The sequence below is a fragment of the Mus caroli genome, unplaced genomic scaffold, assembly GCF_978045245.1.
Source record: "Mus caroli unplaced genomic scaffold, Mus_caroli_1 scaffold_3, whole genome shotgun sequence".
Lineage (NCBI taxonomy): Eukaryota > Metazoa > Chordata > Mammalia > Rodentia > Muridae > Mus > Mus caroli.
Window position 1 is genome coordinate 93,607,817 of NW_028227258.1, and position 1,139,684 is coordinate 94,747,500.

At 42.0% G+C, this 1,139,684-nt stretch overlaps 3 protein-coding genes, 1 non-coding gene and 2 pseudogenes across 10 annotated transcripts; 3 read left to right on the forward strand and 3 right to left on the reverse strand.

The window, feature by feature from the left end:
• Positions 1 to 27,409: 27,409 nt before the first annotated feature.
• Positions 27,410 to 29,380, reverse strand: CUNH3orf80 (chromosome unknown C3orf80 homolog). Its single transcript, XM_029474907.2, has one exon. It carries the CDS (start codon positions 29,246 to 29,248, stop codon positions 28,505 to 28,507), a length of 744 nt encoding a protein of 247 aa, XP_029330767.1. The 5' UTR covers positions 29,249 to 29,380; the 3' UTR covers positions 27,410 to 28,504.
• Positions 29,381 to 180,456: 151,076 nt separating this feature from the next.
• Il12a (interleukin 12A) lies at positions 180,457 to 187,262 on the reverse strand. Of its 2 annotated transcripts, XM_021158960.2 has the most exons (7): positions 187,232 to 187,262; positions 186,638 to 186,771; positions 184,509 to 184,622; positions 183,564 to 183,605; positions 183,449 to 183,490; positions 183,215 to 183,358; positions 180,457 to 180,860 (listed from the first exon to the last, which is right to left on the reverse strand). In XM_021158960.2, exons 1-7 carry the CDS (start codon positions 187,245 to 187,247, stop codon positions 180,705 to 180,707), a joined length of 648 nt encoding a protein of 215 aa, XP_021014619.2. In that variant the 5' UTR covers positions 187,248 to 187,262; the 3' UTR covers positions 180,457 to 180,704. The 2 variants fall into 2 exon arrangements, with proteins under 2 accessions (XP_021014619.2, XP_085691465.1); XM_085835339.1 differs by lacking the exon at positions 183,449 to 183,490 and having other exon boundaries at positions 187,232 to 187,247.
• Positions 187,263 to 261,416: 74,154 nt separating this feature from the next.
• Positions 261,417 to 870,989, reverse strand: Schip1 (schwannomin interacting protein 1). 6 transcript variants are annotated; one of them, XM_085835838.1, is made up of 11 exons: positions 870,917 to 870,989; positions 862,860 to 862,924; positions 856,326 to 856,406; positions 847,308 to 847,443; positions 386,400 to 387,083; positions 292,395 to 292,513; positions 271,396 to 271,513; positions 270,144 to 270,341; positions 269,233 to 269,356; positions 266,845 to 266,938; positions 261,417 to 262,072 (listed from the first exon to the last, which is right to left on the reverse strand). In XM_085835838.1, the coding sequence occupies exons 1-11, from the start codon at positions 870,941 to 870,943 to the stop codon at positions 262,021 to 262,023; spliced, it is 1,698 nt and encodes a 565-aa protein (XP_085691964.1). In that variant the 5' UTR covers positions 870,944 to 870,989; the 3' UTR covers positions 261,417 to 262,020. The 6 variants fall into 6 exon arrangements, with proteins under 6 accessions (XP_085691964.1, XP_021012932.1, XP_085691965.1 ...); XM_021157273.3 differs by lacking the exons at positions 847,308 to 847,443; positions 856,326 to 856,406; positions 862,860 to 862,924; positions 870,917 to 870,989 and adding an exon at positions 415,470 to 415,497; XM_085835839.1 differs by lacking the exons at positions 847,308 to 847,443; positions 856,326 to 856,406; positions 862,860 to 862,924; positions 870,917 to 870,989 and adding an exon at positions 388,038 to 388,272.
• Positions 340,769 to 340,956, forward strand: LOC115030817 (U2 spliceosomal RNA). Its single transcript, XR_003836382.1, has one exon. It is a non-coding gene; the product is annotated as a U2 spliceosomal RNA (small nuclear RNA).
• LOC110290667 (thioredoxin-like protein 4A pseudogene) lies at positions 470,200 to 470,392 on the forward strand (annotated as a pseudogene).
• On the forward strand, positions 597,687 to 598,147 carry LOC110290668 (small nuclear ribonucleoprotein Sm D2 pseudogene; annotated as a pseudogene).
• Positions 870,990 to 1,139,684: the final 268,695 nt, after the last annotated feature.

The window sequence follows — 1,139,684 nt, forward strand, 5'->3', positions numbered from 1 at the left end:
CTTCATCTCCAGCCCCAAACTTCTGCCCTGCGATCTTTTTCTGCCAATCACATCCCATCTAGATTTCATTCCCCAACCACCCCATTTATGATAACAGATACCCTAGCATTCAGGGCAATTCTGAGACTTTGGGAGTTCTGTGCCAGTTACCTTCCTTCTCCCAAAGATCAGGTAGAGTCTTTATTATAGCCTACTCCCTGGTTTTTGACACTGTATTTTTGATAGTTAAAAAAAAATCCATACCTTGCTGAGCATAGCAAAAGCAACATTTGTAATTTCCCAGTGCAGTTGACAGCACTGACACTGGACTCTTGACCAAACAGGCCAGTGTGAGTCACAATTGTGATATAAATGTAACTAGAGATACTGGTGCATTTCCTGAGCCCTATCTAACTTTTATATTGTGAAGGTATAGACCTTCAGAATTTAGAATGACCTCTAGACCTCTGATGAAAATATGGCATCACCCTTTCAGTCATCAGGCATGATTGAAATAAGACACTGTCTGGTCCTCCTTTAAGCCTCTGTTGAGGCGTTAATGTAATCTTGGCATTCTGTTTCATCCACCGGCTCATTCCTGTATCCTTAGGTACCAGCTACATCATCCATTTCCCCCTTTGAAAGGGCATTGGCATTGTGATGACCTAGTTGTAAGCAACAGTACTAGTTAGCAAGTACTTTTCCCTCAGTCCACTTCACATAGTGTAAGCTTCCACTGAGTACAGAACCAGCAAGCTTTGTCTATCCATAACACAGTAGTAGCTAATAATCCATAGACTGCCATGGACTGAATATCCTCTCCAAATCTCATGGTGAAATTTAACTGCCATTGTGAAGGTCTTGGGAAGTAGGACCTTTAAGAAGTGTTTAGGTCATGGGGACCCCACCCTCACAAATGGATTGACGTCTTAACAAGAAAGTGTTGTTAGAAAAATTTTCTCTTATAACAGAGGCATGTGTTCCCTCCCTCCCAACCTCTGCTTGTTTTTTTACTGTGTCTTGCTCTCCACCCCAGTTGGGATGCAAAGAGATGGACCTCACCAGATCTCAGCAACTCAACCTCAAAGCCATGAGAAAGCAATGTCTTTATAATTCATGCATTTTCAATACTTTATTATAGCAACGAAGACGCCCACCTCCATCAGCTGTTTAGGGGTTTAGATGCAAAGGTTTAAAGTCTTGATTTCTTACTCAGGAAGCAATTCTGTTTCCCATACCTGCCGTCGCAGCCCTGGTCTTGAGCGTTGCATCTGGTGCTCCACTTTCATTTCTGTTGCTGTGATCATAAAAGAAGTTTTGTAGAATAAAGAGTTTTTTTCCCCTTACCATCCCAGGTAATAGTCCATCACTGAGGGACTATAAGGCAGGAACTCAAAACAGACCTGATTGCTAGTCTACTGCTCTACCAAGAAACTCCCTTCACAACCAATGAAGTAATCAGGAACTGTATAGGATATGACTACTAGTTGGCTTATACAATTCAGGGAATGGTATCATCCATAGTAGGTTGGACTCTCCAACATCAATTATCTATTAAGAAAACCTCTGCCGGGCGTGGTGGCGCACGCCTTTAATCCCAGCACTCGGGAGGCAGAGGCAGGCGGATTTCTGAGTTCCAGGCCAGCCTGGTCTACAGAGTGAGTTCCAGGACAGCCAAGGCTACACAGAGAAACCCTGTCTCGAAAAACCAAAAAAAAAAAAAAAAGAAAACCTCTTACAGAGATAACTACAGACCAATCTGATCAAAGCAATTTCTCTCTTAAAGATCTCTGCTCAGGTGACCGTAGGTTATGTCAAGTTGACAAAGCTATCCAGGACAGATAGGACGAAGAAATTTAAAGATGGGAAAGAGTGTAGTCACAGGAGCATTCTTCCTGCTGTGAGAATTGTGTAGTCATTCTGCTCCATCCCCTTCCCCTGACACCCCACCCCAAGCCAGCAAGAAAACAGGGGTCTGTCTAATGCAGATCCTCCATCTTCTTGCTGACAACCATGAAGAAGGCTAGCCCTTCGTGCAGTATGTTCCTTGACTTTCTACAATCAATGATTGTTTCCATTGCACGCTACATTCTCAGAATAAAGCCTGACTGTAAGTATCCTTTGGCATAAGAAGGTGGCTGGTGGTTGAATCAGTCTAGTGTCTATGTGTATATATAATATTCCTAGATAAATTAAGCTGATCCAGAGCGTCAGCCTTGTCAGGACCCATTTGAAGCCCTCCCCCATCCTCCATCTCCCAGATCTGCCAGCATCAGTCAGCTCCTCAGCAGTTTGTAAGGCCTTCTTCTGCTTGGAGACTGTGACCTAGACTTCTGTGGGAGAAGTTCCTTGATTCTATCTCTCCCCATTCTTGTTAATTACCATCATGTTCTCAGGCTTTACAGGGGCCACTACAAGAAAGCCATGACAGACCTGATGAGGTTTCTCAGACTGTTGGTGGGCTCTGTAGCAGTAAGGTTTGGTGGGATGCCATGCAGGTGAGGCCCCTTAATAGCAACATTTCCCACGCCCTGTGTGACAGACCTAGTCAGTGGATATGATCAGCATAAAACTGAGTCCTGCTAACAGCACACACCAACTGTTTCATCAGGGCTTCTGTTGAGCATTTACATGGAGACCTGGAGAGCACCTTCAGCAAGGGCACTTTACACTTTTCCCCACAGCTTGTATTCAGTCCTCCAGGATGGCCATTCCCTCTGGAATAGTCACTTGCCGTGTAACTGGATCATGTGTGACTGTCTATGATTGTGCCATGGTGAGCTCTGTAGAGATGAATAGCCTTAAAAAGACTATTATTATAACTGATTTTGAAACCAAGGGCCCAGAGAAACCTTCACAGACTATTTAAGATAAAGATTCTTAGCTGGGCCCACAGAAGCAGAAAGTTATCAAGGCTAGAGTAGGCTACATAGCAAATTCCAGACCAACCTCAGCAAAGTGGTGAGAGAGTTTGTCGTGAAAAACTAAAAGCCAAAACAAAATAGAGATTTCCAAAAAACCTAATCTAATACCAGGTACCCACAAAATGAGACAGCACTTTCATTTAATAGCTATGGGTCTCCTGGTTTCTTGGTTTCACCCTGTCTCTGTGTGGAGTGTCTTCTTGATGGAGAGGCCTTAGCAGTCCCTTTTGCTGTGCCAGGACAACTTCTCTTGAGGTAAGTGACTATGTCTCAGACTTATCAAAATTTGAGCTTAGTTCAGGGTCAAGGTTTTGTACCTCCTTACATATCCAAACCAACTTCCTGTTCTAACACTGAGGCTGCCACCAATTCTCAATTCCATTGATAAAATTACATTTTACCTTTATCAGCTGTAGTGCAGTTACAGTTTCATATCATGAATGACTTGTTTCCATCTATGGTTTTATATGTACGAATTTAACCCCTACTGTCTGATACAGACAGTGACATGTGCTATGGTTTGAAGGTCCCTGGAGGCTTCATGCATTGAAAATTAACCTCCATTGCTAGGTATTTAGAGAATGAAAACAATCTAGCTGACATTTACAAATGAGGGCTGGGAGGTAAACTTGGATAAAATCATTATCATGGCATCTCCATTATAGGGATTCCTTCTCCGAAGAGGGGCAAAGATGGGAAAACAAAACATGTACATGCACCCTCCCCTCCCAGCCTCCACCCCCCACCCCCAGTCTGATGCTGTGTGATGGCCTATTAGGGGCAGTTTTTGATGCTAAGGTCCTGTTCCCCTATTGGTTCTTGAACTGTCAGTAAAGAAAGCTGGGTGGGCAGCGAGAATTGCTGGGCTGGAAGGTATAGGCAGGACTTCCGGGTCCCAGGAGGAAAAGGCAGTAGCAAGGAAGGAGAGGGAGTTTTTGCCATGCTTTGAAGGAAGAAGAAACCAGCAACCATATAAGGTCTCAGGAGGAGCTGGGGCCTGTGGCCACTACTATAGGCTAGTGGCCAGGGATGTTTGGCATGGGCTAGGTGGGACCAGTCACTGAAGTTCAGGGCAGGTGGGAGGAGCAGAAATAAAAATATTATTAAGGGCACACTTTTCCAGGCAGGAGATGTCAGCTCCCAGCAATTGTGTCTTAAGGCAAGTTGAAAAGGAACAAACTGTGTGTGTGTGTGTGTGTTTTGCCCAAAGATTCAAGGGAAGTTGGGTGGGGGTTGTTAGCACAACCCACTTCCCAGAACGAAGGCAAGAGCATAAAACAACAGGCTACATCATATATGCCTTGAGGTTCACCCAGCAGGAGACCATTGCCAGCCTTGTATCCTGGAGTCTCAAAGACTGGGAGCCAAGTACCAGGCTGGACTGATGATTAGCAACAGAGAGTGGACTAACATGGTAACCACTCAGAAAGGAAGGCTCTTCTTGCTGTCTGCACTTAGCCTTTCTCTTTGTGATTGGCATTGCTATGAATCAGAGCCACTCAAGCAAGTCTTGTCATGGCACAAATGTGACCAAACCACAATTTTCTGGCACCAGCTGCTGTCCTAGTATTCAATTTTGAGATAAACTATCAGTGAATTAGCATCAGATCACACTAGAGTGATTTCATGGAACCCACCAAGACACTACTTAAAATTTGAGTTTTAGCATACAAGATGCAATTTAACAATAATCAAATGAGAGACATGCACCTGCCAAGTTCAGGGTGGTAGTAGGGTGGGATGTAGATGGGACGTGATCTGTGTCTCCTTGTGGGATCTGCTTGTCATCTGTGCAGCACATCAGTGTATTAGCCAACCAGCCTCAGTGTCCTCAGGTCTTTCCTGATTATTTAATCCGGCATTCATTACATAGGCATGACATAGAATTTATTGACCGAATAAATGGACTCAATCTCCAAACCCATTTTGCCCCCTGGAGTCCAGCTGACCGACAGCTCTAACCCACTAAACACGTGGGTGGTACTGCAGGTGGTCAGCTCCATCCTGAGTCTCATTAGTGTACTGAGGTTATGTCAGTCACTCAGGACATTCAGAAGGATCAGATATATTCTGTGTAGTATCAGAAAGTCATGTGCCCAGTCATTTGAATATTATATTTACAGGTGATCATGTGTATGTAAGTGTGTGTATGTGTTGGCACATACCTATATATACCTATATATACAGACCTATGTGTGTGTATATAATGTATATAGTTAAGTGTATACATATATGCATATGTATATGCATATATATGTATATGTATGTGTATATATGCCAGGTGTGGTGGCATATACCCATAACCTTAGCATTTGAAAGATGGAGGCAGTAGGCTTGCCAGAGGTCTAAGAAGAGGAGCTTGGTCTACATAGAGAATTTTAGGTCGGTAAGGGTCAAATAATGAGACTCTGTCTCAAAATATTCAATAAAAGTAAAAAAAAAAAAAACCCCAAAAATAACAAAAACCAAAACCCACATTTATCATAGTAGTGCCTCAGCTGCTTTAGCACTATAACTCTTATAATTTTGGTAAAATTTTTCACATGTATGTCAACATTCTGTGTATTTTATAAACATATCAAGTGAAGAACAACTCCTGCCACTGGTCCCTGCTACAGATTGATATTTCCAAAGTTATGTTTTGGACAGAGAATGGTGTACAGAATAGAACATACATTATGGTAAGTATGATTCATGTTCATGGGTCTGTATGTGTGTGAGTTGTGTGTGTGTGTGTGTGTGTGTATGTGTGGTATGTGCACACATGTGCATCTCTGTGTGCACGTAATGGAGGTCTAAGGTTGGCACTGCATCTTTCCCTGATCACTCTTGACCTTGATCATTTCAGTCAGGGTCTCTCACTGAGCCTGAAGCTCATCAATTCAAATAGGTTGGGTGGCCAGAGCTGCAGGGATTCATCTCTCTGTCAACCTCTGATCCCAGGCTGAGGTTAAAGCACAGGCCCCCATGCCTGGCTTTTTACATAAGTTCTGAAGATCAGAACTCAGGTCCCTTGGCTTGCCTGGAAGACACACTATGAGTGAGGTATCTCTCCAGCTCAAGTTATGATAAGTTTTAAAGCACATATATGTAGCTGGACTTAGCTACTTTGTGGGTTCTTCTGTTTCCCACCTTCCCTCCACCCCCATTTTCAGCCCCTATCACAAGATAGGAGAGAGAGAAGGTTAGAGGGGGAGAGAGATATTTCTGAATCTAATTTATTTCTTCTTGTTTCTTCTCTGAGCATGACTACTAACAAGCCACAACTGACCTGAATGACCAACCACCACCCACCTCTTCTAGCAGGACTCTAGCATTTATGTACCCTCTGAAAAATTCCCAGAATTCCAAACATCATACAATTCAGAAACTATCTGCAGCTGGCAAAAGCACGCCTCTGGTAGAGCACCGGGCAAATCATTGTCGGCTGCTGCAAAGCAGCCCCGAATCTCCACACCTGGGATTGCAACAAAACTATTCTGATATTATTTCTATGATTTAAAAAAAAACAAACAAACTTCCAGAATTCTCACTACATATATATTTTAGGATATGATTTACTATAGTAAAAAATTAGTGTGTCTATTGAAGAACATCTCCAAATTTCTCTTTGTAAATACAGACCATATATGCCTTTTAGACAGTGGCTATTGCTCAGTGGTAGGCACGTCTGGAGTGTGTAAGTCCACAAGTGAGATCCTCACTGTGGCAAAAAATAAAAAGATACATTATTCTTTTCTGAAAACAAAGTAAGCATGCTATATAAATCCTCTCCAGGACCATACAGTATCTTAAGTCCATTTCCCTTAAAGTCCTCATTAATAATGAAACAAAATAGAAGTATTGTGTACACCCCACAAAATGTTATGCAATAATAAAATATTTGTTGCTAAAAATTCTTGTTGTTCTGCAGATAAGATTGTGGGGAAAAATTATTGGTCAGGGCTTCACACCATGCATACAATACCAAAGAGAAGGGGGCGTCTCTGCACATTTGAAGAGTCTTTTATCTTCTACTCTCGCCTGAGTTTCCCCAGTGGCTTCTGTATACTGGCAAGTGACTTTGGACTAGAAAAGTTACACAATTCTCCAGACCTTTGACAGCCTCTAACAACACCATTTTTCTTCTGCCTGCTTCTCTGCTCTGTCCCTCTACTTGGCTTGAGCTGCTGTAATATTGTCACCTAATGATGGCAGCCCCGTGTGACACAGATTCACCACACCCTTCTTGTACCATTTTAGATCAAGGGACTTTTAAGAGACTTTTTCACAAACACCCATTTCAGTACAATTTGGGGACGTTCAAAGCTTCAGGTATTCTCAATGATTATCTGAAACTTACTTGTAATAATCTAGAGCAAAACAACCTTTATACTATTTTAATGGATAAACACTATAATTTGATGCAAATGGTTGTAACACATTTCTTTTCTTGTGAGTATAAAAGGTCTCTAAGCTTATCTTCACTTTGAGAGTAGTATCACCAGGAGAGACTATTTAAATGTATTACCTCAAAAGCAAAGAAAACATTTACCTAGAGTGTATTTTTCTCTCAAGTTGACTGGAGCTGTATCAGAATTATTTGTAGTGTGCAGATGAGTAAACAAATAGATTTCCTTCTACAAGAAATCAATAATCCAGAGTTCATAAGACAAGAGCCTCTGTAGTTCTAGCATTAACTCAGGCTGTACCTTAGGTTTGGTTGCCCATGCCTGACCTGGCAAAGGGGCAGCTGGAGCATTATAAGTTTGCCTAATCTATACAGTGAGACCCATTATAAAATAAAAAGGGGAACAAAAGTTTAGTGGGACAAATAATGAATTTTCAAAAATGCATTTCCTCTGGTAAGTATTAAAAAAGCAACAAAATATGACTTCTTGCAAAGGTTAAGAGAAATAGATTTGAAAGTTAGTGTCAGCTACATCATTTTATAGATGACAATAGAATTTGTTTGTTGACTGGGCCAAACCATCCAGAATTAGAACTTTTGTATTGTGTTATTTGGGTCTCCTGAGAGATGAACTCCTGGGCTCGGCGTCCATGGTTTGCCGTTGGCCCACAGTGAGGGTTTAGTTTTGAGAAGCCATGTGGATGTGCTTAGTGTAGAGACGGCTGCACACTTCACACCTAACCTTCCTCAGAGCTTGTCTAGCAGGGAAGCCTCAAAAATCCATTTCTTCTGTTTTCAGGGTATCTTATTTAGAAAGTTTTTTTAAACACCCCAAAATCTATTCCTCTGTAAGTTGTAGAATGTGTGGGTGAGTCAATAGGAATGGATAAGGAGTCCTATCTTCTAAATCTCTATAAAAGAATACTACTCCCACAGGCTTGTCTTATAGATGTTAAAACAGTTATTTTCCCTGGGGTTAGGGTTAAGGTTATGGTCCCTTCTCCAGATTAAAAATCACAAGTGTTTATGAAAGATCCTTTATTTATGACTCGGTTGTAGCATTTCTGAGTGAGTTTTCATGCCCATTGGCCCAGTTTGTTTGCCCTCAATACTGAACGTGTTCTTCAGTGTCTTTAACTTACGTCTGTCCCTGGCCACCTGTCTCCCACTCCATTCCTCCAGCCTCAGGTCCATTTTCCCAGGCCTCACTTCCAAGGCCACTGCTTCAACCCTCTCCTTCCTCAGAGCTTGTCTAGCAGGGAAGCCTCAAAAATCCATTTCTGATCCCTGATGCTAATGACCAATCCCTCAGACCAATCACAGCTCTCCCACCATATTTGTATCTCATGTTAAAAGACATCCCCCCCATCCACCCTCCCAGATCTATCATTCTGTAACTCCAAGTCCTTCCTTGCCTCTCCCAACTGCCCATCTTACACCACAGAGGATCATAATCCAACTCACATGAGCCATGTCTTGTTGGGTTTATTAAAAGCATTTGTTCATTTCACAAATTCTTTTTCATCAAAAAATGCCAAAGAATATTGTAAAAGCTTTAGAATGGCCATGTAAGTATGGGATTTCACAATGGAAGAGACCAGTGTCAATTTTCAAAACATTTTAATTTTCATTATTGTCATACATGTGTGCACGTGTGTGGAGGTCGGGGCACACATGTTATCTATGATGCATGTGGAATCACAGACAACTGAGAATGTTTTGGCACAATCCCCAAATAGATTTTCACCTAGATTTATCTGGATATAGATACCGATGTAGATGACTCTGTACCTTTTAAATTAGTCCCATAAGCATCTTTCTTGACACTTGGAAAAAATAATGTTGTTGCCTTTTCAATACTTGCTAGAGAAAAGTGCAGTTCTAAAATCTGCTATTTATCTTGCTGCTCTGTTGTTTTCTATTCTTCTCCTTTAATCAAACTAGAATCACTATCGCTTTCTCTTTCTACATTTCACTTGAGCTGCTGGATTTGAACTCAGGTTTCCGGGCTTGTGCGGCAAGCACCTTTACCCACTGAGTCATCTCACAGCTCCCATGTCAATCTGATTCATTAGTACTGGAAATCCAGTTTTAAACTCCACAGACTATGTTAAGTACTCTACACATTTCCTATCCTCATAATAGCTTCTATGGTAGGTATTTTACTGGTAAAGAAAATAGGTTTAGACACAGTACTTTACAGCCAGATTTATCAAGCTGGACTAGACAGCCTAATTCTAAACTGCTACCATCCTATATGAAATCTTAGCAATAACATTCTCGCCAAAATAGATAGAGAGCCTATCACAGGGATGCTCTATGTGTGTCCTTCCCACAGTAACTCCCTTTATACTGGACATTCAGTTTCGTTAAACTCTGTGCTTCTCATTTGCATGCTGAGCATGGAAACCATTGTTCCCCCTTTAAAATGCTAACAGGGCTTTTCAGATCTTTTAAAGAAATTCTTTTAAATCCTAAAAATGAGCCAAGTCAGATTTAAAAAGTGAAATAGACAGAAACAACGTGAGTCACTTTTTCAAACATCTTTTATCATTAAACATGTCTCCATCCTACACACAATCTGAAGTCATTGTAGGTACCCACACAAGTTCTATAACTTTTTCTTTTCTTTTTTTTAAATTAGATATTTTCTTTTTTTTTGATTTTTAATATTTTTATTACATATTTTCCTCAATTACATTTCCAATGCTATCCCAAAAGTCCCCCATAGCGCCCCCCACTTCCCTACCCACCCATTCCCATTCTTTTGGCCCTGGCATTCCCCTATATTGGGGCATATAAAGTTTGCAAGTCCAATGGGCCTCTCTTTCCATTGATGGCCGACTAGGCCATCTTTCGATACATATGCAGCTAGAGTCAAGAGCTCTGGGGTACTGGTTAGTTCATCATGTTGTTCCAACAATAGGGTTGCAGATCCCTTTAGCTCCTTGGGTACTTTCTCTAGCTTCTCCATTGGGAGCCCTGTGATACATCCAATAGCTGACTGTGAACATCCACTCCTGTGTTTGCTAGGCCCCGGCATAGTCTCACAAGAGATAGCTATATTTGGGTCCTTTCAGCAAAATCTTGCTAGTGTATGCAATGGTGTCAGCGTTTAGAAGCTGATTATGGGATGGATCCCTGGATACGGCAGTCTCTAAATGGTCCATCCTTTCATCACAGCTACGAACTTTGTCTCTGTAACTCCTTCCCTGGGTGTTTTGTTCCCAATTCTAAGAAGGTGCACAGTGTCCACACTTTGGTCTTCATTCTTCTTGAGTTTCATGCGTTTAGCAAATTGTATCTTATATCTTGGGTATCCTAAGTTTTGGGCTAATATCCACTTATCAGTGAATACATATTGTGTGAGTTCTTTTGTGATTGTGTTATTTCACTCAAGATGATGCCCTCCAGGTCCATCCATTTGGCTAGGAATTTCATAAATTCATTCTTTTTAATAGCTGAGTAGTACTCCATTGTGTAAATGTACCATAATTTCTGTATCCATTCCTCTGTTGAGGGACATCTGGGTTCTTTCCAGCTTCTGGCTATTATAAATAGGGCTGCTATGAACATAGTGGAGCATGTGTTCTTTTTACCGGTTGGGACATCTTCTGGATATATGCCCAGGAGAGGTATTGCTGGATCCTCCGGTAGTACTATGTCCAATTTTCTGAGGAACCGCCAGACTGATTTCCAGAGTGGTTGTACAAGCTTGCAATCCCACCAACAATGGAGGAGTGTTCCTCTTTCTCCACATCCTCGCCAGCATCTGCTGTCACCTGAATTTTTGATCTTAGTCATTCTGACTGGTGTGAGGTGGAATCTCAGGGTTGTTTTGATTTGCATTTCCCTGATGATTAAGGATGTTGAACATTTTTTCAGGTGTTTCTCTGCCATTCGGTATTCCTCAGGTGAGAATTCTTTGTTCAGTTCTGAGCCCCATTTTTTAATGGGGTTATTTGACTTTCTGGAGTCCACCTTCTTGAGTTCTTTATATATATTGGATATTAGTCCCTTATCTGATTTAGGATAGGTGAAGATCCTTTCCCAATCTGTTGGTGGTTTTTTTGTCTTATTGATGGTGTCTTTAGCCTTGCAGAAGCTTTGTAGTTTCATGAGGTCCCACTTGTCAATTCTCGATCTTACAGCACAAGCCATTACTGTTCTATTCAGGAATTTTTCCCCTGTGCCCATATCTTCAAGGCTTTTCCCCACTTTCTCCTCTATAAGTTTCAGTGTCTCTGGTTTTATGTGAAGTTCCTTGATCCACTTAGACTTGACCTTAGTACAAGGAGATAGGAATGGATCGATTCGCATTCTTCTACATGTTAACAACCAGTTGTGCCAGCACCATTTGTTGAAAATGCTGTCTTTCTTCCACTGGATGTTTTTAGCTCCCTTGTCGAAGATCAAGTGACCGTAGGTGTGTGGGTTCATTTCTGGGTCTTCAATTCTATTCCATTGGTCTATTTGTCTGTCACTATACCAGTACCATGCAGTTTTTATCACAATTGCTCTGTAGTAGAGCTTTAGGTCCGGCATGGTGATTCCACCAGAGGTTCTTTTATCCTTGAGAAGAGTTTTTGCTATCCTAGGTTTTTTGTTATTCCAGATGAATTTGCAGATTGCATTTTCTAGTTCGTTGAAGAATTGATTTGGAATTTTGATGGGGATTGCATTGAATCTGTAGATTGCTTTTGGCAAGATAGCCATTTTTACAATGTTGATCCTGCCAATCCATGAGCATGGGAGATCTTTCCATCTTCTGAGATCTTCTATAATTTCTTTCTTCAGAGACTTGAAGTTTTTATTATACAGATCTTTCACTTCCTTAGTTAGAGTCACGCCAAGATATTTTATATTATTTGTGACTATTGAGAAGGGTGTTGTTTCCCTAATTTCTTTCTCAGCCTGTTTATTCTTTGTGTAGAGAAAGGCCATTGATTTGTTTGAGTTAATTTTATATCCAGCTACTTCACCGAAGCTGTTTATCAGGCTTAGGAGTTCTCTGGTGGAATTTTTAGGGTCACTTATATATACTATCATATCATATGCAAAAAGTGATATTTTGACTTCATCTTTTCCAATTTGTATCCCTTTGATCTCCTTTTGTTGTCGAATTGCTCTGGCTAGGACTTCAAGTACAATGTTGAGTAGGTATGGAGAAAGTGGACAGCCTTGTCTAGTCCCTGATTTTAGAGGGATTGCTTCAAGCTTCTGACCATTTACTTTGATGTTGGCTACTGGTTTGCTGTAGATTGCTTTTATCATGTTTAGGTATGGGCCTTGAATTCCTGATCTTTCCAAGACTTTTATCATGAATGGGTGTTGGATCTTGTCAAATGCTTTTTCCGCATCTAACGAGATGACCATGTGGTTTTTGTCTTTGAGTTTGTTTATACACTGGATTACGTTGATGGATTTCCGTATATTGAACCATCCCTGCATCCCTGGGATGAAACCTACTTGGTCAGGATGGATGATTGTTTTGATGTGTTCTTGGATTCGGTTAGCAAGAACTTTATTGAGGATTTTTGCATCAATATTCATAAGGGATATTGGTCTGAAGTTTTCTATCTTTGTTGGGTCTTTTTGTGGTTTAGGTATCAGAGTAATTGTGGCTTCATAGAATGAGTTGGGTAGAGTACCTTCTGTTTCTATTTTGTGGAATAGTTTGTGAAGAACTGGGATTAGATCTTCTTTGAAGGTCTGATAGAACTCTGCACTAAACCCATCTGGTCCTGGGCTTTTTTTAGTTGGGAGACTATTAATGACTGCTTCTATTTCTTTGGGGGATATAGGGCTGTTTAGATCATTAACCTGATCTTGATTCAACTTTGGTACCTGGTATCTGTCTAGGAACTTCTCCATTTCATCCAGGTTCTCCAGTTTTGTTGAGTATAGCCTTTGGTAGAAGGATCTGATAGTGTTTTGGATGTCTTCAGGATCTGTTGTTATGTCTCCTTTTTCATTTCTGATTTTGTTAATTAGGATGCTTTCCCTGTGCCCTCTAGTGAGTCTGGCTAAGGGTTTATCTATCTTGTTGATTTTCTCAAAGAACCAGCTCCTTGATTGGTTGATTCTTTGAATAGTTTTTCTTGTTTCCACTTGGTTGATTTCACCCCTGAGTTTGATTATTTCCTGCCGTCTACTCCTCTTGGGTGAATTTGCTTCCTTTTGTTCTAGTGCTTTTAGGTGTGTTGTCAAGCTGCTAATGTGTGCTCTCTCTAGTTTCCTTTTGGAGGCACTCAGAGCTATGAGTTTTCCTCTTAGAAATGCCTTCATTGCGTCCCATAAGTTTGGGTATGTTGTGGCTTCATTTTCATTGAACTCTAAAAAGTCCTTAATTTCTTTCTTTATTCCTTCCTTGACCAAGGTATCATTGAGAAGAGTGTTGTTCAGCTTCCACGTGAAGGTTGGCTTTCTATTATTTATTTTGTTATTGAAGATCAGCCTTAGTCCATGGTGATCTGATAGGATGCATGGGACAATTTCAATATTTTTGTATCTGTTGAGGCCTGTTTTGTGACCAATTATGTGGTCAGTTTTGGAGAAGGTACCATGAGGTGCTGAGAAGAAGGTATATCCTTTTGTTTTAGGATAGAATGTTCTGTAGATATCTGCCAGATCCATTTGATTCATAATTTCTCTTAGTTTCTCTGTGTCCCTGTTTAGTTTCTGTTTCCATGATCTGTCCATTGGTGAAAGTGGTGTGTTGAAGTCTCCCACTATTATTGTATGAGGTGCAATGTGTGCTTTGAGATTTACTAAAGTTTCTTTAATGAATGTGGCTGCCTTTGTATTTGGAGCATAGATATTCAGGATTGATAGTTCCTCTTGGAGGATTTTACCTTTGATGAGTATGAAGTGTCCCTCCCTGTCTTTTTTAATGACTTTGGGTTGGAAGTCAATCTTATCAGATATTAGAATGGCTACTCCAGCTTGTTTCTTCATACCATTTGCTTGGAAAATTGTTTTCCAGCCTTTCATTCTGAGGTAGTGTCTATCCTTTTCTCTGAGATGAGTTTCCTGTAAGCAGCAAAATGTTGGGTCTTGTTTGTGTAGCCAGTTTGTTAGTCTATGTCTTTTTATCGGGGAGTTGAGTCCATTGATATTAAGAGATATTAAGGAAAAGTAATTGTTGTTTCCTGTTATTTTTGTTGTTAAAGTTGGCATTTTGTTCTTGTGGCTGTCTTCTTTTAGGTTTGTTGAGGGATTACCTTCTTGTTGTTTCTAGGGCGTGGTTCCTGTCCTTGTATTGGTTTTTTTCTGTTATTATCCTTTGAAGGGCTGGATTCGTGGAGAGATAATGTGTGAATTTGGTTTTGTCGTGGAATACTTTGGTTTCTCCATCTATGTTAATTGAGAGTTTGGCTGGGTATAGTAGCCTGGGCTGGAATTTGTGTTCTTTTAGTGTCTGTATAACATCCGTCCAGGATCTTCTGGCTTTCATAGTCTCTGGTGAAAAATCTGGTGTAATTCTGATAGGCTTGCCTTTATATGTTACTTGGCCTTTTTCTCTTACTGCTTTTAGTATTCTATCTTTATTTAGAGCATTTGTTGTTCTGATTATTATGTGTCGGGAGGTATTTCTTTTCTGGTCCAGTCTATTTGGAGTTCTGTAGGCTTCTTGTATGTTCATGGGCATCTCTTTCTTTAGATTTGGGAAGTTTTCTTCTATAATTTTGTTGAAGATGTTTGCTGGTCCTTTGAGTTGAAAATCTTCATTCTCATCCACTCCTATTATCCGTAGGTTTGGTCTTCTCATTGTGTCCTGTATTTCTTGGATGTTTTGAGTTAGGATCTTTTTGCATTTTACATTTTCCTTGATTGTTGTGCCGATGTTCTCTATGGAATCTTCTGCACCTGAGATTCTCTCTTCCATCTCTTGTATTCTGTTGCTGATGCTCGTATCTATGGTTCCAGATTTCTTTCCTAGGGTTTCTATCTCCAGTGTTGCCTCATTTTGGGTTTTCTTTATTGTGTCTACTTCCCTTTTTAGGTCTAGTATGGTTTTGTTCATTTCCATCATCTGTTTGGATGTGTTTTCCTGTTTTTCTGTAAGGACTTCTACCTTATGGATTGTGTTATCCTGTTTTTCTTTAAGGATTTGTAACTCTTTAGCAGTGTTCTCCTGCAATTCTTTAAGGGATTTTTGTGCTTCCTCTTTACTGTCTTCTACCTGTTTACAGTGTTCTCCTGTATTTCTTTAAGTGTGTTATTAAAGTCCTTCTTGAAGTCCTCTACCATCATCAGGAGATATGCTTTTAGATCCGTGTCTAGCTTTTCCGGTGTGTTGGGGTGCCCTGGACTGGGCGAAGTGGGGGTGCTGGGTTCTGATGATGGTGAGTGGTCTTGGTTTCTGTTAGTAAGATTATTACGTTTACCTTTCGCCATCTGGTAATCTCTGGGGTTAGTTGTTGTCGTTGTCACTGTTTAAAGATTGGAGCAGAAGTTGTGTTCCACTCTCCAGAAGTCTTAAGATCCTGTGGCGGGTGTTGTGGGTAGCTGGCGAGTGTCAGCCGACCCTGCGCCCCAGCTGCCCCGGTGCTTTTCTGACCGGAAGAGGCTTGTGGCCCTATGTAGGCTGGATTTCTCTCTCCCCAACCAGAGCAGTCTCAGGTCCCGCGTGATTGGACTGGAGCAGAAGCTGTGTTCCACTCACCAGCAGTCCCAAAATCCTGCGGCGGGGGTCGTGGGTAGCTGGCGGGTGTCAGGCGACCCTGCGCCCCAGCTACCCCGGCGCTCATCTGGCCGGATGAGGCCTGTGGCCCTACTCAGGCCGGTTTCTGCTTCCCTAACTAATGCAGTCTCAGGTCCCGCGAGCAATTGGATTGGAGCAGAAGCTGTGCTCCACTCACCAGAAGTCTTAAGATCCTGTGGTGGGTGTTGTGGGTAGCTGGCGAGTGTCAGCCGACCCTGCGCCCCAGCTGCCCCGGTGCTTTTCTCCAGTTACTATTCTTAAGGGAAAATATTAATCAACTTTTTCTTTTTTGACACAGGGTTTCTCTGTGTAGCTGTGGCTGTCCTGGAACTCACTCTGTAGACAAGAAGGCTAGCCTCGAACTCACAGAGATCTGCCTGCCTCTGCCTTCCAAGCTTGCACCACCATGCCCTTAGTCATTTTATGATATTTTAAATAATGGTTCCTTTACATAACAAATTTAAATTATTTTGCTTGTGGAAAAAAATGAGGCTAATGTGCACTAAATGCACCTCCTTGATTCAGAAGTACAAAATAGGGTTGGTGTTGTTCTGTGTCCATCAGAGTGCACAGCCTGCCCCCCCACAGCTGTTCTGTACCTGTGTCTGTCTGTCCTTCACTCATTTCCTCATCTCCCTGGTCAGGTTTCCAGGACCAAGCTATGCAGGATGAGGCATACAGCTAGTACTATTAACGTTATTACTGCGTTTTCATGATTAAAAAATGAAAAGTCACCTCCACAACATGTGACATTATATCCAAAGACATATTCATGCCCATATTTTATTTTGATCAGTTTTATCCATTAATCATGTCTATATCACACAAATAGTTGGGAGTTGATATAGATATTACCCAATAAGAATAGCTGAAAAAAAATTGGTACCAAATGTTATAGTATAGAAAGCTAGAAGCGATGCACTTCAGTGTATTATGGTGAATTGTGTGGTATACACTTGCAACATTGGCGCTTGGGAGGTGTAGACAAGAGGATCAGAGGTTTAGGTCATCTTTAGATACATATGGAACTTAAGACCAGCAGCCTGGGATACATGAAACCCCGTTTCAAAACTCCAGAGAGGATAAAATAGGAATACAGAAGCTCTGAAAGAAAGAAAATGATTATCTTAGAAAGAGATACATTGACAAATCTTTGTAAGACACTGTTTCTGGGGAGACATGATCAAGCATTTACTTGTTCAAGATCTGAATCCACATCAGAACAAAGTAAGTCTACTCTCTGAGTTAGGGTTTTATTGCTATGAAAAGATACCATGACCACAACAACTCTAATGAGGGACATTTAATTGGGGGCAGCTTATACTTTCAGAGGTTTAGTCCATTACCATCATGGCAGGGAGCATGGCAGCATGCAAGCAAATATGATGATGGAGATGGAGCCAAGAGTTTTACCTCTTCATCTGTAGGCAGCAAGGAGAAGACTGTCTACCACACTGAGCATAGCTTGAGCATATATGAGACCTCAAAGTCTTCCTACACAATGATGCATTTTCTCCAATAAGGCCATACCTCCTAATAATGCCAAGCATTCAAACAAATACATGTGTCTATGGGGGCCATGCCTACTCAAACCACCACATTCTATTCCCTGGCTCTCATAGGCTTGTAGCCATAATACAATACAAATGCATTTAGTGCAACTTCAAAAGTCCCCATAGTCTATCATGGTCTCATGAATGTTTAAAAGTCCAAAGTTCAAAGTCCAATCTCTTAACTGTAATCACCTATAATATCAAAATCAAAAACAGATCACATACTTCCAACATCTAATGGCAAATGATATACATTACCATTCCAAAACATAGGTAAAGGAGCACAGTGAGAAAATACTGGACCAAAGCAAGACCAACAACCAGCAGGGGAAACTCCACATTCTGCATGCACACCACAAATCGCTCTTCAGATCCCCAACTCCTTTCATCTTTGTTGACAGCAACACATGTCTTTTTCTTGGTCTGGTTCCACTTCCAGTTTGTAGCTTTCCTTGACAGGTATCCCATGGTTCTGGCATCTCTAATATCTCTGGGGTTCTAAGGCAATACAGGCTTTACCTTCAACAGCTTTCCTTACTTGCAAAGTAAAGATTCCTTAACCCCTTTCTTCTATTCTTGGTTTTAAAGCCAGAACCACATAGCCAAAGCTGCCAAGTTTAACAGCTTGATGGGGCTGGAACATGACCCCCTTGTTTATTACATTTTCATCAGCTTTCTGTTTTCTATAATTTCCTTTACTGCTTAAGCTTGGCTGTCCTGGAACTTGCTCTGTAGACTGAACTTGAACTCAGAGATCTGCATGCCTCTGTCTCCAAGTGAGGTAACCCAATCACAAAAGAACACATATGATATGCACTCACTGATAAGTGGGTATTAGCAACTTAGAATACCCAAGATACAATTTGCCAAACACATGAAACTCAAGAAGAAGGAAGACCAAAGTGTGGATACTTCGTTCCTTCTTAGAATGGGGAACAAAATACCCATGGAAGGAGTTACAGAGTCAAAGTGTGGAGCAGAGACAGAAGGAAGAACCATGCAGAGACTTCCCCATCCCATAAACAACCACCAAACCCAGACACTATTGCATATGCCAGTAAGATTTTGCTGACAGGACCCCGATATAGCTGTCTCTGGTGAGGCTATGCCAGTGCCTGGCAAATACAGAGGTGGATGCTCGCAGTCATCTATTGTATGGAACACAGGGCTCACAATGAAGGAGCTAGAGAAAGTACCCAAGGAGCTAAAGGGGTCTGCAACACTATAGGAGGAACAACAATATGAACTAACCAGTACCCCACAGAACTTGTGTCTCTAGTTGCATATGTAGCAGAAGATGGCCTAGTCGGTCATCAATGGGATGAGAGGCCCATTGGTCTTGCAAAGATTATATGCCCCAGTACAGGGGAACGCCAGGGTCAGGAAGCGGGAGTGGGTGGGTTGGGGAGCAGGGAGGGGGAGGGTATAGGGGACTTTCGCATTTGAAATGTAAATGAAGACAATACCTAATAAAACAATTGTTTTTGAAAAAATAAAATAAAATAAAGGTGTCTATTACCGTGGCTGGACCTAAGCTTTTCTTTAATTTCTTTTCACAAAATGGAAGCTTAGCTGGGTGGGATCTTGCCCTGAGGTCACCACTCCCTTAATTCCATTTAGTATCTTTAATCTGTATATCTCCTTGACCACAGGATTTAGCTCCATACCACTTCCTGGTGCCTCTTTAATCCTTGAACCATACATTTTGCATTTTTTTCTTGCACAGCTTGCTCTGTCTTATCAAAAATGGTCTTCCTCAGAGTGAACTACAGGACAGAGTCTATACTTGGCTGTTTTGAGATTTCCCTTGCCAATGCAACTAACCTCAATCTCTTCACCGTAGCCTCAGGCAGACTGTTTGGACAAGGTCAAAAAGTACCCACATCCTTTGCCAAAATACCGCAAGAATGACCTCTAGGCAACTTACTAAAATTCTTTTCCTCTGAAACCTCTTGAGCGAGGCCCCCATAGTTCAAATCACGTCCAGCACCACTGTCTTCCATGTTCCCACTAGAATTTCCCCACTAAGCTCCACTCAAAGCTTTCAGGTGCTTTTCTAATTCACAGTCCTAAAGTTCATATTCCTCCAAACAAAAACACGGTTAGGCCTGTCACAGCAATACCCTAGTCCCTGGCACCAGTTTCTGTCTTAGCTAGGGTTGTATTGCTGTGACTTTTAGAAAGAATTATTTTTCTGTTCATTAGTGCTTTGCCTGCATGGTATATCTGTGTGAGGTTTCAAAAACCCTGAAACTGGAGTTATAGACAATTGTGAGCTTACATGTGGGTGTTGGGAATTGATCCCATATCCTGTAGAAGAGCAGCCAGTGCTCTTAACCACTGAGCCATCTCCCCATGCCCCACAGCAGCTCTTATAAAGGACAACATTTAATTGGAGATGGCTTATATTTTCAGAGGTTTAATCCATTATCATCATGGTAGGAAGCATAGCATACTGGCAGACATGCTGGAGATGGAGCCAAGCATTCTACATCTTCATCTGCAAGCAGCAAGAAGACTACCATACTGAGCATTTCTTGAGCATATGACCTCAAAGGCTGCCTACACAGTGATGCATTTCCTCCTACAAGGCCATGCCTACTACACTAAGGCCACACCTCCTAATAATGCCACACCCTATGGGCCAACCATTCAAATACACGAGTCTATGAGGACTATATCTATTCAAACCACCATAACTACCAAAGTCTGACTTGGTGAACAGATTAGTTTATTGGGATTACTTATGGGAGCTCAGATGACTCAATGGCCATCAAGAGCCCACTTCAGTATGGGTGATGACCAATGAAAGCTGGACCCTGATGTACCATTTAAAGGCAGCTTGACAGCTCTGAGAATCTCCTCTCCTCAGCGGTCTTCACAACCTCTGTAATGTTGGGGAAGCCTGTCCTTTTGGTTAACACAGTAAATCTATTCCACTGTAAGCTGCAAAATGTGTGGATGAACCAACAAGGTATATATGAGTTTTATTTTCTATAAAAGGATACTAGTTCTATTTCTGCTAGTTTGTCTGGTGAATCTGGTAAGTTACAGAGACTTCCTGAGACTTGGCAGCTATTTGCTTCCAGAGTATTAAAGGAAGGAACTTCCAGGAATTGACTGTTTTAATTCAAAGACAATTGTTACATCAATTTTCTAAAGCATAGACAGAAGCAGCAAGAACTCTGAGAACCCTCATGAAGTAGCTGAGGACACTTAAGATGAAACCAGGACCCATGAAGAGCCAGAAGCTTTCAGAGTGCTCCCATAAACACAGGAAGAGACCAGTGAACAAACCGATAGCAAGCAGACATAATGCCCACGGAACACCTGGAACCATTTCAGAGAAGAATCTAGAACCAGCAAATTGTCTAACAGACACAAGGAAGCTGTTGCTTTCCTAAAACAAAATCAGAATTCATGAAAGGCCCAGTTCTCAGAGCTCCCACAACACTTAAAAAGAGATCGAGTGGTGATAATGTCTATAGAAAAGTAAAGAATTTTGTGCTCCGTGTTTTCCAGACCTCCAAATCAGAACTACAAGGCTTCTAGGGACAACTGGAAAAATGCAGTAAAAAAAGATCAAAAAAGGTACTAAACAACTTATTAAAGTCCCAAAGCAAGCTGAAGCACTAAGGGCTTCCTATCTCCCAAATGGAGATGTGTGAAAAGCCAATCCTCACCCAGGAGTTTGTTTAGGCTGCTCAAAAAGAAGGCAGAACCTAGGAAGACAGCAGAAACCAGATTCTAAAACAAAAGTGTCCTCCATTTGAAAACAACCCCATCTCAAGCTAACCAGTGCTTCCGACTTCCTGTAACCAATACTTTGAACTTCCCAAAGTCAATACCACAAAAAGCCTTCCTTACCTCTGCCCTCTTGGCTCTCCCTGCTCCCCAGCCCTTATCTGTGAGGGAAGTTGGCTCTTCAGCTGTCTGTCTCCTGAAGAGGCTTCTGAAGGGTCGCATGAACCCTTCGCAGGTCCATGCAGCTGGTGAGCTAGCCCATCTATCTTCTCTTCTTACAAAGGGACCTAGAAAACCCTACGGCAAATTGTGGAGCCAACAAAGACAAACAAACCCAGGAGAGCTCCTGGAAAGAAATGTCAGTCAGTTGAATCTTTGACAACAGTCAAGAAGCTTCCGAGATGTCTTTGGATAAGACTGAATCCAGGGGAGACCAGAGAAGAGCCAACAGAGAGAACTAGAGAAAAGAACAACTCGGGAGACGCTTCGATCAGTGTCAAGAACCTCCCGACAATCCCTAAGTGGAACCACGAATCACTAGAGAACAAGAGACCGTTGAAACCTCCCACCGTAACAGCAAAAGCTCCCGGAAACATTCTGAAGCTTATAATGAGGTTTAGAGAACTTGCTTATAGCAGGAAGCTCTTATCACGGATTCAGATATAACGGAAAACCACCAGCAGAACTGTTGCCTAGAATACCTGTCATACAGAATTTCTGTAGTTCTTTCAGTTCAAGTTGCTTACACATATTTTCAGTCAAAAGCACACTGATGACCATCTAAAACACCGACCATGTAAAACACTGACTGTCTTAGTTAGGGTTTTATTGCCTTGAAGAGACAACCAGACCATGACAACACCTATGAAGGACAACATTTAATCGGGACTGGTTTACAGTTCAGAGGTTTAGTCCATTATCACCATGCCAGGAAGCATGGCGGCACACAGGCAGACATGGTGCTGGAGAGGTAGCCGACAGTCCTACATCTGGATCCACAAGTGGCAGGAAGTGACCTCATGGCCTAGCCTCTGGTGATACTCTTCCTCCAACCAAGTCGCACCTACTACTCTAGCAAGGCCACACCTCCGAATCGTGCCACTCCCTGTGGACCTATGCGGCCATTTTTATTCAAACCATCACATTGACCATCTCTATTAGTGATTATTTAATACACTGACCACCTACAACACTGATCACTTATAACATTGACCATAAAAATACTAACCATCTACATTAGCCATCTAAAACATTGGTCATCTACAACATTTTAAAATAAAGGAAACCTTTGAGCCAAGTAAGAGCTTTTTTTGTTTGTTTCTTTCTTTGTTTGTTTTTCGAGACAGGGTTTCTCTGTATAGGCCTGGCTGTCCTGGAACTCACTCTGTAGACCAGGCTGGCCTCGAACTCAGAAATCCGCCAGCCTCTGTCTCCCGAGTGCTGGGATTAAAGGTGTGTGCCACCATGCCCGGCATAAGAGTTATTTTATTGAAACAGTCAAGCACTAAAGAAAAGTTCAGTTGAAGACTTTTTGGAACGGGGGCATCATGTATGATAGAATGCAAGAGAAAAAATGGTGTTTGCAAGTCAAACGGTGTTTGACAGTAGATGTGGTGGCACGCTCTGTACAGCAGACACAGAGAGGGATGAACTAGGCTCCCAGTCAAGAAGACTCTTGTGATCTTTGTGAATATAAATCCAAAATTAATGTCTTCGAAGCTGGAAGCAAATGGTAAAGGATCTGCAAGACAGAGTTAGTCATTAAACAAGATCACCTCCTCCGACCCAGAGATGATTTCAGAGATGTAAACATCTGTCCTTTCAAACAGTGGGCAGAGTAAAGAATTAGGAGATTTCATTTTCAAAAGGCAAATAGGAGAATGTCCCTTTGTTCCAGTCACAGATATGGGACTGGTAGATGATAGCAAAGGTCTTACGGTTGCCTCCGTGAAAAGAAAAGTCAAGTAAAGATAAGGATGTTGTGAGGAGCTTCCAAGAACAAGGCCTGGAAGAGTGACCTACGAAGCAAGACACTGAGTGGAACACAAAGGGAGAGGCAAACTTGTCATGAGGCTGCAGAAAGCTGGCAGCTGGCTAGTCCAAAGACCGTGAGCATCAGGCAGGGAATATGACACCCTGATGAAGTGTCCTGACTTTTGCTTTTTTATCAGCCTGATACACACTAGAGTCACCTGGGAAGAAGAAGCCTCAGTTGAGAAAATCCTTTTTATCAGATTACCTGTAGGTAAGTCAGTGGGGAACTTTCTTGATTAATGATTACTGTGGGAGGAGCCAGCCCACTGTGGGTGGTACTACTCCTGGGCAGGTGGTCCTGGGTTATACATAAGAGCTGGGAGAGCCAGGAGGAGGAAGCCAGTAAGCAGCCTTCCTCCATGGTTCCTGCTCCTCTCCTCCTGAACCCCTGGTCCCAATTATCTCAGTGATTGACTATGACCTGGACAGGACTAGGGTCAGATAAACCCTTTTCTCTTCCAGCTGCTTTTGCTTATGCTGTTTCTCACAGCAGCAGAAGCAAACCAACACAAAGAGTTTGCATCAAGAAAAAGAATCAAAGTTTGTTTTAATCTGGTAAACACCTTGGGCTGATAATAAAAATAAAACTCATACAAACTGAAGAACAAATGAATGAATCTGGAAGGGTCAATTCTTGATCTAATGAGGCAAATGTGACCAATGAGGAGGCTAAAGATAAAATAGTTCTTTAGACAAAAATCTTAATGAAGCTATGAAAATTAGAAGATCATGTGGAGGCATTAAAAAACAGTCAGGGGTTCCTTCTGGTCTAGCCAATTAAACAGAGTCACTGCAAATACCTTATGGAGAACATGATGAAGCATGCAAGACCCAGCAATCATCCTAAATCGAGTTGCATATAGACTATGCGTCACCAGGCTCAGTCCCCCATTCTAGTTGTTCAGGACCCACATGAAGACCAAACTGCACATCTGCTACATATGAGCAGGAGGCCTAGGTCCAGCCCACATATGCTTTTTGGTTAGTGGTTCAGTCTCTGAGAGCCCAAAGACTCCAGGTTAGCTGACTCTGTTGGCCTTACTGTGGAGTTCCAATTCCCTTAGGGGCCACAAACTTTCCTCCTATTCTTCCATAAGAGTCTGCAAGTGCCATCCACGGTTTGGCTGTGGGTGTCTGTATCTGTCTGAGTCAGTACTGGGTGGAGCCGTTCAGAGGACAACATGCTAGACTCCTGTCTACAAGCATAAAAGACTATCATTAATAGTGTCAGGGACTGGTGCTTGCCCATGAGATGGGTCTCAAGTTGAGCCAATGATTGGCTGGCCATTCCTTCAGTCTATGCTCCACCCCCCCCCACCCCCCCCCGTCACAGGATGGGATCTTTTATCCAGGACAACAGATTGTTGGCAAGCCAACATGAGTTTAACCAATACTTAGATAAAGCAATATGCACCAAGGAAACCACAAAGCAAACTGAGAAAAACTGAGCAGAAAAATATAGCAGTCTATGAAGAGGTAATACATACATAAGGACTGGAAGCAAAATAAGGTCCCTGTTATGAAGAAAATGCAAAGGTTAAATTATTTTCCTTAATATAGTAGAGAACACATTTTTGGAGCAAGATAGAAGTATTGGCCATCTTTTCCAGGATATCTAGATGAGGAGCAATAAAATGATAGCAACAAGTCAGAGAGAGAGAGAGAGAGAGAGACAGACAGACAGACAGAGTGAGTTCTACATATTAAAATTAGAGGGGCTACTGAATGAGTTCCAGGACAGCCAGGGCTATACAGAGAAACCCTGTCTTGAAAACCAAAACCAAAAAGTTCAATGAATAAAGAGGAAACACTTAACTTGGCTCAAAATATAAGCCTACAAAAGTCCGATGGGACGAGTAAACAAAGAAAATGCTAGAAAATTACTCGTTTGTAAGAGTTCTGTGCAAAGGGTGAAGCTGTAAGTCTAGTCTCGTTGAATTACTGCAGTGAGAACCAATCGGAAGTGCTTCTGAGGAAAACCTAGAGAGAATGCAGAGCAAGAACACAGGAGAGGAGGGAGAAGTAAGAAACACAGGAGAGAAGAGAGAGTAAGATATCAAAATCACGGGGATATTTAACTAAGAAGCTCAGCTGATACTATTCGGGTTATGGACAAGCATTAAGTGTCGTCCCCCTACCCTCGTGATGTAATTCTTGTGATAAAATTAAAAGTGAATGTCATAAGTAATGTCAGTAAAATCAGGCTCTATACAATTTATTTAAGTACTGGTTTATTTAACACTTGATGATATTTACAGCGTTTTAAAGGGAGCTCTACATCCTCACTTCTGTGATTGGCCACATGAAAGGAAGGAGGGTTTGTTCTACTGCCAATGAGTCACGTTGGAGAGACGGCTCAGGCTTGTTACTCAAAATTCAACACACACACTCTTTCTCTCAACCAGGAAATCCAGGTTATTTACAATCTATGAAAAGCCATTATAGGATACTGTATAAATCTGAACATCACATTCATGCTGATAACATATCCGTTTCAGCTCTGAATTGTTTGATCAATTCCACTTGAGAGAAACTATGTACAAAAATGGATATGGGTGTACTTATCATATTGCCTTTTAAACTGTTAAGAGAGGCCATTTCCTTTATATTGCCTTTGGCCTTTCCAATTGCATCTCCTTTTCCTTATATAGTACCTTCATGCTCTTTGGCATAATTGCAAATGTCATTTGCATGGTTGGAGCACCTGTGCATTTGCAGAATGTGGCAATTAATGGGCTTTTAAAACTCATTCTTTCTCGAGAGGACCTTTCCCCTTTGGTTATGATAGTGAACTCTCATAACAAATTGCATCTCACACAGCCTGTGATTACACATATGCACATTATTTGCATGCATATGTTCATCTAGCTTGTAAACTTCTGCATTCTAGATGAGTTACCATATTTGGAATTTTTATTATCTTTTGTCGGGGTGGGGTGGGGATGGTGAGAAGGCCTGGGCTTTTCTGGAAAACACGGTACTCTTGAATTCATTTGCCTAAGATATATATGCCCTAAAAATAAACTCATTTTATGATTACTGATAGCCACGTACAACACAATGTGCGATATCTGAGTAACATAAATATATAATTCAATATAATTATGTTTGGTTTAATCTTGTGTCCCTTTCAGTTAATAGAGTCTCAACTACTAATGCTTTTCTCCTCTCAGTTCACAGTTTAAAATTGCTTTTCAACGAGAGATACATACTTCACATTTTAATATGAGTAAATCTGATAAATTGTACAGAGCCTGGTATGGTGGCTCACACGTGCAATCTCAGGACTTGGGAGATGGGGCTGAAAAGACAGGGCTAAGTTTGAGGCCTGCCTGGGTTACAGAGAGAGTCCCAGGCCAACCTGGTTTACAAACTGAGATCCTGTCTTTTAAAAAGAAATAAAAATGCACAGAGAAATAGTTCACTGTTTTTCTGCTTTAATGCACTTCAGATGATTTCCTTTAATGACAGGGTCATTAGCTTTGAGAAGTTTAAAGCAAACCGTTCTTTTATTATAATCCATACATCAAAAAAGCCCCCAGGACATCAGACTTTTTCAATCACCCTTTAAAAGTTAAAAGTAATCAAATCATTTTTAAAAATACAAACCAGCTAATTGGAGATTTCTTAGGCCCACCCAGCTTCTTCAATCACAGACCGTGTGGGTAATCTTTCTTGACAACTGGTATTCTTCACACTTCTCCAGAGGAAGCTGGACTTCTTGCCACCCTTTCCTCCCATGCTAACAGTAAGCCACCACAGCTATATGGCATACAATGTATATAGTGTACACAGACATTACCATATGTACATTATACATGATGCATTAAAATGTGTCTTATTACCCTTTGCTTAAAGGGAATGTCCCAGAATGGTAAATCTAGTAAAATGATACCGCTTAATTTTAATAAACATAGGTTGGGTGAATCCATCTTTGGACATTACTGAAAATTTTCAGATTTAAACGAAAGTTACTAGTCCATCTTTATGTTTAGAATCACATTGCAGAATGTACCTCAGATGAAAAATAGAGAAGGAAATCCAGGCAAGCCATCTTGCTACATGGTGTGGCATATATATATATATATATATATATATATATATATATATATATATGTATATTCCTTTTACATGATTCCATGATGAATGATACAGTTCAGAGACAGGCTACATAATGTACACAGTTATTATAAAAAGTTATGTATTATGCTTCAGTACTAAAAATAAAATATATTCTCAAATAGTGAAAATAAGATATCCTTCATGTTTTTATGTCACATTTCCTGCTTGACCCTGACCTCCCTTAATGAAATGATGTCCAACACTGTATTAAACAGTGACAACACGTGGGCGATTTCTTGACGGTAACTGGCCTAAAACAAAACTGATTATCTTGTCAACTTGTTGAACTGTCTAATGCATGATAAAATATAAAAATAAAGGACAAAATAAACAGTCTACATACTGAAAAAATCAAAGTCCGCTGGTACCACATTACAAATACGGTCTGGATTAATTAGTTGCTACATCTTGAACAGCTGCAGCCACTAAGCCATCCATCATGGTACCCCTTCCCCAACAAAACTGTGAGCCAGGAAGACACCAAAGGGTTTTCTGGGTCCTTCACAGGGATCGCATCACAGTCAAGCGCTGCTTCCACAGACTGCATGCAGCAGTCACTGGTCCTGGTCCAGAGCCAAAGGCTCCTCACCATTATGTCCTGGGAGACTGTGACCCGTTCAAGCAGGAGAGCAAGGAATGGACCTACGCTCCTTCCCTTTTAACAACAGTAAAGCAAGCCGCTGGTCTCTAAACACACCAAACGGTTTACCTGTTCTTTTGGATTGGAGAAGCAGGCACTTACAGTGAACACAAGGGGAGGCATGGCAGAGGGCGGGGATGGCCGTCCAAGAAGAGCTGGGGGCTAGTCCTAAGCCATTGCCCCGCCGAGCTGCCCAGCCTTGAGCCCAAAGAAACATAGAAAAACACAGATTCCCCGGGAAACGAGAGGGAGGGGACTGACCCCAACCCAGGCGCGGGGCTACAGGTTGTGCAGGGATGCTAGGTGTGGTCAGAGGCAGTCAGTGGCGGTCGCCAACACACCAGCTGTTGCGTGCCACCCGCAGCCCCCAACCTTGTAGGATCCGGGCGATCCCCATGAGGATCCCTGAACTCAGATGAGCGGGAAACGGCCCTGGCCGCCGTCGGAGTCCCCGGCACTGCCGCCTCGCGGGCGGCCGAGCACCGACACGGGCAGCACGACCTCCGCCGGGCTGAGCTGCTGCAGCCGCATGGACTCCTCATAGGTGGGCAGGTACTTGACCTCCTCGTAGCTGGGCAGCTGGAGGAACACCGGTGACACCACGTGCAGCTCGTGCTCCGAAACGCAGGAGGGAGGGAGGCGTCCGCCACTTCCTCGGCCCCGACCACCACCACTATCCAACAGTGAGTCCTGCGAGCCCGCGGCCACCTCGTCGCGCAGCAGAGCGGGCGAGTCGTCGTCGTCGTCGGGTGGCCCCGCGGTCCCGGGCGGTCCCGCACTCCCGGGAGGCCCGGGTCGTGCCTGGCCAGGTCGCGCCTGGCCACGCGGGTACCTGCGTGGGCTGGGGCAGATGATGCGCTGCAGGAAGTAGCCGATGGCGAAGAGCACCAGCAGGATGAGAAGCCCAGAGAGCTTGCGGACGAACCAGCCCACGTTGTCCAGGAAGGCGTGGAGCGGCAGCTTGCAGCAGCGCACGGCCGTGGCGTTGGCCGAGTCGCAGCAGCGCTCCCGCTCACCGCACGCCAGCTCCGCGCAGCCCCCGCCGCCCCGCGAGGGCGCCACCAACGCCAGCGCCAGCAGCAGCAGCAGCGGCAGCAGCGGCGGTGGCGCTGGAGCCACCGAAAGGCCCTCGGCGGTGACCCCAGGACCCCACATGGCCGGCGCAGATCTCCGCTGGCGTCCGGGACCGCGAGGCTCGGAGCTCCGTCTGGCCCCGGCGCTGCGATGGGTCCCGCGCGCGCCGCCTCCCGCGCCCCGGCTACCTGCGGCCCGAGCGGTGCTCACTTGGCCACGCTGGGGCGGGAGGAGGAGCCCGGGGCGCGCCCAGGCTGCGGGAAGCGGCTGCTGCTCACCGCTGTCGCCGCCTCGGGAGCCTGTGGCCTCGCGCCGGAGCGCCTGAGCGCCAGGGTCCCGGGCGAAGCGTGCGGGGCCGGGGAGATGAACAGAGCCGGCCTGCGCTGGGTCTCTCTGGGCATCTCGGCCGTTGCCCGCCGCGCTCTTCTTCCGGCACCTGGGTACCCCGCGGCGCTGGAAGGGTTAAGGCTGAGCTCTCAGCCCCGGAGCCCCTTGATCTTGATTAATTCAGCCGGCGCGCTCTTCCCCGCCAGACGGGCGGGGCGCGCTCTCTCCCTAGCGTAGGTGTCTCAGTTTTAAGTGATTGGATTTCCCCGGGAATATTATTTAAATTGACTCGGACCGGGTTCCGCTTACCATCTTTCTTGTGATCTTTCTGATTAAAAATGAATGATGGCCATTAATGGCCAGTGCAGCCCCATTGCTGCCCTAAGGTTCTAGGGTGGGAACTGCTGGATAGTTCTGCTGACAGGTAGGTCCAGGTTGTTGGGGAGCCCGGACCCTAAGAAACTCCAGAACAGGTAAGAATTCTTTGGAGAGGCTCAAGTTACAGCCACAGAGGTAGCCCCATAGGGACAGAGAAGCACTCTGTTGAGGTGACCCTGCTCACCAAGGAGAAGAGAGAAGACCTTTAGCTCTCAGAGGCTCACCTGACCCAGCCCTCCGCTTTCTTGTGCTCAAAGAGGACAGCAGAATTGTGGGGTGCAGGGGCTCCCTCCTGCAGCATAAATAGCCTATGTACGATGGCGGAGGGGAGCAGTAAGTGGTTGGCCAAGTTCCTGAGCGTGATCTGAAGGTCTTTTTCAAGGTTATTCTTGTTTGCAAAATCTGACTTTAAAGGAAACAAGTACTGTGTTTCCAAATAGTACTTGGGTCAGTTTACCTTTATGTCACCAACCCCTGGAGGAAGGCTCAGCACATCCAGACCCTTTGGGCATATATCTGTTGGGTGGTGGAGCCCCTGAGAAAGCTGCTTTGGTTGAGGCAGTATAAAACAGACACACTTACACAGAAGGACTCACTGACGAGGAAAACTAATAGGGAATTTTCAAGGTTGGTGTGAGAAAATAAGTAAAAGGACATACAGTGCCGGAACAGACTCAGCTCTGACCCAAGCTTTCTCTCCTGAATAGAGAAGGAGACCAAGCAGAATGGGGTGGGGTTAATGGAGATCGACCATGGACCAGCCTAAATGCAAAGTCTTCTAATACTTCTTTTGGTGGGAACACCTTGCTTTGCTTGAACTTCAAAACGATGATGCTTTCTCTTCTAGAAGTGTCTGTGAAACTTCCCTAAGCCCAGGCGTTTACTAAGTTCTTGTGAAGCCAAAGCATTCTCTGGCTGTGATCTACGGGAAGGACTGAGGCCTAGTCCATAAAGCTTAAATCGACAATGCTTTCAAGCTATAGCCAGATAGGGGAATGGAAGAGATTGACTCTGATAAAGTGCGTCTTGTATTATTTTCAGTTTCCCCCATTCCTTTCCTGAATTTACATTGAGAATGTATACTGAGTATGTTCTGTATTGGGGGAATCCTGCTAATTGATGAGTAAATAATAGCCTCCCAAGAGTGGGGTGACCCCAGTTCTGCATACCAGTTTCAACTGATCAGAGAGAACAAATGCCAAATGTCTTCCTTCTTCATAACTTGCCCTAAGCTAAGATAAAATTGATGTGTTTAATAGTCTCAGGCTAAGGGAAGCTCATGGCTTGATATGCCATGAGAGAAGTGCAAGGGTCTCCTTGGGTTTTTAGAATTAGGGGTCCTAGGGTTTCTGCCAGTCCTAGCAGAAGCAATGGCAGAAGGAAAGGGAGGGGGGACTCTGTGATTGATGAAAAGAGGAGGGTGGCCTGCTGGGTGGTGTCTTGAAATTTGAAACAAAGGCACTAAAATTTTAAATTACACTTCATGTATTTATTGGGGGGGGAATTATCTTCTTCCCCCATGGAAGTCCCAGGAATCAAACTCATGGCTCTGGCCTTGGCAGTGGTCACTTTTACAGTTCCAGGCATCTCACTGGACCCTAAACAACGACGTTTAACCTGTTCCGTTTCTGTCTTCTTTTAGTGAGTTAGAATCTGTTGGCAGATCTTTAGGACACAGTTAAAGAACACAGGCCTTGTATAAAATGAAACACCGAGAAGCCTTGCTTCCGTGAAAGCAAAGCAAAGTGAGTATAGAACGGAGTTTTTATTTTTGCTTTCCAAACTGATAGTCCCAAAGTGCCATCTCTTAGACCCCCCTGCAGACACTCTTGAGTCTCGGGGCCCTTGGTTTCACCTAATCCATCTTTATTTGCAGACTAATGTATTGTGTGCAGCTTTCCGAAGGGAAGACGAGCAATCCGAGTGCTCCCCAAGAGCTGTGTTCACTCCTCAGATGCCTTTGCTTATATCTAACTTACAAATGAACAGGGCAGGAAGATAGAAGTTAATCACACGTTTCATGGGAGTTTCATAGGAAAAAGAGTGCGTTTTGTTAAAATTTGCACTAGATTGTGCTAATAAGTACACGTGGGATGGGGGAAGATAGTGAAAGGTGACTGACTTTGATCTAAAATGCATGCTTTGTTGGAATACAGTTTGGTAAAAATAAAGAACATTACAAGCTGGGGAAGGAACTGGGTTTGGATCCCTGTCAGCCATATAAAAAGCTGGGTGGGTCAGCACAGATCTGAGGAGGTGAAGAAAGCCAGGTCCTGCAAGCTTGCTAGGATCAGTGAGCTCTAAGTTTTGAAAGAGACTCTCAAAAAATAAGGCAGCTGTCAACTAAGAAAGACACCTAATATCAACCTCTGGTTTATACGCGCGCGCGCGTGCACACACACACACACACACACACACACACACACACACACACACTTAAATAAAGAACATGAGCTGAGCTGCTCATAGTGACAGATGTGTTCCTGACAGCTTGAGATAAACCAAGTGGATCCATCACGAATCCATCATGCATAGCGCATCACACGAGAACGGAAGGTCATTTCCTCTCTCATGTGTGCTGCCCAGGGGTTCTTGCCTTCAGGCCTGAGACACAACAATCCTAACCTTTTCACATTCCTTCTTCAAAAGGTCTAGGCATGGGCAGTTTGGAACATGTAAATAATCCGGACTGTAAGAAGCTCTTAGGGTGTGCAGCATGGTCCTTCCTATTGACATCTCATTACTATAATTGATTTATTAAATACCCTCCTTTTGTGGCTTTCCTTCACTTGTAATAAGTCTTCCCTGAATAACAGTTAAGGGTTTCGTAAATATTTGCATGAATGTGCCTTCCTAGAAATGACTTGTGACCCGAGATAATCTGCTTTGGGTTTGTTTGGGGTTTTAATATCATATTTCTCCCCTTCCTCCTTCAGTAAATATTTAATGTGGGCCCTTATCTGAGTTAAGTACTCGGTCCCACTCTGGGGATGTTATGAAATCAAGCCTTTCTCTGTCCTCTGGGAGTTTATTAAGAGGGTTTAGGATGCAACAGAAAAACAGTCAAAATAATGAAACGATTTGCCATCGATGAATGCTTATGGAAAAGTTCACTATGCAAAGCTTTCACCTTGGCCTGCCATGGGGATGATACTGGCTTAGAAGATCTTTCTAGAAAAATATCTCTGTAAAACAGAACAAAAAATAGGAGGCAGAAATCTTTTGGGCAAAGGAAACTTTATAACGATAAGTCTCCAGAGTGGCATGATCCTTCATCTAACATCTCTAGTGTTTGGAAAAAGCAGTGTCACTTCTACTGCAAGATATGCTGCTATAGACAGGCTTTCAGTAACTAAACCACCCCTAGAGTTAGACAGTCTCAAAGCCAACCTTCTTCCACCCAGTGGTCTAGGTGGTGATGGTTATCTTTAGTTCTCTTAGAGACCAGGAAAGAGATTGCAGGGTTTCTTGTTCTTCTAGTCTTCCTGTCTTGACTGGAGCATTATTCAGAATTCCTCTTTCAACATTGTGAACTCTCGACTAGTCAACAAAAGGCTTCTTCAAAGTACATGCTAGGAGAAAGATCGAAGTAAGATGTCCTCACTTCTTTGTTTAAACTATGTGCAAAAGGAAATAGAGAGCTTGCCCCAGGATGGAGGTTGAAAATTTCAGGCCCTTATGAACATAAGGGCCTCACTCTGTAGCCATAGGCGGGCCTTGAATTCACATTTGTATTGCTTTTATAATTTCTCAAAGAGTTTTCATGAACACTATTTCTTTTCTCCTTATCTGATGTCTATAAGATAGGTAGGTTACTATTATCCTTTTACAAGCCAGCCTATGTTAAAACACCTGAGTTGGGCTGGGAATATAGCTCATTGGAAGAGTACTTGTTTAGCATGTGCAAGGCCCAGGATTCAGTCCCTAGCACCAGAGACAGAGATGGACAGACCTGCACCTGAATCACAAAATAAGCTAGAGACAGCACTGAAAGCAGACCCAAGGTCTATCGATCAAAGTCTAACTTGAAAGGCTAAGTGGGCAGCTCACTTTCTATTGTATTGGACTAGTGCAGGGAGGGACATTATTCTTCATTTTGACAGCCCTTGGAGCATGGAAGAGGTAAATAATAAGACTAATGAGGAAGGTGGGCATGGTGTCGTTTAATCCCAGCACTTGGGAGGCAGAGGCAGGTGGATCTCTTGAATTCAAGCCAGCCTGATCTACAGAGCAAGTTGTATGATAACCAGAGCTACACAGAGAAACCCCTTCTCAAAAAAAAAAAAAAAAGAAGGAAAGAAAAGAAAAGAAAGAGAAAAAAGAATTGTGAGGGTGAGGCTGGAATAAAATATAAAACTCTTTGAAGAAATAAAAATTTTTCAATAATTTGTTTTATGTGTTTTTATTTTACGGGTTTTGCCTGCATGTATGTCTGTGAGGATATCAGATCTTAGGGTTACAGACAGTCGTGAGCTGCCGTGTGGATGCTGGGAATCAAACCCAGGTCATCTAGAAGAGCAGTCAGAACTCTTAACTCTTGAGCCATTTCTCCAGCCCTGAAACAGAACTTTTATGTCTGTCTGTCTGTCATTTGTGGCCACTTTTAGTAAGTAACCATTGTTAATGCTTTAGGTAATAATATGACATAACAGCTGCTTTGGTTTGTATTTCTGCAAACAAGTTCTCTCCTCCATTACAATTAATTCTTACCAATGAATCAAATCACCTAATGCTGACAAACAAGAAATTCTATATACTTTTGATAAGGACAGATTGGGTTGTAAAGCAGATGAACATACAATGTTATTTACCAATGACTTACAGTTCTATAGATGTTATTTATTTTTGTTGCAGGGATTGAACCTAGGACTTTGCACAAGTTAGGCGAGCACTCCACTGAGGTAAACCACCAGCCCTGAATTTTTTAGAAAAAGATTTATTTATTTATTTATTTGTGTGTGTGTGTGCCTTAGCGTATGCATATGCAACGTGAGGATGCAGGTGAGTTGAGAGTCCAGGAAAAGGCACCCAGATTTCCTGGAACTGGAGTTCCAGGCAGTTGTGAGCCACCTGATGTGGGTGCTAGGAACTGAGCCTGGTTTCTGCGCAGACCAGTCCGCGCTTTGAACTGCTGAACCATCTCTCCATCCCGAGCTTTTGCTCCATCATAATTTACTATGGCAACCTTGTAGGTGAGGCTGGTAGCATTCACTTTATTGCTGACAATATGAAAACTAAACCATAAACATTATGAGAAGTACTTATCGAGGCCCTGGCTGTCTGAAATTAGAATTCCAGTTATGTTAACCGAAAGAGTTTTCTCTCTCGTGCTCATTTGAAATTGTTAGAATGTTCAAGTCAGAATATATTCTTCAGAGGCTGATGGAGTAGCCAAATGCTCACGTTGGCAGAAAAATCATACAGCATGAAATTATTTCATAAGAAGAAATAACTTCATGAGGTGAAACATTTTTATGGCCCATTATTTTCGCTTGAAGCTAGTAATATACCTTTTGCACCCTCCTCATAACAAGGGGAAATTGCTAATTACACCCCAGCCTGCTCATTCTCAGTAAACCCGGGTGCTCCTTGCAGTGACTGTTCATGCTCTGCCCCATCCCACCCCCAGCCCAGAATCTGCAGTTACACCAGCTCTGGTGGCACGGCTCTGTCCTCATTGCTGGGACAAAACCCCTGTCACTTAGGAGTGAGAGGATTTAGTATCCCATGGACCAAAGGTTTCAGTACACAGTTCTTGGTTTCACTGATTCAGATGAAGCAGAACATGATGGGGTGGGACCACATGGCAGAGAGTACTTAAGTCATGGTGGACGAGAAGCAGAGAGAGGAACTCAGAACAAGACACAGCCATCATGATCTTGCCACTTCCCCCGTGACCTCCCAAAGCTTCTGCCATCTTCCAAGATTGCACCACAGGCTGGAGACCAAGCCTTCAAGAGAAGATCTTTTTGTAGGGAAGATTTCATATGTACGCTATATGGAGGTCTATGGTCCCTCTAACCAGCTGAATGTAATAAACGAATCACCCCCTCCAAGACATCTGTCTTCAAAGATTTTGAAGCTACCCCATATATTTGAAATTTCTCCCAGAAATTCTCATTGAAGACTTATCCAATCACGGATTTGAAAAGGCACCTCAAATATAATCTTAACCTTCTTCCCTGTTTTCTACCTCTTTCCTTCCTGCTCCTTTGCTTCAGTGAGTGGCTACCTGATCCAGCTGCTTAACACATGGTTTTGAGACATCACATAGCTTTCTCTGTGAGTGCCTGTGGGAATTCGTTCTTTCTTCTAGCCATTCAAAACCATACAAGACATACAAGGTCTGATGACATCTCTTCAAAGCCTTATGTGTCTCCAGCTTCACCTTCCCCAGCTGGAAGCTATGCATCTCTCTTTGTAGGATCCTTTAGCACCTTCTCATATGTGAGGTGATTCTCATCTTCTCCCTCATATTTGTGGCGTCTATGTACACATTGTAACTGTGATGGTTTGTATGTGCTCAGCCCAGGGAGTGGCACTATTAGAAGGTGTGGCCCTGTTGGAGTAGGTGTGGCCTTGTTGGAGTAGGTATGTTACTGTGGGCATGGGCTTTAAGACCCTCATCCTAGCTGCCAGAAATGAGTATTCTACTAGCAGCCTTCAGATGAAGATGTAGAACTCTCAGCTCCTCCTGCGCCATGCCTGCCTGGATGCTGCCATGCTCCTGCCTTGATGATAATGGACTGAACCTCTGAACCTATAAGGCAGCCCCAATTAAATGTTGTCCTTCTAAGAGTTGCCTTGGTCATGGTGTCTGTTTACAGCAGTAAAACCCTAACTCAAACAGTAACCTTAGAAGTTTTAGAAATAAGCTTCTATTAGTGAGAGGACTGAGTTAGCTAGAGTCAGGCTGACTCCATGACAGGCTGCAAACTGGCAGTTTGGGAGACTAGGCCTAAGTTTCTGTTTTCCAGAAAAGAGAACCCAGATCCAAGAACGTGGTCAACCAACCACAGATGCAGGCAGCCAATCAGAGGACACTTTGTCATATGGTCTGAAATACGAATAGGTAGCTAGAATGAGTAAGCAACCCCCCCTGGGAGGTCGCCAGAGTCAAACTAACTGTAGCATCAGCCAGACAACTAGAGATAGATCTAACCAACCAAGGCTAAAGGGCACATATCCCTCCCTGGAATTCCCCTAACTGACAATAAAGCTGGACCTGCAAGTCAATCACAGTTTTCCATCCTCTGCCTGCAGGAAATTCAGCTAAATAAACACTCTTTACTTTTACATGCTATTTGAGTCTGGGGTATCAATCTTCAGAAATTCTTGGAGTTAGAAATGAGTGCTATTAGGAATTCATGGGGCAAAGTTCTCAGATGATGGCTTTTAGGCACCACCTTAGACCTTATTGTTAGAACAGTCTTCCTGGATACAGGTCATCGACATTACTCATGCACAGATAGGCTCGCCTGGGCCGGAACGAAGGCCACACATCATCCTAGGACCTCTATGGAGTTGTTCATTGTGCCACAGAAAATGTTTTTTCGCAGATTTTGCCTATACTTACAAAATAGCATTGTTAGTATGTATTTCCTCCTGTGTTCCAACAATTCTATGGTTCTAATATCTGTAAAATGCAGTGTTTTGCTGTGGTTTCTTCTTTCAAGCCCAAAGTGAATTTCTGCCTTGCTATGGGGACTTGGGGTTTGGAGGGCAAGCATTGCATTAGCCTGTGATTTGCTTCCTGAAGTACAGATGCCCCAGCTACAAGAAGAAGGAGATTTTACATTTATGCTATCAGCACCTGAGCCAGTCTTGAAGGTTTTGTTTTTTCATTTCTTTCTTAACGTTTTGAAGCTCAGCCCAGATCAGAGGTGGCTCAGCCTTGGAGGGTGTGCTTCCCTGTGGGTAGAATTTGGCTGCATTCTGCCAGTGAGATAGTGGACAAGTCGGGCAGACAAAGTGGGTTTTAACAGCTCCCTGGACTAGCTGATGTTCGTGATTCTGCAGGGGACCCTACCCCAAGATTTCCTTCCACCAGTGGCAGTCTCAAGGCTGCCTACTCTTTCTCTGACAGATTTTTTTTTTCTTTCTCGAGACAGGGTTTCTCTGTGTAGCCCTGGCTGTCCTGGAACTCACTTTGTAGACCAGGCTGGCCTCGAACTCAGAAATCCTCCTGCCTCTGCCTCCCGAGTGCTGGGATTAAAGGCGTGTGCCACCATGCCTGGCTTCCCTGACAGATTCTTAGCTCTTCTTGTAAGTAATTTCTTGTTTTAAATTCTGTTTTAAAAATTCAGAGGTGTGCTTCTTGTTTGAACCCAATATTAATTACTCGTCTTGTCACTGTGATAAATTAACTGACAAAGGCAATTTAAGGGAGAAGGGTCTATGTCAGATCACCATTGGAGGGGGCAGTCTATCACCATGGGAAGCCATGGCAACAGGAACTTGAGGTTGCTGGCCATATCACATCAGGGAGCCTGGAATAATAACTGTTCAGTTCACTTTTCCTATTTTATTCAGTCCAGGACCCCAGCTCAGGGAATGGTGCCTCCCAGAGATAAGGTGTATTTTCTCACTTCAACAAACCTAATCTAGACAATCCCTCAAAGACGTGCCCAGAGGCTTGTCTCCTAGGTGATTTTAGATGCTGTACTGCTGACTGTCAACACTACTCATCACAGATTCTGATTGCTGCTGTGACTTTGAACCATGCTCTCCAAGTCTAGAAAGCAAAGACTGAATTATCCTCTGATACTGCCACATGACCAGAACAATATTTCCCTTCCCCCTGTCAACAAAGCAGAAGAAAGTTGGCTGCAAAATACTAGCTACAATAAACGGTGTACCAGCTATGGGACCTTGGACATTTTATCTCTGGGTTTGTGCTTCTTAATCTGTGTTACAAAGAGCACAGCACTGGGTAACTCATGGAGATTTGGGGATTAAGTAGACGGATAGTTACTAATTGCTCAGAGCACTCCTGGGCACAGTGAGCAGTTTGTGAGTGTTAGCCATAATTATCATTTAACCACAAAGAGTACATACCCTTTCCTTACTTGGCTGTTAGTTTGAGTCTTAAAATGGTGAGCTACAGCGCTAATTTTTTGAGGGTACTCATTAACTAGACTTGCAACTTGTCTTCCTGAATCATCTACAGACAAATGGAACCCATTAACTGTGTAAAATCTAATATCTGGCTCTCAGGCCTATTATCAGCAATACTCTAAGGATTAGCAACATGTCTTTCTTGCAGTGCTTGAGAAACGGTTGGAGGTAGTGGGTCTCCCATGGAATTCTCCTTTTAGATGATTGATTTTAGAATCCCAATAAAGCTATGTTCCATACCTTCCTGTAAACACTTGAAACATTCTGTATCATCATGGTAATTGTGTAAACGGTTGTGCATCCCTTTCTGTTTCTGCCACTAGAAAACGTGGAGCTAAATTTAAAGTTGAAATATTAATGTTGGCCATTCTTTTTATATTTATTCTTCTACTTTAATAGAACTTTATTTTTCTTACTGTGTTGATGATTGATTGATTGATTGATTAATTGATTGAAACAGGGACTCACATAGTACAGGCTGGTCTCAAACTTGCTCTGTAACTGAAGATGACCTTGAACTTCTGATCTTCTTGCTTCCACCTCCCAAGTACCAGTGTGCTGGGACTGTAGTCATGTACCATTGTGTTGGGACTGTAGTCATGTATCACCATGCTGGGACTGTAGTCATGTACCATTCTGTTGGGACTGTAGTCATGTACTACCATGCTGGAACTGTGGTCATGTATCACCATGCTGGGACTGTAGTCATGTATCACCATGCTGGGACTGTAGTCATGTACCATTGTGTTGGGACTGTAGTCATGTACCATTGTGTTGGGACTGTAGTCATGTATCACCATGCTGGGACTGTAGTCATGTACCATTCTGTTGGGACTGTAGTCATGTACTACCATGCTGGAACTGTGGTCATGTATCACCATGCTGGGACTGTAGTCATGTATCACCATGCTGGGACTGTAGTCATGTACCATTGTGTTGGGACTGTAGTCATGTACTACCATGCTGGGACTGTGGTCATGTATCACCATGCTGGGACTGTAGTCATTTATCACCATGCTGGGACTGTAGTCATTTATCACCATACTGGGACTGTAGTCATGTACCATTGTGTTGGGACTGTAGTCATGTACTACCATGCTGGGACTGTGGTCATTTATCACCATGCTGGGACTGTAGTCATTTATCACCATGCTGGGACTGTAGTCATGTACCATTGTGTTGGGACTGTAGTCATGTACTACCATGCTGGGACTGTGGTCATTTATCACCATGCTGGGACTGTGGTCATTTATCACCATGCTGGGACTGTAGTCATGTACCACTGTGCCTGAATCATACTGGTAATGGGACCCGGGGCTTTAAGTGTATTTTGCAAACACTATACTAACTAAGCTATACACCTAGTTACTTAGTTCATTCTTTATTCATATCTTGCCATTTATATTCATGTTACAAGTGATGATATAATTCTTTGTGATAAGATAGAATATAAATAACACTAAATTTGTAGGCTTTTCAGAATACATTATGAATTTTTTTTAGCACCAAAGTGCTTTTAAAATATAATCTCAATGCAAAAAAATAATCATGTTCTTTATTTTTTTCTCAGCTGTGCGTGTTCTGGCATGCTCAAGGGTTTTGGTCACATGTTGGTCATTTTATTTTAGAGTCAATTCTATTAACCTTTACCAAACTTTTATGGGGCATGAATCCGTGGTACGCTTTTTTTTTTTTTTTTCCTGAGACAGGGTTTCTCTGTGCAGCCCTGGCTGACCTGGAACTCACTTTGTAGACCAGGCTGGCCTCGAACTCAGAAATCTGCCTGCCTCTGCCTCCCAAGTGCTGAGATTAAAGGCATGTGCCACCACTGCCTGTCTGGTACGCTATTTTTGTTTCAGAAAAAAAAATGGTTTGTGGTCAAGTCAGGTTGGGAAATGTCCAGTGAGCTTAATTACCTCATCATTTCCTAAAACCTTTGCTTTGTTAAGGAATATTGTGATTCTCTATAAAGAAACAATGCAGGGAAGAACTGCCCCAAGGGCCAACACTCCCCAACTTCCTCCTCTGTCATTTTTTTCTTACCTGAAATTCCAGTTATGGGGGAGTGTATGGGGCTTTCACTCATAGGGTAATATTGTCGCAGTTTTGCTTCTGTGGGCTGGTGCTTTTCCATAAGCATGAAATGTTGTGAGGGTTTGCACAGAGAACATCTCCCCTAGTGTCATCATGGTTTTGAGCATGTGGTCCCCAGTAAATAGGACTATTCTGGAAGGTTGTGAGACCCTTTAGGGGTTGGAGTCTCACTGAAGGAAGTGAGATTCTTTCAACAGGCTTTGAGCTTTAACTCTGGCCCTGTTTCCTGCCAGGTCTCAATTTCCTGGTCCAGGAACTTCTGAACATACAGTGTCATACACTGGTGCCACAGCTGCGAGCCACTCTACCACCACGCTCTCCCCACTGTAATGGGCCCTCTTCCTTGTAAGTTGCTTATTGTTGGGGAATGGTGTTCAGTATGGAGAAAAGAAATGCAAGCAATAGCTCACCATCAGTTAGGAGTGTTCCCGTGATGAGCAATCCTGAGCACAAAAGGACCCCACCCGGGGATCCAGCCCATAATCAGCCACCAAACCCAGACACTATTGCATATGCCAGCAAGATTTTGATGAAGGGACCTGATATAGCTGTCTCTTGTGAGGCTATGCCAGTGCCTGGCAAATACAGGAGTGGATGCTCACAGTCATCTATAGGATGGAACACAGGGCCCCCAATGGAGGAGCTAAAGAAAGCTAAAGAAAGTACCCAAGGAGCTGAAGGGGTCACCAACCCTATAGGTGGAACAACAATATGAACTAACCAGTACCCCCAGAACTCATGTCTCTAGCTGCATATGTAGCAGAAGATGGCCTAGTTGATCATCATTGGGAAGAGAAGCCCCTTGGTCTTGCTAACTTTATATGCCTCAGTACAGGGGAATGCCAGGGCCAAGAAGTGGGAGTGGGTGGGTAGGGGAGTCTGGCGGGGGGGGGGGGTATAAGGAACTTTCGGGATAGCATTTGAAATGTAAATAAAGAAAATATCTAATAAAAAAGAAAAAAAGGATTATAATAATAAAAGTCAATTATTTAAAGGTAAATTCACACTTTAAATGAGGTATTTTCGCTATTTTTGCCTAAAATCTACTAGTCTATGCAGAAATTCGAAGGTCTCATCATTTATTTGGGACTACAGCTGATGATATTAGGTAGGTACAGTTTAGCATTAGACAGAGCTAACAGATATGAGGCTAAGGATGGAGTTAGAGAGATGAACTGAGAATTTTTTGACTGATGTGGTAGGAAATAAAGGGAATTACTTTCCAGCGATTTCTGTATATGTAATTCTCAAACACCAGACACAATTTTATTAAGATTGTCAAGTCTAATCTGTAATCAAGTGGTTCAGAAAGATATTTCTCCTTGATTTCCTGTTTATGAATGCAGAACAAGAGATACCATGAAGCGAACGCTGAAGGATGAGCATCATAGTGTCTGGCTGTGATCCCACAGTGCAGCAGCACAGCACCGGAATTCTGGGTTCCTGGTTAGATGGTGTATATTCTCTCAGATTTGACAAAAGCATACACTCAGACAGACCTGATTTTAAATTCAGTTCTGACACTAGCTCTGAAATCTTGGGTAGGTCACCTAGTTGCTGCAAGTCTCACTTCTGCCCTCTATAAAATGAGAGTAATAATAAAATCTAATTTATAAGGGGTTTATAAGGATTAAATCATAATCCGAAGAGCTTGGTGCATAGTAAGTGCTCAGTAAATACATTATTATAGAGACTTTAGAGGAAAATGACATTCGGGAAGAGCCATGGAAGGTTACAGAATCAGGGAGAGCTAGGATTCCAGCTCTGGTGTTCTCAGTTACGGTAGGAAAGTCACAGGGGCCCAGGGCTGGGTCAGCAGCCTGTCTGGGGTGTCACTGCGGACCCTGCCCAACAATACTCTACACCAGTTCTACCATGGTACCAGGAGAGAACGGTGTGTGTTTTAGGGGTGAGGGTGTCAGAGTGGTAGTTACAAGTTCAAGCCCAAGTGTTGGATGCACCCATGTCAGAGGTTCCCAATCACCCTGAGAACCGTGCTCCCTGAGATGGTGCTCCCTAAGTGAGCAAGTGGATGTTAGCTCTTGCTGAGAGAGCATCCTGGGTTAAGCCTCTGCCCAGCCCAGCCCCAGCAGGGTGGAGACTTAGACAAGCTGTGCTTTAGGGCCCCATCCCCAGTATTGTTTTAACAACCGTGTTTATAAACTTTATCTACATAACCCAAAATAAAATATTTAAGCTGCTTAATAGGCTCTTAAAAGCAAAGATTTTTGGCAAGCTCTTCAGAGTATGTTTACTGCATCTTAGGTTTGTAGTTACAGTAAGCCAATATGTATTTTTAGACGGAATTTGAAGTTTACACTTACATATTATAGGCATAAAAGAACACCGGAGAATAGGATAGCCCCATGATGCCTCCAACAACATTTGCTATTCACTACTATTAACTGGGAATAACAAAAGCATCAGATATTGTAAAAGTGATATCTTGGACTCTGTGAGTCTGGGGAAGGGAGGGACCCTGGGGAGAAGGCTGCTCCCACACTGGAATGAAAGCACATTGTAACTGAAGGTGGTGCAAGACTCAGGAAAAGGACAGAGCTGCGCACAGTTATAAAGTACAACAGGTCTTATGACCCATCCAGTGCAGTAGCTGGGCTTGAAGGGACACATGTAATTCCAACATTTTGGGAAACCAAGCAGGAAGATAGCAGTGGGTTCCAGGCCGGTCTGGGCTAGACAGTAAGCTGAGCTGCAGGTTATCCTGGGCTACGGAGTAAGATCCTGAAATTTAAGAAATTAAGAAATAAGGGAAATAGAATAGACAAATAGATATCAGATGTTAGTGTTCACAGGCCATAACATTGAGTAGGTAATTCTCCTTTTCCCAGAACTATGGCAATATAAATATCTCTTTGTCTCTTGACTCTGCTATGGCCTTCTCCTATGATAAGAATTATGGCTATCTTTGATATGTCCCATTTTCCATGGTTGTTGTTTCATTTTGAGGCAGGTTCTTACTTGGTAACTTAGGCTGGCCTTGAACTTACAATATTCCGGCCCAGCCTCCCAATGCTGGGATCATGGGTGAGTGCCACAAGATTCTATGTATCCTCTTACAATATCCTCTTACAACCTCATCTCATCTGGAATTCATGTTTTTTCCCTTTGAACAACAACAGAAAACAAAACAAAACAAGAAAGCCAGTAGAAGTGATTCAGGATGACTTTTAAGACTAGGTTATAAAATATGATATGGCTTTCTTTCCTTTCCCCTTCTTTTCCCTCCCTCTCCCTTTCTCCCATTCCCTTATTCTCTCTTTCCTCTCCTCCCCCTTCCTCTCCCCCTTCTTCTTCCCTCTCTCTCTAGACTGGACATAGTGAGAGCCCCATGTGAGTAGTAGTTGACACCCCTGCTCAGTTAGGTCTTAAGTCAATATCTGGGATCATGTGCGTGAACTAGCCTGATAAGAAACCTGCCCTCACATCCCCTGAGGTCACTGGGGAACAGCCATACTGCACCAATGTCACAAGGCTGCATTCTAGTTCCTGGCCCAGGGAACCAAGGGACAGAATACATAGCTATTATTATTTTAAGGTGATTTACCAGGAAACTGCAGGAATCAGAGTGAGTTCTCTCACCTCAGCTAAGTCTGAGAACACCTGAGGCCATGGAGTGTGCCTTGTGGCCATCTGTCTAGGTCACTCAGCTTGTCTTCTATCCAGCGATCACTGCTCTAGAAGCTGTCCCCTGGCACAGCACCTCCAAATGTTACGATTGCAGTGGGCATAATTAGAGCCAGTTTAGGCTGGCTTGGGAACCTTCACATGTAGCAGAACTTTGATTCTGCTACTCAGCTCTGTAGTCAGCTGGAGTGAATCTGAAGGAGGAATGTTGCAGACAGTAAGCTCATGTCCTGTAAGCATATTTGCCTTCTGGGCCTTCTGTGTGTATCTATCCGAATATCTGGACGCATGTTGCTTCTACCCATCACACAACTTCTAAACATGAAGAAGAAAAACAAATCTTAAAAAGTATATTAAACACTGTGTCTGCCACTGCCTTAAGAAAACCACACCCAAGTAAGGCTATAGACCACACTAAGGAGGTAAGGATGTTCCCCCCACTGCCAGTTTGTAAGGGACCTGGAATATGTAGGTTAGTAGGTGAATGCATTCTCCCAAAGTAAATGGAGGATCTGTTGGCTTAAAAAACAAAAAGGTGCTGGGTGTGGTGGCGCAAGCCTTTAATCCCAGCACTCGGGAGGCAGAAGCAGGTGGACTTCTGAGTTCGAGGCCAGCCTGGTCAACAAAGTGAGTTCCAGGACAGCCAGGGCTATACAGAGAAACCCTGTCTCGAAAAACCAAAAAACAACAACAAACAAACAAACAAACAAACATTCCCAAAAAGGTTGAGCATCACACAGCTTGTGAAATTTCCTGTGTGTTCTTCCTGGGACCAATTTTAGAAAGGCTGCAGAGAAAACCGTGGGTGACCATGTGACTATGCTTGACCTCAGCCAGAATATCTCCAGGAGATATGGATGCTATAATGGTCAGGAGACAAATGGAATTAATGGAATCTTTGTGGAGTACAAGAGGCATTGTTCATAGGCTTTTATGAGTTACTTAATATGACCATGGAAGAAGCCAACATGACACTTTTATTGGATGGGCACTTCCCACTGAGGAGAGGAGGAAGTTGATGAGAGGCCATTATAGATGCCATCCCAGAGTCTGGGCACAGGTGACAAAGCTCCGGGCTGTGACAAGGTCATTAGTAGAGTGCATATAAGCCTTGAGAGCAAACAACTTCATAATCTCAGTGGATTTGCTCAACAGTGTTGTTCTTCATTTCAAGAAGTTCAAAGCAGGTCCAGTCTCCACTAAGCAGTGATTTGGAGACCCAGGTTCCTTTCGTGTCTCAGATCCTTCTTCTTCAGTCTTTCTATCAATTTGCTAAAAGCCTGTGGAGACTGAATGAGCATGCAAGAAGGCTGGTTGTATGTTGAGCCAGGTGTGTGTGTGTTGCATTGACTTGAAATTGTGGGACTATATCTAATTGCAAAAGATGCCGGGAAGCAGATTGCTACCATGTACTTGGGAAGCAGGGGCACAAGGGCTAGAGGACTGCTAGCCAGTGTCTTCCATGGAGAAGACAGTAAAGGCCAGGTCAAAGATGTAGCCTTGATTAATAAAATCATAAGGGGCTGTGGCTCCCTTTAGAGTGGTTTCTGAGTATCCATGAAATTCTGGATTCAATCTCCAGCATTATTATAAACTAGGCATGGTAGCCTGCAATCCCAGCACTCAGGAGCCAGGAGGATAGCAAGTTTGAGATTTTTCTAGACTACATAATATATTTGAATTCAGCCTTATGCTGGCTAGATTTATGTCAACTTGACACAAACTATCATCACCTGAAGACGAAGGAAGCTCAACTGAGAAAATGCCTCTATGAAATCATAAGAAAGCCCGTGGAACATTTTTCCAATTAGTAATTGATGAGGAAGGGCCCAGCCACACCTGAGCTTGCATTCTTGGGTTCTATAAGAAATCAGACTGAGCAAGCCGTGTGGAGCAAAACAGTAAGCAGGATTCCTCCATGGCCTCTGTATCAACTCCTGCCTCCAGGATCCTGCCCTACTTGAGTCCTTGTCCTGCCTTCCTTGGATGATGAACAGCATTGTGGAAGTACAAGCTGAATGAACCTTTTCCTCCCCAACTTGCTTTTGTTGGGCCATGGTGTTTCATCATAGAAATAGAGACCTTAAGACAAGTCTGAACTATAAGAGACTCTGTCTCAAGTCAAGTTAATTAGAAATGAATAAAACTTTAGGGCCAGAACAAGGTTTTAAAGTTATTTAATTCATCCCATTTAGTTCCATTCAAGTCAAGCCAATGAACTTTGCAGACGCTATGCTAGGCTCTGTGAGGGCACTTAAGGAGAAACTGGGTCCAGCATTACCCTTGCCTTGCTTTGCCTTGAGGAATGGCATGTATGTGAAAAAGTGTGACGCAGGATGGGTGGTGGCTAGGCAAGAGAGGAAGCTTCAGGGGTGCTCAGTTTAGGTGTCAGAAGTGAGAAGATTGTGCTTCAAAGCTAGTAGCAACAATCAACATTGGTTTCCAAGAAGCCAGTTTCAAAGTTTGACCCCTGGATCTAGAAGCTCCTGGTAAGAAACCCCAGGGCAGAATCTAGTAGTGTCTTTAGCAAGTCTGTCGAACAATTATTCTAATATGTACAGTTGGAGAGTGTGGGCATCATAGTTCATTTTGTTGTTGTTGCTGTAATAAGGTACACTGACAAAAGCAACTGAAGAGAAAGGATTTGTTTTAGCTCACAGTCAAGGTATCATGGAAGGGGAACCCAGGACCCTCTTCCCAGGGAGTTCTTCCTACAGCTGAAGACGGGCCAATTGATTTAACCCAAGTAAACCCACACATGTCCATCTCCAGATGGCTCTAGAGTCACTCAACTTGACAATGGGGACTAAGCATCAGAGGGAACTTTATCATCAGCTTAGCAGTCATCCCTTTGCTTTGCTTCTGTGTTTAGATGTTCTGCCCTTTCAGTAGTGTAAGGTTTTCTTCATCATCAAATATCAACATAGACTAAATTCTGCTATCAATCAGGATCACTTAATGGGATAGATTTGATTGAAGATGATCTCTAAAGTATGCGGCTTGTGCACTCACAGGGCCATGAAGGGTCCAATATTTCTAATTCTTTCTCTAGAATCTAAATCATGGACCTTACCTTTCCATGATATTTCACAGAAGGCAAGGAACTAGAATGGTTTATAGGGATAATTTCATCAGGACTGTGGACTGGAGGTTCTATAGAAAAAGAACAAAGGGGAGACAATAGATTGGCCTACTGATATGGGCTTGGTACTTCACTGCCACGGACCGGGTCCAGTGGGCCCTCCTCAATCCGAGGGAATCAGGGGTTCTGGCAGATGGGCATAGAGTCAGCAGGAATTGGGGTGACAAACAGACTCAACACAAGGGAGTGTGGATCTGAATGTAATTTGTTAAATCGAGCATTAAACTTTTTAAACAGAAGAAAATAGGGAAGTTGGGTGACACACCAGCAAGGTACAAAAAGGTTACTGGATTCTTACACAAAACAGAGGAATGCAAACATGGAAGGACTGGCAGGAACCAACTGGGATAAAATTCAATGTTAACAACTGGGATCAAAAACAGCTCCACCTAAGGTTCACTTAATCTTAGAAGCTGGGGGCAAGGGCTTCATGCCCTTGCCATAGTTCCTACTCTAGTCTATTGTATAATCCACCTCCCCCCTTGTACTGGCTAGTTTTGTGTCAACTTGACACAGCTGGAGTTATCACAGAGAAAGGAGCTTTAGTTGAGGAAATGCCTCCATGAGATCCAACTGTAAGGCATTTTCTCAATTAGTGATCAAGGGAGAAAGGCCCCTTGTGGGTGAGACCATCTCTGGTAGTCTTGGTTCTATAACAGAGCAGGATAAGCAAGCCAGGGGAAGCCAGCCAGTAAAGAACATCCCTCCATGGCTTCTGCATCAGCTCCTGCTTTCTGACCTGCTTGGGTTTCAGTCCCAACTTCCTTTAGTGATGAACAACAGTATGGAAGTGTAAGCCGAATAAACCCTTTCCTCCCCAACTTGCTTCTTGGTCATGATGTTTTGTCCAGGAATAGAAACCCTGACTAAGACACCCCTAGACCATTGTAAGTACTTGTGTATGGGTGTAACTCAGCTATCTATAGTTCCAAGTATCTACTCTGGTTCCTCCTTAGGTCACAAACTTCCTTTTTCCTAGATAATGGTAAATTTCTGTGTAAGGCAGTGACTTAGCTACCCATGCCCAGGGTCGGATCAAGGACTGCCTAAAATCTAACTTAGCTATATGTCAAAATATCAATCCTTAGAAGCACTTGTAATAAAGCAATATTAATACATTATATATAATATATAATTAATTATATAATATATAATTATAATGTATAATTATATAATATTAATATATAACTAATATAATATATTAATATAATATTAAGGGAAAGTACACAGATCCATTTACCAACTAATGCATGGACATTGGAGCATACTTTATACAGGATGCCACGATTCCAGGAGACTAAGTTTCCGTGAACTTTTCTCCTCGGGACAGCGCCCAGGTTTTCGGAGCCTGTCGCACTTGTCACTACTGGAGTGGATGTAGCACTTCACCAATGGCTTTCTGTATGTTGGGAAGGCTGAGAACTCAGTGCATTAAAATGGATGCTTTAGCAGGCCCAATCTGATGCTGAAGTCTTGGGTGATTCCTGGAGATCTGCCAGTCTTTATTTTACAATGTAAGACAGGAGAAGATAAATTCTGCTGTTAGCAAAGAATAGCAACAGCAGTAGCAGCGACAAGGTAGACAGACTCACCAGCAAGGAGGAAAGCAGGCAGGCAAAAACAGCACCTCTCTTCTCAGATATCTTTCTATCAACACAGGAAGGTGGTGCCTGCTCTAAGAGAGGGTTTTTCTCTCTTGGTTAATCCTTCCAGAACACCCTCACAGACGCACTCAAAGGTCTGTTTCTTAGTTGACTTCACATCCAATCAAGTTGATAACAGATTAACCATCACTGGATAGCAATTCATACATACATATTTTAAGGAGAAGGAGCCCTAGTTTTCATAAAATCCAAGAAGACTATAACTCAAAAACATTAGAACAAAGTCCAGTCGAACCCACATCTCTCAACATTATAAATTCTGGAAGCATCAGGGTCTCACAGATGACAAGGCGTGTTTTAGAGTGTTTAGCTGAAGTGGTGGCAGAGCTGAGACGTAGAAGCAAAGCTGTCAGACTCCCAAGTACCTTCTGATCTCTAAGGAAAGCTGCCATTTATGGACATCCCCTGTTACCCCATGGCACTGGCCTCTGACACTTGCTACAACCATAAATTTGAGTGAGGTTATAATATGCAGTGTACTTTAGTGAGAGGGGCTTTTGGGATGAAGAAGTGGCTCAGCAGTTAAGAGCATTGGCTTCTCTTTCAGAGGACCCAGGTTTGCTTCTCAGTACCCACATAGTGGCTAACGACCATCTGCAGCTCCAGTTCCAGGAACCCAGTGCTCCTTTGGCCTTTGCAGGCAATGTATGCCCATAGCACATAGACATATGTGAAGGCAGGACACCCGTCCACATTAGATGAAAATAAACACTTTAAAAACATTTTAAAGAGAGGGCCTTGCCTTTCTGATATCATATTGGTCTAACTTGTCAATTGTTTACCTTGTATCACTGATATGTAGTACAGTGAGCATCACATGTATAAACTCCAGTTTTCATAGGAAACCACAAGGGTATAACATGGTTATGGAGCACTTGCGAGATTATTACCAGTTGTTAGAACTCAGTGTTTTATGATCTCCAGCTATGGTGACAATTTAAAACAAAAATAATTTGAATAGCTGTTGGGAATATAACCCCCATAAGTTCATGCAATTTCTTTTAAAAGGTATCTATCTGACTGTTTGTCTGTCTTTTTGTTTGTCTGTCCATCTGTCTGTCATTCTGTTCCCCCTTCATACCAACTGTGCAACAGTATTTGTAGGTAGAGGTCAGAGGACAGCTTGTGGGGGATCAGTTGTCTTCTGCCATCATGTGGGTCCCAGAGATCAAACTCAGGTAATCAGGGTTGGTGGCAAGTGCTTTATCTGCTAAGCCTACTCACCAGCCAAAGTAAACGCAATTGCTTTAGGTTTTGGATATAGTTGGGTAGGTAAATGAGCAACTTATTCTCAGCTTTCAGCTAGGAAGAAAAAGCCTTAAGTTCATACTTTACAGACACATAAAAGAGAGAGAAGTAAAAGTCTTATGTTTTAGGTTTTCACTTATGCCAGTGTAAGGCAGGAAGCAGTCTATCACAACTCAAGCTTTTGGTAGTAATTATCCTTCATCTGCTAATTTCTAGGAAGGAAAAAAAATATGATTTAGATGTGTTTCCGCACAGCTGTTGATTAGGCATAATGGCAGAGTAATCATGGGCGAGCTAATAGAGTGAAGCTAACATCAGAACATCATTGTCTGAGGGACCAAGGGCTCCAAAGCCAGAAACAACGTCCAGCGAATCAACAGTTCCTCCCACACAATTTCACTTTGTCTGCACTTCAACATCAATTAAACAGAGCACACCAGAGCCAGTTAATGACATCAATTTCGAGGTCACCTCCAACAACTCAAATCTCTATGACAAATAAACCACAGTATTGAAAGCTGTTGTTTTAAAATCAATATATAGACAGCAATCATACTAAAAGAAGCTGCAGGGCATTTATCAACCTATCAATAAATTCTAAACCAGTCTTGAGCTTTGATGGCCCTTTGTACCCTGTTTCCAAACGACAGCCTCCTCATTCTTTGCAGGCTCAGTGACTGCAGCTCAGTGAGGCTGCAGCTTTGCAGCCATGAGAGTCCTCCAAGGAGCAGCACTCTGCAAATGGCTGGGAGGCAGACGGATGAGCTCACAAACGGGACACAAGGTGCTCTTCGGAACGCTTGATAGCACAATCGTGACCAGCCCTACATTTGTTATCCAGAAGTCCAAAGTTCGCAGAGTTGATAGAAAAGTAGGGGTGTTCAAGCAGAGGAAGAACAAGGGGACCAGGACTTGTCTTTCATTGTTTCTTTGATTGAAGGCCACTAAACAAAGTGTATGAGGACTCCAGCCACAACCGAATGGAAATCACTGTAGAGACAGAGTGACTAACAGTGACAGTCAACAGGGGAGGAATGGCTAGATGCCCAGTTGTAGAGAGAACTGTAACCCAAAGGTACATTCAGATGGGGTCAGTATCCGTTGCTGTCTTCTACTTTTGCCCCCTTTTATTATTTTTTCTTTTCCTACATTTAAATGTCTCATATTCAATTCATCTTAAAAGGGCCTAATGATTGAGAAATGGATCACCTATGAAGAGTGCTTGTTCTTCTTGTAGAGGACCTCTGTTGGGGGTTCCCAGTACCCACCCAGTGATTCACAACCTTATATTACTCCAGTTTCAGGAGATCCAATGTCTTCTTCTGGTCTCCCCAGGCATGCATGTGGTACACATATATACATCCAGGTGAACAATCATATACATACAATAAAAATAAACAACTTCTTAAATTCCTCCTTCTTTCCACAGTCCTGCATGAAAGCACCAGGTTCCCTCCACCAAACGAACTTGAGTATTTTAATGGTGTCAGGTCAAGCCAGGCATGGCTGGTATCTTTTATTCACCAGTTGTAATTGTTGTCTGGAAAGCTTAATGCTTAATAAGGTCACTCCTTCTAGTTCTTTCTGAACTCTCGGTGGGTGGTTCAATTCAGCTGTTCTGGCTTAAACTCCTCTCCAAGCTGACTGAGTCAATCTGGCTTCTCTCAGCTCTTCACTGAATTGCTCTGCTTGGGCTTAAACTAACTCTGGAAATTTGTTTTAATCTTCTGGCTCCTTCTTATTCTCTGGCTTCATCTGCCTCTGCTGACCTGCAGTGAAACTTCATGAAGTCATGAACAAACTCAACTCTACTGCACTGCACTCACTGACGAGAAACTGACTGCATAGAACTAAACACCATTCAAATGTATGGACGGAACTGACTCCCCCTGCCCCCCACAATGCTGCTCTTAAATAGCTTTTCTCTGAGAGATGGGCGTACCCTGTCTCTGACTCATTCTGTCAAATCTTTCTCTGATTCATCACTTTGTCTGCCCTCAATTATACCCCATTATTTGTGATTAAAAGAGTGTACTAAAGGATTCCAGCCAGAGGGATTAAAGGTGTGTACTAAGAGTGTATCTGCTTTCTGGATGGATTGTACAGACTTAGAAGGTATTTAGATGTGATCAGAGCAGCCATTTTTCTGGATTAGATTCCTCTACACAGGCAATATGTCTCGAAATAACCATCTCCATACTCCAGTATCTCTCTTTTCACTCACTTGGGGAGCTGATCCAGGAAGGGCAATGAGTCCAAAGCCTGCCTGAGTTACATAATAAGATCCTGTATAAAAACAAAAGAAACAAAATTAAACTATCACCAGCAAAAACAAATGTACTTTTTTTCTCAAGAGCCACAGCGTCCCACCTTCTAACTAACCACTGCTTTGACATTTTTTAAATCTATTTATATGTGTAATTATGCATAAGTATGTGCATCTGTGTGTGGGTGGCTACACATGAATACTCCAGGAGTACGCATGGAGGTCAGAAGAGGACATCGGATCCCTACAAGTAGTTATAAACTGCCTGACTTGAGTGCTTGGAATTGAATTCAGGTCCTCTGTAAGAGCAGCAAGGGGTTTAAACCACTAAGCCATCTTTCCAACCTCTGCTCTTACATTTTAATAGAAGAAAATTGACTATGAATTGCAAAGTCATCTATCCACTTCCTCATTATGAGAATGTGGTAATTCATTAATCTCCATTCATGAAGAAATAAGCTTCCATAATGTTAAAACCATTGCTTTGTGAAGATACCCCCCTAAGATTACCTCTTGGAAAACCCCAAACTTCTAATTCTGGTCACTTTGACAGGAGAAGAAGAATGGCCTAATATTTCCAACTTGCATTTAAAATGAAGGAGTTCGTTAGATATCTTCTTATGGGGATCACCCTAGGAGAAGGGAAAAGATGGATAAAGGCTCTAACTATGGCCAGTGAGGTGGCTCAGCAGTTAAAGGTGCCTGCTGCCAAGTCTGATGGCCTGAGTTCAACCCCTGGAATTCATACCATACGTAGAGTGGAACCAACTCCCAAAAGTGTCCTCTGACCTCTGCATGTCATGTTAGTGTGTGGGTAAAGCAGGAGCCACAGATGGGAACCATGGCAGACCCTGACTGAGAAGGATATAGTGAAGGGATCATCTTGAACCATGTTGGCCGGCATTTCCCCAGCTCTGTTCCTAAGGTTGTGGGCCTTATTGCCCACTCTCTTAGCTACAGCTGGAGCCCTGAATTGTGGTCTTCCAGGAACAGGAGGATGTTCAGGCCCTTGCAAGGAAGCTCATAGATGTTCCTCCCAGGTTTCGGCACCAGATGAGTGAAAATGAGAACATGACCACCCCCAGGTATGGTTGAGGGGAAGGTTTTTACTGTAGATGTGAAGGAGAGTACAGCCAGGAACATCTGGAAGAGTCTAGAGCGGGGATGGAAATTAGACTAGACATGACCAATGGACTGAACCAGTCAATGGCAAGGTTGCTGTAAGGAGCAAAAGGAGAGGAGAGAGGGCCAAGAGGAGGAGGGGGGTGCAGGGGAGGGGGAAGGAGAAAGAGACACACAGAGAGAAACAGAGACAGACAGACAGACAGTGAAGAATGGAAGAGAGCATGTGGCCGAAATGGCAGGTTTTTATGGGAATCAGCAGCTTGGGGAAGGGAAGGGAAGGGAAGGGAAGGGAAGGGAAGGGAAGGGAAGGGAAGGGAAGGGAAGGGAAGGGAAGGGAAGGGAAGGGAAGGGAAGGGAAGGGAAGGGAAGGGAAGGGAAGGGAAGGGAAGGGAAGGGAAGGGAAGGGAAGGGAAGGGAAGGGAAGGGAAGGGAAGGAAAGGCAAGGCCCTGGACAGGAGAGGTTGAGGGAAGAAGGCAGGATGTGTTGAGAGAAGCCACAGGCACTGAGGGAGCCAAGGCCCAGCATGCACTTTTGGTATGCTAATAGACACCTGGGAAGACCATTTGTTCTGGGTTTCTTTGGGACCTGACAGTCCTCAATCTTGGTTCCAGGAAAAGGGACCCACATCTTTGTGTCTCTTTTTGCCCACACTCTGCTTCTTAGTCTGGTATGGGGTTCCTGGCAGTTGCAGGAAGCATTCATTGCTGGAGAGTTTGAGCCCATCCTTCCCGTAGCTTCTTCGCAGTCTCCCATATTTCCATACCCACGTTTTAGGTCATTTCAATGCCATTTTGTAGAACTGGTTCAGGTTAATAAGGTAAAGCTCTAGTAAAGTTGAGATATAATGTTAAGATTCATTTTGAGAGTGATATTGAAATCATTGTTTCTTCTGCGAGCCTTGAAGGTTCACAGGGAGCTTTGAAGGGCCACTGTACGCAGAACTCCTTATGCAGCCTTTGCTTCTCTTCAGTGCCACGTCTCATTTTCATTTCACTGGATTCTCCATATTTGCTCCATTCTCCATTTGTCCAGTTTTGATGTTCTGCCAAAGGCTTCTCTTGCCCTCACCAAACAGAGATGCACAGGGCTACGGACAAACTGTATGAAGGGACTTGGATCTGGTGTGAGAACAGGATCTCATGCAATTGTCTGCACGAGCTGAAAGCCTACAATGAAAACATTTCAATACATTGATTCGATCTCATAACCTAGGGCAAGCAGGGAGAGGGGTGGGGGTGGTAGGTGGGTGGGGTGGAGAGGTGGTGCTAAACCTAACCATTATACAAGCTCTCTTTGGCCTGCTACAGCCCATGGTCAAGGCTGATGGGGGAAAAAAGGGAAAGAGGAAGATACAATTGAAGAGTACATGGCGACTGTGTGTTTGTGTGTGTGTGTGTGCTCGAGAGAGTAACTCTACCTGCTTCTCCCCCCTGACTTTCAATACCTACATCTCTACTGTCACTCTTGCCTGGCCGAGGAGGGCCCCTTCTGCATTATTAGGCAAATAAGCTAAACTCACCCATCTAGACCTTGGGCTGAGTAGAGAAACTGGTCTTCCTTCTCCCAAAGGCCAGTTTCTGCGTGTGCCCTCGATCCAGGATCTGGTTGCCTTTCTGAGGATGTTGTCCTTTTGTCTTTCCTTTCTCTTCTCAATGCTCAGCCTCTCCGTCTGTAGCACATTGTTGCCGTCAGTAGACAGAAAAGAAATCACCCCTTTAAATCTTCAGCTCTCTGGCTGCTCTCCTGTTTCTCTGACTAGCATTATATGGACAGCGAGGACTCAGGGACAGAGAGCTCCTGAAGGGACTGAACAGGCCCTCTTGGTTTAAATACAAATGAGTTTTAAGTGTAATGACCATTTTCAGACAAAGAAGATTGTCTCCAAGTCTCCACGCTCTGAGGCTGAGGTGGTCTCGAGAAGGTGGTACATTTATTGTTAACATCTTTTGTGTATCATTTAAGGATGATGTTTGGCACTGTGTAAGACGGATGTAACCCAGGGGATGAAATAAATAAGAGGATTACTTACTTCCTGGCTCCAGGTGGAGTAGGGTGAATGTTATTGGCCACAATGCTCCCAAAAGTTCAGGCCTTTCTCCCTCTTTCTGTTCTATGATCGCCATTCATCCTTCTTACTGAAACATGGCTCTGGAGTCCAACTCAGAACTCAGAAAAAGCAATTCGTAAGATAGAATGCGGAATGCCAGCCACGCCAGGCTCCTTCAAAAAGCTTCCTCATATCATTAACTAATGAATTCCACTTACATTTCACTGATAGTGTGGGCTTCTTAGCTATAAGGGAGTACAGAGAAGTAAGTATTTTAGTTTTCTGACTTTTCATGAGAAAAAGAAAGGGAAACGAGCTGTGAGCGACATTTTGGTAGCTGGGTGTGTGTCAAACATGCCATGTAGCTATCTCTCTGAAGTAGCCTTGCTGTCCATTATAGTACCCCCCGGGGAGCATATGATATGGATGGCCAGGCGACCCTTGGGCCAGTTAAATTAGATCAGTGAGTAGGACACCACACTGGTAATTTAAAAAAGAACTAGAGTTTCTTCTCTAAATGCTGCCTTAGATGTGTTAACTCTGACCCAGTTCCCATTGGAAACTACTGAGGAAGTAAAATGTGCTAGCAATGGAGGGGCCTTACTGATTAGAGAAGAAATGCTTAAGGGGAGTGAGGAGTTGGGATTGGAGCGCTGCATCCTCCCTACCTCCCACAAGTACCTTAGACCCAGGCAAAGGCAAGGAGAAACCTGTGGGCTTCGGGCATCATTTCCCCTTGATCCAATCTGCACACAAAGGTTGAACAGAGCAGGTAGCCTGGGACTGCAGCTGTGTCTTCTCCACCACAGTGATGATGCTCAGCTGAAGTCCAATTTGGGACAAGTGTGTAATTTGGACGTCTGTTTAATCCCCAACTACTTCTGGCTGAATAGGATGCTTAGGGTTTGAATGCTAGGACTCTCTCTACCCATTTCCTCCTGACTAAACTGCAGATATTATGCACTGGGTGTGCAGCTGCCAAAAGAGCCCAGTGCTAAAACGCCCCAATTCTTCTGGGAGCTTTGTTGGTTTTGAAGCCAAACAGGTGGTTCGTCTGAGTCCCTGGTGATGTCAATTAGCATGGGATTTTCCAGACACTTAGCACTGATCGTTCAGCCAAATTAAAGCTTTGGAGAAGTGGAAGGACTCGTCCAAGGTCATCCAGGCTCTTAGCTTCAGCACTGGGATACCAGCAAGGACCTTTATATTAAATGGAATGGATGTTTTATACAGGGCAGAAACTAAACACATATATCCAATGACTCCTAAAGACTCATCGGTGTCTAATTATTGTTCTCCAACATTTCAGAGCCCCAGACCCTGTAAGTTACATCTCACAGCTGTAACTCAGGTAGCGAAGGGAAAGACAAGTAAGTATTACTTTGCATTGCTGCTAGGTCCATGTGCCACACCCAATCCAAGCTCCAGCGGCACCTCCCACGCCAGGGTTCTCCCCAGAGGGTTGATGGGCTGAACCAATGCCTGCACGCCTCTCCTTTGCCACCCATATTGAGAATGCCTCCACAGGGTTGCGTACATTCCAAGTAAGGCAAGAAGAAATCACCTATCTTAGGGATTTATGCGGAAAAGGCTGGCAGTAGCTGGAAGCCGTGCCCAGGCTGATGTGAGTTTACGGTAATGTGTTCTCAAAGCTCAGTGTCTTAAGTCCTCTAGGTGACGCAAAATGATTGATTCTGAAAATGAACACTGAAGAAATAAATTGATTCCTTTGAAGTAAGCGGACCATTAATTCTTGACCTTAGAATCTCTAAAATGTTTTAAAAGAGGTTGACTTAGCAGTTGCTTCATTTTATGGAATTAACTCTTTTTTCCCCCCTCTTCTTTGGTAAAATTATCTTTTCTGGAGGCTTAGGCAACAGTTCCCAGGAAAAACAAGTGATTCATCGTGATGTCCCTTGAATGCCTTATATGCATTTGCAACATGCGCAATTGGAGTTGAAATCCTAGCAGGGGTCAGGTGTGGTGGATTGAATCTATGGAAAGCTTAGAATATCCTTCTCAGCCTCCCTGGAAATTGGCAGCTGTTTGAGCCATTGGACCAATGAGATCTCATTGCTGGGGCTGGCTGTCCAAAACTCTCAGGGGCAGCCTGGTGGATCTCACTGTGAGACACACAGTGAACCACAGGAATGCTTTGTTGCTTCTCAAGTAAAGTATCATTTTTTTTTTTTTTTTTTTTTAGAAAAGACTCAAATCACCTCCCTTATACCACCTCCTAGGTTGACTCTTGATGGCCTTGTCATGTCCCGTCTACCCTGGGAGAATACTCTGTTAACAGGGCAGAGGATGTGGCAGGATGTAGAGCTGACTGAGTCTGGACAGATTGTCTTTTCTCTAGCCTCTTCCTTCTGCCCATAAGTGAAGGGCAGTCTCCTTAGACTGTTTCCTGTCCAAGGCTTTGAATGACATCCAAGATAGCATGCCAGACATTCAAACCAAGATGGCGATACCCTGCTTGGTACCACAGTAGTGTGATTCCACCAAACACAAACTTGCCAAACTGGGTCAGATCTCCTAGAACTGCAAATCTCATTACAAAAAACAAGCTTTCAGGGAATTTTATAACAGTAGTGATGTCATCAATAGCTGTAATTTCCCCATGTTGGATATTTACCATAATTCAGAACACACATGGCATACTTTAATCTTATAGCCACCCTACAAGGGGATTTTATTACACCCCATTTCAAGGAGACCTTTTTGTTTTCCATCAATGTTTGTGTTCAAACTTGGGGCCTCATGGTGTGAGACTAGGCATGACACAGCCCAGCAGGGCAAGGCCTCAGCCCCTGATCTACAAGCTAGCCCAGGAAAAGAAATATGTTATCTAATGTGTTTTTTAATCACATTTATTTACTAGGTAGGCCCACACATGGCAGGCATGCCTGTGGAGGTCAGAGGACAACTTAGAGGAGCTGCTTCTCTACTTCTACTCTGTGAGTCCTGGGGATCAAACTCAGGTCATCAGGCTTGGGGACAAGAATTTTCATGTGCTGCGCTATCTCTCCAGTGTCGGGAAAATAAATATTAAGATGATTCAATATTTAAGAGATTAAAATAGTTCCCCCAAGGCCCACCGTTTAAGACTTGAGCCAGTATTTATGTGACTCCAACGTGAGTTTCCTAGTCCAAGACATTCTCCTAACAGCTTTAAATAGCTCACTGCAGGATAAGACACCATCCTTGGACAGAAAGAAGCAGAACGTGTTTTCAGTCCAGAGCATCTACTTTTCCTATCTCTGACGCCATGGGTTCAAAGGCAAGCTGCAGCTCAGGCCCCTGGCAAAGGTGATGTTACAGGGTAGAGGATGCTGGTACTTACTTTCATTGGACACAGGTGCTTTTCAGTCTGAGCTCTTCTTTTCCTGCCTATTTTCCTTAGAGTGTCTTAAGAGCCAGTCTTGGCTGTAAGAATAATTTAATATGCAGGATACACACATCTGGACGCTTCCAGTTTTGCTGTGGTGACATCTGCAAGGCATTTTCTTTTGAATAGCATTATCTCTGATGATATCCTCAGACTCAGCATTCTGTATGCGGTGAATGGGAGATGAGTTTCCCGGGGGCTATGGAGATGGAGGAATCCAAAGAACTAGCTGCAGAAGGGAGCTCGTGAAGGCACACACAGACTGTGGCCTTACTTTTTGACGCCTTAAGACAAGAGGCTTTGCAGGAAGGGCTGAGAAAGAGGGGTATAGCCAGACTGAGGTAAGAAAAGATATTAGACAAGGGCTTTGAATTGGAGCCTCCTGGCAAATTCTTAAACGAAAGGTGTCGTTGTTAGCAGTACCAGTGACACGTGAAGACAAAGTAGGCAAGAGTTTGGATCACTGGGAGTCGCCATGACTCTGCCCCCTATTGATGAAATTCTATGGTCAATGCTAATTCCTTACTTCTTCCCAGGATCCTACATTGCTATGCTGAAATTATCCCAGAACTCCTGGGGATGGCTGTCAATCCTGAAGCACAGTAGCTCTGAGTGAAGCATTTAAGCGTATACTCCACCAGCCTAGAGGAAGCAGGATGGTGGTGCGTCCTCAGTTCAGGCCTGGAAAGGAAGCTGGGACAGTCAGGGAGGGGGTAGTGCTCTGGGTCTATTGTATTCCCCAGGCTAGCTCTTGACTGACAGCTGCACTAATTGCAGATTATGTTGCTGATACATTACCCATATGGCTCAATTGATAATGGTTTGGCAGCTAAATGCTTTATGACTAAAGACTCCCAAGGTGAAGGTAACCAATTAGGAAGCAGGAGACAGCATCCATGAAAGCACACACCCTGCTTTCTGTGGGCATGGATACGTGTAGGGGTCAATGTCGGGGTCTGGTCCCCACTCTGCACTGTTTAAAGCCTATTCACATCTCATTCTAGTCCTGATCTGCCTCTCCCCAGGGCTCTGTTGGATGGACTTCTCTTCCTTCTGCCTCCCAAGACCATACGCTCAGCATTAAACTTTGTCAATGTAGTTGAAAGGGTTTATTTTCGGTATTTAAGAGATTTCTTATTTTAGGTCCAGATTCATAGTTATGTGTTAGTGTTTACAAGTTAACTGTGATTATGTGTTATTTATTTATTCATTCACTCATTTATTCTACCACGTGGTACTGATCAAACGTGACTTTTTCCACTCAAGCTAAAGATTGGCTAGTTCACTTCTCATCAGCTTGACACAACTCACTCAAGATAACTAAGTATATATGTTAACAAAAACCACGTGTATGGGAGTGTTTTTTAAACTATTTTATTTTAAATTATGTGTATATATTTGTGTCACAGTGGTAATATGCAAATGGGTGAATGCAGGTGTCTACAGAGGTCGGAGAGGGCAATGGATCCCCTAGAACCAGAGGGTTGTGAAGTGTCTGATGTAGGTGCTGGGAACAGAACCCTGGGATCTGGCAACCATACAGACATACACGCAGGCAAAACACAATGCACATGAAATAAAAATAAGTCTTAAGAAAGAATAGGAAGAGGAAGAAGGAGAGGAAGAAGGAGGAGGAGGAAGAGAAGAAAAAGGAGGAGGAGGAGGAAGAGGAGGAAGGAAGGAAAGAAGGAAGGAAGGAAGGAAGGAAGGAAGGAAGGAAGGAAGGAAGGAAGGAAGGAAGAAAGATGCTGCCAATACATGCCAGTAGCATAGGCCAATCTCTGCCTCTGTGTTGAGCCAGATACTGATGACTGCATAGACATGACTGTACCAAGGCAAAGCACACTGAACTAAGTTGGAACGTTGGTCACCTCCAAGGTAGTTGGTTATTGGTTGAACAAGAAAAGAGTAACAGAAGTAGTGTTGCCCAAGCTGGCTCTGCTCTGTCACATCTCCTGCTTTGATACAGGCCTTCTTTGAACTAGGTTCTGGAAAATTTCATAAGCTTGTTTTCAACAATGCCTTACCTGAAGGCTCTGGTTACCTCTGAACCACTAGGAAGTCTTCAGGGCAAAAACCATTTCAGTCCAAACACTCACAGAGCCACAGCTGTAGTTTGTCACCATTGGGCTGAGAAAGATCTCCGTCTCTCCTCGTGTATCTGATGCCTGAGCTGAAAGGACTTGAACACATAGCAGTAGCCGGAGCACTTGCATGACTCTTCATTCACATGGATATTCTCCATGTGTGGCAGATTCAGAGAAGCCAATCATCTCTGCGTGGAGGTGGGAGCCAAAGACATATCACAGGCCCCCAAATCAACCAGGAAGGGAAGCTGAGCCAGCAAAGAGGTTCTGTTCTAGTAAATACACAAGTGACCCTGAGAAGAGAGCAGAACTATGACTGAGCCAGGTAGTTTGGGAAAAGGGGAGAGAAGGGTCTAGAACCGAACACTCAGTATAGGAGCCAGGATCTGTATGTGGTTATTTAAATTTAAATAATTAAAATGAGGTAAAATTAAAACTTAGTTACACTGGTCCCATGTGGCTAATTGGCTATTGCAGAACATTCACAGCATTGTAACTGGTCTACAGAGCTGCATTAGTTGATGATCAATTTCAACAGCATATGTGTTTTTCATGAATTAGCTCAGCGTGGAAGAAAGGTGGTCCATGGAAAGGGGGTTAGCTTTCCCAAGACTTAAACAAATGTGTTTGTGAATGAGCTGTGTTGGGGGGCGGGTGTGGAAAGGCCTGAGAAATCTACAAATAGAGGGGCCAAGTTTTCATGAGTAGCTACTTGCTGACTAAATGAAAGATGTCCCAGGAGGCACTTCAGGATGTTTGAAATGGTATTAGCAAATTGGTCTCTCAAGGTAAAGTTTCTCATTTATTTATTGCCATTGTGTGTGTGTGTGTCTGCATGTATCTGTGTGTGTAGGAGTATGCATGTGAAAGTCAGAGGACAATTTCATGAATGAGGTTCTCTCTCCAGGGACGGAACTCTGATCAGCAGACTTGTGAGACAAATACTTTTACCCTCTGTGCCTCCTCACTGGTTTCAAGGTTAACTGTTTGCAAAAGGGCCACATTTAACTGGCTGATGGAGTCCACAGTTAAGATCCCTAACCACTCCAGTTTCAGAATCCTTGGCTGCAAATTGAGGAACTAAGAACAAATGCTATCAGTACTTTCTGCTGATCTGTGACTCGGATGCTTAAACTCTATGGTTATGATCCCTCTCCCAACCCCCATAGAGTAGCCCTGGCTGTCCTGGAACTTGCTCTGCTGACCAGGTTGGCCTCAAATAGAGATCCGTCTGCCTCTGCCTCCCCAGTGCTGGGATTAAAGGCACAGTCTGTGTCGCCACCACCTTCCAGCAGTAGTGCTGTTTTCTTAAAAGAGCTTTGTTGTCCCCTCAAGGCTCAGAGATCTGTGCTGAAGAGGGGACAAAACAACGCTAGAGGTGATAGACACCAAGGAAAAGAATGTGTTCCAGATACAACAGGGCAGACACATGTATGAGCTCACAGCAGCTGTGACAGCAGGCACAAGGCCTGCACAAGCCTGAGCCAGACCAAATCCCAGCATGGAGGATGGGAGCTGGGCTTGAAGCTCCACCCCTAGCAAAGGAGCTGTTGGTTTTTGATTGCTGCTGGTGGGGCAAAGTCAGTTTTCTTCAGAGTGATAATTGGTATATGAACCACATTCTAGGATAAGTCCCATGCTCAGAAGCTGTTGACCAACACCAATTTCTCTCTCTCTCTCTCTCTGAAAGGAGGGGACCTAAATTGAGAACATGCCTCCATAAGATCCCTCTGTAGGGCGTTTTCTTAATTATCAACTGCTGGGGCAGGGGAAGCCATTGTGGAGGTGACATCCCTGGGCTGGTGATCCTCAGATTCGATAAGAAAGCTGAGCAAACCATGAGGAGCAAGCCAGTCAGTAGCACTCCTCTTCTGCGTTATCTCCCATCTCCAGCATCCCACCTCCAGGATCCTGTCCTGTTGGGGTTTCTTCAATGATGAACAACTCTGTGGAAGTGTAAGCCAAATGAACCCTTACTCCCTAACTTGATATTTGGGTCATGGCAATTAAAACCCTAAGACAGTTGTAGCTTTTTAAAGATTTATTTATTTATTTATTTTATGTAATGTATGTGAGTACACTGTAGCTGTTCTTCAGACACGCATCCGATCCCATTACAGATGGTTGTGAACCACCGTGTGATTGCTGGAAATTGAACTCAGGACCTAAGAGAGGTTTATCATGGCATCTTAAAGCCTCGCTGAAAGCCAAAAGTAACAATGGCAGCCTTTGGGTTTTATCTCATAAGCCAGCTTTTCTTATTTAGTAGAACTTGCTTGGATAACTGTGTGGAAGAGTTTTAAGATCATATTCAAGCTGAGTGATTGAATGGATTAGTGGGTTAGTAATGTCTCCCTCGGGGATGGGACAGCAGGATGTGTGATACCTGTCTCCCCAGGTTTAGATATTACCTAACCCAACACCTGTTCTAAATGCTTTCTCCCTTTACATAGATCTATTGGGCATCGTGGAAAGCCTAAATACTTGCTTGCCTGGCTTGCTTTGTAGCTAAGGGTGATCATGTCACACGATTCCTGTTTGGATGTGAGTTTGCAGGTAGGCAGCCTTCTTGTGACCAGGAGGATAATTTGAGGAATCAGAAAGGCACAACCTATAAATCCCACAAAGCATAAGGCACTGCCAACAGTTGGCCAACTTCAGACGCACAGTCAGGTGAGCTCTGCCAGCTCCTATTCATTTCAGACAGCTATAACTTTTGTGGAACATTTTCCCTAACACATTCTAGATCATACACCTAACTTTCCAGGGCCTAATATAAGTTATCGTTAGTAGATAATCTAATATCTCTTCTGCCAATCTCTTGCTGTTTACGTGTGGAATTATGAATTCCTGCTACTCTGCTAGCTGACACTCCAGAGACACAGTCCTTTAAAATATTCTGTGGCTATGAGAAGCCCATGAAATGGCTGTCTTGGAACTAGCTCTGTAGACCAGGCTTGCCTCAAACCCAGAGATTTGCCTGCCTCTGCCTCTGCCTCTGCCTCTGCCTCTGCCTCTGCCTCTGCCTCTGCCTCTGCCTCTGCCTCTGCCTCTGCCTCTGCCTCTGCCTCTGCCTCTGCCTCTGCCTCTGCCTCTGCCTCTGCCTCTGCCTCTGCCTCTGCCTCTGCCTCTGCCTCTGCCTCTGCCTCTGCCTCTGCCTCTGCCTCTGCCTCTCGAGTGCTGGGATTAAAGGTCTGTTCCACTTCCACCCCGTGTCTGTGGAATGGACAGAACACTGACCAAGGACACCAGGAAGGGTGAGGTACCAGTCCCAGGTCTGTCCTCACTATTTGTGCCCTAAGTCTTTCAGGATTTCAACTGCATTGCATACAACGAAGGGCTGGCCCAGAAAATGCTCAAGGTGTCTAGCTCTAATAGAAATGGGTGGAAATGGCTCTGAAGAGTAACGTTCTCTCCATGCCGAGGCAGTAGTCTTTAGCAAGAGATGAGCTTGCTGTGGTGACACGATCCTTGGATCAGACATAGGATCTTTCTCAGAAATGCTGTCTTGGTCCATCTGCTTGCTTCTGTCTGCCCTTTGCCCACCTGACATTTGATTCTTGAGCTATCCTGTAGCTTTGGTTTAGAAGCCTCCTCAGCAGTTTGGATTTCTGCATAATGGATTTGTTCCACCTCCCTGGAACTCTAACACCCATCTCATTTGTCTTTATGTTTGATCTCAGCTCCTGCCCTCCCCTCAGATCAGCAGTGAGCCCTGCTCTAACTCCAGTTACAGTGGAAAGAATGGAGTGTCCATAGAGACTAAGGTTTGTCCGTGGGCAATCCCCAACACCCCTGGTATCCAGTGTCCTGACACTCTATCATACTGAGCATGTCCAGGCCTTCAGCAGCAGCAGCAGCAGCAGCAGCAGCAGCAGCAGCAGCAGCAGCAGCAGCAGCAGCAGCAGCAGCAGCGTCTTCCTCCCACCCAGGCTGCCAGAGGTAGCTAGCCACATCAATCACACAGGTTAAGTAGCTGCCTTATAAACACCACGCACCAAGGAAAGTCCTCTCTGTTTGTATGGACTTTGAAACCCAGGTTCTAGGAAGAACTCAACTGTCCCAGCTATATGACCACATTTCTATAGCAACCACTTCAGGCTCCTACAAGCGGAACTATGAGGCACCATGGCTCCACCACACATGTGGGTGGACTGCTTATCTCCTGACCTTTAAGCATCATCACCTGTGCCCATGAATGTTTAAATTCGCCCATTTGTAACCAGCCAAGAGGAGGAACTGAGCTTAGAAGAATGTGGGGGGACAGCTGTAATTCCTAACTCCGTTTTTCCTGGTAACAAGTTGATTTGGGTGTCATAAACCAACGTGGCAGCAAAAGGAGCGTGGACTTGAGATTTCCCATCTTAGCGGGAACGATATATGAAAGTTTACCCTGGAATCTGATTTGTGGTTCCTGCTCTGTTCACGAAGTGACCTGCAGTCTGAACTTCAGACCTGGTGTGTCTGACTTCTGGAATCTGCCTTCCCTTGAATCTCTGGAGCAGCTGAGCTCCCTGTTCCCCAGCTGTCAACAACAGAGTGCTGATATGCATATGCTTGAAGCTGTTTTATATTTTACTTATATAAATAATGCATATGATCAGTAACAGACTGGCTAGTGTGTTAGTGTTAATCTTCAAGGTGATCGAATGTTTCCTAACACAGGTGATTAGCTTTTGTTTGGCTTAAATTTGATAAATCAGTCTTGAAACACAGATAACAAAGCTAGATGTCCATTGGCAAATGAGCTTTCTCTTTATTCTCTAACTTGATACCAACTGCCTCTCTCATGCACGCAGGGCCCAAACACAGCCTTCTGAGAGCATCTTTATGAAGAGAGGGCACTTCTGTTTTATCACTGTATATGGCAGTATGACTAATAGAGTCACTCCTTATGCAGTCTACAAATGAGTGTTTGTCACCTACTCATATCCTATGAAAACCTAAAAGCACTGAAGACACAGCTGAGCACTAAGCATCACGTTCCGAAAAGGCTCAAACTCAAGAATGAAGGGGGTTTCTCTCTGTCAAAAGCCCCCCTATTCCATTTTAGAAGCAAGATGACTCTGCACGTTGGAACCAAACAAGAGGTGATGAGAAGTGTTTTGCTGTAAGCAAGTATTTTCTTTCAAGTTTTGAAGAAAGCCGATTTCAGCATTTGTATATGATTGTGGTGTTTTCTCTCTCAGATTACGCCATTTCTCCCCCTCCTAACAAGTTAGACAGTGTCTAAAAGCAAATTTAATGACTTAACTTCATTAAAATTTGAAAATACTGCAATGGAATTACATCAACACGGTGGATGTTGTCAAATTTCCCAGATTCTCGTCTCAGATCTGCCATTTAATGTTTTTATCAATGTGTGTGTGGGGGGCTAATCAGGAAGATAACTTAAACCTTGAATATTTTTCCTCTCATTGTAAGAACTGTTCAGTGTAAATCATCAGTATGTGTGCACATTTGCTGTGAAAGTGAACCCCGCGATAGATACACTCTCCCTAAAACATGATAAACATACAACAACAACACATATGGAATTCCTGAGGTTTATAAAACCAGCTGTAACATTTGTGAGCCTGGGAAACTTCAGGAAAATGATTTGGTGTGATAACAATGATCAAAAGGCATTCATTTTTACAATGATCAGGGTTTCCAAAGCAGAGCTTAAGTAGTGACATTTCTTAGGCTGCGGTGATGCTAGCGCCATGGATCTTACAGAGAACATTTTGCTTCTGATATTTATAACTTAGCTCAGCCTCTTTCTATTATTTATATTTAAATATAGAAAGAAATCTTTTCCTGTTCCTCTTTCTTTGGATTTTGCTTTTCAAACCCACGCAAACCCATGAGTCATAAATGAGACTATGGAAATGAATGGTCCGCATCACACGAGAGCACACAGTGGCTACCCACATGAACCCAGACATTCCAACTGTCAAGGTAGGTTAAACCTGCAAAAGTCTCAATATCTCTGTTAATACCATTCAGAAAATCCAGAAGTTACAGAGGTAACACATTACTCTCATTCAACAAAATACACTTACATACAAACACACCTTTGAACTTTCACATACATACTGTAGAACATATGTAGCTAATGGAATGGAATAATTGGGACTCAGCTTCTAATCTTGGCTCTCTAAATCCTGGTTAGCTGGCATAAGTACAGCCATCTATAAGACAGACATTAGTGGCTGTTTGCTTCCCCAACATGGCTGCAAGCATGGGAACTGTATTGTGTCATTTTGAGATGCATATTACTGTTTCTTGAGTGACTGTAGAGGTGGAAGAATGACCACACAGTGGACTGAACTGCTAAGCAGATTATAAATTTGACTACTGTTATAAACATATGTAATGCTAAACTTTGTCCCTAGGGACCTGGTAATGAATTAAGCCTGGTAATACCAAAAGACATAATTGATCACTGTAAGTCAAGTTCAATTCAACCTGAATGACCCAACGATGAAAAAGTATGCAGTGGCCAGGACAGAGAGATCCATTGCCTTCTGCAGCTGAAACCCAGGAGGGAGCTGCCCTGCCAAGCCCCAGTCCATCACCGTGCGTGATTTATGAACAAGCTGCACAAATGTTATGTTCTAGTCTTCACGGTGCTGTCTCTGCTTTGGGGATGTGTAAATCAAAGTCTTGAAAGTATATTGAAATGTGATCAGAGGTGATTACATGCTACGATTATTGCACTGGGACAGATGGGTTTTGGCTTTCGACTTTTGGTTGTTTTTTGAGACAGGTTTTCTCTATGTGCTTCTGGTTATCCTGTAGCTCACTCTGCAGACCCTCCTGCCTCCTGCCTGCTGAGGGCTTGGACCGAAGGTGTCCAACTTTTTTGGACAAAAGTTGTTAGAGTATTTGAATTGCTTCTGTAGGTGACTTTTAGTATGAACTCAGCTGGGTTGGCCTCATGTTTGGCTGGAGTTGTAAAACATTAAAAAAAAATCAAGGGAAGGGATGATAATATAAATGGTGAAAATTCCAACAGTCCTAAAGAACACACATGGAAGAATTCATCTCACTGCCAGGGCAACCCCAAAGGACCTAATTCTCTTCCTTCGAAGAGCATATTCTTATCAGTCTGGTATGTCTGTGTCTACATCCTTAAACATTTGCAAATGTATGCATTTATATGTTATATAGAGTATTGTGCAACTCTCTCTCTCCCTCCCTCTTCCCGCTCCCTCCCTCCTTCCCCATTTGCTTTTTTACACACCTTCTTATTCTACAGCAAAGACTGACCTGGGCCTCACTCTGTAGCTCATGTATGGCTGTAAATTGAGGTCATCCTCCTGTGTCAGCCTCCCCAGTGCTGGGATCACAGGATGAGCAACCTTGCCCTGCTCTACACACAGTTATTTCCTTCTTAAATATGCTTAGCAATGTATCTTGGAGATTGTTCTACAATAATTTCCATAGATTTGGGCCAACATTTTTAGTATATTCATGATACTTTATTCCATATTTGAAGATATTATAATTTATTTAACTAGTGTCTTATTTTTTGGATAATATTTTGCTACTTCTAACAAGGCTAAAACCTTTGTATATATCTACATAGGCTTTAAAGGAAAGAAGTGAATTTGTATTCTCTGATTTTGTAAATACGAATACAGGCATAATAAAATAAAGGGATTATTCATCTTTTTTTTTTTTTTTTTTTTTTTTGGTTTTTCAAGACAGGGTTTCTCTGTATAGCCCTGGCTGTCCTGGAACTCACTCTGTAGACCAGGCTGGCCTCGAACTCAGAAATCCACTTGCCTCTGCCTCCCGAGTGCTGGGATTAAAGGCGTGCGCCACCACACCCGGCTTATTCATCATTTTTAAAGTCTAAAAATCTCTCTCAATAACTTCTTAACCAAATAAGAAAGCAGGGTTGAATGCCATAATTTCAGCAAATTTGACCTTACACTGATTAGCATTTGGATATTGTTTGGCTATTCAAAGATTATTCATTTTTTAGTCAACATCATAGAAAACTCCAGGATTTAGACAGAAGTGTATGTCTCATAAAAAAAAAATTTCAACAAACCAAAGTTACCTTTTCGTGAGTAGAAGGGAAATATGGAGAAGGGCTTTGTTAACTAAAATGTCCTGGGATTTTTTTTTTTCTGCTTGGACTTGCTGTTGGGAACTGTGTGCAGCGAACCCCAGGAGATAATTTCATAAAAATGGCACTCCATGGAGGCCTACTTGTTGGCTTTAGTTCCGTTTGGTTGTTTTTGTTTTCTGTCTTTCAGGGAGGAACTGTAGCTTTCTTAAAAGAGACTGGGATAGAAGCATTTTTTTCCACAGGCCCTCCTAGACAGACAGGGCATGTCTGGCTGGACACAGGGTAGAGGGGCGGGGCCAGGAACCACAGCTACTGGAGCTGGTCTGACCACAGGAAATAAAGGGGACATTATCATGTGTCCATGGGATCATGCTCTCCTGGAACGCCGTCACTGATCTCAGATCTCATCTGAACTGGTCCCTGGCATCTGGAGGAAAGCCAACTGTGGAGTCTTTCTCTGTGGTCCTCGGCACCCTCAGGTTCCCCCATCCGTTTCTGCACCAGTCTTCTGGCCCTTTAGTGCAGATGTTGTTTATCCACCTTTCAGCAAGAGAACTATACTGTCACAACTGGGTATAATTCCAGGGAGATAGCAAAGAGGACTTTCTGTGCTCGTGGGTGTGTCAAAGCCTGCCTCAGATCCTGCTGTGTCACTCGACAATGTCCTCATCTGAAAATCCTGTGTCCCCAAGTTTCTGGAAGAATCAGACAAATGCAGCGGGGCATAAAATTGATGTGAATTAGTCTGACATTTGTGGATCACTATAAAGATATCAGCTTCCCCAGCGATTATTTATCTTATCTCTGCTGCTTTTATGGCCCAGCAGGTCCCAAGGCCTGATGGGAAGGGAGTTCTCTGAAGATGGATTGCACTTACTGTGTTCTTGTCTTCTCTGCAGCCAAGCCAGTTTGATTTCCTAATGACCCTACTTCTTTTCACTGCCTTAATGGCTGCATTTTTTTCCCCTACCATGTATAGAGACTTGGGGGATGGGGATTTTTATGGATTTTCCCCTTTGGCCATCGTTCCAAGTGGTAATGCCTATTAGGCTTTTGTTAAAACTCTCTCAAGGAAGATTTCTAATGTCCCTGCTTGCCAATGTCCTGTTGGCAGGAGGCTGCATCGTTGAGCCTGCCAGCCATAAAATTCTGCTGCCAGGAACCCGGGCAGCAGTTGACAGACTTGGGGATCAGAGCCACACTTCAGGCAGTTTTCTCTGTTCTGTCTCTGACAGACCCTGCCTCTCCTGCTTACCGAAACAATATATGGATTTTGTATGATATCAAAAGCAAACTAGTGCTTATAGATAATTCAAACAACCTACTATAATTTAGGGAGCCAAAAAAAAAAGTAACCTAGTGATTTCTTTTACACAGTTCAGAGATTATTAGCTGTTCCTCTAGCTTCCTCTCTGTGCTTCTTCAAGCCCAGTCAGTCATCCTCAAAAGTAGAATCAACTCAGGCTTAGTTCTGCACACTGCGTTTTTACTTACGATTGCACGTGGGACTTCTTTCTCCCCTCCATAAATTCTACACAGAGACAGTGTTGGAAAAGTGTGTTATACTTCGGATAGAATCCTACGAGGATATCCACATTCCTTCCAATATTTTTTTAAATGGTTACCACTAAGATTTAGTTCGTGTTTCTTTAAAGGCCTGCCATAATGTTTTGGTTGGGTAGTTCTGGGCATTTCAGCCTGCTGCTTTTGAATAATCTTTAATCCTGAGCAGTGAAATACAAGAGTGGGTTATAGTCTCTTCTTATTAGAGCAACTTGCCGTTAGTCAGGGGCGTTTTGTCATACCAAAGCATGTCACAGAGGTGTGGACTGTCTTTTTTATACTTCCTGGAGGCTCCTAAGATGTGGAGAGATCATTTTTTGAATCTACAAACTTACTTCCTTGGGTTTTTTGATAATAAAGGAAGTGGATCTGAGATGACAGATTACTGCTGTCCCTCACATGGTGTGAGTCCATTCATACTTGGAGTCAGTGCCACCCAGCAAAGTGGGTGCCTGGTCTCTGCGGCCAGAAGGCCTCATTCTACACACTTGCTCAACTGCTTGCTTAGCTTAGCTCTCAATGCATGTACTGGAAATTCCTAGTTGGCTGCAGTCAGGAGTCAGCGAACTCCCATGAACAAGGCACCTGGAGCTGCCTGGGCCATTGAGACACAGTGACTAGCAATGAGATCAGCACCGTTTCTGGCACAGGCATGGCAAAGTCACTTCTCACATATCTATTCTCAATAAGCAAGGCATTGCCATGCCTTGCTGCAGGTGAGACTGAACCTGCAGAGCTCACGGATGAGTGGCAGATGAGTGTCTCTCTGCCAGCTAATAGAGGAGATGCCCTCATGGATATGCCTTGTGGGGAAGGGTCTGGGGCTTGTCCAGGAGTGGTATAACAAGATATCTTGATTAAACATGGGTGGATCATCTAAAAACTATTAAAAATCATTCCATTGAGATGGCTCAGTCAGTAAAGTGACTGTCACACAAGGACCTAAGTTTGGATTCTTGGAAGCCATGTTAAAAAGCCAGGTGTATTGGCCCAGGGCTATAACCCCAGTCCAATGGGCCAGAGACAGGGGTATCTCAGGACCTCAGAGGACAGGTAGCCTAACCTAATGATGAACTTGGGGTTCAGTGGGATATCTTGTCTCAAAGATAAGGTACAGAGGGATAGCAGGAGACACCCACATGCACGCACACGCACCACACACACCATTGACAGTACAGGAGCAAAAAGGGTAAAAGGAAAAAAGAATGGGATTAAGTTTTCTCTAAGCTATAAATAAATAAATAAATAAATAAATAAATAAATAAATAAATAAATAAATATTTCTCTAAGCATGCTTTTTTCTGTTGTTTTGACTTTTGCATTTCCTGTTTAACAAACTGAAGTATCAAACTAAATAAAACAAGAATAAAAATACATATATCGATGTAAGTTATCACTGCATATTAATATTTTCGAGCCAGGCATAGTGACACATGTTTGTAATCCTGGTACCTGAAAGGCAGATACAGGGAGATCACTCAGACTGAATGGCATAGAATGATTTTGTTTTTCTTGAGAATCCAAGGGGAAGACACCAGGAAAAGAAGAAATAAATGTATAACATGAGAAAAAAAGGTGCAGATAATTTTTTAGCACAAAGTTTCCAGTTTATATTCTCAGTGGAGTATATCCTACGGTGACAAAAAGTTCCGGGCTTAGTGGTAAGGTTAAGCTCCACAAGCTTAACGGTGGAGCCGATAATGCAATTCTACACATTTGTGTGTGTGTTATCAGATAGATGGAATTAATAAACACGTTAATATTTTTTGTGTGTGAGTCATGGCTTTCAAAGTGAATGAAGAGAGAGAGAGAACAGAGTATGAGGAAAGGCTAAAAGAACCCCGTGCTGTGGGATGTGAATTGCAGGGAGCAGCATAAATGCCCATGTTTGGGATAGAGGGTGTGGCTGAGGGCATGTTTCCTGGCTGCACACTGACAGTGACTAGTAACAAGGATGCCCTTGCCTAGAAATGAGCACATCTATACGGGGTGGGTCTGGTACTGCTACGTATTCAACATCAAAGCCCCTAGACTGCTTTCTACATTCCATTCTCCATTAAAGAAACTGTATTCTCAGAAACGGCAGAGTCCATGTCATGGGTCCAGCCTGGGAAATTCTGTTGAGTTCAAAAGTAATGAAATGCTGAAAGATTAATGGGGCCATTCAGAAAAGCAAGCTTGAACCTGCTTCCGCAGGCCGACTGTGACAGGACATTGGACAGGACAACGACAGCCCCAGTAAGAGCCCAGTGAGTGCAGAACTTGGTGGCAGAGGGAGAACAAGAAACAGAGGGTGGGGCCGTAGCCCACTGAGTGTGTGTGTGCCATGCTTGATGCCCTTGGTTAAAGGGGAAGGACAATTTGGAAAGTGGGAATATGGCCTTCACATTATATAATAGTATTGAATGAAAATTGACTGGTGGGAATGGAAAACTGTTGCGTTGGTTTTACCTGGTGAGAAAGTTCTAGAAATTTGTTACATGGCAATATGACTATGTTTAACATCACTGAATTTTATTTGTTTACTTATTTACTTACTTGTTAATTGAGGGTTTGAGATTGAACTCTGGACTGTGAGCATGTTCTGCAGGCACCTTAAACTACCGAGTTAGTTATAACATCAGACCTTACAGTCTGAAGCGTGTTTTCTGATTTTATAGGAGCCCAGGGTCATCTTGAGAGGAAAGACTAGAAACAGACTAGATCAGAACGGCCTGTGGGACTTGTCTGGATTGTTAATTGATGTAGGAGACTCTGGCTCACGGGGGATAGCACTATTCTCTGGACTGTGTAAGAAAGCTAACTGAGGATGGGCCAGTGAGCAAGCCACCAGGCAGCACACCTCCATGGCTCCTACTTCGAGCTCCTGCCTGAGTTTTTGCCTTGACTTCCCTTAATGATGGAATGTAAACCCTTTCTCCCCTAAGTAGCGTTTGGTTAATGTTTTATTCCAGCAACAGAAAGGAAACTAGAACACCGTATATTTTATATTGCTGACTATTTTAGAACAATTAAAACACTTTAAAAATAAATGATTAATATTCTGAGTTATGATGATGGTATTTTTGCCTATAGAAGATACAGAGGTGGAGCAGGGATAAGTGCTGTGCTAACCACAGCTTACTGTCAAATGATTTATCGGAAAACAAACCGAGAGCCTGTAAACTTACTTTCCAATCTTTGCAAGTTTTGAATCTATTTATGGGTATAGCAGCAGTTTGACTATTTATCATCCTCTTTCAAACTCATTTTGAAATTTAATTTTCATTGTTGCAATATTAAAAGGTGGGATTTTTAAAAAAACATAAATTGGTGTGGTGCATATCTTTAATCCTAGCACTAAGAAGGCTGAGCAGATGGGATCTCTGTGAGTTCAAGGCCAGCCTGATCTACATAGTGAATTCCAAGCCAGCCAGGGCAAGGAGACCCTGTCTAAAAAACAAAACAACAAAAAAAAGAAGTGAGACCTTCAGTTTGGCTGTGGGTTGGTGGCCTTTCCCTTCTTGTTTTCAGGGTTGCTGACTTTTGCTGGGGAAAGAGAAATCTCAGTGTCACATGAAGGAACAAATTAATTCAGCAAGGTGATTTCTTTTCACCAAAAGGGTGTGCCTGAACCCAAACAAGGCTAGTGAGCACACCTGGACAAAATGACTTCTGTCCTTTACATCTAGGAGCAAATACAGATAACCGTCTCACACCATTAGTGAGAGCTTAATTTCAGTCTAACCTGATTGGCTACTGTGTGCAAAGATGAAGGCAGAGATGGAGGAAGTATGGGTCCTCATCAAACTGACTATCTTTGATTTAAAAAAAAAAAAAAAACAAAAACAAAAAAAACGTTTCTTCTATATAGAGTTACCATTCCTTTCACAGCCACTTCTTAAAGCAACAAGATCCAGGCTTACGGCCTGAATGTGTGTGACCTTGGGAAGGGCATTATTCCTTTCCACAGAGGTTACCAGGGAATCACAAACAAGGCTGTTAACAACTGTAAAGACATCCTACCTTCCAGCATCATCATCAACTGCAATCCTGCCAGGGACCACCCAGGGATCATCTATAGGTTTCTTAGCAACTCTGTAAAGATAGTAACTTCAAACTCCACCCAAGCTCATATACAACGTTTATGAGAAACGATGGGGGCTTCCATAGAAGCCCACACCCACACCTGGTGTGTCTTGTTTTTCTTTCTATGTGTTTCTCCTTCTCTTAACCTTAAAACTTAAATCATCTTTAAAAAAAAAAACTCTATTAAATCTCTACTCTGCTTCAAAAACTGTCTTGTCCTGAAATTCCTTTTAGTGCCAATCCCATGAATCCTGGTTTGGCCTGAGTCGAGGTCCTTGATGTCTAGGGGAGCCTTCTAAGACTGATGAGGGTGACACTGGGAGCTATAGCTCCTGCCTCTGTCCTCACTGGAAGCTGAAAGGAATGTCCCTAGGTAACGGGAATGAATACTCCTTGGAGATCTGTACCTGCGAGTAAGGGAGGGCTTACAGAGTACCGGAAACTTGCCAAAAGGTACAGAAGCCAGATGCGGAGGGCCCTACTCACCAAATCTAGGGCAACTCGGGAATCAAAATAAATGACTGGTGGGAAAAAATAATAACGCATCTTCAAGATATAAATCAGGGGCTGTTGTTTCCCATAAAGGACTAGATGATAAATATTTTAGTTTTTAAAAGCTGTGTAGTCTCAGTCACAGCAATTCCTTTCTACCATTGTGGCACAAAAGTAGCCCTAGACGGTATGAAAATTAATGATTGGCTGTGTTCTAATAAAACTTTATTTGCAAAACAGGTGAGAAAGCAGATTTGGCCCAGGGATGAGAATTTGCCTACTTTTGTGCAACTAGAGAAACTGAGGGATGAATAAATAAATAGGTAAAATAGAAAACTTGCTGTCATGATATGATAGGACATAATAAACACAGATGGATGTAGAAGTTGAAAAAACAACAATTGGGCGCCCATTATAGTAACTCCTCAGGTGGGAAACATCAGTGATACTACACATAATGGGTAAAAGAAGAATAAAGAGTTATTTATATAGTTTCTAGGTATCTGAATATCAAGTACTCACTAATTACTGATGGGTAAAGTATCTTTCCAGTGGGCAGCATTGCAATCAAATGATGGATGCTATTACCACCAGCAAAGGGACAGATGGACATCATTTTCTCCCAACTGTCCACTCCTGTGACCACCAGACAAGCTAACACCCAGTGAGAGGTGTGTATGGTGCATTTGAGGGTGTGGGGTTCAGCTAAGGGCTTCCCAGAATGAGACCCTTCAGAGGACACAGTATGGGACCCACAGAAGTGAAGTGATGCCCAAGGGAGTGGAGATGTTAGAGGAGGCTGAGTGTCCAGGAGACATGATTCAGCTTGTGACTAGGAGTCTCTGGACTAGAGACTGAGGGCAACAGTGACTTAGGGTCTTCCAGATGCACAAGGTTCATCTTAGCTGTGGTTAGCAGACATTGGGTGTGATTTCTCAGGCTTACAAAGAAGATGGAGTCAAATGGCCAAGACCCTCTTTATCTGGGAAATGCTGAAAACCGTGAGTGTATGGATTTGGGTTTGGGCCCAACAGTCTTTTTGACCAATGGGTCTCAAGTTGCAGTGAAGAAAGAGACAGAAGCTACCATTTGTTCCTTATGAAATAGACATTTACTAAATGGCACCTGTGACCTTCAAAACTGGCAGAGGTGTAAAATTCAAAGAGGGACTGAAGCATGCTTCCACCCTGAGGAGAGTCGGGTAAGGTGAGTGGAGAGGCACAGTGGCTGCAGCCCTGGGTTGAACCCTCATTTCAAAGAATCTCTCTGGCACAGTTAGTTAACTTTATAGGGGCAGCGGTTCTCAATCTTCCTAATGCTGTGGCCCTTTAATACAGCTTCTCATGTGGTGGTGACCCCCAACCATACAATTGTTTTAGTTGCTACTTCCTAACTATAATTTTGCTACTGTATGAATTATAATGTAAATATCTGATATACAGGATATCTAATATGCAACCTCTGTGAAAGGGTCATTCCACTCTCAAAGGAGTCGCAGTGCACAGGTTGAGAACTGCTGGTCTAGGAGAATAAATATTATAAAATTAATTATTATACATATTGTCTTGTATTATATTACATATTGTATTATATTACATTACTAGATCCTGAGCTATTTTGCTATGAGCATCTTGTTCCTAGACTGCTCTGCTGTGTTGTGGAGAGCCTGGCCCAGGTCCGTTTGCTCTGTTCTCTTTCCTGAGCCATCTTTCCCAACCGCACAATTTTATGGATCATTTCAAGGCTAATAATTTCCAACTTCAGGTTAACCATATCCTGGTGTTTTCTAGAAGTCATCAGTGCCAACGACAATGGAGCTAGCCTGAGCTAGGGAGTACCTACCTCTGAGAAGTATCAGACAGAAAGTATGAAAATCAAGAAGAAGGACACTTGAAAGCCCAAAGAGCTGGGGTGAGGACGGCCAAGGGTTATTCATTTGTCAGAGGAACAGGAAATGACTTTTTTTTAGGGACGAGAAGAAGCAGAGACGAAGACTGGAAGTATATTTGGGGACCCAGAGAATGCAGGCAGTTTACCCTGGGACAGTGTCGAATAGAAGCCGAATGTGTGAAACACTTCCCAGCCTCCTCTGCAGTCAACTTAGCTCAACCTGTCCTGTGCTCAGCCCACCTGACCTGTGTATAGAGTCTCTTTGTAGGCTGGGGCCTCGAGTCACATGGGCACCATGTTTGCAGATGCCTTCCTTGATGTTTTCCAGGTCTCTTGTTGCCTTGGGCTTGACAATGTTGCTCAGAGTGGCCCCATGTTTGTGGGTGATACGGCTCTGTAGGAGTTCTAAGTATATCCTGGGTCCTTAGAGGAGGCAGAGAGTGTAAGTTGTTTCCAGTGAACTATGTCCATAGAATGTCAGAGGATACTGTAGGAGTGTGTGGGTATATGTGTGTGTGTGTGTGTGTGTGTGTGTGTGTGTGTGTGTGTGAAAGAAAGAGAGAGCAAGAGTGAGAGAGAGAGAGACAGAGAGCGCACATGTATTTGAGTATGTATATGTGAGTGTGTATGAGAGCATGTGAGTGTGTGTGTGTATGAGTGTATATGTAAAAGTGCATGTGAGTGTGACTGTGCATGTCTGTGTTTGTGTGTGGGTGTGTCTGTGTATGTGAGTATGTGTGTTTGAATGTAAGTATGTATATGTGTGTGAGTATATGTGAATGTGTGTTTGTGTATATGTTTGGTATATGTTTGTGTGCATGTGTATCTGTGCATGTATGTCTGTGTGTATGAGTATGTGTGTGTGAGAGCATTGTGCAAGTGTGTGAGTATATGTGAGTGTGTATCTATGTCTGTGTATGTGTGTATGAGTGTATCTGTGTATGTGTGTATATATGTGTGTACCTGTATGAATGTGTCTGTATGTGTGTTTGTGTGTATGTATATGTTTGTGAGTGTGTGTGTATATGAGTGTGAGTGTGTTTGTGTGTGTTTTACTGAGGGGTGAATCCAATGCCTCACTTGTATTTGCAAACTTTCGTAAAGATACAGCAAGATTGACCTCGGCAGAGGAGGCAGAGAGGGCCTTGCATCTGCAGTATGGCTACTTCAGGGCTGGCCTCACAGGCCTGTAGTCTATACAGCCCAAGTCCCTGCCCTTGAAGGATTCCAAATACGCTTCAGTGCTCTGCTATGACTTAATATTCTTTTTTCTTTAATTTTAGACAGAATTATTTATTTGTATTATGTATGTGTGTTCTGTCTGTCTGTCTATCTGTCTGTGTGTTTGTCATGTGCATACCTGATGCCTCTAGAGGTCAGAAGAGAGAATTGGATCCCCCTGGCCCTGGCGTTACAGATGGTTGTGAGCTACTTTGTGGGTGTTGAAAACTGAACTCAAGTTCTCTGCAAGAACAATAAGTAATCTTATCTGCCAGCCCATCTCTCCAGCTCCCGCTGACTGCTCTTAATAATTTTGAACAAGGAACCTGCAGATTTTGTTTTCTGGTCTAGAGATACTGCAGTATCTGGGAAATGTCCATCAAAAGTCTACCATGAATAAATATAAATATATATAAATATAAATAAATATAAAATACTTTATACCATTTTTTGCTGGGCCTTTTCTATGTTCACATATACTTTGATATACAAATGCTTATTGTTGTGCTCAACTGCCTGCAGTTTTCACAGGCAACTGCAGTGTTGGCTGCTTGTCTTGGCTAAGGATTCATACATGCCTTTTATCTAGAGATTTCTTGGGTTATTTGATGCCAGTGGTGTGCTGGTCAATAGCTCACAACCAGCTTTGTGGAAAAACAGCACACACCATTGCAATGCTTGCCAACTCTCATGATGTGAAAATGCTCACCAGGAATGGGTGTAGCTCAGCGGTAGACTGCATGCTTAGCAAAAGTGGTGTCCTAGGTTTGACAAAACTTACTATTCACCAGCTGCCCATATGGTGCCATTTAAGGAGCTGGGAGAGATGTATAATAGCATATTGCTACTGGAACTCCCACCACACACACGCAACTGGAAGTGTACTAACTCCTAGTACCGGTAATAATACAAGGTCATAAGATAATTACGAAATGGTGGCTTTTACATGTCTGACGTATTATTGTTCTGTATTATAGTCATATTTTGAGTCAGTTTGTGGAAGCTTAAGTGACATACAGTCAGATGTCACTTAATGAAGGGGATATATATTTGAGAAATGCATCATTGGATTATTTCATCACTGGGCTAACATTGTAAAAAGCACAAACATGCTGGGCAGTGGTGGTGCACACATCCAATCCCAGCACTTGGGAGGCAGAGTCAGGCAGATTTCTGAGTTTGAGGCCAGCCTGGTCTACAGAGTGAGTTCCAGGACAGCCAGGGCTACACAGAGAAACCCTGTCTCGAAAAACCAACAACAACAAAAGTTCAAGCACGCACAGACAGTGGAGCACAACACACCTTGCTCACACGGCTTAACTAATTTCTCTTTGAAGCAGGCAGTTGTACTGAAAACTGCAGGCAGTTGAGCACAACAAGAAGTATTTGTATATCAAAGTATATGTGAACATAGAAACGGCTAAGCAAAAACATGGTATAAAATATTTGTCATGGTAGACTTTTGATGGACATTTCCCAGGTATGTAGCAAGTAGAACTCAGAGAACCAAGTGATGAGTGAGGACAAGATCCCTGGGGACTGCCACAGCTTCATCAACACGCACACGCAGGCCACACTACAGTTATCATTGTTGGTATCGCTGACATAGGGTTTTATGTAGCTCAGGATGGCCTTGTACTCAGCATATAACCAAGGATGAATCCCAATTTATGATCCTCCTGCCTCTACTTCCTGAGTGCTGACATTTTAGGTGTATGTCACCTGCCTGACTTTTCTTTGCTAAATTTATTTTTAAAAGGTTTTCTTTAATGATAAGTTTATCTTAGTTTTAAAAACTTCTTGACATTTCTAACAGTACTTAATTCAGCTGTGTAAAAATGGACACCTTTATGCCCTCATTTTGTAAGCTTTTCTTGTTTTCTTTTTCATTTTTCAAGTATTTTGGTAATTAGAATACTTAGAATACTTAGTTTTATAAGACATCAACATACACATGAGGCTAGGTGTATGCCTACTGGAGTCACGGCATCACTCTCTTCCTTTGTGTCCTTCTGGAAGGCTTCAGGCCCAGAATGCATGGAGTTGTCATCCTCTATTTCCAGTGCCTTCCGGAGTCCCCGAGGGCGTGCCTGAAGCTCTTCATGAGGGTCTGTCACTCATTGCAGAAACCCTTCCACTCCAGTTTTCACTGTAGATGTGTCTGTAAGCCGAGAGCACACCACAAACCTTTTTCATTTTATTAAATCTTAGTTAATCTTGCTTTGCAAGGGGGAAGCAGGAGAGTGCGTACAGGCAAGCATGCAGTGCACATGTGGAGATACAAGGAAAATTCACAGGGGTTGGTTCTCTCCTCCTGCCATGTGGGTCCTGGGAATCAGACTCAGGGTCTTATGCTTGGTAGCAGATGCACTTGGCTTTGTACTGAGACTGCAGAAGTTTCTTCTGAACCCTAAACTGTGAGTTTTCAGGGTGGGTTGTTTCTTCTCCTTGAGCTTGCTTTGTTTTGCTTCTTCTTGAGTCGTGTATCCCTGCTCAGTTCAGAGCAGTCAATAGGCAATTCCTTAGGCTTTATCTCTAAGACTTTCTAGCACCATCCTCAACCACACCCAGGTAAAATCTCTCTCTGCACCAAGCATCACCTGCTGATTTACAGAGTCTCTCATCCTTGACAGACCCTTTAGGGTCACATCCAAACATTTTCAATGTCTTCCAAGGGCCTTTCATAATTTACTTAATGATAGCACTAAACCCAAGCACATTTTTAATTTTTTTTCATCTTGAGACAAGGTCTTGCTGTGTGGTCCTGGTTCGCCCAGAACCCGTGTAGACTGGTTGGCCTAAACTTGTGGCGATTTTCCTGCCTTTGCACTCCCGAGTGCTGACAGTACAGTCATGTGCCACCATACTGAGCCCAAATAGAGCTCTTGATGAAGCTATAGATGTTACCATCCATCCAGAATTGCATCCTGTGGCCTCCCTTCCCCCAGCCTGGAACCTGCTTGCTCAAGGGTGGAGCTACCTGCTCATTCGTCCTGCCACGCCTACTGCTGAACCCTGCCTTTGCTGCCTGGAGGCACACACGTGTTCGTCCTGCTACTGGACCCTGAGTTACTTGGCAGGATATTGGGTTCCCTCCCCCTTCCTTTATAACTGAGTGTCTGGAAATAGTAAAATTGAGCTTTGATCAGAATGTTGTCTTAGCTCCATTCATTCTTCCGCCCCGTCTAGATTCCTCTCTTTTCAGCGAACTGCCATTCTCAGTTGAACCGTTCGTGTTGTGGACTGCGGGCAGGCCGCAACAGTTGGCGCCAGAACTGGGACCTGAAGAATGGCAGAGGGATGCTAAGAGAAACGACTGCTGTGTGGAGCTCCACAAGAAAGGAAAGGATCTTCTTATCGGAGCATCGGAGCAACGGACAGGTACACATGCTAGCGCTAGCCTAAAATTTCAGTTTTGTAAAGTGTTGCTGAGGATGCGGTAGGATACGAATCAAGTTTGAATCAGTGCTGACCCAACACTGTTTCTGCTTGGGGTCAGCAGCTCGTTAATCGGAACTAGATACGGAGACAGGCGGTGTGCCGCAGCTTTTTAGAAAGCTGCTTAGGTGGAAGAAGGAAGGGTTTAAAGTCATGGATCAGGCGGTTGTTTTTAGTTTTCAGGAGTTGTTTCAGGCCAGAGGAGTAAGGCTTGAAGTACAATTAGTAAGAAATTTTTTAGATAAGATAGATAGCTGTTGTCCATGGTTCAAGGAAGAAGAAACGATAGATTGTGGAACCTGGGAGAAAGTTGGTGAGGCCTTGAATATCGCTCAGACAGATAATTTTACCCTAGGTCTCTGGGCGCTTGTAAATGATGCTATAAAACATGCAACTTCTCCAGGGCTAAATCGCCCTCAGGCGGAGCTTGCGATATCTCAGGAGGAGTGCCTATCAGAGAAGGCCTCCTCAGAAAAAGATCTTCTTAACTCAAAAATTGATAAATGTGGAAACTCTGATGATGGACTGAATTTTAACAAAAATCACTCAGATAGAGGAATTGCCCATTACCTTAAGATATCTTATTAATGATCAACAGGTTATCGTAGAGACTCCTGGTCTCTCGGCTCAGCTAGCCGAATTAACAGCAGTGCTGAAGGTCTTTCAGTCTGTACATGAGGCTTTTAATATCTTTACTGACAGTTTATATGTTGCTCAGTCGGTACCCTTATTAGAAACCTGTGGTACGTTTAACTTCAATACGCCATAAAGATCCTTATTTTCAGAATTGCAAAACATCATTCTTGCCCGGAAAAATCCGTTTTATATTGGCCATATACGGTCTCACTCTGGTCTTCCTGGGCCTGTGGCCGAGGGTAATGATCGCATTGACAGAGCTCTAATAGGAGAAGCTTTAGTTTCGAATCCTGTTGCTCTGGCCCAACGTGATCATGAAAGGTTTCACCTCTCTAGCCAAATCCCCTACAGGAGGCCAAAAATTAGCTTTAGTTTTACAATTTGCATCTAAATAAAGTACCTTGACTTCTCCAAACAGAAAATTTACAGTGCTACTCTCTCATTGTTTAGATTTCTTTCTTTTCTCAAGCAGGTCAATCTACATTCTCCGGTTCTCTGCCCCTAAGAGCAAACAGGTGGTACTGCTAATCTCCCTTCCAAGGACATCCCAGCACATGGCTTTCAGTCTGAGATAGGATTTAGATTTACCAGGAGAGCTAGGAAAGTAGAAATTTCATATATTTACAGAGATTAGTTCTTATTTTGATAGAGATGGGCTTAGTCCCTTAGCTGGCCTCTGGCTTTTCACCCTTGCTGTTACTGCAAGGTGTCCTTAGTTCCTCAGGCTATTGGGAATAACAGGGATGAGGAGGAAAGACCTCCAGCTCCTATTTTAACCACAATCCATGGTGTTAATACTGACATAATTCTTGTCTAGGCCTTGCTAAATCTGAGGTTGACAAGTCTCATATAGAGACCGCGCATAGCTCAGAATTGAGATACTGATTCATAATCATATGAATACAGTATGGGTACCGCTTGACGCAGGAGATTACTGCGGGGGATGGTCCAGCTTTACCGTTTCTGAGTTCCCTGTGCGACACACCTGATTTGAAAGAGGTTGGTATCTGACTCCAGCTAAAAACCAAAAATACCTAAGGCTCTGCCTCCCCTCCCCAAAAGATACCAAGAACCACAGATGTGAGTTGTTATAAAGCTCACGGGAGGAATCAGGTCAATGTCCACCCAAGTCAAGGTTAAAGGCCCACTCATCTATGGATGAAAAAAAATCATTTGATCACCTCTGTTAAGCATTGCCTATTTAAACTTAATTAATAGGGGGGAGAGAAGTTGGAGACCTTACTGTCGAAAGGGCAAGCCCTTCACTGCCTCCCACCCCCCCCAAAAAAAAAAAGCCAACTGGCCTTGTACTAGGAGCCAGCCAGTCTTACCCCTTCTCCCTGTTTCCCCCGCCTGCCATCCAAAATTGCGGAGGAATATTAGCTCAGTGTTATTCTAAATTTGTTTAGTTAAACTCAGCCAGGGTTCCAACGCCCTACTTAAAATGCAAACAGGTAGTTACCTATTCAGCACTAATTAGCATTATAAAGTCAGAGCCTATTCTGTTAGTGGTTTACTAGGATATTAAAGACAGTCTTAGCCAAATACAGTTTACCATTAGAAAAGTTAGGGAATCCCACGGAAACAGGTTTTTTCTTTAGCCCTAAGAACTCAGGCAGAACTATTGAACATAAATAATTTTTCTGCCTCAGGCCAGCCCCCCCTTTTTTTTTTGTTTGTTTGTTTTGTTAACTAATGAGAGGAGATGTGGCCTCCCTTCCCCCAGCCTGGAACCTGCTTGCTCAAGGGTGGAGCTACCTACTCATTCGTCCTGCCACGCCTACTGCTGGACCCTGCCTTTGCTGCCTGGAGGCACACACGTGTTGGTCCTGCTACTGGACCCTGAGTTACTTGGCGGGATATTGGGTTCCTTCCCCCTTCCTTTATAACTGAGTGTCTGGAAATAGTAAAATTGAGCTTTGATCAGAATGTTGTCTTAGCTCCATTCATTCTTCCGCCCCGTCTAGATTCCTCTCTTTTCAGCTCGAACTGCCATTCTCAGTTGAACCGTTCGTGTTGTGGACTGCGGGCAGGCCGCAACAGCATCCTTAGGGACAGCCTGGACAGTGGGGTTCAGGGAACAGACCTTCATCAATGAATTGGACCAGAGATCTGATGTAGAGAGAAATGGCACTTGTGTACATATATGTGTTTCATGTGTTCACAGGGATGCATAGGTGTGTGTGTGTGTGTGTGTGTGTGTGTGTGTGTGTAGGCCAGAGGCTGAGGTACTGTCTTCCTTGATCACTCTCTTCCTTACTTTGTTAGGCACAGCCTCTCATTCACAGAAGTTGCTTATTTGCCCCATCTAGTTAACCAGCTTGCTCTGGGGATCTCACCTTCACCTGCCTTTGCCTCTTGCTTACTTGGATTCTAGATGGCTTCCATGCCTACATTTACGTTGATGTTGGGGATCCCTGCACACGGGAAACACTTTCCCTGTAACTACATCAATCCAGGCCCTGAGACACAGGCTTTGACACAAATACACATCACCAACAGGACCGTGCATGGGAATGCTGTTAACAAGAGATACTTGAAACATATTTTCTCTAAACAGCACTTGTCCATTTTGCTGGCAGAGCAATTGGGGAGGGAATGTTGGTAGAGGTCCTGAGTTGTACCCAGCTTTTGACTGTTCCTGTGGCACACTGGCAGCACGTGCAATGGTTGCTCGCTGTGCCAGCTACCAAAGGGTTTGTATTTGTGCCTGCAGCAACATGTCTAGGCAGCTCTGTGTCTTGTCCTTCAAGAGCTTGAAGCTTCGCAGTGATTTTGTTCCCTGGGGGGGGGGGGGGCAACAGTCCTCATAGGCATCATTTTCAGAATATGGAGATTCTGCCTAGGTTAAAGACTTGCTCCAGTGAGTTTTCCTCTAGGACCAACTTATCTATAGGTTTCAAATATTCTTTATCTGGCTTCATACCAGCGCTGGCAGATTCCACACTGACTTTCACATCAGGTAATGAATGCATAATGATCCCTGAGTAGTTTCAACCAGCCATGGCGAGCTGTAAATTCAATATAGTGACTGGGTCAGCCTCTTCCTTTAACATCATAGACAACTTTCCCTCTTGCTTTATTCACGGTGCATGGGGGGACGTGCTCTTGTGTTTTGGTATTAGTTCTCACAATAAGAGTTTCTCCAAACACATTCTAGGTCCTTCTCAAATCTGGATTAGTTTTGTTGTCTTTAATGAAGTAAATGAAGCTTCAGTGGTATCTGTATCTATGCTGAGATGGGACAGGCCTGGCCAGTGAGCAGTAGCCAGCATGGATTTTTCACTCTGTAGTTATTAATTATCTTGTTTTCAGGTCCATCACTCAATGTGGCGTCTCACCAGTAAGAGTAGTAGTGGTTAAGGGCCACAGTGAATAAAGCAACACAAAATTAAGTACAGTAGACAATGATTTTTAAAGGACCAGCAAACCCAATATGTATGAGGCTGCCAAGGAAATTATATAGCCTAACTGGAACATTTTCTCAAAACATTTTAAATTTATTCATTGAGGCTATCATACACAGGTACAATCCTATGATCATATCTCTACCTTACTTCCCATTTCAACTCCTTCTAGACCTCCACCATGCTCCATACTCCTCTCCCCCATATATTTTTCCCCCGTGGGTGTCATTCATTGAGGCATGGTTGACATGCCAGGACACATTCTCCAAAAAACTGACTTTCTCTTTTGCAATCTTCAACTAACAATACCTTCACAGATAAGGGTGGAGCTTCGTGAGCCCCTCCCCCTGCCCAGGCTGCCATGTTGGCTGGCTTGATCTTGTGTAGGTCTTATTCCAGCAGCTATAGCTGTTGTGTGTTCATGAGCTGAGCATCCTGTCGGGTCCCCACAGTGCTATTTCATAGCATTCCTCCTCGACCTTTGGCTCTAACAGTCCTTCTGTTTCTTCTTTCTGTTTCTTGTTCCCTGAGATTTGAGGGACAGGAAGACACACAGATGACTCATCTGTGACTGAGCCTTCCACAGTCACTTGTTATGTGCACTTTGACCATATGTGAGTCTCTGTATTAGCTGCTGTCTACTGCTGCACTAACTAACTTATGGGGATAAAAATATGTATTTAGAAAGTAGATTGATATTATGTCCATTCAAAATAATAGTATGTTCTTCTTTAGGGTCTATGAACTCTCCAGCCTTGGGTTCTTGGCCAGGATACAGTACCAGAAAGATTACACTCTAAATAACAATAAAACTAGTAACTTAGTCATAGTTATTATGAAAAGTAATTGGTGTTGCTCATAAATACATGTGCTATGCTATACAAATCCCGTGGCATCATAGTTTCATTCACATCAGCATTGCTATGACTATGTGAGACACACATTTCACTGAACGGCTCTGACATTACTGGCGATAGACATTTTTCTTCTTCATTATAATCTTATGGGACCACTTCTGTGTATGTGAACTAATCAGAACGTCACTTTCAATTAATCACTATAGCTTTTAAAATAATAGGTTGCTTAATGGTTGGCTTATAAGGGTTAGCAAGATGGCTCAGCAGGTAAACATTGTTCTTCACCTTCTTTCAGACAGGGTCTCGGACTGAATTGGGAGTTCATCAATTTAGCTAGGCTGGCTGGCCAACATGAGCCAGGGATCCTTCTGTTTCTTCCTCTTCAGCACTGGGACTACAAATGTGCGCTGCCACATGCAGCTGTCTAATGGGTGCTGAGGTTCTGAACTCCATGTAAGGCAAACCCTTGACCAACTGAGCCACCCAGCCCTGACTTTCTAATACCTTAGGATACATTTTCCCTGAGAAGCGGTCTCCTGATGTTATTTCTACTTACAGATAAGGAATCCGAACCACAGAGGGGCTCCTAACATGTCCAGGGTCACATAGCTTGAGAGTATGGAAATGTATTTGACAGTGAATTCTCATCTGTAAAGCAGGTACTGCCTGCTCTGCTTAAAAATTAGCAAGGTGGGCTAGGGATACAAAGCACTTCAAAAGGTCACAGGTGGGCTGAAGACAAAGGCCACGCCACTTGTGGGCCACCTGTGGGCTACCAGTGTGTACAAAGTGGCAGCTGTCAGTTTATTCTTCATCGCTTTCATTTGCTTCCTGGCACCTGAGTGATGGGGTTACTGAAAGCCTTTCTTACCTGAGGAAAGTCTTTGTTTCCACATGCCATAAACCAAGGTAAATTACAACTTGAAGTTTAAGAGTATCATGTAGCTAGAGAAAGTACCCAAGAGCTGAAGGGTTCTGCAACCCTATAGGTGGAAGAACATTATGAACTAACCAGTACCCCGGAGCTCTTGACTCTAGCTGCATATGTATCAAAAGATGGCCTAGTCGGCCATCACTGGAAAGAGAGGCCCATTGGACTTGCAAACTTTATATGCCCCAGTACAGGGGAACGCCAGGGCCAAAAAGTGGGAGTGGGTGGGTGGGAGGGTATGGAGGACTTTTGGGATAGCATTGGAAATGTAGATGAGGAAAATACCTAATAATAATAAAAAAAGAGTATCATGTATTGTGAATTTGGTCCAACGCTTGTGTTATGTTAACTGGGTTCCCAAAATTGCACGAGAATACACACATAAGATGCTGAGGGTCCCTGCCCCAGTTGCTTTTGATTGGTAAATGAAGTTGCTGGCATTCAATGGCTCGCCAGGGAGACAGTGGCTGGACTTTAGTCTACTAGGGCAAGGAAGAAGGAGATATAGCTGCCATGCTGGGAACAGAGCAGTGGTCAAGCCTGAGATCTGCAGGAGAGAGCATAGCAATCATGTAAGACCTAGGGAAGAGTGGTCCCAGTCCTCCCCCCCCGCCCGGTACCCCACTGGAGCTAGGGTAACAACAATGGAATATAGATTTTAGTAAGTAATATCAGGAATATCAGAGGGGAGGTGTTAGGGGGGCCAAGGCATACTAAAATATAGGGCTATGTGTGTGTCTTACATTTGGTAACCCAGAACATGGAGGTGGGTAGGGAGGAGGAGTGCTTTGTGTAGTATTAATTGGAAACTGTAACAGAGACAGAGGCAGGACTTTAGGATTCCCGAGAAGGGACTAAGGAAGAGAGAAAGGAGATAGCCACCATGCTGGGGAGGAAGAAGTGGATGCCACGCCTGAGAGATGCTGGACAGAGAACATAGCCATGATATAGGCGCTGGGGAACTCAGTCCTAGAGAACTGCTGGTCTAGGTCAGGGCAGCCAAGATGGAATATAGGACTTAATAAGTAATAACTCAGGAACATTGGAGGGGAAAGTGTGTTAGCTGTGTGGAGGTTTGGAAGTGTCCCAGCCACTGAGCTGCTTAAGGCATATTAAAATATAAGGCTGTGTGTGTGTGTGTGTGTGTGTGTGTGTGTGTGTGTCTTTTTGGGAGCCCAGAACATTGGGGCAGGCGTCTAGAAACACACTGCCCCTTTGAGTAGGATTAATTAATTACTGCAACAATCATGGTGTCTCCTATTTAAAGCACTTTCCCTTGGTGACTCGGGGTGCAGATCGGTAGCATCTGTAAAGTATTTGTCTAGCATGTACAAAGCCTCCAGTCCTCAGCACCTCATCAAAGAGACATGGTGGCTCATGGCTGTAATCCAGGAAGTAGAGGCATGAGGAACGAAGTGTCCATGGTCATTCTCAGGTATGTAGGGAATTTGAGGCCCCTTGTGACCTTGTCTCATTAAAAAAAAAAAGTAACCTTTGAAAAATGCTTACTATCTCTTGTTTTTAACCCCCTGGCTTTTGTTTAATGAAGTACAGATAGATGATGGGTGGAAACAATGGCATTGAAGAGGAACTCATTACTTACATGTTCCAAGGGCAGAAGGCAAGTTATCCCTTGCAGGGCCACATGGGGAAACGCAAGGGTTGGTAACAGGAACAGATAGGGGAATGCCTGGGCCACAGTTATTACTGTGGTTTTTGAGGGATGGATGGGCAAAACCAAGTAGATGTGTTGAGTTAGTGCTAGAGGTCTTAACAACATCAGAGACTCAGGGCTACAGAAATAATCCAAGTCTGGGACTTGGACTTGGGTGATTTTAGTAAAAGAGCCATATGGGCTTGGTATGAGACAGCTAAATCAAGAAGGCGGAGGTGTGTTGGTCAGTTGTGTGAGAGGTTTGGTACAGGCAGGGGGATTACTCTCTTTATAAGAATTAGCTCATTCTATGAGAGACAGTCTTTCCAAGATGAGCAAGGCCCAAAAGCATCATAACTAAAAACAAAAAACAAACAAAACAAAACAACAACAACAACAAAACCCCTCTTAACTAATATACCTTTCTTCTTTCTCTTTACTCCTTCCCAAGACGGAATCTTGGAGAAGAGTTTTTGGATCAAACAGAAGGAGGATAGGGTGATAAATTCACACGTGTCTGCTGCACCCTCCCAGGTTAGCCTCCTGGGTTGTGTCTGTTTAGGGCCAGTTCCCGAGAAGACACTGTATGGGCTGAAGCTGACAAATTCAGAGGACAGCTGACTTCGCTGGGTCTCTGGGGCCAGGGTGTTGGCACAGGTTGAAGTACCCAACTCAGCTTTTGCCTCTGGACGGAAAGCCTAACTACTGTGCCCTCTATCTCAATCCTAGCCTACCAGGGTCATGAAACTGGTATAAGCTGAGTCTATTAGTGAGCCATTAAGCAATGACAAAAATCTGTGGCTGTATCATCCCAGAATATTGTTGGTGTCTAAGTTCTTGCCCTACTTTGCTGGGTTTGTTGAATGGCTGTCATGAACATCTCCACTTGGGTACAACCTCATGCAGATCAAATGACTTGTCTTAGTTTGCAAAAGGCAGGTACTCACATGGATATTAATTGCAAAAAGGCATTATCTGAAGTCTTTAAAGAGATGAATGTCGAAAGCAATGAGCAGATCCATTACCTAAGCTCATTCTTAATGGAGCAAGGTATTCATTTGGCCCAACTGAAATTCTTAAAATCAAAATGAAATTATGGCGAGACCACATTGCTCGGTCTCTTGCCAAGTCACACCTCCAGAAGGGATTCTGCTGACCTGCAAGATAGCATTTTGCTAAGGTCATCTGCCTCAGGAGACAGCAGAGTGAGCCTGTGACAGCAGCACACAAGCATCAGGGGCTTGGGGTTTGCATCCCTGATATCGAAGAAAATATCTTTATTGTTTCTGCAATTGCAACTGGTTTAGACAGAACTGAAGGGCTGGGAAGATGGCTTAACAGCTAAGAGTGCCCACTGCTCCCCCAAAGGACCCAGGTTCAATTCCCAACATCTACATCAGGCAATGCTAATATATTTCATTTCCCCACAAAGGTTTTTATTCCAGAGGGGTCCTGCCCCATACCTAGAAGGGATGCAGTGCGAAGATGTTTATTTCATCAGAATAAACTACTTCATTTAGTTACACATTTACAAGGTTGTCCATTTGCTATAGAATCTAAGCTTAAAAGTAGATCATTTCCCCTGGATCTTTCGGTCTTTATTTCTGGAGTCTTCCGTGCCATAACACCTTTGGCACAATTTTATCCTTCTTTCCTCTTATTAACCTTGGCTATGGGAATGTTGATTGTGACCCTTGATTGGGTGAGAACAGGAATTGTCCCTTCTGCCCCACAGAGGCAAAGTTGGGAGGGACTGGCAGAGGGATTAAGATTGCAGAGTGGCTGTCAGTGTTGATGAGCTGAGCCATGACTTCTTCAGTGAGTAGCTAGAATGGGGTATGGACAGGGTCCTAGAGTGAGAGACAGCAACTGAGAGGACAGAGCTTCCTAAGAGTCAGCCCTTCCTCCAATAAGGCTACATGGACTCCAAACAGGCCACACCTCCTATTAGTGCCACTCCCTGGGCCAAACTGACACAGTGGGAGAAGGATAGCAAAGTTCAGCTTCTGGAGAGCTTTAAAGTAGAGCCTGGGGTGAGAAGCACTGAGGATGCTGCGAGAGCTTGGCGGCCAACCTTAGCCAGCTTTGATATGTTAATAGGCACCTTAGTTAGCTCTTTATCCCAGGTTTCTTTGGGATCTAACAGCTTGAATTGAACCCAGGACACTTGGAAGAGAAACTAGCTATCACTGGTTGATATTTAAGAGCATGCTTTCTCCAGATACATCCATTTGCCCAAGAATTTCATAAATTCATTATTTTTAATAGCTGAGTAGTACTCCATTGTGTAAATGAACCACATTTTCTGTATCCATTCCTCTGTTGAGGGACATCTGGGTTCTTTCCAGCTTCTGGCTATTATGAATAGGGCTGCTATGAACATAGTGGAGCATGTGTCCTTATTACCAGTTGGAACATCTTCTGGATATATGCCCAGGAGAGGTATTACTGGATCTAGTAGTAGTACAAATGCAGACACTATTGCATACGCCAGCAAGATTTTGCTGAAGTGACCCTGATATGGATGTCTCCTGTGAGGCTTTGCCAGTGCCTGGCAAATACAGAAGTGGATGCTCACAATCATCTATAGGATGGAACACAGGGCCCCCATATAGGAGCTAGAGAAAGTACCCAAGAGCTGAAGGGGTTTGCAACCCTATAGGAGGAACAACAATATGAACTAACCAGTACCCCCAGAGCTCGTGTCTCTAGCTGCATATGTATCAGAAGATGGCCTAGTTGGCCATCATTGGGAAGAGAGGCCCCTTGGTCTAGCAAACTTTATATGACTTAGTACAGAGGAATGCCAGGGCCAAGAAGTGGGAGTGAGTGGGTAGGGGAGCAGGGGGTTGGGGGAAGGTATAAGGGACTTTTGGGATAGCATTTGAAATGTAAATGAAGAAAATATCTAATAAAAACGTAAGGAAAAAAAAGAAAATGTTTTCTGTTTTTGTTTTTAAATCATACAGCTGGCCAACTCAGCAAGTTAAATTAGTCTACTTATTAGGATTTTTGTGGCAGAACCAATTTTAGGATGTAAGCAGAGGAGTACTTCGGCCGCTTGTGGTATGCTACAAAGGTCACACCACAGAGCTCATGCAAGAGATTTATGGGGAGGGGAGAGACCAAAAAATGGCTGTCTCTGAGCAGGGATGTGAGAGAGAGATAGAGACAGAGGCAGATCAGGTAGAGGGAGAGAGACAGACAAGTAAGAGAGTAAGGGAGAGAGCAAGGGAGCAGGCTGTGATGGTGGGACCTGCTAAAGGGCACACTAATCACATTTGGCGACTGGTGCTGATGTAGCTTCTGGTGCTGAGCTGCAGAAGGCAGGCTGGGGCTGACACTACTATTATGAGCAAAACTAACAGTTTTGAAAGTTATGTAAATATTAAATAATAATGCTTATGACTAAGAAAATAACGAGTAATTTCAAAGAGTATAAATTAGAAAACAAAGGTCATCACCCCCATTCTTACTTCCAAGAGGTAACTACTAGAGACAAGTCTTAAACATACTTGCAGCAATTTTTTATGCATTCAAGATGGATGGGAGAGTTTCTTTTTCTGGGTTGTTAAAGCGCTATTAAAGACTGTCCAATCAGCTGAGTATGGTAGCTCATGCCTTTAATCCCAGCACTTGGGAGGCAGAGATCTTTGTGAATTCGAGGCCATCCCTGTCTATAATCTACAAAATGAGTTCCAGAACAACCAGGGATACACACAGAAAAACCCTGCCTTGAAAAAACAAAAAACAAAAAATTAGTTATTTAATGAATATTGATATTGATAATGAGTCTTATAAACATGACTTCTGATGTTTATTTAGAAAAAAAGATTTGGAGGATGGGGCATTTTGATGCTCTAGTTGATAGCTGCTAGATCCCCTCCCAACCATCCCCATCCCTTACCTCCATTCCCCACCCCCTACTCCCCACCCCTACCTAATGCTCTGTTGCCTTGAGCAAAGAACTGTCAGACAAATAGCCAACGAAACCATCCTTAAGTCAGCATTGACTGTTTGGAACACCCCTTGAGGGCTGCTCTGAGAAAGTCCCATGACAATCTCAGCTGCTGTCTAGCATCTGAAGCTGCAGCCCCAGCTACGACTGCTTCAAACAGTTGGCACCAGACTTTGCCATCACAGGACTCAGTGCACCAACCCTATGTGACCTTGTGACCACTTCTATTCAGGCAGAAGGGGAGGACACAGAGATGTGGCTTGACTGGTGCAGAGGCAATGATACTGAGACCGGTGCAAATAGAAACCTCCATTCTCACAGAGAGTTGGCTGTGATTGGTACAAACACCTCCTCTCTGGCTACATAAGCAGGCCATTCATCTCACCTGGTGAGTCTGTTGGGAGACACGGTCCTGTGCTGCTTCCTGCTTTGCTCTAATATTAGACTCAATAAAAGACTTTTCTGGAATGGCTTTTTCTTGCCAGCAATCAAAGCAGGAAACCAAAGCAGCAGAGACAGTTAAGAGGTGGTGAAGTGACGGACCTGTGGGAGCCCAGTGACCCAGAGGAGTGACAGAGATGGAGCTGGCCAGTCAGCAGGTGGAGCAGAAAGCAGCAGAGAGGAACAACTACAGTTGAGACGTGCAAAAGAGGTGGAGCCACTGGAGCAGCAGCCACCAACCACAGAAGCATCAGCAGCACAGAAGGGGAAGGAGACCATTACAGTTGGTACCTGAGCCATGAGGCTGGTACAGCAGCTCCAGGGTAGTATAGGACAGTGGTCAGGGCCACAGGAACACTGGGAGCAGAGAGGGTAAGGAAGGGCAGAGAACTGAGATGCAATTCCAGAAAGCTGTAGTCAGAAGAGAAACTGCCCTGGTCAGTGGGAGAGTTCAGAGAGCAGCAACGCTGTCTCAGACTCTGCAGACCCTGGAGCTGTAACGCTGGCCACTGTCATGGGCTTGCAGCTATAGACAGGAGCATGGAAAGATGGTCTGTGCCTACCCATGATTTCTGTCTGGGTAGAGACAAAGGACCTCAGCATATGTAACTCCTTCACAGCTTGGTTTTATCCATTAACAACAAATTTACTATATATCTCATGCATATATAAACCATCTCACTCTTGTGCACGCTTTTAGTGTACACAGCCCATTAATCCCCTGTTTTTTACCTCATAAGCAATGCTTCAGTGAACATCCTTAAGTGTAAGCTTGGGTTTGTCTCCTTTTTATTCAGCAGTGCTCACTAGCTGTATTTGTAGTGTTAAAATAGACTTTATTATTAAATAGACTTTATTATTACAGAGCAGATGTACAATTATGTACAGAGCAGATGCGTAATTATGCAGAAGTTTCTGGAACAGAATTATGTTGTTTAACCTAAGCGTTTTAAATTCTTGGCTTTACAAAATATCGTCTTATTCTTCAAAGTACATGTCTAGCTTGTGTCCTGCCTGACAGCTGGATCCAACATTGCACTGCCCTGCCTTATTATCACTTGGGAAATTTTCCTCTACTATATCTTTAAGGATTATTTTCTGCTTAATTCTTCTAGGTCTTCATTCTAGGACCCCTGAAGTATTTTCCTAGACCTTTTGATATTATCCCATAGAGTTGACTAAGGTTTATATTTTTCCTCTGCTCTTTGGATTGCGTGATCTCTAGTGATAGTCAAGTTCATCAATGTTTCCATTATCATTGCCATTCTTCTATGAAATTTAATTAATGTTGTGTTTCTGAGACAGGATGTTGTCAGTAAATCAAGATGGCCTTGAGCTCTAAAATCTCCTGCCTCAGCCTCCCAAGCACGGGGACCATCAAGTTCAGCTTAAAATTCTAATTTTAATGTAAACTTGATTCTCCGAGTTATTTTACATTACATATTGTTGTCGTTGAACTTCTGTTGATATTTTTATTAGTCTGTTGAGATTCCTCAGTTTTGGGTTTACTGGGAAGACAAACGTCTCTATTTTGATGAGCAGAACATATGGTTTAAAATTCTTGACTGCTCAGTCTATCTTCGGGTGATGCTGGGGCTGATATCTCCTGATTGCCTTTTCTCTAGAGACTGGACCACAGTTTTCTTACTTTTTAAATGTCAAGTAATCTCCATGTTGAAGTTGTAGTATGTATTTTATGTGGCTTAGACTTTGGAATTTGTTATATCTTAGTGTCCCGGTCTCCGGTCTCCGGTCTCCACGGTCTCCACAGTCTCCGGTCCGCGGCAACGAGAACGACTCAGACACCAAGTCGAGTTCACGCGGCAACTTTACTTCAGGCTTTTTCTTTTACAGCTCTCTTCCCCAGTAGCTTCTTAGGGCAAGGGCTAAACTATTCATATTACAACAGCTTCTCTTACTCTACTTCTACTCACGGCAAGGGCTAAAACTACTCTCTTCACTACTCCTGCTGACTCACCTCCTTCTAGCTCCACCCCACCTCATCCAATCAGAATTCACACACGCTCCAGGCATGAGCTCAGATCGTTCACAGATAGGCTGACACAGATAGGTCCTGATCACGAGGAACTGTCCAGCCTGGCAAGTAGCCTCACTTCGCATGCTCGGGCAAGGCAGTAAACAATTGGGTTTCACGGGGCCTGCGGCCCCACCCGCTTCCCACATCTTAGAGTTTTCGTAAGCTTGTGGTTGAAGGCAATTAACTTAGTTGGATTGAAGTTGAAACCTGCCTTTTTATTCAGTTCTGTGCCTTCAAGTGGGTGTGATATACAACTTGAGTTCTCTTAGTGAAAAATGGGAAGAGGAAGAAAAAAGAGAAGAGGGGTACAAGCTAGGGAGGTGGGGATGAAAATGATCAAAATATATTACATGCATGTGTGGAAATGTCAGCAGGAAACTCATTATTATCATAATTAATGTGTTATAAAAACTTGACAGTTTCTGCTGGCTGGTTCACCAATGTCTAATTTACTTTTTGTTCCCTCTAGCGTGGCTTGCTTCCTGTATGAGTTTAAACTCTGATATCATTGTTTCCAAGTAACTGCTATCTTTGCAGATTTTAGTCCACCTCTTGGATTTCTTTGAGTCTTGTTTTTTCATATCGAGTCTTGGGGGTGGGGGGGGGCACGGAGAGGTATTTAGCTGAGTTTCTTCAGTTTCTGAAGTGGTCCATCTGCTGTGAACCTTTAATCTCTCTTTTGCTTATTGCTTGTCTTCCTCCAGCCTTATGTGCTTAAAGCAAATCTACTTATCCAGCAGCAAGTCTCAAGTTACACCAAAGGATGGATGGGTCTAATGGGTGAGCTACACACCCTGAAGCACATGGCTTGAGAGGAAATCTCCACTCTAGCACGTCCCACAGACTCTCCCACTGAGACCCTGGACAAGTAGATTTCTATCTCGTTAATTGTCTTGTAGGCTTTAATTATGTAGTATAGTACCTCAGGCACAGTACTCAGTGTATATGGAAGAAAGATACTTCTGCGTATTACTTGTGTAAGGGAGCAATAATACTTTTGCTACTGCTCGACACACAGGCACAAAGATGATAATTTAATTCCCTTTCAGTTAGCTCCCCCAGAGTTACAATTAGATAATTTGTGATAGCTGTTATCTAACAATATAGACCTATCTCCATCTGGTGGCCACACTTAAGAATTAAGATTAGTCTCAAGTTTTTGATCACCCAAGCAGTACTGGGTATGGGCTCCATCTCTTGGAGTAGGCCTTAAGTAAATCAGACATTGGTTGGTTACTCCCACAAGCCTTGTGCAACCATTGCCCTAGCACATCCTGGTGATGGGACATCATAGTAGATCAAAGGTTATAAGTCTGAGTTGGTGTCTATGTTTCTCCTTTAGTACCCTGAAGAGGGCCTTCTGGCATCAAAGATGATAGAATATGGGAGTGAAGGCTCTATGTAGGCACCAGCTTGACTTCTTCACTGCAAAGAGCTAGGTAGCGTTGTCTTCTGCAATGGGACTTGTCACCTGTTAGTGGAGAGCAACCTGTAGTTTTGACAACAGCCTGTGTTGTTTGGGGGATTCCAACAGGACCCCTTTGGGCAGCAACTTAATTAGATGTAACCCAATCCCAGTACCAGAAACTTCATTTGGTGACAAGAAGTATTGAGTTGGGGATCTGCCTACTCCATTATTTGGTGGTTTCATTTAGATTATTTTCATAATGCACACAAAGCTTCTACTATATTAAGTTTCCATACTATCCCTCAAGTGGCCCTTTAATTGTAGCTGCTCCCACTCCCCACGTGGTCCTCCCACTCCAGGCTCCCACCATCTACTCATGCGTTCCCAGCCCCTTACTCTGTACCTAATCTCTGTGGTTCTATGGGTTGTTGCTTGCTTACTGTTGACTTTATAGCTAACATCCACATATAAGTGAATAATACCATATTTACCTTGGGTCTCAGCTATTTCCTCAGGATGACTTTTTCTAGCCCAATTTTTTTTTAACCTGCAAATTTAATGACTTCCTTCTTTTAAACGACTGAGTAATATACTCCATTGCCTAAACACACCACATTTTCTTTATTTATTCTTTGGTTGAGACACATCTAGATTGTTTTCCAGTTTCTGGCTATTATGAATATAATAACAATGAACATGGTTGAGCAACCATCTCTGTGGTAGGATGAAGGGTCCTTGGGAATATGCTAGAGTAAAATAGCTGGATCTTTAGGTAGATTGATTCCCATCTTCCTGAGGAAATACCACGGTGATTTCCACAGTGCCTATATGAGTTTACACCCCCACCAGCGATGTATGCGTGTTTCCCTTACTCCATAGGGACCTATGAAATGAAATGCTACTGTTCTAAACAACAGCAAAAATGTAGCAATAAAATATCTCCCAGTGTCATTCTGCTATACTCATAGATCAGTGCCTTGCTCAGTCATCATCAGAGAAGCTTCCTCCTGCAGCAGATGGGAACAAATACAGAGAGCCACAACCAGACAGTGTGCAGAGAGTGAAGAGCTCAGAATTCCCACCCCTAAGTGAGATGTCTCTGTTAGATCCCTTCCCTCAGGGATCAGAGATATCCGAGGAACAGGAGGTGGAAAGAGTCTAGCAGCCCATGGGAATGAAGGACACCAAGAGAACAAGGTCCTCTACATCAAAAGATTCATGTATCTATGAACTCACAGAGATCGGGCAGCATGCAGAGGGCCTGCACAAGTGTGCACTGGATGGGGGCCTAGAGCTGAAAGGAGAAGTGGACACATGCCTGCATCCCTAGCCCAGAAGCAGTGTCCTGTTGATAACCACTGGCGAATGAAAATTGAATTTAGGCCAAGGGCGTTTCACTGGGTAAACAAACTACTCTTAAGGCAGCATACCCAGTGGGAGATGCCAACAAAAATAAACTCGGTGGCAGCTTTGGGGGTTCCTTGTCTAATTATGTGTGTCAGGGCTTTACATTGTTTCTAAATTTACGAGTGAGTGTGTGTGTGTGTATGTGTGTATGTGACCCATACACACACACATATATATATACATATATATGCTGTCTTAGGGTTTTATTGCTGTGAACAGACATCATGACCAAAGCAACTCTTATAATAAGAACAACATTTAATTGGGACTGGCTTACAGATTCAGAGGTTCAGTCCATTATCATCAAAGTGGGAACATGGCAGCATTCAGGCATGGTACAGGCAGAGCAGAGAGTTCTACATCTTCATCAGAAGGCTGCTAGTGGAAGACTGACTTCCAGGCAGCTAGGACTAGGGTCTTAAAGCCCACACCCACAGTGTCACACCTACTCCAACAAGGCCACACTTCCAAATAGTGCTACACCCTGGGCCAAGCATATACAAATCATCATATATACCATACAGGTCCTTTCCACATATATTATGACTTCTAGTTTAGTGTTTTTATGGGATTCCTGAGTGTGCAAGCAAGTGGTTATCTATGTCTGCATCTGCTTTTAGCACTTTTTCTTGAGCTCTTTTTCTTCTCTTTGTTCTGCTCTATTCTGATGTGTTAGTTTTTGCTTTCTCTTGTTTTATTGTAATCCCTTAGCAGCCTATTTATTTTCTAATAAGAGACAGAAGGGGGGATCTAGATGGGAGGGGAAGTAAAGAGATGTTGATGGAGGGAAAACCATAATAAGAATATATATTAGGTAAGAAAAAAAAACCTGTTTCAATAAAAGGAAAGACAATAATTAAAATTATCAATAATTTATTATTATTAAAATAATTAAAATTCTACTCATCCACAGATGCTTCATGTTGTAGCATCTGCCCCTCCCCTCACACATTGCACACTCATAGACTCTCTCTGCATGCTGACATACTCTGCATGCTGACACTCTCTTTGCATACTGACACATTCTGCATGCTGACACTCTCTCTCTGCATATTGACACACTCTCTCTGCATGCTGACACTCTCTGCATGCTGACACACTCTCTTTGCATACTGACACACTCTCTGCACACACACTCCCTCAGATAGGTCAGCATCTTGACTTAGTGATGGCTAATTATCCGAGCACCACTTAATTGGTAAAAGTTTGTCTCTAGCGTGGAATTATTTGTCTTGGGTTCAGGCCACTTGTCTTCCCCCTTTTGCTGGGCTTGGTTGCTTCCTTGAATCAGCTCTCCAAGTCTGAAGCACTGTCCCAGGAAAGAGACTGTTAGTTCCACTTCCTGGTTTCTCTCCATGTCCTCACAGCTGCCACTCCCAGGAAGTGTTACTCTGTAGCCAATGCACACAGCTTTTCCATCAGCATTTCGAGGGAGAGAAAAGCTCTCTGAGTTAATCTGTTTAGGAAAGATGCTATAGAGTGTAACAGTTAATATTGCTTGTAACCAAATCACTTCAGACTGGATAATAGAGACCAAAATAGGCCTTGGCTCTGGGCTTGGGCTTTCTGAGATCCAGGCCTTTTATTAGAGCTTTCCTTGGGTAAAGCAAAGTGAAAATCCATCCCGAGGTCCTGAGGATTCTCCCATTGCTGTGGCTGCACACTGTGGCTCAGCCATGACCTGGGAGGGAGAAAGAGAAAAGAACACCAGTCCAGCATGTGTGCTTAGCTCCCAGACCCTGCTTTGTGTAGTTCCTACATCATTGGTTACAGCCTTTCTGCTCTGCTTGCTACCTCCTTGTTGCCAAGGTAACACTGGCTGACAAGTCAATACCCTCTCCTGCCTTCCAAGAAACTATCATTTTCCTTCTTTACATTCAGTGTGATCTCAGTGTTGCGTCTGCCCCCAGTGTTCTCCAGCTCTGTCTGTCTCATTCTCAGAGAGACTCAGACCCTCAGCTTAGGCATCCACAAAGAAACTCACTTCCTCCTTCCCAGGGATGAAGCTCCTGCCATACACACACACTCTCTCTCTCTGTATTCCTAACCTTAGCTACTTAAACATCTTTAACCATATTCTCTCAGATGCTCTAAAGCCTCACACTATCCCTTGGCTAACTTCTAGCTTCCTGCTTCCCTCTCTGCCCTACCTACCACACTTTCCTGACTGTTCTCTGTCACTGGTTCATTCTTTCCACAGGACCCTTTTTCCTCAAGCTTTGTAAGGCCTCCATCTGTTGGGTGCCATCTTTAACACATTATGGTGTTTTGTTTTGTTTTGCTTTTTTGTTTTTTGTTTGTTTGAGACAGGGTATCTCTGTGTAGTCCTGGCTGTCCTGGGATTCACTTTGTAGACCAGGTTAGCCTTGAGTTCAGAGATCCACTTGACTCTGCCTCCTGAGTGCTGGGATTAAAGGCGTGTGCTACCTCCACCTGACTTACATACTGGTTTTTACTGTTCATTTCTTTCTATGGTCCAGTTTCTCATGACCCCCAACACAGCATTCTACAGTGTAACTGCACACTGCTAAATTATCCTAAGACTCCTATCTCATAATAGCATCCGTACTTCCATGACAGCCACTGGCCTGCAGAAAGCCTGTTCGTTGACAGAATAAATATTTCCTGCCATTCTAAATCACGATTTGTTGATTCAGTTTGCGCTGATGTCTCTTTTCTCCTGATTTTATCAGGGTCTGAAGATATTTCTTTTTTAATTTTTAGTTTTGAAGCACTTTCAGATTTTAAAATAGATGGCAAAACTCCCACATACTTCTCAATCTTTTAAATGTCAACACCTTGTAACCACAGTACAAGAATCGAAACCAGACATCCACAGTGATGATGTCTTCAGATTTTGTAAAGTCTACTTTTCTAAACCAGGATGAAGATCTAGGCCCTCATGTTCTATCAAGGGCCGCCTGTGTCTGCTTCTTAGGCTCTCTAATCAAGGCAGCTCCTTCTAGCCTTGCCTTTTAAGACACTGAACCTTTTGAAGGACTTTGCTTTTCAGCTAACATTTGGTTTGTGTAACATTCCCTTATGGTCACACATAGCTTTACACATATTTGCCAAGAAAATCCTTTACAGGTATCATGCATGACAGCATACGCTTATAATCTCAGCAACTGGGGTGAGAAAACTATAAGATCAGAGTTCAAGGTCAAGTCTGAGCCATCTATGAAGAACCAATGTCCAAAACCAAATCAACCAACCAAACAAGCAATAAACCCAAATACTGAAGATGTAGCTTGGTGGGAGAGTACTCGCCTCATAACACAAGGCCTCAGGCTCTATTCTTGGTACCACAGAACAAACAAGTCTCAGCAATAGAAGCAGCTCCCACCACACTGTGTCAGGGGGCTTGGGATGCCTGTTTGTGCATCACTGATAATGTGGATGTGGACCATCTGACCAAGGTGGTTCCAACAGCATTTGCCACTCTCGAGCTGTTCTTCTCTCTGTGTAATTGATGGGACCCTTGTAGGACCTAATCTCTGTCCCTCTGCTCATTCTCATCGCACTCCTGTGCACTCGTTTTTAGTATCTTTTGTCATTCTGGACTTCAATAATTATCGTTCTAGTGGCTTTCTGATTCACAGATTTTAAATGGGGCTGGAGAAGTAATTTATCCATGGTGTGTTGTGCAGTACCCAGCTCCAGGACGACCACAGTGCTTTCTGCAAATGAATCTTAGGCATTTCAGGTAGACTCTGCATCACAGGGCACTTTAGTACAAATTTCTCCCTTTCCCTTTTCTCCCCTGCCCACCCCCAGCCCCCATCTCCTATTTGTGGAGACAAAGAGGCTCTCCTGATGGGATGGTGGTGTTCCTGATGAGACACCAAGAAGGGCTATCGCAAGTAAATTGATCATGACTTAATTATTAATTCATGCTCCTAAAGTACATACTGTGGAGATTAGTGCTCTAAGCCAAAAGATCCTTGGCTCACATTTTTAGAACTACTGTCTTAAAGGACATTTGCCTAGGCTAAGATCATCAAGGTAGAATATAATAAATCAAGACCTAATGTCTTTAGGGAAAACACTTCTGAATCCATTTGGAACTATGTCATGGAACCGGTGACCTTGGGATCTTTTCTAAAACACTCAGGCAGAGTGTTGTTGAATCTGAGGGGAGGGTAGGAGGAAGGATAACATGTTTAAGGTGCTCTAGCTCTGGGTACTTGCAGAAGGCCTGCTAGATTCTGTTAATCCCTGAGGTATGGATGTTTATTGTTCAAGTTTAAGTCCATAGAGTTAAAATAATCTTTCCTGTGCAACATATGCCATAGCTAGCCTCATGGCAGTACAGCTGGAGTGAGCACTCTGGCTAGGGAGGCCGACACGATCCAGATCCAATACACTTTTAAGTGACTGCAGAGCAGACACATGGTCAGGACTCCTGTTCCTGCGAAAATTCCCTGGGAGGGTGGACCCTGGGCTTTACAGTCGGGACTAAGTTGAAGAAGGAAGAAATGGACCGCCTCTGTTCTTGAGCAGGGGTCAGCAGGCTTCTCAGAGAGCAGAGGGCCTCGGTGAAGCCAGAGAGGACACTGGACTGGCTATCACGGATTTCTTTGGACCTGTATACTATAGTTCTATACAGCGAGTGTGACCTAGAACATACACAAACTAGGGTTTCCCTTGTGATTTAGGAATACTCCCCCTGCCCCCGCCCCAGGAACTGATAAATTCTATCAGACTGACCTGTCTACAGAGCTGGAATCGTTGCAACAGAACGATTCAGAATGACACTGAGAGCCAGGTGTAGTGTCGCAGACTTATCTCAGCACTTGGGAGGCTGAGAAGATAGAAGGATTGAGGGTTCAAGTCTAGCTGACTACACAGTGAGTTTCAGGTTGCCTGACTTAAATAATGAGACATTGTCTTTCTATTTCCTCCACCCCCATTCATATGTAACAGGCCTGGAAACCCAGGCGAGAAGGGTGTAGCATGACCAAGCCCCTGTCAGGATAAGGGATATTAATTTGCCTTCTTGTGTAGAGACCATGTCTTAGTCAGAGTTTCCATTGGTGTGAAGAGACACCATGGCCAAGGCAACTCTTATAAAGGACAGCAGTTAATTATGGCTGGCTTACAGGTTCTGAGGTTCAGTCCATTCATGGTGGGAAGCATGGCAGCATCCAGGCAGGCCTGGCACTGGAGGAGCTGAGAGTTCTACACCTTGTTCTGAAGGTAAGCAGGTAAAGACTGCCTCCCACGTGGCTAGGAGGAGGGTCTCAAAGCCCAACCCCCACAGTGACACACTTCCTCCAACAAGGTCACACCTCCTAAGAGTGCCACTCCCTGGGCCAAACATATTCAAACCACCGCAGACCATCATCACACAATCCTTCCTCTTCTGGTATACACTTATGTCACATTAGAAGAGAAGACAGGGCAAACTGACCTTACAACAAAATAGCATTCCTTTATTAAAGGAGTCATGCTGTTGTTCAACAAACACCAGTGTCTGTCTAGTCAGCATCAGACACCATGCCAGGACCAAGAATGAGGGCAAGAAATTGGGCAGATGAGGTACCACAATAAGGGAATCTGATCGCTAGTGAGGGAGAAATAAGAGAAGAAATAAATGAGCTAGTATATTATAGATAATATGTATAATAAAGGTAAGGAGATAGAGAACGGCGATAGGATTTGTTTCGAGTTTAGGGATGGCTATTTGGCTAGGTACAGTCTCCATTAATCTCAATGCCTAGATAAGTCTGGTGATGTGAAGGTCCCGAGAATGGGAGTCCCAGGCAGTTGGGCACTCTCATGCACAGGCCTTGTGATAAGACTGTGATTCGAAGAACAGAGGACAGGTCAGTGGGAGAGAAAGAGGCTGGAATGTGAAGGCAGGACAAGGAATCTCGACAAGATGAAACCAATGGGCAGAGGTTGTCTTGTGGAGTCTCTTGGGTCTAGCAAAGAGTTATATTCTTCTCACAGAGAGCTTGGAGGTCATCTTGTACAGGCTTTACTGTTTTTCTTCCTTAGAGACCCTGGTTTTATGCAAAACCCAAGGAAACCACAGAGAGGAATGCTCTACACCCCACTCTGGATCCCCACTCCTACCCAGTTCGCCTCTCCTTATCCATTTAGCGCTTCCTAGTTCAGTGTAAGCATTAGCCTCTCTGTGGTTTCACAGCTGTGTCCTGTTAAAGACAGCTAGAAAGTCTATCACCCCACCATCAGAAGGCGGGACTTACTCCCTCGCCTTGCTTCTGGGTTGATCCTATGACTGCGTTAACCAAAGGATGTAACAGAATCAAGATAGACAGCTTCCACTTCCTCCTCAACAGATGGGCTCTTGCAGCCTCAGCTGCTATCTAAGACGTACTCTTGCCCTGTTGGAAACAGGAAAAAGGAAAAACCCAGGAAGAAACAGACAAGAATCCCCGAGAGACTGACTGTCCAAAGCCAAGCTGTACCAACGACTCTAGCTACCACCGTAGCCATCCTGGTGGTGGTGAAAGGTGCTGGCATTCTATCTCCAGCCCACACCTCACTGAGCAGAAACACACCAATCCTGGACACCTTGTTGTGAACCTTCACGTGGTATCCACAGGAAATGGTGGCTGTTTTCATTCCCTTTGTATTGGGTGGGTTGTCAGACTGCTATATAGATCACTGGAGAAAAACTTTGAACAGAGAATTGGAAAAAATAACTTCTCTGAGCAAGATCAGTGAGTGGCTTTCCAAGGAAATCAGATAGCTCAGCTCGGGCAGCCGAGAGGTAGTGGGGAAGGGCAGGTTACCAGACTTCAGAGAAGGGCTGGCCTGAGCTGGAGTCACAGTTTTACCTACATTCTGAGCTTTTTTGGTTCATTCCTTAGAGGCTTCATGTCAAATGCTAAAGTGCAAGGGGCTTGGTTAGGAGTCCACTTGGAGAGGCAATATCCTGCCACTGCTGGGGTCCTTGGCAAACAGGTAGGTGTAGAGGTAGAGATATGGCTCAGGGCTTAAGTGAGCCTTCCAGAGGACTCAAGTTGGGTCCCCAGCACCCACATCAGGTGACTCACAACCACCTGTGACTCCAGCTCAAAGGGATCTGATCCTTTCTTCAGACTTCCATGGGCAGGTACACGTATGTCATATAATCACACAGACAGGCACATATACACAAAAATAAAAGTAATGAGTGAATGAATGGATGAATGAATGAATGAATGAATGAATGAATGACTGTTTTGGTGGTGTAGGGAGTGGACCTGCTATACAAATGCACTGACTGATGAGCTTCCATGAGCTAGGTTCACACAGTCCTTCACACAACTGCATTTGTATGGAGGGCCCTTTCCCCATTAATTCTCAGCTGCTGATCAGAGCGAAAGCAAGTACTCCCCTAGCCGAGCCCTTCCTACCTTAGCTCAGGCACCCTCTTCGTCTTGCATGTGTGCTTGTCTTTGATTTCTGTTTCTCCTCCTAGCAGACAGAAGAGTACTCAGCGAGCATCAGGAGACTTGAGAGACTCTCGGATCCCTTCACATCTGTTAGTTTTTCTTGTATTTTTTTTAAGGGCCTATTGCTTGCTTCTTTTTGAGTTTGATATAAAGATTTTCCAGAAAAGATAGGAAATGAGCAAGTTTTTAAAATTATATTGGGTACGAGAAATGGTACAAGTGGTACAATTTGACAAGACTAGGATGAGGTCCCAGGTGACTGGCACAAAATGCTGCCCCATTGACCAATGTCATCCAAGCTTTGTCTATGGGCCTCACTTTGAGCTGTCAGAATCAGGAAGAGCTGACAGAGGCCCTGAGTGCGTGTACTCTCCTCCTGTGTACACTACAGTAGCCTTGAACTCAGCAGAGAGAGGATGGGGAACCCGGAGGGGTTAACAGGGTCAACCCTAAGCCCGTAATGTGCAGTTAGTTGGTAGATCCCTCAACGGTGGCCCTGGAGCCTCCACACCTGCCCTGGGACTCTTGCCCAGGCCTTGTGTCGGCTCAGCTCTCTCTGACCTTCCCCCTGTCTGCAGCTCCTGCCTCCCTAATGCGCTCAGCACTTTTAGCTGTTCTGTGATAGTCTCTGAGGGCGCAGGGATGAGAGCCTTGCCGAAAATGTGCATCTTCTGCAGAAAAGGGCCACAGAACACTTAGAGAGGAAAAAAGGGCAAAAGATCAAAGCGGTCTGGAACAGAAAGGGGAAGAAGGGGCTATAAAATTTGAATGAAGAGCCTGGAAAAAGCAGGGATAAGGTAGAAAAAGCTTTGTTTGTAGTCAGAGCAAAGAGGAGACAGGGGAGGAGGAGGAGGGGAGCCCTTCCAAGGAAGAGGCTTCTTAAAAGCTTAGGATGTTGATGTCCTCTGATCAAAGCATCCCAGCCTACCCACACTGTTGATCTCCGGTGCTGAATGAAACTGACATTTTCTTCTGGCACACAGTGTTTCTGTGGCCCCTTCATCTTCCTGGGTGTCACCTCCTCTGGGAAGTCTCCATTAACAGAACTCTTCCTTGTTCTCTAGTTCTGATCTCTCCCTGGGTTTCTTTATTATTTGTCAAGGGTTGATTTCATTTAGTCATTGCTAAATGACATTAGATAGTAACCCCACAAAGGCAGGCACTTCTCCTGTCAGCTTTGTTTCCGCATCCAGACAGACTTCAGGAAACAAATGTCTGGAGAACTAATCCCACCAGTTAATGTGTCAAAGCTCCCTACATGTCTAGGACAATAATACTGGGAATGAATGATGGATCAGACAGCAAATGCCCCTAATATTTCATATAACATGACTTGTTTCAGAGGGCTCGCAGTGTGCTAGACACTATATATGTTGTGCTTTATTTAATAACCAGAGGCAATGTGTAGGTATAACATACTAAGCAGCAGGTGCTACGCACACTGACTAACCTAAGCAGCACAGAGATATTAAAGGCTGTGAAGAGCTGAGAGCCAGGAAGCTACAGAGGCCCGAATCATACAAAGGTGGGTGTGGCTTACTCCATAGCCCAATCCTGGAGCAGTGCTGTCTTAGCATCCTACTGTGAGCACAGCAGTGTAGTAATGATCATTGTTGTCCAAACATCCTTTAGTGGGACTGAGGACCTGGGTCCAGGTAGGGCCCCTGGGAGAATCTAGTTTTCTTTTAGGTTGCCATCTGACGGATATCTGGTCCAATGTTCATCTATCTAGGGCTTGAGAGAAGGGCAGGGCAAAGGAGAGCTTCCCTGAGAGGAATCCATGGGGAAGTTTACAGAATCCAGGAAGCAGGTGGAGAGTTTCATGGAGCCATGTTCCCTCTTGTGTTCATGGGTGTATTCATGTCCTACGAGCATCGGCCCTATGTGGTGGCCGCAGGCTGGGACTTCTTGCAAGGCTCTCCTGGGCCGAATAGTTCTCGGTGAACTTTCCTCTTAGGTGAGAGCTTATGGCGTTAACAGAGCAATCTAGTGTCTGTGCTCCTGTTTGTCGGCCCTCAGGGCTGTCAGTTGTCAGAGTCACATTTTCCAAGTTCACAGTTACAAGACAGAGGCTGGTCTCTTGACTGAGCCCAACTACTGCAGCAGACTTTCATGGGGCTCACCACTGAGAGGGAGTTCAAGTTTACCTGTGACAGACAGCAGCTTGAGAACCATCTCAGAGGGTGTGTCTTCCTAACACTTGCTCCTCTGCTTGCTAAATCCGTTCTGACTCCTCCAAGTGCCAACATCGATCCATCACTCCCTTCCAGTATTTACCATGTCTACCTTAATGTGCACGGGCAAGGCTTTGTCCTAGAACTACTTTTGAAACAGTTAGTGATGATGGAATTAAATCTGTGCTCATGTTTGCATACTCTCCAGTGGCTTTTTGAAACATACCTAATGTTGGTATTCTGTCTAAACTCTACTCCCACAATTACCTGGCAACATTCAGATAGTCCTCACCCACTATAGAAGGGGCTGCCTGCCTCCTCCCCTCTCTCTCTTTTTTTTTTTTTTTCTGATCAAAGCTCAATTTTACTATTTCCAGACACTCAGTTATAAAGGAAGGGGGAGGGAACCTGATTTCCCCGCCAAGTAACTCGGGGTCAAGTAGCAGGACGAACACGTGTGTGCCTCCAAGCAACAAAGCGACAGGGTCCAGCAGTGGGCGTGGCAGGACAAATGAGCAGGAAGCTCCACCCTTGAGCAAGCAGGTTCAAGCAGGTGGGGGAAGGGAGACCACATCTCCTCCCATTAGTTAACAAAAAAATAAAAAAAAAAAAGAAAAGGCTGGCCTGAGGCAGAAAAATTACCTCCTATGTTCAATAGTTCTGCCTGAGTTCTTAGGGCTAAAGAAAAAAAACCTGTTTCCGTGGGATTCCCTAACTTTTCTAATGGTAAACTGTATCTGGCTAAGACTGTCCTTATTATCTTAGTAAACCACTAACAGAATAGGCTCTGACTTTATAATGCTAATTAGTGCTGAATAGGTAACTTCCTGGTTGCATTTTAAGTAGGGCGTTGGAACCCTGGCTAAAGAATAACACTGAGTTGATATTCCTCCGCAATTTTGGATGACAGGTGGGGAAACAGGGAGAAGGGGCAAGACCGGCTGGCTCCTTAGTACAAGGCCAATTGGCTTTATTATTTGGGTGCCTCCCCTCTCTCTTACTCTCTTGCCTTTCTCTATTGTCTCTTGCCCTCTTGCTCTCCCTCTCTCCCCATTCCCCTTCCCTCTCTCTCCACGTGGTCATGGCCGGCCTCTACCTCTCTACTCTCTTCTTCTCTCTGCCTTTCTCTCTGCCTCTTTTACCCTCTTAACTCCCCTCTCCATGCCCTGAATAAACCCTATTCTATACTATACCTTCCCCATGAGGGACCGTGGACGGTCCCTCATGGGGAAGGGATGCCTTGGCATGGGCCCGCTGAGGCACCTCCTTCCCTCACACCTCACCACACCCCAACAGAACATATCTTAATATTCCTTTATCTTTTTATAATCACAACACCTATGAACTATAAATATGCAGGAAAGCAGGTATTTTTATATTTATCCTGCTGGGCAGGTCTTATTCTCCTGTGTTATGCTAGGAGACTTGAGGCTTAGGATAGCCAAGGAACATGTCACAGTCTTGTGGGTACCCAGCAGTGGCAATCTGAACCTAGGGGACCTCTGACCCTGGAGCTCAGTGAGCCAGGTCCTGCTGCTTGACTCTCAGGCTGCCTCCGTTTAGTTCTGTTTGGGAGCTACTTAGCAAAGAAAGCCCTGAGTACTTCAAGAAGAGCAGAGACCAGATAAATGACGAAGGTTAATCAGGGTAAGACAGTTCAAAGGCAATGCTTTCCAGTGTGAAGAAAGCAGACTGGAACTGTCACAGGCATCGGACTTTTGGGAGGAAGTTATTGGATGCAAGGCTTTCAAAACATAGTTGAGGGAGGCCAAGAAGCACAGAGAAAGCATGGATCCCGAGGAGGAAAGTATCCTATACAAGGCATGCGCGAACCAGCCTGAGACACCAGGAAACAAGAAAACAAAGACAGAGCCACCACCACCAAAACCAACCAGACAACATGAAGGCTTTGCAGGGAGATGAGCAGTATGGAGCTGTAGGGCAGGAGTCCATGGAAGAGCATGCTGGGAGTCTGGGCTCATCTCAAGGGAGGCCAGAGCCATGGAAGTAGGAAGCATGAGCCTCTTGTTTATGGGGAGAGAAAGATCGAAGAGTTGGGGTGTGTTGTTTTGTTTAAAAGAAGGCTCTATCTTCAGTGAGAATCACAAGAACACGACTCAGGAAACACACCGTGATGGTGGCTGACTGACACCATGATGAACTGGTCCTTCCTAAGCTAGCCTCCCTTGCCTCTCTGCTTCTCCTAAGCCTGAGTTGGGAGTGTATTCATGTACTGCGTAAATCTTGTGGACTGGGGACAAACAGTGATGTCACCCAGCTTTACCTCAAGTCATCTTCCAAGCTCCACTTACCTCATCTGTGTAAGAACCGTCCTGGGCCAGACATGCTCTAATGGTCACATTGGTGGGCCAAGGCCATGGAGAACTCCTAATTTATATGCCAGCCACGTTCTATCTCTCTTTAAAACTCCAATCTGTCCCCCTTCCCCTCCATCTTGAAAGGTATTCCGGGCTTGGTGATTCGTTTCTGTTTTGAGGTCTTGGTTAATGAAGAGAACATAAAGCATCTATCTGCCTGGTTTTTATGAGGCCTGATACATTCTTGAGGCTTCAAGTCTCCCTGCAGTTCTCTGCAGAGCAGAGCGAGTCACAGACTTAAAGGCTACTGGCATAGGTGGATGTTCACACACACACACGCACACGCACACGCACACGCACACGCACACGCACTGAAATGTCTGTGGTCAGATGAGACGCTGTCTGGGGAGGAGGAAAGACGTCATGGATAACCAGCCCAGACCCAGTCATTCATTGTTGCAGGTGGAGGATAGAACATGGAGTATCATTAAACTATCTTGACTACTTTGACGTATGTTTAACTTGTCCATAATAAAAACTAAAAACCAACACACACCACACTCACTCAGAAAGCCAGGATGTAGAGGATCCTGGGTGATCCAGGGTGCTTGCTGAGGAGTCACCATACAGCATCTACAAGACAGCCTGACAATGTGGGCAAAGAGTAAACCTGATATGCTAGAGCAATTGACTGGACGCGGTGAGGCTTCTCTAAGGACCCTGGCCTTCGATCACTTGCTGACAGGACTATTTCCTGAGACTGTGTCTGACCTTTTGACATTGTGGCTCAGCATTGTAATCTACAAAAAATATACTTAAGAATCATTCACTCATGGAAAGGAAGATTTTTCCATTGTGAGAGCACAAATGAATTCTGGCTGTCTGGGGCTTCAGCCCCAACATCAGTTGTATTACAGGGTTTGCCTTTTAAAAAAGAAATTTCACAATGTTTATGGTCTGTACTGGACAATTTTTGTAGCTGTCTTCAGCCATATTCAGCCTGGGTGGATATGTCTGCCAGTGAGAGTTGTTATTTTCCTCTTCATTCCTTAGGGCTTTCGGGGTTAGGTTTCAAGTTCACTTTTTCCCCATGGGCCAATGTAGCTACTCCACACAGGAGCGATAGGAGAGCTTTCTAACTTTTTGGCACAAAATCCAAATATGAGGTTTGTGTGTATGTGAATATCTCTGTGTGTGGGTTTGTGTATGCATGCTTTCGTCATTTATAATTGTGGGATCGGGGAGCCAGCTGCGAAGCTGTAGGGAACAGGCTTGGAGCAAGAGTGGGGTCGAGGTCTGTCCAAACCCTGGAAATCTCATCCTGAGATTGGCAGGAGTAGGCTCTTTCCCCTCTCCACCCAGGGCCTGCATGTTCTGGCACATGTAGCCCTGTGTTCCCCATCTCTGCCCACCAGAGGAAGTCACTTAGCCGGTAGACCCCTTATAAGGTCATGTCCAGCAGCACCCGGAACTTCTCCTCATGCAAATGAGGCATCCCCAGCACCCTGGCCCTGGCCAATGATGTACAGCCTCTACTCACCCCCAAAGGTTTAAATAGCCTTTTGTCCCTCCACCCCCAATAAAGGGAACTAGTTCTTCGAAGCTCCTCCCAGGTGTGTGTGGTCTTTATCCACACGTTCACTGCTGCCCAAGATCCTGCCTGTACTGCCTGTTCCGACAAAAGGGCCTGGCTACACCAAGGGAGAAACAGACAGCATACACAGGACAGCATACAATCACACTGAGATTCATGGTTTTCAAATAACTCTCCTTGTTGCATAGAAACATTCTGGCATTTCCAGTTGTGTTTAAGACTGCCCATTTTAGTCCAATATTATAAAAGGCTGTTTTGCTCTACTAATAGGATTTCAAGATCACTAGAGGATTGCAGCCTACTGTTTAAAAACCAAACTGGTTAGGGGGGAAATACACTGCACAGGAAACCTCTGGTGTTCAAAACATCTGATGTGGGGGCTGAAGCCCCAGACAGCTGGAATTCATTTGTCTCTGACAGTGGAAAAATCTTCCTTTAAGTGAGGGAAAGGTCAGATCTGCAGCCCCAGCCAAGGTCAGACTGAAATACTGCATTTTCACAGCTGTGCTAATGGATGATCAATAGGGAGAGATCACAAGCTCAAACAAGGTGAGGAGTCAGTTGAATCCGGCTGTTGTATGTGAGCTTTGAGTTTCAGGACAGGAAAACAAAGAGAGGGCAACTGTTAGGGGCACCTGTGGCGATATGGTAAGGCAATGTGTATCCTTCAGGACTGGACAGATCTGATAGGGATCCCATGGGTGACTGACCATCGTGCGACTCCTCTGAATTTTGTCTTTTCTCATTAAAATATAAAAATAGGATTTCTGTGATAATGAGATAATGCCTGTTTTTTTTATTTTCTTATGACATTTATTTATGTATATCTTGGTGGGGGAGCAGGGTGTTGTGCCGTGGACTGCATGTGGAGGTCACAGGACAGTTTGAGGGGATCAGTCCTCTTCCTGTGGAATTCAAGTCACCAGGCTCAGCTACAACACCCTTTTCAAAAAATTTATTTATTTTTATTTCATATGTGTTTTATTTCACGTTTTTTCCTGCTCATATGTCTGTATGAGGGTGTCGGGGCCCCTGGAACTGGAGTTTTATTCAGTTGTGAACTGCCAATGGGTGCTGGAGATTTGAACCCAGGGCCTCTGGAAGAGCAGTCAGTGCTCTTAACCACTGAGCCATCCCTCCAGCCCCTGAAGTTACCTTTTACCTGTTGAGCCATCTTGCTGGCTCAAAGGAGAAAATCTAATATTTGATTCCGAAACTCAACACAAAGGCAGACCTATTGCGATCACTTTCCTCTCCTAACCCAGAGGTGCTGTAAGGCCATTTCTTCAGTGCCTGCTGAACCTAGTGGTAAATTATCTGCAGGGTAAACCTGTCACCTCTACTTTGCCCAGGGCCTTACTGGAAGAGAAACAACCAGGACAAAATCCAATAGAGACGAGAAAAGAGATGCCAACAGACTTTCAGACTAAGTGACCTGGGGCCATCACTTGCCAGACTGAGTTTCTAGCTTCTCTATCATCACCCAGTGAAAAGGGAAAATACTCCCATCTCCAAAAAATACTTTGGTGGCTGGTACTTCTTTAGACTTTTAGTCTCCTGGGCACAAACTCAGACTCAGTAGCTCACAGACATTCTAACAGTGTCCTTTCTAGTCTGACCACTGTCTTTCCAGACACTTAATTCTCCACAAACACTCATCCCTTACTCCTTATCTCTCCTGTGTATCCTTCTCATTTGCCAAAGGGGCTCCTGGGGTAACTGCTTCTTCCCCATCCAGTCTCCACTTTGCAGCCACAGAGGCCTGCAGAGAGATGACGGTTTCACAGGGCAAACCGATGCAGATACCACTGTGTAAAGACCCCAGTGACCTCTCCGTGACCTTCTGTATCCCCTCAAAGAGTCCAGATTCCTGTCTTGTCTTTCTCCCAAGCTCATCTCCACCTCCCCAGGACCCTGTACCTTCTGCTTTGTTCATCTGTCCCACTGCACTGCCAATGTGGGACCGCAGGAACAGTGTCTCATGCTACTGCAGTAGGCTCAGTCAGTGCCTGGCACATGGCCGGACCTAAGTGAAGGAGCAGAGATCCTGTGCTGCCGCTGAACAATTCCTTGCTATTTTTCTCTTGGTTCTATATTGATAAAACCAAGTAACTACAGTACCATCACTTAGGTCTCAGGATGGCTCCAAGGTTTTCAGTGGGGTTTGAAGGGCAAAGATAATCCAGGCATCTTTCCCATACCCTCTGTCACCATGACAGACTACGTAATGAAGAGGTCAGCTCAGGAACTTTGGAAAATTCCACCAGACCCTCCCCCAAGAGAAAGGTCATAGAGCGAATAGGCACCCCTCCCCTCCAGAAGGCAGAGGCTAATTACATTCCTCAGTCCACGGGATGGGGATGGGGATGGGGTTAGGGGTGGGAGACCAACCATTGGCCACCTGTGGGTGGGGGACGCCCAGAGCACTTAGACACATTCTGACACCTACAGACAAGGGAAGTCCTTGCCACCTCATTCCCTAAAGACCAATCCATTTAAAAGTCACACTGTTCTGCCAATCACATTGTGCCTAATGGCTGCTGCTCTGAAAACTGTATAAAAACTCACCTAATGGGCTTCCCGTGGCATTCTCTCTCCTTTGTGTACAGGGCGACCCCAGCATGCTGGAACAATAAAATTTCTCTTGCTTTTGTATTAATCCCCGGCTCCTGCGTTGTTCACTCGGGGGTCTCCGGTAAGCTTAGGCTCTTCAGAATCTTACAATAGTATTGGTAGCTGTTCGTCATTTCTAGGTCAAGATCAATTGCTTTGACTAATTTTTCCCCCACTTACCACGGAGATTATTGCCCATTACAGTTTTCCTCCATTTATTGGGTTAAATATGCATTTTAAAGCGCTCTGTGCTTGATTTGGGGTGTGTATGGATGGAGTGCTTCTTGAATGAAAGTTATGGGTAGTCAAAAGGAATAGAGTTGAATAATGGCCCATAATGAAGGCAAAACCACTTCAGTTAAATAATTTGCTTGGTAACAGAAGATTGGTAACAAATTCAACAGGTTTACTTTTATTTCCTGTCACTGGTGTTACTTAACAACAAAACCCCTGTGACACAATGACAACGCAAACTCTAGGCTTGGGGTTCCACACCATACGAGCCCTACCAAGCAGTACTGGAGACGGCTTCAGAGAGCAAGAGGCACAGAGAGCAAGATTCATAGGACCGAATAAACTTTCACGATGGAGTGACAGGACAGTGTGGGCAGCTTCCCCAAGCACAGGAGGGGACACAAACCTCTTGCTCAGTGTTTCCTAAAGTGATGGTTTCCACATTATAACTGGTTTGAGGGTGCTCCTGAGTCACTTGGGGTATCAGATGAGATTGACCAGCCCAAGATTTAGGGTGGAGAGAGGAGCAATAGGTTATCAGTTAGACACGTGTTGGGAAATTCTCTTGTCTTAGTCAAGACTTCTCTCACATATCTGGTATTGGGATTTTCTTACTTTTCCTTTTCACCCCATTGGTTCAGTACACTCAAGACATCACCTGAACCTGTAGATGGCTCTCCTCCAACTCTCTGTCCTTATTAAATTGCTTCATCTTTTGGTTCTTTGCCCTATCAGTGGTGTGTCAGCATGTCAGCTGGCACAAAGAGAGGAGGAAGCAGGTAAGCCATACAGGTCCGGGACAGGAGGGACAGGAACAATAGGAAGCAGAATTATCATGTTTTGCTGAGATCTAGTTCTATCAAAACAAGCCCCCCCTTTACTCTTTAAAACAAACAAAACAAAAACGAAAAAGATCCCCCCAATAACAAAAAAACCAAACATTTTTGGGGGTATGGTGGCTCACAACTGTAATTCCAGCCCTTGGATGGTTGAGGAAGAGCGATGATGAATTACTCACAGCTTGAGTTATATAGTGAGAGCCCAACTCTAACAACTGAAGGAATAAAACTACTTATAATGCTGTTACATTGTGGAAGGCAACAAGTAGATCATATAACCCATTTTTATCTATAATTTCAAAGAACTGTAACATGGAAATCATCAAAGAAGTGGTCCAAGCCCATGTTGGTGGAGAACTGACTGCTGTGGGGGATATTAAGAGATGACAGGGGCACCTGAGGCTTGGAGTTAAATCTGAGGGCACCATGAGGGCTCCCAGTGAGAGGTTGGCCCTGTGACTCTTGGGTTGAACAGCATGCTCAAGAAACACTGCCGCGAGTCGGGCTGAGGCAAAGCTGCCTCCTTGCCAGGTTCCACTTCCTCCCACTGGAATGGGGAAGAGTTGACACATAGAAAAACTAACATCGTTCTCCTGACTAGGCCCGTGGGATTTGACCAGTGAGCCACGTGGCACTGCGTGGTTACAGGATGGATACACGGAGCAGCCTGAGACCTACACTCAGGTAAAGTATGATCCTTGACTCTGCCCGAATAAATGCATAGCAGAACCCTTATTGCACAGAAGTGGTCGTGGCCTAACCACAGTTTTTGCTGAGGTACAGTTAGCGAGACAGTTACATTTGTCAGGGCTGTCCCGAGAAGACCTGGGCTGTGAGAGGTCAGCTGACGCTCTCCAAGGCACACACGGGATCACAGAGGTCACATCCTTTGATTCTAGCATGACGTTTTCTCCAATGGTTCAGGACTTCCCAGAATGAGATTCCTCCTCACGATGAATCCTAAACTCTGGTTTCTTTGATCTCTGATCTTCAACCATATTAAATTTACAAGGTATGCACTGACAGGTGTTAGACACATCTGAGAACAAAGACACGGTCCTCACCCTACAAATGAGCAGAGACAAGTAGACACATCTATGTCCTCATCTCCACACAGATAGCATCTTTCCTGCCACCCAGGCACATGCCCATGGTCACATATTGATGCCAGTGCCATCTGGAGTACCCCCTGCCTCTTCTCCATCAGTTCAATGTTTGTCTAACTCTGAAAGGTACCTCCCTAGAGTACCTCAACTTCCTGATAATGCAGAGTCATTGGGAATCCTTTGCTGTTTTTCATTTTGTGTTACAAGGAGGACACCAGGAACTGGGTGCCACTCCCCTGACACACTCAGATAAAGTGAACAAAAAAATCCTTTGAACTAAATGGACTGAAAGTAGAAATCTGTAAAGTCACCTTGTACTGGCTGGTTTGTGTGCCAACTTGACACAGCTGGAGTTATCACAGAGAAAGGAGCTTCAGTTGAGGAAATGCCTCCATGAGATAGATCCAGCTGTGGGGCATTTTCTTCTTTGGTGATAAAGAGGGAGAACCCATTGTGGGTGGTGCCATCCCTGGGCTGGTAGTCTTGGGTTCTATAAGAGAGCAAGCTGAGCAAGCCAGGGGAAGCAAGCCTGCCACGGACCACCCCAGTAAGGTCTGGGGTGGGGGATCCCTGGAATGAGGGTTCTTGAAGCTAGGTGGATAAGGACTCAGTGGTGACAAACAGAAGCAAACACAGAGGCAGTTAGAATCTGAGTGTATTTTGCAGCTCTCAAGCAGGGGATTTTATACATTAAAAAAAAACAAACATTACATCTCTTAGAAACTGTATCTGGTGAAATAGTCACAAATACCAACAAAAATCATTTGGCACAGTAAAGCTCAAAAATCACCCAAGCATTACAACTCTGAAACTATGTATTCAGTGAATCACAAACAGAACAGGTAACATCATTGTAAATCATCAAAATGTAACAATTCTAAAAGGATGTATTCAGTGGGGGCTGTCATCCAAGGCTAGTGGCATATTTCCAGGTGCAGGTTAATAAATCTTTAACGGTCAGTGCTCTTAACTGCTGAACTAACTCTCCAGCCCCATGGTGAATTACTATTTAACATCTAAGTGCCTGATTTTTTTTTTTTTTTTACAAATCGTCAATGTATAAATTTAAACTACTTTAATTAATTTAATTATTCTAATTAAGGCTTTCTTTACCATATATCCACCTCTGCTGACACTCATGTAGCCATATGAAATTTTATTACTAGGAAAGTTTTTATCATAATAGTTTTATAAATGATTTAGAAAGTAAAGCATTGGTTTCCCTGGGGATAAAGTCATGCTAGTGGCCCCATCTCTACGGATGGTTTCTTACCCATTATTCTCACTTAAGATCTTGGCCTAGGCTACCAAGGAACATATAAATAAGAAAAGGAATAAGAGAAAACAAAACAGATAGATTGCCATGAGAACTACGGCTCAATATTTTTTCTCCTGCGAAGAGTTCCACAACCGGTTACAGTAGGGCTCCCCCTTTTGAGGTTGATTGCCTCAGTCTGTAGAACTTGTCACACAGATCCTACTGGAGGTGGTGCAGCACAAGCCAGTAAGTGTTATCCCTCCATGGCCTCCGCATCAGCTCCTGCTTCCTGACCTGCTAGAGTTCCAGTCCTGACTTCCTTTGGTGATGAATAGTAGTGTGGAAGTGTAAGCTGAATAAACCCTTTCCTCCCCAACTTGCTTCTTGGGTCATGATGTTTGTGCAGGAATAGAAACCCTGACTAAGACAAATCTTGAGTTACATATGTTTCTTTACTCTCACAAAAATGCTCGAAGTAATTAAGTATAAAGAGGAAAGGTTATTTTGGCCTACATGTTTCACACCATGGTGGGAATGTATGATAGAGCAACACAGGCTCACACCACGAACCATATAGCAGACAGAATGAAAGGGATTTAGGATCCCACAATCCCCTTTAAGGATATGCCCCAGTGACCTAAAAACCTATTTAAGTTCCACCAGTAATATCATCCTGGGAAGGACTGTTTAAGAGAATGGCCTTTCAAGAACATCCAAGCTTCATATTTGGGCATTGTGGTGCTTGCTTGTGGTACCAACCAGTTTCTCAGGGCACTGAGGTAAGAAGGCCACTCCCAACTGGAGATTTCTGAGTAGCCTGGACAACACAGTGAGATTCAGGCTCCTAAAAATAAACAATAAGCTCCAAGCTGTAGCACACCTAAAAGAGAAATGGCATTTTCCAGGTGGCTCAACTGCTGAGAGGGGCAGGGGTGCATAACCATGTGAATTAGCAAAGGATGGTCCTTGAAGTGACTGTTGCTGGTGTCATTCAAATGTATGGACCAAGGATGACCATCACTGCATGGGTGGGCCAGTGGATCACTGGCATCTGGTAGGACCAAACTTTGGTGACCATGGCCACCACCCTGTGGCTTTGCCTTGCAGCTTCTTATGGCTGTGAATGTTACAGACTAAATGTTTGTGCTTCCTTTCCCATAGATCATGAAACTGAATCCTCATTGTGATGGCTTTGGCTGTGGATGGCCCCTTGGGAGGGGATTAGATCATGGATCAATGGAATTAGTGTCCTTAGAGAAGGCACCCCAGAGAGTTCTCTTGTGGCTCCTCTCATGGGAGGATGTGATCTATGATTCAAGAAACATGGCCCCATCAGACACTGAATCTGCAGGAGGCTTAATTTTATACTTCCCAGCCTTCAGATTTGTGAGAAATAGTTTATAAATCGCTAAGTCTTCAACACTCTGTTACGGCGGCCAAGACACTAAGCAGTCAAATCTAGGGCTCTCACAAGATTGACCATCTGGCCCCACTAAAGCAATCAGCCAGATGTGGGTCCCTTGGCTACCATTAATCACTGAGGAAAATGATGTTTCAGGAAAAAACCTAACAGCAAGTTCTAGTTGGTGATACATAATCTTAGGACCAAAAATAAAGATCCAGGGAAAATCAGGCATGATTACTGCTTGCTGGAGCTCTGTCATTTAGTTACTGGTGATGTTCAGTAAACCAAGTTGTCAAGGCTAGGGGGTATCTCAAGGGAAAACCTAGGTAATGATCTTTGAGCAACCATACATTTTAAGTATATTTATTACAAGTGTGTTTGATGGACAGTTTTTATTCAGTTGTATTTCAAAAGCTAGCCCCCCCCCCATAACCCATGTTAAAGCTGTGTGTTTTGAAACTCCAACAAGAGGCCATCTGAATAGTGAATACTAATGTAGTTGCCACTTTGCTGGTAGGTGGCTTGTTGATTTAAAGTGTGTGTGTGTGTGTGTGTGTGTGTGTGTGTGTGTGTACATTTTCATGGCTTTTGTCACCTCCCACTTTTGTGGTGACGCATGAAAATTTTATTACTTATTTGGCCTTACTTGTTTTTGTTTTTTTGTTTGTTTGGGTTTTTTTTTTTTTTTGGCCTTACATATTTTATAGAGGTTCCTTTATACCATGCAGCCTCATTTGTTGGGTGTTTGCTTGGGTCACCTTGACCAATAATCTAGCCTTTGATGTCAGAGCTCTGAGAAGATTAAAAAATGTGTTCTCTAGTGCACAGGGGAGGAGACCAACACTGAGCTGCTGTGTGAGGTATAGTAGGCTCTGGTTTAAGAAAGGAAAGTCACATTTGGTCACCTGATAATTCCAAAATATCTGTGTTTTCAGGTGCAGACAGAATTAGAAAGGATTGTTGAGAGTAAAAGAAACTAGAGTTTTCTACAATATCTACAATGTTCTAGATGGAAAGAAAATAGTATCAGGCTGAAGAAAATTGCTTTATCCTGTTATCTTGAGTATGTTCACTGGTACACTCTTTCATTATCGACTAATTGAATATAAATATCATTAAAGGGTACAGGATTCATTTTTTATTTGAAAAAAAGGAGCTCAACTGGTATAGGAATCAGTCTGTGGAGAATTCCTAACACAAGGATCAACATGCTCAAAATTTGCAATGCAAATCATAAAAGCCAAGTCTCATGTGACAAGCACCTACATGCCATGAGCTAAATGTAAGATTGCTTGCTTTACACAATATATTAGTTGCTATGTCCTTGCGATTAGTTCATTGCCAGTTCCAGAGCCCACGCAGGATACCTTGACAGAAGATCTTCCTTTTCCTAGCAAGTAGGCTTATGAAAGACATGCCAGTGATAACACACACACACACACACACACACACACACACACACACACACAGTAAAAGGATAATTCTTAGGTCTCAAACAGATAGAGAGATTTGACAGTAGTTGGGGGATGAATTCAAAAGCATGCCACAATGCAGTAAGAAAGGCTAGGGTTTAACTGAGAATGTATTTGAGCAGGAAGACTTTTAATACAAACTTCACTAAACTTGAATGTGTATTTGAGAATAAACACTTATGAAGCGATGCTGTTACCAGCCATTTCTTTTATCTTCTATTGTTATGATAAAAGAAACAGAAAAAGAAAACTGTCCCCAAAATGTTACAATTAAACTGTCCAGCTAGGGATATATTTTAGTTAGACTGCAGTTATCCAGGGCCTTGAGAGACAACACAGGAGGTAAAGCATGAGGTCCTGGGCTTGGCTCTCCAGCACTCAGGTGAAAGAGAGGAGCCACTGTGACATGGGTCTGTACCTCAGTCCTTTAAAAAGCGGGGGACAGAGACAGTAGTGTCACCAGAGCTCACTGGCTAGCCAACCTAGCTGAAGCGATGAGCTCCAGGTTCGGTGAGAGACCATGCCTCAAAAATGGGGTGGAATATGATTGACTGGCTTTTGATGTGTGTATGCTTACACTCACACAGTTATATGAAGACACAGATGCAACAGGCACTGTAGACAGTAAAAATAATTTTAAAAAATAATGCAGCTGTCCGAGGCTTTCTCTCATGGAAGTCATTCCAGTTTCCCTCCACTCAGACTAAGAACTTGTACCCTGAACAGCTTGCCAGAACCTCATGTGTTCCCAGTTTCCCAGTTTCTGGGAGGGTCAGATAAGCTGGACTCTTCTAGGGGAAGATGGTCTGCTTATGAGATGCAGCACCTTGGCAGGGTTGTGGTTGCTCTGGGTGGAAGAATGAGCACCAACGTCTAGACTGCTTTACACACATTGTCCTCAACCTGTTCTGTGAGGAAGCTGGGTCTCTGGCTTGAACTGGGGATGAAGGCAAAGTGTACCTCCGCAGATGATAATACCCCTGCCATGTCTGCACCTTGGTGCTTTGAACCCCTGCATTTTCAGGTCCCCCAGCCCCTGCCTCTACCTGAACCATCAACTCCATCAGCTCTAGGCCTTCGATTTCCATCTTGAAGACTTTGCTCTGGTTGGCCCCTGGGTCCCCAGTGGAGCCATATTATTTTCTAGGATAGGAACAGAGATATATTCCCTCTAGACTCAGAGGTTCTAGAGGCTGGATTCTTGTTCTTCTCTCTAGAACAAGAGGAAAGGGTGAATGATAGGTGGGCATGAGTTTTACCTGGAAAAGTGAAGGTAAGGTAAAAGCTGGCATTTGAAGTGAATTCTTTGAAGTTAAGAGTTTGTCAAACAGTCACCAGAAATCATTAGATTAGGAGTTTTGTGGGGTCTGAAAGGTGATATCAAGACAGTCAGGTCAAGAGCAGTCTTAGGCTCAAGACTCCAGAAATGAAGAGAGCTGTGGGAAGCCACATGTGCCGTTGCAAAGTGGCACAGGCTTCTGCTGGCCACCATACATAGGCAGGAAAGTTTTTTGCCAAGATGAGGTTTTGAGAATTGACCAAAATTGACCAATCAGAAGAGAGAGAAAGTAACCAATCAGATAAGAGAGAAAGTAACCAATCAGAAGAGAGAGAAAGTAACCAATCAGAAGAGAGAGAAAGTAACCAATCAGAAGAGAGAGAAAGTAACCAATCAGATAAGAGAGAAAGTAACCAATCAGATGTAAGAATGCAAATGAGGTTGTAAGTATCAACCAAACACAACACAATCCGGGTGTGAGACACGCCTCTCCTAGGCCTATATAAAGCAGCACCAGGGCTGGGCAAAAGGTCTTTCGCCTCTGCAATCAAGCTCTCCCAATAAACGCGTGTAGAAGGATCCTGTTGCAGTGTCGTTCTTGCTGGTCGAGTCGGACGCGCGCAAGAAGTGGTGCCGAAACCCGGGACGAAACATCTTCAGGCACGAGCGAAGACCCCCTGCTACAGGGAGGATCCAGAACTGCATCGCGGGGAAGGAGCGGTTAATAAAGGTTCCCGTAAAACAGGCTGCTGAGAAGGATCCGGCGTGGGTTCAGAACTCTTCAGCTGGGGAGCGGTGTTAATAAAGTGTTCCTGCAAAACAGGCTGCTGAGAAGGATTCGACTGCACGGGTTCAGAACTCTTCAGCTGAGGAACGGTGGTACCGGTAAGTATAAAGAAATTGATATGAGTCTCTGAGAGGTATGCTTTCCTATGGAATAGATCCGATAATTGTAGCTGGGGTTGTGCTGCTCGCTTTTTTTCTTGCCTTGATAGTTTGCTTTTGCCTTAACTGTCACCGCCCAGGGCACGAGTGTATCTGCTGGGAATAATTTCATGCAGATAACGCTTAGTCCAGGACGATCATGGGTACTGGCCAGTCTATTCCTTTAGTGGGGCCGGTGCAAGCCTTGCTTAAAGAGAGAGGTTTAAAGATTTCAGAAAGTACAGTGAGCGGGTTTTTAAAAGAGATAGACAGACTCGCTCCTTGGTTTGCCCCCACTGGGTCGCTGACGCTACCTAGTTGGGAAAAGTTAGGGAGAGATATAGCAAGAGAGGAAGCAGAAGGGAAAGTGAAGGCAGGAACAAGGCCGTTATGGAAATTAATTAAGGCTTGTATTCAGGATAAGAAATGTGAGCTAGCTGTTAAGGAAGGGCAGCGACTTTTACAGGAGCAACAGGAAAGTATGTCAGAGACAGAGAGGTATGAAAAAGAAAGCGCGCGCAGAAAGATAAGTAAAGGGAAAGAAAGAAAAGGAGAAAAGGAAAAGAAACCAAAAAGCAAAGATATAAAAGATAGTATAAAAAATAAAGAACAGAAAATTAAGTCAATTTATCCTCCTCTTGAGGACTTTGAGTCATTAGAATTATCTTGCTCAGAGGACTCGGAATTATCAGCAGGGGAGGAGGAAGATTTGGAGGAGGCTGCTGCAGAGTGTGAAGTAGAAAGATATGGTACAATAGGGAGGAGTTTTGGTGCTCCCCCACCACCTCCACCTTATACAGATAAGAAAGCAACTGGCAATGGGCACTCTTTTTGCACTCCTAGAGGGTTGCGAAAAATATGTCAGGCTTTTCCTGTTTTTCAGGATCAAGCTCAACAGCGGTATTATGAGCCAATATCGCATAAACAATTGAAAGAGTTAGTAGAGTCAGTAAGGACCTATGGAGTTAATGCCTCATTTACTCAGTCCCAGATCGAAAGACTGGCTCACAATGCCATGACTCCCTCGGATTGGATGAGTGTGGTAAAGGCATGTCTTACGATGGGACAGTATCTAGATTGGAAGTCTATATGGCATGATCTGTGTTTGAGTCAGGCCCGTGCTAATGCTACTGCAGGGCAACCAGCATGGAGCTTTGAAATGCTTACAGGTCAGGGTATGTGGACAAACAATCAATTAGGATACCCAGTGCAGGTCTATGATCAAATTAATCAGGCAGCAGTGAAAGCTTGGAAAGCATTGCCTAATCGAGGAGAGGTATCTGGTAATTTGACAAAAATTATTCAGGGAATTAATGAGCCATTCTCTGAATTTGTGGCTCGCATGATGGAAGCAGCAGGGCGCATATTTGGTGATTCTGAGACCGCATTGCCGCTTATTGAACAATTAGTTTATGAGCAATGTACCAAAGAATGCAGAAATGCTATCACGCCTTGGAAAGGGAAAGGACTACAGGCGTGGATGAAAGCATGTAGAGAAATAGGAGGTCCACTTTCAAATGCAGGGCTGGCTGCCGCAGTTTTAATGGCAAAAACAAAAGAAATAACCTGCTATAATTGTGGACAAACAGGTCATATGCAAAAGCAGTGTACAAAGGGTAGGAAGAGTAAGTTTGAAAAGACAGGACCAGGTATTTGTCCAAAATGTGGGAAAGGAAAACATTGGGCAAATGAATGTAGATCAGTCAGAGATATAAAAGGAAGGCCAATACCTCAGTTTAAAGTACAACAGCCAAAAAACGGAGTAAGGGGCCCCCGTCCCCAGGGCCCCCAAATGTATGGGGCACTCCAGACCACGGTGTCTATGAGACCACCCAGAGACCGAGGAGAGCCACTCCGGGTTCAGCAGGATTGGACATCTGTGCCACCTCCAGAGTAATTCTTACACCTCAAATGGGATGCCAACCTATTTCATCAGATTTTAGAGGTCCCTTACCAAAGGATACAGTGGGCCTACTGTTGGGTAGGTCCTCTTCTGCTTTGAAAGGATTAATGATACACCCTGGAGTTATAGATTCAGATTATGAGGGACAAGTCAAGATTATGTGTTCTGCACCCCGAGGTATCGTAGCCATTTCTCCTGGAGATCGCATTGCTCAACTGCTGATTCTTCCTAGCTTGCATAACATGTTCCCTAGTAGCCAGGATTCCCGAGGAGATAAGGGACTTGGTTCTACAGGAACTAATGTGGCATACATATCTTTAGATTTGGATAATCGTCCCACTTTACCATTACAAATAGAAGGAAAAACCTTTCAAGGTATAATGGATACAGGAGCAGATAAAAGCATTATATCTAGTAATTGGTGGCCTGCTTCTTGGCCTGTTAATCAATCATCACATAGCTTACAAGGATTAGGATATGAGGCTACCCCAACTATAAGTGCAAAATCCTTACAATGGAAAGATAAAGAAGGAAGGACAGGGCTTTTTCAACCTTATGTACTCCCTTTACCTGTAAACTTATGGGGAAGAGATGTGATGTCAGCCATGAACTTTATACTGACTAATGATTATTCTCAGAAAAGCAAGGAAATGATGAAAGGAATGGGATATATACCTGGACTAGGTCTAGGAAAAGGTTTACAAGGTAGAATTTCACCAGTTAAAGCCACAGTAAAAGCAGATAAGAAAGGGCTGGGTTTTTTCTAGGGGCCGCTGAGGAGCCTTTGCCCATTCCGTGGTGTACAGAGGACACGGTGTGGGTGCCTCAGTGGTCTTTATCCTCTGAGAAATTAAAAGCAGCTAAAGAATTAGTACAAGAACAATTAGACTTGGGACATGTAGAACCCACACAATCACCCTGGAACACCCCTATTTTTGTTGTAAAGAAAAAGTCAGGCAAATGGAGATTGTTACATGACCTCAGAGCCATTAATGCACAAATGCAAGTTATGGGTCCCGTACAAAGAGGACTCCCCCTACTTTCAGCTCTACCTAAAGATTGGAAAATTATAGTAGTAGATATTAAGGATTGTTTCTTTTCCATTCCGTTAAACGAGAAAGATAAACCTAGATTTGCATTTACCCTACCTTCTGTTAATCATATGGAGCCTGATAAAAGGTATCAATGGCGAGTGTTACCCCAAGGAATGGCAAATAGCCCTACCATATGTCAAATATATGTAGGAAAAGCTTTACAACCAGTTAGAGATGGTTTCCCCTCCTTAAAAATTTGTCATTATATGGACGACATTGTGATTTGTGGACCTGAAGAAGAAAGTATACAGCGAGCTTATGGCTTTCTTAATGAAACTTTAAAAAATAATGGCTTGATTATTGCACCAGAAAAGGTACAGCAGTCTAATGTTAGTCAATTTTTAGGAACCACTATTACTTTACAGTGTGTTACCCCACAAAAGATTAGTATAAGAAAAGATCATCTAAAGACATTAAATGATTTTCAAAAATTATTAGGAGATATAAATTGGATTCGACCTTATTTAAGGATCCCTACTTCGGAATTAAAACCTCTATTTCAAATTTTAGAAGGTGAATCACATATTACCTCATTGAGACAATTAACACCTGAGGCTTCTGATGTTCTTAGGAAGGTAGAAGAAGCAATCCAAACAGCACAGCTAAATCGTATAAATGAGCAAAAACCTTTTTGCCTATGCATATTACGAACCATAAATTTGCCAACTGCTGTATTATGGCAAGATGGTCCTCTGGTATGGATACATCCACATATATCCCCTAATAAGACTATAGAACATTATCCCACCATGGTGGCAAATATGGCCCATAAAGGCATAAAAAGTTCAATTACTCACTTTGGAAAAATGCCAGATAGCATAATTGTCCCCTATACTGCTGCACAAATGCAAACATTGTGTGCGACTATAGATGAATGGGCTATTCTTAGATGCAGTTATTCTGGTTTAATTGATAATCATTATCCTAAACATCCTTTATTACATTTTCTGTTATTACATCCAGTGATATTTCCAAAGGTAACAGCTAACACTCCTATAAAGGGAGCCATTGATATTTATACAGATGGATCCAAAACAGGGATTGGAAGTTATGTGATTAATGAAAAGGCTGTAAGGTTGCAATTTACACCAGGAGCCCCTCAATTGGTAGAATGTTTGGTGGTTTTAGAAGTCTTTAAAAGATTTCTTATGCCCATAAATATTATCTCTGATTCTGTTTATGTGGTTAATGCTGTACTAATGTTAGAGACTGTTGGAAATTTTAAGCAGTCTAGTCCGGTAACTGAAACTTTGATGAAAATACAAAATTGTATTTTGATGCGTGAGCATCCCTTTTATATTCAACATATTAGAGCACATACATCATTACCTGGACCTATGGTTAAGGGTAATGCAATTGCTGATTCAGCCACCAGAGATACGGTTTTCCTATCACAAAATTCTATAGAAAGTGCAAAAAATTTTCATCAACTTTATCATGTCCCTGCTTCTACATTACGACAAAAGTTTAAACTCACACGAACAGAAGCTCGAGATATTGTCCTACAGTGTGGTAGGTGTGTAGAATTCATTAATGCACCTTCCGTGGGCGTTAATCCTCGCGGATTGCGACCCCTAGATGTTTGGCAAATGGACGTCACGCATATCCCAGCTTTTGGGAAATTACAATATGTACATGTGTCCATCGATACCAGTTCTGGTGTCCTACATGCCTCTCCCTTGTCAGGGGAAAAAGCAGTTCATGTCATAACTCACTGCTTAGAGGCTTGGGCTGCATGGGGTAAGCCCCTAGTGCTAAAGACAGATAATGGTCCTGCATATACTTCTTCTAAATTTAGCCAATTTTGCAAACAAATGCAAGTGAAACATATTACTGGACTGCCCTATAATCCACAGGGCCAAGGCATCATTGAGAGAGCTCATCGTACTTTAAAACAATATTTGCAAAAACAGAAAGGGGGAATAGAGGCTATGACGCCAAAGATGGCTCTATCCCTTACAATATTTACTCTTAATTTTTTAAAATTGGATGATGCTGGAAGATCACCAGCCGAAAGGCACAGACAATGGCCTCAATCGCCCAATGAAATGGTCAAATGGAAAAATGTCCTTGATAATAAATGGTATGGCCCGGATCCTATCTTAATCAGATCCCGGGGAGCTATTTGTGTTTTTCCACAGGGTGAAGAAAATCCACTTTGGGTCCCAACGCGACTGACAAGGACCGTGAAAGAGCAAGATGAATCCCAAGATGATCCTGCTATTCCTGCTCCTGATGATTGAGACCGGGATAAGTATACCTTTGTGGGCCATAGTAAGATCATGGCCAGTACCTTTACCGGTACATTCCAATTCTTCCACCTTGCCTTTGTTTTATGCAACAGAATGTTTTCTGGATGCGCCTTGTGCACGACAAACTCCTCAAGAGCCACGGGTGTATAATAGTACGAGTTTTCATTTAAATTATACACTATGCTTTGTGCATGATGTGGATAGACCTTTTACACCCTGTATATTTTTAAAGAAAAAGGTTATCTCTAATTGGGCAGACCCCATTATCCAAAATAAAGTGAGCTCTGAAGTGTTACTTAATGCTTTAACGCAAGTCGTCCAAGGAGAGCAATTAGGCTCAGGTGATGTTGGAAATAATATAACTTCACCTATAAACATCACCACTATTATGATAAAGGGAAAGGTGACTATTCCCAAAAGATCACGATGGCCTGTTGGCAATGCTACTGCTAAACGCAGCGTGCCCTGGTGTCATCCGGACCTCACATTTCCTATAGTTTTTTCACCTTGTCAATCAAAAATTTTTCCTCGAAAAGAAATAGCAAAGGGTTTTGCTTTGTCACCTCCTTTAGATTTTTCTGTAATGAATGATAAGGAAGATGCTACAGGAAAAGAAAATATTTGGCCATATTACCAATGGATTTTAAGTAATGAGGCAGGTGCTAGTACCAGTCTGTCAGCCTTTGCACTGCTGACTGGCACCTTTCATGAGATACTGAATGTTTCTGCCACACTTTCCAATACCTCTGCTCATTTAGATAATGTGACAACTAATAGAGTTATCAGAAATATGACTACCTCTCCAGTAGAAGTTTGTGTTAGTCCTCCATTTTTCTTTATATTGGCTGAATTTCAAAATGATACAGAATGGTTAGATTGTACAAATATCACTTGTTTTTTGACGCAATGCTGGAATGGAACCAAATCCTTAGCCTTAGTGGTACAGCTACCAATCTTGGTCCCTGTACCTGTTGAGGCAGATCCAGAGAAGTTCCCAATAATGAGTCTAATTAGACAGAAGAGAGATTTTGGAATCACAGCTGCCATTGTCACTGCCATTGTAGTGTCTGCAGCATCAGCGGTTACCGCAGGAATTGCTATGGCCAATCAAGTTAATAGTGCAGATACCATAAGTCAGATAGCAGAAAAAACGTCTGAGGCATTGCTCACTCTGCAAAGGGTGGATTCTCATCTCGCCTCAGGATTAATGTTAGTGAATCAGAGAGTGGATATTTTACAGCATAACATGGAACAGATGATGGATGTCATTCAAATGAGTTGTGTGGCATCCACTCCGCATGTATGCATTACTCCCAATAGGTATATTAATAATTCTTTTATTAAAAGTACAGACCTATCGAATTATCTGAAGGGAAACTGGTCGCAGGAGCTGGACAGGCTGCAGAAGAGGCTGCAGATACAGATCCTGAACCTTAATGGAACCAGAGTGGAACCTGTGACCTTTGGAGACTTTACCTCTTGGCTTTCCTCTGCTTTCTCTTACTTTAAGGAATGGGTGGGAGTGATTTTGTTTGGTGCTGCCATATGCTGTGGACTGGCGCTCATGCTCTGGTTGGTATGCAAATTTAGAACACAACAAAAACGTGACAAGGTGATTATATCTCAGGCACTATTGGCTATTGAAAACGGCGCCTCCCCCAAAGTTTGGTTATCTATGCTCAAGAATTAGTCGGCATCTGAGTTCTCTGCCCTTGCGCATGAGAGAGACTCAACAATCATTGATCAGCCCTTGCACATTGATGCATACGACAGGGTGATAATGATTTCCCCACTAATTCATTTTTTGGCTGGCCTCTTTTGCAGAGTTCGCCCTAGGTCACTTAGCAGTTACTGTCACACAGCACTGGGGTATCCAGAGACGGGCAACTTTCCTCATGCACAGACCAACCTAAGGCACGGGGCCCGGTGGCGATAGGGTTACCCTACGACGGGAAAAGACTGTGACATTGGAGGAACGACCTAAAACAGGAGCCACAGCAGATGGACATAATTGCACAGGCCTAGTCCAGTCTCATTTTATTAAAACAGAAAGGGGGAGATGTGGGAAGCCACATGTGCCGTTGCAAAGTGGCACAGGCTTCTGCTGGCCACCATACATAGGCAGGAAAGTTTTTTGCCAAGATGAGGTTTTGAGAATTGACCAAAATTGACCAATCAGAAGAGAGAGAAAGTAACCAATCAGATAAGAGAGAAAGTAACCAATCAGAAGAGAGAGAAAGTAACCAATCAGAAGAGAGAGAAAGTAACCAATCAGAAGAGAGAGAAAGTAACCAATCAGATAAGAGAGAAAGTAACCAATCAGATGTAAGAATGCAAATGAGGTTGTAAGTATCAACCAAACACAACACAATCCGGGTGTGAGACACGCCTCTCCTAGGCCTATATAAAGCAGCACCAGGGCTGGGCAAAAGGTCTTTCGCCTCTGCAATCAAGCTCTCCCAATAAACGCGTGTAGAAGGATCCTGTTGCAGCGTCGTTCTTGCTGGTCGAGTCGGACGCGCGCAAGAGAGAGCCTCTAAGTGTCCATCTTAGATGTCCCAGTCACATTTCAAGCCAAGAAAAAAGGCCATACTGAGGGCATTCCAGCCCTGGATGGTCATGTGGATTTTATCTTGAAGCATCTTCACCCATAAAATACAGTATGGGAGAGTAAGAAATCCCTAGTTCAGGGGCCTGGGTACCAATTCTGGCCTCAAATCTTCTTGTCTGTTTCCAACACTTAAAAGAGGGCTCTTCTGATGGAAGGTCCACCAAGGCTTTCTTACCTAGTCAGGATGCTGACAGTAGCCTTGCCTATGAGTGTCAACCAAGTCTGATGGCCACAGTTCCAGCATTTCACCCATACTGTGAGTCCAGGAGGATTCCTGAGGGTATTGCTGTCTCTTTTGTGTCCTGATGTCATATTCCTAAACTGTCCCCAGCTTTCTGCACACTCTCTCAACCTCCTGACCTCCTCAAGAGGGCCTTTTCACTTCTGCTAACTATGGGTGATAGGCAACCTAGGGGCTAATGGGAAAGCTATCCCAACAAACCCAAGTTCTCCGTGACCATGGCCAATGGCTACCTGTGGGGTATAGCCTATTATTTCAGTTTAGCTTTTTTTTTTCTTTTAGTGAAACTCTCATAGGAGAAAAGTCTTCAGACCTCCCATCTACAAAAAGCTTGGCCTCGTGTTTGTGGGGTCACTTCTGCCCCTTCTAAGGAACACTGGTGAGTCATTGGTCTTTTAGTCATGAGAACTCCTCAGTCAGATATTACCTCCCTAAGCAGGATTACTCATTTTATGTTAAAGTTGATAGCATTTATGTTTCAGTTCCTTTGGTTAATAGCAGAGCTCCTGAGATGCCAGCCATCCAGGCAATAGATACCTCAGTCTAATAACACTAACTGGTAAGTAGGAACGTGCCTACAGACTCCTGAACAAGGGCTAAGCTACCCCTGCTGCAAGAGTGCAAAAAAACATGGAAAAGAGTGCAGACAGGGAAAGCATCGTGATGTAGAGTTTTCAAAGTGATCTGGTGATCTCAGTGAAAGAACAAGGAATCTTCCCACACCAACCCAGTGGCAGGGGCTTTAAGAAAGCCAGGGAGGTCTGGGGAAGAGCATGACTTCTGGAGATAGTGCTGTGGTCATGGGTTTGAGAAGTGAAACTAAGGGTTGAACAGTGGTGGGTTACCAGCTTTGCTTATGAGCAAAGGATATGGGACCAAATGGCATTAAGAGACTCCACCACATTAAGAATGTGGATTGCCTATGCACTGATTTTAGGTCATAGCATGAGAACTGGTGTGAGGTCATCTAGGTCTTACCCTCCGTTTACCCTGGATGGGTATCTATCATGTTAATTTTCTTACAGAACCAACTCTTTGATTCATTGATTCTTTGTATTATGTGTTGAGTGAACAGGAAACCGCTGGCAGGGGGGGGGAGGGGGGTCCTAGAAGCAGGTGTTTCACAGCAGGTGAAGTAGAGATGCATCTACTACAGCATAACTGAATGATCTGGGCTCTGAAGTGGAGGTAAGGAAGATTTCTAAAGAACTGTTTCTATTTTGTGGAATAGTTTGAAGAATATTTGTATTAGCTCTCCTAGCTCTTGAAGGTCTGGTAAAATTTTGCACAAAAGCCATCTGGCTTTGTTTATTTGTTTGTTTGTTTGTTTTTGAGTGGGAGACTTTTAATGACTGCTTCTATTCCCTAAGTAGTTCTAGGTCATTTAGATTGTTTGCCTGATCTTGATTTAGCTTTGGTAAGTGGTATCTATCAAGGAAATTGTCTATTTTTGTTTAGGTTTTACAATTTTGTGGAAGTCATTTCTGATTTTTAATTTGGATACTTTCTCTCTGCTTTTTAGTTAGTTTGGCTAAGGTTTTATCTATCATGTTAATTTTCTTACAGAACCAACTCTTTGATTCATTGATTCTTTGTATTATTCTCTTCGTTTTTATTTTATTGATTTCATTCCTGAGTTTGATTGGGTGTGCCCGCTCACCTTTTTGTTCTATAGCTTTCATGTGTGCTGTTAAGTCACTAGTATGAACTCTCACTTATTTCTTTATGAAGACACTTAGCACTGCTTTCATTGTGTCCCATAAGTTTGGGTATGCTGTACATTCATATTCATTGAATTCTAAGACGTCTCCAGTTTCTTTCTTTTTTTCTTCCTTGACCCAGTTTTCATTGAGCAGAAAGTTGTTCAGTTTCCAGGAGTTTGTAAGTGTTCTGTTGTTTCTGTTGTTGTTAAAATCCAGCTTTAATCCATGGTGTTCTAATAAGATATGCTTCCAACAAAAATTAATTGAAAGAAATGTAGAAGGACACTTTACACTCTTTAAAGAAAAGAGTCCATCAAGATGATGTCTCAATTCTGAATATCTAGTCTCCAAATGCAAGGGCACGCACATTTGCAAAAGAAACATTACTAAAGCTTAAATCACACACAGAAACCTACACATTAATAGTGGGAGACTTTAACACCCTCACCAATGGACAGATCATCCAAATATAAACTAAACTGAGAAATAATGGAACTAACAAAAAATATGATTCAAATGGACCTAACAGATATCTACCGAACACTTCACTCAAGCACAAAAGAATATACCTTCTTCTCAGCACTTAATGGAATCTTCTCCAAAATTGACCATATGCTTACTCAAAAAGCAAGTCTCAACAGATACAAGAAAATTGAAATAACCCACTGTATTTTATCAAACCACCATGGAGTAAAGCTGGATTCTTCATAGAATTCAATGAAATGAATGTACAACATACCCAAACTTAAGGGACACAATGAAAGCAGTGCTAAGAGGAAAGTTGATAACTCTAAGTGCCTTCCCAAAGAAATTAGTGAGAGTTCATACTTGGCAACGTAACAGCACATGTGAACGCTATAGAACAAAAAGAAGCAAGCGTTCCCAAGAGTAGATGTCAAGAAAGAATCAAACTCCAGGCTGAAATCAATAAAATAAAAACAAAGAATCAATGAAACAAAGAGTTGGATCTTTAAGAAATCAACATGATAGATAAAACCTTAGCCAAACTAACTAAAAGGCAGAGAGATAATATCCAAGTTTATAAAAAAAAAATCAAAAATGAAAAGGGGGACGTAAGAACAGAAACAAAGGAAATACAATGAATCATTAGGTCTTATTGCAAAAACTTCTGCCACTCAAACTATTCCAGAAAATAGAAACAGAACAAACACTACCAATTTCATTTTACGAGGCCACAGTCACCCTGATACCTAACACACACAAAGACCCAACAAAAAAAGAGAATTTCAGACAAATATCTCCCTTATAAACATTGGTGCAAAAATATTCAAAAAAAATCTTTGCAAGAACACATCAAAACGATCATCTTTCATGATCGAGTAAGCTTCATCCCAGACATGCAGGTATCATATGAAAATCCTTCAATGTGATTCCCCATATAAACAAACTGAAAGAACAAAATCCCCACATGATCAGCTTGTTAGGTGCTGAAGAAGCCTTTGTCAAAATCCAACATTCCTTCATGATAAGTCTTGGAGACATCAGGGATGCAAGGCATCCCTTAATCACAATAAATGCAATATGCAGCAAGTCAATAGCCAATGTCAAAGTAAATGGTGGTTTCTCAGAAAATTGGGGATATTTCTACCTTAAAACCTAGCTATACCACTTCTTGGCTATACTCAAAAGAAGATCCACCATACCTCAAGGCACTTGGTCAACTATGTTCATAGCAGCTTTATTTGTAATAGCCAGAAACTGGAAACAACCCAGATGCCCCCCAACTGAAGAATAGATACAGAAAGTGCGGTGCATTTAAACAATGGAGTATTACTCTGCCATTAAAAACAATGACACCATGCAATTTGCAGGCAAATAGAACTAAAAAAAAATACCATCCTAAATTAAGTAACCCAAACCCAAAAGGACATACATGGTATGTACTCACTGATGCACTCACTGGATATTAGCCATGAAGTACAGGATAGCCATGCTATAAACTACAGAACCAAAGAAGATAAGTAATGAGGAAGGCCCAAGGCGGGGGTTGGGGGGGGGAGGGTGGGGGTGATCTTGACACTCACTGAGAAGGGGAAATAGATTAGACAATCTGGGAGGATGGAGGAAGGGAACTGTGTTGGGGAGGGTTGGGATGGGAACAGGAGGGATGAGGTTTGAAGAGACTGGAGGAGATACAACTGGATTAAGGGGTAGGCATCTCTGGAGTGAACTAGAAGTTGAGGACAATGAAAACTCCCAGGAATCTACAAAGGTGACCCTAGCTAAGACTCCTAGCAATGGGAGATATGGAGCCTGAGTTGGCCATCTCCTATAACCAAGCAAGACGTTGGGACACAAATCCAGTCACAAAACCTTAGACCCACAATTTGACCTGTCTACAAGATGTGCAGGGATAAAAGATGAAGCAGAATTTGAGGAAAGGGCCAACCAATGACTGGCCCAGGTTGAGACCCATTCCACCAAAGGGAGCCCACCCCTGAATCTCTTAATGAGGTCTGCTTTACTTGCAGACAGAAACCTAGCATAAATGTCATCAGAGAGACTTCATCAAGTAACGGATGGAAACAGATGCAGACACCCACAGCCAGACATTAAATGGAGCTTGGGGAATTCTGTGGAATAGGGGGAGGAAGGATTGAAGGAGGCAGAGGGGTCAAGGATACCACAAGAAAACCTACAGCATCAACTAACATGGGCCCATATGGGCTCATAGAGACTGATTTGTCAACCAGAGAGCATGCGTGGGATATACCTAGGCCCTCTGCACATATGTAACAGTTGTGCAGCTTGGTCTTCATGTGGGATTCCTAAAGCAGGAGCAGGGGCTATCTCTGACTATACAGCCTGCCTTTGGATTCCTTTCTCCTATCTAGGATGTCATGTTTAGCCTCAATAACAGAACATGTGCCTAGTCTTATGCAACTTGGTATGCCAAGGCTGGTTGATACTCATGAAAGGCCTTCCCTTGTCTTTGGAGAAGGGGAGGTGGGGTGGATGGGGAGGAAGTGAGGTGAGAGGGAGGGAATGGGAGGAGAGGATGGGGCAGCATAGATTGGGATATAAAGTAAATTAATATCATCACCACCACCACCACCACCATCCTCATTGAGAAAATTAAAAACAAACAAACAACTCAGGTCAGAATCCTGAAGTTTGAACCAACACCAGCTACTGAGTCATGTGGAACCAAACTGTCTTCTTGTCTCCCATGGGATCATCACTGCTCATTGACAAGGTCAAAGAGATGTCCCTGCTCCACCCTCCTGAGCCCCCTAAGACAGGAGGCTCTTGGGCTGGATAAGCATGACTGAAGCCGACCAGGGCAACTTCTTCCATGAGGCCCATAGTCAGGACTGACAAATATCCCACATACGGTTCCTGCGCAGAGCCAGACCTTACACAGCATCTAGGCTCTGCAGGCCTTGGTGGAACATGCTCTTTCCTTCCCTTGCTAGCTCCCTTCCCTCACTAGTACAAAGAACAAGTGATGCTCACAGATGTTCAGAGATCAGAATTTATGTCTCCTCATCAGGGTTACCATAGCAATGCTGAGGCCAACATACATAATTCTGCATCATATTAGAAAAAAAAAATCCAAAAAAAACCCAAAAAACAACAACAAAGAGAGTGGCATTTTAACTGAGCAACTGTCAACTCCAGAGGATCAACGTAAAGAAGTGAGCTAGTTAACAACATCTGCCTGCCGTCAGGATGCCAGGCCTAGACTCCTAGTTCCTTTATTCAATGGCCATGATTCGGTTTCAATCCATGAGATGAAACCTTCAGTAGACAAGGCATCTCGGCATCTCCAAATACGGCTGCTATAGAGGATTAAGTGAGATAATTCATGTGAAGCGGGAGACGTGATGTGTCGGAGGACAACTTTGATGTCTCTTACTGTTTAACTTAAATTTTATGAATGCTTCACTTATGACATATGCCATGAGTACCTGTGCCAGGTGTCGGGTAATTAGGCTGCCCGGGGGAACGAGGTGTGGCTCGTGGGCACCCTTGGCTCCTTGGCAGCCTCACAGACAACTCCCAGATCTATAAGGGTATTAGAGCCACTTCAGTTCCCTGGTTCAGTCTCTTTCAAAGTAAACTGTTGTGCTCTAGGGCTTGGGTTGGGAGCACTAGTTCAAATCAGAGAGGGATGGTCTGTTTGCCTGTGTAGGAAGCGAGGTCTGATAGTGGCTTATCACAAGAATGCCAACTCTTGGTGTTCCCATTCCTATTTGGAGTAGAAAAAGCCTGGGTGACTCAGAGCTGCTTTAGAACTCCTCCTCCTGTCAGACTCACGTTACAGCCCAAGTTGGCCTCAAAGTTGTGATCGTCGTGCCTCTGCATTCCTGTGTGGGGATTAGAAGCATGGACCACCTCACTCAGCTTGATGAATCATCTTCTAAGAAGAAAAATATTTCCTGCCTTTTAAAGTAGCAACTGCCATTTTTAATCATAATATTTTTACTGATTTACTCTTATTTATAATTTAATTATAATATATTTACAATGAACTCTTATGTATAAATAAACTTATTTACTCCTCTGTGTGTGTTTGTGTGCATGTGCACGTGTGATTGTCATGGTGTGCTTGTGGTGTGCAGATGACAACTTTTATATGTCTTATTCTTTAAATTGTATGCGTAAGGATGTTTTGTCTGCATGTATGTTTGTGTACTACATATGTGGTGCCTTCAGTGTCCAGAAGAAGGCGTTGGACTCCCTGAGACTAGAATTACAGATAGTTGTGAGCAGTCAGATAGGTGCTCCTTCCAATCATTTATATCCTTCTATTCTCTTCTAACATGGGAGTTGATTTTCCCCTTCTCTTATGTGGGTCTCAGGGATCAAAATCAGGTGGTCAGAGTTAATGGCAAGAACCTGCCTTGGTCTGCTCAGTATTTTTAAATTACGCAACGGCACACATAGAGATATCATTGCTGTGATAACATGGCCTTCTTCTGGAAAATCCACTGGAAGGAACAGCTCAAGGCATCTACAATGAACTCTTCGAATGAACAGGAGTATACTCTAAAATAATGATGTACGTCCAATACTGTCAACTTGGTCGTTTGTCATCATTGGTATGTGCCAGACTTATCTGTAGGAAATACAAACACTACAATGTTCTGACAGGTGTTACCAGGTGTGAATATTCAGCTCTGTCATAACTACACGAGATCACAGTGGCATATTCTATCCACAATTGACCTCAATGCTATTATGAGATGTACAACTTTATCTTTTATAGAAATACACCCCCACGCTGTCCATTTGTTTAAATCATTACATGCCTCCCAGGCACGCTAGAATCAATACCAACCATCAATCACATACTTGGGCCGTCTTTCATCATCTGTCACTTTCTGTAACAGCATCTGCCATTCTCAAGTGATATGCAGGATTGTGAAGACTTCAATGAAATGCAAAGCAAAGTGCAACCATGGGTTTGGTGTGTGATATAGCGCACACAAATCAGCGCGTGTGACACAGGAGACTTGTAGGACTTACACATAAGCCTGGGAGGCAGAGGAGAACAGTTGCCAGCAGAGGAAACTGGCCAGTGAGATTTGGCAGGCATGTAGGTGACTCAGTCAACAGCTCCCACTTTTCCTTACTTGCCTCTAAACTCAAGCTGGGAAGACTGAAACCTCTTTTCCTGGTTTCCCTGCAGCTGGCTGAAACCAGAATGCCAGCGTTCAAGTCCAGTGTTGCCTCCTACTAGCTATGTGACCCTGAGACATTCACATCACCTCAGTTTGCAGATCTTCGAAGTAACTGCTTAGCATGTCCTGAGGATTAAGTGACTTAACTGTTTTTCCTGTTCTCATACTAGTTCTGTTATGTAGTAAGTGCACAGTCATCATAAACAGGAGCCAAGGACTCATGACTGGCAGCTATGGACTGTTTATTTGGAATAAGATATTATTCCTGAAGTTTACTCTGGAAGCCAGCCAGGCAGGCCAAAGCCTAGAAGTCCACAAGCTCTATGTCACCCAGCCATCCTTGGCCGGGGAGAAAGATATCAACACCCAGATTGGTGAATTCCAAGGTTATCAGCACTGCCACTCATACAAGGCTAGTCCGGGGCCAAGGATAGTTTAGACATTCTTTCCTTCCTTTTCTGATACCCTTCTATTTTCTTACGCTTGGTTTTCTCAGCTCTGGATCTGCTCATACAGGGTTGTGGTTCATGCTCCATTCCCCTCTGTAATGTTGATCCACAACTGGAGCATGTAATCTTAGTCAGTTAAGTCCTGCCGTTATCAGAAAGTCTTAGCACTGGTCCAGCCATGCCTGTATGTTTCTACTGAAAATGTTCATATTTGGGGTGCAGGGGGGCTCTGAGTCAGATGATTCTTTTGGGCAAGAAGTTTATTAGGAGAGTTATTTACATCACAGACAGACAGACAGACTGCAGGAAGGCTGGGCTTCTGAGAGAGTTCAGGGCTATGTGGCAGAATGGCGGTTCCTTCTTACAGATTTCAGGGTAAGCAGGGAGATTTGCTGCTACTTGGTTGACGAGTTGCCTGTAGTATGTGCCTGCGGCCAGGCTGTTGCTGAATCAACCGTTGAGGGTGGGAGGGCCAGATTCCAGAAAAATAAGTTACTTTGGAACTTATTAATCAAATTACTGTACGTTGAAGAATTGTCACAACCCAATCAAAATGGAAGAGCTTTACAAAATGGCGTGGCCGTGGCTAACACCTACTGTTAGGTTTAGTGTTCAATACTTGCTCTCCCTTAGTTAGTCTGGGGTGGTAGGAGCTAGAGCAATGGCTCAGCAGGCGAGGACCAGTACTGCTCTTGCAGAGGACCTAGGTTTGGGGCCCAGCATTCACAGCCACTTGGAGCTCCAGCTTCAGGGTATCATCAGACACCCCCTGCTGGCCTCAGTGGCACAGAAGTCAGGTCCACACACAGTCACACATCCATACACATAATTGAAAAGGGAAAATCTTGTTTTAAAGCCCAGTCTTCCCAGTCTTCTTGAGAGGTACCCAAGTGTCTTCCAGTCTGTGTTCTCCTAACTGTGTGTCAGTTTTTCCACTCCCTGACCACAGACTCCTTAGAGATCCACCAGGCTTTTGTTCTATGAAAGACAGCCTGGATGAAAACCAGGGTGCTCTTTTGAAGTTACTTTTGGTCTCATGAGCATGGCGGGACTATTACTGCACTGGCTAGCAAAAGCACAACATGTTCATGTCAAATGCAGAAAATGTTTCTGTAATCATAATAATTTCCTGTCCTCCTCAACTTGGTTCATCTAATCTACAATCATCTTTCAAATCATTTTCAAACGATGATGATGACAACGACAACGGGGATGACGACAAACAACTCAGTCACAGCCAGGTTTTCAGAGATTTTATTTTACGGACTCCCCTCTTGGAGAGTAACAGATACCCACCATGTGAAACTTATAAAATAGAGTGTCCTCACTCTCAGCAAGCTGACTCAGTCAGTCACGTGGAACGTCTGACTTTAGTAGAAAATGCATTTTTCTAAGGCTGCATGGATAGAAAGGGCATGACGTTGCCTTGGTGCCTTGGTAACATGACTCCGTGCCACTCCCTGCAGTGGTTTTGTCTGTTCTGTGATAGTTTGACAAGATTGTTCACTTGCACTGTTTAACTGAACAGTTAATCAAAATGTGATCTTAATCTAGAATATTTTAAGCAGGTCAGGGCTGTGTTTTCTATAGGTAAGAGGTGTGGAGGACACAGCCCATGTGAAGAAACTGAGGCTGTATCAGACAGCCCTGGTTGGGGCCAAAAAATGTAGAGATGCTGCCTTGAGGCAAATTTTTAAGCAAGGGCAAAGGACATTTAGAAGACTGTTGTCCATTGTAACAACTGTCTTTCGAATATCTCCAAATTTGCTTCCAGTTTTCTGTCCCTGACTCCTTGGGACTTCTCTCTCACACTATCCTAAAGAGAATTTGTCAATCAACTTAAACACTGAGTCAGTAAAAAACAAAGAACTTTATTGGAGTCTTAGGACTGAAGGGCTGTAAGACAGATTGGGGACTTATGCGGGGTGTTGGGGAGGAGAACTTAATCAGACAAGGTTATTTAAGGAGAAACTTTTATTGAAGTTGGAAAAGAATGGAAGTCTACAAGGGCTACAAGATTGGTGAGAGATAACAATAAGTGCTTCTGTGCTCAGCAGAGCACCGGGAAGGCCAGTCTGATAGAGAGCTGATGTGTCTCTTAACAGAACGAACACAACCTCATTATCTGGATGCCTGTAGGCAAAGTGGGAAAAGCTCCCAGGCCAAGCAGAGCAGGAGATGTGCATAAATCCTGCTTCTTAGGGGAGCCTCCTGCCTCCACATGGCTTTCTTTTGTTTGCGTGGTCTTGTTTATGAGCTAAATTATCTCAGGTAGTCCAAGCTGACCTTGAATGTCACATCTGCTTGTCTCCCCAGCTCCCCGAGGGCTGGGATCACAGGTGTGCAGCTGGTGCCGGCCTCCTGTTTCTCTTCAGACAGAGCTTCCTTCCACTTTCTTGTTAACATTCAACCCCATTCTCTTCCCAGTGCTGTGGCACATGGCATCTGAGATGCTTACTGACAGGGTCACACTCTGGGCAAAGACCTATACAAATTTCAGAACAGAGTTGAAGAGGGGGTGAGGGTAGGGGTGGGTGAAATGGAGGGAGGGCAAGTGAGTGAAGGAAACAGGTTGTGTTCAGACTATTGTGGGAGGGGAAGTTTGCCTGGCATGAAGGTCAAAGTCTCTCATCAGGGGCCTCACTTTAAACCTTTTGGGTGAGGAGTCAGCAAAGTGACCCGACCGCTGGTATTGAGTTGTCCCTGGGAAGTCTATGTCAGTCAGTTCAGGGGAAGTCTGTGTTGGTCAGCTCAACTAGATTCTTGTTTGGGAGAGAAAGCAGGAAACAGCTGAACTAACAATTCACCAGAGAGAGAACTGGAAGGGCGGGTCTGTGCCTGGTGTTTCCACAGATAAACAAGGGATCGCTTTGAATCTTGTGAAATCATATTGGGAAGGCTGGTCCTTTATCGAAGTCCTGCTAGCACCAAAGGCTGCAGAATTTCAGGAAACAAGGAAGTCCAATATTATCAGAGAGTCTAATTTATAGGACCCAACTCGAGTATGAAGGAAGGATGTCGCAGATCCTGGGAGATGCTGCCCTTCGTGCCTTCGTGGCAGTTAGGGCTCTATTTGCTGCACTGGGCAAGCTCTGTTACCGCATGGGAACAGTGGGTGCCGGAGTAGTCAGGAAAGCAGGAGCTCACCCAAGGCAAGAGTTGCCCCTTAGTTTCACATGTGGGGGTGTGGGCCTGTGGTAGAGGGAGCCGAGAAAGTGGAAAAGTAGACTTCTAAGTGAAATCTAAAGTCTTATTTTTTTTTTTTAACTAAAAAAATGACCGGACTAAGTAGTGATTTCATTATGACAAGTAAAATCCACTCTAAAAGTAGAAGCTGGGGCTGGGGCTGGGGCTGGGGCTGGGGCTGGGGCTGGGGCAAAGCTCTTGCCTAGCAAGAGTGAAGGCTCTGGGATTCAGGTTCCCAAGACCCACATAGAAAGCTGGGCGAATGTGACAGCCTGCTTGTGAATCCTGGCTTCTAGAGGTGGAGACAGTATCCCAGAGCCAGCTGGTGCAGTGAGAAACCCTTCAGTAGATGATGATGGAGAGAGGTCTAGGAAGCCACTCAACATCAGCTTCTGGCCTCTACACGCATGGGCATGTAGGTCCACCTATACACACATACAAATGAGTATACTTACACACACACACATACACACACACACAGATTTTCAAAACAAAACAAAAACACAAATAAACAAAAACAAGAACAAACATTGCTTGATGTTTAAGTGAGTTTTAGAAAAACATTTGCTGAAAAAGATTTGTGAACGTGGCTACTGGTTTAGACCAAGCCCCTGTTCTAGATCTGACAGCCTAATGCAGTTGTTTATCCAACCTTCTATGAAACCAGGCACAAGAGTGAAAGGAAGCAAATTTTCAAAGAGGACGTAAGGAATATGAGTCTGAAACAACCAATCTACTTTTTGGTTTTTTTTTTTGTTTCTGTTTTCTTCAGCCCTTCCCTGTCTGCAAAGCCAACCTCCTCCAATCATCAAAACACCTAACCCATTGTATAAAAAGTATTGCCTGATGCTACTTTGCAATTAGAAATGGATGTAAATGAAAGGAAATGCAATGTGATTTCGTCATTAGACGCTGTCTTAGTTACTATTCCTGGCTGTGAAGAGACACCATGACCAAGGCAACGTATAAAGGAAAGCATCCAGTCGGTAGCACTGGAGGAGTGGCTTAGATCTCATAGCCTCATCCACAAGCAGGAGGCGGACGGAGAGAGCAAGACTGGACCTAGCATGGGCTTTTGAAACCCCAAAGCCCACTCTCAGTGACATACCTCCCCCTAGACGCCCACACCTCCTAATCCTTCCTAACAGCCCATCAACTGGGAACCAGTTGCTGAAGAGGCTTTGTAGAAATTAACGTTCATCCTATCTCTGGGCATCCACCATTTGACTTTTATTTTTCTTATAAATGAGAGGAGAGGTAGCTCAGTGAGTTAAAAGCAGTTGTTGTTTACAATTGTAAATACATGAGCATAACCTTGTCGCTGAAAAACAAAACAAATTAAAAGCTCTTCAAATATACCAGCCTATGGGGGCCATTCTTATTCAAAACGCCACAGACAGCCATCAAGAAAACAGGAGACCACCAACTTGCAAACTGCAATGTAGCTATGTTTTCTAGTTATAGCCTACAGATATAACTTCATTCCTTCCACGTGAGGAAGGCCCTGCAGCAGATATTCCATGTCACAAGAGGAGATCGATGACAGAGGGGCGAAGCATATCATGAGGGTCACCCAGCTGGTAAGTTTCATAGCCCAAGTTGGAAGGCAGCAATCTGTGAATACAGCTGCTCCTGTGGCTTCCGGCACAGCCCAGGCCAGATCTTCTCTTCTATGAATAGGGAAATGGGATCGCCTGCCTTTCCTTCTGCAGCTCCAGCATTCTGGGCAGCTTCTCTAATGCAATTTGCAATTCCAAGGAAGACTCAAGCAAGCTTGGGAGCTCTCCCCCAGCTCAGTTTAGAAAGCAAGCTCGCACTCACTCCCAAGACAGTTGGCTGACTTTTTTTTTAAGCTTCTATCTCCTTCTGGTGCAGAATCTAAAATGACAATTGAGACCTTAAGAGTGAAAAGATGGCAAAAAGACCAAAAGAAGGAAAAAGATTATTTTTATTGAGTTGATGGCCAAGGAACAAGACAAAGCAATTGTAAACAACAACTGCTTCTACCTCTCCTCTCATTTATAAGAAAGATGAAAGTCAAATTGTGAATGACCAGGGATAGGATAAATTCTAATTTCTACAAAAGTCTCTTCAGCCATCACAGGTGACAGATTCTGTCAGGGCTCAGGTCCTGACAGAACCCTACACAAAGGAGCCATGGCACACTGAGAACTTTGGGCAGACAACATTGAAAGGCCTTAGAGAAAAGGTCTTTCTGACACCCCTTGTCCTGACACCCTTATCCTGTTTCCTGTCTCCTTCTCCCAAAATGGATCACAGAGAAAACACACACACACACACACACACACACACACATGCACGCTGCCTCAAACAGGCATAGACACTAGAAAATCACCCCCCCTCCCTCCTTCAGAAGACTCACTCTAGTGATCTCTGCTCCATGCAGCACATGTGCCAAGGAGACTCTGAAGCCCTGAGCCTTGCAGGCCACACCTTTCACCCAGTGTCATTTCCACTTATAATCTGTTTTTCATTGACTTCAGACATAAACATAAACTTCTTCTGAGTCCAGAGGTCATCTCTCTGAGGGTGTGATCAAATACATTTGTTTTGTTTTTGTCTTGCTAACTTGTATTTTGCTGTAGAAGTATTGACCTCATATGACCCCTTTAAGGGGTAGAAGGGTAGAGATAGATACCACATCTACTTCAACTCTAAGCTAGTTATTTAATTTATTCCTGGATTCTCAAAAAAAAAAAAAAATCAACTGTAAAACCAAACTGTTAACTTACAAACTTTTAACTTCTATCCAACCATTTACCATGAGACACAGGTGGTTGATTTCTGGGAGTAGTCTTTGTAAAAACAAGTTCTTCTAAATAAAGGAATAAAATTTAAAAGTTAAAAAAAAAAACCCAAACTGTTTTTGTGGTTGTTGTTGTTTTGTCTTTGATTTTTTTTTTCTACACGGGTGTTTGTTTTGTAGCCCAGGCCAGCTTTGAACTCATAACCCTGCTGCCTCTGTTTTTGAGGGTTGAAAACCCAACTTGTTATACTTTATGATGTTTGAATAAAAGAGTTAATTAAGCCATTGCTGATATCAGCCAGAAAGAAAGGACTAGGCTCTGGGATAAATTCCCACAAGTGCTGGCTGCAGGCTAGGTGGCAGTTGGAAAATATTCATCAGGCCAGAGATATGAATGTAGTATCTGTATGGGTATGTCTACGGGCAGCAGGGTAGGAGGAAGAGGTTGGAATATGCTGCCTCCCTCCATTGCTATTCAGATTACTTTTTGAGATAGGATCTCTCACTGACCCTGGAGCTCATGGATTTGGTCAGATAAAGCCAGTGATGGGGGCGGGAGTTGGATAGGGGTGTGGGGGTGGGGGTTGGGCCATTCAAGTAGATCAGTCTTCTTTTCTTTTTCTTTTTAAATGAGAAATATGGATGTAGGTGTCAATTCCCTCTAATTTGGCAACACAAGACTTAACAGGAAGTACCTGGAAAAGACCTTTCCAACGGGGCCATAAAGTATTTTTATGGAGATACCTTTTTCATCAAACCACAGACTTGCTTGAGCTGGGGAGGATATTATCCTTGCCACTGTAAAGAAGTTATTTTTACCACAGAGTATATTTCCCTAGCATCTTTAGTAAGTTCTTGACATACATAAGAATCCTCTTTGGTTGCTAAACTGTCTACAGCTACAGGGACATATACCTCGGTCTTCCTATTACAACGTCAAAGAGTGAAAAACCTACATTCTCAAAGAGGTGTTCCATCATCGGTGTTGAAGGTGTCCACAAGGTTTGGGAAGGTCTTTAATGTCGCAGAGATATAGTGCTGACGATGTCTGCAAAGCTTGGGAGGCACTGGTCCTGAAGACGTCTATAAAGCTTTGGAAGTTCTTAATGTCTCAACACCATGGTTTCTCTGTTAGTTACTTTGGTTTAGTTTTGAGAGGATGAATAAGTGCACTATTGGCCTCATCATCAGGGACCAAAGAGACAGCTTAACTTGCAAAGCACTTGCTCACAACATGAGTTCAATTTCTGGGTATCCTGTCAAAGGCAGAAGTAGAGAACCAACTCTACAAAGTGTCCTCTGATTTGCATGGATGTACTTGACACACATGGCACTCCTTCTACACCATATCACATACTCAGTAAGAAAAACAATAAAAACTTAGCTGGGCATGGTGACACATGGCTTTAATCCCAGCATTCAGAAGGCAGAGGCAGGCAGATATCTGTGAGTTCAAGACCAGCCTGGTCTACCTAGAGAGTTACAGGTCAATGCCAGGACTACAGCTCCAGGGAAAAGTTGTCTGTCATCTGAAGCAAGGGGAATGAACCCGATGTCCACAGCAGCATGGTCTCAGTATCAGTGTTCAATGTCTAAGAAAACCTAGAAATAGTTTTACCAGCCTATCACACCAAATTTCCCCTAAGAGCTTCTACTTCCTCCAATGTTTTCATGGCTGTGTCTTAGCTATTGTTCTATTCCTGTGAAGGGACACTATAACCAAGGCAACTTACAAGAGAGAGGGGATTCCCTTATAGTTTCAGAGGATGAGTCTATATCATCATGGTGGGGAGCATGGCGATAGACAGGCATGATGCTGGAACAGTAGTTGAGAGCTTACATGTTATCTGCAAGTTGGAAAAAGAGAGGAGGTGGCGTAGGAAAAAGGAGAGAAGAAAGAGCCTGGGTCTTGCATGGGTTTTTGGGACCTGGAAGTGCACCACCAGTGAAACACCTCCTCCAACAAGGCCACACATCCTAATCCTTCTCAAACAGTTCCACCAACTAAGGACCAAGCATTCAAATGTATGAGCCTATGGGGGCCAATCTCAAAGTACCACACTGTCCAACCCTGAGCTTTTTGTCCTGTGTCTCTTTTGGAACATCCAGTCATTTCATTTTATTTGGAATAACGTTTCCTTCCTTCCCTCTGCAGATCTTTATCTTCCATAGCTTCCTTGATGAAGTGCAGTTCTCTGCACCAGATTACTCACTTTTGATTTTAGTTCCTGCACAGTAACTTCTGGTATTGTTGGCCAGTGTTCTACTGACACCATTTAATAAAGTTTAAACATGTGTTCTTTATTTTTTGAAATACTTTTTCTTTTCTATAAACTTGGTCATTAAAAAGGCTTATAAATAAAAAAATCACAGTCTGAAACGAACAAGACCCACAGTCAACCCAGCTCATGAACTATACAGTTACAATCGCCATTCTGAGGCACTGAAGACTCACATTGGATTTTACATTTTCTATTTTAATGTCATTCCTAGGTCACTTCATGCATTTTATGCCCCTTCTTATACCAAAATTTTTGGCTGGCAAAAGGGAATTATTATTACTATCGGAACAAAATATATTTAGATTTAAAAAAAATATATACAAGCAACATGTCAAAGTATATAATTTTTTTTTGGCTTGGTATGTGGAAAGGTGGCTCAGTATAAGTAGAACTTATATAAATATGAGAAGCTGAATTTGAGTCTCAAGAACTCATATAGAGCCAAATACAATCTCACTCACCTGTAATGTCAGTGCTCCTAAGGTGAGATGAGAGCCAAAATAGGAGAAATCCCAGAACTCACAACCTACTTAGTATACACACTGACAAATGACACAGAAACTGTCTTAAACAAAGAAACTGTCTTAAACAAAGTAGAAAGCAAGAGCCAAAACTGAAGGCTGTCCTCTAACTCCAATAAGCCATGGTGTGTGCATTGGCCTACATTTATACACATGAACACACAGACACTATACACACACACCCTTCAAACACACATCATATACATACTAATAAACAAGTAAACTTTTGCTAAATCACTTACATTTTAGTATGTTAGCTGTTTAAAAATTATTCCTATCATATACATACAAGCATCATTAAATGGAGTCAGAAAATTGTATCATTATATTTATATGCATATATGTGCATACATGCATACACACATATATGTATAATTAAAGAGAAATGAGCACAACTTTGAGAGGGAATGAGGGTGGGTATGAGAGGGCTTGGACGGAGAAAGGGGGAGAGGGAGGAAGTTAGGTAATTATACTTCATTAAAACTTATTCACAAGTAATTAGTATCTATTGTTTAATTTAATATATACCATGCTAATATTTCAAGTTATTCAGACAAGTGTCTGCATGCGTATACATATATACTTGTGTCGTTGTGTGTGTCAGGGTATATGTGTGTGTGCAGGGTCCAGAGAAGCTTAAGGCTCTGTTCCTCTGGTGATATCCACCTGAGTGTCTGAGACAGGGTCAGTCACTGGAAAATAAGCTGTACGTATTAGATGAGGCTGCCATGCTGGGACCCTCCCATAGACACTCATAATCCTGAACGCTTAGCCTTAGTATTATGTCTCACTATCCATAACAAGAACCATGTGACTGTTGTCATGGCACAAAGGCACATTAACACACACTATACAGGAAAGGACAACTCCACTGGAAATTCCTCGGTGGCTGCGTCCCCCATGGGCTTCTCAGCCCAGCTGTGTGCCTTGTTACTCATAGCTAGGACCATGTGCTCACTCCTCCAGAACTTCCTGTCGCGTCCCTGCTCTGGTGTTAGTTATATTGTAGTAAAACTTTTCCTAGGGAAGGAGCCACCACACGTTTACTCGTGCTAGATAGGGAGCCCATGACACACCACATACGGATACCACAAAAGTCCAACTTAGTGAGCCAGGAGTTTAACTGGGATTACTTGTCAGGGTCCAGTCTCAACACAGGATCAGAGTTCTCAACTCGAAGCAGGGATATCTGGAAGGTGCATAATAAATACAGAGCCAACTTTTTGGGTACAAGCTGACAGGCAAATGTTCAAGGCTCAAACTTTCTCTCTCTTCTCTCTCATTCTCCGCTTTCTCTCTTGCTCATTCGCTCGCAGCTTGAGGCTGCACACACTCTGCATTCTCTTGTGCTCCCTGCTTTCCCCTGTGCCCTTTTCTTTTCGTGAACTCTCACGCTCATACACACCTCTGTGCGTTCCCTTTTCACTCCCTCACACTCTCTCCATAGATATCTCACATACAAACCACATTCACTCTTCTTCCACTCACACACACACACTTCACACACATCTCTCTCACACATACACCACATGCATTCTTCTTTCACACACACACACACACACACACACACACACACACACACACACACACACACACACTGTCCATACACACCTCACCTTCTCTCTCCACTCACTCTTCACATGCTCTTCTCATGCTCTCTCTCTCTTTCTCTCTCTCTTTCATTCACTCTCCACTTTCACCTCACATACTCCTCACTCACTCTCTACTCGCTCTCTTGACTTTCTCTTGCCCCAGTCTTTTATTGATACTCCAAAAGCAAGTAGAAAAAAGACATTGTACAGTCACTGCCAAATCAAATTCAAATGAATAACCACGTCCTACAAAGAATCAAGAATTACAATTGTTCCCCAAAGATTTAAGCTTCCCTTATTCCCAGGCCTGTGGCCAAAGTAATAATAATTGCAAACTTATCATTATTTAAACTTTAACTTTGACTTATTATACTGCAGAGCTCAGAGCTCCGAGGTCAGCTACTTGCATTTCCTTGTGAAGCTCTAATGATAAAGGACATGGGCAAAGCTGCTAGGCAGTAGCCAGAAAGAATCAAGCTAACCCTTAACTCAGTAGTTCTGCTAGCTTTCTGCTTCTGCCCATTGCACCCTATGACTCTCCTAAGAGTCCCAGTGTTTTGACTTAGCTTTACTAATATATAATTTTATGTATTCTATACTTTCTTATCCAGGAACCACTCTCAAATGTTGTGCAAAACTTATTTCATAACTTCAATAGTTATTTTCTTTCTTGGGATTCCAATATTGGCTCTATTTCATTTTCTAATAATTTCTTCAAACTTTCTTTGCAAGTCAAGCATTATTCTGGAACTACCATTGTGAAGTTATTACATTGTTTCCAAGATGAGAAGACACAGCATACACCTGGGCCATTAGGACTGTGCTGTGCAATGCCCCATGCCTCAATTTTTAATTGTTTAAGAATCATTACATTAAGGAACATCTAGTTTCACAAAATTCACCAGAGCAGAAGGAGAAAGAAGTAAGAAAGTCAGATATAATAGAATAATTATGCACACCAAGGCCAACTGAAAAGCAGTCACCCACGAGTGAAATCTCTACAGCCATTGTCCAGGGCTAAGGTTAGGAGAAATGGGAACAACTGTTTGTTTGTTTGTTTGTTTTGTTGTTGTTGTTGTTTTTACAAAGAGCTACCGTGGGCTTCTGAGATGTCTCCATTCCAGCCTGCTGCAGGCAGTCCCTAATTTCAGATGGTGGTTCCCCTGGAGGGATGTGTCTCCTACTTCTCAGATGCCATCCTTTTCTACAAGGAGCTGCCGAATGCTTCTGAGATGTCTCCCTCCTAGCCTACTGCAGGCAATACCTGTCATTGTATGCTGTCCCCAACAATTACTTACTGGAATATGGGTGAGAGTTTATTTACAGCAGAAGAAATGACTCAAAGACAGCTGCATCACTAAAGCCCTCCCCAGCATGAGTGACAGCTCACAAAGTTGGAAACCTGGAGCATACTGCACAGCTTGCAGGCAGCTCCTGTACGAGAGTGTCCTTTCCAGGTGCCTTGGTTGGTCTAACCTTCTTCCAGGTAGCTTGGCTGGTTTCTGCATTTTCCAGTCAGCTGGTCTGCTCCAGGGTCTTTTTTTTGTAGCTGACTTGTTGAGAAGGACTCTCAACTTTTATTACTTACAATGGCAGGGAGGGGCTTAGTGAATCTAGTCAGTTTCAGGGACTTCCAGAAGCTGTTTTGAGTTGTTTACCTTCCTGCTCAAAGAGCTTCCCTAGAGGATAGAATGTTTCAATCTTGGAGGAAACTGTTATTTAACAGGACACAGGTCCGCATGCCCACCTCTCAAAAGCCCCTCTCAGTCTATTTCAAGGATTCCACCCTGGAAGATGAAGCATAATATTGTTCTCAAGTGCTCTGTCTCAGGAAACTCAAAGCTGCCAAGAGTCGATAGATGAAGGGCAGGGGCAAAGTCGAAGGCTACATGCTAGGCGTGGTACCAGTCAGAACTGACTGTCCTGTTCTTCTCAACTTTGTAGCTAACCTTGACCTCCTGGGGCTAGTAATAAGAATACTAGTCACATAAGATTTTGTGCTTTGTGTCAGTCAATATGCAGAATTAACGGATATGGATGGGCATTCAAAATTGGGCTGTTATCGGAAGGTGACTCGTAGTTCTGCATTCAGTAAATCTATAGAATGTTTGTAACCTTTTCCCTAAAAATGTTGATTGACTTTTTAAATTTTAAACTTAATTTTTTATATGTACAGATGTTCTATCTGCATGTATATCTATGCACTACCTGCATTTAGTTTGTGCAGAGGCCAGAAGAGGGTGTTGGACCCTTGGAACTGGAGTTACCGATGGTTGTAAGCTGCCCTGTGGGTGTTGGGACTCTAACCTGGATCCTCTGGAAAAGCAGTCAGTACTAACTGTTGAGCCATCTTTCCAGACCCAGGAGAAGTTATGTAGCGGTTAATATCTTAGTCATTTAGGTGCAGTTTCTCTTTAGGGGGTAGTAGTCTAACAAAGGGGAACTTGAAAATTAGTGCCCACTACAGACTTTAGAAAGGTTATCCCATTTTGATTTTTAAAAATGTGCACAAGTCAGCCCAATAATGGTCACATACGGCACCAGCTGGTATTCCAGAAAGGGGGAATTGAGAAAGTTTTCTTTTTAAACTCACCACAAGTTAGAAGAGCTACTTTCAGTCAAGCAAGCCCAGGAACCACCAGTGCTAAATTTTAGTTAAATCCAAATTGTGATTGCACCAAAGTGCCACTAGATGTCACTGTGAATCAAAATTATTTTAGACAAAAATATCCCAAACCAACTAAAAGGGTTGATTCACTACATGTGATTCTCTCACAAATACATCCGTTTAGAGGATTCTCTTTACCCTACTTGAAGGCATCACTCCCATAGCTCACTGGTTTTTCCAGGTTGGTATTTATGCCACAGAAGTCAAGGCACCCATGTACCAGGTGACTAAAAACAGAAGGCCCAACAGTCCAGCCTGAGATGCTGGTGAGCTGCAGATCAGAGAGGAGGTTGCTTGGCCAGGCCTGATGAATCCTAAATGATACATTGCTCTACTCAGCCCTGAGAGCATCATGCCCAGATCTGCTTCTTGGACAACTAGATCCTAGATTCTACTGCTGACACCATAGACCCTGAAGACTGAGGGAGCCCAGAGGCAGAACACAAACGGTACAGAGATCTGGGGAATGGAGTAATTGGTTACAGCGATCCTACGTTCTCTGTTGAGAAGGGAAGATTGCCGGTGACGGGAGTGGAGCTTCGGGAAGAGATAGGGTGTAAGGACATTTTTGATCCAGGGTGGATTGGGGATATGGACTTGGAGATAAGGTTTTTTACGTAGACTGAAAAGCATGACATGACCTGCAGTGTTAACTGTTTAATCTCCTGAACTTTCTTTCCTCCATCTTAGACCTTTCTAATTAAATTTAGGACATCTCAGAAATTTCTTTTATCACACTAGTAATTAGATATAACGATGATAAAGAAAAATGGCTTTTTAAAATGAGCAGTTCTTAAAATGGAGGTGTCTTATTCTCCCTTGGTTCCCAGTGAGGCTTTGACAGCTCGCTGCTGTGACTCTCCCGAGTCACTCCACCCACGGATTCCATTTTTCTTTTTTCCTTTTTACTACAGAAATTTCATTTTTTTTCCCCCTATAGTTTGTGATTAAAAGCTCAGAAGGTTGCACATCTGGGAAGACAGCCAAAAAAATGTCAACTTCTGAAAAAAAAAACAAAAGCCATCAGGATAAAAAGCATGACAGGAACTGATTTCTGAGGAAATAACACTGAAATGATAATTGGTAAGTGGGAAGTGAGTTTAAACCAAAGCAGCACCTCTCAAAATGAGTGGGAATAGGAACCCTCTAGAAAGAAAGAGAGTTGTGTGGGGAAAATAGCGTCTCCAAATAGTGGGTGAAAAAATGTCAGGTCGTGTCTGCTTATTGCAGGTCCTCGTGTGTGTGTGTGTGTGTGTGTGTGTGTGTGTGTGTGTGTGTGTGCATGCGTGTGTGTATGTGTGCATGTGTGTGCATGTGCATGTGCATGTGTAGGTGCATGTGTGAATGCATGGGCCAGAAGTTGATATCGGCTGTCTTTCATACATTCTGTGGAGAGCTATTTGTTTATTTTTTGGTTTGTTTGAGACAGGGTCTGTCACTTAATCTGAAGCTCTCGAGTTAGGCAAGACTAGCTGCGCCCTGAGCTCCAGAGATCCTTCTGCCCCTCTGGTTGCCAGTGTGCACTACCACACCGGCTTTTAAAACTGGGATTCTGTAGATCTGTGCTGAGATGCTCATTCTTTCCCAGCATGCACCTTACCAGCTGAGCCATCTCCTAGCCCCTCGGAATTTTTGGAGTGTGAGTGTTCATTACCTCTCTGACAGGAGCACCTAGCTCTCCGGTGTTTGCAGCAGCAGAGGCTGCTGAGAATTTCCACTGGAAAGACTGAGACAGTAAGGGTTCTAACTAAAACCTCTGGCTAAATCAACCTGAGCCTCCTCCTGGTGTGCTGGGGTGAAAGTGTCTTAATTTCTTTTCTATTGCTATGATAAAGTACCTTGAGAAAAATCAACTTACGGGAGAAAGTTTGACTCATAGATTAGGTTATAGTCTGTTATAGGTTAAGTGACAGAGGCAAGAGTTTGGGGGAACTGGCCACATCTCATCCACAGCCATGGCCAGAGCCCAGCGAGGTGATGCACGCATGCTGGCGTGCAGGTCACCTCTCACGTTTACTTGGTCAAGAACCCACATTTGGGTTCCTCAAACCACAGTGGTCATCTTGGTTTTGGGAAGGCTTGCAATAAACAGTTGCTACCTGTTGTGAGTGTTTGCTAGTCTCCAGCAAAGTTATGATTCCAGGGCCATGTCTGGGAAGTGGATTTGTGTCGGTTAGCGGTTACATTTCTTTCTAAACAGAGGCCTGGACATGACCCACACAGGAGGCATAGACTACACTGTAGATGATCAAGTCTCACATTTGACCCTAGCAGAAAGGCACGAGCAAGGAAGATTAACTCCAGCTTCCTGTGCTGATGTGGCGGTGTTGCCTGCCAGGAGGCCAGATCTGGTAGCCTCCATACGGCTGACAACTGCAGAGATAGCCAGTCCTCATTCATGATATATTTTCTGCCGTCAGTGAACTAAGTAACCTCAGGACCAGGGAGATGAATGTCACAAAGATCTTGTCTGATAGTTCACGATGAGTTTTAGGCAGGATTGTTGGAGACAGAGGAATTGGTCTGGCAGCAAGGCAGCAAGATTTAGGATTTAATAAAGCCAGAAGCTGAGTTAGGGCTTCTATGAGGAGGATCTGTTATTTGTGAATTCAGATGTCAGAAAAGAAGCAAGGTTAAAGGTATCTAGCACCCAGTGTTGTAAACATAGTGATTCTTTCTCCCAATGTTAGCTTGGAGGCTTCTTTGATTGAGTGGATGACTGAAGTCAAAGCTTAGGGTCACAGGAGCCATCCCTGAGCAATGCAATGCTCTTTCTTCCTCCTCTTCCTCCTCTTCTCCTCCTCTTCTCCTCCTCTTCTCCTTCTCCTCCTCCCCCTCTCCTTCTCCTCTTCCTCCTAGATTTATTTATTTATTGTATATACAGCATTCTGACTGCAGGTCAGAAGAGGGCACCAGATTCCATTATAGATGGTTGTGAGCCACCATGTAGGTGTTGGGAATTGAACGCAGAACCTCTGGAAGAGCAGCTCTTAACCTCTGAGCTATCTCTTCAGTCCCATCTTTCTTTTTTTCTGAGCATGCAAATGGAAGGGTTTCCTTAAGTCTGATAAAGTCAAGGTAGGGTTGGTGGTTAGGGCATGTCTGAGGGTTGTAGGGCCTTTTCTACAAGAGAGTCAGCTTAGAGGTTTATCTTCAGGGTCAAATGAGAACCTTATATGACGTGTCATCTGAGTCCTGGCTAGGGGGTGCAGATGCAAATAGCACCCTGTCACTTCCAGAATGGCATGCTTACTGGCAGAGGTGCCGATGACTATCTAAGAGCTTTTTTGTGTTTAGGTGTTTGTCTCTGGAATCAATATCTGCCCAAGAATTTTGCCTCATGGGAAGATATTTAACCTTGTTTCCTTATCTGGGCTACAGATGAGAGGATCATTTACCCATTGAAGGAAGATACTACTGATAACAGGCTATAAAGGGGAAGGACCCTTTGCCCAGGCCAAATAGATGGTGGTTGTCTCAGAAACCTTGGGGCAGGATAGTCAGCTATGAGTAACTTGAGAATTTGGGTTGTGTTACTCAAAAGCAAGCTGGAGACAGGAAGTACTGAGATACAGAAAGAAACATCATTTGGGTCCAGGACTGTAACCAGGAATCCCTGTGGGCATCTCTCAAGGGGGTCCAGGGGTTTGGTGTTTGCTACAACAGGGTATGCAGGGACCACAGTCTGATGGATGAACCTAAGCTCTTATACCAATTGGTACATACCAGTAGGCTTTTCACACTAGAGTTTGAGCATGTTGGAAGGGGAATTATAGAGGCTGAGTGGGCTGATGGCCAAAGACTTAAAAATAAGAGGCCGTGGTCCTCTGGACACGAGGGAGTGCTTCAATCACTAAGGAAAGGAGTTAAAGCTTTTGAAAAAAAATTCTGAGTTGCAAGCAGTGGAGAGAAAGAACATTTTGGGAAACAGAAGGTTGAAGGTTCAAGGACTGACTTCCACCTTGTTATTTGAGGCAGTGTCTTTGACTAAGCCTGGAGCTCAGCAGTTTGCCCAGTGCTTATGTGGGTACTGAGAATCTGAAGTCAAGTCTTCATGTTTTCATGGCAAACGTTTTACCTACGGAGTCTTCTCCCTGGCCAGAGCCTGTGGTTTTGACAGCAATGGTAGAGCAGAGGGTGGGTAAGATATCTTTCCCTAGAGTGGGATGGGGCAGATGGCTAACTCTAAGGGCTAACATGTAACGTGTGCTTTTCTAAGAAGCATGCCAGAAATGTGACGTGTTGCTACTGCAGTTTCCTATTGATTACAGGGAGGAGGACTCCAGAAACATGAACCCAGTGGGGAGGACTCCTTAAACATGAACCCAGGGAGGAGGACTCCAGAAACATGAACCCAATGGGGAGGACTCCTGAAATATGAACTCAGGGAGAAGGACTCCTGAAACAGGAATCCTGGAAAGCTACTGACAGCAGAAGACATGGCCCCTCTCTGACTAAAACTCAGTTCTACACCTCGAATCACCCAAGGCCTTTCCATAGAGATGGAACGAAGGGGGCCTAGCTGCCTTCAGTTCCCTTCATTTGAGCTGGGGAAGACCCCCTCCCCAACAGGCTCCTTAAAATCAAAGAGCAGAGTTAGAGGGAACTATTGAGAAATGGAGCATGGAGCTGACTGGAAAACCTTTAGCTTCACTTAAGAATTCCGCTGACCCAATCACTGCATGAGGCTCCAGCGTGTGTTCCGACAGAGAGAGGCACTCAGAGTGACTGTGAGGAGTCTGTGAGTGAGAACTTACAGTGAGAAGAGGAAATAAAACAGAAGCCTTCCTGGGCCTTAGTTCCCCAACTGTGAAACAGAGCAGAGGGATTTAGATCCTGGCCGCGTGTCACTCTGGAACAGAGAGTCATACATAGGTGGGGAAACAAGATCAGTTCTCATGACGGGCCAGCACCGTCAGTGGCCTGTTACCAGAGAAAGCATCACAAAGGGTCCTCCTGTTTGGTCTCTGGTATTTAACAGTGAAATAAACATTCCTTGCAGGGAGAGCCCAGCTTCCTTCTCTGAAGACTTGTGTCTGTGACATTCTGCTGTCTACCCAGTTTCTGCCGTTTTCCTGCTTGCTTGCTTGCTTGCTTGCTTGCTTGCTTGCTTGCTTGCTTGCTTGCTTGCTTGCTTGCTTGCTTGCTTGCTTCTGGCGAGACTGGTAAGGTCTACCCTTTAACAGAGTTTCTATATATCCAGCTGAACTCTCTCCCACATTCCTACTCACCCCCCTTGTTAAAGATGTCTCCCTCTCCGGAACAAAAGATACAAAGTTTCCCATTCTTATTTCACTAGCTTGAAAAGTTCCAGCTAGTTTTTTTTCTGTCTGTCATTGGCCATAAAAATAAAATGTCATTGTGTAGTGACAGATGTAACTGAGTGGAATAGGGCTTATCTCACCTGTGCAAGACCGTAGTTTAATACCTAGCCCTGCAACAAACTTAAAACTGAAAAGGAATGTGTGTGAGAGAGTGTGCATGTGTGTGAGAGGGCATGTATGAATATATATGACTGTGTGTGAGAGTTGTGTATATATGTATGTGTGTATGTGAAAGTGTGTGTGTATAAGAGTGACCTGCGTGAGTGTGTGTGTGTGTTGAGAGTATGTGTGACAGAGTTGTGTGAGGGAGTGTATATATAGGTGTTTATGAGTGTATGGAGGTGTGTATATGGATGAGTGTGAGAGTGTGTGTATGTGTGGTGTGTGAGTGTGTAGGTGATCTATGCTTGCTGATACATTGTGATGGTTTGTATATGCTTGGTTCAAGGTATGGCCCTGTTGGAGTAGGTGTGGCCTTGTTGGAGTAGGTGTGTCACTGTGGGTGTGAGCTTTAAGACCCTAGTCCTAGCTGCCTGGAAGTCAGTATTCTACTAATAATCTTCAGATGAAGATGTAGAACTCTCAACTCCTCCTGCACCATGCCTGCCTGGATCCTGCCATGTTCCTGCCTTGATGATAATGGACTGAACTTCCGAACCTGTAAGCCAGCCCCAGTTAAATGTTGTCCTTATAAGAGTTGCCTTGGTCATGGTGTCTGGTCACAGCAGTAAAACCCTAACTAAGACATACATCTTGCTTTCTAAAGTACCTCAGCTAGATCCTTCATGTCAGCACAGTCACTTAACACTCTATGTAGCATGTTGTTTTAAGTACTTTTCTGACCCAGCATGCCTTAGGTTCTTCTATATAACAGTGCTCAGGAGTTAGTAAACCCCCGTATAGGCACACACCGGTGATTGAACTGCTGCCTGAAGAAGGTTCTGTCTATCTATCTATCTATCTATCTATCTATCTATCTATCTATCTATCTATGGTGGATTGTCTTGTACTTATTTCTTCTCCTTGGAAACTGAAATTTGAATTTTTTCTCCATTATTCCTTAAATGTCTGTAGTCTTGTTTAAAAAGGTGGGGAAAGGTTTTTATTTTGTGCTGTAAATTCCTCGGGGTTTCCTTACATTAGCTTTGGCTGGATCCTTGTTTGAAACATCTTCAGGGGGTAAATAATTTATTCGAAAGCTATTCGAGAAAAGCACTTTAAAAAATTAAACCAAGTTGGTAGATTTGAAAAGGGAACATAGAGGAAGAAGAGGGAGAGTCCCATTTAGGAAATGTAAATTCCGTTTATTTTCCAATCTAAACAGCTGGCCGATTTATTTGCTTCCTGGTTCTCACAGATGAAAATAACAATAATTTGAAACCAAGTATGCATTTTTATTTTAATTTTGCAAGCATTTATTTCTAAGGAAGACCATAAGGTGTTTGTATAATGGTGTGTACCAGGAGGCTGAACATGAAAACTTGGTGGTTCACACTTCCACAATAGGTCCCTGAGCACAGAGATATTCTGATACTCCGAATCTAAGGCTCCTGAGTCTGCTGGGCTGATGTTCCTCACAGAACAGAGGATTCTGGGGGCTCTGAGGTGGCCTTGCCCTGATCTCCACAACATCATATAGGAATGTTTGTTAAGGCAGGTCAGACTTTGTTTCTATTGACTTGATTTGTAACTTTTAAATACAGATAGTTATCAGCTTGGAAAGGTTCAAAGAACCACTTTTTAAAACTTCTCAGTGGTAGAAAATATAAACTGGACTTAACATTTTGGATTTTGCCAGTTTAGGTTTATAGATTTTAGGACCTCTCTGAGTGGTTAGATTTGCTGTCAGTTTTGGGAACCAATGGTTTATCTGTTTTGTTTTGTTTTGTTTCATATGGTAGTAAGGATCAAGGCTAGGACCTTACTGATATTAGGGAAAATGCTCTACTCCTCACCCAATGCCTAGCTTAAGGTGTAAATGTGGGGGAAAGTGATTTTATAGCTCCGTTGAACTGGTTGAAACCCTGCACTCAGGCATTTGTGCTTAGACGGAACAGCTGCTTACAGAACTCCAGGAAGTTTATAAATCTCAAGAAGCAAATGAGGGAGCTCCTGGGGCAGGGCATGTCTCAGGGACTCCAGGTGAAATATCCCCAGATGTGGAAGAAGGCAATTGTAGTTGGGGTAATAGGTGCTCGCTGTTCCTTCCAGAATAGCACCAATACATTGTTCAGTCCATTTGGCATTTAATAAGAAAATAACTTAGCCTGATGGATCAAGTGTGCCAGCATGCGCGTGTGTATATCCGTGTGTGTGCGTGTGTGTGTGTGTGTCCATCACAAAAGCGTCTTAAGGAAGGGTTTAATTTTGGCTCATGGTTCCTGGCTACAGTTGGCCCATCGTGGTCAGAAGCCACGGCAGCAGGAGTGACAGGCAGCTGGCCACACTGCTTTGGAACTCAGCAAGTAAGGGGTGCACTCAGCTCACACTCTCTGACTTAATCTGTGTGGGGACCCAGCCTATGGAGCGGGGCTTACATTCAGGGTGCTTCCTCAGTCAAACCTTTCTCGGTTAAAGTCCTCACAGACATGCAGAAGGGTGAGCTTCCTTGCTGACTCCGAATCTTCTAGAGCAGTGGTTCCCCACCTGAATGACTTGGGCCCCCTATAAACAGGAAGCTTAAAATGAACCCTCTTCATTGAAGTTACTTCTTGCCAGGTCTTTTCTCATAGCACAGGGACAAAAGCACTAGTATCCAGCACAGGGTATGCAGTGCGGGCTGAGGGAAAAGTATGCTTTCGCCATGGATGCAGATCTGGCTTTTAAGAGGACCTGTTTTGTGTAAGATTGGCTCACTCTGTATGCTCCTATAATTGGTTTAATAAAATGAACCTGTGTAGAGACTGTATTACAAGATGCAAAGGTTGCAGCTGCTGAATCGGTTTTTTTCAGGACTATCACTGAAACCATATCTCCCAGTTTCAAGTTCGTGTTTCCCCGAGCTCTTTAGAACAGGAACTTAAACAGCAAGAGGACCTAGGGGTGAAATGAGAGAGCTCGTATATTTTCTAGAACCACAAAGCTTGGGAAATAATAAATGCATGGAGGATTCAGTGTGTGACAATTCCTGTAGGGAAGGCAACTGTACCATGCTATGGCAGTTGACACTACAGGGTACAGCAGAGGGGAGAAGGGAAGACAAGGCACGAACTGTTAGTGGCCAGCAGCGAAAACATCATTTTCTATTTTCAAGCTATGTGATCCTGAGGTAGTTAATTAACATTTCTGAGCTTGGATCTCTGCCTTGGTAAAATGGTTCTCAAAGACGTCTTAAAACTATTAAGTGAGGACTGGAGAGATGGTTCAGTGGTTAAAAACACTGACTACTCTTCCAGAGGTCCTAAGTTCAATTCCCAGCAACTACATGGTGGCTCACAACCATCTGTAATGGAATTTGCTGCCCTCTTCTGGTATGTCTGAAGATAGCTACAGTATACTCATAGACATTAAAAAACCAAAACTAAAACAAAACAAAACAAAAAACCCCATAAAACAAACCCCGATTACATGAGAACAAGAGCTTATGAGTACACATATGTTTAAACACTGTGTTCTTCCTGTCTGTTCTTCCACTCCTAGGAGATTCTGACTCAGAGGCCCAGGAACAGTCTTCCCGAGACACGAGATGCATGTATTTATCACGCTGGTCCTTAGAGCCTGTCTTAAGAAATGCTATTCTGCGACAGTGGGGGATGCTTGGCCAGTTTTTATGTCTTGAACTAGCTGGATATTAAAGTAGTCCTGAGCCTAGCCAGCTCTGAGCTTAGGTTCCTTAATATCATTTTTAAAAGTTAATTTTAAGTCAGCATGCAAAATGTTTCTGTTACATCCTCTCTCCACTCCAACGGCTCCTTGTATCACTATCCCGGCTCTGCACCCTGGTTTCGGCAAGGTTTTCTAACCCTGCTGTCACCAGCCACTGTAACCTTCCTATATGTCACTGTGTGTAATTGATGCATGATCTGAGAGTTAATATTGGTCATTAATACTAGGAGGAGAGCAGAAGCCATGTTTTTAATGGCCACGAGTACCACGTCAAAGCATCTCTCATAAAGCTTGGGCATAGATTTAAGTCTGCTGCTTTTAAATAACCTGACATTGTAGGAAGGTGTGAAATTCATCTATGTCACTTGCATAGCTTGCTCACAATATACCTCACAGATATGCACAATTGTTATGTTAATCAAAATTTTGAAAAAAATTAACAAGATAGAAACATTAATTCTCCTTTTATGAACAATATACATTGTATACACATTTCAATGGGCCCCATAATTCTGTACAATTAAAGAAACCTTTTTTTTTTTTTTTTTTGAGACAGGGTTTCGCTGTGTAGCCCTGGCTGTCCTGGAACTCACTCTGTATACCAGGCTGGCCTCGAACTCGGAAATTCGCCTGCCTCTGCCTCCCAAGTGCTGGGATTAAAGGCGTGCGCCACCATGCCCGGTTTAAGGTAACTTTTTAAAGGCTCTTTTAAATTGTGAGCACGGAGTGACTGGCGCCATCTAGTGGGCTTTCAGATACATGTCTGACTGCTCTGACTGCTCTTAGCTCTCAAAACCTCTGCATCAAAATGCCCCTCCCTTGCTTGTGAGTGGCACTTACTTCTAATGATGCTTTTCAGAATGGTCCCATTCTGTTAACCCTGAACCCAGTCTCCTGACAGAATACAAATAAGCATCAATCAGCAAAGCAGTAACATATTTCTATTAAAGAAATCAGTCTGGGGGTGGGGTGGGGTGGGGAGCTGGTGTTGCGGACGAGAGAGCTACTCAAACTTGGGGACCCGAGTAGGAACCCCCTGAACTTACAGAAAAAGCTGGATGTGGTCACCAGCACTTGTAACTTCAGCGCTGTGATGGGCGGAGACAGGAGGATTGCTGGGGCTGCCTGGGTGGCAGCCAAGCTTCAGGACCTGTCCATATCGACTCCACAATGCAGGAGTTACAGGCACGTGTAACTGTGCCTGTAAAATCATGCCTGCCTCTTACATGGATGCTGGGGATTCAAACTTGGGTTCTCATGCTTGCAAAGTGAGTGTTATGTTCCACTGGCTATCCTCCAGCCTGATTTAATCGTTTTTAAGACAGGATGTTACTACATAGCCCTAGGTGGCCTTGAACTTGTGATCACAGGATACACCTGTCTCAGTAGCCCAGATAGTTTAACTTTTTAGAAACATTAAGTGAGTCTGTGCCTTATGAGATATGTGCGACATCTGCCCTTTTCTGGGCTAAGACAACAGTCAATTGATATTATTCATTTATGGTTTTGGACTCTCCCTTCAAGGATGTGTAAGGCTATCGGAGGTCATCTTGTAGAAGGGAAGCTGAATCCAAGCGTAGTAAGTACATGGAGGTATCCAAAAGGAGCTTTTCGAGCACGGTGTTTGCCAGTGTGCAGGACGATACTGCACAGGCAGATGCAGAGCTTCTAGGACTCTTCTGTCCTCATTTGTGCAGGTCGAAGCTTCATAAACACACCGAGAATGAGATGTTTATTTTGTTTTAGTAACCTCTGTCTCATCTGGCAAGTGATAGCAGCCATCCTCCTGCCTCTGAGCTACATCTCCTGTAGACTTTTGTCGACCTGTGCAGATGTTGTCTGCTGGACTGAGACCTGAGGACCTGAAGGAATGTGGTGAATTACCATCTGATGTATAACAGCAGTTTTCCTGTTTCACTGTACTTTCATACGCAACGAAGAAAGCAATGGAGATTGTTTGAGTTCAGAAAAACATGTCAATAAACACCGGTAAGCAATACTGAATACTGACAGAGCAGCCTTTCCCAGAACTTTCTCCGCACAGAGCAATTCAAACACAGTTGTCTGGCATGCGCTACAGATTATATCTGGGAAAGGTCGAAAGCAAGGCAGGAGACCATGTCAGAGTCAGATCGGGTCCTGTAGCTGTGGTCTGGCATCCAACAAGAATAAACATGTCTTATAAATGGAATGTAAATGTTTCACACAGAAGGCATGGACTCGTGTCCAAGAACCATCCAGGGAACAAAATGCCCTGACGTAAAGGCCCTCTGCCTTATTTCCTGTTGCTTCTCTCACAGATCTCCAAGGCATTGTTTACTATGCACCATTCTTTTTACCATATTCTAACGCCCCCAACCTCACTTTTTCATATTTGGGCCTTTGAACTCTTTCCGTGCAGGTCCTCAGCAGACCTGTGATCATTTCCTGCAAACTTGTCAGTCATACTGCTTTGCTATAGAACACTCGAAATTATTCCCACTGTGTTACTTATTTCAGGACAGGTGCTGAGACATGTCCCTCCCCCACACTCTCTGTCTTTCTAAACTCTAGTGGTCACCGTTTATATTATTTGTTTGTAAGGACGACTTTGAGCTATCCAGTCACTCCTCTAGTAGTTTCAGACACAGTATATCACCGTAGAGATTTAAAAGGCACGGGCAGCTTCAATATTAACAGGATCACATTGAGATCTTGTTAATTGTTTAGGTTCATGGTCTGACTTAAATGGCTCTGGGTACTTGTGTTTATGATAGACGCTGGGAAAAGTTGAATTTATTAAAAATTAAAAAGTGGAAATTTCAAGTTTAGGAGTACTCAGCCATACACCAGGCAGCCACTAGGTGGCATGAGTGAGTCCTTAGCGTTGCTCTTCAGTCTAGGCTCCAGATCCCAGAATAGTTTAAAAGAGAAACCTGTGGGGCATAGAAGACGGCAGTCCAAATGTTGGATGTTTATTATTGGTTGAGCATGGGATGAGGCAATGGGATCCTGCAGAAGGGCAGGATCTTCTTAAGTCACCAGCGAAGTTTGCAAAGGTCTGGGACTCTTTTTTTTTCTTTTCTTTTTTCTTTTTCTTTCTTTTTTTTTTTTTTTGTTTTTTCTAGACAGGGTTTCTCTGTATAGCCCTGGCTGTCCTGGAACTCACTTTGTAGACCAGGCTGGTCTCGAACTCAGAAATCTGCCTGCCTCTGCCTCCCGAGTGCTGGGATTAAAGGCGTGCGCCACCACTCCTGGTTCAGGACCTTAACCTTCACAGCAAGGGGCTTTTCTGCACCCCCCCCCCCCCCCCGCACCGCAAGATTACAAAGGTGAAGGTGGAAAATGCAGTAAGTGGGTAATGTTTTCTGTGGACCAGTGCGATTGCGCCGGCAAGCACAGGTTCTTCCAAGAACATGTTTCTGTTTCTGAGAGGTCAGTGCGAGCTGCAGATGAGATAAAACACCTCTTCCATTTCCAGGTCTCTGATAAATGCTTCCTTCATCAGCACTGGGGAAGAGCACAGAAGAGACTGGACTTCTGTCCTCGTTGTCAGCCACCGCTGTGACAGATGCCTTATGTTGGAGCTTGCTTAAGCTCTTGGAGCTGAACGAGGGCAAAGATGAATTGTCTGCCGTGTGCCGAATACTTTTCCTTTTGGGCCACATAAATTACTTTTGCTATCTACACTTTTTAATTTCAATTTAATTTGACTTGCAAACAGTTCTAATTTGACGTACAAACAAATGAAAACCCGACTTTCCATTGTGCACATTATACCTGTCTTAGGGTTCCTACAGATGTGATGAAATACCATGGCCACAAGCAACTTGTCGAGGAAAAGGTTTATGTGATCCACATATCCTGAATTATATAGCCCGCTGGAGGAGGCTAAGGAAGGAACTCAAACTAGGCAGGAGCCATGGAGGGGTGTTTCCTACTGGCTTGCTCCTTATTACTTGTCAGCCTGCTTTCTTATACAACCCCAGACTGCTAGTCCAGGGATGTTGCCACCCACCATGGGCGGGGCCCTCCTACTTCAATCACTAATTTAAAAAATACCCTACAGTCCTTTTGGACAGGGATAGTATGAGGACAAGATGTAGCTACTAGTGCCTCCGGGTTCCAAGGGTGGATCCATCAGGATTCGCCACCGTTGGATTTAGATTTAATAAGGCTTACAAGATTAGGATTTTAGTTGTACCTAGAGATTGAGTTACCATTATTTCTGAAAAAACAAAACAAAACAAACCCAAAAAACCTTACAGGCCGATTTTATGTAGGCATTTTCTCAGTTGAGGCTCCTTCTTCTCTGATGTGTCTCTAGCTTGTGTCAAGTCAACATAAAACTAGCCAGCACACTTCCCTAACAATTATGTCATATAGAAGAATACATTGCTCAGTCTTTAAAAGCTGTTAAGAAGCAATGGACTGTGGGGAGCCGGAAGAGAGAGACATCCAAATACCCACTCTGGGCTCTGCAATGGGTACCACTACAATGAGAGAATGGAGATGATGGAGAGAAAGCAGAGGCAAAGCTGAGTGGTCCCTGCACTGTAGAGAGAGGGAACTGGAGATGAGATGATGGTGTGGCACAGGAGGATATGAGGTGTCTGAGCAACCACCGGGGTCATGGCGATATCTGGGCCCTGGCTGCCTCCAAGGTCTGTGGCCCTACTACATCAGGGGTCTATGCTGCTATCTGAAGGGAGGGCATCCCTATATCAGAGGTCTTGGCTGCCACCTGAAGCCATAATGACTTCCTGGCTCATGCTGCTGCTGGGAGCATGTCTAGACCCAGGGTCCTGTCATAGCCAGGGTCTGTGTTGATGTTGGAGGCATGAGTTGCCATCAAAGGCTGTGCAGATGTGCCCGGTCTGGGTTACTGTCTGAAGCCATGTTGATGTCCAAGCACTGTGTTGAGTTGGCCTTGCCCCTTGCCTCTGGCAGGAGAGCTGTCTCTACCCCTCACCTGGACAGCATGGGAGAGCTGACTCTGGTAGCTCTGGGGTGGGAGATCTGGTCCCAATGGAGTGAGTTAGGGAGAGCTGAGCCTGTTCTGTACTGGGTGCAGTACTAGGAAGAGCGGGCAGCACCTTCCCTGGGGAGCACAGTAGAGCTGGCCCTGCCCCTCACCTGTGAGGTGGTGTGGGGGAGGGGGAGATGCACCTCACCTGTTGTTGAAAGTTTTAATCCCTATCCAGGGTTTCTACTCTGCCTTTGATCAATCAGTTCCCAAATAAAAGCACACACAGCCTCTCTATTTACAATAAAGCCTAAACAGCACAAGAGTTGGGCAGATATCTACCCTCTATGCTATAGAATATACTTCCGTATTGATAACAGAGATATTACTAACTATGTTTCATCTGGGCTGCTCTGAGCTTCCATGGGCTGAGTTTTCATGACTTCTAACCCTTGGCGTCTTCCTCCTCCTCCTTCACCTTCTTTTTCCCTTGGGTGGTTCTCCCAAGCCCAGAAATCCTAAATCCCTCCTATGTCTTTTCTGCCCAGCTATTGGCTGTCAGCACTTTTATGTTGGAGATTGGTTCTAATGCTTTAATTCAATCAGGAATCTGCATGTCCCAACACTAAAGGTCCTTTTCCCCAGGTGGTTTTTGATCGGTCAATAAAGATACCAACGGTCAGCAGCTGGGCATGGGGCAGGACCCTTAGAGTTGGGAGGGCAAGGACATAGAGAGGAACTGGACAGAATCTCCATAACTCGAGGTAGAAGAATGGGATGCAGGCGCAGCAGGAAATAAAGCCAACCAGCCATGTGAGATTGGAGTAGCAGAGGAAGATTTAAGAGTGCGTAGCCTTTGAGGTAGCCAATGCATTAAAAAAAAAAAAAAAAAGCTAATGTGTTTTTGTCTTTCATTCGAGGATCCAAAGATAGTTCCTTGGTGGTTGTGTTCGTGTGATCCGCTGGGAGCCAAAGCTGTGTAGCCAAAACTCACCACAACATCTTTATTTACCCATCAGGAATAACTTGGGATCAAGGTCACGTAGTATCAGGTGGGTCTACATGCAGATTCCCTCTAGGACAACCAGGTCTTGGGGCTCAATATTAGCATTAGAATACAAGCAGCATCAGGCCAACCCACTATACCCACTCACTTCCTGCAGGCAGATGAGCTTTCCCCCCAGGTTGTAAGAACAAGGAAAGCTGGCCCCACCACTCATTGGCTACAGTACTCAGAAGAGTGGGCCCTGCAGTAGAGTAGAGCACTTAGGCACTAGAGTAGAGCAGCTCCTGGTTTCTTAGGTACTGGGAGAGCTGGTAGCTGTCCAACTCAGCTCCCACCCAGGCCCAGATCCAGGGCTTTGAGTTAGATCATTCCAACATTCACCCCATCTACAAAATACTAGAATACTTGAAGGGGCCAGTCCTGCAGATCCAAAGCTGCAGGCTCTCCGTGACACAGGGTAACAGCAGGATATCCTAGAGGAGTCTCAGTGAGGATCCATTATTGATAGTGTAGCAGAAGCCAGAGGCCTCAAACCAGGCCAGTGACTCATGGCAATGAACATTTGCAAGGAAAGCTGTTTGGGCAGAAGGGTCTACTGTGGGACACACCACAGCTTCCACAGTGAGAGTTATTTATTTATATTCTTTGTTTTATTTTAGGAGGGAGATTGCAAGGCAGATATGAAGGAATGGGGAGATGAGTGGGATTGGGGCCCAAGATATGAAATTCACAGGGAATCAATAAAAACTTTTAAAAAAGGAAGCAATGAGCGTTTGGCTGTGTAGGTATGTCTTAAAGGTGGTTAACATGCACTTCTTAAATAAGGAGTTTGTTTTGTTATAAGTGAGTATAAGACTGTGAGGAAATAGTAAATGCGTCATCTATTCTTATGCAGAACGAAGGCTGAAATGCCCTGAGCAGATATGTAGTTAGTTATCCTGCCTAGGAAGCTGGGGAGAGTGGATCAAGATGGCTTTCGCCCAGCTGGAGCAGGAAGATAGCAATACTGATGACATTAGACAGAAGCCACAATATGCACACTGAGATCACTGAATTTGAAGCAAGATGAGGACAGAGTGCTGCTCTTGCCCAGTATTTTGATAACTGCTTGGAAGATACCGTCTCTGCCCTGGAAGGTAAGCAGGAAATTATCTGAATCAATAGCTTACATGAAATCAACGTGAGTGTCGGGGAGCAATTTCTAATATGGAAAGTATTGGCTGTTTGCTTACAAACTTCAGTTCAGAGGATTATGCAAATTCAGTGGTAAGTACAGGGTTACCACCGTTTGATAACGATGACTCATGCCGCAGTTAGAGGAAGGGCTGAAATTCCAGTTCAGGTGACCTAAGCAAGCGCTTACTTGTCTTCAAAGCCTCTGTCCCCATCTGCTCCAGGAGTGCAACATCCACTCAGACACAGGTGCTTGTCAAATTCTAGGCAGGCGACAAGTCTCAGTAAAAGGAAGATGAAGGCTGTCTTCAACTAGAGACCCAGCCAGTATAGACTGAGCCTTCCCATCTCCAGGCACTGAAGCAATGCTCAGGGAGGCCACTGGGTGGCACCAGTGAGGCTTGCCCACACTGTAACAGAACACGGAAAACCAGTAAGGACTACAATTGTCTGCACTCAAGCCAGACCACAGGGTTCATGCCTCTGTTTTTAAGATCCTTTCTGTCTCTCTGTGAGTCTCTGCCTCTGTTCCTTTTTCTCTCACTCTTTCTCTTGGTCACACTTGAGCTCAAAACGATTCAAACCTTTGATTACTTCTAGTTTATATGATCAGAACACCGAGTTGCTTCTCAGGGAACTCTACTTACACATTTTCTACTCTAAAAATGCAGGCGTGTATAATTGTGCCGTTAGGGTACATTAGAAGTCCAAGCAGGTTTCAGGCCGGCGAGGTTAATCTGGAGTTTTTGAGGTGACAGAGTTTAGAGTCACCTAGGAGACACACTTTGGCTGTGTCTGTGAAGGTGCTTCCACAGGGATTTAAGATGTGCTCAGCATCACCTTGTTGGCTTTATTCAGTTGGGAAAGGAGAGATCTGAGCCCCAGGCTCCATCTCTCTCAGGTCCCTTACTGCCAACTATGCAGTACATAGAACGGCTCACACAGAACTTCTTACACGGCTGTGTCATGCCCACCATGACAGACTGTTCCCCTGTATTCTGAAACTGTGATCCCCCCCTCCAATAATCCCTCCTCTCCTTAAGTTGCATCTTGTCGGATATTTTGTCATAAGAAGAAAAGTAACAAAATCAGAGCAATTGCCCAGCATGTTGGAAGTCTTCAAGCAATTCCCAGAAACGGGGGGGGGGGGGGGGGGGCCGGGACACGGCACGAGGGGGGGACGGAACGGGACAAGCAAGCAAGTAACCAACCACCCAACAAACCTACCAAGCAACCAAACATCAAATGACTTCATTTCAGTGCCATTCCAGGCCGGGTCTACTTCCTGAAAAGCCAAGCTCTTTTCCAGGACATCTCCTGAGGTCTGCTGCCCTCTGGTGTTTTCTCTGGAGAAATTCAAGCATCTTCTCAGAGGACCTTCGAGTTTCATTCCCCCTGCTCTGGTAAAAGTGCAAGGTCTGATTCTCAATTCAGGGTCATTTACTTTGGGAAGCAGGGTGAATGTATACAGAGATACGTTTAGTTGAGGCACAACCAAGAGGAAAGTATCTGATCTTTGTCTCTGTCTCTGGTCTGCCTCTGCCTCCCAGGGATGGAGCAAGTGTCTTATTATTCAAGGATTCTCTCAGGAGAACAATGGATCCCACGAGGAGTTGGGAAGATGTGTGGGGAGGAGAGTGGTGGCTGTGCCCCCCTTCAGGGATTTTGTTGGTGGAAATTAACATGATAGATATGTTTATTCAACTGTTTTAAAAAGAATCCACAAATTGTAGGAGAGAAATCACCCTTTAACCACGGTTACTGTTTTCTTTGCGCTGTTATTTACTTACAAGTTATTGGGGGCGGGGGGGGGGGAGTCAAACTCAGGGTCGTGTGTTTGCTACCTAAGTGATGTACTTTTACGTTTCACTCCCAATTCTGAGTCACTTTTTAACTGTTTTATTTTGAAATTGTGTGTGTGTGTGTGTGTGTGTGTGTGTGTGTGTGTGTGTGTGTGTGTGTGTGCAGGTGAATGTATGGCCAATGGAGTTCAGAAGAGGGCATCTCCTAGAGTTACAGGTGACTGTGAGCCACCTGATGTGGGTACTGGGAACCCAATGTGTGTCCTCTGAGAGAGTAGTATAACTTTTTCACTTTTTAAAGCATCCTATTCTGGACTTGCTGTCATCTTGGTTCTGTGGGCAGCAGGTGGTTTTGAACCCAGCTCTCTGGTGCCTGAACTGAGGCTCGGTGGATGTTGTCCAGGTAGAGAGGCTCACACAGATATTGTCACTGGTTTGGGACAACTGTATGTTCCCCCTTGTTCTTTTATTAGAAGAGTGAGCAGAGCCTCTCAGTTTCCAAGATGCTTTTATTTTTATTTTATTTTATTTTATTTTTTGTTTGTTTGTCTTTTGAGACAGGGTTTCTCTGTAGCCTTGTAGCCTTGGCTGCCCTGGAACTCACTTTGTAGACCAGGCTGGCCTCAAACTCAGAAATCCACCTGCCTCTGCCTCCCGAGTGCTGGGATTAAAGGTGTGCGCCACCACGCCCAGCCCAAGATGTTTTTATTTAAACCAAATATTTTACTATTAATTCCTGATCAGATGAGGAAGCAGGAGGAGGACGGGGACTCTTCTGCATCCTGAGCTTGCTGGGTTATATTGGTGCTTGGGTTTACAGGAAGCTTCCTCTTCACATCTTCATGTAGAAGCATATTTCATGACACTCTCTATGGACCCCTGTTTGATGATTGTGTCCCTGTGAGAATGGTGGGGCTGGACATTTGCCCATGGTCTGGAGTTCCTGGGGTAGAGCAGTTAGTATCTGCTGAAAGGCTTAACCTCAGGTTACAGGACCTGAGATGCAGTGCTGGGATGGAGATTTCAGACAACATTTTCAGGCCTCCCTGATACATGGCCTGGTCTGAGGAGTTCTGACGATGGCTTTCCAGCTACTGATGCTGTTGGGAGGCCCTGGGTGAATTCTGGCTGCTGGCCAGACTTGCAGTTGTGCCCTGGAGTCCATAGATGGAGTTCAGTCCATTTTTGCCCCGTGTTGATGGACATTCCTTGGTTAGAGTCCCTTGAGCCAGTCACCCACCTTAATCCTGCATTAGCCCATTCACAGCCGGCTCCTGTCTCAGAAGGGCTGAACCCATTTGCTACAAGTTTGATTTTCAGCTGAGAAGACGCTCCTTGCATTTATAGCAACATTTGTCTTCTCAGGCAAGCTTGGAAAGTTAAAAAAGTAAAAGGTAAAAAGCCAAAAGGTTCTGTTACAGAAATAAGGACACGAGTGACTTGAATCAATTCTGTTTTTTTTTTTTTTTTTTTTTTTTTTTTTTTTTTTTTTTTGCCTTAGTTTCAAAACCTGTTTGAGTAAGAGTATTACTTCCGTTTCCGGTCTCTGTGGGAGACTACCTGACAGTAAGGACTTGAGAAAGGAGGGATTTGTTTGGCTCCTAGTTGGAGGGGATACAGTCCACAGGGCTGGGACAGGTTGGAATAGCAGTGGCTGCGGCAGGGTTGGCAGTGTCACACCACGGCTGCTGTAGAGGGCTCTAGCTGGTAGCTGGCTGAGCTGATGCCCTAAAAGCCTGAACCCCATGACCTATTTCTACCATCCAGTCCTCATCTCTGAAAATTTCACAACCTTTCCAAATCTTGTCAGTAGTTGGCGAACCAAGTGTTGGAACACCTGAGCTTTTGTGGGCGCATTTTTTATATAAACCATGACAGAAAAGGAAACTTACCTGGAGCATGCACTGAAAAAGCTCTCAAAAGTGGAGTCGCTGCGTAGGCAGTCACTGAGGAGAGAGGGTTTGGGGAGGTGCTGTTACCAGGACTCCATTGGGACCCCTGAGCTGCCTCTCTTGGGAGCAGTGTGGAACAGAACATGCGATGTTTGCTTGGTGCTACGGTTTGGATCTGAAATGTCGTCTGAAGGCTCAGTCTTGGTTGCCTGCTGATGGTATTGGGGAGTGGTGGAAACGCTAGAAGGTGGGGCACAGTTGGAGGACCGAGGTCACAGACACTTGGCCATCAGGATTATTTAGGAACCCTAAACCACACCCCCTTGCTCTTCTCTTCTCCTCCTCTGTGAGGAAACCCACTTTGCTGCAGCTCTGCTCTCAGCCCTGGTCCGCCTCTCTATAAAGGGGTGCAGAAGCAATGGAGCCATCCCCCCCCAACCCCCAAGATGCTGGGGAGTAACGCAGCCTCGTGAATGCTAGAAAAGTTTACAAACTGAGCTATCCATCCAACCCAGGATGTGTTTCTGACTAATACATCTGAACAGGAAGGAAGTCACATTTACCACTGTGGTATACGCTCTGCCAGCAGGGAATTATTTTTAAAGTATGGTAACCAATTAACCACCCAACCAGATATTTAAATTATTAAAAGTCGTACTTATACACATTGTATGTTATAACATGTATAGCTATTTCGAAGGGAGCAAGCATATATTTTTTAATGTTTTATCTTTGCTTTAGTAATTGGAAATAATTTATGAAAAATACTTTATTGAACTATTCTTTGTTTAGAAAAGGAAATAAGAAACCTGGGGAAGCCCGTGGCACTTTCTTTCTTTCTTTTTAAATTTAAATTATTTTATTTATTCGCATTCCAGTTGTTGCCTCCCCCAGTCCCCACTCCCACAGTTCCTCATTGCATTCCTCCTTCCTCTTGCCTCCGAGAGAGTGCTCCACCCAATCCTCCCCCTTTCCTGGGGCCTCTCTAAGATTAAACACATCTTCTCCCACTGAGCCCAGGCAGTCTTCTGCTACATATGTGCCAGGGGTCTTGGACCAGCCCGTGTATTCTCTTGGCTGGTGGATCAGTTTCTGAATGTTCCCTGGGGTCTGGGTTAGGTGACATTGCTGGTCTTCCTATGGGGTTGCCCTCCTTTTCAGATTCTTTAACCCTTCCCCTAATTCAACCATAGGGGTCTCCAACTTCAGTCCAATGGTTGGGTGTAAGTATCTGTGTCTGTCTCAGCGGCTGGTAGGGCCTCTCAGAGGACAGCCATTCAGGCTCCTGTCTGTAAGCACATCATAGCATCAGGAATAGTGTCCAGCCTTGGTGACCCACCAGGAGATGGATCCCAAGTTGGGCCGGTCATTGGACCTCCTTTCCTTCAGTCTCTTCTCCCGTGGCACTTTCTTTTCACTCCTGTTGTTGAGTGCCAGGAGCTAGAGGCATGCACATTCATAAGTAATGTGACGTTTTCTGTACTGGAAGTTCTCTGGGGAAGTGAAGCAGCCCAGAAGCCTCGGTCACTGTGAGGACTGGGGAGGAAATGCTCTTTTGATTTACTGTGACTTTGATATGGGCAGAGAAAGGTACTTTTCGGGTTTACTGGTACAAATAAGCATGTGCCACCGACCCACCAGGAGAATCAGCATGCTTCTAGCCTCAGGCTCCTCTATAGAGTAATGTGAGCAAGCACACACAGCACTCAAAGCCTTAGCTGCTGGTGCACACACGCACACACACATACACACATACACAACCCTCTCTCTCACACACATGTATGCACAGACTCACACACATACACACATACTCTCACTCACACACACACAAATAAACACACGTACACACACCCTCTCATACACACACAGCTATGCACACACAGACACAAGACACACATACAAACACACATGTACACACACCCACACGCACACAGACACACACACTCACCTCTAAGGGCTGGTGCTGTCATGCTTCATGAGTAGGACATGCCTTAGCTTCATTTCTGGTTTCTGCTGCCACGTCAGCACTCCTCTGACTTCCCTGACCCTCTCTGTGGACTGACTATGCTTATTTCTTTCAGATAGAGACTATTTTACTTTCATAGTAGCCAAAAGCTGGAAAGAACCCAGATGTCCTTTAACAGAGGAATGGATACAGAAAATGTGGTGCATTTACATAATGGAGTACTACTCAGCTATTAAAAACAATGAATTCATGAAGTTCTTAGGCAAATGGATAGAACTAGAAAATATCATCCCGAGTGAGGTGACCCAGTCGCAAAAGAACACACATGGTATGCACTCACTGATAAGTGGATATTAGCCCCAAAGCTCCAAATATCCAAGATACAATTCACAGACCACATGAAGCTCAAGAAGAAGGAGAACAAAATACTCACAGGAGCAAATATGGAGATAAGGTGTATATATTGGATATTAGCCCTCTATCAGATGTAGGTTTGGTAAAGATCTTTCCCCAATCTGTTGGTTGCCTTTTTGTCTTATTGACAGTGCCCTTTGCCTTACAGAAGCTTTGCTATTTTATGAGGTCCCATTTGTCAATTCTTGATCTTAGATTATAAGCCACTGGTGTTCTGTTCAGGAAATTTTCTCCTGTGCCCATGTGTTTGAGGCTCTTCCCCACTTTCTCCTCTATAAGTTTCAGCGTATCTGGTTCTATGTGGAGTTCCTTGATCCACATGGACTTGAGCTTTGTACAAGGAGATAAGATTGGGTCGATTTGCATTTTTCTACTTGCTGACTGCCAGTTGAACCAGCATCATTTGTTAAAAATGCTGTCTTTTAGCCGGGCGTGGTGGCGCACGCCTTTAATCCCAGCACTCGGGAGGCAGAGGCAGGCGGATTTCTGAGTTCGAGGCCAGCCTGGTCTACAAAGTGAGTGCCAGGACAGCCAGGGCTACACAGAGAAACCCTGTCTCGAAAAACCAAAAAAAAAAAAAAAAAAAAAATGCTGTCTTTTATTCCCACTGGATGGCTTTAGCTCCTTTGTCAAATATCAAGTGACCATAGGTGTGTGGGTTCATTTCTGGGTCTTCAATTCTATTCCTTTGATCTTCCTGCCTATTTCTGTACCAACACCATACAGTTTATATCACTATTGCTCTGTAGTACAGCTTGAGGTCAGGGATGGTGGTTCCCCAGAAGTTCTTTTATTGTTGAGAATAGTTTTTGCTATCCTGGGTTTTTTTGTTTTCCCAAATGAATTTGCTAATTGCTCTTTCTAACTATGTGAAGAATTGATTTGGAATTTTGATGGGGATTGCATTGAATCTGTAGATTGCTTTCAGCAGGATGGCCATTTTTACTATATTAATTCATCCAATCCATGAGCATGAGAGATCTTTCCATCTTCTGAGATCTTCTTCGATTTCTTTCTTCAGAGACTTGAAGTTCTTGTCATATAGATCTTTCATTTGCTTGGTTACAGTCACACCAAGGTACCTAATGAAACCTGATTTTTTAAAAGATTATTTCATTATCTGTTTGTTTTATTTTATTTTGAGGTAGAGTCTTACTAAATACCCCGTTCTGGGTCCTCAAACTTTCAATCCTCCTGCCTCAATAGCCTAATGCTCTGATTATATGCATGTACCATATACTTGGCCCTTATGTCGATATTTTAGTGTCAAATGTAAGGATACATAGATACCACTGAAGATTTTTTTTTCACCAAATACATTTAAATGAATTTCTTGGTAAACCTTTAATTACAAAACCTTTTGAGGGCCAGAAAGATGGCTCAGCAGGTAAGGAAGGATGCTCTGCTGACAGCCTGAGGTGGACCACCAGAACCGATGTGGTGGAAGGAGAGAACCAACTCTTAAAAGTTGTCCTCTGACTGTCACCAGTGTCCTCTGGCACGCTTACATGCATGTGTGCAACACAATAAACAATGTAATAACAATTATTAATGAAAAAAATGGAGACAAATTCTGTGTTGCTAAGGCTAGGCTTCCCTCCACTTCTCTGCAGGGTCAAGTCCACCTTTGTCAGCCTCCTTAGTAACTGTGATTACACACAGTGTGTGTGCGTGTGTGTGTGTGTGTGTGTGTGTGTGTGTGTGTGTGTGTGTGTGCGCACGCGCGCGCGTGTATGCACGCTCGCGTTTCAAGTATAGACAATTAAAATCTTCAGAAGATGTAGTAGGAATTGTTGATTTTAAATTTTATATGTACTTTAGGTTAAATTATGAAGTCACAATGGTGCTAGCTGGAAAGAAATGTTGACAGTAAAGGGACAATAGAAATGCCCGTTGACACAGCCAAAAGTGTCTGCAGTGGACATGGGGCTGGTCTCACATTAAACCTATTTCCCCATTTGCTTCTGCGATTTCCCTTTCCCTTGGGAGGCAGAGGACCCTTTGGCATGTCTTGAGTTTTCCATATCTGCTTTTGTACATGTGACCGGGCCTCTTTCCCCAGTTCTGAGGACCCTCAGTAGGCGGATTCCATGCCAATCCATGGGTGGATCCTTCTCTGTGTCAGAGGCACGTTCAAGCTTGTTTCCTTTTTAGCGGAGCATTTAGGTCAAGGGGACTCCATGGGCTGTGCCTGGGCATGGTTTAAACTGAGGGATTTGGTCTGAAAAGTTCAGGCTCTCAGCCTTTGTTCTTGGAGGGAGGGGCCTTGCCTTTTGCCTGAATTTTTCCCAGGCAACCTTTTTGGCTGAGCACACTCTAGCTGAGTGCCCTGGAGGGTCCAGTGCCTTTGTCTGCTAAGCCATCTTATTGTCTGGTAGGACCAGTGATGGGTATCAAAGGCACTAACCCCAGAGCTTTAACAGTTTGATTTGGAGTGCCCATTAGGCACCTGCAGTGTCTTATTTCTTTACTGTATGTGTGCTTTTGAGACAGGTCTCCTTTGGCCCAGGCTGGTGTCAAATTGTCGTGTAGTAGAGCCTAGCCTTGAACTTGTGATGCTTCTGCATCTAATCCCCAAGTGCTGGGATTCCAGGCATGTGCCCCACACCTGGCTCCATCCATGTCTCATTTAATCCTTACAGTAACTCTGTGAATTTGGTTTTACTCTGTTAAATTTCACCAATGAAGAAATCGCAGAGGCTTTAATTACTCTGAGTTGCCATCCCCAAAGATGAAATAACCCTTTTAAAATTTACTAAGATGTGCTGTGTACTGAGGGTCAGGCAAATCATTTTATTTAACCATCACTCTGATCCTTGGAGGCAAGTTTGCGTATTATCTTCATTTCTTGGAAGAGGGCATGGAGGGGTGGGGGAGCCATTAAAACACTTGGCCAGAGTACATAACACTACTGCATATATCTAGCAAGATGTGAGAACTAACTATGGATTGAGGAATGGAATCTGTCCTGAAGACCTCACTTGGGCCAGTTGGGTTTGCTTTTGTTTTGTCTGAGATATGATCTTGGTCTAAAGCTTAGGCTGACTTTGAACTCATAGCCTTCCTGTTGTAGCCTCTCAAGGGTTGGTATTGCAGGCATGTACTACCAGGTCCACCTCCAGCCATTATTTAAAGCACATCTCGTATTGGTGCCTAGGACAAATATACCGAGTATGTTCCTTTACACGGACACAAGTCTGTGGAGGAGACCTTCTCTTTCTGGGCTTGACTCAAAATGAAATAGACAGTGAGTGTCATTCTCTAGAAGGAGTAGCCAGCAACTCCACAGCCTGAGAGTCACTGTGATCTGAGCTGCTCAAAGGAAAAAATAACTCTTCCTGAGACGGGCCCTGGCCCGAGGAGAGCCCCTAGCTGGGGGGAGCCCCTGACTGGGAGGAGTCCCTACCTGAGGGGAGCCCCTGACTGGGAAGAGTCCCTACCTGAGGGGAGCCCCTGACTGGGTAGAGTCCCTACCTGAGGGGAGCCCCTGACTGGGAAGAGCCTACAGTTACCCAGTTCTTTAGTGAATCTGGTCTCCAGCCACTTGTCTGATGATGGGTAGAGAGTGAGAATTGGACAGTGAGTTTGTCACAGAGGAGAGGCCACAATTATTTTCCTCTGGCCCCCTGGAGGTGAATGGGGGACCTGGTGGGAAGAAACAGCTTAGAAAAGGTGCTTCTCTAAATAAATGCCCGAGAGCCCTATTTTATTAGGAAGGAACATGGTTATCCCAGAACCAAATGATGTGGTATTCTGTTGTGGGACTCTTTAGATTCACATGGTTTAAAGAACTAGGAAGACAGAATTAATACTAAGACCAGAAGAAAGACACTTCTTAAACCAAAGGAAGGCAATTATACATGGGGTTTGGGAAAACGTTCTATATAATTTAGGCAAGTAGAGAGTTTTTCTGTTTGTAATTTAAAAAGGGCTTCCCTCTGAGAGCCCAAAGGGTCCCACGAATTGGAATAATTTAGAGAGCCTGGTAGGACACTTTTTCCAATGAAGAGTGTGATAATGTATTTGTTTAATGCACAGCAGGTCATGGCCCGAGGTTGTCAGGGAGAAAGATTTCAGTTATGTTTTATTTGAGATTCAAATGTTGAACAGAAATAGTCAAGTAATCCTTAAAAACTGTAATTCACACAGCCACTTGAGTATTGAGGCCAGCCTGGTCTCCCAGCAAAAACAAGATTAAGGGGATTGGGAAATGAGTCACAACACTTTGGCCATTTTTTTTCATGTATCTATCTGTGGTATATGTTTGTGTAATGTGTTCAAATGGGTGGATGCATAGGTGTGTGCATGAGCGTGCACATGGGCCGGGAGGCCCAGTCTCTCTCAGACCTAGAGGTCATCAGTCTGACCTCTCAACTCAGCCAGTTTGCTCCAGTCGTCCCCAGTCTGCCTGATGAACACGGGTTACAGGTTGAGTTCTAGGTACCTGAACTCTGCTTGTCACACTTGTAAGATGAACACTTTGCCCACTGAGCCATCCCCCAAGCCCCATTGTGGCCGTCTTTGCAAGATTATTTTGTTCAAATGTCATCAGAATTTTTTGTGCTGTTTTTAAGTTTGTGGTGTCAAATTGACACAAACTAGGGGTACCTAGGAAGGCAGAAGCTCAACTGAAAAAAAAATGTCTTCATCAGATTTACCTGCAGGCAAGGTAAATGCCCTGAGGGGGCAGGAGGGCCCAGCACACTGTGGACAGTGCCAATCCTAGTCTGGTGGTCCTGGGTTGTATAAGAAAGCCAGCCAAGCAAACCATGGAGAGCAAGCCAGTAAGCAGCACTCCTCCATGCTCTCTGGATGAGGCCCTGCCTCCAGGATTCTGCCCGATGTCCCTCAGTGATAGACTCTAAGCTGTAATATGGCATATGCCACTACCCCCCCAACCTCCCCCCCCAGTTTCATGGTGTTTGTTTATCAGAGCAATAGAGTGCAAACTAAGACAGTTTTCTTGCAGTGTGTCTCAGAGCATTTATACACTCTAGTTAGCTGGGCAAAGTGAGAAATAGGTTTGGCTCCAGCATTCAGGAGGCAGAGGTCATCTGATCTCTGTTAGTCAGAAGCCAGCCTGGTCTCCACAGCGAGGCCCTGTTTAAGTAATTAAATAAATAATCTATAGATAGATAGATACTCCAAGAACATCTGTGAAGTGATAACATTATTTTATTAGAACCACAAAATAAGGTATGTTTCAAATTCATCTGATAAGAAATATTATAATAAATAGAAAATAAATAAATATAAATAGGCTCATGTACTTTCATGAGTATAAAATATAGCAATAAATACTTTTAAATAAGGGGTGACTGAGTGTTTTTGTAAACACTTTGGCACAAAAACAATAGCTTATCAGTTCTTGCTCTTCTGCTAACACATTGAGGGAGGACGTCTTTGCCCCTTAACAATATTTTGATGAAAACTTACAAACAACTTGTATAGTGAATATGAGAGAAGCGATGGAGGGGACCATGCTGAGGTAGCTGCGCCACCTGTGGGGATACGAGAATGTGATGGGAGAACAGATTCCTGAAGGAGCTTAAGGCCCACCAGGCCAAGGCCACCTGACTCTTATGAATCTTTCTTTGTTTCCTATCTGTGTGAGGAGGGCGCTGTGGCAGAGGGCCTTGAGCCTTTCAGGCAGAGCTCAGGTAGTTCATCACCCTGCTGATGGTCACGACGCGGGTGCTGAAGGCATGAAGCAGGATGCAGAGCTTCATCTTCACTCTGTAAGGATCTGCTTCTCCCACCGGAGGTTTCTGGCGCAGAGCCTCGCCGTTATGATTCAGAGACTAGAAAGAAACAACAAGCATAGCATATACACAATTTAAAAATTAGAATGTTTGTCTACAAAATGGGAGACAGTCAATGCAAAGTCCAGTGCCTGCAACCTAACCCCTCATCACACTCCTAGACCCATTTCACATCTACTCCTGCTGTGTTCCTGCAGGAAAAGAGGGAAGAAATACTCTTTTGTGAGCATATACTTATGTTTTTAATGATCTCTGACGAGACTCCTAAATTTCCCAGAAAAAAAAATTGTCATTAGGGCTGATCTCTCAACAGGTGTGAGTCTGTGAGGTAGCACCTGCAACAATAGCTAATTAATTTTTATAAATTATGTAAGAAGTCCTGTCCTTTTAGAGGAGGGAGTTGGAGGGTAGGTAGGATCTATGGATTAGAGCTTATTATCAACAACAGACCTATCCCTGATAGATACGCTATTTGTGTTAGATAAACAAGCCAGTACCGTGTTTCCCCACTCGATCCTTTGATTTCATAACATAAAATAAGAACTTAGGTTTCTGCGATGTTTAAGATTTTTGCTTGCTCCTCACAAAAATCTCAAGAGAGACATAGGGTATTTAAAGTCTTATTTTAAATATTTACATAGGGTATTTATCTTATTTTACAAACAGGCTGACAGGAGTTAACCCTGTCAGCATAGCTGGCTGGTCCCTGGTAGACCTCTTCCTGCTATCCGAATCACCTGACTTCTGGCCTTGTTCATGCAGTATCCATTACAAATCTCTGCATGGTAGGTTGTTTGACCTGCATAAAGTTCACTGTCTTTCAAAGGAGTCATCTGGCAATATGTAATATCCTGGGTGGTTTTATGTTAACTCTACACAAGCCTGTGGTCATTGAGAAAAACACCTCCAGCCAGATTGGCCAGTGGGCAAGCCCGTGGTGATTTTCTTGATTGACAGTTGATGTGGGAGGCACCAGCTCACCCTAGCCTGGTAGTCCTGGGTGCTATACAAAGCACGCTGAGCAAGTCATGTGGAACACTCCAGTCACCGGGAGTCCTCTCCAGCATCAGCTTCTGACTCCGTTTCCTTGGATAATAGACTCACTACACTCTATAAGATGAAATAAACCCTTTCCTCCCCAACTTGCTTTCGGTCATGATATTTTATCTAAGAAATAGAAATCCTGTGCAAGACAGTATGTATGAAATGAAAAACAATTGCTTTCCAGGCAGTGACTTCTGAACATACGTTCATCCCACGTCTTGGTTGCCAAGGTGCTCGTCTCTGGTGTGCACACTCCTGTGTTTGTGTTACTGGTGGTACAGCAAAGTTCCCACAGATACCTAACACTGTAATTACCTAGATGTAAGACCACTTTTCATTTTGGTCACATTTTGGTTCAAAATAGATTATAATTGGACACCAGCCCCAAGTGTTTCCCCTAGTAATATTTGAATATGTGTGCAGCCCCCTAGAGTGTCCATCCTATATATTTAAAAAAGGACACATGTATGTTTGCCTGTATTATATGCACTCACACATGTGCATATCTGTGCCTACACCTTGCAGAAGCCAGAGAAGAGATCATGTGACTCTCCATCTTATTCCTTTGAGGTACGCTCTCTCCCTGAACCTGGAGATTTCATGGCTAAACTTGCAGCAAGAAAGCCTCCGTAGTCCTCCTGTCTCCACTCTCTGCAGTTAGAGAGCAGTTCAAGACCACACCCTGTTTGTTACATAGGAGCCCCAGGCCAAACTCAAGTATCTTAATCATCGGACTGTCTCTCCAGTCCTAATCTTGAACCTTTAAGAAAAGAATGTATTTAAAACAACAACAAGACAGACAGTGGTGGCACACACCTTTAATCCCAGCACTTGAGAGGCAGAGGCAGGTGGATCTCTGAGTTCAAGGCCAGCCTGGTCTACAGAGTGAGTTCCAGGATAGCCAGAGCTACACAGAGAAACTCTGTCTCGGAAAACAAAACAAAACAAAACAAAACAAAACAAAACAAAACAAAACAAAACAAAACAAAACAAAACAACAAAAAAACCCTTTTGTAGGGGACCCTAGTTCATCCTCTTAAGCTTCAGTTTCCTCCTCTGTAGAGACCTTATTTGCTTGTTGTGGGATGGTACGAGAAGACGCATTTGAGAAGTGTCTGATTTGTATCACGAGTCAACAAATAGAAGGCTGCTTGCATTTGCCCTTACTGTAGAGGCCTTCTCAAGGCTGTCTAAGCAAATGTAACCTCGCAAGGCCTTTCACGGGGGATGCGTGTGGGAGGGGGTGTTCAGGTCTCTCCCAGCCCAAGCTGTGCTGATTTTATCATATCTAATAAAGGACCTCTCTTCACCATGGAAAAGGAGCCCTGGCTGATAGGAGGAAGCCTTACCTGCATCAGCTCATCGATGGCCACCAGCATGCTCTTGTCCAGAATGATCTGCTGATGGTTGTGATTCTGAAGTGCTGCGCTGATGGCCTGGAACTCCGTCTGGTACATCTTCAAGTCCTCATAGATGCTACCAAGGCACAGGGTCTAGAGGGCAGGGCAAAATGGGCAAGGAACCATTGAGATGGGCTGGAACTACAGGACCCTGCTGCATTTCAGAAAAGTGATGTGGCTTACCATCATCAAAGACGTCTTCTGTGGGGGCAGGCAGCTCCCTCTCTAGAGAAAGAATGACCAGGCATCAGTGTTATGAATCCGTCATGGGGAAGGAACCTTTAGAGTGCTTACTTACTGTTGTGGAAGAAGTCTCTCTAGTAGCCAGGCAACTCTCGTTCTAGAAGAAAATCATAAACCGCGGAGTTCGTCGTTGTCATCAATCATCACCATCATCATCATCATCATCATCTGTTTCTATTGTAGCCCTGGCTGTCCTGGAACTTACTCTGTAGATCAGGCCGACCTCAAACTCACAGAGATCCATCTGCCTCTGCCTTTCAAGTGCTGAGATTAAAGGCATGCATACCCCTCCTCCCCATTCACTCTTAATATAAATCTCTCTGATTTTTTTTTCTCAAACTAGCTTTTCATTCCAGTAAAAAGCATAAGAAACTTCACCATCATAACTACTTTTGGGTGGTATGTATAGGATTCCTGTGTGCACGTGTGTGCAGGTGCATGTACGCGTGCAAATCGGAGGATGATCTTTGGGGGCTTTCTCAGTCGCTTCTCCTGACTTTCGTGTTTTCTGATACAGGTTCTCTCACCGGGCCTGCAGCTCATGGATTCAGCTAGACTAGCTGGCCCAGGTATCCTCCTGTCTCTGCATGTGAAACCATCACACCCAGCTCTTACATGGGTGCTGGGGATGGGAACTTAGGTCGCCAGGCTTGTGACATAAGCACTTCAATAAGTGAGCTTCACCCGCCACACCACCCCCTTTCTTTTTAAAGATGAAATCTTGTTGTGCATCCCTGGCTGGCCTCTAACTTAACAGGAGCCGGCCTTCCTCTATCCATCAAGTGCTGGAACTAAAGGTCTATACCACCATACCCAGCTCCTAGTTACTGAGTATATCCCTCAGCTTGTAGAACTATTTGTATGGTTGTTCACTTTTTTTTTTCTTCAAAACTCTCACGTTTGATAGCTACAAGTAAATGTCTGGAGACAGCTGAGGTTGGCTGCACGGCTCTTAATTGTGGTTTTTTTTGTTTGTTTTTTGGGTGGGGGTCCTCCATACCTTGTGTAGTTCCAGTGGTAAACAGGTCTCCAGTGTGCTGGTTTGGTCCCGTGTGATGTCTTCATGATCAATGTCTTCAGCAGTGCAGGAATAATGTTTCAGTTTTTCTCTGGCCTGGGAAAAACATAAGGAGAAGCTGAGGTGAATCTCTCAGCAAGACAGCTGGTTCCCTCTGAGACCTGCATCGCAGTGGAGCAGCAGAGCCTAGGCTGGCCGCTCTGAACCGTCATCTCTTTGGCCTGTAGGAAACTCAGGCTCTTCATAAGCTGAGAAGAAACCCGACTTCCCGCATGCTCTCCCTACCCTCCTCCCCCTTTGCCTAGGCTGTCTTCCAGCAGGGTATTTTTTTTTTTTTTTTTTTTGAACACTGGGGTGGTTGCAGCAGACTGCACTCATCAGCATCAGTGCCACACTGTGCTGCTTGCTTCTGGTGAGTCCTGTGGCTTTTCCTTTTGCCAAGCAGCTGTGCCCTATGAATCTCTCTCTCCCTCTATTTTTTTTTCAAGTTTAACTTCTAAAGAGGAAACTGTTAAAGTCACAGCTTGATGGCTGTAACAAACTTGCAAGCCCTAAATACTAGTTGAGCTTTAATTTACATACGCGGGGACTGTCTCTTATTCCCTGGTGTGCTGGAAAGCACCACTGAACAGAATTACACAACGTATTAAGAAGTCAACAGCTCTCTGACTGAAGGCTGGGATGACTTTTCCATGCAGCTCTGGTACTGGCGTGTGACAAAGAACAGACAGCAATGTGCCCCCATGGATTCCGTGTTCAACTAGAGAGCAATAGTGACCCAAACTAAAACAAGGTTGAATTCTATTGTGTCTCGAAGCCCAGCACTGGTATTTGGCAGCAGAGGAGTGAGGAGCTGCTATTTAACTTTGAACGCCTCATCCCCTCCACACCAAACCTCATCTTAGGAAAACAGTCTCTCCCCTCTGCAGGGATTCCTTTGGGAACCTCTCGTAAGGTTTCTCCTTCATTTTAAGATTTCATGACTACGAGTGTTCTGCCTGCATGTATGTCTGTGTAGCATGTGCTCAGTGCCCACAGAGGCACAGAGAAAACGACAGGTTCCCTATGATCAGAGTTACCATGATTGTGAGCCACCAGGAGGGTGTGGGAAACTCCAGACCTCTGGAAGAGCAGCCAGCTCTCTTAACCACAGAGCCATCTCTCCCTCCTGGGAACCCCACTCAATTAAGATTGAGCTTGGAGGAACAGCCAGCAGCACATTATGCAAGATGGGAGGTAAAGAAAGAAAATTCACCAAGAAGGGCTTGTGGAGCAGAGCTTATCTTGGGATAGCCTTAAGACAACAAGCTAGAAGATCCTCAAGAAAGATTTAAAAACACAACAGGAAGACAGTTTCCCTCCTTTCCTCCTCTGTTCCCAGGTGCTTATGAATGCAAGCTCTGTTGGGGGATAGAACCCGGAGACCCATTCATAATTAAGCCAGAATTCTACTGGATCTCCAGCCCTAGCAGCTGCAGGATATCTCCAACACATTAGCATTTTGCTGTAGCTTTGTCCCCAAAGCGAGAGGAAACCGTGGCAATTTTACAACAGAAAAGGCTATTTTGCATTCAAACATGAAACCTGAGAAAAATGAGTGGAGCCGTGAATAAAACTGGATCACACTCGCCCCAGAAAAATGGAGGCTGGACCTGCTTGCTATCTGATGTCTGAGTCCTCCCTGACATGTGTCCATCCGACCAGGGACTGCATCACTATGCTGGACACTGGTGAGCAGGGGGAGAAACAATCTAATTCATCTCTATGGCTTGTGAAGCACAGAGAGTGTACCTAGAGACTGTCTCCCTGTTCCACCTGCCCTGAAGCAGAAACAGGGAGCACCTGACACAGTGCCACACAGGCAGGCAGTCTGGGAGGGACATTGCAAGTCCCCACTTTCCTCTGTGTAGACACAGCCTAAACCAATGCCGTTACAATTTATTACCATTCTTCCTTTCTCTAGAGACACAGTTTCCTTTAGATTATATTTAGAAGTCTTGAAACCCTCTAAGGTTCCTGCCAGCTACCATAAACTTCCCAGCAGATACCAGATAGGTTAGAAGTCATTTCAACAGCAGAACTTTGAAGCCAGAAGGACAGGAGAAACTCACCGTCTTCACCATGTCATCTGTGGTCTTCAGCAGGTTTCGGGACTGGCTAAGACACCTGGCAGGTCCAGAGCCTGGAATGACCCTGGCCAAACTGAGGTGGTTTAGGAGGGCAAGGGTGGCCAAAAAGAGGAGGTCTGGAAGGGAAACAAAGGGCAGGTGGAGCTTGTCAACTTGGTTTTGACCTGCCTCTTTCTTCAGCCATTCTGGCAATTTTTTCCATCCATTCCTTCTGGGTACTGACCTCCCTCCACGCATAATTTAAGCCCTTCCCCGGGGCTGACAGATGAAGCAAGACCTCCCAGATCTTGTTTGGGGGCTGCCTGAGACCTGCGTTTTCCTTACTTTGGTTTCAAGGCTGGGCTTTAGTTCTCTTCTGTGAAACGGGCATAGCCGTAGCCCCCAGGGTTGTTCTATAATGAGACCATGCTCGGTGCAGCGCAATCTAGCACGACCATCTTTCCCCTCTTCCTTCCCTTGGCCTGCAATTGCTGGCAGCCCTTTAGTCTCCCTTAATGGGTCCAGGGCTTCTGTCTGTTCTTTCTCAAGCCTTCTCCCCTGATCAAGTCACCCTGGTCCCAGCCCTCAGGTACTTACAGCGTGATTGACACATGCTGGACCGGCACTGAGAGGAGCTGCTGGATGCCGAGGGTGAGGCTGTTGGAACGCTGACCTTGGGAGACACATTTTTATAATTGTCTGGATAGCCGGCAGGACTTTCCCAGGACTGTGTCTCTTGCTTTCTCTCTCTGTCTCTACATCTCAAGGACAAGTGCGTCGATCGCCCCCAAGGCTGGTGGCGCTTTCGAATTAACTCTCGGAGTGCCCGTTTGAGGAGATTCGGGACCGTCCCACCGCCCACCACACTCAGAGCGAAAGCAAAACCGGCCTGCGAGTAGCCACTCTTGTCCCGGGACAGGTCTGTCCTGCTCCACTAGCCCCTAGCCCTAACACGCTGCCCAGTGCCCCTTCCAAAGAAGCACAAGCTACCCACTCGTCTCTCCATCGTGGACACTGGAGTCTGACTCAATGTGTTTTGCGAATCTGTCCTACCTTGAAAGTATAAAGGAACAAAATAGATGTGGTGGCTATATATCGCTTAAAACTCAGTTCTGGCAGTTTTGATTTAGTGCGACGACTGCACAGCATCTTGGGAGAAAAGGGCCCAGAGAGAGTAAGGCCATCGCTCTGCAGGAGCCTAAGAGGCAGCAAAGGCTCCTGCAAGCCTCCAGATCTGCAAGAAGGCATTACTTGGCTGCCAGTGGGATGCATTCTGAGCTAGTTTTGGAAATGGGAATCAACACAGTAGGAGGCAGAGGGCAGATGGGAACGGAGTTGCAAGTTGTGATACTGGTGGGGATATATCTGGTCATTGCTGAGAGATTTTGAACAACATCTTTAGCCTTTCTGGAATTTTACCATAGAGATATCCTTGAATGTGCACGGTGAGAAGATCTCTTCAGCAGCAGTGTAGACGCCGGATGCAAGGGTCCAGCTCAGATCCAAGGGAGTAGATGGCGGGATATGGCCAACCCATGGCTCCATTCAAGATGGAGAACAAAGGTGGCTGAAGGGATTCCCAGTGGGGTAACAGGCTAACACTTGATAATTCCCCAGGCGGATTGAGCGTTGTCCCAGCTCCTGCAAAGAAAGTGTGAGAGTTGGAAGCTTGCAATGACAAGCTGTGTTTTGGAGGTTTGGGGTAGGAGGTTCCTTGGAACTAAACTCCTTTCTACCCCAAGACAGCCTCACTGGGTGTGCAGAGAGAGGAGGCCCTGCTTGGTCATTGACTTGGAGCCGGCCATGTGTCTGGCTTCCCCCAGACCCATCCAGCTGTCAGAGCCCACCTCCTATTGAGGCAACCATCTCCATAACCACAAGCCTTTGGGAGCATAGGAGAGAAGGGCCGGTGCTTCTTCCTTCTGAAGTCCACTAAAGCCTGGACAGAGGAGACCAGTGAGCACTTACTCAGCAGGGTGGACCTCTGTTGAAAAGGGCAAGCCAAGCCAATAAGAAGGACACCATAGCAGCTCTGATCAGTGAGGTCCCTGTGGCTGTGAACTGGGGACAAGGGACAATCGATGATTAGAATCACTGATGTCGTAATAGTTTATGTAGAGCTGTGCTTGCCCAGGAGGTTACGATGAAGCTCATTTAAGAGAGCTGTTCCTTTCCTAGAGGGCAAACTCTTATTTTAAAAAAGGTAGTTCCTGCCATCCAGGTGAGCCCAGAGCCTCTGTTCAGTGTACATTCTTGGCCACCAGACACAGTTCCTAACCCATGCTTTTAAAATACAACTTTAAAAAAAAATTCTTGTAGAATTCACACATGATACAATGTATTTTGATCATATTTGTCCCTCAGGCCTTCTCCAACGATCCTTCACTCACTTCTATCACGAGTTTAATTTGTCCTGTTTAAACACTCATAAATCAAGAGCAGAGTCAACTAACCAGGGGCCACAACTCCCCCCCCCCAAAAAAAAAGCCTGAATGTCCCTCCTGAAGAAGTCCTGAAATGTCATGGTCCCTCAGCTAAGGGTGGGGGCTCATGGAGTCCTTCATGCTCCATGTTGGAATCTTGCCTGGGTGAACCTGAAAACCTGTTGTGCAGTGCCAACTACTAGGACAGCTGCCTTAGGTTGGCAAGTGCACTGTTGCTGTATTCCAGAGAAACAGTGTTTCTCCTCAGTCTTCCCTGACCTCTGCCCTTTACACCGTTTCCATGCCCTCTTCCTCATGGTGGATAAACCTTGCAGTGAAGGCTGGGATACAGATGTTTCATTCCTGGGTAAGCACTCCACGGGTGAGCCGGAGCACTCAACGCGTACTTACTTTCTGTATATGTTTGTCAAACATTTTCTGATGGTTTTACTTTCCTCTGTAATGTTACTTTTCTTTAAGTTTGTTTGGTTATTTCTGGTTTTTTGTTTTGTTTTGTACTTTGTTTGTTTGTTTGACTATTAGCCCTAACAGTATTTAGTACTGTATTAGAGATAGAGGTCAATGCTATAGGAAAGAAAAACAAATGAGAGATTTTAATGCTGGAAACGAAAAGACAAGACCATCATTTTAACATAGTTCGGTAGACGCTGAGGCACAAGTTCAAGGCCTGCCTGGCTGCAGGGTGGCAGGCCATCCTGAGCACTGACATGAGAGCTTGTCTTAAAACATTTTTTTTTTAAAGAGAGATCTGGTGATATAGCCCGTTGGCAGAGCATTGGCTTAGTACAGGCAGTCTCGTGTGTGATGCTGAGGGCCGATTTCAGCTGTTGAGAGGATTATTGATGACAACCATAGTTTCAGTTTTGAGTGGGTGAATTTATTAAGTTTAAGGCAAGTGAAAGTACAATAAATAAATAAATAAACAAATAAATAAATATCAAATGGCAGTAGAAACAGGAAGAAGATAGGAATACATCATCAACTCAGGAACTCCTAATGTCCAGCAGAGTCGACTGCAGTAGCCTGACCGAGAGAGCAGGGCCTTACAAAGCATCCAGGAGAAACTGACTGGGGAAGTTGAGGTGGTCACCTGGAGTTCCAGGTTGAGCTTTCTCTCCAGGAATGCATAGCCTGATTAAATCAGCTTTGGAAAGTTCTTAGCTATGAATTAGCTCTCCATATAATGCCTATAGTTTCCAACCTGAGCTCATCTCAGGTTTCCATCGACAGCCTCCTCAGATTCCAATCAGACACACAGACAGCCTCTTGAAACCATCTACATGATTGGTGATGCTCTTTCGGAATTTCCTCCTTTCTAAGAACTGGGGTCAGGTGATTCCACCTGCCTGTTTTCTACCAGTTCACTGTTCTAGGTCACTCTGACTTTCTTCACTTATGTCTCAACAACTGCTAGGTTCTGTTACTGAAGGTTGACTTTTTAGTTACTGTCTGCTTGTGGTTTTATTTTTTCTACTTAGATTTTAAAACTATATAGACTTTAGGTCCTTGAGGCAGTCCCCCATCTTGTATCCATTCTCCTTACCATGTTGACAGTCATTATGTTCTGAGTCTGATTATTCCAGTGTCTAGATTACTTGTGTATGATCGGAATGTACATTTTGCTCTTGAACCTGTCTCTCTCTAGCTGGTCATTTTCTATTGACTCGTAGACATCTCTCTGTGTCTGTCTGTCTGTGTCTGTGTCTGTGTCTGTGTCTGTGTCTGTGTCTGTGTCTGTGTCTGTGTCTGTGTCTGTGTCTGTCTCTCTCTCTCTCTCTCTCTCTCTCTCTCTCTCACACACACACACACACACACACACACACACTCTCTCTCTCGGTTTGTGTTCAGGGGTGTCAGCAGTCAGACCAAAACCAGAAACCCCCAGAATCCATGAGGGATCAAGCTGGCTTGAGGTTCCATTTCTAAAAGCTAGTTTTTATGTCTTTGTACTCATTTCTAGAATGAGTTTCTACTGAAAGTACAAAGAGCTTCCCAAGGCTTCCCTGCTCTGGTGGGCTCTGAACCCCAGCGTTTATTTGTTCATCTCCACAGGACCATGATCACCTCTGCATAATTCCTCAACTCCTTTTTATTCTGTCTGTTTCACACCTGCCCTGCTCTGCTTATGAATGAGGAAGGACACAGGAGCCAAGAGCATCTCTGTCCATACAAGAATCTCTGTTTTACACTCTCCCTTCAGGATTTTGTCTGAAGCCCTGGTTAACTTGGTGTATCTGAGTTTCAGCCTTTTTTTTTTTTTTTTTTTTAGAGCCTCCTCAAGCCGGAGTCTCTTTCCTGCTAACAGCCATTTTCTGCCCAGCGTCTCAGTTTTCAATCCATACCCACTGTGCTTATGAACTGGCAAGTGCCTGAGCGGAGAGTGCCAGCAGTAGGGGCGTTTCCTGGGAGTTCTCCAGCTTTCAAAGATCTTGGCTTCTCAAGGCCCTGGCTGCACAGACAGCTTATTAATGCATTTGGAATAGAAGAAATGTTAAAAAAAAAAGATAAAGAAGAGGAGAAAGAAAGGAAGACAGAAAGAGAGGAAAAAGATTCTTCTAGCTGTTTTTATGGAATAGTCGCCATACAATCTGAAACCGGAAATGTCTGGGGAGATGTGGGGGATGGGCCCCAGGGCTTTGCAAGCCTACGCCCACTGAGACACTCTCCCAACCCAGGCAAATAGAAACAAGCTTGAATGTGCAATGTGATCAAAGTTCCAAAACTAAAGCTTTGCCTATGTTCTTTTTAAAAAATAGTATAGCATTCCCAATACTCTTGGTACTAGACAGCTCTGATGGATGGAGATAATAATGATGTAAGCCAATACTGTTATTATTATCCCTGAGACGACGAGTTTTAATTGTCTGCCTGATTGGATTAAGAAATGGCTAGGGGGTTAGTGCAACCCATCTTTGAATATGTCTGTAATGATGTTTCAGAGACAACTGGGTCATGGACTGATCAATGCACGGATGATGCCTTGTTGAATACATAATATGATAGCATTATTGGGAGGTAGCAAAGGGGAGAAGACACATAATCAGAGGAAGTATGTCATTTGCAGTGGGGGTTTGGATGGTGTGGAGTATGTTATATGTCATCTGGCTTTTTTTTTTTAATTTCTGTTTTTTGTTGTTGTTGTTTTTTTGTTTTTCGAGACAGGGTTTCTCTGTGTAGCCCTGGCTGTCCTGGAACTCACTTTGTAGACCAGGCTGGCCTCGAACTCAGAAATCTGCCTGCCTCTGCTTCCCTGGGATTAAAGGAGTGCACCACCATGCCTGGCATTTCTGTCCTTTTTTAAACTTCCTGTCTGTGAACAAATTAAGATGCTCCTGAGTCAACTAATCCTGTCACCATGGTAACCTGCCTTCCAGTGGGCCCAGAAACAGAGCCACTGACCAAGGGCTGAATACTCCACAGCCATTGGCCAAAGTAAAATCTTCCTCCCTTAATCCCTTCTGTCAGATATTTTGGTCACTGTTTTACAAAAGTAACTGATACAATTCTCATTTTTACAAACAAGGAAACCGAGGCACGGGGTGTCGTCTTAGCTAGTGTGAGCAGCGGTCGCTGAGGGTTGAATCTATGTGGTGAAATCTTCCTTTTCACACCTTCAAGTTCTGTAAGTAACTAGGTCCGTGGATGTTTACTGTAAACCATTTGGATTTGCAAGTGAATGGAAGTCTAAAGTTGTGTTTTATCATTTGTCTCTGTGGCTTTTCTTGTGTTACTGCAGAAAATATTTGTGAAAATGAGACATAATGGAACCAGAGAGATGGCTCAGTGGGTAAGAGCTGGTGCTGCCCTCTAGAATTGAGTACTGGTCCCAACGGGTTCCCTGGACTGGGAAGGGACAACTCCATCCTCAGGGGATCGAGACTGTCTTCTGGACTCTGAGGGCACCTGCATCCCTGTGCACATATCCTCACACCGACATGCATATATAAACACATAATTAAAAAAAATAGTGGAGGGGAAAAATCTTATAGAACCCTACCCCTAAAGTAAGAACTGCAGGTTGCAAGGAGAAATAATCCTGTCCAGGGATGAGCCTTTACATCAGTTATCCAATAGGAACCCGCCATCCCTGAACGTATACACGTATAAGCAATAGAAAATGGACTCAGCAGGCTGAGTTCATGTTTATGCATATAGATGTACTAGTACCACTTAAAGAAAAAATGACCATGAGTCTGAGAGTGAGGGCAGGGTGAGACATAGGGAAGTTTGGAGGGAGGAAGGGAAGTGTGTGTGTGTGTGTGGGGGGGGGGACAGTGTAATTATATTTTAATTACAAAATAAAAAAAATCTTTTAAAGAAAATGAGTGTTGTGGTTGCGTAGTGCAGGGTGAGGAGGTAGTTGAGGGCAAAGTCTCTCTGGTGTTTTCTGGGCTGAGCTGGGTTCTTACATGCACTGTGGAAGAAGCTGTAGCTCTCTCTAGGCAGTTCTAGATGGTAGTGACTCCATCTTTTCCAGGAAGCGGGTCTGAACCTGCACTTTGTAGTTACACACCTCTGTTTACTACATGACCCACTGCTTGGGAAATTTACAGGGACTGAGCCCATTGGTTTCAAAGAAAGGAGAAGGAAAATAGACCAGGAAAACACAGGGCCAATTGGTGTTTCAGAAGGAAGAGTGGGACTAGCTTTCTGTTCTAAATGTTTCCTTTAGTGTCAGAGCAAAGCTTTGTATCTAGTTGGTTTCCAGAGAAGCAGCTGCAGGAGGGAGACCTTTCTGACATCCCACAATCTCATTTCCTCTGGTGTTTTCACAGCTTGAGAGATGCCCTAGTAAGGACAGGAACTTAACTCATGTCAAAGAACTCCAAGGGTCTGAGACCACATTCTGCGTATTACCCCTGCTAACAGCATCCTTTATGTAACAGGTAGGAACAGCTTTGAGTGGTTTTCCTCTAGAAACTAGATAGTAATATTCCCACATCCAAAAAAATATATAGCTCTATAAAGAGTTTAAGCAATGCATTCTTGTAATGCAATAGAAAATGATCTATCTTGTATTTAAATAGGGCTAAACTAATTTGCTGCAATGGTTTCAGGGCAGCCATCTGACAAATAGCTTCTACAAATCTACAAAAATGGATTCTACAAATTCTACCAAAAGCCATTATCATCTGAACCAAGATCTGGGGATATGGCAAACAAAAAGTCACTGAGTTGTATACAAAGTTCCATGAAGATTTCCAAATTAATGCTCTTTTTCTTGAGCAAACTGATTAGGAACTTTTTAAATAAAAGCCTCATAACTCAGATCTCTTTGCTGAGCTAAGGACAGGTGGACGCCTCCAGCGCTGAGCTGAGGGGGTGAACTGTGAGACCCTTCACACTGAGCCCGTGACTTTCTGAAAAAGCATGCCTTCTAAATTGGCGCTACTTCCCCTTAAAACCAAACCAAACCAAACCAAACCAAACCAAACCAAACCAAACCAAACCAAACAAAAAACAATAACTGTTACTTTTTGAATAATAAAGAAAATATATCACTGTTAGTATATAGAATGCAGAAAATGCCTTCCAGAGGACAGTTTACTCCAGGAGAAACCAATAGTCTGTTATTTTGTTTGTATGATTGGTTTGGCTTCTCAAAATAGGCTTTCTCTGTGTATCCCTGACTGTCCTGGAACTCTCTCTGTAGATCAGGCTGGCCTTGAACACAGACATTCTCTAGCCTCTGCCTCCTGAGTGCTGGGATTAAAAGTGTGAGCCTCCACTGCCCAGTTAGGTTATTGTATTTTAATGCTAGGGTCTTCTATGTCAATAGGATAGTTGAGTGTCTTCAGTCCTTAAGTGGTGTTGTCCTCCAGGGAATCTTGGTACTTTTTCCACTTGTGTTTAGGGGATTTTTTCACCCCAAATATTCTAGCTAGGGTGACTCAGGGAGGAGTGGCATTGCTGCTTGCTGGTGACAGCTGCTAATGTTTATTGTGTTCGTGTTGTTGCCAGGGACTGTTACAGACAGTTGTCCATTATCATTTTGTCCAGTCCTCATAAACCCTATATGCCAGACGTCATTGCTGTCACTGTTTTACAGACCAGGAAACGGCTTTAGAGAGCTAAGCTTAACCTCGTGAGGCAGTGTAAGAGTGGGGTTTGAACCCAGCATAGTGTTGCTGCTCTCTTAAAATACAAGTGTGATGAGAGGGATGCTTGAACATGGGAGAATATTATGCAAATACAGGCTTTTGGGGAAAATGCTTTTAGGATACCTATTAAAAGCCTTTTAAAACAACTTAAAAAAATAAATCAAAGTAACCAAGTTTTGAGGCCCAGGTTAACGGTGTTAGTTAACATTTTGGTCAGCGATGATCTGCAGAGACACAAAGGAGGGAGATGGAGTGTCTGCTTTTCCTCTGCTCTAATACTCAGTGTGAAACACTGATGCATCCAGATGGAAGTAAGATTTTTGGCCACTTCTGTCCTTGATTTAGCTAATAATATCTGTTATGTCTCCTCGTTGGTGTGTAGCTGGTGCAGTTCATGTGCTGCTGTACCACAGCATACACTGCAGGTCCCAAGAACTCAGCTCCCCTTATTTTCCTTTCTATTTCCAACAGATGTGATAGTATCTGGACAAAAGACAAAACCGCAACAGTTTAGCTTGTGAGTCTTGCCTTTGTTTTTTATTCCGGAGTTGGGAAGTATTTCATTCATGGAATAGAAGAGTTCTGCTGAACAGAGCAGGGGGAGCTCAGGCACAGAAAGGAGCTGAAGAGCCTGATGTGGTGGCCCAACCTTGGGAAGGCTGAGGCAGGAGGATCTCAAGTTCAGCCAACCTGGGCTACATCATGACACTTGCCTCAAACAAAACAACACAGAGCAAAACAAGGCAGAGCTGATGAAAGTGGAAGCATTCCTGTCCAGAAAAAGAAAAGAAAAACCAGAGTGATTAATCCCTGTGAAGAGTCAGAGGAACAAAGCAATAGAAAACCTCGCTGACTGGTTCGTAGGAACTAAGACACACAGAAGGGAAGTTCATTTCTGAGCCAGTCAAGACTGATAGTGGCTCTGTGTGTAGCTTAGCAATTCCTCATGTAGAGGTGGCTGGAAGAGCAGTTGTGCACACCAGAGGTGGTGGAGGGCTTTCCCTTCTCAAATCAGGTCCTCTGAGCACATGGTTGGAGTTACTATCACTAAGAAGCATTTAAACCAACAGTATTGGCGTGCACTGGGTTCTGAAATGTCATGCTCAATTTGATGCTAAAGATGAGGCAGTGTGCCTCCTGGTTGCATCCTGGTTCAACTATCTAAAGCTGGATAGAGACCTCCAGAAGTTGCAGGGATAGCACAGAGGATTCTGTGATTCACTTATAACATTGCCGAGGCAGCCACTGGGACCATATCATAGACCAACAGCAAGAGGATAGGGCTACCATGGAGCTAGGTGGAGGTGGTCTGTGCTCCAGATCTATGGAGGTTATGATGCTATAGTGGCTATATATGGGAAGGATAACTTTGATGATGGAGTGAGGAGTGAGCTGTATGATCTGTCAAGATACAGTGCTGTTGCTGGTGATGCAAGCTTGGGTTTCTGTGGTGGTTACTTTGTTCCTATGAGAGGCATGTCTCTTTTGTGCAACTGAAAATAGCCATTGCTGATTCTCAGCACTGAATCCCACTGAACTCATGCAGGTTTTGGAGCTGACGACAGAGTATCAGGAGAAGCAGATGTAGACCCTATAGCCCACTCGGATGCTGCCTGCCATGTGCAAAGATGCTGCATCCACGAGTCATCTTGGTTTGGATCTTGGAGGTGTCTCTGTAAGTTCTTTAATGAAAATGGAGAAGGAATAGGTCATAGGGAAGGATATGTGTGTTTAAGAGGGGGAGTGGACGTGATCTGAGAATCTCAGTGAGAGCTGCCTGTGGTCATTGTTGGAAGTCAACATAACCACCCCCCAACCTAGCCCCCCCAGGCACCCCACCCTCCCTGCATGCAGCTGTCCTTGCTAACCGCCAATGTTATTTTACACTGTGAATTCTCCCTGCTCTGTTGTGTGTAGATTGTGTACGTCATTATGTCCCTGGTTTTTATAACTATGGTGTGATCAGTAAGGATTCCTGTAATGCTGCTTTTAAAAATGCTGCTCAGAGGGTGGCCTCTATGATAGGACACCAGTACACTCTGATGCACTAAGTCAATAAAGGCACAACTGAAAAAAAAAGGTGGGGAGTAGAGAGCCATTAGGGTAGTGGCTACATTACTCCTGATAGCTTGGGTGGCTACGGCAATGGCAATGGTTGGTAGAGGTGGGGTGGGGGTGGGGGAGGAAGAGTCAGTGGGGTAGGTGGGGGTGGCAGTTACTGTGGGCGAGGTAGCACGGGTAAAGGTGGAGTGCTATGGATGTACTAAAAGCCAAGTCACCAACATGCCATCCCCTCGACTGCCTTTGTACTCTTTGACTTTCTGCATATTTCATTTTGCATTTTAAGAATTTTATCATGATCGAAGGGATATGCTTTCAAAGTATTATTTAGGTAGGTCAGGCAAGTCCAGGGGTGCAGGCCTGTAATCGCAACTGCTCAGGGACAAAATCCCTGGCATGGAGTTGGGGGAGGGGAGAGGGGCACAGAGTCTCAGCACTAGGTCAAGAGGTGTTGACCTCTGACAGTTGCAGGGAGAGAAAGACTCTGTTGATTTTTAAGGCTGTGGCCCCCCCATAGGTCAACCCCACTCCAGGCAGGCCACACCCAAGGGTACTTGGACTACACAAACTAGACTCAACAGTTAAAAAGTAGAGGAGGGGAGGGTGCATCTAGGAGGAGGGGGTGAATATGACCAAAATATATTGTACAAAATTCTCAAAGAATTAATAAAAATATTTTAAAACTCCAAAAATAAGTAATTCCCAGGATGGATGGGGTAAATTTTATATCACAGCAGAACATATGCTAATATCTTACAAACTAACTTTCATGAGAGATGATACAAGATTTCCAGACCTTGGCATGGATCTGAGATTAAAGACAGAGGCAGATTGGAGCCCCTATGCGCAAGCCCAGTGGAGGGAGGCAGAGACAGGAGAATCCTGGAACCACAACAACCAACCTGGAGAGTTTGTCACACAAATTACTCAGTGAAATTTATCAATAACACAGACAAAGTAATTAAGAACATGAGGACCCCAGTAGGCCAATGAGAAAAATCATTAAAAGACAACTCACTGAAGAAAGCTATAGTTAATAACTATGTTAAAAAGATATGAGACGGCTCAACCAAATACAGGTACATGAAATAAATCCTTTTAGGTTGACAAAGGTATGAAAGGGAATTCATAATGAAACTGTTTCTGAAATGAAATTTGACAAAGTTTATCAAGAATCTGAACTTTCCTTAAAGAATTTCAGAAATGCAAAAGACAAAAATTGTAATAATGAAATAAATGCCAAAATATGGGCAGGTTTCTCATTAGAGAAGCTTAAATGTGATTAGCATATTACAGAATATAATACAGCCTCATGATTAAGTTTACAAAGAGCTTTGTCAAAATAACCTATGAACATTAAAAATAAAATAAAAGCAAGTGACTTAAAGCTATTTTGGGAGGAGGCTTAAGGTGCTGCAAGCTCGCTTAGACCTGAAACAGCTTAGGAACAGGGAAGTTGGAGAGGACAGCATAGGAAGTGGAGAGAATCAGCCAAAAAGTTGCCGGTAACTGTCACAGAGTCACAGAGTCACTGCTGTGGCCACAGCTGAGTTTGAAGATCACTGTGTTCAACTTCCTGTCGAGGCACCAGGAGATAAAGGCGGGGCCTGTGTGAGGGTTGGCGGTCTGCTTCCGTGGAGACCCACTTGACAGAAGTCTGAGTTTCCCCCTCAGCATCTCTCCACAGCCTAAGAATAGCAGAAGCCGAGAAAAATGAGTGTTGGATAAACTCAAGTTTGGAACTGGGCAGAAGGAGGTGGGAGGGAGTCAGGGTAAGGAAGGCAGCTGGAGTGCCTGCTTGAGCAATGAGTCACTCAACGGAAAGCCACCAAACATGTGTACTGGGTGCCAGGCACTGGCTCTTCTGCACCTGGGGCGGGGTGGGGGGAGGCGGTATCAGGGACTCAAAAACATTTGGGGAAAGGACAGGGTGGGGGTGGGGGGAAGGCTGGGAACAAGACATGAACTACACAATATGCTGAATATGATTGTGTGATTGGAAACGAAGGAAATGGCAGAGCTTGGAAACCCCAAACTGCACATATTTATTTTAAATTTGCTCCCCTTTCTTCCTTAACTATTTTTGCATTATTTGAATTATATCTGATCACATGCATACAGAGGCACAGACAGCTCTTTCCCTGCTTTGAGTTCTGAACAAGCTCTGGGTGGGCATAGCAAAAAAAAGTCAGATTTTATAAGGGGGAATTACTTGATGAACTATTTTTAAAGATAACTGGCACGTGTGCACAAGGCTGCCTTCTTTAGAGGGTTAAGGGCGTATCTGAGAGATCGGGCACTAATTTAGCACACATTAAAAACCTTGGATTTGCTCACTGTAACTGGCACCCCTCAGATTAACAACGTAAGTCAGCGTAGACTTGTGCAAATATGGCGATTGCATCTTAATCGGAGAATATCAGCCAACCAAAATGAAATGCACTGGGGTGGGGGGAGGGGAGCAGGGCGGTGGGGAGACAGAGGGTGAGCATCAGGTCACTCAGGACTGACGACTAAGTCTTTTCTGTATTTGTGTTTACCCTGTTTACTTTTGAAATGGCCAAGGACAGCTGGACACCCTAGCGCATGCCAGGAGTCCCAGTGTGAAGGCTGAGACAGGAGGATTTTGAGTTCAAGGATAGCTGGCCTAAGGAAACAACAAAATTTAAAAAGCAAACAAAAGGCCAAAGAGTTTGTGACTTGATTCATTCACCAAAGTTGACCTAAGTATAGTCCGGGTAGAAAGGGAGGCACTACAGGGGGCAAAGGTACCTAAAGGTTACTTACTACCCCCAGGATACAATAAGAAGGCATGAAGTTACACCCTACATAGTTCATACCAAAGAAATAAAAGAAAGCTTAAGAAATCTAGGACAGAAAAACCCTGTCTTGAAAAGCCAAAAACCAAACCAAACCAAACCAAAACAACAACAAAAACAACAAAAAACCATCAACAACTAAAAAGCAAAACAGCAACACCGAGGTAAGAGGCTGGCGAGATGGTGCAGCAGTTAAGAGCACTGGCTGCTCTTATAGAGAAGCTGGCTTATTTCCCAGCATCCACTGCGGCTCCTACATCAGGCACAGAGCCCCAGAGTCTGAATTTTACCGATATGGATGTGCGACTGCCACCTTTCAAGGATATTTCATTTGCTTGCCAAGGAGTCGGTACAAACAACTTGTGAACAGTGTCCCAGCATGTCTCTGTGAACCCCAAAATGGGTCAGGAAGGCATTAAACAGAAGTGGGTTGTCCCTAGATGATATGTAAGAACACTAGCATAAAAAGCTTTTATGGACTGTCTCAATTATTTAATCTCTGCCAGTTCAGATGAGCATCCCCTGCCTCTGTGCTAATCCACACCGACATGTGAAGTGAGGCAAGCTATTCCCGGAGCATTTGGGAACGGAAATAGAGGTGTCAGAGGAACTTGGGAAGCAGAAATGAAGAAATGACGTCCATATAATAGCTGCTGTTTAAAAATGTACTGTGAAAACTGCCAACAGGGCTGTGCATAGATGCAGCAGGTCTGGAGAAGTGCTGGCCATTTTGAGCCATTTGCTCTGATGGTACAAACAGCTTCAACCACAGAGGCTGTGTCTATAGATATTTTCTGTGACTGATTCTCTAAATTGCACTCTAAAAGTAATCACAAAGGTATGTGTTTTCCTTATTGGAAGGAACCTTAAAGGGCTTCATTTCCAAACCCTTTGTTCAATGGAGGTAGTAACGTAATATGACCCAGAGTGGAGAGGTGACCTGCTAAAGTCAAGTTAATGATTTATGTCAAGAGCCAGAAGAGATCTGGGGCCCTCAACTCCCACTAGAGTCCTTTCTCCTGCTCTGCAAGGCCTCAATTAATAAACTACCTGCTTCCTGAAAACTAACCTGCAGGGATCATTCTTATACGGTGCTGGGGACATGTCCATCCTCAGAAGTATAGCTTGTCTTTCTTGGGGAAACCCAGACTTTTGGGGGTCATACACACATAGCCATGTTCTGTGTTTTTGAGGAAGGGATGAGGGTGATTTTGAGTTTCATGTGTGCAAGTGTGTGTGTGTGTGCAGTGTGTTCCTTTCTTTAAAAAAAATCATTTGTTCTTCCTATAATGAGCCTGTTATTGCTTGTGTCTTCAAAAAAACTAAACAATTTTAAGAAATATTTCAGGGTCCAGGTTATAAACAGGTGTCATTCTCATACGGGCAAGGCAAACACTCTACCAAGTATGTGTGTGTGTGTGTGTATATATATATATATATATATATATATATATATATGCACCAAGACAGATATTTTTCTTTTAAACAAAGTTGTACTATGTAATTCTGGTTGGCTCAGAACTTGCTATGTAAATCAGACTGACTTCAGACTCTTATGATGGCACACTTGTCTCTTCTTCATGTGCTGGAATTAAAGGTAACTCACAGTGTTGATTTAACTTTAAACATGTGCTGCTTTCTTTGTTCTTATCTCTTCCCACAGCTCAGCTCTCTCCTTGGAAATGACTCTACTGTGAAAAGTATAGTCTTCTGAATTCATTTTCACACAGATGTTATGATGGGAACATTTTTCAGGTTTTTTAAAAAACGGATTACTTTATCTTCTTTCTTAAAGGATATGTTTGTTGGGTATAAAATTTGAGGTGGCTCTAATCTTCTTTCAGTCTACTGATGGCATCCTCATCCGTAGACTGAAATCCTTTTTCATGATTTCTGTTGTGCTTGTTAAGAGGTTAACAGGTACTAGATAACAGGGAGCTAGTTTGGGTTTTTGAATCATGGATTAGTATCATTGGCCAGTTTTGAAACCCTCTCAGCCATTATCTCTTCAGATAGTGTCTTAGTCAGGGTTTCTATTCCTGGACAAAACATCATGACCAAGAAGCAAGTTGGAGAGGAAAGGATTTATTCAGCTTATACTTCCATACTGCTGTTGATCACCAAAGGATGTCAGGACTGGAACTCAAGCAGGTCAGGAAGCAGAAGCTGATGCAGAGGGCCTGGAGGGATGTTCTTTACTGGCTTGCTTTCCCTGGCTTGCTCAGCCTGCTGTCTTATAGAACCAAGTCTACCAGCCCAGAGATGGCACCATCCACAAGGGGCCCTCTGCCCTTGATCACTAATTGAGAAAATGCCTTACAGCTGGATCTCGTGGAGGCATTTCCCCAAATGAAGCTCCTTTCTCTGTGATAACTCCAGCCTGTGTCAAGTTGACACAAAACTAGCCAGTATAGATAGTGTTCCATTATATGTGGTTCTTTTGTCACAGATTAAATGTGTGGTAGACCTTCAAATATATCTTCTATATTTTTTATCCTTTTCTCTTGATTTCAATTTTTTTTGTGTTTCTGTGCTGCACTGTGGATGTGTGTGTGTGTGTATATATCCATATTCTAGTTCATTAGTTTTTTTCATCAGCTATGCCTGGGAAGGTTCAATTTTCAGCACCCACATGGCAGCTCACAACTGTCTGCAACTCCATTTCCAGTGGAGCCAATACCCTCTTCTGACCTCCACAAGTACCAGACAAGCATGTGATGCACATACATACATGCAGATGAAAAACATCCGTACACATAAAAAAATAAAAAGAAAATAAATAAAGAATATAAAGGATTAGAAGATTAAATGATCTCTGACTTCCAGAGAGCAAAAATGAAACGTCCAGAGATGTAAATTTAGTCAGACTTGGAGGCTGGGTCCATGGGCACTGGCATTCCTGGGACTCCAGTAAAACAGCGAGGAAACTTTGCCCTCGTGATCCTGGAGCTCCCTGCCAAGAGGCCTGGGAAGCAGCTCTAGTTCTACAGTGATCATTGCTGGAAATATTTGCTGGGCACTGAGGCTTGGGATCTTGATTGTCTTCTTTATCACTCTGGATACAGTTGGCTGAAGCAATTGGTTACAGAGTGGCCATTTTCTACTTTAAATGGCTGTAGAAGTTTGTAGTTGTAGAAGAGTTTTATGACACATCATTTGTGGCCATGACACCGAAAAGAGAGTTGAGAGTTCCTTTGGTCCTGTGGCAGAGAGTGGCAGGAGAGGAAAAAACGGTCATCCAGTGGCCTAACAATGAAGATGAGGGAGACTCTGCTTACAAACCAGTGTCTTCACTCCAGGGAGCTGAGGTAGGAAGAATGAGGGAGCGGAGGAGGCTAATTAAAATGGAGAACTATTTATGTCTTTTCTGGGAAGGAGGGAAGATCTTTCAGGAACTAAGGTGTTCCTTTAGGACATTGTATTTCTGATTATGGTGGCTGGTAGCTATCTTTAGCCCATAGGTTAAGGCCACAAAAGAGACAGGCATGGTTTGAAGACAGAGATGTTTCAGCCACCATATCAGACATTTGCAGGTCTAAGCTAAGAATCAGTATTTTCAACTATAGTGGCTCTCAAGTCCTGGAAAAATAACCTGGGCCAGAGTTACCATCATAATCCATGTATCTGAGTGCCATCCACAGCAAAGCTAGTGGGAGTCTAGTAATAAGTCGCTCAGTTATATGATCTCCAGAATTAGTGATTTTTAGGCCAACAAGACAAATGAAGACAGAATGTTTGTTTCAGATTTTTCTTATACAGTTTTATATATATATATATATATATATATATATATATATATATATATACAATATAATATAAGTTTTTCTTATATAGTCTCATATATATATCATATGACTATTACCAATATTACCAATATTACTCCTGGGAGATTATATATAATATATTTAATAAATATATTATATAATATATATAAATAAATATATATATTTAATAAATATTATATATATATATAAAATCTCCCAGGAGTGACTGAGATCTGCCTATCTTGCCTGTCTTCACTCCACTACAGTTACTAGTATACATAGCCATGCTTGGTAGTTTACATGAATATATATATCTTGAAATCTAAACCAGATGGCAGCTCCAATTATAACATTGTTCCCATGAGACAAAAGGCAATATTTAATGTTATAATTACAGATGTATCCAAAGATATATATTAAAAAAATCTCTAAGAAAACACATCAAATTCTGAAGAAGAGTTTGTATTTTGGATGGAAAAGTCTGAAGTGGGGACAAGAAGGTAAGAAAAGGATGGCTCAGGAGGGAGGGCCAACTAAAATTAATGATGTAAGAAAAAGCTGTAAGGAAGTCTAAGCCTCAGCAAGCTAATTTTTAAAATAGTTTTAAAAAATAATTAATAAAAATATTTTGTAAAAAGAAGTGGGTCAGGCCCAGTGGTGTCTTTAACCCTAGCACTTGGGAGACAGAGGTGGACTCATCTGTATGTGTTCAAAGGCAGTCTGGTCGAGATAGTGAGTTCCAGGCCAACCAGAACTATATACTGAGTATCTCAATAAACAAACACAAAACAAGCAAACCACAACCACCAATAACAAAAGAATTGGAACGGTGTTACCCTGTGTGGGTTGATAATTGTGCTTCCAGAACCTATAAATTATCCAATGAAAATCTCAGTGCTCAGGGTAGTGCATCCAATGAGTTGTTGGTCAGGGGGCCCACTGAGCCCCTCAAAAGTATAAGCAATTGCCACTATTGGTGAGTGTTTGCTAGAGCTAGATATTAAGACCTTACTGCTGAGACATGGTGTTCTGGCCTCAAGGCATAGAGAAATAAAGCTGGAACTAGTCTGGAAGTGTCCTCCCTGCTGATTAGACCCTAGATTACTAGAAGATGCTGTCAACACACGCTTTCTCAGCCGTGGACCCTACAAGCAACATTCCTGACCACCCAGGTAAGATGTGTCTATCATAGAGTTCATGGCCAGAGACCATGAGCCTAACTGGGGAAGCTATTCTGGTTTTGCTAAATGGCCCTGATGTTTTTGTCAAGTTGTCTAAATAACAATGCCTATGCCAATAGATTGGTGCTGGTGACAGGGGATTCCCCCCTCCCCCCAGTGGCAGAAATAGCTGCAGAAACTAAGTGGTAACAGTGACTGTTAAGTGACTACTGCATGGGGTAGCTACATGACTCCTACAAAAGCTTAGGGTAAGAAACAGTGTAGGAGTCAGGAGAAGAGGAAGACCTTCCTTCCTCCATAAAGTTAGTGGTTGATATTGGGAAGGAGAGACATTTTCTTCACTGTGAGGTGCCCATGCTCCTGTAAACAACATCTATGTTCCTTGTTCCTATGGCAACCCTAACAACTCTCATTGGGGTCTTTTTTTTTTAATGACATGAAAGAGGAGGATTGGTTGAGAAGTGTAAGGGATCAGTGGGAATGGGTGGAACACAAGAAAGGAGAATGGGGTGAAGATGCTCAAAAACATTATATACATGTAAAGTGCTAGTGGATACCTACTATTATATACAATTAACATGTGCTAACGATAAAACAAAAAACAGACATATAATCATGTGTATTTATATAATAATTATATATTTATTTATATAATAAGAAATAGTGGAGGTTATTTGGGACCAGAAACAAGGAGCTTTGCACCCCACATTTAAATTAGAACAATGAGCAAATCATCTGAATATGTAGAGTGTGATTCACCCTCATCTCAGAATGGCACATATTAAACACTAAGTGTCACAAATCAGAAGGAGGTAACTTATGTCTCAGCCCACGATGGGTGGTGCCATCCCTGGGCTGGTAGTCCTGGCTTGTGTAAGAAAGCAGGTTGAGCAAGCCATGGAAAGGAAGCCAGTTAACAGTACTCCTCCATGGCCTCTGCATCAGCTCCTGTCTCCAGGTTCCTGCCCTGCTTGAGTTCCTGTCCTGACTTCCTTCAATGATGAACTGTGATGTGGAAGGATAAGCCAAATAAACCCTTTCCACTACAAATTGCTTTTGTTCATGGTGTTTCATCACAGCAATGTAACCCTAATGTGGTGGTTTGAATAGCTGCTCCCACAGGCTGATATATTTGAATCTTTAGTCACCAGGAAGTGGAATTCTTTGCTGAGCATAGGGGATTAGCAGGTCCGACCTTGTGGGGAAGAGCTTTGAGGATTCCAAGTCTCATGCTTGGCTCAGGTTTGCACTCTGCCCATGGATCAGGATGTAGCTCTGACCTACTCCTAGCACCGTGCCTGCCACACCTCCCCATCATGTTAATACTGGACTAAGCCTCTGAAACTGTAAGCAAGCATCTAATCAAACGGTTCCTTTTATAAGAGTTTCTTTGGTAATGGTGACTCTTTATACCAATAGAACAGTGATTCAGACACCTAACCAGGACAGAAATTGGTACCAGGATAGTGGGTTATTGCTGTAGCAGACCTGACCATGTAGGTTTGGGGAGGATTAGGGAAGGCCTTTGGAGCTTTGTTTGAGAACAGCCATTAAGTGTCCAAAGCTTGGTATGTTGTTCTGAAGGAGCTTGTTAAGAATGTTGAGAGCTTTGCATATCTGCACTGTAAAGTTTCAGAGGAAAACAAAGACCCTAATGTACCTTTTGTGTGAATAATGCTGAAGAATACAGTGTGTTTGGTCAGCTGGAGCCAAATAATCAGCTGTGACTTATAGGAGTCCAGAACCACTAAAGTGGAACCCTTGCTTTGTTGGGATAATCGATGCTGCTCAGCCGGGGCTGAGGCCGGAGTGGGGATTAAGAGACCAGATCATAGATTCATTGATGTGAAGTGTTCTGGGAGGTGTTTCCACAGTGTCAGCACACACACACACACACACACACACACACACACACACACACACACACACACTGTGTGTTCTAGAAGCTGTATGCTGGCAGCCAAACTTAGTAGTGTAAGAGTTATCCAGGTCGTTCTGGGTTAGAAGGCATGAAGGGGTCATTGAGAGCAGTTGAGGCAATGTGTAGCAAGGTGGACATCTCTGAAGAGAGCCAAGGAGAGGCTATCAGTGACCGTGTCACACAGTTGCAGTAGAAACACCACATTTTGGGGATGTCAGTACCATAAATGATCACCAAGAACAGTATCAGCAGTGGAGTGGAGCCAACTGGAGCCTAGAAGTCAGGTTGTATGTGCTGCAGAGGCAAGGGCTGGAGAAATGCTCAAGCCCTTTGGAGAAGCCCAGAGGATAGTAAGCAGATGCCAGACATTGGATATTGCATTATTTACACTGTTGGAGTTTGGTTTTGCTTTCATAGATTGTGACTGTGGCCTCATTCTTCCCTCTTAAAGAAAGTATTTCACATAATTTTGACTTTTATAGGAGTTAACAGTTAAAAGACTTTGAACTTTTAGAAGAAATTTGGATTTTTAAAGAGACTGGATATTTTAAAGAGACTAAACTTTTATTGTTTGGATTTATAAAGCCTATGGGGCTTTTAAAGTTTTAACTAGGACAATTCCCAGCATAAAGGAATAACAGATTGATGTAATAAACATGACCATTATTCTGATCTGGTTGCTTTATATTATATATGTCACATCTCACATCAAACACACAATTAGGTGTTAATTTTTAAACAATGGTGCACACTAGTATGGGGATGCAACATTTTGAAAATATCTCTTAGATATTTTCTCTAAGAGTCTGGAGCTTTTGCTGGCCCTCCCAGCCAGAGTTAACAATACATTTCAGATCGATATATACTTACTCAGTTTGCTTGTTGAGCTTGCCTTCAGGACACCAATGTCATAACCAATCCTAGTTGCCCATCTGGTTAACTTTTACAACCTAAGCTAATGTGTAGCTATAATCTTAAATTATGTACTTATCCATGCCCCTGACCTAAGGGTAATACATAGATGTTTGCAGTTGTGTTATAATTATTTGCTGAAGACAGCAAAAAATAGATATTGAAAGCAATCTTATATAATGAGTATCCACCATAGATGATGAACACAATATATGGATATTGCTTGGCCAACAGTGATGTTTGTAGTACTGTTCATTATCTGGGTCAGTGGCTTCATCCCTTGTAAAACTCTGTTAAATATTTCTGTAAAGTATTCTACACTTCTTCCCCCATGTTAGGGGGCAGACATGGACAGACATACACACTCTCAGATACGGGAACAGATTCTTAAGACAGCCTTCAGGAAGGCGCACACTAGCTATGTACAACAGACAGACAGACAGGACAGAGGAGGGAAGTAGAGAATTCAGATCTGGGTTTGATCCTGATTAAATGGCACAAATGAGGAGGAGGTTGCTTCGGTTTCTTTCTTTAATGTGAGAACAATGCACTACTGGTGGTTTTGAGTTAGATTTTCGTGCCCTGTATGTGGAACCTTTAATGTGTTTAATGGGCCAGTACCCACATGTACACACACAGACACGCTTTCCCTTCGTGCATCTTATCATTTTGTGCCCTGGCTCATCTGCCCACAGCAACTCCTCAGTTTCTTGGCTTGCCAGCCTTCAGAGTTTGGGTCTAATGTCATTCGCTCCAGTTTCCACCTTCTTTAAGTTCTCCCATCCCTCTGAATGCAGTTTTGCATTAGAGGTAATTTTCTTTTCAGCCACTCTGGCTTCTGCAATCCTTGGAGACAGGCTCCCGGGTGGTCTTGGTACCTTCAGTGCGCAACACTGATCTGGCACATGGGCGGGTAGAAGGATCACCTTCAGCAGCATCTGCACCGACTGCACCATCCGGAGGCCAGAGTGTTTGTCAGATAAACGTCCTATCCCAGGTGCTGGGCTTTCTTGTGGAGGGTGGTGCCTCGTTCTTACTCTCAGAGAAGTACAGAGTGATGAAAGAAACAAAGGGAAAGCTGGCTCAGAAGCGAGTTGGCAGTGAGTATGACAGAGAAGAGCTGAGGAGGAAGGGTCAGTGTAACCGGGACATCTTTGACTTGATTGAGGAATGTTTACCCTGCTTTCAAAACAGCTAGTATATGAGGATGACGTGATGGAGTCATCTGGGCTTACCGAGGCCTCAGACAGAGTTCCTTCCACTGCCTGTCCCTCATCACCTGCAATTTCTATTAGAAAACAACATTATTTACCCCCAGATAGTTAGGATAGGCCTGTGTGTTACCGAAATGATCTCATTGGACCTCAGATTGCCCAGACAGCTAACCCCAGGTCATGTCTCTGCCACTTCCCTTACTCTACAACCCTAACCACTGAGGGCCTTGAGTTCTTCTTCCTCAAAGTCTCTTGCATCTGCTCTTTCTCCCAACTCCCACATCGCTCTTTCAGTTCAAGCAGTGCGGTCCCCAGCGCTGTTTTCTTCCACTCCAGTCTCTCTCCACTGTCATCTCCACCAGCTGCTTTATCTGCCGGGAATAGCTACTTTCCTACCCAAAAATCGTTAGTGGTTTGTTCTTTTTAAATCTTGTCTTGGGGCTCTTTGTGAGCTGATTCCAGCTGTCCTTTTAAGTTCTGTGTGGTGGGAATTTAGTTGAGATGTAGACTAAACATCTGTAAGAAAATGACCTCAAGTCCGGTACCATAGAGTAGATGGAGGCTCAATATTCTCTCTTGGCAAAAGAGATTATAGAGGGCATCGTCACACTTGGATTCGTTCTCACTTCTTGAACTTAGGTCCCCACTGTTTCCTACCCTTAGATATCAGAGAAGCTCTTTTGTGGAATGTTCAGACCTGGAGGAATTAGCCTTCTGTTAATCCCATGTCTTCTTCTACCAGTCCTTGGGCCTCTGGGTTTAGATTGAATGGTATGGTCAGCTTTCATGGGTCCCAAAGGAGCACATAGAAGATTGTGGGATTTCTTGGCATCCACAGTCACATGAGCCAATTCCAATAAAAATATCATGTTGTTGTACTGGCCATGGTGGCGCATGCCTTTAATCCCAGCACTCAGGAAGCAGAGGCAGTCGGATTTCTGAGTTCGAGGCTAGCGTGGTCTACAAAGAGAGTTCTAGGACAGCCAGAGCTATACAGAGAAATTCTGTCTTGAAAAACAAAATAAAACAAAACAAAACACAGAAAAACAAAAAAATCATGTTGTGTATGTGTGTGGTAATATGTGTGTGTGTGTGCATACATGAGAGTACAATTTGCCATATTTCTCCCAGATCCTTGACCATTATCTATCTTATTTGTATAAGCTGATATTGTGAGAAGTTAAATGATTGTTAGTTAACTGGGCTAAAGGTAGCTAGGTATGGCTGTTCCCTTGAGAGGCCAAGGCATGAGCATTACTAGATCTGCAAGGTCATCCATAGAACTACATAGAAAGTACCAGGGAAGCCAGGGCTACATAGCAAGACCCAGGCCAGAGAGAGAAAGGGGAGGGGGAGGTCTTCTCATGTTATCTGACACTATAGTCACCATTTATTTACCTTTTTTTTGGAAGGAGAGAAACTGAAATGAATGAAATCAGAGATTTTTCATTTATTCATGGGATTGTTCACAGAATGAAATGGTATTTTCATACCCGAAGGTAATGTGCAAACACATTTACCCTTCAAAATTTATTTTCAGTTAGCCACATTAATTAATGACACGTAACATCAAGAGAGATGTGACAGCCCCTATCTCTTAAATTAATCAACACAAACTCCTTTCTGTTGGCTTAGAGATAGAAAGATTTGCATAATATCCTGGTTTTCATGGCTGATAAACATCCTCTTCTTTAGTTAACTCTTAATGGAGAAGTCATGTAAAAACCTGTAAATGACCATATGAATTATGTATAAAGGACTCGACTCAAGCCATGCATATAAAATGGACATTAAGATCCAAGCCTGACTTTATTATTCTTTTATAAACAGTCCCACACAGGGCTTACTAGCACAGCCATAGCTATTTTCTGGCACCAAAATGCAGTTTGAACGACTGGTTCGAACCAATTTACAAAATGGAAACAAACGAAGAAAATACAGTTTATACACGCAGTTGGCATCTGGCTAATAATTCTACTAATGCCCCTTAAAATTCTGTATATCTCACATAATGCTCTGTACATTCAGTGACTTGTGAAACAGGATCCCTTCTATGCTCATTTAGCCAAGGAAAACCAATTTTAGATTGGCGAGTAATTTGTTGAGGCACTCAGAGGGACCCAGGGGGATCCATAGCCACATTAGTTAAGGAGTCCGGAGAAACGGCACCAGCAGGAGGTAGTTGGGAGTGTGATGAACATCACATCTGAGACCCAGTGATGCTGATAAAGCTCAGCACTGAGCGGATGGCGGAAGATAGATGTCCCAGGCCAGACAGAGGAAAGTCATCCTTTGTTCAGGTGCTCAAAGAATTGGATGATGTCAACCTACAATGTCGAGAGTGGACATCTTTTTACACAATCGTCTGATGCAAATACTAACCTCTTTCAGAAACAGTCTCAGACACACACTCATAAACAATATTTCACCAAGTGGCTGTGCAGCAGTGCTGTTAACCTTTTATTATATGTCAGTGATTCTGCATGTGTGCATGCATATGTGTGTGCATACAAGCACAAGCATGCCTGTGCATGTGTCACAGCACCCACGTGGAGGTCAAGGGACAACTTGTGTGAATCAGTCTCCTTCCATCATTTAAGTACCTGGTGTAGGACTCAGATAATCAGGGTGCGTAGTCTTGCTGGCCCTGTGATATTAATCTTGATTGCTAAGCTGACGGGTATCAGTTTAAAATCACCAAGGAGACACACTCTATGTATGTCTTCAAGGTCAATAAAGATTTAACGGAAGGGAGAAAAACCCACCGTAAAGGAGGGTATCTCATTCCCTGGGGAAGCTGGCAGAGTATCAGGGTTCATCATGCTCCACAGCCTCACTGTAGGCACACCATGTCCAGCCTTTTAAAACCTCCTGCTGCTGAGACCTTTCCACCATGATTCACCTCAGACTATGAGGCAAAATCACTCTTCTCTCCCCTAACTGGCTTTTCTCAGGGTATTTTGTTGTGGTGGTGGTGGTTTTTGGTTTTGTTTTGTTTTTCAATCACAGCAACAGAGTTAGATGTAGCACTTGGTTAGTCCCTATTTATACTCATGTCTACTTAGGGTCCTGAGTGACCCTATCACCCCAACTTGGCTCTGTATGCCTCTTGTCTTGTCACTTTTTAATCTGATTCATTTGTTTTGTTTGTTTGTTTGTTTGTTTGTTTGTTTGGATTTTATAGTTCTGGCTGGCCTGGTACACATAGAAACCTGCCTTCCTCTGCTCCGAGATGCTGGGATTAAAGGCAGATGTCACCACAGCCAACCCTCACTTTTATTAAAGGTCGCTTGCCCCAGAGACCCTTCCTTTAACAGCTCAGTGTGAGTTAGGAGTTCCAGTGAATAACTTAGTTTTATTTTCATCTTCTTTCTGCCCACGCTCCCTCATTCCTTCCTTCTTTCCTTTCTTTCTTCTCTGTTTCATCTAGCACAATGTTTGCCACACAGGCTGGAACCTTATATACCCTCTTTCCTACCGTGTCTCAGTCCCGCGGCACTGCCTGGCACCAGTGGACACAGTGAATAAGTGCCATTGTTTTCATTTGGCTAAGTCATCTTAGAAAAAAAAGTATACTGGCATATTTCCACTCAAATTGCTTTGTTCACTTTATAAAAACAAATATTTCTTAGTTAACGTCTACTTATAATTTAATAATAGTTGGTAGGTGAGCTGTCTCTGACTTCATTAAATTAATATGCTGTATTCCTTAGATGTTCACTTCAAATCCCTGACTCAGGTCCCTGAAGACCTCATCTGAGTTACAACCATTCATCCTGGAGCCTACTCCTTTCTGGGCCTCTAAACTCATCCCTGGTCTCGTGTCTTCTGTGACCCTTCAGCCCACAGGACTGTCCTCCTCGCTTCTCCCCCTTGTCCTGTTGGTTGAAATTAATGTGTTCGTCACTCCCAAGGACTGGGAGAGGTGACTGTAAGATAGGTTGTGGCTGGAATGAAGTTACTAATACTTTGAGGACATGGCAAAGATATGTCTTATTTCTTCCAGGCTTATGGCTTGAGCTCCTTCACACAGTGTTTGTGATTTGAATGTACTGTTGACCTCTGTGACTAATGCCATTTTGTTGTTGCTTCTAGTTTGGTTTATTGGGGAAAAAAATGAGTGTCTGCTCTTGGCAGGAGTTGGGCCACAGCAAGACCTGAACCAGTTTTGGCAATGACCAGTGGCAGGGGTAGAGTTCAAGTCTCTTTCCAGGACGCCCGGGACAGGAAGAGTGTTTCCTCTTTTCTTTGCGGTTCGCGATTGTCCAGTGAAGTCACTCTTAGCCAGAAATGGGGTGTAAAAATGGAAGAATCAGAACCTTTTGCCTCTCACAAAAGATCTCCTCCTGCCACAAAAGTGGGAGGTCCTGACACCTGAGATGATGCCTAATTTTAGCAGATACTACGGAATCAACCGAGACCACCTTCCTTCAAATCCAGGAAACCCACTTAAAACCCCTTACCAGATAAAGGATGAGATGCTAAGAACTGTCAAGACACTTCTGACAGCGTCTTCCCATGAAAAGTAGTTTGAATTTTGGACCAAATTTGCCCTTAGTGTAGAGACATGGTTAAAAAAAAAAAAGAAAGAAAGAAAGAAAGAAAGAAAGAAAGAAAGAAAGAAAGAAAGAAAGAAAAGAAAAAAACCCTCACTTTTCTGAATTCCCCAGCCTAAAGAGAAAGTTGTTACTTTGGGTGACTTTGGCTAGGACACTTGTCCTAGATATGGTGACATTTGAGGGACAAACATGGGTCCTGGTACTGCTTTCTTAAGAAGAGTGCATAAAAAGTACAAAGAAAATTTCTGCCTCTGAATCTCTCTCTCACTGGTGAGAGTTTTGACCACAGAGACAAATTCTATTTCATTTCGAAAGTTTTCCTACCTTTTACTACTTCTCCGTGACACGACTTTCCCGGGGAGAGGAAAACTTTGACAGGTGTGCTCAATCTTTAGATCCTGTGACACAATGTTGTCATCAGCAAAGTTCATGATCTAAAATCCTGTTTCAAAAAAAAAAAATCACAAAGTTCCCAGAATTCAAAACATGAATGAGCACATGAGCACATGTATGAGTTTGTGTGGGGCTGCATTCATGGCTGTTCTGAGGAGCAGGCATCCTGTAGACCACAGGTGGACATGCTGGGGAAACGTGCATCAGGTGGCGAGGTCTGGGTTATAGATCCTCATGTCTATCCTCATGGAGCCCGGTAGCTCTGACAAAGCAGAATGTATACTATGTTTTCATTTTATTTTTCTATGTCTGTGCCCCCATCTGGTGTCGGGCACCCCAGAGAACAGTCAACTTATCCAGTTGAGCGCAGCATCCAGCATACAAGTCCTTAATGTTTCTGAGCAAATGAACAATGTTCCTGGGTGCTTTCAAGTCCAGATGTGATCCTGGCTGAGGAAGAGCATCTGGATTCTGGCAGACAAATAATTGGAGAGAGGCAAGCTCTTTACTGAAACAGAAAAGGGACCCCGAACTTCCAACCCTTTCAACCCCCCCAAATCCCACAAAACAGGACTGGTAGCAGAAGAGCTTCTTCCGTATGACAATGTGGGTGTTTCTAGGCTCTCAGACCTGTCTGCATTTATAAACACTCATTTCCTTGCAGTATTGACAGACTGGGGCTCTTCCGTTTGTGACCATAGTGAATTGGGCGCAGCAGTTCCATCCCACAACCAATCAGTACAATCCTGTCCTTGCTTAGGCATTTGGGCTGTGAATTCCAAAGATAAGTCTGGAAGCTGCTTCCTTATTAAACCAAGGGGATTGAGGTGAGCTCTCTGTTTGCCTGTGCCGAGATAACAGCAACTTGATTTTCTCAGGCCAGCTCTCCCTTTGTAAGAAGAAAGCAGCTTTTGATTGAAGGTCACCTGCTGAGGGAAAGGACCCTGGCCAGACTGTGCAACTGAGCAATGGTTTTCAGGTCCAAACAGTGACAGAACAGGCGGAGGACTAGTCCTGGGCAGCCTTCTGTGGCTTTCTAAACATCAGTCGGGTGGGTGAGACTTGGCTGTCAGGGTTTTCTGGCCAGCCTGGCATGTAAACTGAAAGCACTGAGCTCCTCAACGTGCTTGCTGAGAATTGTAATCACACTGCCAAAGCTGCACATTTGTCCCCAGTGCTCGTGTGTGCTCATGGCTACCTCCCTTTCAGGAGTGACAGTGCTTCTCAAAAAGTCTAGAAACAAGCGCAACAATAGCTAGTCTTTTTGAACAGTCATTGTGAGCCAAGCTGCTTTGTAAGTGCTCACACACGAATCAATTGACCCAATCCTCACAGCATCCCTACAGCATACATACAACCATCGTTACCCCGAGTTAACACTTTTGAGAACTGTATGAATTGAGGCACGGTTGAAGACCTGCACCTGAACAACCTGCAACACATTGAAGAATGGTGCTAGATAGTTCTTGGGTAGCTCATCTTAGAGTCTCAGCTCCATCAGTTCCTGTCTCTTCGTTACCATTGTAGGGTCTGACTATTAATCTGACCCTTGTCTGAGTGGCCAGCACTCTGAACTTGTGGCCTTACCATCCTCCCCTCTGTCTTCTCTGTCCTCTCAATCCTCTACCTGGGGTCAGTCAACTGAGTCGAAAGGGACTGGAAATAGAGTATGGTTGGGTGGAAACATCACATTACTACAGTAGGCACTTAGCGCAGGTGTGTGGCCATTTAGGGGCATAAGAAGCCCAGTAACATTGCATTTTCATCACTTGCAAGTTTCTTCCCATTTCCCGAGTCTCTAGAAAGTCCAACGCAGTCCACATACAGTAAATGACTTCTCTGAAAATCTGCGATTAGAGCATCACTGGGAATGCAGTTTCTCAGGGTTCTCTTGAATCTCCATCAAGGGAGCCACCCTTATACCAGTTTTTACATCCTTCCTGTATGCTGTTGTCTTAGTTAGGGTTTTACTGCTGTGAGCAGACACCATGACCAAGGCAACTCTTATAAGGACAACATTTAATTGGGGCTGGCTTACAGCTTCAGAGGGTGAGTCCATTATCATCATCAAGGTGGGAGTATAGCAGCATCCATGCAGGCATGGTACAGGAGGAGTTGAGTTCTACATTTTCATCTGAAGGCCACCAGGAGAAGACTGGCTTCCAGGGAACTAGGACAAGGGTCTTAAAGCCCATGCGTCAGTAACACACCTACTCCAACAAGGCCACACCCACTCCAACAAGACCACACCTACTCCAACAAGGCCACACCTACTCCAACAGGATCACATCTTCTAATAGTGCTGCTCCCTGGGCCGAGCACATACAAACCATCACAGTAGTCCTCTCTAGGGTGCATCATTTCTCCACTGTCAGCCACTCACCTTCTCATTTCTCTGTGGACTGGCCAACATGCCCGCCAGCACCCTCCTCACATTCTGGCACTTCCTTCCTGAGTGGCACTGGTTGTTCTTGCTTCTATTCCTTTTGTACGCATTATTGTTCATGGAAGTCCCAGAAGATGTCTACAGTGGCTGTGCTCCCAGTGTCTGCAATGTCCAGCTCACAGCTGAGAGGCAAGTACTCAAGAAGCAGACAGTGCTGTAAAATGTCCATCTATATATCACACAATCCAAGTGCAGACTTAACACTACTCTATTTTCCTTATGTGTGGGCCATGTGTGTTGATCAAGAAAATGGCCACAGCAAAATTTCTCCATTGGTGTTCTCTCTCCTCCTGGGGACAGAAGCTAAGACTCATCCCTTTTTTTTAAAGCCATGGGCAGGTTGGAACTCCTGCCCAGATCTATTACATGGTCAGGATCCAGGGAGGAACTCATATGGTTAGGCCTTAACTGTGTACCCTTCCCTTCCTCTGGAAGCCATGGCAGGATGTCCCATGTGACCTTTGCTCCCAGAATCATTTGCATATAAAGTTCTGAGTAAATACAAAATAAACAGCAGCTAGCCTTGTTGTAGCTCTTCTAGGTAGTTTTCCATTCTGACGTGAAACCTAAAATCAAAAATCTTGAACACAGGAGACCTTAGTGTTTAGCAAAAGGGTAGATATTATGAAGCATCATGAACCTTTAGCCTAAGAAATAGATGATATTTCAGTGATTCCTGATTTTCCTTTGTTCTTTTACCATAAAAATGTCATGACTCTTCTACATTAGAACATGGAATTTGGGATATCCTAAACCTGTGTTTCCAGGCCACAGTCCCTCAGATTTGGCTCTAGTATAAACTCTCTCTTAGTCCTTTCGAAGTGAGAACTGTATTTTTGTGTCAACTCCTAGGAACCCGAGTTTGACCCCAGAATCCACACGTGTGGAGTCACCACAACTCTCCACCCCATTCGTTCACAATGCATAGTAATATATTTTTTAAAAAAACTTCAAAAGTAGAAAAGAGAGATAAAGACGACGAGAAGCACAAAGTTTTCACTAGAAGCCCCAAGAAAGTAGCAGCTTTGCCCCTGTGAGTTGCTCCAACAGTTACACAAAGTGTAAAAATTCCTGAATATTTTCATTCCAACTGTTACCAAATTAATATGCTAACAGGATGAAACAAAAGAGTGCTCACACGTGATTTCAGAAGGAATTCCTGTGGCTTCGTTAAAAAAAAAAGTGCTTTGCACCTCTGAGTCTCATATTCTAAAATTAGAAGAGGCAAAAAGGGACATTGTCCAGGTCTCTAGTTCCTCCTCAGATAGAAACAGTCTTTAAAAATGAGATTAGGCTCACAGGCTCTGACTCATGAACACATTTCCTGAACATGAATGAACTCCCCAGGTCAGGCAGACAGAGAGATACCTTACTTCTCTGGAAGTAGGCTGATTTACGCAGCAGGGTTTTCCAAGGAGCCCTATCAGCAGTGAAAGGTTAAACAACCCAAACAAAACAAGGTATCAAGTTTGCTTGACACCTGCTGTGGGAATGGGAGTCCTTGCTAACTTTAGTTTTGAGTGGCTTCCCCATAATCAGGACGGAGTCCCTCTCAGGATTCTCCTCTCCTCAGTTTGTAGGAGTCAACACTCCCTGGTGCCTTTTAGGGTATTTCTCAGGCTGATGGTATCTTCATCCTTTTGTCTCCTGCTGGAAGATCTGAGCCATAGCTGCTTCTGCTAGTATCCCCTTCCCCTAAGGCTGCCTTTGGAGCATTGTGTGTGTGAGAAGCTCCTAATGTATGGCCTGGAGGGAGATGTCCCTTCCCGCTAGTGTTACAAATCCCAAATTGGCCCAGGGAGGTCAATCTTGAGAGATAGCACAGTGGATAAAGCACTCAGTGCACAGGTATGAAGACCTGAATTCAGAGCCTTGGCTCACATGTCTAAATGCCAGGCAAGCATGGATGCCTGTCTGTAATCCAAGAGCTTTGGGGATAATCGACACAGGGGGTCCCCAGAACAAAGTACAGGCATTTGACTATTAAGAGATGGAAAATTAGTCTTACCTAGGGATGACAGCCCCAATGGGACACCCATTATCAAGTAGTCATCCCTAAAAAATATATATATATATATATCCAGGCAACACTAAATGGATTCATCAGGGTATAGACACACACACACACACACACACACACACACACACACACACACTCATACTCACGTATGTAATAATTACAAAGAGTCCATGAAAGTAAAAGGGGTAATGGACACAACAGGAGACATGGGGGGGGGGAGATATAATTGTATTTAAGTGAAAATAAATACTTAAAGTCTAGATTTGTGACTTTCTTTGTTCTGTTACTATGAAAACCATATGAAACCACTACACATTTTTATATCCCTCTCCAGCAAACATTTACATTTAAAAATACTTCAATGGCAAACTCGTTTGCAAAAATACTTCTTTGTTAAAAGTGGATGGAGTGTAACTGTTTTCTCTCCCCTTTTTTTCTTCCTCTTTTCCTTCTTTCCTTCCTTGTGTTACAATGACCAATAATCTTGATCTAGCACCAAGGATCATATGAACGAATGTCACCGCAGAAATCAGTTAGTATACCCCCAGTCCAGAAGGCCTCTTGGTTTTGTTGTAATGTGGGTAGTGACTGTCTCAGCTCCATTGGTTCTTCAAGATTGGCTGGTTTCAAAATGATCTGTGCAAAAGAATGAAGGAATGGGGGAAGAAGTGGGCTGCAGGGTGTTGACTTCCAGAAACACAGGGAAGCTCTTTATAAATGACACTTTTATGAGATGGGAGAGGTAGACAGATGCTTGGCCAGCTAGATCCCTCTGACACACACAATAGTGTATCTCATATTTTGCTATTTTTTTCTTCCTTCCATTTTCCCTTTTCCTTTTTGTTCTCTCCCCTTTTCTCTCTTGTTATGTTGGGACTGATCTAACAAATGAGTTTGATTTTTAAAAACAGGGCTCTAAAACATTGAGCCTAAAATCTTCCTGACGTGGACTACCATTCATCACTAGAGTCCTGCCAATCTGGTCACATCCGTAGATGAGGCGAGATGAGCCTGGAAGTCAAGGTCTGGCCATAGCTGGGTCAGTTCAGTTTTTCTATAGTGTAAGTTTGTTCAATAGAATAAATTAAAATGTCTACCTATGGTTGATGAAGCTGTTGACCAAAGCAAGCAGTAGATTTTACTAACCATATAACAATTTTATTGTATAATTTTCAAAGCTTTCTAGAACATACTGAACTCTAATTCTTGGTATCACTTTGACAAGTATTTGGAGCCCTTTCTTCCTTCCTTCCTTCCTTCCTTCCTTCCTTCCTTCCTTCCTTCCTTCCTTCTTTCCTCCCCCTCCCCTCCCCCTTCTTAAATTCAGATGTTCTTCACAGAGCCCTTCATCACAGAGAAAGAGGACTGGGCTTAAGAACAGCTAGTCTCTAATGACAGCTTTAATATGGTATCATGGACCCTTCTTCTGTGTCATTCAACCCAGCTGATGACTTCAATGGCAGTCAGGTCTAGCTGTTGCATTGTTACTGGATGGAACTGGCACACCACTAAAGGCAAATGAATGAAAAAAAATATGATGATGTCTTTTATAGCTACAAAATTTGGTTCCTCCTAATACTTAAGAAAATGCTTTTTAAAATGTAAAATAAAAATCTAATAGTACAAACAAAGACAAGAGGAACAAACACCTTAACTAAAGCCAATAGCAGAAATGAAAGAGTTAGAGGGGGAGGTTCAGAGAGAAGATATGCTCCCCATTCCATCCCCTTGATGCCTACACAAGGGTTCTAAGGAAGAGGGAGGTCTTTTTCCAGGCATGGTACCTCTGGCTGACTGGCAGCAGCCGTGAGTTCCTTGAAGGTAAGGGCATTGACTCACGCCTCTTTCAGTCCTCAGCATCTGATCCAGGTTGCCTGGTAAAATCCAAGTTACCAGTCTGAGTGCAGATTCCATGACTGTAGTCATGGCTAGAACTCAAAGTAAGAGTGAGACCTGGTTCCTGCCTTTAACACACTCCCTTGGCTAGAGAAAAAGGACTTTGGGTAGGTGACCTTCTGTGTGAGGGACACAACAGGCCTGGTCACAGAGAGCACTGTCCTGAGGAGCTCATGCTCAGATTGGGTCTAGGTGACAGGAGGCTATAGGGTTTTCTTTATCATAAAAAAAAAATAGACAATTAAAAGCTCTTCATGATAGTACATGTCTGTGATGCCAGCACTTGGATGATAAGGGCAGGAGGAACAGAGGTTCAAGGACATCCTTCACTACATAGGAAATTCAAGGCCAGGCTGGACTACATGAGACCTCTGTTTAAAAATACAGACTATCTTCCGGTCAGAAAAGCACCGGGGTAGCTAGGGAACAGGGTCGGCTGACACTCGCCAGCTACCCACAACACCCGCCACAGGATCTTAAGACTTCTGGTGAGTGGAACACAGCTTCTGCTCCAATCCAATTGCGCGCGGGACCTGAGACTGCATTAGTTAGGGAAGCAGAAACCGGCCTGAGTAGGGCCACAGGCCTCATCCGGCCGGAACAGCACCAGGATAGCTAGAGCGCAGGGTTGGCTGACACCCACCAGCTACCCACGACCCCCGCCACAGGATTTTGAGACTGCTGGTGAGTGGAACACAGCTTCTGCTCCAATCTTTAAACAGTGACAATGACAACAACTAACCCCAGAGATTACCAGATGGCGAAAGGTAAACGTAATAATCTTACTAACAGAAACCAAGACCACTCACCATCATCAGAACCCAGCACTCCCACTTTGCCCAGTCCAGGGCACCCCAACACACCGGAAAAGCTAGACACGGATCTAAAAGCATATCTCCTGATGATGGTAGAGGACTTCAAGAAGGACTTTAATAACACACTTAAAGAAATACAGGAGAACACTGCTAAACAGGTAGAAGACATTAAAGAGGAAGCACAAAAATCCCTTAAAGAATTACAGGAGAACACTGCTAAAGAGTTACAAATCCTTAAAGAAAAACAGGATAACCTAATCAAACAGGTAGAAGTCCTTAATGAAAAACAGGAAAACACATCCAAACAGATGATGGAAATGAACAAAACCATACTAGACCTAAAAAGGGAAGTAGACACAATAAAGAAAACCCAAAATGAGGCAACACTGGAGATAGAAACCCTAGGAAAGAAATCTGGAACCATAGATACCAGCATCAGCAACAGAATACAAGAGATGGAAGAGAGAATCTCAGGTGCAGAAGATTCCATAGAGAACATCAGCACAACAATCAAGGAAAATGTAAAATGCAAAAAGATCCTAACTCAAAACATCCAAGAAATACAGGACACAATGAGAAGACCAAACCTACGGATAATAGGAGTGGATGAGAATGAAGATTTTCAACTCAAAGGACCAGCAAACATCTTCAACAAAATTATAGAAGAAAACTTCCCAAATCTAAAGAAAGAGATGCCCATGAACATACAAGAAGCCTACAGAACCCCAAATAGACTGGACCAGAAAAGAAATACCTCCCGACACATAATAATCAGAACAACAAATGCTCTAAATAAAGATAGAATACTAAAAGCAGTAAGAGAAAAAGGCCAAGTAACATATAAAGGCAAGCCTATCAGAATTACACCAGATTTTTCACCAGAGACTATGAAAGCCAGAAGATCCTGGACGGATGTTATACAGACACTAAAAGAACACAAATTCCAGCCCAGGCTACTATACCCAGCCAAACTCTCAATTAACATAGATGGAGAAACCAAAGTATTCCACGACAAAACCAAATTCACACATTATCTCTCCACGAATCCAGCCCTTCAAAGGATAATAACAGAAAAAAACCAATACAAGGACAGGAACCACACCCTAGAAACAACAAGAAGGTAATCCCTCAACAAACCTAAAATAAGACAGCCACAAGAACAGAATGCCAACTTTAACAACAAAAATAACAGGAAACAACAATTACTTTTCCTTAATATCTCTTAATATCAATGGACTCAACTCCCCGATAAAAAGACATAGACTAACAAACTGGCTACACAAACAAGACCCAACATTTTGCTGCTTACAGGAAACTCATCTCAGAGAAAAAGATAGACACTACCTCAGAATGAAAGGCTGGAAAACAATTTTCCAAGCAAATGGTATGAAGAAACAAGCTGGAGTAGCCATTCTAATATCTGATAAGATTGACTTCCAACCCAAAGTCATTAAAAAAGACAGGGAGGGACACTTCATACTCATCAAAGGTAAAATCCTCCAAGAGGAACTATCAATCCTGAATATCTATGCTCCAAATACAAAGGCAGCCACATTCATTAAAGAAACTTTAGTTAATCTCAAAGCACACATTGCACCTCATACAATAATAGTGGGAGACTTCAACACACCACTTTCACCAAGGGACAGATCGTGGAAACAGAAACTAAACAGGGACACAGTGAAACTAACAGAAGTTATGAATCAAATGGATCTGGCAGATATCTACAGAACATTCTATCCTAAAACAAAAGGATATATCTTCTTCTCAGCACCTCATGGTACTTTCTCCAAAATTGACCACATAATTGGTCACAAAACAGGCCTCAACAGATACAAAAATATTGAAATTGTCCCATGCATCCTATCAGATCACCATCGACTAAGGCTGATCTTCAATAACAAAATAAATAATAGAAAGCCAACCTTCACGTGGAAACTGAACAACACCCTTCTCAATGATACCTTGGTCAAGGAAGGAATAAAGAAAGAAATTAAGGACTTTTTAGAGTTCAATGAAAATGAAGCCACAACATACCCAAACTTATGGGACGCAATGAAAGCATTTCTAAGAGGAAAACTCATAGCTCTGAGTGCCTCCAAAAGGAAACTAGAGAGAGCACACATTAGCAGCTTGACAACATACCTAAAAGCACTAAAACAAAAGGAAGCAAATTCACCCAAGAGGAGTAGACGGCAGGAAATAATCAAACTCAGGGGCGAAATCAAACAAGTGGAAACAAGAAGAACTATTCAAAGAATCAACCAATCAAGGAGCTGGTTCTTTGAGAAAGTCAACAAGATAGATAAACCCTTAGCCAGACTCACTAGAGGGCACAGGGAAAGCATCCTAATTAACAAAATCAGAAATGAAAAAGGAGACATAACAACAGATCCTGAGGACATCCAAAACACCATCAGATCCTTCTACCAAAGGCTATACTCAACAAAACTGGAGAACCTGGATGAAATGGAGAAGTTCCTAGACAGATACCAGGTACCAAAGTTGAATCAAGATCAGGTTAATGATCTAAACAGCCCTATATCCCCCAAAGAAATAGAAGCAGTCATTAATAGTCTCCCAACTAAAAAAAGCCCGGGACCAGATGGGTTTAGTGCAGAGTTCTATCAGACCTTCAAAGAAGATCTAATCCCAGTTCTTCACAAACTATTCCACAAAATAGAAACAGAAGGTACTCTACCCAACTCATTCTAGGAAGCCACAATTACTCTGATACCTAAACCACAAAAAGACCCAACAAAGATAGAAAACTTCAGACCAATATCCCTTATGAATATTGATGCAAAAATCCTCAATAAAGTTCTTGCTAACCGAATCCAAGAACACATCAAAACAATCATCCATCCTGACCAAGTAGGTTTCATCCCAGGGATGCAGGGATGGTTCAATATACGGAAATCCATCAACGTAATCCAGTATATAAACAAACTCAAAGACAAAAACCACATGGTCATCTCGTTAGATGCGGAAAAAGCATTTGACAAGATCCAACACCCATTCATGATAAAAGTCTTGGAAAGATCAGGAATTCAAGGCCCATACCTAAACGTGATAAAAGCAATCTACAGCAAACCAGTAGCCAACATCAAAGTAAATGGTGAGAAGCTTGAAGCAATCCCTCTAAAATCAGGGACTAGACAAGGCTGTCCACTTTCTCCATACCTATTCAACATTGTACTTGAAGTCCTAGCCAGAGCAATTCGACAACAAAAGGAGATCAAAGGGATACAAATTGGAAAAGATGAAGTCAAAATATCACTTTTTGCAGATGATATGATAGTATATATAAGTGACCCTAAAAATTCCACCAGAGAACTCCTAAGCCTGATAAACAGCTTCGGTGAAGTAGCTGGATATAAAATTAACTCAAACAAATCAATGGTCTTTCTCTACACAAAGAATAAACAGGCTGAGAAAGAAATTAGGGAAACAACACCCTTCTCAATAGTCACAAATAATATAAAATATCTTGGCGTGACTCTAACTAAGGAAGTGAAAGATCTGTATAATAAAAACTTCAAGTCTCTGAAGAAAGAAATTATAGAAGATCTCAGAAGATGGAAAGATCTCCCATGCTCATGGATTGGCAGGATCAACATTGTAAAAATGGCTATCTTGCCAAAAGCAATCTACAGATTCAATGCAATCCCCATCAAAATTCCAAATCAATTCTTCAACGAATTAGAAAGTGCAATCTGCAAATTCATCTGGAATAACAAAAAACCTAGGATAGCAAAAACTCTTCTCAAGGATAAAAGAACCTCTGGTGGAATCACCAAGCCGGACCTAAAGCTTTACTACAGAGCAATTGTGATAAAAACTGCATGGTACTGGTATAGTGACAGACAAATAGACCAATGGAATAGAATTGAAGACCCAGAAATGAACCCACACACCTACGGTCACTTGATCTTCGACAAGGGAGCTAAAAGCATCCAGTGGAAGAAAGACAGCATTTTCAACAAATGGTGCTGGCACAACTGGTTGTTAACATGTAGAAGAATGTGAATCGATCCATTCCTATCTCCTTGTACTAAGGTCAAGTCTAAGTGGATCAAGGAACTACACATAAAACCAGAGACACTGAAACTTATAGAGGAGAAAGTGGGGAAAAGCCTTGAAGATGTGGGCACAGGGGAAAAATTCCTGAATAGAACAGTAATGGCTTGTGCTGTAAGATCGAGAATTGACAAGTGGGACCTCATGAAACTGCAAAGCTTCTGCAAGGCTAAAGACACCATCAATAAGACAAAAAAACCACCAACAGATTGGGAAAGGATCTTCACCTATCCTAAATCAGATAAGGGACTAATATCCAATATATATAAAGAACTCAAGAAGGTGGACTCCAGAAAGTCAAATAACCCCATTAAAAAATGGGGCTCAGAACTGAACAAAGAATTCTCACCTGAGGAATACCGAATGGCAGAGAAGCACCTGAAAAAATGTTCAACATCCTCAATCATCAGGGAAATGCAAATCAAAACAACCCTGAGATTCCACCTCACACCAGTCAGAATGGCTAAGATCAAAAATTCAGGTGACAGCAGATGCTGGCGAGGATGTGGAGAAAGAGGAACACTCCTCCATTGTTGGTGGGATTGCAAGCTTGTACAACCACTCTGGAAATCAGTCTGGCGGTTCCTCAGGAAATTGGACATAGTACTACCGGAGAATCCAGCAATACCTCTCCTGGGCATATATCCAGAAGATGTCCCAACCGGTAAAAAGGACACATGCTCCACTATGTTCATAGCAGCCCTATTTATAATAGCCAGAAGCTGGAAAGAACCCAGATGTCCCTCAACAGAGGAATGGATACAGAAATTATGGTACATTTACACAATGGAGTACTACTCAGCTATTAAAAAGAATGAATTTATGAAATTCCTAGCCAAATGGATGGACCTGGAGGGCATCATCCTGAGTGAAGTAACACAATCACAAAAGAACTCACACAATATGTATTCACTAATAAGTGGATATTAACCCAAAACTTAGGATACCCAAGATATAAGATACAATTTGCTAAACGCATGAAACTCAAGAAGAATGAAGACCAAAGTGTGGACACTGTGCCCCTTCTTAGAATTGGGAACAAAACACCCATGGAAGGAGTTACAGAGACAAAGTTCGTAGCTGTGATGAAAGGATGTTCCATTTAGAGACTGCCGTGTCCAGGGATCCATCCCATAAGCAGCTTCTAAACGCTGACACCATTGCATACATTAGCAAGATTTTGCTGAAAGGACCCAAATATAGCTGTCTCTTGTGAGACTATGCAGGGGCCTAGCAAACACAGGAGTGGATGTTCACAGTCAGCTATTGGATGGATCACCGGGCCCCCAATGGAGAAGCTAGAGAAAGTACCCAAGGAGCTAAAGGGATCTGCAACCCTATTGTTGGAACAACATGATGTACTAACCAGAACCCCGGAGCTCTTGTCTCTAGCTGCATATGTATCGAAAGATGGCCTAGTCGGCCATCAATGGAAAGAGAGGCCCATTGGACTTGCAAACTTTATATGCCCCAATATAGGGGAACGCCAGGGCCAAAAGAATGGGAATGGGTGGGTAGGGAAGTGGGGGGTGCTATGGGGGACTTTTGGGATAGCATTGGAAATGTAATTGAGGAAAATATGTAATAAAAATATTAAAAATTAAAAAAAAAAGTTCTAGGTCAAGTGAGCAGCATGGACTCAAATCATAAAGTGCAATAGTATATATTCCTTACTGAATTATGGGAGCATTATGTATGCCTAAGGCTCATACACACTGTCAATTTATTTTATAAACCATATTCCTAGAACTCTTGCAAATTTTTATGATATTTGTGAAATAAATAAAAGAGATAACAAGAATTTGGGGAAATTACTGGTCATTTCTCTCAATTGAGACTAACTTAGAATAAAATTTTCATTATGCTTCACCAGTTAAGTGTAACTATTATAGAGGTCAGGCAATAATGGTAAAATTGTCCTAGGTTTTCCTGCTGATGAACACAAACTGTCTCCAACTGATCCTATGGTAATTTTGTAAGTTCCAGAGTACATATTTGGAAAGGTAACATGTATCAGATGGCATAATTAACTTGTACAAATGAACTTTCAAGAGCTATTAGAAAATTGTAATAAATGCCTAGAAGTCACTAGAACTACCTTTACCTAGTAACTAATAAGACAAAATCAATTTATTAGCAATAGAAGTTTGCAGAAGTTAGGCGCAATTGTGATATTAAAAGATGAATGGATATGTAATCTTGCTGTGTATTATTTATATCATATTCTAAGTCTCTGAATAAAAGGAATCACTCTTGGAATTTAACAAATAAAAAAAAAATAAAAATAAAAATACAGACTAGGCAAATCAGGCCATTGAAGATCATTATACATTTGTTGACCCAAAGGACGATTAGCCATGAGCTTGGGGAGAGAAGTCCAGAGCTGAGGATTAACGGGGTGTGTTGGGGTGTGGGGAGTTGTGACAGTGGGCGTGTCTGGATGTGTGGCCTCACTCACAAGTACAGTTTGCTGAGGGGCAGTTTGTCACTTGCTGTATGGTTTAACTTAGGAAGTACTATTGAAGCTACACTTGGCTTAATCTGTTTTAAGAGTTGTTCCTGGTACTATTCCCCCTCCCCCTGACATTGTCCTGATAGGAAAGGAGCTAGATTCTTTGATTAGTCCATTGGTGGAAAGACATCAAAGGAACCACAGAAGCAGAAGAAAAATGGAAAATTAAAGACTAGCTTTATAACTATGCGAAAATACGACGGCATCTCTGAAATAACATGTGTCTTATATATATAACTCTATGTATTTATCTGTAGGAGCTCCTCATGCCACAGCACTCATTAAGGCAGTAGAATGTCCCCAGACCTGCGGGATCAGCCGGACTCACCAAATGTTTGTGTTAAGGTAGCCAACCTCAGACACGATTATTCTCTGCTGACATGTTTTACTCTACCATTGCCTCTCAAGCGGTCAGGTGGGCAGAGTTCTTGGACCAGAAGCAGAATAGGACAGGTGGAGTCCCTTTCTATCCTGTTGGCACTGCCTGTCACTTGGAGGTCTAGGCAGGACTGGGATTCAGGGGATTCTGTGGAGTCTCACACTCATCCTCACCACAGTGTGCCCCACTGCTCATAAGTCCATCTCAAATCACTGTCTGGGCTGCTTAACCCTCCAAGATGGGTGCCAGTCCTTGTTCTTTATTTTTATAAATGAGCCGAGTGCTGTCCAGAGCTCCAGGCTATAAAAACCTGTTGAACTTGGCCAGGAGAGAGAAACGTACATTCTTATAGGCAGAGGAGTGGGCCAGGCTTGCTTTTTTCATAGAGAAAACAGGTTTCCTTTTCCCCCTACTGCCATAGAAACCAAACAGCTTGAACAAAATTTTATATGCAAAAGAAAAATTCCAAGTAGCACAGAGAAATAAAGCCAATTCAACAAGCAGGCCTGTCTACTGATAAATACGTGGGCTGTAACGTAAATGTAGGTTGTCACAGAACACATTTTTAAGGAAAATTTCAATCTATAATATTTACAAATCACATAGCTAATTATATATAAACTTAAACACAGCTAAATCTTTTTTCACATGGATTTTACTTCAATCAAATAGTTTAAGTACACCACTAAATGATCTGCATTTAGACTTTAGTGTCCCAAATTTTAGTTTTGACAGGTATAGTCAATACACAAAAAAGGGTTAGGGTCATACGTATTAGCTTTCAACTCTCCTAAGGGAAAGCTGGTCCCAAACTTACTACATAAGGGATGAGGTTGGTACAAGACTGGGCTGTGCTGGCAAAGATGATCTGAAGTTGGGGTTCATCTGTCAGATTTGGAGCCAGAGAAATATCCCTGTGGGAAACCCAAGGGCCCTGGGCAGATCACCTCTCTACCTGTTCTTCCCAAGCCAGACCATAAAGGCCCCAGGACAAGCAGGCTAGCGAGCCATCACAATGGTGCTTGTTCAACAGGATGAAGAGTCCCAGGCTGTTGGATTTTGTTAATAATTAGATTTTAAGTTCTTAAGCCTTCAAACAAGTGCTTAAATTTACTAGGATTATGTGTGGTGTAAGAATAAAATTGACTCTACTTGTGGGTAAGAGAGAAGGACATAGCAATGAACACGGCTTATCTATTTCAGAACAAACAAGTGTCTCATTTGGGCATTTGGACACCATTTTAATTCAACTTAATTATTTTCTTTTAATTACTTTCTTGCTGAGACAGTATCATATGTAGCCTAGGCTGGCCTTAAACTCAATAGATACACAAGGGTGACCTTGAACTTCTGGCAGTCCCATCTCTGCCTCCCAAGAGCCAGATTACAGGTATGTGCTACCATATCTAGGCTTTACCTTAATTATTCTTTTGTCTTTCTGATAAGGGATTTCTGGTTAGATGTGGCATCATTATAAATGGCACACAGGGACAGTAAGAAGGCTTAGCAGTAAGGTGCTTGCCGCCAGGCCTAATGACTTGGGCTTGGTCCTGGACTCACATGGTGGAAGGAAAGAGCTGGGTCCTGTAGATTGCTCATACACTGTAGCACAGTCTCTGCCCATGCCCCTCCTACACACAAGAAAATATGTAAATGTAAAATTATTTTGAATGAGTATGCGTACAGTACATATGGGACAAAGGATTCACCACAACCAGTTTTAGGTCCTTCTGCATCTATCATATATTCTTGGCAGCTAGAGTTGGCAAGTATCTCAAGGGATGCATTGGAAACCAAGGAGCAGGCATGGTAAATGTCCTCTCTCTCTCTCCACCTTCTGAGATAGCTATCCCTCACAGCAATGCGGCTACATAAAACATCATATATTAAAATTTTGGTGTATCTACTTTAATTTGAATCAGGTACTTGGGGCAGAAAGGGCACAACAAATTGTCCCAAATTTATATTATTTGGAATCTGCCAATCAGTCAGTGTCTCCTGTGAGTGCCCATCCAAGGCCAGCATACTCCCCAGGCCAGCATACTCCCCAGGCCAGCATACTCCCTGCTTGTGTTTTTTTGGGAACTCTATGAAATGCTAAGTGAATAGTTAAGGATCCTTTCATAAGTTACACAAAATAATGTCTTTACAAAAATCATTTCAATTAGCTTTGGTCAAAAGACAACTAGCTAAGTCATTAGTGGATAAATGGCACTGGTAGAGAAAACAGAAGCAGGCTGTCAGGTCTCAGAACTAGTTCTAGATGATCACGTTTTCTACGATGTTAATTGGTATCCAGTGAGGAATGAGAGGGATCCTTTGGGTATGCATCGAGCAAACCATTATTCTTTAGAAATGCGTAGCGCATACAGCCACTAAAGGTCCTGAGAAGGTCCGCAGGTTTGTGCTTAAGTCATGTGTCCAGTTGCAGTGCCTGCATGGACAAAACAAACAATCCATGCACTCAACATTACTTCCTGTGTATTTATTTTGCATCGAACTGTTCTAGGCCCTGGGATAGGACCATATTCTTTGTTCCTGGGTTTCCTCTACTCAGGCGAGTCTATGCTTGTTATGAGATATAGTTTTACCCTCTTTGGACAGAAGCAACTTCTGGGAGGAACAATGTGTGTGTGCAGTTTCTGAGGGTCTGTGTCAGTGTGTTGTGTCAAGGAAGACATGACGGAGCAGCTTTGTCATGGCTGTAGGGGCGTGTGGCAGACTAAGAAGCAGGGAGTGTGGCAGAAACCAGGGTATGGGCATAGTCTTCATGGACTGTTGCTAGGGAGCTGATTCTTCTGGTGAGACCACAACTCCCAAAGGTATCACAGCCTCCCTAAGTCACACCAAAAGCTGAGAGAAAGGTCCAAAATCTGTGCCCATGAAACTTCAAGCCTTAGTACCTAGACTGGTCTGAAACTCATGGGCTCTGGTGGTTCTCCTTCCATGACCCAAGTCGCTAAAACTATGGGCATACATTACCATGCTGAACTAGGATTGTTTTGTTTTGTTTTGTTTTTTCTTTTCTTTTTTTAAATACTCTCTGAGTTTTAGGAGATGGTTAGGTCCTGCTAATCCTAGTTAGTATTCCGGCTGGTGGGTATCTTCCAGAGAGAAGGCGTCTTCTTCCTGGAGCTGAGCTGGTGCTGGGGAGGATCTGGGGTGTGGTCTGGGATTTGCTAACAGGGTGTAAAATATGAAACCTGGTGGATGTGTGGCAGCAACTCATCCAAGGCAGAACAAAACCAGTATCTCAGGCCAGCAGTCATCCTGCAGAGTCTGAGCCTGGGAACAGAATGGGATCTTAGGAAATGGAACTAGGGAGAGGAGGTTCGTTATCCAAATATAATCTATGAAAAGCCGCGGGGCAGGGTGCAGCTTCTCAGGAAGGGAGGTCTCCCCGACCCCAACAGGTACACGACACACTCAGACACCAAAAGAGATGTATTATCCCAGAAGGATAAGCGATGGGGGTGGTGGCTTCAAAAGTAGACAGCAAGCAGCAGTAACAGCAGCGGCAGCCATAGCAACAGGAACAAGCACACCAGCAGGCAGGCAAGTTAGTGATGAACGAACAAGTGCTTACTTTCAGCAGGAGTGGATGTTTAAGGAGAGAAGGGAATCTGTGCTACAGTGAGTTTGTATGTCCTAATTGAACATATTAACTAAATAATGAATTTCGATTGTTGGACCTTGCTGTCTCAGGAATGAGCTAGTGATCAAATCAGGGAATGGATCTCGGGTGCTAGCATTAGGAATGTTATCTGGTTTTGGTCAAGGGAAGAAGGAGGGTAAAAGGCAAAACATGGCACCACGTTTGTCATGCTTGGGCCTGCTAGCAGCGATCTGCATTCTCTTTTCAGGGCACTGGTGATTTTGGCCATGATGGTGAAGGAACTTTTAAGGATGCGGGTGAGAACTAATACGCTGTACCTGTTCATACATGTTCAGCAGCCATGTTGAAAACTGACAGTTGCAGAGAATGGTTCCACAAAGTCACACACTTCCACACTCCCTACTGGTACTTGGAGCAAAGGACTGTAGTTGAGGGAAGGGAGGCTTTTAAATGGATTTTAAGTGATCTTGCTACATTTTTCTTTTAACACACCATTTTCTATACTTGGATGGTGAGTCTCTGCTCTTAACTTCCTTGGTACTGACAACTTCCATGGGCTTTTCCTCATTAACTGACTTCTTCAGACTGAAAGATGGATTCAGTTGCTACATTCTTCCTGAACAGAGGTCAGTTTCCCAGTTCATTCATTATTTTCATGGATCACCAAGGATCCCGGGGCTTAAGAACAGAAGTGGATGCTCACGGTCATCTATTGGATGGAACACAGGGCCCCCCAATGAAGGAGCTAGAGAAAGTACCCAAAGAGCTGAAGGGGTTTTCAACCCTATAGGAGGAACAACAATATGAACTAACCAGTACCCCCAGAGCTCATGTCTCTAGTTGCATATGTAGCAGAGGATGGCCTAGTCGGCCATCAATGGGAAGAGAGGCCCTTGGTCTTGTGAAGATTATATACCCCAGTATAGAGGAACGCCAGGGCTAGGAAGCAGGAGTGGGTGGGTTGGGGAGCAGGGGGAGGGGAAAAGGTATAGGGGACTTTTGGAGAGGAAACTAGGAAAGGGGATAGCATTTGAAATGTAAATGAAGAAAATATCTAATAAAAATATTTAAAAAAAAAAAGAACTTGTTTTCAGAAGCCACACTTACACACTGCTGTCCTGCTTCTGCCCCTGCATCCACGCATGCTATCTATCACAGCCTGATAGCAGGTGAGCTGCACATTTGTGCACTTTAGTTTTGACACTCAGGAATAAGAAGACATGCGTCGGTGGGATAATGTCATTTTATTATTATGTTAAGAGAGGAGGAAAGGCTTTAATTATAAGACCACCTCAACCTCAAGTTCTTTTTTTAAATTTTTTTTATTTTGTATGATAGGGTCTTAGATCATCCAAGCTAACTGGCAAGCAGCTAAGGGTGTCCTTGAATCCCTGGTCCTCCTGCCTCCACCTTCCCAGTGCTGAAATGATAGTCATGCCCGTTACAGTATTTGATCTTATATGTTCCTGGGATTCAAACCCATGGCTTTGAGCTGCTGAGCAAGCACTGTACACGTTTCCAGCTGTTACCTAGCTCTGCTAGTGGTGGCTGTGGGAATCTCTCTCAGGGCTGGGCATTTCTTTCTGGTCCCCATCTGTAATGGTTCAATAAAGACGTTGGGGATTTTAGTTTAACACACATCTGCAGAACAACTGCTTGTTCCTTTTCTTCATTTTCTTTTTTTATTGGTTATTTTATTTATTTACATTTCAAATGATATCCCTCTTCCCAGTTTCCCCTCTACAAGCCCCCTCCCTACCTTCCCCTTGCCCCTATGAGGGTGCTTCCCCACCCACTCCTGCCTCAACTGCCTAGCGTTCTCCTATTCTGGGCCATCAAGCCTCCACAAACCAAGGGGCTCCCCTCGCGCTGATGCCAGATAAGGCCATCCTCTGCTACCTATCCAGCTGGAGCCATGGGTACCCCCATGTGAACTCTTTGGCTGGCGGTTTATTCTCTGGGAGCTTTGGGGGGGGGTCTGGTTGGTTGATAGTGTTGTTCTTCCTCTGGGGTTGCAAACTACTTCAGTTCCTACAGTGTTTGCCCTAACTTCCCCATTGGGGTCCCTGTACTCAGTCCAATGTTTGGCTGTGTACATCCATATTGGTCAGGATGTGGCAGAGTCTCTCAGGAGACATCTGTATCAGGCTCCTGTCAGCAAGCTCTTCTTGCCATCCACAATAGTGTCTGGGTTTGGTGTCTGCTTGTGGGATGGATCCCTAGGTGGGGCTGTCTCTGGATGGCCTTTCCTTCAATCTCTGCTCCACTCTTTGTCTTTGTCTTTCCTCTAGACGAGCAACTGCTTGTTTCTTGCTTGAGAATCATTCCATTCTCCCGTTGTGAGGCCAAAGTTATGTTTTAAGTCTAAATTCCCATGCTTAACAGACAAAAGACAAAAATCAACCAAACAAGAACGGATAACTTTCTGGAATGCTGGGGGCTGCTGTTTATGTTGAAGGAAGGTAAAATATTGTAACTTGTGAGTTGTTTAAGAGCCCACTGCCCAGGCCTGGGACTGAGAACAAAGCGAACAGCCTCCAGGCCTGCCAGGGCAGGGCTGTTGTTAAGGCATTCCTAAGAACATCTTAACTGTGAAGATGAAAAGAATTCAAGGACGCAGGCAAGGCTATCTTGTCTGAGTCCCCACCATTTGGCCGGAACCTCCCCCTCTGTCTATTGCCCCTTGGCGCCAGGTAAAAGTCATACATCAACTGGTTGCTATGTGAACAAAGATAAGCCCCCAGCCCACAGGAACAAAGTCCTGTTGCTCTGTAATCCTTCTGTTAATGTTTGAATAAGCCAATAGTGTGTCGCTATGCTGAATTCCACACCCCTAAGCCCCTTACCCCATAAAAACTCCTAGCTTTCGAGCCTCGTGGCCGGCATCCGTTATCTCCTGTGTGAGATGCATGTCGGACCGGAGCTCCGTAATTAAACGTCCTCATGTAATTACAGCAAGAGATGGTCCTTCGTGATTTTTTGGGTGCACGCCGAATCGGGAATGGGGTGGGGGTTTCCCCACTAGGTCTAACAATGTCAGATAGCAAGCCACACGTTGTTGCTTTTGTAAGCAAGCTTGACTGCCCAACCGAACAGGACATACTCAATCACAAATGGGTGGAGAGAAGTATGTCATGATGTATGCTTGCCCCCAGTTGGGTGAAGGCTAGAAGTAGTACATAGCCTTGTGGGGCTTTGCTTTTTAAGTCTCTGACTATTGCAATCATGACCATACTCTGAGAACCCCAGATCGTGTCCTGGCCAGTGTCCATCATCCTGGCCAGTGTCCATCATCCTGGCCAGTGTCCATCATCCTGGCCAAGCAGTTAATAAAGCTTGCTTCAAATTTGGCTTAAAATGTGGGGTAATGATCTTATCCTCACCAAGTGGGATAAGACTCCCCATGTGGTCCTATCTGTCAAGAAGAGGTCTCTGAAGGACTAGTGTGAGCTTCCAGACATCAACTCCTCTTTTCTCTCTGAAGCCCCATGTGAAGAGGGAACACAGTCTAGAGCCTGTTGTGGCCAGGAACCACTGCTGTGGTTCTGTTCATCTAGAGACCTGCCTCATGAAGCCCCAGTTCCCGAGCAACAAGAGGAAATTCTCTCACCCGACTCCACTCACAGACCCTTAGCTCACGTTTGTGGGATCTTTAGTTTTTCTCTTTGGGAAGTAACCAGTTTTCTCCCACCTGACCTGAGCTGTCACTTCTTCCTCATTTTGACTTTCACAATCTGTGCAGAGCCTGGACTTCAGGAACAGTGAGCCCTCAGGTGCCTGCTCACAGGACTGCCTTCTGATGTCTCACCATTCCACCGAGCCTTCTGGGGTTTCTAAACCACTGGCTTTGAAGAACGAGACTTAGCAGGGTGGTTTGTGAAAGTAATGATGTAACATTTTTCTCTGGTGGAATAGCCCAGGCTTAGGAGTTGCTCTTCAAACCTGCTCAGGCACCGCAAGAAAGTGGGGGCCCGTGTTTACTCTCATCTGTGAAGCACACATGTTCTCAGACTTCTTCCTTAAGGCCTGCCTTTGGTTCCCTCTGGTGTCTGATACAGGAAGTGAGCCAGAGGCACCTGTCCTCTTGGGCCAGCATAAGTGAGGAGCCGGTCTTCCTTTTCCTACAACAGCACATCAGTGAGCCCTGTTGAGTTTCCTTAGACACATCCCAGTCAGATGCATAACTTACCAATCACAGTTTAGGCTAATCAATACTTACCAACTTCCATTCACTTCAGAGTTTATCCTTCCTATCTGTACTTCTCTCTGAATGATGCTATTGCTGATGTGCCCTGCACTTTAGGTGTGGCATGAATTCTTTAGAAGTTGAGATTCTCTGTCTACTACTGTAGAAACTTCTTAAAATGTCTACATATGTAAAGGGGTGGGGTAAATGGAATGACTCCATAATGGAGTGTGTCAGCCATCATTGGCCATCAAAGAAAAAGTCCAGGAACAGATAGATATGGACTACCTCTTTTTGGGTTGTTGGGGCATGGGGTTCCACAGATCTTCCTCAACTGTCACATGCTATTGCCACTGCTCTTTGTCACCCTCCAGAACTTGCTGGGAATGCTGTATCGATGAAGACACCATGAACCTGAATCATATGACACAGGGATTGAGGAATAGTCTTGACCTTGAAAACCTCCCAGCTCCTCACTGATGGGTAAGACTCTGAGCCTAGGCATCGCACTCTATTCCAAATTAATAGTCTCCTGCCTCAATTGGAAAGCACATCCCACTGCCTGGAGTGAGGGAGGGAAGTAGGGATGAGGAAAGAAAGAAGAAATGCAGGTAGACAGGCTTCCAAAAGGAGGTATTATCCTTCCCACTGAGTTGAGCCAAGTTCAGTGGGTAGATGGGGAAGGAAAGACATCGAAGAGGAAGAAATGTATTAAAAACCTAATCCATGGAATAAAAAAGCTGACAAATTCTGATTATGGAAGGAGGGTTGAGTTCGTGTAGGAAGCAGAATGGGCTGGGGCAGGTGTCAAAGAGCACTTTGACTTCCACACCAAGTTATTTGTGCTTTATCTCAGCAGCACTGAGAAGTGATTGATGTGTTTCAGGCATAGCAAGGGTTGACACTGACACGAGCACTGTGTTCAGGGAGTCCCCAGGACAGCATTCCCTAGGTATCCTCATGGCTAACTGCCATAACTATTTCTTTCCATCTTTAGCCTTTCTCATGGAAGCAAATGATACAAATACCAGTGTCTCAGGTCAGATGTGTGTGTATGTTGTCACCATCAGGTATCAATAGACAGTGCCAATCCAGTTGCTACACAGCTGGACCTAGTTAAAGTAAATTAATTAAAAGCTCCAAGATTGGGAAGCTGGGCAAGAAATTGAGACATCTGAAGTGTTGACAGGGATGGGAAGGAGATAAGAGAGGGTTTGGAGGAAATATGTTACATACATGTAAGTTTTCTTTGTTGTTGTTGTTTATTTGTTTCTCTGTGTAACAGATCCATGACTGTATTGGAACTTGCACTGTGGACCTGGCTAGCCTGGAGCTCACAAAGATCTGCCTGCCTCTGCCTCCCAAGTGCTAGGATTAAAGGTGTGCATCACCACACCTGGATCTTTGAAGAAATGTTAATAAAAGTTAAACAATAAGAAGGTGAGCGTCATTCTCCATTTTTTTGCTTTCATGAATAACCTCCATCTAATCTGTCAGGGTGTTCTCTGACAGATCTCCTGAGCCTGTTCACTTCTCTCATATCTGTCCTGTCTGGCCTGGATAACTGTGAGTGCCTCCTGCTTAGCTTTCTCCTGCCCCTAAATGTCTACTAGAAATTGAAGGGATCTTTGAAATAAACAGATTATGCCAGACTTCAACCGAAACTCTCTGGCTTACTCTGAGAGCTCTCTGCTGAACTTGAAATAGACTCTCAACTCCTTAGGGTAGAACCACTGGTCTACAGTGTGCTTTGTCTCCACTTTCCAATGGTAAGGGTGTTATCCTTGTGTAATCCAACACAATGACAACGTGTGTTGGGCGTGTATGTCTGTGTGTGCATGTGTGTATGTGTGGTATATGTGTGTGTTGTATGTGCATGTTGTGGTGTGTGTGTGCTGTGTATGTATGCATATGTGTGTTTTGTGTGTGATATGTATGTGTTGTGTGCATGTGTTATGTGTGTGCTATGTGTATATGTATGCATGTGCATGTTGTATGTGTATATTGTGTATATATATATATATATATATATATATATATATATATAGTGTGTGTGTGTGTGTGTTGCTAGGGAATAAACCCACAAGCCAGACAACACTTTCCCACTAAGCTCTGTCACCCAGCCTTCAATTAATGAATTTTTTTTCTTACAGTGTCATGCATTTTTTTTACCACTTACTAAAAAATACTTTCAAATGTAGTTTATTTTTTTGCCCCCCCCCCCCCCCGCCTTCCCTTTTCCCTCTTGCTCTGGCCCTGCTCCCTTCAGCCCATAGGGTTTTGTTTGTTTGTTTCTCATTACGGATGGTTGTGAGCTACCATGTGGATACTGGGATTTGAACTCATGGCCTCCAGAAAAGCAGTTAGTGCTCTTAACTGCTGAGCCATCTCTCTAGCCCTGTTTATTTTTCTTAATAAAATGTCTGTCCCGGGAGAAAACGGACATGTCTGCTCTTCTTCACAGTACCTCAGCCTTGCACAGCGAAGCAGATGCGGTGCCTGCACCAGGGAATGCTTGTTGACTGAATTATTGACGAGGTGGTTGCAATTTAATGCTCAAGGGCAAGGCTGTTTGTTTTCTCTCTGGATTTTTAAAGGGAGGAGGAGAAGGGGAAATACCAGTTTATTCCTTTAGCCTTATCTTTCTCCTTTGTCAAAATGCACTTACCGATTGTCCTGGCTACTTAATGCAAGTTAGAGTCATCTGAAAGGAAGGAACCTTAATGGAGAAAATTCCTCCATAAGACCCAACGTAGGACATTTTCTTAATTAATGACTAATGGGGGAGGGTCTAGCCCATTGTGGGTGGTGTCATCTCTGAGATGGTGGTCCTGGGTTCTATAAGAAAGCAGGCTGAGCAAGCCATGGAGAGCAAGCCAGTGAGCAGCATGTTAGTCGCCTCCATGGCCTCTGATTAGCTCCTCCCTCCAGGTTCCTGCCCTGCTTGAGTTCCTGTCCTCCCTGTGTTTGATGGTGAACTGTTCTGTGGAACTGTGAGTGAAGTCAACCATTTCCTCCCCAAGTTGCTTCTGGTCCTGGTGTTGGATCACAGTTGTAACCCCAGTTAAGACACTGATCATAGCGATCAATTGCTCGCCCTGGTTTTCCACTGAGATGCTTTTTCAGAGTGCTGCCTGGCTGAGGCTGCAGCACAACCACGTTTCATCACATCCAAGAGGTGCTACTTGTCCCCACGGATCAAGACAAAATGAAACGAAACACAAAACAAAACAAAACAAAACAAAACAAGCTGTCTCATCAAGGGAGCAGAAATGAGTTCAGCTGAGACCACCAGTAAGTACACACTGCAGAATCCAAGGACGAGGAAGCATCTCAGGCCAACCCCCTTTGGTGGACACGAGAGGAGATAGGAAGTGTAAGCGGTCGAATAAACAGCATCTGTCCTGAGTCCCCTGCCACCCACTTGCATCCACAGCCTTTGGCTTCTAGCACCACCCTGAATTAGAGTGGTCCCATGCTCAGTGGATTAACTTATTTTCCACTGCTGTGACAACAACACCATAAAGTGAACATCTTATAAAGAAAGCAAGTTTACTTAGCTCACAGGTTTGGAGCCTCCAAGATTTGGTAATCCCACTGGTCAAGCATTTGGTGGAAACCTCATGACGGATGATGTCACAGTAGAGTGCTGTAAGCAGGGAGGAAGAGACCCAAGAGCCATTATTTTACAACAACATCCTCTCAAGAGGAAGCTCACTCTATGGAACTCCTTTGACGTTGATGGCCTTGCCGCCTTCAGTAGGCAGCACCTCTTCCTGGTTTTCAGTGTAACAACTGAACACAGGGCCCTACTCTCGTAAGCGAGCACTCTGCCACTGAGCTACATGCCAACCATAGGTTCTATCTCTTAAAGGATCACAGCACCAACTGGTTGCAACACCTGTTTCAGGGATACACTCAGGCGACAGACAACCCGAGGTAGTCTCATGAAGGAAGAACTGTGTTGTGTAGGCAAAGCAGTCAGAGCCGTTCTAGACATCCAGAATGCCCCCTGCACCTTAAATCTTACTAGTTTTCAATGCATTCTGTAAGAATTTTTTTTAGGGGAAGCTTATTTTTATTTGTACTTTCATGGTGCCTACATTTTGATAACATTTCTAAGTTTACTATCTATTACATAGTTGTGGAATATTTCTTCATCTTTCCCGGACTCTTGCAATATCCAAGGCAGGAACCACCACAGGCAACCTCCAATTCTCATGTAGTCCACAGGTCTCACAGGCAGTAAGTGTGTCCTCTTGACCCCTGCACTTAATTCAAATTAGTTGCTAACATCAAAAATTAATCAATTTTATATAGTGATAAGAAGTTATGGCTTCTCTTGGGACACAGCAAGAACTTGCAATTCTTGTCTGTAATCTTCCATGGCAACAGTTGGCTAGAACAGACTAGAGGCCATCCTATTTAGAGACCTGGGGATACTCCCCAGTTTAATGCCATCACCACCACCACCACCACCACCACCACCACCACCACTCTCTATAGCCCATGTGCAGCCAGCTTGCTCGCTTACTTTGCCTGCTCAGCTCCAGAAAGTTTTTGCAGGAGTAACTCCCATTCCACCCCTCCTGAAGCATTCTGAGACTTCGGATCCATGACCCTCTTTTATGGTCTTGTGGGCTTTTGGGGCAATGCTTCTCAGTTTGGGCCTCTCCGGTTTCAAAGGTCAGGATTAGCTGTTCTCTCCTGAGGGTGTGGTCCACAGGGACTTTGTCTTCAACAGTGGTGAAGTTTAGAGGAAAGCTGTTCTGAAGGATTTGAAAGCAGAATGCGGAGGGATTCGAGGTATACTGTGACAGTTAGGTTGGTAAGGGGCCAGGGAAAGTTCAGAGGTGTCTCCCAAACAGTCATGTAGCAAGATCAGCTAAGTTTGTACTTTAGTTCAGGAAAAAGAGCTCTTGATAGAAAAAGATGTTCCCACTCACTCTCTACCCTATGTACTGCTCTGTCTCCCCAACTCTCCCACAGCTGCTACCTCCAAAGTCACCACTAGCCCCTTCCCTGAAACACCCCCCCTCCAAACCTTTAAAGCTCAAGGTTCCAGAAAGAAAGGGTGATATTTGAAGATAAAGGCTTGGAGATAAGGAAATTTAGATGATATCCTGAGGGTGGTCTTGGTGATAGACAGGGCTCTGGTAAGAGGGAACACGGGGAAGCTTGCTCTCTCTCATGTGAGTAGACAGTAAAATGCACACTGAAAAGCCACAGTGTGGGTTCAGGTAGAACTTGGACATGCTAGAACCCTGATTTTGGCCCTCCAGTTTCTGCAGACAAAAAAACAAACAAACAAACAAAAATCAGCTGATTGAGGCGTCCTGTCTGGGTTGGTTTATGGTAGCCCCGTAAAGTAACACAATCTCTCATTTGTCAAATCCCATGGTTCTAATCTTGCTTCATGGGCTCTGTGCAGTGTGGGAACACCACCACGTGCCCCTCTCAGGGCTCTACCTCTGTGTTTTAAGTGCAATTGCCCAGCACCCAACAGCTGTCAGAGCATCTGCGCCTCAGAGCTGAGTGTTACAGGTCCTTGGAAAGCAGAGCCAACAACTGTTAGAGGCTTTCTGGAACTTTTTTTTGGTCAGTATGAAGCTATTCTGCAGTCAGGCCTCCTCAGAGCCTTTCATCTTCATGGCCCTTCCCAGTCTCTGCAGTCTGGAGTCCCTGCTGTTCCCTGGAGCTGCCTGCTAGCTGCCTGTGAGCTGCCTGCTAACTGCTATTGTTGATGAATATGCTTGAGGTTGGCAGTCCAAGGAATTGTCTGTTCTTTGTGTTACAGCTTAGTCCGGGCTTCACAACACAAGACTGCAGAGAGGCAATGACATCCTCGGGTAATGCTTTCCTGGGACTTGGTCTATAGCAGCAAGGAAGGAGTGGACAGATGGGTGGTCCACTGCTCCAAGGTTAGAGAGAGGCATATTCCACTTATCTAGCCAGTGGGATCCACGAGCCAGTATTGCTTTCTGAACAGACGAGGAAAGCTGTGTGTGTTTGGGGGTGGGGGACTGAAGCAGTTGTAGGCAGCTATGATCGTGTCAGCTGCTCTGGGACTGTAGTTCATATGTCTTTAGGCTACACAGAACAACTCTGAAGTCTTCAGACCTCTGTAGCTGGATCAGTTCCCCTGACCAACCAAGAGATTTACCAATAGTTTAAAAAACAGGAGGGAAGCAGTTGCTTGATTGACAACTCTCACAGTTCCCGCAAACACTGGGGCTGAGTGAGGTTCTGGTTACCCCTGCATGGCCAAGCTTCAGAAGCAGTAGTAGTAGCCTGAAGATACTTCCATCCTCAGAACCCCGGAGATAGAGGATGAGCTCTTATCTGGTTTTCGATTCTGCTGGGCCTCAGGACAGTCAGATTTTCTGTCAGTACAGGTTGGGATGTGAGGAAAGTCTAGCATTTGTCAGTCAAACAGTCCTAACTGCTTGGGGGCAGTCAGTTTGAGTCATGTAAAGGAAAAGGTATTAGGGAGTGCTTGCTTCAAGGTTCTGACATGAGTCAACGATTTGTGTTCAGGGAAGTTTATCTAGCAATGGATAAACCTAATTTTTGCTGGGTCTGGTATGACCTTGGCTGGGACAGTATGGCATAGTTCCTGTCCCTGGGACAGGGCCAGCGGATGTGGGCTTCTGCCAACATGGATGACTTCTGTGGTCATAGGGCTTGTTGTTATAATAATGTATGTATTTTCATGTTACTCCTTCAAGGAATGTCCTCCCTGTTAACATTAATGATTCCATGATAATCAGAGAGTATGAGTCCAGTAGGCGAAGGCATGGCTAATGCCGCAGCAAAATGATAAATGCTGGGCCCCTCAAGACAGCCCTTAAGGCTGTGGAAATGAACTCTAAAAACATGAGTTCAAACATTTATAATTTCTCAATCATGCAAAAATATAGATGCAATATGACTTTATATAATAGATGAGTTATATAAAGGGCTTCATGAATCTAAAGGAAGAGAAGCAGCCACATTATGAACCAGATTGTCAGAAAGGTTAAAAAAACAAACAAACAAAAAAAAACAGGCAGATAGAAATGCAGGCAGAGTCCCAAGTTCCAGGTCAGCTTGGGACACAGCTAATTTAGGTCCAGATGTGGTAGAAACAGTAATTTCAGGGTGGGGTCCCACCCTCCTAGCTTATTGTCTGTGCTTAACAGAGCCAGGCAGATCTCTGAATTCTTTTGCAACGCTAAAAGAAAATGTGTACTTGCCGTTTCCTAAGAGTTAAGGGGTTGGGGTCACAGGATGCTGATTCCTAAGATAATCAGAAGAAAACATGGAGTAAATGACTGGACTAATATATAAAATAAAAGACTGGGCTTAGGATCTGCAGAAGATGAAATATCCAAAGAATTTTTTAGAGTAGCAAGACAGAACTGCTTAGAGAATATTGAGAGAGAGAGAGAGAGAGAAGGAGAGAGAGAGAGAGACAGAGAGACAGAGAGACAGAGAGACAGAGAGACAGAGAGACAGAGAGACAGAGACAGAGAGACAGAGAGAGATTGAGACAGAGAGAGAGACAGAGAGATGGCAGAGAGAGAGACAGAGGGAGAGACAAGGGAGGGAGGCAGGGAGGGATGGAGGGAGGGAGGGAGGGAAGGAGGGAGAGAGCTACCTAGCTGTCTGGAGATCTCCAGAGGAAGTAGGTCTGAAAGAGAGAAAGCAGATCAGAGAGAAAGAAAGCAGAAGAGAGAAAGCCGGCTGGAAAGCTGTCTCCAGCAGAGCACAGGCCTCCAGGTTGGACCCACGATTTGACTGTGAGTCGTTTGTTTTGCAGCTCGCAGACACCCCTTCCTCAGAACTCCTCCTCAAGCCAAGAATGGTCTTTGGCAATGTTTAACCTCCAGTCTGGTAGCCTTGGGGGACGGTTGGATTCATCTGATGTCTCAAGCTCTCTGCTGTTTCCTAGGGGCGTGTAGAACACATATCCTGCCTACAGCGTCAGCAAACTTCTACCAATCCCCAACATGTCTGGCTGGGGCCTGACACCCTCTGAGCTCCATGCTCTTCTTGCTCCTGCGTTATTCCTCTACCTTTTTTTTTTTGGACTAGAACTTTGCAGAGTTAGTTCAGCCACTCTTGTGAAGTCTTGGTTTCCAAGGTGGCCTAGCAGCTCCTAAGCCTGGCCATTTCCCATCGAACTCTGTCATGGGAAGTGCTACTCTTGGAAATGCCAGAGGTGGAAATTTCTCCCTCTCCTACTGGCAAGAAGAACAAACAAACCCATGGACTAATACAAATCAACCAATCCTCTATGTATAAACAAAACAAAACCAGAAATAAGGATAATACACACACACACACACATTATATATTTTTTTCTTTTGTGGTTGGTATGTTCGATAGTGGTCACAGAGTCAGCAGAAGTCCTTCTCTCATTGGCTCTTGAGGGCTCCCACTTGGGGATGGGCATGGAGCATGGACGTTTGAAGTGAGATCATGCTCACAGGCACACTGCTCATAGGTACCTGGCTTTTGGTTTTCAGTCTCAGAATGCACAGTAGAACCTGGAGCCTACTTTTTCAGAACAGACACCTACAACAGACAAAAGACAGAAAAACAGCCAAGAACTGGGAAAGAGGAAGGAAAGTGTGACAGAGAGAGTTAGTTATACAGCAACGCAGAATTGGACATTCCCATCCGGGCAGTAAAGCAAAGACCAGTTGTGTGGGTTTCATTCGCACACCCAAAGTTCTCTCCTGGTACCCTTCTCTTTCTCTTCTTGTCTGTTTTCTTTTGTGATGGATGCATGTGGGCATTGATATTGATATTCTGTGCCTTTCTCAATCGCCCTGGACTTTATTTACTAGGCAAGGTAACTCTGCCAACCTAGAGCTTGATAGTCAGCTACTCAGCTGGCCTCTGACCTGCTGGGATTACAGTTGCCACGCCTCAACAGCTTTCACACTGGTGTGAGAATTTAAACGCCAGTCCTCACATTTGAATGGCAACCACTTTATCTATCCTCTGAGCTGCCTTCCAAATCTGGGAACACAGCAACATATCAGAAAATCTTTCCTTTTCGTCTTTTATTGAAAGAACAAATTATATTGAAAGCACTGACTACCTGTAATTTACTTTCTTTATTTAAAGTGATGTAGATTTGTATCTTAAAGATTAAAGCCATTTAGTGTTTTAAGCTTTTGTGACCACTTTGAGTTCTCAGACTATGGTAAGATATGGTGGACCTAGCTACTACTACTACTACTGCTACTACTACTACCTAACAGCTAATGACTATAATAATCAATAATTAATATATGGAACAATGTTCTAAATATGTCATACACAAGTCTTTCATTTCTTAAAATAACTCCAGGGGATAGATATTATTATTAACACTATTTTCCAGAGGAAAGAGTAGGCTTGGTGGTTTAATTAGCTTCCTGAAGCTCGCGAGTTGCCTGTTAGATGAGTATGTTTCAGTTCAGGTGATCTGTACTCTCTGGCACTGTAGACCACCTCACACACTGCCCTTGCACACTGCCTCCATTGTTCTGCTTTGCTTCTTTCTGATTGATGTGTGTGCGTGTATGTGTGTGTGTGTGTGTGTGTGTGTGTGTGTGTGTGTGTGTGATCTGCACATGAGAGTATGCTGGTGAGTGAACTCACCTTTTGCATCTATGCAGAGGCCAGGGACGTACTTCCAGGGCCTTTCTCTATTACTCTCCACCTCATTGCCTTGAAACAGAGTCTGTCATGAAAGCAGAAGTTCTCCATCGTTGGCTAGGCTGGCTGGCAAAAAGCTCTCCTCTCCACCTCTTAATGCTCAGGTTACAGGGATGAATGTACAACCATGCTTGGCTTGTTACATGGGCTTATGGATTAGAACCCAGGTCCACATGCTTGCAGAGAAAGAAATATCTTCCCACTGAGCCATTGTCCTAGTTCTAAATCTTGATCTTAGCGATTAAATATATCGTGTGTTGACCTAAGTTTATGTCATATGAACATGAGATCCAAGGTGATAAGAGCTGTTAGTATGTTTCAGTCTCTCAAATGGGATTAACATGTATTTCTAAATGATCAAGCTATTCAAAATATTCTATAATATCTAATGCCTATATCCCTAAGCAAGAACTATAGCCAAATACTGAGTAATCATAATCTCTGTGCATACAGTATGGGGATATATGGGCTTTTTGGTTTTAGCTGAGTGTTGGCTGTTTAGTTCAGCCTGTCTGTGTGATCTCGGGAGGATTATGGGGCTTCCAAGAGTTCTCTTAGAGAGCACTGGCCATTCTCAAGCTTCGAAAATTCAAATGTGTGCTCATCTACCAGAGAGTCATATGAGCTTGGCAAACTAATTAATCCATGGAGCTGACCTGGACAGGGGCCTGGCTTTAGACCTAAGGGGGGTCGGGGGGGCTGAACACACCTAAGCCAAGATGCTCAGCTGGAGGAGGAGAGGGGATGCTCAGCTGGAGGAGAGTGGCATCTGGTGAGGAAGCTGAGGCCCAGGAACAAAAAAACCAGATGGCCAGGGAGAGGGATAGTGGAGGAGGTGAGATGGCTCTGATGTCCTTTCAAACATGAATCTGAGCACTACAATGGGAAGGACCATTAGAAGACATTCATTCTAATTTTGTGGTTACCAGTTTATGTTTCAAAGATGAAGGCCAAAAGATGGCCTAGTCAGCCATCACTGGAAAGAGAGGCCCATTGGATGTGCAAACTTTATATGCCCCAGTACAGGGGAACGCCAGGGCCAAAAAGTGGGAGTGGGTGGGTAGGGGAGTGAGGGGGAGGGTATGGGGGACTTTTGGGATAGCACTGGAAATGTAAATGAGGAAAATACCTAATAAAAATATTAAAAAAAAAAAGAAAGATGAAGGCCAATTTTCAGTCTGCTGCTTCTGTTTTCTTACTGTATTTCAGGGCTGAGCAGACGATTCTTTTGGCAATGGTGTCTTACCAGGGATATTCTGAAGAATCCTAAAACAGTGATGTTTATATTAATAAGAAGTAACATTCATTAAATTATTTAACATTAACTAAATTCACATTTATTAATTTACATTAGTTATGATACAGTTATATAACATAATATATAAAATATATAATTATATGTATAATATAAAATATCTTATCTAATTATCTAATATATAATTACATAAATACATCAATAAAATGTAACATTAAATTCAATAACATTCATTATGGGTCAGGTGTGATTCTAAGATCTTCCACATGAACCAACCCTCTAAGGCAAGCTTCTATTAACCATACCCCAATCCTCATTGTACAACTGTGGCAGGAAGGCAACAGAAGCTTAGGAAAGTTGCCTAAGCACAGAGAAAGGGTGAGCTTGGAGGCAGGGATTCAATCTGAAGGAGTTTGGCTCCCAATCCAGGGTCCCAAGATAATACATTCTTATTCTTATGTGCTGTCATTTTGGCAGATTTATAAAAAATATCCTTCTCTCCAGGTATAAGGAAGACATTGAAATTTGCTACATTGCTTCACGTATATTATACCAGTATCCAACAACAAAGTCCTTTGGCCTTCAGCTCTGTCTCAGGATTCTAATTGTATAGAATTGCATATGCAGTGGGCCTTTGTGAAGGACTTCATGTCAAGATTCTTTTGGGATGGATCAGGGTTTAAGTTTTTATCTTTTAATCTACTAGAAGAGGCTATTATCTACCATGTAAACAAACCATGCACATTATACAAAATGTATTTGTTTTTTATTATTTTAAAGTTATGCTTATGTTTGTGGGTATGCACATGGGAATGAAGTGTCTCAAAGACCAGAAGCAATGGAATCCCCCTGAAGTAGAAGTTACATGGTTTGGGGGTTGCCAGTGTGGGAACTGTCTAGGGTCCTTGGCAACAGCAATTTACTCTTATCAGACAAGCTGTCTCTCCAGGCTCACATCACACATATTTTTCACTTCTGTTTCTTTTGTCCCATGGAGCTCATCTGGCCAATCATCAAATTGCTGAGTGATGTCCAGCCATCTGATTCACAGGTCTGGCATAGTGGCACTGAGCCCTGGCTCTCCCTGCTAAGGCGTCTTAGGTGAATGTTCTGAGACTCAAGGGGCAACACCGATGGGACACCAAGAAGCTGAACAAGGAAGAGTTGCTTAGCATGAAAGCTAGACTGCAGACATGCAATGGGCTGGACTGCAGACATGCAATGGGCTGGACTGCAGACATGCAATGGGCTGGACTGCAGACATGCAATGGGCTGGAGTGCAGGCATGCAATGGGCTGGAGTGCAGGCATGCAATGGGCTGGACTGCAGACATGCAATGGGCTGGAGCCCAGCAACATCTCTCTAGGGCTGGGCTCTGGAAGTTGACCAAGAGCAGACTAGAAATTGAAAAGCAGCTCCTTCCCTGAGAGGGAGTGCTGTAGTTGGTCAGAGTTTAAATTATTTGAGTTGTCTTCAAGGTGAACCCACTTCCTGCCAGATTGCCGAGAAAGACCGCCATGGCAGGTATAAAGAGAAGTCCAAAGCCTCAGTGACTTAAGGAATCTTTGTTGGGGAAAGTTACAGAGGGTGACAACTAGGGAATTGGGCTTGCAAAGCTCTCCACGTATGCAGCCATCTGAGCATATATAGAGGGAGATCAGGGAAGATCCCAGGGGTCCATGCCTCCCTGACCCACAGAGGCCAGAGCCTTGGAAGTAAGATTCAGGGGGTTAGATGGAGCACCCATGGGCATGTGAGGGCTTCCTAAAGCAGATAAGAATGCTGTCCAGGGTAAGGTCGCTCTGGGCCAAGCTCAGGTTGACTCTGATTCTCACAATTGTTGGTTAGTACGGTTGTATTTTATAAAGTTCCCTTAGAACAAAATTCAGCAATACCATCAAATGACTGATGTGTATTCTCTGTTCTGGATTTTTTTTTTTTTGCCTCTGGGACATTTGCAGAAATGGACATTAACAAGAAATGAATTAAATAAACCACTGTCTCTAAATGGAATACAATATAGGTATGAAGAGGTGGCCTGTCTGAGTGGGCTGATGGAGAATTATGTTTGAGAATTATGCCCACACTTTTTGGTGTTCTTTGAAAAGAAATGAAGGATTATGTTGGTTTTTATCCAACCTTCCAAAAACTGCACCAGGCTGTAAAGCAAAGTTAGGTGTGGAGATTTAACCAGTGTCTGGTGATTCATCCTTTTCTGTAGCTGCCTTAGTTGCCAGAGCCACTACAGGAGTGAAAATATAAGTATTTGTGGGTTTTCTGTTTGTGTGTGTGCTTTTTTTTTTTAATGGATACAGGATTTCTCTGTGTATCCCTGGCTGCCTGGAGATCACTCTGTAGACCAGGCTGTCCATGATCTCAGAGATCTGCCTGCCTCTGCCTCCTAAGTGCTGGGATGAAAGGTGTGCCCCACCACCACCCATGTTTTCATTTTTGAAAGGCCATAAAGGACAGTGTCAAGGATGGGCAAGAGGTGACTAACATAGAGGGTAGCACTTTGGGAAGGTTTTATAGCAGTCCTGGTGAGAAAGGACAATGTCCAGACGGCACTGGTCCTTGGCCTGCCTAGGTGAAGTGTATGGGATTCATTTTGAAGAAGCAACAGCAGGGGCTGGTGGCCACTGCATTTGAACTGGTAAAAGACAATAAGGTGTCAAATGTAAGTCCCAATGTTTCAGGCTTGAAACATCGCTGGACCTTTTAAGCAAAAGCCTCTACAAGCCAGTGGGGATCCTAGGCTTAGAGTGGAAGGAAGTTTAGCCAGCCATAGGGGAGGGAGCAGGGAGACCTCACTACAGCTGGACGTGCAGCTAGGAGCTGGCCTCTTCCTTTGGGCTCATTTAGCCTCGAGTCCTCAGTGGTTTCCAGGGTTTCTTGTTAGAAGGCCGTGAGCAGGAACTATTCAGGCACAATCACCTCAACCAAATGCCACAGAAATGGAAAGCGAAACCACAGGGGCAGACGTAAAAACCAAAGCAAATGCCCTTCTTAGAAACACTTTGTTCGTTTGATTCTTCAGTTTCCATTTGTGCCAATGTAATTAAAGAGCGTTCTTTCTTTTCTGAGGAACCTCTTTATCTGACCACAGGGATTTCCCTCTAGAGGAGCAGTAAGACCCTAAGACCTCAGAGCACCTAAGGAACCTTCCTGACAATCATCGTGCCAACCCACAATGGGAAATTTGACCTCTGGTCCAGACTACAGGTGTCAAATTCACTCTGAAACTGTGGAGGTCTCACATTCATGAAACATCCCATTCATGACTATTCAGACTGAAAACAAGAAACCACATGCTGTGTATGGATGTAGTCATTATTAATGGCCCAGTTATTTTCTTCTGATTCCAAGGAATTTAAAAAGACAGTCATTTTATTTGGCCAGACTTCCTTTTTTTTTCTCTTCAAGAATGAAGAAATGGGGGCCAGTGAGATGGTTTACTTAGCAATAGCAGTTTTACCAGTGTGTTTATTTATATAAAACACTTTCACAGAGAAATAAACCATTTCTAAACATGAAATACAATGATTTTAAGACTGAAATATGAGGAGAAAGAATGGGAACTAAAAATTTCTGTATCTTAACAAATAAGAGTATTTTTCTCTAGTTAAATAAGAATTCACATATATGTATATTTACATGTATGTATGTATATGCACATACACATACATACCCAAACACATTTTTTAAAAGTTTGCAGGAGGCAAAATCCAGAGCTTCATTCATGTTCTTCTGCCAAATTACACACTCAATCTATATTTCAAAGTGGATATTATGGTCAAATTACTTTAGCATTCATATCCCACTCATACATTTAGAAAAAATATACCATTGGCTACATTTAGAAAATTTTGGAAATCATATTATTTGTAATTCTTTAAGCATAGAGTAGAAAGCCTGAGGCCATCTTAACCCTGAAGGAGTATTGTTTAACTTTGGGGGAGGGAGGCTTTTCAAAGAGCCTAAGAAGTGGTCCAGTGGTACAAGTGTACACATGTGCCCATCTAATTCATATGGCTGCTGCAGAGTTTTGGGAAATGCCCTTCTTACCCCCTATATATATTTCCCTTTCTGAAAAATAAGAAACACACGAGCCTGTCTTTCCTTGTTAGGAAAGTTCTGTGATCATATGTGGTAATAAAGCCACGTGAAAAGTCCTAAATTGTTTCCTAGGGCTGAGTTGACCATCTCTGGGAAGTTTCAATGACTTTTTCAGGCCATAAGACTACTGGTTAGTTCCCCCTAAAAGGTAAATGAAAGATCACCTTATTGTTGCCTCTGCTTTGACCTGACTTCCCATATATTCCAGGAGTGATTCAGCCATCCAAACACCAAGAAGCAATCCAACACCATAGGATTAGAATTGTCTCTGCAGAAGGAATCACCTGTCTAGCAAGGCTAACTCCAAAGTTCTACCCTGATGATCAGTCGGAACAACCAAAATGTATATGTCAAGAAGCTGAAACTCCTCTCAGCAGGCTGTGGGAACTCAGCTACTCTATACTCAGAACACTGATGAAGTTCTCAGCATGGCCACTCACGCATATTTGGTTACCTGTGGATGGTTGGTTCATAATACATGTTGCCCTCTTAGCTTGAAAACTGCCTGCTGTTCTATAAGTAACTCATTCCCTTAAACAAATGCTTAACGTTTTGTGATCCATTGCTGAAGCACATTAAACTCTGATATCCAGTGTTTCTAATGTACTTCAGAACTAAGTTTGGCTCAAGATTTCATGGAAGATTAAATGCCTTATTAAGGCTCAGGAATGCCTTTGCCTTGAGAAAGATATGGAGTTTGGGGCCAGTGAGATGGTTCAGTGAGTGAAGGTACTCACTGTTAAACCTGGTGACCTGAGTTCAGTCCCCATCATCCACACGGTGGAAGGAAAGAACTGAAAATTTGTCCCATGATCTTCCCATCAGTACATTGGCAGTCCTGGGTAAAGGACTGCCCCATCCCCACTAAATAATTTTTAAAAGTACATATGTAATTTGAAGCAGACATATATGCCTCAGAACTTACAAAACTTCTATGATAAGGCAGCTGAGTAGGGAGAAGTAGAACTTCTCTGTGGGATAATTCATTGGAACATTCATTTATTCACTCAGTCCTTCAAATAGCATTTATTTAGCTACTATTAAGTGTCATTTGCTGGAATAGAAACCCAGAAACAAAAATAAATGACCTTTCCTGTGCTCAGGGATCAGGAAAGGCTAAACAATGAATGGACAATTACTGAAATGGGAAGATGGTGTAAGCAAAGGAGACTAAACAACAGATGGAGGGAAAAAGGAAGGATGGAAGGGAGGATGGAAGGAAGGAAGGAAGGAAGGAAGGAAGGAAGGATGGAAGGGAGGATGGAAGGAAGACAGAAAGGCAGCCAGCCAGCCATGAAGTTCGGAGGGTGGTATATTGGGGGATACTGAAAGAGATGTAGGGTAGTGATGGGGCTATATAAGATCAGATTTCATTGTATATAAGCAGACACATAAAAGATGTTTTCAGAGATGTAATTGATAGCAGGACTTGAGTTTTGTTCACACAGTCTTGAGAAAAATCTTTTGCCTTTGACATCTCCCTCCTTGATGTCGCCCTGGGAGTTGATTCCAAATGGGAGTAGTCTGTCGGGCCTCAGTTAGCACATCAATGCATGAGTGAAAACAGAGAAGTAAAAGGCAGATTGATTTACTTACTATAACTCTTTCTTCCCTAAAAGGCAACTTAGAGGAGTAATGCAATGAAGTAAAGGCCCTTACCTGGAGCCTTGACTCGATTTGAGAGAGACAGACTACAGCCTCATTCATTGCTTCCTGGAAGCCAATGCAAAGAGGGCAGCTTTATTAAAGAATTTACAGTGAACTTCGGGGAGACTTGAGTACTACTGGTACCGACATCTCAAAGAAGTATCTATCACTCATAAAGTTGTCACTGGATAACACAACAAATGCAACAGGTAAATGTGAGGATTGTAGAGTATTGTGATTTCCAGTAACTAATCTGGTCCAGCCAAGAGCTGATTGGTAAGAGAAATGTACTTTTCTCAGAATCTAGATTTATTTACATATCATTAATCAAATACATCTTTTCTGAGACAGGCTCTCCTGCTTCCAAGGGTGGCTCCAAACTCCCTATACACTTTAACATGACCTGGAACCTCTGATCACACTTCCTCTACCACTAAAGTGCTTGCTACCAGTTAGTGCAAGCTAATTTTGTGTGGTACTAGGGACTGAGGTGAGGCCCTTATGAATGCTAGGCAAGTACTTTCCCAGAATTCCCTAGAACCATTGCTGTTTTCTCAAGACAGGCTCCCACTATGACTTGCTGGCTGGCCTGGAGCTCTCTCTATTGCCCAGGATGCCTTCAGACTCATACCAGTTCCCTGCCTCCCAGGTTGTGGGATTATAGGTGTGTACCACCATACATGGATATATCAAGACTGTTTTTGAAGTCTTAGAGGAGTATGGTAGAAATCAGGTCAGCTCAGCACATCATTTTGTGACTACCAATCCCCTTAGTCTGTGTAAGGACTCCATATCACCCCCATTGTCTTGTTCTCAACTTGCTTCAGCCAAGTTGATTGTTTATCAGTCTCCTTCCTACATGCTTTTGTGACCTCTGGCATGGCACTAGCTCAAGCTTTCCTTCTGTTCACTAGGACACGTGGCATCTCTTTCCCTCTTTGCGGATGCCTCTCACACTAGCTCCATCAAACACATCTTGTGTTCTCTTCCAGAATTTTGGAGGATGAAGTCCTCACAGTGCTCACCCTTTTCCTGCTTCTGGCATCAAGCTCTGGGGGTAAAGCCACTCTCTTCCTAAAGACTGCATCCTCCATCTCTTATCTGCAGTAGGCTGAGAATTGTCTGCGTTTGTGATGGTGGCCTGGAAACTGAAGCCCAAGGGATTCCCTGTGAAAACTGGTTCAGTCTTAAGCATGGGGCAAACTTCAGTTGGGAATGACAGTGAGTACTTGTCTTAGAGATATGAAGAAGTTCTGATGCCTGTCTTTCATTTTCTGGTGCAATGAGAAAGCAGTGCTGCTTGTCCCCTTAGTTGGGATGCAGGCAATCCCATGCATTTGAACATGAACACCATCCCTTGAGTTTCACAATTCTGAGAAGGGTGTTCTCTTAGACCCAGATCATAAGTCCAAGAGGGTTCTGAGATGTGAAGTCAAGGTACTGGTGATGCTTGACAGAAGTAGTTAACAGCGTTAGACACCAACCAAGACATCCATGAGTCTATAGCCCTGAGTTCTTTACAAAAAGCATTATTGAGGAAATGATACATATATGCATACTAAAAAAAGGAAGTGGGCATTTTGATTTTTTTTCTTAGTGGCTTAGCAAAAGCCTTCTTAGTACATTATTGGCACATCATCTATGCAAATCAGGGGACTGAGCTGATTATAAAAGAAACAAGAAAGGCACAAAAACAAGGCAAGGGATTTAGATTCAAAAGATGGTTGACGTAGAGCAAATAAACACTACTCTTGAAGTGTGGCCCCCAAAGGCTTTGATCAGTCCCTTGTTGCTTTATTTTTAATTACTGGTTTTGTCTCTTCCTTCCAAATCACACCAATTTCTATCCCTCAAATGATGGTTGCCTCAGTGTTTGGGAGGAGACCACGCCCCAAGATCAGCTTGGGAAGTAGAGAGTCCTCAGGACTCTTCACTCTGTAGTACAGGAGATTGGACACCTCGAATGTTAGGCAAATTCTCTACTACCGAGCTACAGGCAAGCCACAGCAGAAAGCAGCTTTTGATATGTATGAAATGTATAACCATTCAGCTACTTTTGACAAGTGCCTTCTGGAACTTGGCACTCGTGGAACTTGGTAGGCTCTATGTAGTGAGTACCACTTTGGTGACTGAAGATAGTTTCCTTGGGAACTGCAGAGTGACTAAGGTAGGCTTTGCTTCTCTGGTTCCCTCACCAGCAGGTTACATCAAGCAGGGAGTTGCTTGACCTGAGGGTTCAATGTCTTAAGGTATGTTGAAAGGAAACTCCTAACCAAGGCCTCAGATGAAACTGCCAAGGTCTGATGGTAACACTGGGTCCCCAGGCTTTGCACTGAGCCATACTCCTGTTCTTTAAAGTCCTCAGGTGTGGCTAGGTTTGCTCTACTGCTCTTGGGAGAAACCTGGCAGCTGAAGCTGATGTCTCTATACAAACCCCAGAGTCTACCCTGTACTGTGTAACACTGGCTGGGAACCCCACAACTTCCCATGTGATATTTCACTCCCACTCCTGGTTTAGCCAGAACTGCTCGAAATGGGTTTATGACTCCTTTACAAACATCCCCATTTCTAGTTATTTTTCTGAGGCATTCATTACTTCCCTTTAGAAGTTGCTCAGTAGGGACTCATGCTGAGAGTGGAGAAATGGTCTTTCTCAGGGAATAATCCCCTCCTCCCATTGGTTAGCTAATACCATGTCGTCATCCCGAGATCATATACATACAGATGATGTTAGAGAGACTGTATTTGTGTATCTAGGAATATATACATATGTACATGTGTGAAATACATATTTAGATACATAATCTATATAGGCATATTTCACATACACATATAGTGAAAAAGAGGCCAAGAATTTCAGAAAGAACAGAGAGGGATAAATGGGAGGGCTTGGAGGGAAGAGAGGGAATGGGAGAAATGATGTAATTATAATTTCAAAAGATGAAAAATTTTAATAAAATGTTGCTTAGCCTGACAGAGCTGCCTGATGTTCTGTTCTCAGCCTGACCCATATCTGAGATAGTGACATGCTTCAAAATAAGCAGTCTTATCAATGAGTACAAGAGTCTGTTAGTCCCTGGAAAAAGGAAATGGATGCTTTGTGATATGCAGGGAAGCCCTTCCTCCTGATAACATCCATACTGTCTTCTCTGTGAGCATCTAAGCTCTCTGAGAGGTGAAGGATGGGCAGAGGCTCACTAAAATGTCATGTCCAATACACAGGGAAGCTCAAAGACCAAAAGAGCCCACACATTAAGGTGTGTCAGAGTGTCACTACAGGCTGTGATTTCTTCGGAGGATAGACATTGAGAAGGAAGTAACTTTATGAAGCAGAAAATTAAAGAACGCATGTCAACCCTTACAGTGCCTTACCTGAGTTAGAACACATATGTCTATTTTCTGAAAAGCCAGAAAACAAAGTATTGATTGAATATAAAGAACCAAGGAATTTTGTAGTAAATAATCAAAGCAAAAGCTAGAGTCTGGACTGTAAAACAGACTCATTTCCCCACAGCCTTCCCTACTTTGTACACTTATATCTGGTTCAGGGTAATGAATTCAGTAACTTTTAAAGCCAGGGCTGTGTCAGAAGTGTAGCCCAACATTAATCCAGAAAAACAATATGCAAAGAGAAGTGTGCTCTGCAAAAGAACTTACTGCACCCAACTCTTCTTGTCAATTCTTTGCAAGCCAAAGCTCCAGACCAGGAAGTCCTGTGGCTTATTTTCAGATTGTACAGACAGGTGATTAATTCATAAATTACTTACATTACTTCACACTGACATCTGACCATTGCTTCTACTAAAATATCCTGAAAATCTCATCACCCATCAACCCATATCAGAATGAACACATGCAATCCTTGCATCTTAGACAAAATGAAGTGAGCATCAGTGCCAACAGTATTTTGTACTTCCCAGAATTCAGCTAGGGTTGAACTACCCAGTGTGGTCATGAGGACTGGTGGGTCACAAGGCTTTCCCAGATAGGTAGCAAAGAGACCTCCTATGCTCACTTGACATCATTATAAAAATCCATATTTATTTTTAGAAAGGATTGTTGATTCACAAATCTTATCTTGATCTTCTTTTGATTTCTGCCCCAGGGACAGAAGATTGACTGGGAAATGGGATTTAAGCTAAGCTGCAGAGGTCAGTGGCCAGAAATAGAGTGAGTCACTTCTTTTCCAGAGAAATAAAATAGCGTGGTGTATTGGTTAACAGTTTGTTCTCAGAGACCAGAACTGGTTTTCTAGCTCTTTCTTAAATGCGAATGCCCTTACTGAGGGCCTGACTTTGCTAGTCCAGTGGCAGATTCAACTAAGTATAAAGGTTCAAATGCCCTTGTTTCTCACTCCTGTAACACTGGAATCCTACTAGAACAGCAGGCAGCTGCCCATCTCCACCTCTATGCAGTGACTCGAGGACCCAATCTCCTTCCTTTTGTGGCTCTGACATTTCCTAGGCCTTGAGATGGCAGCTGGTGTGAGGAGAGAGATGTTGGGTAGATCCTCTTCAAAGCCTACGCTGGAGCTAAGACATCACAGCCATTAACATTTTATTGGAAAAAAATCAATTAGTCAAGGAGTCACCTTAGACACCGGGACCTGGGCATGCCTCTGCCTGATGAGCCATGTCCTAGGGACAAGTCTGCAACTATAGACATAGAGAGGCATGGGTTTAAGTAGATGGATAGCTATGTCTGTGATAGGGATATTTATTAGAGATGACAGATTCAGTAGAAGAATGCAACGGATATCTGGGCTAAGGCCAAGTACTTAAGGAATAGAAATGAGCCAATCATGGGGATTAAACCTGACAACAGTGAGAGTTGACCATGTGAAAGTCTACAGGGCCCACCCCTCAGCCAAGAAGAGAGGCACTGCCCGTTAAGAAGACAGGGGTGCCGTCAGTCAATCCAAGTGTCTTCGAGTACGGATTCTTCGCTGAAGGCTGTCCATACCCACATGGTAGAGGCTTGTGTCTGCTCTTTGAACAAGAAACAGAAAATCTGACAGGGACTTCTTTTAGGCTACATGTGCTTGTGTGGGAAAGAGGTTCATTAATAAAGTGCCATGCAAGCTCAATGTTTAATGATAAAAATGAGTTGAATATTTGCCAGAAATAGGTCTAATTTTGTCACAAAGAATCAAACTTCTCTGCAATGGCTTTGCCCGGCCTTCTCTGTGATAGCTCCCTGTACTGTGAGACACAACGCAGCACCAGGTGACAGTTAAGGCAGACCAATGGGGTGAACACATTGGGAGGAGCTAAGCCCAAGCTAGAATGTGACCTAAGGGCAAAGTGGAGAGCCTTGGAAAGGATCTTCAAAGGAAAGAGAGTGGCTGAATAAAGCCTGTGCCAGCACTGCAGGGGTTTGTACAGTTTGAAAACCATGGTGTGGGTATATAGGTAAAACAAGTGGCTGGAACATTTGCAGAAATAGATGGGAATGGAAATTACCATATTGAGCAAAATAATGCAGACTCGGACACGTGTATTTAACGTGTGTGTGTGTGTGTGGGTATGCATGTGTACTTTCAGAGACAAAGCAAGTTGCAAAGTGTTGTTTTATGTGATTCCACTTTGTATGAACAAATTGGAACACAAACCCTACCCATGTACATCTGTTTATGCAGGCACAGAGAAAGGGGTATAAAAATGTACCCACAGGCCGACCACTAATATTTAGAAGGTGGAAGAGCACTTGAAATGGGAATGACTGGATTAACGCTTCCCTTAAGCATCTTCACTTTGTGAACTAATATTTGAGAAACAAACTCACAAGGCGACGTCAAATCTAGAAAAGGAAGACAACATCCCCACCCCCAACGTTCTCACCGTTACCTTTTTCCTTCAATGGCGCTCACTGCTGACAGTGGTTTCCTGAACACGATGCATCGTCTCTGCAGCCATTCCAGATATGGTACTAACAAGTGACAAGTCACAGCCTCAGTGGCTCTCTTGAGATCCCAGCCCTAAGAACCTGGTGGAGCATTTCTTGCTCCTGGTCCTAGGGCCTGGAAGGTCGGGAGTACACCCCAGTACTGAGATGGTGTCCTATCCGTGGGTCCCTTCATCTAGCTTACTTAGAGCAGGTGAGGATGCTGCTGAGATTAACCCAGTGTACTGGCTAGTTTTGTTTCAACTTGACACAGGCTGGGGTTATCACAGAGAAAGGAGCTTCAGTTGAGGAAATGCCTCCATGAGATCCAACTGTAAGGCATTTTCTCAATTAGTGATCAAGGGGGAAAGACCCTTTGTGGGTGGGACCATCTCTGGGCTGGTAGTCTTGGTTCTTTAAGAGAGCAGGCTGAGCAAGCCAGGGGAAGCAAGCCAGTAAAGAACATCCCTCCATGGCCTCTACATCAGCTCCTGCTTCCTGACCTGCCTGAGTTCCAGTCCTGACATCCTTTGGTGAAGAACAGCAATGTGGAAAGTGTAAGCTGAATAAACCCTTTCCTCCCCAACTTGCTTCTTCGTCATGATGTTTGGGCAGGAATAGAAACCCTGACTAAGACACCCAGTCTTTGTTGGCAAACCTCAGCAGAAGGACAGAGAAGGTCTTAAAAGAACAGGCTTGGAGGTGAGCCTTCCACAGGAAAGGAGGTTTGAACTGGCTTCTTGCTAACTTAGAGTACTCTCCTTTGAGACTCTCAGTCGATAGGGGATGGGGGGGGGCACTCTCCTCCTAGCAAGACTGACACTGGAAAGATCTTGAATGGTCCTTTGGGTGTGTCCTCATGCCTTGTTCCCTTCCTGAGTTGGGGTTCTTTATTGATAGTTATGGGCTGGGCGGATGGGTGGAGAGACTGGAGCAAGAGGCCATGGGTTTCTTCAGAATGTATTTTTGTAGCTATGGAGAGTACACTGCTTAAGACCGAAGACTTTTTCTAAAGTTTATTGGTGTTGATTAAGTCTGGCAAGGGTTTTAAAAATTAAAACTGTCTTTCCTGGCAAATGAGTGTCTGTGTCAGCTCCGGAGAAGCAGGAGGCTTAGATGACCAGATTGCTCTCTCTTCCTTGAGCAGAGGCATTGTCCACCCTTTCTGTAACACTGTGCTCCCCCAAAGGCTAAAATTAATAAGAATATAACAAACTAAAACAAACAAACAAACAAAAAACCCAAACCACTTGACACTGAAAAACATGTTTTAACAAAAAGCCGACAAAGAAATTCCATGAGAGTGGTTTTCAATATGAGCACTTGGGGACCTTCTGCAGGTACCAAGGAGGTAAGGAGATGGATAAGTGGGCAAAGGCACTTTCTGCCAAGCCTGATGACCTAAGTTCAATCCTTGGAACCTACAAGGTGGAAAGGAGAGGACAAACACCTGAGAGTCATCCCTACTTCCATACACCACTGTGGAGCATTCACACCCATCCCAATCAATGCTCTAATAGTAAACATGCCAAGGCCTCAAGACGACCCTGGAACCAGTGTGTTCTGAAGCTTCCACATGATTCCACTGCATGGCTGCACATGAGAACAGCAGGCCTGCCCAAGGGGAGCAGCAACGGTCCAGCGGATGGCCGACAGATGCAGTGGGACTTACTCAGGCATTGAAAAGTTGGTGGACTTCAACAGTCGGCAGCAATCAGGGCTGGCCCACGGACAGCTCACAAAACTGAACCACACTCAGGGTTATGATTTTTTCTATACTGAATGCAAATGCTGACAGGTGTTACAACTTAAGATGACCTATTTTGCCAAACATGAACTGTGGCAACTCCTTCAGTGACTTACAATGGTCAAGTACTTCTGAGAAAGGGGGATGGGATACTGGTTTCTAAAGTCTTGCCTGTACCGTGGACTACACAGAGAAGCCAAGTGAGCTAGGGGCGGAGCTGGGCTGTTGAACTGCTCATCTCTTATAGTTGGTGGGTTTCTAATTGTCTGTGCACACCAGCTAACTGAGTGTGTCTCTCTACCTATTGGTCTGTGCACACCAGCTAACTGAGTGAGTCTCTAATCATCTGCACACCAGCTGAGTGAATCTCTCTACCTACTGGAGAACAGTTTACAATCTTCTTTAGAGCTGTGTACATTTTTGATACCAGTAAAAGTGCTTCAAAAATTACAAATGGCAAAAAATAGCTTTAGAAACACAGTAAAAATATGTTGTGTTAGTTTTCCTGTGGAGCCTGAATGAATGGCTAACTCTACTTCAGATGGGGCACCAATGTCAGACCAACCAAAATGATTCCACACACATCTAACTTGATGTGAGCTGAATTAGTCACACTAAGGAGCATGGGTGGTTTGCCGATGCTACACACCCAAGGAGAGTCCTTCTGACCCTCAGCCATTGTTAACTGTTCACGTATCCCAGGAAGAGAACCTCGTGGGCTCTGTGAGCCCTCCCATCTTTGAGGAGAGGATGCCAGTGGGCCCAGTCATGTGAGGGTCTCGTGTAGGAAATCACAGCTACTCTGCCACGTCAGGCTCTGGGGTCCACAAGAAAAGTGCAAGCACCATTTGTTCATGGAGTAAATTTGTTAAATGGAACATTGACACCATCTGAGGGCCTACCAAGAGGAATAGGTATTAAAGAGAGGCACCGCTCCAGATGGGTTGCGTTAGTCCATCCCAGAAACGCTGGCCCTGATGTAACCGATGTCTTATTCTTTCTTACCTTGGAGCTTTCTTTGGAGCAACTGGCAGTTCTCACTGTCTGCTGGGGATTCCCCCAAGGGACAAGGGCAAAGGAGACACAGCCAGTGCTTGTTAGTGAGCAAAAGGACGTATCATATGAAACAAAGTTTTAATTTTTATTTTACATATTTATACATAAAACTCCCAAGGAACCATGTGGATCCGACAGAATGTTAATAGCACATCTAAGAATAAACCTCAGGTAGTCAACATTCACAAAATGTTGAAAACTGATTAAAATATACGTAGTATGGAGAGCTACGACTTCACTACGAGGCAGGCATGTATTTTGACTTGTATAGCACCGTCATTTACAGTTCCTCTTCAAAGCTACAGTGAAGAATGAAACAGTCAATGGTAAAATACTGCTCCAACTTAAAGTCTCTAAACAAAAACAAAGTCAAAACTACCCTCTGCTTATCCACGGTTGTTGGTGGTTTAAGTACTGTACAGTTCTTGTAACAATATTTTATTAAAAGGCCTGATAGTAAGTGGCGAGAGTTAAAAAAAAAAAAGAAAAAGAAAGGAGAGAAAGAAATTAAAATAAATTAAGAAGCGAAGGCCAGTCACGGGACAGTAAGCTCGGACGTTACCAATGACTAACACTGATGTCTGTTTCGGAGCCACCTTTAGCAACAGCAATTTTTACGACCACAGAAGCAAAATAAATTCTAGCTTGTCCTCTGGTGGATGGCTCTCTTTCACTTCGCCGGCATTTTCTCAGCCATGTGCTTCTGCTGACTCTCAGCGTGTCTGCAAAATCAAAGATACAAATCACTCAGCACTGAGGAGAAAGACCCAGCCAGACTGCCTTCCAACCAACACCCTCCAAACCAAAGACAGCTACAGCAGCCTGCACACCAAGAGTCGGGATGAGACATACGCGAGTCGGGGAAGAGTGCTTCCTTTAAGCTCAATGCGCTATTCAAGCTTTAGGTGATCATGAGTCCTTGATTTTGTCAATCGCAGGATTAATCTGAGGCTGACAGATATTACTACTGTGAAGAAGCAAAGTATTGTGTTTAAAAGGTGCTAAGAGGTGAGAGGCTGGAATGTCTGCATCAGTGAAGAGTTAAAATGTGGTTTCTACATGCTGTGCACGGCACCCAGGGCTCAAAAAGGCTGGGGTCTTTCTAGGGAGTATTCCAGTGAATGTGGCCAGGAAGGGCGCAAACTGGCAAATGAGGAAGACACAGACGGGAAACAAACATTAAAGGTGCGGCTGCTCAATGTAGTGCACTCGCCCAACATGTAGGATGCCCCAGCTCTGCAGGAACCAAAGGGGTAAAACAAACAAGTCAAGATCAGGTTTCGAGAATGAGTGGCTGAGGGTGGACTGAGCGACTGTTTTAACACACGTAGATTGGGGCATTAACTAAGGCTGATGGAAACCCGCAGCTGTCCATCTAATTTGCTCTTACGAAAGCTTACGTCAAACACATGATGCAAAGCTCTCTGTGGACATGAAGTTTTCCTGTCCAGCATAAGTCCCCCACCCCCAGATAATCCTAAGGTGTCAACACAACAGTGAAAGGGCCAAGCAGGGTATGATGCAAAACTTGGACAATCCAGAAGCTAGGTGGAGGGGACAGGAGGGGAGAATGGCCAAGTTCTTGGCATGACCCCCTCCCTTCCCTCCTCCCAACCCTGCAAACAGACACAACCCAAAAGCCTGTAAGATCTGTGGGCTGCAAAAGCTAACGGTTTGGAAGGATGATTTTAGGAAATGACAAATCTTGTGAGAGGCTAAGGCTGTGGTTTCTGGCTGTCATCGAGGGTTGGGGACAAGATGTGTACTGTCTGGATGTGGGGAGCGAGCTGGTGACGCCAAGCTTAAGGCCCGGTTTCATGTAGAAAGTCTCCTAGCCATGGTGCAGAGAAGACTAACCACGAGCAGTTTCAAAAATCGGGCACGTGACCGCAGCATCCTTGCCACATGCAGAAACTCTGGAACAAATGGCAATGTCTATTTGGCAATCAAGGAGCCCAGAGAAATGCTGTTATTGGCCCCTCCTCCAACACACCAGACCATGGCCCCGTTGATGGGTCTAAAGAGCTATGGACCATTTTCATAGAGCAATCTGCGAGCATCTCAAGCAAATTCAATTCAAGAAATGTTCTGATGCCCTGTAATGGGAGGTTCACTGTAGCTAACTGAATTATAGCTCTTACAGTGTTTTCTTTAATGTAGCTCTACACAATTGTACACACCAGTACATGCATCAAGAGACTTCCTGCAAAGGCAAGAAAAAGTGGCAATAAACAGCTTTGGAAAATATTAAAATCAATGTTTTCTTTTGAGACACACATAAGAGGGATTTCATTAAAATCTTAAGAGGGAAAGGATTTCCATAAAACTTCCCATTAATCATCTTTACATTAAAGTCCTTTGTAAGATGTAAGATGTATATCATTCAAGCCCTGCAAAATGACCCTCTCTCTCTCTCTCTCTCTCTCTCTCTATATATATATATATATATATATATATATATATATATATAATCATTGCTGACGACCTATTGTGTACCTGGAAGGCTTAGTGCTAGAATCTAAAACATAAGGGAGGATTCAAGTGGTGTGATCTCTGCTCTCAGGATAGGGGGTCCATCACCACCGGGGAGAAACAGCAGACCTATACGACTGTGATAAAGCTCTTCAGAGGCCAGGCTGTGGCCAGGACTCAGAGGAGGGAGATAAGCTGGAATTGTCACCTTCACAGCTGGTAGCACCCTGGCACCCAGCACGTGGCTGGCCATGGGTGGGAAACAGTAGCATGGAATGTGTTGGGGCAACTCCCCAGGGATGGTCTTTTAGAATAAAGCCTTCCAAAGTCATAACTGTTGATCAGAGTTAGCTAGTAGTTGGTCCGTTCTGGCAATCCCACACAAAAGGGGAGAATAATGACCAAAAAGTAAGCTCCAGGGGACGGGCAGAGAGAATGTCTCTTAAGAGACGTACAAGTGATTTTCAAATCACCTGGAAACTTTAAAAAAGCCTGATTCCTAGTCTAGTCCAAGAACAATTAAATCAGAATCTCTCCAGGTGGGACCCAGGCATCTGTGGTTTATAAACATCCGTAGGTACTTTCAGTGAGGAGTCAAACTCGAACTGAGTGGATTGTAAACTGACATCTATAACGGTGAGGGTAGAACAGGTAGAGGAAACTGTAGACCCAAACTTCCCAGGAGTCTCTGTGGTGACACCACTGGGAATGGCTGGGCACCTTCTGGCTCTCCTCTGTCCCCATGCACAGTCCCCCACCCCCAGCATGAACAGAAGGATGGGTCGCTCCCTCCATCTGAAAAAGGGTTTCAAGGGAGCACCATGCCTCTGCCTATTCTAGGACTGCTCCAATTGAAAAGCTTCCTCTACTGTCTCCAAGCTTCTGACCTTATGGTCCTGCTTGCCCTGTCTCCCAAACCACCCCTCTATATCAGCAGGCCCACAGAGAAACTAATATGCAGCCTATCACCTTGAGACATGGGTAGGAGTCCCTCAGTGTCCCTCTCAGCAAGGAATGCCAGCACCAGCCAGGGGTGGGGGAAGGTTTCTGCTACCATAGGCAGACGGGAGCCATGGAAGACTGCAGACTTCTTCTGTGAACTATGGGGCCTGGCTGTCTGCTTCCCTGCTGATTTTATCCTTTTGATTTGGAGACTCTTGGATTCTGGGGTAACAAAATGGGGTGCTTTACAGCTGCTGATGGGGCAATGCCCCAACTTGTCTCCAGGTGACAATGGTATTATTTGAGTGTTACTGTAATAATTCTGCTGCTGGCAAATATCCTCAGCTTATGGGGCATCCTTCTCTCCTTTCTCAGATGAGGGATAAGATAAGATAATTCAATGCATACAAAACAAGGACCCAGGGAGAAAGCTCAGTGGTTAAAGCACTTGCCATACAAGTGTGAGGACTGGAGTGTGGATCCCAGAATCCATGTGTATGACAAGTAGGTACGGAGACCTGCCTATAGTTACAGCCTCAGAAGGCAAGAGAAGAGGGTCCTCAGAGCAAACTGGTTAGCTAGATGAGCCATAGAGGTAGGACAGAGAACAAGCATGACACTTATCATCAATTTGGGACTTTCACATGCAAGTGCTGACACACACACACACACACACACCCTACCCATACATACCCCATATCTATCTATCTATCTATCTATCTATCTATCTATCTATCTATCTATCTATTCATATATATATCCTCTATACATACATACATACGATGGGCTTTACTATGATAGAAGCTACTAAGAAGTGGGATACCCTGACCAGCACGAGCCTGATTCATTACTCTAGCCTGCAAGGCATCTGGATCCACATCCAGCTTGACACTAAGATCTCAGTGTGGGAGATGATAAGAACAATTGGGTGCCACTGGGGCTGTGGAAAGATGCCAGCATCCCTCCCTTCCAAGCATGGCAGTAATGATCAAGAGATGGCCCACTTAACAGCTGGTGTCTCTTTGTGGTACCAACCACATGGCTATTCCTGCACTGGAGACAACAGAATGGAATGAATGAGGGCCAGCCATTTTGGGGGTAACAGTTTTGCTGGATGAAGTCCTTCTGGGCTGGAAATGTTGCCCTGATTTAGAGGAAAGCGTAAGAAGTCCTCATAGACTGACAGTTATCACCCTTTCTGGGCTGGAAGATAGCTTAGTGAGGAAAGAGCTTGTTTTGAAAGTGGGAATACGAGAGTCTTCCTTGCTACTTTTAATTGTCAACATAATACATATTGGAGTTAACAGAGAAGAAAGCTTTGAAAGAGAAATTGCCATGATCAGACTGTCAAGGAACCTGTCAGTTGGGAGATTGTCTTCATTTTAATCGATTCAGGAGGGCCCGGCTCACCATGGGCGATACCATTCCCTGGGCAAGTGGTCCTGCATTGTAAGGAGAAGCTAGCTGAGCATGATCTTTAGTGAACTGGACAGTGAATGAGGCAGCAAACAGCACTCCTCCATGATTTCTTCCTTAGAGTTCCTACCCTGACTTCCTTCAATGATGCAGTATAACCTGTAGGATGAAATAAACCCTTTCTTCCCCTAAGTTACTTCTTCCATCATACTAATTATTGCAGCAACAGAAATGCAACGAGAACATCACAGAAAGCTGAATACTGTGGCATGCTCTACAGCCCCAGGACTGTACTGTGTACAGCTACTGTGTGGTGGAGCTGGAGATAGGAGACTCCCTGGAAGCCTGATAGAAAACAAGCGATCCTATCTCAAACAAAGAGGAAGACCGGGCAGACACTCAAGGTTGTCCTCTGACCTCCGCGTGCATGCCAGAGCACAAGCATACCCTCCCCCTTGCCCCCCCCAGACTAAAAATAATGCATTTTCTAGAGAGGATTTTGGGCCTTTTTCCTCTCTTCTAAATAGCAAATATCAATAGCTGTTTGGTGAGTTAGGTACAAACGTAAAGGATGGAGTCTCAAGAGCTCATTCTTGCCCTTGTCTCCCAAGTTCAGACTACCCAAGGCTTCTTTTCTCCTTTGGAAAAGGGAAGGCAGACTGACCTAGTCAAGTCTTCAATGTCCACCAGCATGGCATCTTGTTCTGTGTGCAGCTCATCTCGAATGAGGAGCAGCTGGACCAACTCTTCATTCAAACCTGGGGCGAAAAAGGGAAGGTTAAAAATCCGATCATGCCACACTCAAATCAGAACATAATGCATGTTCACAGACACTAAAGTATACATATAAGCAGTTAAAGATCATAGGAAAGAATCTTTTCTTTCTCAATGTTTCGCACATGCGTGTGATTTACATGCATGAATATGTATGATTTTTATATGTATGGGTGGGCAATTATACACGCAGATGCCCTTGTTGGGAATAATCTTCAATTGCTCTTCCACACTGAAATTAAACCCACCTTGTAATCAAACCCGCTCACCTCACTTCACTCTAGGGACCTGCTGTTTGGACCTTCGGAGGGAGGATTACAGGTGAGCCACCACACCCACCCAGAATTTACATGGGTTTCTGGGGATCCTAATTCTATCGGACTCTTATATCAGCTTCTTATATGTGCAGGTGAAACACCCATTGGAGCAACATAGCCTGTTTGTTAAATTAAGAAGATTCTGACAAAAAGAAATATTTAGCTTTGTCGTGTGGGAAGATGTGTAAGATGAAGAAAGACAGCTGGAAAGCGGTGCAAGGAGAATACTCCCCCTTGCCCTTACAGCCGAAAACTATGCGAATGAAGACAGAAGTCTTTCTAGCTCTCCTGATACTAGTGGGCTGGGTCAGCGTGGCTCAGGCACAGGCAAGGAGCCGGCTCTTAGGTTTCCCTTCCGAGAAGCTAAGAGCTATCGCAGTTATATGTGCACACACAGGGGGCGAACAGCTGAAAAGATCTGAAAAGAGCTAAAAGACAAGAGACAGAAGTGGGCCCCTTGGACATGTATTCAGAGATTCTGACTTCAAACGAGACCTCCATGCCTTCAGTTCAGAAGAGTTTGCAACTCAAATGGGGACAAAAATCACACACAGAGCTCTAAAACTCTACATGCCCCTAAAAAGCACGAGAAAGTAATGGTATTCCTTAACAGTCTAGGAGAAGCTGTCGCGGAGGTAAGATACGTCATGCTTCTCAGCCCTTGCATGACTATCAAGCCTAGTGATTAAAACAGAATTCAAGTCATTTTATGTCCCGTGAGTCTAAGGTTTAAAAACAAAACCCTCAAGCCAGGCGGGGGTGCAATGCACCTTTCATCCCAGGACTTGGGAGGGCAGGGGCGAGGGGGGAGGGGGGAGGAGGGAGGGGGAGGGGAGGAGGGAGGGGGCAGGGGGAGGGGCGAGCAGATCTCTGAGTTCTCCGCCTTGTTTACAGAGTGAGTTCCAAGACAGCCAGGGCTACACAGAGAAAGCATGTTTCGAAAAACAAAACAAATAAAACAAAATTTAAAATTCCAAAATGCTTGATTGTAAAGCATTGATACCTAAGCAGCCCAGTTTTTATTTAGATCTAGTGGGGAAAAAATGATCTTTTTCCCTCGCTCCTGGGTGGCCTTCTCCACGCTGCTCAACAGTGTCTGCCCGCGCATTACTCTCAGTGCTCAGGAGGTTTGTATTTGTGTCTTCCCCAGATCCAGAGTAAGCTTTAAACTTTCTATGAAGGAAAACGTGGAACTCACATAACAACAGCGACATCTTAGTGACTCCTCACAGACCCTCTTGGCCTCAACAATGACCAGCTGGAATCATCTTCTTCGAGTCTACAGGACCATTTTACAGGCATCACACACACCCACACACCATCTCATCTGGGGGCTGATGACATCACCTGGCTGACCACGATGCCCCACAGGGACACCATCTTTCACTGGGCCAATCACTGCCTGCTCTCTTTGTGACAAATGACTTCCAGTGAGCACCATCCCCACCAGCTCCCTACCCTCTCTGGATGCATCTGTTGAATCCCTTTATACCGAGAGAGGAGAGCTTTGTAATTTTTCCATATTTGTAAACAGACATTTATCAGCTTAAAAAAAAAAGTCTCATTTGATGTATGATGATGACGGCAGCTAAAACAAATGTGTACCTACGTGAGGTGGGAAGGATGGTTGGGCAAAGCTTGCAGCTATGGAAGTTTGTTCTAGAAACAGATGCAAGTTAAATACATGGCCTGTGCTAGGAGCCAGCAAATTTAAAAGGACTGGTAACCATGGTGAACCTTGAACAGTCCTGAAAGCTTCTGACATTTTATAGTTTAAAGAAGAAAAGAAAAAGAAAAAAGAAAGAAAAAAAAACCAATAAAAGGGTTCTGTGATTGTCTTGATCTTGAAAACACACAGACAGTCCAGTGAAAACACAGAACAGAAGCAATGAACACCCAGGCAGCCTCGCCGCTCACCACTGTCCACCTCGCGCCTACTTCCAAGCAGATCCCCCACTTACTTTCAATCTGGGAGTGGAGGTCATTGACGATCACTTGTAGCTGCCCGATAGTCATGTCTCTCAGGTCGGTGGGCTTTAAGCTTCTTTTCATCAAACATTCGCTTATGTGAGGCATGTGTGGGAGCTGGAGACACAAGGGGCAGCGGAGGGGTGAGCCGAGTGTCAAAGACCCAGGGAAGAGCCAGTCTGCTCTTACAGACCCTGTCTCACCCACCCACTTCCACCCAGGTTTGAGCCTAAAAGCTTTCCCAGCCCCCCGAGTGTCCCAAGGGTGGCCTCATATCTAACACCCATTTCCTACGATGCCCTCCATATACCAGATGATATGCTGTCCGAGTGCCAGGCTTTCGGTTGGTCTCTGACACTAGTTGTGGGAAACGTAATAGGAATAACAGGGAAAAAATTAACAGTATCAGCTACTGCTTACTACTCTATACCATGACACCAGTGCCAGGTAAGGTGCCCTGGATGCCTTCCTCACTGTGTCTTCGACAATCATACTCCCACCCAGGTGCTGTTATCCACAGCGCACACGTGAAAACTGGCATGCGAACCTCTTGTCGGATCCCTGCAGCAGGCCAGTGGCAGAGCTAACCGTGACTGCTAAGTCCAGGGCACTAATTCATTACATTCCACCATCTCCTTAAAGAGGTGGGAGAGAACTATAGCAACCTTTACTTGTGCTAGAGCAGGAACACAGATCTGAATCACTGGCCCTCGAGCATTTAATTCTATGAAATGCTGCCCCTGTGTTTCTCAGTGTAACAGGGAGACGGAAACGGACTTTGTTCTTTCTCAATTGCCGGTGCTTCTGACAAACTGCCTCAGAGAAACCCAAGTTTGCATAACTCTGGGAAAGAACCCATCTTCAGCCCCAAACGCCCGCTTGCATGCCAGCCTCTGCTGCTTACAAGATCAGCGACGGGAGACTTTTTCCTGTTCTGTTTTTCCACTTCTACTTGCATTTTGGCCATTGGTTTGGCCATGGCCAGGGCCATTTTGGCTTCAGCTTGTAGCTTCTTTTGCCTTGTGAGGAAGTCCATGTCATCCAGGGATTCAGACTCCTCCTCAGTAGTGTCTCTATCCGAATAGGAAGAACTCTGCTTGCTCTGTGAAGGAAGGAAGAGCAGCTTCAAGCTTCACTCTAGTTGCCATGCAACTGGGGAGGGGCACTAGCAACAGAGTCCTCTCTCCGCATAGGTGGGGGCCTGGTGGCAATACCTTGATCTCAATGAGCCCATCGGTCACAAGAAACCTCAAAAAGAGCCTACTTAGAACGACTCTGTTCTGAGCATGGATAGAAGAGCGGTAAAAGGCATAACAGGACCATGTTTAATTATGGAACCCAGAGCCACGGTCTGAGATAGTCCTCTGAGGTCAGGCATCAAATAACATTTGCCCGATCAACACACACCTCTTGGTCATTAGAACAAAGGTGAAAAGACACCACAGAGGGAAAAACATCCCAATAGCCAGCAGTCATGATTATTTTTGACTTCTGGAACATGTGAGAACAGGCTGAGCCTGTAGTTCGAAGCCCAATGAGAAAGGATTCCTTCTTCCACACATAGCTCCATTCTATGTAAGGAATAGATAAGGTAGCTATTCCTTATCTATCTCTAGTCAGCTTTGAACTCACTACGTATCCTAGGCTGACCTCAAACTTGTGATCCTCCTGCCACCGACCCCCAAGTGCTGGGATTATAAGCACACACCACCATGCCCAGCTACATTTTATAATCTCTAGAATAGTAAGTGATTTCTCTCATAGTCAACAACTTTAATAAGCCGTATTTACTGTATCCTGATTTTGATTTTGTGGTCATTGTCAAATTCTTTTTTCTTTTTTTAAAGATTTATTTATTTTATGTACATGAGTACACTGTCGCTCTCTTCAGACATACCAGAAGAAAGCATCAATCCCATTACAGATGGTTGTGAGCTACCATGTGGTTGCTGGGAATTGAACTCAGGACCTCTAGAAGAGCAGTCAGTGCTCTTGACCACCGAGCCATCTCTGCAGCTCCACTGTCAAATTCCTGAAGCACATAACCCCAGCCCCTCCCAGAACGGCTGCCGCAGATTCACAACAGAATAAACACTGAACAGCCAGGAAAGAAGACAAGGCAATGAACGGTTCAGCTGGTGGCCACGTGGACTTACCATGGGGGACAAGGGCGTATCCAAGCTGGTTTCGGTCTTACTGTCATCTGCATCGCTGTCCTTGTCACTGCCGCTGTCATTGACAAAGCATATCTGGAGGTTCATCCCGCTCTGTAGTCTGGGTGGAAACAAGCGCGACAGTCATTCTACTTAGCTATTTGTTACCTGACTGTAGCTGATTAAACGGAGTTACTAATGAAACAGTTCTATGTGCTCTTCATGTGGAGAACTTAGTGACCCAAATCATTCTACATTTCCTTCTGTTGTTGTTGGGACAGGATTTTGCTACGTAGCCTGGGATGGCAATCCTTCTGCCTCAGCCAATTCTTTCCTGCAATTAAAAAGTTTATCAGAGGGCCTCCCAGAATTCCGGTCTTTTTCCCACATCAGTTTGTTGCTTAACATTCTATGTTATAGCACCCGGTGGATAACAAACACAGAGCTAGCCCATACAGAACGATGCTTTGTGTTTGCAGTCCTGCCACTCAAGATGAACAGACTTTAGCCAATAACGTGGTGGGATGCTATTTCGAATTCTGCTTTAGAAGGACAACCCAAACAAATTCACAAGAACCAGTGTCGCAAGACTATGGCTCCATGAAGAAAGTCTCCTTCCCCTCCAGGAAGACAGGGACACTCAAAGGGAACCTCTATTTAAAGCGGTTGCCAAAAGCCAACGGAGGAAGCGCAACTTCTGTCACTCAAAGACACCACAGGTCTGTTTACCCCAAGAGGCAGAAGGAATCCCAGGGTGTTGGAAGTCGCAGCACGCATGCGCTTCTGCAGACTGACCCCCACACCCAGCACCATGAGAACAGACTCCTCTCAGGAGCTCAGGATTCAGGAGTCTGAAGCTCCACAGAAAGGATGCTCTGGGGTCAGACAGGACAAGCACTGGCGATGACCGTGGCCAGACGGTGGGCTCCACTCTTGGTCTTAACTAGCTTTTAAAGGTGAACCATATCTTCTCAGTACTATTTGGTCATTCTCAGTGTCTCCAGTATCCCAGTTCTGTGGGAAAGTAAGTCTTGTGTGTGTATAGGTATGTATGGGGGTGGGGTGCCAGAAGGGACCATAGGGAGCATTTCTAAGCCCGCTTTGGAGCAAAGGACACCGAATTTGCTCTGAGGTTATTCCTGCTGCAAGGATCTAATCTAATACTTGACATTGTTTGGTTGTCTTTATCCTAACGATGGAGAAGCTTTGCATGCCTTGCTCATGACTGATACACTTGCTCCCGCTAACCCCATTTAGCCTCAGCACTGCGATTAAGATGGGTTTGTACTGCCACCTATTGCTAGACTTTATAATTGTACAAGCTCCGGCTTAGTTTTCCCTTAAAAAAAAAGGAAGTAAGTCTATCCAGCCTTCCCTACACAGGCCAGGCCCAGAGCTGCAAGGAAGCAGGCCACAGGTTCCGAGATGACTGGTTTACAGCGGGTTCCAAACCCTGAGTTTGTTTGGAGCTTGGCATGGGGGTGGGTGCTCTGTACATGTGACCTACCTTCCTTTCTGCACTTTTTGGAAGCTGGGCAAAGACACAGAGACTCCTAGAGCTGATGTGACTTTCTAAAGGGACCATACCCTAACACTGCTCCCACACTGAAAGCCACCCCATGATAGTCTGCTGTCTGAAGGACAACTCACTCACGCCATCTGTAACTAGTAAGCAGCTGGCCCTACAGTTGTGCCGGGACCTGCCTCCCTTAAATTTTCTTCACGTATCTTGTGGTATCTAGTATGTTCAGATTTCCCTTTGATCTAGACACGTCGAGTTTAGCAGATTTTTGATATCTGCAGTTCGTCTAAAAAGTAGAATCAAGCAATTTTAACAATAAAATCAAGATCTATGGTTCGGAAGGTGATAGCAAGGACAGTCTGGGGACACATTTGAATCTCACTCGAGTCGAGGATTATATAGCATTTCCTAGATATGAATAAAGTCTCACAAAGAAGTATCTGGCTGCTGGAGATAAAAACATAAACAACCAGCAAGGAAGAATATCCCAAACTCGAGTTAAAGATGCCCACGGACAAATATCATCATTCTGAGCAAAAAATGATTATAAATTCTACAGCTCTGCCCCCAACTGGCCAACCACCCACAAGGAACTTCTAACAGCTGGGGGACTTCAAGAATGCTTCCAGTACAGATTCAGAGCCCCCACCCCACCTTAGTAGCATAGTAGCCCGGTGGGAAACTGAATGAAGCTTGGGTGGGTGGGGTGGGGGGAGGGCTTGTAATTCCTTTACAGCAGTAAGAAAGCTGCTCATAGGGACAATGGGACATCATAGCTGATTAAGAAAGGGTTTTAGTAAAGACACCTTCAATGGGCTCCCATTTCGAGAGGGATTTCTTTGCCTTTAGCCTTTAATCACATTTTAGGAGGAAGACAGCTCTGGGTGAAACTCAACCACTTTCCCCAAGCAGAGGCCTGGCTGAAGGGTGATGGGGCCACCAGGTCTTCTGAAGGCCTCTGTGCCATGGAGTCAAAGAACAGATAATCCCACGCTCGCCTTCCTGCCTGGCAGTGAGATTCACAGCTGTCTGCACAGTTTATTTCTGAAAAGTGCACTTCCCTGGGTCTCTGACCTTTTGCTACCTCACTTAAATCCTGCTTAGTTCAGTCTTCCTTGGTCTCTTGAGCCCAACACCAGGTGAAATAAAAGATTTTGCTTATGGAAGCTATCATTTCAAAGCATCTCATTCGGGGTCATTTGATGGTTTAAAAGAAATTTATTTTGTTTATGTGTGTTTGTGACTATGTGAGTGTACACACACAGACATACAGACACACACACACACACACACACACACACACACACAAGTATGAGTGCTTGTGGAAGCCAGAAGAGGGTGTCAGACCCCTTTGGAGATAATGAATTCCAGTGGCTACTGGAATCAGGCGCTGGAGTGTGAACTCTGGTCTGAGACATCTCTCTAAGTATTTAGCAGAACTTTGCATTAAAATAAAATGGCACGGGTAGTCTGTCTTGCTGGTTGATTTGACTTCTGGAAGGTCTAGGTGGTGATTAGCCCTGGAATCTCTTTTTTATGGACCACACAGATGTCACACAGCAGAGCTACACAGAAGCATCCCCTCTGGGTCTGGATAGAGGGTGGTTGCTGAAGGAGGCTCAGAACTTGTTGAAGACATAAGTTTTCAGCATTTCAGCATGAGCAGAAGTGGCTCCTGTGGGATGGTGTGGATTGCTTAAGTGGTAGGGTATGAATGGGGAGATTCAAGAGGTGTGTTTTACAGTGAGTGAGAAGAGCATCGTCTCTAGTTGGGCTTGGAGGATGGCAGACACAGGATGTTCATTGCTGCCAAAGGAGATCTCAAAGCATAGCCAATGGTATACAACTCAGTAAGCCAACAAAACCAAAACCCCAAAATAGCTCTTCTTCAGGCAATGACACCCGTAATCCCACACACAGGAAACAGAGGCAGGAAGGTTGAGAGTTGAGGCCATCCTGGGCTGCATAAGGAGTTGTTGTCTCTAAAGGCTGAAGAATTGGCATAGAGCTCAGGGGTAGAACACTGGCCTATGACAAGCAAGGTCCTGGATCTGACTGCTAGTGCTGAAGGGGTAAAAAGTCAATTTCTTTTAAAAAATGTAGAGACAAGACTTGTGTTCGCCAGACATAAGCAACGTCATGGTTTCAAGTTTGCTGGTAACTTCCAGGAAGGTGGAAAAGATCATGTCAGGCTTGTGGGGCCTGGAGAGATGGCTCAGCGGTTAAGAGCACTGACTGCACTTCTGAAGGTCCTGAGTTCAAACCCCAGCAACCACATGGTGGCTCACAACCATCTGTAATGAGATCTGATGCCCTCTTCTGGAGAGTCTTAAGACAGCTACAGTGTACTTACATATAATAAATAAATGAATCTTAAAAAAAAAAATCAGGCTTGTGTCCTTGGTCTTAGGTTGGGCTGATTAAAATCTGGTCTGAGGGCAGCTCTGAAAGTTCCTTCTTGTTTTCTAGTTCTAGAAATGAGAATGTGGCTTAGGCAATGTATGAATATTTAACGTGTGTGTGTGCGCGCGCGCACATACTATATGAGTCTACACTTGTAGGTCAGAGGAGATTTTTCCTTATCTCTATCCATTTTATTCTTTCAAGACAGGGTCTTTCACTGAACCTGAAGTTTTGGCTAGGCTGTCTGACCAGTGAACTTCAGGATCTACCTGTCTTCATGCCTCCAATCCTGAGGTTAGAGACATTGTTGACATGCCCAACTTTTGTGTGGAGCCTAGGGACTTGAACTCGACTCGGGTTCTCACGCTTGCACAGCAAGCATCCTAACTCACTGACCTATCTCTCTGACCCATTTCTAAGATTCTTTTAAGATTCCACAATCTTTCGAGCCTTGACTCTGCCATCACTCTCTGATGGCTCTCCATGTCAGTTCATCTCAGAGCTCAGAACCAAAGCCCAGGAACACATGAGAGCTCTGTTTTAATTTACCAGATCCTACCTGTGTTTGGCAGCATAATTTTACAGGGCTCATGCCTCCTATCATTGTTCATAATTTCAAGGCAACTGTAGGGCCAGGAAACAGAGCAAGAGGGACCTTCCGGATGCCTATGGGTTTCCAGCTTATATTGCTCATTAACTGTCTACAGCCATTGTGGCTGGTGTGCCACAGTCCCGCAGTGCCATTCATAACTCAACATCCCCAACAGTTTGTGGCCAAGCTGTTAGAATACATTATTTCCATTTATCTGAATGGATCTTTGATGCATTATTCAAAGGCTTTATACATAATGAATAATCACTCATATTTTTCATGCCATTTTTTCTGTTTCATATTGATTTCAAAGGGGATAGAGCATCAACTATGGATTATAACGACCCAAGGGTATGGATAAGTGCTCTTCATTTTTCTGGGACTATGTCGTGATGGCTGTGAGGACAACTGAAATTGGGTGAGCTTGAGCTACACATCATGTGGGATGGTGGTAGGTTACTATTGCTTTGTAGAGAATTATAAAATACTCCTGCAGCCCACAAACTCTGCCTCTTTCTCTTCCCCATTTACTATGCCTTGAAGATCATTTACCTCAAGAACTACACAAATGCCTACTGCTCTTTTAAAAAATGAGAGAGGAACATGGTTTCTACTTCTCCACATTGGTTATGGATGGAAACACAATGCTACAGCTTCTTTTATTCTCACAAGAGCGTGTAACCTTCCTCTTGCTTCGAGGTCTAGTTAAGAACAGGAAATCAGGCTGGTGAGATGGCTCAGTGGTTAAGAGCACCGACTGCTCTTCCAAAGGTCCTGAGTTCAAATCCCACCAACCACATGGTGGCTCACAACCATCCGTTACAAAAATCTGATGCCCTCTTCTGGAGTGTCTGAAGACAGCTACAGTGTACACACATATAATAAATAAATAAATTAATTAAAAAAAAAAGAAACAGGAAATCACTCTATTAGACTTAAAAAAAAATCATCCTGTCTACGCACCAGCTGCAAATGTTGCTGGTTCAACACATGGCTTCATCACACAAAAGCACCATAAAGGATTTTCCTAAGTATGTATGCAAAATAAGAATTGCTTGATTCCTTCCTTCCTTCCTTCCTTCCTTCCTTCCTTCCTGGAGCAGGCAACACACTTTCTAATTTGCTACAGTCTGACTACGGTCTACTGGTTTTTATTTGGATGCGTTCACTCATTGCAGTTCTTTGTTGGACCATGCAGGCATTTTATGGAGCTTGACCGTTGTTAGTGGAGGCACAGCAGTTGATTGAGGAATAAAACTGAGGTCTTCCGGCAGGTCACAAGTTCTGAGTCATCAGACACTGTGTGCAATTACACACATTGGAAGGGAGCTCAAAAACACTTGGTGGACGCTCCCTATTCTATCAAACACCTTTGCTACCTGGACATTACTAAAGTAAGGTGCCAACCAGAAATGTTAAAGCAGAGAGCTTCAGATGAAAGGAAGTGGGGTGGGCAGATGGGTGAATCCAGAAGAGAGCCCAGAGGTCCATCCTCCTTCGGAAGTCATGTAGCCAGAAAAGCTAACTGGTATTTCTAACTACGTGCCAAAAAGTGAGTAGTTGGATGGGGCAACATGTCACTTTGTGTCTTGTCCTGCCCTGGCATTCTTTCTTCATTATTTATTTATTTATACATTTCTGACCTGGCATCTTAAGAGAAGAGGAAATAGCACTACAGGCAGTGGGCCTGTGAACTGCTGTGCCTCCATTTTCTTCTCTATAACACAGTCTCCATTTCTGCTCCCACCTCTAAGGCTAGTTCTCAATTCTTCTTTCTGTATGTGTTCAAAGCTCAGCTGACAGGCTTCCAAGACCTCATGGCCATAGAGTCTCTGTGGCTAAGCAGCCAGTAGATAGGTCGGCCACCCACGAGCTTTCCTCTGGAGAAGCGTCAGCCCGTTTCCTAACCTGGGCTCCAGAGAGCTATAAATACTTGCATTCCTCAGACAGCTGTTGGTTCTCATTCCACATCAGTGCCAATTTCTTTCACTGATGACCACTTCCCTGTAATTGAATTTGGAATTACAGGATTTTAATGTCTGCAAAATGTATTTTCAAGAGGAATATTCTCCAGTATGAATGGAAGGCAAGAACAAGCCCTTTTAGGATAGCAGGCATAAGATAGCTAGAGGTCAAATGTGGTCTATTTTCATCTTAATTGAGTTTTGACGATTTCCAAGCAACCTACTTATGAAATAAAAAGTTGCTGTCTGCAAGCATCTGTTGTGTGCCAGGCACTTTGCCCTCCTTACTTATGAGTGGGGACCTTGCTTTATGTAGGAAAAACAAAGTCCCAGACAGGTACAACTGCACAAAGTCACAGTGGTATGTGTCTTCCCTCCTGGGGGGCTAGGACACTTTCAGAAGGGTAAAATGAATTCATAAATGAGAATAAAGGAGAAGATGAAAACACAAGCAAAATAAAACCAAAACGAAACAAAAATCTGGAAACTAAAATGCTTAAGAATAAAAGATGAAATATGATGAGTTACTCAGCTAGCAAATGCACAGGTATGTGCACACACACACACACACACACACACACACACACATTGGAATAGTGGAATAGTTGAGAAAATGGCTGAAATGGCCTGATACAGTCTCTCTCCCTCTTTTTTTTTAGGTATTTTCCTCAATTACATTTCCAATGCTATCCAAAAAGTCCCCAATACACTTCCCCCCCCAGTCCCCCACCCTCCCACCCCCACCCCTTGGCCCTGGCATTCCCCTGTACTGGGGCATATAAAGTTGGCAAGTCCAATGGGCCTCTCTTTCCAGTGATGGCCAACTAGTACACAAAGGATAAACAGGCAGAGAAGGAAATTAGGGAAACAACACCCTTCTCAATAGTCACAAACAATATAAAATACCTTGGCGTGACTCTAACTAAGGAAGTGAAAGATCTCTATGACAAGAACTTCAAGTCCCTGAAGAAAGAAATTAAAGAAGATCTCAGAAGATGGAAAGACCTCCCATGCTCATGGATTGGCAGGATCAACACTGTAAAAATGGCTATCTTACCAAAAGCTATCTACAGATTCAATGCAATCCCCATCAAAATTCCAACTCAATTCTTCAACGAATTAGAAAGGGCAATCTGCAAATTCATCTGGAACAACAAAAAACCTAGGATAGCAAAAACTCTTCTCAAGGATAAAAGAACCTCTGGTGGAATCACCATGCCTGACCTAAAGCTGTACTACAGAGCAATTGTGATAAAAACTGCATGGTACTGGTATAATGACAGACAAGTAGACCAATGGAACAGAATTGAAGACCCTGAGATCAACCCACATACCTATGGTCACTTGATCTTTGACAAGGGAGCAAAAACCATCCAGTGGAAAAAAGACAGCATTTTCAACAAATGGTGCTGGCACAACTGGCCTGATACAGTCTTAAGTGAAAAAAGGGTCAACAAAGAGTAGCTGCAGTGTGATTCCAATTTTACACATAAAAATGCACACGTACGGGCCAGCGCAATAGCTCGGCAGGAAAGGTCCCCTTCTGCTGCGCCTGATGAGCTAATTTCAATCCCAGAGCTCACCATAATGGAAAGAGCCGACTCAAGTTGTCTTCTGACCTTTGCGCATGTGCCGTGGCACACATGTGCTCCTCACCCCACAAAAATAGAAAAAATGAGTAATCTCAAATGTTTAGGTAAGATGGGAAGAAACAGACTTAAATACTTCTTGGTGGAAGGCATCAAGTTGACTTTAGACTCGTCTCCCTCGAATGCCTCTGAGTTGTCATGTGTGGGTACTTGGTAAGAACTAGACAAGGCAAAGGAGAGAGGAGGGGAGTTGGCGGTAGAGCCTAGGCATTGGAGGGAAGGTGAGTGGGGCTCAGTGTTTGACAGCTGCCATCTGACTCAGACCTCACCGAAGTGGGAGTGTGACTCACACCCGAATCAGCCTGAGCTCTGCCTTTGGCACGATGCTGTGGACAGTGGGAGATGATCCGTAGGCAGCTGGGAACCCGCCTCCCTGTGGGTGAACAGTTCCGTGGACAAGCTCTCCCACTCACCCACAGACATCCCTCCTGATCTCAAGCCTACACTTCTCCATGTGCCTGCGGTAAATCAGAGCCCCTAGGCAACTGGCAAAAACTTAACTATTTTTCAAAGCCAGCCATCCTAATTTCTCTGCTCAGTCCCTGACCCGACTGAAACTTTTTTCTCTTGCTAACAGCTACCAGAGCGGCTCATGGTAAAGGAGGAAGCATTCTTTTGTTAGGTGCCTAAGAGGCTCCTGTGAAAATATGGCCGTGAATGTCAGTACTGTGTGTGTGTGTGTGTTTAGAATAACTAGGTTAGTAGGATTTGTTTGTCTGTGTTTTCTTTTTGGTGATTGGACAGAACCCAGAACCTCACACATACCAAGTTTGAGCTCCACTCTAACTCCAAGGTGAATATTTTAATTCATGTTGTTTTATACTTTTCAAAATAAAAAAAACCATAGCATTCACTTCTCTTGTGGTCATACTGAGAAACATTTAGAGGTTGCTACTTAGGTTTGGTTCCATAGTAAGATTGCCTTAAAAGCAGCCCTTTTGAGATTAATTTCTGGCGGCTGAGGAGATGGCTCAGTGGTTAGGAGCACTGGTTACTCTTCCAGCACCCACCCAGTGAGGTTGTCTCTACTGGCTGGTTTTGTGTGTTAACTTGACACAGGCTGGAGTCATCATACAGAAAGGAGCCTCCCTTGAGGAAATGTCTCCATGAGATCCGGCTGTAAGGCATTTTCTCAATTAGCGATCAAGGGTTGGAGAGCCCCTTGTGGGTGGGACCATCTCTAGGCTGGTAGTCTTGGGTTCTATAAGAAAGCAAGCTGAGCAAGTCAGGGGAAGCAAGCCAGTAGGAAACATCCCTCCATGGCCTCTGCATGAGCTCCTGCTTTCTGACTTGCTTGAGTTCCAGTCCTGACTTCCTTTGGTGATGAACAGCAGTGTGGAAGTGTAAGCTGAATTAACCCTTTCCTCCCCAACTTGCTTCTTGGTCCTGATGTTTATGCAGGAATAGAAACCCTCACTAAGACATTATTACTATGGGGACAAGCAAAGCACTGGTGTTATAGACAGGGTAGGAGATTTCAACTCTGATGTGACAAGTTCCAGGAGAGACTTTCACCAAAGCATGTCTTGTTTCTGTTTGTTTTGCTAGTGCTAGACACACATATGACAGGTCTGTGACAGGACGGTCGGATTCATGGACACACAGCAATGCTGTTGCTTTTACACATGCCCTGCATATGATCAAGCCAGTCAACATTGTAGCGTGGATTGAGACAGGTGCGTGAGTGAGAAAGACAGTCAAGTTTTGTTACGGATGCGGCCTAGGTAGGTTAAGCACACTCCACTGGATGCCCCTCCCACCATGAGCACATGGGCAGCACACACTGAACTCTGGATTATTAAAGAACAGTGGCAAAACAGGAAGTTGGGAGAGGGTGAGAGGTGGGAGGCAGCCCTGAAAGGAGCTACGGAGAGAAGGAGGGGGTGGATACGATCCAAATAATTTGTGTGACATTCTCCAAGAAAGGATAAAACAGCATATAAAAAGAACACGTCCAAACAACTCTAAAATGAGTCTCTCCACAACGAAAATCAAAAGTCTCAGTGCCCAGGAGACATTTAATCGGCAGTGTTTTGTTGTGTTTTAATCTTACATGTGCTATAATCAGCACTATATGGAAGCAAATAAAAGCCGTAACAGAAATGAGGACATCAAACACCGAGGCAGTACAGACAAGGCACGCTTCTGAGTACATTCCCTGCCATCTTCACAGGGACCTTATGAAGAAGGCACAGTTATCATCCCATTTTACAGACCAGGAGGCTGAGGCACAGTGATGTCATTAGCAAGTGCTACTAAGTGGCAGTCAGGCCCTGGGCTCCTCAGAGCCTGCTGGGACTTGCCACACCCGACCTCCTTCCAAATGACTGATCCAGGCAGGGCTCTGGACCGCTTGATGGTGAAGAGGCACTGCTGTGAACTGAGTGTGTAGATGCGTTATTTCTTTGTTCTGTGGGATGTTTGAGTGGGGTGTGGGAGGATGAATCTGGGAACAGTTGATGAGAGACACCAAAGCCTGGAAGAACGGGGGACTAGGATGGAAAATGTCTTTTCTTTTAAAGACATTTTTTACTGCTACTATTTACTTATCTACTTAATTACAAATCTATTATACATCTGAAAAGACACAACAAATTATGGCCACCAACCATCCCCATGTAAACAACGACATGGAAGGGCTTGTGTTCTCAGTAAGAGCATCTTTCATGGGTTTCATGCATATGAGAATCTGCAAAAGATCAAGCTGAAGGACATAAGATTGAATTAAAAAATGATCCTGGGTGGGGATGAGGCTCAGCTGAGCTGCTTGGTTGAGGAGGAGCATGAAATTCTGAGCTCAGTGAGCAACTCTGAGGGAGAGGGAACGGTGCTGGGAGAGCTCCAGTCAGCTCCAGTCAGCTGACTGCGGTCGGTGGGTGAAGCTTCCGGGAGTGGGGTTTCACAACCAACGCCCAATGCATGTTCGTGACCACTGTCTAAGGGAGGGGTGTTAACTGCACTGATGGTACCTCGAGAACCTGTTAAAGATGATGCAGGATGAAAGCCAAATCCTAGAAGCTCTTGTAATTAACATTCTGCTGTCCACCGAGGCCATTTTAAAAAAATATATAACATGAAGCCCTGTGCCTACCCCCACCTTTTTGTGCAATAGCGCAGGCAATTGAATTCTCATTGTTGATGAAGAAAAATTCATAAGACAGGGTACAGCTGGTTATGCCTTTAGCAAGATGTCAAATTCAGCCTGCACAAAATTAATTGCACCTAATTAAACTGGGGTCATTGGCATTATTATAAAGCAAGGCTATTTATTAGACAAAGAAAATTTCACAAACACCAATTTACTTTTCTTTCGGATTTGTGAAAGAGAAGAATTGCTTACTTAATTAAATTTGTTTTGCTATTTTAATCTTATTACTTCTCAAAAGATCCACTTTAAATCCTGTCTCACTTTGGAAATTGTGTAATATTTTAGAATAAGTTCTCCTTGAAACAAGGCATTCAAAACAGAAAGGCATTCTGTAGAGTACGAGACGACAATTCACAAAGAATTAGAAGTGGATGCATAGCCAGCCTCAGTTTGCTGTGATGCTGGTGCTACCAACGTGACGAGGTATTTTTGCTTGTTTTTGTTTTTAAACAAATTAGTAGCAAGTGTATGAGATCAATGTGAAGTTTTAAAGATATACCGTGCATTATAAATAAGGCACTTTGGTATGCACTTCTCATCTCAAGGAAGATGCTGTAGAGGGAGTCTCACTGCACTGAGACAGGTCAGCTTCTTTCTTCTCCCATGCCGGGCTAAAACAGCCACTCCACTTACTTCCAGGAAATTATGCAAAAATTATTACTGTTAGAGATAAGACAGTGATTCACTTTCCTGGCAAATGATGCTGGCTCATTTCACACACACACACACACACACACGGGGGGGGGGGGAGGGAGGGAGAGAGACAGAGACAGAGAGAGAGAGAGAGAGAGAGAGAGAGAGAGAGAGAGAGAGAGAGAGAGAGAGAGAGAGAGAGAGAGATCCCATATTCAAAGTCCCATGCATCTCGGTTCTTTAAAGCTTCCTAGACCCACTGTTTTGGGTCTAGCTAAGCTGGCCCTGCTTCTCCCTCTCCCACACAGACACAGAGGAGGTAGCAGGTGTTTGTAATTGGCCTTGCTTCAGTCATTCACCAATAAACATGGAAGGCCAAGAAAGAAATGAATTTTGATTTGGGGATAGTTGAGATAAGTAAACAGTAATCATTATTCAAACCAGCTGCTCAAAAACACTCTGGGGAGCTTGTTTTTTATCACACAGCATGGAGGGAAGGATATAGCTCATCCCCGCTACTCGATCGCTCTGCGAGCTTGATCAAGAAGACAGTTATCTAGGATGCCTTTATACCTGCGTATGCCGAAGAAAATCCATCTCGAGTTAAGGTAGAAAGAGAGTGAAAATCAGACTGATCTGGGGCTACTGCGAAGAGAGGAGAGGAAGGGAAGTTTTCTTCTTGATGTCGGGTTGGTTTGTAAATAAATAAATAAATAAAAGATTTCCTAGATGCCTATCGGTAATGGCTGTTCACTAATGGCTGTTCATCTTGTGTCCCCACAGTGGCTCGGCCTCCTCCTATCTCCTCAACACTCAGCTTTGTAAGCTCAAGATGTGGGAGCAGAGCAAGAGCTGATCCTGACTGTGGCCACTGACAACTGTGCAGGGAAGCATTATACCAGAAGCAAACAGAAAGCTGCGAGTGAGGGCAAGGCCGTGCGATCAGCACGAGGAGACTGCAGCAGGAGGGCTGGGAGGTGAAGGCCAGCCTTCGCCAGGCAGCACGACCTACCCCACACCCCGAATATTACTGAACCTAGGGTATTTCTTGGAAATCTCATTTCAAAAAAAAGAGCAGGTAATCCATTTTTCTTATTTCCTATTAAGCAGTTAAGAGCTTTTCCAAAACGATAGAAGAATGACAAAGATCACACAGTCTCAGTTTTAAGAAGGTGATTATGTCTGGATTAGCAAATTTTGCAGGAAAATGTGACACGCCATGTAGGCCACACTCCAGCATGTGTCAGGTCTAATGAGCTGTGTTAGGCAGCAATACCCAACGTTCTTTGGCTATGGTATTAAGCATAAAATGTCTTTATGGGATTATTGTAAGCCTAGCTTACATTTAACACTTACCACTTTAAAAAAAAAAAAAACTGCTTTAAGAGAGATAACACCATCCAGACAAATGCAGCAGGGCTGAAACCTGGTGCACCATACCAACCTTGACCTTGAAGGCACGACTGACACTCTCGGACTCTCACACACCTTCACATCTCTTACATACGAATGTGACTAATTTTTTTTTTTTTGCAGGTAAGTTCACATCCTTTAATGAGCACGAACAGGAGGTAGATTAGGTCTCCAAAGATCCCATTTACTTCAGTAGGCCCTGCCTGAGAAAACAAGCTTCCAATTTCAGAATCCAATACTTGGCGGGGGTGCTTTTGGATAGGGTCTCACTTGGCCACCCCAGCTTGCCTGGTGCTTCGTATATCAACCTCAAACTTACTCTTCTTCTGCCTCAGTCTTCTCTGTGCTGGGCCTGTGTTACCAGGCCTGGCTCTGTCAATTAGTCTTAAAGGCTGCACTCCATTTCATACTGAGAACTGAACTCTTCAGGGTAGTGCATTCACAACAGGTCTATCTGGTTCTGGATGTTTAGCTAACGCAACACACCTGCTCTTGTACATTCTGGAGTGCTGTACTGCTGAGCTGACATCCTCAAATACTTCTGTAAGAGACAAGGTAGTTCCCACCCCGTGAAATGCTTTTGGAATGACTGGTAGTGATTGGGGCGGGTTTGTTAGGAGTGGGAGGAAGATACAGAAGGTGACAAGAGAGAGGAACCAGCATGCCTTCTAAACACATATGAAATTAACAAGGAACAAAATGAAATCAATAAAAACACTTACAAAGAAAATTTACATCCTTAAAAGCCTCTATGACTACAGGTTATATAATAGGGATATCTAACAGCAATTTAGCTTTCCCGGAGATTCCTCCACCCCCTGACACTACATTATGGCTAATGAGGATGACGGTCGTCAATCATAACAGATTTTCTATTTACAAGATAAAGCGATGTTTCTTAGAAACATTTAGGATCCTTCTTAAATATCACCTTAAGAGAAATTAGAAAAGTCATGGTGTTCTCACAGATGATGTGCTCATCCTAGAACAGAGATGAGCCCCTCTGAGAGAACACTCTATAAATAATCTCTGCAAGGCGAGCCAACAAGTGCAGCTTGTTATATGCTACTGCGAAGTACATTCGTGTTTGCATAGCTGTCTCCAGGGGAAGAGGACTCGGTGCTTTTCCAATTTGGCTCTGCTCTAAGTCTCAAGTGGCTCTGGGAAATGGAGATAGGAACCAAAGGGTAGAAGGGCAGAAAAGAGGACGGGGGAAGCAATTTTTGGGAACCCCAATTCCTGATCCTCAGTACTCTTCAATTGGAGAAGGACTATTTGGTTTTACATATAGGGGTTCTTTGTAGAATTTTACTTGGGAAGGTATTTCTGCTGAGGTTAGGTGTGGTGGTGTACTGCTTTAATCCCAACACTTAAGAGGCAGAAGCAGGCTAGCCTTTGTGAGTTTGAGGCCAGCCTGGTCTACATATTGAGTTCCAGGCCAGCCAGAGCTACATAGTGAGGCCCTGTCTCAAAAACAAAAACAGAAAAAGTGAACTCAAACCAGATAAATATTGAAAACCTCCATGAGACTTAAGCATAACGTGGTGGATACTACTATCTACCTATTCTTCTGAAATCCTCCTAACATATGTGACAGGAAGACAGATACCCAGGAAAGAGAAACACCAGCACAAGAGTATGAAAATCTTAGGAAGATAAAATAAAATGTACAGAGATATTCAAGTGTTTCAGCGGCATGTGAGAGGGGCTGCTACTGGAGGAGCAGAAATTGATACTGAAGAATCCTGGGAATACTCAGGGGAGCAGAGACTCAGAGCAACGCACAGACTCTGTACTTGAAAGGACTATCTAGACCAGCTCTCTGCCTGGCTAATCTCTGGCCTCGAAGAATCAGGAAGTTTATTCTCACATCAGAAGTGCTCTAGACTGGAGTACCCTAAACACACACTAAACTTCCAAGCCTTCCCTTCCTAGGGTCATCAGACAGTACCAGACATGCATACAACCCCTCACAGTGACTTTCAGTGGTTCTTTTCTACTGTAAGTCACAGACTAAGAGGAAAGACTAGATACGTTCAGTTGACTGAATTCCAGTGAAGGACTGCCCCAGTTTGGTTAGTTCCATCGTGGAGATCCCGACTCATTTGTTCAACCATACTTAGAGAGTTGACCTCACGTCATGTGGTTGCCTTGGTAACAAACACACCAAAGACTTGCTTCCCAATAACTTACATTTGGGTGCTGGCTAAAGACAAAGAACAGATTTATAGACATTCTGTAAATGTCTTAATAAGGGTAATGGGTCTAAAGAGAGAATCATGTCGAGGTAAGTGGATAAACAGGATAAAAGAGAAAGTGACGGAGTGTGCGTGTTTATCTATAATAAAGCAGCCTGGGAAGGTCTCTCTGAGGAGATGATATATGTCAAAACAACCTAGCCCACAACAGAAGACAACAAAATAGCCTTTATTATCCAGTACTTAATTATTATCAGATGGAAAGCAAAAGGAAAAACAAAAGAAAAAAATCATGGGAAATATGAAGCTCAGTAAAAACTATCTGAAACAATCAAACTAAAATGTATATACTAACAATTCTGAAGGTGTAAAGAAAATGGAGAAATACCTTGAAAAATACATCTCATTAGAATTGACTCAAGAAAGATCCAAAGAGTAGGTACGATCAGATAGCTCTTAAGGAATGGAAGCAGCTTGGAAACAGATGCATAAATACCAGACCATTATTGTATTCACAGAAGCGGATCATTACAATATTATATAGACATTTGGGGGATAATATGAAATATAAGTCCTTGCCCATTTTTAAGTCACCATCATTCTAAAAGTAGACAAAATATTCTAAGGCTATGAAAGACCCATGTCAATTATGAAAATACACATGTAACAATCTTAAGCAAGATATTAAAAATAAAGGATATAAAAAAGATAATTTACCTCAACCTGCTTAGCTTATAGGCTATGCAAGGATGATTCAACTTTTTGAAAATCTCTAATGTACTGCACTGATTCATTAACGGAACAAGATAACGTGACAAAGTTATTTCAGCAATGAAGAAAAATCATGTGATGGAATTAAAGGTCCACTTAAGATCAAAGTTCTTTGTAAATTATTAATAGAAGGGAACACTACTAATTCTATAAATGATTAGATAAGACATATAATTAACACCACTCCGAGCAGGGAAATTGTTGAAATAGTCTACTCAATCTGAGAAATGAGCTAGGGGTTCTAACCACTGTGGTTTCTAATCCTCTCTGTATTCAAACACCGATCAGGTACAAAGGAAACAGAGACAGAAACCAGAAGCATGGGACTGGAAAGAAGTAAATCAAGTCACTGCACTTAGCAGAACATATTATTGTTTAAAAGTCTCTAAAGAGCCAGGCGTGGTGGTGCCTGCCTTTAATCCTAGCCTCTGGGAGGCAGGGGCAGGAGAAAACTGTGAGTTCCAAGATAGCCAGCGCTACATAGAAAAACCTCGTCCAAAAAAAGGAAAAAAAAATCCCTAATGAATCTTTGGTACTCTGCAGACAATTATAAGAAATTACAGAGGTAATATCAGCAATGGAAGGGGGGCGTAAGAGCCTCTGGTCATGAAACAGGGCAGTAGAGCACTGTCTAGCATGCATAAACTCTGGGTTGGAGCCCCATACAGGAAGAGGTTACAAGGGCTTAGGTAGGTAGGTAGTTGCATTTTTCTTCAACAACTAACTAACAAAGAAGCTTTATTAAAGAGAATTTAAGGTGTCAGAACAGAAAGTATCTATTTCTTTAGTTTCAAAAAGGCTTAATAATTGGAAAGACAAACCATATTCATAGGTGAGAATATTTCATATTATAAAAATGTAATTCTTCCTGAACTGACTTATACATAAATTCAATGAAAATCCTATAAATTATGAAAATATTTGTGCTGAACTTGATTAGATGATCTAAATTTATATGGAGGAATAAAAACCCAAGAAGTATTCTCTCGTTTTGAAAAGTGTTAACTTTCTTTTTTTGTCTGATTGAAAATGATTAAAGAGAGTTGACTATCCAAACATTGTGATGTATTTTCAATCTATAATAATAAAAATTATACTTTTGGAGCAAGAGTAGAAGCAATGAAATAAACAAATGAATGAAATATTCCCATGCATGTAGAGCAGGAGACAGCAGGATCTGCGGGAACAGCGAGTGAAGGGTGGGCCAGTCATCAAGCATAATAAAGTCGTTCGTATACAGTGAAGAAGAAAACAGTCTTCTCTCCGTACCTCATAAAGAAATCAATTGAGTAGACTTCCAAAAATCCTACACCTTCAATTCTTGGTAAGACTAGCAAATATCTATTGGACCATGAGACAGAGAAAGTTTTTGTTTGGTTTCTGAGAACTTGATATAGCACAGGCTGGCCTTAGACTTGCTATCTAATTAAGGTAGGCCTCCAGCTCTTGATCGTTCTGTCTACACCTCCTCTGGGCTGGGATTACAGGCAAGTGCCACTAGTCCCAGTTAGGAAAGATTTCGTACACAGAATTACATACAACACTGACCAGGAAAAAAAAAGGCATTATCTGTATTAAAATGAAGACGTATGGTTACAAAACACATAAGAAAGTGAGAAACAAGTTACAAGCTGGGAAAAGATATTTGCAATGTGTATTTAGGATTCCTAGCATGAACTATTATTATGACTAAATAACCTTGATATGGAAAAGCACACACAGAAGAAGAAGGAGGGAGAGGAAGAAGGAGGGAAATTAGAAACTTGAAATAAGAAACAGACATTTCGCATAAGAAATGCAACTAGTTAATAAGCAACAATATGCTACCATGTTCCTTCTCAACTAACAAGTAGTTTTAAAAGGCTGTACTGAGTGCTGACAGGTTTCAGAGCCACAGGATCTCTGAGACAGTGCTGGAAGGACATTATCCTGTGGCAATCATACTGGCCATGATTGGCATTGTCTTGTCAGTGTAAACACTCATGTATTTTTCTCCTAAGTCCACCCTCATGCACACACCAAAAATAAACCCTATGCAGAAGACATGGTCAAGAGGGTTACGAGCAGCGGTGTGACCTCAGCTAAATATTCCAAAACATCCCGATGCCCATCACTACAAAAGTGGAAGTCATTCACGCATGCACAGAGAATACAGAGTCAGTTCTTATTTATGTTAAGCAGTACTATGTCTCATGTAACTGAAACATGTTACATGGGTATACTGGCTTGTTTTGGGTCAACTTGACACAAGCTATAGTCACCAGAGAGGAAGGAGCCCCAGTTGAGAAAATGCCTCCATGAGATCCAGCTGTAAGACATTTTCTCAATTAGTGATCAGTCAAGGAGGGCCCAGCCCATTGTGGGTGGTACCAACCCTGGGCTGATGGTCCTGGGTTCTATAAGAAATCAGTCTGAGCAAGCGATGAGGAACAAGCCAGTAGGTAACAGTGCCCCCATGGCCTCTGCATCGGCTCCTTCCTCCAGGTCCTTGCCCTGTTCCAGTTCGTGTCTTGATTTCCTTTGGTGATGAAGAGCAATTTGGAAGTGTAAGCTGAATAAACCCTTTCCTCCCCAACTTGCTTTTTGGTAATGGTGTGGTTTTTTGTTTGTTTGTTTGTTTGTTTTGTTTTGTTTTGTTTTTCAGCAATAGAAATCCTAAGACAATAGGTCAGGTGGAAAAACAGGTCAGGTGGACTTGTGTCTGATCTTAAGAACACACACATTAGATTGTTAACTGATCCTAAACTGTGCTATAACTAAAAGGGAGAAATGACAGGAAGGATAGGTAGGCATGTTTGTGGGCAGAATGTGATAAAAATAAATCCTAGTTTTTAGAGTTGAAGCAATAGGTTTTTTTTTTGAAATAAAACCTAAGAACATAAGCATTTAATTTAGAGATATATAGGTAAATACCTGAGGTAGCAGCCAAGGAGCCAAAATTTCCTGTTTCTAGAAAGGAGAGCAGTATGTGGGAGCTTGCATGCATAGCCTTTCCCACAGACACACACTGAAACTAACACACACACTATAACTAAAACTAACACACACACACATAGTTTTGTACACTGTAAGAGAGGAGGGTAGGGGTTCAAGGAATGAAAAATATGGTTTCTGCTACCTTCATGGATATATGTAAACACCCATTTGATTAATATGTAAACACATCATATCAAATATATGACGTAACACAAATATATTGAATACACTGAGAAGCACACATAAGTATGAGCTTACAAACAAGGTCTAACCCTTTGTACCAGATGTGAGTGACATGGCTGAACAGATACCTGGAGCTCCTAGCTAAGACATTCTGGCCCCTTGCGGCCATAGCAGAGAGCAGTAGCCAAATCTGTAAGGCCATACATACGCAGTGGTCCAATCTCTGTATTTCACATTCAGAAAACCGAGGATGAGCAAAACTAAACAGTTATTCATGCAGACGGGGCAGGATCATGTGGGTAATGAGCATCAGGTTGCTCCTTCTGGGCCTCACTTAAAGCCGAGATACGGTAGTAATCTGACTGACTGGATGCATGGACATTATCATTTGTTGCTAGCCCTGAGCTTAGTGTTGAAAATATATTTGGTATGGACAAAGAGTATGTTTGCTTTAGGCCCAAAAGATAAGGAAATAGGCATCGTGGGGGATGGAGCAGAGGATATTAAGGAGTGCTGATGGGTATTCATTACTTCTTCATGAAAACAATGTTCTACACGCTTCCATTAGTCACTAGGAATGGGATAATTCTGAAAATTATCTATGCTTCCACTAAGCACAGTAGACCACTGAATGGTGGTATGGTCATTGGGTAGCAGTGGCATAGAAATGTGGGATTTCACGCTCAGCTGAGACACACTGAATCAGGATCACAGGGTGACACATAAGCAAGTTTCTGTTCTCCTGGAAAAATCGGAAACTTCACATATTTTATTAGGAATAGAAAGCTATGCAAATTACCAATAATATCTTGAAATAAACAATGATATCCTATAACAGTGGTTCTCAACTTTCCTACTGTTGCAACTCTTTGATACAGTTCCTCATGATGTGGTGACCCCCCCCAACCATAAAATTATTCTTGTTGCTGCTTCATAAAATGTAATGTATTTAAATATATGATATGCAGGATATCTGATATGTGATCTCTGTGAAAGGGTCATTTGATCACTAATGGGGTCTCAACCCATGGGTTGAGAGCCGCTATCCTAAAATAAAGACCAAGAGAAACGACCTGGCAGACGATCTTAAGACAGTAATAAACATCAAACGGTCAAAGTGAGAATTACAGTTCTCATGTTTTGGTATTCATCGCAATTAAACATTTTAAGGGCTGCTTCTGAGTGCTTTAGGGTTGCTTAATGGGAAATCTGATGGTCTACCACATGCATACAGCGTGCGTTGCTTAGGCCTGTGGCCTGGTCAGCCCATGAAATTAGCGTTCTGTCCAAAGATAAATGAAATATAAAAATGTGACCTCAGGTAGCTGGGCATTGGGCCATAACAGCGATCACCAGTGAAAATAACACAACACACAAGTGGGGAAGGCTCTGAGTGAAAGCCAGAGCTAAGCATACGAGGACACATGGCTGTCTTTCGTTAGACAGACAGGCACCACCTGGTATATACCAGATAGACAGGCACCGCACGGTACACACCAGATAGACAGGCACCGCATGGTACACACCAGGAAATGAACTCAAAAGCTCACCTTGCGGATAGGCTTGGCTTCCCACTTTTGCTGCAGCTGGTATAGATTCCTGGGCCATCGTCAAAGAAGCTTCCGAGTGCCAACTTCTGTCTGATAGACTCTCTCTCATTCTTCTGTGCCTAAAATTTAAAGGGGGAAATAAAGGTGCAAATCAGTGGGCAGATATAAGGCAAGCATAGGCAGTCCACCTTGCTAAGTAAGTTTCTTGGAACGTAACATTGGACAAAAAAAAAAAAAGCAGGCTGAAGTCCAGAGAAGCTTCAACTATTAAAAGCTGAAATGAAATCCAGTCTCTTATGGCTCTAATTCCAGTTCTTTGGTGCCTTTTTTTTTTTTTTTTGATCTCCAGTTTGGGCATCGACTGCGATGCCTATTCATCTTCATTGGGCTGGACGGAGCTGCTACTCATGGCTGGCTAACAATTTCTCCTGAATTTAATCACTCTGATCCCAAATAAGGCTTTCTCCCAGATCTTTGGCCCACACCCTCGGTACCAAGAACAATAACGCACTCAGCTGTGCACACTGGATTCTGGGAGCTGGCTGATGCCATAGCTTGGTCTGGCACAGAGCCAACCAGACCGATGTCACAGGCTGCCTGCACTGGGCCTCCAGTCTGGCTGGGTATGACTGCTTCTGAGTGCCTCCTATTTCCAGGGTATGTATGAGCATGACTATAATTCCTGGGATGTTTGGAGAGTTGTAATTGGCCTCGTCGGTCTCATATTTTGATTCGAAGCATGCATGGTAAAAAGACCTGAGCTCTGCTACTCTGATCATTTGGGTATGTTTACAATACTCAGCTTCCTATTAAAAGCCCCATAAAAATCCACCAGGCTGAACTTTTCAGCCCTTTAAACAACGGGGTAGAAGATTGGATATGGTTTCCTTAGTTAAAAATAAAACCACTACAAAACCATCCAGAACGCCTGGTCTGAGAAGATTTGGGGGGTTCATGAGTGGGGCTATTTTGTGTACTGAGCAGGTTCTTCAGGGCTGCTGAGACCTCTGTCTGCTCATGGGACCTAGTGGGGCTAGAGTACTCCCTACAGAAGATTCTAGAGTCACACCGGTGCTCTCCTGGGTCAAAAAGATCCAAAAAGGATGGGCTGACAAACTACTTCCTTCATTCCCACATGAAAGCCAGGACAAGGACTCCTTGGGCTCCCAGCACACTCGGATCACATGTGGCTGTCTGCTTTTCAATCTAACAATTGGTTAATTAAAATTTAAATTCAGTTCCTCAGTCAACCTGGCCTCGTTTCAGGAGCTCCAAAGCCATCGGGGATGTGTGTGGATTTCATATTTGACAGCACAGTAAAATATGACAGCGTAGTATTTTACAGTGCTTCATCAAGCTATGTTAGAACAAATTAGGGTTTTTAAAAGTACACACCTTGGGGTGCTAGATCCAGACACTCAATTTCAGAAGGTTTGAAAACTTGTTATTCAAAGAAATCTCACCTCACCTCTCCTCTCCTTTAACAGTTTCAAATTCTTGAATACCATAAGCATTCTAATTTACACTTAGCAATGATATCTATCTATCTATACAGCCAGTCATTGCTCCCTCCACCACATCTTGGCACATACCAAGGAGAGAATGCGTGTGTGCACATGCATACGATACAGCCACAAAGTGAAATACTGTTTTTTTTTATACAGATATTTTTACAGGAAAGAGGCTGACTTCGTTCTGTGTGTTGTCCTGCTCCAATACTGAGCACTACGAAAGTCACTATGAGATGGCCAAGGAAAGCAGCCATGCCTTTCGTTTGGCCAACCACTCGGAAATGTGGTGCTAGCCCCTCCATCATGACCTACCACACTGTCACACACAGGCCAGCCTTGTGAAACACACTCCATACCCATCCATACTTAGCACAAATGTAGCCTAAGTTAGTGAGCCTATGTCTCAACCACAGGTCTTCAACAGTCCCAAAACTGCTAAGTAGAACTGAGTATTTAAATAAGAACCAGGAGATAGTCCAACACTGGCCCTGGTCTAGAACAGGCTTTGGTGACGGGCATGGCCATACCCGCTGGGCTGTGTGAACACCCCCTTGGTTTCTTGACAGTTCTTTTTGGAATGCAGAATGCTACCAATATTGGTGTTGGGAGAACACTAACAAGTCACCTTTCCCCTCTGTTTCCCTTTAAAAGATTTCATTGAACAGAATAAGGAAAAATAAAGAGAATATAAATGTTAATGATAATCCTGCTACTTACATCATTGCTAACAGTTGGTATATTTCCTCCTAGATTTTCTTTCTTTCTTTCTTTCTTTCTTTCTTTCTTTCTTTCTTTCTTTCTTTCTTTCTTTCTTTCTTTCTTTCTTCCTTCCTTCCTTCCTTCCTTCCTTCCTTCCTTCCTTCCTTTCTTTTTTTTTTTTTTTTTTATTGTGCGTATACTGAAAATTGCCCACAGAAGCACTTCATACTCTTTAAAAACACACTTTCAATGATAGCTTCTCGTCCCACCCTATGGAGTTTCCCTCCAGTTAGCCATTTGGGGTTGTGTCAAATTAAAAATACCATCTTTACATAAATCCCCGCCCACATGTCTGCTGATCTCCTAGGAATCAGTTCCTGGAAGTGGGGTTGCCAGATCCGCCGCTTGTGAACATTTGCTGCAGCTCTTGACACATCTTGTCACAGTGCTCCAAAGAAAAGCTGCTCCTGTTCATTTGCCCACCAGCGAGGCAAAGCCGGCTTCTGCCGGCTCCAGCTAACCAGGAGTTAGGCTTCTGCAGGCTTCCAGCTAACCGGGAGTGCTTGCTGGTGTTTTGAGTTTGCTAGGCAGGCATATTCTCTTAGTTCAGTTCCTTCCATTTATCAGAAAGGATAACTGTTTAAGTGTTTCTGCTCCTGGGTTTTCTTTCCCCCGAATGACCTGTATCTTAAGTTTGTTTCTTTCTTTTTTTTCTATAGAGATCTGACAGTTTACAATTTGCTATATTAAGGGAATTTGACCTTTTGACTTTTAGCTGTGTTTGGTTGGTTAAGTCAATAGCTTGCCTCCTCTGTCACATTGCTGGTGGCTTTTGTGCATGGAAGCCTCTCTTCAGATCAGAATGGAGAAGAATCTCTCTTTACTGAAGAGTTAGCAGAGAGAGTTCAGAGCTTCTGGCTGATGGTAGTGTAGCCAGCAATAATAGCCACATCATGGTTAATCCTCCAATAACTTCTGTTTTGAAGATGAGGAATGGAGTGTAACAACAGGCTACCCTATCGGTATGAGAAGAATAGGGTTTGAACATATGCTTTCTGGTCCTATATCTTTCTTCTCTTCTACACCGAGGGGAAAATGTGTGCAGACTAACACTGACAGTGGGCACTATGGCGAAGACAGTGTGAGATGAGACCTATGTATCAATTTCTTCTCTGACGTGGGCATGACACTTTCCCAGAAAAGCACAGAACACCAGCAAACCAAAAAGCAGATCACATATGACCACAGGCCAACTGTAGACAGAGATCTCTGCAAACACTGCGGCGCAGAGCATAGATGACCACAGAGCAACCATAAGCAGAGATGTTTACAAACATCTTCGAGGCCACGGCTATTACCCCTACAGCTCAGCCCTCCTTTTAGAACGTCTGATTCCAAGGGTTTCAAGTACTATAGTTCCCCTTACTGGCAAGGCAGGGATCTTTCGCTTTCTGAGGAATTCTATCCATAGGCCAATTGGATCTCACAACTCCCAGAGCCGGAGATGAAGCCTTTGGAGAAAGGCTAATGCAATATGACACCATCTGGATGCGCGGTAGCCTGCAGAGCCATGTCCACTACTAAAAAGCCTTGGGAAACACTCTCATAAAACAAAATGTCTAAAATTGATATTGATAGTAAAAAGTCAAAGAGCAACTAAAGAATAGGGGCTCGCGGCCAGAAGATAGAAAAGCTGTCCAAAACCAAGGTGGAGATGAAACTGTGCTTAGATAACCAGCTTTGGGCAGTTTGTCCTAGGCTATGACTGCATTCCTTACCACCACACACTATGTCTGGGCAGATATCACTTCCAGTGGCCATTAAGGGTGTTGTGAAAGCTACAGACATCTCACAGGACTCTTAGACTACACACACACACACACACACACACACACACACTCACACACTCCTTTCCTAGGGTGAAACTGATCAACACAAATGTGGTAAAAGGAAATGAGCAGGATGTTTTGCACGGGGAGACATCGTCTACTTGAAATCCGCCTGTCTCCGGGTCCTTTCTACACTGTTTCCAGGACACAGAACAAACCCACCCCTTATATTAATACAACCGTATCATTCCTGCATCTTCTGCTAGCTTCTTCCTGCTTACTTCTGGGCCCGGTTACTTTGCAGCACCATGGTGTCTCTAAAGCAGGGCTACTTGCTATTTAACATGGTAACCTGCCCAGAAATTTATAAAGGAAGGATTGGGTAGTTCTTACATTTCTAAAGTACATTTAACCGGCACACAGTATTTGTGTGGAGACACATCTGTAAGGCATAAGGAACACTGTCTGGGGAAACAACACCCTAGCCCTAATTATAAAGTCACTGGTGTTCAGGACAATACCAGGGGCTTCCTCCTCCTAACTCATGCACATGATACAACCATAGCCAGCCAGAAAGGCTTGTCAGAACAAGAGGAACTTAATCTCCCCCATGATTACATATATTTAAAGAATCTCTGCCTAAAAAAAAAAATCTCAGGACCTAGCTGATGAGAATTGTACAGAAGTGCCATGGAATGAAGTTGCTGATGCTAGAGAGATGACTCTGTGGTTCAGAGTACTGACTGCCCACAAGCCTTGACTGCCCTTTCTCCATCTTCTATGCTACTGCAAACAGAAGGACACGCTTGCAAAAGCAATGAAGTAAATGCAGTGGTCTCCTTATCAAGAGGTTTCAGATCAGAGACTCAACAGGAAGGGCTTGGAGGGAATCTGTCTGGACTAAGCATGTACATACTTCATTCTTGTTGTTCCCTAAGCAACACAATGACAAGGTCTCTATACTGTACCAAATATGGCAAAGAAAGTATATGAGAGTCTACACAAACTCTGCACTACTTTATGTTGGAGACTTGAACATTTATAGGTTTTGCTATCTCTATCTGACTCCATCTCTGTCTATCTTTGTCTCTCAGTCTCTGTCTCTCAGTCTGTCTGTCTGTCTGTCTGTCTTGGAAGTAATGTCCCATAGATACTAAGAGATGACTACACTTTCTACAAGGCTAACAAGGAAAATGGCGTTCACAGAGAAAGAACTTCCTAAGTCCTCTCGGTTATATTGTCTTGGGAGCTATTGGTCTTCAGGTGGAAGTCAGGGTTCCAGGAGCTGCTGAGACATGAGTTTGTCAAGTGGAGACTAAGCATGACTACAGGCACACACACATGCTCTCTAGGTGGCACATTTCTTTGAGTCAGTAATTCCCTTACTTGGATGTGCATGGGCATCACCCGGAGGGCCTGTGAAAGCACGGGCTGTGCTTCTGTGTGTGAGGGCTGGGCTGCGGCTGAGGGTGTGCATGCCAAACAAGCTTCCAGATGCTGCTGTTCTAAGCAGAGTTAATCCCCCTCCCCCCATGCCCACATCTGTTCCATGTAGCCTGTCTGGCCTCTGCAGCCAGGGCCATGCGATTCTCTGGCCCTGTGCGGATGCCTGCTTTGCAGCAATTAATGATCTTCTTGACTCAGTGCAATCTATCACCTAGCGATACCTGGCTCATCACCGTTAGCATCCACCAGGGAGCCCAGCTGGGATTCTGAAGCTCCCTGTGGAAATGTGCGCTTCCTTCAGGAAATGGTGGCCACTTGTTTCTCTCCTCTGCTTGGAGGATGGCTGGACTCTAATAACTGCCGGCAACTCTCCAGTGTGGGCGAGGCTGAGACTTTTAAACATCAGGAAGCAGATATACAAAATGGATTTGTTCAGTGGCAAATTTCACTGACTTTTTTGAAAAAAAATGAAATGGTAGAAAGAAAACTCGGGTATATTGATAATATTCCTTACTTATTTCCTTGCTGTGATAAAGCATGGATTTGTAACAAGATCAAACTAGGAAAACAGTATTCTGTGAGAGAAGAAATGGAATACTTTTTAATGTCAGGTGCATAAATACTTATATAGTGCAGGTTATTTCAAATCCTTGCATTCATTTTATTCCATTGGAAGTGCTTCTAAATGATAGATATGGAAGTTTGATGGCATTGGGTTTTTCCACTGTATGGCTAAATGGATACTAAACCTAGACACCTTCTTCCTCACTTAGTATCTCTGACATTTTCCATCTTAGACACTTACACTAACATTCTAACAAAAAGGTTATAATGAGATATCAGACACAAGTTTCCTGAACTGCCTTTGAAATGTCAGGACCACTACTTGGGAAAGCTGGCCTTGAATACACATTATCCAGGAGGGGATTCGTGGGGGAAGGTCCATCTGTTTTATACCTGAGAATGGCTGACATCAAAAGCTCTGGGCTGCTAGTACATAGGATGAGATGTTTATAGTAGTGCAATCATGAAGGTGGTTTTGAGCAGTGTTGTTGACTGCCTGCCTTCTCATGAGGCAAACAGCTGCTGCTGTAAAGGGCTCTGTTACCAGACAGCTGAGAACTAAGGTGTTTAGCAAAGACCTAGCCTTAGCTCAGTCGTCACTGAGAACAGGAAATTTGGCGATGGGAGAAAACTCTCATGCTGCCTGACTGCTAGAAGCCTGTAAGTGAAACCCTAACAGGATGCAGTCGGCTTTCCACCCTCTGATCAGCATGTTCCCAAAGAGAAGCTGTTGAGAGCAGCCTGTGCTCACTGCTAGTTCTCAAAGGACTGCACACACCAACGCCTTCTGTGCACTGGACAGAGTCATCTGGCAACTCTATTTTTAACAAGTATGGGCATAGACGCCTGTAAGCCCATCATGGTCATCTGGTATCACCGTCAGGAACACAACAGTCCAAAACACTGCCTAGGTATGAAATGGCCCTGGTCAACTGCCAGGAAAATGGTGTCTTCAACCCACTAGCCAGATGTATTAGGATCTGGGAGAGTGGGAGACAGACAGACAATCTGACAAGAGGGCAGGGCAGGAGCTGGGCCTGAGGATACAGGTGGGGACTGACACTACTTCAGGTTACAGAAACTCTTTGAGCCTTGGGGTGTTTTGTATTTTAAGAAGAGATAATATCTATTTTTCATGTTTAAACAAAGTAAATGTAGAAAGTGCTCGCCATGTGGTCTGACAGGGAGAACATGAGAGCTGATAGTTTATTAATAGAAGCTGATGTTGATATCAAAAGGAAGAGTGGGCAAGATGGGGACTGCAGAAAAGGAAAAAAAATGAAAATGCTAATAACATCTGGAACAGGTAAGTCCATAAAGACAGAAAGTGGCTGCCAAAGGCTGACTGGACAGGGGATTCAGAATGATTCCTAATGGTCCCGGGTTCGTGTGGGGGTAAATAAAATGTTCTCAAACTAGACAGTAGGTTGCACCAGCTTGTGAATATACTAAAAGCCATTTTAAAAAGTGATTGTTGTTGTTGTTGTTTTGACAATGTCTCACTATGTAGCCTTGGCTGACCTGAAACTTGCTATATAGACCAGGCTGGATTTGAACTGGAACTCACAGAGATCCACCTGCCTCTGCCTCCCAAGTGCTGGTATTAAAGGGATGTGCTACCACTCCTGGCACCAAAGCAATTCGATGTGTGAGAATTATATTTCAGCTTTCATAAGATACTATGCTGATCCCCAAAAGAAAGAACTAGAGCCCTAAGAAGAGAAAGTAGAGGAGAAAGGAGGAGGCCAGGCCAAGAAAGGGAGGTGACTACGGTTTGCTGAGTAAGAAGAAACCTAACGTGCGCAGTGTTTCACTATACACTCTAGAAACAGCCTATTCCCTGGCCATCATGGCTGACTGAGGTGTGGTCATTGGGTGACAGAATGCAAAGGACCCAGAACCATAAGCCAAAAGCATCACACTGAGAACCTCTGATTCCTCACTCTGAAGAAAAGGAGACCCCAGGCTCAAAACTGGCGAGGATTTCCCTTAGGTGGCAGGGGGGAGCTGAAAACACATGGGACACAGGGCCCAGGCTTGGGTGACTAACTTGGTTCTTCAGGCATATTCACGCCTCTGAGACAGGGAGCCGAGCAGGGAGGGTTAATGGAGGTCGGGGCGGCTTTGCCTTGGTAATTGTGTGGGGAGGGCAGAGCCTGTCAGGAATGGCAGCTGGCATTCCATGCTCCTGTTTATTGCAGTTTATCTCAGGCAGTCATTTCCATTCACCTTTTAAAAAAAACATGAGGCGCAGCTGTGGCTTCACTTTAAATATTTCTCCTTCCAGCCTTTTATGTTTTTTTCCCTCCATGGGGTCCTCCCTAATCTTTCTCTGTAATTAGATGGAAGACACTTGGGACAACACCTCTGTGGGACAAAGCTGAGCAGGCCAGGTCCTGGGGCTGCACTGCTTCCCTTATTCTGTGCACAGTGGCCTGGGAACAGAAGGCTTCGTGGACAGAGCTGGAGCCCGTCTAAGGCTGTGTGCTAAACCAAATACTCACGAATTCCTTTCTCCCGGCTGCTAGTGTTCATTTGGTATCCTCTACCCTGGCATAGCCTTGGCTAAAGAATATGGAGGTCCATACTGTATGTGGGCATTTTTCCAGGGCAGCACCTCTTCGTGGAGCATGTTTTTCTGTTTCTAAGCTCCTAGAGGAAAGATTCAGCCTCCCTTCCATGACCTTGCTGCAGTGTGTGTGTGTGTGTGATCAAGAAGGCTGCTGGGAACGATGGAGGAGGTGGGTAGTGGACATATGCCAAGGGCCTCCTTGTTCTCACACCTGCTTGGTGGTGGCGGTGGTTCTTCTTCTTCTTCCTCTGCCTCCTCCTCCTCTCCTTCTCCTCATCTTCCTCCTCCCCCTCCTCCTCCTCCCCTTCCTTCTTCCTCTGCCTTCTTCTTCCTTCTCTTCCTCCTTCCCCCTTGACTCCTCCCTCCTTCCCCTCCTTCTTCTAAAGACCTACTTTCCTGTGTTTGCCTGTACAGATGTGTGTGTGTGTGTGTGTGTGTGTGTGTGCGCGCGCGCCACATGTGGGCCTGGGGTCCTAGAAGACCAGAAGAGAGACTGTCAGATCCCCTAGAATGGGATTTACAGGAAGTCGTGAACTGCCATGTGGGTGCCAGAAGCCAAACCTGAGTCACGTGCCAGAGCAGAGTGTGCTGTCGTCTCTCAGGTCTCTGTGGTTCCTCAGCAGAGACTCAGCAGTGACCACAGCGGAACAGGGGAGTGGTGGGCTAAGCACATATCCCTCATTCACGGCCGAGACCTCCACTTTTCCTCCTAAGTACTGTGATCTGTTCTCTATTTAGTTTGGTTTTACTGTGGTTATTGAATAAGCCGGGTTCTTAATGAAACATCTTTCCTACAGGCAGGCCTTCCCCAAGGAAAAGGGACAGCTGCATAATCTTTTCCTTCCTCTGCCTTGGTGAATCTAATTTTAGCCATCGGAAAGTGACCTTTCCCCCTGAAGGCTGTTTGTCTGACTTTAAAACAGCCCTGTAAAACAATCCCTATACGCATGTGGTATTTATTAATGTGACCCGTTCAGGAAACTGTGTGGCACCTGAGCAGCAAACACTGTTTTTAATGCTGGACCTTAATGAGGGGAGAGTTCACAGAAAAGGAAAGGAGATTTCATTTGGGGTTTTATTTTTATTTATAAGCATTTTATTATCTCAACTAGCAATTTGTGCAAATGTTTTAGACATTTATACTTATAACGGTGAGTCCATGTAATTGTGGAATAAAATAAATGTATACTTGAGGCATAGGCCCCATTACATTTAACTGATGGATACAAGATCAAAATGACTGTAGGGTACTTCCTATGGTATCTAATTTATTTTTTTCCTTAGTTAACCAAAGACTAAAACATTAAGGGGAAAAGAAAACCAAACTTTTGAAAAGGAAGATTCAGATTAGGGAAAGTGATTTTTACAGTGAAGGGTGTTTTTCTCATCTTTGTACTCTGAAAAAAGTACAAATGTTGATCGATTTCACTAGGAGCTCATAATAAAATTACAATTTTCTTCCCTCTGAGCATAATGAAGCCTTCACAGTGAGTGTGAGTATAAACAGCTCTCTGCATAGACATCAAGGCACTTGCCCAGGGAAGGTAAGTAAGAAGCCGGTGTGACCAGGAGCCAATGCACATGCTCCGGGTTCCACATACTGTGTACCTGTAGCACTCCGTATGTTCTGGGTCCCGCACACGCTATACCTGCAGCTCCCCACATGCCTGGAAGCTTCACCTAACAGGTCGTTCATTTGTTCTGTTAGTACCATTTCTCCTGAAATGGAGCCTGGCCTTCAACTGCCTGTGCTTCGTGGTGGTCTAGACTATGGCTTGTTGAAGGTGGGGACCTAAGCTCTTGGAGCCCTACTCAGGTTGCCAGTGTAGCTCAGCTCACTTACTCCGGGCATCTGGTTCCCTCTGTGTTTCAAGGTAGGATACAAGCACAGTGGTCATAATCTTATTGTTAGCGAATTAGTAACGGTATGCCTTTCATTTTTTCCTTAGTGTGAACTGATCTGGACTCTTTGTTGTTGTTGTTTATTTTAATCTGAAAGAAATAAAATGAGTTGAAAAAGAAAACTGTGACCAGTTCTCTGGCACTGAAGACCACAGGACACTAGAGAAGGACACCCTTGCTCTGCAGGGTTGGATGAGTAATCTGACTGATGGCAGAGTGTCCCAAGGGTCTTTTGTGTACCAGCTTCCGCCCAGGTGGGGGAAGGGCAGACAGCTGGGGTTTCAGGATACAAAGTCACCACCCTGAGCTCTTAGTCCCTGGTTGGAGAACACTGGGGATGAAAAATACACAGGGCAACACGGCCCAGCACATTTAAGTTTTACCCCCCTGGAGGAATACAAATCATGAGATAAGATATACTGTAAGCACCTTAAGGAGCTCCGCATTCCCGTGCAGAGTTTAAGATGCAGACGTCACCGCTGACCAAATCTGAGGAATGAACATGCTAGAAATGTCTTCCTCTGTCTCACTCTGGTCAAAGGCACTAATGGCACCTTTGACTGAATGGAGGGCCCTACTCTTCATGTTCTCCAGCTGAGAACTACAGTTGACTTTTGTCACATCATAAAGGACGGAGGGCTGTGTGTGTTTAGGCCTCTGTGGGCAGGCAAGCGTATACTTGTAGCTTGATTTCAGGACCTCACCCATATAACTAAAGCTATTTTTACTTGGGCCTGTTATTACCAGACAATTACCACATAAAACATTCCCAAAATATATTTACTGATGTTCAAAAGAAAAGGCCAGCAGCATACTAACAGATACCGTATCAAGTTTTTAAGACCCCCAAACTTCTCTGTAAAACTTTTTCTTATTTGTTTTCACTGTTAAAAACAAACTTAGATCTGTTAGCTCTTTCCAGTAATTGTTTCTACTGAACAGCTAAAATATGTCAATAATTTAAAAAAATCCCTTTGCATAAAATGCTGCTTTGCAATGAAGTACATAGTAGGAATTGTCTCAACTTTAGAACACTAACATGGATGGTTTTGTTGTTCTAGTATCAATGAGTGTAAGCTGGGAAGAACTGGGGTCTCCTGAACTGGGGTCTCCAAGCTTACTGTGGTAAATTCTGTGCATTTAGTTTCTCTTCAGTGTATAACGGCAATGACCACTGTGTGTGGAATTTGGCATCCTTCCTCAAGGGCAACCTTCCTCCCTCTTAGAAAAATGGTCCAATTGTTTATAAACAAAAGCGCCCCCCCTTACCTTTTTATAATTCCCCTCCAAATCCAATGGGGATTCTCGACTGATGATGTCATGGTCCATTCCATCACGGTCCAAATTCATCCTTTAACTCTTTAGAATTTCACTTAAGAAATAATCTCCCATGAATCCTGACAGGCTGAAGTGCCAACTGCCCAGTCCCTTGGTTACCACTCATGCTGGCATGGAGAGCCTGTGCCTGGCTGCAGTGTCCTTGCCCCCTTCTGCCTCAGACACTGCCCCGCCCGGACTGCCTGGCTTCTTTCTCCTCTCCCGGGCACTGGGCAGCTGCCTGCTGTAAGGAGCACTCCGTTCCTGACAATCGGCTTGTTGAGAGAGTCCAGCCTGCCTACCATCTGCTATCACCTTCCCTAAATGATCTGGCCCAGATTCTTGTCCACAGCACCTTTCCTGCTCCCAAAAAGGGAAAGGGGGGGGGACAGTAAGCTTCAGCCAGCTGACCCGACCCCAGTTCAGGGCCCAGTGTGAACTGGAGTTTGGTGAGGCACTCTGAAGCCAGTAGACTTGGGGATAAAAATAGACACAAAAACTTGCAGCCCGAGAGATCTCACTGTGAGCTGAGTCGGGTGCCCCGAATGAAAACTATCATTTAAGGTGACCCGTAAGACACATGTTTGCCATTTTTCTCCCCCCCCCCCTCCGTGACCAACGGGAAGCACTTCATTTCTTTTTTCCAAATTGTTTCTTGAGATGTAAAAGTTTCATAGTCTGAAAGGGGCACTAAGCCCAAGACTAAGGCTGCTTCCAACCCAGAGAAAGCCTTCCCTGCCCCGGGAGCATGGCTTTGTCCTGTAATGTCGGCAAGAGAAAGGGATCCATCAAGTTTCCTTTTAGGATTCAGCCAGTGGCGGGCTTTTCCACAGAAGCACGCTTTCTTTCCTACTGCTCTTTTTACTCCTTTCCCATGGCTTCTGGGTTTGTTTATGGGGTTTGCATGCAGCCAGGGGGAGGGCCACAGCTGGAGGATGTTTGGCTCAAAGAAGCAGACAAACAAACAGAAGTTCACAGGCACACGCTCGGGCATACTCATACACATCACATTAATACTCCCATAAACAACTAAAAAAAAAAAAAAAAAGCGATTGCTTCAAAACAACAGCGTGCAGGGACAACCAGCCACAGAAGAACTCAAAGGCCACGCTTCCACTTAGCAACGGGCCTTACCTTCTGAAATGTTCACACGGAAAATTGCAAATGCACTCGTCAATCAATCCTCCGTACACATTGCTGAGCAACAGTGGCATGGCTGAGAACAGGTCTGAAGGAAATGCCGTTCAATAGAGCCTTGTTCCAGCATCTCAGCCTCTGCTCACAGGCTCACCTTTAGCTGTTTACCTCCGTAAATGTTTTTTAAATTCAATTTGTGTTGCACTTGTGATATAAACACGGCTCAGTGGGCTTTATGGTAGCCCTCTTTCTATCAGGCAAATATTTTCTTCTCAGAGCCCAGATCTAAATCTAAATCCTTTTATTCCACCCCTTCCCGCTCCCCCCACCCCCCAACCAGTCCTCTCCACTCCCAAGGGGATGAATAGCCCTTTTGTGAGGTACCACACTGACAAGTTTCATCTTGTGGGATACATTTGCAAGGCCCTGCCTTACTCTGGTCCAGACCCCTGGACTCTCATTCCAGATGGCAGTGTCCTGGAGCGTTTGTGTGGATTTGTGTGGCAATGGTGGCCACTGAGTGCTGGCTAGGGCTGTGACCACAATGCAAAGCAGTCACAAAGGTCAAGAGGCTATGGGGTTGAAACGATGTTCCTACCTTGAAGGGTCCTGTGTATCCTAACGGATCTTACACAATGTGCAACCAAGTAACAACAGGTGTGCTTTACTGAGGCTAGGCACCTTACACGTGTTTCCTCTATCTTTCACTAACCCTATGGAGTACTTATGTATTATTGCCAGCTGCATTTTATAGCCGAGGGCGGAGGAGGGCACCTAGGGATGTTAAATAAGTGCCTAGCTACCTAAATTGCCATAGTCAGGCAGGAATTTGAATCTAGCTCCTCTGCCTTGGTGGCCTACAATGTAAATGGGTGTGCTAGAGCCCCCTACTGGCTGACCCCAAAAGCAATAAACAGTCAGGATAAAGGGATAAACGTGGATTTTTTTTTTTTTTTTAATTAGGATGTGTTGAAGAGAAACTCAGCCACACTCCCAGTCATATGCTGAGTTGTTTTCTAAATCATACATCTGGAACATCCAGCATGCACTGCGGCAACCCTCCGGCTGTGGGTGCCTTAGGAAAATGGAAAGGAATTAGCTACCCTCACGACCTGGCATGCAGTCTGGTGAATTTTCTCCTCTGTTTGACCATGGCACTCTCAGGAGTCTCAGTAGCTTCTGACAGCTATTACTGTTTTAGGCTTTTTTTTTTTTTTTTTTTGGCTAGGGGAACAGGGATTTGTGCTTAATTACTTTATTTGCCCCACTGCGCCTGCCACGTTGTTGCTTTGCCTATGGTGAGCGAGCGGTCACTGAGGAACTGCTGCAGTGAACAGCGAGGAGTAGAACCGCTTCCTTCAAATGCTCTGTCTACCTGTCTACCGTGAGAAGCAGCAAGAGCTAACATTACTGTTTTTCAACCCACACTGTTTGGGGGCTCCGGTGAGGCTGACTGGCTGCAGTCACCTTTCAGTAGGAAGGCTACCTCTCTGTAGGACAGTTCCACTGAGATGTTAGGATAGCGCCTTCAGAAGAATTATACACAGCCTACAGGGTGGAGCCTAGAGAACTGGCTTCCCCAGAGGAGAGGCAAAGTTACTGCATCTGGGCTCACTTCTCCCTCCTTGTCTGTTCTGCATCACGGACAATTTTTGTCACTCATTGGAGTCCCTATTGTAAGTCACTGAGCAATTTACAACTGATAACGAGCAGGACCAAAGCTATAAAAATTTAGAAATTAGAAGACACCAAGACACATAAAATTCTGTTAATACATCTTTAACCTTCCTTATATCAGTACAGAATTGAAACTAGAAAAATTATACTTTTATCATTAATTACACACACAAATTACACAAACAATAGTATACTTGCATTATAGTATATGTCCATTTATATAATATATACAATAAATATTGTGTACATAACACAAATGTGTTATTAATAATGCATTAACTATATATGTTTATACATACAACTGTATAAATACATGCAGCAATAATGTCATCTTTTAGAAATAGAACACTGAGCCAGGCAGTGGTGGCCCACACCTTTGATCCCAGCACTTGGGAGGCAGAGGCAGGTGGATTTCTGAGTTCAAGGCCAGCCTGGTCTACAGAGTGAGTTCTAGGACAGCCAGGGCTACACAGAGAAACCCTGTCTCGAAAAACAAAAACCAAACCAAACCAAACAAAACAAAACACCCCCACTGAATCCAACATGGGTATTTCACTACTGTTCAAAAATGATGAGGATTGGCAGTAAGGAAACTCAGAAGGAACTTCCTTCCTTTTCATCCTAAGTAAGTACTGTGTTCCCACAGGCAACTCAGAGCCTCCTACAGCAGGGCCATGAGAGCCTGCGGGTGTCTGCCGAGGCAGAGCAGTAGAGACTCCCACACGGCTCTCAGCACACAGGCTCACTGCTCAAACCCTCTCCAGGTGATCTGATAGCTGGGGTCCTATCATGCGTGACAAAGTGATCTTTTACGCTCTCTAGAGTTTCGCTACTCTTGGAGCAGAACATCAATAAAGTCTAGGGGCCTGTAGAAACCGTCTCAGGACCAAGTGCAGGCCTCCCAAGTCAGAAGCTGTGCTTCTGAAGATCCCTGCAACCTCGAGTTGTACCTGACGTTTCTGAAGCACTTCTGGGAGAGCTTAGGGAGACAGATCATTATCAGCCATCTTTTTTATGTTTCAGACGGCATTTCTGGACAGGGTGGCAAGACCCTGATTTTTGTTGCTTGAGAACAACAGTGTAGTAAATTTCACTTCCAAGAGGTCCTAATGAACACAAGACTGGATAAAACAAATCTAGCCACTGCCCTGGCAGATAAGAGCTGAATATACGGTGGGAGGCTTTGTAGTAGCTCCATAAGCTAAGACCACACCATTATGTCTGTCCTTCCTGAAGAGAATGGCCTAAAAGGAGCTAAGCAGGAAGAAGTCAGGCCTAGATACTAATGCTCGCTCTCAGAAATGTGCTTATAGCCTCTCAGGATCTGAGGTTGAAAGCACCACTCTCTACCCTGAGATCCAAGGACGCCGAGCTATGAACTGAATGGCAAGGCATACTTCTCCTGTGATCTAATGCTTTTAAATGATCATTATCAGCCATCGGTGGAAATTATTGACTCTGAGGACCCTGAGCGCATTACTGGAAAATCACTTATGGATTGTCAAAAAGCTCCTCTTATTCACAGGTGGAAACTCTACTTAATCTTCATTAACCCTTCAGCCTTCTGATCCGTTCCTGTAGCACCCTATCCCTCCTTCAACGTTACATCATCTCTTTCAAACAATCTTTTCTTCTATGTTAAGCTCATCTGAATTTGGTTTGCTTTTCAATTAAGACATTCGCATGGCTGGAAAAAAAATCCATGGAAACTTGCAGCACTTTAAGAATGTAGGTTAAAAACATTAAAATACTGACACTGATTGGGGGTGGGGGTGGGGAGTCAGGACTGGAAGCCGCCCATGTCAAATGCTTTTCCATACCCAAGGATTGAGGACCACACTTGTAAATCTTCCTGCCAGGCTAACATCCCGGGTCCCCGAAACTCCTCTGCATTCATTCTGACAGGCCCTGGCCCAGCTTCCAGGTACATCACTAATGCTCTCATTACCTTTCTCTCTGTGTCCCACTCCATAATGGCTCTCTGATTGCCACTAGGCTTCCCTGATGGCTGCTTTCTTTTGAACTCAAGCAATTTTGTCAAATTACTTTCTATTTCAGGAGGCTGAGTAGTTTCTGATGCTTCAATACAGTGTAGATCAAAGTTTGAAATTCTCCCCTGGTATAGAGAATATAAATATATAATGAAAATTGTCTCGGTTGGTATACAGCCCTATTAATGTTTCTTGTGTTTGTGAAACTGTGATTGGTCACCCAAGAGTCTATATTTATATGTACATACATATACATGTGTATAAGTGAATGTGGGGTTTCTAATCTCCAGAGGGTTCAGTGCAGTGATAGGTACCACAAAGGTGTCCCATTTCTTTCCTTCCCATCTGCTATCACCACTATCCATTCCATTTAACATCCATGAGTTAAAATGGGCTTTCAATATTTACTTCTTTAAATCACCAGGTCCGGCTCATGAAGACTGAGCCCCTACAGGAGTGGCCTTCGCTACAGTCTATGTCAGATGACCTTCACACTGAGCCCAGGATCATCTTTCACCTACTCAGCCCCTGTCACTTGCACTTCTTTTTGTGAGAAAGCACAGAATTAGATTTTCAGACATCTTGGCTAAAGACAAAAATACAGACATTTATTCCTAGAATTACTTTCTTAGCTGTTACTGTTAGAGGCAGAATACAGCTATTCTCTCTAACCAGGCAAAAGTACTAAGCTAGAACACCCTCAGGACTATCTACTGTGAAATCAAAACTTTCCAGCAAAAGCAAAATCTTTAGACCGATAGAGACAATTGAACTTATATTTAAAAGCTTGTATCAAAACAGTGCATTAAGATGCCTTGAGGCTCCCTTTCCTCCTGAAGTGGTGTGGTTTTTTCCCCCCTGTGCAGATGAACCCAGGCTTATCCCGGAACTCTCGGGTAAACTCCAGTTTGATACCTTGTCCTCTCGTTCTCAGGAAGGGAGAAGGAAAGGAGCTGCTGTCAACAGAGACAGATGGGTTTCTTTGCTTCTGCCCACCGCTCCACGATCCACCTGAATCTTGGCTTGCGAGGCTGTTTACTGCTTTTCCTACTGAGAATTGGAGGGTATCTTGATGAACTACTTAAACTGATACACTCCCTAGTTTGAGTGTTCAAGACCAAGATAAGGTATCTTTTGTTTTGGGAGCTGGGCATGACAGTTCCACAGCATTTGCTCCAGGAAACTTAGTGTTCTGTGAAGCAGTGAAATTTGCTGCCAAGCTTGAGTTTGGTACCCAGAGCCCATAAGGTGCTGGAGAGAACTAGCTCCCACAAATTGTACACCATGTCCCCCATCTATCTTGCAAAATATACATACAAACAAACAAATCCGAAGTTTCAGAAGATGTAATGGTTATTAACAAAAGCATCAGGTGAAGTTGGTAGTGCAAACCTGTAAATCTCAGCTACTTAGGAGGTTAAGTCACCAGGATCATTGGACTGTTGTGTTCCAAAGTCAAAACTGGAAAAGACGGGGGGAGGGGGGGGTTTCGGTCCTAAGAAGAGGTTCAGGGAGGAAAGGGACTGAGAAAAAAGAAGGGGAGGTGGGAAGAGGAGAAGAGAGAGAGAGAGAGAGAGGGAGGAAGGAAGGAAGGAAGGAAGGAAGGAAGGAAGGAAGGAAGGAAGGAAGGAAGGAAGGAAGGGAGAAAAGAGTGGGTTGGAAAGGCAGGTTGTCGGTGAATACTTGTCTCAAGTAAGTATGGAAGAACCCGGAGAGAGACAATGATGGACAGCTTAAAGGATCTCTGAGGTAAGCTGAGGGAGCTAAGGATAAGGAGGGATGAAGGACGGCATGCTGGTAAGAGGCATGAGTTATGAAGGAGAGCATAAAGCTAATTGTTTTTCTAGTTGTCACAGTCTTGCTTGTTTGGATGGGTGCATAAAGTATATTTAGCATTAAGTGAGTGTGACGTAGTGTGAAGCTTCAGAGGTCCTGTTTCGAATGCCAAGTCTAGCTGTATAGAAAGAAGTTCAACTAGTGCCAGCCTTGGGTTTGCTTAATTTTGGTGTGTGATATTTTCATTTATTGCATACATTTTTAAATAACAAAGCTTACAAAAAAGAAAGAAAGTAAAAGTGCAAACCTGCCTGATGATATATCATGAGCGTCAGGATGGCAAAATCTTGGGGTGAAACCAGCAGGCATGGAGGGATTGCCCAGACTGGACTGGGCTGGGTGTGCGTCTCCTTCATTTCAGCAACTGCGCATTGCCCTGTGTCTCTGTTCTGGCATACAGGATGTTTAAAAGCATTGGCAATGGAAGTGCAGAAGCCTAGTAGCTGGTCCCTGTAGTGCTGGGTTCAGCTTTGCTGAATCCCTGCTGCAAGGCAGAGATCTGGGTTGCTCTCTGATTCTCAGGTCTCAAAGCATACCAACTGCCGGAAATGGAGTTCGGTCCAGCAAACATTTAATAAACATATAATCTATGTGTAAGGCAGAGCCCTCTAAAAATTGACACAAGGATCTTGTCTTCAGGGGTTCTTTCTCTAATGGGTGAAGCAGACGCAGGTTACAGCCTTGTGAAGAGGCGCTCACGGAGTGAGAAGAGTGCAGGGGAGACATTTGATGGGGAGGAAGTTTTCTGCAGGAGGTGTTGGCATTTGCGCCTTGAATGTAGCTGGCAAAAGGTGTGGGCAGGTGGTGTGTGGGCGGAAGGCAGCCCAGCTGGAGGCTGCACAGCAGGGACAAAGAGTGTGGGGGCAGCGAGCAATCCGGAGAGGAGAGGGAGGGGGAGGGAGGGAGAAGTGCTTCTTCCAGGGTTTGGATCCCTGCCAGGCCTTGAATCCATGCAAAAGGGTCTGGACTCCATCCGAAGGGACTGGAGGAACATTTAAGATTCCTGATTGGGCTTGAAGAAGGGACTCTGTGCTGGGGAGGGAGGTGGATAGGAGCTAGTCACATGCCCTTTTATCTCTTCTGTGTCTCCATTCCCACAGTGGCTACAGTAGCTAGGAATTCAAGGGTGTGATCTAGATCAGAGCTGGTCATTTAAGCGACAGCAAGGGGGGGTGGGGGGGATGAAAGCCTGTCATTGTTTCCCATTCTGTACTTACCCCCAAACAACACTGCAGGAGAAGAGAAAAAAAATAGTTGGGAGTTTTTAAGCTCAATGGACCCCCTTGACCTAAACTTGTGCTTACAAGTTAACAATATTTCTAAGCCGTCCATCAGAATCAATTTAGAAGAATTTGGCCTTTTGAAGGCTGCCAGGCCTGAAGCAGTGGGCAAGATTCTCTGCTTGAAGAAGAGATTGGCTTCCTCCCAAGACTGGAAAATGGAGGTCGACAGCAGACAGCTCTGGTTTTTAACAGGGTGAAGACCCGAAAGTGACAACGCATGACTTAGTGAGCTGGAGGTTCATGTGAACCCCTAGGAAGGGAGATCAGAAAAGCAGGGTGACTTGAAACTACCATGGAAAATTCCCCAGCAGAATTCCTCTGCCCACTCTCCCTTGGCTCAGGTAGCTTGGGGCACAGGATATCTACCCAGACACTGGCTTCAGCGGAGACACATAAGTTCTTGGCCAGCATAATCACCAACAGGGCAGGATCGATTGAGCCTCTATCAGCCCGGAACAGTGGAGACGGAAGTGACATGTGGCTTGATGAGGTTCCAAAAACACAGAAGAAACAGTCGCAGGAGCAAGGTGGCTCTAAATTAGCGATGGCTGACTTGCTTGTGCAGAGGCGTGGCCTCTGGCAGAGGACCAGACAATGGCCATGCTGTGTCAACAGGCAAAACCCCATTTCAGAGATGAGAAAATGGACGTAAGGGGAAAGAGGGCAGCCCGCATCCCTCACAGAAAGGCAAGTCCGAAGAGGGAAGGAGGAGAGTATTCACAATGCCTTTTCACTTGGTCAGACATGTCTGCCCATGCACAGTACTGGAGACCTTAGAAAAGAAGCCATTCTCATACAGCAATGGAAACCCAACACAGACAGTGAAGTAAAATTGGTACTCATTGGTGGTGGTAAATGCTTACTATAAAGACAAATTTGGGAACTATAATGAAAAGTAGGAAAACTTGAGGCTTGTCTAAAGAGGTGGCACCCCAGAAAAGGCCTGAAGAAAGAACAAGGTGTAGGGTAGGGTTGCTCAGTGCAATGTGAATTCCAGATGAAGGGCTAACAATGTTTTAGCACAAGTATGCACCCAATGGTAAATGTGACAAGCCTCTGGGGGTGGGGTTGGGGAGGGATGTGTACCAGGTGGACCAGAGGGACTGAACGGACGGACGAGTAAAGGCAAGCAGAGCTGGACCCCAGGAGGAAATGGAGGTGGGGGGATGGAGGGGTGGGAGACACTGGTATAAAGCCCAGGTCCTGTGAATAACAAGGTTCCTCTTCTAAGTGAGATGATAAACTTTCAAGATATTTGGGGCTGTGGCGCATAATAAGACTTTGATTTTAACAGCTTATTCTGGATACCATGTTAGAAACAAACTGAGTGATGAGAGACAAGGACAGAGACCAGTAAGTCGTTTCGAAGGACCCTGTTGCCATCTGATGATATAGCAATGGCAGCATCTATCTGTGTGCACCAAGATAGGCACACAGCATTCAGGAGATTGGAGTCTGAGCCCCCACTCATAGCTGCTCCATTAGAAGGTCCTCCAGAAATCCCACTAGACATCACCGATGGGAGAAAATAAGCAACCTGCCAACGAACCTCTGTTAACCCATTAGGAGCGCTCACCTGCTGGGATTGGCGACATGGGCATCCAGCACTGGGGAGGCAGAGGCAGGATGACATCTGTGAGTTCCAAGCCTGTCTTGTATATAGAGTGAAATTCTGGTTTAAAAAAAATAAAACAAAACAAAAAGCCCTACTAGCCTAAGCAATATGCCACAACTGCTCTACACTGCCATTTTAACATACAAATAGGTCCCAGGCCAAAAAAAAAGGGGGGGGGGGCAAGTTTCTGAGGAAAAAAAAGTGTTGATAATACCAGTGACTTGGGACTGCATCAAGCTAAGGATTTAGAGAAATCATTTTTTTCTAAACCCAATCGTATGTGACGCCAGATGGGTTCTAAAACTAAGGTTTCTAAGCAGGATTAAGACTTGGCATGAGGGCTACCATTTCTGTTTTTGTTAGCTAGCCCTGAAGGGAAGCATTTCAGAAGAGTCCACACACGTGCCCCCATTGGTGATACACCATCTATTAACTATCATCACAGCCCCAGCACGCATGATTTTACTGCAGAAAGAAGCAAGAAAGACTTCAAAAGTATTAAACACACAGTGCCACTGTTAAATACCCAGTTCCTGTCGAGTCTCATCTGTCTTCCTTTGGAAGAAACATTTGGCTAACGTGGCCCCTCCCTCTCCAGATGAAACTGCTGATAATGACCAATTTTTCACCTTCCAAAAACAATGACTTTGTGCTTGGCCTAGTGAAGAAAAAAAAAAAAAAAAACAAACCACACAGGGAGTGTACCTCTCTCTAGTAACCTCCCCTTCGACATAAATTACAAAGCTTCTCTGAAAAGAATGACGGAAGACTGTTTTAATTATGACACTAATTTAATCTCCTACAGCCCTATTGAGCCATCTACACATGAGGCTGTCCATGGATGCCTGATGTACCCCACCCTACACGCGTGCCTCTTCTCAGTTCTCCCACGTTCTCATGGGAAGAACGCCCGTGAAACACAAATCCTGATACCTAAGGATCTATATGTGGAGCCAAATGTCTCGTCAAATGAAAATGCCACAAAGCAGGCCTATGATTATAAAATTCTGCTTATTAAGCACAAAAATAGTACACAGACGTATTTCATAGGCACGCTTCACTTAGCTAGCTAGCAACAGCTGCCTTCCTGGAGTCTTGTGAAATGCACCGCTTTCCTGCCTGCAGACATTCACACTGAAATGTGACCCTTAGAGAAACACCTGCTTGTCTCAGGTAACCTACCTCTCACCAGGAAGAGGCTTTGTTAGGTTAGAGAGCTGGTCTCTGAGAAACTCCATCAGGTGAGTAATATCTCCATGCCAGTCACCCAGGATGTCCACCAGCCAGGCCAGTCACTGCTTAGAGCAGTTTCTCTGAGAACATTCTTGCTGTTTACAGTGTTGCCTCTACAGCCCAAGTGGTAGGAAAGAGTTACGAAACACTCACTCAGGAAAGGAGCTTTGGAAATTGTCTGAAGTGGTGAATTCCTAACCCCAGATAGCAAATTAGCACATTAAAAGATGAACATGTGTTACTGAATATTTTTTTCTATGTGAAGTTTTTAATCCACACCGGTACTATCATTTTTACCTGCTAACCATTTAAAAGAGCATACTGGCAAAAACAGCTTCATAAAGATATCAGTGCAACTTGAAATGCCAAATGCCTGCTGACTGATTTATGAAAAATTCTAAGATCATCAATCAGGACTTTTAAATGTAAATAATTTTCTCATAGACAGTCTTAAAAACTGGACTCTAATTAACTGACCTCTTATGCAATGAACAATAATCACATTTTTTTTCAGTTGTGAGCACGCATCACCACCATGTATTCCACAAACGCTTTTAAAGGCCAAAGAAGCGGCGTTTCTGCCCCATTACTCCTCAGAAAGCCTCATTAGAATTCAGATACTGTATGCAATGAAGGCCGGGAGTGGAGCCCAGGATGGCAAAAATCCCCTGAAAATCCAGTAAGAGGCAACCTGCTGCCCTAGAAGAGGAAGGCCTCTCCCATAGGGTAAGGGCCTCAGAATCAAGCTTCCAACCTTACCTGGTACGAGCAGTTCTCCTGATGTACCATCTCAGAACATCCTAGGACGCAGACCCCAAAGCTGGACTGCTGGGCGAGGCTGCGCAGGGAAAGCGCTGAGCATCCACAGGCGCGGGAGAACGCCCTGGTTAGGCAGGGACTCCCCGCAGATTAAAATGGATGCTGTTCCGCTGAGCAACCTGCGCAGTGGCACTGCCTGTGCTGGGAAGCGCGCAGCCACCGAGCTCGCTCTGAAGCCTCCAAGCTGCTCTGCTCCTCCGGAACCGGGAGGCAGGCTGCTGAGCCGAGCTGGGACCGGCCTGGGGGAGGGGGCGGGCGCATCACCCGCACAATCAGCCAATTATATTATAGGCACAAAGAAAAGGATCTGTCTGGGGCTGGTGTGACCTTCTGGTGCTTTATGAAGGCAGTTAACTGATGTGGAAACATTCTAGTACTCATTATAGAGAAAAAGGCCAGCGAGGGAGAGAGAGAGAGTGACAGACACAAATCAATATTGCAGTTGGACATTCCTAATCTGCAGCAGCATCCTTCCTGCCCGCTAATGTTGCTTGGTTGGTGCTTACGAAAGCCAGGCCTTAAAGATCTTTTCGGAACTTTTAACGTGCTGAAGGGAACATTCTGAATCCATACATGCGAGGTTTGTATTCATGCTTCATTTTTAAAGTATCTCGTCAACTTTCTGACTAAAGGAAGGACTTTCATTAAAATATGTATTATTTTGTAATTTTAAAAAAAGATACCTCATTTACCTTTTCTTAAGTGTTTTTAGTAAAAAAAATGATGGAATCATGTTTCTATAATTTTTGGAGAAACTTATTAAAATGTTAAGGTTGGTATTACTTATGTATTACATGAAAACTAAACTTCTTTTTGTAAAGGTAGGGCCTTGCATATGTAAATTACCCAATCCATATCTTGAATATTATACAGACACCCCAACATAACACAGGTAATCTCTGGGACAGACTATCTTCAGAGTCTGCATGGGAAGAACTTGGGACCTGTAGGTCATAATCAAATAAAATACAGGTTGGATCATGTATGTTTCTGTGAGAAAATGGGGGCCGATCTCTGAATAATTTCAAGGGCCACTCTAGGACACTAGGGTATGTAGGAGGGAGCAAGGAATTCTTCAACACAATGACACAAAGTTAAGGGGAAAAACAATAGAAATTCCTTGTTTATATTCCTCAGTTGTCCAAAACAATGGACACTGTCGTTCCTTTTGTGTCTCTATGTACTGTGTACATAGTGTATATGTGTATACGTGTCCTGGCAAGTGAGTGGTGGTCAGGTTGGTTCTTTTCCTCCACCATGTTGGTCCCAAGGCTCAAACGGAGGTCATCAGCCGTGGTGACAAGCACTTTGACTCACTGAACTAGCTATGTCTCTGGCTCTTCTTGACATAAATGGTCCTCAGAGAAACCTTGACTGGCTTCCAACTGTCATACTTTAAAGAAAGAGTCCCCAAGGCTGATGTTTTACGCTACATCTCATTTTAGTTTTATGGTTTGCCCATATGCACACCCATTTCAGACCTTATAATAGGAGGATAAAAAGTAGTAAGAGAGGTCCAACTCTGCATTCTCTAAACTTGAGCAGTGGGTTCTAGGAAAAGGTACTATGGACATGTGTCCTGCAGAACCTCCAGTATAGAGGGAGTTGGCCATGCTGGACAAGGAACATTTGATAATAAGGCAGGAGTGTGTGTGTGTGTGTGGGGGGGGGACAAGTTTACTTAACCTTAAGATGGAAGGAAGACCAAAATGCTATTGTAAAGCAAAATGGTAAAAACTCAGCCCACCCAAACTCCAGCCTTCCCTGCTGTGCACACAGAGCAGAGATCTGTACGGAATGCAAGGGAGCAGGTGTCCTGAGCAGCATCCCACACTCCCCAAGACAGACCATCTTATTTCAAAGGCTGTTGGAACTTCACTTGGGCAATGGGCTTGATCTCATGGATCTGGGTCCTGAATCTACAAGTCTGAGACGTGGAAAGGAGTCTAAGACACACACACACACACACACACACCCAGAGCTTTCTGTTCTGGCATATATTACATAAGCTCCTAAAGACATTTATCAAGTGCTGTTTTTTTTTTTTTTTTTGGTCTAAACACGATCCCACTCTTCACAGTTGCTGTTCCAGAGACAGTGCGAGTGACTCAGAAGTGGTATTTGGACAGAACAGATTTCTGACACTTGCATCCCAAATGCTGTCAAAACACTCGCCTCCCAAAAGGTATAAACAAGACGAAAAGGGACAGATGAAGCAGGCTGGTCTGAATAACTGTCCACTGGAAAGGACTTCATGTTATGATTTGCCAGTACAGGAAAAAGAGAGAAAAAAAAGCTTTAAACAAAAACCAGATGCCCCAAGAACATTTAAGCTAAAACAGTTCAGCAAGGGACATTAATATTTGTTATTTTTGTTTAAAAATAATGACGTATTTGTTTTAAGTTCAGTCTATTGAGCACTGATCCTTCTTTTTAAAAAATTTTTACTTTTTAATCTTTTAGTTTCCCATTGACTTGAAGGACAAATGGGATGTCTCAGTGGGTGGACGCTCTCAAGCCTGACCTCAATTTGATTCCTGGAACCCACATAAAAGTAGGAGAGAGCAGCCCACACAAAGTCATCCACTGAGCTACACACACACACACACACACACACACATACACACACATGCATACACACGCACACACACTTTTAAAAATTAAGTCTTCAATTGAGTACCAGATACTGTGCTGTGTAGCCATAATTCTAGTGCTGAAGAAGGTGAAGTGGGAGGACGATGTTTGAGGTCAGCCTGGGCTACACAATGGAATCTAAAAACAAAGAGAGCCAAACACTTGAAGCTTTCCATATTTCATAATTAGATGGGACTTCCAGAAACTATTTAATCCAAAATTGTTGCTTGGCAGTTAGATAAATTTAGGCCTAAGGATGCTGTAACACACCCACTAACAACAATAAACAAACAAATAAATAAACAAGAGTATCCAAATAAAGAAAACCAAGAGAGGAACACTGTTTTCCAGTTCCTGTCAGCCGAGGAGTCTCTAGGTACAACAAGGCGGCTTTTGCCTGATGGAGAGACAGTGTATCCACAATGTGAAGCTATGAGGGGGTGGCGCTGCTGAGAGGTCATGAAGAGGAGCCCTCATGGAAGGGGTTCATGCTTTTTAAAAAGAGACTCCAGGCAGTCGCCTTCCAAAGGGCACAGTGAGAACTGAGCTGTCTCAATCAGGAAGCAGGCCCTCACCAGACACCCAACTTGCAGTGGCTTGAATGGCTTCTAGAATGACAGAAATAAAGTCCTACTGTTCAGAAGGCACTGAGCTTGTAGTTTGCTGAAGCTGGCTAGACTAAGACAAAGGTGCAGTAGGACTCAGCGGCAACCAACTCACCCGCACTGGGCCAAAACAGGCCCAAACCGAAATCAGTGTGGCTTCACTCAAACCTCATCCAAGGTGTGTGTGTAAGGGAGAAAAGTTAGAGCATGTCTCACTTAACATCCATGCTTATGCCACTACAAAAGAGTTGTGTTTTTAAAGCTCAGAAACAGCTGTTCTTTTCCCATTGTGGCAAATAGGAGAAACACAATACAGAGCTGGTTTTAAATTTGTTCTTAGATTTATTTTTTTTATTTCATGTGTCTAGGTGTTTACTCACACGCACATCTGTGTACCACATGCATGTAGGGCCCATGCAGGTCTGAAGAGGATTAAATACCCTGGGGCTGGAGCTACAGATGGTTGTGTACTGCCTGTGAGTGCTGAACCCCAGGTCCTCTGAAAGAGCAGCACATGCTTGTCCCTTCTGAGCCCTCTCTCCAGCCCCAGAGAACTGCTCGGAACCGTAGCAACCAGTCACATTCACAGGTCATCAGAAGTAAACCTGGGTCAGGGACTGATGTGCAGAGAGCACAGGAGACTTGCTGGCATATGCTACAAGAGCAGATTGTTTGGTTTATATGGGTATATGCATATCTTAGCCTTCACTGAGTAAATATTAAGATTTGTGCATTTTATTAAATATAGTATTTACCTCAAAGAGGTAGAAAAAAAGAGCTAGTTGCACACACACACATATATATGTTAATATATAATATATATGTGTATATATATATGTGTGTGTGTGTGTGTATGTGTGTATATATATATATATATATGCAACTAGCCCATATATATGTGTGTGCTAATATATATGTATATATATATGTGCAACTAGCTCATATATATATACATATATATGTGTGTGTGTATGTATATGTATAAGTATATTAAGCTCCAGTTAAGTATATGCAGGCTAACGTATTTACAGGGACACTTGCTGATATATGAACCGTACGCTGAGATGAGTCAAACAAATGGAACGAATTGATGGATGAGCAGAGGGCAAGGCCACTGCAAAGCTCTGACAAAGCATGTTTCGTAAGACATCAATTGCAGACTCTTAAAGTCGTAAATAAGCCATCGTTTGTAAAAGGCTGGAGACTTATGGGCTCTGAGAAGAAACTAATATACGAATTAGGATTTGTGAAACAAACTTCCACTTTAAAATGTTCACAATGAAATGTTAGGGGTCAGGGAGGAAGGAATGGGGAGCAAGGCATCTGAGTGTCCCTCACAACAATGGAAAGCAGCCAGGTGCTTTGTAGACTTGAGGGATGTGACCTCTTAGGATGATAAAAGAAAAGAAGTCAGGAGGAAGTTTAATCCTATGAACCTCAGAATTTGTTGGTGCCCAGTGTCGGGGGGCCAGCTCTCTGTCGTCACTGGTGTCCAGCCTAGTGACAAACCTTTGAAGATGCTTCACAATGTAGTACTCCTTTCCCAACATCTTCCTTGATTCCTACAACCTTGTAACTAAAACAAAGTCCTACTGGGTACAATTCAAAGCAGGGTTTCTACCCTTAGGGTTTGGTAAGATTACACCACACAGATAACTGTATACCATATGGAGTGAGCCAAATGCCTCCAAAGAGATTTTGTATGTATGTTCACTAGGAATTGAGAAGAGGACGAGAACTCTCAATGAAGGTGAACATTTCCTTAGAGCCTGTTCCTATCTCAACAGGCTCAATGGGACATGACTAGTCCTGACACTGAAGAGACTGGGGGCAGCCTGGAATATCCAGCAAGTCTTTATCTTAGAAACTAGCAAGAATAAACACACACACACACACACACACACACACATACACACACACACACCACACCACACACCACACTCACCACACACACCACACACAAAATACGAAATAAAAACCCAAACTCTTTCTCTTTCTATATGAAAAAGGGTTGCCTGGTGGTCTGGTGGTTGTGTTGGCTTTGAAATACCACCAGAGAAATGATGGTTAGCTGCATCTTGAATTTTCTCCAGAGCCCCCCAAAGGAACACAGCTCAGTTAGCATCCTGACTTTTGTCAAGTGAGACTCCATTCAAAGTTTTTAAGTCCCTAACTGCGATACAATAAACTCATGGATCTGTGCTGACTTAAGCTGACTTGTGATGATTTATAATTGCACACATTCAAAACTAATCTTTGGGTAAAAGCCCACAGTTTTAGGGCAAGAAGCCATAGGGATATGGTTAGCAAGGTGAGAGAAAGGTGAGCTACCATAGAAGGGTACAGGAGAGAGAGGAGAGCTGTCAGACATTTATCTGCTTCAAATGCTTCAGAAGTAGAGAAGAAACGCAGCCAGGGCCACATGTTCTGAAAAGGAGGAAGGTATCAGCTATTCTCATGAAACTGTGAGCAGTCTAATGCTCAGGCTGGAGAGCCCTGGCACTGTGGGTAAGAAGTTGAGAGAAAAGAGCAGTTTGCAAACACTCTTCTCGTCCATTCAGAGTAGCTGAGTGGTTCCGTGAACATATTACAGAACTTTGTTGGTGCTTCTTAGTGGAAGACCAGGGGCTGGAGAGGCGGCTCTGGGGTTAAGAGCACTGGTTGCTCTTCTAGAGGACTTGGGTTTAACTCCCAGTACTCATGGTGTTGATAATAACTGTCGGGGCTGGTGAGATGGCTCAGTGGGTAAGAGCACCGGACTGCTCTTCCGAAGGTCCAGAGTTCAAATCCCAGCAACCACATGGTGGCTCACAACCATCCGTAACAAGATCTGGCGCCCTCTTCTGGAGTGTCTGAAGACAGCTACAGTGTACTTACATATAATAGATAATAACTGTCTATAACCCCAGTGCCAGGCACACTCAGACATGTAGGCAAAACACCCTTACAAACCTAAAAGAGACATACATACAGATAGACAGACAGACAGAGAAACAGAGAGAGACACACAAAAAGACACACACAGAGAGAGAGAAAGAGAGAGAGAGAGAGAGAGAGAGAGAGAGAGAGAGAGAGAGAGAGAGAGAGAGAGAGAGAGAGAGAGAGAGAGAGATTGGCATTAGGGATGGAAACAGCCAGAAGGGAGGGTATGATGGGAAATAACAGAAAAATCCAGGTACTAGAAGAGTTGATAAGGCACACCTGGAATGTGTTCATTCCATTTTGGAAATGAAGACATGAATATCAGGTTACACAGAAATGCTAACTTAGGAGGATCCTTTGGTGGGTATGGATACAGACAGTAGAGTGGCCCCGATGGCAGCTGGCGGCTAAGGCCTGAGGGCTAGAGGGAGAGCTGAGACGCTGGGCAATTGTGGGAGAACCTTGTCCAAAAGATTTCCTAGGGGGTTGCTGGGCTCCCTGAGAACTCTGGTACAAAAAGGGTAGCTGAAACTCCTAGGGTGTGTTAAGTGTAGGTGATGGACAGGCAGCAGCTAACAGAAGAAAAGTGTTCGAGTTAGACAATGAGTAAGCATATAGATGCAGATTTCATGAAATATATTCAGGACTGTGTTAAACCTAAACGCAGTGGGCATGCTAAACGTAGGAAGGGAAGGCTAAAGAGCTGCTTGCTACCCACCCCTAATCCTTATACACACTGTATACACTGTATAGCATGTGCATCGGGGCACTCAGTGCTCATTACATTCAAGGATGGCCCACTGGTCACTCCTACTCTGCCCAGTTTGTACTCTGGATGAGAGGTGAATAAACGCAAGAAGTCAGAGGAAATCGCCTGTGTCTCTCTGATAAAGCAAGTGCCACTCACTGGCAGATGCTGTCTGTCTAATTGTGAATCATTTTCAAAACCTCTGCTCCTGGTGCACAGCCTGATTGTCTCCCAGGTGGTCTGCGGGGGAGAGGCTGGGCCTATGAAGACTGCATAATCCCAGACATAGGCAGCCTGACCCTGCCACGGCCCTGTACCATCTCCGATGTCACCACACCCCACACCTCTTTGCTGTCTTTGCTTTGTGATGTAACTAGATTGCTACAGGAGCATCTTAACTGGGGCTGTGACTTCTGGGATGAAGACCTTTGTCGAGCACTTGCACACTATGACTCTGTCAAAGTCGCTCTCCCTGTTTCAGAGGAGGGCAGGGGACCCAGAAGACACTGGCAGTGTGATAATTCTACACCTTTTTCTCCAGCAATGTTTAGAAGACCAGAAACTGGAAGTTGGAGAAAAATAAATATAAGATGCATTCTATTTCTTAAAAACAAGATGCTTATAAATAATGCAAAATAACTTGCTCCAAAGTTTGACTATTCTGTCTCTGGCTTAATGCTTACTATTTTAGGCTACACTGAAAATACCTGCCTCCGAAAATTAGTGGTGTGAATCAGTGGGACTGATTTTTATTTTGTACAGTAGTAGAATCTCCTTTTAAAACTAAAGCCTAAATGCAAAATGATTAAAAAATAATAAAGAAGTTTTTATGAGGAGAAAATTAACTTGAGCCCAGGCTGTACTTCGATGAAAACATGCAATTCTTCCGTTACACACAAATATTTGAAGGCATACTATTAAAGATGTCTGTTATAGTCTTATTCCAATTAGAGCCGACATTTCTTTTTGTATTTTGCTCTGTTGTGTCTTATCAAAAGAACACCATTGCAGGGAGGTAAGCAGTGGTAAGTGGGACCAGTTCTCGGTCATGGTGCATGCTGCAGTCTCCGGAGGATTATTCGCTGAGTGTATCCAGAAGCTCAGTGGCAGGGGACAGAATCTTACTCATGGGTGACTTACTGACAATTTACAGTGATTGCTTACACTTCTTATAAACAAGGTAATAAAAGATAGAACACGGATATTTGCAACAGGGCATCAGCCTGTAACAACACTTCCTCGTTTGATGGGCTGGGCATTCTCTTGTCATTGTGCAAGCTGTGCCAAGCACAAGCGCCTGGCTTAGCCTGGCAGTGAACCAAGCCTGGCTTCTTGGGCAACTCAGACCATTCTTCCTGCCTAGAAACTCACAGGCATGAAGTTTTCAGCAAGGCTGGCACAGAGCAACCGTGTTCACAGTCAAAGGCATATTGACTAGTTCAACTACCCGAGAGCCCAGCAGGGCTAACTCAATCTGCTGATGTCAAAGGAGGAGTGGAAATACTTTACATAAATAAGAAGGGCATAGACTCACCATGATACAGGCTGAAATGCTATATTCTTCTTACCATTTCTTCATAGGCAACTCTTCTATCAAGTCCTACAGGTTCTATATGTATTCAGGATTATTTTTACATTTTCATATTTTAATTTCCAGTTTTATGTTTTGGGGACTCGAGGATGAGGTGTTTAGCACATCATTATAATAGGTGCAAATTAGTCTCTAAAAATACCTGCTGCTGCCCTGGGTTTCTATAGACACAGTTTGAAACTAGGTAGTGTTATAGCAGCACTCTCCCTGCAGAATAATGAGACAGTTATATTTCCACAGGAACTGCCAAGGCACCTGTTTACGGCATAGTCTTATGGTTCTCCCCAGTGTGCTTTCTGCCTAAGGCAAGATGAAATTTGCATGTTGTAGAAAATTAGCAGCTGATGCATAGGTTCATGATGCGATGTCTACATGGTTTCTCCTCGAGTTGTTTATATCTTTAATGATGGTTTTACCTTCATTTGAGAGAGAGAGAGAGAAAGAGAGAGAGAGAGAGAGAGAGAGAGAGAGAGAGCAGGGACGGGGGAAGAACTAATGAGGCTTTCCAAATTTCTAAATAAAATCAAACAGGTTTTCCAAGAGAAGCCTGGGGTAGCACCAAGTATGTTTGTGAATGCATGTGCATACAAGGGGTGTGTGGAAGAAGGGACACACTTCCCCTTTGCCCTCTAGGTCTTTGAGTAGCCCCGATAATCTTATCTATCAATATAGGTACATTTACATAAAGCACTACAGGGAATCTCTGATGATGATGGTGGTGGTGGTGGTGATGGTGATGATGGTGGTGCTGGTGGTGATGAAGGCTATTATTTACTCCTCTATACTGGGGTGGGGGTGGGGTGGGTGTTTGCCTAAAACCAGTTGGAAAAGTGACCTCTAGTGGACAATTGTGTTTATTCAATTAGTTTCAATTAGTGACAGGATAACAAAAAATGATCCTCAAAGGTAAGCTATCAATCTAAGTGCTGTTTTAATGATATCTAAAAGAAACAATAATAACACAAGCATGCACATTTGCAGTAATGTCAGTTAAGAATATATAGGTTACAGCAATGTTAATATGTCCAAAGCTACTACTCAGACCATTCTTCCATGGTTCTACAGTTGATACAACCTCGGACCTGGATTCAAAGAACTATTTGATGTTCATGGTCATTCTTACCTACATAGTACAAAGGCAGCCTGGGTTACATGAGACCCTGCCTCAAACCCAAACAAGATCTATCTCTAGGCATGACAATATATATTTCCTTGGTCAATTGCTTCATATCGAAGGCCCTCTATTTCTTAATGTGCAGAACAGGTTGATTTAGACACTCTCCCCTGTCTTCGGAGGGCTGAGGGATGACTTTCAAGTCAAGTTGAGTTTTATAACCCGAGTTTTCCAAATTAGCAATATAAAATTCATATCACTGTCTATGCTTTATGCAGAGCATGGGGTGAGTCAGAAAATCACAAGACTTCAAGCGAAGGTAAATTTCATTAAGGTAAAATTGGTTACTGTTTTGTGTGTCTGTCTGTGAATGCTGTGTGAGCATACATTCCTGGATGTTAGTAGAGGCACATGTGTCACGGCACTGTGGAGGTCAGGGGACAACCTTAGGTCTTGGTCCTGGCCTTTCACCTTGTTTGAAGCAGCGTCTCTCCTTTCTTGCTCTCTGTGATGTACACAGAATTTCTGGCCCATGAGCTTCTGAGGTGCTTCAGTGAGCACCTCTTGTCATGTTGTAGGAGCACGAAGATTACAGCTATGAGTTCCCAAGCCAGCTTTTACATGGGTTCTGGGAATCTGAACATGTATCCTTACATTTCCAATGCTTTAACCCACTGAGCCATCCCAGCCCCCAGTTACTATTTTATCGTCATGGTGGAACATAATAATATATAATTAAACTATTAATATAATCTCTAATAAACTATTATAACTCAACAATGATCCTTAAATATACTTTTTTTTTAATGCAGGAGTACTCTTGAAACACTATTATTTACCATGGATGGTGCCCAAGAGTTTCCTCAGGGACATTCTGTCAGCTTTTGTAGGACCAGTTAAGCAGCGACATGGACTGGGTTTGCAATCCTTTGCAGGCTCCTGGCCTCACTGTGAGACACTGCACTTACGTTTTAGCTTAGAACAAGCACTGGTCTGGAAAGTTCCCTGGTGTGTAAGGAAGTGGCCAGAAACCCATTGAATGATCTAATTAGCTTGCTTAACGTAAAGCGACTGAACAAAAGTTCTCTCCTGTTTTAGAGGCAAGTCTTCCCAGGGTGTTAAAGTGCTGGGGAGGAAAGGATGCTGTTAGGAACTGAGCTGAAGGGTGAACACAGAGGAGGGCTGATGTCAGCCCGGACTGTTCTGAAGCATCCAAGAGAATCAGGACATCAATCCCAACTCCTCCAAAATCCAAATTTAAATCAGTTCTCCATTGAGAATGGCAAGACAGGCTCTTTCAGATACACAACCTGGGCCCCCAAGATGCTCACGTGTAGAAATTGTCGAGGCTTCTTCATTATTTACTAACTATGCTAAGACAGAATGTAACATCCCAGAACAGAGCAGCCTCAGTTTTGTGTAGATAGGCCTGTCGCCTTTCACCTTATGAGATGACACTCAGGGAAGAGGCTGGATTGGTTTTGTTCCCTGTTCCCATCTGTGCGGTGCATCTGATGTGCAGGACAGAAGCTGACTTCCGCTAGCTTCCTCGTGTGTGTCTCACCTGACTGTGTTCAGTCAGGGTTTCTCATAGACTCTGTTGTTCACCAAAAAGACTGGCCAGGAAGTAAACCTGGGGTCTGTCTTGTCTTCTGCAACATTGGGTCTGCCTCACCCTGATCCCCTCTGCAGGTGGGGGCTGTGCTGGGCTTGATCTCAGGCCCTCGTGATGGTATAGCACACACTTAGCCCACAGGGTCATCTCTCCAGGCCCCATTTTAGAAGGTGACATCAACCTACAGGAGGAGACACTAGGAAACGCAGCACGATCCACTGGGCAGCCCCTCCATCTGTCTGCTCCCTCTTGCTGTCCCTGTGAGACCATGCACAGCCAGCAGCTGAAGGCGTTTGCTCTACAGTCATGGGTGGAAATGTGCTGATGAGAACGTACTGCTACTGAAGATTCTCACAATCAAACGCCTTTTGCAGAGCACAGGAGAGATTTCTCCCAGACAGCTGTCACTACAAGAACAGCAATCAGACCTTTGGCCTGACTTTTTGATGGCATAAATTTATAAAATACAATTTAGGAAGAAATTTAAGCCGGTGAATCGCCTTATTCTCCTGACTTGATAACGTTTTACTTCTTGATTTAGTTCCCCGGCTTATAAAACATTAAGGGCTGGCAGCCTTACCCTTTCCAATTAAATACACTTCCCAACCTATAACAGATGATGTCACAACGCGACTTAGTTTGAACTCTCATTTCCTGCACCTATTAAGATCTTAAAACTTGTCACTCTCACCGACTTCACCTCCAGACTTCCTTTTGCCATCTCAAAATCTCGCTCACTCCTGCAACTTAGATCTCAAACCTCTCCCACTGCACTAAAGGCTTGGTTACCAGCTTCTTGGAACTGATAGATCCTTTAGCGAGTAATGGAAGGAAATTAGGTCCTTGGGAGAGAGCCCTCGAAAGGGATATTGGGATCCTGGTCCCTTCCTGTCTCTTTCCTTCTTGCATCCTGAGCACCACGAGGTGAGTGGGTCTCCTTTGCCTTGGGTTCTTATCCTAATGTGCTTTGCTGCCACAGGGCCGAGTAACCATACTCAGAGAACTTTGAAAATGTAAGCAAAAGCAAAGCTTTCCCCTTTGTAAATTCACTCCCTCAGGCACTGTATCAGAGCAATGACAAGTGAAGTTATTGAGCTGTAGGCTACTAAGTGGTCCAGGAAAAGCCATTCTTGCTTCTGCTCAGGGTCTTCACACAAGCTGCTGCTTACCCTGGACTCTACGCCCCTACCACACAAGCTGACTTTTGTACTTAAAGTGGGAAGACCTTTCCCTAGCTCCTATTTTAAATCAGGTTCTATTAGGTTTCTTCCCCATATCTCAGGACAACATTTAACTATGCTAATGAACACAAATCCCAGGAAGTCTCTTACTTAAGGGAAGGGAAGTGCCCATAGCAGTGCCATAGCTATTATTACTGCAGTATGGCCAAGCTGTCCACGTGGCTACTTGTTTGTCTGAAGTCAGCTGAAGCTCACCTGGGAGCCAAGAGGCTGACTGCCAGCTTGGAACTAAGCCTGGGAGGTATTTTGGCCACAATTCCCTCTTCACTTTGAGCTGTGGTGATGGCAGGCTCTAGGGCCCCCCTAACTTTGCAGATCTACCTACTACAGGGCCAAGACTGAGTGTACCGGCTGGACCGAAGGGCAGATGATTGCTTGCAGGAGCTCAAGTGAGTTTAACAATTACTAATCTGCAGTAGTCGACTGCTCCTGATTCAATATCTAATTAATAAGTGGAAAGAGATGAGCTAAGGGGTCCTCCTCCTCTCCTCCCTGGTTTGCCACCCTATGGGATATATTTTTGGTTTGAAGGGGTAGTCTGGTAAAATAAGCAACTGACTTACTGTTGCAAACTTGCACAGCCTCCAAAATCATACTGATAAATAAAGAACGTCAACTCTCATCTTAGAAGAATAATAAAGTACCCTAAGTGACTTTCTAATCAACACAAAGAGGCCAGTCTGAAGACAACCTGGGCTTATGAAAGACGGATACTTTTATATTTGCCTGCTGACCTTGGAAATTTAGGGCATGTTTTAAAGGGATATAAAAATAATAAAGAAAGAGAACAGACTAAGTGTTGAAACCAAGGTAAAACCTACAGTTTAAACTGTGGCTTTCCCTAAAACTTTCTAATGTGTTATAGAGATAGTGAGCATAGCTCATGTCTCTCTGATCTGTATTCTCTTTCTTTTCATGGTGTGCATGCATGTGTGTGCATGTGTGCATGTGTGCGTGTGTGTGTGTGTGTGTACACTAATATGATAGACAGGAATTTATATCAAGTACCTTCCTTAATCACTCTCCACCGTAGTTTTGGGGACAGTGGCTGTCACTGAACTTGGAGCTTGCTTATTAAGCTACACTGGCTGGCCAGCAAGCCCAAGGATCAAGCATCTTTATCTCTGTGGCATGGATTATAAGAGAATCTGGCATGCATGGTTTTAAACCTGAGTTTTAGGGGGCCAGGTTCAGGTCCTCAAGCACTTGGCTTTCCGAGTCATCTCCCCGGACCCCTCCTCCACATTATCTCTGTAGAAAATGGTTCTTATCCTCACCACAGTCCTAACAGAAAGGGATCACACAGAACTATTGAGGGTGTCGTCCTCATCGTCCAGGTGGTATGACAGATTAGTCATGGATCTGTGTTTGGTTCAGAGAACGCAGACCTGGCCGGGGCTAACTAAAAGCTCTGTAGACTCTTTGTTAACATCTGTCCACAGAATCTCAGCTCGATGGCTACACCTGGGGAGGGACTCGGGCTTTTCCCAGGTAGTGAGTAGGTTAGAATTCCATCTGACTGTATACACGAGGTCAGTCTGGTATGTGCTCCTGCACAGCTCAGCTCCTGTTATCTTCTTGAGATAACACACTACAGGAAATCGATGTTTCTTGTGCAAACAAGAGAGCTCCCAAATCCAGGCAAGAAATGCTCTGCAGAAGGGATTTAATGCTCTGCTGTGACTGGCAGCTCACTCAGGCTTTGCTTTTAGTTCAGAATAACTTAAAGATTTTTCAACTTACTGTTACATGCGAGGAATGATATCAAATCTTTCGGAAGGAGACTCGAGTTCTTCATTTTGAAAAAAAAAAAGTGTGATTAAATATTGGAGTCCATCATAAGATTTAGTATCCACTCAGTTATTTTCTCATTTACAAAATGATGTGGCAACGGTGCTTTTCATTGTTTTTTAAAACACCCTTTGTCTTTGTTATTTTCCTGTTGCTGTGGAGAGACACCACGACCAAGGCAACTAATAAAAGAAAGCATTTAGTTAGTGGGCTCATAGTCCCAGAGAGTTAGTCTACGATCTCCATGGACGGAAGCATGGCAGCAGGCATGGGACCTAAGATGTAAGCAGTACCTAAGTACTTACATCTGAACCACAAGCACAAGGCAGTGAGAGAGAGCTAGCTGAGAAAGGCCACCCACAGTAACACACCTCCATCAAGGCCACACCTCCCAATCCTTCCTAAACAGCTCTACCAACTGGGGACCAAGTATGCAAATACAGGAGCCTGTGGGGCCATTCTCAATCAAGCCGTCCTACCTTTCACCACTAAACACATGAATAAAATGATAAACTGAATTATCTAGCTGCTCCCACGGTCGTGTCTTAGCATAGGTGTGCTTTTAAATTTTATTCATTCATTCTTTCATGTGTGTGTGTGTGTGTGTCCATCTGCTTGTCTGTATAGGCATGCTTGTGTATAGGTACCCTCAGAGGCCGGAAGAAGATGTTGGATCCCCTGGAACTGGTGTTACAGGTGGTTGTGAACTGGCTTATTATGTGGGCTGTGGGTGCTGGGAACCGAACCCAGGTCTTCTGGAAGAGCAGCAAGTGCTCTGAACTGCTGAGCCTAGCCCCAGTTTTGTCTCTTAGGGCCCCAAGAAAAATGCAACTGTGGACCTATAACTAAAAGCTCAGTATGAACTTTCAGAATGAGGTCGCTGTGTAGCTCAGTAGTAAAACATTAGCCAAGAATGTGCAAGGCCCTGGGTTTGCAACCCATGGGTGAGGGGAGGAGGTGATTTTAGGATGACCACAATTATTCAGCAAAGGACAGGGCTCCTGGAAGCCAGCAGAGGTCACCTACCCACCATAGGCAAAGAGAAGGGAACCCAATCCAGTCATTTAGAGTGAGTGATGGTGTGATTTCCTCATTGGTGTGATCAAATATCCAACAACAGCAACTTAAGGAAGAAAGAAAGAGTTTATTTTGTCTCATGGTCGGAGGGCACATCATGGTGGGAGGGTCTGGTGGCAGGAACAGGAGCTGGCTGGTCTGATTGGGTGTCTGAAGTCAGAAAACAGAATGATGAATGGTGGCTCAGCTCCATTTCCTCGTTTGATTCAGTGTGGAGTCCTAGCCCACGGAATGGTACTCCCTACATTTGGGATGGGTCTTCCTGATTCCATCAACCTAGTCTAGAAACTGCCTCACTGATATGCCCAGAGATCTCACATCACTTCCACATGACTCTAGACCCTGGCGAATGAGTAATAATTTGATTAACCACCACAGTTGCTCAGTCTTGAAAAGAAAACGAATCTTGAGTTTGGGCATGCAAAGAAAGAACTGCCCTCAGAGGAAACGAAACTGGAGAGAAAGCTGAGCGAGAGCACCGAGCTAGCCTCCACCAAAAGCTGGCCTTGCGTCACCACCGCTTTTTCTTGCTCAAGATTGGCACATCTCCCCACTCTAGATTCTACGACGCATTACAGAAACCCCTCACTTCAGCTTGCCTGCCCCTCTCACTCCATACTTAGCAGGCTCAATCCCACCAGGTACTTTGTGTCAGCTCTCAGGCTGACATAGACGGCTAGAGAAAAGTATACAGTCAGGTCCACTACTCTTTCTTTAAATTCATAGCCGCTACCTTCAAATTGGCCCTTGGGTATATTCCTCTTGTCCACTCACATGCTCCCCTAGACAACCACAAAATTCTGACAGAGCCGTTCAGACTTGCTGTCTGCAGACTCTCCCTTTGAACACTTTCCAGTCAAGCTTTTTTTTTTCCACAAGCAACTGCCATTTACTCTCCTAAACCCCACCTCACCATGCAGGGCTCCCTCCCTCATGCAGTGCTCCCTCAATCAGTGCTCCCTGATGTAGTGCTCCCTGTGTTGGATCCTCCAGTAGGACTCATCCCAGTCAGCTGCCTCTGGTCCTTTCCTAAGGTAAAGGTTTTGTCTCTCTTGGATCCTCCTCATTTTTCTCACTCTTAACGCACAAGAGCTTTCTGTCCAATATGGCAGCATGTGTGTTACGTGTGCCTCTTCAAGTTAAATCAAATCAAACATGTGTTCTTCAGTTACACACATCATGTCTTAAGGGTTCCAGACCTGCATGATTCTAGTGGCTGGACACTTGGACGGTGCAAAGACTATTTCTGTTGCCACTAAATGCTTTACAGGACATAGCTACACTAGACTATCTGAGACTTACTCACAGGAGTAGCTAGCTCTCTCTTTGTGTCTCTGTCCCTCCCCCTTCCCTCTCTCCCTATCCTTCCTCCCCTCTGGGACTCCTTTCATCTCTTCCCCAGTGACTTCTATACTCTCCTGTCTCCTGGACATTCCCTGAACTCCAGACTCCTTTATCGGTCTGGTCTGCCCACACCACTCCAATTGCAGATCTCATGGCTACCTTAAGTTTATGAAGCCTAAACCCAGCTCTGGGCCTCTCCTAACCTCGGACACCCTCAGACTCCTGTTTCACAGCCTTTCCCATTTGATGGTAAGTTTTGTGCTCTGGCCTGATCTGAGAGTCATACCAGACTCTTCTCTATCCCTCTTCCCACAGTCTAGGAGCAAAACTTCTTTGACTGACCCTTCAGAAACCTTTGGAATTATCTAATTCTATCATCTCTCCCTGGATTATTACACATGTCTTCTTCTCTGATTGCCTGATTCTGCCCTTTCAGCCTCCCCCACCTTGGCCTAGTCTCAGCAAAATAGCCTGTGTGTGTGTGTGTATACGTGTATATATATATGCATACACACACACACACATACACACACACACACACACACACACACACATATATATATATATATATATCTGATTCTGACAATTGATCCTATCTCTTCTTGTCAAAGTGTTCTAACAGTGTTCACCTCTCTCAGAGCAGACACCAAGCCTCAGCTAGGAACCAGTGTCACCTTCCTCCCAGCACCAAGGAGACCTGCTCTCCCTTCTACTACGTCTCTACTCCAAAGCCTTCTGCAGCTGAGCACTCTGACTCCACTGAGTCTGCCGGAGAATCTCAAAGGGTTGCTTCTGTACTCCACAACAAATGTCGCCTTAGGAGAGAGGTCTCCCGTGACAACACTGCACACAGTAGCGACCTCTCCTGGATATCCCTTCCTATACAGTAGCGGTCTCTCCGGGACACCCCTTCCTATCCCATGCTCCCAGTTCTTATCTTGGCATTTACTTCATGTCAAGTGTGACATTGATGCTTGGCTGTGTCTGGCTCATCTCCCAGTGTACACAGTCCTCAAGATGTCAGGAGACAATCTTGTCCTCCATTGTTCCAAGCTTTAGACATTGCACAACACCAGGAAGTCACTTCCATGCATGGTCTCTGACTGAGCGCGTCAGGCAGGGAGGTGCACACATGCCTTGTCTATTCTTGCTCCAGTTCAGCTCCTTCGTTTCTCCAGCCCCCTCTCCTTGTGTTGTGTTCATTTAATTTCAGACTGAATTGAAGTTACAGGTTTGAAGTTTTTTCTATAATCTGCCGACCTGACTATGTATATAATTTCCCCTGAAGACTGACTTGTCTATAATTATTATTTTTAGATGTTTTAGTCATTTCTTCTCTTAGGAAGCTATAATTCCAAGTGCTGGGTGCTGGTCTGAATCCTCATCAGTGGGAAGTTCCTAGTAGGTATTTTGATTAAGGTGGGTTTGGTGGGTGGGAAAAACACTTAGACTCTCTAGCTGGTTCTGTAACTTTACAGTTAACTTTTGGGGTGTCCTCCGGGGCCACAGAAGTCTTTTACACAATGTCCTTCTGGAGTCTGGTGGCAGAGCTGGGAAAGGCCAACAGCAGACTGTCCAGGCTGTCATGTGTGTGACGAGTGCTTCACTCAAACCTCTCTGGTGGCCTCCTGGAAGACCTGACCGAGCCTGACCAAGATGTCAGGGAGGGATGACTGATTGCTGGAGCAAGACAGGCACTTTCATCTAAGACTGGTACCAATTAAAGGAGCAGGAGGAAAACCTCACATGGTCAGATCTGAGGAAGTCCCACAGGCACTGGTTCTGCCACTTGCTGCCTCCCTTAGACCACCGGCAAGCAGGAGAATGGAAATAAGGTACAAGAGGTACTAGTGGACCTTTTGCGGCTTCAAGATGAGCCATAATTATCTACGTTATTCTAGTACTTCTAAGTTCCTTTGAAGAATGAGGTACTTTCAAAATGCACCCATAAACTCCTTTATACTTTTCCTTGAAGAAGTAGGATCTTGACTTAAAGATTGCGTGTTCTATAGGCTGATGACTGGTACAGAGCAAACTTGCACCATGACTTAGGAACAGCCTATGGAGGCCATTCTTAAGGAACTGAGGCTTCAGGCCATCAGCCTCCAGCAATGTGTCCTTCCTTTCCTGAGCAAAGCCTTCTGGTGACTGCAGCCTCATTTTGTCACCCTGAACTAGATAGAACCAGAGCTCCAGAGAGCTCTAGGTGAGATTCCTGCCTGTCAGAACCTGTGAGATAAAGTTTGTTAGGTTAAGATGAAGTAAATGACTTTAAAGCAACAGGTAACTAGGTCATAGGATAAGGACCACACAGTTATCCTTTTCATTTCAGATAACCTCATATGTGTGTGTGTATATATGTGTGTGTGTGTGTATACATATATATATATACACACGTGTGTGTATATATACATATATATATATATATATATATATATATATATATATGACTTTGCTAATGTAAAGAACAAAATCATCAGCTGTCTGAAAGGAAGAGGAAGCAATTCGGTTGTGCCTTCATGTGGGTCACAGCAGCCTTGGGCACAACCTGCTCAGAGTGAGGCCCAAAAGGTTCACAAGACCAGGAACACCAAGGCATTGCCACAGTTCTGACACTGTATCAGCCACACTCTGCTCCAGGCTGCCCATGGTCCTATAAAGACTCTGCTGCTGCCTGGTGGCCTACCAGTCCTGTGGAATCCCTGGGTGCTCAGCCAGCCCTTCCTGGTGAAGATATGAACCCAGGGGTATTGGATCTTCAGCCCCGGTCCCATGAATCCATGACACCAGTTTCTGGTTAGGACATCTGATCAAGACCCAAGTGGTGGGGTCAGAAGGTGTTCTGGAGGAGGAGTAGTCCACAGAGGTGCACTTCAGGGATGGGTGGGGCTAACTGAGCAGGAAAGAGACAGGATGGAGGGGGGAAAATCAGGCAGAGGATGCCACAAAAGCACCAAAACCTCGAGTAGTGTAAGTTACCAGGTTCAGGGGAATGGTTACGTTAAAGCAGAAGGAAATGGTGGAAAATTAGATCACAGGTAAGTTGGGCCCAAAATATGGGGCATCTCTGGTATCCATTTAAGAATTTGGGAGCCGGGTGTGGTGGCGCACGCCTTTAATTCCAGCACTTGGGAGGCAGAGGCAGGCGGATTTCTGAGTTCGAGGCCAGCCTGGTCTACAAAGTAAGTTCCAGGACAGCCAAGACTATACAGAGAAACCCTGTCTTGAAAAAACAAAAAACAAAAAAACAAAAATCCAAAAGAATTTGGGCTTGATTAATGGGGTTAGGGATGGGGTGGACAGGTGGGTAGATTAAAGGGTGAAGAACCAAAGAGATAGGCAGGAGTTGTGGTGGGAATGAGAAATTTGTAGATGACGGTGGTACCTGTAATGGGGAAGGGGGTGATTTAAGATCATTTATAAGGTGACTTGTTCATGAGAAATAACGACCATAGGGGCATGGTGAGGAAGTCATCCCCAATGCTGGAAGATGAAAGAAACTTCCTTCTGCAATGGCTGCCTGAGGCCACTGCTACTGTCACAGCCGGAGAGCGCTGCCATAGAGAGTTCTGAGCACAGGCAGGGTACCGACAGTTTGCATAAGTGTTCATTCTCTAGATGTCTCCAGAGGCTAAAAGTGCGTAGCTGTCGACCTAGCTACAGTCTGAAATAAGGGTGGCACATCCTGTTAGTAGGCAGCCCCGCTATATCTTTATAAGCGGAAGTCAAAGCTGGGTGTGGCAGAGCACATCTGCAGTTCTAGCTCTCCGTGGACAGGAGGAATATTATGAATTAGAGACAGTCTATATAGTTAGACTCAGGCTGAAAAATTTTTAAATCAATTATAAAATAATAAACCTGACTGATTTACCAACATGATATGACTTGAATTAAAGTAAAAATATCTATTAGGCTCTGATGTCCCCCAGAGTCATTTGTCCAAGGAAGCCTCCTGTCCGTTTACACCAATGTAGACCCGAAATAAAGATCAGTACAGACTAAAAACAAACAAAAACAGTCAATTTTTCCTTATTTATTCTTTTTAAGGGGAAATAAAAGCTCTAAGACGTTGTAGCCAGGAAAATTGTCAAGAGAGACCTAAAATCAACTCTTCCCTTTCCAGATTCAGGGCCTTTCCTTGGAATCACAGGTGGGGGTGGGCAGAAAGAATATTAAAGGTGGAGCACCACAGCCCCTTTACAGGAGTGATGTCAGGGTCTGTGTTAGCTACTTTTCATAACACGGTGACCAAATACTTAAGAAGAAACATCTTACGAAAGATAGGGCTCGTTCTGGCTTACGATTTGGATTTAAACATTTTATTTCATTATGGGATGGGGAATGAGGGTTGGGGATGTAAAAGCAGAGACCTCAAAGCCAGTGGGAGAGAGTATGAAGTGATTTGCTAATATCAGAAGACAACTCAGGCAGAACCAGGGTGGGATATGGCCCATGAGGCCACCTCCACCTCCCATCAATCCCTTCTTCCAGCCAGGCTCCCCTTCTAGACGATTCCACAACTGTATTGGTTAGTTGATACTGTCACCTTGACACAGCGGCAATTCTCAACCTTGTGCATGCTATGGGCCTTCAATGCAGTTCCTCATGTTGTGGTGACCCCCGCCCCCATCCAAAAAATTATTTTCATTGCTACTTCATAACTGTGATTTTGCTACTGTTATGAATCCTAATGTAAATAGTTTTGGAGAGAGAGGTTTGCCAAAGGGGTCGTGACCCACAGGCTGAGAGCTGCTGACCTAGAGTCCCTTGGGAAAAGGGAAGGTCCACTGAAGATCTACCCAGATCAGACTAGACTGTGGTCGTGTCTGTGACTGTTGACATAGGAAGGGCCAGACCATTACTTGCATCGCCATCTCCTGGATCTGGATTGTATAAAATAGGTGGCGGAGCCTGACCCAGAAGACCAGCAGTGATTAGAACTCTGGTTCTGCTTCAGTTCCTGTCCCTTTTGCCCTCAATGATGGACTTGTAACCCACCTGGAGGCAGAAAATGAAATAAACCCTTTCTCCCCGGAGTTGGTTTTGGTCAGACTGTCTTATTCACAGCAACAGAGAAGCAAAGCAGGATTCCACCTTCCAAAACAACACCAGCAACTGAGAAGTCTTAAAACCCAAGAGCTGTGAGGAACATCTACATTCAAGCCATAACAGGCTTATCTCCAGTGTTTTCACCTGGCCTTATATACTCTATGTAGGCCAGCTAAGGCTTTCGGAGGTGCTCTCCGCTGAGGCTGACAGCTTACTCTGTCCTTCAAAGCCCCCCACTCTTGGTCCCTTATTCTCTGGCCTCTATAAAACATTAATCCCCATATCTGTGAAAGGAATTCTGGAATCTAGCCCTTTGTACTTAAAGATCTTCAGGTGTGGGAAGCAGAACCTTCAGGCAGAACTCTGCTCAAGAGCGAGCTCCAGGTCAACAGCCGAGAAGAATGAAGCAGTAAGCCAAGGTAGACCCTGCCTCCAGTGCACCTGTAAACAAGGATCTCACTGAAGCAGTTGGGGGCCTGGAGGTGGGCTGGCCCTTCTAAGGTGTTCCAACCCTGGGGAAAGGCAGGGCCTTTGTTTCCCAGCATTAATCAATCACTAGATAGGGCCTTATCTGGAGAAAGAGGCATTATTTAAGACAAAACAGCTCTGTTTAACCCCAAAGGGTCTCAGCTGAGAACTGTCCGCTACCAACATTCCTGGCAGCTGACAGACAACACTTGTAAAAGGGGTGAGCAGAGAATCATGGCTTCATTACTCAGTCCATAGAACTTAGGGGCTGGGTTTGGGGGCTCTCTTATACTGGCCCTAGCTTCTGTGTACACTATGGGACTTAGATTTATCTCTCTATTGAGACATCAACACTTCCAGAGGTTTTACCCTCACATCCCAGCAGCATTTATGGAAATGATTTATAATCAGCATGTGTGCTGGGCAGTTTAACATCAACACGACACAAGCTATAATGATTAGGGATGACGCACCCTCACCTGAGAAGATCCCTCCATAAGATCAGGCTGAACTCAGGTCTACAGGGCATGTTCTTTATCAGTGACTGAGAGGGGAGGGACCAGCCCATTCCTGGTGGCGCCACCCCTGAGAAGAGTAAACCAGTAAGAACCCCTCCATGGTCTCTGCATGAGCTCCTGCCTCTAGGCTCCTGTTTGGTTTAAGTTTCAGCCTTGGTTTCCCTCAGAGATTGCATACCTCCCCCACCTTGAATTCTTCTTGGTCCTGGGGTTTCATCAAAGCAATAGTAACCCCAACGAAGATAACACATATCCAGAGGCAAGAGCAAGGGGTTTGGAAACTAAACTGCCATTTATGGATATTGCATATGTCACACTTAGTTTCATGAATCTCCTTTCACCATTTATGGCAGGGAATAATTAAAACACATGTTATTTTATTTAAGCTCCAAGCTTGCTATGAGAACCTGGAGATGTTTTGTTTTGTTTTGCTTTTTTTTTTTTTTTTTTTTTTTTTTTTTTTTTTTTTTGGTCAACTCAACACACACTAGCTAGGGTCATCTGGGAAGAGGGAATTTCAACTGAGAAAATGCCTTCATCAGACAGGTCTGTGGGGCAGTTTCTTCTTTTCTTGATTAATGAATGATTGATGTGGGAGGTCCTGTCCCACTGTGGTGCTACTCCTGGGCAAGCTAAGGAAGCCTTGGAGAGAGAGCAAGCCACTCTGCAGTGGTTCTCCACGGCCTCTGCTCTGTTCCTGCCTCCAGGTCCCTTGTCCTGACTTCCCTTCATAACAAACCGACTGCTCACTGCAGGATGACGGAAATGCTTTCCTCCTAGGTTGCTTTTGCTGTGGTGTTTATCACAGCAACGAAACTCAAAACGCTGTTGAAAAGGAAAAAGCTAAAACTAGCGTTTCACAATGTTAGATAATAAATGCATACCCATTCAAGCGGGGAAATACTGGGCTGATATGCGACAAACAGATATTTCTAAATACTTACAGATATTTATATTATTAGTGTATATTATACGATTTATTATTTTATTAGCAGTATATATTATATACTATTATTTTATTAGTATATATTGTATAACTTATATAAATATATAAAATATTATATAGAGAGGATATATATTATACTAGAATATGTTGTACTGTATAATATAGTTATAGAAATTGGTAACTATTTATGAAGAAGTAAGGTAGAAAATTCAATATTACTAAGAGATAAATTCTTATCAAATAGATCTGTGAACCCAACAAAGGTCTTAAAAATTCCAAGTGTTTTGGGCAGAAATTGATGAACTGATTCTAAAATACAAATGAAAGCATGAAAGATCAAAAAAAAAAAAAAACCTGAAAGGCAGAGAGAAAGAAACCTACACTTCTCATTTTAAAATTTAGCATTAGGCCGCCTTACTTAAGATAGCGTGGTTCAGCATGGGGAAGGCATATAAATCAATGCAGTAGAACTGAGAGTCCGCAAGCAAAGCTTTGCAATCAGAGTGCACTGGTTTTCGGCAAATGTACCAAGATAATAGGACAGAACTGACAGTTGTTCTGACAGAGTTGTGGGCCAACTGGATAGCTGAAGGCAAGAACCAAACCAAACCAAACCAAGAAAAACGGGACTTAAAGGATAAACTTTCAGGAGAGGAACTGGAGACCATGTGACAAATTTGTTAAATTTACTTTAAGAAATTGCCAAAGTATTCTAAAATGAACTAAAAATGAATCAGAACATAAGGTGGGCTTTTAAAAATGAAGAAGAAAACACACACAGGAGATTTACAAGCTTGGGTTAGACAAAGAATTGTTAACCAACATCAAAAAGCATGATCGACTCGAGAGAATTTTGAGGCGGAAATAAGATTTCAGCAAAATTAAAAATAGGCTTCAAATATATCAGTAGGAAATTGACAGGACAGTGACACTCTGGGAGGACATGCACACAGAAGTATTCCCTAAGGGTGAAAGAAATGTCTTAAGTTTGGGTTCTAGGGTATCTGGGTAGCCCTATACATTTACTGAAATCACTGACTTGTGCCCCTAAAGCAGGCCAGTGGTGTGGCATGTAATTAGATCTCAGAAAACTGTTAAAAATTAGAGAGCTTATTTTGCTCACATAGTGAGGGCCGGCATCCAAGGTGATAGGATGAGTCTCGCAAGGGACAGGTTCTCTATCTGAGCCTCGGCTACCTTTTGTCTGTGCTCCCACCTTCACACCGACTCCTTTCCTAGCTACAAAAGAGAAGAAACTAGACATGAAGAAGACATCGGCCACTGCTTCTTGGACTTCTGAATGAGATCAGCTAAAGTATCTGTTTTACCAGATACCTGAGGCATTCTCTATCTGAGGACAATCGTTTAAGAGGATTTTTGGAGCAGGAAGGGAGAACAGGAGCTTGCTTGACCCACACGCCACACATAATTCTGGAATTATAGTACCTTGAAAAATATTATACCCCCTTAGTAGAATTAAAACAAACAAACAAACAAAGATACTGGCCAGCTAAGCCAGCCATGTCAATAGGTATCTATCTCAGAGAAACAACAACCACTGGCCAAATTATGTCACATGACCATAAAGGATTTTATTTGTTTATTTGAGACAGGATCTCACTATGTAGCCTGAGCTGGCCTGGAACACACTATGTAGACCAAGCTGGCCTCAAACTCAGATGTGCCTGTCTCTGTCTCCTAAGTCCTGGAATTTTATTTAAGGTGTATGCCATCACACCTTGTGATTTTACTCTGTGTGTGTGTGTGTGTGTGTGTGTGTGTGTGTACTCAAAGAAGCCAGAAGAGGGCATCAGACCCCCTGAACCTGGAGTTAGATTCAGTTGTGAGTCACCCAATGTGGGTGCTATAAATCAAACTTGAGTCCTCTGCAAAAGCAGGGTTCTGCCCAGAGATAATCAACCCTTGGATCTTGATCTCTTTGGGGGTAATAATCAGATATCCTGCATATCAGATATTTATATTACAGTTCATTACAGTAGCAGAATTACAGTTATGAAGGAACTATATTAAAGGGTCACAGCACTGGGAAGGTAGAGAACCACTGCTCTAGCCCCAGAATGACTGTAGGAAATACAGGCTATATTGTTGCTCCCAGTCACCTAAGGTTCCATTAGCAAGAAAGAATGGATGAGCAGCTCACAGTCTCAGGGTAGAAAAACAATTCTTTTTTTTTTCATATATATTTTTTATTAGTTATTTTCTTCATTTACGTTTCAAATGCTGTCCCAAAAGTTCCCCATACCTTCCCCACCCCCCCCCCCCCAACTCCCCTACCCACCCACTCCCACTTCATGGCCCTGGTGTTCCCCTGTACTGAGGCATATAAAGTTTGCAAGTCCAAGGGGCCTCTCTTCCCAGTGATGGCTGACTAGGCCATCGTCTGCTACATATGCAGCTAGAGACACGAGCTCTGGGGGTACTTGATGTCAGTCTAAACACAAACCCAGCCAGCACTGTTCACACTGGATAGTGGTGTCTGGTCATGAAGTGACGACCCAGGGCATGCTTATTGTTCACGGCTGCTAATTAAAACGAAAACTAAACAAATCCTCTGCGGAAACAGAAGGGTTCTAAAGAAGCTGTCTGTTCATTGAACAAATGTTCACTGTTCTTCATATTTTTAGCTCCAAGACAAAAAACCTGAAGGCTGGGACAGTTGGTACAGTGGAAAAACAGGATGCTCAAGTTAGAAATGGCTGCGTTTTGAAACTTGGTAGAATCCTGAAGTAGCTATGCCTTGGGCAAAGGTCAGTGTAGCTTGGCCTCAGTTTCTTCATCTTTACAAAGGGAGGCTGACAGTTGCCTCCTGGGTGAGGGGAGGCCTTCACAGACACCGTGTCAAGCCTGGCCCTGGGGCTTGGCCCGCATTCCTTGGGACCCCCACACAGAGAGGCACAGCTGCCACGCACAGCCAGGAAGGGTGAGGACTCGCTGCTTTTCTTGCCAAAATCAAACAGCTTTCCTGCCACTGTTCCCCACATTTCCCAGGCTGATTACGCTTCTCCAGGGAACTCCTAATTAGAGATCATCCACTCAACACAGATACAAACACACACTAATTTGGAGGAGGGGGAGGAAAAAAAAAAACCCAATCTACAAAAAACAAAACAAAACAAAACAAAACAAAAAGCCTCCCCCCCAGGCAAACAAGCAAACAAATAAAACCCCAAAAAACCGACAGCAACAAACCAGGAAAACAACAATAAAGACAGAAGCATACAAAGAACAATATTCTAAAAATCCTTTTTAAAAAACCCCTCACATTGTTGTAATCTTCCTGGTGATTGGTTCTTCCACAGAACCATAGACAACACTTAGAAAAGCATGCTGACCTCTCCACGTACTGGGGCAGAGAACAAATGCAGATCGTCAGACGAAAACTCAGATCATCCATAAAAGGCAGACGGAGGGGACAGGGAGAAATGGCATCGGGGCAGGGGGAGGTGAATACAAATATGAGCCTATAATGAGATATAGTCAGGGCTGGTAAGACAGCTCAGCAGGTAAAGGGGCTTGCTGCCAAGAGTGGCGACCTGAGTTCGATCCCCAAGATACACTAGTAGAAAGCTGAACGCCAAAGCCTGACCCTCTACCTGTGCAGTGTGCTCTCTCTCTCTCTCTTCCCCCTCTCTCCCTCTCTCCCTCTCTCCCTCCCTCCCTCCCTCCCTACACACACACACACACACACACACACACGCGCGCGCGCGCGCGCGCACACACACACACAGTCCACAACTTTTAAATGCTCTGCAAGTGTCTTGGCTTTTTACAGCTCCCACTTAGCATTGACTGAATACAGTCCCAGCCCCCATGTCTGCAAGAAATCTATGTGTCACAGAGGTGAACTCCAAGGTTGTCCATGGAAAGACAGAACAAATACCTAATGTCTACCATCTACATCAAAGGCTTCATAGTGGCAAACTCATTTGGTGTGTCTAATCTAGTGACGGGCACAAGCTATGCTGATGTCTGCTCGGCTGTTCCAGTCACTGCACACAGCCATGGCTTAGCTTCCTCCCAGGGCCTCACTTAGCCACTGAGGCTGCAGCTCATCTGTGGGCGCTCTCCTCCACTGTGGGAAGAGGCAGCAAGGGCTGGATGAGGTTATCCCAGCAGTGGTTGCATGGGCCGCTGGGCAGTGAGCAGTGTGACACTTGGTTAGCAGCAACAGCGGCTCTGCTTGCTAAAAACAACCAGCTGGCAAACACCTGCCTGTTTTCCAGAACATTCCTCAGTTCCCAGATTGAGAGATTCTATCTGTCCTTCAGTGCCCTCCAAAGATCATAGCTGTTCATTTCTAACCCTTGCTTTGTGCAGAATTCCTCCTAGCTGGAGAGCTGCCTCATTTCACACATGCCTTAGAAATTGGCTACAAGCAAAACAAATCAAAGACAGATTCTCTATTTTTTTTTACTTGGGTGTCATCTTCTTGTCTCTGTCTTCCCCCTGCCCCCTAAAACCCAAATCCAGGAAAGCAGGGGAAGTCTTGTGTCTCTAAGCACACAGGCCAGAGGAAGGCTGGGGGTAACACATCTTCACCAGTGGCTCAGGTCTGGCTCCCAATGGCAGTGCAAGCTGATACAGTGTAATAAAAACCCAGCACAGTGAGCACTGTTTGCCACACTGTAGCCAGCCCACAGCATGAAATAGAACTCAGGTGTATCTTCTGGGATACTGGAATACTTTGTATACCATACAGTTTACAAACACAATTGACTGCTCACTTTATCACAGTGACTTTTTTATGTGTCTGCCTGCCTATCTATCAATCTACCTTTATTTATTTAGTTACTTATTTTATTTTATTTTAAACTGTTTCCCCACAGTCAGGCTGGTGGGGAACTTGCTAATGCAGCCCAGCCAGGCTTCCTACTTGAGCTCCTCCTGCATCTGCCTCTTCAATGCTGGAATAATAGTGGTGGTCTTCATCTACCCAGGCACTATTCACTAAGAGTGTAGGTCTTCATCACATACCTACGCTCTACCTCCAAAAAGATATCCTGCATCCTGGGAAGAGACCCACTTGGACATGATTAACAGAGATGACCAGATTTGGACCAGGTTTGCATAAAGTTATTAGAATAATGGTCAGGAAAGCCCCAGCATGTTTGCTTAGCCTTTTGTTTTTGAGATGGGGAAATCTCACTTTATACCCAAGGCTGGCCCTAAAACTCACCAGTAGTTCAGGCTGGCCTCAAACTCACAGAAACCCTGCCTTAACCTGTTATGTGTTAGATTCACAGGTAGGAAGCCACTACATGGGAGTCTGTGTGCTGTGTTATTTTTTTTAATTAATTCATTTATTATATGTAAGTACGTTGTAGCTGTATTCAGACACTCAAGAAGAGGGCGTCAGATCTCCTTACGGATGGTTGTGAGCCACCACGTGGTTGCTGGGATTTGAACTCAGGACCTTTGGAAGAGCAGTCGGTGGTTTTACGTCCTGAACCATCTCATCATCCCCCGGGTGCTGTGTCTTAAAGGGGCTCAGAAGGCTTCTCATTAAACTCATGGTTTATTTGGCTCACAACCACCCTCTTCCGTGAATAGCATAGCTCTGGGGCTGCTTCTGTGAGGGAGGAGGTGGGAAGTGAGTCTTTAGATTTTACAGCCAATGCTTTATTGAAGACACTAGGGGTCAGCAGATTCCCAAAAGTTGTGAGTGAAACCAGGAGCCCTGGCACCTAGGGCGGGGCCCGGTGCTCAGGGCGTTGCTGGAGTGATGCCCACAGCAGCCCGAGTCTAATCACCATTGTAGCCCCTTCCATATACAGGCTCTCCTCTTAGCAGTAACTTTAACTTTCATTTGGGTGCCTGACGTCCTCCTGCAAAGCTTGGGTGCTCTGAGACGATGATCTGGTGCTGGAGTTTGTGCCGCAGCCCAAGCTAATTTACATAATACCTCCCACAGCATAGCCCAGGCTGCCAGTTCAAAGAAATATGACCTTATTTGGGCAGTGAGAGCCAAGCGGTAAAATGGGATGGAGGTGGGAATGAGGGTAAGGTGGGGACTGAAGAGGTGGCTCAGCAGGCGACTAAAGACCAGCACTGGTCTTGTAAGGGGGAGTATTCAGTTCTCAGTACTCACAAGCACCCATAAAGATTGGGGGAGGGGATCTAACAGCTTCTGGACCCCACAGGCCAGGCACCTGCATTCACACATTTGTATACACACATACAAACTTAAATAATTGAAATTAACTAGAAGATTGATTGGGGAGGGGCAAAGAAATTTGCTAAGGATAACTGATTCTTCTGACAGAGTTCCTGGAAGCCCCCTACCCGTCCTTTCTTCCAATTGAGATAAGAAACTTACTACTCTGGAGTCATATGGTCCATACTCTAGCAACAACCAGGTGTAGCGATGTGGGATAGCTATAAAATGAAGCTGACTGCAAGAAACACAGCAGGGGCTTTAATAAAAATGATCAAGTTCCAAGAAAAATTCTATTAAGTAAAAGAAGAAAACAGATTCCAAATCGTGTGTGTGTGTGTGTGTGTGTGCGTGTGTGTGTGTGTGTGTGTGTGTGTTCATCCCATGCTGGAAATAGAACCCAGAGCTTTGTAGAACGGCATTCTTCCCTTGAGCTTCAGCCATATTCACAGAAGCCTTTTCTAAAGAACGTTCTAGCTGTTTAAAAGCCAAATCTCTTCTCTGTGAAGCCAGGTTGAATATGGATTTTTTTTTTATATTTGCATTTAGTGGCATCTTACATAACACACGGAGGGGACAAAGCGTTTCAAGTGGGAAAGCAACTGAGTTGTATGTTCAAAAGTCTTAAGTTTCATGCCAGACCAACCTGTACTGGGAGGACACCAAAACTCTGCAGGATGACTTAAAGGCCATGGACCCAGAGCTCATGACTGGGGAGGAGGGCGTTATATACTCACGGCTTCCCTCCTTCCCAGTTGCTGTGCAGAACATATCATTGCTGGTTCTTCTTCCTTCCCATGTGCTCATCAGTAGACTTGTTTTGTTTTGTTTTTTAATGTGTTGATCAAAACTATATCCTCTTGTTTTACAAGAACAGGGAGCTCCTGCCACTGCACCTGGAAAGCCTCGTGGGTGGAGGACAGGCCTGCACTCCAGTTGTCTTCTGATGCCCATTGCTTATCAGCCCGAAGCAGTGTCAGGCCCTCAGAGCTCAAAGGCCTGGGCATTTCCTTCATGTGCAAAGACGGTTTGCTTTGGAACTCAGCAGAGAATCAGTAAGGGACCGAAGGGATCGATCACTAACACAACCAGCTCTCCACAGCACTGAAGATGGCATCTGTGGATCAACTGCAGATAAAAAACCATTTCTAAGAAGGATCGAGGGTAGGTTTGGTGGCCAAGAGCATTGGCTGCTATTCCAGAGGACAGGGTACGGCTCTCAGTGCCCATGCGTGAACATGGTGCACAAATACAATGAAAGCAAAGCACTCACACATTAAATACATCTTTTTTAAAACAACAACAACAATGACGACGACGACATTTAGGGCTTCTAAGAAGGTTCCTGGGGACTCAAGGTGCTTACTGCCAATCCTGATGACCTAAAACCTAAAAATCCCCAGGATCACCTTCATTCCTGCAAACTGTCCTCTGACCTCCACTCACGTGCTATATAGCACATACATGTCTGTAGTAAACATGTACAGATCTTATCCTTGTGATTATTCTCTAAAGAGCTCAGTGTAAAAACTTGCATCATGTTTGTTCCGTATTTGTTATTCTATGCAATCGACCAAGGGCTCATCATTTGGGGAGCTGTAGGTAATGGGGCTGCACATGTACACTACTTGGGAAATGAGCACCTGTGCATCTTGGTAACCATGGGGAGTCTTGGGATAGTTCCCAGAGGATACCAAAGGATGACATATGACTCCAGGGAACAGGCAAAACTGACTCCACCTCTCAACTTTCCTTAGTTTATTCCATTCTAAAGACCAGCAAATGTCGTGTGATGTCCTATTCTCTTGAAGAGGTAGAGTTCCATCTATAAAGGGGTATGGATGCCAGAGAGCCCATCACCTCTGTTCAAATTGTGGCAATGCTCTTGGAATTGGGTGACTTTATCTCCATCTGTAAACAGTGATGGATGAAACCTGTCCTTCAGGTGACTCTCAGGTGTATGTGTAACACAGGTAGTGATCTTAGCATTCAAATAGTTGCCAGGACCCTAATCTCAATATTCCTTAGGAGAAAAGCATGCTGTGACCTACAAAACCAGAGAAGCAGCCAGATCTCCATGCATTCTCACTGTCTGTATTTATTCCCACCTGTGACAAGATTCCCCAGGTATACCCTGATGAAAGCAGGTTGCAAGACCTTGCAAACACATTAGCCTCACACAGGGTCTGTTATCTCTGATTGGGAATCTTAGATAAGCCCGAAGATTCTGAGAGTAATTACAGGGTTAATGCATGTGATTCAGGGATGATCCACTCCCTAGGGGAGACTTTAGGCACTCTCAAAGGAGCTACTAAACACTTAAAGTCATGGCCCCTCTTTGCTTTTCCTTTGCTGCAGCTTACATCTGTGTGTGATGATGCAGGTGTGGAGGCTGAAAGACAACCCCAGGTACCATCCTCAAGAGCGCAATCCACTTCCTTTGAGGCAAGTTCTCTTGTTGGCCTTCAACTCAACAATCAGGTTAGACTGGCTGACCAGTAAGTCCAGGATTTTTCTGCCTGTCTCCCCAGAGCTGGGATGGTAAGACCAGTGCTCCCTGGCCTGGCACGTTCACATGGGTTCTGGGGATAAACTTCAAGTGTGTGCCAAGCAAGGAATTTATCACCACTCCCTGCTTTCCTTTTTATAAAAATACAGGTTTCTAAGGACTTCAATCATTCACTCAAAATCAGGTGGCCAGAGGAGAAGTTTGGGTCCGAAAAAAGTTTCAGGATTCCTGTTCAAGGTAGCAGAAAACAGGGTATCCTGGAACAAGTGCAGTAATGGAAGTAATCTCTCCATGCTATCCGGCTAACCCTTTCCTCTCTCTAGCAAAATTATCAGTTTTCCACGTTTGTAAAGTGCCCCCTTTTCATTGTATTACATGATGACAGGTGCTTAAGCAGCCATCTTGGAGCATAAGCAGAAACCAGGAAATTGAGGATGGGCGGGAAGACATCTTGAAATCCACAGCTAATACTAAGGCAGAGAGACTTCAGCCCTCTTGAAGCTGTCTTAGGTAGCAGACCTCATACTTTTTCCATGTTCCTTGTGTAATAATAAAATCCTACCCCTGTGAAGCTTTGTCATTTGGAATATCAGTCTCTCGCAGTAACAATCTGAGACTGCCAAGCCTACTGTTTGTCCACTGTTTCTGTTTCCACACTCATCTGAGGCATCAGGGACACATCAGCTGCTTTTAAGATGTTGAGTCACTTATAAATGGGGATCGAGGACGTCAGTCATCAAACCGCTAAAATCCCACTCATAGCTTACAGAGTGAATTCCACCTACATACATTATATTAGAAAGGTTGCCTCTTGGATGTGGAGAGGAATTGGGACTTAAAAAAGAAAAAAGCTGGGCATGAAACCTCCTTTTTAAAGTGAAAACTCATCGATTCAAGACCACTGCTTTTGCCTCCTGTACCTGGCAGTTTTCCTGGAACTAAGAAAATGTTCTCCAGCTGTAACAGGGCTACTTTCTTAAGTTTCTATTACAGTTAAGTGATTTAGACTCTTTATTTCCAGCCTCTTCAACTATAAAATAAAAGCTCACATTATATTTGCAAAAGAATATTAATTGATTAAATGAGCTAATATATGCAGCTCTCACGGTCCTTAAAGGGTGTTTTAGTAATGCACTGGTAAGTTTTATGTCAATCTGATACAAGGTAGAGTCCTTTAAGGAAACTGCAACTGAGAAAATGCTCCTTCCAGACTGACCTGTGGGCAAATCGGTGATACACATTCATAACTAATAACTGGTGTGGGGTGGGAGGAGTCCCAGCTCACGTGGGTGTTGCCACCCCTGGGCTGGTGGTCCTGACTCAAGTAAGAAAGCAGGCTGAGCAAGCCATGAGGAGCAAGCATTAGTAAGCTGCACTTCCATGATCTCTGCATCACCTCCTGCCTCCAGGTTCCTGCCCCGCCTTCCCTTCATGGAATTCTGTGATCAGCACATGTCATTTGAAATAAATCCTTTCTCCCCCAAGTTCCTTTTGGTCCTGGTGTTACATGACAGCAATAGAAACACTAAGCCGAGAAACAATATTTATTTGTTTGTTCTTTTGGGTTTTAATTGGTACAAGTGAGAGACTACTTGTAAATTTGTAGCACTGCATTTTTATGCATGAGTTTTATAATCATAGTATCCCTAATTACTGAAGATTGGGTTTCTTCAATCAGAATTGTGACAACAGCAATAAAATGATTAATTGTAGCCATAAAATTTGTTAACATGTTGTGTGATTATCTGATATTAGGCACAGTGCCAAGTCCTTTATTTTCATTGTTAAATTAAAATCTTGGGTTTGTTTTTTTGTTGTTATTTTTTTCTGTCCTCTAGAGATGTTTGGGGGGGGGTGGGAATAAAAATGAGGAAATGCATAGACACTGTTTATAAAAGAAAATTTCAAGTGAGACATGGAAGGTGGTGGTGCTTGCCTTTAATCCCAGCACTCAGGAGGCAGAAGCTGGTGGATATCTGTGAGTTTGAGGCAAGCCTGGTCTACATAGTGAGTTCCAAGCCAGCCAGGACTACATAGTGATGATGAGATATACATAAATATGGAATCAATACTGATTGGATAGCTAGCTTCTTTTAGGAGAAAAGACCCCCCCAACCCTCACCCAAGAGATTTAAACTATAGTGGATGGATCTGTTTTCTTTAAAGACTTAAGGCAATATGTTGATAAGGTCTTTATGAAGTTGCTTACTATAGAAAAGATGACAAAATGTATATGGAGAACATACTGGACTCCATTCCTTCTTGCTTTGAATATCTCTCCTTTGATCCTCAGTTGATTCTTAAGAAAACTGTGGTTCTGGAGTGATGGTTCCATGGACGAGAGCACTTCTCGCTCTTCCCAGAGCCAGAGCTCAGCATCCATCTCAGGTAGCTCACAGCCACCTGAATCAGCAGCTCCAGGGTATCCAGGACCCTCTCCTGACCCCCACAGGCAGCTGGTGTCACATACACATCCATATACAGACAGAAATACATACACATAATTTAGATAATAAAAATACAACTGATATGCTGTGTGTATATATACATATACAGATACACACATATGTATGCTTTTGCTCTCTTACTTATAAATAATTGTTTATGTTCTAGAAATGTGTGCAAGTTGCTGAAACTCTGAACTTTTGCCCCTTAGAGAAACATTTATAATATCTTACTTAGAGTAACTGCTATCATCCCCAGCTGAAAATTCTTGTGTGTGTATATACATACTCACTTTTATACATAATTCTCCTATAAAAAAGAACAATTAGGAGAACCTTCGTTCATTTTTCTTACATACAAATGGAGGCTATAAGCTCTAGGATTTGGAAATGGAAAGGAAAAAAACCTAACCACCTGGATTCTAAAATGGGAATTTATTTTTCAGGTAAAAAAATCACTCACTTTGCATTTTCAGCACAGCAGAGCACTGGGTGTGAACAGTGCCCTTACCCTCCATTGTAAAAGTAACTTTTATTTGCCTGCTGTACTTGCCATCTCAGAGGCTTCCTTCTGAACTCTGACTAGCTGGTTCAACTCAGCTGTTCTGGCTCAACCCCCCCCCCCCACACACACACACAGAACTGACTGATTCAATATGGCTTCTCTCAGCTTCTCACTGAATTGCTCTGCTTGTTCTCAAACTAATTCTGGCAATTTGTTCTAATCTCCTGGCTCCTTCTTATTCTCTGGCTTCAACTGCCTCTGCTGACCGAATAAACTAAATGGAACTCACAAAGGAACTCAACTGTATTCAACTGAACTACACTGAACTCAACTGAATTGCACTTCTAACTCTCCCCATGCGGTGGTTAAATAACTTCTCTTTCCTGTGCTGTTCTCATGGGAGTTGGGCATATCTTCTCTCTGACTCATTCTGCCAAATCTTTCTCTGATTCATCACTTTGTCTGCCCCTCAATTTGATGTCACTTTCAAACATGGCTGCTTCCGTTTACAAACTAATTTTACCTTCATTGTTTGGGAATAAAGGTGTGCACTAAGGGTGTGTCTGTATTCCAGCCAGAGGGGTTGAAAGTCAGTCATTTCTGCCAGATTACACAGACCTAAAAGGTCTTTGAATGTGGTCCCTTGTCATAGTAGCCATGTTGCTGGATTAAAATTCCCCTATACTCCACGTACAGGGATTCACTTTTCAAAAATCTGCTTGCTCTGTATTGAAGGGGTGTGAATCTGTGCTGAAGAGATGGGAGCAGAACGATCACAGAGAGGCTACAAGTGCAAGTCAAGGGCTCACAGAAACAGAAGAAGGATCATGGCCTGCCCGGTTCCTCCTCTGTCACCTGGACCCTCATAGCCCAGCACTCAACAGAGATCACATGTAGAAACTCCCTGATAGATAGCTGCAGATCAGCAACTGCTACTGAAGTCTGTGCTCCTTAGACCCACTGTGATCTGCTATCAGATGCCACCTGTGTGGCAGGAACTGATTATGGCATTCTGTTCTCACAGGCCACTGGCAGCTGTGACCTTTGTGGGGAGCAGAGGAAGCTCCGACTGAAGTTTGAGTAAATGTGTATTGTTTCCATGAGCATGGCCTCTTGGGCCACTTCAAGGACTAATGCCTCAGCCCTATGGGTGGTAAAGCCTTCCTTGGGAGAGGCTCAGAGGGAAGGCCAAGTCTTCCTCTGAGCAGAGTGTGAATGTTAACAGAATGTGCAAAAAAAAAAAAAAAATGTCCACCATAGCTTTCTTCCTGAGTTTTTTTTTTATATCTGCTCAGATTGTTCGAAGACTGCTTCCCTACAGAGACCCCTCCTACTGAGATTAGCTAAACCTGCCTCCTTGTCCAGCTGTACATAATTAATCTAATTCCTTGTTTATCTGTATGTAACAACCCCACCTCCGTATCTCGCTGTATATAATAAACAAACTGAGCTTTCTGGGATGTTGCTTCTCCATCCGAGAGCTCAGTCCATCCAATCCCAGCTTCTCTGTGTATCCCTTGCAGCCCCAGTAGGTCAATCCTTGAAGCTGTGCAGGACACAGCATATCCTGCTTCGAGCAGCTTTGAATCGGTCCCTTTCTTGGATCTGTTGGTGGGAAAAAGAGGACCCATGAGGGGTTCAGAACAGATCAAAGACATCCTGGGACTCAGGATGACTTTATCAAATAGGCACATAACCACTGGGGCTGAACCTGAGGCACACTGGCTTGCCTACACTAGACTTCTTATTTAAGGGTGAGATTGTGGGAGGTGGGTATCAGCATGGTCACAGCAGTATAGTGTGTGTTCATTTATTTTCCATCATGTAGTCACCTTATATGGTGACTGCAGGAGGGGACAATGCTTTGTACATGGGAGCACTGACACATGACTAATGTTTCATTCACATGGGGGTGGGGGTATAACGTGAGCAAAGGAAAGCAGCCCCCGCCTTCCTGGAAACCTTCCAGGGCCCTCGCCCCTTCCAGCTCACTTGCAGGGCTTCAGCTCAGACATTCTAGACCCAGGCTTTGCTTTACAGCAGCTTCCCCATCCAAACACCTCTGCCCTGAGTTATTGCTCTAGATTCCAAATCTACTGTTTTACTTCACTGAAGATGCCTCAGCAAGACTTCACTTTTCTTAGGATAAAGTCCAAAATTCCCAACAAGGTTGAGAGGAACCTGGCCCCAATCAGCCCCTCCCACCCAAGCCAGAATTACAGATCACTGTCTCTGTGACTCGCTCTCCTTCCCATCTTCCAGCCAGCTGTGTGGCAAACTCCTAATTCAGCCACTGGGTTTCAGTGATGTCCTCCACAGTTGTTGCCTCTTAATCCCTCCCATTACCCTTGCAAAGTTCTTTCCAACCCCTGCTGGGCTGTCTGTCCGGCGCCCTGTTAACTCTGTCCTGCTGTTCCTCTGACCTTGGTCATCCCTGCCAGGCTTTTGCCTCCAGGAAGCAGCTTGGCAACTCTTACTAGATAAACATATTTGATTTTGTGCCAATTTCAATCCCATGAATGTGCAATGCTCCACTCTGTGACTTCACGGATGAGAGTAAGCTTTGAAAGGCTAAGCCATTTGTGAAGGGCTAAGAATTTGACTTTCACTTAGCAGTGCTTCAGGTCTCTTTACCCTAGGTAACTAGGCCACATACCTGAGCAAGACTGCCCTCCACAGTGCAGGGCCCCTTTACCTCAGGAGGAAGGAATGCCTGAGGAGAAAGAATTGCAGGGGGGGGCGGGGGATGGGGGAGGGAGAGGGCTCAATGTGAACAAAGCAAGAGAAGGAATGTAGGTCAAATTATTGCCCTGCCCAGTCTCTCTAGAGGTTGCTTAACGGTGGTCATTTGCAGGTAAACATGAGGCCACAATCTCAAATCATCAGATGGAAAATTCCAGCTTAACAACTATCATTAAAACCAAGGGTTTAAATCCTCTGTTTTAGTACATGCTCTGTTCTAATTAAGAAAAAAAAATCACACATTCAACTTGTGAACAGCCAAGTAGGTACAGAAACGATGGTGAGGGTCTGCAAGCATCATCCATGTTTGTCAATTGTAAATGGAAACTAGGGCTAAGGTACAGCTCAGCAGTAATACTTGATTGGCATGCAAGGATCCCCAGCATGGGAGATAAGGAATAGGTGACAATAATTACAAAGATAAACCAGCTAATGTTACTTATGGCCCAGGTACAAAGGCAGATCAAGCCTGCTATTGATATCCACACTCCACAGATGTAGGAATCAGAGCAAAGAGAGTTAATTTTTATTTCAAGGTGGAACAGCTAAAAGGATTAGAGGGGACTGGGGAAATCTGAGAGAGCTTGTCAGTAGAGGGCGTGTCTTGAAAACATAAGAACCTGAGTTTGGGTCTCCAGTACCCACATGAAAAGGTAAGCACGGAGTGTACATCTGTAATCCCAGCACTGGAGAGACAGGCAAGAGTTTTCTGGGATTTTCTGGCCAGGAAGTGAACTTCCACATTGAGCAAGAGATCTTTTCTCAAAAAATAACATGGAAGGCAACTGAAGAACTTGCCATTAGTCTTGGGCTCCACATGTACCCCATACAAACACTTACACACACACACACACACACAGTTTGTCTGGTTCCTAGCCTATTTTTCCCCAACTTTCTAGTTTGTATAACACAAATGAATAGTAATCCAAACAAATCATTAGATTGTATTTTCCCAAAAGAATCAATTTAAAATTTAGCAAAGTCTGACAACATTTCAATAAAAATCTGCATCTTATCAACATGCTGTTTTCAGTAAGAAACGCTACAGCGTTGACATTCTACTTGATCCTTTCAAAGTAAAACTGGAAAGGAAGAAAAAAAATGCCTTGTTAGAAGGACCTAAGGACAAGATTTAGGGAAATATAAACGACTGTAGAAATCCCACATCTAACTGAGTGTGCTGGCGCGTGTCTTTAATGCTAGCACTCAGGAGGGAGAGGGAGAGGGAGAGGCAGACGTAGATCTCTGTGATTTCAAGGCCAGCCTGGTCTATAGAGAGAGTATCAGGATAGACAAAGCTATTACACAGAGAAACTTTCTCTTGAAAAAAAAAAAGTCCCACATTTGAAACCCAGACTTCTAATAAAATCACGTTTTACAGTGTCTTGTGGAATACTCTTATTAACATACAAAAAAAGGGGACATGTTCATGTAATGAATCACCTAACTGTCAATATGAGGCTACAGCAGTGAGTGGTGCCAGAGCCTTGCACCAGCTGAAAGGAGGTTGTGTATCAGTTTAAACCTTGCATCTTGGAAGGGGGCTTGTAAAGGCACTTGATATTAAAGAGTACTTGAAACAACAGGATATTCTAAAGTGTGTTAAGACCCAGAGTGTTCTGAGGGAGTAGTGATCAATCTGTAGGCAGCGACACCTTATCAGATATCATAAATATCAGATATTTACATTATGATTCACAACAGTAGCAACATTCCAATTATGAAGTAGCAATGAAGTAATTTTATGATTGGGGATCATCATCACAACACACAGCACTATGTTGAAGGGTCAGAGCATTAGGAAGGTTGAGAGCCATTGTTCAAGGAGAGGTGAAATATTCCATCCTGCAGGGAAGCTTAAGTCTAGGAAGTAAGCAGTTCATCAGAAAGGCTGCTGAGAGACTTCTACCACACCACGCTGAGCTGCTTGGAAGAGGCTCAGACCAACTCATGTATCTGGAACGGATGGACACTCTCCAGTCTGTTGAGCTGCCTGCAGGCTGCAGTATGCTCCGGGTTCCTAGCTTTGTGAGCTGTCACTCATGCTGGGGTGGGCTTTGGTGATGCAGCCATCTCCATGTCATTTCTACTTCTGGTAAATAACCCTTAATCATATTCCTGCAAGTAACCCCAATAAAACCCACTGGTTCATCAAGTTGGACTTTGGCCTATCATCTGTCCCCTAACTGGGAGTAGACAGTAGTGGACAACTTCCCAGGACTAGAGTCATACAACAGAAGAATTGTTTGGAACAATTCTGAAGGGCTTGAGGTTGAAGCAGTAGACATGAATCTCTTTGGCAACAAGGGTCCAAAGACAATAGTCAAAGTCCGTTAGTCATGGAAACACAGACCAATTCAGTAGCTAAGCCCTTCGAGCCCTTGTTCTAGTGCCATGATGTCATCTGGAGAAAGACACAGCGTGGTTTGTCCAGAAACTTCTAGTCATTCCCCTCACTGGCATTCAGAATGCAGGGCTTTAATTTTAATCTCCCATCCATGATTGTCCGCCCTGGTGCTCTCTTAAGAGTACTTAACTATTTTGATTCTCCTCAGAAAATGCAGAACTTGTCACCAAAGAATTGGGAACATTGAACTCTGCTTTAGCACGAGGCTTCTCTACTGCGACCTGAGCCCCAAATCAAAACTGTGCACCCCATTTTCTCTATCATCTCTATTATCACCTAACAAATGTAGCATAGGGAGAGCCTTGCTTGCTCCCTTTATCTGCAGGTGTCCTTGCCCACTTGCGTTGTGTCTACATCATGCTCTCCTGCGGGATCTGGGAAGCGTGGTTTCTAAGCACGCATCCCCAGTAGGTCTCCCCTAGAAGGAATTAGAGTACAAATTCCAACTTCTGTGTTCATTACTCCCCCAAACCCAGACTTCTGTCTGGCTCCTCAGTGTTCCTCAAGGTAACTTTCATACACAGACCACCTGTTTTATGTGGATTTTGTTTCTGCCTTCCTGTCTTCTACTGCTCCTGCCACTCCGGGCTGAGGAGTCTGCACTGAGGCTTGTGGTCTCCTCTGTTGGAATAGACTCACTCCTCTACAAGTCCCTTTCACCCAACCCCCACACTTGTTGGGTGATATTTCTGAAAACTCTAATCTGACACGCACGGAGTCTGCCCAATCCAATCGCCTTAGAAGGACAAGATTCTAGATGATCTAGATTTTGCCTGAATCCTTGTTGGAGTTATATTACAGTTCATCCTTCCTACATTCAAGTTTGCTTCTTTTAAAAATGCAGATCTCAGGGCTGAAGAGATGGCTCAGGGGTAGAACAGTTGCTGGTCTTCCAGAGAAACAGAGGTCAGTTCCCAACACTTAAGCCAGGAGGCTTACAACATCCCATAACTTCCGCTCCAGGTGGTCCAAATGCCCTCTTCTGCCTCTTCTAGCCTCTGTGGGTACGGCCCATGACAGCCACTTGTTCTCTCTCTCTCTCTCTCTCTCTCTCTCTCTCTCTCTCACACACACACACACACACACACACACATAATTTTAGAATATTTTTCTTTTTTTAAAGTTTCTTGTTTGGTTGGGGTTTTTTTGTCCTTTTTATTTTTTTTAATAATTTTTATTGGGTTTTATTTTATTTACACTTCAAATGTTATCCCATTTCCCAGTTCCCCTCCCTGGAAACCCCCTATCCCATACCCTCTCCCCCTGCTTCTTCTATAAGGGTGTTCCTCCACCCACCCATCCACTCCCGCCTCCTCACCCTCAATTCCCCTACACTGGGGGCATGTACCTTTTTCTTAATTAAAAAAAATAAAGTTCAGATTTCCAGATCTCAGATCCATTATGCCTAAGAAAAGGCTCAGAATCTACATACCAAACACAGCAAACCCTTGCCAAGACAGACTCTCCTCCCCTTACCATGGGCATCCTCAGTACATCCTTCTCCACGGCTACTGGGCTCCTAATATAACTTGCACATCCTCACTCATAATTTAACAGATGCTACTCCCTCTGCCTGGTACTCCTTCTTCCCCATACCCCTGTCACTAGTGAGGAGACCAAGGCAGAGATTAAGTAACTTTCCAAAGACCACATGCTTAAGAAGTAGAGAAGATAGGATTAGAAGCCCAGCTTATGCCCACATGAGCCACAACTCCTGAAGAATTATCTCCTCAGTTAGGAGCAGCAGCTAGCGGAATTGTAGGATCTGAGCTTGGTCCCGTCCTCCTCAAAGGTCAGAGAGAGTGTTCAGCATATAGACTGGAAGAAGAACTGAGGCAGGACCAGGGTGGGCAGAAGGATTCCAGGACCCGTGTAAGCAGAGAGAAAGCTCTCAGCTCTTTACTGAGTTCCCTTAGGTCTTGTCATAGTCTCTCTCCTATAAAACCAAACTCAACATCATTTCTTTTGTGACAGAGCCCTCTTTTAATTAGATTATATTTAATTGCTAAGGGTGGGCCCCCAGGAACTAGGATTTTTAAAAGGGTAATACGTCCTTCTTCCCACAATTCCTATAAGTAGCTGGAGTTGGAAGCTGCTGTTGAGGCCTCTCCCCTCCTGGACAGCTTCCTGGATCTCCAGGTCACTCTTTTGCTGTATACTACCATTTTATTGAAATCCTCTCTGTTGGCCTCTCATAGAAGCTTTTAATCATTTTTGTGCCACAAAGGTCCTCTTTTGGGGTTTTCATATGCAAATATGAAAAACAAGGGATAATAACAACAAAAACAAATCCTAAGGAAGCAAAAACAGGCTTACAAAGAAAGTCAGCTCCAATGAACTACAGATAGGCTGACCGACAGCAGCCACTCCTCCACCCCTGCTCTTGGAAGCTTTCGTTATTTTTATGTCTAGGAGGCTACCGTACAGTCAGTGCCTGGTGGATGACTGTGGCAAAAGTAAGTTCAATAATAAGCCACACCCACTTCTTGTTGAGAACCATTGGTTTGGTAATGGCAAAGCAACCCCATCCGAGAGGAACCAGAAATGCACCAGAGCTCATGAAGATTCATTCTGGTGTTACATCATCTATTTCTAGAACAAATTCCTAAGGCTTCTGAAGATGTAAAAACTGCTAGCATTTAAAAAAAAAATCAATGGAATTAAAATTCTGAACATGGTGTCATCTCTTCCAGTGTTTACAGAATGTTCCTCTTTTAGAGCCTTCCGATGCTATCGGGATAGGAAGCAAGGACGTAAGCCTGACTCAGAGGATGCGCTCCTCAGATGGGTAGGGGGATGTTTTCCTGCAGAGTTCTGCCCTCCCCACATGTCTAAGCCTAAATCCCCAGACCCCATGATTAGGTCTTTATGATTTCTTGCACAGTGAAGGAGACTTCATAAGTATGGGTAAATTAAATCTAGAGCTAAGATTATCTAGGATAAGCTGGATGGTCCTAACACAATCACAAGTGTCTCTGTAAGACACTGCTGGCTGTAGGAGTGTTAAAGAGGAATGTTGTAGCTGAAGCTGATGTAAGAACAAGGCAGGGCGATGCTCCAAGGTATGTAGACACCTTCTAAAAGCCAGGAAAGGCCAGAGAACCTCTAGATCTTGCAGAAGGATTGCCTTTCACCCCGGAAGACCATTTCAGACTTCTGACTTCAGAACGGTGAGATGATAAATATGCGCAGAAAGAATTGTTTGTGGCAATTTGTTGCAGCAGTGATTAAGAGAAGAACTCATCTGACATTCTGCAATAAACAACCAAACGGCCAACACACACAAACTATGGGCAAAAAGCCAAGCACACGGCTTCATTCTTTGTTTATATGTTATGCCAGCATTTTTGACCCTGAGTGCTTGTTAGAACCATCTGAGAAGCATCAATGGACAGATACAGGCATAGAGATAAGCAGGTTCTGACAGATAGTTCATACCACATACATACATACAAATACTGGGGCCCAAATGAATCTGAACCTATGGTGGGGTGCATTACACTTTGGGCCGGAACATGGTAAAGCCACTCCAGTGCCATGATACATAGGAATGGCTGATGAACCCCGCTCCATACTGACAGAGCTAAGATAGGTTGTAGCCCTTTATAGCAAAGGTAAATTTATGTAGTATTCATTTTTGTAAAGTTGCATGTATGTGTGCACTAGCCAAAGGAGGACATGCCTTTCTCTATTGCTCTTAGCCTTATGAGGTAGGTCTCTCACAGAACCAAAAGCTCACTGTTTCAGCTAGGCTGGCGAGCTGGCTGGTGAGCTTCTGGGATCTGCCTGTCTCTGACCACCACCACCCCCACCCGACAGGCTGGGGTTACAGAAACACATACCCGTCTTTCTAAATAAGCGCTGGGAATTTGAGCTCAAGTCCTCATGCCTGCACAGCGCTTACCTACGAAACCATCTTGCCAGCCCCTTGTATTCTCTTTGTAAATAGCTAAACTAATTAGTGCACCAAGAAGGTAGCTGAGAGATACATTGAAACGGAGTAACTAGTTTACCTATGGCTATAAAAAGTTTCTGTGTGATTATAACCAGAATCTACATTCTTACTTAAATTTCAAATCAGTGCTGCAGTCATGATAGACCATGTCCATCCAACCACACACTACATCTTTATTCTGATGAACAAACCAACATGTAAGCCAATACAAAGTCCCAGGCCCTGAGACTTGGTTAATTCCAGTCACCTCGGCTCCTTTCTAAAGATAAGCAACAGAATGGAACAAATCCTAAGCTACCAATTTAAAACATACATTTCCTTCCATGGAAATGATAAGAACCAATAAACAACTAAAATCTCAGCTGAGTGACTGAAAGGCAAAAATCCTAGCAAATGAAATTTCTACTAGGTTGAATAGTGAGTAAAATATCTGGACCAAAACTGTGAATGGTTATCAAAATGAGAACATATTACTTCTGATGGAGCAGAGACTGTGGTCCACACTGATGTCAGCTCTACCACACTCTTTAGCAACCTGCATATGCCAGTGTTTGTCCTTACAGCATCCAGGGCACTAAGGGATAAGGAGCAGAGGATAAGGAGCATTGCTGAAACTCAAGGTCAAAGACTGTAACATGGTCAAAGCCATGCTCCGTGGGGTCTCTTTGCCTCCTCTCTGAGGTACAGCCTGGCATCTGACAGCGCCACAATAAAGGCTGATTGAGTGGAGTTGGATTCAGTACAGGGAAAGCCCCATCAATACCAACCCCATCATCTCTAGAAATGAACAAAGGAACTGTAGCAAAAGGAGATGCCCATGGAATTCTCATCTGTCGAGGGAAAATCAGTCACACACACACACACACACACACACACACACACACACACGGCAAAGGAAGGATGCACAGAGACAGAAGCAGTTATTTTAAGGACATGGGTTTACACCACGAAAGAGTAATCAAAATATTACAGGCATCCCGTTGTCTGAGAAACTCACAATTACACAGCACTCTAGTCTCTGGCATTTAATTTTTTGTTTCCGTCATCATCACTATTATTAGCAAGTAGAAAACAATCAATACGATCAACTGAGGCAGACTAACAGTTCGCTCCTTCTCTGACCCTCCGCTCACGAGTACCAACTGTACGAGAGACAAAACTTGTAGGCAGATGAGTGAACACCGTTCATGATAAGGCCTGGCACAGGAAGAAATGAACCAAAGCCCGGAGCTTCTGCTCTCAGATGCTGACACTGTCAGCAGGATGTTCCCTAGGCTCTGCTGTCACCAGGTTCCCTGCAGAGCCCTTCAATCTGAGACACAGAGACAGGCTGAGCCTCCTGAGAGGACAGACAAGGAGAGATTTGGCTCTGGGAGGCTAGGGGACATCTCTCTAGACACCTCAGGAGTGCCAGACTAGGAGAATGATTGTGGCTCTGCCCGTCCCTCCTGCAGGAGACCCTGACTCAAAACCTGAGGAGACTGACTAAGAAAGACAGTTAACGTTGACCTCTGACCTCAGCATGCACATGCCCACATGTACACACGCATGCACACGAACATGCACATACACACATTTTTGTAAAACAAGAACTAATATTTTAAGGATTCACTGAAGCATTTCTCATCTCTGCACTTTGAGCTCCACTGCGCAGTGGAGTTTGCAGAGTGGACCATCATTTTACAACGGTAAGGCCGGAAGTGTGTGCTCTCCAGGCATGGAGAGTGGAGTCCTCCCTCCCAGCGCTGGGCATGTGTGGGGCCCATCTGTGAGAAAGAAACTTCCCACTGATCACAAAACCAGCTTCGGAGCCAGGAGGCTAAAGTGCAGATTCTGGATCACAGAGACCCAGCAGTTCCCAGACTGGTCCTGGAGCATCAGCATCAGAAGCACCTGGGGCTCCTTAGAAACTCGAGTTCCCGGACCCAGTCTTCCGCAGGGTATCAGTGTTTTAACAAGTGTTCCAGGGGTTTCTTAACGTCTCCTCTAGCTCCAGAGGTATTAAATGAAATGGCATCATTATTTGGATGCAGGTGCAGTATCAGAGGGGCAGGAAGGAGGGAGGAAGCAATGAGTAATCAGGGGCCAAATTTTACTAGGCCAAAGGGCCCCACTGGTCGGTCAAATGCTAGGCAAGATATCCCTGTGAAGGTATCTTTTAGATGTGGTTGACATTTAGCCAGTTGACTTGCAATACAGAGAACATCCTTTTCCATATGGTAGGCCAGTCTCACCCATTCAACTGAAAAGGAGACAACACAGGTCCCAGAAAAAAAGACTGCCTTTCAGCTTTGGACTCCAAGATACAACATCACCTCTTGTTGCTGGCCTGGACTTAAACCAAGGCCTTAAAATCTCTCTCTCTCCCTCTCTCTCTCTCTCCCTCTCCCTCTCTCTCTACACACTCACACACACACACACACACACACACACACAACACACATACACACAGACAGACAGACATAGCTGTTTCTATTTCTTTGGAGACATGATTAATATGGGGTTGGGAGGAAGCAGCACAGATTTAAAGTAACCAGTGTTAAAAGTAGGAATTTATCCTCTTCTTTTCGTTTTCCCCCCAGTAGCATATGTTCAGCAATTAGTAAACTCCCATATATTTTTAGTAAACTCTCTAAGAAAGTGCAGTGGATAATTTGGCTCTAAGAGGAGCCTCTTGGAAAAGAGCCAACCCTGAAGACACCTCCACTCAATTTCTGTGGACAATAAACCTCTCCTCAGGAGTCGTTCGGATTGTATACATAAGCCACCGGAAGTCGCATCCAGAGATGTGTTGAGTGTGCCTGTGCTTAATTTCTTACAAGTGCGAGAACACTCAGCATTCAGCGGGCCCCTCTTAAGCTTTGTGCCCAGCCGCGGCCCTGCTGTTTCAAGTGTGTGGATGTGGTGGCTGCATCTTGTAGTTTCTGCCAGGCTTTATATCCAGAAGTAGCTTTCAGGGTAGATTCTTATCAGTGTATTGCTCTTCTGGAAGAGTGAAATAAAAAATTTAGCCTTAAAATGTTGTATAGTTTAGTACCTTCCACAATACATAATGTGATGAATGGGGTTTCCTAACGAGAGAATCGAATTTATGACTTCTACATTGCAAGTTTCCAGGGTGCGGGAGCTATAAAAACAAAAAGCAAGGTTGTCTCCCTGCTTTGAAGATTGTTTTCAACACACTGAAAGTGATCTTGATGGGGTTATTATGTATCCTCCAGGATGGTAATTTTATCTATAATATACTATTAAAACGGAATAAAAGCATACCTCGGTTAATTTTCTTCATTCCTCCTACTTAAGCCTAAATCGAGTTTCTCTGAAGCCATGCCAGGTTCTCAGGGCTAGCTGTCCATATTCAGGCTCAAAGGAGGAAGACAGAGGCAGCTGGTGTGAGGGAGGGCTGGAGGCAGCACATACGCCACCAAGACACTAGCAGTCCTTAGGCTCAGTCTCTGAGAATCTTGTTCAAGTTCAAATATGTTCTATTATTTTGTTGAACCTGTTTTTCACACACACACACTGAATATGAGAAAGGGATTCCTTATTACACTACACATCCACTCGGTTATCTTGCATTTCACAGTTGGCACAAGACCCTTGAGCAGCCCAGACACAGGGAAGGGTCACCCAGTGTTCAAAAAAACACAAAGGCCTGTGCCAACTGGGAATGTCTGGGACAAATAGCGACTAACTGGAAATGTAGAGCCGGCACCTCAGCAGCGTCGAGCCTTTACAGACTAAATGCACAGCCATCCAGTCTGGGTACCAGGCAGAGACAAACATCTTCCAGTCAACTCATGAGGGAACGTCTTTGAAATAAATTCTAAGGCGAGTCTCTTCAGCTTTGGAGCTCTAACATAATTATCTGCTGTCTAAGTGGAAGCTACTGTGTCTTTACAGGTCTTTTCTCTTCATCCTTTTACTGAAAATGCACACACTCAGATCCAAAGTCAGGCCTTCTCTTGCCCTTCAGCACCAAGGCTGACCAACCAAGCTCCTGTGCTCGCTCCCTGGCCCACACGCTGTCTCTCTGTGAGTCCTCTGTTGTTTTTAATACTGTCCTCATGAGCTTCCTCCCACCTCAGCATGTCTATCACCGTCTTCCTTGTTGGGATCAAGAACTACAAGTAACTAAGAAATGCCAAGAGTGGGAGAAAGAAAGAGTCTTGCTAGGGAAGACTACTCCAACTTCTTTTCCAGTACCAAATGGTTGGCCCCGAAAGCATGCATACTAGTAACATTATGCACACCGAGCAGGTTGTAGTTATTATTTTGGAGTACACACACACATCAATGCCCATATCAATCTATTTTTCATTAATGACACTTCTGGTATTCTGAAGGACGACGAGAACATTCCAAAGAGTGGGTGGCACATGTGACTGGCCTCGCCATGGGGCCTCATGTCTGTTAGCTGCTCAGCCCAAGAGTACACAGGCTGCCTTGCCTGGTTTCTCTGGGACTCACTTCTGTGCTTGTGGGGAGCGGGTGTGGCGGCAGTCCCAAAGGCGCCAGGGACTGCAGCTAAGTCTTATGACTTGCACCTGACTTCCTCATACATCTGAATATAAGCCACAAACATCGTGAGAGCTGCGCAGGTGTACCAGGTTACTGGCGAAGCCATTTTGGTGGAGATATGCCCCTGCTGCCCTGATTAGCTGAAGCTGCATACCTGGTGAGGTGATGTGGCCTGCTGTGAGTGGATGGGAACTGATAGTATATAAGAGTGAGAGGCCCAGGGCTCGGGGTCTTCCGCCTATACAGTCAATGTGCAGCCCAATAAACGTGTGCAGAAGGATCCTATTGTGGTGTCTTTCTTGCTGGCAAGTCAGGCGTCTCACATGTGCTACTGACTGAGGGTGAGCCTGACCACACTCATGGATGCTCTGCTGCCTCTCCTGTGACTTCCATTCTCACTAAGGACAGGCCTCACTATGCTTCAAAGGAGTATGGAATCATCGATATTTAAGAAAAATAAATTTTTGAAGAGGCTAATAATAATAATAATGTTAATGATAATAATGATAATAACACCAATACTACTAATAATGCTAATAATGATGCTAATAACAACAATAATGCTAACAATAATAATACTGCTACTACTAATAATAATGCTAATAATACTGCTAATACACATTATTTTTAAACCCCTGAAATATATACCAGTCCATCCTGGCTAAATTGAATCATTTGAGAAACACAATTAAAAAAAAATGTGATGCTAAGAATGAAACCCAAGACCTGGTATATACTAAGCAACGCTCTACCACATCCTCAGACACTGGGCTTTGGAGACTGTGCAGCTTAGGATGGCTTCATGCTGTCGATCCTCCTGCCTCTACCTCCCAAGTGCTGATTTTACAGCTGTGGGCACCACACCTAGCTAAGAAGTACAACGCTCTCATGAAGCATCGGTTAAATTCGGGAGACCTTGAAGGTGGTGACGATAATGCTCAGACACCGGTCCCCACACAGGTGGCCAAGGCAGCTCAGAGGAGGAAATGCCTAGAAAGTTTGCTGGAATAAGATGCCGACGTTCTAGATGACTATATTTGCTGAGAAGGAGACCTGTATTTAAATCATTCTAAGGAATAAACAGTTTCACAACATGTAGGGACAACTGGTGAGTTAGTCTTCGAAGGGTTTATTACAGGGTCTAAGGAAGAGCCCTGTAACAGAGCTGGGGAGAGTGCTGTGTCTGTAAACTGCCTGGTGTGCAGGCATGAGGAGTGGATTTTGAACTCTAGCACCCACGGGAAAAGGATCTTGGAGCCTGCTGACCTGGCAGTTTAACAGAATTGAAGGCCAGCATTATCTCAAAAAAGTACTCTACAAGTTGAACCTTGGTCTTCACATTCTCTCTCTCTCTCTCTCTCTCTCTCTCTCTCTCTCTCTCTCTCCCTTCCTCCCTCTCTCCCTTTCCTTCTCCCTCTCCCTTTCTCTCTTTCTCTCTCTCTCATACACCCAAACATGCATGTACACATATATTCACCCAAATATATGTACACAGTTAATTTTTAAAAAGCATTGCAATAAAAAATGATCAGACCTTATAATAAACCCTATTTATTACCAGGGAAAATTATCGAAGAAAAACTTATTTTCTGTAATTATATTATAATCTCAAAAAAGAAAGAAATTTAAAAAATTAATTTCCTCTAGAAAACCAAGCTAAACCTGCCATTTTCCCGCAGAAAGGGGGAGGGGGAGATGTGAACCTACTTACAACAGTGGCAAGAAAGAATGCAGGCAGTGACCAGGGCATAGAAAGATGTATTGAAACTTCCCCGTCAGACATCCACAGCCCAGAAGTAAATCTGATGATTTCAGTCAGTTTGTTTCACACAAACCAAACAACCAGAGTCTTTGAAAGGAAGAGCTGTCCCAGTGTTGGGAGAGCTCCTTTGTTCACTGCGCACCCTGGATGTTTTGTGAAAACTCACAAACAGCCTCTTTATTATTCAAATTGATTAGGAAAATATATTTTCTTTTGACAGAATTGGGTTGCTTTTTAAGGAATTACTTGTTTCAAATGACACCCTTCTATTGGAGCAGTTGGGTTTGACACCTCATGCATAACTCAGGCCTTGCCCACTTCCCAAGGAAAAAGGCTGGCCCTGCGGGGATGCTTCTGTATTTACATTCAGTCTCACACATCAGCATTTACCAGGGTGAGGCTGCTGGCTGTCAAATGCTGGCTCTTAGTCAATATTTAATCACTGTGCAGTTATGCAGGGAGAGGGAAGCGTACTGTGGGCCCCAATAACATGGCTTTAATATGGAAAAACACTCATTTGTCTATGGGAGCATGGCTAGGCCTCTCAGAGAGAGGTCACCAAGGGTCTGGACAGTGCTGCCCTGCAGACAATGGCCCACCCTAGCATTTTAAGTGATAACTGGTAGGTGTGCAAGATGAGTCATACTTAATATGACTTCTTAGACAATATTACAGAACGTTGTGGGGTTCGCTCGAAAGCATTTCACTTTTTAAAATGGATGGATGGGGAGAGACGTTTGTAGACTCCCCCACAATCCTTACCTGGCTTGTAGCTCTCAGCCTGGCTGGCTTAGTCACTATGTTACACAGCAGGCAGCCATATGAAGGCCAAAGGTGAGATTGCATCTCACCTTTACTTGAGGTCAAAGTTCACTGTTCTTTCTCTCCCCTTTCTGAATGTGTGTGTGTGTGTGTGTGTGTGTGTGTGTGTGTGGTGTGTGTGTGTGTGTGTGTAGTGTGTGCGGCCTTGTGTCAATTGTCTTCTTACATATGTTACAGACTGAGGCAGGGTCTCTTACTGAGCTCACTCCTGAGGTACCCCAGGAATGCCCCTTTCTACTTCCCAGCACAGCAGGCTGTAGACAGGCGGCCACACCCTCCCAACTTTCCACTTGGATTTAAGGAACCTAAACCTGGGTCTTCATGCATGCATGGTAAACACTTTAACACCAGAGCCATCTTCTCAGCCTGAAGTTTTGCCCTTGACTGATTTGTAAACCATTTTCTCCAGCCAAGCACCACACTAGGACAAACACAAGCCACCAAGGAAGGAAATAATTGGGAGATGCCCACCATCCGGGGAGTCCTTAGCAAACCGGTCCTGTCTCCTGTGTTATCAAGCAATTCCTCTATCAAGATGTCATCTGAGCAGGGGAGGCTTTTACCGAGTCAGGGAAATCTCACAGGCTCTGTGTGAAGTCTGTGTGAAGGGCGGCTGCAGATGAAAGGGGCACTGCAGGGAAGGTGAAAGGCAGAAGGGGCATCGGGATGATAATCCTGAAAATGCCTTGACCCCAAGGTGCGGCTGCTCTCTCTCCCTCACTGCTTCCAGTAACCAATGCCCGAATGAACAGGTGTGAACTTGCTCAAGTAGATGACACGTGGAAGGAAACACATTCACTTCAAACTCGCAAACCAGATTTGACATTCAACAGCTTTCCGCTGCAGGTGGAGAGACGGAGTCGTCTTCTCCTCTACCTCCGCTCGCTATGATTCACTGCTCACGCTCTGACAGAGTAATTACCCTTCACTCCAAACCCAAACTCCAGAATCCAATCATTGTGAATCCGATGGCTGGGCTGGGGAAGGGAGGGCCTGGCTTGCTTCTCCAACAACACACTGCGTGTTCTAGAAGGGATCTGTGGGAAGGGCTCGCACAGTGAGTGTCATAACCTAGGACACCTGGAAACTTCTCTACCCCACATCTTACAGGGGTAACTGACATGATGGGTAAATCTGCATTAATACACAAGGGAAACTGCCAAGTTCTCTGTGTTAACGTGGTCCCATCTCACAGTATCCAGACCTGCAGAAACCCCCACAAATATGCCCACTCCCTTTAACCAAAATACTCAGGAAGTTCCCAAGACCTAAGAATTAAACATGAAGTCACTACTAAATTCAAGCAATCACTTTCCACTCCCTAAGACTCTAGTGTACAATACACCTATCTAAGCACAAAGAAACGGCACTTCAAGATCTATGGTTATTAAAAAGGAGAAAGGAGTTTTTGTTTTGTGGGGAGACAGCCTCTCACGTAGCCTCTGACTTGCTGTGTAACCAAGGATGAGCTTAGACTCCTGCTCTTCCTGCCTCTGCCTTTCCAGTGCTGGAATTACAGGAATGTGCCATTGTGCTCAGGCTGGGTGGTGCTGTTGCCCGCTTCCTGTGTGCACGGAAGCATCCCACCACCTCTGTAAGGCATACTGCTCCAGATTAAGCAACTGCTGAACGTAGTTTCATGATTCCTGGGAGGAGGAGACTAAGCTCAACAGATGTCACCTACTTGACAAGCAGCAAGGGTTCCCAGACAGGCCCCACAATCTCCAGACTGCCCACAGCATCTAGCACATTCTGTATACAAAAGGGGTTTCTGGGAACAGCTTCCTCAGGACCAGGTCACAGGAGTGCTGGGCTTCAGCCACGTAGACTCATCTAAGTATTCATTTCATTTTCTTCAAGCCAACACATGGCGTGAGTTTTTGACCCCCAAGGACTAATGGTTTAGTAGAAATAAGCACAGAGGTAGCGATTAGGAGACTTTAAAGAAAAGCATGACATAAATACACTTTCATTTAAATAAAATTTTAGCTGATTAGGTTTCCATTAATGAAAAATGCCTAATAGAAGAAAAACAGGCCTAAGAAAGTGTCAAGAGATTGCAGAATATCAGATGTAGCCATGCTGCGGGTAAAGAAAAACAAGCTACATAAGAGGCACGCGCCTGTTTTCTCAGCATCTAGAAGGCTGAAGCAGGAGGATCTTGGAATCCAGACTATCTAGAGCAACAGTGTGAGACCCTGTCTGGAAAACAAAACAAGAAGCCGGGTGCAGGCAGTCAGGCAGTGTCTGATGTGGGTCTAAGTGGCTCACTTCATTTGCTGTATCTGAAAGTGTACGTGGCCTTTGCAGACAAAGGAGCTGGTCCCATCTCTGTGGGTCCAGGGCTGCTTGGCTGGGAACAGACAGTAGCAGTCTCCACCCACCCCAGTGCAAGCCTTAGCCACAAGAAATGAAAAGTTTTGAGTGGAGTCGCTGGCCATAAAAGGAACTCACTATGCCCTGCTACTGTTCTACTCTGCTTTCTGTTGCTGTGATAAACACTAGGACCAAAAGCAACTTGGGAAGGAAGGGTTTATTTCACCTCAAAGGTTGCAATCCACCATGATAAGAAGCCAAACCAGAAGCTAACAGAAGTACACTGCTTGGGCCTGCTCCCAGGCTCAAGTTCCCCAACCTTTCTTTTTGTTTGCTTGTTTGTTTCTTTTTCTCCATAGCATATCTCTATGCAGCCCTGGCTGTCCTGGAATTTTCTCTGTAAGCCCGGCTGACCTCAAACTCTAGGAGATCCAACTGCTTCTGCCTCCTTACCTCCTAAGTGCTAGGATTAAAGATGTGTACCACCACCAACACCTGCTCTGCTACATTTTTTTATATAGCCCACCTAACTGGGGATGGTGCTGCCCACAGTGGGCTAGATCCACTTATATCAATTAGTAAACAAGAGAATGTCCCACCAGCCAATCTGATTGAAGCAATTCTTCAGTTTAGGATCACTCTTTCAAAGGTTTTAGCTTGGCAATCCAGATTAGCTATCACAGCTACTGTTCTTACAATTAAACACCATACAGTGGGGATGTGGTTGCTCTTTCATAGTTTTTGCTAGTGTTTTACATTTTTAGAAGGGAGGGTATCAAAGGATAGACAGGCCTCTCTCTCTCTCTCTCCTTCTCTCTCTCTCTCTCTCTCTGTCTCTGTCTCTCTCTGTCTCTGTCTCTCTCTGTCTCTCTTTCTCTCTCTCTCTCACACACACACACACAGACACACACACTCACACACTCACATAGTCTGTCCTTGGAAAGGATGACAAATGACTCCTTAGTGAGCCTTAGTAACCGTCTCCCCACAGCATCAGTCACCACACTGTCTGGCCATCTGTGCTATGGACTGGAAGCTCCACGAGGCTAGGAAAGTCCAGAATGGGTCAGTTCCAAGTCAGCTTCTGCTCCTCTCTGTCCCCTACATCTAACACAGCACCCGCATTCCACATGTCTTCACAGAGTGGACACAGCTAGATAACAGCATCTATTAAGGATATGCATGGCAAACACCACTTGGTGAACTACCTGCCTGCTTTTCTGAAAAGTGTCACAGAAACAACTTTAAAACGCAACTCTTTTTTATATATGAATGCTCTTTTTTTAAAAATTAGGAATTTTCTTCATTTACATTTCAAATGCTATCCCAAAAGTCCCCCATACCCTCCCCCCACAGCTCCCCTACCCACCCACTCCCACTTCTTGGCCCTGGTGTTCTCCTGTACTGAGGCATATAAAGTTTGCAAGACTAAGGGGCCTCTCTTTCCAGTGATGGCCGACTAGGCCATGTTCTGATACATATGCAGCTAGAGTCAAGAGCTCCGGGGTACTGGTTAGTTCATAATGTTGTTCCACCCATAGGGTTGTAGACCCCTTTAGCTCCTTGGGTACTTTCTCTAGCTCCTCCATTGAGGGCCCTGTGATCCATCCAATAGCTGACTGTGAGCATCAACTTCTCTTAATTCAAAGCAGAGTGAGCAGATTTATCCCTTTAGAACTTAAAGGCTTGCATCTTAGAACATGCAAAAACAAAAAACAAACAAACAAACAAAAACACACAGTCCACAAAGTAAGGAATGGTTGCAGAGCAGTTTTTAATTGAAAATGAGATCTATAGCATAGTATTTACTATAGGTTGTTACTCCTGATAAGCATGAGGCTGCTGTTTGGCTCCAGGGCAGGCTAATAACCCTTCCTTATGGTAAGTTTCATCTGCATCAAGGTCTGAGATCACAGAGGACAAAATTGCCTACAACGTAGCAAACTCTGCTGCCATGTCTGAACAATGCTACTTACACCATGAACACAGCAGGCTGAGTCCCCATGTGCCTGTCATGCTTACCCTCTCCAAGTCACAGATGCTCCCTCACTCCCATCCAGTCACCCCATAAATGGTATGATGGGACACAGAGCAGGGCATGCGGGTAAGGGTGTATGCACCAGATGCCCCTGGGCAGATGAGTCCTGTGGTCTGTGTAGGTATTCATAGATCATGTCCAGTTTATGATTGCTAGCATATTTCTGTCACTTTGTGTGATTCTTTCCCTGCCTGCAGCCTAAAGGACACTGGGCCATGGGCTTGAAGGCCGATCAAAGCTTCAAGATTCCATGATTTGGTTAACGATGTCTATTTAAGTGATAACAGACCTACAACTGGCACAATCTGAGTTTGAGTTTTATGCCATAAGATTGTCTGCTGTTACCAGTTAGGATTCCTGTTCGTAAACAATGAAGCCAGCAGCTCTGATGTTAAGACACAGAATGAACAGGAGCAGTAGCTGAGGGAGGGGAAGAAGCCACAGCCACATTTCCTACAGGACAAGGCTCGACAGCAGTTACCTCTAACAACAGCTCAGAGGACCTCACAGCCAGCACACGGAACCTCTAGTCCAAGGCAGGCTGCCCTTCCACCCACGCAGAGCTGGCAGAGGAACAGCTGAGATGGAAGCTCTCAGAGCATGAGTCAGCCACTTGTAATCACTCACTAACCAAAAGCACACAGCACACAAAGGAAAGAGGTCAATTCCCTAACGGAAACTGCAGAGCTTTAGGAAGGTAACTCATGTCAGCCTTCACACCCACAAGCATCCTCTGCAGGAGGGTACGCTGACGATTACAGCCTGGGACAGGGCACCAGGGTTCCTTCTGCCCAGAGGAGGGCGTCTAATGAATTGGGAGGAACGCATGAATTGAAGCAGTCATTCAAAACATTTTGGTTTGGGAAACGGTTTTGCTGAAAGAAATGTTGGGTTAGTGCTATCATAATCTACACTACATCAAACATGTAATTAGGAAAAGAATTTTAACAACCCTCAGGGAAGAATTCACCATCCTGTCAGCCAAAGACAAAAAAAAAAAAAAAGAATAAACAGGAAAATTTTTATGAGACTACACTGAGTCACTTCAACAAGCCTCTACTAGTGACACACTATGCCCAGAACCCATTCAGGTTTCAATTTTTAAAACTCTAATCATCTGGTCAGCCAATAAATGTTGAACATCCCAATTTCCTGATTTCTCTTCCTTTTTGCATGTATGCAGGAGTCTCAACACTCTTTTTATGCCATTTCCAATCTCCTGGGCATGTTCCTTATAACTAATCCAGTCCTCTAAACCAGAGGCCACGTCTACCTGTCTGTTTAAACTGTCGATCCCCTCCTCTGCCAGGCTTTACCCAGCACAGTCACAAAAGCCCAACGGACTTGCTTTGAAGCCTACACTCCCACATGGTTCCTTGGTGAACACAGAATTAGAGCCAAAGAGCAGTGACGGCTTGTGGTTGTCCACAACCCATTGAGAGGGATAAGGACACCAACCCACCCACAAAACTTTCCACCCCAAATTTGTCCTGTCTAAAAGAAATGCAGGGACAAAGATGGAGCAGACTAGAAGGGATGGCCAACCAATAACCAGCCTAAGTTGAAACCCATCCCATGGGCAAGCACCAATCCCTGACATTATCATACTCTGTTATGCTTGCAGACAGGAGCCTAAGATAACTGCCCTCTGGGAGGTTCTACCCATCAGCTGACTGAAACAGATGCAGAAACCCATAGTCAAATTATTGGACAGAGGTTGGGGGAAGAATTGAAGGCCCTAAAAGAGATAGGAACCCCATAGAAGGACCAACATAGTCAACTAACCTGGACCTCTGGGAACTCTCAGAGACCGAGGCACCAACCAAAGAACAGGTATGAACGTGTATGTAGCATATATGCACATATGTAGCAGATGTGTAGCTCAGTCTCCATGTGCATCCCCCAACAACTAGAACAGAGGCTCTCCCTATAGCTATAGCCTGACTGTGGTATCTGTTCCCAACAGAGCTGCCCTGTCTGCCTCAGTGAGAGACGCTCCTCACTGATGCCTAGCCTACCCTGACAGAAAATTGATGTGCTAGGGTGGGAGGGTACCCACGGTGCCCCACCCTCTCAGAGGAGAAGGGGAGGGGAGTTCAGGAGAGGGTCTCAGTGAAGAGTGGACCAGGAAGGGGGGCAGCATTTGATGTAACTAAATAGATTAATTTTTAAAAGAAAAGAAAAACAGAAAAGTCTGTGGGTAAGCATGCAGATGGCCTCTGCTTAGGAACTCTGACACCCTTCACTCCGGGCAAGGCTTTTACAGGGTTCACCAAGTGTTCTGCTCATGTTTCTCTGGCTGTCTTTCTTCCTTATCGTTCTTATCCACTTTGTTTGGACAAGTCCTTCAGAGGTGCTCTGGTTTTTCTTGATGCTCTGGGATCAGGATATCCTTCCACCTCAGCCTCCAAGCTTCCATCTGACCCTTGACTTTGCCTTCCTTCCTGCCCCTTTCTTCTCCACTGAAGCAGCTGCAGGGCTTCTTGCCAGAAGAGCTTAGGCAAAACAACTGGCTGGAAGGAGGGCCAGGAGTCCCGTCTTTTAAATGCATTGACAAAGCAAACTCCAATGGCCTAACTTTTACTTACATAAAGTCTTTGTGGGCAATGTAGGTCATGTTATTTATTAATTTTGTCTTACAGTTTTAGTGTAACTTTAATTTTTTAAAAAGTCACTACAGGTCCAAATAAAATCTATAATTTAGGTACCATTGCTCATTTCTTGGTTTTGACAGATGCTCAATAGTTACTTAAGAGCAGCAGCTGAGGAATACTCAGAACTTTCCGTACAATCTTTGCAACTTTTCTATAAACTCCAAATTATTCCAAAGTGAGTTTTGAGAGAAAGCTGACATTAATGATTCCTATTTTCTTTGAAAGAAAGTAAACAAATAACTCAAACTAGTTTGCTGTCTGTGTTGACTCTGTACTTAAAGCCAGAAGTTCTAATAAGGAAAAGGATTCAAATGGTTATCTTTTCAACAACTTCTTCTCCATATTATGAAGAAAAACAGCATGAAATAAAATCTCAATACCATTCAATGTTGCTGTTTCACTAGAGTCTGAGTATCATGAAAGTTTAGTTAAGTTTGGAGGTTAAAGACCGTAATTTTGTCAAAATTAATAAACAGTAGAAGGTTGGGGACATGGGCTCCATTTGTTGGGTACTTGTCCTCTGCATATAAAGTAGGCATGGAGGCACATTTTTGTAATGAGCACTCTGGAAGTTGAGGCAGGAGGATCAGAAATTTAAGGTCATCCTTGGCTGCGTAGCAAGATCAAGGCAGAAAGAAAGGATGGAGGAAGGAGGAAAGATGGGGTACCAGTGGTACAAACTTTGACCTAAATATTAGACCTCATTAAGAGGATGAAGTAGCAGAGTCCCAAGCTGTTGAAGGCCTTCCTGTGCAACTGAGCTCAAGGCCAGTCTGGACAACTCTCTGAGACTCTGTGTCAAAATAAATAGTGAGGGCTAGGGACAGAACTGGGTGGCAAAGAAATAGGGTTCAGTAGCTCCCTCCGAAATCAGTCCTCATCACCCCTTGGGATTAAGGGGAGTCAGATGACTTTTCAACAGATCCAAGAACCTGAGACTACAACTGTTCATTCCACAATGTGTGTTTACATTTAAGATAATCTGTTCTGAAAGCACTCTTATCTTTTTCACTGACCATAACAATGAAAATTGAACCCGGACACATCTCCCTGAATCTAACAGCAAATCACTTTTGGAACAGTTCTAAAGAGGAAAAGGAAACTAAATGCTAACAAATGGGGTGACCCTGAAAATGAAATGAAAACAGTGAGATGTGTCATATTTCCTATTGTTTTCCCTCTTGCTCTTATCACTTCTAATCACTGTGGCCACAGACAAGAGAGAGGAAAACAAAACAGTCCTTCACTAGATCAGAACAGCTTCTCACATGGGTTCTCTTTGCAATCCCCATTTCTACAAGTGCAGTATACCTCTCTGTAAACTACCCCCTTACCCCAAATGACCCCACTTCAGGTAAGGCATGTCACTTGCTTGGGCCCAGTTTTCTCATCCGGAGCCTTGGGAAGTTGAGGTGTGGGAGGAGAAACGGGCAGGCTGAAGTCATATTGTGACCTGCAGAATAGAGATGTGTACTTATGGCTCCTTGATAGCATTTGATAGTCAAGGCATTTATTTTATAAATTACATGGAGGGTCACATGTGTGACAGTGCATGTGTGGAAGTTAAGGGACAACTTATAAGAATCACTTGTTCCCTTTTTGCCACATGGGTTCTGTACATCGAAGCAGGTGGTCAGACTTGGCCATAGGCACTCTTATCTCTGGAGTCTGTTCACTGGCCCTGATAAGATATTGCTTACACAAATCTGGGTTTGGCTTCTCCTGATGTTTCAGAATCCTGAGACGACATTGAGATGTGTCATCACGTAGCTAGCCAGGATGTGCAGTTTCCCTGGTAACTCTGGGATACGCCCTGAAGCTTACGATGGCTCTGCTCACCTGAGGGTGGCTTCTAAGGGTTACTTGTCTGGAAGCATTAGAGGGAATGACTCACTCTTGCTCTGGAGTGTGAGTATTTCCAGAAGACACACGAATCAATGCAGCTTAAAGCACAGTGGAGCGTGTGTGTGTGTGTGTGTGTGTGTGTGTGTGTGTGTGTGTGTAGGGTACCCATGTCCCAGCACAGATGGCAGAATTGCACACCTATTCTCTTAAGGGTTTCTATATGCCACACCAGAAAAGTTAATCTAAGAATTAAGTCATTATATTCCATAGTAAATCAGGGATTTTTTTTTTCCTTCCTGGGTTTTCTTTACTCATTCCTTCCAGAATCAGATCTTATTTTAAGGACTATTTGGGTCAGAATACGGGGCCTCTGCAGGCTTGATAAAAACACTAACGGATCACTGGTTACATAATTTAAGTGTTCAAAAATAAAATCCCAGCCGTCTGCTCTTTTGGTCCTTATCGAACCAATTTTCAGGTAGACACAGTGGGCATGAGCACTTAATATGAAGCTGCCCAGAATAAATGGGCAGACCAGGTCAAAATGGGTCAAAAATGTATAAGATTGCACAAGAACAAAAATCTGCAATTTTCATAAGTAGGATAATATTTAGCTACTGGGGTCATGGAAAGAAACACAGAGAACTAAATTGATCTTGAAACTATTTATAAACGTGTTATTTTTAGCAGGAGGAAGATTAGCCTGAAGGTTCTAAGACACTGTACCAGTCTCCCAAAAGCTCAGACCCTGACTATAATTGAAGGCTACACATTCTTTGGGTAGGAAAGAGAAGTGAGAGCTATTATACTGTTGGCTTGATATTAAAAATGCCAATGTTTTACACACAGCACCATTCCTGGTATTATTATTTGTTTAGTAGATACTAAACTTCAGATATAAGTTTATACCACTGCCAGGGGGTTTAGGAATTGTCAAGAAATTACGTCATTGCCTTTCAGTGTTTTTAGACAACCAAGCTCTTTCCATTTGTGGCAAAAGAAGAAGGAAACAGAATCAAGTGACTAGCTTAGGAACTACAACTTACCTTTCGCTGTTGTTCCCTGAATGCCTGTTACTGGCTTCAAAGTTGCTACAGACAAACCTTTCAGGAGGCAGAGATCTCTTTTAATTCAGTTACTATAGTTCAAAGGGCCCTTCTGCAATGCAACACACACAGATAGATAGATGATAGATAGATAGATAGATATCCTGAGTTAAGGATATATTCTCAGATTTTTAATAATTGTTCACTTATTTTTTAATACTTTGGTTAATATAGAAACTCACAACTGGTCAAAGGACATAGTAAGTGTCAGTTGAGTGCTCAGTCACAATTGGGACATCTGTATCACATCCCCTCCCAAGGCTCAGGGACAACAAAGAAAGAGAAGCCAGAAAGATTTTAAGAGCCAGAGGCTGGGAAGGACCAGAGCTAAATGGTGTCTTCTGGACATGAGAGGTGTGCCACACTCATGAACTCACAGCCCCTGTACTTGCCTCCTCCACAGGACCACCACAGTACACGTGATGAAGCCAGCCAATGTTCTAGCATCAGCCCCATCCCTAACTGAGGACTCGGGCAGCTAAGGACTTCTGAGGGAGGGAGGGCCAGTTTTCTTTAAGAGTGAGGCCCTGGCAAGTCGACCCTACACTCAGGAGGATATGGGCAGCCCAAATTACACTCAATAGAGTGAGCACAAAATTGGGGTGTTTGTGAATATGATCAAAACACTCTATGAAATTTTCAAAGAATAAAAATATTATATTTACAAAAGTTTCTCACATTGGGTATTCCTTAAATCTATTTAATTTCTTCATTGTTAGGTATCCAGTGCCTTGAACACAACTGAATCCAGGGCCTCGAACACGATTAGACAAGGAACCTACAACTAATGGGAGGTATTGAACTCAGGACCTTGAGCAGAACCCCATGACTAAGCCAAGGCTTCAATTCTGGCAAGCTGGTGTGTTTACAACCTGAACATTTTCCTTCTACATCTTAAAACAAAGACCTCTTTTTCTAGCTGGGTATGTCTCTACACACCTTTGATGCCAACACTCTGGAGGCAGAGGCAGGAGGATCGTCAAGTTTGAGGTCAGCTTGGTCCATATAGTGAGTTCTAGGACAACCAAGGCTATATAACAGAATATGTATATATGTATGTATGTATGTATATTCTCCGTTCATCACTATTATTATGTGTGGGTACATGTGTGTATGATGTGTATGTTGTATGTATTGTGCGGGTCCATATCTTCTCTCCTTCCAGGAGATCAAATTCAGGTCATCAAGCTTGATGGCAAACAGCCTTTCCACTGAACCACCTGTCTCCTTGAAGTCCTAGTTCTTCCTGGAAGAGACCTGCATCTGCACTCATAAGAGTAAGATTAGCATTAGCATAGAAGGACAAAAAAGACTGACTACCGTATGAGATATTGCAGGATAAACTGTTGAACCATAGAATAAATACATTTAGTCCTCATAATTTCTAATCACAGAAAGAAAAAACTTTATCATTGTCCCATAGTGTGTTCGCTGATAGAAATGATACTTGTATCCCACACTGTAGGTTTCCAGCATTAGGTTCCTGACTGTGTAATCAGCTAACTTTACATCTAAACCTCTGTATTTTGTAGGATTAGTAAGGGGTTTTATTTTAGTCTTTAAAACAGGAATTTGTGTTACTTTAACCATAGCCCCCAAGTAACTAAGGGAAAAACCACTCAGCCATTTAGTTACTGTGCTGGCTAGTTTTGTGTCAACTTGACACAGCTGGAGTTATCACAAAGAAAGGAGCTTCATTTGAGGAAATGCCTCCATGAGATCCAGCTGTAAGGCATTTTCTCAATTAGTGATCAAGGGGGAAAGGCCCCTTGTGGGTGGGACCATTTCTGGGATGGTAGTCTTGGGTTCTATAAGAGAGCAAGCCAGGAGAAGTAAGCCAGTAAAGAACATCCCTCCATGGCCTCTGCATCAGCTCCTGCTCCCTGACCTGCTTGAGTTCCAGTCCTGACTTCCTTTGGTGATGAACAGCAGTATGGAAGTGTAAGCCGAATAAACCCTTTCCTCCCCAACTTGCTTCTTGGTCATGATGTTTGTGCAGGAATAGAAACCCTGACTAAGACAGTTACCTCTGTAGTATTGTGCAGAATAACTGGGTTGTAATTCTTACAGAACAATACATTGACTATTACTGGTAATTAGCACTTTTTAGGGAGAAATGTAGGTAATTTAAAGTTTGTTACTAGCTAACAGTATAAACAAATAAAAAGACAAATTATAGCCGGGTGTGGTGGCGCACGCCTTTAATCCCAGCACTCGGGAGGCAGAGGCAGGCGGATTTCTGAGTTCGAGGCCAGCCTGGTCTACAAAGGGAGTTCCAGGACAGCCAGAGCTACACAGAGAAACCCTGTCTCGAAAAACTTAAAAAAAAAAAAAAAAAAAGACAAATTATTTTTAAGTGCTTTAGAAATAACCTTATTAGAGAGTTTATTTTCAATATATATATCAATTAAAATAATTCTTAACTTCTCATTAAATGAGGAAAATATACCTGTCAAGGGCATGATAGTATAATAAAACTGTATCTAATTAAAAAAAAAAAAAAAAACAAAACACCTCTCTTCTTTAGAGAACAATGGCGGAATGAATTTGGTTAGATGTTACAGCTTTCCCGGTATCCTGAATAGAAATATCCTGGAAAACCCAAAAGTTTAAATGATATAGACTAGCTGCAAGGAGGGGGAGCCAACGTTCTAGTCAGCGGTGTAAGAGCCATGACTATGACCACAGTGCCCAGGAGATGGCTCTGCAGGTAAGGACACTTGTCAGCAAGCCTGATGGCCTGAGTTTGACCTCTGGAACCCATATAATATACACAACAAGATATGTGTATGTGTACACAGTCATTGACACACACGCACGCGCGCGCACACACACACACACACCACAGAATAAATAAACAAATAAATAAAGTGTAAAAAAAAAATAAAGTCTCAAGGCAGTGGCCACCTAAAAGGGTGCTTCTTGGAAGGGGAAGAAAAGCATCGTCTCAGGAAGTTGAACATCTGCCAACTACATGATCCAGTCCCACTTTCCTATATGGATCTAAAGGAACTGGATGGAGGTTCACATAAAGAGTTATGTATAACTGACCATAGCAGTTTTACTTATAATAGCAAAAAACTAGAATTAATCCAAGTGCCTATCACCAGATGACTAAGGAATACACATATCTGAACATGTAAGTCGATGCATAGTACAGGAATCAGGTCAGGGATTACCTGGGAAGAAGACAAGGGCATTGTGAAGGGACACAGAGATGCTGTGGGGTGATGGGTCTAATGCCTTGATTTCACAGTTTTACAGCTGTGTCAAAAGTCACAAGAGTATTATAGAAAACATGAAATTTACATCATCATTTATGCAATCAATCTTCTACATCAGCTCGACTGCTTTAAATATGGTGTGTGTGTGTGTGTGTGTGTGTGTGTGTGTGTGTGTGTGTATGAATTTGGGCATGTGTGCTGGTGAGGACCACCTCAGGACTACCTTGTGTGAGGCAGGCTTTCCCTTGTTCACTACTATGTATTCCATGCTAGTCAGCCCAGTTGCTTCTAGCAATTCTGTCTCCACCTCCGATCTCACTGTGGGAGGCTGAGATTACATGCATGGACTACCTTACATATCTGGCTTTACCCAGGGAGCCAAATCCCCAGCCTAACAAGTCTGCTTTTAGAGAATATACAAGACAGGGGTGGGGAACGGGAGGCAGGGGGAACAGAGTTTGAAACAGGTTAAGCATGAATAATTACACACACTGAAGGAGAGAAGCCCTCATAACAAAACCACGGAGGACAGGAAAAGACACACTGGGGCTCTGAGCCATTCCATACCCCACCTGCGTGAAGGGTATGTAAGTAAGCAAATGAGTGGTACCCTGCAGTTGTGGCACAAGCCTTGCATCCCGGCACTTGGGAGGCAGAGGGAGGTGGTGGATCTCTGAGCTTGGCCAGCACGGACATCAAGGATTATACAGAGAAACCCTGTTTCCAAAACAAAGTATATATACACACACACACGAAGGAAAAAAGAAAAAAAATAAATGTCACTGCACTAAACTAAAATCTAGAGATAGATGCAGGAAGTGGCTGTCAAGAGAGAGAAGGGAGACATTTCTGTTTCCCTAAGGACTATCTGCACCAGTTCTTCAGAGTAAAAACAGGCAGGGAGATAAGAATTTAAGATGAACATGAACTTCCGGCATAAAGGCTGTCATCTAGCATCAAAACCATCAATGTCCAGAATTATCTTTAGTCTGTGTCTGGCCCTAGCATGCATCAAAAACTAGCCCACCTAAAAGAGAAGACAAGCCCTGGCAAGGTGACACTTGGGCGGGCCCAATCCTGCTAGGGACAGCCCTCCCAGGGTTCTTGTGGTCATGAGATAGCCCTACTGAGCTTCCTCACATGGGATAAGCCCAAGGTGAGTCACCAGAGATAAAGATACAGAATAGTTTAAACTTGCTGTTGGCATTGGACCACCTGATGTAGTAGAGGTTTGTGAAGGAATCTCCATCTCCGAGAAGTCAATAAGGAGTCGGCCACCAGCATGCCTCCATCCAGGTGACTCAGGGGACTTCCCAGTTATGGCCCAGAATCTCTCTAGCAGCCTAGCTCACATCCCTCCGTCAGCACCAAGGGAAGGGTAAATTCCCTGGACTCCACACACAAAGGGTCAGCTTGGGCTTTTAAGCTCTACATGAACATGGTATGCTTTAAACTTGGCAATAACTCTTCCCAGGAACAGAGGAGCGTAAAAGTCAAGCCACTTCTGAGACCTCAGTCTTTCTTTGCTGTTGCAGCTGAGAAGCAGGGCAATCCCAGGACTGGGAGAGAGGAACCCTGGATCCCTTTACTACGTAGCTCTGCAGAAGCCAAACAGCGTCAGCAAACGTAACCAACCCTGCCTGTGAGGAGAGGCTCTGAAGCGATGGGATTGATGGCTTCTTAGGTTACTTCAGACCGAGATACTGAGGAAGTACAAGAGAGGTCTTGTCATTAAGAAGTCACATTAAGATGACACATTCCTTTAATCCCAGCCTTCAGGGTGAGAACTAGGAGGCAGAGGCAGGCTACACAGAGAAAGCTTGTCTCGAAAAACAGAACAAAGCCCGGCGTGGTGGCGCACGCCTTTAATCCCAGCACTCGGGAGGCAGAGGCAGGCGGATTTCTGAGTTCGAGGCCAGCCTGGTCTACAGAGTGAGTTCCAGGACAGCCAAGGCTACACAGAGAAACCCTGTCTCAAAAAAAAAAAAAACAAAAAAAAAAAAAAAGAAAAAAGAAAAACAGAACAAAACAAAACAAAAAAATCTTTTAACTTATTTCAGGGAGGGAAATACTCCATCCTTCCTATCTCAAAGTAATTTTAAGTATCAAACGAGAGAGGGAAGTTGCTCCTATGTGGTAAGGAAAAATCAAAAATTACCCTTTCACACAAAATCAAAAAGATACCCCTTCACAAGGCTTCTCATCGGTACCTCAGACAAGTCACACAGCATCTCAGCCCCTCTGTTCTCAGTTGTGAGGTGAGGTGAGGACTTTGGATAAAGTCTGGGATACGTGGATGCTATAAATGCTTCTTCCCTCACTGGACAGATGAGACCCTCAACCATCTCAGGGACTGTCCCAGGCACCGTGGCACAGCAGGTGCACACCTGTAATCACAGCACTTGGGAAGCAGATGAAGGAGGGACATGAATTCTAGGCCAGCTTCTGCTATGTAGAGAACCTCATGGAGCCAGCCTGGGCTACAGAACAGCCGATCTCAAACTCCAGAGGACCCAGGATCAGTTCCCAGCACCCACATAATGGTCATTTGAATGAGATGCCCCCCAATAAGTCTTGGACATTTACATAGCTGGACCCCATTTGCTGGCATTTGGAGAGATCAGGAACTATGGTCTTGGTGGGAGTATACCTGTCACTGGGGTAAGGCTCTAAGATTTCAAAAGACTTGCTATTTCAATTTAGTTCTCTCTGCCTCAGGAGGAGCTAGAGATCTGCCATGATGGACTAGAACCATAAGCTCAAAATAAACTCTTCTACAAGTTGCCTTAGTCATGGTGTTTTATCACACCATTCAGAAAAGTAACTAATGCAGTAGCTTACAACCATCCATAATTCTTGTTCGAGGGGATCCCACATCCTCTTCTAACCTCTGCAGGCACCAGGCATTCTTGTGGTACAGATAGATACATCACAGCCAAAACAGTAATACACATACAATACAGTAAGTAAACCTAAAAGGATTATTTTAAACAATTCCCAAGTCCAAACCAAAACAGAGGTAAGATCCCGGAACTTTCAGCTAGATGTCCCGTCTCTGGTTTTCCAAACAGAATCTCTCTGTGTAGCTCTGGCTGTTCTGGAACTCACTCTACTATCAGGCTGGCCTCGAACTCACAGAGATCTACCTGCCTCTGCCTCCTGAGTGTTGGGATTAAAGGCTTGCACCAGCTCACCTAGATTTCTAAGACACCCAAAATAGTGGGGACTCATAAACAAAACTATGCTATCTCGCTAAGAAAACCAAGCAAAAGTGGGGGCAGGATGAAGGGTGCTCTCACTCCTCTTTAAGAAGGGGGGCCAGGAATCACCTCTCAGAGCTGGTGAGAGCTGAACAGTCTGGAAGAATCAGGGAGATAAACCAATAGAGCAACTGAAGAAAGATGTAACAGCAAGGACAAATCCCTGAAGTGTTTCTTGGATTATACAGTAAAGAGAACCTAGCCCCTTTTTTTGCATTTTACAGCCTCCTGCTGCTGATGCACCCAGCCCTGTTCATGTGTTGACATACATCGTTCTAAAGAGTAGCACAACGCCAGTGGACTAGACTGCCTCCTTCAAAGGTAGGCCTTCTACGCCAAGCCAATTATTTGCTATTCTCCAGTTCCTGCCCAGATGGTTGCTTACTCCAGGCAACGATAAACAGAATTTAAATGCTGTTTTCAAAACTTCTATAACAGAAATCCAGAGTAACAAACTTTAGATGACCATACAGTGCATACACAAAACCGAAAGTCATAGAAATCACCAGGCTTTCTGTGACTGTGTATGTATGTACTACAAGGTTTTTAAGCATTAAGGTAATTTCATGGATATCTTAGTTTGAAAACACCATCCTAAGCAAACATGTAGTAATAACTTTATTCAAACACAAACCAAAGCGGCCTCCTGTGAGATAGCTCAGCACGTTAAAGCACCACCAAACCTCATGACCAGTGCTTAATTCTCAGGGCCCACAAGAAGAGACTCCCAAAGGTTTTTCTCTGACCTCCGCATGTAAATCATGCTACATACATGTGCCTTACCACAACATGTGTGTGTATGTGTGTGTGTTCTTAAAACTTCTTTAAAATTAAAAAAAAAAGTGCAATGACGTCTAAAAACATCAAGAGCACACATCTTTAGAAGAGCAGGGAGCCTGAGAATCTGGGAACAAGGAGGAAGAAACTCCAAATTGTTGTGGAAGGAAGGAAGCAAGGAAGGATGGAAGGAAGCAAGGAAGGACAGAAGGAAGGAAGGAAGGAAGGAAGGAAGGAAGGAAGGAAGGAAGGAAGGAAGGAAGGAAGGAAGGAGTACCTTAGGTTTTAACAACTGCCCACCATATCAAAAGGATGTGTGAGCACTGGGTTGAGAAGGGTTCTGTCCCGGCAAGCCTTTAAATGTCAAGTTCCCAGAGGGCAGACCGTCTACCCTATCTCACTTTACCAGACTCTTAGCCCAGTTACAGCTATGTAACTGCTTATCTTCAATCATTGCTCAAATCCTGGGAGTTTAACTGGGAGAGGATGTTTCCTATTGCAAGGGACAAGAAATAACATTGGCTGTAATGGAAAGATTCCACGTCTGTTGGTGGCATGGTAAACTTATAAACAGCTGGGATTAAAACGAGTGTGTTAATTTAATAGGTCATCTCTCAAGGGACACTAACCAATGGGCTCTGTCAACCAAGGGCACTGACAGACACTGTGCCAATTTCTCTGTGAAACTCTGTTACCACCCCCCCACCCCACCCCCGCCCCTTGAAGTCAGAAGTGCATGCACCCAATTTCCAGGAGCCTGCGAGACTCAGAGTAGCCAAATTACACCTGCGAGGCAAGCATTTTCCTACACTGCCACACAGCTGTCACACACAGAAAGCAGCTCATTTAAACTGTGCCCTTCAGCCCTATTTAGGGATATCACTAATGATTTCAAATTACAACTGTTGCTTTATCTCAAACAGTGATAAAAGGGAGAGCTACGTTCATGGTGCTTTTCTTTTAAAGTCATTTATCTGCTCTCCTCTCTGGGGCAAAAAAAAAAAAAAAAAATGTTGAGACAAGTACAAACCTGCCTGAGCTTATTATAGATGCAGCCCTCCTTTTCTCCCTCCTTCCGCTCCACCGCTCCACGCCAGCACCCCTCCCTGTCTGGCTTTTCCAGAACTGAGGCAGTAGCCTCCGGTAAGGAACTATAAGTGGTTCTTTTATCAAAACAAGAAGGGATTCGCCGACAGGGAGTGAGTCAGGCAGAGGCAGCAACCCCCTCCCTCATCCTGGCATTTCAATTCACCCAGTTCCTCCAGGTCAGCAATCGCTCAGGTTTCATGGAAGAAAAGTCAGAGGAGGGCCTTTAATCCATCCAAATCCAGGAGCCGGGATGGAACACACCCGCTTGTCAGATCTGAGGTGTGGGCAGACGACTGAGTTCATGTGCACAGGCACTGCCTGGCTCAGGGAGAGATGTGAGGGGCGATGCTGGAAGACCCAGGAGGATGGACAAAGCCACAACTATTATAGTGTGAAAAAGCCCCGCAGGCACTGACTTCGGTCAGGAAATCTCCCTAGATTTATTTTCAGGCAAGTGACTCACAACCTAGTCTCCATAAGTAATTCCATCAAAATGAGTCGCGGGTTCCTCTAGCCCGACTTTCTGCTGCCCTCTGGCTGCCCCTCCCTTCTCTCCGCCCATCCTGTAAACCCAGACAGCTCCCAGACAGAGCAAGCGTACCCTAGGGGAACAGGAGGCAGGCTCTCCGGCCCAGCCCCCACCCTCGGGAAAGGATGAATGGGGCCACCCCCGGCGAGAGCGCGGAGAAGGGGCGTGTGGGCTGCGCGCGAGGTGTGTACGCGGGTGTGCGCGCGTGGGCACGCACCCGGGCCAACTTACAGAGGTGGAGTTGGTCCTCGCCTGACCCTGGTTTCGCACCTCCTGCTCCCGGAACTGCAGCCCGGCCAGATGCTTTTCCAATGCCTCCCAGTCCATTGGGGGCGCAGGGGGTTCTTCCGGGACCCGCGTCCCACCGTCCGGTGGCTGAAGGCAGAGGCCCCCAGATGCCCGGTTCCGGCCTCCGCGCCGGCTCCCTGGAGGCTGGGTCTTCTGGATGGGTCGCCGGGGAACCCGGGAGGCGTTCGGCCGGCCAGCTACCACCACGTTGCCATTGTGCCTGAGGTCTTGAGGGTCGTGAGGATGGAGGTTGCCGTTAGGCATCGGGGACGGCATGGTGGTGGCGGCGCTCCTGCTCCCGCTGCCGCTGCTGCCGATCCTGGCGCTCACGTCTCCCGGCTCCGGGGCCGGACAGCGGTCATCCCGATACCCTCGATCGTCCTCCTCTTCCTCCTCCTCCCCGTCCTCCTCCGGAGCCCACTCATCAATCACCTTCTTCTGGTAGACCGGGAAGGGCTCTTCATAGTCTTCCAGAGCAGACACCAAGTCCAAGCTACCCCCCGGCGACGATGAGGATTTGCACTCGGAGCAAGGGGTCACTTTGGTGGAGTTGGATTGTGAGCTGGCGCGGCTGCTGCTGCTGCTGCCGGCGTCACTGCCTAGATCCATCCCATCCTCTCGGTAATCCTGGGGAGGGAGGAGGCAGAAAGAGTGAGTGGCCGGGTTGAGCCCACTGTTCCGGCCGCCCGCTGCCCACCCGGACCTCCCCGCGCGCGGCGCCGGCCAGCCGTGAGGTGCGATCGCCCTAAGAAGCCTTGGGGCGGGAGCCAGCAGCAGCCTGAGCTGCCTCCAACCCTTCCCGCAGAAGTTGACTTCCTCCGGTTAACTAACCCGCAAATTAGCAAAGGGGTGCGCAGCCTCGGGCGCGCACTTTTCACCCTCATAGCCCAGGGGCGCGCGCGGACTTTGCGTTAAGCATTTTACGCCAGGCACCTCCTAGCACTCCACCCCAAGGATTCTCCCAAACACTTTCCCACTGAATTCTGATTCCCTGGGGGCGGGACCCAAGAGGGAGGTAGAATCTGCTTTCGCACCTCGCGGGGGCACTGGGACCACCCCCAACCTGGCCCCGCCCCGCTCCGCCCCGCCCCCTCCCGGCGGCCGCTGGGAGCCCTGCGCCGGGCGAGCTCAGCTTTACTTTCTAAGGAACCGCAGTTGTCGCAGGGCACATCCCGCCTGCGTGCCTCCTCGGCCAGCCCCTCTCGGGAAGGATGGGCACGGGGGCGCTGTCGGCCCACGCCCCAGCAGGTTGGCACCTCTCAGCGCTTGCTTCCGTCAAAGGTGTGCGGAGCCCGGGCGCGCTGCGACTGTCGCTGCAGGCGCCGCCGCCCTGGGGAAGGGAAGACGCGCCCTCCCGGCGGCGGCGGCGGCAGACCGGGTCCCGCCACGGAGCATGCCCAGAGGCTGCGGGGTGCGGCGCAGTCCGCTCGCCCGGTTTTCCCCGCCGGAGGCTGGAGCTAGAAGCCGGCTGGGAGAGCGCGGCGAGACGAGGCGGGGGAGGGAGGGTAGCGGCACTAGGCTTACAGACCTCGCTGTGTGGGAGGACCGCGCCCTGGGGAGGGGGTTGTGTGCTGAACGCACCTCAAGGCCTCTTGGCTGGGCTCTTTATCCAAGCAAAGCCTTCTGGAGGCCCGCACGGACCCGATGCCTCCCAGTCCACGCGGAAGTCCCCAAGTGACCCTGAGAAGGACCTCCTGTCATCCTCACAAGCAAATACACACGCCGAGTAGGAGCTCAAGTGACCAGTGGTCAGGCCCTGTCATTTCCTTTCCACCTTCCCCCTGGCCGCTTCCTCTCCCTTCACCGCGCCCTGGTATCCACTTCCAAGTTCAGGCAGTGGGTGGAACCTGTTGCTTTTGCTCACGTTTCCTTCCCCTTCCCAGCGGCACAGAGGATGACCTCAGCGAGGTGTGTGTATGGCTAGGAGAGGGAGTGTGAGCTGAGAGGGGACTGTTATCTAACGTGGAGGTCAGAAAGGGGTGGAGATCTATCCTGAAGGTGGGGCCAGACATCCCTTCCAAGAGAACACGTACAGAAGATTGTAAAGGAGAGAGAAAGGCGGTCCTGAGTGGTGGTGCCCCTAGTACCTTGGCTGGCTTTGCTTACTGGTTTTTTCTTTCAGGAAATTGAATCCAAAAATCTATGGGAAACATTCCAAGACCATACACGGGCTACCTGAACTGGCCAGCCCTTCTTTTTAGGAAGAAGGTTCGACGATGTGAAAATATTTGCTTGGATAGTGTAGACGGGCTACAGAATACCTTTTAAGGACTAAAAATTTCCTCTGAACAGTCTTGCCCTGTAAGAAGTTAGCTAGGAAATGTCTCCTCTGCGGTGAGAATAGAAGAGTGCTTAACTCTGCATTGAAATGGAGAGTTTCCTTGGACTACCAGATTTAGGCCTGTTACTAATTTATTCCAGCGAGACTAGCCTGGACCAGACCCCAACCCTTCCTTGGCACCTTCCAAAAGGAGGAGCAGAGGCATGCTTGGGATTCCTGGGTAGGGAGTGGCTGCCACCCGGCCATCGGCCATTGTGGCTCTTGTGGGGGACTTGGTGCAGAGACCCTTTGTCTCAGTGATTTCCTCTGAGGTAAGCTCCTGGTCAGGAAATGTAATCAAACTCTTTTTAACTTGTCTGGAAGCAGCAATCCTGTGAATAACAGGAAAAGAGGCCTCTAGTCTGTCCAGCGCTTCAGTCGAAAGGGACTGGTTAGGACTTAAAATACAGTTCACATGAACATCTGTAAACCGCCTGCTTCGTGCCCCAAATTTGTTTTTGATCTGAGTTGCAGTGGAGTGCTGGCTGCTCCTGAGGGGTATGGATGTGGTCCTGTGTCCTGTGTTCTTGTGTCATAGATGGGAAGTATTTTTGCTTAGAAGATCACCATGAGACAGCACAAAGCTTAGGTCAAAAACAGCCACCTAGAGGGCTGGAGAGATGACTTAGCAAGTAAAGTGCCTTTTGTAAAAGCCAGGATCTGGGTGCTCCCTGTAGCCCTAACATGCTGGGGTTGGGCATGGAGACAGGCAGATCCCTGATAGTGGGAGTCAGGTTACCCCCAAACTGCAAGCCCTAGGTTCAGAGAGAGACAGAGACCCTGTCTCAAGAAAAAGAATTTCAAAATAAGCTGAAGTAATAAGGTGATGTCAACCTCTGGCCTCACACATTCCTACATGGGCAGGTGTACCTGCATGTGCATATATACACACATGCATACAGTACACACACACATACACAGAGCTATGTACTCTGTGGCAGATGCAGGTAGACAAATATTGATCAACTGAGATGACTGGAGCCTTATGGTGACAGCCCAGTTTTTAAGCACCAGGACCTCCCGAGCCACCCACCCCCACACACAGCTGCCAAGCTCTCACACCTCAGCAGCTCTGATGGTCTGTGATCAGGAAATGTAAAATGAAACCTAAATGAAACATTTGGCAAGGTAAATTGCATTGCCAGAAATGTGTGGCATTTCGAAACTGACTATAAACATCTTGGAATTTATCTGTACTTTCGCATTATTTTATGACCAGATAATCTAGATCAGATGGGAAGTACCAAGTCTCCCTTTTCTCCACTCTCCATGGAAAGTGCTTGGCCAGCCCAGTTACCATTCTGTTTCCAGGCTTCCAACCCCTGCCAAGAACGCTCCCACAGGAACAGGAAGGCCCACCAACTTCAAGGTGGCAATAGTGAGCAGCTAGGTCCAGTAGGGTGGAGAAATGATTTGCAAAGTGTTTGAAAAGTCCCGTCTTCTTCCTCTTTGAGGAATCTTCTCTCAAGTTAGTTTGCTGCTTTTTTTCCTCTTAGATCTATGCCCTAAAACCTCCGAGAATCAGAAATCAGAAATGTGGGACAAGAGAAGAGGCCTACTTACAGAACCTTCCCTGTCAATCCAGTGTTGTCATTTCTACCTAGATTAAGAGTCCCTTTTGACCACCCACTGACCTCACACCAAGTACTGCACTCTGAAGTAGTCCTGACCATTCATTGTATGCAGCCAAGCATAGCCTTCCTGGGAGTGCAGCTCTCTCCCTGACCGTAGAAACTCCACTAGGGTCTCTTCTAAAGGGTCTACTTCCCATCACCACCTGCAGCTTCTTCAACTGACTTTTTAAAAAAAAGATGGTAATATAGCAGTCTCTCGTGAGGCTATGCCAGTGCCTGGCAAACACAGAAGTGGGTGCTCACAGTCAGCTATTGGATGGAACACAGGGCCCCCAATGGAGGAGCTAGAGAAAGTACCCAAGAAGCTGAAGGGGTCTGCAACCCTATAGGTAGAACAACAATACGGACTAACCAGTACCCCCAGAGCTCGTGTCTCTAGCTGCATATGTAGCAGAAGACGGCCTAGTCGGCCATCATTGGGAAGAGAGGCCCCTTGGTCTTGCAAACTTTATATGCCCCAGTACAGGGGAACACCAGGGCCAAGAAGTGGGAGTGAGTGGGTAGGGGAGCAGGGTGGGGGGACGGTATAGGGGACTTTCGGGATAGCACCTGAGATGTAAATGAAAAAAAACACCTAATAAAAAATTGGAAAAAGTTTTAAAAAATGGTAAGTCTCAGCTAACACAACTTTCTCCTAGAAAGTTTGGATTCTTCCTGCTCCCCTGGGTCAAAGGACATTTCTCTGAGTCCGTGGCTTCCACTGCAGTGTGATGTGCACTCTCAGTGTTGCTGTTTAATCGGCTTTTCTACTAGCCTCATAGTAAGGATTACATTTTATATTAGAACTCAGGTCACACATCTGTATCAAAACAAATGTAAGTTTCATGAAACCCTTATTTTGTGAGTATCCTAGTCTAGGGTGCTAGAGGTGTAGTTCAGGGGTCAGAAGGATGAACTAGCATACCAGAGGCCCTGAGTTTGATCCCCCAATCACTTTGAAACAGGGTTTTGACACAGGCTTAGGCCATCCAGAGTAGGAAGCCTGAGTTTCAGGCCTTCATGCATATCCTTGGCCTCAACCAAAGGTTCCAAATTTTAGACCTAGTCTCAAAAATCTTGTTCTAACTTATATAAAACAAGGCATAACTGTATCTTTATACCTTGCTAGGGTGACTTGAAAGTCCTTAAGTGAGGTGGGATTCTGGTGTGAAAAGGAAGATACTCCTAGCTCTGTGAACAGCAGGGCTGTGAACGGAATAAAGACTTGATAGACATTTGTTGTTCGAGTTATTAATACTTTCTAACTTTCATCTGGTCCTCAAGATTTCTGTGAAGAGGTCCAAGGACGGTGATATTAAGTAATTTGCCCAATGTCACAAACTGGTAAAGTAGGCAGCTGGGCCAGGACTTGACGTTGGGTAGTTTGGGTTTAGAATTTTTATTCTTACTCTTTCATCTACAAGGTTAGTAGATGTTGGTCCCACGAGGGTCAACTTACTAGGGGGAAAGTGTCAGAAAGGGTCTCCTTGCAGCATCCTCAGACTAGCTCTGCCTCCTACTTGGAATCACCGTGTGGGCAGTATTTATGTCTGTGTGTGAGGCAGCTAGCTAGCACAGTCCTTGGCCTCTTAAGTTCAGCAGTATTCAACAAATTAGGATCTTAAGTGGTAAAAAAAAAAAAAAAAAGAGTATAGGGGCTGGAGAGATGCGTTCTATTTGCAGCATCCACATAGCTGCTCACAATATTTTTAACACCAGACACTCACTTCTGGCCTTCAAGAGCATGGTACACCTGCATACATATGTGCAGGCAAAACACTCACACAAATAAATAAATTTTAAAAAATGTTAATAGGTGGGGCTGGAGAGATGGCTCACTGGGTGCTCTTCCAGAGGTCCTGAGTTCAATTCCTAGCACCCACATAGTAGCTCAGGATCATTTATAATTCAGTCTAATGCCCTCTTCTGTCATGAAGGTGTATATGCAAATAGAGTACTCCTACACATAATGAAGAAATCTTACATAAACACAAAAGCTGCCTGGTAGTGGCGGCGCACATCCTAGTCCCCAGCACTCTAGGCAGATGGGTGGATCTCTGAGTTGGAGGCCAGCCGGGTCTACGGAGCAAGTTTGAGGACAGCGAGAGCTATATAGAAAAACCCTGTCTTGAAAAATCAAACAAACAAGTTTTAAAGGAAAAGTATAGACACTTCAGGAAAGAAAATATCATGTTGCTGCCTGCTAATGTGTTAAGTTCCTCCCCTGTCTCCCCCCTCAAAATACTCCTTTAAGATCAGCTTGGGTTTTTATTTGTCACAGGTAGGAAACTGGATCTACAGTAAAACACTGTGGCTGAGATGGCCATGCCCCTCAGGGAAAAATAGCTAGTGCTGTTTCCAGGATTTTAATTTGTTAAGGCAGTATCTGAGAAAGGACCTGTTTGAAATACATGTGTTGGAATGGGTGTGAGTAGGGTGAAAAAAAAAAGGATGATTTGCAAAAAATTCTCTAAAATTCTCTGAAATAATTAGCCCTGACACTGAATGTTCTTTACATTGTGGCTGCTATCCTAACACGGAGCTGGCTATCGAAGGGCTTGTTTCATCTTTATTGTGTGAATTCCATGCAAGTCACACACAGGACACAGATGTTCTGCTGTTTCATCACCTGTGTGTAGCTCTGGGGATACTGAACCGCTCTGTAGGACGAAGTGTCCTAGACTTAGAACATCTGGGTCTTGTTTCCAGCCCAGTCTCTAAACAACTTTATGACCACAATTTGCAGATGAAAGAGGGCGGACTGCCTGTTGAAGGCATTTGGCAAATAGTAGGGGTTGGTTTAATGTCTGGAAGAAAACAGGCTTCTTCCAGTCTAGAGACCCTCTATGGATTTCATCCTAGAAAAGATGGGAAATGGAATGCAAATAATGTCTCTCAGTCTTTTTATCACCTTCCTTATCAAAAGATGCCACATCTGCCCCACCCCGACCCCTTTGCCCCTTGTTGTGGCAGGCAGCAGGCTGGAGAGCTGGCTCTGAAGTCATGACAGCAGGAGGGCTGGTCCCTTCCCTTGCTAGCTGTAGCACCCAGGAGAGTGGGCCCTGCACCTCACCTGTGCAGCACAGAACTAGCCCTGGTGACTAAGGCACAGGTCAGCTGGCCTTGAGAACATGGAGAGCAGGAGAGCTAACTGGCCCCTTGCTGGCTGCAACATTCAGGAGATGCTGAAGTATACTATTGTACTGCAGGCTCAGGAGAGAGGGCAGGATGACCAACTCAGCTATGGCCGAGGCCCAGATCCAGGGCTCTGAGTTGGCTTACCCCAACATCTACCCCCATATATGATCTGCTGGAGTACTGAAGGGGTCAGTTGTGCAGACTGCAGGATCTCCATGACACTGAACAACAACGGGATGTCTGAGAGGAGGTCCGGTGAGAATGCAGTATTGACGGTATAGCAGAAGCCAGAGGCCTCAAAACAAACCAGTGGCTCATTGCAATGAGCATTTGCAAGTAAGATGTGTGGACAAAAGAGTATATTGTGTGACACACCACAGCTTCCACAACAAGAATTTTTTATTCTATTTCATTTTCCTTTTGGGGGGGATTGCAAGGGCAGAGGACAGATATTAAGGGGACAGGGAGATGAGTGGGATTGGGGTGTGTGATGTGAAATTCACCAAGAATCAATAAAAAGTTCAAAAGAAAAATGTTCCAAGTTTATTTCCTGCATTAATGTATGTCTGCTAACAGGTGAGGTGGGTTCTCTTGGGTACACGATACCCCTACCAATGGTCAGTTTTCACTTAGTGGCTTATCTGTGTATACATTATAGAGATAGATATTCAGAATATCTAAGATTTTATCCCCCCTCCCATTGATTGTGCTATATTTTAATAGTATGTCTATTTAAAACTCATCTCTTGGGCCAGCCAGAGATAGCTCATCAGGTATAGGAATTTGCTGTGTAAGCCTGACAGCCTGTGTCCTCTTGTGTCCAGGTAGAAGGAGAGACCCAACCCCATAAAGTTGCCCTCTGACCTCCACACATATATCATGGCACACACACACTCATCACACACAAATAATTAGAAAACATAAAGAATATAAGAAAGCATCATCAATCCCCATCAAAATTCCAATTCAATTCTTCAACGAATTAGAAAGAGCAATCTGCAAATTCATCTGGAATAACAAAAAACCTAGGATAGCAAAAACTCTTCTCAAGGATAAAAGTACCTCTGGTGGAATCACCATGCCTGACCTAAAGCTGTACTACAGAGCAATTGTGATAAAAACTGCATGGTACTGGTATAGTGACAGACAAGTAGACCAATGGAATAGAATTGAAGACCCTGAGATGATCAAGACCCTATGGTCAATGATCTTCGACAAGGGAGCTAAAAACATCCAGTGGAAGAAAGACAGCATTTTCAACAAATGGTGCTGGCACAACTGGTTGTTATCATGTAGAAGAATGCGAATCGATCCATTCCTATCTCCTTGTACTAAGGTCAAATCTAAGTGGATTAAGGAACTTCACATAAAACCAGAGACACTGAAACTTATAGAGGAGAAAGTGGGGAAAAGCCTCGAAGATATGGGCACAGGGGAAAAAGTCCTGAATAGAACAGCAATGGCTTGTGCTGTAAGATCGAGAATTGACAAATGGGACCTCATGAAACTGAAAAGCTTCTGCAAGGCAAAAGACACCATCAATAAGACAAAAAGGCCACCAACAGATTAGGAAAGGATCTTTACCTATCTTAAATCAGATAGGGGACTAATATCCAATATATATAAAGAACTCAAGAGGGTGGACTCCAGAAAATCAAATAACCCCATTAAAAATGGGGCTCAGAGCTAAACAAAGAATTCTCACCTGAGGAATACCGAATGGCTGAGAAGCACCTGAAAAATTATTCAACATCCCTAATCATCAGAGAAATGCAAATCAAAACAACCCTGAGATTCCATCTCACACCAGTCAGAATGGCTAAGATCAAAAATTCAGGTGACAGCAGATGCTGGCGAGGATGTGGAGAAAGAGGAAAACTCCTCCATTGTTGGTGGGATTGCAAGCTTGTACAACCACTCTGGAAATCAGTCTGGCGGTTCTTCAGAAAATTGGACATAGTACTACCGGAGGATCCCGCAATACCTCTCCTGGGCATATATCCAGAAGATGTTCCAACCGGTAAGAAGGACACATGCTCCACTATGTTCATAGCAGCCTTATTTATAATAGCCAGAAGCTGGAAAGAACCCAGATGCCCCTCAACAGAAGAATGGATACAGAAAATGTGGTACATTTACACAATGGAGTACTACTCAGCTATTAAAAAGAATGAATTTATGAAATTCCTAGGCAAATGGTTGGACCTGGAGGGCATCATCCTGAGTGAGGTAGCACAATCACAAAAGAACTCAAATGATATGTACTCACTAATAAGTGGATATTAGCCCAGAAACTTAGTATACCCGAGATATAAGAGACAATTTGTAAAACACATGAAACTGAAGAAGAACGAAGACCAAAGTGTGGACACTTTGCCCCTTCTTAGAATTGGAAACAATCACCCATGGAAGGAGTTACAGAGACAAAGTTTGGAGCTGAGACAAAAGGATGGACCATCTAGAGACTGCCATATCCAGGGATCCATCCCATAATTAGCCTGCAAACGATGACACCATTGCATACACTAGCAAGCATTTGCTGCAAGGACCCTGATGTAGCTGTCTCTTGTAAGACTAGGCCGGGGCCTAGCAAACACATAAGTGGATGCTCACAGTCAGCTATTGGATGGATCACAGGGCCCCCAATGGAGGAGCTAGAGAAAGTACCCAAGGAGCTAAAGGGATCTGCAACCCTATAGGTGGCACAACATTATGAACTAACCAGTACCCCGGAGCTCTTGACTCTAGCTGCATATGTATCAAAAGATGGCCTAGTCAGCCATCACTGGAAAGAGTGGCCCACTGAACACGCAAACTTTATATGCCTCAGTACAGGGGAATTCCAGGGCCAAAAAATGGGAATGGGTAGGTAGGGAAGTGGGGGGACTTTTGGGATAGCATTGGAAATGTAATTGAGGAAAATACATAATAAAAAATATTAAAAAAAATAAAGGGAAATATAATCATGAAAAAAAAAAGAAAACATCTTAAGGTTTTGATTTTCCATTAGATGATGTGATTGTACAGTATACATTTCCCAATGACTAGAGCTAGCTCAGATAGTACTTACAAAATAGACCCAGTAACATGTTTTCCAAACCTGACCACAGGGCCTCTAGACTAATGGTTCTGATATTTACAGAAATAGGGGAGAATGTATGTTCATGATGAAAGTTACCCCGCATGGTTTGTAGGCATTAGTGATCCAAAAGACTAAGCGCAGCAAAGATGGTATCTTTATCAGAGAAACTTCACAGAAAGATGCCCATTAGGCCCTTACCTACACAATAGGTCTGTATACGTGGGGCCATTTGGCACTATTCATATAGACGGTAATGTGAGTTGTACCCTCTAGAAATGTGCAGTGCACAATATGAACAACAGTATCCATAGGCCATGCTGGGATTCCATTAGTAGGAATTTTGCTCTCTTTTGACAAGAACAAGAAAGGGAGCATGACACTCTAATGAGGTCATACCTCAGATGGAAAGAACTACAGTCAACTGCCAGAACTTTCCTCTTGTGGGCGCTTTCTGCCATCATCTTCTACATTCTTAAAGTTCTTAGCAGTTGAAAAGTAAGTCTGGAAACAATGCTTTTGAGCTTCGAGGGAAAGTATAGCTCAGAAGATCAGAAAGGACAATCTGGGGACATTATAGGGGTCTTCACTTCAAGGGCTCACAGCAAGTGATAGGCACAGAAGCCGGTATCATTTGACCCCAGTAAACGAGAAGCTGCCTCGAAGGCCTTGTGCCTTGTGTTTCTATATTATGCTTGCCTGCCAAAGAGCATCTTTACAAGAGGCTCAGAGACGTGAGAACTCTGATCTGGTCACTTCCTGAAACAGTTTGGCTGCTACCATTGCCAATGCCATACATAGGGAACACAGCTTGTGGAGCAGGAAGGAGCTCTTCCAAGAGCATCAGCAATGGATCTGAACAGCCCTGTGTTCATGGACAAGGCGGGGCATGCAGCTCTCTGGTTCAATAGCATCGTGTGAAATGGAAACTGTATGAAAGTGTCTGAGCCTAGAAACTGCTAAAGCTTCATGTACTGTGACTCAGATGCTTGCAAGAACTGGGCGGGGCAACAGGGAGATCCTTGCTATCTTGGCCTAATTGTCAACACTAAGTTTTCACTCTCCAAGTGCCCCAGCCAAGTTAGAAGGTAATTGTCAAAGTTTAAGTGAACTTTGAGAAAGACATTCATTTTATCCAAAATTACCCAAAGTTTCAGATGAAGATATGTACATTTGGTGGCATTGCTCTGTAAGTTCAAAGCTACTTTGTTTAAATAAGCTTGCAAATATCCAAACAAAAAATGGATCAGCTAGGCAGTGGTGGCGCACGCCTTTAATCCCAGCACTTGGGAGGCAGAGGCAGGCAGATTTCTGAGTTCGAGGCCAGCCTGGTCTACAGAGTGAGTTCCAGGACAGCCAGGGCTACACAGAGAAATCCTGTCTCAAAAAAAAAAAGGATCAATAAAAGCAGCATGAAGTAAATTTAAAAATCATTGAAAATATCTAAGTGACGGTTAATGTATGGAGTAATGGATTAATTCATAAAACTCACAAGGAAAAGTATAATTACTTCTTTTGTTGTCAGACAAGGTCTCACACGTAACAACCCTGGCTGGTCTGGAACTCACTGTGTAGAACAGGCTGGCCTCAAATTCACAGAGATCCACTTTCCTCACAGTGCTGGGATTAGAGGCATGGACCACCATGTTGTACTATAGTTACTTCTATTAAAAAACAATAATAGAGGGGCCGGCCGTGGTGGTGCACGCCTTTAATCCCAGAACTTGGGAGGCAGAGGCAGGCAAATTTCTGAGTTAGAGGCCAACCTGGTCTACAGAGTGAGTTCCAGGACTCTCAGGGCTACACAGAGAAATCCTGTCTCAAAAAGAACCAATAATAATAATAATAATAATAATAATAATAATAATAATAATAATAATGATAATAATATAGTGGTGGAGAGATGTCTTAGTTAAGAGGACATGGGTTTGATTCTTAGCACTCACAATGATGCCTCACAACCTTCTGTAATGCCAGTCCTAGGGGACTTGATACTCTCTTCTGGTTTCCAGGGGCATTGCACATATATGGTACACAGATACACGAGCTGGCAAAACACCCATACGCATGAAAAAAATAAACCAATAAAAAGCTAATAGAACATTTGGATTGGAGTTAGTCAAATAATAGCATTGTGAAGCTCTGGGCTTGCTCCCTAGTACAAAAAAAAAAAAAAAAAAAATTCAAAAGACAGAAAGAAGAAAGAAAGAAGAAAACGAGAACCAGCCTAGAATGAGGGAATTCATCTGTTTTCTACAGGAAGCTGATAAGAGGAAAAGGTCAAAAAGAGCAATATCTTAAAAGCTTATGTATTTTTAATGGAAAATTGATTCTATGCAAATATGCCACAGAGTTGGCATTTTAACTTTCCAGGCTAAAAGCTAAAGAAAAAGGTAAAGAAAAAAACTTGAAGTGAAACTCTTTTCAACTTTCTTCTAGAATGTTAAGGTTTGGGGTCCCACGAGGGGCAATTCTATGCCTTTATAACATTCTACTCTGTTGCTGACAGTACGACTATGGAAGCCACTCTGGCCCCCTCCCTTCCACCACACCACCAAGTGGAATTATGAGCTACTTTTGCTCTAAGGAGGCCTGATGCCTTTCCCCAGCTGCTGTGCATGCTTGGCCACAGGGCTCGCAGGGCTCCTCTAGGACAAAAGCGATTCTGTGCCCCCATAGTAGCAGCCTTCTGATTACACATTCCACCTAGGATCTACTCCCTTGCTATCTCTCAGCAAACGGCCTGCACCCAAACCCTGGAGAACCTGTGATTAAGACTCCAAGACAAAGCCTGGTCACTAAAATCTCGGCACTAAGGAGGCAGAGACAGGCCAGTCTCTGGGAGGTTGAGGCCAGCTCGGTCTATACAAGTACCAGGACAGCCAGAGCTACATAGTGAAACCCTATCTCTCTCTCTCTCTCTCTCTCTCTCTCTCTCTCTCTCTCTCTCTCTCTCACACACACACACACACACACACACACACATACACACACACACGCACACACACATAATTAAATTATTTTTGTCTTAGTGTGTGTGTGTGTGTGTGTGTGTGTATGCACTGTGCATACACATATATGGAGGTTAGAGGTCAACTTCCAGTATTTTTCTACTGCTCTACACCTTAGATTTGGGACAGGGTCTCTGAAACTGGAGCCACCTCCCTGTTCTGACTATACTGACTGGCCAGGGAAGCCACACTTGACCTCCATGCTTTGGCTCTACATGCACACACAGCCTGGGCATTTCAAGTGTGTTCTAAGGATCAGAACTCAAGCCCCCATGCTTGCCCAGCAAGCTCTTTACCTTTGCATTGCTCTTCCTGGCCCATGCTACCCCATCTCCTTTGTCTTTGATATTTGACCCTTTTGACCACTGTGTCTGCTTAGAGACAAGTTCTTGGACTTGGGTATTCCTATAAATCTATTTTTCTGTGTCTAACTTTTAAAATTTAGTATATGATGTTAATGGTTTTAAAAATATGTTAATGGTTTCAGAAAAAAACTTCTTATAAAGTTATTCCACAAGAGAACCCCTAAACAAAGAATTTAGAAGAGAGAAGTATTACAGTTTAGAACAGTTTCTAGCGTCATTACTACCAGGGAGCAGAAACAGCTGCGGATGTACTATGGGCTTTGTTAATTGTTACTGATTATATTTTAAAATCACACTAATAGCCAATGGCCTGTATATGATTTCCTAAGACCTTTACATTTTATTATACTGTAACAGGTTCACTGATGCTCAATTATTATGTGAATATCTGCTGACTACAAAGAATCCCTTTATTAGCGTATGCATATGCATTCCATTTCTCTTTCAATTACACCTACATTAGAACCTTGGCAGGGAAGTTTTCAAAAGCCGGCTGTGTGCATGCAGCAAAGCCTGTATGACTTGTGTGACCTCCCGCTTTGTTGCACTGGGGCTATTAACCCTCAAGAATAAGTGCAGATTAAAACAAGGGATGCTGTTGAACTCTGAGAACTGTGCCCTGCCATTGAAGGCATGGCTGAGTGCAGATGGAGCTAGGAGGCTGAGAAGCAGGAATCCATGTACCGGCTCGAGAGCCCTCATGGATGCTGCAGCTTCCCAAACTCCATCAAAGCCATTCTCCTCCCTTTCCTTATTCCAGGAACAGGGCACCATCCACGTTTTATACATTCCTAATGAAATATGTTCTGACAGAAGTTCCTCATTTATCTGTTCCAAGTGATGAGTCTATTATAAGAGTAGAAAGCGACCAAGATTTGATAATCCCAGAAACCAAGTGTTTTGTTAGTCAGTTTTCTTTAATAATTAATTAAATTTTAAAATTAAAAAAGATCACTTTCCCTTCCTTGTTAGAGAATGAATTCAAAACAAAGAAAACAAAGCAAGTCTCTGAATATGCTGTTATTTAAGTAGAGGCAAGTCCTGACTATTCTAGAATATGTAATGAGTCCACTTTCTAGAACTTTCTTTGTATAGTTATATTCCTCAACTTAGACCCAAACCATTCTCTCATGCTCCATGGAGCAGTCGGAGCTCTGAAACACATGGAGCCAAACAGTAGTTAGGCCAAGGCCTGTATTCCACTGCTGGGGTCCTGCTAGATCATAGTCCATATTATAGTTTTCATTAAGTTGGTTCATTTTATGAGTTGGTTCACAGCCGAGCATGTTGGTGCACACCTCTAATACCAGCACTTGGAAGGCAGAGGCAGGAATATCTCTGAGAATTAGAGGCCAGCCAGTTTCAGGACGTTGAGGCTGTTTGAGTTCCAGGACAGCCAGCGTTACACAGAGAAACCTTGTCTCAATCCCTAACCCTCCCCCCTCAAATAAACATATGCAAAAGGAAAACTTTATATAACTGTTATCAATAGAGTACACATATCCCTCTGCTAAAGTAGAAGTGGCATGTAGGTTTTTTTATTTCATCAATTTTAAGCCACACGTTAGACATTAGGTATCTTGCAATCAAGAACATCTTGCCATTGTTATTATTACAGTGCTAGACTCAGATCTACTACTGAGCCCAGCCCTTGGAATCATGATTGAGCAGCAACAGAAATGTTGTCGATCAGTGCTGGGGACTAAACCTAAGGCCTCACACACTACAACTTCTCTGCCTTTGGGGCACTTTTCCCAGCCCATTGCTGCTCTGTTTACAAAATTTTGTATATGTGGGTCAGGAAGTGGTGTGGGTAAGTGCCTATGAATGTCAGTGCCACAGAGGCCAGAAGATGGTGGTGTTAGATCTCCTGAGGCTGGAATCACAGGCAGTCGTGAGCTGCCTGAAGTACATGCTGGGATTTGAGCTGAGGTCATTGGGAAGAGCAGTATGTGTTCGTCACCACTGGGCCACCTCTCCAGCTGTACTGCTTTTTCTTAATTGCACCTAAAATGATGACATGCCTTACGTATCAGTAACACATTAGGCTTGATGAAATATAGTGAATTTTATATAAGCAGTATTATTAACAACCTTTTATAAATAAAAAGGCAAACACCGCGCTTGAGAAACACGACAGATTAAACAGAACCATCAACACTGGCTCTCTTGTTGGATTGTTACTGACCAAGATAAGAAGTCACACCACTGACACAATCTGCCAGCTTTTAGTTTAACCCACGCTAAAACTCTGAGCTTATATGATGATGTGGGTGGACAGCTCAAAAGATGTTTAACCATTTCAAGTGTTATAATTCTGTTTACATGTGGAGCCAGGTGTGGTGGCACAAGCCTGTGATCCTAGCCTTTGCGAGACAGAAGCAGGAAAACCAGGCTCAGCTACATAAGGAGTTCAAACCTGTGCTATGAGAGATGCTGTCTCGTAAGAAATGTGTACGTGCTTATACTTTGCAGTTTCAGAATGTGACCTTTCAGTATGTCTGTGAGTTCAAGTCAGCTTCTAACAGGCATGGCCAAGAGTTCAGTTATTTGAGTTTGGAGCATCTATGATTGCACCTGAGCATTTTGTGCCTGATTTACGGGGCTGGGTAAGGTTGGTTAACAGCACTGCATACCCTTGCCTTATTCTAAATTATATTCTCTGTGAAATCACAGGTTTAGCACTAATTCCTCTTCCCAGTGTATGTATGTATGTATGTACGTATGAATATAAATAGAAGACTGTCAAAACACACATAGCTGAGTATCATCGAAAGATGAGTGTGTCTCACATCGTAGAACATGGTCATTGGTTGAGACACCAAATGGGAAGGCTTTAGTGGAGGCAGGGACAACTGATTGGTAGCCAGGCTATCAAGTGGATAAAGTGGAAAGTCAAAAGGTAGAAGATGGAGAGTCGGCAGGAGGTCCTTGCATAAGAAGCTGCAGCCTCAAGGAGATAACATAGTGTGTATTCATGCATTCTTCAGGTTATTTTGTTTATTTATCCAGATACCTATGTGTCAGGCATCGGATTTTGGAGAGAGAACTGAAAGAGGCCTAAGAGCTCAGAGAACTAGGAAGGAAAAAGGATGCCATCAATTATAGTCAACACGGATGTCAACAATTACAGCCAATAAGGATGCTAGAGATTACAGTCAGGGTTCTAAGTCTCAGGGGAGGCATTATCAAAGAGTGCAGTATTAAAAAAAAGCCAGAGAGGCATTAAATTCGATGTGGGTGGTTTAGAAAACCCTCAAAAGGAAAGAGATGCTTGAGCTGAATCTTGAAATAAGTAAAAGTTGCTGAAGCCCTCTCACATATGACTGGGGGAGAGGGTGGCGGAGGCCTACCCTGTCTGTTAATTCTCCAATAATTCAGAGGGATCAGTTTTATTTCAGCCTATCTATACCATTTTCTATGCCTTAAAAACAATCCGACACCCCCTTTTAAAACATTTTTTAAATACGGGAACACTTGCAGCACTTGTATCACTAGAGAGCAGAATGAGTTCCATGTAACGCTCTCCAAACTGCAGCAACCCCGGGGCAATCCCATTTCCTTGGAGCCCTTCACCTTAATCACCCCACTGGGTTATTTGCAAGTGACTTCCAAATCATGCCATTTTTAAGACAACAATTTTCCATCTTCTCAACCCAAGCCCATGTTGCAATGGAAGTAGCTCGAATCTTGCTGTGTAGCTCATTAACCGAAAATTAACCAACACCGGAGCCAATTCTACTCTAACAGAATTTAAAAATAAAAGAATATTAAAGTGATTAGGAGTAATTTCCAGAAAGGGATAAAAGACAGTAAGTCATAAATAATGTTAATCTGCCAAATTCCTATCACTTGAATTAAATTAATTAAATATGTGGGTAGAAATCAAAGGAATTTTAACATTTTTTTTAAATGTACAAACTATTAAAGAATTACTCATTGAAATAACTATTAGACTAGGAAAACAAACAAACAAAAACCAAGAACAGAAAGAGTCCAGAGCAGAGGGTGGGCTGGGAAGTACATTAAGTGCCAGTTGAAATGTCCCAGCCATTTAGAAGCAATGCAATGGATTCCTCCCATGGGTAGTTCTTGCTGTGTGCCACCTGTGCGCCAGGCTCACTCTGCACTCCAGCGGAGGGTTCCTTGGCAAAGCATCTCAGCTCCTTAAAGAGGTAAGCAGCTGCCTCTACCTGACTCAGCCAGAACCTCACCCAGATTCTATATTAAACACTTGAGAAATGGAAGCAACTGGAAGGGGTTCAAAGAAGTGGAACAGAAGATAATTAGACGAGATTGATTTTAGCAGAGAGATCAGAGAAACCAAATGCAGGGAACCTGGCTAAGCCAGGGATAAGAAAAATGAGCTATCTGAGGTTCTGTATGACTGCAGAGTAAGACCAGGCAGGGCAGCCAAGGGCGTGCCACCCACCTGGCACCGGGTTGTACCACAGCCACTTCTATATGCTCTGATGTTCTGCAGGCTGCCACCTAAGGCCTGCCTTGTACGAGAATACCTTCTATATTTAATATGAGACTGACTTCTAGACAGAGGGAGGTGGTCCTTGGATCTTCCCACTCTGGCAAGCAGGATGAGGAGGGAAAGTATTTCCCCTTAACTGTAGTAATGTTCAACTTTTACAAAGTATTTCTAGTCAGCGTGTAAGTGTGTGTGTGTGTGAGAGAGAGACAGACAGAGAGAGAGAGAGAGAGAGAGAGAGAGAAAGAGAGAGAGAGAGAGAGAGAAACAGGCAGATAGAGACACACACAGAGAGAAACAGAGACACAGTCAGACAGATAGAGAGAGACAGACAGACAGAAACAGAGACATGATGGTAATCCTGGCGTCTGGAAGGCTGAGGCAGGAGGATCAGGATTTCAAAGGTAGCCTCAGCTATGTAATAAGTTTCAGAACAACCCAGATAAAATGAGACATTGTCTTAAAAACTACACACATGGCTGAGATTTAGCTCAGTGGCAGAGTACTTGCTTGGATGCCATAGTCCCTGGGTCAAATCTCCAGTACCAGACACCCATCATACAGAAAAAGAGTATGTCCAAAATGTACAAGAATAAGGATTATCATTGCCATTTGTCTTAGTTAGGGCTATTATTGCTGTGATGAAAAACCATGACCAAAAGCAAGTTGAAAGGCGTTTTAGTTGGTTTAGATTTCCCATGGGATGCAAAAGCTGCTCCAGAGACTGTGGAGGAGTGCTGCTCCTGCTAGCTTGCTAGGCTGACTTCTTTAGAGACTCCAGGACCTTCAGCCCAGGGATGGCCACACCCACAGTGGTCTGTACCCCACCCCCTATCAATCACTAACTAAGAAAATGCCCTGCAGAAGGATATTATTGTTGGCATCTTCTCAATTGAGGTTCCTGCCTTTCATATAACTCCAGCCTGTGTCAAGTTGACATAAAACCATCCAGGACACCATTCAACTACCCTTTGTCTCATGGTTTACTTCCAGGACAAAATGAATAAGAACCTGGGGGTCTTCCTTCTTAACAAAGTGAACAAGAAAATAAAAATAATGGAGTTCAAAAACCTTTGCCACCCATCTTGCAAACAGGGCTCAGAAAAATGGGTAGAAGAGCCTCCACAACTCCCTCAGATGATGAAGCTGGAGATGCCACTATTCTGCTGCATGTTCAACAGTGCATTCAAAATATCCATGCAGTGTCTGGGGGATTCCACTGGCAATTCCACACTTTGAAGGGCAGTTCCTGCTGTTAACCTCGGGTGGCTGCATCCCCCACAAAGGGCCTTTCTGTGAAAGGGGGAAGCACAGATGGCTGCATTTGACCCCTTCCTGATGCTGAGCTCAGAGGCCTTGTGGGCAGGAATCTCTAGTGTAAGACATAGTAGAGTTCTGCCACAGCTATTTCAGACTTAAGTCCAAGCTCCCAGAAGCCAGCCAGAACTGGCTTTGCCTTCTTGCTCCTGGCTCTCACACCAGCAGTGCATTACCATTTTTGGTAACTCGAGTGGACAGACCAGGAGTTTGAATTATGCTCTTTAGTAATTCTAATGATGAGGCTTGGTACTTCCGGATTCCAATGAAGGAAAGGCTCCAGGCTTACACAAAGAAGGCAGGCCATTTTACATTCTCTAAGTTGGAGTTTTGGGGTTTTTTGACTAGGAAGATCTCAAGGAGGCATAAAATTAAGTAAGGAATCTGGATTTTTTTCCCCCACTAGACAGGATGCCTCTGTGTAGCCGTGGCTGTCCTGTAACTCAATTTGTAGGCCAGGCTGGCCTTAAACTCAGAAATCCATCTGCCAATGCCTCCCAAGTGCTGGGATTAAAGGCATGCACCACCTCAATTTGGCTAAATCTGGAAATTTTTACTAGTATGTTTATACTAGTTTTTTTTAATACTAGTTTTTTATAAATAGAAAATGTCCCATAAAGGCTAGGTAAGGTTCTAACATCCCTGTGAAACATGCATCTTGGTGGAGACAGAGTATTAAAACTAGTATCTGAAAAAAATATTGTTATAACATCAAAAACTCCCTTCTCTCTCGCTTGCTCCCCCACTCTAAGAAATTCAGATCGAATGAGGAAAATGTGTGATTTTAAGTAACAATGGTCTTGGAGCTTTGAATTGACCTGGCAAATTCTCTAATTTTGCACCTTGCCTTTCCCCTGATTCAACAGCAAACATTTACCAAGTGTCTTGGTTTGCAGCTAAATGCTGGAGATCCAAACAATAGTCTATCTCGAGCTCCCTTCCAGAGACTAGAGGATGGGTAGAGGAAAAGAGGTTCAAAGAACAATGCAGCCTGGTCATGCTGAGAAGGGCTGCAGACGTGGCTGGTTTGGTTAGGTGTGCAGGAGGCCCTGAGGACCCCGAGGATGTTCACAGCAGCTTCAGGGCATCTCAGTCTGAAAGAGTCCTTGGTTAGCATCTTGTTTCTGAAAACCAAGGTGACCTCATCCAAATTTTGTGTGATTAGCTACTAGGTAAGACAAGATTTTTTTCTGGACATGAAAAGTTAGCTTTCTATGAAACACAAACCTGGTAACCCTCCCTGCTTTGTTCTTGGCTAGAACGTGGTGCGTGTCTCCTCCTGTAGGGCCACACCCAAGGCTCTGCATTGTTTTGTTTAGGTACAGGGTTTCATAAAGCCAGGCTAGTCGTGATCTCACTATATAGTCAAATAACCCTTTAGGTCTATGCGCCCAGTGCTAGGATTTCATGGGTACAACACCATACTCATCAGTTCATGAAGTGCTGGGGTCGGAACCCAAGGCTTTCTGTGTTCGAAGTAAGAACTCTACCAACGGAGGCACATTCAGCCTTCTCTCTGGGTTTTTAATTCCTATATCAGAGCCTGGGTGTTTCTAATGTTTTGTTTGTTTGTTTTGAGTCAGGGCTCTCTGGCAGTCCTGGAACTCATTATATAGACTAGGCTGGCTTCAAACTCACAGAGATATGCTTGACTCTGCCTCCTGAGTGCTGGGAAAGGTGGCCAGGCAAGAGGCAGACTGCTACAATATTTCTGTACCTTGGGAAGTAAAGGTGCCAGGGATTGACTCTGGAGCCTCTTGCATACTAAGCATATGTGCTCTGCCGTTGAGTTGCACCCCTCCTTGGTTGCTGGGCTGATGCAGTCTTCATGATAATTTTAAAGACGATGATTTGGTTAGGAGTGAGGAGTGGCCTAATCTTGCTGTTTCTTCTCAGTTTCATTCAGAAAGTAGAAGGCAGGATATGAGTTGGTGAGCACCAGACTCCATCCACTTAGAGGGAAGGTAGGTACTTCTTCTTATGACTAGTCACCATGCTCAGCTACACATGGAGTTCCAATGGGGAAGACCCAGGTTTGGCTGCAGAGGCATCTGCCACCCAGTGGAAGCACTCACCAGTAGACAGACAGACAGACAGACACCTACTATCTCTCTCCCTCTTTATATCAATACTTGTAGGCTCAGCCAGTGGACAGGATGCTTCTCCCATGGGTAAGAAATGGGTCCTGTGAAGGCGAATCAGCAGCTTCCCATTGCTTCGTGGGTCTCTGCCTATTGGGATAGTCTGAGAAGTCTGAGGACCACTTGCTTAGGGATGCAGAAGATGTAGCTATAGGGAGAGACAGTTAGGGCATCCTCTAAAGTCCCGGAAGCTGCATTGCCTGGGTTGGGGAAGAGTGTATGCACCTGGAAGCTATTTGGAAGGTTTTAATACTGTAGTAAAATTAGCACTAAAATGCCTGCAATCTCGTTAAAATATTTTGATGTTACCCTTTCGGCGGAATAAATGTAGACCTGGTGGTACCTCTTACTCATGTGATTAGACATAGGTTTTATGAAATGATACAAGCAGGATCATTCCTGTTGACCCTTCGTGGAGGGAAATTACATATTGTTGTTCAGGAAGCGCATGTGATTTCACCTCCCTCTGCAAGCTAGAAGCAAGTCAGTTCTCCCTCTGAGGAGGGACCATCTTGAAATGCAGGTGGGCGGCAGGGCGAACACTGGAAAGATTAAGCTCTAGAATTCGGTGCCATGACGACTCTTTAATGTGTACAGGAAACCAACTGATGTTAAAATGGAAAAATTGAAAGGAGTTAATTTCAGCTTATATTTACTTAGTAGGCTTCTTTTGTTTGAGAAAGGGTCTCCCTGTGTAGTCCTGGCTGGCTTGGGACTCACAGTGATCCACTTGCCTCTGCATTACAGGTCCACGACACCAAGCCTGACAGCAGTCTTCCTTTTGAAGACAGGATCCTCTGGAAACTTGCTACTATGTGCCTCATCCAGGCGACTGTCTTCTCTGTTGTGGATGCTGGAATGACTTCCTGCTGAATCATGTTCTTTGATTTCTGTGCTCTCAGTTCTCCCTCCACTTTACTAGCCAAAGCTACCACCCACTTCAGTCAGGGCTCAAGGTCTGTAGTCTTTCCTCTCCTACTACTCTACTACTCAGTATGGAGTATGTAGCCCCAACCTGGCTAAAAATTGACAGCAAGCCTCCTGCCTCAGCCTCCTGAATACTGGATAAATAGTGAAAGCTTCCAAAGTGATTTTTTTTTGAGACAAGATTTTACTGTGTATCCCTGACTGCCCTGAATCCTACTATGTATCCTCAAGAGATCTGCCTACCTCCTTTCTGAGTGCTGGGATTAAAGGTGCAGGCTACTGTGTCCAAGTTGACCATTTTTTAAAATCTGAAAATATATTTTTAAGGATATTTAGTATCTTTTTTAAAATTACTTTTATTTTTATTTTTTCCAGTCCAGCTGTTGCCCTGCTCCCTCTCCACCTTCCCACAGTTCCTCATCCCATTCTTCCTATCAATTTTAAAGCTCACCATGGTCCAATAGCTTCCCACTGAACTAAGACACAGCTCTTAGCTGAGCTGCCCTCGGGGTTCTGGGGGATTTGTCGGTAGAAACCATTTCTGCATCATAGCCTGAGCAGGATAAGAATGTGTGCATGCCCCTAAGCAACACTGAGACCCGGCACCCGGACTCTGCCTCAGAAGTGCCAATAATTTAATGTAGCCCAGGCTAGCCTCTGACTCAAAACCCTCTTTCCTCAGCCTCCTGAATGCTGAAGTTTGGTTTATTAGGCCAGCCTGGGCTATGTAGAGATCTTGTTTCAAAAGGAAAGAGAGAGTAGAGAAGAGAGGGAGGGAGGGAGGGCAGGAGAGCACACACACAGCCTTACCCTCTGGGAACAGGTATTACAATTCCTTCTTTCCTTCCTTCTTTCTTTCTTTTTTTTTATGTTTTTCTTCTCTAGAAAGTAAGTCCTGCTATATTTGCTTCCTTTCTGCTGTATCATCAGTGACCAGGGATATGTTTTAATAAGTGTTTTTTTATTTAATTGATACCATTAAGTTATATTGTTTTATTATTCATAGCAAATGTTTAGATGAGCTGGACATGGTAGCCCACACCTGTAATCCCAGCACTTAGAAGGCCAAGGCAGGGAAAATTACCATGAGTTCAAGTCCATCTTGGGCTACATAAAGAGATCAGCCCAGGCTAGGCTACTATGGTGGTTTGAATGTAATTGGCCCTCATAGGTCCATGGGAGTGTCCGGCCTTGTTGGAGTAGGTGTGGTCTTGTTGGAGGAAGTGTGTCACTGTGGGTCTGGGCTTAGAGGTCTCCTATGCTCAGGCTCCACCCAGTATGAAATCAGTTTCCTCCTTGCTGTCTTGGATAAAGAGGTAGAACTCTTTGTAACTCCACCACCATGTCTGTCACACACTGCCATGTTTCCTATAATGAGGATAATGGACTAAACCCCTTAAACTCTAAGCCAGCTCCAATGAAATGTTTTCTTTTATAAGAGTTGCCAGGGTCATGGTGTCTCTTCATATTCATAGAAACCCTAACTAAGACAGCTATAGAGGGAGACAGTCTCAAAAGATCTAACCAAACAACCACATAAATGTTAAGATGAAGCAAAAGGCATTATCATGCTCACTTTTGTATAGAACACTGAGAAGAAAATACCCTACACTGTCCACTGATGATGGAGGGAGAGGCTAAGCTGGGTATAGCATTGCCTCCTTATTAGGTCATAATGGATTGTTTCAATATAACACCATCAGTTGTGTTGTAAGAAAAGACCTTTGCATACAAGGCTTTAATTAGCATTTGTACTGACCTCACCACTTTAGGACAGAATGTCTATGTTAGTGACTATTACCTATCAGTAAGTTGCATCCCATTTTTCTTTATTTTTTATAAACATTTGCATTTTTCTTTGACTTTAGTTTTTATTATACCTTCTCTCTCTGTGTCTCTCTGTCTCTCTCTCTGTCTCTCTCTCTCTGTGTCTCTCTGTCTCTGTCTCTGTCTCTCTCACATACACACACACACACACACACACACACACACACACACACACACCAGAACAGGAGAGGGGTAGAGCCTGGGAGCACTGGAGCTGAGGTTTAGTGTTGGGTTACAGGGCTTATTTCCAAAGTGGGGCTCCTAGACTATTAGCAATGACAGAAAATTGTAGATATTCCAGCCCCAGTTCAGATCTACATATAGTTATTAAAGAGATGGGGCCACAACCAGGTTTTAACAAATGCTTTATGTTCTCTCTTGTTTGTGAATTATTGCAATAGAGAGAATGAAGTCGAGTAGTTGGATGCAAGTATGATGAAATGGGAAGGAGGAGGAGGAAGAGGAGGAGGAGGAGGATCAGGGGGTCTGTTCCCCATGTGATAATAGAGAGAAAGTCAAGAAGTCCTGCCAAGCTGCCAAGAGCACATCTCTAGCAAGACCCACAAGCCTTGCTCCAGTGACAATTTCCCATAGGCAGGCATCAGCTTGCCACAAATCATTAAGCATAAACCCTGAGCTCACCAGACAAGTGTGTGCTTGCCTCACAGGCACCCCCAAGGGACCTGGGCAACAGGCAGAGGTACCGCTGTTCTTGACTGCTCCAAATACAGCTTTATCTGAAAGCTAGACACTGCTCAAGACAGTTCCCCAAGTTTCCCCATCATGGCTGCCTCAAGAATGAACAAAATTATCTGCAGAAGTCAAAGCAAACAGCTGGAGATGGGTCCAGAGATTGAGATCAGCTCCTCTAGAGTCTCCAAATCACCTGCCTAATGTAGGACCACTTCCTTCTCCTCATTCCAAGTCTTCCTTCTTGTAGCATCTTCCACAAGGTTAAAGACTCTACAGAACACAGTCCAAAGCCCTACAAAACCCAGCAGCTTTTAAGCCATTTATGTATCCACCATCATCCCAACAACTGTTTTTTGGTTCTACTTAAGCAAAAACGGACACTTTTTTTTATTAAAGAATGAATTGATGGGGCTAGAGAGATGTCTCAGTCATCCAGACCACTTGTTACTTTTACAGAAGACCCAAGTTTGATTCCCAGCATCCACATTGTAGTTCACAATCATCTGTACCTCCAGTCTCTGACATCCTCTCTTGTCACCTACACCAGACATGAATGTAGTTCACATACATACATGCAGGTGAAACATTTAAACACATGAAATAAAATTCTAAAAAATTAAAATTTCATTTGTGTATTCTGAGAAATATAACTATACTTGCAAATAGTTTGAAGAGCTACAAACACTATAGTTTGAAGAGCTACAAACAATAGTTTGAAGAGCAACAGTAAACCATCTCAGCATCTCTGTAAGAGGGGTCTAACACTGTTTAGGGCTAACACTGTTTTAAAATTTCATTTTTTGTGCATATATGTGGTGTGTGTGTGTGTGTGTGTGTGTGTGGTGTATGTGCATTGATGGTTTAGGTGTGTGTGCATGCAGGAGTCAGAGGAGGAAACTGAGTGTCTGCCTCGATTGCTTTTTTTTTTTTCTTATGGCAGAATCTCTCACTCTAGGTTCTTGGATCTACCTGTCTCTGCTCTTCAACATTGGGCTGACAGATTTCTATGTGGGTTCTGGGAATTGCACTCCAGTTCTTTTGATTTCATAGCAAGCTCTTACCAGCTGAGGCCCCAGGGCCAGTGTTTTATGAGCAAGGTCTAGCAATTCTCTTAGGAACTGTTGAACATTGGGATGCAGCAGACAGGGCCACCCCCACTGGCGTGTTTCTGACTCCCCCCGAGCTGTGTGCTCAGGTACTATTATCCTTCCCTTATGCACTTGAACTGAGGCTCAGACACACTAAGGAAGAAGCCCAGAGTTGCACACTGAATTTAAACTCTCAATCTAAGGGACTCTAAATCCAGCCTCTTGGTGGACGAGCTGTTAATCCAGGAGACCAGCTTCATGGTGGGAGTGGGGTCATTTGTCTTCCCCAGCTGGTGTGCATGCTGTGACAGGTATTTGGATCATTTCAGCTGCTGAAATGTCTCTCTACCTTCCAAATGTGGCCGAGAGATTGTCTTCCATATATGTCATACACATTCCTGTTACATACTGTAAAACACGCCAGCTCTCCAAACAGCCTGAATAACGCAAACAGCACACACAGTGGTGTTCTCAAGAACAGATGTGAACTCGTTAAGAGACTTCGTAGAAAAGCAGCAGCAACTGGTGTTACTGAAGCACATGTAAGAATTGCCGTCTACTAACAAAAATTCTCCTTCGACACTTTTTACTGGAGTGGACCCCTCTTACAGAGATGCTGAGATGGTTTACTGTTGCTCTTCAAGCACATGGAATGTCATACCAAAGGGGAAAGCTGACTCTTCTTTGTCTACAGAAATAAGCGGAAGTGAGCTTGCTGTAAGAAGGCCCACAACGAGCATGCTTAATAACTAGGAACGAGTGGTCTTTCCTTAAAGGGGACTGGAAAAGGAACACGAACCCACTGTGGTTCTAAACGTAGGCTGCAGAGCTAGTTTCTGCTTCCAAACCTCAGTTCCTCCTCTAAGGATGATATATTTCTCCAGGTCACAGCGAGAGAGAAAAAAAATGAGTTACTCATTTACTTTGTAAACAAGGACACTGAGGTGCACACTAACTAAGGAATTTCTCTACAGTCCTAGAATAAGTGAAGGGACCGGAAATGTAGCCCAGACCTGCTGAATACCAACTGGTCTTCCTACATCCTTGGAAAGTCCCTTCTAATCCGCATGCTAGTAGCGAGGAAATTGAAGCATGCTTGAGATAAATGGCCTTGTGAATTCATACCATTGGTATGTGACTGAAAGTCACTGTGTGAGACGTTTAAGAAGCTGTACTTTTAAAATGCCTTGACTTTGCTTACAAATGATCACAGTATACACCTGACAGAGATTTCGGAGCTTTGGGGGATGAGATTCTGCTTTTCTTGCCTACGTGCACATCGAAAGCAGCGTATACACATGTATGCATGCATATGTGTGTGTGTGTGCATATGTATGTGTGTGTGCAGATGCTATTATGCCATGGTGCCCTTGGAAGTCAGTGGACAATCCTTAGGAGCCAGTTCTCTCCTGCCACCTTGTGGGATCCAGGGATCAAATTCAAACCATCAGGCCTGCAAGCAGTCTTTTGGACTCTTCTTTCTATATTAGCTTACTGCAAAATGAACAGAGCTAGGCCCATAAGCTCAGATACTGCCTATGTTGTGACTATGAACTTTTTGCCTGGACATTAGCATTTGTGGTAGGTCAAGCTCAAGAGAGTCCTTTATGGTTTTAGGGTAGCAAGTCAGAGTCAGACTTTGCCCACCCATGAACAGCCAGGCAAGGGAGAAGCCCTTGAATGGAAATGGAAAACCTTGAATGGAAAAAGCCCAGTTGCTAAAAACAAAATCTTTCCAAGGAGTCTTGAGGAAACACTAACAAGTGCATAGGGCACTCATTAGTCAATAAATTAGCTAATAAATTCTTCAGTGACTACCCGGATATATGAATATTTTTTACAAGGCATAGAATGTGTAAGGAATTATAATCCAATTGTAAACCTTTCCACCACCAGCTACTGCACCAAAACCGGCTGGCCTCAGAAGATGAATAGCCCCTGACTTAGCAAAGAGAGAAGGCGACCCCACACCCTGCAACACACCATCGCTCTTTTAAATTCCTGGGCGGACTTCTCTTTTGGCTGCAGCTGATGAATGAGCTTGGTTAAAAGGCTTGGGACAGGAGATAAAATGACCCTCAAGTTTTTTTTTTTTTTTCCTTCTGCCACACCCACTTCTCCTTAGGCAATCAATAAAATCCCACTTCCAAAAGAATGCATCTTAGCCTTTCCTAGATGCCTTGTGCTAGCAAGTATTTAGACCTTCAAAAGTTCTGTTAGTTGATTTCAGATTGGCTACTTAAGAGGCTACAACATCTGGAAGCAGAGTTAGTGAATGATGGAGGTACAATCAGCTTAAGCGCACCTAAGTCTTCCTGCCTAGGCTGGTGAAGGACAGAATTCCCCAGCGTTTTTTCTTTCACATGGTATTTGGAGATAACAGCGACACTTGGAGTCTTCCTCATCTAATTAGCCTCTTACAGCATTATATCGCAGGACTTCTCACAGGCACCCCTCCTAGCCCCACCTTGGGTCTGTGACTCCGGGGGGGAGGGTCGGGGGGGGGGCGCTTACAGTTATCCAGACAAAGGGTTAACGCCGCAGCCTTCCCTGCTCTAGCGGGTGAACATTCACCGGTAGTACTTTCTCCTCTGCAGTCAGCCCTGTACTCCAGCTTCTACAAGGCCACCAGCACTTGCAGAAGCACTGTTTCCTCCCGTCCGCTTTAAACTTGCAGTTCACGAGCTTATATAGCTCAAGAGTCTAAACTTACCCCCTCATGGCGTTGCCTAGAATCTGCTCTCACTTTTCCTGTCCTGGAATGCCTTGGGGGGGGGGGGGGCTCTGTAATCTTACTGCTTCCTCACTGGTGAAGTTAGACGCATCCTGGCTGGCTGCATTACTGCACACATGTCTCTGATAACCTTGCTTTTCCTTCACCTCAAACTTCTGCAAGTAACACCCTATCTGCTGACCCTAAAATTCTCTAGCCGTTCATAAAAGCATTCGCAAGTCGCCTTGGGAACAATCCTGAGAGTTGGGTGCAAGTGAGAGGGGAAGGTTTGGGAACTCACCTGCAGAGCGGCAAGGATCAGACACAGGACTGGGCTGCCTGCAAACTTCCCAGGGGCTCTCTGCAGCCCAGTGTCTTGGCCTTAAAGGGGCAGGGCACTTTTCACCATATAAGGAAGGCAGTTTTGCTTGTCTGCTGCTTGGGCAGAGCAGCCAGTCTCTTGGCCTTTGAGGAGGCTTCTGGGGTCATCTGGAGCCTGTCAGTTCCTGAGGCAGGTTAATTGAACCTTGATAAGACACAAGAATAACGCTTGGCTGCACATTTTAAAGGCCAGGACCTGGGGCTTATCTTCTTACAAGGGGGCTTTCTGGCAACCTGGAAGTTTTCCTGAATGGCAAGAATGTGTTTCTGTTTCAGGATTTCTGGAAATGAGTGGCCCTACTCTCCTCAACCAGGAATCAGACAGACAGCCTTCCCCCTGACAAGCAGGCCCAGGCCCTGGAGAGTGCTGAGGCTTAGGACTTTTGTTTATGGCTTATTACTTCTGTACCAGAGGCAGGAGAGGAAGGCAGAGTGAGGTCCAACCACTTTAGGATCAGTGCATGAAAGACACCAGTGGTAGAGAGAAAGGCTGGAAGCCCCAGGCTCTTACCCTACGTGTAAGAAAACAAAGCCTGTGCCAAAAACAAACAAACAAATAAACACCAAAAAACCCAATCTCCCCCAAACCCATCAATAGCAAAAACAAAACAAAACAAACCCCCAAAACAAACAAACAAAAACCCAACAACCACCAAAAAAGAAACCCAAGAGGAATGAAAATGACCCACAAAAGAGGCAGAACCCTTTTGTGGCATTCAGAATACCCCTCAAGGTTCTGGACCTGAAACCACTGAGCCTTGGATCCATTTCCAGTTCTAGCATCTCCACTGTTAGAAATGCTTTTCTTCTCCGGTAACAAACCAACTGTGTATGCGTCTGTGCCTAATTTCTACTTCTGGGGCATAAGAACCTAGAAATCCCACTGGGTACCCACCAACCCCCACAACTGCCATAACACATCCTAAAAGTGAATAGTATTTATCTTCCGCAACCCCCCTCCCCAACAGATAATTGCACACTGTCCTCCACCAGGGTTGCCAATCACTGCTTCAGCAGCCAGGACCCTGGAGTGTCCCCTCTTGGATTTAGCCTCCAGCTGAAGCTGGCAGCTGCCTTCACCTACCAACAGCATTGGGGGAATGTGTTTCAGCAAGAGAAAACATTTCCTGCTGCTGATATTTAAATGCAAAGCTGTCCTGTTCGTTTGGGGGTGGATTAAAGGCAATTATAAAAGGCTGGAGTCTAAGAAGCAAGTGCAGTTTAATTTAGTCATCACTTGGGTGGTAACATGCTTCTTTTTTTGCAGCCAACTGGCTATGGTCCTTTGAAAATGCTTTTAAGTCTGCCAGGTAGCTCCAGCCAGCACCCACTCTGCACTGCTTAGCTAACTCTTGATGCTGCCTGCATTGGAGATTGGAGATGCTTTAAGAACATAGTTTGCACCTGGTTATATAGTCTCCTGTTACCTTCTTACATGGATTTGTGTTTGTGTGTTTAAGGATAAAGAACACTTTGTTTTCCTCTCTACTCCAGTTACACGTAGCATGGAAGGCATAAGGCTGACTTGCAAAACCCTTGTCAAACTAATTCAACCGAGTAGAAACTGGGGTTTCTGTTGGGTGTCCATAGAGTTAGGTGGATAAAGTGGATCGTTGCCAAATTATTGTGGTTGTTGACAAATAGACATGGTTTTCTTTGCTTTGTTGTCTCTTTGAGCTCAACTTGGATTTCTTTTCCATACCATTAAGTTTTCTTCAAGGGTGGAGATCAAAGAGAGTACTTTTTAAAGGTTTCGTTCTGCTACCTCTTGGATCCAACAATATGATCTCAAGGAAATAACTAATCGGAGGCAACACACGGTGTGAGGGTGCTCCTTATATTGCCGTTTGTGATGAGGAAAATAAAAAATGACTTAGACTCCAAGGTCATCGCGTAATAACACCTCTCATTTGATGTTTGCTCATAATGTGTCACGCATTACTCCAGGGCCTTCCTAGGGACAGCTCAACGCCTCAGGACAAGCCTCTGAGATGTAATGGCTACCATTTCACTCCCTAGGCCATAAAACGGAGGCAGGAAGATTCAGAAACTGATATTTGAATTGGGGTATTGTCTTAGTTATGCTTTCTGTTACTGCAACAAACCACCATGACCAACACACACTGGGAAGGGAAAGAACACTTCCACACCATCGTCCATCACTGAAGGAAGTCAGGACAGGAAGTGAAACAGGGCAGAACACTGGAGGCCATAGAGGAGTGCTGCTTACTGGCTTGTTCTCTATGGCTTGTTCAGCCTAGGGGTGGCCCCACCCACAAGGACCTGGGTCCTCCACCACTGATCACTAGTTTAGAAGATGCTTATAGGCTTGCCTACAGCTTGATATTGTGGAGGCTTCTTCCTCAGTGGAGGTTTCCACCTCTTAGATGACCACAGTTGGTGTCAAGTTGACTACAAGTTGACAAGTTGACATAAATCTAGCCAAGTATAGGTATATTCTTTCTGTATCGAACATCATAATAGGCACTGGAGAGTGACAGATTTCCAATCAGGAAGCACTCTGCCATCATACAGTGGTTAAAAGTAGCAAGAATACTAGGCATGGTGATCAAGTATCCTAGCATGCTAAAGACTGGGACAGGAAGACGGAATGAATTTGAAGCCAACTTCTACTATATAATGAGGCCATCTCAAGAAAACACAAGACAAAAGAAGAACAACCCTCATGACCGAGGAGATAATGCAGTTGGGAGAGTGCTTACCAGGTAAGCATAGCTCCCTGAGCTTAACTCCTTAGCATCTGTGGAAAAAACCGGGATGGTGCTGGAGAGGTGACTAGTAGTTAAGATCACTTACCATTCTTGTAGGGGATCTAGGATTTTTTCCCAGCAGCCACCTGGTGGCTCATTACCATCAGTAACTCCAATTACAGGAAACCTAACACCCTCTTCCAATCTTCAAGGACACTAGGCACACATGAGGTGCATATACATACACACAGGCAAAACATTCACACACACACACACACACACACACACACACACACACACATCATCCTGGCATGGTAGCATGTCAGCAATTTTATCGCTGGGAAAGTGATACACTTTTCCAAATCTCAATTAAAATGAATTTTTGTTTGTTTGTTTGTATTTGAGAGAAGGTCTCTCTCTATGTAGCCTTGTTATGTAAACCAGACTGGTCTTGAGTTGACGGAGATCTGCCTGCCTCTGCCTCCCTAGAACTAGGATCAAAGGCTGCTCTACAGAGAGAGTTCTAGAATAGGTGGAGCTATACAGAGAATCTCTGTCTCAGAAACACACTCTGTTCCCACCCCCCAGAGAAAAAAAAGAAAATCAACCAACCACCACCACCAATAGAAAAACCAAAAGCCGGGCTGGAGAGATGGCTCAGAGGTTAAGAGCACTGACTGCTCTTCCAGAGGTCCCGAGTCTAATTCCCAGCAACCACATGGTGGCTCACAACCATCTGTAAAGGAATCTGACTCCCTCTTCTGGTATGTTTATACTTACCTAAAACAAATAAATCTTAAAAAAAAAAAAAAAAGAAAAACCAAAAGCCAAAAACCAAAACAAAAACCAACCAACCAAACAAAAGAACCAAACCAAACCAAAGCAAACCAAACCAAACCTTCTTCTTCTTGCTTTTAGGTCCTGGCCTTGTCTCTGCACTGAATGTGATATGCTAGGGCTATGTTACAGAGAAACAAGAGTGTCTCTTGGTGGTGCTTGTTATGACTAAGACGTGAAATGCTCTTCACAAGCCCTAGGGTTTGAGCACTTAGTCCCTACCTGGTGGAATCATTTGGGGTATTTGTGGAACCTTTAGGCGTTGGGTCCTAGCTGGAGGACTTGAATCCTTGGGCCTTTAGGGTTATAGCCTGACTCTCTTGGTCCCAGATTACTTCCTGATCTATATTAGGGCAGGATAGGGAGACAGAGAAAATGAAGGTTACGTTGGAAGGGAAAGGAGTCTCTTACTCTAGAGTCTAGTTGAAGTCTTTCCCTGAGTGAAAGCAGATAATTCAAACCAAGCCCAAGGAAGGCTGGAGGAAAAACTACAGCAGTAGAGGAGCTAAAGTGGACCAGCGAAGTCTCTCAGGGCTCTCCCCTGGTCAGGTGACTACAGGTCACCAGGGGAATGCTGAAAGCTGGAGAAGTCTTCCACAAGAATGAGCCTCCTAAGTGGCTTTCCAATATCAGCCAGTCACCTTGAGATCATACACATACAAATAAGTGGATGTGTTTATTTAATATGTATATACACACACATTACACACACACGTGTGTGTAGTGTGTGTGTGTGTGTGTGTGTGTGTGTGTGTAAGAAAGAAAAGTAGGTCATGGATTTAAAAGAGAGAGGATAGGAGGTCAAAATAATGTAATTATATTTAAAGTTAAAAAAAGGGATGAGATAAATTAATATCTGCTTCAAAGGTTGCCCACACAGAGATCATATGCCCTTTTACATAGAGATATTTTCAAATAATAATATTAAAAGAGCAACGATGTTTAAGACCTGAGATCATATGATATTGGAATATGAATTTACTCCTTTCCCAAATGTGAGCCTGCAATCTTTTGGGAATCTTGTAAACAAGACCATAAACTGTGTTTACAGTAAAAGCATATCAGCTCAGGTACAATCCTCGGGGACCAGAGTTATACTTCTCACTTGTATTCAGAGTACATACGGAACCACCCTATAATCTCATCTAATTTCCTTAGCAACCCTTGGAGACGTAACTTCAGAAACCGACCAAACTGTGAGTGTTAACTGTGACTCACTTGAAAACACCCATGCTTGGGTGTGTGCTCCCATTTTCCTAAGTGCCTCCCTATTGACCTAGCACTTAAATTTATATTAAAATCACTTCTGAATAAACTCCAAATTGCTTCAAACTGTTGTTCTAAAGTTATTTTCTGTGGCAAAGAACCTTGCTTGTGCCAATGGCTCTTGACACACTGGCCTCTGTTCAGTGTCATGTAATAAATAGCCGACACCAGAGTCTGACTTCCGGGGTGCTTTTCTTGCTCGGATGAACCCTCCCTCCCTAAACCACGAATCAATGCAAATATTTTACCTGTTTAGTTGCTATGATGACTAAAGTTGTGTTTTAAGTTTTAATTATTGTGGTTAAGAGATCTATACAACTACAGTGCCTCTAAATTATAAGCCCTACTTGCCTAAGGACAGATAAACCTTTAAACCCCACTTACCCAAGGATAGACAACTTCCTGGAATGCTGGGCGATTCTTCACGTAAGATAACAAGCCGTGTGCTTTCACTTCTGTTTGCAAGGTTGGTTGCCCCAACTGCACAGAAAGTGATCAGGTGTAAGTGGGAGGTAGGTAGGTAGGCAAGAAGTACGTCAGGATGCATGCTTACCACCAATTGGATGACAGCAGGAAGTACATTGCCTTGTGGGTTTTGCCTTTTTAAACACCAGAGTAAAGCAACTTGTTGCCATTCTCTGGGAATCCTGTGTACCTGACCAGTGTCTACATCCTCACCAGCAATTAGTAGAATCTTGCTTCAGATTTGGCTAAAAAATTCTGGCAGTGTTCTTATTCTCACCTGGTGGGATTAACATTGCTTCTGTCAGTTACAAGCAAAGAAACCATCACAGGAGATTGACTGTAACATTATTGGGGGTGGCCTTCTGCTAACACCACCACTCAGAGTAATTAGAAGATGGGGTGGGGGGAAACCAATGTGACTGTAGATAAATGAGTAAACAGATTAAGGTTTTCCTGTTTAAAAGGTAATAATGTTAATTGTAATTTACTTAATAGAAATAGGTTGGCTTAACTTGTTTATTATTCTAATATGCTTATTGACTGGGTATGTATCACTGTGGTGTTAGAAGTGTTGGGTATATTCCCTGGGAAGCATCTGGCACCCATGGGAGCCAGCCGCAAAGAGAAACTTTGCTGCAGATAGCAGAGCTATGTGCACTGGACTATCCAAGTTGTTTGGAGTCCAGATGGTGACATCATGTGCTACACAACTGTGGGGTTTGGTGTTTGCCCTGCTGGATTTTGGCCTTGCTTTGGTCAACTTTTCCTTGCTATGCTCCATTTATCTTCTTTGGAATGTTTACTTCTCTGTCATTGCATTTTGGAAGTATGTGACTCCTTTCTTTCATTGTATTGTATTGTATTTTACAGGAGCTCACAGTTAAGAAGTTGTCTTGAATTGAATGTGGCTATAACTGTGAGAGGTTATTGGGACTTTTCAAGTTGAACTTAATGTACTTTAACTTATGAGATGGCCATAAGCATACAAAGGCCAGTAGTGGGATTTTATAATTTGAGGTCCACTGTCTCCCACAGACTCATGTGTTTGAATGCCTAGGCCCTAGCTGGCAGTGATGTTTTGGGAGGTTAGGTATATGGCCTAACTTGAATACGTGGGGCATTTTAGGAGGTGTCTTAGGGAGGCATCTATCCTAATCTCACTTCTGGCATGAAAGCCCTCTCTAATTCCTCTCTCTCTAATTTCTGATCTGAAGGGACATGGGGAAGTCATAGCACATGTTCTCCCTATCATGAAGTCACCGCATCTTCTCCACCACAATGGGATGTACTCCATCCAACGGTGAGGCACATAAATCCTTCCCCATTTAAGTTGCTTCTGCTAGCTATATTGTTACAGTCATGAGAAAATTAACCAGCACAATCATAGCATAGTTTGTTATATATACACCAAAAAATAAAACAATAAGCGTAATAAAAATAAAGGAAGCATCAATGTGAGTCAGGTACTAATAAATCTTTTGATGGATACATAGCTTTTAGATCTTGTGGTAAGATGAATTTGTAACATATTTTATGTATGAATTTATTTATTCATTTTTTAAAAAACAAGATCTCACTATGTAGCTCTGGGTCTTCTGGAACTTTACTCAGTCGTCCAAACTGGCCTTGAACTCACAGATACCCACTTCTCTCTGCCTCCTAAGTACTGGGATTAAAGGAGTAATGTGTATTGTTGTTTTATGTTTATATTTAATATTATGCTAAAGGATATCATAGTAGTTTGGCCTTAATGCGCATTTACACTTTTTGTTTTTTACTAAAAAAAAGGATTTTGGAAGGCCAGCTGCTGTTTCTTTTGGTAGCTTTTAATTCCTTTGGTTCAGAGTTTGACTTATTTTTTGATAACCGGGTCAGATGGAGCTATCAAGGCAATGTTAACCTAAGCTCCTTCTCCTGTTTCTAGAACCTTGTCAGTTGCCACTTCCTTTAGACCAAAGTAAAAAAAAAAATGCAAAATTAGCAATCTCAAACTCTGGCCAAGAAACACCTACTAAATAGGTGCCAATATCATTTGACATTTTTTTTTCTTCAAGCAATTTTGGAAGCTTCAGTTGTATTTCTGTAAAGGTTTGCACCTGGGCAGTGGCGCAGGGCTTTTTTTTTTTTTTTTTTTTGGTTTTTCGAGACAGGATTTCTCTGTGTAGCCCTGGCTGTCCTGGCACTCACTTTGTAGACCAGGCTGGCCTTGAACTCAGAAATCCACCTGCCTCTGCCTCGGCACAGGGCTTTTATGAGGAGTGCTATTAACAGGACTTTCTGGAGCTGAGCAGAGAGAAGCTACAGGGAGCCCTGTTTTATAGTACAGTAAGGTTAGCCATTTACTGTCCCTATAAGCTATTTCACTTGCAATAAAGGTCAATGGGCCTTTTTAGGGAGGGGAGCTAGACCCCTGTCTCAAACTGCCATCTGCAGCAGTCTGGAAAGAGATAGGTTGTTTATTTACCAGGGAGAGAGGTTTCCTCTGACCAGCTGATGGCAAAGGTTAGCAGAATTCACTGACTTCAGTGCACAATCCCTAAGTCTTACAGCAGCTTGACCTTGACTGCAAAGCTAAGAAGGCACAGCAAACGATAGACATGGTTGTTATCTTGATTTGTGAACTCTGCCCACAAAGGTAACATTTCTATACCTGGAACTCTCTCTCTGTCTAGATTTTCAGAAAGCTGATGTTCCAAACACCTGTGCCTTGAAGACAGTGGAGAAGCCCCGTACAGCACAGATGAGTGGCTCCATTCACAATTACTTTCTCATTCTGCTGGAATTAGGGGACCCCACCATGATTCCCAGCTTATTTGGCAGAGGGAACTGAACCCAAGGCCTCAGGATGCCAGCTCAGTTGTAAAGTCTGTTAGCTTTTTTTAAAAAAAGTTTTACTTTATTTTTAATTATGTGCTTATGTGGTTATGTGCACGTAAGTGAAGGTGCCAGAGGAAGCCTGGGGCAGCAGATACCCCTGGAGCTGTAACTGCAGGCAGCCATAAACCACCTGACATAGATGCTTGGAACTGAGTTTGGGTCTTCTCTGAGTAGTATATGCTTTTAACCACTAAGCCATCTCTTTGGCCCTCTCACACCCTTTGATTATTTAAGAATGAGATAATACTGAGTGGGCACTTGTCTAAACAACCTACTACTACTACTACTACTACTACTACTACTACTACTACTACTACTATTAAATAAAAACCGAACAATAGCAGCTTCTGTATGCCTGCAATGGTGCGCTGGCAATTGTAAGGCAGGCTTTATCATCCTGACTAGTGTACCACTGCTGATCAAAGCCGGGTGGGAATTTTATAACATTTGGTAAGTATATTAGGAATAAATAATTTAAAATTAAAAAAAAATGTGCTCAATGCAAACAGCAATCTTGTTCACGGCAATAGGAATGAAGGCAGTTCCTGTCATGTCACTGGGCTCTCACAGAGTTACATGCATGGAATGACCTATAATAACATTTGACAATATGTTAACTATCAATCTATCAACTGCCATCTGAATTGAATCCCATTTCAATTTTATTGAAGGCAAAGATTTAGCAGCCACTTGACTTGCACAGGAATGTGGTACCTGGACATCAAGGTCATTCATTTTGTTGCTATCCTTTCCAACCTTTAAATTAATATTATTTCAGATTATCTTTACTTTTATTTCCGGCTTGGATCTCAGGGTACTTTGTGCACCAGTACAGATCACCATCACAAGATGCTGGAAGAACTCTGTTGGGAAAGGATGCTGGGATGGGCTTTCTCACATAGAACATTTCATATGAGATATGGACTTTAACTTATTTAAAACTCTATGTGTTTATGGATCTTTGAAAGTTCCTACTAATGGATGCCCAGACTAATTATACCCCCAAAGAGGACACTGCTCTAGGGAAGAGGGGTCAAGAGTCAGGAGGTGGAGCCATTGGGTTAGGAGCTCCTCCTAAGGCTGGGCTGGCTTCCTTTCCTGGCTCCTATCTATTTCCCCTCCCACACCCACTTTTCTCTCTCTTGCTCCTTGGATGCCAATAACTGAGACAATGACAATGAAAACTGGAAGCAGGATGGGTTGTAGCTGTGGAGAAGAGCTCCCAACGAATTCCTAACTCAGTCCTTTTTGGATTCTAGACTTTTCCTGACACTCTAGGCCTTAGACCTTTCCAGAAATTCTTGGCCTATCTTTTCCTGTCCTTACTTCTGCCTCTCACTAACTCACAGAAAAAAAAGGCTCACGAGTCAAGATTTGGAATACATACGATGTCATTTTACTTATTTGTCTCTCTCTCTCTCTCTCTAATTAACTTTACATCTTGATCACAGCCCCCTGCCTCCTCTCTTTCTCAGTCCTCTTATAAATCCTTCCCTCCATTGCCCCCTCCCTTCTCCTTAGAGAAGGGGAGCCCCTCACCCCCAGGTATCACCCCACCCTGGGGCATCTAGTCCCAACAGGACTAGGCACATCCTCTCCCACTGAGGCGCAACTAGGTGGTCCAGGTAGCGGGAAGGGGATCCAACCTCAGGGAACAGAGACCAAGGCAGCTTCTATTCCACTTGTTAGAGGACTCGCATGAAGACCATGCTGTACTTTTGCTACAAATGTGTCTAGGTCTAGCTCCTGCATGCTCCCTGGGGCTCTGTGAGCCCCCATGGTCCTAGGTTAGTTGACTCTGTGGGCCTTCTTGTGTCTAGTCAACCAGTGACTGCCCCAACTTAAGACCCAACCCATGTGAGATAGCCAACTCCTGACACTATTAATGATACTCTGCTATGCTTAAAGACAGGAACCCGGCATAAATGTCTCCTGAGAGGCTACATCTTGTAGCAGAAAGAGGCAGATGCAGAGACCCACAGTCAAACATCAGGAAGAGCCTGGGGAAATCTTGTGGAATAGTGAGGTATAAAAGTGAGCAAGTCAGAGAGGTCAAGGAGCCACTTTAAATCAATGAGAAAACTATGCTGACTCTACCACAAAGACCTGGGCCAATGATATAAACAGGCAGTTCCCAAAGGAAGAGTTTCCAATAGGTCAATCCTGTAGAAAATGTCAAAAATCACTCTGAGATCATGGAGATGTCATTTAAGACAAATAACATTTGGGCAAGCAAATTAGAAAAATCACCATTTAGTGGTGGTTGGCTGGAGGATAAAGGGTTCAGTGAATATAAGGAGAGATTAGATAACACACATAAGAGTCTTAGGGCATGCAGACTTGAGCTGGCAACCCCGCACTGCAGAAATCTTCAGATGAAGAAAACACAGTGTGCAAGGAAGACACAGCCTCAGACCTCATCACAGTGTGAGCTTCAGTCCAGGTTCAAGTACATTTGAAATGCCTCCTTCCTAGTCTATTGTACTGGTTCTCTTGGCTTCGATTTTTGTTTGTTTGTTTGTTTGTTTGTTTGTTTCTCTGTGTGTCGTCCTGGCTGTCCTGGAACTCACTCTGTAGACCAGGCTGGCCTCGAACTCAGAAATCCACCTGCCTCTGCCTCCCAAGTGCTGGGATTAAAGGCATGCGCCACCACTACCCGGCTTTGGCGTCAATTCTCAATCAGTTTAAACGAGTGGCTTGTGTGCCAGTAGGCTGACTGACTTCCCCCAATGAGCTGTTTGTTTATCTGAGAGGAGAAATGTGGTGTGATGGATATGATCCATCTTTTAGGGTTCACATGTGAAACTAGGGGTAATTTTTCTGCCAAAGACAGGGTTCAAGATAGGCCTAGCATATGTACAGTGGAGAAGAATGGAACTGAATTAAAAGTCCAGTCGGATATGAAATAAACTCTCACACCATGTAATGAGATGGTATATATTTCATCCATCCATCCATCCATCCATCCATCCATCCATCCATCCATCCATCCATCCATTTATTTGTTGGTTTGTTTATATCTGGAGACAGTCTTACTATGTAGCTTTGGCTGTCTTGGAATTTGCTATGACTTCCAGTTGCTGGCATTAAACATATGCAACACAATGAGGACCTAAAATGTTCTTGAAGGAGACAAATGATGTGGAAATAGGTTCATGTTGAGGAGAGAGAATTGCAAAAGAGACTATGCAATTTACTTTCACATTTTTAACATGCTCACAAAGAAAGAAATGTTACGTAGAACATAGTGGTAGGGATAGTTGGGTGAAGGAATAATTGGTTATTTTAATTGTCTAGTCCTTCTGAAATTGTTTCTTTCTAAATGAATTACAATGAACATTTGAAAGCATTTAACAAGAAAAAAGACCCCCAAGATTCAGGACTTGTTTGGCTTTAAGATTAAAGGATATAAAAGTTGAGCCTAATTCTTGGCGGTCCCTGAGCAGAGAGCAAGCACAGTGCAGGCTTGCCATGATGATAAGATAAGTAAGTGATGTAAGCAGGGGAGAAGGACATAGCCACCCATCTCTTCTTTAGCTCTCCACTTTTCTCTGAGAATGTTCAAGCCTCGGCTGTAGTTAATGAATCTGTGTGGCCTAGGGAAGAGAGTATGGGATTCAGCCATGTAGAACCCAAATTTGGTTTTCTAGTTTTCTTAATGAAGCTATAAGCCACTGGAGCTACAGTAAGATAGAGATAATAACAGGTTATTTGCTTCTTCATATGGTTGTATGATTTGCAAACATGCACACTGTATGAATCTCCCCCATCTATCTATGTATCTATGTATCTATGTATCTATCTATGTATCTATCTATGTATCTATCTATGTATCTATCTATGTATCTATCTATCTATCTATCTACAAAAATTTATATATTACAAATGCCAAAAGTATGTATGCATATGTATATATATATACATAGATACATGTGTGTATATATACACATATACGTGTATATATAGATATGCACATATGTATATGCATATATAAATACACACACATATATGTATACACGGGTGTGTGCTTGGCCCATAGTGAGTGGCATTGTTGGGAAGGGTGGCTTTGTTGGAGGAGGTGTGTCACTGTGTGGGTGGGCTTTGAGACCCTTCTCCTAGATGCTTGGATGGCAGTCTTCTCCTGGTTCCCCTTGGAACAAGATGTAGAACTCTCAGCTCCTTCTCTAGCTACCATGCTTCCTACCTTGATTATAATGGACTAAACCTCTGAACTTTTAAGCCAGCCCCAATTAAATGTTGTCTTTTGTAAGGGATGCTTTGGTCATGGTTTCTCTTCACAGCAATGGAAACCCTGACTAAGACAAAGCCTAAACCCTTGATTTGGCCTTGGCTCAATCTCAATGAAATTGAAGATCACTGGACTTCTTGGGAAAGTCTGGGAGTCTGAATGACCTGAGAGCTTTGAGAAGTGTTCACCATGAGTCTTTTCCACAGGTAAGCAAGAAAAGATTAAAGAATATGGATTTCTGGTGACAACAGGAGCCCCATAAACAAGAAATGTTGCTGAATAGACGAGCCATGGAAACAAAGGTCTTATTTACATTCAAACAGTTGCTACAGCATTTTGGAATATAATAAATCATAGCTCTTTTTTAAATGTTCACCGAGGCATCTTTAAGATATTAAAATTTAAACAATAAATGTGGACATTAAGACCAAAGTCTGTGATTGCCTCCAAAGTCATAAACTATATTATGCAGGAAATTGTATTTGTTTTCTTGACTAAACAAAACTGTATTTGGGGCTGGAGAGATGGTTGAGTGTTTAGGAGCACTGGCTGCTCTTCCAGAGGACCTGGGATTAATTCCCAGCACCTACAGGGCAGCTCTCTAATTCCCAGCACCCACAGGGCAGCTCTCTAATTCCCAGCACCCACAGGGCAGCTCTCAACTGTCTGATACTCTTGTTCCAAGGGATCTGACATTCTCACTCAGACATGCATGCAGGCAAAATACTGATGTACATAAAATAAAAATAAATACATTTTAAAAAGTCATTGTATTTGTTTCTCTGCATTCTGGAGGGTTAGCCTACCCCATGGTTGTTGCTCTGCCCATCTACCTCAAATGTTCTCACAATGGTATTGTACCCAATACTATTGCCTTTGAATACAGTTTTTAGTGCTTTGATCATGGCATGGGACTATGCAAAAGACTATTTATTCACATGGTCAAGGGATGTGGGCTTGAGAGTACTCTAGCTTCTTGTCCTGAAGTCACTCTGTCAGTTACTGCTGGGGTTTTTTGTTTGTTTTGTTTGTTTGTTTTTTTTTTTGTTTTGTTTTGTTTTGTTTTTTTTGAGAAAGGGTTTCTCTGTATAGCCCTGGCTGTCCTGGAACTCACTTTGTAGACCAGGTTGGCCTCGAACTCAGAAATCCACCTGCCTCTGCCTCCTGAGTGCTGGGATTAAAGGCGTACGCCACCACACCCGTGGCTCTGCTGTATTTTCTTAACTTCCACATTTATGGCTGGCAACTATCTTTTCATTGGAATGTATTACTGGCGCTATGATTTGACCATGCCCACTCCAAAACTCATGCTAAAACTTAATCCCCATTATGAGATACTAAAAAAGAGGATCAGAAGGAATCTCGGAGGGATGATAAGAGCTCCGCTCTTAGCCGATTAATGGATTAATAGGTCAATAGGTTGTTTCCAAAGAGAGTCTTATAAAAACATTAGTGAGCCTAGGGCACTCACAAACTCCTTCCACGCCCCCTCAAGACTCCGCCAACAAGAAAACCATCACCAGATGTGGCCTCTTGACCCCGGACCAGAACTGTGAGGCAAAAATCATCTATTCTCTGTAGGTTACCCAATCAGTAAGTTACACTGTGTTATTAGGAACAGAAATGGACTAAGAGAGCATCATTAAACATTTCAAATGATTTTTGTGTAAAGACACAGACTAGCGGATAAAAAGGTTTACCATCCTGTCTATATTCTATCTACTGCCATGACTCCAGGTAACGGCCACTTAAAATTGTTGGTTCTGAGATAGACATCCAGCTATGACGTAAGTCGTCTTTGATCAGTCAGTCATTGGCACTGAAGTGAAATTTACTAGGTGATGCTTTCTGTGTCTTGCCACATCAGTTGACAAGGTCTTGACTTGTCAGGGGTGTACTGGGAATTTTTATAGCAACATCTCTGCCACCAGCTTTGTGGGGCCAGGAGGTGGGCATGGGGGGGGGTGTCGGTGGCATCTTTTACCTGTTGCTCTTGCTATGTTGGTGGCTAGTGTGGGAGTAATGGGGTACAGCTCTGGAGTCGACAGAATTGGCAGCAACGCTTCCTAACGTCCTCCGGAGTTCCTTCTGACTGGTTGTGGGGTGGGGTTGGGTAGGGGGGTCCTTCTGATTTGCCATCAGCTCTGCTGAGGTGCACTCTGAGCTTCCTCAGCTGGCGGCTCCTCCTTGCTCTTCTGGCAGCCCAGCCTCAGCTTGTTTTAATCACCTCATTTCCTGTGCTGAAGAGCTTTGCCCTTTGTGCTTAAAATAGAGCGATTCCTGTCCTCTGTAACAGAACCATCATCCACAGGACAGAGAAGAGAGCTGGCAACATCTGGTCCCTGCTTTGGCCGTGAAGATAGTGACTTGGGAGGAGCAGGGGGCTCTTGGGTGGTACAGTTTTTCCTGTACCTTTCTGTGCTCCCAAAATAGAGGCTATTTGTCAGCTGCCACTTTGCTCGCGGTACTTCAAGTGTTTGTTTTGACAGACATCTGACTTCTTTTAATTATTTTGCCTTCATGCCCTATATTGAGTTGAGTTCCCACAGGTTCTAATTCAATCTTGGTTGAAAATAAATTTTATTTACAATTTTATTTTATTTTTTTAGGTTTCCGGGGCCGGAGAGACAGCTCAATAGTTAAGAACACTGACTGCTCTTCTGGAGGAGTTCAGTTCCCAGCCCCCACTGCTGACAATCTCTTGCAACTCCAGCTCCAAGGGTTTCTGAAGCTATGTGCTCCACAGGTACCTGCACTCATGTGATACACACAGACATAGTCTCTCTCTCTCTCTCTCATAAAAATAAAATACATCTGAAAAATTAGTTTTGACTCATTGAAAAAGTAATTCTTCTAGCTCAAGCATACTCCAAAATAGTCTTAACTCGGTGACCAGAAAGCTGTACACCTAAGTGGGCTTGGCCGCGTCTCTGTTGTTTCTATCAAAATATGAAGTTAGCTTTGCTAGCTCTAGGGATGCTGCTGGGTAACCTGTCATACCACTCTGTGAGGACACAACAAGGAGCTCACTTCATGTTAAGCTTTGTCTCCGACATCTGCCCACCCTCTGCACTTTGCCTTTATGTTTTACTGTTAGAATGGACAGACCAGGGCATTGGCAGACTTCATGCCTGTCAAAGGTGTCAACCTTCCTTTCTTTATATCCCACTCTGATTTCTTCTCACTTGGATCTACTCGCACACTCATACGTTTCTAGGAAATTTTGTTGCACTTCTATTTAGCAGATTTTCTTTTTGAGTTTTCATTTTTTTTCCTTTCTTTTTATTTTGTGCGCATTGGTGTTTTATCTCCATATATGTCTGTGTGAGGGTGTTAGATCCCCTGGAAATGGCGTTACACACAGGTTTGAGCGATCATGTGGGTCCTGAGAATTGAACCCAGGTCCTCTGGAAGAGCTGCCAATGCTCTGGACTACTAAGCCATCTCTCCAGTCCAGAAATTTTGTTGTTATTGTTTAGTTTTGTAGTTTCCCATTTTCATATTTAAGTCTTTAACTGGTAGTGAGCTTCTTTTTAAAAATGGAAATCAATTTCTATTTTATTGTTTTCCAGACAGGATCTCAGGTGGCTTAGGCTGGCCTCAAACTCTCTATGTAGCCAAGGATGGCCTTGAACTCCTTATCCTTCTGCCTCCACCTCCCAAGTGATGGCATTGCAGGCATGCTCAGTCTATTCTAAACTTGTGCAGGGCTGAGGATCGAACACAGATTCATGCTAGGACAGTATTACACTGTTGAACTGTTTCTCTCCTCTGCCTTTTCTTTCTCTCACTTTCTACCTCTCTCTTTCTTCATTTATTTGCAATGCTAGAGATAGGACCCATGGCCTTGTGTACTCCTGACAAACATTCTATACTGGGCTATAGCCCAAGCCCTGATTTTTTATTTTTAATTGACAAAATGATGATTGTGCACATTTATGGGGTATAATATAAGATTTCAATATATTTAAATTGTAGAGTAAGAAAATTAGGCTAACTTACTACTTCTCCTTTGTAGCTAGAACATTTAAAATCCACTCTTTTAGTAATTTTTGAAATAAACAATTCATCATTATTAACTATGGTCTCCTTGCTCTGTAGTATATCATCAGATCTTATTCCTTCTGTTTTGGCATTTTATAATATTTGACCAACTTTTATCTTTCTTTACTAATGTCCCTTTACTTCATTCTGGTGACAAAAGTTCTATTCTCTATATTTCTATGGCCTCAAATAGATTCTATACTTGCCTTTTAGTAAGAGCCTATTGTACCTAATTGTACCTAATTGTACCTAATTGTTGAAGCCCACTTCCCCAGCATAGCAGTAGCCATTCTGTTCCATGCCTTCCAGTCATTTCATATTGTTAATCACACGCGCACACACACACACACACACACACACACACACACACACACACACACACACACTTGACTCAGAGCACTGTTATGCTGACTACATACCATTTTGTTCTGTATGTTCTGAGGTTTATTAATTTTAAGAAATTCTACAACCATAAGCTCCACTTAGGACCAGTCAAACTGAGGTCAGTTTGAACATATGATTAAACTACTAAAATAACTTGGAAAAAGGCCAACCACCCTGCAGGCCTCCCTGCACCCACTTATGAGTTCATTGTGGGGTTTTGCCCATATAAACTGACCCTCAAAACATTTATAGTCATGGCTTTCAGCTTCTGAGTCTGCTCTATGGCCCTGATCTATTAGCCTTGGGGTGTGTGTTCAATAAACCAAACCTGTTTAACTGAGATCTGGGTCTGAGCGGTTTGTGCGATGATTCCCAGGCACCAGCAATAATGTCTTCTGCACTCAAATTTTCTGGGGCAAATAACGGGTTTTCACTCTCTGTAGAAGTTGAATACTACTCCAGCATTTATCTATACCAAACTTTAAAATACCCACTTACTTATTGATGGCCACTTTGGTCAGTTTCATATTTCGGGCAGTGTAAATAGTTCTGCAATGACTATGGGAGCACACACATCCTGTCAGATACTGACGTTATACCCTTTGGATATAAACCATGAAGTAGAATTGCCAGATTGTCGAGTAGTTCTATTTTTGCTTTTCTCATGGAGCTGCCATATTGTTATCCTAAATGGTTGTACTAATTTACATTGCTTCCATCACCGTGCAAGAGCTCCCCTTTCTTTACATCTTTGCCAAGTCTAGTTTTTCCTTTTTTCTTTTTGGTAAGCCTTTCTAACAGGTGTGAAATAATTATTGGATGGCATACCTGCTATATCCGTATTTAATCTTCTTGTAAAAAGACAGGTAGTGAGTAAGCGTTTATGTCAGCTGCCCCAATTCCTACTGCAGCATTAGGTTATGTTGGAGGCGTATTTGTCCTTAGCCTCTCAGCAGATCAAGGTTGTTCCTAGTTGTGTTTGAAATTTTCAGTCTAACAATACTCTAAAGATGGGAGTTTTATACAATGAAATGCTAATAATGTGGTTCCTAAACAAGACCTATATAATGACAATACCAATTTATTTTCAACATCAGTATGAGGAATCTCACAAGATTTTGTCCCTCTATGAAATCCCTGGCTGATGAGAAAGTCAACGTTTTCTAAGAAGGAGGCCCTAAGAGGTTATCTAATCTCTAAAGGTCATCTCTAAACACATACACATAAACACCAAATAAACTCAGCAAGATGCATGTTTGCATTTATATATAACAATAATAATTAACAAAGAGGTCATACAGCTGAGAGGGGGGTCAAGGGATGTTGGGGAAGGGGTAGCGTGGAAACATAAATATAGCATTCATGTATGAAATGCTCAAAAAGGGGGAGGGATGCAAAAAGGGAGAGATGATTCAGTGGTTAAGAGCACTGGCTGCTCTTCCAGAGGTCCTGAGTTTAATTTCCAGCAACTACATCATGGCTCACAACCATTTGTAATGGGATCTGATGTGCTCTTCTGGGCTGCAGGCATATATGCAGACAGTATCCTCTCTCTATAATAAGTAAATAAATCTTAAAAAAACAAACAAACAAAAAACAACAAAAGAATGAAAAAATGGCTGCCCTTGATCCCATTCCAGCACATGGGAGGCAAAGGAAGGTGGATCTCTGTGAATTTAAGGCTAGCCTCTATAGAGTAAGTTCCAGGATAGCCAGGGATACATAGAGAAACCCTGTCTCAAAAAACCCAACAATACAAAACAAAACAAACAAACAAAAAAACCCAAACAAACAAACAAACAAACAAAAAAACCAACAATCAACTAACCAACCAACCAACCAACCAACCAACCAACCAACCAACCAACCAAAAAGATGTGGCAAAATTCAAGTGTGAGCTACACTCAGCAAAACTAATTTATTTCATGGTTACTATTGAATTAAGATTTCAGATTTCTGTCTGAATAAATGAAAACCACCGTGTTTTAAGGGGTAAATTACAGTTCTTGGGAAAGACATCCAGCATTTTATCTTTGCTAACCTGTTTTTCCTTTCTTAAACATTTTATTTTGATATTATTCACACAGTTTAAAGAATAATGGCAGGGGTGGGCATGGCTGGAGAGATGACTCAGTGGTTAAGAGCACTGACTGCTCTTCCAGAGGTCCTGAGTTTAATTTCTATTCCCAGCAACCGTATGGTGGTTCACAACTATCTGTAATGGGATCTAATGCCCTCTTCTGGTGTACAGCTACAGTGTACAGATAAATACATACATGCATACATACATACATAAAGTAATATGAGGGATCTTGAATTATTTGCCCAGTACATGCAAAACTAGTACTTAAGTGCTATAGCACATACATTAGTGCTATACGTCACATACTTCCCTTGTGATGAAGGAAGGAAGAGCTTGCTTTTGCTCATGGTTCTGTATACACTCCATTATGGCAGCAGGAGCATGATGTAGCTGGTCACATTGCACCCACAGTTAGCAAACAGAAATCAGACAGGAAGTAGAGCCAGGTTGTATGACCTCAAGGTCCATCTCCAGTGACTCACTTCCTACAGCAAATTCTATCTCATAAAGGTTCTACAACCTTCCAAAACCGCGACATCAGCTGAGGGCCCAGTGTTCAAACACTGGAGCCTGTGGGCAAGATTTTACAGCTAAGCACAGCAGTATAGTACTGGACTTCGCATTTCAGCTTTGCTACAGGCAAGATTAAGATGGTTTCTTCCTTGATTCCTTTACTATCCCTTCTGTTACCTGTGATGCTCACTTCCTTCCCTTGCCCCTTGAAAATGGCCTTAACCCTCCCCCCTTTTTTCATTTTAAGAATGAACTAAATCTTTTGGATAGCAGTAATGACCCTCACAGGTGACTACAGTGTATCTGCCAGCACTTTCTTCCCACTCTAACCCATCATCTCCTTTCCAGCTCCTGTGCTGCTCAGGAGGCTGTCCTCAGGGAAGCATGATACTGATACTCAGGCTTCCTTCTTTTCTGGATTCCAACTGGGCTCAGCTTTAGAGACACCCGCCAAAGAAGAAAGGGGTGTGGAGAAGAATATTTATAATTTTTTTTTCTCCTGTGCATTTCCCTGATATAGTTCCTCGTCATGGCTCTAAGGTGGGCAAGCTTAGCTAGATCAATATTTTTTACTAGTTGGAGTCTACTTCTTATGCTTCATACTGTTTAGGCTCTGGCAAGTTGGTTCATTTCCTTTCAGCCTTAGGGATGATGACAGCTCCCTGGTCTTGCTTATTCACGGGTATTTTACCCTTTTCTTGTGTCATAGCTCTGTTAATGTTAAGAGGTTCATGAAAGCTCCATCAATCAAACACTTTGCATATCCATCTTTCTTTGTTAAGGTCTCACTGATGGAGTAACTTTATGAGCTGATTTGATAATAGTCTCCCTGTGCTCCTGGTTTGAAGCTTTCAAAAGGCCTAAACTTTATTTAAGCTTTTATTTGCTTTCTATCACCAATTTAATTGTGTTCATCCTATCTAATTTTTTTCTCCATCTTCTCTTCTTTACCACTAGCAAAATTCCAAATGCTTCATCTTAAAGATTTGAGATGTGCACCAGGACGATTTTCAATGTAATCTTTTATTTAGGAATATTCTTTCTCTATTCCCAAAAGAAAAGGATCAAGTTTTATCTGAAGATCCATCCTGTGTGTAAGATGCATATTTGTTTTTCTTCATCACCAATACTTGGAATGAGTGCATAGCTTATTTTTTTTAATTATTATCAGGTGATTTTTCTTTGTGCTTTCATCTCTTCCTGTATAAGATGTAAAAAAGCCTTTGTGTCCTCTGAGTCTATCTTGGTAGACCCAGATCATACCCACTTTGGGTATGGTAGTGTTCTAGCCTGAGCCATCAAGGGTACTAGCATTGTATTCTGGAAGATAAGAGAGCAACTTTTAGAAGAAGAAGAAGGGATGAGAAGTAAGACAATGGGTGTAGGAAAAGGAGGAAGAGAAGGAGGAGGAAAAGGAAAAAGATGGGGGAGAGAGAAATATTAGAGAGGATAGGATGTCCTAGATAAAGAACACAAGACTCTGCCTAACTGATTCCTTACCATCAATAGCAAAACTAATTGGACAATGAATTTATCAGTAGTGACTTTGGAAGACAGAAGATTGAAGAGGATGTAGGAATCCAATATTAATTAAGATTGGATTTCCTGATAGAGGATAATTCTTTGATCCAGGAAAAAATTTGATCTGTGTAAAAATAAGATTTAATTAGATTTAAATAAAAATGAAGAGTCATGAAATTTCACACCAAGTTTGTGCTCACTCTGTTAGTAGCTTGGTGTGCCACCCTCATTGCTGGCACATTTAAACCCAAGGGACTTCTGTCTCCTATACTCTATTTCAATGTCATGTCCTGTCCATTTATGGATTAGAGCTAAAGCTTAATAAACAGTCTATATTTGGCTTAGAGTAATTGCCTTATATCCATTCCCTCATTTACCTTATTCAACAATCAGTGATATTTTCTTGATTTTACAGATAAGAATCCTTAGGCTTACTGAGCTTAAAATTTGTCTAAAGATATACATATAATAAAAGAATGTATAAAATTCTACCCTTTTAAAGGTTGTGACATACTGTCTTACAATGAGCTATATTATTTTTTACCTGGAAATGGAAAGGGGGAAAGGCACCTGCCAATGACCTTGACTGTTCTCTTTTTTTCTCCTGGATTATCCTTTAAATATTTCTTTTTTTTTTTTTAAATATTTTTATTACATAATTTCCTCAATTACATTTCCAATACTATCCCAAAAGTCCCCCATAGCGCCCCCCAATTCCCTACCCACCCATTCCCATTCTTTTGGCCCTGGCATTCCCCTATATTGGGGCATATAAAGTTTGCAAGTCCAATGGGCCTCTCTTTCCATTGATAGCCGACTAGGCCATCTTTCGATACATATGCAGCTAGAGACAAGAGCTCCAGGGTTCCGGTTAGTACATCATGTTGTTCCAACAATAGGGTTGCAGATCCCTTTAGCTCCTTGGGTACTTTCTCTAGCTTCTCCATTGGGAGCCCTGTGATACATCCAATAGCTGACTGTGAACATCCACTCCTGTGTTTGCTAGGCCCCGGCATCGTCTCACAAGAGACCTCTATATTTGGGTCCTTTCAGCAAGATCTTGCTAGTGTATGCAATGGTGTCAGCGTTTAGAAGCTGATTATGGGACGGATCCCTGGATACAGCAGTCTCTAAATGGTCCATCCTTTCATCACAGCTACGAACTTTGTCTCTGTAGCTCCTTCCCTGGGTGTTTTGTTCCCAATTCTAAGAAGGGGCACAGTGTCCACACTTTGGTCTTCATTCTTCTTGAGTTTCATGCGTTTAGCAAATTGTATCTTATATCTTGGGTATCCTAAGTTTTGGGCTAATATCCACTTATCAATGAATACATATTGTGTGAGTTCTTTTGTGATTGTGTTACTTCACTCAAGATGATGCCCTCCAAGTCCATCCATTTGGCTAGGAATTTCATAAATTCATTCTTTTTAATAGCTGAGTAGTACTCCATTGTGTAAATGTACCATAATTTCTGTATCCATTCCTCTGTTGAGGGACATCTGGGTTCTTTCCAGCTTCTGGCTATTATAAATAGGGCTGCTATGAACATAGTGGAGCATGTGTCCTTTTTACCGGTTGGGACATCTTCTGGATATATGCCCAGGAGAGGTATTGCTGGATCCTCCGGTAGTACTATGTCCAATTTTCTAAGGAACCGCCAGACTGATTTCCAGAGTGGTTGTACAAGCTTGCAATCCCACCAACAATGGAGGAGTGTTCCTCTTTCTCCACATCCTCGCCAGCATCTGCTGTCACCTGAATTTTTGATCTTAGCCATTCTGACTGGTGTGAGGTGGAATCTCAGGGTTGTTTTGATTTGCATTTCCCTGATGATTAAGGATGTTGAACATTTTTTCAGGTGCTTCTCTGCCATTCGGTATTCCTCAGGTGAGAATTCTTTGTTCAGTTCTGAGCCCCATTTTTTAATGGGGTTATTTGACTTTCTGGAGTCCACCTTCTTGAGTTCTTTATATATATTGGATATTAGTCCCTTATCTGATTTAGGATAGGTGAAGATCCTTTCCCAATCTGTTGGTGGTTTTTTTGTCTTATTGATGGTGTCTTTAGCCTTGCAGAAGCTTTGTAGTTTCATGAGGTCCCACTTGTCAATTCTCGATCTTACTGCACAAGCCATTACTGTTCTATTCAGGAATTTTTCCCCTGTGCCCATATCTTCAAGGCTTTTCCCCACTTTCTCCTCTATAAGTTTCAGTGTCTCTGGTTTTATGTGAAGTTCCTTGATCCACTTAGACTTGACCTTAGTACAAGGAGATAGGAATGGATCGATTCGCATTCTTCTACATGTTAACAACCAGTTGTGCCAGCACCATTTGTTGAAAATGCTGTCTTTCTTCCACTGGATGTTTTTAGCTCCCTTGTCGAAGATCAAGTGACCGTAGGTGTGTGGGTTCATTTCTGGGTCTTCAATTCTATTCCATTGGTCTATTTGTCTGTCACTATACCAGTACCATGCAGTTTTTATCACAAATGCTCTGTAGTAGAGCTTTAGGTCCGGCATGGTGATTCCACCAGAGGTTCTTTTATCCTTGAGAAGAGTTTTTGCTATCCTAGGTTTTTTGTTATTCCAGATGAATTTGCAGATTGCATTTTCTAATTCGTTGAAGAATTGATTTGGAATTTTGATGGGGATTGCATTGAATCTGTAGATTGCTTTTGGCAAGATAGCCATTTTTACAATGTTGATCCTGCCAATCCATGAGCATGGGAGATCTTTCCATCTTCTGAGATCTTCTAGAATTTCTTTCTTCAGAGACTTGAAGTTTTTATTATACAGATCTTTCACTTCCTTAGTTAGAGTCACGCCAAGATATTTTATATTATTTGTGACTATTGAGAAGGGTGTTGTTTCCCTAATTTCTTTCTCAGCCTGTTTATTCTTTGTGTAGAGAAAGGCCATTGATTTGTTTGAGTTAATTTTATATCCAGCTACTTCACCGAAGCTGTTTATCAGGCTTAGGAGTTCTCTGGTGGAATTTTTAGGGTCACTTATATATACTATCATATCATCTGCAAAAAGTGATATTTTGACTTCATCTTTTCCAATTTGTATCCCTTTGATCTCCTTTTGTTGTCGAATTGCTCTGGCTAGGACTTCAAGTACAATGTTGAATAGGTATGGAGAAAGTGGACAGCCTTGTCTAGTCCCTGATTTTAGAGGGATTGCTTCAAGCTTCTGACCATTTACTTTGATGTTGGCTACTGGTTTGCTGTAGATTGCTTTTATCATGTTTAGGTATGGGCCTTGAATTCCTGATCTTTCCAAGACTTTTATCATGAATGGGTGTTGGATCTTGTCAAATGCTTTTTCCGCATCTAAGGAGATGACCATGTGGTTTTTGTCTTTGAGTTTGTTTATATACTGGATTACGTTGATGGATTTCCGTATATTGAACCATCCCTGCATCCCTGGGATGAAACCTACTTGGTCAGGATGGATGATTGTTTTGATGTGTTCTTGGATTCGGTTAGCAAGAACTTTATTGAGGATTTTTGCATCAATATTCATAAGGGATATTGGTCTGAAGTTTTCTATCTTTGTTGGGTCTTTTTGTGGTTTAGGTATCAGAGTAATTGTGGCTTCATAGAATGAGTTGGGTAGAGTACCTTCTGTTTCTATTTTGTGGAATAGTTTGTGAAGAACTGGGATTAGATCTTCTTTGAAGGTCTGATAGAACTCTGCACTAAACCCATCTGGTCCTGGGCTTTTTTTAGTTGGGAGACTATTAATGACTGCTTCTATTTCTTTGGGGGATATAGGGCTGTTTAGATCATTAACCTGATCTTGATTCAACTTTGGTACCTGGTATCTGTCTAGGAACTTCTCCATTTCATCCAGGTTCTCCAGTTTTGTTGAGTATAGCCTTTGGTAGAAGGATCTGATGGTGTTTTGGATGTCTTCAGGATCTGTTGTTATGTCTCCTTTTTCATTTCTGATTTTGTTAATTAGGATGCTTTCCCTGTGCCCTCTAGTGAGTCTGGCTAAGGGTTTATCTATCTTGTTGATTTTCTCAAAGAACCAGCTCCTTGATTGGTTGATTCTTTGAATAGTTTTTCTTGTTTCCACTTGGTTGATTTCACCCCTGAGTTTGATTATTTCCTGCCGTCTACTCATCTTGGGTGAATTTGCTTCCTTTTGTTCTAGTGCTTTTAGGTGTGTTGTCAAGCTGCTAATGCGTGCTCTCTCTGTTTCCTTTTGGAGGCACTCAGAGCTATGAGTTTTCCTCTTAAAAATGCTTTCATTGCGTCCCATAAGTTTGGGTATGTTGTGGCTTCATTTTCATTGAACTCTAAAAAGTCCTTAATTTCTTTCTTTATTCCTTCCTTGACCAAGGTATCATTGAGAAGAGTGTTGTTCAGTTTCCACGTGAAGGTTGGCTTTCTATTATTTATTTTGTTATTGAAGATCAGCCTTAGTCCATGGTGATCTGATAGGATGCATGGGACAATTTCAATATTTTTATATCTGTTGAGGCCTGTTTTGTGACCAATTATGTGGTCAATTTTGGAGAAGGTACCATGAGGTGCTGAGAAGAAGGTATATCCTTTTGTTTTAGGATAGAATGTTCTGTAGATATCTGCCAGATCCATTTGATTCATAATTTCTCTTAGTTTCACTGTGTCCCTGTTTAGTTTCTGTTTCCATGATCTGTCCATTGGTGAAAGTGGTGTGTTGAAGTCTCCCACTATTATTGTATGAGGTGCAATGTGTGCTTTGAGATTTACTAAAGTTTCTTTAATGAATGTGGCTGCCTTTGTATTTGGAGCATAGATATTCAGGATTGATAGTTCCTCTTGGAGGATTTTACCTTTGATGAGTATGAAGTGTCCCTCCCTGTCTTTTTTAATGACTTTGGGTTGGAAGTCAATCTTATCAGATATTAGAATGGCTACTCCAGCTTGTTTCTTCATGCCATTTGCTTGGAGAATTGTTTTCCAGCCTTTCATTCTGAGGTAGTGTCTATTCTTTTCTCTGAGATGAGTTTCCTGTAAGCAGCAAAATGTTGGGTCTTGTTTGTGTAGCCAGTTTGTTAGTCTATGTCTTTTTATCGGGGAGTTGAGTCCATTGATATTAAGAGATATTAAGGAAAAGAAATTGGTGTTTCCTGTTATTTTTGATGTTAAAGTTGGCATTTTGTTCTTGTGGCTGTCTTCTTTTAGGTTTGTTGAGGGATTACCTTCTTGTTGTTTCTAGGGCGTGGTTCCTGTCCTTGTATTGGTTTTTTTCTGTTATTATCCTTTGAAGGGCTGGATTCGTGGAGAGATAATGTGTGAATTTGGTTTTGTCGTGGAATACTTTGGTTTCTCCATCTATGTTAATTGAGAGTTTGGCTGGGTATAGTAGCCTGGGCTGGAATTTGTGTTCTTTTAGTGTCTGTATAACATCTGTCCAGGATCTTCTGGCTTTCATAGTCTCTGGTGAAAAGTCTGGTGTAATTCTGATAGGCTTGCCTTTATATGTTACTTGGCCTTTTTCTCTTACTGCTTTTAGTATTCTATCTTTATTTAGAGCATTTGTTGCTCTGATTATTATGTGTCGGGAGGTATTTCTTTTCTGATCCAGTCTATTTGGAGTTCTGTAGGCTTCTTGTATGTTCATGGGCATCTCTTTCTTTAGATTTGGGAAGTTTTCTTCTATAATTTTGTTGAAGATGTTTGCTGGTCCTTTGAGTTGAAAATCTTCATTCTCATCCACTCCTATTATCCGTAGGTTTGGTCTTCTCATTATGTCCTGTATTTCTTGGATGTTTTGAGTTAGGATCTTTTTGCATTTTCCATTTTCCTTGATTGTTGTGCCGATGTTCTCTATGGAATCTTCTGCACCTGAGATTCTCTCTTCCATCTCTTGTATTCTGTTGCTGATGCTCGTATCTATGGTTCCAGATTTCTTTCCTAGGGTTTCTATCTCCAGTGTTGCCTCATTTTGGGTTTTCTTTATTGTGTCTACTTCCCTTTTTAGGTCTAGTATGGTTTTGTTCATTTCCATCATCTGTTTGGATGTGTTTTCCTGTTTTTCTGTAAGGACTTCTACCTGTTTGATTATGTTATCATGTTTTTCTTTAAGGATTTGTAACTCTTTAGCAGTGTTCTCCTGCAATTCTTTAAGGGATTTTTGTGCTTCCTCTTTATTGTCTTCTTCCTTTTTAGCAGTGTTCTCCTGCATTTCTTTAAGTGTGTTATTAACGTCCTTCTTGAAGTCCTCTATCATCATCAGGAGATATGCTTTTAAATCCGTGTCTAGCTTTTCCGGTGTGTTGGGGTGCCCTGGACTGGGTGAAGTGGGGGTGCTGGGTTCTGATGATGGTGAGTGGTCTTGGTTTCTGTTAGTAAGATTATTACGTTTACCTTTCGCCATCTGGTAATCTCTGGGGTTAGTTGTTATCGTTGTCACTATTTAAAGATTGGAGCAGAAGCTGTGTTCCACTCACCAGCAGTCTCTAAATCCTGCGGCGGGGGTCGTGGGTAGCTGACGGTACCCCGGTGCTGGTCCAGCCGGAAGAGGCCTGTGGTCCTACTCAGGCCGTTTTTCTGCTTCCCTAACTAATGCAGTCTCTGGTCCTGCGTGCAATTGGATTGGAGCAGAAGCTGTGTTCCACTCTCCAGAAGTCTTAAGATCCTGTGGTGGGTGTTGTGGGTAGCTGGTGAGTGTCAGCAGACCCTGCGCCCCAGCTGCCCCGGTGCTTTTCTGACCGGAAGAGGGTTGTGGCCCTATGTAGGCCGGATTTCTCTCTCCCCAACCAGAGCAGTCTCAGGTCCCGCGTGATTGGACTGGAGCAGAAGCTTGTTCCACTCACCAGCAGTCCCAAAATCCTGAGGCGGGGGTCGTGGGTAGCTGGCGGGTGTCAGGTAACCCTGCGCTCCCGCTACCCTGGCGCTGATCCGGCCGGGTGAGGCCTGTGGCCCTACTCAGGCCAGTTTCTGCTTCCCTAACTAATGCAGTCTCAGGTCCCGCGCAATTGGATTGGAGCAGAAGCTGTGTTCCACTCACCAGCAGTCCCAAAATCCTGCGGCGGGGGTCGTGGGTAGCTGGCGGGTGTCAGGCAACCCTGCGCTCCCGCTACCCCGTGTGTCAGGCAACCCTGCGCTCCCGCTACCCCGGCGCTGATCCAGCCGGATGAGGCCTGTGGTCCTACTCAGGCCGGTTTCTTCTTCCCTAACTAATGCAGTCTCAGGTCCCGCGCAATTGGATTGGAGCAGAAGCTGTGCTCCACTCACCAGACGTCTTAAGATCCTGTGGCGGGTGTTGTGGGCAGTTGGCGAGTGTCAGCAGACCCTGCGCCCCAGCTGCTCAGGTGCTTTTCTGACCGGAAGAGGGTTGTGGCCCTATGTGGGCCGGATTTCTCTCTCCCCAACCAGAGCAGTCTCAGGTCCCGCGTGATTGGACTGGAGCAGAAGCTGTGTTCCACTCACCAGCAGTCCCAAAATCCTGCGGCGGGGGTCGTGGGTAGCTGGTGGGTGTCAGGCAACCCTGCGCTCCCGCTACCCTGGCGCTGATCCGGCCGGGTGAGGCCTGTGGCCCTACTCAGGCCAGTTTCTGCTTCCCTAACTAATGCAGTCTCAGGTCCCGCGCAATTGGATTGGAGCAGAAGCTGTGCTCCACTCACCAGAAGTCTTAAGATCCTGTGGCGGGTGTTGTGGGCAGTTGGCGAGTGTCAGCAGACCCCCCTTTAAATATTTCTTATCTTTGATCAAGAGATAAATATCCCGAGGGAGCCAATGTGGTGGTTTGACTCTGAATGGCCCCCACTGGCTCACATACTTGAATGCTTAGTCACTAGGGAGTGGAACAATTTAAAGGGTTATAAGGACCAGAGGATGTGACTTTGTTGGAGAAGGTGTGTCACTGAGGGTGACTTTGAGGTTTCAAAAGCCCAGGCCAAGCCCAGTCTCTCTTCCTTCTTACAGATCAGATTATAGCTCTTAGATACTGCTCCAGTGCTAGCATGCATGATATCATGCTTCCTACCATGTTGGCAATGGACTAAATTTCTGAAACTGTAAAAAAAAAAAAACTACCAATTAAATATTTTCCTTTTTTTTAAAAATAAGATTGCCTCTTTATAGCAATAGAACAGAGACAAAGATAGCCATATTCATATAGTCTCCCATTAAAGCTATCATAGAGTGTGGGTGGATCTTTTTTGTTGTTATTTGTTTATTTCCTTGAAATGAGGTCTCACTCTGTAACTAGGATGAACTGGCATTCACTGTGTATACTGGGCTAGTCTTAATCTTGCAGCAATCCTCTTGCCTCATCTTAGAAATGCTCGGATTACAAGTGTAATGAGGCACCATGTCTGCCTTATGTTCTTTATGGAACACTTATCTTAGCCGAAATTTGTACTTGCTTATATAATTCTTTGGCTAGACTCGGTCTTCATTCCTCTAGTCTATAAGCTTATGGTAGAGGCTATGCTTCGTTTTGCTCCATTACAAGGACTGACTCATAATGAAAGCTTACCAATGACTGGTCAATTGAATGATTTCGGTATCTTTATTGCATAGAATTAAAGACTCTCACAGTCAGAAGCCACTCTATTCATCAGAGATTCTCAGTCATTATAACTAGCTGGTTAACCATATTATGTTGAACATTGTCTTTGGACCAGAGACTGCTCAGGCCAGTTTTGCTAGGGAGAAATAATTTACGGAGCTCTAGTGTTCTCCCTTCTTTACTTCCCATCAAAGTTTTCCCTACATTTTTTCTTTGTCTCTTAGTACCTTGTATCTTAGACTGTTCACATGTGATCATCTTGTCTACATTCTCTGAACATGTGTTTCTAATATTCAGATCTTACAGAGAACATTTGGACTTTGGATATGTTCTTCCCAGATTTATTATATTTTGCACAGAGATAATATTAATTTCTCATTACTGATCCATATTGAGCTTTTAGACAATCTTAACTTCCATTTAAGATGAATAATGTGGATTATTTGATCATGACTCAATGTTTTATATACTGGTGTTTGGTTCTCCTCATGTCATTCTATTTATCATCTGTATTATGTATTATATAGTAATATAATATATCCACATATAATATATTTTACATAAACAATACATTATCTATATTATCCCTTTGCCACACTGGTAAGCAAAGATGTTTTTCCCAAGCTCTGAGGATTGAACCCAGGGCCTCACACATGCTCCGTAATTACTCTTCTACTAGTCTTCAGTCCCTGGAATTTAAGGGCTTACTCTTTCTGTTGAAGAGAGACTGGGAAGAAACTTTAGGCTACAATGAATAACTGAGGTATAAGATGCTGTATGAGTGGGGTTCAGAAGTCCTGGGATGGACTTTAACCGGAAAGGCCACAGGTGGAGCACCTGTTGATAAGAGCCACCATAAAACCCCCTCTCCACGTGGTGTATGGTGTGCCTGTCCAAGGGATAGCTAATGATTTCAAATTGCCAAGCACACTGAGCTTAACAACCTGGATGGTTGTTTGACATTAAAGCCTTCACCTACACCAAGCTGTTTTCCTGTAGTAGTTAGCTTGGGTCATCTTCCCGTCCCCTTACTGGAAACTTTGAGTGAGCATCTATCTCTATCTTCTGGTTCTCCTTGGGAAAGGAAGAGGATGGTAGATTGATCCTTATCTAATATCTTGTAATTTTGTTGAGACCCCCCTCAAGATGTCAGATTTCAAAAGCCTGCTCAGAGTAAAAAAAAAATGAAGATGAATCATTCCGTTTCTCTTATTCTCAAGCCTACTTTCTTTGAGGCAATGATGTCATATAAAAGAAATTTGGAGAATTGCGCGTGGGACCTGAGACTGCATTAGTTAGGGAAGCAGAAACCGGCCTGAGTAGGGCCACAGGCCTCATCCGGCTGGATCAGCGCCGGGGTAGCTGGAGCGCAGGGTTGCCTGACACCCGCCAGCTACCCACGACCCCCGCTGCAGGATTTTGGGACTGCTGGTGAGTGGAACACAGCTTCTGCTCCAGTCCAATCACGCGGGACCTGAGACTGCTCTGGTTGGGGAGAGAGAAATTCGGCCTACATAGGGTCACAAGCCTCTTCCGGTCAGAAAAGCACCAGGGCAGCTGGGGCGCAGGGTCGGCTGACACTCGCCAGCTGCCCACAACACCCACCACAGGATCTTAAGACTTCTGGTGAGTGGAGCACAGCTTCTGCTCCAATCCAATTGCGCACAGGACCAGAGACTGCATTAGTTAGGGAAGCAGAAAACCGGCCTGAGAAGGACCACAGGCCTCTTCCTGCTGGACCAGCACCGGGGTACCGTCAGCTACCCACGACCCCCGCCGCAGGATTTAGAGACTGCTGGTGAGTGGAACACAGCTTCTGCTCCAATCTTTAAACAGTGACAACGATAACAACTAACCCCAGAGATTACCAGATGGTGAAAGGTAAACGTAATAATCTTACTAACAGAAACCAAGACCACTCACCATCATCAGAACCCAGCACCCCCACTTCGCCCAGTCCAGGGCACCCCAACACACTGGAAAAGCTAGACACGGATCTAAAAGCATATCTCCTGATGATGGTAGAGGACTTCAAGAAGGACTTTAATAACACACTTAAAGAAATACAGGAGAACACTGCTAAACAGGCAGAAGACACTAAAGAGGAAGCACAAAAATCCCTTAAAGAATTGCAGGAGAACACTGCTAAAGAGTTACAAATCCTTAAAGAAAAACAGGATAACATAATCAAACAGGTAGAAGTCCTTACAGAAAAACAGGAAAACACATCCAAACAGATGAGGGAAATGAACAAAACCATACTAGACCTAAAAAGGGAAGTAGACACAATAAAGAAAACCCAAAATGAGGCAACACTGGAGATAGAAACCCTAGGAAAGAAATCTGGAACCATAGATACGAGCATCAACAACAGAATACAAGAGATGGAAGAGAGAATCTCAGGTGCAGAAGATTCCATAGAGAACATCGGCACAACAATCAAGGAAAATGGAAAATGCAAAAAGATCCTAACTCAAAACATCCAAGAAATACAGGACACAATGAGAAGACCAAACCTACGGATAATAGGAGTGGATGAGAATGAAGATTTTCAACTCAAAGGACCAGCAAACATCTTCAACAAAATTATAGAAGAAAACTTCCCAAATCTAAAGAAAGAGATGCCCATGAACATACAAGAAGCCTACAGAAGTCCAAATAGACTGGACCAGAAAAGAAATACCTCCCGACACATAATAATCAGAACAACAAATGCTCTAAATAAAGATAGAATACTAAAAGCAGTAAGAGAAAAAGGCCAAGTAACATATAAAGGCAAGCCTATCAGAATTACACCAGATTTTTCACCAGAGACTATGAAAGCCAGAAGATCCTGGACGGATGTTATACAGACACTAAAAGAACACAAATTCCAGCCCAGGCTACTATACCCAGCCAAACTCTCAATTAACATAGATGGAGAAACCAAAGTATTCCACGACAAAACCAAATTCACACATTATCTCTCCACGAATCCAGCCCTTCAAAGGATAATAACAGAAAAAAAACAATACAAGGACAGGAACCACGCCCTAGAAACAACAAGAAGGTAATCCCTCAACAAACCTAAAAGAAGACAGCCACAAGAACAAAATGCCAACTTTAACAACAAAAATAACAGGAAACAACAATTACTTTTCCTTAATATCTCTTAATATCAATGGACTCAACTCCCCGATAAAAAGACATAGACTAACAAACTGGCTACACAAACAAGACCCAACATTTTGCTGCTTACAGGAAACTCATCTCAGAGAAAAGGATAGACACTACCTCAGAATGAAAGGCTGGAAAACAATTCTCCAAGCAAATGGCATGAAGAAACAAGCTGGAGTAGCCATTCTAATATCTGATAAGATTGACTTCCAACCCAAAGTCATTAAAAAAGACAGGGAGGGACACTTCATACTCATCAAAGGTAAAATCCTCCAAGAGGAACTATCAATCCTGAATATCTATGCTCCAAATACAAAGGCAGCCACATTCATTAAAGAAACTTTAGTAAATCTCAAAGCACACATTGCACCTCATACAATAATAGTGGGAGACTTCAACACACCACTTTCACCAATGGACAGATCATGGAAACAGAAACTAAACAGGGACACAGAGAAACTAAGAGAAATTATGAATCAAATGGATCTGGCAGATATCTACAGAACATTCTATCCTAAAACAAAAGGATATACATTCTTCTCAGCACCTCATGGTACCTTCTCCAAAATTGACCACATAATTGGTCACAAAACAGGCCTCAACAGATACAAAAATATTGAAATTGTCCCATGCATCCTATCAGATCACCATGGACTAAGGCTGATCTTCAATAACAAAATAAATAATAGAAAGCCAACCTTCACATGGAAACTGAACAACACTCTTCTCAATGATACCTTGGTCAAGGAAGGAATAAAGAAAGATATTAAGGACTTTTTAGAGTTCAATGAAAATGAAGCCACAACATACCCAAACTTATGGGACGCAATGAAAGCATTTCTAAGAGGAAAACTCATAGCTCTGAGTGCCTCCAAAAGGAAACTAGAGAGAGCACACATTAGCAGCTTGACAACACACCTAAAAGCACTAGAACAAAAGGAAGCAAATTCACCCAAGAGGAGTAGACGGCAGGAAATAATCAAACTCAGGGGTGAAATCAACCAAGTGGAAACAAGAAAAACTATTCAAAGAATCAACCAATCAAGGAGCTGGTTCTTTGAGAAAATCAACAAGATAGATAAACCCTTAGCCAGACTCACTAGAGGGCACAGGGAAAGCATCCTAATTAACAAAATCAGAAATGAAAAAGGAGACATAACAACAGATCCTGAAGACATCCAAAACACCATCAGATCCTTCTACCAAAGGCTATACTCAACAAAACTGGAGAACCTGGATGAAATGGAGAAGTTCCTAGACAGATACCAGGTACCAAAGTTGAATCAAGATCAGGTTAATGATCTAAACAGCCCTATATCCCCCAAAGAAATAGAAGCAGTCATTAATAGTCTCCCAACTAAAAAAAGCCCAGGACCAGATGGGTTTAGTGCAGAGTTCTATCAGACCTTCAAAGAAGATCTAATCCCAGTTCTTCACAAACTATTCCACAAAATAGAAACAGAAGGTACTCTACCCAACTCATTCTATGAAGCCACAATTACTCTGATACCTAAACCACAAAAAGACCCAACAAAGATAGAAAACTTCAGACCAATATCCCTTATGAATATTGATGCAAAAATCCTCAATAAAGTTCTTGCTAACCGAATCCAAGAACACATCAAAACAATCATCCATCCTGACCAAGTAGGTTTCATCCCAGGGATGCAGGGATGGTTCAATATACGGAAATCCATCAATGTAATCCAGTATATAAACAAACTCAAAGACAAAAACCACATGGTCATCTCGTTAGATGCGGAAAAAGCATTTGACAAGATCCAACACCCATTCATGATAAAAGTCTTGGAAAGATCAGGAATTCAAGGCCCATACCTAAACATGATAAAAGCAATCTACAGCAAACCAGTAGCCAACATCAAAGTAAATGGTCAGAAGCTTGAAGCAATCCCTCTAAAATCAGGGACTAGACAAGGCTGTCCACTTTCTCCATACCTATTCAACATTGTACTTGAAGTCCTAGCCAGAGCAATTCGACAACAAAAGGAGATCAAAGGGATACAAATTGGAAAAGATGAAGTCAAAATATCACTTTTTGCAGATGATATGATAGTATATATAAGTGACCCTAAAATTTCCACCAGAGAGCTCCTAAGCCTGATAAACAGCTTCGGTGAAGTAGCTGGATATAAAATTAACTCAAACAAATCAATGGCCTTTCTCTACACAAAGAATAAACAGGCTGAGAAAGAAATTAGGGAAACAACACCCTTCTCAATAGTTACAAATAATATAAAATATCTTGGCGTGACTCTAACTAAGGAAGTGAAAGAGCTGTATAATAAAAACTTCAAGTCTCTGAAGAAAGAAATTCTAGAAGATCTCAGAAGATGGAAAGATCTCCCATGCTCATGGATTGGCAGGATCAACATTGTAAAAATGGCTATCTTGCCAAAAGCAATCTACAGATTCAATGCAATCCCCATCAAAATTCCAAATCAATTCTTCAACGAATTAGAAAGTGCAATCTGCAAATTCATCTGGAATAACAAAAAACCTAGGATAGCAAAAACTCTTCTCAAGGATAAAAGAACCTCTGGTGGAATCACCATGCCGGACCTAAAGCTCTACTACAGAGCAATTGTGATAAAAACTGCATGGTACTGGTATAGTGACAGACAAATAGACCAATGGAATAGAATTGAAGACCCAGAAATGAACCCACATACCTATGGTCACTTGATCTTCGACAAGGGAGCTAAAAACATCCAGTGGAAGAAAGACAGCATTTTCAACAAATGGTGCTGGCACAACTGGTTGTTAACATGTAGAAGAATGCGAATCGATCCATTCCTATCTCCTTGTACTAAGGTCAAGTCTAAGTGGATCAAGGAACTTCACATAAAACCAGAGACACTGAAACTTATAGAGGAGAAAGTGGGGAAAAGCCTTGAAGATATGGGCACAGGGGAAAAATTCCTGAATAGAACAGTAATGGCTTGTGCTGTAAGATCGAGAATTGACAAGTGGGACCTCATGAAACTACAAAGCTTCTGCAAGGCTAAAGACACCATCAATAAGACAAAAAAACCACCAACAGATTGGGAAAGGATCTTCACCTATCCTAAATCAGATAAGGGACTAATATCCAATATATATAAAGAACTCAAGAAGGTGGACTCCAGAAAGTCAAATAACCCCATTAAAAAATGGGGCTCAGAACTGAACAAAGAATTCTCACCTGAGGAATACCGAATGGCAGAGAAGCACCTGAAAAAATGTTCAACATCCTTAATCATCAGGGAAATGCAAATCAAAACAACCCTGAGATTCCACCTCACACCAGTCAGAATGGCTAAGATCAAAAATTCAGGTGACAGCAGATGCTGGCGAGGATGTGGAGAAAGAGGAACACTCCTCCATTGTTGGTGGGATTGCAAGCTTGTACAACCACTCTGGAAATCAGTCTGGCGGTTCCTCAGAAAATTGGACATAGTACTACCGGAGGATCCAGCAATACCTCTCCTGGGCATATATCCAGAAGATGTCCCATCCGGTAAAAAGGACACAGGCTCCACTATGTTCATAGCAGCCCTATTTATAATAGCCAGAAGCTGGAAAGAACCCAGATGTCCCTCAACAGAGGAATGGATACAGAAATTATGGTACATTTACACAATGGAGTACTACTCAGCTATTAAAAAGAATGAATTTATGAAATTCCTAGCCAAATGGATGGACCTGGAGGGCATCATCTTGAGTGAAGTAACACAATCACAAAAGAACTCACACAATATGTATTCATTGATAAGTGGATATTAGCCCAAAACTTAGGATACCCAAGATATAAGATACAATTTGATAAACGCATGAAACTCAAGAAGAATGAAGACCAAAGTGTGGACACTGTGCACCTTCTTAGAATTGGGAACAAAACACCCAGGGAAGGAGTTATAGAGACAAAGTTCGTAGCTGTGATGAAAGGATGGACCATTTAGAGACTGCCGTATCCAGGGATCTGTCCCATAATCAGCTTCTAAAAGCTGACACCATTGCATACACTAGCAAGATTTTGCTGAAAGGACCCAAATATAGCTGTCTCTTGTGAGACGATGCCGGGGCCTAGCAAACACAGGAGTGGATGTTCACAGTCAGCTATTGGATGTATCACAGGGCTCCCAATGGAGAAGCTAGAGAAAGTACCCAAGGAGATAAAGGGATCTGCAACCCTATTGTTGGAACAACATGATGTACTAACCAGAACCCCGGAGCTCTTGTCTCTAGCTGCATATGTATCGAAAGATGGCCTAGTCGGCCATCAATGGAAAGAGAGGCCCATTGGACTTGCAAATTTTATATGCCCCAATATAGGGGAATGCCAGGGCCAAAAGAATGGGAATGGGTGGGTAGGGAAGTGGGGGGCGCTATGGGGGACTTTTGGGATAGCATTGGAAATGTAATTGAGGAAAATATGTAATAAAAATATTAAAAATAAAAAAAAAAGAAATTTGGAAAAGGAAACTGAACTTTTAAAGATAGCATTTTTTACACTTGTACTGTTGATAAGACCATGTGCACTTGTACTATGGATGCCTTTAGCCTAAGAACAGGTTCTAAGTAATTCTGTATAGATCATTTTCATGTTGAAAACATTATTTTCTTTTAAGGAAAATCCTATTTTAATTGCTCATAGAATTGTCTAATATAAGAGATAGCTTTTCATTAAAAAATCATTCACCAATGAGATCTTTATTAAATTACTGCTAGGTGCCAGAAGATTGGCTCTCCTGCTTTCTTTATTAAACAAGGATATATCTGGGGATCACATTAATCGATGTGCTTTTTATTAATGAAGAAAGCAGTCTCTTCTAATAAGATAACATTCTAGCACAATCTTGGTGTGAAAAATTTATTTATTTATTCATTCATTTACTGAGCATCATGTTGTTTGAGTCTCAGCTCACCTTTTGGCAGATAGTAGGGAAGGCATGGTACATGTACACGGGCAGATAGCTGAGTAAATACTCCCAAGTGTATTTAGGTTATCTGATACAAGGATGGCCACCAGAAAGGGAGTCACGGGAAGTTTCCCAGAGCAGGTGAAGGTTGTGCTTTAACTGCTGGGATGGGTGAAAATCTGCCAAGTGAAGAAATACAGGGTGGAGACTTGCAAAATGCTGAGGCAAGAGGATAAAGATTATGTTTGGAGAATGGCTAATTGCATGGACATTTGTTAGAACATAGTTCAACAAACAGAAAAGAACTCAGGTTGTCTGAAAGTCTGTTCCTTCCACTTCCACGCTGATAGGAGCTTGGCTGTGTAAGGGGATGTCACTCAATGCTTGCTGAATGAATTGAATGATGCTGAGAGGCAGTGGGGTTCCAAAAATGCTTCAGGATGCTAAAAAGCAGAGATGTATTAGGGTGAACTCCATTATCAAGGTTGTCTACGAACCTACTTCTGCTAATATTTTGTGACATATTTTGTTCAGGGACCTCTGGCTCAGCTTTGCAGTATGTGTGTGACATAATTTTCCTTAATTTCTATGGCATGCCAGTTACAAATCTGGAGTGAAACCCATGCCATTATTTTGGTACATTTTGTTACTGGCAAGCTTCAACCCAACTTTCCATTTTCACTTGCACTTGGGTTGGTGCCCATATAGCCCATGCTGGCCTGGAACTTCTTATATACAGACAGACAAAGATGACCTTGAACTTCTGCTCCTCCTGCACTAACTTTTGAGTGATTCAGTTACAGGTGCTCTACTATGTCCAGGTTATGTGGAGCTGGGGGCCGGGATAGAAAGGAGAGAGCATTGTATATCCTAAGCAAGCCCTCTACCAACTAAGCTACATTCCCAGCCTGTGATGAAGTAAAGATTCATCCAAGCAATGTGTTTGGCATGCAAATCAAGTTCTCAAATCTTTTGCTTATGTCTGATACTCCTTGTCTACTTAAATCCATGCAGAAAACCATCACACTGGATTCTAGTCACTGAGCTGAACTACGATCAAAGCCATGAATCAGTTCAAGGTCTTAACAACAGGTCCCTCCTTTACCATCTCAGCTATGAGGAGTATGGCAGACAGGGAGTGAATGTGTTCACATTGTCAATTACCCTGACAGGTATTTGAGAAAGAGTTGTCATTTCTATGTGTGGAGATGAATGTTGGAGGATCACATTGTGTGTCTTAATGGACAAATCTACTGCTTTCCAAAGTTGTCATCACTAACTCTTGCTGTGCCTTGGCTTTGAAAAACACCCTTACATTGAACTAAAAAACGCATTTTAAAGATTTTTAAATGCACAAACGATGTGATGCTTGGTGCAGTCGAAGTCGGGCAAGTCAGGTTCACGAATGCAACTGCACTTTCAGTTTTAAACACTTTCTCATTTTCTGAAAATTTCAGTCAGGACTAACATCAGCTTTGAAATTCACCTGCTATGGGGAATATGGGCAATTTATCTTCAGAGTTCATTTTATTTTTATTTTTTTTTAACTTTTAGCTTCTTTGCCCTCGCTAGCTGACATTCTCAGAAATAGAGGGTTCTGCACCAGGCAGGCACCTGAAGTTAGGATTTGAGTCTGTAGGCAATACTTTCACAGGTGCTCTCCGGTTAGCAGCAATTCTCTTCCTTCCTATGTGCATTTATGGGCTATTTGCTGAAAGGATGACAAAAGAATGAATGTGCAGGTTTGCTATTTCAAACAAATAGCAACCCAAGAAGTGCTCTGTGGAAGAATAGCCTGGCCCCGCGTGCTGGATGCAGTCTCATACACTTCCTACCTTGTTTTCCAAACTAAGGCTTAGTCTTAGGCTTGTTCTGTGACCAGGATCTCTTATATTGTATGCTGTGTTGGCTTCTCTGTTGATTAGAATAATGTGGTTTGCTTAGCAGCCAGGAAGCTATTCCCAGGCTTGTGTAGAATAAAGTGGCTGGAATCTGGGAGGTGCAGGCAGGAGAATTAGAAGTTCAAGACTAGCCTGAACTACATAAGACCCTGTCTCAAAAACTTTTTTTTTTTAAAAGAATATTACATTCACATATCAGGATCAAGATGCAGCCCATGGGACTGGAGAGCTGCCTTAGAAGTTAAAAACATTTGCGCTATTGCAGAAGCTTAGATTCAACTCCCAGTACTCACATGGTAGGTCTCAACTATCAGTAACTCTAATTCTAAAAGACCCAACACCCTCTTCTGGTATCTGTGAGTACTAGGTATGCATAGTGTACACATACATACATGAAAGCAAAACACTCATGCACATAAAATAAAAAATAAACCTTAAAATGTGCAGGAGGCCGGAGAGATTACTCAGTGGGTCAGAACATTTCTTGCTCCTGCAGAAGGCCCAGGTTTGATTTTCAGTACCATATGGTGGCTCACAAGCGAGTGTAACTCCTGTTCTAGGGGATCTGGCACCCTCTTTTGACTTCTGTGGGTACAGGCATGAATGTAGTGTATGTGCATACATGCAGTCAAGACATTCATAGACATAAAATAAGATAAATATATGCAATAAGACAGAACAATAAAGTGCCATATAGATTACTCAGAAATCCATCTTGGGTGTGACTCTATGGGTTGGGGGAAACCAGGTAACCCACGGTGTTGGGTAAGCAGGCTGGTACAGATTATAGTCCAGTTATCACTAACACAGGGATGTGGGTGTATAAGGCTATACTTCAGCATTTGTAGCTTCTTTCAGAGAATCTCCCAAATTCATAAACTAAAAATAAATATATCACATGAGCTCAGTGTTTGTGAGCTACCTATTTTCAACTGTGAGTATAAATTCACTTGCTTTGTTTATTATAAAGGTTAGGGTTCTTTTAAATTTGGCATGTGCCTTCTTTCCCTTGGAATCATAGTTCAGACACTGGCTAAATCAGAGAGTTTCAGGTTCAATGTCTCAAAAAAGTAAAGCAAGGGCTGGAGAGATGGCTCAGTGGTTAAGAGCACTGATTGCTCTACCAGAGGCCCCGAGTTCAGTACCCAGCAACCACATGGTGGCTTTGTAATGGGATCTGATGCCCTCTTCTGGTGTGTCTGAAGATAGCTACAGCATACTCATATACATACAATAAATAGATAATTCTTTAAAAAACATCTTTTTAAAAAAAGAGAAAAAGAAAGGTGGAGAATGACAGAGGAAGAAACTTAATATTGGTTGTTGGCCTAGACATGCATGTGTTCCGGTCCGTCCACCCCCACACACATATATCCACACATATATATGTGTGTATATATCCACACACATGTATACTCACACCTACAAAACGATAGATTATATAGGCCATGAATAAACATATACTACAAATCATACAGATTGTATAAACTATAAGTAGGTATCATTGCTAGCTTACACATGAAATGAAAATCTGAATATTTTCTTTTGCAGGGCTGGAGAGCAAACCTAAGATCTGTTTGCATTCTAGGCAGGCACCACATCACTCAGCTACCAGCCCCAAATATAAATTCTTCAAAGATATAATTCATAAGTGCACACCTTCCTGATGGTATGCGATTGAACATTATATTCGTGGCAAAAGTACCCATTCCTTTATATATTTAACAATTCCACCCACATAACTCAGTCTGAAGAGAGTATGCTGTTGCTGATGTGGGGTAGACACATGGCTGGGGGACATGGGAACTCCGCTCTGTTGCTCAACTTTGCTCTGAAGGTAAACTATTTTACACAACCAAAGAGTACACATGGAGGGACCCATGACTCCAGGCGCATATGTAGCAGAGGATGGCCTAGTGGGACATCAATGGGAGGAGAGGCCCTTGGTCCTGTGAAGGCTCGATGCCCCCATGCCCCTGAGTAGGGGAATCCCAGGACAGGGAAGTGGGGTGGGAGTGGGTGGCTTGGTGAGCAGGGAGAGGAGGGAGAGGAGGGAGAGGAGGGAGAGGAGGGAGAGGAGGGAGAGGAGGGAGAGGAGGGAGAGGAGGGAGAGGAGGGAGAGGAGGGAGAGGAGGGAGAGGAGGGAGAGGAGGGAGAGGAGGGAGAGGAGGGAGAGGAGGGAGAGGAGGGAGAGGAGGGAGAGGAGGGAGAGGAGGGAGAGGAGGGAGAGGAGGGAGAGGAGGGAGAGGAGGGAGAGGATAGGGGGTTTTCTCAGAGAGGTAACCAGGAAAGGGGATAACATTTGAAATATAAATAAAGAAAATATCTAATAAAAACAAACCAAACCAAACCAAACCAAAACAAAACACCCCTGCTTTACAAATATGGTCCTTGGATACTAAGATAACACATTTGCATGGGCTATGTGTACCATTGTGCCTGCGCACCCGCCCCTCTGTCTCTTAGTTTTTAGATTTTGTTTACCCTGAGTCTGAAAAGGTGAAAAGTACACGAAAGAGATAATTTTTTGTTTGAAACCTTTTTTGTTTGTTTGCTTGAAATTTAAGACTTGAATGATGATGCAATCTATTTAAAAGAGAAAGGGTAAAATCTCACCACAGTTTCCTCTCTGGAGAGCGGTGATGAGACTAGGACGCCCTGTCGACATTCCAGCGGGATAGACTGCATGTTTACTCTGTTTAACATTTAATTTCATAGCGGGAGATGGAAACATTAATTATCTTCATTTGTAGATGAGAGAACATCTCAAGTTAATTTACCCAGGATTTAATAGTAGGAAGTGGCCTTTACATTAAAATCTAAGTTTTCTAATTATAGTACTATGTTGTATCTTAGCTGGAGTCTGTAATTTGTGCCCCTGCCCAGCCTTAACTTATGTCTTAGTAACACCTTTTCCAACAGATGAGTGTTTCTGCCTCTGTAAATAATAAAGCAATTAATACCCTCTGTATACCTATACTTTCTTATCCAGATATATGCTTAAGAGAAGTATTAAAATTTATATTAATCCAGTGGATGGTGGTTAACCTAGAAATTCACGAGTGGTCACTGTACAGTGAATCAATGTCTGTGTAGTGCTGAGCCATACATGACACATCTGTATTATTGCCCTTCCTACAAGGCTCAGAGAACATATAGAAAGGGGGAGTTCAGGTTATAGAAGCCAGTAGTGGCCAAGGACCAGGACAGATCCGAGTCTTCTGGATATGACAAGCCACTGCATGAACCCACAGCAGCTGTGGCTGCCTGCAAGAAGTCAGCCAGCCAGCATCCAGCGTGGAGAGGAGGGGGTTCATGAGCCCTCAGCTAGGATGCTTTGTACAGTCTTACTTTACAGCCTGAGCATTTCTGCAGCACCATTTTGGTTTTCCCTTCTTGCTTACTCCTTAAGTTTGCATTTTGTCGATAAACGCCTCTGATGGCTTTACTCAACGTTTCCCCACTGGGTTTGAGGCTATCCTGAGACTCTGCCTAGGAATCAGATTCATAATAACATTGCAATCAAGAAATCAGGCTCTGCAAGACCCAGCCATGGTATTATCCGGCTGTTGAATACAAATACTAGTTTGATTCTTTATATCTAATACTGTTAGTTTTTACCACATATGCTCCTGGTGAAGATAAAATGTGGTAGAGTAAATGCCTATGTAAAAACCCAGAGAATGGGAGCACCATCATTACCTAGATCATCTTAGATCAGACATAGTGATGCTATTTCTGTAGGCTTTTAACTTCGCTGGAGCTGGAGATACTGTGTATCAACTGTTGGCATTTAATGGAGAGCAACTATAATAAAATAATGATGTAAAGTCAAATGTAATAAAGCTGAGATTGCTTATAACGCAATAAAATGTTCCTAGGGTTAGAATTGTAAAATTACTGAGCTGGAAGAGAGTTTACAAGAAGACGAGTTACTCTCTCAATTTAGAGTCAAGACAAGGGAGGCACAGATGAGCTGCAAGATCGCTTTGTAATACTTTTCATCCCACCACAGTCCCATTGCTCCATGAGTCTGTTGCCCTCCACAGTTACCTAAGATTATGACTTGAGAATTATTGTCACCTTCACATAGACGATAGAATTATACACAAAAATTGAAAGTAAACTCCAACTTGTGTCTTCTAATAGCTGGAAAGAATAAAGAATAATTTAATTGTGGAAGGGCTAGGGGTTAGGGAAATGGCTCAATGGGTAAGGTTGCTGGCCGGAAAACTTGAGGACCCGAGTTCAAATCCCCAGAACCCATGTAAGAAGCTGGGCATGGCTGCTTATGCCTGTAACATTAGCTGTATGGGAAGCAGATTGAAAGATTGTTGGAACTTTGGCAGCCAGCAGAGGTCCAGGTCTAGAGAGAGAGCCTATCTCAAGAGAATGGGCTGGGAAGTGATAGAACAAGACACCTGCCATTATCATCTGGCCTCCATACATTGGATGCAACTCCCCCATCAAATACTCACATACATACAACATATGCTACACACACACACACACACACACACACACACACACACTACTGGGGGCATACCTGTTCTTTGAACAGTAGTGCCAATATCCATTACATTGGTCTGATAGAATGAATTCACAAGTCCCATAAAAGGACAAAAAGATACAATGAGTTCCATTTGGAAATAATTGCAAAGTTGTCTTGCTGCATTTAAACTCTCTGAGAGGAACTGTGAGGAAGGAGAACAAGTCCCCATGACAGGTCTTTGCTGAAGGCAAGCTTAGGTGGTGCCAAATATATGGCTTAAAGGTTGCTAAATTTTTCATTTCTCTTTATCCGTTTTAATCTCTTTGTCTCTTGCTAATTATTATGCATAGACAAATACAATTACCAAATTTTAATTGCTCCGTCACAGACTTTGTACAAATGATCATAATAAAGTAGCATTTGCAATCTGCTTTGGTAATTTTGGACTGTAGCTGTGCCTTAATTTGTACAAGTGAAATGCATTTTATTTGTCTTCTAAGTAGTTATTATTCCGCCCAACTTTTTTTTTCTCATTTAGATTATTCATCCTAATACTGCTTTTCTAAAAGTTTGGTTGATTCATGTCACTACCATAATACATTTTGTTTTTAAGTATATTATATTCAAAATGCTTTAAAATTTAAGATGATTGTTTGCCACATTCATTTATTCAACAAAACTACCAAAGCATCTGCTATATTCAAAGGCAAGTATTAGATCCTGAGGACTGGAGACACAGAGGTGAATAATCCCTGTCCTTAAGCCATTAACTCAGAGTCTAATGAGATTGTATTCATCTTCTTGGCTTTAATTACAACGTATCCAGTAATGACCATCAGCTTTCCAATCTTATTTCCCTCTCTTCTTTCAACTTCTAGATCCATGCATATTCAAATGTAGTTGACAACTCTACTAGTCTTAAAAGGTCTTCACATCAGCATGTCCTGACCTGAGATTGTCATCTTTGTCACCCAAATACTCCAGTTATAAAAACAGTGTTTGCCACTCCCTGGATGTAAACAATTGGATTGGAGTTATTTCTAACTGCTTATTCTCAAGTTCTCTTCTCCCCAGTCAGTTAACTTTGTCAATTCTACCTTGTGAGCAGTAACCAAAATGTTTCTACATTTCTTCATTCCTTCCAGTGTTAAATGGTCCAGTTCACTGCCATCCTGCACTTTGTTCTAGGTGAGTCCTGATCAGTTGTTGTTTCTCTCAAAGAATAATAGAATATTGTGCAGCACAATAGAATAGCTGCACATTTGTAATCTCAGTGCTTTTGGTCATGGTGTTTGTCACAGCCTCAGAAAAAGCAAAATAGAACAATCATGAGCCAAGATGTCTGATGTTCATTCTGAAAGTTGTAAGGATTCAGGACATGAAATGATATATTTGAAAAAAAAATCTCATAGTGCAGGGAGGGATGGCTCTGAATGGTACACGTGGGTCGTTTGAGAGGGTGGGACTCCAATTCAGGCCTGGAGAGATGAGGATTTATATAGGACAGAGGCGAAGCTAAACCCAAAGGGCTTGCAGGGGGTGAGGAAGGGTTACTGAGCTGGACAGATCTTGGGTTGATATTTAGAATTCTGGTTTGGATGAGTGGATGGTGGTTTTCTTCCAGAGAGTTCTGACTGGTTTGAACAGAAGATGAAGGTAGCAGGGAAGGATGAAGCATGGAGACACTTAGAGAGTGGCATGAATAGTGACAAGATCCACCACGGGAGCCCCACGGAGCTCATGGTAACCAGAGTAATAGCCGAAGGGGTACAAATACGAGTTTTACTCTTGTTCTGTATGCTTCGTGAAGCTCCAGAGTTCTCCATGGTGCTCTGAGCTGTGATGTACTTTAAACATTTCAGAATCCTCAGTGAGAAAAGAGATGGAAATAGGAAGATGCTACTACAAAACAAACCACTCAAACCAACCAAACAACGCAATACAAACAAATCAAATCACCCAGGCATCGGATGGAACAGCTGGGTGTTTCTAGAAAAACTTAAAAAAAAGCAGGATTTGGGTGAGTGGGAAACAGACATCAGTTTTGTGGGTAAGAGGAATGTATGAGAATAAGGAGGCCTTTGAAGGAAGGACATCAGGGAACAGTGAAGTTAACAGAGGAAGATGGTGGGGTAGCAGTGGCCACTTTAAAGCCATTTTAAGGCCTGGAATGGTGTGAGTGGGAATGTCTGCTGCTTAGTTATAGGGTCAGCCTAGAGCCTCCAGAGCATCTTCCTTGCCAGGGAAGGCATTCTATAAATGTTGGATGTATTAATCAGCTCCAAAGTTGCAAAGAGCAATTTTATTTGGAAGGAAACCTTGCCATAGAAACAGGAGAACAAGCATTTGGGATGGAGCTTGTCACTCATGGTGGGGACAAGCTTTCTAAATAAATCACACTGCTAATTGTACTACACAGCAATCAGCCCAGCGCTGAGACCTGGAGTGATGGACACATTGAGCTTGTTCAACCAATTTGTCAAGAATCAGAAAGCAATTGAGAAGCTCAGTTGGAAGAGATTGAAGGCTGCTGTGTGGACCCCACAGCCCAGGTTTCAAGGCAAATTGAGCTGAAATATCCATTTATGCTACCAGCACAGTTTCTGGAATTAGCAGTGGGCCAAGGGGAGACTTTTGTAGTTTGAACCAATTACAGAACTTGTTGTCAGGCTAGGGGGTTGGGTAATTTTTACTGTGAGATCATTTGAGTTTTAAAATATGCAGTTTGCTCATAATTTTCATACAAAAATATTTTGTTACTTGGCATGAGATTTGACAGTCCTGGAAAAGGCCCTGTATGTCCCAACTCTACTGGCTAATTAGAGCCTGACACAGTGAAAGGAAAGCTCTTCTCCTGAGGAGGCTGTGTCCACACGGAGTGTGTGTGAGCTCACCTGTGCGTTCTGAACCTCGACGGGAGTCACAGGCCCAGCCTGAGTAAAGCACAAAGCGAGGACCGAAGCAGACTGCTGTCTGCTGTCGTTGCTTTGGCAACACCAATCACCTGTGCTCAGATACCGTGTTCTGTGAATACTTAGTCACGAGTGGATTCCCTTTCTGAAACAAGGTTTAAAGCCTATTCACGGAAACCTTAGAAAGGGAAAGATTCAGTAGTTTTGCTTTGGTGAAGTTCATTCCCAGAAGAACCTCAAATCCCCACAACAGGATGATTTTTGTTGTTGTTTGAGGCTCAGTTGCGGAAAATAAATGTTGATTCCATGGACTGTCGTGACCTCTGCCTATCATTGTCTGGGATGTGCCAACAGGATCATGGGTGCTATCATCTGTTCATAATACTTTTCCCAGTTTGTCTTAATAGCGTTCGAATGCTAGCTGGAAGGCACTGTATACTCATCTAAAATATTAGGAACCAGGTACCCAAAGCTACAGCCCAGCTGTGTGAAGGTCAAGATCCAACTAATCATTTCTGATAATTGTATCTACTTGGTCTACATCCAAGACTACTGGCAGAAAATCCTCCCTCAACTTCTTTCCAAATGTAAAGTTGGAGGACTTCAGCAGCTTTCTTTCTATGGGTAGCTTTTCTCTTTGAAGGAAAGAGAAACCTTAGAATTTGCATTTTTCTGTAGCAAAAGTCTCTCCTCCAAAGAAAGCCAAAGGACTTTTAAAGTACCAGATGCTGCATGCACAATTTCAGATGATGAGGAGATCATTGTATTGTCAACTTATGGCATCAAAATTTTAAAAAGATTTATTTATTTTACCTAATGTGGCTGAGTGTTTGCACGAATGTATGTATGTATATATATGCATATATACACACATATATATGTATATACACACATATGTGTATGTATATATGTATATGCATATGTATATATATCACATATAGACACATATATGTATGTATATGTATATGTGTATGTGTATGTGTATGTGTATGTGTATGTGTATGTGTATGTGTATATGTATATGTATATGTATATGTATATGTATATGTATATGTATATATATATCACATATGTGCCGGGAGCCCTTAGAAGGATATCTGATCCTCTGTAACAGGAGTTATGAATGTTTGTGAGATACAGTGTGAGTGTTGGAAACCAAATCTGGGTCCTAACTACTGAACCATCCCTCTATCTCTATTATCCATTCTCGCTAAGGATAACATCTTTCACTGGTATTCAGGGCTGAACTAATAAACCCTGTGATGTTAAGGATAGCACTCTTAATTCTGGGCATTGAAATTTTTCATTCCACTTTTATAATCAGCAGCTGAAGTTAATGTAAGTCTGCCTTTGTCTCAAAGGTTCAGTGATCCTGAAACACCATTTCTGTCTATATTGTGGGAAGGACATGGTAATTTAAAACATTTGGGTTATGAAACTCTTATTAGGCTCTTGAAACTTATACACTGATTGGATTCTCAGTCTACAAAATTGCATGAATCAGAGGAACTGATTAAGACCACGTAGTAGGTTAATAGATCCCAATATGCCTCATAGCTGGGCTGAAGGACTTACACCCGTGGCGGTGGAGAGGAGTGAGTGTGGGTACTTGTGTAAAGGACCCAGTTGTGTAGAGGACTCACTAGGACAAAGATCAGTGAATTCAGAAGAGTAGATGGGAAATTGGAAGACTAGTGAAGGGAAGACAAACTTATAGACCAAACCATTAGCTCTGAGTTACAGAGTGCTGGGTTATCGGTGACCTTGACGGAAGTCAAAATTAAGCTACAGGTAGCCAGATCAGTTTTAGTTATTTGAAATGCCTGCCATTATTAGAACTATGCTCCGTGGGAACAACATGAGCAGCTTTGTGTTCCAACCATCCTTCCCTCCCTGTCATGGTGGAACTGTAAGCTAAATGAGCTTTGCCCTCCTTAAGTTGCTTTGCCAGATAGTTTGTTTCAGCAATGAGACTGGGGCTAAGTTTAGCTGTGGAAATGAAGACCTGTGTCTTCCCCCTTTTAATTTATAGAAATGCTGTCATTTAAAAGAACTTGCAAAATTTTTTATGAGTTCTTGATCGTTCCTGATATTTTTTTTGGCTCTGATGTTTCTTTAAATGTACTAACTGCTTTTTCATTTAACAACTACATGTGCTAATTCCACTTCGGAAGGTCTGATGATTCTCTTACCTGTTTTCTGCTGGCTCTTGCTTATGGTGCCTTCCTGTGCTTAGCTATCTTTGAGTGTGTGCTGCTCATGGCCCATGAAACAAAGCATTTCTGAGGATTTCCAAGTCTAATACAACTAAGGTTCTTTTCTTAGGTGAAAGTTGGCTTCTGTTTCTAAAGAGGTGTAGGGTCAGCATCAGTCTGGTGGCACTAAGCTGTGTTGGATTCTTGGCACAGTACAACTTTGGAACTAATACGTGGGTTTCAAATACTCCTATGATTATTCAGCCTCTCAGAATCCAATTTCTCCTATTCTTTTCTTCCTGCCTGGGCTTTGTTGTGGGTTAAAGCATCTTCCTGATGGCTGTGGGAGGGGACATACTTCTTCACAGCGGAGCCTTTCATGTTTCATTTTAGCATGGTGTTTGCTTGCTATAATCTCCCTTTGAAGGGCCTTGGGATCTGATTTCCCTTACCTCACCCTGTGAATCCAGGAAAGGCAGAGTTTAGTCTCAGTCTGAATAGGCAACCACCCTTGGGACAAAAATAGCTTCCGGTGAGTGGCTTCCTTCTTATGTTCCCTTGATCTTGGTTTTGGCACCATTGTGTCCTGGCTTATTGATGCTTTTAAGTAAAGATTAAAACATATATTATTCAATACTTTCAGTTATTTTCAGTGGAAGGATTGGTGTGAATAAATTAGATAATCATAACTGGATATGAGAAGTCACGTGAGGCCAAGAAAGCTAAGTGGTCTGAAGTCAGAACTGATGGAGTAACGTTCTTCCTTGTGTAGCTTCTTCTAGTGTATACACCAGAAGTGAATTCACATTGAAACATTCAGGCAAGTTTACTTAGTTTTTTTCTTTCTTTTACTCTTTATCTCTGACTGGCCTAGAACTCTTACAGAGATCCTCCTGCCTCTGCCTCCCAAGTACTGAGAGTGAAGGTGTGCTTCAATACATCCAATAAGACAAAGTCTCCTTGTCAGGCAGTGGAGTTATTCAAGGAGAAGGTATGAGAAAAACACTGTATAGCATATTGATGTAGCAGGTTCATAGAGAAGGGGGCTGGGAAGCTCAGTGGGAAGAGTTTGAAGATTGCTGTGTGAACCTCAGATACCAGGTTTCGTGGCAGACTGAGGTCTTGTAAAGTGGGATAACAATTAGGAAAGAGAGCATCATGCCCACACACAGTCACGTTAGGACCGGCAGGGACACAGACACATGTTCTGTAGAACAAAGGGAGTTTTGACTTCTATAGGTTTTGGGGGGTAGAATAGGGTGGGTTGGGCAAACTCCATACCATGTGACCTAGCCTAAGAGGCTAGAAGTAAAAAAGATACTGGTGATGATAGCTGTTATTCACATGGTTTTGGGTCTGGATGATAGGGAAGAGGACAGGTTTGCAGCTGTGAAGGGGGACTATAACACCACAGCACATATCAACTCTCTTTCCCAGAGAAAGAGACTGCAGGGAGAGCATGTGCTCTAATTTCTCTCTCTCTCTCTCTCTCTCTCTCTCTCTCTCTCTCTCTCTCTGTGTGTGTGTGTGTGTGTGTGTGTGTGTGTGTGTGTGTGTGAGAGAGAGAGAGAGAGAGAGAGAGAGAGAGAGAGAGAGAGACCGCTGGAGGGAATGTGACTGTGATCCAACACCCATTTATAATAATTAGTTTTTCCTTCAGAAATGTAAGTCTTTAATTCTAATCAGAACCTAAAGCATGAACAGAAAATAAATAGATAAAAAGGCTGACATCCATAATTATATTTTGAATTTTTCACTAAAATAAAATCTTCTTTCCTTTGGATTTTGACATTAAGATAGAACATAGCTCTGTCATTCTTTCTTTTCTTTTTTTTTTTTTGTATGTTTTTGCTGTGAGTTTAGTTGAATTAGTTTTACTAAATCCTATGAAAGGATGTGTGAGACCAACATCCTGTTAGGTAAAACACGTCTCTCAGACGGAATCATGCAAGCATGCATACAAAGCCATGAATTTCTCAAGGAGCAGGACTACCTGCCCATTTTATTTAGTGTTTCATTATCAAGGCCGAAAGTGTGTCTTGGTGAGTGGTGGCTGAATAGATATGTACTGAGCACACGGAGTAAGTGGAGTTCACCTGAGCTGAGGCTGTGAAGGACTGTCTTGAGCCTGGCTGGGTAAGCAGGACCCGGCTTTGTCTTCAGGATGGTTTGGAAGTTTTGTGGGTGATTCTGTATTGTCCTAGTTGGCTTTAATTGTCCAGCGGACCTAGGGTCAACTGAGAGGAAATCCTCAGTTGAGGAATTGCCGAGATCAGATTGGCTCCTGGTCTACAAGGTTGTTTTGATCATTAATTAATGCAGGAGGGCCTGGGCCACTGTAGGCAGCACCATCTCTATGTAGGTGAACTTGAGATATGTAGGAGAGCCAGTTAAGTATGAGCGTGTGAGAAGCAAGCCACTGAACAATATTCCTCCATGGTTTCTGCCTCAAATCCCTTCTTGAATTCCTTCTTGACTTCACTCAATGATGATCTGTCACCAAAATGAAGAAAAACCCTTTCCTCCCCTTAGCTGCTTTTGGTTAGGGTGTTTTATCACAGAAACAGAAAGGGAACCAGAACAGAATCCTTGAAGCGGGACACGGAGTTTTAAAGCATACCTGGACATTTATAAGCATAGACAACAAGTTTAACACAAAGAGGCTAATGCCATTGAGAGATTGTATCATGCTATACCTACCACAGGAAGCAAGTCAGAGTGCCAGGAGGCTGGACGAAGCCTTACTGGGAAAATTTAATGCATTGTGGGAAAGCAAACAACTTAGCTACTGGTTACTGGTCAATGGACTTAGGGCTCTGGGTGGTCTCCGGCCTGTTATCTGAACCTGAATGATTTATAGCACAGATAATACTGGCTTGATGGGTGAGGGCTAGGGTGGGGCTGGAGGTCAGGGGATGCAGATTGGATCAGCTGGTTTGTATATTGAAAACTATGCTTAGAACCCACATGAAGCCTTAGCTTTCTTGGCTGACCTGAGTCAGCTTTATGGCTTGAAGACACCAGTGGATTATACAAAGAAACCTTGGTTTGGAAGTTGGTTGTTAAATTTTTACCTGATGAACTTTTATGGCAGTCCATCGCCAGAAGCAACCCTAGTTGCCAGAACTGGATCGAGAGTGAGTCAGGTGTCTTAGGGTTTCTGTTACTGTGAACAGACACCACCATCAAGACAACTCTTATGAAGAATGTTTCACTGGGGCTGACTTACAAGTTCAGTCCATTATCATCAAGGGAGGAATACGCCAGTGTCCAGGCAGGCATGGCTCAGGAGGAGCTGAGAGTTCTACATCTTGATCTGAAAGCTGCCACGAGAAGACTGTCTTCCAAACAGCTAGGAGGAGGGTCTCAATGCCCACACTCACAGTGACACACCTCTTCCAACAAGGCCACACCTCCTAATAGTGCCACTCCCTGGGCCAAGCATACTTAAACCACCACATCAGGCTGAGATGCCATCCTCTGTCTAGTTAGCTCAGGTCATGGGTTGATTCCAGTCATGCTTATGATAATATGTCCAAAGAATTTCTAGAAAAAGGACATAGTTTCCTTTAGGCAGATTTAATCCTAAAAAGTCCAAATCCTGAAAGGTGAGATCTTGAAAGAGAAGAACCCCTCAGATACTTTTAGAAAAATCTTAGTCCTAGATAATTAAAATTTTAATTGTTCAAACCCTGACTCTGAAGTTCTTTCAAGATTTTTGTGGCTTTGATGTAATTCTCCTTAAGGAAAAGTGCCATATAAGGGAGATATAAAAGGTAATCATAGGGACAGGGTTAATGCATTTTTTTTGATTATACATAGTATAGTTGTGACTATGACTAACCAACTATATAATTCTGCTCCCTAACCCCTTCACACATACTGTCCTGTTTGCCTTAGTACAAAACAATAGCAAAAAAATCAACACTTTATTAGAAAAATTAAAGTAATTTAAAAAGCCACATTCTTTACATAATGATAGCATTTTCGTCCATTTTTAATATATATATTTTGTATATGAGTATATGTCTGTTTGTGAATGCATATGTCAATAAATTCTTTCTGTCATTTTACTCATATGTTAAAAGTAAACTTAAAAATTGTAAACAAAGAGGGGCTAGGGAGACGGTTCTGTTCACCAAGTGCCTGTGGCATAGGCTTCATGACCTGAGTTTGGATCTCTAGCACCAATGTAAAAGGCTGGTACAGAGGTCTGTGCCAGACACCTACCTCTGGCCTACACACACACACACACACACACACACACACACACAGACACACACACACACACAGACACACACACATACCTGCATGTACCTGTGAACATGCCATGCAAACACGCATACACATAATGCACATAAGCAATACTACACACACACACACACACACACACACTAAAAAAAAATAAAAATGTAAAGCTATATTTTTTCTATAATTATATTTTGGGGATTTTGTTCTTTTTTGGTTTTAACATTCAGAATTATGGTGTTTGGGGTCCTGTCATTCAAAATTATGCACCAAACTCCATTTTCCTCTAAGATTCAGAGTTCTCAAAGATTCAGCACCTGCACTAACACCCTCCATTTTGAATTTGTCATCCACCCTTTAAACTTACAGCTCTCTAACATCATTGCAATCTCACTGGAAGCGGCATAATGTAAGTGAGCAGCCGCACCTGGAGGAGCAGCCACAGCCACAAAGCCAGTTTCCCTGTTCCAAGGCCCCGCCTCCCACAGGAGCCAGCCAATAAGCCGGCCTTTCCAGTAGCTGTTACTTAACCGGAGAAGATTTTTTAGACGCTTGCTATTTTCCACATGGAAAGGATAAGGGAAGAAACTAATTTTTTATTGAGTGCTTTCCGTGGGCTAGCCTTTGAACCATGCTCTCCAGTTAATTTATTTCTTCAAAGTTTACTTTCTAAGAAGGCCTTTGCTTTTAGCTGAACTGAGGAAACAACAATACATTTGATTTACTTAGAGACAGGGTCTCACATATCTTATGCTAACCTAGGACGTTGTCTCCATCTCTTCTATCTCATCTGTGTGGTGCTGGAGATGAAGCCTGGCACACCCTGGGCAAACACTGCTACTAGCTGAGCTACATTCCCAAGACCAGAATCCAAGAGGAAGATGAGCATGTTAACAGGTTCCCTCTGACCTGTCCCCTGTCCCGGTAGAGTTCACTTGCTAAAGTGTCCAGAGAAGAGGACTGTGGGATGGCATTGGGATAATGCTAAGTTATGCCAGTGAAACTGGAATATTTTTGTCAATGTGCAACCCCTAACCATTGAAAGGAAGAGATGAGAAGCCAGCAGAGGAGAAGGGCAACTTTCCGTGAACTGCAAGTAACTTATAGTTGTTATTCAGGAACAAACACAGTGAGTTTAAAAAATACTGAGATAATGTGCGTAATGTTTCTAGGGAATCATTAAAGACGAAAAAGGGGAAAAAACTAAAATTCAAAATTATTATCTACACTCTAATTGTAGCTACATGAAAATAGGCATGATCTGAAAACGGATGTTTGTTTGTGAAACGGGCTTGTGGATCCACATGAGGCTTGTGGATCCACATGAGGCAGCGCGCAGTGGCCAGCAGCGTAGGGCCACTCACGATGTCTCATGTGCTCCCACATCTGAATGACAGCTGGCAGGTAGACTGGGTCATCGTATCGAAGGAGGGCTTGCTTGGTCGTCATTAGCTTTTGACACTCGTGGGATCTCATCTGTACAAAGATGGACGAAGTTCTGTACAGTATCATCAAAAAGAAATGGAAGACAGTGGGAGATCTTCCTCATCTTGTGTGAGCCCTGTTTAGATATCCCAGCTGTTTGAAAGAGAACTGTGTTGGTGTCTGGTGTCCTCTGGGACATCCTTTCTCTGCAGTCTGACAGGCTTCTGTCTGCCGCCGATAGGAACACATGCTGTGCTTGGCCAGATGACCTACCTGATGAGCATGCAACGAATATGGCAGCCTCCTCACCTCCTCAGAACTACCAGATGAACTACTATGCCTATCATAGCCTCTCTTTTCCCAGATCTCCTGCGTCGCTGAGGATGACGGGCTGGGAGATTGGTGGCCAAAATGAAAGAGAATCCTGAAGATGTTCCTCGAGGGCTCCCACCGGTGCCTCAGCCTGGTACAGATGATGGACCAGGTCTCACTGGTGATGGAGACTTTCAGCACTAAGTCTGTACTTCTGCATGTCAGAAAGAGCATCCAAGCAGTCTTGCACCTTTACTCTAACACCCTCAACTTCCAAGTTAGTGAGGTGGAGCCCAAGCACTATGCAGATGGAGAAGATGCATACACTATGAAGCGAGTGCTCTCAAGATAGGGGATGAACTGTGACAGCGGTGGGTGCTGAAGAAGGCAGATTTGTGGTTCTGGGTTCCAGAGAAAACAAGGAGATCCAGGACAGCACACATCTTGGTTCTGAAGAGTCCATTTTCTGGAGAACCTGGCCAGAGACAATGGCACCAGCAGCAAAAGAGAGCCCTGATATCCAAGTTGGCTCAGGGCTTGGATTCTGCCACTTGATTGAGCATTACAGGCCCTTGTATTTTAGCCACAGTTTTTCTTCTGAACCCTGGCTGTGCTCTGCAATATGGGCTCAGAGGTCATCTCACGGTGAACCGAAGGGCTTCTCATTTCAAGACTTAGCAGAAACCTTCCATATACCATACTGTGATTATGAAGTTCACATGCACACAGAACCTGCTGTACAGGCACCAAGGACTCTTGAGGACCTGCTGTGGTGGTGCCTTCCTGGGCTGCTCCCATGCTATCTTGCATGCTGGGAGAAGTTGCTCTGCATGGATTGTGTATATCCTGCAGCTATACACAGGTATGTCTTTACTCTTGAAGAAGTCAGTGACACTGGGTTAGCCCACATCCTCCACTCCTGTCAGGTGGAAGTTAATGACTCTTGCCTTCTCTGACAACTGCTCATGCCCTGCCCTCTCTCTTTTGGAAGAGGGATGTCTCCCTTTCCCAGTGGGAGAAGGTAATGGGTATCAGACTCCTACACAAGCAGAATTTGTAGATCTTAAGCAGAGGACAAGTAGAAATTCAATTAGAATCTCTAACCTGAAAAACTAAAAATATATAAAAGGAAAAAAGGACGAACTCACCAAGTCTGTTAAAAAATAATTCTGGTACTTATGTTATTAGCCTCATAATAAAGTAAGTACAGAAATGCCACCAGAGAATTTGATCGCCCTTTTCTTTTCATTAAAATGGATTTTCTCCTTCTCTGGGAACCTATAGTCCACATCAGCCAGAGAAGCAGGTAGGCTAAGTACAGTTTTTCCCTCCTCCCTCCTCTTTTCCAAACCCCCACCCCCACCCAACTTTCCTCCCCAGCTGTGTAATAGATTACCTGCTGCTGCTGCTGCTGCTGACCCACCCTCATCTCCAGCAGATCACAGACTGTTCTCCTCCAGCCTCCCCTCCCCCACACTCATCCCTTTATCCTAGATCCCAACTCAGCAAGAATCCCCTGGGAAGCTGCTGGCCACTCGGGCCAGGGAAGCAGGTAGGCTAACCGAAGATCTTCCCATCTCCCTTCCACCCTCCAAACCTATCAGCCTCCAAACTTAGCCCAGCTCTGTAGCAGGCCACCTGCAAGCCCCCTGCCCCCTTCCTCTCTGCTTCCTCTGCTCTATCTCCAGAAGATCACGCAGACATTCTCTGCCAAACTTCCTCCACACTCATTCCATCGTCCCAGCCCCCAACTCCTGCAGGCATTCCCAAGCCGCCAGGTAAGCCTGCTGGAGAAGCAAGCAGGCCAGGAAAGCAGGTAAGAGGGCATTAGCTCTTTATTCTCCCTCCTCTCCTCCAAGTCCAGTCCACTAATCACTGTCAGCTCTGTAGCAGACTACCTGTTGTGGCCTGTTCTCTGATGGGCTCAGGACTTGGCTACTTTCTCGCAGGTAACCTGAGCATAAGTGGTTCGCATGCCCACAATTCTAGTGGTTGCTATCCGAAACATGCGATTTTTGGTCTTGTTGATATTACATAGAAATGACTATTTATTTATTATTAGATATTTTCTTTATATACATTTCAAATGCTATCCCGAAAGTTCCCTATACCCTCCCTCCACCCTGCTCCCCTACCCACCCACTCCTGCTTCTTGGCCCTGGCATTCCCCTATACTGGGGCATATAAAGTTTGCAATATCAAGGGGCCTCTCTTCCCAGTGATGGCCGACTAGGCCATCTTCTGCTACATATGCAGCTAGAGAAACAAGCTCTGGGGGTACTGGTTAGTTCATATTGTTGTTCCACCTATAGGGTTGCAGACCCCTTCAGCTCTTGGGTATTTTCTCTAGCTCCTCCATTGGGGGCCCTGTGTTCCATCTTATAGATGACTGTGAGCATCCACTTCTGTATTTTCCAGGCACTGGCATAGCCTCATACAAGACTATACCAGGGTCCCTACAGCAAAATCTTTCTGGCCTTATACAATAGTTTCTGGGTTTGGTGGCTGATTATGGGATGGATCTCCGGGTGGGGTAGTGAAATGACACTTTAAAATCTGTATTTTAGTCTGAGTGTTCAGAAGACAATGGCAGATGCAGTTCCTTGGATCTTGCTGTTCATGAGGTTCTGTGGGAAACCCCAAAGGACGCTAGTTATTGTAGTAAGTGACTCTAAAAATCGTGTTCATGCAAAGTGTTTGCTAAGTGGCTTTTCTAAGAGCATTATTGCAGGTTTGCTAAAAGCCACGCAGAGTTTACACTCTAATGGGGAGCTGTCTAAGAAACTGGTTAAAGGAGAAACTCACAATGTGCTCCTGTGTTTCGAGTGCTAAGGAGAAAATAAAGCAAAGAAGGGAGAAGATTCACACAACAGAGCTCCTGGAAAAGGTGGAATTTGATAGCCTGCAGGAAAATGGGTGAGTGAAAGGGGGGCTTCAGGTGGAGCTCTCCTCGGAAAGGAAATGGCAGGTGCAAAGGCCCAAAGTCGCAAGTGTGCAAGTGTACTGGGTGTGATGCAGGGAGAGGTGAAGTCAGATGGAGCTCCTCAAAACATTCTTCTGATATGTCTCTGAAATTAGTGGGTAAAGCCTATACATGACTCAAAAAATCAAGGATACATGGTGTGTATGTGTGTGTATGTGCGCACTCGCGTGCGCTGAGAGAGACAGAGAGACACAGAAAGAGACAGACAGAGAGAGAGAGAGAGATAGAGAGAGAGAGAGAGAGAGAGAGAGAGAGAGAGAGAATGAGGTGAGGCAAAAATTTGTTTTTTCACCTCCAACTTCCTAGACACAGCCTTCGTTACTGAGGACAAATAAGGACCACGTGGAGTCACAGCATTTGCATCTTGCCTGCTCTTCCTTTCAAAGCCAGAGCAAGCTCATGCTCACACAGGCTATGGTCTTCAGATCTGGACAGCACTCCTGTTGTGTAGGGAAGACGAAATCAATTCTCTTCTTCCATCCACTTCGGTCTTTGAAAAGGTATTGGATGTATTAGAAGTCCCATTAGGGGTTCCTTCCCTCTTCATAATATATATTTGCCAATAAACTATCTCCTCTAAGTTTAAAAATAATTCTCTGGGGTTATAATCACCTCCCTATAGGCTTGAAGAATAGAAAGAGTTGTGATGTAAATTTAATTACAACTTCCTGAACTTGTACTCTGAAAATTAACTTGGGGATTAGAGGAAGTAGCTCGTCAGTAGCATCTTTTGGGCAGCAGACTACCGTGCAAGTCTCTCCTGTGTTTTGTCAGCTCCCATTCTTGGTTCAATAAGTAACCAGTGAAATTTATAATTAGCTTGCATTCTTTTATTGGGATATTTTACTATGTTGGTCTTAAACATAATTAAATTGTAACTATATTTTATTAATATCAATAATGTAAAATGTTTTACCATTATAGTAAAAATTTCTTCCCATCTTGCTCCCAATATATATGTATAATAGCTACCATCTTCTGAATTTATTCACTTTATTTAATCAAAGCTTTTTTTTTGAGACAGAGTCTAATTATATATTTTAGGCTGCCCTTGAACTTGTGACTCCCAACCTCAGTCTCCCAACTGTTGGGAATGCGAGCATGAAACACCTTGCCTGGCCAATCAGAACTCTGTGAAATAGTAAATTGTACTTGAAATGAAGAGGGTGATTGCCAATTGTCCACACTTTAGTGTAAATCAGACTCTGTAGATTGCTTTTCTTTTACTTGGAAAAATTATCTTCAGTGTGGAAATAGGACTTGGTAACAGAGTTTTGTGTCAAGAGGGAGCCAAGGACAATTTAAGAGAGTTCAGGCTTATGTAGGGATGCCATTTTGAAGCCAAAACTCTGGGTACTATGGAATAGCATATGCAAGCCACATGCTCAAAGAGATGAGATATACATCAAAGACTGATAAGATTCAACATGTTCCTCAACCCATTTCCTAGAGCTCTGATGGCTTTGTTAAATAAAGAGGAAGAAATCCATCTGGAAAGGTCCACTCAAAGCTGGCTTTAGGCAGCGACAGATGGGGCAGTAGGAACCCTGTGCTTGGAAGAGATGGCTGGAGGCATGCCCACAGTGCAGCAGAGCAGATGCCCCTGGCTGTCCCATTTCTCTAACACTGAGGAGACCCAGGACAGGGAACAGGCTTAGAATGGGTTAGAATGCCTAGAGAATGGGTTAGAACTTGTCAATTAGGCCATCTATTAAATGTTAACAAATAAACTTCTGGGAGGTTGAGGCAGGAGGGTCAAGAATTCTAGCTCATCCTCAGCTACATAGTGAGTTTGCAACTAGCCTGAGATACACAAACAATTTACCCTAACAAATATATTCTAGTACATAAAAAAACCTGGGAGGTTAGGCTCAGAATTAGAATTCTAACCCTCCTTGGAATTCCTACAGAGTATGGTGCTGCTGGTAGGAAGATCTAGCTCCACTCATCTTGTATACTGCTCCTTTCTCTCCTCACTTCCACATCTTGGGGCCTGGTGAACATACCTGTGGATACCCTCAATTTCTTACTGTATGTGCAAGTTCTGTCTAGGTTCCTCCTTAGGTTTCTGAGTGTGTACTAGTGGCAGTGTCTGCCCCTGGGGAAAGCTACTGGGGAAGGGCCTTTGTGAGCTAGGAATGCTGGCTAGGGTCATTTGAATAGAGAATCCTAGGGTCCGAATGCATGGGTCATTACCTAGAAGGGCAGCCAGGGGATATAGGTACATAAGACTCCTTGATACACAGGGGAGCATGCAGCTTGGAGTGTGGCTAGAGATGGATCTCTCCAATGGGGAGGGGGCTTGTACTTGACTTTGGAGACTCAGCCTACATCTAGAAGTAATGACAACATGTCTGTTTATCCCCACAGTGTACTTCTCATGGCTGTGGCAAATACTCAACATGTGGAGGAGGAATGGATGGTTTGGATTTGCAGTTTGAGGGTGCAGTCTGTCATGGAGACATGGTAGGAAAAGTATGAAGCAGCTGCTCACATTGCATCTACAGTTAGAAAATGAAAGAGCTGGCTGTTGATTCAGCCCACATGACCGTCCTGCCTGCAGTCAGAAGTATGTCTCACCCTCTCCGCACATAAACCGGTGTGGAAACTTACTCATAGACACATCTGAGTAAGTTTCCACAACTTGTCTTTTAGGTGTTTCTAAATCCAGTCAAAGTTGACCATAGGGAATTCTAACTGCGACAGGGACTTCCACCCGAAGACTTGGCATTTCAGAGAAATGTTCACTGTTTGTTTGAAGAGATCAGAAGAGACTGTTTCTCTGCTCAGGCCAATCTGACAATAGTCTATGTTAAGAGAAATAACCTCACATTGGCAATTGCTCCAACATCTATTCTAACAATGAACTAGACGTTTCTGAAGTACTCGATGAGTTTAACTTGGTAAATAGTATTTAGCTATGATTAAAAGTTATTTCATGACATGAGCAGAGCAGGCCTATTTATATGTAGCATAATCTAATAAAGGGCAAATGAATGCCCCTGAACCCTGATACAGACAGAGGGAACATAGGAAGAATATACTTCTTAGAAAGAATATTTTTCAGAGGAAGAACTATAGAAGAAAAACTTTCCTAGAACCTTCCATGGCCAAAGGAAAATCTCAATTTCATCATAAATGACAGAACACTGTTCTTTGCCTAGCCATGACTACAAATTTTCTGCCAGGAGCACAGAAGGGCAGCCTCCAAGGCTCTGTGTACAGGGTATTATTGCTGGGTAGGAAGGACTTTCTTTTTCTCTGGTGTCCCAGGGAGAACATTAGTGACGGTAAATGTACTGACTACCAAGTGAAGCCAGGGTTCTTCCTGAATTGTCTTCACCAGAGCTGAGAAAACATCCTGCCTTGTCCAACATTATGGTGTCCAAACCCATTCATGAAGGCCTAGAGAACTGATTCCTGGCTCTTGGTAGAGTAATCCAGAAAGATTGTGTGGTAACACACTCTGTGTCTCCTGGGTACGATAAGAGTTCGAGAAGCAAAGAACAAGCACAATTTGATTCACACGTGAGCTCATTTGCTCATTGTTTCCTTTGGGGATGGCACACTGGCAGTGTTGCTAGTGTTTTGGGATGAACTGGCATATATGCACAGCTGTGCTTTTGTTCACCCGAAGAGTGTATTATTTATGTATGCCTTTGTCTTCCTCTTATTGTTAGCCACAGCAAACATGGGATTTTGTAAAATAGAAAGAAGTTTGCCCTGCAATCTTGAGTCTCCCAGTCTTTGCCAGGAGATACCTAACTGTGTCAGAGTAGAAGCTCAATACTTCTGCCCCTGTTTCTCTAAAAACACAACAGCCACTTTTCTAGGCCTACTTCACCTCTGTCTGAAGCCCTGCTTCAGACTGACCGTCAGAGCAGAAGTTCATGTCCTGGGCTTGGTTCTCGGCTCCTCTGGTCTGATGCATGACTGCCAATAGCATCTTCCTCTTCTCTCTTCCTGATGTTGGAACAAAGGTGTGCCCAGCTTGGGTTCTGCAGGTCCTGCTGCATTGGTAGGGTTCCTTGCTATCTTTTTTGTACCTGTTCTTACTTCATAAATCATTGCCAGTTAGAGCTAAGCCGATATGCTCAAGAGGCCTGTTCCATCAAACCAAGTGCTCTAGATCCACACCATAATAGAAAGTGGCCTACTCTTCTGGATTGTTTTCTTCTTGCTACTTTTCTCATGTACTGATCAGTGGATTTGCTTAAATGATCTATGCTTCCTCCTTTCTCCTATTCTCAATTCAAATCCAGTTTTTTTTTCCCTAGGGTTAGGTGGTCTCAGTGCTTGCTGGGTGCTTGAATCCATACCTAAAAGACCAGATTCAGGCCCTACCTTGTGTGGTCAAGTCTATTACAGAGTAAGCATCAAATATTTGGACTTGAATTTTCAAAAACCATTTATTTTCAAGCTTTGGGCTAGATCCCTGCTGGATGTGTCAGGCACAGACATGGGCAGTGAGTTCCTCTTAGGGGATTTCTGTTACTGGACCTGCTTCCTGGACTTTCTCCACCCAGTGAAAGCAACTTAGCTTAGTGTCTCTCTTCAGATTGAGATTATACCCCATACTAGGTCATAGCATAAGTGGTCCTGCCTTACAGGAGTTTGTAAATTATATATGTGTACTTAGAAAGGGAATGGATTGGGAAAAGAGAGTGGATTTGCCACAAGTATAGAGCATACATTACTTGGGGTAGAATCTGCTGATGGTTTAGATTTGGAACTGACTTTGATAGACAAAGAAAGCATTCTCATCAGACATAGAAAGGCTGTTTTAGGTAGGTTGAATGACTCCCTGGAAATGACTGAGAAACTAATCTCAGACTCCCAGGTGGTATGTAGAAAAGGCATCAGGAGGAGAGAGATGCACATGGAAGGTCCTGAGAACAGGGATAGTGGCTTCTTCATTGCTGTGTCTTTAGGCACACAATAGTTTCTGAATATGGAAAGTATGTAAGATGTATTTATTTAATTTTTTTGTCTCTTTCTCTACAACCCTGAATGTTCTGGAACTCACTATGTAGATGAGGCTGGCTTCAGACTTACAGAGATCCTCCTGCCTCTGTCTCTTAAGTCATGGGATTAAAGGCATGTGCCAGCACACTCAATGAATGAAAGTCAAATGAAACCTCCACATGGAGTCTTTTACATTAAGCCACTTCTTGGTGGGGGATAACATACATATATAATCATTTTCCTTGCCTTTACCCTGTGACAAGCAGCAAGTAGATCTCTGCATTTTAAAAGACATGTCTTATTTCTATTAGGGAGGAAGGGTTTCACTAAGCTTTCAGAGGACAATTTCATCTCCTGGGGCTATACAGAAGTGCCCCATGAGAACTTGTCAAATCAGGGTTAGTGACAGATTTTGATAACTACAACCATATACCAAGTAATTCTGATCTCCACATGTCTGAGGAGCAGTGTAGAGCAGGATTGGGAAGTCGGAAGTGTGAGGATTAGGTGGTAGGATAAAGCGATAAGTTGAATTTGGTTTGGGGGTGCTGAGGTGTAATAGAGCATCCCGTGTTTTGGTGTGGTACTACTGTCCTCAACCTGCTGAGACACTTGTATCCTCTTGTGTCCAAATACATACGCTCAGACATATACTGTTCCCCGTGAAAGCTGCACCTCAATTAAGGCAGAAAGATGGTGTCTCGATCACTGAGTAACTAGGAGAATAGAATCTGTTTTCAATGTTTGCTGTGGACAACTTGAGAAGGGTCAAAGTCGTAAGAATGAAGCCTTTATGATCAAGTTATTTTCCAAGAGGCAAAAAAAAAAAAAAAAAAAAAAAAGCCTACGTGTCTCCCTTCTCTGCTCATGACTGAAGCCTGTGGCATGGGAAGCTCTAACATCGCCACCCTTCTATCAGCACCGGCATCACTGCCTTGCCTCCCTTGGGTTTCACAGAATGGATCCTCTCAATGTGATGCACATGATAGAGGCTGCGGGGCTAAACTCTACATTATGGGATGATCTCTATGTTCTTGATGCCAGTAGACTCAAACTAATTGTGACAAAGAGAAATGTCTCCGGACCTTGCAAGTTGTACCTGATTTGGAGGGGGAGGCCACTAGTTAAGAATCACTGCTCACGGGACAAGTGTCTGATCCAGACTGCAAGCTGAGCCTGCAGGCCTTCCAAGCTGGCCTTCGTCCACTGAGAAGTAAAGTAACATCAAGCAGTAGTACTCACGTGAACACGCTGTCTTGCCCAGCAGCAGAGACATCTGCTCTACTCTGGTTGTCATTTCAGAATAAAGGAGAAGATAACAACTAATATTATTGAGTGCTTGCCCAGTCTCAATGACTGTGCTCTGCTCTTACCATACACTCGTGCACTTAATCGTCTGTAAAACCTCTTGAGAAATGCTATGCCAGCAGCCTTGCCACACAGTAAAGCTGGCCGTGAAGAAGAAATGCTGGTGAACATCGGCGATGACCTTCCAAGTTCATTTCTGTAGTTCTCCGTGCAACCAGGTTTTGGTGACACCTGAGGATCTAATTAGTCGCAGCTATAGAGTATATCTGTCTAAACTCCAGCTGCCAAAGGGAGATTGTTGTGAATAATTGTCACCTAGTCAACCAATTAGTTTATGTGGTCATACAATTCCTTTTGGTACCAAGTGCTCTATTTCTGTGTAATTGGCTCCCTGGAAAGTGTGTGTGGGGGCCAGCTGGGAAAATGGGATCAGCTTAAAATCAGCCCTTGTATTTCTGACTCTTGGCTCTCATCACTGTCCTTCCCAGGATGTCATTGGTTTTGAAGTTATTTCTTTAAATGTTTTATTTATTCATTGTGTGTAAGTGTTTTATCTGAATGTATATCTGTGTACCACATGTGTTCCTGCTGCTTGAGTTGTCCAGAAGAGGGTATAGAGAGCTTCTGGGATTTGAGTTGCTGATGGTTGTGAGCTTCTGTGTGGTTGCTGGTAACCACACCTAGATCATTGGGAAGTGTAGATAGTGCTCTTAACCACTGAGACAACTCTCCAACTCCTTTGGAAGTGTTTTCTAAATTATAATTCCAGTCCCATAAAAGCCACATGAATGATGGCTCATTGGAGTAAGTCAAAAACTTGAGCGATCATTTGAAGGAGAAACAGTTAAAGTCTAACTAGTAGAAGACATTGGACAGGGACGCCATGCTCCATGCACCAACCTGGCTCAGAAGTTAGCCTAAAACTTGAGATTAAACAAAATTACATTATATTTGACATAGAGAATTCTAACTTCAGGTCAGTAATCACACTAAAAATCTTTTCTGTTGGGGATGGTTTATGGAGCACAATGATTTGAACAGGGGAAGAAGAGAAGAAAGATTCATGCCAAGAGGCATGGATGCTAAGTATAAACAGAAGATACCTGGACCATAAGAAGTGGGGACCTAAGGAACTGTCAAAACAAATCAATGGGGATAAGTAGTGTAAGTGGTCAGGGCTCAGAGAAATCTAGAGTCTTCCATATTCACTTGGGAAGGTATCCTGAGGCTTCACCAGGTCCTTCTGCACTCACTCATGCCTCTGTAAGACTGAATGGCTAACTGAGTATAAGCATTATTAATAGATTGTGCAAGAATGCATGGCAGGATGAAGCTGGAGATATCGGTGGAGAGAGCCGGCTTTGTCTGCAGGGAAAGGCTTTTTGTGAACACAAATCCTGGCATGGTGTTCAAGTCTCAACACAATCACCTCTTTTGGCAGACACACATGATCATGAGCATATGTCCAGGGCTCATGGAAAGGCCAGATGCTATAAATTTAGAATTCTTAATGATTATGGAATAAAGGAAACTGGTTGATGGTTTTCCATCTTCTTTGAAGCTCTTTTTCAATACATCTTTGCCATGTGCTATGTCCCTATCATATCTGGACCCCAGGGAGAATGGGTTTGGCCAAGATGAAGGCTCAGCACCAACTCAAGTGTTGGGCAAAGATGTAGCAGTAGAAGTCCTCATGAATACACAATAACATGTTCAATCTCTTTAATTTTTAATGTCCCATCAAATATGACATTTCATAGGCTTAGTAGCAAATTCTTTTCATAGAAAAATAAACATACTTGCTTATATAAATTATCTAATCTGCACAGACATAAGGAAATATGACTCTCTGTAACAAAAGGAGAAAGATGTCAGCATGGCAGAAATGTAGCTCCTGATCCATCAGTCCTTGAATTTTAAATAGCCAAAGAAGGTATTCATCTTGCCCTGACCAACATCTCTTACATTTCAAGAATTTTCTAGAATAAGTCCAATTAAACATTAGTAATAGCTGAAAGACAGCAATGATGGTGCTCTTCTCCCCAGACTGGTTGAAAGACAATGAATTCAAAGCCACTAGATGTATGTACAGGCTCTGATATTTAACTGATGGTATTGAAAGTTAGTGACCTTGACCCCTCCAGCTTGCTCAGCTCTATCTCCAGCTCTTTCACAGGACTCCCCAAGAATTACCTAGGTTTTGGCTGTGGGTCTCTATATCTGTTCCCAGATACTACTGGATGAAGCCTCTCAGGAGACAGTTATGCTAGGCTGCTGTCTGCAAGCAGAGCAGTGTCATTAATAGTGTCAGGGACTGACTATCTTACAAGGGATGTGTTTCAAGTTGGGCAAGGACACCACAGGAAGACCTACAGAGTCAACTAACCTAGGCCTGTAGGAGCTCACAGAGACTGACCCACCAACCAAAGAGCGTGGAAGGGCTGGATCTAAGAGCCTTTACACATTTGTATCAGATGTGTTGCTTCTTAGTCCTCCTGTGGTTCCTCTAACAATTGGAGTGGAGGCTGTCTCTAAATTGGTTGCCTGCCCTTCCTGAAATGGACTACCTAGTTGAGCTTCAGAGGGAGAAGATTCTCTTAGGCCTACTGCAACTAGATGTCTCAGGGTGGGGTGGTACCCAAGGGGGACTTCCCCTTCCCTGATGTGAAGGTGAGGGAGTAATGGGGGGAGGAATTTGAAGGATGGGACTGGGAGGAAAGGAAGGCTGGGGTGGGGGCATGATTGGGATGTAGAGTGAGTGAATGAATGAATGAGTCAATCAATCAATCAATAAATATTAGTGAACAAAGGCTATTTGTTTGGTTCATTTGATAGATTATTTGCATAGCATACATGAAGCCCTGTGTTCCATACCCAGCATAATGTAAACCATGTATTACAGCTCATACCTATAACCCTCAGATTTCATATTGGAGTTCAAGGTTATCTTCATCTACCTAGCAAGTTGGTGGCCAGTCTGGGCTACATGAGACCCTGTCTCAGAACACTAAGAAAAGGAGGAGGAGTAGTGAGGGGGAAGCTGTCTGAGCATTCTCTTGTGTTGAGTTTGTTTATTCTGCTTATCTTAATAGCACGAATGGCCTAATCTAAAAGTTAATGAATTTACATAATCAAGAGTTTACTTTCAAGCACAGCAAACTTTGCTCATATCAGCTCATTTTCTGAGTTTTGGTTGACATCTTCAAAGTGAATATTTCTTATCTGTGCAAAATTCATGGACTGATGCATCTCCCTTCCCCAAAAGGCCCTTATCATGGAGTTCACAGCTCAGTGGACATACTGACTCATGGCTCCTGCCGGATCTCAGGTGCATCACCCTGCAGGAACCCCTTACCATCTCACTTGAAAGGCATTAACACACTTCGTTCTGGGCTTTCAGATAGACCCCAGCATGCTTCTTTTGCAAAGAGCCTCTGTGTTGGCTTTTTAGCCCTAGCCATCAAGAAACTTCTCAAGCAAAGCTCGAGGATCAAAATCAGAGTTGCAGGATTGTCCAATCCTACATGGCAAGGCATTGGCAAGCATCCCTATGTGGTGTGCCTGAAACAGAGTGAAGTGAGGGGTTGGGAAGAATTTGGAGACAATGAAAACAAGTCTATGTCCTATAGGGCTTGGAAGGAGGGGGTCTCTCAATGTAGGAGAATTGAGAGCTGCGAATGTGGTGTTCAGTGAAGTCAGTTGTTCAGCCTTTCTTCTTTTAAATTGCTCATGTCACATTGTGACTTGACTGCTACCACTTCAAATATATTGTGTCCTCCTTGGGGACCTTCCTACTGTGTAGCCACTGGCTCCTTACTGCTCCAATATGTATTGAGCTGGGTAGAAGGCACCACACACACAATGAGTCATGGTAGCTATAGTTGAGATCCATTTCCTATTCATTGTCAGACTTTGACCGTGGAAATGATAGTGGCAAGTGTGACTGTGATCCTTTCCAACACCTCTACACGCCAAACGACAGGCTCTCTCCTGTTTTACTTTCATCGTGTCTGACCTTTATAATACTACTGCAAGGTATTTCTCATTCCAGTCTTCCAGAAGAAATGGAAGGTCAGACCATAAATCAGTTTGCCCCATGGGTGAGGATAGAGGCTGGGAGCAGCTGGTTCCCCCTATGTCTCCCTGTAGCCTTCATCTAGGGTTAGAGCCCAGGTCCTCCAGGGGCAAAGGCAAAAATCCGAGAGGAGGGGATCCCTGACCACCTTGCCTGGGAATTGCCAGTCTCAGGATAGATCCGACTCTTAAACTCTTCCCTCTTAGTTCAGGATCATAATCCTGGAACAGGTGAACTGCTTACTGAAGGGCTCTAGCAGTCCCGAGTGTGGCCAACACATACCCAAACATGGAATTGACAGGTTTTGGTCTACTTCTCCTTTCGCTCTCCCTTGCTAAAAACCATTAGACAGCATTCTTAAAGCCAGCTCCCAGGGTTCATTCCATTATTTGACCCCTGACTTATTCCTGAGACTAAACACCAAGGTCCAACAATCACATTCCATTATTTAACTAACATGTCCAATCAGGACATACCAACTCACCCTAGCACATATTCACCCTGTTCTCCTTAAAAACCCATGCCTACAAAACAAAACAGAACAAAAGCAAAGAAAAGAAAAGAAAAGAAAAGAAAAGAAAAGGAAGGAAAATTCTTGCTGCTTTGGTATGCCTTTGCAGAGTCCCCCACTGCTTGCCCTCCTGGGTAATGAATCTCTTTTGTGAGGAGGGTTTGGTGTCTGGGTAAGTCTTGAACTGACTCCCTTATATTTTCTTGCTAGTAAAAGGCACCTTGACATTTTAACTTCCAAAGTCTGGTCTCACCAAGTGAGGAGACAAAACCCGCAGTTCTATACTGCAGGACAAGAAAGGAGAGAGAAGGAACTGCCGTTGACAGAGCAGCATTTCTAGAATATCTATGTAATAGCCCGAGCTATTTTTAGGAAGTAGTTTTTTTCCCACTGATGTCAACTCAGACACTAACTTCCTTGAGCGAATTCCCTCAGAGAAGCCCGATGCTTTGACCCTATTAGAGTGTGCACCCTTCAGCTCTCTCCTGTAAAAGCTTTTATTGTAAGGTCAGGTAAGAATACGAGTCGTTGTTGGACTATTAAGCTGTGTCACCAGAGGCCTGAGGATTTGAGCCAACTAGTTTCCTTTCAGTGAAGATAGATCATTTGGTTAACATAAGTCTCTTGAGGACCTCCTCAGCACAGGCAGAAGGGCTTCATGGATAAGGCTAGTGGCTCATTGAGATGGTCCACTGCTGAGCCAGGCACTTGGCCACTACTGATCAAAGCTTCTTACTGGTTTGGACCCAGGTCCTACCCTCTGCCAAAACTCCTCTCTATTTTCCTCCATAAAGCAGTTTTCTTGAAACTGAAACATAACCGCATTCAACAAAAGAACTAGGTTGACCATAATACCATCAGAGTGCTACACCCCAAGCAGATGAGAGGTAGCTTGGAATACTTCCATTGGGTTCTTGTTGTTTTTGTTGTTGTGTACATTTGTACATTTGTATCTCTATATACATGTCCACATATATATGTGTAGGCATGTATGCATGCTTTGTTTTGCATATATGTGTGCATGTGTTCATATATGTATACATGTCCACATTTGTATGTAAGTGCTCACACATGCATATTTATTTGTGTCTACATGTGTATGATTGTGTATATGTGTGTATGTATGCATGCGTGTGCATGCATGAATGATGTAAAGTCTGTGGCTCACTGAGAGCCATGGTTGGAGAAGCTGAAAAGTATTGCCTTATGTGGTCCTCCCACTCCCGTGGACTCAGCTCTTCTGTTTCTAGTGAGGCCCCTTTACAGGTTCTTCTCCTTGGGAGTCTTTCTGGCTCTGGACCCAGCCATTTCAAACAGTCCTACTCATGGAAGCCTCCGGCAGCTGTGGTTGCTGTGTGCACCACTATCACCATGCACATCAGCGTGACCTGTGCCCTGCCACATAGCATGTACCTGGGTCTCAGACCTGAGGCTGTAGTCTGGCTGACCATCCACATAGGTATGACCCAGTAAACCATATATATAATTCAGTTATATTTTTGCAGCATTTCTATTCATGAACATACATAAACACATATGTATATATTCCCACAAGTGTGTAACAACCAGGAAAATAGATAAGGATCTATTATTTTATGAAGATTAAGTCTTTAATCTTATTTTTAGTTGTGTGTGTGTGTTTGTTTGCATGTGAGTTTAGATGCCTTTGGAAGTCAAAAGAGGGAGTCAGAAATCCTAAAGCTGGAGCTATAAATGTGTCACAACTGCCTGACACGGATGCTGGGAGCTGAACCTGGGTCCTCTGTATATAAGTCGAATGTGCTCTTAATTCCTGAGCTATCTCTCTAGTCCTTAGGCAGATATTTCTTGAACAGATGACACTATGAATTTAAGAGAAGACTTGATAGCATTATTTTAGAAAACTACACTATAACAGAGTCTTCAACTCCTGCTTTGTCCTGGAAAAAGTGTGTGTATAGTACTTTACTTTCTGTTTGCTGTGGCAAAGTCTCAAGGACAGTTAGCAGGGCTGCCACATATGGATGTGTGAATTATGTGTCATGCAACTGAAGGGCTGATATTCACTTGATAATCTATGGTGGTACTCACTGTGCAAACTGCTGTAAAGTGGCTCAAGGGTTTCACTGGGCTTGTCACCATGTTCTGCTTTTCATTAGTGGACTGGAATTAGAGCTATTTAAAGGGATGTGGCCGTGGAACACAGGTGTGTCATGGCAATAGGATTCCTTGTGTCCTTCCACAGAGTCCCAGGGAATGCTGGAAATGAGCTCTTCCACTTCCTTTGCACAGTTACAAGGAGATTTAGCAGCAGCAGCGATCGGAGCAGAAAGGGGGAACAAGGGAGATGCTAATCTGAGCAGCCAACTAGTCATCCCAGAACCCTTCCTGAGTAAAAGCCCGTTCCTTCAGAGAGTCTGCTCTATTCCCCAGAAGGAAAGACATTTCCAGCCCAGCCTGGTGATGCTGAAGGAGCCGCTAACATTTTAGACTGTGTGTGTTTGTGCAGATGAAGCTTAATTCTGATGTCAGTTTAATAGGACCTAGAATCAGTCACCTAGTAGACACGTGGCTGGGCATGGCCATGAAGGGGTTTCTAGATTGAGTGAAAGAATCACTGTTCTGTGGCCTGCTGTTTTGGGCTAGCCTCAGCATCTGTTGCTATCTGCTTCCTGACTGGATGCAGTGTGACCAGCTGCCTCATACTCTTGTCACTGAACCTTCCCTGCCATGACAGACCATACCTAGAAACCGTGAGCTAAATTAAACTCTTCCTTTCAAGAGTGATTTTTTTTTTAACCAGGCGTTTTATCACAGTGAGAATAACCAATCTAGGCATCTCCCATGACCTTGCACGTTTAGGATGTTCTTATGTATGGCCTATCAGCTGTAAGGAAAGTCTTATGCAGACAACGCTCTAGGAGCTGCCTTATAGAAGCAGGGGGATGGTACGACTCTGGGGCAAATACCGAATCCCAATCTGGACATCGCAGTAAAATGGGGACCATCACAGCATTAACACCTGTCTGGTGGGATGAGATGGTGATTCACAGACATCATGTACATAAAGTACTTGTGAGAGTGTCTGAAGGTGACACCTAACCACCCACCCACTGATAAGCAGGTGAAGGATGGAGGGAAGGAGGAAGAGAGAGACAGCAGGCTAGCCCACTGTGTATAGTGAGTTCTGAAGGAATGTGGGCAACTGGACTTGAGGGATGGGGGGGGGGGTTGGTTTTCATGATCTCTTCTGGCTCAGCCATTAAGGAATGGTTGGGGACAATTATTGGCCTGCTTGTTTGTCAGCTTATAAACCATCTTGAGACCCTACCTCCATCTTGAGATAAGTCCCCAACCATAAGACCTTCATCAGTAATAGATTCCCCAGTTCATGGGTGCCCAAGGCTTTATGATGAATAAAGATGACACTGGACCTAGGGTGGGGGGAGTATCTACTTTTTATTTTTTTAACTCATAAGGGAAAATGCAAATATTTTATTTGGTTTCATAGCGGTCCACTCCCCACCTCCATACCCAAATAATTCTGCCCGGCTAATTGACAACTTAGTCTGTGTGAACACAAGTGGACCTCAAGCTACTTAGGAAAGAAGAACTTTTTGATATCAACAGTCATGGAGCATTGTTATCAAGTTCATGGACAACTACTATTGACCAATAGAAGATGGTGTTAGTTACAGACCAACATTATCAGGCTGAAATGAGAGAGAACTCAACATAATCCTCTCTAGGTGATTGTTTTGTTGCTTGTTACAAACCTGTAGTCTAAGCATTAAAGCTGGTCCCGCATTAACATGATCTGGTGGGCTTTCAGAAAACATCAGATATATTTGTCTCACTCAACAGCTTAATTGGTTTGGGTGGATCTTAGCTGTCAGTCCTTATAGTAGGAGCTGCTATTGCTTGGCTGGGCTAACATGTTATGTTTCCATAGTACCTTTGAGTATGCTCTTGTCCCACTAGACCTGAAGCATGAGAATCACTGGGTGATTTTGCAAAGGAGACAGCAGAGCCTGCCCCAGAGTCATTATTCAGTAGATCTGAGATAAAATGAAGGATTTAGATTTGTAACAAGTCCCTGGCCTCCACTCCTGGTTCTAAGCCACAACTTGGGTGGGGGTCATTGGTGCACCCAGCTGGCACCCATCAGGATTCAGATCCTCTCTAGTCTCAGCTCTTGCCTGTCAACATTTTCTCCTGCTCTCTTCCTCCCACCCAGAGATTCTCAAACCCTGTGCTGGTTCCAACCTGCAGGGGGTCTCTGAATGTATCTTTCCCTACAGCGTCATTCCATGTGGCAAGGCGACAAACCAGGACCCTGGAAAAACTCCATAATGCCATTTTCCCATAATTGGCATTAGGTTTCTCCCAATTGCCATACAGCCTGGAAGCTGTACTGAATTTGTTAATGCTAATATACATACGTTTGCAACATGCTGTTTTTCATTAAGTGAGGTTTTCATTCCCACACTGAAGCGAATCTGAAAAGAAACTGTGGTTGTCCTCTTTGAAAATGTACCAGAGACATTTTCATACATTTTACGCTACTCTGAACCCTTTCAGACTGCAATTTGTGAGGTAAATAGGAGAATGGTCTTGTTGTGTTATTAACAGTAGAAATGCAAGTATTACACTGGCTGAGTAAATGCACACTAAAGCAGTGTCTCTCCGCCCCTCCCTACACTAGCCAGTCTCTTTCTGCAGTGCTGCTGATGTTGCTGCAGGAGAAGGGCATTGAGGTGAGTGGAGAGGACAGTGAAACACTGTTTCTCCTGCAGGTTGCTGGGCAAAGCTCCCTGCTTCCATTAAACTCCAGGGAAAGGACCAAATCAGCCAGCAAACAAACACAGATAAATCCAAATGATAAAATCCATGACACCATCCAGTGTAAGCTTCGTCTTTTCACTCTGAGTTAGTGATTTTAAAAGTAAGGAAAACGTTTCAGGCCTGTCAAAATTGAGGTCTGAAGCAATTCTATTTTACACATTAAATGTGAATGAGAAACTATTGAAAACTGTGAATAAAGACTTATCATCTATACTATCTATATTTACCTGTGACATATCTGTATACCATAGACAAATATATAAATATATTACATAAATATACACATATCATAGAGAAATAATAAACACATATAAATATAAATACATTCTTAAATATCATAAATAAATGCATAATATCATGGTATTAACAGGTAAGATATATTTGTATTAATGTATATATTTCCCCCTGATGAAACATCTAAACAAGGAAAATAGCTACTGTGTTTACCAATTACTAGCAACCTAGTCATGGTACTAGGTGGTGGGTATGTGTATAAACACATAAATATATCACTTGATTTGCAATCCTAAGAGATAGGTTCTTTTATTATCTTCATGCCACACAGGAAGCTGAAGCATCCAGATGTAAATGATGAATTTGAGGACTGGCACCTTGTCAGAGAAGAGTTGCTGTGTGAATTCAGAAAAAAAAAATTAAGGATCTGTTTTCATTTTCTATTTTTATTTTTATGTGTGTGAGTCTCTATGTCCATGTGACGATGTGGATGTATGCATGCATGTGTGCCTCGCCCACAGAGGCCAGAGGAGAACTTGAGATTTTCTGGCTCTTGAGTTACAGATGGTCATGACTTGCCTGACGTCGATGCTGGGACCTGCACCCTGGTCCTCACGACTGAACAGCAAGTGCTCTCAACCACTGAGCCACTTCTCCAGCCCTGGTCTTCTTTTTTTCCTTATAAGTTAATCTTTTTATGTTTATTACAAGTTTTATAATATACACAATGTATTCTATTTGCACAATACAAATATATCATGTAGATCTGACAGAAATTTGATGCTGCACATATTAACTCATGACAACATATATACAACTAAAGTAGACTGTTGATGAGTTAATTAATGTATTGTGACAGGATCTCACTGCACAGTTCAGGCTGTTCACACGTGCTTTCCATGGGGTGGGATTACAGCTGTGCATACCACACCTGGCTTAGGGGCTATTTTCTTTGGTGTATTACAGTTTTGCTTTCAAAAGCAGCTTAAGAAGAGGAAAAGGCCAACACAGATCATATTAAAGCAAAGAGGTGACCCTAGGGGTTTGTGCCACCGGCCGGTTCACAGCTGCCATCAGCTAGAGCATCCTTTCAGATGCAGCCTCCCTACTCCCTGGTGAGACTGCTTGCATGGTGGAGATAAGCAGAGACTGGATTAAACCAAAGCCCTCACTGCTGTTGCCTTTCTCCTTTCTTCCTGGGGACTATGCATTCAGGATTTGGAGATCTGAGTTCAAAAAATAGACTCAAACTCACCGGGCATCAAACATACAGTCTTAACTTTCTCCAGCAGCTGCCAGAGTGAGGAAGAGCTAAGTGTGCTGTCAAGGGATTTCAGTATCACCCCTTGAACTGATTTGATGGCCACTGCGTTGCTTGAACTTGTATTAACCGTGCACTGTAAGGGGATCACAGGACACAGTAACACACAAGCCCACCTTTCTGCATGTTCCTTTCCCCCATTTTTACACTTTAACCTTTTGCATGAAAGAAAAGCAACTGATGTCTTACGTGAATTATTCATGACACTTTCTGTTCTGCCAATTCCAGCCCAGCACAGGTTTGAAATCATTAATATGTCATGACTTGCGTTCATCTGGATTCCTCACATTCCCCCCCCCCCCAAAATAATGCAGTACCACAAAAGGCATCATGACTCATTAGCATGGATATTATTTTTAGATTCTTAGTTCATTCTTCTCAGCCTTATTAACACAATTAGCACAGTGCTGAATGTTTGATGAAATAGAAACTGAAGAGTCTGTACCTTCACTCGGCTGCTATGAACGGTGTCATCAGACTCAGGGTAGCCGCTGGAAGTAAAGGTGTGCGGTTTGGCAGCTCACAAAGCAGTGCCTTGCTGCTAAGTAGCTCAGCCTTCATTTTTGTAAATATAAACAAAAATAACAACAAAGGCACTTTTTTATTTTAAGGAATACTGAATGCCTAATCTTACCCCAGGGACACTCTAAATGACTTCGTCTGACTGTGACTGGCCCGAGCAGGGTGGCAGAGGCATACTTGGTCTATCCTCATGAAGCTCCCTTAATGGCTGGATCACCACAGCATTTGGAATGTTTATACCAAGCCCAGGGACATGCCAGTGCAGAACAGCTATGAAGATGGTTTCTTGGTAGCTTATTGATAATACCATGCCTGGTGCTGTCGAGACGACCCAGTAAGAAAAGTGCTTGCTCTTCAAGCTTAAGGAGTGGCTTTGGTACCCAGGATCCACATAACAACTAGGGACATTCAGCATGTCTGAAACTTCAGCACTGTGAGACAGAGACAGGCAGATGCCAGGAACCCATCCATTAGCCATTTACTCCATCAGCGATCTTCAGGTTCACTGAGAGGCCTTGTCTAAACATAAGGAGGGGGAACTATGGAAGAAAACACCTGATGTCAACCTCTGATCCCACATTCATACACACGCAGGTGCATGCATGGCTACACCTACCCACCCAATCATCCACCCACCTGCTACCACCTACCCACAAAGACCAAAAAGGAAATAAAATGTAATATGCCTGAAATCTGATCAAACAAAATTTACATTCCAAATCTAGTTGAAACTTATTTAGTATGGGGGCTGGAGAGATGGCTCAGCAGTTAGGGCTAAGAGCGTTGGCAGTCGTAGAGTAGACTGGCTCAGTCAGTGAGATGGGAAGACTTTAAGAAGAGCAGTCTTTATGATATCAGGTGGACGCCCAAGTAGAAGCTGGGTGTATCGATCCAGAACTGGGCAGAAAGTTTCACTAAAGACCTCTATTTGGAGCTGGGTGGAGTTAAAGCTTCAAGATTGGACTAGGTTTCCCAAGGAAGGAGTCAGATGTGGGGGACAGAGCTGGGGACAGCTTCAGCTTATAAGAGGCAAGGAGGTGATGACAAGGAGAGGCAGAGCTTTTTGCAGTAGAGTTGTGGGAGCCTGAAACAGCATCAGCCTCTCCTCCATTCCTCAGAACTGAGCATGCACAAGACTCTCTCCACACACACGTGTGTGTGCACACATATGCACAAGAATCTCTCCACACACACGTGTGTGCACACATATGTAAATACACACATGCATGTGTATATAATGCTATATGAGATTTGCATTTTAAGATTGTATAGCCAGTAGAATCTGTGTGTGTGTGATGATGATGATGATGTGTGTGTGTGTGATGGTGTGTGAGTGTGTGTGTCAATGTTCATATTTCTCAAACATTCAACTTGCTTTTCAGCATCATATTTGGAAATGACTCCACAGTATAGGGACCTGTCTATTATGGATATAGAATGGGCTAGGTGATCGAGCTGAGTGCCCCTGTTAGTTCTTTGTTTTAGATGGGACTGGAACTGCAGATCCCTTTCTGAGCTCCTGTTCACCTCCTCCTTGAATTGGCAGGCAGTTTGCAGCCCTTTCTAGTGGGAGGAAGTGAGCAAGGCTCTGCTACTGAAACCTTTGCCAGACTTCACGGCATTAACCCATAAACCTCTGCTTCTGCCAGAACAATGCTGGACCCAAACCAGCCTTTACTATGACCTTAGAAGCTTCATAGCTGTAAGCCAAAGCAAAGGGCTTCATGCAGATAATGGCATCCTTGGTTCCAAGCATCCTATGTTCCAATTTCTGTCTCCTGAAGAACAAACATATCACCATAGCAACCACATTCATGTATTGCACAACTGAGTGCCCCTCAGATCCATCCAGTTGCCTCTTCCCTATGGATGGCACTTATTAATTCAACATCAGACCTAACAATTAGCTTGTCTTCAGGAAGCTAATAGCTCTCTTGATTCCCACTGTTGCACCTATGCCTAGGAGCTTCTAGGTGCTTACCACTGCTTCCCGGCAAGTGAAATGACATTCAGGCAGCAGGAAATGTCTGCCAATAAAATAAAAATCTAAACTGGTTGCCTTTTATTATCACTGAAATTATTCTCTCCACTTGACACAGATTTATTGGTCAGTTTAGACTGTGTGACAGATTTGGTTGTAGTCACACGAAGCGTGACTAACAGCCTTAGCTACATGCCTATAAACGGAGTATGATGTGCCCAGACATTATCACCATCTAATAATATCTGTTGGATAATTATATAAAGGCTAGAGGAAATGGACACACCAGTAACTGTGGCATGTGTGCAAAGGGGGCCGTAGATGTGCTCTGGTGGATGATTTGGGCTTCCAGGTGAAGCTTGGACATTTGAGGAAGGGTCACTGGTCTGTGTCTCTGTTGGAAGGTGGTCACTTTTGTCTATTTCCTAGTGATTCAATATTGCTTTGACACTTATTCCATTGGAACGTTATGATTGACATAACGTTTTTGGCTCTTACTGTGTATAGATCTCTAATGAAAGTGTGATACGCGAGGCAAACCAGTTACCCTTCTACTAATTTCTTTGCTGTGTGTTTTAGGAGAGTGTGTCCTGAAGAGATGACTCTTAACCCAGTTACTATGAATGTGACAGAGTAGTAACATAGTCATGTGTCCCTAAGGGCTCCAAGATGTCACTTGAAAAATGATGCTGTCTGTGGAAGGGGTGGTGTCAGGGAGAGGTAGCCCTGGGAACAGAGGACCAGGCTTGAGGTTCCATGTCTGTCATTGTGCAGCTGTGTAGCTGAGTGGATTATAAATCCCTATGACCCTCAGTTTCTTTATCTGTGAACCTCACATGATTTTATCATGTGTGTCATGGAGCTAATGAAGGTAACAGCTACTTCACAATGAGCACATTTGGACCTTTAGCACATGTGCTGCTGAAGGGTGTTACACATGTGCCTTAAGTTTCTCCAGGGAAACCTTTGGAGGTGGCATCAGGTAATCCAGACCCAAAAAAAAAAAAAGTCACTGTGGGAGTTGAGTGATTATCCTAAAGTCACCATGCCAAAGTGCTTTGTAACCTCAGAATACCGTGCTATTCTATAGGCTAAGGAAGGAGTTCGTATAGATGACATGGTGACATAGCTTTTGGTTGGTCAGTGGATTGTCACCTTAGAGGTACAGGAGCCTATGAAAGATAGGGTTATCAGAAGGGCCATAGCTTCCTCTGGACCTCTCTGGAGTCTGAGGGGTCACTGGGGGTCAGAGGGAAGTACATGGGCTTTGGTATCAGAAACATCAGTGGTCTGATGGCTATGCTGATGAGCTGTGAGGTCCAGGCAAGTGGGTTTCTATTGAATCCAATTTCAGGATCTGTACAAGAGAGATCATGATTAATTCTCATGGATATTCAGAGTTCAGTGAGATCATCAGTATGATCATGCCTGTTTCCCTTTGCTTGGTGTACAAACGCATCATACCAAACCTATGTTCTGCCTCCATTGTCAGCTGCACAATTAGACCTCTGACTTACTCCCAGATGGTAAGACTACCCATAGCCTCTGCCTCACATCAGCTAAGAACTGCGTGGGAATACACCTCCTGTCCTTCCTTTCTGGAAGACTCCTGTTTGTCCTTCAGGACCAAGGCTACAAAGTCCCTGCTATGACATCTACTCCATGCCTCTAACTGTCTCTTTGAGCGGTGTCTTTTTTTCTCAGTGGCATTCTTACCTCTTGCTACCACAGATCACTGAGTGCTGAAAGGATTAGGCATTTATATGTTGTTCTATGTGAAAGAGTACTAGGTGGTGGTAGATACGTAGGTGGTATTCATGTAACACTGTGGCTGTTCCATCCCAGTCACCTCCTTCGGAGTTATCTATTCTGAAAAGATTGACATTGAAGGTCACTCGTAGCCTTTTATTCCACACTTGGAGATGCAAATGAAGTTAATTTACACCAAAGTCTAGTCACCTACTCGATAGCTAATGATTCCCACTAATGAAGCAGTTACAATGTGCTGGATGCTTCATTTTTCATTTTCATAAGAAAGCCTAGAGGGTTCAAGAGGCTTGCTTAAGTTCACAGAAGACACACACAGATTCCATGCCTTTCATAATGGGACTGTACTCCCCTGAGAGAGTCTATGGGTGACTGGAAGCCCAGCTAGGGAAGTGACATGAAGGGCCTGGGAGGTAGCCAGCCCTAATAATGCTGGTCAGCATGGCTTACTGTCAACCACAAGTGTCAATTGGTAACAAATCAATATGCTACTTTGAATGTATGCAGATGGCCTTTGCGTGAGTTATGGGGAATTTTGTTATTTGAAGTCATAGTCTGTGTTGTAAAGTAGCTTCATTTTTCAACACAACAGAAATTGACATTGTGATGTTTCTCAACTCCATCCTGTCCACACCTAGGTTCTACCTGGATGTTTATTACACACACACACACACACACACACACACACACACACACACATCCTGCCCCATGATCCCATTTTCCCCTTCACACAGACTCAGGTCTCCATTTCACAGACACCTAGGACTCACATGGGTGGGTGCACATCACATGCAATTTCCTCTGAGGTTTTCCCTGTCAGTGGTCCCAGACATCTACTCTGCATTTGCTTTACTTTATATTGCCCTTAGCATGTCCTTCACAGCACCCATGCTGGCTCTGACAGTTGGAATGCATTTGTACCCTGGATACCCTGGATCCTCCTGACCTGGGCAGCCACTTGATAAGAGTAAAGGCCAGCAAGGGGCAGACCACATCCGGGTTTGCCCATTATCTCTGGGAAGCTAACTTTTCATAACCTCAAGGTCAGTGGGGACTTTGTTGCTTTAATCCCCCTTTATGTATTTATCAAGAAACCATGGCTATTGAACTGACTACATCAGCGAAGATAATAAATGCAGTAAATACATATTTGCAAAATAATCAAAGCTTTCCTGGTAGTAACGATGTCATGAGGCTGTAACAGGTCTGAATAAAGGCAAGAGCCTGGATGACCAAGAAACTGCCTATAGACAGCCAGTGTGGCCCCAGAGCACACACATACTGCAAAGGCATGCTTTCCTCTGCACGGTCAGCATTGTAATGTGAACGACTGCTGTATTTATGAAGCTTTGAAGAGTGGAACAATAATCTGCTTTAGGCTTTTGCATGTACACTGTGTATTTTTTTTATATGAAAAAGAAAGTTTATTGACCTAAAAGTAATAGAAAATGACAGGGAAAACTGGTCGAATGCTTTCATAATTATATGATTTTTTTTCTTTATTTTGCAACTTCTCTACAGAGGCACTAATGGAAATTGTCAAATGTTTAGTGCACTTACGGAAACACAAATGCATTTTAACATAGTTGAGGCAGTAGCCACACAAGCGCAGCTTAAGCAGTGGCAGTGGGGGATGGCACAAATGGTGGCTCTGGCAGACAATAGACTCTATCTTTGCTCCACGTGCTGCTGCTGTGAGTTCTGCTCTGTCCACTTAACAAAGATTCAAGCGCAACCCAATTGACCTATTACCTCTCCGGATTGACCTATAACCCTACTAAACACATCTTTTTTCTGTTGTTCTCTTAAAACTTTCAATTATCTATAAAAGCCATACACCCAGACACAATAGTTCAAACAAAAATGAAATGCCACTGTGAAATTTGTAGTCATTGTGTTCTCATTCTGCCAATAGCTACTTTGGTTATAAAGTCTAAATTTTTCTTTTGATTATAGGCATACATGTCAAGTATAATAATAATAAAATGATAGCAAGTAACGTTTTGGCTACATCACATATTTTTCTAAAAGGACTAGATAGATAAATATTGTATTAAATTATCCACATCACTCCACGAAAGAAGTATTCATTTATTCATTTTATTTTGTAGATTAGGAAGCTGAGACGCAGAGAGGTCAATTAATTTGCCAAATGTCATGAAGCTACCAAATAGCAGACATAGCAATCAAATGCAGGTATTCCTAATTGCTAAGCTCTGTGGTCTCCCATGCTCTGTGTTTCGGGCTCATTTACATGAAAGGACCATCCTGTCCACCATGTGTCTTATGACCTCGTCACACACCTAACAACACACTGGCTGCTTTCCTTCTGGTGTAATAAGGATTGATCTAGAAATTCTTGTGAACGGCTATGTTGCCTCCAGCCTGTGTTGAGCATGTTCTGTGATGAGGAAGTTTGCAACTGTGCTAGGGGGGTGGGTGTTGAGGCACCAGTTCACTCACCCTCAGTCTCGTTTTGCTACTTGGTCTTTTGAGTAAAAGTAAGTTCATGGGGCCAGCAAGATGGTGGTGCAGCATCCACTCAGTCTGATGACCTGAGCTTCCACCAAGAGCCACGTCATAGAAGAAGGGGACTGACTCCCGTAGGTTGGGTTCTGATCTCCTTGCATGTCCTGTGTGCTAACTTACTCATGTATGTGTGTACACACTCACACATACACAAGTAAATGAATTAATAAAATACTGAAGTACTTTTATGAATATATAATTTTACAGTGGCTGATGTTTTATACATTTTTTTTTGGTTATTTTTATTCCCAAGACAATTATTTGTGGGCTGATCATAAAACGCTGAAGTAAGTGGAAACAACAATAATTGAATGTTGGAATTAAAGTTTGGAACTTTCCCAGGTTTAAGATTTGTTTTTCCCTGGCAACCATGTTGATTCTTGCTGTTCATTCTCGTCCATCTCTCTCATGCTCCGGGGGACCAGGGAGGGACAGACCACCATCTGTCCCTGGCAGGTTTGGTGCCAGATGATCTTCCAAAGCCCCTCCCAGCTCAAAAATTCTTAGGGAACATGAATTAATTTTTAAAAAGTCAAGCTGCAAACTTCAGGAGGCTGGCTTTTGATTTTATGGGGAGTGTATGTGGTTCAATTAAATAAAAAAAAAGACCCCACAGCTATGCTATTAAAACAAATGTTGTGTCCCTGTATCCTGGGAAATAGAATCTCTAGAAACATGGTAGCTATCAGAAATGTCTGGAGGTGGTACACATGGGGAGGCTAAGGAGGGCATAGAGTGTCGTACTCTCCTGAACTGATGTTCATTTCGACTCAAAAGATGCATTAAACAGAAACATTTTAATCAGACATTGATGGCTATTCATTGAGAAACAGTGACTGAGATAGACGACCTGAAGTGAATGTAAATTCTTTGATTAATTTCCATAGTCCCAAAATCTGTTTTATCCATTGTAGACTTTATTTTATATTGCTTTTTTTTACCCATCTCACAGTTTCTTCGTCTTTTGAATGCACACATGTGTGAAGCCTGGTGTGGTCACAGGATATATGCATCCACTGCTGTGTCCAGTTCCTTAAGCACCTAGCATTTCCTTGTGTGGCGATGCTTCCAATGTTTCTCTCTAGTCTTCCTAAAACCCATGGTTGACATTGTTCCCTGCAGTCTCCCTACTATGCCTCACTCCACCTATGCACTGGCATTTTGGTAACTGTAATTTAGTCTTATCTCTCTGAAATCTCCAGTGGACAAAAATTTTACTACTTTTAAAATTTAGTAAAAAAGTTATTTATTTATATGTGTGTGTGTGTGTGTATAGGTGTACCATATTATTCACATGGCAGTCAGCAGAATTTGTTCTCCCTCTTTTACATGCGTTCTTGGAGGTGCCTGGAGAATGGTTTAAGATTTATAGCAAATTCTGTATGTAGTCCCTGAGAGTAACATATAAAGGTTGTAAATATTGACAGGCTGGTACAGAGTTTTCTTGGCCACTGCTATGTTAAATATGAAATATATATGGGGCTGAGATAACTAACCACTGAGTACTTGTTTGGGTAAAGGAAAATTATAATGCAAAACTGACACATGGCTGTCATCTTCTGTGTTGGCCTCTGGTTTGGTGAGTAAATTATAAAAGAAAGGATAACATAGTCAAGCTGGTTTGTCATATCTTATGACTGTAGGATGGAGTTACAGTTAGATCAATAAGTCTATGCTAAAAAGTTTTTCCAGGCATCCAAAAACCTGAAATCCACAGGCAGAATTGGAGAGCAAGGAGGAGGAGGAGGTAGAAGAGGAGGAGTAGGAGGAGGGGGAGGATTAGGAGGAGGGGAGGAGGAGGAGGAGGAAGGCATGGTAGAAGTAACAGAAGATACCCATCAGGTCTCTCCTTTAATAGAGAAGAAGGGAAAGTCTGTGCTTCAGTATGCAGACCAGGCCTTAATAATGGTCCAGTAGAAGAAACTGTGATAGTTGAGGGATACTCACTACCTGAACTGCGTGATTGGGAAAGACGTTTTAGCAAGCAATGAAAGTCCACTTATGAGGTTGCTGGACGCAGGGTCAGATGGGGTCAATTTGAGTGTTTGGAGGCAGAAAAACTAATAAAACCACTCATGCCTACTTAAGATGAAGAAACGTGGTATAATTTGAGGAAATATAAGAGAAATTTGTCTGCGACGGACCGGCGTTGTGTATCTGTTTATCCCCAGCAGAGCTCTCCATAAATACCATGGAGTGAAATACAGTAGAGGTTGCATAGATATTACTGAGGGAACTGGAAATGAGAGAGGCAGTCCTTGACGCTGAGGACCAGATAGCACTAAGTTCACAAAGGTTAAGAAAGAAGCTGATTCAGGCAGGCCATGAGGTGGGTATAGGGCTTGAGTGACTCTGCTGAGTCCTAGGATGATATATAGTCTTTATGCAGTAGGAGGGACTTTGAAAACCTCAGTGATCCACACCATCATGCAAATTGAATTTGTATGATATTTTGGTTTAGTTTTATATCAGCAGACACAAGCTAGAATCAATTGGGAAGAGGGACTCTTGACTCTCAATAGAGAAAATGCCTCCACAAGATTGGCCTAAAGGCAAGACTGTCTGACATTTTTTTCACTAATGATTGATGGGGGCGGAGCCAACAAGAGAGTGTAACCAGAGACTTGTAGGGTGGAATAAACCCTTTTCTCCCCAAGTTGCCTTTGGTCATGGTGTTTTATCACAGCAATAGGAACCCCATATGAGACAGGTGTTAAAGCACTCAGGGAGAAAATGGATGATAGGTTCTGTCAGAATTACATGAGAACAAATATGATTTGTGCCGGGCGGTGGTGGCGCACACCTTTAATCCCAGCACTTGGGAGGCAGAGGCAGGTTGATTTCTGAGTTCGAGGCCAGCCTGGTCTACAAAGTTAGTTCCAGGATAGCCAGGGCTACACAGAGAAACCCTGTCTCGAAAAACAAAAACAAAAACAAAAAAACAACAAACAAACAAACAAACAAACAAAAAAACCCCACCACCACTAACAACAAAACAAAACCCAAAATATTTGTATTGAGGTGAATTCCTAGAGAGTTTCTGGCCATGATTTTACCAAAAGGTTGAAAGTAGAGGAAGGCAGGGAGGGATGGTGGTCCTGCACTGTGCCCTTAGTTACAGCAGAGGAAGATGTCCTGAAATAGAAACCACCTAAGTCGCTACTCTGATGGATGATAAAAGTTCCTTCAGGTGGTGATCAGAAATCTCAGGTCAAATTATGGATTCAGTAGTCCACTATCAATGTACAAAATACGAGGGCTTTGATAAACACCAGAGCTGAGTGCACTTTAACTCACGACAACACCCAAAAGCACCAAGTAAATATATAGCATGGATGAATACAGTATTAAAACAACAGAGAAGAAGGATCAAGCTTGTCCTAGATGTGGATAACTATCCTTCTCAAGAGTATATGTGTATATTTCTCCACTGCAAGGGAACACTCTCTGGACATATGTATTGCTGGCACACACCCTGCACATCACCATTATAGAGCTTTGCCTAAGGGCAAAGGAAGTGTTGTATGATTGGATGAAATGGGCACCTGTATGTTGCCTGCCCAGAGTAGAATGGTGAATACCAAGCAGTATAGACTGCCTGGGGACCGGGATGAAATTACAGAAATCATCAAGACTTAAAAGAAGTAGAGACTATTTGCTCAGCCCAAAGCTCTTTAAACAGCCCAGAACATGCCATGAAGAAGCTATATGGGCTCTGGAAAATGACTGTGGATTGCAGAGAGCTGTAATCAGTCAGTCACTTCCATATTTTCTGTGGTGCCCAGCACTGCTCCTTTGACTGAACAACTGATATAGGTGATGGGGTATTTCCAGGCTAATGCATTTTTTTTAAAAGTATTCCCCAAGCTTCTGGACCTGAAGACAGACTTGCATTCACTTGTAATCCTTGCCAGTAGACCCTCAGAGCACTCCTCCAAGTTAACTCCACAATCCTGCTTAATAATCATCATGCATGGTCGTCTGGAATCTTGATTTGTTATCCCTCCCTTCCTACATAATAAATTTCATTACATAGGTGACATAATCCAAACCCCTGAGTGTTTAGCAGGTTTAGAGGAGTACCCAAAATCAGTTGGCTGCTCACACCATGCAAGGTCTGACCACAGCTGTAAAATTTGTGTTAGTAGGACAGTCTGAGAGCAGGCATATCAGACTTGACAAAGTTGCTGAAAAGGTTCTGTAGCAGCCTGTGCCTATAGTGCAAAAGATCTGTAGTTCTTCTTGGGTTCCTGGGGCATTGATGGATTTTTGTACCCCACCTCACCTAAAATTCTCATCCTCTGTATAACCTGATAAGGAGGGGTGTCATCTGGGATCGCGATAAACATGCTTTTGTGCAGATTGCAATCTTTGAAGGATAAGCTAAACAAAGGTGTGCCCAATCACCCCAGTGCCCCTTTGTGTTAGAAATTACCAAAGTCCAAAGACTATAGGTGGAGTCTATGGCAAAAAGCAACCTAAGCAAATGATTCTAATAGAATTTTTGTCTTGGTAATGGAAAAGGGCAGAAGCTCATTGCACCATGCTAGAACAGCAATTGCTGGCTGTATATAAAGCACCACAATAGGTGAAATTCATCACTGGCCCTGTCTCAGGAACAGAAAACTAACAACAATAAAAAACAAAACAAAACAGTATTCAATTAAGCGTTAGATTGAAGGCCTTTTAGAGATGCCTCTTTCTGAGGTGGCAAAGACTCAAACTCTACACAGTGGTATTTTTTTTTTTTTATCTACAGTAATGCTGTGTGGTATTAGTGAGCTCTGTCATTAATGCCATGCGGGCTGCCCTGGGGCCAGTTCATTTTCAAACTACTGAGCCCCCTCCAAAAATTGAACCAATAGCTAAGCTAGATAAAGATAGAGAAAAGACACTGTCCCTGCAGATGCTTGTTTCAGGGATGGTGTGACCAGAAGGACCAAGAAGTAATGGACAAATGAATAAATACAAATGAATACAGACACCATGTGGCTGAAGACAGGAGAAGAAGTAGCCATTGAGCAGAGTAAAGAGCATTATGATGGTAATAACCCAGGAGACTTGGCTTGGGCCAATCTGTATTGATTGCTGCGATATCTGCTGTATTCAGAGGCCACATTTTATAGATATCCCAGTGGGAAAAGGGGAACTGATTTGTGTTGGGTTGGTTATTGCAAGGGCAGCAGAAGTGGAAGGAAATATCTAATGGCATTTAACAGGAATCAGGACCCTGGGTAGGTTTTGTTTTGTTTTTAAATGTGATTGACAGTAGCCAATTGAGTCCTTTCTGAATCAGGAAGCAGATGCCCATAGTCACATGAGCCCTTTATGGATGGAGGCTGTTACTGAGCATATTTATTCATATAAAGTTCATTGTTACTGTTGAGAATGCTCAAAAATACACAGCATCCTTCTAACCACAAAATCTTCAAAGAGATCTGCAGTCTCCTCCCCAGAGCTCTGTCTCTCCCATTTATTTTGCTGACAAAGTTCTACACGGAGCAGAGGAGACTTCTGGTCTCATGGCATTTTCTTTTTTTCTTAGATATTTTCTTTATTTACATTTCAAATGTTATCCCCTTTCCTGGTTTCCCCTCTGAAAACTCTCTGTCTCATCCCCTCCCCCTGCTCCCCAACCCACCAACTCCTGCTTCCTAGTCCTGGCATTCCCTACATTGAGGCATCAAATCTTCACAGGACCAAGGGTCTCTCCTCCCACTGATGTCCAATAAGGCCATCCTCTGTTACATATGCAGCTGGAGCCATGGGTCCCTCCATGTGTACTCTTAAGTTGGTGGTTTAGTCCCTGGGAGCTCTGGAGGTACTGGTTGGTTCATATCATTGTTCCTTCTAAGGGGCTGCAAACACCTTCAGCTCCTTGGGTACTTTCTCTAGCTCCTCCATTGGGGACCTTGTGCTCAGTCCAATGGTTGGCTGAGAGCACCCACCTCTGTATTTGTCAGGCTCTGGTAGAGCATCTCAGGAGACAGCTATATCAGGCTCCTGTCAGCAAGCACTTATTGGCATCCACAATAGTGTCTGGGTTTGGTAACTGTATATGGGATGGATCCCCCAGGTGGGGCAGTCTCTGAATGGTCTATCCTTCAGTCTCTGCTCTACACTTTGTCTCTTTATCTCCTCTTGTGCGTATTTTGTTCCCCCTTCTAAGAAGAACCGTACTTTGGTCTTCCTTCTTGAGCTTCATGTGGTCTGTGAATTGTACCTTGGGTATTCTGACCTTCTGGGCTAATATCCACTTACCAGTGAGTGCATATCATGTGTATTCTTTTGTGATTGGGTTACCTCACTCAGGATGATATTTTCTAGTTCCAACCATTTGCCTAAGAATTTCATGAAGCCATTGTTTTTAATAGCTGAGTAGTATTCCATTGTGTAAATGTATCACATTTTATGTATCCATTCTTCTGTTGAGGGACGTCTGGGTTTTTTTTTCCAGCTTCTGACTATTATAAATATGGCTGCTATGAACATAGTGGAGCATGTTTCCTTATTACATGTTGGAACATCTTCTGGCTATATTCCCAGGAGTGGTATAGCTGGGTCTTCTGTAGTACTATGTCCAGTTTTCTGAGGAACCACCAAACTGATTTCCAGAGTGGTTGTACCAGCTTGCAATCTTACCAGCAGTGGAGGAGTGTTCCTCTTTCTCCACATCCTCCTCAGCATCTGCTGTCACGTGAGTTTTTGATCTTAGCCATTCTGACTGGTGTAAGATGGAATCTCAGGGTTGTTTTGATTTGCATTTTCCTCATGATTAAGGATGCTGAACATTTTTTTTTTTTAGGTGCTTATCAGCCAGTTGGTATTCCTCAGTTGAGAATTCGTTGTTTAGCTCTGTACTCCAATTTTAATAGGGTTATTTGATTCTCTGGAGCATAACTTCTTGAGTTTTTTGTATATATTGGATATTAGCCCTCTATGGATATAGGGTTGATAAAGATCTTTTCTCAATCTGTTGGTTGCCATTTTGTCCTAAAGACAGTGTCCTTTGCCTTACTTACTTGCTTTGTAATTTTATGAGGTCCCCATTTGTTGATTCTTGATCTTAGAGCATAAGCCATTGGTGTTCTTTTCAGGAAAATTTCTCCTGTGCCCATGTTCTCAAGGCTCTTCCCCACTTTCTCCTCTATAAGTTTAAGTGTATCTGGTTTTATGTGGAGGTCCTTGATTCACTTGGACTTGAGCTTTGTACAAGAAGATAAGAGTGGATTGATTTGCATTCTTCTACATGATAACTGGAGTTGTGCCAGCACCATTTGTTGAACATGCTGTCTTTTTTCCACTGGATGGTTTTAGCTCCTTTGTCAAAAATCAAGTAACCACAGATGTGTGGGTTCATTTCTGGTTCTTCAATTCTATTCCATTGATCTACGTGCCTGGCACTGTACCAATACTATGCAGGTTTTTTATTTATTTATTTATTTTTTATCACAAGTGCTCTGCAATACAGCTTGAAGTCAGGGATGGTGATTCCACTAGAAGTTCTTTTATTGTTGAGAGTAGTTTTACCTATCATTTCATTAGATGCTGAGAAAGCATTTGACAAAATCCAACATCCATTCATGATAAAAGTCTTGGGAGGATAAATAAATAAATAAATAAATAAGTAAATAAATAAAAGCAATATACAGCAAACTAGTAGTCAACATCCAACTAAATGGAGAGAAACTTGAAGCAATCCCACTAAAATCAGGGACTAGATAAGGCTGTCCATTCTCTCCCTACTTAGTCAATATAGTGCTCAAAGTCTTAGCCAGAGCAATTAGACAACAAAAAGGCAGTCAAAGAGATACAAATTGGAAAGGAAGAAGTCAAACTATCACTATTTGCAGATAATATGATAGTATGCATAAGTGACCCCAAAAATTTCACCAGAGAACTTCCAAACCTGATAAACAACTTCAGCAAAGTGGCTGGATATAAATTTAACTCAAACAAATCAGTGGCCTTCTTATACTCAAAGGATAAACAGGCTGAGAAAGAAATTAAGGAAACAACACCCTTCGCAATAGTCACAAATAATATAAAATACCTTGGTGTGACTCTAACTAAGCAAGTGAAAGTAATTCTTGAAGAAAGAAATTCAAGAAGATCTCAGAAGAAGGTAAGTCCTCCATCTTCTGAGATAGTAAAATGGTAAAAATGGCTATGTTACCAAAAGCAATCTACAGATTCAATGCAATCCCCATCAAAATCCCAACTCAATTCTTCATAGAGTTTGAAAGAGCAATTCTCAAAATCATCTCACTACATTTTCTGTTCAACTCCCTTCTCTCTGGCATCTTGGATGTCTCTTTCCCCAGCTTTGCCACACACTGAACTCATTTGGCTTGTTTGACCTCTGAAGCATTTATCACTGTCCCTTTCTCCCTTATTTTTGAGTTTCTTGTTTCTCTTGGCTTTTTCTCCCAATACTTACGTCTGGTTTCCCTTCTTTATTTCTGCTTACCCATTTTCTACCAACTTCACTCTTAAGTCTAAACTCTCAGTATGATTACTGTATGGCTCTTTCCTTGGATGTCATGTGTCTTTTCTTAGCACTCTTGACCCTGGTTTTGGAACCTTATGTCCTTCTCTTTCCTATTTGTGGAGACTTTGCAGTTTCTAGCACACACTGCTCTCCTATCTTCTATGCCCATGCATACAGTGACTCCCTTGCTCATGATGTTAATATTCTGCTCAGACCCCCTTTAGGCCCATTTCTAAAATTTCTGTATGTCAAAGTTCTACTTCGCTCTCCATGGCCCACCATTATAATTGTTCTGCAGAGGCTGCCTTTGGGTTCCTGGTACTGCTTTGCCTGAATGCTTTGAAAGATGCAACTTCTGTGTGCTTATGTGTCTTCCATTTCCCTCCTGTCTGTCGTCCCATTGCCAACTACATGACAGTGACCATTGAGTAGAGAATGTGAGAGACTTGTGCCTTACATGGTGTGGTACAACTAGGCTGCAGGATGGAGTTAGAGCTTACCAGATTATTCTACAGCTGAGAAAGAGAAAGAGTAGACAGAGAAAATTCATAGAGCATGAGGCAGGTTTGACTCCTGTGAAGAGAGGAAGAAGGAGGGAGGACCAGGCAGAATGAGCCTCAGACATAGCCTGGATGGCTTTCAGGACATTCTGGAGATTCTAATGTGGGGTTCCAATGTAGAGGCTGCTTGTAGTGGAGGCTCAGAAGCAAATCATATGACCCTATCTGTGTTCAGTTGTTAGCTAGTGGCTGCCTGGGAGGCGTGTGCTCTTGGTGAGAAGTTGTTGCTGAGGAACACCAGGAGATACCTGCTCTCGCTCAGTGTACCTCTAGAAGATGGACCCCAAATGCTCACTTCTCTGGCTCCATGAGTGGAAGCTGTAATGTTCTGTTTGCCCATTGGAGTTCTCCAGGATCCAGGCTCAAGCTTTTACTCTGGAACATTTGCCTGAAATCGCATCCTTATCTGACCCCTGCCTTGCTTCTTCATCAGTCTTTCTTCAGCCTTACCAATCTCCACAGAAGGAAGACCCTCCTTTATTAATCAGCTGCAGGTGGCTTCAGAGAACCCGATCTAAGGCACACGAATCCATCATACTTTTTTCCCCAGAAACTTAATAACCGCATGAATCCTATTTTGTGGGGAGCCAATGAAGTCCTGAGTATATGTTTACAATTGACAAGGGCACAGTCATGTCAAGGATCCCATTGCCTCAGGTCCATAGGAATGGCAAGGCTTTCCTCCATCAGGCCCAGATGGATGGAGAACCCTTCCTCTGGCCTAAGTATGCATGTTAATGAAAGGTTAACATTTAGCTGAAACCAGTAACTCCAGAACGAAAGAAGGGACTGCAGCTTCCTCATGGATGACTGCAACCTGAGACTGTGTCCCCCCAGAGTCTCTTCTTTCTCCTCATTCTGTATATAATGAATGAGTTGAGTTTTGGGGTTGCTGTTGTTACATCTCCACCACAGTGTGCATGACCCACCAGATCCCAGCTTTTCTGTAAGTGTGCCTGTTATTCCCATAGCTAGGTCAATCCCTAAAGCACCACTGGCCACATGAGTCTTTTCACTTAAATCTTTCATTGTTCACAGCAAGCTGCACCTCCATGCATCCAGTTACTGAAGCCTGAAATCAGCATCAGTCCTTGATTTCTGTCTGTCTTTACCTTATGCAAATGGTTATGACAAAGGCCAGTTTCACTTGCATTTTTTTCAGCTCTGAAATGTCTGCAATGGGAGACTGTCTCCATATAGCGGCTTTACTGAGGTTAGCTTACCCGTCCTTTCCCTCCTCTTATTCTCCTTTTCCTCCTCCTGGTCCTCTTCCTCATTCTTGTGTACATAGTGAATGAGCTGAGTTCATGGTGGGTCACTACTGTAATCTCACCTACTCGGGAGGACTACAAGTTGAAGCTCAGCCTGGGCTACATAGAGAGACAGTTCCAAAACAATGTTGTTTTCCCTTTTAATTTTCTTGGGCAATTCTGTGCTGGTTAGTTTTAGCTGTCACCTTAATACAACCTAGAATTAAGTGGGAAGAGAGCCACAAATGTCTGTTGTGGACATGTAGGAAAATCTGGCCTCTTGCGGGCAGCATCATCATTTCAGTTTCTCCCTAAGTGTTTGTTTCCAGCTTATTTTATCATAACAGAAATGAAACCAGAATACCTTTCTATGTCGTGGATCCCTCCTTGCCGTCTTTATGCTAGTGAATCTCCTTGGATATCCTAGCCAAACCCATGTCCACAGCACAGTCCAAGTGAGCTCAGCACATAGCTGGTGTTTGGAGGAGGAGGCAGAACCCATAACCCATTGCCAAACTGTAGTGGTCATTCTGGAGGTGGCCAAGCTGTCTTTCTATTCGTGAGTGTGAAATGGGATTTGCTTTTACAGAAATGTACTGCTTTGTTCTGGGATGAACCTTTTGAGTTGTTGCCTTTGGTTAGAGAAATCTAAGGAAGAGTTAACTGCTTTTGAAGAAGCCAGTGTGATCTGTACTCTTTGTTCAACAGAAGTCCTTGGTTTTGGATACAATTGTAGGTAGCATTCCTTGTTTTGGACAAAGGGTGACCAAAGCCTCAGGCTGAGAAGAGGGGAGGTAACTGAAGGAGCATGGTATCTCTGTTTCCTCTCATAGAAACTGTCTTGCCCTTTAAGAACTTCTAAAAATGAAAACAAATATCCTGCACCTTCCCCTCTACTTGAACATACAATTTACTAGATAAAATTGAAAAGAAGATCAAGGCAGGTAAGTGTTCTACAGCTCAAATGTGTGGGAGCTGCTGGTCTGTGTTCTAGAAGCAGGCAGATCGTCAAGAGGACTTAGGGTCAGCTCTAGTTACAGCCCCCTCCCCCATTAAGCTATGAGGTGAAGCCCTTGGGGGTGGATTCTCTGCTCTCATCCGCATTCCCAGAGTCTCCAGACTATAGCAGCCATTCAGGATTTTTGTCTCTTTGGTAATTGGACTGTTGCAGAATGCTTACTTTCTATTAGAAAGGTTAGAAAAACTGATATTCTTCTAATTTTGTAAAATATAAAGCAACCAATCCAACCAAGTTAGCTTGAATTTGATTGGATTACTCAGCCATTAGAATTGCACTTCTCCTTGCTTACTCTTGAAGCAAGAAGCATCCTTCTGGTCCTGTTCACTGGTCAGTGTGAGAAGAGTGTTCGCACTAACCCTGTGCTAACCCTCCTGTGGTCACTAGTGAAAAAGAAAAATGACTTTCACAGAGCTCTAGATGGCTGAGGAAAAAGATCAAGAGGAAATGTGTGTGTGTGTTGGGGGGGCATTCATCTCTCAGTTGTCACAGATAGCCTGGATGAAGCAAAGAAAATGATCATTTGTAGATATGTAGATACATATTCAGTCCACAATATGTAATAAATATTTCCATAGATCCCCATTAGTTACCCACCTCTTCTGAGACATTTGGTAGGCTGTATTGATACACACACACAAAATATGCAAAATGAAATTAAATAGAACTGTGACCATTACTGTCCGCTATCAGTGTCACTGAATTTAGAATCACCATGGAAACACCTCCGCGTGCTTCTGCGAGGGTGTTTCTAAAGACCATGGTCTGGGGACCTGGACTGCTAAATCAAGCTGACTGCTACCATCTTCCTTCCTCATTTAAAAAACACAAACAAAAACAAAACCCCTGCATGCTAAGAGACAGCATCCTTGGGCTCTCAGTTCTCCAGTTTCTCACTGCTGGTGGACTGTGTCCCCAAACTGTGAGCCAGAGAAAGCCCACCCCTCTGTAAGTTGCTTCTGCAGGTATTGTATCACAACAACAACAAGAAGAAAGGCAAGTAATCCAAGGAGTAGAGAAAAAAAAAACACCACTCAAAAGTCAAGGAGATACTGTTTAACCTCAAACAATTTCAGACACTTGGTTTATTGGAAGCTTAATATAAGTCAACAGGGTAGCTCAGCTGCCATGAAAACACCTTCTGTCTTTGGTTTGAGCTAAGAATTCATGATTACAGGTGGAATGCTGAGAAGAGAGGGTGGTCAGATTACAGTCTCACTGAGACCGGTAAGCCATATCTGGAATGGAATTTCCCTCACTGAGCAGGATTGAACCCTGAGTTGCACACCCAGCAGGCACATTCTACCATTGGGATTTGTATCTCTGTGTTGCTGTTAAAACTTTAAAAGACATGTACACTGATAATTTCTAAATGGTTTTATGCTTAGTTGGGAAAGCAGAGACTATGCTTAAATTTACTGGCACTACTGTGAGGAAACAGGTGACAGTGAATGACATGAGGACCCCCTCTGCCTTGTCCATCAACTTCTGCCTCTGTGCAATTTGGGGAAGATTGGCTCCTATAGCTACAACATAAAGTCCAATGCATGTTGTGTGATGAGAGAGTCCATGACAGATTAAATATGCATTAAGTGACTATGGAAGAAAACATCAATTAGAGAGGTAGAACATGGGGGGAAAATGAGTCACAGAGGAAATGAACCATCATGCATAACCTGGCTCAGTTCAATGAGGAAGAAATCTGAAGTTAAGGAGTCTTGCAGATAGACAAGGATATTCCTATTCTGATCATAGCTCAAGGGTATTAGGTATTTATATATTCTCTCTCCTGGACACCTAAATCTGTGTTCACTAAACAATTTCATCACAAGCTTGCTTCCCTCATAGGCTTGCTTACATGGAGAGAATGCACTGGTTGACTCATCCGAAGATTCTGGGATCTGTGATGGCAATGGCTTCCATCCTAACTGAGCCTGTTAGATCTGCCTCCCTGAGCATGGCTAATGCAAACCTGCCCTGAAGCGTTCTCTGCTCACTTGCTGTGCTCGTAGAACTCAGCTTTAGAATCCAAACAGCTGAAGGCTAGGAATGTGACTAAGCGGGCAATAGTGCCAGCTGAGCAAACGGGAAGACCTGAATTCAAATCCAGTAATGCACAGAAAAAGCTGGATGTGGCTCCCTGATGCTGTGGGAGACAAAGGAAGGATGTCAGGGCTTCACAGCCATCACCCTAGCTCCAGGTTCAGAAAGATACCTCCTGTTTCGTGAAAACAAGTCTGAGTGTGATCGGGTAGGAAAGGTGTTCTCTTCTGGCCTTTGTGTGTGGCCTCAGATGAGTTTCCTAGAGATAGCAGTGGGTTTCCATATAGCAATAGGATCCGTTTCTGTTATGTGGCTAAAGCAGGACAGGAGACTTTGGGGTCAGCAGAATTTGGAATCAGCACCATTCCCCACATCGGCCTTACCCTACCATTCACGTTAAATGCCCTATAGTAGATTCAGGGCTAGTTCTGTTTTATCTCATTTAACCCTCCTAGTAAACAGCGAGACACATTTCATTGTGCTTAGCCATTCTCCATGCAGGGAAATGAGAGACCCATAAAGACAAATCACTGACCTCAGAGCCAATAAAAACTGCAGACGTGGGATGCAAAGCCATTGCCCCCTCTCCATCCCCTCCCAGCTGCTCTGTTCACACAAAGTAGGTTTGCAAAACTGAGCTGTATGGAGATGGAGCTCACATTGAGATCAAAGTGATAAAAACCATCTCATGTAAAAGTTTAACAAAATCATTTCCCCTTTCTGCCTTAATGTGGACATCTTCGGTGCTTCAATAACATGTCCATAAAGAATTTAGCTCCAATATCTGATTCTTTAGAGCCTAGCATTTGTTTTCCACCCCTGGCAGGATATCCACCATCAAGAATGGGCCTCTGATAATTCCCAGGGCAGTGTAAAGCACACACGTGCCACCCATTTGGGTGAATTACACTCACTGAGGAGCCAAGGCAAATGCCAGCCACGCACTTTGTAATCCACTCTTGCAGTTTTTATGAATTTCCTGTGAAATACTGCTTCATTCAAGTGTCTTTTCTCAGTCAGTTATAGGATGTGGTTTCAGTTCTCAGATGAAGATTTGAAAATAAAAAGCCCTATTCATATGCAGCCACAGAAAACCATTTAAAACCACCTCCTTGAAATCGATGCTAAATTTTAAGGGCAAAACTGTACTAACTCTTAGACAAATGAGAAAATAGGGAGGCTTTTGAAGAACATAGTTCTATGCAAATATGGGCAAATGTTAGAACTATTAAAATCTGTACAGAGACAAATTTTTAGAACCCAATTCTGCTGTGATAGAAATCATTAATGATAAATAATTGATTATCCAGAGGAACACAAATCCAAATCAATGATAACTGCTTTTAAAAGAGAACTTAACTTTCCTGTCAAATTCCAGGCTGGAGAGATAAGACACAAACAGGACTATGAGCAGAACTGACACTTCTTGTCAGTACCGAATAAAAATAATTAACACTCAGAGAAAGACAGCTAGGTACCAGGTACAGGAGGCGGCTTCTTACAGTTGCTTTTTTAAACCAATCTCCACTAAACTCTGCGGCCGGTATGTCTCACACATTTTACATATAAGAAACCCAAAGCTTCTATTTTAGGATTTTTTTCCCCTCCCAAGTCCACATAAATAGTAAAGGAAAAAAAAATGAAATCTAACCCAGGTCATCTGATTCTCAGTTAAAACTGTCTATCCACGGTGACAGGTCACCTTCCAAACAGATTATGCAAATTTAATCATTGTCTTCCAACCCTGGCAACTGCTGCTTCAGAGCTGATTAACCTCCTGTGCGTCTCTTCACAGGGGCAACCAACAGCAGAAGAAGCCAATCTTCTCATGGCATCTGTCAGTCCCAGGGGCACCAGTGTGGGAGGGACTTCCTGGCCATCCCTCAGGATGAGACCTTGCATAATGGCTTCTCTGCATTTCTGATCTTTCTGATCATGGACCTGTATCTTCTCTTGGTGGAAAGGTTTTGAAAAACCTACCTTTTGTTTGGAAGTTTACAAAAAAAAAAATCCCGGCCCATATTCAATTTCTTATAAAGGAAAGCAGAGAGTCATAGCACTCAGTTGACTATCTCAGTTTTCCTTTTGTGTATAGACACAACTCATACAGCATTGAAGCTGACCATGTATGAATAGAAAAGCCAATGTTCCCTGCTTCCCTCCTAGGAGTAAGATAAGGTTTATCCCTAAAGATGGAGGCCAAAGGATTACCCAAATCATCAAATGAAGAGGATTAGAGTTGGGCCCCCAGACTGGAGACCTGCATTGTGGGGCTGACCCTGAGAAGGGATTTGTGGATCTGTCTCACACGGTTGCTGGTAGAGTCAGGATTAGAGCACCTCAATTTCTCATTTGTACTTCAGCTCTCAGATGCTTCACCCCCTGGGAATTGATGTTCCATATCCTAGAAGAACAGACAAGAATGCACTAACAGTTTTTGTGCTTATTGTTACATGGCTGCCAGGCTCTCTTATCTTCAATCTCCAAAATGTAAGAAGCGTCAGAGCATCAGTTATTTCTGTGGAGTTTAATAAAACTATCAAAGGTAGAAGATTATCTGTAGTAGTCAATAGAAAATTATTGGACATTAACTCCAGCTAAGGCAGTTGCTTTCGACTGAGCAGCAACTGTAGCTGTCATTTAGGATGTGGCTGCTCTTTGTTGACAGTGTCCTAACAGCTTTGTAAACACTATGTCTTTACAACAAGGTTAAAAGGTAGATAGTGTCCTATTGTGCAGAATAAAAAAGAGACTTGACAGGTGAGTCAATGCTCAAGGTTAATTATGTCATCAGTTAATAATAGAGATTAGAACTCTGGTTTAAGGCCTTTCAAATGCTCTGTGCAATGTACATCTGACAGCCTTCCAGCTTATACAGATCGAGGAACATTTATGAGGAGAACCTATGAGGGAATAAAATAGATTTAAAATGCATAGTTCATATGATTTCCTTAATGCACAGATTGTTTATATACTGTGGTATTTTGTCAATCCTCCTTAGGTTACTGTGACCATTCTAGGACATAGTGTGTTCACTAGACTGAGAGAGAGAGAGCAGGCATTTGTTTTGTCAACTCAAACAAAATGAAACGAAACATCTTCTATCCAGGTCTGATTTGGGAATTATTAAGAGTTGCTACTGGCACAGTCTAGTAAATGAGTTATATGGGTAAGCTGGGTAATAGAATTAAACATTTAATAAGGGAAAGAAAATGAAGAGTGATCATAAAGTAGTAAGACACAATTATATTCTCAGGAGCGTTTGTTTCTCAGTCAACATCTGCAACATCTGCAGCAATACTCAACAGCGATCTTGTCGTTCTTCACATGCATGGAAGAGGGCTTTCTGTAAGAGGAAACTGCATTTAATGCCCCCCGAATAGCTGAGAAGCAGAGGCAAGAAGATTGGGGCTCCAGGTCATCCTTGGTTATAGAGCCAGATAAAGGCCAGCCTGAGCTACATGAAGTTCTATTTCCAAAGATAAAGAAATGAATAAATAAAAAATAAAAAATCAACTGAATGGTAGGAAAATGAGCTAAAAGCAACTGTTGTAATTTTTAGACATTATTCCTTGGTGATTTCACACACACACACACACACACACACACACACACACACACACACACACTGCATTTCTCCATTCTTTTCTCTCATCCACTTTCATTGTCATTGAACCCTATTTCCTTGTTAAGTCCTCTTTCTTATTTTAAGGTCCCACTTTTGTTTGCTTGCTTGTTTGTTTGTTTGCTTTCTAAGTTTAATTATGCTTGCTTGTATGAACACTGTGGAGCATTACGAAGGAGAGCTTTGAGGGCTTAGATGAGTGAAGATAATGATTGAGCCCTACTATGTACTTGGTGAACTTGACCATTGGTTGTCTTCCTTTTGAAGAAAGACAAAACTGACCAGGTTTGTTGAAACTATAAACACATAGCATCTTTAAATGAAAACGCAAGTTTTATGATTGCAAATGAGTAGTTCTTAACCAGAAAGGATTAGACGGGGGTTGATTAATGTTGTAAACATCTGGGTCATTCAGAAGAATATTGCTAATCAAACATCTCACAAGCATTCAGGATAATCCCTAGGAATTCAGAGGATGTTGTGACATCCATTTCTATTCATTTTTCTAAATGTTGTGCCCTTTACAATTCATAATATATTTTGGTTCATATTTTATAATCTACACATTCTATCAGTTTGATAGAACACTAACATTATTCATTTGCGTATTTGAATAATGTGTAATACCTAAAAGTAAGGATCAGATTGTATATATAAATATTGACATATTCATTGTTGAGGACATGGGCAGCCACAAATCTTTGTGGAAATGCTCTAGATCCATGCAGACCCCAACGTGGAGCAAGCTCCCATCTAATTACGAACTAGACCTGACTTTGCTTAGCTTCCACAGTCAGGGTGAAATGGCTGTTGACAACAATTGAGAGCAAACTCAATGAGAACAACATAAATCCATCTGACAGGAGAACTGTAGTGATTGATTGTTTTATATAATAGGCCATAAGGGGTCAGGAGATGACTTTTTAGTGGCTTGAATGTTTCTCCTTTGGAGGCATTCATATTCTCTTACCTTAGTAATACTCAAGCCCTATGGAGAGATGACAAGATGAAGGTGTTTAGAGTGATATTCAGTTAGCCAGACATTTCCAGCTATGTGTCGGACTTGATGGAGCTGAGTGAGCTGCCATTGCTGGACTAAAGTTCACAAGTAGAATCTCAGTCTAAAGCACTTCACTTTCAGGTGGAGAAATTCAAGTGACCTTAGTGAGACAAGGCAGTGTGCAGCTGGATAAGCTCCTTGGTCTTCAGGGTGGGCACTTCTGCTTTTACTGACTCATCTAGGAAAGTCACTAGAATGCCAATTAGGAATTATAAAAGACAAACATCCTCACAGTATACAGAGAGACTACTGGAGTTGATAAACTGCAGTGAGGCAGGAGAGTGTGGTGGGGAGAGAGATTTAGAAGACTTTACCAAGCTTGCAGAGTTAGTATATAGAATGGACAGAGTTGACAGAAGAAGTCTAGAAAACCCCAGTTGAGGCTGAGTGTCTGACCCCTGGTAGAGGTTCAGAGGCAAGCCAGAGTGTCTGAAGATGATTTGAGACACATTAGAATACTAAAACACACACCCCTGTGTTGAGATTTAAGATACTAATGAGACATATGATATATGAAGTTGCATGCAGAACTGAGTTACACAGCATGTGCAGGTAGCTTTCACAGAGCCCCAAAGCCCACACTATGTAAATTACCCAGAAAGACCATGCAGTGTGACCATGCAGTGCAGCATCAACACTTTGTATAACATTGCCGTTGAGCAATTAAACTATCTCTTTGCTTTGGCCTGCTTCGTCCTCTTGAAGTATATCTTAACCAATTGTGTCTGCTTCTGCTGCAACTGGTGCCTCCATTTAGTTCTTTGTTATAGGACATAAGAACTTGGATCCTCTCGGGAGGTGCCTTCGAAACTCTTGCTGTTGTGAGCATCATTAGAGAGCATCATCTGGTCTATCCTCACATTTAGTTAGCAAACCAAGGTACCTGGCATTACAGTAAGCATCTCATTAATGCAGAATGTGAGGACAACCCACTGTTTTCTGAGTCAGCCTTAATCTTCGCCAGACTCAGAAGGAGAATTTGGTACTTGAGAAGATGAAAATATTTCATTTCGTAAGTGATACAGCAATAGTGATAGACATTAACGAAAACTACTTGTTTCGCTTAAGAGGATTAAATCCCCAGGACTCAGCAGAACATTTCAAGTGACCCCAAACGTAAATGAGTTCATGCAGTTTATACTACCAATTATCTGGTCAAAGCACCACCCTTCCGAAAGGTAGACCAGCCCTGGGGAAACAGGCTCGCCTTAAGGCACAATACAGAGAGAGGCAGAACAATTACCCTTTTCTGTACACTACTGTACTTTTCTTTCTTTTCCAGAATTCCCGCCCCACCCCGAGTAGTCCTTTCACTGTTATGAGATGTGGCTGGTCTGTCCATCTCTCTGAGTACTGACTCAAAAAGGCACAGTGATTTCTTTTTTATTTATTTTGGCCTTTTCATTACTTGCCAGAGAGAGAGAGAGCCTAAGTATGTCTTTTCAGGATCTCTGGGTCTCTTATTATTTCTCTCAGATTCTCTCCTCTGTCATGTGGCTGCTTGTCTCTCTGTGGCTGACCTCCATCCTGGCTTGATTCGAAGGACGGGGCTTTCTTCCCGCCTTCTCTCCTCCAGGCTCCTCCTCCCTGCAGCTGCTGACATTTACAGCTCGCCCGTCGCCCTGGAGATTTTCCAGTAAACTCTAATAAAACTGTCCACTTTGAATAAACTTTGGTTTTGCTTGATTTTCAAACCTTTCCTGCCTTTTAATCAACAGAGAAAACAAACCGTTTCTTGTATCCCTTGACAGTACCATAAGAAATGTAAATTCTATGTGACATGTTAGCATTTCTTCCCCCTTTGTATAGCAAACTCTCTCTCTCTCTCTCTCTCTCTCTCTCTCTCTCTCTCTCTCTCTGTGTGTGTGTGTGTATGTGTGTGTTGTGTGTAGAGTGGCACAGAGAGAGAGAGAGAAAGAGAGAGAGAGAGAGAGAGAGAGAGAGAGAGAGAGAGAGAGATCTTTGGCTGGCTAGATTTTACAACTTGACACAGGTTAGAGTCATTTAAGTCATTTAGTAAGGAGGATACCTAACAGAGAAAAATGCCCCATTAGGCTGGCCTGTAGGCAAGCTTTTGGGGCACTGTCTTGATTAATGATTAATGACTAATGTAGGTGCCCCTATCCCTTAGGAGGCAGTGCCACTCCCTAGTGGTTAGTCCTGGATAGTTTGAGATAGCAGGCTGTGTGAGCCATCTGGAGCAAGCCAGTAACAAGCATCCCCATGGCTTCTGCTTCAGTTCCTGCTTCCAGGTTCCTGTCCTGATGTCCCTCATTGAGAGCCCCTGACCTGAGACTTGTAAAATGAAACAAGCCCTTTCCTCTCTAAGTTGATTTTGGTGATGGTATATTATCACAGAAATAAAAATCCTAACTTAGGCAAGTGTGTATTGTGATACTGAATGAATTATATGTAATCTCTAATAATATCTAAATTAATTATATGTAATCTCTAATAATATCTAATGTCTTGGTCTTAATTATATAGACATAAATCATTTAATATTTTACTTATTTCCCCAGGGACAGACCATTTTAAGTATGATAGAAATATCTTATAATGCCCGATTCTGTTTTTTCAAGTGTTTTAATAGCTAGTACACAGGAAGTTTTTCTCCCTTCCTCCCTCCCTCCCTCCCTATCGCCCTCCCTTCCTTCCTTTTTCTCTTTCTTTCTTTCTTTCTTTCTTTCTTTCTTTCTTTCTTTCTTTCTTTCTTTCTTTCTTTCTTTTGTTTCCTCTCTCTCTCCCTCCTTCCCTCCCTTTCTTGCTTGCTTGCTTAATTGAAACTGAGAACATAATGCAATGATAAATTTCAAAAGGAAAATGTTAATTATTTTACTTTCTATGACTTTTCTGAAGAAGCCCTTTAGCCTTTGCACATTCCATTCATTTAACCATAAGATTTCTGGGAGACTGCACACACCAGAAATTCTACACCCACTTAATGAGTTTCCATCCTCCTGTCTGGAATGCTTTTCCTACCTGCATAAGGTCTGAATGTTCTGGTGAACCTAGCAGACAGGCTGCTCAGACCTCCCAGTTCCTATGGTTTCCTTCGAGCAGCTGCTCTTTCTTGGGGCATATGTATGCACTCTTCCTACAGAATCCTTGGTCTTTGCTGCAGGCACCTGTATCATTGTCTATTCTCCAAGTCTTGAGCTCCAAGAGAACCATGGTCTCATCTGTCTCCTCTATTTCTACCGTTTCAGTGTCCTGTCCAGCAGTACTCTAGCTCCCGAAACACGCTATTAAAGAAGAGTGAAATTTAAAAATCTTGTGAAGAATAATTAAATTGGAACAAAGTCTAGTGTAGACTAGTCATAGTAATTGAATTTCTGTCAAATCATCAGCTGCTCCCGCATTCAAGAAACCTGTCAGCAGTTGTAACCAAACACCCTGAATTTGATTCATGCCAGTAGGGGGCTATCAATAATTTAATTCTGTCACTGCCTCAGAATGAGCAAAAGAATTCCAGGTAGTTATCTTTTGAGAGCATGAATAGCTCAAGCTACAACTGACAAGTATTGGAAAGGCAAGATAATTTGGCTGTAGTTCCTTCTTTGAAAATTGTTTATTTTAGCCTCCTTCTATCATCTTACATTAACAGCCATAGTTCAAAAGGAATTATTACTTTAATATACTAGAATTCTCTTCTGGTCCTAGGCAGCCATGCAAGGCATGCTTTAAAACTATAGTCCCTTGATAAATTTATTTCATGCAAATTTGACTCTGGATAAATATATAAATGTTTTCACCCGTAAACTCACACTTCAGGTCCTGCTGGATTGGCACATCTCATGTGCCGATTGCTTCCTCATTTAAATTAAGGGAGGAAAACAGCTGTAAATTTTATGACCTAGATAAAAATCATATTTCTTTGCAGTCTCTTACTCTTAGAGCTTGATAACTTAGGTCCTGAGAATTGATTTAAAAAAAAATCTAATTTCCTGCTTGCTATTTATGGATTTCTCTCCTTCTCTGTTCTTCAATTAGCTTCAGCGGGGAAAGCAGAATAGCCAGTGTGATGTTTATAGATTTGAGTATCTCGTGTTAATTCAAACCTAAAATACTGCAGAATGAGAACACCAGTTGCTGGTTAGTCTTCGTTGTTAACTTGATTGGATTGTAATCACCATGGAAACACATCTCTAGGTGTGTCTGTGAGGGCATTTCCTGAGATAGTTAACTAAGAAGAGAACACCCACCCATGTTGCTCCATCCCCGGGGGCTGGGGTTCCAGGTGAGCACCAGAATCACATTTGCTTCCTGGCTGCAAAGGCAAGATGTCCCTTTGCTCTAGCCACCACAGGAAAAGCATGGACTACACCCCCTACTATAAGCTGGAACAGATCTCGCTTCCTTAAGTTGATTTTGTTAAGTATTTTGTCACAACATGAAAAATAACTATCAGAGCCGCCAATGAAATCTTTTATCTTCTTCATTTTGGTATGAATCTTTTTTTTTTCCTGTGACTCTTCTCATCTGCCTCTGAAACTAACAAACAAAACAGTCTCATGTTTCTCCCCGAAACATCCATTATGTCAATGATAACCATTTTTCTGGATGGAAGACAGTTGAATTGCTGCTTCTTTATATCAAAGACTCTTGGGTCCCCACAAAGGACAATATTTGTGATTCCAAAAAGCTCTTCCCACCCTAAAGCTTGGGAACTTTCAGACTAAGTTGAAATGCTGAGTTGAGAGGCAGTTAACACACTGAGGTTTGTCAAGGGGAGTGAGGAAGTGGGACTCGAAAGGAAGAGTGGTTTGTCATTCATTTATGTGGTTATCCACCGGCCCAGAAGCACGGTGTCACACAGAGGAGTTGATTCTGAGTCTCCCTGCAAGGAACATACAAGATGGAATGGAAATGGAGATGGAATTACAGAGTAACCATGCTGTAGACAGAGGAGACTCACAGACCAGTGTGAGGCCCACGACTAGGACACTGCCAGCTGTTCCCACACTTAAATGCTTCCCAAGCCTGTCGGTCACCCTTCTTGCCCCAGCTTTCTGGCTGGAGATGGTCCTCCCTTCCCCCATAATCCTGCAAATAAAAATCAGGAAACATGCACTGGTTCAGAGCACCAGCCTTGGGCAGCTCTTTGGATGGATCATTTACTAGACAGTTCTGGTAAAGAAATATTTGATTTATTGACCTCAGATAAACGATACAAAAGGGAAAGAGTCACTGGGAAGCACACTGGACATAAGTGTCAGGGAAGATGTATATGTACAGAGGCTCCATTCTGGAACTTAAGTTTGTAGTGTCTTCAGGAATTTCTGGCTCTTCTTATAAAGTACAAAAGCCTGAGTTGTATGCAGAGCTTTTTATGGATCAGGTGGAGCTGTGACAACACTGGAGTGCAAGTTTAGTTCCTTTGTCTGTTACCCATAATTTCCAGCTTGTGTTGTCAAATTTGCATTTGAAGGCGCTATTAAACCACAGCATCAAATCCGATCATGGTTGCTGCAAAATACCAGAAATCATAAGAAATGGGAGAAAACTCTCTGGAAAGAATGGCTCCAAATGTGGTAATTATGCAGAACGGTGACGAGCCTCATTCACACATAATGTATACTTTGGGTGAGGGAGGAAGTGCTGTACAAACAAATCGGAGAGGAACCTGCAATTCCCATCAGCTGAACGCTGTGCTGGCGCTCCTGTGGCCAGACAAGCAAGTATCAATTTGCAGTGGAGCAAGGCACCGGGGGAAATCTGTCAAAATCGGTTTGTAAGTCATAACAAAGGAAGATACATTTAGTTTGTTTGTCTTTGTTAAACTAGCTACCAAACCGGAGAGAGGTGGATCTCCAGCTGTGCAGATTATTTTGGCTGAAAGCCCATGATTCCATTACGAGTGTGCATGAGCTGGTGTGTGTGTGAGTGTGTGTGTGTGTGTATGTAGAAGCAGAGGGTGTCAGCTTCAGAAGTTGCATTCACATCTTAATTGGTCTGAAGTTCACCTATTAGGCTAGACTTTCTTGTCAGAGCCCCACGGATCCTACTATCTTCTATGATACTGGGATTACAAATGTATACTCCCTGGCATTGAACTCAGGTTATGCTTGAAGGCAATGCCTTACTGATTGGAGTCTGCCTAGCCTCTTTGGATAGAGTGGGGGCATTTACAGCCTCCTCCCTTTGTTCTTTTATCTGTAGTGAAACACTGTATCTTTCCTTCCTTTTATTAAACTCTCTAACTTACCTCCCGAGACTCTTAAAAACATCCCTAAATCCCTCCGCAGTCTATGCTCTTCTGAAGTCACAACATTGGCTTAAATTAAATAATCTTTGCATTATTTTCACTAAATAATATGTACTAGTGAGTCAACAACTTATTCTAAGATCACAGATTACCCCTTAGTAGTTAATTGCCTTCTCCTCTTTATCAGTGGGCTTATATCTGCGTTAAAGAACCCCCTACTCCACTTCGCTCCAAAGATCTATCATGTGCCTATGGACTAATAATTTCCACATATGCATTGATACCAGGCAATCTGATTGTCCTACTCCCTTTTAAATGGACGCCTTTTATGGCCTAGCCCTCTGTTTTATTACTCCAAACTAGACTGTTTTCTGAAGGCTTACTGCTGTACATTCATATCTACATCTTTCACTTGTCTTGAATCTCTCCTTACTTTACCAACTCTCTTGGACAATTTCATGTCAGGTTGACACAAGCTAAAGTCATCTGAGAGGAGAGAACCTCAATGAAGATGTCTCTATAAGATCAGGCTGCAAGATCTTAATTAGCGATTGATGGGGGAATGTCCAGCCCATTATGAGAAGTGCCATGCCTGGGCTGGTGGTCCTGGGTTTTATAAGAAGAACAGGCTGAGCAAGCCTTGGGAAGCAAGCCAGTAAGCAGCATTCCTCCATGCCCTCTGCATCCTTTCCTGCCTCCAGGTTCCAGCCCTGTTTGACTTCCGGTCCTGACTTCCTTCTGTGATGAACAGGTATGGAAGTATAAGCCAAATAAACACTTTCCTCCCTAACTTGCCTTTTTGGTCATGGTATTTCATTATAGCAATAGAAACCCTAACTAAGACACCATGCCAGATCCTCTCTGTTTCTGCTCCCTCCTGGCAGCAGCTGTCCCAGGACAATTAGTGGGAATAGCTAAGTATTGTGGGAAATATTAAAAAAGACCAACAGGTTTCCCATGCTACTGCTGGCAGCTCTCTGCCCTGGCACCGTCTGCTGCCTTAATGGCTAGCCCCATGCAATAACTGCCTACCTCACAGTTAGATATCACAATACCCAGGAACCTGGTACAATCAAAACTCTTGATGCTTATAATTAACCAGTCAGCTTTATATTCTAATAGAGTCTCAATTCACATGATGCCCATACAATAATTTCAGAGCCAATTGATAATGATAAAAGCTGCCCACCTAGGTCAGACAAGTTATCCCAATTATTCTATCCCTGTATGATATTCATAGCCACCTGTGGCTATTTAAAACCAGTTGGGATTAGGATCTTCTTCCTGTCCTTCTTCCATCTTGCTCCTTCTCCTTCTCTCCTGTGAGTTGCTCTCTGTCCCTGCAAGTCTTCGAGCTGACCCCCTTTTCCCTATCCAATCACAGGCCTCCTGCTGCACTAATATTTTAATGTAATTGGACAGGGAAAATCCTGCCCCAGCTAAGCAGTTTCTTTCCTTTTCCTAATTGGAAGCAAGGAAAAGCTTGGTGCCACAGGGCTCTGTGCACAGTGGATGTGCACGCCACACCCTTAAAGGAGATGGAGACCCATAGAAACCATCTGATGCTGCCACCCTTCCTTTTCTCCCAGGAGGACTTCTGTTCTGGCTTGTTTCCCTCTTTGCAGAGTCCTCTAGGGCAGCTGGGTGGCAGGTCTCCAAGGAGGATCATCTGTTTGAAGCTGGCAGCTGTGTACATCTTGGCTTGCGCAGGGCTGGGGCTTGTCATGGAGCTAGAGTTCTGACGATAGCCATCCTACTCTGGGCAAGAGAGATTTCCTAAGCTACACTTTGATTATTTTGTAGAAATTACTGTGATTTTTTACTCAACTTGAAATTCTCATTAAAATATAAGCCGTTATAAGTATGGTAGAATTTCTACACCATTGACATGGCTTTTACATTGATTGGACATGGAAGAAGAATAGGACATTAGCATATTTCTCTGACACCAACCCAAGTAAAAAGCTCTTCCGATTAGGTGTTGGTTGATATTGCTGCATGCAAAGCTCATTGATTTATAGGGTAAGCTACGAATAGCTTCACTCATCAAAAATACCCCTCTCACTGGGCCCGGATGGCCAAGAAGCAGTTAACCTCCTGTGTCACCTGCATTCATTGAATGCAGGGTCTTCTTGCATAAAAGTGAACATCTGTTTTATCTATAGAAGGTCAAGCCATTTTCCTGTAACCACAATCCTGACCTGGGTGGAATCATATATGCAGGCCCCTTTCACTGAATGGTGGAGTTGCTCAGCAGAGAGGCAGGCAAGTTTAGGGAACATGGCAAGATGGTCTTCAAATGACTTTCATTGCATTGCTTAACAAACCTCAACTAGCCACCCAGGAGTAACCCCCATGGTTTATTTCCTCAGCTCCCAGAGGAGGAAAGCCTCTTGTGTCAAGGATCAGATCAAAGCAGGGTGCACTGTTCCTGTTCTCCCTTTACCCAGATGTGGAGCACATTCCTAGCACATCTGGAGGTTTACCCCTCAGTTCATATTACAGTTTCCCTGATGCACAGATACAAGTAGATGTTCAAACGCCCTGAGGTATGTGACCTAATAATGCCTCTATAAGGTATCGTCCAAATTTTGATGTTTAGCATCTAGTTTCCAGAATTCTTTGATTTTTCTTGTACAGTCTCTGCCAGTGCACATTCCTGACTTAATGCTCCCTGGACTGCTTTCTAGTGTCTCTGGGAATTCTAAGACATAGATGGCACAGAAAGGATCAGGATCAAATTGTGCTGGCTAGTTTTATGTTAACTCGACACAAGCTAGAGCTATATGAAAGGAGGGATCCTCAGCTGAGGAAATGCCTCCATAATGTCCAGCTGTAGGGCATTTTCTATATTAGTGATTGATGGGCAAGGGACCATCCCTGGCCTTGTGGTCCTTGGTTCTGTAAGAAAGTGGACTGAGCAAGCCATAAGGAGCAGGCCAGTAAGCAGCACCCCTCCATGGCCTCTACATTAGGCCCATCCCTCCAGATTCCAGCCCTGCCCTAGGTCTTGTCCTGAATTCCTTCAGTGATGGACTACAATGTGAAAGTATAAGACAAATATATCCTTTCCACCTCAACTTCATGGCATGTTTCATCATATCAATAGTAACCCTAACTAAGATAGAAGATTTCCCTGCCTTTGTTCAACTCTGACTGGAATTTAATCTTTAATTAAATCTTTGCCACACATGATCTTAAAAGCTTCTGTAAGCTTTTGCCTCTGTCTGTTGGGTTGGTTGGCCACAACATCACAACTGCCTGCTTTTCTGTCCTAAATCCCTTCACTGATTTATGGCCGCTGGTCGCTGGCTGGATTGCTTCCTGACTATCCTAAGTCACTGCAGTGAGCTGCTATAGCAGGGAGTTTCCTGCCCACCCTACTGAAAAGGCTCTGGGACCTGGGATGGTCTAGTAGATGGCAGATGGCTGTATATAGCCAGCAAACCCTGCTACACACAGTATGTACCACGACTTTGGCGTGGAGGAATTCCAAGATAGAATAGAGCTCCCCCTGCTTGCGGGTTGCCAGAATAGTGCCTGGGAAAGTGATAACTTCCAGGGACAGCATACCCTTCCATTCCTGCTAGCTGCCACCTGATACTGGTGGGTGGTTATTTCTTCCCATTGCAGGAAAGCTACTGATACAAAGATACTGACATGGAGGGGACAAGATGACCCCTGAGCTGCAGGAAGATGTCCAGGGGAATGTAGTAGTGGGTGGAGGCTATCTTGGGTACAGCATTCATAATGCTGTCATCACCCCATACCTGGCCCTGCAGAATTCAGGTGACTTCTAAGGCATGCTGTATTAGGTGAAGAATCAGGCAAAAATTATTTTGCCATTTGCCTTGTACCTAACCTGCTTTCTGAGATAGGACCTTTCTATGTAGCTCAGGCTGCCCTCAAACTCATGATCTTCCTGCCTCATCTTTCTGAGTGCTGGGATCATGTTTAGCTCAGTCATATATTTTGTTCATCTTCCCTTCCTTCCTTCCTTCTTTCTTTCCTTCCTTCCTTCCTTCCTTCCTTCCTTCCTTCCTTCCTTCCTTCCTTCTTTTCTTCCAAATCTAGTTGTTTGTTTGTTTGAGATAGAGTTTCTCTGTCTATAGCTTTGGCTGCCCTGGAACTAAACTCTGTAGACCAGGCTGGCCTTGAGCTCACAAGAGATCCACCTCCCTCTGCCTCCTGAGTACTGGGAGTAAAGGTGTGTACCACCACTGCCTGGCTTAAATTTAGTTTTTTAGAGCTGCAAAATACATGTGTACCAAGGGAAACACACACACACACACACACACACACACACATGAGAGAGAGAGAGAGAAGAAGAAGAAGAAGAAGGAGGAGGAGGAGGAGGAGGAGGAGGAGGAGGAGGAGGAGGAGGAGGAGGAGGAGGAGGAAGCTATTGATATTTAGATATTTTCCTTTACATTTTTGTCTTTCAAAAAGCACACACGAACATAAAATGTATCTCGGTAGCCATCTTTATGTATAGGATTCCGTGGCTTCCACATCACTGTGTTGTCACCACTACTACTTGCAGACAATTTAGTCATCTCAGAGATTCCCCAAGCAACACCTCTCTCCTCCAACTCCTCCAGCTCCTGATGACCTTGGCTTTGATCTGTGAATCTGCCTATTCTAACAAATGTGTCCCTTTGTATCTGGTTTTCTCCCCAGCATAATGTTTTCTAAGTTTATCCACATAGAAGCACATAGCAGAAGTCAATTCCTTATATCAAAATAGTATTCTGCCACATATATTTCCTGTATTTGGCTTATCCATTCATGTGTTGCTGGTTTTTGTCCCTCCCCTCCCCAGTTTTGCTATTGTGAGTCATGTTGCTGTGAACACTAGACTTCAAAGTACCTAAGTTTCTATTTTGCATTCTTTGAGGTGCATGCTTAGGGAGGTAGACATCGAGTCCTATTGAAATGCTGGTTTGATTCGGAGAAAACACTATTTTCCCAACTGCTTGTTCATTTTCCATTCCATTCAACAGTGTGAGAGGGGTTCCAGTTTCTCCCTCTTCCTGCCAACACTTGCTAATATCTCTTGATTTTAGGAGATCATTGTCTCAGTGGTCATGGACTGTTCCACTGGGTCTTTCGTTTGTATTTTCCTAGTAAGGTGCAGCAGCTTCTCATGTGCTTATCGGGCAGTTGTATAAGCTGGTTTAAGATTCTATGTCCACTTAAATCTTTTGTCCATTTTTTTGAATTAATCTACACTATTTGTTAGTTTTCAGCCTCTTTCATACTTTTCATAATTTTACAGATCTGAGAATATAAGTATATAGTTTTCTGTATAATCATTGAGATTACTTATGTGTTCATTTGTCTCTTTCAATAAGACTGAACCTGTGGGAATCAGTAATGGAGATTATTGTCTTAGGGTTGCTAATGCTCTGATGAAACACCATGACTGAAAACAACTTGGGGAGAAAAGGGTTTATTCATTTGCACTTCCATGTATAGTTCATTATTGAAAGCTGTTAGGGCAGGAATGTAAACAGGGCAAGAACTTGAAGGCAGGAGCTGATGCAGAGGCCGTGAAAGAATGTTGATTGCAGGCTTGCTTCTTATGGCTTGCTCAGACTACTTTCTTATAGCACCTAGGACACCAGCGTAGGGATGGAACCATCACAGTGGGCTTGGCACTCCAACACAGTCACACACACCCAAACCAACCAACTTCTCCCCAAACAAAACCAAAACCAAGAAGCCTCTGTAGGCTTGCCTACGGTCTAAATTATGGAGGCATTATCTCAGCTGTGGCTCCCTCACTCTGATGGCTCTAGTTTATGTCAAGTTAGCTAGCACAATTACTCCATTTTCACATTCTGGATATATAGGAGTTTGACATCATTTTTATATGAATTTTGATATAAATTTTATGTAAAATTGACATCAAATTTATATTTGAATGAACAGAAAGCCAAACCATGACTGTTTTGTATAAACCCTGGTGTTTCATGCTTCTAGGTCTTTGCACATCCCTCTGTCTGTCAGGATCTTTCTTGCTCCTCCCATCTGCCTGTTTTCCTGCTTATTCTTTGAACCTCAGCTTTCATCTTTTAAATAAAAAAATCAAGTTAGTTCACAAAGTAATGGGTTTTGCGATATCATTTTCATACACATGTATCATTATGCTCTGTTCTAATTCATCCCCCTTCCCACTGACCTCCATTTCTTGAACTATATACTATTCTTATCTAAAGATTGTGTGTGTGTGTGTGCCTGTGTGCATCTATGCCTATGCAGAAGCCAGAAGAGAGAACCAGGTGTCCTGTCCTATCACTCTCTGCTCTCCCTTTAAGTCATGGCCTCTCTCTGACCCTCTCTAGGACAGATGCCAGCAAACCACAGTGATCATTCAGTCTCCAGTTGCTTTGGAGCTAAGGTTACAGGCAGGAGTGGGGTGCCTGGCTTCTTAAGCAGCTGCTGGGATGGGTCTGAACTTTCTTCCTTATGGCTATACAGCAAGCAACCTTAACTGCCTGCAGATCCCTCTCTTCAGTCCCCACTTCTTGAATTTTAAGGCAGAGTTGGCACCTGTCTTTTCCTTCCCCTACTTCCCCATTGTTTTACAAATGTTATTTATTTTCTTCAATGCTGAGTGCATGTTGTATTGATTTTTAAAACATCTTGAATGTCCAGTGAATTAAATTTGCGAAATTGCTTAAATAATACCTGACCTGGCTGTAAACACAAACAAGTTCCAGTTCTCCCCTTAGGACCCAGAGCTCAGAGAATAAACACAGCGATAAACAACCCACCACTTTACAAGGCTTGTGGTCCATATGGGCCTACATTTTCTTGTTTTGGCTTTGCCACAGTCTTGGCAAAGGAGGTAGAATGGCCCCAAGGGATAGATGCCTAGGACCAGGGAAGGATGTGGCCAGCCTAAGATTATGCATGCAATAAAACATTTTCATTCTAGAAATCACAATTCACTGTTGATCTGTAAACAACAGGCCTGCTAAGAAGCATGGTCCCCCCTTTAAGCAAGTGACCAGACTCAGAGACTTTGGAGTAATAAATTATTAAGTCAGAAGTTCAAAGGAGCTCATCCGGCTGGATCAGCGCCAGGGTAGCGGGAGCGCAGGGTTGCCTGACACCCGCCAGCTACCCACGACCCCCGCCGCAGGATTTTGGGACTGCTGGTGAGTGGAACAGAGCTTCTGCTCCAATCCAATTGCGCGGGACCTGAGACTGCATTAGTTAGGGAAGCAGAAACCGGCCTGAGTAGGGCCACAGGCTTCACCCGGCCAGATCAGCGCCAGGGTAGCGGGAGCGCAGGGTTGCCTGACACCCGCCAGCTACCCACGACCCCCGCCGCAGGATTTTGGGACTGCTGGTGAGTGGAACACAGCTTCTGCTCCAGTCCAATCACGCGGGACCTGAGACTGCTCTGGTTGGGGAGAGAGAAATCCGGCCCACACAGGGCCACAAGCCTCTTCCGGTCAGAAAAGCACCTGAGCAGCTGGGGCGCAGGGTCTGCTGACACTCGCCAACTGCCCACAACACCCGCCACAGGATCTTAAGACTTCTGGTGAGGGGAGCACAGCTTCTGCTCCAATCCAATTGCGCGGGACCTGAGACTGCATTAGTTAGGGAAGCAGAAACCAGCCTGAGTAGGGCCACAGGCCTCACCCGGCCGGATCAGCGCCAGGGTAGTGGGAGCGCAGGGTTGCCTGACACCCGCCAGCTACCCACGACCCCCGCCGCAGGATTTTGGGACTGCTGGTGAGTGGAACACAGCTTCTGCTCCAGTCCAATCACGCGGGACCTGAGACTGCTCTGGTTGGGGAGAGAGAAATCCGGCCCACACAGGGCCACAACCCTCTTCCGGTCAGAAAAGCACCTGAGCAGCTGGGGCGCAGGGTCTGCTGACACTCGCCAACTGCCCACAACACCCGCCACAGGATCTTAAGACTTCTGGTGAGGGGAGCACAGCTTCTGCTCCAATCCAATCACGCGGGACCTGAGACTGCATTAGTTAGGGAAGCAGAAACCGGCCTGAGTAGGGCCACAGGCCTCACCCGGCCGGATCAGCGCCAGGGTAGCGGGAGCGCAGGGTTGCCTGACACCCGCCAGCTACCCACGACCCCCGCCGCAGGATTTTGGGACTGCTGGTGAGTGGAACACAGCTTCTGCTCCAGTCCAATCACGCGGGACCTGAGACTGCTCTGGTTGGGGAGAGAGAAATCCGGCCCACACAGGGCCACAACCCTCTTCCGGTCAGAAAAGCACCTGAGCAGCTGGGGCGCAGGGTCTGCTGACACTCGCCAACTGCCCACAACACCCGCCACAGGATCTTAAGACTTCTGGTGAGGGGAGCACAGCTTCTGCTCCAACCCAATCGCGCGGGACCTGAGACTGCATTAGTTAGGGAAGCAGAAACCGGCCTGAGTAGGACCACAGGCCTCATCCGGCTGGATCAGCGCCGGGGTAGCGGGAGCGCAGGGTTGCCTGACACCCGCCAGCTACCCACGACCCCCGCCGCAGGATTTTGGGACTGCTGGTGAGTGGAACAGAGCTTCTGCTCCAATCCAATTGCGCGGGACCTGAGACTGCATTAGTTAGGGAAGCAGAAACCGGCCTGAGTAGGGCCACAGGCCTCACCCGGCCGGATCAGCGCCAGGGTAGCGGGAGCGCAGGGTTGCCTGACACCCGCCAGCTACCCACGACCCCCGCCGCAGGATTTTGGGACTGCTGGTGAGTGGAACACAGCTTCTGCTCCAGTCCAATCACGCGGGACCTGAGACTGCTCTGGTTGGGGAGAGAGAAATCCGGCCCACACAGGGCCACAAGCCTCTTCCGGTCAGAAAAGCACCTGAGCAGCTGGGGCGCAGGGTCTGCTGACACTCGCCAACTGCCCACAACACCCGCCACAGGATCTTAAGACTTCTGGTGAGGGGAGCACAGCTTCTGCTCCAATCCAATTGCGCGGGACCTGAGACTGCATTAGTTAGGGAAGCAGAAACCAGCCTGAGTAGGGCCACAGGCCTCACCCGGCCGGATCAGCGCCAGGGTAGCGGGAGCGCAGGGTTGCCTGACACCCGCCAGCTACCCACGACCCCCGCCGCAGGATTTTGGGACTGCTGGTGAGTGGAACACAGCTTCTGCTCCAATCTTTAAATAGTGACAACGATAACAACTAACCCCAGAGATTACCAGATGGCGAAAGGTAAACGTAATAATCTTACTAACAGAAACCAAGACCACTCACCATCATCAGAACCCAGCACCCCCACTTCACCCAGTCCAGGGCACCCCAACACACCGGAAAAGCTAGACACGGATTTAAAAGCATATCTCCTGATGATGATAGAGGACTTCAAGAAGGACGTTAATAACACACTTAAAGAAATGCAGGAGAACACTGCTAAAAAGGAAGAAGACAATAAAGAGGAAGCACAAAAATCCCTTAAAGAATTGCAGGAGAACACTGCTAAAGAGTTACAAATCCTTAAAGAAAAACATGATAACATAATCAAACAGGTAGAAGTCCTTACAGAAAAACAGGAAAACACATCCAAACAGATGATGGAAATGAACAAAACCATACTAGACCTAAAAAGGGAAGTAGACACAATAAAGAAAACCCAAAATGAGGCAACACTGGAGATAGAAACCCTAGGAAAGAAATCTGGAACCATAGATGCAAGCATCAGCAACAGAATACAAGAGATGGAAGAGAGAATCTCAGGTGCAGAAGATTCCATAGAGAACATCGGCACAACAATCAAGGAAAATGGAAAATGCAAAAAGATCCTAACTCAAAACATCCAAGAAATACAGGACATAATGAGAAGACCAAACCTACGGATAATAGGAGTGGATGAGAATGAAGATTTTCAACTCAAAGGACCAGCAAACATCTTCAACAAAATTATAGAAGAAAACTTCCCAAATCTAAAGAAAGAGATGCCCATGAACATACAAGAAGCCTACAGAACTCCAAATAGACTGGATCAGAAAAGAAATACCTCCCGACACATAATAATCAGAGCAACAAATGCTCTAAATAAAGATAGAATACTAAAAGCAGTAAGAGAAAAAGGCCAAGTAACATATAAAGGCAAGCCTATCAGAATTACACCAGATTTTTCACCAGAGACTATGAAAGCCAGAAGATCCTGGACAGATGTTATACAGACACTAAAAGAACACAAATTCCAGCCCAGGCTACTATACCCAGCCAAACTCTCAATTAACATAGATGGAGAAACCAAAGTATTCCACGACAAAACCAAGTTCACACATTATCTCTCCACGAATCCAGCCCTTCAAAGGATAATAACAGAAAAAAACCAATACAAGGACAGGAACCACGCCCTAGAAACAACAAGAAGGTAATCCCTCAACAAACCTAAAAGAAGACAGCCACAAGAACAAAATGCCAACTTTAACATCAAAAATAACAGGAAACACCAATTTCTTTTCCTTAATATCTCTTAATATCAATGGACTCAACTCCCCGATAAAAAGACATAGACTAACAAACTGGCTACACAAACAAGACCCAACATTTTGCTGCTTACAGGAAACTCATCTCAGAGAAAAGGATAGACACTACCTCAGAATGAAAGGCTGGAAAACAATTCTCCAAGCAAATGGCATGAAGAAACAAGCTGGAGTAGCCATTCTAATATCTGATAAGATTGACTTCCAACCCAAAGTCATTAAAAAAGACAGGGAGGGACACTTCATACTCATCAAAGGTAAAATCCTCCAAGAGGAACTATCAATCCTGAATATCTATGCTCCAAATACAAAGGCAGCCACATTCATTAAAGAAACTTTAGTAAATCTCAAAGCACACATTGCACCTCATACAATAATAGTGGGAGACTTCAACACACCACTTTCACCAATGGACAGATCATGGAAACAGAAACTAAACAGGGACACAGTGAAACTAAGAGAAATTATGAATCAAATGGATCTGGCAGATATCTACAGAACATTCTATCCTAAAACAAAAGGATATACCTTCTTCTCAGCACCTCATGGTACCTTCTCCAAAATTGACCACATAATTGGTCACAAAACAGGCCTCAACAGATATAAAAATATTGAAATTGTCCCATGCATCCTATCAGATCACCATGGACTAAGGCTGATCTTCAATAACAAAATAAATAATAGAAAGCCAACCCTCACGTGGAAACTGAACAACACTCTTCTCAATGATACCTTGGTCAAGGAAGGAATAAAGAAAGAAATTAAGGACTTTTTAGAGTTCAATGAAAATGAAGCCACAACATACCCAAACTTATGGGACGCAATGAAAGCATTTTTAAGAGGAAAACTCATAGCTCTGAGTGCCTCCAAAAGGAAACTAGAGAGAGCACACATTAGCAGCTTGACAACACACCTAAAAGCACTAGAACAAAAGGAAGCAAATTCACCCAAGAGGAGTAGACGGCAGGAAATAATCAAACTCAGGGGTGAAATCAACCAAGTGGAAACAAGAAAAACTATTCAAAGAATCAACCAATCAAGGAGCTGGTTCTTTGAGAAAATCAACAAGATAGATAAACCCTTAGCCAGACTCACTAGAGGGCACAGGGAAAGCATCCTAATTAACAAAATCAGAAATGAAAAAGGAGACATAACAACAGATCCTGAAGACATCCAAAACACCATCAGATCCTTCTACCAAAGGCTATACTCAACAAAACTGGAGAACCTGGATGAAATGGACAAGTTCCTAGACAGATACCAGGTACCAAAGTTGAATCAAGATCAGGTTAATGATCTAAACAGCCCTATATCCCCCAAAGAAATAGAAGCAGTCATTAATAGTCTCCCAACTAAAAAAAGCCCAGGACCAGATGGGTTTAGTGCAGAGTTCTATCAGACCTTCAAAGAAGATCTAATCCCAGTTCTTCACAAACTATTCCACAAAATAGAAACAGAAGGTACTCTACCCAACTCATTCTATGAAGCCACAATTACTCTGATACCTAAACCACAAAAAGACCCAACAAAGATAGAAAACTTCAGACCAATATCCCTTATGAATATTGATGCAAAAATCCTCAATAAAGTTCTTGCTAACCGAATCCAAGAACACATCAAAACAATCATCCATCCTGACCAAGTAGGTTTCATCCCAGGGATGCAGGGATGGTTCAATATACGGAAATCCATCAACGTAATCCAGTATATAAACAAACTCAAAGATAAAAACCACATGGTCATCTCCTTAGATGCGGAAAAAGCATTTGACAAGATCCAACACCCATTCATGATAAAAGTCTTGGAAAGATCAGGAATTCAAGGCCCATACCTAAACATGATAAAAGCAATCTACAGCAAACCAGTAGCCAACATCAAAGTAAATGGTGAGAAGCTTGAAGCAATCCCTCTAAAATCAGGGACTAGACAAGGCTGTCCACTTTCTCCATACCTATTCAACATTGTACTTGAAGTCCTATCCAGAGCAATTCGACAACAAAAGGAGATCAAAGGGATACAAATTGGAAAAGAGGAAGTCAAAATATCACTGTTTGCAGATGATATGATAGTATATATAAGTGACCCTAAAAATTCCACCAGAGAACTCCTAAGCCTGATAAACAGCTTCGGTGAAGTAGCTGGATATAAAATTAACTCAAACAAATCAATGGCCTTTCTCTACACAAAGAATAAACAGGCTGAGAAAGAAATTAGGGAAACAACACCCTTCTCAATAGTCACAAATAATATAAAATATCTTGGCGTGACTCTAACTAAGGAAGTGAAAGATCTGTATAATAAAAACTTCAAGTCTCTGAAGAAAGAAATTATAGAAGATCTCAGAAGATGGAAAGATCTCCCATGCTCATGGATTGGCAGGATCAACATTGTAAAAATGGCTATCTTGCCAAAAGCAATCTACAGATTCAATGCAATCCCCATCAAAATTCCAAATCAATTCTTCAACGAATTAGAAAGTGCAATCTGCAAATTCATCTGGAATAACAAAAAACCTAGGATAGCAAAAACTCTTCTCAAGGATAAAAGAACCTCTGGTGGAATCACCATGCCGGACCTAAAGCTCTACTACAGAGCAATTGTGATAAAAACTGCATGGTACTGGTATAGTGACAGACAAATAGACCAATGGAATAGAATTGAAGACCCAGAAATGAACCCACACACCTATGGTCACTTGATCTTCGACAAGGGAGCTAAAAACATCCAGTGGAAGAAAGACAGCATTTTCAACAAATGGTGCTGGCACAACTGGTTGTTAACATGTAGAAGAATGCGAATCGATCCATTCCTATCTCCTTGTACTAAGGTCAAGTCTAAGTGGATCAAGGAACTTCACATAAAACCAGAGACACTGAAACTTATAGAGGAGAAAGTGGGGAAAAGCCTTGAAGATATGGGCACAGGGGAAAAATTCCTGAATAGAACAGTAATGGCTTGTGCTGTAAGATCGAGAATTGACAAGTGGGACCTCATGAAACTACAAAGCTTCTGCAAGGCTAAAGACACCATCAATAAGACAAAAAAACCACCAACAGATTGGGAAAGGATCTTCACCTATCCTAAATCAGATAAGGGACTAATATCCAATATATATAAAGAACTCAAGAAGGTGGACTCCAGAAAGTCAAATAACCCCATTAAAAAATGGGGCCCAGAACTGAACAAAGAATTCTCACCTGAGGAATACCGAATGGCAGAGAAGCACCTGAAAAAATGTTCAACATCCTTAATCATCAGGGAAATGCAAATCAAAACAACCCTGAGATTCCACCTCACACCAGTCAGAATGGCTAAGATCAAAAATTCAGGTGACAGCAGATGCTGGCGAGGATGTGGAGAAAGAGGAACACTCCTCCATTGTTGGTGGGATTGCAAGCTTGTACAACCACTCTGGAAATCAGTCTGGCGGTTCCTCAGAAAATTGGACATAGTACTACCGGAGGATCCAGCAATACCTCTCCTGGGCATATATCCAGAAGATGTCCCAACCGGTAAAAAGGACACATGCTCCACTATGTTCATAGCAGCCCTATTTATAATAGCCAGAAGCTGGAAAGAACCCAGATGTCCCTCAACAGAGGAATGGATACAGAAAATGTGGTACATTTACACAATGGAGTACTACTCAGCTATTAAAAAGAATGAATTTATGAAATTCCTAGCCAAATGGATGGACCTGGAGGGCATCATCTTGAGTGAAGTAACACAATCACAAAAGAACTCACACAATATGTATTCATTGATAAGTGGATATTAGCCCAAAACTTAGGATACCCAAGATATAAGATACAATTTGATAAACGCATGAAACTCAAGAAGAATGAAGACCAAAGTGTGGACACTGTGCACCTTCTTAGAATTGGGAACAAAACACCCAGGGAAGGAGCTACAGAGACAAAGTTCGTAGCTGTGATGAAAGGATGGACCATTTAGAGACTGCTGTATCCAGGGATCCGTCCCATAATCAGCTTCTAAACGCTGACACCATTGCATACACTAGCAAGATCTTGCTGAAAGGACCCTAATATAGCTGTCTCTTGTGAGACGATGCCGGGGCCTAGCAAACACAGGAGTGGATGTTCACAGTCAGCTATTGGATGTATCACAGGGCTCCCAATGGAGAAGCTAGAGAAAGTACCCAAGGAGCTAAAGGGATCTGCAACCCTATTGTTGGAACAACATGATGTACTAACCGGAACCCTGGAGCTCTTGTCTCTAGCTGCATATGTATCGAAAGATGGCCTAGTCGGCCATCAATGGAAAGAGAGGCCCATTGGACTTGCAAACTTTATATGCCCCAATACAGGGGAATGCCAGGGCCAAAAGAATGGGAATGGGTGGGTAGGGAAGTGGGGGGCGCTATGGGGGACTTTTGGGATAGTATTGGAAATGTAATTGAGGAAATTATGTAATAAAAATATTAAAAAAAAAAAAAAAAAAAAATAAATAAAATAATAAAAAAAAAAAAAAAAAAAAAAAAAAAAAAAAAAAAAAAAAAAAAAAAAAAAGAAGTTCAAAGGAAAGCTCAAAGGCTTTGTCCAAATGGGATAGTGTAGACATACCTCTGAAATAAGCAAACAGAGATTTACCTAGAGAAAGAAACCCAGCACAGCATGGAGGCATACTGGATTTGCCCCCAGGAACCCTTCCTTTCCTGACAGCCTTGGCCCTCAAGTTCTCTAAGGGTTTAGAGACCTCTCAGCATGTTTCCATGATGTTTTGATGGATTAAAGAGATTTCTTTTATTGTCTGGAACATTTGGCCTCCAGTAGGTGGTGTTTGGGGGTGGCCCAAGAGGTGTGGCCTTCTAGGAGGATGTATGTCATTGGCCACAAGCTTTAACTTTGCTTCTCTCTGCTCAAGATGTGAGCTCTCAGCTATCTGCTCCAGATTGCTTACTGCCAAGTTTCTCTGCTATGAAAGAGTCTCATCTATAAATTGCCTTGGTGTTTTATTGAACCAATAGAAAAGTAGCTAATATAGCCATATTGCCAGATGATGATTTCTTACTGTTTTGTATGCTTAGAGAAACTGTCTATAAGAGTCTCATTTCAAAACCACATAATTTGTCTCATGCCAGTGCTTTTAAAGTCAGCTCAAAATGTTCTGGGCTGTGCAGAGAGATGCATTTTTATCATGCTCATTGTGAGTTAGGTTTTCACTTACAGGTGACATAACACACTTCAGTGTATGGATCTGGCTTGCATGCTACACGAATCCAAGTGCGAATCCTGGCTTAGCTAACATTAAAGAGTTGTTTGTTGGTGGACAATTACTTTGCATCTGTGAGCCTTCCATTTGTCCTTCTGTCAAAAGGGGTTATGATAAGATTATTCTTACAGAGTTCTGGTTGAATGAAGCCCTGTGCCTAGACAGATGCCTGACATATAGTAAAGCAAGGTAATGCTGCCTTTTTCATCTTTTGCCTAACACACCTTTGGGGGCATAATGTATTTCTCCCATCATGCAATTGAGTGTAAGAAAGATTTAAATATATCTTCTGGAATAAGTTCGATCCTGTGGTCTGTAATTTCACTGGTAACTACATAACTTCTATTGTCAGATGACAGCTGCCTGGCAGAGCTGTCTTCCCTGACACACATGCTAATACCAGGGTATGTACTAAAGCATGCCAGGAAAGCAACATGGAGAGTGGCTCTTCGGGAATTACTCTAGGGAAGACACAATATCACAGCTGGTAGGTTACCAGTGTGAGGAAGAGATTCCTTGCAACTGAGTGGTTCTCTGGGTGAAAATGACTCTTACTAGGCATAGTTTCTAGCTCAAGCAAGTTTTTTTTTTTTCTTTTATTTTTCTAAACATTGATGGTGAAAGGATTTAAGCCCTTGAGTCTGTTGCACTATATAATGGTCTTTTCATGCCCAGGTGAGCCATGGTAAATGGATGAGACACACAGTATCACTGGCATAGGAGTTGGTGAGATCGTGTTTGATTAGGCACCCCAAGAATCAGTTGCCAAATAAGACAGAGGTCCAAAGATAACATGGTTCACAAGGGAATGTAAATGTGTGCTCTACAAAACTCATTCCCCAAGTAAACAAGTTTGTTCCTTTTTGTTGTTATCAAGACCAGAGAAAAAAAAGAGCTGAGCTCCGGAGTGGGGATCCCTTTAGCATCAGTTTTAAAAGGTATCATAGGTGTGTGTGTATGTGTGTGTGTGTGTGTGTGAGAGAGAGAGAGAGAGAGAGAGAGAGAGAGAGAGAGAGTCAAAGACAAAGAGAGCCTATATGATAATTGTATTTAATCTTCCTGAAGATAAACTATTCACCAGGGAGATGTTTCAGCAATACTCCTTTACCATGCGTCTGCTGTCCCATTTTGTCAGCTTGCTTCTTCTCTGTCCTTTACATCTACAGAGACGTACAGTCAGCCCTCTTACTAAAGTCCCAAGACAGAAGGGAGGGAGCAGTACAGCAAGGGAAGCTGTGAAGCTTGAGGGGGAGAATGAGTCTATTCTGGGGTGGGTGGGTGGGGATAAGTTGGGAGTTGAGAAGAAAAGCTTTGGAGTAGGTGTACTTTACAACGCTGACGTGTTTAGATTCAGGACACCTAGGGAGCTTTGCCACAACCCTAAGCCCTGAACCAAGGGTAAGTGCTGTAGGTGAAAGAACTGTAGGTAGGTGTGTGGTTTACACTGTTTTTCTCAAGGCTCTTTTAGGCTTAGGATGGTGAACTTCTGGGTGATAATTCTTATTCATGTAGCTCAAGGTCCAGGCTGTGCTATGTTATTGGGAGCTGGTCCTTTGATCTGTAGGTTTATCTGTCTGCCTTGTTTGTGACTTTGGGTATCAGATTCTAAAGAAGTGAGCCCACGGTTCACACATTTGGGGTGAAATGCACACTTCCATGTCCAGCTGGTACTTTCCTTTCAGCTGACTTGCTTCCTGTTATATGTGTGGTTCCTGTGTCCCTCCACTCCTGGGATCTGTTTTGGACACAGGTCACCTGGAGAGTCTGTTCTATGTTCTTAAATTCACAGTTCATATTGTATCTCTTGAAAGCTAACAAAAATCACCGCTTGCTTTCGGGAAAGTCACAAGAGAAGCCAATATTTTTAAAAGTTCAGAATACCATGATGACTACTTAGAAAGGCCAAACACGAGACGATTGGAGGATGGCTGTGCAGTTGCAGGTCACTTGATTCTACCTAGGGGACAGCTAATCAGTCTTAAAACCACTCATCTTACTTTTTTTTAAGATTTATTTATTTTATGTATATAAGTACACTGTTGCTGTCTTCAAACACAGCAGAAGAGGGCATTAGATCCATTAGATCTCATTACATATGGTTGTGAGGCACCATGGAGTTACTGGGAATTGAACTCAGGACCTCTGGAAGATCAGTCAGTGCTTTTAACTGCTGAGCCATCTCTCCAGCCCCTCATTCTTACTTGTAATATGAGACTATGAGAGGGTTCCTGGGAGAACTGAGTGGAAGATACATGTTTAATGCTAAGCACAATGCCCCAGTTGGTAAGTTTGGTAGTTTGAAAAAGAATGGCTTTAATAGTCTCACATGTGACACACACACACACACACACACACACACACATACACACACATACATATATATTATTATATACATATATATTATATGTATATTATATACATTATGTGTATATTATATACATATATATTATATGTATGTATAATACTTGGTTACTGTGTAGTGGAGTTCTTTGGTAGGATTAGGAGGCATGACCTTGTTAAATGAAGTGTAGTGGTGGTGGGCTTTAAAAGCCCAAGCTAAGACCAGTGTCATTTTTTCCCAGTCCCCAATCTGTGGAGCTGGATGTAGCACTTGGCTACTGCCCCAAAACCTTGGCTCTTGGTCTGCTCCCTGCCATGATGAACTAAACCTCTGAAACTGTAAGCAAGCCCCTAATAATTAAATGCTTTCTATGATAAGAGTTGCCATGGTCATGGTATCTCTTCACAGCTATTGAACAGTGACTTAAGACATAAGTAATAACTATAGTATTACAACTCTTCCTTAGGATACAGCACTAAACATCTTTGATAAGATGCCTTGGACATATGGGATGCAACAGTAGCCATTGGTTCTTTGACAAGTTTTGCATGGATCTGGAAATGTTAACCTTCTATCTCATAGAAAGAGCCCGACCTTCCTGAAATGTCAGGGTTAGCAGAAGGAAGGCCTTTGTTGTTGACTCAGCACTGCCAAACTGTCCTATCCCTGTGTGACAGAGAATTGTGGGGGAGAACAAAGATTCTTTTGATATCAAGGCAGATTCTAAAAACACGCCCAGTAGATTTTTTTGGAGGGGTACATACTATAGTTTTACTGCAGGTTCATTTTGCTCCAAATCTCCCAGTTTTACACAGCTTTCAGATGGACATGTATACTTCCCACTAAACCTAAGATCAAGACAGTTACCATAAAAACGGAAAACATAGGCTTTAGTTTCGCATTACGCCATTCCTTATAACATTAAGTAAATACTTAAATGAAAGAGGTATATATATATATATATTAAATATATATATATATATATGTTTTAAAACATGTTCTCTTCTCCAGTAAAGACATTTTCCATTTGTTTGAATTTTTGATATCTTGACTATGAGAGATCAGGTTTCTCTCTGGTCATGTCTATGTACAAGTTACTAAATGTCTTTTTTTTTTGAAATTTTTATTAGATATTGTCTTTATTTACATTTCAAATGTTATCCCCTTTCCGAGTTACCCCTCCAAAAGCCCCCTATCTTATACCCCTCCCCCTGCTTCTATGAGGATGTTTCCCTACCCACCCACCCACTCCCACTCCCCTGTCCTGGCATTTCCCTACATTGGGGCATCGAGCCTTCACAGGACTAAGGGCCTCTTCTCCCATTGATGTCCTACAAGGCCATCCTCTGCTACATATGTGGCTGGAGCCATGGGTCCCTCCATGTGTACTCTTTGGTTGGTGTTTTAGTCCCTGGGAGCTCTGGGGGTCTGGTTGGTTCATATTGTGTTCTTCCTATGGGGCTGCAAACCCCTTCAGTTCCTTCAGTCCTTTGTCTAGCTCCTCCATTGGGAACCCCATGCTCAGTATAATGCTTGGCTGCAAGCATCCACTTCTGTATTTGTCAGGCTTTGGCAGAGCCTCTCAGGAGACAGCCATATCAGGATCCTGTCAGCAAGCACTTCTTGGCATCCGCAATAGTGTCTGGGTTTGATAACTGTATATGGGATGGATTCCCAGGTGGGGCAGTATCTGGATGGCCTTTCCTTCAGTTTCTGCTCCACGTTTTGTCTCTGTAACTCCTCTCGTGGGTATTTTGTTCGCCCTTCTAAGAAGGATGGAAGTGTCCACACTTTGGTCTTCTTTCTTTTTGAGTTTCATGTGGTCTGTGAATTGTATCTTTGGTATTCTGAACTTTTGGGCTAATATCTACTTATCAGTGAGTGCATACCATGTGTGTTCTTTTGTGATCGGGTGACCTTACTCAGGATATTATTTTCAAGTTCCTTCTATTTACCTAAGAATTTCATGAAGTCATTGTTTTTAATAACTGAGTAGTATTCCATTGTGTCAATGTACCACATTTTCTGTATCCATTCTAAATGCCTCTTGTGTTTGGAATCCAATTTTTTATGTACAGCTGAGATGTTTTCTGCTATACTTTCATTTAGGAGTTTCCTTTCAGGTTTCCCCCCCCTAAGTATATATATATTTTTAAATACAATTTTTATTTTTACATTTTACAAAACTTACTGTGTCCTGGATATTTACAGAGGTTGTTACAGGGTACAAGGGACTTGCAGGAGGGACAGAAGATGGTCTGGGTCTGTGACTGGATGAAATACAGCTAAGATCAAGCAGCATCAGAGTCTTCTCCTAAGAGAAAGAGCTGCAGACAACAGAGAGGGACTGGGGTGGAGGTCTCTCTACAAGAAAGCTGCTCAGGTTGCCACCCAGGCAGGCCATGCTGCTGGCCAGTATGGTCAAGGGTAGCTGCTGGAGAAGCTTTTCCTTGGTTAAGAGTCAGAGAGTATAGGCCTGGGCACAACAAACAGAGCCTGGATAAGGCAATGTGCAGAGAGGAGAGAGGGACAGACCATGGAGACAGAAGTGTGGCATGGGAGCCTGCAACTGGGACTGGAAGACACTCATCAAATAAGGCAGTCTCCTTCTCCTGCCTGTGCCTGGTTGAGCTTCATGGGGTTTGCAGTGAAACCTGCTGGCCTGACCTGATGGGTGCAAAAGGGCTAAACACAGGTATAGGCAAGCTTCCATGCCTTCTTAGAGTCAGAGAAATCCCAGGACCTTCCTGTGCACACAAGTGTAATACAGGAATATCTCTTTCTGCACCAATTAAAATACAGACAGTAACTGACCAGATTAACACCAAGGCCCCTAATGATCATGCCACCATGGAACCCATGCGTACATCTTACCATGATCATCATTATTGTAGCTCACGAGTTCACAGTTGAGTAACACTGCTGATGCCCTTTCCTTTAACAGCCTGCATAGCACCTCCCAGTGGGGTAAAAGCTAGCCAGTAAGGAGGAAACGTCCTGGTCAGTGTTGGTTTGATTGCTCCATGTCCTGTGTGGTGGTTTGAATAGGAATGACCCCTAAAGGCTCCTATATTTGAATGCTTGGTCATTAGGGAGTGGCAATACTTTACAGGGGCTCGGAGGTGTGTCCCTACTGGAATAGGCGTGGCCTCACTGGAGGAAGTGTGTTACTGAGAATGGGCTTTGGGTTTTCAAATGTTCAAGTGTCTCTGTCTTCCTGCTGCCTGCTGGTCTGGATGCTGAAGTCTCAGCTACCTCTCCAGCATGGTGTCTGCCTACGTGTCACCATGCTTCCCACCATGATGACAATGAAATAAACCTCTGAAACTGTAAGGCAGCCCCAATTAAATGTTTCCCTTATAAGAGTTTTTGTGGCCATAGTATTTCATCATAACAATAGTAGCCATAACTAAGATTTCCTGTGACCGAAGTGTGTGGTATCTTCAGCAGTATTTATCATTAAGTTCTGGTGGGCAATGAGTTGCAATGTCAGTAACCTACATTGCTTTGAGCATCTTTGGGATACCTGTGACCAAACCCTGAAGGGAGGCACTTCAGGGTTTTATTTGGCACTGGGATGTTTATTTGGCAATTTATTGCTTCTGGGATGAGCGTTAAATCCAATTTCATATGGAAAGGACTATAACATATAAAACAATAAATCCCTATATTGCCGTTTCTAACATCTTTAGATTTAGTTACCCCTTTTCTTATTCCCTTCTGAAATTCCGTCCAAGGCCCCTCCCCACTTAAACGTCCCTCTCTGTTATTCTCTCTTTCTCCCTCACATTATCTATGTTCTACTGGCCACTCTCAAGTGCTTAAGATCCTTCCTCTCCACCAACAGCCGCTTTCTAGCTTCCTGGGTTCTACAGGTACTCCAGTGAAACTCAGAAACCTAAGGATTTGATGCTAGGATCAACATCTAAGAGAGTGTGATATTTATGTGGGTTACTACACTCAGTATAATGTTTTTCAGCTCCTTCCTCTTACATGAAAATCTCAGAATTTTCATTTTCTTTACAGTGGAACTACTTTCTGATTGGACTTAAGGCCTGTGTCACAGGAGGAAGCAACACACTCAATATTATAAATATGGCTAAGAATCCACAACCAGAGAGTACCCAGACCCTCAAAGTGAGAGAGTACAACAATTATTTTGCTAAGTGAATATAGTACCTAACTGCCTTCTGAACTCATATTTCTATATCCATAGATTAGTGGAGCTTCATACTTCATCAGAGAAGTTTTATTGTATGCAGATCGTAATTCTTAAATAACTAACAAAATATTTTTTCCAATGCTAAATTATATAATTATTTATTAAGTATATGTGGATGGCAGTTATGTAGAAACTCACAACTGGTCAAAACGCAGAGAAGTAGTATTGTGGGGTTCTCAGCTATGCATAGAACATCTGTATCATACGGCCTTCTCCACAAGCTCAGGAGATCATCTTGGGAGAGGAGGTGGAAAGATCATAACAGTTACAGGAAGAATTTGAGTGAAGTGCTATTGTCTGGACATGATAGGTTCACTGTGTGGCAGCTGTGGTTGTCTGTACAGGAACAAATCAGACAACGTTCTGGCATGGAGGGGAGGGGCTTATAAGTTCCAACCCCTGGGAACTTATAACTGAGTAGCAGTTGACAGTTGATGGCTAATTTTCTTTAAGGATCTACTTCCTGGTGGATTGACAAAACTCTAGTGAATGATCACATGCCCATGAGTATATGGGCAGCACAATTTGGACTCAGTAGGTTACTAAAAAAAAAAGTAAAACAAACAAAATTGGGAAGGGTTGTGTGATGAATGGTAAATCGTGGAGGAGTTAGAGGAAGAAGTGTGGGTGAATATGATCAAAATACATCGCATGCATATGTTAAATTATCAAAAAATAATTAATATATAACATTCTTAATAAAATAGTATTAATTTAATTGTTATTATTTAATTATAATTAGTATTAAATTATTACAATAATTATTTTATTTAATATCAAATGATAATAACAATTTTTCCATATTTGTGTTATAATCCTTCCTTGACTTTTTAGTTCTTTTTAATGTTTTTGTCCATCTTAAAAACATGAAAAAAATTAACTTTTGTGCTTTCCTCTTTCTTCTGGTTTTGGATAGCAAATCTTACAGGCAGGGGTACACTCTCCTATTCCTGACACACTTGGTTTCCCGTCCCTGTGCAGGCTCTTTCAATTAATAATAATAAAAAAAAACAACCACACACCTTCACCAACAAAGACATAAAAAATGAGTTAAAGAGTGGAAATCAATCTTCTAAGAAAACGGAAGCCATAAACAAGCTGGCGTAGCTCTTCTCTTATCTAACAAAGTATACTTCAAGACAAAACTACTTAAAGGAGATAAAGAAGACTACAATATATTAATAAAGGCAACAACTCACTAAGAAGATATGAAGATTAAATACACTTGCTACAGAGGTTGCTCCATATTGGAAAACAGTCACTCAAAAGTAGGAAATGTCAGAGAGGTTCGAAGACAGTAATAGGGAATGACTTCAGCGCCCCGTTCTCATCCTTTAACACATACCTTTTTTTTGGATTTTTTTTTAATATACATTTCAAATGTTTTTCCCTTTCCAGGTCTAACACATATTTTTAATTGATGAGTTTTATTGTTTGACAACTCTCTCTCTCTCTCTCTCTCTCTCTCTCTCTCTCTCTCTCTCTTTCTCTTTCTTTTTTTGAGACAGGGTTTTTCTGTATAGCCCTGGCTGTTCTGGAACTCACTCTGTAGACCAGGTTGGCCTCGAACTCAGAAATCCACCTGCCTCTGCCTCCCAAGGGTTGGGATTAAAGGCGTGCGCCACCACCACCCGGCCTCCTGCCTTCTCTAATTCCTTCCCATCTTTGTCATCTCTTCCTCATCCTTTTGTTACCTTCCCCAGGTTCATGACTTTAGTATTTGCTTTGTAACTCAGTTTACCTAGGACTATCTCTATAACCCTGGATTGGAAGCACGCGCTGGAGCCTGGTGGGATTGTTGATGGGTACACAAATACAAGCCATGAATTTTTAGCTTCCTGAATCCAACAGTAGAAATGGTTTGGCAGGGAGGAGTAAGGCTCCCTAAGTTCTCCCTTTAACCAAGCCAGATTGTTCGCAGGCCCATTCTTTTGCAGCCGGGTAGGCATTTATAGCTGCCGTTAATTCATGAGTGCAATGCTTGTGTCTTGCACAGATAAGATTCGCAGGTCTTCTCACTCTATTCCAGTTCTTACATTCTTTCTGCCCCTCTTCTGCAATGTTCCCACCACCTTCGATGGGGGATGGTATAGATGTCTCACTTAGAGATGCATCACTCTCATCAATAGAAAGATTTTCCAACTAAAAATCAACAAAGAAAGAGCTAAGCTATAGGACAGAGTGATTAGACTCAGCAGATATCTACAGAATGTACCCTCCATCAGATAAGGAATACATAGTCTTCTCAGTGGCTGGCCCATGGAGTGTTCCCTAAAACTGATCATGTAATAGGCAACAAAACACGCCACAACAAACACAAAACCATAAAACAAATGAAAAATAAAATCCATATAATCCTGAAACACGTGGAATAAACTAGAGATCAACAGCAAGAGAAGCCACACAAGCTACACAAACACCTGTGGATTGTACAAAAGATATGAAAATGATCCCACAAGCCATCGGAACTTCCGCTACAAGCTTAAGATTGTTACAACAGGAAATTTATAACATACTTACATTAAAAATCCAGAAAGATCTTAAATAAATAACCCTAAGGTTATAGAAACCAAGAACCCAAATGCAAATGAGGCAGAAAGCAGGAAATAATACTGAAGTAATACAGATTGGGGCAGAAATCAATAAAATGTAGGCTAAAAATAACTATTACCATACAATGAGTTGGTTCTTTGTAAAGATAAATAAGGCTGATAAAGCCTTAGCAAAAGTAAATGAGAAATTCCAAATTAACAAAATTACAGGTGGAAATGAAGTTGTTATGAGATACCAACTTTAAATGCTTATAGTCCAAGAGTCTGGAAATGGATGAATCTCTAAATGCATATGAACTGACAAATTTAATCAAGAAGAATTAATTTTGATAGGCCAAGGAGATTAGAGCTATTATTAAGTTTACTCATAAAGGAAAGATGGAGTCACTGCTAAATCTCACCAAACTTTCAAGACTTATTGCTCGTGTTTCTTAAATGCCTCTACAAAATAGAATAAGAAAGAAGAATGCCCAACTCATTGTCTTTATCAAAGCAGGATAAGGACAAAACGATGACAAATTATTAACCAGGTTCCTGATGAATGACGACTTAAGAATTTTCAAGAAAATACTTGCAAGCTGAGGTTAGGAATATGTTATCAAGATTATATAAAATGGTTGAGTTAGTTTCATCCCAGAGATGCAAGGTTGGTTCAATATAAGGTAGCATAAAGTAGATGCCAGGATATTCATCACCTGATTGTTTCAAGAGATGTAGAAAAACCATTTCATGAAATTTAGCAAACCTTTATAATAACAAGTCCGTAAGGTATCTCAAAATAACAAATGCTGCATGTGACAGATTTACATCCAACATTACAGTTTGCTGGAAACAGAACCTCTTATAAAGGCCTGAATGAATGTTCGTGTGTTTACATTCTCCACTCTTATTCATACTCAGTAGTGCTTGGAATGTTAACAAGAGCACCCAGTCAGAAAGCAAGAAAAGGGATGCTAACAAGTTCTGAAGAACTCGAACTAGTTCTGTTGCTCACAACACAATCCTAAATACTTAAAAAAGGAGCCTGAACCCTCTACCAGAGTGGTAGATCTGATGAACACTTTTGGCAAATTGGAAGGGTATAAAAATCAACATACAAAAATGAGCAGCTTTCCCATATAATAATTAAAATCTTATTGAGGAAGTAGGAAAAACATTCCTCTTATCAGAGCTTTAAAAAAGCGAGGAATAGGCATAACCAAGGAGATATAAGCCACCTCCCATGTCCACCTGACCACACTGAAGAAAGCAGGGTGTGGTGGTGCACACCTTAGATCTCAGCACTGGGGAGGCAGAGGCAAGCACATTTGTGAGGTTGGAGCAGACCAGGGCTACACTGAAAAACCCAAACACAAAACAAACCAAAAAAAGACCCTGAAGGAAGAAATTTAAGAAAACAGTAAAAGTGAAAAGGCTTTCCTATTCATGACTCACTAGAATCAATATTGTGAGAATGGCTGTACTATCCAAAGGTGGGTTATGGATTCAACATAATAACCATAAAAATTCCAAGGTTAGTCTTCACAGACTAGGAAAATAAAAACGACCTAAAAATGGACAAGAAAACACAAAAACTCCAAAGAGCCAAGTAATTGTAGGCAGACAGAACAGTGTTGGAGGCACCGAAGTATCTTGATTCAAATTATACATCATAGTGATAAAGACAGTATGGCAGTGCTGGAAGAGACATGTAGATCAGTGGAATAGAATAGAGAACGCAGCTCTGTCACAAACAGCACATGTATGTCACCCTCCCCAACAGTTAGGAAACATCATGGAGGAGGTGATATAAAGAGTGTAAGAACCAGAAGTTGGGTAGAAGTGTTGACGAATAGTGTGTTTTAGACATGATATGTCCATAGCATGTATGAACTCACTGCACAAGGTTGGGCCCATCATCATTTCATCATGCATGGGTCAGGAATCACCAGGCCCTATCCCTCACTGGGGGACAGTCCACAGTTAATGGATGCTGGGGAGAGGATGTGATTTCTTTAGTAGTGTATTCACTGATAAAGTACCCATGTTTTAGTAAACAATATCCCCCATTCATGATCAAGTAAGCGATCATAGTTTAAGCTCGATGGTGGTGGTGGTGGGGCAGGGGGAGAACGACAGCAAAGTAAGAAAAGGCATGGCAGCAGGAGAGCTGGGGGAATGAGAGAGGCAGCAGGGTGGGAAAACTGAGAATACACAGCCATGACTGTCAAAGAACAGAAAGAAAAAACCACACAGCTCACTAATAAATCCCCTCTAATGTTTGACAAATGTGTCAAAAGCATACACCAGACAAAAGACAGGTTTTCAATAAATGGTGCTGGAAAACCCTGGTATCCACATGTAGAAGAATGAGATTAGATACACATTTCTCACTTTACACAGAAAAATCAATTCAACATGGATCAAAGACCTTAATATAAAACCCCAAGTGTAGCCATTCAAGGAAAGCCCTTGAAGACACAGGCACAGGTAAGGACTTTCTGAAGAGTACAGGAAAGAGCCCAAGGGTTTACAAACAGGATTACATAAAATTAAAAAGCCCTGCTCAGTGAAGCCATGTATTACAAGAAGTAGCAAACTAGACTACATAATGGAAAGAAACTTTCCCGGAGGTTTAATATTCAGGATACATAAAGACCTGCAAAAATTAAACACCTAAAACCAAATCTTCTAATCAATAAATGGGTCAATGAACCAAACAGAATTCTCAAGAGAAAAAAAAAACACAAATAGAAAATAAATATTTTAAGTGTTCAAGATCCTTAGACATCAGCCAAAATATTAAATCTGCTTTGAGAGTCTATTGTAGCTATTATTATGATGAACATCAAGAAGACAAATGACATAAAAAGCTGGTATGTATGTGGGAAAGAGGAATCTTTATTCATTGCTGATGCCAATAAAAACTGGTGCAAACACTATGGAAATCAATAGGACTTGGGCTATAGCTCAGAGGCAGAGTGCTGGCCAAGTGATTGCCTAGGTCCAATATCCGTATCACAAAACAATCACACTTTAGTGCCCCTTGTATTGGTGAATGGTCATGTGTTATCTAATCTCACTAGGGAGCTGGTCCTAGAAGTAGGATGTTATAGACATCCCTAACTCCTGTTTCAGACTCAAGCATATTTGTCACAAAATGTCCTTCAAGGCCCCATACCTGACTCTGTGGCAGGAAGGTCAGATAATAAAGCAAGGGTGAAAACATCATGCCCTTGTGAACAGCTAGAATATAAAGCATTTCTAAAAGAGGTCAAACTATTTCCCACAGAGAATAAAGTACTGTTTGTCTCATGATATAAAAGCGTCTATGTATGCTGTGAAAGAAGCTGAAGTCAGCAATGGGAGGCTCATCCACAGAGAGCCCAACTGGGAGCCCAGCTGCCCTCTCCAGCCTCCCCGGGGGGTTCCTGTTGGGTGTTGAGTGTACCAGTCTGATGATGAACACACAGCTGCTGTCATTTGTCCTTTCAGTTTTGGAAGCCCCATCTGAGGGAACATTCTGCTCTGCTTGGGGCTGGAGATGGAAAGTTCTAGCTGATTGCTTTAGGAGACCTTCTCTGTCCATTTCTGTTGAATGTTTTAAGTTGCCAACCTGACGATGTTGGGCTATGTATCTATTTAGTTACCTGCCACTTGCTGTTTATTATTTTACTTTTGTTTGCTATATACTTGATAAACACATATATTCAAAACCAAAAGCATAACTATCATAGATTGTTATCTGGACTGTACAGAAAACAAGCAAATGATCAAATAAAAAAAATAAAAATACAGGTGACCTTAGCAGAAATGCCCAACAGTTGGGTTATGGAACCTGAAGAGATCACCTCCAGTAGCCAGACATGACCCCAGCGGATGGACTGGGACACCAACCCACCTACAAAACTTTAGATGCAAAATTGGTCCTGTCTAAAAGAAATACAGGGGTGAAGATGGAGCAGAGACTGAAGGAATGGCTAACCATGGCTGGACCATTTTGAGATCCATCCTATGGGTAGGCACCAATCTCCCACACTATTAATGATGTTATGTGTACTTGCAGACAGAAGCCTAGCATAGTTGGCCTCTGAGAGGCTCTATTTAGCAGCTGACTGAAACAGATGCAGATATCCACAGTCAAACATTGGACAGAGATTGGGCACCCCTATGGAAGAGTTAGGGGGAGTATTGAAAGCACTGAAGGAGATGGCAACCCCACAGAAAGACAAACAGTGACAACTAACTTGGATGCCTGAGAGTTCCCAGGGACTGAGCCGCCAACCAAAGAGCATACATGGGCTGGTCTGATGCCCCTGATTCATATGTAGCAGAGGGCTGCCTTGTCTTGTCTCAGTAGGAGAGGATGCACTTAATCCTGCAGAGACTTGATGCACTAGGGTCAGGAGATATGGAGGGATGCCCTCTCAGAGATGAAGGAGAAGGGGGGATGAGGGAGAAACTCTTTTATGGGGTACTGGGGAGCAAGATTTGGGCTGAAATTAAACAAATTTAAAGTTAATTAAAAAATAAAAACACCGTATGACTCAGCCTTATAACTTCAGAGTATTTACATAGGGTTCTCAGTCCTACCACAGAGATTCTTACACACCCATGTTTATCCAAGGACTATTCTCAATAGCTAAGACGTAGAACCAGTCTAATTTCTATAAGTAAGTGGGAGGATAAAGAAAATGTGCTACATATACACCATGGACTTGTATTTAGTCATAAAGGAAACTGGAATTATGAGACTTGTCCAAAGAGGTGTATGGAACTGGCAATGATTATAATAAGCAAAGGAACTCTGAGCAACAGTTACTGCAAGTTTTCTCTCATATGCAGATAATGGATTTTAGTTTTTACTTATGTGTACATATGTCTGTGTGTATCGGGGGTTGTGTGAGTCCTGAAACTAGAAAGAGGATGGTGAGCAGCTGCGAAGAGGTCTTGGTGGGGAAGAGGGGAAGAGGGGAAGAGGGCAGTGGAATGCACATGGCAAGCAGTTAGAATGTGTACAGGGAAGTTTTAGTCACCAGATGTCATTGTCCTCTAGGAGGCTCACTGCTGAATAAGCTCACTCTTTCTAGTTCTTTCTGAACTCTGGCTGGCTGATTCAACTCAGTTGTTCTGGCTCAAATTCTTTTCTCTAAGCTGACTGATCCAAAGTGGCTTCTCTCATCTTCTCTCTCACTGAGTTGCTCTGCTTAGCCTCAAATTAACTGGTAATTTGTGCTAATACTCCTTTTTTCCCCTCTGACTTCAGCTGCCTCTGCTCATCTGCACTGAGCTATGTGAACTCACACAGACCTCAGCTCCCGTGTACTGCACTCACTGCACTGATTCCCAACTGACTGAATCTCTCCTTGCACTGTGCTCAAACGGCTTCTCTTTCCTGTGCTGTTGGGTGCATCCTATCTCCATTCTGTCAAATCTTTCTCTGATTCGTCACTTTGTCTGCCCCTCAATTAGACGTCACTTTGAAACATGGCGGCTTCCTCCTACAAACTTTACCTTCATTGTTTGGGATTAAAAGTGAGTACTGAGGGTGTGCCTGTGCTTCAGCCAGAGGGATTAAGTTGTGTCATTGGAGCCTGTTCACACAGACCTCGGTCTGTGGATGTGATCCCTTGCTGGGACAGTAATATGCTATATTAGATTCTTCTACTGAATGGGAGCAATTGGAGGGGGAAGGGGGCTATGTAGGAAGGAGCAGGGCTAAGGGCAAGGGAGGAGGCAGTGAAGAATCAACAAAAACAATGTATGGATGAAAATGGCACAATGAAACCTATTATTTGTATGTGAATTAAACAATACTAATGAAAATGTACAATAATTTTCAAAAAGTGTACTGCAGTTTTAAGTGCATTATTTATAAAACTTAAGGACTAGTCAATTGAAAGAGTCAAAATGGTTCAATATTTTTCTAATCTCAAACATTTAGACCACTGACAGCTGTATAGGAAAGGCGATAATGAACATCGTTGAATGTGTGTGTATGTACAAGTAACATATTACATGGATTTACACACCTTGCACATGTATTTCTACCATGTGAATTCATTCTTTAGAAAGTACATTTTATATTGGAATTATTGATGGAAAAGATGGGAACACATAAATAAAGCAATACTTTTTGAAGCTTCAATCATGAAAATTTCTGCAGTGGTAATGGTCTTTCAGATTTAGGGGTAAAGAGAACTTGAATTATACTGTAAGCCTGTCATCTTACTCTGCTAAATAGAACTAAGCTCCACTTCTACCACACACCTCAGAGACACTCAACATTTCCTTCAGACTGAGCCTCTCCAATGCATACAAACAGGGTTTGTTTATATAGCTGTGCTAGACTGAAACTGGCAGAGCCCTCTAACCGGAGTGGGAATGCCCTGGAGTGGCAGGTGTCTCAACTTCGCTGTCTTGGACTTGTAGCTCATGTGGTTGCGTTAGCTTCTGGCGAGCTCTGCACCTGCCCATGTGCTTGGGTTGGCTCCCTGCCAGACTGGGAGGCACACCTGGCATCTGGGACAGCTGACCAGAAACAGCTTCTCTGGGGTCACCTTTGGAATCCCTGGAACTGTTCTTCACTTCTGCAACAAAATAGAATGTTGCTGTAATGAAAGAAGAGGTCAGTGGCCATGTAGAGGGCCTTGTATCTGGGAGACAGCTGTTCTTATTCATTGTCTCCCCCAACTATGCACATGGACACATGTATGCACACTTCTGAGGCATAAGCAGCCCTTTTAGAAAAGAAGCAAATGCTCATTGTTTTACTGGAAGTTGATTAGCATCCTCCTTGGGGGAGGGGCACAAGGTTTCCGCCAAGTTTGCTTTACTTTAAGTACTAGAGGTATCAACAAATAGCAGGGAAAGCTGGCAATAAATTTGAGTTTTATTGAAAGGTGCCTCATAATACACAAGGATTAAAAGAGCTCAGTACCTGTGAGCAACATTTCTGCCCCTTAGAGAGCTGACTGCCAAAAGGGACAGTCTTGAGTGTCAGAGACTGTCCCGTTCACACCCCTTACTGAATTCACAGTGCATTTGGATGGACAGGTGGTGTGTCTGGGGAACATGTATAATTAATCCTGTTTCTCTCTTGTCACTCTGTTCTCAATCTTCCCAACTTTCTCTATTCAATGAACCTGCAGGGTTTTAGGTGACAACCTGGGCACACCTGTCTGTGGAAAAATGACACCAAGTCTCCTAGGGCTTCTCATCACTTGGCTTGCCCGTGGTACCCACCCCCCCCACCCCCAAGGATAACTGAGATGACTCAGGAGCCAGAAAGCTGTCGAGCATTTGCTTAGTTATCAAAGCACAGCACAATGGGATAGGGCTTACATGGCCAAGTATCTGTGCAAATTGCAGAAAATAGAAGTTTTCAGGTGTGATCTGATTGCCAGAGCCATTTTGCAACAGTCAGGTTAAGGAATTCCAGGATAAGAACATTTTTTTTTTGTTGTTTTAACTTAAAATAGAATTTGTAGATCAAAAAGAAAAAGGTGCTCCCATTCTGTTTCTTGGTCGTGTTGCTTTCCTGACGCATACTGTCAATATTGGCACTCAGTAAGCTGCACATAGCCACCACAGAGTAATGGCCACAGAGAAAGAGTCTAGCACTGCTGGTTTGTGCTGGTCATGTGAGGGATACAGTCACCATTGTCGGCCTGCCTCCATTAGTTCATCTGCAGAAATGTCCTGCCAGCTAGGTTACTTCTCAGGAATTACAGGGCCAACTTTTTTGGGGGAGCAGAGGCAATGAAGGGAGAAAAAGAACACAGTATATTATCTTTCCTTTGCATCTTTCTTGATACTCAAATCTCTAATGGTTGCCATTGCCTAATATCCTTCCTCATTGAGACTGGGTGTGTGTGTGCCATTGTTACAGATGAGTTAAATCTTCAAAGGGTGTCCTATGCTAAGAAGTAAACCCAGACTATCACTGTAGTTCTAAAGTGATATTTACCTCCTTCTCCATTGCCCACTTCTACGATGCACTAAACCAGCATCTCTGGTCAATATGGAACATACACTTGAGTCTAGGAGAAACTTTTGTAAAATTAACAAGGTGTCATCCCTTTTAGATTGCTTTCATGTAAAGTATTATCCCACAAAAGTCTATGGACCCCTGCCACTCTGTAGGCGGGGAGCATGCGTGGAGAGTAAAGGACTCTGCTGCTGTGATGCGGGTACGGGCTCACCCACTTCTTGCTGATTTGTGATTGCTCAGAGTATGATCTTAGAGCAGGATGGGCTCTGACCTGTGTCAACACCACCATCCATAAGATGGGACAAACACATCTTCCATTTACACAGACACAGCATGGCTATGAAGATAAATTTGCTCTTGTTAATGTTTTTACTACCTGACAAAGAACAGCTGTATACATCACTGGTTTCACGTTTCAGCTCTCCTTCTTAGGATTCCATTTTGACGATGACAAAGCAAACAGCATAGGCTAGGAACCTTGACTAGATAATGTCGCACAAAGCATTGCCATTTGTTTGCTTTCTGCAGACCAAATAAAGCTAAAAAGCAGAGGCTAGCAGTTCACTCATGCTGCAAACTTCTGGACGGCTGCCTAGATTAAAAACAACAGTAACAACAAACAGAAAGGGCATGGTCTCCCCGGCTATAGAAATTTGTTTTATGGGCTCCAATAAATTCTTGGCAAATAAAAAGGGCATTTATGGGGACGAGAGACAGTTTTCCTCGAAAGAGGGGTGCCAAGTCTTGGGTGGACTCTGGCTGGTGGGGAGGACAGAGCTTAGGAACCACTGATGTTGGCAGCTCTTCTGTAGGGCTTCTGTCTCAGGCTCTGCTAATCCCCCTCTTTTTAGAGCAGAGGGGGAAACCAAGGGCAAAGCTTCAAATTGCCCCAGACATGCAAGTTGTCAGGTGTGCAAGTCAGCAGCCCAAAGTACAGGGTTACAATGAGGCAAGGGCTGGCCTCACTGAGGGCGTCTCTTTCCTTCCAGACATTTTGAGAGACATTTAGAAATCAGGCTATGGGAGCGCTATAGCCAGGTGCTCTTCTTGACCCTTATTTTCTATTGAAAAAGAAGAAAGGTGTTCCCATGTTTTTAATCAAGAGATAAATGGTGACAGGGATTCCGGCTTCTGTGTTTTCTTTTTTAATTGAAGGGATGTCCACCATTGCCCCGATGTGAGTTTATGGCCACCCTACCACCCCTAAATAGATGCAGATCTTCCTGAAAGGCACCTTGCAGGCTGCTAAAAGGACTCGTAGCTTGGCTAAGGGATACTGAGAATGGAAAGACGGGAGGGGAATGGAGGAGAGATGATGTGATTTATATGACCAATCACAGGGTGGACAGCTTCACCATGCGGCTTCTGGGATGTGCCAATAGGCCTCTCACAGCAGTCCCAGAATGTTTAGTTTAAGCAGGACTTATGAAATGAGAGCCTTGCTTATCACTCACTACCTTATTCCCCTGAGGCAGCATCTGTCACTAAACCTGGAATGAAGCTGCCAACCAGAAAACCGGAGTGTGTTCCTCATGTCTCAGAACCTCTGTACAGCACTGGGTTACTGTACACACACACACACACACACACACACACACATATATATATATATATATATATATATATATACATATATATATATATATATATATATATCCACATCTAGCTTTTATGTGGCTGCTGAGGATTTGAACATGCATAACCCCCTTACTCTATGAGCCCTCTTACTCTCCTTGGCCCTGTAGTTGTTATTTCTAAGAAGTTAATTCTGAACTCACAACTTATTATATGATGAAGCAAAATGCTAAATCATCTTTCCAAAAAAATAAAACAACACATATCCCTTCAATACCTCTTTCAAATTCTCATAATGTTACCCACAATCTCCCTCCCACCTTTATATTTGTGGTGTAACAGGTCTCCAGATCTCAGCACAACTGACGCCATGATGGAAGTACCATTCAGGCCTTGGAACCCAGCGTGTAGATAGCACCAGCTGTCAAAGCTAGAACAAAGACCTCATTCATCAAAGAGCATAGTTTGGGAAGCTTCCTTTATGTATTAACCTTGCTTCTTGACTTTTTTAGTTCTGCTTCTGGTTAACTCTTTCCAAACTGAGGTGTGTCAGGATGTGGTTTTTGTTGTTAAAAGCCCAGTTTGAGAAAGCCCTGGGACTGTACTGGGCTTCGAACACTGAGTGTAGTTACCAGCTGCTAATAAAGACTTTCAATTGGCTTGAACCCATGCCTGAGTGGTCTTCTCCAGTGGATGCTCCACAATCTTGGCTTCTTCTCCACTTCCTCCACATTTAATTTAATTTAATTTATTCACTTCACATCCCCAGATCCTGCCTCCCTCTCCTCTCATCCTTCCCTCCCGCAAGTCCTCTCTAGTTCTTCTCTTTTCCTCTGGGATGATAGGGCCCCAATCCTGACTCATGAAGTCTCTGCCAGATTAGGTACATCATCTTCAACTGAATCCAGACAAGGCAGCCTAGTTAGAGGAATGGAATCCATAGCAGCTTTAGGGACAGTCCCAACTCCAGTTGTTAGGGGACCTGTATGAAGATCAAGCTGCACTTCTACATATGTACGGGGGCACCTAGATCCAGCCCATGCTCACTCCTTGGTTGGCAGTCAATGTTGGCTTTTTTAATGCACATGAGTCCAGGAGTGGGGACAATGTTGTAGTGGAAACTGTCCTGGCCGTCACACCAGAGACACTCAGCATGAAGGAAAAAACAAATCAAAGGCCTCTGAGGTTCATGTTCTTATCATGGTATAGCCCAACCTACCTGCTATGTCATCTACACGAAGATATTGATGTTTTCACCACTGTCTCCATAAACTAATAACTAACACTTCCTGAGCAGCTAGCTCCCCATATGGTGCAGGTCTAGATCCTCATAGAAAGCATTTCCCACCCGACCCTCATATAGCTGATGGGCTTCTCTCTCCTGATAGCGTTCCTGCTTTCCCAGAGAATGGACGGGACTCTACTGATTGGGGTAGAAGAGAAAGTGCTGGAAATCCTGAACACTTCTAGGAGTTTAGAGCCTCAGTCCTGCCTTGCAGTATTCTAGGTCAGCTCTGGGCAAAGCGGCACTGTGGCCTTGAGGGTTTATCCTCTGTACCTCTTTATTTCCAAGAGGGAGGCTGGGAGCAGAGGAGCAGGATTGATGACGGTGTAATGGGATCCAGGCCCCCATCAGAGCCCTGAACTACAGGGCAGCTGTGCACAGTACAGAGGGGAGTTTTAGCAGAGCTGTGTACTGATCATCAGGAGGCCTTGCTGTGTAGACAGCTGTGCTTTGGTTCTCTAGTTTGTGTTCATAAGGATTCCTTTTATATGATTCTATGTATTTTTTCTAATCTATTTTTAATCACACTTTCTTTTTGGGAATTCAAAGATTAACCCTGAGTAAAATCTGGGAGTCTTCCTAAACTTAGCATCTTCTCATTGTTTACATTCCATCCATGTCCGTGTGCCCACTCCTTCCTCTTCACTCGGACATCATTTATGTACACACTGTATAGGCTGGGCAGTTTGTGCACACATTGCTGAGAGTAATGAGGTTCACCCGATTCAAGTTAATGGGGTTCACAGCCCATAGAGGCTGTGCTTTTCTATGTCCTGTAAAGATGTTAGAGAGGCCAGCCCCCTCAATTTAATTTGCCTTTGTAAAAGCACCAGCTCCTGCTCATAGCCTCTCGTCCTTCCTGGCTAACCTTTGGCCACAGTGAGCATCTGCCAATGCAAATATGAGAGATACTCTCTTAGTTACATCCCTAAGTAGCTTTCCCCTCTCCTTAAACACACTACATATAATTTTATCAGACAGCTCTTTCACTGTACCCTGAGCTCGTTGATTCATCTAGACTAGAGAGCCAAGGAGCTCAAGAACACCTCCATATCCTCTCTCTGCCCCACAGAGTGCCCAGGTTATAGATGAGCTCCGCTATGCCTGGATTTTACGTGGGTACTGAGGGATCCAGACTCAGACCCTCAAGTTGGCAAGGGGTCTTAGTTTCCTTTTAAGTTGTGATAAAATTCTAAGGCAATAATCATCCTAAGCGGGAAAGGGTATCTTTTAGCTCATAGCTGTAGGTTATGGTCCATCATGGTGGGGCAGTCAAGGCATCAGGAGCTTGAAGAAACTGGCCATATTGTATCAGTTGGAGTAGAAAAGCAGGGCCAGTGCTTGCAGACCAGTGCTGACCTCACGTTCTTAGTCTCTGCTATTACCCAGTCCAGGATGCACCTCCCCACCCCACCTACACTCAACCTGTCTACTAAGTGAGCGGTGCTACCCACATTGCACAGGTCTTCCCACCACAATTAGCATAATAAAGATAATCTACCATATACATGTCCAGAAGTCCACCTCCCAAGTGATTCTAGATCGTGCCAAGTTGACAGCTTACACTAACCATCACACAGGGCAAGCACTTTCCCCTCTGCTATCTCCTCAGTTCCCAGGCTCTGTGGTTTAAGTCTAAAATTCTAAAGTCTAAAGTTTAAAGGCCATGCATGGACCCTCTACCTAGAACATTATCTTTTCCTTGGGCTGCCCTAGTACTGTTCTTTTGAGGCTCAGTCAGAGTTACCTCTGATGAAACTTTTCTAACTGCCCATGTGGGGATTGACACTTGGGTCTGTAGGCCCTCAGTGCACCCACCATTACAACAATGGCGCATTTCAGTTCCCATGCCTGTCTTCCTGTCTGCAGCTCTTGACTTCTGTGAGGCCCTGGAGGGTAGCATTTGCTATTCCTTATCTGTGAGCCAGCACAGTGCCAACAGGTAGCAGCAGCCTTCTATTAAATATCTATGAAATGAATACAACTTGGTTTTAGGTTTAGATGAACGGTTTCCCAGTGAAACTCACCGGAAATGAAAGCTATTTTAATCTTAAGCTTTCTCCTCACCTTCACTGAAACCCAGTAGTTTAGACTACACAATAGCCTTTGTGAACTTGTTCTTGTCAAAGTCTTGTGAGAACTGTGGAGGGCTGGGCTAGGAGGAGCTGGGGTGAAGGAAATACAATGTATCGTGCTGGCAGTTTTATATTGATTCCCTTACCTGATCTTCCCAAAATGCAAGTGGGAAACATAACATCACTGTGATTAGGTTTAAAGAGATAAAACGGCTTCAAAACAAAATGAGAAAACCCAGATAAGGATATTCAGTCAGAATTCTTAAGGGGCATTCAACTCTGAACAACAATTTGACTGATGTTGGTTATGAAAAGAAAACTTACATAAGAGAAAATGAAACCCCTTGTTGGAAAGGACCCCTGTCATCTGGGCAAAGAACTCATGCGTTAGAGTTGCAGTTGGAGAGAGCTGCCGTCCACGTCAAATAGAAGAAGGCTCATGCCTCAGACTCTTAATTACTGAGCAAAGGGAACTTAAATTTTTTGTATGTATTCCTCTTTATCTAAAGATGCATAAGAATCCGAGAAAGCTGAACTTCATAGACGCTGGCCCCTCACTGCCTTTATTGAAACCCCAGGTCTAACATATCATACTTATATAAACTTGGGTAAGTTATATGACCTCTCTAAGAGTGTGATTCCTCACCTGTGAAATGATGTGACACAATAATGACATCTTCCCCACAGGGACTTAGAAAAGATTTAGTATAAATACATTTGAAATGGTGAGCAGCTCAGGTTTAGCAGGCATTATTACCATTATATACGTCATCATTGTCCCACCATCACTACCACCATCACCACCACCACCATCACCACCATCGTTATCTAGAGACCACGGTGATTACAATCTGCAGAGGAACATTGTCCCAGTGGCTTCTGAGCTCTTATTATTTTATAACTTTGTATGAAATCCAATTACTTTTGTTCAGTACTTTACTTTATATGACATTACAGTTGGAAAAAATAAGCACAATAATTATATCAAGCACAAAATAAATTAATCAATTTATTGATTATTTAGTTATCCATTTTTCTGATATCTACTTAATAACTGTTTTCAGTCTGCCTTCATATCTTTTGTATTTTTGTGATTGTTCTGAATGAATAGTGTAGTTCACCATGACGTAGGACTTAAAGGTTTTTCTCTAGTTGATAGCATAAAATACAAAAAATCAAAATACATAAATAAAAGGTCCAATTTTTATGTCTTTACCATATGTTGCACTTTTGAGATAGAGTCATCCAACAGTATCTTCGATTTTGTCTTAGAGAATCTCAGAAATAGAACATGCAGATGTTGGTCTCAGTTAATAAAGCAAATTCATGGCGTTGTTATTTATCAAAGTGAAGAAGTGTTTTCTCAGCTTCAGCAATGTCATTTATGTTGTTAATTATCTTTGTCCAAAAGGAAGTTTTATTTCTGATCTCTTTAAATTCATACTGACTTGAAATCTGGCTTTTAAAAAGTTAGGAAATTCAATAGTCACCTCACTTAATCAAATAAACTAACACAGGGAAAACAATCATGGCATGTGCTTCTTAATAAGATAAGAACTTAGGTCCAGAGGAAAGACTTTCCTGGCTGAGAAAACCATTCATAGGTATCTGATATTTACTATTCCTGGGGAAGATGTTTTAATATTTACTGCTTTGACCTCAATATTCTAACTCTGAGGACATTTTTAGCATAATCATTGCAGCTAGGGTCACACCAACATAAAGTAATTAGGTTCATGAAAACACTTTCTGGATTGAGACCTTTAGGCCAACTCTACTTCCTAATTAATTTTCAATAGACTGTGCTTAATGATTTGTAAGTTCTTTCCATTTTCTTTTTATATTACTCAAATTATTTTCACCAAGATCAATTCTTTTCACTAAATCTTATGTCAGTATTCATTTTGTCACTGATAAGTTACTTTAAAAATTATTATAGCTTTGGACACAGTTTTTCTCTTATACTTATTATTTATGCAAAGTGAAGTTTCCTTGGACCAGGATTTTCTTAATGAAATAACTCAAGAATAGTATATTTTTTCACTAATTTTAAGATAGTAAATTTTAGCAGTATATTTTTAGTACTGATAGAGCTTTCAATCTAGTAGTATGTTAATCATTCCTATCAGGAATATTCCTGAGGAATTTTTAAAGTTTTACAAGTGAGTAGACAATATTTGTATTGATTTTTATGTGCATAGTACAATGTTCAAATCAGAGCCTTTCTGTCTGTTCCTTCAAACATCACTTGTGAATGAGAGAGAAACTTAAGATTCTTTCTTTTCGGGAATATCAACCATACTCCAGGGCAAGCCCAGTGCCCAGGAGTAGTTGGCCAATATAAATTGGACTTCATGGGGTTTGTGAGATTTTTGTTTTATTATTTTGGGCCTATTACTTATTTGTTTTAATATTCACCTTTTGAGAGGGGGAATGAAGTTGAATGAGCAGGGAGATAGAGAAGGTCTGGGAGGAGTTGGGGGAAGGGACATCATACTATCAAAATAAATTGTATGAAAAATTTAAATATAACACAAAAGATTTTTTTCTAGCTTTTTAAAATATATACAAGACATCGTTATTATTGTCCACAGTCATTCTATTGTACAACACAGTACAAGATTGCATCACTTATGCAACTTAGTATACACTGACTAACTTTTATTCAATTCATAATGATTTTTTTTTTTTTGCCTATAGCAGAGGTTCCTTACCTCATAGTAAACAAAAAGTAGTGAGGGAGAGACCAAAAGGAGCCTGTGACAAGATATAGCAGAAGGACACATGTCCAGTGAACTACTTTCACCAAATTGCTCCATTTCCTATCATTTCCAGGGCCTCTGGAACAGCACCACCCTCGGGGGACTGACCGCTCCACCAGGAGGCTTCTGCAGACAATTCCTATTCAAGCCATAGTGGTAGACTTTCAAACCACAAGCACACCTGCTGTGATGAGCAAGGCTGATTTCTGAGTTCTCCTTCTGATTGCTACCTATGATCTTTGCTAAACAATACCAAGAATGTTAAAACTCCATATTGCAACGCTATTTAGAACATAAATTTCAGTTAATTCACCCTCTGTGTGAGCAAAGAGGGCAATGGCTTTTTCAATGCCGTCCTATACTAGAGCATGGGTCCAGGCAAAAGATGAAACACTACGCTAATGACAGCTGCGGGAGAGATAAACCGTCTTCCAGCTTCAGAAATTGTCTGCCAATAGATTTGGTTTCAAGCTTCACATGATGAGTGTTTGATGTGGAAAGGAAACAGGGCACCCTAGTGGAGACAGATGAAAGGGGGAGGCCACAGGGGACTCCCTCTGCATGCGGCTTGGAACTATATCTGGTGTTTCAAGTGTGAAAACAAACTGGGTAGATGCCTTAAGAACAAGGAAAAATAATACTGAATCCAACTCCGAAAAAACAAAAACAAGAACAGGTCAGTTGCGGCCCATCACCCTCTACGAGAGCTTGGATTCCTGCCTGGTTGATGAACAAGAGAGAAGGTGGTTCCATTGCTTCCTGAGGCTCTCTGTTGGTATTGTCTTCTCAGTGTGTCCCCCATAATGCATTTGATATCATCTGCTGCAGTTTGCCACAGCACTGCCACCTCAGGATGAACCTCTACACTCCATTACTTATTTCTCTTGCCTAGGGAGAAGGCTGGGCCTGGCGGAAGAACAATGGGCTTGGGGAAAGAGAAGCTGAGACTGAATTTAACTTTGCAACGTACTAGGCTGTGAGATCCTGAGCATGCCTAGTCCATTTAAGGCTGGGATTTCTCATATAATAAATGAAAATAGTATCACTAAGAGCTACCAGGGAGTGGGGTGGGTACATGAGGTGCTTTTTGGGATTGCTCAGTGTAGAGCTGGTGAAGACAGACCTCTCATGGTCTAGATCAGTGCTTCTCAACCTGTGGGTCATGAATCCTTTGGGGGTTGAAGGTCTCTTTCATGGGGGTTGTCTAAGAACGTGGGAAAACACAGATATTCACATTATGACTTTCAACAGTAGCAAAATTATAGTTATGAAGTAGCAACAAAAATAATTTTATGGTTGGGGTCACCACAACATAAAGAACTATATTAAAGGGTTGCAGCGTTCAGAAGGCTGAGAACCACTGGTCTAGGTCCCTCAATTCCTGTTTTTCTGCTCCCGTTTCTCCACTTCACGACTCAAGCCTGAATAGGTTATTCCTCTATGTTCCTGACACATGGTCTTCATTATTATTGCATAAATGTTAACTCTTTCATTTTATTACTTATCAGTGTTATTTGCTCAGAGTCAGCTATTGGATGGAGCACAGGGCCCCCAATGGAGGAGCTAGAGAAAGTACCCAAGGAGCTGAAGGGGTCTGCAACCCTATAGGGGGAACAACAATATGAACTAACCAGTACCCCCAAGAGCTCATGTCTCTAGCTGCATATGTAGCAGCAGATGGCCTTGTTGGCCATCATTGGGAGGAGAGGCCCCTTGGTCTTGCAAACTTTATATTCCCCAGTACAGGGGAACACCAGGGCCAAGAAGTGGGAGTGGGTGGGTAGGGATGCAGGGTGGGAGGGAGGGTATAGGGGACTTTCAGGATAGTATTTAAAATGTAAATGAAGAAAATATCTAATAAAAATTGAAAAAAAAAAGACCCAAAATACAGTTCAATAGGATAGATGATTATTGTTTGAGTTATGTTCAGAGGCAAGTGGTCCAGGGCTAGCTGGACCACTCTATTATCTCTTGGCTTTATGCATCTTCTTTTCCTTCCATCTTTTGGTCAGTAGGATGAGTAGCACCAGAGGAACACATACCAGCATTTCCAGGTACAGGTTTTCGAAGCAGCACTTAGCCCTTCTGACTGTAGTCAAAGGCCACACCATGCTGGCAAAGGGCAACAGAGAACAAGGCCTTCAGCTGAAAACATGAGTCTTTCAGTGGAAATAATGGATAGTATAAACAGTAAACAGATTCTGCCAATGGTATAAGAACACCCTTCTCTTTGCCACTGTGATCACATTTCCTTCCTTTCTTGGTCATGCCCTATTGATGCTGGAGCGCTCACTGTTTTCCAGACCTACAACCTGCTTGCTTACTGGACAACCTTTGCAAGCCTGAGTTCCCACAGCCCCTACCTATGTTCTGGACTCCTCCTACTCACCATTGGAGCATCAACAAGAGCTCTTTCTCTCTGGAACCTTTCTTTTTTTTTTTTAATATTTTTTTATTACGTATTTTCCTCAATTACATTTCCAATGCTATCCCAAAAGTCCCCCATACCCTCCCCCACACTTCCCTACCCACCCATTCCCATTTTTTGGCCCTGGCATTCCCCTGTACTGGGGCATATAAAGTTTGCAAGTCCAATGGGCCTCTCTTTCCAGTGATGGCTGACTAGGCCATCTTTTGATACATATGCAGCTAGAGTCAAGAGCTCCAGGGTACTGGTTAGTTCATATTGTTGTTCCACCTATAGGGTTGCAGTTCCCTTTAGTTCCTTGGAAACTTTCTCTAGCTCCTCCATTGGGGGACCTGTGATCCATTCAATAGCTGACTGTGAGCATCCACTTCTGTGTTTGTTAGGCCCCGGCATAGTCTCACAAGAGACAGCTCTATCTGGGTCCTTTCAGCAAAATCTTGCTAGTGTATGCAATGGTGTCAGCGTTTGGAAGCTGATTATGGGATGGATCCCTGGATATGGCAATCACTAGATGGTCCATCCTTTCGTCACAGCTCCAGATTTTGGACTGACACTGAGGTGGGATGGATTTATTCAGGAGCATTGGAAATCTTGAGAAAGTTATCAAGACTCTAAAACTTGGCCCCAGTCTGCTGCTGCTGCTGCTAAGAAGAGAAGGTGAACAGAATGAGTAGAGTCTTGTGATTGGCAAGATGGCACATGTTTGGTCCAAATGCTGTAGTAATTTCATGGTCTACTGTCATGGGGACTATGTGTTCCTTCATCTGTTTATTCCTGATCATTTCTACTTATGTCTTTGGGGTTCATTTTTGACAAACATACATGTTAAGTGTTTGATTTATAAATTCTAGTGTCAGTGTTAGAGACAGCATGGGAATCTACACCTATGAATTTAGGCTTTGATTCTCTAGATGTAGCAAGTTGGATCATTGCCTACTAGCATGTCCATCTCCCGGACTTCTGGACGGCTTCCCTTGCTTCCAGTGCTTAGTCAGACCAATCATTCCGAAGTGCTGAGATTTAAAGGGCATTGGCTTTTGCCTTCACTTAACATTTTGAGTCATTTCAGTGGCTTCTTCAGGATTCCTGCGGCCTGAGGGCTCATCCCCTCTCATTAACTTTATGTATCTCAGTGCTCACTCCCCAGGACTCTAAGTCATGTGCGGGCCTCTGCTTCTACAACTGCTACCTAATCCTGCTTCACACTAAGCTAAGCCACAAATGGAACTCAGCAAGTTTCCCGACCCCACTGTCTTCTGCAGGAGACACTTATGTGTATGTATCATTTTGTTAAACTTTATGTGTCTAGAGGAGCTATCCTAATATGGACTACACCCACACTTGACATCAGATATCAGTCAGATCTTTCCACCTCAGGTAGCTCCTATTCTCTCTGCAGCTCCAACCTATATCAAGCTGCTCATCTTCTCTTTAATTCCATGTCTGGTTCTCTTTCTTCCTCCTTCTGATTATTGACACCTTGTGGATGCCCAGCTTGTTTTATGTTTTTTTATACAGAGAAGGTCTGCAATCATTCTTGGTGGCCCTAGGTCTCCCTTTAAGTCTCTCCTGTGTTCCTCAGATCAAGGTGGCAAAACAGCTTCCTGCGGAGGTTGCTGGCTCAGGTTGTCACCTCAGCATGTGTGTGGCCTCCTCTACTCTGCTCACATCTCTCCAAGTAGTTTTGCATTAAAGTCTCTTAAACTATCTTACTTGGAATCTACTTCCTTTTAAGGTAGTTGGACATTTTGAATTAATGTTAGTGGTGGCTCAGGTATTAGTTTCCAAACCCTGACAATGGTCCTGTTTGTAGACAAACAAGGCAAAGCTTTCACTGGTCTGGTATGAATTTTAAAAAGGTCAAAGGAGCATTCTGAACAGGTTTAACTTGGAGTGATGTATTTTGTTATTATATGTTTCTTAGCTCATTCTGAAGAAGGAAAAAGTATTCTTGCATCATGAGTGTCCTTTTTTAAAAAAATGTCCTGACTTGGAAAAGAAGAATGTTATGGATTGGTGTTCTGAAGTCTTTTGCAGGTGAACAAACAACTCTGAACCCGGAGCGCTGAGGATTCATAGACCTCTGGGACAAAGTGTTTGTGCATTAGTTATTCCAGAAAGACACAGAGATGGCTAGGACTTACCTCTGAATGACCTGCCAGCTTAGCGTAGGAATGAGGGAAAACACTGTTCTTGGTTTCTCTCCTGGAGATAGTCATGAATGCTTCACAGGCGCAGATGGTCTGTCGCAGCCATTTGTAGCTACCGACTTAACCTCAGGTAACGTCTGAGAGTTTCAGTCAAGAGTCCTAACGAGAGTCTGTACTTGAAGATAAAGCATGGTAGGCAGCTTAACTAGCCATGAAATAGCACCATGATTTCTCTTCAAGTGGAGACTGTTATTGCCAAATCCCCAAATCCTTCCAAAACTCACTTTCTTCAATTAGAGGGTTACAGATGTGGTCAGAAAGCTCACCAAAAGTCTGCCATCATGTTAGCCCTAAGAAAAAGCTACAAATTAATTACGGGGATGTATATGTATATGTATATGTATATGTATATGTATATGTATATGTATATGTATATGTATATGTATATGTATATGTATATGTATATGTATATGTATACACACATACATATATACATACACACATGCATACATACATACACACTCATATGCACACACACGTGTGTGTATATGTGTGTGTATGATGGTGCACATATGTCAAAGGACAACTTTCAGAATTAGTTCTCGCCATTTACCATGTGGGTTCTGGGGATTGACCTCAGGTTAACAGGTTTGGTAGTGGGCACCTTTACCCACTGAGCCATTTCACTGACCTATTCATTTATTTTGCCAGCATTTTAATGTCTGTCTGTGTATTGTTGTGACATTTAACCTGGCAGAATAGGAACATATCTGATTTCAAAGGGAGCCCTGAAACTACTATTTGCAGCCTTGTGATTCTTCACCCCTTAAACCTCATCTTTGATTATAGAACCAAGAGTTTCAGCTTCATGGAAAATCTGATTCTACTCACTGGGAAAGTCATCACTAATGCACTGGAACACCGTGGGGTGGCCTGGATGGGCACAAGTTTTCTTCACCCTTGACTATCTTTCTCTTGTAGAAGAGATTCCTTTTCAGTTTTGCTAGATCCAGGACACTGTACCTTACAGTTTGTTTAGATCCTGTTCCACATATTTATAAATCATGTCTGTACAAAATCTTCCTCATGACCAGCTTTAGTCTGTGAGGTATTCCTATTGAAGACCACAGCAGGAACCATTGCACAGGAATGTGTAAGATATACCATGAAATATTTTTAAGATCGAAAATGGATTTTTTTTTCTTTCTCCAGATCCTTACTTTGGAATTTCATCCTTTTCAACCTTGTCTGTCTTTGTGGACGCTGTCCTTTCTCTGGTCTGAAGTTCAAGAGTTACATCAAGTTGTTCAGTCCTGTTCAAGTTGGAAAACCTTAGAGAAGGCTCCAAAGTCACTTCCTGGGCTGCCATCTGCTCCGTCTACAGCTCTCACAGTGATCAGAGAGCCAGTTCCCTGACTCTACAGCTGTGGCCACCCCTCCCTTCATTTGGAAGACAGTTGGTACACCAGGAGGTCAGCGGGCATGAGGACCACTCTGTGTCTGCCAGCAGCCACATACTGGGTCATCAGGAAAGGACCTGCCCTCTCTGAACTGACATTTTCAGATGCTCATGGAGGCATGCTGCTTTCTCCACTAGCAGATCTCACTGCAGCCAGTGACTAATTGAATCTCATTTGCCTTGTCACTGATGGGGTCGCTGTAGCATTTTCTCTGGAATTTATGACAGATGCTGGCCAAAGAGCCCTTTAGAAATCAGAATTTGGGGACTTTTAAGAGAATGAGGCTCTTGGCACATTTTAAGAGAATTGGGCTGTGGGTGGACACTGTGTTGGAAACCCAGCATCCTCTCCATTTTCATCTGTATAGATCTAACTACACAACAGCCAATTAAGCAAACAGCCAGGCTTCATGGTTTATCAGGCAGTGTTTCCATCAGTGAAGGACTTAGCGGACTGAACAATTTGTGTATTTGGGGTAAACATATTTCAGAAATGAATGCACTCAGCCATCTGAGTTTATATTCAGACATGAAATTATGGTTAAATATAGAAACAATTGACTCCCCTCTATGCTGAAGACATTGGCAATGAGTTTTCCAGAGATCAGCTCCATAGATTTTTGAGCTTCGGTGGCGGCTGGGATTTGTGCTTTATGGAGTCCTGTCTTGGATGACTGATGGCTGGTTTATTGGGAGTCAGGCTCTCAGAACCATTATATGTGAGCATATAAAAGTCACTTTGGCTATAATTTCAAATGTTGTATGCTACTTGGAATGGACAGAGTCCAGTGTTTTCATTACTAACTTCCTTCAATTAACTTTGCTTTATCTTAGCAGGTGAACGTGTCTGATTGTCACCCAGTGTCAGAAGGCAATTAACCCACTGACACAACACAAGGAAAAACATGTTCAGAGACAAAGCAAACATGCTCAGGAAAAATTACTTGGTATTTTTTTTTTTTCTTAATTAATTTCCCAGCCATCAAAGACTGCCTTCAGCTTTCTTTTGCTTGAGCACATTCCTTTTACTACAAGTTCCCATTTTATCAGCCCTCTAAACACAGGGAGCGGTTATGTCCACATGATCCCAAAAGGATGGGACAGCCGCATGCCAGGGCTTCAGCTTTCTGATATTATTCCAGGTCCTTCTCACATTGGGGACAGCCAGAGTAAGTAGAGGGAAATACCTGGAGTGGCTCCATAGTGACTTATTGAATAATCTGAGAGCCTCCCTTGTTGTGATTATGCAGGTGGGTGAGGGCCTGAGCAGTGGGAGAGATAGCATAGAGTTATTTGAGATAATTCAAATCAGTCTTTCTGAACTTGGAATGTGAAGAGCAGCTCTCTGGCTTCTGTTCTACCCTGTGTTAGAAACATCTGGAAAGGAAGCAGAATTCACAGGGGCTGGGGAGATGGTCCAGGTGCTAAGATGCTTACTGTGTAAGTGCATGTGAATATGAGGACCTGACTTTCCTGACTTTGAATCTTCTGCACCTATGTAAATTCTACACTTGCTGACACATGCCTGAGATCCCAGTGAAATTCACAGGGTGACAGGTGGATCCTAGGATCTCCCCAGCTAGCCAACATAGCTCAACCATGAGCTTTCAGTTCCATGACAGACCTTGTTTCAAAATATGTGGTGGAAAACAACTGTAGAAGACAGTTAACAGCAGTCTATGGTGTATACACACACACACACACACACACACACACACACACACACACACACACACACATATGCAAATTTAAAAAACAAGTGTTGCACAGAAGTGCCATCTATACAAACTTTCCAGTACAACTTCCTTCTTGCTATGTAGGCACAGTCCCTCTGAACTCCTCCCTCATTGTCCTGTGTCTTTCTTCATGTAGACAGAGAAGAGGGGAAAGTGAAGATCTTTGTGTCAAGACAGTCCTTCATTGTTTTTGTGTTACACTGGGTTACCTGATAGATTAAGGTCTGATTGGAATTTCTCATCACCCCACAAGCTCTAACCAGGAGGAGCACCACAGAGAAGCCTCCAAAGGCCCAGGTTCACATGCCTGGTTAAAGATAGAGCGTGTTTCTTTACAGTTTTCCCTTTTGCCCACAGTCTGAGATATTCTGGGCTGCAGCAGTAAACTCCTAGAGAATGTGCGTGGTGCTTTGAATATATTTGACGAAGGGAGTGGCACTATGAGGAGGTGTGGCCTTGTTGGAGGACGTGTTACACCATGCCGCCTAGCTGCCTGGAAACCAGTCTTATCCTGTTTGCCTACAGAACAAGATGTAGAACTCTCAGTTCCTCCTGAACCATGCCTGCCTGGATGCTGCCATGCTTCCCAACATGATGATGATGGACTGAATCTAAGAACCAATAAGCCAGCTCCAATTAAATGTTGCTCCTTATAATAATTGACTTGGTCATGGTGTCTCTTCACAGCAATAGAAACCTTAATATGGCGGGTCTATATTAGATTAGTCACCAGGGCAGGCTAGACAGGAGGGAAGCATCCTGTAAGAACAGCCTGCTTGCCCTCAACCATCTATTCTTGTTAAGGTTGCTCTGACATGTCTTCTTTTGTCTCCACAGAGTGATAACGTGCCTCTCCATGACTTTACCAGGCACGCTCCCTGAAATCCCAGCTTTTCTGCCTTCTCCAGTCTTAGTATTCACACCAATCTTTACCAAACATTCCAATGTATGTCAGGATCTCTTCGAAATACTCTCAAATGCTCTCTTCTTTAGCCATCACAACACTCTTTCCAAGATATTGCTAATTTTCTCATTCTACAGATGAAGATGCTGGGATGATACAATGTGAAGATATTGAGTGAGGGCACACAGCTAAAAGGTCCTGTCTCTCTTCCACCTCATGGCAAGACTTTGAGCTTAATAGATGCTCATTAACTGCTTACTTCATCTATTTTTCCTTTTCTGAGGTCACACAAGTCGTCTAGTCTGGATGAGGAGAGGGTCCAGTGGAGACAACCACTTGAATAAGCACATCATACCCCTGAACACTCAGCAGTCCATCATTGTGCATTGAGCATAACATGGACACAGCGGACTCATGTTATGAGAAAGGCTAGGACAAAATATTGTTTAAACAGAGCACAGGGAGCCACACAAATGCCTATGGGCACAAAGGAAGCTTTTTGCAGAGAAAACAAAAGTTACTGGATTGGATCTAAAGGAGGCAGACATGCTCCAGGTGCAGAGGGTGGAAGTCTTGCACAGAGGAACAGTGTATGCAAAGGTGTGGGTGGGAGGAGGGGGCCTGGATGTTCCCAGAGAAAAGCTATCCGATGTTGCTATCAGATAGGAGATACAAAGAGTCTCATAACTGGGTAGCTGCCTTTGTATCTCTGAGTTTGTGGAAGTGTCTGGTTAGTATTTCCATGGATAGGGTCAGGGCTTGAGACTAGAGAGAGCAGGAAAAGATTGTGGTGACTGCACTGGGAGGTGATACTTTTCCATAAAGGTAAAGCAGAGAAAGAAAGGGACTTGACAACAGAACTCATTGGAAGCCACAGGTTTCATGGACCTTTTGATTTAGGGGAAAACAAACGTAGAAAGTGCTATGGTTTCACTGTGGCATTTCCCTCATAGGCTCATGTGTTTGAACACTTAGTTACCAGCTGGTGGTGCTATCTAGGGAGATGATGAAGTCAACATGGGTGGGGCTTAGAGGGAGGAGTTGTGGGGCATGCTTTTGAGCATTGAAACTTGGCTGCCTATGTTTATGTGGTCTCTGTAGTGATGTGACCTGTGACCCACAAAGGACAAGGACCGAGCTTCTCCTGCTGCCCTGCCTTTGCTGCCATCGTGGACCATGTCCTCTGAGATATTGACTCAAAAATTTACCTTTCCTGCCTGTAAGGTACTTTATTACTGTTATGAGAAAAATAGCTAAGGCATGTAAGGTGATCTCATTTCAGCTCTGTTGAATGTATATAGCATGAAAGGCCCACACCAGGGGACACAGAAGCAGTAGCTATACATGTATCCATCTCCCTTAGCTCATGTATGAGAGATTTGGTCCATTTCCAAGCAGACAGAGTTCTGGGCTATGAATAGTCCTCATGCAAATTTTGTTGGCAAATACTAGGTCAGGATATAGGAACCAACAGAAACCTTCTAATTCCATGGAGGCTCTTAGTAAGGCACCACAATGTATGAACTGAAAAAGAAAAGCCACAGGAAGAGGGAGATGGGTGAGGTGAAAGGAATATTGGTAAAACAAGCCAGCAGGGCAAGGGAGGTTCATATGGGCAATAGGAAAGTTGTTATAGACGTGTTTAAACCAAGCCTCAGTCATACTTGGGAAGCTTCCTCAGGATGAAGGAGATAAAAAACTGACTGGTGAGGAAGTGAGAATGGTAGAAGACAGTAGGTAGAATTTCCTCCTGCATATCATGTTTCTTAAGAGTAAACCCATAGCAGTGAGAAATAAAGGAACAATAGAAGTCAGTACCACAAGATTTTCCTTAGCTGAATGCTCTTAGTTTTACAAATAGACAGGGCTTTCTGGGAGAGACTTTAAACACACACATAGAAAGAGAGATGGCCCAAGGGCAAGAGGGCTCTTGCTATAGATGAATGAGAGCAACCCACTGGGTTAACTCATCTCTTGCACTGGGATCATGGGATAGGTGGGGTAGGCTACACAATGACTTCTCAGTGTAACAAGGCTGTGCCAGTGTCCAAGACATGTCAGAATCTGTGAATATTGGTCTCAACTTGTTCTTAGCCTTGGGATCTTGTTATGTATCTGTTCGTCTGTGCCTCCCTTGGTTCCCTCTTGGCTTAATAGAACATAGGTCCTTCCTTCCAAGATTGCTAGAAAGTAGCAAGTAAAAATACAAGATTATTTAATCTGGAATTTTCCATAAACAAATTAGGACACATACTAAAGAAGTATTTGTTTAACTAAAACTCCAGCTTAAAATTCCATTTTTTTTTAAAAATCTGGAAATGGTCTTCTTTCACCCAGTGAATTCTCTTAGTCCCAAGCCTTTGAGTTCATATTTGACTGTTTCTGCCCCTGTTGCTGATATTTTGCACAGCACAGAATTAGGCAGAACATTGAAAAGAAGCAAACTCTTCAGTAGTCTTTAGACCTGAGTCCCTCTGACTGAAGTCCTTGGCAGGTCCACAAATTAGTTCTAATTTTACTATACAGTTTTGTCACACCTTCTTAGAATGTAGAAGGGTTAACACACATGCATAAAGTTTATCTAAAAAAAAAACCTGACATGTAATTAAAAGTGTGTGTGCATGTGTGTCTCATACAGAGTTGGCCAGAGTAATGTTATCTAAGTGTTAACAGAGATTATCTCTTGTTAATATTTAATGCAATTATTTCTGATCAATATTTTTTCTGGACTTTTTAAGTGTTAACATGAGACTGTAACATCTGATTGTAAACAATGGGCCTTTCAGTTTTATTTGTTAACAGCCCCATGATATATTCGATTATATATAATCGAATGTATGGTATAACCATAGCTGATGACTTTTAAAAGGTAACATTTTTCATAATGATATTAATGGAGTTATAAAAGATTTCTGTTTCCAAAGATGTAACTGGGGTCCACATATCCTTTGACAGACTTTAGCATCCCAAAGCTGACATCAGACGCTCTCCTTTAGCCACTGCTTTCATAAGTTGCTCATTCCATGGTGATGTGGCAGGCTCCCTCCATTGGCAAGGATTTCATCTTGAGCAGCTGCCTCAGTCTGTTCAGTCAGTGGGTCACTAATTCCCCTGTAGTTAAAGGCAAAATAGAAGCAGATGCATGCACCTGCATCATACATCTGCGTCACCCTGAATGTAGAGAGAGGTGCAAACTGAGCTTCGCTTTCTTTGGATTCCCTTCTTATCCTCTCTTTTACATTTCTACACAGATCTATAACCCTGCCCCAAGGAGCTGAAGTCTCAAAAGATTCTCCTATTATATAGTATTCAAAACCCAAATCACGCACGTATGCAATGACATAAGTCAGCAAATAACCCCTCTGTCCCTTAACTTCTCCAGCTGCCAGACCACCAAACTTTGCTGTCATGTCATCTGCTTGTTTTTTTTTTTTTTTTTTGGTGCTGAAGAACCTTCTCACGGTCTCCCTCAAACAGTGATGTGGCTACGCTCATGTGGCAACTCACACAGACTTGTCCAGAACAATGTTCTGTGTGTGTCCACAGCGATTAACTCTTGTCAATATTGAATGTAATTGTTCTGATAAATATTTTTCTGGACTTTAAAAGTGTTAACATGAGACTGTAACATCTGATCATAAACAACGGGCCTTTCTTTTTCTTTTTTTCAAGTACTCATGTGTTCTAAGGTGACACATCTTTGACAGTCTTAGCAGTTTGGCCATATAACTGACTGAGCTAAAAGAGGAGCTCCTGGAAATTACACATTGCTTCCCTCTTTCACCAGTGAAAAGTAATTTATGTTTTGGGGACCAGAAATTAGTAATTTTGGAAAGTCTCCCAAGCTGTATCTGCCCTTGGACTGTCCTTCAGCAGGTAGGGACTTAGAGACAAACAGCTTAGATTCCTTCCATGTGAAGAAAGCCCTCCTCTCTGCCGACAGGGGTGTGACAGCCCTAATGAGGATGAATAGCCACCTGTCCAGTGCTGCCTGCTGCCAAGTAAATTTCCTAAATGCTGCTGGAACCTTCCTTTGAGCTATTCTGCTTATTTGGACCAGAGGTCTTACTGAATGGGTGAGAGAGAGACAGAGAGAGACAGAGATATATATAGAGAGACACAGAAAGAGAGACACAGAGACTCAGACAGAGACAGAGAGACAGAGACATAGAGGGAGAGACTATGTGTGTTCTTTTTTAATTCTTTTTTTATTAGATATTTTCTTCATTTACATTTCAAATGCTATCCTAAAAGTCTCCTATAACCCCCACTGCTCCCCTACCCACACACTCCCACTTCTTGGCCCTGGCGTTCCCCTGTACTGAGGCATAAAAAGTTTGCAAGACCAAGGGGCCTTTCTTCCCATTGATGGCCGACTAGGCCATCTTCTGCTACATATGCAGCTAGAGACACGAGCTCTGGCGGTACTGGTTAGTTCATATTGTTGTTTCACCTATTGGATTGCAGACCCCTTCAGCTCCTTGGGTACTTTCACTAGCTCCTCCATTGGGGCCCCTGTGTGTGTTCTTGTGTGTGCAAACATGTGCACGTAGATAGGTGTGCATGCATGCAGAGGACAGAACAGCATTAGGTGTCTTCCTCAGTCAACCCCAATCTCTTTTTTTTGAATCAGGGGTTCTTCCTGAAATCAGAACTCACAGATTTGGCTACACTGGCTGGCCAGCTCCAGGAATTCTCCTATCTCCATCTCCCCAGTGCTTGGAGTATAGATGAACACTGGCATATTTAGCTTTTTATATGGGTGCTGGGAATCCAAACTTGAGTCCCCAGGCTTCTACTGCCAGCACTTTACTAATAACTCTGTCTCCCCAGGCCCTGGAGTCTTTTACAACATATTTGAAGTTTGAAATGGGAGTGCCCCAAGCTTTGCCATAGAATTACATAGTCTACTGTCCTTAGGCCCAGCATGAACATGGGAACTTTCCGGTTCCAGCTAACCCAGGAGCTAGGCAGGGAGTGAGCTAACATGCTGTTAACATCCTGGGAGAGGCTACACTTCAGAGTACCCAAAGTGATGCTGTCCATTTGTAAGGATGTATGTCTTGGTATTAACATATGCTTTCTCACTAGTGCATTTGCTAGACTGAGAGATGAACAGAGTGAAGGGAACTGCTGAGATAGTCAAGCAGCCAGCAATGCAATCTGCATTCACTTAGCACTTTCTATTCATGGCATAGATTTCTAAATTAACTTTTATCTTTGAGTCCTGATTACTTATGGAAATTAGTGTCCAGTCAGTGAGGCTAAAGTGATTCATTCTTCCTGCCTTTCACTTAGAGGAAAGGACACTGCCCCACAACCCTTAGCTTCCTCCCATCTAGTTGTTGCTTCTTATCTTTCTGGGGGAAAGAAAGGATGGTTAGGGGAAAAGACATTCCTGTGACCCAAAGTACCCAGAGACAAATATCCTTATCACTTCATTGTCTTTATCTGATCTTCTATATAGTTTTTCATTTACAAAATCCCAGGTTTATCTGACAGATTTAATTTGAGAAAAAAATCCAAAGCTTTTAATTTGTTTTTGGAGTTTCAAAGAATTGTTCAGTGATCTTAGTACAAAACTTTACAGTCAGCATACAACTCATATCTCCATCCATCCACCCATCCATCCATCCAGTAATTTTATACTGAACAAGAAGTATGTAAAATGATGAATAAAAAATGGTACCCTCTTAAGACTTTCCTTCAATCTAGCGGGGACTATATAACCCCCACCTCAAGTTATGTATTTTAAATGTTTACCCAAGGGTAATTAAGTAGGAATTATTGATAGTGTGCAAGGAGATGGCTCAGCAGGTCAGAGAGATTGTTGCACAAACAGAAGGACCTGAGTTTGAATCTCCAGCATCCACGTAAAAGGGTGGCATGACTCCATGTAACTAAACCCAAGTGCTGGTGAGAGGAGGCAGGATGATAATTTGGGCTTGCTGGGTGCCAGCCTGGGGTTGGGATGGGCAGTGAGGTCCAGATTCAGTGAAAAGACCCTGTGTCCTAGTTTGGTTTCTGCTTTGTGTAAACACCATGACCAAAAGCAACTTGTGGAGGAACGGGTATATTTGGTTCATATCCCCAGTCACAGTCCACCACTGAAGGAAGTCAGGGCAGGAACCTAGAGGCAGGAATGGAAGCAGAGACTATGCAAGAAAGCTGCCTACTGGTTTGATCCACATGGTGTGTTCAGCCTACTTTCTTATCCAACCCAGCCACTTCTCATGGATGGCACCACCCACAGCTGTTTGAGCATTCCCACATAAATCATTAATCAAGAAAGTGTCCAACAGAGAAATCTATAGGCTAATCTGATGGAGGTGTTTTCTCAGTTGAAGTTCCCTCTTTCCAGATAATCAGGATTCCTATCAAGCTGAAAAACAGCAACAACAACAACAACAAAACCCAAGATAAAGCAAATCTACAACCAAGCCTTACAGCATATCCTGTCTCAAGTGAATTAGCAGAGAGTAAATGAAGAAAATATCTTATATCTTTCTTTGGCCTCTGTGCATAGGTGCATGTACACACACACACACACACACACACACACACACACACACACACACACACTACAGTAGAGAACCAGACAGCAACTCAGTTCAAATCCTATTGCTTCCATATACTGTCTATGAAAACTTGGGTAAAACATTAATCTTTTGGTATTCTGGATTTTTACTTATAAAGGAGGATAAATATAGTATGTATTTCATCAGCTTTTCAGGAGGATTAAATGTATTATATATTTATTTTAAAAATCCAAGATCATACTATAAAAGGTAAACAGAATCAAATAGAGAAATTCTGCAAATATTTCTGATTCCTTCCCAACACCCCCTAAAGCTTCTTCTCTTCCTTTCTTCTTCGTCCTTGCCAAGTAGCACACACCCGCATTTGTGTGACAAACACAGACACAAGAGAGTGGATTGGTTTTCAGCAAGGACTCTTCTCTGAAAGAAGATGCCAAGTTGTGTCTGGAATTTTGTTTCTAATAGGGCCATTGATTGCTGTAAATATTTATTGTGCTAAATATAATCATGGGAACTTAGGGGGTAAAGTCAACATGGCGGCTTAGAGAGGCTTACATTCTGGAGTGCAAAGAAAATAGGAAAGTAGCCAAAAGAGAGAGACAAATTATGGGAAAGGTGCTATATGAAAAAAAAAGTCTGAGAAAAGAGGTCAGGGGCACTGGTGGAGTGGGACAGGTCACCATTCCTGTAGGTGGGGAGGGACAGAGCTCAGCAAGATGACATTAGAGCAAGGGTATAGAGACCTTGTGTCAGTTGGTTGCATATGTACTGAGGGAACACTGATGAAGCACATGTCCAGGTCCATTGTTCTGAGGGAGAGCATATGGAGGCCTGGAGTCAAGGCAAGTAAGGAGGGTAGGAGCAGAGAGATTAGCATTCGAGGGGAGCTGTCCACCCTTTCCACAGTGCAATGACTCCCTAGCATGAGTGTGTATCAGAGGTATTAAATACATGATCTACAGAAGCTAAGAGTGTTTAACATTTCTAAAAAATACCCAGGACAGGCTTCTGCTGGAATGTGGGGTCTAAATTTAGAGACTCCTTATTATCGAGAGCACAGTTTCACTAGCTTACATATCTCAAAATGAGTCAATTGTGTTTGTTGGACAAAGCTTCATTATTTTGTATATCTCTATATATGCAAATTGTCTACAAAACTTGAAAATATGTCTCTTATATTTAAATAATTAGAATCGCTTTCTTTCTTCCACATATCTTGCATTTGTCACTAGAGAAAACAAAACATTAATAATATAAATACTTTCAAAAGGATTATTTACAGTGTTAAACATTTTTCTTTGTATAAACACAATGTATATGTTTTGGTGGTGTTGCTAAGTACATAGAATCTTTCCAGACTCCAACTTAGGAATCCTTACTCCAGGACATGATAAGTTCATTCAGCATCCATAGATTAGACTGATGGGTCTCTGTCTGCTCCCATTTTGCCAATGGACTGGAGAGGGAACACAAGATTTGACCTCAAACTCAGGGTAGGCCAGAGACAACTCTTACAATGTTTCTGATTTAAGCTGTTGGCTATGATGATAAAAGTTCTTCAGTCCCACTATAAATACATTTCAGTATTTTCATTGAATTAGAATTGTGAAGGACTTTGATACCAATATATATTTGGGCCCCTTGAAATACTGTTAATATTTAAAGACTTTTCATGGTATGCTGGTTAGTTTTGGTCAACTCAACACAAACCTAGACATATCTGAGAATAAGAAGCTGAAGAATCACATTCCTCAGATTAGCCCGTGGGCATGTCTGTGGGTCGTTTTCTTGATTGCTAATTGATATTGAAGGGCCCTGCCCACTATGGGCAGAGGCATCCCTAGGCAGTTGGGCCTGAGCTGTATAAGAGAGTTAGTTAAGTGCTGTAGTTCGAATGAAAGTGTGCCTCCTCCACCTCCATAGGCTTATGTGTTTAAATATTTGGTCTCCAGTTGATGAAACTATTTGGAAAGGATCAGGACATTTGGTCTTGTTAGGAGGGGATGTGTTTTACTGGTTTAGAGATTTCAAAAGACTCACACCATTTCCAGGGTGCTTTCTCTGCCTCCTGCTTGTGGACCAAGATATAAGTTTTTAGCTGTTCCTGCTGCCATACATTTTCTCTCTTTGTTGTGAATTCTAATCCAATTAAATGCTTTCTTTTTTTATAAGTCACTTTAGTCATGGTGTTTTATCACAGCAAAGGAAAGGGTGACAGGAAGTGAGCTAATGGTATGTGCTGTTGTTTGGAGGAATGTAAAAGACATTAGGACTTTGTAGGAAAGAAATTGAATGCTGTAAGCAGAGCCTAACAGATTATCCTCATTGGAGCTTGGAAGACAGTAGCAATGTGAGCTATGTGGACTACTGAGGCCTAGTTCAAAAAGTTTCAGAAGGGAACAACATCAGCAACCAGGCTGGAGATCTGTTTTTATGGTATTTTGGCAAAGAATGGCTGCTATTTTCCTTTGTCCTAAGACTCTGAGCAAGACAAAGCTAAAAGGTAATGGGCTAACTTCTTAAGAGGAAGAAATCTCAAGACAACCTAATACTGACTCTGTCATGTGGGTATGCAGTGCTACTTTGAAAAAGAGCAACTGGGGCAAAAAGAAATACAAGATGTACAGTATGAAGAGAAAAAGAACACCACCAGGAAATTTAATGTTGGAGCCAGGACTTATGTTGGAAGAGATGAGATTAAAGAAAGGTTTGATCTAAATTAGAATAAAGAGAGAGATGCCCTCGGGAGATTCCATCCATCTAAACTTCCCACTTTTGGAAGGAAAAGGACTTCAGTATGTTTTCCTCCTAAAGAGCCACAACAAAAACCATCTACTGCAAATTTGGTTCAAAGATTACTGGCTCTATCCCAAGTGAGTAGCCAAATTTGTCCATGTGATTTGGGCTTTAGAGTTATGGGTACATGAATAAAAGGGTTGTGGAATCTTGCTCCATGGTTAAGGAGAGCCACTGAAGCCACGGAACATGTTGCAGGCTCATGGCCCATGCTGCAGGGTAGTCCCTGCATGAAGGCCCTAGAGGGTAAGACGTCGTGGGAGATCATTGTATAAAGCTGGGAAAGTGAAGCTTGAATTGCACTGGAGTCTCTGAAATGCTTGACATGCCAGGGCCATGAGGTATACAGCAAGGAAATCTGCACACAAGACATGGAACCAGCCTGAGAGTGAAGTGTATTGCAGTCAGCAAAGTTTGCTTTTTGGTTTTATAGCGGTTTATAATTAAGAGATTGTTTTAAGTCTCAGAAGAGACTTTGTCCTTTGTACATTGAAGTACCATTGAGAATGTAAATGACCATGGGAACTTTTGAAATTGGGCTAAATGCACTTTGCATTATGATATGGTCATGAGCTCATGAGCCTATAATGGCCAAGAGTGGAATGTGGTGGCTTGAATGGAAAGGGCCTCCATACACTGATATGTTTCAATACTTGGTCCCCAATGAGTGAAACTCTTTGGAAGGATTAGGAGCTGTGGTCTTTTTGAAGGAGATGTGTCACTAGTGATAGCTTCAAGTTTTAAAACTTGTGTCATTCCCAGTGTGTTCTCTGCTTCCTGCTGTGGGTAGGCATGCGGGCTCCAAGATACTGCTCTAGTGCCATGCCTGCCTGCCTGCTGCCATGTTCTCTGCCAAGATGTGGATGGACTTCTATCCCTTGGGATCTGTAAGCTCCAAATGAACCCTTTCTTCTATAAGCTTCCTTGGTCATGGTGCTGTGTCATAGTGATATAAAAAGCAACCAATACACTAAGCAAGCCAGGACGGTGCTTTCCCTCATGGTTTCTACTTCAAGCTCCTGTCTTGGCATCCCTCGAAGATGAACCTGTAAGATGAAGTAACCCTTTCTTCCCAGTATTGCTTTTGATCAGAGTGTTTTATCACAGCAACAAAGAGTCAATCTAAGACACTCAGACTTGCCTTATTACCTTCTGTCAGAGCATGTGGTTCTGCCATGTCTCCAGAAGGGAAGATGAAGGACCTGCTATGGTCACACACAGCCACTCCTCAACAGGATGGCACCTGTGTCTTGAAAAAGAGGTAACTAATCACCAGGCCTCTGAATAATACACGATTTGTGTGACTGCTTTTTAAAGAGAGGATGAAGTAGTGCTCAAAACCCAGAAATGCCCTAGTAAGGACTTGCTGTGAAGAGTGAGTGTAAAGAATATTAAGTGGGAAACTGGGTTGGGGGGAGGTGGGGAGACTGTGAAAGCCAGCATCAGATAACTTAATCACTGCAACAGGAGGTCTGCGGCGTGTGCAACCTACTGTGTATTTACGAGCTTTTGCAAATTAGATTGGAGCTTGATCTATAGGCTGGGCATGGACAGTTATGCATTCCCTGGACACTTGGGAGAAGAGGTACTCAGTCAGAGTATGGAGAGGCAACTGGCATGTTGAGAATGCAAATAATGAGGACACAAGAGCTCCGATGAGTAGAGAAAAGAACCCAGCAGTGATTGCAACCACACACAGACCAGTGGAATTATTTCCTTGTGACATGTACCATTTCTTTCAGTGAGAAGCTGAGCTATAAAATGTATTCAGTGACTCTGATTTCAGCCCCTAACTGATTAATGCCAAGCATGGGGGGGGGTTAAATTATAAAACAGTGTCTCTTTTTTGAAGCAATTACTGAGCTATTTTCACATGCGTATCTCTCTTCAGTTTTCTCTAATGTCATGCACTGGCTTTGAAGATGGCTGCCCTTTTTAGTTGATGGCAGGGTGGCTGCCCACTCTCCATGTTAGCAAAGCCCACATCTCAGTTAAGCACCCTCTATACTGTGTCCACCAAAGGAAACAGTAGCATATAACTGTCAGTATTGTCTCCTCTTGAAGACAACCACCTCAGGAATAGTCATCAATAATTTGGGCCACTTTGACTTTGAGCGTCTGAACACTCACAGTTGACCACTAAGTTTGGTGAATGGAAAGTCACTAGACCTGGCATCTGTCACCTTGGCTAGAGTCTTCACTGTGAGTTACTGTGAGTGATCTTGGGAGAGTCACTTTCATCTCAGCAAATGTCTTCTGAGTGGTTCCCAGCTGGGATGCCATGTGCGCATCACATACTGCACTTAGGATAAATATTTTTTACATTCTACAGTGCTGTGCAGAAGTTTGATATCTGTGTTAATAGTATTTGAAAAGCAACATTATACATTTTTTTCTTCTGGAAATATTGCCAGAGGGTAGGAACATGCTTAAATAAATGGAGTGTTTACATGTCAACAAAACATTGTATTAATAGTAAAAACTGAATTAAACACCTGGAAGATGTGCATAGCAAGTCACAGAGAGTAAAACTGAATATGTATCTGCATCAGAAAATCCTGATCATCAGCTATATTAATAAACATAAATTTGCATTTTATAAACTTACTTCAGATAAAATGAGTTGTCATACGTTAAGAATAATGGCTTTGCTGGGCATGGTGGGAGGAGGGATAAGTGGGTTTTTGTGAGTTCAAGGTCAACCCTGACCTACATAGTGAGTTTCAGACCAGTTAGAGCTGCATAGTGAGACCTACCTCAAAAGATAAATAAAGGAAGAATAAAAATGAAAGAAAGAAATGAATGAAAGAAAGACTAGTGGCTCTAAGTTTTGAGGGTATTGAGAGTTTGAGAGTGACTAATTTTGGTTGTAACTTGATTAGATTGGAGATCCACTAAAACGCACCTCCAGGCTGACCTATGAGGTTGACCTATGAGGCTGACCTATGAGGATATTTTCTGTTTCCTAGAATTGACAGCACCATTCTGTAGTGATCCAGACATGAAGAGAGATGAGCAGAAAGGTCATGGACATCACATAAAACCCACAAAATCAACTAATCTGACTGGACCTATAATCAGGGAGCCTGTGTGGGACTGACCTAGGCCCTCTGCCTATACATTATGGTCAGGTAGCTTGCTCTTCTTGTGGGACTCCTTGTGGGACACTGGCAGTGGGGGCTGTCTTTGACTCTTGCTTGCCCTTTGAACCCTGATGCTGCTACTAGGTTGTCTAGTGCCTAGTATTACTGCAACTTGGTATACCACGTGTGTTTGATATCCTTGGGAGGCTCGCCCTTTTCTGAAGAGACATGAAGGAGGATGAGTGAATCTGTGGAGAGGGGGAAGTATGGGAGGGAGGGAGGGAAGGAGGGAGGGTCTTAGAGGAGAGGAAGGAGGGTAAACTGCAGTAGAGATGCAATATATGAAAGAATAATAAAACACACAAACAAACAAAAATAAATAAAAGTTAAATACATACATACATACATGCATACATACATACTTTAGGCCATAACTGCCAGAATGGGACTGCTGAGGGATCCAGCCTCATAAAGTGAGAGACCAGGTTCTCAGCTTCTCCAGCCTGCTGACAGTCACTGTAGGACTATCCAACCCCTATTGTGTAACATAAGCTAATGAGTTCCCTATGTAATATATGTCAGTTTTATCACTTCTGTTACTCAAGAGAACCTTAACATAGACAGCATCCTTAAAAAGTATTTGCCATATGAAAGCCACATATGTATATATAGTTTAAAACAACATTGGATATCTTGATGTTACTTTTTATTGATGGCACAGCAATTGAGTTTTAAGTCTCACTGGAGCACACATGGTTGCATTCCAGAGCACAACTGTAAATAGAGCTCATATTTCTGAGTTTCCAAATTGTTATTTTGTCAGATTATAAAATTATGCAAATTATCTAACACAGTTTAAAAATCAGAGATTTTGCATCTGGACTGTTTTAGAAATCATACTCAAAATATTTTTAAATGTGGGTTGAGGAGACGGCTCAATAGACTTTGCAAAACACTCTGAGTTTAAATCCTCAGTTATAAGTAAAAGCCAGACATAGTAGTGTGAGCATCTCTAATCCCAGAGTACCCCTACTGGAAATGGAAAGAGACAGGAGAATTTCCTATTGTTCATGGTGAGCCAGCCTGGAGCATCAGTGAACACAAGAAATACTGTCTCATCAGGTGGGAAGGGAGGGCTGACCCAGGCCGTTGTCTTCCAAGCATCATAGACACACCGTAGTGTGCACACGTGCATGTACTCACTCTCTCTCTCTCTCTCTCTCTCTCTCTCTCTCTCTCTCTCCAAATAAATAAATAAATAAATAAATATTTCGAAATGTACTATAAGAATTATATAAATATGGCCTATAATTCAGCTTTAATTTATAAAGTAATTTCTCCAATGCTTCAATGTGTGAAAACTGTTTAGAGAGAAATATAACTCCCATACTTCCTGTACATATATAGAAATTCATACAAAGAAACCACTATTGAATGAGCCTCATTTAAATGTGCAGGCTACAGCATGATATTTTTAAAATTTACATCTTTTGAGATAATTGAGGATTTACATTCCTTGATCTACATGTCTCCCTCAGACAGCTTCATGCTGTCTTGATCACTTAGCTAAACACTAGCTTAAAATCGAACAGATTTTATTTTTGCTTTAAAATCTGTTTTAGATATTTGAGTCCTTTTACCTTTCCATTATGAGTTTTAGAATTTTCTTCCAGGTGAGATAAGGAGTGTAGGGCTCCTTATGCAGAAGTGTCTGATGTCACAGGTTCAGGGCACACTGATGTCTGATGTCACTGTGGTGATTGATGATGATGATGAGGAGGAGGAGGAGGAGGATGGTGATGGCACACTGGTTACTTGTCGGCAAGCTTGGCCTTTCTGATTCCATACTTGATTTCCTGCAACACTTCAATGTGGAGGTCTGGACTCCTCTGTTAGTGTGATTAGGCCTGGATGGCTTTCTCAGCAGTATCAGACAGCAGTAATGTGAATATTGTCTAAATATTACAGTCTTACAAGCTTTCCATTGGTCAAAGAAATCAGATATCTATTGAGATTTTCCTGCATCCATTGGTGCTTCTGGGCTCTCATTTTCTTTAAGTCTGGAACATATGGGGCAAGGCAAAATCCCTCCCCAGGGATCCAGAGGTCTCTGTCACCCTGCCTTCTTTGCTTTATGGGTAATAGCCAGGATTGTTATGTGTACGCACAGCGAGGGAGAGACATCACAGCTTGTCTATCCTGTGTGCCCAGAAACAGAAGTTCTCCCCACAAATTGTAATATTTGTCCATAAAAATGCTATCAGTATCACTTAGCGTTCACTGTCACTTGTGAAGTAGAGGTGACAGGGAGAGCATGATGCACATCGGGAGGCTTTTCAGGTCTGAGGTGTGGTTTTTCAGACCGACCTGACTTCTATCTGTGAGATGTGGCACAATGGTATATTTGCCACAGTCTCCAGAAGTCCACAGATTACAGGAAGGGCTTAGTAGGAGTCCTGCCTTAGACTCTGTCGGCCACTAGTTCTAATTCTGAAGAGGAAAGCCATCTCACTGGAAGGGCCAACTGACTTCCGGTCACGGTTTGAGACCACTGGGCCTTTATACTTCTCTCAGTTCCCTGAAAAGGTAGCCAGATCCTATTATTATCAGAAAATTAAACGAAGGTTATTTCTAACCTTTTACATCGTCGAAATTACGTCTTGAACAAGCAGCATTTCCACAGGAGTGAGCCCCTTCTCTCTAACCTTTTGCTGTAAAAACACTTAGTACCATTTGTGGGGACATTCTGTATTTTATCTAATAAGTAGTCCATGAGACTTTTTAGTAGCAGTGTGAGCAGAGGCACCTTTTTCTATTCTGGATTGTTGAAGAGCTCCAATTCTACCCCAGGCTTTACCATTCAGTTCAGCGCATACATCCCGTGTTCATTCCTCTTGCCAGTTGAGACAAACTGTTGTCCAGTCATCTGTGAGGTCCAAATACAAGGCCAAGTGTGAGGCAGGATGTCTGTGTGGGCTCTGGAAATGCCAGTACTTAGAGATGCTTAATTAATAATTGTGACATGGTTATCTAGGCTGTTCCTCACAAATTCCTCCAATCAGAATCTTGGTAGAACCCTCAGGATAAAGTTGCTGTTTAATAGATGGAGGGATGAATGCATAGATACGAGAATAATGTGTCCATGTATAATTTATGAATATGTAAATGCACTGCATTGGTGGTATATTTAGACCATAGCAGAATCTTAAATGTTTTGAAATGTATAATAAGTTAGACCATGTGCCTCCAATACTCCCGAAAATTGGCCAGTATCTGTTATTTTGACAAGCTAGTTTATAGTTGCATTTCTCAGATCTAAGTTTTATACTGTCGACAGGAAGTGTGGGGGCTGCAATTATTTCCATGCTTTTTCTTTTCTTCCCTTTGCCCTCATTTTCTGTGTCCTTACTTCTTCCATTGATCTAACCTCCAAGGTTAATGTTGAAGAGATGAAAAAAGGAAAACTCAAAGCTTTTAAGTCGTGACTATTAAATGAGACTGGAGTCAGGCGATGCAGTTGTTAGATTTGATGCTTATGATTCATTTCAAGTCTTCCAGACCCAGCTCATATCTTTGCTGTCGTTTGAATGTGAAATATCCTCTATACGCTCATGAATTTGACTATGTTGCCCCCAGCTAATGACACTATTTAGAAAGTGGTTCTCTGGGGGCAGGCAAACTTTGAGACTTTATAGCCCAGCCCTAACTTTATAGCCCTGCTTATGCCCTATTCCAAGAGTGTGACCAGTCATTCAACCTCCTGATCCTGCCACCAGGCTTTTCTCTGCTGGCTGTCATGTCTTCCCTACCATGACGGACTGCATCCTTCTGTAACTGTGAACCCAAATCAGCCCTCTCTCCTTTGAGCAGCTTGTACCAGGGTTTTTCATCACAGTGTCAGAGAGTAACTGGGCTACTGTCCTTTTCCCGAAGAGTGATCTTTATCTTCCATTATTTTGGTGTAAGAGGATCTTCATAGACTAGTGTCACTCCTTCCAGACTCCCCGTTGCCAGTGTTTTTACTTCCTCTCTGGGACGGCTATCATGGGTATTTGTATGATTTCCCCACTATGTGGGTACCAGACTGGTACCAGTCCTCCCACAAAAGCTTAGGCAGGGGAAATTCCCCCAACACATTTGTATAATAAATGTAAAAATAATTTAAAAATTAAATTCTTCCAAAGGATACAAATAAGCCCTTCAGCTTATTACACTGTATGTGAACTGTACAAATCTGCCCAGATTTTATCGCTATCTACCAAGGAAGGGAGGGAACTGACTGAGAAACATGACACAGCTCTTGAATAAGGGCCCAGAATTTTTATTTTCTTCTTTTCTTTTCTTTTCTTTTCTTTTCTTTTCTTTTCTTTTCTTTTCTTTTCTTTTCTTTTCTTTCTTTTCTTTTCCTTCCTTTTTTCTTTTCTTTTCTTTTCTTTCTTTCTTTCTTTCTTTCTTTCTTTCTTTCTTTCTTTCTTTCTTTCTTCTTCCTTTTCCTTCCTTCCTTCCTTCCTTCCTTCCTTCCTTCCTTCCTTCCTTCCTTCCTCCCTCATTCCCTTTCTTCCTCCTTCCCTCCCTTCCTCCCTTCTTTGGCATGTTTGTGAAGATTAGAGGACAACAATCGGGAGTCAGTTATCTTCTACCATGCAGGTCCCAGAATTGAGCTCAGGATGCCAGGCTCAGAAACAAGAACCTTTAAACACTGAACCATCTCACCAGTTCCTGGATTGTTGATAATCTGTGATATTTATGTCACAATGTCTTTGGATACTCTATTGAATCTATATGAAAATCAGACTTAGGACTGAAATCATAGCTATATGATAGAGTGGCTGCCAAATGGTCCCGAAGCCCTGGGCTTATGTTCCATCACCACAAACACACACACACACACACACACACACACACACACACACACACACACCCAAACAAAACCAAACATTAAAAATGCATTGAGTTTTTAGATCCAATGTTGGGCATTGTGATACTGAATTAATAAGATCATTAGTTTCCTCTTCCTGAATCCACTTATGTAGTACGGAAGGGATGAGAGCATGAGGATACACAAGGGGGTTTTCCAGAACACACAAATACTGTACTAGGCAAGATGCCCAACCAAATAAATATCCATGCCCTACTTTCACATGCCCGTGTGGCCTTGTCAATGATCCTGAGATGGGGACATCATGCTGGATTATTTAGAGGAACAAAATTTAACCAAGACATCCTTATAAGGAGGGAGGTGAGGTAGGAGGAGGAGGAGCTACCACAGGAGAGATGACAGGTAAAAGTGAGAGATAAAGAACAACCCGAAGACTCTGTTTCACAGCTCTGAGACTGATGCTATAAAAAGGAAAGAAAGAAAGATAGAAAGAGAGAGAGAGAAAGTGAGAGAGAGAGAGAGAGAGAGAGAAAGAAAGAAAGAAAGAAAGAAAGAAAGAAAGAAAGAAAGAAAGAAAGGAAGGAAGGAAGGAAGGAAGAAGAAAATGTCTCCCTTAGATTCCCTGTGACTTCCAGTACTGTAAAATGGTGAATCTGTGTTATTTTAAGCCATTTAGTTTTTGGTAATTTCTTACGAAATTTGTGGCTAACTACTACAAAAATATTACAGTATACATAAATATATTGTAAAATTCTACATACACAACTGAACATTTTCTATTAGTCACATTAAAAGAAGTAAAATAATAACAGTTTAAATTAATGTCAATAGTTACCTTATTGAATTCAATATGTTCTATTAGATAATATATTTTATTTTAGTATAAATTTTTTATATTTTTGAGAATTTTAAGCAAGCAGGTAATGTGGTTTGATCGTATTCACCATCTCATGCATATTACTCACTTTTAAATACGCATGTAATTTTATTTACTTCCTTCTTATTAACCTTCAAAAACATGGTATATACCTTGATGCTTACTGCACAGTTCCATTTTTCCAGCCAGTTCAAATATTTGGTTGCTATCCATGGCTGGTAGCTGCAGTACGGAACAGCCTAGCTATTGGTCTTTCAATCACAGGTCATTTGATCACACTTATTGACAAATAGGTGGGGCTCACTGCCAGCATCAGCATCTCCTAAGTGGTCGACAGCATTAACATCTCCTGAGTGACCCCTCAGCCACAAAGCATTGTTCTCTGAAGACTTGATAAAATCTCTACTTTCCATATCTGTCGAAAGCTCCTTGAATATTTGTTTCAAATGTCTCAGTTCCAAATCATTAACACTTTTGGAGTTTTCTTTGTAGACTATTAACCTCTGTTGGGAAACTTCAGAATTTTCCTTGGAGAATTTATTCTGCTACGCCTTTGCAATGAAAGACTCTTCATGCAATAATTTGGTATTTGGTCCAGCTACCCCCAAGGTAGAGTGGTATGTGATACTATTTAAAAAGTTAGCTACTCATTGAGTGGATCCTCAGTGAAGTTTAAGGACATGCCACAAGCCACCTCTTTTCAATAATGGCACATATGGTTCATGCAAAATGTTTGACACAGCTCAAAATGCTGATACTGTAACAGGGCAAGACAGTGCAGAGGTTTTTCCATTTTTGTATTATTTTTGTATTGTTTGTTTTTGTTTTTCATGACAGAGTTTATCTGTGTAGCCTTGGCTGGTCTGGAGTTCACTCTGAAGACTAAGCTAGCCTTGAACTCACAGAGATCTGCCTGCCCCTGCTTCCCAAGTGCTAGTATTAAAGGTAAATGCCTGGCTTTTATCTTGTATTCTTACTGAGGTCATTTCAGGTTTAACTAGAATTTGTTGTCCTTGGTGAATATGGTGGAAAATAACCCAACTCTAGTTCAGGAATCCAAGGTCAAGATGACTCAGATAACATATCTTAGCTTCTGTTAAACAGCTTGCTTGCACAAAACTCTCTGCCCTCCCTCCCCCCCCCCATGACCCCTGCCACCCACGCAACTGCTGATATTCGAATGAGAGAGAGAGAGAGAGAGAGAGAGAGAGAGAGAGAGAGAGAGAGAGAGAGAGTTTTACCTTAAAAACACTTTACTCTAAACATTTAGAGATATACTTGAGTCTCCAATACCTGAATGTAGTCTAAGCCTGCTGGAATAGAGACTTTCAAGTGGCTATAAATTGTGTGTGAGTGTTCATCTCTGGAGGGCTCCCCATAACAATCTCATAGCCTGTTCACACACATGCATTATCAATACTGAGAAAGCTAAGGCATGTGTCATCATTGTTGGTGAGAGTGTTAAATTATACAGCACTGTAGAAGTCAGTGTGGCAGTTGTTCAGAAAATTGGAACTCAATATACCTCAAGACCCAGCAATGCTACTCTTGGGCATATACCCAAAAGATGCTCCATCCTACCACAAGGGTTCTTGTGGTAGGATGTTTGACTATGTTCATGGTAGCTTTATTTATAATAGTCAGAAACTGGAAAAGACCTAAATGTCTCTCAATCAAAGAATGGATCAAGAAAATGTGGTACATTTACACAGTGCATAATTATTCAGCCATTAGGAAATAAACGACTGTGAAATTTGCAGGCAAATTAATAGAACTAAAAAAAAAAAATCTTAGTGAGGTAACCCAGACGCAGAAAGACAAACATGATACATAGTCACTTATAAATGGATGTTAGCTGTTAAGTAAAGGATAATCATGCTGTAATCTACAGACCCAGAGTGTTTAAGTAACAAGGGGAGTTCTAGGGGGATACATGGATCTCTCTGGGAATGGGAAATACAAAAGATATTTATGGGTGGACTGGGAGCAGGTGGGGATGGAAACAGGTAAGTGAGAGAGGGATGGGTAGGGGAGAGTACAGGGGGAGATTATTGGAATGGGGGGCATCTAGGGGAGAATGTAAAATCCTACTGCAGTGGAAACCTCTGGAATCTGTGAAGGGATCTGTGAGGGTGACCCTAGCAAGCACTCCTAGTAATGGAGGATACTAAGCCTGAATTAGCCATCTTCTGTAACCAAGCAAAGCTTTCATTGATGGTACTGGGATACCAACAAAGCTATAAAACCTCTGTCCCACAGCCTCTCCCATTTGCAGGATATGCTAGAGCAATGGTGACTCAGGGCATTTGGGACTGTCCAACGAATGACTAGCCTAACCTGAGGCCCACACAACAAGAGAGAGTCCATGCCAGACATTGTTTATATAACCAGGAACCAGAAGCTGATTGGTAGACTCAAACACTCATAGTTCAGTGCCTAGCCTAATCTTCATGAGAGATGCTTCCTTTAGCAGTTGGTGGGAATAGATGTAGAGACCCACTGCCAAAGATTAGGTGGTGCCTCAGGAGAACCCTGAGGGAAAGGGGGATGGAAGGATTGAAGGAACCAGAGGGGAACACAACCCACAGACTCAACTAAGCAGGGCTCATCGGACTGAACAAAACTGAAGAGGTAATCACAGAGTTTGCATGGGTCTGCACTAGGTCCTCTGCATAGTGTTATGGTGTTTTAGCTTAGGATTTCTGTGGGACTCCTAACAGTGGGAATGGGGGCATCTCTGACTCTTTTGCCTGCTCTTGGAACCCTTTTCCTCCCACTGGATTGCCTTGTCCAGGCTTGATATGAGGGTATGTGCCTAATCTTATTGCATCTTGTTATGCTGTGTTTGGTTGATATATATATGGGAGATCTGTTCTTTTCTGAAGGTAAATGAAGGAGGTGCAGTGGATCTGGGGGAGAGGAAAGTTGAGGGGATGGTTGTAGGAGTGGGGCTGTGAGACTGGGAGGATTCTTCAAGGAGTGGAGGGAGGAGAGACCATGGTCCAGATGTATTTTATGAGACAAGAATAAATAAATAGAAAAAGAAAAGAAACACGGAATGAGAGTCTTTTCTATCGAACAATATAAATTTAGTATTTAAGATAAGTAATCATAATCGTTTTATTTCCTCTGTCTTATACAAGTTTTATGCAAATGTTTTATTCTTCCAGCTCACAAAGGCTCAGGGCTCTAATCTAGGAATTTGATGGCCTGAAGTAGTGACCCTTTTCTCCTTGGAGCACTGACTCCTTTCTTGTTCTTCTTTCTCCTGTGTTGCAATTATTTCACAATAGCCAATTGAATAAGATTGTGAGGTCAGACCACAGTCAATGGAGCAAAGACATAGCCACCACCTGGAATAGAAAAACTGGGTGTACTTCCTATCTAGGTGTGTTCACCTTTCCTGAGCTCCACTGATCAAATGTAGTCTTCCTTGTCCAGATACTTGAGTTGGGACAGTGGTCTCTTTCTTTGTGACTCCAAACATATTTCTTACAATAACAAATTCATGCTCCGATGGAAAGGTAGACTAAAGATATTAGCCTCTAGGAAAAAGGAGTTTAAAATGTCTAAGCAGTAGAGAGAGAAAATAAGAGAATGTGGGAGAGTTTGGCTTAAGAAAGATTATTGCTGACCATTTAGCAGAAGAGCCAATCACTAAGACTATCAGAGGGAGGAAGCACAAATGCATCTCACTATCCAAAACCAAGCAATGACCTGGTAAGGTAACTAAGAACGCCAAGACAAAATGCCACAACGAGAAGATCAAATCCATGGTCAGAAAATACATTATTCCAAAGGCTGAGATATGGATCAATGGTGAAGTGCTTGCCTAGAATGCATGAAACCTTGGGTTTAAGCTCCAGCATCACAAAGGCAATCAAATGAGAATAAACATGGAAGGAATAGCAATTAAACTGATAACAGAATGCTATTAAGGTTTTAATTAGCACATAGTAATTATATAAGCGACAGCAACATCACCATAGCATTCCCATGAATGTATAAAATGTGTTCTGACCACTGCTACCCCCATTGTCTTCCTCACCCCACTCTTCTCATGTCCTCTCTCATCCCCCTTCTACTTTTATGAAACAGCAGAGGGACTTTCAGATTGGGCACAGAGTGCTGAGGAAGGTGCTCAGAAAAGACGCTTGTCAACGCATCATTCAAAAAGAAGGTATAATAGTCATTTATGACAGAAAACCAAAACAAATGAACCAACAAAAACTATGAGCTTACCACCCACAGGCAATCTCTAAACAAACTCCCAAAGGCTGTTTCCTGAAAAATTAAATTCTACCCAAAAGAGCAAATTGAGGCATAAAAATGACTAATGAACCATGTAATTAGAATATAAGGCTAAATATAAGTAAACACTGGTTGCATAAATCACTAGTAAAAATGGCATTAGCAACTACATTCTGATAAAGAACAACAGCGGGAAAATAATGAACACCATAGACGGGAGAGGACAACCAGAGCTGCTAGCTGCTATGAAGAATGTAAGTTATTTACAAAACCAGAAGTAACTGGACAGTTTCTGATCAATTAGAGGAAAACAAGGAATAGAATAAAAACAAATAAATAAACAGCAAAGAAAGAAGAGGAAAGGGCACCAAGAGTTCCAGGATAACTGTCACAAGACAAGATGGCCCAACTAAAGCTCCATGCCCTTCACAATGCAGTCTGTTCTAGCTAAAACCCTGGCTCCAGATTAGTAGACATCTACTCATTGTCTGCTTACAAGGCTGCATCGATACCACAGATGCTTAGGAAGGTTAAAAGGGAAAAGACCACCAAAGTACTTTGTACTTTGTAGAAACTAACTCTAAGGCTGTTTCAGTGAGAAATCCCATGGCTCCTAGAATGAAAAGTGTTATCAGAACTGAGAACTGTAGCCTAAGAAGAAAAGGCCCACTTGACTAGCGAAGGTAATATATTTTACTAATATAGGCCTAATAACAAAATATTAAGAAGTAAACTTTGTATACTTACAAGGAGATATGGACAAGTCCTCAGTGATCCTACGAGAATTCCATGTATTATGATAAGTAATTGGCCGGCAAAGAAGACAAAAACTCTATGATAATATGGAGAATTTCAACACCATAATTATCAGCTTTGCTCTGTCCCACAGGAGTGTGCTCAGTCCCCCAACATAATGCCAGACCCACCACATACACCCACCAAGTAGAAAACATTATACTGTACGGATGCTAACAATGAGTCAACAGTCAGTGAATCCAGTTCCGACAACCCAATAGAAAGTTACCGTGCCAATTAAAGAAACCACTAATGCAAAATTAATCTTAAGAAATCCAACAGGTCCAGGTGTGTAATAAAGCAGACTGAGCATTTGATAAAAGTCAGTGCAATCTAGTGACAAAAATTTCCAGTAAACTAAGAAGAGAAGAGAATCTCACTAGGTGGATGTGTAATGGTGAACATTATGCATACAAATTTAAACTTGTCTCCCTCCCCGACGTGACTTCCCCAGCCTTAATCCTTGAGTTCAGTGAACCTGCCAAGGGTGGCTTCCCAATAAGCCTGTTTTTATGTACTTAATTTGGTTTGAGTTGGCTCATTTCACCATCGGAGAAAACAACTTATCAAGCCTGATCAAATGTAGGCGGATGTATACAGCTAGACAGGAACTATGTCAGCATGTGCTCCTGCCCCTGAGTGCATGAAGACAGGACGTGTGCATGAAGACAGGACGTATGTAGCTTTTTGAGTTTTGCCCTTATAAACCCTGGCTTATGTCATTCAGAAATGCATCTTGACTGCTCTGAGGCACAGGCCTGGTTCTTTGAGTATCTGGTGCCAGTGCCTGAATAAAACCTCCTTTTTTTTCATGGTCAGATTGGTGAGTCTTTGAAGGACCCCAGGTGTTTCTTGACACATGAAAAGTATCTGCAAAAGCCTTTATTATAACTATGTACTAGTAGAATGCTATACTCATTCCTTTTACAAATTAAGAGTAAGAAATCATGCCTCCATTTCTACTCGGAAATTGTGCCGAGAGCCTAGCTGGTGAATTAAAATGAGACAAAGAAGCAAAATGTCCGGGCATGACAAAGAAAGAGACACAGTTATTCTTATTACCTGATAATATGATTTTTTTTTCTACCCAGAAGCAAAAGGCCACAGATAACAAAATGATTATAATGAGCAAGAGGGTTTAGCAAGCTTCCCGGGTTCAGATAATACAAAACTGCACCCTTATTTGCTAGATGTGAAATGCTGACAAAACATAAAAATAAAGAGAAGCATCATTTGCAATGACTGAAGCAAAGCCATCTCGTGGAATAAAGCTGCTGAGCCAAGCCAAAGGAGCTCACAAGCCAAGCCGATAAAGCTAACAAGCCAGCTAGCTCTCTCCCATGGTCTCTGCATCAGCTCCTGCCTCGAGGTTCCAGCCCCTTCTGAGCTCCTGTCCTGTCTTCCTCCAGTGACGGACTAAGCTATGGAAGGTAAGCAAATAAACCCGTTCCTCCCAATTTTTTTTTTGTCATGGTGTTTCATCACAGCAACCGTAACCCTAACCAGGACAACACGTGTATGAATATGTAAACCAGAGAAAGAAATAGCATGGTGTCTAACTGTCAGTTATTGCTCCAAGCATATAAATAAGTGCAAGACAACTAAAAACTATAAACTGCAGACAGCAGAGAAACTCACTGGTGTTGGAGACCATGGCACCAGGGCTGCCCTAGACAGTATCTGGGGACACACCAGCCAGCCTGCAACTGCAATCGGAGGCATTTCCCTGTTCTCAGACGGACAAAGACTTAAAAGTGAAATGACCAAGAATTGCAAAGATGTGGAATGACAGGCATACAAATAAAAGCTTATGAAAGGGCAAAGGTGTGTCGCATAACTGAGGACAACTGGGAGCTACCTAGACAACCACAGCTGCTCCCCTCTTACAAATTCGCCATAACTGCTGCATATTCATGCTGAAGAGACCATCACATGTGCTTAGGGAAGGAGAGCCCCGTGCCCATCCTAGTTAACTCTCTGAAGATATTCACACCACCCCTCCTCTCTCTCTCTCTGCTTCAGCCACTCAGTCACAGAGGGCCTCCTTGTTCCCAGTTCACACTAGGCACATTTCAACCTCAGGCCCTTTGCATTCTTTTGTTTTTTACCTGAACCTGAAGGTACCATTGAGTTTTTTTTTTAACCCTTTCTAATTTACCTTTATTATTGCGCTATCATAAATATAAACTATACTATATTTCTTTACTTACAGTTCACAGAAGCACCCTTTTGATTTGCTTTTGTCTACTAAAGTATCTCTGGTATTTAGCACAGGACCCATTTCTTCAAGAAGATGAAGAAACCTGCTTTGTGGGAAGACATTTAATTAAGAACTTCTGTCTCGATCAACATCAATTGTCTCTCCTCCTCCATGGAGAGAGAGCATACATAATCTATACTTGATGTCAAGAGAGGCTTTGAGAAAGAACATGAGTGGCCAGAAAGAAAGTGGACAAACCAGTGGCCTAGGTGAAGTCCAGGTGAGTGTCAATGCCTCATTACAAGTGTTACAACCTGTGTTCTTCAACAGACCTCTCAGGTGGGTGCAGTGTGTGACATAGGAATCTGAAATCCATCTAGATGAGGAGCTCTGAGTACATCACATAGACTGATAAAAATGCTGTGTGTTCTCACCAGCTCCAGCCGATGAGAGGACGTGAGCCATGCTAGCCGGCTCTTAGGATATGGGGTGCTGGCATCTTAACTTTAAGCTGAGCACGGGCGGCTGGGTGTGACTGATTGTTTGGCTGCTTAATCCGGCTTCTAAGAATGTTATAGAACAACATAGCATACTTGGAAAAAGTAGGAGAAACCACCTCTTAAAGCTGAGCATGCGTGGAGTCATGATCCAGCAGTCCCCTTATGAGGTACACACATAAGAGAAAAGTGTGCTGTGTACTCCGCATGCTGTGTATGAGGGTATACCAATGTGTGAGCTGGTTCCAAATCCTGGGACTGGGCACTCACATAGATAGGAATAATCATTTGCTAGGTTAATGTTAAAGTCATAATATGGAGTGAAAGAAGATTTCACAGAGTCAAAAATAATGTATGGTGCTAAAATTCAAGACCCTTCCCGTGGGTGGAGGTGGGAAGCACTGAACAGACATAAAGCACAGTGAGTTTCTGGGCTGCTGATGTGGATTTTCCATTGTGAAGACTCATCTGTCTGGGTGCTCACAGCTCACACACCTGCATGGCAGTGAAGCGGCTGAGTCAACTCTCTGCTGTTCGGTCAGGTATCAGTAGGTGCAGAGAAATCTGGGGGGTGGGGATGAGGCAGATCAGGCTGCATCACTGAAGGAGTGAAAGGTGAGGTCAGGAAAGCATGTGGTTTGTCAGAGAAGGCTGCCGAGGCTTGACGGGGACAGGGATAAATGTTACATATTAGGGATGGAATAAAGTATGTGGGCAGACGTCAGAAGGCCTTTGTTTTGCCAGAAATCTGGGCGGGAGTGATCTGCAAGCGAAACCTACCCTATAAGTCTCCTCAATAAACCCAAGAGTGAGATGACCCCAGAGGAGCTGCAGAAGCGGGAGGAGGAGGAATTCAACACAGGTCCCCTCTCAGTGCTCCCGCACTCGGTCAAGAACAACACGCAAGTGCTCATTAACTGTCGCAACAACAAGAAGCTGCTGGGCCGGGTGAAGGCCTTTGTCAGGCACTGCAACATGGTGCTGGAAAATGTGAAGGAGATGTGGACTGAGGTCCCCAAGAGTGGCAAGGGCAAGAAGAAGTCCAAGCCTGTCAACAAGGACCGCTACATCTCCAAGATGTTCCTGCGTGGGGACTCGGTCATCGTGGTGCTGCGGAACCCGCTCATCGCTGACAAGTAGAGCCTGCTCCCTGCCCTGCGAAGGCCTGCAGAACCATGCCCAAAGGGCGAGAAATAAAACCCTGTGCTTTTTATTAAAAAAAAAAAAGAAATCTGATGAACATTAACCACTAAAGGAAAAATTTAGAGATAAAGATGGGCAGTGTCGAATGGGGAGCATCACAAATCAATAAAATAATTCAAGTATAATGATAAATATATTTACATATAAACATAGAGAAAAGGATATTTAGCATATTACATTGGATATAAATATGTGTCTAGTTGTGTGTATGTATATATTTTCTGTATAAGAATTTTTTTTTTCGTTTTTCGAGACAGGGTTTCTCTGTGTAGCCCTGGCTGTCCTGGCACTCACTTTGTAGACCAGGCTGGCCTCGAACTCAGAAATCCGCCTGCCTCTGCCTCCCGAGTGCTGGGATTAAAGGCGTGTGCCACCACGCCCGGCTCTATATTTTCAATTGTATAGGTAACATATTAACTATTTGTGGAGAAAATTTTTTTTTAAAAAAAGCATTACACTCCTCTGTCCAGGTATGACATTGTCCAAGGCTTCATACTGAAAATTGTGACTTAATTAGTGACTCAATATTAATCATGTGGAGGTTTATAGTGAGAAGAATTTGAGCAGAAAGTTCAAGTCAGAAGATCTTTAAGGTTGATAATCTTGTCAACCCCAACTCCCTGTTAGGGTCGGCATCATCAGGCAGTGGGACAAGCTGATGAAGACTTCTTTCCTTCCTCCCTCAGATAATTGCATTATCATATTTCCCTTAAGATGAACATGTCAAAAGGTGTCCAATCCGATTACAACCCCCACCCTTTCCAGGGGAAGGTGAAGTTTGCTTGTCTTTTTCCAACACAGCCTGTCGATCTGGAAGGTAGAGTTTGAGATTTTGAACACAGAGAACTGTTCTGGACCCTGGTTTAACAGAAAGATCAAATCCTGGGTGAAGGTTATAGGAGAAGACAGAGTGTGGGAGTAGGGACTAAAGATGGTCCAACTGTTACACTGAGTTTATTAATTTTGTCTATCCTGATATACTTTTCAAATCTTTTCTATGACTGCATTTGGAAGAGGAAGAGACTGAGAGTAGACTTGTGAAATTTCTGTCTGTAAGGACCTTTAAAAAACTCTGTATAGGCAGGGCCTAGGAGCACTGTGACCTGACTATCAAAATGTCTGAATGTCTCAACAGTTTCTCAGACGGAAAGGAGTCTCTTTCTTGACCAGTTTTTGTCACAGAAACCAGATCATGGCTCTGAGGAAGTCTGGTTGCCAAGACGATTATATTCTATGTTCCATCATTATTGTGACTTACTGATGGACAATAGGGGGTGCTTTCCTTCCCTGTCAACAATAGCTCAGGTGTTCTTAGGTTGGCTCCTTAAGGATATTTACCTGTGATGGACTCAGAACAGTCCCAGGAGCTGTTTGTGGCCACACCCATGCTCCCTCCCCAGAGAGACTTTGCAAGTGGCTTTCACCCTTGCTATGACCTGGTTATTATTTAGATCTAAATCTCTTTAATCAATATATATATATATATATATATATATATATATGTATCCGAGTTTCTCTAGCAATGATGATGATGGTGTGAAGAAGCCCAAAGGCAGGGTGGATATTTGTGAATTAAAAATGTACCTGGTTGTTTCTAAGGAGAGAAAGAAAGGGTGTGGAGTTGGGTGGGTGAGGAGGTTGGGAGGATCTGGGAGGATCTGGGGGAGGAAAAACCGTGATCAGAATTTATTATATGAAAAATTTCTATTTTCAAAGAAAAAAAAGGGGGGAACCCTGGACTAAGAGGATTTGGAGTTGATTTCAAGGGTGTAAGTCAGAGATCACAGAGCCTGAGCAGAAGAGGCTGCCAGGGAACTGGAAACTCCAGCTCAGGAGAAGCAGGGAAACAGTTGTTTGCCCTTACCTGCTTAGGTCAAGGATATTTGATGGATGCTCCTGTGGTTTGTTAAAAAGAACTCTGGCCCTAGTCACATACAGAATCTTTAAGTTTACTCTAAGGAAACAATTACCAGGAAAGGCAAAACCACAGTGGGAGAGGGAGAGGGCCCTTCCATGCACACATCAATGCATATTAAGAATAATGGCAGAGCTTCATTTTTCCAAAGGGACTAATTTGTCCCTTTGTTTCACCGAATGCTTGCTGAGCCCCCGTGAGTAGTTCAGAAGCTGTATCTCAGACCACCATCTACCTTACTCCATTAAAATGGATGTGTCCTTCACTTCACGCAGATTCTCGCCGAGAGACTTAAGTTTACAAACAAAACATGGATTATTGCTGCGATAAAAGAATCCTCTGCACAAAGATGAACAGCAGGACACCTCTAAGTAACATATTTCCCTGGTGGGTTTTACAATACAATTCTTGGCATGGTAATTTGATCTGCATACAATTTTTCAAGACACACACCTGCAGGGTCAAGAGTGGAGCGTCTGTATATTCACGATGGCTACTGAGATGGCTAAGCATCTCAGCCTAGATTGTGTTGGGGTCGGATCAGTCACCGGAGCTGGTTCCTGACCACTGGTGCTCCTGCAGACAACTCACAGGAAGCTTTGCTTTTTAGCTGCTGATCTCCTGGAGGGAACCCAGCAGGGAAGACACAGGCAGATCTTGCATTAGCTTTCTAAGAAGAGGTAATGTCCTGATTAGTTTCTGGACTGACTAAGTATAGTGATTTAGAGTCATTCACTCACTGTAATATATGCAGACGTTTTTGACTTAAAAAGAAAGTAATCACGAGGGCTGTTATTAGACACTAACAGAACAATGTACTAGAATGCGCTTTAGTGGGAATGCCAACACATTAACTATTAGTGTTTATCACTGTGCCCTCCTCCCGATGCTCAGAACAGAGAGCTGTTGATCCTCTAAGATAAAGTGATTAAACACTGAGGCTGGCTTTGCTCCCAAAAGATGGCACCAGCACCAAGGCTGGAACAGAAATGTATTTGCCAAGATATCTAGCTTCAGTTTAATATAGGAAAGACTGGAAACTTACAGGTCCATTAACCACCAAGCTGATGGGATGTTACAAGGCTTGCACATCACAAAAGGCAGTTCTGTGACAAAGTGACTGGAGTCCTATTTCCATCTGCTCAGGGGCACTTGACACTTGCCAGCCCAATGAACTGCCCACAAGTGCTGCTGGCCCCTCAGTATCTTGAACACAGCTTATCAGCAGGAAGAACCATTACACAGCAGGAAAGAGATACAATGAGGACAATAAACTGAAGGGGGTGACTGAAGAGCAATAGGGGAGAGCTAGAGGGATGGGAATTTCCATGGACAGCAAGTTCAACGATGGGGATGATGTGAAATGTCACTAGGGAAGTGACATGGGGAGATAGTGATGGTCTCAGCACAGAGAAACAGAGCGTGGTTTCAAACACCAAGGGGTAGAATATCAGATCTCAGAATCAAATGCAAACACAAAGCAGAACAAAGACCATGTGTTAAAGATTAAGATGCCACAGGGCTCAGGAACTGTATTTTGTTTGAGTCTGTAAAACAATGGGCTAAAAAGCTACTTCCTGCAGGCAGCTGACCTATTAGAAGCAGGAATCACTCTCCTTGGTCAATAGTTGCCTTTGGGGACATTACATGATATTAATCCTTCACTCAGCCTTCTGATCTACCAGAAGAAATCTTAGTTTCTGGTTTCTATCTTGGACCTAGCAATGACTTATTAATTTAGCAACATATGTCTGTTATATTTACATTCTTTCCAGGACATCGCGCTACTATTGGTAAGGGATTATAATCAACAGGACAAAAGGAGCCAGTTGACAGCATTAGAACTGTACTCATGTGAGGATTATACTTAGAGCCTGAAGCCCGTCTTGACCTGACACTATGAGACAGAAAAAGTGATGATTATTAGACACAGATAATCTGTACTCGGTTTCCTAGTGAGATTTTTTTTATAGGAATAAACAAGAGATAAGGGAGACTTTTACAATATAATTTCTCCTTTTATTAATAGAAAACAGTGGGCACTTGGAAAATGTTCAATTTGTCTTGAAGCCAAACATCCCTGAAGTGACCGTAGAGGGTCATACTAAAACCATTATCGCATAGCAAGCAAGCATGGGAGTGATCTCATGCATCACAGGAATGGCTGGCTCTTCAGAGATTGGTGGATGGCATTTGACTGGGAGGGGATGATGTTAGAGCTTGCAGTGAAGTACTAGACATCAACAGGAGCAGGATCACATAGTGGACACCTTGGCCCAAATCGAGAGATGAAAGGAACTCAGCAGAGAGACCGTAGAGTTTGTGAATTTTGCATTAACATCTGTAAACATGAGCCTGTAATAGGTGACCTCCATGCTAAAGCCCTTAGATGCAGGTATTTTGGCTTTGAAATGCTTAAGACTATAATTTGACCATAGCTAGAAGGATGTGCAAATGTATAGTCTGTGAAAACAGTGCAGTGGTAGATTAACCACATAACTCACACAGTGGATTATGACAAACCAACCTGCCTCCATCTTAGGCTTAAAAACCATCTTATAGTAAAGACAAACTAGCTTCATTCCTGTTTATGATTATATCTCTGTTTCTCAAGAATTGGGCTTGCCCAACCTGTAACCTTAACTACAAATGGTTCTGTAATGCCTGTTCCAAGAAATGGCAACCATGCCTTCATTTCTAAAGGTTATTATGACCACCCTGTGATTGCTAAGTTGTTATGATGACCTTGCAACCACGCCTTTGTTTCAAAAAGTTGTTACAACCAAGTTATGCTTATGTGCCTCTTCTGTAACCCTGCCTACCTGTGTGTCAAACCCCCTGGAACCCCGTACTCCCGGACTATAAAAGCCTTTATCTCATCCATGTCCAGGGCTGATCTCTTTGAACCTCTCCTTTAGAGGTAGACAGTTTGGGTACGTGAATTTTTAAAAAGGGTGCTTTATTAAATTGCTTGCTTTAATTAATATGGCTATGATTTGGGTTGGTGGTCTTTCTCCTTGCATCTGTGGGATTAACAGTTACATGAGATTCATTCTTAGATACTTCTAAGTTTATTGCATGTCTGAAAATGTCATAATAAAACATTGGGGTTAAAAACTAATACTTTTATCTTGAAATAGATTCTGTACACAAGGTAAAACCATATTTAGTAGAGAGAAATTGGAGCTGAGATCTGGACCTTCTATGTACATTAAAGACCGAGGCATGAGCTCTCAACTAAACGGTGTTTCTATTTCCTAGGACATCGCTCAGTCCTAAGTAAAAATTTCTTCTATTATTTTACAAATTATTATTTGAGAATTTCGTACATGACTAAAAATTTCATTTTTAAAAACTGAACCATGGCTGGTGTTGTATTTGTCCTTTTATAATTCTGTTCTGTGGCTTTCTTTCTCTGATTCTGAGAGAACAACATAGGGACATCTTACTACATTTTGGAAACTAGGGTTTGCATGAAAGTAGATGGTACAAAGCAGAAGATAAGAAATGAAAAGGACATGATATGCTCAAAAGGAGTCTGTGATGGTACAAAAAGTATTAGAAAACTAAAGTAGAATGTAAGGTAGAATGACCCCAAATCACTCACTAATATCAATAATTGGGGTATCATACAGAAAATGTGGTACATTTACACAATGGAGTACTACTCAGCTATTAAAAAGAATGAATTTATGAAATTCCTAGGCAAATGGATGGACCTGGAGGGCATCATCCTGGGTGAGGTAACCCAATCACAAAAGAACTCACATGATATGTACTCACTGATAAGTGGATATTAGCCCAGAAACTTAGAATACCCAAAATACAAGATACAATTTTCAAAACACATGAAACTCAAGAAGAACAAAAGTGTGGACACTTTGCCCCTTCTTAGAACTGGGAACAAAACACCCATGGAAGGAGTTACAGAGACAAAGTTTGGAGCTGAGACGAAAGGAGGGACCATCTAGAGATTGCCATACCCGGGGATCCATCCCATAATCAGCCCCCAAACGCTGACACCATTGCACATACTAGCAAGATTTTGCTGAAAGGACCCCGATATAGCTGTGTCTTGTGAGACTATGCCAGGGCCTAGCAAACACAGAAGTGGATACTCACAGTCAGCTATTGGATGGATCACAGGGCCCCCAATGGAGGAGCTAGAGAAAGTACCCAAGGAGCTAAAGGGGTCTACAACCCTATAGGGGGAACAACAATATGAACTAACCAGTACCCCTCCTCCCCCTGCCGGAGCTCGTGTCTCTAGCTGCATATGTATCAGAAGATGGACTAGTTGGCCATCATTGGAAAGAGAGGCCTCTTGGTCTTGCAAACTTTATATGCCTCAGTACAGGGGAAGGCCAGGGCCAAGAAGTGGGAGTGGGTGGGTGGGGGGAGGGTATGGGGGACTTTTGAGATAGCATTGGAAATGTAAATGAAGAAAATACCTAATAAATAAAAAATAATTGGGGTATTCTAGATCTTGGTTTGGAAAACAAATCATTATAAAGATAGGGACATGAAGCTCAAATTCTAAGTAACACATTCTTGGTTTTCTAATCAGAATTTCAACAAAGATATTACCTGCTTTTCTTCTTATTAAGGTCAATCTAAGATCTTCAGTAGAGATAAAAACTCAAAAACTGAAAAGCAACCTGGAGCTGGAGAGCTGACCCAGTGATTAAGAACACTTGCTCCAAAATCTTAAGGGCTCAAATTCAGATCTCAGCACCCATGTAACAAGTCATGTGCCCTGTGAACGCCTGTAACCACAGCTCCGCGGAAGGCAGAGATCATGAGGCTCTCCGAGGATCTTTGAGGATCTCTGAGAACTTTGTGGCTTCTAGTTTTGTTGAAAGAACTGAGCCCCAGTTTCAAGGACGAGACTCTACATCCAAAGAATAAGCAGAATTATAGAGAAGGAAACCTGAATCTCTTCTGGCCTTTGAACCTGCACGGGTACATGCAGTGTTATGCACATGTGCACACCCATGTACAAATTCATCCATCCACCCACCCATCCATCCATTCTTACATATATACATACATAAGTAAAGATAAAGCTTTTTGTTGTTGTTGTTTTTGGTTTTTGTTTTTGTTTTTCAAGACAGGGTTTCCCTGTATAGTCCTGGCTGTCCTGGAACTCACTTTGTAGATCAGGCTGGCCTTGAACTCAGAAATCTGCCTGCCTCTGCCTCCCAAGTGCTGGGATTAAAGGCGTGCACCACCACACCCGGCAAGATAAAGCTTTTAGAAAAAGCCCAGGATGAGGCCTAACTCCACTGAATACACTCACAAACACACAAGATTTGCTCACCGAGAGTGAGCAGTTTGATCATTATCTAGTTGAGTCTCCAGTTTCCACATACTGCGCCCACGAAAAAGCCACTCCAAAGAGAATGAGATCTTTGCAACTTGAATAACAAAAGTCAAAAATCAAAAGACAATGTATCAAATGCCAAATAGCAGAGAGCTTAATGGGCCACCAAGGTTTATCAGGAAATGGACAAGCAAAATCATCAGTGGGAGCTCATGCTCTGTAAGTATACAAGTCTGGCCTCCTTAACCTCCCACTGCAACAGGCCAGAGCCACTATCAATACCGGATTTGGCCTGCTTTTGGTAGCAAGTGAGGGGAAGGAAGCCCTGCCAATGGACCTACCGGGAAAATGAAGACTTAGAGCTGTTCTGAGCTCTTCCATTTCAGTTATGCCTTAAAGTAGGTACCAAGAAGGATCAATTAAGCAGATTGTTCCTTTGATCTTTATTTTTAAAAATTCCATCAGCATATTTTTTGTGTGTATCCTCGCACGTGTGTTTTACTGTTAAATAGGTAAGTATAACTTTTACTTTTATTCTTTATCTAATACCTTCTGAATAGCCACATTAAGTTTGATCTCTTCCTTTTCCTCTCCTAGGACTGCAAATTCTTTTTAGCGTAATGAAGAAGCTAGAAGCAGGCAGATATTAAAGAAAGCGAGAGCCCAGTATCTATCACGGCAACTCAGGATATATAGGAGAGATGCTCCTTCCTAAGATGTTGGAGGATGCACATTAGGCGTGGGCTAGCCAGATCACACGGCAGCTCTCACTGTTAGTGTTGTGGGGAGTCTGCACACCGTTCCCCATGCTGAACTAATCTGTGTTGTCACCAACAGCATGTGAAGGTCCCTTTTTCTTCAGATCTTTGCCAGGATGTGATATTTTATTTTTGTTGCTAGTAGCCTTTCTGACTGGAATGAGAGGACATCTCATTGAATTTGTATTTGCATTTCTCTGATGGTAAGAAGGCAATATGCACATATTCATTGGTCATTTGTATGCCTTCTTTTGAATTTTGCCAAGTCCTTGTTAATTGCAGAACAATTCACAATAGAACCAATCTAGGTGTCCATCCATGGTACATATATGCATGTATGCCATTATACATATGTATATGTACACATATATATGTATATAATGTGTATATGTGTGTGTATGCATACACACAATGGATTCTTATTAAGCTACAAAGAAGAGTAAAATTCTGTAATTTCAAATGAAATGGAGGAATACTATGTTAAGTAAAATAAACCATACACAGAAAACAAATACCTACATTATCATTCATCTACCCATAATAGTTTAAAATAGTAATAGTAAAATAGTTGGGAAGATGAGGGGTGGGTAGGATGGGTACTAGGGGGCTGGATTTGAGCAGTTCATTCTGTATGCTTGTGTGCTGTATAGTTTTATGTCACCTTGACACAAGATAGAGTTATTTGAAGGCAGGGAACCTCAATTAAAAATGCCATAGGGCATTTTTTTAATTAGTTAGTGATTAATGTCAGAAGGTCCAGTCCACTGTAGGTAATACCACTCCTGGGCTGGTGGTCCTGGTTCTATAAGAAAACAGGCTTAGCAAGCCATGAATAGTAAATCAGTAAGCAGCACTCCTTTATTAGCCTCTGCATTAGCTCCTGCATCCAGGTTTTAGCCCTGTTTGAGTTCCTGTCCTGCTTCCTTTGAACATTGTTGTGGAAATATAAACCGAGCAAACCTTCCCTTCCTTAACTTGCTATTTTGGTTGTCCCTAGCTAAGACTCCACATAATGGGGAATATGGAGCCTGAACCAGTCATTTCCTGTAACCAGGCAAGATTTCCAGGCAAGGGATTGGGACACAAACCCAGTCACAAAACCTTCAACCTCCAACTTGTCCTGCTATCATGATGTCCTGGGATAAAGGTGGCACAGAAATTGTGGAAGTTGCTAACACATGAGCGGTCCAGCTTGAAACCCATGCCACTAGAAGAAGCTTACTCAGATACTATCTGGAGGATCAAAATTCAGAGGCCAGATGGACCAGAGACCTAGTATAGAATCAAACACAACTGGCTAGCAAAGTGAAGAGATGATTCCTAAGGCTATTCTGGTATACTTGTAGACAGGAGAGGAGGCTGGTATAATCACCACCAGAGAGGTTCCATCCAGGAACTGATGGGAATAGATATACAGATCCATAGCCAAACACTAGGCAGAAATCAGTGAATCCTGAGGAAGAAAGTGAAGGACTGTAGGGGCCAGAGAGGTCAAGGACACCATAAGAAAACCCACAGAATTAACAAACATGGACTCATAGGGGATCACTGAGACTGAACCTATTATCAGGGCGCCTACATGGGTCTAACCTAGGTCCTCTGCATATATGTTATAGCTGTGTAGCTTGGTGGTTTTGTGAGACTCCTAGAAGAGGGAGTAGGGGCTGTTTCTGATGCTTTTTCCTACTTTTTGTAACCTTATACTTTTACTGGGTCCTTGTCCAGCCTTAATATGAGAGAGGTGCCTAGTCTTATTGTAACTTGATGTGGCACGTTTCATTGATATCCCTGGGAGGCCTGCCCTTTTGTGAAGAGAAACAGAGGAGGAGTGGATGAGAAGAAGGGAGGTAGGAGAAAGGGCTAGGAGGAAAGGAGAAAGGGAAAACTGCAGTTAGGATGTGATATAAGAGAGAATTAAATTAATAATAATAATAATTAAAAAGCCATGAACTCGCTTTTAAAAACATATTTTGGAGGAACTAAGAGTGCGCAGGGAAGGTGAAGTGGCTCTGAGACAAGCAACTTCAGGACGCTGCAAGCACACTGAGGCTGGACATATGGAGAAAGACACGAGGCTTCAAAACCCAGCCATTTGGGAGCCATCCAAGCTGAGGGAGAGGGAGAACGGTTTCAGGGCTTTTCCCCAGGTTTTGCATCCTGGTTACTTCCAGTCTCCTCCAATTGAGCAAACTTAAGGGGAGTTTAGTTATATCTTCTAAAAGACAGGCATGTGGCATACATCTGCAGTCCTAGCATTCAGGAGACTGAGACAGGAGGATTGCAAGTTTGAGGTGAGCCTCTTACTGTCTCAGAGAATCAAACCAAACAAAACTAGGACCCAAGCTAACACAATAATTTAGTCTCAGCTGTTGCAAAACAGGGCAGTGTTGGGATGACGTGAAATGCAGCTAAATGCAAGAAGTCAAAGGGTACAAAAAGGTGTCGTTGAGGTCCTCTTCCATTTACCCTACCTTCACTCAAAGTCCCGGCCACTGTACACATTCTTCCACACACATGCACAAGGAAAGAAAGTCTGGCATAGCACATGGACATCATGTGGCTTATGGAACATGGCTTTCATTCAAAACAGCACAGCCAGGGTACAGCAGATCTGAGTTCTAAAATAGGAAGGCAACTTAGACTCAACTGTTACACATGCTTGAGAGGAAGCAGAGAGCTTAAATAGCATGCACACATACGCACGAGCGAGAGAGAATATGCCAAATTCTATTAAGTTAAAATCCATTATAAAATTAAAAGTAATTGTGTGTGTGCCTGAGTTTATGAGTATGTGCATCATCCAACTGCGTGCGTGTGTGTTCAAGGGAGCATGTGTGTGTGTGTATGTGTGATGAGTGTGTATGTGTATGTGTGATGCATGTGTGTGTGTATGTATGTGCATGTATGATGTACGTTTGGTGCGTTCATGTGTATGTGTATGTATGTGATGAGTGTGTGTGCGTGTATGTGTGATGCATGTGTATGTGCCATGTGTGTGCACGTGCCCACACATAGGTCAGAAGAGGGCTTTGGATCACCCTGAACTGTCAGTTTTGTTACATGATGTGGGTGCTGGGGGCTAAACCCAACTTCTCTGTAAGAGCAACAAGTGTTGGCCACCCCTGGGACCCTCTCCAGCCCTTACCTACCAACTTTTACTTTTCGTCTCTTAGGCAGAATAATAATGTCTAGATCTACAAAATACCACTAAAGGCCAAACAATGAACATCCAGACAATGGTTAGTTCTTGCTACAAAGAAACTCAAAAGTTCTCTCATGACTGATTCTGTGCAAAATCCTTGTGCAGGAGACTGAAATAAGCAATATAACTCCTTTCTGTCATGTCTCATAAGACGAAAAGTGACAATTTCTTCTTTTCCATGTCTACTTTTCCATCTTTTACATTTGAATGAGTATTTTTTTTTATAAATGCATTTTGTTTCCTGACATTAACCTAGTTAAGCCATGAACAGCTGTCTAGAACATATACACAAGTAATTTCTAGTTGTATTAAAGTTTTGTAATGGGAATATTGGCTTCCTGGAAAGGAAAATTATTTTCCTTATCCACGCTTAATAGGTATTGTCAACCATGCATTATCTTTCTGGTTTCTAATTTGTAAGGTGATATGATGGCACTTTTTGACAGTTACTAAAATGATGTATGGCCATAAAGATACAGTCTCATGGTTATAAGAAAGATTTATGATTTGGGTTATAGGAGATATTTCACTCCTCAGCAACACTACAGGCATGCTTGAAAGCCCAACAAAATAGAAATAAATGTTCAGAATGAGCAAGCTTGTCAGGTAATAAAGGAAGTTCTTCAAATCAATGGTAAGGTTACCTGGGGGCTGGAGGCTTCTTTATGGGTATAATTTTAATGCTGTTTAATAATTTCACCTCAGCTGTTTCTAGTCTATGTCTGTTTGTACTTAAGAAAGTAATTTTCCTATAAAAATGGGAAGCCGAAAAAGATAAATTGAATCTTTTTCCAAAGCGCCAAGTATATAATGTTATGCCCAAGAATTTGTTTTAGGAACACATGCAAAGGATGTTTCCAAAATCTGCATCTCTTCAAAGCCCTTGCTATTTGGCAGAACAGTCTTAAAACTGAGTTGACTACAATTAAATATAGCAGTCACATCACACCTAGAGTCAAGTTTGAAAATGTAAGCTACCAATCTGTTGACTTGTCTGTTACCAGGGGGTGAGGATTGAGATGCCCAAAGTGAGCTGAGTTATTGCGGGTCATTGTCCAAACGTGAAGCGTTTTGGTTAGGATGCAGTGTGGCAGCTCAAAGGATTACTGCCCCTATGGAATTGCTGTGCCAAAAGTGAGCTCAAATTAGGCAAGCCCACAATCTATTTTAGTGAGCCCCACAGAGTGTCTAGGTAACACATTAGTTTTGTAAATAATTGTAGTGCCATGTAAGGATAACAGACAATGGGGATGATGCCCTCATTTGGAATGCTGGAGTAGTTTCTAATGTGGCATCATATGGTGTCATGATGGGAATCACTTTGACCTCATGATTACTTTTAGCCAATATTATTCAAATTTGTTAAACATTTAAAAGAAAAGACTAGGTGATTATAAGTAACATTTAATGGTTGTATAACAACAAAATGTCCATAGGGATAAACATTAGCAACTGCCATATTTGTAAAGCATATGTAAATGTCAGACATTTTACTCAGCATACTGGGCTTCAAAATGAAAGCATTCTATATTGTTATTTTTATAGTGAGTAAAGTTGAGCATATATATATATATATATATATATATATATATATATATATATATAAAATACTGGTTCTTTGTTGTTGGAAGAGATGTTCTTCCTTCATATTCATAGCCCTTCATGTTTTGGAAGCCCTTCTCCACTGGACTAAAGCTGGTGACCCAGGGTAAGGAAAGATCACAAGCATATAACACACAACAGAAAAATGATATGGAAGTCACTTGAGGTGGCTCAGTGTGACACATACTTCAGCTGAGAGCCAGTGTGGCCCGTGCCATCATGATTTGATGCCCAGTCTAGTGTGCCCTGTTCAAGGCAAACCTTAACATGACAGGCATCTGTGAGAGAATTATATCCTCTCTTTTATTCAATCAGGGGCCCCTGGATTTATGTACCAATGGGCTATCAATGCTTATAAATTGTGTGAGGGGGGTCTTGATAACAATAAGAGACAGCTAAAAGCATCCGGCTCCCATTTGTTGAAAAATAAAATATAGTGTAAATTTTCAAGTTGTCCAGAGCTAGTGTAGAGGCTCTGTGGGCTTCATGTTAGCCACTCCTTTTTTGATCCTTTAGCTGGGGGCACCTATTGTATTACGTACAAAATAAGTATTCCCATTGAGAATAAATGGATGTAATTTAAAGACTAAATACAAACTCAAACTTCACAGTTTTGTCCTAAAAGTACAGCTATATGGAACTCATGTTGTATGTGGGGATGATACTGGGTTCTGATGAAGGATTGATCCAGCCTGGCTTACACTTTCAGGTTTGCTTTAACTGCTGGCTCGTGTCAAATGGGCTTTATGTTGGTGTCTGTCAAAGTGTCATTTCACAGGAATTAGTTTCTCTTGGACTAGTTAAGTCTGCCTCAACAATTAAGATTAGATACAGTTCACCCTAAGCACATAATTATTTTGGCTTAGTATTACAACTATGAGATAAAGTTAGGCAGGTAAAAAACAAACTTAGGTACAAATGAAAGCAGTTAAACCTAAGAAGTTGGAGGTCTGAACTTTCTGCATGGAGAGGGAATAGAAAAACACCAGGTCAGTCACCAAACGCAGACACTATTGCATACGCCAGCAAGATTTTGCTGAAAAGACCCTGATATAGCTGTCTCTTGTGAGGCTATGCCAGTGCTTGGCAAATACAGAAGTGGATGCTCACAGCCAGCTATTGGATAGAACACAGGGCCCCCAATGGAGGGGCTAGAGAAAGTACCCAAGGAGCTGAAGGGGGCTGCAACCCTATAGGTGGAACAACAATATGAACTAACCAGTACCCCAGAGCTTGTGTCTCTAGCTGCATATGTAGTAAAAGATGGACTAGTCGGCCATCATTGGGAAGAGAGGCTCCTTGGTCTTGCAAACTTTATATGCCCCAGTACAGGGGAACTCCAAGAAGTGGGAGTGGGTGGGTAGGGGAGCCGGGACGAAAGAGGGTAGAGGGGATTTTTGGGATAGCAATGAAAATGTAAATGAAGAAAATACTTAATAAAAAAATTGGAAAAAAAAAAGAAAAGAAAAACCCCAGGTAAGCAGAAACCCATAGGCAGTGGGCTAGCTGCAGAATCCCAAGCCCCACTGCCTTGAAAGCAAGGAGTCTTATTAGAGATGAGGAGGCATACTGCATACCATTAAAATGACAGTTCTCCAGAATATAGACCAATAAAGACACAAGGCAGTTATATCTAGCTAGCTAGACCAAAAATATATGGGGGAAACACTCTTTCAAACAAATAGCTGAAGAAAAGAACTAAAAAAAGACAGCATTTTTACATGCAGAGTTTGAGAATTTAGTATTCATTTAGTAAATAACAATCAGTCAAGATTAATGAATAATGCAAAAGATAAGGAAAGTGCAATTAATAGCAGCAATGTGCTAAAAAAAAAGCCTCAAAAATTCAATGATTTAAGTTTGTTTCAGCAGGCTGGAGGAAAAAGTAAATTAAGCATCCTACACACACATTAAAAAAAGACAAATATAACTATTTTAAATGTCTTAAAGTAAAATGTCACATAGTAAAAAACAGCAATTACCACAACAGAAAACAAACATAGAACCAACAGAGATGGTTTGTTAAAACAACAACTAAATATGATCTTACTTCTCCACAGAACAAAAATATGAAATTTGGACACCACACACAGCTAAACTGACCCCATTCCTTAATTTAAAGTTATGGGCATTGAACAAAAGTAGGTAGATTCTTGGGGGAGGTAGAACTTGGAAGAAAGGAATGATGTCGTGTGTCTTGTCTGTTATGTCTTTTAACAGAAGCAATAGCAACAAGACAACCTAAGCAAAATCAGGGCCCCATGGATGTGCTGGATGGCTTAGGCAACCATGGTAAACATTATGAACCAGGTCGCCTAAACAACAGAAATGCTTTCTTTTGTTTTTTTTTTTTTAATATTTTTTATTACATCTTTTCCTCAATTACATTTCCAATGTTATCCCAAAAGTCCCCCATACCCTCCCCCCCACTTCCCTACTCACCCATTCCCAGTTTTTTTGGCCCTGGCGTTCCCCTGTACTGGGGCATATAAAGTTTGCATGTCCAATGGGCCTCTCTTTCCAATGATGGCCGAATAGTCCATCTTTTGATACATATGCAGCTAGAGTCAAGAGCTCTGGGGTACTGGTTAGTTCATAATGTTGTTCCACCCATAGGGTTGAGGATCCCTTCAGCTCTTGGGTACTCTCTCCAGCTCCTCCATTGGGGGCCCTGTGATCCATCCTCTAGCTGACTGTGAGCATCCACTTCTGTGTTTGCCAGGCCCCGGCATAGTCTCACAAGAGACAGCTATATCTGGGTCCTTTCAGCAAAATCTTGCTAGTGTATGCAATGGTGTCAGCGTTTGGAAGCTGATTATGGGGTGGATCCCTGGATACGGCAGTCTCTAGATGGTCCATCCTTTCGTCACAGCTCCAAACTTTGTCTCTGTAACTCCTTCCATGGGTGTTCTGTTCCCAATTCTAAGGAGGGGCATAGTGTCCACACTTCAGTCTTCATTCTTCTTGAGTTTCATGTGTTTAGCAAACTGTATCTTATATCTTGGGTATCCTAAGTTTTGGGCTAATATCCACTTATCAGTGCGTACATATTGTGTGAGTTCTTGTGTGATTGTGTTACCTCACTCAAGATGATGCCCTCCAGGTCCATCCATTTGGCTAGGAATTTCATAAATTCATTCTTTTTAATAGCTGAGTAGTACTCCATTGTGTAAATGTACCACAAGAAATGTTTTCTTTGTAGTCTCATGGATTGGAAGTTCAAAGGCAAAGGGGCAGCACTGTGAGAGCTTCCCAAGTGAACTGATGATGGCTGCTGGCCCACTGTGTGCTCATGTGACCTCTTCTTGTGCATGTATGGAGAAAGAGCAAGCATGCTCTGTATCAAGCCTACTTAATACAGGCTTACCCCCTGAATTAATAAATTCAACCTCAGTATGTCTCCCAGAAGTCTGATTTTCCAATACAGTCACTCTAGGTTAAGGGCTTCATCACAGGGATTCTGGTCACAGTAAGACATTCAGTCTGCATAATGGTGGAACTATAGTTCTAGTAGAGAATAGAATTTTCCCTGAACAAATTAGAAATAAAGAAATTGAGGGCATAGCCACAGAAAGGAGAATACCTGCATGTGAATGTCTCAGCTTTAGGAGTGATCTTTGTTCAAATTTCTTTCTTTTTCTATTAATTATTTTATTTATTTGCATCCCAAATGTTGTGTTCCTCCTGGTCCCCTTCACAGAATTCTTCCCCCATCCCCTCTTTCACCTCTGAGAGTGTGCCCCACATTAGGTATCCCCCCGGGGAGGGGGGGTCATCAAGTTTCTACAGGAGTAGGCACATCCTTTCCTGCTGAAGCCAGACAAGGCAATACTTTGCTACGGACCTTGGAGCAGCCTGTGTATGCTCTTTGGTTGGTGGTTCAGTCTCTGGAAACTACCAGAGGTCCAGATTAGCTGGGACTGTTGATCTTCCTATGGGGTTACTGTCCCTTTCAGTTCCTTCCATACTTCCTCTAATTCTTCCATAGGGGTCCTGACCTCCATCCAATGCTTGGTTGCATCCGTATATGTTGTAGTCAGAGGCTGGGAGAGCCTCTCAGAGGACAGCCATGTTAGGCTCCTGTCTGAAAGTACAACAGAGTATCAGTAATGGTGTCAGGGATTCCAGTTAATGGATTATGTCTTTATGAAAAAGACTCCAGTCAGGTAAAGGAGCTAAACTTAGTAAAGCTGCCACCACAAAATATTTGTAATATCAGCCCTGCCAGGTTAAATGATTGTAAATATGGAAGCAAACCAGAATCCAGAGTCCCATAATGACCCCGACATTCAGAGTCCAATTCTCCTTCAACATATGACGAAAGTAGACAAGGAAAGCCATCTCAAAAGCAAAGAAAATCAATGGAGTCTAAATCTGCTATGAGTCAGATGCTGAAATCAGCACCATGCTGTTTTAAAGCAGCTACTCTTCTGTACTCAAGGGTGAAAATGCTGACAATGAATGAAAAGGTTTTGAAGACCTCAGCAGAGAAACAGAGGCTACAAATAATCAAATGGGATGGTAGAACAAAAGGTGACAAAATGGGAAAGTGTTCAAATGCATGCACTTAACCATGAAATGGAGATGGTAGATACGTGTAAACTTCAAGAGAGAAATGATACAATGTAACGAACTAGAAGAAACATAGTCAGAGCCTCAGAAGTTTGAGAGATAATAATGGGAGGCTTTCATGGAGTTCTGAAAGGGGATGGTGAATGGGAAAACATTACCCCATCATTGGTAGTGAAGAGAAGTGAAGGAAAAGAAAGAGGGAAGGAGGGAGGTAGAGAGAGGGAGGAAAAGAGCAGAAGAGAGGGAGAAATATATAATATGCCTAAAAGTGAGTCATTTATACAAAGTCTATAATCCTTAAAAACAGAATGAGTAGCTGTTGTGATGAATTTAATGACAGTAACCTTAAACAATTTAAGGAGAACCCACAAACTTTCTTTAAATATTTGTCAAAATTAACCCTAGAAGGTAGTACAAATATGCATTCTACTCCAGTGAAAAAATTAAATGGGTGAAATGCATAAATGAAAATCCTTAGAAAATGTAGGCTAACAGTTTCTCTAGCATTCTTTTAATTATTTAACAGAGAAACAAGACCAGTTGTGTTACTTGTCTTTTGCAGGGCACAGAGATTCACAGGATACTGTCCAGTTTATTTTGTTCTTGAAGCCAACTTGACTTTAATATTAACACCTGACAGGCATATTCTAAGAATAACGAACAGGGTTATTTCTAGTCATTTCTGGTCAATCTTATTTATGAACTTAAGCATAAGAGTCAAACCCATATTAGTAAATCACATTCTAAGATAAAGGGAAGAATAGCACTTCATGGCAAAGATGAGTTTATTGAAGGATTATAAAAATTGTTTAAACATTCAAAATAAATCCATCAGTATAACTCATCACCGCGATAGGATAATTGAAAAAATGATATGATTATCTCAATAGATAGAAGAGAAGCACTTAAATTCTACATTTACTTGTGACTCAAAAAAGTCTTAGAAAATAATAAAAAGTCATTATGCATCACAGAATTTTGATGAAAGAAGAATGTAGCAAAAAAATTAAAATGTGCATGTTTGAAAATGAAAGATAACGTGATTACAGCTGCAATGGCTATATATATGCAGAAATACAAATGAGTGTTGAATTATCGTAAAGTTAAAATGTGATTTTGAGACTACCCACCCTGCTGACCCCAGTCAAGGCTCCCTGAGGACCTAATAGAGCCTAGTGTCCATTTTCCACACTTTGGAGAATCTTCATCAAGACCATGTAACTAACTCTACAGGGGTTTGTGCCTACAACCAGAAGCTACATCTAACCTCAGTTGAGCTAGGACCATTTCCAGTATCCTGGTCTCATACTAGAGCTGAAGTCCTCAAACATTATTTAGCTGATCCAACACCTAGCAAGTTAAAATAACAGTAAGGAGAGATTTAAATGCCCATTCAATGATGGTGGGACAGCTATCCATAAGAAAAGACATGATCAAATACCTCACACCGGGTGTTCAGGTCCTATTGCAAAAACATGAAGAGTGTACATACATACACTCACACAGACACACAGACACACACCAAAATGATCATATATCTCCTCTAAAAATTGGCACTCCCATAGTAATGGTGCCTAAGAAAAAGTAACTTAAATGACATACAAGATCATGTCACCCCTCTCACCCCCAGAACTGTCACTACACACTTGATGACAAAAGTTCTTTGAAAAGGTTAACAAGATAGAGAAACCATTAGCCAAACTTACCGAAAGGAAAAAGCAACACGAATCCAGATAATCAAACTAGAGGTGAAGGAGATATTACGACTGACACTGAGGAAATTCAGATGATCACAAGGACACATTTGAAAATGATATTATACTAGCCTGAAAATCCAATTAAAGATGAATGAATTTCTATATGCATATGACCTATCAAAGTTAAATCAAGATGAAGTTAATAATTCAAACAGACCGATAACACCCAGTAATATAAAAGCAGTTATCAAAAATCTCCCTACTATTAAGAGCCCAGAGTTCTATGGATTTAGGGAAGGATTCCACCAAACCTTTAAAGGAGAACTAATACCAACACTCATCAAATTATTTCATAAAATAGAAAATAAAGTAAGATTTCCAAGTTCTTTTTATAAAGCCAGTACTACCCTGACAACAAAACCAGATAAAAGACTCAAAGTCAACAGTAGCAGAAAAGAAAATATAGAGTATCCTCCTGATGAATAAAGGTACAAAATTCTTTTTTTTTCTTTTTTTGTTTCATTATTCTTTTATTAGATATTTTCTTCATTTACATTTCAAATGTTATCTCAAAAGTCCCCTATATCCTCCTCCTGCCCTGCTCCCCTACCCACTCACTCCCATTTCTTGGCCCTGGCATTCCCCTGTACTGGGGCATATAAAGTTTGCAAGACCAAGGGGCCTCTCTTCCCAATGATGGCCGACTAGGCCATCTTCTGCTACATATGCAGCTAGAGACATGAGCTCTGGGGGTACTGGTTAGTTTATATTGTTGTTCCACCTATAGGATTGCAGACCCCCTTTACATTAAAAAGATCACTCATGGTGATTGTTTGAATAAGAATGGTCCCTGTAGGCTCATTTATTTGAATACTTGGTCACCAGAGAATGGCACTACTTGAGAGGGAGATGTAGCCTTATTAGAATAGGTGTGGACTTATTGGAGGAAGTGTGTCACTGAAGGTGGGCTCTGGGGATTCAAAAGCCCATTCCAAGTCCAGAATCTTGCTCTCTCCCTGCTGTGTGTGGATCTGGATGTAGATCTCTCAATTACTTTTTCAGCACCATGGCTGCCTATGTGGCACCATGCCTCTCCACAAGCCCACACTATGATGACGATGGACTAAACCTCTGAAGCTGTAAGCAGGCCTCAATTAAATGGTTTCTTTTATAAGAGCTGCTGTGGTCATGGTATTTCTTCACAGTAGTAGAACATTGACTAAGAGTGATCACCATGATCACTCTGGCTTCATCCAGGAGATATGGAAATGGTTCGATATATGCAAATCAATAATTCTAACCTACCACATAAATAGACACCAGAGAGGAACCACATGATCATCTCAGTAGATTCAGAAAAGGCCTTCGACAAAATACAGCATCTTTTCACAATAAAAGTACCAGACTCTGGGACTACAGGAGATATATCTGAGTATAACAAAGACAATATAGAGCAAGCTCACAGCCCAAAATCATGCTATATAGAGAAAAACTGAAACTTTTCCACTTAAATCAGGAATAAGACAAGGATGTCTATTCTCACCCACCAAGTTCAATATAGTACTTGAAGAATTATCTAGAAGAATAAAGTAACAGAAAGAGATAAAGGAGAGAGAGAGATAGTAAAAATAATGAAGTAGTATTTGTTAAATGATATGATTTTATAGGTAAAACCTCAAAAAACTCTACCAGAAAACTCTTGAAGCTATAAACACAGTCAGCAAAGTAGCAGAATGCAAATTAACATATGCAGATTTATAGCCTTCCTAGATATTAACAAAAAACATACCAAGAATGAATTCAGAGAAACAACCTCATTCACTATAGCCTCAAAATTTATCCTTTAATAAATCTACCTAACAAAGGGAAAGATGTGCCATGAAAACCCTAAAGCTCTCAGGACCAAAACGTAAGAAAACACTAGAAGATAGCACACTCCCATGCTCATGGGCAAGTAGAATTAAGAATGGGAAAATGGCCATTATTTGCTAAAAAGCAAATCGACAGATTCACTGCAAGCCCCATAAAAATTCCAATGCCATTCTTCACAGAAATTGAGAAAATAATTTCAAAAGTAATGTGGAAAAGCAAAAGACTGAGGATAATCCAAATAATCCTGAACAACAACAATGTCAGGGAGTTCACCATCCCTGGCTTCAAATTGTACTAAAAAACTGTAGTAGCAAACCAAGCATGGCATTGAAATAAAACTAGACACATCCATCGATGGCATAGAAACAATGGCCCATATTTAAAAGTCCATGCACCTACAGCCACTTGATTTTTGCCAAAATTAATAGCAAAAATATACATTGGAGAAAGCATCTTCAACCAATGGATTTGGTCTAACTGGATTGTTACATGTAGAAGAATGAAACTTGATGCTTATTTTACATCATGCATAAAACTCAACTCTAAATGTGTCACAGACCTCAACCGAAGACCTGGTAGCCCATATCTGATAGAGGAGAACATGATACTTGGTACTTGAACAAGAGCACCCCTTGTCACTAAGCAATTCTATTCTTAGGTATAGAGCCAACAAGTCTATGCGTGGTCTTCAAGCCTTACTCATAATACTCTGACATGAAACACTAGGATTCAATGTAATTCATTTATATTCTGTATGCATTTCTTTAAATGTGCACGCACACATATCTAAACTTATTTTATTCAAAACCATTCTTTTGCTATCTAGTTTCCTATACTCAGGAAAATAGCCCTCCTGATATATTCCTACCAACAGGATGTAGAAAATACCTCTAGGGTCAGTTGATTTTACTAATTTTGTTGCAGAAACAAAGTATACTTTACAATCTGCACCATGTATGATAATTTCTTTATTTTTATCTCAGTACTGAAAGATCCAACATATCACTCACTGGGAGGTAGAATTCTATTCTCTCAATTACAGGAATCATAGCTCAGTGACAAAGCTAGCGAATGGCAGGTTTAGGAAATCCTTTGAGAGCGCATGTAACTTATCATTAAGCATCCTGCCATGCCTCATGCTGAATTGACCTGTGGGTGGCATGATGCCTGCTATTACCAACTCAGTTCCTAGGCTCTGTTCAACAGAAGGCTTAGAATCACTTGGAGCAAACTAAATAGTCCCTTGAAGGGCTGTGCAAATGGCTTTGGATAGTACCCAGCAGAGGGTTTCATTGCTGAAACTGGAGTTTAGATTCACCATTGTAATATTAAGAAAACTCTGACATATTTTATTTTCATTTATGCAGTAGATTAAGAGGAAAGAAGAATTAGAGAAGAAAAATGATACCCTGAATACCTCACATCTAGAGTTCTCTGAAAGCCATTTTCATTAGGTACCACCATACAGATGTAAGCTTCATCCATAAATTGAAGATGGGCAAGACATCAGCCTTGAGAATGGGCAAAGTGTCAGCCTTGAGAACATGGCTCTACATATTTCAGAGCAAGTTCGCAGTACCTTTAAACTTTATTATTTCTGACTTTTCTCCTTGAATGAACTTTGAATTTATGGTTTAAGGTTAAAGAGAATTCTATTTTCCTTCATAGAATGTGAACCTTGTGGATTCTAAATTCTGAATTCTAAATTCCAGCATTTAGAGAGAGACTTTGATTGGGCTTTATTTCTAAAACATTCGCAATCCTTGATTCATTAAAAGTGCTTGCCAAACAGTAAAGTAGATTTGTGTTGATTTGGATCGATTAAGCAATGACATGAATTGTTCACACACATTTGTTCCCACCTCCTTCCCCTGCCCTGCTTTCCCATGCTGAGATTTGGTCTGGAGAGATATCCATAAATCTATCAGCCACCAGGGAACGAGCCACGTCTCCACTGGCTTTGCTGCAGTGGATCCATGAAAGCCCCATTTAAGTAACTGCTCTCTGGGAGGTAAATTAATCAGACAGGGAAAGCAGCAAAGAACTAGTCATAACTCCAGCGCTCTTAATCCGTTCCATGATCCAAACGCGCATGTCCCATAAAAGGCTCCCTTAAAAAACAGTTTAGAATGTTTACGCTTCTGTCGCCATCTGCTCTGACTCTTTTCTCTATCATCCTGGTTTATGATCCTCCAAAACACATATTACCCGTTTTCTGAATGGGCTTGCTGATACTCTTTGCTGTCAGTTCCATCTAACTCCCAAGTCCCGAGTATTTGTGATTCACAAGGGCAGCCTATGTGCCCATCATTTCGCACTGCATCAGCAGTTCAATCCTTGGGCTTAACCTTCTGTTCAGTGTCTTTATTACTCAGCTCCCCAGGAACGCGGCTGTAGACTGGGTCTGCTGCCTCCTCAGCCGCCTGCTACTCTAATGAGTTTCCAGGCAGTATTTTATCAAAGCAACATGTCAGAGACTTTCTGTTATTGCTTTGTGTTTTGATGGGTTAGTGTTGGTTATTAAAAGAGAACACACATCCCCCCCCCCTTTGACAGGCACATTGAGGGCTTTCTGTAATAGGTGCCAACACAGGAACATCTGGTGTACATTTAATGATGCATTGTTGTATTGTTAACTTAAAGCTGTTACGCGCCTTGATACACACATAATGGGCCTCAAGAAATTAAGACAAAATTAAATGTAAATGTTTACACAAACTATATTTCCTTTCTTTTCATTCAGTCATCTGTACTTGTACTTTCTGCATAAGGAGAAGAAAGGGCTATTGCAAAACTTTCCTAGCTTCCATGAGCCACGTTGTAAGGAGCTGAGTGCCTAGCTTCTCTTCTAGATAGGAGCTACAGCTGAGACCCAGTGGTGCCATGGTGGTCTTGCTAAATTATTTAAGTGCTGTCTGTGCTCTCTGGAAATTAACTATATGGTTAAGAAAAATCTTTATCCCCTTGATATAAAGGTCTTCTATGCAGTAAAGTATACTGCAAATTTCCTGAAAATATTTTTTTGTATCATATTACTAGGTTGGGCCTCCAATTTAGCACTTGGTTAAATGCTTAAATGCATTTGCCTCTTTTTCTTACACTGCTGGGAAAGTGCACCAAATAGCCCTTCCCATAGTGAAAACTCACATATCCAAGGGCATGAAGAACATTTCAAAGCCATCCCCAGTGGTTGAGATTCTTTGGAATAAATAACTTTTCTCTTAAGCTACCAGGCCTATGGCATTGTTCACAAGATAGCCCTGTTTTCCTTTCTGAAGAAACATAGGGTCAAAACATAGTTGAGTTGTTCATGAGGGAGGGAGAGTGCCAGAAGGCAAGTAGAGGGAATGTAGAGAGGGGAGGAAAATGAGAGCCACAAAGCAGGAGAGAGAGACAGGGAGAGAGAGAGACAGATAGAGACAGAGAGACAGACAGAGACAGAGAGACAGAGAAAAACAGACCAACAAAACAATTTAAACAGATTTCCTGAAAAGACATTTACAAAAAAGAGACATTCAAATGGCCAAATAGTATATGCAAAACAAAACAAAATAAAACAAAACAAAAACCCTAAACCAACCAACCAACCAACCAACCAACCAACCAACCAACCAACCAACCAAAAAAACCTTACCATCACTCACATCAAGAAGATGCAAATTCAAACCAAAATGAGATGTGGTCTCATCCTAGACAGAAAGACTATAGTCAAACAAGTACAGGGTGTACTGAGGATATGAACAGAAGCTGTTTCAGCCATTGAAGGAAGCAGTAGATAAAACAGACAATTATAGGAACCAGCCACCCTACCACTTGGTCTACAGTTAAAAAAAAATCAGTACAACAAAGAAATACCTATGCTTCAATGTTTATTCTAACACAATTCACAATATCCAGAGTATGAATTAACCAATGTGTCTGCTGATGGATGAATGGATAAAGACAAAACATATGAATATTATTCATCCATTAAAAGGATATACTGTCATCCTGTCATTTTGAGAAACATGGTAACATGGATAAAACTGAATATGATTATGGTAAGTGAAGTAATCCAGGCACAGAAAGACATATGCACATGACCTCACTCATATATGAAATCCAAAAGTAGCTGATTTCAAAGAAGAAGGGAGAATAGTGGTTTCTAGGGGCTGGGATGGGGCAGGCAGAAAAGTGGCAGACTGGAAAACAGCTACCTCTGTGCTGTGCCGGAGGAACAGCAAGTGCTAACAGTAGGGTGACTCTGCCAAAATAATATAAAGAAGAGAGGGGTTAAAAGTTCATGGTTGCACACTTCTTTAATCCCAGCACTTGGGAGGCAGAGGCAGGTGAATTTCTGAGTTCAAGGCCAGCCTGGTCTACAGAGCGAGTTCCAGGACAGCCAGGGCTACACAGAGAAAAAGAGTTTCCAGCACAAATGACTGGCAAGTGTTTAAGGAACAAAATGTTCCATACTCTGATTCTGTCCTGCATGCATTAATGTCCCAAATTACACTGCAACACATTCGCATGCACAATTGTTATGTCCCAATGCAAGCAGCAAGGTGATTCAGTCCCCAAAGCTTTTTACAATACACAACTCTGCTGTGATGGTCTTGGAAATGTGTGGCATGCCCAGTTCTAAACTGATTACAATTTGACAAGTGCACTGGACGTGGGGACTTTATACTATTCTATGTGTATGTCCAGTGTTTAAAAATATGGTGCATAGAAATAGTTTGGCAGTATGTGTGTGAAGGTTAGTTGCCATCCAAGAATACCAGAATTCCACTGCAATGAGGTTCAGTATTCAGTGGTAACATATTCATATATTTATGTGTGAAGGCATATCACTCTACAAGCAGCAATAAATAAATAAATAAATAGGGAATTTCTGAAAATATTTTAATCTGTAAGAAAAGCATTTCTAAATTAAAACAAGGAAGTGATACACAGACACCTGGAATTACTTGCAGAACTATCAACAGATTTTCTCAAGAAATAAAAGATAGGGTGGGTGAAATGGCTGAGAGGGCAAAGGTGCTTGCTGCTAAGCACAATGATCTGTGTTCAATCCTTAGGACTCACAGGTGGAAGGAGAGAATCAACTCTACAGTTGTCCTCTGACTCCCTTACTCTCATGGTAACAGTGACATAAGCCATTCTCTGGCCCAAAATAAGGTATCACAAAAAAAGAACAAATTAAATCAGAGTGGTGGCAGTAGCTGAAAGAGTTTCTTTGTTGCACAGGTCCCAAAAGACAATCAGATGTATTTGTTTAGCTTCTAGAATAACTACAGCACCCCATGTGCCAGGCATTTACACAGGCTCCTACGGCAAGATCCACACTTTACACTTTGTCTGCCTCTCCCATTATTGAACAGAAAAGGCAACTTGTAGTGATAGGAATGTGTTTTTTTTTTTGTTTTGTTTTGTTTTGTGTTGTTTTTAATTCCAGGTGTGGGAATATGAGGCTGTTTAGGACTGCCCACAGCAGCTCACCATGACTTGCCTCCTGTTCTAGCCAAGACATGGTTTTGCCAGCTGCAGATAGTTTCTGCAATTGTATGACGTTTAGAACTCTGAACTTTCCAGAGGGAGTATAAGTGAGCGTCAATAGGCCGGGTGGGGGTGGGGAGTCATTGGTATTGGTGGTAGTGGTGGTACTGGTTGCGATTTGTTAGTAGTTGTGCCCAAAGAAAAAACAAGAAGAAAGAAACTACATTCAGAGATCGCTATCTCTTCCTTCCCTCTATCCATCTTTCTCTCTCGTCTAATGATAAGATGCAATGGGAACTGATGGGGGTGGGAGAAGATAACAGGTGGGAAAAAGAAGAAACCACAAAGTAGCAAAGACTGGTTATAGTAACTTGTGTCTTTTATCCACATTCCAATTTGTCTAGGGTAAATATCATATGGATTTTGTTCTTTACAATTTTTAAAATAAGCACTTCCCAGGATACAATTTTGAGGCCTTCTTGGTCTCATTTCAGGGACATTATAGAAATGAACTGGACATAGCTGGCTGCGGGAGGGGCTAGCAGAGGAGGGGCTGAAGTCTGTAACTGAGTGGGAATCTAATTTTCAGAGTCTAAAGTTCTCTGAATGTGTTCCTAGGAGAATCTAGCCCTTAATTACCTTATTTCTGGTAGCAGGTGGAGAGATTCCTGTGGGTAAGAAGACTTCTCATTCATTTCTGAAATGATGGGAATGAAAAATTGCCAAGGCACTGACAACGGAAGAGAAATGTGATGTTCTGTGCTCCTTTGAAAATGCCTTACTCTATAGCACAGCCCCAATTAAAAGTCAAGAAACAGAAAAAGGTAGAGGTGACCCTAGAAAAGGGCGAATGTGATGCTATTTTGAGTTTCTTCTTTGAAATAGTATATTTATACTACAGGACTTATGAGGAAGGAGAAAGCTAGAATCTATCTATCTATCTATCTATCATCTACCATCCACCTGTCTATATAGATATATATCTTCTTTTTAGCTATCTCCCATATCTATTAATATGAGAATATAAGGCATATATATTGTAATCTAATATCTTCTATAAACATAAAAAGACAGGTAGATGACAGATGGATGTATGATAGATTTCTTTAAAGAAATTTCCATTACTTTAGAATGCCATGAATAGACCCCTTTTTCTCACTTGAAACTATCTCTTCAATATTAGAGTTTTCATATGAGATTTCCAGCAAACACAAACATATATTTTTGTTTTCTATTGGTTGCAGTGTGTTTGTGATGTCACAGTGTGGTCAAATGTTCTTCCCTTTTATTATCTACAACAAATAGAAATAAAGAAGTAGAATTTTTAAAAAGCAACCAGAGGAGAAAAATGTGTAAGACAAAATTGAATTGTAGAAAGCTAAATTGGGATTAATCATTACTAAGCCAGTGGCATTACTAAGCACATGACCCATGCTGTGTAGACACTGTAGAGATACACAAGACTGTGTATTTAGTCCCAAGCATTTGTCAGTGTAGACAAGACTCATGAAGGAAGAAGGGGCAGAAAAATGCACCAATAAAAGCTGCAATATTTTGCACAAACATTCACATCTTTCACCATCCTTCAACCCTAATTAGAGCACATTCCAGGTAAATGGATTTTTCTGTACCAAATTAATGATAAGACATTTACTATTTCCCCTTTTAAATTCATCTTTGTCTTACTTTTGCCTCATTAATGTTCTAATATTGTTGATTTGTATGCATTGAAAATTTCACATGAAACAAAGATTGTTAGGTTGTAAGCACTAAATTAATTGCTTATTTTTGAAAATTGGCTTGTGTTATTGACTATCAAAACAGTGAAAAAATCCATTTGGAATATAGGCAGATCTGCATTTTTTTTTTTTTTTGGTGTGTGCGTGGTTTGTATGTGTGCCTTGAAATTTCCTTCCTTTTGTCAGCGATATTGGCTGCTACTTGGACTGCCTAGCTTCAAATTTCCTTCTTGTACTATGTCTTCTCTTTTCAAATCCAAGGGATTTTGCTGTAATCACTGCAGTCATGTGCCTGTGCACCACATGCGGTTCTGGATTCCTCAAAACGAGAACTGGTCTTTTGCTCAGTTAACAGGGCTAATGTTCTTTGATCCTGGGCAAGTATATAGATCAGGTCATGAGAAAGTATATTTACAACTTGTGTTGGGAGGTGATTGAGTCTGTGATTGCTGTCCTCAGTGCTAGGCATCACTTCAAGTTAGTCCTTCAGGAATTGGCTTTAATACAGATAATGTGACTTTGTTAACAACATTTGTTATCTTTAATATGGGATGGATATTCATTAATTACATTTGTTACTATTCTTCAAGTTGTTTAAAACTTTTAACTATTGCCAGGGCTGGAAGAACATGCCTGAAATTCTAACATTTGGAAGTCTGAGGGAAGAGGAGCTGAGTTGAGAGCCAGCCCTGGGCCACATAACGAGACCCAGTTTCAAACAGCAAAAGACCAACAAGCAAACAATTGAAATGGTTAATCTGTCTTATGTCCCATGGAGAACATACTCTAGTTTTACAAAAATACATTTTGGAAGCATAAACATAACACAGAAATTCATCTTATGCTAGACATCATGCAGAATTTTTTATGTAGGCTAGGTCTCCCTCATAGAGAAGTCATATTTGTAGTTTGTCATCTGAACCCAGGTCATGAAAGGGACTGAGAAGGAGTGTCAACAAGATTGTGCAGTCCATTGAAGTTAAGGTTGGATGAGCAAGCAGGGTGGGTCTACCTTGATATAAATTTTGCTAGTCTAGCCACAACAAGAGTCCTGCTTTCTTTTCTTTGTGTGTGTAGCTGAATCTAGCTTCTACATCAGAGAAAACTTGCAATATCTCTCTCATTACCTTTTCTTAATCCCCTCCCATATATTAGGTTTTATTTCTGCCATATATGTATATATATATGTGTGTGTGTGTATTTATATATATAGTCTATATTGTATCACATGTATATAAATCTATACACATATATATGTATATATATTTAACATTATAGATTTTTAAATTATATATTATATAATTTTAATACATTTAGATTTTATATTATACTAAATATACATTATATAAGTATATTATATTAAATATAAATATATATTATATGTATAATTTTTTGAAAATCTAGGTTCCATGGTTTACCTTCCTTATAATTACCTTCAGTTCTCTTTATTTGAGTAAAATGATATAAATCTTTAAGGATGAATAAAATTTCATTGTGTACATATACTACATTTTCTTTATCCATTCCTCTAATAATAGACATCTAGGCTGGTTGCATTTCTTGGCTAGTGTGACTTATAAACTAGATGTGCTACAGTAAACATGGATGTGCAAGTGTCTGTTGAATGCAAAATTTGTTTCCTTTGAGTATATATACAATTTCTGGAGTGATATAACTGTATCTTAGGGTAGTTCTATTTTTAGTTTTTCCAGGAACTACAAAACTGTCTTCGTAGTACCTGTATCAATTTGCATCCCCATGAGCAAACTGGAAGTAAGGGTCCTCTTTCCTTACATCCTTAAAAGCATCTGTTGTCATTGGTTTTCTTGATGATGGCTGTCTGACTGTGTTAGATGAACTGCAAAGTATTTTTTTCCAATTTTTTATTAGGTATTCTCTTCATTTACATTTCAAATGCTTTCCCAAAAGTCCCCTATACTCTCCCCCCTCCCTGTTCCCCTACCCACCCACTCCCACTTCTTGGCCCTGGTGTTCCCCTGTACTGAGGCATATAAAGTTGCAAAGTATTTTTAATGTGCATTTTTCTAAAGGGAAGATTTCCTGGTCACTTGTACTTATTCTTTTGAGAACCTTCTGATTAATTCACTTGTCTATTTATGGACTGGATGATTTGTTTATATGGTGTTTGATTTTTGGAGTTGTCTATAGATTTTTAGATATTACCTCCCTTTTTTTTTGATACACAGCTGGCAAAGATTCTCTCCCAACATGTAAGCTTTCTGTTCATTCTACTGATTGGTTCATTTGCTGCACAGAAGCTTTTAAATTTTGTGAATTCCCATTTGACAGTTCTTGTGATTATTTCCTGGGCCCTTTTGTAAAAACTCTTACCTAAGCACAACTTGTGCTCAATGTCAAACTACGAACACCCAAAGATGCATGGTGACAAAATTGATTGCTGCCACCCACATGTAATAACGCAAGTAACCCCACAATCTAAAAGATAATAAAATAATTAGAAAGAGATGAATTTTATGTATTTATTATCTTTAGTTTTACTTTGACTTACTTAATTGTAAATTCATATTAATTAACTCTAAAAAAATGACTGTTTAACACTGGGCTCACAGAAGTCCCGAGGTTATTGGTTTGACTCACTGTAGAGTGATGACTCTAGTTCAGTTTGAACTTTCCTCCCCAGTTTATCTCCTTCCCTTCCCTTTAACTCCCTCTATGAGACATATGGAGGTACAATTGTCTTTTCTAATGTCCTGTTTTCCATGCCCTCAGAATGGTCTACTCTCTGTTTTGTTGTAATTGGGTTGTAGCTAGATACTTAGAGCTGCAGTTATTCTTTCTTCTTGTCCACTATAAAGGACATTTTAGTGGGTTGTGGGTATTGTTGTGTCCCCCACAGGCTCCTATATTTGAATGCTTTGTCATCTGTGAGGGGCTCTACTTAAGAAGGAATAGGAGGTAGGGCCTTGTTGGAGGAACTGTGTCACTAGGCATGAGGTTTTGAGGTTTCAGAAGCCCAAGCCAAGCTCAGTGGCTATCTCTCCCCACTGTCTGTTGATCTGGATGTAGAATTCTCAGCTACTTCTCTAGTACCATGTCTGCCTGTATGCTGTCATCCTTCCCACCATGACAAGAATAGACTAAACTCCTGAAACTTAAGATCCAATTAAATGCTTTTTTTAAAGGAGTTGTCGTGGTCATAGTATCTCTTCACAGCAACAAAACATCGACTAAGTTAGGCATCTTGGTGTTGCAAAATGAGATTGGAAGTTGGGATGAGCATAAACAGAGATAAAGATAGCAAGCATACGACTATGTCTTTAAGAGGGTTATGAAGGTTGGTTGTCTAATTCATATCTAAATCCCAGATCATTATTTGGGGGCAAAGGTAAAGTTTGCAAACCTCCTCTTCCTCCTTTGAGTTTGGCTCCTCCTACTTGTGAAAGAATCATGTGTCATGGTAAATGGGTGGTTGTGAGGGTGAGTGACTGACAGCTGCAAAAACAAAAAGTATATACATGGAGAGTAGACTGCAATTTGAAAAGTGTATTGGTCTAATAAATTGTTATAAAAGAGACTAGGTTGAGCTAATTTCTGCACCTGTGATGACTAATTAAAATTTCAGTGATGATAGGAATAGATTTTGCTGTCCAATGTGATAGCCAATAACTGTAGATGCCTACTGACTACTTAAAATACAGATATTACATTAGTATATATACCTAAGGCAGTTAATTTTATCTAATAGTAAACAAATCACTTTTTATTTTAAATATCTGTAAGTGGCTAGTGGATCCATATTGGATAGTGTAGCTCTAGACCAGGAATCAACAAACTTTGGTGTACAAGCCAACCCCAGCCACCATTTGTTTTTGGGATGGTCACAGACTCATATGAACTACAACTTAAAATGTTTAATATTTGTTTTTTGCAGAAATGCTTATTATATTTCCTTGTAAATATTGCATTAACATCTAGAATGGTAATGGCCATAACAAGTTCATACATAACATAACAAGTTCAGTACACTTGCTCCAATGAAATACTCCAATGAAATGCTTCCCTGAAATACCATGAGGTCCTCAAGGAGGGTAAGTCTAACTTAGGAGAGGCTTAGTCCTATAGCAAGAAGACAGAAATAGCAGAGTGGAGTTATGTCCAAGACAATGGCTAAGAAATGGAGGACCACAAGTGTGGCAAGAGTAAGAGGGACCTGCCAGCATGCCCTAAGAGCTACTGTCTGGGGACAGATTGGGCCAGAACAACAACCCAGCTGAGTCTACAGGCAGGTGTAAGTTTGTCCTACTTGTACAATTGGAACAGTGTCCTTGAAGAGATTTTAGAAAAGTAAGGGGCTCCTCCACTGTTTATACTACTCTACCCTCTATGAATGGGGAAGGATGACTAGTGAATGATTACAAAGTCTGAGATTTTTTCCTTTCTTTTTCTTTTTCTTCTTTCATACAATATACCCCAACCACAGCCTCCCCTCATCCCCCGTCTCCCAGGTCCCATACCCAACTCCCTCTTCCCAGATTCATTGCTCCTTCTTCATTTCCTCCTGCTAGAGGAAACAATGGTAAGCTAACTCATCGACTGGCATGAGGAGTCAGCAGTGCTTTCCTAGATGTAAAAACTCTGGTTTCCATGTTATGATATGGATTGCGTTTTCTCTGCACTTCAAAGTATAAGCTTTGGAATACAAAAGATGCAAATTCTCCTTGTCCAGAGACTGTGAATGCCTGCAGTTTTGTACCCACGTGACCACATGCCCCATTTCCCCTCTCAAGCTATGGGATGATTCATGAAATCTGATTTCATGATTTTGAGTCATGAAATGGAGCAGGTGATATATACAACAGCATCCCAGGGCATGGCCATCTGACTCTGCCCCACAACCCTATACGTCTTCTTTTCCTACCTAATGAGTGAATGGTGGCACCAAGGACCACCTTGGGAAGTACACACAGACTATAGTGCAGCCTCTGTGACCTGGCATGGAAGACGGCTTCCCTTCTGTGACTGCTGACATTCATGAAGACCATCTATTGTGTGTGTGGATTTGGGATTCTGTCAGTCAATATAGCCCAAACAAATCTTCCCCAGCTTCCCTTCCCAATACCACAAACAAGTGCTTATGCAGTTCTTTTCTTGACATGATCAAAGGTGTCTCTTTCATTTTGGAGAAGCAAGGACAGATCATTTTGTCCTAGAATAAGCTGATGTTTATGGACGCTTACAGTAACCCAAACATCTCTAAGAAAGGCACAATATTGCAAAGGAAAGAATTGTTGGGAAAAACAAAACCAAAAACAGAATTCACCTTTTGGAAAGAAAAGTTTCTTCAGGTCAGTGTCTTGTCTTTAACTGTTGCAGTTGACAAGAGTGTGTGAAGAACAGAGACCACCAAGACCCTGGCAGTCACAGGGAGGAAAGGAAACACTTTAGCTAGGGAAGCTGAGGCTGAGCTTTCAGTGTCCAGAATTAGCATAGTCGCTAACCGCATGCTCTCCTCAGAAACTGTTCTCGTGTATCTTGTCTGGGAAATTCTTGACTTATGTAAGAATTTTAAAAGTTAAAAGTGTTCTTTCTTCTCTGAATTGCCAGAAAACTCACATGTTAACTGTGGCTTGGAGAAGCCATTGCCAATCTGAAGGGACAAGTTTCATTTGCTCCCTTGAAACTGTGACAAAATTGTTTCACGCAGGTCAGAGGTAAGAGATAAGGATAAAGTTCAGTGAAAGATGGAGGAATCAGGCCCTTGGAGGTGTGGATTTTTCTTAAGCAATGTATGGCTGTGAACTTGGGGAGCTTACAGAGTCTGCCCCTCCATATTATAATTGCCTAATTGGGTACCATAGAAAGACAACAAAGGAGTGCATTAAAGTATTTTACCACTAAAACTCAAGGTCAAAACTTAGCAGGAACACTGTCAGAATGGTTTCACCCTACCAGGTTCAGGAGGATGGCTTGCTTCTGCTCACCATGCCTCCTCTTCGTGTACATTGTTTTCCTTCACCTTTGCCTCTGGTAGCACACCCTCCACACTCTGTCATGTGCTGTGTCCCTCACTGTGGCAGCTGTGCACCTGCTGTGCCCTCTCTACTACCTCAGCCTCTTGCATCAGCTCCATTCCCTCATCCATCCAGGCTTGGACTCAAGCCCCATTCTCCACTGCTGTCTCCAAGTAGTTTGGCCATTCATTCGTGCCATTTGGATAATGTCCATTCTGATTACTAGATCATGACCCCATGGGGCAGGCATGGAAATTATGGTGCAATAACTGCTATACTAACCAGCAAATATCCACCTACTGTTTTAGGATGACACTTTGGGTTGTTTTTTTAAGGTAAGTTCATACTGAAAGTGTGTGTTACACTTAAAACGTGCATTTTGTGATTAGAATTTGTTTGGTGACTCTCTAACTCACTTCGTTCTCACTTGCTATGTAACCACATGAAAGCTGCTTAGCAGAGCCCTAGCCATTAGTTTCTTGAACGGAACAAAGGGCTCTGAGAGCCTGCTCAGGCACTGGAGCGTTGCTTATGGGCAGCATAGACAGAAGTAATTACCCTGGCTGGAATTCAGTCATGACAATGGAAACAGCACACATTACTGTAGAAAGCCCAGGGAACTACTTTTCTGGTATATCTGTTGCCTTGAAGTTTGGGGACTATTATACTTTGCTTCTATATTTCTTCCTATGACTGAACAAAGAAGATTAAGATCAGCAATCAAAACAAACTTTCAAATACTGAATATGTTCATAACATACAGTATTCTAAACAAAGCTGGGATAATTCACTGTTTTGCTTTTTCACTGTGCACACAAGTGAGCCAAATGGTGTTTAGATTTTTCTCGGTTCTTTCTCAATAACGGGTCAGATAAATCACTCTCTGATTGCCTATTACGTTCTTGAGATTGCACTGGCAATGACTGGCAGTAAAAGGCCCCAATGGAAACTCACTTGTGTGCAAACAATAAACATTGTTTACCATTTTTATATCTATGCCAATGATTATAAAATAGTCAACAACCAAAAGACACTTAAAAATAAAGCAGCATCTTGCCTACAGAAAGACATCTCTGACAGAAATTTTTCTCCATTTCCATCTGATTATGCTGCTTCACAACGAGGCAATCTTGTGAGACAGGCAGCCATCCTCAGAGCCACTTACAGCTTTGCTATCAATTACAGAATAATAAGCTGGAGAATACAAACATGCTGCATATTAAGGAAAAACAATACTTTTGTTTGGCTTAATATTCTGTTCCTCTGTGCATAATTCAAAATTGCACAGTTGACCCAGTTTACTGTACAGATTTTCCTGTGTCTCTCTTCATCCTCTTTGCTGAAATAATGCTTGTGAGTGTGCACATTTGTATCATTCATGAGGCTTTGGCCCATTCAGCCTCTCTTCTGATTTGATAAAGCTTTAAAGAAAACCAAAAAGAAACCCCAAAAGCAAGGAAAACACTTTTGAAGACCTATAAGATGAATGTTTGGTTAAATGGTCATGGGAAGCCTGGATTTTTATTTTGCTTCTCCAAATCTGAATCTTTCCTGATGGTCAAAGATAACCTTGTTTGTTTACTTACGCTCGAGGACATACATTTCTGGATCAAGCTGCCAAACAACTATATTGTTCTGCTGATTAATGGATAGCTTCCACTGACCCGTCAGTTTCTGTAGGAGTGCTATCATGGTGTGGGCTATCCAGCTTTGTGTGTGCACTATGGATTACCAAGCAAAAAGAAGAAGAGAGAAGAGAGTGTTCACACACAGAGACTGTGATTACAAGCCCATCCCTGTGCAGGCTGCTGATTGGTCTGGAAGAATTCTTGTAAAAGGTGAAACTTTAGTTGGGTCTTTCAGGGTATAATGGCCTGACATTGTCAGAAAAAAAGCAGATGGCTCTCCCAGGTGGTGGGAACTGCATGAAATGACTCCAAGAACCATTTTAATGGTTATAGTGAATAATTAGTACAGTTACTCCCCGGTATGTCTGCATACTTGCATGTTAAATAATAATTTATCACTATAGGTAGTGTCTGATTCTCATGAGTGTTAGTTAAAAAATAATTGCATAAAGTTTTATTAATTAAAAATATCCAGCCTTCATTAAAAGTATGAAATCTTTCATGTTCTCCTGTGGTAAAGACAGTGTACGTGCTATAAGTTAATATACAAATTCCATCTTGCTAGTGCTTGACAGTGAACAATTTTGGGAGGTTTTATGTCTTGGCATTTATAACTGGTAGACTTTTGGCTGTTGTCATGTTGAAGGTCATTACTCCCTGGAGAACATCAATGAGTGTTTCTGACACTTTGCACATGCATTTTAACCTTCTGTTCTCATCTCTCCTGTGATCAGAGTCTGATATTATATTGGGCAGGGTAGTGCCTCCATAGCACATAGACAGAGACATTAAAGGACTCTCCAACACGGTGCTCACTGAGTGGGGCAGTATGAGCCTCCATCTCCAGTGTGAGCTCGATGTGTTTAAGAAAGCAGAAAATGGGTTTCTGTTAACCTGCTAACTCATTTCTCTTCTTCCATGGAGCCCTCTGAGGGCCGTAACAGAATGAAGTGCTGAGTGAATCTGCTCAAGTGTGTCATAGAGAAGTGGGAGCCTCCATGGGAAGATATGGATGTTGCTAGGCATCAGAGGGCTGCTGGAGACAAAGACTGGGCAGCAGGAAGAGGCCAACCATCTGCTGGGAGGGAGGAGGATTGACAGGCTCATGAGGTTAGGATAATGAGAAGGGTAATGGAACTGGACTCATGTTACAGTCAGGCAAGCAGACAAGCTCCTGAGCTTGGAGCAGGTGCCCCAGTTGTGGAAGGAAAGTGGGAGAACAAAGTCCACAGCCTGAATGACTTGAGACTGCCTCCTACCTGCAAGAAAGTAGGTGGAAGTAGGCAAATATGGGTGATGTTTTACACCTAGCTCAACTGTCACTTTCTTACTTCCAACCTAGCTGTTAGTCTGTGTCTTGAACTTATACCATCATTAGTCACTTTAGCTAATTGTTCAAATTTTCTTCATTTAAAGAAGTGATTGCTTATCAATAAGATTGCCTTGTGAGGCTGGGATGAGGCATTCTGTGGCCGGGGTGTGGCTTTCTGTGGCTTAGCTGGGCATTCTGAGGCTGGGGTGGTCGGTGAAACTATTCTTCCAAGCATGGGAGGATAGATGAACTTTGGGAGGAGATTTGAAGAGAGATGGTTTGGGTGTACATGTCGGTGTGTGCATGTGTGCAGGATTGTGTGCAGGTGTGCAGGGTTGTGTGCATGTGTACTCTTTGGTGTACCTATTTTATAAAACTATTGAAATACTCTTGCTTTTTGCCTGGTGTCAACTGGATGCTAATAAGGAATTTTTGCTGTGGCAGAAAAACTAGAGTTTAGGAATAGCCAGCAGTTGTCCATCCTAACTGGGTCAGAAAAACCTATCACACTAATTTGCATTTTTAGTAGGCAGACTTCTTAATAAATTGCTTGCAAGGGAAGTGGATTTTAATTGGGGAGGGTAACTAATGTCCAGTGTGATTGATCTTATTAAAAATAAGCCCTTCATGTTTGAGGCTTTAATATTTCAACCATGAGATTAGCGCTGTCACGTTGTGGACCTCATTTGGATTGCTTGCCAAAGGCATGAGTGAAAAGCAGGCTCAGCTCGTATGAAGTCTCACGGCAAACAAACAATGGCAGACAACTTGCCGTGGCTGTCAGAGTCCGGTTCATCTGACCAGGTGATTGCCAAGTCAAAACTGATACATCTCTCAAAGAAGAAAATGCGTGGTGATGTGCAAACTCCCTCCCCACGTTTATTCCTTCACAGGGCGATAGAATTAGGTGCACCTGGGGAAGAAACTCCAGCATCTTAGTCGCCATGAGTAATGCAAAAGTTTGTTGAAATCCGCACAGTCCTATTTATAAAGAACACCTGGGAAGCTTTATTTTGAGCTTAGAACAAAGCATAAAATTGTTGAGAACATCATATTTAAATGTCCTCATTTGCATAGGCAGATTAGCAGCAGTAGAGTAGCTTTGCTGTGGATCTGTCTCCTCCTGGAATGAGAAAGGGCCAGCTGCTGCAGGCTTGGGCACGGTGGTAGAAGGACAGCATCAGCACTGGGGATGCTACCTGTGATCTGTTCTTTTTTCCCATGCTTCTCTGCTTTTACTATTCCATCTGCTCCAGTGTCTGTTGGTCCAGCACAAGCAGAAGAATTCTATTCTCCTGACAAAATGTGGAAAGAGGCAGATTTCTTCCATTTAAGGTTGTGTCTGTTGCAGAGGCCGTAGACACACACTTAGGCCCGTGATTCTGTAAGTTAGCGTTGACCGTCTTATCTTCAGAAGTTTTACTCTATTTGAGTAGAAACTGAGCTAACGCTAGGATCAAGGACTTCATCTTTGTTCTTCAATCTTAAACTCTTTTTAAAATGTCTTTCAGAAGTTGTCTCATTAAACAAACAAACAAACCAACAAACCAAACATTCAAAAACCTCCATGGAAAAAGTCAGAGAAGGGTGGGAAATATTTTGCCAACATGGAGGCCAGGAGAAAAGACAATTTTAATATATTTTAAACATGTTTGTGAAAAATGAACTTTATTTTTGGTGAGTTTCATGACTAACGGTAGTTATGAGTGGTGGGAAACTGTGAAGTGAGACAATTCTAAAGTATTTTAAATGGTATTATTGCAAAGAATTAAAAAAAACAGCTTAGTCTGAATTTAAACAAAATGCACTCATTTCTTTTATTTTGCTTGTTTGTTTTTTATTTTATTTTATTTTTAATTAATTTTTATGCTCCATATTCCATTCCTGCCCCCTGTCCATCCTCCCTCTGCTCCACATCCCACACCTCTTCCATACCCCACCCTGTCTCCATGTGAATGCCCCCACTCCCAATCCCACCTGACCTTGAAACTCCCTGGGGCCTCCAGTCTCTTGAGGGTTAGGTGCATCATCTCTGAATGAACACAGACCCGGAAGTCCTCTACTGTAGGTGTTGGGGTGGGGGGCTCATATTAGCTGGTATATGCTGTCTGTTTGGTGGTCCAGGGTTTGAGAGATCTCAGGGGACCATATTAATTGAGACTGTTGATCCTCCTATGGGATTGCCCTCCTCCTCAGCTTTTTTCAGCCTTCCCTAATTCAACAACAAGGGTCAGCTGGTTCTGTTCATTGGTTGTGTGCAAATATCTGCATCTGACTCAGCTGCTTGTTGGGTCTTTCAGAGGACAGTCATGATAGGTCCCTTTTTTGTGAGTGCTCCATAGCCTCAGTAATACTGTCAGTTCTTGGGACCACACCTTGAGCTGAATCCCCCATCTCTTATTAATAGAGAATAGTTTTTTTCTAAGCCTACAAAAGGAAATACAGGAAAATCACCTCACTAATTCAGCCACGCTGCCCATTTGTCCCAGTTCTCCAGACAATTACATGAGAAGACTTGGGCTTCCTTACCAACTGAGAGGATTATGAAGTCCTGGGAGTGCTTCAGGCCATGTCTATTCTAAACCAAGAAAATTGAAGATGGCTTGAAACTGTGGTCTTCTCTCTGTGGTATTATGTCCTCATTGCCTGATGTTTGAATATTGCCTAATGTTTGCAGTATTAAATCTATCTCACACCAACCCATCACTATGTACCAAAACTTCCAAGTCATCTAAAAAACAATAGTATATATGCCACTGGTACTACCATTAAATGACTGTTTCGGCATCTTGAGGCCAAGAGTTATACCTAGCTTTGCACCACACAGAGGGTTCCTTAGCTCTGTAGAGGAAGGGTCATCCCTTTATTCATTCTCTCACCCTTTCATTTGGCAAAGGTTTATTAAACATCTACTATATGCCAGGGGATGCTTTAGACACAAGGAATGTAGCAGTGAACAAAATTGGCAAAATCTTTGATCATGTAGAGCTTAAATTGTATTGAGACAGGCAATAAATAAATGAGAAAAATATGCTATATCACACAGGGAAATGACCCCAAAGCTACTGATGTGAATGGACGTGCATCGCACTTTTAAGAAGAGTCAGCGTAGGCACCATGAGTAGAGTGACATTTGAACAAGCTCTGATAGATGGAGAGAGAACGCCAAGATGCCAAAGGGAAGCACTTCCCAGCAGAGGACATTTTAACGGGAAAAGGAGCACTTCATGCACTGGCTATGAGTATTTGGCTAGGTTTTCAGTACCAGGCATGCTTTTCTTCTTAAGCCCAATGAGATAGCTTTGGCTAACACCATGGTATTTGTGCCATTACTGCACTCTTAGGGTTATTGTGTCATGTTGGTCATCGTTATGGTTCATAGGTGTCATAGCTTGGTAGAACTGTTGCTTCTCTCTTTAGAAAGTGTACACAGCTTTTCTGGTGCTATGAGAACTAGACTGTAGAGAGGAGCCATTCAGGTCAGTTCCAGGTCAGGGGCCTCTGGGTCCTGTATCTGAAGCTCATGGCACCTTTAGCAATAGGTTCTTAACTTGCTCCTCTGCAGTCAACTAAGGGTGAAAATAATACTTTGTAGTGTTGAGAGTCTCTTGGATAGTTCTGACCAACAACTCAAAAGGAGGCTTCTTGTGACTCATGGTGGGGTTTTTGTTAGAAGGTCTTGAGGAAACCTTGCTATTTGAGATGAGAAAAGTTCGTTTAAACTACAATATGTATATTTAAACACAGATGTATGCCTATTGTGGGTTTTTAAAGGTAGACTGGTAATAGTCCTTATGACATTTTCAAACATCCTTACTGTTATTTTTACCTTCTATATTGATCTCCTCACCATGTCCATAATTGGAGTCCCCTTTCCTCATTTCCTTGGTAAGCTCACTCATACCCTATTATCCCCCTTGCTATTGCTTCCCCACAATCCTCAGGCAGTGGCCCCTTTTTAGTTTCCTAGTTTCTGTAGATACTTCACAATACATTCTCACATCTGAATATGTGAAGTTAGGAGCCTCTGATGGAAGAGAGCATACGATGTTTGTCTTTCTGGGTCTGAGTTACTTAATATCATATTTTAAAATATAGCTTTAATTTACATTTTATTGTGACTAAAGATGTTAAACAATTTTCATATGTTCCCTGCTCACTTGTACTTCATTATTTGAGAACTGCCTGTTTATTTCACTATTGACATGGATAGGCATTTTTATATTAATTTCTTTTAGCTCTTTCTAAAGCCAACCCTCTGTCTGAAATACAGCCATAAGGATTTTTCTCTGGTTCTGCAGGCTATCTTTCCACCAAATTAACCATTCATTTGCCGTGCAAAAGCCTTTTAATATCACACAATTCATTCGCCAATTCTTGATGTTATTTGCTGAGTTATTGGAGACCTTTTCAGAGACTCTATGCCTATACTTATGTGTTAGAGTGATTTTCTTACTTTTTAAAAGTTTCACAATTTCAGGTATGTTAAAGTTAAGCCCTGGTTCTTCCTTCTAGCCCCATACTTCCAGAAATGAGATTCAGAGTCAAAATATATTTATAAATACTGAACAGACCATAACTAAAGATAAGCCATTTGTTTTAACCTATATTCTGCCAAAGGGATGGTTACCTGTTCTCAGGTACTACATGTCTGTCTCCTTACATCTTCCTGGGAAGCTCTTCCTGAGCCCTTACTCTCTCCTAGACGTCCCACCTCTATTTCCTGCCTAAGTCGTAGGCCATAGGCTTTTTAATTGACAGTTGATGTATCACAGATGTTACATTAAGTTTTTTTTAAAAAAATCTGTTTGGAGTTGATCTTTGTAGATGGTGAGAGCTAGGGCTCTAATTTTGTCCCTTTCCAGATGGATTATCTACCCATTATTCCTACCACAGTTACTGAAGAAGCTGGCATTTCCCCATACCTATGAGGAATTATTTTGAGTATGTTAATTGAGGTAGTAAGTCCCACACCAAAGGGAGCTGCATTATTCTTTAGGCTTGGGCCCAGGAGTGTACAAAGTAGAAAGCAAGCATCCACCTCTCCCTGCTTTCTGACTGTGGATGCACTGTGACCAGCTTCCTCAAGCTCTTCTGTCATGACTTTCCCAAGATGATGGACTGTCCCATGGAACCCTATGCCCTTACTTTCTTATTTGCTTTTGTCAGGGTATGTTGTCACAGCAAGGAAAGTAGTTAAACTAGGTGGTTGTAGTGCATGCCTTTCACCCCAGCAGCCTGGAGGCAGAGGCAAGCAGATCTGTGTGAGTTTAAGGTCAGACTGGTCTACAGCGTGACTTCCAGGATGGCCAGGGTTGTTACACAGAGAAACTCTTGAAAAACAAACAAAACAAAACAAAGCAAAGCAAACATAATACTGGCCCAGGCCTTAAGTCACTTAATCTATTGCTACTGTTCTCACATATTCACAGGGCAGGAGATTCTAGGGCAAAAGAAACGTTTGTTTTTATCTTAACGGCCATTGACATAAAACACACTTGAACACATTCTCTTTCTCACCTGTCACATAAATCCCTTTATGGAGGCTATCTTAAGTCCCCTGCATTACGCTTTAAAGCAACTCTATATTACTTGCAAACCTTAGTGTAAATCCTCTTGATATGTTTAACTAAGATTTGCTAAAATAAAACCTTGGGCCTCTTTCTTTTGACAAAGCTGTGCTATTTTTCTCGCCCCTGTTCAAATTTCCTCCTGAGGGTTTTGTCATCTTTATTCTGCATGGTTGTATTTATGTGGCAATTGGAAAGACTTCAGGACCCCTATTTCACTTGTCCTCATCCCTACATGGTCTTGCATAACTAACTGCCTGCAGAGTTATGACACCATGCACAGACATATACCTAATTATGCTTTTGGACTTAGTGGAATGAATATAATTCTGTCCTCTGATCACAAGCTAGATATTTAAATTTTTAATTGGCTATTATTTTTCCAAGTGAGCTTTTTATAACTTGAAGTTGAATTATATTGGAAAGTATATGTGAATAAAAATTCCTGTATTTCATGTTTGAAATTTAATGTTACACATATTTCTAATAATAGATTAGCAATTATAGTGTTTGTATCTGCATGTTTTACCAATGCATTGTGTATAGATTTGTGTATGCATTTTATAGTAAAATCTCTTTATAATGTGGAACTGAATAAGAGTCACCAACCAAGAGACCAAGCCTACTGCCATTATTGCTATTTTTAAGAGGTTATACTATAATATTCAGTATATTAAAATTCCACACTGTGATTCCACTAAAAGTCTTTATTAGTCTGGCTGTACACAGAGTGTTCAAACTCTTTAGTTCAAGTACTAACAGTGATGAGACTAACAAATATCCCTTAGAGGTATCTTCTCTAACTAAGGGCAGCACACTAGCCTCTTGCCGGTAATACCTGTTGTGCAAACATTACATACACAAGACTTCTAGAAATGCCCTTAACCCCGAGTTTTTGTATTAAATCTCTTAATTTTAAAATTCAGGCCAAATAAATCATTGGTGCTCCATGCATGAAGCTGTCACAGACCTGGAGTAAAGCCTGCTGGAAAGACCTTGCCCCTGAACACTGCTCTGGAATTTCTTCAGCTTGCCTAACTTGTCAGTTCATGGGCATTGCTCCTTCTAATCAAGGTAAGAATGTCCCAGTCCTCTTACAGGGGCTCTGTGCCTGCACATGACCACTGATGACAGGAGGCTCAGTTGAGCACGGTGGATGGAAACCAACAGGGAAGGGGTGGGGGGAGGGACGGATGCTTTGCTTACAGGACAGTGGGAATGCAATCTGGAAACAACTCACAGATTGCAATTTAGCAACATGTTCAAGAGGCATTTGTCTTGATATTCTGTCTTTAACTCAACCATCATGCTTCTATATATTTATTTATAAAAAATTACTAATTTTAAGTCACATAGGTTTGAGACATCATATGTGAAACAGGTTAGCCATTCCAGTTATTATCTGTGGTGGTTAATAATGAAACAACCAAAATGTGTTATGGTTGTGATTTGAGTCAAGTGTGATATCTCTTTTGCGTGTGTGTGTGTGTGTGTGTGTGTGTGTGTGTACTGTAATGATTGGTGTATTTAAATGCACACAAACACCATTTTAAGTGAAAGGTGAAGATATTAAACATCAGGAAGAAGTTCTAAGCCTAATGTATTGGTATGGAGAATTAGATGACTGTCATTTGTTTTGCATAATACAAGGGTGTACAGGAAAAAGTGTGGAACAAGAAGCAAGCTGGAAGAATGGATGTGTGTGTGTGTACATGATGATACATAGGCTGACCTGAGGCTTATAGAATGCATGCCACAGTCAGGACCTTATTGCAAGGCTGTGGTGTGCCTGCGGCTGTAGCTTGAGCATATTGCTTCAGTCAGAGCTAGCTTTTTGAGCACCCACATACGCATCTTCCAGTACCTCCTAATAGGGTCCTGTCATCAGGAAATGCACTGGGCTGTTTCCCATATCGGTGTCTCATTCATTGCTGATCACATTCCCAGGAGCTCCCGACCCACCTTCTGTTCTTCAATGGTCCCTTTTCCTTTCCTGTTCCTATGGTAGACTTTCACCAGGACCCTTTGCTGAGTCCCCTCCCCTCACTGTGTGCACTCCATAGTTTTCATCTGTTTAGATTTCTTCCTTCTCTAATCAGATGAGAGCTTTCATAAAGGGCGACTGTCTCACACACACACACACACACACACACACACACACACACACACACACGACTCTACAATCTCCTGTACCCAATATAAGCATCAATTCTGGAAGTGTCTTGCTAAGGTCCCTTTTAATAGCTGGAAGTACTGCACTGTGTACCTTCCCCCACCCAGACACAACTGTGTGTGGTGGTCCTGGACCTCAGTTTCATGTATATATTTGTCTTTTTTCCATTACTAAAATTACCTTTAGGGCCTACTTTCTACTTGACAGTGATTACATGCCTGTCCCCAGATCCTAACTCCCAATACCCAGTGCCCAGGATATGGTTTTGTACAGTCTTCAGGCTTTGTAACAAAAAACAAAAAAGGCTGTATTTTTATTATATAAGTTCACATTTCTTTTGGTTTGGGACCTTAAAGGCCTTTATAATTCTATTTTAAAATATGGAGGAAAGGGTAGCATTAATAACAATAGGCTATTATATGATTCCAACAAAAATTACTTTTTTGAAACTGCCTTCTTTTTACTATTTTATCAATTGGCAGTTAATCTTCTGTGACATTTTGTCTCAATAATTTATAGATGAGTGAAGCAATTTGAAAAATTAAAATGAGTTCTTGTTGGGGTTATTTGAATTTCTTTTCTTAAAAAATACTTATTGATTGATTTTATGGGTATAAATATTTTATCGGCATGTATGTCTGGGCACCACACACATGCCTAGTGCCCTCAAAGGCCTTAAGACTAGAGTTGCAGGCAGTTGTGAGTCATCATGTGGGTGCTAGGAATTGAACCCAGATCCTCTGAAAGAGTGATCAGTGCTCTAAACCACTGAACTGTCTCTCCAGCTGTTCTTAAGCACTGAGCTCTCTCTCCAGTCCCCCATCTGAATGCATATCTTCTCAGAAGCTCCTGACCAACCTTGTCCTGTGACCTTCCAGATGCTTAGATTGGCACTTAAAAACATGTAACGATCACTTTGTCTCCACAGTATTCTTGCCTTTGTCATTTAAGAATATGGAAAGTAACGCTATAGGTAGCTACAATGACTCTCCCAAATACTACATATATCTGACACCTTCTGACCACAAATTGTCTCCTCCACATCACACTGGGAAACCCTCTTTGATTGCTTTTCTTGAGCTCTTTAATAGACTTTACCCGAAATTTTGTATATAATTTTAAGATTTATGTTACTTTATGTGTATGAGTGCTTGACTACATGTATGTATATACACCACATACATGTCTAATGCCCATGAAGTTAAGAAGAGGGGATTGGATGCCCTAGAACTGGAATTATGAATGGTTTTGAGCTGCCAGGTGTGTACTGGCAGCTAAACCCAGGTTCTCTACAAGAACAGCAAGTGTTCTTAGCCACTGGACTGCTTCTTGAGCCCCTAGAGCCACCTTTTCTTTACCCCCTCTCTTTCCTTTTACATTTCCATTAGGGTAGAGGTCCAGGTGTAAGCCTTTAAATTTAGACTATCTCTCTTTTAGGTTCATAATATTTTATTTTATTAAATATTACTTTTTTGTTCAGTGTCACATATTATTAGTATTATAAAACTTATCTTCTCAAATGAAAGTCATCTACTAAAGAAATGAAATAGAACCCAAGTTAAATAAATAGAAATCATTCATTATCTTGACTTAGACATAAAGATTTTCTACCAAAATTTTACTTAGCTTTTAAGGAACAAATCTATTCTGAAATTAACCTTGACATGATTTAATAAAGATGTGTGATCATTTTTAAATCAGTTTTATTAATTCTTTGAGATTTTTATTAAGACTTACTTTGATCATATTCACTTCCCCTTTGGCTTGGCTCTTTCTAGATCCACCTCCATTCCCAAACCGCCCAAGTTTGTGTAAAAAAGAAAAAGAACTCATTGAATCCAATCTGTGACACCCATCTCTTCTTAGATGTGTGGCCTTCCACAGAACCTACCAGAAATCACACCCTTAATGACTTTCTGTATTCCACTAGCTATCAATTCTCAATACCTTCAGAGCTAAGAACAGAACTGCATGCCCCAATCTCCTCCCTCCTTGCTGGAATTTTATCTGGCTTGAGCTTGCACAGGTCTTATGTATGCTGTCATAAACACTGTGGGTTTCTATGTGCAATTGCACTGTTGTGAATGGAAAACACTTGTAGTCACCTGTCTCCTCTTTCCCTCACAATCTTTCTTACTCCTTTTCTGCCATGGTCCCTGAGCCTTGGGAGACATGGATGTGATACAGGTGTGAAGTCATTGAATTCACAGTTCTTTTTTCCCTTTTTACTTTGACCAGTATGAATCTGTGTTAACCATCATCTATTGTAATGTAAAAAGAAGGCTTTCTGATGAGGGCTAAAAGATGGACCATGGCATTTCAGTAAGTCATTATAAGCTTGTTTAATGCTATGTCCATTTAGCAGAGCAATAGTCATATGTTCGCCCCCTGGACCTGTGGCCTGCCTAAACTTAGGTTTTTGGTTCGATAATGGTGCCAACTCTGGGATCCACTATGTGGAATGGGCCTTGAGACATTAACTAATGCTAAAGACCCTTTGAGAAATGTATGGAAATCTACCACTGTACAAACTTCCTAAAATATATTTCCATGAATATACATCACACACACACACACACACGTTCTGACATCCCTCGAACATTCCAAGCTAGTCCCTTTGCTCTTGGTTACCCTCCAGAACTTGATGATAAAGTCCTATTGCTGAAGAAATCACATGACTGCATCACAGAACATGGAGAAGTCAAGCTGGTGCTGGTCAGCTTTATCCCTGCTTGCTAGCTTTCACAGTGCTCCAAGATGCTGTGCATACTACTGGAGGAGAACAGTTATCAAACATACCCAGCTGTGAACCTGGCAAGCTACACCAATGACCAGCCTGACAAGGGAAGTTAGTGTGATCGTCACAACACAGTGAATGCCATGGAAATTGCTAAACACTATAAATGTTTTATCTTTACTAATGCATTTCTCCTTGTGTTTATAGAAGATATATTTCTAGAAATTGTTGGAAGGATACAAAAAGGTGATCAAAGTCCAAAGAAGAAAACCTTGTCTTGCTCTCATCCCTACTCACGCATTTCTATCTGCTGCCAGTCGTAGAAGTTATATCCCTCTAAGTTGCTCAGTCGTTCAATATTTTATAGTTAACACGCAGAGGGAGTTTTCTCAATGGGTGGAAAATGGGGCAGCATATATTTTTAGGAAGCCACAGCAGTGCCATGACAGCTTTGCAAAATAAATAGAACATTACAGAATGCTTTTGCTGTGGCTATGTCTGCAAAGTTATCACTGTTGGAATGTCTTCAAAAGAACTTATTTTAAAAGAAATCCATCTCCAATTAAAAGAAAAAAATCAGTGTCCATAGAAGTATGGAGAATAACAAAGACGAACCTACATATTCGCCATCAGTGTGAGTATTCAGACATGAAAATAGCCATGCCAGCCCTCTCAGTATCCTCCGAAGATCTCGTTCCTTTTTTCTTCAGAAGCCCGCCATTATTAGATCCCAGTGCATGCCACTTCTATGCATGCATTTTCCCTTTTATTACATATGAATACATCTAAAATAATAAACTCAAGATTTCACAGCATCTAGTATGTTCCTAAATGATGCACAAATGGTCTTGCTCTCTATATACCCCTCTGCCACCTACATCTCTTCTCACCCTCCAAAATGGTTTCTGAACATTATCCATATTACATATAGTTCCACTTTCTTCCTTCTGCAGTTATATAGAATTGCATTGTATTGATAGACTGTAATTTCACTTTCCATGTCCATAGCGATGGACATTTAGGCCTATTCATCTTTCTTGTGACTACCAACAACATCTCCTTGACCTTTGTTTGCAGACACATGTTCCAAATAGAGAAGGTATGCTGAAACCTGCAATAAGGCTTTCATTAATGGCTCCCACTAGTTGTGTTACAGCCTTTTAAAAAATGTTTTTATGTTTTGAAATTGGCTACTTTTGTTGAATACACACCTCTGCTGAATGTCAATCTCATACAAGAGGGTTTTGGGGTGGATTGTACACATGTACACTCACAACCCAGATCTCTGTATATGCACACAGTTATATGTGTATATATGATGTATATGCATCAGTGAGTTAAAAACATTAAAACTATTTGCTTAGAAAATGTTAAACTAGTGGGAAAATTTAGTTACAAGGTTTGGTGGCTTAAAGATGAGGCAGTTTAATTGGTGACACAGTATGTATCAGTAATACCAACCATTATCAATGAAGGCCCTGCACGATAGTGTATATTATAATCCTAGCACTAGGGGCAGGGGCCAGAGGGTGAGTATTGGCAGAACTCTGTGGCCAGCCTGGCTCATGGAATGAAATCTTATATCAAAGAATTCTCATGCTTAAATATTAAAATGTTCTCTTCACAGCAAAATCTACTTGGACAGTTCATTTTTCATTTCCAATCCAACTATCACGTCATTTTGAAGGTGTATATTTATTTTGTGTCTTCTGTTATCTGCAGGGTACCTGCTCTGAAAGTAATTTTTTTCTTTTAGTGAAGGGCAGAAACTCACCCTACTCATCTTTCCTGAAAGGGGAAAAAAATGCCAATTCAGCTTCAAATTCACTCACTTCTTTTTCTTTAAGTAAAACTTGTATGATAGAAAGACTTTATGGTCATTGCTATTCCTAGGATAAGAAAAATGAAATTCTCCTGCCTCTTATAATGTAAATCACAAAGCGTTTGGCTAACACTTTGGATTAGAATTTGCTCCGCTATGTCAGATCCGTGCGGGAGCAGTACTCTACACCTGGGAGGCGTCTTCCCACCTCCAGAGCTCCTTCTCCGTGTGGCCTGGACCGGGCTGCGTCTACAGCATTAAAACTTATGGTTGAAAGTAAACAGAAATGAAAACCTGGGTAGGAGGTTCTAGATGGTGTAAGAAAGCAGAATGTGTAAGCTGTGGGGAGCAAGCATCTCCCTTCGTTCTGCCCCCAGGTTCTGGTGGGCTGTGACCTGTGAGATGAACTAAAGCCTCTCCTCCCTAAGTTGCTTTTGATCATGGTGTATTACAGTAGTAGAAACCCTAACCAAGATACATGTAATAACTTGTACAGTTGCTTGTTATATTCATACAATATTTCAGTGTGTATGCTTCCTATATTCTCATCAAGCTATGGAAATCAGCATTGATATTTACGCATCATTTACTATGTCTGGAACCTTTGTGTTAAATCCATTTGGATAAATAAGCCACTCAATGGATGAGTTGGATTGTTAACTCAAACCTATGCCCTTCTTATATGGCCATTCTGGCTTTTACACCTTGGAGCAGGACACTTGATCATTAATCCCTGTATTTATTTAAAAGGTCAGGAAGCAGGGAGTAGAAATAGGTGAAGTTTGGTATAGAGCCACAGATCTGGCTTGATTGATTCATGTGACAGAAACCATTGCAAGGGCTAGGGGGACTGTGTTGGTCTCTAGAGCAGCAATTTCAAGAAACCAAAGGCAGAAGGAATGATGGCCATTTAGAGACAACCAAAGTCATCTCAGGCCATGCATGGCTTTAAAGATGCTGAGGTATGACCAAGTTCTTGATTTGTTTGGAGACTGAAGACAGATATGAAGAATTTCTTGAAACATTGAATATAGAGATACACAGGTGATGTATAGGAAAGACAATAATTTAGGCTATCCCTGAGAATATTTGCTGGAGTGATACTTTTCATTAAATGCGCATGAGTAGGTTTACGAAGGAGTGTAAAGAATTCTACTGGAAATGGTAAGGCAGAGATGGTGATTAAGTATCCTAATGGAGATGCTGAGTGATTGGGTACCCAAGAGATCCAACTGCATTAATTGTATTTCAAGTCATGGACTTAGTTTAGATTCAAACTGTATTTAGAAACACCAAACAAGTAGACATCAATAAAGATAGTTTTGATAAAAAATATTCTGCTTCTCTTTCTTTACTCATAAAACAGAGTGATTCATTGCCAGTAACCAGAAAATAGTTTCATGGTCCCTGCTTGGCATCAACTTTGGCATCAATTTTGGAAGACTGATTAATTCGTGGTAGATTGTTAGATGGCTACACTGACTGTCAGTCAAGAACGATCTCAATTTGTTAACAAAATGTTTATATACTGAGCTGCATCTTGTTTAGAGTTTATTGTGAATCACCCTATAAGCAAATAAGTAATTCCTTTCAGAAGTACCTTAAACAAAGCTAAGTGCCATATAGGGACTGACTCTGTAAGTTTGGAAAATGTGTCAGCAAACACAAATTTCAGACCATCACTATACAAAGGCTTTCCTGGGACACACTTGTAGTGTCTCATGTTTCAGACAATTTCCTGGTTTCTTGTGTTCTGGGCTTGTGGTGAGCTAGATCATCTGTGGAAAGTACTTGGGTTCAGAAATGGCAGCTTTCCAATTGACCAGAAGTTAATTCCACAGCGATTTGGTTATCACATCTCCCTGCAGATACAGGCTCACTCCCTATCCTTCATTTGAAACATTATTAAGATCTGTTTTTCAAATGGGATGATAATGTCAGACAGACATACACAAAGAATCCAATCTTGAGCTGGGAAGATGGTTCAGTTGGCAAAGCACTGGCCACTTAGAACCCATGTAAATGCTGGGCAGGCAAGTCGCCTACCTGTATCCCCTGTGCTTGGGAAGTGGAGGCAGGGCATCCTTGGGGCAAGCTTGAAGGCTAGACTAATTGAATTGGATACCTCTGAGTTCAAGTGAGAGATCTTGTCTCCGTGAACAAGGTGGAGAACTTTGGAAGATATCTGGTATCAACCTTTAACCTTCATAGGCATGTATATACACGTGAACATACATTTATATTACACAAAATCTATCTGTCTCTGTTGCTGTATCTCTTTCTGCCTCTCTGTCTCTGTGTCTCTCTGTGTGTCTCTATGTCTCTGTCTCTGTCTCTTTCTCTTTCTCTGTCTCTCTCTCTGTCTCTTTCTCTTTCTCTTTCTCTTTCTCTTTCTCTTTCTCTTTCTCTTTCTCTTTCTCTTTCTCTTTCTCTTTCTCACACACACCTTTCCTCATGTCTCAGTGAGTATTTGAAAAACTATAATGCTGCTAACAAGGGCTGTTAGCCTTGTGCCTTGTTGCCTTGAAATGGGAAGAGAGAGGCAACTGGGACCCACAGCTTGCCAGAAGCATTTCTGTAGCCATTTATTGGGTGACAGGCAGTGTTAGCCCCTGACCATCAGCATCTGTAATGGAAACAGGCTAGTTGTCAGGCTGAGTCTGAGCACTATTTGGAGAGCGCCAGAGTTCCTGTCTCCCTTCAATCAAGCCATTTCAGATGGTCTCCATGGCATCCACTTATTCTGGGCACACAGTGGCAGCTGGGCTGGAGGGAGGCACTGTGAGGGCTGAACATCTGGTCTAGCCCTAGTTCTGCCCTTCAGTGAGCTGGTCCAGAAAAGACTCAGTTTAAACCTCAGCCTGCTTCTCTGTTTAGAATAATGAAAGGGAGGTAGAAGGAAAGGAATGTGAGTTTTCCTTGTGAAATGTCAACAATGTGGTCATGCATCTGTAATGCAAATAGATTCCTGAGCCAAGCTCATCATTTCTAAAGAAAAACAACGAAACATTTGAACCATGCAGGGAGTGTTGTGTAATAAGCCTACATGCGGTACCACAGCTAGAGAACAAAGCAAAGCACAACAGGCACTGTCTGTGTCCCTCCACCAAGTCCCTACCCCATACACTAGTAATGGGGAATCTAGCATGTATCCATTCCGGGCACATATTTTACATGTGTAAAATTATGTAATTATGTACATATATGACTTCTAAATAACAAAAGCAGAATATACTATCATGGCATACTCTGAATTTAAACTAATTGCATCTTGCTATACTATTTTGATGCACTATGGGGATGCATCCTTACCCATGTAGGTATATTTGAAACTTTGTCTTTTCTGACAAATTACTCTTATGGTGATATAATAATGCATAGCCCTCTTAGTAAAGTCCAGACGCCTCACACTGTTGCTCAGACCAGATACTGTCAGAATTTGAAATTGGTGGCAAATTGGTGATATGAGATGTTCTCTCCTCATGGCTAAACCTACATTTTCCTAACTAGTATTGCTGGCCTTTTAACATGTTCAGTGGCCATTCAAGCGTCCTTTCCTGGTGCATTCCTAACCCCTTGCATTTATCCTTTCTTTCTTCCTTTCTTCTCCATCTTTGTTCTAAAATTACTATTGATTTAAAAAAACCCAAAAAACAAAAAACCTTTTCTCCATTCTGGATCCCCATCTGTTATTGTGCCTTACTTTTCTAATGGTGATTTTGATGGATTTGAATTGAAATTTTAACATGGCCACACACCAGTTTTTGTTTTGATAGTCTGTGCTTTGGGTCTTGTCTGTGCTTAAGGCATTCTTCTCTAGTCTCAGTTCACAAATATATCCAATTACACTTTCTTAATGAAAGACTTATCTCTTATGCTTTGGGTTTTCATTCATCTAGAATTGGTCTTGTGTATGTCACAAGCCATGGGCTTTTGTTTTCATGATAGTTAAGAATCTCAATAGAATTTATCATTACTATTATTTATTATTATTATCATCATTTTTTGAGATAGGGTTTATATGTGTAATGCTGGCTGTCCTAGAGCTTTCTCTGTAGACAAAGCTAGCCTTGAACTTACAGAGATCCACCTGCCTCTGCCTTCTGCTTGGCTCCATATAATTTAATAAACTAATTATTTTTCTTATGGTCTTTAAAGAAGGTTTATTTATGTACATATAAATGCCATCCACATGCACATACATGTCCATGTGGTCTATTTATCTATCCTTGTGTGGAAATTATACTGTGAAAATTACCATGGCTTAATAAGAAGTCTTGACTTAAAATATCAACAAATTTGGCAACTCTCTCAAGCTTGCTCTCCTTCATAATTGTCTTGGCAGTGTGCTATCTATTGTTTACACGTCATCTTGACAAATAATTTGGAAAATTCTATGAAATTTCCGTCGGGTTGCACTGAATTAATACATTAACTTGGAAAGGCAGAGAAGATGTGTTGTAGATCAATTATATAGCAATTCAAATGCTTACCTCGTGCCAGAGCCTGCCCTGATATCTCTTAGGGAACATCTTGGTCTGGGCCTGGCTTATTAAACCTCCTTGTTTCTAGATCCCACCTGGCTCTCTGTTCCCACACCAGGTGCCCCTTCCCTATGAGCAAATGTTCCACACTTTCTCTGTTTTTGTGACTTTTGCAGATTCTCCTCCTTCTGCTTGAAGAACTCTTGGCTCTCATCTCACTAACTCCCACTGTTCATACATTTTCTCTTCCTGAGAATTCCCCGTGTCTTGTTCAGGAGGGTGATGTGCAGTAGGCATCCCTATTCACTAGGGTAAAATGCAGTAGGCATCCTTACTGGTCCCCAGGCCCCCACTGCCATAAACCTCCTGTGGTACAGTAATTTTCTCTGTTTCCTATGCTCTTAGACCAGTGAGGACAGCTGTGTTGCTTCTGGAAGTCTCTCCTGCACTGAAGACACCTTAACCCTGGGCACCTGGTTGGTGCTCAATAAACAGTTTTGTATATTGGTTATCTACCAGAAAGAAGTGCATGTGAAAGATAGACTTTTTCTTGGGGAGGGGCTAAGAGTGTACGAAAAGTAGTACTTGAAGTATGGAGAACATAGAGTCTGGTGAGTTAATAGACTTGTATGTATTAGTCATTCTAGAGTAGAGAAATCCATAAGAACTAACAGATTAGGGCTGCCGAGATGGCTCCGTGGGCTAAAGAACTTCCTGGGATGTCTGATGACTTGAGTTTGACCTTCAAGTCTGAGGACCCAGATTGGGGCAGGAAGACATTATTGTACAAATTATCTTTTGACCTTCTCATATGTGTATACCCACATAATAAATAAATAACTATAATTATAAAGAAAAAGTAATGGATTAAGGATAGTATACAAAAAGTTTTTGTATTACGGTCATCTTTACTCTTGAGCATACATAGGTTTTAGGATTGCTTCTGTTGTTTTAAGTTGTTTGGAATGTAAATATACTTTTAAATCTCACTGATTCTTTAGCAATTATTAGGATATTTCAAAATTATAAAACTGACTAATTTCATGGCAGGTAAGAGTTGGTTTTATTCAGATATAAGATATTCTGGGATAAACATTGTAACAGTTTCTAGTTCACTCAGTATGCCATCTACATTGTTTCTCTCCACTACACCTAATTTGTCTGCACAAGGTTTCAACACAATGGATATGATGGTTTCTTATTTCTCCTTGCTTGAATTTGGGCCCCAGTTGCCCCTCCATCACACAGTCTCTTGCTATTTGTTTTTCCTAACTTTGGTTGCCCTATCCCTCAGACCTGACCTGAGTAGCCATCCTTTCTGGAATAGTCTCTGAAGAACAACTAGAGGCAGAAGAATGAACAACCAGCTCTGGCTTGCACAGGGGGCATCCTCGTGTCAGCAGACCATCCTTTGTTCCACATCTTCATATCATGCTCATCTCTTTTACATTTCTATCTCCATCCAGATGAGTTCCGCAAAGGCAAGAGCCTGAGCAGTTCTGCTTTCATCTCTGAAGCCGGGCATGCAAGGGGCTGTGATTTGCTGGTCAGTCTCACCTTTAGCAACTTTATTTATCTATTTTCATCAAGTGTGTTACTGACTCAGCTTTGTCCCCAGTCCTTTATAAAAAGTTCACTGGAGAAATTAAACATGTAATTTCTTGGACAGCCTATGTAAGTTACTGGTTTTATTTGATAAGTCTATAATTCAATTTGTGGAGAATGTGATAAAATTATAAAAAACAGTAAATAATTTTGTTCTAAAGTAAATTTTTAGTGGGAAAAAGTTATCAACAACTCACAACTTGTTAATAGAGGGCCAACAACATTTTGATTATTTTTAACGAGATGAAAAACAGCCAAAGTTCTATTATAATAACACCTAAGTTAATTATGTAAAAAAGTTCTAGTATGGTCTGGAAGCTTTAATATTATTTCCATACTAGGTTCTTTTATGAAAGAATCAAAGGCAGAGGAACATGCAAGGGGCAGACGGAGGGATACCTGACAAAAGAATTGTCATCATTTGAGACTATATGATTCTACTGAATAGTACAAATTGTCTATTTGATTAGCTCAGTTGGTTTGGCATTATAATATCATTTGAATGTCAATTTAATAAACACCTTCAAATCCATATTTACTTATTTATTTAGTATATATATATACTAAATAAATAGTATATATATATTAAATAAATAAACATATATTTATATATAATATATAAATTATATAATACTAAATAAATTTAGTATATATATACTAAATAAATATATATATTTATATATAATATATATAAATTATATATATATATATATGCCATGCAAGCATTTTATATATATATATATATATATATATATATATATATATATATATATGCCATGCATGTGCACACACACACACACACACACACACACACACGGGCCAAGATGCATATGTGCAGCTCAGAGAAGAATTTTCAAGGAGTCATTTCTCTCCTTTCATCTTCTTGGTTCAGAGATTGAATTCAAGTAGTTAGCCTTAGCAGCCACTACCCACTTATCTATCTTGTTGTCCTGAATGTCTAGTCGGATATGGATTCCTAATGGTGACTTAATGTTTTCAAAGAGATCAAAATAAGTTACAATTGTGAAAAGAGAAGTTATGTTGTGTATGCAGAAGAAAGCAGCATAATAAAAGGCTGTAGAAACCGTTCACTTCTTTTGGAGTGGGTCATAGTCTTTTCAAAGTTGGAAGGACAGATATGACTCATTATGTATCACAATGGTCTTAGGCACTGAATAACCCTGTGAAAGTCTTCCAGGTTGGTTGGGTCTGTCTGTCTGTCTGTGTGTCTGACACAGAAAAATATCAAATCAAATAAAAACTCCTAGACTGCTTTGAAGAGAAGCTACTTAATGTATGGTATAATTCATTAAGGTCTGAGTTTAATCTTTGGAAATGCAAACAGAGCTCTGCCATTCTTCTCTCTGGTTAGATGTTGCAAAGCTCATCACACAGATATTAATGAGGCAGAGATGAAATGAGAGCATAGATGGGAAAAGCTTGTCTCTCCTGAGCTACAGAAGCTGATCATTAAAAATGCTCTAGAAGGTTAAATAAAGAAGACCCTAACCTTAATTATAGAGGACATAATTATATAGATAAATGACAATGTCAGTAAATTAAAAACTGTTCACTGCAAACTTAATATGCTATGTCATTTCCCCCACAGAAGTCTATAAAATGAGATTGCACCTCAGCATCAATGTCTTCCATGGCATTTACCATCAGGGAAACACGGCAGATGTTCACACCATTACCTATTGAGTCATGTCTTTGCTAGCAATTCCAACCACTGCTGTTACACATAGTCCATTGTGAGGACTTTGGAATCCATTTATTTTTCTATAATCAATTGTTTCTTTAGGCAAAATGTGACTGGATCCATGAGTGACTATTTTGTAGATATGTTAGTGGAAACATGACAGTTTTTCCTGACCCCAGTTAAGAATGCATAGACCTGAATTTCAACACAAAGAATGTATCCACGAGGCAGAATCTTCCTCCACTCAGCCCTCTGGGTGATTACTTTAGGAAGTAGAGAACAGAGCCACTCAATTTCCTTTTCCTCTGACATTTACCCAAGTAAAATGATTAGACAATTTTTAGTTAATCTCCCGAATCTCTCCTTTCTTTCCCAACCTGCAGCAATTTTCTCTTACAGTGGAAGGAATATCTGTTTTTCTTTCACATCTTTTTTATATTCATGGATAGAATTGTTGCCCTTTGAACAAGACAATTATTCCCTAAAACATAGAAATGAGTTTACTTCCCCCATGGTTCTGAAGTAATTATATAAACAAAATTTTAGAATGCAAAGGAGAATACAAAATAGAAAGAGCTGTTGGCGGAGTTAATTGGCTGATCTTTTTATGTAGATCTAATTTGGGATGTCAATTGAATTTTTGGAAATCATTGCTTATTTCCTTTGAGAATTATTTATTGCTCTGCATAATTTGAATGTATAATACATAGTTGGTTCACTTCTGCCTTATAGCTTAGTAGAGAAATACTGCTTCTATCAGACAGAGATTAAAAATATTTGTGAATCAGTTTTTTCACCCTTCCAGAATGGGTTTAGAGAAAATATACAGATTTCAAATGAGCATGTAATGAATTGTTAGACTTAACTGTGCTTTAATTATTTCCTGATATTGGACAGCCAGTAGAGGCCTGGTGGGAGGGAGCAAGGGGATGTGAGCTTTGTCTCTCTGTGACCTTGACAGACTCAACTTACCTCTTCCCGGTCCTCAAATACAAATGTGCAAAATAATCTAATAGTGATGTCTGCCAATCCTTCTGTCCCTTCTCTCTGTCCTCTCCCTCCTTCCTTTCTTCCTTTCCCGTTATTTCTATTTCTTGGTTTTATTTGCCTCCTTCTCGTAGGAGATAGCACACTGACTTCAGAATTAGACAATGTAACCTGTCTGATGTGCTAATTCTGCAACGCAGTGATGCTGGCAGTTTCTCTCCCTACTCTGGCCCCATCTCTTGCATTGCAATATGATAACAATCCATATTTTAAGGTGACTTTCAAGACTGTGACAGCCTAGGAAAAGCACATAGCCTAGGTACACTCCAGATCCTCAGTAAAGGACAACTGTTAACGCCATAATGTGGCTGCAAAGAGCTTGTGATAGGACAGCTGTTAAAGTCCCACATCAACATGAAAAATGGTGTCAGCTTGAAATGCAGCTAGCACCTGCTCCTTTTGTAAATCTAACTCAGTCTTGAGTGCAGTGCCTGGGCTGGGTGCCAGCATCGCTCTCTTCCCGCCTGCCCAGAACTTGCAAAGCACCTACTTCTGAACTACTGTGAATTTTGACAAGTTCATAAACTGGTCGATCAAATGTCACTTTCAGGATGACTCCTTTGCCATGGAAACTCAAGCCAAGATCTTTCTTGGTAAAGCCGGCAAGTATTTCACAAAAGGATATTCTAGGTAACTGAGCATGCAGTCTTCTTGGTGAATCATGTCTGGTGAATTGTGTCTGGTGACGACTAGTGAATCATGTCTCTTCCGTATTGGCAACTCTATACAAATGGCCAATCTGCCAGGTGTCTGTTAGGTACAAATCTAAAGACTTGTTTCTTCCTCTCCACCCCAGGACAGCCCAAACCTCCTTCAGAGCTCCTGTGGAGCTTCCATAGTAAATCTTAGTGTTCCCCTCCCCCACACAAAGGACTCTTCTGTAGTCTCAGCATTGATAGACTGCAAGGGAAAACTCATTCTTCGCATCACCATCTTCCATTGCTTATGTGTTTGTGTGTATGCACTTGCACAATTATTTTAGTCCTTGGCCCACTGTAGGTAAACAATAGATATCTGTTATACTAGTGATAGAAGGAAGTGTTCGTGTGCGTAGTGAGAACGCCTGACTCTAAACAGTCACTTAGTTACTTCCATTTTATTGCCCCATATTACATTTTTGTATGTCAACTCACGATACTTACAAATGCTTTTACTTTGGAAGTAAAACTTAGGTGAGCTTTTGTATTTTTAACCCTCTAAGCCCAAGATGTTTTGAAGAATGACCTAACAGAAAACGTAAACACAACTTCATTATGAAATAGTCAGCGGATATAACATTGTCTTAGTATACTGATGGATCTCTTCATATTCAAGGAAAAGTAGCCAGACCTAGCAATTCTGTATGCATCCTCCAATTTCATTACATACATTAGCCATGTAAGATTTTAAAATAAAGACACCTTGCCATATTTATTCAGTCTGCTGTAGAATTCTGCTCTCCATACATCGACTACTTTTAAATTAATATTTGTTTGTGTATAATGTATATTTGCATAAGGGCTGGTACCAGTGTGTGAGGCATGGTTGTGGAGGTCAGAAAATCTAGGATGTTGGTCCTCACTTTCTATCTCAGTTATGACAGGCCTTCTAATGTTTGCCACTGTATATACCAAGATGCAGGGCCCAGAAGCTTCTAGTCCTCCTTCTTCAGCCTCCCATCCTGTCACAGGAGTGCTGGGATGGCAGACAGGCATTGAAGCATCAGTATTAGATTTGAAGATCTGAGCTCAGGTCCTTACACCTGCTCAGCTAGCACTTTACCCTTGGGCCATTGCAGAAGACTTTGACTAGCTTTTGATGCAGCTCATGATTGTTATATCATGCTGTGGAATGGAGGCTTCATGTTATTCGTATGCATAAGGGTCTCAGCCACATAGATTCCCAGGCACAAAGAGAAGCCAGTTCAGGAACTCACAGCTCAATACTTAAAACCATGACATAATTGTTTTCTGAAATGCTTCACACATTTAAAAAAATATTTTGGTTAGTATCCAAAGATACGGGTTCTGCTGTGACATTGTTGTACATATATGCCACCGTGCTTTGTTCTCCAGCTCTCTCCTCTCGTGCTAGCACTGGCTCCCCTTTCTTCCCAAAGAGCTCTTTCTGCTCTCAGAACATCCATACGTACCCCCGTTACTCTTGGGCTTCCTCTCCCTCCTATTTAAAACTCTTCCCTCCCCTCCCAGGCTCCCTTTCCTTTTTATTCCTCTTGCACTTGGATAGGCATCACTTCCTATAGCTTTGGGAGATTTTCTTCTATGATTTTATTCAATTTTGTATGCTGTTGGCATGAAACTCTTGGCCCTTTATACCTATAATCTGTAGATGTGTGTGCCTAAACTCTCTTAGGTTCTGTTCAAATCATTAAAAATGTCCCTTGACATGAAGGGAAAATCCAATTCCCTTAGCTTGTCTTCATGCCATGGTGTTCTGTCCGTCCTTCACATTGCCCAGGCTCTGCTGGCAAGAGCCCCTGAGCTTTGCACTCGGATTGCTGAATTTTTCATCACGGGCATCATTTTAGTTTGGTTTCCTTCAACAGTTCTATCTTTTTACAAGAGTCTGTGTTTATAGCTTAAAATGGTCTCCTTTTTGTCATTCAGCTGTTTTGTTCTGAGCACATATCTTGTTTGAGTTTTTTGAAGATATTTATAGCCATTCTTTGGAATTCTTGGAAAGTTCTTTTAAGTTTCTCTCATTAGGAGTCATTAATATGGGATTGGTTAATTTTGGAGGAAAGACATTGTCTTTTGTGTATGTGTCAGTACTGTGAACGGGAGGGAGGGAGGGAGGGAGGGAGGGAGGGAGGGAGGGAGGGAGGGAGGGGAAGAGGGAGAGGAAGAGGAAGAGAGAGAGGGAGAAGAAGGGAGAGGAAGAGAGAGAGGGAGAAGAAGAGGTAGAAGGAGAGGGAGAAGGAGAGTGAGAGAAAAAGAGAGAGATATTTTCCTTTCATAGACTTACACATCTGGAGTTAATTTGTTGGCTGATTCATTCATTCATTCTCTCTCTCTCTCTCTCTCTCTCTCTCTCTCTCTCTCCCTCTCTCTCTTAATTCTGTTTAAGTATCTTTTTTTTCTGTCCATGGAGACGTGTGCATTGTTCAAAGGAGGACTGAGTCATAGCATGGTTAAGATGCTTTTCCCCTCTCTGTGGGATGCTATTCAGGTTTGTGGGCTCCACCTCTGGTCTTCCTTTGAGAATCAACTTCTCTCTGCCTAATAGTCACTCACCAGGATTAACAGACCAACTCTAGTTAGTTCTGGCCTACCCCTTGCCTCTGCTGTCCCCACCCATGGTATGGGTTCCTGCAGGCCAGATGCCCTAATGAATGTAAGGTCTGGCAGTGTTCCCACCTCTGCCATATGCTGTGGGTTTCCGTGCATCTGGATAGCCTAGCTTGGGCCAGCTCCAGCTTCTTCTCTGCTTCTGCAGCCTTCATTGCTGCATGTTACAGATCTTGCAGTGCTGCACAAATAACCCTGGGATAAGGTCCAGCCCAAGCCCTGCCACCATGGCTTGTTGTGAGACCTGGACTTACCTGGATCAGATCTAGCCTGTCTCCACTTACACACTGTCCTGTACCTCTTGTGTGACTCTATCTTGGGTCAGGTCTGGACCACTCCCTGTCACCTTTCTACTCCTCTGTCCTACCTAAACAGTTGACTGGCTAGATAGATAGGTTCATCATATGAGAGAAAACAATGATATTCTTCTTTATGAGCCTGTCTTCTTTTTTTATTTTATTATTATTTTTTTAATTTTTAATATTTTTTATTACATATTTTCCTCAATTACATTTCCAATGCTATCCCAAAAGTCCCCCATGCCCTCCCCCCCACTTCCCTACCCACCCATTCCCATTTTGTTTAATGTAATATTCCCAGTTCCACCTATTCCCCAAGAATGGCATAATTTCATTTTTCTTTTCATCTGAATAAAATTACATTGTGTACATACATCACTTTAAACAATCTATATGTTGATGGGCTTCTGGCTGGTTCCACATCCTAGTTATCATGAGCACTGGTATGATGACCATGGACGTGCAAATATCTCTGTAGCATGCTCACTTAGAGTCTTCTGGGAATAGTACAGCTGAATCATATGGTAGTTTTATTTTCATTGTTTAAGGAACCCCCACATTCCATCAGGGCTGTGCCAGTTTATACTCTCATCAGCTGTGAAAGGGGTCCCTCTTCCTCCCACCTTTATCAGCAGTCACTGCAATTTGCTTACTTTGGAAATTTTGTTTCTTTTATTTCTGAGATTTTAATATGATTGCATCATTTCTTCCTTCTCTCCCTTTTCTCTAAAACTTCCCATAGGCCTCGTCTTGTTCTCTTTCAAACTCATACCTCATTATTTATTAATGATTTTATGTTTGTATATACAAATGTATTCATAAATATAACCTGCTCAGACTGTATGATGCTACACATATGTATGTTTTCAGGGCTGACAATTGGTACTGGACAACCAGTTGTGCTCTCCCCCGAAGAAGACTGTTTCTTCTGCTCAGCACCCCGTAGTTGCCTGTGGATCTTTGTGGAGGGTTGATGTCTCATGATCTTTCCCCCGCCCACTGCAGTCGGTATTTTTGATGCTAAGAACACACATCCTGTCTAGGGTGAGATGGCTCTCAGAGAAGCTCTAATTTGGATTTCCCCGAAGGCTAAGCATGTTGAATATCATTTCGAATATGTTTTCTTCATGTGTGTTTTTCCTTTGAGAGTTGTTTAATCAATTCAAAAGCTCCTATGTTGACTGGATGACATTTTTTGATATTTAACTTTTGATGTTTCTACAAAAGATTTTAGATATTAATCCCCTTTCTGCTTATTTTTCCCATTCTGTAGACTGACTGTTTCCTTTGTTGGACAGTGGCTTTTCAACTTCATGTAACATAATTTGTCAGTTCTTGGAATTATTCACTGTACTGTCCCTTTCTAAAGTCCCTCATCTACCCTTATATCTTGAAGCATTTGCCCATGTGTTGCTTTAGCAGTTTTAGAGCTTCCAGTCTTACCTTAAGGTCTTTGTCCCATTTTCGAAGTGTTGTTTTTAATTTGTACTAAAGGGTAAGGAACTAGTTTTAGTCTTCTACATGCAGATTCCCAGTATTCCCAGCATAATTTGTTGAACAGGATTTCAAAAGTAAGGAAGGCTGTGAGTTTCTTTCTGGGTCCTTTATTCTGTTTCAGTTTTGTGCCAGAGCCATGCTGTTTTTACCACTATGAGTCTGTAGTATAGTTTAAGAGTAGATGTCCTGATATGTTTAACATTGTTCTTCCTGCTTAGGTTTGATTCGACTATTTGAGGTATTTTGTGCTTCTACATACATTTTATAATTATTTGATCTAATTCTGTTATTGAAATTTTTATGGGAATTATTTTGAATCTAAAGATCACATTTGGTAATACAGTAATTCTGACAATATTAATTCTGACAATCTATGAGCAATGGAGGTTTTCCCATATTCAGCATTTAAGGTTTCAGTTTCTGTTAACTGTACTCTTTGCAGATACCATGCATGAAGCCCAGAGTGAGGCATCCTTACTTTAGAGGAGAAGATGGGATTTTCATCTCCGTATTTTGATGTTGCACTGTATGTATAAGTATTCTTGGTAGTATATTTATAAGCATGACTCAATAAATCCAATGTTGTTTTTTTATGCCATGATGTATTAGCATGAAATGTTGGATCTTTTATATCTGACTGACATTAAAGGTATCTGTAAGCACATGCATATTCAGACTCAGCAGTCTCACTTAGAATGTCATGAGCTCACAATGACAAAGGGAGTCAATACTAACACAAGAGGGGTAGAAGGAACATTGTAATATTTGTCAAGATTTGACTATTAGTGCCACATTTTAAATCAAAATGTAAAAGAACATATTATAATAGTATTGTATAATTAAAATAAAAATTAGTTAGGACCTTTTTTAATAATTTAATCAGAATGTGAAATGAGTCAGTATTATAGCTCACATTCTATCACTGCATACAGAGAAGCAAGAGCAATTAAAACATTACATTAGCTCAACATTTATGAATTTGGGAAATAGGCATGTACTAAAAAAAGGACCCTGGAGAAAAATATAGTGTACAAATTATCTTTTTATTCAACATGTGCTCTATTATTTTGGGAACTCCAGAATCAGGGACAAAATCCTCACAGCTAGGCTAATTACTTTAATAAGGCCTGCATTATTTAAAAATAAATCTAAGTGGATGTCAGAGCTGGATCTGGTAACCAACATTTATCCTCTCTATGGGCTTTCTCCCCATGGCACTGAACAGTTGGTTCCTCATCTCTACGTTGGCGGTGCCAACTGGCTCTTAAGATTCTTGCCAAGTGCACAAGGTAGAATGCCCGTTCTCTGCACGGAGCCGTGGCCTTTCTGTGACTCTTCTCCCCAGATGTCTGTTTTCCTCATAGCTGTGAGACTGCCCCATGTCCTGAGAGAGCATCAGCCTCTTCTGCTGTACCTTCAAAGCCATGCCTCATCTTTCTTAACTTCAGCCAACGCTCATTAACATCTGCACCGTGCCCAGCATCATACCAGACCCACCGATGCAGGAAGCATGCCTGTTACTAGGAATACTTCAACAGAGTGGATGGAGTTTTCTAGAACTAACTTGATAAACTTATTAACGATCAAATATTGTGGTAGATAAAATGCCATTTCTCACATACCATAGATGGGCTCCATAGTGTAACAAGACCTTTAAAAGGTAAGCAATATAGAGAGTGGATCAAAGTCAGCACAGAACAGTTTTTATTTGTCTTTGTGGTGAGGGGCATATTCATGTCTCACAATCAAGAAGCCACTTTTCTTAGGTGGCCTTAATTCACATACACTTGGTTATGGACATTACTCATTTTTATAAATTTTCAGGCTCAATTGTGGTTTATACATTTGTTTTATCTTCATTTCACAGACAGGGACTTTCCAGATAACCCTACAATTTGAATAGGATTTGCATTTGAGTTAAGTGCACGTCTTCACCTCAGAGGAAGAGACACCAACAGGGAAATATTGGGCTGTTGACGGCTGCACTGTCTGTGCTATTCCTTGTCTAGAAGGCAGCAAAGTGTACTGGCAAGCCCTTAAGGGTGCAGAGTAATGTGGGGACCATTCGTAAACTACCCTGTGGAGACAGGTCTTCACCATGGGCAATGGGCTAGGGAAGTGTTGTCTGGATGATACATGGGCAACTGTAAGCCCCAAACACAGTGTGAGTAAACTCAACCAAAAAAAAACTACCCAAAGTGAAGCAATAACCACAGAGGTGAACCGTCTCTCACTTGTAGAGTTTTTAGACTTCCCATTGAAAGTTGTCTCCTGAAGCTGCCAAAGAGACATTTTTGGATCATTGTCACTACTGTACCCTTGTGGGCAGTATAACATTCCTGCTTCTCTCCCCCTTCCCCTCCCCTTCCCCCTCTCCTTTTCCTTTTCCTTTTCCTTTTCCTTTTCCTTTTCCTTTTCCTTTTCCTTTTCCTTTTCCTCCTCTCTCTCTTCCTCGCCCCACTCTCTCCCCCCTCTCCCTCCCTGCCTCACTCCCCCTTTCACTCATCTCTTCTCCCTGCCTTCCTCCCCCTCTCTCCATCTCTCATATAAAGGAATCCTATTTTTAAATTTGTATTTAGTGTGCATTGGTGTTTTGCCTGCCTGAATGCCTGTATGAGGGTGTGAGATCCTTGGGAAGTGGAGTCACAGAGAGCTGTGAAATGCTGTGTGGATACTGGATATTGAACCAGGGTCCTCTGGAAGAGCAGCTGATGCTCTCAACTGCTGAGCCATCTCTCCAGCCCTCTTCCTTGTTAAACCACAGTGTTCTTTGATAAAAAAGTATGTCTACATTTCCAGACTCTCGGGCTACTAGGTGGTTATATTATCTAAACCTGGCTTATGAGATGCCAATAGGAACAACAACCTCCCTTCCTCCTTTCTTTCTTCCTTTGTGGTCTATATTTGTACAGAATCCATGAAAACAAAAGCTACACACTGAGGAAAATTGCAAATAGATAGGAAAAGCCTATGGCTCCCACGATGATGCCACAGAGGAGCTGATCAGGCTCCAGGGCTCCAGCTGTCCTTTCTTGTGCCTTTATGTGACACAAGTAAACCCCTGTATGTAGATTCCTGATACTAGCTATGAGAAGCAGATACTCAACAGGACCACTTTTCTGAAGAGGTGCCTTCTTTTGGCACTAGAAGAAATTCCTAAGACTTTAAAAGTTGTGAGATCTAAAAGCTGGGAGTTGGGGATACAGCATTAGTTCAGTGGTTGGAGCATTTGCTCTTACAGAGGGCTTCAGTTTCATTGCTAGTACTCACATGGTGGTCCACAACCATCTGTAGCTCCAGTTCCAGAGGATCTGACACCGTATTCCATCCTCTGAAGGCACCAGGCATAGAAGTGGTATACATGCATACAAGCAGGTAAAACATTCAGTGTTGTTTGTTTGTTTGTTTGTTTGTTTGTGTTTTGTTTCTTAAGCTGGGCATGATAACACTTGTCTGAAATTGTAAAATTTGGGAGATAAAGGAAGGGGGATCAGGAATTCAAGACCAGCCTTGGCCACATAAGAAGTTTGAGGCTGAGCCTTAATACCATAAAACTCTGTTTCACCAAAATAATTTTTTTAAAAAGTCCTGTGATATGAAAGCATATATTTCTAGAAGAGCAGAGAGGGCACAAACTCCTTGACATTGGTTTTGGCAATAATTTACTTTTGGATATGACCTCAAAGTACAGGGTTTTTTTTAAAAAGGTAAAATGGTATCAGTGGGAGTGACTGCAAATGAAAAGACTTCAGCACAGACAAGAAACAACAGACGATAGAGATGAGAAGGTAAACTGCCACGGAGAAGAACTTGCTTGCTAATGTGTTTGGTGAGAGATTATCTCTAAAATATGTAAGAAACTCTGTAGTTAAAGAAGTGACAACCAGAATGTAAAAGTGGGCAAAGAATTTGAAGAGATGTTTTCTCATACAAGATACAAACTGGCCAATAGAAGTCTAAAACACTGCTTAGCATCAGTCACCACAGCTGGCAAAACTACAAGGTCAGATCACCTCTCTCCCCTGTCGGGTGACCTTTACACCCTTTACACCTTACAAAAGTCAGAGGTTCTGGTGAGGAAGTGAAGGAAAGAGGAACCTTGTCTTTTGTGGTAGGGAATGTAAATTACAGTGGCTAATGTGGAAAGAAATTTAGAGATTATTCCCCAATAAAATTACAAGTATGTTATAAATTATAGCATGGTCCTCTAATCCTACGTCTATTTATTGAAAAGAAATGATATCAGTGTCTCAGAGAGACATTAGCAGTATCATACTGATTAAAACACAGCTCATGACAGGTATGGCGGTCGGGAAAGCCCAAGTGTCCATCAAGAGAGGATGGCAAAGCAAATTGTTATTTATAGAAACACACACACTACCACTTTATTCAGTCTCCAGGAATAAGAAAATTCTACCATTTTCAATAATAAGAACTGACCTGAAAAACATCATGTTATAGTCAGGTATTTGGTAATTATCATGGAAGGTGGAATCTAAAAAACCAAATTCAGAGAAGCAGAGAGTAGAACAGTAGCTCTCAGGGATGGAGGCCGGGTGATGAGGAGATACTGGTAAAATATACAGTTTCAATTATGAGCATGAAAATCTTCTAGGGATCTATACATAGCATCACACATTTGAAATTTGCTAATAGAGTGTATCATGAGTGCCCTTGCCACACACTAATGGTGGGTATATGAAGAGATAAATGTGTTAATTTGCCTAATTGTAGTAAGTTCACTGCATACTTAAACTTCATACCATGAAAACATGAAACAAGTATTTGTAGTCATGAAACCTTCGCTTCCTAAGCCCATGGTGTATTCACTTGACATCCCTAGAGATAATAACTGGTAAAGGTTTATGCAAGCTACAAATGGGCATTGTGAGATACAGGTTCTTGGGTCTTTGCCTAAAGGAACAGAATTAGTAGTGAGGACTTCAGCAGGTAATACACATGAAGTGTTCTTTGATGGCCAATTGTTTCTGAAAACAATATGTCTGCCACTTATCAACTTGACCTCAAGAACATTATACACATGGACTTTAAGTTCTTGTAACACACTGCTGGGGAGACATTGTGTGGTAGGTCTTAGACATAAGGACACAGAAAAAGAGCCTCTTGCTCATGATCATAAAGAGAAGAGAAGAACTGAGATTCAGACTATACATTTGATGCCAAAGTCCATACCCTTTCAGCCACAAGTATGTTCTTCTTCTCAATAGGGTCACGGGTACTTGTATTGCTTATGGAACCTGAGTAAGTACTCAGCGATGTTTTAACAGCCCTCTTCCTCACAATTTAAGTTCTAAATAAATGGCTTTCTACCAACATGCAGCATCCCAGAACTTCCCAGAATGCCATCTCCCAAATGGTCTGCTATAGGTGGCTAGTCCTATGTGTGCTTTCGTATTCTAGAGCCCAAGAAATGGAACCACTTAAAAGTAGCAATTACCGAATCTGTAAGTGAAGTAGGTGGCCAGGGCACCAGGTTCCCAAGTCTGGCCCTTTGTTCTGTGTCTTTTAGCCTCTAAAAGCCACCTTGAGATCCTGCCAGGCAATACTAGCTGTTCAGGACTAAGAGGGAGTAGAGGAAAATGGATTTCCTGAAACCATCATGGAACTGAACATTGAATTTGAGAACTCTGCTTTTATTTGACCAAGAAAAAACAAAAGCTGGGCACAGTCCTCAAGGTCAGACAGAGAAGGCCATGCTTAGTCTCCAGGGAGAGTGCCAAGATGACTGCTCATGGCCAGGAGGTAGAATGCCCACTTGCTCTTTAAAAACAAAAGGAAGAGGAGTAGGCAACACGCTGGAAAACTAAATGTTATCATCCCTAATATCACAGCTTGGGAATTAATGAGCTGGAGGAATGGAAAGAGACGCTTTGCCAGGGCTCAGGCAGACAACTGATGGGATTCTGTGCTAACACATTGTAGAGCTTTGTAATTGTTTCTCTAAATGGTCAATCGTTTTAATTCATAGGCAGTGCGTGATTTTAATCAGCAGGGTAACTGTTTTTCAGGTTCCTTTGCTTTTCTCATGGAAAGTGCAAAATGAGTGATATTTAAGCAAAGTCTCTCATTTTTTTCTCTGAATTTTTCGTAAATACTTATATTAAATATAGGTACAAAAGCTGGATTTAAAAATTCTATCAGCGATGTGTAGAGGATATTATCCTGTATCTCACACGGACCCTCCCATTTAGTCCTGGCTTTAAAACATGCTTTGATATTAACTGGCTGCCTCCATCTGGGTCCCTGAGATTCTTTTGTGTGCATTTGGGGGACCAAAACTACCATGAGCCATTCAGCTCCAGCTCCAATTCCCTGTTAACCATACTAATTACCTGCGGAGAGGAGGCTGTGCTTATCTTTAGCTAAGTTTTTGAACTTCTCATCAGTTTTGATGATGTCAAATAGATATACACACTGAGGCACAAATTAGTATATATTTTAAATACAGTGACAGTAAATGTTTTGTTTACAATACATAGTTGATTTATGAAAGAACTGCTTAGCAGGCTGATCTGGCTTACCATCACCATGGCATACCTGACCTATGATTCTCAGTTAATCAGAATAGCATATGACTACAGGTGTTCACTTTTATTAAAATAGAACTGACTGACTCTGATCCTAACCACTGTCAGTGTGTGCATGTGTGCATGTGTGTGTGTGTGTGTGTGTGTGTGTGTGTGTGTGCCCATGACAGAGCTCATGTGTGGGGCTCAGAGAACAACGATTGGGTTAAGTTCACTTTCACCCTCTCTGTGACACGGTCCCTGTTGTTTCTATCAGTGTACTCCGTACTGCAGGTTAGCTGGTCAGCTAGTTCAGGGCAGTTCTGGCTCGACTTCTCATCTTGCTGCAGGCAGGCTGAGATTAAAGATGTGCCCCACTGCATCCAGCTTCCCACCACCATTTTTAAGCATGAGAGGACAATGTTTGTCTTTAGCTTGTATTAGTTTCTGTTGTACATTATAAGTGCAACAAACCTTTAACTTGTTTTTCAGATGAAGTGGCTTGTGCACTTGGGTAGGAGGACTGAAAAAACTTTGAGACCATCATGGGCTAGCCTGGGCTTCAGGACGAGACTCAGTCTCAGAATCCCACTAACCATAAAAAAGTCCCATACTTGTTATTTTATTCTGTTGGATATTTACAATATTATAGATTCAGTGAAAACATCTTTTTTTCTTTTATAAATTTATTGTACAGCAAAGAGACTCTACATTTAGACTTTCTGGCCTCTGTTACCATGTCACAATAAGACCGTGCTCTTATCCTTGACAATAATAGTCACTGTTGATCAAACTGTCATCGTATGACAGAACATTACACACTCATGAATACGTACATATTTACATGTTTTATACCCATGACTTTAAACTTGTCATTGAGCAGAAAGTAAATACGAAATGTTAAAATGCTATTAATTTAATCACCAATTTTGTAAATCCCAATTCAGTATGCCTTCACGTAGTGATGTGTAAGAGGCTGACAGTAACTCACATTTCTGGAGCCTTTGGCTTTATTTGGGGTCCCTATGGTCCTGTCTAGGACTGAGATTGATACAAGCATCTCCTCCTGTTGTTTCAGCACTTGGCTTAATAGCACACAGGAGCATCTGGGCAACAAGGAACTGCGATTTCCCACAGAGACAAAGTGTGATTGATAATCCATTTATATCATGGGACAGATGAGCTTGATCGTCCCTTAGAATGGTTCTGCCTTTCTCACTACTTGCTGCAGATTAACTGTATTATACCTCAGCCAACAATCCTTTGCTTTTATGCTGAAAATTACCAAGCAGCATCTTTGACAGAGAAGGGAAAAATAGCAAGAGCCATTCATGAAAGTGCTTCCCAAATTTCAATTCATTTAGGAAAAAAAAAATTCCCCGAAACAGCTGTTTGGTTAATGGCTAGTGAAGATAGCAGAAATCATGTCAGTGGCACCCAAACTGTAGCCAAACTAATTGCGTGAGAGGCTGACTTGAAGATAGGTTGAATATATGGTTTATATTTTGTAGAGAGATGATATTCATTTTAAGAGTTCTAGCTTATTTCCTTTTAAATTGAAGCAAGGTAGTCCTGACTCTACCTCTCTATTGGCTGCCTCTCCCATGTCACCTTTCCTATTCTCTCACCATCCTATCTCATTACCTGGCTTTTTGCTCATCTGTCACTCAACAGAAAGACACCACTCACTGTTGGGCACTAGAAAGACTGCCACTGTCACATCTGCTTCAGGGTGGAGCTTCAAGGGTCCAAGAGGCCATCTGGGCTCAGCTTGATCCCAAGAATCATTGCCTAGATTAAATCTTGTTTCGAATTTTGGAGATAGGCTATAGAGTGGAATTTTGATGGCTTTTGTGTCTTTTCTTACTCCTCAGTCACTAATGTGTATGTGTAGGAGAAAAGCAAACTGAAAATAATATCTATTTCTATTCCCATTTAAGAAATACATATTTATGTAAAAGAGCTAATAAAGGAGTCATTTGCCATAATTTTCACAGTGCTTTATAATTAGTACCTGCAGGTCAGGATGCTCAACAAGATGATTAAATTCATGAACTGTGTTCAGTGGGCCCCCCCTTGACTCCTCCTTCATCTCAGAGAATCATTCAGCTTCAATGACTTGTGTTTAGAAGACCTCTTCTCTTGCAGCCTCAGAATTTAACTCCTTGTACTTCATGATCAATCTTTCCTTTTAAGAGTATGGATTTTTTTTGAGAGGGATGATTAGTCATATGGCTAGGTATATGCTTTTATCTAAGCAGGCAACAGAGACAATGGCTTCGTGAAGTGCAGTGAGTGTCAAGAAGGATAATGCCATGTGTGCTTAACTTCTAGTCTCCAATATACGTTTTTCAGGGATGCTGTGGGGAAAGCATCAGGTTTTCATCTGGCTAGTGCAAAGTATCATGTCCAATGCCTTACATCAGGAATACAGTCAGCTTTCTGAGCTTACAGGGACCCTCCCCACCCCACTATACCTATGTGTGTACATATACCCTGGACCAAAACCATTCCTTTTTAGCTTGCTCATTGTCATTTGGCTCTTTTACCAGCCACTGTCCCCAAACTGTACCCTCCTCTGTCTTTCTGACTTTCTGAAATTCTTTAGAAGGACCACTGAGGATACACTTTGTGTTCTCTTATTCAGGTTGGGTGAGGATTTTATTCATGATAGAATTAAACCATTGATGTTAAATATACTAATTACTGTTTCCTCAAATCACATCAGGCAACAAAATGCTTATTAAAAGCAAAAACATGGATTACATTATACTTTTTCTTGCCAGCTTGCTGGGCTGGGCTGCAGAATCGAACATGAGGCCACTAAACTGGTAGGAACTCCCACCTCTCAGAAATCACAGAGGAACAAGCTGGTGATTGGCCTGTTAGACCTCACAAATAAAAATACAGGATGCCGAGCTATCTCAATATCACATAAAAACATTTTTTTAAAAAAATATGAGGATGTCCCAAATATTAGATGGGACACATTTAGAGAAAGAAATTAACTTGTATATTTGAAATCCCACTTACACTAAACATTTTGTATTTTCTTTGCCAAACTCAGTAAATGAAGATGCAAGGTTTATTCTACATGCTTGTGTGCATGCATGTCTTTCTGTGTGTGTGCGCACATGTTTGCCTTTGTGTGTGTCTATGTGACTGTGTGTGTCTCTGTGTGCCTGAGTGTGTGAGTGTGTTTCTGCAGGGACAGAAATAGAGAGGAGCCTGAGGAAAAGAAGGTCCAGCGAAGCAACATACCAAAAGTGGGATCCAGCTCAAGGGGAGTCCCCAAGGTCTGACAATATTACTTAGGCTATGGAGCACTCACAAAAAGGGACCTAACACGACTGCCCTCTGAAAGACCCAACATGCAGCTGAGAGAGTCAGATATAGATATTTGCACCCAACCAATGGACAGAAGCAGCTGACCCCTGTGGTTGAATTAGGGAAAAACTGGAAGAAGCTGAGGAGGAGGGCAACCCTGTAGGAAGACCAGCAGTCTCAATTAACCTGGACCCCTTAGATCTCTCAGACACTGGACCACCAACCAGGCAGCATACACTAGTTGATATGTGGCCCCACATATGGCTGGCTGCTGGGTCTGGGTTCAGTCAGAGAAGATGCACTTAACCCTCAAGAGACTGGAGACCCAGGGAGTTTAAGAGGTCTGGTGGGGTGGGGGCTGGAGAGTGGAGACATCCTTATGGAAACAGCAGGGTGAAAATGAGGTATGGGATGGGGAACAGTCAGAGGGTAGACTGGGAAGGAGATAAAATCTGGAATGTAAAAAAAGAGATTGAATAAAATTAAAAAAAAAAGGAAATTGCATTTTTGAGACAGTGTTTCTCACAGCCCTGGGGTTTGCTTGGTAGGCAAATGAGCCCCGAGGAGCTGGCTGACTCTCCCTTCCCAACTCTGGGATTACAGGTGACACTGTCATACTTGCATTTTCTTGAGGTATTAGGAATTAAAATCAGGTCCTCATGCTTTCACACCAAGCAAGGCATTGACTGAGTCGTCATGCAAGCATTCTTTTCTATCACTATCACAGGATATATAGGGGTTGACACTCTATTTTTCTCATTTAATATTTTATGAAATGGATTCCCTCATGCATTTAGAAATCACTGTAAATATTTTTTTAAATATTGCTCCAAGTTAAGTAAAAGAGAAAAAACATCTTAATAAGAAAGCAAGATATGAATGTGCCACTGTTTTCTAGTGATGCAGCATACGCACAAAACCCCAAGCTCTACCGAGAACAAAACAATTAAAATAGAAAAACAAATTTAGCAGAGTTGCAGATAATAAGCTCAACGTGCAAAAGTCAGCAGTGTTTCAATGTGAGGCCAACAAATCATCCCAAGAGAAATGATGAAAAACTATCCCATTTGCAGTAAAAACAAATTAAAAAAAAACAAAACAAACAAAAAAAAAAAACAAAGAACGAAGAGGTACACACTGGGGTAGTTTAAATAAGAATAACCCTCATTGGTTCATACATTTGAATGTTTAGGGGGTGGTACTATCTGTTAGCATAGGTGTGGTCTTGTTGGAGGAAGTGTGTGACAGGGGTGTGCTTTGAGGTTTCAGAGGTGCAAGCCAGGCTCAGTGTCTCTCTCTCCCAGCACACTGTAGATCTGGATGTTGAACACTCAGTTTCCCTTCCAGCACCACGCCTGCCTGTGTGCCACCATGCTTCCCACCATGATGAAAATGGACCAACAGTCCCCCAAACCCATTTAATTGCTGTTTTTTTAGATCTGCCTTAGTTACGGTTTCTCTTCAAAGCTATAGAACACTGACTAAGACACATGGTAATTTAACCTGGGAGGTGAAAGACTTGTTTACAAAATCTCTAAGACTCTGATGAGAGAAAATGAAGAAAACATGAATGATTGGAAAGCTGTGTCATGCTCAGAGAAGGGAATAACTAATAACTTTGAATATTAGTGTCCACACTAATATTCAAAGTGACTACAGGTTAGGCTGCAATATAATGTTTCATAAAAATAGACAAAGTAAACCATATGAAATCACAAATAATCAAAGTAATCAAAAAAGAATAACTTTAGATATATAATATGCTCAGATCTTAAATCACATTATATAGTGATTACAAGAAGAGCTGGATAACAGAGACAGATAGAAAGGCCAGAAATGACCCACACACTCATGCAGAATTGATTGTTGATGAAGATGACAAGACATGTAATATGCAGTGACTGGGAAAGAACGGCTGCTTGGAGAGACTGGATACTCATGCAGAACCATGAGCATGAATCATGTAACACCCATATACAAAGAGCAGTGTAAAACAGCTAAAGACTTGAATATAGTCCCTGAAACTGACCCTGTCTGCAAACACCTAAGGGATGTGCTCTATTAAAGACCTGGCAATGATACCTTTTGGATATAACTGAAAGCACCTGCAACAAATAGAAAAACGGACAAACGAGATGCTCGAACACAAGAGGATTCCACCCAGTGAAGTAGCTGACTACTGAGGTGATGAGACAGCCTGCAGAGTGGGAGCTGGTGTGTACAAGAGTCACTTGGTAAGTAACTGATAGCCAACACACATAAGGAACATGGCAAGTGACCCAGATTCCTTCTTTTCACCCTGCCTGGCCCTGAATCTTTGAGTCTCCCCATGCGTTCCAGTCCACTGACCCACCTCAGGACTCTCTTGAGCTGTCCAGATAACACTGGTGGCATGCCTGGTCCTCTTGAGTCCCTCTCCAATGGACTCTAAATTGCTGAGCCTACCATCTTGATTGGAGTTTGGGCCAGCTGGTTGTGTCTTTTGATGGAAATTTTGAGTCTGCACCGAGGAGTGGGATCACCAGGACATATACTAGTTCAATCGTAGCTTGTTTTAGGGATCTCTACAGGAATTTGGAGTCTGGTTGCACCAGTCCACACTTTCACTGACGGTGAGTCAGAGCTTCTCTTTCTCCAAGCCCTGAAGCATTTTCTGTCATTCATTTTATTAATCTTAGCCATTCTGACTAGGGTGGGGTAGTTTTTATTTGCATTTTCCCTGTTAACTAATGGTGCTGAAGACTTTTAAAAAGTGTTCATTAGACATTTTTTATTTTTATTTTGAAAAAATTCTATTCAACCCTGTAGACTACTTTTTTGATTGGGTTGTTTGTTTACATGATGTTTCGTGGTTTTGTTTTGTTTGGGAGTTCTTCATGTATTCAAGATATTAATTCTCTATTAGATGTAGACCTGGTAGATTCTCTCCCATTCTCTAGGCTGCCCTTAGATGTGACTATCCCCTCAGGAGGCTTTTGTGTCATGGACTCACACTTGTTAGACGTCCTTATTCCCTGAGTGCTTGGATTTTTAAGTTCGTAGCAATGTTTACCTTCTAAAAATTTCAGAAGTTCACATTGTGTGTTGAGGTATGTGATCCATTTGGAGTTGATTTCTGTTGCAGGGGATGGGTGATTAGGATTCTGCTTGGTACATGTAAACATTCAAATTTTCCCAACTGTATATGTATATGTTCAAGATGCCATCTTGTGTGTGTGTGTGTGTGTGTGTGTGTGTGTGTGTGTGTGTATGTGTGCAATTTTGGCACAGTTGTGAACTATCAAGTATCTGTAATGGTATGGATGTAAGTTTGAAACTTCCATACCATTGAAGTATGTGTCTGCTTTTAGTCTGCACTGTGCATTTTGTATTACTTTGGCTCTGTAGTGTGACCTGAGATCAGTTATGGTAATACCACCAACATTATCCTTTTTGCTTTGAATTGCTTTGGATATCAGGGTGTTTGTGTTTCCATACCAACATTCAGATTTTGGTTTCTATGTCTACTTAGAATGCCATGAGGATTTTTATTGGACTTGTGTGGGATCTGTGCATTGCTTTGGGTAGGATGGTCATTCTTACAACATTAAATGCAATGTTTGTGTCTTTTATTTTCCTTGTCCACTTTAGTTCATTCAGGTGTTTATTCATTTCCTCTTTGAGTTTCCTTGAACTCTTTAGACAATTTTACAATTGTTCTTTTGTATTGTGGGTCTTGTGTTTCATCTGAGTTGTTTTTGTTGGGGGCCATTCTATGGTTCTGATAATCTTCAAGAGGTGAAGATTGTCTTGTTTTCATGGGACTGGGGAACTTGGAGAAGAGGCGGGGACTCTCAAAGATGCAGAACCAAAATGAATGGAACCAAAAAGGAGAAAGGGAAGTTAGTAGAGGGCAGGTAATTAGAAAGGAGAGAGGGAACCCTGGAGATGGAAAGCACAGATCAGGTGAAAAACAAACAACAACAACAAAAACAGAGTCAGAGGGAGGGCTAATCAGAAAGAAGAGAGATGATCAGTAAGTATGTGAAAATATAAACCATCATTAAATCATTAGGGAAATAGAAATTGAAATGACAATAAGCCATGACCCCCTGCCTGCTAAAATGGCTGTTATGATAAAAAAGAAGAAGAAAAAAGTTCGGGGGAAAGTGTAGTGAAAGAAGAGTTCCTATAAATTGTTGGTGGGAAAATAACTTAGTAGAGCCATCATGAGAAAAGCTATTAGGGAAGTTTCTAGAAATACTAAACAGGGACAACCTTTTGGTGCAGTGTTTCCACTTCTAGGCATATAGTCAGAGACACTGAAATCACTGTGAAAGGCATATCTGTGTGTTCATTTACCCATTGGTGAACTGAAGATGTGCAATCCTGAATCCATCATTAGATGAAGGAATAGTTAAAGTTAATGGGGGTATCTATCCATCTATCTATCTATCTATCTATCTATCTATCTATCTATCTATCTATCTATCTATCTATCTATCTCTTGTCTATTGACATGTGTAAGTATTAGACCACTACTTAGCTCTAAAAAGAAAGAGTTCTGTTATTTTTGATAATATGAATGAACCAGCAAGGCACTCTGCTAAGTGAAATTATCTAGGAAAAGAAAGTCAAATGTGGCATGATATTATTTGCACATGAAACCTAAAGAGTCTCATGGGTAGAAGCAGAGAGTAGAACACGGGACCAGAGACTAGAGCTGTAGGAGAGGAACAAAAGAGGAAGATGTTGGTCTAATGATTCAATATTTCAGACAAGCCAGTTTTGAAATGTATTGCATAGGATGATGACTGAATCCAACAAAATGTAATATATTTTTCATAATAAATTGTAAATATTTCACCACCATAAAGTAAAAGGCAAATGTAAAAGTTGGCATTTTAAGTAGCTTGATTTAATCTTTGTGCATTATGTATAAATCTTAAAACATAGTATTGTATATAATTATGATATTAACTGAAAGTAAATGTTAATAAAATTAGTATTGATTTTATTATTAATTAATTATATTTGTTATATAAATGATTATTGTTAATTAGTATTATTAAAATTAAAGTAAAAGTTGCTGTGTAACACCCTAGCACCTAATTTCACCATAGCTTAAATTTTCATAAATAGATTTAATTTTTTGCTTTGTTACAACTTTTGTGGTATAGTGAATACACCCTAAAAACATTAGACAAATCATCTGCTGGCTGCTCTTGCAAAACTTGTCTATCTAAATCTAATACATCCCACTATTTTGAACCTCTTTCAACCAAATGCTGCAGTTATTTTTCTAGTTGTCATTGAAAATTACTCTATAAGAATATTATCCCTGAGGAATTTAAGACATATTAGGAAAAAGAATAAATCTGGAGATGCAAAGCCTTTTAAATATTAGGGATGCTAATTCAAACACATGATTATCTCAGGTCACACCCACAGTATGTTCTGCCAGGCAGTGAGTATAGCAAATCAATTCTGATTTACCAGCTCCACAGAAACTTGGGACATCTTGGATTCTCTCCTGAAGTCTCATTAAGGTGTCTATAAAGTCATTTTGATTTATCTGGTTGAGCTGCCTATGAGAAATACTGTTGTGCTTCTCTGGTTGGCCTTTCAATCTAGCCGTTCCAGCTCTAAAAGCACCTGACATGAGATGGCCTGCCATGTCCTTGAATGGCAGAGCCAAGGCACAGCTTTGTCTCGTATGTGTGCAGATTAATGCATGCCTTCACAGACACAGAATAAGTTCAAGCTTGCAGATCAACTTCAGTTGGTAGAGCTGTTGTCTAGAGTACATGAGATGCTGGGCTAGATCCTCAATACTGCATAAAATGGGGGTTATGGTATACACTTGTCATCTTAGCACTTCAGAAATAGAGATAGGAGGATCGCAAGTTTAAATGTGCCTACCTACACATGGAGGGCAGCTTAGAGTACAGGTGATCTTGCCTCAAAATAACAAGACAAAACACAAAAAGGGATTCACTGTGCTTTGCCTTCCTTGCTCTCAGCTTCTTCTCCACCCTCACCAAGAGCTCTCTGCTGAAGCTTCAGCTCCTGTGGCAGCCTTTGCCCCACTTCCTGCTCTGTTGCGCATTCCCTAATTATCCTGTTTCTATCTCCACACTGAGTCATTCTCAGATGATTTAACAATGATTTTGAAGTTGCCAAAAGGAGATACAGAAATGGATCTGGAAGTTTTAAGTAAATTCCAAAGAAGGAGAGCCAGCTTGGGGTATAGGTATTCTAAAGAGAAAGCAAACCAGTAAGTAAGGATAAACAAAATAGAACCAGGCTTGGTTGTTTGTCTTAGAGTAATTTGCATGCTATCAAACTTATTCCTTTAGAAAGTAAAATAATGTAGTGTTTAGTAGTCTTGCAGTTGGGTAGCCATCACCACTGTCTACTTCTAGAACATTTCCTCAGTGTCTCCCCAGATCTGTGTATCTATTATATATCATTTTCCATCTTGCTTACCACTGGAAAGCTCTGATTAGCTATCCCATCTTTCTATATTTACCTGTTCTGGACATATTATATAAATGAAGTCATGCAATATTCACGCAATGTCTTCAAGAATCATCTACCTGTGGCATGTATCAATAATTCATTCTCCTTTTATAGCAAAAAAATATTTAATATTTCACTTTGGTAAGATCACTATCTATTAGTCAATTTAAGGGTGCTTGCAGTCTTTTTGTCTATGAATTATGATTCTATGAGTATTCATGCACACATATTTGTCTGGAGATATGTTTTCCATCCTCTTCATGAATTACTGAATGACATGGTAAATCTGACTTTAAATTCTTGAAGAATTGTCAACCTGGTTTCCAAGGCAATTATGTTATTTTCATTCTTGCCCATAATATATGAGCCTTTTAGCTTCTGTTTGTTTTCAACATCCCTCATTTCTGTGGAACTTTAAAACCACATGCATCCTATTTGTTTTAGTTATGGTTACTATTGTGATGAAACACCAGGGCCAAAAGCAACTTGAGGAGGAAAGAGTTTATCTGGCTTACATATCTTGAATCACAGTCCATCAAAGCAGGGACTCAAACCAGACAAGAACCTGGAGGTAGGAGCTGATGCGGAGACCATGGAGGAATGCTGCTTACTGACTTGTTAGGCTGCTTTCTTAGAGAACCCCAGACCACCAACCAGGGATATTTCCACTCACAATGGGTTGGTTCCTTCTGACATCAATCAGTAATTAAGAAAATGACCTTCAGGCTTGCTTACCCACAGAGCAGCCTGACAGAGAGAGGCATTTTCCCAACTGGGGCTCTCTCTTCTCAGATGGCTCTAGCTTGTGTCAAGTTAACATGAAAATATTCAGCATGCTATTGGAAGTGAAGTAATATCTCGGCATTTTTAATTTTTATAGTAATGTTTCCAGCCATCCCAGAACCAGGACATACTTGGATGACTGGCACTGAAATTCTCTATCTGGTTTTCTGCTTGAGACAGATTTGATCAAGGGTTTGTCTTATGTGGTCTCTGTGGCTTCAGTTTTCCAGGTCTTCCTTTGGTTGGAATTTCCTTTCCCTCTTACATATTTACTGTACAGATGGACACACTCCTCAGGTTACTGGTCTTACTCCTGTAGCATGTGTTTATGAGTCCTACCTATACCTAAACTTTGTCATGGTTTTCTTTCCTTTATCACTCTCCACCTCATTTTTTAGTCAGGGTCAGTTATTGAACTTATTGAACTTAGAATTCATCATTTTGGCTAGACTGGCTGGCCATTAAACTCCCAAGACTCACCTGTCTTGGCCTTTTAGTGGTGTGGTTATGGGAATGGGCCAACATGTCCTAACTCTTACAGGGGTGACAGGGATCTAAACTGAGATCTCGTTTGTGTAGCAAGCACTTTACCTACTGAGCCAACTCCCATGGGCCTTATTTAAACTGTATGCCTCAGCATCTTCATATCTTCATTCTATTGTTATGAAGAGTAAATGAAGATATAATTTAGAAAGATTTTGAAATACTGCAATATGGGATTTCTAAAGTATAAAACTTAAATTAGGGCTGGTGAGATGGCTCAGTGGGTAAGAGCACCCGACTGCTCTTCCGAAGGTCCAGAGTTCAAATCCCAGCAACCACATGGTGGCTCACAACCATCCGTAATGAGATCTGGCGCCCTCTTCTGGAGTGTCTGAAGACAGCTACAGTGTACTTACATATAATAAATAAATAAATCTTTAAAAAAAATAAAACTTAAATTAATTAAGATTCTTAATATACAGAATATTCTCTTGAATTGGGACTTAACAACATGTCTCCAATGGCAGCAAATTGTGACCCTTCATTTTTAACATTGCTAAAGTCCATTTAGTGACCACAAAATGACAGGAACACTTCTTATAGACACATTCAATGTTTCTCAGCTATAGTGATTTAAAGAAAGAAACAGACAAAAACTGGAAAACAAAAAGAAACAAACAAAAAAACCCATAATGTTTGCTTAAAGATCCCATGGTCAAGGAGCACCAAGGAAAAGGGGGAGGAGGGGCAGAAAGAACATAAGACTCAAAGGCTGCGTAGAAGTGCTGTGAAGTGTCTTTGTGTAAGACATGGCCATTACAACTATGAGCACACAGCTGTGGCTACCTCCACAATATCTGCAGAGGATTAAGTGCCTTCTGCAATTCACCACGGGCAGGAGAGGAGCTGAGGCACCATTTAATGCTAGCCAGGGGAAGGAGTATCGTGTTCTTCAGAGTGTAGCCCCGGTAAGTGGTCAATGCTCAAGTAAATAAACACTCTATGTTAAACGTGGTTGGCAGAAGAAAGGAGGGGAGAGAGAGAGAGAGAGAGAGAGAGAGAGAGAGAGAGAGAGAGAGAGAGAGAGAGAGAGAAAGAGAAAGAGAAAGAGAGAGAATGGGAGGGAGGGAGGAAGAAAGGAAGGAAGGAAGGAAGGAAGGAAGGAAGGAAGGAAGGAAGGAAGGAAGGAAGGAAGAATGAAGGGAACTAGCTAGGCCAGGAACCAGGAGGAGGTCATCAGGAGTAGGAGAAAGACAAGAGGAGGTAATATAGTTACAATATATTGTATATACAAATATTTGTCATTTTTTAAAAATTCCATTGTTGGACTGATTATATGAAATGTTCGAAAGTAAGCAAAGATGAAATCTAAGAGGGGCCTTTTGCTACTGGATCTGCAATGAGAAGACTTGAGGTCATTAAACAGTGGAAAATAAAGATTACTGAAGAAGGCTTCAAAGGAGATCAATACATACAAGAAAAGATAGGATAGAGTCTGTTTTTAAAGTGGACCAGTGTCCATTAGAAACTAGCCATTGTAGTCAAGACAACTTGAATCTATATTTGGGAACAAAAGCGACCTGTGTGTAAGCCAGAGAGATAATTGTAGGAGAGGAGAGAACAGAATCAGTCACAAGATCACTAACCTCCATGGTTGCTCCCTGTCTTAGAACATTCCCTTTTATAACCCAGTCTACTGACAAAATGGAAGGAAAATGTCCGATGTGTAAACTGATGTGTTTCGTCTAGCCAATGAGCGTCTTGATTACAGTGTTTTAAGAGAGTGTGTAGTTTCTGTGCTGTTCTTGTCTGCGACTTCTTTTTTTCTCTCCCAGATTTTGTCCATATATTTGGAATCCTGCAGCCACATTTTATGTCGGGTAGACTTGAGTACAGTAGAAACCATTTTGTAAATTTGATAAAACTAAAGTTTCAGTATCACGTACATTACCAAAATTGCACAGGGTGTAGTGAAATTTGCTGTGAAGAATTAATAGGATTTCCCAAAGGATATATTTTCCTGTCAAACCTAATCCTCACAATCAACAACTGTAGTGCCAAGTAATGCTTGATGATTTCTTTTATTCACGTTTTTCCAAGCTCATTCTTACATATCCTCCAGGGTAACTTTTATTAGAGGAATTGCTGGCTTTTCTGCCAAAAAAGAAACATGGGTTTATATTCAGATGACAGGTAACAGAGTCAATGTGTTTTTCCTAATGGTACTTTATGAAATATGGGCAATCTTTTATAATTCTTACTATTCTCCAATTGCAGCCTGAAGCACTGATGTTGTGTCCTCTTTTTTTCAGTAAGTGGAGATAAATTAGGCAATTGGAGTCAGTACGGTTCCAGTGGACTTTCATACGGCGTTTAGTTGTCTAGCTACACACGTTTCTGTACAATTGGTATAGCTATTTCATTTTGAGTTGGGGCACTATGTTATTTTTAAATTGAATTCATTGAGAAAACAGAGCTACATTCATTTTCTATGTGGTTCAAAATAGTGACCACACACTGTGCCTGGTGGTTCAGACTTTATCCCTATAAGGTGTTGACATAGAGCAGCTAGGGAAAGTTTGAAGTCAGACATTTGACTCCTCTGCATCTCAAGCCACTGTGGTGATTCCACAGGATGCACAGCTTTGCAGGGAGGCCTAGGCATGAGCAGGATCATCGCCGTTCTCAGCTCCCCTGCCCATGACTCACACATGTCCCCCAGCTTCTTGTTGCTCCGGCTAGGACTGGAAAAGCTTCATTTTGTATCCTGAGGGCAATGCACAGGCCATTTTCCTTCAGCAGACGGGTAATGTGATGTCTTGTTCTCCTTCACATTTCCCACTTCTTCCTCTGAGACCTTTAAATGCCTCTCCCTCAAATGTTTTAATATGCATATTTAATTAAGCATATTGCAAGAAGTGTCAGAGTTTGTTATTGAGGCCATAGATGACACTAGTTAAGGAGACTGGTACCTGTTAGACATTGGGCTGTATGAACCTAGGCAAGTTACTTAATCGCTCTTTATTCCAAATTCTTAATTGCTACAGAGAAAGTCACAATGTTTGGGCTTCCAGGAGCTGCTACATGGAATGACTTAGAACAGTGCCTGGAAGTGAACAGTATAAGCATTTACTGCTGTGCTTAAGCAGTAATGCCTTATTTTCTCCGTACATGCCTCTTTAAATATCCAATTCTGTATCATGCTTGTTTCATTTGATATCATAACAATTGCTTCCCATGCTGTTTTATAGTTCTGGCATTCTAATGACTGTACTGTTCTAGCCCATACAACGTTCAAGTTGATTTTTATCTTTTCTCCACTATCAATACTGCTGTAATAAATGTCTTTTATTTGAAATAATGAGAATAAAGAAGACTAAAGGTGGAAGACATATTTTTCAGATGTATTTTGCTGAGCAGGGTGTACAATCTTTACTATTAGGGACAAGAAAAACCCATCAATGCCACCGTCACTGACAGTGAACATTTATATTTACCATCTTCATTTATTGTCTAACTGTTTATATTTCTTTTTGTGTTGCTGGCAACTGTGTGCCCAATTATCTATTGCAGAATTTAGATTTACATTCTGTTAGAGGAGAAGAGACCGTGCCTCTGTTGCCATTGCTCGAAAAGCCACCATCTTTCCCTGGTTCGTGTTTTGACTTTATATCTGTGAGAGATGTATATGATTAGACTGTAGATTGACTTTTGTAATTTATTGATAGTGGTTTTAAGTTTCTTAGAGCTCTGGGAAATGATTTAACATTTATGGTGTTCTACTGATTGTCTAATAATTTGTATGAAATTAACTATTATGTGATTTGAGATATAAATAGCCTAATCTGCACATGGGGCCCTATGACAGTAGACACACTGCCCATTCTCTTGCTTCAGTGTGGCTGCCTGAAAATGTACTAAGTCACCATGCAGGCAGAGGCCGATTGGGAGTGCATATCCTCATGATAGTGGCCCGTCTGTCCAGCAGATGAACCTCCACTGCAATTCTTTTGCTTTGAAAGGCATTTGAGCATTTGATAGGATTAGAGCAGCCAGATCCTTTCAAGGAGAGATTTGAAACTGTCCAGTCTATACTGTGTGTGTGTGTGTGTGTGTGTGTGTGTGTATGTGTGTGTGTGTGTGTGTGCGCTCGCGCAGAGGCCAAAGAAGGATCCTGGATGTCTTCCTCTTTGAGACTGAATCTCTTATGGAACCTTGTCATTTGGGGCTTTTGGCTAGACTGGCCAGGCAATGATTTCCCAAGACATGCCTATCTCAGTGCTAGGGTCACCAGCATGCACAGCCATATCTGAATATTTTCATGTGGGTGCTTGGGATTTGAACTCAGGACCTTATGCTTATGCAGCAAACACTCTTATCCACTGAGAATACTCCCCAGTCCTTCTGCTCTGTTTTTAGTGGTTTTGTGTGTCTTTAAAAAAATTATGTAATCTACAGTCAAAAACCCCAACCATCTATACATTTAGAAAAATTTGCAAAGTCATAACCATCACCATCCTCCAAAGTCTCTTGTTCCCCTTTTACACATCATCCCTCCTTCTCCAATCCACTCAACTATTTATTTGATTATTTTCCCTATTTTTGTCTTCTCCAAATTGCCATATAAATAGAATCATAGATTGAGACTGCATTTTGAATATATCTCCTTATTTATATTGTAACACTTCTGAAATGCATCTACGTTGGTGTATAAAATGTAGATCTTCATCCCTAAGTACTCCTTCCTTTTTCCCTTCTTTTCTCCTTCCCTCCTTTCTTTTCTCTCTGATTCTGACATGTGAATCCAGGGCCTAGGGCGTGCTAAGCAAGAACTCATCTCAGCCTGTCAACACTATCCATTATGAGTCATTTATGCTATCTTTGAATATAGCACAACTGTTTTACCATTCACTAGCTCCAGTACATTTGGGTTGTTTATAGCCTTTTTGAAACTGGAAGTAATATTGCTATAAACAGTTATACATTGGGTTCTGTGTAGGCAACTGTATTTGTTTTCTTTCCATCTGAATTTACAAATATATTATTCAGTTATAGGAATATACTGTTAAGAATTGGTCGGTATTTATGTAGCTATTTTTATGGGCAAGAAAATGACAGGTTATTTCATTCATTTTTCTCGACTAGAAATGTAAGCAATGTAAGGGGTTTATATTTCCCCAAGTCTTGTAATATATGCATGTACAATTTTCTTCACATAGAATATACATTCCTACCTAATATTATTATTTGCCAACATTGGAATTCTGTTGTTAATGTGAACCAAATATTTAGAATAATATCTTTGAATAGTTATCTCTAGAACACATAATACAGTAATTGTATATTCATTTTCAATTTAATACATGTGTGAATAATTTGTTGTTCCAAACTGTTACTTGCTTACCAGTTTCAGCAGTGTGTATGCATGCATGCAGGTGCGTGCCTGTGTGTGTGTGTGTGTGGTTACAACATATATTTCCTTTATATAGTATAAAACTGGTATTTATGTTTTAAAAACATGAAGCATAATTACTTTGGGAATTCTCATTACTGCAATTAATGAGGACTATAATGAGCTTTGGTTCTGATTTTGCTGAAGATCCTGCTAGTCATAATTAATTCACAATTAGAGATGATACTTATAATTTTTAATAATAGAATTCCAGTTAAAGACATTTGTTTGTCTATTTTGAGCTAAGGTCTTGCTATAGAGCCTGGTGTGACACTGAATTTGTAACCCCCTTCTACCTCAGCACCATAAGGGCTGAGATCACAAGTATATACCATTGCAGCTGGCTTTCATCACTCTTTATTACTCTTTTCTACCTTGTGAGGGATGGCATGACATTTTATTAAATTCATTTGCCTTATCTATTGATGATTAGGTGAATTTTCATATTTAATATGTTAGTGTTTTATATAAACATTTAAGTGTATTAAATTATCCTTGCATTTCTAGAATGAAAATGACTTGAATTATTTTATCTAGTATTTATTATAACATTTAACATTTGTATCAGGAAAGGAACAAACTTGGATTTGTGCAATATGTCTTTGTATTGCACCATTTTCCTTGCCTTATAGTTTGAACTGCATAGATTTTACATATAATCGTTTTTGAAATAACTTATAATAATGGAGTTATTTGAATATATAAAAATTGATTAGGAACTCATCCAGAAGCATGCGCGCATGCACATGCATATGTGTGTGTATGTGTGTGCGTGTGTGTGTGTGTGTGTGTGTACTTGCATGCAGTCAGATGTCAGTGTTGGGTATCTCCCTTGGTCCCTCTCTGTCTTTCCTCTTCAGTCAGACAATGTTTCACTGAATCTGGAGCTTATAGATTTGGTGAATCTGACTGGCCAGTAGACTCCAGAAATGCTCCTGTGTCCACCATCCTAGGACTGGGATTACTGACACATGCTGCTATACCTGCCCTTTGCATGGGCAGTGGGGATCAGGGCCTCGTGTAGTGTGGCAAGCAGTTTATTGGCTCATCTCCCCAGTCCAGAGAATTTTAAGAAGTGAATTAAGGGAATTTGGTTTGAACAGAATCTTGGTTTTTTGTGGGTGTCCCCCCCACCCCCGTCTGCCTGTTCCCATTTGTAGTGGGGACTTTCCTGTAAAGACTGCCTAATCTTGTACACATTTCTCCTCATTAAAGGAAATAAGTACTTATTGGATGACTATTGCTAATTTTGATAATTCGTTCCTCATTATCTTTCATAAGAATAATATCATTAGTATTTCTCTGAAGTGGAATCTCATAGAGGTTAGAGAACTTTTTAATGTTATGTGGAATTCAGTGTCTTAGTTCTACACATAAGTTAGAATGCAGATGTGGCTTTCCTTTGGTAATGACAGCAATGACATCCCAAAGCAGGTTGCTTTTCCCATCCTGCTACAGTCCACCATTTCCCAAACACAAATATCTTAAATATATGCACACCCTTGGCTCCTTGCTTATGTTTTATGTATGTGACCCTGTAGATATAACTTTCATCGCCTGATGAAATTGTCATTCTGGAGACTTACTGCTGAATAAGCTCACCTTTTCTAGTTCTTTCTGAACTCTGGCTGTCTGGCTGGTTTAACTCAGCTCTTCTGGCTCAAACTCCTCTCCATGCTGACTGATTCAGTCTGGCTTTTCTCAGCTTCTCAATGAACTGCTCTGCTTTGCTTCAAACTAACTCTGGCAATTTGTTCTCCTCTTCTGACTCCTTACTCTCTGGCTTCAACTGCATCTGCTCATCTGCACTGAACTGCCTGAGCTCATGAATGAACTCAACGCCACCGCATTGTACTCACTCCAATGACTCCTAACTGACCGATTCACTCTTTCTGTGCTGCTCTTAAATAGCTTCTTTCCTGGGCTGTTCTTGTGAGAGTTGGGCCTATGCTATCTTTGACTCGTTTTGTCAAATCTTTCTGATTCTTCACTTTGTCTGCCCTACACTTAGACTTTACCTTCAAACATAGTTTAATTTTATCTTAAAGGTGTGTGCATTAAGTGAGTGTCTGTAATCTACCTAGAGGGATTAAAGGTGTTTGGTGTGTCTGCATGTCTAGGTCTTTGGATATGATCCCGTCCCACAGCAGCTATGTTGCTGGACTAAAATATCTCTACATAACCCTTTATATTTTCAGATTTTGGATAACAGTGAATGTGTTTGCAAAGCTTCTAAACATATTTTGCTTATAACTGGATAGAACAGGGCTACTGATAATTATAGTTCCTTATATTGCTCAAGACCTCATGACTGACCAGCAATTAATATTTGACATGTAACAACTGCCTCTACTTTAAAGATACTTGTTTCATTTGGGGGAGGGGATTATCAGTTGAGGATGACCTTGAACTTTTTATTTCCTTGTCTCTACCTCCCCAGGGAGGGGTTAACTGCAGATGTGACTCCCCATGTCTTCTTTATATGGTGCTGAGAATTGAACCTGGGGCTTCATGCAAGCTAGGTAAGCACTGTACAAACTGAGTTACATCTCCAGCCTTGTCTTCTTTTGTTTTCATATCGATAAAATCTTTATTTGTTTAAGATATTGAAGTTGCTTAATCTTTTGGCTAAGCGAGGAAATGGGGCTGCCTATGCAGCCTATCTAGTAACAAAAACAACCCTGCTTTAGTTAACATGTACCTTATGAAAATGAACCTAGTCTGTGAATTTTGGCACATGCCAGCTCAAAGCTGTTCATTAGAAAACTTGCCTGCTATTTATTTCAGAGTTTCCTGGGTTAACTTATAACTGCTCATTTATATTCCTTTTCAATAATTTTATTACCAGAAATATACAGGGACAAACAATAATTGTGGAGCAAAATTTTCCTAATTCTCAAAATTCCTACAGTTGGATTTAGCGTGGAAGCAGAGAAAACTCACTTCGGATATAGAAGCTTAATAATGAATGCTTTATTTTCTGAGCACTCGGAGAGGTGGCCAGTTCAGAATCTGAACCATACCCCTGAGGGCAGATTGTCCAACATTTTTAAAGTATGGGAACACAAAACAAGTGGGGAATTGGAGGGGGGTTGCTGCAGTGTTATCCCATTGTATTTTGACATTATGGGTTAAGCAAGGGAGTACCTGTTGGAGACTAGGCCACAGCCAGGGCACCTGACTTCAAGGTTCTTAATTCTCCTAGACATTAGATTTGGAGCTCAAAGTGATAAGAGGACAAAGGAGTGGGTCAGTTGCATGTAGTTAACTAGGGAATAACAGACAACTAGTTATATATTTTTATAGCTTATGCACCCTGGTCTAGGTAACATCAGTTTCTATATTCTTTATCAGTCAACAGACAATTAAGAAAACATTTGGAGAACCAGGATAGGAATTCCTAGGTCTGGAAACATGAACTTGTTTGACCCGGCCAGGGAGATGACTGGATGCAGACAACTGTCTCCTTACACATTGTCCCTGAGGTGTCTGGACTCAGACAGTTGTTTACAACAGGAGCTGTTCAGGTATTGAGAAGTCCCCAGCTCCCCTAGAGCCTGGAACCTTGAATTTAGTTTCTCCCTGTGATTAAATGGAGTCTGAAAATGACATGGTAGTACATAGAATGGGTTTCTTTTCCTTGTTCCCAGGCCGACAATGACATAAAAAAAAAGTTTCAGTGTTTAAGAACTAGAATACTATAAGCATAGAAAAAAAAATCAAATCTAGTCCACAAAGATGAGGCCAAGAATTACTTCAATAAATAATAGAGATTCTGCCATATACATCAAAACTATTCATTCATCAATATTGGTAGCCACTAAGTATCCAAGGAGAAAAGCATGACACATCAAGAAGACAGATTTTGAACATCCAAGTCACACTGACTGGAAGCTTCAGATGTGTCAGTGACCAGACAGTGACAAGAAGCCAAGAGTCCAGTCTCCAGTATTCTTTCAGGAGATGAGAGAGAACAGCTCGGAGCTAAATCAGCCTTGGCTATGAGGCCCCCTTTGAAACCATTCGCTCAGCTCAACAACCCACAGCGCCTCGGAATGTCAGACACTGTGCAGGAGAGCAAGTTCATTAGTTATGAAGTCGGACACTTAAAAAGTTTGGTTGGTTTAATTGGCACAACTTTCTACGGAGCAATGAAGTTGATCATCTTTTCATATATTTTCTTTTTTTAAGATATTTCTTTGTAGCAAATCACATAAGTAGGATAAATTTATGATTTCTTGAAAGAAATTCTCATTTTGTTTATAAAACTAACTTTTAAAAGAACGTTGTTTTATGCATAAACATTAAGACTGGTTTAACTTTTTTTTTTAAAAAATCCAGGATTTAAATATAAGACCAAGCATGTCACTTTTGTATGTAAAATCCAAGACTGCAAGCATGAAGTTAGCGCCTCCAATCCACTTCTGAAAAACATTACAGTGATATAAAAGCATATAGAAGAGTATGTTAAGATGGCTACCATAGGCATGTGGGTGGAATTTTTAAAGCAAAATGATCATTGGTGGGTTTATTCATTATACTAACATCTATGTAGTCAACTTCAATGTACCCTCTTAGAGAAAATAAGTTTTTTCAACATAAAAACATACCTATGGCTTATTACCTAGTAAGTGAAAAAGAAATAAGGTAATTGGGTCTGGAACAATGTTTTGGTGGTCTAGAGCACGAGTTCCTTTTGCAGTGCATCTAGACTTGATTCCCAGCCCCCACATGATGGCCGACGCCAATCCATAACTCTATTCCAGAAAATCACTTGCCTTTTCTGACTCCTTGTGCACCAGGCTTGCACAAAGTGCACACATGTAACTGCAGGCAAGACATTCATACACAATACATTTTGAAAAAATGAGCTTAGATAAACATGTGTGTGTGCTGTTGTGGGTGTGCGAAAGGGCAGAGGTAGAGACACAGAAGTGTTTAGTGAGAGTTTCAGCAGCATGCTAGGACGGATTACACAAAACAAGGCGTCTTGAATTTTCATCTATTTTCGTCTTTAATTTACTTTTTAAAATTAAAAATGACACTTATTTTATTATTTATTATTACATTATTAATTTTTAGCATATGTGTGTGTGCACACACGCACATATGCAAGCAGATAGAGAAATCAGTGAACAATTTGCAGGGAGCTATATCTCTCATTCCACTATGTGGTTCTAGGGGCTGGAACTCAGGTCATCAGACTTGGCTGCAAGCCCCCTTAGGCACTTAGTGATCTCACTGGCACCTGCTATTTTATTCTTATTGTTGTTTTAAATTTAAGGTGATTTCCATTTGGAGGTGCTAAAACCAAAACAGAACAGAACAAACAACAACAACACACACACAAGCAGAGTGGCAACCCCAAAGGACACTGAGAATAACTGCTTAGAAAATACACTAGAAAAACTAGAAGACGGCATTAGGAGATTAGTTTATCAAGGAGGCCAGGCTCAGGACCACGATGGATTGATGGCTATTCTATTGGCAGCTGAATGCTCATTGCCTCTCCTCTGCAGCTAATGAAACCATTCCTCGGCCAAACTCAGGTTCAAGTCTTACCCCCCTCTTACAATTATTGACAGCTCATGCATAGAGTTGTGAGAACAGTTCTGCTCTCTGCTTCATTCCAAATCCAGTAATTACCCTCCTCCTTGACTCATGTCCCAAGGGGTGTTTTCATGGGTCATTTAAACAATATGTCATGTAAGGAGATGCCATCAAAAGAGCAGCTGCCCGTGGGGCATTCTCCTTTAGACCCTTGCAGAGATTTCTGGATCTTTAATCCTGAGAGCAACCATTTCATTCTTTTTATAACTGGGCTCAAAAAATCTAGTCAGAAGTCAGGTCTGGAACTCAAACTCACTGAGGTTCCAAACCTCTTGCTTGTTCTTCGCCCACCATACAGTATTATGCTTGTAAGTATCCGCTCTTGTGTCCATGGGGTTTATAACCTTCTTCAAATTCATTTCTACATTATTCCTTGTCTCCAAATAAAATTACTCTATTAAAAACTTTTTATAATCATTTTGAAAGGATTTTCCCCTAAAATTTGCTTATGTAAGTCATCTCTCAAAACCCGTGTAAGAGTGCATGTGCTATGGAACTGCATTCAGGAGATCGTTAGCCTCCTTGCTAATCAGGTCATATTTAAGCACTTGCTAGTTTGTTGTTTATTTTATCAATATAGCCTGTTCTTTGGTTCATTTAAGGACTTTGAACTTGTAGTGAATGAATCCTACCTCCCATTTCCCAACAAGGACTCAGGACCTCACCAGCCTTTATGCCAGCCTCTGCTACCAGATCTTAATGGAGTCAAGAGCTTTAAGCACAGAAGAAAGATGCCTTCAAATCAGACTGGGACACTGCACAGTGAGTCATTTAGCCTCAGTGTAAAATCTTATTTCAGCATAAAGAAATATTTACAACACCTCAAAATAAATATTGACCACAGTTTTCCTTTAGCCAGAATTTATTCCCTGTGTAAATTCCCCGTGTAAGTTTCAGTATTTACCTGAAAAGTCAAAATCTATTTACTAGAAGCCTAGGATATCTCATTTAGTCCCACATCAAATACTTGCACAGTGCCCAGTAACTGCAATTCAATTACTAAACGACCTGACTTCCAAAATCCTAACCATGTGTCAAAATGAGTCTCTCTCTCTCTCTCTCTCTCTCTCTCTCTCTCTCTCTCTCTCTCTCTCTCACACACACACACACACACACACACACACCACTATATATCAACTTAAGAGTATAAGAAATCTTTATCTTTATAGTCCATGCTTCCTTTTGTTCAGATGGTCTTTGGCCCAAGAAACAGGAGAGTGACTAGGAAAGTATTGCAGAACACTCAGCTTCACAGCGAGTAAACATTCTGCCTGTAGAAGGACCACTTTCTAGACAACATACCATGATTCTCTGTTTTTTTCTTTCAAAACTTATTATTATTATTTTTAAAATCAATCTTATGATATGAGTGCTCTATCTGCCCAGATACCAGAGGAGTGCATCAGATCCCATTATAGATGGTTGTGAGTCACCATGTGTTTGCTGGGACTTACCTTAGGACCTTCTGGAGAGCAGTGAGTGCTCTTAACCACTGGGCCTTCTCTCCAGGCCTGGATGGTTCCCTGTGTTTAATCTTCTTTCTTGAGGTGAAGAACAGGACTGCTGGTGTGAGATCCCCAGGGGCTGGGATGGTGTGAATTGGATGTCTTCATGTGAAGAAGGTATTGTCTACAGCATACATCCTCAGGTGGCTTTATTTTTGACTTGAGAAGTTTCAAGCCCCCATGTTTTGCCATTAAAAATAAAACTTGTGTTTCCAGTAAAAATTCTGTAATTCTTATGCCAATGTTTAGGCATGACTATTCAAATATTAAATACTAAGAGGCAACACCATGGAGAAGTCCAACTCTGTCTGTTATCATGTATGGACACAAACCAAAGCAAACAGATGAGTGTGGGTAAATGAAAATCAATACACTTGAAAAGGCCTCTTTCATCCAATTGATTCAAGCTCAGTGGATAATAGCCCAGCAGAGAGTGAGATGGTGTTAACGTGGCCTTGGTGCAAATTCCATTTACAGGAATTACAGCAAGTGAACCAAAGCATGGGGGGATTTAATGGGCCACAATGAACTCTTTACTGTGGAGTTTTACAGATGTTTTTAATATAGTCTTATCACCATACTATTTGAACTTCAATGAGGCAAGATAACACTTTACGGTATGCATATTATTTTTCAAAATCTAGACTGTCAGAATAGCAAAATGTTATTTTGTGTTAAGGAATGCAGAGTGCTGGAGTTAGATGTTGGAAGGTCATACTTCATAGAAGAAGGAACAGGAGTTGCCAAAGTCATCATTTGTTGCCTGGTTCCCCAGAATGCACATGATTGACAGACCAGTGTTACTTCCTTTTTTTTCTCTAAAAATCAGTTAGGGGGAAGTGGAATAAGTACACAGGCGATGAGGACTAAAACATCAGGAAAACACATCAGCTGGTTGCTAGGCTGCATTCTCTCATTGCCACCAAACTTTCAGAAATTCCAATGGTAGAAATTGAGCACATTTTTATAAAAGCAAAATTTGCAGAGAGCATTAGTGGTATCCATGGGGACCAGTTAAATGATTCTATTGCACTCATATACTAGATTATTATAGAACTACTAATACATAAATTGAGGGTAATCACTATATCAAGATATAGAAAGACACTATTTATTTTGTTTCTCCGTGTCTTTTTAAGACACGATCTCATATGGCTCAGGGTGGCCTTAAATACAGTGTTTTGCTAAGGATGGCTCCTTCCTGCCAAAAGCTGAAAGCATCTTACATGCAACTCTGATCTGTTTTATATCTCTGTATCTCATCTTCTTGTGATGTCATATAAGGTTTTGAGGAACAGAGAAATTTAGTAATGAACCAACAATTCAAGTTACTCAAACGGTTCCATTGACTAAGAAGTACATTTTAAGTTCCTTGTAGTTAGGAGTTAACCTGTGGTCCCTGTGGTCAGAGTGACTCTAAGCCACATGGCTGGCCTGGAGTTTACAGCAGACTCAACCTCTAAGAGTGGCTCCCTACGTTGCTTTTTCAACATGGCAGAGGAACATAACACATTTTGTCTGGTTAAAGCTATTGTTTCTGACCTACATTTCCCATCTTACTTCTAGCCATTCTGCTCCATAAACCTTGCTCCGAACTCCCAAGATTTCTGATGCCCAACCATATGACTTTGCAGGACCATGATGGCTGGCTTTACTGTAACTTGCCACAAATTTACAATCACCCAAGGAAGGAGCCTCAACTAAGAAATTGTCCTAAATGACTTAATTGATGTGGAAAAACCCACCCAAAACAGAGGCAGCACCTTCTGGCAGCAGCCCAGATGAAAAGGCAGAGCTCCAGCCATAAGGCAGTGCGCCTCAGCCATCCCCATATGGAACTGAACATTTGAAAGGGGGAAGCTCGTCCCCCTTTTGTTACTGTTTTCTTGGCCTCCCTCTTGCTGCTAACTTGACTTACTCCATTGCTGCTGCTGCTGGTAGTGGTGGTGGCAGTGGCAGCAGCGGTGGCTGTAGTGATGACGATGACGAAGATGACGACGATGACTATGACAACAACAACAACGATGATGATTCCTTCACTGACGTTAGGACCAGGATTTCCAAGCTTCCACCACGAACTAAGGACAAGAGGCTGTGTAGGAACCTTTCAAATGTTCCCTTTCCATATTGGGATGGCTGAGGCACACTGCCTTGTGGCTGGAGCATATTACTGGTTCTTGACTTCTCTGGTATGAGATAGCCATTTGAGGACTACCTCAATTGCTGAGACACCCAGCCTTAAGGACCCAGCACCTACAGAGTTCTCAGTCTGCCAGGTGTGAGACAACTGTTGTTACTATTTCAATGTAAGCAGATTTGATAAATTATATATCTTCGTTTCCCAGAATTTAAGTCTTCCAGTAATAAGACTGGAAGGTCCTAGTCACACACTGGTTGATCACTACTAAACACCACAGGCCCTCTTGCATCTTTTTGTTTTGTTTTGTTTTTTGTTTGTTTGTTTTTTGTTTTTATTTTGTTTTTTTCGAGACAGGGTTTCTCTGTATAGCCCTGGCTGTCCTGGAACTCACTCTGTAGACCAGACTGGCCTCCAACTCAGAAATCCACCTGCCTCTGCCTCCCAAGTGCTGGGATTAAAGTCATGCGCCACCACCACCTGGCTTTTTTGTTTGTTTGGTTTTTTTTGTTTTTACCCTCTTGCATCTTTTGTCCATCTCATACATTGCTTCAATTGTCTAGATTATCCTTTGGGTCCTTCTCCATAGAACACTTGTTTATTCACCAAGACTTATCCCAAACACCCTCAGGGTTACATCGTAATCTCCACAGCTACACTGACTAATGTAACAGCTTTCCTTTGGAGACTTTACCTGGTGTGGTGTGGACAGAATTGAATTCAGGGTCACTTCTGTGAGAAGGTCCCCTGTTGAGTCAACTTTGAGAGTGACATTTCTATGCCACAGCAGTTGTCCAGACAAAAGCAGACAAAGGCAGAGGGAAGAGGCAGAGTCTTAAAACATGTTGAAAGCATCTAGAGACTGCCTCTCATGGCAGGCAGGGTGTAGTGAGAAAGTATTCGTACAGAACTGGCAGCCTTGCTTCACAGCCATGCGAGTGGTTCCAGTAGTCAGCAGGGGAAGCTTATGATGTGGTGCCCTGACTCAGTTTTGTAAGACCGCCATGGTAAAGTGCACAGGCTGCATGATCTAATGTCTTCATGTGACCCTCCTCTGTCTAAATCTCTTTGTGTAAAGCCATTCCTGCACCACTTGGATTATAGCCCGATTACAATCTGGCTTTAACTTAATTCTCCCTTGAAAGAACACATGTCTAGGTATAGCTACTGTCTCTGTGCTGGGGTGCATAGCTTCAGATCTTTCTAGTTTAGTTGTATGAGCCAATGAATTATCTTTGCTTTGGGGGTTAACTTTGGTTTAATTTTGACTTAGTTGTTTTCAAGGAAATATTCCTTTGCATATAGTTCTATCCCATTTGTTAAATACAGTTATCACATAGTTCTAAAATAATTGGTTCAGATGTCAACCTTTCCTACTACACTGTATGCAAACTTCTCTGGGTGAAGGTTGTTGCTCTCATCCCTAATTCTGGCCCTTCAGGCTCTGACATGCACTCAGTAAAAGGTTAGCAATAATTGTCAAATGAATTTTAAAATTTACTAGTGGGAGCAAGATGTCTGCAAAAGTCTTTCCTGACTCCTTTTGATCTTCATTTTAACTGTTTGGTGGTTTCCCCGGCCATAACCCTAAGATGTCTGCGACAGAGGTTTTGCACCCTCACCTCAGCATCATTCCACCTTTGCAAGGCCCAGGAGATGAAGGATGGAAGTAGCAGTGGCAAGCAGGGAGACTCTGTGGGGTAAGGAATAGGAAAAAAGAGCAGACATGCCTGAACCTGTGTTTGCAGAGACCACATGCCTTCACTACATGCTGCATAATAAAGCAAGAGACAAAGGAAACTTACTGTCATCTTTCCTCTGAATTGTCAAGTAGATGTGTGATTTTAGATGCCAAAGTTTAGAACAATGATGAAGAATGTAAGTATAGAAACAGGTGAAAGAGATTTCACTGAACCTCAGATGCTCATGGAAATGTGTTAAAGTGAGCTTTTAAAAAAGCTCTTAGTTCCTCCTGCACTTCCCAGAGGAAATGTGATTTCCCTGGGCCTGCCCCCCTCTCCCTCCGTCTCCCTCTGTCTCCCTCTGTCTCCCTCTGTCTCCCTCTCTCTCCCTCTCTCTCCCTCTGTCTCTCTCTGTCTCCCTTTTTCTCCCTCTCTCTCTCCCTCTCTCTCTTAGTGTGTGTGTGTGTCTGTCTCTCTCAATCAGATAAAAAAGACAATTTTTAAACTTCTCCTTTCTTAACTTTTGAGTTCCTAAGGGTTAAACATTAATTCCCTAGTGGCATTTTGCCTTCATTTATCAAGTTCAGATGTCATAATCCATTCTTCTTTGATGTATAAATTCCCTGAGTGATTATCTCTCTGTGCTTTCCACCGATGGTGAGTTTGGCTTCAGTCCAAGAACCTCTTTTACTCCCTATTACAAGCAGCTATTACAACCATCCCAAACCATTAACTTTAAAAAAAAGTTAGCTCCCTGTTAGGAGGTTAAACTAATGTGTAACTTTCAACAGATGTCTCTGTTTTCAGGAGTTAAAGAAGAAACGGAGCCAGGCAGGAACAGCTGAGGCCCGAAACCCTCTGATGTCAGGTATGCTGGCTGGGATTGTCTTCCTGGCCTGGGGAGGCTGGAGCTGTCAAGAGTGACTTAGGGATTGTGTATGAGCAGGAAAGGTGTCTGGTGGGTGGAGGGCCTTTTTTCAAGAGAGGGATCGACATGTTAGAGAGAGCTTGTTACCCAGTCCTGAGAAAGGACAATTATTAGAACAAGAGGAATAAAAATGGAGCAATGTGAAGAGTCACCCAAATGGATATACTTTTCAGAAATTAGTCTGAGTTCATGGTACAGTATTTTAAGTTTCTTTTGGGTTATCTCTCCAGAACACTATAGCAATTTACATACACATGCGAGATGAAGCGTGCTTTAATTTTTTGGTGTGTTTATGCACATGTGTGCGGGCCATATGTGTATGGGTTCACATGTGCATGCATTTGCATGTGCAGGGTGAGATGACAAATTTGGATGTTGTTCCTCAGGTCTCGTCCACATGTGCATTGTGACAGGCTCTCTCACTAGCCTAGTTCTCAGTGATTAGCCTAGGGTAGGTGGACAGCAAGCTCTAAAACCTGAGGATGGGAGTTTGGAGCCACAGTTACATATTGTGTCCTGACTGTAATTAGAACCTCAGAAATGCAAAGATGGAGGTTCCCAGAGCACACTGAACCAGCTAGAAATGCAGAGATGGGGGTTCCCAGAGCACACTGAACCAGCAAAAATAGCTGTATTCTGTGAGCTCTGAGTTTGATTGAGACATCTTATCATAAAGCATAAAGCAGAAGAGAGATTATAATTCCTGACCTCAACCTTAGGGCTTCACATGCACACATACATACATACATGCACACACAGAGACTCTGCGCACAGACACTGTACACATACACTACTGTATACACTAACACACATACACTTACTCATATAAATGCTCATACACACATATACACAGACTCTACACACACACTGTACTCATACAAGCTGTATACATTAACTCACACTCATATAAATACTCACACACACCTGTACACAAAAACATATTCACATAGTTGTACAGCGCACATACCTATACACAAAAAGAAATAAGAAGATGTTTTGTGGTATTTATTAAAATACATAGATTTTTCCTTAGGCCTGACATATTTTAGTGCTGAATCAATATCTAATACATGCTATTTGAAATAGAATATCAATAAAACTAATCATTCTCTCTGTAGCTTTCTTCATTCTTCTCATTAAAGAATTTACAACTAAGATCTCTTGTTCATACAGTTCAACTTTGAAGCTTACCATAAAGTTCCCAGTATGTTGTACTAACTTTGTAATTTCCCCAGCCTCTAATGATCTAGCCATATCCAGGCACCATTTGCCCATGGTCTATGTGTCTGCCTGTCTATCATTCTATCTGATAAAAAAGAGAAACAATAAAAGGTTACTAAGAATGGGCAAGACAAAGATAGGTACCCTCTTTGTTTACCAAGTCATCTCTTTATACAGTTAGCATGCATCACTAGCACAACACAGAATACGTTCTAATTTGCTGATAATTATCTCCAATTAGATTAGCCATCATTCTTGGAAATATCCTAATTATTAAAGCAGCATTCCTTAATGAGAAAGTTGAGCAAATTACAAGCATGATCATCAGTAGCCATATCCAGTTTTTTTTTTCTGGTAAAAATAATATAAAAATGAATATACAAGAAAGTAGTGATTTCTACAAGTTTTTGTCATAAAGTTTTATTTAAAAAATTTTAACTTTATGACAAATTTGTATGGATGGGTTTTATTTTGCCACTTTAATTGTATAGAATCAACCAAATAAATACGTACTGTGAGGATGACATAGCTTTTGCAATCCTTCTTGTCATGCTAGTGTGTTTCTAACTATCTTTAAATAAAATTTACATAATTTCCTGCTTAGTTACATAAAGATTCCCACCTACAGATTCATATACTCAATTTTCTCACTCTCCCACTTTCAAGGTCAGGGTCTATGCAAATCTGACTAAGTGATTTTGTATAGAAAAATACCCATCAAGATCTTTTTTTTTTTTTTTTATGAAGTGGGGCAGTTAATTCTATTTAACTCAACTTGTCAGCTATTTTCTGAGCTCTTCTGCCCTCCACCATGTTCTAAACAATTTCTATAACTAGGTAGATATAGAGATACATCTATGCATATGAGGTGAGTGTAAGGTTTAGATTTCTTGGATGATCTTTTTTTCCTCTCCATGAAGGAATTCTTCTAGGGTATAAGGCACGTAGTAAGCTCTAAATTTAGCTCATCTTTCCAAATCAAAGTGTGAAAACTCCTTGTAGCCATATAAATGAGAAGATCAATCTATCTGATTTTCTTTAAAATGAAGCCCATTATTCTCTCTTATCATTTTCTCAACACAGAATAAAAAAAGGACAACTTATTTGTTATGTTAAAGAGTTTCTATAAGTCTCACTGTATTAGTCTGAGACCCAAACCATGAGGGGACATCCCTGGAATCCAGTCACTGCTCATCCACCCAGCTCCTGAGGAGGGAGGAAGAATGAGCCTCGGAGAGAATGTGATCAGTCATCCTAAACTGGAACCGAAACCATCTGATCAGAGTGAAAATTTCCATTATGTTATCTTATTAGGTTGAAGCTATATCTGAGTGTCCATTTCAGAGAGACTTCATACTGTTCAGTTGGCTCAGATGATCGTCAGTGTAATACGAGTACAACCTCATCACTCAGGTTATTCAAATCCTTCAGGGTATAGGTATTTCTGCCTTCCAACAACCCAGGATAGCTCGCACCCAGCCTGCTTCCTGCTATTCATCTTGTTGGTATGCTAGACTTTCAATAACTGAGAATTTAACTGAAAGAAAGGAAATGTTTTGCTCAAAGTTTTGCATATTTCATTTCATCATGGCTACTATGGATGTTGATATGGTGGCCTGGAGTGGGAAAGAGAAGGTCCACACAGCATGCCTTCCTACTTCTTCGCTTTGTTCCATCTCTCCTCACCCTATGGAGTGACCAGTCTTCCACCCTCATGTATTTCCTCTCCACCGTACCCCCAACATGGCTACAAAAAGTATTTACTCTCTTCTAGGCCATTTTTAGTATAATGGAATTGGCAATCAAAGTTTATCATGTCTGGCAGTTTGGTCTCTTCACCAAAGAATGTTCACTCTGCATCTCTTGGATGAGCAGAATTTTCAGCGAGATAGTACAATACACCCTAGATATCAAATTAGAGCCATAGTCATTTGGATTAGGCTTAGTGTTACTATGGCACCACTCTAACAAGTATCTTGACCTTGCTGACTGAATTCAGTTTCAACACCTATGAAATGGGTTCCTCCAACTACAGGACCATCCTGCTGTGTTAAACCTTTCTCTGTCTCTTAGTTGTTCTGGGACTCTCGCTAGATTTCTATACATTGTAAGACATGACGATAATTCTTTAGTGTTTTGGAAACCATAAGACATAATGTACCATATACCATATATCACTGTCCTGTGTTGTCTGTCTTCCCTGGACATCAGTAGGTAGAATCTGTCTGATTCTGCTCAGTGTAGACCTAGTCTTCCAAGCATACAGAGAGTGTAGTGAGCAGTCCTGGCCCAAGATTCCCCTGCAAAGACATGTCCACCTTCTCTCTGAGACATATCCACCTTCTCTAGGCAGCATCCTAGTCTAGTGAGAGTCCTTATAAAAACCAGTCCAGGCTAGAGGAGAAAAATGTATTTTAACCATGTAATTACCCTCCTCCAGAAATTAAAGACCACATGTATGAGGCACTTACAAAAAATAATCTCCTCATTCTTGAAAAAAATGACAAGGAAATACTTAAATTCATTTCTCCCCATTTTCCTCCTCAAATAAGTGTCAAGCACCTTGGTCTTAATTGGTGGACTCCTGTGCTGAGCATTGTATCATGTTATATAGTTACAGAAAGGAGGGAGAGGTTTCATTCTTAAACTGTATAAATTAGAAACTTTCTGAATGGCAATCGTAAGGTGTTCTCTTCCTAACTCTTGACTCACCAGCTAAAGTACTGGGTACCCTGTCAATTCCATGCCTGCCGTCAGATGGTGGCAGAAGCCTGTACTCCATTCTTCTCTGTCTCCACATCCTGTTCTGAATCTAGGAAAAAAATCACCAACTTCTATCGGCTTCAATTTCTTTGTGAGTAAACTAAGAAGTTTGGGCTTTCAGGTCCCTTTCTGCCATCATCTCTAGTTTCCTATTAAATCATTCGAACATGGGAAAAGCTAAGACTTCTAGGCTACCAAGTGTCCAGATTTATAGGTATACAAAAGTGAATACAAACTAAAAGGTAGCTCGTATGATTACAGAAATTTTCTTTTGTTTTAAAGAAAGAAGCACATTCGTCATCTTTAATTACAGGACCTCTGCTCGACTCCCAAACTCAAGGATAAAATATGAGCAGTCAGTACTTAGGGACACTCAGATCTTAGTCCTTGTCCTCTTTTTACTGAATTCGTTACCCAAGGTCTTGTGACTCTGTCCATTCAGGTTGTTGTTTTGGATGAGTTTCCTTAGGATCTGGCTCAGCAGCTGATAACACAGTGCTTCTTTGGAATCCTCTTGCTGTAGATTCCATCGACCACATCTAAGACAGATGAGAGGCGCACAGCTACTGGTCCTTCTTTGCCCTTAGCACAGAATGCCTGCATAATTGGCTCTCAACTTTGGCCACTCATTGGTTTCACATGGGCCTTCTTTAAAAAAACAATCCTGACAATTATGGTCCAGGTTCCATTGTGTCATAATCCTTTGAGAGGTGAGTGTTCATTCATACTTGTTCTTCAAGTTATAAATCTCAAGATGCCAATGCCAGCCAATGATGAGAATCATGACTGTGCTTAAATCTTCCAAGAACAGAATGAGAAGAAGTGGGATGGGGATTCCAAGATAAGAAGTTACAGACCTAAGGCAAAGAGACTTGGAATTGTCAAGTTCTGAAATTACCATGCCCTGTCTGGGATGCTGGGCCAGGGTGATAGAGGAGAAAGAGGATGGGTCTGAATAAGCATCCTGAGATGGAGGGCAGGTAAAACACTCTGTGGAGCAGCAGCATGTGTTCATCAATGCAAAGTGCCGACGAAGCCTGTGCCCATCACTGCGGAGCACTTGAGCAAGAGTCTAATGGTTAGCAAGACTTGGATGAGGAGAAGCCTGTGTGCCTCTTCTCAGCTTGGCCCCTAACTGAATGCTTATAATGAGATCCTGGCTTATGGAGAGAATGAAGAGAAGTAGTTTAAAATCTTATCACCATCGAAAGAGTACGATTTTTGCAAAGTTGATTATATTTTTACATTTTCAAGTTAAAATGATTTTGATTCAGAAAATGCTTCAAAATTGTGACAGAGGATGAGTTTACAGGAACTCATTGTGTTGAAGGAGAGAATGAAGTTGATTTGATGGTGGATTAGTATAGTGAGCTCCACCCTTCTATTCTGAGGTGTCCATTTGAGAAGGTGTTGGGGACAGTGGCTAAAGGAGATTAGCACATGACAGTTTACCACCATAAATAAAAAAAAATTGTATCTATAGTATATGTCTTATAAAAATGAACTCCTTTGTCCTGAGTCCAATTCTGTTTCAAAACCTTAGCTACCATGAAGACTTACATCAATCAACACAGCGCATGATACTGGTGGGACGCTGCAGTCAGTTGGTTTACGGTGCTTAGACTCAGGCTGTAGAGCCCACTGATGAAACACTGCTCTTTTCGTATGCCTCACAGAATCACTTAATTGTGAATTTATGGTATGAATCCCTTGCTGTGATTTTTTTCCTGTCAATCAAAACCATGGTCATGTGGAACATTCTTGAATTCAGGGCACTCTATTAGCACAGGGAGGGCAAGGGCACATCTAAATTAAGTAAAGCGATTCATTGAACTGGAAACCCTGAACTGTTCATTAAAAACCGAGTCTCTTCTTGCCAATAAGAAAGACGTAAAGCTCACTCTAAGAGACTCTGATTCTCTGTGATCATCAGAAGCACATTCTTTCCCACTCACAATGCTACAGAGGCCTGGGATCCCACACGGTTTCGCTGCATATTCCCCTTTTTGTTTTGACCACAGAGGTGTGTTCTAACACACCCTGAATCCTTCCTTCCTCTCTCTCTCTTCTCCTCTCAATCTCTTTTTTTTCCATCATTTCCATTTCACAGACAGCACCTTCCTTCTAAGATTGGTAAGCCCAATCAGTTTCTACAAGATTAGACCAAGGACCACGGCTATTTCTTGCTTAAAGCGAACACCTCTGTGGCTTTGGACAAATCACCCTGAACCAATAGCAGTTTGAAATGTAGCTATCTACATAACGAATGAAATACTTAAATTTCATTTAGTATCCATGTACTTATTTCTTACTTTATTAAATGGAAAAATGGCAGGCAAAGTGCCTTTTCTTTTCCAAGTAGTGAAACCATCTTGAGAAGTACTATAATAGAGGGCTGAAAAGAATTCTTACTCCTATTATTAAAGTATTTTTCTTCATTATTGTAATGTCTTTGGGCCTGTTGGCATCCCAAGCTTCATTTGCAAAGACACAATTAAATGACTATTGACGTCATTTTTCTGTGTCTGTAATAAAAAAGGGGAGGACAGAGAGGAGCAGAACTTTGCTCCTTGCCAAGGAGGCCTCCACTTTTCTTCAACATTTATTATCAGGCCTCCCGCTGGAGTTTACTGCCTTGCAAATGGCTTTGGTTCAGCTTGCAGGCTTACGTTCTTATCCAAGATCTACACAGCATTTTACAAATGGAGTCAGGAGAGGTACATTAGATTAAATATTGATTTAGCTGTAAATCCATCCTTCTAACATTTGGGCAAAGCAGAAGGCCACCAGGTTACCAGCAGGTAAGGCTGGCCTCATGGATGATTAAAGCAGGGTGTGGCAGAATCAAGGGCACCTGACACCCAGAAGGACGATCTCTGGCACGTCAGTGAGATGCACAAAGACAAACTGTGCTTTGACTGTTGCTCTTTCCACCCCCCTTACCCCCCCCCCCCAGTTTCAGTAGCCCTTTAGAAACTTGAGTTAAATCATTTGCTGTTTTGTAAGTGGGTAGGGAAGGACACTGGAAAGGCTGTATAGGAAGTTGGGAAGCCAAGATCTACTTCCTATCTCTCTTGCTGACAGTTCTAAGTAGTTCTTTGGAGACAATTGTCCCCTTCCACACCACTCTACCTTATCCCGAGGACCACATTACTTCAACAGGAGATGGGTCAGTCTGTGGTATGAAGTGTCATTGTCTATAACACAGTGTGGCATGGCTGCTCTGTAAAATGATGGTTTTATTTCTATTTTATTTCTATTTTATTTCTATTCCCCTTGTTCACTATCAAGAAGCATGCACTGCAAAGGCGACTCTTTTGGTTTGTTGGACATGCATTCAAATTTATTCTCTGTAGCAAATCCTTCTGGAGGGCTAGGCAGAGTCTCACAATAGCTCTCTGACTGGCCAGGAGTTCTCTATGTAGACCAGCCAGTCCCTGACCTTGTGGTAATTGTCCTGCCTCTGTCTCCTAGGTGCTGGGATTAGAAATATGCATCACTACACCCAGCTTCTGGTTTAAAAGGATACAATTTAGTCAACACACAGCAGTCTCATTAGACACATGCTGCCCACCACAACTAAAGCAGGAAGATTAGCAGGGACAGTGTGAAAAGATTGCCAAACCTTTACATATTCATGAAGATGTTTAACCCTCACGGTGACACAATCATGATTCAATGTAAAGGCAAGATGCTTATTCTTACTAAAAAAGGGAGAAACCAAGAATCAAAGACGTTACGTATAACCTGAACAGTTATACTGAAGAGGATGCTGAGACATGGCAGCGCAAGCCTAGGAAAAGGGTCTGGGCTGTGGTTCAAATCCATAGTCTGACTAATATTTGATATGGTGGCACTGATAGTTTAGAAATCCCAGTGTTTCAGATATTCTGGAATTTGGACATCCATTTCCTCATCATTTCTGCCCTTCTGATTCCTTGTTTCTGGGTACCTCAAACATTTAAGCTTATGAAGGCATTTGGGTTCATGATTCTTACTATAGGCCAGATTGCTGGAATGCGTGCTGAAATGAAACTAAGTCATCTTATACGTGTACAGCCTCATGGCTCTTCAGTTCCCAGGCAACTCTCCTGCCATTCAGCCATTTAGTCAAACCAGCAACAAGGCCCTTCCTCCATGATGCTCGCCCAACCATTCCTCGAGAAGTGAACCAGTTCTGTATCTTAAACAAACCCTTAATCATTGATAAACAATTACAGTACAGGTAGAGCCTTGATACGTAAGTGTAGTTCAGCTTAGGATTTTCCTTATTTAATGTGATAGAAAACCAAGACACATTCCAGTGAAATCTCACATTGAATTTATTTATTTTCTGAAGCACTAGGAATTGAATGGGTTTTTAATTAGATTTTTTTTTCTAGGCTAGAGACACATGGTGTGATATTCCTTCTTCATGCTGGGCAGCAGCAATGAGCCACATTTCCCAGTCAGCCAAGCTATCGCCAGGGTAACTGATGGATGCTGTACAGTGTGCTGTGATTCTAAACTAGGATCTTTAAGACATCCTGCCTGGTAATGTGCATATCAAATGTCTTTTCAAATTACAGTGAATTTACTGGGACACATTCCATTTAAGTTAAAGAACATCTATGTTTATTAATATGTTGTTAATTATTGTTTTAATCTATACTGTTAAATAATATCTAGCTTCATATATAGTATATGTGTTTTGTATGAATCAATTTTATACTTGCTTATTTTATATTTACATACATATATGGATGTGTGCACGTATCTTATGTGCAGGCTATATGATACAGTGATCTCTATATATTTTTGTCTCCTTCATATTTAGGACTTAAGGTATATTCTTACACATGGTTAGGGAATGGATAACTTAAATGCCCCAAATATGTAAGATGATATACTGTGTTCAGTATTAGCTAGGTATTTTCTGGACATATATCCCATTATCCATGATCACTGAACCCAAAATTAACAGGTACAGATTTCAGTGTGCCAGGAATTTTGTACAGGAGACCTTACAGCCTCTCTGAAAAGACATTCTGATTTCACCAGGATGTCTATATCTTTACCTAAAATGGTTTTCAAAATGTTTTTCTGATGACACTTAATAAAGTAGCTATGCTTTCTCATTTTTTAAGCTTCTATCAAGGCCCAAGTGGTTCTATTGGATTTCCTTTGTAAGAATGTGTATGTATGTGGGGTGTACATGTGAGTGCATATGATAGTGGAGGCCAGAGGCACCAGGTCAGCCTGGAATTAGAGTGACAGGCGGTTGAGAGCCATCTAAAGTGGGTGCAGGGAACTGAAGTTGGGCCCTTTGCAAGAGCAGTCTGTGCTCCTAACTGTAGAGCTGCCTCTCTGGTCCAAAGGGGACTATGGATTTTAAGAAATCATGTCATTCTAGTTTCACAGTAGGTATGCTTAACTTTACTAATGAGGAGACTGAGACAAGACTTGGGACCTCACTGAAGTCACTCAGTAGTATCTTTAACAAGAGTGCTTAATAAACAAACCAACAAACCCTTCAGGTGGCTAGCAGAGTCCAGCACTCAAGGGTCAAAACTATATTGATGTTAATGTGGAAACAGAGATCCTTACTCCTCTGCATCTTTATTTAGTCTCTGTTCCCAGCATGTCTTGTTTTATTCTCTGTTGACACATGCAGAAGCAATGGAAAGTGGCCCGAACTAGTATATGATCACAGGAACTCGTGCTCATGTACAGCTCTGAACAACAGAGGCACAGATAGGCCTTGTTACTCTCCTCTGAAAGACACTGTTATTTTCTATCATCTCAACATGATCAGTGAACTTTTTAACTTCTTTGCATGTGTCTAAATGCTAACGGGGGGGCCAGGTCTCTAGGTTCCTTGTTGACTGAGGCAGGAGGATTTTGAGTTTGAGCAAGCCTGGGCTACACAGCAAGACTCGATGAAGAAGGAAGGGATGATGAGAGTGAGATGGAAGAAGAGGGAGGAAGGAGAAAGAGAAGGAAGGATGGTATGAGGGAATGGAGGGCAGGGCTGGAGTTACAGTCAGGGAACTATAACTTAGTGAGACATGTTTGCAGTCATCCATCCCCGTTTCTATCTTTGTTTAAATGCACACAAGGCAACATTGCTATATTACAGTAAATATTGTCTTGTTCTGGTCTATGTTATCTGTTCCTCACAAGGAGTGTCCTGCTAAACACTAAGACATATGACCCACTAGGCTTTTTTGGGAGATATCATTGCAACAGTGTTAGCAGAGAGAGAGAGAGAGAGAGAGAGAGAGAGAGAGAGAGAGAGAGAGAGAGAGAGAGAGAATGAGAGAATATTTGTGTGTTAGTGTGTTTGAAGCATGTGTATGGGAAAGTATGTATGAGTATGTGTATATGTGTGTGAATGTATGTGTGTGATTATGTGAGTGTGTATGTATCTGTGTTTGAATGTATGTATATGAGTATGCATGTCTGTGTGTGAGTGTGCTTATATGTGTGTGAGTAAATGTGTGAGTGTACGTGTTTGTATATGAGTACATATGTGTGTGTGAGTGTGTATATATGAGAGTATGTAAGTGTGTATATGTGTGCGAGTGAGTGTGTGTGTGAGTGTTTGTGTGTGAATGTATATGTATATGTGAGTATATATGTGTGTGAGTGTATATGTTTGTGGATGTGTGTGTATGTATGTGAGTGTATATGTATGCATGAGTGTGTGTGTGTGTGTGTGTGTGTGAGAGAGAGAGAGAGAGAGAGAATGTGACTGGGGGTATGTGAGTATGCATGAGTGTGTGTGAGAGTGTGTGAATGTGTGTACATATGTGCTGTAGCAATAACTTTTTTGCTTTGATACAAAAAGTTGGTGAATAGGACATTTATCAGTTGAAAGAATCTCCACGTGCCTGGTGGGTTAGTTGGAAGCCACTGGTGCAGAACAAACAACCCTGAGTCTAATATTTAAGAGTTTTCACAATTTCAGTCCAAAAAGATTATTTAGATTACCCCTAACTCCCTACCTGCACATCCAAAGATCGTGTTGTTTCCATCTAAATTTTGCCCTTTGCTCCCCAGGCTCTGTGTGTTCTTTGTTCCTGCCTTCTGCATCTGTGGTGACTCTAGTGCCTCTATATGGAATGCCCACCCTTCCTGATTCTGAACAAGCCAATTTTTGCCTTCTCTTGGGTCCCTCCTTTCTCACCTAGAGTTCATTTGTCTCTTCTCGCTCTGTGTGTGACTTATTCAGTCTCTCTTCATTCATTTGTCACATTAAGACGTACCCCAATTAATTTGTCACATTAATCTTACCTTCTTGTCTTAGAATGTAAGATTATAATGCTTTAAAAATAGGATTCATGAATGAATATCAACCCTGAGTGCTTCCCTCAGAGAGATTCAACCTACACCAACTAATAAAGTGGAAATGTCTTTAAAGCAATACATTGTCTTTTTGGAGGTTGCGATAATTAATATTCCCAGCTCATTTTGTGTCAGCTGTTGCTTTCACCCCATCATTTCCTCCTGGCATATCCAAGGGGATGTCCTTGGGTGATGCTTGTGCCATATACATGGTTTCCCAAGCACATCCTCAGATTCCGCACCTACAGATGTGATCTGCTCCACACATGCAAAATAGGCTGGAAGTACTGACTTCCTTAGGACTGTCAGCAAATGACCAGTTGTGTAAATGTTTCATCTTCCTTTTCTGTCAGCGATATCTTTTTTGTTTTTTGTTTTTTGTTTTTTGAGACACGGTTTCTCTGTGTAGCCCTGCCTGTCCTGGGAACTCACTCTGTAGACCAGGCTGGCCTCCAACTCTGAAATCCACCTGCCTCTGCCTCCCAACTACTGGGATTAAAGGTGTGCGCCACCATGCCCTGCTGGTGATATCATTCTTAAGTGAGCACCACACAGACCCTTTAAAGGTACAGGGGCATTGAATGCCTCCTGCCCATGCTGTTCTGCACACTGACCCATCCATCTGTCTATTTCCAGTCTCCCTTCAGGAGTCCTGTCTCGTCTCTGTTTTCCCTACGTACTTGACTGCTCCTAAATTCTCTCCTCAGGGTCTGTAGTTGAAAGATTAAACTGATCAAAGTCTCTCCTTTTCCTGTGCTTATTAGGAAATGGGAAGCAAACATCCCCTAAGTGTTCCTGAGATTAGAAAATGGAGAACTTAACTGACAGAAACTGAACTCAATCCCTTTTACAGAAAGAGGAGGTAGATCTTGTCTGCAGATACAATCAAGCCAACAGAGCTGTAGATTACTGACACCAAAACCATTAGAGATGCTGATGCTGCAGACCAGAGTGACTTCATCTTGAAATTATTACTGTTTTCAGTGTTGGGAAAGGTGTCCTGCTCTCCTGGAGGGCCTGAGAAATCCCTCTATCATTATTTGGGAGTAAAAACCAAACTGTATGTGTGGTAATTTTCAAACATGTTTGCCTAGAATGCAGAGGATTACAGAAGCAGCACATGCCTGAAGATGAAATGCCTGATGGGAAAGGTTCACACTTGCAACAGTAATGACATTTTTCCCATTCAAAAAGAGCAATTTGCTTTCCCAACTCTCCCCCCCCCCCTCATCCTGCCTGCTAGAGAAGAATCACAGTCTCACACATGAAATATTTTCAAACTAGAGGTGGCAGGTTTATGTAAGATTACACTGAATGTAGTTGGGTTCCGACCAACTCTCCCAGTTCCATAGTATTTGTGATAAGCACGGCTTCCAAGTCTTGAGTTGTCAGGTTTCCCTGTTAATTGTTAATATAACAGTGAAGTCTCCCTGGAGTGTGTGTTATTTTCTCATTTATAAAATCATAAGGCTTGGGATAATTCCTCATTAAGTCAATAATATTCTCATCAAATGAATGTAACATTGACCATGTTAGAATATTCTGCCTAACTGTCACAGTGAAGTGCCAGTCGTTCCTACTACCCTGTGGATTTCTCTCCTCCACTTCATCTTCACATACACCCTTTGAAGGTTTGGCAGCTTTTACTTGGACCAAAGTGATTGTCTCCCAGTGAGACCACAGTCCTTCCCCCCTAGACTCCTCTAAACCACCTTTCATGCTGTCATTCGGTTCCCTGCTCCTCAAATGACAGATCTGACCACGTGATGACCCCGCTCTGAAATGGTTGATAGTTTCTATGGAGGAAGTTTGTGGTCTACCCTGCACCCACTCTCTCCTCCTAGCAGGGTCGCTGCCCTTTTGCTTCCTTTTGAAGGAATTTTCCTTCTCTTTTAGGATGTTCTTCCCAACATCTCTTTCCTCTCAGGTGTGGGGAAGACAGCTGGATGATCTGTTTCTAAATGTTGGATCTTCAGCTGGTTGCCAAGGACAGAATCAAAGATTGCAGCTCGATCAGACACTCCTCTTTGCTGGGCCTACAGAGATGCCTCTGTCTTTCTGTATTTATTATGTATTTTTCTTTATCTTAAACATAGTCTGTTTCTGTTGTTGACAAGAAAGAAATCTTGGTAGAGCTCACTATAGATTTCAGAACAGAGATTTATTTACAGTTTCATGTCTTGCAAAGTCATCCAGTTTTATGAGACACCCCAGCTGCATCACCCTATCATGCTATTTATTCAAATAAACAAATAAACAAACAAACAAAAAGCATTCCATCACTTTCCACTTGAGGATCCTTGCCTTCTATTGAGGGCCAAGAATAAAGGTCTGAACCTGATGTCTGCTGCCTTTGCTATTGACTCTCTAAATGGATTCCTCCCTAGCCAAGGCCATATGCTTTATTGTTCTTCCCATCACTGATCACTTCTTTATCAGCCCTTACTATATATGTATACAAAGTTCCTCAAGACAAGGGTCTATGGCCATTTCCTCTTCATCACCTAAGAGACACTGTGTCACCTGGAGATTGTATTTGTCACATGATGGTTAGGAGTTGAACATTGTGGACTTAAATTTTATCTCAATACCACTGCTCCCCTGCCAACAAGCTGCTTTTTAAGTTGTTTCACTTAAAAGGGGGCAACGCTGCTTATTTTACACTATTAGGGTGAAAGTGAGAGCAGGCAGGCAGGGAGTCTGACACTAGATAACAAAGGAAAATGAGATGTATCTTGATACATCTTGAAAACGAGATGACTCCTGATTCAGTAGGGAGTTACATGTAAAGTAACCAAGGAAACAAAGCTGCATCCTGGTACTATGTCTCTCAATTGTTAAAATTCCTCTTTGTGGTTAGACAGCCTTAAATTTTCAGCTGGGTTCTTCTTACTGTATCCAAAAATAAGGCACCAGACACTTTTACAGTGCTACACATTTACAATAGCAAACATCCTGACAAAAGGGAGGAAATATTCAGAGGCATTTTGGCCCTAGTGTCAAAATGAAATTGAAGGAACTTAACAATGGAATCACAAGAGGTTGGAGACTGTATGAAAGTACTTAAAATCTACCACACAGACATAATAGGCTACCTGAACACCATCATGCCAACATGCTCAAGTTTCTCTTTGGAGATTACTATCATCAGAGTGCTCTCTTTCAAGTAGACAAGGACACAGGAAAAATCCCAACTCTATAACAAAAGCATGGAGATAGTTCTTGTCATCATCCAGTGTAGTAGGGATGGCAGGGCTGCCTCTATGTAAATGCTGGGGGCCCCGGAGAAGGCACAAAAGCATCTCCTACAGGCGGACCTAATTGAGGACTGTTTGAGAGCCCAAGGATTGCTAGTGCAAATAATGCTAGCCAATCAGGAACTGCTGTTTAGAGAGTTGCTTTCTTGGGACCAATGGGGACATGGGTGGAGGATATTAAAGGAGCTTGCAGCAGTATTCAGAGAGCTCTCTGTGGCTTTTCTCACTGCTCCCAGAGTCTGTGTCATTGACTTTGTGCCAACTCATCCCCAACTCCCAAGGGCAGGTAGCATTGGGTGGCAAGCAGTCCAAGGCACAGGTAACAACCCAGAACCCAAATGTTTGTTTAAAGAATAATGAGCCTTTACTGCCTATAAAGTTTCCTTTACCTCAAGAAAGTATACTGTTAAAAATAATCTACAAATAAATGTGTATGTGTGTGTGTGTGTGTGTGTGAGATACTATTTGAAGGCCTCTTTTTTGGCTAGACTCTAAGAAAACAAAAGGGAAAGACCTGTTTTCTGTGATACATTAACATATTCTCATACATAAAACAAAGGTAGAAATGTCTATACTAAAATAATTATGATAAATGTAGTCATGCTAATACAGTTCTCTTTTCTCTTGAGAAAAATGCCAAACAGCTCTACTGTAGGCTATGGCCAGAAGAAAGAAATAGATATCCATTGTTTTCCCCATCAAAGCGAGCTTTCAGGACCAGTGAAGAACCCACTGAGCTGAGTGACATCACTAATCAGTGACACTGCCATTTTTTGCTGAGTTAAACAAGCAAACAGCAGCAGCTACAGATGAGTGCAGGATGGTTTATGAGTTCGTATAGTTATATAGTGAAACAATATCTCTGTTCAAATATAGCATAGCTACAGAGAGTACAGTTGTAACATACCTGGGGACAGGTTCAAATGATAGTATAGCATGTCAATCATAAAAAGTCCACTTGATTTTCTCAAATCATTGCATACACTAGCAAGATTTTGCTGAAAGGACCCAAATATAGCTGTCTCTTGTGAGACTATGCCGGGGCCTAGCAAACACAGAAGTGGATGCTCACAGTCAGCTATTGGATGGATCACAGGGCTCCCAATGAAGGAGCTAGAGAAAGTACCCAAGGAGCTAAAGGGATCTGCAACCCTATAGGGGGAACAACATGATGAACTAACCAGTACCCCGGAGCTCTTGTCTCTAGCTACATATGTATCAAAAGATGGCCTAGTCGGCCATCACTGCAAAGAGAGGCCCATTGGACACGCAAACTTTATATGCCTCAGTACAGGGGAACGCCAGGGCCAAAAAAATGGGAATGGGTGAGTAGGGAAGTGGGGGGGAGGGTATGGGGAACTTTTGGGATAGCATTAGAAATGTAATTGAGGAAAATACGTAATTACGTAATTTAAAAAAATGTTAAAAAAAAAAGTCCACTTGAATCACTGGGGAAGACAGATCTCTGGGCATTCTGTGGTGTGTGTATGTGTGTGTGTGTGTGTGTGTGTGTGTGTGTGTATGTGTGTGTGTGTGTGTGTGTGGTTTGTGTGGTGTGTGTGTGTGTGTGTGTGCATGTGTGGGGTGTGTGTGTGTGTGTGTGTGTGTGTTCTGGATTGCTTTAATCATGGTGTGAAGATTTATCTACTGTGAGTAGAATGACTCTGTTTAATGAAATCCTGGACGGCGTAAGGATGAGAAAGTGAATAGAACTCAGGCATTCATCGCTCTCTCCTTGATGATCAATGCCAGGTGAGTAGATACCTTAAGCCTGCACTGTTGCAATAGTCCCGCCATGATGCACTCTGTCTTGAGCTGTGAGCTGAATTAAATCCTTTTTCCATTAACTGGGTTTTGCTGAGTATTTTATTGCAGCCACATGAAAAGAAACTTAAGACATGTAATGAATTGAAAGCAGGAAAATATTAAGATACTTATCAATATTTTTAAAAAAGGAAATTATAATTCTAATTTCACCAAAAAGGGTTCAGTGAAACACACGTCTTCATTAGTTATACACACTGATTCTAATACGGTGTACAGATACAGGCCTTGAGTCCAACCAGGCACAGTTCCTCAGTGGACGAAAGACTGCAAGATGCAGCCATATCATGGAACAAGAAGTTTTTGAGGAGCCACCCAGAAATGACTACAGAAGAAAAACACAGAGCTTAGCTTCTTCAGTCTCGCCCTTCTGTGTGCTTGGCTGGATGAGCGCATTTCTTTAGAGAAGACTGATTGATATTAGGGTCATGTGGCCTGGGCCTGTAGGGTCTCTGATGCTCAAGTGGGGCACCCACTTGGACAGACCTTTGACTATCAAATCAAGGCTCAGTGTCAGTTTTCCTGAAAGTAAGGGGCCCTGTGATGATCAGAATTCTCAGCTAGGCTCCCACAGTTCCAAGAATTCTAAGTAATTCCCAGGGAGTGGAAAGCGGAAAGCTCTGGATTTCAGCCCAGCCCTTGGTTTAATACCATGCTTATACATTCCTTAAGACTTACGGGAATATTAATCTAGACAAGGAAGAATTAGAGTAAACATTGTAGTATTTATTGTGTAGTAGACTTTTTTCTAATCCCCATTTTACATTTATCAACTTGCTTTATTTTATAAAAATTCCTGAGAACAGTGTTATTATCCACTCTTTACTGTTAAAGAAATTGAACACAGTTGAACAATCTGCCCAAGTTAATAATTCCTATAGGCAATAAAACTGGGATTAGAGGCAAAGCAATCTGACACTGTTACTGTTTCATAATTCCAGTGCCACACTCCTTCTCATGGTTCTCATTCCTGCTCAAAGAGTCTCCCACCCGGTATTACACACTTGGTCTCCTTTAAATATAAACCTTATATTTAAAAAAACTACTCTTGATTTACAAATTATTCTCCATTATAAGGCTTCCTTTGATCAAGAATTCAGGCTTATTACCTTTCAGGAAAGGGCAGGTAAGAGAATCACTTTTGGTTTTCCTCAGTAGAAAGTAGACTTTAGAAAGTCGGATGAGGACCATTTTCTTTCTCTACTGTTTCTTTCCTTTCACATTTATTGATAATAATTCATAGACCAGAAACCAAGCTAAGCAGGGGAGACAAAAGTATAGAGGTCACTGCTTGTGATATCTAAGATCTCAGAATCCAACTGAAACGAGTATCTATAAGTCACAGGGTTCATTCAGACATCCATAGGCAAACACAGCATGGCAGTCAGGAAGAACACCAGAGACTGGCGATAAGAGATAAGAAAGAATCTAGAAGAGGAACCTTTTCGTATTGTTCAATGAATGGTTTCAGAGGACTTGGCACATAGTAAGTGGATGTAGCACAGGTGAGTACAGAATCATTTCACAAGTTATACAAGTCAAAAGAGGTTATCTAAAGGCATGCATAATAGGTACCATAATATACTTGAGACTCTTCAAATAGTTGGCAAGTTAGGGAAGAGACGAGGTTGCAGGGTTATTTCCACAATTGGCTCAAAGGACAAGTTAGGATTTGTTAAGGGAAGACCTCATATGCTCTACTTTGGATTTTGTCCTGAAGATAGTGAAGTGCAGTGTGGATCTAGCAAAGGGCTACAGGAGATAGGAATGGAAAGAATGAACAGTGTTGGAATAGAATCGGTAGAATCAGAGATCTGTATTCCAAGGCTAAGATATGGAAGGAGGCAGTCATGTTCATGTCATTTACAGTAAAGCTCGCCAGAGTTGCCTGACCCCTGAAGTTTAGACACCTAGTTCTGGACTGTGTAGACAGCCTCACTTTCCCTAGAGCTCTCCTTCCTAGGCACATAGGCTACAGTGACTTACATAACAAACAGCATGCTTCTTCTTAGTGTTTAGCTCCTATGCAGGAAAGTTTAGCTGACTCGAGTCCCACCATTCTTTGCTTTCCATAATGTGGTCAAAATAGACTTTACCTTCCAAGTTTAAGGACCAATTAAAATAAAGAAATGTTTATAATCTTTATCCAAAACTCATCATTTTAGCTGGCAAGTTTCAAAGAAAGAAAGGAAGGAAGGAAGGAAGGAAGGAAGGAAGGAAGGAAGGAAGGAAGGAAGAAATTAAGAAATAAATAAAGAAAGAAAGAAAGAAAGAAAGAGAGAGAGAAAGAAATAGAGAAAGAAAATTAAAAATGTAAAAAGCTCTGTAGGTGACACAAGAAAAGAACCAAAACCAGGGCTAGTGCTGAAACCTACCTTGGAGACAGAGCCTCCTCCAGGTCTCTCTAGGCCTTAATATAGCTTGCACCTCAAAGCACCTGCAGGAGGCAAGTGAAAATGCCAAGGTACAGAGCCACGACTATGCGTCCAGATACTGACAGAGTGCCTGCTCAGTTGTGTTTGACAGCAAGATCTACACTACTGCTATCTGTACAATTTTATCTCGAAAGATTGGGAAAAGATACAGATATAGTATACTCAAATGTGAATGGGTATGTGGAAAGTTCCAGCCTGAGTTGTTGGTTAATTAACCAGCTAATTAAATCACCGACAATTTGCAGGGTTACACTGGATGCTTCGTAGTGGATCTAGCCCCTTTCAGGACACCTTCATTTCCCTACTGATATTTTCAGCTGCCATCAGATCCCATCAGTTAAGGTTGATGCTTAGGGCTTCCTTATCATGCCAATCCTGGTCTTTTGCTACTTGGCCTGCATGGTTGTATCTCCTGCTGGTGATACCATTCGGTGAGCTTGGCTCAGAAGTTGAGTTCAGTCTCATACAAGTCTTATAGCCATATGTTTTTTTTTTTTCAATGTCTGCAAAGACTTTGAGCTTGGTGGGGGATAGAATCACCCCTGCTTAGTTTAAGGTACATCGTCCATGGTCTAAGGAGATGACATCCCACCCCCACCTCAGTAGCATTTATGTAGTACAACTGTACACCACACAATCTTATTACCACACACAAAGTACTCAACAAAATCAAAACCACATTTACATACATCATGTCTTAAAGAATGTTCCTTCTTTGTGAATGAACCTTGAATTGTAAAGAGCCTAAGGCAGAGGACCTTTCGCCTGCCTCTCTTGGTTCATATTTAATCAACTTGAAGGCAATAGAAGTCCAAAGGGGCATGCTAAAGCAAGAAGACACAAAGGAGCACCTGAAGTTAGGAAAATGACCGCTCTGAATTTTTGTGTGGGAGTTAACCCTAGTCCCTTTAGATGTGGGGAAAACACCAGGGATTTGTTTTGAATTGCCTGCTGCTTTGATATGCTCTCATAGCTGAATACACAAAGAAAATTTAATAAGAATAGTTTATAAAGGCCATTCCCCTCAAGTGTTTTGTGAAACATTGCAGTCAATGGAAGTAAAGTACATGTTCTGTGGAATATCTCATTTAGCCTACACAGAAACCTTGTTCTTGTCGTTGCTTTTGTTGAGACAGTATTTCCCTAGATTACTCTTGCTGGCTTAACCTCACAGCAGCTCAAGCTGACCTCAAATTTAGGATGCTCTTGCCTTAGCCAGAGAGCTAGGGTTAGGCAGGTACCGTCATGCCTGGCTACAACCTTGCTCATGAGTGCAACTTTTATTTACATAAGGAAAACTCTGAAGCCTTGAGGAGATATGTGATCGATCAAGTCTCTGATTACCAATAAGATGTATTAATTCCAAATATGCTGCTCTAAAGCATAAAGTATTCTCTGCTCTGCCTCATCAATGGTCAGGTCTCTCCAGCCACAGTTACAGAGTAAGTGGTACTAGGCAGCCAAGGCCAATGGAATCCATGAGCACAACCTACTTCCTTTTCATCTCACGGCTTGGTGGCAGTAGGGTGGGAGCAGTGTCACCTATAATTATGAGTGGCCAGAGAATGACACACAGATTTGTTTGCTTTATCTAAGTTTTATTTTATTTTTCTCTATTGTATGAATACCTGTGTGTGGAAAACAGAAGAGGGCATTTGAATGTCTGTACTTGAGTTTACAAGCAGTGGTAAGTTGTTGAATGTGGGTGCTAGGAACTGAACTTGGGTCCTCTGCTAGAGCAGCAAGTGTTTTTAATTGATCATCCATCTGTCTACCCTCTACACTGTTGTTTGACTGCCCCAAAGACATTCCTAACCAACTATTCTACCTGCTTCTCACTCTTCAACAAACAGACTAGAAACTGAGTTCCCTGCCCTTATCCTTCCACTTGAGAATAAGGATACCATCTTGGACAACGATCTGTGAGGACAACCTCCGGGAGAGACTTGGAAAAGGCCATTCTCTTGCTGTAAAAAGAATACAGGCACAGGGAAACCTCATGCTTGCTGTTCTTGGAGCTTTCTGTGTAAGGCTATGCTTGCTGGAGTCTCAGTAGCCATCGTGATGCCCTGAGAGGAAGCACAGTACTATTGGAGATACACTTACCTATGACGGGATGTCAGGAAAGTCGTGAAGATGCATAACCAATTAAAGCCTGACTGTTTATCAAGCACTCTATCTTTAAGGTTTAAGCCACAGTCTGTTAGGTTTCTTGTTACCTGCTGCCTTATCTAGCCCAACTGGTATGGAGCAGGAAGCAGCTGACAGAATCGCTGCTTTCTTAGTGTTGCCCTGTGACTCACATGTATGTATTTTTGTCATTCACAACAGTTTAGGATGAAGCTGCTGTTATTTTTTCATTTCACAGATGGGAGAAAACAGAGACAAAGATTAAATTAACTTTCCTCACACACAGCTAGTAAGTGATGGTGTAGAATTGAACCCAGGCCATGTGGCACCAAAAGGGCAGCTCTTAACCAGTGTACAGAAGTCATGTTCTCTGCTCTCTGTGTGTTTCCAAACATTTGAGAATAATGAACATAAATGTTCTTTGCATTTGATCTGGGCTTTCATCCGCACAGGAAGCAGGTCCCAGCTTTATGCCTGAAGCAGCTCCCCCTGCCCCCTTACAGAACACTCAGATAGCCTCAAACATGAGTCCACTGATTCCTACCTTCATTTTAAATGTGGTCAACAAAGTTTCAACTCTGGGTGGGCCAAGAAAGTCTTTCCTGACTATAGAAAATGAGTTTAAAGATGCTTTCCACGAAAGGCATTTTTTCACCCTTACAAATGTGAGAAATGTGAAGTCTAATTACTTAGTTTTACTAGATATGCTTTTTCAGCTTCTGCTACACTTAGCACAACACAAACTGTGCTTATCCTGCATATACAACAAGCCTCATTAATTTCTTTTCCCTCCAAGCTCACTGAAGGAAACTGGGAACAGGATGGTGGGGGAGGGCAAATTCATCTCATGTTGGTGTCTCTATGGGCGGCTTCTGCTCAAATCTGACTCTTTCTGCACTTCCAAGGGTTACCAGTTAGCTGATGTGGTCAGAACTTATAGGAACTCTTATGAGAATCTTTGCTTTTCCTGAATAATCCATCAAAGAGTCCTTGCTGAGGTCTGCAAAGAAGAGATACCACACAGATCCATGGTATGTCTGCCCCTCTCCATTCCACTAGAAGTGTAAGCATTCTCCAGTCCTTTCAGAGGCCCCATAGACACAGTGGAGTAATGACACCCTCACAATGCTGTACTTCCTCCCAGGTATGCAGAACAATACACAGTGCATTGTTTCACACCTAGTGAATCTTAGGTCCCCTAAGTATCTCCCATCTCCAATGAAAGATTCTCCAAACCTCTTCTCTTTTTTTTCTTTTTTGAAAAAGAAAAGATATGATGTATACGTTTTATTACTCCATACCCTTTACATTAGCTGCTTATATGCACATAAAATCATGCTATAATTAAATAAAAAAGAGAAAAATATATTCCTATGATGTTGGTGTCATTTATATGTAGAGAAAACTTAAGGAAGGGCTTAGTTGGTTCTATGGAAATAAAAATCAGGCACTTTCAATACATGTCCTTGAATTCTTTATTGAGCCGACATGAACATCTAGCTCTCTGTGTACTGCAGCCACAGCACCATTCTTACTAAAACTCAATGGTCATCACAAAATGCTTAGCCTCCATTTAAACATGGCCACTAATTCTTTAGTTCTCTTCATGTGACAAAGTAGAAGTTGATGGCCTTCCCTCAGGGTGTGGACTCTAGGTGAGCAGAGCAAGGTAGAAGGAATGGGGGTGTAATTTCTAATGCCAGGTCATTAAAGGACTTTCGACACGCCCCACTCCTGCATTGCCCACTTTAGGGAAAACTAACTGCCATACGTTGAAGGTACAATCAGCACCGTGGAGAGCTCCCCAAGGGGTGCTCATAGGCTTCCTGCCAAGATCCAGCACCAACTTGCCAAGTGTTCAGTGACCCATGATGGAGGTAAATTCTCTCCAGATTCTAATAAACCATGAGCCTCAGTCAACCTCACACAGACCTTTATCTAGAACCACCCAGCTAGGAGACCCACAATAATGGTGTGGTCTTGTGAATGTTTGAAGCTCCTACATTTTAGAATCCATTGTTGTGACAAATAGACAATTAACATCATGCCAGGGTAGAGAGATAAGTGGCCTGCAACACAATGGTGTCAGAGTTCTCATGATGGTACATCTGCTGTCAGCTTTAATGCCTGAAAATAGTGACATTTTGTGAAACATTTCCTATATTTTCCAATGTTACCTTTGCATTTACTTTTGTGGCCAATTTTGTGTTTCCTTTTGGTTTTTGCTATACCTGTTGTTATAATTTGCTTCTCTCCCTTTCCTCAACCCCCACCATGTTTTCTCCCCCCCACACACACACCCTTCTCTTCCCCTCCCTTCTTTTACCCCTGTGAACAATTTTTATCCTCAAGCATGAAAGCAAGCAAGCAAACAAAAGAGAACCTCAAAAAATTCTCTATCCATTCTATTTCATTTTTCTGTTTCCCTCCTCGATCCCTGTTCCCTTCCTACCTCATTGGCCTCTACATTGACAGCACATTAGTTTTGAGCACCACCTGTCCTGTCCCTATGGCTTCTCCCAGAGCCCCATCCCACCCCTATTTGGCTATGAGTGACTGCCAGTGCTCACAGGTAGCCCTCTGTTTCTTTTCTACTTCACCATTGGTGGATCTTCTCTATGCATGGCACTGTCTGTTTTCGTTCCTAGATAAGACACACTACTTCTCCCTTTAAAAGAAACTCCTCTCCATAGAAAGTCATTTACCATGGGCTTTGCATTGGCAATGAAAGTCCAGGCCCTAACGTAGATTTCCTTCCTTGGAGCTTTTATCTTTAGCCCCACTCACAATTGCAACACTGACTTCCCACTTCATTTCCTCAGCCTCAGCATCTATCTTGATTACCTGAAGTCTTGCTCTGTGTTCCTATGCAAATACATCTGTCAGATGTGGGGAACAAGAGTAAGGGCTTTACTCTTCCCTTGGTTGCTCTACTGATGAATGCTATTCTCTTGGTCTACCTTGTAGAGTAGACTGATGCCTCTCAGTATTTGCAAAGTCTCAGGGTGCTGTGATTCTGTTGTACTATTTAGCAGTTCTTGTTGTGGGGTCCTCACCCCAACAGTGCCCAGGATAGGGAAAAGAAACCGACTAAACATCTTATTTTCTCATATCACTTGGTTTGCCTTCTTTGTCTCCTGTTTAATGGCTTGAGGACTCTCCAGTGCCCTCAATATTTCCAGCAGACTCTTGGGAAACCAGATCGAGCTGTGAGCACAGAACCAGAGCAGAACGTCACCTCAGGAAGAATTCCTTTTTGTCTGGCACAATCACTAGTTCTGATTACTTTCCAAACCTCCTGGTTTTGTAAATGTAGGTTATATCTAACTTAAAATAGGTGACTTCATTTTAACAAATTGTAAATATAAAATGATGAAATTTTTCTACAGACCTCTTTCCCCTAGCAAATAACAATTTAAACCAAACTTGTTTAGATAATCAGAATTGCTGTGGAGAAGCAGTTTTATAAAACTTGAGGAGCAACTCAAAATGAGATATCCATTTCTGATCTTAGCACATAAAGACACCCACAATCATTTGTTCTCCCTGTATATACAAACCTGTTTCCTTTCTTTCTTTTCCAAGTAAATCTCATCATTTTCTTTTCTAAGTAAATAAAATTTTTAATTGCTTGGATTGGGGATGGAGGAAGTCCAGTATAACCAACTCAATATATTTTGCTAGGTTCCATGTTTGAAAACACTTCTTCCTCCCTTCTGCCTCCTTCAGGGTTTACCCTGGGCCTATGGCATCACTGATATTCATGAGCAACCATGGCGACAGTTTGGTAAACAAACCAATAATAAATCCATCTCTCCCATCACATGCAGCAGAAGTTCTTCAGGGGCTTTACTTGTGCTATTTATATATTCAGGCTTAAAATATGTGGTAATTTTATTTCACAAAGGCACCAGGCAGCAAAGCATCTATTTTACACTTCTCGACCTCATTGAAGAGGTGGCTTAACCTGCTCTTGTGCTTGTCTTTCTGCAAATGAGTGACATAGTATGGAGATGCCACCTGTTTCATGGTGGAAAAGCAAGAAAAAAGTGGAGGATTAATTAGTTAATATCTCCAAAGCGCTTCGCAGATGGGAAGTAGATTCGCCAGTGTGGGTTCTCATTACGGCTCACTGCTCTCCTTGTTTCTTATTCTGGAGGCAGAAACCACTAGGTTGATTTTTTTGCAAATGAGAAACCCTGCTCTAATTTATCATTTAGATGCTTTGATTTTAGAGATGTTCTGTTGTAGTGATGGGGACATTTGTTCCCTACCCTAACTCCTCTGTGAGCAAGGCAAAGAATCTGCATTCTTTAAGGCACCAGAAACAGACAGTTAAGGAAACCCACCAGGAGTGAATACCTATCACTGGATTTCAACATTAGCATGAATGCTCTGTGCTTCTTCTTTTCCTTCTGGGAAAACAGCCAGTTCACATTTAGAAGAGTATATAGAACCTGAAGTCATATTCCTCGGCATATGGAATTACCTAATAGAATTGCCTGAACACTTCCACCTTAATTCCAAGCAATGGAAGGCCGAAGACAGCACAACTCACAATCACCACACATTGGAAACTGACCGAATACCCTCCAAGAGTTGAAGAGATGGGTAAGTAATGGTACATTCACAGAGTAGAATTCAGTACAGTAGTGGGAATGAACAACCTACAACTAAGCCCACCCCAAAGCACACACCTTGTAAACATAATAAAAACAGAATAAAGCCAGACAGAAGAGCACAGGGAGCAGGGCACAGAGAATGGAGCCTAACTGTTATTAGTGAAGCAAGGTGTCACTCTTGCATGGAGCAGTAGCTGGAAGGTTTCATTGAGGTTTAGCCCTGCTGGCAACGTTCTGCTTCCTGGTGTGAGTGGTTGCATAGATATTGCCCTGTGGTGGCAATGTGGTGGGAATTACACTTACTATTTACACAAGATTCTCAAAAGTCTCTGCTCCATCCCCCATCTCTGCATTTCTTGTAGACAGGATAAATTTGGGGTTGAAAGTTTTGTGGGTGGGTTGGTGTCCCTATCACTCTACTGGGGTTCCTTCCTGGCTACAGGAGGTGTCCTCTTCAGGTTCCACATTCCCAAAGCTGTGAGTCACAGATAAGGTCACCCCATTGATTCTTGGTCACCTGTCTTATCCCAGGTCTCTGTCACATCCTCCTGGAGATGCCCTTCACCTCCCTACCCCTGTCAGGTAAAGATTTTCCTTCTTTCTCATGACCATAAGGCCATCTCTCCTGTTCTTTCCCACACCTGACCCTGAACCCTCCCATTCTCTTCCCTATCCCCTATCCCACCCACTTCCCTCCCTACATTCATCTCTTATGACTATTTTATTCACCCTTCTAAGTGGGATTCAAGCATCCTTACTTGTGCCTTTCTTCTTGATTAGCTTCTTTGGGTCTGTGGAATATAGAATGGGTATACTGTTTTCCAATAAGCAACCCAACTTGAGACCCATTCCATGGGCAAGCACCAATCCATGACACTATTAATGATACTCTGTTATGCTTGCAGACAGGAGTCTAGCATGGCTTTCCTCTGAGAGGCTCCACCCAGTAGGAACTCTACAGAAAAACCAACAGAGTCAATTAACCTGAACCCTTGGGACTCTTAGAGACTGAACCACCAAGCTGTATATCAGCTATATATTAAAACAATTAACAGTTCAGAAGGTCAGTTAGTCTAAGCGTATAGCACAGTGGCAATGTGAATGCCTAGCAGAAGTGAGATCCTGGGGTTAGTCTCCAGTACCCCATGCCTCAAATGGCTTACTTTTCTCCTTTTGCATTGGATAATGTCATTGATTTATAGAATAATGAAAAAACTGGACCCACAGAATCCAGGATGGAATGAGTGTCTGGAGTGTACGGCAGGGGTTCCCTCCATACTGTGTCAGGCTACTTGTGGCTAAGCTTGCTTATTTAAGTTAACAATTCTTCAAACATCTGAAGTTTGCAAACTTTCTCAGGATGTGGACACAGAGAAGACTAAAATTCCAGCTCTTTCAAAGTACATATTTCTTTTTTTTTTATTGGATATTTTCTTTATTTACATTTCAAATGCTATCCCCTTTCCAAGTCACCCCTCTGGAATTCCCTATCCCATCCCCCTCTTGCCCTGCTGAGAGTATCACATCACAGGAGAGAAGGTAACAAGTCTCTTGGGATAAGAAAACAAAACCCATCAGGAAAAGGTAGAGTGAATAGAGACTCATGGTGGGAGAGAAGCAAGTTGACAATTTCAGTAGATCAGTCAGATACCTAGTCTCACTGCAAAGATGAGTTGCTCCCTGATGGACACTGAACAATCCTGACCCTGACTCCTTTCTTCACACAAAACAGGCACGCCTTAAACTCTACTCCACAAGTAATTGTTCTATCCCCTAAACAATTGTACATCACATGACCTTATTGGCTATTGTGATCTGCATAGCAGGTGGCACCAACTGCCCACCATAGTCATGGACATGTTTTAATAAAGTGTCTCAATAACCAACACACTAACTTGCTCCTTGGGACAATCAAACAGCCAATTACATTTAAAGGGCATCTGCCAAAAATAATGTGCTTCATTTCTGAGAGGTTGATAATTATGCCATTGTTTCCAGTAATAATCAGATAGCAAGACAAGATGCCTTTTGAGACCTCTTCGAGTTCTGAAGAGACAGATTAATGATCCATGAAGAGCAGATTCCCCTCTTATTCTCAGTAGCCCTGGTGGCAACCATCCACAAACCTTCACATCATTAACTTAGGAATTAGAATTAAGGAGGGTCACACAATGTGACTTTAAGGTCATAATCTACCCTGAATGTAATACCTACCCTTCCCCTATATGCCATCCCATTCCTTTCACCTGACAAACCTGACATGACCTTTGAGAACTTATTTATATTTCCATGCTCCTTGACTTTTCAAAACCTCATGCCTTTGTTCTATCTATCCCTCAGTGCAGGAAGACCAAGAATCCTATCCTCAGTTTGAATCCTCATGGTGATTTTTCTTCTTTGTGAGGCCTTGTGCTCGCTGCCATTTCTCTTTCCTTGGCATTTATTTGGTGTCTGCATTATGTCTTGGCACCAGCCAGAGATTTCACTGGACAGTTAATTATGTTTTATAGCTGTGCCCTCAATCCCTAGTGGCACTGAAAAGACCCTCAATGGCTTTGCATTTCTGGGTCTCAGCCCAGATTTCTTTACTGGCTATATTTTTGACAGATGGCAATGAGGTGGCATTAGTGGGGAGAATCAGTCGCAGACAATAAGAATTGATTCTAGTTCTTCCCCCAAGAGTTCCTTGAATGTTTGTGAATAGAGACTGAGAAAAGCTAGTTGTTATGTCTTGTCACCAAGTTCTCACATGCCCAGTCAATAGGGATGCTATTATGACAACAGGCTATTTTATATACTAGATAAATATACTATAATCCATAGACAATTTTTTCCATTTTTTATTAGGTATTTAGCTCATTTACATTTCCAATGCTATACATACCCTCCCCACTCCCCTACCCACCCACTCCCCCTTTTTTGCCATATCCAGAGATCCATCCCATGATCAGCTTCCAAACGCTGACACCATTGCATACACTAACAAGATTTTGCTGAAAGGACCCAGATACAGCTGTCTCTTGTGAGACTATGCCGGGGCCTAGCAAACACAGAAGTGGATGCTCTCAGTCAGTTATTGAATGGATCACAGGGCCCCCAATGGAGGAGCTAGAGAAAGCACCCAAGGAACTAAAGGGAACTGCAACCCTATAGGTGGAACAACAATAATATGAACTAACCAGTACCCCGGAGCTCTTGTCTCTAGCTGCATATGTATCAAAAGATGGTCTAGTCGGCCATCACTGGAAAGAGAGGCCCATTGGACTTGCAAACTTTATATGCCCCAGTACAGGGGAATGCCAGGTCCATAGACAATTTTAAAGCATACTAAAGTGCGAGTGACAGAGTGTGTTCCCAAATGAGATAAGATACTGAAGGAAAAAAAAAACTGAAGGAGTTAAGATGACAACCTGCTCACTTAGGGTCACTACAGCTATACAAGTAAAGGCACTAAGTATGACACCCTACTGTGTGCCACAATTGAGGTTAGGTGTTTCTTACAAAGTGTCTGCAATCTTGTATCAGCCCATCTACGACGAGAACAGAGATATTAACTGTTCATACTTAAGATCCCTCAAGTAAACTGGGCGTGGTGGTGCACGCCTTTAATCCCAGCACTTGGGAGGCAGAGGCAGGTGGATTTCTGAGTTCGAGGTCAGCCTGGTCTACAAAGTGAGTGCCAGGACAGCCAGGGCTACACAGAGAAACCCTGTCTCAAAAAACCAAAAAAAAAAAAAAAAAAAAAAAATCCCTCAAGTAGAGGCACCGGAAGCCCAACAGATCATGTTTGGAATGATCTCTCTACTTTACCACAGCAGTATGAGTCACCCTGTAGATACCACTTGCTCTTTTATTCATAAGCAGCCACAGATTTGAGAAGTAGACTAGATATCACAAAATATATAATCATTCTGTGTGTTTTAGTTAGGTTTTACTGCTGATAACAGATACCATGACCAAGGCAACTCTTATAAGGATGACATTTAATTGGGGCTGGCTCACAGGTTCAGAGGTTCAGTCCATTATCATCAAGGCAGAAGCATAGCAGTATCCAGGCAGGCATGATTATTTCAAAGGCAAACAGGAGAAGACTGGCTTCCAGGGAGCTAGGATGAGGGTTTTAAAGCCTTTGCCCATAGTGACACACTGTTTCCAACAAAGCCATCCCAATTTCAAGAAAGCCACATTTCCTATTAGTGCTACTCCATGGACCAAGGATCTTCAAACCATCACACAGTGCAAATGAAGAAACTGAAGCTGAGAGGTTTTTGGAGCATGCTCTTATTGACACGCTGTATAAAGGGCAAACCCATAATTAAATCTGAGTCTTAGTGGAACAAGATCTCTCCCATTCTTTCTTTTGTTGTCCTGTCACGGATATAAATGTTCCCCATGGGTTCAGGGTTAAAATGCTTGTTTTCCAGTGATGGTGCTAATTTGAGAAGTTGGGGAAACAAGAAACAGATAGGGCAGAGTTGGAGGGACAGGGTTATTGGATATAGATCCTTGTGGATATAGTACCCCTGGCCACTTCCTGCTTTGTTTACAGCTTCCTGGACTGGGTGAAGTAAATAGTTGTCTTTTGCCAGTCTCCCACTGCTGTCACTTCCAGTCCAAATACATGGACTCAGACATGAAAACCAGGAGCCAAAAGTTCCTCTCTTCTCTCTCTCTCTCTCTCTCTCTCTCTCTCTCTCTCTCTCTCTCTCTCTCTCTCTCTCTCTCTCTCTCTCTCTTCCCCTCTCTCTCAGAAAAACAAATGTAACTAATACCTTGTCTAACAGTGAAAAGGTGAGGGGTCTCAGGAAGAGCAATGAAGAGCTTATGGCCACAAAACTTTGCCATCGGTTTCCCTTGGGCTGCACATTATTACTGGGTCTTGGAACTTTAACTGTGTACTTCTGATCCTATATGAGAATTTATGAGGCCAGACCCACTGAGCAAATAGTCTGACTGACAACAAATAATTCCTTATATTTAAAAACATATAGAGGGGTTGAGGAGATGTCTCCGTGTGTAGGAGTGCTTGCTTGGCAAACATAAAGCTGTGAACGGAAGTTTCCAGCACCCACAGAAAAAGCTGGGCATGGTTCCATGTGTCTATAACCCCAGAAATAAGAACAAACACAGTCAGCTCTGGAGAACTTTCTTGAAAGTTTGCCTAAGTCACCTATGAGACACATGAGCAGAGCTAAGATATTACTCCAGTGTGCTCAAACTCCATTAGCCAAATAGTCAGGCAACCTTCAATTATGCAAGTGGGACCAAATCAGCAAAGCCTTTTAACTACCTCTGTCCTGTGGCCACCAAGTCTTACTGGGTGGCTACTAGGCTCAGTGGCATAACTGAAAGGGTAAGCTATTGATTCAGTGAGAGATCCTATCTCAAAACAGTTAAGGTTCAGAGTGATAGAGGATGATACCTGGTATGCTGCTCTCGCCTCCCTGTGGATGCATGTACCACAGATACACACCCATACACATATACCACACATGCACACACTCATGCACACACACCGCTACACATATGCCTACACACCACACACTCATATGAAATTCATACACATCACACATGCACACGCATATGCATACATACCACTCATTCACACACATATGCACACCCACACCACACCCACACAAAGTACCTAGTACACACAGATATATAAGAAACTGTCAGAACATGAGTGATAGTGATTACAGTCAATAATTTGTGCAATTTCAAGGAAGAACATTACAAGGTATAGTTAATAAAATTTAGAAGTTGATAAATATCAAAAATTTATACCTTTCTTTCAAAAAGTACATTTTCTTAGAAGAGGTTGAAAGGCTCCCTCATCCTCCAAATGGAATAATGAGTTGGTTCAAGCAACTGCAAAGTAAACTTTTAATGGAAGTGGCAGAATCTGAAAGGTATACATCCTTTGACTTAACAATTCTATTTTTAGGAATATATCCTTTATGTTGGCATGCTAAATATTCCAAAAATTTTGTATGAGTTCTTGGCAATGTTGTTTGGCTAGTAAAGACATGGAAACAACATAGATTTTTGGTTATAAGGAATAAATTAAATCAGATCTTACTTGAATTTTGCAGCTAGTTCAAAGTGATAGATCTTTTTGTGGTGACATAACTTTGGCATGTACCAGTTACCTCCTGTCACAGAACCATTACTTAAAAAAATCACTGAGCCCAGCAGCCCTCTGGCTATTTCTCAAGACTTGATGGTTACCTAGTAACCCCAACAGGGGTCACTAAAAGTCTTTGCTGACTTGGCCCCACTCACGTAGGTAAGGGCTGTTGGGTTATTTGGCTTCTGGAGCCTTGGCTTTTCTTGTGTTTCTCAAAGGTGAGCCAGGCAAACTCTCAAGATGGCAAAGTTTGCAGGAGTGTTTCAGTGCATAAACTTCTTTCAAACTCTGCCCTTTCAAATATGCTACTAACATACTCACCTATTTGTGTGTTTCTAGTGTCAAGTACAGGGACAGTAATGGTGCAGGTCAGCTCTCCAGATCAGGAGAGGACTGCAAAGTTACAGGACGGTCTGAGGATCTAGCACCATGGTTGCAATCTGTCAAGGCCCACCAGTAAGGGAGTTGTTTCCTCTGATGGCTCCCATTACTGTTCGTTTATATGTTTGCCCATGCAATGGTATACATAGGTCTGTATATATGCCTATATATCTATTTATAGCTAGGCATTTTATAAAGGTTTCCAAGAAAACTTATAAGAATAGTTCATTCTTGGAATTGTGAGTTGTGAAAGTGTATGTGATAAGCTTTTAAGCCAAAATTAGAATCTCTAAGACTTTATCATTTGCATGGTTATCATGAAGTAATGAATTTGGGGAGTTTATTGAGGCCATGAGGTTCAGGTGATTGTGCAGCTCTGACTGTGAATCTCAAATTTTTTTCTGTTAGTTTGGTCTCCTGGGTTCTAAACAGTCCTTTAGATGCTTCGGCTAATGACTGGGCTTCCAGAGCCTGCTTTGCTGAGGAAGAGCTCATTAGCAGGCAGTATAAATCACACAGACTTGCCTTCCACAAACCCTGCCAGAGGAAGTGGACAAAAGGCAGAGAAATATGTCATACATAATAGCCAGTGTGAGGGGAACCTCTCTTGGCCTGAAATTGAACACACAACCTCTGTTCATTTTCAGCTGCATAATAGATTGGCATTGACCCAAATCATCACAAAATTCATATTTCTTACACGTGACCATGTTGGCTGCAGCTTTCTTTCACAGAGCCATAACTAGCTCTCACAACCATAGGTTGCTCTCTCCCAAAGAAATCAGGAGCTCTATCCACGTAGACAGGTTTGACACAGCTGCTACTACACTGTTGGCATTTTGTTATTGTTACATAATTTAATGCCTGCTGGGCTACCCCACATAGCCATACCACATGTGTGTGTTAGATGCTGGGAAGCTGAAAAATTAATGTCTTCCTACTTTCATTGGATTCTTCTATACTAACAATTCTGAATCAAGATTTCAACTATGGAAATCAATCTGGATTTAAAATTTACTAAAGCAGGTTGATGAATTATTAACTATTGGAGAGGGAGTAAAAAATAATACAATTAAGTGAACAAATAATATTATGGATATTCTTCTAGAAAAAGCTAATAAAAGAATTTAAGAAATTGTGAGCAGTGATGATTTATCTGCTTGTTATGTGCTAGACATTGTTCCAGGATTTGAGGATATCACAGTGGGAATGAAATGATGTGTTTCATAGAGCTAAGTACTACTTTACTGGATAACGTAGATAATAAGTGAGAAAAATAACTAATATCAAGTGGTGGTAAATACAATGTGAGAAAATGAGATTAATAAGATGGATATGTGAAGGAGAAATAGACCAGTCCCTGGGATGAGCGATAAGAGAGATCTCTCTAGAAAGGTCATACCTGTCATATTTCTTCTAAGACACAAATAACAAAATAACTCCATAACTATGAGGAAATTCTGTGAGCAAGACATGGGTAGTACAGAGTCCCTGAGACTAGAGACTTGGGGGCAGGCACTAGAAATACTAAGGTAAGTATGAACAGGAGAAGAGTTGGGAAATGAGACAGAGGTACAGGAGGGGCATGGATCATGGGAGACTTGGAGACCCTTACTCTGTCATACAATAGATTTTAGCCCATTATAAACCCACTTTGACTTATGAGAACACAATTGTTTTGCTCTTTTTTGCCTGTTTGTTTGAGAAAGAGAGAGAGAGAGAGAGACAGAGACAGAGACAGACAGAGAGAGGCAAACAGAGACAGACAGACAGACAGACAGACAGACAGACAGACAGACAGACAGAGACAAAGAAAGAAGGGAACAGATATATTGACAGACAGACAGAAGTGGCATCGATTTGGATGGAGTCATGCAGAGGACCTGGGAGAAGTCAGGGGAATGGAATATGTGGTCAGAATATATTGTATTCAATATATTTTCAATAAAAGCAAGCAAGCAAAACAATACAAAAGCAGCACTGTAGGATGGCTAATTCTCCATCTGTTTGGTTGGATTTAGCATCTCCAAGAGCCTGAGGCAGTCCTCTGGCTGTGTGTGTGGGTAAGGAGACGACCCAACTGAGTATGGATGGTAGCACCCACAGGCTGGAGGCCCACTCTGAATAAAGTGGGATCAGGAAAAGTAACCTTACCCTTTCTCTGCATCCTGGCTGCTGTTGGGGAATTGAACCCTCTGAACCTGGGAGTCAAGAGGAGCAATTCCCGCTCACATTATTTTCTCCCCGTAGCAAGAACAGTAATTAATGTAGCACATAGGCTGACAATGTTGCTGAGATGCTTGTATTGTCCAGCTTGTCATTATTGAAGCGTGTGTTTGCTTAGAGAATGGTACAAATAAAAATATTCATTGAGGAGTTTGTATACTCTGAGTAAATTGTATGACATATCCATTGTACTCATACATTTACATATTTCTATTTCAGAATTAACTTTGCTTATTATTATTTAATCCTCAAAATGCCCAGTATTATATTATTTCCTCCATTTTTATAGAGGATGAAACAGAAACTTAGATATTCATAGTAATTTATTCAAAGTCATTCACTATTAAGTATAGGAAGTAGTATTTGATACGTATATAATTTAGTCCCCAGATCGAGTCTTTCCCTCACCATTGTTGGTGTTAAATCAACCATATTCTCATTCACTTAGCTAAGCTTCTGGTCTGATCACAAAATGAAACAATATTTAACCAGGGGATATTGTCAAGAGAGATAGGCCATTTAAAGAAAACAGTGGGCATATTCGAGCACACACAGGTACTTGGCAGTGCACTGGAATTTACAGAGACCCTTCCAATTAAACAGCATAGGGGTGGGCTGGCTGTCAAATCAATCTGATGCTGCAACTATAAGCAATAGAAGCTGATGTGAACTGAAGGCCTGACACCATCATACTAGGTAGCTGCTAAAGGGAAGATAGCAACACCCCCCCCCCCCCACCTAAGACTTGAAACAAGACCTGGAGCTCCAAAGCCTAAAGTCCCAAGTATTCAGAATATGATTTTTTTTAAAAAATCATCCTATCATGAGAAAAATCATGACTCACTTGTGAGGAAGACAACCAATAGGAATTAATGATTTACTATACCGCTTTTAATATGTAATTTTATATCTTAATATTTAATTTTATAAGGCTAAATATAAAAAAAATCAACAGTTAATTTTTTTCAAGTCTATAATTAAATGTAGACTAGTCACAAAAAGGGAATAGCTTTCCATGGCTCTGGATTCAAACAGCATCTCAACTGTCTGTAATGACCAGATGGAATGAGTCCCTATCGTCGAATTTTCAGAGTCCTATTCTCAAAAAAAAAAAAAAAAACCCATCACCTGAAGTATAACTGCAAGCAACAGATGGTTATAGCCTGATATCACAGAACTGCAACCCCTGACCTGAGCCTCGGCGCCCAGCATCCAACACTGGTCAAACAAGACAGGTTTTATTTGTGTGACAGAGACTGCACAAATGGAAATTAGGGGCATGTGGTTCACAGTAAGTTCCTAGAACCATACACTTACCATCTGGACTGCCCCATGTTCTAGGATTCTGTGCTAGAAAACTGCACATGTAATAACTCAACCCAACCTAACAAGTGTTTCTTACAGTAGAGACCCAAAGCCACACTGCCTTACACTACAACAGGTACGACACTCATTGCTCAGTCTACTGCCTCTTGTGGTATACCTAATATATGGATCTGTTTTCTTTCTACTGGTTTCTTCTTTTTTCCTTTTTTTATTGGGTATTTATTTCATTTACATTTCCAATGCTATCCCAAAAGTCCCCCACACATTCCCCCACCCACTCCCACTTCTTGGCCCTGGTGTTCCCCTGTACTGAGGCATATAAAGTTTGCACAACCAATGGGCCTCTCTTTCCAGTGATGGCCGACTAGGCCATCTTCTGATTCATATGCAGCTAGAGACATGAGCTCCAGGGGTGGGTACTGGTTAGTTCATATTGTTGTTCCACCTATAGGGTTGCAGACCCCTTTAGCTCCTTGGGTACTTTCTCTAGTTCCTCCATTGGGGGCCCTGTGACCCATCCAATAGCTGACTGTGAGCATCCACTTCTGTGTTTGCTAGGCCCCGGCATAGTCTCACAAGAAGCAGCTATATCTGGGTCCTTTCAGCAAAATCTTGCTAGTGTATGCAGAGGTGTCAGTGTTTGGAAGCTGATTATGGGATGGATCCCTGGATATGGCAGTATCTAGATGGTCCATCCTTTCGTCTCAGCTCCAAACTGTGTCTCTGTAACTCCTTCCATGGGTGTTTTGTTCCCAATTCTAAGAAGGGGCAAAGTGTCCACACTTTGGTCTTCATACTTCTTGAGTTTCATGCGTTTAGCAAATTGTATCTTATATCTTGGGTATTCTAAGTTTCTGGGCTAATATCCACTTATCAGTGAGTACATATTGTAAGAGTTCTTTTGTGATTGGGTTACCTCACTCAGGATGATGCCCTCCAGGTCCATCCATTTGCCTAGGAATTTCATAAATTCATTCTTTTTAATAGCTGAGTAGTACTCCATTGTGTAAATGTACCACATTTTCTGTATCCATTCCTCTGTTGAGGGGCATCTGGGTTCTTTCCACCTTCTGGCTATTATAAATAAGGCTGCTATGAACATAGTGGAACATGTGTCCTTCTTACCGGTTGGAACATCTTCTGAATATATGCCCAGGAGAGGTATTGTGGGATCCTCCTGTAGTACTATGTCCAATTTTCTGAGGAACTGCCAGACTGATTTCCAGAGTGCTTGTACAAGTTTGCAATCCCACCAAAAATGGAGGAGTGTTCCTCTTTCGCCACATCCTCTCCAGCATCTGCTGTCACCTGAATTTTTTATCTTAGCCATTCTGACTGGTGTGAGGTGGAATCTCAGGGTTGTTTTGAGTTGCATTTCCTTGATGATTAAGGATGTTGAACATTTTTTCAGGTGCTTCTCAGCCATTCGGTATTCCTCAGGTGAGAATTCTTTGTTTAGCTCTGAGCCCCATTTTTAAATGGGGTTATTTGATTTTCTGGAGTCCACCTTCTTGAGTTCTTTATATATATTGGATATTAGGCCCTTATCTGATTTAGGGTAGGTAAAGATCCTTTCCCAATCTGTTGGTGGCCTTTTTGTCTTATTGATGGTGTCTTTTGCCTTGCAGAAGCTTTGCAATTTTATCAAATCTAAGTGGATTAAGAAACTCCATATAAAACCAGACACTGAAACTTATAGAAGAGAAAGTAGGGAAAAGCCTGGAAGATATGGGTACAGGGAAAAAATTCCTGAATAGACCAGCAATGGCTTGTGCTGTAAGATCAAGAATCGACAAATGGGACCTTTCTACTGGTTTCTAAAGGGGGAATTAAGTCACTGCCTACCATTCCCTTGCTCACTGTCATGATGAATGGCTAGTCCAACACTGTTTACTTTCCCAGGAGTTAGTCATCTAAAATTTACCTTTTCTCCTCAACTGTCATTTCCTTATCTTCAATTTCTTGAAAACGAATTCAGTTCTGCTCTTGTGTATGTGGTTTGTGTCTGCCTATGTGTGCATACATGCGGGTGCCTGGGGAGGTCAGAGGCACCAGATTCCCCTGGAGCTGGAGTTACAGAGAGCTCTGAGCTGCCTCATGTGGGTGCTGGTGACAGTTAGGTTCCTCTGCATGACTAGTTTTACTCAGACACCTCTCCAGCTCTTATTTCCTCATTTAGGTGAAAGACAATCATGTTTACCAGATAGATTTCTTGGAAGGTTTAAAGGTCACACATGTACAGCTCTGTGATGGTCTGACAAGTGGAGGGAATATTAATGCTAGTTTCTCCTTTCCTACACTAGCTTGGCAAGTGGTACCAGTCCTGACCTTGAAATGAGATTTTTCTTCTTATTTTGGAAAGGGGCAATAATTTCTAGAGTCTTGTCTCCATTTCCAATGCAATAATAATAGAAAGAAAAAATGGAATTTCTTCCTTAGCCACTGTTCCCTGCCATTGACTGGTTTCTGAGGTATGCTAGGTCTCATAAGGCCCACAAAGAACAGAGTCAGTCTTCTATTGTCATATCCACAGAAGAGGCCACAGGGAAGATTCATCACACACACAGTACACACAGCCACTCCTGTAGGCCGGCTTCTTTCTTGGCTTATGAGTTACCCTTTTATTTGTATATTACAAAAAATACCGAATGTGACACATTTGGGTAAATTTAGACTTTTAATATTGAGAAAGGAGAAGAAATTGAAGGATGCATTTTCAATTGCTTCTCAGCATTTTGGCTAAGATCAGCTATGGAAAAATAGCTCTGAAAGGCCAATCTGACAAAAGAGAAGACAGCAAAGTCGTAGGGCTGGAGAGTCAGGAGAGACCTTGGCAGGTGTCCACCACAAGGGCTGAAGGCTAAAGAGGAGGTAGGATGTCTATCATTTGGAAAATGATTGTTTATATAAATAACTGTTAAAATGTGCCACTTTGTGTAGGAATACCTAGCTATACCAAAATAAATAAATAAATAAATAAATAAATAAATAAATAAGGATCTGTCTTGCTCATTTTTTGGGATTACAACTACTAGAAACTTTTAGTAACACATTTTCACCCTTCAAGAGGTATTTGTTTCTGAATCTAGTTCTATAGGCCTGTGATCTGAGTTATTTAAAAGACAGAGGCAGGAAAATTCTAAATTCTAGATCAACTCAGGTTATAAAGTGAATTCAAGATCAGAAGTGGCAATTTCTTGAGACCTTGTCTAAATATTTAAAAATAAACAACTAAAGAGTGGGCTGTGGATACATGTGTGGACAAGTGTCTGTCGTGTACATACGATGCCATGGGTTTGACCTCTAATACAAGGATGGCATAGGAAGGGTTGCTAAACAAACATATGAGTATTCAACTCCCTGAAGATGTTGCATGCATTATGGTGGTTTAAAACACTAACTTAGTAAATAGTCTTGCCAATTTACACTGTTCATTTTGATTTTAATAAACATAGTGGATTTCCAGAGGAAGACCGATGCTTGTACCGGAAGGAAATCCACATGGCAGCTGAGAGCATCTCTGTTTAGCTCTGCTACTTCACTTTCTCTTGTCTTCCTCCACTCATTTGCTGGGTTTCTATTTTCTCTTGTTCTACCCATTCCTAGTCTATTCTGGATCCAGGAATCTGGTTAGGATGCTACAGCTGGGGGGTGTCACCTCGCTGACAGAACTGCTTTTCCTGCTGACTAATGGCCATTAGGCTCTGGCTTTGTAACTAGGTACCGGCCTTTCATCAGCTATATAAAGGTTCTTGCTTTCCTGAAATGTCATCGTTCAACATGACTCCACAGAGTACCCAAAGCACCCATTTGGATCCGTACAATTGATTGGTTCCTTTCAAGTGGGGAAAATAGATTTTCTCCAAGTGCCTCAGTGGTCTCTTAATGTATTGCTGTATATCACAATGGTGCCCTGCAGGTGTCTGGTATACTGTCAAGCTTTTATGCCCAACTACATTACAAACTGATACTTGAATTCTTCAGACAGACAGAAAGACAGAGAGACAGACAGATATTGTAAGGATATTGATTAGAGAGATAATAAATAGTCTCATATATCCTCTAGGAAATGCACAACAAAATTATTTATGAAACATCATTTTCAGACCAAAAGAATCTTAGTTTGGACAATAGCCCTTAGATTAACAGAATCAGTCTTACCTTGGAAGGCATGTTGAGTAGATAGGACATTAAAATTGGAATGAAGTGATGAACTTGGATGGTGGTTTGAGACCATGGGTCTTTGGACTCAAAATCTTGCTTTATCTCTGGGGGAACATTTCTTGCTGTTTGGAAAGCTCAGTTCCTCAACTGTAACCATAGACACAGAACAGTGACAATCTGCTTGGTTTGCAAAGCAGTTCGCATAATATCTGGTTTGTAACAAATATATTCCTTTTAATAATAGTAATGTATCAAAAAAAACTTGTAAAAGTGGTAGGTGATCTTAATTCTTTCTTTGAGTTTGTTCTGTTTTAATTCTGGGCTTTGTTCAATTACTATAATTTATTATCTTTATAATAAAGCCATCGTTCCTATCAGTCTTGGTCCCTGTTCCTCATGAACAGTGCCTGGTTCATGGTCTTGAGCTTTACAAAGTGACTTTAGAGCCTTGTGAGCATAGACCTCAATTCTAGTTGTGGTTACATTATCACATGACAGTGATTCTTATTGCCCTGCCAATGGTCTGAGAACCAGATCCAAAGTTCAGGTGTTGAGTTATACTTCTGTGAATGAATGACATGAAAACTCATGGGTTTAAGTTTAAATACACATTGAGAGTTTCTTTAGGCTTTTATTTATTTGGGGTACTATTAATCTTCCAGCACATATTGATGCACCAATATTTTTGACCTTTTGTTTTCTAACTGCTACTCTTTTATTCATGCCCTGCATTTCAAGTGAGAATCATTTGTAATCTCATTGATGTCATAGATATACATTTAATTCTTCCCAACTTTTGTTTCTGCGAAGACATTCTCAGTTATTTATTTCTAAGTCCTATTTGGACACTAACAAAAGAAATACCCTAGTGACTGTGGGATTTTTGCCCTTGAAAAATCAGCTTTAATTTAAAATTTAACTAAACTAAAATTTGAATTTATTTTAGTTAAATTTATTTATTAAGTTTTGAATTTAATTTAGTTAAAAAATTTTTAGTTTCAAAAAAAATCAAAGTTTATTTGAGAGTTCCCAATAATTCTGATGTTAGACACAAAGTTGTCTTTCAATTAAGAAGTCCCTAAGATTGATAAGTTCTTGTGTTTGGGGGGGGGCATTGCTAACTCAAAATGTACGTGGAAAGCAAAAGAAAAGAATAAATGTTGTAGACAAATTTTCTTGGACTTGAATACTGGTTCTTCTTCATTTCCTAGCTCTCTTCTCTGCCAAATATATATTTTTAGTTACTTGTACTACAACAATCCATTTGACTTTTCTTTTAAGTAGAGGTAAAACAGTAACTATCTGATGGGCTTGGTGTGAAGGTTAAATGGATTTGCAAGGCAGCATAATCTCTGGCATGTAACAAATATGTTGCTTTTAGTTATTATAATGTATCAATACTTGGAAAAGTGGTAGGTGATATATATATATATATATGATACAAGCATACATTATATATATTTACACATTATATATATGATACAAGCATACACTATATATATTTACATATTATATATATGATACAAGCATACATTATATATATATGTCAAGTATGAGCCACTTTTCACTTAGGCGCTCTCCCTTCTGCACACACTCTTGCCATCGAATGCCCAGTCAGACATTGGTAGAGATATCAATATGTACTGGACTCAGTGCAAGAATAGTTAGATCACTCCAAGTTCACAGAAACGAACCATCAGTCTACTGCCTTCCACTCAGGACCATCTTCTAAGCCCTTACATCCCTCAAAGTAGCATATCTACCCAGCCAGCCAGAGCAGGAAGCTTAGAGTCACCCCCAAATGTCCCTACTTCACCAAATTCAGTGAATGATCAAGTCCTGACTTCTTGCTTCAAGATCCAAATGCTCTGAGCCTTCTGCATACATCCCCCTCAGTGTCTGAGATCAGTCCCCAACATAGACCTCCCACTTCACAGCTGATGCCCCAGCCAATCCTTTCTGTCCATTATTGCTTTCTTGTCTCCACTCTCCCAGTCATTTTTCCCAAGTTATTTTGAAAGGACCAACTAGATACTTTTCACTCCTTATACTGAAATCTGTCCATGACATTGAGGGAATCACACATTGAGTCTCCATTGTGGCTCTTTAGTCTATTGTTCAGTTATTCTAACCTTAAAAATATTCTGGACAGGGCATTTTCTTAAAATGTAGTCATGTTTTCAGTCCTATTTCATTGGACTCAGTAATGACTTAAATTGTTAAGAACTAGAGCAGGCAAGAGCACAAAATAGCCAGGTAATGAGATGGTCACTAGGCCTGCGGTGCTTCCAAAAGTTTAGGCACTTGAAAGAAAACAAAGAAGGAAGAAAGAGATACTGAGGCATTTCCCTCCCTCCTCCAAATAGAAACAAAGCTACCCATCTTGTTATAACAGTATATCTACCCAGCCAGTCTGGGTCCCAAAGAGTCTACCCATTAAGTCAGTTTTGCACAACTGGGTTTACAATTGGAAGGCTGGACTTGCTATGCAGTCACCTTTACATATAAGGGTTGGAAGCCACTCAAAGCTCAGGCCTCACTGCTCCATGAGTTGACATTGTTTTTAATGGCTCCAGCCATGCTGTCCCTTCATCCCCAGGGTGGGAATAAGCAGGACAGAAGGACAAAGGGGAAGGAGCAAATAGATGCACCGCAGGGATGGAAGAATTAGTGATGTTTTCAGCACACTCATTCATTTCATAAATATTTATTAGGCATCTACTGCATGCCAGGTCTGTGTCTTGGACCTTGACCTAGGCACTTGTCTTGAATGAAATTCTACTGAACTGTAGAAATAGTTTGTCTATAGAAACACAACACTAGCCGGGCGTGGTGGCACACGCCTTTAATCCCAGCACTTGGGAGGCAGAGGCAGGCAGATTTCTGAGTTTGAGGCCAGCCTGGTCTACAGAGTGAGTTCCAGGACAGCCAGGACTACACAGAGAAACCCTGTCTCGAAAAAAAAAAAACCCAAAACCAAACAGGCAAACAAACAAAAAGAAACACAACACATAGTTTAATTGCTTCCAGGTGAATGCCCTACTGAGCCTACACTGCTGAAGGTTTGCCTTAGAAAATGTATCTTTTTTTTAAACCTCTTCAGCATTGTGTATTCAATCCCTGCATAAAAGAAAAAGAGGCCCCTAACTGACACCTTGAAATCTAACATTTGGATGAAATAAGTTTAATTTACGAATTTATCAGGATTGCTATCAAAATGATTGAGAGCAGTAGCAGCAATAACAAAAAGTCTAAGAGAACTAGATCTCTTCCTTCCTTCCTTCCTTCCTTCCTTCCTTCCTTCCTTCCTTCCTTCCTTCCTTCCTTCCTTCCTTCCTTCCTTCTTCCCTTCTTCCCTTCTTCCCTTCTTCCCTTCTTCCCTTCTTTCCTTCCTTCCTTCCTTCCTTCCTTCCTTCTTCCCTTCTTCCCTTCTTCCCTTCTTCCCTTCTTCCCTTCCTTCCTTCCTTCCCTCTTCCCTCTTTTCTTTCTTTCTTTCTTTCTTTCTTTCTTTCTTTCTTTCTTTCTTTCTTTCTTTCTTTCTTTCTTTCTTTCTTTCTTTCTTTCTTTCTTTCTCTTTCTTTCTTTCTTTCTTTCTTTCTTCCTTTCTTTCTTTCTTTCTGTGCAGTAGAAACTTGTCCACTATAATGGGACAATTTAAATGCATAACTGTTTAAACAAACTCCTTAAATGGTTCCCGGCATGCCCCAGCACTCATCCCCTTGACTAGTAAGACATCAATTTTTCATAAAATACTCTGTAAATGAAAAGGAGACATTTAAAGGAGAGGGGAAAATTGAATTTGCTGTTTCAGCTCGGGCTCTGGTGCGTCTGGTGCTTTATAAGGTAATTAACTGATTGGGTGACAGGGAGAGGCAAGCTGATCTTCACAGAGCTTGCAGGTGGATCTCCAGCTTCTGATATTCCTCATTTCTTAGGCTCTTTGCTTGTTCTTCTATTCTCGCAGGCATCTCCTGTGTGGCAAAAAGGAGCTGGCTACGTGGCAAAGCCTTCACTGCTGTCTCCACTTCCACCCCTGCAGACAGCCCATGCCTGTAGCCCAGGCTGGTAGGTTGGGTTAGCACAAGCACTGCTCTATTCCATGGACTTTACTACTCACGCTGCACTCCATCTTGGTAATGGGGAAGAAAGGTGGGGAAATGGGGTTTCTTCCTTCAAGGGCTCTGCCTAATATGTTTATATTTACAGGAACTGAAGGGTGTTTTACTTGCTTGCTTGTTATTGTTTTGTTTATTAGATGGTGTATTTTAATTGAAAATAGATTTTTTAATACAATATGTTCTGATTGTAGTTCCATCTCCCCCCCTCTCAGGTCCTCTTCACCTCCCAGGTTCTTTCCCCTCATAGGTCCTCCCCCCTCCCAGATCCTCAACACCTCCCTAGCCACACACATACCTACCCTTTCTTTCTCACTCTCATTAGAAAACAGGTATCTAAAAACCAGTATTTAAAACTAACCAGAATAGGACAAAACAGAAAAAAAATGAAGCAAAGTAAAAGTATAAGAAACATGTTTAAGTGAGCGCATCACAGTGTCTCCCGGTCGGCATCCGTAACCTCTTCCCCGTTCACAGGAATATCTTAGTCTAGGATAAGATAACACAGGACCTCCAGGGAATATTCTCTAGCTCTTTATGTTTTGTGAACAATAGATGATCCTCATCCCTGTCTCAAAAGACAATATCACAATATCACAAAATAAAATCTTATTCTTCTTCAGGGCAAAGTTTATTTTGATTTTGAATAAAAACAGATGGCTAAAAAGTTATGGCAACATTCAAAATCAAAGCTACTTATAATAAGCAACTACTGTAATACTGTCCTGAAGTATAATTTCTGCTGAATATTATTTATCTTTCAGAGTTGGAAAACCACCAGGCACACTGCTCAGAGAAGCTCTCTCAACCCTAAATGAGCCATTATCCATTGTATTCTTTGAAAGCCACTTGTGTCAAAGTCCGGGCAATGATCACAAGACAAGTTTAGTCCGAAGTGTCAGCCAAGTGCCTCTTTGCTCTGTTAGGAAATCTTTCACTTCTTCAGCATATACTGCATTTACAAAGCACCAGCCTAGTGTTGAGACACAACATAAACCACTGTGATTGTCCTCTTTCCCTATACCGTAGAATCTCATTCCCACCTTTAGCAATTCAACAATGACAAGTACTTATTGACCAGCTACTATGTAATAGGTCTTAATTGCCTCCTTGATATCTGTCAGTAAATGAACAAAACTAGCAACTGTGTTGTAGCCTGTGTTCTAGAGGAGAGTCAGACAATGTGCATGCTGCATACATTGACATATCATGTGTTCATTTGAATAGGAATGGCCCCCAAAGACTCATGTGTTTGAATGTTTGGCCTATTGGGAGTGGCACTATTAGGAGGTATGGCCTTGTTTTATTAAGTGTGGCCTTGATGGAGCAAGAGTGTCACTTTTGAGTTTATATATGATCAAGCTGTGCTCAGCATGACACACAGTCTCTCATTGCTGCCTGGGGATCAAGATGTAGAACTCTGTCCCCAGCACCAGGTTTATCTATATGCTTCCATACTTCCTGCCAAGGTGATAATGGACTAAACCTTTGTACACCAGTCCCAATTAAATATTTTCTTTTATAAGAGTTGCCTTGGCAATGGAAGCCTAAGACACATCTTACTTAGAGCAGGGCGGGAGTATCAAGAACAATATTAATAAGGCAAGACTATCAAAGCCAAGGGGACATTTGCATCAAAGGTCATTATGTAGGCAGATATTTGGAGATGAGTCTTCTAAGTGGAAGGAGCGACCAATGAAAGGTCCCAAGGGGAAGTGTGCCTGGGGTATGCAAAGGACAACGAGAAGACAGGAGAATGAAGTGGGGTAACTAATAGCTGAGGGAGGAGGGATACTTGGAGGGGCAGGGAGAGGATGCAGGCTGCGGTAGGCAGGAAGGCTGGCACAAAGAGATAAGGAGCCAGCTGAAATTTGGAACAGAGTGGTAACTGGCTGACTAAAATTGTAAAGCAACCATGTGGGCACTGTGTAGAAAGCAGACCACTGAGTCAGCAAAGAGGCCAATTCAGAGACCATTAGACTTTCAGCAGCGGTATAGCCCAGAGCCTAGCTATGTTAATGGGAAGGTGAGTTCGTGTTTTCAAAAGGGTTTCTCGGTGGGTTATGTATATGGGATTCAAGACAAACTAGTCAAGTACGATGCTAATGTTTTGGCCTAACCTAACAGATTTTCTAAAATGGGAAGTTCCATATCAATTAAAAAGTTCATATGTTATGTGTAAGGCAGCCGTCAATTCCCAATAAGAAATGGGATTCAGGTTTAAATGCAACTGTCTCAGCACTTAGGGCTCACAATCCTCTTGGCCCCAGCAGGATTTGCCTACAACCCTTGTTTGTGGTTTATTAATCCACTCCTTATGTAACTTTCAGCATCAACTGTTTTCAATGACCAACTCCACACAAGAACACTCGTAAACAAATGGGAGTAAATTAAATGCCTCCTTGTAAATCCAGTTCACAAGGTAGTTAACATTGGCCCACACGAAACTCACACTTATATGGTAAATTTATAGCATTAACAGTGACTTAACTAGCAAATGCTTTGGGTCTCTGTTATCCCATGCATAAAATATCTTTTAACTAGAGCACGGGCCATGGCTTTTGAGAGATGAGGTAAGCAAATGGCTTGGGCTTTGGAGTCAGGCCAGACTGAGTAAAAGCCTGGCAGGCTGCAAACTGGGGCAGTGCTAAACCTCACTTTTGTCTCTGTGTCCTTAGGGCAACAATTCCAACTTTCCTGGACCATGTGATGATTTGAAACTACATATATAAAGACTGGAATTTGGTGGATCCTAGAAAATAGAGATGCTATCATAGCCTGCACTGTGCAACTCGACGGTTATTTTATACTGCTGTGTTTTAATGTTGAAGTTTATATATGAACACATTCTTCAATTGATTTAATCACAACACCAATGATACAACAGTGTCTTGTAGTAGATTCAAAGCAGAATTAATCTTTTTTTTTTTTAAATCAGAACACCCTGTAGTGATTTTATTTTTGGTGGCCCATATATTGCTACTGGTTGTGATGAAAAGGAGACCCATAAATAAAAACATGTCAGCCTTAAACACCTTAGCAGCTGTTGGGAAACAGGGCAACTGACAGCTGTTTCCCTAGTGGTGATCCTGCAAGAATGAGAATACAGAGGAAGATTATCTGCCAGAGACCCAACATAAATACGATTTGTGTCACCAGCCACCCCAGATTTTAGAACTGCTCATCTTTACAAATTACCTCAGAAACGCTTATCCCAGAAGGCTTCTTGACTCAGCAGTTCAAGGAGGTTGCAATTTAAAAATTTCCTTCCTTGGAGAGTCAGATTTCTTTAAGACAAATCAGCCACACACCAGTTGAAGGTCACATATTCAAAATATATGGACTGCACAAATTAGACTCAATAGGCTTAGTAAAAAAGGAGGACACAATGTTGGGTGGGTAGGGGAGAAGGATTGGGTCTGGACAGAGTTGGAAAAGGGAAATATATGATCAAAACACGTTGTACAAAATTCTCAAAGGTACACACACACACACTCCTTCTTCCTTCTCCCTTTTTGAAACAATAACTGTTAAACTGGATATCAGGTAATTTAAACCCACATTCTAGGCATCAAACTTCCAAAATGTCATGATTTGTGTCTTTTTAGCAAAAGATTCAAGGGAGGTTCTTGGGAACATCATGGTGTTCATCGAACTCTCCATTTGTGATGCAGTTCTCTTGGAAAGGCTGAGGAAAAGACAAGTTCTCTCTAACTTAAGATGCAGTGGACAGGTGGAAGACCTGATCCACCCGGTCAGGCAGGCCTGATCATCCCAGATGTTGTCTGGCCCACCTGACAAGGTGGATGCTATAAAAACTGAAGCTGGGAAAGATGAGATGTGAAAACCTCCTCTGCGTATCCCGTACAGTGGGGCCCTGTGGGGAGAACACCATCTACTGCTTTCTCACGGGACTTGTCAAGCCCTGTTTCTCACAGACAGATGACTGCCTCTCTCCTTCTCCTGTCCATTTCCCAGGAGATCAGGCAGCTTTTCTTCCTGTCATTTGGTTGGGACCCACAGTGCCACTAAAGTGGCTAGCTATATTCTGAATTACAGAAATAAGTTTACCCTACCAAAGGCTAGAGAAGACTCTTCTAGACCCATCATGGTAGATTGTACTTACTAACAGAGGATTAGTAATTGTGTGACTCTAATCTTCAGGCTCATATGAAAGCTCTAAAAACCTTTTGGGGGAAATTAAAACTTGCTTGTTCCAGTAATTACAATTGATATGACTCCATTTTATTCATCCGTGTTTAACCACCGCAGGCTATAAAATCATTGGCTAATGAAAAGGACATCCTAGGTTTTGATTTATTGTCTCTGCTCTAAGAGCTGGCCACGGCCACCTTTACAAATGTGTAAACAGCCATAATGAAGGTTTAATGTGCTTTGATCAGAGGTCACCATTGTCTGTGCCCTGAAGATGAAGCTTGGTATGCCTGAAATCGTGTAATTAAAATCCTTCCACTCAGAAGAAAAGCAATTCAGTTATCAACAAATTTATGAAAGCGGCAGGAAGACTCTTCGATTAACAGCAAGAGCCTCAGCAGGAATTCTGACTTAGGCGCAGGCATTATTAATTGGCACCATGACTTTAGAGATACTGACTTTCGAGATGTTAAACCTTCTTGAGAGGCTGTGTTTAGTGTCAGTAACAGATGCTGGGAAACACAGCTACCAGCATTCTTTTCAGTTACCTGCCTTCCTGCCTGTGTAAGCTGAAACAAAGTTGTAGACTGTGGGTAGGTTTTGTTTTTTTCCTTACTTCCATTAATTTATGGACACAGGTCTGTAAACTATCAGGAGCCAACTGAAAAGCAAGATTTAGTCCTTGACTAGTGAAAGCCAAAGACACAGGCAGGGAGTGTCCAGAAGGAAAGAGTTGGCAAAATGTGAGCTAGCCATTCTGTTCTTTACTGAGTGAAAAATAGGATTCTCTTTGGGGACAAATTGAAGTTGTCTAGCATGAGCTCAGGGGAGTGCTGGGTGTGTATAGAGACTGGGTTATTTAGTCTAAGTTTTTCTTGAATACTTTGGGTCAACTTTCAAAGTCTTCCTCAGTGGCTTCTGTCAACCTCTGTAGTGTATTTCCCATTTCCTCAAACTCACCTTGTTTTAATGTGACAAACTAGGAATTTTTTAACTGTACTAAAGTTTATTTCAAATGACTGTGCTACGGCAAATGTACTCTCTCACGAAATATGCTCCATTTGAAGAAGTGTTGTCTTCAGACCATCTGATGCAGCCCCACATTGCCTCTTACTGTGAGAGTTCCCACCCTCTTGGGTGATGCCTTCAAGGCACTGTGCCTGGATGTTGCCAATGCTTATGCCATTGTTATGTATCATGGAGGAGCTTATTGTGTGGTCTACTTCATACTTGAACTCTCTTAAGGATGCTCATGTTTTCTGTTCAGTACTTTGCAGCAGAAACGAGAGAGTAGCCACAATCATGTCTGAAAATGTTCAGTAGGCACATTACGAAAGTCTAAATACAGAGAGCAAATTAATTTTAATAGCATCTATATAATGCAGTAACAGAGTAGAATATTACTCTTAACCATATAATTAGTTAAACTGTAATTTAGAGTAAAAAGTCTTTTTTTATAGTAAGTCTTCAAAATCCAATGCATATTGAATACTGAGAACACATGTCAGTGTAGATGGGCCATAGCTGAAGTGCTCAAAAGTCACATGTGCTAAATCACCACCATGTTGGAATGCACAATTGCATTCTATTGGCTTGATACATGGATCGGCCATGCAGTCATGCCGGCACTTAACAGTATGACAATTAATCTTCCTGTGCTTCTACATGCTTCTTTCTGACACCCAGGAGATGCAGCTTTCCTAAAGGCCACTTTGCTTTCAGGGACCCTAATTTGCTCAGTCCCTTTCCATCGCTCCCCTGCCCCTCTCCTCTCTTAAAAACCTTCTGTTGGATGTGTTGCTTGCCCGCCCATCACTCTGTTTACCTCCTCTGCCCTTCCCACTTTCCTCTGCTGATTTGCAGAGTCCCAGGCACGCGTACAAACACAGCTCTACCTTTCCTGTATCTAAACACTTAAGAGTTACACATCAACAGCTGAATAAAACAAACTCATTGCTCTCTCTTGTCAAGGGCACATTCAAAATATCGGAAATATTGATGTAGAGATGCAGCCACATTTTTAAATGTTATGTCAATAGCCTAGCAATATTAGAGGAATAACAGAACTGAATAATGTCTTGATAAGAATGTTAATTAGTGAAACCACTGTAGGACCCATATGTGGCTTCTGTCTTTCTTTCATTTTATTGTGCAGGCTGACCTCAGGCTCACTCTGCAGCAAGGATGGTTCTGAACTATTCATCTTCCTGCCTCTACCTCCCAAGTACTGCTATTACAGGCATGCATCCATCTGAAAGTGGGCTCTTTGGAAACCAAACCCTGAGAACAGAATGACAATATGACCTAGAAATCACTGCTTGGGGATTTGGAATCAGCAATTTTAAGATATATCTTCACCTCCATGTTCATTGTGGTATCACTCACAATAGCAGAAGTGTGGAATTAACCCAAATGTCCTTTGGTGGAAGGATTTATAGGAGACTGCTTCATACATAGTGGAATATTATTTGGCCTTTAAAAAATAAATGTTCTTACTTGTGACAGCAAGGGTGGAATTGGAGACGATTATGTTAAGAAAAAATAAACCAGTCATAATAAAAATGAGCATTTCATATTTTTAAGATTATGTGGAATCTAAAACAACCAAACTCCATGCAACAGGTTAGTAAAGACCAAGGGGGAAGAGGGAAATGTCAATCAAGGCACAAATCTGAACTGCACGGGGGAGGAAGGAGAGCACAGGCCTCAACTGATGGGAAGGAAGGTTTCAGTCTCTGGGACACAGCACCACACAGACAAACATAACAATGAATATATACTGGATGTGTCAAAATTCTTGTGAGAGGTTATTTCCAACATTCTCTCCTCAAAGTTGTTAACTCTCTGAAGGGTCATACATGTTGATTGGATTCATTTAATCATTACACATTGTATTCACAGATCATGCACATCACAATTATAATTCAAAAATGTAAATGATCCATAGATGATATTTAATCATTTTAGCTTCATTATTAAAAAAGATCTAAATAGCTACATATCTTTGAGTTTTTTCTTTTTTTTAAAGAGACCATGATCCTGTGGTCTAGTGTCCCTTGTCTTCCAGGACTAATAAAGCACTATCTCTTACTCATAAATATTTTAAGCATAAAATTTAGAAATATATGAGGTTCCTAAATTATTCTTATAACTGTTACTTTCTTTCAGATGTGATATTACTATAATCAAGGTCTCCATGTATTCTCTGTCCTTCTGATGTTCATGATTTAAAGTGTGAGTCCGCACACCTTTTCTGTGAGAAACTAACGATACTCCCCTCACTGTGGGCCCAGGCCTCTGTGGCTACCACTCCGTGCTGCGGAGACGGAGCTAAACAGCTTATGTGCAAGTCACTGCAGCTATGTTAGTTATGGACACTAAAATCACAATTTCCCATAAGCTTTTTAGAGCACAAATACTGTCACTCTTTTGATAATGTTTTTCAAAACTGTTTTGTAAAGTAAAGAAAGCTGTAGAATTTGTGAAGATTAGATTAGGTCCTCACCATATTCTTTGCTAACCTTTAACATAAAAGACCAGAAATGAAAGGAAATTTAGTTCAAAGTATATTAGGCTTGAATGTGTTATAAAAATTTTAAGTAAATACAAAAATAGTTGCTTGTATAATTCTTTTTGTTCTAAGCTGGCCATGGTGGCATATACTTGTAATGCTCCCGTGAGTGTAAGGTGAGGGTAAGAAGATCAGGAGCTGTAGGCCATCCTAGGGCGTATGTGAGTTAGTTCAAAGCTAGTCTTCATTACACCAAACCCAGTTAAAAAGACCCTGAAACACCATGAGTGAATGAATGAATGAATGAATCTGGTAATATTTAAAAACTTTCAAAATAAAATAGAAAAATATACATGTCGTCAATAACCATAAAAAATTAAACCAAAATTACTTAAATATTTCAGAGTGCCTAGCTCCCATTTTATCACTATAATTCTTAGCTCTTGATGAATGCCTACTTTCTATAGTTTTTGAAATGGTTAGCCTTTGTTTTAAGCTCCTTCTGCTCTGTTCTCAATTCTATTAACAATTTGTACACTCAAGAAATGCAGCACAGTTTATTTTAAGACTAATTTTTTCATTGTCCTATTTAATTTGTACTCAGCCTAAGAAATTAGAGACAACATCTATTAATATGAAAAAATTATTTAAAATGCTTAGGCATGGTAAATATTTCATATTTCTTTGATCAGTATGAATGCATTCATTTTGATCATTTACTTCAATAAAATTCAAACATTCATGGGATGTTATTTGCTTAACTAAGTGTACTGGCTAGTTTTGTTTCAACTTGACACAGCTGGAGTTATCACAGAAAAAGGAGCTTCAGTTGAGGAAATGCCTCCATGAGATCCAACTGTAAGGCATTTTCTCAATTAGTGATCAAGGGGGAAAGGCCCCTTGTGGGTGGGTTCATCTCTGGGCTGGTAATCTTGGTTCTATAAGAGAGCAGACTGAGCAAGCCAGTAAAGAACATCCCTCCATGGCCTCTGCATTAGCTCCTGCTTCCTGATCTGCTTGAGTTCCAGTCCTGACTTCTTTCAGTGATAAGCAGCAGTATGGAATTGTAAGCTGAATAAACCCTTTCCTCACCAACTTGCTTCTTGGTCATGATGTTTGTGCAGGAATAGAAACCCTGACTAAGACACTAAGTATCCTAAGAGATGCCTCCAATGGCAAACAGTTAACACAGGGAAATGATGGTGGAACTCCATGCATTTCACCATTGCGTTACACTACAAAGCATTTCCATAGACCAGTTGTTTTTATTTTTAAAGCTCTATGGAGCATCTTCTTAGAATTGGGAACAAAACACCCATGGAAGGAGTTACAGAGAAAAAATTTGGAGCTGTGACGAAAGGATGGACCATCTAGTGATTGCCATATACAGGGATCCATCCCATAATCAGCTCCCAAACGCTGACACCATTGCATACACTAGCAAGATTTTGCTGAAAGGACCCAGATATAGCTGTCTCTTGTGAGACTATGCCAGAGCCTAGCAAACACAGAAGTGGATGCTCACAGTCAGCTATTGGATGGATCACAGGGCCCCCAATGGAGGAGCTAGAGAAATTACCCAAGGAGCTAAAGGGAACTGCAACCCTATAGGTGGAACAACAATATGAACTAACCAGTACCCCGGAGCTCTTGTCTCTAGCCGCATATGTATCAAAATATGGCCTAGTTGGCCATCACTGGAAAGAGAGGCCCATTGGACATGCAAACTTTATATGCCCCAGTACAGGGGAATGCCAGGGCCAAAAAGGGGGAGTGGGTGGGTAGGGGAGTGGGGGGTGGGTATGGGGGACTTTTGGGATAGCATTGGAAATGTAAATGAGGAAAATACCTAATAAAAATTTTTTAAAAATACATCCATTCACTATAAAAATAAAAAGCTCTATAGTATGAACAGTGACTTATCATTGGTGACAGGCTAGTAGCTGAACTAGAACAGACCTTCATCCATGAAGCTTTGTCAGTCTTTTCCCTAGAAGAGTTAGATGTTCTGCTATGATATGAAAAACAGTCTTCACAGTTACTCATCAAACCTATTCACCTGTCTTGGTAAGGGTACGCTCACATCTGCAGATTATGTGCTTCCAAGAGTGAGGACTGCAATGTCTTTACCTTGGAGTTTTCAGTAGCCATGAGGATGTATGGGAAGCAATATATATCCAGGGGATATATGAGTGATTCATTTTTATGTTCAATACATACTATTAAGTGTTTTGTTTTACATTTTAAGGATAACAATTTATGCAAGGAATGCAAAAGTAAATATAATGCAAAAAGTCCCCATTTTTCATTCATTTCATTCTAGCAAAGTAAGACAGGTAATAAAGAAAGTGAGAGAATTAGTCAGAGATAGCCCCAGGAACTGAACTAAGAAGAGACAGACAGGTAGATAGACAAATGTAAATGATACAAAATATATAAACACAGACACATGATAGACTGATGGTAGTGGGTGATATATAGATAGAGGTCATAGATTAACAATTGACAACAGGTATACATGATAGTAAATATAGGCAGATTAGATACATGATAGAGGTATGCAGATAAATTATGAAGTGCTAGAGAAATATAGATTGTAAATGGTATATGAAGGTAGGTAGATAGACAAAAGACTCATTATGTTATGATAACATGGAGAAAGTGGTGCGAAGGAAATATTGGTGTTTGTGGAGTTTAAAGGCAAAAGAACCAGAAACTGTAATGTCAGAGGGCAGGAGAATATTGAAGTTCTAGATCTAGAAAGGAGACAGAACTGATCATCCTTCTGCCTTTGTACAGTCCCTGAGCCCTGGATGGGTTTGGTCCTTTTCACATCATCTGTTATTCAAATTCTTTCCTCCAGAAATGCTTTCAAAGGCATGGCCAGATACAATGGTCATTCCTTAGCTCATTCAAGTCCACACAATTACCTACCATAGGCTCTAAAATGGGTAGCATATTTGAAAGCCTCCAGGGCCACAGATAAAAGTTGAGCAAGGGAGGATGTAAGGCATACTGAGGTTGTGATTATTCAGCAAGAATCTTACATTTAAGTAAGAATTGAGGAACATTGTATAGCAACCTTATTCATGGAGAACTAGAGAGAAAATGAAGGAGTACGAACAATTTGTTGAAGACAGACTAGAAAGAGAGGAAGAAGAGAAATGAGAGTAACCTGTAACATTACCGAGAAGAGTGTTTTTGCCCCACTTGAGAGCATTGGAGGTTTTGAGCATAGTATTGACACATTAGATATGTATTTCCGCTGATAGACCTGGTAAAATAATGCACATTAGAAAACTTGATGCATGAAGGAGATATTATTTGCCCAAGGTCACACAACTGATATACAGAACACATGAGACCTGTTTATAGACTTCCTGGTCTATGATTCTCATATTGCTCACACAATATGAATGAATAGTTTTCATAAATGTGATTATGGTTGAAAAGAATGATTTAGTTTCTTTGCAAATTGCTCATTGATTATGTCTGGGGCCTGTTGAGTCCTTTCAAGAAAAATCAGAAAAGAAATTAGTCAATCCCAATATTCTAAGCAGGCAACACAGACATTCTTCATGTTTTAAAATGCATATGTATTTGTGACTTTCCAGACAGGGCATTAAGATTTGAAGTCAAATTGCCCACTTTTCAGATGCCTTTCTGTGGGTCATTTATGCACCAAAATGTCCTTAGTTTTATTTTTATATATGATAAACATCACATGGAAGCAGTTATCAGTGAATTTGAAAGTGCTTGATGGATTCCTTTCTTTCATAGACAAAAAGCAAAAACCCAAACCACCATATCGTTGCATAGGAGTACTACACACATTTATTTTATTTTTCTCCTTAATCTGAAAGTCTGTAGCTACAAATGATTGACCTGATGGTAACATTGTATCAGTATACAATTGACCACTGTGTTCTGAAATCTGTGTTCTTGGAATGAAAAAGACTATCCACCTAGATAGATGACAAATAGCACAACAACAAAAATTCATCAGTATTGCAACAAGGTTAAATTTCATTATTGAAAGATGATTCCCAGATAGCACATTCATATTGTTTATCATTTCATTTGCAAAAGAATATCATAGATGATTATTAAATAAATTACTGAAATAATCAAAGTGGTAGCAGTCTCAGAATTTGAAGATGAGAAGAGTTGTATCTAATAACTTTTCACCTAAAATAATGATCTAAAAATAATTAGAAAATTAGTTGTCAATGTTATCACACAATTCTTAGTAGCAGAGAAAAGCACTTCTGTTTTCATGAAAGAATATAGATTCCCAGGAAGGAGAAATCCTCTGTAGACCAAGGACATGCCTAGGGCTATCCCCAGATACCCTAGACATGCCTAGAACTATCCCAGATGTTCTATTCTTCCTCCCTTCCTTGTCTTATAACACTAGGGACCAGAGTGAAGCATCAGTAGGATTAAGTCATATGCTGCTTTATATATCTGATGCTCAGTGTTTACAGAGTGCACTCATTACATGGCATCTCATTTGCTTCTGTTTCAGCTTGGTGTCAATCAGTTACCATGAGAGTATGATAACTAGTCTATCTGAACCTGTCTTTCTTGGCTTAACCATTCACTGTTTCTTCATGTCCACCCCTCAAACACATCTTGGATTTAGAGATAAGTCTGACTTGGCAAACAATGAGCCCTATAGTATTTTAACTATCTCTCCCATCATGCCTGCTACTTAGAGCTTGCTAAGTGTGTGGTTAGGATCGGCTTCAAAAGACAATTTTGTTGTTCATGTCACTGACAAAGGCAGAGGCTGTTTCACAGGGTTTTCAATTTTTAACTTTTATCAGGAAATGAAATCGTATAAAATGTTGGCTTTCTGTGTTCATTACTGCTCCTGTGACTTATTAGAAGTTGCTTGCATTAGAAGCATTCCATTTCTTCCTTGATCTTCTGATTCCTAGAACAGTGTTGAGAGCGGCTTATCTCTACAAAATCATATGTCCAGTTTCTAAGAATTAGCATCATTATGTACAAGGGAATACATGTGGTAGAGGTAGAAGGGAGGTTGGAGAATGCCAGAACATGAGGCTTGACTCTGAGAAGTGGTTAGCCAAGGAAGACAGAGATGGCATCCATGAAAACTAGGAAAGCCAATAATCAGGAATCTGCAAATGTTGTATGCAGATATGGGAGACAGGCTGGATGGCGATCATTTTAGGTGCGTGTAAGAACGAGAGGTCTGAACAAGGGAGTTGTAAAGGCTCAAGATGAGAAGAAGGGAGATGTTGGAAAGACTCTAGAAAGACTTTAGATTTATGTCCCATCCCTCATAAAAGGAACTTCTTTATGGAGCAGACAGATCATTACAGAAAGACACAATGGTCAAAACAGATAAAACCACTGACTGTGGAATGACCAAGCCTGTTGATATATCAGCAACAAGGTCCCTGCATCAAAGTTCAAAGAAAATGGGGGAAAGGGAGATGGAAATATCATAAAATCCAGAGAACCATGGCATCCGCTGAGAGATAGAGTCTCTTATATATGACAAAGAAGCTATATTCGCAGACCCTCAAAAATATGACCACATCACATGAAATGTCACAATGGAAAGGGGAACTCTCCAAAGGTCGTATCCCTAGATGAAGCGCTTCAGGCAAGTTATTCTGTGAGGAAGAATTATCCTAATGATGATAATCCAGTAATAGATGATCCAGTCCTAAGCAGTCAGCTCTAAACACATATGCACATAAGCAACAACAAATGAGCCCAACAGATTGGATTATAAATGGTATATGTAAAAATAATAATGAAAGGATAAGAGGCCATGAATTTGAGGAGTAAGAAGAAGGAGAAGGATGGAAGTTTGTGAATATTATACTCATATGTAAGATCTAAAAATATATACTAAAAGTTAGGTAAAAATTCCTAATATCAGGATTTAGACAAGCTAGAAGTTTGCAATGGAAATAAAAAAAACTATCTTAGAAAAGTAAAGAGAGCAATGTGCTCTCTGTCAATCAAGCTCACGAGGTAAGGAAGACACTGTAAGACAGAAAGACCTCCAATGCCCATGGATTGGTAAAAATGGCATTGCATTTTTAATAAAGTCATGGTAGTTTGAAGAAATTAAAAATTTTAAGTGTTACTATAATTGTTACTTTCACATTGCTATGACCAAATGCCTGACAACACAACTTACAGGGAGATTTCTTCTGGTTCACACAGCAGAGGGTAATTTGACCCATCATGGCAGGAAACGGATGGTAGTTAAAAGTGTGTGGATGAATTCTATCACAAATAGAGCCCGCATTTCCTGTTTTCTATTCACATCATACAAGCAAACTTTCTAGTATGAAGACATGCGTCTACCATTCAACTGGCAGCAAGAAGATATTAACACATATTAAAATAAGAATAAATTACATCATACAGCTCATAAAACCCCCTCTCAGATTAAGGCTTCTGATTCAGTGATGTTGACCATCAGAAAGATCGTCTGTGGCAGGCAGAAGCTTAGGGAAACTACTTGTTACAGGGGAAAAAGGCAAAGAACAGAGCTAGTCTCTAGCCTCAAATACTTCTTTCATGACCCTAAATTATCCAGATAGTCCCATGTCCACAAGTTTCCACTAGCTCCCTAGACAATTCTGCAGCTGGAAACAAAGCATTCAAACACACAAGCATATGAGGGCATTTTACATCCCACCCTAAGAATTACTGTTTAACAATGTTTCCTATGATATAAACTTTTTCCCTTTCAAAGTATTTCTGAGATGCTATTGTTCCGTGCAAACATGTAGGAAGGCTCCCTTGGGCTAGTAGTGACTCTGGCGGGCAGGTAGCAGGGAGTTGATGTGGCATGCTTTCTACTTCATGATGGTCAATTAAGTTCTAACGGGGATTGTGAGAGACAGTTCTGGAAAGTTGGAAAGGAATGTATAGACAGAAAATATTAGTAATATTAATCAAACAGTGAACATTTATTGTTGACTCTATGCCACAAAGGAATCTGATATTATCATTAATATTTATAGTGAGGATGCATAAAGATAGGAAAAGAGTAACTTGTGCAAGGGAAAAGGCTTATTAGAAGATTTGAACCTTATTTGTTTGAATTTGGTCTTTATGTCTTACTGATGTAATCTGACTTCCATTAGTGTTAAAATGACCATTGAAAATAATGATTCTAGAAATGTGTGCTGAGAACCAGTGAGGAAGATAAATAAAAACTGAGACAGGGATCCTTAGTGATGACTCAGTTTGAGAACTAAACCTTGGGTGCTACTATATTTGGTAATCATGAGTTTGCAAGGGTTGAGGGGTGATCTTTATGGATGTATTGGTTTGGATATTGTACCAGAAGGAAGTAAGACTGTCAGCGAGGTGAAGAGTTCCTAAGAAGATCAACTGAACTGTGCACAGGTCAAAGGAGAGCAGTCTTGGACTTAAGACTATCACTATTCATTAATTTGGCAGATCTTTGAAGTACATATCACATCTTATCACGTACCAGGGGCCTCTGGTGACCAGGTAGACAAACTCCATGCTCTCCTGAAAATAATTCTCTACCAAAAAGGAATGGTGATACATTGTATAGATTGTGGGTGGTGGTGGTGGTGGTGGTGGTGGTGGTGGTGGTGGTGGTGTGTGTGTGTGTGTGTGTGTGTGTGTGTGTTGAGAAAGAAAGAGTAGAGAGTGCAATAGAGATGGAATCAGAGAATGGTGCTATTTTAAAAAACGGTTATATGCATAACAGGTTCCTGACCCTGAACTTACACTTTCAAAGAGAAGGCTAACACATCTCAACATACTGCCACATAACAGAACGATGCTATAGAATAGTCCATGCCATTCAGTTACAATTACATGCTACTCCAAAATAACAATATCTGTCTGCAGCAAAATGTCAAGTCAGGCCAATATGATAATATTTTACACCAGGAGACAGGTTACCTTTAGGTACCACCTTAACCTTCCTCTCTTCAGGGTGTGGAGATGGGAATGGATTTGGTTCAACACAAGCACTGCTCACAACCTACTGTCAGGTTGTTTTGCTATGATACTAAATGACAGCTTTGAAAGCCAATATGTAGAGAATGCCTGAACTCAATAGCTCATTATGTACTTTATTCTGCACTGGAGTGTTTTCAAAATATCATCAATAAAGTAGGAACACTAAGAGAACAGTCACCTTCCCCTTCAACCCTGTAGAAATGTATATTGTACATGGAAATAATTGACAGGAAATTCAATAAACTCGTTCTCTAGTCTAGCCTATCCTTATGGGAAAGAACTGTATGAACTATGTGTGACTAAAGGATAAACAGACCAGTGGGAGCTTTATTGTGAGTGTGCACCTGTGACACACTTACACACTGCCCTTCCAAATCTTTGCACTAGTGATGTTCCCCATCAGTGTTGCCCAGACTTGCAAAGACTTCTTTTTATTTCTGCTTAAAATTGAAAAGTTCTTTTAAATCCCAGAAATTAGACAATATTCTTTCTGGGAAACACAAGGGGAGAAGAGCAGAATATGCTTTCTTTGTTTGTTCCTATAGATCCACTCCACGGATGCTCATGCAATACCTATGTGGTAGACATAAAGGCCTTAAGACATCAATGTCTTTGCAGTACAAACAGCAGCAACATGGTTCTTCTCTCTGTGAGTCTGAGCTTGATGGACACAAATGGTTTCTTCCTCACTATGCTGCCTTTATCCATACACCAGCTGTTCTAGGAAATCCATCTCTTCATGGGCACTGAGCCCTACCTAATAAATCCGAAAGTCTTCTCCTTGAGCGTCTACTGTGGGCTAAAAGGAGCATTCTCATAGATTATGATTTATGGGACACTTAAAGAGTGGTATCAAACTCTATATGCCTGCATCTTGGCTGTGCTAGTGTGCAGTTCTTCTCCTCAGATCAATGAAAAGTCACCAGACCTATGGTAGCAAGACATGGTTATTGGTAGAAAAAAATAAGAGGTCTCTTCCTTTGGGAAAGTCCCAAACACTGGTTCAGACTATTACAATGTTATAAGCACACAACAGTGAGCACAATGGGCATGTGGTTTGTGAATAAAACAAAGAAGCAAGTTTGGCAACCAAAGAAATTCATAGTTTTCACTAAAGTAAACATTACCAAATTTCTATTTTTTTCCCTATTTGACTTCAGGTATGCTGTAGTTTTAAAAATGTATTTCTAACATCAAGTGAACATAAAATGCATCATACATTTAATAAGTATATGTTTATTTTTTTCTGGCAGAATGGAAGCAAATAATAGTAACCAAAGATCTTCAATAGACAATGCCAAATGCCATCGCAGGAGCAAAGCTGGGGATGGATTGGTGCTGCTGACCAGCTGCCAAGATTTGTGGGGCAGAGCCCAATGTTGTGAGTAGCTTCAATAACGAGTGTGTGCATGTTATGGGGGCACATGGACATTTTTCTACATCAAGGTGGTTTGGTTTAGGGAGAGCAAAGACAGTTCTTGGTAAGACATAAACATCATATTCTGCATTATGAACGGCCTACTTCATTCCATAATCTTGATCACATTGTGCAAATTTAATTACATGGGAATTTAAATATGTCAAAAACAAAAAACCCAACCAGCTAATTCTGATAGAAAAGTTCAGCAACAAATCTTATTGGCAGCCTCCTCCTTCACAGCTAAGACTAGAAAATTCTGTATCATCTTTCTGAATAAAAGAATTGGAGATGGAAATGTACATGTAATGAATGGAGAAAATGTTAATTTTTGCTCACTTGGCTCTTTAGACATATGAATAATTTAAAATTATCTTCATTATTAATCAGTGCTTACACAGATTTAGTGGCTGACAAATATTTCATTGTAAAAGTAAGAGAAACATGATTAGATGATTAAAACTCAGCACTGTGCAAAATCCTCCCTTCCCCTTTTCTCTTCTGTACGTGGAAGAAGTTTGCAGTGTTGGCAGATATGAAAGTTCCGTGGAAGTGAAAGGGAGGGAGAGACATACCATAGTCTGTCTCTTAAGGTTTATTATAGAAATTCAAGAGAAAGTTGATGTTAATTGAGACAGACCATGGTATATCTTCTGAGCTGGGCTTTTGCCTACATTCTTACACCAAAACTGCTTATGATAAAGATATCAACTCTCACCTCCACATCATCAAAACCAATGGTTTACACTCAGTTCCATCTTACTTATGTTTGTCTTCAAACTTCTCCTCGTCAGATAGCCTCCATTAGCTCCCATAACATCATGTGTCATTGATTTCAACCCCCACCTTTACTGCTTCTCTGCAACTACTCATGCTGAAGGCTTTAAGACTGATTTTTGTCCTGGTTTTTATTCTGCAGTTCCCATCTGGTCTGATGTCAGATAACATTTGTATATCAGGAACTCTCAAACTGATAACTCTAAATGTGTTCCCAGCTCCCAAATTCCATGGAAAGCCTAAATATCCCTAGATATTTGACATCTTATGTTAACCATGCCCTAGGGTTAGAATGTAGCTCAGTAGAAACACAAGAAATGAGGTTGATCCCCAGAATATATACACTAAGAGTGGTAGTTCATGCCTTTTATCCCTGAACTAAGGTAGTATATGTAGAATAATCAGAAATTCAAGGTTATCCTGACTAAATATAGTGAGTGCAAGGACAGGCTTGGATACATGAAATTGTCACAAAACAAAACATCTCTCTCTTATACACACACATACACACACACACACACACACACACACACACACACACACACACACACACACCAGATGGCTCAGCAGGTAAAGGCATTTGCTGCTAAGCATAATAATTTGAGTTTGATCACCAGAACCCACATGGTAGAGAGAGAAAAACTGACCCCCCCACAAATTGTCTTCTGATTTTCTATGCACATATGAAGTATGTAGTGTAGAAACTAGAAACAAAAACCCAAACTTCTATACTGATTTTCCCTATATCTGTTATATTCATGTTCTTTCTGATCACTTGAAGAAATTTCAACTTTTCAGTTCCCTGGCTCAGAAGAAAATATATTTTTTTTAAAGATAAGTTTTCCTAGACTGGTCTCAAGCTCATGGGCTCAAGGATTTCTTCTGCTTCAACCTCTTCAGTATCTGGTAGTATAGGCATATATTGCCATAAAATGATGTTACTTATCAATATTATTCTCTGATCACAACTCATATTCTATGTACCTAGAAATATATCCAGAATCTAGCTTCTGGTTATACCATGGTCTGTCTCCATTAACATCAACTTTCTCTTGAATTTCTATAATAAACCTGGATCCCTATTGCTATGGTCTATTATCCCAGCATTTGTCAGAAATTGCTGTAAAACCTAAGTTGCACCAGGCAATCATTCTTCAGAAAACCCTGCAAAGTTTCCCATTGCCCTTAGATTAAATCCAGGTTCTAGACTCCTACATGACCTTAGTCCCTGTCTTAGTTAGGGTTTTACTTCTGTGAACAGACACCATGACCAAGGCAAGTCTTTTAAGGACAGCATTTAATTGGGGCAGTCTTCTAGGTTCAGAGGTTCAGTCCATTATCATCATGGCAGGAAGCATGGCAGCATCCAGGCAAGCATGGCACAGGAGGAGCTGAGAGTTCTACATCTTCATCTGAAGGCTGCTAGCAGAATACTGACTTCCAGGCAGCTAGGATGAGGGTCTTAAAGCTCACTCCCACAGTGACACACCTACTCCAACAAAGCCACACCTACTCTAACCGGGCCACACCTTCTAATAGTGCCACTCCCTGGTCCAAGCATATACAACTACCATAGTCCCCATCCTCAAGTACTTTTATAATCTCACTACTCTTTAGTCACTGCTCCAGCCAAGTTGTTTTCACATCCAGTCGTTGCAGTGCTTGTGTCTTTAGCTGGGTATTCTTTCCCCAGAAGCTTCATGCTTAACCTTCTCCCCCCATGAAATCTTTGTCAAAATGTCCCTGAGGATCATTTTAAATGCCATTGCTATCATTCTCTAGCACTCACGACCTTCACTCTGGTCTTTTCTTTGCGTATAACTTTTCACTTTCTTATGTCCTGTGCAGTTTACTGAATTATTATTTTTTTGTGATTTACTATTTGCCTCCACCAGATGGACTGTAAATCTCACATGGATGGGGATTTGGGTATGTTTCGTTCACTGTTTCCTCCCAAGTGTCACGGATGGTGGGTAGTATTTCATGCATGCTCATGTGTTGAATAAATGAGGGTGAAAAACAACACATATGTTGTGTAAGGGAGATCAAGAATTCCACAGCAGTCACCTGGCACCAGGGAGGGACGGGTGGAGGACTTGCAGGTCATTCCCTCCACATCGCCAGCATTGTATATGACATCTGATTTTTAAAATGATGGATCAGTGATTACAGGGTAAAGCTTGGCTTCAGTAAGGGTAGAAATCTACTGAGGCCTTTAAAAAGGAAGGCCCAGTGCAGTGAGCGTGTATGAAGACATGATCTTTTCAGCCCCATGTAGCCGAAGAATGAAGAGAGAAGCACGTGATTCACAAAACTAACAAACGGACTGAATCAGAACTTAGCTTCCCTTTGACGCACTGGTCTAAGCGCACAACTATAACAATTTCTCATAGATCAGAATCAGAATCAACCTCAAGCAACAAATGACTGCACAATGGATAATCTTCTTCATGTGATTTCCTGGGAAAAGCAAGATTATAGACACACGGAACAGACCTGCTATTGCCACATGTCAGACATGAGGGAAGAGGCTCACGATGAATGGTTAGCTGATTCAAGGGAACTCCTTGAGATATTAGGACTGGGCCTATTTCTTGTTTTGCCTGCTGGTTAAATGAGTCTCCATATATATTAAAATTTGTAGAACTGTGAACCAGAAGGAAAAAAATTAAATACCACTACATGTAAATTTGTTTAAAATGACATCCCCCATTGACAAGATACTGCTGATGCGTTGCTAAAAATCTAAGCTGAAGGCTACACGGTCGTAAATTTGAAATAAAATGGAAGCTTAATGGTCCCCGAGCTCCTCCTGATGCTTACATGGAGAATCTTTAGATGATCAAGAAGGACTCCTCTGGGTCCAGATATTTACATTTGTCCAGTCATGCACTACTTGGCAATGGGAAGCTCTGGGTATGTGTTTACTCTATGGTGTCGTTTGTTAATCCCACTCTGTTCGAGCCGGCCGGTCACCTCCATGTGTGCTGTCAGCTAACAAGTAAATGAGGTATACAAACAGCAGTCATATTTGTGGTCCCTGCTTTCACACCATCCTGATAGTCTCAGGAACTGCATATGCTTAGATCTGCTTTGCCTTTAAACTTCCTTACTTCAGGTCTTCATTAACTGGTTCTTTTATAGGAGGCTGGTTTCCTGAAATTACACTGTGTTTGATACTTGCTTAAAGCACAAGCTATTGTCTTTTAGAACCTCTGCTTATCCCACCTCACATGTGTGTTCCATTAGAATTCCAAATTAATGTGTGGTACTAGTTTAATAAACTTCATCTTGTGAGCTTGAAGCTGTTGCATCTATTAGTATGGTGATACCTTATTTTCATGTGTATCTTCTAGTTGACCACCTACTTCTATCTGTGCAGCATCTTTTCATCTCTTAATAAGAACTGGAATTGACATTCGGGTAGTATCATTTCCATTTTAAGAATTCTGACTCAGAGATCTAAATTGGTTAAGTACCTTTCCCAAGGTCACATGGCCCATCAGAAAAGCAGTGGGAGAATTAGATTCTATGAAATGCATGAGGTCAGCCATCTTCACTTCTTTTATGAAAAATGAATCCTTGCACCATTTTATAAGACTCTGAAACTTATCAGCATACAATCTCATGTTCTTTGCCTTGTCCTTTAAAATGTGGGTGACTACTGAGTAACACAGACGTTTGACTCAATTACCATATGAAATCCCATATGCTCTTCAGCACCAAGTCACACTTACATTTTTATTTATACTACCAAGAGGCTATCTTGTAGGTGTTGTCGAATGCCCTCCCTGGTCACCAGAATTACACCCATTTTATAGGTTGCCTTCTAGACTTTAACAAGTTGAGAAATTGCAAGGCTATGTAAGATAGCAATTAGAATTCCATCCCCTTAGTGGGTGAGTGTAGGTGGTTTAGCTACACATCTATGGCTCATTGTAAAGCCTTTGCTCAGGAAGTTTCAAAGCCAATCAAATTCTCCTGAAAGCAGATTCTTCAACAGCAAAAGGCTTGTAGAGGGAAGGGAAGAAACTGAGTTATGGTTTGGGGTTCCTAGCCACTCTTGAAGCTCACACTGTATACGTGCAACTCTTATGAAAGACACTGCTTTCCAAGAGGGAGTGCCATGATCATATACACCTTGTACGCGCTTCCTACTCAAGCCACAAAGACTCATCCTCCAGCTCCAAAAGCATTTCTCAATTTGATTCAGCATTCCTCTCTTGGTCGGGAGGACTCTCAGGAATGACTATGAGAAAAGCTAATGATAATAAAAGACATCAGGGCAGAAATGTGGTAGGTACATCTGGTAGAAATGTGTCATCTGTCCTTTTGAAGCTTCCTCTGCTCCTTCCGTTCTCTTCAGGTGACATGTCTGCTTGTCATGGCAGCCCTTGCTAGCTCCCGAGTTTTAGTATATCAGACTTCTAGCTTTATCCCCTTGCTTCTGTTCGTTGATGACTATTCTTTAGGCATGGTATTATATTGTTCAAAGTGTGTTTCAAGTGATGCCACCCACCTCATATCTGAGGGGACAGAAGAAACTGTACTTTGTTCTGAATTCTACCCTTATTCCACAGCTGAGTATAACCCACTGCCTGCCTGATGAGAGATCCCAAGGGTACTGGCTTCTATACATGTCTGGGTTTTCATCAGACATCCTGAAAAGTACCTGATGCTTACTAAATGCTCGATGAGTATCTTTTGGTTATACAAATAAATATATACTATTTGGAATTCATATATATTGATATAATGGAGGAAACAAAATCAATGAAATAGACAGCTGAATGAAAGGATGATGAATGAAACCCCTTTGTTTCAGGAAATCACCTATCAGACTCCACTCAGGACCCTTGGTTTGTGAGTCACCTGATCTACATGGTGTGTGTGTGTGTGTGAGTGTGTGTAAACTCACATATACTCTGGGTCAAGCCCATCATTTGAAATATATGCATCATTCTAGAATGTATGATTCTCACCAATCTTGAAATATATTTGAGTAGAGAGCTTTCCCTTACTCCATCCTGTGTCTTCACGTTTGGGTGTCTAAAAGACCCCAGGGTTATCTGTAGTCTACCTCCTGAACTCATGCTTTCTTAGCTTTGCTTTAATAACAAAGCCTAACAAAGTGGACAGTGGAACATTATGAATTCAAGTGATATCCAGCTATTAGACAGTCATCTCTTTATCCTGAAACACCTTCTGTCTTTTTAGAGCTCATTCTCCAAATTTGTAGTAGAGTGTTTTTGATCTTAAATCTGATCTAACCCAATTCAAATAGTGCAGTGAAATTATGGGAAAGCAATGGATAAAACTCGGCTGGTTGTTCAGATTTATTTTCCTTCCGATATTCAATTTAGTTTAAAAGAATTGAATTCATTTGCCATGTTCATTTTGGGAAGCATTGTGAGAAGTATAATTTAAAACTGCGCTCTCTTTTGCATGGCCTCTGCAAGAAATAAAAGGGGGCTCACAATACGTGTTTCTCCTATAATGAGGGCTCTGTTCTGTCTGTCTGCCTCTGTGTGAATTGCTCCTTCAGACAGAAAGTTAAAACTGTAATGAGTCAAAATTCTCGCAGGGCCTAAACTGCTCCTATGGAGTAAATGAGACATCTTCTCATGCTTAACTCTTTCAGACCCCCAGACACTCTGGAAAAAGTTGCTAATGGTTCAAGAAACCCATTTTTGCTGTCAAAGTTGTCTCATTAGCTAATGGTGAGTGATCTCTCCAGACCTTTTTTCCCCCAAATTAAAATACCTAGTTTAGATTCTAGCAACAGCAGCAGCAGCAGCAGCAACAACAACAACAACACCTACCATATTTCTCTGTCCACTGTTCTCTAAAAAGGACTGTAAGAACAATTTCCTAAATAGTAAAATGTCTACCTTTGAAACCTAAATAAGAATCCTCAGCCAAGCCAGCACATGGCTGACCAGCCCGAGGGACCAAACTCTGTGTGTGTCAGGAGAAATGGGTGTGGCTAACAGGAACACATCATGAAAAGGGTACATTGAGTAGTCGCTTGGCCTACATAGCATATTCACAGCCAATCCCATCTGGAAGAATAGTTACTGTGGACATAATTATTTTTCATTAAAAATTTTTGAATCAAATTATTCCTTCCAAATTCTAAAACAAAAGTAGCACATTTAAACAAATGAAGTAGTTTTGTTGTTGTTGTTGTTGTTGTTGTTTAAGTTATTCTAACTCAGTTTATTTAAACAACAGCCCTCCACAAAATTGTATTTAATGTGTCCAGGTCAAACTTGCTTTCATCCAGAAAAGTATAATAAGGTAAGATTGTGGGCTGAGCACAAAGGGTGGGCGGGAGAGTTCCAGAGGGGAGGGCCAGGAGGAAGCAAGATTATTAAGGAAAGAAACTCCAAGAAACTGAATATAATTTTGAATTCAGGATAAATACCGAGGACCAGACACACAATAGATTCTTATCAAGTCTCTATTCGTGCATCTCAGGAAATTGATTTCCACATTCTGAGTTCACAGCTATCTGGTTTTGTATAATGTCACCTTCCTGTGCTCTAATGACTAAGATGAATGTCCCCAGCCCTGGCTAGTTTGGTTAGTCATTTCCTTATTTTTGTTCTGTACTGGTGTTGGGAGGCTCAGCACAAGACAGATGTTGTATTCAGAAGAATGTCAATGATATGTGCCCTCTGACAGACTTCCAGGGAGCAAATTAGTAGGTCCCTTTTCATGGTTTTAGAAGATTTACTCTATTTTTAGAAGCATTGGCATGTGTATGGAGGGATGTATTTGTGTCTGTGTATTTAGAAATCATCAGATATACACAGCCCAGTCTGGATTGTTATATCACCTTCAGGATAGAACTCAAGAGACTTATTGGTAATACTTAGTTTCTCATTACCTATAAGCCAGGCACAAGTCTGATAGATCATCTAGCAGACCAGGAAAAATGCATTGTCAATAGCACAAAATGTTCAGTCCATGCTGGGATTATAATGGAGTTGGCCAGCTTAATCTCATAATATGATTCATTTTAAATATTTTGTGTGCATGGATGTTTGTTTATGTATGTGTAAGTATGTGTATGCATATTCATGTAAGTGAGGGTAGCTTACAGGTAACTGTACATGTATGTGAATAACCTTAGATGTCAACCTTCCTCAGCATTGTGCAATTTGCTGTTTTTTTTTTTTTCCCCGAGACAGATCTCTGGCTAACCTGGGGTTTGCTGAGTTTGACAAGAGGGAGTCTGCCTGTCACTAACTCACCAGTGCTGGAATGAGGAGACCTCAGGGCTGTGCCTAGCTTTCTGTTTTTACATGGGTCCTAGGGATTGAACTCAGGTCTTCAGGCTGGCATGGTGTGATGCATAGTTTTATGTCAACTTGACACAAGCTTGCATTATCTAAAAGGGAGAATATTAATTGAGAAAACATCTCCATAAGATCCAGAATACAGCATTTTTTAAACATATGTACGTATGTATGTATGTATGTATGTATGTATGTATGTATGTATGTATTTTGACAGAGTTTCTCTGTGTAGCTTTGGCTGTCCTGGAACTCTATAGACCAGGCTGGCCTCGAACTCACAGAGATACACTTGCCTGTTTCTCCTGAGTGCTGAGATTAAAGGTGTATGCCATCGCCACCCAGACATATGGCATTTTCTAAATTAGTGATAGATGAGGAAGGTCCCAACTTATTGTGGGTGGGGCCATCTCTGGGCTGGTGCTCCTGGCTTCTATGAGAAAGTAGAGTGAGTAAACCTTGAGGAGTAAGCCAGTAAGCAGCACCCCTCCATGACATCGGCTCCCACCTCCAGGTTCCTGTCCTGCTTGAGTTCCTGTCCTAACTTCCTCTGATGCTGGATTACAATGTAGAAATGTAAGCTGAATAAAGCCTTTCCTCCCTCGCTTGCTTTTGCTCATGGTGTTTCACTGCAGCAATAGAAACACTAAGACACCCCACACAGCAAGCATTTTACCAACCTGAACTCTCACTGGCTTCTCCTGTAGCATCTTATTGTCAGAAGCAAAGCAAGGGGCCCTTCTGGTGGCACAGTCCACCATGTGCTTCCTTCCTTTTAATACCACCATGAAAAATAGAAATACAGTCTTAGTGGCATCTTACAACCTAACAGTTCTAGTCACAGTATGGAAATAGATGAGACAAGTTAGTTTCATTTAAGTATCTATCTATTTACCATGATTTTTTTTGTTCATCCTGACCCCAGGAGACCTGTTTAAAGAGTTTTCCTCCCCCTCTTCCTGAACTTATTAGATGTGGAAGTCAGAATTACTTTGTTCACTGAGATTATTTTAGGTCACCATGAAGCCATTTCCACCCACTCTATTTCTACAGGGGAATAATCACTTTATGTGCGTCTAAGTTCCAATAAGAAGATTGTTATACAAGATGGCTTCATAAATTCAGAACATGAAATGAAGATTTCTTCTCTCCCCAAATAACCATTGAGAAACCTGAGACAGATCTTTGTGAAAGAGAAAACTCTACCTCTCATAATACCCAAAAGGAAATTCCTATGAATTAATGCAGTGATAAACACTGCAGATATAGCCCCTCAATATATAGTAACACACTGTTTTCTAATTAGGATGCAGCAGGATCCACAGAGGCCGTCTTTCATATTAACAGCCAGAATTAGAATAACGTGTAAAAGACGACACTCGCTCAGGCACGTTCTCCCATCATGTATTTTCAGTGAAAGTTGACTAATTTTTGCTCAGAATGTAATGGGATTATGGAGTGACTCTAACTAAAATAGCCAGTTTACTGCTAGTGTTGTAAGTCAATGAGTAGCAGAATTTTTCTTTTAATTTTGTTACTGTTTAGGAGATTGTAGGGAATGAAAACACAGATACAAATTTAAAATAACTCTGAGCTTCGGAGCTTAGTTTCTACAAAATTCAATTTACTTTGCCAGGACATAAAGCAATGTATAACTTTGCAATGCTCAACTAGTTGAAATTACCATAAATCCAATAACTAGCCAGCAGAGTTCTCGAAGGCTGGCTTCAGGGGTAGCAGTGTATAATGAAGTGTTCAGTGGGATTGGTATGTGTTTCCTCTGGACCAAAGCTTGTGTTCAGTGTGGGACTCTCACTAGTGTGTTCACTGGAAGGTGGGGGGATGGGGCAGGGAAGAAGGGGGGTGAGTGGGTATTTTGTTTGACATTTGTTGCACGGTTGGGGAAATGGTGAAACACTGAAGAACAGCTAACTGATGATTTGATTCTATGTGCCAAATGGTTCACCATAAAACACAATTTCATTGGCATGGTATTGAGGACAGTGAGGGGCTACTAAAAGTCTGAGAACACTAAGCCTTCAGGCAAGGCAGTCCCTACCTGAGACTGAGTTTAGTGTGGCCCACAGATGACAAGGCCAGTTTCTGAGTTGCCAAAGGTGCCGTTTTGCAGAGAGAAAAATCTTTTTACCAGAGAGTAAAGGCAGAGCATCCTGCCTTGGGTGCCAATTTCTAAAGCTGGAGAAAAGGACCCTTGCCAATTGCAGAGTTATAAATTTCAGTTTACCCATCCAAACTCAAGGAGGAGCTGAGAGATTGTGGGGTAAGAGAGGAGGGCCTAGACTCTTAGGTGCAATGTCTTGGAGCTTCTTTGTTTTTCAGCCTCGAACCCCAAAACTATGAGTGTCACAGCTCAGTTATTGACAGGACAAATCCCACTGAGTCAATTCAGGGGCGGAATGATTCCACAAGCCTGGTCTCAGGAGAAGAACTGTCATAGTTTCAGTAGAGACTCACTCCAGATGTAGAGACTCCAGATGAACCGATGTCCAAATTGCTCTGTCTTGAATAGTGAGAGCCATCAGTGCCTCGAATCCTAGAGACCTAAATTTAGGTCTGCATTTTTTCAGCTATGTGTCCAAAGTCTGTGAAAAGTCTGTTTCTGTATAAAATTCATACAAGAATGCCAGACATTTTTGTCATAATGAAAATATAGATTTATATTTTTAAACCATGAAGAAAGTAATCAAGAAAATAATAAATGTTGGCCCTAAATTTAAAAACAAAAGCAAACCCAGAAGCCCTCATGTTTTCTTTGTTGCCATGTCTCTAGGAGAATGAAACAGCAGCCGAGGCTCACATTCACGGGATCGTAAGCTTTAACTCTCATTCTTTCTTCTTCACTTACAACAGAGGTCTAACTTTGTGGATATGTGTAGATAGATAGATAGATAGATAGATAGATAGATAGATAGATAGATAGATAGATAGATGAAGATACATGATAGATACATGATAGATACATACATATATGATAGATACATGATACATACATATATACATGATAGATAGATAGATAGATAGATAGATAGATAGATAGATAGATAGATAGATAGATAGATAGATAACAAGCAGATAATAATTCCCTTTGCCCTTTGGGAAAACTAAAATCCACTCACTATTTTAATTTATACTTCATTTTCCTCTTCAACTCAACACGTGAATTAAAAGCAGAAAGCAAAGCAGTTTTCCATGAGAGCTTTGACGCTGAGTGTCTGTTTCCCTGTAACGTTCTACCCTTCTAGTCCATAGGCAGGGCATACTGGCTCTCCTGGACTTAACTTCCTCTGTCTGCTCCAGGGGAGATAACCAGCTAAGTTATAACTGAGTCCTGAAAATGGAAACTGCACCATGGGTTGTAGTGCACAGCCAGCTCAGGGTGATTTGTAGAATTAGACTGACCAAGCAGGTGGTCACTCCCCATTCAGATAGATCTTTTCTCCTTGCACTCACCGTCTCCCAAACACATTGCCTTAACAAGCTTTGGCCAAACCTGTGTATCCCCTGAATCGTGACTGGCCTTGTTCACTTAAAGTGACTACTTTCTTTTTTTTTTAATATTTTTTTATTACGTATTTTCCTCAATTACATTTCCAATGCTATCCCAAAAGTTCTCCATACCCTCCCCTCCCACTTCCCTACCCACCCATTTCCATTTTTTTTTTTGGCCCTGGCGTTCCCCTGTACTGGGGCATATAAAGTTTGCATGTCCAATGGGCCTCTCTTTCCAGTGATGGCCGACTAGGTCATCTTTTGATCCATATGCAGCTAGAGTCAAGAGCTCCGGGGTACTGGTTAGTTCATAATGTTGTTCCACCTATAGGGTTGCAGATCCCTTTAGCTCCTTGGATACTTTCTCTAGCTCCTCCATTGGGAGCCCTGTGATCCAGCCAATAGCTGACTGTGAGCATCCACTTCTGTGTTTGCTAGGCCCCGGCATAATCTCACAAAAGACTACTTTCAAAAACCTTAACTAACCAAGTTACTTTGATCCTAAGCAGTGTCTTTGAAATCGGGGTTCTGACGAAGCATTTTCTTTCTATGTTAAGGTTGAAATGACAGCCATTAAAATGTTCATCTCTTAGCAGAATTATAGACAGGAATAGATTTATGGCTTCCAAGGAGGAAGGTGATACCATTAAAGGGCAGCTCAATGCCTCATAGTGGTTCTGTCTTGACTGTGGTGGCCACATAAATTTGCATGTTATGAAACTAAATCAACTAAACACAAAGGTTTTTCTTTTATCTTTTCTATTTTTTTTTTAATTCTTGAAATTACTTAAAGTTAGCAGACTCTCCTTGTCAGTTTCCTGATGTGTGTGTGTGTTACCAAGTTCTCTTTCTGTGTTTGTGTTCACTGTAGGACTTGGGATACATTTGTTCTAATGTGGTTTTGTTGTTTGTCTGAGATGCAGTTTTGGTTAGGCATATTATATTTGCTTGCTTGTGAGAAGAGGGCTTGATAAGTAGTCAGTCTGGCCTAGAACTTGGGGCCTCCCTGCCTCTCTACCTTCCTTTCCAGGATTAGAATTACAGGGCACTATCACACGGAGGTAAGCATGTTGTATTTTATATGATGATCATGCATTTAATCTGACATAGGAAGCAGAATAGCTTTGTAAGTGCATTATTGATAAGAAAAATCACATATGCTTAAGGTAAGAGAACAGTTGACAGCTTCAGTAGTATACATGGTTGTTTGTATTTTACTCTGCCCCAAATAAGGTGAACAGCTAGGGCCAGTCTCTTCCTGTCAAAAGTCAGCTCCCCCATTTTGTGTAACGTTAGCTGGACAAATTCTAGCATTCCTTTGACCCAGTGGTCTGTACCTTCTCTCCCCATCTTGTTCTGTACTCATGTAGCATGACCTGCAAGGCAATAGAAAACGATTGGTCTAAGAAGTTACCTTGCAAGTCCATCTCCTACATACTACTGCCTCCCACAGAATATAATGGCATCTGTGCCTGCATGCATTAGCTTCTGTAGCTATGGTGTGGCAATATGTGCTGTACAGGATGCAGGTAATTTTCCTGACTCTGAAAACAGACAACCACTAGTAACTTTGAGATGGTTGCCAGGGTAAGCAGTGTGGTTTAGGGAAAGACTGCTCTTGGATTGAGGAGCTCTGGGTGTGATTCTGGCCTTTGTCACTTATCAGCCCTGAGAATTTATAAAGGACCCTTAGCTTCTCCAAACACTGACTTCTTCCTTAAGCAAAATGGGCATCTTCACGTCCCATGTCTAATGCCCTTAGAAAACACTGTGCTGTCTGGGGAAAAGCACATGAGATGGGCTCCTCACAACTCTGTCCTCCAGCTATGTGACCAGGGGAGCCTCTGGAAGTGTTCAAGCCAAGATCAACACATCACTCACTCTATCAGATTCTGTGACTTTGCATCAGGTCTTTCAGGAGAAGGAATCATGATGGTCTTGCTAGAGAAGCAATCTTAAAGTAATAGTCACAGTCATTCTTCAATTGTTTCTGTCTTTGTATTTAGATCATGGCGCCTAATCATTTTCAGGGTAGTTCCATGTTTCTTTTTTAAATGGAAAGAATCTTGAAATAATGAAAAATGTTTTCTCAAGAAATTCCTGATGAAAATCTTAGTATCTTAGTTTTCTTTGAAAGTTAATATTAAAAATATCAGATTGGTTTGAAAGAAAGCATTTGCCTTCTCCAGTCCCTATATTCACCACTATTTTAAAGTAGGGGGAAAAAATTCCTAATGATTTTCAGATTATAAAGCTTAATACTCTAAATTCACATTTTAGGATAAATATCTATAAATCCTTTTACTATATAATTCCTAATTTTCACACACATAAAAAAATCCTCAAAAATCTTGATGAAAAGATATAAAGAGAAAAGAATGATTTTTATAGCATCGGAAAGAGACACGGTTAACTGACAGGACTAAATGTCATCTCTGAGGTCAAAAGGAATGAGAATGTGTGTGTGTGTGTGTGTGTGTGTGTGTGTGTGTGTGTGTGTTTCTGCTAGTATAAAACCCAGGGACTTAGGTGTGCTCAGCAGGCACTCTACTGTCAAGCTATACCAGCACCATGTCCCTCCAGTTGAAGTGAGGTCTTGAAGTCTGCATTGTGAGACTCATTAAGCAGTCTGTGCAGTCATTGGTCTTAGAATCCTCCTGTCTCAACCTCCCAAACAGTTGGAAATGTGGGCCTGCATCAATAGGATGAGCATAAAATTCTCTTCCCTTGTTCCTCTGAAGTTTGGCTTGCTAACTGCAAAGCTATTGACAAGCTAAAGTGTGATGTTATTAAATACAGTGACACATGGAGACCATTGAGGGAGTGAATTGCAACTGCGGTATATTCATGAGTCTGAACAGTAGACTCTGTAAAGTTGTCTCATACTTCTTTGGTAAACTTTGATAGGCAGTTCAGTTTAGTCTTCAAAAGCTCCATTTGGGGGCTAGAGAAAATGCTCAGTAGTTAAGGATACTTTCTGGTCTGACCGAGTATCAGAGTATAGATCACAGCATCCATGTCAGGTAACTCATAGCCCCTTATAACTCCAGCTTCAGGGGATCCAACACCCTCTTCAAACCTCTATAGGTACATCCATTTATGCCTTCATATCCATATGAAAGCACACCAAATTCACATGAATAAAAAAAATGAAGTAAGCCTTTAAAATGTTCTACTTGCATTGCTATGGAAATGGAACTTTCAGCCTTAAATCTTATAAACAATAAATAAACATACCTCCTATGTCCTATATGCACAGTAATAACAGATTGTAGATGTTCATTAATTGATAGTGATATCATGGTTTGCATCTCCCTAGTTGACAAAATTAACCAAATCCTTGACCAAAACTCCCTAAAAATAATTAGTGGAAGAAAAGAGTGGCATTGTTGTATCTCTGTGGGGGCAATACTGCAGCCTCAAGTTTCCTTCATAATCAGACAATAAAAATAATGTTATCAAATGAATGAAAATTGTATATCTCCCATTCATATCGGAACCCTTTCCCTCACACCAATTGTCTTACAGTTTTACACTGCAGAGTTTCCACACAAACTGTGGCTTGTTTTAGACCTGACTTGATGTCCCCCAACCCTAGTCTTTGCTGATCTTGGACAACTGAATATAGACAATGAAAAATGAAATTATTAAACTCTTTAAAACATTAGCCTGTTTAGTTGATGTATCAGAAAATTAGCTTTCTATTTGTGTCTGTGTGACAAGAAGACCAAGCACATGAAAAGTGAACTCTCCAGGCAGACTGACTGGCCGATGGTCTATCTGCAGATACTGATTTCTTCATATCATAAAGCAGAAAAAATTATAATAACCAGTGCTACACATCACCCACCATTCCTGAGATTCTTGACCATACAAAGACCCATATATACCCACACACTGAATATTGTTCTTTGGAACTATTTATCTTCACACTGACAAGAGTAGAACTCCCTCGTGCTTACCAAAGACTTGGCTCCTTTACATAGTCACAGAAAGAAGGAGGCCAGAGTAGTTTGCTAGAGGGTCAAAGGTCAGGGTTTCAAAATTACTGCTTACTTCTGAAGAAATGCCTTCAAGGAAGGTACGCCTGGAAGGAATCTTTCCCATCACCCCCAGGCCTCATCTCCAGTTTCCAGGACACACATACCTACTGGAAGACCCTAGGAGGTGATGGGTCTGGAATAGAAGTCAGGTGCTGAGTCTCAAGCCAACACTTCCTCAATTAAATCATGTAAACTAGCTGTGTTTAATAGAAGGTATTTAGCCAAATTTGGGCTCATAGGTATAAATGGCAGCAATAATAAAAATGAGAATAGTTTTTTAGCAGAAAAACCTTATGTTTCTTGGCCCTTTCCCCATGCCAGTCACTGAGCCATGAGCTATGTATTTGACAGACATCTTCATCTGTACTCACAGATTAGCTCCACTGGTTGGCATTATGCTACCATTCACTTGATTTGATCTAAAGAATTAAGAGTTAGGAACTTGCCCACCATCACAGAATTAATAAGTATTAGAGTCAAATTCTAAGCCGGTTCTGTCTGAAAACACTAGCAGATCTTTAGCTAACTCCTAAAGTATAATAATGATAGCAGAATAATATTAAGAAGTGTAGCATATGAAGAATCTCTCTTATCCCTATTCCCACTGACATCAGAGACCGTGAACTTCACCTCTCAATTTAAGTGCAGATGTAGATGCTGTCCATTATCACTGGGGGAAACCAAATGAGCTCTTAGAAACATGGTTAGCATGCCAATCATGACCAATCCTGGAAATCGTGGCTCTGAGGATAAGTGTTATCTTTGCACTAAAAAAAAATGGCATTCATTTAAATAAAAGAGAAGGTGCTTGCTCAGTCATAACCCAGTTCCACAACAGGCACCTGTCATTAACCCAGCACATAACTCTTGCATTCAGGCTGAGTCGTGCTTTAGAAACTAGCAGCCAGACTATTAAACATTCATACATACATTGAGTAGAGATTTATTTTTTTCAACCACTCACTCCTCTCAGACGGAAAAGGGAAGGTGTGTATTGTAAGGTAAGAAGGAACAGTTCTTACTGTTTCCCCCAGGACAGTTCACAATGGGTGGAAGCACTATATAGCAATTTCCTTACAATTGCATACTTTCTTAGCTTATTAAATTTTGAAGAGGTTATCAATTTGGAATAGAACCTAAAGAGTTTATGTTTCATAATTTTACTTTATTGCTGAAATATTTATGCAAATATTCAGTGTAGGAAGATGCTGCCAGATGGAAATGCAATAGTTGTGGAATTCTTCCTGGCATTTCCGACAGAATGTATAATATCGAATCACTTTATGCTAATGTTTTGCAATGGAATACATATTTTATAGCTACTTTGAAATGCAAATGTAAAAGATCTGAAAACTCTCAAAATCCTGCCAATGTAAAGTAAACTAATATAAAAAGAAGGAGTTGGATAGATAAATTACAGCCATGCCAGATCAACTAGATTTTGGTAAAAGTAGCAAACCATTTCTTTATACCAGTCGTGTAAATACACTTTGATATTTAGAAATAGAGCTGTGATATAGCTGGGTCCTCAGGTAATACTATGTACAATTTCCTGAAATACCCCACAAAGGAGAGGGAGAACCTGTTGAGACCATATCCAGAGGTTAGGCATGGTCCCCTGTTTGAGGGATGGGACCACCCACCCATCTCCAACATTTTTACCCAGAATTGTTTCTGTCTAAAGGAAGTACAGGGGCAAAGAGTAGAACAGAGACTGAAGGAAAGGCCATCCAGAGATGGCCCCATCTGGGGATCCATCCCACATACAGACACCAAACCCAGACGCTACTGCTAATGCCAAGAATTGCTTGCTGACAGGAGCCTGATACAGCTGCCTCCTGAGAGGCTCTGCCAAATCATGACCAATACAGATTCGGATGCTCACAGCCAACCATCGGACTGAGCACAGGGGCCCCAATGGAGGAGTTAGGAGAAGGACTGAAAGAGCTGAAGGGGCCTCATCTGGCAGTAATGGGAGGGGAGGCTCTTAGTCCTGTGAAGGCTTGAAGCCCCAGTGTAGAGGAATGCTAGGGCAGTGAGACGGGAGTGGGTAGGTGGGTGGGTGGGGAAGCACCCTCATAGAAGCAGGGTAAGGGGGAATAGGATAGAGATTTGTAGAGGGGGGAAGCAGGTAAGGGGATAACATTTGAAATGTAAACAAATAAAATATCCAATTAAAAAAAAAACAAATAGAGCCATGTTTTGGCAGGGTTAATATTAAGCACAAGTTCTTATGACACCTGAATGATGCCTTCTGAGGTCCATCCCTACTCCGCTTCCTCAAACCCATTTTCATCCGGAAAAAAAATCTGTGGTGTGGGTTTAAGGGATCAGTTGCATCCAAGCCTGAATGGAAAGTATGAGCTTTGCATAGTGACTTTGAGTCTTGGGAGGATTAACTTGGTTTTTATCACAGATCATCTTGTGCTAGCACTCGTTCACTTCAGCTTATCAGGTGAGCTATACCGCCACACTTTAGAGCTTTTAAGAAGCACAACCATATCCTAAGCCCATCATTCCTAAACCCTGTGCTCAGAGCCTGGCATGTAACTCTCAGACCTGTGAACTGATACCAGAATGCATAGCTTGCTCACGGAGTTCACGGAACTATTTCCTCTTCACACGTTAGGATAGATTTCTTCCAGGGTTAAAAACAAAAAGCATTGAATTTTGAAAGGTGTGATTCTTCTTGACCATGATTTCAATTTGTGTTGTCCATTTTGAGCTACTTTACCACGAATGACGACTCAGAGATTAAATCTGGGCAGGAAAATCGTCTTTTTTGTGTGTGAATGATTTAAAATTATAAACTCCAAAGCTTGATTAAAATGACCATTTTTGGATCACTTCATGGCCTAAATATACTCTGGAGTATTTTCTCATGTCTCATCTTCCCCGGTCTCAAGGATATTAAAGAACCACAAACACATCAATGCCACTGGAGTTTTTTTGTTTGTTTGTTTGTTTGTTTGTTTGTTTTTGCAGATAACAGATTATTGAAATCCAGTAGAACTGATTGAAAGATATTGCTGAATTCCCTATTAATCAAATATATTACACTGATAATAAAATCCACTGCATTTGGAATTAGTCATTATTTCACTCAGGAAAATCCCAGTTTGGCAGGCAGCTTTGTAGCATCTGGGAACTGGCTGATGGACAGGAAGTGTCTACCAAGACTAGTTCCTTGTATGGTGCTTCAGCTCTGATCATTTCTGTCTGGCATAAATGTGTGGAAGGACTATAATTCATGATTCCTCACAATCACTTTCATCTGCTCCCTCTCACTGGGAGGCACTTGTTAGAATACCCACTGCTTTCTTTCCTTTTCCCCTTCCCCAGAGCCCACAGACACAGAACTACGTTCTGTGTAAAGTTTGTGGTCCTACTGTATAGTTCCGCAGCCCTACCTGGGGATTATATGGAGTATCTCTGTGGAGGACAAAATGTGTGAGGGACTCAGATACAGTCAGACGAATGTGAAGCCATGAGGAAAATAAGGAAAGAACAGACTCTTCCAGTCTGCCTTATTAGAAGCCCTGACCTCCAGGAGGAGCCCCTGTCCAGCACCGTGTTCTCCTGATAATTTGCACTTAAAGTCACCCTGCATTTGCAAATCCCAAACTGAGATCCCAGGAATTTTATTTGTCAATGAAGAAATCGGAGTCTACTTCTTTCCTCAGAGTGCAGACATTAAACTTTTACACAAGACTCTTGCTTACGCTATTAGAATTCTAGGGTGAATTGCTGTAGGGTATACATACCCACGCACACCAGTGACCACAGCAACTTCCCTCACTGAGGCAAGATGTTGTGGGTGATTATTCTTCATAATAAAATTACTATTCTCGACAGCGCGCAAACCCAAGCTAATGCAAAGTGAATCATGTGGCTGCCGACACATTTGAGGTAAATTAGGAATCACCATCTGGCAGAGAGCGTCTCTTCTTAAAATTGCTCTCTCCTTTTTTAATTAAAATGTGTTTTAATTAAAAATAGACATGTCAAGAAGTGCTGTATATCAATTACATGACTGACAATATGCTTACGTTTTTTTCAAAAAACATATGAACAAGGAGTGGAGTGTCATGTTGTCCCTCAAGACAACAATGATGTACAGCACGGGAAAAGTGAGCTTTGCTACCAGGAGCCACTGTGGCTATGTCAGAATTCAACCAAGTATTTTCTGGAATGTTTTATTGCTTTGAAAAAGAACCTTAAAAGGATGTTTCCTACACATTTTACGCAAATGCTGGGGTTTTCATTCATCCCTCACCATGAATGGTTTGCAAAGTGCTCTCAAATATTCTCAGCAGCCCAGTGAGTGAACCTGGAAATTCCAAGACATATCCTTATTTTTTCAGTCCATCTTGAGGTGTGTGTATATGAGTGCATGTAGGTGCATGTGTGTGTGCACGTGCACTCATGGGCATTCACTCATGCATACATATGTACCTGTGAATATAGAAGCCGGAGGTCAATCTCTCCTGTTTTTCATCAGGAACCATCTTTATTGTTTCTCTTTCTTTTTCTCCCTCCCTCCCTCCTTCCCTCCCTCCCTCCCTCTATCTCTCTCTTTCTTTCTTTCTTTCTTTCTTTCTTTCTTTCTTTCTTTCTTTCTTTCTTTCTTTCTTTCTTTCTTTCTGAGTCAGGTTTTCTCACTACGACTGAGGGCTTGCCAATTCTGGTAGCCTGTCTGACCAAGTTGCCCTAGGGACCTGTTCATTTCTGCCATCCCAGTGCTTTTTACATAGGTCTGACTGGACTCAGGTCCTCATGCTGGCATGGCAAACACATTCTCTCTTCAGTTAACTCTTCTTGAGTGAGTTATCTCTTCAGCCCCTTGGGCTCCCTTTGAACATCTCCCAGCCCCCTTTCAGGACTAAGAAGCACAAAGCAGTAAGTGCAGCTATGTGATGGGGAGACTGTGGTATGTGATAGTGAGAGGTGAATATTAAACCCATGGGAATGATAGGTGGCAACACACACACACACACACACATGTGTGTGTGTGTGCATACGCACACGTGTATGTCCATCTGTATATGTGTGTGTCTATGTGTATGTGTGTGTGTGAGAGAGAGAGAGAGAGAGAGAGAGAGAGAGAGAGAGAAGAGAAGAGAAGAGAAGAGAAGAGAAGAGAAGAGAAGAGAAGAGAAGAGAAGAGAAGAGAAGAGAAGAGAAGAGAAGAGAAGAGAAGGGAAACATAGAGAGAGACAGAGAAGAGAGACCAAGAGATGTTGTCAGGTAAGTAAGACCAGCATTTGAATATTCCCACAACTGCCTGAGGGCTTCCCATGACAATTACATGAGAGTGTTAAACTCTAAGTGGCTAAAGTCTAAACATCAGTAGCCACGATGAGACACATTTTAGCAACAGTCATGTAGTTCTGAACGTGACTGATTTTTATCAGTTGCCACATATGATCAGAGTCTTATTTCTTTAAAATAAATACGCTTTTCTATGCTTTCTCTGTCAGTTTGTTTTATTATGCTCCTCGGTGTCATGTGCATGCAGTGCCCAAAGAGGTTACCAGTGGGCCTCCACTTACCTGGAACTGCAAGCAGACAAAATACCTATTTTTTTTTAAATATGAAGTTTTTCTTTACTAAACTAGGTTATAGTGATACCTTTTACAGGGGTCAGTGAAGACCATCAGAAAGAACAGATATTTCCATCACAATTCCTACCACTTGCAAAGTTACACTTATAAAGTGGCAATGAAAATAGCTTTATGGTTGGGGGTCACCATAAACCTTGAGGAACTATAATAAGGGGTTGCAGCATTATGAAGGTTGAGAACTACTGCTCTTGTGCCCTAGTTCCTACTAGAATTAAATTTTCTTAGTAAACGTTCCTGATTTAGAGTAGTTTTACATTTACATTAAAAAATAAAAGAAAACTACCAAGTTCCCAGTTTCCTTCACTATTAATAAATCAAAATCTCAACTGAGGAATACCGAATGGCTGAGAAGCACCTAAAAAATGTTAAACATTCTTAGTCATCATGGAAATGCAAATCAAAACAACCCTGAGATTCCACCTCACACCAGTCAGAATGGCTAAGATAAAAAACTCAGGTGACAGCAGATGCTGGCGAGGATGTGGAAAAAGAGGAACACTCCTCCATTGCTGGTGGAATTGCAAACTTGTACAACCACTCTGGAAATCAGTCTGGCAGTTCCTCAGAAAACCGGACATAGTACTACCTGAGGACCCAGCAATACCTCTCCTGGGCATATACCCAGAAGATGCTCCAACATGTAATAAGGACACATGCTCCACTATGTTCATAGCAGCCTTATTTATAATAGCCAGAAGCTGGAAAGAACCCAGATGTCCCTCAGCAGCAGAATGGATACAGAAAACATGGTACATTTATTCAATGGAGTACTATCATCTATTAAAAACAATGAATTTATGAATTTCTTCGGCAAATGGATGGATCTGGAGGATATCATCCTGAGTGAGGTAACCCAGTCACAAAAGAACACACATGGTATGTGCTCACTGATAAGTGGATATTAGCCCAAAAGCTCAGAATACCCAGGACACAATTCGCAAAACACAGGAAACTCAAGAAGAAGGAACACTAAAGTGTGGATACTTTGATTCTTCTTAGAAGGGAGAACAAAATATCCATGGAAGGAGTTACAGAGAAAAAGTGTGGAGCAGAGACTGAAGGAATGACCCTCCAGAGCCTCTCCCACCTGGGGATCCATCCCATATACAACCAGCAAATCCCAGTATTGTGGATGCCAGCAAGAGCTTGCTGACAAGAGTCTGGTATAGCTGTCTCCTGAGAGGCTCTGCCAGTGCCTGACAAACACAGAAATGGATCCTCACAGCACAGGGTCCCCAGTGAAGAAGTTAGAGAAAGTACCCAAGGATCTGAAGGGGTTTGCAGCCCCATAGAAGTAACAATAATATGAACTAACCAGTACCCTCAGAGCTCCCTGGGACTAAACCACCAACCAAAGAATACACATGGTGGGACTCATGGCTCCAGCTGCATATGTAGCAGAAGATGGCCTAGTAGATCATCAATGGGAGGAGAGGCCCTTGGTCCTGTGAAGGTTCTATGCCCAGTATAGGGGAATGCCAGGGCCAGGAAGCAGGAGTGGGTGGGTTGGTGATCAGGGGGAGGGGAAGGGGATAGGGAGTTTTTGGAGGGGGAACCAGTAAAGGGGATAACATTTGAAATGTAAATAAAGAAATTATCTAATAAAAAAAGTGAAAAAAACAGCAAAAATAAATTCATTATACATTCTTATATATTAAAAAAACAAACAAACAAAAAACAAATCAAAATCACTACACTATTGTTAGCTTAAGGTTCTCTTTAACTCAGACTTGCTGAAGCACCCCAGGTCCCTTCCCCCTGGAGTCCTGTTAGGACATTACTTTATCTTCACTTACCCTGTCTGTCTGTGTTCCTCTCTGCGGAGGTGGGGGGTGGGGGTGGGGGGCGGCATTTCTCAGATGTTCCTCCTTTTTGTTGACATGGGTCAGGTATATGGGTTCTTCTTTCCCCGAAAAAGATCATAGAAAGGGCCACGTGGCCATATCACATCAATGGGACTTTCTGCCAGTGCAGCACAGGTGTGCTCTACTGGAACACAGTACATCTCTTTCTTCGCTTTAGCTGACATCTTTTTTTTTTCCTCTCAAATTCTGTTTTTATTATTTTTAAGGTCACTTGTCTCCTTGTGAGTTTTATGTACGCCAGTTCTGGGGCCTACAGAGGCCAGACAAGGCTTTTGATCCTCTGGAGATGGAGTTTCAGGCAACTGTGAGCCACCTAATGGGGATGCTAGGAATTGAACTTGGGGCCTCTGCAAGAGCATCACATGCTCTTAGCCACTACGCTATCTTTCTATCCCTCTAGCTCTAATCGCTAAAATTATTATGATAAAATTAATAGTTCTAAAAGATATAATTCTTGACATAGTGTATGTATTACAGTGTATATATTAATTTTAAAGATAAGTTTGAAACATTACTTTCAAGTAGAACTAATAGAATCTAATACCAGGTGATTCAATGCCTGCAACTATCAGTTTTCATACATATTTGAAAGGGCGCTTGATCTGGATGTTGAGAATAACAATCATTACTCTCACCCTAAGAAGGGAAATTTTAGAAATGACGTCAGAAGAAGGTACCAAAACAAAACCCAAATAGGTATAAACATGCCTAAATTAAGCTCCAGAAAGTGGCACGTCCTTCATGATTCATAGCCGAGCCACAGAGAGGGGAGGGAAGGTGCCAGCCACCATTAAGTGAATACTGAGCAGCCACTGGTGGGCTGGCATGATGGATTATTTCCCCTGGAGGCCTATCGTCTCTGAGAATATTCATTCATCCACATATTCACTCACAGGCCTTTCAGGAGTATGAAGGGAAATATGTCCAAAGGTCAGAAATCAGAGGAGGAAGGATGAGCATGAATTTCCTTTGAGGTACATAAATATTGTCCCAGACCAAACTCCCCTGGAAGGTGGAAAGTATTGTGGGACACTGAAGGACCATTGGCGGGAATATAGCTTAGATTCTCTGAGCTTTCAACTACCAAACAGGGTAGACAGAGGCAAAAGAACTAAGGGAGCGACCTCCAGGCCACCCCAGGTCCTCACCAAGTCCAGGGAAGCAGTGTTGCTGCAGACTAAGTGGGCTAAAGATATTACCCCTACTGCAGAATGAAAGGGACAAGTCTAGATAACGAAGACAGCTCCCAGTTGACACAAAAGCCAACGGCAGCTGCGCTGTAAGCAGGGAGATATCTCCCATAGCTCCAGAGTTTGGCAGCTGAACTCTAAAGCACAAAAAGGCTTCTGGAGTCTTTCCAGGGCTTTGACAGGAAGCTCAGTTGAAAGGAAAGCCTGGGTCATCCCTCTCAGACATCTGCAATCAGGGTTGAACCATGTAGAGAGTCAGATGGAGGGAGCCCCAAGTTTGATCAAACACGGTTCAGAGTCATAGTGTGAGCTCCATAGAAAAGGGTGTTATCCTTTCTCCATTGCCTGCTGATTACTTATATAAAATGGACACACACATCGCATCACAATGTATGAAAAAATAGTACGAAAATATGACTCATGATAGAGAAAAGAAAGAATCAACAAAAGTAGATTCCAAACTGGCCCAGAGGTGCAGAGTAAGTACATTCACCTCATAGAAAGGACTAGAGTATGGGTAGACAGCAGAATGAGGGAGTGAGCAATCTGATAGTTTGATTCACCTATTGTGTACAATATGAATTTTATACTGTGAAATCCCCATTGATTCCTTCATCTAATTCTCTGTGAAAATATAAATTATTATGAAAGTTATGTCCTGACTAAAAGATTCCAATATTTTAAATATTTCACTTATTATCATTTTAATTATCATCATTATTGTGGGCACTGCACATTTGATAAAAACAACAAATTTTGAAAGATAACTATTAGAGGCCAAATTATTTTTATTGGAATAATATCATTTATGAGCTGAATCAAATCATTTCTTTCCATTTGATCGTCTATTATTGAGTAAGAATCACCTCTTAACAGAACAAGACAGGTTTTATCCATTGATTCTTTTTCTATTTATCATTTTTAATAAGCCTGAAAATCTATATGAGAATGGGTAAGAATTCATTTGTTGACCAAGTCATTAAAAATAAGACTCTTACAACCCCAGCATCTGTCATCAAATAATATATTTGATTATCTATCAATTGATGGTTGGATTGGATCATCTTTAATTTTATTGAAGACAAATAATTAAGTACTCTATGATTTGTAAAGCTATTTGCTACCCCATGTCTTAGTTAGGGTTACTACTGCTGTGATGAAACACTATGAACTAAGCAAGTTGGAGAAGAAAGAGTTTATTCAGCTTATACACCCACAGCACAGCTCATCATCGAAGGAAGTCAAACAGGACAGGAGTCTGGAGGCAGGGGTTGATGCAGGGGCTGTGAAGGAGTGCTACTTACTGGCTTGCTTCTCATGGCTTATTCAACCTGCTTTCTTATAAAATCCAGAACCATCACCCCAGGAATGGCACTACCCACAATGAACTGGGCCCTCCTTTGTCAATCACCAATTAAGAAATGGCGCTATAGGCTTGCCTATACCCTAATCTTATTTATGTAGGCATTTTCTCTCTTGAGTCTTCCTTCTCTGATGCCTCTAGCTTGTGTCAAGTTGATATAAAACTAGCCAATGCACCTAGTGATTAGACTCAGTCTTTTTCTTAAAATCAACATCAATAACATCTCTATCTTGGAGATTCACATGCAGGTAAATGATGTGCACACAATTTGGGACAGGTGGAGGATACATGTCTTTAAGTAGAAGGGTAGTTATGGAAGGAGAAGGGATGTTCTCAAGCATTCATCGTGGAGAATGCTTAAAGGAAAGGCAAGGTTCTGTGAACTTTAGTCCATTAAGTTCCACCCATGCCCTCCCAATCTATGGCAAGTATTTTTGTAGCTGCACTTTGAGTGCCATGGACTTGAAACACCCATTAGGTAAGTAAGTACACAGACTGCATGCCTTTCTATCAAATGTCAGGGAAGGGAGTGTCGTTCTTAGATATCTGAATCACTGCCTCAAATACAGCTTTCTGTTTTGTAGAAAACACAATGGTTTCCATCCATGGAGGAACAATTCATAATTCTCTTACTTCCTGAGAAAGAGTAAGTAGTTCTGAGGAAGGTGATGTTTGTGACCTTGGGTGGACTTTTAAAAGCCAATTGGCAGAGACGAACAGCCCTTTTCATTCATGCAGAAACAAGGAGTTTCTTTCTTTACCAAAATAGCAAGAAAACAGATGTGTGATCAGACATCGCTGCGCCGTCATTCTAGTAAAAGCACCAAGGGTTTTTCCTTTTAATTATGTTATATTTGGCAAAGACAGTGCCATTTTGAAGACTGCAGGAGCCTTTGTATTTTCTGAAATGGCTCAAAATGGGGATTCTTTGATGTAAAGGTTGTGGCTACAACAGAAGGGAGCCAGAGCTAGCTTCATCTGACCGTTTCATAAGATGCCTGTGGATATCTATGGAGCCTAGGAATATTCACATAGTTGGCTGTCAGTATTAGGAATTTACTCCAATACTAGAGATACATCATGCTATCAAAATGAAGCAAAATGAAGTATCATGTTTCTTCCTCAAATAGAGGCTATCTCCAGAGTATATGGATTCAGGTTTCCAGTGGAGGATCTTTGGCTGGGAATTGCAATACACTCAATATATATGGTCTTTAAGCACAGAATTTTATATTTGCTAAAATAAAAGCATTAATGAAATTCCAGTGTGCTCAAAACAAATCTTAGGATCAGTCATAGAACCCAATATCCTACTAGACTATTCAGATAGCTAAACAGCAGTGTGGATGGATTTGGGCTTCTATTGGTTATTACCCTGATCCAAGCTACTTTAATATTTTACCTGGGTCACAACAATAGCCTCTAAGTTTGGTTTTCTATTTCCACTCCTGGACCCAAGCCTGTGTTCTGTTTTCAATGGCCAAGAATAAAACTTGTTGTCACTTTAGTTGCCTGAGAGTGCTACTCAGTATGGTCTACCATGACCTCTCTCATCTTCTGCTCTACTCTTACTTTCCTCTGTAAAAGCCACCCTGAGTCTTACATGATTTCTTTTCCTTGCCATGTCAGCTGCTGTACCAGTGCACCCACTTGTTTCTCACAGTAGCAGGGCTACCTGCAAGGTTTACCACCATCTTTCTCAGTCATCACCTTCATAGAAGCTTTCCCTGACTCTCCCATTTAAGATGGCAGAGCTCAATAATTTCCTAAAATCTTTTTACTGTTTTATTATTTTTTTTATCCATTTGAAGGCAAACATTTGTATGCATTTTTCTCCCTGTTGTATTTCCATAAACAGCAAAATTTCTGGCCCAAAGAAAGAACTCAACAAATATTTATTGATGTAAGGTTGTAAAAGAAGTACCGGACTTCTGTTTCATCATAAGTGGTAATGAAAAAAGGACACAAAGTTAACTGACTGTTCCTGACTTTCTTTTTTTCCATGTGCATGTATGTGCTTGTGTGTGTGCATATGTGTGTGTGTGTGTGCATGTGTGTGTGCATGTGTGGTGTGGTGTGTGTGTGTGTGTGTATGCATGTGTGGTGTGGTGTGTGTGTGTGTGTGTGTGTGTGTATGCATGTGTGGTGTGTGTGGTTTGTGTGGTGTGTGGGTGTGTGTGTGTGTGCATGTGTGGGGTGTGTGTGTGTGTGCATGTGTGGGGTGTGTGTGTGTGTGTGTGCATGTGTGTGTGCATGTGTGGTGTGGTGTGTGTGTGTGTGTGTGTATGCATGTGTGGTGTGTGTGGTTTGTGTGGTGTGTGTGTGCATGTGTGTGTATGCATGTGTGATGTGTGTGGTTTGTGTGGTGTGGTGTGTGTGTGTGTGTGTGTGTGTGTGTGTGTGTGTGTGTATGCATGTGTGGTGTGTGTGGTTTGTGTGGTGTGTGTGTGTGCATGTGTGGTGTGGTGTGTGTGTGTGTGTGTGTGTGCATGTGTGGTGTGTGTGGTTTGTGTGGTGTGTGTGTGTGTGTGTGTGTGTGTGTGTGTGTGCATGTGTGGGGTGTGTGTGTGTGTGTGTGTGTGTGCATGTGTGGGGTGGTGTGTGTGTGTGTGTGTGTGCATGTGTGGTGTGGTGTGTGTGTGTGTGTATGCATGTGTGGTGTGTGTGGTTTGTGTGGTGTGCATGTGTGTGTGCATGTGTGTGTGTGTGTGTGCATGTGTGGTGTGTGTGTGTGTGCGTGTGTGGTGTGGTGTGGTGTGTGTGTGTGTGTGGTGTGTGTGTGTGTGCGTGTGTGTGTGTGTGCATGTGTGGTGTGTGTGTGTGTGTGTGTGGTGTGGTGTGTGTGTGTGTGTGTGTGTGTGTGTGTGTGTGTGTGTGTGCATGAGTGTGGAGGCCAGATGGTAATCCTGGGTGTTGTTCCTTAGGAGACATCTGTCTTGTTTTTTTGTGACAAGATTTCTCACTGCCGTCTGGGGTTCTCCAACTCAGCTAGACTAGCTGGCCAGCCAACCTTGGGATCCACCCATCTCCACTTCACAGGCCAGGGATTGTACTGAAGTGCCAAGCAACATGTTGGATTTTTCTCCTTTGGGTTCTTATCCTTGTGTAACAAGCACTTTCCATGCTGAGCTACTTCCTCAGTCTCACATGATTCAGTGTCAACATTTAAGCCAAACCTACTGTTAAGTGAAGATGAGCATCATCTAGACAATAGCAGAGTGTGTTTACAACCAACAAAAAGAAGTATTTTAGATGACATAGGAAGGTTATAGTGATGGATTCATAATGCTTGATGGTGTACATGTCTATCTCCTGCCATTAGACATTTCTTTGAATTAAAACAAGACAAATAGTAGCAACTAAAGAATGTCTTTCAAGATTTCTTGACAGAATGATTTAGGCACAAAGTTGTTACTTGGCCCTTAATATTACAAAGAATAAAAACAATGATCCACGTTTCTCATCCATCTGAACTAAGTACCACTTATTAACTAATAAGTACCACTTACTAACTAAGTAAGTACCACTTATTATTTGCTAAAGTCCAATGTCTACTTGAAAAGTCATTTTAGCACTTGCTAGGATGGCCACAATAAAGGTGACTGACCCTAGCAAGGGTTATCTAGGTTATAGAATCTCTTAGGCATTGCTCACATGACTATAATATGGTAGAGCCTGGAAGACAGTTGGATCATGTCACATATAAAAAATTTATCCCAGCAATCCACCTAGCTCTTTTACTCAAGGGAAATAAAAACCTACCTTCATACAAAATCTATATATGCATATTTATGACAGCGTTATACACAAACTGTAACTAATTATACATAAACTGTAAATAGTTCAAATATTTAATGGGAGAACAAGTCAACAAAATTACAATGATGCAATGGGCTCCACTACTAGTGTTTGTAAAAACACGAATTGCTTTCAAATGCAATTGACTAGGAAGAAGAAATCCATCACTCTTACATATAAACTCCATTTATATATATTTTAGAGAAGACATGGGACAGACAGGTTGGCATTACTAAGACTTGTGGAATGTAGACTGATTTGACTGAAGAATCAACATAAGAAAACCATGGTAGTATACATGATTTTTTTTTCATCCTTATAGTGGTGGTGACCGGAACACACACACATGTCAAAATCCATAGGCATTTTCATCAAATCAAAAGTATTTCATTAAAGAATTTATAAAAGTCAGTTGTTGAAAAACAGGAAATAAATAGTATGATTCCCTAGCATAGGCTCTGGGCAACTTTGAAGGAATGTATACCAAATCTTGGGTCTAGTAGTGTTGCTTGTAGATGATTGATCCTTACACATATATGACCTCTCTCCCCTGTGTCACATGTACAATTAGATTCTGAACAGAGTCACGTGTGATGTTTTCCACTCTCCCAGGTGACCTAGAAGGCCAACCAGAGGGGCAGATGTTATCAAGCAGGATTCTCACTGGATGCTATTCATTCCCTCATGTCCCATTCCTGGCAGCTTTATTAAGGGTATGCAATCTTGTTTTCATTTTTCTCTGCAAATGGTAATCTTTGGCAGTGTGTTCCACTATGCCATGGAGTTTTGAGTTTCATGAAAAAAGGACAACACCTAAACACCTAAACACAGTCCTGTTATCTTTTTGGGTCAACAAAATATATATAGTTCATTCTTGGAATTCAGAATTATCTAGTTAGAACATGTTTCTAGCCCGTTGCTGGTAAATACTAATTTATCACCTCCTACATGCCAAAGTTTACTTAGGAAAATACTTAAGTTTTGTGCAACGTAAGTTTAGGTGTCTCCCAGCTCAAAGTTAATACAAAAATTTCCCAAAGTTGATACAAAGGGATCTTACATTTTGGTGATAAAAAGCTAATTCAAGAATTTGGCCTAAAGGTTGGCTTCAAGCTAGTGTGCCTAAAACAATTATTGCAAGAAAGCCCATGTTTGTAGTAACAATCTTTGCTATCCTCTACTTCCATTCATGTCTCCTGTTATGGAACCATGACCACTGGATATATTGTAAAATTTAATTTTATCCTCATAGAAAGCATCAATTGTTTGTGTGTGTGTGTGTGTGTGTGTGTGTGTGTGTGTGTGTGCGTGTGTGTATTGCTAAGAGCTAGATATTGATTGGTTAATTTAAACATAACAGAAGAACAAGACCATACTATTAATACCCACAGCAAACATTTTTATTTTAGATACTGTGAGAAGAGTTTTACCTCATATTTTCAATTATTCCTCCTCTAAATTCTCACAGAGCTGCAATTTCTAAGCCTTATATTTCTCTTTGGGGATTTGACTGTCCCTGTACATAAATGGATATAAAAAAAATGCTTGCAATTTTAATTTTATAGACAATTCAGCAAATACTGCTTATTTTTAAAATAAAGAAACTGATGAATTCTGTTGCACAACATAAAAAGAAAAACGAAGACCCCTTGGAGGCTGATACAATTTCATCTTGTGATATTATTTCTTTATATTTTCCAAGGTATGGGCTTTGCTTCAGAACGAACACCCTCTTGTATCACATCTTCTTGTGTGCCACTCACTTGGCTTAAACACAGTGACCACTCTCTAGGGCCAAGATGCTCTGAAGACAATGAGGACCAACACACAAAGACTGAAGCGGATGACAACTCTCCTAGGGACTTGAATCAGTGAATAGTGCAGAAAGCTCTAGAAACATCCATGCAACTGTTCTGTAATTGATAATCGTCTCTCTTCCACACTCAGTGATGTGTGAAACTTTACTGCTGTGTCCCAAATCTGCTCATCCCCAAATCCCACAGTCCCCAATTCTCATATAAATCCTCTCCATTGTCCAATTGGCCCAAGATTTTTTAAATTCCTGAGCTCAGATATGTCAAATTAGCTAACTGGTTCATAGGAATCCTACTACAAAGCCACAAGCCATACACAGCATAGTGTACATAACCTAACTTGCAGCTCTAGTTGTGTTCTTGGTCATGAATATTTCATTTCTAAAAAAATCTTAAAATGTAAAGGACAAAACAATTAAGGCTGTTTAACTAAAAGTTACCGAAGATCAAGTGGAAAAAATATTTGGTGCCCTACAATATTTATATTAACAGGATTTAACAGAAAGAATATAGACTTTCTGAGACTAACTTGAAATCAAATCTCAACTTGATAGTTTATTAATTGTGATTTTGAGCAAGGTTCGGAGATATGGATGGCTTATAGGGCTATTTTAAGGATTGACAAAGGTAACATAAACAAAGCAATTGGAATGGAAATCTACTATGAAGAGACATTTGGCAAAGTACTCAGAATTTGAGATTAATGGAACTAGCCACAGGGAATGTGTTCCAAGTTGAGGATGTGCACAAACTAGAAAACAATGGCACTAGACTGGCTAAGTAGTGTGTTTTGTCTTGGGAGTGAGAGATGGCATGTCAGAGGAGCCACCTGAGGGGGTGAATTCTGTTACAATTTTACTGATGAACTAGGACCAGCATAGCCTATGTAGAGACCCAGGGGCTGCACATGCAGCAAAGAGTGAGGCCAGAAAGTGACCTGAGATAGGAATGGTGACAGTATGAAACACCTCATGTTCAGGGTTCTGCACTGTTACTGCTGATTTTAATCAGAGAAAGTTTGTAGTCATGTTGTGTTTTGGAATCTCATTCTGGACACAGGAAGGATTGTATCATTGGTGGGACTTGAGGCAGGAAGTGAATGAGGGAAGTGTGAAGAAAATAATTAGGATCAAGTGACATGGTGTCAATGGTGCTGATGAGAGAAAAGTGTTACACATTAGAGCTATGCCTAGTACAAGGAGGTAAGAATGGATCAATTTGCATTCTTCTACACGATAACCACCAGTTGTGCCAGCACCATTTGTTGAAAATGCTGTCTTTTTTCCACTGGATGGTTTTAGCTCCCTTGTCAAAGATCAAATTACCATAGGTGTGTGGGTTCATTTCTGGGTCTTCAATTCTATTCCATTGGTCTACCTGTCTATCGCTATACCAGTACCATGCAGTTTTTATCACAATTGCTCTGTAGTATAGCTTTAGGTCAGGCATGGTGATTCCCCCAGAGGTTCTTTTATCCTTGAGAAGAGTTTTTGCTACCCTAGGTTTTTTGTTATTCCAGATGAATTTGCAGATTGCCCTTTCTAATTTGTTGAAGAATTGAGTTGGAATTTTGATGGGGATTGCATTGAATCTGTAGATTGCTTTTGGCAAGATAGCCATATTCACTATATTGATTCTGCCAATCCATGAGCATGGGAGATCTTTCTATCTTCTGAGATCTTCTTCGATTTCTTTCTTCAGAGACTTGAAGTTCTTATCATAGAGATCTTTCACTTCCTTAGTTAGAGTCACACCAAGGTATTTTATATTATTTGTGACTATTGTGAAGGGTATTGTTTCCCTAATTTCTTTCTCAGCCTGTTTATCCTTTGTGTAGAGAAAGGCCATTGATTTGTTTGCATTAATTTTATATCCAGCTACTGCACTGAAGCTGTTTATCAGGTTTAGGAGTTTTCTGGTGGAATTTTTAGGGTCATTTATATATACTATCATATCATCTGCAAATAGTGATATTTTGACTTCTTCCTTTCCAATTTGTATCCCCCTTGACCTCCTTTTGTTGTCTAATTGCTCTGGCTAGGACTTCAAGTACTAGATTGAATAGGTAGGGAGAAAGTGGGCAGCCTTGTCTAGTCCCTGATTTTAGTGGGATTGCTTCCAGCTTCTCTCCATTTACTTAGATGTTGGCTACTGGTTTGCTGGAGATTGCTTTTATTATGTTTAGATATGGGCTTTGAATTCCTGATCTTCCCAAGACTTTTATCATGAATGGGTGTTGGATTTTGTCAAATGCTTTCTCAGCATCTAACGAGATGATCATGTGGTTTTTGTCTTTGAGTTTGTTTATATAGTGGATTACGTTGATGGATTTCCATATATTAAACCATCCCTGCATCCCTGGGATGAAGCCTACTTGGTCATGATGGATGGTCGTTTTGAAATGTCCTTGGATTCGGTTTGCGAGGATTTCATTGAGTGTTTTTGCATCTTGATATTTTTTAGAAAGAAAGAGAGAGGGAGGGAGGGAGGGAGGGAGGGAGGGAGGGAGGGAGGGAGGGAGGGAGGGAGAGAGAGAGAGAGAGAGAGAGAGAGAGAGAGAGAGAGAGAGAGAGAGAGAGAGAGAAGAAAGAAAGAAAGACAGAAAGAAAGACAGAAAGAAAGAAAGAAACCTGGTGGTGGAGGATAAAGAGCTAGAGGAAGCTGGTGATGGAGGATGGAGAGTAGCTCTCTTTTGGAAGGGGATACATGCTGTATCAGTTTCCCAAGACAGAGCTAAAACAAGTTTTAAGAGCAGGCTTTGGGCATGCAGCGGTTAATGGGTGAGGAACAGGAGTAAATCTAAGACACCATTGATACTGTCTCCTAGATTCCCTATTTGGAGCAAACCCAGGTGCCCACCACAGGAATCTTCTCCACAACACATCTTAAACCCTGTTTCACTTCTTCAAACTCCCCCCTGGAGCTCTCGAGACACCTTCCTCAGTTAACTGCTTTCCTTCAAGCCCTGGCAGGGGAGTCTGCTTATAGAGCTACCGAGCCGACCCTCACTCCCAGCAGAAGTGAAGCAGGCAAGTGTGTGGGCTACAAGAGGTCTGAGAAGGATAAACATAGAGACTCCCGTATATAAACGGAGATCAGAGCCAACATAAGGAATGAGTTCACCTTGAGGAAAGGAGCCTGGGAGACTGATTGGGACATAAAGTAAATGTAAAATCATTTCAGCCAAGTTTGGGAACTGGATAGCTTTAAGAGGACCCTGCAGGTTTTCCAATGATAATCGGTGTCAGGAAAGTTTTCCAAGTTGTGTGGAAATCCTGGACTAATTATTTGATAGTTATATAATCAATCTAATTTATGGTTCCTCTGCTGTAGTTTGAAAATTGACTATTTGCTGGTTCTTTATGAGCTGTAACATTTTATGGCCTGTCAGAGCATTGATTGATACAGGGCACTGAAAATAATTATATAAGATTACCTTAAAATACGTATCAGTATCTGTCATTCTGACAGTGGAATTGCAAAACTATAAATCTACAAAGATTAAAAAATTTAAGTCAAGTGTTCTAAGTCAAATATTTATTAAAATATCTCAGAGAAAGAAACAGAAAAAAATTCTAATTTGACTAGAAGAAAAGTTAGCCTTGTGATTCTGGGATTATAAGGGCTCTTTTTTTTCCCAGTTCTTAAAGTTCTCCACCATGGCATCTCTAGTAAATGACAGGAAAACAAAGAACTCCACTATGTGTCACATGACAAATATTTTCCGAACTAGTGTGTAGTCTTTGAAGATACCATCTCTTCAATTTCATTTTAAGCAACATTTTGAAATAGCTAAAGGAATTACTGATCTGTGAATTCTTTGATAAGTCTACTCTAAAAATCTGGAGAAAACAATAATTCAGATAATTGATTTTCAACACCTTGAACTAGCCAGCTGCATCTAGCCACTCTTGCTGTAGCCTTTCTTCATCTACTGCATTGGACCACTATCTTGCATAAGTTTCCTCACCTGATCCATAACATCCCTATGATAGTATGCAGACCGACCTGTACAACACAACTCTAGTCACTCAGACTTATAAAACTGCAAATTACTCAAATATAGGAGTCACCTCTTAGCCGCCATGTACTCTTGGGGTGCTGCTGTCCAATAAAAATGTCCGGAATGAAGGAAATATTCTTCTACCTCATCAATACAGTGGTTATTTGCCATGTGTTCTGTGCCTTAAGATATGTATCAGAGGAATTGAACTATTAATTTTCTTTAAAAAATTTTGAACTCAGTAAGAACAATGACTAATGGTTATCATACTGGATAGTTCAGCTAGCAGCCTTATCAAGGGTCTGGAAAGTAGCAGGTATAATATTTGCTGACATGGACAAGACTTTGCTTGTTAGGTCACCTAGGTTTCCCCTCTAGCCCAGCTCAAGTCTTTGCTCCATTTAAAATTCTTCTCAATCACTCCAGTGATGGAAACTTCTGACCCATCTTTCATTTTGCCCATATACCCTCCAGGCCTGGCCAATGGAGCATCCTTCTCTGTCTCAGAACTCCTTCCCACAACAAATTGTTTCCTTTGCTTGTTTCTCCCATGTTCCTCACTTCTACAGAGGCTATAAAACAGGATTGTATTTCCACCAGAGTCTCCTCCACAACATGTAACCATAAAACACTGAAGCAGAGTTATTAAAGCCTCAAGGGGAAATGTATGAGCAAAATATCAGCCTGATTCATTATGAACAGCTATTACAAACAGTGGGCTTGCTGGTAAATGACAGGAAAACTAATTTGCATTTGCAACAAAACGATGCCACACACATCCATCCACTGCATCTCCCACCCTCCTGCCCATTGAGTTACTGAGACTTTTTAATTAAAGAAATCCTGCCAATTTAGAAGGTTTGGGGGGTCTGTGACTCTTGCGTGGGGTCTTGCCTTGAAATCTATGCTAACGATCTGGGTATTTCACACACTTTCAGGAAGATAAAATGTCCTCTCAATACCCATGAAGATGCTAAGTTATTAGATACTGACAACATTCCAGGCAGAGTGCCAAAAATTAGAAATCCTTTATCCCCACCCTGGCACTTCCGAGTATTCCCAGGAGGGGTTTCTATTTGCATTTGAGTAGGAGGAAGAGGAAAAGTTACTATTTCCCCTACAGAAGGAGCTTCCCAGCTCCAAACCCTATATTTTCTTACTAAACCTCTTGGCCCCTCTCAGGTGTCAAGATATTGTTCCAGCAATTAATAAACTCTAGAGCAGATAATTTAAATAGAAATCATTTTCCTCTTTATATATAAAAATCTTCATTATCATGAATCATACTTTTAAAGATATCTTTGAGTTCTTTATCATCAAGTAAATATATCCTGATTCTATTCTCTTTTCTTTAACTCTCCTATTTTGTAAATGTTTCTAACACATTCATAGTCATCTAAGGATGAACTCTGGGATAGCCTCATGCCATCTTGTGTTGCTTAATATCTGAGGTATCTGGGTTTACCACTTTGCTGGATGCAAGCAGCGCTTTGTGGAAGGAACTAGAACTAGCTGTAAACATAGAGTAAAATACTGAACTGAGGCAAGTGTTAGCTTGGGATATCTGCTTTCACTTTTGATTCTTAACTGCCTCATTTCATAAAGTGATGAAAATAACAACAGGGGATATATGGTAGGTTTTATGAGAAACGAATTAGCATTCTATGCATACAAAACTGCTATATCAAACAAATCTAATCTTAATGTCACTTTATCATTAATATGTGTAATTTACATAATTAACATGCCTTATTAAATTAGTAAAATACTTCAACTTAATAATGAGCAATCTTTTGTAAGGGTAGGGCAAAAGGATGAAGAAATAAAACTCTCACCCTATAATATAATGCTTGGACATTACTATAATAGTAAAATGTATGAAGAAATACATTAAATAATATACACTTAGTACATATGTTTTTATCTGCAAAATAGTAAGACATAGACTAATACTGAGACTGGAATCTGTATTGAATCAGTTTTATCAATATTAAATGGGTGTTTAATTCTCTTTTTAATGTCTAGACAATAATAGGCATCAAATTCTGCTATATTCATAGACTAGTGCCTAGCCAAATCCTCATCAGAGAGGTTTCCTCTGGCAGCTGCTAGGAGCAGATGCAGAGACCCACAGCCAAACATTACCAATGAGAGAGCCAGAATTGGAGGTCTTTTTCCGGTCCTTCCCCTTGGAGCTCAGGGAATCCCAAAAGGGAGGGAAAATTGAAGGAGTCAGAGGGGTCATGGACACTAGGAGGACATGTTCCATAGAATCAATTAAGCAGGGCTCATAGAGAATCACAGAGACCAAATTATCAATCATGGAGACTACATTGGTCTGCAATGGGTCCTCTGCATGTTTCAGTTGTTAGCATCTTGGTTTTGTGGGGCTTCAAACAGCAGGAGTTGGAGTGTCTCTCATCCTTTTGCCTGCTCTTATGAGCTTTTTCTCATACGGGGTTGCCTTGCCCAGCCTTGATATAAGGGTTTGTGCCCAGTCTTACTGTATCTTGTTATGCCATGTTCGGATGATATCCTGAGGAGCATGTTCTTTTCTGAATGGAAATGAAGGAAGGATGGATGGGGAAACTGCAGTCAGGATGTATTTTATGAGAATACAATAGAAAAGTCATCAAATTAAATTGTATTTTCACAAGAAGTAATAGTGAATTAAAGGTTCAAAGTAGGGTAATAGTCAAAAATGATCACTGTGAACTAGTTCCACCATCTTCTCAGGACCTTGAGCAGAAGATGTTCAGAGTCTCTTTGCTTTAGTGCTACTGCCTCTCAGCAAGAACAATAGTACTAACTAAGAAACAGGGTTGCTATGAGGGATAAATGAAGTAATACATGCAAACTTCTTCTAGCAATGTTTGACACATTATAAGAGCCCAACCATAGTTCACTGTAAACATGAAAGGAGAATTAGTACAGAGATTTCAGATGCAAAAATCCTAGCTATAGTCATCTATGTCTTTTAGTATTAAGCCTATATTACAGTTAACATTGTAGGAGAGTAGTGATCCTTTCTTTCTAAACTAAAAATGTTAAAAATGAAAAAATGCAAACCAATGATACATCCTGTGAGTGCAGGTATGTATGTATGTTTGTTTGTTTTGTTTTTAATAAGAAAGTCCTTGAACATTCCTACAATGAGCTGCCTACATTCCTGAAGTGTAATGATGGTGAATAAATATGTAATTAACCAAAAATCAAGTCCACATTAGAACCAACACTCCTCTGAATCAAGTAGACACCTTATATATTATCATCATAATTTGTTCCATGATCCTACTTTTCCAGACTAGGGGAACTAGATTTTAAGAGAAGTCTGGAAACACATCTGTGCACGCATGTGTTTGTGAGAACTCATGCACCTGTATAGTTCACTTTTCCTCAGGTAACACTGTAGTGTGCACAAAAGGGAAACAATCTATTCTTCACTCCCAAGGAGCAAGTGTGGAGTCTTAACCATAAAACTGGAAATATTGAAACAAAAATTGGAGTGGGGAAGATCTACATAGTTATCAAGACAAAGTTGGGGCAAATATGTGAATCTGCTGTAAAATATTTCTAATGCTCATATCAATAACTAAGATGGTTTACAGAGATGGGAGCAGGGCTTCATTATTCTCTAAAGACTGGTACAGAGGTAGGCAAATTACATTCTTCATGGAACATGTGGAGTTGGTTTGTATTGTATGCATTGGAAGCTATCCAGTCAGTACTTGGTTCAAGTTATAACATAGCTACCTTATAGATATACAAACTTATTCCAAAACCAATCACACACATGATCAGGATTTTCCAAATTATGTGAAATAGAAGACGTGTCTAAGATAATATCTTTTTAGGTTATCATTTTTAGGCCAATCAGATGAGTGAGATTCTATTTCCTGTTAAATAGTTGGGTTTCTAATTGCCATTCCACATTGCAGCTCTACCTTCATCTTAATCATGTTTTGACATTTTATGATCAATCTTCTGTGAGGGAAAAAAAAGCCCTCAAGATGAGTGCTGACAATGGGTAAGTAAGGTAGGACATCCTGTGACCTAATTTCCAGGTTTCAGACATGTCCCTTCTTGGTTTTAGGTTGAATTTTAAAGGCAATAAGACCAAATACCAGAGAGTTATTCCTTTATCAAAATGTTCCTTGATCGGGGAGGAGGTGGATTTAAGCAGTCTATATCAGGAATACAAATAGATAATATTTAAAGAAAAATAAACAATTTTACAGAAAATTTCTCAACCTCAATCACAAATTAAATTATCCTTTTTACCTATGAGAAGTACAAAGGTGGAAAGTTCTGGCAATACAAACTCCTACCTCACTCCAGGCATAAGGACACTGCACACAGATCCAACTTTCAGAAGCAATTTACCCATCTCCCTCTCTCTGTCTCTTTTCTGTAGATAAATAGATAGGTACATAGATGATAGATAGATAGATAGATAGATAGATAGATAGATAGATAGATAGATAGATAGATAGATAGATAATGGGTAGATGACATATAGATAAATTGGTAGATAACTTTTGCTAATAATTTCACTCTAAAGAATTATAACTATACTCACATATATGTGCAGAGAGACTGAAAATATTAATAGATAACGGTTAGATCATATTCAAAAATAGGACTCTAACTCCCTATAACCTAATCAGGAAACTAACCCATTTTCTTCAGTAAACAGACTGCTATGAGTCAGGATTTCAGGAAGCCAGATTGCTTTCTCTGGTAACAATCCAGGAAGCTAAACAGCACTATCTTCAGTAATCATCAGCAAATGACCTTCTGTTGATTACAATCTAACTTAGCAGCACCAGTCGGAGAAAGCTCAGTATGCACGCCCAAGCAATCAAATGGTCAGTCCCTCTCCTAGAGAGCTCCTAACTTCATTCTCAACCTCCAACCTGCCTTTACATGAGAGATCTGCCCCCTTCCCCACTTCAAGGCATTCCCTCTCCTCTGCCAACTTTCGACACTCTGTCTGTCAAATACAAGTAGCAATGGCCAGCTTGGAGTATAGCTAGCTTTTCTCAGTTAATCTTCATTTATTTCTATATTGTGCAGTGGCTACATAAAAGAATATTCATTCCAACATTACTTAATGTGTGAAAGGGCTAAAACCCAATGTCCATCCACAGAAGAATTCTACTTACAAATGTGATCCCTTCTCGAATTGAATTGTGTACACATATTAACAAGAAAGAGGGAGAGAAATGAGGGTGTACATGGACAGTCACCAGGGAAGGTCAGCTAATAAATAAATTTTACAATGTGTGCCAGGAAGTGTGCATTGTATATACTAATGCAAAGCTAAATATCTCTAAGTCAATTCACAAGAAACTGATGGGAATATTTGTTTGGGAGGTGAGTAAGAATAAGGATGAGATGCAAATGTACTTTTTTTGAGACAAGATAGCCTATGCTAGCTCTATAGTTAAAGATGACCTTGAATTTTATGATCCTGCTGCCTCTATCTCTCCAGGGCTAGAATTACAGATATGTGCTACCAGGATTAGAACATGAGGTAGTAGAGACCGAAAACAAGGCTTCCATGTGGTAGGCAAGCACTCCACACACTGAGCCACAAAACATTTTAATAACTTTTGAAACATCTGATGTAACAAAAGAGTGGCTGGCCATTTCCTTGTTAAGAGCCATAAGTCAATCAATACCTTCCACCAGCAGATATATAACAGACCTGGAGCAGTGGCTCAGCAGATTAAGGTGCTTGCTGTCAAGCCTGAGGGTGGTATGAATTCAATCCACTGAACTCAAGTAATGGAAGGAGAGATCCAATGGACTCACAAGTTGTCCTAAGACCTCTACATGACATGTGTGCTGTACCGGTTCACAGATGTGCACACATATGCAATAAATAACTGAAAAAGAAAATAAAACCATGAGATCTCATTGTGGTAATTTTAATGCTAGGTCTTTGAACTGGGGCAACAAGACAAAGATAACAAGACCATGTGTGAAGTACTCAGGGGAAGTTGCATGATGGTGCACGCCTATAATCCCAGCATTCAAGGCAGAGGCAGGCAGATCTCTGTGAGTTTGAGGCCAGCCTGGTCTACAAAGCAAGTTCAAGGACCCCCAAGACTATTACAACAGAAAAACCATGTCTTGAAAAAACAATGACAACCAAAAGGTGAAAGATGTGTAGTTGCAGCTGGGACTGTGGGAGACAACTGAGGTATCACCCAAGTTATCTTCAATGACTACTGAAGTGCCAACAACGACAGACAGAAATGCCTGACCATCCCAATCTGTACCTTTAGAGCAAAGCTCCGTTGCCTCCCACACATTCAGAAAAAAAAAAAACCACATCATTATATAACATCATCTCTCTTCTCACCCTTCCATACCCAGAAAGCAGAGCTCAAAGTCACTTAGATACCTGATGCATCCTGTATCATGTGGCATAGGGAGGATGAAGGAAGGTATCAAAAGCTTAAATCATGCCTATTTTAGCCTTCTTAAAAAGCATTCCAGATAATCTTCATGCAGAATGTAGGAGGACCTCCCTCCAGCACACTGAGTCACCAGGGTGCTCCTAACTAAACATAACCTCCAGTCTCCAATGGGATTACTGAGCATCGCAACAGATTTTCACTTGAACACAGACTCGTTGGCACCCCATGGGGATCTTACTTAACAGTGACACTGAGTGTTTTGTCTGGTAATGGCATGAAGGACTGAGTCCTCAGAGTCTAACAACAGAGATGGGCTGAAAGACTGGCAGCAAACTGCACATTTGGTCCAATGGCTTCCAGTGGATTTCGCAGTTGGAAGTCGACTGCCAAGTTAGTGTTTGCTCCACCCCCTACACCCCATGATTTTGACTTCATGCTAGTCTCACTACCAATATTAATGACCATCCCTAGGCCAGAATTCAGGTACTCCACAACATGACCTTTTGACCAACATCACTGGAACAACTAGTGTCTGCCACACTGTGGGTGTTAAACACGCACCAGATAGGTCAGCAGTCCCAGCATCCCACATTCAAGGTTAGGGAGCCAGCTTTATGTTCTACTCATTATTGAGTCCACTCCAAGTTTAGTGCTTTATCAGTTTTCCCTTTTTGTCATGTGTATATATGTATGGTGTGTACTCATCAGTGTATGTGTGTTTGAATGTGTGTGGGTACACATGTGTGTAGGTGAGCATGGATGTGTGTGTGTCTGAGTGTGTGTGTATGTGTGTGCTTGTGTTTGAATGTGTGTGGGTACACATGTGTGTAGGTGAGCATGGATGTGTGTGTGTCTGAGTGTGTGTGTATGTGTGTGCTTGTGTTTGAATGTGTGTGGGTACACATGTGTGTAGGTGAGCATGGATGTGTGTGTGTCTGAGTGTGTGTGTATGTGTGTGCTTGTGTTTGAATGTGTGTGGGTACACATGTGTGTAGGTAAGCATGGATGTGTGTGTGTCTGAGTGTGTGTGTATGTGTGTGTTTGTGTTTGAATGTGTGTGAGTACACATGTGGATGTGGGCATGGTTGTGTGTGTCTGTGTGTGTGTGTGTGTGTGTGTATATATGCATATGGTGTCCTGAGGTTGTATGTCAAAGTCTTCCACCTTATTTGAAGCAAAGTCTTTCAGTGAAAGTCAATGCTCAGCAATATGGTTAGTTTGGGCAAAAAGCTTAGTCTGGGAGTTCCATCTCTGCCTTCTGAGGCTACAATAGATAAGCTCCCACAACCACCATGCACTTATGTGGGTTCTGAACACTCATCTTCTATCTTCTTTCTTGCCATCATCAGCCCAGCCTGAATCTTGTGCTGTAAATCCTTCAAACCTCAGTCTTTTCTGCCCCGAGAAATTGATGTGAACTATTGTCAAAGATGGCCCAGAGAATAACGCCTGTGCATGGATGTATACTAAATTTAAAGCAAAAGCTTTCTATGTATATTCTCTGACCAAAATTCTGCTTAGAAAAATCAACCCATGAGATACTTGCCAACTGTCACAGATAGTTACTGAATATAATGTTGAAATTATATCACTAAACTCAAATGAATTATGAAAAAGAAATTCCAAAATCTGTACCTCATATCAACACTTAAATGCAGACATTTGCCTAGAAAATCTTACAGATGTTCTTTTAAAATTTAATCTCAATGGATGACCTTTTATCTTCTCTAAATAACACTAGTTTCTTGGGAGGGAAGGTTAAAGACCAATGAAAAGGATATATTTTTGAAAATCTAAAATTTACTAGATTTAGATTCAATTATTTCCTGTAAGAACAAATCATGGGTGGGACGGCCTGGACTCAGTGGGCAAAGGCACTCACCGCCAATCCTGTCAGCTTAAGCTCAATCCTCTGGAGCTACGTGGTGGAGGAGAGAACAAACTGACGAGGGTTGCCCTCTGACCTCCACAGATGTGCCCTGTGTGTGTGTGTGTATTCACAATAAATAAATAGACGTGAAGAAAATCTTTAAGGAAAACTTACTGCTACGCTTTTCTTTTGTTTAAATTCCTCAACACAATATGTTTCATACAAAGACGAAAATGCTACCTTTATGTTCAGCCACGTCTGGAAACAGTAGAAGCTTTTATTTCTCAGATTCCCAGTTATTTATTCATTTAAAATGCAGATATCTTCATATCATCATGAAACATGAAATGTCCCATCATTGAAGAACCAAGAGGGACATTCTTTGAAATTAAAATAACCATGGATTATCGAGTTTTCACTTTAAATTGATTATATCTAAATCTACAATGTCTTCCCATGCAGATTCATGGAGTTCCCAGGAACTACAACACTGCTGCTGACAAAGGAGCTGTCATTGCAATCACAACTATGATGTTCTATGTCACAAGCTCATTCCTTGCTGTCCCTTGCATGTTTTGGGAAGTATAGAAATTAAGAAAGTTGCCTACTAGCAAAAGTGTACTTCATATGCAGAATTTTTCATAATTCCACCAGCCACGATTATATTATGTTTAACAGAAATACTATAACTCATTAAATATGTCTGAAATAAATAGTCCTTAAAGATAAAATGCTGTGAAGGTCTGGGCTGGCATTTGATTAATGGTCAGACATGAACCACCAGAACCACATAGTCAAGACTATTAGTCTGTTCTGGATGCTGTAACAAAATACCACAGACTTGAGGATGGAGAGATGGCTCAGCAGTTAAGAGCATTGACTGTTCTTTCAGAGGTCCTGAGTTCCATCTATAACAGGATCTGATGTGATTCCCTCTTCAGGTGTGTCTGAGAGAGTGACAGTATACTCACATACATAAAATTAACAAAAACAAAAACAAACAAACAAACAAAGAAAAAACAAAAAAACAACCAACCAACCAAAAAAAGAAAATCCACAGACTGGGTGCCTTATAAAAATGGAAATTTATTTTTCACAGTGATGAAGGTTGGAAGTCTGAACTCAAGGTGTCAAAGTGTGCTTGACTCCCTGTTAGACACCACCTTTTTTTTTAATAGCCTGCCAATTGTTTCCTGTGCCCTCAGGTTGGAAGGAACAAGGCAGCCTTTCTGAGTCTCCTTTTATAAAGACACTAAATTCATTCACGAGGGCTCCACATTCTATTGACCAGTTCACCTCCCAAAGTCCACACCTCTTTATAGCATCACGTTGTTAATGAGGCTCCTCCATAGATGAGTAAGGCACGATAAGCCATCAGACCAGAAGCTAAGCTGACTTACATCTCTAGGCGTGCCACCCAGTGCTTCGGTGAGAGTGTCAACAGTGCAAACCTGTGAACTACTTCAGCACTTAATTGGCCAACATTAAATACTGCTTGACAGATTCAAAGGGAAGCTAAAGCTAGGTTATGAAAGACCCTGGGAAGAGGCTTTTATCGCTAATTATACTTGGAAAGCAGCAAACAACACTGGGGGGAGGGGTGCCTTTTTTTTTTAACAGAAGACTCACAAATTTGTAAATCAAATAGAAATAAAGCCATAATGTTAGAACAAGTACCTCCTTACTCCACTAGACTTTAAATATAAACATCAATGCCCAGAAAAAGGTGTTAACTGTTGACATTTTAATGGGTCTTTAACATACTGAGTAAGTCATCTGGCCCCATTCTTGGCTACAGTCCATGGTCTTAAGATCACACCTTCTGGAAGTGTGCAGACATGTGTGGGGATTTATAACAGTCATTTAAGTTGTTCATAGCAGGGATTTTTCTTTTGTCCCAAAAGTTTTTAGGTCCAAATAGTTGCCTCCTTTTTGGCTCTTTCTAGCCACTGTGAAGTACAGCATAAAGACATTTGTTTCTGCTTACTAACTGTTCATGTGCTTTTTTTACATAACAGTTTATACTTAGGTCATAGGGTTGGCTGGAACAGCAGCTTAGAGATGCTCTCTGGCATCTAGGCCAGTTTGTATTCTGCTCTGTTTTTATATTTCAAACTATAGCATTCACAGATTATATGCAGGTAGAGCTATGGAGGTTATGAAAGTGAATTGTTGTCTCATTATTTTTCCTTATTAGGAAAGAACATTTCCTTCAGATGATACTAGCACACATCTTTATCTCATATCTCACTAGCCAAAACTCAAAGGCAGACTTGTTCCAAAGGAATCTGCCGCCAAAAGACATGGAATGATATGATTTGGCCCACAGTAACATCTACACTGCAATCACGGTGCACTGACCACCAGGATAATTCACTAAAACAGCTGATGTAAATAGGATAGATTTGGACTCCAAATACCGAGTTTCTGGCTCCTGCTGAGAAGCAGAAACAGTACTGGTCTCAAACAAACACAACAAAGTTGTAGAGAAAATCACCTCTACAGACTTTCTATTACTTACAAAAGGAAAGTCAACCAATGACCCAGAGTTAAGAGAGAATCAAGTATCTACAAAGAAGACAAGATGCAAGCACTGGACCAAACTTTACCTCTTAAAGTATTTGTTAATTACAAATAGGGAAGCCCGAGGGCTCACCTGACAGGCTATCAAGATATAGGCTCTGGACCAGTCATTACATCTTCGTGATGATTCAGATGGCTGCTTATGTGATGCAACTAGACAGGAGTTATAGTGCTGGTAGCTTTCTTTCCCCAAACCCATAACTTCAATGTGACTCCAATAAAACAGCAAATGAATCAAAGTTACAGGACATCTTAAAAATGCTAAACAGTCTTCTTCAAAGACTATAAAGTGTTGAAAGAGAAGGGGATGACAAAGAACAGTTTCAGGTTTGTGGAAGTGAGGGACACATGAAAAGACAATACAGCTAGGCTCCTGGGTCAGGTGCAGAAGTGGAAAGAGGACAGCAGTAGAAGAGAGGATGAGATCCAAAGTCTACAGCCTTGTCAGTACCATTATAGAAATTGAACCTCTTTCTTTGCTAGAGCTATTGCTTTGTGGCAAGTACTAAGGAAAAAACCAAGCACGGGTCACAGGAGTGCTCTGTGACTATGCTTACAGTGCTTCTAAAGCTAAATTTATTCTGAATTACAATTCTAAATGGTGATTCTAAAAATTCTCTTTATCTTATTTCCGAGTCAGAAAATTCAGTAGATGGCATCAAACTCACATATTTTTCTAGTTATTTACAACAGTAGCCTTTGTGAATGTCACTATGGATTCCAAGAAGTGAATATATTAACTGACAAATACATAATGCATCTAAGTTTTGGAAGATTCAGCAACAATTCAAATGTCATAAAAGAAAAAAACCAAAAAACCAAAAACAAAAACAAATAAACCTCTGTACTATACTGTGACCTTCTGCCATGTGTATCTTAATTTAGAAATAATTTTATCAACTGTTTGGGCTCATACTCTTCTCCCACAGTTCTCATAATCACTGATAAAGAGCCTCTGTTTTTGTAACTGTGTTATGTGCTTTAAATAATAAGGATTGTTGAGGATTTTACTAAGTGACTTTAAGGTTGCTAATCTGAGCTACATGAGAGCAAACACGTTGACTATGTTCTTAATATGAGACAAACACACTGGCAATTACCCAGGAGAAGGAAGAGTAAAAGGAAAGATGACATTTGTGATTGAAGCTAAAGAATAATGCAAGATTCTGTGAAGGCTTCCTACCTGACTATTGATTCTCTGCTTTCCAGGCAGAAAATGTCAACCATGATGTTTTCCCATGTTTCATGAAGCATATAGTGAGGGATGAGGAATGGATAACTTGCCTTTCTAGTTCATAGGTCAGTAGAACACTAGAGGGTTACATGTGAAACAGGGCAGACACTGAGATCTCATCGTAAGGGTGGGCGGGAGATGAAACAAGCACTTGGTGAACTAAATAGTGAGGGGCAACAGGTCTGCTGGGCATTACCTACACCCCATTTTTAGTTCCTCCTGGGTCAGACTTCACTTGCAGACAGGAGAAATCACGAATTCAGTTCTGGCCATGGAACATCTGAGGAAGTGATATGTGTCATTTGCAGAATGGCATGTGACATGCCTTCTCTATGCCTTTTGCTTCTTTTTTTGGCCAAATGCTTACCCTCAAAAGTTCCTTGCTTGCTCCACGTCACAGAGAAAAGAGTCCCTGTCATTAGAGGATTCTGAACTATGGTAGACTAACCATCATTCCTTCATCCATATAATGGAGTATGCTGTGAGTGAAAATAGAGACTTTTGTCTCATGCTGCTGAAGTTGTTCTTTATCACAGCAGGTAGTCTACCATTAATAACAGAGTTTCCTTTATGATGTAGGAAATAGGGACAGATGAGTACCCTGTATTTCAACCTGCTGTGCCGTTTGTTGCATCTTGATGGATGGAAGTAAAGGAGGCACACTTGGATGTTTGTCCAGCATCTGCCCCTTCTTTGATCTTTTGTCTTCTGGTCTGTTATTACTTTATTGTACTTGAGCTTTGAGAAATGAGGTAATCATGTGCTCCCTATACAATGATTAGCATGAAACTTCCATGTTCACATTTTGTATATCAAATTATATAGTTACACTTGTCCTCAGCAATCTTTCTGTCTCCTCCTTGGGAATGTATGAGACATCAATTAAAGAGTGACTGAAATAGATCTATCACAAAGAATATCTGATTTTATGAGTATGTGACACCACACATTTCTTCTATTGTTTTGAATAGCCAAAATATATGCTTTCTATCGAAGATATTACATGCCTATCATTTCTTTATGAGCATATCAGTCACAGTGATTGGGAAAAGATTAAATTGGAAACCCATAGAATATCATGTTAGAATTCATTCAATGGCTTAAAAATTGGTTTGCTGGATATTGTATAGTATATTATAATTATTATCATGGGGTTACAATTCAGTTATCAAGCAATAATAACTTTTAAACTATGACATAATGGTTTGAGATGAAGGAAATCTACTCATGAGCTTAGATTTCTCATGGGAGCTATAACTGGGGAGGAGAAATGGGTCACTCGTGCATCCATAGACTTAAGCTTGCATTAAAGTCTATGTCTAAAGATTAATTCCATGTGAATCTTTCCCATTTAAATGAATTTCAAACTGATAAAATATACTTTATTGGCAAACGGGGAGTAATTCTTATTTTCTGCATCATTAATTGCAAATAGACATTTCTTCACACTCCTTTGAGACAGTTTGAAGAAATCACTTTAATTTGGATTGCTTTTTCCCCCCAAAACAGGTTTTAAAATGAAACAATAAAAAGGGAAGATGTAGCTATAATGATGACGTCAGGGTTAATTAGAAATTAACCTTAGAATAGCTTCTTCTTAAACAATTACAGTGAAGACCCTTCCCTTGCAGGAAAAGAGTGAGTATAGAAATGAGAGTATGTCTTGTGATTATAGACTGGCGGCTGTCATCACATGATATGAAAACATAAGTAGCAAATTCACCTTCCCCCCACTTCCTCAGTAATCAATCCTAAACCTCGCCATTCTGAACACGGACCACAATCTGTTTTAATTCCGACATGCAAATGAGATTGATTTTATTCAGGTCACCACTTGAACCTACATCATTGAAATCTCTCTCACCTTAGTTCAAACTTAGGGTCAAAATGCCACTAACCATTCATGAGAATTAATCACAAAACATGCTGGAATTTTGTGTTATAGCTTGTACCTGCAGACCTATTTGAAACGTGCCCTGCTGCATTGAGTTTCTGTCTGAAATAGCTGATGTAAGCCCTTGATATAGTGGCGCTGGTCCTCCATTCATTGTGTTATCATTTTATACAGTCTGTCCATAAAAACCCCAAGAGAAGAATGCACTGTCTGTCCATAAAAAAATAACTCACCCTCTGTGGCCTATGGAAACAACAATAGAATTTTAAATACCTCGAAAAGGCAAGGCTATTTATATGATTCTGTCAGTGTCCCACTGGTTGGATGGCAACATCCACATAAAATGAACAAAAGAACTCAATTAAACATGCGCTCTAATCAGGAATGGAGGGCTGAGATTTCTGCCACTTTTCAAAAAACGAAAGCTTCCAAAATTTAAAATAATGAAATAACATGGCCGTTGGAGAGCCAGGCATGCATTATTAGACACAGTAGTAAATGTCAAATATAATATACTATGGCAATATTCTTCAGTTTGACTAAGGCTCTCTTATTTCTCATTCCCATGTATCTCCTGCTGTTACCTGTTCATCTCCCATCAATTCTATTCTCATCAGTAGATGCCCTGGTCAGGCACAAAGACTATCTAGGTTTAATTAAATGTCCCCACTAATAAGAGGAGGCGAGGCAGGCTTGGGCATGCCTGAGGCACCGGCTCTCCCATTGAAGCAGGTGGTGACAAGCCAGGGCCTTACACTGAACTCTCAATTTTATATCTTCTGGAGTTAAAGACTTAGAAAAAACTTCTCTGAGTCTTGAGGCCCTGAAGAATGAATAGAATTTATACCAAGATAATTGTTATTGATTTTTGCTGCATGGAAGTCTGTCATAATGACATCAGATATATTAAGTACCCAGTGATGTTGCTTTCACTTAAACTGTAACACAAACATCTCACTGTGGACTTTTCAAGGTGTTTAGCTAAATCATATTGATTGGAATTATGAGTTAGGTGTTGAAAACATTATTAGTCAATTTTACATGAAGGAATAAAAACATGAGTACTTTTGCTTCATCTGTACCCATTTCAGTCTCATAGAAGGGAATTAGAAAATGAGGAAGAGAAATAGCTGTGTATGTGCTAGTAACTTGAAGGGGACAGGATACCCTCTTCATGGGAGTGGGAATCCCAGGATCTTTCACCATTAGCAAACGAGGTTGACTCCTCAGTCATACCCACATCTGGGGGAGTGTGGATGAATCAACAAATGGCTGCAGAATTTCAAGATATTGAGAGCAATTGGAATCAGAAGCATCAGTGTGGCCCATGGCTGCCCTTGGGATTGTGGTACTCTACTGGGCTGGTTGATCCTATTTAAACTGATACAGACCTAAATTAGAAGCAAGCCTAATTTGTAGTACACTTTTGAGGGATTTCTCTTGCTGCTGGCTTCTACCTAATGCTTATGTGTTATATAATGCAAAAATCATTTGAATATTAACCCACAAGCTCCCCCATCCCAAAGCTTCATGCTTTTCTTAGCAATTCTTTCGGTCAGACCCTGCTTTGCATATATGTAACAAATCAGTGCACAGTGTTTGTCTTTGGTCCTCTGAGTACTGCAATTAATCTCCACAAAAACCTGAGAGTGTTGTTCACATTTACAAGAGGAACCAAACCCTAAGAAAGCTTAGCAATTTGCCATAGGTTGTCTGACAGATCAAAAGATCCTAAGACTAAGCTCTGGTAGGTTTTTTGATTTTGGGTTTTTTTTATCTTTCCTTTTTAAAAATTAATCACTTTATTTGTTTACATTTCAAATGATATCCCCTTTGCGGTTACCCCTTCACAACCTGCCCATCCAATCCCAAGTCTCCTCCCTCCTCTTTGCCTCTATGAGGGTGCTCCTCCACCCACTCACTCCTGCCTTAAAGCGTCCCCTCACTCTAGCATCCTCTTATGCTGGGACATCAAGCCTCCACAGGACCAAGGGCCTCCCCTCCCATTGATGCCAGATAAGGCTAACGTCTGCTACATATGTATCTAGAGCCATGGATCCCTCCATGTCTACTCTTTGGTTGGTTGTTTAGTCTTTGGGAGCTCTTGGTGGCCTGGGGTTAGTTAATATTGTTCTTCCTATGGGGTTGCAATCCCCTTCAACTCCTTCAGTCCTTCTCCTAGCTGTTCCATTTGGATTCTTGAGCTCAGTCTGATGGTTGGCTGTGAGTTTTCCATCTTTATTGTTCAAGTGCTGGTAGACTCTCTCAGGGGACAGCCATACCAGGCTCCTGTCAGCAAGTGCTGGTTTCAATATAATGCCTCCATACCCTTGGCCACTTTAGCATGCAGCTCCTGTTTTACATGATATGGCCATGTGTGGTCATTTTATATCCTGCCTTTGCCTTTTCATCAAGATAAGTCAACCTCTCATCTGTATTACTGGATGACAAAAACCCATTTGAAAGAGTGTTTAATGGATTCAGTCCTTCAGGATATTTATGTACATCTCTTTGCTTTTCCAATATACCTAGCACACTAGTGAACATTTTCTTATGTAATCCTATTTTTCTTTTTGGTTGGTATATAATTAGTTGCTAAGAATAAATTCCCAGGAATTGTATTGCTTGTTTTGGCAAGAGATATAAGAAAAAATATTTAATTATTTTAAATGCATATATGTGGTTTTATGTATATTTTATTAAATATATATACATTGTACTGGCTATTTTTGTGTCAACTTGACACAGCTGGAGTTATCACAGAGAAAGGAGCTTCAGTTGAGGAAATGCCTCCATGAGATCCAACTGTAAGGCATTTCCTTAATTAGTGATCAAGGGGGAAAGGCCCCTTGTGGGTGGGACCATCCCTGGACTGGTAGTCTTGGGTTCTATAAGAGAGTAGGCTGAGCAAGCCAGAGGAGGCAAGCCAGTAAAGAACATCCCTCCATGGCCTCTGCATCAGCTCCTGCTCCCTGACCTGTTTGAGTTCCAGTCCTGACTTCCTTTGGTGATGAACAGCAGCATGGAAGTGTAAGCTGAATAAACCCTTTCCTCCCCAACTTGCTTCTTGGTCATGATGTTTGTGCAGGAATAGAAACCCTGACTAAGACAAATTGGTACCAGCAGAGTGGGGTATTCCTGTGACAACCTGACCATGTTTTGGGGAGGACTGTGGAAGGACTTTGGAACTTTGGGCTTGAAGATCCATTCGTTGTTAAGAGCTCTGTCAGATGTTGTGTAGGAGCTTGGAAGATAATGCTGAGAACAGTGCAGAAGATGGAGGCCTGGTTTGTGAAATTTCAGAGGGAAAATTAAAGACTCTCTTCAGGGCCATTGCTGTTTTTATTGTGAAGTTTTTGTAGTTCTGGTTAGCTGGGGCTGAAGAATCAGCTGTGATTAACAGGATACCAGAACTACTAAAGCAAAAACTTTGCATTACTGGGACTATTGATGCTGGTTAGCTGGAGCTAAGAAATTAGCGGTGATTAAGAAGAGACCAGCATCGTTGAGATGACATCTTCTGGGAAGTGTTTTCTGAAAGCACAAAGAGGTTGTGTTCCAGAGATAGGCAAGTTTGTACTCCTTCTGCAGTGGGACTTGGTAATGTGTAAGGGTCACCCAGGTGGTACTGGTTTTGAAGGCATGAAGGGGTCACACAGCAGTTCAGGCTCGGCACTGTGAGAGGCCATGGAAGGCCATTGGTGAAGGTGCAGCCCCAGTTGTAATTGAAGGCCCAGGACTGAAGGGGTCACGCAGTGTTTTGGAGATGCCAGTACCACGAGATGACCACCAAGAGCAGCAGCAGCAGTGGAGTACAGGCATCTGGAGCCCAGAGGACGACATGTGTGCTACAAAGGGCATGGCTGGAGAAGTGACCCAAGCCCTTGGAGGAGCCCAGAAGATAGTGAGTTGGATCCCAGACTTTGGACGGTTGGAGATTGATTTTTGCTTTGATTGTGACTGTGCCCTGATATTTTCCCTCTTGAAGGAAGAAACTGTTTTGGTGGAGCCCACAGTTAAGAGACTTTTAATTGTAAAAAGACTTTGGATTTTAAAAGAGACGGATATTTTAAAGAGATTGAAATTTTAAGAATATGTAAAGACTGTGGGACTTTTAAAGTTATTTAGATCTTGGGGATGAATAAGAATGTAAAGGTTGAGGCTTACTAGTGATGTGTTTGTGTGTCAAGTTGACAAGGGGTCAATTGTACTGGCTATTTTTGTGTCAACTTGACACAGCTGGAGTTATCACAGAGAAAGGAGCTTCAGTTGAGGAAATGCCTCCATGAGATCCAACTGTAAGGCATTTCCTTAATTAGTGATCAAGGGGGAAAGGCCCCTTGTGGGTGGGACCATCCCTGGACTGGTAGTCTTGGGTTCTATAAGAGAGTAGGCTGAGCAAGCCAGAGGAGGCAAGCCAGTAAAGAACATCCCTCCATGGCCTCTGCATCAGCTCCTGCTCCCTGACCTGTTTGAGTTCCAGTCCTGACTTCCTTTGGTGATGAACAGCAGCATGGAAGTGTAAGCTGAATAAACCCTTTCCTCCCCAACTTGCTTCTTGGTCATGATGTTTGTGCAGGAATAGAAACCCTGACTAAGACATACATGTATTAAGTCCATACATATGCATACATTTAAAATAATTTAATTCTTCTGAATGCACATACTCACACCTTATAGAAGTTTTAGAAGGCATTTTATAAAAGGGTTAGAATTGTAGTGCATTATTTCAGCATTTCCAGTGTATTCCTGTTGCATGCTGAACAACATCTGATATTGGGTATACAAACCAACCCATCAGAATATCAGGTCTCTCCTTCCAGGCACATAATTACACTGAGGTTAAAAAAGAACCTGAGTATTCATATTCCAGTCAAGGAGATAATTTATCTTTTGGATATAGTCAACTGAATTTTCCCTGGATATTTATACTGAAAATTCTAAAAATCAAAAATCATACCATCATATTAGTTAATAGAAAGTTGTTCTGATATATACTGGAAAGGAGGAATTAAAAGCATTATATCCAAATTGGCAATGCTATAAAATTAAGTTAATGAAAATTCAACACATCATAACAAACTCCTCTCATGGTCTTGCACTTTGCTTTAAATTTGTTCTAATTGGATTTCATGTATTGGGTATGTGTGATAAGATGTGACATGAAATGATTGGGATAATTATGGCTTCTATTCTATTGTATGTATATAACTAAGGAGAAACAATATTGTATGAACATTGTCTGTGATTTGTGATAAAATGTAGAATTACAAGATGGACCAAATATTGAAAAATGTGCAGCAAACTGTAGGGAGAACCAGAAAATGTTTGTCAAGAGTTGAATGAAAGAGAAAGAACTAAACATACACTCTCTCTGCTTTTTCTTTTGTGGAGCATGACTAGGAGATAATGAGGCTTGCTTCTGTGCCTAATACAGTATTAATCAATTTGTACAGAATATCTTATGGACCAAAATTTTCAATAAAAGAATTAGTGGAAGAGTTTGAAATGCAACCATAGGCTGGCCAATTGATTCACATTTTTCATGAGTTATATTATACCAAAACTCAAAAAAGTTCCTTCTAATTTATTAGAAATCCAAAGGCTACAATGTCAGGTGTTCATATTTATTTTCCAGGAAGAAAGTTAGCACCTATAGGTGCCTGGTACAGTACACATTCCCATACTTTGCACACATCCTTGGTTAATTTACTAAATATCAGTTTCCTCCTCTGTGAAATAGGTAGAAATGTGTCATAGCATTAATAATATCACATATTTGGCACTTGTTAAGTTCTCAATAACGGTGTATTTGTTGGAGTTTTCTAGAGGAACAGAAGGAACAGAATTTACAGAATGGATATAAATATATATCCATATATATATATATATATATATATATATATATATATATATATATATATATATGGGATTTGAATGGCTTACAGGTTGTGGGCCAGCAAATCAAACAATGGCTGTCTACAAATGGAAGGAATTTAGTAGTTGTTCAGCCCATAAAGATGCATATCTCAGCTGGTTTTCAGTTTATGTCAGAATCAGAAAGAAGTAGGTTCTGATGCCAGTGGAGGAGTGACTTGCTAGCCAGAGCAAGTAGACAAAGAGCAAGAGATTTCCTGTTTCCTGTCCTTTATATAGGCTGCCTAAAGAAGGTGTGACCCAAATTAAAGGGTGTAATGTAATTAAAGGGTGTACACCCACAGGTGTACCTAGACACTTGGGGTTTGGTTAGTTAAAGATGTAATCAAGCTTACAAACAAGAATAGCCATCACAGTGTACTGATTCAATAGTGTCCTGGAGGTGCTAAGACAGGCCTTATGAAGGCAGTATCTATACACATAGATTAGCCAGCAGTACTCATCAAGAACTTTCATTCACGTAGCAGTTATTAAGCATTCACTGTTACTTCCACTGACTGCTATTTCTTATACAGGGGCCATTCTCATCCATCCTGTGGGGAACGTTACTGGGGATGGCAATTTGTGCTAGTCATGTAGGAAGTTGAAGCCAGCATCATCAGCAGGGGATCCCTTTTGTACTACAGCTTGACCAACTGTTCTGTAGGTTGGGTAAGAAGCTACTGCATTCAATATATAAGCACACTGTAAACAATACTGACAGATATAACTCACTTAGCAAAACAGGTTGAAGTAGAATGTGAGTGAGTAATTTGATAAGAAATACAGGAAGGAAGAGAAATCGGGGCTCATGGAAGCTATCATTCAAATTGTTGCCCTAGAAATGTCAGTTTCAATGCTGACATTGAACCTGGCTACTTTATCCCACCAACCTTGCCTACATCTTGATTTTCTGATCTGACCCAAAAATGGAATTAATAACTCACACATAAAATTGTTATGAAGATTAAAAAAGACAATGTATTCTCAAATGATCAGTATAAAGAAGGAGTTTGGTGCTATTTAAACTTCCTTTCTTTTTTTAAGAAAAGAGAGTCTTACATCCATGTTGTAACAAGAAACTCAGGGAATTTGTTATTGATAAAACATGATTCAGAAGAATTGCATGTATGGGGACAGATATATCCAGTCTATGGCCCTCATGCTGTTTTGATTGGTAAATAAGGTTGCTGGCTGCCAATGGCTGGGCAAAGAGACAGAAGTGAGACATTTAAGATTCTTGGGCAAGGGACTGAGAGAGGGAGGGAAGATGTAGCTGCCATGCTGGGTAGCATGTATAGAACTGTAAACTTAATTAAAGCCATATAAGTGTGTGTGCATGTGTGTGTGTATGTGCGCATATTTATTCTTGTAACTCATCTGTGTTTCTGTAATAGAACTTTGTTAGATGACAAATTCATTCCACAATATCAAAAGGTTTGATACAACTATAGGGTAATCTGGAAGTATCAACTTTGGTCAAGAAGAACAATATTTTCTCTGAGAAAAGAGAAAAAAAAGTAAGTGTTATTTTAAACATAGATAAATTTACAGATGTAGACTGGGAAGGTCAATAAGTTTACACCTAATGGCCTGTTATTTCTGTAAACAAAAAGTTGTTGTTTAAATATCCATGAGATGACAAGTTAGGGAGTAAAGGAGTGTTGTAGATTTGATCTAATGCTACTTATTTAATTTGGTCCCCCAAATTACATGGTAATCCACGTCTGCACATAAGATGATGAAGGACCCTGCCGCCAGTTGGTTTTGATTGGTAAATAAAGTTGCTGGCTGCCAATGGCTGGGCAAAGAGACAGAGGTGGGACATTTAGGATTCTTGGGCAAGGGACTGAGAGAGGGAGGGAAGATATAGCTGCCATGCAGAGAAAGGAGTAGCTGCCATGCCTGAGAAGGCAGGACAGAGAGACAGGCAATATGTAAGAGCTGGGGAAGAATAGCCCCAGCCCCAGCCCCAGCCCCAGCCCCAGCCCCAGCCCCAGCCCCAGCCCCAGCCCCAGCCCCAGCCCCAGCCCCAGCCCCAGCCCCAGCCCCAGCCCCAGCCCCAGCCCCAGCCCCAGCCCCAGCCCCAGCCCCAGCCCCAGCCCCAGCCCCAGCCCCAGCCCCAGCCCCAGCCCCACCCCACTGGTCTAGGGAAACAACAATGGAATACAGATTTTAGTAAGTAATAACCCAGGTATATTGGATGGGAGGTGTTAGCCACGTGGAGGTTTGGGAATGGGCCAGCCATTGAGCTGTTTGAGGCATATTAAGATTTAAGGCTGCATGAGTATGTCTTTCATTCAGAAATCCAGAACACTGGGGTGGGTAGAAAGGAATGCATAGCTGCTGAATCAATTAGAGAAGAGATTAGTTGAAAACCACAACATATACTATGGGAATGTGAGGGCATCTCAGGAGAAAGTATTGATGGGCAGCCTTGAGGACATAGCTTGAATTGGAGACCACGTTTGTAAGTTATCCCATTATTACCAAGCCAGCAGAACTTGAGACCAGTGCAGGAGAGGAAGTCAATGAGTACAGTGGATTGGAGAACTAGTATTTGTATATCAGGGATCTAGATAAGTTGAAGTAGCTTCTTCAAGAAGGGTGGGAACATGGGTGCAAGAGTGAAAAGTCCAAGCTGCTGTAAGAACTTAAGGACATAAGACAGAATCCATAGATGTTGATAAGTGTTAAGAGCAACAGCCTTGAGGATAAGAGTGTGACACAGACAAGGATGCTACCTTAACTGGAAGCCCAGGAATTTCTGAGCAAAGAGCCTTTTGTGTCATAATGAGGTCTCAACTGAGCTAGTGTTAATCAGAGCTGAGTCTTCTAAGAAAGTAGGCAATGTAACTGAAAATAACAAAATTGGAGACTATGGACATGATAGAGAATACATTTATGGGATGTCAAAAATATTTTCAAGGGGAACAGAAAGAATGAAATAGAGTCATAAGCCAAAGTAATTAAAATTCCATTGAAATTGGTATTTCTTTGATGAAATACTTTTTGTTACTTCACAAGAAGCAATGCAATCTTACTCTTGCATTCATGTGACAACCAAATCTTGTTCTTTCATATGCATGTTGCAGCCAAAACAATTTATGAAAGCTATGTGAGAACTAGTTAGCCTATAGGGGCAAATACAATCATGAAGACATCAGCCTTCTTTTTTTTAATAAGGCATTTTTATTAGATATTTTTTCATTTACATTTCAAATGCTATCCCCAAAGCCCCCTATACCCTACCCCTGCCCTGCTCCTCAACCCATCCACTCCCGCTTCCTGGCCCTGGCATTCCCCTGTACTGGAGCATATGATCTTCGCAATATCATCAGCCTTCTTTTATGAAAGAAAATTTTCAGAAGTATCACTAAAATGTAATAACTAACAGAATTGTGGGATATACTCATGACAAATACCAAATATTGATATTCACCTCCTAGAATTATTTAATTATTCTCTGAGGGGAAATTAAAGAAAAAATATAACTTTGTCCTAAATTCTGAATCCTAAACTCACAGATGCCATGTAAATTGACATATTTCCTCCCAGCCTCAGAGAACAACTGGATTTTAATTAATTTTATACTATAAATTATTTCTGCAAATTAAAATCAAGCTCGTTGTCATGGCAAAGGGTTAAAGATTCTTCATCCCAGAAAGACAAGAACCAATGGAATGTTAGGTTGAAGCAACTTATCATCCTGACATCACAAGCATAACTCTCCATGGTACTCCTAGCAACCATCGGGCAAGCATAGCAACAGCAGCTGGTACACCGGAATGACATTGTTTAAAATAAATATTCTTCCTAGTTGGCATTTGCAAGTGATCTTTTCATTCTCACTGTTTAAAATATAAGTGTGAACATGTCTTAAGAAAACAAACGAAAAAGGGAAAGCACTTAGGTATGAGGGAACAGTTATAGGAAAATGCTCACTTCCAAAGAGTCCATGTGTTACCCTCTATTGCCACCAGAAAATCCCTCCTCGGAAAAACCAAAAGGTTTAGCTACAATGGTCCTCCAAATTTAGAATGTTACAACCCTCTTTTTAAAACCCACATAGGCTATTTCATTCCTCCAGCACTTGGAGAATGCTTGTGGCTTTGTCATGTGTGTGTGCGCCAAGAGCCACAAGTTTCCAAGAGAGGAGAAACACCACAAGTCAAGCCCACAAGGAGCTATGAAGAAACTATGTAGAAGAGCAGAAGCATGACCTCTGGGTGGAGACCTGGGTCTGGATATGGTTAACTTCTGGCAATAGTGACTGGTTACGTTCCTTAGATCCTCTGATGTTCAGTCCTTCAGCACTGAAGTGAAGAGTCCCAGGAACTCCAAAGGTTAGTTCCAAAGGCCCATGTGAAGCTCAAGTGAGTTAATTTATAGAAAGTGCTGCTTAAAATAAGACCAAGAATAAGTAGCAAGGGCTGTAGATGAGTGCACTTGCATTAGTTTTAAGATAAAATGTGAAGGATACCACAGATTAGCTAAGATGCCACGCAATTGCTAGCTAAGAAAGGCAGTATAGCTTGGAAATTGAGCAAAACTATAAAGGAGGTGAGTTGGATTAGGCTTTCAATGGAGAACAATGATAAAGGTACTCTACTCACCAGGGAGAAAGGTAGTCAACTCACCAGTGGCTTGCAAAGAGGGAGAAGGCAAACGGCATACGGAGGACCAGGAGGCCTTCACCTTATATTGTGGCTCTTCAATGGCTTCACTGACAACAGGCCACTACAGTCAGTAACTTTTGATGGAAATCTACATGTTTGATGTAAGAGTTAAGTTTTAACCAAAAAGAACGCAAGGAGTTGAGGTTGGCTGAAGGTGCAGAGAAAGGCAGTGGGACAGAGGAGGGGGAAGCTGCACACTCCAGTGACGTCATACCGAGGAGCTGGTCTTTACTGTATAGGCATTATTCCTCAGTGTGTCACGGGGTCTTCTCAAGGTATCAACTTGAGAACATTTTAACATGTTAGTTAAAAAGGTATATTTCTTAAGTGAAGGACAAGATTTTAAGATTAAAAGAAAAAAGAAAGTTTCAGGGGGTATGGGAAGACAGAAGCTTAGAGGAGCAGGAGCTCAGGATGACCTGCTAAAGACCCTGGCTTTAGCTTCTTCCTTCCTCCCTTCATTCTAAGAGATAAGTAATTACTGCAGTTAATAATGTGTGGATTGTTATCCACCTCACTTCCATTATAGATTTACAACCATCAGTGCCACCCTTGAATATATGCTTTGAGATCCCAGCACCCGAGAGGAAGAAGCAAGCAGATCTCTGACTTTTATACCAGCTTGGTCTACAGAGTGAATTCCAGGTCAGCTTGGGCTACACAGTAAAATGCTGTCTCAAAAAACAAAACAAAACAAAACAAAACAAAACAAAACAAAACAAAACAAAACAAAACAAAACAAAGAAAGTACTTCACATACATTGAGGTGCAATGTATGTGAAGTAACTACTCCATATATCAGTCACAGCAACATCAGAGATAAGTGAGCCTGTGGCCATTCATGACATTCCAAATGTATTATACATTAGGAGGGGGCTGCAGACATGTGGAACCACTCTTAGAACCATTGTGCTATATGAAATGACCCAGTCAGACAGCTTAAACAAAATCTCGCTATGTACTACTACACATTTTCATACTGTGTGGTATGAAAATGATGTAATGTCAACTTGACAGCTTGAATAGAAGCTACAGAGATTCGGGAATAAGAAACACATTTCTTTCTCTGGGGTCTTGGTGACTACCATAGAGAATCTTCTCTGTTCATTGGCTGTCTCTGTGCAAGTGTCTCTATGCTTTAGAGGTTACTTTTCAAATTCCCCACGTCTCTGTACATTTTGTTGGTATGTTTAAAGAGCCGCCTGTGTCTAACTTGACAAAATAGCATCTGCATCGGTTGTAAGTCACACAAAGCAGTAGGTGCACATTCCTGTTCATGATCATGATGAGAAAGCCAGTCTCTGCTGAAGCTCAGACTTGGGGGTAAGCAACACTGGGATAGCTGGAACGCAAAGGACGTGCTTCCTCTGCAGGCTTCCCTGACGGGTTCTGAGCTAGCAAAGTGTGAAAACATACACACAATGCATGTACTCTCTCACAAATGTACACACATGTACACATGCACACACATGAACTGACATACATGCACACACATGCACATATACATGCACACACTCACACACATGCACACACACATGCCCTTACCCACTCCCATGTGCACATACACTCATACATTCATTCTCTCTCATGCACACATGCACCCACATACACACACTCACACATGCATTCTTTCTCACACACATATGCACACACTCTCTCACACACATGCATACTCTCTCTCTCTCTCTCACACACACACACACATGCACAAATTCTCTCACATGCATGCACACACACATATACACAAGAAGAATCTTAAATCCTGAGGTCTGTAAATGGTGTGCTTTAAAATTAAATTATGATTTAGTACTGTCTTTGTTAGAAGGCTTGGCAAACTTTTCACTCATAATCTTCTAGGATCTGTACTATGAAAATTCAGAACTTTGAATAAAGAGTTAGATCATAAGACACTCATGAACTTCATATGAACTCATGCTTCATATGAAGCAAAAGGCATCTAGATTTCACCAGGACCTGGGATGTCTGGCCTCTTCACCTTCTCCTCACTTTTTCCTCACAAAACAATCTCTTATAGTGGTTTTTCTCCCAAGGACCCTACAAAACAAGTTCCCAATATCTGGTAGCAGAACAAGTGCAAAGGTGAGAACAATCCCAACAGTAATTGTGCTTGCAGCTATTTCTGTATTTAATATGATCTTTCCACCCAGAAATCCTCTACCGAGGAAAGATAACATTATTATCTTTCCTTGTTTCTATATTTCTAAATAAAACAAACCCATTCACAACTCGTGAAATCCAGCTGAATATAGATCCCAAATATTGGGGTTTCTGGGCTGGTGGTCTTCATCTTCAAACCTTCTCTAATTAAGACAGTAGTGATGACCTCCAGAAGCCTCACAATCTGGGTCTGTGACGTCACTTCTTTTCCCATCTTCTTCCCCCAGCCCAACTCCTGCCACATTCTCATTAGTGTGAGCTTTCTAGTTCAGCCAACTGTTAGCAGGGTATTACAAGGATGTGCAGAGCCATTTCCCTCCTCTCAGAAGACAGATTAAGAATCCATGGTATAGCATATGATACTTTTTAAATGTTTTTTCACACTGCAAGCTACAAGCAGGAGGTATATAAAAACTTTCTATTATGGGTAAATATTCAAGATAAACAGAAAAAAAGCAAGTTATAGTGAAGTAAAATCCTTTCAGAAAATAATTTAAGTGGCATCTTCTTACAGGGCCACAGAAATTATTGGAGCTGAAAACTCATGTAACAGGAAGGTCTACATACAGGGAAGTGCAACATGATAACATGACTGTGGTTATTTCCATGCTTTGGAGATGAGAGTCAACCAGGCTATGATTCCATGAATTTCAGAGCTCAGGCCCTGGATTCACACCGGTAGTTGAAATCTCTGCCTGTCTCATATTATCTATATAGCCAGAGGGAAGTTACTCAAAATCTCATTCTTCTATTTCCTCCTCTGTAAAATGGGACTCCTAATAGAACAAGTGAAGGACCAAATGAGACAACTCTTCATTGTCCTGCTCATGAAGGGTAGCTTCCTAGAAATGGTGCCTACTACATTATTGCACGTTTTTACAAGGAGATTGCACTTCTTGTATAACTATGAAAATTCAAAAAGAGACTACGATGGCAGGAGAGAAGACAAATGATTTAGCTTCTGAAGGCTGCCATAACAAAGTCCTACAAACTAGACTGCTTGAACAATCGTGTCGTAATTCTGAATGCTAGGATTCCATGACAATCAGCAGGGTTGGCCCTTCTGAGAGTCATCAAGAGAAAAAAATTGATCCTGGCACTGCTCTTGCTTCTAGTGGTTTTCTGGTGAGCCTTGGCACTCTTTTGCTTATAAAAGCATCATCTGGGCCTCTGTCATTATGTCCATGTGAAATTCTCCCATACTCAAGTCTGTCTTTTTATGCTAATGACAATCAATAGGTAAGAGCTCACCAAAAAGATGTTACCTTAACATCATTATCTGAAAAGATGTGTGTTGGTGATTTTCTTACTTCTGTTACAAAACTCCTGACATAAACAACTTGAGGAAGTGGGAGGTTATTAATATTAACTCATGGTGTCAGAGTGTGTGGCCCACAGTCTGCTGGAACCATACCTTTGGGAAGAATAACATGGCGGCAGGACTGTGAAGCACAGTTTACACGTTGGTGCATAGAAACAGAGTGAGAATCACAATGGAGGCAGTGATGAGTTAACATCCAGGATTCATCCTCTGTGACTAGTACTATCAGTTCTAAAGAACCCAGAACTTTCCAAAACAGCATGGCTAACTGAGAACAAGTTTTCAACTTTAACCACTGGGGAATAGTTCACATCCAAACTACAACAGACTTTACATCCAAACTACTGTTGCCGGTGGTCAGAACATCATTGTTTTGCGGTGGACATAATTAAATCTAAATGATAGAGAAAATCAAATTAAAAGTTATTGTACTTATCCAGATTTTATCTAGGGCACTGGACTAGACGAAACCATTGAGTAGGAAAGATCAGCATATTCTTTAGTATTTATAGGGAATCTATAGTCTCTAGAATATGGAAGCAATTTATGAAATCTGGGGTCTCTTGGGCATATTACTACATGTCTGATTATTTTTTTCCTCTTAAAATATAAAGCTCACCAATACTTGGGAGGTTCAAATACATAATGGAACAGCCATTATCAGTTATGATAATACCAGCTAGTAACTTAAGTCCCTCTTCAAAACCAGAATGGCAACACCTATTTTAAGTACAAATGTTGATGGAAAGGCCAATAGGTCAACCATTACAAATATCAGCAAGGCAGCTTCCCAAATGATTAAAAACTGCACTAGAATATGGGCCAATAATCACAGCTAAAGCAAATAACAACATAATGACTTCTGTCATTATGTTAAAGCAGATCTGCACACCATGTCCATTGCACTACCCACAACACTGAGGATACAGAAGCAAGCTAAGTGTCAGTGAATGAAAGAACAGAGAAGAAAACATAGTATTGTGGATGTAACTCAGCCTTAAGAGGACAGAAGCCATTCTGTTTGTGACACCATGAATGGACATAGAGAACTACAATGCTGAGTGAAGTCAATCAGACATGGAAAGACAAATACTGTATGATCTCCCTGACATGTTGACCCTAAAATCAATGAGAGTGGCATGGTGGTTCTCAGGACCTAAAGTGTAAGGAAAATTGGGGAAATGTAGTCAGAGTTTCTATTCCTGCACAAACATCATGTCTAAGAAGCAAGTTGGGGAGGAAAGGGTTTATTCAGCTTACACTTCCACACTGCTGTTCATCACCAAAGGAAGTCGGGACTGGAACTCAAGCAGGCAAGAAAGCAGGAACTGATGCAGAGGCCATGGAGGGATGTTACTTACTGGCTAGCTTCCCCTGGCTTGCTCATCTTATAGATGAGCTTTCTTATAGAACCCAGGACTACCAGCCCAGGGATGGCACTACCCACAATGGGTCCTCCTCTCTTGATCACTAATTGAGAAAATGCCTTACAGTTGGACCACATGGAGGCATTTCCTCACCTAAAGCTCCTTTCTCTGTGATAAGTCCAGCTTATGTCAAGTTGACACACAAAACCAGCCAGTACAATATATAAAAGGTAAAAAACATACAGTTATGAGTCCTGAGGACAAGATTAATGGATATCATGGTAATCATGATATAGTGATTAATAACGTATTGCTTGCTTGAAATGTGGTAAGAGGGCAGACTTTAAGCATTCTAACCACCCAGACAGACAAAACAATAATTACAGGTAATAAGAGATGATAACCAATTGGATGATGATAATCAGTACATAATACCTCTATGCATTAAATCTTCATGCTGAATAATATATACAACTTTTGTCAATTAGATATTTTAAAGTGAAATGCTCAATGATTAAAAACATTTATGGCTTCTGCAAAGGTTCCAAACACCACCACAATGGTGGCTCACAACTGTCTGTAATTCTGCCTACAGAGGATCTGACCCCTTCTTTTGACTTGACTGGCGCTACATACTTGTGGTGAATGGAAATATATGAGGTAAAACACTCATACACAAAAAATTAAAAGAAATAAATCCTTTAAAATAAATACTCTCTATGGTATCTGGGATATGTAAAAACTCAGATATAACTAAAAGGAGGTGCTTAAGCATACACATACACACTCATATGTATGTATGTATATATATATGAGATCTGTTGCTTTATGAACTAAGTTTAGTTCACATGTTCTTGCCTATAAAGTATGGAAACTCCCTTCTTCTTTCCCTGTATCAGGAAAATCATCTTTATTATTGAAAATTGAGATTTGGAACAGTGAAATATAATTGCACAACCGGACACACAACCCAAACATTGATGATCTCTGAGGTAACTAGTCTTTCTGTTTCCCCCTCACATTTATCCTTAATTTTTGCTTGAATATTTCAGTAGCTAGCATACACAGGCACATTGTTAATTACATATTAAGGATGACCTAATGCAAGGGAATTCCACTAAAATGTATAAAATATCTATTCTGTGTAATTTCTGAGAGATAATACAGTGGCCAACACCAACCACATCTGCCTTCAAGTCATGGTCTAGAATGAAAAGCCTGAACATGTACAGTTTCACTCAGGGCATGGGCAATAGAAAGCAAGAACTATTATGCTGGGCAGACAGCTCTGGGAGCAAGAACATTTGCTGCACAAACAGAAGGCCCTGAGTTTGGATCACAGTGCCTGCATAGAAATCCTCCCTCTCTTCTTCCACCTCCTCCTCCCCTTTTCCCCTTCTTTCCCCATCCCCCCTCTTTTATTTCCTCCCTTTAGTAGTTTTCTGGTTTGGGATCTATTATTAGATTCTTAGTCCCTGTGCTCCTAATAATTATGGCCCAGACCGACATGGTGCATAAAATATCCATAGAGACTTGAGTTTCAGTTGCAAATGGAGGCTTGTTGCTAGTCTATTCCTTTGTTTTCTGAGTACTGAAAACCCACTTCTAGTTTTTGTGGGTAAAGACAGAAGCCTGTTTTTCCTCTACCATTCAGTCTTTCCTTCTTTGAGAAGTTAGATCTTGATTCTCTATGAAGACTTTAAAATGTTTTGAAGGGAGAATCTGAAAAATAACTGTAAATATACTTGGCAGGATTTGAATAATTTTTCAACTTTCTGCAGTGTATGCAGACAGCAGACAAATAAAATTATAAATCATGGTGTGCCACTTGAGAGTTTTGTCGAATGAAAAATGTCGTCTCAAATCTTAGCCAAAAGGTGGGCTATAAATAAATGCCCACATATTCTGAAGTTAAGATTTCTGAAGCTGCCCCCCCCAACGGGGATGGAGGTTATTTTTAAAGCATCTCATTAACAGACTTGGCTTGTAAGAGCTTATGGAAAAACCCAAACCAACATGGTGATAATAGTATTTGTCGTTTCTTGTTGATGAGAAGATGGAAATATGTAGACATTGGATGCTGGTAGGCTGAGACTTCACACTGCTTTAAACAAATGTTTGTGGCTTTTGGAAATGTGCCACCTGACTTAGTATACAAAGCCATCAGAGTAGCACTTCAGAAAGGTCATAAAAAGCAACGATTCCAAACTTCTCATCATACCAATGTCATCACAAACTCTGAAGATGCATAAATACTCTGTTTGGGACCTCATGGATGGTCATACAGCACCAGAGTAATGATTGCACATTTTCAGAGGCATGCTCCTGTAGAGTACTAGCTCTGGCATAAGACCCAGCTTGTTCCCTGGTTTCTAAAGCATGAATTTTAAAGCATGGATCTTCCACTAATCCTTGGTCCTGTTTGGTTCTCTGCAGTCCCCTGTGTTGCTTTGTTTTTCTCTAAAGAGAATAATTATGTGAAGAAAAAAATAAACATCTCTCTTCATTGCATGCTTTCTGTCCACTTCTTCCTTTCCAACTTAAGGGGGACAGGTATTCTCTATCTTAACTATTGAATTAATTAGTCTGAAAGGCATCCTGAGTATGACAGGTTCCCAATCTCCAGAAGCTAATTTGATAGTAGAACAATAAACAGAAGGATGGAGAGAAAGAGTATTGCCTCTGACTTTGAGATTCCGTTTGCATTAACCACCTGCTCCTTGCATCATTTATAATTCCTCCAGACAGGCTGCTCCTTTCTTTGCATTGTTAACAGTGAAGTCTCAGGATTGCAGCTGTGCTTCAGACCAGGTTAGAACGGAAGCAACACTTACTGTCAAACTATCTTCTCCCCAACTTTACCCCTTCTTGCCTCTTCATGAACATTGGTGCTCACCAAGATGAAAGGATGGAGCAAATTTGGTAGCCTCAGGGACATCCTGTCAGCTTTTTTTTTTTTTTTTTTTATTTAAGATGTATTCCCTTTTGTATTTGGAAGCATGTGGGAGTGCAGTTAATTCCTTATTTAAGAAGACATACCAGTGAGTACATATTGTGCGAGTTCCTTTGTGATTGGGTTACCTTACTCAGGATGATGCCCTCCAGGTCCATCCATTTGCCTAGGAATTTCATAAATTCATTCTTTTTAATAGCTGAGTAGTACTCCATTGTGTAAATGTACCACCTTTTCTGTATCCATTCCTCTGTTGAGGGGCATCTGGGTTCTTTCCAGCTTCTGGCTATTATAAATAAGGCTGCTATGAACATAGTGGAGCATGTGTCCTTCTTACCGGTTGGGACATCTTCTGGATATATGCCCAGGAGAGGTATTGCTGGATCCTCCGGTAGTACTATGTCCAATTTTCTGAGGAACCGCCAGACTGATTTCCAGAGTGGTTGTACAAGCTTGCAATCCCACCAACAATGGAGGAGTGTTTCTCTTTCTCCACATCCTCGCCAGCATCTGCTGTCACCTGAATTTTTGATCTTAGCCATTCTGACTGGAGTGAAGTGGAATCTCAGGGTTGTTTTGATTTGCATTTCCCTGATGATTATGTACTCACTGATAAGTGGATATTAGCCCAGAAACTTAGGATACACAAGATATAAGATACAATTTGCTAAACGCATGAAATTCAAGAAGAACAAAGACCAAAGTGTGGACACTTTGCCCCTTCTTAGAAATGGGAACAAAACACCCATGGAAGGAGTTACAGAGACAAAGTTTGGAGCTGTGACAAAAGGATGGACCATCTAGTGATTGCCATATGCAGGGATCCATCCCATAATCAGCTTCCAAACGCTGACACCATTGCATACACTAGCAAGATTTTGCTGAAAGGACCCAGATATAGCTGTCTCTTGTGAGACTATGCCGGGGCCTAGCAAACACAGAAGTGGATGATCACAGTCAGCTATTGGATGGATCACAGGGCCCCCAATGGAGGAGTTAGAGAAAGTACCCAAGGAGCTAAAGGGAACTGCAACCCTATAGGTGGAACAACAATATGAACTAACCAGTACCCTGGAGCTCTTGACTCTAGCTGCATGTGTATCAAAAGATGGCCTAGTTGGCCATCACTGCAAAGAGAGGCCCATTGGACTTGCAAACTTTATATGCCCCAGTACAGGGAAACCCCAGGGCCAAAAAGGGGGAGTGGGTGGGTAGGGGATTGGGGGGCTGGGTATGGGGGACTTTTGGGAGAGCATTGAAAATGTAAACGAGGAAAATACCTAATAAAAAATAAATTAAAAAAAAAGAAGACATACCAATGTTCAAACAAGTAACTTTAAAAGTGAGACTGGAGTTTATTCTAGCTTATTTGGAGAGAATATTTTGGTCAGTCTTCATGTGTCCATTAACCAGATCAAACAACTACCGAGAACTTCATATCCTCCCCAGCCCTCTTTTCCACAGCTCCCTCTTCTCTCATCATCTTATGACTTTATGTACATGACATGAATCCTATTACTTCCTAAGAATTCTCAATAGACATTGATACAAATGCTCAGAAGTCTGTATGCTGGATGAACACACTGATGAAAATTCAAAGTCATAGAATAGAGTAGCCTGAAACATCAGAACATCTCCTTAGTTATTTAAAGCTTATGTTCTAGACATGGCCATGAGTACTTGCAACATTAACCTGTTAGTCCTTGTGATTTTCCTACTAAAAATATGCAAACCCATTGCTTTGTTCTACTCTCTGGGTTCTCCTATTCTCTTAGGCTAACTCCTCCTTTAAAAATCACCATAGTCCTAATGCTGCCATTATGAATGGATGGAAAGGACAAAAATGATGTATATCACTCACAACAAGTTAATTGTCTCAATTAACTAGTCAACTATCCAAGATCCTTAGCTCAGGGTCTATTGTTGGTGCATATCCTGGAATAATGTGTAAAAAAAAAATGTCAGATAGTCTGTGTTAGCAATGCTGAGAGCACTGTAATCTAGTGGTGTGCCTCTGCAGATTTTTTTAATGAAAAATCAATGAAGTCGAAAGAGACCATAGCAACCCAAACAGCATTTGTAACTGGAGTCCTATCAGTCTCTAAGAATGACATAATCACTAATGATTAATCATACTGAGTACAGTTGTGTTTTGTTTCATTTTTCTTTACAGTCTGTACTTCAGACTCACTGAGCAGAGGGAATAACAGACTGGAACTCCTGTGACGTGACTTTAAATAGTTTCGGTTTATGTAATGTATCTAGATGTGATATTGAGAAGATTAAATCAGATGCCATCCATCACTCATGACATGCCGTGGCTTTCCCCCTTTTCTCTTCATTTCCTTTGCCCAGGAAGCTCCACTTTCATCAACTGCATGATATTCTGACAGTGCCTCAGAAATTGATTTTTGTATATGAAGGGCTACATTAAACTCCACAGAAAGCCATTGAATATTAGTCATTTACTTTCCCATTTTAAATTTAAAATTTTATTTATTTGTCTACTTGAGGGGGGCTAGGCACAAAAGCAAAGAATTTAAAAAATAAATTTCTAAGTCAGGCTGCCTTTCCCTTGTGTCTCTTAGTAACCATGTAACTAGGGAAAGTTACTCTTAGGTTAGTCACCTGTAAGAGAAGAGCATCTATGGGACCTACTCCATAGGACGGTTGTGAAGAGGTAGTGCCATCACATACTTAGAGTACCTTAACATAGCAATCCTCTATACGGTTCAGCTACCATAACTGTGACCATAGCTGTGTGCTAGGCAGTAATTGAAAACAGATTCTATCCTATACTTTTATCAAAATTGTCCAAGCATCAAATGCTCTTTTTCTTTAAAGTTCCTATTCATAGCACAAAATACCAAAGATAGTGAAAGAATTTTTTATAGAATACTCAGACTCAATAGTCCTACACCAAGGCACTGAAACAATTCATTCATAAAAACTTAAAAAAATGAATACTTTCATATTCAAGTAATTTTAGAGTGTTTTAGAGGAGAACATAAATAAAAATAAGGATAGTAAAAGTGTAGTATAAACAGTGACAAAGCAGCAGGAGACAGTGTGGTAGGAAGTAAAAAAGACCAAACTTCATTATAAATATGCGTGAACCTTCAAAGAGAAAAAGATAAATTTTAAATAAAATAAATATGTTAAACCTAGTTTGTTATTGTGATGTCTTGAAACAGAATACAAATATCAGAGCATAGCTCTTGCAAAGGCCAAATTTAAATAATTCTTAAAGACATAGAGACAATCTACAAGTGAAGTCTGAGAGGTAAAAGAGGGGGTAATGAGACAGGGAAATTAATAACAGGAATCAGAACAGCATCACCATGGAGCCCACTGGACTTCTAGTACTGACCACTGTCCAGTGAAGTGAAGAACCTCAACGGCATTCCTCAGATAAGTGAAGACTTATTAAAAATATTGCAAAGAGGTGACTAATGATGCAATTTCATTTTTACTTTTAAAGTCATATATGTATTTGTAACTACCAATGGGGTGAAATTTAAGCAGAATAACTCTGGAGTAGCTCTAGAATTGTGACAATATTTATAAATATTTTGAAAAGGTTGTAACAAAGTCTAATACTCATGATGAGATCTTAAAGTGTAATGGAGATATAAAATCTAGGGATAGCTCCAATGGTTTTGACATTGATCAATGGCCAATTGACTAATTGTTTAATGCCTTATAGCATGCGTGTTCATGTAAATATTGTTCCTCTAGCCTGAAAGATTGAGAAAATTGGACGACAGAAATAAAAACTTGATCTTAATTTTACTCTTTTTAAAATTAAGTGTACCCTACTAACTGATAAATAAAAATGAAACAGGTTTTTGTAGGGTTACATGTGATGTTTTCATTTTATATTCGTTGTTTAATGCTTCGATACTGAGTAAAAAGTACAGTACAAAAATATTGCAAATACTTCCTTCAGGCCATAAAAATAAAGAGATTCAGTTTTCCCTAATTCATATATTTAATTCCAGGGAAATCTATCAAAATACTAAAAATAGTGGTCCACATTTGATTAAAGGTGAACTAGTTTATTAAGCTTTGTTTATATTTCCTGAAATGAACATAGATACATATTATAACTGGAAATCAATAAACATTGATTTAAATGTGACAGGAATTTTTATGATATGGAAACAACTCTCAAAATGAATTGACCCTGTGCCAAAATAAAAGAGAGCCAACAATGTGTGGACTAATGGAAGGTAGCTTGCCATTATTGACATGTTTCAGTGAGGAAGAAGCCTCCCTTCCTAAAAGCTTCAGATAAACCAGTGGTCACTGCGCTTTGTTATGAAAAGTAAACAGCACTCTCAGACCTGTCAATCTTTATGAAGATGGGAAATTTACTGAAATTAATAGATGGGATTCTGAAGGAGAGGGGTGGAAGGGTCCAAGGTTGTTGGAGGCTGAGGCAAGACAGTGTTTTCTGGACTAAGAAGAGCTTTGAACTCATGAACTCGCAGCTGTGGTTGCCTATACAAGACTTACACACGGTGGAGCCAGTCAATATTCCAGCATGGGTGGGAGAGATACCATGTGGGAGATCCACGAGCTTCCACCACTAGGTGAGAGGCAATAGACAATTGATGGATGCCAGGGGTGGGAGAATCAGCTTTCTTTAGGGGTGTGGTTCCCTGTAAGCTAAACATGCTCTAGTGGATGGCACCACACCTGTGCTATACGGCCAGCTTGAATAGGGTTATTTTATTAAAAATAAGAAGAATGAATTTGGGTGTGGGACAAGCTGGGTGGGAGGAGTGAGGCATGATTATGATTGAAATATATTATATTTGTCATATGTCAAATTTTCAGAGTTAAACAATAAAGAATAAGTCAGTCCCAAACAGGGCTGTGCAGTCCCTGGCATGGAATGATTCTTCCTAACACTTTACTCTCTGACACCTAAGGATTCTAAAATCTAAGTTAGTTCATTTTCAGGCACAAATATGGACACCTAAGAATTGAAAATGAATCCCTTCCAAATGGAAGAAGTCATTTGGAACCAGTTCCTCTGGATCCAGCGAGTTTTCCTACCTTCTCTCTTCCAAAATCATTAAAGCTAAGTTCCAAAAGGGCGAACATTTCTGTTGTACATTTTAATTAGCCCAGTCTGTAGTTCAGTTGCCAACGGGTGACACTCGAAACGCCTAAGAAGTTCTGTGGCTGTTGGTAGGGTTCACATGACCACTCAGAAGCCACCCAGCCATAAACAGCCCACAGGGCACAGGGAACTTCCACAACACATGAATGTGTGGATGGCTGCTTCCCCATTCCTATCCTCCTGGCACAAGTCAGAGGTGCTATTCCAAGTGTGAACAGTGGGTGCAGTCATCGATCTATAGGGTGTGACTTTTCTGTGACTGTTGGTGGGCGCTGAACTGGGCCTGGCACAGTTCATCCCTCACAAACACTGAATGCCATCCCTTAGGGACAGGACCATCAGGAGCCCAGAAAAACACAGCTTTTAGCTGCTTGGTGCTGAAAACTTCAGGCAAGATTCCAACAGCCCTCAAAGCTAATGTCGAATTGACAAAGTGCCAAAAACCTCTCTGGCATTAAATTTCCACTCTTTCTTTTCCCCCTTCAGGTTAACAGCTTGTGGAAATAATAATGTGATAATGCCACCCTGTGTTCCAAATATCTCGAAGCACCATCTTGTTAAGCCTAGTGTCCCTTTGAGACTAATGAGAATAGAGCCGACTTTTCCATTCTACAGATGAGAAAACCTCACAGGAGATGGGTCAAATGTCTGGGCAACAGCCAAGCAGACTTATCATGTAGGTCACAGGTCTGAATTAAGCTCTCAAACAAGGCCAAGTGCTGTAGAAAAGTGTCTGAAAAGCTCAGCTAGTATCAGAAAAGGCCAGAGCAGGACTCACACAGGATGCTAGATGGATTAGGGTAATCAAGTGGTGAAAGTGATCAAAACACATCCTAGGAGAAGCAATGGGGCTTAGGCTTAGGCACAGCAATAAAGCAGTTTGGGCGCATGGCCAACTGGAATGGAGGAGAACCAGCATGGGCCATCGCTAGATCTAATGAGGCAGCAAGGGATTCTGATAGCCTCAGGCACAGGAGTGATGTGTGTGTGTGTGTGTGTGTGTGTGTGTGTGTGTGTGTGGTATCTGAGTTCCCCTTTCTTGGGATTACAGAACCTATTATGAAAATTACACTTGGAAGAAGAGAAACATCTTTCTCTTCCTGCATTTTAGCAGTCTAATCCAGGTAATACTATGGCTAAGCTCAAAAATTTTGATCTGAATGAATTGTCTCTCAGAGAGACAAGTAATGCTTTAGAATACCATGGCCATTGCATCCAATGTACTTCAGCAGTATTGTCCCTTGCCTGGGCTTCTGAATAATCAAAATTCTTTAGTTCCCACTTAAGTCTCGAGGCTCATTTTCCAGAATTCCTGTCAATTAACGTGTTTTAAATGCATCCCTTTTTTGTCTGAAATTAACCAGGGTCAGCTTTCATACTTATCAGCCTGACAGACTAATGCAGACACAGAACAGAGTTCAAGGTGTGGAAGAAAGTCTTAAGTGCTCTAAAATTTTGTTTCTCTTCCTAGTGCTCTGGAAATAAGTGCATTTCTGAGTCTTCCCTAAGGTTAGGTGTGCTGTGGGTCTGGGGTCAGTCTGGGATAATGTGAGGGCTGTGGGATGTGTGCTTTCCAAAGAGGATCACTCAGGCCTCCCATATGTACCACTCTGTCCTCTGTGTTGTCACTCCTGGTTTTCTGGAAGGAAGGTAACTGCCTGTTGGCTTTGAGAACTGTGTGCTAGAGAAGGTCAAGCTCATGCTATCCTGGGTTTTCTGAAGAACTGCCGGAGATACTGCTCTACCGACTTGTTCCACAATCCAGTGCTAACATGTAATTATAAAAGAAACCTCTGGGCAAGGCTATGGCTCAGCAGACACATTAATCACACAAGACCGATGACCTGAGTTCCATCCCCAAATCTTTGCACACAAAGATGGATGTGAATGTGAACCTGTAATCCCAGCATTTCTACAGCAAGATAAGAGGAGCAACCAGGAGAACTGGCTAGAAATTCACAGGTCAGCTATCCAGAAATGCACAGTGCAGCAGCAGAAGCAAGAAACACCCTGCTGCTTCAACAAGATGGAAGGTCAGAACTGACTTCCAAAAGTTATCACTGATCTGCAGGATCATTAGAGCATTGCAGACTGTCGTTATTTGATGTCTTTGTGAATGCAATCATAATTCTAATTGAATATGGTTGAATTGGTTAAATAGCCTTACCAAAGAAGTGTTAGCTAAGAATGTGAGTGACATTGGGTCAAGTCTCTCAGTGCATGTTATGTGTATGGAAGTGTGCCCATGCAAGCATGTATGTAATCATGGTCCTATGTCCAAGTATGCCTGTGCATGTAACAGACTAAATTATCCCTAAGGTCCTCTTCAGTTTAAACATAGAGGGGGAGCAATATTGTCTTATTTAAAAGCTTAAGAGCTGATGAGATGGCTCAGCAGTTAAAAGTTCCTGTGCTCTTTCAGAGGACCCAGTTTGGTTCCCAGCACCCATGTTGGTAGCTCAGAACTGCCTATAACTGCAGCTCCAGGGAATTTGATTTCCTCTTCTGGCTTTCACAGGTACACACACACACACACACACACACACACACACATTAATGTTTTGGGGGTTCTATTTGTTGTGAATGAGCCAAAAATATGGCATGTATTTTAAAAACAAACAGATAAACTGTTAATCAAGCAGAGATTTACAGTCAGAGCAAACCTTAGGGATGGATAGCATACAGCTTCGGAATTTCTCTGAATTATAAAAAGGAAGTGTTGGCAGCTGGGACTCTCTGGATCTACCATTAGCTCTAGACACACAGAGTGGCCAGCTGCAGGCAAAGGATGAAAACAAACAGCAGGAGGTTGTGTTTACCCTGAGTACAGCCACTGGGGCCACTGGGGTGGTCAGAGATCAGGGTGTTCCAGTATTGCATTTCTCTTCCACATATCCCATCATCTCCATGGTAGACACAATGAAGACATAAATTGTATTTCTATCTCTGCTCATTCCCTTTTATTCCATCGTTTCCCTTTGCCAGCAGCTCCAAGTGATACATTGCACTCTGCTTCCTAGATGTTTTCCAACTCCAGAGGTTTAAAACAGAACCATCAGGTGTTTTTTTTAACTTATTTCTCAATCTGCCTCTTTCTTGCTCATTCTTAAATGATTGGTTCCTTCAGGGCTCAGGAATAGTCAATTAGTCATGTTAGTCCTTACTTCAATATCAGAGTACATAACTAGTAAAGGGTGACTGAATAAAGGTTTGTCTTCTATCTTTAAATTTTTATTCCCCCCCTCTCGCTGTGTGTGTGTGTGTGTGTGTGTGTGTGTATGTGTGTGTGTGTGTGTGTGTGTGTGTGTGTGTGTGTGTGTGTGCCTGCCTTGTGTAACTGTAGAGTCCAGAAGAGGAAATCAGATTCCCAGGAGCTACAGTTATAGGCAGTCGTGAGCTACCAACATGGGTGCTGGGAACCAAAATGAGTCCTCTGAAAGAGCACGGGAGCTCTTAACTGCTGAGCCATCTCAATATTGCTTCCCCTCTATGTTCAAGTTGGAGAGGACCTTAGGAATGATTTACTCCATCATATGCACATGCATACATGGACATAGGCACATGAGCACATATGTGCTTGCATGGGCACACTTCCATACACATAACATGCACTGAGAGACTTGACCCAATGTCACTCACATTCTTAGTTAACACTTCTTTGGTAAGGCTATTTAACCAACAAAACTATATTCAATTATAGGTAGAGTATGATTTCATTCACAAAGATGTCAAATAATCAACGTAAATTTACATACAGTGCCTGTATCTACAGTCCTTGAGTAATCCCAAAACAAATGAAACATGGAAAAATTGTGTAGCTTTCTCTAAGCCATTGAAGTCTTTTGTCCTTGTCTAATTACTGTCAAATCATTGGACTCAACCAATCATGGATAACTTGGAAAGCCATATTGATATATTAGAGAGTCAGCATGCTTGTTTTTCTTAGGACAGTCTTATCAATTCCAACCCACCCAAAACAAATCCAAGTGGAGAAAAGTTTCTTCCCTGCCTTTGTGGTGAATAAACTCCAGAGATGAAGACCCCAAGACACATCCTGGAGATGACTAAAGCAGATGTCACTGTAGAGTGCTGGATTCTGAATGCATATCACTCAAAAGATGCTCTTAACAAAGCCAGGCTGAATGTGGCAATGTGTTGAGTCCAGAAGTATGGCTAAGATAATCTAAGATCAATCTAAGTCAGATGAGAGTTCAGAGCCTGCGATAAGTCATGTAAGATGGAGATGATATGTGTACATTCTAATGATTAGCTCTAACTTCTTTGGTTTAGGCTTGTGTATTCTGAATTATCACTAGATGTTTATTTTTTTTTTTTGTGTGTGTGTGTGTGTGTGTGTGAGAGAGAGAGAGAGAGAGAGAGAGAGAGAGAGAGAGAGAGAGAGTCAGGTTCCAGTTTGTGAAATACAAATTAAAATGAGAAAAACATAGTATCAAGACTTGGGTTTCATTTTTAATCTTTCAACTGCATAGATGACCTCCATGGGAAATCTCTAAGTTCTTTTGAGTTCAACTCTCTGAAATAGTTCAGATGATGCCATTATTTCCAAAAATGATTAATACAAATCCAAAATTCATATTGCATGAGTATATTTTTATTTATGTAGGTCTATCATGAAAGATGAAGTTAGACTATTTCTTATGTGTATAACTGGGGAACTGAAAGAATAGCATTCAAATTCAGCAGTCAAAACAAAACTCACTGGAGAACCTACAGCTTAAATATTCCCAGACCAAGATTTTTCAAAACACAAGATGTTTTGAGTAGTAGCATCATGTCATGTCATGGAATTATTTAATGTACAAATGGTTTGAAACACTTAGATTGTCTTTGGATTATATAAGTTAATTGCATGTTTATAATTGAGTCTAAAGCTCAAAATCCTCAGCCCCAATAATTGCTGATAAAGAGTGCTCAGTGTGTGAGAGATGGGTGAATCTAGACTGATGCATACGTTCAGAGATATTCTTTGGAAAACTGGGTTCTGATCTTAAGACCCTGACATTCATTGAGTGCCATTCACAGTGACAGAAAGCTTTTAAATTAAGTCAAGAAATCATTTGGGACCAACCAACATCCTAATAAAAATAATCTCAGGAATTCAGTGTGTTTGTAAATAGCTGTTTCATTGACCCAAACCTACTCCCAAGCTCTCCCACATGAGGAGGACTCTGCTGTCACTGTAAGTCCCAGATATGTCACATCTAGAAGAAGCTCTGATGGAAACAGATCCAACAGTAGGAAACATTTCCAGGCTGTAAGAACCATTTATAAGACCAACTTCTCTGAAGGATTAAAAGGGTTAAAAACTCCAGTGAAAACATATCTATCATTCCCATCTATGTCCAGCATCCTTACAAAGGATTTTAACTACAGTGGTTTTTGCTAAACAGATACATCCCCCCACTTTTTTCAGCCAAAGGTTATAGAGCCCCGCAAGGGTGGGTGAACCACAAAACTGTGAGCATATTTTTACGTTGGCAAGAAAAACAAAATGTCAGTCAACTAAATTTAAGATTGTTCACACACATCTGCTACCAACAGAATGCTGTAAAAAAAAAAAAAAGAAAAGAAAAAGAAAAAGGACAAAATGGGGAGCGCTCACAGTCTAAATAGCTCTGTGTGTCTTCTGTTGTTGGGTGATTTGCACTCTTTCAATAATGATTGAAAGGCTATCAGACCTGAAGCTAACATCTGTTGGTGGTTTGTCATGTAGCAACAATTTCTAGTTAAGCAAATACATAAACAACCATATCTCAAACTGTCTAAGCTAGGTAGCGGCAGTTATAAATATATCACCAAAATGTTTTCCAAAGAGGAACAAATGTAAAATGCTTCACTCCTGACAATATTGTACCACATTATGTCCTTGAGAGACTGAGAGAGAGGAAAAGATTGACAGATAACAGATCCCTGAATCTAGCAAGCCTCACATACCCAACTTTAGAGCATACAGCAGGCACAGGTTATGACACCAGCCTCGCATTGCCTGTGTTATTGAAGGATAGTCTCCTTGTCCAAGGTCCACTTCCACTAGGGAAGAGACACAGCTCATGAGAAAAAGAATGTTAAAACAAAGTCCCACAGTACAGCTACTATGGGGAAAAACACGGTTTCCTCCTAAAATCCATGCAGAAACATAAAACCCAAGCAAACACAACTAAAAGATCTGGGTGGTAAAGCTAGGTTTCACACATTTCAAATCGCTTAGTTCTTTTAAATGTTGAGATCAATTTAGGAAAGCTCTAGTGTATCTACTAAGCAAAGCTGTCAAAAATACATATAACAATAGCACCTTAGTGCAAAATTAAGTCATGTCTTTTTAAATTATACATTTCACATACTGTCAAGAATAAGTACCATTTATCTAAAAATCAAGTGCCAAGTTACTGAAGAGTTAAGATGAATGGCAATTCAGCTGAAAATAATGTATAATAGAAAGAAATATCTATGCTTGATGTTTTCAAATATAAGAACCATTGAGAGAAGTGAGTTTTATATCATAATAACATTAAAAGAGTGTCGTTATACTTTAAAGTAAAGGGTTTAGCATATGTGTCTGAAACTATATTTAACTGACCTGAAAAAAATTTTTTTCTTTAATTATGTTTTAAATGGACCTATGTTCTCCTACACAACTCTGAACAGAAAATCAGAATATGTGCTGGGGTCGTTATTGGCAGCAATTCAGAGGATCTTCTCCCTTGGTTGTGTGAGGTTCTAATATACAGTTCTCCAGGGGTGTACGGATGATTTGTAAGGATGGCTAAAGAATGATTTGGGGGGGGGGCAATAAGTTTGTTGTTTTTGAATTTTTGATTTAAACAGTTACGTTGGAAGTTTTGAAATTAAATAAATATATCTAGTGATACTGAGATAGCAATTTCAACAGCCCATATCTAATCATCTTATTTTAAAAAGCTGCTTATAACCTCCATCAGTTCCGCTGTATGTATTTGATGCAAATAAATGCCAGAGCTTTAAGTCACAATTGTCACCTGTGCATCTGAACATTAGGACAGCTAAGTGCTCTTTTGGAATGGAAACTATGATCTGTGGTCTAAGAGTTTAGCTGTTCTTCAGGTTAGTGACGAATCAGAAACCCCCTTTCAGTTTCTGTTTACAAAGAGCAACAAACTGCACATTTGAAACTATCTATGCATGTTTATAAAATGATAGTTCCAAAACATCTGGATTGTATATTTACAGTGTAATTAATTTGTGTTGGAGTTTTACCTTTCAACATTCTCAAAATTCAAAGTACAGACATTCACATCATAGAATGCAATATTTTCTTTAAATGAGCATATTAGCTCTTTCTAAAATAACATTTACCTGGTTGTTTCTAAACTTTAAAATGCAGTGAAGAACCTATCTTTTATAGTGTCTTTTTTATTAGACTTGGGGGTTACTGTTCCCATATGTCTATGGTATACAAGATTGGATGTGGAAAACTTACTCTGTCAGCTTGCTTGCCTGGGTCGCAGTCCCACGCGGCCCTTACGCGCTGCTCAGACCTCTCCATGGTGCTGAAGAGCTACCCTCATCCATTTGAGAAGGAAGAGCGGTTCACTGAAACCGGCTTGGAAAGGAATCCATAGAGAGCCACTTTGTTAGCAGGTAAAGTTACCTAGAGAGTTTCTACAGGGCATGCTGTGAGGTGTGGTGTCTCCCCTTTAGTTAATAACCCAGGCAGCTTAAAGCAAATCTTGGAGCATAAATCTTCAAAACTGAAGGAAAAATGTAAGTTTCCCAAGAGAAGAAACTGCCTGGTTTTTGTCTGCGTTGTTCAAATTGGGGGAATAAACATACAAAGATGACCAGGCTCCTTGGAGAACAGAGAAGTCCAAAGAGAGAACCTCTTGATCTTTATGAAGAGAACAATTCCCCTCTAATCTGAAGCACTTGATTCGCCTAATCTTCATTAACTTAAAAAATATATGAAAATAAAGACGAAAACTCCACAAGGCTCCATTGTGGAATTCCACGATACACACTGTGCAAGCAGCTCTGCCTCCCTCTCGTCCCGGCTTCTGTCTGCTGAAGATTCTCACAGCAAATAACAGCAGACTCTTCTGCTTCTCGTGGGTTACCTCTTTCTGAGGCTGGAATGTATAAAGAGCCACATGACACCCAGTGATGTCATCTTGAAAGCAGGTCACAGTTGCTGCCGTATGTAGATGAAATCCTTCTATTAAGTATTTAGCATAATGATTTTCTTGAAAATCTATTTGCATCAAATAACTTGGTCTTCCAGCAATACGGTTAACCCTATCAACAGAATGCCTCAAAGAGGTCGATTCCCAGCTCACACGTGAAGCCGTCTCGGTCTCGGGGTGAGCTGGGATGAGCTCCTGGTGCTGCCTCAGGAGATGAGTCATCATGATCAACTCATGAAGAGTGTGAAGCCCCTTCTCTGCTCCCCAGGAGCTGCCGTACAAATGAGAATGATTTCCTCAGACATGGAATCTACTTCGAAAACAACTCAGAATTTTTAGCACATTAAAAAAAATGTAATCTTTTAAAAATCAGATCACCATGACTGAGAAATAAAAGCTCAAGCGACTCCGTTCAACTCCTAGCACTATTTTATTTAATGGGATAAAACATTTCAAAAGCATCAAAAACTTACTACTCCTGAAAAGATTTGATTTGTATTTTCCAAAAGTTGGTAGGGAGCTTTCTGTAATTATTCACAGGTGTTTTAAATACAGAATGAAGAAATAGTTAAAATGTTAATGATATATTCTGAATAAGCCACTGTAAAAGATAACATACAGGTACAGTTTTAAGGGACTTAGGATGAGAGTGTCTAGTTTTATTCTATACAGCATACTTCTTTTTTATTTCTAGTTAGTCACATATCCTAATTAAAGATTTTTTTTTCAGTCATGATTGGCAAAACTTCCCTTGCATGGACTCAGTAGGTTATAAGAGGGGGGAGCATGTATGACAGGGTAAGTGAAAGGTGGGGGGAAGGGAAGAATTGCAGAGGAGGGAATGGAGGTGGATATGATCAAAACACTTTAAACACGCTTATACAATTATCAATCAAAAAGTTGTCACAAAAGTTAGTGTTAGTGCAACACTGAAATAACTAATATATCGAATTGTATATAAACATACAAAAGTGAAAGCAAGTAAAAAATAAGGATGCTATGCCGCCGGATACAAAGCCAAAATATTGTTGCATGGAGTTTTGGATTGCCTTCTTCCAACCTCGAGTTTCCCTAAGGGAGCGCTTTTCTATAAGTCCCACAGCCACTGATGCCCCTCTTTTCCTCCTCTCCGGGAAGCTGGAAGCTGCTCAGGCTGAGGGATTACAAACTAGGGCCTCTGTGGTCCTGATTTGTCTCCATGCTCAGGACTCCCTTGGCCTTGCTCGTGGGTGGGGTCAGCAGCTTTCAATGCTACTGGTGGCTGCTAACAGTTGATTCTAGGGTCCAGTGATGATGCTCAGCCTTGCCTCTGTCTGAATTCTACCCAGGATTCTAATGTTGGTAAGGAAGAAATCTCAGATGTAGATCCCCTGCTGTCTATCACTCTTACTTCCTAAGAAGACGCTCCTAAATCAGGAGGGGAAAGGTGCTGTCTACTAACTTCTGAAATCCCACCTTCCAATAGCACTGATTTGTTGGCTAGACTTGTGTGGTTTAAAGCATGCGCACACACACACACATATATATACATAAATATTCATATACATTCTATGATGTAAGAAGTTTTATGTGCAAACTAACTAAATAAAACTTTCATTGGTATAATATAGCTCTATAATATAGGTCTAAAAAGGGGGATGCCAAAGTCTTAACTAGACGTATTACACAATGCACGGTTCAATTCATATTAATGTTATTATTGAGCCACTGAATTCTATGGATCAATTTTCTGATAAGATAAAACTAATAATGTATTTTATGGAGAAAGAAACTTGGAAATGTGCGAAAGTGTCTCGTTTTTGCATATTCAAGTCTGCGATGACACAATAGATATGTACAAAATCCTATGGTAAATAAATTTACTATCTCATCTTCCTTCCAAGTAACAGCTGCTATAATATCTATAAAAAGTACTATTTCTGGTACCAGGTTCTAGAAAATTATACCCTAGAAGATGTTGTGGCAGTTAGATTTTATTAATAAGAAAATATTTCAAGTCTACACAAGAAATAAAGAAATCTGAGTATCTCCCTTAAGTTACTGGTACGTTTGTTACAAGAACTGCCAGTCATGCCTAGGGAATTATATAGAGTCTGTGCAGGTATACAAGTTGTAATGTTTGCTTGATTTAGTAGTGATCACCATGTCCCAGTGTCTTAGTGTGGTAACAAGGTGCACAATAGCCCCTCAGATAGTTGCAGAAAGAGTGTGGAACTAACAAAGTGGATTTAATTCAGGATGTGAGTAACTCTGCCATCTTATCCCACCACAGACATCTCGGTTATAATAGGCAAACCTAGAGAACCCAAGGACCAAAAAATTTCCAAGCAAAGTAGCTACAAGAGTGGAACACATCCAGTCTCCCCACATCCCACTTCTCTTTGGACCCTAGCATGTTCTTCATGCGATCTGGTGAGGTCTGGTACAATGTTAATGAGGGCTCAGTGTGCATGTAAGACACAGAGCCATCTTCTGTCACTTAAGCTGTAGAGCAGGGACAAGACCATGGTGTGGACAGGTGTCTACAACCAAGTAAGATTTCTTTTCTACTGTGTTTATTGAAGGCACATTACCTGGTGACTAGTGCTCTGCCATCCACACATAGGTCTTGATATTAGCTTTCAGATCCCAACAGCATCTTCATTATATTAGGAGAGTAAGCGAGTCCGTGATCAATGAAGTCACAATTTTGTACATCAGTCAATGTTTAAGGATTAGCAATTTAAATTTTTATTTATTTATTGTTTTAGAAAATATGTTTTTAGTTTAAAACTGTATTATTAACAGTAACAATAATTAATTTATTTTATTCATATGGGGTTTTGCATATATATATGTCTGTGAACCACATCCATGCCTAGTACCTGTGGAAGCCAGAAGAGGGCATATCCCTCCAGGGCTTGACCATGCCCTCTCAAATATGGCCTCTTTTTCCTTAATCATTATTGGTGTGTGTATGTTCATAAATATGCAAATGCAGCCTGCTAAGTCAGTTTAGTGTTGCCTGTACTTAAATGATTTGGGGATGACAACCAAGTATTGGGTAACCAATTAGAGGCTCATATCCAGAGGAAACTATTTTCCCACCTTCCGGCTGTCATTACAGCTAGGAATGAGGTCCCATGAGAATTTCGCCTTCCATATTCTCATGTCTATCGGTGCTGTTATTATTCATGTCTTGTTTAAGTTGTCATATTGTTGAAGTATCATAGCTTTCTTGTTATATCTAGGAGACAAAAATCTCACAGCAGAATTTCTGACCCTTTGGCTCTTACAAACTTTTCTCCCTGTTTCTTCCACCACAGTGTTCCCTGAGCCTTGAAAAATTTTAAACCCTAAACCAAAACAGCTTGTTCATATTTTAAAACCTGCCAGGGGGAAATTATCTTCAAACAGTAAAGTTAAGAAATATTGGGGGAAAGAATCTGTGTTATCAATGAATATTCAAAGACTTAAAGGGAAATGTGTGAAGACGTTTTTATACAAAATATCTTTTTGTACACTGTCATACATTGTTCTTTATTATTAAAATAATTTCTGAAACTTTGTTCATTAATTTTCAATCACTCAGTTTCAAGAGAACGGTGTCTGTTCTATGTAAATAGGAGTCTTCCCCTTTTTCTCATATGGCTGCTCTATTCTCTGTGCTATTTGTGGGTCTGAGACACAGGGTGGAAGATGAAATTTGGATATTGAAACACTAAGACTCAAGAGACCTAAATCTGTAAAAGCTGGATACAAGCCTATAACTTGTCTCTGACCAGGAAAATTTGGGTTGTTAAATTATTAAACATAACACAAGGCTTTCATTCTCTACAATTCCAATGCTGGAAATTGTATTGGAAAGGGCCACTACAAAGCTTCTTTTAGGGCCCAGTATGCTCTTCCTCCTGAGTGGGCATGGCATGACTGCAAATCCCTTTATACACCAGATTCCTCCTGGTGTACTTAAAATCTGGATATTAGAGATCCAAAAAGAGCAATCATCACACGTGATGTGAGACTGACTAGCTGTAGCTCTGCCTTCAGGGGCATGGTTGACTTTAGAGTGTTAAAGCTTTGGCGGATCTATCAAATCCATGAATGTCTAGAGACTCTTGCTAAAAGCTAGAGCCACTTGGACAATGCCAGTAATCAAATGAGCTGACTGCCCCTTTCTCCAGGACAAATGAGACACTAGGATCTTCAGGTGGTCCAAACCTTTTTTCTTTGAACTTGCTCAGAACTACAATCCTTCTGCTTGGGAGTGGGGTGATCCCTTGGACCTGGGCTTTCTGCAGCTGTTGGTATGAAGATAACCCCTCATTCCGCTTCACAAGGGTCTATAATCCTCTGGAAAGATGATCTGCAACTCCTCCACTACGTGTGAAGTATGGTCTCTCGGGAGATGTCCACTCATGCAGACACAAAGACTAAAATTTTGTTTCATTCTCAGAAAGTCAAAGGCTTTGGTAAGAATACATGCTTAATGATGTACACTTTTTGTTGTGTTGATATCATACACACACATATATGCACCCACATATACACACATGTTCATTCTAGGACAAACTGATTCTAATGGGTTAATTTAGAGGATCTCAAACAAGTGTGGGGCCCCAATCAGTACTAAGTCAAAACCCCCCTCCCTGTAGTGGACACTGTTTTCAACAGTGCTATGGAAATGAGAAAAGTGACTGAATATCATCAAGAACAGCTTCAACTATTTTTTTTTGAGAGCCTCGGGCCCCCAGGCTCTGTGCTGAGTTTTACAGACAGCATGTCATTTAATCTTCACAGCAATACCAACCACCTGTGAGGTGGGTATTATTTCCAGTGGCAGATGAAGAAGGACTTCTCAAGTGATATCTTAGATGCACGGAAACAGTGGGGACCCCTATTTCAGCCACATAGCTTTATCAGACTAGTCTCGGTCCCTGTACCATACTGCCTCTTACAGGCAGGAAGATGACATGACACCCACCCAGAGGAAGTGACCATGTCTAGGAGGGCAGAAGGGTCTTGGCAACCAAGTCAAGCCAAATGGGATTAAAAACTTGTAAAATCTCAGCCTTTGTCTGCCTGAGTACATGCTAACAGCTTCTACACAGGTCACCGTCTCAGAGTCTGTGTCCTCCTAGACAAATCACAAACCACAGGTACTTTCACTTTGTACTGGGAATCTGACCAGTACAAAGTGCATAGCATTACCACTGTTGTTCTTGCAAAAGAAGGGATGTTTCTGAGATAGGGAGGGCAACTTTTCCTCACCTCGACACCTACCATTTCCATTCCCCAATTACAGTTGCTATTCAAATTTCTTATTTCTAAACCCAAACTTTCCAGTTACCACATGATACACTACAGTATGAGGGCACTTAATATGCAAATTGCTAACATAACTTAATATTATCTCCCCTCCTGTTGCTCTTTAATTTGGCGCTGAATAGCTGAGGTTTGAGATTTTAATCAAAGAGCACGGAGTAAGGCAATTTATAAAATCAAATGGGCTTTTTCAACTGTTTCATTCACTTTTTAGAGCTATCAAACTGTAGTCTTACAAATGCAGTAGCTGATTGCTGCCCCTCCTCCTTGAGCATGCCTAAATGAAGGCTTGCTTTCAAGCTGTGTGAAATGACAAAAGACAGAAGTGGGCAAGCTCTGGTCAGTGCATAACCCAAGGGTGGCTACCCATCTTTCAAGTTTCATTTCCATCGTCTGTAAAATGGAGATAATAATTGTGCCTCCTCCTCATGGACACTGAAAGGACTGAATGAGGTAACCTATGAGAAGTATTAGCCAAGAGCCAGGCATGTGACAGGTCTTCAGTTTTTCTTAAGTGGGAGTTGAGAGCTCATGCACAAACATGCCTGCTGTTCCATATTTTAAAGCAGACACATTCTGGGCTCTATATTAATCACTGCGTTCTGCCAAAACAGTGAGCAGAAGAGCCATTCTCAAGTCAGTGAGAGGATTCAGTTTGGATCAAGGAACTGGTTCCCTATGTGATGCACATCTGGGACAGGCAGTAACTGAAGCTGTGACAGTGTGTGGGTAGAGAACAGCTGATCTAGCTCCAGAGACAACACAAGCCAGTCAAGAAAACTGGGCATGGTCTAGGCAGTTACAACAAGAGGTTCAGCAAACTACAAGAAAAGCACAAGTCAGGCCTAGGCACTCTCCCAGAGGGCAACGTCATTGGGCTTGTGCTGAAGGTTTGAAGAAATAAAGAACAGATAATATAATGTGCCTGACGGTTTGTAGCACCAAAGCTCTCAATGGTTTTGTTGGTCATTTGTAGAACCTGCTGCCTTTAAGACAGGCTTACTTCATGTTAAACCAGGGAGCATCCTGTGCCCTGTATAAACTTGAGCCAACTCACAGTGGGCAGGGAAACCAAGCCTCCGAACCAGGGCCTTCTGAGAGCGGTAGAGGGCCATGTGCTTGAAGGTTGCTCAGAGTAAATCATAGTAATTTTCTACTTTGTCTTTATGTGGGCTGCAAGCCCCCAAAAGATGTAAAGATAATGTTTCTGTAAGGGTCCTGCTGCAGTGATGACCATGGGATATAAAAGAACATTTATCCAGTTATATTGACTTCAACCCACTAAGCACAGATTTTTTTTTTTAACATTATGCCTTGTAGGATAGGGCTATAGCTCAGTGGTAGAATACTTGTAGACCTACATAGGCTTGATGCCCAGCACTGAGAGAATAAAACTAAGTCTTGGATATTTGCCTATCTGACACCCTGGAGGCTTAGAAACAGTTCAATATCTAATATTGCTTATGTCTTACATTTTGTGTGTTGTCTTGTTTTGTACAGTTGCTGTCACATGATAGTCACCACTAATATCAAAGTCATCGATATGATCAATGGCCCCTATTAGAACTCTGAGCAGGCTCTGCTTGCTTTCTGATAGCAGATTGCAATAATGAGTTTTTGGAAGATTTGTTTGACTCATATTTTGCACAAGTTTAAAGATTTCTTTGTCCCTCAACCCACAGAGCTAGACTACACTAGAGTGACTATTGGGTCAGATACACCTTATGAAAAAGCCAGTTGACAGGGAGAAGTTTGGACAATGCAAGCTCCTCTATTAGAAAAAGATTCAGGGAACTCAGGAGATTGGGTGGTTTAGAGGACTCAGCACCAGGGGCGGATACAAATAAACTGGACGAGCCACAGCACAGGAGATCAATCATTAACTCAAGTGTTTACCCAAAACACTTGAGGTGATAGGATTGAAGGAGCAGGGCAGTAAGAGGCCAGGATACATTCTAAGATGTCAACAACTCTCAAAGGCTGAAGGACACACACACACGCGCGCGCACACAAACAGTGGGTCACCAGACTCAGCGCGGCAGCTACTTGCCCTGAATTGGGACCTTTAGAGCAGCAGTTCTCGACCTTCCGCATGCTGCGACCCTTTAATTCAGTGCCTCATGTTGTGGTGACCCCCTATCATAAACGTAGTTTCGGTTGTTACTTCATAACTGATTTTGCTACTGTAAATATTTTTTGGAGCTAGAAGGTTGCTAGAGGGGTCGCGACCCACAAATTGAGAAGCACTCTAGAATACAGGGGCAGCTTGAATTTAAATCCCTAACTCACAGACAAAAAACGGTTTCTGAAATAGAGTTACATAGACTCTTCACAACCATTTAATTGCATTTTCTATTGGCATTCACAGCAAAGGCATCCTAAGATCTCAATTTTCACTTTCTTTTTTACTCATAAACCAAGCGCTGCCCAGCATTTTCCAATGTGGTTCACAAGCGCCCTCTAATGACCGGGAGGCCAGTAACCGGGATCCCTTTCTCCAAAAGACCAAATGTTGGGTCCATTAAACAGATCTGCCTCTTTTACTTTCACAGCTATAAAACCAGCTTTTTCTTTCTTCTAAGAACTAACTAAACTAACAACAGCAGCAACAACAACAACAAACCAACTCACATCTACATTAAAATATTAGGCAATAATGCCAAGCCATGCAGTCTTCATTTCAAAGAAAGTAACTTTTGCCTGATCTCATCATATGACTGAGAAAGTATGACAGCAAATTATAGGAAGAATATTTTTTAATAACATACTTTGCATAATTACCTCTTTCCAACTTTTTATCATTTCTGTGACTATAAATAAATGCTCACAATGGCGAAACGCGCTGATTTAACAGAGCCTAACAGAGCCCTGCCACCCTCCCCGCCCCCCCCCCCCCCCACACACACACACATACACACATTTAGTGCTTATAAAACACAGGCTTGTAGCAGATGCGTTCATTCCATAACCCCATTCTGGAGAATTCTTAAACGGGTGGTCAATTTCAGTGTGCAAAATCATATGTTTCCCTTTCAAAACTTCTTAATGGTTGAAACCACTGAAAACTCTGGACTCAGGAGAACTGCACTTGCCAACATCTGTCCTGCATCTACAGGTGCGGCAGGTTCCCCCAAGCCCTATCGGCAGTCCTTTCAGGAGGGGCCTGTGTTTAGCCTCTGACACACTCAATCCATTTCAGCAATTTCAGTCTGTGATCATCTTCAATTTTCCCTGCCAGAAGTTCTCTTTCTAATCCTAATTACGAAGCTGACCTTCCAACCAGACAAGCATCACATAAGCACATACCAGAGAAAGCACGCCATAAGAAATGGGGGGGGGCGCACCTCAGGGATAGAGAAGCAACATCGCACAGAATCCCCACTCTATGGACGCAGTGAGTTCATTTTTGGCTCATGAATCTTGTCTTAGTTCTACCATGTCGAGAACCTCACTGTGGGCTCCCATGCAGCAAATAAGCAACCCCCCCACCCCCAGCCCCACCCCCACACCATCACAAACCATCTCAAGATCTTTTCTTGGAACCAGAGCCTGGGCTATCAAATATGCAGTGCAAGGCAGTCCAAGCACGGCCGGGAGACACTCACGGGTGTGCTGCTGTCGGAGAAGGTGTTCATGCTGACAGAGCTGCTCAGCTTGTCTGAAGAGACAGAAGGTGGGGATGGGCTCCGCTTCTCCAGGGGGTCCTGCCTCTGCAAGTACTCTCGCCATGCTCGCTGAATGCTGCAGAAAAACCCAGCAATATGTCACGGCCAGCCATCACCCACACACTCCGAAGGGCACGGGGGCGGGGACTGGTTTTAGAGATAGAGAAACTGTAAGCTAGATTGTGCTCGAAGGAAAAGCGCTTGGGTTTTAGCTCCATTTTGGCCACCAAGACTGGATTTAAAAAAATGAAACAAATAGAGCAAAACAACAAAACCAATTGGATTGCCTTTCTCAGTCTTAACTCGACTAACTCAGCCTTAAAAAACAAATTTAGTAGGGGAAGAAAGAACCCACATCAGTCAAAGTCAAACTGGCTCATACACTGATTTTTTTTCTGTGTGTATGTTTTAATTTCTCATCTTTGAGAAAAATAGACAGGTGGATGATTGCATATTTATTCATCCAATGCAAGATTTTAGAGGTTCCATGGGTAGGCTCTGGACAGGGAACACAGAGCACATTTCCGGGATTCCACTCACACAGACCTCAAGGGGGGGGGGGGTTGGGGGTGGCATTCTCAACACTGAGCAATATGTCTGCATGGCCAGATGCTGTGGTCTGGTGGCCCTGATTTGGGGACAAGACCACAAGAACATTATAGTCATTTACTTAACATACTGTAGAAGGGACACGGGTAGTAAAGAAATGCCCAAAGTGTCCTATGCTAAATAAGACACTAAAGTAACATAATTAGGGGACATTTTGTTTTGTTTGGTTTTTAGTTTTGGTTACTTTTTTTTTTTTGGTTGTTTGTTTTTGTTTTTGTTTTTGTTTTGAGACAGGGTTTCTCTGTGTAGCTCTGGCTACCCTGGAACTCACTTAGTAAACCAGGCTGGCCTTGAACTCAGAGATCTGTCTGCCTCTGTGTCCTGAGACTAAAGGCATGCATTTCCACACTAGGCTTTTGGGTTTGGGGGTTTGTTGGTTTTTGTTTTTGAATCTGTGGTTAATATCAGGAAAATAAAAAACCGAAAACCTTTCTAAAGCATAGGTGCCTTTGCTGCTCCTGTGTGGGAGTTAAGGAACTTTTCCTGGACCGTTGGCTCTCACCTCAGGCTTGACCATCTGCATTCATGGGTAGCCACTGAGTATACTGAAGATTTTCTTTGACATTTGGACGTGCACACACCAACTGCCAGGCTCAGTATCTTAAGATAATAAAATGTGAACATTCTTCCTAGAGGTGCCAGGCCTTCCTCTCTTCTTCCACACAAGCTGAGTCGTCAAGGTTACTGGCATGTGAGAAAATGAATGCTTCTTCCTTTAAGACCATCAATCCTCAGTAGCCAGTGGGTATACGGAGCAAGATGTGCCGTCATATTATGGAACTTGAATTGTTTTCCTAATTAAGGCTTAATGAGTTATAATACTCAAGAAAAATTCCAGAAAGCAATGTCTTGGATCCAGAGGCTAATTCCCTGAAACTATGATGTTTACGCATAAAGGCCTCTGCTTGGGGGAGGCCAGATTTCTCTTCTCGTACCATGTTCTATGTTCTTTGTAGTTTGTGTAGAATTCTCAAGAGAGATTTTTAAGGGGTGTGGTGGTTTGGATAGCAATGGCCCCCACAGGTGTATAGGCGTGCACGCACACACACACCACACACACACACACACACACACACACACACACACACACACACACACACACTATTGTTACCAGAGAGTAGCACTATTAGGATGTGTGGCCTTGTTGGAAAAAGTGTGTCATCAGGGGTGGGTTTTGAGCTTTTAAATGTTCAAGCCAGGCTCAGGGTCTCTCTCCCTGTCTCCCTGCTGCCTGCTAATCCAGATGAAGAGTTCTTGGTACCTTCTCCATTACCATGTCTGCCTGCACACTGCCATGCTTCCTACAATGGTGATAATGGACTGAACCTCTGAACCTGTAAGCCAGTCCCAGTGTGATGTTTTCTTTTATTAGAGTCCCTATATGTGTCATCTCTTCCCAGCAATAGAAACTATAAGACAAGGACTGTCAACATACAGCCTGGTCCTTCCTTGCACAGCTGCTGACCCTCTGTAGTGATAATTGCTCACTGTTTTATTTCCTGCTTCTTGAACAAAATGTACCCTCACAGATTTTTCCTTGGGTTTAAGGTTTTAAACATAATTTTAAAGTCCTGCAGATGGCTTTTGGTCCCATTGTTTCCTCTAGGACATCCTTTATTAGAGAGCTGAAAACTTGTGGATATTTGTGAATCACGGAGCACTCTGGATAAACCTAGTAATTTAGGTCTCAAAAATGTTCTATTTTAAAAAAATACTGAGAGTTTTTAAGACTCTAAGGCATTCTTCTCTACCATTTGTTCCAAGCAAGCAAACTAACAAAAAACTACCTTTATCATTCAGAAAATAAAATGTACCAGCTGAAGCGCATTACACTTTAGCACGTTGAACACTAGGGGGCGGTGTAACTCTTTAGTGATTCAAACAATGTGGAACAAACCCAAAATAAGGAACTTGGTTAAACATCCCCCTTCCCTCTTAGATTTTTGGAACCCAGAGGGCAACATACTAATTTTTCTCACATCAAAGATTAAGAAAGCATAGTTAATTTTTTAAGTGGACAGACATATTCTTTCATTGAAAAATACAATAGCAACATTGACTATCTTTTGAATTATATGACTATACACTGTAAAGTATTTCATTTTAAAATTTGTACTAAAACATTTCTATGCCATCTTAATTTCTTAACACACACTATTTTATTTTTGAACATCTGATACATAGATATTGTGCAGATCAGAAATAATTATATGTAGTTGAAAGTATATTACCTTATTATTCTTTATCTTAATCATTAAAGTTTTAAAGACTATATTGCAAACTTACTTCAGAGGTTAAAAACAACGAGCCACACATGCCATTGTATACTATTATACCAAATTATGACTTTTTAAAAATGGTCTCTGGGCCCGAGAGAAATGTTTTTATCCAACACTACTCATTGACACTAAACTAAACCTCCAGCATGGCCTTCAAACAGTTGTGTGTTCTAGTATTAAGCATCGATAATACCATCTGCAATTGCTGGAGGAGAGGATTAGAAGAGAACCCAGATACTTCTCACCCACGAGTCACAGGCACCACTTTTTCATGCTAACTTTACTATAATTCCAACTAGGGAGTCTCTGCTTATGGATGCAAAGTACGGTTTGGAGGGGCTGCCTTGATGTTGACATTTTTATTTTTAAAATTAAGCAGCGACATCACATAATGTATTTAGAATTGGTTGGAATCAAGGAGTACATAACGTTTACTCTGACATCGCTGGTAACAGAGGCTGAACATCCTATGAAGTCATGTTTTGGCTCTCAGTTTTTATTTCTCCCGTCTCGTGTGATTTTCTGCTTCTGCCCTTAGTTGGCTTATTTTCATCTCTTTTAGAGCAGGGGCTGATAGTGGCTGTCATCCTGTCATCAGATAGCCTGATACCTTGTGAGTAGCTTCGAGAAGCTTCCACGGGAGGGCTGAGATGCTCAGGGAAGGTTTGGGGTCGTTTGGGGCTTTGAATTGGGTCTTAGAGGGTGGATTAGAGTTGACAGAAAAGACATGAAAAGAGAATAGATATCAGACAGGAGGCTCTGGCGAAGGTGGTGAAGCTAAGAGGCTGTGAGGACAGCTCCCTCACCGGTTATAGTTTGGACAACTTGGGTGTTAATTCTGTAACACTCTTTTCATTCGGAAGACAGAGTTCTTCTGATATGTGGCACATAGGAAGCCAGGAGTCCAACACAGCGAAGTGCTCCCTCATGACAGTATGAAACACAGAAAACAAGCCCATCACACGATGTCATCTTCCCAGCAAGTCCAATTTCCTCCCATGGAACCAAAAGTCCTAGAGCAATGATCACCCACATATATACATCACTGTCCTGTTAGTTCCTGTACAACGATGAGTAGCTCATTAACAAATGTATTTTCCTAATATCATGTTCTAGAAATAGCTTGAAGAAGGAGTTGTATCTCACAAGGAAGTGTGTTTGGCATGATAGATGTTCTTGCCCGGTTTTACTTCTCATTAGCTGTGGCCTTAAGCAAAATGCTAAACAGTCTGGCCTACATTTTGCTCTTCCACAATAAGAGCATAATAATAAATTCTTTCTAATTGTTTCAAGAGGTCAACTGATGAGATATGTACATACACACCATTTAGCCTGACACTTGACAAACAGAGCAGGTCTTGATAGGCTATTATTGTCACTTAAGAAAACAAAAGACGTAACAAACACTTTCAGGTTATATGCAAATCAGGTATCGATGGTCTATTCTGGGCTCCTGAAAATACCACAGGCTTTGCTTTGAGGACAAGGTAGGCATATAAATATGTTTGGAAAAAATACATTTGTGTAGCGAGAATACTAGGCTAAACATTTTTCTCTGATGCTCTCCCAGAAAGGTCATTAAGATCCTATAGAAAGGACCCAAGGAGCTGAAGGGGTTTGCAGCCCCATAGGAAGAACAACAATATGAACCAACCAGTACCCTGGAGCTCCCAGGGACTAAACCATCAACCAAAGAGTACACATGGAGGGACCAATGGCTCCAGCTGCATATGTAGCAGAGGATGGCCTTGTCAGCCATCAATGGGAGGAGAGGCCCTTGGTTCTGTGAAGGTTCAATGCCCCAGCACAGGGGAATGCCAGTGCCAGGATGCAGAAATGGGTGGGTTGGTGAGCAGGGGGAGTGGGGATGGAATAGGGAGTTTTCAGAGGGGGAACCAGGAAAGGGGATAACATTTGAAATGTAAATAAAGAAAATATCTAATAATAATAAAAAAAGATCCTGTTAGAGTCGGAGTGCAGGGCTTGACAGAGGCTTCCAGGGTTCCTAATGTCACATGGTAGCTGAGAGCTGGGCTGGGATTTGGATCTAGATTGCTCAGTTCCGAAGTCTGTTCTCTGGAGCACCCTTCCCACATATCTTCCATAGCTACGCTTTGGGCTGTAGTCATGTTTTAGTTGATATGATAAGACATTGACCAAATGCATCTTAGGGAGAAAGGAATTTATTGCAGCCTAGAGACCCAGCATTGAAGGAAGTCAGAACAGGAGCTCAAGGCAGGAACCTGGAAGCAAGAACTGAAGCAGAGAATGTGGAGGATGCTGGTTACTAACGTGTTTCTCCTGGCTTCTTCTGTTTGCTTTTTATAACTCAAAACCACCTGCGAAGGTGTGGCACCACCCACAATGAACTGGGTCTCTGACACCAATCACTAGTCAAGAAAATGCTCCCACAGGTCACCTTGATGGAGCCAAGTCCTTCATCCTCCCTCTTCTCAGTGACTCTAGCTGTGTCCGTTGATATAAACTATCTAGAACAACGAGGTAGATACTGTACTTTAACAATGTGATTCAGCCAAGCTTTTTATGAAATGTTCTCGCAAATTCTGAAACCTCAACAAGTGTCTTTTTCTCTTGCAAGATATCCAATTCTGTCAAATATATTTTTAAATGAAAAATGATTGATGTTCAATATGCCCATATGTTGGTTCTATCAGAAAATATTGTCAAATCATCTTCCCAGGTGAGGTCACATCTATTCTTGCTTCCCAAGGGACAATGCCCTGGCATAATGGTAATGGTTTAAATTGGGAGAACTTTTTAATAGTCACTTATAACCTGGTAACTGGCCCAGACGTGAAGGGTGATGCTCAGGGAGCTGAAAGATGGCTCGTTTTTCCACGGGGCACCGACACTCATTTGTTGCCCACAGGTCATTCTAGCTTGCAGTCAGAATACACTCAGCTTTCGTTCCCAAGCTGGGCTGGCATCCTTCATCTGGATGCTTACCTTCTCCTGGTGTGTGGGGAACCTGTCTTTCATTTTCCCCAGATGCCTTCCATAAATTCTCTGTGGTCCTGTTTTTTTTTTTTTTTCTCTCTTGACATATTCCATTGATCATCCAAGTCTAAAACTCAGAATGACTTATCACCACGTGTGTTCTTGAACCAAGTCACATGATCCTGATGACTACCCCCCCCACACACACACATGCACTCACACACTCACACATTTTATCACCTGTTTATGCCTCTGCTTCTTTCTTTAGGCTTTGCCCTACTGCATTGCAGTCTCTTTCTGAATTTCTTTCAAATGTGTTTTCCTTCTCACAACGCCTTGAATGTGAGAAGCCAACTGAAGGGATCGTGTGCTGCCCCACACTCCATGTTGGGGTTCGAGCTCACTTGACCACACAGGACACGTTGCCTGTACCAAGAGAAGTTCTCTTCTTGCTTGTCTTTGATATTTGGAGTTCTGCCTCTCAAGGTCTCTTTCTGACCCAGCTTTTCGGGGCTCGTCATCAGTCATGTAACCCCCTGCAGCACTGGAGCCTACAAGTGCTCCTCCATCAGGGAGGAGAGAGATGTTCCCAGAAAGGTAGATTTTATGATAAAATGACCATTGCTTTTCTCTTTCATCAGCAGATGTTTAACAATGTCACCACCAACAGAGGACAGAGGCCCTAAGACAAAGCCTGTAGCATTGGTGGGTGACCCTAAATGCTCAGACAAAGGCCTCATTTATACCAGTTCTCTTTATGCCAGAACATTGTCCCTTGGGAAGCAAGAATGGATATGCCCTCTCCCAGGAAGATACCAAGGTCCTGCAGAAAGGTTTTCATAAAAGACACCTGTAAAAGAGCAAGAGGCAGAGCCAATGAGGAGGTGACGTCTGCATCATTGGTGAGGGCTTGTGGTAGATCCTGTGGTCCCATCCTCCAAGATCCCAAGCCTTGCAGCCCCCGTAAAAGAGACAGAGGTCTGGAAGCCTGAATGTTCATCATTAGTGGGGCACTTGGGCAGCTTCAGGGAGGTTAGCACAGGGGAGGTAGGACGGTCTACAACAGAAAGGAGAACAGGAGGAAGGCAGAGAGAAGGAAGGTAGGAGTAGACAGGGTGAAGGTGCAGGCTATATGATGTGAGCTCTCTCTGTCTCTGTCTTCCTTCCTCCCTCCCTCCCTCCCTTCCTCCATCTCTCCCTCCCTCCTTCCCTCTCTCTATGTCTCTGTCTCTGTCTCTCTGTCTCTCTCTGTCTCTCTCTGTCTCTGTCTCTGTCTCTCTCTCTCTCTGTCTCTCTCTGTCTCTGTCTCTCTCTGTCTCTGTCTCTCTCTGTCTCTCTCTGTCTCTCTCTGTCTCTCTCTGTCTCTCTCTGTCTCTCTCTCTCTCTGTGTGTGTGTGTGTGTGTGTGTGTGTGTGTGTGTGTGTATGTGTGTGTGTGTAAGGGAGATGAGCAACATACCCAGGGAGTTAAGAATTTAATAACCAGATTAGACAGGACTCACTGAGCTGGAGTGAACTCTGATAGGACTCAAATTCCATTATTGGGCAAGATGAAGTTCTCTCCCCCATCCCCCTCCAGTGACTGGAAATGGGGTTCAGAGCTATTACAAGAGATAAAAAGCATTCATTTATTCTTCACTGAGCTGAGACTCCTCCATCAAACCAGCAAACATGAAGTCATAAAGCCCCAGCTCTCTCCACTGGCTGGACTCACAAACCCAGAGAGTTGATTTTTCTTCAATTCGTTTTCTTCTTCTTCTTCTTATCCATTCCTCTGTTTTGATATATTGGAGATGATTTTCTAAAAGGATCAGGCATTTTCCTAACTTAATCCTACCATGAAGCACTCTCCATTTCCCCACACAGCAGAGTCCCTATGCAGTACCTTTTCATTTAACAGGGCTCATCTTAATGAAATTCCTAATAACTCAGCAACCTGTGCCTGAACTTCAACATGCTCTGTAATGAAAGTGGCACCTGCTTGCAGAAAGCAATTCGACAGGCAGAGTCATTCCAGCCAGGATGTGAGGCACAGAACTTCCTAGCAGGGTACCTGGTCAGTTCAGAAACTGTCTGGGCTTATCATGAAGGGGAGTCCGGATGCTCACACTGTGATGTGTATGGTGGGCACAGATTTGTAGTGGTGCGTATGGCTATTTTCTTCCCTCAGCAGGACATTATAAACGTGCTGTTCCGTTCCTGTTTAAATTCCTTAACCCAGAGATGGCGTATTGTTCAAAGCCACTCACCCTCAGCCACCCTTCTTCAGAGTGACTTCCTTGAGCTTCTCCACAAATGATCTGTGTTTCTCAAGTTCAAACATATTGAAACTCTGAGGGTGTTCAAATATCTTAGGGCTTTAATGGGACTGGGGAGGAGAGGGAGGAAGAAGGAGAACCCTGTACTTCAACATTGGCAATTCTTATTTATGCCTCTGAAGGAGACTCGGAATAGGGAAGAATCCCAGCATGAGTTGTGAATGGAACACTCTGGGTACTACGCAGGAAGATCTGAAAGCTCCTTTCTCTACCTAAAAATACCTTTTAAGGGTTGATAACTTGCTCTCCACTAGGATTTGCCTCACTTTGGGGCTCACCAGCTTCGTTTTATTAATGTTGTGGTAGAGTTATCACTAACTTATTATGATAGTCAGGTATAGCAGAAAGTGGGGGGTCACGTGGGTCTTTCTTGAGTGGAGCTATTGGGGAAGTATCAGCCACTTCAAGGGAGCAGGAAAGATGAGGGTCATTTCCCCCAACACTGGAGGTGGGGATGGAAATAGGAAGAAAGAAGGGCTTTACAAAACAGTGTGCATGCATGCAAGGCGATGTCTCCAACGGCGAGATGACAGAATGAAGGCTGATACAAAGACTTGTGCTAGCCTTGAAAGGAAAAACAGAAACAGTAAGCTGGAATTCCATAAAATCCATCCTACCATGGCCAGTAATGGGAGGTGTGGGCCAAAGGTACCTTTGCTGCTGTTTAGACCCTGGCTGGACCCGCGGCACACAAATGTGAAATAAAGAAATGTGTGACTCTGTACTGCTACGCTGCTCCAAGTTTATTCACAAGCACCCAAGGCACACGCCTGCCGGAACTTTGTGACAACTTACATTTTCACCTTTGATTCCAAGGGCTGTAGGCTGAGGGGATAGTTCTCGATGTTATTCTCCACATCCATGGCCAGCTGGTGACTAGAAAGAGAAAGAATATATCTATGTAGTTCAGTCCCGAAAGCCATTGTTTACAGTGATAATTCTTTTAACTTAGGCAGTTTTGAAAAGAGTGATGTTGATTGGTTAACAAAAAAATCCTAAAAAAAAAAAAAAAAAAAAAAAGTGTGGTAAGGAACCTGGCTCTGCAAACAAACCTTTGCCTTCTGGGCTGTGTTTTCTACCCATCTCTGCTACTCAAGTGCTAAAGCTTGAAAATTGACCCTTTTGGATAAATGAAGAGGAAATGCTGGCCCTTCCCTGAGGGTTAGACCCACAAAAAACAGTACTCACCTCGCAGTGACTGCATAGCTCCAGTGGACTTGTTTTAACCCCTTACTTTCTTTTCCTTCTTATTTCTACCCCTTATCCATCTTCAAAGATACCATTGCCAAGGCCCTTCCCCTTTCAGCCCTTAAGCTGTTTCTGAGCTCACAATCACCACGACCACAGCTTCTTGCAGACATGGTCCCTCCCTGGGTGCTTACCGCTCAATATGGACGCTATCCTTGGCAAGGTTTGGAAGAGTGGATAAGGAAGTGAGAGTGGAGCATAAAACAAAAGTAGAAGTAGAAAATATCAAAGCCCCCCCCCCCCCAGATAAAGGGCAATTTAGCAGAAGTGGACGATAAAAAGGGAGGGATATATAAAGAAATGATTTGGAATAAACAGGAAACAAAACAATTTTGTGGTCATAATGTAGCTGAGAAATCGAAAGCCTGTCGGAGTTCATTTCACATCGCAGAGAACTGCACAGTCATTCGTGTCTTGCTACTCGCTCCCTGCAAGACACTGTCTGGAAGATCTGGTATCAGGCTTGAGAGACTCCAATTCAGATCAGTTTAGAGGTCGGGTCTTTTATAGCACTGTCTGGGATCCTGGCTGGCTGAGTGTTAACTGGACACAAAGCTAGAGCTATATGGGAAGAGGGAACCTCAACAGAGAAAATGCTTCCATCTGATTGGCCTGCAGGCAAGATTGTGGGGGCATATTCTTGATTGATGTGGCTTAGCCCACTGCAGACAGCGCCACCCCTGGGCAGGTGGTCACGGAGATATAAGGGAGGTACCTGACCGTGAGCCTGGAAATAAGCCAGTAAACAGCTTTCCTCTAGTTCTAGGGTCTCTGCTTCAGTCCCTGCATCTAGGTTTTTGCCTTCCTGATTTCCCTCAGTGATGGTTGGTTAACAATGAGTTTCAAGGAACCCTTCCCCCACTCCCTGCCCTCCAAGTTGGTTTTAGTCACTGCTGTATCACAGCAATAGAAAATCAAACTAGGACTTCAGTCGTATAATGCATAGTGCGTACAAGGGATGTGGTGTGTGTGTGTGTGTGTGTGCGCGCGCACACACACACACACACACACACACACACACACACACACACACACACATGGCTGGACCAAAAACGTAGGTCATACTTTGATATTTTTGTGTGTATGTTTTATTAAAGGCAAGTGGTAACGTACCAAGCTGTAACAAGCCACCAGTGTATGGGGACCTCCAGTTCGAAAGCCAACACTTCAGGGAAGCAAAGGATTTTTTTTTTTTTTTTTTTTTTTTTTGGTTTTTCGAGACAGGGTTTCTCTGTGTAGTCCTGGCTGTCCTGGAACTCACTCTGTAGACCAGGCTGGCCTCGAACTCAGAAATCCGCCTGCCTCTGCCTCCCAAGTGCTGGGATTAAAGGCGTGCGCCACCACGCCCGGCAGCAAAGGATTTAAAGCAGGGGGTTCAGAGGAATGTTTAAGACTGACGCAGGGGATGAGATGGGAATGTGAGGTAGCTACACAAATTTATGTGAATCATGACTGAGAGAGCAGGAAAGAACAGACACACGCGAAGAGAAAGAGGAGGAAACTGTCCTAGAGCTACCCCACTAGGGTCCTTCACTCCAGTGAGAAAACCTGACAAGGCAGATATTCTATATGACCACTAGGTGGTGCCATGAGCCCAAAGTAGCTCCGCTGTTGCTTAGCCTGATTGTTGATGATAAGAAACATTTTTTCCCCCTTTCTTATTCTGTGGCATTGGTATTCAGAATTTACTGTCAATTCTTTATTATTCAGCCATTTGTGGGCCAGAAATAATTCAAAGAATGTGGTTAAAATGGTGATAACACCAACAATAGCTCCTGTTCTTTCAGTCTAGAAGGTGTGTGTTACAAGGGTGTGTGTGTGTGTGTGTGTGTGTGTGTGTGTATAAATTGTGTGTGTGAGTGTGATTGATTATTAAACAGGAAACACAAATGGACCCAACCCAGAGTAGGTGAGCATACAAAACTCACTTCATGACCATGCAATCTTATAGCACAGCAGTCTATAACAACAGTGTTTTAAAGTTTAAGTCTATTAAGCATACCATTAATTACAAATTAACAAATTGGCAAAGAGTACCTGCAACGCAGGCAATTATCACTTGCAATAATCAAAGGCAACAACAGCAATATTTTAATAAAGAAAATACTTACATGACCTAATTTGGTCATATAACTTATACATTACCAACAAACTATAAATGATAAACATCTATTGGCTTAAACTGTCTTGTGACAACTAGCAACTCACTAATAATTTCCTGTGCTTCATCAAGTCATTATATATTATCAGCACAGTGGTGGAACATAGAAAGCCAAGTCTCCTGTCAGAGATAGCGAGAGACTAGCTCAATAATTACCACTAAGAAAGGCACCTAGACTAAGGTATTACTTAAGTTAATATGTAATTATCATAAATAAGAGACTCCCAAGAAGCCTTCTAATTAATAGCATTACTAACGACTTGTCTCTGGTTTTGGACACTTGCCAAGCTCTACTGTGATTCTGTGTGTGTGTGTGTGTGTGTGTGTGTGTGTGTGTGTGTGTGTGCATGTGTGTGCACAAGTATGCATACATACACACGTATGTAAATGCCCTTAACTGGCTTTACACAGTGTGGAGTTGTAGCTTCCCTGCCCTTCACACCAACTATCTACCACAAAATGCCAGTTGAGTGTTTGGGATAAATGTAATTTTCCAAAGGGGAACAACCAATCAACTGCTCTGACACGATGATCACTTAACTTACGGTCATTGTGAATTGCAAAGGTGATTTACATCGCCACCCAAGTCAGCTACAGCTGGAACGAAATGCCTCATCTGCTCACTCAAAGCACCCCAGGTTTTTCAATCAAACTCTGACAGTTTTCAAGGGCAGAGTCCTGCCTGGAAGCAAACCAGGAAAAATTTCCAGCAATCTATGCACATGTACGACGAAATCCATTTAAATGTTGAGTCTGGCGCTCATAGCATTTGCTTCTCTCTGTCCCTGACAACTAGGAAAGAGATGGTTTCATTTGAAACTCTTCCCTGCATGGGAGGACTTGTGCCTGTCTATGTGCTTCGAAGGGAGCCAATTCCCATCCCTAGAGTATTCTACCCTCACAGGAGAATACATCAAACTGCAAGACAGGCAGGTCACTCACAGCTGTTTTTAGCTGTTCTGGGTCTCTGGATGGCACAAGGGAAATATTACACTGGTGTTGGGGCTGGGGGAACAAGCCCACACATACTTCACTGATGCTCAAGTCTCCCCAAGAGCCCAGAGTGGGGAATTAACATGGTGGTGGTAGTGAGAGATTTGATATGGAGCTGTGGTCAATTAGGAAGGGAGAAAAAAACTTTTGGAGTTCATTTCCTACATTTAAATCAATAATGAAAAATGGATGTAGCCAGGTTGACTAACACAATCGGCTGAACATCACAGAGGCACTGCCTCCTCTGAGAATGTGGCTGCTTGGGAGTTTGCTGAGAAACTGCAAAGACTGGGATGCGCCTACGCACATCCTCATCCCAGATCCCCCTCAGAACCACTTGAAGGGAGCTCTTAGAGGCTGCTTCCCAGGGCTCCAGATTCTATTTGTCTTTCATAATCTCTCTCTCTCTCTCTCTCTCTCTCTCTCTCTCTCTCTCTCTCTTTCTTTCGGCAAAAGAAGTATGATGTAGCCCTAATGCCATTACTAGAAGAAAATTCTTTATAGGATGAGCTAAAATCTTTACTGTTTACATATAGCCAGTGAAAGTGTTGATAAGAAAAGTTTTTTTTTTTAAATATAAGTTTGTTTTCAACTAATCAAGGAAACTTGGACATTTTAGGGTTGACAGGTGGCTCAGCTGTTAAAAATGCTGCTTGCTTGACCTGCTACCACGGAGCCTAGAAATCAGATCCCAGCACTCATGGGACAAACCTAGAGTCTGAGCATGCGTATAACCTCAGCTGCAATGTTCTGGAGAAAGCAAGAGCTCTGGGGCCCTTACACTTCCTTCCCAGTTAAGAAAACATGGGTGTCAGGTCTCAGGAAAGATGCTATCTCAAAGGAATAGATAGATAGGAACCTCTTGTTCCCATTCAACGGCAACGAAGACAATACCTACTCCCTCTTTCTCTGCCCCCAAACTGTCCCTCCCAAGCACCTGGAAATTTCCATTCTACTTCTCCACTTTCATGTGATCAACTATTTTAAATTACACAGATGAGTGGTCTAAAGAGTTCCTTCAGTATCCGGGTTGCTTATTCATGCAATTTCTCCAAACTTATCCACATTATAACGAATGGCAGGATTTTATGCTTCTGTAGATGCATAATATTCCATTCTGTCTGTGTGCCACATTTTCTTTATCTATCCACTGCCCCCTGGGACTGTCTCTATGTCTTGGTGATTCTGAGTCGGCTGCAGCCGACAGGAGGGTACAGCATCTCTTGACAGACTGTTTTCAGTTCCCTTGGATGTATATCTTGTAATGGGAATTCTAGGTCATAAGGAAATTCTACTTTTTAAAAACTCCATGGTATTTTCATAGTGAATAAGTTTCTGCCTTCTTATTTACTTATATTATGAGACCAGGCATAACAATAATGCCCTAACTCAAATGTGTGTGTAACTCAGAATCTTCATCTAATCAGCAGTGAGAAACTGCCCTTCAGTAGATGACATGGCAAGGCCGTACACCACGGACATGGAAAAACCTGAGATGCCCTGTCCAAACACCCACCCACATGGGAAGGGAAGGGGGATGACAGTGAGGGTGTCATCTGTCCTGGGTTATCTTTTTTTACGTCATCAGGGACGTGGGTGGTTAAATGGTGGATCCTGATCCACAAAGCAAGGGAAAGAGAGAAAGAGAACTCGCACCTCAGGTGTTCCACTTATAGGGATATTTTCCACATCCTGGGTGTTTTCACCTCTTCTCTCCTAAGGCGCTCCTTGTACCTGTCACCTCATTTCTTAACAGAAATGTCTGCTCTGGCGTGGTGCAGGCTGGCATTTCAAAATGGTTGTCATCTGTTTCAATAACATGGCTGCTTCTATAAACCCTGTTCACTAATCCATGTTCTGCTTTCTGGAACCGAGGAGGAACTTAGCTGCTCCTTAGCGACCATCCATTGTGTTCCTTCTGAGACGCGTTTTCATCCTCCCAAGCTACTCGGGCTCACTTCTTTGTAGTAGTGAATGTGCTTTGAGAGCTCTCACGGTTGTCATTTACCTACTTTTGTATTCTCAGGAATACTAACATTCTTTCCTAGTGCCCAGAACCATGCAAGACTCCCGTGCCTGTTGCCAGTTCCTGAGGACTCAGCTGGTGGTTGTTGACCTGAGGGCTCGGGAGGCCTCCAGACCCAGCTTTCACTGTCAACTTCACACACCAGCTGAGGATAAGTGACTTGGAGAAATTACCGAAACCTCCTTTATCTGCAAAAAGGTCATAACCCTGCCTAAATCAAAGGTCACATCTGAGTTGAACGAGGAATCATGTGCTAAGCCTTAGCAATATAGACTCCACTATAAGTCCCAGCAAAGGATGGCTACGTTTTCTTCCTTTGTCTTGACAACACATGTTTTGTTTTGTTTTTTAAATCAGCTAAACATATTAAAGCTTTAGAATCCTTATAAAATTACAAACTAAAGTTTAATAAACCCTTGAAGCCTTGACCTTGAGTTGAAGTCAAGACAGAATTCTCATGTACTCTAAATAGTATTCATTTTTTTTTAAATGTAAGTGTAAGATCATTTATCTTTCTCTTTGGCTTTTTGTAGAGCACATTTTTAACTTTATTTCTGTTTTGAAGTGCTATTTCAAATGCACACTCTATTAGTCTAGTTTGTCCCTGCCTTGTTTAAAAAAGTATGCTTGCCTTCTGTGATTAAAACCAGAGACAAAACAGGGTTAAGTTTCACGTTCTAGGACCTACACAGGAGATGTCTACACATTTCATTCATTGGTTCAATCAGTAGAACTAGCCCAACCTACCTACCTATATCTCAATGAGAACACATTTCTTAGCTCAAAGATACCGTGAGCAACTGTCAAACTTACTTATTCACTTTCGCCTTCTCAGAATTTGTTTTTCATGTCATCTTTCTAAGGTAGCAAATAATATAACTTCCTTTAAACTTTCACTTACTTCTCAAGCAAATATTTTCCATCGTCAACTTGTTCTAAAGGATTCTGTAGTCTCTTTAGTTCTTCCTGTAAAAAAGAAATAAAATCAGAAATTAATATCTTGTATTTTGGGCAATATTATTTGAGATCAGTTGTTAGCAATATTGAGGTAGTAATAGTTAAATTCTGTAGCAATGGTTAGGTCTTTAAACATGCAATACGGTTTAATTCATCTTTAATTAGAATATGATATCGTCACACAAACAAATTGATCTTTTTCATCACTAAGAAGAATGTTTTCAACAGGTTTTCCAGGGTGAGTGTGTTTTTATGGGTCCACATACATATATGAGTTCACAGCAAGCAAAGTATGCAGAAGTCAGGTTTGCTGACTGTGACTCGAATGAATGTATGCTGGGTTTGGCCATGAAACAAACATTCTTTCTTGTATTATGGTAACCACTTCTATGTAGTCCACAATTGCAGGTGTGCGCATGTGCAAGCACGCACACACACACACACACACACACACACACCTCTGAATTTTGAATATTTGTAGACACTATGGTCTCATTTCTGTACTTACAGAGACGCTATAGAAGTTGATGTGGGTACTTGATAAGACTTCCAACAGGTTCTCAGTCTTAATAATTGCAGAAGAGGAAATGTGAGGAAAGAGTATAGTACTCTCATCCTGGGGAGATCATTCCTTAGGGCTATACTAAAGTGCTGAAGTGACAGTCCCAAAGGAAGGCACAACCAGAACTAAGGGGATCCCTCACTGAGGGGTATTGATCTGAGATTTCTAAGAACTCCAATATCCCAGGTGCTCAAGTCCTAATGTTGATATATCTTTGAATATACCCTACACATCTCTTGGCACACACTTGAAAGTATAACTGCATTGCATTGTGCATTCGAGAACTTGACCTTACCCCAACCTCTGTCCAGTCTCTCTAATCTTAACATTGGGCCGTTTGTAACTTCAGTGCATCATCGGTGAACGCTTCTTCCTTCAATTCATTTGGACACTCCCTAAATTATCCTGGTTTAGCTGAACCATGCCTTTCTCTTCTGGGAATAGCTAAATTTTTATGAGAGCAAAATCAACAGACTGTTTCGAGAAGAGTTTCAGCATTTAGAGGATTTTACTAATGACAAACTTGGCTGAGACCCACAGTATGCCTTCTTCCTGAAGCCCTCTTAGAAGGGAACCATTTCTTCCCGAGATCTATATACAACATGGACTAGAGACAGGGTGGCTCCTCCTTATTCCTGATTATATCTTCCTGATTTTCTCTACTCCTACATAGCCTCAATTCCTTGTACAATATGCCAGCCACTCATTCTGGGCTTTGTTCACCCTGTCTGTCATTCTCAGTACTGTTTACTTCTTATGGAATTTTATCCACTCTAGATAGATAGGTAGCTTGATAATTGATAAGTAGGTAGATAATCAACAGTCTCCAGAACATCATTATCAATGCAAAACCTAGCATTTTGCATTAACAGTAAAATTCCGTCTTCAGTACTATAAGCTTACTCTTTATTTACATCTATCATCTTTTCTCCAATCCTTTCTACTCACTCTGTCATATCTCACCACACCTTCAATGTCACAATCAGTAAATGCAAGTTATAGAAATGGTAGTGCTTATACTTGCTTTTACAGAGAACCCATTTATAAGAACAATATCTTTGTATGTGTGTGTTTAGAATTTTTAGTTCCTGAGTTGCAAAAATATTAATTAAGATTTTTGAGACAGACTCCTGTTAGATACAAGCTGCAAATGTGAATATACTCTATAAGTTACAGGGTAGAGACTGTAAATCGTGGAGTAGAGCATCTGTGTTATTAGAACAACAGTACCCGTTGCTTCACTTACGTATGATGAGAAGATCAATTCTAAAGTACAAATATTGTCTTGCTTGAATGTCCACCAATTATGTTTTGTTGTTTTTGTTTTGTTTTTGACTGTTTGTTTTTGGAAAATCGTATGGCTATATAACAGCGCATCTCTGTCTTAACTGCATTTGAAAGCCAGAGTTCAACTCTTAGGCTTTGCATCCTCCACACTATGGTTAATAAGGAGCACCAGCTCTTGGTGGTCTTAGCAGTTTCTTGTCTACTGTGTGCTGTGATGTGTTCACTGTTACTTTCCTTTTGGGGAGGACACTCAGAGAAAAGAGTTGGAAGGGAATAGTTTGCATGCTCTGTGCCAGGCACTTTCCTCCAGTCCTCAATTATGGGAGTGTTCTGGGTGGGGCAGGCTTTGATGCAACACATCATTCAACCTGACCATTGATGTTCGAGGAAATTATACCAGACATAAGGTCAATGACTGCCCTGAACTTTCAGAACAGCTGCTTTACTGACGATTTGGAGGATGGATTGTGTCATTAGGTTATTTATGCTAACGATACAAAGCATCTCACTTCATTTGGTCTGGAAGTTTCAAACCATGTCCTCATTGTCACAGAGATGAATCAGGAAGTTGGCTTGCTCAACAATCCCCACTGGGTGTTTTATCTTTGTGGAAAGTCTGTTTTATTGTTAAAAACATACGCAGAGTCTCTGTCATTAGTTTCTCTCGCTAGTCGCCTCTGTGTTTGATTTTTGTATCTGGCAATAATTGTTTGCTTTGTTTTTGTTTTTCCCTGAAACTGGAAAGTATCTCCTTGATGCTGCGGGGATGAATTCCACCCCCACAACTGAGGTCTTAACATAGTTGAGTTTGAACCAGCTTGCTTCTCTCTGCTTTACCTCCTCTTCCCACACTCCTCTAAGCCTGCTCAGATACACAATGCCAGAAACCACATGTTCTCCTCCATGATGCTCAATAACTAGGTCTTCTCATCTCTTCTATCAGCTGGTCCCATTCTTCTTTGAGGATGCCTCTAATTACTCCCCATCCACAAATGTCTTCCCAACCCTCAACAAGGGTTTTGTCTCCTGCCCCAGGTCCTTAGCAACACGTCATCATTCCACTTTCTATTTACTTTTAATTCCCTCCCAACTAAATTTCTGGAGATCAGGGCTGCTGGCTCATCTACCTGATGTACCTAATCCCCCCTCAACAAAGCATTTGTGGGCGGCTTAATAATGATGTGCTGACTAAATGAATTGAATCTGTTGTTGTGGCAAAGACACAGACACTTTAGTATCAGGAGGGTACAGTCTCGGCTCTTCCAACTGTTATTCCTTCCAGTGTTCTCCATTCTCCTCTGTGTCCTGATGAGCTTGTGGTTTGGGTTTTTATTATCTATGATCCTTTGTTCACAACTCTTGGGAGAGAGGCACCAAGATGAGTGAGAGAAGCCGAAGACTTCAGGAATGTACATTATTGCTGGAATACAGATTGGCAGGAGGTAGAAGCCACAGCTCCCAGTGGCCCCTCCTGTGGCTCTTCCAGCCATCACCCAGTAATTCCCCCTTTTCTTCCCTTGCTCCCATCCCCTTCCATTCCCTCTACTTCTCCCCTTACTTTCCTTCGCTTCCTTTTCTTCCTCTCCTCCTCTTCTTTTTCCTTCCTTCACACTATCAATAGCTCAAGATTCTTCCCCAAGCTTGGAGTGATTCCTAGACCCTCCCTCCCTCCCTCCCTCCCTCCCTCCCCTGTCAGCCATCTACTTAAGTTACTTATCTGTTTTAGCTCTGGGTACCAGCTGAAACTGCAAGAATCGTAAGTAGCTTTTGTTTGCCCTGCCTGGTAAGCCCAACAAATACAAGGGATACAATTAACCAGTTATCTTGGTAGCTTGAATATCAGGGTAGCATATCTACCCAAAACTGATTCCTTGTGGGAGAAGCTTTCCAACCCAAAGGTTCAGACTTACTTTATGGCTCAGTTTCACTCAAAAAATAACAGGGCAATTCCTACCTGACTCTATTTGGATACTGTCTTTTTGAGAAAAAAAAAATAAGCTCAATGCCTCTGCAAAATACAAGTTGAATTATTTAGGTACAACCTATATACACAGAACCACAATTCTTCCAAATGAAATCTGTTCTGAGTGGTGAGGGAATGTAAGCTATACCATCATGGTGAATAATTGACTGGCTCCTTCTCATGCTTCCCACTGTCGGGAGAGTTTTTCCTGGAGTAATTTGGTTGTGAAATATTAGAATGAGTGGCCAATAGGGTATTTGCTTTTTTGTGTCCAGCTTCTACCTGTCAAACACGGTAGGATACAGCTAAGAGACTGGTAAGTTCATTCCCATGGTTCAGCCACCGGACCCACTCAAGAGTCAAGCAGTTTCTTCTGTTTGTTTGTCTTTTTCCTTTGGCTTTAACCCATTTATTTTCTAAATAAGTTTGGTATATTGTTTGGACAGGTTTAAAATCAGAAATCTTTTTAAATACTGTTTTTCCTTTAAAGTGCACTCATGCCAAAGTAAAACCTTTTGGCTCCTCTGAATTGCATATTGTCCATGTTATTCCCAGCATGCTCTGGAGCATCTAGGGAAACTTAAAATTTGAACAGAATCTACACTTTACTTCATTTTAAGGCAATAGATGATAAAACCAATAACACATAAATCGTGTGTGTGTGAGTGTGTGTTGGGAATAATTTCATATTAACCTACGGGTAACTATTTAACAAAAGTTAAAAGCCAAATGTACTTTTGATGCTTTTGACTATTTAATCATTCAATTAAATATTAATAGGTCTCTTCACCAATCCCCCAACAGATTCTTTTTTAAATGGAACGATAATAAAGGCACTAAAAGGGGCTTACTAATGTTTGCATAATTTGGAAAAGTAGAAGACATAAAATCTATACTAATTTTAGCTCTGAATCATTAAACATGAAATATTGATTATGGCTCTTTGTAGCCTGCTCTATGGAGCTTGGCTGCTGTGTCCACATAAAGTGAGTATGGTACTTTGCCCTTGGACCCCGGTGGCTGTAAATGATGCCCCTGGTGACAGCTGGGAGGCAGGCCTTCTGATCCACAGCCCTAAGAGATGCATTTCTCAGATTAGACCAGGGATGACCCAGCTGCACAGCTCAACTTCAGAAAATTAAATTGGAGGGATTCCAACCTCTGTTGAAATAACTGTGTGAATTACAGCACTTCCACGGGCCTTGTTATAATGTAAATGTGCTTACAATTTACTGCCATTTCCCCCTACCCCTGCTGTGAATATGGGCATTAATAGTCGTCCCATATATTTAAAGGCAAAAAGGCATCAAAAATAAAAACACAAGACTTATGCTTTCTCCCTTTGGAAGAAGGGAAGCTAGTTTTCTCTTCCTTTTTCTTTTGACATTTTCTTTCTTTTTATTTTCTGTAAAAAGAACAGTTTATTTACGTATTATGCATTCATGTTTTTTTTTATGGCCAGCACACCTGTAAATTTCACATAGGGAAGTTACCTAGAAGCTGAACATGAATTTCTGTGGGAGGAAAAAAAATGGCTAATGCCACATCAACAGCTCATTTAAGGGACTCATTCAGGTAAGTTATGGGCACATAGGTGAGGTAGTAGACTTTAAAAGACATTTTTCTGTTTCCAGCACTGTGAGGACATTTTGAGAGTCCCTTTTCTTGCAGAAGGGCTGTGACTTTATGGCAGTGATCATCAGGTGAGGGACTGGGTGAGTGTGGGGACTCTTGTGACTGTTTGAAGCAGAATTATTACTCACAGCAAACATAGAGACTTACTAATGTAAGACACAACAGGAATTATACTCGTTCATTGTTTATTCCTGAATGACCACCTATATCACACTCACAGGGCACTCTAGCCTTTGACTTCCAAATATGAGTGTCCAACACCTGAACTCATCTGAACAAATGCCAAGGGACCATGTTACATAAAATTAAATGAAAACTTCTGAGTCATCATCCTAGTCCCTGGGTCTGAGGTGATCTCAGTCCTTGGGATTGTCTTGGAGTGCAAGTTGTTTTCAGAAAGATCCAATGACAGTGATGTCACTCGGGCCAGCCCTTTGCCCACATCGAGATACACTGATGGGATGAGTCAGCCTCACATTATTTTGAACAATATGCTTCAGGATGAAGTGCCCTCTCTGTCCTTTTCTAAGCTGGAGTGAGGTCTCGTGAGCTTATGCTGACTTCAGGTCACAGATATTCTAACACTATCCCTGTAAAAGGAAGTCACTTACTGTAAAGCATCTTACACACTATAATAACTCTACAGTGTAAGACAGCTGGACCTTATTAGTAATGATTTTAAAGTTGTCATTTTACCCAAAGATTATTTAGGGGGGCTGACGAGGTGCTTCAGAGAATCCAACATTGTGAGTTCCATATCCCACAGGGTAAAGGAAAGAACAGACTCCCACTAGGGGTCCTCTGATTCACACCCATGCATATGCATAGAAGCAAGTACACATGCATACATGCACATACACACACTTGCAATGTTTTCTTTTTATTTATGTATTTTTTTATTTTTTATTAGGTATTTTCTTTATATACATTTCAAATGCTATCTCGAAATTTCCCTATACCCTCCCTCCGCCCTGCTCACCTACCCACCCACTCCTGCTTCTTGTCCCTGGCATTCCCTTGTATTGGGGCATATAAAGTTTGCAATACTAAAGGGCCTCTCCTCCCAGTGATGACTGACTAGGCCATCTTCTGCCACATATGCAGCTCTGGGGGTACTGGGTAGTTCATATTGTGCCTCCACCTATAGGGTTGCAGACCCTTCAGATCCTTGGGTGCTTTCTACAGCCTCTCCATTGGTAGCCCTATGTTCCATCCAATAGATGACTGTGAGCATTCACTTCTGTGTTTGCTAGACGCTGGCATAGCCTCACAAGAGACAGCTATATCAGGGTCCTTTCAGCAAAATATTGCTGGCATATGTAATAGTGTCTGCATTTGGTGGCTGATTATGGATGGATTCCAGGGTGCAGCAGTCTCTGGATGGTCCATCCTTTTGTCTCAGCTCCAAATTTTGTCTCTGTAACTTCGTCCATGAGTGTTTTGTTCCCAATTCTAAGAAGAAGTGAAGTGTTCACACTTTGGTCTTCGTTCTTCTTGAGTTTCATGTGTTTTGCAAATTGTATCTTGGGTATTCTGAGCTTCTGGGCTAATATCCACTTATTAGTGAGTACATATCATGTGAGTTCTTTTGTGACTGGGTTACCTCACTCAGGATGATGCTCTCCAGGTCCATCCATTTGCCTAGGAATTTCATAAATTCATTGTTTTTAATAGCTGAGTAGTATTCCATTGTGTAAATGTACCACATTTTCTGTATCCATTCCTCTGTTGAGGGACATCTGGGAAATGCAAATCAAAACAACCCTGAGATTCCACCTCACACCAGTCAGAATGACTAAGATCAAAAATTCATGTGACAGCAGATGCTGGCGAGGATGTGGAGAAAGAGGAACACTCCTCCATTGTTGGTGGGATTGCAAGCTTGCACAAGCACTCTGGAAATCAGTCTGGCAGTTCCTCAGAAAATTGGACATAGTACTACCGGAGGATCCAGCAATACCTCTCCTGGGCATATATCCAGAAGATGTTCCAACTGGTAATAAGAACACATGCTCCATGATGTTCATAGCAGCCTTATTTATAATAGCCAGAGAACCCAGATGTCCCTCAACAGAGGAATGGATCAAAACTTTCTTTATCTCCATCACTAGCAGGTAGATCCTAAGCCCTTAAGCCTCGCGGGACTGCAGAAAAGAGTCAGAGAAGAGTCTTTGCACCCTGCTCTGGATGCCCTTCAGCCCCTTCCCCTAATATTTCTACTCTCACCACATACAAACCTCTTAGAGCTTCAGAAGGTTAGAGGTCAAATTCTATGAATCGTGGGATGAGTCAGTCTCAGTGTTTGGATGATTTAACCAAATGGGATAGCCAGGTATTGTGGTGCATGCCTTGGATCCTACAACTCTAGAGGTAAGCAGGGGATCTCTGTGAGTTGGAGGCCATCTTGATCTTTGAGTTTCAAGCTATATATGAGCTAGGGCTATATAATGGGACTAGATCTCAAAAAAATTTACAAAACAAGGATAAAGCAAATCCTTACAAAGAGAAACAAGAAAGCAGCACACTACAATATGTAGTTGAACATGCAGATTACCATCAAGTGGCTCCCCTTGATCTCCATAATTTTCCTTGTCTTTCAGTCACCTGAAGGCCAGTTTCAGAAAGTACCATATCTTGAAACACACCTTTGAACCTGAATGTAAAGGCACAAAAGACACATAGAGACAGCTACTGTCCCAATCCCACCTACATTATCTTGAAATCATCATTTAAATCTTTCCCTAGAAAACAATTATTAAAATTAAGAAAGACAGTAAAGGATGTTAGAAATCAGTGAACTCTCCTTCAGCCATTTGATCACAGTTCTAGTCATTACGTAGCAGATGCAGTCAAGGATCAGGCACTGTCCTTTGTGTGAGACTGCAGTGGAAGACACAGCGGAAACAGCCCACAATCTCCTGCAGGGTTCAGCACCAGCCAAGGAGGAAAAATGACTGGTAGGAATTATTGAAAATGTTCATATTCAAAAATTGGTCTCCACATTTTTTTTAACATGGCCGGGAGCAAAGTGTGAATTCATTGTATAAGACTGTTTGTTTCAAGACATTATTCCAGGGAGGCTAAGGAAAGTGGACTCCTGAACTCATGAGACTGCCACTCCTCACTGGCTAAGTTGAATGGCGTACCAACATGGAGAAAGTGGAGAAGGCAATGAAAATTGCCACAGAGTTCAAATATTAATTGACAATGGGATAATTAAGAATGATGAGTATACTTAATGACCAAGAAAAGACAAGCACACAAGAGAACAAAAGATAACGGGTCAGAGGGCACTTTGTCACAAGCCATGGCACCACTGCCAATAAGAATGCCCGCTTTCCTCCCCAGAGTATTTTAATTTATTCTCAGCTGCCAAGTACCATGCTGTGGCTAATAACACCTGGAAGGCAGTGTTTGCAGAAGACTAAACCGTTAGAGTTATGCATCTTGAATCAGATGTTCATTTTCTTGAATAGACAGATCCTCTCAAGGACAAAGCGGTATTAGCTATGGAAACAGAACGCCATCATTTGAAAAACAAGGTGTTTCCAACAAGACAGCCTTATTCTGTTCAAAGGGAAACCCCCTAAAATGCCCATTACACCTTTAGATCTTAGCCCCTCCCCCAAGTGCCTAGCAAGTGGGACAAACACTTTGGTGCAAATAAGCATTTTATCGTAAAACCAAGCTGTATCAGAATTGATCATTTCTCTTCAGAGTATGATAGCAGAATGTGTGGAAAGAACATCTCAGTTCCAAGAAACGTCAAGTCTCGGTTGAGTCCTTTGCTATGACAGTTTCTTTCAAGGTGGTTAGGTATTGCATGTACTGACAACTGTTGCCTAAAATCCCAAGTGTGTGTGTGTGTGTGTGTGTGTGTGTGTGTGTGTGTGTGTGTGTGTGTTTAAAGCAAGTCATCTAAAGATGGAGAAGAAGACAGGAGAGAGAAGATCAGGACAAAAGCATGGAATGCTGTTCCCATTCCCCAGCACTGACCAAGTTCCCGAGTGTGGCCCCCATCCTCCATTGTAGAGTTCCAGAAAGCACCCATTCCCAGGTTGGTTAGTATACTTCTTTCTCTTCTCAATTCTTATTAACTGACTTCCAGGCTGTGATTTCTTATTCTGCATCTAGTATGAAATTATCACAGCTAACACAGTTAAGAAATTTTCATGACTAGTGCGCTAAGTTCTCCAGTGACTGAAGCTTCTGGAAGCCTTTGCAGTGATATCACATCCTCACGGTGTTGGGAAGGAACTGCCTTCCTTTTTTTTTTTTTTTTGTGAAACAGCTGCAGTGAAGTCTTCACTGAAACTGTCTACTTCGCTCTGTGGAAATCTGTCAGATCCTCTCCAAGGAAAGCTCTAGCCACAGTTAGACGACTGTGATACTCAGAGTGTTCCCAGGGTAGCCAACATCTGTTGAGGTGCATTCTGGTCCTGACTATCAACAACTCTGAAGTAAAGGGACAGCCACTGAATCCATAATGCCACATTTAGAGCCTATTCTATTACTTAGCATTAGCTCTAGTGAAAGTTGAGCAGAGTCAAATAAATACAATGGAACATTCCCTTAAGAGAAAGAATCTGATATTTCACCCCACCATGCTACACATTGAATAATAAAAATGCTTATTTAAGATAGTTTTGAGGATATCAATAGAGGACTTATCTGCTTTAATATACCTTGGAATTCTGTTAGCTACAATTTCATGGTGGCTAAATAATTTATGATAATTGACAATTCACTAGATTTTAATTCACCACTGCCAAACCTACAGATTTCCTAGCATCTTTAAAATCACACATTTTCAAGGTGAAGCATGGCATTTGCTATGTTCATTGCTCCTGCAACTGCCTAATTTTATTAGTTTAGAATGTATGCTGTTATTTAAACCTGGATCATTTGGAGGTTTTCCCTAACACAAAGCAATAAACCTAAGAGCATAACACTACCTCATTAAACCTTCTGATTCCAGCAGCTGTCTGAACATTAGCTGAATACAATCTACTGTGTGAGCTGGTACTCTGTATATCCGACTCTGCAAACAAAAGCACAAGCAGAGAGTAGATGTGCCTGCCAGTGCACATGGTATTTACAAAACACATGGAAGTAGCACGGAAGATTACTAGGCACACTCTTGTAATTTTTGTCCAAGGCAAGAAATTAAACCTTGCCAGACATGTCCCACCCTCATTACAGTTCCCTCATCTCCTTGTTATGGCCTCCAAATATATCTTGAAGATGACTTTGAACTTTTGATCATCTTGCCTCCACCTTCTCAGTGCTATTACAGGCCACTAGGCCTAGAGTTATGCAGTACTGGGAACTTAGCAATTGAGATACATTCTCAGCCCATAAACTCATTGTTTGAAGTAATTACACATAGGAAGAAAAATTTTAAAAAATGTTCAATGGGAACATTTATTTTGTTGGCAGTGTAGGTGGTTTTGTCTGTTTTTTTTTAGAGTACTCAATATCATTCTCACAAACCAAATCCTAGAACACATTAAAACAATCATCCATCATGATCAAGTAGGCTTCATTCCAGGGATGCAGGGATGGTTCAATTTATGGAAATCCATCCATGTAATCCACTATATAAACAAACCCAAAGAAAAAACCATATGACCATCTCACATTAGATGCTAAGAATGCATTAAACAAAATCCAGCTCTCCTTCATGATAAAAGTCTTGGAAAGATCAGGAATCCAAGGCCCATACCTAAACCTGATAAAAGCAATATACGGCAAACCAGTAGCCAACATCAAACTAAATGGAGAGAAGCTGGAAGCAATCCCACTAAAATTAGGTACTAGACAAGGCTTCCCACCCTCTCCCTACCTATTCAATATAGTACTTGAAGTCCTAGCCCGAGCAATTAGACAACAAAAGGAGATAAAAGAGATACAAATTGGAAAGGAAGAAGTCAAAATATCACTCTTTGCAGATGATATGATAGTATACATAAGTGACTCCAAAAACTCCAGAAGGGAACACCTAAACCTGATAAACAACTTCAGCAATGTGGGTGAATATAAAATTAACTCAAACAAATCAGTGACCTTCCTCTACACAAAGGATAAACAGGCTGAGAAAGAAATTAGGGAAACAACACCCTTCTCAATAGTCACAGATAATATAAAATATCTTGGCGTGACTCTAACTAAGCAAGTGAAAGATCTGTATGATAAGAACTTCAAGTCTCTGAAGAAAGAAATGGAAGAAGATATCAGAAGATGGAAAGATCTCCCACGCTCATGGATTGGCAGGATTAATATAGTGAAAATGGCTATCTTGCCGAAAGCAATCTACAGATTCAATGCAATCCCCATCAAAATTCCAACTCAATTCTTCACAGAGTTAGAAAGAACAATCTGCAAATTCACCTGGAAAAGCAAGAATACCTAGCATAGTGACAATAAAAGAACCTCTGGGGGGCTCGCCATCCCAGACCTCAAGCTCTACTACAGAGCAATTGTGATAAAAGAACCTCTGGGGGACTCGCCATCCCGGACCTCAAGCTGTACTACAGGGCAATTGTGATAAAAGAACCTCTGGGGGACTCGCCATCCCGGACCTCAAGCTGTACTACAGGGCAATTGTGATAAAAGAACCTCTGGGGGACTCACCATGCCAGACCTAAAGCTTTACTACAGAGCAATTGTGATAAAAACTGCATGGTACTGGTACAGTGACAGACAGGTAGACCAATGGAATAGAATTGAAGACCCAGAGATGAACCCACACACCTATGGTCACTTGATCTTTGACAAAGAAGCTAAAACCATCCAGTGGAAAAAGGACAGCATTTTCAACAAATGGTGCTAGCTCAACTGGTGGTTAGCATGTAGAAGAATGCAAATCGATCCATTCTTATCTCCTTGTACAAAGCTCAAGTCCAAGTGGATCAAGGATCTCCACATAAATCCAGATACACTGAAACTTATAGAGGAGAAAATAGGAAAACGCCTTGAAGATATGGGCACAGGGGAAAAATTCCTGAACAGAAGAGCAATGGCTTGTGCTATAAGATTATAAGAATCGACAAATGGGGCCTTATAAAATTGCAAAGCTTCTCTATGGCAAAGCACACTGTGAAAAAGAAAAAAGGCCACCAATTGGAAAAGGATTGGGAAAGGATCTTCACCAATCCTAAATCCCTTAGAGGGGCTAATATCTAATATATACAAAGAACTCAAGAAGTTAGACTCCAGAGAAACAAAGAACCCTATTAAAAATGGGGTACAGATCTAAACAAAGAATTCTCAACTGAGGATACCAAATGGCTGAGAAGCACCAAAAAAAAAAAAAAAAAAGTTCCACATCCTTAGTCATCAGGGAAATGCAAATCAAAACAACCCTGAGATTCCACCTCAAACCAATCAGAATGGCTAAAATAAAAAACTCAGGTGACAGCAGATGCTGGCAAGGATGTGGAGAAAGAGGAGCACTCCTCTATTGCTGGTGGGATTGCAAGCAGGTACAAGCACTCTGGATATCAGTTTGGTAGATCCTCAGAAAACTGGACATAGTACTACCCGAGGACCCAGCAATACCACTCCTTCATATATACCCAGAAGATGCTCCAACATATAATAACGACACATGCTCCACTATGTTCCTAGCATCCTTATTTACAATAGCCAGAAGCTGGAAAGCTTCTATATGGCAAAGCACACTGTAGAAAAGTCAAAAAGGCAACCACAGCAGATTGGGAAAAGATCTTTACCAATCCCTAAACAGAGGAATGGGTACAGAAAAGGTGGTACATTTACACAATGGCGTACTACTCAGCTATTAAAAACGATGAATTTATGAAATTCTTAGGCAAATAGATAGATCTGGAGGATATCATCCTGAGTGAGGTAACCCAATCACAAAAGAACACATATGATATGTACTCAATGATAAGTGGATATTAGCCCAGAAACTTGGAATACCCAAGATACAATTCACAAACCACATGATACTCAAGAAGAAAGAAGACCAAAGTGTGGATATTTCTATCCTTCTTAGAAGGGAGAACAAAATACTTATGGAAGGAGTTACAGAGACAAAGTGTGGAGCAGAGACTGAAAGAATGACCATCCAGAGACTGGCCCACCTGGGGATCCATCCCATATACAACCACCAAACCCAGACACTATTGCTGATGCCAACAAGTGCTTGCTTAGAGGAGTCTGATATAGCTGTCTCCTGAGAGGCTCTGCCAGTGCCTGACAAATACAGAAGTGGATGCTCACAGCCATCCATTGGACTGAGCATAGGGTTCTCAATGAAGGAGCTAGATAAAGTACCCAAGGAGTTGAAGGGATTTGCAGCCTCATAGGAGGAGCAACAATATGCACTAGCCATTACCCCCAGAGGTCCCAGGGACTAAACCACCAACCAAAGAGTATACCTGGTGGGACTCACGACTCCAGCTGCATATGTATCAGAGGATGGCCTAGTCAGTCATCAATGGGAGCCATGAATGCTCTATGTCCCAGAATATGGGAATGCCAGGGCTAGAAAGCAGGAACGGGTGGGTTGGTGAGCAGGGTAAGGGGGGAGGGGACAGGGGGAAGGAGATTTTGGAGGGGAATCCAGGAAAGGGAATAATATTTGATATGTAAATCAAGAAAATATCTAATAAAAAAACTATCAGGGTAAGGACAATGAGGTAACTTATTGGCAAAATCCACGTATACTTCTCTAGAAGAAGGGGGAATGGAGGGAAGGACTCCTAATTTTTCTTTCCAGCTGAACAGCTTAAAACCTAAACTTGTCTGAAGAGTATGTTCAAAGTGTTTCTGTCTATAAGAATCATAGTATGCACACCTTTAAAGGGGGAATATCAAGAAAATAAAGCGGAAGAATTTAAAATAAAGAAAAAATAAAGTAGAGTATTACTGTGTAAATTAGGCCCATGTTAAATTGGCAGCCATTTTTCTGTCTCTACCTGAGAAAGCAGGCCACCACTGTACCTGGGAAGGACCCTTTATTTTAATCACTGGCCTTAATCCTGACTCCTGATACAAGGGTTTGGCATCTCTAAGTGTCTTAATCAGGGTTTCTATTCCTGCACAAACATCATGACCAAGATGCAGTTGGGGAGGAAAGGGTTTATTCAGCTTACACTTTCCACATTGCTGTTGTTCACCAACAGATGTCAAGACTGGAACTCAAGCTTCCTTTCTCCTCAGGAAGCAGGAGCTGATGCAGAGGCCATGGAGGGATGTTACTTACTGGCTTGCTTCCCCTGTCTTGCTCAGCCTGCTCTTTTATAGAACCCGAGACTACCAGCCCAGAGATGGCACCACCCACAAGGAGACCTCCTCCCTTGATCACTAATTGAGAAAATGCCTTACAGCTGAATCTTGTGGAGGCATTTCCCCAACTTAAGCTCCTTTCTCTGTGATAACTCCAGCCTGTGTCAAGTTGACACACAAAACCAGCCAGTACACTAAGTTATAAGAACTCCTTTCATAACTTAATAGAATGACTGATGACTGGATCCCTAGACAGCTTCAGGTGGAGCTAGTTGTTCTATTAAACAATGATAACTAACAAATGGTTTAATCAATCATGCTTATGTAATGGAACATCAATAAAAATTCTAATTGAGGTTCAAAGATCTGGCAATGATGTGGAGATCCTGAGAAACTTTTATCATCTGAAGAGGGCTTGGAAGCACCAAAGTTCTCATAATGAGTTGTCTTATTCATAACTCCTATTTTTTCTGTGCCTGAAATACAATCTTAATAAGAAACCATCAAAGTGCTTTCCTGAGCTCTTTACGGAATGTATCTATCAGAACTGGGGTTGCAGGATCTCTCAATTTCTATTCTATCAAGATGGAGTTATAGAAAGTAACCTGGGACTTGTGAACAGCCATGGTAGTAGGAACAGTCTGGATGCCTGGAGCCCTTTAATCTAGGTGGGATTTCATGCTAACTCCATGTAGATAGTATCAGAATTGTATTACATCACAGTAAAATACCAAAATATACAGTTGCTGACAACAGAGAAATGGAAAATTGTTAAGTATAAAACCTAATTAAAATCAATCAATCAATCAAACAAAAACATATATATTTGATGTTAGAAATGTGACTATAGTGAGATGGCTTTGTTTTTACAATGATAACTCACAGAATTTATTAGAATTCCATCAATTATATAGATACTCTCTATATGTTTATAGGGTACTACATATTCAGCCTTGAGTAACCACAGCCTTCATCAATACACAGAACTACCTACTTATTATAAAGCTGCTCCCAGTATTTTCTTATGACTCCAAACACCCCTTCTCACCCTAAATTCCCTGGCAAGACAATTATTCATCTGTATTCCACCTTTATGACTTCTTTGAGATATCAAGAGTGAATTAATATAGCACATGCCTTTGGGAATATCCTTTCCCTCGTAGTGTCATTTCTTTGGGGCCCATTCACTTTGTCTAACAATAGCTGTGGCTGTGTTCCCTTATTAGCAAGTTATCTTATGGTTATGTTTGTTAGTTTATTGATGGACTCACTGAAGAACATGCAGGTTGAGTCCAATTTTTAGCTATTCTAATAAAGCCACTATGAGCACTTATGTATGGATTTTTATATGAACATAACTTTATGTCTCCATAATAGCCAAAGAGTGCAATTTCTGGGTTGTATGCTCAATGTTTCTGTTTTTAAGAAAAAATGTTAAGCTATTTTCCAGAGTAATTATATCATTTCACAGTCCTCTCAGTAACACAGAAGTGACCCTATCTGCTTGGGCCCTTGTTAGTATTCTGAAGTTCCCACTTTATTGCACTAATTCATACGTTTCCCAGCATTATCTTTCCTTTCTTTCCTGCTATCTTGTGAAGCTCCCAGGCAGGTTCATCTGTGGAGTGTTCTAGTCTGGCTTTTCTGAGCAGATGCACACATGGACTTCAGTTAGCAACTGGAGCCAGAGACTTCATCAGATGTAATCTGACCCTCTGGAGAGATACAGGCTATTCCTCAGATGTGTCCTTTCATACACGGTTCAGAGTGGGCTGCCGGCCTCTGTATTTCCAATGATAGCCCTTGAAGCATAAATCTATTCATTTGTGTGTGGGAGATGTGGACAAGGTTATATATTCATTGGTACGTTTTTATGTATTGTGTGAAAGAGTTCTGTAAAACCTTTCTTTTCTCGCTTGCTTTATATGATCATAGCAGGATGAATGCTGGTATTCTTCCTTTCTCAGCTTTCAGAATAATATGGTTCTTTGCCGTCTTGCCCACTTGCCCAATTATTTTTTCACACCACTAGGACCTCACAATTTAAACAAGTTCAATCTTTCTCTTCTTACTATGCTGAATACTTCTAATAACTTGATTTTCTTACTACTAAGACTCAAATTATGATCTGGGAATGCAGCTCTGTTGCTAGGGTGTTTTCCTGGCTTGAGTGAACCCCTGAGTTTGCTCCTAACACTCCAAACTGACCATGTTGTTTCATACTTGCAACCCCAACAGTTTGGAAGTGGAGGCAGGAAGATCGGGTGTCCAAGGCCATCTTTGGCTACATAGTGAGTTCCAGGACAGCCTGGACTACATGAGATCCTGTCTCAAAACAAACAAACAAGAAACCTCAAGACTGATTCCACTTCGGGGCAGTAGGAGCCTCTTCTAGTTAGCCCATGGGTCAGTTTAACACAAACCTTGTCATATCTGGTGACTATTGCCCATAACAAACTTGACTGGACCTTTACACTTCCTGCCACAAACCCCAAACTATCCATTCCTCCTCAAGAAGCACTGGCTCCTTCTACTGGGAGAAGATTTTGTGTTTGGTAGACATTACCAACTAGATCTTCCAATGTGTTTTCAGTAGTTGGCATGTGGTCTAAGTTTCCTTTTATCTTTCTCCTTTAATTTACTTTGATTTTTAGCATTTTCTGTTTTCACCTCCTTTCTCACTCATGAGGTCACCTGTGTGCTTGTTCACACTCGTGCTTCTATTAGCATAATGCTCAACTCTAGAATTTTAAGTTCTCTTTTGGTTCTGCCATCTCCTCAGCAGAGATGAGGACTCATACAAACCCTCCAAGACAAAACAAAGTAAATAAAATGGAAATGGCTTTTTAAAACTGCTTCAGAAAATCCTTTTTGGTCTGCTTTGGAGCTGAGACTTCAGGTGTCTGCAGCTTAGGAACCTCTAGGCTGTGGGAAAGGCATGCAAACTGACAGGAGGTCCTTATCTAAATCTCCATGGAGCTTTTGAGATGGCAGGCAGGACCTTAAGGCCTTTCAAAGCACGGGGTGTTCGTCTCTACTTAGAGAAAATTGTTATAATTTATAATGGCTTTGCTCTCTGTGGGAAAACACTCAGGAGCAATCACCTGCTGGCCATTCCTTTCAGAATCCTAAGGCCATTGCAGGCCCTTTTAAGAACAGGTTTTCAGAGAAGTATTACTTAACCCTTGAAGGTCTGTTGTCAAATCTCTGTGGTATTGGGGAAAGCAGCCTACAGAGTATGGAACACTTGATGTCAAGCTTCTATAGTTATTATATTAATTAATTGCCTCTGATGTATAAGAACACTGTAGCAACAAGGGACACTTTAAAGAAGAAGCAATTGTAGCATCAAGAACTTTACCTGGGATCACACAAAACAGCCCAGCTCATGCATGCAGGCTTGGTCTAACTCCACGAACATAAATTCCGTTACCTTCTGTTTGAAGCTTGGAAAAATCAAAATACATAGACCAATAGAACAGAAGAGAGAGTTAGAATCCAGCCCATGGACCCACGGACACATAGCCAACGGACCTTTACACAGATGCTCAGAGTAGCAACTGACAAAGGATAGTATTTTCAGGAAATTGGGATGGTAGTATTAGATAGCCACATGCAAAAGAATTAACCAAGACCTTTACCTCTCACTAGTTATAAGAAAAAATCCAAATTTCTTTTTTTTAAATTTTTAATATTTTTTATTACGTATTTTCCTCAATTACATTTCAAATGCTATCCCAAAAGTCCCCCCATATCCTCCCCCCACTTCCCTACCCACCCATTCCCATTTTTTTGGCCCTGGCATTCCCCTGTACTAGGGCATATAAAGTTTGCGTGTCCAATGGGCCTCTCTTTCCAGTGATGGTCGACTAGGCCATCTTTTGATACATATGCAGCTAGAGTCAAGAGCTCCGGGGTACTGGTTAGTTCATAATGTTGTTCCACCTATAGGGTTGCAGATCCCTTTAGCTCCGTGGGTACTTTCTCTAGCTCCTCCATTGGGAGCCCTGTGATCCATCCAATAGCTGACTGTGAGCATCCACTTCTGTGTTTGCTAGGCCCCGGCCTAGTTTCACAAGAGACAGCTATATCTGGGTCCTTTCAGCAAAATCTTGCTAGTGTATGCAATGGTGTCAGCGTTTGGAAGCTGATTATGGGGTGGATCCCTGGATATGGCAGTCTCTAGATGGTCCATCCTTTTGTCACAGCTCCAAACTTTGTCTCTGTAACTCTTGTTCCCACTTGTAAGAAGGGGCACAGTGTCCACACTTTGGTCTTCATTCTTCTTGAGTTTCATGCGTTTAGAAAATTGTATCTTATATCTTGGGTATCCTAAGTTTTGGGCTAATATCCACTTATCAGTGAGTACATATTGTGTGAGTTCCTTTGTGATTGTGTTACCTCACTCAGGATGATGACCTCCAGGTCCATCCATTTGCCTAGGAATTTCATAAATTCATTCTTTTTAATAGCTGAGTAGTACTCCATTGTGTAAATGTACCACATTTTCTGTATCCATTCCTCTGTTGAGGGGCATCTGGGTTCTTTCCAGCTTCTGGCTATTATAAATAAGGCTGCTATGAACATAGTGGAGCATGTGTCCTTCTTACCGGTTGGGACATCATCTGGATATATGCCCAGCAGAGGTATTGTTGGATTCTCCGGTAGTACTATGTCCAATTTTCTAAGGAACCGCCAGACTGATTTCCAGAGTGGTTGTACAAGCTTGCAATCCTACCAACAATGGAGGAGTGTTCCTCTTTCTCCACATCCTCGTCAGCATCTGCTGTCACCTGAATTTTTGATCTTAGCCATTCTGACTGGTGTGAGGTGGAATCTCAGGGTTGTTTTGATTTGCATTTCCCTGATGATTAAGGATGTTGAACATTTTTTTCAGGTGTTTCTCTGCCATTCGGTATTCCTCAGGTGAGAATTCTTTGTTCAGTTCTGAGCCCCATTTTTTAATGGGGTTATTTGATTTTCTGGAGTCCACCCTCTTGAGTTCTTTATATATATTGGATATTAGTTCTCTATCTGATTTAGGATAGGTAAAGATCCTTTCCCAATCATGTTGGTGGTCTTTTTGTCTTATTGACTGTGTCTTTTGCCTTGCAGAAGCTTTGCAGTTTCATGAGGTTGCATTTGTCAATTCTCGATCTTACAGTGCAAGCCTTTGCTGTTCTATTCAGGAATTTTTCCCCTGTGCCCATATCTTCAAGGCTTTTCCCCACTTTCTCCTCTATAAGTTTCAGTGTCTCTGGTTTTATGTGAAGTTCCTTGATCAAAATTCTTAATTATAAAACCCGACACCATGAAACCACCAGGAGAGAATATAGAGGAAATGCTTCAGAGCATCTAAGTAGATAGGAATTTTATACAGGACCCCCAAAGTTAGGGGAGACAAGCAAAAATAGACAAATAAGATCATATCAATCTAAAAGCTTTTATATATCAGAAGACACCATCAACAGAGTTTAGGAATAATCTATAGAATGTTGGAAGATATTTGCAACCATTACCTGGCAAAGAGTTATTGTTCAGAACATACAAGGAGCTCTTAAAAATGCAATAGCAAAATCAGCCCAATTAAAATGAGATGAAATTAAAATTAACTGGCCAGCAGATCTAGTTAGGACATACAGGTGACCAGCAGGCACATGAGAAATGATGCTCAGTCTCACTACTCATCAGAAAAATCATTGTCACGTCCCTACCATTGTCCCAGTAATAATAGCTAATCTAAAAAAGTGCTGGCGAGGACATGTGGGAGATCAGACCCTTCACACTACTGATGAGAATATAAATTAGTATAATGATATGGAAAACAGTGTGAAGGCTCTTCAAAAGATTAAAATTATGATCATCACATGACCCAGTAACATTACTCCTTGAAGTATAGCCCAGGAAATTGAAATCAGCATGTTGAAAGGACACCTGCAATCTCTAGTTGCTGAACTCCACAAAAGACAAGAGATGGAAACAGCTTAAGTGTCCACCTGCTGAGGAATATGTGAACTGCGATACAAATACACAGTGGCATATTTTTATTCACCCATAAAAAGAATGAATTACTCTCACAGTGGCAATATGGGTAGAACTGAAGATTATTAGGTTAAATGAAAGAAGCCAGGCAGTGGAGTGTAATCTGATGTCATTCGTACAAGGAACCTAAGAGTTGACTTCACAGACATTAAGAGTTGAATGGGGTTTATCGGAGAGAGCAGAAGGCAGTGGGGGAAGGGGTGGGGAAAGACTGGTTGATGAGGGTACAGTTTCAAAGGACGAATGAGTCCCCATGCTCTATTAGAAAGAATGGTGACTGTAGACAGAGAGAATGCACTATGCACTGGAGAAAACTAGGAAGCAGGGTTTAACAGAAATGACAAACAAGAAAATGAACATGATAATCCTCATTTAAATATTTTACAATAGGCCAAGCCATCAGATTCTATATCTACATCTACATCTATCTATCTATCATCTATCTATCAATCTATATCTTGTTTTTATTTATTGGATTGACAAACACCATAGTCTGAAAACAGCTAAGCAGAAAAGGAGGCGTTTTTTGGCTTCAGCAGATCCACTTCTCTTGGCTGCTGTGCCTGATGCTTCAAATGCTGTTGACTGTTTCTCTTCTCAGAATACGTATGGCCTTCTTGTATCATGAGGCTTCTTCTCTAAAATCAAGTTCTAAAATAACCAAGCACTTAGAGGACATGGAATTGCAATGGAAACTTTAGACCCTGAAGACTATTTCTTGAAAACCTGACAGTTAGGCAAGTTCCCTGAACTCTCAGCTTCATTATAACCTCTAATTCTAACATTGCAAGCTAGGCCAGGCCAATCCCAGAAATTCATCAGTCAGTCCTCAATAGCAGAAATCAGTGAGCTTCATGCTGTCTCAAAGGTGTAAAATGTAGAGCGATAGAAGACTTTTGACATTCTTTTCTCTCTAACTTCTGAAGGCACCTACATGTTTGCTTTTGAATTAAGCTTCACTTGCTTGCAAAGGTCATGAAGGACCCATATAAGATTCTCACTGCTGTAGCTGAGGGCTGCTTTCTCTTTCTACTGCCGTGGAAAGCAAGTTGGCCTGGCCATAATAAAACATTTGCCTTGTCTAGTCCCTGATTTTAGTGGGATTGCTTCGAATATGAACTAACCAGTAACCCCAGAGCTCATATCTCTAGCTGCATATGTAGCAGAAGATGGCCTCGTCGGCCACCACTGGGAAGAGAGGCCCCTTGGTATTGCAAACTTTATATACCCCAGTACAGGGGAATGCCAGGGCCAAGAAGTGGGAGTGGGTGGATAGGGGGAGCAGGGCAGAGGGAGTGTATAGGGAACTTTTGGGATAGCATTTGAAATGTATATAAAGAAAATATCTAATTAAAGAATTTTTGCCTTGCAATATTGTAGTCTCTGAAAGTGTTTGAATTTCAACTCTGCAACACTACAACACACATACACACACACAGAGAGAGAGAGAGAGAGAGAGAGAGAGAGAGAGAGAGAGAGAGAGGAAGAGAGAGAGAGAGAGAGGAAGAGAGAGAGAGAGAGAGAGAGAGAGAGAGTCAGAAGCTAAGCTAGTGTTTTAAAACCACATAGCTGATATCTGCTTCTGTTCCATATTCACCATGGATCTACCTTGGGTGCTGGGTTTTCACTGCATTGATGGTGGAAATGAAGTATCCATCACCCACAGAGTTTTCACTCCTCAAGACCAAATAAACAAGCAACTATATTAGCTTCCTAGGCTGCTCTAACAAAATAGCCATTTATTTTTATTTTTTATAGTTCTAGAAGCTAAAAGCCCAATATGCCAGCGGGATTAGTTTCTTCTGAGGCCTCCTTGACTTGCAAATGATTGCTCTGCAGCGGTGTCCTGCCAACCCTCCTGCTGTGTGCACACTTCCATTCTGTCTTTTCCCTCTTCCTATTAGGACAGCAGTCTTTCAGAATTAGAGCCACATCTTTACAACCTCAGTTAAAGTCTCTGTTTTAAGTCTCTGCCTCCAAATATGTTCTAAGGCACGGGTTAGGCAGCAGCCCATGACCCTGAAGGAAGTGGCAAAGCTCAGTTCACAGACACCCAAGCACACAGTTTGTCATTCAGTTCTGTCCCATAAGCTCCCTCCTCTTTGTGCCTGCTGCTGAAGCTTCCTTTTAAACTCTGACAAAGACAGAGTGAAAAGGATTATCAAAGACTCTTAAGGGTGCACATGTCATAGAAATCTGTGCTTCGGGAAGAATGGAGGCACACTGCCCGGATGCTCATCTCTCATCCATTAGGCTTCTTTCATGCCTCAACAGGGAGGAATTTCAAAACCGTAAAGGACAAAGAGAAATCTATGAAATGTCTTCCTAGAGTTACCACTGGGCATGAGAAAACCTTCCCATTAGGCAGGCTTTTCTCTTCATCTACCTGGCGTCCCATTCATTGCCATCAAGGGAGAATTGGAGGTTTGGGTGTGAAGTGGAAACTGTGAGGAGGTATTTAAGCCTGGCTCACAAGTCCTTTCTCAGCTATGAACACATGAATCCCCTAAGACTGCTGTCCTAATAAGACCAGTTCTTCCAAATCATCAAGACAGGACAACAGGCCCAACATAGTCAGAAGGAAGAGGTTAGACTCCATACCAATAGCGAGATTATTCAGAGTTTACTTTAAAACGTTGTGGCTGTGATCCTTTTGAAAATCTTTGACTTGGTTTTCAAACACCGGCAATTTATTTATTTATTTATTTATTTATTTATTTATTTATTTATTTATTTAAAAGCTTTATTTATACCTTTTCTCCAGGGTATCAAAGGGTCTCATGTCTTCTAAATGTCAAAAGATTATCTCCTTTGCTGACCACTCAGTGATTATGATAGACCACTCTCTAATCTTATGTAGAGATATGCTATGCAATTGAAACACAGTGCTTCTTCCCTGGCAGAGGAAGCCTCTATCCACCCTGCAATGCATTTAAGCAGATCTTTCCTGATTCAGATCAAAGCTTGGAGAAAGGATTTGTATTCTGCTTTTGTTTTTCTATAATACTCTTCAAACTGGCCCTGTAAATAGAGATAGCCTCTTATCAGAGGTGCATAGTCATTTCAACTGGAGGTTCTAGGAGAAAGAATAAGGCTAGCCAAATGTTTTCACAATTGTGAATGTGCTAAGCTGTAAGGCAAGGGAACCTTTGCAGACACCAAGATGAGGAGTATATTTTGGGTGTGCTGAGATCACAAGAATCCATACATGATGTCAAAGGAGTCAGAGTCCAGTAGAGCTCAGGAGATAGTCTGCTGCTGGCTTCAGTAATGGAAGAAGGAGCCACAAATCAAGAAAAGCTGAAAAACCTTCAGAAATTGTCTCCAGAAAGAGGAAAGCCCCACACAGATCTTGATTTTAGTCCAGTGAAACTCACTGCATACTTCTGACTTTTAGAACTATAGTCCAATACATGTGTACTAGCTTAGGCTACTTAGAAGTTATTTGTTCTAGAAGCAATGGAAAACAAGTGGAAAGATTCACTCCATAGAGCCTTCCAATAGGACTTGAAATATAGAAGGGTATCTGTATTATATTCATCCATTGGCATTATGAACAAGTCTTAATAGTTCCCAGACCTAATTTCCCAGTCCAGGTTACCTACAGAGCATCATATAGTCCAACTAAGCCTCAAGTGGATGCTGATACTAGTTCTTACCTACTATATGTATGACAAAATGCAAAACCTTATGACACAGTACCACAGTGCTACCTGTCTGACATCCAGGCCCATCACCAGCATACCCCAAATTATTTGCTATCTAGTCATGTGTTCAAATGTAACTCCCACTAAACACATGTGAGCATCTATTGGGAAACTATCTACCACTGTGATTAAATTTCAGCATAATCTCTGAGGCATCGCTTGGTGAGAGCCATATGCCATGTCCTTAGGCCTGTGATTACATTTTCTTATATTCAATAGTGTTTAAGAACCCATGGGCTTTGGGCACAATACTTGGATTCTGATCTCAGCAATTCTGATTGATAGCTCTGTGGCCTAGAATATTTAATGTAATGAACTAGGGGAAGGAAAGGTGAATGCTCATTTTATCGTGTTTTAGGGAATAATAACAAGAATTACATATGATGTTATTTTTGATGCTTTTAAGGACAAATAATTAAAAACACCTACAACAGCTACTGCCTTGTGGTAAGTGCCACCAGCTATTTCTTCTCACATTATTTATTGTAGTTGTTAATCACCATTGCCCTGATATGTGGACGACATCAAAGCTGCAATACTGAAGATAGCTTAGTCCCTGTCCTCAAGTCACCTTCCTTCTAATGGGAGATCTAGGAAGATAAGGAAACCAAAATGACTTGCTGAGTATGTCTGTGTCTGAGCAAGACCTACAAGCATGTATTTGGACATAGAATCAATGAGGTGAGAGGGGGAACAGTCTTGCATGCAAGTTAGCCTGCACAAGGCTGCTTCAGCTGTGTCCTGAGCAAGGAGGGACTTGGTTGGTGTTATGGTTTAGATAGAAAATGTCCCTCAGGATTCATGTTGTTGAATTCTTAGTGTCCAGCTGGCCCACTGTTATAGGAGGTTCTATGACCTTCAGGAGGCCTAGTGAGAGAAGTGCATCATTGAGGGTGAGCCTTGCTGTTATATAACTGAGCTTCACTTTCTGTTCCATTTATCTGCTACCTGGTTTGTCTCGATAAGCCCACACAGCCTCAAGCTCCCATCCTCATCTATGAAGAGCTGCAGCCTCAAACCAAGTATCAGAAGAAGCTTCCCCCACTTAAGTTGCTTTTTTTCAGTATTTGGTCACAGTGCCTAGACAAGTAGCTAACATGAGAGAATAAAGGAGTTGTCGAATAAAGGGCCATAAAGCAGCTTGGAAAATGGACAAGAATGTTCTTAAGTTGGGTGTCCACTGAAGGAAGCAGAATGCCTTAGGTACAATGCAACTCTTCTTGATTTACTGAGGCCTTGTGTTTTTAATTCAACATGCAAATTCAAGATAAATTTAGATACCATGTGGAAGGCGAAATCCATATTCCAGAATAAAGCCAACTAAGCATGAAAGAATGCCCAACAGACAGATGACAGAGTTCAGATCTTCTAAAGAGACATGACTTGAGGAACCATTTTGAAATCCAAAAGTCAACTTAGTCATTTGATAATAGGAAAATAACAACTAAATGTTATAACATTGGTAGAAAACCAAATTTCTAGAAAAATTCCAATCCTAGGTACATACTGAAATCATGTAGACACCTATGGAAAATCACAGGCTCCTATCCTAAACCTATTAAATGATATTATGTATGAATGGGCGTGTTCAAAAGTGACAGAGATACACAGCTAGGAATGAAAACTACAAGCTTAATGTCTGTAAAATGTTAAGAGTCTTGGAAGAGTCCGAGCCTTTCTATTCAATGATCTAACTCAGACGAATGCTTCAACCCAAACTTGTTGAGTAAATTTGAAGAAATAATCAAGTCGTTAAATTGGTAAAATGGAAGGTACTCTGTCAGCAAGTAAATGGACCCTGAGATCTGGGCTGTCTCCTTGCCTTCGTGGATCATTGGCCTCTATGTTTACGTCACATTATTTTGTTTTTAAAGGTAACTCTAGGCGTTGTTTTGATAATTTGCCTGTGACCTTTTATTGTACTGATGAAATGAACACATCATTAACAGAAGATGGAAAGTATGCTGTGCTGGGCTGTCATTTACTTTGCAAGAAAGAAATGCATGTATTTCAGTCAAGAGACAAGTCACAGGCTGCAAAAAAAAAAAAAAAAAAAAAATGTCCTGCTGAACAGAAAATTAGCCAATGGTCAGGAAACAATGGGCACTGTAATGGAAATCTTTCAAGCTTGAATTAGGTTACTGACTAATGAAGATCCTGCAGGGAAGGGTGAGAAGGGAGGCTGGATGCTTATTAAAGAACCATTCATGCAAATTACCTGATTGATGGTGTTCCTGGCAAGGCCTCTAAGATGTCCCTGATAAGGCAGGACCTAAGGGGCAGCAGCCATTAGGCAATTTAGACATGGAAGTATCTGGGGAAAAGAATTTTCTTTACCTGGATTCCAGGAGGAGAAGGTAGCATTATTTATCAAAAGAGGGAGACTTCAGCCAATGTGGCTTAAGAAATTAGACCCAATTGTCAGTTGAAAAGGAAAGATCTTTCTTTCATTTGCTGTTTATCAACAAGAGTATGACACGTTGGTGACAGGGTGACAGAGGGCCAGAGGCTAAGGCCTCTGTGCATTTGGAGTTTCCAGGACGAAGCAGTGGAAGACAGAAAAACTTCCTGTTTCTTTTCTAACACACACACACACACACTCTCGCTTCCATTTATTTTTGCAACTTTGCCCTTTTTAGGAGAGGAGAGAAATCCCACCAGTTCCCACCAGAGGTGGGTGTGTCCATGCAGTTCCTCGAAGACAGTGAGACATGCCCATGTAGTTAAGTTGTAGGCCTCCTAGAATCTGGAGATTCTAATAACTTGAACCAGATGAGTTCTTGACAGAAAGTCCATCACATAGGAAAAGACCCATGGCGCAATTATAGCTTAGTGGAGGGGAAAGCTGTGCTTCAACCAGGAACCTGTGCTGCAGACATATTCAGTGCATGCTTCTTTTGGGCTATCTGGTCCAGCCATTCAGCATCTTTGAGGTATTTTACAACTCCATAGATCATAGAAGACTAACAGCAATGCAGAATAATCCTCTATAGATACATGCATTGTCCTGTCCGGTGCAGTGTCAACCAACTTCTCTCTCACTTTGGGAGAAGGTAACTTTACTTCTACTTGGACTCACACTTTGATATTTCTGACTAAATACCTTTCTTGCCCACTCACCTATTCCTTTTCCCTGTCTAACTCCTTTTTTTTTAAACTTAATTTGTTAGTATTTGTGCTGGATTTTTACAATTTTAGATTTGGATGGGAGCTATGTTTTTTGTCATTGATCAATTCAAGACACATTGCTCTTCTCAAATAGCACGGGGACATACTGAGTATTTTATGTTGAAGGATTTATTTAAGGACCTAGTGTGGAGGAGAGGCTTTCTGAATTCTCTATGAAAAGAACATAACAGCCTTCTCTGCCTAGTGAGGAGCCTTATACAAGAGAAGGACCAGATTTATTGCTGATGATGAAGGGACAGAGTGGAATTCAAGCAAGCCTTACTACCCCTTAGTGGTTTATTACATTTAATTCAGATCAAATTTCTCCATGATCTACATTTCATCAAACCTGAGCAAAACACCTCCAGAACTGGCCACATCTTAGGCTTCATTCTGTAAGACCCCCGTACCATGTAAAATTTATATTATGTAAACATACTTAATGTTGAACTTTTATTTTACAACTGTCTTTTTTACTGGAGTCTCAGTCATGGACCACAGCACAGTGAATATTTTGTGTTGGAGGAATTTAAGATAAGAGAATATTATAGAGGAAAAAGTTGTCATTCCCTCCACCCCCACCTTGTTTTGAAAGGCCCATAGAACAGTAGATTTCCCAGCAGGGTAGCAGACAGAGAAGAGCTAACAAGATACTATCTGAGTCCAAACATGTGTACTTTGAGATGAACTTGAAGAAAAACTTCAGACACATAGCCAAACTCCAAATCAAAACAGGATGACCTCTAGGTGCCAGAGAAGAAAGAGAACTAAGAAGCGCAGCATGAACCATCACTGGAGTCCAGACGTTCACAAAGGAGTAGAAGGTACACCTCTCACTGTGCAGCTAGCCAACCTGCTAATTTGGTGGGAAGGGTTACTTTCATAGGCTGGAGGCAAGCAAGAAGTTCTTCTGCCTATAAAAGGGTGGAGAAAAAAAAATGGCTTCCATCTGACTGCTTTGACACATAGAGAAATCAAGTCATCATTGGGGGATCATCCTGGGTTTTGTATTTTGGAAGCTTGAATTTAAAACAGAAGATAGATGGAAAACTCAAACCAGAAAAATTAATTGGAAAAATGTAAATGAATAAATTCTGTGTGACTCTAACAAGAAGACCTTTGAACAGCTCAAGCAAGACAGACTGAAGGCTGTGACAGAGAGGACCCAAAGTAGGCAAGATGAAGCCAATAACTCTGTGGAAGACCAGAATAAGATAGCTTAGATTGAAATAGGAAAAGGAGAGTGATCTATGACACTGGAGTTTGACTCCATTGATCCTGGAATAAAGCGTGTCATTAACAACAGGAAGAGAAAGAATGAGAAGACAGGGCAGCCTCCAGCAGAGGTGGCAATGGCCTGGATTTGCATTTAAGTCATCAGGGAGGTCTGCAACCCAGAGACATAAAGCTGTCTAGGACACAGACTTGCAGAAGCACAAGATTGGAACTGGAAGAGTGAGATTTCCCAAGGAAACCAAAGTAGCACTCTGAATGAAGAAGGAAAGCCCCAACTGTTGCATGCAGTTTTATACTACCATCTTTAGCTCCAGCACATTACCAGTCCCCACTTGGCTTCCCTTGTATCCTGGGACAAAAGACACACACGTTTGTTTCTTTTCAACTTGCCTTGGAACACAATTGCTGTGCATTACTATCTCCTGCCTGGAAAAGCACACCCTTAATAACATTTTTATCCCTTCTCCTCCTGCCTGCCCTAAACTTCAGTGGCTGGTCCCATCTAGTCCCTGCCAAAACATCCATGACCACCCTCCTGTAATAGTGGCCACAGGCCCCAGCTCCTCCGAAGACCCCACATGGCAACTGGCTTCTTCTCTCTCCAAAGCATGGCAACCCCCCACCACCACCAAAACAATTCCTGCTCTTCTTCCTTGTGTCTGCCTTTTCCTCCAGGAACCCAGAAGTCCCACCTGTATCTAACGCTCAGCAATTAGCCCCTGGCTTTCTTTACTGACAGATCAAGAACCAATTGGGGAACAGGACCTTAACATCAGAACCACCCCCCCTTCACCAAACCACCAAGCTGAAAACATGGTCTATTCAAATGAGCAGACTATAACAAAGTGAAGCCTCTGATCTAGGCACATACAGGAGGGAAGAGCTACATTTCTGTGGTTGAGTAAACTCTTTGTGGAGAAATACTTGTTCCTCTTGAGCTAGGTCCAAAATAGAGGACTCACTTTACCACAAGGGTTTCTTCTTCTCTGACCTTGTCTGGGAAGCTCAGAAACCCCCACATCCTCTAGTTGAGGAGTATCTGAGAGTCTTGTTTAAGTTACAGATTAAGCTTCCTCTTTCCTGATAAGAACCTGTCCAGCAAGCACCTGGAATTGCTGGAATGCCTCTCCATACAAATGAGGCATTATTCTGTACCCTTAGTTGTAGGCAATGATAAGAAACCTAGAGATCTCTACTCTCCCCACCCCCCAATACTATATAGCCTTTGCTCCAATTAAAGTTGAGCTGCTTCTCTGAAACTGATTGGGAAATAGTCAATTCTGTCATACCCTTGGGCCATTCAAATCCCATTCTTTAACTCTGCTCTCCTTGTCCTCATGGCCAACAGTGCCCAGCGAGAAGGGAGGATCACAATTCCTTTTTCAGAGTCTTCAACCACAAAAATGACAATGTCTTTAAGGACAACAGGTTGGTCTGAGACCTGGAAATATGAGGCATTTACCACTAGGCCAGTATTCAATGAGCACACACTCTGAGGGGCAGTTGCTCTAGTCCACACAGCATCATCTTCTTTCTTCAATTATTAGGCTTAAAAACATAAGCATACAAAGTATCGAGATTCATTGTGGAATTTTTATGCATACTTTGCTTATATTGAGCTTCTTTCTTTGCTCTTCTCCCCAAAACTTTTGTCCCCAACTCCCATTAACTCTTCTGCTTTCATGCCACATGCATTCTGTTGCCCTCTATCTCCTCCTTCCTCTACCCTTGCTTAAGGTCTCTTTTTCAAATACCATGGTACCCTTTCTATTTTTTTGACTTACCAACACACACACACACACACACACACACACAAACTAAGCTCCACACATGAGAGTTTGTCTTTCTAAACTTGAGATATTTCACCTAAGACAAAAATTTCCAGTTCTATCCATTCTCCTGGAAGTATCATGATTTCAATTTTGTTTGCAGCTGAATATAACTCCATTGTGCGTTTGTACCACGTGTTCCTTCATCTGTGCATGGATCCAGGCTAGCATCATTTCCTAGCCATTGGGAATAGTGTGGCAAGAAGCACAGATGAGCAAAAATGTCTAAGATATGTCTTTGATGTGCTGACCAAGTAATGGTATGCTTGCAGTATATAGTAGTTCTCTTCAGTTTTCTGTGAGGCTTCAATGATGATTTCGCCTGTTTATACTTACACCACCAATGAATACAGGCTCCTCTTTCCCTCTGCCTTTAGAAGCGTTTGCTGTGTTATTTGTTTGATGTTAGCTATTCTGACTGGGACAAGGTAAAATCTTAAAGTAGTATTACTTACCCTTTCCTGATGATTAAGGATGTAGAACACCTTTTCAAATGTTTACTATTTATTTCTTCTTTTAAGAGCTTAGATGATAGTCTTAAATTGTGAGTTTCCCCCTGTGGCATGGTATAACTGAAAGTGAATTTTGTGGAAAATGTAACAGAAAAGGTCTTTTTTTTAATTCATCAAATGTGAATTTAAAGCCAGCTGCATATGTATCAAAAGATGGCCTAGTCAGCCATCACTGGAAAGAGAGGCCCATTGGACACGCAAACTTTATATGCCCCAGTACAGGGGAACGCCAGGGCCAAAAAAATGGGAATGGGTGGGTAGGGAAGTGGGGGGGAGGGTATGGGGGACTTTTGGGATAGCATTGGAAATGTAATTGAGGAAAATACATAATAAAAAATATTAAAAAAAAAAACCAAACATGTAATGAATTCCAAATGTATCTTCTGGCAATCTTGTCCATGTTATATCTTCTGGCTGTGTTACAGCTTTTGATTCTAAACATATTACATACAACTGTGCACACCATCTTATCATGCAACATTAATGAATGCTGCCTGAGACATCTTGGCTCAAGCCAGAGACAGTTGTATATTATAAGTTGCAGTCTTCTATTACACAAAGTCTTGTGCTCTTACAGAAATTGTTTCATTACAGAAAACAACTTAATATTTTCCTACTGTTATTTCTTGGCATGCATTGTGTAAGTGTGTCCTCGGATGGTATTGTTTGAATGTTTGATTTAAAAATTTCAGTTTGACTTGTTTTAAGTTTTAAGAAATATTGTAAAATGGATTTTGGCTTGGAATTAGAGATAATTTCCAACTGTTTACCGGAAATGGCCCCAATGAGACCACCACCATTTTGCACTACTTATTTATATGAAACAGCATTTTCAGCATTAATGATTAGAAGATCAAATTAATCATCAAATCTAAAAAGACTGAAAATTATCTATGACCTAAAGTTTCAAATATTCAACCAAGATTTAATTGTTTATTGAAAAATAAGCAAGCACATCTATCAATTGATAGGCATAGTTTGATTTGTTTTAATGAATGGATAAGCTATATGTATACCAGAGAATTGTTTGAAATAAACTTCTTTACATACTTTTATCAGTATAAGTGTGTCGTGTATATCCACTTACATATACTTTTTCTTTGGTCCCTGTACTAGACAATTGGATTCAGGAATCTGAATCCCAAATTTAGTGACAAGAATTTAAGCCATATAGAAAGTATATAATACAGCACAGGGCAAACTTAACCAGGGTCTTAGTGGAGGATGCCCTAGGAAAATGCTATTAGAAAATGTCCCCGGAGGTATTGATTTCTTGACTTAGTCTGAAGTAATTGCGAGCATTAACACAGTATTTCTCAAGTGTTGGGTTTTATTCTAAGTAGCTGTATTGCACATTTAAATCATTCCATCTCTGGAGCAACCCCTAGGGTAACCATGACTTACAGAAGACAAGACAGTGCTGAGGGTGACTTGTCTACAACCACTCAGGTAAGAAAGAATAATTCCAGGAGCTGAACACAAGTGCTCTGCTTCCACAGTTCATCTTAAAGCCTCCATAGTCCTTATCTTTGAAAGATAGCTCAGAAGTGCTCAGAAGTTCAGTGAAAGGACCAGGATAGGTGTTTCCTACCCAGAAAAGGATGGGGGGGAAACAAAGATGGAAGATATGGCCCATATGATGGATTTCACCTGCAATTCTCAGGGACAGGGTGTGGATTGTTTGTGACTAGATCTGTTACCTGATGCTGATATTAAGCTGTTTTATTTAAATTTGGGTTGTGATTTATTTTCTCAACAGTCTCTTGTCTAGGGAACTCCTGAAGCCATTGCAAACACCCCCTCGACATGAACTGCCTCCCCCAGTACCTTACATGATCTCCCTTTTGAGTCTTTCTAACCTAACTCGGGCTTTAATAATTCTTAAATGTCATTCCCTCTCTTGTGCACCATCTCTGTCATTCTTCTGAAAGGATAAAGCAAAGGAATAGAAGCTTTATGCTCCACACTTTCTTTCTAAACGACTCACCTGCAAGTCCAGTCAATGGAAAGATTTGCAAAGATTTTCAAACAGACTCATAATCCACTATATCTCTTTACATGGTATTCATTATTATAACTCAAAATTGACAGTAAATAGGTAGCCGACATTCTTAATACATGATCTTCATTGCCTATATATTTTGCTCTAAAACACTATTTTAGATTCTAAACTTTGTAGTGTGTGGATTGAATTTGCCCTTCACATAAAGGGTAAACAATGGGGTCACTTTTGAGAGTGAAAGGGACTTTTCTAATTGAGACACTGGGTAATAACCACCTTACTTTCTCTGGAAGTTTCTGGTAAAACAATCTTTACGTTGACCAAGATAACATTAAGCCAAGTATTTAGGTTTGGGGAGACAAACCTACCACCCACTACCCTTCAACTTCCATTTTCTGCTTTTCCTCACCCACACAATGATGGATCCTATAGAGTTAAAACCCACAGGGCATCATTTTAACAGGCCCCCTTCACACAATAATAATCTGTTGTTGTAACTATTTGATAATTGGTCATACTCATATTATTTTCATGTGATGGTCATACTCATATTATTTTCATGTGATTCTTATTCTTAAAAACTTGATTCTTAGTTTTCAAACAATAACAAAGATATTTTCTTTCCATTTTAAAAGATATTCAAGCTCAATAAAATATTTTATATATGAAATAAAAATAGTTTATCTTGCAATTGTGTTGTATGTGATTGGATTATACCGTCATAAATACAAACCGCAAGGGGCCACATAGAATGACAGAAATTAAATAACTTATATTGTTTACCTTAAATATTCTATACTTCAGAGTTAGAAAGATGGTTCATCCATTAAGAGCTAGGCTTACAACCAAAAATATAAGAATCTATACTTCATATGAGCCTATTGTATACATACCCTGATATGAACATAATAGTCATGAAAACCTCCCAAAGTGACCAGATATTTTCTGAAGATTATATACTCTCAAAACAAGCACATATAGCTGAGCTTGAACATGTCAGTGCCATGCACAACTCAAATCCAATCTTGTGCAGAATATTTTATGTACAAAGGCAAAGTGACAAAAATGTGCCAAATTTTGATTTACATACATGGCATTTAAACTCAGCAGTTTTGTAGAAATTGAATAATATTATTAGCAAAATATTGAGGGGCCTATTTTGTCATGGATATCATTTAAAATTGCTGACCTGTGATAAGCTTTTAAGAACTGATTTTAATAACTGACATTACAAATGTAGTGAATTTTGTACAAACAAGATGGCTACATTGTCTACCAGGATCACTCCCCTTGATCCACTCTTGCTTGGACTTAGCCTCCATGAGGCCATGGTATCCCTTCTGGCACACAGCCTGTTCCTTTCGCAGCTTCACAGCCTTATTTCTCCCTATCTTTGTCAGTGAATTTGGTATACATTATGCCTTTGTGATTTACTTATGTTCTGCTGTGTCATTTAAAATGTATTACCTAGAACCTAGGATCCTTAAAAGTGGAGGCAAATTGTCACTTCTTGGCTTCAGATTAGTGTCAGCTGAGTCACATTCTCCCAAATGCTCCACTGGAGAATCTTTTCTTGCATTTATGATGGCCCCAGGTATTCCTTGACTTGTCTACAGAACTTGAGTTAACTTGCCCACTTGAGTTAATCCAAGAGCTTCACATGAATAGAAATGTAGAGAAAATATTTTTTCATTGTAAATATAAGACCATTGTCTAGAAGCAATGCTCTGTGTGAGGGAAGAGTGTCCTGTGAAATGATTGAAAATATAAGAAAGGCAGATATGGCAAAGAAAAATTCTATCTAGTCTTATCTCAGAGGAGAACAATGGAGCCAAGCATACCACAGAGAATTTTTCATCAGGCAGAGTGCACAGGACACTTTGGGAACCGTCAGGCACAGGAGCCAAGGCCCTTTCTGACAAAAAGAAAGGGTAGAGCTGCTTAGAAGCCCGAGGCATCAGTAGGACTATTTAGGCTGAGTATAGTACAGCCACTTTCGTGATGTCTTTGAGGAATAGCCTGGGCCCTTTTCTGTCATCTGTCAAGAATTCCCCAGAAGCATCCACACAGGGCACTTTCACTCTGAAAGGTCTCCGGACTTGATGGTCCATGAAGATTCAATGAGTTCATTTTTCCTCCCTTCTAAATTGTTCCACTCCTACACTAGCAAATGCGCATTCATTATCTTGTCAAAACTGTGCTAAAGGATAATTTTTAAAATAATGGTGCAGTGCACCATAACCCTAATTGCCTCCAAACTACTGTATATTTGCTTTCTTAGCAAGTGTACAAATGATCTCAGATCTGGCAGCATTTGTTTTCAGCGTGTTCAGCTGAGGATGCTTACTAGGAAAAAAATAGTAGTTTTCAAGTGCCTCAAAGGTTTAAGATGAAATTGGTTATCAGCGCTCCCAACACCAACTAGTTGGAGCTGGAATCCTAATAACTACCACAAATGCTCTCCCCCAAATGGATCTTTTTAGGAACATATACCTAGCCACATTTTACTACATTCCCCAAACATGAACTTCCCTTCTTATCAGTGTTTGATGAATGATCTGAAATCTTATTTACAGCTTCCATAAGTGAGAATATGAAGCCTCTGTCCCATGACACCTAAGCAGAAACAGCTCTGAAAACCATAAATTACAACAGTCTAGTGATTTTCAAAGTCATCTTTTTTTAAATCAAAATGGTACACTAGACATTTATTTTTGTTTTTGATCATTTTTTTTGTATCTCAATTACCCACGGATCTTCATTTTAAAATGTCATAGCTTTTAACTTTCATATTTTATTGAGAAGAAAATGCTGAGAGAAAAATAAAACAGCAGAGCTATATTGTCTATATTTTTTCTTGACTACACACAGATGGCGGCTTAAACCACTAGGGTTTTCTAAGTGTGTTTCTGAGGAAGGCAACAAATGCAGTCTATTAACTATGAGGTTAACTATTTTAGTTTATAGTACAAAAATAAAAGGGGCATGTATCTCTCTCGAGACTGTACTGGTTGGTTTTATTGTCAACTTGAGGAGACTAGACTCAACTGGAGAAGAAAACTGGGGAAGAAAGACCCTCAGGTGAGGTGAAGAATTGTCTGGGTCAGCATGACCTGTGGTCATGTCTGTGAGGAGATGTTTTGATTGATGATTGCTGTGGGATAATATAGCCCACTGTGGGTAGCGCCATCCCTAGACAAATGTACCTGGATTCTATAAGGAAACTAGCTGAGCATGAGATCAGGGAGCAAGCCACCGGACAATATTATTCCATGGTATTATGGCCTAGAAGTCTAAGGAAATTAAATTCTTTCCTCCTTGAATTAGCCAGGGTTCTCTTGAAGAATAAAGCTAATGGTGTGTGTGTGTGTGTGTGTGTGTGTGTGTGTGTGTGTGTGTGTGTGTGAATTAGGTATGTTTACATTAAAATATCAACAACTGTGGAGTTGTTCAGTGTTTGAGACTGGAGACCACTCCTCAGGGAAGAGCAACAAAGCAGTAGTTGCTCAGCCAACACTTGAGGGCCTTAGTATTCCCAATCTGTCCCTGAAACTTGCAGGGTTCCTGGACGGCTACTGATTGCTAGTATACAATGGTAACCTTGAGATGCTGCTTCTAGTATCAGTGAAAGAAACCAGTCACAGCAACAGGGGAAAGCAAGAGGGAAGGCTGGGGGAATAAGGGTGGATCTTCCTCTGTTCTGCCCTGTTTATTTACACTGCTGCCAGAAGCTGCCACCCACAACTGAGGTGGGTCATTCTATATCACATAAGGCAATCAAGACGATTTTTTTTTTCAGTTGAGAGCCCCTACTAAGGTGTTCAAATTTGTGACAAATTTACATTAAAACCAATCATAATACTCCTCAAGTTGCTTTTAGTCATGGTGTTCATTACAGCAATAGGAAAAAAAATACTAAATACACATTCTGCACCATGAAAATTCCTTCTTTTAGAATAGTATATGGAACCCAGACTATGGGGAACAGACTTTGGACAATGATTCTAGAGGGGTGGGTACCTGGGTGGGGTGGGGCTGCAGATAACACCATGAAGGAGAAGGTGGGGTTGGGGGAGAACCTGAAATAGCTGATCATTTGGAAGCAGACAGATTTAACTTTTCAGAATTTGTGTGTTACTGACAAACATGTCATTCTTGTTCTAGGATGTCCCAAAGAATATTCACAGGATGGAAATCCAATTGCCCTGGTCATTGCTGTCTCTTGGTGAGACTGACTAACAAATAATTTCATCCACTGGAAAAGAAAGTCTACCTTCTTCCAACTCTCTACTCAGTTACTGAGGAGTGTTTTGCTTGCCAGAGTCCTTGAGTTGGTCAAATTACTCAGCGTCATGAAAGTGGAGACTGACAAATTGTAGAGACTGGGACTTGGGTGGGCACTTTAGATCACACCTAAGTTAACTTGCAATCAAAGTTTCCAACATAGTGGAATCTCAGTGGATCCTCTGAACATGGGTGTTTGGGGAAGTTTTCTTCCCTAGATATATTCTGCGCATTGCATTCAATGAAAAGAAGGCTCCTATACCATAGAAAGGCACAAAATCCATGCAATGACACTTTTCCAACTCTACCCTGAGTGTTTTCTTTCTTGGTCAATTTCAACCTGTTTGTTTCCCTGCATACCATAAGAGGTTTTATGACACCTGTTGGAAAATTATTGCAACTGAGGGTAGTTTATGATGATCTTCAAACTTGTGGTTGATTTAAGGGGTGAAGATACTTTTGAAGACCACTCATTGTATCTTTGAAGTTGACCAAATTTATTCCAGAGAAACACTGGGTGAAACGGGATGTCTTGCTGCTTGTCAACTTGACACAAACTATGACAATCTCAGAGTGGAAGCAAAGGAAGCCCTTTTATTAGTTTCTGCTACCCCTTACAACATCTGCTGGTCCTCCAGACTTAGGAAGCTACAGGAACAAAACCTAACTGACAGGACATCAAAACACATTATTCATTCAGCCCTACCCAGAGCCCTCCAAGTTATGTCACCCTCCAACCTCCAGTCACAAATCTACACAGGTCCTCTATCGATGAAGTCCACCCTGTAAGAACCAGAATGAGAAAGGTTCCTTCCTCACCCTCACAAATCTTGCTTTCTCTCTATTTGAAGACTCAGATGTTATTTATAGATCCATGAATCATTATGGAGAATTAAAGATGCTCACAAATTTTTCAGCAATTATTTCATTGACAAATGCAATATATATATATATATATATATATATATTCCTCCATTTGGATCTGGGCACATTCTAATGACTTTGAACTAACTGAATTTAGTGGAAATGACTCTGCTATTTGGGGTTTCATAGCTCTAGTTGCTAATAGAGTTCACTTCTTGCATCTTGGAGCACCAGGTCTAATACTCCCAAGGCACCAAACAGGTTCAAATTAACCACTTGAAAAAATGGCTGGCCAACTTCAAAGCAAACATTCATACATAGGTACTAGAGTGAGAAAGGGGGCTTCTTACATGTGCCAACCTCTGAAATCTAGACGTGAATTGAGAAAGGAGCATCATGAACCAGAAAGCAATGTTGGAGCTATGCCGGCATATTTGTAGTCATTGAAACCACTTTGGTTGAGGATATAGTAAAGAGAAAGCAGAAAACAACCATTCCTCTATGTCCTTGACTTGTATTAAATCCCCCAAGCCATAAGATACAACAAATGGTCATATGCTGTAAGGTTAAGTTTTAAGCTTTAGGAATTTATAGCTGTAGCACTCTCTCATAAGTAGACATTCACACAGGGAGACTCAGATGTTTTACACCCATGGTCATCTGCCTCCTCTCCCCTATTTAGAGCTTGTACCGATACAGAGAGCCATGACTCTCTGTCCTCTGAAGTCCACAAACAGCTGACTCTCATACATAAGAATTCTGTCACCTTATGAATCCTCTTTCTCACTCAAGGAGATTCACCTGGGTAGATAGAGAAAAACATTGTCATGAAAGTGCTCGAGTGTGCATGCATGTGCACGCACACACACACACACACACACACACACACACACACACACATACACACACACGGGAAGGGAGAGAACAACTCTTTCTCCTCAGACACCTCCTTAACAATACTTAACAATGTTCTCAGTGCACAAATGACAGACATTTTAGACCTCTTAGGAGAGGGTGGGGATGGAATAGGCTTCTAGACAAATGAATGGGACTTACTGTGATGTTTGGGATCGTGCTGTGATAGCAGGACATAAACTAAACCAGAAAACCTAAGATTTAGACTACCCATCCCTCATCATTGATGTAAAATTGAATTCGTGTCACCTCCACTTAAGTGTGACACCCAACTTTGTCATTTAAGGCAGGCAGTCACCCTGGAGACCATCCTCTCCTTGACTGTGGTTGACATGCTCAAGCTCCTGCCTCAAGTCCTTTCAGGAAACATATCTAAACTGATTGCCTTGTACAAAGAGAGAATACCCAAGCCAACTTGCTCAGTGATGCTGAGGCCTTACCCTCTGAGTAAAGAGGGAAATGTCCTTTGTAAGACATTCAACTCATTTGTAAGAATAAACTGCCAATAGAAGGAGGCTTAGCTAATGGCATTTCTCAGAGTGCTAGATGCACCAACAGTTAGCAAATGCCGGTTGAAAAGCAGTTAGCAATGTAAGAGTCAATTAAAAATCCATTGTACCTTATATAATGAAAAAAAGAAGAATCTGTTGCTTGTCTGGGCTCAGCTGTGCTCACTGGGCTGAAAGGAAAGCTGAGTGAGGCAGCTCCCCCCTCTACTAGAAGCTCCACATAGCAATCTGCACAATTGTGCTCAGCTGCCACTTAGCCCCAGAACAAATGCAGTGATTGGGCTTTTACTGTTTGCTCAGCTTGCCACCACATAGCCTCCTACAATCTGTCAGTTAAGGTGTGGACCGAGGAATGCCAACAAGAGCAAAAGCAACCATGAAGGAATGGCCACCATTTTATCCTCATCTCAAGAGAGAACCGATTGTGTCCTGAGGAGGAGGAGGAGGAGGAAGGTGAGGAAGAGGAGGATTCATCCATAAGAGGCACGTCAAAAACAAACTCCCCCAGGGATCAAAAACAGAGACACTTGTTCTTAAATCACATTTCTCTTTCCATTTGCTTCTGTTTTGATTAGACATCTGGCCTTTTTGTTTTCATGTTTAGAATATGATACCAATCTACCAAATAACTTCTACCCCTGCTTCAACACTCAGACTTTTCTACTTTTGGAATATTCCAAATGTGTTGAAAAGAAACTTAAGCACTAGAGTCTTACAGTTAAAGTCACACACACACACACACACTCATACACACACTATCTCACATACTCATACACATGCACACACACATAAAACTCTCTCACATACACTCTCACAAACACATGTACCCCTTTGCATATAATTTCAAATAATGATGAGTTATGTAAATAATGTGATTCTGGAAATAAAGCAACTTCCTTTAGATTGCAAACTTTGAACGGGTCAGGAAAGAAGCCATTCATGTCCCATTTCCCAGTATAGTGTATTTCATGACTCAACATTCTATGCATTGGGGGTGTGACTTTCCATGTGAGTCACCTAGCCCATAAACGTGAATCCTGTTTACAAACCCAACATCAATGTAACAGAGGGACAAGTAACTTGTTCCCACAGTTCATTGTTGAAAAACTGAGGAAAAAAAAAGATAATGGATTGAAAATCACTCTAGCCCAGGTCAAATGGTAGATTATGAGCGGTTCTGTGTGATCTGATGTACTAGTTCCTTTTCTCATTACTGTGACCAAATATCTGGCAAGAAGCAACTTGGGAGGAAGGGTTTGTTTGGACTCAGCGTTGGAGGGTATAGCCCATCCAAGGCAGTAGGGGTGGCTGGGAGCTGGTGTGGACACTACAAGAGACTAGTTGCTCACAGCACTATGGACCAAGAAGTGGGAAGAGGGAATGACATTGTTTTGCTGGCTTTCTCCATTTTCCTTTTTATTCAGACTGGTATCCCAGCCTGCGGGATTGTGCTATCATACTCAGGGCAGGATTTCTTCCTTTGTTAATCTGTGTATAAGACTTTCACTGACACACCCAAATGTGCACTTTCCTAATGCCCTGGGAATTTCTTAGTCCAAGAAAATAAAAAACAAACAAACCATTGCAAGGGACAAGGGAATAGAGACATGAAAAGAAAGGATAGGCTCTATTCCAATCAAGGAATATAAGAGTGAAAGATATCTCCAGCAGGCTCTTACAACCACTGGAAGTGCAGGGAAAGAGAAGTGAAAGTCAGTGAAGAATAGCATTTGGCTCCAAATTGCCTACTAAATATGTTATATCCAAAGACAACTTCTACTCTCAGCCTTCCTCAAAGAGGCTTTTCTTTGTCATGGGCAGTGGTAAATGCAGAGATTTGTGGCTGCTCTAGGTGCTGAGGAGTGACATTTGCTCAGTCTTTTTTCTTTTTCTTTTTCTTTTTTTTTTTTAACTAGATATCCTCTTCATTTACATTTCAAATGTTATTCTCAAAGCCCCCTATGCTCTCCACCCACCCTGCTCCCCAACCCACCCACCCCCGCTTCCTGGCCCTGACATTCCCCTGTACTGGGACATATGATCTTCACAATACCAAGGGCCTCTTCTCCCATTGATGGCTAACTAGGCCATATACAACAAGAGACACAGCTCTGGGGGGGATTGGTTAGTTCATATCGTTGTTTCTCCTACAGCATTGCAGACCCCTTTAGCTCTTTGGGTACTTACTTTCTCTAGCTCCTCCATTGGGGCCCTGTGTTCCATCCAATAGATGACTGTATTTGCCAGGCATTGGCATAGACTCACAAGAGAGAGCTATGTCCGGGTTCTGTCAGCAAAATCTTTCTGGCATATGCAATAGTGTCTGGATTTGGTGGTTGTATATGGGATGAAGAAGCTGGAAAGAACCCAGATGTTCCTCAACAGAGGAATGGATACAGAAAATGTGGTACATTTACACAATGGAGTACTACTCAGCAATTAAAAACAATGAATTCATAAAATTATTGGGCAAATGGATGCATCTGGAGGATATCATCCTGAATGAGGTAACCCAATCACAAAAGAACACACATGATATGCACTCACTGATAATCGGATATTAGCCAGAAACTTAGAATATCCAAGATACAGTTTGCTCAGTCTTAAAAGAAGCCTTTTATATCACCCTCTCGAAGGTCCGGAGATTATCATAGCAGACAGGACAGAAAGAATGTGAGAGCCAGAAGATAGGGGTAGGGTTTTGAAGTGCTACCTTTGAGTATGACTCAACCACTGCCACGTGATCCCACAGCAATGGCATTTGGCTCTACTGGGCCTGAACAATTCAGAGCTTTTCATTAGTCAATCATGGCTCACAAAGGAACTATTGGGCTCTGCCCCTTCTTGCTGAACTATTGGCTCCAAGGGATCATTCCAAATTTATGGTGTCCTGGTTTAACTCAGTAGGCCATAAAACAAAACAAAAACACATGAGCATGAAAACTGGACTTATAGAGACAGGACTAGGAGGAAAATAGGCGAGGGTGGGGATGAGAATAATAACTAGAGGGCACGTATGAAATTGTCAAGTAATACATTTCTTAATAACAATTAATTTTATATATCAAGAATGTTTATACATAACATAAAATATGTAATTAACATTTAAATTATATAATTTGTAAATAATTATATTAATTAATAATAGATTTATTTAAAATATAATAAAATACATATGAATAAAGTTGACTTCAAAATCCAATAAAAACAAATCTTCCACTGTATACACTAAAAGAATCTAAATCAGCATACTATAGATACTTGCTGTTCTAAGCTTGTTACTACACTATTCACAAGAGTCAAGATGCAGAACCAGCCCAGATGTCCATCAAAGGAAAATATATATTCATATAGATATATAAATATTATATAGAGTTTTACTTGGCTGTAAAGAAGAATGAAATCCCATCATATATAAGAAAATAGATAAACTTAGAGATCATATTTCGAAGCAAAACAAGCCACATCCAGAAAAACAAATATCACATGGCTGCTCTTATATGCAGATATAAATTGAATCTATACTCATATACATATGTATGACACAAAATAGAAGGAGTGTCAGGGGCAAGTCTAAGTGGAGGCTGGAAAAAGAATCACTACAGGCTGTTCTCAATTCTTTTTTTTTTTTTTTTTTTTTGGTTTTTCGAGACAGGGTTTCTCTGTATAGCCCTGGCTGTCCTGGCACTCACAGGCTGGCCTCGAACTCAGAAATCCACCTATCTCTGCCTCCCGAGTGCTGGGATTAAAGGCGTGCGCCACCACACCCGGCTTGTTCTCAATTCTTCTTTTCCCTTATTCTAACACAGTTTGTTTGCAATGTAATTTTGTGATTCCAACTCTTTGAAATTCTTTTTATTACAAAGGAAGTGATTTTAAAATACCATATATCATATTTTAATGAAATTGTTTTAAAATTTTATTTAAAATCATAAAGCATGCTGTATTATTATGGTTTCTCTTCCATCAGCTACTTATTGAAGTCACTCTCTTCATAGAGAAAATTGTCCCTGTGGTAGTATGACTGAAAATGACCCCATAGGCTCATAGCGAATGGCACTATTAGGAGGTGTGGCCATCTTGGAGTAAGTGTGGCTTTGTTCAAAGAAGTATGTCACTGGGAAGGGCGGGGGTGGGCTTTCATGTCTCAGATGCTCAAGCCTGGCCTGGTGTTGCACTCAGAATATTCCAAGTTAATATTTCTCTCTTTTTGATTTTTTTGCTTGCTTGTGTGTGTGTGTGTTTGTGTGTGTATTTGCATATGTTTATGTGCACCTATGTGTTCAGGGGCACATGTATTCACATGCAAGTTGAGTCTAGAAGTTGACTTCAGATGTCCTCCTCAATAGCTCTCCACCTCATGTATTCAGTCACAGTCTCTCACCTTGAACCCAGAGCTTTCTGATTCACCTAGTGTAGTTACTTGGCTTTCTTCAGGGGTCCCAAGTCTCCACAAGGCATAGTCAGAGTGCCATACACATCTAGCATCTCTGTGGGTGCTAAGAATCCCAACTGTGGTCCTCATGCTTGCAGAACAAGTCTTCACGCAATGAGTCATTTTCCTAGCCCCCAAGGTAATGCTTCTTAAAAGGCCTAATTCCCCTGTGTGAATAGAGACAGGAACCTAGAATAAAAGAAATTACAAATGGGAAGTCTTTATGATTTATTGTCATGGATTCTTTGTTATATATTATATTACATAATTCCAGAAAGAAAAAAAAAGTTTTTCCAGTCTACTAAAAACACATTTTTTTCCTCCAAATTTCTATTTTAAATCTCAAACTGACTTTTGGTTGAATATGAAGTCATTGTGTTCAGCAGAAGAGAATGTCAAATGCACAGCATCACTTAGCTTCTTCCAAGTCACTACCCTCAGCATCATCTCCTCAAGTACATGGTCCACCTTCTGTCTTACATCGCACATCTTTCCCAAATGCTTCACTTCTGAATTTCCAGCCTGCCAGTCCAAAATCCTGATTTCCTTCCCACCTAGTTGCAGGCTTCAGATTTAGATGAGAAGGAATGCTTATTCCTCTAAAAAATAGGATGTTTATTATGGTCAGGCACAGCTGTCACATTAACTTTTGCTCAATTAGAGTAACAGTTGGATGTCGGTAGTCTGATATCTGTGTGACTGAAATGTACTTCTTGATGATACAAGCCAATGTAGTCATTTGACATCAGTGAGTGGATTTCTTTCATGCAGTGATTCAGTGTTTGTGTTCTTTTTGCCTCTAGTGGGCATACTATCATTTTCCATTTATATCTAGATAGCCATATCTAAAGGTTTTCTTCCTCCTGGAAAGGGTTTCCCCATTCTCATTGGTTCAGCTCATATACAGTTAATATAGTCATATCATCACACAGATTTGTGAGGAAGGCTGAGATGCAGTCTAGTTTTGTTTCTGAAGAAAAGGAGAGTCTGGCTTCTGATGTGTTTCTGTGCTCAGCACACTCAGAAGTCTGAGCTGATTGACCCAATTGCTCTGTTTACTGTGTGAGAAGTCTGAGGTTTCTAGAGCTAGGACTCTACTTGTAGACTTTGCTATCTATGACTTCTTTTTCATTTTCTCTGGATCATTGGAATTATTATAGCATCACCCAACGTCTCACCTCCTTCATTAGAAAGAGAAATGCAATAGAAAGGATGGGTGTGAGCATTCCACAGTGATGTACTTGAACCTTATTTCTAGTTATAACTATCTTTATAGTCTCTGGTGAGTTGTTTTATCCTTACCTCTTCACTACTGAATGAACCCAGGACCTGATGGATAGCTAAGCCTACCCTCTACTATTGATCCACACCCCACCCTTAATTAGACACTTTCTCAAGGAAAAGATTTTTTTGAGACATTTACCTTAGAACTAATCACTAATGTATGATTGGCAAAACTAACAGTCCTTAGTCAGGTCAGTCTGTTGCTTATATGGAAACACACCCATACGAAGTAAATTGCCCATCACTGAAACTCCTGCCAAGCCAACAGGAATGGGCTGCTTATAGTATTTATGGCATGACTTGCATACACTAGATGGTCATTAATGCTAGATGCTGCTATTTTCTCCTTCCCTCTTTCCAGTTGTTGAGACTCAGAGCATCTCGTTTTTATGGGGAAATGTTGGTGCAGAGAAGAGCATGGTATGCATGCTTTTCTACTTGATTAAAATTTCACAGTCCATCTAGTTAGCTCATAACCACTGAGAGAACATCTCTGTTTCTGCCACACGGTCTTTGTTTAATAGGATAATGCTCATTTCAGAGCTTGCTGGAGAGCACTTTCTATTAGAATTTACAAGACCTACTTGCAAAATCCATGGTCTTAGGGCATTTACAGCTCAACCAGAGAGTCAGAGTGCAGAAAGGGGAAAACAACCTTCCCTGGACCATTGCTTACAAACCAGAGTGCACAGAACACAGCATGCTTTGTTTACCTAAGTTTTGATACTGAAAAGTAGCAATGGGTTTCCTACACTTAAAGACCAAACACTGTATTGTAATGTCTGGCTTGGCCTGGGTTGGGGAGGCAGGAAAAGCTGACCTGGGTTCCTCAGTGCTACAAAGCAATAATGAATTCACCAAGGAACTGCTGCACTCTTGTATACCCACACAACACCCACATCGCCTGCCTGGAGGTAACAGCTTTTGCCTTTTGTTCTGGACCCCATGCCCTTTAAGTGTTTACTCTTATATTTCTTGTTCATGTTGAATGCATTCACACCATTTCCTAAGCTCTCTAATGATGTTTTTGCAAATTATGCTTAGAGTTGAGAAAGAATCTCTTTCCCGCTGACCTAAGATGCTTGTGTTTCAGTCAGGTTTATCGGGATCAAAGGTTGTTTTAAAGAAGGAGCAAATAATCAAAAGACTACAGAAATGGTTTAGAAGACAAGAAATGGGGGTGGGGTGGAGCTATGGAGTGGGTAATAGCCATGAAAAATGACAGGATAAGACAAGTGTCAAGATCAATGTCAAGCAGGGCAGAATTGATGGAAAGTGGTATCTGAGGGTATCTCAATTCTAACCTTTGCTTACTTGTCCATGCCTTCAGGAAGAGATGACCAGACTTCCCCCACTCTCCCTCCCATTTCAATCAGCTTCACAGTTCATATTTTTCTCTCTACTTAATAATTTGCTTATATACATGTGGTAAATGTATCAAAGATAAACCTTATTTTTCAAGTGGGAAGATAAACCTAGTAGCTTTAACGAGAGAAAATTTAAAAAAGAATGTTGGAAAATAAACATTTTTCTTTCTTTTTAACAGCCTGGGCCTTGGGAAAAGGCTGGATGTGGAAAAGTCAATTTAGTTTAGCAAATAAGAATCAAGCCATAGATGCAGTTACTGGTTTGGTTTAACAGTTCTGTGAACTGATCACACCGGAATTGGAATGCTGAGGTTTGATTCCTACCTCTCCTCCTTCTCAGCTGTGTGACACCTGATAGGTCACTTAACCTTTCAGTGTCTTTTTTTTTCCTCAGAAAGATGACAATTAATAATTGTGCCTGCTTTATAAAACAGTGCAGGAATGAGACTGGGTCTTGAGAGAGGCACGAGCCTTCATAGGCATAGAATAATGAGTATGCCCCCTTGGGAAAACACCCCCTCACCCTGAAGAAGGGACGAAAGCCAATTGCAGAGCCCTGTGTGGTGAGGCAGAACTGGCAGAAGGGCCCCAGAACAGTGGTTTCCAAACGCGATCGAGTATTGAAATCATCTGGAGCAGTTCCAAAACTACTGATGCCTGGGTCTCTTGGCCCCAGAGATTCTGCCTAAAGTGTTCTGGCATGTGGCCGAGTCTGGGGAATTTTAAAAGTTACTCAGGTGATTCTAACATGCAGCCCATTTGAAAGACTATGCTTCTAAATGAGGTACACAAGCTTTAGGACCCTGCCCCCATGCTCATCACAATGTACATCTAAATGTAAATACTACTGTGTCCTCTCATTAAATTGCCATATATCAAAGACTGTTGAAAGATAATAAGAATAATAGCTACCACTCACTAGCAATTATAGCAAAATAATGCAGTGGCAATGAGCACAGACTCTGAATTTGGTTAAAATCACAGCTCTAGTCTTAATGTGTGAATCTGAGGAAGTTACTTATCTCCTTGTGTTTTATATTCCCGATATGTAAAATGAGAGTTACATTACTATCTATCCAAAGGGTGATGCACATTAACAGGCAAAAAGAACTCAGAACTGTGCACTGGTACTGGTACTGAGCTAGTACCTCTTAAAGATTTGCCATTCGTGTCTTTGATATTGTTATTGAGTCTCTATTCTCTTCTAGACACTACTGTATTACGTCCTTATAAACTACAGGAAGTCTAGCTGACATGTCAACTGGAGTCTTATATTCTCCTACCACAGACCCACCAATAAAAATATATTAATTTTCTCTTTCCTTCTTAAGAGAGTCTGATAGGATTCTTGTGTAATAAGTCTTATATCCATCTACACAGTGTGGGGCAGTTACCTCTGTATCTCCAGCCCAGCCAAGTGTAATGGGTGATGTAGTGTGTTCCCAAGGTGCTCTTTCAGGACACCACATCACGCATTTCCCTGATGCTATGGATATTGCTTCTGCTGACTGACCAAGGCTGCCATCCTCCCCATGAACTACCATTGGGTTTAAAGAACTATTTTCATACAAGTCAACATTCCTTTCTTGGGACCTCCAATGACTGATAACTGTAGGAATACCGCAGTCTAATTCTCTGACCTTTGTTTGAGGAACAACAGCCTTCTGGAACTCTCACTGTAGATCGGTTGATCCATCTTTTCTAGCTTTGTGTTAGTACTATTCTGTCTTTCTCTGAGGGAAACCATTCCTGAAAGTACACTCAAATACAATTTCTGCACTAGACTCATCTCAAATTTAATTCCTCGGAGTCTAACCAGCTGGTGTTATGAGTGACCCAACCAAAGAGACTCTTAAATGGGTTTTTTTAGATGGTTCATCTTTAGTCACCTGATATAATCCTGTCTACAGTAGAATGAGAAGAATAAACACTCCCTGTAGAGCTTTCCTAGTGCAGTTGTTTGAATATTCAACAGTTGTGAGTTGAAAAGGGATACAGGGGAAGGGAATGGCCTAGCAGATGCTGGGAAAAGAGTCATTAATAAGAACAATTATGTTGGATGTGTATGTATGAAAAGTGCATTAGAACATTACTGTGACTGGCTACTAACTTAAGTGTTTTCATTGATACTACTTTTTTTTTTCCTTTGGAGATGGGGAACAGGTCAGTACTAGAAATTGAATTTAGGGCCAGACATGCCAGGAAAAATGTAAAATTTAGAATTTTTTTTCCTGGACAAACAAGAAATAAAGTGTGGGAAAGTCAGAAAAAGCCTGAAGATAAGAACTTAATCATAAGGGAAGGAAAATTTCAAGAAGACTTGAGTTTGCTATCCTGTGAGTCTGCTGCTAAGACCTTGTTGGAAAAGAAACAAGACCCTGACTTTTGGAATATAGACATCTGGTTTAAAGTGCTTAAAAAATCTTGTAACTCCAAACTCCAGTGAACCAATGAGTTAATAAAAGATGCCCACACTGCCAGGCGTGGTGGAGCATGCCTTTAATCCCAGCACTTGGGAGGCAGAGAGGCAGGCAGATTTCTGCGTTCGAGGCCAGCCTGGTCTACAAAGTGAGTTCCAGGATAGCCAGGGCTATACAGAGAAACCCTGTCTCGAACTGACCCCCCCCCCAAAAAAAAACCAAAAAAAAAAAACGATGCCCACACCTTCCTGTCACAGGCTAAATCATAGTATGACAGAGAACTTGAACTTGAAAGAAAACATTTGCTTCCTGGATCTACTATCTCCCCATATCCACTTGGCTACAAGGACAACATGTAGAGCCCAGAAGTGATGGGGTCTGTAGGGATAGCTAAAGGACTCTTAGCAGTGGATGTGCAGAACTGTAGTCTATAAGTACTGGTTCAGGGGAGATAAGTAATAACTTAGGTAAGGGATTATTCACTAGTAATATAAGATTTAAGTTGCACTGATGACTTTGGAAGATGTGTTCATATGCTGATAAAATGATTACCATGGCACAAAACAGAAGAAAAATATCAAGTATTTGAGTGTAATAGTAGGCTAAAATTGGCAGACTACATAAGGTTGTGCTCCCATCATACAATTACCATATTCAAAAGACTCAGCTCAGAACACGCAGCATGTCCTGTATGTTGCTGTACAGCTGATGGGAGTAAAAGCATCATTAAGAGGCTCAATGATGTCCAACCTTTATCACTTAGCTCTAATGTAGAAGAGTTTATAAAACTGGACCCGCTGTAGCAGTAGATCTAATGGATTTAATGGATCTAATATCTAACCCAATATGATAGACACTGAGTGGTGACACTTAAGCATCAGAAACAATGGCAAAATCAGGGAGGCTTCAAAAAGCGTTTAACACAGAGAACTATGGATATGGTTAACACAACATACATCTCTAGTGAGTGAACAAGTGGGCAGTCAACCAATACATCGCATGGTCCATATAACACAAAAACATTAGGCACAGATTACCAGGAGATTCAAACTAAGTGTCTAAGTGTGTGTGTGTGTGTGTGTGTTTGTATACCTTTCTTAAATAAGTTTCATTTTTGAACAAGTTTTTAGAGCTAATCCACATTGACTGAAAGAGAGGCTGAGCTAGGAGACAGGACTCTGATACATCACAGCAAGTACGTAGGTTAGCTTCCTCAGTCCATCCTCCAAAGGCCTTTCCTCAAGACCATTTATATGCATCCAGATACAGAAGAAAAACAAATGTCAAAGAATTTAAAGAACATCAGCACTTATGTACGGAGGCCTCTGTCACTGGCTACACTGATGTCAGCAGTACAGTCATATAACCTAGTAGCCATGGTGGCAAGGATGGAGGGTACATATGAGCTCAACAGCAGGAATGCTCTCTGCTACTAAGTTTTATTGTGCTCTTGCCATTGACAAATGTCCCACATGCCAGTTAAAAAGAAAAGACCAATAATAATCCTCCATATGGCATGGTCCCTTGAGAAGACTAAGCATTCACTTGGTGGCAACTTTATAGCACTGAACCCCTTCTAATTAAAAGGGACTAGTGATTCATTACAATTGAAGTTGACATGTGTTCTGAGTACAGAATTGTCTTTTCTGCTTCCAGTATATAAAAGCTCATACAATGTTTGATCCTATTGCATGAACCACATAGTTACTATCACACCTAACAACGGAACCCACTCTACAGAAAGGAACATCATATGTCATATACCAAGCAGGCTAAAATCTTCTGGTCTCAGCTAAACATCATTTGGCTCTTGGAAGTAACAGCTTGGAGATGACATCCTTCCGAACAATGTGATAACATGATAGGATCTGTAACCAATGGGTGGGAATGGTTCATTGACATCATTCCTAGTGAGTAACTTGGAGAGATTGTATCTCATCCTCATTACTTTGAGCCTTCTAGGTCTTCAGGTTTCTATTTGAAGAGAGCAAGTACTTTCCTTTAGCCTGAGCTGTAGTTCTCTCCTACCCATGTTTGGGGGACAAATATGGCTGTCACAAATAGACAAGATGGTGATCCAGGATTCAGACTCATCAGGGATGAGATCCTGAGATGTCTCATAACATAAGGGTACTGTGACATGCCAAAAATCAACCACTGTATTTCATAATCCATATAAAACAAATAAATGAAGGATAGATTACCAGGAAGCTCATGAATGTTTGAGTAGCTTGGGGGGTGGCAATTAGACAGGCAGCAGCTTTGTCTCAGAGAACAGCTACATTACAGGGACTAGGATTCATTTTCTAACCTTCAACTGATGAGATTCTCCTGGGACCAGAATTATTTTTTTTAATATTTTAAAATTTAATTGACAAAATTTAAATGTATGTGCTTATTCCCCAAGCATAAACAGTGTTATTTCCTAAATACAACTTTTTAAAAACTTATTCACCTTACATCCTGCTTACTCCTCCCCTCTTGGTCACTCCCTTCCAAAATCTCTCCCCAACTCCCCCTCCCCTTCTCCTCTGAGCATATGGGGCTCCCCTTGGTATCCCCTCCCACTCTGGCACATCAAATCTCCATGAGGTTAGATGCATTCTCTCCCAGTAAGGCTAGACAAGGCAGCCCAGCTGGAAGAATATATCCCATGTACAGGCAACAGCTTTGAGGATAGCCCTCATTCCAGTTGTTCAGGACCTACATGAAGACCAAGCTGCACATCTACTACATATGTGCTAGGAGGCCTAGGTCCAGCCCATGTATCTTCTTTGGTTGGTGGGAACCAGAATTCTTAAGGCCCTATTTTCAAGTTGGATAAACTTAATATCTGAAGACATCATATCTACATATATAAAGGATGAGCTACAGTGGGTGGCTGTAGTGTGATTTTAATTCGGGATCAAAATACTCATTGCCCCAAAGCAGCTTGATGGCCACTGCTTATATATATATATATATATATATTTATCCATTCTAGAATTTGTTCTTTGCTGAAGAAGACTTCCTTGTCCAAGTTTATAATCCCTTCTCTAGGCAGTCAACACCCAATGACTGGTCCATTACAAAGGATTTTTTTCTTTAAAAAAATCCCCTTTGCTCAAGTACAAACAACTACAAAGGCTCCGTCCTGCTCAAGAGTTCCCAGTGGGACTGATCACAAGAGCTTCCCAGTTCAACTTGTACCTCTGTGCAATGTTTTTTCTTACTTGTGGGGTACCTGTCTTATAGAGAACACCATCATAAGTAGTCTGCCTGCAAACACCCATCTTAAGTCTGGGATATACCTATATATCTAATCTATATCTAATCTATATCTATAATCCGTATCTATATCTATATCCATATCTATATCTCCAAAGCATTATAATCAAGGAATATGGCTGTATAAGATAAAAAGATGTTTCTTCAAGCCCAATTTCACCCTCCATGGTAGTGGAAGGTTTGTCCACCTACTAATCATGCTATTGTTAAAGAGAAGACAAGAGTATAGCATATGTAGAACATGTACTTGACCTGCAGAAGATCTGGCTTTAATCTGAGCACTAAAAAAAAAATGCACAGAAATGGATAACAGAGTATGTCTAAAGAGACCAGACTTCTGATTTATCCAAACACAATATCCTTTACAAAAATACCTTCAATACTAATCTCCTCTAAATCCCAGAGCACTAACTAGTGTGGATATTTAACTAAAGGAAAGACCTTCTTCTTGCCTTCTTCCACTTAGAAGATACAGGGTCACTCCTTTGGGAAAACAGACAGAGCTTCCTGAGGGAAATAATTTCCCATTGAAATGTGAGAAAGGAATTCAGTGGCCCCACTGGTCTCCTATATTCTAAAATGTACTGGAGATGCTGACAAGAAAATCATTATAATGATAAAATACAGAACTCTATACACTCCCTAATCTGGAGAATGGGATATGGAGCTTGAGTCAGACTGCCAGTGTTTCCTGAAGAGAATTTTTAACCTCGGTCAGAGTGTTTTTAAGATGGCTTTATACTAGCTGTAATAGAGATAAAAATCTCCCTGTTAAAATAGCTATAATATTAGTCACCTCAGGGGGATGCTGTCAGGCTTTATGAAGTACTTTGTGGTTCCTCAGATCAAAGCAAAGATAAAGCTGCAGTGTTATCATTTTTCAACGGGGAGGGCTATTTGGCTAACCCTCTGCATGAACTCACTCTAATAAACCAACTCTCTTGCCTACAGAAGCCATCAACTCCATCACCCACTTCATTTCAGTGGCGACAGGGGAAACAAGATGACTGATTTCTCTAGAGACGCTGGAAAATGTCACAATTTCACTCAGGGGAGCAAGAGAAACTGGGCAGCGAATGCTACGAGGTGTCTAATAGACATAGCCTTGCTGTCCTCCAACATTCTGGGGCAAAGTCATTTTAGATACCCAGCCTGGGAAGTAAGACTTCCACCATCCATCCCTAACTTTCTTCCTCTTCTTCTCCACAGAGGCAAGGATGGCAAAGTACACCAAATGCCACTCTTCACTGAGCAGAGGCAGGCACAGGGTTCCTTATTCCTCACCGGATGAGGTATGGCCACAAGACTTATTCTCACCAAACAATCATTGCTCTTAGGCCTGGGTAAATGTTAAGAAAAACTGAATTAATCCCAACTGTCCCCCTCTGACTGAATATCAAGCTCTCCGTGATCCCAGCAGCTAGTGAATTGAAAGATGTTTCAGAAATAAAAGTTTTCTATAGGATGGTACATGAGAAAACAAACAAACAAACAAACAAACATCCCCAGACTTCTAATTGTATTAACACTGGAATGTACCTGTTCCAGTGTTTACCAATACCTGAAATTACATAAGAACACTTTTTGAATTATTGAAATATAGCAGATACCTTTCCAAGCAATGAACCCCGCTGTACTTTCAATCCTGACATTAGCCTGCAAAGCAGTTACTATAATTATCCTCATTGCATAGATGAGGAAATGAGGGGCAGAACAACTCAGCAGAGTGACCCAGCTCTAGCTCACATAGGCAGTATGACCAGAGCGGGCCCAGGTCTCTCGGATCTCAGTGCTATGTATTCTTGGCCAGAGATCACTGGGTCCACTTGGCTCCCTCATTTCATCCCTTAATTTCTTGCTTCTGAGGCCACAGCCTCACCAGGTCACCCACCTTGTGGGTAACTTACTGTCTGTAGTAGTGACTTTTGCATCACTATAACACAATGTCTGGCGGTAACAACTTAGGGGAAAGAAGGTTTATTTTAGCTCACTTTGGTTCATGGTTCCCAGGGGTCCAGGAAAGTGTGAGGAGAAGCTCAGAAAAAGGAGCACACAGCAGTCACACACATCAGGGAGTAGAGACCCTATCGTGAAACCAAGGGCCAAGCATCATCTTCAAAAGCCTTCCTTTGATTATCTACTACTGTCAGCTGGGCCCCAAGTCTTAAAGCTCTTCACAGTCTCCCAGAACAGCAACATCAGCTGGGAACGCATCATTGAAACCCTGGGTCTGTGGGAAAGACTTCATATTCAAACTAAAACACTGACTGAAACCTATCAAATTCAACAAGACACTGATGTCTCCAGCTGCAGCCCAAGAACTCCATCCTGGTCCAGATCATCCCCTCCTTAACCTCACTCCATCCTTTGTGCATCTGTCCATCACTGGGGAAGAGTATATTTCCTAACGGTCTTCCCAAAAGAATGACTTGCTCAGGGTTGGCTTCCCAGATGTGGATGCAAGCATAAGAAGCCAGCAGTGCCTTGCTTTCACAGATCTGCACACCTCACTTGGCAGAAGCAGATCCCGAGAACTGTTTACTAAATAAAATACTTGCACACAAAAACACAGCACTAAGCAAGTCGACATGTCCTTAACAATTCGCCCAGAGAACTTTGGGAACCACTGGTTCAGAAGATGCCACAAACACAAGAGTCTTGTTTGGCAACAGATGGCATTTCTCATCCTTGCACTTGAGTAGTGTGCTAATCTCTATTTTTGTCTCTAGACTTGTACAGGTATGGATACTTAGGGCATCCACTTAAGTACCACTAGGGTGCAAGTGATTCTACTTAAAACAATATCTATCCCTCATACCCTGCCCAGTTTCTATAATGCTTGAAATCCCTCTATTAAGAGTTCAAACATTGACAAAAGTTGAGAGTCTTTATGCATTCTCATCTGGATACAAATAGCTTAGCTACACCATTCCTTTAAAATAGGATTCGAAGGGTTAGGGAGAGGGCTCACCAGTTAAAAGCACTCTCCTCTCTTGAAGAGGCCTCAGCTGAGTTCTCGTACCTATGTCAGGCAGCTCACAACTGTTTGTAACTGAGTACCACACGCAGGCATACACAAGATTTAAAAATAACTCTTTAAGAGTGGAATTTGAAAAAAAAAAAAAAAAAAAAGAAAGACAACAGACTTTTGGAATTCTAACCTAACGATCCCACTTTTGAGAAACCAGGTATGAGAATTCAGGGTTAGGGCAGGTGGAAAGATAGCCCTTGGAACATAGGATAGCAGACTTGTCTGCTTTGTCCAAATGCTCAGAGAGAGTCTGAGCTTGAGATGATTGTATTCACAGAGGACCACGGGCCTATTTACAGAAGTGGACAGTATGGCAGCCTCTCTGCATTACTCTAACACAGGTCTTCTTGAATAGGACTAGAAAAACTCAACCCTTCATCCAAACTAATTGGCTTTGGGAAAGATGCTGCAATGGTTAGGAGTAGGTTGGTCACCAGAACTACCCCATGGCAGAAAGAGCTATACAACTACCTTCTAAAACTTCTCTTACTATTTTCTCTGTTTCAGTGATGCCTGTCACTAGCCCTATCTAGCCCCAGAGGCTTAAGTCTGCTCAGTATAAAAGGATAGAAGAGTCAAAACTTGCTAGAACAACCTGACTTTGAAAGCTCCAATGCTGACTTTAACTAGCTGTTAGAAAACTGAAAACTTAAGATTGATCATTAATGACAAATAGATGAACTTGGTAGGAATGATCAGTCTGAGTCCCCAACCCCACAGGTGTAAAACACTCAGTAGCAAGCATCCCACGTGTAATGCATTTGAGCCTAGCCTTGACTTCCAAACTTCCCTTCCCTTCCCTTCCCTTCCCTTCCCTTCCCTTCCCTTCCCTTCCCTTCCCTTCCCTTCCCTTCCCTCTTCCCTTCCCTTCCCTTCCCTCTTCCCTTCCCTTCCCTTCCCTCTTCCCTTCCCTTCCCTTCCCTCTTCCCTTCCCTTCCCTTCCCTTCCCTTCCCTTCCCTTCCCTTCCCTTCCCTTCCCTTCCCTTTCCCTTCCCTTCCCTTCCCTTCCCTTCCCTTCCCTTCCCTTCCCTTCCCTTCCCTTCCCTTCCCTTCCCTTCCCTTCCCTTCCCTTCCCTTCCCTTCCCTTCCCTTCCCTTCCCTTCCCTTCCCTTCCCTTCCCTTCCCTTCCCTTCCCTTCCCTTCCCTTCCCTTCCCTTCCCTTCCCTTCCCTTCCCTTCCCTTCCCTTCCCTTCCCTTCCCTTCCCTTCCCTTCCCTTCCCTTCCCTTCCCTTCCCTTCCCTTCCCTTCCCTTCCCTTCCCTTCCCTTCCCTTCCCTTCCCTTCCCTTCCCTTCCCTTCCCTTCCCTTCCCTTCCCTTCCCTTCCCTTCCCTTCCCTTCCCTTCCCTTCCCTTCCCTTCCCTTCCCTTCCCTTCCCTTCCCTTCCCTTCCCTTCCCTTCCCTTCCCTTCCCTTCCCTTCCCTTCCCTTCCCTTCCCTTCCCTTCCCTTCCCTTCCCTTCCCTTCCCTTCCCTTCCCTTCCCTTCCCTTCCCTTCCCTTCCCTTCCCTTCCCTTCCCTTCCCTTCCCTTCCCTTCCCTTCCCTTCCCTTCCCTTCCCTTCCCTTCCCTTCCCTTCCCTTCCCTTCCCTTCCCTTCCCTTCCCTTCCCTTCCCTTCCCTTCCCTTCCCTTCCCTTCCCTTCCCTTCCCTTCCCTTCCCTTCCCTTCCCTTCCCTTCCCTTCCCTTCCCTTCCCTTCCCTTCCCTTCCCTTCCCTTCCCTTCCCTTCCCTTCCCTTCCCTTCCCTTCCCTTCCCTTCCCTTCCCTTCCCTTCCCTTCCCTTCCCTTCCCTTCCCTTCCCTTCCCTTCCCTTCCCTTCCCTTCCCTTCCCTTCCCTTCCCTTCCCTTCCCTTCCCTTCCCTTCCCTTCCCTTCCCTTCCCTTCCCTTCCCTTCCCTTCCCTTCCCTTCCCTTCCCTTCCCTTCCCTTCCCTTCCCTTCCCTTCCCTTCCCTTCCCTTCCCTTCCCTTCCCTTCCCTTCCCTTCCCTTCCCTTCCCTTCCCTTCCCTTCCCTTCCCTTCCCTTCCCTTCCCTTCCCTTCCCTTCCCTTCCCTTCCCTTCCCTTCCCTTCCCTTCCCTTCCCTTCCCTTCCCTTCCCTTCCCTTCCCTTCCCTTCCCTTCCCTTCCCTTCCCTTCCCTTCCCTTCCCTTCCCTTCCCTTCCCTTCCCTTCCCTTCCCTTCCCTTCCCTTCCCTTCCCTTCCCTTCCCTTCCCTTCCCTTCCCTTCCCTTCGATAGGATAAGGTAAGGTGCTCTCATGGCTTTTCCTCTGCTACATATGTTATTCTCTGACTCTATTAGGTTAAAGTTCTTCCCTGTGGCATGCTGGAGCCTTATATAACCCTAACCCAACATACAGTGTGATTTCAGACGTACCATTGATTTTCAGATGGATGAATAAAATATTCATTCTTGTAACTCTATACTTCAGCCTCTATGAACCTGTAATTTTATGCTGTCTTTGATCACATTCTAGTTTAAGATACAAATTATGCTGGAGGAAAAGCTCTACCATTAAATAAACAGAATACTTAAATTGCCTTTTAATAATTCAACTATTCAACAAATATTTCCTCTGCTCCTACTATGAGCTGGTTACACCAGTTTTGCAAAGGTGACCTTTGTTTTAAGTCACAAGAAAGAAGAGGATGGCAAGAGGAAGGAAATGGGGCAGGGGTGGAGCTGCCTGAGGCAAGAGCAACTGTCACAATGACTATGGGTGGGGCAGAATCCTGATTGGACTCGAAGGCTCAGCTAGTAAAAGTAATATAATTACAATAAGGTGTGGGCCCTACTCAAGAATGCCTCAGTGGTCCATTAATTGTATTAAAGATACCATGCAATGCAAAAGATTAAGAGGGAATTTAGGCTGGAGGTTGATAGGAAATTCCCTCTGTAATCTGTTACTAATTTTTCCATAGATCTAAAAATAATCTTTAAAAGGCCTATCTTATAAAGTAAGGAGGAGAAGGCCCAGGACACCAAGGACAAAGCACTCAGGACACCCTCCCCTCCTTTTCTTCAGAGAATTTGAGCTTCCTTTATGATACTGTTTCTTACTTAGCTAGTCAGTAGCTTGGGGATACATCTACTCCCGGTTCTGACAAATTGCTCTCACTGACTTTAGCTGACAGCATATCCCACCCACCCTGCCCAGACAACTGCCTAAAAATCTTGCATGTGCCAGGTCTGGTGGCACCGGTTTATAATCTTAGTTACTCTGGATGATCAGGCAGAAGGACCACCAGCCCAAAGTAGGCTGGACTCTATCGTGGGTTCAAGACCAGCCTAGGAAACCTAATGAAACTGCCTCAAACTAAATAATATAAAGGAGGTTAGGAGTATATATTGCATGAAAACTCTTGCCAGGCATGTACAAAGGCATCAGGTTCATCCCCTAGTACCCCAAACCAAACCAACCAACCGAACGCAGAGAAGCAAGGCATGTAATGAGCAAGAGAAGCAGGACTCAAGGAGCCCTCACTACTGCTGCCTTCAAAGCCTTTCCCGTCTCCAGCCAGCAGTGAGTGTGAGGACACCAGGTACCCAGTGCGTCAGCCATAGGTACCCAGTCCTGCCACCATAGGGAGAACAAAAAGGGTATGTAAGGGGAGGGAGCACAGGGAAGCAGAAATGACTTGATTATGTTATAATCTCAAAGACAAAAAATAAAAACAATAAAGACAGAAAACAAGAGAACTAGACACCAAAATATCACACACACCCCGAAGAAGCAAGATGGAGAAAGTGACCTTCCATGCCATCCTTTGAGATTTCCTGAGAGCACGTGTCTGAGGACAGTGCTGCGTGAGACAGGCATGGAAAGTTCCAGCTAAACTTTTGGACCTACTTTGAGGCTGGCTTCAAGGCTGACTTGTGGACACTTGGCCAAGTTGACCAGAGCATGGAGGAAGAGATGGTTCCACCATGGTGAGACACCCTCCTTGTGACAAAGACAAGGTCACCAAAAGGCATGCAAGTGCCTTTATGGTGTTTATGGTGTTTGCTTTTTAGTTTGCAAGCAGAGTAACATCAAGGATGAAAAAGTTAAGCAACAGATTCCCGTGTTTTCACTCCTGGAAGTCTACCTAAGGCATACTGTCGTCTTTTCTGGGCTTGCAGCAATAAAGGTCAGAGGTTTATTTGATTCCATATTGAGTCTCTTGTCAGGAAAATCAGTTGGACGTACGAGCCATGGAAGAAGGAAAAGCCACTTGTTTCTGTTTGCCTCTTATTCCAGGGCTCAGCACCCCAGCAAACATTTAATCAGAGCTCTGTAAAGATGTGTTGAATAAAATAAATGCAAAATATCTTTAACTGCAGAATAAATTATCTAAATAAAACTAATGGCGAGAATTGCATGTCTAATCCCTTATCTTTAGAGCAGAGACTCCAAGGCAAGTCAGACATATAAGTGAACAACAGCAGCAGCTGAAGGCAGAGTATACAGGTTTCTCAGAAACCTGTCTGCACACCACAATGGTCTCACCCCGAGGCTCGCTTTTCTCGGAAAATGAGCCATGTGACTGAAGATAGCCTTCCAAGGATGACCAGTCTGACATTCTGTTCTCTCACCCTCTGTACGTTCAACCACGCCGAGCTGGCTCGGACCTGCTAGCTCAGATTGACAAGTGAGAACTGCTGCTCTCTCATTAGCTGCATCTTGCTAGACAGGAAACAGCTTTTCAAAACAACCAGCAATTCAGCCCGTTGGGGAAAAGAAAAGCAGCTAAGATAGAACAGTAATGTCGCCTTTCCTCCCTTGTGAATCTGATAAGCCTGAAGGTGGTAGGCATGCGTCCTAATGCTCCAGAGAGATGCCTCATTCCCTCGTGACATCAGCGTGTGAGGCTTTTGGCCTGCTCTTGATTAGAGCTTCTGTTTGCTGCTTACAAGTACTGAATGACAGCTATGTGGGAAAAGCACAAACTGCTTTCCACAGTGTTTGAGGGTTTTTTGTTTTTTTTTCAAACTGTTGCAAGGTATGTTATCTTATCGTTAAACAAGTGACTTGCTGATCCCCAAGTATGCAGACTCATCATATGAGACACTTTATTATATTTTTAAAAATAAAATTTAAATGTATTTAATTGTAGCATAGGATATACATAAAATTGGGATAGTTTTAAATCTAACTATCTTCCTCTTATTTGATCTGTCCCTCCCTCCAGATGATAAATGTAGTCAAGAACATGTGCCACACTGTCCCATTGTGCTAGGATCAGGGGACATTCAGAATCCTTGGGCTGACATAGATCCCTTATTGCTAGCCCAGGCCTAGAATGTTCTACCCTCGCCAGCATTGCCATTCACTGCAGTGTTCCTCAATCCTGGCTAACACCCTTCAATTCCCTTCCCTGTCAGCCCTGGGTGGATTCATCCAACTGGTGTTTTTTTTTTAACATGTCTACAAGTTCCCTTGTACTCCTCCCCTTAAAAGGGGAGTCTACACTCCTCTCCCTTCTAGAATAGATTGCACTTAGTGGCTTTCATCTCACTGCAGAAGCGGCAAAGAGTGACTTCCAGAAAAGTCTTGAACTATTTGTGGTCTCCTGGTTCCTTCTCTTGGAACTCCTACTCTTGGGGAAATCAGCTACCACGACATAAGGAAAGTCACAGAGCTTTATGGAATAACTTACATGGTAAGGAATGGTGGCCATATGCAAATGGTCATGTGATGTCTCTATATGAGTTCTCTAGCCTCAGATCCTTTGTCAAGACCTTTTCTGTTTTTTTTTTTTAACTTTAAAAACATACATTTATTTATTCAGCCGCCCCTCCCAGTACCCCCTCACACAGGTCCTACCCCCATTCTCCTCCTTTAAGAAGAGAAAGCTCTCCCCTGGGTATCACTCATACTCTGCACCTTGCCCCAGAACATCAAGTTACTGCAGGACCTCCCTCTGAGGCCAGTTGGTAGAATGGGGATCCACAGGCAGGCAACAGATTCAGGGATCGCTTCCCCGCTTGTTGTTGGGGGACCTGCATGAAGACCTAGCTGCACTTCTGCTATGTATGTGCAAAGGGCCTATGTCCAGCCCATGCTCACTCTTTGGTTGGTGGTTCAATCTCTGGGAGCCCCCAAGGGTCCATGTTAGTTGACTCTGTTGATCCTCCTATGAAGTCCCTGTCTTCTTTGGATCGCTCAATCTCTTCTACAAGATTCCCTGAGCTCCAGCTAATGATGGGCTGTGGGTCTCTGCATCTGTTTCCATTGGCTACTGGGTGGAGCCTCTCAGAGGACAGTTATGCTAGGTGCCTCAGAAAATTTTAATCACTGTGGATCGAGTAATATTTGACTATCCCCTTATCTCATGAGATAAATCATATCCCACCTTTGATGCTTCCTATTACAGCCATAGTGTTATGGCTCTAGAGCCAGCAGACATTGGAGTATCTAAATTTGATAAGTAACTAGTTGTCATAGAAAAGTAACAGTGCCTATTGCAATGTGGCTTCATGGTAAGGCACCTATATCTTGTATTTCTTTATTGGACAACATCAAGAAGACAAGATTACCAAGAAGAAGGCAGTTAGGTGACGTTGAAGAAGCATTCTAAGATTAATGACAACTTTTATAGAACACAGTAAAGAGTTTATTTGTTTTAGGCAAATGTAGGCCGTGGCCTGACTTGGGTTTTGCCCTCTAGCTGTGGCCTAAATAATGGTCCAAAAGAGAAGGTAGGAAACTCTGGATAACCCCGGCCAAGGGATGATGATGATTTGAACAGGAGTTGATGGTGACAGGAAGATGTGGTTTTAAACTGATTTCAGTATATGACTGAAAGAAAGTAAAATGTCTCATTAACTTTTATACTGAATATGTGTTGAAATGGTAGAATTTTTATACAGTTCAATTAAAATATAAATTATACTACTAAAACTAACTTCAACAGCTCTTTTACATTTTTAAATATAGATAAAATAAATTTAAAATTATAAATATAGTTATGTATATGCCTTACAGTAGAAATTAAGGTTGTTATTAAAAAGCAAAATTTTACTTACATTTCTAAGATTCATTGGTCATTCCAAACCTAATGTTCCTTTTAAATAACTTTATACTACTACTAAAAGTTGTAATTTGAATTTGATAGTTAATAATAAATCAATTATTTCTTTAAGACTATATATAAAAGACTCCTACAACTGAAATTTAAGAAGATAAGCAAGTTTGTTGAAAGTAGTCAAATATTTGAATAGTAGTGTCACTTAAGGGTCTTATAGGAATGACAAAATAAGTACATGAGCAGATGATTTTTCAAGGTGATTAATGAGTCATTAAGGAAATGTATACAGCACTGAAAAGGAGCAGAATCAAGAAACCTGGTCATCCAAAGCACTGGGCACAGGACAACTGCAGCCCTTGTGTGCTGATGATAGGATTATAAAACAGTAAAGCTCTTTGGGATGGAGCATGGCAGTTCGCTGTGTATTGGACATAACTCTAGCCAAAGACTCTCTCTAATCCAAAACAAGTCTTGCAAGAGAATAACTCTAGTCATGATAGCTCAAACCGAAGCCAACCTCTATTTTTCTGAGTTGATGGGTAAGCATCTTGTAGAATGTGCATACAATTCAATACTACTACTTGGTAATAAGTGGACGTGAGCTACTAATCCAGACAGCAACCTGAATGAATGTCAAAATCATGATTCTGAACAAAATTCTAGGAGAAGGAGACCATCATTAGACCAGTGGTTGCCAAGGCCCAAATGTGTTTGATTATATGTGGTTTTTGTTTTCTTTTGTTTTTAGTATAAGCACAGATAATAGAAAATATATCCTCTAAATATTCAGAGAATGCTTTTGTGATGATATTTAAGAACCCTATTTTGAGTTCTAAAGACTACTCATTTCTGAACACTATTAATGCAAATAGCATCAACATTAAATTATAACAATTCTTGGTATATATTTTTTTTATTTTTATTTTAGGCATATGAGTGTTTTGCATGCATGTATGTACATACCATGCATATGCAGTACCTGAAGAGGCCAGAAGATGGTGTTGAAATCTCTGGAACTGGAGTTATAGAAGGTTGTGAGATCTCATATATGGATCCTCTGAAAGAGCAGTGAGTGCTCTTAACCCCTAAGACATCCCTGGTTGGTACAGTTACTACCTGGTCTTCAGGGATGCTTAATGATTGCAGGGGACAATATAAACACATTTTCTCCAGTCTGAGTTCTGTGTGTTCCTCAAGGAAGTCCTCAAGGACTTCCCTCCTCTGATGAAATGGTCAAAGCTGGAGGAGGCACTATGGCAGATAGTCCAGTCTTAACAAATTCTTCAAAGCAAGAATGGAGATCTGGGGCTGGTGAGATGGCTCAGTGGTTAAGAGTGCTGACTGCTCTTCCAAAGGTCCCGAGTTCAAATCCCAGCAACCACATGGTGGCTCACAACCATCGGTAACGAAATCTGATGCCCTCTCTGGAGTGTCTGAAGACAGCTACAGTGTACTTACATATAATAAATAAATGAATCTTAAAAAAAAAAAGAAGAATGGAGATCTGGTTCTTAAGTCTTGTAACTAGTGAGCAGTCTCATGACAAAACAAAACAAAACAAAACAAAACAAAAACCAGTCATGGAAGTTGTTCTTCTACATTTTCTTACATAGTAACATAGTGACCTAAATCCTAGCATCTTTGGGAACCCAGAACAGAAAACAGATAATAATTGGCATCTCTTGTAAGTTCTTTAGATATTGCAGGCATGGTGAATAGAAATGAGTTTCATAGACTCATCACTCATCATAAAAAGAAGATGAACCATCCTGCTACTCCCCTTTGGCTGCTCCCTGCCTCAATGGAACCATTAAGCTCTTTCCGTGTCATCTCTGAGGTAATTAGCATCACTAGGAAGACATCTGAACAGCCCCTGCCGTACAGAAGACATGTTCTGTCATTCAGGAAGAGCTGTAATTAGGAACTGCAGCAAATGTGAAATTCTACAGATTTTATTTCAAATGAAGAGAAAGTTATGGTACCTCAAGGAAATGAGAGAATAAGTTGATGCTAAATTCACACACACACACACACACACACACACACACACACAAGCACATGCACACGCACACTCGCGTGAATGTTGTGCATTTTAACAGTTGCAGAAAAGTCAAAAATGGAAAAAGACACAATATCTAATCCTATTTTGTAATGTGACATCTATTGTTTTGGTTTATTTGCGTGTGGTGGTTTTAAGGTATCCTTGTTTCATGGCCATAATGTAGCATTTGTGTATTTTTAAATCAGATTTAAATGACAAACATTTTTCCATGTTGCTAACTTCCACAGCTAGTCCATTATGCTACTCCATCATTATGAAACCAACCACCTACTCATGGAGACTTTTAGCTATATCATAGTCTGACCATTATAAAAACCAGTTTCAGAAACATCAAGCTTATAGCTATTTTCCAGGTCTAGCTTCTTTCTTCTTATTCTTGATTTTTTTCTAAATGGAATTACAAGATCAACAGTGACAGAAGTATTCATGAATCTTAACATATATTGCTACAGTATTTCCAAAAGAAGGCGTAATAGCAATGGAGTGTGGAGGTTCTGGCTGAGCCTGTTCTGCCTGTCAGGGCAGTCACTCTCTAGGCCACAGCACTCTCTCAATATTGCTGTGTTGTTCCTAGGCTTCCAGGTTCTCTGGTCAGCTCCATGGGTACCTAGCTAGAACCCTGTGCTGGACACAGAAATCTACATTTGACAAGCCCTTCCGGAGGTTTTGAAGTTGACTCAGTTCTGAGTCAGTATCTGGCAGCATTGGCTGTGACTGACCTGCACAGAATAGTGTTTAGGGTTCTAAAAGCCACGTAAGAGTGCAGATTTGAGTCTCTAAAAACACAAGCATCGGTTTCCTCCCTGGGGACATTAGCCTATAACCAGGGCTGAGACCCACCGTCTCAAGTACTGGTGTTTGCTTGTGATTCTGGTATTTGCAGCACCAAGCACCACCGAGGACTCTGTGATACTACAAACTTCTGACTTCCACACAGAATCTTGGGGATGGGGTTAGATCTGAAAATCCCCTTTGTTGAATAAACTGATAGATGTTGAAGTGTGAGAATTGCTCATTTGTCTGATCGAGTATTTAGATATGGACACAGTCTCTCTCTCTCTCTCTCTCTCTCTCTCTCTCTCTCTCTCTCTCTCTCTCTCTTGTGTGTGTGTATGTGTGTGTGTGTGTCTGACAGTGTCTGTGCAGCAGAATACCCATGCAGCAGTAATATAGCTGCACCTCCACCCTTATTCTCTTCATATGACTGTGATCAAAATATCTGACAGAAACATTTAAGTGAGGAGTGATTTGCTTTGGCTCTCAGTGCCAGAATATTTAACCACTCATAGTGAGGAGGGTATGGTGGAGTTCACGATCATGAGAACATGTGGGTGGGGAAGATGCCTCACATCAGAGCACACCATAAAACAAAGCCAGAGCTGGGGTCAGGCTATAAAGTTTAAAGACTTGCCCGTATTGACTTATCACACTGACCTGCCACCTCCTAGTAGTTCTACAAATCCTAAAATATCGCCTCCTCGGGAACAAGAGTTCAGAAAATTAACCTGTGAGGAACCTTCTAGAATGTTCTATCTATTGTCTGTCTGCCTGCCTGCCTGTCTGTCTTCTTTCTACGTTCTTTCTTCCTTTCTTTCTACGTTCTTTCTTCCTTTCTTTCTTTCTTTCTTTCCTTCCTCCCTTCCTCCCTTTCTTTCTTTCTTTCTTTCTTTCTTTCTTTCTTTCTTTCTTTCTTTCTTTCTTTCGTTCTTTCTTTCGTTCTTTCTTTCGTTCTTCCTTTCTTCCAATCATCTATTGTTATCTTTATCAGTCAGTGTCCTTAGGGGGCAGCTTTTAGAACATCTGGGATACAAATATCCACAGATGTTCATCTTTTACTCAGCAAAAACCATAACACTTACAAATCACCTATGTTCAAATTCTGAAATAAATCTTTAATTTTTTTTCAGTCAGGTATTCCAGGCTGGCTTTGAACTTGCTATATAGTAGAGGCTGACTTGAACTTTTCGTTGTTGTTTTGATTTATTTTATTTTATTTTATTTTATTTTTTTTTTTTTGGGTTTTTCGAGACAGGGTTTCTCTGTGTAGTCCTGGCTGTCCTGGAACTCACTCTGTAGACCAGGCTGGCCTCGAACTCAGAAATCCGCCTGCCTCTGCCTCCCAAGTGCTGGGATTAAAGGCGTGCGCCACCACGCCCGGCTTGATTTATTTTTGAGACAAGTTTTCTTTGTGTAACAGCCCTGGCTATCTTGGAACTTACTCTGTAGACCAGGCTGGTCTCAAACTCACAGAGATCCACCTGTTCCTGCTTATACTGGGATTAAAGGCGTGTACCACCAGTACCTGATGACCTCACATGTCTTGATTCTGCTGGGATTATAGGTGTGTCCGACCACATCTGATTTATGTTGTGTTGGCTAGCAAAATCAAGGCTTTATGTATGCCAAGTACTTTACCAACTGAGCTACAACTCCTGAATTCTTCAAGTAATCTTCAAATTACCAATAATACCCATACAATGAAAATGTTATGTAAATGGACATTATGCTGTATTGGTTAAGAAATGATGGCAAGACAAATATTTTGTATATATTCAGTATATTTGCAGTTTAACCAATACTTTCTTCTGTGTGTGGTATATACACCTACACAGATACATGTATAGAAGTAAGCATATGGAAGATAGAAGTCAAAGATCATTGTCTTCTCTAACACCTTCCACCTAAATTTTGAGGAAGGGTCTCCTACTGAACCTGGTGGGCACAGATTGCCTAGGTTGGCTGTCCAGCAAGCTTCAGGGATACGCCTATCTCACTCTTTCAGCTCTGGGTTTCTGGAGTAGCACCTTGCTTGGGCTTCTGAACTCAGGCCTCACGCTTGCACAGAAAGCACTTAGCACATTAAGTAATCTTCCCAGTCCCCCGGGAATATTTTCAATCAATCTTCAGTTGGTTGAAATCAATAATAGGGAATTCACAGATACTCTGATATATATACATATATATAGATATATATGATATATCTATATATATGTATATATATCAATATATATAAACAAACAGAAACATGTGGACATATGAACAGAATATGGGAGATGTTAACTAATTTCATGAGGGATTGGTGTTTAGTAGTACCTTGTTCCTGGATTGTTGTATTTCTTCAATTTCTAATTCATAAACATGGTCCATATTTGCATACTCACTGATTTCCAAGAATACTATGTTTAAAAACAAAGTTTGAGGTTTTGATTGATAAAAAATATTATAATGAACTGGCTGGGTATTAAGTTATTAGCTTATAAAGGCCAACATAAAGAAGACAAAACTTTCCACAAGCATAAGGAGAGAGCAGAAAAGGTATTTAAATATAACCATGCCTCAGAGAATGACTAAAGAAAACACTGCACCTTAATTAGCTGGGACTGGAAAGCTAATATTAGATGGGACAAAAATGATGGATGACTTCACTGCTCCCTTTTTAAATTAGGCTTTGGGAGAGAAACCCACATCTGAGGCTTTGCAGCTAGATGCTTGTAACTAGAAAGTATGAGAACCCAAGCTCATAGTCTCTATGGTCCACCTCACAAGACCTTCCTAAAGGGCATGCTGACTATGATCTTCATTTCAAAATAACAAAGTGGTCCAACCTGATTCCCAATACCCCTCAGAGTCTTTAGAACTCTCCTACTTTGTCAATTTACTTACTTATGGGAGTGATCATCTTAGCTTGAAATCCATCTCCTGGCTGCTTTTAAACATATCATTGAATTCCACAGCTGAGATTCCAATGTTACCCATAAATAACATGTTAACCAAAGGCAAGCCAATGAGAACTTAAATGCTTATTTTGATGTCTCTGACTCATACTGATTGGAAGTACAACTTTATGATTATCCAAATAGGATATGCATTCCAATGGAATTATACTCCAACTTTTGCATTTTGATCTACTTTCTAGTGATCTGTAGTACAATTGCTTCTAATACTAGGAATGGCAAGGAACCCACAACTCCTACATGCTACCTCATTACAAGAACAGAGAATCCACAGCCTCCTCAGGATCAATTGGGTAAGATGTTCAGGAGCTCAGGCAAGTTAAGCGCAGGTTCTGTCTCAGATGTTTTCAATCTCCAATGTGAAGTAACCACTCTCTTAGAATCCACTGACAAAGAGACACAACACAAAGGTGTTCATCTCTGGATAGATACCAGACCAGCTCTGCTGAAGGTAGGAAAGTCTTCTATCCAAACTGAATTGCATCTGGTCTTCCTGGTCAGAAACTGAGAATACATCCTTCTGTCTGCCCTGAAAGAGTTGCTAAGGAATCAAATGTTGTGAGGAAAGTGAAAACTCATGACATAAAGCTTTATGAAAACACAGCCTCTCAGAGGAGATGGACCCAGTTCTTTTGTGCATTCAAATGGAAGGAGAATACTGTGCTGGGGTTTCTCAGCAGCTGGAATGTCAGCAGAGGACTCTGAATGGGAGAGGACAGGAGAAATCATCATGGGTCCAAGGCAAACTTTGTCAAAACTCACTTTGTTTAGGACCACCAGCCGAATTAGAAATATCATTATTCTCCCTTACAGAATTCAATGACACTATATGAGTAGGGTAATGACTCCTGCATCTCTAGCATCTGGCCATGTATTAAATGCATGTCCCTGGATCAGCAGGTCTGCCTCAGCTTGCCAGGTGTCATTTCCAACGGCCTGTGGGAAGTCATGATGATGGAGGTCCACTAGAAATGTTAAGTACTGCTTTGTCTTCCTTTTGGGCCTCTATGAGTATCATGGTCAGCCACAGGCTGATGTGAGGAGGTCATTCAACTTTCCCTTTGCAGAAAAATATGTCTGTAACCATAGGTAACTACCCTCCAGGCTTCAGGCAGGACCAGGGCTGATAAATACATGTAAATGCCTCTAACCTCACATGTCTGCCCTTGGTGCAATGATCAGCAGTATATTCAAATTCTTGAACTCATTCATGGCAAATCAACTGACTGTATTTTTTTTGCAGGGTAGGGAGTAGGAGGTTGAGGGAGTTTACATCAAAGCTTAATTACAATCCAGCGACTTCGATGAACTCACTTTTCTGAAGTAGCCAAGACTCAAGTAGGCATAATTTTAACTCCAAGGACATTGAAAGCAGCATGTAAGAATCCTCTTGTCAATAGATCTCAAACTTAAACAAGCTATAATTGAAAGAGGATCAACCATTTTAACTCTGTTTGCTGCATTCCACAGCTGGCATGACCCAGGTCTTAAGCTGTCTTTGAAGAACTTGCCATCACTGGTGAAAAAGGCTATTACAGACTGGGACAGAGGACAAAGGTTGCACAACTTCTGTACACTGCAGAGGTTCACTCAAAGTCTGATTCAAAATAACTAATTGTTCTGATATTTAAAAGGAAGGTTTGGAAATTATTTTAACACTGAAAATAGTTGCCTAGCAACTCTTCCCTGCTTTGCATGATTCTGTTATGATTCCCACCTGCTAGAGAAAAGCATCAATAAAATTATTTCCTTGCAAATCAAAAACGTAGGAAAATGAGCCAGTGATTCAAATGAATACATGGTATGCTTGCTTGGTTCCAGACATCTGAAGACATATGTGTGCTTACTTTCCTAAAAGATGCTAATATTTTAAAAAATGTACTTTAACCAATTTTGACAATGGCCCAGGCTTTCCTAAATGATGCTTATTTCAGTAGAGTTTCTGTTGTAATTGAAAATACAGAAACAGCCTTCTGTTCAAGCAGCATGTGCAGTTGCCTGAGTGATAGAACTCAAGAGGTTAAGCAAAGCCTTCCGTCCACACATCTCTCAGGGATACAGAGAATCTGTGTCACCACCCTTTTGGGTAGTGTCTGAGTAGAGGGTTTACATGAACTAGCCATCACTATGTCAGTATGAAGTTAAGGAGTGGTGGTACCCTAACACCTTGCAGTATATGACAGCATTATCCTACATATTTGGATGTGCAGATATAATGTTCAAGGCATTTATTTGCCTTGGAAAGCAATTGAGCTTAGGATATGCTGCCCCACTAGTATTGACAAGCATCATTAAGATGCCCAAGCTGTGTGTGTGGCTAAGGCTGTGAGTGAGTACTAACATCCAGTTAGTCCTACCACACTGTAGTATAACAAGTAATTTTTAGTTTGGTACATTCAGCATTTCTTATGCAGACTGACACTGGACCAGTTAAAATGCAGATGCAGCCGGACAGTGATGGTGCATGCCTTTAATCCCAGCACTTGGGAGGCAGAGGCAGGCAGATTTCTGAGTTCAAGGCCAGCCTGGTCTACAGAGTAAGTTCCAGGACAGCCAGGGTGATACAGAGAAACCCTGTCTCAAATACATACATACATACATAATACATACATACATACATACATATAAATACATACATACATAAATAAAATAAATATATATAAATGCAGATGCAAATGTGAGTGTGGTGTGCTAGTAAGAGTTCTTTACAGTAGACTTGACTTTTTGTGTGTACCTTTCTCCTCTTTGTCTTACTGAAATAAGGATGTGATTGTTAGTGCTGAATATCCATTTTATATTGTGCCATCAAGGGCCAAATATAAGGATAATGGAATGACAATCTTAGAGATGCCTTATCACTGTGCACCTTCTAAAATGGCTCTGGAAGATGTATAGGAAAAACTGTGAATGGTATGTAATATAACCAAATGTTATTGGGGGTTTGCTCTCACGTGCAGCTAAATCTAATCCCAACTGTATTAGGTTTATACAAGAAGTTCAACAGAAAAGTTACGAAAATATTTTTGTAATATTTTAAAGTAATAATGAAGCCAATACTCATGGTTTACATTTCTAATTCCAACTACTCAGAAAGTGAGTCAAGAAGATTTCAAGTTCAAGGCCATCCTGGCAATCTTAGTTAAACACTGGTGGTGCACACCTGTAATTCTAGCATTCAATAGGCTGAGGCAGGAGAATTACCATGAGTTTTTGATCAACCTCAGCTGCAGAGTGAATACATGCAAGTCGGGGTTACAGAGGAAGACTGTCTCAAACACAAACCAACAGACAATAGTAAAGAATACAGTCTGAATATTGTAGCAAAGGCGGCATAGCCATCCCCCACAATGTGAATATCTGTCCATGCCCATCTGTCCCTGCATGTGGAAGAAGACTGGAGAATCAATGAGTATGCCCCGAGACTTAGCCATCCTTCTGCAGCAAAAGTCAGCCAGTGATCCTGGCTCTGTCCCAGAGAAGGCTTTTGATGTCTGTCAGTTCTAGCTGGGTTTTATGGTCCCTGATCAAGTCACATGGAGTGAGCTTCAAGAGTCTAGACCAGGGTGTACTTTAACTTAGCAAATAATTTATTGAACAGACACAGCTTCACTATTACCATCAATTCATTTCTACAGTTGCCCTACCTAAATCCCCTTTGACTCAGACTGACTTTCAAACTTCTCTACACACAAGCTGCCAATCACCCAAGAAGCCCTTCAACCAACATCATTCGAAGATGGACTAATCTGTTCATAACCTAGGCACGCCACATATAGACTACCCCAACCTTAGCATGGCTCTGCCACTGGTGTGGCACATGGCCAGGTGGTTAACATTCTGGACTTTGTTGCCTTGCCTGTGAAATGAGAGTAAGAACAACACATATTTTATATAAACTTTACATAAGGAACAAATGAGATGGGGCATGAAAGGCATATTTTGGGCATGCAAGAAGTGCTTGACATATCACAAACATGGTGAGTGTCTTCAGCCAGCACAAGTGACAGGTCATGAGGGAATGTTGATGGAGGTGCTAGGTGGCAGTATAGTATAGAGTATCTACCTTTCTGTCTTATGTTTGCTGAACATTGGTCAATAAACCAAATTTAGAGAAAGACTCTGTCTCTGTCTCCAGAACCTATCATTGATGAACATGGTGATTACCATAGTTTCTATTTCAAGACAAAGTAAGTATGCAGAATCAACCAAGGAGCTGATTAGCTTGAAGTATGGTTATTCAAATATCTTAAAATCCCAGTGGTAATCAGATCTCTGTTTCTTTTTCAGCATCTGAGGTCTTGCTCCCTGAGTGCCCTATTGTCTGAGCACTGACCATTTCCTCTATCAGACTTACTTACCAAGCCAGTCGAGATCAGGTACGACTGGAGATGTTCTCTGTAGTTTCGAATTCATCAAACTGTACAGGCCTAAGCTCACTCAGCCTCTTCCTGTTCATCCTGTGTCTTCCCATGAAAAGCTAAGAATGACAGAGGACCATCATGCTACCCTGTGGAGCCCTTTACAGTGTGCCCTACCTCTTGCTGCTAGAGGCCTGTGATGGTTTTATATGCTTAGCCAAGGAGTGGCACTATTAGAAGATCTAGCCTTGTTGGAGTAGATGTGTCACTGTGAGGGTGGGCTTTAAGACCCTCACCCTAGCTTCCTAGAAGCCTTCCAATGAAGCTGTAGATCTCTCATCTATGCCTGTACCATGCCTGTCTGGATACTACCACACCCCTGCCTTGATGATAATGTACTGAACCTCTGAACCTGTAAGCCAGACCCAATTAAATGTTGTCCTTAAAGGAGTTGTCTTGGTCATGGTGTCTGTTCACAACAGTAAAATCCTAAGATAAGGTCTGTGAGTACAAACCTCTCCTTTTGGATAGCCAGGGCCCTGAGTAACTTGCACATCTCCCCATTCCCAACTAAACAAGCCCAAGTTCACACTGTAGAATGGTGGCAGTGTGTCTAACACCATCCTCAGTTTTTGACCTCATGATGGGTATCAGCACCCCTAGAGGATATGCAGTCATGACAGTGTGACATGGCTGTATGTGTGATTCCCTTCAGTGAGCAAGTTAGTTGTCCCTAATTTGGCTGTGGTGTACCTATATTTATAATTGAAAACAATGAACCAATTCGGACAGTGATGAGAATAAAAAAATGTTTTCCCTCATATGCAAATTCACCGATCCTTGAATTACACACTGCAATGACCCCAAGTTAGGAATTCCTTGAATAGAGGGAGCAGATTTTACAGTGATGGCAAAACCACCAACTTTCTAAAGTTCCTTTCAGGTTCCAGTTCTGAAGCACGCCTTCTAGTCAGCCACTAAGGACAGCCAGTGACCTAAACAAGAAACCTTACCAAGTGACCTCTGACCACTGATGCAAATCCCACGGGAGACATTTTTCTGCCTCAGAGAGCCTTGGTGCACCTCCCAGAATTTCCTTCATTCTGCAACAGTCTCTGACTTTAATGCAGAAGTGCAGCACTCACCACTCTAATGCAGCACTCACCACTCTAATGCAGCACTCACCACTCTAATGCAGCACTCACTCTAATGCAACACTCACCACTCTAATGCAGCACTCACTCTAATGCAACACTCACCACTCTAATGCAGCACTCACCACTCTAATGCAGCACTCACCACTCTAATGCAGCACTCACCACTCTAATGCAGCACTCACCACTCTAATGCAATAGTCACCACTCTAATGCAGCACTCACCACTCTAATGCAGCACTCACCACTCTAATGCAGCACTCACCACTCTAATGCAGCACTCACCACTCTAATGCAACAGTCACCACTCTAATGCAGCACTCACCACTCTAATGCAGCACTCACCACTCTCGTGCAGCACTCACCATTCTAATGCAACAGTCACCACTCTAATGCAGCACTCACCACTCTAATGCAGCACTCACCACTCTAATGCAGCACTCACCACTCTAATGCAGCACTCACCACTCTAATGCAGCACTCACCACTCTAATGCAACAGTCACCATTCTAGTGCAGTCCCATAGTTCACTGGGGCATTACAGCTATGGCTCTGAAAGAAGAGCTATGAGACTCAGGAAAAAGACACATGTGTTGTTTGGTCACAGAACCGTGCCTTATAAATATTTTGAAGCAGAAAATCCAATTTCCATTACACATTGTTTGCATATATCATTACCTCTCACACACAATATAATAGGAAAAAGAAACTTTGATGTGAAAGAAAATCCTATGGGAATGAACTCATTGTATTAAAACAAATATTCTTCTGTAGTCTAACAAGTTCTAGGAAACAGTGACTTACCCTAGTACAGAAGTATTCGGTTTTGCACTGACTGTAATGGGAAGAGCTGAAAATGGCCCAGATGTCTATCTGTAGGAAGCTAGTTTAAAAACAAATCAAAATAAAACTAGTCCATTCATACATAGCATTTGGATTCTTTCCAGAAAAATAAGAAGGCTTTATGTACTGACGCCTCCTTAAGTTATCAAAATATGTTAGTGAAAAGCAGCATGCATCATATGTGCTACTCTGTGCATAGTACATTCCCAGCTCTTGTGTACATGAAAAGAGAAGAAAATGTGTGTGTGTGTGTGTGAGGGAGGGGGGAGGGAGAAGGAGAGGAGGAGGGGAGGGAGAGGGAGAAGGAGAGAGAGAAGCTAACAGCATTGAGATTTGAGTGTGTACCACTAGGAATTCTGCAGATGTTAGACAAAGAAAGGAAGGGAATTCTTCATTTTTATGCTGCTCTAGCTCTGTCTCTTCCTATAGATTCACATTTCTGCCAAGACCATGTGATGTGATGCCTTAGCCAGGGCAGTTTTGTTAGAATGCCTTCATAGTTGAACCTCATACCTACTAATAGGCTAGCATAAGTCCATTCCTTACATTATGTATGGACAAATGGCTACTTACCAAGCCACATTGCTGAAAACTTCCTTTGGCCAAAAAACATTAAACGTTTTGTTATTTGTTTGTTTTCCGTTAATAAAGCCAATCACCAGAAAAAGGGTTACTACAACACAGAGCTAAGAAATACACCTACAGTCATCAAGGTGGCCACTTGTAAACACATTTATGTAGAGCAGATCTACCATAGCTTGTCAAAGAAATGGTTTTCTAGACACTGCTTGATTGTAATTACCTGTTGGGGGGATAGTCCATAGAGCAAATTATGTGTGTCTAATACCATGTCCTGAGCCAGCTCCCCAGACAACGCCTGCCTCCCTCTTCATTTCTCCTATGTACTCTCTCTCTCCCCCTCCTCCTCCTACCCAGCCTTGTGTTGCAGGAATGCAAACTAATCTCTATGTTAGACTAAGCAAAACACAATCAAAAGGTAAATTTGCCAGCAGACAGATCAGGCAGTGCCACCCCGAGTCAAACATAACTGGCTTTGAGAGTAGCCACTGTTTTGAAGAATCACGTGCATGGGTAACGCATCCATCTGTAGACTCGATGGACTTCAGAGCATGAAAACTGTCTTCTAGTAAGGCCTGCTTAGCTTTCTTTTAATATACGAGTTGGGAGACAAGTCCTTAGTAACTAACTAAGCCTGGAGTGTAGTCAAAACCTTTGTCTTTTTATTGTGTGTGGCACTGGTCTCTGTACCTATTTTAGCATGAGGAGCCTTCTTAAAGAAACTGAAGAGTACATAAAACAAAAGCGGAGCGCTCAGAACTCTTATCTACCCATCATCCCCTCTGCCTTCACAGCTTCCCTACAAAAGGACAAGACAACTTCACAAAGGCTCTGGGTTCTCAGAAGCAATTTCTTTCTTTGTTGTTTGGTTGGTTGTTTTTTTAGAAACATTGATCATGTTCGGTCTGCTTTGCCTGGTGCTCAAGACTCTCCAGAAACAGTTTCTCACTTGCTCGCTTAACCAGCCTCTGCCATAAACCAGCAAGTGGATCTATTCCTTGCTCCTGAAGGACATTGTGCCACACCCCCTGTTTCCTCAGTTAAAGACCCCTCCTTCCCTTGAGGGAGCCTCTTAGCCTAGCCCAGCCCTTCAAGGCACACCTTCCTCAAGAAGTTTTCTACCTGAATTAGCTTTTCCTTGGCCACACCCCATTTTACTCATTGAAAACAACAACAACAACTGTATCAGTTTTCCAATAAAATCAAAAATGCTTCAAAAAGGACATGGTTTGCAGATTCCTTTTATTTCTACGATCTACCACACAGTAGAACTTAAGACACATTAAATGAAAACACTCAAGAAAGTAGATGACAACTGGCGGCTGTGAGACCGTTTGTGGTGGTTCCTGCACGAGCATGTTTAGACATGAGGTGTGTGCTTGCTCTCCAGCATCCTTTCCAGGTGTCTATAGCAACAATTCAACTTTCAAAATAGTGTGGGCAATTTTAACACTCAACAAAGGAGCCGGATTTCACTACTCCAAGAATTATCTGCAAATCACCGACTAGATGTTTGTTGATGCCCATCTGTTGTCTGTACTGTTTGGGGTGCATGAATATTGCATAGTTTTTTGAAGATTTAAAAATTATTTCATTCTTGTAAAATAGTATCTGCCTTCTAAAATTAAAACTGGTATTTAAGGCTTCTGATATTGAGTTCACATATAATCTCTAGGAAAGCAAAATAAAACTGACATATTAAAGCTTTATTGAATGATTGGAAATTTAGTTAAGGTAAACTTGTCCCAAGGGGATGTGGAGAAAGAAAAAGGACAGGATATGAGAGAATATGCTCAAAGTACATTATATGAATATGGCTTTATATAAATGAGTATTGCATACACATACACTGCACAAAGAATTATCTTCCTCACAATTTCCTGTGATCAAATCTTTCATTATCTGGGTCTAGAAAAGACCAGATGAAACCTTGTTAATATCTAGAAACATAATGTGTCGTCTTCTGTAAAGATCTTAAAATTGACGGGTGGGATTCTCATCACCTACAAGTTAGGCAAGAATAAATGATCAAGGGATATTGTCCTTTACGGAAACTATCCAGAAATATCACTCACAGGAATCACTGAAGAAATTGGCCCCTTATGCTCAGTAGAGGCAATTTCTGCTTCATTTCCTACAGAGTCTCAGGCACACTGGGGGGATAGAAAGCCAAGACGGAAGCAGGATACAGGTATGAAGAAGAAAGAGTCATATGGAAAAGGTGAAAAAGAGAAAAGTGTGGGGAGGAAGGAATGGAGGAAGGGGGAGAGGGAGGGAAAGAGGGAGGAACCTTCACGTAGAAAAAGGGCTGATGCAGACTGGTTAATGATTAAGGTTATAACCATAGAGAGTAATTCATGAACGATGTAAATATGTAATTCTAAGTCAAAACATAGAATGTACATTCACACTGCCTTAATTTCACCCCAGTGACTTCAGGCTCCTCTTTAAGTCTCTGGGGCACTGATCAGTCCTGGCAGTCCCAGGTCCCTCCTACAATGCCTTAGCACTCTTTGAAACTACCTTCCAAAGAGGATCCAAGGCTAATTAAAAACTATGACTATAAAGTCATTGAAGTGTAACCAAGGAACCAGTGTCCTGAGGTAACTGCTACTACAGCTGACACTAGAGTCATTGCTCTAGACTTGTGCTAGCATCACTTAGCTAGCAAAATTGATGTCACATGTGGAGCAGTGGATGCTGTCACAAGCACATGTCATTGTAGATCCTGCTGTGTACCTGAGAAAATAGATACAAATCTATTTTCACAAATCTACTACAACTTTTCACTTACTATTCACAAAGATCAGTAATTCCTACTTTACACACACTTTTATTACTTAGTTGTTGAGCAAATTATCTAAATTACATAATTATAAAGTGCATGCAGCCTGTGTTGGTCATTGTCCCATCTTCTGCACCCGAAGCAAGGGTTTCCATGGATTAGAGGATCAAAACGTATTTGTTGAAGAACAGAGTGAAGAATAAATACATACAGTAACCAGTGTTCTCACCAAGCACCCAGCTTGATCAGCTGTAGTCGGCCTCCATGAACGTAATAACTGAGTTTTCATGATGTCATGGACATCTGGTATGTTATTTCATAGAGAAAAGTTTTGGGTCATTTGATTAAGAGAAAGTTAGTTAATAATAAGTCCTTAAAAGATTATTTGTAAAGATTGTGTATATGTGTGTGTTTGTATGTGTGTGCTGTTCAGGAGACTGAAAAGAGACGCCCACACATACTCAGTGATCACTCTGCCTCAGAATTACACCCCAGCCCAGATTTGTAAGGATTTTTAACCTTATCTTTTTCCTTAAAATGAGTTGGGATATGATTCTACACTTTCACAACTATGTCAGACATTCTTAAAATTATATTTAAATTTTTTTTAGTATCTTTTACAAAACCATTTATTTACTTCTTTATTCTTTCATTCATTTATTGCTTTGGAACAACTTTAGACTTAAATTGGTAGAAATGGATTGCCCACATACTCTTCACCCAATCCTGTCAGACTTGACAAAACTAAGGCTGTATTACCCAAGCTGCACAGTTTCCATTTTATCAGTTCCCCAACTATGACCCTTTTCCTGTTCCAAGATGGCATGTTGCATTTAGTCATGAAATAGGCTACTTTTTTTGTTTATATTTTTATTGGATATATTCTTTATTTGCATTTCAAATGTTATCCCCTTTCCTGGTTTTCCCCCTGGAAATCCCCCATCCCATCCCCCCTGCTTCGATGAGGATGTTCCCCCACCCACTCACTCCAGCCTTGCCACCTTCACATTCCCCTACACAGGGGCATAGAGCCTTCACAGGACCAAGGACTTCTCCTCCCATTGATGTCCAACAAGACCATCCTCTGCTATATATGTGACAGGAGCCATGGGTCTCTCCATGTGTACTCTTTGGTTGATGATTTAGTCCCTGGGAACTCTGGGAGAGGGGGCATCTGGTTGGTTGATATTGTCATTCTTCCTATGGGGTCGCAAACCCCTTCAGCTCCTTCAGTCCTTTCTCTAACTTCTCCATTGGAGACCCCATTTTCAGTCCAATGGTTGGCTGTGAGCATCCACCTCAGTATTTGTTAGGCTCATATTTGATGTTAAAATGTATTAGTTCTTGGAGTTTCATGAAACATATTTTGGTCATATTCCCTCCCTCCACCAATTCCTCCAAAATACCCACTTCTCTATCCATAAAAACTGCGTCCCTTTAAACCCATCAAATGCAACTTGTGATGCCCGTATACTGTTGAGTGTGTGGTTGATTATTCACTAGAACTTGGTTGACCTAGTAGAGGGTTCAATTATAAAGAAAACTGACTTCTCCTCTCCCCCAGCAGCTAACAGTTGTCAACAGCTTCTCAGCTAAAGGTGGAGCTTCATTCAATAACACTCTCTTTTGTCACATTGAGACTTGATCTTGTGCAAGGGTTATAGATGCTGTCATAATCGCTATGAATTCATATGAGCAACTGCCCTGTTATGCCCAGGAAATACTGCTACTGTGTAGTCATCCACCACATGTGGCTCTGACAGTCTGTCTGTGCCCTCTACTGCAATGGCCCAGGAGCCTTGCGAAGAGAGGGTGAGATGCAGAGGTCCTATTTAGTTATTTTGAGATAAAAACATTTCTAAAATATATGCATTGTTTCCTTAACATTATTCCACCTTTTCTTAATGACTCAAGGTTGTGAAAATGACTTACTTAGTCATTTCTGTATGTATGAAGTATGAGAGTCACCAGCTTGTGTGTACAATGGACCAGACTATGCTGGAGTGACTATAGCCTGGGATGTGCCATCATAACTCATCTTCTAGCAGTAGATTTTTTTCCTACTGAAGAAAAAGAAGGAAGATACATTTAATTGAAACTTGGCCATAGTATTTCTAGGGAAATGAGTAATTCATTTTATTTATTGTTACATTTTCAGATTATGTTGTCATTGTTATTTCTATCTCCTTTACTGAAATTTGAGTTGAGGGTGAAGCAATGATTATTGCTGATTTTCCTTTGTGTATCTTCCCCACAAACACAACAATCTGGGCCATGCCAAGTTCTCAATTACTACTTATGGAATTAATTTTATATAAGTCTTAAAAAGCAGGTATTGTCCATTTGTTCTAAGTGAAGAAAGTAAGATTCAAAGAGGTAAAGTAACCACGCATACTTACTGAGTGGCTAGGCTTGTATTTAATAAGGTCTTCCATATGACTTTAATGCCCATATTCTCTCAGGAGGCAGAAGCACAGTTACCTATAGTGGAGAGTACTTTAAAACCACAGCACCCCTCTAAAGGCATGGTCCTTGAAGTGTGAGAATGAAGACCAGCATCTCCAAGAAAGGAGACCACGAGTTCCATGGTGGAAGAAACAACCATTTTCATAGCTCAGCACTTATTTCTGAGCACAACACCAACGCCACTCAGGTAAACATGACCTGATTCATAGGTGTTACTGTAGAACACACATGAGCATTGCATGGCTGGTCCTCAGGGTGGGTGTCATTGCTGCCCACCTTGTGTTCTGGGGAGAATTGTGAGCCACTTAAAGTTTTACACATTTAGGATGGTTGACATACCTATCAATGAGTTCGCTGTGGATGGGAAAAGCCTCAGGTCACAGAATTTGAATGCAAAAGGTGGATGGAATTTTAGCAGTCATTCCTTTAAGTTTCTTCTGTTTTATTTTGTTTTCATAGGGTGAGACCAGAACAACTAAACGACTTAACTGAGCTTCTCCAGAACTTGCACCATGAGAGACATGATGCCTCAGAGGATAGATGATAGATGGGGGGAGAAAGAAGAAGGATGAGGGATGAATCAGGCTGCATGCAGTGGTGGGGAACTGTGGTTGGAGAAAATGCAAGTAAGGCTTTACGATTCTCAGGACACTGCCAAGCCAATCAGGATAAAGCAGTAGACTCCAGCCCAATTAGCTTGATCCAGGAAGCCCTGGCAGGAAGCTCAGGCCCCCAAAGTACAGACTGGCTAGCATTCAGGCTGGTGGGGGGTGCATGGCAGTGATACTCCAACCACTGGGGAGTGGGGATGAGAACTCACCTTCATTTAAAGCAGTGGATCTCAACCTTCCTGATGCTATGACCCTTTAATACAGTTATTCATGTTGTGGTGACCGCCCCACCCCCAACCATAACATTATTTTTGTTGTTACTTCATGACTGTAATTTTGCTACTTTTGTGAATAGTAATGGAACTACCTGATATTCAGGGTATCTGATTTGCAACCCTTACCCACAAAAGGGTCACTACCACAGGTTTAGAACTACTGATTTGAAGGAATGAAATGGAGGAAAAGGTGGAAGAAGGGGTGTTGTTAGGGTTAGACATGTTGGGCATGTTAGACAAATGGATCCAAGTCAGGAAAAGCAAGAGAGGCTCTCTCTGGTGCAGAAGAGAATATAAAGGACTCAGGCACTGGGGGATGGGAGTGAGAGTAGCAGGTTGTGGGAAGGATGCGAAGGGAGGGGACCTGTCTACTACCCTTGGATGCCTCCCTGCAGAGCTTCCCATTTCTCTTGGAAGTTGAAAACACAGATGTAAAGGCTCTAAGGCTCAGTGTCAAATGGGGCATAAGAACAATAGCATCTGCGGAGTAAATCCCTTAAATCCAATTTACTGGTGTTAAGATTGCAGTGAATAAAAATGAATGTTGACTCTCCTCTCTTAAATACACTGGGAGGAGGGCCCAGATTTTCAAAAGCGAAGCCCACATGAATACTTCCATTCTAACTCTCCATCTCTTCTCTTTTCTCTAGAGAAGCCTTAGCTTTAGCCCCCAAACAGCCTCTTAATGTTTAATGTTTTTGCTAATATACCTCGCCCGGAACTACCTAAGAGCTATCTGGAACAGAAAAAAAAAAAAAGTTCTATTTTTAAAGTACCATGAAAAAAGACCCTAGCATAGAAGCTGCTCCCATCCAATATCTGAGAGAGCTACGGTCGGTATGAATAATTCAGAAACAGCTTCAGACAAATGATCCTGGGATTATATGGAAATATAAAAAACCCTCCAGAGTCTGCCGCTCCTTTTATTAAAGCTCGGCTCACATTGAACACTGTTTTCTCTGGGGTCATTTCTGGTACAAATGAGCAGTCAATAAGATGGGATCTGCTCAGGATCACGCCCACGTGAGAGCAGGCAGAGAGGGCATTTGGAGTTTTAAGCCATTTGTATCTTGTAAATTATTAACCATTGCAGGCTGGGTAAAAATTAGAAGTATGAAAATCAGTCTTCATTTGTTTATTTAATTATTTAGTGGGCTTCCCAAGCTTCATTGCAAAACATATAGGAACATGTGACTCTTATTAATTTGTGTGCTAAATGTGCACAGATGTGACATAATTAAGCAATGATAAAGGTGTCATCTAAAAGGTAACTAAGAGAGCCTTGTCAGTCACCCTGCCTGTGTCACTGGCAGGAAGCTCCATCCTGCCTTTGTTCATTAAGGTATCTGCCAAGGTGAGTCAAACAGGAGCTCTCTAAGAAAGTGGCTGTTGGGAGCTGGACTTCCCCTGAAATTGCTTGTAACCTTTGGCATCATCCTCCCTAAACAAAGGCACTTGTAAGAAAAATCCTTGGTTGGCAATCACATCCAGCACCCAGTGTGTTGATAAAGCTAGGTGGGCATGGTTTCGCAGTGCCTAAAGGAATGCCTTCTGTGGCAAGGGAATCCTTGAGGAAAATGTCATGGCAAATAGGGAAAGATGCTGCCGGTGAGAGGCAAAAAGACTTCTTGGATCCAATGTATTTAAACTAAAGGATCACTTTGTACTAGGAAGGTGTCAGTATGTGGGTGCTATCAGACCAAAGAGCTCAGATATTTAAACCTATGTCTAACAGATTCTCTTGAGAGCATCTTGTCTCGAGTGAAATTTTGGCTTTGCACACAAGCTAAGAACTAATGCCAGGAGATAGTCCTGGGGCTTTTATTTATTTCCCATGCTAAGAACACATTAGTTTATTTGATACACTTTGGCAAAATAATTGTATGGAAGATAGTGAAACAACAGGAGAATATGGGTAAAGGGAAAAAGAGACCCAGATGGAGAACTGAAAGACGGTGAGCAAAGCTTCAAGTCTGTGACTCGAAGAGAAAAATAAAGAGGAGAAGATCCATGGTCTCCACAGGACTCATAAACTACGATCAAAGATGCACAGTAGCTGTTTTTCTAAAGCTGGGTGTTAATGCTAATTCAACCATTGAGCATAGTTAAATGTTCAGAAACGCCATGAACTGGGGCTTCTCAGGCCATAGCTTGCATTAACTTGGAAAAGGATGGCCACTTAGGTCTCCTCACTCTAATTCAAGTCTGATTCAGTGGATTTAGATTGGAGACTAGCAATTTTTGTTTCCTTTATTTCTTGAAAACTTGAAAAGTGTGTGTGTGTGTGCACACGTGTGAGCATGTGTGTGTGTGTGTGTGTGTGTGTGTGTGTGTGTGTGTGTGTGTGTGTGTGTGTGTGATATGTGAGCAGTATTCCAAAAATCAAGAAGAGGGTGTTCGATCCCAGAGTTACAGGTGAACCAACCACCCTACATGGATGATGGAAACTGAATTCAGCTTCTCTGAGAGAGTAATAAGTGTTCTTAACTGCTGAGCCATCTCTCTTACCCCTACCTTGATTGATTGATTTATATTGATTGATTAATATTGATTGATTGGTTGATCAATTGATCGATTGATAAGTCTGTGTGTTTTTATTAATTCGCTTATTTATTTAGTGGTAATATCATTACTTGTCTGTGCTCGTATGGGCACCCAAGCATGTGAGGTGCGTGTGACAGCACACCCCATGGCGGTCAGAGGGCAACTTTGTGGGGTTACGTCTCTCTTCCCACCTTTACATGAGCTCCAAGGGTCAAACTCAGCTTGCTGAGCTTGTGCAATTGTCTTTATCAGCTGAGTCATCTTTCGGAACCAAGTCTGCATTTTCTGCATCTCAGATACAATTCCTACTCCTGGTCTAATGGATGGGGCTTTGAGAACTACTGGCATAAATGGATTTAGCAGAATATCTACCAAACAGTTCACAATTCTACAGTTGGTTATTCCACCATGGGTAAGCAGCCTTAGAAATGATACCATGCCATCAGCCATGTGTTTCTGGGACCAATTCAGATATAAAAATTATGTAGACAAGCCAACCATGAAAACTGCCTATATTAGGTATGTGAATATAAACTGAGACAATTATCAAGAGTTGATCTTTGTTTTGTAACGGTAGTTTTTCTGTAGTTCTCCCTAGCCCTCTCATTGCAGATTTCCTCCAATCAGAACTTCACCCAAAAGGAAGAAGGGATGAGGGTTTTCCTCCCTGAGATTTATGTTAGACCACAGTTAGTTTGCTGAATGGTTCAGGACCTGGGTCAAGGTCAGTCCCCAGTTAACAGCAGGAAGCTCTAGATGTTCAGAGAGGTTTGTACGCTGTCTCTCAGAGCCTTATATTTTCTACCTCGATGTGCAACCATTATTCTGTCCCATGATGCACAGCTTGAGGAAGGGTAGGACCAAAGACTGGGATGAGAAAGCCAAGAGCTGGTCAGTTTCTTACAGCCTGGCAATAGTGAAAACCATTACAGAATTCTAGTCAGGATTCTAAGCTCAGTCCACACGCCAGGAGAAAATTTCAAACAGCTCTCCCTTTTGTACTTAACAAGTGTCTCTCTTCTCTGCCATTCCTTAAGGAGTTCAAAGAAAGGCTCATTTTAGTATGAAGGCTTAACTTCGTCAAAATTAGCATAAATTCCACACTGACATAGTAAAGAGAAATTACACAATTGTGAAAAAATGAATTTATGTTCAAGAGGCAAAAGTCTGGAGTTAAAAGGAGTGTTGGTTTATAGATGTCGGAAACACCATATGAAAAACAAGAACATAGCCTTTCATTTATTTTAATAACTGACATTGATTTTAATTACTCATGGTAATCACTCAAAGTCTATTTTTAACATCAATGAAGGCTGTGGAAGCTGAGCCCACTAGAGAGCCCTTGATGACTTAATCTTGGCTGGGAAATATGGTGGAACTGTAGTGTTCTCAGCAAGAATGTCCCATCTCATGAGCTAGTAAGGTTCAAATCATTCTATGTAATTACTTTATGCCTGGGGCTCTTATTTACACACTTGAAAAAAATTTAAACCATTACATTTTTCTCAAATATACCATCCTGCTTTTATGGATGCTAGGGCTTCGAGTATGTTTTATCCTAGTAGATGAGAAATCTAAGGTATAAATGTAATTTAGGGGTTTTCTATAGCCCTTTTTTTCTCCTGAATAACTGCAGGGAGTTTCTGCACCTGATCTAGCCTATTTTAGCTCCCGGATAAAGACACAGAGACCTGGTATTTTGATTAACAGGCTGCAAGCACTAACAGTTGGGAAGATTGTGATCTATTCTAACCCATCTTGGTTGCTAGAATCCAGCCAAATGCCCATCACTTGTCATTTAGTCTTGCCCTGCCTCACTCTGGTCCATGTGTGTCATTATGGCTGCTCTCTTACAGAGACTTCATGGCATCTCCTCCTGGTTTCTCCACATGGTCTCTCCCCCTTCTTCTTCTCCTGGTTCCTCTTTGCTCTTATCTCTCTAGGACCCCTTGACTGGGATCGGAAGTCCTACCCTATTCTCTTCTGCTCAGCTAATTGGCTAATATGCTCTTTATTAACCAATCAGAGGTGTTGGAAAACAAATGTTACATAACATAGATACCAGATATGCTTGACAGTGGCATTGTCCAGACTTCAGCCAGATGTCTAAGCATAGAAATCAGCATCCAAAAAACACAGTGCACAAAACCATCCCTCAACAAAACCACCTCCCAACAGAAAGGTCCCTACAGGCTAAATGCCTTGTCAAAGATTGAATACAGAATAAAGTCAAGATCAGACTTGAGAAATAAAGGTACCTCTAATTCTTGTCCCTCACCATCCAAGGAACTAGTCCCTTGGAAGGCAGGGTGAAAGAGAGGCTGTCTTAGAAAGTCAGGTGTTGAACGACCCCTCTTCTCATTCTTTTTACGTGAAAGACGTCTTTAGAGGTCATAGACAGGGAAGAAGGTCTAAAAAATAGTCTCCATGACTGTCCCTTGAGTGGCATTCTGTTCTGTCACATGTCACTGCCTCCTCTGGATCTCACCTTTAAAATTTCAAGCAGCAGCAAGTATTTATAAAAGCTCCTCACCTTTTCCTCCACCTGATCTGATGGCATCTGCTTGCCATGCCTTCAATTGGAGTTATCCAGCTGACATTTTTACAAATGCCACCAATCTCTGAGCCATAAAGGAACCCAGTTGCAATTCTGTGCTTTTCCTATAGATTCCCTTCCTCTTGTCCCACTTTAGTATCAGGGTCAAAACCCTACTCAAACTAGTTTGCATCCCCACATCTTCTTTCTGTGGTCATCTCTAACACAGAAATTGCTTCACAGTGGCTCTGATAACTAAAATTGGTAACATTGATTCAGGCTGTGGGTCTGAGCTTTCTGCTTGTTCATAGCTCTTGGAGGCACATACTGTGGTCTACCTGTTATCCCGCATGCATGTAAACCTCAATAAGCATTTTTTAACTTTATTAATATTTATTAAATTTACTGTTATATATCTAGAGCCAGTGAATTTTGTTGAATGAAAGGATGAGTGGAAAATCAGAGGAATCAACAATTGATGGAACAAATAAAGAATGACATAGGACATGAACATGAGTAGACTATGCATTTTTCCTCCAGACAAATTCTTCTCCTAGTATTCTAGAAAATGTTTTAATAAAGCATAATCAAGAAAACTATTTCAAGAATCAAAATGCTCTGGTTCCCTCTAAAAAAAATATTGAAAATTAATTTTCACTAATTGCAATAAAAGAAATCTTTGGAAATTGTAAAGCCACTGATAGTTTGTTTTAATACTTGTATGAGGAAAACACTATTTTCCAAAATTGAAATGGATTGTTTATGTTTGCCAGAGAGGAACTCCTGGAAGCCCAGATGATGGTTGGCTCCACTCACAGGCCTGCGGCCATGAATGCCTTCCACAGTCCAAGGGAGGGCCCTTCCCCTTTTCTGACTCCTTCTCCATCATTCTCAACAGGCACAATCCCCATGTTCATTTTCTTTCTATATTGGTAGAGAATCACCATGGCAACCATCTGAAATAAATCAATTCAGCCCTTGCTTTCTGGATGGCACAGCCTTGTTCAGGGGTCAGATTTCAAAAGGAAGCAAAAGACTAAAGCTTCTGACAGATGAAGGAGGCAGAATTTCCTGCTAACCAAACAGCACCAATGAAAGGAAGCAAAAGATGATATCATCCTTACAGGCCCAGAGCGGGGGCCGGGCAGAGGTGGGGCAGGGAAAGTGAGAAAGAGAGACTAAATCTTCTTGCAAGGAAACTTTTAAGCATCCCTGAAGCAACGTGGAAATAATTTAAGCGAAGTAAAAGAGCACAGGGCTTCTTTATTTGAAATGAGGCTATTTCTTCATAGCCAATTCTTTAAGGAATTTCTCTTTAAAGCGTTCATCTATTTTCTTCTGAAGTTACCAAGGTTGACTTCCTTACCCAAAGTAGCAAGACCTTACAATATCTGACTCATTCCACTAGGGTGATTTTTAAATGTAATAAGTGTAGTACATGCACAAGTGTGTGCGTGTGTGTTTGTGTGTGTATGTGTGTGTGTGTGAGAGAGAGAGAGAGAGAGAGAGAGAGAGAGACAGAGACAGAGACAGAGACAGAGACAGAGACAGACAGAGGGAGAGAGGAGGAGGGAAGGGAGAGAGACAGAAGGAGAGAGGAGGAGAGAGGGGAGAGTGACAGAGAGAGAGAAAAGGGAGAGGGAGAGAGAAGACTGAGAAGTACATTAGAAGTCAGCAGATCTGGGGATTAGCTCAATTGTTTACAGAGAATTGTGACCTGAAACAGGTCACTCCACATGTCTGCATCTTGCATCTCTGATCATGTATGATCATGATTAGCCCGTTAGAACAGGCTAATCATGTCTGTGAAGCTGTCTCACAGGGTTATTGTGAGGATTTGTGACAGGAAACAAAACTATTAACCATATTTCTGTTTTGTTTAGGGTCAATAGCAGAAATCTTGTTGATTCTTAAAACGCTGAGGTATGTGAGCTATTCTGTGCCTTTACACAAAGCCAAGTCTAGTGTGCTAGCATAGCTCTCTTTAGAAAACTGGAGGAAAAGGATGGGGAGCTAGAGGGGAAATCAAGGGGCTTAGTTTCAGTACTAGACCTGCAAGTGAACAACTTGTAACGTCAACTCACCTGCTCTGACGTCAGTTTTCTCTCCGTGGTGCCTTGCCTGTGTTCAGCCCTTGTGTCCCCTCTAAAAAGTGTACTGAAAACTCCCAAGAGATTTGTAACTAAGAACTAGGCCTTTGAGGAAGTGATTAAGTCACAGTGCAGAGCTGTCCTAAATGGGTTACTAATACCCAAGGAAAGGGCTCAAGCACACAACACTGCTTCTTGAGTTTGTTTTCTTTTCATCTGGTGGGGACATTGCCTTCAGCATTCTGGAGATGAGCACACAAGGTGACAACCTAGAAAGCAGTCCTTACCGGACACCAAACCCACCTTTACCTCAATTTGATTTTTAACTCCAGCTTTCAGAACTGCAACAAACCTTTCTTTCTTTGTAAGTCACCCATTCTTGGACATTTGGTTATGTTACACCAATATAATAAGTTCCTGAATAGCCCAGTAAGAGTGAACTGGTTAACATTTTTAAACTCAATAATTTTTTTCAACTGATTTTGGAGAAAATTGATGATGGGAAGTTTCACACCTGATCTCCTTTCCCCAACCTGTAAAGACTTCCCAGTGACCATTCACCTTCTCTTCTGCTTCTCTGAGAATAATGACAAATATTCTAGGTGTAGGAGAAAAAGAATGTCGACACATGGATCATCTGTGGCGAGGATGGGACATAAAGTGAAAACTAAAGATTCAGGCCATTGTTTGATAATACATTCCCCTAAATATAAGACCCATCTGTCTTAGTACATGACCTTTAAATGACACCCGACTGCCTACATCACTGTCAGCAACACAGCTTTCTCACTGATGGCCCACAGCACAGCTTTCTCATTGGCATGCCTGCTGTGACAAGCACAAGAAAGACCTGATATCCTCATGGGACATGAGCAACAAGCACGTTTACTTTAGTTCAGTCTGAAGCCTCAGGAAATGAGTTAAACTGTGATCAGGGCAGGACATGAGAACAGGCAGGTTTTTAACACTGATTGCAAAGTCAAACACAGCCAATCAGCTGTCCATCTCCCCTCCCTGGGGACTGTGGGGGCTGCTGTCCAAGTGAAGCAGCTAAGCAATGATGTAATTAGCACAGAGGCAGACTGTGCGTGAGGATGCTGTGAAGATGTAAGGAAGAGCATCGCCCTGTGCCTACACTGTCAAACTAACTGCAGAAACTGATTTTTACGTTTGTTTCCTTTAGCTACAAAGAGTATGTATTCACAGTGCCAATGCAACTTCATGGGCAGCAGAGAAAGAAGAATAGAGCATTGGCTAATACACTCACAAACAGAGCTTTGCCCCCTAAAAGTGGCTAAATCTGTGGCTTACTTGCAATTAAAGCTCTCATGTGTGGAAGTGGTTCTACCAGAACCCACCACTCTGCACACAGTGAATGCTTACCGTGATGATTTGGAAGAAAATACAGCTTTGGATAGCGCACTTCTGCTAGCATTATGTGAGGACCCCTTCAGACCCTGCTTCTGGGTCAAAGTATTTCCTTCACATACCATGTTTGGTCTTAGGTTCTCTAATGAAAATGACCTAAACATTTCATGCTGTGTGGATTAGCATGCCATTTTTATTTTAAATTAATTTTTTAGACAATATATTTTGATCATGTTTCTTCTCCTTCTCCAACTCTTCCCAGGTTCGCCCCAGCTTCCTACCCAGCTGACCTTCTGTTCTTTCTTTCCCTCTCCCTCTTTCAAACTAAAAACAGAAACAGGGACAAAACAAAACTCCTCAAAATACAAAAATGAAACACAAACAAAGAAAGGATAATAAGACAAAAGAATACGAAAATAGAACAAAAGTCCACTAAAACACCATTGAGTTAATTTTGTGTTGGTCAACTCTTCTGGGCATGGGTCCTGCCAGAAAGTGTGTGCTTGATATCCCAGGACACTCCATTGGAGAAAACAGATTTCCTTTTGCCAGAGGAATCAATTGCAGATAGCATCTTGATTAAAGGTAAAGGACCCTTTGTCTACTTCCTGATCCCAGTTCCCAGGCCTCATCTGGATTGAACCTGTGCAAGTCTAATTTTGCTACTACATTGTGTAAATTTTTAAATAGAGAGGTCTAACAGCTGGCATTCAAGCTATAGAATGTAGCAGAGGCTTTCAGAAGACCAGTGTGACCCTCAGACATAGCTCCTTATTCCTCCGTCAGCATTGGCTAATCTCTGGTTTCATCTCCTCCTGGGCTTGCTGGGCAATATATCTGAAGTAAGAAGGTCATTTTTACTGTGATCTAAAATAATGCCACAATACATCTTTCTAGGAACATAAACCATGCCATACCATAATGAACACTTATGCTACCCAAGATGTGGAATGCACACAGGCATTAATGTGCACTCATCAGCTCCAGCAAAGATACCACTGAGATGCCAAGGACTGGCAGAGGATCCCTGTGTCTGGTGACATGCTCCTGTTGTTTGGAGGATAGTGGATGCTGTACTTCCTGCTCCACTCTGCAGTACTCTAAGGTTGCTAGAATGTAGCCTATTCCATGTAGGTTCTCACTCCACCATTTCAGTGGCTTTAGGATAAGTACGCAGGCTTACCTCGTGGCTCTCCTGGTCACATCATGTGCAACCAGTATGCTCAGCCAGCATGGTTTTGCTGTCTTATGTTTTTTTGTCAGGAAAATAAGTTCTATTTCTTTTTTACGGTCTACTTCCCCATCTTATTCCCGTGGCATTGGCATGAGGAAGTAGACACAGGGTCCTTTACCTTTAACCAAGGCACTATCTGCAATTGATCCCTCTGGAAAAAAGAAATCTGTTTTCTCCAGTGAGCTGTCACTGGGTATATCAGCCAGACTAAAGGGCAGGACCCATGCCCAGGAACAGTTGGCTAACACAAAATTGACTCAGTAGTATTTTTGTGGACTTTTGTTTTATTTTGGTATTCTTTTGTCTTATTAGTCTTTTTTGTTTTATTTTCATTTTTATATTTTGTGAAGTCTTGTTTTGTTTTGAAATTGAGGGAGGGAGAGGAAGACTATAATGTCAGGTGGTAGGAAGCTGAGGAGGACCTGGGAAGAGTTGGGGAAGGGGAAGAAACAAGATAAAAATATATTGTCTCTTAAAAAAAATATGAAATCCACCCTCAACATATGATCTAATTCTAGACCAACACTGAAGGAGACTCAAGTACACCTCTGTGCAAGGCCAGTTTTAGTGTCAGGTGCTTCCAGTAGGGGATGTAGTAGAAGATCTCTCAAAGAAGCTTCCAAGCACTGCTTGGGAGGAGAGTGGTTTCCAAGCGTGTATTCTGGGAATGCTGTTCCTCTGGTTCTTCACAGCAACAGCCCCAAAAGTGGAAGCTGCTACTTGCCAACTGATGGACATTGGCAGTCCAGCCAGGCTCCAGGCAAGTGGGGTTCAGCCCCAGGGAAGAGCAGTGCAGCAGACATCATGAAAGCCACTTGACTGTAAAGGCATGTGTAAATCATATCAGGAAAAAAGAAAGCTTTCGTGACACCATGTGACTCGGGACTCTTCCAGCTCAGGCACAGTCACAAAAGTTATAATAACCTGCCCCCACACAAATGTGGGTGCTTTTAAATGTAAATTTGTTTGCAGATACAGTTCTGCGTGAAAGGAAATAAACACAAACATAATGAGTTCATTTCCTTTTCTTCTTCTTTTACTTCAGGACCAGTGCTGGCAGGAGTAGCTTGTGTCCATTTCCCCATCAGTATGTCAGCAGCCAGAGGTAAATAAAAACCCAGCATTCTCAGTATGCAAAACCAAGGGAAAAAAAAAACCATTTCTTTTGTCACATTTTTTCTTTTTTGGAAAAAAATACACTTTATTGAGATATGGACCTGAATGTGCAGCCTCACTCAACTATTGTTTTGGCTTCTTAAGGACATAAAGCCATCTGCTACAAAGCATCAATGAAAATATAATCGTTCTCTTCTAGGGCAAGTGAAAAACAGTCATAAATATTCTCTCCAGGAACCTATTAGTGGATCCAAGTATCTGCTTTTCATATAAAAGTCAATTTGAAGCATAATCCTAAAATTGGCTCTTATCAAGTTCTACAATCTGTATTCAGAATGAGATATGAAATATCAAGCTGAGAGGAGGAGTTTCATAATCAAAGGAAAGGAAGTGCAGGAAGGTGCGGAGCAAACCCTCTAGGTGTTCTGTGTGACGGGTGGGGATGATGTAGTTAGCTTGAATTCTACTCTTCTTGCCTGACATCTGAGATCACCTGGATGCATAATATTTTTTTTTTTTTTTTTTTTTAGAAATCATCCCAGCATAACACTTTATCTTGCTCATTTGATTTTCTTATGAGTTGTTAAAAAAAAAAACATTTCATGTTTAACAAATCCTAGTTTAGTTTTAGAGATTTATTTTACAATGTTTATGCAGAGCATTAGAGATTAAAATAAAATAGATTACTTAAGGCAGGGTCATTTGTGACTGGTGTTAGACTCATGTCACTCATAAATGGGCACTAGCCAAGCTTATGACTTAATTCATAGTGATCAAGTAATGGTCACCATCTGGAAATGAAGAAGAGTTGAAGTTACAGAACTGTTTGATGAATATAATTACCATTGCTCTATGGTAAATCAGATGAGGGTTTGTAAATCCAAAAGAAAGTTTTAAAGACTGATCCATAGACATTTTTTTTTCCTAGACAGCTCCAAGAAGCACAAAGGTCAGTACACTGGCTGGGAAACATTCTTTAATATTCTTTTCGGCTCCCTTAATAAAGCATGAAGGTCACATCACTAGTGCTAGAAATTCTTTTTCAACAATAAGCAAACCTGAATTGTGTGAAGGATTTTCTAAAGCTCACTGGGATTCTTGACACCAGTGGCTGTTGGCTTCACCTGACACAGAAACACTTTGTGAACCTGTGCAGCCGATGTGTGCCATACTGAAAGCCCCATGGCAGCTGGAGGTCTGAGGTAAAGGCATCTGCAGTTCGTTCATAGCCCTGCCCTACCCTTCTTGAGTTAAGTAAGCAGCTACCATCTTAAAGTTTAACGTTGTTTCTACAAAGTTGAGGTAGGGACTCCGGACAAGTAAAGTAATTCTCTGAAGAGGTAGGAGATGATTAGAAGCTGGAGCTGTCCTGAGTGGTTGGTGTCCTTACCAAAGAGACCCCAGAGAACTTTCACTCATGTATCACATGAGGACAGAGGAAGAAAAGAGCCATTTGGGCAATGGATGCTAAGCAGACATCGAATCTCTCCCTGCATCTAGACGTTTTTTTGTTGTTGTTGTTGTTGCTTGTTTGTTTGTTTGTTTTATAGTTGCCTCGTCTGTAGCATTTTGTTACAGCAGCTCAGGTTGACTTAAATGCAAGCATGTCTTCAGCCTCAAACAAAGCATTCTGATTTTTGTGCATGTAACAACATCAAAATAGTATTCTGTGGGGAGTCCACTCACAGTTCCCACCAAAACCCACACCAGGCTATGAGAGGCTCTGAGTTTAATTCAAAGCATAGATCTTCATGTGTGAGCATAGAGACTAATTGCCTGTGGCTGTGTGGTATGGGATATTTCAAAAACATCTGTGGATGGCACTGTGTACTCTACAAAGGAGGAATAGGAATATCCTGGCTAAAGATGCAACTCAGTGATAGGACTTGTGTGTAGCATCCATGGGATTTTTATTTAACCCCCAGTACCACACAGAGAACGAGATATCTTTCTTTCTAGGTGAAGCTTACTAAGACATCAATTCCCTTATCAATAAAAATACCTTATCTTTTATGTCATAATTCCCATGGAGTTAGGAGTTGTATAGCATTGTCACAAAACACTAACTCTGAACTCACAATGTCTGTGTTCAAATCCTCTCTCCTGCCACCCACTATCCTGTTATCTTGAAAATTTTTCTCAACTGCTCTGTGCCTTAGTTTTTGATCTGTAAATGTAGGTTATGGTACCTACTCTTTTAGGATATATATCTGCAATGGAACTACTATTTTAACAATAATTTGTGACAAAATTTGGAATGCACAAAGTTATATATAAATATTTAGTGAGACACTATTCTTCCCCTCAGAGATGTTACTCAGGATGCTGGCTCACTGCATACGCACAGAAAAGAGCTTCATGGTTGTCAAAGGTTCTGTGTGGCAGAAACAGTATTATTGTTTTCTCTCCTCCCTGGCCACATAGACTATGGGTCCCAGACTCATTTGTACTCAGGCATGTCCAGCAAAGGCAAGAAATGATGGGTACCAGGCCAAGGTTAGTCCACAATATCTTAATGCAGTCTTTCAGAATCCTTCTTCCCCAACAGTTTCAATACTGATAAACATAGCAACATAGGAATCATGTGTTAGAGGATGGAATTTGGGTGCCAATTTACTTTTTCTATAGGAGAGAGAACACCTTGACCTGAGCCCCTGGCCTGGCCTGTTGTGTCATTAGGAAATAAATTAATCATAGGATAAGCTATGCTTTCATAAAAGTTACCTAGTAAATCACCGCAATCACACATTCCAATATTCACCACTGGGACTATATGCTATAGTGGAGGTATGGTTAGTGCCAGTTGGGTAGAGTTGAGGTTAGATACCAGGAGGGCATGGTGATACTGAAAAGACAACCAGAAAAAAATTAGAGTGGGAGGTCAGCCAAAGACAGGTGCAAGTAAGCCTCCCAGGAAGTGTCAAATTTAAATCATAACCACAAGACTCTCAGAGGAATTGACTTGAAAGATGGCTGCTGTCAGCACAGCTGCCCGGAGCACAGGGACTCACACTAGTCCAGCTGGCTCCAAATCATTTCTTGAAAACAACTTCCTTTTGTTCACAACCATCCCCCTTCCTATTGGCGCAGAAGCTGTCCTAACGAGCACTTTTCTAAGTCTTTGGATATATTCTAGGTCTTGCATTTAATATAGAGTGCCCAAATATCTTTTTAGGCAGTCTTGTATAACTGATTAAAATCTCTTTATTTCTTACAACCTCCAGCTCAAGTATTGTACCCCATGCACTCTGCATTGGGTTCAAATACAGTTGTTCTCCATCCTGATTCCTGAACAAGTGAGCACTGCTTTGGAAGAACAGTATCCCCCTTCTTAGATGCATGCCAGGAAATAGGGAAATTTTGATGATGGGAAGGGCTGGATGCTGTGTGGAAAGTTTCTGAGGAAGACAGCTTGAATATGTCAGTTCTGGGAGAAATGCTACCCATCTGAGTGTTTGAAAGCCATCCTTTGAAGGTCCTAGAAGGGCAGAAAAGGTCACAAGAAGGAAGTTACATTTGCTCTTTTGTGTATGTATTTTCTATTCATTCTTGGCTTTGTTTCATGACTCCCTAGGTAATAATTCAGATCAAAGCTGAATTGATCCAGCAAATAAGCAGGCCCCTGGAATTCTCTGAATGAAGGACATCCTCACAGGTGGTTTTACTCTGAATCCCCACCTTTTAGTGTTTATGTTGCTGTGTGGCCATATTTCCTTGATTATGGAAGAGATCTGACTTGCTTCTGCCTTAGAAAATACAACAAAACTTATAGATTATGGTGTTTGGGTGGCTATGATATCAAACTAACAAGATACTCTAGACCCTTTCCCTACTGACTTAATGACAAAAGCACCCATAATAGGAAAGACAGACAGCAAGAAAGACAGACAAGGAACTACAGTGGCCTCTGAGAGCCAAGGAGAGTCTCTAGTTCAAGTGCGCAAGAGAACAAGTTGAGGCCCTTAGTCCTACCTTAAAACCACAAACAAGTTAATTCTGTCTACAACCCAAAGGCACTCATATTTTCCTTCAAGTGCGGCCACCGATGAGATTTCAGCTTTGTAGGTACCATGTTTACCATGTTTACAGTCTGTGAGATCCTCCACATAGGGATCATTTAAGCACTGCCTTGGTTCTTCACTCATAAAGTTGTAGGATAATAAATTTGCTGTTTGAAGTTTCTACATATGTGATAGATAATTTGTTATACAGCAACAGGTAACAAATACACATTCTCATAGCATCCCTGACCACCATTACCTCCCATTCTGCTAATATTACCCTTGTAGTGTTCCTCTTGTACCATGATGTCAACATATATTGAACAATATTCAAGCAAGTTATGAAATATTTCTAGCACTTCACTGACAGTTTATATAGCTTCATCAGTGTGTGTATGTGGGGAGCATACTGGCTAGTTTTATGTCAACTTGACACAAGATAGAATTCCACATTTTGGAAGAGGGAACCTCAATTGAGAAAACATCCCCACAAGACAGGCCTGTAGGCAAGCCTAAGGTGCATTTTCTTGGTTGATGATTGATGTGGTGACAGTGGTAGGGGTCAGCTCACTGTGGGTGGTGCCGCCCTTGGTCTGGTTGTCCTGATGCTATGAGAAGTCAGGCTGAGCAAACCATATGGAGAAATCTAGTAAGCAGCGAACCTCCATGGTTTCTGTTGCAGTTCTGCCCTCCAGGTTCCTGCTCTGTGTTTTTGCCCTGACTTCTCTTGATGATGGACTATAATGTGTAAAGTGAAATAAAACCCTCTCCTCCCTCCTCCCTGAGCGGCTTATGGTCATTGTTATATAGCAGCAATAGAAACCCTAACTAAGACAGTGTGTGTGTGTGCACATACATATATGTGGACATACATGCAGAATTAGAGGTCTGCGTCAGGTGTCTTTCTCAATTGCTCTCTTCCTTATTTTCTTTTAGTGTGTGTGTGTGTGTGTGTGTGTGTGTGTGTGTGCATACTTGAGAGTGCAAGTCCTCCTTTCACCACATGAGACTTGGTGATTAAATTAAGACTGCTAGGTGAGCATCTCTATCCATTAACTCATCCACTTTCCTTGTCAGCTTTTGAGATCCTCTCACTGAGCCTGAAGCTCACTGGTACAGCTAGACTGGCTGGATAATACGTTACTTTGATTTTCCTGTCTCCTCCTGTCTCCAGCTTCTCGGTACTACAGTAGAGAGGTATCTGTCAGTGCTGAGGTTGAATCAGGTTCTCACATTTATGCACTGACTAAGCCGTCTTTTTAGCCATACTCAAGTGCTGGTTTTCTTTTATTTTTTGGTACTGTATGTGTATCCTTGCATGTAGGGTGCATCTGCTCTACAAATGAGCTGCAGCCCTAACACCTAGACAGATTTAAACTCCTTCAAAGATTGCATGTAGTTTGCTGTTAGAGACCTCATTTCACATAACATAGTGGCCATCACTTGTTTTCGTATTACCTATTAAATATAAGTTTCTCTGTAGGAAAAGTAAAATGAGAAAACTTATTTACGTCTTTGCCTTAGAAATTAGTTGGCCTGAAACACAGTTTAACTAAGAATGTCAACGATTTCTTGGCAATTATCATGGTAGTTGGAAATTTGTGAAAGGGGGGCCTCTAACCTTCAAATGCTTTCCAAGATCATGAAATTTTCATAAATACTAAATTGAACGATTAATGAAGCTGGCATAGTGTTAGTTTAGGAAATGCTTAATTAAATATTTATTAATATCATTTCTGAAGAGTTCCATAAGAATTTTGGAACCAATGATTTCTGATTCAGGCTTCAATCTGCTCCGTTTTCTCCTGAGAGACTCATGTGTCCTGGGATCTGTGCCAAGAACATATGATAATAAAAGAGGCCTGCCTGTTTTCTGTTTGCATGCTTCCTTTCCTTTCTTTCTGTATTGATAGTTGTCCACACCAGTGAATGTCATATATAGGTCAAAGATAGTCACACTCTCAAAGAAAGGCAAAAGAGTTCTAGAGAAAACTGAAAGCAAAGTCTGTGTAACTAAAAGCAAAATCTAAGAACACACACATACACATACACTCACACCACAAACACACGCACACTCACTCACTCACACACACACACACAAACACACACACACACACACACACACACACACACACACACACACACACCAGGGTTATTTACTGCTTTGCCTTGAAAAATAGTTCTTAATTCCAAACTAAGGAGCATAGAGGGCTGGTCTTCTCAGTCTTGGAAATCTTTCTCACCCTCCCCAGGTCAGTAGCAACTCTGAAATTATGCTTTTGAACTTCTTATCCTTGAAAACCAGAGAGCAGGCAATCTTTCAAATAATCAAACCCGTCTTTAGCATTGAGGCTTTGATATTAGGAGTCATGAACAGGTGATCAATGAAATGATCATCTCTGACATCCTTGGAGTCCCTGTGTCCATGTCCAGGAAGCAGACTTGAACTAGATTTAGAGTACTAGCTGATCAAGTGACTTCATTATGCTGACCTTTCTCATAGAAAGTATGTAATAAAATAACTTATGAATGCCAAATCTATGTAAAGTTATGCTTTCTTGGGTATTTAAAAAAAGAAAAACCTAACCTGAAAGGTCTTTAAACAACAGCATCTTAATCCATGCATAGTTATCATGAGGTTTTGTTTTGTTTTGTTTTGTTTTGACAAAACTGTCTCCTGTATCTCAGGCTGGTCTAGAACTCACCATGGTGCCAGGAATGACCATACACTCTGCCCCTCCAATATCCACTTCTAAGATTGCAGGCATTCCTTACCACAAACCCACTATGCAGTGCTTAAATTGAACCTAGGGCTTCTTGCATGGGAGATAAGCACTCTAACAGCTGATCTATGTCCCCAGTCCCCAAATCAGATTCCACAATTGCCTAGAGGTTGAAAGGGCTAAACTTAGTATTGATGAGAATGTTCCCCAATTACCTCTGATTGGTTAATAAAGAGCTGATCAGCCTATAACCAGGCAGAGGTGGTAGGAAGTCCCAGGTACGGGGAAGTAGAAGAACCACAAGCAAAGGAGGAAAGAAGTTAGAGAGATCAAGTGGAGAGGCCAAGAGGTGGCCATGAGGCAGAGGGTCCAAGAGTAGCCATTATGAGCAGATTGCCAAGGGATTTGCCATGAGGACATATACATGGAGCAGAGCAAACCAGGGTGAGACTCAGCTTGAAGTATAAAGGACCACATGGCTGAGAAATAGTTAGCTTAGAGGGTTAGAATATATTAATATCTTCCCAGCCTAGGTTTGCAGCTTATTAATAGACTTAATAGGTCTTTGTGTCAATTATTTGGGAGCTGACCGGAACAGATAAGGTTTCCATGCATAAATTAATGCTTACAGAGAAGCTAAAGAACATGTCCCCAAGATAACCTCCAGCTACAGTCCTAAGTCTTACGAACAAAAGCAGAATTTTCTCCATTGAAAGCCAGGCTATAAAAATTTTAGGAGGAATTCTGCTAATCAGTACAAGATCTTGATTCAGTATTTAATATAAAAATATATAATTTTGCAAAAGGAGGAGCAGGTTTCTATGTTGACTGGAAGGTGGCCACAGGAGAACCCTGGCTTGCTTGTGCGGGAGAGTGAGTGGGCTTGGTGTGGAGAGTGGGAGCCCTCCCTACCCACAAACAGAAAACAAAGCCAGGTAGACACACTGAGAGCCAGAGACCCCCACTGATTACTACTGTTTTATATTTTAATTAATCCCTTCCCACCTTCCCCAGTCAAGATCAGAGCAGAAATAATAGCCAGCACAGCTGCTTCCAAGAAAGGGTCTTAGGAAGAATGCAGGAATGTGAAAAGGGGGCTGGGACAGAAGGAAGGGACCACAGAGCCGCTCAGAGCCTGGCAGCATGAGCAAGTTCCTCTCAACCTTTAGGCAATGTAGTGCACTGAATGTAGAAGTCACAACTCTTGCCAGAACCTAGCTACTAAAGCAGAAAGATGGCAGAGAGCCCAGCAGCTCTTCCCCCATTGCCTTCTGATCTTCAGTGTCCATTAGCCATTGTCCACTAGTAGCCAACTGGCCGGAAAGCTCCTGTGGTTCATTTATAGAGTGCAGACACACTCAGACCACAGAGAAAACAGAGAAGAGATGAGGGCTGGGATGGAGGACCAAGGGAGAACCACCAATCAACCGAGGGACACAGACAGCAGGCATAACTAAGTTGCTGCTCCTTGTAGGTTACAGAACAAGTACCTGAACTCATGACCTGTACTCCCAAGTGTGTACTCACCCTCCAGTCAACCTCACAGCCCTGTACCCTACATGTGCGAACCTTTGCTGTTTGCCAGTTCTTCCAAGCATTGTCCCCCAGAAATAGCTGGAGGGGAAAGAGGGTTAGATTTTAGTTCTGTTTTACAGATGAAGTAGCTAAGGCTCAAAGAAGTAATTAACACTCTTCTCCTGAAAGATAGGTGATAATTAACGACTTTGATCCTCTGAATGGAGCCTGCCTACTACCTAAGTTAGCAAAATAGAAGAGATTAAGCAAGGATTTGATGATATTTAAATTTTTCAATGCAAAAGGCACTAATGAGTATTTATTATGATAATCCTTATTAAGTTTGCAAATATCTCCCATCATTAGTCTAAATTTTATTTTCCCTAAGAACATATAAACAAAGACAAGAATTAACATCCAGTTAATTAAGTGTTGCAAGCTTCTACAACAATTGCCCTTAAAGCAGATGCTGCTGCCAAAGGTGGATGTCGGTTCCTTCTCTCTAGTGCTACAAGAGATAGGCTTGCAGTCTTTGCTATTTAACAAAATGGAAAAGACAGTTAATTTATAACAAAGGGACATTATTTTAATTTATTATGTATAAGAAAACCTAAAATACCTGTTTCCACGCAGATTCTACTACTCCATTTCTGCCTCAGTCTGCCTCTGCACTCAGACTGCGCTAGTTGAAAGTGGGTGTTTCAAAAATTGATCTGCCATCTTTGACCCTTTCTACTTGACCCTGACTCTTCTCTGCCTATAGCAGGTGATGGTGAAATAAATCTATGTCTATGGAGCTACCATGGTTCAAGGCAAGGTGCATGAATGTGTCCTTTCGTCCTCACCTCAACCCAGAAGCCTGACATCCCACTTCAGATAAGAGTGTTGAGTGTGCACCACTCACCAGGGTGTGGCCAGGAGGCATTCACATTTCTGACCACTCTGCTCCCTCAGCTGTCATCTAATATACTGTCACCTGTATCCATCTTGCCCTTGGAAAACTGTTTTAAGGCAACGCATGAGAAATAAAAGTAAATTACTCTGCTGGGGGCTGGGTAGATGGATCCCTGGTGAAAGCGTTTGCTACACATGAGGATTTGAGTCTAGATATCCACTGTTAGCTTACAGACAATTCCACTAGGCTCCTCCCATTCACCTAGCAATGGGGACCTAGCGATAGCTTGTGTATCACCTGTCCCCATTCCCTGTCAGGTGCAAATGGTGGCATATAAAGAGATCTATTTTCTCTCTCTCTCTCTCTCTCTCTCTCTCTCTCTCTCTCTCTCTCCATACTTGTTTCTGACCAGCTTCTCTCCATCTCTTTCTGTCTTCTCTACCTCTGCCTCTACCCCTTCTCTAGGTCCTCAATCCTACCCCTCCCCCCACAATAAGCCCCCTTTATACCAGGTCTGTCACATGCTGTGATTTATCAAAGGGACACCTTGGCATTTGGCCTGCCATATATCTACTTATCCCCACCACAGCCAAATTATATTTCCTAACACCCAGTACCCACATAAAAAAGCAGGGCATGGCCACACCATTTGTAACTCTAACCCTGAGAATGGAGAGAAGAGGATCCCTAGAGTTCCCTGGTCAGAGAGTCTTGCCAATCATTGAGTTCCAGGTTCAGTGAGATATTCCGAGAAGAAGAAGAAGAAGAAGAAGAAGAAGAAGAAGAAGAAGAAGAAGAAGAAGGAGGAGGAGGAGGAGGAGGAGGAGGAGGAGGAGGAGGAGGAGGAGGAGGAGGAGGAGGAAGAGGAGAAGGAAGAGGAGGAGGAGGAAGAGGAGGAGGAGGAAGAGGAGGAGGAGGAAGAGGAGAAGGAGGGTAAAGAGGACTACATCTTCTATAAGTGACTACACAAGACAGGACTGTGTTCAGGAGGGTGAAAAGCTTGGCAGGGGTAAACTCTTTGGTCTTTGAAGGCCAAAGCTCCCATGAAAACTTCTGTCTATTCCCAAGAACTTGCATCCAATTCACAGAGTCGCAGGGCCCTCCATCCACAGGATACACTTGTGTAATACTAAGTGCACATGTGTAGGGACACGCATATCCTTGTGTGCATACGTGCACAGGAGTGGGTGTCAAATCTGGTAAAATATGAACAAAGTGAATGGTTGTGTCTCTGATAATACCTGCTATGATACTGAACCATGCTTGGTCAGGAAATTGTCCCTGTATGGCTGGCAGTACCTGGTATGATACTGAATTATGCTTGGTCAGGAAGTTGTCACTGGATAAACTGAAGGTCATGTGGACTTTCAATTTTCTTACTCAAAATTGAATGTAAGTCTAAAATTACCTAAGAATTTAACAAGTTTTTAATTTGTTTTTAAATTAAAAACACTGGTGTTTCTAAGTGTTGAAGGCTTTCATTGCTGAGAATTGCCTTTATACCATACCCCTCTCATCAGTGTTCTGCCTCCTGACTCCCCTCCTTTCCGTAGTTTTCTTCTGAGAACCTTTTCCCTTCTATTATGCAGAGAAAATTACCTTTGTCCCATTCCTATGAGTAAAGTAGCATAGCTACAGACTGGAAACGTTAACAATTACCTCAGAGACTTGTGATTTTTTTTTCTTCCCTGTTTACCTCAAGTTGCTAATGTTGTTATGGTGTGTGTGTATGTGTTTTATTTTTAATTAAAGTTAAAAAATGCATTGTCCTTGTTGATGAACACACGATGAGTTGATACATAAGGCTGATTTCAGTGGTGAATAGAATTTAACAACTAGAATTGAAAGTAAGACAGAAAGAATGTCCTAGGATGCAGAAACAGGATGAACAAAGGTACAGGAAGAAAGCCAGGGATGTGTGCTTAAGAAACAAGCTACCTTGTTTAGAAATAACATCCAGGAGGGTGTACAGAACATGCCTTTGGTAAGCACGAAAAATGAAACCTGTGTAATGATTGGAGAAAAATCTGGGGCTTGTTGTTGTTGTTATTGTTTGTTTTGTTTTGTTCTCAGCTTTGTGGGGGAAGGTAAGGGATATGATCTGATGGAAAACAGACATATGCTGCATAAACCTAGGGACCCAAGTCCAAATCCACAGAACACAAATAAAAGCCAGGGGCATAACCAAACATCTATAATTCCAGGACTGCTAGAGAACTCTCAGAAGCTTGTGGGCCAGTTAGTCTGGAGTTTTCAGTGGAAACCTAACAACAACAACAACACCAAGAACAACACCGACATCAAAAATGTTTCAAACCAAACAAGGTGGAAGTCAAGAAAACAGCCAAGATTGACATCTGACCTTCATATATGTGCTGTGACACATGTAGATCCACATTCACATTTATGATCACGCACACACACAGACACACACACACAGAGACACACACACACACAGACACACACACACTGGACAAATGAGCATTGTTTATACAGAAGGCATTTTCTCTTTGAGTAGAAGAAAGGAAAGTCCCATATTTGCCACTCACCTCACGGAAGAATGGCTAGACTATGGTGGTAGGAAGAACTGGCACATGTGTGACATGGAAGATGAGAAGGGCAGCCTCTCTTCCAGAGCCTGGGCACAGCATGACAAAGTAGGGAGGATACATCCAGAAACCCAGGGACATGTGTGACAACCCTGCAGGGGCTGTTGAATCCATGGGTAAGAAGGGAATTCCAACAGACACTTCTAGAAAAATCCTCAAATGCTGATCGTAGGTACCAGGTAACAAGAGACGGAAATGTATTTCTGACTTCCATTCTATTACCACACAGAGGAGGAAGTCCTTCCTTTATAGGTGAAATGCCAGTGCCAAGCTGAAATTAACTCTTTATGTCCAGATTTCTGTCCATTCGTTGGACTCTTATATGAGCAAAATTACAACCAATTGTAATAAAAGTTATTAATAATTTTCAACCCCCCAAAATGTACCTCGGTCTCACTGCTTCTGCAAGTATGCTCTCTGGTATTCTCTCTCATGGATACCTGAATTTTAGCATGTATCCAACAATAAAACAGAACCATGTCTCTAGTTCGTGATTTATCAAAAAAAAAAAAAAAAAAGAGGAAATGGAAAAAAATTGGAGTAGTGTCAGAGTAGTGTCAGAGGCTTCTAGAGACAGTAACCAGTAACCAGTAACCAGTAAGCAAAATTTTCGTATTTCTTTTTTCATACCCTTTCAATCATAAGACCTGGGTCTCTTGTAACTAGCAGTAATAACTTACAAAGGACCAATGATAATTGTTTATTACCTAAGTAAACACTGGAGCTTCAGAACCCCCTGATTAAAGCAGAGCATCCATTACACTTCTGCAGTGCAGCAAAATCGTCTACATCTAACAGCAAACCCAAAGGCATCCCCACTGGTTTTTAATTAAGTGTCATTCCCACTGAGTTAATAAGCATGCCATCAATAATGCAGCTATCCTTTAAAGTTTTGATAATTACTCAAGCTGCATTTTACAATTACCATTAATAGATTGGATAAAATTCTCTAATTCCCACCATCTTCTCAACACCCCTGACTAGATGTATTTTGCCTCCTGTGCTTAGGAGCAATACACCCTTCCATTCCTAGAGTTTTAATAAACACGAGTCATGAGAAATTGATGTTCACCCCAAGAATAACGTACAACTGGGAAGTTCAATCCTGAAACACAAACAGATTGCTTGGTTGCTAAAAGAATAAGTACTGTCAAGATTAAAAACAACTTCAGTTTCCTGAGCTCTTATTTTGTACCAGGGCTGTGCTAGGAGATTTTATGGGCATTTCATGAGTGTTTACTGAAAACGACAATCAATACAATATACGAAGGCCTAAGGGAGGCAGAGATTAGAAGGCTGGTCCAGATTCCCACAACTGGTCAGTGGAGTCAGAATACCAGAATGTGTGCTATTTTCACAAGCCCCCAATTCCTTCTGTCTGATGGATTTTTCACCATTCCTCTGAGAAATGAAGAAGCTGTAATAGACCCCAGAAGAACCATAGCACAGATTCTATCATATCTACTTGACTATCATAGTGGGATGAGAGCAGATGGGAGGAGATGAAAAGCTACTGTGGTCACACTGGTGGAGATGACAGTGGTCGTTTCCAGACAGACAGCTGGGGGAAATGAGCACCAAGGGCTCTGGAACACTAAGGAAGAGGCTATAAAGGAGATGAGCAAGTCAGATCTATGAGGGGTCAGTCTGCATTTTTGTCCTGAGGCATTCAATGGTAGGCAATAAGTTTGAGAAAGAGTGGGGTAACATGAGACAGGCAGGAGATACAAGGTACATTCAAAAGAGTGTGAAGACTGGGTGGTGAAGGTCCCTGCAGGGTGATCACCTGAAGGACTTTAGCTTCCTAAGTTAGAATCTAGGAGGGGGGACAGTTTAAGCAAAATTGTCCATGATATTCTCAAGTCTCATGACTCACAACAAGAGTCTGGGTGGGGTTTCTAACGTCATACATGTTCAAGTTCTTTGTTTTCACTACATCAACTCATCAGCTCTTTCTTTAGGAAAGCCTCTAGCTCCTCAACTCTTTCAAGGTCTCTAAACAGCCTACAGCTGGAAGGTTAAAATATCAAATTCGGGGACCTTTAAGAGTCTTAATATTTGAATATAGAGGAGCAGAAAGAGCCAGCCCCTTGCTCACAATTCCCAAGCTCTGGTCCATTTAGAAATTCTGTTTCTGCCTAAGGACCCATCCAGAGGACTAAATAAGTACAAGGAAACCCCAGGACATCTAACCAATATCTTAAATACCCACTCTTTTGATCCAGGGGAAGCAGTTAACGTTTTAGCCTCCACCCCAACCCTCACATCTTAGCAGCTCATCGGGCAGAAGCATCCAAGTACCTAAGCATCATCAGTGGGATCTGGAAGAGGTGCATGAAGCTATTGTGAGTGAGATGGAAGTCACAAGAGGTATGTAGTTAAACGTGATGGGCAGAAGAAAGATTGCAAATGCACAAAAATATCCCTTCTCATATTTATTTTGCTTTGATACTAACAACACTATATTATTCTAGAAAATGGCCTATTTACTGCCCACCATATTAAAAATTGTTATTATAGAAGAAGGGAGAATCTGGGCCTCCTACTTTTCAAGTTCTGGGACTGACTGAGATTAACACGATCTTCCTCTGAAATTTCAAATAAAGAAGAACCATTGCCACAATAATCACCATCACTGTTCGTCTTGGTAGTAATTACCTGTTCATGCCAACGCCCCTCAAGACTTAAACTCTAGTTAAAATGCAGAAAGATGAGCAGATTGAAAAGTGAAGCTTATCTATTTACTTCTGAAGTGAGAGTACCATTCTGCCACCCAAAGACTTCAAGAAAAAAAATCTGACAGCCCAAATTACTCCCACCTCAGGAAATGGCTGTGGTGGGATAAGACATTAATAAACAATCTGGACTTGTCTCTTTTAAGCTTGTGTTATTTATTTGCCAGTTCTATTTCATCTATATTTCAAAAGCCACTTTACTGTAAAAGTCCATATTCAATTGAAGATGGTTAAAAGCAAAGCGATAAAAGAGATATCAAAACCTTTTTAGAGAAAATAGGAAATAACTTGACTAAGAGGCCGAAGTAAGACATTATTCATGTGAGCATCCACTTGGCTCCAAGTTTTCTAGCATCCAAGACAAAAACAAATAAAAAGGGAAGACTTTTAGACGTCACCTAAGAAGTATACTTTGTTCTTAAGAGAGGAACATTATTTTCCTGTCACCAATTTCAGCTCAAACAGTGACTACAGATAGCAAAGTTTTGGTGTTAGAAATTTTTCTTCATTTCATTATTATCTGTGTCTGATCTGTTGGAAGTTGCTCTACAGTTATCCTTTGCAAATTTATTGTGTTGAAAGTCTAACCCCCAATGTGGTGTTATTTGTCTTTATGAGTGGGATTCATGTCTTCATAGCAGGGACTCAGAGGGCTCTCTGTTTTTATTACCCTCCCTGTAAGGTACAAATCGGCATCCCATAATGCAAAGGGATTCCTCACTAGTACGTGACTGTGGTAGAACCTAACCCTGATCTTCAGCTCCCAAACTAGGAAAAATAAAACTACTGTTTATAAGACTCCCAGTCTATGATAATTTGTTATAGCACCCTGTTTGGACTAAGACATAATCCTAGTGTCTAACAAGTTTATGGGGAACGGCTTATGTTGAGTATACTCTGATGAAAGAAACAGTGTTGCAGGATTCAATATTGTGCATTGAGGAAGATGTGGAGCCTCATTGTCTCTTCTTCTCCATCAAGTGTCAGTTTCTCCAGGAATATGCTAACCAGCAAAAGGCCAGAATTTAAATTCCAAGATTCATACTAAAAGTCTGTTTACATCTTTCTTTATTGTTAACTAAGAGAAGATATACGTACAAAACATTTCAACTTTAAAGAAACTACATATATAATTCTAGGTGTGTATGTGTGTGTGTGCATATGCATTTGCATTTCTCTATATGTGTGCACATATTATGTGTTAGGTGGCATGGATGAGGAGCCCAGAGAGAGTATTGGGTGTCTTCCTCAATCACTCTCCATCATAGTTTTGAAAACAGTCTCTCAGTGATCATGGAGCTTGCCAACTAGGCTATACTAGCTGTCCACTAAGCTCCAGAGACCCATCTCTATCTCCCCAGCTTTGGGACTACATAACTACCACTCCTCTCTACACCCTGCTTCATACCTAGCATTTTTTTGGTAACTTGGGTGCTAGGGATAAAACGCAAGTCCACATACTTGTGTGGCAAACACTTTCCAAATGAGCCACCACTTCAAACCTCATAATGAAGAACTCAAGAAGGTGGACTCCAGAAAGTCAAATAACCCCATTAAAAATGGGGCTCAGAACTGAACAAAGAATTCTCACCTGAGGAATACCGAATGGCAGAGAAGCACCTGAAAAAATGTTCAACATCCTTAATCATCAGGGAAATGCAAATCAAAACAACCCTGAGATTCCACCTCACACCAGTCAGAATGGCTAAGATCAAAAATTCAGGTGACAGCAGATGCTGGCGAGGATGTGGAGAAAGAGGAACACTCCTCCATTGTTGGTGGGATTGCAAGCTTGTACAACCACTCTGGAAATCAGTTTGGCGGTTCCTCAGAAAATTGGACATAGTACTACCGGAGGATCCAGCAATACCTCTCCTGGGCATATATCCAGAAGATGTCCCAACCGGTAAAAAGGACACATGCTCCACTATGTTCATAGCAGCCCTATTTATAATAGCCAGAAGCTGGAAAGAACCCAGATGTCCCTCAACAGAGGAATGGATACAGAAATTATGGTACATTTACACAATGGAGTAATACTCAGCTATTAAAAAGAATGAATTTATGAAATTCCTAGCCAAATGGATGGACCTGGAGGGCATCATCTTGAGTGAAGTAACACAATCACAAAAGAACTCACACAATATGTATTCACTGATAAGTGGATATTAGCCCAAAACTTAGGATACCCAAGATATGAGATACAATTTGCTAAACGCATGAAACTCAAGAAGAATGAAGACCAAAGTGTGGACACTGTGCCCCTTCTTAGAATTGGGAACAAAACACCCAGGGAAGGAGTTACAGAGACAAAGTTCGTAGCTGTGATGAAAGGATGGACCATTTAGAGACTGCCATATCCAGGGATCCATCCCATAATCAGCTTCTAAACGCTGACACCATTGCATATACTAGCAAGATTTTGCTGAAAGGACCCAAATATAGCTGTCTCTTGTGAGACGATGCCGGGGCCTAGCAAACACAGGAGTGGATGTTCACAGTCAGCTATTGGATGTATCACAGGGCTCCCAATGGAGAAGCTAGAGAAAGTACCCAAGGAGCTAAAGGGATCTGCAACCCTATTGTTGGAACAACATGATGTACTAACCAGAACCCCGGAGCTCTTGTCTCTAGCTGCATATGTATCGAAAGATGGTCTAGTCAGCCATCAATGGAAAGAGAGGCCCATTGGACTTGCAAACTTTATATGCCCCAATATAGGGGAATGCCAGGGCCAAAAGAATGGGAATGGGTGGGTAGGGAAGTGGGGGGCGCTATGGGGGACTTTTGGGATAACATTGGAAATGTAATTGAGGAAAATATGTAATAAAAATATTAAAAATTAAAAATAAATAAATAAATAAATAGCTGTAAGTGGCAAAAAAAAAAAAAAGAGAGATTGTAGCAGCCAACTGGAGCTCAGACCAATTAATAGATTAACACATCAATCTCCTTTCTCCAGACCAGCATCACACATGGCAGACTACTGAATATACTTGGACAGTATTTTTCACTTTTATCTAAGTAATAGATTCTGTAATTCATTTAGGTAGGCATGGAGACTTTTAAAGGTCAGATTCCCCACACCCTTCAATACTGATTAGGTACATTTTTCTTAGGATGTAATATGATTGGGTATTTAGAAGAAGGTTATCAGAAGGGTCTTTCTTGGAGGGTTCATTGCAGAAACTCAACAGACATTTGCATCTCAGGATTTCGCTCTTCCTCCTTCATCTTACTTAAAGAGAACATGATGTGTAGGGAAGAAGCAGCCATTTGGAGCCAAGGGCCATGTAGAAGTCAGAGATGAGAACACTGAGACAGAAGCAGGGAGGGTCTTGGGTAATTGGTGCCTCAAGCACTCTGCCAGTCCAACTGCCTATACTGCACTCTCTATTAACACAGGGAAATCAAACTCCTTTTCAGTTAGCTGCTCCATATAGGTTTTTGTTACAACCAAGAAGACATGACCCTTTACTAGTTAATTATCACTTTGGCCTCTTTAAATTGCTCACTCGAGCACCAAGAATGAGGCTCTAAGTCCAGGGAGGTAGAATGGAGAGAATTAATCCCTCACTCAATGTAGTATACATTCTCACGGACAAAGTGGGGTTGCATGTACACCAGGCCCTATTTTATTTAGCTCTTGAGTATGATATCACATTCTTGCTTGTTTGTTTATTTGTTTTTGAGACAGGGTTTCTCAGTGTAAGCAGCCTTAGCTGTCCTGGTCTTTGTAGACTAGGCTGGCTTCAAACTCACAGAGAGCGACATGCCTCTATCTCCCGAGTGCTGGGATTAAAGGCATGTATCAAACCCTGCTTACATTCATTATTTATGAACTATCTAAACTAGGATTTAATCAGCATCTTTGAATTCAACAAGAGATCAGAGAAAAGTGATTGCTCATACAGGAATAGAGAGTATAGTGCACAGAGTATGAAGGAACACACAGTGTCCATCAAGAATGTCCCAAGCCATTTACAGGACATTGTGTTCACTCAGAGAGCGTCCTATCCAGCTGGTTGTTCTGAGACTTTGGCTGCAAATGTTACCCTTCTGGAACTAGGTGCCATCCTAGCAGGATGGTCAGTGCTTTTGCCACAGTATAAATCAAAATCACATGAAATGAGGGGGTTACCATGGAAAGTCCTTGGCTAACAGCTGAACTTGAGATTGGCATGGCTTGGTGCTTGGAGCCATGGTCTACTCTGATGGGAAGAAGGAAATAAGAACAACCATGTCAGCCGGGCGTGGTGGCGCACGCCTTTAATCCCAGCACTCGGGAGGCAGAGGCAGGCGGATTTCTGAGTTCGAGGCCAGCCTGGTCTACAAAGTGAGTGCCAGGACAGCCAGGGCTACACAGAGAAACCCTGTCTCGAAAAAACAAAAAAAACAAAACAAAACAAAGAACAACCATGTCTCTAAAATTCTGAGAATTCTCTGCAAAGCATCTCTCCCCCTCTGCCATATGGTATATTCCAGAGGAAAGAAAAAAGCCTGTTGTTTATCAATGACTTCAAATCCTCCCTCAGTGGTATAGATTAGACATGGTAATCAAGAAGTTTACAATATGAAGAAACAATGCCAGAGATGTTACTGTCACAATGATATGGTAGGATCTCTAAATACAGATTAGCAAAACAATAATGTGTGTGTGTGTGTGTGTGTGTGTGTGTGTGTGTGTGTGTGTGTGTGTGTATACAACACAGAAGTCCTTGTTGGGATAAGATCAGTAATTATTAAAAATTCAGGCTAGGGGAGACAAGTCAGTTGGTAAAGTGTATATCTTGCAAGCATGTCCTGCTTATTTATTTATTTATTTATTTATTTATTTATTTATTTATTTATTTTTGTCATCTTGTCACCTGGGAAAGATTCTCAATTGAGAAAATGCCTCTACAACATTTGCCTGTGAATAAGTCTGGAGTGTGATTTTCTTGATTGCTGATGGATATGTGAGCATCCAGCTCACTGCAGGCAGTGATATCCTCAGGCAAATGGCCCTGGATGGAATAAGAAGTCAGGCTGAACATGGCATGCGGGCCAAGCCAGTACCCAGCACTCTTCCATGGCTTCTGCATCAGTCCAATGTCTAGGTTCCTGTCCTGCTTGAGTTCCTGCCCTGACTTCCATCTGTATGGACAGAAATCCAAAGTGGAAGGGAAATAAACTCTATACTCCCCAAGTTGCTTACAGCAAAAGAAACCCTATGATAAAGCATGAGCTGAATTCAGATCCCTAGGACTCACAAAAACAACCTAGTACAGCAGCATACACCTGGACTCTTAGAGCTGGGGAAGCTGAAAAAGAAGGAGCTCAGAGACTTACTGTCTGTGTAGTCTAGCTGGATAGATGAGCCCTAGGTTCAGTAAGAGATCTCATCACAAAAAACAAGTTGGAAAGTTCCTAAGGATGACATCTTAGGTCAACCCTTGGCCTCCACAGGCATATACACAGGTACATACACACTTCTGTGCAACACATATGACACACCCAGTAACTAGATCAATCAATCAATCAATCAATCAAATAACTGATTAACAAAACTTGGACTTAGGAGCCAGCTGGGTGTGTTCACATCCTGATCCTGTCACTTATTAGTTGTCTGAGCCTAGACAAGTTACTGCATGTCTCTAATGCTTGGTTTCAGACTGGGAAATAGAAATGACAATAATAACTTTTACTTCTCTAACTTCTTAGAGATCATATAGAGACCTAAACGAGGCCAAACCTCACCACACTGATCAAATAAGGACAGTATACATGTTTGCCACCGTGACCTCTAATTGCTCCTCATTCCCTCCTCAGAATAAAATAGACAATTGCCAAATTTCACTATTTGTGAAATGGAAAATGCTGTCTGTTCACTCCAGCTTGTATCCCCTAGATAGAGCCTCCAAGACAGGATTTGCCCTTGGAAACTGAGCAGATAGTATGCACGGCACTCAGGAGACTCCCCTCAAACCTCCTTCACATGGTCCTTTATGCTCACTCTGTTTTGCCATCCTTCTGCTATGTGAGGAAGATGAGGCCTAGACCATGAGAGGGACACTCCAGAACACACACAGGAAACAGATCCTCTCCCCTCACGCTGCAAATCAGACAGGTGCAGGCAAGAAATCATTTTTTTTTCTGAAGCCACTAAGCTATGGGAGTTGCCTGTCAACTAGCATGCTAACCCAGGAAGGCAGCTGAAAACACTTTTTTTTTCTCTCTTTTCAGGCATAGAGCAGAATCATGCAGTGTGCTTTCCAGCAGAGGCTGGGCATGGAAACTCTGCAGACTTCACATGGAACTGACACATTCACATGTGGGCTATTTTAGCATAAATTACACACATAAATTACACCCCCCCCAAGGTACCCAGTACCAGGAGACCTGACCACTTGAAGTTGCTTGGTTTTGTTGCTGATTTGTTTCATTTTTGTCCAAGTTATAGTAACACACTGTTGGAGAGGAAAGAGGGAAATGTCAAAGTTTTTGAAACAGAGCATAGTTTCTCAAAGAACCAGGGAGATTTCAGATGAAAGATTTCCCCTCCCTGAGACACAGAGAGCTCCCTAGTCCTCCTCCCCTGTTTCCCTGTACTGTTTTTACTAGGTTGAATGTGCAAAGGAACTCAGAAGTTAGCCAAAGAATCTACTTAAAACCACTTAGAAACAAGAAGTGTTGCGTGAAATTAAACCTACGTCGCTGATTTTGTAAAATACAAAAGAATTACTCACACACCAAAGAACTCTGCGCCCCCATATACGCTTTCCTATTTCCTCACAGACCAGGCATCACACATCACATACGCAGAGAACGTGGGGTCTGTTTGCAACACTCTTCACTCTGAAAGATGGAGCGAGCAGATGAACTGGCATCAGTTTTGCACAACACTCTGACTAATTTCTTCTTTTTTCTTTGGGGTGGAAAGAGGGAGAAAATAACAGAATTATCCTTGGCAGACAAGAATGGGGCTGAAAAGAGGAATCGGCTAGAATTATTATCTACCTCTCTATTATTTCTAGCAAGCTTATGCCATCCAATATTTGCATTGTCTCTAACCCACCCTGCCTCTTAATTTCCAGATGCATAAAAAGAAATATTTGGGTGCTTTTCTCCCTATGATGGTGCCATTTGTCTTATTCACCACTTCAGGCTCCATAGAGTCAGTACAATTTATATGGTCAGAGATCATTAAATAAGCAGCAGTTAATTAGAGGTCCAAGTCTTCCATCTCTAAGTGCCTTCCCATCCAGCTCCTCTGCTCTCCCAACTGGTTTCTGACAGGTACCGATGATGTAATTACCGTCTCAGTCCATTGTACTGAGGTGCCAAGAATATCACTTTCTATTGTGAGTGCTGTAAAGGCAGAGCTATCTTTAAAGTCAATGTTGCTTATTAAAGGAACATAAAGTAACTCAGAAGACAGTAAAGGACCATTCTGTCAATAGAATGTCCCTATAAGAATATTCGCTTGCTTCTCCATGACAGATGCTGTTTCAGGGATCATATGTAACTTCTCTTTCGTTTCCTCCCCTTGAATATGGTTGCTGTCCTCATGATAAATCTGCAGTGTGCACCGTGCAGATGAATAACAGCCAGGGCTTTTCCGTATGCCAAGGCTGTGGGTCACATCTATCATTCCTTCACCTCTGTTTTCCTTTTAATGATCTCGCTTCAGTTAGAAACTTGACTTCAAATCATAAGCCTTAGGAGAAACTAGATTTTAATTTACAGAAACACCAATAAATATATTTTGTTCCAAGACAATATTTCATAATAAAGTCGGGTGTCTCAGGGATCTTTAAACCAAATGGCAACTATAAACATTTTTCCTCATGGCATGGTGTTTTGCTTTGAATCAAACCTGGGCTCATCTATAGCCCATCAAGCTAAAAGTTATGTTAAGCGTATACTCTACCTTTGTAATAAACTACCTGGCATGCTGTATCCTGAATCCATCACATGTTAAAGGGGACTTTTCTTAAATGAGTCACATCTTTGGCAACTTCTGAGGTTTAGGCTCTGTTGGGGTCTAGTTGACCATTTCAGGGAAGTGTTTCTTCTTTCTCAATGTCTGTTCATGTCTGCAGGTTCTAAACGAGCTCATAAGTTGGGCCCACCGTGTGGCCGCTCAAACAAGCTCACAGGTTCCTTCAGCTCAGGGATTGCATTGAAGTGCCACAGCATGTGTCTCTCAGTGCAAGGGCCTTCAGACTGCAGAGCAAGCTCCCAGGGCTGTCTCACTCTCCAGGAGGATTCACACCAATTAAGAGTTCTGATGGCCTCAGGATCAGAGGCACAGAGGGGTTGGGTCTGTTCTCCAGCTACTGCCCAGCCATCTTTGTCGGAGGTATTAAAGCTTTTTCTGAAGGGATATTAGTTCTATGTGTCTAAAGGTCTGGGTTAAGTGTTTTCCTTTCCTTTCCCTTTATATTTTCCTCTCTCAAGGGACGAAAAAGCTTTCAACTTCCAACAAGGAAGGTGAGTGCATGTTTCACGAAACCTGATTGAATGAACTCAAATGTGGCATTGTAGTTGCTAGAGTCTGAGAATCTGAAAAAAAAATCCAATTTTATGGGTCAGACTAGGTGACTAAACAAATGGCAGGAGTCTCTAGGGTTTATAGACTCAATGTTAGAGGCAGAAGGATGCTTAAAGACCATCACTATTTCATTCAGAGAGCTAGCTAGCACCTTGCTCACTGTTGCACAAATCTGCCACAGAATTAGGACAAAACCAAGGATTCTCCTCAGTTCACCAAGACTTTCTTATATGCCTATCATCATCATCATCTCATACAATGTATCCCTAGCTCAGCCTCCCCTCCCAGTGCCATTCCCTTCCCTCTACCCCAGATCCACTCCTCCTTCAGATAAGAGCAGGTGATATCAACTGCATATGGCATAAAAAGATGCAATAAGACTAGATACAAACCCTCTTTTCAAGGGTGAGGAAATTCAGTAGAAGAAACGGGATCCCAAGATCAAGCAAAAGAGTCAGAGACACCCTCTCCCCTATTGGTAAGTGTCCCACAAATTTCTCAAGCTAAAAAACACGGCATGTATGCAGAGGACATAGCCTAGACTCATGCGGGTTCTGTGATTGCCACTTCTGTCTCTGAACCCTGTTTAGTTGATTCTTTGAGCCACAACCTCATTCTGTCCTCAACCCCTCTGGCTGCTACAATCCTTCCTCCCCCCTCTTCCATTTTGCTTGCAGGGCACCATGGAAAGGATACTTGCTAACTGAGAGAATTTTTCAGGAAAACTTGCACTGTAAATAGAATCTATTGCAGTCTTCTGCAAAATGCACTAATTACATGATTTGCTTTCAAATAACTGATGGAAAAATATCATGACACAAAGTTGCCTTACATTAAAAGTCACAAAGTTATTTAAATATGTATATATGTAACAGTAAAGCCTTTATGCTGATTGTTGTTTCAAAAGACTATTAAACCAGAAAAGATTTTCAGATTAAATGCAAATGAAACCACAAAGCTTCTACCCCCAAATCCAATTAATAGCATTAGTTAAATGTGACATATCTATAGGTGTTTCCTGCCACTGAATGACATGGGGTGGACACAGCACTGACTGTTAGGATCCAAGTTCTATAGGGTTGAAGAGTCCCACACCACTGTGTAATGTGAAGCAATTGGGCAGTCTGTCATTTTGGTCTGGGCTTCTCTTCTGAAGGGAACAATGAGATGAGTGACATTCACATGAACAGCATGCAGCCCCAGTGAGGGAAGGATGGTCCAGGATGGCTAGGCTGGCTTTCAAACCATCACTGTCCTAGTCACTGTTCTATTGCTGTAAAGAAATGCCATGTAAAGTGACACCATACATTTTTATAAAAGGAAGCATTTAATTAAGGGCTTTCTTATAGTTTTAGGGAATGAGTACCTGAACATCATAGTAGGACATGTGACAGCAGACAGGCAGGCATGAAACAGGAGCAGAGGTCAGAGTTTACATCTAACTCACAAGCTGGATACACACACACACACACACACACACAATGCACATGCACAAAGAGAGAGAGAGAGACAGACAAAGACAGAGACAGAGAAACCTCAAAGCCCACTCCCAGTAGCATACCTTTGCCAACAAGGCCTCCCTCCTCCTTCGTCCTTGTAAACAATCCACCAATTGGGAACCAATCATTCAAATCTATGAACTTGTGGGGGCCATTCTCATTCAGATACCACACTCACCAAAACAAATCCCCTTGCTTTTCAGATTCTCAAAGAATACACACATGTCCCGATAATATAGTTCAAACCCAGAAAGAGATACTATATGCTTCAAAATTATCTAAAATCCTTTGAAATATTTTATATCACTCCAAATTTAACGTTATTTCTTGAATTCCAACCCCTAGCACAAATGAACTCAATGAACAAATGTATTTGGTTGTCAGAGATTATGGGATACACTGTATCCTATATTTATACAAGCTCTGTTAGAGTGGAGAACAATAGAATCCCAAAAGTAAATCACAATGGTGGCAGTTCCATGAAACCTCCAGGGAGAGCCTCTACTTGAGTCAGGGACATCCATAGTACCAAGGAGACATCAAGAGCAATGCATCCCACATAAAGCATCTGAGAAGGTGGCTTATGAAGAAAGCCAAGTGAAGAAGCTCAGCTGTGTGTTCCATTATCTTAAAAAAAAACCATCATTTTCTAATGTAAGTAATTTCATTTCAAGCTCCATTGTGTACAGAGCTTGAAACCGCTATAAAATACCTTTAATCATAATTTCAGAATGGAGTTTTCTTTTGGTTGATGGCAGATGTCCACTTGATGTAGGAATGGAGAGAAGAATGTGATTTTTGTGTAACAACCCAAACTTCCAGATTCACTGCCCTTGGGCCCCTTTCCAATAGGTACAGCCCAGACTGTTTGCCCATGAAACCAATGTTGGATATCTAAAACCATGCTTGACTGAATGCAACTGTTTTTCCTCAGCTGCTTGATGCTGCACTTTTTCTTGGAAAAACGTGATGCTCTATAGTGAGTTAAACTTCTGAGATTTTTCTGATCCTTAGCATTTTGAATTAGTAAAGTTTTATTATTTTGAAAATTGAAGACATTTCCAAAACATCTCCACTATTGATTATAATCTACTACTGTCACATGTATGTTTATGACTATTTTTTAAAAATCCTGTATTTTCATTAAAGGAGAAAGAAAGAAAGAAAGAAAGAAAGAAAGAAAGAAAGAAAGAAAGAAAGAAAGAAAGAAAGAAAGAAAGAGAGGGAGAGAGAAAGAAAAAAGAAAGAAAGAAAGAAAGAAAGAAAGAAAGAAAGAAAGAAAGAAATACACAAAGACACAAAGACACAAAGACACAAAGACACAAAGAAAGAGAAAAGAAGGAAGAAAAAGAAGGAAAGAAGGAAGGAAGCACAGAGAAGAAATCCAGTTGAGAAGCCACCACAGAGCACTCTATCTTCCACGAGCTGTGCTGTGGAGAGATATAGTACTGAGTAAGACAGCTATGCAGAACAACCCGCACTACACAGGAAGACCCTCCCTGCAGACAGGTTCTGTGGCAGTCTGGGTAATGCCTCAGAAGCTCCGAGTGACAAAGGAGAAAGAGGCACCAGAGAAGAATGAGAGCTGTGTCTGGGCTGGATTTGAGGAAGTGACATTGTGCAAAACTATAGGAATGTGTTTCAGAAGGAAGACCAAGTGGGACGAGATGCAGAGGGGACACATGCAAAGGCACAGAGGCCCAAGTGTGCTGAAATGATGACAAGGAGATTCAGAGCAGCCATCTTCACAGAGCGATTCCTTGTCCCAGGCACGGCTACAACCACTTCGGTGCATTATTTCACTTAAGCATCACAACACAGTTGCCCCATTTTATTGCTGAAATATTTGAGTCTCCAGGGGGTCAATGATCCTACAGCTGCTAAGTGGGACAGCTCGGTAGAAGCTGGAGCGAGGTCTTCACAGCAGTTCCCACCTCTCCACTCTGCTGTTCAGAAGGCTATAAATAGCCTGGCATTGCTAATTCATGAAGTCAAAGCAGACAGAGCCGCACATCTGTTTGCTAGCATACCACATTGGCACTTGCATGTGTCTTCCTTCAGGAGTACTGCTTCATTCCGAGAGCATGCTTCCAATACATTAGAGACACGGCTTGAATAAATTCTTCATTTTGTTCTTGGTAAGGAGCTGCTCTGTGCATTGTTTACATTTCTGAGGTGATTATGATGAGAAAAAGGACAAACCATAAGACAATGAGGCACATACAGTTCCTGTCAGCCTCAGTGAGCTCTGTTTGTGAGGCTCAGTGGGCCCAGCTGCTCTGCTAGCTTCACCAGACAGCTCAAAGATGAGTCTTGGAGACTGGTGATCCCAGGTCAAACTTCCTGTGATCGGTAAAATAAACACTAATCATATCTACATCTAAGAATTGTTGAAAGGATTAAATTAGTTAATATGTGTGGTGTCTTGCACAGTCCTGGGGTCAAAAGCTATTCAGCATCAATTGATACCACACTCAGTTCTACACAAACCCAACCCATTTCTTTGATAGTGCTATTTTTTCATTGCAATATGTTCAGATGTCTGAAAACAAAACAAAACAACAACAACAAATAAAAACAAGAAAATACAATGAGCTTATAGCATAATCCTTGATGTTTGGAGACTTAACACAGATATTCCTGAGGCTAAATAGTGGGTGTATAAAGGGATCAAGAAGATAAAAGTTCACGACTGAGCTTCACCATAAGGAATGAAGATGTCCAACAAGTTATAGGTGTAGTTTCTTATGATCCAGCTGTGGCAATTACTGCTGGAGAGTCTTTTCCTTTTGTAAAGAAGACCGCTTAAACAAACAGGAATATACTTTTTTTTGCATTCTTTTTTTTTATTAGATATTTTCTTTATATACATTTCAAATGCTATCCTGAAAGTTCCCTATACCCTCTGCCCCCGCCCTGCTCCCCTACCCCCCCACTCCCACTTCTTGGCCTTGTACTGGGGCATATAAACTTTGCAATACCAAGGGGCCTCTCTTCCCAGTGATGGCCGACTAGGTCATCTTCTGCTACATATGCAGCTAGAGATACGAACTCTGGGGGTACTGGTTAGTTCATATTGTTGTTCCACCTATAGGGTTGCAGATACCTTCAGCTCAGATTTTGCTGAAGGGACCCTGATATAGCTGTCTCGTATGAGGCTATGCCAGTGCCTGGCAAATACAGAAGTGGATGCTCACAGTCATCTATAAGATGGAATACAGGGCCCCCAATGGAGAAGCTAGAGAAAGCACCCAAGGAGTACACTTTCTAAATAAGCCTCTTCCTTCCGCTGACAGCAAGACCAACCTTCTTTTTCTTTCCTTATAGCTTGTTTATACAGGAACAAGACACTCAAACCATTGCATTTGCTTCCAAACAACCAAGAGCTACCACACATTTAAGAATTTATATCTTCTGATGCAATTGCTATCTTTAAAATGTTTTATTCTACAAGGTGAGAATATAGTCAGGTTTATATGGAACAAGTAACAAAATATATGCAAATCAAGTAATTAATTTTAACCAGATCTTCAGTGTCCTTATTACTGGCAGAAACAGGAGAAAATTAACCTCAATTTGTCAATATTTAGAATCTCTAACTAAATAAAGCTGCAATCACAGTCAGAGTTTCATAGGATTCCTTGCAGGCTATTTAGGTCATGAAATTTCTTTTTGCTTATGCAACCTAAAAGTTAATTTCCTCTAAAATCCTCTTTTAGCAGATTGGTTATTCTCTACGAAGATTTTTTTTGAAAACCCCAGATGTAACATCCTAGATATATTGGGGAAGCCGTGTGAGGAAGCACTGAGTTGTCAAGAGGTTGCTGTGGTTCAGGAGCTGCCTGCTGTCGTCAGTACCTCCCACATTCACAGAACTCAGTGACATTCATAGTACACAGTGTGGATGTGAGTGTACATACACAATCTTCATGAATAAAGCTCCTATTTGGGCACCCAGACCTTCTTCCAACTCTATGTCTCATGTTTTATAATGTGTCTCAGTTTTCTGGTCCATAGAGCTCAATGACGAGATCCAATCTCAGAGGAGTCCCCAGCACATTGCATTGACAAGCAAATGATCTCCATCCCTCTCACACTTAAGCAGTCCATTTAAACTACCATAAGCAGATAGATAGCTAGTCACTTCAGAGGAAACGAGCTCTCTCTCTCTCTCTCTCTCTCTCTCTCTCTCTCTCTCTCTCTCTCTCTCTCTCTCTCTCTGTGTGTGTGTGTCTGTGTGACTGTGTGTGTGTGTGTGCATGTGTGAGTGTGTGTCCTGCCTGTGCTCACTCCTCCACCTCCTTCTCACCTTCTACCTCTCTTGCTAGTCTACCGTATCCCTTGCTTTGTCTAGCTGCCTCACATCTTCCTGTGTTCTATGCATCGCAGTCCTCTGGGAGCTTAGCCTATACACTTGTCTACCTTATGTGCCCTTCCCTTTCACCCGTGGAGCAGCCCCTCAAGGATCCTGGCTTTAGCACAATCCACATACTGATGACTATCTTGCCAAGATCTAATCTCTCTTCTGAGCCCTGGGCTGTTACTCCAACTCCCTGCTGAACAAGGTCCCTGAATGTCTAGAAGATATCTCAAATGACAGACTTGGCTCTCTACGAGACACTAACTCCACACTCAGTCTTCATCACCTCAGAGAGCGGCTCTATCATTCCACTAAGCTCAGCACATCTTCCTCATTTTCTCTACCCAACCTCATCTATCGCACTTCCTCTGCATAAATGTACAAGCAAGCAAATGGTCTCATCATTTCCACAGCTACTATGTTGAGCTAATGTCACAGCTTCCTAACTGGTATCTCCTCTCTCATTCTTTTTTTCTACTGTAACAACCAAAGTGATCTTTTGAAAACACAAATCAATAACTCCATTGTTTTAAACTTTCAAATGACTCTCTATCATATCGACAATAATCCCAACATGTCCTAGAAAGGAATGAGATGTGTCGATCACCTGCCCATCTACTGCATCTCCTTCACTTTCTCATATCTTCATCAAGCTGCTTACTCAGGGTCCTTCTTGTCACCTGTTAAGTCACAATGCTAGTCCTCTACCCCACCTCCAGCTTTGAGTCTGCATTGCTCTTTTCTTGGATTTTTCCATGGCTTCTTTTTTCATTCACATCTTTGTTCAAATGTCCCAATACACCAATCTAAATTAACCTTTACCACAAGAGCATCATTCCAAAGTCCCTTAACACCTCCCCAAACTTTGTCTTTATTACTTTTGTGTTCTTCTTGAGAGTGTTAACTCGACTGAAAAGGAGACCGTGCCTGCAAATTTCTGTAAAGTTTGCATTCAGATTCTACAAGATAATCTTCAGAATGTGGTAAGTACACCAACTGGAAATGTTTTAATGATTCAGTCTGTTGTCTTTCTCTACAAACTACATCTTCAGCAGAGGTGGGGTCAATAGTCCATATGATAGTGGTGATTCTTGCTAAATTATCAAAAGGCTTCTGAGTCTACAATACTACCTCACAAATGAAAATTGAAAATTTCCTTTTTTAAATTTCATGTCACATGAAAATTCTTTCTAGACCCCTTCCCACACTTCATCTGTTGTGACATTAACAACTCATTCATCTTCTTGAGCTAAGTTACAAGCTAAGTGAGACAAGTGTGTAATTACTTACTGGATGGGTCATTTGAGTGCATTAAGAACTTGTTGGATTCAGTGCTCAGGCCTTGGTTCCATTTATTAAATACAACACATTTTAATATGAATCTACTATATTGCAGAATAGACACATTACTGAGAAATCAACCAGTCAAGAGAGAAGAAAGCAGACACAAGATAAGCTTTTGATCTTGGCATCATCGCTTCTCGGCCTTTTGGCTAAGATCAAGTGTTGATCTTGGCATCACCAAGGGAAGGACAGGTTACAATGAGCACAGAACATAGGGGTAAACATTTTGGAAGAAAGATCACAAAAGGCAACTGGATTGGTTAACTTTCAATTGTTGCAATAAGCACCATGTCCAACAGCAACTAGGGGAGAAAAGTTTCCACACTCTAACCACAGCCAATCATTGAGGGCAGTCAGGGCAAGAAGTCAAGCAGAAGCTGAAGCAGGAACCATGGAGAAAATCAGTTCGCCTGCTTGCTTCTAGAATCACATTTCACTATCCTTCTTATATCGCTCCAGTAGCCCCCACCGGGGGTTAGGACCATCCACAATGATGTGGGCCCTCCCACATCAACCAACAATCAAGACAATTCCACACATACATGCCTACACGCCCACCGTATTTCCTCAGTTGAGGTTCTCTCCTCCCAAGTGACTCTAGTTTGTGATAAAAACTAACCATCACAGTATCTCCACCTTTATTTCATTTAGAAAGAAATCTATAAAGAATGACATAAATACATTTAGAAAGGATCTAAAAAGAATGCTGTTGAATTGGTAAGCATGGAAGACAAGGACACTTTAAAGACTTTCTGATACCTTAGAATGACTATAAGGAAAGCTACATGGCTACACTCTGGGTGTGGAGAAATGGAAGGAAAGAAGCCCTGAGTGGGCAGGAACATTGAGGCAAGGGTAAGCAATGCATGGTGGAGCCAAACTCTAGATAGGCATTTTAAATGAATTGAAGGAAAGGAACAAGACTATGAGGGTCACGTCATAGTAATTACCAATTTAAGCTCATATCAAAATGACCTATTTCATAAAGAATCACACATTACCATATTAAGTTGATTCAAGGAGAGGACTTGGGGAGGAGGAATGAGCATGCTCACAAGGACTAAGAGAAAAATAAATTAATAAAATAAGACAAAGACCTTCATGGTTTGCTGATCAGAGGCCATTGACCTGAGGAGGAAGTTGGTTCCGTTGTGAATCTGGTCCTTTGTGAAGGCATAACGGAATAGCTGAATGGGTGAGGTAAAAGAGAGGCCAGAGATATGACAACTGTGAACCCAAAGGAAGAACATGCCGGGCACCTTTGGAGTAGAGGAAATGGTCTGCACAGGTTTTTTTCTTTTCTCCTGATAACAGCCTGTACTTTCACTCTGTATCCTTGTGTGTTTTCAGCAGAGCTGGGTTTTGAACCCATGGCCTTTTGCATGAACTCTCTCACTGTCTGCCTCCCATCCTCTTCCTTCATTTCTGAACTCAAGATGAAACATCAGGCTTAGATTAACTTGCAAGTAACTTTTTGAACATCTGTGAGCAAAAGTAGAATATTTCTCAATGCTGAAAATGACACACACATCAAACATAACATTCACAGTTGCCTTGTTGCTGCAATAAAAATAAATGAAGAGACTAATACCACAGTTAAGGTAAGTTTTAGGTAAGATTGGAAATGTTCTTGGACTTGGAACAAAATTGCAAAGAAAATCCTGTGGCAATGGAAAATTGTTTTAATGCAACCTTTACATAAATTAAGTTGGATCAGTCAGGAATACAGAGCTTAGCTTTGCTACCAATGGTAGAGAGGATAGGAGGGAAGGAGGTAAGAAGGGAGGAAATTAAGAGAGGGGATAAAGAAAGGAAAGAAATAAGAGAGGGAAGGAAGGAGATAAGAGCGGGGAAGGAGACACTCCTCACTGAAGGCAAGGCTTTCCCAACTCTTAAAAATATCTTACACATTCCTCTACAATGAAATGAAGAATGAATAATATCTATACCAATTAAAATCTGAAAGACAACTGGTGTTTTCACTAAAGTAAATTCAATGATTATAGCTCTGCTGAAGCATATCATGAGTGACTACAGGTCAGTATAGTGGTCGCTGCAACACTAGGGTTAGCCAACATTTCTCATCTGGATTTGTGTGATCCGTCCAGGATATTTCAGTGGAAAAATCACCATCTCATCCAATCATAACCTAAATAGAAGCCTAATTCTCAAATTAATGATGAGTCTTCCATGCTAGGCATATTAGTTGCTATTCATTCCAAGACTCTTATCAGACCTGCTTGATTTCTACAACAATTTTTTTTTTGCTGAAATTCTGAATAGATTTGGCTCTTATCATTCCTCTCCCTAAGTGCTTAGAAGGATAAATACTATTATGGAGGCATGCCACAAAAGGGAGTACATTTTAATAGGATTATGATAACAGAATCTTTATCCAAGGATTGCTGCAAGGAGCAGAGAAGGAGACTTCTGTTTTCAGATTAGAGCTCAGGCTTTGAAATGAAAAGTGGATTATCTTATTAGCTTGGAAAATGATGTATACCACTCAAGCCGCCTTTCTTGTTTGTAAAAGGAACCCTTTCAGGTGAACATGCTGTTGGCCGGCTACTGGTATGACGTGCATCCCACAAAGCAAAGCCACAAAGAGAGCCATTCTGCTCCTCTCATGGCAGCTGTGGTTACTTTTCTTCTGAATCTCAAAAGCAATCAAACCCCTCAGTAGCTAAAACCTGCGCAGCTGCTGTGTGTAAATAGTGGATGGATGAAACTGTAGAGAACTACGCTCTCTTGGAGACTTAAATAAAAATATTTTCACTTCAACTGCAAAACGGTCCAATGAGTTTAGCCTTTGTGATGCTTAAGAAAATCTGTATTTAACTGAGCGTGGAATAGGAACAGGGAGTTTTGGTGTTAATTAAATTTTGATCCCAAAAGATTTGGGGCCACATCTGGTGAAACTTACTAAAGAAGTTCCAAGTGTGTCAGGGCTAAAGGGGTCTGAGGATGTGTCATGGGAGTTAGTGAAGGTCAGCTTTAGGTACTCTCTTTGAAGCTGTTGCTCTATTGGCAACAATGAAATCCAGGAAAGCCAACCACTGGACCAATACTCAGGATGGTAATCAGCACCCTGTAATAGGCTCCTCCACCCACAGAGTAGCATTGCTCTCAACAGAAAACTAACAATGTGCACAGACAGCCCTAGCACATCAGACTTCACTGTACAGGACTCCAGGTCTGCCTCTTGACTGGTGATCTCTATACTCCCAGGGCAAGAACCTGTGGTGTCAAACATTCAAAAATAAGGGCACTATCCATACTCATGTATTAATGATTTTTCTTGCCATAACCAAAGTACCCGATGAAAGTAAATAAAGGAAGGGGGAGGTTTATTTTGAATCACAATCTAAGGAGATGCAGTCCATAATGACAGGAAGGTATAGCAGCCAGATTAGGAGTCAGATGGTCACAGTGTGTCTGTAGTCAGGAAGCAGGGAGAGATCCATGCTGGTGCCTCGCTCACTGTCTTTTGCACAGTCCAGGACCCCAGTCTACCAATGGTGCCACTCACTTTCAGGAGGGTGGCTCACTATTCTTCACTAGTTAAACACATTGGAAATATCCTCAAAAACACACTTTAGAATTGTGTTTACGTGGCGATTCTAAATCTAGCCAAGTTGATAAAGAATATTTACTACCACAAACTATTTTGACAATTTTAAATAGAAAAACATTAACATTCCATGGTTTCACCTGGTACTGTGGTTTTGAAAGGCAGTATTAAATATCAGAATGCCAAGCTCTAGGGCGTGATTGTTTTAGAAAGAATTATGTGATTTATTAACAAAAGAATTAGAAGTGATATGATAACTGGATAAAAGGATATTCAAAATATATAGTGGTTTCCTCACTACCAGTTGCTTAGCATGCAGATTTATGGAGTGGACATATTTGAGAGGGTAGTTATGTAGGATACTGGTAGAGTAGAGCTGAGGCCTCTCACAAAATGGTGGCTATTCCCACTCATGAGAAATACTTTCCTATCGTAACTGCTAGTGTGAGTGTAGACTTGGTTGTGATGAAAACAGAGTTATGACAACCAACCTTACATAACAAAGATCTCTTTAAAATGTCATTTGACCCATTCAAGGTTAAATCCATTTCCCCAAATAAAATTCCATGACGTTAATATCTAGCAGCTATACATGTCTTCCACTGTATTGACCTCATCTCTCTGTTCTAACAAGGATCCTAAGGGACTCGAAAGGATTTCCTGTCATTCTGTGTTCCTCTATGTACCAACTCAGGATGACATGTTGGGCTCTCTCCATTTTGTAGATGTGCAAATATGCACAACAGTAAAAGAAAAGAAGCACAATGTGAGCTCTGATAATTGGCCCTTCAGCTTTTTTCAGGGTCTAGACTTGGTTCTAGAATCAAAATAATTATGGGGTTAGGGAGCTGGCATATTGTGGCTAGTAATGATCATTAACTTAGCAAAATCTAGAATTACTAAGACTATATGCTTCTGTCCATGTCTGTGAGGGAATTTCAGCATTAGGTTAAATAAGATGGGAAGATCCACTTTAACTGTGAGCAACACTATTTATTTCATGGGCTGAGGTTATGAACTGTTAAATGGGAAAGCAAGCTAAGCATCAGAGTTCATCTCTTTCTGCTTCTTGATTGTGAAAAAACCAGCTGTCAAAAGCTCCTGCCAGTAGGACTTTCCAGACATCTTGAACTGCATCCTTCTAATGGTAAGCCAAAACAAACAAATGAATGAACAAACAAAAGATTCTTTCCTTAAGTCACTTTTGTCAGATAGTGTTACAGCAACTAGAATATTAACTAACAGTATGTTACAGTATGTTTACTGGATTTTTTGTTTTTTTTTTTTTTACTAATTTAAATGATACTTCATTAATTACTTGAGGAATTTACTCAATATATTTTGATCAAATTCATCTTCCTACTCCAACACATCCTAGATGTACCTCTATTTTCCTAACTTCATGTTATCTTTTTCTGTTTTAAAATCACCTAGTTCAATTCCACAATGATCCCCGAGACTTGAGGGGAGCAATACGATATTGATGCCCCATTTATGGAAAGTACTCTATAGTCACTTATTCACTGCATATTGACCAACTCTGTTAATTGCCACCTATAAAAGAAAGGGGGGGCTGGAGAGATGGCTCAGTGGGTAAGAGCACCCGACTGCTCTTCTGAAGGTCCAGAGTTCAAATCCCAGCAACCACATGGTGGCTCACAACCATCTGCAACAAGATCTGACTCCCTCTTCTGGAGTGTCTGAAGACAGCTACAGTGTACTTATATATAATAAATAAATAAATCTTTAAAAAAAAAAAGAAAGGGGGGGAGAAAAGAAAAAAATAGCTTCTTCGATGAGGGCTGAGAAATGCAATAATTTATGGATACAGTGATAAATCATTAGAAGTCAGTTTAATGCTATGTCAATTTAGCAAAATAATAGTAATATGTTCTCCCCTAGGATATATAGAGCCTACTTAGCCATAGGTTCTTAGCTCCAATAATGATGACAGGTATGGGTTGTATCTGGGGGAACAAATCAGAAAGTGCTTGATTGTTCTCATAACATTTTTGATACCATTGCACAAGTGGGTATATCTTGCCAGGTCAGCCATTATTGTAGCATACAGTATTCACATCTAGATATGACTGATGGCTGCTCTTCTCTTCTGGTAGTGTTCAAGCACCTCCTAGCACTATTAGGCAAGAAGCTTCATGGTCAGAAGTAGCTTGATTTTTCTATATCTATATCCCAATTATGTGTGTCTTTAGCAATAGACTCTTACCACCTGATTCTAGAGTGCAAATAAGAGCAACAACATCAATCTGTGAAGTTTAGGGTCTATGCTCTAATCTATACTTGTGATTACGATGTGCTTTAGAGAATGCTGTCAAACACCAAAGGTTAGTACAAATTCAGGCATTTGTTTCATCATTGTAGAGGAACCATGAAGTTTGTAAAAAGTAATCAAGTAGTAGCTAAATGTGAGAGACAAAACTTGGACTGAACTAAATAAACTGCAGTTTTAAATAAACTGCTGAAAATTCAGGAATGAGAAAGTCTAAATAGTAAACAAGTTAAAGATGTTTAGCAATTTCACCAGATTGTAAACCCACAGAAATGTCATTGTGTTGAGGTACATTGTAGAGATGATGACCCTGTCCCTCTAAATACCTAAGGGTGTGTCTCCTATGTGCAAGAACATTATCTTACTCGGTCACAATACAATATCCAGCTAAGAAAAATCAATTAGCTTAATAACATCTTTTAGACATTCAAAGAACTTGTCTTCCATATCTAGGCTGTCTTCTATGGTCTTTGTCATATTGAAGGTAAAAGAAGAATCTGGGGTCCAGTTAAGTTCCACAGGATACATTTGGATTCTCTCTCTCTCTCTCTCTCTCTCTCTCTCTCTCTCTCTCTCTCTCTCTCTCTCCTCTCTCTCCCTCTCTCTCCCTCTCTCTCCCTCCCTCCCTTCCTCCATTCCTCTCTCTCTTTCTGGTTCCTCTACAGCTAACACAATATCATTGCTTTTTGCTTGACATGTTTCATGGCATTGACTTTCATAAGAATGCCAGCCACTTATAAAATGTCTGACATTTTGAGTTCATCTGATTATTTACTTATGATTAGATTCTAGTTTGACTTTTTTGTCAAAAGCACTAGGGAGATGACATTGTTCCCTTCTTCCTAGAACACATTAAGAAGTAGGTAACATCAATCTATTCCACTCTTGGTGACACTAAGTTGAATAGTGCATTATTCTCAAGATCTTTCCATTTTGGAGGCACACATTTCCCTAGTAATAATCTAAATTAACCAAGGTTTGAAACTTGGAGAATATGAGAACAATTTGAATTCATGAAATGACTCTAGTGCCCACTAATGGTCTTTGCCATCATATTTTATATTTATTAGCTGATGCTGCATGAAGAATAGCTTTCTGCATCCCTCTTTTCTCTTTTCTTTTATGTTTAGTTTCAGAATCTCCTTTCTGAGGAATGGTCCTGCCCATATTATGCAAGTCTTGTGTTATCAGTTAAGGAATAAAGATGACACCAGAGACACAGGCCCACAGGTCAACCTGATCCAGACAATCCCTCATTGAGACTCTTCTCAGGTGATTCTAGATTGTGTCAAGTTGACAATTAAAACTAACCATCTTGGAGCCTAAGCAGAGTAAAACGGTCTTCCTGGCATTTTCCTGTACACACTTAAAATCAGTGATGTCTTCCAGGAGTATTACATCTTATAGAAATTACTGATGAATTGATAAATTTTATAAATTGCCCCACAGGAAGGGAGGTCACTGAAAGCTTAGCTCCAGAATCATTTCGTGTCATTTACTCAAAGCTGACCTTCATTTACTCCAACCATTTCTCTCTTCCTAGATCCTCCAATATGGCACCCTTGTAACATGCCTTCTGGTTCCCAACCCCAAGCAAATCTAACTACCCTCCTTTGCTATTGATTCTCTAAATGGTGGATTATAGACTAGCCTCAACCACCAATTATGTAAGCAGCACACTTATGAGAAGCAAACCTCCTTCCTACAACACTTTGACCATGGAATCTATGCATTCCTCTGGAAAACAAGTTACTAGTAGGAATCGAAAACCCCGAGTTAACAGGCAAGAATTAAATGTCATTAAATCTTACCCTACAGAAATCAGGCCTACTTTGGGAGTAACTTATTTTCATGAATTTCTCTTTATCTTCAAAAACTTTAAGTGAATGAATTGAAGCACACACCTTGTGTGCTCTCACCCTGGCTCCTCTAGTGCTGGAGGCAAGGTAACATCTGGAGACCCTAGGCCAGCTCCTCTGATTGCCAACTGTGTAGCAAATTTATTTAATCTTTCCAGTATTTATTTCCTCACCTATAAAACATATTCAATAATGGCAATGGCATTGAAGAGTGTTATAAGATAGAATGCAAACCACGCTAAAGAGATCTCATATCTGCTGTCATTCCAACAGTCAATGATATGATGCATCCATGCTGTTGTTAATGGAATGACTTTAGCCTCCCTAGACAAGCTTACAAAAGACTTACCTAACCATTTCTATGGGAATAGCTTGCTGATTCTTCACTATTTCTCATCTCAGCATCTCCTCTTACATCCTAGAAACACTCTACTAGACTATTCTAGCTTCTCAGAATCAAACACATTCAAACTGCATTTCCCATATCTCTCTAGGATCTCCTTCTTTATTCCCTTCAGCTTTTAAAACTTTTTTAAATTTCTGGATAATACTCAAAAGATGCCTCAACATGCCACAGGGGACCGTGTTCAACTATGTTCATAGTGGCCTTATTTGTGATAGTCAGAAGCTAGAAACAACCTAGATTTCCCACCACAGAAGAATGGATACAGAAAATGTGGTTCATTTACACAATGGAATACTACTCAGCTATTAAGAATGAAGGCATCCTGAGTTTTTCAGGCAAATGAATGGAACTAGAAAATATCATCCTGAATGAGGTAACTCAGACCCAAAAGGACATGCATGGTACGTAGTCACTAATAAGTAGATATTACCCCCCCCCAAAAAAAAGGTACAGAATACCCAAGATACAGTCCACAGAACTTAAAAAGATCAACAAACTGAAGGGTCCAAGTGAGGATGCCTCAGTAACACATGGGAGAGAGAAGAAAGCAATCACAAGTGGGGAGTGAGGGAGGGACCTGTGAGGGAAAGTAGATGGGGGAGGGGGTGGGGAGGGTAAGGGAGCCTGATCAGGTATTGGGTGAGGGAAAAGGACTGAAGCCCTGAGGGCAAGCAGAAAGAATGGAAACAGGCAAACTCAGAGAAATAGGAGGTTGGGGGGACCCTCCAGAATGCACCAGAGACCTGCAAGGTGAGAGACTCTAATGAATCAAAGGGAAGGAACTTCGATGAAATATCCAACAGTAGGGAGAGGGAACTTATAGAGCCCACCTCCAGCAGGAAGACAGGACATCAAGTGAGGGATGGGGTTGCCATCCCACAGTCACATCTCTGACTCATAATTGTTCCTGTCTGAAAGAATTACAGGGATGGCAATGGAGAGAAGCCTGAGGGAAAGAAGGTCCAGAGACAGGCCCAAAGTGGGATCCAGTTTAAGGGGAGGTCCCAAGGCCTGACTATTACTGATACTATGGAGCACTCAAAAAGGGACCTATCATGTCTGCCCTCTGCAAGACCCAACAAGGGGCTGAAAGAGTCAGATGCAGATATTTGCACCCAATCAATGGACAGACCCCTGTTGTTGAATTAGGGAAGGTTGAAAGAAGCTGAGGAGAAGGGCAATCCTGTAGGAGGACTAGCAGTCTCAATTAATCTGGACCCCCGAGATCTCTCAAACACTTGACCCCCAAACAGACAGCATACACCAGTTGATATGAAGCCCCAACACACATACAGTAGAGGACTCCCCAGTCTGTGTTCATTCAGAGATAATGCACCTAACCCTCAAGAGACTGGAGGCCCCAGGGAGTCTGGAGGTCAGATGGAGTGGGGGTTGGAGACATCCACATGAAGACAGGGGAGGAGGTATGGGATGTGGAACAGTCAGAGGGCAGATCGGGGGTCAGGGGAAATAAAATATAGAGTGTAAAAATAAATTAATTTAAACATTTTTTGGATAACTGAAGGTTCACACACAATTGTAAAAAAATAACATGAGATACTGTATACTGTCCACTGAGTTGTTTTGTCTAACAATAGTGTGAGATCATAAGCAGGAATCTAACATTGATACAACCCTCCTACCTCAGCCAGATTTCTTCAGGCACTGTATTATTGAGTTCTGTGTGATTTTACCATGTGTATAGGTTCATATAGTTACTGTCACAGCCGAGATGCAGAAAGTGTTCATTACAGGAATCCCTCATACTACCATTTCATGGCATCCTCTTCCTCCTGACGACCATCCCTAACTCTTGTCAGCCACTTACTTATTCATTCATCATTTCTATAATTTTGTCACACCATGATACTTATAAGAATGGAGTCACAAAATAGAGTTTTGATACTTCCTTTTTAAAAACTTACAATGGTTCCCTAGAGATAGTCATAATCATGATTACCAATGAGTGTGGGCTTCTCACTGCTAAAAAGAGCTCCGTGATCTGGTGGAGCACAAACAGGTTATTCAAGTAGCATTCAGGTTGTGTTCGTTATCAAGAAAGATGACATGGCCATTTGCTTTTCTGTTTCTGTGGGATAAATATGTAACAAAGCCAATGCTATGGTGAATGTCAGCACATGTTTGGTTAAATTGACCTAATTGGCTATTCCTTAAGGCACCTCCACCAGAAACGTGTGAGTGGTTCAGTGTCTACGCACCTCCTCCTGTTATCATTACTTCTTATAATAACTGTTTTGATCAACATATAGTGACATCTCTCTTTCATTTTAATTTACATTTGCACCAGTAACTCATGGGCGTGCCACGTTTTCTCACACTTGTTTATAATCTCTATAACCTCTTCAGTGAAAGGCTTGTTTTTGTAATTTTTTTTCCATTTCCAGTTGGATTATTTGAGTTGTATATTATTTACTTCTAGGTTTCTAAGATTTTAAATATATTCTAGAAACACATTCTTTGCTAGATATGTGATAACTCACACTGTATCCCAGCCTGCAGCTTGCTGTTTCTTCCAGTCTTTCACAGGATAAGTGTTGATGAACCCTGCTTACTAATTTTGTTCTTTTTGTGGACTGTGCTTTTTCAGCACCAATTCTTCACTTTTTAGCCTTAGCTCTTGATGTTTTTCACTGTTCTCCCAAATCATTCTTAATGTTGTATTTTACATGTGAGTTTCCAATTCATTGTGAGAGTTTTAAAATAAGTGGGCAAGTGGAGGGTCAGATTTCCACGGAAGGACAGGGATCCTTAGCTCATCACACAGAGCCCAGACAATGGACAGGTCCCCTCAGCATCACTTCTCACTGATGCCCACAGTGCCTTACCCACACAAGACAACCTAGGGATTTTTATCGGCCATTGTTCCCGCCATGAAATTTTTTCTTCGCCTTTCCCCTCAACCCCATTAGAAGGTCACCTTTTCTGTATTCTCCATGATGATGCTGTTCCCCCTCCTCAGACAAAACTCTCTGCACCCCGATCTTCTTGCCCCTGGTGTTATTTTTTGTTTGTTTGGGGTTTGTTTTTGTTTTTCTGAGACATGGTTTCTCTGTGTAGCCCTGGCTGTCCTGGAACTCACTCTGTAGACCAAGCTGGCCTTAGTCTTAGAAATCCGCCTGCCTCTGCCTCCCAAGTGCTGGGACTAAAGGAGTGCACCACCATGCCCAGCTTGCCCCTGATATTCTTAGCCCTCTCTGTTCCATCCAGCTTTCCCTCTTCCAAAGGGGGCTCACAGGAAAACTATTTTATGGAGGGTTTTTTGAGAACTAAGTTAAGTTAGATATAAAGCTCATTAAAAGCTAACCTAGACGACAATCAGATCTCAATGTATTAATCATTGTGATGGTAATAATTGTAATGATTGTAATAATGTCTTTGGCATATCTCATGTGATAGCTTATTATAGATGTGTGTTATGTATTTATCCTTTCCTCTTCTCAACCAATCATGTAGCATTTCCTACAGTGCATCTTGTCCATTACACTATGGCACCATAGGCTCTGAGAAATAGCTGCTGAATCGTATATATATCAATTTCTATGACAGCTCAAAATAAAGAGTAACTAAATTTTACTCCCAATCAACATATTGTTTAGTTGACAATTGGTAAATAGCCCTTTTCTTCAATTGTTTTGTGTTTTATTGAAACATTAAAAGTTAAATGAGTTATGGAAAGAAGAAATAATTAGGTTACTTAATAGAGATAAAAAAAGTAGGCTTAAAAGTGGTGGCTGCAGTTGCTTTTCTTCCTCCTCCTCCTCTTCCTCCTCCTCCTCCTCCTCCTCATTTTTCCTTTGCTTCTTCATGATCCACACCAGAACAGTATTCTTTTTTTAAAGAGCAAAACCAACATGAAAACTTTTTAAAACAGTTGCTATTGAGTCCCACCTCACATCCTATCACACCTGACTTTCCCCACATTTTTGGAAGAAAATGCATCAGGAAGGATTCGTGAAGAAGAATTAATTAAACATTGTGGCAAAGAATGAGAATTCAGGATTCCAAAAGATAAAGCTAATCGAATTGGGAAGGCTTTGACAGACCACACTGAAAAAAAATGACAAGTTCATTTGTAGAAAGTGGTAACATAAAAATAAAACTTTCTAGAAAAGAAGTAGAATCTTTTATGCTACTGAGAAGCTCAGAATGTAGATGTAATTAACTACAAAAAGGAGAGCTCAGAATGTTTGGGTACAAAGTTAAAGCTGGGTAGGAGGAATATGTTCTGGTGTTCTGCTCCACAGTGGGAAGTCTATAATTAACATGGTGGAACATGCACTTCAATATCGCTAGAAGAGAGAATTCTCGGTGTTTCACCACAGAAAAAAGATAAATATTTATGGAGGTGGGCTATCAAATTGTCTGATTTGATCATCATACAAATCACATCTGAATCAAAACACGATGCCATGCTTCTCAGTTTACACCTATATATCCACGGGGTCGGGGGGCAGACTATAAAAATATCTTTAAAATCTCCCAAAAGCTGTGTGGAAGAATTCAGTTGCCATTTGCTGCCACAAAGCTGGCTTTGGTTTCAAGATGTACCATCTCCAGCTCAAGGGAGGAAAACTTAGCTAGACCATTGCCAGTGCCAATATTTGGTTTTGGTAGAGGGACATGACACATTCTGGGTGATGAGATGTAAAGGATGGTCCACTGAGACCTTTGTCCTATTCTTTATTAACATTATTATTATTAATTATTATTATTATATTTACATTACAAATGTTGACCTTCTTCCTGGTCCCCCCTCCCAAAGTTCTTCACCTTATTCCCCCCCTTTGCCTCCGAGAGGGTGCTCCTCCACCCACCCTCATACCCCCACCTCATACTCTCTCTCTTAGCATCCCCCTTCCCTTGGACATCAAGTCTCTACAGAATTAGGCACATTCTTTCTCTTGAGGACAGACAAGGCAGTCCTCTGCTACATATGTGCCAGGGGCCACAGTCCATGTATGGTCTTTGGTTGGTTGCTTAGTCTCTGGGAGCTCTGAGGGGTCCAGGTTAGTTGATACTATTGTTCTTCCTATGGGGTTGCCATCCCTTTTAGATTCTTCAATCCTTCCCCTAACTCTTCCATACAGGTCCCAGACTTCACTCTAATGGTTGGCTCTAAGCATCTATATCTGTCTCAGTCAGCGGCTGATAGAACTGATAGAACAGCGGCTGATTTGTAATGTAAATATAATAATAATATTCTCAGAGGCCAGCCATACTAGGCTCCTGTCTGCAAGTACAACAGAGCATCATTAATAGTGTTAGTAATAGTGACCCCGTGCATGGGATGGATACTAAGTTGGGCTGGTCACCGGGTGGCCTTTCCTTCAGTCTCTGCTCCATTTTTGTCCCTGCATTTCTTTTAGACAGAAACAATTCTGGGTCAAAATTTTTGAAGGAGAGTAAGTGGCCCCATCTCTCCACTGAGGTCCCTGTCCATCTCCTGGAGGTGGTCTCTTCAGGTTCCATCTCCCCACTGTTGGGCATTTTGGCTAAGGTTATCCCCATTGATCCTGGTACTATTCTTTAAATTAACAGATGTAAGAAAGGAGCCATGCTACACTCTATCTTTGTCAATTTTATAGTTGTCTCCTGTGAGACTATGCCAGGGCCTAGCAAACACAGAAGTGGATGCTCACAGTCAGCTATTGGATGGATCACAGGGCCCCCAATGGAGGAGCTAGAAAAAGTACCCAAGGAGCTAAAGGCATCTGCAACCCTATAGGTGGAACAACAATATGAACTAACCAGTACCCCCCGGAGCTTGTGTCTCTAGCTGCATATATATCAGAAGATGGCCTAGTCAGCCATCAGTGGAAAGAGAGGCCCATTGGTCATGCAAACTTCATATGCCTCAGTACAGGGGAACGCCAGGGCCAAGAAGTGGGAGTGGGTGGGTAGTAGAGTGGGGGGGGGTAGGGAGGGCTTTTGGGATAGCACTGGAAATGTAAATGAAGAAAATACCTAATTAAAAAAATAGCATTAGGCAAAAAAAAAAAAGAAAAATGCTGTGCTTTGAAGTCTTGTGGTCATCAAACAACCAAAAAGACATGCCATGAGGTAACCCACTCTGCTTTAATCTCCTCACAACGATGGACTGAAACCTTCAAAACCGTAAGTCAAATGACTCTTCTCTCCCAAGTTGTTCTCTCAGGTAGTTTGGTCATAGTAACTTAAAATCTAACACACTGAGTCTTCATAACAGAGAAATTTTAAACAGGAAACTGCAGATTAGTTGGCCAAAAGTGTGTTCATGCTGTAAATTAATATTCCAGAAAACAAAACAAAACAGGCTTGCTGTACACACAGTGAGGAAGGAGAAAGAACAGAGACACAAGATACAGGAGGTCTAGGTTCAAAGCGCACCTTGGTACCTCACTGACTAGCTAGCCCTGGGCAAGATACTTTGTTTGAAGGACTCTCAGATCCTGTATTGTAAAATGTCCACAGTAATGCATACCCTGTAGGGTGATGCAGAGGATTAAATGAATGCAATCATGCAATAATAAAAGGCCTGTCAAGTGAGAAACAGAATAAATGTTAGTTTCTTCTCCCCTAATTAATCCTTTGGTAAGATGCGACACTAAGGCAGTTTATTAGACTATTAATTCAGATGCTGTCTTTCTAGCAGAAATTACTTTGACAGTTAGGCTTGTGTCACCAAGAGTAATTTCTGTTGAAAATCTTCAGATCTGAACACTTACCCGAGGAAGCCTGGTGTGTTTCAGAGGGCTCAGGCTGGGTGACTTCCAGCCTTGGGGAAAATTGATGTGAGGATCCACAATCAGAGGGATTCTACACCCTTGATTGTTTAATTCTCACACCTTAGGAAGAGGATGTGTGTGGAATTAATGGACTTCAGGGAAGCATGCTTGTAAGAACTCTTCCTTCAAGTTATTTCCACACTGTCTGGGATACTGCATCAAAAGTTAACCATATCCTGATAATTATCACCAATCTTATGAATACAATTAATTAACATACTATGTATATATTGTGTCTGAAGCATAGAAACAAAACTAGGGCTTGGTTTTAACAAGAATCATACATACTTAAAGATACATGCTAAACCGGGCAGTGGTGGAGCTCGCCTTTAATCCCAGCACTTGGGAGGTAGAGGCAGGCAGATTTCTGAGTTCCAGGCCAGCCTGGTCTACAGAGTGAGTTCCGGACAGCCAGAACTACACAGAGAAACCCTGTCTCGAGAAAAAAAAAACAAAAAACAAAAAAATACATGCTAAGCCAAGCAGTGGAGGTGCACGCCTTTAATCCCAGTACTTGGGAAGAAGAGCCAGGTGGATTTCTGAGTTCGAGGCCAATCTGGTCTACAGAGTGAGTTCCAGGACAGCCAGGGCTACACAGAGAAACCATGTCTCAAAAAAAAAAAAAAAATATATATATATATATAGGCTATTGTGAGGGTACTCAGCTTTTATGATAAACAAAAGCCATATTTAATCACTAATCTTCTTGCATGCCTCATAATAAGATTAAAATGCAACTAGAAGAGTTTTAAAGATTCAGTTAAACTTTGACCTAGAAACTTTAACTCCTGAGACTTATTTTGAAGAAAGAATTGAGTACTTATGCAATGATTAGTTGTTTTATGTGTATGGTCATTTTGCTTTTGTGTATGAATGCCCACGTGCAGTGCACGTGTGTGTAGAGGCTGTGGAGGCCAAGTGAGGGTGCAGGATCCCTGGAACTGGAGTTAGGACAGCTGTAAGATACAATGCCGATGCTGGGAACTGGTCCTGGGTCCTCTGAAGACCAGCAAGTGCTCTTAATCACCAAGCCATCTCTCCAGACAGTGATTTTTAAAGAATATTATTACAAGAAGAAAATGACCTAATAATTCAGCCTTAGAAGATTCAACAGAGTTTCACAATGTCTACGCAGTGAAATACAATATGACTACTGAAAGGAAAATTATAGAAAGGTATTTATTGGCATTTGAATATTCACATGACATATTGTTGAGTTTCTAGAGGTTATACACTATGTGTAGTGTATTATAATTTAATTAAATGTAATGTATTTATTCATAAAACTTTCAATATTGTAAATCAAATAAATATGAGCACTAATCCTATTTTTTTTACATCTTGTCTTACTGTTTTTGTAGTAAGCAAGAATCATTTGTATAGAAAAGTAATTTTTAAAAACTCAAAACAAACAAAAGTACTTTTGGTTTAAACAGGAGCAAGAGTTTGTCATTATTCATTATATAGATTGTTTTAGTTTGCTTTCTGATATCTGCTGTGATAAAACATTCTGACCAAAGCCAGCTTGGGAGGAAAGGGTTAATTTGTTTGCTTTACACTTTCATCTCACAGATCATCACTGAGGTAACTGTAGGCAGGAACTGGAAGCAGGAATGGATGCAGGTGCCATGGAGGAATGCAGATTACTGGGGAGGAATGCAGCAAGTCATGGCTTGCTCAGTTTGCTCCTTTTTAATACAATCCAGGGCCACCACAATGGGCTGGACCCTTCCACATCAACAAAAACAAAACAAAACAAAAACAAAAAATAAAAACAAAACCAAAAAAAAACCACTCCACACACTTGCCTATAGACTAATCTGATGGAGACATCTTCTCAATGGAAGTTCCCTCTTCTTAGATAACTCAAGATTGCAGAAGTTTACAAAATGTGACCAGCACACTAATTCCCATCTCTAACTTCTCTGATTTCCCCCCATGATGTGGCTTATGAGACTCTAGACAAACTGAGGATAAAAAGATCTTAGTGCTGTTTTCTTGGGGGATGTAACTCCTCTGAGGTCAACAGACCTGGACGAGTGTCTCTTCCTTCCCACTCATCCTACCAGTGGCCATGATCGAGCCAGCTGATACATTGATCCAAGCAAGACATCTGGCCATCAGCAATACTCTAAGTTCTGCACTGATGATGGGGGAAAATCGAAAAATTGTTGTTCCTATGCTTGGTTGGTTCTTTGTATTTTCTGATGATTTCCTTCACTGAGATACAACCTGATTTATATCCACTCTGGGAAGTAGCTCCTGCCTGCCATTGCCAAGTAGGCTCTAGCAGAGCCTACTGACCTAGATTCAGGTTGATTTATAATATTAGTGATTATTATTATTACTGTTTTTTATCCATACTCTGCTATTTAATCTGTCAAGTACTTCCAAACATATTTCACCGAAACACTTAACAACAATGTTGGCAGATTAAAGCTATAATTATTCATTTTATAGATGATGGAAAAAGTTGCCCATGATTGTGTAGGTAGTAAGATATAGCATCAAAATGAGATGCCAGTTCTTCTTGCATCTTTTTAGAGATATTTTAAGTCATTGATTCTCAACCTTTGGGTTGTAACCCCTTTGGAGGCCACATATCAGATAGCCTCCATGTTAGGTATTTACATTCTGATTCATAAAAGTAGTAAAATAAAAATTATGAAGTAGCAATGAATAATTTTATGGTTAGGGGTCACCACAACATAAGGAACTGTATTAAACCATCACAGCACTAGGAAGGTTGAGAACCACTGCTAAATATAATTGTTTAAATAATAATATTTAAATAATTCTAGATTGTCTTTGGGGAAAAAGTTCAGGTGCCCACTGGCAGGTGTTCCTAGACCTGAAAACAAGATTCTAAGAAGATAAAACCAAACTACTTCCCAGTCACAGAAGTGATTTGCTACAAGTCAATGCTCTTGGATGCTGGTGGCAAGGACTCCCAAGACATCACCTAAGGCACCGTGTTGGCTGGCTACCTCCAAACCTCTGTAAAACTCAGAACCCAACATAGAAAATGAACTTTGTAAGTCCTAAATATCTCATCTGTGAGTATCAAATGAGATGGCATACATGGGAGCACTTCCCACATACAAAGGTCAAGAAGTCTTGATTATGTCTGATTACCAACTGCTTCTGCCTCAAACCCTCAGGAAATGTAACTTTTATATAGCATTTTGCAAAAGATTGAGTGGAGATTTTAGAGATGTGGAGAATCCTTAATGTGAAGAAGTCCCACGAGTAGTCTTTCCCCAGGTTTCCCATTATTATGCCCCGAGGAAAGCCATCAGCTCAGTGGCCCCATCTCCCCTCTAGAATGCCTTTGATTTAATGGGTCTGTGCTATGTGCAGAAGGCCTTTGACATGTGACCTGTTAGATGTTAGGAAATCTCTTTACTCATTTTGGTTTCAGTTCCCTAGGAGCAAATTAGAGCTTTGGCAGAGAGTTTGTACACACTTGGTTTTAACTTCAATGTGAGAGCTAGCACACTTATTCAAAAACAGTATAACAAGGCTGAGGATTATAGTCGCATGAGGGCTAATCTTAAACTAAGCAAAACCCTAATATCTTACGGTTGGGAGAAGCAAGGGATTTTTTTTACTATATTTTAAAAATTAGCTTAAGTTATAAAAGTGATACGTAGTCTTCTGTTGACGAATACTTAAAAGGACTTTGAATGTCTTCTATGATTACACAGGTGAGTGACTCCAAATATCTGTTTTAATACCAATGCCACTCTTGTAGACTGCTCTTGAAACGGATTTTCTTCTTCTGAAATTGTGACTTTCGTTTTTACCTCCATATGTATGCCTGTAACCATTTTAAACTTTCCTCCACAGTATCTCATTACATGGCTGGATTATGTGTTATTTAAGTGTTTCTCTCTGGATTGAGATTTGGTTATTTATAGATTTTTAGCATCATGGGCAATTTCACCACCTCTTCCTTTAATTATGTGAGTATGTAAAGGACATTTCATGTATGTGTGCACATATTTGCTGCATGTATATAAGCATGTGGGTGTGTGTGTCCCTGCGTGTGCACACGGAAATGAGGCGAGACATAGATGTATTCCCCTATCTTTCTTTTCATCGCTGCATTATTACTCGGTGAGAGAGTCTCTCACTAGACTGGAAGCTTGTTTTTGTTTAGCTAGTCTGGATGGACAGCCAGCTCCTGGGAAGTGCCTGTATCCTCTCTCCAATGCTGGGGTTATAGGCACATTCAAACATACCTGGCTCTAGTATGTAGTATCTAAGGATGCAAAGTATATCTTGAGGTCCTCATGAATGTTGAACAAATGTTCCTAAGCATTGAGCCATCTCTCCCACCCACTGCAAGGAACTTCTCAGAAGTAAAATCAGTAAGTCAAAAGGACACAAAGCCGGGTATGGTGGCTCATGACTGCAATCCCAGCAGAAGAGAGACCAAAGCAGGAAGATCGCTGTTAGTTTGAGGCCAGCCTATGCTATACAATGAGTCCCAGACCAGTCTTCACTGTTAAGTGAGATCCTGTCTCAGAGTACCAAGTACTGTGCATTCAAATCTTGACAGATACAACAAAGTGCCTTCTCTTGGTAGTTGCATTTGTTGCTCATCCCTGAACACAGAAGTGAGAACCCTATATGCAGACATAGATTGCATAAGAAACTATGCTGAACTAAACTGAAGCACATGGTATCAGTGATTCGGTGGACACTGGATTAAAGACGAGAAGTTGTAAATGTTTGACCTCGGGTGTAGTGGACATCACTTCGCCTTCCACCTTAGGAACAGTGTGGAAAAGAACCGAATTTCATAAAGGGATTAACAGTTACCGTGCTGGCACTGGGTGCTAGTAACAGTTTAAGGGCGCTGCTCACATAAAGCCACCCATTCCTTCCAATACCGCTGCAGAGAAGGTGCTGTTATAGTTATAGATGAGCAAAACAAGGCACAGAAAACTTAAGTTAATCTCCCAGGGCCACCCAGCAGATACGTGGTAGAGCCCAGTTTGAACCTAGAAAGCTTGGGCCCAAAGTCAGACACTTTAAACATTGTACATTATACCTCTGTGCTTCTAATGGTATGCTAGTCACATTTATGGGGAAAAAACAGCCTGTGTCAAGAACAGCAGAAACACAAAGAAGAAGATAGCATTCCCACCCTACTCATTTAAAGTGGCATTCTAGCACTGTATTCACCCGCATCAGAACCACACTAACACAACAACATGCTCCCATTCACTTAATCACGTGTGCGTCATCACCCATAATATATGATGGAAAATTGCTTCTTCCCATTAAGTAAAAGGTCGTTTTGTTCCTTTAGCCTTGGGTAGGGATGCTAAGAACCACTGTCTTCTGGACATAACATGGTTGCTGTACACATGGACTCATAGCAACTGCAGTTACTTACACAATGCCTATAGAAGATCAAGTCAATTAAAAAGGAGCTACTGAGAGCCTATCCTTGCTGAGGGAATATTAGCAGCTGATGGCTGCTGGGGGGATGGAGAGTAACTTTCCTTTTAAGGGGTAGCCCAATGTACCAGAAGGGGGTTGGTTGCCCATGCACCAGTGGATGACTCCACATTCATGCATATATTAGCAGTCCTAATTGGACTCTGTGCACACAAGGAAAACGTTACCTCTAATTATCCAATGATGACTAAAATTTAACATCTTCAGACATTGACAGATCTAACATCTTCACATTCTAAACATTAATAATTCCACCCTGAAAAGAAGGGTATAGCTCAGTAAGGAGGGGACATCCACTCCATTACAGAAACATGCCCTTAGAATTCAATAGCAGCCTCAGCAAGAGCAGTGTCACCCAGGCACAGGTCTATAATTTCCAACCATGTGTCTCCCATCACGTGAGAGCAGCAAGAGGAAGAAAAGCATCTAAGGAGAGTCTCCTCATCGCCATCCTGCCCCTGGCACATCTCGGAGCTCAGGCTGTTCTATCATATCTATTCTGATATTCCCCCACTCTGTGGACATCACATTTCTAGCCTCATCTATAAGATGAGAAGCAGTCTAGAGAGCCTGCATCAGTGGACTCCCACTAAGACTCAGAGAGTCCAGTGAAGATCACTACCCAAAAGTTGGTAGATAAAGCACAGTCTAACTAAACTTCCAATTGAAAAGCACCGCTCACCACCTCCAGCATTCCTCCTTTTCCCATATTGTATTCCTTTTTGTTTTGCTGAAAAAAATCAAACAAGCAAACAAACACACAAAAACAACAAAAAGTGATGCCTTATAACTAAATCAAGAGCCAAAAAGAGGCTTGGCTTTGAAAGCTCCATGCTCTAGTAGTCAGAGTGGCTGGCAGTATTTATATATATATATATTTTTTTCTGGGCAGCTGTAGTTTTGAAAGGCTGTAAGATCTATGATATCCTCTTCACAAAGCAACTAGAGAGCATCTTATTATTATCACAGCTTATTAGGCACACATCAGTGCACATGTCTTATTTAGTAACATTTGACAGTTAGTTTGTCTTATCTCTCTAAAGTTTTCTTTCTTTATTTTGATTATTGTCTGCTACTCTGGGTAGAACCCAAGGCCTCTTATATGGTAGCAAGTACTCTACCAGTGAGAGACACTCTCTGCCATAAAAGGTTTCCTTTTGTCCATTATGATAGTAATGTGAAGTTGATAACAGGCTTTTCCTGTTCTGTACAATGAACCATGGCAGCCTGAGCAAATATGCAGTTTTGGCCGCCATGTCATTCTGTTTTAAGGGCAATTAAATATTTGCTCTGAGCACCTCAGATTACAGTGCAAATCTTCATGCAACTCATACTTGTCGTTTCCATTCTTACAGTTTATATAGTATCTAGGATTTGCTGTTCTTCTCCTCTATTGGGTTTTCAATTATATAGTGTCTAAATCTTCATATGAAGAAATGTAGTTGTTTTCTTCCTTGTTCATGTTAGATCAGTTACCTTTGTCCTTTTGTTAGTTAAGCAGTGTGATGCAGTCATCTAGATTCCTCTATGAGGAGATGCAGCATCTCATGTCAATGGCATTGACCTTTGCATCATCCCACAGAGTGAACGAGGACCTTCAATTAGATGGGCTAGCCTTTACCAGCCTTGCTAGTCAGGATTGGGTCTATGTGGTGCCAAGACAACATTGTACAAAATAAAATACAATGATAATGAGTTACTAATACTTGCCTGTTAAATATTTATGGGTTCAAAGAAAATATTTTTATAATTGAATTTAAAAAGGGAAAAGTATATTTTGTCAGAATGATTGGTCTCTAAAACCATAATTTTTATTCCATGACTTAATCTTTTATTTAATGGAGTATTTTCTTAAGTCTTTAAGTAGCAGTAAACTTAAAACCAACCAGAGTTTGAGGAGGTGAATAACAGTGCCTGACACGTGTGCAATTGGAGCAATGGTTCTCAACCTGGGGGTCATAACCCCTTTGGGGTGGTATATCACATATCCTTCATATCAGATATTTACATTAAGATTCATAACAGTAACAATATTACAGATATGATGTAGCAGCAAAAATAATTTTAAGGTTGGGTCACCACAATTTGAGGGACTGTATTAAAGAGTCACAGCATTAGGACAGTTGGGAAGTGCTGAATTGGAGCGTCTGGCAACTAGGGTAAGACAGGCAAGACACTAGAATGCCAAGCTTCAGGAGACACTGGCGCTAAGAAACCAAGGTGCTGTCACTTTGGTGTCTCTCTCACCTTACCCTAAGTTCATCTGGCAGACTCTGTAGAAATACCACATTGTCATAAAGAAGGTTACACCCCTCATATCTCTCTCCAATACTTGGCATCATGCTGTAAGAACTGTATCCAGTGAAGACGTGTTCAAAAAATCATTGCCCATGCCAGTATCTCAGAATGGTTCAAATTTTGGCTCTTACCTTACAGTCTTTGACCAATTTTGAGTTTACTTTTGCACAAGGTTAAAAGATAGGACTCTACTTTTAGTTTCCTCCTAATGCATATTATATTTCCTCAGGATTATATGTTAAAGAGGATGCCTTTTCTTTGATATGTTTCTCTTCTTTATCAAAAATCAGCTGGCTGTAGATACATACATGCATGCATGTTCTCTATACTATTCTACTCAATATATGTGTGTTTTGATTGCAATACTATGATGTTTCTGTTGCTATGGATATATGACATGTATTGAAGTCAGGTACTAGTATTGCTTGTTTAGCTCTGGATAGCTTGAGATCTTTGGGTCTTTTACACATAAATATGAATTTAGGATTTTTTCTGGTACTGTGAAAATGTCATTAATATTACAATGTGCTTTGCACTAAATCTATAGTTTGCAATTAATTCACCTATCTATGAACATGGGGGGGGGGACGTCTCATCCTCTAGTGTCTTCTTCAATCTCTTTCCTTAGTGTCCTAGAGATTTATCAGCACAGTCTTTCACCTGTTTCATGAGGTTTATCTTAGCACATTTTTAGGCTACTGTACATTGGATTGCTTTGCTGATTCTTTCCTAGTGAGTTAATTATTTGATTATTAGCAAATCTCTAAGGCTGTATATTGATTTTGTAACCTGCCACTTTGAAGAACTTTTTTTTCTCAGTTCTAAGGGTTTTTTGCTGAAATCTTTGAGGGGTTTCATGTACAGAATTATATCACATGCAAGCAGGGATCACTTAGTAGAATCAAGAATTGAAATACAGGACTACACCAAATTAAAAAAATAATTCTTCAAAGCAAAGAAAACTATTACATCTGTTTAAGTATTTTCTTCTTATCTCTTACTTCAATTAATCTCACAATATTAGACACATACAAATACAAACACACACTTACACATACATATGGAGGCACACTTTGTATTTTTTTTCATCTTTCCCATATTTTTCATACCTAGGTCAAGATTGCATTCCTTCTAGCTTATAATCAAGATGACCTCCTAAAAGTCCTCTATATTATGGTCACATTACTACAAACTATTCAAGAAAAGAGATAGTGTACAGAATGGGAGGTCTTCACCAGAGACTTGAATCCAGAACATACAAAAATCATAAAAATCTAACAACAGTATAAATAATCAATAAATGAACAAACAATCTGAGCAGAGACTTCACAAAAGAAGAAATACAAACACTCAGTAAATAAGTAGAAAGTGTTCAACATCTTTAGAATTAGGGAATTACAACTCAAGACTAATTTCCATCTAACTGAAACCAGAATGAGTATTACATTTAAAAACAATAAATGCTGATGGAGATGGAGGAAACATGGAACTCTTATACATTGTTGGTGGGGATATAAGTTACTATATTCACCATAGGAAACATTATGGAAATACTCACAAAATTAAAATTAAAAGTTCCTCATGGTCCAGCTATACCACTCCTGGGCATATAACTAAAAGAAATGAAGTATGCTTGCATAAAAATACCTGAATAGTGGAAAAGCTTAATGTGACACTATTCACAGTAGCCAAGTTATGGAGTTGGTCTAACACACATCACTAGATGAATAGATTAAGAAAATTAGATAGATAGATAGATAGATAGATAGATAGATAGATAGATAGATACCCAAAGGAACATTATTTACCCATAGCAAATAATAAGACTACATTGTTTGCAGGAAAATGGATGTAATCAATGGTCATCATGGTAAATAAAATAAGTCAGATACAGAAAAGCAAGTATGTCTTGTGTTCTCACAGATGAGATAACTAGAATTTAGAAAGCCAACTTGAAAGTGGTAGAGGGATTACTAGGGACAGGGAATGGAAGAGATAAGGAGGGAGGGAAAGAATGATGAGAGAGAACCCGTGGGAGGGTGAATACAATCGAAGCATGTAATTTGTATGTACAGAACTGTCACTTTGAGACTCATTAATATGCCCAATTAACATGCACCAATAATCATATAAAACATGGTTTATAAAGAAATGCCATTAACTGAGTCTCTAGATATAGAATATTCTGATATGCATCTGTTATTAAACAAAGCCCATTCTTTATAGTGGAAAACCATTCTCTGCCCAATTTTGTTTCTTGTCTTTCATCTTTATTGTCCTATGAACCACTTAATGTACTAAGACTCTTTTCATTTCTTCCCAGAGGACCAAAATGGCACATGCAGTAAACAACTAGGCATGCCAGTTGGTAACAGGAGCTAGAGGTGAGATGATAACACTCCAATGATCATACTATGCAATGATCAGAAGACTTGACCCTGGAGTCCAGGTTCAAATCCAAGCTCTCCCACTTATCCATTATACAATTACACAAGATCTCTTACTCTCAGTGTCTCATCTGCAGAATGGGAATATTAACAGTAGTCGAAGGCTGTGTGCAATAATTCATTTAAAGTACTTAGCACAGGGCCTGAAGAGAGGGCTCAACAGTTAAGAGCATTTGTTGCCTTTGCAGAAGACACAGGTTCAGTTCCCAGCACTCTCGTGGTGGCTCACAACAGCCTGTCACTCCAGTTGCAGGGGATCTGATAGCCTTTCCTGACCTCTGATCACCTTGCACAGACACAGTGTACATGTATGCACTCAGGTACAAACACATACACATAAAATAAATGCACGCATATAAAATATACGATACTTAGCATAGTGTCTGTCCCATCTGACAGACAGAAAAACATGCTCAACAAATAGTAATTAAAGAACTTGCCTCTCCTCTCCTCTCTCTCTCTCTCTCTCTCTCTCTCTCTCTCTCTCTCTCTCTCACACACACACACACACACTTTCAGAAAGCTGTTCCTCCTGTTAAGGCAAATGAAGATAATCAAAACCATTTTAAAATCATCCTTATAATTTCCTTCTCAGTTCCCTCTCCTATGGCCTGCACTGTGGCTCCTCTCCACAGAATCCCCCACCTTCTTGTCTACTGCTGTCATTTGTTTCTCCCCATCTTCCTTTCTTATCCACCCCAAGTGGCCATTTCTTCTCCTTTATAACCCAGTAAGGAGTTTCTCCCCGTCCCCACTGTAACCATCCCCTACTGGCAAACCTACAGACCATGCTGTCTTGAAACCAAGTAGAACAAATGAGAAGTAATGTAAGTCTCAAACTGTGCCGCAGGATTTGTGCCTCCACACATGGCTGCTATGGAGAAAATTTCTCTCTGTCTCCCTAGAAGAAAAGCCTCCCCTCCCCACCCTTTCGTCCTAGACCAGGAGACAGTGCGCCAGTGTGGTGCTTCGTAAGTGGTTAAAGAATGAGTGACTTCAGTTGAAGATGTGTGGTCAGCCGACAAGTTATATTTTTAACATACGTGAGCCGTAAAATTGAAATATTTGGTAAAGCACCCTCAACCTTCAAATGAGGACATTATTGCATAGGAGAAAGTGTTTGTATAACCACTTAAGTGTGGGAATCATATAAATAGGTTTTAAAAATAAAGACCTGGTCTATCAAGCCTCCAAAAGTGAGCGAGAAGTCATAATCAGGGACAAATGGCAGAAGTGGCATTCTTTTCTTTTCACTATTGAGTACATTGGATATTCCTACTAAATAGCACTGAATGCTAGCATGTTACCACACAGTGCCATAAAAGCTCAGAAAAATGAAACCTCTTTAATTCCCATAAAATTGACTTCACACAAGACTGCTAACTTCAGAAGTAGGGCAAAAGTGTTTTTGCAATATGATTGAGTGCAAAAATTGTTCTTACAGTTCTTAATAACATATATATTAGCATATTATACTACATGCAATATACTGCTAGTGATGCTTCAGCCGTCCTGGTTTATGTATTTGAAACCATTTACAATATTTATACTCAAAGACAATATTCTTACAGGATGTAGAACACAGCCTTAGATGTATTTATAGAACCGGAATAAATAGTACCTAAAATAAAAACTAGTTATGTCCAGAGCAACATATGAGCATAACATCAAATGTCTCACACTGGTTTTTAAAGGTTCCTAATACTCTGTGCTATTTCAAGAAATCACTTCACCATATTGAAATTCCCTATAGTGCTTTTAATAACCATTAAGTGGACATGGTTGGTTAAAAATCACCATTAAAATTTATGTAATTAAATATTACATGTAGTCCTCTATATTAACTTGAAAACTGCTGTTATGAAAAAAGTAATATTCACACTAACTTCAGGAATATTTATTTTATTGTTACAACTATGTAAACTTGTGTTACTGAACTTTTCAATCATCTTCAATTCAAAGAAAATAAATATCTTTTTATTCAAAGAAAATAAATACCTTTTTTATATTATAGTCAATATCATGAAGAAAAATAATGATTAGTCAATATAAAATAATGAGGCTATTTACCACCTTGTTTAAAGTACAAGGAGCTACCAGACAGTGTAAGCACAAACCTAGACTTTTCAACTACCTGGCTATTATTTCAGACGTCTCCACTTTCAAACACCCATACCGACTCTCCATTTGAACATTCACTGGTAAGGATGGATTTGGACTAATTTCTTAGAAAATTGCTTTTCTTTGTGGGTTCTGACTTGCTTATCTACCCGTTTTTATAATTAGTCAATACTGGTTTCCAAGAGCAAGAAGACCATGCAAAATGACAAAGAGAAGGAAGCAAGCTGGTTTCACCTCGGGGAGCGATGCTCAAGAGAAGTTGTTTCTCTTGGGCACTCAACACATTACAATCATAATTAGCCCACCACTACAATTACATACTCACATGCTTGTTCTTCAAAACAAGCCTTTTAAATAAAGTAGTGCAAGCTCTCCCCAGCTTAAGGATTTGAAATAGCAATTAAGCCTGCACCTTAAATCATTTGTCTTTATAACTAGAGGAGCAAGTCCCGAGGATGTAAATCTCCCCGCAATGAGACCAGGGCTGCCGAATGCATTATTAATTGCTAAGTAATTTCTTAATTTTAGAATCTAACTTTCAACACTAGAAAATAAGTATTGTGATTTATGGAGCCCACACACTCATGCAGCTTTCTGGGAGTTCAAGAACCACAGGCACATCCTGGGTACAGCATAAACGTTATCCCTACAAGCACCAAAATACATTACTGGATTCAGCTCCGGCAAAGCCACTCTGTCTACTTCTCGCCGGAGCACTAATATCTAGAGTAGCTAAGATGCCCTGCTGAACACTGCAGCTCACCGTCCCCCGGGCTTACTCCGGAGCACAGTCACATCTCTTCCTAAGCGATTGCCGACTTTTAAGAAGGCAGGTGACATGGTGTGGAAATCTCTGCAGCAGCCAGGTAACTCTTCTCTGCAAATCTTCAACCCCCCCCCATCCCCATCCCCCTACACATACACACACACACACACACACACACACACACACACACCCCTTTCATTTGTTTTAAGAAAAAAAAAAAGAAAGGTTTTGAATAGCTATCTAAAATATGCCATCTGCATGGTGTAAGAATGTATTTTTCTTATACTTGCTGCTGATGTGTGAGATGTTTCCAGATCTGATTAGAAAGCCTGGCTACGCATAAAAAGTACTGCTTTCAACAAGACTCTTAGTGAAATCTGCCTGAACAGACATATGTGCACATAAATTACCCGTATTTCTAGACACATGCCTTTATTAACAAGCATGCATGCACACGCACACCAAGAGCTGCAATTAATCCCCTGGTCTGTAAGCCCCCTTTCACCGGCTTTTGCATGCATGTTATTCAAGAGAGATCTTTAGGAAAAAAAAAAAAAAAGGTAAGCAGCCACATCTATTGCACAGAGAAGTGGCGTGCCGGAGAAGCAAATACGTTACCAGTCGCATTTTGAAGTTTCTAGAGCACCTGCAGGTGAGAGGAGACTGAATCAGAGGCTGGCGCACGGTGTTCCTCGGAAGCACAGAGCCCGGTGTCACTGTGGGGGGAATGTGAAGCGAGTGTGAGGCTGGAAACCTTTGAGTTGAGCTCGCTCTAAGCATCAGAGAGCCTCAAAGAGGAGAAAGAAAAAGGCAGCCCACAGACAGGGAGACGAGAAACTTCTGGCACCTCTCCAACTCAGGAATGAAGTCTCTGTAATTTGGAGATGGATGGTGGATGGAAATGAAGAGAAACTTGGATTTCCCAGCGCATTTGCTCAGCCACGCAGAAATGGGCAGGTAATAGCTGAGCTCATTGGAAAACAGCCATTCAGGATTCAGGAGCGAATAAAAAAAAAATTAACAGAAATTCTTGTTGGAAAAATATCAAAAGGCTACTCCAGCCAGCTTCCCAAGATGCCTTTACAAACTTCAAATGGATTGTTCCCTGAGCTATTTGTTGTGTGTTTCATTAATCCCAGTGCAGAGGTAAACTGGAAAAATCTAATTCCTTTTTATGTAGAAAACTGGATTTATTGCTTCTTTTTATAGTGCACTTTACACATATAAATACATAGGTTTACTTACAGAGCTCCCATTTCTTCTGAATAGCCACTGGTGTTTAGTTCAGATAAAATCCTAAAAAATAACCTTAATTCTTAATTCTCAGAAGCTGAGCAGGGTACTGTTAAGTGAACATAGAGTTAGAAGCACAGAGAGTATAAAGAAGAAGCCCATTAAGCAGTAGGTACATCACAGATGCAGCTATGCAATGCCCTGAGCAGGCAGGTGGCTCACACCCATAAATATATCCATAATTAAGGATGGTAAGCAAAGATCTTGAGCAAATTAAGTTCTTAAAGACAATAACCACGATTTTGTTAGGCTACCAAAGAGGCTAATAATTTCTGAGGAGCACACATGGACTTCACCTTGTCTGAGGAACCTAACATCAGACAGAGAGCAGGGTCAGCGGGCATTGTGCTCTGGCAATCTATATTCAAATGTAATGAGCAGAGGATGATATTACCATGAGGAATGTTGTCATATTACATTGTGCCTGTGTGGCTTAACTACCTATCTAACCTTGCAAATGGCCATTTGGCTGGATGTGATAGTGAATATGCTATTGATGGGAGGAAGGAGGAGGAGGTGGGAAACTGTTCTTATTTGTTTTACAGGAGCATCTCTGAGAGGCTCAGGGATAAAACGCCGAGGCTGAATGTGGGTGTAATTCTTTCCAAGGCCACACTTACCAGTAATAAATCTATGGTGGAATTAATGATGACCAATTAAACTATCTATTACTTTAACTCCTGAGGTCAAGGACAGCCCAGTGTTTATGTTTATTGATAAGGAGTCCATGGCCAGACTGCTAAATCAAGCTAGATTCACCTTTAAGGCAAGTTTAATAAACATATACTTCCCAGGGCACTTCCAGCTCCTCTCACAGTCCAGTGCTTCTTACTGTACAGAAGTTTTTATTCTCTCTCCTAACGATCTGCTTCAACCATTCAAAAATGTTGAGTTAGATGCTGGGTACTGTGCAGGACACATAGACCCTCCCTCAGAGTTTGCCGCTGTCATTCTCAGAGCAGACTCTACAGGGGACATCAGAACTACATATGAATGTTGGTACCCAAAGCCACCCTTCTTCCATCTTGGAATCACTCTTGGTGGTGATAGGAGAGCAATATGTATGCTCTGAAAATCCTCCTAAAGGATTCTGATTGAGACTCTCCTACCTCCTAGAGCTCTAACTAAAACTCAGGAGTGTGGTGACAAAGTCTGACAGTCACGGAGGGAGGAGCAATGCCCATAGCTGCAGGACTCAAGCAACAGAGTTACTTGAGTTGACCACTCTTCTCCGTCATTCGTTGTGGGATAGCCTAACATCGGGAAGTCCCATACTTAATCAGTTTGACCCAGAGCCCGAATCTGCAAAATTCTGAGTAGATTGGAAGCCAAAGATGAAGGCAAAATAGAGTGTAATTCTTGTAGTTAATTTACACAACCATTCTGTCCCCCTTCTTCTTCTGCAAAGGACAGGCTTCAAGTCCATAATTATTCTACCCAAAATCATAGGAGACCTCCTCCAAAAGACCTCCCCAATATATCTGTGCCCAAGAAAGGACAAGCCTTAGGTGAGAACATGGGACTTGTGGATTAGTGGTACTTAAGTTGTATCAAATTAAATCTGGTTGGGAAAAACCTTCATCCTGAGAAGTAGGGGTCCCAATACTCTTAATAGTGAGCTTCTATGCATTTATACAGAGGCCTCAGTCTCAGATAGCTAGATTGCCTACCCCATCCCCTTAAGTCAGCCCCCCACCTTACACACACACACACACACACACACACACACACACACCATCACCACAGTGAGAATATGAATAGTTGAAAGCAGAGGGCATCTTCATCCTGTACAATGAACAGTACATCATTCACTCAGGAAGAATCCAACCTTGATGGATGTTGTGATGACAAAGACCATGTGATCATAAAACACCTGATGTAATAACTCTATTAAAAAACAATAATAATTTTCTGTCTCTCTTTTCTTTCTTTTAAGAATATTAGAAAATCTTGAAACAAAAAGACACAGGAAAAAGCAGGAATGTTCAATACAAAGATATTAGAGACAGACGGGACTGTGGTAAAAGACTAAATTCTCTGTTTGTGCCTTTAGGTAAGGCCCAGGCTAAGGGTTCAGCTCAGCTGATGGAGCTCTTGCCTGGCATGAACAAAGCCCTGACTTGATCCCAGCACTACATAAAGCAGGAGTGGTGATGCAGGCCTCAGCATCACCAGCACTCAGGAGGAGAATCCAAGTTCAAACCCTTCTTCCTCCACTTTAGCAAGTTTGAGGCCAACCAGACAAGATGCAGGAGACCCTGCCTCAAAAATAATAAACAAATAAAGTTCCTTGCTTTTTCTCTCTTTGTAAAAGAAATCAAAAGCTGCCTTATTGAATTATTAGGTGACTTAAAAAGAAAAAGCACCCAACACATCCCAAGGACCTCAAGAAACAAACTCAAAACAAACCTTCCACTTACCTCTGGCCTGTAGGCTCCTGGAAGGTAGGAACACAGGTCTTTCAAGCTCCTGATACCCAGAGTGGCACAGCCCTCTACAAACATTGTACCTTTTTTTTTTTTTTTTTTTTTTTTTGAGCATCTACCTACTACCATATTCTGGGCTAGGCCACCAAGAACACAGAGCAATGGAAGCAAAGGTGGCCTGTGGCCTCCTGTGACTCTCAGCCCAGTGAGGAAATGAAAGTTAAACAGTGCCATGAATAACTGTAAAAGGATAACAACTGAATAAAGCAAATGATGTTGCTAATTAGTTCATGAAAATCTTCTTAGGTTTTTATTCATAATGACCCAGACAATGTCAAGGACACAAATGGAAGAAAATCTGTGAGTGCTTTGGGTAATTATCTTCAAACCTGGGGACTCAGGCTGGTGGGCTGGCCCTCATTAAGTGGGAGATCTCCCCCAAGAACAGTCCCTGGAGACCCATCACAGCAGCCCAGGCAACCCTTTGATCTCTGCATAGTTCCTTCCATTCCACCATCAGACAAAAAGGTTCTGGTTCCTGACCTTATTGTTTTGCATTCTAAAATGCAGTATCAGTGAGGGTTTGGGTTTTGTTTTGTTTTTTTTTTTGTTTTTTGTTTTTTTTTAATCAACTGAGATTTTAAATAAAGTTCTAGAGACCCAGAGCCAAGGATATTTTTTTTTCTAAGAGAAGCAATATTTGGTTTTGGAAATATAGAACCTCTTATAACAGAGACCTCATATTCTGTGAAGAGTGAAAAACAGTGACATAAGCTGTGCCCTTCAGAGAGAGAGAGAGAGAGAGAGAGAGAGAGAGAGAGAGAGAGAGAGAGAGAGAGAGAGAGAGCACTCACCGTGCATTCACACATACACCTGTGTATGTTCGGTTCTCATCCTGCCTAATGAGGACAGAGACAGGGAGACAAACGGACTCCAATCACTTAAACCATTCAGATGTTTAAGGCAGACAGTTAATGGAACAACATAAGGGGCTGTCTCCCAAGGGCAGGAGATTACCTTTTGTTCTCCCAGATGATTCTCTTTGATTTAAAAAGGTTTGGCTACCGGACTTGCAGAAAACAGCAGTGGGTAAGAAAGCCTGCAAGTACTGGTGGGCAGATGTTGACCACACACTTAAATCTATAGAGTGACCACTTGGGATACTTCAGTTCAATGCCGCACATCCTCAGGTAGTAAGTGGATTAAAAATCACATAAAACCCTGACATTATAGCTAGCCTTTTTAGCAAGATTAGTACATCTTTGAATTCTGTGGTTCTGTTAAGTCATTCCAGCTGCTTGGCAAGTCCCTGAAAGGCCCTCACTCACCAAGCCAGCTACAAAAAGTGAGCTTCGAAGCTGCCTAGGTGTTCTTCCTAGCCTGAAAAGTGTGTCCCTGTGCTGTTGTGGACAGTGCACACTCATACTCATTCCTAATGGTCTGGGAGGCCTGTGATGCTCTGGCTGTGGGTATTTGTGAAAGATCTGTTGGGAGCTGTCCATCTCAGCCAGAAAGGATGGGAGATTGGCAGCATCTGCTACCAGCCCATAGCCAGAGACCATGGCAGTAGAACAATCACAGATGCATCCTTGCCGAGGGGTGGACGACTATGCTATGGGTCTGCCACAAAACCTCAGCCAAGGCACTGGCTAGACTCCACAACTGAATCTGTGGACTGTAGACTGGGATGGTGCTATATTATATTCTATGCCCCTGATACTGTGGGTGTCGTGGCTTAAGTTCAAGAGACAAAGGATAAGAAGTTAAACTTATAAAAGTGGTAGGCAAATAGCTCCACTCTAAGCCCTCATTTATCTAGGAGAAAATTGTGTATGACCTCACATACACACTAGCAATCACCAACAACTCAACAAAGCCTGTCAGTTCTAGCTGGTGTCAATAGATACAAAATCCCAGTCAGTATAATATGCTCTTATGTATAACAGTCTATATTTTTTGCTATATGTCTTGCTATGAACAAATGTATGTTTGAGCTGGGATACAGATCAGTGGTGGAGTGCTTGTCTAGTATGCACAGGGCCTGGGCTTACATGTCCCCATTTTACATATACGTATGTCTTTAAGAGACAACAGCAGGATAAAATATTTCCAAGACCAGAAAAAAATCAATCAATGAAACCTGCTACATCCACCACACATGGGACTCCAAGGCATGTAAGAATGAAGGATTAATAACCAGACAGCGACAACCTAGAAGTCAAAAAGGTTAGTCTGTGAGAGTGGCTGAATCTCAGATAATGCAGACCATGGAGGGTAGGGGGTTCCCACAGTCAGCCTTATGTGCCATCTGGTGTGGCGTGGCAGCACTGGGAGAGAAGGCGCTGCTCTTCTCCACCATCTAACACTACAGTTTAGCCTCAAATCCCTTGTCAGTGTGAAGGAACCAGGGCGGGGAGGAGCAGCTTCCTGCTTATTTCAGTGTTGCTGTGTGGAAAACCACACAATACGCACCAAAAGGAGAACGATTTACGAATAGCTTTAGCCACACCGCCCAATAGCAAGCAAAGGTACCAGGGCATCACTAATAAGTCACTACTGCTTATTAGCATAATGTTTAGCAAAAGGGAAAGCCTGCTTATTAGAATCCAAAGAAAGAATTCATGTGGAGTGTTAAGCAGTACGAAAGGGAGAGGAAAGAAAATCAAATTTCCCCCATGCCTGACAATATCATCCCAGTCAGGGGGCCTTTCTGATTTCAATTAAGAGCCAGGTTTCCAGAGAGCCTTGTAGATTGACTCTCAAAGTTCTTGCTCAACTGAACTGAAGCCTCACAAAGTGACCACCACTAAGGCTCACCGAGGAATTCCTCATATAAACAGTAGTCAATGTCCATTAACCTTTGAGAACTGGAAAATTAAATGAAAAGACTGAGGGATCAGCAAAAAGACAAACACAGATGTAAGCTGCAGCCTGGTGTTGTTGTAAATGCTATAATCTTATGGTGGTTCATTTTAGGATACTAGGAGCAGCTCTCACGATAAATAATCTTTCCTAAAAACAAAAACCGCATTACAAACAGGGACTGGACCTAATTTCCTTTTTCTCCATACAGCACTCTGATTGATCCCACATCTGCAGTGGAAGTATAAATGTTTATTGATGATGTCATATTGGTGCCGTGTGAGTGTGTGTGTGTGTGTGTGTGTGCGTGCGCGCGCGCGCGCGTGCACGCGCACATGCGCGCAGTATCAGTAAATACACCGCATTCAACTTCCTCAATTGAAAATTTCAGCAAGATTAATTAAATTTGTAAGTTACAATGGAATCACCCCCCTTAGGAGGAGACTCAATCTATGGAGTATAGGTCTGACTGACAGCCTCCTCGTTAAAGGCGATATTAGCCCTTGAGTGGATGGCCCATTGCGCATGTACCCATCCATTAGCCCAGCTCGCCTCTCTTCACATCACTGCTTCTGTTCAGAGAGGTCTGAGGCCTCAAAGGCATGTGTGCCCGGAAGATAATCCTTCCTGTGTTCTGACCACCAGATGCCTATTGCCCACTGCCTGGGGCAGTAATATGCTCACACCAATTATAACCTAAAGGTTGTGGACCAAGAGAAAAAGTCTTCCTAGACCTCAGACACCCCTTTTTGAAGTCACTATAAAGGGACTTATGGAGTGGGATATGAAGCCACTCTCTAGAAGTGGGCATTGTGCTTTTAATCCCACCATCTGAATCAGAATAAATATGAGTTCAAGGTTAGATTGATGTACGTAATATGTTCCCTGAATCAAAAAATAAAGAGGAGCTGAAAGGATGGCTCTTGCTGCTCTTAAAGAGGACCACATGGTGACTCACAACTGTCTGTAATTCCAGTTCAAGGAGGTTCATCTCCCCTTCCGACCTCCACGGGCTCTTGCATATATGTGTTGTACACAAATACACACAGAAACACAAGCTTGCACATAAAACAAAATAATAAATGTTTTAAAATAATTAAATATCAATAAATAGCCGGGCGTGGTGGCGCACACCTTTAATCCCAGCACTCGGGAGGCAGAGGCAGGCGGATTTCTGAGTTCGAGGCCAGCCTGGTCTACAAAGTGAGTTCCAGGACAGCCAGAGCTATACAGAGAAACCCTGTCTCGAAAAACCAAAAAAAAAAAAAAAAATATATATATATATATATATATATATATATATATCAATAAATAGATAAGGGTCCAGGGGATGCTTCTACAGGTAAGAAAGCTTGCTGTACACGCATGAAGCCATGGTTTTGGTTCCCTACCACCCATGTAAATGGCCACTTGTGTCTGTAACCCCAGCACTGGGAGGAGATTGGAGACAGAAGAATTACTGGGACTTCTTGGCCATGGTAGCAGAAAAACGGTAATTTTGGGATTCAGGGAAAGACACAAGAGAGTCAGTGTCATTCTCTGGCCTCTAAAGGCACACATGCACACACACACACTCACTCACACACACACACACACACACACACACACACACACACACCACACACACACACACACACATATCTGTGATAGCATGCACACATTCATTTTGAACACAAGATTTGTGTTTTATTTGGGGATTTTTGTTAATGTTCTCTCTCTCTCTCTCTCTCTCTCTCTCTCTCTCTCTCTCCCTCTCCCTCTCTCCCTCTCTCTCTCTCTCCCTCTCTCTCTCCCTCTCCCTCTCTCCCTCTCTCTCTCCCTCTCTCTCTCTCTCATCTTCCTCTCTCTCTCTCTCTCTCTCTCTCTCTCTCTCTCTCTCTCTCTCTCTCTCTCTCCACTTTGAATTGCTGAAATCATTCTTCACCTAGACTGTATCAGCCTTATTCTGCCAACAAACACTTCTATTCCTACTTCCGTCTCCACAAAAACTACATTCTTGCCCCTTTACTTACATCCGTTCTTTGGAGATAAGTTCTGTTCTAAACCAGAGACCATCCCCAGCCTGTCCTCACATGGCTACCTGCTTCCATACTTAGGTGATCTCAGACATGCTGTTCAGGTTTCTCTAACTCAGTGTGTTTTTCAGCAAACTGAATTTCTTTGTTCTTTTGAGACACATGGAGCTTACCTTCTCTATAATGCAATTCTGTGGTCACTCCACTAAAAGCAAATCCCACTTATCTTCTGTAGTAATGCCAAGGCTGGGCCTGGGGCTCAAATGAAATGGAGAACAGAATGGTACATAGGGCACCTTTAAATCTGCCAAGTCTGCCTATTGGCATATGTTACAAACATGATGTTTCTCCTGCTCTGAAAAGACAGTGATCTCCTAGGCATATATCCAGAAATGCTCCAACATGTAATAAGGACACATGCTCCACTATGTTCATAGCAGCCTTATTTATAATAGCCAGAACCTGGAAAGAACCCAGATGTCCCTCAACAGAGGAATGGATACAGAAAATGTGGTACATTTACACAATGGAGTACTACTCAGCTATTAAAAACAATGACTTCATGAAATTCACAGGCAAATGGATGGAACTTGTGAATATCATCCTGAGTTAGGTAACTCACTCACAAAAGAACACACATGGTATGCACTCACTGATAAGTGGATATTAGCCCCAAAGCTCAGAATGCCCTTGATACTATTCACAGAGCACATGAAGCTCAAGAAGAAGGAAGACCAAAGTGTGGATGCTTCAGTGCTTCTTAGAAGTGGGGGACAAAATACAGGAAGAAGTATGGAGACAAAGTGTGTAACAGAGACTGAAGGTAAGGACATTCATAGACTGACCCACTTGGGGATCCATTCCATACACAGTTACCAAACCCAGATGCTCTTGAGGATGCTGGGAAGTGCTTGCTGACAGGAGCCTGATATTACTGTCAACTGAGAGGCTCTGCTAGAGCCTGACAAATACAGAGGTGGATGCTGACAGCCAAGCATTGGACTGAGCATGGGGTCCCCGATGGAGGAATTGGAGAAGGGACTGAAGGAGCTGAAGGGGGTTGCAGACCCATGGGGGGAGCAACAGTGTTAACTGACCAGACCCCCAAAGCTCCCGGGGACTGGACCACCAACCAAAAAGTATACATGGAGGGACCCATGACTCCAGCCGGCCAGGTATGTGGCAGAGGATGGCCTTGTTGGACATCAGTGGAAGAAGCAACTCCTGGTACTGTGGGGGTTTCAGGCCCCAGTGTAGGGGATGCCAGGGCGGGAAGGTGGCGGTGGGTGGGTGGGTAGGGGACCACCCTCAGAGAGGCAGAGGAAGAGGGGATAGGATTGGGGGTTTCTGAAGGGGAGACCTGGAAAGGGGATAACATTTGAAATGTAAATAAAGAAAATACCTAATAAAAGAATGAAAAAGACAGTAACCTCCAACTTTCTGTTAACACGCATAATCTCCAACATCCTGCTAAAATGAATATGCTGCTACAGTAGATCTAAGTTGTTCAGAGAATTTATATTTCTAATAATCTGCTAGGTGATCCTGATGTTATTGATCAATAGGTTATATTCTGAGTATAAGTGGCTCTATGGTAATTTTTTCTGAGTTTAGATTTAAAGGGAAAGATGACATGGTTTGTTAACAATGCCTGTTCTGAGCATAGAAACAGACAATGCCAGTACTGGCTGTGCCTTTCAGTGATTCGCTGGTTCACTGATTTATTTACCAATTTTTATTAAGTTTATGCTCAATCTATGAACATATAGATGATTAAAATAAGACTGATTTATGCAGTTATCAAAAAAATTTTTTTTGAAAATTTTACTGTATAATACTAATAAGTACCCAATGGTGATTGAAACTACTCTCATACCAGTACCCCGGAGCTCTTGACTCTAGCTGCATATGGATCAAAAGATGGCCTAGTCAGCCATCACTGCAAAGAGAGGCCCGTTGGACTTGCCAACTTTATATGCCCCAGTACAGGGGAACGACAGGGCCAAAAAGTGGGAGTGGGTGGGTAGGGGAGTGGGGAGGAGGGTATGGGGGACTTCTGGGATAGCATTGGAAATGTAAATGAGGAAAATACCTAATAAAAAATATTTTTAAAAAAAGCAAAAAGAAAAAAAAAGAAACTACTCTCATCTTCCATATTGGCAACATAATTTTGAAAATATTCATATCCCTTTGCGTCCAAAGTTCTTAGTTTGTATTTTTAAAAAGTGAGGTTTCTTTTTTTTTTCTTCCTAGTTTGTAATCTTTGAATTTAGGGAGCATAATCTTTTCAGCTGTTTGGCATCTTTGTTCACACAGTACTAAACATGTATTTTAACAAATGCCAAATAAGTAGGTAGATCCATTACTTGGTGGTTATATTGGAGGCTGTGTGTTTGCATGTATTCATACTTATGTGCACATGCACATACTTATGTGCCTATGGAGTCTGGGGGCGGATGTTAAAGATATTCCTATGTTGCTCTCCACCTTATCTCTTGAGACAGCTTTTCAGTGGACCTGAAATACTCTCTGACCAGTGAACTGCCAGGATCCTCCTGTCTCTATCTTCCCAGCACCAAGCCTCTAGACTTCTGTCGCTGTACTCAGTGCTGGGGATTTGAACTCTGGTCCTAATGCTTGTAAAGCAAGTGCTTTATCAACTGAGCCATCTTCTCAACACCGCTGGTGACTGTATTCTTTCACAAGACAAATAAACACCAATAACAAAAAACAGCAACCCAAATGGGTAGAGCACTGTAAGAGGAGATGTGGGTGGTAAGAAGAAACTGTTTTCGTTCTTATGGTGGCTGGTGGCCAGAGGTCGTCACAATGAGGTCATACTTAGGTTAAGACCTGAGGCGTGAAGCTCTGTGTCTCTAAAGGAAGAGGTTTGGGGGCAGAGAAACAACAAGGGAGGAGAAGTCCCACAGGTTTGTGTGTCTGTGTAAAAGCAAGGAGGCCAATGCAACAAACTCCCTCATCTTGTAAACAGGGAAATGGAGTCCTAAAGAAAATTCTAGCTGCAACAAAAAGAACACTGTCTCAAATTCAAAGCAAATGCATGACCTCCCTATATGCATAGTACCACTTAGCCATAGCAGTGGGGACCTCCCCTCTCAGTAGTAATTCAGAGACCCGAGAGCCTTCCATATGTGCCTTTCAGGGTCACTTCAGAGCCAACTTTCTACATCTGGCAGGAAGAGACACATCACTTCTGCTCACATTCTTTGGCACAGTACTTTGTCCACCATGTACCAAAGACTGGGAAAATGAAGTACACTTGGAAAATGGGGAAATGATTTGGTAACTACACAGCTAGTCCTCAGCAGAACAAGTCACCTTCCTCCTAACCCAGGAAGTTCTCTATACAATGGCCAGCCTCTTAATGATAGTTGGCACTTCTAATCATGGCAAAATGAATTCATAGTGACCTGATGATAGTCAAAACGCATAAATAATTTTATAGTTCAGTGGGTAAACTGAAAGAAATATGAGGTCAAATGCCCAAGGTGAGGAAACCTGTCCTATGTGATAATTCATGACTGATTGACTGACCACGGCAAGCTGAAATATTAAGGGTTAGAGGACACAAATTATCTTAGCCTAGTTTTAGTTTCTCTTAACTGCTATCTATTACCCATAACTTTGTGTGTCTTAAGACCTTTGGGATGATCAGGAAAAGACTTTTTGTAACATACAAACGTGATACCCATCAAGACAATGGTTAGGCATGTCACCACATAATATCTAAGGTGTGAACAGTGGTTATCCTGGTTTGCTGTAGCATGCCTACCCAAGGTTTCCACTGATACATTTGAAAAGTGCCTTGATTTATGAATTTTGTTTTGTAATGTTAGCCTTCATGAAGGCATTACTGTGCTGGGACATTGTATTTTCAGAGCCATCCGTGTCAAGCCATGGTGACTCATATTCATCTCCAGGATAGACTATCTCTAGTGCTATTTGTCAATAGAAAATCTCAATGTGGGGACAGCAGAACTCAGATTCAGAAACTGGGATTCTACAGAAAGTATTTTAGATATAAAAATAATCTAAAACTTCACTATATATATATATATATATATCATAATTAGTAGAGAATAGAACAGAATTAAATAATTGCTAGTGAACAAAGCTATGGTTGAAAACCTTGACCTTTCATCCTAAACTAAAAAGCTAAAGCCTTTTAATAGTTGGTTTCCTGTCATTTCAAATTTCATAGCATGGATGGAGCTAAATTATGTAAATTATGTAATTAAAGCCAAATCACCTTACCCCATGCAGATACCTATAATAATATCAATATCATGAATAAACACAAATCAAAGTAGAAACAATCAAAACTCCTATTTCTTTTGGTAGAAAAAAATCTACTTAAAGCACTAATAGGTTTGATTTTACTTAACACACATTATTGATTTTCAAAAAAGACCCACAGTATAAAGTAATTTTGCTACTGGGTTTAAAAATAGTAATACAGATAAATACTAGAAAATTCTGCCAAAATAAAAAGTTGTGAAAAATATTTGAGTAATATACAACCAAAATCAAGACATTGCCTGTTAGCTTGAAAAACATTGACATTTTAAAAATTAATTTTATATTAACATTCATATTTATTTCATTTCAATGGATATTTGTTGGGCACGTCCTCTCAGTGTTCAGTGCTCTCTGGTGTCCACTTCTTAGAAACAACCCTATCAACCTTGACATCTGAAAACAGTTTAAACTCTTCCAAATCTTAACATGAACTCTGTGACCTTATTTATAACTAATGCCCCATACTTCCTGTACAAGAGAAGTTTGGTTGATGATGGTGTGAAAAATGGCCTTGGGTTTGGAGGCATGTTTGATAGAGTTTGTTAAGTTGTACTCAGTAATGGACACCCAGAAAGTTCACCTTTCTCAGAACTCATTATTCTAATTTCCTGTCCCACTGATTTGTCAATCAGTCATTGATCATGCATTGTCTGTGGCATGTCCCCTCATGTCAATCTATACAAAAACATTACTGTTAGGCTGCTGCGATTTTCGCATTGCCCCCAACCCCTGCTCCTGAGAAGAGAAATCTCATCTAGCATGCATTAACCTCTCTGGAAGCACTTTTGCACACAGTAGGTACACACAGATTACAATGCTGGGTGGTGCTATGGATGAATTTAAAATCTGAGTGTTGTCATATTAGGACAATTCCTCTAGACCAAGGTGAGGCAGAGCTTCATCTCTGTGATAGAGGAACAGAGGCCTTTAATGGAAGGTTTGGGGAGAATAAGCTTTTATAAACTTGCTGAACAGCTTTGAGTAGAAAGAAATGCAGAGATGATATGGAGAGAAAGGTTTTGAGGACAGAATAAAAAATAAATGGATTGAGAATCATTTCACAACCAAACTTTATAAAACCAATATCAAAGAGCTGGCCAGAATCTCAGGAAGGCTGCCATGCAAATGAACACCAAAAACATAGAAAGGGTCAAAGTCAAATTGTTAGTAGAAGACTTTAATGATGCCTTCATAACTATAAAAATTAATATTTTACAATGAATCATATCTTTAAAGCAAATATATTACTTTTAGAAAAATGTATCTATATAATATAGTACAGTTGATTAAAATCATTTGATGATCAATTTATACTTTTTCAAGATATACTTTTACTTGTAAAACTATATAGCTTTGAAGAAAGGACTCTACAAGACAGATTGATGCCCTCCTCAAAGCTATCTCCCTCCTAAATCTCAAAAAATTGTGAATACATCATATTAAATGACAGGGAAATTAAGAGTGTAGATGAGACTCTTTGTTAGTGATGGATTCTAACACAGTAGACTTACCCAGATGATTCAGGTAGCCCCCTAGTCACCAGCAGTTCCTTAAAAGCAGACAGAGAGGGAAAATTATGGTCAAACTGATGAAATGTGAGAAAGATGGCCAGCCACGGATGGTTTTGAAGGTAGAGGTGGAAGGCCAGGGGCCTAGAAACTCTGGCACTAATGGAAAGTAGGAAGCAAAGAAAAAAATCTGTATAGTGCCGTCAGAAGGAACAAAGTCTAGTTGACCCCTTCAGTTGAATTAGTGAGACCTGTGTCAGACTTCTGACCTACAGAAAAATGAGACAACCGATATGTTTAACCAATGTTGTTTCATGATAAGTGTGTGGAAACTTTTTACAGTGGCCACGGAAGATTCATACAAGGGGAAAGACTTTCAAAGCCTCCAGACCTCTAAAACTAATACAAATTTTCATTCATGATTTCAAAACTAAAATTGGTTTTCTTTTCTTTTAATGTTAATCTTTTTATTAGATATATACTAAAATTGTTTTTCAGTACCAATAAAACTAGGGATCAAAACAAAAAACAAATCAGAAAGACCCACATAAGCTACGACTTATTTCCAGAAGGAAAAGACCTAAAAACTAAAATGTGCACATGTAATTTCACTTCTCTACCCTCTACCCTCTTAGGCTGCTGTGTGGACCTTTGCCTTTCACAATAAAGTGTCAAATTTCATATGAAAAATATGATAAAGATCTCCTTTGAGAAAGAGTGGTGTGCCTTAGACATACCCTGCCCTGGTGTGTTGCTTTGGCGTTGTCTTGAGTTCTGGTGTCACATTAATTTTAAAGAGCATGATATAATATTTGCTTCAGTTCTCTGATGAGAAGATGTATAGAATATCAAGCAGGTAGACTGTGACAAGGACAAAATTAACTGTTCCCAGGGTGACAGCAAAACGCCAGCTGTTCACACTTCTTCTGATGCAGTGTCGTTGGAATCCATAGAAGAGGAGAATCGGACTCTTTACTATCATCAAATTGCTGAAATTACTTATTCCCTTCCCTTCAAGGACCGCTAAAGTCCACATTTTACATACACTGTGTTTAACTGTAAATAAGGAATTCAAGCAAAGGAAACAATCCAGTAAGAGACGGAAAATCATGAATGCTATATGACCATGACATCATCCAACAAGAGAGTTGTGGTTGATGATATCCTGAATGGACAGGTCCCTCTGAAAAGCCAGGTTCCTGGGTTCTCAAGTCCCAGTGCTGGTCTCTGAGAACCTAGGTTTTCTAGACTAAAAACTAAGGGTCAAAATCAGCAGTGATAGTCAAGTTAACAACAGGTATTAAATCTCCAAGTTGAATCTCAAAGTCAGAAAGGCATTTCCTTTTCAATGTCCCTTTAAGCTTTTCTGTAAAGGTCAAGGTAAAAGTCTAAGCTTGGTGCTAGCATTGCTTTGACAGCTCCCTAATACCAGCAAATCTTCCTTTCAATAAAGAGATGCTCAGAGTTTAATTTCAGAGACTTCCAAAGGTAACTAGAATTTAAATATTGCCTTGTCTTTGTTGAATTTGATTTTATATTTACAGCACATAAAACTGGTCTCTTTACACTTAAGGCATACTATAGTTTAGTTAAGGCATAATGCTGTTTATTCAGTTAAAGGAAGTTAAATCAAAAATAAATATAAACAGGGAATCGCTACACAAGTATAAGAAATATTTCTACAAGTCAGTACCTAACCAGCTTCTGGTTAAAGAACTAATGTGTTAAATTACTCATAGCATTCTGTCCCATTCTAACACTCCATTATTATGGTAACTTTTTGGCATATTGTCTATTTTGTTTAAACAGTAAGATAATTCCTGGACTTCTATTAGTAAATTAATGTACACATTTCTTCCTTCACAGCTAAGTAAAGTAGCAAATTTCCCCAAGACCGAAAACTCACATGTGTCATCAATGTGTATTCAGAATACATGAATTATCAGTTCTCTTACATGTGGATGTTTCTGTGCTGCATAAGAATCATGAATTTAAATCCAAAATCCAGTTAACTGTACCATTTCCCTATTCTTCATTTCTCCAGTCACCCACAGAAATGATGAGCCCTTCTCAGGTCAGACAATCCATTTGTAGACAATTGTTAATAATGATGTGTTTCTGAGAAGGTCTTAATTAGGTAGCTTTTATTTCTATAAAAAGATAAAGATGACTTTATAATGAAAAGACTTGGGGGCTGAGGAGATAGTTCAGAAGCTTAGAACACTTTTTCAGAGGTCCTGAGTCCTTTTCCAGCACCATGTCAGGCAGTTCACAAGAGCCTGTTGCTCCAGTTCCATGGAATCCAATAGCCTCTTCTATCTTCTAGGGCCAACTGCACATATGGTACACACTCAGACAAGCAGGCACACACACATACATGTAATATAAAGATAAATAAATCTTTTAAAAAAGAAAATTGGTTTTGGCTTTTATTTGTGCAGATGCATTGGGCCTCATCTGGTAATAGCCTTAAAGGAAGAACCCTGACACTGCAGAGAGCATCACATGTAACGTAAATGCTGAGCACACATGTATGTGTGTATATCTGCATATCTAATCTCTTCTTTCCTTCTCCTCTCCTTCTCCTCCTCTTTCTCCTCCTCCTCCTCCTCCTTCATATAATGTTATGGGTGTTCCATTTTAGTGACTTATTCAAACACAATTATTTTCTAAAAGTCTTACCTCTACACATCTCAGTCCAAATAAATCTACACCTATCTAATACCATTTATTTAAGAGGATTAAACCTATGCCTACTTGAATCATAACAATTTCCTAGGTCATTTTCTAGACAGCCACCCTGGGACTAAACCACCAATCAAAGAAACGACATGGTGGGACTCATGTCTCTATCTGCATATGTAGTTGGCCATCAGAGGGAGGAGAAGCCCTTGGTCTTGCAAAGATTCTATGTCCCAGTATAGGGGAATGCCAAGGCCAGGAAGCAGGAGTGGGTGGGTTGGGGAGCAGGGGGAGGGGGAAGGAATAGGAGATTTTCAGAGAGGAAACTAGAAAAGGGGATAGCATTTGAAATGTAAATAAAGAAAATATCTAATAAAAAATTAAAAGAAAAAAACACCAAGTAAATTTATGTCTCAGAAAAAAAAAAAGATCTGGGATTATAGATGTCAAAGACAAAAGGGAAAAAAAAAGAAAAGAAAAAAGAAAAAAATTATCCTAATACAACATGCAGATTCATTTGTATTTTAATGAAGCCCAAGTCAGGAATTTAAGCAGTAATTTTTAAAATCAAGTAGTCTAACAACTGACATAGTAAGTCAAAGACAGAAAAACATTAAGAGTTTTTTCAGCAATGCAACCATTATGTTGTATAAAATAGAACTCCTTGAATGTTGGTGAAACCGCTGTGATTCCTAGCATATGACAGTCTTGCATTGGAGTTGAGGTGTTCCTGTTAAGACCATCAACAGACAATATGGAGCAGTGTGAAGTGTTTGTGTGATCCGCTTTGCCCCAGACTGTAGTTCAGTCATTTGATGTAATGGCAGTGCCAGAAACACCTTAGGTCTATTACACATTGGATTATTTTTTTGCTGTTGCCCATTTAAAAGTATTTTACCACTGCTATTTTTTCATGACTTCTATGTTCAGTTATACACCTCCAATTTTATCATGAGCTAATATTTAAAAAGCTTGGAGGAGGCCTAGAGAACCCCTAGAACACTGTAATCAGAACTTGCCAGCTCTCTGGTGAGAAAGTGGGTGGCAAGAGAGCCAATAGAAATGCATACAGAAAACCTGCATGCAAAGAGTGTCAGAGGCCTTTATCAGGAGCCAAGAAAGAGTCCATTCATTTTATATTCTGGCACATAATCTGGTTACATCTGCCCTATCATGAAAATATGACTGAACTGGGAATGAATTCAAACGTAATAGACTACGCTGTTTGGCAGGAGAAATTTGAAGACAATATAATATGCAGGGAGTGGCAAGACTATAGTATACCCTATTTTCTCCCCAGATTTACAACAAGAGACAGAAAGCATAGCAGAAAGATGTGTTATCGTTGTAGGTTGTTGAGAAAAGGGATGTGGACTCTATCAAAAACGTAAATGGCATTGTTTAGTGTGGTAAAGAATGGAGTTTTAATTTGAAGACATGACAGGTTCCAAAAAAAAGTATAATTGCTAAAGATATTAGCAAAATTAACAAGACACATCAAGTGTCATGAGAGAAAGACCCCACTCATCAAGAGCGATAGAATAGAATAGTGCAGATTCATTTGAAAGAAGACTGGGAAGATAGGGCCTTCAGGACACCTTGCTGGAAAATGGCTATTCGGGCAAGTTTCTTCTGAGGTTCAGCTTAGGATCCAGCACATGGAAGCTCTTCCAGTCATGTAGGCGCCTAGGTTTGAACACTTGGTCCCCAGCTAGGGGTGCTGTCTTGGGAGGTATAAGACCCTTAAGGACAGAGGTCTTGGGTGAAGCAGATGGGTAGCTTGAGGTGTATAGCCTATACTTGCGTTCAGTGCCAACTTTGATGAGATGTGAGCAAGAAGCTGCCAGAAAGTTCCTGCTACTGTAGAGTGGCCTGTCTGTGTGTATAATTCAGCATTACAGAGTGTACTTCCTTAAACTGTGAGCTAAAATAAACCTCTCTTCCCTTAAGTCCCTTTATAAGCATTGGCTCACAACGATGCGAAAAGCAGCTAATACAATCTCCTTTCTGTGTGTAATGAGGCTGGTTAGCCTTCAAGGAGCCTAGACATTAAGAAGGAGACTTCTGTCTCAGGAAATAGGCAACATAATTCCATAAATAAAACTAATCTATAGGAAATAGTTTGTTTGTAATGAAAGTTAATGTCCAATCTAGCTTGCTAGCAAGGCCTCCTTGTTTTCTAATTTACATTAGAAATACATTGCAACCCTTGGGAAAACTAAAAAGCTAAATGTCTTCCGTCATTTCCTCAGATCCTACACTCCTTCAGTCTGTGCACTCTAATTTGAAGCTTCTAACTTTTAACTCAAAGTGACATTTTTGTTCATTCCTTCTTTCCTATAAGAGGGAAAAATACGTTCCACTCTTATTTTGCTTTCACATCACAAGGTATTAATCTATAGACCAGTACTCAAATTACACAGTTCGGGAGAATGGAACTGGCCATAGCCAGGCCAGGAACGAACAGCTGTAGAACACAGGACCTGGGGCTGAAAATGTGGTTGAACTGGGTGACATTGCTTAGAATGCACAACTCCCAGGACTTCACCCCCAGCTTCACATGAACTCAGCACAGTCACGGCTGGAGACACATACTTACAGTCTCTTTGCGCGTGCACACACACACACACACACACACACACACACAGACACAAGTCTGGGATGCATAAGACACTGTGACACACACACAAAGTTTAAGACTCCCCTGTGAGACTTAAAGAAAAATTTATTCCATGTGTTAGGAAAAAAAGTAGAGAAAGATTTGAAGAAGTGTATAAATCAAGGTGTTCAAAATAGAGGCATTGTCCCCCTGAGCAGAAACTGGATAATTTGTGAGTCCGGGCCCCTGCATCAGCCACTTTGGCTATATGACATTGAATGAATTGCTTAAACACAATTGCTTCATTTTGTTCAACTTTAAAGAGGGTTGAAAAACAGTAGATGACTTACTGGGCTTGTCTGGGGATTCTGTGTGAATGCATGTGATTGCAGCAGTCCCTCATGGAGATGAATGCCTGACAATGCCTATCAGTGCTACCCTGCTATATTGTAAGGTCTTTATCTGTGTGTTGGTCTTGTCCTATCTCATGGTACACTTAAAAGGGATTTATGCTATAATCATTCTTACTTCCAGCAATGTGACTGCCTCTAATTTTCAGCACATTAGGACCTCATTAATTTGTACTGAATGAATGAATGAATGAATGAATGAATGAACAAGCAGGCTGGTTGGGCCTGCTGCAGTGCTTCTTTCCCATCAGCCCACAGTGGCACACTAAAGCATATATTCATTAAAATTGAAAGAAGGGTCCTCCTCTGACCTACACATGCACAGGTTCACTTGTACATACCACAACCAAAGATTCATGTCCATAAAATTTAAAAAAAAACAAAAAGTAAGATTAGAAGGTGATGTGAGGCATAACTCATTCCAATGGGGCTTTGAGAATTACTTTTACAGAAGTGAAAAATAAAATCTAAATTAAAAACACATTCCATGCATCATACAAAAAATGCAAAAATTACAAGTGGTGAATTACATGGGACATTAGCACTCTGCCAAGAGTTCTAATGCCGAATTTGCTCTTTCAGACACATGTTGCAAAAGATAAATACTTTCTTTTGATAGTCCTTTATTTTTTTCCAACATTGCTAGTTAACCTGATGAGAGGGACTTAGCCAACCTGGCTAGTACAGTAGGGGATTTGGAGGAGGATTTGATGAGACCATTGTTTTCCAACAGTGGGCTGAAAGCTTTTATGTATGAGCTGAATTCTCTCCTCAGTCTTCATTGTGCTTGCTCCTCTGGCTCCCAGCGCTCACTTCCCAGAGCCTGCGGCCCTTGGATGTACACTATTCTGCAAGGTCATGACATATATGTATTTCAGCTTGATGATTCTGCAAGCCTGAAGAAGTGGGTGATGGGTTAGCCAAGGGAATTATGAAGCATGCTTTGTAAAGCCGAGCTGGCTGATCTCCCCTGTGTCATGATGTCCCTTTCAGTGGTAGGAGGTAGAGAGTTTTAAACAGCACTTCCTCAGAATGCTGATGGGGGGCTAATGCTGCTGTGCTGGCTCACCTTGTTTAAGGCTGAACTCAAAACCAAATAAAATAAAATCCAAAAAACTCATTCCTCTCTTGGGAACTAATTAGTGGGGGAACTTGCATGCTAAAAGAGCGATCTCTAAGCACCAAGCAAACTTCAGTATTTATTTTTTTAAAAAATCTCAATTTACCTATCGAATTTAAATTTATCATCAGGCACTTCAGAAATGTGCTAATTTGTAGTTGTTGGCAATTAATATGGTTTGGTATTTTCTGAACTTGGCTTTCAAGTCAATTTTCAAACTGTTCAGGCCGTTATTAGCATGATGACAACCCGCCATTTTCTCTTGCTTCCCACTATCTGCTTTGTGTCCACAGAAACAAAGACTCCAGCTCATCGGTGCAGTCTTCTATCATTGAGAATGCATAATCTCTCTTTACAGTTTTTGATGTATAAATTAATTGATCACTATATTGAACAATGTTGAATAACAAAAGAGGTTGTTATTTTTTTAAGTCCTTTAATGCATTGAAATGCCCTCAGTGTTGCTGAGTAGATTCAGGGCATTTGTTGATATTCTTCTTCTTCTTAAATATAGATGATCTTTAATATGTTGTAGTGGTGAAGGTAACCACCTCAATGTAAATGGCAAGCCACGGTGAGCCTATTAATATAAAATTTTGTGGCTAATACATTATGTAATTTGCAAATATGATTAACAATTTATTCAACTGGTTCTCTAGAAATTTCTAAGCATCTCAGTTTTGAAGTGTGAAGTTCAGGCATATGATTTGCCTTCATGAGAAAAAGAATTTGGTGGTTATGATTAATTCAACATAAAGTAACTGTGATTAAAAATAAAATGTTCATTGACTCTCAAAGTCCAATAAATAGTTATATTTGTGTACACAAATGGGGAAGCATCTCAATTTTTTCATTAAAATCTAGAAATTCCTAACTACTTACTGCTCCCAAAAAGTGGATATCATGGTGCAAGTGATAGCAAGTATACCTGGAAGGCAAAAGTACTTTTATTTTTCTAATTAATTTCATAATCAAGATGGATGCCTTCCCCGAGGGTGTCTGGCTCTTTTTGTTTTGCTTCGAATATCTATAGCTTCAACCCTGTAGAAGCGTTACATGGTAGGGGATGGTTTCAATGGCATTTCAAATAAGAAACTCCCTCTCCTCAATCCTAACCCTTGAGCATTTTCTCTTTCTTCATCTTTTGGAAGGAAAAGTATGGTCAATGTGAATACAGGATTTTGTGCTGGAGTCTCATCTTTGTTCCCGGAATATGGCTGCAAAGCATGATGGTCGTCCAGATCATTTTTCTGGGCACTCATACTTCTGCCACTCAAATTTTTAATTATAAAGTGACATCTAATAAAGTAGAATGTCAGAGAGCTGCGGCGACTACACTTGCCTTGTAGTTTCACTGTGGACCCGCTCTGTCAAAAGCCGGCCCTGCCGATCATTTTTAATTAAATGAACGTAAGCCCTCCCAGACCAAGAATTACAATGAAAATCGGCTTTTCAGTGTAGCAGCTGTGTAAACGCACTCTAAAATTAGTCAGTTCAAAGCTGTGTTTTACAGCTTCCATGTGTCTTCTGCAGCACATGTCAGAATGAGAAAACGGGTTCTGTCAAGAACACCCTAGTCATTTGGGGTCCAATCCGTTTTAATGGTGTCATAGCTAACTCAAATCTCTCAGTCCCAAGGAGTTGGGCCCAGGGAGACACGATCAAAAGGTTCCATATGAGCCGAGAGTTTGCTTTAATTTAGATGGTGTTGACACAACCATGGGTACTGTAATAAAACCACCTGGCCTCTTGCCCAGGGGATGTAAAATCAAAACAAAACAAACAAGAATATAATGAACAACTTAGGCTGACAGGCAGTGGAGCTTAGATACCCGACTTCCTAGGGAAGTGTCTTAGAACAGTGAAGAGGGATATCTACAGCTGCTTCTCACCCTTCTCTTTGTGGGGCCATCGGTACCATTAACCCTTCTCCTCCCCCACATCCCAGCAAAACCCTGAAATGGCATTTGCTTCTCTTCTACCTATGTTGCCACATTGATGTCCTGGAGGATTAAAATGAGAGACAGTGAAGATCGGACAGGTAAGACAGGACTGGCAGACAAAAGAAAGGGGGCGGAGTTTGATATTGCCCAGGATAATAGGAATACACCTTTAATTTGGATCTCTCAGAGCACAGAAATCCATGTAGAACCACAAGCAAGTCTTCATTTTGTAGTGAGCACTTGCCTTTTACTCTTTATTAGTGATAATCTGACACTGTTCATGTGTATAGCCTCAGGAAACTTGTAGATTTGCATCACATATGAAGAGAAAGCTTTTGGGTTGTCAAATATTCTATATTCTAAGTAGAGAGGAAGGCAAGTTGAAGCATGTGGTTTCCTGAAAAATTTCCAAAATAATAACTGACTTTGATCCATATATATGGTGTGTGTATATATATATATATATATATATACACATATATATGTATATATATATATATGATATTTTTCTCATTCTAACATATTTTTACTCTGATATCTAATGAGTCAATAACATCACAATGTTCATGTCATGGTGATACTGAGCCTTCTTACAAGCTTGTCACTTAAGAAGAGAGTATCCGAGTGATGTCAGGAGCAATGACAGTAGTATCACCTTTTACATTCAAAAGTGTCTTGGTCTGGCTGGGTGGTGGTGCCACACACCTGTAATCCCAGCACTCAGGAGGCAGAGGTAGGCAGATCTCTGTGAGTTCAAGGCCAGCCTGGTCTACAGAGTGAGTTCCATGACAATCAGGGCTACCCAGAGAAACCCTGCCTTGGTTTGAATGAGTGATAACTTAAATGAACACTATATAAACAGCAAAGTGTATTATGATACAAAATTTGGAACAAAGTCTTGGTTTTAAAAACCCAGTCACCATCATTTTCCAGTTAGGTAGGAATTTCCAGAAGGAAGTGATTGACCTCAGTGATGGCTGATTTATGTCAATTGAAATGGCTCTGGGACAGACCTGTAATTGGTTGATTATTTCTGAGTGTATGAAGATGCTTCCAGAAGATAATAGACTGGGTGAAGCAGGTGTCCCTCCCAGTGCAGATAGACACCATCCGGATTGGGAAAGATGGGTGTAGGAGGACTGAGTTAATCATTCACCTTGGACCCTGGGGTCTCCCAACCCTCACACATTCTTACGTCATAAGCTGTCTGGCTTCCAGGCATTTGAACTACACCACCAGCTTTTCTGGGTTTCTCACTTGCAGTTAGCACACTTCAGCCTCTACAAGCATATGAGCCCTGTACTAAATCACTTCCTAGACAGGTACATCATATACACTTAGTCCTTTTCTGCAAAATCATATACATCTTGTTTGTGTTCCAGTTTCTTTGTAAAATGTAACAGTATGTAACTGAACTGGCCACAAGCACGGAATGAGTTCACATACATGAAGCATCTGGAGCATCTGCCAGCGATACACAGAGGACACACATAGTGGGAGTTTGTTGTTCTTGTCATCACTATTACTACTGATGTTTCTCAATTTTTTTAATTCATTCTTTAGTGTTTTGATTTAAAAAAAAAAAACCTTTATTTTGGTCATTAAGAACAGAAAGCTAGAGAACATTATTTGTAACCAGTCCTTGGCTACTTTGTGGGTTCTTTTCTCTTCCACCCTTTCTTCCACCCTTTCAACCCCCTAAAACAATATAGGCGAGAAAAAAGGATAGAGAGGTAATATTATTGCTAGACTACTATTGCTCCTCATGCTGATTAGGGGCATCCAGTTCCTTGGGGCAAGTTTGATTTTTGCTCTCAGAATATCTTCTTGTTGTTTCTTTTTTGCACATGACTACTAAGCAAACTGAAACCACCAGTACCCTACAACCAACCAACAGTCCACCACCAACCCACCTATTGGGGGTTCTAGCATTAAAATAACCTCTTCAAACTCCCCAGAATTCCAAGCATCACACAATCACAGAAACTATCTGCAGCTGGCAACATCACATCTCCACCAGAGCATGAGACAAATCATAGTCAGCTGCCATGGGCAATTCAAAGCAGCCTCATATCCCACACCTGGGATCAAAACGAAAACACATTCCCATAATACCTCTGAGTTTCTCAAAGAAACCAAAACTCCAAAATTGTCACTACCATTATTTTACACAAAATCATTTCTGAGAATTGCATGATTACTAATTGCTTCAGGGAGTATAAGGAAATTAAACTCAGAAACAGCAATAACTTTATAAATTAATACTGTCCATCTGTAAGCTAAGTAGGCCTAACCCAACTGGGGAGTTTCTTGCCCCAATACTAAAAGAATTCAAGTCATGATTGGCTGACCCACCATCAGCATGTGTGGTTGTATCCTGCATCAGATAGATTATTTAACTTGTGACTTCCAAAGTCATGATCAGTACAAGCATTCTTTGTTCTGGGGTGAGGATATAGCTCAGTGGTAGAATGGTTAAGTGAGAAACACTGGTTTCAGTTTTCTCTACTGCAATTTTTAAAAAGTGCACATTTATATCGCTTCCATTTTTAGGCAGAACATCGAGTGTTGAACAGTTGTCTTCCATTTTCTACATACTCAGATGCCCTCTTTGCTGTGTTTAGCTCTCTGGGCTCACCCTGTATTCTGCCCTAAAGAATTCTCAGCCTGTCTGTCAGTTTATCACTGTCCCTGTGGAGGCAAAGCTTAATAGACCAAGATTCAAAACTCACAATACATGCACAGAAAAATACCAAGATTCTTCAAACTTAAAAATCACAGAAAAAAACAAACTGTTAAAAGGATAAGAGAATTTTGTAGGAAGAAAAGTTTTAAATATTTAATGTTCCTTACAAGGTCTTTTTGGAAGAGATTAATATGATTAAAATGCAGTTTGTTTGCATTAAAGTATTTAAATGTTATGCTTTTAATGTAAAATACATATTCTTATTTCTTCCTTGGGAGTTATGTGATCATGTGCAATTTGTTAAATGCAAATCACACATTAAACATTCATATACCATATTTGCATTTTTAAATCATAACTTTTAAAAGGAAGAGTGCATAAGAGGAATAAAATCTAAAGTGCATTATAGTGAAGACAGCAAGAAAAATTTAATATGCATAATAGATGGAATTTTCTGCGACTACTGGCAAGATAAACAGGGAAACCTACACAGATTTGAGATTTGAGGATCACATCAAGCGAGCTATGAAAAGCTGAGGCCAGTGATACTCAAGATTAGCCATATCCCTTCACTTTGAGAAAAAAGATATAGAGGTTCAAAGACGCTAAGTGACTTGAACCTTGGTAGACCAAAAAGAAACAGATACCAGTTAGATTCTGTGACAGATGTCCAAACAACTGAGATGACCTCTACCCTACATCCTTTCAACTGTCTCTCAGACCAGCTTTTTCTGATGACTACTCATTGGGTAGACTTGAGTAAAATCCAGCAACAGAAAATTAAAAATCAGTTAAAAAAATCTAACTGACTAATAGACAAATGATAATGCCTGATGATGGCTGATGTATCCTGAATATATATTCATATATTGTTGGCAACCATTTGAATGGGTATAGCTTTTGGAAAGAAATTTGGCAATCCTTAGCAAAAGGCCATTAGCCTGTTCATGTATTTCTTTACAGTGATTCAAAATTAAGTAAGTACAAGGAAGTAATACTAAAACTGGAAAAGTCTATATAGGTGGCAGTAATGGCGGGGCTGCCTCTATGGAAACACACACGGGGGTCGCGCAGCCACAAAAGCATCTCCTGCAGGAGGACCTAATTGAGGACTGCCTGAGAGACTGAGGATGGCTGGTGCAGACAATGCCAGGCAACTGGGGACTGCTGTTTAGAAGAGTTCCTTTCTTGGGACCATTGGGGCGCAGGTAGACTCAGTATAATTAAAATGACATTAAGCACTGAAGAACTGCCTCAGAGCCTTCACTTGCTGCTCTTGCAGAGGACCTGGGTTTGATTCCCATCACCCACATGGTGGCTCACATGGACCTGTAACTACAGTCCTAAGGGATCTGATACCCTCTCTTTTCTGACCTTCATGGGCACCAACCATGCAGGAAAAACACTCATTTACATAGAATAATAAAACAAATAACTCTAAAATGATTTTAAAGGAATGAATAAATAAATTGCATAAAGCCGCTATAGAACATAAACAGTTAAGAATGCATCAATGTTTTAAGAATGATGGAATCTATGCAATATCTACTCATATTAAACTGAAAATCATAGTTAAAGCACATCTAATGAGAGTGTGATACCAACATCTAGATTATGGGGAAAATATGTCAGGACTTTGAAGCCAGTGGTTGTAAACTACACTGAGAGCATCTCTTCCCTTAAAACGTGTCAAAAACACAGGCCCCAAGTGGTAGGCCTGGGACAGGATTCTGGAATGGACATTGTCAACCAGACCTTCTTTACCTCTGTGTTTCAAGAAGAATGAGTCTTTCTGCCTTCTTTGGTTTTTCTTCTTCCAGGCTTCATGGGTTGCTACACGCTTGCTTCAGCAGACTGACTTGAAGTTGGGAAAATCCTTTCATTTGAGCTTGTACCTTATCACTACATAATACATTTTATAAACATTCCACTCCGAAGCTAAAGAGGTAGAATTATCCATTTTTGCCCTGATTTTGTTATGTTTCTATTGTTTTAATGAATTTTAAAAAACAGATTTTTAAAATTTAAAACCAGGTGTTTTTTTTTTTGTTTTTTTTTTCTGAACCATCACTAACTCTCATTATGACAAGAATGTTCAGTTGATAAACTGTCCTGAAACTGGACATGGATTCACTCTCTGGGGGTGCTGGAGGGAGGACAAATGAAAGCACATGAAGGGCAGGGAGTGGGGTTGGCACAGTGTTGCCCTACAGGAAGATGCTTTGGCATCCTGGATGCCGTGAACTGAAGGACATCCAAAGGGTCTCAGAAGTCATCTCTTTCTGATCTCCCGCCCCTTATGATTTTCTCCCCTCTTTCCTCCAAGGCAGACCATAAAAGCTAAATTCCCTTTTTCTCAAAGTAGAAAATATAAAGTAGATCCAATGTCCACCAAAGCCAGGCATAAGCCCCCAAATACTACTTGTGCTTTTTCCTAGGTCTTTGTGTTCACAAAGACATTTCTCTGACAACCCTCACATAATCAATCGACCACAGGACCTCCACTACAGAGGAGGGTCCTGTCCCACACCCAGAAATAAAGGTTGTTTCAGTGAGTTGGCATAAAGAATCAGGACAGGCCTTGCTGAGTTGCTTCTTTTCAATTATTATCATCAGGTCAGACTCCTTTTGTCCAATCACATTTTCTCTATGTCTGCCCATTCTTTTTGGGGAGAAACAAAAGAGAAAATACCCATTATCCAAATATCTAGATCTTTATGAAGATCCCTATGTCACATAAAGCTTTGATTAAACAAATCTGCTTCATGTTTGCCTTTTCAATCTACTTTTGTTACAGGAATGGCAATCATGGTCCTATAATAGGAAAGGAAAAGACTGTTTTTCTATACTTACTTAAGTTTTTTTTTTAAATCTAACTTTAAAGTCTGTTTATTATTGTAACCTTATTGCGACTCTCTGAGTTTGATAGATTTCAAAAACAATTAATAAGAGAAATTATTACCATCAACGAACAGTGGGTGACCTTGATATGCTTCTCTAGCAGTGTGGTGGTCGACAACTAGACATACAGAAGGAGCCTCTTCTTAGGCAAATGAAGACCTAGAAAAAGAACATATTTTTGCTTGCATGTTGAGGCACAAGGGACATCCAGAGATCGAGAGAGAGAGAGATGACAGATGAAGAAAGCAAAACACAAATAACTGAACAATGGTACAATTGAGCAAACAGAGGGAAAAACAATGTCGGTGTTTGTACTAGAGCAATGCAAACAGGATGGAACAATGGCTGAGTCTGATGCTCACATCTCAAGCAAGGACCCCTTCAAAGAAAGCAAAGCATCAAAGTTGGGCAATACTCCTTCACTTCAGAAGATGCAAACTTGAGTCTTCAGAGTCTCTGCAGAATTGAGTCCAGTCATTCATGGGCTCACAATCAAAGCTCACCACACAAACACAGAGAAACAAGCCTTCGTGAATAGGAGTCAGCAGGTTATTTTAAAGTCACCAGCAACTTCAGAAATACAATCTATGTGTAGATCTTGACCATAAAATGTAAAATATAGTTATTTGGAGTCCCCAAGGAAGAGAATTGAGAAAACGATGAGCTTATTCTTAAAAATAATGTTTGCAACTAGATGTGGTGGATCACTTGAGACGCTGAAGCAAGAAGATTGCTGAGTTTGAGACTACCCTGGACTGCACAGAGAGTTCCTGGCCAGTCTGGGTCAATAGTGGATTTATAGAAGTTGGCCGTTACTGCATACAAAAATGAATGGGGAAGGAAAGTTCAAGGCGCAGGAAGAAATGACAAAGGCAACTCTGAACCTATGTGACTGCAGAAAACTCCAGCAGGGGAAAGCTCAACTTGAACAATTATGGGGAAAGAATAATATAATAATGTCAGCACGTAAGCCACTCTGAGAGAATGAACAGATTGTATTTTTAGGGGGCCTGTGTGCATGTGCATGCATGTGTGCATGTGCGTGTACATGTTGTTATGTTTGTATTTAATTTCTGTTAGGGATTGACTTACTAATAATAGACTTAGACATCATTGGATTGTTAATTTTTTATGGTACAATTTAAAACTAAAGATAGCAAGCAGACAAATAAGCAATCAAAATGAAGCTTTTGAGATGGCTTAATGGGTAAAAAAGTACTTGCCATGCCAGGCTGAGAACCTTAGTTCAATTCCCAGAGCCCATATATAAAAGCTGGCAAGCGTCTTTAATCCCAAAACTCCTACAGCATGCTGAGAGGCAGAGATGAAGAATCATCAAGGAAGCTTGCAAGACAGCTAACCTGTACCATGCATTGCAACAAAAACCAGAGAGAGCCTGCCTCAGCAAGACAGAAAGAAAGAACTTACTCCTCAAACTATTCTCTGGCCTCAACATGTGTGCTGCCGAATATGCACACTTGTATTCACACAAATACACACACTCACACATGCACACTTAGTAATGATGTTTTAAGGAAACCGGGGCATGGTGGTGTACATGTTTAATCCCAGCATTGGGAAACTGAAGCAGCAGTGCATCTGTGGGTCTGAGGCCACCTTGGTTGTACATACTGTGCTCCAGATCAGCTAGGGCTACATCAGAAGGCCCTGTCTTAAACAAATATGCAACATCAGCAAAAGGAGGTGAGGGAAGAAAGAAGCAAAATTCACCTAAAGAAAAATAAATCACTGGAAATAAAATGAAAATCAGTTGTGGTGCACAGGATACCGAGAGTAAAGCTAAGGGGGAGTGTCAAATGCTGTGAGTAAGGACAGGCCAGAGACAGCAGAGCTGGGAGGGCCTACAGGAGCAGCAACGCTTGCCCAAAGGAAGAACACACACAGGTGGTGGTAGTGTTTGTTTGTTTGTTTGTTTGTTCATTTTCTTTTGGGGGAAACATGGCTTCTTTGTGTAGCCCTGACTGTCCTGGAACTTTCTCTGTAGACCAGACTGGCCTCAAACTCGGAAATTAGTGCCTCTGCCTCCGCCTCCGCCTCCGCCTCTGCCTCTGCGTTAAAGGCATGTGCCCCCAAGCCTGGCTAAAGTGTTTCTTTTAAGTCAAAGTTGCTAAAGTACTAGAAAAAAGAATTGAAGATTAAACAAAACAAAACAAACAAACAAGAACAACAAAAAACCCTCAAGAGCAAGTTTTTCCTTGAGAGAGAAATATAACTACCCCCAGAAGGCTGAACCAGCAATGCCTACTTTGAGAAATATCTACTGGCTTCTCAGAAAATTTCTTCTCATTTAGTCCATGATAACAAAATCCATCCCATTTAAACACAATTGAGGGTGACATGCTAATCTTAAACAAAATTTCTGTTAAAAAAGTTAAAATTAACCCTCAAAATAGAATACACAATTAAACAAGAAAAATATGTGTGATCTGAAAGAAGCAAAGCATTTTGCAGCAATAAATATGCCCATAAATAAAATGGCAAGGCAATAAGATGCGAATTTATTCCACTTCAGGACATAAAAATGCAAGCAATGAACAAATGTAATGCTAAAAGATCCCTATGGAATTTTGAGGAGTGAAATATCCAGTGAAAAGGATATAGGGTGAAAGAGAAAGCAATAGAAAAATATGATGAAAAAGAAGAGAAAGGCAAAATAAAGGCCTGCGTGCATGTAATTTGAGTATCCAAAACAAAACAATCAATAAAATATAAAAACGAAACTCAAGACATTTGAAACAAGACTCAAATCTTTATACAAGAAATCCACACTGCACAACCAGACAAAGCATACCATAATATGTTAAGTCCAAAATATTTTAATAAAACTACTGGACTTTGGAGAAAAAGGAAAACTGTTACTTAAAAAACATATATATATATATATCAGTTCACAGATGTGGAACATAAAAGCAAACTGATAGCAGACTTCAAAACCAACATTTGATAGTAGAATACAAGGGGAACACTCAAGATATTCAAGAAACAGAATATAAGATGAGAATTTTATGTGATAAATGCTGTGGCCAAGCAGTTTACAGCTTCCTGTATATTTAGGAGCCTTGCCTAAGCATTATACTAAAAAATGAGCTTGGAACTAATATGACATTGTTGGAGAAGCTTTGACATAAAAAATGAGCTGAGCCCTGAATGTATTTAACTGTAAAGTTAATATTTAAAATGGGGAATACAGAAAAAAATGATTTGAAAATGTTACACAATTTAATAGTATAAAACCAATAGAGCTGACAATAATAGCAAGCTGGGGAATGAGTAAGTGGAACGTTAACTAAGCTTGCCAGTGGGTGGCAAGAGTAAAAAGGGTAGGAGCATTTAAATGCATACATTTAAATCTTGTGCTAAATTAAAGATATAAGTTCACTAGTCCCCCTAAGACAACCTGTGGTGAGCCTAAGTAGTGTGTAGCACGGTCCATCAGAGAACCTCAGGAGCTCTGTGTGGGGGGCAGAAGCTTGCAACTGCTTCCCAACTCTAGTAGATAGGGAGGCAGAGCTGGGATACAACACTCAAGGCTTACCCTTGGGGGCTGTGCCGGCTAGCTAGGCTCCATGCCCCAAAAGACCCATAATTTCCAAACAGTACCTCGAATTGAAGACTGGGTATCCAAACACATGAGCCTGGGGCATATATTTTCCCCAAAACCATAGCAGCTGCTTACAATATAGACAAGGAAGAGTGTAGAGAGAAGAGAGAGGTAGACAGGTCTAGACACTTCAAACCATAGCTGCAACTTTAGAATTTTTGCAGGAATCACATAGAATAAAAGGCTAAGGATATAATTTAAAATAAGTAAAATTCATCTTAAAGTTTAGTTTTAATTGCTAGCATCAGTATGGAATTAAGGTTGTTTTTCTTAAAAACAAACAAAAAACACACATAATTCCTCATTCTTCCTACCATAACAGATACAAGCAATTATTTCCAAAATGTCTAGATTATCATCAGTACACATTAGTCTCAGTATTAGGAATAAGCATTTCTTAGAGGAGTGGCTTGATAGAGCTAGTGGTAGGAAATGTCTACAGTACCAATGGCCAATGGCCCCAAATGAGTCAACAAAAGAGTCAACATAAAGGGACTCCTACTGCTGAAGGTAGTCTGGACAACAGAAACGTTGAAGAAACTGTGATTGCAAGAGATTGAAAGAGATTTCCATTACATGAAAATACAGTTCATGATTATATTTTTTGAAAATGGACTGAAATAAAAATGAAAACATCTTACTGATCATTTGGTAAGAAAAATAGACAACAGATACACCAAGAAAATTGAGAGATAGTAAGAATGAAGTTTCAGAGCTGGGTGGATGGCTGGGTTGGTAAAGTACTTATGCAAACACTAGGGCATGAGATTAGATCCCAAACCTATATAAAAGCTTGACACAGCAGAGGGTATGTGCTAGTAGTGCAAGAAGAGGTGGACCTCTGCTGCTCTGCTGGCTAGTTGAGTAGCCAGAGGAGTCAACTGCATGCGCTCCAGGTTTGTTGCACACAAACATAGAGAGAAACACAGCATGGTTCATCAACAACACTTGCGGAGGATGTAGGAGAAGGAAGGGATGATAAACAACCATCCAATAATCTTAACAAGCAAATGAAAAGAAATAAACATTTTCCAAAGGAGAAAAATGAAGGTACTTTAAAGATGGTTTGTTATAAGTAAAAGAGAAGACAAAAAATTAAAAAGCCATAGTTAGTTTCCAATTTATAATAAACGTATATGTAACAATATACTATACACAGGATTTTTCCTTCATTTTCCACAAAACTGTATTTGAGCTTCCTAGGATTCCAGTTAATAAATGTAGGAAGAAAGCAATAGAATTAAATAAATTTTCCCTTTTAAATGTCAGACAAAATAGTTGATTCAGGTTACAATCATCAGTGGTAAAAGATTAAGGAAAGGACTCCGGCTGTGAACACCAATTAATTGCAGCATCCTCTCGAGAAGGACAGCTCTGTGCAACTTACCTCCTGATGTGGCCTAGCAGAGACAGTGCAGCAACACTGAGGACATGTACTGCATTGAGAAGATGGCTTGGATGTAGGAGATGCCTTTGGGCACATTCCTCCTCACTTGTGAGAATAACAAGGAATGAAAGAACAAGTAAAGCAATGCTGTGGGAAATGGGAGAATCCCACCCATGTGTGTTCCATTGCACAGCACAGTTCAGCAACGCATCAGGAGAGCAGGAGGGGAAGAAAGGGAATAATAAATAGGTAACAAACATACAAAGGCAAATATATCCCAGAGGGATTAAAAGTCGAGATATTTTAAACATGCTTTATTTTAGGCAAATGAGGTTGAAAAAATCAGGAGCCCCAGTTTCTTTCTTTTTTTTTTTTGTTTGCTTGTTTTTTTTTTGTTGTTTTTTTTTTTTTACTTTTTATTAGGTATTTTCCTCATTTTCATTTCCAATGCTATCCCAAAAGTCCCCCATACCCTCCCACCCACTCCCCTACCCACCCACTCCCACTTTTTGGCCCTGGCGTTCCCCTGTACTGGGGCATATAAAGTTTGCATGTCCAATGGGCCTCACTTTCCAGTGATGGCCCAGTTTCTAATCCATCTCTTGCGAACGAGAAAGGTTGAGATTCTGGTGTTTGCTAGGATTCATCATCCTGGTCTAAGATTGTATATTAGAATTAGAAATTGGTATGACCAAATGAGCATGACCTGATCAAGATGACCATTTACAGCTACCCTTTGATACAGAATTCTCAAGAACATTTCCCAGAACAATCCTTGTAAATGCGCACCTAGGACCTTTCAGGGAATTCTCCACAACCTACTTCACAAAAGCAATCTGAGTCGCTAAGAAGATGAGCAGTAAATTGTGATGAATTTACATAATAGGCGATCGCATAGCAGCAGGTTTAAAGAACTCTGACTAAGGCAACAACATGAATAAATCATTTTAGAATCATAATATTGAGCTGGAAAGACACTTTCAAAGATCCTATTCAGTCTGATTCCAGTTTGTGTAGTGCTCAAAGCTGAACACAGAACTGCATACTGCTTAGGAATATACTGGCTCTTATATTAAAATTGAAAATCAAGGAAATGAAAAACATAGCAACAGTCAAGTGATGACTCTTTTCTTGAAGGTGACAAAGAATATGAAGAAGAAGGAGAAGAAGAGGGAGAAGGAGAAGAAGAGAAAGAAGAGGAAGAGGAAAACTTCAACAGCTTTCATATTTTAAAAAATCTCAATCCTAAGCAGGGAGTGAATTCGTGAATGTTTGACTTATCATGATTTATAATGCACATCTAATACATATTTGAAATTTAAATGAAGAGTTTTTCAAGGGGTTGGGTATGTGTCCCAGTTATTAGGATGCTTGCCTACCATGCACAGTGCCCTAGGTTTGATCCCATATGAACATAACATGATTGCACATGCCAGAAAGCCCAGCACTCAAGAGGTAAAGACAGGACCATCACAAGTTCAAAGTCATCTATGTCTACATTGCAAGTTTGAGGCCAGCCTAGGACTCACAAATCTATGTCATAGATGGATAGACAGACAGACAGACAGACAGATAGATTAAATGCTAAGCTACTACCTTGTCATAAAAGCTACATGTAAATTAGTACTATCAAATTCAGAAAAGATGATAAAATAGGCAACCTCCTCAAATAAGTAGCTGTTTCATTAGCCTTCACTAATGAAGTGTGAGGCTTCATTTACTAATGTTAGTGTTATACAATGTAAAATAAAGTTTGTTCTTTCTAAAGACAAGCATCATGAGGCAGCCGCTGTGGTGTGTGTGTGTGTGTGTGTGTGTGTGTGTGTGTGTGTGTGTGTGCTGTTACAAGAGCACAAGAACATATACGCATATCCATTGGCAGGAAAATCAGCATTGAGGAAGTTGAGGGCTTAGAGAATTTTAAAACATTCTTAGCCTGGTGGTGGTGATGCACATCTTTAATCCCAGCATTCAAGAGGCATAGGCAGGCAGATCTCTGTGAGTTTGAGGCCAACCTGAACTACAGAGCAAGTTCCAAGACAGTCGGAGCTACACAGAGAAAGTCTGCCTCAAAAAAACAAAAGCAAACAACAACAAACCTTTAATCTCTTGTGGAATAAGAAGGATTTGGTTTTAGAACTAAAATTGGCCAGATATTTGGAAAGCCAAGCCAATTGCTAAAGTGCTTGCTTTTAAATCACTCCTCAGAAGTATGGAAGGAAGCCTGGAGCAACTGAAGTTCTCCCTTGTAAGTGAGGGCAAGTACCCACACTCTTGCTGTTATATTGGCCTGGTGCCTTTCTGGTCTGTTGCTTGCCATCTGTGATGTCTTTTATTAGCAATATCCAATTTTTAAGTAAAAATTAAAACCATTCGAATTGATGTTTTGGGCTGTCGTAATTACTGACTCAAACACTGCAGCTAAAATTGGGAGATCGATGGCTTCTGAGAAGGAAGAAGATAAAGAGGTAGATGAGAAGTTGGTCCTGCCTGATGCTGAGCAACTACAATCGTTGCTCACCTTTGATATGTGTCTCTGTGAGCCATCAAGTGATGCAAAGCTGTCCACAAAACCTTCCATGTTTCCTTATCCTGCCTGAGTAATAAACATTTATTCTCACACTCTATGGAACCGCCTGCTTGCGATTAGTTCCACACTGGTTTCAACCAATTGTGCATCAATTTCTGCAACTGCATGGATGTTTCATCTACTCTTGTCCCTATTTTTCATAAGATAAGTAGAAAACATAAGTGTAAGTTCAGATTTTGTGTATCTTTTTTGTTTTGTTTTTTTGTTTTTCGAGACAGGGTTTCTCTGTGTAGCCCTGGCTGTCCTGGAACTCACTCTGTAAACCAGGCTGGCCACGAACTCAGAGGTCTACCTGTCTCTGCCTCCCAAGTGCTGGGGTTTAAGGTGTGGGCCACCACGCCCAGCTAGATTTTGTGTATCTTAATTAACCTACAAAACAGTAACAGTGGTGGTAGTTTACTAATACCTATGTTGAGGTTTTCATTACTTTAGCCCTTTTCTTCTTCATCTTCATTCTCTAATCTATGGGCATCTCTGTGGATATCTCTGACATCTCTGCCCACATACAAAATACACCCTGAATTTGTGTTTTGACTCCATCTTCCCTTCAAATACAGCAGATCTGTTCTTCTCTTGTTTCAGACAATTAGGGTGAGCCTCAAAATGACCTTATCACTTCCACTCTCATTCTGCTCAACTGTATAATACAACTAGTCTGAATTCTGATCAGATTGTCCTATGCGATGTTGATGAGTTTTCAACTCTGGGCAAAAAACTAATAAGGAGTTGATAATATAGAACAAGATGAGAGGTGTTCTCACTCACCAATCAACTCAGGTGGTGCTTGGGAGCCTAAAGACCTCATTATTTTCCTCTTGCAAAGTTCCAGATTGCTTAAGACATTTTTGAGGTATGCACTCTTTTTCCTCCAAGCTACATTTAGTTTTAATATTAATAAGATTTCATAAAAACAAAAGTATGAGAGAAAATAGGTAGGAAGGGGATATTCTGTTTTGTTTTCATTTTTTCCATTTATTGAAAAGTAAATTATTTTCTCATGCAATATATGTCCTGATTATAGTTCCCACCCCTCTTCACTCTTTGCAGTTCCTTACCACCTCCCCTACCACTGGGATCCACTCCCTTTCTGTCTCTCATTAGAAAAGAACAGGATTCAAAAGAAATTAACCAAACATGGTGAGATAAAATGTTACAAGATAAAGGAAAAATCATCACATAGAGACTGGATAACACAACCCATCAGAAGAAAGAGTCCTGAGAGCGGGCATGAATATCAGAGACCCATTTGTTCGTGCACCAGGGAGTCTAATAAAAGTATTAACCTGAAAGCTATAGTATAAATCCAGAGGACATGATGTAAACCTGTGTAGGCCTTTTGCTTACTTCTTCAGTCTCTGTGAGGTCATGTGTCTTGCTGAGTTGATTCAGAGGGTCTTGTTCTTTTGAAGTCTTCCATGCTATATGAATTTTATATTCTTTCTGCCTCCTTTTCCCTGAGGTTCCTTGAGGGGGGATGAAGACATCCCATTTAGACCTGTGTGTTCCAAGGACTGACTCACTGACTCTCTCTCTCTCTCTCTCTCTCTCTCTCTCTCTCTCTCTCTCTCTCTCGTCTTGCTATGGATCTCTATATTTGTTCCATCAGCTGCAGGAGGAAGCTTCTCTGATAATTTCTTTTATTAGACCTGTAATATTTGGTTTTATCCTAAGTCCATGGCCTATCTAATCTCTGGCTCTTGGTTATCCAAGAGTGTTAAGTATGGGTTCTATTTCCTGAGGTGGTCCTTAAGTCAAATTAGACAGTGGTTGGGTACTCCACAAATTCTGTGCCACTATTGTCTCAGCATATCTTGCAGGCATAACAGATTGTAAACCAAAGGTTTTATAGCTGAGTTGGTGTTTTCATTTCTCTTTTGGTAGCCTGCAGAGGAACTTCCCACACAAAGGACACTAGAATAATAAAGTAAGGGTACAATGTAGGCAACAGCTTTACTTCTCCGTGTTCAGTTAGTTGTGTGGTTGTTGTCTTGACAATGGGACCCCTCTATCAGTTTGAAGAGAGCAACCCATTGTCTTAGCAACAGCTTAGGTTGTTTGAGTATTCCCTTTAGCCAACAACTCTATTAAATACAACCTAGTCCTGATACTGGAAACCTTGTTCCATAACAAGAGCTAAGCAGTTGGGATTCCATAGTTTCCCATTAGGATCATCTTCATGCATTTTAGGAAGGTTTGTTGTACTAGGTTTCCATATCATCCCTCATGTCCTTCAAGTCCATCTGTCTCTCCCTGCATTCTCTTCCTCAGCCTTATGTCCCTGTCCCTCCCCCTCCCCACATTTTATCCCCATTCTATCCCCAGCTGCCCCCAGTCCACCCATAAAATCTATCTAAGTCTTCCAGGTAGAGCCATTCCTCACCCCAGTCCTTTTCTCTATACTTAACCTCTCTGGGCCTATGGATTATAGTTTGTTTATTATTTATTTAAAATATTCACATATAAATAAATACATGCAGTATTTATCTTTCTGGATCTGGGTTATTTCACTTGGGATGATTTGTTTTTCTAGTTTCATCCACTCACCTACAAATTTCATGATGTCATTTTCCAACAGCTTATTAATACCCTGCTGTATAAATATATCACATTTTCTCTATCCATTCTTCTATTAAGGGACATCAAGGTTTTTTCCAGATTCCGGGTATTATAAATAGAGCAGCGGTAAACATGGTTGAACCAGTGTCCTTGTAGGAGGAAGCATCCATTGGGTATATTCTAGGAGTGGAATAGCTGGGTCTTGAGGTAGATCAATTCCCAAGTTTCTTAGAAAACACCATATTGATTTCCTAAGAAAGTTGTTCAAGTTTGCACTTCTACCAGCAGTAGAGGAGTGTTCCACTTTCTACACATCCTCGCCAGCATGAACTATTACTTTTATTGTTGATTGGGGTAAAATGAAATCTCAAAATAGTTTTGATTTACATTTCTCTGGTGGCTAAGACTGTTTCTGTAAGTACTTCTCAGCCTTTGGAATTTTCTCTATTCTCTGTTTAGATCTGTACTCCAATAGGATTACTTAGGGTTTTAATATCTACTTTTTTAGTTCTGTGGGCTACACTTTTGACATATTGATGGTGTCTTTAGCCTTACTGAAGCTTTTCATGAGTTCCCATTTACTAATTGTTGATCATAATGATCATGCTAGAAGGGAGAGATTAACAATAAAGGATGTATTCTGTATATTCCTCAGTCCTCCATTCAAAGGCAATCATAATCAGAAATGAACAGTCCTCAAAAGGCCTAGTGATGCAAGCCAGAAAGGCTGCATTCTCCCCAGGCTCAAGAAGGTATGTCTGAGGCAGACTAGCATGAAGACATTCTCTATGACCAGGATAGAATCTTTCAGCTGAAGAACAAGGAAGTCATCTCAAATCATGTCTTACTGGGAGTAGAAACATCCCAACTCTACTCCAAGGACTCTGATAGACACCATGAATAAAAATAATCATAAACCACCAGCCATGTTTCAAGGTTCTTTATAAACCAGGAACAGTGGGAGCTCAGATGACTTAGGTATGGAAAGTGCTGATAAGAACATGTGAGGTCATTGCAAAAATGAAGAACCCAAGGGTTTTTGGTGCCTGAGAACAGACAGAGGGCCAAACTGGGAAAGAAGGTGACCCTGGTGTCAGCAACAGTATTAATGAAAGACAAGGAGATCTAGCAAGGAGGAAAAGCAGCTAAGCATCAACTATTGTTCAACTTTATTTCTAACTTCTGTCCTCTGTCTGAAGTAATTTACTTCTAGCTCTCCCAACTCTGCCAAGCCCCCAGCCATCTCTGACCTGCTCTCCTTCTGTGTCTGTAACCTGGCTCCTCTTTCAGAAAGAACCTGGAAAAGACATTCATTCTAATAGCAATATTATTGCTATGAGAAACAATCCTTCAATTAATTGGAAAAAAGAAACTTCCTGGGAGGATTTTACATATCAAGAGATAAATGGAGGGCAAATTCTACAGCTGAAGCAGCATCCCCCTAAATTCTACATCATGACCACCACCACCCCCAAGCCTTGCATTCCATTAGGAAATTGAGTGGGAAGACAGCTGAGAGATAAAGCTATAGAACAGGCAGTGGAAAGAAGATATGAAACTAAACTATATAATCAGGTTGTGCATGGAAAAGTGGTGACTGGCTGTTCTCTTTAGTTTTTCACCACAGTGATGGGGCAATGGCTTAGAACAGTAGTTACTATAAGGGGAAGAGCAAGTGCATGGATATGGGGAGGGGAGGGATCTTTCTATGGACTCCTGCCTTCATCTGTTTGATGGTTGCATACAACATAAGCATAAAAGCTAGAAGCTATACACCTACCACCTGAACCTTCTGCTGCATGTCAATTACAAATAACTTTGAAAGTTAATGTTAAAAGTTAGCAAATGTTATCCAGCAGAGTTTGCCATTTTGTGTAAGATTGAAAAACTGCGTGCTAAATTTTAAAGAAGTTAAAATTGGAAGCTAGCTTGCGTATATTATCACATTTTATAGCTAACCACTAACTTTTATAAAATGGCTAAGCGAATACAAAAACCTCTAGATGAAGGGATTTGGGTTAAAATAAGCATCAATATATCAACAAGCATTTTATTTTTACTTAATGCTAATATATTTTATGCAGCACTAAGCATCTTCCCTTAAAAGGCAGTTGGATGTGTTTAAGAAATAGATATAAAATTCCCACATCATCACTCCAGTCTCTTTTACCTTTGAAAATCCTGACATCTAGAATGGGGGATTTGGCCATTTTCATGGTCTTTAGTATAATTTCTTGGCTTGCATAAGAAATATCTAATATTTGACTTCAATGCTACATCTCAGTATTATCCTTCTTGGAAACATTTGAACTCACAATTAAAAAAGAACTTGCACTGTGGTGGTTTGAATTAAAATGGCCCCCACTGACCCATAGGGAGTGGCACTATTAGGAGGTGTGGCTTTGTTGCAGTAGACGTAGCCTTGCTGGAGAAAGTGTGTCTTGGTTCTCTTCCTGCTTCCTGCAGATCCAGAAGTAGAACTCTCAACACCATGTCTACCTGCATGCCACCATGACAATAATGAACTAAAGCTGAGAAATATAAGCCAGCCCCAATTAAATGTTTTCCTTTCTGAGTTGCTGAAGTCATGGTGTCTCTTCAGAGCAATAAAACACTAAGAGAGGCATTGGCACCAGGAAGTGGTGAATAGAGTATAGATATAAGACAGCAGATCTCAGCTGAGGAGGAAATTAAAGAATCAGCTCATGCTACATTCACAGAAGTCCAGGGTGTTGGCACGTCCATTGCAGCCCAATCCTCCACGTGGTTGTTGGGAGTAGTCTAGAGAAACATGAGGTGTCTCCTGAAATGCCTAGGTGTGATGCAAAAGGAAAATTTAGCGTTAGTATGGAGACTTGAGTAAGGATAACACATAGCACCTAGTTCCAGGCTTTCATCAGCATCACTTCTCACTCAGTCTGCTGCCTACTGTGCCTCTGAACTGTATTCAGAGAGAATAGGAGCTCAGGAGAGGCATGTAAACTTTTTGTATTCTCAAAGCTTTACTTCTTGGCAGCTATTGGTCCTTGCTCACCAGGACACCCATGGTTCTACCCATGCTCTTTGGTGCTATTTTTTTTTGCCCTATCTGTCTTAGCTATTGAGCTTCTTGCATATTATTTTCTCTTTTCTTTTTAATCTCCCACTTGTCCTTAGTCATAATACCTCACTCCATTGTCTAGGTTTATAAGAATCTATGCATCATGTAACAAAGAGAAAATGAGATTTTCTGATTTCCTGTTATCTATGACAGTAAGCTTTTGTTAATAAAAGGAAGAAAGAAACATAATTCTTGGCATACACACAGTGTGCCTCACTTTGATCTAGTGATAAGATAAACACTGACCATTTCCATTCTTTGGAAGTTGACCTACAACTATGGAAATTAGATATTTGAATTCCTACATAGCCGATGTATGGAAGGGTGACATGAGAAAGAAAAGAGAAAGACTTGAACTGAGTGACAAGATTAGAGTTGATCAAAGACCAAACAGAAGCTGAAGCTGAAGGAAAGACTATCCAGTATGTCCTGGCTGAGCCTCACCACATACTGCAGATCTTTCCCAAGAATCTAGTCTAGTACATAGTTAATAGTGTGATGAAGCCCAGTAAGTATTACTCTGCAGTGTGAGACATACTTATAAGTAGAATGCTGATACTCTAGCTAGTAGTCTAATACTATCAATAATTGATTAACCTACAGATGGTGCTCACTTTATTTATTTCCCAGTAGTAGGATTAGACCCACTTACTGCCTTTAATCTGAAAAAGTTATGTTGTCTACAAGCTGTTCAGGAAATTAATGCAAAATAACTTTTTGTTGTTTTTTCTTTTTCTTTGTTTTGTTGTGGTGGTTGTTTTTGAGATACCTGTAAGAGTTCTTCTCAAACCATGTGTTTGCTTGGAGAATCAATTATAATTTTAACACAGAACAATGAGATATTAACCCCCTTGTCCTGAGGATAGGACCTAGAGCCCATGGATACAGAGCAAGCACCCTATCTAAGCTGTAAACCTGGGCATTTGTTTTTAATTGTTATTTTGAGATAGTCTTGCTCAGTTACCTTAAACTTATGGTCCTTCTGGGCCAGCCTCCCAGCAGCTGTGTTTACAGGGTCAGAGTTGTACCAGTAGGGCCCAGTGAGTTGTTAGTTATTTATTATCTTTCATTGAGTTCTAATGTCCCACAGAAGAAATACAAGGTAAAGATCAGGGCAGTGACTTAATGTAATGTCAATAACATTAATGAAGACCCCTTCACTTGTCAAAGCAGACTACCTCAACCTTCTGGGAAGGATGCTAGGAAGGGATACGCTGACAGGATCTGAGACTTGAAATTCATGAGCCTTATCTGACCCATGCTCCTGAAATTAAAAATGTGCAGACGCCAAGAAGTAAAATAAATAGCACCCTGAAGAGCAATCGTCCATGTAAATCTCATTCAGTCGTCTGCCCATAATACTCCAGGATCTCACAGAGTGACAACCATGCAGGTACTGAAGGGCAGCAGCTTCCTTCAGTACCCACAATTACCCTCTTCCTCTTCTATCTAATCCTTAGTGAATAACAAGGCCCAGAACCAACAGACTATGTCAGCCAAAACCTCAACTCAGATTTATAACACAGGAAGTCTTGGTGCTGCTGGCAAGGCAGGCAACAGTGGGAACAACTCTTCTTACAGAAATGCCTACCACCCCACCCTGAGTCTGAACAGAAGACTGAACAGGCCACGTTCCACACTGACCCAACCATGGTTGCGTGGATTTGCTGCTACATTGTTTATTTCCTCACTATTAGCTCAAATGTCTGCCAACGATAGACTCAATGTTCATGCATCTAATTGTTTAAAGTGCCCCAAAGAGCAAAAGTTTAACTCGTTAGGATCTGTCTGCTTTGCAAACATCTTAGAACTTCATCCAAAACAATGTAACCTGGTGGTCATGAAGCTCCCGCTGCCCTTCAGAGCAGTCTGACCCAGATAAGACTGATGAGAGAAACGAAAGAAATTATGGTGATGGGGAAAGAAAAGAATGAGGAAGACGCGCTGCGTCAGGACTCAGACATCACCAGTACGGAAAATGGTCCCAGTAAGAGTGCACGCTTTAAGGAAAGCAGCTAAGACAGAAATGCCAACACTAGTGAACCTGCTGCTTCCTTGGGGCGAAGATTATCTGTAGTCTTCAGTTTCTAGCACTCTCATTTCATTCCTGGACATTACCCCTTCATAAATCCTCCCTACAATTTTATTTACGGAGGAAATACTTTGATCATTAAACATGTTTACATTTCAGTCTCTGAGACATGGAACTCAACAATCCACAGGATTGTAGAAGGCTGCCACAACCACAGTAAGGCAGGGCTTTGAGAAGTCCACGCCCTGCTCAAGTGTGGCTGCTCTTCCCTGAGAATCTTTACTTTTATCTCCTCCTCCTCCTCCTCCTCCTCCTCCTCCTTTTCTTCTTCTTCTTCTTCTTCTTCTTCTTCTTCTTCTTCTTCTTCTTCTTCTTCTTCTTCTTCTTCTTCTTCTTCTTCTTCTTCTTCTTCTTCTTCTCCCTCATGCTAAAAATCTACATTGTAATCTCTTTTAATAAACTCCAACTCCAATCCATACTGGCTTTTGCTGGAATTCTTTTCTGTTGTGAAGCCAAGAGTCCCAAGTTTGTCTGAATGGAGGTCCTTGGGGTGACAGGGAGCTCCACACACTTCTGCTAATAACGACATGGAGTGGACTGTCCACCCTGGCCATGGCTGGCACAGAGACTCCCCATGGCTCTGTCGCCGGCACCATCTCTCCTGCTCTCTGGAGTCATTGCTTCCTCTCCCCCTAGACAGTTGCCTTTGGATGGTCTCATGCTTTAAGGGATTTGCCCCCTTAAGACAAAACCATCCAACCAAAAAACAATTGTTTTGCCTTTTGTGGGTTATCTATATTCTCCTGGGATAGTCCGCAAACTTCTCAAGTGTCTACACTCTGTCATTCATTTCATCATTTACTTCAGGTCATTCATTCGTATGACAGCATGTTAGACACAAGGTGATATTCATGTCACTAAACTTCATAGTCTGTACTTCAGAGAATTAAAGAATCTATTTGTATGCACAACAAATTGGCAGTGAGGGCTCTGAAAATCAACAGTTAACTTCTAAATCTTCTATTACTTAGCAAAATGTGGTTCCTTTACTCTGTAAGTCCTGGAGTCCATCTCTAAAAGCCATGTTCACATCACTTCATACGAAAGGCAAATGTCAGGGTGGGTTGAGCTCATTTTCCTAGTGAGCAACTCATTGTCCCATTCATTTTATATATCTTTCCCCTTCTATAAACATATATTAAGCAAGTTAAAAATGAATAGGATTCTCTTAATGATCAGGTTTTTCTCCTTCTTAGACAGTATGCCTACAATAATTAAATTGTAAATGTCATGCCTTTTCTTGTCTATATTCCCTAAGACAATAAACTCTAAAAAAAGGCACCAGCATCTACCTTGTTTCCAGGATACAAAACATGCACCTTTTCTTGGGGAATGATTGATTGGGTGAATAGGGTAGTGAAGAGAACAGGTGCCCTTGGATAAGAAAGACAATGGTCTAATCAGAGAGAGTTGTCAGGGAGTGGAATTTAGCAGGACTGCCTGGTGGATGGATGGTTTAGGTCCACCCCTAGAAAACAGAGCAAAGAAAAAGCCTGGGTGCAGCATGAACATAGGAAGGGATATGGACTCTTCCCAGAGAGTACAGAAGCTGTCTGAGCATATCGCTCCAACACGAATAACTAACAATAGGGGGAGGCAGAAGGGCAGTGCTCCAGCTAGAAAGGCAAGGTGTTCAAAGCTCCCATCAGCAAAGAGGAAAATGGACTCTCCTCCAGCTCATGGATATGCCCATGGCCTGAAATCACACCTGCTAGGTGTGTGGAAGCTACATCATAAAGCACACTGTGGAATAAGAAACATCAAAACTCCTATTGTCTAAGCAAGTAGTAACACACTGTATTGATCATATTAAGTGTATAGGCGGTATAAAAGTCAACCCTAAATGCAGGATGTCTTAATGGAGATTCAGGCTTCTAAAACGACTGAGACGTGCTAACAAAGGTGCTAATTTGAACACCTTTCCATGCCTCAAGGCTAATGACAAGGGTGTTTATTCTCTAAATAAGATACCATCTGAGGAGCAGTTAACCTACAATGTAAAATACCCAGATCTCCTCTGAGAATTAATGATCTGCCATCCCCTTAAGTAGGAACCTAATCACCAAGTTTCTACAGCCAAGGTCAGAAATGGGTCCCCAAAGACTCTTATGCCCAGCACATTCTCTTTTAAGGGGAAAAGGCATTCCTGTTAGTGTTTGTATTACTGATTTTTAGACAAGCTGTCCATCCTGATGGCTGCTTTGGTAAGCAGCAGCTTCATTTTTAACAATACATTTGTATGGAAAATTACCAGCAAAGCAAGGATTCTAGGTGTCATTATCAAAGTTACAGTGCACAACAGCATGGAGCAAAAATAACTGTTCCTGAAGGGACACATGTGTGAAGGACACAAAGAAAGGGAGCAAAGCCTGGTCCTTAAGAGACATCTGTCAAGTAGAAAACAAAGTAAGTGTGCCATTTTTGCAAGTGACATGTACCTGGGCTTCCCTCATGTCATTCAAAGGGCCTTGATACACAAGAAAAAAAAAAAGACTCAAACATAAATCTCATGCCTCCTGCTATGCCTTAAGGAAAACCCCATTTATTTCTCTAGAGGTCTTATGTGTTTATCCAGTAAGTATGGCTTTGTAGCAGGCTCGTTGCTGCCTTTCAGTTCCTGACAGATAGCAATGAAATGGCTAACAGGGACTAAACCACCAAACAAAGAGTACACATGGAGGGACTCATGGCTCCAGCCACATATGTCGCAGAGGATGGCCTTGTAAGACATCAATGGGAGTGGAGACCCTTGGTCCTGTGAAGGCTCAATGCCCCGGTGTAGGGGAATGCTAGGGAGGTGAGGTGGGAGTACGTGGGTGTTGGAGCACCCTCATAGACACAGGGGGAAGGGGATAGGATTGGGGTCTGCTGAGGGGAAACCAGGAAAGGGGATAACATTTAAAATGTAAATAAATAAAATATCCAATAAATAAAGAATTATAAACCTTATAACATCCACTTACCTTTTCAGCAATATGATGGTTTGTCTGAGTCTAGGTAAAAAGCCCCGTTTCCCCCTTCAAAACTCAGAGAACATCAGAGAAGAGAAGGTGGCGACAATGTAAATCCAAGGGGATGGGGTGGAGTGTTGTGGAATGTACCAACCATGATTTGGCTGTGGCACTCATGAACTCACAGTGGCTGTGGGTACCAGCACAAAATACAAGATGGATCTGCCAGTATTCTGTCACAGAGAAGACAGAGAATCAGATTGCTCCCCCTGTCCCTAGAAATGAATTTCTGGGAAAGAGAGACATTTTAACTAGTGTGGCTACTGCTAAAATGGCTATGCTTCTGTAACTAACCTTTCTCTCACCCTCTTGTAAATAGCAATAAAAAGGGGGGGATGGGAACAGGGTGGGAAATAATGGAGGGGGAATTAGTTGGGAAGAGAAAGGAAATCAGTCAGGGGAAGTAGAAGGAACAAGAGGAATGGAGAATCTAATGTCCAAGGTACATTATACAGACATATGGCAATGTCATGAGGAAATTCATTCTGTTCAATAACTAATATATACGAATGAAAATCTTAAGTCTCAGTCCTACCCTAGCATTGCTAACTTGCACCATCACTACATGTTGGCTTCCTTGTAATAAAGTCTCTGCTGGTGCAGTGTTTGCATGGCTTGGCTTTGCTCTCTTCTGAGGCTTTGAGGAAGCCATCAGTTAAGCTCTTACCAGCCACCTGGTGACCCATGACAGTGGGGTGGCCTACCTTCCTCTCTCTTCTCAGTAAGCACTATTTGGGGGAGGCATGAGTAATGGTTATTTACTAAGTCAATAATCACTAATATGTTTTTTTTAATAAGAGAGCACTACTTTGTTAGTTATAAACTGAAGCCAGGGTCACAGGGAACACATATTTATACCACAATAGCATTAACAAAAATAAATTTGTTTGCTCCTTATTGACAGAAAGGGGCCAAGACACTTACAGGTATATTTGTGCTCCCTTGCAAGGGACTAGACTTTTTCTAAAGAGCTGGCTTGTGTGGGAGAATGAGAAGGACAGAGTGAAGCCACGAGCCAGCTCCCACAGAACAGTTGCCTGGCAGGTTACACTACCCCTCACCATTGTCCATCTCTTATCTGAACGTCACAAGGTAGAAACAATGCCTTTCTCTCAGCTGAGCTGCTCAGAGAAATACAGGGTTAAAGCAAGAGAGCATTCACATAATGTTGGCCCTTTCACAAGTCAGTCTCCAGGAAGAGGATTCTACTTCTGCTTTTAAAGAGAAGGGAAGAAACGGTATAAAGCTTGTACTCTGTTACTGGTTATCTCTCAACAGTAAAGTTGTGGGTGGTCTTGTTTCCTTGTATTTTAATGGCTAGTACCGCACCTTTCCTATGTGAGCTATTAATATCATCAGCATATCAGATAACACCGACTCAGTCCTGATGCCCCAGTGCCAAAGCATGAACAACCGTACAGACAGCATCAACTCAGTCTTGCCTCTGCTCCCTCTCCTCTTATCTCTGCTTTCCAGAGCTGAGGCACAAGCAACCTTCAAGTAACAAAGTAAAGTGAGACAGGAGACAGTGAGGTGGCTCAAGTGAGCTTAGCCAATACCATCGTAACAGGACTCGTGTTAAAATGGACACAGAGGTTAATCAATTTTGAACGCCAATACAAGAACCTAAGAGGTAACAACCCCTGTAAATTCCCTAAGGAAAGACGAGAAATGCAGGCGCTGAGTGATCTGTAATAGCAAGCTTCCCAGAAGAAAATGAGAACCCATTTACGAAATCTTCCCATGTAGGAAGACTAATGTGTCTATTAAAAGCAAAAACGTGAGCTCCAGGTCCTCCCATTGGGGACTGATTTAAATGCAATTTTGCTAAATTAGCTATAGCCGAATGTGAAGGAGAAGGCTAACAATAAAGTCAGAGAAAACAGCATACCCCCGGTTGGAAAACTGTGTTTGTTCTGGCGCCAACACAAAGCAACAGAGCAAATGGGTATTCAGAAACAGTTTTTAAAGGTGTTACAAAGTGACAGAAATGAGGCGTTGCTTTACCAAATCTACATCATATCTGTGAGATGTTATTTTAATGTTCATCTTACCATTAAAAGAACAGTCCATTTTAGTGAGGTCAAACATTAATGAAAATCAACTGCACTGCACAAGTGAAGTGTTTTAATACTAAATCTGACTTTAACCTTAGAAAGCCAGTGCTGTGTGGCACTATTCCTGGGGAAATGTGAAAAGAAAAAAAAAGGTGTGCTCACTCCAGATAGAGAACTGATGATGGACTAGAGGGCAGATACTACTGAAGTCCAGTTCATAGAGAAACAAGTATTAGAGGGGCTGCTTACAGGAATATGGATTAGGGGTTAATTATAGAAACAGAAAAAGACACAAAGACAGCTCCATCACCAAGATCCCCCCTCTACCATCATGAGTGAGAGGTCACAGTATCCTGAAACCTAGAGCAGACTGCACAGCCTTCAGGCCACTCAACAGTTGGAGGCTGTACCTTATTAGTGGCTCTGCTGGCCTGAGCCCCTTCCAAGTTACTCAGCTGGTCTTTGTTTATTCAAGGCACTTCAGCTGATTTCTATGTTTTCTGTCTGTTCCAGCTTGTGAGGCCTGCCTAAAAGTGCTCTTTGCACTTTCGCTTGTTTGGGAGTGACTCTCGGCAGTACTTTTTCCTTATATAAGTCCTGGGGAAGGAGAGGCCTAGTGAATCTAGTCTGTTTCAAGAACTTGGGGAAGTTATTTTGAATTTCTTTTTATCTCCTGTCTTAAAGAGTTTCCCTGCAGGGTGGAGTGTTTCACCTCCACATAGATCATCCAGTTGTTTTACCTCCTGGTAAGCATTCTGTCTTAAAAGTTCCTGCCATTTCATATCACTGTTAATCCTTTTTTTTCTCCCAATGGTATTTTTTATTAGGTATTTTCTTTATTTACATTTCAAATGTTATCCCTTTCCTGGTTTCCCCTCTGAAAATCCCCTATCCCCTCCCCCCTCCCCCTGCTCCTCAACCCACTCCCACTCCCATTTCTGGTCCTAGCATTCCCCTATACAGGGGCATAGATCCTTCACAGGACCTAGGGCCTCTCCTCCCTTTAATGACCAACTAGGCCATCCTCTGCTACAAGTTCCACCATGTGTTTTGTTGTTGTTGTTGTTGTTTTATTCTGTTTTTATTGGTGCTTTAGTTCCAAGGACCTCTGGGGGTAGGATGCTCACAAATATCTACTGGACAGAGCACAGGGTCCCCAATGAAGGAGCTAGAGAAAGTACCCAAGGAGCTGAAGGTGTTTGAAGCCCCATAGGAGGAACATCAATATGATCACTGTTAATCTTATGTTTTAAGGAGTTTCCCTCCAAGACAAAACATTTTAACATCAGAGGAAACTGCTATACAATGGCCAGCAATAAAGGCCAATAAAGTGATATGAAAAGCTAGCAAATGACTTCTAACTCTTTAAAAGACTCAGAAGAGATAAACTCTAAAAGAATCGTTTCCCACTTCGTAGTCTAATCTGTTTATTTTCCCTGGTGTTTCTGACTATCAATCATCCTTTGAAGAGTAATATGTGCCAATCAATCACTTTGGCACTTTGGGTTAAGTTTGGTTTCCTTTGCGTCTATTAAATAACAAACATAAAAGTTCATCAGAAACATGAAGAATTCTGCTTAGAGTTTCCATGAAGACATAATTAAAGAACTAGAGAGATGGCTCAGTAGCTAAGAACACTTGTTGCTCTTGCAGAAGACCTGGGTTCAGTTCCCAGGATCCATGCAGTGATGCACAGCCATCCATAACTCAACCTGCAAGGTACCAGGCATTTGCATGATACTCATCAGTATATACAAGCAAAATACACAAAAAAATAAAATAAGTAAATCTAAAAGAACTGTGAGGCTTAATTAAGTAGAACAATATTTAGCAGTACAGAAATGATCCTTCTTAACCTAAGAACATGTGTTACTCCTTCACAAAACACAAACATGTGTTAATCAACCACCTCTCTTCATCTGTTACAACCAGAAAGCTCAGAAGTTCTGTAGAACAATGGAAAACATATACCCCAAGGAACATAGGATGAGAAAAGCACCCAATGCACAGCAGCAGCAGCAGGTGGAGAAGGGATCCAGGGTACTGAGCTGAAGGCTGTGAGCAGCCTTGAGTGTTTTTCAAAACGTAAGGCAGAGTTGGAGCAGATGGTTTTTGGCCACCAGAGAGGCTTAGGTACCACTCGTGCCTGCCTGCCCAATGAAGCAAACACTGAGGCACTGAGGAATTAGTATATTCTGTTCAAGTCTTTTGCTTCTGTAGTCTCCCTCTGGAAATTTAAAAATAAAGGCAAAGAAAATGAATGGAACGTAGTAAAGATGTTTTGCTTTGAAGAACTGCCCTTCAAGAATAGAGCTTCTGTTCGGCCTTTGTGGAGGAAATAGCAAACATATGACATAGTACACGTTTAGGAACTTTTATATTTAATATTATTGTTATAGTTAAAACTCAAGACCAAGGGTGGGGAGGGTGTAATTTTTTATTTGATAAAAATAAGAAAAACAAAGAAATTAGGAGCTGGAATTTTCCCAGTGGACTAAGAACTAGCATAAACATAAACCTGGAGCGTCTCCCAAAATCTTATTTACAAAATATAATCAGAATTGTATTCTCAAATTAAATCAACCTCCAGACAAGGTAAACATGAGGCCTTCCTGTCAGGTGAGGGGTTTTGCTGAGGTTCATTAATTCCAAACAAGACGGTGTTCTGCCCGGCATCCTTCAGTGTGTGTTTTCATTTTTCTCACTTGTATATTTTGGGCACAGAGCCCAGCTCTGAAAGACTCCTGGGTCCAGGCATTTGGAGAGCAACAGCTGCTGTCCTGAGTGCTGGAGCCATCCCACAGCAGGAAAAAAAACTGAAGAGAAACTGCTATCGGTTTCTAAGTGTAAGCCTTTTAGTTACTTAGAATGGTGATGCTCTAAATAGCTGGGATGGGCGTTCTAAGTGGTCACTTATCTTCATTGCCCTGACAGTAAGCTGTCAGCACAGCCTGTTGGGGTGGGGAGGAGCTTCACCAAGGGTGGGATTCCGCCAGACAAACTGAGAGAATGGTCTGGATTCCTGGCTATAGTCTACATACATCAAATGATTGATAGGGAGTCCTTATCCACAACTCTTTGGTAATAATTTTCACCGTAAGTAAATAACTTTAACAGTCACTAGTGAAGATTGGGCTGCTGATTCTATAACTCAACATCAGCAGTCAGCTGTTCAGTCTATTTCATTGAGTACAAGGCATGGGGCTTTTAGACAAGAGCAATGCCATTACATTCTCCTTTCACCGAGGTATGTGTCTTAAAAACAAGGGCTGGACTCCACAGAGTGTTTGCTCTGCAAACAAAGAACTTGATTTTGATCTTCAGAACCCATGAAAAGACAAAAAGCATCCCGCCAAAGCGGCACAACTTTTACATTGGGGAGTCAGAGTCAAATTGAACCCTGGTGCTCAGGCAACCTAGCCTAGTCAGGAAGCTCTGGGTGCCCAAAGAAGTGTGCATGGTGACTGAGGAGTGACACTAAACTGCACACATGTGAGTGTGAATATGCCCACACATGTGCTCTCCCATGACAATAACAAAAACCTCCCATTTCTGTGGCCCTGTGTGTCAGAACCTTGTGATGTTCAAGAGATAGTGTCTTCACGTGACAACCTTAAAGAGATCACTAAAGACTCATTCAGGTACAGAGTCGTGCCTCACACCCCTCACCAAGGTCATGCCTCTGCATCCTGCATGACAGGGGAGGGACTCAAAGCAGATCCTGCTCTGTCCTGGTCCCACTTCCTAGCCCTGTGCCCATCTACATAGCAGCACGGGACAGTCCTAGAACACAAGGTTTTATCCTGCTAACATCCCTCTTCTCTCTGTTCTTCTTTTTACCTCCCAAGACAGAAAAGCAGAGGTTTCATTTCTCTTATCACCTCTACGTCACTATGACAAGATACTTCTACTCCTGGTTTCGGGGGGGGGGGGGCGCGACGGGGGGGGGGGGGCAGGTAGGGAGTTTGTACATCATCGTGGCAAAAGCATGCTGCAGGTCATGTTGGAAGAAGCAAAGAAAACAAAAAACCCAGAAATGGGTATAACCTCCACCAAAGACATTTCCCTAGCCGTTCATCCCCTCCAGCTAGAAAAGTCATTCTATGTCTTCAAAAGTAGCACCGCCAACAGCAGAGCAGATGTTCCAACGCACAGCTTGTGCAGAATGCTGTAGATTCAGGCCATAGAACTCTGGAATCTTGTCCAACAGAAGACACGAAGGAAGCCCAATGGTCTGCTCACAGAGGCAAGAGGAACTCCTAAGGTTTTTTTTTTTTTTTTTTTTTTTGGTTTTTTTCCCCCCCTTATTTGAAGGAGTGAGGGGACGGCATCGAAAAGTCTCCACCTAGGCACATCAGCTTCTTGAATAAATGAAACACTTGTGGACTTAGGAAAAGAAACTTATAGGCGCCACTCAGACAGTAGGATGTTTCCTTTGCTATTACAGATATGGCTGTAAGAAGGGGCGTGTCCTTCTACCTCCACACGTGAGTTTGCTTAAAAAAAAAAAACTTCCTAAAATGTTTACAAAATGACAGACTAGGAGACATGAGACTGTTCTTTGACAGCATTTGGGAGAATGGATCTGAGAAACATCAGCAGAACATACATCCAGGCTCTGCTCGCATCGCTCCTGCCTAAGGTACGATTCTCAGGGGAAGAGGTGGGAAGCCCCTTTTCGGCTTCACTTGCTCGGCTCGCTCAAGTGTTTTCTCACTCAGTTCACAGTTCGAGGCTCCTCTGGACCGGGTTCCTTTGCTCTTTATATTTGCTTTCTTTAAGATGTCTGAGAAATTTGCTAGTGCTTTTACTAGGTGAACGCTACAGTAGCGTAGTTTCATCTGATGTCCTTCCTTCCCAAGCTCACTCCTTTGTCTTTCTACTTTCTCCCACAACAAATTACAAGCAACGAATTAAAGTGTCCTCCACATTACAGTCAGTATTCAGCTTTGCCCGGCTGTACTGTGCCTGAGTTTCTGAAGTTAATCTCTCAGTCCTTGACTAAAACCTTTTTCTCACTCACTGCCTCGCACTTTACTTCCTCTCTGTACAGATCTGTCTGCTGTGACCCACACTGTCACCTCAGTAAACAACCACACATACATACTCGTTGCTTTAATTCTTCAAACACTGAAACTATACCCCACACTCCTCTACCTTCTTGCAGGCTTTATTCAATCTTTATGTCACATCTGTAACTTAGGGGGAAAAAATTGCTGTTTGATTCATCAACACTATTTATGAAAGGCATTTCTGTTGTGTACATTACTAATAAAAAATTTTTCCAGGATTACAGATGAGACATAAGAAAGCAAAAGAGGCCTGGCTCAGCTCAACTGAAGAAGCTAAGCCAGAGGAATACTTCATTCAACCTTTTCTTGCGGATGTCCTTAGATGCATTTACATCCAACCCTCTAATCAAAAAATCAAGGGTCAAATCAAAATATTTTCAGAAATTGTAATGACTCAGTTCAAGAGGACACACTGCTGATGTGTAGATAATACAATCATCTCATGACAAGGACATAAACCTCTGAACCAGATGGCCTTACAATTGAATTTCTCAAGAAATTTGGGAACTTATTACAGGAACCTATCTGCACTTCCAGGAGGAAAGCATAGCCTTCCACCGGAGTGTGTCACAGAGATGCCTAAGTGATTGAGTTTTCTGCAAAGCAGATCACCATAGACTATGGCCTCTGCATCTCTATTTCTGGCGATAATAATGTAAAACCTCCTGGAAAAGAAGAAGCAATCACTTGGCTTTTACAAGGCACTGGGTAAGAGCACTAACGGTCGGTGGTATAGGAGTACCCACAGAACAGAGAGAAGGAATAGGGAGGAGATGAAAGTCTTTCCAAGGTTAGGTGCCAGATGCTAGATTGACTAAAATAAGGAAGTTCTTGGCTCTCTTCTCCCTTTTTTGAACATCACCCCCATTTTATCAAGATCCTCTCACCAAGTCCAACTCCTTAGTTTTGGGGGAGTCAGAAGTGGGCAGCTGAGCCCTTGGAACTGGAGTTACAGGTGTATCTGACTGCTCAGAGTAGATCTCTGGTCTGCAGAATATGGTCTGCAGGGATTGCTCTTAACTGCTGAGCCATCTCTCCAGCCCTATACCATTGTTTCCTCCAGCTCTCTGGTGATGTCCTGCTAAAAGTTCACCTCACAGAAGAAGGAAAGCGCCTGTGTTGGTCCCTTGGCTTTGGCAGCCAGAAACTAAGTCCAAAATGATTAATCAGCACTGGATCTCAAAAACCTCATACTTACCAGTGAGGGGGTTTAGATGGTAAGAACACTTGCCCCCATGCCTGGTGACCGGAGTTTAGTCCCTGGAACCTATATGATTAACAGAGAGAGGGAGGGGAGGGAGAGGATGAAGAACAAGAGAGAGGAAGAAAGAAAGACAGACAGAAAGAAAGAAAGAAAGAGAGAGAGAGAGAGAGAGAGAGAGAGAGAGAGAGAGAGAGGGAGGGAGGGAGGGAGGGAGGGAGGGAGGGAGGGAGAGAGAGAGAGAGGGAGGGAGGGAGGAAGGAAGGAAGGGAGAGAGAGAGAGAAAGAAGGAAGGAAGGAAGGAAGGAAGGAAGGAAGGAAGGAAGGAAGGAAGGAAGGAAGGAAGTTAAAACGGAAGAAGAAATAAAATAAAACCTCATGCTCACATTTAACCTTGGGTACCATTCACGGCTGCCTAAAAACGATATGCTCACTCAGAATGCACAACTCTCAAGTCAACTGTACCTTTTCTGGTTCCCTGACATTTCCCAGAATATTTTGTTTCACATAAACCAGGACTACCTGCAGCAGTAGAGCGTCTGACAGGAACTGACTCCTGGGGCTCTGTAGAGAGGGCTGCAACAAGGGCATCTCATCTCAACTCAAGCTTCTGGCACATCCTCTAACCTCCTGGAGTGAGAGCCAACAACAGCAAGGAAGCTTCTCTCATGGTGGTCAGCAGGACCCTGACCTCACTGAAGTGAGAACCAGAGGCCCTTGGAGCTGAGATAATGTGTGTTCGCCACACTCACCTGGTTACTAGGAAACCCACCTTACCATTTAAAAATGAGTAAATTTCCCAAATAAGAAACAATGAAGGTGTTAGAGCATCCCCATGAAGATGGAAAATCTCTACTTCTCATGCCAGTCCCCCATTGGCGACTATGTCAGCAAGGATAGGATAAAGCAGAGTAATTTCCTCATGTTGCAAATCATAATTCATATACATAATTATTGTTAGTATGCATTGCTACGTGAATAGTGTTGATTCACTTAAATATATCCAAAATTGCATGCATTTTAAGAAGGTATGCAAGTGACATTTATATTAATCAAAATGGCTGTCTTAAGTATAAAGCAAGAGTAAGAAACATGTATGAAATTTTAAGAAAATTGTTAATCGACCAGGGTAGCTAGAGCGCAGGGTCTGCTGACACCCGCCAGCTACCCACGACCCCCGCCACAGGATTTTGAGACTGCTGGTGAGTGGAACACAGCTTCTGCTCCAGTCCAATCACACGGGACCTGAGACTGCTTTGGTTGGGGAGGCAGAAATCCGGCCTACGTAGGGCAACAAGCCTCTTCCGGTCAGAAAAGCACCGGGGTAGCCAGGGCGCAGGGTCGGCTGACACTCGCCAGCTACCCACAACACCCACCACAGGATCTTAAGACTTCTGGTGAGTGGAACACAGCTTCTGCTCCAATCCAATTACGCGCAGGACCTGAGACTGCATTAGTTAGGGAAGCAGAAAACCGGCCTGAGTAGGACCACAGGCCTCTTCCAGCGTACCGCCAGCTACCCAGACCCCAACCACAGGATTTTGAGACTGCTGGTGAGTGAAACACAGCTTCTGCTCCAAACTTTAAACAGTGACAATGACAACAACTAACCCCAGAGATTACCAGATGGCGAAAGGTAAACGTAATAATCATAGTAACAGAAACCAAGACCACTCACCATCATCAGAAGACAGCACTCCCACTTCGCCCAGTCCAGGGCACCCCAACACACTGGAAAAGCTAGACACGGATCTAAAAGCATATCTCCTTATGATGGTAGAGGATTTCAAGAAGGACTTTAATAACACACTTAAAGAAATACAAAGGAACACTGGTAAACAGGTAGAAGACAGTAAAGAGGAAGCACAAAAATCCCTTAAAGAATTGCAGGAGTTACAAATCCTTAAAGAAAAACAGGATAACATAATCAAACAGGTAGAAGTCCTTAAGGAAAAACAGGAAAACACATCCAAACAGATGATGGAAATGAACAAAACCATACTAGACTTAAAAAGGGAAGTAGACACAATAAAGAAAACCCAAAATGAGGCAACACTGGAGATAGAAACCCTAGGAAAGAAATCTGGAACCATAGATACCAGCATCAGCAACAGAATACAAGAGATGGAAAAGAGAATCTCAGGTGCAGAAGATTCCATAGAGAACATCGGCACAACAATCAAGGAAAATGTAAAATGCAAAAAGATCCTAACTCAAAACATCCAAGAAATACAGGACACAATGAGAAGACCAAACCTACGGATAATAGGAGTGGATGAGAATGAAGATTTTCAACTCAAAGGACCAGCAAACATCTTCAACAAAATTATAGAAGAAAACTTCCCAAATCTAAAGAAAGAGATGCCCATGAACATACAAGAAGCCTACAGAACCCCAAATAGACTGGACCAGAAAAGAAATACCTCCCGACACATAATAATCAGAACAACAAATGCTCTAAATAAAGATAGAATACTAAAAGCAGTAAGAGAAAAAGGCCAAGTAACATATAAAGGCAAGCCTATCAGAATTACACCAGATTTTTCACCAGAGATTATGAAAGCCAGAAGATCCTGGACGGATGTTATGCACACACTAAAAGAACAGAAATTCCAGCCCAGGCTACTATACCCAGCCAAACTCTCAATTAACATAGATGGAGAAACCAAAGTATTCCACGACAAAACCAAATTCACACATTATCTCTCCACGAATCCAGCCCTTCAAAGGATAATAACAGAAAAAAAAACAATACAAGGACAGGAACCACGCCCTAGAAACAACAAGAAGGTAATCCCTCAACAAACCTAAAAGAAGACAGCCACAAGAACAGAATGCCAACTTTAACAACAAAAATAACAGGAAACAACAACTACTTTTCCTTAATATCTCTTAATATCAATGGACTCAACTCCCCGATAAAAAGACATAGACTAACAAACTGGCTACACAAACACGACCCAACATTTTGCTGCTTACAGGAAACCCATCTCAGAGAAAAAGATAGACACTTCCTCAGAATGAAAGGCTGGAAAACAAATTTCCAAGCAAATGGTACAAACAAACAAGCTGGAGTAGCCATTCTAATATCTGATAAGATTGACTTCCAACCCAAAGTCATTAAAAAAGACAGGGAGGGACACTTCATACTCATCAAAGGTAAAATCCTCCAAGAGGAACTATCAATCCTGAATATCTATGCTCCAAATACAAAGGCAGCCACATTCATTAAAGAAACTTTAGTAAAGCTCAAAGCACACATTGCACCTCATACAATAATAGTGAGAGACTTCAACACACAACTTTCACCAATGGACAGATCATGGAAACAGAAACTAAACAGGGACACAAAGAAACTAAGAGAAATTATGAATCAAATGGATCTGGCAGATATCTACAGAACATTCTATCCTAAAACAAAAGGATATACCTTCTTCTCAGCACCTCATGGTACCTTCTCCAAAATTGACCACATAATTGGTCACAAAACAGGCCTCAACAGATACAAAAATATTGAAATTGTCCCATGCATCCTATCAGATCACCATGGACTAAGGCTGATCTTCAATATCAAAATAAATAATAGAAAGCCAACCTTCACGTGGAAACTGAACAACACTCTTCTCAATGATACCTTGGTCAAGGAAGGAATAAAGAAAGAAATTAAGGACTTTTTAGAGTTCAATGAAAATGAAGCCACAACATACCCAAACTTATGGGACGCAATGAAAGCATTTCTAAGAGGAAAACTCATAGCTCTGAGTGCCTCCAAAAGGAAACTAGAGAGAGCACACATTAGCAGCTTGACAACATACCTAAAAGCACTAGAACAAAAGGAAGCAAATTCACCCAAGAGGAGTAGATGGCAGGAAATAATCAAACTCAGGGGCGAAATCAACGAAGTGGAAACAAGAAGAACTATTCAAAGAATCAACCAATCAAGGAGCTGGTTCTTTGAGAAAATCAACAAGATAGATAAACCCTTAGCCAGACTCACTAGAGGGCACAGGGAAAGCATCCTAATTAACAAAATCAGAAATGAAAAAGGAGACATAACAACAGATCCTGAAGACATCCAAAACACCATCAGATCCTTCTACCAAAGGCTATACTCAACAAAACTGGAGAACCTGGATGAAATGGACAAGTTCCTAGACAGATACCAGGTACCAAAGTTGAATCAAGATCAGGATAATGATCTAAACAGCCCTATATCCCCCCAACGAAATAGAAGCAGTCATTAATAGTCTCCCAACTAAAAAAAGCCCAGGACCAGATGGGTTTAGTGCAGAGTTCTATCAGACCTTCAAAGAAGATCTAATCCCAGTTCTTCACAAACTATTCCACAAAATAGAAACAGAAGGTACTCTACCCAACTCATTCTATGAAGCCACAATTACTCTGATACCTAAACTACAAAAAGACCCAACAAAGATAGAAAACTTCAGACCAATATCCCTTATGAATATTGATGCAAAAATCCTCAATAAAGTTCTTGCTAACCGAATCCAAGAACACATCAAAACAATCATCCATCCTGACCAAGTAGGTTTCATCCCAGGGATGCAGGGATGGTTCAATATACAGAAATCCATCAACGTAATCCAGTATATAAACAAACTCAAAGACAAAAACCACATGGTCATCTCGTTACATGGGGAAAAAGCATGTGACAAGATCCAACACCTATTCATGATAAAAGTCTTGGAAAGATCAGGAATTCAAGGCCCATACCTAAACATGATAAAAGCAATCTACAGCAAACCAGTAGCCAACATCAAAGTAAATGGTGAGAAGCTTGAAGCAATCCCTCTAAAATCAGGGACTAGACAAGGCTGTCCACTTTCTCCATACCTATTCAACATTGTACTTGAAGTCCTAGCCAGAGCAATTCGACAACAAAAGGAGATCAAAGGGATACAAATTGGAAAAGATGAAGTCAAAATATCACTTTTTGCAGATGATATGATAGTATATATAAGTGACCCTAAAAATTCCACCAGAGAACTCCTAAGCCTGATAAACAGCTTTGGTGAAGTAGCTGGATATAAAATTAAATCAAACAAATCAATGGCCTTTCTCTACACAAAGAATAAACAGGCTGAGAAAGAAATTAGGGAAACAACACCCTTCTCAATAGTCACAAATAATATAAAATATCTTGGCGTGACTCTAACTAAGGAAGTGAAAGATCTGTATAATAAAAACTTCAAGTCTCTGAAGAAAGAAATTATAGAAGATCTCAGAAGATGGAAAGATCTCCCATGCTCATGGATTGGCAGGATCAACATTGTAAAAATGGCTATCTTGCCAAAAGTAATCTACAGATTCAATACAATCCCCATCAAAATTCCAAATCAATTCTTCAACGAATTAGAAAGTGCAATCTGCAAATTCATCTGGAATAACAAAAAACCTAGGATAGCAAAAACTCTTCTCATGGATAAAAGAACCTCTGGTGGAATCACCATGCCGGACCTAAAGCTCTACTACAGAGCAACTGTGATAAAAACTGCATGGTACTGGTATAGTGACAGACAAATAGACCAATGGAATAGAATTGAAGACCCAGAAATGAACCCACACACCTATGGTCACTTGATCTTCGACAAGGGAGCTAAAAACATCCAGTGGAAGAAAGACAGCATTTTCAACAAATGGTGCTGGCACAACTGGTTGTTAACATGTAGAAGAATGCGAATCGATCCATTCCTATCTCCTTGTACTAAGGTCAAGTCTAAGTGGATCAAGGAACTTCACATAAAACCAGAGACAATGAAACTTATAGAGGAGAAAGTGGGGAAAAGCCTTGAAGATATGGGCACAGGGGAAAAATTCCTGAATAGAACAGTAATGGCTTGTGCTGTAAGATCGAGAATTGACAAGTGGGACCTCATGAAAACTACAAAGCTTCTGCAAGGCTAAAGACACCATCAATAAGACAAAAAAACCACCAACAGATTGGGAAAGGATCTTCACCTATCCTAAATCAGATAAGGGACTAATATCCAATATATATAAAGAACTCAAGAAGGTGGACTCCAGAAAGTCAAATAACCCCATTAAAAAATGGGGCTCAGAACTGAACAAAGAATTCTCACCTGAGGAATACCGAATGGCAGAGAAGCACCTGAAAAAATGTTCAACATCCTTAATCATCAGGGAAATGCAAATCAAAACAACCCTGAGATTCCACCTCACACCAGTCAGAATGGCTAAGATCAAAAATTCAGGTGACAGCAGATGCTGGCGAGGATGTGGAGAAAGAGGAACGCTCCTCCATTGTTGGTGGGATTGCAAGCTTGTACAACCACTCTGGAAATCAGTCTGGCGGTTCCTCAGAAAATTGGACATAGTACTACCGGAGGATCCAGCAATACCTCTCCTGGGCATATATCCAGAAGATGTCCCAACCGGTAAAAAGGACACATGCTCCACTATGTTCATAGCAGCCCTATTTATAATAGCCTGAAGCTGGAAAGAACCCAGATGTCCCTCAACAGAGGAATGGATACAGAAATTATGGTACATTTACACAATCGAGTACTACTCAGCTATTAAAAAGAATTAATTTATGAAATTCCTAGCCAAATGGATGGACCTGGAGGGCATCATCTTGAGTGAAGTAACACAATTACAAAGAACTCACACAATATGTATTCACTGATAAGTGGATATTAGCCCAAAACTTAGGATACCCAAGATATAAGATACAATTTGCTAAACGCATGAAACTCAAGAAGAATGAAGACCAAAGTGCGGACACTGTGCCCCTTCTTAGAATTGGGAACAAAACACCCAGGGAAGGAGTTACAGAGACAAAGTTCGTAGCTGTGATGAAAGGATGGACCATTTAGAGACTGCCGTATCCAGGGATCCATCCCATAATCAGCTTCTAAACGCTGACACCATTGCATACACTAGCAAGATTTTGCTGAAAGGACCCAAATATAGCTGTCTCTTGTGAGACGATGCCGGGGCCTAGCAAACACAGGAGTGGATGTTCACAGTCAGCTATTGGATGTATCACAGGGCTCCCAATGGAGAAGCTAGAGAAAGTACCCAAGGAGCTAAAGGGATCTGCAACCCTATTGTTGGAACAACATGATGTACTAACCAGAACCCCGGAGCTCTTGTCTCTAGCTGCATATGTATCGAAAGATGGCCTAGTCGGCCATCAATGGAAAGAGAGGCCCATTGGACTTGCAAACTTTATATGCCCCAATATAGGGGAAAGCCAGGGCAAAAAGAATGGGAATGGGTGGGTAGGGAAGTGGGGGGCGCTATGGGGGACTTTTGGGATAGAATTGGAAATGTAATTGAGGAAAATATGTAATAAAAATATTAAAAATTAAAAAAAATTAGGACCAAGCAAAAAAAAAATAAAATAAAATAAACAATGTGATAATTTCTAAAAGAAAAAAAAAAAGAAAATTGTTAATCAAATAATTATCAAATAAATTTAGTAGTAATTGAGTTAAATCCTACAGATGGAATTCTGAAAGAAAAAAAAAAAAAACAACAACAACAAATTAAATCTCTGGACTAGAAAATGGACCAGAATCTTGGGAAAGACAAAACAGCCAATAGTGTTTCCATAAGGAATCCTGCACACTGTTTACCCTGGTGAAGGTCGGGTTCAGATAGGTCTAAATAACAGATAAAAAACAAGCATCTTCCCAGTGCTGCTTGGGAAGAACACAAGCCTCATCAAAAAACCTTCCCTGCTCTATGGGGCTAGAAAAAAGAATTCTGAAGCAGTTGACATAGTGTTGCTAACACAAGTTCACAGCCTCTGACCAGAACCTTGGGCCCATGAGACCACTGTCCATCTATAAAAAACGGTGGCACAAAAGACCAGCAGCAGACCTAGGTGACATTGAGGTGCGAACAAGAGCACTGGAACAGATGTCTTGGGAATCTGACTGCCAGAGGCCAGATGGGGCTGAAGCATCTCAGCAGATGCTGGCAGAGAGCGATGGGGAGGCCTGGAGAGCAGATGGGATGATGTTCTGTTCAGCAGACACCAGACTGGACAAATGAAATCCAAAACTCCAGTGCTTCTCACTCAGTACCGCTCCACCTACATGCAAATCCTCTGAGAATTTAGAAGCAGTGCTTCTTGAGAGGCACGTCATAGGGGAAAGGTTGAATGGACAAAAAACATGGGGATTCTTGAATACAGGATCTATTGAGCTTTCCAAAGACATAGGCCTGTGAGCTAGATGGTGTATGATTGATTCAAGAGACATATTGTTACATTGTTACTTCTACAGTGAAAACTAAAATCCCCCCATACATGGTATCCACCAGCTTCTTCAGGTAAGGTGGGTTGGGAGTGTGTCAATGTGGTTCTTCAAATTGCTGGTTGCATACCAAAACATTAAAGGAAAAGTCTCCATGATTGGGAGGTATAAGAGAGGCACCAGTAATGCAAGTGGAACCTAGTTTGCAACCAGAGACTTGAACTAAATGGCAGGGCTTGCCTACTGACTTTGAGGACATCACTGAAATGCTCCTGGCCTGCCTCTGTGTCCTCACTTACAGAATAGAGATGATGGAGAAAAAGATTCAGATTTCACAGGGCTGCAGTGAGGATGAAATGAAGTCTGTATGGAACCATGCCTTTCGAACTCTGAAAACCACAGGGACTCTTCGTCTCTATCATTGCCTATGAATAAGAAGTAGCCTTTAGGCAAGCATTCCTGCTGATTCTGAACAGATGCTGGATTTTTGCAGCATGCTACAGATGCTGGAATTATCTGCCTTACCTGCTCTGGTTTTGTCCCTTTGGAGAAGTAATGCCATCAAAATTAATTATTAAATGGATGAGTAAACACATCCTGGATAATAAAAATGAATTAAAAATAAAATCAAAAGGCTATTACTCTGACTTTCTCTCCCCACCACTGTATGTACATGGGTTCAACCGTGTGTGTGTGTGTGTGTGTGTGTGTGTGTGTGTGTGTGTGTGTGTGTGTGTGTGTGTTTCAGTGTAGGCTCACTCCTGCCTTGTTTGTGAGGGGAAGTCTTGTTCACTGCTACATGGCCAAGCTAGCTGGCCTTTGTGCAAGCCTTCAGGATTTCTCTTCTCTCTGCCTCACATCCTGCCATAGGCCATTGGGATTACAGAGGAATGCTGTAGCCTCCAGCTTTCTGTGCGTTCTGGAGATCTAGACATAGACCCTTACCCTGTGGAGCTGTATTCCTAGTTCATGACTTACTTTTAAATATGGAAACTCATAAAAATCAATTCAGCAGCATCCTTGCACATCCTTCAGGAAGAAATATTCACTCTAGAAGCAGAAATTGGGCTCTTACCCTTAGAATAGACTTGAAACATCAGTATAAGTATGTGTGAATCCATCCAATGAAAGCAGTTACAACAACTTGTTAACGAGTAGGTGTGATTATTTTATACACAATGCAGCAGTGTATTTCCCCCCTTTGGATCCTCCTAGCCTTTTATGTTATTTTCTAATTACCTATTTATTTTCTCTTAACCCCTAACTTGATTGCTAAGAGCCATAGGGAAAGCAGGTATTTTCATGTAAATCCAGACTTCCAATATGTCAAAGGTACATGAAAGTGTCCTCTGCCATTTAAAGTCTTTTCCCATGACCTGTGTACTGCTTTCTTTTTCCAAGTCTAATCCTTTCTTTGGAGGTCAAAGTCCACGCTAACCACTTAAGGAAACCCCACAGCCTATCTATGAGCTTGAATGATCCTGAAGCTCACAAGGAGAGCATCCCCTCAGCTTGGAAGACTCGCTTTACCTCCCAACAATATGGCTGCCGAACAGGACCTGAGCCATGGTAATATTTATAGGCAGGCTCCCAAAGAAGGGAGAAATCTCTCATCCTCCAAGTCATGCGTATATATGTAACACTTAATGGCATTTATGCATGGATGTAATGGTAACAAAGAAAAAGAGACTGAATTTGAGAGTAAATGAGGAGGTACAAACAAAAGATAAGAGGGAAGAAAGGAAGAAAATAATGTGATTATATTTTAATTCAATATATAGTTAATAAAAATTTTTAAAAATAGTGAAATTCCAAGTCAGAAGGCTCTATACATAGCAAGCATTCAATGAGTACAAAGAGTGGAGCAATTAGAGAATTGTTTTAATCCTCTCCTCCTGCTGATTTAGTTCTTGGCACGTAGTTGGCTCCTAATAAATACTGTGGAGTGAATTGTATTGGTTAATCAGCTCAGAGCTAAATGACTGTTTGCAGAATGAATAGCCTTTAAAAGCTTACCTCCCACATCATTATCGTCACCTTGGCACCTCCTCTGACATCTGGACCATATCTCCAACTGCCCCCTGGACACTTCCACTCAGATGTTACACAGAAAGAGAGGGGTGTGCTAGGGAATTAGAATGGGTGGAAAACAGGTAATTGAATAAGGAGGTTTGAGGGGTCTCAGTAGGCTCACAAATTGCATGTTGCTGTGTGTAAGTAAGTCCATACCATTCTGCCCTCAGAAAATCATGGACACGGCATTCAGGGTCTCTCTCATTTTAAAAACCATGACAGATGCATAGGCAAAAATGCAAACTAGAACATTAATTGTGTTTTTATCTTTTTACGGTTAGTATTCATTAAGTTTCTTGGAAGCTGCAGTTTTGCCATTAGATCTTCCCGGCACCTGTGTTGCTGTTTGTTTGAACTCCTGAAGGTGTGCACACAGCCAGCTAGCGTGAGTGTGTAGCAGTGACCAAGCTGGGGTTCTGTGTCGCTCAGTGTGCACTGTTACTATGTTTTCCTTCATCCCATTTCTAGTTCTGTTCATCCAGGATCACTCACAGTGTTAAGATTTTTTTCCTCTTGTGAGTACAGATCTCTTTCAATGTGTCCAACAGCCTCAGGGTTCACAACTATCACTTCTACTGTTTTATTTTTTAATCCATAAAGACTGCTTAAATGCATTCTTCTTTAAATTTTGGAAAAGAATTAAAAGAATTTGTATGCCATTGTGTGTGTGCACACATGCACATACACACACACACACACACACACACGCACACACACACAGACGCACACACATTCTTGTATAGCCTTGCACATACATGTATGTGTGTGAAGGCCAGAGGTTGATCTCAGATGTGTCTTCCTCTATTACTCTCCATTTTATTTACTGAGGCAGGGTGTCTTAGTCAAGGTTTCTACTGCTGCAATGAAATACCATGACCAAGAAGCAAGTTGGGGAGGAAAGGTTTATTCTGCTTACACTTCCACATTGCTGTTCATCACCAAAGAAAGTCAGGACAGGAACTCACACAGGGTGGGAACCTGAAAGCAGGAGCTGATGCAGAGGCCATGAATGGGTGCTGCTTACTGGCTTGCTTCCCCTGGCTTGCTCAGCTTGCTTTCTTACAGAACCCAGAACTACCAGCCCAGGAATGACATTACCCACTGGGCTGGGCCCTCTCTCTATTGATCACTAACTGAGAAAATGCCTTACAGATAGATCTCATGAAGCATTACCTCAATTGAGGCTCCTTTCTCTGTGATAACTCTAGCTTGTGTCAAGTTGACATAGATAGCCAGCTAGTATCCGGAGTCTCTGGATGAACCCAGAGCTCTCAGAATGAGCTAGTCTACTCAGCCATTTTGCTCTGGGGAGTCTCTGTCTCACCTGTCAAGCACTGGAATTATAGGTGGGCCACAATGCTCACTTGGATAGCATTTTTTCTCAACCTTTTATCAATTCTTTGTGAGTTTCACATCATACACCCAGTCTCACTCATCTCTCTAGCCCCTTGAATCTGCCCTCCTCCCTTGCAACCACCCCCACAAACAAAAATAAATGAAATAGCATAGAAAACATCTAACCGTGGAAGCTGTAATGTGTCACCATGTTTCCCACAGGATATCCCTCTGTCCATACACCTTCACTTGCAAATACTCACTGTAATGAGTCTTCGGTGTGGTTCAAGAACTCTGGCTTCTATGACACCATCAATATTGGATCGTCACCAGACCTCCTGCTGGTTATCCTGTTGTTGTAAAGATATTGTTTTTAAAGCAATTTAAAGTAAAACAAGAGAGACTGGGTAATACTTAAAGCCTATACACTATTAGATAATTCTTTAAATTTTATTTTGTACCATGAAGCATTTCTCCACACGAGGAATTTAGACACTCATTTGTAATCATTTTCTCATAACATTTTGGGGGGTTGGTACTCTGTTTTTGTGTTTTCAAATCTTATAGAATTCTCCTCATCAGTATCTCCTGGGGGTAGGGATGAAATTCCACAAATTTCACATACAAAAAGTTGATAGAAGATGTAATTCCCAAAAATTAACCTGTAAGACCTACATGCCCAGGAGCCAGGTAACTTCCTAGCATGCTGGGAATTGTATTTTGGGGAAATAACAAAGTCCCATGGGGAAGTACAAAGTACAAAGGGCCTGCCTGTTTGTCCTTATAAGCCCTTGCAACACATGGCTCAAGGCCATTCTCGCTGGGAAATTCCCAAGAATGGTCCTGACCAAAGTCTATCTCTTGGTCAACAATTAATATTTAATAAATGCTTGCTTTAAGTTTGGCCCAAAGTGGTGGTGTTGTTTTTCCTGGTGAACCATAGGATTAATGTATGAAGGCCCTGGCAAGATGACTCCACCTCAAATTCACTCTTCACTCTGGGATATGAGAGAGGTTAGGGGTATTGCAAACTTCCAAGGTAAACAGTACATGCTGAGAAAAACTAAGCATTTTAAAGCTAACTTCCTCTTGGTTCCTGGATTCTGGTTAAGAGGTATCCTATCTGACGAACTGGAAGAACCTGAGGAGATTTATAGACCTTCGTTCAGGCAACTGGGAGACACACAGTGGGCCATGAGCTATTTCTGGGTAATTAACAGTTCATGCAGAGACATGAATTATTTCCTCACCTGCCTTGTAGCCCATGAGATGCTGTGGTGACACTGAAAGGCTGAAACTTCCCAGTGGACCAGAGTTTTGGCACCATCAGCAGGGTTCTAACATCTAGGCTGCACAATGCCCAAGATTCCTCAGGGCTCCAGGCAGTCCAGAGATTATACAAGGTGACCTCTGAAACAACCTTCTATCCTTTAAATTCTACTGGTCAGACTGGTGAGACATCCCTGTGACACCAATTCAATTGTTACTGTTGTCTCTGTTATCCTCTGTTTTGTGTCTGGTCCATTTCTGATCCATCTTTGTGTGTTTTGACTTGGGTGCAACTAAAGTAGACAAACAAATGAGTTCTTAGCATCTCTTCTATGAATTTTTGGGAGCCATGACTTCAGATAAGCCCAATATGGTTTGGGGAGCCAGGAAAGACTATGAACACCCCTCCTTTGATGGATCTCTAGCATCTGGGTTATACAAGAAGAAATTGTTAAATGTTGTTGCCTTGACTTACATATATATGATCTATCTTTGTGTGTTCTGACTTGGGGTTGTAAGGCACTCAGCACCAGATGCCACCGAGCACCCCTCCCAACCTGGATCTAGCTGTGAATTTTGGGATAACCCTACTGTCTAATTTGTATGTATGAATGTTCATGGTCACTGCACACTTGTTTCTGACTGGTCTTGAATGTGTGAATACATGCTGTTACTTTTTCCTGTCTCTGTTTTCTGCTGTCGGCTGCCTGGGTTCAAAATTTACCTCTGGGTTTTCTGGTCACTGAATCTAATACAATAGAGATTCAATGTTATTTGTGTATCTGAAGTTAGATTATAAATCACCATTTTACAGACCCAGGCATGCTTTTAAGTCTATTTCTCGGGTCAAAAATTAAAGGGATTATTGGCTTATAAATTATTGGGTATGGTTAAAAGTAGGTAATAGCTATATGAAAAGATTAACTTAAAACTCATAACTCTGGGTTAGTAATTTAAAATCTATATTTATGCAATCTTAAACCATATGGCATGATTTTGTTCTGGGATATAAAAAGATGTGACTGGTCCTCATCTTGTCTATGGGATATAGAAGGTGGATTCATGGCTTCACTGCCACCTTAATAAAGGACAGCCACATGATTGACAGCCACCTCTGTTATGGGTCGAAAAAGGGGAAAAAACGGAGGAGAATGAAAGAAAAGAAGGAAAGAAGGAAGGAAAGAGAGACAAAGAGAGAAAGAGAGAAAGAAAGAGAGAAAGAAAGAAAGAAAGAAAGAAAGAAAGAAAGAAAGAAAGGAAGGAAGGAAGGAAGGAAGGAAGGAAGGAAGGAAGGAAGATATGGCCTCACTGTCTGCCGAGTTCTGCTTGGCCAGGTAAGGGACAGAATGATGTGGTTTCTGTCCCTGGAACAGAGCCAGCAGAGAGTTAATGTTGATGGTTGCTGCAGGCATAAGGCTAGTTTGTCTAATAATGTGCATATTTTCAAGTAACACTTTTAAAGCTATTCTCTATAGCATTTGAACTGCAGAACAGAAATGACAAATGCTGTCAGTTACGCCAGTGCTGTTCATTCATGCTGATTTCTCTTCCCTCTCAGGTGCCATCAGGACCCTAAAGACATTTTTCATTCTTATGGTCATGAGTACTGGCCACTTATAGTAGGGAGCAGCCATGAATGTTGGTTCATCAGCCACAGGTCAGCCACTTGGACAGAGAGAATGGCCCAATGAAGTGTTAGTACTGTGAAGGTTGAAAAACCCCACTTCTGGTACCAATTTGTCTTAGAGTTTTACTACTTTAAACAGACACCATGAACAAGGAAATTCTTATAAGGACAACATTTAATTTGGGCTGGGGCTGGCTTACACATTCAGAGGTTCAGTCCATTATCATGAAGGTGAGAGCATGGCAACATCCAGGACAGCATGGCAAGGGAGGAGCTGAGAGTTACATATTTTCCCCAAGGCAAACAGTAGAAGACTGGCTTCCAGGCAGCTAGGATCAGGGTCTTAAGGCCCACAGTGACAAACCTACTCCAACAAGGCCACACCTCCTAAAGAGTACCATTTCCTGGATCAAACATATACAAACCATCACATGGAGTTTTCTTTGAACTCAACATTTCAGCCTTTTGTTGGTGATATAGGAAGATAACCTCTGTCTGTTTTAATGCTTGGGGTAGGGCAGCCATTATCAGGGTCCAGGAAGGCTGTGTGCCTTAGTAGGTCCATGATGAGGCATCCCCCTGAAGTATCTGCCATATGACAGGCATAGTACAAAAGGAAGTTTATTTGGGACCTGGGAAGGGGACCTGGATCAGCAGAGAAAGAAAGGGGACAGCAAAGGACAAATTGAGTGTGTTATCTATGGCCAGTAAGCCCTTGTGGCGGGACAAGAGAAGTTGCCTGGTCTACCAGAATGACTTTGTAACAGTTGTCAGCTTCAGGAGCAGACAGAGACAGAGCAGGCAACTCTGAAGTGACACTTACCAAGTACCAGAAGAGAGCAGGAGAAGAGACAGACTCTAAAACTTGGAGTAGAATGAGGTGGGTGGCAGAAGCCAGCAGAAACAAATGATCGGCACCTTTAAAGTATCAACTTAGCAGCTTGGTTCAGTTAGGAGTGGCCGGGCCCTTGGAAGGTAGTCCGTGTTTGCCTTTGGGGGCTTATGTGTTCAGGTATCTATACTTTTACTTTTTAATATTTGCCTGTGTGTGTTTCCCTGCATCTATATAAGTGTAACACATGCATGCATTTACCATGGAAGCCAAAGAGGGTATCTGAACTTCTGAAGTTACAAATAGTTGTGAACTACCATGTAAACACTGGGAACTGAAGCTGGGTCCTCTGGAATAGCAGCCAGTGCTTTTAACCAGTGAACTATCTCTCCACTCCCATTTTTTCTTTATATTAATAAGTGAATGTTGGGTTTTTTCTACTCTTTTTATAGGTATTTTATCTGTATTTTTCACTGAAATTTAGAAGTTAGAACCTCTCCACATAAAATTTCATCCAATGTTGAGCTTTGTCAATTGTTCTGCTTATATTATAAAGAATGGAAGTTAGTCATATGGACCCTGCAAATCCCAGACCACAGTGCCTTCCTTCAACTAGCACAGAAAGTTGTCAGACAAAGCACTTACCAAAAGGACTAGTGACTAGTCATCTATCTCCTGCATAATATTTGTTAACATTAATTGCATTTAGCCAACACTGTAAAGCTGGCCACATGTCTTAATGGAATCTTCTAAAGCACTATGTAAAGAGTCTTCCTACTCTGCTTTAAGGTCACACTCACTCAGTTATGGGCTTGGGATTCTTGTTTGTTTGGTTTGTTTCCTTGGGTTTTTCGAGACAGGGTTTTATGTAGCCTAGGCTAGCCTCAATCTCCCAAGGATAGCCTCAAACTCTTTACCCAAATGCCTCTGATTCTTGAGTACTGGGATTATAGCAAACATCATCCTGTTCGATTGAGAGGCGGGGACAGGACCAGCCCTCACCAGCACCACTCACTGTAATGTAAAGGAATCTGGCACCGAGCCGCTGAGTTTTATTTCCAGTGAAGTCTCTTCAATGTCAAGGTGAACTTAGATTCACAGCTGCACGAATGGCAACTCGTCACTTTCATTACCAAAAGCAATAAAAAGTCTTGTACCACAGATAAAATAATGAAACACATGATGAACCATGCATGTGACAATACACTTCACATTGATAAGATTGACAAGTTTGAGTCTCACAGTGAAATGGAGGTATGTAATAGAAGTCCTGAAGGGTTTCAGACTGTGTGGCACTAGTTTTTTTAAAAAAAATCAATATTAACCCTATTTATGCAGATTCACTCCTGGTTTCTAAAACAGGCTTAATAAAAGACATTATGCCTTAGCACCAGGCTTCTTCATTCTATGTATTTATTGGTTGGTGAAGAGAGTGATAATAAAATGCAACCAGCTTTTGCCTCTCTTGGCTGTCTAATAAAACCTATAAACTTCAACTTTCATGAACTGAGTGATATCAATACAGCAGCTACAGTACAAAGTTTGTATAGGAAAAAAAAAGATTTTACTTCCAGCAATTAATCTTTCTGATAAAAATTATTTTATTTTATTTTATTTTGGGATCCAAATTTCTTCCCTCATTTCCTATCTTTCCTTGTATCCAGAGGGACAGCCAAGACCTGGCCAACAGCGCCATCCATTTTCATGTTCTCAGACCAGGTTCAAAGGTAGACATGACCCATGACCAACCAGGAAGAACCAGGGAAGGGCTGCCCCAAGGCAACAGCAGAAGAGCAGGCTTCACCCACTCATCTTTTTAATCTAAAAGAAAGAGTGTATGTCTTCGTATTGGTCATTTCTTGGGAAGAATTTTCTTGGGACTAAAATCAGTGTAGGAGACAGCAGGTCTGGGGAAGGCAGAAGCAGACATCTAGACCCATCACTTAAGTGCTGAGCTCCAGACACACCGGAACTCAGGTGCCATTAATTCTCTAATCTGTGATGCTTATGTGTGGACGTGCATATAAGTGTGCAGGAACACACACTTTTCTGCATATGCAAGTTGATTTTTTCATGCTATCTTTTATACAATTCAGAAAGTATATTGAAAGCATGAAGAAATGATACGGCTGGTGGATAAAAGGGGGCGAGATGTATCCATCTTTTACCTGTCTAGGCTTCTTGGCTGGCTTCTGGAAATGAACCTGACAAAAAGATTCAAAAAAGAAAAAACTACTCCCAGAGTTGAGTGACTTAGAGGCTGGCTCGACTTAGCCTTGTAGACCACCTTAGCAAAGAACAATAATTTTGAATAAAACTAGCATGACAGATGAAAGAGACTTGAACCTTGAAGGGGCAACAAATTGCAGAAAGGCAAATACATTAGGAACTACTGGAAGAGCTAGTTAGTAACATCTGTTGAAAGGAGTTAGTTCTCAGGGATGTCATGTCTGCAGTGATAAACTTGTCTCCCGTTCCTGGGCCTGGGGGTTATGATAGACTGCTGAAAAGGAGAAATTTGTGTTCTTTTTTAAGTGTATAGGGAAGAGCAAACAGTTCATACTGTGTCTATGGCTTCCATAGTTCCCCAGAGAGTGGTGTGTTTTAGAACTACATACTCTGATCTTCAGAGTACAGGTAGAGTGTAGGCTGAAGGACTGGAGTCTACAATCAATGTGAAACCTGAGAAAAGGAAGCCACCATCCCTTCCTCTGCCTCTCTTCCAAATGCTTATGCAAATAAGAAGTAACCAGAAGGACAGCCTTTCAGGAAAAAGAGATTCCTCCTAAACCGACAGAGCAACACATGGGTCGTGGTTAGTGACACTGGAGTGGATGCTTAAGGTTGGCACTATTCTGCCTCCCATCCATGGAACCATGGTAGGCAGCTCCCAGTTTCTGTGAGTGCCTCTGCGCTGCTCTGCAGAGCTTGGCTCTTCTCTAGACTCTTCTTTCTGAAGCATGGAGATACCATATTTTCGAATGTATTATACAGCCTTGTGACATTGGGGTGCTGGCTGTTACCGTAGCTGCTCTCAGCAATCACAGTAGGTGCCCACTACCACAACCTGCAAGAGAAAGGAGTCCTATGTGGCCCTCTGGCATACAAGGCAGAATTCATGAAATTGGTGCAATTAAGATATGAGTTTAAAAATAAAACAGTACCTAGTAGAAAAAATAGGGAGAGATGAAAGAATAAAAGCCATTCATATTTACAAAATATGTATCAAACTATAGAGGAGCAATTCCTTATGAGATTTCAGCAGATCTTCTAGCGGGGATCAAAATAATCCCTTCTTTTCAACCAATCCAGAGAAGAATATGGATGTTAAATAGCCATCTATTTTAAGTGGTTGGACATTTGAAATCCTTTCATCAAAGACTGTGAAATGGTAGGCACCAGGCAAGATGTTGAACCAGCCTGGGTTTTATGTGAACTTTCCATGTGATGTTAAACATGTCCTTTGTCCTTTCTTTCCAGTCCTTTGTCAAGTCTGCTTGGTGGTGTTCCTCCAATTCCACCAAGCAAGCTGGAAAGAAATTGCCCCATACAACCAACTTTAAGATCCTCTTTTTATTTCCTCTAATCCATCTCTTATTGGATATTTCTTAATTTGGGGCTTATTTTCCAGACCATCACTTCAATTTTCAAATGATTTACAATCTTTGGAATTCTCATTTAGAAAGCAGTCAGGTCTATTAATCACCAATGGTGTGTCTTCACTTTATCTCTGCTTCGCGTATAGCCTCAAAATGGAGCCAGTCAACTTAATACTCGTTACATTTATTCTTACCCCAAATTCATTTACTTTTTTACTAATGTTTTAACAAGTCCGTTTACGAGAACCAGAGAGACAGTAGCTAGAGTCTAATGTGGGGGCATGCACCTGTGCTCACCCATCAAGATAGAGAAGAGCTTTGAATATTCACCTCCGTTACTCTCTGCCTTCTTCCTTTGAGGCAAAATCTCTGACTGAGTCTAGAACTCAAATTTTTCAGCTAGGCTAATAGCCAGCAAGGCCCAGAATCCTCTTGGAGAGATGGCTCAGTGCTTACAAGTACTTTCTAAAGCCTTGTTGGGCCACTACCAGCTGTGACTCCAGCTCCAGGAGAGCTGATGCCTGGCCTTCAACAGCACCTGCACACCACCCTGCCCCCAACACACACACACACACACACACACACACACACACACACATGAACATACATAGTTTAAAATAAAAAAAATGTTTAAAGACCCAGGAATAATCCCCCTATACTGCAATTCCACCTAGTGCTGAGGTATAGGAATGTGAAGACTATGCTCTGCTTCCCCACCCCCCAAGTTCCTCTCTTCATGTTTGCACAGCAGGAACTTTTCATCACTAGACATCTCTCCAGCCCTGCTTGAATCTTTATAGCATGTTATAGATTTGCATTTTCCTTTGAAAAAACAGATTTTCCTTCTGAATCAGTGTCACACACACACACAAAGATACATGACTATTACCCTTAAAATATTAAAGATGGTTGGGAGTTGTCAAGCATTTTTCTAGTATCTATAAAGTCACAGATTCAGACTATAGTACTATAAGCAGAAAATTAATGATTTGGACATCACACTGATCCTACTGAGACCCAATACTTTCGGAACAAAATCGAGAAACCTGCTAATCTGCCCAGCAAGATGTGATGCTAAAGAACTTGAGCAAAGGAACCAGAGGTATGTGTATTGGAAAATGTCTAAGAAACTAAATGAAGCTGAAACGACCCCAACGGTTAAAAGCATTTTATGTTCTTGCAGAGGACTTAGGTTCTGTTCCTCATGCCCACAATTGCCTGTGATCCCAATTTCATGGGATCCGATGCCCTCTTCTGGTATCTATGAGCCCCTGCACAAACATGGTACACATAAACTCACACAGACAAACACATGTACACATAACACAACATAAATAAGTCTTTCTTTAAAAAGCAAATTAAATAATTCTCTTGTAGTAGAAAGAGTAGAGGAGTCAAGTGGTGTCTGCATATTAGTCAAAGTATAAGTTATATTGTGGTGAAGACTAACCTCCATAGCCCAGGGTGGGGGGCGGACTTCCTTTTTGTTCCATCTATATGTTCAGCGTGTATTTGTGATATTTCCTTTTGATATTTATCACATATTGGTCAAAGTATAAGTTATATTGTGGTGAAGACTAACCTCCATAGCCCGGGGGGGGGGGACTTCCTTTTTGTTCCATCTATATGTTCAGCGTGTATTTGTGATATTTCCTTTTGATATTTATCACTGATAGATCTATCTATCTATCTATCTATGCCTATGTCTATATATAGACTATCTACATATAGGTGTCATATGTCTATATATAGATATGGACATAGACATAGATATATAGATAATATACATATACACATATACATCATTGATAGTTCTGCAAGTTTCAGACCATGACCACCTGTCTCCATTGTTTTGGGCCTATGGTGAGGCATAATATCATATCACAGATCATGTGGCAGACCCAAGCTGCTCACCTCACAGAAGTCAGGAGGCAGAGGAGAGGCATTTTACTGATGAGGCACCTCAGTGGTAATCCTTTAGTGATCTATCTTTCTTCCACTAGGCTCCACCTCCTGGAGACCCCACCTTCTCCCAATAGGAGCACAGACTGAGGACCAAGCCTATAACATATGAGCTTTTGCAGGATACTTCAGAGCTCCGCTGTAACACACTGGTGGTTGGTATGGGAGAAATAGCAAGCCACATGCTCCTTACTACCCCACTAGAGCTTGGGTGATGAGCACTTCACTATCTGTAGTTCCCCAGGGTGAAGTAGTCAGCAAAAGAGCAATAGAGAATTTCTACTAGTGGAAGAATGTTCTGGGTGGAAGATAAGTTTTTTTTTTTTCAGAGAACTGGTTATGTTTATTGGTGGGTATTTCTGCCTCTGGAGAGGTGGCCAGTGTCTCTAGAACAAGGCTTGTGTGGTCATGAGCCATTTGTCTGTTAGGCTGAAGGGAGTTATTCTAATTTTCTTTTTTTTTTAATATTTTTATTACATATTTTCCTCAATTACATTTCCAATGCTATCCCAAAAGTCCCCCATAGCGCCCCCCACTTCCCTACCCACCCATTCCCATTCTTTTGGCCCTGGCATTCCCCTATATTGGGGCATATAAAGTTTGCAAGTCCAATGGGACTCTCTTTCCATTGATGGCCGACTAGGCCATCTTTCGATACATATGCAGCTAGAGACAAGACCTCCAGGGTACTGGTTAGTTCATATTGTTGTTCCAACTATAGGGTTGCAGATCCCTTTAGCTCCTTGGGTACTTTCTCTAGCTTCTCCATTGGGAGCCCTGTGATACATCCAATAGCTGACTGTGAACATCCACTCCTGTGTTTGCTAGGCCCCTGCATCGTCTCGCAAGAGACAGCTATATCAGGGTCCTTTCAGTAAAATCTTGCTAGTGTATGCAATGGTGTCAGCGTTTAGAAGCTGATTATGGGATGAATCCCTGGATACGGCAGTCTCTAAATGGTCCATCCTTTCATCACAGCTACGAACTTTGTCTCTGTAACTCCTTCCCTGGGTGTTTTGTTCCCAATTCTAAGAAGGTGCACAGTGTCCACACTTTAGACTTCATTCTTCTTGAGTTTCATGCATTTAGCAAATTGTATCTTATATCTTGGGTATCCTAAGTTTTGGGCTAATATCCACTTATCAGTGAATACATATTGTGTGAGTTCTTTTGTGATTGTGTTACTTCACTCAAGATGATGCCCTCCAGGTCCATCCATTTGGCTAGGAATTTCATAAATTCATTCTTTTTAATAGCTGAGTAGTACTCCATTGTGTAAATGTACCATAATTTCTGTATCCATTCCTCTGTTGAGGGACATCTGGGTTCTTTCCAGCTTCTGGCTATTATAAATAGGGCTGCTATGAACATAGTGGAGCATGTGTCCTTTTTACCGGTGGGGACATCTTCTGGATATATGCCCAGGAGAGGTATTGCTGGATCCTCCGGTAGTACTATGTCCAATTTTCTGAGGAACCGCCAGACTGATTTCCAGAGTGGTTGTACAAGCTTGCAATCCCACCAACAATGGAGGAGTGTTCCTCTTTCTCCACATCCTCGCCAGCATCTGCTGTCACCTGAATTTTTGATCTTAGCCATTCTGACTGGTGTGAGGTAGAATCTCAGGGTTGTTTTGATTTGCATTTCCCTGATGATTAAGGATGTTGAACATTTTTTCAGGTGTTTCTCTGCCATTCGGTATTCCTCAGGTAAGAATTCTTTGTTCAGTTCTGAGCCCCATTTTTTAATGGAGTTATTTGACTTTCTGGAGTCCACCTTCTTGAGTTCTTTATATATATTGGATATTAGTCCCTTATCTGATTTAGGATAGGTGAAGATCCTTTCCCAATCTGTTGGTGGTTTTTTTGTCTTATTGGTGGTGTCTTTAGCCTTGCAGAAGCTTTGTAGTTTCATGAGGTCCCACTTGTCAATTCTCGATCTTACAGCACAAGCCATTACTGTTCTATTCAGGAATTTTTCCCCTGTGCCCATATCTTCAAGGCTTTTCCCCACTTTCTCCTCTATAAGTTTCAGTGTCTCTGGATTTATGTGAAGTTCCTTGATCCACTTAGACTTGACCTTAGTACAAGGAGATAGGAATGGATTGATTCGCATTCTTCTACATGTTAACAACCAGTTATGCCAGCACCATTTGTTGAAAATGCTGTCTTTCTTCCACTGGATGTTTTTAGCTCCCTTGTCGAAGATCAAGTGACCGTAGGTGTGTGGGTTCATTTCTGGTTCTTCAATTCTATTCCATTGGTCTATATGTCCAGCACTCAGGAGGCAGAGGCAGGCGGATTTCTGAGTTCAAGGCCAGCCTGGTCTACAAAGTGAGTGCCAGGACAGCCAGGACTACACAGAGAGACCCTGTCTCGAAAAAACCAAAAAAAAAAAAAAAAAAAAAAAACAATTGCTCTGTAGTAGAGCTTTAGGTCCGGCATGGTGATTCCACCAGAGGTTCTTTTATCCATGAGAAGAGTTTTTGCTATCCTAGGTTTTTTGTTATTCCAGATGAATTTGCAGATTGCACTTTCTAATTCGTTGAAGAATTGAGTTGGAATTTTGATGGGGATTGTATTGAATCTGTAGATTACTTTTGGCAAGATTGCCATTTTTACAATGTTGATCCTGCCAATCCATGAGCATGGGAGATCTTTCCATCTTCTGAGATCTTCTATAATTTCTTTCTTCAGAGACTTGAAGTTTTTATTATACAGATCTTTCACTTCCTTAGTTAGAGTCACGCCAAGATATTTTCTATTATTTGTGACTATTGAGAAGGGTGTTGTTTCCCTAATTTCTTTCTCAGCCTGTTTATTCTTTGTGTAGAGAAAGGCCATTGATTTGTTTGAGTTAATTTTATATCCAGCTACTTCACTGAAGCTGTTGTCAGGCTTAGGAGTTCTCTGGTGGAATTTTTAGGGTCACTTATATATACTATCATATCATCTGCAAAAAGTGATATTTTGACTTCATTTTTTCCAATTTGTATCCCTTTGATCTCCTTTTGTTGTCGAATTGCTCTGGCTAGGACTTCAAGTACAATGTTGAATAGGTATGGAGAAAGTGGACAGCCTTGTCTAGTCCCTGATTTTAGAGGGATTGCTTCAAGCTTCTCACCATTTACTTTGATGTTGGCTACTGGTTTGCTGTAGATTGCTTTTATCATGTTTAGGTATGGGCCTTGAATTCCTGATCTTTCCAAGACTTTTATCATGAATGGGTGTTGGATCTTGTCAAATGCTTTTTCCGCATCTAACGAGATGACCATGTGGTTTTTGTCTTTGAGTTTGTTTATATACTGGATTACGTTGATGGATTTCCGTATATTGAACCATCCCTGCATCCCTGGGATGAAATCTACTTGGTCTGGATGGATGATTGTTTTGATGTGTTCTTGGATTCGGTTAGCAAGAACTTTATTGAGGATTTTTGCATCTATATTCATAAGGGATATTGGTCTGAAGTTTTCTATCTTTGTTGGGTCTTTTTGTGGTTTAGGTATCAGAGTAATTGTGGCTTCATAGAATGAGTTGGGTAGAGTACCTTCTGTTTCTATTTTGTGGAATAGTTTGTGAAGAACTGGGATTAGATCTTCTTTGAAGGTCTGATAGAACTCTGCACTAAACCCATCTGGTCCTGGGCTTTTTTTAGTTGGGAGACTATTAATGACTGCTTCTATTTCTTTGGGGGATATAGGGCTGTTTAGATCATTAACCTGATCTTGATTCAACTTTGGTACCTGGTCTCTGTCTAGGAACTTCTCCATTTCATCCAGGTTCTCCAGTTTTGTTGAGTATAGCCTTTGGTAGAAGGATCTGATGGTGTTTTGGATGTCTTCAGGATCTGTTGTTATGTCTCCTTTTTCATTTCTGATTTTGTTAATTAGGATGCGTTCCCTGTGCCCTCTAGTGAGTCTGGCTAAGGGTTTATCTATCTTGTTGATTTTCTCAAAGAACCAGCTCCTTGATTGGTTGATTCTTTGAATAGTTCCTCTTGTTTCCACTTGGTTGATTTCACTCCTGAGTTTGATTATTTCCTGCTGTCTACTCCTCTTGGGTGAATTTGCTTCCTTTTGTTCTAGTGCTTTTAGGTGTGTTGTCAAGCTGCTAAAGTGTGCTCTCTCTAGTTTCCTTTTGGAGGCACTCAGAGCTATGAGTTTTCCTCTTAGAAATGCTTTCATTGCGTCCCATAAGTTTGGGTATGTTGTGGCTTCATTTTCATTGAACTCTAAAAAGTCCTTAATTTCTTTCTTTATTCCTTCCTTGACCAAGGTATCATTGAGAAGAGTGTCGTTCAGTTTCCACGTGAAGGTTGGCTTTCTATTATTTATTTTGTTATTGAAGATCAGCTTTAGTCCATGGTGATCTGATAGGATGCATGGGACAATTTCAATATTTTTGTATCTGTTGAGGCCTGTTTTGTGACCAATTATGTGGTCAATTTTGGAGAAGGTGCCATGAGGTGCTGAGAAGAAGGTATATCCTTTTGTTTTAGGATAGAATGTTCTGTAGATATCTGCCAGATCCATTTGATTCATAATTTCTCTTAGTTTCTCTGTGTCCCTGTTTAGTTTCTGTTTCCATGATCTGTCCATTGTTGAAAGTGGTGTGTTGAAGTCTCCCACTATTATTGTATGAGGTACAATGTGTGCTTTGAGATTTACTAAAGTTTCTTTAATGACTGTGGCTGCCTTTGTATTTGGAGCATAGATATTCAGGATTGATAGTTCCTCTTGGAGGATTTTACCTTTGATGAGTATGAAGTGTCCCTCCCTGTCTTTTTTAATGACTTTGGGTTGGAAGTCAATCTTATCAGATATTAGAATGGCTACTCCAGCTTGTTTCTTCATACCATTTGCTTGGAAAATTGTTTTCCAGCCTTTCATTCTGAGGTAGTGTCTATCTTTTTCTCTGAGTTGAGTTTCCTGTAAGCAGCAAAATGTTGGGTCTTGTTTGTGTAGCCAGTTTGTTAGTCTATGTCTTTTTATCGGGGAGTTGAGTCCATTGATATTAAGAGATATTAAGGAAAAGTAATTGTTGTTTCCTGTTATTTTTGTTGTTAAAGTTGGCATTCTGTTCTTGTGGCTGTCTTCTTTTAAGTTTGTTGAGAGATTACCTTCTTGTTGTTTCTAGGGCGTGGTTCCTGTCCTTGTATTGTTTTTTTCTGTCATTATCCTTTAAAGAGCTGGATTCGTGGAGAGATAATGTGTGAATTTGGTTTTGTTGTGGAATACTTTGGTTTCTCCATCTATGTTAATTGAGAGTTTGGCTGGGTATAGTAGCCTGGGCTGGAATTTGTGTTCTTTTAGTGTGTGTATAACATCCGTCCAGGATCTTCTGGCTTTCATAGTCTCTGGTGAAAAATCTGGTGTAATTCTGATAGGCTTGCCTTTATATGTTACTTGGCCTTTTTCTCTTACTGCTTTTAGTATTCTATCTTTATTTAGAGCATTTGTTGTTCTGATTATTATGTGTCGGGGGTATTTCTTTTCTGGTCCAGTCTATTTGGAGTTCTGTAGGCTTCTTGTATGTTCATGGGCATCTCTTTCTTTAAATTTGGGAAGTTTTCTTCTATAATTTTGTTGAAGATGTTTGCTGGTCCTTTGAGTTGAAAATCTTCATTCTCATCCACTCCTATTATCCGTAGGTTTGGTCTTCTCATTGTGTCCTGTATTTCTTGGATGTTTTGAGTTAGGATCTTTTTGCATTTTACATTTTCCTTGATTGTTGTGCCGATGTTCTCTATGGAATCTTTTGCACCTGAGATTCTCTCTTCCATCTCTTGTATTCTGTTGCTGATGCTGGTATCTATGGTTCCAGATTTCTTTCCTAGGGTTTCTATCTCCAGTGTTGCCTCATTTTGGGTTTTCTTTATTGTGTCTACTTCCCTTTTTAGGTCTAGTATGGTTTTGTTCATTTCCATCATCTGTTTGGATGTGTTTTCCTGTTTTTCTTTAAGGACTTCTACCTGTTTGATTGTGTTATCCTGTTTTTCTTTAAGGACTTCTACCTGTTTGATTGTGTTATCCTGTTTTTCTTTAAGGACTTGTAACTCTTTAGCCATGTTCTCCTGTAATTCTTTAAGTGAGTTATTAAAGTCCTTCTTGATGTCCTCTACCATCATCATGAGATATGCTTTTAGATCCGTGTCTAGCTTTTCCGGTGTGTTGGGGTGCCCTGGACTGGGCGAAGTGGGGGTGCTGGGTTCTGATGATGGTGAGTGGTCTTGGTTTCTGTTAGTAAGATTATTACGTTTACCTTTCGCCATCTGGTAATCTCTGGGGTTAGTTGTTATCGTTGTCACTGTTTAAAGATTGGAGCAGAAGCTGTGTTCCACTCACCAGCAGTCTCAAAATCCTGTGGCGGGGGTCGTGGGAAGCTGGCGGTACCCTGGTGCTGTTCCGGCCGGATGAGGCCTGTGGCCCTACTCTGGCAGGTTTCTGCTTCCCTAACTAATGCAGTCTCAGGTCCCGCGTGCAATTGGATTGGAGCAGAAGCTGTGTTCCACTCACCAGAAGTCTTAAGATCCTGTGGCGGGTGTTGTGGGTAGCTGGCGAGTGTCAGCCGACCCTGCGCCCTAGCTGCCCCGGTGCTTTTCTGACCGGAAGAGGCTTGTGGCCCTATGTAGGCCGGATTTCTCTCTCCCCAACCAGAGCAGTCTCAGGTCCCGCGTGATTGGACTGGAGCAGAAGCTGTGTTCCACTCACCAGCAGTCCCAAAATCCTGTGGCGGGGTTCGTGGGTAGCTGGCGGGTGTCAGCCGACCCTGCGCTCTAGCTTCCCAGGCGCTGATCCGGCCGGATAAGGCCTGTGGCCCTACTCAGGCCGGTTTCTGCTTCCCTAACTAATGCAGTCTCAGGTCCCGCGCGCAATTGGATTGGAGCAGAAGCTGTGTTCCACTCACCAGAAGTCTTAAGATCCTGTGGCAGGTGTTGTGGGTAGCTGGAGAGTGTCAGCCGACCCTGCGCCCTAGCTGCCCGGGTGCTTTTCTCGGAAGATATGTTTTACTGACACCCATAGCTCTTTGGCCAACCAATTCTCTTGAGTTCCCATGAGATTGTGAAATAAAGTAAAAAGTGTAGCCCTCTCATAAACCCAATAGATGAAAAAAAAAACTCACTATGAGTAACTGATGAGTATTGATTTCCACCACAGGAAAACATCATTGTGTTTCAAAGACCAAGCTCGAGGGACAGAAAAGTTAGTTCTTTTCACAGCCCACACTAAGGCTCACACCCTACTATGCTCCTCCTCTCTCACCCTGTCCACCAATTTTAAGTAGATGGTCTTAAATTTTTCCTCCTTTTAATAGTTTAAGTTCTGGCAATCACAGAGGACAGACAGTATTAGAATCTAAATGTCATCATTTTATTTGTGAAGCAGACTGCTTAATAGATAAACAGGGAAACGAGATCCATCTGCAGCTTAATCAATCATCAGTAGAATATAATACAGGGATGTGTGCTGCCTGCATCAGTGACCTGTCTGAGGAGTTCAGTCAACTGTCACTTGAGCATCTACTATGTTTCTCCAGTGGATGTTAGGTTCTTTCTGATGGCATCAACAGTAACCGTTCAGCTAGGCTCACCCAATCCCCCCCCTCCTCTTAGTATTTACTCTTCTTGGTGTTTTGGTGCTTACCTCCTTGGATACCTGATCCTAGATATCTATAGCCATATCTCCAATTGGATGCAGATGGACTCACTGCCTAGTGTTTCCAAAGCATAAGCCAGCATTGCAGTATCTGCAACTTGGAGACAGGTTTGAGGACATAATCAGAAATAGATTTGCACAGAAAGAAAAGGAAAGAAAAGATGAAGGAGATGTGGGTGTGTTTGTGATGCTGACCCCCTGGAAGGACTTCTGGGATACATGGCAGGGCAAAGCTTAGATGATGAAACATGGTGAAAGTAGGTGAATTCTATTTTCATTGGCATAAGGTCCAGAGATAGCTACTGTGTGTTCAAACGGTGGCAGACCAGTCTTTTCTTCTTCAGATCTATGTATTTTGGGGAAAGATGAAAAATGTTACTCATTTTTCCAAAGATTACTGTAAGTACCAGATTTCTTAATATATCTGGTTATAGCTACAGTTCCTTTCCTGTGAGCACAGATGCATCCCTCTTTGTCAGAAGGAGTTTGCTGTTCAATCTGAACTTGTTTCTCAGCCTTCAGAACCCCACACTTTCAATTATTTTCTCTAATGGCTTTTGATGGAAAAAATGGCATAAGCTTCACCCTCACTGCATGAGTAGCACAAAAATCACCAACGTAATGTTATACCAAACAAACAGTTCTATCTACACACTCTATTACTGCTATCCTGAAAGTCACCTCTATGTGCAAAGTTGTAGTGTTTTCCCATTCTATTTCCCTCCATTGTACTACCTCTCATTAGCCACACAAGTTTCTGATATTTGAGCTCTAGTGCACTTCGTGCCAAAGTCAAGCCTGACTATTGTACTGCCCTTGAGCCCATGGCAAAGAAGATTGCTTCAGCTGTATCAGAGTCAATATCTTTCCCGTGTGTGATGGTTTGTATATTCTTGGACCAGGGAGTGGTACCATTTGGAAGTGTGGCATTGTTGGAATAGGTGTGACCTGGTTGGAATAGGTGTGTCACTGTGGGTGTGAGCTTAATACTCTCACCCTAGGTGCCTGGAAGTCAGTCTTCCACTAGCAGCCTTTGGATGAAGACATAGAACTCTCAGCTCTGCCTATGCCATGCCTGCCTGGATGCTGCCATGCTCCCACCTTGATGATAATGGACTGAACCTCTGAACCTGTAAGCCAGCCCCAATTAAATGTTGTTTTTTAATAAGACTTTCCTTGGTCATGGTGTCTGTTCACAGCAGTAAAATCCTAACTAAGACACCATGTGTCCCCTTCCAATTAAGTTCAGACGTGCACACCCTCCTGCCTGTCCACATGACTCTGTAGTGACGCCCTGGTAAATTTAGACTAAGAAACAAGAAACACATTCTGAGTCCTATTACCTTGGAAATCATGTGTCTTCTTTCCTTTCCAATATGCCTGGTGCCTGTGTTTCATTATTAGAGATTGGTACTTAAATGAAAATGGAGGAAAAAAATAAACTAGAGCATTTGTATTGATTTCTTTTGATCTGTGTTCTCAATCAAAGTGTAGGTCCAACCCTTGCCATTTTCAATATGCCTTTTAGCTGTTTGTCTCCTCTATTCCTGGTCCATGAGTCCAGGCTCCTCACTCCCCACCTCTATTAAAAAGCTATTTCCTACTCTGTGTACTTCTATAAACTGAAAAGTCAGCAAAGGCTTCTCCCATATTTTCATTTACTCTTCAATTACATTTAGACATGAGATAAACCTTATTATGACTTTGACCTGAAAATACCACAGGACCTGAAAATAAATTTTTTAAGTTCTGTTTGTTCTGATGGCTATATTGGTTCCAATTGAAACAGCTAAATTTAATTTTTTTTTCAGAGGAAAACAACATATTTTCACCAATTTTTATTCTTAAATCCTCCAGAAGTTTTAAATCGATTTTTAAGGGAGAGAAACCACCAAATACATCAGCAACAAACAAGTGCCTTGTCGAACCACAAATACCTTCCTTGTACTTGCTCCTTGGCTGCTGGGAAAGGGAACTATGAAGAAAATCAGGGAACATTAGAGCTGAACAAGACCCCAGAAACACACAGAGCAGCTTCAGCAGACACATGAGGAAGCTGGGCTTTCTAAGTATAGGGGTCTTCAACTACCAGGAAAATGCCAAGGAAGCAGATGGTGAGGCTCAGCACCCGCCAGAGCCAGTCACGTTTGCCCATAGCTCATTTCACAATTGCCATCAGTAATGGTGACTGGGGGTGGGGGAGGGGAGCCCCTAGAATCAACTTCATTTTAAAGGCAAAAGTTCTAATGCATAACAGGATGTTGGAATAACTTCCTATCACACAATGGCAGGATCAGATCTGACTCTAGATCCATTGCCTTCCCTCTAGTCTATCGGCTTTCTGATTCCCAAATCAGCAGAAAAAAATTCCCTCTTCTTCCTCCTTCCATTGAAATTAGCTGAAAGAATGTAATTTTAATCTTTATTTCTTTGCATGAGCCATCAAGGTTGCTCAGCAGGCCAAGGGCTTGCCACGCAAATCTAGTGATCTGAATTTTGTTTACAGAGTTCACAGTGGATGAAGGGACCTGACTCTTCAAAGTTGTCCTCTGGCCTCCACACAAAGCCATCACACACACACACACAAACACACACACAGGTGTGTCCATAGATGCATGCATACACAAGCATATACCAATACTCATTAATTAAAGGTTACATTTTAAATCATTATTTTATACTAGTACTAAGATAATTCTTGTGTTTTGTACTCACAATCTCACAGTCATGTAGTAGTCTTCTTGATACACAAGATCACAGCATGCTTAATTCAGAAGCCAGTGAGTCTGAGACTCTGTATGTCTTGATGTATCAAGATATTTTTAAGATTTGTAAAATATACGTATATATACATACATACATACACACACACACACACACACACACACACACACAAAACAATGTGAATTTCCCAATTTTCTTGTTTTAAATTATAATTACCATGGTCTGCCACAAGGTAAAGAGTAGAAAGGGAAATGGATGTGGCTGCTTCCTCCCTTCCTTGAAAAAGGTGCTTATCTTATCCATAAGGCCAGAGCTCTCACGGCCTGATCCCCTCCCCAAGGATCCATTTCTTGATAGTGTTACACATGATGATATAAGTTTCAACATGGGTTTGAGAGGGGATATGGACATTTAAACTATAGCAGTAATTGCTTTTCATGTCCAGAAGTTATTTTATGTGTATGAGTGGTGTTCCTGCATGTATGTCTGTGCACCACATGAATGCCTGATGCCTGGGAGCCCAGAAGCCAGGAGTTGGTGTCAGACCCCCTGGAACTGGAATTATGATGGTACTGGGAGTGAAACTTGAGTCCTCTGGAAGTGCAACCAGTACACTTAACTGATGGTGCCCCTGCCTCATGAGTATCCTTTTAAATGAATTAATAAGTGTTTTAATTTCTCACATAGCAGAAATGAATAGATCCAAAAACTATAACCTATAGTTCTTTGGAATCTTTTTTAATTTTTTTTACTAAAAATAGATTTTTTTCATACAATTTATTCTAATTGCCATTTCTTCTCCTCCAAATACTCCCAGTTCTTCCCCACATCTCTTTCCACTCAAATCCACACAACCTTTCTTCCTCTCTTTCATTTTTAGTGCAAATGGAGTCTGTGAAGAAAAAGTTAGTGCACTCTGCCGCAGTGTAGCATTTCTCTCCCTCTGACACCAGCTAGTACCAATAGGACACACAGGATTCTATCTAAATACCAAAGGATATTTAAGAAACAATAAACATGAAAAAAATCCAGGATGTAACTACACTTGCTATTTTCTCATATGTATAGAATGGTGGTTGGAGTGGAACCTCATTTTAAAGGAAGTCCTTGGGACATCTAGATATATGGCTTATATAATGGTAATATCCTTAAAACCAAGAAAAGATTATAGAGCAGGGTGAGCAATGGCAGAAAAATTGCTTGGTGGTTAAGAGCACTAATTGCTCTTCCAAAGGACCTAGATTCAATTCCCAGCCCCTACATAGTGGCTCACAACCATCTTTAACTCCAGTGTCAGGGGATCCAATGTTATCATCTGGCTTCCACAAGCACCAGATATGCATGTGGTACACAAATATATGTGCAGGAAAAACACCCATACACATAAAATATCTATTTTAGTTCCAGATTTAATTCTTGGATACTAAGATTTTTGTCACTATTGGTGACTGTGGGGTAACTACAGAGTTGTATGACAGTTGTTTCAGCAAATTAAGCATCTTAAAGCTGACAAAGCAACAGTCCGTTTTCTCCCCCGACATGTTGCCCCAGAACATATTTTAAATCCCATTCTTCAACTGGAATGCCCAGGCCATTTTCCTGACTGCTGCTTTCTGTAGGAGCGATCTAACTATAGATTAAATCCTTCTCCATCCTCCTAAGTGCTGGGCCCTACTTTTTCCAGAATCCAGGCAGAGAGTCATCAAGTTCACTCAGAGACCTTTGCAACTTGTCAAGAAGCAGGAAAAGCCTGTTCTTAGATGCATTTGGTTGGGCTTCTGACATCCTTCTGACTGTGTGGAGAATGCCTTTAGCTTCCCACACAATCTCATTATTCATCTACAAAGTCGTAAATTCTCATCACTACTTTGGGGATTAGGTACCAATGCTGTACTCACTCTCATTTTCCTAGCAACTTTCATAATGGACCAAGCTCATCAAAATTGCAGGAAGGTATCTGGAGAAGGTAAATAATAACTGGAGCCATATTGTTTAGGGTGTGCCAGGCCATGTTACGCTGTTACACATGTGTGGTCTTATTACCCCCAGGAGTCCAATAAGGCAACTGTGTCTACTGTTCTCCCCTCGCAACAGACAAACAGCAGCTTAGGCAGAGAAGCAGCTTGCTCAGACTGGTAGAGCCAGGGGGATTCTCTGCAGTGCAGAGACAAAGTTAATGCTCACCACAGTTAGTGCTTCTAATGCGTGTCATCAGAAAGTAACCATTGTGAAAGGGACAATCGGGTGACGTCAGAGGTGAAATGCAGCCCTGCTGAGTGATAGCCCCTATTCCTGGAAACTCTGCAAACGTCACCACTGATAAGACTGATTACATTTTCTCCTGAGTGGATTTTTGTGTTTCTGCCCATCTCTCACTGGTACTGCTATATATTTCTTGATTAGAACAGCACCAGACACTGTAATATCACTTTAAGTTCCACTCAGTGCTCCCTGCTTGGCCTTAATTCAATGGAAGAATGATTTACTTCCACATGCAGTGTGTGCTCCTGTATATCAATGCCACCCTTACCCGCTCCCAGAAAGATTTAGTAGACACTATATATTAGAATAGCAATTATCACATAATGTCAGAACATTAAGCATTTTACATTTCCCAAATGATACATGAATAATTTGAGCCCTCTGTGTACACAGCCCTAATAAATCAAACATTTAATTTTCAAACACTTTTGAAAGCTATAAATGCATCTCTTAACTTTAAAATGGTCCACAGACTTTGCCTTGGAGCCTGATTTATCTCTTCATAGATACATGATGAATTCCTGGTCCACAAACATGTGTGCAAATACCCTAAATTTTTAATAATTTAGATTTATTTTAAATCATTCTCTAATATCAGAAAACACCAAATATTATTGAAGCTCTCAAATATTTATTATCACAACAAAAGGAATAAGCTTTCCAGGCAAAAAGAAATTGGGACAACTGTGTAGTTAACTGGATAAAATTCAATAATGACAATTGGCAATGAATTTCATTTCACTGACATGGAGTGTATGAAAAATAAACAAGATACATTGTTTTTGAATAAAAGTTGTTCACATTGCCAACTTTAAAGAATGTATGAATGAGTGACATTGTTTGATATTGTCCTGGTTTGCTTCTCTGTTGTGATAAAACACTAATCAAAAGCAACTTGGAAAAGAAAGTGTTTGTCTTTCAAATTCCATCATCCAGGGAAGTCAGGGTAGCCACTCAAAGCAGGAAGTGAAGCAGAGATTATAGCAAAATGCTATTTACTGGCTTTCCTCTTCTACCACCTTCAGCTTTCTTACACAGCCCAGACTATCTGCCTAGGGATGGCACTGCCCACAGTGTGCTAGGTCCTCAACTGTGATTAGTAATTAAGAAAACAACTCACAGACATGGCCACAGGTCACTTTGATGGGGGCAACTCCTCACCTGAGGTTCTCTTTTCTCAGCTCTCAAGCTGACAACCAAGATTAACCACCACAGATACAAGGAAAGCTATATAGACTGAAGGGTTTACTCTCTTACTCATACTTCATAGAAAAATATCCATCAATGAGTTTGATCTGAGCATTGGCACCACTATGGTGGGCTTTAAACATCTCCAAACGACACATCTCCAAATGTCCAGTTAGGAATCATGCTAACAAAGTAACAAGAAAGTTTTCTTCCAATAACTTCTATCTTGCGACCAAATGTCATAGATTAATCAACACATTTCTTTTTTGACCAAAGAAAGTGAAAGATATCATGGAAATTCCCATGTTCCAAATAGTGACAGTTGGATACGGGTATTTTCTTATGCAAAGTTCCTCCCAGGCAGGTAAATCACAGTCAAGAACCAGGTAGGACTTACCAGTATAGATACAACAGCACTTTTATTTTTAATTTTAGTTTTTGAGACAAGTTCTTTTACTGAGGTCCAACAGCCTTGAACCTGTTGGCCTAACACTGGAACTGAGTGTGGTATCTGTGAGTATGTGTGTGCTGGGGTAAAATGTGAGGGCCAGGCTTTGTTTTATGTTGCTGTTGTTAAATGTCGAGGAGTAATTGGTTCTTTCCTGTAAAACTGGTGAAACAGAAACAGTCCCAGGTAGCAGTTAGAGAAGACTTTAACTACAATAGTTACAATAGCATCTGTAAACTTTTACGTTCAAAGAAAAATCGCATCACAAATATCAAAACAAACATCTCAAATCTACTTCAATAGTCCAAACTTAAATGATATAAATAAAATAAGATCAGATTTCACAACATAGATAATAAGTATGCTCCAAATGAGGAGATTTCAGAACTTGTCTGGACAAGAAAGTGCTCAAGGAGTCTCTCAGTCAGACTTGTTTGAACTTGAAGGAAAATTTACATAAAAGTCTCTAAAGCTTTCAAAAAAGGTTTAAAATATTTTGCCTGGCACAGAATATGACTTTCTATGCTAGCAAATGGAGTTACCTGGAGTAACCAGTGCACACATAGGAAGAAGGCACCTCTTAGCCTGTGAGCTATCACATCTTGTGTGATGTGATGGGACCACTCAGGTTGGCCCACAGCTGCTAACTCTTATTACTGACTTCTCTAAAAAAAAGTTGGTAAGCATTTATGACACTCCAACTGTGAAACAGGAACAATGATTTAAGTGCAAGACACCATGCAGAATGTCACCCCCAAAATGTAAGGAAGCAAAGATTCAATCACTTGTCGCAAGGATCTTAAAATATAAACTGGAGAAGTAAGAGCAAAAAGTCAAAATTGGAATGCACTGTCAATAGCAGTGGAGTTCGGCTGCTGAATGTGGCTCAAAGCTGTACACAGTATCAAGTCAGTGGGATGGACGGTAGAGTGGTCAGGAACACAGAGACCACAGGAAGTATTCAACAGGGGATTTTTTTTTCCTTGTAAGAATTTTTTTTAATATATTTTATTACGTATTTTCCTCAATTACATTTCCAATGCTATCCCAAAAGTCCCCCATACCCTTCCCCCTCTCCCCCATTTCCCTACCCACCCATTCCCATGTTTTGTTTTTTTTGTTTTTGTTTTTTTTTTTTTTTTTTGGCCCTGGCGTTCCCCTGTACTGTTTGTGTGTCCAATGGGCCTCTCTTTCCAGTGATGGCCGACTAGGCCATCTTTTGATACATATGCAGCTAGAGTCAAGAGCTCCGGGGTACTGGTTAGTTCATAATGTTGTACCACCTATAGGGTTGCAGGTCCCTTTAGCTCCTTGGGTACTTTCTCCAGCTCCTCCATTTGGGAGCCCTTCAACAGGGGATTTAATGTGAGGAATTAGTGTTGGAGGGGGATGAGAGCACACATAGGGCTGCTGGTATAACACTGACATAATAGCAACAAGAAACAGCAATGGAAATAGCCTATGTGTCTAATATACACTGTAGAAAATAACTATAATTTGGCAGAAGAGCAAGAAGGAAGATGGATGTGTTTTTGAAAGGAATGGAAGGAAAGAAAGAGGAAGGGACCCGCAAAGCCTATTGGAGTAACAAAAAATGAGCCATTTGGCTGAAGTTAATATTTATACATAATATCATTAGGTATTTATGTTTTCCCTAAAATTTGAGCTATCAATTTGTCTTTAGACATCAATGAACCTACAAAAGAAACCGTCATTGCTTATTATGAGATTGCTAGACTCGGTTAAATATTAGCGATAAGGGGCCAACAAGATGGCTAAATGGGTAAAGGCACTTGCTGCCAAGGCTGGCAAGCTTAATTCAATTCCAAGAACCCACTCGGTAGAAAAAAAAATGCGTACACAAGCTGTCCTGTGACTTCCACATGCATGTTGATGCAGTTGCGCATGCACACACACATATACACACAAAAAAAATATAAAAAATAGAAAGAAGAAAGTATAAGATGCTTATAATCTCAATAACAGAAAGATATGCCCAGATGAAAATAAATACACTACTTGGAACAGTACAGACTCAAAATGTGACATTTCCCAATGATGGCTATAACAATATTTCCCACCCACAGGTTTTTATCCAGTATGAGACACCGTCATCAAGATCCGGAAATTAACTTGGGCCTGGTTACTGCTTTGACCCATAGAACTGTTCACAAGTTCCATTGTTTCAGGCAGCCCTGAGCTAGGCTGTGAGCTTCTGCTTCTTGAATTTTGAACGCCAGTTACCATGTAAGAGCAATGGCCCTGTGTAAAGCCAAAGTTGTGCTGGGAAGAACCTGAAGGATGAGGCAGCTAGAAAACAAAACAAAACAAAACAAAACAAAACAAAACAAAACAAAACAAAACAAAACAAAACACATTACAGAGCACCAAAAAATCAGGCATGTGTATCTGAGAACCAGGCATGCACAACGGGGAATCAGGCATTTTCTCAGCTAGCCCCAAATTATGTCTCATTGTTTAGAGATAAGTCCAATTTGAAATTGCCCTGACCTACCAAATCACGAATGAGGTAAAATGCACATTTTAAGACCCTAAATGCTGCGGTTATTTGTTTCACAGGAATAAGAAGCTGGACCGTGACTGTGTGCTCAGTGATGGAGACCGTGATTACATGGCCATTGCCAGATATAAGCATCTTTATTTGTAACACGGAAAATAGTAAATTCTCCCTCTTCCACAGAAGTCTTTGTCTAAAATAGCACACACAGGACTGTAATAGCTAACCAAGATGTACTGGTTGACAAAGATATATTCTGCTGAAGGCTGAAATAATATGACCCCAGGTTCAAACTGATGGGAGAAGGCTTCTGTCTGATGGGAAAGCCACTCCCGGGGAATTGTGTGGTTTTCTTTCTAGCTCTTTGATCAGTATGCATTGGAAACAGCGCCAAAGCAGAGAATTCAGTGGGGATCTACTACTGAGCATGGCCCCACGAAGGCCATGTTTCAGTTTTTCTCAGTTTAAACAACGTGAGCAGGGCGTTTGTACCATTTGCAGCTATCACAGAGAGCAATTGTGCCCGAGGCATCCCCTTGGAAGGGCTTTGACGGCAAGCTGCCCTACAGTCCTGGAACACACAACAAGCCCCAGAGGAGGCGGATGCCAAGAAAAGGTTCTGCAGAAACTGGAGAAAATCTCTTCAGTCCTCGGCGGATCACAGTTGAAGGGAACTTGGTGATGATTCTCACCGTAGTCTGTTGCCTCATTATCTCGTGTACAGTGTAGCTCTTTAGGAAGTACTATGCATCAGGCTTAAGTCCACCATTCTAGAACCAAGAGAATTCAATTTGAATCCAGGTCAGCCACATGCTAACTTGAGACCCTGGACATACTGCCTGTTAAAGCCCAGAAGAGACCAAATAGCCAACATGGCAGCCATAACCGTATGTGGCTGTTGCGCACGCCAGATGCAGCCATTCTGAATGCAGAGACCCTGCATGTGTGACACACACACACAGTGCCTGAGTATTAAAAAACTGTTAATATTTATACACTGAAGACCTGTGACATTTCAGATACTTTAAGCAAAATATCCAATAAATTAATTTTACCTTCCTTTTACTTTTTTTTAAAATATGGATACCAGTGCTGCAAACATGATTCAGTAGTTAATGTCATATGCTGCTATTAGAAAAGAATTGGATTCAGTTCACAATAGTAAGACGTAAGACCGCAGTTCACAACTGTCAGCCAGGGGGTTTATACTCCTTCTCTGAACTCTTCAGGCATCAGGCACACATGAAATACACATAACATAACAAAATAAATAGATAAATAAACAAATAAGAATACCATAAATTCCAGGCACATATGTGATATACTTAACATAATAAAATAAATATGAATACCATAAATTTCAACCCATGTTTGGACGCCATATTTCTGCCTCAAAGGGATCATAATAAATTTAGCTTGGGATAAAGTTATCCACTGGAAGTACCTAAAAGATCACTTCCCTTCTTCTCTCTCCCCAATCTCGGTTCTTTCCTTCCTCCCTTCCTTTCTCCCTTCTCTAGTCGTCCATTTATCCAGTAAACATTAATTATGCCTGGCATTCTTCCAGGTGTTTGGATAACAGCATTGAGAACAGACAAGAAACAAAACAAAATAGTCTCTCTCTCAATGGTAATAAGAATTATTTATTTATACTCGGTCATTATTCATGTAAGGCAGTGTGCCTGCTCAATAATTCTGATAGATTCTATTGTCTTCTGTTCTCAGGTAACATTTTATGGAAATGTCTGTTGCTGTCCCTTGTTGTTAAACTTGCCTGTGGCGAGCCCGGCTGTTAGAGATCACAGGAAGGTATATCTTCCTGAGAATAGCAGGAGGCCTACTGCAGTAAAGGCAATCGCTGACCTTGTAAACTTGCAAAGCAAAATGCAGGGAGAGTTCAGAAAGGATGGGTCAAAGGCCGCGGATTGGTGAGGAAAGTAATTAAGACAGAAGTGGGATGCAGAGCTGTGGCCAGCAAGATGCCCTGGGTGAAAGAGAACAAAAGGGAGCAGCATCCAGCCCCTCCTTATGATTTACAGCAGAACAGCATGCAGGAGGGACTCTATCTTCCATGTTAATGTCTTTTGCTCACATGTATGTGTATCTGGGGAATCCATCTTCCCTTTTTTCATGCTATCTGGTAATTAGGAAGACAGTTCACAGAATGGCAGAGAAGCAAATACCCAATCAAGCCTTACACAGGCAGTTCATACCAGTTACCTTGTGATGAACTTGAACCTCTAATTCATTCCCTCAAGTCTCCATCTGTTCCATTCACCCCAGTCCTTTCTGACGCCTTCCACATTGTCACCCACTCTGTTGGGCACAGAATCCTGGTCTTCTCTCTTCCCTTCCCCAGTTAACCTCCAGCTCACTTCCTCTTACTCTCAGAATAAAGACCAAGATCCACTGTGAGATGTCTTGTGCCCAGCTCATCCACCCCACAGTGTACTTCTGGGGGCTACTTCCTCATATACACTACCACAGTACAATTGACATGTACTGGGGGAGGCCACAGAAAATAGAAACTTTGTATTCTCTGCTTACCATGAGGGCATATCATTTAACACAGGATCTGACACATGATAGGTAATTGTTGAGTATTTTTTTATCATTTATCCACAAACACTTTGTGTTAAAATACATAAATGTGTGAAATGTAAATATTGTTTTCAATAGGCATGATACATGGTAAGTACTATATAAGTGACTCTTTTTGTTGTTGTTGTTGTTGTTGTTACACGAGTTGGCTTTGGATTTTACTCCACTTAATGGGTTTTCAATGTTCTCTTTGTCCTGTACAAATTTTGAGGTTTACATACTTGGTCCCTGTATTAGTTAGGGTTCTCTAGAGGAAAATAATTTGTTGAATGAATATACAAATACATATGTATTAGAATATATTTTTTGGAATAGATTAGTTAGAGTGGCTTACAGAATGTGGTCCAGTTATTCAAACAATGGCTGTCTACAGTGTCAACAATGGAATGTCCACGAGTCCAGAAGTCATTTAGTTTACAAAGCACATGTTTCAGCTAGTCTTCAGTATATGCTGGAATCCTGGAGACGTAGGTTCTAAAGTCATCAAAAGTAATGGACTTGCTAGTGGGTGCAAAGAAAGCAAACCAGACAAAGGAAAGGAAAAAAAAAAGCTTCCTTCTTCAATGTCTTTCATAAAGGCTGCCAGCAGAAGGTATGGCCCAGATTAAAGCTATGTCTTCCCACCTTAAAAGGCCTGGATTAAATATATATCTTCCAACATCAAAGACACATCCAGATTAGAAATAGTTCTTTCCACTTCAAAAGACTTAACTAAGAAAAAAGCCCTCACAGGTGTGCCCAGTCATTTAGGTTTTAGTTAATTACAGATATAGTCAAGTTGACAATCAAAAATAGCCATCACGTAACCACTCCTTATAGACATGACACAGAATCATATTTCCTTCTGTCATATTAAATGTCCAAATAAAAACAATGCCAAGGTCGTAATTATACCTAATATGATATAACTATCCCTCCTACAATTGAGCTTGCATTATAAATTGAAAATAGGTGGCCATGCTGTTGAGGGATACTCTTTTAGTATCTAGAACTTAAATATAATAATCACTGCTATTCTCTAAAATTGATGTTATATTGCATAATACAGAAATCAAGAAAGCACATGTCTGTATAGACATATTCTTGAAAAAATATGACAGAAACACTTATTTAAATTATAATCCTTATTTCTGCAACTAGTCACATGGCCTTAGCTGGTATTCATAAGTTTCTTCCCCTACTGCTATGTTTCCTTCACCCTCAGCAAGCACTTCAGCGGGTCTTGGCTCTCTTAGATCTGTGCCCTTGGTCATTCTGTCTGGATGAAGTAGTTGTAGTTTCCCATTGATTTTAATCACATGGCATGGTAGCACCAAGAGATGCCCTAAAGAATCTCCTGCACTCCAGACATAATCCTTCTTACCTCCCATAATCCTTTTCCTTGTAGAGAGAAAATCCAGTCTTCTCATTTAGATTAATCACCCCTCCTAACACTATTATTCCTTTCTTATCCTGTTGATGTAAGAACATCAGAAACCCAAAGTGGTCAGGGGGAAGTCTGAGCTTCCAGTTAAAAGGAACGTTTGTTGTGGTTCCTGGCAGGAGTGTTCTTCTCTCTGGAACTGAAATTTCTAGGCCGGCAGGACTTTAGGTCTGAAGAGCAAGAAGCAAACATTTTCCTAATAAATCACTAGGGCTGATATTGAGTGGAACGATTCCCTTTTCCTTCTGTTGATTTCAGGACTTGTGGATCCTGTCTGTGGAAGAAAACCTACTATACTAGATACTGATCAAAGTAAATACCACCTTCTGGAGAATGCTGCTCTAGCACTCTAAGCTGCTGTCACCTAATTGGTGCTATAGCTATGTCTTCAAAAAGCTATTCCATCTTTCTATCAGACTAGCTGCTTCAGGATGGTGGGGAACATGCTAAGATCAGTGGATTCTATAATCATGAGCCCACTGTCACACTGCTCTGGCTGGGAAGTGAGTGTTTTGGTCAGAAGCAATACTATGTGGAATATCATGACAAATAGCTAAGACATTCTGTAAGTATACATATGACTTTCATAGAGACAAGTAACCAAAATAAGTATCTACTTTCCAGTAAAACCAAAACACTGACCTTTCCATGAAGAAAGTGGTCCAAAGATGTCAACCTACTACCAGAGTACTGGCTGGTCACCCTGGGGAATAGTGACATATATGGGCTTAGTGTTGGTCTCTTGTTGGCAGATCTGGTACTCAGTAGCAGCTGTCAACCTTGCTGAGAGGAATTTTGTGTTAATGAGCCCATTCACAACCCCCATCTCTACACCATGACCACTTCCCCATTGGCCCATTGACAGGAATAGCTAAGGCAAGAGACTGGTTGTCTGCAGAATGGATCATCTTATCTACCTTATTATTGACCTCCTCAGCTGAAGTCACCTTTTGATGAGCATTTACATGGGACACAAATATCTTTACATCCTTTACCCATTTGGAGAGATCTATCCACACACTTCTTCCACAGATGTCTTTCTCACCAATTTTCTAACCATGTTCTTTACAAGTACCTGATCATCTAACCAATCCATTGGTTACAGCTCATGAATCAGTAAACAATTGAACGTCTGGCCATTCCTTTTTCCAAACAAGGTATATGAACATTTGGGTAATTTATGAAACTTGCTTGTGCCTTCAGGACCTGCTTGGAGCAAATAACATATATACCACGTCCATTTGACAATAGACTGCTGCTTTGCATAACCTACTTTAGGACTTTGTGGGTCAGTTAACACTCAGTTCATGATGGGTAACTCAGATCTCATGGTAACTTTGTGGCCCATTGTTAAATGTTCAATTTTCTCTAAGGACCAGTGGCAGACTAAGAGCTGTCTCTCGAAGGGAGAATAGTTATCTGCATATTACGCTAGACCCTTGCCCCTAAACTCCTAAGGTATCTTCTGTGATTCACCTAGGATCCTGACAAAGGCTCCAAACAGTATCCTTATCTGCCACTGACAACCCTAGTACCCTCAGGTTTGCAGGATCCTATGGTCCAAATGATAGAGCAGCCTGTACAACAGCCTGGACCTATTGAAGAGCTTTCTTCTCTTTCTGTGCCAATTCAAAATTAGCAACTTCCCAAGTTTAGATATATAGGCTGGAGTAACACAAGCAGATGAGGAATGCACTGTCTCCAGTGCCACACCCACTCCAGTGGAGTCTTCGTGACAAGTCCAAAAACTTGGCTGCAGTCCTGAGGCACAAAGTTTCATGGAAATTGGTCTCCTGGCGTCTTTGGCATCCCACAACACAGATGTGTTTCAGAGTTGTCCTTGTGATAGTGTAGAGGGTCTTGAATGCTTTCTTTCAGTATTTTACTGGATAAGAGCTAGAAATCTCAGGACTAGTCCAACAAAGTAAACCTAGAATAACAGTCAAGTCACTCCCATATGCAGGAATTTACAATGGTCTGGGAAGAAGGAGGGTTGTGGTTTAAGGAGTATTGCATTATTCATGAAAAGGTTAGCAAGAGTGGAACCCCACTGGTGGTGGGTTATTCAATAGACTAGAATTGTGACTAGGGTGTGAAATCCTCACCTGTCTCCTAGAAGAGCTGACTTTAGATAGGGCCACTTTTTAATCTCAGTTGTAAACACTGCCTGGTTCCTGCTACCTTTTATGTATGCTTTTCTCTGTTTTGTGCAAAGAGCCATTTTGCATCTCGATGTACCTTGGCTGGTGTATTGTCTAACTTCCTTTTTTGTCTTCTGTATTATAAGTCTGGTGCTCGCTTTGAAAATTACATTCAGATCCAGCACTCTCTGGTGTTTGTGTCTGTTTGTCATTCGCTGACTCCTTGCCCACCTGAGTACCTGGACCCTGATTTCTCCTATGGGTTGAGAGACTGACTGAGGCTAGCTTGTGCCACTCCAGAATCTAAATAAGACAACTAAAGATTGTTTTCCTGTCTTGATGGTGGGAGGTATAATAATTATCCTCACCTTAGAAGGATAGTTGGCCTTTCCAACTGAAAGCAAATTGCTTCTGGTGGACCTTATGGACAGATACTAAGAAATAGGCATTTGCTAGATCAGGAGAAACTTACCATTACCACTAGGAGATGTATTAATGGTACCACATCTGGTGCAACAGATGCAATTGGAGTCACTGTCATTCTTCACGATCCATCCATTTTCTTCACTGGCCAGATAGGAGAGTTAAAGGGAGATATAGTGGAAACTACTGCCACGTACCTTAGTTGAGTCAGTTTGACATAGCAAAAGCTGGGAAGCTGACCGATGAAGCAATGGGTTTCAAAGAAACTTTCTTCCTAGGGTCTGGCATTTTTCTCCCATTATCCTTATAAACCATAATATCCATTGTCCACTCCCTGCATTAGCCTAGTGTATAGGCTATTTAGTATCACGTGCACTCTATTTAGTATTACCTTAATGTAATGCCTTTTAAGATTGTATTCTAGCATAGCTAGAGCCTTTTCCCAGTGTTCTTAGATTCCAGATAGCAGCAAGGAGTTTAACCTATTCAGTAACTAATTTAGCTCTACCATAAAACAATTAAGCACTAGCCATAAATTCAGTTGTCTACAGAAAGAGTCTAAAATTCTCACTGAGATAAAAATTCTTATTACAGACTACATTCCATGCCAAGGGCAAATTAATATACTATACTGAATAATGGGAATTCTCCAAACATAGATAAGAATTAACAAGGCCTAAGAATTCCAAGGTTCATGACACTACTTTATTCCTGAAGCCAGGCAAGAGTTTATACCCCCCTAGCCCAATTAACGCTAAAGTGTGAATCCGAAGCAGGCAGTTAATATCTAAAGCAAACATAGTCCTTTTGAAGTCACTCCTCTTGCATCTGGAGGGATACTTATCTCTAACCTAAACATTTATCTGGTTCCTGCAAATTCTTTTTGTAGTCACTCCTCTTGCACCTGGATAACTTCAATGTACCATATCTGTTATGTTTTACAATTTATGATATTTGCTGTAATATAATTAGTCTAAGCTCGACCAGAAAATTACATTCAGATTCAACACCTCTCTTGTGTGTGTTTCTGTCTGTCACCCCGTCCTAAAACTTTGCCCACATACTCTAGAGAACCATTTTACGCAGGCACGGGACCCAGAGGGTCTGCGGCAAACTACCAACCCTTTCAAGTCCTTGATAGTGGCACTAATTTCTGCAGTTCCTCCAGACAAGCGATATTGGTTTTTACTGCCTTCCATAGCCTTTCCAAATATAATAGCTCTCACTCTACATGTCAGAGAACCAATATAAGGATTCTGCCAACTTCAAAGTATCTACCTATCCTAGTTATACTTTTGGGACTTAGAAAATAACAGAGGATGAGTTTGTAGAACAATTGGACCTGCTATGAATTGGACTTCAGCCAAAACTCCATTAGTCACCTGAGTTCAGTAAGTCCCTGCTTTAACTAGAGGACAACAATGTTTCTTGGGTTCTCTTGGAATCAGCATCAATTAAAAACCACTATCTAATAGACCCTAGGAAGTCTGATTGTTCCCTTTCCCCCAGTGTACAGTTACCCTTGTCAAGGGCTGTCAGTCCTTCTGAGGAAGGACTGGAAAAACACTAACAATAAAGTTCTTACATATTTTTATCAAGGCTCTTTTGCAGGAGAACCTGGCTCTTCCTTTGTTCTTTTATCTATTTCACACCTGGAAAGACCATGATCTATTAGACAGCACCAAAGACCCATATGTGTCATGCCACCATAAAATTTACTTTGCCTATGCTGATCAGTATGGGTCAGGCCATTATGGACATTATTTCTTATATGTTACCCATTACAATAACTATGATTACCTTGCCTTTGACAATTCAGTGCTACCATCTGACTCCATGCTACCTTAGGGCTGTTATACCCACTGCAGTGAATTTATCCAACTGAGCAGCAATGTCCCTAATCCTAAGGTCTGGCACAAGAAAAAAGGTGACAACAAAGTTTTTCAAATGAACTGGTGCCTCCTCCATCACTCTTTTGTGATTTATAAGGTTTGATGAAGGGCATGAATTATGCATCTTTCTATTGTGGAGGATTAGGTTTTACACAGTGTACCCACTTATCATTATAATTTCCCTGAGCCTTAAAATCTTTTCATTATTAGGATATCAGGTGTGATGGTTTGTATATTCTTGCAGCAGGGAGTGGCACCATTAGGAAGTGTGGCCTTGTTGGAATAGGTGTATCACTGTGGGTGTGGGCCTAAGATCCTCACCCTAGTTGCCTGGAAGTCAGTTCTTCCACTAGCAGCCTTCAGATGAAGACATAGAAATCTCAGCTCTGAGACAGAAGGAAGGACCATCCAGAGACTACCCCACCAGGGGATCCATCCCATAAACAACCACCAAACCCAGACACTATTGCATATGCCAGCAAGGTTTTGCTGACAGGACCCTGATTTAGCTATCTCTTGTGAGACTATGCCAGTGCCTAACAAATACAGAAGTCGATATTCACAGTCATCTATTGGATGGAACACAGGGCCTCCAATGAAGGAGCTAGAGAAAGTACCCAAGGAGCTAAAGGGGTCTGCAACCCTATAGGTGGAACAACACTATGAACTAACCAGTACCCCCTTGCCCCCACCCCGAGCTTGTGTATCTAGTTGCATATGTAGCAGAGGATGGTCTAGTCGGCCATCAATGGGAGGAGAGGCTCTTGGCCTTGCGAAGATCCTATGCCCCAGTACAGGGGAATGCCAGAACCAGGAAGCAGGAGTGGGTGGTTTGGGGAGCAGGGCAGGGGGAGGGTATAGGTGGTTTTGAGGATAGCATTTGAAATGTAATTGAAGAAAATATCTAATAAAAAAAAAAAATCTCAACTCTGCCTGTGCCATGCCTGCCTGGATACTGCCATGCTCCCACCTTGATGATAATGGACTGAACCTCTGAACCTGTAAGCCAGCCCCAATTAAATGTTATTTTTATATTACTTGCCTCGGCCATGGTGTCTGTTCACAGCAGTAAAACCCTAAGACACCAGGCATCCCCAGCTCCTTTTCAGAAGACCATCTTTTGACAAATGCTTCAACCAACTACTCAACTCAACCAACTACTCAACCAACTACTACTTTTGATACCTTTGTTTAACTGTGTGAGCTTCCATATTAAACCTAGACTCTCCACTCAGTGGTCCCAGATCCATAAACTTGGCCTGATCTGGTTTTGTGTTTTTTCCACTGCTATTCCACACCCTTCAGATCCATTTCCACACATATGCTCCAGTCTTCTGCTTGAATGAATTAGTAAACTCATTGAGCTCTTTAGTAATACAGTGCATCTCCTCATGGACTATACTTTCTACATCCTGTCTGAGAGCCTGTTTAGCCTTAAGTCTAGTGACAGGCCTAGAGGCACCTACTGGTAGTCCCTGAGGGATATCAATATTGTCTTGCCTGACATATTTTTCAGAGAAAGTCACTGCTAGTTTAGCCGACAGTAGAGGATTAATTTCCTCAGTCAAAAATGGAAGGGACAATAGTTCAAGGACTGAGGGTGAAAGTACATCTTCTGCTGAGAGAGGGGAGACTACCTCCTCTGGTGAGACAAACCCTAGAGAACCTGAGGGTTCAAACCTCTCAGCTTCAGTTGGGTCCTCCCACACATCTCCATCTGAAGAACTTTGATGTCACCTTTTTCCTTGTTATTGCTACTCAGTTGGATAAATGTAATGCAGTGGGCATAAGTGAGGCCTAAGGTAGCAAGGGTCCTATTTTTTCCAATTGATACCAATGAGCCACTGACAACCTCTGAAGCTGGGGCTTGAATTTTCACTATAAGACAGATGCTCTTCTAAGGCACACCTGGGAAAGTGGAGACTGCTTATGTGCATCTGGAGCCAGTCAGTGTTGAGGTCATTGCCCTTCACCCTATGCTGAGATGATTGACAGTGATTAATTTTATCATGAAGCTTATTCTTTTCCTTTGGCCAGCACCATCATTTTCCTTATTTTTCCACAAACTTTCAAATGTTTTATAGACAGGGTCACAAAATCCATTGCCACCACAGTTGGTGAAGCAGAATCATCAAACACATTTATCTCCTTAAGTGTGTAAAACAGTTCACACGGCGCACTTTCGGGAGTCTCCGAGCTTCCAGAAGAGGCTTCAATAACTGGAGAGGTTTCAGTCACTGTAGGTGTTGGCACGTTGAAAAGCCTATTTCAGACACTTTAAAAGTTCATCCTAGTGTTTGTGTTGCTCTAGAACCACTCCTGGTACTCTGTGTGTGTGTGTGTGTGTGTGTCTGTGTGTGTGTGTGTGTGTGTGGTGTGTCTGTGTGTGTGTGTCGTGTGTCTGTGTGTGCCTGTGTCTGTCTCTCTGTGTGTGTCTCTCTCTGTGTGTATGTCTGTGTCTGTCTGTCTGTCTGTCTCTGTCTGTGTGTGTGTGTGTGTGTGTGTGTGTGTGAGAGAGAGAGAGAGAGAGAGGGGGAGGGAGGGAGAGGGAGAGGGAGAGGAAGAGGGAGAGGGAGAAAGATTTATTAGAATGGCTACAGGCTATGGTCTAGCTAGTCTAAGAAGGCTATCTATCAACAGATGTTCCAAGAATTCAGCAGTTGTTCAGCCTGTGAAGCTGATGTCTCAGCTGCATTTCAGTATTCCAAAGAATGTTCTAATGCCAGGTAAGAAATGAACTTAATAACCTAATAGTGGGAGTGAGAGCAAACAGGCAAAGAGAGAGCAAGCTTCCTTCTCCCATGCCTTTTATAGAGACTGCAAGCAAAAGGTATGGCCCAGATTAAAGGTGGATCTTCCTACCTTAAAAGAACTGGATCAAGGGTTTATCTTCCACCTCAGAGATCCATTCAGATTAGAAGTGTATCTTCCCACTCCAAATGACTTAATCTTAAAAAAGTTCCTCACAGCCTTTGGGTTTTAGTTAACTCCAGAGATAGTTGACAACCAAGAATAGCCATCAGTCCCCAAAAGAATTCCCAGGATGTCCTCTTTTCATTGTCATAAAGGCCACAGGTAATGTTGGGTGAATACTAGATATCAATCAGAGGCTAAATAAGTCATTAGTATTTAGCAAAGAACATTATTTAAGTTAAACACAGGTAGTTACTATATATTATAATTATAATATGATTAGAGAAAAATCATAAAAAATCAAAATATATATAAAGCAAAGGGTTCTGAGCCGAGATATTGGTTAGAATCACCCAAGCAAAGCTAGACATGAACTGGATGTTTGTGCTGCTTCCTGAACTCCTAGTAACATGTAGGCATTACAATCTCCTTTTACAGAGGAATCTTAAAAAGAATTGACTATTAAACAGAAACAGCTATAGACATTTCTACACGGAATACATGTGAATAGCCAATAAGCACATGAAAAGATGCCCAACTGCATTAGCCATTAGGGAAATGCAAATCACATAAGTGGGAGAGCACTTCAGGGCCCCTCTTACGGCTATAATAACTTTCAAGTGGAAAATAATAAACGTTGGGCAAAATATGGAGAAGTCAGAATTCTCAAGCACTGCTTGTGGGGGTGCTAAAGTGGTTCAGCCATTTGTGAAAGCAATCTGGCAGCCCCTCAAATGATTAAAGCAGGAGCAATCACACCACCCAGCCATTCCATTCTTGGTTATATACCCATAGAAGATGAAAACTTGTACATACAACCTGTACAGTAATATTCATGACAATAATAGTCATAATAGCCAAGAGATATAGAGGATCCAAATGTCTACCAACTGATGAATGGATAAGGAAAAGGTAACATTTCCAAACAATGAAACATGGAGAACCACAGATAGCGATCAAGTTTTAATGCATGCTACCATAGAGACAAACCTTGAAAACAGGCAAAAATATCGCATATTCTATGATTTCATCTAAAATATCCAGAATAGTGAAATCCACAGAGACAGAGTGGTTGCTTGGAACTGGGGAAGGGTTTGGGGGCTGTGGAAATAATACATAAGAGGTAAAAGGGTTCTCTTTAAGTCATAAAAAATTATAAAACTGATTATGGTAAAAGTCATACATATTTTTATATATACCAAAACCCACTGAACCATAAAATTTAAGAGTGTGAAATTTATGGCTTGTGACTAAAATATCAAGGAAGTTATTTTACGTAGTTGAAGTAGTAAAAACCATGAAAGCTGTGATGTCCCAGCACTTGACAGGTCTTTGTTCTTTATTTCATCTTAATAAAGTTTTATTCCTCAATTGTGACAGCTGCTGCTCCATTGATCGTCATTTCAGTAATTCTCCTTAGCACCTGTAGGACACATTAACACTACAGTTCCCCAACCTGTTGTGTCTGATAGTCTCCCTGCTTCATTTTCATTCCATCTACTTGGTTTTCTCGACAAAGTACTGAACTGTTACAGTAACTAATAACATGAAGCTGTCAACAATACTCTTCTAAATGGATCCTAAGCTACAGACAGCAGATGTTTATGTAGAAACCATTCTTTTCACAGCTCCTTGGGCAGGCTGCAGAAGATGCCTGCTGTTTGCCCAGAGCTGGATATTGTGATGAGAAAGACACGATTTCCATTGATAAGGAGCTAGGATCAAAGTTCCATTTCTACCCAAGGGCAGATATTTAAGATCAACTTCACATCTGCAGAATGCAGTCCAGTAGGCAGGCAAGTATCTGTTCAGTGGCCTATGAGCAATGTGCATGTGTTTGCACCTTGTTTCTGATGAGGCAACCAAAACCAATCCTATCTACAGACACTTCTGGAAAGTTGCTTTAGTAAGATGTTTGCCTGAGATGGTTAAATGGGAGGCAGGAAAAAATAAATGACCTAGAAGTCTTTTCTAAATCCAGTTGTAAAATCTCTGTCACAAATTTTCCTGAAGATTCAGGAAGGAACCTGGGATTCTGCTATGCCGGTTCATTAATAATCCCTCAAGTCACATCTCTTTGTTTCTTATGTTTATTATATAATTATGCACATTATATATAATAGGCACTTTTTATCATTTTTGCTACTGCCAAGTATATTGGTTAGGGTTCTGCTATGGTGATAAAACACCTTGAGCAAGAGCAGCTTGGATAGGGAAGGGGTTATTTCACCTCACAGATTACTGCCCATCACTGAGGTAAGTTAAGGGAGGGACTCTGGTCAAGAACCTGGAGACAGGAACTGATGTCGAAGCAATAAACAAAGGCTGCTTGAGCCCCTTCCTTTCCATATCATTTGAAAGCACCTGCCCAGGGGAAACACTAGCCCCAACAATCTGGGTCTGCCCACATCAATTCTCAGTTAAGAAAATGCACTACAAATTTGGATATAGGCAGATCTTACAGAGCCATTTTCTCAATGGAGAGTCCCTCATTCCAAATTCTAGCATCAGTCAAGTCGACATAAACTAACCAGGATGCCAAGTGCACTGTTCACTTTCCTTTTGTGTGAGTCTCATGGGCTCTCTGAGGAAAATGCATTCACTCGACAGAATTTGAAATGTAAACCCAGTATTTATCACATAGCAGATAGAGTTGAGACATGGAAAAAGACAAAACGCTTCTCCCCCAAGAGTCAGGATGGCCCTGGAATAGGCCCCAGAACGCTATGTCACAGTGACAAATGATAAACTTGTTCTCTGAGGTGTGCCGGTACGATCCAAGTTGGAGGATTATGGATTTCTTTTCCTGCTGCAATGGAGAATGTACAGTTAAGAATTTACCCTGCTTTGAGGAGCTGGACCTAGACCCCCTACACATTTGTAGCAAATGTGCAACTTCGTAGGTCTCCTAACAATTGGATCTGGGTCCGCCTCTAACTATGTTGCCTGCTATTGGATCCCCTTTCCTCTACCTGGGCTGCCTGGTTGGACCTCAGTAGGGGAGAGGATGTCTCTAGTCCTGCTGGGGCAAGATGTCCCAGGGTGAGGTGATACCCAAGGGGGGGCTCACTTTCTCTGAGGAGAAGGGGAGGGGGAAATGGGGAGAGAGATTTGTAAGGGGGGGACTGGAAAGAAAGGATAAAGAGAGGCTATGATGAGGATATAAAGTGAATAAAAAGTAAAAAATAAAATAAATAAATAATTTACCCTGCCTTCAAAGTAAGTCTGCCTTTCATTATGTCTGAAAGAACAGCTCTTCCTTTTCTTTGGTCACTCTGCCTATCCTGACTATGCCACGGCTTTAGAGTGGAAGCTGGCCACATCTAATGATAGCCAATCAACTTGCTGTGGGGCTTTGGTGTCCATCCACCTTCTGAAGGGATAGAAACTGGAAGTGGAGGTCAGCCTGGCGAGCTTTCATGATAGAGCAGCTGAACACTGAGGCCCAAGGAAGCTTCCCTGCGCTGTGTTCGTGGTCATTCAGGGAGGCCAGCAGGATAAGACAATCCTGACTCCTGAGAAGAGGATAATGGAGAAGCTTCTCGTCTCGTTCTGATCCAGAACACTGCTCTAGGCATCTCTTTCTTTGGCTTACTTTAAATATTGCCTTTCCTTGTTTTTTTTTTGAAATGTAATGAAGAGTATGTTAAGAATGAGTTGTCCTGTAAGTTATTCTAGAACAATTTTATTCATGGGATAGCTTTTTCTAAACTCATAGTTTGTTCTAAAAGTGAGGGTAGTCTTAAGTGAACTGTGCTCCCTCTGACTGCAATCGTCTTCCCTAGGCAATAAGTCAGGGCACAGACAGAGCTAGCAGGTTTAAATCAGGGAGGCCCTACTGTCTAGTGTGGCCTGTCTCAGAACTAACTCTCCTCTTACCTTTCTCTCTCTCCTGGATTCTCAATGGCTACTTATTTCTCTCACATTTTCTAACTTCTCTGTCATCCATTCCACTTTACCAAAATGTAGAAAAGATAGGAAGGATTTGTTTACATGAAAGTACAGATGCTGATTACAGCTGGAGATGATGCCAAATAACCAGGCCAAGTGGTATAAATGATGACTAGCATCCCCAGAGTGTTCAGATTTTAACTGATAGGTTAGCTAGATAAAGGCAACTCACTGCTTAGATTTGGATTTTCCTTTGCCAGCTGCTGGCTGTATAATCTGTCTCCACATTGTTCAATGGGCACTAAGAGTGACTGCCTCTTGTGGTTGTTGTAGAATGAAGTAATCTAATCCTTTCAAGTAATTAAAATAGTGTTTGTCCTTAATAGGCACTTCATTAACAGTAGGCAAATGCATTCACTACTGCTTTTTACTAACTAGAACCTTTTTCTAAAAGTTGCTTATGCTATCACTCGTGGAAATCTAGAGTCAGAATAGCCTAAGCTCTGGGCTGAGAATATAGCACAGGGGACTTCCTGATTACCAGGGGAAAAGTCCTGGGCTCAATCTTCAAATCAAACTCATAAAACAAAATAAAAAGTGAATCACTTGGAGCCTGTGTACCTGAATCAATCAAAGGGAAATATCATGACATCCTTCATTTTATTACATGCTGCTAATTAGACAACCCCACCTACAAAAAAATTATTACAAAAATTCAAAACATACAATTGAACCTACTTGTCTCGGAGTCGAACTGCCATTTAGAGTCAATGTGGAGTTTAAAGGAAAAATTTCTAAACAAAAAGAGGAAATCAAGGCTGTAGACATTTGTGGGTTCTGTCTCTTTCATCCCCAGCTACTTCAGTTTCAACTGGCAAGCTTGCTGGAAATGTAGACGGTAAAAGCCTATCCCAGATCTGCTGTTAGAACTTGAATGTCAAAAAAAAAAAAAAAAAAAAAAAAATCAGGGCAAACTAACTGACTGTTCTCATTAATGTATAAAAGCCCTGGTCTCTTTATTCACATACCAATATCATAAAGGAAAAAGGAAAACCTAACATAATAAAGAGACTTTAGGTATATAGCATCTAAGGACAGAATTTAGACATCCTGAGCCTAGATTGAAACAAAACAGCCAGAGAAAGATGTGTTGTTAGATAACTAAGAAAATTTGAATGTAGAATAAATATTAATTAATATTACAGAACTATTTTAGGGGTTCAATATCCCTAACAATTATGCACATAGAACATAGAACATCACTACCCAAAAGTAACCTGATATGAAGACCTTAATACATCAGAAAAAATGTTAATAATGACAGGGATGAAAAACAAAATGTTTCTAATTGCTGGAGCTGGGTAATGGGTACATGGTGTTTAATTACTCCATGTTAATTAATTTTAAAATAACTTGAAATTTACATATAATATATGGAAATACGTAATAAGTAATGTGTTCATTAATAATAAACTATAAAAATTTCATTAAAAATAATCACCTAGAATGCCTATTAAATGTGATTTTCGGGCCCCCAAACTCGTGTAAATGTAGTACGACAGCATGCACAATGCAAGTAGCTAGGGCCCCTAGTCTTGACCGCTACTGCAGTAGCAGTAGCTCCAGTGCCAGCAGCAGCGGTGGCAGTGGCAGTGGCAGTGGCAGTGGCAGTGGCAGTGGCAGTGGCATGAGCCTGACCATGACCAGCCAGGCGATCCAAAGTCCAGGGATGAAAGCTTCGGGGGGAAAGAACTCTTCCCCAAGTGGTATAAGTCAGCAAAATAAATGCTCTCAGATGATCCTTGGTGAGATAATTTGTGCACTTTACTCCCTGTGGACAGGGACTTTATAAACATTGAGTAGGGTGGGATCAGGGGTAGATGCTTCCAATTGGCTCAGTATGGGATGCTAGTGATGTTCTATGTGCGTGGAAAAGGACTCCAGGTATTTCCCAATGTGACTGATTGTCATGATTCTCTGAGTGGGGTGGGGTGGTTCTCTGCGCCACAGTAAGCAGAGGAAGGCTGGTACTGGCTCCACTCCTACCGATCTCAGTTCTGAGATTCAGAGGGTTTTGGCTCACTCAGCTTTACCAGTTGTTCTGTTTGGTGGCATGGTCCACTTGCCCCACAAAGAAAAGAAGAAAAGAAAAAAGGGAGCGAGGGAGAAATGAAGGCAAGAAAGACAGACAGACGTGGAGGAAGGAAAACAGGTCAACATCTCTCTTTACTGACCTGTCTAATTTCACCTTGAATCTGATAGTACCATGACCCCGGCTACCAAGAGGAAACACGGAGAGAACACAGGTTGGGAAGTCATTCTGCAGGAAAAGTGTACAAGTCTCCAAGATGGTAGCAGGTGGATTTCCCCTTAAGAAAAGGGAGGTCCTGGGGCTTCTCTCACCTCACTCTCACCCAACAGCCAGGCCACCTTCAGAAGAGAAATTCCACGCAGGAATTTCTGAACTCTGAAATTTTCAAGTACCTGGTTTACAACTGTAATGAGCCTTTATGAGACTGAAAGTCCTCTTCAAAACCACAGTTATAGACACTGCTGTTTTTCAAAAATTCCTTCAGGTAACTCCCAGCATCCAGCTCCTTCAAGTGAGCACGAATTTCCAATCTCACATACGTAAAACTTCACCCTGGCCAGCCATTGCCACTGCTCATCCAGTGGGAGAGATTTACAAACTTCTCTTCTGTAATATGCCAGGGTTACCACTGGGAAGACTCAAGAGAGCTTAAGGATAAAAGCTATGCACATAAAATGAGACACAAAAGGGTAAGTGCCCCTTCCCAATGGTCCTGTGTCTCTCATGGTAGACTAATCTTTCTACTTGACTTTGGGGTTTTGTTACTTTTGTTTTGAAGGGTGATAGGTGCTTATGTAGCCCTAGTAAGGCTTAAATGCCTTACAAAGTAGAGAATGACCTTCAACTCCTGATCCTCCTGCCTCCACACACCTCGTACACGGATGTGTGCATGCCACTGGGCCTTTCTAGTTGGCTTTTCATGGATTCTTTACTTGAATCTCAAAAGCTTAGGGAGAACTGAGTTTCTCCTTTGACCAAACTGAAATGACAAATGATAACTCTTAAATCCATGTTGTAAAATGGGACTTTTATTATTCGGCACACCAAGGAAACAAAGGGAAAGGCAAAACCACTTTCTCCTTTTCCAGGAAAGTGACCAGTTGTGCATGGCAGAAAGCTCATCACTCTGGGGGTGGCAGGCCTGTCACCCCGTGTCCATTTTCATTCATCACCTGAGCCACAGCCAAGAGGATGAGAATTGCCTATTAGACCTTGTTTCTCCCTGAGAGGCCTCCATGAATCTGAAGTCTCCATCTTACTCAACAACTATAATTTATCTTCCTGTTGGGTTTTTTTTTTTTTTTTTGAATTCTAGGTTGATATACACATATTGATTAACTAGATAAGCTGGGAGGGACAGGAGAATCCAGCACTGTCCTGCTAAGCTTGAGGCTCAAACATGAAAGATGAGCCCCTCACTGGCTCCTGGAGAATAGGTAGAGGGCTCCTTATTGGCAGGGTAAGTGCAGATTTATTACAAGACTGAAGGATGCTATTAACATCCAGGCAGATTTAGAAAGAGAGCAGGAATGGGTATTTCGGTGAGTTTTAAGAAATAAGATTATTTAGAAGAATCCTCTGTAGTCCAAAGACCAAGCCCAGGTCATAAGCATTTTAGCAGATTTTACACGGCTGCCACTCTCAACCCAACTCCTCCCCATTTCCCTACCTCACAGACCAGTATCCACCCCCACATATATAAAACATATTTTTATTTTTAATTGTGTGTATATGTGGATGTCTGTGGATGTACCTGTGAGGGTAGGTGCCAGTGGAGTCCACAAGAGGGCATCATATCTCTTGGAACTGGAGTTACACATGGCTATGAACCCCCATTATGTAGTGGCTGGGAACTGAACTCAAGTCCTCCATAAGAGCAGCACATGTTCTTAACCACTGAGCCATTTTGATGAACCCTATTCATAAATTTGAGCCGTAGGTCTACTTATATAGTTATGCATTTGATCGTCCTTCATACGTTCGTTGCTTTAAATTGTCAGATAATAACATTAAATGCTCTGAGAAAACTAAGAAAGCACCTCTCAGTTCTGCTCCTGACGCTCAGCACTGACCTCTATCTCTGCATTTTAACACAAGTTATACATAACAGGGACTTTGCTCACATTCATGTTGAGCTTTCTTCCCTGAATGTCTCTGATGCTCAGAATCAGTGGCTTTCTACATATAATACATAGGATATGCCTGTTGGTATCTATAATACATAGGAAATGAATTTTGGCATCTATAAAAGTGATTGCATTTATATTTTGTATCACTTATGTTCAAATATTACTCTAAAATTATATTATGTATGTGGTGCATGTGCACGTGTGTGTGTGTGTGTGTGTGTGTGTGTGTGTGTGTGTGTGTGTGTGTGAACATGTTCATACGTATTCATATGGAGTGGAAGCCAGAGGTTGTAGTGATGCTGTCATAAGTCTTGAATATCCAGAGCCACCAGAAGTAGGGAGAAACTGTTAGTCTCAAAGATAGGAGGGGAAAGACCACTCGCCCCAATCATCATGGCCGTCATACCCATCTACAGACATCCACATATACACATAATCTAAAATAAAAATATTTTTATTTATATGGGGGGATGCTAGTCTGTGAGGTCAGACAGCTGAGGAAGAGCCAGGTTGAAAGCAACAGCTGTATAAAATATGCTAAAATGCTTATAAGCTGGGCTTGATCTTCTGAATAGTGATTATTAAGTTAATTAGAGTAAGCAATTACTTAAAGCAAGCTTTTTTTATTTGTGTACGTGGGCTGCCTCTCCTCATGGGATTTGAAATGTCAGCATTGGATGTGAGAAAGGCAAGGCTTTTATAGCTCAAATGTAAGGGGTTTCCAAATGGGGGATTTGGCAGGCAAAATAGTGGGGCTACAGGATCAGACCATAAGCATAACAAGTGAGTCCTAACATGTCTTGTAGCAAAGACATGGTGGCAGGATGGTCATAACAAGGTAGCCATAATCATAACAAAGTGGTCATATTACTTTTTGAAACAAAAGGAGAGTTGAGGATGGTTCTGAACAACTTGTTGAAACAAAGTCGAGATTATCAATTCTGGAAGAGGCAGTGCAGAAAGGTTATAGGTGGGGTAGAGCCCAATCCTTGAAAACTAGAAGTTTAATCATAAGCAGGAATGAGAAGTTTGTCTTTACTATAAATGGCTTTTGAGCCTAAGATGGAGGCAGGCTGGTTCTTCAGAACCAGAGGAAATACTTCCCTGAAGTCTTCAAGAAGGAGCCAAACCTCCAGCCTCTTGGTGTGTATAGACTCAGGAGCTAGAGAAGAATAAGTTTTTGTTGCTTTTAAGGCCAGTTTGCTACAGCAGCTCTAGTGATATACTGGAGTCATAAAAGTAAAATATGAATATCACCTATTATTTTCAAAGACAATCATTCATACTTTTGTGCAATTGACTTACATCCTGTAAGCTTCCATTGCTTCAGCGACCTATTTGAAATGTCTCAATTTTGTAAAGAAAGGTTTCAGAGATGATAAATTGATCAGACAATCCTGTTACTTATAGGAAATTTATCAAGCAGATGCACCATCCTTGGTAATGACTGGATTTTGACATGGAAAAGGAAGCTGGTTTCCCTTGCCAAGGGACCAGGAGAGCCTTTCCTTACATGAACAGTAACACAGATGGAGTTCCACATGTTAAATAATTTAAAACCTTAAATGTGCATGACATTCTTCAAAAAAACTTCTTCTAGATAGTAAAGTAATGAAACCTTTTTTGACAAATGTTTAGCTTTTGTGTTTTATAAATAGGAGGTGAAGAATAGATCTCAAGCTAATATTTTTCACCTATGTGTTTGACATGCTGTTTACAAGCTGTTCTATATTTCTATGTAGTCCACAATCTGTTGACTATTTGATTCGGGTTATCAGTTAGATAAGAAAATAATTAACTGACTCTTTTTATTACCCCTTTAGTCCCTCCCTCACTTTGTCTCAACTGTAAAAAATGATCAGATTATTTATGTTCAAGTAAACTCTTTCTAGATGTTGTGGGAAACCTAAGAATATATATCTTATCTCTATCCATTATGAGCCTCAAGAATCAAAATTAACCTTTCCATGTCAAAATAAACCTCTTTGTTGGAGTTGAAAGAGCTCTAAACTGCTTTCCAGGCTAAAGAAAAAGTGCTACATTTCTCGTATGAATGGGCCCACTGGCAGTTGCCTAGTACTGCCAAGTATGGAGTCTGGAAACATCTCAACAGAGTTCTGAAAAAAAATGGCTTCCAATATAAATGAATTTTAATGATCTTCTCACTCAGGAGAGATAAATAGAGTTCTAACCACACAGCTCTTTATATCTTCCAATCTGAGGAATCTAGCCAACATCTCTGTCGTGTAATGCCAAGTAGACCTCTTTCATTATGATGTGCGACTGATTTCCCACACTTCCCTTGTCAGAGCTCAGGAGAACGAATGTCTGGTGGTTAATATATTCCTGTCTGTCTCCAGCTTTGCATAGCAGCTACCATGAAGGGTAACAGCCAATGACAAATTTGTCATTAAAAATCAAAACATGAAGATTACAAATGTAAATTTCATTTCCCTTCTCAATAGATATATTCTACAGCTGCTTAGGAAATAGGGAAAGTTGAACCAGAAAAATGATCTAGATCCATCTCTAAATATTCAGAAAAGGTATCGTGTGTTTGTATTTCTCAATGTTCCCATAAAACTCTGCTTCTCCTTCACAGCCCCCTTTTGAGTAGCAACCTGTCCCTCCAGCCTATTGATCAAATTCAAACTCTGGAGCCCTTCAGTCCTCCAACTAATCCCAAATGCCAAATTCGTCAACCACTCTAGGGAGCATTTCTCACAAAACATAGTTAATGACCCCTGTCATTGGCAAGGCACCAAACCAGGGAGAGCCGGGACATCCCACAGTCACGACTCTGACCCATAACTGTTCCTGTTCGAAAGAATTACAGGGATGGAAATGGAGAGGAGCCTGAGGAAAAGAATGTCCAGTGACAGGCCCCAAGTGGGATCCAGCTCAAGGGGATGTCCCAAGGCCTGACACTATGACTGAGACTATGGAGCGCTCACAATACGGGACCTGTCATGACTGCACTCCCACTCCGGAAGACCCAACAAGCAGCTGAAAGAGTCAGATGCAGTCATTTGCACCCAACCAATGGACAGAAGCAGCTGACCCCTGTGGGCCTGAGTACCAGAGGCTTTCCACCGAAATCTCTGGCCAGGCCTGGTGCAAGGGTTCTGGGAAAGGGAAGCAAATTCCGGCATGGAGGGAAAGTCGCTTCCCTGCATCTGCTGCGCCGGTCTCTGCCATGCCTTAATTCTCTGCTGCCCTGCACTGAGTTGGGCTGTTAGGATGAGAAGCTGACTAGCCAGTGAGGAGTGTGGCACTTCGCTTTGGGAGAGCAGGTCTCTTCCCAAGTGTTACAGCTCTTAGGACAAAAGTCTCAGACTATGGAGTAGTTCTCGCACACCTTTATTCCCTGGCTAGGACTTATATACAGTTTTGGGGGTGATTCAGGGTTTGACAGCAGGTACTTCTCATTGGTTTGGTCTGAGAGCTTTGGGAAAACCTTATTTGCATGTTGGAAGGCTTGGTGCAGCTACTGCGTGATTGATGCCCCATACCTTTCTGCAGGGGGGTTGTGGGAGGCTGTAGCTAGGTGACAGAGCCAGGGACCTAGGAGGCCTGACCAAACACCTGCTGTCCCATGCAGGTGGAAATCACAGCCTGCCGGCTCACCACCCCATAGACCCTGGTTGTTGAATTAGGGAAGGCTGAAAGAAACTGAGGAGAAGGGTGACCCTGTAGGAGGACCAGCAGTCTCAATTAATCAGGCCCCCGAGATCTCTCAAATACTGGACTACCAAATAGTCGGCATGCACCTGCTGATATGAGGCCCCCAGCACACATACAGTATAGGACTGCTGGATTTGTGTTGATTCAGAGATGATGCACCTAACCCTCAAGAGACTGGAGGCCCCAGGGAGTTTAGAGATCAGGTGGGATGTGGGGTGGGGACGTCCACGTGTAGACAGGGGATGGGGAGGAGGTATAGAATGTGGAACAGTTGGAGGGTGGATGGGAAGGCAAATTATGGAGTGTAAAATAAATAAATAAAATTTTTAAAAAATTACACCTGTCTTTGTAACAGGCTCTCTCTTACAAAACCATCATCTCTTGTCTAACAGCAATGGCTTCTTGCTCCCTCAATTTTATTTGATCCCAATTTGTCCTCCGTCCACTGTGCTATGTGTTATCTCTTGCAACTATTCAAAAACCTCTTGCTGCCCTTCATACAGAATCTCAAGTCCAAGTCCATAATTTGCCAGATAGGCTCTCCATCATCCAATCCTGCTGACTCCAGGCCCTGCAGTTTGTTATCCTGAAGTCCTGCTGTTCTTGGACACACCTACTCATCCTCTGGGGTGAGGATGCCTCAGCCTATTTCTGTCCCACAGAAGCCTGCCCTGTCTCCTAAGCTGAATCTCTCATTCCTGGATTGCATAATCACTTACACACAGACTCTTCCAATACAACAGTATTTACTTAATAGCAATTCTCCCCCACACTGAATTTTCCATTTCTCAGAACCAGGAGTATCCCTGTTCACTACTTTCACCTCAGCATGTAACACAATGCCTGTCATAGTGGATGCTTGATAAATACTTGTTCATGAATAGTAGGAACTTCTACCTTTGTGTTCAAAGGAAACACTGCCATTTCTTTCTTCCTACAATTATCAAAATTAAAAACAATTAGGCCACATGACACTAATTACTCCATTATCTGTGTATCTGCTAAGCCTTGGGGTAGCTTCTGTATATACTACAGCTTTTGCATATTTGATCTGTGTGAAATGGAAGGTGTACAAAGGCAGAAAAGATATCCTGGGATGGATGGCCAAGGTGTGACTAAAACTTTGAGGGGTTAGATCTAGTATCTTTTAACATATGTTTTAATCATCTATATTGTATATAATGATGCTCAAAGAAAATACTACAGATACATTTTATAGGTAAGCAGCTATTAAAACAAAATACTAAAAGATTCAGAAGTCATATATAGGGGATTCTATAATTTCAAACTTCTATGTATGCTGGGATACATTTTAAAGGACATATTCCAACCCACAAAACTTTCAACCCAAAACTTATCCTGTCTACATGAAATTCAGAGTTGGGGATGGAGCAGAGACTGAGGGAATGGCCAACCAATAACCAGCCCAACTTGATACCCATCCCATGGGCAAGCACCAATCCCTGATACTATTAATGATACTCTGTTATGCTTGCAGACAGGAGTCTAGCATGGCTGTCCTCTGAGAGGCTCTACCAACTGGCTCAGACAGATGCAGAGACCCACAGCCAAATAGTGGATAGAGCTTGGGGACTCTTAATGAAGAATAGGAGGAAGGCTTGCAGCCCCTAAGGAGATAAGGTCTCCACAGGAAGACCAACAGAATCAACTAATCTGGACCCTTGAGGGCTTTTAGAGACTGAACCACCAACCAAAGAACATACATGGACTAGACCTAGGCCTCCCTGCACATACATAGTAGATGTGCAGTTTGGTCTTCATGTGGGTCCTAAACAACTGGAGTGGGGGCTATTCCAAAGGCTGTTGCCTACATGTGGGATATGTTCTTCTAGTTGGGCTGCCTTGTCTGGCCTCAGTGGAAGAGGATGCACCTAGCACTGCAGAGACTTGAAGTGCCAGGAATGCCCTCCCCTGCTCAGAGGAGAAGGGGATGACTTATGGGGAAAGTATTCTGAGAGTGAGTGACCAGAAGGTGGCAGTGTTCAGGATGTAAAGTGAATAAGTAAAAGTAGATGGATGGATGGATGGATGGATAGATAGATAGATAGATAGATAGATAGATAGATAGATAGATAGATAGATGGATGGATGGATGGATGGATGGATGGATGGATGGATGGATAGATAGATGGATGGATAGATAAAATACCACATGCAAGGCATAGCCTCAGCACCCAATCTGTTCTACCTCTAACATGAGACAACACCAATCTTTCAATGTAGTCTTACTGTGTTGTGGATGTGAGCTCCTTCTGGCTGGCAGTTACCTCAAATGCAAGGTTCTGTGGTGGTATCTCCACAAAGAACTAAGCAAATGACAATATGCAAATCCTAGGCTTAATGGGTGAAGAGGCAACTGACATAGAAAGAGCAAAGCAACTCCCTGAAGAGAGCAGATGAAAATCACCTTTTAGGCAGGAGGTTAATGCAAATGGAGGGCAATGGAAACTTGTTTTTGCTTTCCCCTCCACATTCAGAAGTATTCAAACATAACACAAAATTATTTGCTCTGTGCCCAGGTGACCAGCTTCCCAAGAAGCTGCAAGTAGTTTTACCCAGAGCCACTTCTTCATAGTTTGAACGGATGCTAATGAAACTACATTCTGGTTAATAGACCATCTGCTACTTTCTGTGTTGCAGAGAGGGAGAGCATACATTCTCTCTGAATTTACTCCCTGCTAGCTCCAGGGAGACCATGGCTCTTCCTGGCTTGACAGCTCCAGCATGGCCTCTGGCTCCTGCATTTTTCTCCTTGTCTCTGAGAGAAACACAGAGGTGGCAGGGGAGCTGCTTAGAGATCACTACTCTGTCAAGGGAGGCCATTTAGGACAAGAAGAACTCCTCAGGGGATCTACCATCTCCCCAAAGATTGGAGCCAAAGTATACATCCTTCTTCCTGCTACCACAGGAGAGTGGGCATAATGAGGTGCCCATTCTTGGAAGAAGGATCCATTATGGGCAGCATTGTATAAAGATGGCATAAGCATTCATAAGTCAGAATCTCTCGGCTTCAGTGAAACACTTAGGTATTTCTGATACCTAAACTTTCTAAAAGGACTGCTATAAAAATCAAAAAGCTATTCAAAGGGGGGATGGAAAAGGCAGAGGGTGAGAGAACTCTCTTCATCGTTAAAAACACTTGGGAATCACTAAGATCTCTAGAACTTCCTAAAGAGTCACACTGCTATGAGCTAAATTATAATATTCAACATTTTCAACATTTCCCTAATCTGTGTAACACTTTTTACAGAACAGCTATATCATTGGCATGCTGTTGGCTGGGAGTGGCAATACCCAGCCAAAAATATCTCAGGCAATGTAGACCACTAAATATTTCACACAGCCACCATCACACCTAGCAGAGCTTTTTCTTACTTAGCCCAGGGACTCCATAAGCCATAGTGCTGGTGGAAGACTGAGGGTCTGCTGGTGTTTTCTTCATGGGAGCAGACCTGGAATAGTTGACCATCATTATCTCAGACAGCAACATACCCAGAGTACAAATACGACAGAGGTCTGTGGGGACAGGCCTCTCTGTCCTTTCACCTGAGAGGAAAATCTTTCCCGGACCCCATCAGAAAGCTGCTGCTTGCCTAGCTTTACCCCAAAGTAGGTCTGTGGGGTTGAAAACCTGGGGGAATGTCTGGATTTCCTAGGAGTCTGTAGGGAAACATAGGCAAGAGTGAAGGGGATTTCAACTCAGCAGGGTGAGGCAGCCAAGACCCAAGCTCCCTTGGGGCTGTTGTTCTAAGCCTCCTCACAGTGGGGTGTTGTGACAGCTCTGCTTCCCTCTGAGCTGGATATGTTCCCACAGGACTCCTATGTCCTAACCCTGACCTCAGAATGAGACCTTATTTGGAAATGAGATCATTGCAGATGTACTTGGCCAAGATAAAATCATACTGGAAGGAGGTGGGTCATGAGTGAAATATGACTGGCATCTTTATGAGAAGGAAAACTTGAGCTCAGACACAAAGGCTGTGGGAATACAGAGGATATATGGGCAGGGGGAAATGTCCACTCAAGAATTCCAGCTAAACCCCCAGATGTTAGAGGCAAGAACTGGAGCATGTTCTCTGTTTGTCCCTCAAGCTCCTTCCCACCTCCACAGTCTACAAAAATGAATCAACTCTTCCAACCCTTGACCTCAGGTTTCTAGGCTCTAGAGTCTATCTTCACCTTTGAGGTGACACATCTTGTGACTGTGACATCCTGTTATAGATACCATATCAAAAGTCCTTCCTTTCCTACATGAGCACCAACACTTTAGGTGACAATCCCCTGACTTGTTCCCCCTCAAGATGCATAAGAATCCTGAAGTGGAGAATAGACTGTTTCCAGGAAATAAATGAGGATCAAGCAAGCATAATCACTTCTTCTGATGGATAACCAACAGAGATACCAACAGAAGGATCTATACCTGATACTGATGGCAAAACCAACCAGCACAGCATTGCCTTCTCATGAGAAAACAAGCCATTAAAACAGGGACCTAGGCTCTAGTCAATGGAAGCCCAAAGGGAGCCTGGAAAGAATCAGAGACTTGAGGCAACACCAGCACACACATGGATCCATGCCAGACCCTTACCATTCATTTCTCCTCTCATCTCACATTTTCTCCTTTTACCCCTTTTCCCTGTTTGATAAAGAGCCATGTCTAGCTCTCCACATTGTCTCCAAACAGTCTGGCCTTGTGGATGCCACGCTGTGGGGGTCACAGAAGGCTTTGCACTTACAAAGGCCTGGCATGGGTTCAATGTGCGGCTGTTGCCATCTTGGAATCTTTAATGTTTTAAAGAAAGAACTTATGATCTTTATCCTGCAGTAGGCTCTGAAAATCTATCCCTTATCCTCTCTTCACTCTGAAATGTACATTGAATTACAGCACATGTCTAAAGCCAAGAACTGATTACACTTTTGAGATTCATTAGATCATTTCTTTAAGGAAATGAACTGAGAGCCCTAGCTGGGAGTGTCAACAGGTAAAGAATATGCTGACTAATGTGGCACTCCTGGGCTGTGGCCACTGTCTTTCAAATTGTGGGTTACAACTTTTTTTCCAACATAATATTTTTATTGATTATTTGGGAATTTCATACAATGCATCTGATCACACTCACTTCCAAATCCTCCCAGATCAATGCCCTGTACCCTTGTGCTTCAGCCCCCTGCTAAAAAAGAAGGAAGAGAAGGAGGAGGAAGAGGAGGAGGAAGGGGAAGAAAGAAGGAGAAGAAGAAGAAGAAGAAGAAGAAGAAGAAGAAGAAGAAGAAGAAGAAGAAGAAGAAGAAGAAGAAGAAGAAGAAGAAGAAGAAGAAGAAATACACCAAGTCCAATTTGTGTTACCCATATACTCATTGAAGCACAATCAAATTTCCAGTGGCCAGCCCCTTAAACAAACTGAGTCCTCCCCCACAGCATCACCCTGCCAGAAACCATCAACTAAGAAGACTTACATTTCTGTATACCCCTCACAATTTTTAATGGCTCTCTTCAGTGGCTTCCTGTCTAGACTATTTTGGAGGGTTGAGGGAAGATTTTTGACAGAAGCCTTCAATGTCTCTTATTCTCAACTGTGAGTCTGCAGTCATTGATACCACTGCAAATAAAAGCCTCTTTGGCTGTAATAACCAACAACAGCAGGAGTCATGGACTCCCACATGGCTTATGGCAACAGCATGAGACAGGGACATCCACACAGTCTCTGTCAGCAGCACAGAATATGGACCTCAACAGGGTCTCCCATGATGGGCTGCAACTTTCAGTGGATCATTAGATCACAACACTTACTGAAGGCCAGCATGGTTTTAGAATAAGAGGTTAGAATGGATAAGATTATATCAAAGGCACAGAGGCAGAGTAGAAGTCAGAGAAAGCTTTCTAAGTGTTATTTCAGTTATAGAAGCTCAAAGCTTAAATTCCTCTTTCTGGAATTCACCTTTAAAATGTTTCAAAGCTATTGCATAGAGACTCTAGATTCTAAATTGAGGCAAAGACCACACCCAGCATAGTTTTGCTGGAACACCACCATGCCTGTCTTTTGTGTGCTCTCTCTGGATGCTTTTATCCTACAAGGTCAAGCTTGAGTTTTTGAAACAGGAGGTGAAACTACTTTATTTTCTGGCCCTTTTCAAAGAACGTTTGCCATAACCATGTGAAATGGAGCTCGAAACAGATATCTGTTCTTTTAAAGGAAAATAGAGGCATGGTTTTGAGAATAAGAATACATAAACCTAGAAAAGAAAAAAAAATAAAGTGTTTTATTTAACTACCTAAAAACAGACCATCTAAAGTAGATATACCCAGCCAATATGAGAAGTCAAAAGCCCCAGGGGACACAATGTAAGGATCAGGAAGCCCAGACTGGGTGGGTAGTGTATGAAGATATGAGAAGGGGCTATGGACTAAATGATGACCATGCTTGTCCCAGTCCTCACCAGGCATCTCCAGTAGACACAGCACGCAATCTCCATGAAGCTCTGCTCCTCCTTACATGAGTGACTGAGACTTCTGGCAGTCTTTTGGAGAGGCAACCATGTCCGGATCAAGTCCTGCTTGGGAGTGCACCTTATCCTCCTGCTGAGCACTTCCTCTACAGTGACATCTGTGCATTTGGACCAGGACCACCTGGGCCCCAGTTGCCATCTCTGCCTTTAGAATCTTCCCAGCTTGTTAGCCCCCATCTCTGCCAGGGGAATACCCTATATGATTCAAAGTGCACAGTGTCCCCCAAGTGTCCTGGGGATACTTCTCCTTATAGTGGGCATAGCCCAGGGTTGACCCATCAGTCCTCTGAATCTGTCTATGCTTTGGACCCTGTGTATCTGTGCTTTCATCAAGATCATGTTGTCACAGGTACTCAGTCTGCTCTCTACCATCTCCTAGGTTCTCCATGCCATACCACAGAGGCCTCTGGCATCATTATGTCACTATGATTTTCAACACACCTGATCTTCAAAGCTAGTGGGCCCTGCTAATATTCTGCTACATGGTGCGAGCTAAGAAGTGGCTGTGCCTTGTCACCTGAGGCTTCCCTTCATCCCTAGCCCTCGGTTCATTTCCCATCCTCTTCACTGATGGTAGCTTCTATGATAGTAAAGAGTCAAAGCAGCCTGTGCAGAAACATTGTCATGGATTTTCTCTGGATAGAAGAGACATGAAATTAGCCTGAAGGAGTTTGTTTTACAAAATGAATGCAAAGAGATGGTTTCTGGGTATGTTAAAAAAAATAACAATTTTCCTGGACAGAAATAAAAAAAATCCATAAAACGTGTGTGTGTCTACTTTCTATCCAGTACTCTAAAGGCCCACTGATGAATTACTTCATGTTATAGGGAATCGTGAAGTTTGTACTTGTAAGTCACAATTGAATAGCCACCTGTCTCACCAAAGTCCTTGCAAAATGTATTTGTGTGGGTTTTTACGCATGCTACCTGTTACACAACAGTTGTCAAGTGTTAACTTTGGGACTCTGGTGCTGACCATCCCAGAACAAAGCTCATTTATAGACAGCCCTACTGAAAAGCTTCTCCATGTTCACACAAAGTTCCAGCTTTCAAATGCCACTAACATCTGTAGCTCTGAATTGGTAGAACTTTCTATTAGTACAAATGCCTTGAGCCTAATACTAGGGTCTTTCAAACATTTCCCATGCTAAGTCAAGTTTATGACTCATCCTAAGTCACATCACGAAAGATTCCAAATTGATGAGTCCGTACAAAGGAGGATTTGGCCTTGTGGGTGTGGTGTGCTGGGATATATATGTTCTCATCACTTGACCTGTATTTTTATATCAACTCATAAATGCTTTTATATTATACAAAACAATAACCTCTTTGGTTTTATTCTGTAAACGTGTTTATTGAGCTATGGTTAATGCGTTAAAAAGTTATTTGCAGTAGAACATGTCAGTGCATTTGATAGGTATTTTTCTCCCTCAAGGGATGGCTTCAAACAAGTAACTAAGCTTCTCTTTTTCATTTTGGTACTGTTGCCAAGTTCTCAGGTTCCTGGTGTCAGATCTGAGCTTCTGGCCTTTAGGTAAGAGAAATATTACAAAGGACCAGAAACAAAGGAAGGTGACTCTGCTTAACTCTCAGTAATGAAGCTCTCCTTGTCTTTTTGCAAAACTCTATGTCAAATTCTGCCTGTCCAGCTTAAGGAAGAATGGCCAAATTAAGCTCATGTTTATTAATTAGCTCATTATATTTATAAGGCAGGAAATAAGCTTATTAAAGAGAAGATCTGGTCCTTTTGGGTCCCAGACTTAACCTTTCCAAAGTCACTTTTTATGGAGATCAAACAAACAGTCTTTCCATCAGACCACCAGAGTCAAAAAAGCAGTTTATAAACCCAACTGTAGTAAAAAGTAAAAAAGAACTGAAAACAGGAGCTACAATTCATGTACAACACTCGTATCTATTTCTGAACTGCTCCTGGCATTTGCATCGAATCTGAGTTGATTCAGTATCAAGCTTAAAGATCATTTGCATTTCTGCACAAAACCCCAGCAGGTTTGAGCATTGTATCCATCATGATGCATGTTATCTATGTAGCTCATTTGCATGCAAGTACTAGAGAAGATCCTGTCACAATGTGCACATACACCACAAGAGTTTCCTACTTCTTAGCCCTGCATACAGTCAGACACATCGCTGACATTCAAAATAAAAAAGCTCGCGATGTTGACCGTCTTCAGCTGTGGGTTCTTAGGTACAGTCCCTGGCCTATCTAAATTACATGTTCTTGGAAAACAAGCCTGAGTTTGGAGTAAAGAGAAACAAGATTGAGGGGAATCAGAAGGCCCCAAGTTCAAATCTCAAGGAGATGGCTTGCATGGTGTCTTAGTTACTTTATTAATGTTATGATAGTAGGCTATGACCAAGGCGACTTATAAAATATAGAGTTTGTTTGGAGCTTACAATTTCAAAGAGTCAGAGTCCCTGACCATCATGATGGGGAGCATGGCAGCAGGCAGCCAGGCATGATACTACAGCAGTAGTTAAGAGCTTATATCTTGAGATGCAAGCACAAAGCACAGAGAGCTAACAACGGAATGGCATGAGATTTAAAATCTCTAAGCCACCAGTAGCTCACTTCCTAATACTTCCCAAATCGTTCCACAACTGGGGACCAAAGTTATGGGGGGCGGGGGGGCGTCCTCATTTAAACTGCCACAGGTGGGCTACGAATGCTCTCTGTGAAAGAAAGATAAAAATATCTACTTTAGAGTTTTGAGGAGTAAATGATGTATTTATGTATGAAACACTTAGAATTTGCTAAGCATTTAATAAACAGAAAACACCCTTAAGATACAAACTCTTTTGTCCTAGTGACTATTGTCAGAAAAGGAGAAGAACAGAGTTGTCTCTTACAGCCTTGAATTTGACTTCCTAGAGATTTACAGCATCCACAGACTTGGTACTTCAACAGCTCGGAGGTGATAAAGTTATAAAACGCCTGCTCCCTCCCTCTCCTCCTTTCTCCCTTGGGTCCTTGGCTTTTTACTCAGTGATGTTATCCTAAGCACTTTTATACACTGAGCACTTGGAGCTATACAATTTAATAAGAAAGTGATCAAATTATCATAATAATAGCACCTTTGTTTAGTACTTACTATGTGCCAGACATACCTCTATTTTCATTATCTAACTGTGATGATGAGGCATGATAATAAGTTAGAAAGCACCTTCTTAATGATCTTTTTAAAACGATGTGTATATGTACCTCTGTGGGGGGGGGGGAGATGTGCACAGGTGAGTACGGAGCCAAGGAGAGGACAATATGGTGACAGATACCTTGAAGCTG

What these genes read in the sequence shown, in the direction of transcription:
- CUNH3orf80 (XM_029474907.2), bottom strand. Translation starts at nt 29,248, where the DNA reads ATGTGGGGTCCTGGGGTCACCGCCGAGGGCCTTTCGGTGGCTCCAGCG.
- Il12a (XM_021158960.2), bottom strand. An exon ending in GAGAGACTTCTTCCACAACA is followed by an intron (nt 183,491 to 183,563) that starts GTAAGTAAGCAC and finishes TTCTTTCTCTAG; the next exon opens with AGAGGGAGCTGCCTGCCCCC. An exon ending in CCATCGATGAGCTGATGCAG is followed by an intron (nt 180,861 to 183,214) that starts GTAAGGCTTCCT and finishes GTTTCTTTCTAG; the next exon opens with TCTCTGAATCATAACGGCGA.
- Schip1 (XM_085835838.1), bottom strand. Translation starts at nt 870,943, where the DNA reads ATGGAGATCAAGGGGAGCCACTTGATG. An exon ending in TTGGAATCAAAGGTGAAAAT is followed by an intron (nt 847,444 to 856,325) that starts GTAAGTTGTCAC and finishes GTTTTTCTGCAG; the next exon opens with CATTCAGCGAGCATGGCGAG. An exon ending in ATACGCCCTTGTCCCCCATG is followed by an intron (nt 270,342 to 271,395) that starts GTAAGTCCACGT and finishes CTTCCTTCACAG; the next exon opens with AGCAAGCAGAGTTCTTCCTA.